Here is a 937,670-nt window from a genome sequence, read left to right on the forward strand (position 1 = left end):
CATGCATCAGACATAGCTGACCTCATCATTAGCCAGGAAATTGACATGACAATCCTCACAGAAACATGGCTATCGGAATCATCATCTCCGGTCATGGACCTACTAGTGCCCCCTCAGTACAACATTGTGAGACAGGATAGACAAAAAAAGAAAGGGGGTGGCATAGCCTGCATACACCGTTCGGATATAGAAGTAGGCCAAATACATTCAGAACCTCTCAAATTACCTTGGTCTCAATATAAGATCGGCCAACAACCAAATATGCAACCTGCATGCACTTTATCACCCACCAGGTAACAATATGCCGTTCATAGAACAACTAATGGAGATCATCACGGCAAACTATAATACCGACGCAAACAATATATTCTGAGGGTACTTTAATCAGTTTCAGTTTGAAAGCTTTATTCGATTATTCAATAAACAATCATGAAAGCACACAAATGTTAGATACAGCACCAATAAAATTATTAAAAACCATTACAGTATAATACATGGTTAAAAACACTTCAAGGTGGAGAAATACAATAGACAAGGCAGCAATTACACGAAAAACACAATTAGAATTCTAGACTTTTTCTAGTGGAAATGGATTTTAGAATGAAGGTCGCAGTATAAAAACAGACATCCGGGGCATCAAGTGCAAAGAAGAGTCTCATAGCAGTTGTAACTGTGAACACAGAGTATTTCTTAAAGAGGGGTTTGAGATAAAAGATATACGGAGATGCAAATATAGGGGGCATATTAGCATAAAGTGCAACGTGCTCTGTTTGGTGGTTCCGTCACATGGGCAGGGAGTTGACGTATGTTTTTTCATCCGGGGGAATGCCACCAGGTTATGAGCAATACCTAATCTCAACCTAGTGAGAACAAACTGGTGAGATTGCTTAGAAATTACTTTTAGGTACTTTGAAATGCCATAACCTGCCACATTGTTAGAGATATAAAATAAATGAGTGGTATAGTGGATACAAAGATTTTTGCGCAGTTTGGATTTATACCCCAAAAAAACACGTTTAACCTCCTGTTTAGATATATTGGTGGCACTTGTGGGGTCGCTCAAAACATCCAGATCAAACACTTCATTATAAGTAGTCAGAACATATTTTAACCAGGGAATCTGGCTGACTTTATCCAGGCGAAGACAGTCTTGTATTATTCGCCTGGTGAAGCCTGTTTCATCCTTAGCCCAGATTGACCTCCAGGCCATAAGGGGCCTCAATCCGGTTAAATCGGTCAGGTGATCCAGCCCCACCTCTTTATGAATCAGTTCGGTAGATACCGACGTTGGAAGACAAAGGAGCCTCTTTAAAAATGAATTTTCAGCCACTTGCAGTTCCCCTTGTTGACAGTGTCCCCATACACCCGAACCGTAAAGGGCGACTGAGGCACATCTAGGCCGGTAAACATTTAGCATATCGGGTATCCGACGACTGCCTAGTTTTGAGGCAAATCGAAAAACTCCTGAGGACCCCTTGCCCATCTTGACCTTAATGTTAAGTAACTCTGCGGCCCACGTGCCACTACTGCTAAAAGTAATTCCTAAATAGCAGAATTTGTCCACCACTTCGACTGGAACGGTTTAAGCTGTTTTACCTTTTTCCCGCAAGTCATGATAAAAGTTTTAGAATTATTAATTTTTAATTTCCTCCCCTTTATAAAATCATAAAAATGGTTCATTAATCTTTGCAGGCCAATAGGTGTTCTCGAAAGTAGGACAGTGTCATCTGCATAAAGCAGTACCGGGATGGCTTGACCCTCTACTTGGGGAGCATCCGCTTGGACCTTCTTCAGATCAGCGTCCATAGCATTAATAAAAAGGGAGAAAAGTAACGGGGCTAAAACACAACCTTGCCTAATACCGGATTTGACCTTTATCTTCTTTGTACATTCCCCCGCTTGGCCAAAACGGATCTGCGCTGACAACTTATTATATAATCTGGCCAAAAAGTAAATAATTGCAGTGGGGGCTCCCATTTCAAGTAATGTGGACCACAAAAGAGCATGATCCACCAGGTCAAAGGCACTGGAAAGATCTGCGAAGCAGAGAAATATGGAACCCTGTTTAGCTTTAGTATATTTCCCGGTGATTAAGTTTAGGTTGATACATTGCTCAATAGTGCCAAGACCCTTGCGGAAACCGAATTGCGAGTCCGCAAGGATACTATTGGCTTCAGCCCATTCCTCCAGACGTAGTTCTAGAACCCTACTCATAATTTTCAACGAAGAATCTAGAAGGGAGATAGGGCGGTAGTTCTTGGCCTCTCCTCTATCTCCCTTCTTGTAAATCAGCAAAATTATGGATTCACCCCGTGTGGAGGGTGTACATTCTATGACGGAGGCATTAAAGACCTGTGTCAGGAGGGGGCTCCATAACAACAAATCAGTTTTGTATAAGTCGACCGGAACTCCGTCCGGTCCTGGGGCCTTCCCACCCTTGCTGTTGCGAATAACGTTGTCAACTTCTACTAATGTAATCTCCAGGGGTAACTTGGGCCCAATAATATCGTCACTTAGGCTAGCATGATTCTCCCCAACCGGGTACTTTAATCTACACTGGAACGACAACAATGACAAACAAATCAACGCTTTTAAAGACTTTCTAACTGAGATTAATCTCTCTCAAGCATGCACACAGCCAACTCACTCAAAAGGAGCTACGTTGGACTGGATAATATAAAAAAAGAGAACATTTAAATTTTATCTATAGAGCCGTGCGACTGGTCAGACCACCATAACATTCATGATTCCCACATGGAAAAAGAACAAGCACACACAACCTAATATAGTTAAAAAGTGGATGCGGGACACTTAAGACTCGAACATTGAACTTTTATTAGAAAGCTGTGAGAAGGACCTATATCCACCTAAGAACTTACAGAACGTAAATGATCTAACGGACCACTACTATACATCTATAACGGATATAGTTAACTCCACAATGCCTCTAAAACAGAAAAGAGTTACAGAGAAGGTTAAAAATCCTTGGTTCAAAGGGACACTGAATGAGGAAAGACAGAAACTGAGAGTGGCGGAAAGAAAATGGAGACAACACCATTCGTCTCCCGAACTTAAATCCCTCAGAGAAACCAGGAAAGAGTACAACAAAAAGATCCGCAACGCCAAAAAGAAATTTATTGGATCAGAATTGGATTCCGCCAAAAACAGACTTCGGAAATTATTCGAAATATTAAAACAACAATCCAACAAGGCAGCCAAAACGACCCAAGAAATCACAAAAACACAACTAAATTGTGAAGTATTCTAATCCTTCTTCACAGACAAAGCCAACACGTTGGAAAGTGAGCTCAGGAGTGCAGCGGATAACCTAGAAATCCAAAAACCCACAACGAGCATTACCAACGCTATAATTAAGGAGGGTAGGGCAAAAAACAAGGCTCATTGGGATACTTTCAAGTTATTAGACCAGAATAACATTGTCAAAACGCTACTAGATATCAAACCTAATAACCACTATAATGATCCACTCCCTTCAAAATGCATGAATGAAATCAGCCAGGCCGTGATTCCCTTATGGACAAAAATTATTAACGCCTCTCTATCACAAGGGGTACTTACAGTATACCTAAAAACTGGTCAAGTAGTCCCCATTATCAAAAAACCGACGGCGGACCCGGCAGATCCAAAGAACTTTCGCCCGGTAACCAACATTCCGGTACTTGCCAAACTCATAGAGAAATGTGTGCAAAAACAACTCTTCCGACACATAGACAATTTCTCTCTATTGGATGACTGACAGTCGGGATTCAGAACAGGACACAGCACGGAAATGGCGATTCTACATATAGTCGATGATGCTTTACAGGCCCTAGACCTAAATAGAACATGTCTACTCATCCTCCCAGACCTGTCATCTGCATTCGACATGGTAAATCATGTAAAATTACTGAACAGGTTCCGGGACAGGATGGGAATATCAGGTATGGTGCTGAAATGGTTTGAATCCTTCCTACAGGATAGAACACAAAGATTCTTAGTCAATCAATCTCTTTCAACATCATGTCCTAACACAATTGGAGTTCCTAAATGATCTACACTATCTCCATCACTGTTTAACCTGTATGGCGAACCGCTTACAAAAATTCTTCGAAACTCCAAAATTTCCTTTCATATGTACGCGGACGACACGCAGATATACAGCAAGATCTCGTCTTTGGAAGACATCAGGTTAATGAATGAGGCCTTAGAAATGACATCACCATGGTTAACAATCAATCATCTAAAACTAAACGCTCAAAAAACAGAATTCCTTCTAATCTCACCTTCAAAGAACCACACAGAAGTTAAGGAATGGGCTAGAATGATCACGGCGCTTAACTGCACCCCTACCTTAGTCGACTCAGCTAAATCACTAGGAATAACACTTGACGAGAACCTTGATATGAAAGCCCACATCAAAGCTATGGCAAAAAGTGCCTGCTTTCACCTGAACTACATTAGAAAAGTGAAACCTTTCATTTCAAAGGCAGACCTCAAACTGGCAGTCCAATCTTTGGTCATCTTGAGGATTGAATATGGGTGCACTACGTTAGCAGTCCTATCACAAATCTCCAGAGCACCTCTAAAAGCATGCCTCAGCGCAGCTGCAAGAATTATCACCGGTTCGAAGAAGTTCGACCATATCTCTCCACACCTAAAAACATTAAACTGGCTACCGTACGAAGCCAGAATTCAGCTAAAAATGGCTTGTATCTCCCACAAAGCTCTTCATTACAACACTCCAAGATACCTTGCCCAGAAAATTGTTTTATCTGGAAGAAATAGACCTGCTAGGAGTGCCAAGGAGCTGGTCATGAGACTGCCAATCTTCTGGAAGAAGAGAACTTATGATAGAGCTTTCTCTGGAGCAGCCCCCAGAACCTGGAACTCTCTTCCACCAAACATTAGAAAGATAACAAACACAGCAACATTTAAGAGGGAAACAAAAATATTTCTAATGAGCAAGTTCCTCCCATAGTCTATATGGATCATCTTTAACACTGTGACAGAGTTAGGTCCAAGACATTTACTCAAAGGAAGTGAAAAGAAACACAACAGCTGAGTTGGACATACTCGAGGGAAGTACTCCAGGGTTGGAGAAGATGGAATTTACAGGATAAGTGAAATAAAAATTCTTACACTGGGATGTATCCCTTATCTACCTCATGTCACTGCTCATACTATGTTAACCCGTTTATATAGACCTACTAATATTTTGAGAGATAGCCTCAACCGGTACTGTACTAATCCTGGAACTTTAATTTGAAAAACATAGAACACATCGGAAAGGTCACCTAAAATCTTTCTGCAATCAGGAAATAGCAATATAGAGATAGTTATATCGCAAATCTAATCTCATACACTGTATATATTGTGTTTACCGTATATTTTGGTTTTCTTTATCTTTAGGGTTGCATACTTCAATTATGTCATATCACTTTGTATAGCCTTTACAAGATTTGTTTCCTATCTACCTCATGCTATGCAAAGCGCTCTGATACCCATGGGTCTTGTTCGCGCTATACAAAACTCTTTAAATAAATAAATTCAGCCTCTACAGGGAGATGTTTGGTGCATTTCTTTACAGATAACAGCATCAAGATCCACCAATATGCTGATGATACACAACTCTGCCTGAAGGTCTCTTCTGGTTCAGAAATCCAAGGCCTTAAACACAACCAGCACACCATTCAGAAGTTGATGTTCAGTGCCTACCTGAAGCTCAGTCTAACCAAAAGAGAAGTACAGTTATTTACAAAGAACAACAAACAAGACACCATACAACTATGGCTCAATGACCTGACTCTTGATGGTTTCGAACCCCAACTTTCATTGAATTTCAAGTCAATTGGACTAATACTGGACACCCAACTCACCTCCAAGGTTGACATTTCCAAATAAAAAAGAAATCCTTGTATCACCTCTCTCGTCTGAAAAAAGTGTTTCTTCCAGAAAGCGATGATAGAGCTGTTATTCAATCTCTTGTTCTCTTGCATCTGAATAGGGCTAACAACCTGTTCTATGGCCTCCTAAACTCCACACTGCCACCTCTTAGGGACATCCTAGAAGCCACTCCACTTCTCAAAAAGGGCCTGAAGTAATTTGATTTCACCAAACCCATTCTGATGGAACTCCATTAGCTCCAATTGCCGGGCAGTCCACTCTTCAAAGCCATCTGTATTATCTACTAAGTCATCATGACCAGCTCCCCACTTGCTTATTTTGCAGATAATCTCACCATCTCAGTGGATATCAGCACAGCTGCAGCCAGGACACTAGCAGACTGTAGACCAGGAGGTTTAAAAAGAAAATTTAAAAACTACAACAATTACACTAGTAAATTAACCTTCTCTCCAACTTGTCAACCGTGTGTGATAGGTGGCAAGCACATGGCACTAAGAAACTGAGTGAATCACTTGAATCAATGTATAAAAATGTATTTCTATGAACTTTTATGGTTTGTCTTTAAAAAACCGAATAAAGTTATTTTTGATTTGATTTGATTTGAGTGAATCACTCAGTTTGTGATTCCTTGAGTGTTTCAGTTAAGTTGGTTGATTGATAATTGAAAACAATTGGTAACTTTTTTATTGTATTTTGCTTCTCCAGACATCTTATTCTGATGGATACTTCTACCAACAGATTAATTTTGAATATTACCCAGGCATCAGACTGGATGTCAGAAGTGATGCACGTATTCACCTATAATCACTGCAGAAGAGCTCTGATATTCTTTTAATTATTTATGTGACACCGGACGTGGATCCTGAACTACTCCTGTCTCTTTACAAAACACATTTTTTGCCACTCAACTTTATATACCAGTGTGCAAAGGATGATTTCACCCCGTGAAAGCAAGTGGTTGAAACCTGTCAGGACTGTCACAAGAAAATGACTATGACAGATCCCCACCAGATTTTGCCTTTGGCGCTTTGGGTCGTACCAGGACTCCCAGGCCCGGTAGCAACTGTGCCTTAACAAATCCGAAGGGCAATCAGGACCATGAGGTCACCAAACACTTGAAAACTCCACACTGTCACCAATTGAAGGGACGGTCCTGTTCCTGCTTCCAAAGTCTTTGTGTAAGTCAAAAAAGAAATACACGAAGTCCTAGTGGGACTCGGCACCTTCCCACCACTCTTGAACGTTCAAGAAGGTGCTTGGGCGCAAACTGACCTATCAGTCTCCCTATTGAACTCAATCTCCTTCTGAACAGATTCTGGCTCTCCTCATGAAACAAGCCAAGTTTCCGGGCCCTCTTCACCTCCAAAGCATCTCCACAAGTTCCTTGTAGGTATGATTCATCTCTTCGACACGCTGCTGCTTCTAATGATGTGTATTGGAATCTTCCCGATTGTCATGGTAGGATTCCCACTGTACTTAAATAAGCAGCAATATTAGAAGTACATTAGAAAGCATAGAGAAAGTCAGTAAATTTGTAAACCAATCCACATCATTAAAATAGACCCAAACTGCAACCAATCAGAGACAAGCCCCAGACCACATCTCCGCAGAGCCAAGTGTGAAAAAATGAATAGTCGTATGAGGTATATTGTGGCAAGCCTAAAAGAGGGAGGTGGGCGGGACGCATGTGAATCTATGAAAGATTTCAATACTTGATAACCTATTGTGCTCTCTGACTCTGCTTCTAATTCGATAAAGACAGTGCCTTGATCTCACTAAGCTGCAGACTCTGGCACGTTGCCCTTACCTCAAGGAATGCCCCAATTCATTCTCTATCTTTTTGGCATTGACTCTGATAATGACGACTATTATAGAGATGAGTTTGCGCAACCATACACTGACGAAAACTGGTATGATGAGCTGTACGTTGCCATTGAACTGGATACTTTGTCAAACACTGGGCAAGTCTCTCCACCTGGGCCAGCTACTGAGGAAAGTGCCTCTTTTGCAGCAGTGATGCAAAGGGAGGGGAGAGGTTCTTGGACTTCAATTGCCTAGTATGGAGGCAAATACTAATGTTCTTACTGAATTCCTCCAACCCGGACAGACCGCTATTAAACCCCTATTAAACACCTATTGCCTTTTAATGATTCCCTCATGGACATCCTTCTTGGGACATGGGCAACGCCATTCTCTAGACCAATGGTAAATAGGCAGAAAGCGAGACACCATACCCTGGCGATCTGCCTTTCCCAGCGCACCACCTGACCCCTGAAAGCTTAGTGGTACAAGCATCCATGAGCAGTGTCAACCCAAAAAACCTTCACGGTCACCCCACCGGATAGTGTTAAAGTACTTCTTAACCTTTGAAAAATGCATGTTCTCCTCTTCGAGTCTGTAATTAAGGTCCACCAGTGCCTGCTGCCTATTGGGCTGATACACTCACACCCTCTGGGTCTCCATCGCTAAGTAACTCATGTTGTGCCGCAGGACTGGTGCCACACATTTACACAAGCTATTCAGGATGATCGCGCTGCGGCAAAGTTTACAATTCGCTGTGGGTTAGTTACCACTGTTTGCCTGGGTAGGGCAGTTGGCACCAGTGTGGCACTCCGGAGCCATGCCTGGATGAGAGTGACTGGTTTTTCAGGGATGTCCAAACTTCTTTATTAGACATTTCCTTGATGGCTGCTGCTGATTAGGCACAAAAGCAGATTCGGACCTCGAGTGCTTTAAAGACAGCAGGACAACAGCCGCTCCTTAGGCTTGTCTGCTGCACCGCATCAGCTCTGCCAGCAGTTCCCCCTCTCTGTCACTATGGTAGGGGCTTGCTGAAGTCATACCTGACTCATCACAGACCCTACCTTTCATCAGACCTATTCTGGACATAGTTACATTTCGTACCTTACCCCAAGAGAGGAAAATTAAGGATGTTTGCGGTATGATCCTAATGTTTTTTCCTCTGTCCTGGATCTCATTGTCGATTACTTTGAGGCTGCTGGGACTGACACCCTGTTGATCAAGCATGCCAGGTGGAATATACGGGTTCTGCAGTGGGATCTGAAGTCCCTGTAGGTACAGCATAGGAGTTATCACTTTGTCTCCGGCTGTGTCCAGATTTTGGGTGAGGCTGCATAAGAATTGCTCAACCATGATGGGGTCAGCAGCAGATCCCACTCCTTACCCCTCCCAGGGCTCAGTAGTGACAGTGGCATTGCTTTGGAATTGGGGTGGCCATCTGGGAGAGGTGGAGATCAGAGGCATTAGTTCCCTGGCGGAGGTCTGGCTCTACATCAATGACCTGAAGTTGGGGACCATTCGCTTGGCATTGAAAGCCTTTCTGGCATCCTTCAAAGGAAAAATATGCAACAATGTGATAGATGGAATGCTTGAATTAATCTCAGCCAATGGTAATTACTCAGAGCTGCACCCTAGTCTGTCATTATTTGGCACATCATGCCACCTCTGTTTGTACCCAGCTATATGCAAGTGAGTCTTGACCCTGCTCCAATTGGAAGAGTCCAGCCCGAACTTCCATGCCAGGTACTCCATGAACTGGAACACAAGTAACCCTTGACCAGTTTTGCCCTAGTTATGGACTTATCAGCCAGGTACAGCCTAATTCCAGTGAAGCAGTGTCCATGGTACCCATGTCTTGGCATACCCATCCCACCGAAGGTGACAAATTGAAACAGTCCAGACCAAGCGATTGCCACTAGTTAAGATTAATACAACCATTCCATACATCACCTTGTTGTTTTTGCATTTGCCACCCTAAATGCAACAGGTATGCCCAGAGGTGGGCTCCAGGCTCACTGTGCCACTGGAACCAAGCTATACCTGGCTGAAGAGCCCTAACTAGGGCAAAGCCAGCTCAAGGTTGCTTGTGTTTCGATTCAGGGAGGACCTGACCTGGCAGTTTGGGCTGGACTGTCCCAATGAGGAGCAGGGTCAAGACTGATTTGCAAATGGCTGGGTCCAAAACAAGGTGGCATGGTGGGAAGAAAACAATGGATTGAGATACGCCCAAGCGATATCCAATGGTTGAGATTAACTTAAGCATTTCATTTTTCCACCTTATTGTTTTGGCAATATCCATCAAATGGAGGCTGGTGTAAGTGCTTACGGACAACACTACTGCCTTGTGGTGCTGCAACAAGCAGTTTGGGGTGGGGTTGTGGCTCGTGTCAGGAGGCACCATGTCTCTATAAGTGGCTAGAACACTGAGGGATTTTTCTGGTGGCACACTACCTGGCCGGATCTGTGAATGCCAGCTACACCCAGAGGTGGTGCAAGGTTTCTTCCACAAATTCGGACCACCCTGGGTTGATCTCTTCGCCACTGCCAAGTACATGCAATATCTGCATTTTAGTGCATTGGAGTTCCCAAGGCAGCTCTCTCTCAAATACACATTCCGCCTAGGGCGGACCTCAAGGCTCTTGTACGCCTTTCCGCTGCTACTTCTGTCCAGAGTTCTGAAGAAGATCAGGAACGTCCTCGCCCCAAGTCATCCTAGTTGGACCAGATTGGTCAAGGAGAGTGTAGTACCTGGAACTTCTGGGCATGAGCATCTGTCCCACAATCAGGCTACCGTTTCAGGAGGACCTTCTGTCGCAACAGCAGGGCAGGGTACTCCATGCTTGGAGATTGGGCACCGACAGTTGAGTGCTTTTGACCTTCCTCCTAAACTTGTTGACATCAGTTTGGCAGCCACATCTGTTGACTCCTTCTGTTGGGATACGTTTGTGGCTTGATGTGCTTCTAAACGTATTGACCCACCCATTCCGTGCCAACCTGTCCGAATTTTGTTGTTTATGTTGTCTCTAGCCCAGCAAGGCCTTGCTTTGGGCACTGTTAAAAGGTATCTTTAGGGTCTTTTGACTTTTTACGGTTTCTGGATATGCCCTCATTCACCTGTTGTGATGCATTACCTTAAAGGGTTACAATATATGTTCCCCCCTTCTCCTTTTGTTATGCCTCTATGGTATCTCAATCTTGTCCCCATACTCATTTGTTCACCTTTGATCCTTTACAGAGTTGTTCTCTTTGACTGTTTACTCTCAATGCCATAATTTTGTCACCATAACCTCGGTGGGGTGAGTGACAAGAGTTACAGACTGTCATTCCTCCTTACTCTACTTTCAACCGAGATAAGCTGGTTATGCGGAATCGAGCCTCCTTCCTTTCAGAGGTTATGACTCCCTTTCATGTTGGTCAAAACATCACCCTTCAGTCATTCTTTGCTCAACCTCAGCTCTCTAAGGTGATGGAGAGACTCCAGTGGCTGGATCCGAAAAGGACTCTCAGCTTCTATCTTGAGTGCACACCGGGTGGGTGATTCACTGGAGCAAAAAAAGGTAAGGCTATGCAGAAGAGGATCATCTCTCTACACACTGGCAAAAAAACAGCCCCTGAAGGCTTGCGGGCTCTTTTTAACAGATCCATGGCTGCTGCCACTTTGTTGGCAAGCATTGTACCTGCCCTGGACATTTGCCAGGCGCCATTTCATAAGTTCATGAAGCACTATTGTCTGGACAGCCAGGATTGCCGCAGTGTGCGTTTTGCCTTTTTGGTCATGATGGAATTTTTGGTGTAATCCAGTTCACAGAGCCACCATCTTGTAAATACTGTTTTGGTATATGTTCAAAAGGGTGGTGAATCAATGATTATAAGTGTATATTAGAAGAACAAATAACTTATTTCGGAAACACTTTCTGGTAGACACTATCTAACAGCAGATTCCCTACCGATCGCCCCACCCAACCCCCGCCTCCCCCTTTTGTAAACTGGGCTCCTTCATTTCATAAGATCTCATCTTAGAGGTCTGCACATCAATCACGATTAATCTGACATTGGCTCCATGTCTGTGGACGCGGACCGGTCAGAAAGTAACTGTGGTCAGCGTGCATGGGTGGCGCCTCCTATATAGCCCCCGAGTGCGTCCTATCTGGGCGGAATGTCGATGCAGAGCACAATAGGGTACTGCTATAGATTTTCCAGATGTAGTTTGACACCTAGGGAAATATTCAAAATGTGAGTACCCTGTGGCTAGATAGTCTCTAGCAAAGGCATGCAACTTTTGGGTTAAGACTGACGTTTCACTTCAAAGGAAAAACCATATTTTAACCCTTGATGGCGGTGCACCTCTTTCACTAGTTTGAACCACGCCTGTGATAAAATGGTGTTCAGGGATCCAGCCTTTAGCTGCCGGATTTGATACAGCTTGGTCATAGAGATCAAAGGTTATTAGAGAAAGAAGTTTCTCTGAGGATAACTGCTCTGCTTAATGCAGGTTCACCAGAGTGTAATGGCTCATGTGGCCTTTGTATTATTTGCTGCCTTTTTTTGATCTGTTGAATTTTCTTCTGGATTTTTTGCAGCTATAGGCAAAAATGTAATTGGCCAGTGCGATTAAGCCAACTGTGTATCTATCCAGAAATGTTTGCAATCCCCGAAAATACATGGGTACTTGATCTCGAACAAGAGAAATGACATAATCTGGCAGTATTGTGTCCCTTTCCTTCCCAATGTTTGCGAACAGTGGGAGGAACACTAAATGAGAAAATACATTGCCGCACAGCTGAAGACGGCGATGTACGCTGCATAAATAAATACGTAGGTCACATGGTGCAGATAATAATAATATTCGGATTGTATAGCGCGGCTTAGTGTATCCAGGCGCTTTCCTTGGGCACGACGAGATTAAGTGATTTTGCCTAGAATCCCCAGCTCCGAAGTCGGCAGCTTTGGCCGTTACGCCACATATCTCTCCTGGCTTGTCATGTCGGCCGGGAGGAGATGTCGTCACTGTTAACCCTATGCACTGTGATGTCAACATTTGCACATTAACAAGCAGCACTTGTTTACTTGCACCACCCTTACATATTGAGCACCACCCTCATATTACTGGCATCACCTAAGCCTATTGAACAACACTCTTTAATATAATTCCAACAATTCCTAATGGTGTTTTTAAGGCACATGGATAGTTTCTGGCACAAGAATTCAAAAGGGATATTCAGTGGCACAGGAAAGTTCAAAAGAGATATATTTACCGGCACGTCATTTAAAGCTTAGTGGCATTCCTCCACGCAGAAAATATATGCTGGGGATCTTTTTTGCTAGGACCAAATGAATGAATGATGGTCATTTTCTCATCAATGGGACAAACCAGTTCTCCTGCGCATCGAGTACCTACAGTGTGTAGTGTACACCATTTTCAGATGGGCACCAGTAGACTTGGTGCTGCAGAGATGTACAGTACAGCAGAAGGCTTTAAAAGGTTGATAAGTATTGAATTATTTGAATCATTTGACTTGGATAGTACCAAAAGTATCAACGGTCCAGGACCTTTTTCCTCACAAGCAAAGAGGGTTTAAAAAGAAAGCATTGGAAAAGCCAACAGGTCTTGCCTATGCAAGAGCTATTGGCTTTGTCAAATGTCTTTTTGCCTTGTTGCACACTAGCATGGCTGCTGTTCGGCATGGGTAAAACTTAGTGGCATGGAGTAGAGTTGCGTAGAGGAGAGTGGAATGGAGTATCGTAGAGGAGAGTGGCGTTAGCCTAGAGTGGAATGAAGTGGCGTAGGGTAGAATGGCATAGAGTGGAGTGCCATGAAGTATAGTGGCATAGAGTGGAGTGACACAGAGTGGCGCGGAGTAGAGTGAAGTGGAATGGAGTATAGTGGAGGAAACTGGGGTGGCTAAGTTTGGATTGGCATAGAGTGGAGTGGCATAAAGTGCCATTGTATGGAGTGGTGTAGCGTAGAGTGGCATTTTGTGGAGTGACATAAAGTAGAGAGGCATAAAGCGGCATAGAGTGGGCTACAGGAGAGTGGTGTGGAGGAGCTTAGAGCAGAGAATTGTACAGTTACGGATGTAAGTAACTTAAGCAATGAACTAAACTTTAAATCAACTCTATGATATGGGGCATAAAGGGGAAAGGAAAAAGCAGCACACGATCTGTAAACAGAGGAAGTGTCCTGAAATGCATATGTGTAGGGTGAACAGCAATATCAAATTCTTTTTAAAATGTATATAAAAGTGCAGCAGTGAAATAAATAGTACCTCAATCACAATGTGACCAACGGATGGACACTAATCAAGAGGAAATAATCTGTGCTTGGTCAATGCTCCACGGAAAGGAAAAAAAGTGAAGCCCATCATATGCAGGCCAATTTGGAGGCAGCAAAGAAGATTGACAATGAAGCCGATGAGTGGTAAGCAATCGGCGGGCTCCAAGCCCTTTATTGTAAACAATTGCCCTTGCAAGTGAGAGCGCAGGAATGCGTTGTCGCACACAAGCCCTAATGAAGTAAGTCCAGTATGCATGTGAAAGAGCAATGAATATCATGTGACCACGAGTGAGCACTCTTGATGGAGCCCATTTGAGAGTACAAGAGTGAGTGCAGTAACAACTTAATGAAAATTTATAAAGGGGAAATTTGAAAATGACATTGAAGGGTTTTTACGACAATGACGGCAAATGGCCTCTGGCGGACACAAGAGATCCGACACTCGGGGGCAAAAAAACAAAAAATCTGAAGCTATGAGATAACCACATGCTCTCAGGCTACACGTACCCTAGAGTGTCTTTTGGATGGACAGATATATGACCATAATGTATATAATAAAACTGCAAACGGAGATGCGAGTGATGAAATGAATGAGGGAATGAGTGGCAGTATAGCAGTCTAATGCAGATGGGCCCTCCAAAAAAATTAAATGATAGATAAAAATAAGTATAGAAAAAGGCATTACATCCTGACGCTAAGTGAGGCTGGACATCGCTGTTATACTTAGAAACTTATTTGTCTATCAACTACTTATACATCCTATACCCTCTCTCTTCCCCTTAAGTGTGTGACTACAAGACGGCACCACCCACATGAACCGCATGACCCTTGGTATAAAAAACTAGAGGGTAAGAAAAACTTGCTGAATATCTTTTACAGACTGCATAGGTGGTCCAGTTTGAGTCTATTAACATTGCAGATCATTCAGAGAAATATGAAAATAAACCTATATAACCTGGAGCTAGAATATATATAGAAATTAAAAAGGAGGACGGCAATCACCTTAAGTAAAAAGATTAAGAACCAAACAACACCTCACGTTCACCAGGGAGCACCAAATCACCGTTTTGAAGGGATAAAATTAGTGTCAGAATAGATGTATATATATATATATATATATATAAGTGTTACTTGTCAATGAAACAGGGTCGTCCTTCATTAGATATGACTGAGACACTTGAACGGAATTCCGAATAAAACACTGAGTTGGAAGTCAAATTCAAATAAACTTTATTTGGTTTCACAAAGGAAAACCATAAAAGTTAAAACATGCAGATACATAACAACCAGGTTCATTAAAAACACAAGTTAAGAATAAAACCACTTGCACAGCCTCCCCAATTTGATCTGTAAACATAATGTGCAATCATAAAGTGCGATTGTGCCATGGAAGACATAAAACATACAAATACACACAGTTTAAATTAAAAAAAAACCATACAAATACACACAGTTTGCTAGAAAAAAACCTTGCACAGCCCCCACAGTTTGATCTGTAAACATAATATGCAATCATAAAGTGCAATGTGCCATGAAAGACAATACTCTCTTGAATATTTAACCTTGTGATGTAAACTGAGCCTTCACAACTTGTTAAGATCCCATTTATTCATATGTTAACTATGCATCCAGGCAGGCCCTGGTTGTCACAGTAGATTTTAAATATCCCACAATGAAGGGTAAACAATACTCTTTGATCAGCTGCAGATACAAAAGGGCAGGACAAGCCTGAGTAAAATGTGTCTTCTTTAATATAGGAACCAACAAGGGCTTTCGAGGGCTTTCATAGAACTTGCATATGAACATAAGATGCAGCAAATCCTGTGGAGACTGATTAACGCAGCCACAGGGTGCTAGTACTTGACCTCTACTGCAACCCTTGGGCCATGCTAGCAGGAGGTGGAAAAGGTTCATCCAAAACTTGGTTAGTAAAAACCTCTCTATCGACGTGGTTATTTTTAGCATTATAAACCTACGAACACTTGGTTTCTGCAACTCCTTTTCGTCCCTATCCAATTTCCTTAAGGTTAAAAAGGCTACTGTAATTGATTCCACATCTTTCTTGACAATGGTTTCAGGCTTAAAAAATAAATCATCTCAACCTACCCTTTCCAGACTACTTTTAATGAAATTTAGCCAGTGAATTCGGGTTACATTGTCGAGAAACATGCACTCTCTTGAAATCAAATAGTTAAGGGTTGGCTCTTCATTCAACCAACACTTCATCCAAAACACAAGAGGGCGTACAGCCACCGTGTCACTTAAAAAGGGGACCACCAACTCCTCATGGCCGCTAGGTTAGATAGACCGCGCGGGACACTCAACAAGCACTTCAAAAAGTTATTCTCGATGATCTGGAGGGGGTCCACAGCGGCATAACCCCAAATTTTGCTTCCATAAATAGCTACTGCCACGCTTTTGGCTTGATAAACTGAGCATGGATCTGATCGGTTTCCTCCCTATTTTAGAAGCAAAGTTAAAAATTGCTGCATTCACCCAGACAAGTCCCCCCTTTTCCTCAAGATAAGTGCCCCCCATTTTAACTGATCATCCATGAGAACCCCTAGATAACAAAAGACGTTTGTGCGGGGGATTTTAGCAGGGCCAACACTAAATTGAAAACTTTTTTTAGGTTGTTGCCCCACATGCATTATATAAGATGTTGCATTATTTATTGCCAAATTCCGATCTATCACGAATTTGGAATATGCATTTAATAGAGTTTGCAATCCTAGTGCCGTCCAGGATAAAAGGACGGCATCGTCAGCATAGAGTAAGACGGGAATGCCGTGCCTCCCAACATACGGATAGTCTACCCCGTGGCTCTCAATGCACAATCCAGACCATTAATATAACGCGCATTTGCAATGCAATAGGTCTCCCATTTGCGAGAGTCTAATCTATTGGCATTTTAAATAACAATACCTATTATTTATATGTTTTGAAAACCTGCAATCTGTGTGTAAACACGCAGTTTGTACTTATTGTTGTTACTTACAAGAAGCAAGGCTGGCAGTAACTGCGCCTCTTTTACTGCCAGCCTTGCTTCTCGTAAGCAAGGGCTATAAGTGCAAAGTGCATGTTTACGCACTGCTTGCAGGTTCTCAAAACACATAGAGTCAGAGTCAGAGTCAAAGTCATTTTATTCGATTATTTTAAAATCATAAAAGTATGCTATACCTATACATGATGACTTTCAATATTATAAAAATATTTTAAAAAAAGACGATTTGATAAAAACAATACAATGCATGGATATGAAAACAGCGGCCCATTCACATGGTTCTAGGAATACAATACAAATACAAAAGTATTCATTATCTAATAACAATTATATTGTGAGTTTGTAGCATTATTGATTCATTGTATACATGGTAATACATGATAGCTATGGCAATTAAACGATATTCAGTTCCAATAATGTAATATCCCGTAATCTGTTCCGTCTGGCACGGATAGATGCTATCAAAAATTTCGCAACCCAAAACATCACTACTGGGGACTCCATAAGTTGTAAATATAGCAATGCAGGTTTTAACTGTACAAACCCCCTATCCCTTAGCAATGGTACAATATACTTTTTCCGTCCTTCCACAAAAAAAGGGCAAAAAAACATAAAATGTATTAGATTTTGGTCAGAAAGCTATCGCATTTACATGGTTCATTTTCCATTGGTCTACACCACTTCACGTAATAGCCCAGCAAAAAATGTGCTTGATTGAAACTAAATTTTGTTAAAAGCCACCGATGGTAGGGTCTTGTGATAATGGTCAAATAGGGTTGTATAGACATTGTCGTAATCAGGGAATAATGTAACCTTACTGTTGGCTTAACAATTTCCCGGGCTTCACGCTCTATTTCTCTGTTAGCAACAAAGTGTTTCTTTACCCATACGATATCATCCTTGCATAGGTTTTCGGGGTTAAGATATAATTCAGGCCGACCCAGTTGTTTTGCTGTAGTTTTTACAAATGAGAGCCATTGAATATCCTTTGCTCTGTCCCGTGCCATACAATCCTTAATGCTCTTGTGGTTTATTGTAAGGTTTGGGCTCAACCATGTTTTGATCCAAAACAAGAGTGGTGCCATGTTAAGGGTATCCTCAATGTAACCCAGCCCCAATTCCATATGTACTGCAAAGGATGACGTAGAGTGGGGCAGCCCTAAGAGTGAGCGCAGGAATTTATTTTCCTCTCTCTGTATTTGGGCAGAGTCTTTATAGCCCCATATCGCTGCTCTGTACCTTGCTATGGCTATAGTTTTGGATCTATATATAGCCAGTATGGCCTCTGCTGGTTTTCCGCCCAATCTTTTTGCGAAGCCCAATATTGCGGCCGACGATCTTCTCACGGCAGCAGCTTTATTGGAAACTTGGGGTACCCAGGAGCCCATGTCATCAAACACCACTCCAAGGTAGGTGAAGACTTTAACTTTTGTTAATACAACGCCATTACAGGAGAGTGTTTTAGTATTTTTTTTCCCTTTCCCCAGGGACATAACATGGGATTTCTCCATATTAACCACAAGGTCTATTTTGTGCATAAAAGCCCCAAAAGAGTTAAGAAGATGTTGTAAGCCGATGGAGGTCCATGATATCAGGACTGTATCATCAGCATAAAGTAAAACAGGCAATGGGCCCCCCCATGTATGGGACATCAACGGTAGCTGTAGCCAAGGTATTTCCTAGTGAGTTGATATAAATAGAAAATAACATTGGAGCCAAAATGCACCCCTGGCGCACACCTCTTCCCGACTTAAATCCAGCAGTATACTTCCCCTCTTGTGTCATGCGTATTGACGCTTTTAGGTCTCTGTGGAGTTCTGCCAGGATGTTCACAAGGGCCCGATCCAGACCCAGATCCAACAGCATTGTCCACAGCTTTGACCTATTAACTAGGTCAAAATCTGTGGACAAGTCCATAAAGGCCAGGTGGATTGACCCTTTAGACGCCACTGTATATTTATTAATTATAAGCTGCAAGTTTAGACACTGATCTTCTGTGCCTCTCCCAGTTCTGAACCCATACTGCGCATTACACAAGATATCGTTGTTATTAGCCCATGTGGAGATTTTTGCCAATATAACTTTCCCTAGTATTTTAAAGGATGAATCAATTAAGGATATCGGCCTATAACACCTTGGATCCCCCCTTTGGCCCTTCTTAAAAACAGGGATTATAATAGACCGGGACCAAGATGTAGGCACACTAGTGTTATCTGTGCAGGCTGCATTAAAGACATTTGTTAGAACAAGGGACCAAATATAGGGATTAGCTTTATACATATCTGCCGGCACCCCATCTGGGCCCGGCGCCTTATGTCCTGCCGTGTCATCTATAGCTTTCTGCACTTCCTTAACTGAAAAACTCAGGGAGGGCTCTGGGTGCTCAGGTGTTTTGGGTGTATAGGGCTCTACAGCGATATTACTACCATAGATTTTCTCAAAATGGTCCAACCATTGCCGTTCCGTGATATTAAGCTCACAAATGTCATTTACTTTACCATTAAAAAGAGGCGTATTAACAATCAACCAAAATTTAGCACTATCCCTCAAGGTTGATCTTTCAAAAAGGGACTCCCATGCATTTGTCTTTATTTCTTTCTTACGGGTCTCTACCGTTGTTTTATATTTTTTCCTTAGCATAGCCACTACCTGGTTATCTCGTGGTACCCTTTTTAGTGCCTCCATTAGGTCTTTATGGGCTTTGGAACACTCCTTGTTAAACCACCCATATGCTTTTTGTGCCTTATGGTTCGACTAGATCCCGAGCCACTTGTTGCCAAATTATTTCAAAGGCAATAGTAACATTCCCTCCATACTTTAACGGGTCTCGACAGATATTTAATTCTTTACCCATTTTGTCAGAAAGTTCATCAAAAAAAGCATCTGGAATAATTTTGCTCCACTTTACCCGTCTTCCCTGGTCTTGTATCCTTACTTTTAAGGGGTAATCTCTATTACCTTCTTCATTTAATAGGATTGGGTTATTGTTGATCAATTCAATGATCACCGGGTTGTGGTCGCTGAATGTTGCATGTATAGCATTATAAAAAATAACATTACGTAACAGGCCTGGAGATACAAAAATGAAGTCTATTATAGTATTACTGCCCCTAGCACTATATGTTGCCACTCTATCATTAATGTCATTAAACTCTGGCTCAGACAAATCTATGTCTATCAGTAATTCTTCCAGGGCAACCCCTTTTGCCGAGTGTTCAAAATGAGAGTGGGGCAGATAATCCGCATCTACATAGGCTCCATATTGACAGTGCAAATTACATAAATGTGTATTAAAATCTCCAAAAAGGATAAAATTAACAAAAGTGGTTTGACCCTCTTTATAATCGATTAAAAATTTAGCAAGAGAGGGGTTGGCCTAATGGCTAAGGCGCTCGACCTCGGACCTGGGGATCTGGGTTCGAGTCTCGGTAACGACGCCAAAAACCCCCTGTGATTCTGGGCAAATCACTTAATCTCCCCGTACCTAAAATGAAAGTGTGTCCTCATGTAACGTAACTGGTGCTATGTAAAGCGCTCTGATAACTGATTCGGTTCGGTTCTAGTTCGCGCTATATAAAACTCTGCAAAAAAAAAAGTGAGTCAATATTCTCATTACCATAGGTGCTGTGTGGAGCATTATAGAAATTAACATACACAATTTTATGCTTATTAGGCATAATTACTTCCAAAGCCATGTAGTTAGGGGAGGTGGTGTTTAGTACCTTAATAACCCCCAAATGTCTAACAGAAATTAGAAACATGAGCCCTCCTCTATCTCTCCCTGCGGTTGAAGCTTGAGCTGCTAAGAAGTAAGATACATAGCCATCTATCCAGAAGTTACATTCCGTGTCCCAAGTCTCCTGCAAAGCTACAACATCACAGTCCTTGATTTTCTCAAGCCATATTCTATCTTCCCTTTTTGAGCGAAGACCAGCAATGTTCCAGCTCATAAGTTTCACAACTTTCCCTCTTACCTCTATGTTAGTAGGGTAACATTGTATCTGATTATCCAGGCTCACAGAGCAGGACAGTCAATCATTTTCATCTAACTGTGATAGGGCTGTGAATCTATTTGATAGCTCCAAGTCAGATCTACTTACTGGTGCAATGTCTTTCATGGGTTTAGGAGTAAAATCTGGTGATTGTGTTGCCCAAGATGAAAGACAAGTGTTGTGTCTGGAGGTAGTATAATGTCCATTCCCAGCATGAGGATAATTATGATGCTTGGGCCATGGGTAGAAAAAACCTAAAGGCACAGCCCGGATTTCACCTTTCTTAACCTCAGTAGCATCCCAGAATAATCGAGTGCACACATGGGGTCTGTTAAAGTTTACTATAAGACAATCCCCCGGCAAGTTTTTTTCCGTATGCCCCAAACAATTGTGAGAGTTTAATCTATTGGCATTTTAAATAACAATACCTATTATTTATATGTTTTGAAAACCTGCAATCTGTATGTAAACACGCAGTTTGTACTTATTGTTGTTACTTACAAGAAGCAAGGCTGGCAGTAACTGCGCCTCTTTTACTGCCAGCCTTGCTTCTCGTAAGCAAGGGCTATAAGTGCAAAGTGCATGTTTACGCACTGCTTGCAGGTTCTCAAAACACATAGATAAAAGGGATTGCCATTTGTAATGCCAGTAGCTCAATCTCTCGCAAATGCGAGACCTATTGCGAGACCTATTGCATAGCAAATGCTTGTTAATGTATATTAAAAGTCTGAATTGTCACACCTCCTGACAAGAACCCTGGCACTTGTATGTTTTTTGTTTTTTTTAACAAATGAAACACGGACATAATGTTATGGAGAAAAACGCATGAAGTGGTGTGCGATGGGGTGGAGCACTATATTCGGGAGCACTCCAGTGACTGAGAAGAGGATTAATAGCTGCCCAGAAAACAGAAGAATTTCAGGGGACTTGGGTGCATCAGCATGCTACAGTTTTACGATATTGTTTAAGAAGATGCTTTTCAGCTGCTAGAACATATGTTCATATTCCACTTAGGTTTTATTTTCAAAGTTGTAAAATTGACACAAATATATATATTTTTAAAATAGTAAAAAGTTATTTGGGCTAATAAGTCTTAAAGACCCTTAACTCATGACATTATCACCTCGGGTAAATCGTGCACTCTGAATTCTGAATATACTCTCCTATTGTCACTTGTCCTGTTGGGGCACAGCGCGTGCAGTTCCTGGGTGGTAGGGAGGGGGCCGTGTGAGGCAGTACTGTGCATGTACAACATCCACAGAAACACCATGTCAGAACTCAAACATCTGCCAGGGGTGACGTTATGAGAGCAGGGGGCGAGGATAGATTGCATCCCTGCAGGCTGGGCTCGGTTACCTCCCAGGGTAGTGCGCGAATCCACTCAGCCGTTCAAATGAAATACAGATCTGTTTTGTGCAGCAGACATATTAACCCTCTGCACTACTACGGCAGGTGTCTCTCTCTCTCTCTCTCTCTCTCTCTCCTCTCCTCTCCTCTCCTCTCCTCTCCTCTCCTCTCCTCTCCTCTCCTCCTCCTCTCCTCTCCTCCCCTCTCCCCTCCCCTCCTCCCCTCCCCCCTGTTGGTCATTGACCCTAACACCACACCACTGGCCTTGCCGCTCCTGCCTCTTCGGAAAAGTGACAACAAGTGCCTAGAAATCATGTCACCTGCAAGCAGAGAGGGACTTTGCCAGAATAGCGCCCTGGATGGAAAGACGTTTGGCGCCCGCTGCCGCTTGTGAATAAAATGGGGCGGAGGCGAGCCCCTTTTGTGTTCAGAAGCCAGTCCCTGGCTGATTACATAAAATTGTGACCAGCCTCCCCCGCAACACGTATTTCTGCACCCCCCCCCCCCCAACTCACCTGAATCACCCACCGATTAATTAGCTCCTCACCCTGGCGCCAAGCTGTTTGTAGGAGGCGGGTGGGGTTAATAGTGTGTAGCAGCAGGGGGAGAGAGGACAAGAAAGCAGGCTGATGGGGTGTTAAAACAAAATAAAAAAAACAGAGCCTGCAGCATGAACCCACACGCTGCTGCGTCGGCAGAAAAACACCGTATGCCGCGATCACCCTGTCCTCCCCATGTGCCTCTGCGCTCAGTGCCTGCTTCACAGCTGTGGTGAAGAATTTTCTTATATGCTTGCTAAATAAACAAGCAGAGAAGAAAAGTCTTGACGGAAGCCACGAAGCAGGCAGGCAATGGTGTCCGGAAGGGCCGTCCAAAAACGGACAGGGTGGCAACCAAAACCCCTCTTTTCCAATGGGATTAAAGCGTTTACCATTAACGCTGACGCTACCCGACGGAAAGGAGGGGCGGGCCTTAGAGCCCCTTTTAAAAATCTTATATTTACAAGATCTCTCGCAGAGGCCACGCCCATGAGACCTAAAAAATAAATAAAATGGGGCCAAGATACAGCCTTACAGTACTCCCCTCTTAATCTCCAGGTCCCTGGTAACCCTGAGATCCTTAGAGAACCTAACTTTGGCCGTGGTAGACTTGTGCAAATCCTCTAAAAAGTTAACAACACTGTTATCCACCCCCATTGCCCTTATGGACTGCCACAATTTGACCCTTTTGACACAATCAAAAGCGGTGAGCAAGTCCATGAAGGCAAGATAGACAGTACCGGGGCGGGCAACGGTGTATTTACTCTAGAAAGGTTGAGGCACTGGGCAACCGTTGATCTCCCCGGTCGGAATCCTTACTGGACATCTGACAAAATCTTATGTTCCTCTGTCCAGGTAGATAATCTCTCCAGGAGAATGTGACCTACAACCTTAACCACGGAGTCAATGAGGGAGATAGGCCTATAGCAATGAGTGCTATTCCTCTCACCTTTCTTAAAAACAGGGACTATAGTAGAAGTGGCCCAAGACTGAGGGCAACCGTTCCCTGCGACTGCATTAAACACAGCCACAAGTACCGGTGCCCAAAAAGAAGGGTCAGACTTAAACAGATCCGGGGGATTGCATCTTGGCCTGGCGCTTTGTCAGTGGATAGCCCTACGATGCTAATCTGCACCTCCCCTTGTTCGAAGATCATTACCGGGGCATTTGGATCCTGACCTTCTTGGCAACGACAAGGGAGATCCGTTGGGCTATCAAACATTGATTTAAAGTGAAGTACCCATTCCTACTCGGTGATAAGCGCATCTAGTGCCCCCCGCTTGCTGATCAAAGATAGGGCTGTTTACAATGCTCCAGAACCTGGAGCTATTCCTGAGGGTACTCCAAGCCTCCTCTTCCAAAGCACCCTTCCGTCTGGCCTGGGATAATTTATATTCTTTACGGCAAGTGCACACCAGGGTTTGATTTCTTGGTTTAACAGCCAAGGCTTCCCTCAGATTTGTCGCAGCCCGAGAACAGGACGCGCCAAACCATCTGGGGCCAGAACTAACCATTCTACCTGCTGGAATACTTAAAATTTCACCAACTTTATGGGCCATAAATTCATAGGCACCAATAACCTCGCCTGGGGAGGAACCTGCCGCTGTGCCCCGTGATAGCTCAAGAACACAAGATTCTCTTACTGCCCGGTAGAATTTATCTGGGGAAATCTGGGACCATTTCAGACGTCGATTGCCGGCCGTAGGTCTAAGTGTGCCCCTGATTGCTACATCACCAATACATATTGACAATGGACCCTCATGGAGACACAGAGGGGGTTATGATCACTATCAGCCTGATTCATCAGTCTCCCGTTTTGCGAGCCCCTAATAGCGATTCATAACGAATCGCTATTAAGGACTTGCAAAACGGGGTTCATGTAGGAATTGCTAAATAAATAGCGATTCCTACACATTCCTTATTTGCGAGTAGCAAATTGCTAATCGCAAATAAGGAATAACTCCCCATTCATTCCTATGGGCCAAAACGCCCATAGGAATGAATGGGGAGTATTCCTTATTTGCGATTAGCAATTAGCTAATCGCAAATAAGATAGCGATTTAAAGGGTGCCAGGGGTGTCCAAAGGACACCCTGTAGCACCCCTTAAATGCAAATTGAAACAGGTGTTGCGCACACACATGTCCAAAGGACATGTGTGTGTGCAACATGCAACTTAGAAAAATGCTTTTAAAAGCATTTTTCTAAGTTTTTGCTATTTACCGAGAGGTCTGACCTCTCGGTAAATAGCGGCCCAAAATTGCATTTTCGCAATTTTAAAATGCTTCATGAATTGCATTTAAGGAATCTCAAATAGAGATTCCTTAAATTCAATTCTTCGCAAATGTGCGAATTCTTAAATAGCGAATTTTGCATTTGGGATGATGAATCCCAAATGCAAAAATTGCACTCGCAAAAGGCAAGATTCTGAGAATCTTGCCCTTTGCGAGTGCAATTTAGCTTGATGAATCAGGCTGTTTGTTCACTCTCAACAATATTAAAACCACAAAATAAGGTTTGTAAAGAGGAAGGGATTATAATAAAGTCAATAAATGACCCCCTACTTCTCCCTTTAAAAGTTTGAACGGGGAATATGGGATGCGGGGCAGTTAAGGACATCATGGACATGATATCAAATTAATTTAATAAGTTATTCAACAATTCCCCCTGAGCAAGTTGTTCAAAGTGGAACCCCTTCATTCGCGGACAGCCCATTTCAGGATGACTGGGTTGCCACAAGGATGGATGTTAAAATCACTAAAAACCATACGGTTATGTAAAATGGAGTCAAAGGAGTGGCTAATAAAAGACCCCATCTAGTATCTCCCTTTTTTTACAGTAAGTGGCAGTATTACCGGGCATGGCGATGGCACAACCCGGATCTGACAATCAACAGCTAAAGAGATATAAGTAACTAAGCCACCCTTGGGTCCTCCACTTGCTGCAGGAAAAGCTGGAACAAAGAAAGCCTTATAACCCTCCAGGAATAAGTTGCAATCCACCAAACATGTTTCTTGAAGGCTGATCACCTGGCAGTGCTTCACGAATTGCAACCATAGTGGATCATGAAACTTGTTTGCCAACCCTGCCATATTCCAGGACAAAAATGTAATAGCTATTACACTTTGGCTCTCCTCAACTACATCTAATGGATACTGCTTCTGAACGTCAATCTCCTTGCAGTGAGACATAGAATTACTTAGACAATCACACTCCTCCAACCCTGTTAATGCAAAAAATCTATTGTTTAACTCCAACGAGGGGCTGACTTCGTGCGGGCCAGAGATTACAGAAGGTAAGTAGGCCGCAGGAGTGAGCTGTTGCACAGAAGGTGTTCTAGATAACCACCCTCCTCGGGGAGCTTCTCTATGGGCATTAAATAGCATTTTCTTTGGTAAATCGGGTTTATAGAAAAAGCCCAAAGGGAGTGCCCTGATGACCAATCCTAGTTTAGGGTGACAAGAATACCTGAACAATATTCTGCCCACAGTATGAGGGTTATCAAAGTTAACAATTACACAATCGCCAGTGCCTGTTTTACGCAAACTCCCAATCCAGCTAACTCTGCAGGCCAAATTGATGTTTTTAGCCACACGGGCACCCAAGACGGTGTTACATGTGAGCCAGTGAGTTATTTTATTTTTCAACTGCCCAAAATCCTCATTGGTTCTTGGGGGAGAGATGGAACACTCCCCAGAACTACTACGTAAGGAGTGGATTCAGGTGGTAGGTCTATTACTGGGAGACTCGTTAGCACCTCACTTTTCTCCAACCTCCCATCCCTAGTGCAACTGGGCCTTTATCGGGTACAAGGGTATTTCTTCTTGAACCTACTACTGGATTCCTATCCCCAGAACCCAGGTCTACAGACTGCAATGATAATGAGGTTAGAGGCTGGTCTATGGGATTCAACTGTTTGGTCTGTGACTCGGAGACCCTTGCAGACTTCTGGCCGGGGGCAGCACTAGGGACTCCTAGTAGAGGCACCACCTCCACAATGTTACGTAACGCTATACTAGCCTCAATTTTAGTCAACCTCTTAAAAATAGGGCTCAATTTAGGGTCTAACAATTTGGACATTACTGACTGAAATGCAGTTAGCGCATCAGGGAAATCCAAAGTAGGGGGTATAGGAGGGGCAACTGAGACAGATATGGGGGGTTTGGAAGCCAGATTGGGTTTCGCTTTCTTCGCTTTACCCCCAGTAGCTTGAATTTTCCTTTTGATACCAGTACCCTGCTGCAAAATCACATCCGTTACCGGAATTACCCCTACACTTAGATGAGCGGAGGGAGGTATCACCGCATTGCTAATCAGACAAGTGCCATTTCCCTGCCTCTCTATAGAATCACCACCCTCCCTATTATGTATTACAATTACAGGTGACAGTGGCATTGGCACTGGGATTCGATTAGAGTCAGCAAGTAATGTACTCGGCGGCCCCATACCGCTCTGTGAATTCAACTGTGACCCAGGGCGGCTGGCTACTCCTGCATGTTCGTTGGTACCACCCTCCTGCGGCATTAGTGACACACAAGAATCCGTGGGGTGAAGATAGGAGATACTAGGAGACCTCAGATGAGCCTATTCACCATCTCAATCTCCTTGTTCAGTGCAGATGCGGCCCTTTGTAGAAAAGAGTCCATGGTGGAGACCGATGAAGCCGATGAGACAACACCTGCCCTACCTTTCGCCAATGCAGTAGCGGAAGTGGACAATGTAACTTTGCGCCTAACCATGGCTGTGGATTCGAAAGTGGCAGAAAGAGTTTAGAAGCAGGTACCACTGGTGGGCCTGATGATCCAACATGAACCGCTCGGCTAATGAACAATAGAATACGAACATTGTCAGGGTAGATTTAACTAGCCAAGCGCCTCGGGCCACCTCGCTGTAACAGTTGATCAAGCCTTGTTAAACGAGAGTGTTGCTGTTATAAAACCCCCTCTGTAAGCAACCTCCAAACAAGGCAAACAAACTCACGCAGGTCGAATCGATGAGTGTTAAGGTTCCCAGAGGATAATGCTGCACCCACAGTCCCAGAACACAGGTCACAGAGAGGGGACCCAGCCCAGCCTCACCCAGTCACGGACTGGCACAAACGGGCCTGTCCTTGGTCTGGGCTTCGTCCGCGCACACGTCCCGCACTGTGGGAGTCGACGCAAGGATTTTTAGCGCCTCCATGCACTGTTGGATTATGTTGCGGCCGTAAGCAGAAGCAGGCCGGTTGTTGTGGTCCCCCGGCACAGCAGATCGGAGCAGAAAGCAACTCAAACCCCAATTAGACAAGTATGGGAGCACAAACTGAGTCAAAAATGAACAAACTCCCCAAACAATGAAACAAGGATTCTTTAAAGTATTTTTCCTTTTGTTTTATAGAGCCAGACTGCAGGGCAACGAAGAGTTAATGGAGCCGCAAGGGAGAGAAGCAAAGGAAACCCAGGTGTCAGTCAGCGATCAGTTGCAACAGAAACTATGTAGGCAGGTCAAGGAAGCCAAAGCAAGAGAACAAACCTTGGCTGCAAAACTAGACATGCACGAGTCATTTCAGCTCCCTGAGCCGTGTAGTAAAACCAGAAGGGCTGGCCCTGCCTCTTCCTGTCGATGACCCGGGAGCGTTCTGTGCTGTGGTGTTCGTAGGCTCTTTTCAAGCACGAAGTTCAGAGCTCCTCCATCCTGGGAGAGCAAGGGATTCTGGGGCTTGGAGTCCCCAAACTAGCAGCAGCAAACACCTTGTTGTTTATTTCTTGATTGACCTTGCTGTCTTACAGAAAATCCTCTGGAAAAAGATCAAGGCAGGTGAGAGCTTTAGGCCTCACAAGTGAGCATGGTGTGTGTGTGTGTGCACGAGAGCGAGCAGGGATACACAAAACACAGCCCCGATGAAGGCCCCAGACCTGATTGGGCTCCTGGAGTGGGCCGAAACATGTTTGCACAAAGGGTATAATTGAACAATTATATTCAATTGAACCCAAGAGATTCACGATTTTATTCATACCCCAGGTACCCTCAAAATAAAGATGAATCTTTGTGTATACTTAGAGGTATTTTTAACTAATCACTGTTCTGGATCCCTGCATGTCCAGCTTGACTTTATCTAAGAACTCCCATTCCATCTACGGTTTAGTCTGCCCTGGTGGTACCGTCTTGCCAGGGTGTTGACAAGCGATGATGAAGCATGTCACGATAAGTGAGTGAGGCATCTACTCCAATATCTTTGGATATCCTAAAATCTGTGGATACGGCAGAGGTGATAACCAACTTCCTGATATAAAGGGGATTTCTTCCCATCCCCAGGTAGAATCCTTGATTAATCAGTTGCTCGTGTGTGTGAGCCCTAATAAAACAGAGTCTTACTAAATTCTCTTGCAGGTATTTTGGCCCAAAAATAGGCACTGGGTTAGTATAACAAAGTACTGGAAGGTATATGTAGGTTGGGTGACATGTAGGTTGGGTGACATGTTGGGAGATGTTTGGATCCTTATGTAAGAAGCTAGAGCGAAAGTGGCGCGAAAACTTTTGCAACATGGTCAAAGCCTGTTATAAAAAAGAACTAAGAAAGTACCATGCTCTAATTAAGGAAACTAGGCGCAAGTTCTACACAGTAAAGATAGAAGGCGCGAGTAGCTCCTCAAAAGAAATGTTTTCCATACTAAAATCGTTAAAAATCTATGAAAACCATAAGAAGGAGGAAACACCCTCAGTGGAAAATTGCAACAAAATTGCTGAATATTGTGAAGGAAAGGTGGCTAAAATATACAGCAGTTTGCCAATAGAAGCACAACAGGGGAACAGTATAGAACCAAGAAAGGAGTTTCTACGAGAAAGACTCAATGAATTCAAAATGATAGAACTTAACAAACTTAAAATAATTGCCATAGGAATTAAATCAGGATCCCCACTTGATCCGGCTCATCCAGACAAATAATTGATGGGAGCAGATCTTATCATACCATACATCTCTGAACTAATCACCACCTCCTTTCAGAAGGGGGAAGTCCCTAACAAACGGAAACAAGCAATAGTATGTCCATTGAAAAAGAAACTATCTATAGATCTAGCGGTTCTAGAAAACCTGCGACCTATCTCACTGTTGCCGTATGTCGCAAAAATTGCGGAGAAACTAGTAAATAAACAGCTAACAGCCCATATACAGAACAATGGCCTACTACACCCATCTCAATCTGGCTTTAGAGCTGCCCACTCTACAGAATCAGCTCTGCTATTGGCCACTGACACAATGAGACAATGGGTGGACGCGGGACAGACAGCTGCAATAATCCTATTGGACTTAAGTGTGGCTTTCGATACCGTCTCACATAAGCTGCTTCTGAACAGACTAGAAGAATGCGGTGTAGAAAGCATGGCATTACAATGGCTAACATCCTTTTTATCATCACGAAGTTTCCAAGTATTGCAACAATCACAAACATCAAAAAGTGTGGCACTATCCCAGGGAGTCCCACAAGGGTCAATATTGAGCCCTACGCTCTTCAACCTATATGTGGGACCATTAGCAGAATTGGTGGAAAAACATCAGGTAAACATCGTATCATATGCTGATTGTTGGACCTGGCCCTTTTGGCAGGTTCACCCCGAGACTTTTTGCTTTTTCCTGGCCTGTTTCTGGAACCTGGGTTGGTGATTTTAGGCCTCTGCGCACTTTTTCACTGTGGTACAGTGTAAAGTGCGTGTGCTCTCTGTGTATGTGTGGTGAGTGACCTGCCCTCCCATAGGAATGAATGGGGAATATGTATGCCCATGGTAGTTCCTGATGTGTGGGGAGTGCAGGGTCGAGTTTGATATGTGCAAACTCGGGAGAATGAATGCTGCATAATGGTGTATGTGGCATGGTTGTGTCTAGTCTAGAAGTGCCACTTTTAGAAGTGGGCATATTTGTGTAGTGAGTCTGCTGGCACGTGATTGGCTGGTGAGCCTGGCCCAGAGTGCCTGGGCCTGCTTGTGGATTGACTGTCTGGTTTGAGTGTGACCGGGGCTGCAGAGCCCCAGGAAGTTGTCTGAGTCAGCCCGTGGATGAAAGGCAGCATCTGCTGCCAGGGAAGTGGGAGGGGATTAGCACCTGATAGTGAAGGGCTGTGCCTGCCTGCCACAATGCTGGCTCCACCCCCCCGCTGGGCGACTGTCACCTCTGTCCCTGATACTGAAGGGACTTCCCTCTAAACCAGTCTAGCTGGTTCTCACACTGAGACTTCAAAGACTTCAAAGACTTTTCTGTGTATAAGAAGGGGCTGTGTCCCCTTCCAAAATGTTCTTGTTTTTGGACTTGAATCTGCCAGGGGTGTGCTGCTGCTGGGTCTCAGGGGAATCCCTGAGCCCTGCCCAGCCCCTGGACACTTGATGGAGTTGCCCTGGGATCCTTTGGACCTTCTTATCCCCCCAGGACTTTGCTGCATCTCCTGACAGACTTTACTGGACTTTTTGGATGTCCTTATAGCGCTGGGGGCGCTGTAGTTTGATTCTTAGCGCTGATAGCGCTTTAATTGTACTTCTGGGCTTGAGGGCGCGTGTTCTTGCCCTTTAGCGCTGTGGAGCGCATTATCTTGCCCAAGCGCTTAGTAGCGCTTTTATTTTCATGTTTATTGGAGGCCGGTGCCCACCCGGCATTGCCCGTGTGCTCACCGCCGCGGCCCGGGGCCCTGAAAGTGACCAGGAGCCGAGGAGAGAAAAACGAAGGGGCCGGGACCTGATTGGTCCCTCGCCGACAGGAGCCGCGCTCTGATTGGCCGTTGCAGGAGGCCTGTCCCCGAGAGCCGCGCTGAGATTGGCCGCCGGCCCGCAGAGGCTCTGACGTCACTGGGGGCTCGCCGCAAGAGCCGCGATGGGATTGGCCCATCGCTCGTGACCTGCTCGAAAAATGGAGGCGAGAGAAGAGGAGGAAGCGTCGCCTGCTGCTGGGGCTCCCGTGTGCTGAGGGAGCCCCGTGGCGAGAGAGGAAGAGGGAACATGGCGGCTGGGCGGCAGGGCTCCCGTGAGCTGTGGGAGCCCTGCAGCCGGCGAAGGAGATTCCCCTCGCGTCATCCTGGGACCGCGCAGGGATTGGCCCGACCTCGAGGGCTTCCCCGCGCTCCTGTCCTGTGAGGAGGAAGACTGCAGCGCTCGCGGGGCTCCCATGAGGAGAGGAGAGCCCCGCACCGAAAGAAGGCCGGTTGCAGCAGAGATGGAGCAGCTGAGGCTCCGGAGAAGGCGGAGAGCGGAGAGGAGCCCCCACCAGTAAAGAGCAGCCGGTGAGTAGAAGCTGCTGAGGGGGGCTCCGTGTGCAAAATAGATGGCGCCTGGGCGAGGCGCCGGGTCCTGCCTGCATTCTGTGCGGCCCGTCTGGCGGCGGGCTGCCCCAAAGAGGGGTGATGTCGGTGAGGACGTCCTTAGAGCCAAGAGTGCTCCAACGGTCCCACATGTGCAGCGAGGTCCCCCGTGGGGGTCCTAAGGCCCTGGAGACCCATGCCGCCCCTGTGGGGCATTATTCTCAGCTACCCCACTCTGGCAGGGGTCAGCTGCGATTGAGAGGGCATTTGAATTTACGAGCCAGCGAGGCTCGAGGGGCCATAATTGTTTTAAGAGTCTGTGAGGCTCTTGTGTTATGCCAGAGCCTGGGTGGCTCCAACGTGTGTAGAGTGTTTCCAGAGCCTGGGTGGCTCCAGCGTGGCGCAGTTTGCGCCTAAGGGTCAGTGAGGACCCTGTCGCAGTTTGGACCCCCAGCTGCCCAGCAATTAGTGGGCAGCTGCACCGTTTAGGTTTTGGGATGTTCCCAGGTGCCCAGCAAGTAGTGGGCACCTGCTACGTTTAGGCTTGTGCTTGGACTGGCGCTGCATGGCAGCGCGCCCTGACATTGAGACTCAGGGCGTTCTAGCCCCAACAAGGTCAGTTGGCCTAGGGACTGCCACAGGTGGTGGCTTATGTAGGTTTTGCGCAATTGTATGGTTATTGCACCTCTGAATGTGATTTCTTACATCATGTGTTATTCCTGCACCTCTGTATGTTTTTAGACATCATGTGACTTTTGCGCTACTGCATTGTTCTGGTACCTCTGAATGTATTTTTATTGCATCATGTGCTTTATTCTTAACACCGCTGAATGTGTAGGTTTATGCATCATGTGTTTCCCTTTACTACTACTCTGAATGTATATTTATGCGTCACGGGTAATGTGTTCTTTCTTATACCCCTAAATGTATTTTATTTTTAGGTGGTTCTTTTTAGTACAGGTGGTCCTAGTGAGGTCCTGGTCCCCTGCGTGACATTCTCCAAACGTGTTTAGGGTTGCGTAGGTGGTACTTACCTGATCCCAGTAGTTACTGGATGTGATTTACAACTGTTATTCTTTTTGCTATACTTATTCTAAGTTCTATAAGTGCTATTTCTATATCTACAAAGTGTTGATTCTGACAGTGGCCCATGTGGCCCTGTCCTGTACATAATCCCTTTTGAATGTTGCCCGTGCCAGTTGGCACAATGTACATGTGTGATTTTTATCTGATGTGTTTTTACAATAAAAAAGTTATTTTAATATAACATTGTGTGGAGTCCCTTTTGTGGTGTGCCTAGGATGTTGTTGCTGTTGTGTGCTGGCGCAAATGCTTTACACATTGCCTCCGAGTTTAGCCTCACTGCTCGTGCCAAGCTACCAAGGGGGTGAGCAGGGGTTATCTTGGCGTGTGACTTCCTTGCCCTGACTAGAATGGTGGTTTCTGCCTGGCTTTGGCGTCAGCCTTAGCCTACCAGAAATAGCCAGTTCTAACACTGATGATACCCAGCTGATTGTAACACTTTCGGGAAACAACAAACAGAAAGCGCTCAACTTCTCGAGATGCTTGGAGGACGTGGCAAAATAGATGTCCAATCATTGCCTGAAATTGAATGGAAATAAAACAGAGGTGATGATAGTGGGTAAAATCCCAAACATATGGTCCTCTTTGTGGTGGCCAGAAATATTAGGTCCTGTACCCACAACAAAAACAGAGGCTAAAAATCTGGGAGTCTGGCTAGACACCAAACTGTCTTTCGATGCCCAGATACGGAAGGTAGTGGGGTAAATGCTTTGGCACCCTAAAAACTCTAAGGAAAATACTGGACCTACTTCCATCCAGCACTAGGAAAACCATAGTGCACGCCCTGGTAACCTCCCAATTAGATTATGGGAATGTATTATACCTGGGAGCACCAAAAAAGGGGCTAGCCAAGCTACAGTTAGTACAAAATGCAGCAGCTCGGCTGTTACTGAGTCTTCCCAAAAGAGCATCTGCAAAAAAAGCTTTGAAGGACTTACACTGGCTGCCGGTAGAAAAAAAGAGTACCATTTAAGACACTGTGTTACTGCCATAAGATTCTTGCAAAAAAAGGACCACAATACCTGTACCCTCTAATAACACACTACATCCCTGGCCGCAAACTGCGATCAGAAGGAAGGGCTCTGGTAAAAATCCCCAGACTACGGACCACTAGAATGGGGGCAAGGTCCTTCAGATACCAGATACCAAAATCATGGAACAAGCTCCCTGAAACTCTAAGAATGGAACAATGTGAAACCACATTTAGGAAAAAGCTGAAAACATTGCTCTGTTCCTCTGTACTGTTATATAAATAAGGCCAGGTCTATTACCCCCTTGTAAGCTCCAGGAGTTGCCTATACCAATCTCCTAGTAAATAGTCCCGTCTTAGCGCGGGGACACGCCGGTTGGCGTAACCAGGCACTCTAGAAATGATAAAAAATAAAAAATAGGGGGGGCGTGGCTAGCAGCTGAGGAATATGGCCGCAGCCTAGAGAGGCCCCGAGCACCTAACACCGTGCCTGATTAATCCGGTTACTCATCCGTATTCTCCTTGACCCCAAAGTTTGTGGGATCGCGGCGGAAGCTGTGCGGTACCGTCCAGTGCCGAACGCCGAGGTCTGCGACCTTGCCTGCAGCAGTGGTGGTCGTGGAAAAGGCAGGGGCCTACCTGCGTGTGAAGACCGGGACCCGCGGTGCCAGCCGTGACCGAGAGAGGAGGCCCTCGCGCCGGATCCTCTGAGGGCGGGCAGGCGGCGACTCCGGAAGCTCTGCCTCCCCCCGGTGTTCCTCGAGGGGTGGTGAGTACAGGCGGCACGGAAGGGGCTGGCGGCCCGGAGCGAGGACCGGCGTTATTTCCTGACAGATGGTCCCGTGAGATCAGGCCAAAGATCTGGGCCAGAGTAGAGGAGACCACCCTACCGCCATTACCGGTAGGAGCGTGCTAGGGGCCTCACATCCGCCACTGCAAAGGACTACATTAACCACCTTAGGTGCTGCAAGGCCCGGTTGGAGCGCTGAGACTGGGGGACCCGGCGGAACTGATCGAAGAGGGGACCCGATAGACCCCCCCGACTGCCATTTTGTGTAGCTGCTTGCCACCCTTTTGATTGTTTGGGGCGCGGGGGTGCTCAGGGACATTGACTCGGAGTTGAGCCCCCCCCCCTCTGTTAATTTGCACTGTCTGCCTTCCCCTGGCCCCCGAGTGCGGGTGTGCGCTGGGATTCCTGTGGGGGCTCCAAAGAAGAATAGCACCAGACCCAGAGGGTGTCGGGGATACCTACGGGGGCAGCTTCGGCCAGGCGAACGCCACCCGCCCTGCCACTTTTGCAGCGCACTGCAATGCTGTTCGACTGAATTGACCAGGGAACTGACGCTCTGACCCCCGGGGACATTGCTGTGCTCTGTGGGACAGATCGACATCGCCGATAGTCCTAGTTTCTCCTATCATTCAAGGTATTCTACCTTTTGGGGACCAAGCTGCTGCCTGCCCTGCGGAGAGGCCACACGTGTGTGATCCGTTTCCCTCTGTGGCTCGCTGCTACCTACCCTAAGGACACACCTCGCTGAGGTCCTGCCCAAGGAACACTTCTCCATTCTGCTACCGACATGAGTGGTAGAAATTCAAGAGGGGCCACTCAGGGGAGATTGGACAAATATGCCTTTGCCAAATTGCAGGGTGAGGCGAACGACAAGGAAGTTTCTTCGCCCGCGGGGGAGCCTGGCGGGGCTGAGCAGGACGTCACCCTGAAGGACATAATGGCGACATTAAATAAAGTGGACACCAGTATCGGAACGCTTGCAGTCGACCTGGCTCTGATTTGGGCAGATTTCAATAAACTGTCCTCCAGGATTTCAGATGTCGAGACTACTACTGATACCCTTGTTACGGACACTTCCACCCTCAAGAAGCAGGTGCACCAGTTGGAAGAGGACAATAAGTTTCTAAAGGCCCGCCTTGAGGATCAGGAAGGGTGCTGGAGGCGGAACAATATTCGCCTAGTTGGTGTGCCAGAGAAATTGGGGGAGCCGGCCCTTGATCTCTTTGTGGAGGACCTGGTAACGACTCATCTTAAGCCACGGGGGTTATCCAACTTTTTCTCCGAGGAGCGGGCTCACCGGGTCCCGGGTGGCAGACCCAAACCTGGGGCGCCCCTGCGCCCGATCCTGGCGAGAATTTTTAACTTTCGAGACCGCAATGCCATTTTTCAAGCGGCCAGAAAGGCTCCACCGATTGCCATTGAGAACGCCAACATAACAATCTTCCCGGACAATACCGCGGCAGTCACGAAACAACGCAGGGGGTTCCTTGAAGTGAAGAAGGCTCTCCGTGAGCGGGAGATAAAATACTCTATGCTATTTCCAGCCAAGTTGAGAGTGGAGGATGACTGAAAGGTGTGGTTCTTCCTCACACCTGACGAGGCCCAGGATAGGCTGGATGGTTGGCGAAAGGTGGAGAGACAAGGCCGCAACGATCACCGTGAACAACAATGCAACAAACGGCATTGCACTGTGGACCGAGCATGAATAAGAATCGCAGACTACGGACGCTTTGAGGAGGAGAGGCTAGCACACGGCTGCGAGACTGACCTGGGCTGAGACCCTGCGGAGATGCACCAGATTTGGTAACTCGGTCTGACCAGAAGTGTAAGGGGATATATTGCGTATAAGGTACACATCCTGGGTCACTGTTTGGTATGGGTGGGGGGATGGTTTTCTTTGAGGGATGGCCTGGCCTGACTGCGATTTCATGACAATTGCAGGACTACTTTGCTACAGTCTTTCATTCTCTGATGACACTCGACCGTGATGCTGGGGCATTGACATTGATGTAGTACAAGGGCTCTGTGGAGGACTGGAGCAACTTTCTCTCGCCCTCACCGTTCAGGAATGGGAATGGGTATTAAGCACTCTGATTTGTTGCGTTGGCAGGCAGTTCTAGTACCGTCAAGCAGGGAGGGGGGACGGGGGGGAAGGGGGTTCTTTGCGTAAGGTTCATGTTTTTTCAGTTCTAAATTTAGGGCAAAACCGGAAGGCTAATGTACATGATGCTGCTGTGTGGCTGCGCTGCCTTGGCACCGGTTTACATCGATGTGTTGTTTATGGCAGGGTAGACGGTGTCAGTGTCTTCCGAAATTGGTACTGATGTTCCCGCTATGGCCCCAGTGTCCCCTTTAACAATACTTACCTGGAATGTGCATGGTTTGGGAGATAAAATTAAGAGAGGCCTAGTGTTACAATATCTGAAGCGCTGTGCGCCAGCGGTGGCACTGTTACAAAAAACGCATCTGGTGGGTTCGGCATGCAAAGCTATGGACTGCTGGGGTTTCCGAATGTTGGTACACTCTGAGTTCACATCGGGCTCGAGAGGGGTGGGCATTTTGGTTCGTAAACAATTCCCGTTGATTATACATCGTACTTAGTCAGATACTCAAGGGCGGTTTGCAGCAGTCTCGTGCCAGTGGGAAGGGAAAAGATTCAATATAGTGTCAGTATATATCCCCCCCGCTCTTCATTCTGTAGGTTTTCCAGCACTTAACGCCTTCCTATTGAGCCTGCCGGAAGGAGAACTTCTTATAGGGGGCGATTTTAATGCAGTGGTTAATGGTGCCAGGGACCGCTACCCTAGTAGGCCCACGGGGGTGGGTGGTTCCCGCATGACTGGGTTTGTTGACGCCTTGGGTCTCACAGACGCCTGGAGATATAGACACCCAACAGACCTACACTACACTTATCAATCAGGGGTACATAATAGTCTCTCCCGTATTGACGACTACTTCCTTTCTGCAGAAGGCCTCCCCCTTGTAACTGACGTTGAGATATGCCTTCGTGGCATATCATGCCACTCGCCAGTACACCTGACTTATACACTACATATCAAAATGAGGAAGCGTATTTTCCCTATTGCCCCAGGTTATTTACAAGTCCCCAAGATCCGTAAAGACATAGTAAGGGCTACAAAACACTACTTCCAAGAAAATGAAAACTCTGTACAGTCCCCGGGCATTTTAAAGGAGGCGTATAAGACAGTGGTTCGAGGCCAACCTATCACATCTATAACGGGCTATAGGCGAGAGGCGAAGGGAGGGTTGGACACCCTAGAAGCGGACCTGGCAGTGCTTCAGGAACAACACAAACTGAACCCCTCTCCTGACACGGCGCAAAGCCTGCGTCTCAAACAATGTGCATTTAAAGAATACCAGAGTGAGCAGGTCAAACTGCGGCTACTAGCTACGAGACACACCATATACGAGGTTGGGGACAAGACGGGCAAGCTTTTGGCGTGGTTAGACAGGAGGGACAGGTCGCAGAGAACGATAGCTCAACTTCACACTTCGACTGGTACCATAGTCACCACCCCTGAAGACATAGTATGCACCTTGGCTGACTATTTTGAGCAGGTATATACCTCTAATTCCTATATGACAATAGAGGAAGCTCGTACGTACATAAAAGATATTCAAATGCCGACTCTTACAGAGGAAGCAGCATTGACTCTGGAGTCTGACTTCACGATTGAAGAGGTTACAACTGCCATTCATTCTCTGCAGTCCGGAAAGGCTGGAGGGCCCAATGGCATCCCCATTGAACTATACAAGGGCACGTCAGATTCAACTGCCCCATATCTCTTAACCATGTTTCTGCATAGCTTGGAGGCCGGTGCCCTGCCACGTGACCAACGACGGGCCACTATAGTTACAGTGCCTAAACCTGGTAAGCCCCCAGATGAATGCTCTTCTTACTGACCAATATCTCTGCTTAACGCTGAAGCAAAGATATTAGCTAAGATGATTGCTGCCCGACTGACCCCACACCTCGAAGCACTGATCCATCCGGATCAATCCGGGTTTATGCCCAATTGAAGTACTGCGCTTAACCTGCGGAGAGTACACGCGGCTGTGGCACGCATGCCCTGTCTCCAAGAACCAGCAGTCCTTCTTTCCTTAGATGCTCGAATGGCATTCGACATGGTGGAGTGGACTTGTTCGCAGTTCTCGAGCATCTTGGTTTTGGTCCCAAGCTCTGTGCCTGGGTGAAATTATTATACTCGCGCCCTCTGGCTCACGTAGTGGCCAATGGCCATATTTCTAGGGATTTTGCGCTTGGTCGTGGCACGCGCCAGGGATGTCCATTTTCTCCTTTGCTATTTGCTCTCGCATTGGAACCATTGGCTACCTGGATTCGATGGGACTGCAAGATTAAGGGGCTACAATATACTGCAAAGTGGGAGGACCGCATTTCCTTGTATGCGGATGATATCCTTCTATACTTAACTTCCCCTAAACGGTCTATCATGGTGCTCTTAAATATTTGTGAGATTTTTGGACGGGTGTCTGGCTATACCATTAACTGGTCTAAGTCTATCCTATTTGTCCTCAAAGGCCCACCTCCACAACTTCCGACGGAATGCCCCCTAAGGGTTACGGAGGAGTCCTTTAAATACTTGGGGGTGAGGGGCGTGGCCAAGATGGCGTCCTGACCAGACGTCGGATCGTGAGGCTTCCCGGCCCGAACCCCGATCAGCCTCTAATTACTGCTTTGCACCCCCCTCAGCATAGGCATCTTCCCTGTATCGCTGGGTGAGTCTGTGGACCCGGCACTGGCAAGCTCTGGTCACCCGCGCTGACCGGAATCACCGCCCCTCCGGAGAGCCGAGTTCTGCCCGGGGCCGCGCCGCCTGATCGCCCGAGCAGAGGAAGAGCTGGTGCCGTGGCCCGGAGGTGGGGCTCTGTGGAGGGCTCAGGACGGCAAGCGTGCTGGTGGACGGCGACGGCTGGGTGCCGACTAGCACTGAGGGCCTGAGCACCGACGGCGGCGCTCCCCGGCGATTCAGCGGAGGAGCTAGCAACCAATGCGCGGCACGCCGCAAAATCAAGGTCCCGGTCTCGGGCATAGGCGGCGCGAGACGAGAGGCCCTGCGGAGGCCTGGAGGCGGCGGTGGACCCGGTCCGGAGGCGCAGACTAAGCCGGGTGCACCAGCACTGCTCCCCGTGGTTTGCTGCCTGGAGTGGAGCGTGCAGAAAGGACTTGCGGCAGACGCGGGCCCGCCGCAAAAATCGAGGCCCAGGCTTTGAGGCCCACTGCACACAGCGACCGGCCGGAGCATTGGGGTGACGCCGACAGACCTGGGGGCTTTGAAGTGCCCTGCAACGCTCCACGTCTGGCCTGCTCCCGACTGCTGGTAAGGTGCAGAGGAGGGTAGCTGCTGAAGAGAGCACCAAGCGTGGCTACCATGCGGGAGGCCTGAGGGATTGGCATAGACACTGCTAGCTGCCTGCTACACACGCTCCCTGCCGGGGCCAAAGGGGCACTTTGCCCTTGCAGCTACTCTGCCGGGACACCCTTTCCTGGGGCTACATCCACCGCCCGCCAGCTGAAGAGACACGATAGTGGCGCAGAGGCCCGAGCCCATCAGCCCAGCACTGCCAGAGCAGCACTATCCGGAGGGAGCACACCGAGCCTGCGGGGAGTAGCGTGATTTCCAACCTTAGCCTCAGTCCCACAACGCTGCAGATAAAGACCCTCCGGGGCACCGCATCATCGGGGGGCACACTCGAGCCTCCGGCGGTGGGCCCTGCGCGGCCCGTACACAAAGCACCACCTACGTGGCAAAGCCTGGGGAGACGTGCACAGAGCCCGCAGAGAGGAGAGGGAATTGAGGCCCCGGTTTCCTGCCCGGACTTTGAGGCCCTGGCATCGGGCCCCCACAGGTGGCCCAACAGGGGCTAGGCAGCGTCCGACAGGATTGGCCAGGGGGCGAGAATAGGAGACCCCGCCTGCCCGCCTGAAACCCGGAAGAGTGCCCGGCCAACCCATCCAGCCCGACAACAACTCTTGAGCCCCCCTGTCTAACGGGGAGTGGCGGACGGGGTATGGCCAACGCGGGGCGTAGAAAGGGCCGCATCATACATGACATGTTGGCCAAGGGTACCGCAAAAGGGGAAAAGACCCAAGAGAAAGCCCAAATGCCTCCCTCACCTACAGTGCCGGCTGGCACCCCCGTGCGGGAGGATGGGGGTCCCCCATCACAAAGGCGTTCCTGGAGTCGCTCTTCAACACTTTACGCGACGACTTCATGGCCTTAAAACAAGATCTGGCTGGAGAACAACGAGAACTGCGCCGCAACGTGGACAGCTTGGGCGAAAGAGTGGCTGCCGTAGAGGAAGCGGACCAAACTCGCAGAGAGGAACTCGAACTTATGAGGCAGGAGGTAATCCAGCTTCGGGAGCAACAGGTGGACCTCCAAGCACATGCAGAGGACCTCAAAAACCACTCCCGGAGAAATAACATATGCATCCCGGGAGTTCCATTGAAAGCCGAGGGAAACAGCGTCACATGCTATCTGCAGGAACTCTTCAAGGAAATTCTCGGAGAGCCGGCTGACTTTGAGGCCCGCATTGATCGCGCACATAGAGTATGCCTGGCACGACGGGCCCCAGCCCCCCCCGCCAGACATCCTGGCCTATCTCCCTGACTTCCCCTTAAAGGAGCGGATTCTGAAGGAGGCCCGCTGGCAGCAACCTCTCCGCTTCCAGGGCCACCCGGTGGCCCTAATTCAGGACCTATCTGCCATTACTCTTCAGAAAAGGAGGGCTTTCCGAATGGTCACTACCTTTCTCTGGGATAAAGGGGTGCCATACTCCTGGGGTCATCCTTTCCGACTGATTTTTAAATGGCAAGGAACACTACACCAGATGCGCTCCCTCCGCGACACTTGCGCCCTGCTGGGCATCGACTTGCCGGAAGAGGACTTACCTGGAGAAACCTCGCCACGACGATCGCAAGAGCGGCTCTCACAACCATTGATGGAGGGATGGCAACGAGTGCGAAGACGCCGCCCAAAGCGCACCTTAAACCTGACCCGGAGACTGTGGTCCAGGAACAGGCGGCAGCTGTCCAGGAGGTGGTCAGAGACACGGCAGTTCCACATTGACACGCTGAGATTGAAGGAACAACACTCATGAAGCAAACTATCAAAGACCAAATGCTGTTGGCTGCAAAGACGGAGACGCTGGCAGCAAGTACGGAGACGACGCTTGCCTAAATCACGCCCGTGACCGGACCCAGCGACTGTCGCCATGGAACACGCAGTGGCCATCCAAGAGGTGGTCAAGGACACGGCGGCTCCATCCTCAGGCGACGCGGTTTGGGGATCTGCTTCCAGTGCCTGACATTTGAGAGGGCGGGGGGCCTCAGGGGTTGCCGCTGCCACGATTTCCTTGTTTGTGGGACTCTACGGGCCTGACTCGATCTCGGATAGGCCCGGGACTATGGTTCGTGTTTGGGACTCACAAGTTGGGGTTGGGGGGGTGAGGGTGGGTGAGTGGATGGGAGTTTTCAGGGGGGGGGTGTTGGGGTTCCGGGGAGGGGACAGGAGAGCGGTTGGGGTTGGGGAGGGGAGTTGCAGGGGTTGTGGGGTTTGGGGGGAGGGGGGGAGCGGGGGGGAGGGGATCCTCCTTGTCCACCGATTTTTGAGTTTCCTTTTGCTTCCCCACGCCTTGCGCAGAGACAAGCAGACTCTACTACTCACCTATGGCGCCTCTTAGATTGAACATACTCTCTCTTAATGTGAGGGGACTGAATAACCCCATCAAACGCCGGGTGATACTTTCCCTCTTAGAGCACTCCACAGCGGACATCTGCCTCCTACAGGAGACGCACTTGCTGCCAAAGGATCACCACCGACTTAAATCCCGGGCCTTCCCCCTGCAGTTTTTTTCGTCCGCACCTAAGAAGGTAGCAGGGGTGGCGATTCTGGTGTCCAAGTCCTTTAGGGGTCAAGTTCTGCAGAGGGAGGCAGAGATCAAGGGCAGGTTGCTGATATATCGCTTTCTGATAGCCGGGCAGACACTTTTAGTGGGCACCATTCACGCTCCTAATGAGGGTCAGGAAAAATTCCTACATACGGCCTTAGAGACAGCCACAGCAAACACTCAACCACACCTGCTTTTAGGGGGCGACCTCAATTTAGTATTCCATAACACAGCGGATCGTTCATGCCAACGCTCGGGGCAGTTGGGATCACTCTCCACAGAGGGCCACGCACATCTCTCGGACCTTGGCCTGGTCGACCTATGGAGACACTTCCACCCACACTCCACGGCATACACCTACTACTCGGCGGCCCATAAATCATATGCTAGGCTTGATTATTTCCTCTGCTCCCCACAGTTGGTGCCCCGAGTGCAAGAGGTTGATATACTCCCGACCTCCCTGTCGGACCACTTCCCGGTGATGACCACTTTCCTCCTCCCGGATGTGCCTGCCCCGCCTCGACATTGGCGCCTGCGGGATGCCTTGCTCCAAAGCTCTATAGTGGTGGAGAGGATTAAAGACGCCATCACCCGATTTTTAACTCACAATGCCAACACTGATACCACTAAGGCCACGCAATGGGCTGCGCTCAAAGCGGTATTGCTGGGAGAGTTCATCTCTATCGCCACAGCCAACAACAGGGACTGTGCCCAGAAAAGAGCCGAAATTACCCAACGGGTAGCGGAGTTGGAGCAGTTGCACCAACGAACGGGGGCAGCCCGTGCATGGCGCCAGCTTTGTACGGAGAGGAAGATGCTGGCGGCGTTAGACCAAGATGTGGCAGAATATGCAGCTCTCCGCCTCCGACATGCATACTATAGTGGGGACGACCGCTGTGGGAAGCTCTTGGCGAGCAAACAGAGAGCAACGCCAAAGGCAGGGCGTTAAAGCCATACAGATCAATCAGGGAGACCTTGCTGTCGACGGTGCTGACATAGCCGCGGCCTTTGGGGACTTTTATGAAACCCTATATGCAGCTGATTCGTTCGACCTCCAGACTGGTCGTGCATACCTGGGAGGCACAACCCTCCCGTCCTTGAACGAGGCGCAAGCGGTGTTCCTAGATCGGCCTATTGGCCTGGAGGAGGTGATTTTGGCGATATCCCGCCTCAAACTGGGGACATCACCTGGCCCAGATGGCTACTCAGCGGCCTTTTCTAAAACGTTCTGCCACCAAGTTGCCCCGCTACTGCGGGATCTCTTTAACACCTTCAGCCAACCCGGTGCCATTCCGGAGGACCTTCTGGAGGCGGCGATAACGGTTATACCCAAGCCTGGCCGTGACCCCACACGTTGTAGTTCCTATAGGCCGATATCCCTTTTAAACCTGGACCTCAAGCTCTACACGGGCATCCTCGCGAGTAGGTTGGCACCATATATGCAGCAGCTGGTGGAACCAGACCAGGCTGGTTTCATTCCCCAACGGCAGACCAGCGATAATACCAAACGAGTCCTCCTCCTCATCGAGGCGGGGTTGCGGACGAGGCCAGACTGTACGCTGCTTACCATCTATGCCAAAAAGGCCTTTGATAGGGTGCACTGGCCCTATCTGGAACTGGTGCTCCAACACTTCGGGGTGGGAGAGGCTCTCCGCAATCGCATATTGAACTGCTATCGCCGGACCAACGCTACGGTCCGTGTCAATGGACACACCTCCCCGCGTTTCCCAATCGGCAGGGGCACCAGGCAAGGGTGCCCTCTCTCCCCTATCATTTTTGCATTGTATATGGAGCCATTAGCGCAACGGGTCAGGCAACATTCCCTCATCAAAGGCATTCCCTTTGGCGGCGATGTGCATAAGATCAGCCTGTACGCGGACAATATCCTTCTTTCCCTTACAGAGCCGATGCAGTCGCTCCGAGCACTTTTTATCGAACTCCACACCTTTGCACTGGCCTCGGGGTTTAAGATCAATGTGGAGAAATCGGAAGCTCTGAATATCTCCCTGTCGCCGGAGACTCTCATCGAGGTCCAAGGCTAGTTCGATATGCAATGGTCAAAGACTACCATCCCCTATCTGGGAGTTCTACTGGCCCCAACCGTCCGGGCCACCACTGAGGCGAACTACACCAGGCTCCGTTCGCGCCTTAGCGACGAACTCCGGAGGTGGAAACGTCACTCGCTCTCCTGGCTGGGGTGCATAGCAGCCACTAAGATGACTCTGCTACCACAAATCCTTTACGTGTTCCAGACTCTCCCTCTGCGCCCCCCTGCGGGCTGGCTCCAACGGACACAGTCGGACCTGGCGCGCTTTATCTGGAACGGTCGCCGTCCACGCTTCAAGCATGCAATTGCGATTCTTACACCTGCCCACGGTGGGGTCGGTGTGCCTGACCTCTCTCTATATTATCAAGCGACACAACTCCGCAGTTTGGTGGAGTGGTTCCAGCCGGAATCGGGCAAGCATTGGCTCTTTCAAGACCAAGCTGTGGCGGGAAGGCCCCTACAGGGGGTTCCATTCCTCCCCAGATGCCACCGCCCCCCAATCTATACGCATCGCAGATTACGAGCTCTGTCCTGGATGTATGGGATCGGGTGGCGGTCCGGCACGAACTCACCTCATTTCCCTCCCCGATGACCCCGCTCTTCGATAATCCCGATTTTTCCCCGGGACTGGACCTCAGGGCATTTGTAGCCTGGAGACGTTCGCCTTGCAGAGACCTGGAACATATGTTCGACTTAAACCGTATCCTCTCCTTTCAGCGGGTGAAGGAGGACTATGGTATACCGGAGTCTGATCGCCAACCCTATCTGCAGGTCCGACATTGGGCTTTGCAGCCGCACGTCAGACCAGGCGCGCAACGTTTCCTCACCCCGTATGAAAAGTGGCTGCTTACCCGCACGTCTGATAAGAAGCTGATCTCCGACTTGTACCAGCAGCTCCTCCTCACAAACATCTACACACATAACGCAGGAAGAAACAGGTGGGAGCGGGACCTAGGGAGATCACTCACGCACAAAGAATGGGGCGGCATCTACCATAGGGCCAGACACTCGACTTACCACGCGGGCCTTACCGAAACCCTAACCAAAGTGGCCACCTATTGGTACCATACACCTGAACGCCTACATCAATGGGATCCCTGCATTAGTGACCGCTGCTGGAGGGGTTGCGGGGGGCTTGGCACCTTGGATCACTTACTTTGGAGTTGTGACCGGTTGCAACCCTACTGGAGTTTGATTTTAGATGACATAGACTCACATTTAGATACTCAGCTCCCTAGATTCCCCGCTTACATTCTGTTAGGACTCCCCAATGCTCTGATATACCCCTTGAAGTCTAGGAGGGGGAGGCTTATAGCGATCGCACTGGGGCAGCTGTGCAAAACATCCTGGCACATTGGAGGACCACACAACCCCCCCCTCCCCCCCCCCCCGCATACTGGTTGGCTACACCGGCTTTGGATGGTTTTGGGGATGGAGAAGCTGTCCTTAGCGAAGGCGGGAAGGGGAGAGGAGTTTGCGGATCTGTGGCAACCATTCCTCACTTTGCTCACGGGGGATTTTAGGGAATTTTGCTGCCCTCGCTACTTGCGATTACTGCGCCTAGCAGACACTCCGATCACGGAGCCGAAAGCCCCGATGCGCAGGCGCAAGAAGTAGGATTGCTGACCAGCTTACTGCCCTCTGATGGTGACGTGGTGATTCCCATTTTCCTTTTCTTTTGCTTTGTGGACAAGGAGGGGGGCGGGAGAGGGGGGTGGGGGGGGGGACGGACGATATTTTCCCTTTGCAGTGACCCCACATGTCTGGGGTTGCCAGTATTCTGTCTGCCGCACACCTTTGATTGGGTCATACAGGAAGAGCTCGACATTGTTCCATCTGATGGGGAAGTGTGGTCTGTATGTTTTTCCTGTTTTGAAAATCCAATAAAAGATTTAAACCATAAATACTTGGGGGTGTGGGTAAAGCCTAAGCCTAGCGTCTTTCTCCTCAAAAATCTGGAACCTCCCCTTGAGCGATTCCGGTCTGATGTAAAGCACTGGCATACCCTGCCTTTGATGCTTCCGGGTAAAGCGGCCCTTTACAAGATGATGACACTTCCACGACTGTTGTATATATTGGAAAACACCCCGTTCCCTGTTCCTGTAAAGTATTTCAAACATATAGATACCCTAGTTTCAGGTCTACTTTGGGGTAATAAGACGGCACGGATGTCACGTGGCAAGTTAATTAGGAGCTGGTATGACGGAGGCATTGCCCTCCCAGATATCCAGTTGTATAACTGGGCTGCCCATTTAAAAATAATAAATCAATGGCTGCACGCATCACAAACGGAACCGACATTCCAATCTGACAGATATGAGATTGGCGGGGCGGGAATTCTTTCTGTACTATATGACAAAAAGGGCACATTGTCCCTCCTTGGTCCAACAGCACACACAGTGGGCATATGGTATGCTGCGCAGACTCGTCTCAAGTGCAAGGACACAATTACTCAAATGACTCCACTATGGGCCACACGCAGACTGGGCAAACTACGCAATAGCAAAGGGTTTAGAGAATAGGACCTGATAAGAATCTCCACAGTATGCGACCTATGGAAGAGGGGTGCAATCATACCATTTGACCAGCTTCAAACTCAATACGACTTAGCGCCCACTGAAAGGTTTAGGTATTTGCAGGTCAGCCATGCCCTACGGTCGGTTATCCCACCAAATACTGATTTGCCTGAATAAACTCCATTGGAAGACAGGTTACTTACTGAACATATGCAAAAAAAGCAACGTATTTTACGTATCCCAAGCTAGTCAACAATTTGCCTGATCCCACCCTGAAATGAAGGCACAGTTAGTCTGGAGACTTGGGGGAATTTGATGAGGCGGACTGGCAGACAGCACTATCCTCCCCGAGAGAAGTGGCCATACCCTCTAGGCTCCGCCTGATAGGGTTAAAAATACTCCATCATGTGTACTACACTAGGACTACTCTACACACCATAGGTCGTGCCACACACCGCTTTTGTTTAAGGTGCTGCGGGGAGGAGGGAACATTCTTCCATACCATATGGCAATGCCCCTGGATCGCTGTATACTGGGCTAAGGTCATGAGGACGATGTCGCAGGTAGTGAATGCATCTGTACTACCTGAGCCACGGTGTTGTTTATTAAACATCTGGGACCCGAATGACCTTACCCACCCTGCTCAAGACTGGGTAACGTTAGGTATAATGTTTTCCAAGCGAAATATCGCCAAATACTGGGGCGCTGAGGAAGTATTCACGTTGAGAGACTGGTGCACAGATTTAGATGCGGCCCTGTTGGCAGAGAGAGTGGTATACCTGCACCGGGGTTGTCCCCGAAAATGGGATAAGATTTGGGGTGCCTGGAATGAATACAGGGGGCATCTGTGCGATCCACCGAGGCCAGATGAGGAAAGTGATTCTGAATTTTAGACGGGAAGGGGTGGGGGGCTATGGGAACGAGCCGATAGAATTGGAACAATGTTATTTGAATATTTTGCAAATTGTACTGACATTGCCTTTTACATTGCACTGCCTTTCATGCTGTATGTACCACTTGTCTATCAAAAGCCCGATTATTGTTATTATTAAAACAATTAAAAAATATATATATAAAAAATAAATAAATAAATCGGTTGAGGAAGGCAACTGGTAAGGGGAACTGGGTGAGGCCCGGAGGTTAGACACCTCACCTGACACTGGCCTGCTGTGGCAGCTGACATCCTGGATCTTAACATGCCCTCAGTGACAGTCAAAACTAATGTTTTGACAGAGTTGCTTCAGCCAGGAGTTTCCCCCACAGAACCTTTACTCACATTTAATGAAGCCCTTATGGACGTCCTGCTTGCAGCATGATCCAAGCCCATTACAGGAGCTCCTGTGAATAGGACGAATGCCCTCCACCATCGCCACACTCCTGGGGATCCCAGTTTCCATACCCAGCACCTCACCCAGGAGAGCTTATCGGTCCAAGCCTCCTCATTCCACATTCACCCTGGCGCATTCCTTACCACTTCACCAGATAGAAAATCCTAGAGGCTGGACACCTTCGGTAAGAGAATGTTTTCTTCCACCAGCCTGACACTGCGCTCAGTGAACACTGCATGCTTGATGGACTGTTATTCCCATACTCTTTGGGATTCAGTTGTGCAAGTGATGCCTATGGTCGCGAAGGAGGCCCGGCCAATACTCTTTCAGGCGGTTGTCGACGACAGAGATGCAGCAAAGTTCTCCATCAGATGTAGACTTGACATGACTGACAAGCTAGGCAGAGCAATTTCATCATCGGTGGACTTGCGGCACCAAGTCAGACTGAGAATATCTGTTTTTTCAGGGGATGGACCTGCCCTTTGATGGCTCTCGCCTATTGAAAGATAAGGTGGATTTAGCGCTTGCGCTCTTCAAGAACAGCAGAGCTATGACATGCCTCTTGGTTTTGTCTATTGCCCCTCTTGCACCTCAATCCACCTTCCATCTCTTTCATACTATGAAAGTGTTCTCCAGCCGTGCCCATACTGTACCGGCCTCCATGGCTAACAGGCTTCCCAACCTTTTTGTGGCTGAGGGCACAAGTCCCAGCGACCACGTGGGACAGGCGGCCAGCTGTCATGTCAGCCCACCCCCTGGCATTCGCTGCCTCCAAGCCCCTTTAGGGTGCCCTCAGACCATCCTGGGCACCCAGTAGGAGGTGGAATATGCCATCATCTTCCCCACTGACTGCGAGTACCATCAGACCATTGGGTACTACGGATTGTCCATCACATGACCCGTGATGCGCTTCCGGTTTTCGTTTTGAGGCCGACGACGGTTGCAGCAGTACGGGGGTTCACTTGAGGCTGACATGCTGTAAAACGCGGACATACAGTGACGCTTTGAGAATAATTATTCTGGATGGTCACCTTTCATAGTGATCAGAAGAAACTCTTGAAAATTTTGGAGCACACTATACATAGTGAACTATTGGCAACGTGTTTTCCGTGACTGTGAGTTTTCCTGCTAAGGTGGGAGAGCAATTCAAAGTGTCTTGTTTGAGGACTCCGGTACTAATTGGATTGGCGCCTTACAGAGATTTTTTAAGTATTGTGACAATATGATCCTGGGACTGTAGTAACTGATATAAAGACTCTCATGTTGCGACATTTGCTCTGAGGAAGCCCCATCTGTAGCGAAACGCGTTGGCTGTGTCATTTCATCACTATCAATGATCCAAGAAGCTATTAAAGGATCACCTTTTGAAAATCACTGAAGAGTCCAGATTGATTAATGTGCTGTGCATTTATGCTTTAAAAAAATTGATGTGTGCATTGTGTAATGTCCAGAGGGGTTACTCTCTCCCCCTTGTGACACCCCCTCCGCTCATTTCTTCCACTTATGACTGGCTAACGGAGGGCCACCTCTCTTTGTGCTCAATCAAGAATTGCAGACTCTCTTGGCCAATGGAGCCATTGAGGGTGCCGGTATCAGAAGTAGTGATTCAGAAAAGGGGGTGGTGATAAACAGAGTGCCTGAATTAAGCAGACCACTCTTACCCAGTCCAAAGATCAGGGCTTGATCCATCACCGTTTTTTAGCTCACTGCACCATCCCAGCTCAGAACTTGGCTATATGCAAATTAGTCTGTTCCTGTCCCAGTGCATGATGGGAACAGGGCAAACCAAACTACCAAGCCAATTCTTGTACTGGGAAGGAAACAAGCTTCCGGGGACCGGTTTCTGCCATTTCAGGCGTCGTCGGCCCGGCTTGCTTGAATCCTGATGGTGCAATGAGCAAGGGACTCACATCTGAGTATACCCTTCCACGCTTATGGTGGACAAAATGATTCAGAAAAGGGGGTGGTGATAAACAGAGTGCCTGAATTAAGCAGACCACTCTTACCCAGTCCAAAGATCAGGGCTTGATCCATCACCGTTTTTTAGCTCACTGCACCATCCCAGCTCAGAACTTGGCTATATGCAAATTAGTCTGTTCCTGTCCCAGTGCATGATGGGAACAGGGCAAACCAAACTACCAAGCCAATTCTTGTACTGGGAAGGAAACAAGCTTCCGGGGATGGATCAAGCCCTGATCTTTGGACTGGGTAAGAGTGGTCTGCTTAATTCAGACACTCTGTTCATCACCACCCCCTTTTCTGTATCGTTTTTGGCCACTATAGGTGTGGCAGGGTATACTCAGACATGAGTCCCTTTCTCACTGCTCCATCAGGATTCAAGCAAGCCGGGCCGAAGAGGCTGAAATGCCAGAAACCGGTCCCCGGTAGCTTGTCTCCTTTCTGGTGAAGAATTGGCTTTGTAGTTTGGTCTGCCCTGTTCCCATGATGCACTGGGCCAGGGACAGACTAATTTGCATATAGCCAGGTTCTGAGCTGGGATGGGGCAGTGAGATAAATAACGGTGATGGATCAAGCCCTGATCTTTGGACTGGGTAAGAGTGGTCTGCTTAATTCAGACACTCTGTTCATCACCACCCCCTTTTCTGTATCGTTTTTGGCCACTATAGGTGTGGCAGGGTATACTCAGACATGAGTCCCTTTCTCACTGCTCCATCAGGATTCAAGCAAGCCGGGCCGAAGAGGCTGAAATGCCAGAAACCGGTCCCCGGTAGCTTGTCTCCTTTCTGGTGAAGAATTGGCTTTGTAGTTTGGTCTGCCCTGTTCCCATGATGCACTGGGCCAGGGACAGACTAATTTGCATATAGCCAGGTTCTGAGCTGGGATGGGGCAGTGAGATAAATAACGGTGATGGATCAAGCCCTGATCTTTGGACTGGGTAAGAGTGGTCTGCTTAATTCAGACACTCTGTTCATCACCACCCCCTTTTCTGTATCGTTTTTGGCCACTATAGGTGTGGCAGGGTATACTCAGACATGAGTCCCTTTCTCACTGCTCCATCAGGATTCAAGCAAGCCGGGCCGAAGAGGCTGAAATGCCAGAAACCGGTCCCCGGTAGCTTGTCTCCTTTCTGGTGAAGAATTGGCTTTGTAGTTTGGTCTGCCCTGTTCCCATGATGCACTGGGCCAGGGACAGACTAATTTGCATATAGCCAGGTTCTGAGCTGGGATGGGGCAGTGAGATAAATAACGGTGATGGATCAAGCCCTGATCTTTGGACTGGGTAAGAGTGGTCTGCTTAATTCAGACACTCTGTTCATCACCACCCCCTTTTCTGTATCGTTTTTGGCCACTATAGGTGTGGCAGGGTATACTCAGACATGAGTCCCTTTCTCACTGCTCCATCAGGATTCAAGCAAGCCGGGCCGAAGAGGCTGAAATGCCAGAAACCGGTCCCCGGTAGCTTGTCTCCTTTCTGGTGAAGAATTGGCTTTGTAGTTTGGTCTGCCCTGTTCCCATGATGCACTGGGCCAGGGACAGACTAATTTGCATATAGCCAGGTTCTGAGCTGGGATGGGGCAGTGAGATAAATAACGGTGATGGATCAAGCCCTGATCTTTGGACTGGGTAAGAGTGGTCTGCTTAATTCAGACACTCTGTTCATCACCACCCCCTTTTCTGTATCGTTTTTGGCCACTATAGGTGTGGCAGGGTATACTCAGACATGAGTCCCTTTCTCACTGCTCCATCAGGATTCAAGCAAGCCGGGCCGAAGAGGCTGAAATGCCAGAAACCGGTCCCCGGTAGCTTGTCTCCTTTCTGGTGAAGAATTGGCTTTGTAGTTTGGTCTGCCCTGTTCCCATGATGCACTGGGCCAGGGACAGACTAATTTGCATATAGCCAGGTTCTGAGCTGGGATGGGGCAGTGAGATAAATAACGGTGATGGATCAAGCCCTGATCTTTGGACTGGGTAAGAGTGGTCTGCTTAATTCAGACACTCTGTTCATCACCACCCCCTTTTCTGTATCGTTTTTGGCCACTATAGGTGTGGCAGGGTATACTCAGACATGAGTCCCTTTCTCACTGCTCCATCAGGATTCAAGCAAGCCGGGCCGAAGAGGCTGAAATGCCAGAAACCGGTCCCCGGTAGCTTGTCTCCTTTCTGGTGAAGAATTGGCTTTGTAGTTTGGTCTGCCCTGTTCCCATGATGCACTGGGCCAGGGACAGACTAATTTGCATATAGCCAGGTTCTGAGCTGGGATGGGGCAGTGAGATAAATAACGGTGATGGATCAAGCCCTGATCTTTGGACTGGGTAAGAGTGGTCTGCTTAATTCAGACACTCTGTTCATCACCACCCCCTTTTCTGTATCGTTTTTGGCCACTATAGGTGTGGCAGGGTATACTCAGACATGAGTCCCTTTCTCACTGCTCCATCAGGATTCAAGCAAGCCGGGCCGAAGAGGCTGAAATGCCAGAAACCGGTCCCCGGTAGCTTGTCTCCTTTCTGGTGAAGAATTGGCTTTGTAGTTTGGTCTGCCCTGTTCCCATGATGCACTGGGCCAGGGACAGACTAATTTGCATATAGCCAGGTTCTGAGCTGGGATGGGGCAGTGAGATAAATAACGGTGATGGATCAAGCCCTGATCTTTGGACTGGGTAAGAGTGGTCTGCTTAATCCAGACACTCTGTTCATCACCACCCCCTTTTCTGTATCGTTTTTGGCCACTATAGGTGTGGCAGGGTATACTCAGACATGAGTCCCTTTCTCACTGCTCCATCAGGATTCAAGCAAGCCGGGCCGAAGAGGCAGAAATGCCAGAAACCGGTCCCCGGTAGCTTGTCTCCTTTCTGGTGAAGAATTGGCTTTGTAGTTTGGTCTGCCCTGTTCCCATGATGCACTGGGCCAGGGACAGACTAATTTGCATATAGCCAGGTTCTGAGCTGGGATGGGGCAGTGAGATAAATAACGGTGATGGATCAAGCCCTGATCTTTGGACTGGGTAAGAGTGGTCTGCTTAATTCAGACACTCTGTTCATCACCACCCCCTTTTCTGTATCGTTTTTGGCCACTATAGGTGTGGCAGGGTATACTCAGACATGAGTCCCTTTCTCACTGCTCCATCAGGATTCAAGCAAGCCGGGCCGAAGAGGCTGAAATGCCAGAAACCGGTCCCCGGTAGCTTGTCTCCTTTCTGGTGAAGAATTGGCTTTGTAGTTTGGTCTGCCCTGTTCCCATGATGCACTGGGCCAGGGACAGACTAATTTGCATATAGCCAGGTTCTGAGCTGGGATGGGGCAGTGAGATAAATAACGGTGATGGATCAAGCCCTGATCTTTGGACTGGGTAAGAGTGGTCTGCTTAATTCAGACACTCTGTTCATCACCACCCCCTTTTCTGTATCGTTTTTGGCCACTATAGGTGTGGCAGGGTATACTCAGACATGAGTCCCTTTCTCACTGCTCCATCAGGATTCAAGCAAGCCGGGCCGAAGAGGCTGAAATGCCAGAAACCGGTCCCCGGTAGCTTGTCTCCTTTCTGGTGAAGAATTGGCTTTGTAGTTTGGTCTGCCCTGTTCCCATGATGCACTGGGCCAGGGACAGACTAATTTGCATATAGCCAGGTTCTGAGCTGGGATGGGGCAGTGAGATAAATAACGGTGATGGATCAAGCCCTGATCTTTGGACTGGGTAAGAGTGGTCTGCTTAATTCAGACACTCTGTTCATCACCACCCCCTTTTCTGTATCGTTTTTGGCCACTATAGGTGTGGCAGGGTATACTCAGACATGAGTCCCTTTCTCACTGCTCCATCAGGATTCAAGCAAGCCGGGCCGAAGAGGCTGAAATGCCAGAAACCGGTCCCCGGTAGCTTGTCTCCTTTCTGGTGAAGAATTGGCTTTGTAGTTTGGTCTGCCCTGTTCCCATGATGCACTGGGCCAGGGACAGACTAATTTGCATATAGCCAGGTTCTGAGCTGGGATGGGGCAGTGAGATAAATAACGGTGATGGATCAAGCCCTGATCTTTGGACTGGGTAAGAGTGGTCTGCTTAATTCAGACACTCTGTTCATCACCACCCCCTTTTCTGTATCGTTTTTGGCCACTATAGGTGTGGCAGGGTATACTCAGACATGAGTCCCTTTCTCACTGCTCCATCAGGATTCAAGCAAGCCGGGCCGAAGAGGCTGAAATGCCAGAAACCGGTCCCCGGTAGCTTGTCTCCTTTCTGGTGAAGAATTGGCTTTGTAGTTTGGTCTGCCCTGTTCCCATGATGCACTGGGCCAGGGACAGACTAATTTGCATATAGCCAGGTTCTGAGCTGGGATGGGGCAGTGAGATAAATAACGGTGATGGATCAAGCCCTGATCTTTGGACTGGGTAAGAGTGGTCTGCTTAATTCAGACACTCTGTTCATCACCACCCCCTTTTCTGTATCGTTTTTGGCCACTATAGGTGTGGCAGGGTATACTCAGACATGAGTCCCTTTCTCACTGCTCCATCAGGATTCAAGCAAGCCGGGCCGAAGAGGCTGAAATGCCAGAAACCGGTCCCCGGTAGCTTGTCTCCTTTCTGGTGAAGAATTGGCTTTGTAGTTTGGTCTGCCCTGTTCCCATGATGCACTGGGCCAGGGACAGACTAATTTGCATATAGCCAGGTTCTGAGCTGGGATGGGGCAGTGAGATAAATAACGGTGATGGATCAAGCCCTGATCTTTGGACTGGGTAAGAGTGGTCTGCTTAATTCAGACACTCTGTTCATCACCACCCCCTTTTCTGTATCGTTTTTGGCCACTATAGGTGTGGCAGGGTATACTCAGACATGAGTCCCTTTCTCACTGCTCCATCAGGATTCAAGCAAGCCGGGCCGAAGAGGCTGAAATGCCAGAAACCGGTCCCCGGTAGCTTGTCTCCTTTCTGGTGAAGAATTGGCTTTGTAGTTTGGTCTGCCCTGTTCCCATGATGCACTGGGCCAGGGACAGACTAATTTGCATATAGCCAGGTTCTGAGCTGGGATGGGGCAGTGAGATAAATAACGGTGATGGATCAAGCCCTGATCTTTGGACTGGGTAAGAGTGGTCTGCTTAATTCAGACACTCTGTTCATCACCACCCCCTTTTCTGTATCGTTTTTGGCCACTATAGGTGTGGCAGGGTATACTCAGACATGAGTCCCTTTCTCACTGCTCCATCAGGATTCAAGCAAGCCGGGCCGAAGAGGCTGAAATGCCAGAAACCGGTCCCCGGTAGCTTGTCTCCTTTCTGGTGAAGAATTGGCTTTGTAGTTTGGTCTGCCCTGTTCCCATGATGCACTGGGCCAGGGACAGACTAATTTGCATATAGCCAGGTTCTGAGCTGGGATGGGGCAGTGAGATAAATAACGGTGATGGATCAAGCCCTGATCTTTGGACTGGGTAAGAGTGGTCTGCTTAATTCAGACACTCTGTTCATCACCACCCCCTTTTCTGTATCGTTTTTGGCCACTATAGGTGTGGCAGGGTATACTCAGACATGAGTCCCTTTCTCACTGCTCCATCAGGATTCAAGCAAGCCGGGCCGAAGAGGCTGAAATGCCAGAAACCGGTCCCCGGTAGCTTGTCTCCTTTCTGGTGAAGAATTGGCTTTGTAGTTTGGTCTGCCCTGTTCCCATGATGCACTGGGCCAGGGACAGACTAATTTGCATATAGCCAGGTTCTGAGCTGGGATGGGGCAGTGAGATAAATAACGGTGATGGATCAAGCCCTGATCTTTGGACTGGGTAAGAGTGGTCTGCTTAATTCAGACACTCTGTTCATCACCACCCCCTTTTCTGTATCGTTTTTGGCCACTATAGGTGTGGCAGGGTATACTCAGACATGAGTCCCTTTCTCACTGCTCCATCAGGATTCAAGCAAGCCGGGCCGAAGAGGCTGAAATGCCAGAAACCGGTCCCCGGTAGCTTGTCTCCTTTCTGGTGAAGAATTGGCTTTGTAGTTTGGTCTGCCCTGTTCCCATGATGCACTGGGCCAGGGACAGACTAATTTGCATATAGCCAGGTTCTGAGCTGGGATGGGGCAGTGAGATAAATAACGGTGATGGATCAAGCCCTGATCTTTGGACTGGGTAAGAGTGGTCTGCTTAATTCAGACACTCTGTTCATCACCACCCCCTTTTCTGTATCGTTTTTGGCCACTATAGGTGTGGCAGGGTATACTCAGACATGAGTCCCTTTCTCACTGCTCCATCAGGATTCAAGCAAGCCGGGCCGAAGAGGCTGAAATGCCAGAAACCGGTCCCCGGTAGCTTGTCTCCTTTCTGGTGAAGAATTGGCTTTGTAGTTTGGTCTGCCCTGTTCCCATGATGCACTGGGCCAGGGACAGACTAATTTGCATATAGCCAGGTTCTGAGCTGGGATGGGGCAGTGAGATAAATAACGGTGATGGATCAAGCCCTGATCTTTGGACTGGGTAAGAGTGGTCTGCTTAATTCAGACACTCTGTTCATCACCACCCCCTTTTCTGTATCGTTTTTGGCCACTATAGGTGTGGCAGGGTATACTCAGACATGAGTCCCTTTCTCACTGCTCCATCAGGATTCAAGCAAGCCGGGCCGAAGAGGCTGAAATGCCAGAAACCGGTCCCCGGTAGCTTGTCTCCTTTCTGGTGAAGAATTGGCTTTGTAGTTTGGTCTGCCCTGTTCCCATGATGCACTGGGCCAGGGACAGACTAATTTGCATATAGCCAGGTTCTGAGCTGGGATGGGGCAGTGAGATAAATAACGGTGATGGATCAAGCCCTGATCTTTGGACTGGGTAAGAGTGGTCTGCTTAATTCAGACACTCTGTTCATCACCACCCCCTTTTCTGTATCGTTTTTGGCCACTATAGGTGTGGCAGGGTATACTCAGACATGAGTCCCTTTCTCACTGCTCCATCAGGATTCAAGCAAGCCGGGCCGAAGAGGCTGAAATGCCAGAAACCGGTCCCCGGTAGCTTGTCTCCTTTCTGGTGAAGAATTGGCTTTGTAGTTTGGTCTGCCCTGTTCCCATGATGCACTGGGCCAGGGACAGACTAATTTGCATATAGCCAGGTTCTGAGCTGGGATGGGGCAGTGAGATAAATAACGGTGATGGATCAAGCCCTGATCTTTGGACTGGGTAAGAGTGGTCTGCTTAATTCAGACACTCTGTTCATCACCACCCCCTTTTCTGTATCGTTTTTGGCCACTATAGGTGTGGCAGGGTATACTCAGACATGAGTCCCTTTCTCACTGCTCCATCAGGATTCAAGCAAGCCGGGCCGAAGAGGCTGAAATGCCAGAAACCGGTCCCCGGTAGCTTGTCTCCTTTCTGGTGAAGAATTGGCTTTGTAGTTTGGTCTGCCCTGTTCTCATGATGCACTGGGCCAGGGACAGACTAATTTGCATATAGCCAGGTTCTGAGCTGGGATGGGGCAGTGAGATAAATAACGGTGATGGATCAAGCCCTGATCTTTGGACTGGGTAAGAGTGGTCTGCTTAATTCAGACACTCTGTTCATCACCACCCCCTTTTCTGTATCGTTTTTGGCCACTATAGGTGTGGCAGGGTATACTCAGACATGAGTCCCTTTCTCACTGCTCCATCAGGATTCAAGCAAGCCGGGCCGAAGAGGCTGAAATGCCAGAAACCGGTCCCCGGTAGCTTGTCTCCTTTCTGGTGAAGAATTGGCTTTGTAGTTTGGTCTGCCCTGTTCCCATGATGCACTGGGCCAGGGACAGACTAATTTGCATATAGCCAGGTTCTGAGCTGGGATGGGGCAGTGAGATAAATAACGGTGATGGATCAAGCCCTGATCTTTGGACTGGGTAAGAGTGGTCTGCTTAATTCAGACACTCTGTTCATCACCACCCCCTTTTCTGTATCGGTATCAGAAGTAGGTCATGATTGCTATTCCCGCTAATTTCTGGTGCCCAGGAAGGACAAAGGCCTGTTCTAGATCTGCTCCTTCTCAACCTCTTCTTGAAGACTGAGGAATTCTAAATGCTCACGCTTGCCCAAATGTTGTCTGCCCTGGAACTAGTAGACTGGATAGTAGCGTTGAACTTGCAGGACACATATTTTAACATCCTGATCCTACCAGCCAACAGACACTATCTGCGGTTCACGGTGGACCACGTGTACTTTCAGTTCTCTGTGCTTCCCTTCGGCCTTTGGGTGTTCACCAAGCTGATGGTGGTGGTTGCAGCTCATGTGCGAAGGTCAGGGATTTCAGTCTTCCCCCTACCTTGACAACTGGCTTTTGAAGGTGGGCTCGCCCCAGGCAGTTGTCTCCCACCTTTAGACTACGGCTAACCTCCTGTATTCGCTGAGGTTCACTATCAACATGCCAAAGTCACACCTGACTCCCTCAGAGCCACTACTTTTCATCGGAGCTGTTCTGGACATGGTGCAGTTTTGGGCCTATCCTCTCAAGTGTCGAGTCCAGGATATTCAGGGTATGATACCGATGTTTCAGCCACTTTCCTGGATTTTGGTGAGATTAATTTTGAGGCTTTCGGGGCTTATGGCATCCTGTATTGTGCTGGTGACACATGCCCTCTGGCATTTGTGGACTCTGCAGTAGGACCTGTAGGACCAGTGGGTGCAAAATCAGAGGAAGGTATCCAACATGGTCCAGATCTCGGCGGGAACTGCAAAGGATCTGCAGTGGTGGCTGACGAACCGCGATAGTGTCAGTGGCAGACCTGTCTCCCTTCCTCAACCACACTTGACTGTAGTGACAAATGCATCACTTCTGGTAAGGGGTGGCCACCTGGGAGAGGTAGAGATCAGAGGACTCTGGTCTCCGGCAGAGTCCAAGCTTCACATTAACTTGTTAGCGCTTCGGGTGATCGCATTGGCATTAAAAGCCTTTCTTCCTTCGATCAAGGGAAGGCTGGTGCAGGTGTTCACAGATGACATAATCGCCATGTGGTACTGCAGCAAACAGGGCAGGTGGGGTTGTGGACCCTGTGTCAAGAGGCCCTGTGCCTCTGGATATGGATGGAACACCAGGGCTTTTCCCTGTTGGTTCTACACCTGGCAGGCTGTTTGAACACTAGGACAGACAAATTCAGCCGAAGATGCCTAGTGGATCACAAATGGCATCTCCACCCAGAGGTAGTCCAAGGTCTCTTTCAGCAGTGGGTAGACTCTTGGTTAGATCTATTCGCCACTGCTGAGAATGTACAGTGTCAGCAGTTCTGCACATTGGAATTTCCTACGCAGCTCTCGCTATGAGACTCTTTTCGTCTTAAGTTGCACTCTGGCCTCCTGTCCACCCTTTCCGCCTATACCACTCTTGCCCAGAGTTCTCAAGAAGGTCAGGAACGACTGGGCCCAAGTCATTCTTGTGTCTCTGGATTGGGCACGAAGAGTCTGGTATCCCGAGCTGTTGAACATGGTTCTCGGTCTTCCAGTCAGGTTGCCTCTTCGGGAGGATCCCCTGTTGTGGCAACAGGGCAGGGTTTTGCACCCGAACCTGGGCATCCTCCACCTCCATGCATGGAGATTGAGTGGTGACAGTTACAGCCTTCGACCTGCCACCCAAATTCTGTGATGTTAGTCTGGCAGCCAGGCATCCCTCCACCAAGACGATACATGCCTGCTGTTTAGAAAAGTTTGTATCATAGTGTGCATTTTTATTTATTTATTTATAGAGTTTCATATAGCGCGGACTTGACCCTTGGGTATCAGAGGGCTTCACAGTTACATATGGAACATTTGAGATACAGTGCGATTGGCTATAAAAAATTCCTGTACAAGATTTTCTTATCAGTTTCAGCAAAAAACTGCAGTATTATTATATATAATATTCATGTACAAGACATTCTTATCCGTTTCAGTAAAAATAAAAGTATTTTTGTATACAAGGATCTGTAGTGCTTTCTGTGAGTCCTACCACAGGACCGGTTCCTGATGGACGTTTGGTATTAAACAGCTAAAGAGCAGTCTAGTCTTACGGAAGGAACTTGCTCTTCAGAAAGCTCTTCGCTTCCTTCTTGAATGTTGCTATGGTTGGAATTTTTCTAATGTTTGGACGGAGTGAATTCTTGATTCTGGGGGCTGCTCCGGAGAAAGCTCTGTCTTAGGTTTTCTTCTTCTGAAAGATGGGTGGTCTCATTAGCAGTTCTCTGGCACTCCTAGCTGGTCTGTTTCCCCCTGAAAGCTCTATTTTCTGAGCTAGGTACCTTGGAGTTTTGTAGTGGAGTGATTTGTGTGTAGTACATGCCAGTTTGAATTGAATTCTGGCTTCGAACGGTAGCCAGTTTAATACTTTCAGGTGAGGAGAGATATGGTCATATTTCCTGGACCCAGTAATGAGTCTTACTGCCTCATTTAGACATGCTTTTAGTGGAGCTGTGGAAATTTTTGACCGACCTACCAGAGTTGTACCTCCATATTTAATCCTTGAGATAACTAAGGACTGGACAGCTAGTTTGAGGTCCGCTGTAGTGATGAGTGTTTCACTTTCCTAATATAGTTCAGGTGAAACCGGGCACTTTTTATCATTGATTTGATGTGAGCTTTCAAGTCTAGGTTCCCAGTGATTTTACGGATTCAACTAGTGTAGGGGTGCAGTTTAGTGCTGTGATCATATTGGTCCATTCTTTCACTTCTGTGGGTTTATTCGGTGGTGATATTAATAGGAATTCTGTTTTTTGTGCGTTTAGTTTCAGATGATTACTAGTTAGCCAATGTAATGACATTTTTAAGGCCTCATTCATTTTCTTGATGTCGTCCAATGACGTTATCTTGAAGTAAATATGAGTGTCATCAGCGTACATGTGATAAGATATGCATGCGTCTGGTAGAATTTCTGTGAGGGGTTCGATTTATAGGTTGAATAGAGATGGGGATAGAGTTGAACCTTGAGGGACTCCGATTGAATTTGGGCATGATGGGGAAAGCGACTGGTTGACTAGGAATCTTTGAGTTCTGTTCTCGAGAAATGATTCAAACCATTTCAGAACAATTCCAGATAGTCCCATCCAGTCTTGAAGCCTGGCTAGCAATTTTTCATGGTTTACCGTGTCAAAGGCAGATGACAGGTCAAGAAGTACTAATAGGCATGTTTGATTATGGTATAGGGCCTGCAGCGCATCATCCACTATGTGTAGGATTGCTGATTCCGTACTGTGGCCCGGTCTGAATCCGGATTCGCAGTCGTCCAGCAGCTTGAAATTGGTGATGTGGTTGCTCAGTTGATTTTGTGCACATTTCTCGATTAGTTTGGCAAGTATTGGAATATTGGTTACTGGGCAAAAGTTTTTCGGCTCTGCCGGGTCCGCAGTAGGTTTTTTGATGATGGGGAGGACTTGACCTGTTTTTAGGCATTCTGGTAGAATCCATTGAGAAAGTGAGGCATTTAATATCTTTGTCCATACTGGGACAATGATATGATTGATTCTTTTTAAGCATTTAGATGGGAGGGGGTCATTGTAGTGGTTGTTGGGTTTGATATCCGAGAGAGTTTTGTCAATGGTATTCTGGTCATATAGCTTGAAGATTGCCCAATGTGCATTGTTTTTCAATCTATCATGACCGTTTGTTGTGGTATCATTGTTTTGAGTTGGTAGGTGTCTAGGCAGGTTGTTAGCTGCTAACCTGAGGTCTCTTTCAAGCGTGTTGGCCTTGTCAGTGAAGAATGTAGAGAATTCTTCGCAGCTCAGTTGAGTTTTAGGAGTTTCTTGTGCAGATTTGGCCAACTTATTTGATTGTTGCTTTAACATCTCGAATAATTTCTGCGGTCTGTTTTTGACGTTGTCTAGTTCCGATCTAAAGAATTCCTTCTTGGAATGGAGTACCCCTTTGGTGTACTTGTTTCTGATCTTTCTGAGTGTTTTAAGCTGGGGGGATGATGGGTGCTGTCTCCATCTTCTTTCTGCCATTCTTAATTTATGTCTATCTTCATTCAGTATCTCATTATACCATGGGTTTTTATCCTTCTCAGCTATTCTTTTTAGTTTTAGTGGCATGGTGGAGTTGACAATACTCATCATTGACTTAGTGCAGTGTTCAGTGAGATCGTTAGCGTCCAGCACGTTGTTAGGCGGATTTAGTTCCTTCTCACATCTTGCTATAAGCAGTTCCATATTAGGTCCCTTAATGTCCCGGGACCACTTTTTCAGTTTGACAGGCTGCACGGTTTTGTTCTTTATTATTGTAGGTATTAGGAATGTTATGGCGTAATGATCTGACCAATCACAAGGAGTAATTGATTGGACTGCAACATCTTTACTCCTAGCTATTGTCCAATCCAAGGTTGCTCCATGCGAGTGGGTTGGCTGAGTGCAGGCTTGAGTAAGGTTTAGATCTGTCAGAAAGTCTTTCAATGCGTTGCTCTGTTTGTCCTTCTTGTCATCCCAGTGTAAATTGAAGTCGCCGAGAAATATGTTATTAGTGTGACTGTTAGAGTTAGCCGTGATGATCTCCATTAGCTCTTCTATGAAAGTAGCATTATTGCCTGGTGGGTGGTAAAGCGCATGTAGGTTGCATCTTTGATTGCTTGCTGTTCTTACGTTGAGTCCTAGGTATTCACAAGATTCCAGAGGGTCTGATTCTATTTGGTTGATCTCCATATCCGACCGGTGTATGCATGCTATACCGCCTCCTGTCTTTTTTTGTCTGTCTAATCTTATAATGTTATAGTCAGGTGGCACCAGAAGATCCATGATCAGGGAAGATGATTCCTTAAGCCATGTTTCTGTTAGGATTGTTATGTCTATTTCCTGGTTAACGATGAGGGCAGCGAAGTCTGAGGCATGTTTTGCTGAGGTTCGACAGCGGATTAGTAGGCATAGTAGTGGTTTCCCTGCACTACGAGAGTTCATTTCTACAGTATTGGCGGTTAGTTGGACTTGTTGTAGGTTGTTGAGGTTGGGTTTCCTATTCTTAGGGCAGGATTTTCTATTGGCATCGATCTGGACTGACTTAATTTCCTCCCCTCTGCTGCTAGTTTCCGGCTCGTATGACCGTATTAGGATTAGAATTTCATCGTCTGAGAGGTATTTGAGATTTCTGTCTGGTCGGTTAAGTCTATTCGATAATGGTATGATTGTCTCTCTACCCTTTACTTGGGAGCTAAGCACAAATTTTTGGACGTCTTCGACTTTGGCGTGGGTGCTAACTGTGATTTCCATAATTTTTTCCAAAGTTTGTAATGCGTTTAAAATATCCTGTGACATATTCCCGATTTTAGTTTGAAGAGCTTCGATTTCTTTCTGAGTTTGTAGATCTATTTTGGACGTATGCGACTGCCTATTTCGAGTTTTTGCTTGTATTAGAACTTTGATTTCTTCAGTTTTCCTGTTTTTGTCACTGTTTCGGCATTTAGTGCCTCCACTGTTAGTGGAATGGGATGCGCTACCTGAGTTCTAGGTTTTACGTTCTGCGGATATGAGTGTCGTACGGACCTAGTGATGTTGTTTAGTGGTTTATCAGAGGGGTGTTAGCTTATGAATCCTTTCTTTCTGGGAGGTGGTTCGCGTTGACTGTCCTACACGTAGGAGAAGTCATATCTCGAAATATGGGTGTAGATTCTTCTCGCTGAAGTAGCATCGGGGCTGTATTCGCATAAGGTGTAGAATTTTCACTTGTCTCGGTCATCTCGCAATGTTGACCATCGGTCTGCACCTCTATCACAAGTACTGTCTTTGGCCCAGCAGGGCTCTCCTTGGGCACAGTTAAGGGCTCCCTTCCTGCCATCTCTGCGTTTTTGCAGTTGCCAGACCAACTTTCTCTCTTTAAGTCACTGGGTGTGGCTAGGTTCCATTAAGGCCTACTACATATGTTTCCACCTAATCCCTTTATTATGCATCAGTGAGACCTCAACCTGGTCCTTACCTTTCTCATGTGCGCCCCTTTGAGCGTGTACATAAATATCCCCTCAAACTGTCGACTATCAGAACGGTCTTTTTGGTGGCCATAACATCAGCCAGGAGGACAGCGAACTTCAAGCACTCTCAGCGCATGCTGCTTATACCACCTTTTACCCAGACAAGGTAGTCCTCTGGACACGTTCCTCTTCCCTGCCAAAAGTTGTCACTCCTTTCCATGAAGGCCAGAGTATCACGCTGCCTACCTTCTTTGCTCCTCCTCATCCCTCCAAAGAAGAAGAGAGACTCCACCTCCTGGACCCAAAACGAGCATTGTCATTCTACCTTCAACGCAAAAAGACTTCTGGGTGGACATCAACTCTTCGTGGGGTATGTGGGAGCAAAAAATGGGAAAACTGCGCAGAAAAGAGCCATCTCTTGATTGATTGTCCTGTGTATTAAGATCTGCTATGCATTGGGCAAGAAACAGCCCCATGAGGGCTTGCGGGCTCACTCTACCAGAGCCAAGGCTGTGACCACTGCATTAGTGCGTGTCGTTCCTCTCCTGGACATCTGTCAGCCAGTGATGTGGGCATCCCTGCACATGTTCAGAAAGCATTACTTCCTGGACAGTCAGGTCCGTCGTGGCTTCTACTTTGCCCGTTCGGTCCTGCAGGATTTTTTGGTTTGATTGGACTCACAGACCCACCTCCGGGGAGGTATTGCTTGGGTATCTATTCAAAGGTAAGGAATCTACGGCTAGAAGTCTCTATAATGAACAAGTTACTTACCTACTGTAACACCTTTTCTGGTAGAGACTTTATTTAGCCACAGAATCCTTTCCGACTCTCCCATTCTCCCCCGCTCTGCGAAGTGGTTCAAGTATGAGTAACAGTCCCTTTCAGTGCCTTAGTCTTTTCCACACCAGTGGCCAATTCTCATCTTGGCTCTGTGCTCTTGGCATGGAAAGTTGCGAACGTAAATGACGTCAGTGCATCGAGGTGTTCCTCTATAGGTACCACGCACATCACTTCTGGCACAGCTGAAGCACAACTGAACAACTCCACCTACCGGCACACAGGGGTATATTTCGAAAATCTCCCGGATCCAGTCTGGCGCAAGGGGATATTCAAAGGTAAGGAACCTACAGCTAGATAGTCTTTAGCAGATAAGGCATTACTGAAGGTAAGTAACTTGTTCTTCACAACCAAGAAGCCAACTCCTGCCGGGGTTCTCTGTGCCCAGGAGTCTGTCCACTCTTCCATCATCCCCAACAAGGCTAGGTTAGGATTCATGATTGCAGGAGGGTGCAAAATATTTGCTTAGATGCCATTGATTTCCTGCCAGAATAACGCTGAGGGGGCAAGACCAGATAACGTGAAAGAATACGTTTAAGGGCTGGTCGGTACTGTGGCAGCCACAATGCCTTCCTGTCATTCCTCATCATCCATCGCAAGCCTCGGGTACTCTTTTCAGAGGATCAAGAGCATTCAGCCAAAGGACTTGCACTAGCATACTTAAGCTGAAACCTCAAAAAGAGTGTCCTAAGAAGTGACAAGATGAAGTTTTGTAGTAAGTGGTGAATTTAAAAGTTCTAAAAAGCAAAACATTGCAACGCAGATAACTTTTGATCACATGCCAGTATTTTCCAGTTGCAGAAAGCTTATGCGCATACACCTCTTTAATTTTTGAACAAAAAGCTGTAAATCCAACAAATTTACCAACAATGGCTTTAAAAGGTTAATACGCAAAAGCCCCTTGAGCCCCCATCTTCCGCTTCCCCCACCACCAAAGTGACCTCACTGATCTCATTTGGAGCAGTAATTCTGCTTCATCGGCAGGAAGTAAGAATGTTAAATTAATATACATTTTAATCCAGGAGTAGGACTGTCAAAATGTCTATAATACATCCTTGGCACTGCAAACGTCATTTGAAACCAGGCTAATATGTTTCTAAATTTAAAACTACAAATCTTGTGTCTGAGTTTTGGGAAGTTGAGCAGACATGTATTCATTCAGGTACCAGAGACCGCAAAAAATGATGTAATGGTTGCAGAAGGTCATTTGAAAAATGGGAACCAATTCCCATTAAACACAGCTTCAAACCACCCCAAAGGATACTGGGGGCAAGGTATAGGTCACAGGGCAAAGGCTGAGGCCATTCCCTTAAATCAATGCCCACTAGACATAACTATGTTGAACAGTTACCGTAGGCATGGGTGTATGTGATGCAGGGTATGTCTGAAGGGTTTATCTTTGAAATCCGAGGTTGTGGGGTACCAAAGCTAACTATAAATGGTAAAAAGCAATGCTTTTTAAATATTTTGCCATAATTATATTATTTTAGTATTCGTTTTAAATTATTTTTTTTACATGATTCATTGTTTGCCTAGGAGTTATTCTCTATAATTCATGGAAATTAAATTATCTATCTCAATTACGGATTTCAACCAATGAAAAGGCTTGAAAGTAGTATAAAAGATGCACATCAGATAAAATGTTTTGGAGTTCGTTGATATTCACAAAGCACTATGCCTTATCGTTGATTAGCATGTCACAAAAATTCCATATTGGCATTAGAACTCGTGGTGTGCAAATTGCATACACTCATCCTATCCCCTGCACTTGGAAGACCTGCTGAATATCCTGGTGAGGAAATAGTATTCCCCGCTGAACTCTGGGCCAAATATCCTTGAGTGACGGAAGGTAAACACAATATCCACCCCTCAGCCCTGCGAAGGGGACGTACATGGCTCATTGGTATATAGGTAACATCAGGGGCGCAACTAGGTCTTAATTTCGGGGGGCTAACATGGCAAATGAAGGGGCATGGCTAATGTTAATCAATGGTGCGGAGCTAAAATGGCAGATAATCAGGATCGGTTAATGCCCCCTCACACCTTAAAACCCATACCCGCCCTGAACCCTAAAATTACCCCTGGCACCCCAAAACCCATACCCATCCTGATCCCTAAAATTATCCCCCCCTCGCACCCCAAAACCCATACTCACCCCACACCCTAAAATTCCCCCTGGCACCCCAAAACCCATTACCACCCTGAACCCTAAAATCACCCCCCTGGAGCCCCAAAACCCATACCCGCCCTGAACACTTAAATTACCCCTGGCACCCCAAAACCCATACCCACCTTAAAATTACCCCTGGCACCCCAAAACCCATACCCGCAGTGATCCCTAAAACTACACCCTTGCCCCCCAAAAGCCATACTCACCCTGAATCTTAAAATTACACCTGGCACACCAAAACACATACCCACGCTGAACCCTAAAATTAACCCCTCACACCCTAAAACCCATACCCACCCTGAACCCTAAAATTACCCCTGGCACCCCAAAACCCATACCCATCCTGATCCCTAAAATTATCCCCCCGGCACCCCAAAACCCATACCCACCCCACACCCTAAAATTACCCCCTGGCACCCCAAAACCCATTACCACCCTGAACCTTAAATTACCCCTGGCACCCCAGGAACCATACCCATGCTGAACCATAAATTCCCCCCTTGCCCCCCAAAACCCATACCCACCCTGAACCTTAAAATTACCCCAGGCACCCCAAAACCCATACCCATGCAGAACCATAAATTCCCCTGTGGCAACCCATACCCACCCTGAACCCTAAAATAGCCCCCTGACATCCCAAAACCCACACCTGCCCTAAACCCTAAAATTACCCCTGGCACTATAGAACACATACCCACGCTGAACCCTAAAATTAATCCCATGGCACCCCAAAACCCACACCCACCCTGAACCCTAAAGTATCCCCCTGGCACCCCAAAACCCATACCCACTCCACACCCTAAAATTACCCTCTGGCACCCCAAAACCCATACCCATGCTGAACCATAAATTCCCCCTGGCACCCCATAACCCATACCCACCCTGAACCCTAAAATTGCCCCCTGACACCCCAAAACCCACACCTGCCTTGAACCCTAAAATGACCCCTGGCACCCCAAAACCCATACCCACCCTAAAATTGCCCCCTGGAACCCCAAAACCCATACCCGCTCAGAACCCTAAAATTAACCCCTGGCACCCCAATTTGTAACCCACCATGAACCATAAAATTACTCACTGGCACCCTAAAACCCACACCCACCCTGAACTCTAAAGTTACCCACTAGCACCCCCCCCAAAAAAATGAACACTGCAAACTTACATTACAGTTGCATATTTGGAGGGGACTGTCCTCTTTGACGTTTCTATGCATGTAAGTCAAGAACAACATTCACAGTAACCTAGATATGCAGGCAGTAGGTAATGCTGTGCTGAAAAATGCATTAAAGTTACTGGAACTTCCATTAAAAAAACTGCTGCCTGCTCTTCTAATGCTATACTGTGGAGTCTGGCTGATCAGCAGCCCTGTGTCCTGGCACCCAGCCCCTCGAAGGTCTCAGAGTAGATAGGTCTCCTGGATTCTCCTTGCCTGGGTCTCCTCTGCTTCTTCGCTGCTGCCCTTGGATGCGAAAATAGAAAGCTCCATGGCCCTGTTCACCATTCATCTAGTGAGCAGTGCAGTGGATGTGAATTCTATCCAAGTGCACAGACAGCAGGGTGAAAGGGATGGCCAGTGCAGGTGATGCTTTTCCTTTGAAAATTAATTTCTGCTGGTGTCATAGCCCAGGGTTTGCTGTCTGTGCACTTGTATGGAATACACATCTATACAAGTGCACAGACAGCAAACCCTGGGCTATGACACCAGCAGAAATTCCCATACAAAAGAAAAGCGTCACCTGCACTTGCCATGCCTTCCCCCTGCTGTGCACATCTTCACATCCCATGCTTACAACCCATCAAGTGCTTAGGTGAAATCCCTGCCTTCAGGCAAGGATTTCACCTCAGCGGAGCCACTCTAAAGGAAATCAAGAGGTGGGGGCAGGGGGGTTCACTCGAGGAAACTGTTCAGAGGCTGGCCGTCTGGCTCGGGCTGCTGGGCCTCTCAGAAAGCATAATAAAAATCACATTCTCGGCTCCGATGCGCAGCCTTCTTGCATCATTTCAGTGCGTGTAATCTTAGCCCGGGCAGAGGAGGGGGGGGGGGGGGGGGGCTGAAGCCCAATGGGTGTTGCGCGCCTGGGTAACATGTGATGGCAAGCTGCATGCTCCCAACCGTGTGGCAGTGAAACAAACCTTCCTGGCTTCATGATGCACTGTGGAATCAATCCGCTGCCATGCGAGGCGTGTTTCTACTGCTTGGCACACTCCTGCATTGACTTGTAATACACAATTGCCCATTATCTCACTGGACAGGATCAATCTCCAGAACGAAGGGATGAATGACAGCCTCCGGGGTGGGTGCCTGAATGCGGGGTCCCGCACTCTCTGACGTCGAACATCCCCAGCGCAGTGGCGCTGGCACTTCAACTGCCCTCGTTGCGCCAGGGCCGCAGGTGTGGCCCCTGGGTCTGCATTGCCTTGTGTTTGATATTCGAACTAGTAGCAGAGGACTCCAACACCCTCCTTTCTCCTGGAAGACTTGCACGGATGACCGACGATATGGACCCCTACTACGTGATTAGTTCCTCACCGATTGGTGACTTTGTTATTCATGTTTCACTGTGTTGTTTATTTAACACATGCTCCATGCGCCATCTATATGCAACACTGTCACACCCCACCACCTTCACGGGGCAGGAGGACACCTTATGGTTCAGCTTGGACCCGATACAGCTCTCGCCGCCTATATCACTCTATGGTGAGGATAGTTAGTCTCAGTGTGAGAGGCCTCAACTTGCTAGCAGAGAAAATAGCGTTGCTGTCCCAGCTGAAGGCAGCCCGGTGCGACATAAGCCTCCTACAGGAGACTTCCCTGTTGAAAAAGGGCTGGCCCCCTATGCAGTCAAAGTGGTTTGACCGTCAGTTCTAGTCCGCTGGGCCGGGCAAGAAAGCAGGGGTAGCAATTCTGGTATCCACACACTTCCAGAGCCATGTCCTTCAAATACACTCTGAAATAGTGGGCCGCATGCTATCCATGCGGATCTCCCTTTATCAATACACTTTCACTGTTGCATGCCTTACGCGCCCAATGACCACCAACAACGCTTTATCCGCCAGGCGGTTGGGATGATTCTCACCACACCAGATATTAAGGTCTTGATGGGGGGCAGGGGGGATTTTAACCTGGTACCCGATGCCTCCCGAGATCGGACCTCTCAGAGGGCTGGCCCAACAGGAGACCTCACCCCACAGGGACTCCAGTGGCTTGCGGACGCGAGCTGGTTGATGCTAGGAGGTCACTACACCCTTCCACAAAGTCATACTCCTTTGTCTCAGCTGTGCACCAGTCATATGACAGAATCAACTATTTTCTTGTCTCTGCCTCCCTACTCCTGGCAATGACACAGGCGACATCGAGGTTGCTTCCATCTCTAACCATTCGCCTATCCAGCTTACACTACGCCTTCCCAATGCAGTCAGGATGTGGCCCCTTAATCCTAAACTGCTATCCTATAACCCCGCCATTAAAGATGTTAAGGGAGTAATCATGGACTATCTCGCAATCAACGACAAACCACATACATCAATAACAACATTCTGGGACGCCCTTAATTCAGTAGTGAGGGGTACCTACATAGCCATAGCGGCATGTGTCAACGGGCAACGCCGGGTTAAACGCGTGGAGCTAGAGGCACAAGTCAAGGACATGAAGGAGGCGCATAGACGAACAGGCTTACACAAGGCACGGCGACAACTGACTATTGCTAGAAAACAGCTCAGGGCCCTTGACATGGATGCAGCAGAACATGCCCATCTCCATATGAAGCAGAAATACAATGCCAGGGGCAACAAAGCCAGAAGGCTCCTAGCCCATAGATTACACACACAGACGCATGCACACCGCATACATGCTTTAGTAGACCAAGACCAGCATCTCTTGACACAGGATACGGAAATTGCGGCGGAATTCAGCTGGTACTACACCCAATTATACAGTGCTGAACCCCTGCTTTCCACACACTGCACCACCTATATGGAGCAGAACCCCTAACAAAACCACCGGAGCCCACAGCAGTGCCCCTGAAGGCAGACATAATCACGCAGTAGGTCCTAGAGGCAATAGGGAGGCTTAAAGTGGAAAAGGCCCCTGGACAGGATGGACTCATAGCTGCCTTTTATAAAATATTTTCAGAGCAGTTGTCCTCCGTGCTGGTTCGGCTACATAATTATATTAGTTCTTCGGGCGCCCTCACAGAGGCCATGAAGACGGCCATCACAACGGTCCTACCAAAACCAGGGAAGGATCCTAAGCAATGCGCTTCCTATCGCCCCATATCATTGCTCAATGTGGATGCAAAGATTTTTACAGGGATTCTCGCCAGCAGACTGGGATGATACATGCCCGGAATAGTAGATCCCGACCAGTCGGGCTTCATTCCTGGACACCCATGCCCGGACTTGACAAAGCGTCTATTTCACCTAACAAATAAAACTAACCGCTCACAGACACCCACACTGATCTTATCAATAGACGCCAAAAAAGCATTTGACCGGGTACACTGGCCCTTTCTGCGGAGGGTATTGGCCTGGCCCCCGCTTTCATCAATGGATCGGGGCAAGCTACACAGAACCGGTGGCACTAGTGCACTTTATTAACTCACTATTGCCCGCCTTCCCTATTTCAAGGGGTACGGGACAGGGGTGCCCCCTTTCCCCACTCCTGTTTGTTTTATATATGGGGCTTTCTCTCATTGAAGGGATTTGGATGGGTGGTCAATCCCAAAAGATCGGATTATACGGGGACGATGTGCTACTAGCTTTCTCCAAACCTCGCAAGTCGCTGACTCACCTGTTGGAGGAACTCTCATCATTCGGGGAAGCATCGGGGTTCAAAGTGAATACCACCAAATCCCAAGTCCTCAACCTCACCATTCTGCGGGACAAGCAATCACACCTAGCAAAGAAATTCCCCTTTACGTGGGCCACACAGGGGATCTCTTCTTACCTGGGCATTCAAATATTTCCTATCATTGACAAATCCTTGTCACACAAATATTACACACTGCTGGTCACCGTGCGCTCCCTTATTCAGTCCTGGGATGGGGGTCCCATCTCCTGGTCAGGATGAATAGCAGCCGTAAAAATGTCCCTCCTGCCCATGATCCTTTATCTCATGCAGGCGATGCCGCTACAACTGCCCTCTTCCATGATGAAGAAACTTTAATCTTTTTTAGAATCCTTTATCTGGGGCAGCAGGAGAGTCAGAATGGCCAGGGAGCGCATGAATCTCCCGGTGGCTAAGGGTGGCTTGGGTAAACCCCACCTAGTGCGCTATTACCAGGCTGCCCAACTGCGATTCCTAGTGGAATGGCAATATCCACTCACTGAAAAGCACTGTGTATCAGGCAGTAGCCTGAATCCATATTTGGAAGATACCATGGCTTCTGCGTAGTAGCCGCCCACCAGGAGTGTACATGTTCCCGGTGGTCAGGGCCACGGTCGGGGTCTGGTACAGACTGTGCGTTTCTAGACACCTCTCCACTCCAGTCTCCCCCACGCCCCCTTACCTCAATTATGGGAAATGCGGACTTCCCGCCAGCACTACACGGAACATACTCCTGGTGGCTGGAGGCCAATTGCAAACGCATTGGAGATCTCTTCAAAGAACAGGACCTATTAGACTTCCCAAGGGTCCAGCAGGACTTAGTGCTCCCAGACTCTGAACGTTAGCATTATATAGCAGTTCACCATTGGGTGGCCCACCCATCAATGAGACCCCACGCAAGCAGGCCACTTTCCCTGTTTGAATGCTGGCTCTTGTCAAGGCGAGATGACCGACACCACCTTTCTGAATACCTCTGCTAATCCCCTTCCTCACCATTCAGAACAAAGTGGGAGGCAGAGTGTGAACACAGATTCACAGACAAGGAATGGACGGACATCCTGCATTGGGCTCACACGTCGGCTTGCAGCGCCTCTGGGATGGAGACACTCCTTAAAATAGAACATTACTGGTACTACACACCCTCCCGTTTGGCCAGGTGGAAGAGGGGAAGCGACAATAGGTGCTAGCGTCATTCTGGTGCACTCTCCCATCTGTTGTGGCACTGCCCCAAGCTGCATCGCTACTGGTCGGAAGTACTCACAGGCGTCGACCAAATGTTCAACACCAAACTACCCTGATTCCCCAGCTATACATTATTGGGGTTGCCTAATGCTTTAACATATCCACTACGTTCCCCTAGGGGGAGGGCCATCAACCTGGCATTGTGCGCAGCGAAGCAAGTCTTTTTTATAAAGATGGGGAACAGACACCATACCCACACACATGGAATGGATACACAAACTCTGGGATTTGTTGAGTATGGAAAAAATGACGGCAGTTGTAAACCGTTCCCTACCCAAGTTCGAGAAAATTTGGGGCCTTGTTTAAAATATTTATCCAACACCTTTCGTGAACTCTCTTGTCCAATATAGTTGCGGGTCCTGTGCCTAATATCTGGCACGCAGACTGACACCTAAATTGTTGAATGGTGGGGTTTGGGACAGAAACTGACACAGCATCACTACGTACGGGCATGGCATGTTTTGTTCATTGAGTTGTTTTTTTTTGCTGTCCTTTGTTTGCAACCACACCCCTTCCCTCCCCCCCCTTGCTTCTTCCCTCCTCTCCCCCTTCTTTGCCGCCCATTGGATGTAGACAAATGATTATGTATACTTTGTAAACATTTTTTTTAATTTTAAAGCAGTCCTAAAATACTTGTTTCCCCCACTCTAAATTACCAGAATTATCCCCAGTAGCAAGCATGATTGTCACATAAGCCCTCTCACTTTAAAGTCAGAGAAAGAAAGTAAACACCAAGATCCATTGGAAGACAGTGCCTGACATTTGACCTAGGTCTTTGAATGCACAGCAAATGTGACAAGATAAGAACAAGATTTAAAGGCATGTTTATAGAAAGGGGGCTTTTGGAGGAATACAGTAAATAAAGTATGGGCTTCAGAAAGGACAAACTCAAGCTGGACAGCTTAAAACAAATAATGATACCACACAGAAAGCAAGAAAATATGAGGTACAAACCACAAAACCAAGGGTAAGCAATGGGCAGAATGCATTCCCAGGAATGCTTTCCAAATGTCTAAAAACAGGCATTTCCACTTGTGAATAACTTTGGGATGGATAGAGGTCTCATTAGCGGGTGGGGGTCTGCCCACGCCTCCAAAACCAGGCAGGCACATAAGTAGCAGAGATTAACTTTTCATAAATAGAAAAAGGTACAGTTCAGTCAGAAGCTGTGTAAGCTTCTGTCACACACAGCACAAATTGAACATCAGTACAAGCTTTCATTACTCGTAAAGCTGGCACCACACATACAGGAAGCAGATGTGCAAGCTTCACGCAAACAAGTGCAGCAAAGGAAGTAGCAGTCCATATCTTTCATCACAAACATCATTCAAGCACAATATTTAAGCAGCAGTACAAGTGCAGTCCTTACTACTTTCCAATTCTGTTCTGTTATGTGTATTTGTATAGCGCACTACCCACCTGGGAGGGTATCCTTTCTCCTGTTTATTCATGTAATCCAGCACATATAGCGTAGATGCAAATCCCAGCAGGCAGAACTAGTAGTACAGTTTGTACCAGAAAATATGAGCTGTCTCCCAAGTCCTGAGCTGTGGTTGTGGTTTATTAACATTCACCTATATCCCTTTGAGAGAAATAAGAATTCATAACATTCTGTGTCTTGGTATATTATGCCACAAAATGCAGACACTCCTATTCTTCAAGTACCATTACATTTATAGTGAGAAATATACTCTGGACATGGCTAGTTTCCCCATTATGGAAGGGCATCTATTCTAAGGGGGAGAATTGCACTTTTCTCCAGCACCACCCCACCCAAACCAGATGAACAGTTCTCCGTTTCTCGTTGTTATTTTATAAAAGATTTAAATAAATAGGCCAACAATATGGGGGAAGACCAGAGAGAGTCCAAATATTGCAGTGCAATTAGTGTGTCTCCTTCAGCTGCTCTGATTATCAGTGGCGAGCCTTCCATTAGTGCAGAGGAGCATCGCCCCGCTGCTGCAAGCGCAGCAAACGTGAAAAATAAAATGAATTTATTGCCATTTTATTTTTCACTGCTATCAACCCAAGCTGTGTTTGAAAGGCATGGCCACTGGCAGAAGGGGAGTGGTGTTCACCCCAGTTTAGAGTGCACATGTCACTTTGGCCGACTGTCTTGCGATGGCATGTCTGACATACTTTAAACCTCTCCAACCCGAGCTGTCTTGGACAGCTGGGTATAGAGCAGGTACATGCCCCCAGTGCCTGAGGGAGCGTCAAGTCAACTCACTCCAACCAATCCTGGGGCTTGTCTCATGATGTTTAACATTATCAGCAGCATGAGAGCAGCAGCTGGATTGGTGAGAGGAACTGGTTCCGACCAGTGCCGATGGACTGGAAGCACGAGGACTAGAGGAGGCGAGGCAATCATAGCAGTGGGTAAGTAAATTTTTTGTATTTATGACCCACGGATAAGCATTGTAAGAAACTTGCACTGCCTTCAGCCACAAAGTCAGAGCTCTGTCGTGGTTTGTTATAAACACAGTTTATAACGATCCATGATTGAGAGCTTTGGCGTTGACCTTAAAGGCATTGCTGGTCAGTGGGTCGAATACCTGATGTGGTTGTCCCATCAATTTTTCATGGGGCCAGCTGCCACTGTTAGTTATCCTTTGAATGTCAACAGTCAGGTGTGCCATCGAGAGCTATAGCAGCCACCAATAATCTGGTCCTGCAGTTCTAACCCTGTATTGCCTGAGAGCCCAGGACAGGGGACACCAAGAGAAACTGACCTTGTGGCCAGTTGCCGCTGTGCTTGGCTACGTGGCGGACCCCCAACCAGTGATGAGGGGTCCTACTGATAGCGGAGCAAGGAGACAGTTTCATGAGGATTATGCAGTGGCTGATGGACGCTAGAGAGCTGTGAGTGGATGGCAGCAGTTGGAAGTTGAGAAGGATTAACCCTGTTGTAAAACAGCCATACTGCTCATTCAGCGCCAACATAGTGGTGCTTATAAGGTTCTCTTGCCCCCCCCTCGGATTCTTATAGGGGCCAAATGACATTGTGCCTGCAATGCAGGAAGGACCAACGCAGTGATGAACTTAATGATGGTGAGATTGAGCTGTCTACTGTCGTCTTATTCTCCCTTCGTGTATGCCGATCTGCTAGCTGTGCTTCCTCCAAGCTAGGACCTAAGATAATAACACTGAGTTTCACCTCAAGAGATCCTTCCTGCTGCAAGCCAGGTAGGTGCAGCACTGTCAGGCCACAGTTGTTCAATTATGGGTAAATCATAGCCTAAACAAGCCAAACTCTTCTTTGAGCCTAGTTGCTCCACCTGCGCATCTGATGTGCCTTAGCAAGCAGCAGGGAGTGATGAACTGGGTGTTACTGATCACCTGCTGTAAGACTGCAACGTTAAACTCCTCATTCAAGACAGGAGGCACAGTCTCCGAATAATCAACAGAAAGAACAACACCTTATCCCGAATAGGCTGCATGTCAGAGCGCCTCGATAAACATCCAGCATTGATCTTGCAGAATGCCACACTTTAGAAATTGTCAAGTCAAGGCAAACAAAGTTTATTGTATATGATTACTTAAAATCGTTACAATTTACACTTTAAAAGAGTATTAAACGTATTCTTCCATAAAATATCATTTATCGACAATGAACTTGGCCGTATTAAAATCTTAATAACATTAATAAAGCTCTTAAAATATTGGGTAACTAGTTAAACAATCTGCGAAATTCTATACTTCATAATGTTCCCAGGCTCTTCAATAACCAAAATTATCCCAAAATAGAGTGGTTGAGGAAAAATAGCTATATAAAGTGCCAAACTTTCCGGTATCCTTTGATATGCCACCGTTTTTCTCTGTTGTTCCTATTTTCTTGTGGAATAGATCTTGTTCTATTTAGGCTGGTGAAGGGGAGTTGTGTTCGCAGTCCCTACCGCCCTTGTTCGTGCTGTATCAATTTCCTCTACATCGGCTTGCTTTAAAAGTTCTCTTACTTTTGCTAGGTATTTTAACCCTCGGCACGCCAACATTATAGAGGAGCCTTCCTACCAACATATCACAGCTTGTCTTAGAAATAGAGTATGACAATCCGTGCACAATGAGAAGTTCCTACAAATGGAGCAAGTCCTTGAAGTCATCAAGGCTTACAATGAAGAACCTCGAGCCCTCCTGGAGTCACAATACAATTCGGATACCAGGTATGGCTGGAACTACCAACATGTGAAAAAAGTGAATCCCCTGTGGAGACATTTCTCCTGACCAATTTGATAGAGACAATTTCTCACCTGACTTCATTGTAGAGTGTGTGCACAATGATTTTGTGGCCAGGTCAGTGCCGGGAACACAGTCACAACTCATAAAAGACCACCTCCTAATCTATAGTGATTAGAAGACTACCGTACGGATGACCCATGAAAGGAGCAATCTCCACTACATAGGTGCTTCTGTTTTGCTGTTTCCAGATTTTACACTCTGAAAGAAGCCATAGGACATTCAGTAGAGTGAAGAAGGAACTGCAGTACCTACATGTTCCATATTCAGTGTTATAACCAGCTCACCTCAGGTTCGCAATGGACAGCAAGAGACATATAGTTGGAGACAGACCTGCTCGCAGCTGTGTCATTCCCCCCAAAACATGGCAAAGATGAGTTATAACCACCACCATCCTTTGCGAATGAGCCGTCAGTCCTTCAAAAACATGGCAAAGAGAAGTTATCATCGCCTCCTTGCGAATGAGGGACCAGTCTCAAGAATGGACAATAATGACTGACACTATCCGAGATGAGACTACTGATTTGGTAATGGGTTCATGCTGCTTGTCACGCCAGGCACTATGGGGAGTTAAGATTTATTAAGCTATTGTACTGTTATGGTAACCTAGCTTGCTGTTGATGTATCTCCGTTCACGTCTTGTATTCAAGACACAGTCAGAATATATAATATGATGTCCTCTATCTGTATGGTGCGAAGTCGCAGACTGATTCGAGAATCCATCAATTTCTGTGTCATCCACATGCCCATCCTAGTGTACTATAGGCAATGGTTAGATTGGAACATAAATTAACTTTCTGATAGATGTGTTCATCCACATGCCCATCATGGTGTACTATAGGCTATGGTTGCATTGCAACATAATTTAACTTTCTGGTAGAAACTTCTAACAACAGATTTCTCACCTTAGAATATTCCCCAGGCTTCAGACTGGATGTGTAAATTCTTGATCATTACCACTGCACACCGGTTCGGCTTGCCGTCGTTCTCATTGGAAGTGATGTTGTGGTGCCCATATAGGCGCCTCCCCGGCACACTGACATCAGTTCCTTTCTTTGGATCTGGAGAGCTACCTCTTTTTTTTTTTTAAATAAAACTTCTTATTGACATTTTCGAGGTTTTACTGCAAGTGTGCTAGGGACATGTTCCCTATGACATCTTCAGGATGCAAGTCTTGCGGGGATTGTTACAGGCTGATGTCTGTGTGCGATCCCCATATGGTGAGAATCTGGTGCTTGGGGTCTGGACACAAACCCAGGGCCTGCGTCGGATGGAGGTCGATGGACCCAGAGGCGATTTACGCGTGGGCGATGAAGCTTCTGGTGGTGCGGCAAAAGCAGACTCCACACTATTCCATTACCGAGGATGATCTTGGGGCCGTTCCTAGAGCTGGTCCCTCAGACGATCGTCTTCTCGCTCCAAGACCACTTTGTCAAAGTCAGGGATGGCAAAGAAGCACAAATAAAGTTGGTGAAACATTCTTTGGCTTCACCCTCTCAATCTCCTGTTTCTAGCCCCTTCTCCCACACTCCAACTTCAGAGCTGGCGTCTGGGCCCGCTCCACACTACCCCAAGTTTACCACGTTGGAGCGAGGCCTGCCCAACATTAAGGAATTCTATAATGACATACATGCCACTTTTGGGCCACAGACTATCTGGTGCACCTTGGGGACCTACAGTGCAGAGATGTGCCTGTGCTTTGTTATCGTCTGTGGTTTTGCCCTCAATGTCAGCCGGGTCCTTTGGATCATCTCCAGGATCCAGACTGATGCCACCACTGATGCCTCCATCCACCACAGTGGCTTGGATAGCTCTTCAGACTATGGCATGCTTTCATCTCTGGGCCAGGCTTCGGAGGAAGGCACATCTTTTGTCACCGTGATGTGCAGGGCAGCAGAGGTCCTCGATCAACAGCTACCTGCTGTCTATGTCAAGTCCAATGTCTCGATGGAGGTACTTCAACCATGTTCCCCTTTATTGAAGCCATTACCAATGTGCGTCTGGGGGCCTCGTGAAACCCTGCACAGTGATTTCTGTGTATCAAATGATTTCCCATCAACATTGTCAATCCCAGGAGAACCAGCATCCCTCTCCTGAGATCCTAGTGGCGCTGGCCCCAACAAGGAAGGTCAACCCAAGCTTGCTCCCTACCACTCCATGATGTTGGACACTGTTCGGAAGTGCTTATTCTCTTTCAAAGCATTGCCTTGTGTTCGATGTACGCCACATGCCTTTTGAGCCAATATTCCCATGCATTGTGTGACTCTGTTGCGCAGCTGCTTCCCAAGCTGCCTGAGGAGGGCCATGCCATTCTCAACCAAGCTTTGGTGGATGGCAGGGATGTGGCAAAGTTTGCCAGCCGGTGTGAACTGGATACCACAGACTCCCTCAGGTAGGGCCCTGGCTTCTACGTTGGCGCTGCTTCGCAATGCCGGGTTAACTTCCACTGGGTTCACGGGGTATGTGAAGTCATCACTGATCAACATGCCCTTCGATGACTCCCGCATGTTTGGTGACAAGGCCGACGCAGCACAGGAGAACTTTTGCGAGAGCAGGTTCACTGTCAAATCTCTTGGGATTTCTTTATCGACCCACCGTGAACGTGGTAGGGGCTACTTTAGGCATCTGCAGTGCCAGTTGTTTCCAGTCAAGTAGCCTGCCCAGTCCTATCGGGGATGGGCTGCTGAGTCAAATATGGATGCTGGGGCCAGTCCCAGTGTGCTGCCCAGTCCCCTGACCTTCCAGCTGCCACACCCACCAAGCCCCTTTAGTGTGACCTCCATCCAGTACAGCCATCCCATTGGCATCAAAATCCGGCGCCATCTGCCCCAATGGTTGGAGATTACATCCAACAAGTGGGTGCTACCGATTGTGCAATAGGGGTTACGCTTTAGCATTTGTGGACACTTCGCAGCCTCTCCCACCACCCCAAGAACAGCTGATGGCGGACCATTTCTCCTTACTCAGGAAGTGCAGGTTCTTCTGACCAAAGGAGCCATCAAGAGGGTTCCCACATCCGAAGTAAGGTTTAATTGTTATTTTGGCTACTTTCTGGTGCCAAAAAAGGGCAGAGGTCGCCACCCTATACTAGTTCTATGCCCTCTCAACTTCTTTCTGAAGAAAGAGAAAATCATGATGCTCACGTTGGCTCAGGTTCTGTCTGCCCTGGATCCTGGATGGTAGCACCTTTCCACATTGTTATCCTCCTGGCCCACAGACTCTGCCTGCAATTCACTGTGGGCTACAAGCATTTCCGTTTTTCCTTTGCTCCCCTTTTGCCTCACCAGTGCCCTTTGGGTGCTCATGAAAACGATGTGGTGGTTGCAGCCCTTCTGTGGAGGTCAGGGGTTCCAATCTTCCCCCGACCTCAACAACTGGCTGTTGAAGACATGAGTCCCTTGCTCACTGCTCCATCAGGATTCAAGCAAGCCGGGCCAACGAGGCTGAAATGCCAGAAACCGGTCCCCGGTAGCTTGTATCCTTTCTGGTGAAGAATTGGCTTGGTAGTTTGGTCTGCCCTGTTCCCATGATGCACTGGGCCAGGGACAGACTAATTTGCATATAGCCAGGTTCTGAGCTGGTATGGGGCAGTGAGCTAAATAATGGTGATGGATCAAGCCCTGATCTTTGGACTGGGTAAGAGTGGTCTGCTTAATTCAGACACTCTGTTCATCACCACCCCCTTTTCTGAATCGTTTTTGGCCACTATAGGTGTGGCAGGGTATACTCAGACATGAGTCCCTTGCTCACTGCTCCATCAGGATTCAAGCAAGCCGGGCCGACGAGGCTGAAATGCCAGAAACCGGTCCCCGGTAGCTTGTATCCTTTCTGGTGAAGAATTGGCTTGGTAGTTTGGTCTGCCCTGTTCCCATGATGCACTGGGCCAGGGACAGACTAATTTGCATATAGCCAGGTTCTGAGCTGGGATGGGGCAGTGAGCTAAATAACGGTGATGGATCAAGCCCTGATCTTTGGACTGGGTAAGAGTGGTCTGCTTAATTCAGACACTGTTCATCACCACCCCCTTTTCTGAATCGTTTTTGGCCACTATAGGTGTGGCAGGGTATACTCAGACATGAGTCCCTTGCTCACTGCTCCATCAGGATTCAAGCAAGCCGGGCCGATGAGGCTGAAATGCCAGAAACCGGTCCCCGGTAGCTTGTATCCTTTCTGGTGAAGAATTGGCTTGGTAGTTTGGTCTGCCCTGTTCCCATGATGCACTGGGCCAGGGACAGACTAATTTGCATATAGCCAGGTTCTGAGCTGGGATGGGGCAGTGAGCTAAATAACGGTGATGGATCAAGCCCTGATCTTTGGACTGGGTAAGAGTGGTCTGCTTAATTCAGACACTCTGTTCATCACCACCCCCTTTTCTGAATCGTTTTTGGCCACTATAGGTGTGGCAGGGTATACTCAGACATGAGTCCCTTGCTCACTGCTCCATCAGGATTCAAGCAAGCCGGGCCGACGAGGCTGAAATGCCAGAAACCGGTCCCCGGTAGCTTGTATCCTTTCTGGTGAAGAATTGGCTTGGTAGTTTGGTCTGCCCTGTTCCCATGATGCACTGGGCCAGGGACAGACTAATTTGCATATAGCCAGGTTCTGAGCTGGGATGGGGCAGTGAGCTAAATAACGGTGATGGATCAAGCCCTGATCTTTGGACTGGGTAAGAGTGGTCTGCTTAATTCAGACACTCTGTTCATCACCACCCCCTTTTCTGAATCGTTTTATGCCACTATAGGTGTGGCAGGGTATACTCAGACATGAGTCCCTTGCTCACTGCTCCATCAGGATTCAAGCAAGCCGGGCCGACGAGGCTGAAATGCCAGAAACCGGTCCCCGGTAGCTTGTATCCTTTCTGGTGAAGAATTGGCTTGGTAGTTTGGTCTGCCCTGTTCCCATGAAGCACTGGGCCAGGGACAGACTAATTTGCATATAGCCAGGTTCTGAGCTGGGATGGGGCAGTGAGCTAAATAACGGTGATGGATCAAGCCCTGATCTTTGGACTGGGTAAGAGTGGTCTGCTTAATTCAGACACTCTGTTCATCACCACCCCCTTTTCTGAATCGTTTTTGGCCACTATAGGTGTGGCAGGGTATACTCAGACATGAGTCCCTTGCTCACTGCTCCATCAGGATTCAAGCAAGCCGGGCCGACGAGGCTGAAATGCCAGAAACCGGTCCCCGGTAGCTTGTATCCTTTCTGGTGAAGAATTGGCTTGGTAGTTTGGTCTGCCCTGTTCCCATGATGCACTGGGCCAGGGACAGACTAATTTGCATATAGCCAGGTTCTGAGCTGGGATGGGGCAGTGAGCTAAATAACGGTGATGGATCAAGCCCTGATCTTTGGACTGGGTAAGAGTGGTCTGCTTAATTCAGACACTCTGTTCATCACCACCCCCTTTTCTGAATCGTTTTTGGCCACTATAGGTGTGGCAGGGTATACTCAGACATGAGTCCCTTGCTCACTGCTCCATCAGGATTCAAGCAAGCCGGGCCGACGAGGCTGAAATGCCAGAAACCGGTCCCCGGTAGCTTGTATCCTTTCTGGTGAAGAATTGGCTTGGTAGTTTGGTCTGCCCTGTTCCCATGATGCACTGGGCCAGGGACAGACTAATTTGCATATAGCCAGGTTCTGAGCTGGGATGGGGCAGTGAGCTAAATAACGGTGATGGATCAAGCTCAGATCTTTGGACTGGGTAAGAGTGGTCTGCTTAATTCAGACACTCTGTTCATCACCACCCCCTTTTCTGAATCGTTTTTGGCCACTATAGGTGTGGCAGGGTATACTCAGACATGAGTCCCTTGCTCACTGCTCCATCAGGATTCAAGCAAGCCGGGCCGACGAGGCTGAAATGCCAGAAACCGGTCCCCGGTAGCTTGTATCCTTTCTGGTGAAGAATTGGCTTGGTAGTTTGGTCTGCCCTGTTCCCATGATGCACTGGGCCAGGGACAGACTAATTTGCATATAGCCAGGTTCTGAGCTGGGATGGGGCAGTGAGCTAAATAACGGTGATGGATCAAGCCCTGATCTTTGGACTGGGTAAGAGTGGTCTGCTTAATTCAGACACTCTGTTTATCACCACCCCCTTTTCTGAATGGCTGTTGAAGAGGGGCGCACCCGAGGTAGTCGTCCATCCACCTTCAGACTATGGCAAACCTTCTGCATTCTATCAACATGCCCAAGTCACACCTGACCCCTTCTCAAACATGCTCCCTTTGATCGCAAACATTCTAGACACAGTGCAATTCCACACCTATCCTCCAGAGTGGTGAGCCCAGGTTATTCAGGCTATGATTCTGATATTTTGACCTCCATACTGGATTTCTGTGAGACTGACTCTGAGGCTGATGGGTCTCATGGTCACCTGCAACCTTCTAGTAAAGCGTGACCAATGGCATATGCAGGCTATGCAGTAGGATCTGAACTCCCAGTGGGTGCAACATCAGGGAAATCTTTCCAACCGTGTCCAGATATCGGAGGGAACTGTGAAAGATCTGCTGTGGTGGCTGACAAACCGTGATTGGGTCAGCAGCAGAATGCTCTCCTTTCCCCACCAAGAGCTCACAATGCTGACAGATGCATCACTCCTGGGTTGGGGCGGCCACCAGGGAGAGGTGGAGATCAGAGGACTCTGGTCTTCAGCGGATTCTCATCTCCACATCAATTTGTTTATTCACTTAGCATTGAAAGTCTTCCTTCCATCCATCAAGAGAAGGCTGGATCAGCTGTTGACGACAACACCATTGACGCGTGGTATTGAAACAAACAGTGCAGGTGGGATTGTGGACCCTATGCCTGGTGGCTCTGCGCCTCTGGATTTGGCTGAAGCACCAGGACATTTTCCTGGCCGTGCAGCACCTGGCAGGCTCCTTTTGCGCCAGGGGCAGATGAACTTAGTCATTGATGCCTCACGGATCAGGAATGGCTTGAGTTGTTTGCAGATGCCAGAATCATACAGTGTCAGCATTTCTGCATGTGGAACATCCAAAGCGGCTTTCGCTTAGAGATGCTTTCCTCCCTGAGTGAAACTCGGGGCTCATGTACACCTTTCCTCCAATATCACTCCTGTCCAGAGTTCTCAAGAAGATCAGAATCAAACGGGCCCAAGTCATACTAGTGGCTTCGGATTGGGCACTGGGAGTATGGTATCCCAAAATCCTGACCATGAGCATAGATCTTCTGGTCAGGCTGCCCTTTTGGGAGGACCTCTTGTCACAGCAACAGGACAGGGTGCTGCACCCGAACCTGCGTACGCTCCACCTTGATGTCAGGGTTTTCAGTCTCCCTCCATAAGTTTGTGATGTCACTTTGGCAGCCAGGTGTCCATCAACTAAAACGGTCTATGACTGTCAATGGGATAGTTTTGTGGCCTGGTATTCATCATGCCATATGGACCCCCTATCTGCACCTTTGTGGGAGGTTTTGCTGTTTGTTCTATCTTTGGCCTGGCAAGGCCTTGCCCAGGACAATGTTGAGGGTTACTTGTCAGCTATTTCGACTTTTCTGTAGCTGCCAGATAAACTCTTCCTGTTTCAGTCATTGGTTGCGACTTGTTTTTTGGAAGATTTATAACATTTATTCCTGCGTACTCCCTTTGTAATGCCCTAGTGGCATCTTGATTTGGTCTTTACTTACCTCATATGTTCTCCCTTTGAGCACCTGAATAACTGTTCTTTGTAACTCTTGACCATAAAACAATGTTCATGGTGGCCATTACATCGGCCAGGAGGGTCAGGATCATCAGGCTATGTCGATTCACACTCCATAAACCAATTTCTTCCCGGACAAACTGGTCCTTCAGATGCATGCCTCTTTCCTCTCGGAGTTGCTCAACTTCTTTCAGATTGGTCAGATCATCACTTATCCTGTTTTCTACACTCTGCCTCATCCTTCAAAGGAAAGGGAGAAACTCTATTGTTTGGACCATACCGGAACTCTTTACTATATTGATCGCACCAAAGACCATCGAGTGGATGATCAACTCTTCATTGGGTTCACCAGAACAAAGAAGGGCAAGGCTGTGCAGAAACGAACCATCTCCCAATGGATAGTACTCTTCATAAAAATTTGCTACACACTGGCGAATAAGCAACACATTGAGGTCTTGCGGGCTCACTCCACCAGGGCCAAGGCCACCATTACTGTGTTAGCGTGCAGGGTACCTGTCCTGGACATCAGCCAATTGGACATCATCCACACATTCACTAAGCACTACTGCTTGGACAGTCAAGTCTGTTGTAATGGGTATTACCTCCCGTCCCTTTCTTGCCTTCCTTCTTAACCAATGAGGATCCATTGCCTCCAATAAACTGCTCCCACTTCTACATAAAAACACCCATTGTCCCCTCCTCATCCTGTTTTTTTTTGTCTCCATGTTGGCTTACCTTCCGGTGTTTTTTCCTTCATGGCGGAGCCTGGGGAGCTTCGATGGATGGTTCCCTGGCAGTTGTGGTGCTTCTGCTGGTGTTCTCCCAGCTTGATGGTGTTCTCCGGGTTTCCCTTCAGCTTGGCAGGGAAGGATCACTATTGGCGGTCTTCGGACAGAGTCCTGTGGGGCTGCGCTTTCGGGTCAACGTGTTTTTGTGCCCGTTTTTCTGTGTCCCTTTTTGGGTGTTGTTTGGGGGGGGGATTGTTTTTGTCTCTGGTCCACAAACTGCTGCCATCCCCACTCTTGTGTGCTACTGGTGCAGTGGCTCAGCATTTTCACCTCCCGCTACCACAATCTACACTGACTCTGTTTGCCATCTAGAGTGGGCCCTTTCAGCCGTTCGTCCTTTCAAGGTCGATTTGCTGATGAGACATGATCTTTACGCTGCATTGATGGCAGTACCAAAAGTCTTCGAATGCATTAATAATGATGTTGCCACACGAGCAGGTGGAGGATCATACTATATATATATATATATATATATATATACATATATATTTGTCTATCCTGCACTGGGCTACATTTGGAATGTGTCGCTGAGGCCTGGCGTTTGTGGTCTTGACTCTTGCCATTCTAGATCCTAGTTCAGTGTTTCGCTGCCTGGCGCATGCTCCTTTGTGTTGAGGGGTGTTGGCATTTTCATTGTTGCAGGTTGGGCCTCAGGACTTTCCACCCTGATTGCACCTGATCTTGTCTGATCTCTGCAATTTAGTGGAGCCTGGCCTGGTTAGTACAAGGAGACCATCTGGGTGTATCAGTTGCTTCCTGATGTTCCATACTTCATGTGCAGTTCTGCTTTATATTAGGATGTTATACAAAAAAATAAGAAAAAAAGATATAACACTTATAAGGAGTAGATGGATATGTATATGGGCATACAAGGAATTTTTGATAGTTATATGGAAAAAAATGGACTATATTTTTGGATCCTGTCAGCATCATTTATCTTGGAGTCCTGGTGCGGGGTGTTGCCCCTTTTTCTAAGATGGAATGTTGGCCTTAGTTTGAGCTGCTGCTGCATGTGGCCTTCAGACTTTGTCTTGTGGATCCTGGTATCCACGCCCTTGACTGTTTGTTGGATATGAGATCCTTCAGCATTGGTTCCAGATGGCTCCCTCATCTTCAGGGTGCGCAGAGGTGATGTGGGTTGTTTTATGCCATATGCATGTAGTCTTGGAGTGTGTATCCTCACGGGCCCCTTTAGTTTGAGTTGCCCTTGGGGGGCGTGGCTAAGCAAGCCACGATGGCGGCTGTGTCTAGCTGAGGCTCCGCGATCGGGCTAGCATCCTGCCCATTACCTGTGATCGCCGGGAGCCTCAACTTCCACGCATATCACCTGTGCTGACCTGGGGCATCCCCTAAGCGACCTACAGAAGCAGCTGACGGACGGCGCGCCCTGGAGAGTCTCCTACCGAAATCGAGCGCTGATGTGAAAATGGCGGACGCAGCCCCGTCTCCCGGACGCGGAACCCGCTAAGAGCCGACACCTTCAGCGACGGCCGCAGAAGATACTGCCAGCTGACGACAGTGGGGAATCCCGGGGAAACTGTGGGTCCGACCCTCGAGGGTCCACCTTGGACGACGCTCAGTCCCACCTCTACACCCCCGGTGCGCAAGATGGCGGCCGCCTGCACCAGGGCTCCGCAACCCCGGCGCTCCTACTGCATCGGAGGCCTGATCAGGCCGTGACACCGACCGACCCGCCACAGCGAACCACGAGGGGCCGGCGAACGTGCCGCCAGAGCGGGGCTGTGCCTCCGGGGGCCCGCAACACTCCTCGAGGGCGGTGAGTGCTACCCGCTCCTCCCCCCCCCGACACCGATACCTGGCGGGACCCCCCCCAGCCTATACGAGGCCCTGCAGGGGTGCGCAGCCCACATAGCCACCGGGCGGAGGGACCCGGAAAAGATTACGTTGGGAGCTGGGTGGAGGGCCCGAGTGCCTGACCCTAACATGGCGCCCGCGGAGGCCTAGGCGCCGGGAACGATCCGAACCTCGGCCCCCCCCTGGGACGCTACCACCTGCCCCAGCCGACCGGACACTAACTCTGCAATATACATTAGCGAGGGAGAGGGCGCTCCCACGACCTCCTGGCGCCGGGCGCTGCCGGCCCTGACGAGCCACCTCTGACACCCCGGGCCGGTGGGGAGCCCCACTTGGAGCCCGGGTGGAACTGGAGAGGCCTGCCAACATCGGGATACCACCTACCCGGACGCGCGGCGAGGTGAGGGAGCCGCCCCTGCGAGAGCTGGAACACCGAACGGGGCCCTCTTTCACCCCGGAGCCCCGGCTCCCAAACTGGCGGCCGCCACCCCGGGGCCCCGGGGCTGTGTCCCTACCGGGAGCCTGACCGGCCCTCAAACCCAGACAGCTTGCCACCGCGAACCACAGGAGGACCGTCATTCGCACGGAGCTGAGCGCTCTGGAGGCCCCGCCATTACCATCGGTGAGTGCTGTGCTGCCATTTCCCCTCCTGCTCCCTGAGGATCTCGGGTCAGCACCCCGGTGGCCCCCTCTTCACACCCACCCACGAGGACAGTCACAGAGCACGCTGTCACCCGCCCGGAGCACCCAAGACTGAGCAGGCCCAACATCAGGAACAGCCACGAGTCCCGCTCTGGGGACAAGAGCATCCCACTTGCATTGGAGACATTGTCAGCGCCTCCCCCAGCTTACGCCGCCCGACCTCGCCCTGCCGGTCGGCGTGGGCACTGGACCCCGCCCTGTGAGGTGCAGAGGCCCCCACACGATTGAATCCACCGGCCCGGTAACCGCATACCACCCTCAACGCCCTTGGTGATGGCCCCCCCAGGGTGAAACGAGCCTCGCCTTGGATCCGGAGGAACCGGAGTGGTGACCCACTCATCCACCGATACCACGTGGCGACGACCTACCACCCGCAGGACTCGAGACGCCCGAGGGGAAACCCCCCCCCCTCCTCCCCTCAGCAGCACCCATGGGGAAACCGAGGAACATCCAGGGGACGGCAGTCCCAGAAACGGCTGTCGAGAAGATGCCCCAGACGAGGGCGTGGACACAATCCAATACGTCGCAAACCGACCCTACGCTATCAACAAAGCTGGACCAGGTGCTGGCAGCAATAGAAATGTCTCGCCTATCGATGGAGGAGAGATTAGGCACCCTGGCAACAGACATTAGCCTGATCCGGGATGAACACCGTAAACTGGCGGACAGAGTGAAGGAGGGTGAGCGGATCGTGACTGAATTGCAACCAACAGTGCAATCGCAGGCAGCAGATATGCAGGAGATCCTACGCCGCGTGGCGACCCTGGAGGAACGCACAGTGGATTTGGAAGGACGCTCGAGACGCTGCAACATTCGCGTCCTGGGCCTGCCGGAAGGGATAGAAAACTCAGACCCTCTGACCTACATGGAATCCTGGACTAAATCATTCACCCCGGACTGTGACCGGTCGCCGTACTTCTCCATCGAGAGGGCACACAGGGTCCCGGCCCGGGCACCCAAACCTGGTCTTCCCCCGCGGCCTATGTTGGCCAAATTTCTGCACTTCCGGGACCGAGATGCGGTGCTTCGTGCGGCCCGGACGGCGGGCCCCCTGCAGGTGGAGGACCAACACGTTATGGTGTTCCCAGACTATGCCAGGGAGATTCAACAACGTCGATCCACGTTTCTAGAAGTCAAGAGGCGCCTCCGCGCAAACGAACTTCAATATTCCCTGCTGTTCCCTGCCCGCCTCAAGGTGATCCACAAGGGGAAAGCCCTCTTCTTCGACACGGTGGCAGACGCACAGGACTGGACCGAATTTCACTGCCCACTGCTCCCTAAGCCCGGACCCCGGAAGGCACACAATAATGACTCCAGACGGCCCAGGAGACGTGGCGCTAACCATGAGCGATCTGGCCACCCCAAGAGCCAGGCGTCCTCCCCAGCGGGCTCGCCCGATCTCACCCAAATCATGCAGGAACGACGAGACGCCCTGCGGGCGGTCACTGAACTGCATTCGTCACCCCCTGCTTCGGACTTGGAAGGTCAGCCACACCTATTCACCCCGGAGAAAGATCGAGACAGCGATGGAACCATGTCGGGATTTGGCCCGATCTCCTCCCCCCTTGCTGTGGCACGGCCTCTGGACGCTGCCCTCATCAGCCAACCTGTCACTTCCTCGTGAACAACTGAACTGACACCTGACATATCCTTTTCTTGATTGCCTGTGATGATGCGCGACGTCTAGAAGCCTAGACTGACCTACTAGATAATTGTACGCGCCAGCGAGCGATAGATATTTCTCCTACTAGAGCCCGAACCGCGCACAGGCCCAGCGAAGACACATGCTGCCACCCCCGCAAACTACTGTTGACTTTCTCCCCTAGTGGGACACTAGTTTGGATATGCCACCCCCAGTGACGTATCCTCAGTATTGGGACAGTTACCCACCCGAAGTTTTAGTTCCTGTTCACATCCCCAGTTCCCCCCCCACGTTTAAGGAAGCTTGGCGCGCAGGAGCATACACGACACACACACATAGGCGACACGCGGGAACTGTGGAGGGGCCCCTCCCCCAACCAAGTCACCCTAGCAATGGCTGTCCCCCACTCTGACATTAGTATCCTTACACTAAATGTACGGGGTCTACACACACCCAGCAAGCGCTATTCTGTATACTCCTACATACGGCGCATGTCGGCCGACATAGCGTTCTTACAAGAGACGCACATTAACGCTACTGAACTCATTCGCCTACAAGCCAAATGGCGAGGGACCATCTGCGCCACACAATATTCAGCGTTCGCACGCGGCGCGTTAATCTGGGTGAGGCCTGGTACTCCCTTCCGGGCGCTCCGACGAGTAGTAGATAGGGAGGGCAGATACGCGCTTCTGGAGGGAATTCTGGATGGGCAAGGGGTACTACTGGGCAGCATATACGCCCCTAATACAGATCAGGACCGGTTCTGGGATCACCTTACGGGCGTCCTGGCCCAGTTCACCACTATCCCGTGGATACTGGGAGGCGACTTTAACTGCACACTAGACCCCTCACTGGACCGTTCACACCCTCCCCCCACGCACTCCCCGGCCCCTCGGCAGGCGGCCCTCTTCAGGGCATGGACCACACACTGGGCGCTCACTGATGCATGGCGACACCTACACCCACTGGCTCGCATTTACTCCTTCCGCTCGATTCCACACAATCTTCGGGTCCGCCTGGACCGTTTCCTCTGCTCTGCTCCGATCCTCCCTAAGGTTACGTCTACAGATTATCTGGGACGGATCCTCTCGGATCATGATGCCCACATACTGCGGCTTACCTGGCGGCCCCCGCATCCACCGGTCCCCACCTGGCGCCTCCCCAGAGACTGCCTAACAGACCCGGTCTTCAGGGACGCGCACAAAACCAGCATAGGCGACTACTTTATGCACAACGAGAACACAGCGTCATCGGTACTAGTGGAGTGGGACGCATATAAAGTGGTAGCGAGGGGAGAATGCATCAAACAGATAGTGGGGGTCCGCCGCACCTTAGAACGGTCGCTTTTACAGACGGAACAAACTCTAGCTGCTCTCACTAAACGGCCTGATGACTCAGAGGAACACGCCGTGCTCACGGCAGAGGCCAAAACGGAATACCAAACTGCCTGCGCTGACCTCCGTAAGTATAACTTCAGGGCATACGCCTCTCGGGTGCACAAAGACAGAGACAAAACCGGGGCTCTTCTGGCCTGGATGGCGAAACAAGACACCGAAAACAAGCCGATCACGGACATTCTCAACCCGGAGGGTGTACTGGTGCAATCGCAAGCGGAGATTCTCCTAGCATTCCAAAGCCATTATGCACGAGTATACGATGCCCCGACATGCTGTACCGCGTTTACCGTAGATCAGTTTCTGGACCCCCTGACGCTGCCCACGATATCGGATTCCGACAAGCGCACACTAGATTCCAGGATAATCCCCTCGGACATAACCCAAGCGATACGCGCCATGTCCCGAAATAAAGCACCAGGATTGGACGGCTTCCCACTAGAATACTACGCAACATTCTCTTCCCTGGTGGTTCCCCGTCTATCACGGGTGTTCGGGGCGTCACTCCACTCGGGGAAACTACCCCAGTCGCTACGGGAATCCGTGATTGTCACCTTTCCTAAGCCCCACAGGGATCCACTGCACATGGGGTCATACCGACCTATCACACTCCTGTCGGCTGACTGTAAGATCCTGGGGAAGATCCTAGCTGATCGTTATGCACAGGTCATACGCCCGCTGGTCCACCCCGACCAATGCGGCTTCGTTCCCGGGAGGAATACCTCCCAGAACCTCCGCCGGGTCTTCCATATCCAAGATCAGGTACGCGACAGATTTCCCCGCGCTGCCTGCCTCATTATGGACCTAGAGAAGGCGTTTGACACCCTCACCTGGCCCTACCTATTTTCGGTCCTGCGGCGCCTTAATCTCGGCCCGACGCTCCTGGCATACACCCGCCTCCTATACACCGACCTCACTACTCGAGTTCGTATCGGGAAACGTATCTCGCCGGCGTTTGCAGTCCGACGAGGCACAAGACAAGGTTGCCCCCTATCGCCCCTCCTGTTCGCGCTAGCGGTCGAGCCGCTGGCGGTTCGACTGCGTCAAGGGGGGATGGACTGGGGAGTGCCGCTCGCAGACGGGACCCACTGTGTGTCCATGTACGCGGATGATCTCCTCATATTTGTCCGAGACATTGAAATGGACCTAACCCCCATAGGGGCCACATTGGCGGACTTTGCAACTGCCTCGGGTCTACAGGTCAACTGGGACAAGTCCACGGTTTACCCCCTACACCCGGACCTACCCCCCCCGAGACATAGACCTTGGACCGCATAGGCTTTCATGGTCCACGGAGGCTCCCCGATACCTCGGCGTCCGCTTATACCATTCTCCGGCGGACATCTTTGAGGGCAATCACCGCAAGGTGCTCGAGAATCTGCGCCCGACGATCGCCTTCTGGAATAAGTTGCCACTGGCCCCGATTGGACGGATAGCCCTTGCTAAAATGGTGATGCTCCCCCGGCTCCTCTATCAGTTCACAAACCTGCCGGTGATACCACCCAGATCCTTCTTCCGCGACGTTGATTCCCTCTTAGGAACTCTCATCTGGGGAGCAGGCCGCCACAGAGTCGCCCTGAAAACACTTCAACTCCCCACCACACAGGGGGGACTCGGAGCTCCATCCTTCGAGGCATATTTCCTCGCAGCACAGCTCCAGTGGCTGTCCTACTGGACGGCGGACCGCTACCCTCAGGAGACGGTTACCCCTACCGGTAGAATCGTGACTCCGGAACTCACCCGTCTGCTCCTCCCGGGCACCAAACCGCGGCGCACTTACCCCCTCCAGGTGACGGTAGCGCGCCGATGTATGCTACGGATTCACCGGCTGTCTCCCGCTAGACCCCCATACTCCCCGCTGCTGCCCCTGATAGGCGGCCCCAAGCAGGATTCCTACTTTGCGGCCCCACTACTCGCCGACTGGTCCCGCTGTGGCATCACAGATCTAGGATCACTCCTCGAGGAGGGTCAACTGAAACCGCTGGACCGCCTGGTCGCTGAATACGGGCTTCCCCCAGGCCAGTTCCTCAGGTATAGGCAACTGCTCGATGGATACCGACCCCATTTCAATCTCCAAAATGGCGAGCCAGACACGCATCCAGTAATACATACTATCCTACATATGGGGGTGGGTCGCCACCTGGTCACATGGCTATACAAATCCATCCGGGAACTCTCATTCACCCCCCTGACGACCCTGCGAGCCACTTGGGAGGAGGACATAGGTCGTGATCTACACGACTCGGAGTGGACTAAAGCTCTTGAGGCCCCTAAGCGTGTTTCTAGAAATGCCCGCTTTAAAAATATTCAATATTATATATTACACAGGGCATATCTCACCCCAGCGCGATTACAGAAATACTACCCCTCCACGCCATTCCTGTGCCCCAGATGCTGTTCCCCAGCTGCGAACTTCCGTCACATGTTTTGGGACTGTCCCAATCTCCAATCTTTCTGGCAGGAGGTACACAACACACTGCTGGAACTCACGGGTCTCACTACACTAGCCACCTGGGAATCCAGTGCATTAGGCATCCTCCACATCTCTAAACGTAAGCCGGTGCATAGGCGCTTCGTGTCCTTAGCGCTCCTACTAGCCAATAGATGTATAACCATGCGCTGGCGCTCCCCAGAGGGTCCCCCCATAGCACACTGGCAGGGGGCAGTTAACAAATGGGCGGCAGCGGAGGAAGACGCTTTAAGGGAAGAAGAAGCCAAAGGCGCGCGCAAGCTTCCCATCTCCATGGAATGGGCCATGCTCCTCCACAGCTTCCGCCAGTCCACGCAGGCTGGAGACCCGCCTGACCCTTCCCCTCCCCCCACCCGAGAAGACCAGTAGCCTTCACCGGAAGTGAGCCACCCCAGAATCGGACCCCAATAACCCCCTATATCCTAAGCGACCTCTCGCAGGTCCGGCCATCCATGGGTTTCTTTCCCCCCCCCCCCCCTCCCATGACACCCGCCGCCATTATCTCCCGACTCAGACCCTGCTAGCGCCTACATGCTTCCCTCCCACAGTTTCGTTACCCCCCTGGTCACTGGTAACACTGCTGTGTGCACAGTACAGATCTAGATCCGGCGCTGTAACGGCATGAAAGTACCCATCTGTTCTTATTCATCGCCCCTATGGCGATACCGTCCCGTTACCTTTCAGCCTACAGGAGCCTTTACATGATTGTAATGCACTGATTCACCGAAGTCATGTTTATGTATACCAGTTTTATATAGCAAGAAAAACGTTGCACACATAGCTGTACGTGGCTGAATGTTGAAGCCACGCCGGCGGTCTGCTTCTTCTGTACTGAAATACTTTACTGCAACAATAAAAATAAATTTAAATAAAAAAAAAAAAATAGTTTGAGTTGCCCTTTTCTTATCAGTTTTTTCTCCTAAACGGTTGGCTTTGTTGGGGTTGAGGCCTTGTTTCTCTCTCTCTGTGTGCCTGAGCTCTGTTCCGGCTCCCGATTTTTGGTGTGCCTCCCTTTGAACTGGATGTTGGCATTGGTTCCGCTAGCTGGGTCGCTTGCAGTCTTATCAGCACACTTTGTGCGCTCTTTGCCATTGGCTCATGGGGCGTAGGTTGTGGCTGTGAGTTCTGTATAGCCAGGGGTCTATCCGTTTCTGGTGCGCTTGGTTCCTTGATATGGTTTCCTTTTGGGACTCTTTTTTTAGGTGCGGTTGCCTTGTCTTTTTGAATGTTTTATTCATGACCACTTGCTTAGGCCAGTGTGGGTGGTCTTTGGCTAGGTTGGGGCGGTGGACACCCCTCATACCTTCCACCACTCATTTGGCCCTTCGCTCTGCCTTTGGTGATATTGCTTCACCATTTCATTATGTTTCAGTTGGGGGCCTCGCTGTCAGCCTTCTGTCCCTGTCTGTCATATGGGGGGGGGGGGGGGGGGGGGGGGTGCTCTGCCTCTGGGTGGCTGGTTCTGACATTTTCTTTTACTTGAGCGGATGGGCTCTGTTTGTTCTGTGGGTCCTGGTTGTTGGGGCCGCTGTCTGTGTGCTAGAATACGTGCATGTTCCACCAGCGACTGATGTTTTTCTGTTTCTGATTCTTCTCCTGGTCCGGAAGGTTTTGGCTGCTACTCTGGCCGGCACCTCTTAGTCTTGCACGGACTGTCCACTTTGGGTCTCCTGGGTGCCTTTCGGCTTGTTCTGGTCACAGGTCCCCTTGCAGCAGTCCTGCGTTTTGCAATAGGATTGTATCTTTTCTGGTTTATTGGTCTCCCCTTTGGCCTCCTGGCCCTATGGATGTTTATTCGTCACAGTGAGGGTGTTTTCGGTCCTTCTTCCTTTGGCGACCTGTTGATGCAGCCTCTTGTACTCACAGTTGGTGGATCATGGGTTGTGGGGTTGCAATTCTTGCTGGGCCGTGTGTTTTTGTCCGTTTGGGTGCAGTTTTCCTTGATGCCTTGCCTGGAATTATTGGTCATCGGTGCAAGGTTGCTGGCTCACTGGAGTTGGCTTCCTCGCTCCCGGAGGAGGTTGGTCTGCTTCTGTGTTCCGGTTCAGTCCTTGTTGGCTCTAGCAGTGCTGCTTCTGTGGTTCGGTTGTGGTCGCGGGATCAACTGGATTCAAGTGGGGTTTCTGGTTCTTGTGCCAGTGTATCCTGCTCCAGCTGGTCCTCTTGTTTCTTTCTCTCTCTCTCTTTGGTCACCGGGTGCCCTCAGACTTCTTGTCTCCCTGCGGGGGTCAGCTTCGGCCCCTTGGGTTCTGTGGTGCTGGCTGGCACTGGGTCTGCTTGTGTGATTTTCTTTCAGTCTCCTCTGGTCCCGGGGGTGGTGGCAATGGATGCATGCCTCTCCTAGTTGGGATTGGGAGGCTTGGCTGGAGTGTGGGCATGTCCTGGGGTTCTGGTCTCTTCCTGTCTCTCGGTGGTCTTCGGACTGGTGGGCGTTGTGGATGGTGGTACTGGTAATAGTGCATTTCTGGCTTTCCTGCTGGGGTGGTTGGTGCCAAGGCTGATGGCTCTGTACATTTTTTCCACTGGACTTCTTTTTCAGGGCACTGGGTTAGGTTCTTTCCCTGTGTACTTTGTGCATTTGGGGATGTCGATTGTACGGAGGGCTCGATTGAGCCGGGAGCTCCTGCCCTCCTATGTTTCTCCCTGGTCCGGTTCCTGTTCGTGGAGCTCGTCTGTGGTGGCTTCTCAGGAATCTGCCTTAGTATGGACCATTTGGTCTGCAGGACAGTGTCCTCTGTCTTGACCTGTGGTTGGTTGGGTCTTGGGCCTCTGGTTCTGGGGTTTGTCTGTTCCCCCATTGCAGCTGCTCGCTTTTCCGGTGAGGATCCCTCCCCTGGAGTGGCTGGGGCTCGGTCTGGAGTGGAATACTCCTGAGGTTCCGTCTCTGCTTTTCTTACCGGCTCTTCCTTTGGGATCTTTGGGGAAGGTGCGTTTGACAGCTTGATGGCTGCTCGGTGTGCCTTGGCTGGTTGGTCTGGGTGCTCTGGTACTGTTGGGGTTGTCTTGATGGTCATTGTGGTTCATCTGTTCTGCACTTTTGGGCCTGCCGTTTTCATCTAAGTGTGTGGCTCCCTTGGTTGTTCTTGCTGTAGCCAGTCTGTTTCTGGTTGTGCAGTGTTTGCGGAATGGTGCTTCCCTGGGTCTGTCTGTCTTTCCTTAGGCGTTCCTTGGGTGGCATTTTTGGCGTTTCATGGTTCTATGCATCTTTATAGGGGCTGGTGCCTTTTTTTTTTCTTCTGGGGCTGTTGCCCTGGTTTCCCGGAGCAGTGCATTATTACCTTGTGATTGGTCTTTCCTGTAGGAGTTGGAAGCTTTGTTTAGTCCTCCTTTTGTGCCCCTTATGTTCGCTTTGTGTGTTGCATTGGACCCCAGTGGGACGGGGTCTCTTTCTTCCACTTTTTTGTGTGGTTGGTTGGGTTCTGGGTCTTGTTGGCGATGAGGGATGGGTGTGGTTTCTCCCCTTGGTGTTCGTGGCCTTCTGAGCTCTGGTTGGGACTGCGGTGGCTGTTTTGAGTTTAGCCTGCGTCTTTGTCCTCTCCCTCGTTTGAGCATCTCTTTCGGGTTGCTGAGTTGGTTCCTCAGATTTCTGTGTTGGGACACAGGATGTTGTCCTCTCTGTGGGTGCAGAGGTTGTTCTGTGTGGGCTCTAGGCACTCTTGTTTTGTTGGGTGTTTCTGCCTCAGTTTTCCGTTTTCTATTTTGCTTGCTATGTCCTCATTGGTTAAGAAGTAAGGTAAGTGAGGGACGGGAGGTGATGCGTTCATTTCTTATCGAAAATGGCATAACTCCTATTCCCTTTGCCGTCCTTCAAGGTCCCTCCCAGGAAGGCGCAACTGAGTGTCTAGGTTGGCTTGTTTATGAGGAGGGGGTGAGGGATATTTTTATGTAGAAGTAGAAGGGGTCTATTGGAGGTAAGGGAGCCTCATTGGTTAAGAAGGAAGGCGACGGAGTAGGACTAGGTGTAATGCCATTATCGATAATAAATGGACGCATTACTTCCGTTCAGTCCCTCAGGACTTTTTGGTCTTAGTCAGTTCTCAGACCCACCTCCAGGCAGGTATTGCAGGTATTGCTTGGGTATATATCAGAAGAACTAGTTACTTACCTTTGGTAGCACTTTTTTTGATACATACTCTGTCTAAATGCTGCTTCTTCACCGACACTCCCATCCTCCACGCTCTGTGAACTGGGCCATCATCCAAGAGATCCCTTTATACACTGCACACTAGCCATAACAGAAACACGTTTTTTCATGTGGCTCTGCGGTTTTGGGGCAGAAATATCCATGAAAGAAACTAATCTCAGCACGCTGGGGTGGTGACTACACGGGCACCGTGACGAAGTGAGCCGAACGGCGCCACTGTCCGGGGCACAGAGATACTGGTCAAGATTTTCCAGATCCAGTCTGATGCCTGGCGCATATTCTAAGGTGAGGAATCTGCAATTGGATAGAGTCTCTAACAGAAAAAGCATTACCAAATTTAAGTAAATTGTTTTTTATTGACATGGAATGTACAGGAAACACCTGACCCAACATCATGAAAAAGGTAAAAAACGGGGAGACTGGGGGGCGCAGTCTATATGCCTCATATAGCATTGCATGTGAGAGTACTAGTTTGGATAAGGGCTTCCCTCTGCTGAATACGAGATGTCAGAAGACCTGGAGGGCAGCTTTTACGGAGTGTTACACCTATTATTGTTTGTGGCCCAAATTTTGACTGCCCAGAATTCTACTTCAGTTTGCAGGTGCTGTATAAATGCTTATACCCACGAACAGTGATATGAGATCCATCTATGTAGCTGGGATGGACTCGGCATGCATTCAAGCTGTCAGGAAGCAGTTTGCTGGCCCAGTAACCTGTAATCCCTTTAGTTTCAATACAGTATGCAGTGCTCCCCTCGGTGAGGTACACTACTGATTGTGGAATGGAACCTTTTGTGGCTCCCACACTACAGGGTGATGAGTAATTCTCCCAAAATTTTGCACATAAGTCGATCTTTGGAGGACGGTTTATAACTTGTGGGGCACGATCCTAGAGTTCCCTCCATCCCACAGTTGTTTCCTCACCTCTGACTCTACCTTGCAAAAAAACACTGTAGGGATTCTATATGGGTTGTTTTGAAGGACGTATAATAGATGTGGTAGCACCATCATCTTAAAGAGGGTCGCCCTTCCCATTAGTGAGAGCGGTAGGTTCTCCAATGCGTAACATCCTTCTGTAGTCTATGTAGCTGGGGGAACAGATTGTCATATAGGATTTCAGGGGCATATTATCCAGACAGGCGATAGAATTATCGCTGTTTTAGCGGCAGAAAACTGCCGCTAAAACGGCGATAATGGGCTTGATAATATGCTCTATGGTATTCCAATTGAAGCCCATGTTAAATGTGAAGGACATCTAACATGGGCTTCAATTGGAATTCCATAGAGCATATTATCAAGCCCATTATCGCCGTTTTAGCGGCAGTTCTCTGCGCTAAAACGGCCATAATTTTATCGCCTGTCTTGATAATATGCCCCAGAGTCTCAGTTCGCGATATCACAATACCCAAATATTTTAATATATCTCTAATCGATATTGCATTCCTGCTGATTGACATAGTCTGCATATCCCCATACAATATGAATGCTAGAGATTTGTCTCAGTCTATCTGCTAGCTAGAATAGCTTACGAACAGTTGGAATCTATGGAATATACAGTGAATCGTAGATCGGGGCTTTGTGGCATATAGGATTATATAATCGGCATATAGTTAGATTTTTTCCTCCTATTCACCCTCAACTGATATCCCTCTCATTAATGGATCCCTTGTGAAGCATGCCGCTAAGTACTCCAGTGCGATAGCGAAGAGCATGGGTGAGAGCGGACATCCCTGCCTCGTGCCCTTGTGTAACGTCACCTGCCTGGACATCACATTGTTTACTCTCTCTCTCTGCTGGCCAGGGGTTCCACATAGAGACACAGAGCCGGACCGCCAGGTGAGGATGAAGAGGACTGAGAGGGTTCTGTTGACCCTTTGGCAGACCTGTTGGAAAATTCGGGCTGGAGAGAGGAGTTTGGTTACGCCAGTGATGTGGATACGACCCTGGTAAGCTGTCTCCCCCTACCTTGGCCACGGAGGAAGGAGCCTCTTACGCTGTGAGTTTGTGTAGGGTGGCTGAGGCCTGGGGCCTTGAGCTTCCCACGGCGGCAGTCGAGACTAACCTCCTGACTGAGGTGCTTCAGCCTGCAGCAGCCTCTTCGGAGCCCCTGGTGCCTTTAAATGAAGCCCTCATAGACATCCTACTGGGCACTTGGTCCAAGCCCAGCAAAGGGGCTCCTTTGGACAGGATGATTGCCCGACGCCACTGCCTGACCCTGGGCGACCCACTTTTCCTCTCCCATCACCATACCCCTGAGAGCTTGGTGGTCCAAGTAACAACCTGCAAAGGCGAGTTCCCTACGGCTCCACCCGATAGGGAATCCAAGAAGCTGTACCATCTTGGGAAGAATGTTTTCTTCCGCCAGCTTAGGACTGCGGTCAGTAAACACTGCATGTCTCTTGGGCCGTTATTCTCACTCCGTGTGGGACACGGTTGCGCAACTACTGCCACAGTGCCCGGAGGAGGCCTGGATTGTACTCTCCTGTGCGCTTTCGAGAGTAGAGACATAGCAAAGTTCGCCTTCCGCTGTGAGCTGAACACTGCTGACTTGCTGGGCAGGACGATTTCCACGTCGGTAACCCTGAGACACTAGGTTTGGCTGCAGTCCACCGGCTTTCCGGGGATGTCCAATCAACACTTTTGTACATGCCTTTTGATGGCCATTGCCTGTTAGGCAATACGGCAGACAATGCACATGAGAGTTTCAAGGGCTACTGCCAGATCCTTAGGCCTCGCTACCACCTCGTGCCCTGTGCAGTCTGCCTTTTGCCCCTTTTGTAGCTATGGAAGGGGTGCCCCACCATGTTCCGCCCAGGGCCACTGGCTGGCGTAAGCTGCTCAGCCTCTGCACGGCCGGGGACGTGGGACCCAGTGTCGTGTGTCTGGGGGCCAGCGAGCGGGCCAGTCCATCAGTGCCCCCTCTGCAACAGCCTCCAAGCCTTCCTAGTCTGACCTTTCAGGGCTACCAGTTGCCAGTGGGCGGACGGATACGCCATCACGAGCCCCACTGGCGCAACATCACATCGGACAGGTGGGTTTTGCGGATAGTCTGAAGGGGCTACTCCCTCCCCTTCAAGACTACCCCTCCATCCATGCCATCAACATTCCATCGCATGTCGGAGGATCACTTGGCCCTTCTCCACCAGGAAGTTACGGCTCTCTTGGCTATCGAGTGTGTCTCTGTTCCAGAAGTAGGTCGTGGTTGCTACTCCCACTACTTTCTGGAGCCCAAGAAGGACAAAGGCCTGCGTCCTATCTTAGATCTCACGGAAGTCAACCGCTTCCTCTGGAAGGAGTAGTTCAAAATGTTGACATTGGCTCAGGTCCTGTCTGGCCTCGACCCTGGAGACTGGATGGTAGCGTTGGACTTGCAGGATGCGTATTTTCACATCTCCGTCCTGACGGCCCACTGGCGTTACCTACGGTTCATGGTAGGCCATGAGCATTTTCAGTTTACCGTGCTCCTCTTTGTCCTCACCAGCTCCCCTCAGGTGTTCTCGAAAGTGATGGCGGTGGTCGCAGCTTATCTGCGCAGATCAGGGGTTCCAGTCTTCCCCTATCTTGACGACTGGTTGTTGAAGGCGAGCTCACCCCAGGCTGTCATCGCCGACCTTCAGACTATGGAGGACCTCCCTCATTCACTAGGGTTCACAGTCAACGTGCGGAAGTTGCACCTGAACCCATCTCAGAAGCTCCTTTTCTTCTGAGCGGTTCTGGACACAGCACAGTTTTGGGACTATCCTCCGGAACAGCGAGTCCGGGATAGATGTTCCAACCTCTATCCCGGATTTCATTGCAAATGACCCTGAGGCTGCTGGGCCTCATGGCCTCCTGCTGGTGGGTCATACCAGGAGGCATATGCGGGCTATGCCGTGGGACCTGAATTTCCAGTGGTCGCAGCACCAGGGGAATCTCTATGATGTCGCCCAGATCTCGGGGGGACTGCACAGCAGTTGAAGTAGTGGCTCACGAACCAGGATTGGGTCAATGGCAGAACCCTCTCCCTTCCCCAACCAAAGCGCACAGTGGTGACAGACGTGTCACTTCTGGGATGGGGCAGACACATGGGAGAGGTGGAGATCAGAGGCCTCTGGTCTCCAGGCTCCACATCAACCTTCTGGAGCACTGGGCGATTCGTCTATCACTAAAGGCATTCATTCCATCTCTCAAAGGAAGAGTAGTTCAGGTGTTCACAGACAACATGTCTGCCGTGTGGTAATGCAACAAACAGAGTGGGGTCGTTGACTCTCTGTCAAGAGGTCCTTTGCCTATGGAAGTGGCGGAAAATCAGGGCATATCCCTGGTGGTTCAACACCTGGTGGGTTCCCTGAACGCCAGGGCGGACGAACTCAGCCGCCGGTGCTTGATGGATCACGAATGGCGTCTTCATTCAGCGGTGGTGCAAGGTCTCTTTCAGCAGTGGGGAGACCCTTGGTTAGATCTGTTTGCCACCAAAGAGAACACAAAATGTCAGCAGTTCTGAGCTTTGGAATTTCCAAGGCGGCACTCACTAGGCGACACTTTTCGTTGCAAGTGGAGTTGCAGTATTCTATACGGCTTTCTGCCTATACCACTTCTGCCCAGAGTGCTGAAGAATATCAGGGGCGACCGAGCCCAAGTCATTCTTGTGGCCCAGGACTGGGCACGGAGAGTCTGGTATCCCGAGCTCTTGAACATGGCCATCGATCCTCCAATCAGACAACCCCTTCGGGAGGATCTTCTGTCACAGCAGCAAGGGACGGTCCTCCACCTGAACCTGGCCAGCCTCCACCTCCTTACGTGGAGATTGAGCGGTGACAGCTTTTGATCTTCCTACCGAAGTCGGTAGTGTTATCTTGACAGCCAGGCGTCCCTCCACTAAACAGTATATGCCTGCAGATGGAACATATTTGTGGCATGGTGCGCAGCGAAGGCTGTGGATCCCCTTTCTTTGGCCCTGCAGAGCTCTGCTCTGGGCACACTAAAAGGCAATCTTTCGGCCTTTCTTTGCTTACCTTATCGACCTTCTCTTTTCAAGTCCCCTACTTTAAATTGTTTTCTTAAGGGCATTACTCATCTGTTTCCTCCTATTCCATTTGTAATGCCTCAGTGGGACTTGAATCTTGTTCTGACTTATCTTATGTGCGCTCCCTTTGAGCCGCTACATAATTGTCCATTAAGGCTCCTGATGCTCGAAACTGCCTTTCTGGTTGCCATCACCTCTGCTTGCAGAGTGAGTGAACTCCAGACTCTATCCTCTAAGCCTCCTTTCCTGGCTGTTCATCCAGACAAGGTTGTCCTTCGAACTCAACCTTTTTTTCTTCCCAAAGTGGTTACCTCTTTCCACATAGGACAGATCATCACTTTGCCCACCTTTTTCCCGCCCCTGCATCCTTCTAAAGAGGAGGAGAGGCTCCACCGTCTGGACCCCAAACACACGCTTTCATTTTATTTGGATCGCACCAAAAAATTCTGGGTGGATGACCAGCTCTTTGTTGGCTAGGTGGCCGCAAAGAAAGGTTGGGCCATGCAAACACGGACCATCTCTAGGTGCGCCGTTATTTGCATTAGGACTGGCTATTCTTTGGCAAAGATGAAACCTCCGGTAGGACTGCGCGCCCAGTCCTCCAGGGCGGCGGCACCCACTCCTGCTTTGGGCTGCAGTGTCCCCCTCCATGACATCTGTAAGGCAGCTACGTGGGTATCACTGCACACGTTTACTAAACATTATTGCCTGGACAGTCAGGTCCAGAGAGACAACTTCCTCGGCCGTTTGGTTATCCAGGACTTTCTGGTGTGAAAGAGTTGGTATTGCTGGGGTATCTATTCTAGGGTAAAGAATCTATAACTAATAGTCTCTTTCAGATGAACAAGTTACTTACTTTCGGTAAGGAATATGCTACTTACCAGTATGCATCTGTTCTTGGCATAGAGGGCTGCAGAGTGGTACATTTATGAATAGATCGCCATCTGGTGTTGGGCTCGGATGATTGCACTTTGTTTTTCTTCTGGAGAAGTCTTTGTCGTCATAGGTGACTCCTCCTCTCGGTGTTAGTGCGCATGGGCATCGGCTCCATCCTTAGATTGTTTTGCCATAGTAGGGTTAGATGGAGTAGTGTAGTGTAGTACATAAAGATATGCCCATGTAAATGTATCTAAATAAGATAATGTTGGGACAGACACAGGTTTCCGGGGAGGCAGGGAGGGCATGTACCACTCTGCAGCCCTCTATGCCAAGAACAGATGCATACTGGTAAGTAGCATATTCCGTTCGAGGCATATGGGCTGCAGATGGTACATTTATGAATAGATTGTACAGCAGTTACCTCCCTAGCGGTGGTCACCAGTGTCTGTCGCAACTGTCTGAAATAGAGTTTTTAATACAGCTTGGCCCACTCTGGCTTGTTGTGCAGCCTGTACATCAACACAGTAGTGCTTTGTGAATGTATGTGGTGTAGACCAAGTTGCTGCTCTACATATGTCATCTAGGGGAATGTTCCCTAAGAATGCCATAGATGCTCCTAGTTTTCTTGTGGAATGAGCTCTAGGAGGAACAGTTAATGTTCTCTTTGCTTTAATGTAACATATTTGTATACATCTTACAATCCATCTTGCGATGCCTGCTTTAGAGATAGGATTGCCCTTATGTGTTGGGGAAAATGCTACAAATAGTTGTTTAGTTTTCCTGAAGTCTTGTGTTCTTTCTATGTAGTACAAAATGGCTCTTTTAACATCTAGTGTATGTAGAGCCCTTTCTGCCACCGTCTGTGGCTTTGGAAAGAAGACTGGTAATTCCACTGGCTGATTGATGTGGAATGCTGAAATTACTTTAGGCAAGAACTTTGGGTTTGTTCTAAGAACCACTTTATTCTGGTGTATCTGTAGGAATGGTTCTTGTATTGTTAATGCCTGTAGCTCGCTTACTCTTCTGAGTGAGGTAATGGCTATAAGGAATGCCACCTTCCATGTAAGGAATTGTATTTCGCACCTATGCATAGGTTCGAAGGGTGGCCCCATTAGTCTGGTGAGTACTACGTTGAGGTTCCAGACTGGGGAAGGTGGTAATCTTGGTGGAATGACTCTTTTAAGACCTTCCATGAATGCTTTTATCGCTGGTACTCTGAACAGTGATATGCGCTGCCTGTTTTGTAGGTATGCTGCTATAGCTGCTAGATGTACTCTGATAGATGTGTACGCTAGATTACATTGCTGTAAGTGTAACAAGTAGCAAATAATCTCCCTTGTTGATACGTCTAGAGGGTTGATATTGTTATTAGTACAGTGTATAGCAAACCTCTTCCACTTAGCTGCATAGCATGCTCTGGTGGTTGGACGTCTCGCTTGTTTAATTATTTCCATGCAATTTGGGGGGAGATCTAAGTACCCAAATTCTAGGATTTCAGGAGCCAGATCGCTAAGTTCAATTGAGTTGGATCTGGGTGCATTATTTCTCCATGGTTCTGTGTAAGGTGCATGGGTAGAATTCGTAGCTTTTGATGTGGCACTTGTGAGAGTTGCAGGAGCGTGGTGAACCACGGCTGTCTTGCCCACGTGGGTGCTACTAGTATCATGGTCATTGAATGTTGTTGCAGTTTCCTGACCACTAATGGGATTAGTGGGAGAGGGGGAAAAGCGTATGCAAATTTGTTGGACCAATTTATCCATAACGCATTGCCCTGCGACAGGTGATGTGGGTACCTGGACGCGAAGCTTTGGCATTTTGCGTTCTGATGAGTGGCAAATAGGTCTATCTCTGGTTGTCCCCATCTTTGGAAGAATGGCTGCAGTATTTGTTGGTGCAGTTCCCATTCGTGTATTTGTTCCGACTGTCTGCTTAAGATGTCTGCTATCTGGTTTTGAACTCCTGGTAGGTGTTCGGCTAACAGATAGATGTTTTGAGGAATGGCCCATCTCCAAATTTCCTGTGCTAGTCTGGATAATTGTAGAGAGTGCGCCCCCCCCTGTTTTTGAATATAATACATTGCTGTCATGTTGTCTGTTCTGATCAGGACTGCTTTGTGGATAACATGTATCTGAAAGGCTTTCAATGCTAGAAATACTGCCAGTAGTTCTAGATAGTTGATGTGCAGTGTTCTTTCCTGCACATTCCACCTTCCTTGTACTGTGTATTTGTCCATATGTGCTCCCCATCCGGTGAGCGATGCGTCTGCTGTTATTGTCACCTGTGGAATTGGCTCTAGGAACGACCGCCCCTTGGTAATGTTTGTTCTGTTCCACCGCTTCAGAGAGCGGTGTGTGCGGTCGTCTACCAACACCAGATCCGTAATCTGTCCTTGAGCCTGATTCCACTGTGTCGCTAAGCATTCTTGTAGCGGACGCATTTGTAGTTTTGCATATGGTATTAGCAGTATGCAGGATGACATCATGCCTAATAGCTGCATGAACACTCTTGCTGTTAGTGAGTGTTGTGGCTGAAATCTCTGAATGATTGTAAGCATTGCTTGGACTCTGATTGGGTTGGGGTACACTTTGGCTTTTTCTGTGTCTATGGTAGCCCCCAGATATTGTTGAACTTTGTTTGGTTGTAGGTGTGACTTTGTGTAGTTCACCGTGAACCCTAGCTGGTGTAGTAGCTGAATTGTCTTTTGTGTGTGTTGCAGACACTCCTCTTGCGACCTGGCTTTTATTAGCCAGTCGTCCAAGTATGGGAAGACATGAATTTGTTGTCTTCTTAGGTGAGCTGCTACCACTGCCAGGCATTTTGTGAACACCCTTGGTGCCGTCGTGACACCAAATGGGAGGACTTTGAACTGATAATGTTGTCCTTCTACCACAAACCTGAGGTATTTCCTGTGGGCTTTGTGAATAGGGATATGAAAGTAAGCGTCTTTTAGATCCAGTGTAGAAAGAAAGTCCCCTTTCTTCAGTAAAGGAAGTACTTGTTGGAGCGTGACCATGTGGAAATGTTCCGAATTTATGTATGCGTTGAGAGGTCTTAGGTCCAGTATTGGCCTTAGAGACCCGTCCTTTTTGGGGATTAGGAAGTATAGGGAGTATACTCCTGTTCCCTGTTGGTGCTGTGGAACCTTCTCTATGGCATGCTTTTCTAGCAGTGATATTACTTCCTGTTTTAACAGTGTCAGGTGATCTTGTTTCATTGGACGCTGTTTGGGGGGGATGTTTGGTGGGGTAGCTGTGAGTTCTAGGCAATAACCATGTTGGATAATTTGTCTTACCCACTTGTCTGATGTGATGTTTTCCCAGACAGGTAGGAACTGTGATAGGCGTCCCCCTACCGGTGTTATATGGTCTGGGGGAAGCTCTATGAAGTCACTGTTTTGGGGTTGGAGAGTTGCGGTTGTTGTTGTTTCCGCGACCTCTACCCTTGTTGTTGTTACCCCTGTATCCACCTCTAGAATTACCTCTGGGTGATGTAGGTGTAAAAGAGGTTTGCTGTTGGTTTGTACCTGTACTTTTGGATCCTCCTCTATAGGTGGATCTACGAAAGGAACCTCTTTGTGTCGGCTGTTGCAATGCTCCCATTGATTTAGCCGTTTCTGTATCCTTTTTCATTTTTTCTAGGGCCTCATCTGTCCCTGTGCCAAAAAGTGTTTTCCCATCAAAAGGTTGGTTAAGTAACGAGGTTTGTACCTCTTGTTTGAATCCTGACACTCTCAGCCATGCATGTCTCCTTAACATGATGCTTGTATTTGTCGACCTTGCCGCAGTTTCTGCCGCGTCTAGGGCGCACTTTATTGAAGTGTTAGTAATTAACTTCCCTTCTTGTATAAGTTGATCAGCTCTCTTTTGATGTTCTTTAGGGAGATGTTTGATGAGTGTTTCTAACTCATCATAATGCGCTCTGTCATACCTTGCAAGTAGTGCTTGCGTATTAACTATGCGCCAACTGTTTGCCGCTTGAGATGCTACTCTCTTGCCAGAGGCATCTATTAGTTTAGACTCTTTGTCAGGAGGTGGCGCTTCTCCTGTAGATAAAGAGTTTGCTCTCTTGCGAGCGTTTGTGACCACTAGTGAGTCTAGAGGAATTTGTCCCTTAATGTATATTGGGTCTTTTGGAGCTGCCCTATATTTTTTATCAATTCTTGGGTTCAATACCCTAGCCCTCACTGGGTCTTTGAATATCTCTGATGTATGACTGAGAAGGCCCTTTAGCATTGGTAGTGTTCCTGATGTTTTTTGTGCAGTAGGTAGTGTCTCTAATAAGAAGTCCTGTACTAGAGGTTCTGTATGTAGGTCTACCTTATGAAATGTTGCTGCTCTAGTAATGAGTTGTGCAAACCCAGTATTGTCATCAGGAGGTGAAGGTTTTGAGGGATATGACTCAAGGTCGGTATCATTACCTGATCCCACATTATACTCCTCCCATGGGTTTGCCTCCTCTGGGATTGTGTCCTCATCATCCCCAGGGTGTCCCCCCTCCCCTGTGTCACTCTCTCCATCTGTTGTAGGTGTAGATGGACGTGTGGGAGGAATATCTGGCCTATTGTGAGGAAGAGGCGAAGATGGTGTGTGAGGTTTGGGAGAAGGGGGAGGAGTTGTATTCGTCCCCATTGTTCTCTTCTTTGGATGAGCCTTGTCGTCCAAATGTTCATGTTTCCTCTTTTTAGGTAGTTCTGTGACTACCTTGCCAGTCTTTGGGTCAATAAACAAAGTCTTTTGTTTAGGATCCGTTCCGTGTTCCTGTGTCGGTACCGCAGTTTTCGGTTCCGAAAGGTGTTTTTTCTTTGAAATGTCCATTTGTATTTTCGGTGCCGAAGTTTTGTTCGGATCCGACTTCTTCGGTATCGAAGATGTCCCCGGTGTCGAGGGTGTTTTCGGCGCCGAAGCGTGCTTCGGTGTCGACATGGACTGCTTCGACTTCGAGCTTTCCTTGACCTGGTGCTTCGGTGTCGATGTGGTCGGTTTATCGGAACCGGAACCACTATGATGGGGGACCGAGTGTTTCGGTTTCTGTTTCGTTGCCGGGCTCGAAGGCGGGGCGTTGGAAACTTTTTTCGGTTGTCTGACCGGGCTCGAGGGCGGGGTCGACACCGTGCGGGGTCTGTTTTTCGGTAAAGGGACGTCGTCACTCACGGTTTGTTGGACGTCGATTTCCTCGACGTCGGACTCGTCCGCTTCTGACCCCGCCTCGTCGGCCTCTTCTTCCTCCTCTTCTGGGTGCTGGTCCTCGAACAGCTCCGGGATTGCTTGTGACTGCATTCTCGATACCTCGTGTCTTCGGGCTCGACGGTTTCTAATCGTCGACTTTGACGAGAACGCTGCACAGGCCTCACAGTCCCTGGATTCGTGTTCAGGGGACAAGCAGAGGTTGCACACTTCGTGTAGGTCCTTGTGTGGGAACTTAGCACCACACGTTGGACATTTTTTGAATGGAGTCCTTTCCATGGACCCCGGGCTGGACTACGTCGAGTTTCTCGTAGTCGTCGTCCTTCGAATCGCGTCGGTATGGAGTGAAGTCGCGTTCGATAACGATACCGTCGATTTGGAAAGGAATACGCGCCGGTTATAACCTTCTTTGTTGAAGTCGGTCCGGAGCGCTTCGATCCTCATCCGAACCCGATGGCGGAAAAAAACAATCTAAGGATGGAGCCGATGCCCATGCGCACTAACACCGAGAGGAGGAGTCACCTATGACGACAAAGACTTCTCCAGAAGAAAAACAAAGTGCAATCATCCGAGCCCAACACCAGATGGCGATCTATTCATAAATGTACCATCTGCAGCCCATATGCCTCGAACCGATATATCTGTAAGAGACATATATTAGTTATATATTCCTTACTGTCACACTCATCCTCCCCGTTCTGCGAACTGACTTTTAGTGTTAGGGACTCCCTTTCGGGCCCTAGTTTTGTGCACCAGTGGTTAGTGTCTTGCAAGGCTCTGCGTTTCTGGCATGGAATGTTGTGTAGAGTAAGTAGATTTAGCAACGTCATGACAGCGACCACGGTGACGAACGCGGAGTTGGCCAACACCACCTATCGACGCGCAGGGGTTCTGCTGAAAAAACATTCTCCAGATCCAGTCTGACGCCTAGGGGTAGTTCTAAGGTAAGGAATCTATAACTAATATTTGTCTCTTACAGATATATCATTACCGAAGGTAAGTAACTTGTTCATTTCCACATTTATTTAACTTGTAGATGTACACTTATACATGGATGCCTGTTGCGTTTTAGTAAATTAAGCAGCTACATATAACAAAACACTACACTCACAGGTACATATTAGTGTTATACTACAAATATAGGTTAACATATGCCTCTATTTAAGGAAATCTAATCCTGTTTATTAACTCCCCATGCTGTCTATCTGATCAGCATTCGCCTGGAATTCATGAAAGATAACATGGAGAGTCTCTCACAAGAAGCACCATTCTCAGTACTTTTCCGCATTCAAAAATATAAACAGACAGGAAACACATTGTTTTCTGTCTGTACTGATCTGTAAAAATCTGTAAAATCAGGAAACTGGGGCACTTAAATATAATGTACATTTAGACGTGGCTCTTAAAAAATATATTTATTTTGTATTGTAAGTCATCTATTTATCCATAAATACAAAATAAAAGTCCCCAGTTTAAACAACATTCAGGCTAAGTTACACGGGGGTAGAGTAATCAAGAGCCAGTTACAAACCAAAATAAAGAGCCTTAAATTGCTGCTTGTAGGTGATAAAGAACAATATATCTGTAACAGACCTAGATTAGTTATAGATTTCTTACCTCAGAATTACCCCCAGGCATCAGACTGGATACGCATAGTTTTTCGTCAGCAGTACCCCTGCGTGTCGAAAGGTGGCGTCGCTCGGCTCCGCGATCGTCGTGGTCGCCGGTATGACGTCACTGTAGCTACTTAGATGCCGTCCTCGTGTGCAGAAGCCAGTTCTGTACACGACTTCCCACGCCAGCAGCACAGAGCCATGCAAGACACTGACTACTGGTGCACAAAACTGGGGCTCTGAAAGGAAGTCCTTAACCCTAGAAATCAGTTTGCAGAACGGGGAGGATGGGTGGGGCAGTAAGGAATCAATTGAATTACAGCTGCACATTGGAAAACCAAAATACTGGTTACATTTCTAAGAATCACAAGATACGAACAAGGTCCCCAAACAGAACCCCTTGAGGGTTGGAATTATCACCTCAACAACTGTGAGTATATCAAATGCAGATCAAACGAAAGAACTTAAACTGTAAAGACGCTTTTTATTAATTCAGGTCGGCGTCTAATTTCTTTCCACTTTCTTTTAATACAGAAACAACAATACAAAGAAGATTAGGTACCCTTAGCATCTCTTACATTACGCATGATATCACAAGTAGAGTTAAAATTTAGGAGCACTATCTTTTCGGAATTGATCATTCTGCATGCTGACAGTCGTGCTGCACGGTGACAAATAAAAACACTGGTTTCTCCATATTTTCGAAATGGGCCATAGACCTTCTGTATTCTCAGAAGAACACCGTGTAGATCACCAGTTGAACATCATTTAAATATGCATCTGTATTAATAACAGTCAATGTACCTAATATTGAAACTGCACAATTTTGAACACCACCTTATCACATCAGCAAAGTTAATACGCCAAACGTATCTAAATGTATGTTAATGTACATAATATCATATGGCTATCAGAACAAAAAGTTACAATGCTCGTTTTCTTTACCTAACAGCCTTGAGAAAGTCGTGGGTTACATTCCCCTAACGACGAAACACGTGTTGGCTGTGACGTCTCCAGAAATTAAACAACACCAAAGAATACCTTGACTAAAAAGGATTTAATAATTTAAGAATGCATTTTTGTTATATGGTGAAATACATGTATATCATTTGAATTATCAAACGTGTGCTAAGGAGTCTATAACTTTGTGTGGCCCTAGCCTAATCTAGAAGAGGGAGTGTGGTTCTCTTCTCCTTATAGCACCGTCCTAAGAAATATCCATTTAGAAAAACATAGGTGGATTTTCCTCTGTGGCCCCAGTACCTAGAACAAATACCACCAACCGCGACCGAAAAGCGTTGGTGGGCAGGCAGGACGAGGATGTGAAAATAGGCATCCTTCAAGTCCAACGCTACCAGCTAGCGTCAACATTTTGAACTTCACCTTCCGGAGGAAGCGGTTGACGTTCCTGAGATCCAAGATAAGACGCACGCCCTTGTCCTTCTTGGGTACCAGAAAATAGCGGGAGTAGCAACCACGACCTACTTCTGGGGCAGGAACTCGCTCGGTGGCTCCCTTGGCCAAAAGAGCCATAACTTCTTGTGATGATCCTCCAACATGCGATGGTACTGAGGTGGCATGGCAGGGGAGGGGGGGGGGGGAGTCTTAAAGGGGAGGGAGTAGCCCCTTCAGACTATTTGTAAAACCCACCTATCCGGTGTGATGGTGCGCCAGTGGGCGAGGTGACGGCGAATCCTGCTGCCCACTGGCGAGTGGTGGCCCTGGAAGGTCAGACTAGGAGGGTTTGGAGGCTGCTGTAGAGGGGCGGTGGTGGACTGGCTCTCGCTGGCTCCCAGACCCACGACGGTGGGTCCCACCTCCCCGGCCATGCAGGAGCTGGATAGCTTGCGCCGGCCTGTGGAACTGGGTGGAACGTGGTGGGGCACCCCTTCCATAGCCACGAAAGGGGCGAAAGGCAGACTGAACAGGGCGAGAGGTGGCAGCGAGGCCCAAGGATCTGGCCGTTGCACTAGAGTCCTTGAAGCGCTCGAGTGCATTGTCCGCCTTGTTGCCAAACAGGCAATGGCCATCAAAGGGCATGTCCAAAAGGGTTGATTGGACATCCCCGGAGACCTCAGCCAGGCGCAGCGCCTCAAGGCTATTGGCATAGAAATCTTTCTATCCAGCGAGTCAGCGTTATCCAGCCCACATCGAATGACGAACTTTGCTGCATCTCTACCATCTGCGACAGCACAGGAGAGTAGGACCCGGGCCTCCTCCGGGCACTGTGGCAGGGCGTGTGGTGGAGAGGCCTGAGGACTTGGCCATAGCCCGTGAGTCATTGAAGCGATCTAGTGTGCTGTCTGCCTTGTTGCCGAACAGGCGACTGCAGATCAAAGGGCATGTCCATAAGGGTAGCTTGAACATCCCCAGAAAACCCAGTCGATCTCAGCCAGGCGTAGCGTCGAAGGGCTACTGACAATGGAATTGTCCCACCTAGCGAGTCGACGGTGTCTAGTCCATATCGTATGATAAACTTCACTGTGTCTCTCCCCTCAGCAACATGATGCGAAAGTATAAACCCAGGCAAATTAAAAGCAAATTAGCTGGCAAGAACAAATTATAATTATAAGAGTACACAGCATAAGGAGAAAGACACTAAAACAAAGAATGATAACATGAAAAATGTAATTATACTTATAAAAATTGATATGAACATATTCAATGATACACATAATTAAAAAAGTTTTTTCTTTTTAAAAAACAATTCTTCAATTCAATTCATATACAGTAATCAGGGAAACAATAAAATATTGATGATTCCCGAAAATAATCGAAGAAGCTGATTCCTGTCAACGCGTTTCGACACATTCATTGTGTCTTCATCAGGACAATTTCAGCAAAATTCTTTTTTGGTATAATAGTGATTGCAGAGACGGTATGCTCACTATAGAAGGCAGCTACGGCAACACGTGTATTACGAAATGCATCCGCAGTTCTATTCTTTTCTTGGCACACTTTTCATAGGATGTTTTTCAAAGTATGCCGCATTTTCTAGGTGAGACTTTTAATCGAAGCTGTTAGAGATATTTATTCAACACTTTAGTGCAAGAGACAGTATTCGCCGAATCATCTATTTAAAACGGTGATCCTTACAGGTTCCTATTCTGGTTTTCTAAAAACACTTCTCATCTGCAGCTTTCTAAAAAGAAAACTTCAGTTAAAGATAACGCATTCGAAGAGGCCAGCTCCAGACGCCAAACAAAGCCGATCACGAAGAAAGGTCTCTGCTATTATTTCCCTGATAATATAAGCCGTTCAAGTATGGTTTACGACCTGGAATCTTACGGTGCTCTTTTAAAAGTTGTTACAGCAAAGTTTCACACATAAATATGTGTTTTCTTGAATCTTCTGGAAGCTGAGTGTTTGGCGATATATCTGGCGTCTGGTAGCTCGTCCGTTTCGTTTTCGCCTCAGCAACTGCACAGGAGAGTACATCCCGGCACTGGGCTGCACCTGCGCCACCGTATCCCACACAGAGTGGGTATAACGGCCCAAGAGACATGCGGTGTTCAGCGACCGCAGTCCTAAGCTGTAGGAAGAAAACATCTCCTTCCCAAGATGGTTCAGCTTTTTGGATTTCCTATCAGGTGGTGCGCTAGGGAATGTGCCTTTGGATGTGGAGGTTTGGACCACCAAGCTCTCAGGGGTGGGGTGTTGGGAGAGGAAAGTGGGGTCGCCTGAGGCCGGGCGGTGGCATCAGGCAATCATCCTATCCACAGGAGCCCCTGCATTGGGCCTGGACCAGGTGCCCAAAAGGATGTTGGGTAGGGCTTAATTGAACTGCAGCAGGGGCTCCGAAGAGCTCGCTGCTGGCTGAAGCACCTCTGTCAGGAGGTTAGTCCTGATTGCCACCGTAGGTAGCTCGAGGTTGAGAGCCTCGGTCGCCCTACGCAAAACCACTGTGTGAGAAGCTCCCTCCTCAGTAGCCAGGGTAGGAGGAGACAACATGCCAAGGTCTGGGGAAGTATCTAGACCACTGGCTTCTCCCAGTTCCTCTCTCCAGTCCAGGTCATACTCCAACTGGTCAGTTAGAGGGTCTCCAGACCCCTCCCAGTCCTCTTCACCCTCCACTGGTTGCCAATCTGGCCTGATTGGTGCACCAGGGGAGGACCTGGCTTGGCAGTTCGGGCTGGACTGTTCCCATGGGGCACAGGGTCAAGACTGATTTGCATATGGCTGGGTTCAAACTGGAATGGCATGGTGAGCAAAAAAACGATGGATTTAGGCCCAGATCTCTGTACTGGGGTGAATGTATGACACTGTTCTGCATTCTTGCCACGAACTGTTGTTTTTGCAGGGTAGAACAAGGACACAAAGGTACCCATTGGCACCGGATCCGGCGTCTGTTGATGCCGGTCTGGCTCCGTGTCCAGGTCAGGGAGGAGGCTGGGGTCGACGCTGGCTGGGTACACAACCGGCGTCAGCTGCGGACGTGGTGCTGGTGAAATTGGCACCGGGAGAGGTGTAATTAGGTCGACCGGATGCCAATCTGGAGCCAGGCATGGATCCATGGGGTCCCTGTGGTGCCGGAGCCGCCGGCGTCGAAGGACCAGGGTCCCCAGCCGAGTCCGCGGGACCTGAAGGATGGCATGCATCGCTTCGTAAAAGGTGCGAAGCTGGGCAGGGGTCACTGCGGGTCTCGGGAAAGGAGGAAAACTGAGTCAACCCTTTGGGCTCCGCACGCAGAGCCGCGAGAGTGGCACCACCCGTATCCCTTGTCGTGTCGGCCGACCGACGGGGATAAGTCGAACAGCGACTATGCTTCTTCGACTTCTTCTTGTGCTTCAACTTACCTGAGGAGTGCGAAGACTTTGAAGAAGACTGGGCTCCTTGAACGGCGCAGAGCCGAATGCCGGGCCTCCAGAAGCATTCGGGCCACTTCGGATTCATGGTCCAGCAGTCATAGCATGACTTGGGATCGTAGTCCTGCTCCAGGCAAAACAGACAGACGCGGTGCGTAACCGTCACTGACATCAGCCGGCTGCAGGGGCCGCAAGCCTTGAAACTGGGTATCGCTGACATGCACCAGGAGTCGAAGACTCAAAAACGGTGTTGACAAAAGTCATCAAAAAGTTCGTCAAAAAGTTACTGGAGGTATCACTCTCTCCGGATCTGCAATGACTGGCACGGAAAAAGAAAGAACTGACGTCAGCACGCGGGGGCGGCGTTTAAGTAGCGACCGCAACGTCATCCCAGCGACCACGACGCCAATGACGAACACTGCTGACGAAAAACTTTTCAGATCCAGTCTGATGCCTGGGGGTAATTCTAAGGTAAGGAATCTATAACTAATTGTCTCTTTCAGATATGGACATCACTTGGAGCTTGGGAGAATGAGAGTTCACTGAAAAAGTGAGAATGAGTAGTTTGCTTTCCACAGTTGGGTGTTTTGAGGTGGATGTGGTTCCTTCTACTTAGGGTGCATTCTCTTCTGAGATGGTTAATTCAGAAGTCGGATTTTTATCAGGAGTCTGTTTGATGTGCACAGAACCAGTAAGATGTGGTTCTATCGACGGAAGTTGGAAATCAGCCTTCCTGTAAGATGTACAGCAATGTCTACTGCTATTAGTCAAATTTTGGGAGATGTCAGGGAGAGGTTTCCGTAGTCATGTTCTGACAATACAGGGCTTTGAAACACTGACTTCAAATCATAAACACTGGAAACTTCTGTCTCAACTGTCACACTGTGTACATCCTTAAAGACTGATGTCAGCAGTTTGAAACTAAACCCCTTCATTCTTCTTTGTGTCGTGCCACTAATACTTTATACTTGCATGTGCAAAGCAGCCACACAGTCCAAAAGACATCCAAATAAGTACATGAGTTATATTCCTTGCTAAAATGTATCTTGGTCCAAACATTTAGGGTCCCATTACAAGTCTACCGAAGTGGTATCTCCAAGCGATGACTGCGCTCCATTGAAACCTGAGTAGCACACTGTTTACAGCACCTGGGATTAAAGGCTGCAGATTGCCATTCGGTAATACTGTAGTGTAGGGGTCACAAGTTGTGGGCAAAGGCACACACTGGCCCCAGATCGACCGCTTGCAGCATCTTTGGGGAAGCAGATAATGCTCTCCCCAGACAGACCAATGTCTGCCATGGACACCCTCAATGATTACTGCCCTTTTGCTTAACTTTACCACCTGCTTATTGTGGGTTGTAACTGTCCGCACACTAATGTCTGGAATTTGGGAAAACCTGCAGAATTTTACCTGGTATTGCAGATTGAGTCTACGAAGTTAATCCTAAATCCCCTCTCTGAGTGCTTTATCTCTCGAATGCCAATTTAGGTGCAGGGTGCCCTCCAGTATCTCTGAACGTAAATCTGGAAAACTTATCATAAATACCATTGTGGTTTCTATTTATTAAATAATTGGATAGGATATGCACCTACTCTGAATTTTCAGAGATAACTTTGGGGAAAAGATGCTCTCTATTACTTGTTGCATTCATGGCATGGCTAACATGTTTTCTTTAGGGGATAATGTTAAACATAAATGAAAATAAGAATAAAGAAACGTACACACTGTCAGTAACCGTGCCTTTAATATGCTGCAAATAGAACGTTGTAAGTACAAACTGCTAAGATATAGTTACTGATTTTTATACACATGGCATTTTTAATAATGAACTTCACTCATTAGATCCCATCCCGTTTCTAAGGTTCAAATAGTAAATCTTTAATCCATTAACTGTACAACATTTGTGTGGACATACTCTCACATTGCTTTGATTTTTGATGTTCTGTTAAGTATTTCTATGTAGCCATCGTCAAAGACTTCAAAGGTAGATTAAATAGGACCAAAAATACGGATTCAAATCGATCCGAAATAACGCAATAAAGCTAGGGCCCTTGTTAACCACCACCCATCACTTCTCCTATGAATTTAAAATGAATAACACACGTGGGATACACTGGACCCAAGATGATTTTCTCAATCATCTGAGTGAGAAGTTATCCTGAATCAACACTCTTTCAGAAAAATAAATAAATCACCCATCACACAGGAATGAATAATAATGCAAGATGAGGAGAGAAATGTTTTCCACAATTAATATACAAGTCAATAACATTAAGTGACCGTAAGGCTCATAAGAGTGGTTCTGCAATAGTTCTATTTGTATGCCTTAAGCAGAACTCAAGTGTTTGTCCTAGGGAGGAGAAAATGCTCTATGTTCGTGAAGCCACCGATAGCAACCAAGAACCCTAAATTGGCCTTTCCAGCGGTGGATGAGATTACAAAAGATTTCTTTCTTTAAATAGCTGTTACAAAGTACACACTGGAATGGACATATTCCTTGATAAACGTGTGGTAGATCGAACCAGTCAAACACAGAGTAACACCGCTGTCCCTGGGTACAGTGTATCGCATTTGAGCCCTCCACAGGGAAACACCAACAATCACTAAATTAAACCCATCTCTCCCCCAACACATTACACAAATAATAATAATAGGTTTTCGTGTAGCCTTTCTACCAGTCTTGCATTTTTGAAGTGCTCTAAATAACAGTTTTTCTATAACCCAACTTAATGCTAATTATTTTATCTGCTTTATAGGAATGAGCCAAGCTTGCAGGATTCAAAACTGTACACATACTTGTCGAGAAGGCATATGTGCCCATCAGCTATCTCATAGTGCAGGCTACTACTAAATCATACACCTTCCATTTGCTGTTGACAGGTGCACATCTAGAACATGAGTTAGAAAACGGCTATAAGCATCTGGAGCATAGGATCATATAGTGTGCATTGCAGGTCTGTGCAATTCCACCCGGGTTTAATTTATAGCGACCATATTTTCAATGTGGACTTAACAGAAAAATCAGGAAAGATTTTCTTCACACCAGTAAGATAATAAGTAATGAGAAAACGATGAGCAAAAAGCATAAGTGATTAGTAGTGAAATCTGAACCTTGCAAAATCAAACCACATGTGTTCGGTATGTACATAAATTGGCAAAAAAACTGTTGTGTAATAAGCTGAATAAATATTACTGAAAATGTTCAAGTTATGAAACACATGGTGTGAAACAATCTTGCACCAGAAATGACCAATGCCATGGGCACCTGTAATTTCGGAATGCAAAATTACCGCACTTCTATAAAGTGTCTCTTTGTCGATCGGTAATTTCCAGAGAAATAGTTGTTGCTGGGCCATATGGTGGCAGATTTGAGGTTTGACCTGGTGAATCTGTTGCCAGAAAACCCCAAGTGTGGTAGCAGTGCATTACTCAGAATGCCAGTTCGACCCGTATCTCCTTTACCAGCAGAAAGAGAATATCTCCTCAAATCGGAATCAGGGCCATACTTTTTCAATACTGTAAACCATAAATGGATAAGCCAAAGGCAGACCATGCTGGAAGTGTGAGGCAATACAGTACCAAAACTGATGAACACTCAAAGGAGATGGCTGCCTTCCAAATGTAATATTCCCAGAAGCAATTTGAAGAGCCAATCAAGTAAGATACGCCCTAGCCACTAACTACTTTTCCCCCACTTACATAAAGGCGTGGTCTAATGAAAACCGATAATCGTTCTAATATGGGGATCCTTAATGTAGTATGAGTAACTGAATAATTGGCAACTGAAGTGCAGCAGCTTCATAAACTAGTCCTTTAAGAAGGGGGAGCAACCACTGCGACCCATTGACTAAAATGGAAAGGCTGGGAGTATCAATATGGGATTTACAACATATTTGGAATGTTTAGCCAGTAAATGAGAAACATAGCCGGTATTTACTGCAGTTTGTTTCCATAAGTGAAGAAAAGGGAATCACTGCTGGGAGATATTATCCAGGAGGTCATGCAGATTAGGAAGAGATACAAAGCAAATTCGTGATTGGATTCAAGGCTGTCAGGTTTTTACCTAGACTGGCACATATCCAGAAATCTCAGCTGCAAAGTGTCTTGGAACTGCCAGAATATTTACCCTTAGAAGTCGACATCTATTAAATTTAAAGAAGTCAAAATAATTACAGCTTGTGTATAGACTAAGACATCATCTACGAATTCTATGTTCTGGGGAAACTACATATTAATTGGGTGAAAGATATCTGGAACTGGTTGAGGGGAATTGGAGAGAAGGTCTTCGACACCAGGTGAATGACTAGGGCTAGTTAAAACATGTTTTTAATTTATATTTTTTGTTTTGGAAAAAAGGTCCAGGAAATGGGGAAAAACAAGTCTTGGAAACATTTTCAGTGTGAACCAATAATACAAGAATGATGTGGAGTAGTCATGAATACTCCAGGGTGGTAATGGACAAGAAATCCAGATCTAAAATGTATTCTCTAGGGAATTTAAGGTGAGGTAAAATCAACACACTAAGGTAAGTTCTTACTGCCACTGGCTTTCCTCATTGGAGAGCGGCATAGCATCCCTGGGAGTGGGGCAAAGGATAACCTAGTCTAATTGGAAATAAAGAAGTAAAAGCTGTATGAACTTGTACATAAGAATTAATGTGGTTTACAGAAACTCACTAAGGTGTGGGGAAAATAGCAGAATCGCCTTAAAAACCTAGAAAGCCCCGAGTATACACTATCCCACATGGAGGACAGAATACCTGCCAAGTAAAAGTGTGAAACATAATTTAAAAAAAAGAAACGGCTGGTCTAAAAAAAGTTTTACACTTAGTGATATACCTGCTAAAATCTAACTGGAGTTTGTTATGCACTTGAAGAGGTACCAAACGATTCAGATATTACCTTAATCGGATGTGTACCATTACCAATGAGAAGAAACATCCACCTACCATTCTGTATGACATCATTTGTGGACTAGACAACCGATTTCACAGAATGAGTGGAAAAGAACTATCTCACTGACCAACATTTCGTGCAGAACCAAGCAAACATGTAGTTGCACGGAATGGGAGGGGCAAGGTAAAAATGCATAGTCGAACAAGCGCATACAGTCCTGATTGCCCCTTGACTGGAACAGCTGCTAAAGGACAACTTACTTGAAACAAAAAACCTGCAGAATGCAAGGCAAGAGCAAGTCTTAATTAAGGCTGGAAAAGACCACAGAAAGAAAAGGCTAATGTGAGAAACAATCACCATACTATAAAACCAGCCGTTTCTATTTAATGGCAGCTATGCCCTGCCGAAAAATAAATTATTGCAAATCACTGTACAAGCGAGGACATCGACATCTATGCTGTGCCTGCTAGAGTTAACTTTTAAATTCACATTATTCAGCACAACTTGATGAAGAAGAAAATATCAATCATGTTTTTTAGTTTTAATATAAAACCCTTCTTAGCAGCCAATTTGCTAACCTAAAACAAAGATAGGCACAGGTGATGCCTTCATTAGTTTGTTTTTAACGCCGCTTATTAAGTGAACTGAGATTATTGCTTGCACGAAGATAGGGAATTCTTATGCTGTTGGTTTTTTCAAGTCACGAATTTGTTTGATCAAATAATTTTTCTCATCAGAAAACTGCTCATCATCTGTCCTTTCTTTCTGGAAGGTGCTCAGAAAATCAATAAGCTTGGTCTGGTTCTTTAAAAGGATGTCCACGATTGGCTGGGTTTTGCTTGGATTGGCCACAAACACCTAGAAGGAAAGAAAAAATCATTTTAACAACATATTTAATGATGATATGTGATAGCTATGTCAACTAAGTTGACTACAAAACAACTTTATGATAAGCTAGTAGAGCATAGCCATTCGCCAATTACTACAGGCAGCATAGCATTCTCACTTTTAAATGCTGGCTCCTTCTCACCCTCAAACGACGGATATCCCTGTCACCTAACGATGAGAGCAGAAACGTTTTCTAAAAGTGTTAAATATAGAGCTTTGTGTGACTTTACTGTTATCACAACCGACATACACTACTGGCCTTGTCCCTGTGTATGTCTGTTCACTCACCAGTTCACTACTATCCGCTGAACAATGTGGATCAAAAACTGCTTTTCTTGGGCTGAGTAAATTAATTGCACTTGACTTAGCCTCTCCACTTTCTAGTATTTTCAAACATGTCTTTTCCCTTGCATTATTCAACGCACATCCTAATGCTACTCTGCATATCCTTTCTATCTCAGGCTGAGTCATCCAGTCCACATCTGTATTCTATATGATATTACTGGCACGAGATCCCTTCAAAGCGAAGCTACAAGATCCCTCAGAGATGTTGGATTCCATGATCAGGCAGGATTAGAACGAGGTAAGTACAGGGTCTCAGACACAAGGCAGGGTGCATGTTAATTTTCTGTTTGTGAGGTAGTGAGGCATACCCACCTTTCTAGGGACCACACATGCAAATTCACCCTCATTGGTCCAAATTTGGAGGTAAACTGAAAGTAAATGGTCGTAAAACAATTTTCTTTCTGTACCAGAAAACTCGTACTAACCAAACCTCAATGGTTACGGGAAAGGATGTGAAGCATCGATAGCTGTGGGCCCTTTGAGGACTACAACCCCCAGTACTGACCCAGGTGTCTGTGCTTGCAGGTGGTAGTTGAGAGGGAGAGCACCATCCCCTAAAGCGGTGAGCACTGGCACAAGAAGTAGTACAGAAGGAAAGCCTCCTCCAGTGTTCTGGCTCAGCACACATCCTCCTTAAAACACAAGCGGCGAAAGCTTTGAGAGGCAATGGCCCTGCAGGGCTTTCTTCTTTGGATACTCAACCACCTACTCATCATGGGAAGGTGACGGAGACTAGCTGTGCAGAGCAGCAAGTTGTTGATATCTCAGGCACATTCACTGCGGGTTCATACCTAGAGGCGCAAAAGTTGCCACAAGTATCCTTAGGTCAGCCACAATGTTGTTGGGAGCCCGCCTTGTTTCCAGCGATCTGTCTAAGGGCCTGATTTAGATTGTAGCTGAACTGGTCCCGTTGTCGCTTTTTCAGTGGTCTTCGCTCCCGCCGGCTTGGCGGTCTACCCGCTGTATTTAGACATTGGTGGGTCAGTGGAGTTTAGACTGTCGCAGTCCCGCCATCTCTGCCAGGATCTTTCTCCTTTGTTGAGGGTGTCAGGGGAAGAAGCGGCTGTCGGAGGGAGTCTCGACAAGATTGCCGCCGTCCCAATTACGATGTGCCTTTCCGTCAAGGCAACTGTAGCAGTGAAACCTCCAAGCTTGGGTTGGTGGAATTGAAGAAAAAGAGGTGAAAACTCACCTTTTTTCAGGATCCCACAACCGATTTTGAGTTGAAGGCCTTTGTCAAGGTCCTTGCTGTGCCTCCGCTACTTGACCATGACACCCAGCGACCTCGTTGTCACCGGAATCTAAGGTAGACTTTTGTGTTGGGTGTGGATGTACATTCAATAATGTGCGTATGTTGTTGGTGTACAATGCTAACTGTAAAAATATGGGCAGTGCACATTAACTATATATACATATTTAAAGATTCACAACATATATGTGTATTAAGATGATAATAACTAGTACTTACCAGGCTGTGACGATATCTGAAAGGTACGAGAGGAACGTGTATCAGTATCTTGATACTTGTCAGTTTTTTTTTCAAATTATCCCTATTCCTGAGGTTATACCTCCTTACAGAGGGCTCCTTTTGAGGAGATCTACCTCGGGATTGAGAATGTTTCTGTTTTGAATGTTGTTTGTTATTTTCCCACTACTTTTTAGAAGATGTAGGATTTTGTTTAATAGAGTCCTTATCAGGAACTCCAGACAGTTGTGGTTTAACTGTGTAATTGTATTAATTCTTGTATTTGATTAAGTAGTTCCTCATCTGACATTGATGATGAGGTGTGTAGCCGGCTAAAATCGGCCATGTTGCTCCCGGTCTACCTAGTGGACCGAGCCTGGTAATGTGATTATAATGTTTTAGGGCGCCTTTAAACCAAAGATTATGCTTCTAGTATGTGAGTGGAATTTCAATATCCTCGAAAGGAATATATTCCTCAGGGGGTTCATCTTCTTTGTAGAAGTGAAACACTTTTGTTACTGTATTTGATTCTGGGAATACTATCCATGAATAGAATACCTCTGTCTGAAAAGATTCATGTCCCTCTATCACGAAAACTGTTCTACCACCTCTTGGTGTTAGGCCCATGTTTTATAAGTTTTAGAGTGATGGCTCTCCTTAAATTTTAAGGGATGTTTATAACAACCCCATCTGTTTCATTAAAACCTGTATGATTAAAAGCTGTTGCTACTTGGTCAGCCGCAGCGTCACTGGTCACAGTATTATTATCCCCGTTAAGGGACATTGTTTTTGAAAAATGCAGAACAAGTTTCAAGGAAACAAAGATAAGGTGCACAATATTTTGGAACACTGTATCCTTAAACGTTGAACATTCCAAACAGCTAATACATAGGATTTTTGCCCTACTCAGCTATGGCGGATATTATCCCTACCCACTCCAGACGTCTTATGGAGTATTATGAGTAGGGGTCTGTGAGAAAAGCACGACTGAGTTACTCCAGTATCTAGCGTTAAATTAGTGCCTTACCAAACCGTTGGGCACCATGTAGTGTAGTTCCTATTTCCCTTATAGGCTCTGCGCATTGGAATAATATACACTATAGTTTTTGCATAGGACTGAGGTCAGTAAGCCTCTATTGAGTATATTAACCCCTTCCATGCTGATGACGGCTCCTGTCCATCATGCATCACGGTGAGCGTGTGCTGATGAAGGCTGGGGGTCGTCATGATCCCGCCCACTCTTTAAAACGGCCGCACAGCGCGAAAATTCGCAGCGCATGCAAGGGGTTAATATTAATTAATTTCTGTGCCAGCTAACTCAGAGGTCACTAGAAACTTCTAGAATAAACAAGAAGGGAGTAGTTTCTGACAACTGCATAAACATGACAAATTTCTTTCCCTTAGAATCGGAACAGTCTCAGAATCGTGGAAACAATAGATAACAGTTTCACTCAGTCAATCGTGCACGCTTAGTTTCCTCAGAGTTACACAGAAATAGATAGACAGGCGTTTCAATAAAAAGATTTATTGAACAGTCGCACAAGTTACTACTTGTGTAACGATATATCTGTAAGAGACATTAGTTAGTATTAGATTCCTTACCTTAGAATATCCCCAGGCGTCAGACTGGATCCAGAAATGTTTGCGTAGCAGTACCCTTGCGCGTCGGTAGGCGTCTGCGGCTCCGCGTCTGTCGTCGGCGCCGTGATGATGTCGTCGGAGTACTTAGACGCCGCCTCTGCGTGCTGACGTCAGTTCTTAGACACAGCTTTTACGCGCCAGAAACGCAGAGCCATGTTAAAAAACCAACACTGGTGCCATTGAAACTAGGGCCCTGAAAGGGGGTAACCTTAACCCTAGATATTGGTTCGCAGAACGGGGAGGATGGGTGGGCTGGTAAGGAATCTAATACTAACTAATGTCTCTTACAGATATATCGTTACACAAGTAGTAACTTGTGCATCTGAAAGAGACACGTTAGTATTAGATTCCTTACCTTAGAATAGATACCCCAGCAATACCAACCCCGGTGGTGGGTCTGCGAACCAATAATCACACCAGAAAGTCCTGGAGGACGGAACGGCCAAAGAAGCCATCCCTCCGGACTTGGCTGTCCAGGCAGTAGTGTCTTGCAAACGTGTGCAGCGATGCCCACGTAGCTGCCTGACAGATGTCTTGTAAGGGCACTCCCCTGCCCAAGGCAGTGGTAGTCGCCGTGGCTCGGGTGGAATGAGCCCGCAATCCAACAGGGGGCTCCTTCTTAGCCAAGGAGTAACATGCCTGGATGCACAAGATGATCCACCAGGAGATGGTCCTCTTGTGTACCGCTTTCCCCTTCTTAGCGCCCACGTAACCAACAAAGAGTTGGTCATCCACCCGGAACTGGCGTGTGCGATCCAAGTAGAATGAGAGCGCACGTTTTGAGTCCAGACGGTGGAGCCGCTCTTCCTCTTTAGAGGGATGCGGTGGCGGAAAGAAGGTTGGCAAGGTGATAGACTGCCCGATATGGAAGGCCGTGACAACCTTGGGCAGGAAAGAAGGCTTAGTACGCAACACCACTTTGTCCGGATGGACAGAAAGGAAAGGTGGAGTACAAGAAAGGGCCTGGAGCTCACTCACTCTCCGGGCAGAGGTGATGGCAACCAGGAAAGCAGTCTTCAAAGTCAGAAGGCGAAGAGGACAGTTGTGAAGTGGCTCAAAGGGAGCGCACATCAGAAACGTAAGAACCAGGTTCAAGTCCCACTGAGGCATCACAAACGGAACAGGAGGGAATGTGTGAGTGATGCCCTTTAGAAATCTATTTACAATAGGGGACTTGAACAAAGAAGGTTGATCAGGCAGCCTCAGAAAGGCTGAAAGGGCAGAAAGGTAGCCCTTGATAGTGCCCAGAGCAGAGCCCTGCTGGGCAAGAGAAAGAAGGAAGAGGAGAACCTCTGAAAGGGGGACAGAAAGTGGATCCACAGCCTTTGCTGTGCACCATGCCACAAATCTGTTCCACCTGCAGGCGTATACCGACTTTGTGGAGGGACGCCTGGCTGCCAGAATAACGTTACAGACTTCAGGAGGCAAGTCAAATGGCCTCAACTGTCGCCGCTCAATCTCCAAGCATGGAGGTGGAGACTGGACAGGTTCGGGTGGAGGACCGTTCCCTGCTGCTGCGACAGAAGGACCTCCTGAAGAGGCAGACGAACCGGGGGATCGACTGACATACTGAGTAGCTCTGGATACCAGTACCTTCGAGCCCAGTCCGGAGCCACAAGGATGACTTGGGCCCGGTCGCGCTTGATCTTCTTCAGCACTCTGGGCAGAAGTGGTATAGGCGGAAAGGCGTACAGTATACAGCAACTCCACTCGCGACGAAAAGCGTCTCCGAGCGAGTGCCGCCTTGGAAATTCCAACGCGCAGAACTGATGACATTGCGCGTTCTCTTCGGTGGCGAATAGATCTAACCAAGGCTCTCCCCATTGCTGAAAGAGGCCTTGCGCCACGTCCGAGTTCAGACGCCATTCGTGATCCATCATGCACCGACGGCTGAGCTCGTCCGCCCTGGCGTTCAGAGAACCTGCCAGGTGTTGAGCCACCAGGGTCACGCCCTGGCGTTCCAGCCATTGCCAGAGGCGCAGAGCCTCCTGGCAAAGGGTCCACGACCCCGCCCCGCCCTGTTTGTTGCAGTACCACATGGCGGTGGTGTTGTCTGTGAACACCTGACCTACACTCCCCCGGACAGAGGGGAGGAATGCTTTCAGTGCTAGACGAATCGCCCGTAACTCCAACAGGTTGATGTGGAGCCGGGCCTCCGCCGGAGGCCTCTGATCTCCGCCTCTCCCATGTGGCCTCCCCAGCCCTGGAGGGACGCATCCGTCACAACTACGTGCTCCGGTTGGGGAAGGGAGAGGGATCTGCCGCTGACCCAATCGCGGTCCGTGAGCCACCACTGCAGCTGTCTCGCAGTGCCCTCCGAGATCAGGAAGTGGTCGGATAGGTTGCGCTGATGCTGGGCCCACTGAAACTTCAGGTCCCACTGCAGAGCCCGCATCTGCCACCTGGCGTGATGCACCAGCAGGATGCAGGAGGCCATCAGCCCCAGAAGCCGCATCGTCAACCTGACCGAGACCCGGGATAACGGCTGAAAGATGGGAATCAGAGCCTGAATATCCCGGACCCGCTGTTCGGGTGGATAAACCCGAAACCGCGCCGAGTCGAGAACTGCTCCGATGAAAAGGAGCTTCTGAGAGGGGCACAGGTGTGACTTCGGCACATTGATGGAGAACCCCAGCCGGTGCAGGAGATCTGCCGTAGTCTGGAGGTGGCTGACGACTGTCTGGGGCGATCCAGGGCAGCTAGGACCTGAGCCAGTGTCAGCATCTTGAACTTCTCCTTCCGGAGGAAGCCGTTGACGTTCCTTAGGTCCAAGATAGGGCGTAGGCCCCCTTTGCCCTTCTTGGGTACCAGAAAGTAGTGGGAGTAGCAACCACACCCTACTTCTGGCCCAGGAACGCGCTCGATGACCCCCTTGGCCAAGAGGGCCGTAACTTCCTCCTGCAGAAGTCGCAAATGATCCCCCGATACACGGTGGCTCTGCGGTGGCATGGCTGGAGGATTCGCCTCGGAAGGGGAAGGGCGTAGCCCCTTCGGACGATCTGCAGCACCAACCTGTCCGAAGTGACGGTGCGCCAGTGGAGGTGGTGATGGCGAACCCTGCCCCCCACTGGCGTCACATGGGCCTGAAAGCACAGACTAGGAGGGTTTAGAGGCAGATGCTGCGGGGGAAGGTGTGGACTGACCTCGCCGTTGTCCCCGACCGCCGGGACGGCGGTTCCCACGGCCGCCACCGCGTTGGGTATTACCCTGCGGAGCGTGGCTGGCAGCACGTGTGGGTACACCCCTTCCGTGGCCACGAAAGGAATGGAAGGCAGCCGATTGCTGGCGCGGGGCCGAGAGGCCCAAGGACTTGGCCGTAGCCCTGGAGTCCTTAAAGTGCTCGAGCGCATGGTCTGGCTTGCCGCCAAAGAGGCGACGGCCATCAAACGGCATGTCCATCAAGGTGTTCTGGACATCGGCCGAAAAGTTGGCGGACCTCAACCAGGCGTGGCGTCTGACCGCCACCGTCGTTGCCATCGCTCTACCCAGTGAGTCGGTGTTATCCAGCCCACACCGTATAGAATATTTGGCTGCATCCCGGCCCTCCACAAGGGTTTGGCCGAGTTTGGCCCGTACCTCCAACGGAAACTCTGGCATCACTTCCGCGACCGTATCCCACAGAGAGTGGGTGTAACGGCCCAAGAAGCATGCGGTGTTGGAAGACCGCAGTCCCAGACTAAGGGTCGAGAAGATCTTTTTGCCGTACTGCTTGTACCTCTTGGATTCCCTGTCCGGCGGTGCAGACGGGAATGCGGTCTGGGAATTGGAGGCCTGGATGACCAGGCTCTCGGGGGTAGGGTGGGTGGACAGGAAACATGGGTCGCCCGGGGCGGGGCGGTGGCGTCTGGCCACGTTCCTATCTACGGGCGAACCCGTAGCGGGCTTGGACCAAGTGCCCAGAAGAACGTCGGTCAAGGCCTCATTAAAGGGCAGCAGAGGCTCGGCCGAGCTTGACTGCTGTTTAAGGACCTCAGTGAGGAGATTAGTCCTCACGGCCGCGACGGGGAGCTCAAGGCCCAAGGCCTTGGCAGCCCTCATCAACACCACACTGTAGGTTGCCCCCTCCTCCGAAGCCACGGTAGGAGGGGAGACAAAACCAGTGTCTGGAGAGGTGTCCAGGCCACTGGCCTCCCCAAGGTCTCCTGCCCAGTCCTCATGAGACTGACAAGGTCCTCAGACCCCTCCCAATCCCCTTCATCACCCATCTCCTGAAACTCAGGGTTCTCAACTAATGGGGCCTGCTCATAGAAGTGAAACTCCCCAAACGACGTCTGGAGCGGCCCCCATCTGGGCTGCCCTGACGTAGGAACAGGAATGAAGGGGGCATCGGGGACGGCGCCGCCCGAGGCGACACCTGATGGTCCGACGCCGGGGAGGTCGTAAGGTCCACCGGCGACGAACCAGATCCCGAAGAAGGTCGAGTGGGGTCCCGTGGCGCCGGGCCGAAGGTGCCGGCCGCGCCGGGGCCGCTGTACCCTGCGGCGCTGGGCCTGAAGGCACCGGCGGCGTCGGGATAACGGGAACCTGCGGCGCCGGGCCCGAAGGCGTTGCGGCGTTGGGCCGAAGCTCCCAACGGCGTCGGGGCCGAAGCCCCCGATCCGCTAGAGGCCCCAGACGGGTCCGCTGGGCCCGAAGGCACCGCGGAGCCCGTCGGAGGAGAGAGTTTCCTCATGGCCATGAGGAAGCGCTCGATCTCCTCCGGCGTCGCGTTGAGCCCAGGGACCGGAGGGTGTGAAGCTGGACGTGGCGCCCGCGACTCCGACGGAGCCGCGTGGGTGGTGTCACCCGAACCCTCGGCCGCATCGCGCGAGCGTCGGGGGGAGTCCGTAGAGCGATGACGCCTCTTGGACTTCTTGTGCTTCTTACCTGACGACGACTTCGACCCGGAGGAGTGCGGCCTACTCTCGGAGCTGTGGTGGCTCCGAGCACGCAACCTGTCCCTCGACCTCCCGTGGGACCGAGACCTCTCGCGGCGCGGGACCGACTGCCGGAGTTCAAGTCGCCTGCGGGACCGCTCCCGCCTGGCTTTCGAAGAGAGGGCCCGGCAGTCGGAGCAGGCCTTGTCATCGTGATCGACGCCTAGACAAGTTAAACACAGGTGGTGAGGATCCGTGACAGACATCAGGCGGTCGCAATCCTCGCAGTGCTTAAAGCCAGGCATCCCTACGGCACCAATCAGAGTCAAAAGACTTCGAGAAATGATCAAAAACGTTCAAAAAAGTTAGTAAAAAATTGACTAGGGTTACTGCTTTTTCCAGATCTGCGCTTGCTGGCGCGGAAAAAAGAAGAACTGACGTCAGCACGCGGAGGCGGTGTCTAAGTACTCCGACGACATCATCACGGCGCCCACGACGCTGACGACGGACGCGGAGCCGCAGACGACGCCTACCGACGCGCAAGGGTACTGCTACGCAAAAATTTGGGGATCCAGTCTGACGCCTGGGGATATTCTAAGGTAAGGAATCTAATACTAACGTGTCTCTTTCAGATTTATTTCTCGTGCATGAGATGGAGTAGTTTCTTACCTGTAACTCCAGTTCTGAAGTAGGGGTATCTCTGTTATAGTCATAATCTAGTGAATAGTCCCGCCCATGTGCGTGGACCCCGGATTAATCAAAAATAATCTCTTAGGCTGTCTTCTTTGCAGTCCTGCATAGAAACTTAAGATAAAATTAAGACAAATAATGCAGCCTAACATATACAAGGCTACAAAGGCCACCACTTCATCTAAACCATGAAAAGGATAGCCTACCATGTCCGGTTTTACACTATTTACCAAGTTTTCCTCACAGGGAAAACTCCCCTTCACCAAAATCCTTGAAATGATAGAGAGGAAGGGTTAGACAGACAAGCCCCCATAGGCTGCCTTTATGTGTCTTGAAAAGGGATACCGTGCCTTTAAGGAACTCTCCAGAGACCCTCGGTATCCCAGGATGCACAGCCAAAGTCCTTTTACTTTCAGTTCTTTTTTAAGGTGTATAAAGCAATTCAGAAAAGGGGGTGGTGATGAACAGAGTGCCTGAATTAAGCAGAACACTCTTACCCAGTCCAAAGATCAGGGTTTGATCCATCACCGTTATTTAGCTCACTGCCCCATCCCAGCTCAGAACCTGGCTATATGCAAATTAGTCTGTCCCTGGCCCAGTGCATCATGGGAACAGGGCAGACCAAACTACCAAGCCAATTCTTCACCAGAAAGGAGACAAGCTTCCGGGGACCGGTTTCTGGCATTTCAGCCGTCGTCGGCCCGGCTTGCTTGAATCCTGATGGAGCAGTGAGCAAGGGACTCATGTCTGAGTATACCCTGCCACACCTATAGTGGCCAAAAACGATTCAGAAAAGGGGGTGGTGATGAACAGAGTGTCTGAATTAAGCAGACCACTCTTACCCAGTCCAAAGATCAGGGCTTGATCCATCACCGTTATTTAGCTCACTGCCCCATCCCAGCTCAGAACCTGGCTATATGCAAATTAGTCTGTCCCTGGCCCAGTGCATCATGGGAACAGGGCAGACCAAACTACCAAGCCAATTCTTCACCAGAAAGGAGACAAGCTTCCGGGGACCGGTTTCTGGCATTTCAGCCGTCGTCGGCCCGGCTTGCTTGAATCCTGATGGAGCAGTGAGCAAGGGACTCATGTCATCACCACCCCCTTTTCTGAATCATTTTGTCCACCATAAGCGTGGAAGGGTATACTCAGATGTGAGTCCCTTGCTCATTGCACCATCAGGATTCAAGCAAGCCGGGCCGACGACGGCTGAAATGCCAGAAACCGGTCCCCGGAAGCTTGTTTCCTTCCCAGTATAAGAATTGGCTTGGTAGTTTGGTTTGCCCTGTTCCCATCATGCACTGGGACAGGAACAGACTAATTTGCATGTAGCCGGGTTCTGAGCTGGGATGGTGCAGTGAGCTAAAAAACGGTGATGGATCAAGCCCTGATCTTTGGACTGGGTGAGAGTGGTCTGCTTAATTCAGACACTCTGTTTATCACCACCCCCTTTTCTGAATCATTTTGTCCACCATAAGCGTGGAAGGGTATACTCAGATGTGAGTCCCTTGCTCATTGCACCATCAGGATTCAAGCAAGCCGGGCCGACGACGGCTGAAATGCCAGAAACCGGTCCCCGGAAGCTTGTTTCCTTCCCAGTATAAGAATTGGCTTGGTAGTTTGGTTTGTCCTGTTCCCATCATGCACTGGGACAGGAACAGACTAATTTGCATGTAGCCGGGTTCTGAGCTGGGATGGTGCAGTGAGCTAAAAAACGGTGATGGATCAAGCCCTGATCTTTGGACTGGGGGAGAGTGGTCTGCTTAATTCAGACACTCTGTTCATCACCACCCCCTTTTCTGAATCAGGTGTATAAAGCAAGGCCTGTATCATACATAACAGTACCATTTTCTCTACCGGGAAGGAGGATGGGCTCTTATGACTATAATAGAGATACCCCTACTACAGAACTGGAGTTACAAGTAAGAAACTACTCCTTCTGTAGTAGGGGATCTCTGTGTATAGTCATAATCTAGTGAATAGAATGGCAAGCCCATCTCAACAACCAATCTGGCGGTGAAGGAAAAAGACAACACCACTACTGTGCAAACAGATTTCTCAACGAAGCCTGCCCAACCTGAGCATCTGCTCTGGCATCAGAGTCCAGACAGTAATGCTTAGCAAAGGTATGGACCGACTTCCAAGAGGCAGCCCTGCAGATCTCTGCAATGGGAACATTACGAAGTAAAGCTGTTGTAGCTGCTTTGCCTCAGGTAGAATGAGCCTTAGGCGTACCCCCTAAGGTCGTTAGCCTTCTGATAACATAACTGGATACAGGACACAATCCACCTAGAGATGGACTGTTTTGAGGTGGCAAGACCAGTCCTGACCGACCCATAATTGACAAACAATTGGTCTGACCTACGAATGTCCTTGGTCTTATCCAAGTAGAATTTCAACACCCTTCTGACATCCAGGCAATGGAGAGACCTTTCCGCTGGAATGGAAGGATTCTGGAAAAACGTAGGTAAAGTTATGGTCTGATTGACATGGAAATCAGAAATCACCTTAGGAAGGAACTTAGGGTGAGTACGCATCACAACCTTAGCAGCATGAAATACAGTATAAGGTTCTTGGCAACACAACGCCTGAATTTCACTCATCCTGCGGGCCGATGTAAAGGCCACAAGGAAGGCCGCCTTCCATGACAAGTGCTGCAGAGAAGCCTTATGGATGGGTTCAAAAGGCTCCTTCATCAACCTGGACAGCACCACATTCAGCTCCCATGATGACGAAGGACGCCGGACAGGAGGAAACACTTTCTCCAATCCTTCCAAAAAATCTTTAATCACAGAGATCTGGAAGAAGGATGTCTGTGGAGGGCATTTCCAATACGCAGTCAATGCTGCGAGGTGAACCTTAATAGAATGAAAATTAAGGCCAGACTGAGCCAAATGCAAAAGGTATGTAAGGATGACATCTTCCTTGCAGGTTGTCGGATCATAATGCTTGGAAGTGCACCAGATGCAGAACCTCTTCCACTTGTAGGCATAGGAAGTCCTAATGGAGGATCTCTTAGCTACCTTAAGTATAGTCATGCAATCTTCAGGGAGATTCAAGTGTCCATATTGCACTATCTCAGAAGCCATGCCGCCAAACTCAACGATGAGAGGCTGGGGTGCACCATCTTCCCCCGAACTTCGTGAGAAGGTCCGGCCGACACCGCAGCCGCATGTGGGGTAGGAGAGACCGGTGAAGCAGGTCCGTGAACCACCACTATCGGGCCACTCCGGAGCAATGAGGATCATCCGTGCTGTGGATTGAGACAGCTTGATGAGCACCGCCGGAATCAGGGGAATGGTGTCAAAAGTGTACAGAAAGCTGTTCGACCAGCTGATCCATAACGCGTTCCCCAGGGTCCCCGGTTGGTAATATCTGGAGACGAAGTCTCGGCATTTTCTGTTTTCGGCGGGGGCAAACAGATCTACGTCCGGAGTGCCCCACCTGTCGAAGATGTCTCCTGGCACTTCGTCGTTTAGAACCCACTCGTGGTTTCCTGTTACCAGCCTGCTGAGTGCATCCGCCTGAGCATTCGGCACACCTGGCAGATGGGTAGCCGTTATCGTCTGTCCTCTGGCTAGTAGCCAGTGCCAGATCGCCTGCGCTTCCTGTGACAGTGTGCGCGATCTCGAGCCCCCCTGCTTGTTGAGGTAATACATAGTGGTTGTATTGTCCGTCTGCACAAGCAAGGAGTTTGTCTGGAAGGACGGATGAAAGGCCTTCAGTGCCAAGTGCACAGCTCTGAGTTCCAGGAAATTGATGTGATACATGGATTCCGCCGGGGACCACGTTCCCTGGATCTGTAGATGGTCTGAATGCGCTCCCCAGCTGTGGAGAGGAGCATCCGTGACGACAGTCTGAATGGGAATGTCCTTTTGGAATGGAACCCCCTTGAGGAGATTCTCTGCGGAGCACCACCATCTCAGGGACTGCTGAGCGTGGAGGGACAGCTTGATCCTGTCGTCCCAGCTCCCCCGCTTCTGGTCCCACTGATCCTCCAGACATTCCTGCAACAGCCTCATGTGTAGGCGTGCGTGTGGCGTGAGGAAGATGCAAGAGGCCATCGACCCCAGTAGAGAAGACACCGTCCTCACTGTTGTAGATGGAACAGCTATGAGAGCCTGAGCCTTCTGAAGGATCAATAAGCGTCTCTCCTCCGAAGGAGACACGCTTGCTGAAAGAGTATCGATGGAGGCTCCCAAGTACTGTAGGCACTAGACAGGCGTTGGAACAGACTTGGACATGTTTATGTGCAACCCCAGCTGGTTCAACAGAACGGCCGTCCTGTTGAAGTGCAGTTGCGCTTCCTGGAAGGTGGAGGCTTTGATCAACCAGTCGTCCAGGTACGGGTAGACAAACACCTTGTTCTTTCTCAAGTGCGCTGCCACCACTGCCATGCATTTTGAAAACGTCCAGGGTGCAGACTTCAGTCCAAACAGTAGTACGGTGTACTGATAGTGATTGGTGCCGACTAGAAATCGCAGGAACTTCCGGTGATTCCGTGCAATGGGCACATGGAAGTACGCATCTTGCAGATCTATTGCGCAAAGCCAGTCTCCCCTTTGCAGTTGAGGATAAATCTGGTGCAAAGACAGCATGCAAAACTTTTCCCTGCAAATCCATTTGTTTGCTTGTCGCAAATCCAGAATGGGCCTGAAGTCGTTCTTGTCCTTCTTGCGCACCAGAAAGAACCTTGAGTAAAGACCCTTTCCCCTATGAGACAGAGGGATGTCTTCTATCGCCCTTTTCCTTAACAGGGTATCGTCCTCCACCTGAAGCTTGCGCAGTTGGAACTGCGAGCAAACCGGTGGAATCGCTGGAGGCGGGCTGATGAAACGAAGACTGTATCCATTGCAAACAATATTCAGCACCCACTTGTCCTGAGTAATTTTTCTCCACTCTGCCAAGTAATGTTGTATGCTTCCCCCCACCGGAGCGGGTAACGGACGAGGAGGAAGTAACCCCTCAGGGCCTAGACCTGGCCGGGCCTTTGGGCGTCGAGGAGGACTGTTGGCCGCCTCTGCCCCTCTGGCGCTTCTGGAAAGGACGCTGCTGGTACTGCTGCTGCTGGCCAGCTTTACGACCTTGCCCTCTTCCCTGGGCACCAAAACGTCTCTGGAAGGGACGGAAGGTCTTCTTCTGCTCTTTTGGCTTCTCTAACCGGACAGCGGTCAGGGTTTCTGCCTCCGCCTTCATGCGGGCCATCTCCTCATCCGCATGTATACCAAAGAGCGTCGACCCAGAGAACGGCAAGTTGGCGACTCTCTGCTGCGCCTCTGGCTTCAGCGATGTCAGGCGCAACCAGGCATGGCGTCTCAGATTAATCCCATGGCAGTATCCATGAGCCGCCAAGAGAGAGGAATCTGCAGCCGAGCTGATTACCTGATTGGATACCATCATGCCCTCATTGATGATTTCCTGGAAGTCTTCCCTCTTGTCCCTAGGAAGGTGCTCCAGAAACTGCTGCAGGGACTCCCACAAAGACCGGTCGTACCGACCCAAGAAAGCCACGGCACTAGCGGCTTTCATGGAAGTAGCAGCCGTACCGCAGACTTTTTGTCCCGCTGAGTCCATCTGACGGCTCTCCCTATCTGGCGGCACCGTAGAAGACGGGGCAGTAGCGTGCTGCATCTTGGCCGCAGTGATGATCACCGAATCCGGCACCGGGTCTGATCGAAGGAACGCTGGATCGGAGTCAGGGGGCCTGTACTTTTTCTGCAGCCGAGATGGAGCGGATTTCTTTGACGCCGGAGTCAAGAAGAGTTCCATAGCCGGTTCCTCCAGCCCTGGCACCAAGGGCAACAAGGGTCGAGACAACTGCCGCTTGTGTAAGGTCTCGAAAATTACCAATGTAGATGGTGTGGGTACTGTTAGAGTAATCCCCAGCTTCGCTGCCCCTCTCAATAACACCTCCTGAAACGATACGATGTCATCCACCTGTGACACTCTCGTATGGGGTGATTCGGATAAGGTGGGCAAATATCCCCGGGCACTGGAAGAGTCCGTATGACGGGACCTTGACCTGTCCTTCCGGTGACGATGTCCGTACCGTGTCGTAGACCGACGGTCACTCCTTGATCGGTTCCTCCTTTTGGACCGTGACCTAGACCTCCTAGGCCTCGGGGGATCCACTGGTTGTACAGGAAGCGGAATCTGCGGAGGCAGAACCGGAATCCTAGGCTGTGGAGGCCCCATAGGCAGCGATGGAAAGCGCGGCAGAGATAGAGACTGTGGAGGAAGCCGTGGTGGAGGAGGAGGAGGAAGATGAGGCGGAGGAGTTGGAGGAGGAGTAGGAGTAGGAGTAGGATTCTCCTTAGGTAATGGAGGAGGCGTCCTGGGCCTAGAAGGCGAATAGATAGGTCTGAGAATATTCAGAGTCCGAAGACCTAACCACTCTTCTCTTTTTCTGCGCAGGCCTTGACGAGGATGTTCTCGAGGCCGTCCTCCTTTCAGACGAGCGCCAGCGCCGCCGCGACCGGGGGCTCGTGGATACCGAAGACAGGCTGACCACTGAGGCAGAGGACACAGTCCTGGCCCTTGATCGCCTCATCGACGTAGATTTCTCCTTCCTCGACGTCGACACCTTCCTCGACGTCGAACGCCTCGATGCCGATACATCCCTCGACGTCAACTTTCTTCTCCTCGACGGCGAACGTCGACCTCGACGGCGAACGGCGGTGTCGCTTCGACGGTGAACGCCGGTGCCTCCTGGACTCATCCCGAAGTCGACGGTGTCTCGACGCCGATGAAGCCCTCGACGTCGACCTCGCTCACCTGGACGTCGAACAGCGACGTCTCTTCGACTCAGAGCCCTGGGTCGACTGGGAGCAGATGGTGGTCATCCCTCTCAACGCCGACATCGAGGCTATCGACGTCGACGGAGATCTTTGCCTTTTCCTGGCCTTATATTGACTGGGGAGCCCCCCAGAGGCCGAAACACGGGCAGAGAACGTGGTTCCTCCATGCCCAGACCCACCTTGTTCCTGATGTTTCCTCTGCTCCAGTCCTTGGAGCCAAATCTTCTCCCTGTCACTCCCTGTCACACAGGGTCCTCCTGGAGAAAGATTGGCAAATCTCACAGGCTTCTGGGACATGGGAGGAAGGGAGACAGAGTATGCATACTCTGTGGGGGTCCGATTTGGCCTTCTTCCTGGCACACTCAGGGCACTTATCGAATAAAGCAGGCATATTCGACAGAAAGAGTGTGCAAAACTGCCTAAAAACCACAGCAGAAGGAAGAGGAAGACCCCAGACATTGAGTGAAACACTCTAACACTTGAAAATGAAGAAAAAACCCAAAAAGGGAGAGCTCAATGCTCCAGGGTCCTGCTAGCAGGAGCTGCAAAAAATAACTGAAGTAAAAGGACTTTGGTTGTGCATCCTGGGATACCGAGGGTCTCTGGAGAGTTCCTTAAAGGCACGGTATCCCTTTTCAAGACACATAATGGCAGCCTATGGGGGCTTGTCTGTCCAACCCTTCCTCTCTATCATCTCAAGGATTTTGGTGAAGGGGAGTTTTCCCTGTGAGGAAAACTTGGTAAATAGTGTAAAACCGGACATGGTAGGCTATCCTTTTTCATGGTTTAGATGAAGTGGTGGCCTTTGTAGCCTTGTATATGTTAGGCTGCATTATTTGTCTTAATTTTCTCTTAAGTGTCTGTGCAGGACTGCAAAGAAGACAGCTTAAGAGATTATTTTTGATTGCTCCGGGGTCCACGCACATGGGCGGGACTATTTACTAGATTATGACTATACACCATCGATCCCCTACTACAGAAATGAGCTGTCACAATCGCAAAGCAGTATGCGAAATATAATACGTACCGCGTAAGTAGTAAGAAGAAATAATACTGCAATAGCATGGTCTTTTAGCTATGACATATATTCATATATACATACATAAATATCACAGGCTAAAATATGGATACTCATCTGTTGCTTCTAAATAGTTCTACCCCAGTGTACCTAACTTAAGTGTAGTAGGAGGTAAGAAGTAGGTGCTGAATACTTAGTGTTACGTTTTGTATGCCAAGAGTCCCTTTAGGTTCTAGTCGTCTTCATACCTAAGAATGAGAGAGGTTGGAATTTCTTTCCTGGATCTCAAACTCTAACACCCCGCGAAGAGAGTCAGAGCACCGAAAGCTGGAGTCTCCGCGAACAGGAAAGACAGCGTCTGGTCAGTGTGTTAGGCTAGGATATGACTTCTCCTGGAGTTGTGGTTTCTTCCGAACTTGCTGAGGCGAGCCGTGTCTTGTAATCAAGCCGTGGCTTGCCTTGGTAAGGGAAGGTATATTTATACCTGGTAGGTGGCTAGGAATGTTAGCATTGATGTAAAGTCGGGTAGAGAAAGACGTCATGAATGAACCCCTAAGGAATAGTAGTTCATGCATAATAAATGAGTTCTTGGAGAAATCAATAATCCAATGATGATGAAAATCCCAAAGGCTTAAGGGTCTGGTTTCTAAGAACTCGTTGTGACGTGGGATGGACGGATGTAGGTGAACATGCCTGTATTTGGATAGCATGGCTGATTCCTAAAAAGGGACTGGGATTCTATGCCTAAATAAGGACAATCTGAGTTGTGCTATATAAGGACATGATTCGGGAAACCTATGTACGGGTATCTAAATCGGAACACAACAGCCTCACTCTATCAGGACTCTGCTGCCAGGAGACCACCAGCACAACGGTAATATCTAAATTGGCTTGGCGTAAATCTGCCGGCCTGACAGTGATGGAGTACTGCTAGCCAGTAGAGAAGCCTGCCACTGCGACAGGACACTGTCTATTGCTGTAAAATCTGAATTCAGCGGGTGGACCGCAGCCAGTTCGACAGAGTACTTGGAACCACCGCTGCCACGGCAAAACGACAATAATACCGCCAAGATCTAAAACAGACCCTAAGTCCCCGGCGAAATACCGCCTGGCCCTTCTCCATTCAAAGAGATTCATCTCACGCAGGGGTCTCCAACCCTTTCTGCAATAGGAGCTATTTGTGTTAAAGGAAAATCAGCCAACCTATTCCTAATATTAGTGTTTTAATAGTAACCACATCCGAAAAGATTATCTGTAGTGATCATCTTGGTGCATCTGTCAGGATTGCAAACGGTAATGTAAAAAAAGCTATATCAATTTGTAATGCCTCTACAAGGGTAGCACAGAACAGCCTTGGCTACAGTGCTTCTGGCACCAAAGTAATAGTATGAGTAATGAGCCTTCCTGACAAAGCATGGTTTATCACTCGCATATCAACTTTAGATACAATTTGGAAATTCAACCATTTTTCTTCAAATATAGCATATGAGATCTGAAAATACATATATCTTAGCTTTTAATTCAGACAGCTGAGCTACACACTGGAAACTACTTAGTGATAGCTGAAGGGCAACCAGTAGCTCACAAACTACTTGTTGGAGTTGATGGATCTAACCTCTCACAAAGATATCAGGATGGCCAAACCCCCTATACCTCCACTCTGAGTTAGCTGCCTGTTTTGCCCCATGCTGTACTTGGAACTCAGCTCATACTCGTTCCCAAAGGCTAGGGAGACCTTCATACCACCTCAGCCTCTAGCTCCAGCCTCTTCCAGTGCAGCTTCCGTGAAACCAGTCCCTCTGACAATGCTGGCTCGGACACAACTTCTGGTCCCCACCAAGGCACTAACCACTTGAGCTTTTACCTTCGGAGACAAATAGTTCTCACATGGATCCATTTAATAGGCCCCTCTTCCTTCCAAGAGGGTTTTATTTTGGGGAACTGGACACCAATATGAAGGCTGGTATTAGAAAGAGGAACTGACCCTGACCAGGTTCTGCCATGAAGTCATTTACAAGGCTTTGAAAGCACTGTCAACTGAGACCACAACAAACCACCAGAATAATAAACCTTGGTGATTGAAATTACAATATCACCAAAGCAGGCCAAGGCAACAGGGTCTCAGTTGTTTTTTAAGCAAGTTCAGGACATGTGGAGGAATATTTTCTCCAGGCTTGCGACCTTAAAGTCATTTAACATGGAGTATTGGACTCCCAAGAATAGCCAGGTCTTTGTGTCTGTGAAACCCCAACCCAGCTTGTGGTGCTGATTGCAAGATCTCCAAAGTATAAAGTTCTCATATGGACAAAGCTAGGCAGGCAAATACCATTGCTTTATGGCCAGCTATAGGCTCCATCTCTGGCACATGTTTAACCTGTACACCTTCGTCACAGACTATATTCAGGAAGATTAATGTACTTGCTTTTGGATGCCCAGTGGTACAGTTCTAGATCTGCCAAACCCGTTGCACCATAATATACCAACTGACAACATTTGCTGAATGCAACCCGCAGAAGATGTTCTGCCCATAACATGAAGTGAACTATGGAGGCCAAAGTTTTGGAACCACTGGTTCAGAATTATCTCAAAAAAATTCTACAGAAAGAATAACAAAACCATCAATTTGAACAGAGCCACTCTGCCTATTGTATGCTACAAACGTTTGGTTCACTTCTGGAGGTTGTTCTTGGCTTTCTCTATTAGAGGGGACAGATTAAGGCTCCATTTCATGCGGATCTCCATGTTAATTCTAAATTACTGGAAACTAAGGCATCTAACTGGAATGGAGAAATGCCAATTGATTATGGGATTATCACACTTAAGTGGGACCAGAAGAGATTTAGTCCATTTGACATTGAGATCCACTACTTCAAGAGCTGTCTGAGGCGAGGGCCCAACAGATGGGGAAACATTAAAAATAACAGCGCACTGCATTGGTTCTGGAACCGTTGGCAGTGTGGATTAGGGGATACCATCAGATCAGAGGTCTTCGTTGGTCAGACAATGGGAAGTCAGAATATCACCATATGCCACTGATATCCTGCCATATCTTGCCTCCCCGCGCCATTCAATAGCAAGAATTATGATAATCCTAATGAACCTGGGAGAGCAATCAGGATACTCGAATAATTGATAAAAATCCACAATTTATGTATTAAGTGGGACTCCCCTGAGCCTAACTGAAGGCTTCCAATATCTCAGAATATTTGTGACATCAGAATTTGATGGGAGAGGGAGAATACTTGAGAGCCTTATATATGAAACCGAGAGGGAAGACGTTGACTGGACCTACAGCTCACACAACCACCTTTTTGCATAAGGTGAACAAAAGGTTGGGGTGGCATGGGAAAATAACTCAAAATACACCACTCTGGGATAGAGAGAGACTAGGAGGGCTTCACACAGCAGGGATTTAATAAGTGGGACTTGATTGGTATCTCAACAGTGGGAGACCTATGGAAAAGGAGAGGGGTAGTCCCTTTTGCGGAACTCCAGACAAAGTTTGACCTGGCCCGAACAAAACTTTCAGATATCTCCAAGTGAGACATGCACTATTGGCATCTATTCCACCGGAAGTAGTCTCCCAGAAGCCTCACCTCTAGAGGACAGGCTTCTCTCAGACCTTATGGACATGAAGGCAATTTCCCTGACCTACAAAAATCTTATATATAATTCCTCTGACCCCCTAAAAAACTTAGGGACCTCTCGCACTGAGATTTGGGCGAACTGTACAGCAATGACTGGCAAGAAGCTCTTGGCTCTTCCCAGTAGGTAGCCATATCAGCTAAACTTAGACTCATTCAATTGAAAATCCTACAAAGAACATACCTACCGAGAAGAAACCAAGTTACTTACCTGTAACTTTGGTTCCCCAGTATTGGTAACTTTCATAGATTCCCATGCTTTGTATCATTCCCCGTCGTCGGAATGGGAGCCTCGGTAGTATAAAAACCATAGAAACAAAAGAGAAACCTAGGCCTAGGCCTCATCTCATTTTGTATCCTATCACCCTCTTTTTGTAAAAAGAGACCAAACTTTTGCCAGGACCAATCAGAGCAGCCTCACCCTCTAGAACCTTCCTGAGAGAGCTCAGAGCCTCAGATTTTCGTAGCCGTTGTGCAAACCGCCACTAACTCTGTAACAAGACTGAGCTTTCCCAGGGGAGGCGGGCGGGCGCATGGGAATCTATGAAAGTTACCAATACTGGGGAACCAAAGTTACAGGTAAGTAACTTGTTTTCTTGCCCCAGTATTGGAACTTTCATAGATTCCCATGCTTTGTATCAGAGTAGCTAGCAGTAAATTACCAAGAACACATTTTGTAAATACATGGCATCACATAACCATATAAGCAATACATATAGCATAGCAAAACAAACAAAATGTGCTCACCCGGATGGAGGGATCGTAGGGAAAGCTCACCTCTCAATGAAAAAGATTCCGCAGGACTGCTTGACCAACAGCCGCGTCGTCTCGTCCTGCAGACTCCAGGCAGTAGTGTTTCGTGAAGGTATGAGTACTGCTCCACGTTGCTGCCCTGCATATGTCCTTAATGGCAACTCCCGAAAAGAGAGCTACAGATGATGCCACCGACCTCGTGGAATGTGCACGGACTCTTCCGTCCAGCGGCTTGCCTGCTTCCTGATGACAGAATTGAATCACACTGGAGATCCAGCGGGAAATGCCACTCTTTGTCAAAGGCAATCCCTTTCGTGGTGCGCTGTAGGACACAAACAACTGAGTCGACTTCCGAAAGGGACGTGTGCGCTCCAAGTAAAACTTTGAGCATCGCTGAACGTCCAAAGAATGTAGTGTGCGTTTCGCAGGTGTAGAAGGGTGCGGAAAGAATGATTTCAGAATCAAGGGTTCATTCAAGTGGAACTCAGATGGCACCTTTGGCATGAATTTTGGATTTGTCCGGAGAACAAGACCTTCTCTTTTAAATTGCAGGAATGGATGCACTATGGAGAGTGCTTGAAGCTCACTCACTCGTCCTGCTGACGTTAAAGCCACAAGGAGGGCTAGTTTCCAAGATAGGAACTTTAAGTCTGCTTTGTGCACCGGCTCAAACGGAGCCTTCATGAGTTGCGCCAAGACAAGGTTGAGCTGCCACACTGGTGGAGGAGGACGGACTGGTGGATACATCCGGAATAATCCCTTCAAGAATTGCTTAACCACCCTAGAGGACCATAAGGAAGGACCTGAAGAACTGCGTCGATACCTTGATATGGCCGCCAGATGTACCTTGACCGATGAATGTGCCAAGCCCGACCTGGCCAGAGACAGTAAATATGGCAACAATTGATGAGGTTGGGAAGTGTAAGGATGGAGACCTTCCCGTTGACACCACAAGCAGAATCTCTTCCATTTCGCCATGTAAGTCTTATTGGTACTTGGTGCTCGGGCGTGAGCCAAGACCTCCCTGCATTCCTGAGATAGTGTCAGATGACTGAATTCTCTGTGTTCAGGAGCCACGCCGTCAAGTGGAGCGATCTCGGGTCCGGATGGTAAACCTGCCCCTGACTCCTGGACAAAAGGGACGGAATGGGTTTCAACTGAATTGGAGGAGCTTGGGAGAGCCTCAGAAGCTCTGTGTACCAGAATTGTCTGGGCCATGCTGGAGCAATTAGAATCATTTTGCAGGGTTCTGCCTTCATTTTCTTGAGAACTCGAGGAATGAGGGGAATTGGAGGAAAAGCGTAAAAGAATGCACTGTACCAAGCCATCAAAAGAGCGTTCCCCAGGGACCCCTGATGGTGAACTTTGCTTGCGTAGAACCGGCATTTGGCGTTCTCCGGTGAAGCAAAGAGGTCGATGGTTGTCGTCCCCCAAACCGAGAACACCTTGTCTAGAATTGATTGATTCAACTCCCACTCGTGAGTCACTTCTGTCTGTCGACTCAAGGCATCCGCCTTGACATTGAGAGTTCCCGCCAGGTGCTCGGCTCTCAGAGTGATGTTGTTTAGAATCGCAAAATCCCAAATCCGTTGAGCTTCCGTGGACAGAGTCTGTGATTTGGTACCCCCTTGTTTGTTGACATAGTGCATGGCCGTCGTATTGTCCGTCCGGACCAGCACTGAATGGTTGCGAACTCTGGGCAGAAAAGCTTGCAAGGCCAACCGAATGGACGTCAGTTCCAGGAAATTGATATGGCACTGGCGCTGTCCTGGACTCCAGTGGCCACTGACTTGAAGCTCTCGGAGAACTGCACCCCAGCCCTCCAGTGAAGCGTCCGTGGTCACTACTATGGGTGAAGGTGAACTCCTGAATGTTAGACCTTGGGCTATATTGCTCTTTAGAAGCCACCATTCGCTCGCCTTTCTCATCGCTGCCGTCACCACCACCTTGTCGTTGAATGACACTTCTGCCTGGCGCCATTGCTTGTCTAGCTCCTCCTGCAGAGGAAGCATTCGCAGCCTGCAATGTGGTACCAATGGTATGCAGGATGACATCGACCCGAGAAGGGATTTGTATTGGTGGACTGACAGGAATCGTTTGCGGCAGAGTAGTCGAGCTGAAACTATCAACTTTTGTTGTCGCTCCTCCGAGGGACGAGCAGTACATTGCGTGGTGTCCAACACGGATCCCAGGAATCTGGCCGTTCTGGAGGGCAGCAGGACTGACTTGCGGTCGTTCAACTGAAGACCCAGGCAACGGAACAAATGGATGCAAGTAGAAACTGCCTGAGAGGTTTCCTGGAAGGATGGTGCCTTGACGAGCCAGTCGTCCAAGTAAGGGAAAACCTCTAGAGATCGTCGTCGAAGAAAAGCTGCCACCGGTGCCAACACCTTGGTGAACACTCTTGGTGCCGACCGAAGGCCGAACGGAAGCACTTTGAACTGGAAATGGCTCTTTCCCACTGTAAAGCGAAGGTATTGTCTGTGAGCTGGGTGTATCGGAATATGGAAATACGCGTCTTCTAAATCCAGCGACGCCAAGTAGTCGCCCGGATTCAAGAGAGGAAGAATTTCCTGGAGAGTGACCATCCTGAACGAGAGCTTTACGAGATAGGTGTTGAGCTCCCGAAGGTCTAGAATGGGACGCCAAGTTTCTGCAGTCTTCCGCACCAGGAAGAATCTCGAATAGAATCCCCGGCCCCTCTGAGAGAGAGGAACCGGTTCTATCGCTCCTTTGAGGAACAATTGATGGGCTTCTAGACGGAGTAATCCTAGATGTCCCGTGCGGCTGGCGTCCGGAGCTCGTGTTGGAGGAAGGTTGTGGAACTCCAACGTATGGCCACTCTCTACGATCTTGAGGACCCACTGGTCCGATGTTATTGACTTCCAACTGTCCAGACAAAGGGATATCCTGCCCCCCACCGATGTGATTGGGAGGGGAGGAACAGTAGGTAGAGCCGGGAGGCCGCTATTGTCGTTTGGCGTTGTCACGACCTTGTCGATGTTGACGGCCTCGCGGAGGGTGGCGAGAGAACGACGCTGATTGCCCCTGTCGCTGATTTGAGTATTGGGGTTTATAGGACTGGGAAGACTGTGAGGAATATCTTTGCTGGTTTCCTCTGTAAGATGCAAATCCTCTACCTCGTGCGCCCCTAAAGGGGACCTTGCGATAGGTGAGAGACCCCAAGGACTTTGCCCTGTCCGTGTCTTTCTTTATATTCTGCAGGGTATCGTCCACATGTTTCCCGAACAGCATCTCCCCATCAAATGGGAGATCTAGGAGTCTGTTCTGAACCTCTTGACGAAACCAGGTGGCCTTTAACCAACCCTGGCGCCGTAGCACAGCGGAGCCTGCCAAGGCTCGAAACGCCGTGGAAGCAATGTCCATTGCACAATCAATCACTTCTGCAGAAGACTTTTCCCCTTCTGTAAGCACCTTCTTGGCTTCCTCCTTCGTGGGATCTGGCAATAGCTCCACGAAGGGTTCCATGTCGCACCACATCTGGCGGTCGTAACGGCCTAAGATGGCAAGAGCATTTGCCGCTCTAACTAGCAAGCTGGCCATGGAGGAAAACCGTTTTCCAACATTATCCAGACGTCTGCCGTCCTTGTCCGGGGGTGTGGTCAACGGTGTGGACGGATTCTTCGACTTGCTTTGGGCCGCCTGAGAGATGACTGAGTCAGGCTTCGGCTGACCAAGAAGGCAAGCTGGACTGCCATCCGGAGCCTTATATTTCTTTTCCAGCCTGGGGAGCACTGGAATCACAGTGGCTGGACTCTGCATGATCTTCATGCCCTCCTCCCATACATGCTCAATGATGGGAATAGACTTGACAGACCTCCGGTATTGTTCCTTAAAGTCATAAAGGAAACATTCCGATTCCTCTCTTGAAATAGGTAAGCCAAACCTTTTTGCTGCTCGCTCCATGAGATGGTGAAAACCCCCGATATCCTCCGGGGGGGAGACGGACGTGTCACGACCAGAGGCGTCCGGATCTTGTGGTCCACTGTCCCCCTGATCCAAGTCTGGGTCCTGTAACGGATCAACTAAAGGATCCACCTGCATCACTTCTTCATCCGAAGAAGTATCCTGATGGACTGTCTGAACTGGTAGGGGGTCTGGTGTACGGACCCGCACCAAAGGTGTCACTGGCGGTGGTGAGAAGGACACCCCATGAACAGTAATAGCCGGCTGCACTTGTGGCTGGATTTGGGGTGGAGGAAACGCAGACTGTCCAGGCATTTCCGACGGAAACCTTTGACGATAATCCTGAAGCATCATTTGCAAGTCCGAAATAAGAGAAGAGGGCATGGCCACCATGCCCTGTCCCAAGACCGGTGTGCGTCGCTGTAGGAGAGTAGGGTCTGCAATCCTATGATCACCCAGATTTTTGCTTTTTGCTGCACTGGTTTACGACTTTCCCTGGCTGTGGGCCTGCTAATCAGACCCACAGCCTAGCTGTTCTCTCTATCCAAATTGTACTCAGGTACTGAATTGGCACTGGGCCCTCTCTAAGTCCCTGTACCCAGGGCTGAGGTACCCAGAAGTCTCCCAGGGGCTGAAGCATGTATTATGCCACCCCTGGGCTGACTATCTAAACTGACACAACTGGCTGCACGACAGCTGGGGCAAGGTGGTGTACTCACCCCTTGCTTTAGGTATAGTATACCTATATCTAACCCTAAAATGGACACACAGATCTCCTATCAGTCACTCCTATGGCAGGCCTTAACAATCCTGAAGGCAGAGTGCTTGGAATCGTGTGAGATGGTGCTCTGGCATGAGCTGAGACTGTCTGCGGCTTTCGGGATCCATCCCTTAGCCGTTTCCATGATATCGCATACCATATACTCTTAAGTGCATTATAATCCTCGCGGTTATATGCCAACTCTGGTATCGCTTTATCAAAACATGTCGAGTAAGGTGTCATACGAATTGGAATACTAACCCCTCGCCAATTCTGGCGACGGGGTTAGCATTCCACCCTTCTAGAGGGACACGACATGTATGTAACCCCTAACCCCGGTTAAAATCAGACAGAGCCTTAGCATCCACAAAATGGATGCTGCCACCGAGACACAAGTCTGCCCTCCTGCTGCTGGGAGTCCTCCCAGAGCAGGAGATAAGGACAAAGGGTTTCCTGCCAGGGGCGGTGCCAGCACCGTCCCAGACAGGGTTTGTGTATTGTAGGTAGGCAGGGCTTCAGAGGAAGGTGACTGCACGTGGCACCCCGGTGCTCACTGTGCATAGGCTGGCTGGAACCAGTTCCAGGGTCACTCCAGACCCTGTGCTGGGGAAAAGCCCGCCAAGGAAGTGGGTGTAACCACCCCCCTCCTAGTCCCACCCCTAGGGCAGGACTTAGTCGCGTGCCAGCCCCTTTTTACAGGATAAAGGTAGGAACTGGCCCCCTTCCAAATCAGATCATCTTTGAATCCTGAAACTACTTTCCACGAAAGGAACTCAAGACTTCTTCCTAAGATTTCTCCCTTGTGACTAAGGAGTAGTCACCCTGCATCCGCAGGCACCATCTTAAGAACACTGCGGTCTGCTGCAAGTCTCTCCTCCGGATCAAGACTGCCCAGCTCGACGAGAACCGGCTTCCCTGGCACCTCTGACCTCTACCTACATCATCAGTCACGCTGAGATTCGTGGGTGTGACAAGACCTCGAGGGACCGGCCATCTTCAAGACTGCACGACTTCTGCACAGCAAGCCCGCCGAGTAATTTCCTGGTGAGTGCTTTGGGGTCCGAGAAGCCCCGACCCTGAGCAGCCCCAGCACCGAAGTGCAGCCTCCCAGCATCTCCACGATCTGCGTGGGGCCCTTCTGCTTTTTGCTGCTCACCGCGTTGTTTGGCTACTAGCCCGCTGGCTTGTGGCCTTCTGAACGACGCCCGACGACATCACTGCTGCTAGTCTGGTTGCTCCAGACTGGCCCTTGCTTCCCTCCATCGGAGAAGTACCCTGGACCCTCCTGGTCCGGCTAAGACGCCATTTTAGGTCCACCGCGTGGGCCTTGCATTTGCCAAGACTTGTTGCCCAATCCTGGGTCCAGCGACGTCGACAGCAAGAACCTTCGTGGGACAGCTCGCACCTCCATCCTGGTCGCCGACAACGCCTCCTGGTCCGAGAGACTGCAGAGCCCAGCTGCGCCCACTCACCTGACTGCGGTGACTTCGCCCGGTGCCATCCTCGTGCCCACTTAATCACTGGCTAGTGATTCAAGAACTTGGTCCCCTCTGCTTTCAGGTTTTCTTCTTCCTTGATCCAGGCTTGGATCCATCGAACTTTTCTTCACTGGTCGCCTGCCAGCAACTTCCTTCTTCCAGGCTCCTGGTCCGGCAACGAGATTCCCGACGTCTTTTCAGACCTATGCAGCTGCAGCCCCTGGGCTAGGTAACTTCGGCACTTCGGTGTCCCAGCATAGCCTCACTATCCTAGGGTCAGGATCCACTGTCGTTTTCTCCCTACCAGGTCGGGTTCGCCCGTGAACACTAACTTTGCCTTTACTAGCTTCCATAGACTTTGTCCCGCATCCCGCGTGAGAGTGCACACTCTGCACCCGAGTCCCCTAGGCCTCCTAGAAGTAATCTAACGATTCTATAGTCAAGTCCTAGCGATTCCAAAGCCTATTAGTACTGTACTTACCTGCTAGTAATTTCGCATTCCACTTTTAGAGTATATGGTTTTTCGTGCCCCTCGGGCATTTGTGTATAACGTGCTAACTTAAGTATTTTCGTAAGAGTTTTGTTGTGTGCATAGCACCCTGTCCTCATAAAGAGTACAGGGTTGTTGTGATTCTAATAAATACACTGTTTATTTTCATAACACTTGTGTGGTGTCCTTTCACTGGGTGTTCAAGGGGTAATGTGATGGTAAAACAGCTGGCTTAACACGCCCTCTAGAGTCTTAGCCTTAGACTGCTCGTATCCATGCTACTAGGATAGCTGGTCTATAAGGTTGACTTACAACCAATCATCAATAAGGGTTGTTTTGACTGATATATAGTGATCACTAGAATAGTGAACACTGCACATCAGGCCAACTTCTCACAGTCGCTCATCCAGGACATATGGATGTAACTGCTGGCCACCTGCCTGCTCACAATACTCTTCCGTGTCCGTCTCCTGCATCTTGACATGCAAGTCCGAAGGACTATAGGCAGGACCATAATTATCTTCATCCTCCACGTCATCCTCGTCCGATTCATCATCCAGCAGCATAGTCGGTGGATGTGAAGAAACTCGTCGCGGAGAAGTCATCTCCGGCGTAATTTTCATCTTCTGAATTGGAAAAACCAACTTTTGATCCGTCGACGGTCTCATCGACGGTGTCGTCGTCGCCAGAGCAGCCGTCGTCGACGGAGCCGTCAGCGGAATCGTCGACGGTAACATTGCCTTCGTCGACCCAATCTTCGTCGTAGACGCCATCGTCGACGGTCTCGTAGACGAACTCGTCGTCATTATCATCATCGTCGACGTTGAAGTGGTGGTCGTCGTCGACGCGGCCGTCGACAGTAGTTTGCTCGTCGTCGTCGTCGACGTGGAAGACGTCAGCGTCGACGAACTCGGGACCTTGAACGTCGACGAAGTCGTCGTCGTCGAAAAAGCTGCCGCCGACGAGCCCGTCGACGGCGGAACAGAAACAGCGGGAACTTTCACAGAAGTAACTGTCGTCGACGTACCTGGTGTTTTCGTCGTCGACGGACGCCGTTTTCTGTCCTGTCCAGATCCTGAAGTGACAGCAGAGTGTTTGTCACTGGATTTACTCTTTTTGGACGGAGGCGAAGGGAGAACACCCTCCTTTTTGTCCTTTAAGGCTGTAACACCTCCAGCAGCCTGTCCCTGCCTCTCCTTTTCACTTCCGTGAGGAGATTGAAGGGGACCAGCCTTCTCAGACCTATCAGAGATCTTGTGAGAGGCTTGAAGAGGGGGCTCAGATGTAGAAGCAGCAAGGGGAGACCTACCCCTCTTCCTTGATCTGTGAGAAGCAAAAGATGTGGAATCCTCCTCATTTGAAGAGATCACCTCCTTGCGAGTCTTCATTTTCTGCAGCCAGGTTAACAGTCGACCTTCCCTGTCACGAAGGGTCTTATTCGAGAAGGTCCTGCAGATCTTGCACTCTGTGGCCTTGTGGTCCGGATATAAGCAATAAATACAATTCTCATGCTCATCTTCCACAAACAGGCGTTTTTTCCCACAAGAGGCACAGGGCCTGAACAAGGCCTTCTTCTCCTTATCAGACATCTCGATGTTGTGAAGAAAAATTGAAGAAATAACCAGAAAGTAGTTGAAAACTGAGCAGAGCTCAGTGGAGACTCCCTAGCACAACGTGCGGTAGAAAAATCTGAGGCTCTGAGCTCTCTCAGGAAGGTTCTAGAGGGTGAGGCTGCTCTGATTGGTCCTGGCAAAAGTTTGGTCTCTTTTTACAAAAAGAGGGTGATAGGATACAAAATGAGATGAGGCCTAGGCCTAGGTTTCTCTTTTGTTTCTATGGTTTTTATACTACCGAGGCTCCCATTCCGACGACGGGGAATGATACAAAGCATGGGAATCTATGAAAGTTCCAATACTGGGGCAACTATACTGGCCAAATTGGGTAAAGGAGTTACTAAACACTGTCAGAGAGCTAGTGGACATGAAGGTACATTCTACCACCTAGTATGGGACTGCCTAGTAATTGTGGAACTATTGGAAGGAGTTGGTGAATGTAATGGCAGGAGAATAGAACTAGAGCCAAAAATATGCCTCCTAAATATCTGAGAGGGAATGGACCTAAGCTGTAAAGATCAGACATGGGCGACACTGGGAATGACAATAGCAAAACGTAACATAGCTAGATACTGGGGGCTCAAGATGCACTGCTGTCACGGGATGGGGGGAAAGACAGAGACTCATTCATGATCACAGAAAAGGTGGTATATAGCAGCAGAGGCTGCTCAAATTAGTGGGACCGGATCTGTGGGAAAATGGTACACATATAGAGGGGGAATTTGCACTAGCCCCACAGTGATGCTAAATAGTACCAAGAGACGATACAACAATCCCGGAACAGAGGTCAAGGGCGAATTGGACTCAGACAAACACGCTGAAGTAATGTCTATTGTTGTTGTGATTTGAATGTGAAATTTAAGCTGAGCAAGTCTTCCTTATTAAAAAAGATCATTAATAAAAAAGATATAAAAAAAAAATAACAGCACATTGTCTGCATATAACACAATCCCGTCTCCCGCATTACATGCCCATCGCCAGCCCCAGATTTGTGTGTCACAACTAGTTCATTGCATTAAGGGATCTATAGAATTGGAGGAATAAGAGTGGGGATAGTGGACAGCCCTGCCTGTTACCCCTACCAATCTTGAAATGGCCGAGATCAAACTGTTCACTTGCACGTGCACAGCTGGCTCTTGGTAAAGAATCTGGATGTAATTCCTAATCCCTCGGCATCGACACTCCACTCTACATCACTAATCCTAGGGGTCCACCATCAGGGAACCAAACCTGTGGAGGTGTAGGGGGGCTGTGCTGCCTCCAACTTAAAACCCGGCTGCTGACCCCAAAATCTAGTCAGAGCCTCTGGGATAACAGTGCATGGGGCTGCCTCCAAATATCCGAATCTGGGGCCGCCAAGAGGCAGGGTGCAATCAGCCTCTCTTGCAAGCAGACATGGGGTGAGAAGTGGGAGAACAGGATTAGAGGAGCCCCCTGCCAACTCGAGTGTCCCTCTTGTGTACTTTGCCCCTCCTTCTGTGCCCTCCGATCCAGATGCTCCAATTCCCAGGCCAAGGGGGAAGGGTTTACTTACCAGCACAGCACTGGCAGAGGTACAGCGCAGCCCCAGAGCCATCTGGTCTTGGCTCTGCTGCAATCTACCATCACTTCTTTAGGGCTTCTATCAGGGTGGTGGGTGTTGGGCATCACTGGGGCTGCAACACCGCATGACTTTTCTTTCAAACCAGCCCTCAGCACACAGCGGCAGCCCCAACCGCCATCTTGTCGGCTCACATGGGTCCAGTCCTCGCTCATCACACAGACAGGGGTTCCAGCTCTGTTTATGTTCCTAATGTAGTATGTCTGTTACACCTTCATGATTCTTTTTATTACGATATTCCGTTTTACTGAGATTTAAGATCAGTAATTATTAGGTTATCTGGTTTCTATTGGGTTTGGTGTTTTGAATTTTTGGGAGATAGACGGCTGGCTGTACCTAAAGATACTGCTGGTTGCTGTCTCAATATTGATCACGGGAGATCCAGTATTGTACCACAAACTCCCCCACCGACTTCAACGTACAGTGAACTACATTTTATTTCAAATCGTAACCAAGATTAATAGTGTGTTTTACAAACTGTAAAATGCACTGGCACTGAGAAGGTTTAAGTGTATGGCTTTCAAGTATTAGCTAGTGATTGAAATAGTGTTTCTTACAAGCATCAATCTTTTAAGCTGGAAGAAGGGTGCCATGTCCTGAGCAGTCTTTTGATTTCCAACCTGCAGGACAGAATTGGAAAGTGGCTGGTAAAGGCTTGTAGTCAATGAAGTCTTGGACAGCCAAAAGGTCATAAAGGGCCTGGGGTAATACTTGGCCAACATCGAGTAGCTGAATGAGCGTGGAGATGCTCATCGTCCCTCGAACACTTAAACACTTGAGATCGCTGAGGGGCACTATAAGAAACGCATTAGAAACTTAAAAGCAAATTTCTTTAGGAAACCAACTACACAAAGCCAAAAATCGCCCAAAAACTGTTTTAAATTGTCAAACTCTAAACTTATAGGCAACCCAACCTTTCCATAATTGGGTTTAATCTCCAGCCAAACTAAAAGGAATTTGCCTCCTTCTTCAAGGAAAAGACAAAAATATTCGAAATTGATCTACCAGCACCAATAGAGCACCATCCAGTCATACCTCTTAGCAGATCCCCCTCCTCTGATCTCCGTGATATCTAACGGGGCACACCCTCAAAAGCAATACCTTGTGGAACATATTCAATACCTTTGATGAAAGTGCCATTCTTAAAATTCTAACTGCAGTGAAACTGTAAAACCACTTCTAATTTCTTCTAAGTTCGGGCTGGACTGTTCCCATGAGGCACAGGGTGAGACTGATTTGCATATAGCCATGTCTGAACTGGGGTGGCAGAGTGGGCTAAAGAACGGTGATGGATTAAACCCAGATCTTTTGACTGGGTGTGAGTGTTTGATTGATTCAGATGCTCCGTCCATCACCACCTCCTTTTGTACCGCTTTTGGCCACCATAAGTGTGGCAGGGTATGCTCAGACCTGAGTCCCTTGCTCACTTTGCCACTGGATTCAAGCAAGCCGGGCTGAAGACGGCTGGAATGCCAGAAACCGGTCCTCAGAAGCTTGTTTCCGGTCCAGGGAAGACATGGCTTGGCAGTTCGGGCTGGACTGTTCCCATGAGGCACAGGGTCAGACTGATTTGCATATAGCCATGTCTGAACTGGGGTGGCAGAGTGGGCTAAAGAACGGTGATGGATTAAACCCAGATCTTTTGACTGGGTGCGAGTGTTTGATTGATTCAGATGCTCCGTCCATCACCACCCCCTTTTGTATCGCTTTTGGCCGCCATAAGTGTGGCAGGGTATGCTCAGACGTGAGTCCCTTGCTCACTTTGCCACTGGATTCAAGCAAGCCGGGCTGAAGACGGCTGGAATGCCAGAAACAGGTCCTCGGAAGCTTGTTTCCGGTCCAGGGAAGACATGGCTTGGCAGTTCGGGCTGGACTGTTCCCTTGAGGCACAGGGTCAGACTGATTTGCATATAGCCATGTCTGAACTGGGGTGGCAGAGTGGGCTAAAGAACGGTGATGGATTAAACCCAGATCTTTTGACTGGGTGTGAGTGTTTGATTGATTCAGATGCTCCGTCCATCACCACCCCCTTTTGTACCCCCATATCTAACGGGGCACACCCTCAAAAGCAATACCTTGTGGAACATATTCAATACCTTTGATGAAAGTGCCATTCTTAAAATTCTAACCGCAGTGAAACTGTAAAACTACTTCTAATTTCTTCAGTAAAATTAAAACGTCTGTACTCCCGCTTTGGACCAAGATAGTGAATGCTTCACTACTTCAAGGCACTATACCAGACTACCTAAAATCTGGGCATGTAACCATGAATCATGTGGATCCAAATAACGTCCGTCCATTCTCCACCATTCCAACTCTGGCACAGCTCCGTGAGAAATGTGTCCATGCCCAACTATGCAACCACATACATCAGCTCCAACTGATAGACCAATTTCAATCTGGCTTCTGTCAGGGTCACAGCACAGAATCAGGTCTAACACATAGTTGAGGACACGCTCAAAATGCTGGATCAGAATGAATCTTGCCTTCCAGTCCTCTCCTCGGCTTTCGATGCAGACAAACACAACGGTCTCCTGGACCTACTTGAACGCAGGATGGGTCTATCAAGGTCAGTTCTAAACTGTTTAGTCTTGTTTCTCCACAACAACACTAGTCCCTGACCATTTTCACTACATTGGGGTCCCTCAGGGTCTACGCTATCACCCACTCGCTTCAACATGTTCATGGAGCCTTTAACTGAAATTCTGAAAATATTTAACATCCAATACAGCATGTACACAGATGACGCCCAACTGTACTTGAAGACCTCTTCCCTAGAATATATCCGATCCCTCAACATAACTGCAAATACCCAAAACTGGCTGACCCGAAACCACCTCAAACTAAACGCTCTCAACCCAGAATTCCTCTTGTTTGCCCCACCCAATCACTTGAAATTGAAGAATGATGAAGCAACCAATATAGCCTTATAGCCCGCCGTATAAGGCTATACCGGCTATTAAAGGTCTACTCCAGCATTAACAAAGGAGAGGAACTTTCATAGCCGGTATAGCCCAGCTACAAAGGGCTATAAGGCTATTAGAACATTCTGCCATTAGAGGGCAGAATGTTATAACAAAAAAGAACAAACCCTTATGGGAGGTTGAAGGGATTGGAATCCCCTCAAGCTCGCTGACGCCTTTGTTCACAGCCAGAGCTGTGAACAAAGAAACATTGGAATGTTGGAGCTCCAGGCTTATACCAGCTATTATAAGCCTGGAGCACTTCATTGTTTTCAATGGGTTCCCCACATTCCAATGTTCTATTAGCTCTTAACTGCCTTCCACACATTATAGATTCCACAAGATCACTGGGAATAACCCTTGACAAGAACCTAAACCTGTAGGAACACATAAGTTCAGCCACCAAAGAAGGACATTTTCAAATGAACTTACTAAGAAAGATAAAACCCTTTCTCCCCCACGACGACTTCAAGCCAGCTGTGCAAGCTCTAGTGATATCCAAGTTGGACTATGGAAGTGCTACCCTCTGGGGCCTGCCTAGATCCAAGCTGGCTCCACTAAGAGCAGCTCTCGAATCTGCTGCAAGGCTCATCATAGTATCCAACAGTAACAACCACATCATTCCCGATCTGAAATCTCTAAATCCCATATGAGGCAAAGGCACAGCTGAAAATTGCTTGCAAGACCCGTAAAGCCCTACAGTTCAACAAACTGAAGTTCCTGGCAGAAAAACTGGAGCTGTCTGGCAGCTGCAGATGTTCTAGAAGCCCTAGCACCTTATTGCTGAAACCTCAGAAATGTCATAAAAAGAAAACCTACAACCAAGCTTTCTCAGGAATGACCCTGAAAATGTGGAACTGCCTGCCCCCTGAAATGAGAATGAACCCCCTCAATTGCATCATTTGACAAAAGATGTCAAAATGCTTCTGATGAACACATTTCTACCCTAGAACCCACTGGCTCTACTCTCAGGGCATGATAAGATGCATTGTCTACACTCATGGTTATTACTACCCTGCTATGACCTTGTTTACCTCTGTGACACTGTGTACTGTTAGCGAGTATGTCTGGTGTTAGGTTCTACCCGTTTCTTCCTGCTGGACCATTTTTAAAGCGCTCTGATACCCTAGCCTCTAGGGTCATGTTTGCGCTATATAAAACTTTATAAATAAATAGAAAGCAGGTAGGAGAGAATCATGATCTCTATGAGGGGGTTTCCTAACTACTGAAGGTTGAGGGGCTTGTTCAAGAGAATGTTTTTGAGGTCTGTTTCAACAAGGAATAGTTTTTGTCCAGTAGAGTGATGGCTTGACTGTTTGAAAATGTATTAGGAGACTTTTCTAAGAGGAAGGATGAATTAAACATAGTGAATTTGACAGAACCCATGATGTCAAAACAGACTCTGGGCCTTATTATGACTTTGGCGGTGAGAGAGCAGGCCGCCACACCAGCGCCCCACTTGTCAAAACCATAATTAAACCGCCCGCCAGATTCCTATTTAAATGCAAGTCCGGCAGTCCTGCTGCAGCTGGCCCATGGTGGTGCCAGTTTAAAGTCTTATAGGAGAGCCATACCAGGCACAGCAATGGGAATGCCATTGCATGTTCCTGCAGGGCATGGACTGTCAAATCCATGCTCTGCAGGAACTGGGGGTGCAAGCAGACAACAGGGGGCCCTGTAGGTCTCCATTTGTTTCCCCTCTCTTCATGGTGGGCTCACCACCATGAAAACTGCTGTGGCGGAGGGTAAACTCATAATATGCTTGGCAGAGCTGCAGCGGCCCGCCAACCATATTGCAGCCTGAAAACCACCACAACACAGCCCTGGCGGTTGAAGGGTGCCAATGCGGTCTGACTGCCCAAGTGGTAAGTGGGCGGTCAGACGGCCTGTGCGGGGGTGCCCTCACTGCCACCCTTGCTACGGTGGTCCAGTGGACTGCCATAGTCATAATAAGGCCCTCTGACAACAGAGAAATGGCAGCTGTCCATAGCGTTAGTTTCACACCAGCAATTACCTGTGACATTTGTGGTGTTATTTGGCAACTAATAAATACAATATTGTACAAGTTTGTAAATTGGCAACCTCATAAAGCTGTCCTAGAATTACTTCTAGAATTATGAAGTCTTGTGGTATTTAGCATATGTAGCATGTTATAGATGTTTAGCTATTAGCAATGTAAGTCTATGCATAGTGGAATGTGATGGAATGTAGAATGTATTGATGTAATGGAAGAGAATCTGTACTTCAGTTTGTGCTGATCTCCTGGGCCCTTCAGACATGTAACTTGTCTCTTCTGACGTCAATAAATAACTTTCATATGATAATCAAATCGAATGGGGAGAGGAGTTGGCCTAACGGCTAGGGCGGTCGACCTCGAATCCGGGGAACTGGGTTTGAGTCTCCCCGTGCCTAACAAAAATGAATGTGTCCTCATGTAACGCAACTAGTGCTATGTAAAGCGCTCTGATACCCGATACCTTTGGGTCTAATTCGGGCTATATAAAGCTCTGTAAAAAAAAAACAAATTTGCCGACAAGCATGGAATCCCGATGGTTTCAATTTTTTTTTCCTATGGGACTCACATTTGGAGTTGAAGACTTTCATTCATCGCTTTATTAATGTACTGTTTTCGTTTCAATACGGGGCCCAGGGATCGCTTTGGAGAAGGGACACAACTCTGCGGTGTTTAATTATCTGCCACTGGGTCTATTTGAGTGGATGGTTTTAAGTGTTTTGAGCTCAGAAGTTTACTGTGGCGGTTAAGGGGCACGTCGCTTGAAACCTTAAGCAGCATTGTTGAAACGTGAGAGAAATCGCGCAGCTCCATTCCTTACCTTTGGCACATGGGGTCATTTCAGCTGCTCGTGAGCACCTCTTTAGTTCTGTTGATGGTAATTCCATGAGTGCGCTATGCATATCTGAGAGTGTGTCTCAGTAGCACAGGTGTGCTGATGTATTTGACAGTTTTACGGGGAAACAAGGTCCATCGCCTGGAGAAATCCACATATACTATGCACGTTGGCCATTTTAATTCAGCAACGTGATCTTTGTATGTAATTTTCCGCGTGTTACATCCGTGATACGCACACGTGTCGGTGGCCATTTTAAGTTGGCAGTGTTACCTTTGAATGTAATTCAAAAGTGTGTTACATCAGTGACACTCAAACTGCAAATAAAGTCATTTGACAGGAACTGTTTGTTTAGAGGCCATACTAAGAGGGAAAAGCTTATATCAGTGATAGGCACACCATGAATTCTGTATTAATCACATTCAACAGTGTGTTATGCCAGTGATACGCACACTACACAGCATTCTTTGATTTTTTTTTATTGTTTATATGTGTGCATTATTTTAAGGTTTCTTGTTTTATGTAACACAACTATTTATGCCTACATGGGACATACTGCGGCCATCTAAAGAGTATAGAAGAAGACTTAAGACAAGGGAATTTTTCTTTTCTTATCAGCCTGCCATCTGTTAAGAGCATAGTTTAATATTCCTACAAACTTTTTTTTTTGTGGGTGTATTTGCTATTAATTTCTCTACGTTTGGCCACAATGCAAACAGTTACTCCTCCGAGTCCTTTCTTACAGGAGCCAGGTGAGCCACCTGTAAAATGGAGATTATGGTGTAGATCATTTAATGCATATTTAGGGTCCATAGATGGATTGAAATTTAAAGCTGATAGAAAATGTAGTCTTCTGTATTATTATCTGGGTGCTGAAGGTCAAAATGTCTTTGACAAGGAAAGATGAGTCTGGTAGTTCATAGACACAAATTGTTTACAATGGTGCAAGGTCCCAATGAATCAATTGACTCATATGAGACGGCTTCAAAGATGTTAGCAAGCTATTGTGAGTTTGAAAGTTTCACTTTACAGTTGATTCGTGATCAAATAGTTTGTAGGTGCTACTCGAAGAAAATACTGAAAAAATGATTATCATTCACAAAGCCATCCCTAGATGAGGCTATTAATATAGCCAAAAGCATTGAAAGTTCCCAAATGGATGCTGAACAATTAGAAACAGAAAATCCACGTTTATCAGTAGTGAATAGCAGTACCCAGAATAGGGCAGTACGTCCTGCTATCGACAGTAGAAATTCTGGGAGAGGAAGAAATGTGTTGTTCATAGTTTTAAAAAGGGTAAAAAGAATGTGAATGCGGGACGTGATCAGTTCAAATTGTTTAATTTTAGATGTGGTTCTTCTACTCATGTATCCAGTTTTAAAAATTGTTACTCGAGAACACTGGAGGTGTAAAAAATTGGGCATTTCTGAAAGGTATGCAGGGGTGGCAGGCACATTTTTGTTAATAGTGTACATGACTGTGGGGAAGGTGAGGAACCTGAAGGAGTTCAGAAAAAAATATAAGAGTTAGTACTGTCAGTAGAGTGTGTGGATATCAACAGTGTGCAGCATGAAAACAAAAATGGAGATCCTTTGGTTTCAGCAAAAATTGATAACTGTTCTGTATCTCTTCTTATTGATTCAGGTGCAGGAATAATAATTATAGAAATCAATAAGTACAAGGAATTGTGGGTGCAAAGAAATTGCTACCTCTGAATGTTATAGTAACTGCATTTGAAGGTAATAGGATAAATCTGGAGGGGTATTTATGGAGTGATATTTCATTTGAGAACAAAATCATTCGCAGTAAAATCTATGTGATACATAAAGGAATAAAGATTTTGGGATCGTGCCATGAGGTCGGAGTTTGGAATGATAATCAAACCTGGACATAAGTATACTGTATCTACTGTAAACTCTGTTTTCAGATCAAGTACGGTGGAAACACAAATTTCCTAGTATTTTTTAAAACCAGATGAGTTTTATTCAAAATTTTGTTCACGGTATTAAAGTTAAAGAGGGGACAATCCCGGTGAAGCACAAATGTTGCGATGTTCAACGTAGTATTTGGAGTGGATTGTCTCAGATGTTAAGATCTATGCAAGAGGAAGGGATAATTGAGTTGGTGCAACCCTATGGTTATCACCTATTGTTCTTGCAGAGAAGAAAACGGGAAAGATGTGCATGTATGTGGATTTAAGAACACTGAATAATGCAATAATGGTTGAGAATTACGATCTGGTTTTCAAAAGGTAATGAAGTGGATGTTGATGGATATTCCCAATGTAGTTGTTTTACAAGATGACATTCTTGTGACACAGAGGATAGACACAACGAAGTGTTGGAAAAGGTGTTGATGAAATTACAGGGAATGGAGTAAGTCAGAGAAGATAAATGCATATTTGGAGTATCTGAAAATGAGCATTTGGGACACATTCTTTCAAAAGATGGAGTGAAACCCAAACACAGTATTGTAGAAGGAATTTTAAATGCTCCTTGCCAAATAGACAAAGAACAAATGCATTCATTTATTGAGTTGTGTGAATATTACACAATATTTAGCTGAAACTCTGCAAATGTAACAATGTTTTAGGAGTCTTTTAAAAAGGGGGCAGATGTATCTGCACCTCAATATGCCAATAGAATTATCAATTGATTAAACAATGTATAGTCGCAGCTCCTGCGTTTCAACTATATGTTGAAGTTAGAGATACTTATGTTACAGTTGATGCAAGTTCATATGGAATGGGAGCAGTCTTGTCACAAATGGTGGGAGAGAAGGTAGTTACGATTGGATTTGCATCGAGAAGGATGAAGGAAGTAGAAATTAGGTATTCAGTGATAGAGAAAGAAATGTTCTCTTGTGTATGGGATGTGGATAAGTTCAGACACTATTTGTGTGGAAGGAAATCTTGGTGAGAACAGACCACAAACCTCTGGGTGAAAATATTGTCTGTAAATTAGATAAAGAAGGCTGTGGCCAGATTAGCAAGATTGTCATATTACAAGTGGACAAAATGTTAAAGCAGACTTTCTATCTAGGTTGCTTATTGAAAATAGTGAGTTAGATTCTAACTAAGAAGAAGAAATGCATTATTGCAAGTGCTGAGGATAAGGTCATTTGTTCAATCATGGAAGATTGGCATTGTGCTGTAAAAGCTGATGCAATACTTCACCTCTTCGGTACCCAGGATGGACCTAGGCCATCTGACGTCACGGTGGGCGTGTGCTAAGGGGGGCCGGGGGCTGTCCGAATCCTGCCCATTTATTAATTCTCCCGCACAGCTGGAAAATTTGCGCAGAGCCGAAGGGGTTAAGCAGGTAATGAAATTGGTGATGTCGGGCTGGCCTAAAGAGAGGTCTCTAGATGTGGAGTTGCAACCATTTTGCAAGCTGTCTAATGAGCTTTCTTTAGAAAATGCTTTATTGGTGAGGGGTGGTAAGTTGATTCCCCCAAGTGTTTGAGACAGAGAATATTGGAGACTGCCCATTCCGGTCATTTGGGTATGTCTGCTACTAAATGCAGGGTCAGAAATGGCTTTTGGTGGTCCAGTGTGGACAGAGAAGTGGAAATGTTAATAAGAGAATTCGTACAATGTTTCTACAGTGACAAACATATGACAACAGTGACACCTATTACAAAACCTGTGATAAGTCCTGAGAGGGGGTGGCAAAGACAAGCAGTGTTATTTTTAGGTCCATTCAATGTGTAGACAAATAACATGAAATATTTTGTCATGTTGAGAGAGCATCTTTCAAGGTGGATTGAAGTCAAATGTATTTCAGAACCCAACACCAAATCAGTTATTAGTCTTCTATGAGATGTGTTTTGCAGGGAAGGTGTTCCTGAAGAACTTATAACTGATAATGTGGTATCATTCACTTCACGTTAGAGTTTTTAAACAAAATGGGGTGAAGCACTTATGCACCCCAGTGTATCACCCTCAGGCCAATGGCAAAATTGAGGGGTTCAATAGAGTGCCGGTAGAATGCACAGAGAGTGCCATAAAAGCAAAGGTTGATTGTGAAAAGGCCAGTAGTAACTACTCCACATTCAGTTACTGGCAGTTAACGAGGGGCAGGAAAGTTGTTTCAACATTAAATCCATTCTGGTAATCCAGATTAATGCCATTTGACAGGTTAAACTGTGTTAGTCTGAAGGGAGGATAGTCCGGTATATCACCAACAATGGAGATCTAATGCTCATGAGAATGGATGGGGCCATATGCTGTGTGAGAAACTTGCTTCCTCATGGATAGCATTGAAGGATTACCGATATGATACGTTTGAGAGGGATCTGCCTTCCCCTGTTGTGTATTACCTTTGATTGTAAATGTTTGGCTTTTTGACTATAACCTTTGGTGGGTGGGCCACCATTGATTATTTAATTTAATAATTAATCTCTTCCGATTTGGGTTTTTGGACATTGAAAGATAGTATGTGATTAACACGGAAAAAGTATGAATATGCCCGCCACTATAGGAACACTAAAGTGCTCCTGTGGAATTGTGTTAATGTATATCTGTATCTTTTGTTTTTCATTATTAATTATGTTATATACAGTGGGATGTAATTTTTAGATTCAGTTTATTTGTAGGACAGTGGATGGATATGATCCCTCAGTGTTCCCCTCCACATGTTATGGTATGGACACCAAAGAACCAGAGCGGCTCTGTGAGGATGTACATAAAAATGTAATGTAGGAGGCTGCCTTGGGGTTTAATAAATGAAATGGAAACACAACTGGAATATTATCGGCAACAGAATGGAAGGTGGGCTCATCAGCATGTGTTTGGCAGAACTGGTTATGTTTACGGGTATGTTGCAAATACTAATTAACATGTGAAGTTGGGTGGATGTACTGATGCATAGGAGAATACTATACTACTGGTTTTATCCAAGAAAATAGAAACATCTTTTTGTTTGTATCCTCCTTTGCTCATCCCTTCTCATTCTTGATAAAATGGACACCAGTTGTGTGTGTAAGTTTATTTTGCTCTGCCGTCCCATTACATTACATGGTAATACGAAAGGAGTGCGCACAATATATGATGTATTGAAGGGGTTGTTTGGCTTCCCCCATGCTTTTGAGAAATAGGGTAATAATGCCTGCATGAAGATACTTTTTTGAGTTCCCTGCATTTAGCGAGACCCGGCGGGTAACTTAAAATTTTTACTTGCGATTGAAATATGGGTGATTCACTTTAACATGTGGTACTTCCTCGTAGGGACCATGTGACCACCCGGTAGCACATAAGTTGATAGAGGTGTGGGAGCAGGCCCCTTCATCTTGTTGCTTTCTGAAATTCAAGGCCGTATGTCACAGTAGTTGGATGTTCGAGGACACGCACTGCAGTATGAGACATAGTGGGCTTTCTGTAATATTTGTTTTGGGCTCTGGGAGACCTAGTAACTATATGCGGCACCACCGCTGGTGGGATCTTCGGGTTTTATGTGGGTGCGGGCGAACTCATGACCTGCATATTTGGTAAGCCAAACGGTGTTTGAAGCAATGTGGAATGTGCTTTAGGGAGTGGGCCCAATGGGTTAGAATGAATTCCGTCAAATGGGGACTATGTACATATATCTAGAGTGCCGTGGATCATTTAATGAGTTTAATGGGTGAATTTAATAGGCGATTCTGTTTTTTACATTAGATGGGTTTTTTAGAAGCATTTTGGCCTGTTGAACGTAAGGGTGTAGTGCTTTGCATGTTTATATTGGAATAGGATATTAAGGATTGGAGATTTCGGTCATACTGTTTTCATCCTGGATCACATTAGACTAACATGGTGGGATTTATTGAGTATGGTACATAACTTTGGGGCGACCGGGCATCTCCCTTAGGAATGTAACATTTTAACATGCTGATAGCTATTGGAGGACATCCTTGATTGATTAACGCCAGCAAACGACATATCACACAATGGGTGTGGGTTTAGGCAGTGCATTATTTTGTTTGTCTTTTCAAAAGAATATGGTACATTGAAAAGAAAGCTTCCTTTGGTATTAAAATTATAGTACAGTGATCACTCCAATTGTCCAACCACTACTACACACACAATTATACAAGGGGGAGTCTAGTTGTAAACCCAAGGCTCAAACACAAAAGGATATAACATTTCTTATTTATTTTTATATAATTAAAAACATTTCATCATAAAACATCAGTTAAAACATTATCACACAACACATGATATATACGCCGTCCTACAAGTGGCTGAGAGAGCAAGCAATATCTCTAAAAAACAGTCAATCGAATTGACATTTCATACAACTGAAAGAAACAACATAAAATATATACAACAATAACGTGGAGAGTACAGAACAAGACAGTACAATTTGTCATAAACAACACACATCCGTGTTTAAGGTATGTTGTAGCTGGAGCCCGATAGATTGTACCAAATTCTCCACCTACGATTCCGGCCACTAAACGGATTATGAAACCCGGCGTCTACGCGTTTCGATGGTCACAAGTCCAATTATACCATCTTTTTCAAGACCACAAAACAGGACCCCCACGGCACCGTGCAATGCCAATATTTGGTTGTAAACCTTTTGTATGATTTAATGCCAGGAGATAATGCCGTAAATACGTGGGTGCCTTTCCTAAATCTGAAATTTCCAGACGCTAGGGAGTCTGCCACTCTCCTAAGCTCAACACTTATGTGTGGAAACCTGCTGTCATACATCTTTCATGCTGTGGATAATTTCCACCTGACACTCATACGTTTCAGATTTTTTAAAGTTATTTTTAACTGCAATTGTTAATATGTGCCATTTTATATGTTGAGGGGTACACTTGGAATTTCTCACGATGGTTCCATCCGTCTTTGTGTGGTTATTATAGGGATTTATGGCGCATGTGAAATAGTCTTTCTGAGTTTTGTGAATTTATGTTTTTGTATGTTTTATTATGAGTACGCAGATATTTGTCATAGTATATATTATCTCTGTACAGCCCTGAGTAAGTTCACATGTGGTGAAGAAAAGGGTTGGCTGTCTCGTTTTATATCTCCAAAGAAAATGCTGATGATTTGGAAAATATTCAATTTGGAACTGGAGTTTTTGTTTGAATGGACTATAACTTATCAGTGTACTACCATCTGTGACATTTGTATATACATATATACGCAGCTTTACATTATGCAAACCCAGCTACGACGCAAAAGAGCTATCTACAATGATGGCAGGATAGAATGTATAAAGAGAGTGTTGATGGTTTAAAGCCCATGAAAAGTGTAATCAAAAGGGATGCAGACAATGTGTGTCTTCAAACCAGGAGGGGTTAGAGGGAAGTTGTCAAACCCATCCGTTCAATGGTGGGTTCACTATGCAGAGTCAATCAATCAATCAATCACTGCATTTATAGAGCACGCTACTCACCCGTGAGGGTCTCAAGGCGCTGAAGGGAGGGGGGTGCTGCTACTGCTCAAATAGCCAGGTCTTGAGGTGTTTCCTGAAGGTGAGGTGGTCCTGGGTCATTCGTAGGTGGGCGGGGAGGGAGTTCCATGTCTTGGCGGCCAGGTAGGAGAACGATCTTCCTCCGGTGGTGGTTCTGCGAATCCGTGGGATGTTGGCGAGGGCGAGGCTGGCGGGTCGGAGTGCAGAAGGTGAGGTGGTTGTTGAGGTATTCGGGCCCCATGTCGTGGAGCGCTTTGTGTGCGTGGGTGAGGAGCCTGAATGTGATCCTTATGCTGACGGGGAGCCAGTACAGGTTTCTGTGGTGGGCAGATATGTGGCTGTGGCGAGGGATGTTGAGGATGAGTCGTGCGGAGGCGTTCTCTATGCGCTGAAGTCGTTTCTAAAGTTTGGCTGTGGTTCCTGCGTATAGGGCGTTCCCGTAGTCCAGTCGGCTGGTGACGTGGGCCTGGGTGACTGTCTTTCTGGTTTCGGTGGGGATCCACTGGAAGATTTTTCTGAGCACATGGTGTTGAAGCATGAGGATGAGATGGCGTTGACTTGTTTGGTCATCGAGAGTGAGGAGTCCAGGTTGAATCCTAGGTTGTGTGCGTGGTCCGTGGGTGTCGGTGCGGTGCCCAACGCTGTGGGCCACCAGGAGTCGTCCCAGGCGGATGGGGATTGTCTGAGGATGAGAACCTCCGTCTTGTCTGAGTTCAGTTTCAGACGACTGAGCTTCATCCATTCCGCGACGTCTTTCATTCCTTCCTGGAGGTTGGTTTTGGCGTTGGCTGGGTCCTTGGTGAGGGAGAGTATCAGCTGGGTGTCGTCGGCGTAGGAGATGATGTTGAGGTTATATTTGCGTGCGATGGCGGCGAGGGGGCTCATGTAGATATTAAAGAGGGTTGGGCTGAGCGAGGATCCTTGGGGTACGCCGCAGATGATTTCGGTGGCCGCGGAGCAGAAGGGAGGGAGGCGGACTCTCTGGGTTCTTTTGGAGAGGAACGAGGTGATCCAGTCCAGGTCTTTTCCTTGGATCCCAGTGTCGTGGAGGCGGGTTATTAGGGTGCGGTGGCAGCTAAGAGGTCTAGGAGGATGAGAGCGGTTGTCTCCCCGTTGTCAAGCAGGGTCCTGATGTCGTCGGTGGCTGCGATTAGGGCAGTCTCGGTGCTGTGGTTGGCTCAAAATCCGGACTGGGATGGGTCGAGGGAGTTTTTTGCCTCGAGGAATGTAGTCAGCTGTTTATTGACGGTCTTCTCGATGACTTTTGCCAGGAAGGGAAGGAGAGAGATGGGGCGGAAGTTCTTGAGGTCTTTAGGATCCGCTGTGGGTTTCTTCAAAAGGGCGTTGATCTCTGCGTGCTTCCAGCTCTCTGGGAAGGTGGCAGACGCGAAGGAGTTGTTTATGACGTTCCGGAGGTGGGGTGCGATGATGGTGCCGGCTTTGTTGAAGATGTGGTGAGGGCATGGGTCAGAGGGAGAGCCAGAGTGGATGGTGTTCATGACGTGGTTGGTGTCTTCCGTGCTGATGAGGGGTCCAGGCGCTGAGGGTGGTGGTGGGGGGCGTTGGTTTGGTGAGTGGAGGCGGAGTCTGGGCGCCGAAGCTGTCGGGTATATCGGCCATTTTGCGGTAGAAGAACATGGCAAGGGAGTTGTAGAGGTCTTGCGAAGGTGTGATGTCATTGTTGCTGGCGCTGGGGTTGGAGAGCTCTTTTACGATGCAGAAGAGTTCCTTGCTGTTGTGTGTGTTGTTGTCCAGCCGCTCTTTGAAAGATGTCCTTTTGGTGGTGCGGATCAGCTGATGGTGTTTGCGAGTGGCGTTCTTGAGAGCTGTCATGTTTCTGTTGTTCGTTCAGTGCGCCAGGTTTTCTCGAGAGTTCAGCAGGATTTCTTTGATTCTTTGAGGGCGTCGGTGAACCATGTGGTTTTCCTGTTGACGGTCTTGCCTGGGGATTCTTCAGTGGAGCAAGGGCGTCGGCGCAGTTGGTGATCCACTGTGCGAGGTTGCGGGCTGCGTCGTTGGTGTCAGGGGTGTCGGTTGGTGGGTTCTGGCTCAGTGATGTAGTTAGCTGGTCTGTGGTGACTTTTCTCCAGCTTCTGCGGGGGATCTGTTGCGGGCGGTGGTGGGATTTAGTTTTCTTAAAGGTGAAATGGATGCAGCTGTGGTCGGTCCAGTGTAGTCTGTGGGTTCTTGAGTAGTGCGGTCTGGTCTCTTTTCTGAAGTGCAGGAGTAATGTGATATATATGTGATATAAAAATAGTCTCCAGTCAGCGAAACAACTCCCAAGAGGTTCCCGTTGCGGCAGATCACTGATCACTCAGCGGCATTGAGATACCTCTATTTCAGCATAGTTTCCACAAGTGTAGAGAGATGCAACCAAAGAGAAACCTACATGAACCTCCAAAGCAAAGCGCAAGCTATGCTACTCTCACGATGTCCAGGATACATGCTTGAATAAAGTCGTGAATCACTGCATGATCACAGGGCAATGACAATGTCTCGTCTGAAATGCTGTATCTGCTGTCCTATAAACGCTGCAGAAAACAGTTGGATGAAGCCAATGACAGCACGTACACCGGGCAATCACAAAGATGCCTCCCTCATGCTGTAATCTCTGTTCAATGAGCGCATTCCACACGCTGGACTCAAAACCAATAGTAGTGCAAGAGATGATTGTTCTAAGCGTAGTCATGGAAACGGAAACTAACCCGCAATCCCACAGGCGTTCCGCACAGTGAGGTAGGCTTGATCAAACTTTGAAAAGGCCGGGGGGGGCCTGGCCAAGATGGCGTCGGAGTAGGACGCTTTTTCCTACCTCTCCGGCGCCGATCCAGCAAAGCTGCTGATAGCGCGGCACCTGGCGTCCAGCTCGGCCTCTAATCGGTGGCGGAGGTCGCCAGGACACTGCGGAGGAGCACGGTGCCGTCGGCGAGGAGAGGGGGCACCCGGAGTGGCTGCAGGACCGGCGGAGCTCTGCGGCCTGTGGATCCCCGGTCTGAATTAGCAGAGGCCGGCCCGGCGTGTCGCGGGGCCCATCGCGACGGAGGAGACTCTTTCTGCGCCCCGCCCCGCCTGAGTCTTCTTGCGGCAGCCGCCGGGGCTGCGGGCTGTTGCCGGAGGCGGTGAGGGGCAGCCACGATCTCCGGTGAGCCCTGGGGGTACCGGCGAGTAGCGGCCCGGAAAGCGGAGGGGTCCCGGAGCCCTCGGTGAGGGGCGGCGCCACTGTGCCCAACCGGGGTTCGGAGGAGCACCTGTGGTGCGGCGAGGACCGGGCTCCGCGAGGCCCCCGGGAAGCCTAGTCCTGGTGAGTGACCCCCCGCTCTGGACAGGAGAGGTGCGGAGGGAGCCCGGCCTGTTGACGGGGCCCGACGAGAGACGTGTTGGGGGCGCTGCCGGCCCCTGTTGCAGCGGCGACCTAGCGACTGCTGCTGTGGTGGTGCATGCCCCGGGCCCCTTCTGTGGACTGGCGCGGCGCCGCTAGTGCTGTGGGGGTGTAGCCACGCGGCGGAGGGACCTGACCTGAGAGGAGTGCGGAGGCCCCGGAGCACCGACCCGGAGGGGTGGTGGAGGCCCCGGGCGCTTCCCAGAGGCCGCATTCAACCGGACAAGAGCTGTTGGACTCGGCGCGTGGAGACGAGCGCCGGCCCGGAGGGGGTGCTAGCAGTGGACCGGAGATCCAAGCAGGGCGAGGGCGATCGAGGCGGGCGCGGCCTCCTACGCTGCTGAGGGGCCCTAAAGGCTGCGTCTGGTGCCAGACTGGATGGTGTGTGGGCCGAGGGGACTGCTGCTGCCCATTGCCTGTGCCCGGATTTCCGGAGGGGCTCCGGTCCTACGCTGTGAGCTGGTGCGAACTAGAGGTGCTGTTGGGGGTGCGTGCCTGGAGGTCCGGTGGTGATCTGAATAAGGAGCGTGACGCCGCTCTTTTGCCTGGCTCGACCGACTGTTTGAGGGCGTAGCGCTCGCTCCTGGATTTCTGTTGTCTGGATTGCCTCCGCGCATCGCCTCTCCGGGGCTTGTCGTGGCTGACTGGGGGCCCCTTGCTCCCTGGGTTTTTGCGCACCCCTACCTCCTGGTGTCTGGGCGCCGGAGATTCGCTGGGAGCCTCTGGCCTGGAACGGAGTGGTGGACGCAGAGTTGGGCTGCCCGCCGGGGCCAACTACTGCGCCTGCAGGCCCGGATCCGGGCACTGCTTGGTTCTGGTGGTGACTGGTGGAACGTTCGCCCTGTTGCAGGGCGCCCGGCATTATGGCCAACCAGGCCCGCAAGGGACGCGTGGTGAAGGACGGCGCAGCTAAATCATCACAGCAGCCGGCGTCCCCCGGTGCCAGTGGGTCGCCAAGAATGTCCGATGACGAGGCCCCGGCCACTAAGGCTTTTATGACCGAACTTTTTGCTTCCATCAAGGAGGACATCTCCGAGCTGCGGGCGCAGCTGGCCTCTGACCTCCGGGACGTACGGAGAGATGTTGATGGGATTGGTGAAAGAGTGGCGACTCTTGAGGACCATGATTTGAGCACGGCCAACGATGTCCACTTACTCCAACAAGACGTCATTCGCCTCACGGAACAAAACTTGGACCTGCAGGCACACACGGAAGACCTTGAGAACCGCTCCCGGCGGAATAACATTTGCATTAAAGCGGTGCCATGGGATGGCGAGTCGGGAGACCTGCGAGGCTATGTGAAGGAATTGTTTCTGCAGATCTTGGATGAAGACGATGTGAAGGATATCCAGATGGATAGAGTCCATCGCGTTGGTTTGCCCAGGAGAGGGGGGGGGCCGCCCCCAGACATCCTTGTCTGTGTTCATGACTTTCAATTGAAGGAGCGCATCCTCCGGAAGGCTAGGGCCATAAATTCGCTGCAATTTCGGGACCATCATCCTCAGCTTTTTCAGGACCTAGCAGCATCTACACTTCAAAAAAGGAGGGATTTTCGGCCGGTGACTTCCCTTCTGCGGGAACGCAACATCGCATATTCTTGGGGGCACCCCTTCAGGATCATCTTCAGGTGGCAGAATCGACTGATGCAGATACGCTCCCTGCGGGAAGCGAAGGAGCTCTTGGGTTTGGATGAGGTTGCCCCGTCCCAGGGGTCGAATGCATCCCCATCTCGGAGGCGACGTCGGACCTCTTCATGGCATAGAGTGGGGTCCTCTCCGGCGCGGGGGCGCCCGGACCGCGATGCCAGCCAGCAGGAGAGGTGGAGTGCAGTGGCTTCAGTAGCTTCAGCGACGGTGCCGGCGTCACAGGCCAGCTCTGGAGCGGCGTGACGGTGACTTGATACTGCGGATCGGCGCTGGAGGGGGCATGGACCCCCCCGGTCTGGGTGAATGGAAGTACTTTTGGAGAAGACTCCCCAGACCGTGACCTTGGGAGGAACCGAGATGGTCTCCCTGCCCTGTCCCCGGAGTGGTCGGTGCTTCGTGAACTGTGGACCACTGGGACTGATGAGTATTTTTTTCACTGTTTCTGTTCTGTTTACACTTTCACTGTTCCCTTTTCCTTCAGGGGACAGTTGGTTTGAGAGGGGGGAGGGGGTGGGAAATGTTGGTGGCGACTGGAGTGATTCATGGCATGTACGGTGGGTCTGGAGTGGTGTGGGAGTGGCGTGTGGGGAGGGGACTATGGCGCTGGGGGATCTACGGGAGGCGGGGGGTCGGGATGGTGAGGCGCGGGAGAGATCTAGGGGTCGCATGTCACTGTTCCCCTTGAGCGGCAGATGGTTGACTGTAGGGTGGGGGGGCCCGATGCTGTTTATAGAGAGTGTTGGGTTGTGGGACCATCATGCCGATTAGTATAGGGACGTGGAATGTTAAAGGCCTGAACTCGCCGCAGAAGAGGCAGAAGGTGTGGAAGTATGTAACTGATCATCAGTTGGATGTTGTGGGGCTCCAGGAGACCCACCTGGCGCGTAAGGACGAGCTGCGCCTTCGTCATAAGGCGTTTCCCATCATTTATAGGTCTTCGGCGTCCACGAAGCATAGAGGGGTGGCTCTCCTGTTTCGTTCTACGCTGCACTTCCAGCCCCACGATGTCTGTAGTGATAAGGATGGACGCTGGCTGATGGTGAAGGGGCTTGTCCAGGGGAGGCTTTGTACGTTTGTGGTGGTGTACATCCCTAACGCTGGCCAGAATCAGTTTTTGCAGGGACTGTTGCAGCGTGTGGGGGACTTTGCGGAAGGGCACTTGTTCCTTTTAGGGGACTTTAACCTGGTATGGGATGCGAATGTGGATAGCTCTGGGACCCGTAGGGTGCATACAGGGGTGTTTTCCTCCTCCTCGCAGCAGGTGGTTGGGGATCTGGGTCTGGTCGACAGTTGGCGCTTCTTCCACCCTGCCTCCCGGGATTACACCTTTTTTTCGCATGTCCATCAATCATACTCCCGACTGGACCACATTTTTATTAGGCAGGCGCTTAGGGGGGATGTCCTTGACTCCGTCATTCTTCCACTCTCGGTATCTGACCATAGTCTCCTGGTGCTTAGCCTCCGGTGGTCCTCACCTGGTGATGGGCAAAGGAAATGGTACTTCCCGGCATCAGTAGTGCGGGACGATGTCTCTAGTAAGGCACTGCGTAAGGCCATCAAGGACTTTCTCGAGCTGAACCCAGTGTCGGACACATCGGTCTCCAACACTTGGGATGCTTTGAAGGCTTCCATCAGGGGCACTTGCTTGGGCCTCAATGCAAATCTTAATAAAGCACGGCGCAAGGATAGGGAAGCTCTGGAGGCTGAATTGGCGGTCCTTGAGCAGGCTCACAAGCTTAACCCCTCTAGAGTTACCCTCCGGCCTTTGACCGCAGTTCGTGGGAAACTGAGGGCCCACTACAATAACAGGGCCGAATTGACGCTGTTGCGGTTAGGCAGGCAGTCTTATTCTTGCGGTAACAAAGTGGCCAGACATTTGGCAAGGCAGCTGCGAGATAGGCGGGAGCGTGAGTATATCGGGGGGATTAGGGACGCTGCGGGTGAGCTGCAACACCGGGACGAGCAAAAGCCGGCCATTTTTGGCCGTTTTTATGGAGACCTTTATGCTGGAGACGAGCTGGATGCGGAGTCTCAGAAGCAGTATCTGCAGCGCTTACCCCTTCCCCAGGTGTCCAAAGAGTGGAATGAGGTCCTGGAGGCTCCAATTACCAGGGAAGAGGTACTCGGGGCTATTAAGAACCTGAAACTGCACAAGGCCCCTGGGCCGGACGGATACACTGCCGTCTTCTATAAGACGTTCGCCTCTGACCTTTGCAACTTCCTGGTGACCCTCTTTAACGACATGGCTGAGACCGGCTCTTCGAAGGGTTCCCTGGCCGAGGCGGTTATAACGGTCCTGCCGAAGCCGGGGAAGGATCCCACCCCTCGTTTCGCCCCATAGCGCTCCTTAACTTGGATGCGAAGTTATATTCGACAATCTTGGCGCGTAGAATGCAGGATCTGTTACCGGCGATCATACACCCTGACCAGTCCGGGTTTATCAAGGGGCGCCAGACTCACGACAATACCCGCAGAGTTGTGCATCTCATTGAAAAGGCGGACAGGTTTCGCATTCCGGCGGTCCTGGTGGGGTTGGATGCCGAGAAGGCATTCGACCGTGTGGACTGGCGCTTCCTGTTTCATACGATGACGGCTTTTGGCTTTTCGGAAAAGTTCATTACCATGGTGAGGGCCAATTTTTGTAGTCCTAGATCTCGGGTGGGAATCAATGGCCACTTGTCTGCATTCTTCCCGCATTCCAGAGGCACTAGGCAGGGTTGCCCCCTTTCCCCTCTCCTGTTCGCGCTGAGCATTGAGCCCCTGGCGGTGGCGGTTAGGGAACATGAGGGTATACGGGGCATTCCGTTCGCGGGAGAGCGGCACACGATCACGCTCTTCGCGGACGACGTACTTCTTTCCATTGCTGATCCTGAACGCTCGTTGCCTTGTGTTAGGGAGACCCTGCTGGAATATGAAGTGGTCGCAGGCTTCAAGGTTAATTACAGCAAGTCGCACGTCCTGAATCTCACTCTATCGCCTGCGGATGCGGAACGTTTGCGCACTTTGACGCCCTTAGCCTGGGCTACTGACTCGCTTGTCTACTTGGGGGTCCACTTGACCCCCACTGTGGGCGGGCTATTCGCGGCTAATTTCCCCTCTTTGCTGGCAAAGACTAGAGCCGATTTGGACAAATGGAAACCTAAATTTCTATCGTGGCTGGGTAGAATCCATGCTGTGAAGATGGTCCTCCTTCCCAAATATTTGTACTTATTTCAGGCCCTCCCCATCCCTCTGGACGGCGACTTTTTTCGGCGCCTTAGAACGCAGATCTTGCGATTTGTGTGGCAAGGGGGCCGAGCGCGTTTGTCCTTTGCGTTACTACGTAGGCCGAGACCCGAGGGCGGGGTGGGGCTTCCTGACCTCCAGCTTTATTACAAGGCGGCGCAACTGCGAATTTTAGTAGAATGGTCACAGCAGACGTCGGAGAAGCATTGGCTCCATATGGACCGGAGTGTGGCGGGGAGGTCGGTTTGGGACCTGGCTTGGAAGCCTAGGAGGGACCGCCCCTTAAATGCGTACATAAGTACGCCTACGGGTACTGTCCTGAAGGTGTGGGATACGCTGGTTGGGGACGACCGTTGGACTACGTTCCCCTCACCCTTCACGCCCTTGCACTTCAACCCGGCGTTTCCGCCGGCTCAGCGAGAGGGGGCCTTCGATGCGTGGAGGGAGGGGGGATGTAGGGCTTTGACTCACCTGTTCCATGGTCAGGCCCCCCTCACTTTTGCAAACTGCGTGAGGGACTATGGGGTTCCCCAGAATGACCAATACCGTCATGCGCAACTGCTCCACTGGGCCACGTCGCCGGGGGTACTGGAGGCAGCCACGCGGCCACCCTCCACTTTTGAGGCCTTCCTGCTACGGACATCGGTGATGAAGGGGGTTATCTCCTTCATATATCAGCTCTTGCTTAGGTCGGCAGTCTCGCCTATTCCTAGGTATATGGACCAGTGGGAAGAGATGCTGGGGAGGACTGTCTTGGATGCTGAGTGGACGGCGTTATGGCGGGATATCTCGAAGTTTAATCATTCGCTTCACCTCAGGGAAGCCCACCTTAAGACTCTTATGCAATGGTATTTATGTCCGACCAGGCTACATCGCTTTTATCCGGCCGCCTCCGATAAATGTTGGAGGGGTTGCGGGTTTCTGGGGGACTTTCGCCACATCTGGTGGGACTGTCCGGTGATTCGGCCATATTGGGACGAGATTCTCTCGCACATTAAGGAACTGCTGCAGTATCCCATTGAGGACTCAATGGCCTCTGTTCTCCTGGGTCTCCGAGACCCCGGCCTAGAGCACCAGACCAAAGCGGACAAGAAGATTTTGTGGCTGTGCCTGGGTGCTGCCAAGCTTACACTGGCAGCTGCCTGGAAACAGAAGGAGGCACCGGCAATCTCGCTGTGGCACGCGCGCCTGTGGAAACTTCTGAGTTTGGAAAGAATGGCGGACGTCTTCCTTGGTAATTATAAGAACTTCCAATTCCAGTGGGGTCCGTTGGTGAATTTTCTGTCCAAGGGCTTACCATCCGCGGTCTGTCCCGCGTCCCTGAGGTCACTTCATTTATTTCAGGTCTAATTTTGTTGTCTGGAGGAGGTTTGGTTTGAGTGAGTCGCCACCGTGGGGGGAGGGAGTGGGTGGGGGGGGGGGAGTTCTGTTTATTGGTATGTAGTTCACCGAGGAGCATGGCGAGGATGTCTGGCCTAGTTCTTTGGCCCTGCCGGCCTATGGACATGTTGGCTCGGCTATATGTTGCACTTGTTGAGAGACTACCGCCATGGGCACATGCCGAGCACTGACTTTGCTTCTGTTATTACGAATTTGATGCTCTGTTGCTTTTGTTTTGCTCCCGGAAGGATCTTCTCGCGAGGTACTGATTTGCTCCCTGGTGAACTCCATGTGTGTACTGTTATTTTGAAAATGAAAATAAAAATTTTACAAAAAAAAAAACAAACAAAAAAAAACTTTGAAAAGGCAGTCAATGGAAGTGAGAAGCAGCAATGCGGAGGGTTCCACTGGAAACGTGCAACTATAGGAGTGCTTAGGCCTCAGGTGAGCACAAGCGCCAGCTCGAGTGCTGGAGCAAACCTCACATGGCGTATGCACAAGAGGGAAAACATACACCCAAATTCTCTTTTGAATGGCCCTATGACCAGCAGCTTCACAGAGTAAGTACACAGCTGGCAATCCTTTAGGCACAAAGAAAAACCAAAGGTGGTGATGGACGGAGCGTTGACAATACAAACACTCACCCCCAGTCAACTGATCTGGGTTTAATCCATCACAGTTCTTTAGCTCACTCCGCCACCCCAGTTCAGACTTGGCCATATGCAAATCAGTCTGACCCTGTGCCTCATGGGAACAGTTCAGCCCGAACTGCCAAGCCATGTCTTCCCTGGACCGGAATCAAGCTTCCCAGGACCGGTTTCTGGCATTACAGCCGTCTTCAGCCCGGCTTGCTTGAATCCAGTGGCAAAGTGAGCACGGGACTCACGTCTGAGCATACCCTGCCACACTTATGGCGGCCAAAAGCGGTACAAAAGGGGGTGGTGATGGACGGAGCATCTGAATCAATCAAACACTCACACCCAGTCAAAAGATCTGGGTTTAATCCATCACCGTTCTTTAGCCCACTCTGCCACCCCAGTTCAGACATGGCTATATGCAAATCAGTCTGAACCTGTGCGTAATGGGAACAGTCCAGCCCGAACTGCCAAGCCATGTCTTCCCTGGACCGGAAACAAGCTTCCCAGGACCGGTTTCTGGCATTACAGCCGTCTTCAGCCGGGCTTGCTTGACTCCAGTGGCAAAGTGAGCAAGGGACTCACGTCTGAGCATACCCTGCCAACTTAGGGCGAACAAAGAAAAACCAAAGGTGGTGATGGACGGAGCGTTGACAATACAAACACTCACCCCCAGTCAACTGATCTGGGTTTAATCCATCACAGTTCTTTAGCTCACTCCGCCACCCCAGTTCAGACTTGGCCATATGCAAATCAGTCTGACCCTGTGCCTCATGGGAACAGTTCAGCCCGAACTGCCAAGCCATGTCTTCCCTGGACCGGAATCAAGCTTCCCAGGACCGGTTTCTGGCATTACAGCCGACTTCAGCCGGGCTTGCTTGACTCCAGTGGCAAAGTGAGCAAGGGACTCACGTCTGAGCATACCCTGCCAACTTAGGGCGAACAAAGAAAAACCAAAGGTGGTGATGGACGGAGCGTTGACAATACAAACACTCACCCCCAGTCAACTGATCTGGGTTTAATCCATCACAGTTCTTTAGCTCACTCCGCCACCCCAATTCAGACTTGGCCATATGCAAATCAGTCTGACCCTGTGCCTCATGGGAACAGTTCAGCCCGAACTGCCAAGCCATGTCTTCCCTGGACCGGAATCAAGCTTCCCAGGACCGGTTTCTGGCATTACAGCCGTCTTCAGCCGGGCTTGCTTGACTCCAGTGGCAAAGTGAGCAAGGGACTCACGTCTGAGCATACCCTGCCAACTTAAGGCGAACAAAGAAAAACCAAAGGTGGTGATGGACGGAGCGTTGACAATACAAACACTCACCCCCAGTCAACTGATCTGGGTTTAATCCATCACAGTTCTTTAGCTCACTCCGCCACCCCAGTTCAGGCACTCCTAAGGTGCAGAGAAAACGCGTTGAATAATTTAGTTTCTACAAGCAGATCTAAGATGATAAAAGCACAAAAAGTGCCTAAATTGTCCCCAGGCAATCCTCGTCACCATATGAAAGATGGTTCGATCCAAGCAAGATCAGGACCAGCATATAGTCAGTAAATCCAGTTTGTTCCAAGAGAAACAGAAACTCCCTCCACTCCTGTCTCCAGCCTGCCTACAAAGCTAGCAGTCACTTGAAAGATAACATTCTACATTCCAACAGGCAGGTGGGAGACAGAGATAGATTCTGTCAACACTAAACATATTTAATCCCTTCTATGCTTGTGACGGAACGGTTCTGTCACGAGCGCCAGTTGGGCTGTGCTTATGACGGAACCGTTCCGACACGGCCACGCCCGTTTCTTAGAACCTTCAGCACGGCGCGAAAATTCGCGCCGCGCTGAAGGTGATAATGACCCTTAAAGAATAAACATATATCACAGATGGAGTCTGAAAGAATTGAACTGAATTAGTGCCCCCCACCCCACCTTAAGAACCTAGCAGGATAATATTGTTGGCACCTGATTTTAGGAGTTGGAGAACTGAACCAAGTCGAAGAGATTCCCCTGATGCTGTGCCCACTAATACTTCATGTCCCACTCCGAGCCCGCGTATGCCAGTGGGCGTGTCACTAACAGGATCCAGGAAGCCATGAGGCCAAGCAGCCTCAGAGTCAGTCTGCCTGAAATCCAGGATAGAGGCTGAAACATCTGTATCATATCCTGAATATCCTAGACTCGCCGTTTGGTAGGATAGGCCCGGACCTGCACTGTGTCTAGAAGAGCTCAGATGAAAGGGAGCGTCTGAGAGGGAGTCATGTGCGACTCCCTCTCAGACGCACATTCATAGAGAACCTCATAGAGTGCAGGAGGTCCACCATAGTCTGCAGGTGGGAGACAACAGTCTGGGGCAAGCCTTCCTCCAACAGCCAGTCGCAGCAGTAGACAAAGACAGGCACTCCTGATCTCCGCGGAAGAGCTGCAACCACCACCATCACCTTGGTCAACATCTGAGGGGCGCTGGTAAGGCCAAAAGGGAGCACAACAAACAGAAAATGCTTGTGTTCTACAGTGAACAACAGGTAATGCCTTTGTGCAGACATAACGGGAATGTGAAAGTAAGCATCCTGTAAGTCGCATGCCACCATCCAGTCTCCTGGGTCCAGGGCAGATGGGACCCAGGAGTGAGCATTTTGAATTTCTCCTTTTTGCAAGAGGAATTTCGAGGATAGGATCCAGGATAGGATGAAGGCCTCCTTCATGTTTGGGTACCAGAAAGCAGCAGGAATAACAACCACAAACTACTGCTGGCATCGGCAGGCTCTCTATGGCTCCCTTGGCCAAGACAGCCACCACTTCCTGGCAGAGCAAGAAGAGATGGTGCCCGGTCAGCCTGTCGCAAGTGGGAGGCATGGGTAGAGGCAAAGTCAGGAAGAGGTGGGAGTAGCCCCTTCGCACAATCTGAAGAACCCAACTTCTGGTGGAGCAGGTAATGGCGTATCCTGCCTCCTACTGGCTGTCCATGATGGTAGGAGAGCAAACTAAAAGGGTTCGTAGACTGTGGCTTTCGTAAGGGGTAGGAAGGGGAACTGGACCAAGCTTGCGCACCATGGTGACTTGACAGGTAAAGACACGGCTGGAATCCCCTTCTGTGTCCATGAAAGGTGAGAAAATCGCAGTGGGTTGGCGAGAAGCCATGGAAAGGCATAAGGCCCTGGCCGTAGCTCTAGCCTTGAAGCACTCCAGTGCTGAGTTCACCTTGTCTCCAAAACAACAGGAGCCATCAAAGGACATGTCCTTCGGCAACACTTGGACTTGAGTCAGTCTTGTCCAGCCCACATCGGATTGTGAACTTTGCTGCATCTCTCCGCCTGCGGTAGTTTGGGAGAGTATGCTCCAGGACAATGGGCAGCACCGGCGCAACCTAATCTCATAGCACATGGGAGTAACGCCCAAAAGGCACGCAATGTTCACGGATTGCAGAGCCTGTCTGGTGGGAAAGAACATTTTCTTGCACAAGGTGTGAAGCCTCTTGGATTCCCTGTCTGGAGAGGTGGTAGGGAATGTGCCAGGATTTACTCGGAAAGTGGAGGCTTGGACCACCAAGCTATGGGTAGGGTGTTGCGTGAGCAAACTGTGGTCCCCTGGGACAGAAAGGGGGAGGCAGGCAATCATACTGTGCACAGGAGCTCCTGTGCAGGGTTTGGATCAGGTCCCAAGCAGGACGTCCGTAACGGCTTCATTAAATGGGAGAAGTGGTTCTGAGTAGGTCACGTTCAACTGAGGCACTTCAGTCAAGGCGAACTGTCACTGACGGTAGGCTAACTGGCGACGAACCAGTAGGGGCTCATCCGGACTCGGAGGGGTTTGAAAGCGCACCAGCAAGAATAGGCAGCTTAAATATGAGGTGCATGGCCTCACAGAACTCAAGAAGTTGGGCAGGGGTTGCTTCAGCTCCTAGACACTCAGGGGATGCGCGAAGCTATTCCAGGCGCCGGCTCTGCTCGGAGCTAGACCTTGAATGATGATGCCCCTTCGTCTCATTGGATGACTTCCACGAACAGAGTGAAGTTGAGTACCTCCTCAACTACGTGCTCTTCTTCTTCTTGTGAGGCTTACTGGAAGATGACTTCAAGTTTGACAAGGATCTAAGACTTTGCAACTCAGCCCTGGAGCTTCCTTTCGACTTGGATCAAGACCATCAGACATTGAGCAGCAAGAAGCTTGAGGGAGTGATCCCTCATGTCTTTGGGGCGCATGGAGCGGTAATCCTCACACGTCTTTGCGTCATGGTCGTGCCCGAGATACCAGAAGCAAACAAGATGCGGGTCCGTCAACGACATCTGTCAGTGAAGTTGGCCTTCCTAGCTGACATACCTGCCACATCAGGAGAAAGATTATCAAAAAAGACTTAGACAAAAGTCAGTCAAAAATGACTGGGGTAGCTCTCTCCAGATCTGTGCTGATTGGCGTGGAAAAAAAAGAACCGACGTCAGCACGTTGAGAGGGCAGAAGTATAGACACCATGTGCATCAGTTCCGGCGCAGACAATGACATGCGAAGCTCCACAACGCCACCGACCAGTGTGCATGGGTACTGCTCATGAAATGGATCCAGTTTGACACCTGGGGATAATTCTAAGGTAAAGAATCTGTGGTTAGAAGTCACTATCACATATGTGCATCACACTTCCTGTACCCCTATTGTACAGTTGGGGTTATGAACAATTTTTTATAGATGAAGTTTATTGGTTTTCTGCACAAAACATACATAAAACAATTACATAACATTTGCTATATTGACCCCGTAGAGGTGATCTGAGACCTCCCATCCGCTATTCCCTACATATTGCGTTGGTCTACCAGCTCTTTTACATTTAGTGCACCAAATAAAACACAGCCTGTTCGAAATTAGCCCCTCTACTCCCTTCTACTAGAACTTTCCCCTCTCCCTCCCTCCTCCCAAAGCCCCCATCAGCGATGCGTACAACCGTATCCCCTCTCACAGCATCATGCATTCCCAGGAGTGACTATGTATTGCCCCGTGTGATGCACCGGTCATGTTTCGGGGCCGTCCTATAATTCGTGACCCAGCCTGCTCAGTCTTCCTGCAACTCATACTCTCGTAGTGCCTGCACTAAGGTCTCCCATGCCGTCGCTGCTTCTAATGCTTTATCATCATTTCGCCTTTGCGCCAGCTGATATCGCAACGCGCTCTCACTGGCAGCCCATTTTAGAAACTCGCCTCTCCAGCGTTTACTGCTGGGACCCACTGTTGCCTTCCAATACTTCGTGATTTCATGTTTCGCCAGTATAAGCCCCATGTCCAGAAATTTGTTTGTGGTCTTATTCTTGGATGTGTGGGGGAACCAATGAAAGACGCTAACAGCCATATCAAACGTCAGTTGCCTCTCTGTGATCTCATTCAGGTTATCTCCCACCTCCTTCCAATACAGTCCCAGCGCCGGACAGGACCACAACATATGGTCCAATTCCACCCTAGCTCTCGTGCACCTGGGGCATGCTGCCTCTGCTATTTTAAAGTATTTTCGGATTTTCCCCGGTGTTAAATATGCTCTGTGGAGTATATAGAAGTGTACTAGCTGGAACCTTGCGTTCCTCGTGCTCTTCCAGGCTCTCCGCACTATCTGCGCCCATGCTGTGTCAGGGATATCCTTTCCTAGATCCGTCTCCCACTTTTCTTTCAGTGTGGTCAGGGGCTCTAAACCTTCATTGAGCATTCTGGAGTACAGACAAGTGACTGCTTTGAAAGTCCCAGCCGCTATCATGGTATACTGGCAAGCCATCGATGTCTGTGGCTCCAGAAGACCTTCTCGCCAGTGCGCCTGTATTGCTCTCGCTAATTCTGAGTGTAATAAGAAACCTCCCCTTGGGAGGTCAAACCTCTCTTGGAGCGTCTGGTAGGGAAGCATGACCCCGTCTTCGTACAGGTCCCCCAACATTTGGAGTCCCGCCTCCTCCCAAATCTGCAAAGTCGACCAGTCGCCGCCGTGCGGCAGCGCTGTTACCATTCCAAGCGGTATTTCGGGTGCATATGGGTGCAGTACTCCCGCCCTGCGCTGGGAATGGTTCCAACAAAGTCTAAGCGTGTTCTCCTCCGTTAGAAGACCCCTGAGGTCTAACTTCTGCTGCAACGCTATAAACGAGAGCACATGGCGTGGTATCCCTCTGACCCTCATATGATCCGGTCCTCTAAATTCTCTGGCTACTTCTTGTGTGAAGATCTGCAGTTGGGCTGCTAAATAGTATAACTCAAAGTCGGGGACCGCCAATCCACCCTCAGCTTTGGGCCGTATAAGCGTTGCCTGTGCAACTCTACGCCCACCTACCCCCCAGAGGAAAGACACTATTAGCGATTTCAACAATTTGAAAGTGGAACTTGGTATCCACACTGGCAACGTCCGAAAATAGTATAAGAAACGAGGGAGCACTATCATTTTTAAGAGGGCCACGCGGCCCGTCACCGACAACGGGAGAGCGGGCCAAAAGGCCATACTGCTCTTCAGCGCTCTCACGCCATGGTCTATATTCCCCCCCAGCAGGTCCGCTGCCTTGTGGTATATGTGTACTCCCAGGTACTTCAAGCAGGTGGGCTCCCATCTCACCGCTCGGGCCACGTTGGGCCGGGTCTCCCCCCGTCTCGCCCGGGAATAGACACGTCTTGGACCAGTTTACTCTGAGGCCTGAGACTTCCCCAAAGTCCAAGAGCAAGCTTTCAGTTTGCGTCATTGCCCTGTCAGCATCTTCAAGGAAGAGCAGTAAATCATCGCATATAATGATATATACTGTTGTCCGCCTCTGCTCTCCAATCCCCCCGTCCGAATCGTAATCGCGAGGGGTTCCACTGCCAAGGCAAACAATAACGGGGATAACGAGCACCCTTGTCTCGTTCCTCGTTCTACTAGGTATTGCGGTGATACCAACATGCCTACTCTCACTCTGGCCACCGCCGACGTGTACAAGACCCTCGTCCATTGCAGGTAGTCTCCCCCCAAGCCAAAGCGTCCCATCACGTTGTATAAATAGCCCCACTCTAAACTATCAAAAGCTTTCTCGATATCTATCGACAGTATCATCGGTTTAGTCGCCTCTGGGTGGTCTTCCTCCAGCAGGCGAACCAATCGTCTGATGTTCGTGGTCGTGTTCCGCGTCGGTATGAAAGCAGCTTGATCCTCGTGGACTAGCGTGGTCATATATTGAAGCAGTCAGGATGCCAGAATGCTGCTCAGTATTTTGTAGTCGGTTGTTAACATCGACAGTGGCCTATAAGAGGCCGTATCTTTACCTTACCTCCCTGGTTTTAGCAGGGGGATCACCAGCGCCTCTCGCATAGATTGGGGCAACTGACCCAACTCTTTCGCCTCCCTGTAGACTTCCTGGAGTCCCGGCGCCAATAAGTCAATATACTTCCCATAAAATTCAATGGGTAGCCCGTCTAACCCCAGGGTTTTGTTGCGGGCCATATGTTTAATGGCACTTTGAATTTTTCCCACCTCTATGTCTTTACCTAGCTCTTTCGCTTGTTCCGGATCAAGCCCTGGCAGGTGCAGGTCATCCAGGAAGGTATCGATGGCAGAGTCATCAGCCCTTAACTTACTTTTATAGAGTGCTCCATAGTAGCATGTAAAACACTGCAGAATCTCCTTTTGGGTATGAACCACCTCATCTCCCTCCGTTTCTAGGGCCAGGATGGGGGAACTTCTTTTTGCAGGCTTGGCTACCAGGCCAGCAAGGTCTCCGCTTTATCTCCCTTTGCATGGGCTCTCATCGTGTAAGCCTTATGGTCAAAACTTTTTTGAACTTTGTAAATAGCTTTATTTCGATATAATTCATATCATAAAAAGCAATACATGTACATTTAAAAACAGTGCCAGTGCATAAGTAATAACATACGATTCAAAGCACAATTTACATAAAAAGTTACATAAAAGCAATCTGAAATACATCTCAGGCAAGGTACGAAAGTCTATTAAATCTAATACGCCATGCCCAGCCTAAAAATTTAGCCAGTCCACTTGCAAACAGGGGCCGAGGGTCCGTTTTTAAAATTCTTAAGGCCTCCTTGTGGGATCTAGTCCCAAGTTCTCTACAGAGTGGCTTCAGCCATCTGCGGCGAGGGGCTGCGTAGGCCGGGCATTCGAACAATAAATGCGAAACTGACTCTAATCTGTCCAAGCAACAAGGGCAGAAAGGGGTTGTCTGCGCCGGGACCTTCCAGCTGGCAGTCAGTTTTCCCACTGGAAGTACGCCTACCCTAAATTTAAAATATAGAGCCCTGTCCCAAGTAGCTAAAATAGTATCCAGATACGGCTCGCAAAAATGCACCTCCTTAACCAAAAGAAATTCCACCGTTGACCTGCACAAATTGGCATTACTATTTCTGCCATCGATCACCCAACTCCAAAATAGCTTCTTCAGAATTGACTTGGGCGGGGCAGATCTAGTAATCCAGGCATCTTCAAGGCCCAGGTCTATAAGAAGGCGCTTGACTTCCCTTAGCCACTGGATCTTCGCCCAGCCAGGCATTAGGAGGATCTCTTTTAGACCTTCTGCATAGCTGGACATTTCAGGGACTCTCCAAACACGTGCCCACAAAAGGAGTGGGCGCAACCTCGCCTGATCACTAATGGGGCGGGTGCCCATGTCTAGAAGAAGAGGAAGAGTGGGAATGCTATGAGGGAGGCCCATTAGGTCCTTATGGAATTTACTTTCGGAGCGGGTCAACTGGTCCACGTTCTGTACACCCCATAGTTCTGCCCCATAGAGAGCTGCACTGACACCTCGTGCCCTGTAAATATCGAGAACCGGGGGAATTGGTTTGAGGGAAGAGGCACGTTGTTCCTTAAGGAGGGCCCCCACCACCCTCTTGTGGGTCAGCAGCATCTTTTGGTGGTGGGATTTCCAACTCATGGAGTCACAGAGACGGATGCCAAGGTAATCGAACTCCTTGACCCTCTCGAGTGGAACTGAATCTAGGGTAGGTGGTTTAACTGACTTCTTCGGGGGGTTTAAAACCAGGAACTTAGTCTTCCCTGTATTTATAACTAATCCCCTTGAGTCGCAGAAGGTCTTAAAGCTGCTTAGGAGACTCTGCAGACCCGCTGGTGACTTGGAGATCAGGAGGGTATCGTCTGCAAATAAGAGGGTAGGTATTCTCCTGCCAGCCAGGGATGATGCGTCTGCAGGATGTTGCAGCAGGTGCTCCACCACTCCGTTGACATACAATGAAAACAGAGTGGGGGCTAGCACACAACCCTGGCGGACACCTCTATTTACAGGTATTCGTGATGTTTTTTGTCCCTGATTACCCACCTGATCTGTGCAAAATTGTCTGCATGGAACCTTATCAGCATATCCAGTAAATATGGGGGAATACCTAACGCATCGAGTACACTCCAGAGGTGGTTACGTGGGACCAGGTCAAAGGCAGTCCTTAGATCTATAAATTCAAGGTACAAACTGCCTTTGCCCAGTACAACCACTTTCCAAAAAAGCATCATCAACCGAAATGCTTGCTCGATCGTCCCCATGCCAGTTCTAAATCCAGCCTGAAAGTCTGAAAGAATATGGTTCTCCTCGACCCACTGCAAGACCCTTCCTAGAACCACTTTGCCTGCCACCTTCTGCGTGGAATCCAGGAGGCTTATAGGGCGATAATTAGCAGGGTCATCCCGACTCCCTTTCTTAAAGATCAGGACGACCTCTGCACCCTTCCATGAGTCCGGGAGAGCCGCACCAGCCAAGCCAGCATTCAATAAGGAGGCAATAAGTCTCCCCCACTCGACTGGGTTGACGCGGAGCAAGTCTCTCGGAAGGCCGCCAGGGCCCGCTGCCTTGTTAGGGACAAGGCACTTAATCGCCCCTTCTACTTCCTTGGGTGTAAATAGGAATTCCTCACTGGGCTCTGTGCGGACCAAGGGGTACTGTTCCATCGGGGTAGCCTCGGGGCCCGCAACCATTGCATAAAGCTTGGAAAAATGATCAAACCACACTCCCTCAATTATGTTGCATGTTATAAGGGAGTCCGCGGGTTTGTCCCTAGTTCTAATTAGGTCCCAAAAACCCTTGGAGTCCTTCCTTGAGCTGGCGGCCTTCAAATCGTGCCAAAACTGATTCTCATGCTCGGCCCTTGCCTTCGATATAGTCTTTCTGTAGTTGCGCCTAGCGAAGCTAATCTGGGCCCCATCCTTTACTTTCACTGCTATAATTAGCTCCCTTTTGGCAACACAGCAGGCAGGGGAGAACCAGCCCGCATTACCCATGGGTCTACCTCTTGCATTGCCCCTTGAGCCTATAGAGTGGGCCATAAACAATTCGTCTAATGCGTTTGTTGTTTCAGCAAACAAAATTGGAACCTCAAGCATACTGGCTCTGATAAACTGATTTAGTTGCATTAGGCCTAATAGAGAGACCCAGTGAAATGCTTGCCCAAATTAGTAGGCCGCCGGAGGGGCGGCCCTTCCCTCCGGGTGATTATAACGCAGGCACAAAGTAGGTGGTGAAGCCCACCTTGTGACGTGGTTCCAAGCACCAGGTTTCCTGGAATAGGCAAATCCCGAAGGATTCAACAAATGAATTCCATTCGGGTATGTCAATATTCCGTGCAAGGCCTGCTATATTCCAACTAAGCACCTTCAGTGCTTCACCACCAGCTCCCTCCAGACCCAGCACACAATCACTCGTAAGAGGGTCAGAGACAATGCTAGGGGCCACAACCAGAGTCAAGGATAGGACTTCCCCCCCAGAGACCTCCACGGGGGATCGGGCAAGCTACCCCCCCATAGCCAACTGCAATGACGGGTTGGAACTGCTGACAGGAGATCCTTCACCTCGGGTGGCTACATCCAGTAAAGGTAACTCCGTAAAAATCAACCCATCATGGGGCAACCTACATATTTCATACGTCTCCCTTTGAGAGGAATTACCCTTCATGCCGTGTTCAACTGGGACTGCCAGGCCAATCTTATCGCTGGAGAGCTGGGAGACTGTATCAGTATCTAGATAATTGGCAGCTCTCCCCCCTGTGAACAAAACCATACTAGCCGGTAGATTACTATTTTTAGGGATGCATGGGATTGGCATGGGGTTAGGGCAGGATATAAAGAATGTGTCATCAAAACAAATTGTGCAAGCTACCCTTGGGGTGAGTCAATCTACTTCTTCAAGGCAGCCAAATCTGTTGTAGGTGGGTGCCGCATTCCACCAGCCTTGGCCGCCCTGCCAACCGTCTACAGTCCCACCTCGAGCATAGCTTCTAGCCGATGCCCAATTCCCCCCGTAGTTGGAACGTATTCGCTGGGGATAAAAGTAAGTAAGAGGTCTAACTTCAACAGGCGAATTCCCCCCATAGTTGTTCCATGAGCATATATGGTGTACTGTATTAGGGTCTTCAAATGAGACAATAATACAATCACCTGGTATAGATTTGTGTGAAGTACCTATCCATGGAACCCTTCGCACCATTAGAATTTTACTTCTCAGATGGTTGGGTAACGGCCTGTTTTCATTCAGCCAATGTATTACCTTATTTCTCAATGACCCAAAGTTTTCCTGTTGGTGATAGGCAATTTCCGGAACTCCTGTTAGCACCACTACATACGGCCTTACATCTGGGGGAAGATCTATGAAACCCCCACGCTGTTTCTCACTAGATTTTACCCCCTGTAGGTTATGTTGGTGTGTCTTAGATTCTTTAACCCTCAGGGCTGCCGTATCTTTCGGAGCTGATACAGATTGTGCAGGCAACTGTTTAGATACCTCCGTTACTGTGTTGTTAACTTTTATTTCGAGAGCCTTAGACCGGGGTTTAGGTATGGGTTTATTCACAGGTGTTGTGGGTGAGATAACAGCGGGTGCTGGTGTAATGTGATTTGCACCAGGTGTGCTGTTAGATTTATTTTCCGCTATACTAAGAGTTGCTAAAGTTAGAATACTCTTTTCTGCCTCAAGCATCTGGTTTTCTATGCGCGATAGTCTAACTTCCAGAGGGGTTAGGAGTTTTTTTAACGTTTCCCAAACAATCTTCAAAAATTCCACATCTCTTCCCTCTACCACACACAGTGGTACCCCGTCATTCTCACCTTCAATTACTAGGTATTGCTCCCCTTCTGTTGCAACCAGGCTAGATTCATCGGCATTCTGACTGTTGGTTTCAATAACTGGGGGTACATGAAAGGGTATGCCACCCCCCCTACAGTAGACTTTCCACCTATAAGGGACTGGGCCTTTGCTACTTTAGCCTTCTTTCTAGAGTAGGCAGATGTAGTGTTGCGCTTTCTTTTTTGAATAGCACCCTCTTTGATAGCAAACAAATTTTTCCCACACGCCCCCTTTCCCTTGGGAGTTATCTCTATAGGAGCCCCCCTTGCCAGATCCGCCCGACCCAGAGATGGTCAAAACAACGTAAGCGCTCTACTGCTGCTGCCACCGCTTCCCTCACTGCGCTAAGTTTTCGTGGTAGTTGGGGGTGGCCAGGCCTTGAACATTCTATCTCGCGTAGTGCACCGTCAGCTTTGTCTAGATCCCCTAAGAGTACCTTCCGCACTCCTGCATGCTTCCCTATGCAGAGCCCCCTGACAACCACCTTGAAGGCATCCCATTCTGTTGCTCTCGTTGCAGTCGTACCTGCATTTTCCACAAAATAGTGAACAATACCCTCTTCTAACGCAGCGTGGAAGAGCGGGTCATCCAACGTTTCAGGGCGTAGTCTCCAAGTGGGGACACACGAGGTCTCAGTCATCCACTGCATGGTGACCAGCAATGGGTTATGGTCAGACATCGTTCTGGTTAGATATTCAGTACGCACAATAGCAGGCATTACTGTGGGGGAGCACAGCACCACGTCCAATCTTACGTGTAATTCATGCATGCCGGAAAAGTAGGAGTAGTCTCGGTCTCCTGGGTGTTGTGCACGCCAAGCGTCCACTAACCCCCATCGCGTTTGCCAATCCAGCCTACCTTTGGTCAGGCGATGGATCGGGGAATCGGCCAAGGGGGGATGCGATGTATCCAGAAAGACATCCGTAACGGAATTGAAGTCTCCCCCATCATCAGAGGGCTCGCGAGGTATTGTGCCACAGACCCAGATATCCGCGCCAAGAAGCTCAACTGATTAACATTAGGGGCATATACACTACAGAAGGCAACGTCCCTGCCTCGCAGCTTCCCGGTGATGGCCACAAATCTGCCCTCAGGGTCTACCGTCTGCCCAGTCAGCTGGAAAGGGACCCCGCTCTGATCCAAATCAGTGCCCCCCTAGCAAACGCAGAGTATGTAGTGTTGTAAACCTGGCCCCGCCACCTACGCTGCAGTGCAATCCCTTCAGCCTTCGTTAAGTGTGTCTCCTGGAGTAGCGCAATGTGTACTCCCCTGCGAACCAGATATCCGTGAATCTTATGCCGTCTTGTCATAGTATGAATACCCCTCACATTCCAGGTTATACATCTCAAATTAGCTGCATCACCCATTCTCCCATAGTTTCCTGTGCAATCGAAATCCTACTCCTGATACTGCATTGGTGAATATGTGCCCCAAACTTCCCATTGAACATCCCAATCCCCCCACACCCCCAAGAACAGGACCTAGCAACTCCCATCTAGTTCCCATCCAAACCATGATAGCTAACAGACAACTGCTAAGCCCAGCAGCAGGCACTGCGGGCATGCCTTAAGGGCAATGAGGGGGGGGGGGGCGTAAACCAACGGGCAGCCGCCCTACTCCTCCAGATCTTGCCGTTCAACTGAGCCCTCTAAAAATAGGCCCCTCAGACATCTCCCTCCCCCCGAACAAAAAAGAGCCAAAGTACTTTCAATAATGCGCGCTGGGGAGTATGTTTTAGTTCCAAGTTCGTAAGCGGGCTACCTCCTCAGGTCTATCCGCCCGTCGATTAAACAGTCCCTTAGCGGTCTCCCCCCACCGCCCCCCACCCACCCCCACCCCAAACCTGCAGCAGCGAGTTCAGCAAATCCATGACGGCTCGCCACGATCAGCCCCATAGGTGTCTCAGCCCTTGTCCAGCATTCCGTCCGCTGTTGCCGGCGTCACCTCCGGCAGCCGTGAGCCGTCTGTCTCCGACTGTTCCGCGTCTGACTCATCTTTATCTTTGTCAGAGTCAGTTCTTTCTGGAGATCGTCGCCCCTGCGAGCTCGACAGCGCCGTCACCGCTTCCAGCGCATCCCGGCGCTCTGCCTCTGTTTCCCGCGGTAGTGGTCTCTTCAGGCTCCGCTGCCGACGTCGTGGCCTTCTAGACTTCCTTTGATGTAGGAGGTCCGTGGGAGTCCGTGCTCTCTGCTCCATGCCATCCTTCCCTGCTCGGTATAGTTCCAGCCAGGCACAGGCGTCATCCGGGGTGTCAAAAAAATTCGTTGAGCCATCCACTGTGACTCGCAGTCTGGCTGGAAATAACAACGAGTACTGGAGGCCTTCTTCCCTCAGTTCTCTCTTGACAGCCAGGAAGGAGGCCCGGCGCCGTTGAGTTTCGTAAGTGTAATCTGGGAAGAGATTTACTTTACTGTTTCCCACTTGGTAGGGACCGTCCGCTCGCGCCCTCTGTAGCAGGAAGTCTCTGTCACGGTAGTGTAGCAGCCTCGCCACCACCGGTCGGGGGGGGGACGCCCTTGCCGAGGCGGTCTGGCAGGCACTCTGTGAGCTCTTTCTAGCGTATAAAAGGACGACAGACCCTCCGGAGCCACTATCGACTTTAGCCATGTTGCCAGCTATTGAACCATATCGTTCCCCACCGTTTTCTCCGGCAAACCCACTATGCGGACGTTGTTCTGGCGATTGCGTCCTTCTGCCTCCTCCGCCCTTTTCTCTAGCGCTTCAACTCGGTCCAGCACACCTGACATAGTGGTCTTGAGGTCGTTATGCGTTGGTTCAATGGACTCTAGTGTGCCCTCTACCGCTGTAACCCTATCCACGAGTTTACCGTGGTCTCCCCGCAAGAGACCCAGGCCCGTGGCCACCTGCGCTATATCCTGCTGCAGCGCCGCCCTGGAGTCCGCTATCGCCACCAAAATATTGTCCAGTTGCAGCTGTATAGGTGGGTCGCGTGGTTGTTCCTGCTCTTCCTGCTCGCCACGTCCCGGTAGTTCAGTGTCCAACTGTTGTTGAGCCCCATCGCTCCTACCTTTAAGTTTTCCCATGGCGGGATGTCATGGGGGTAAGATCCCCCGCACGTTCGTCACAGAGATGGTCTGGGGTCTCTCGCCGGTGGGGGCGCGCCTAATCGTTCGACCATAACCTGGTCGGGTGCGAGATGCCCTCCAGTAGCCCGCAAGCAAGTCCAAAGCAAAGGGGGCAGTCCCGTGGGCCTCCGCAGGTTTCTACGACTCTCCAGGCGTCAACCCGGCCCTAGCGACAGTGCTGGCAGACTCCTCCGGTCGTCCATTGGACCCCCCTTGGGTCAGCAGTCGTGCTCAGCTATAACACCCTCTCCGCTTCCATGTTCCAGGGTGACAAAACAGTGAGGCCAAGAGCGGGGGTAGTCACAAAGTCCAGCGGGCGAATACCCAGGAGGGGACCCTCTGATTTGTCCGTGTCCTCCGACCACCCCTCTGCCAGGGGAATGAACAGTGTCCAGCAGCTAGCCCCCAGACTTTCAGGACTGACCGGGGGCCAGATTTCCTCACCATCACTTCCAGCTTGCTGCCGACCTCCGATCGTAGGCACTAGGGAGCGGTCCTCAGCCATCCAGCGCAGTTTGACCATGCAGGGTGCTGCCCTTCGGCTCCGCAATCCGCCCTCCTCCGCCGCGCGGGTGGCAATGCTCACCGGTCGCTGACTAGGCCCTCCGCTCGCCGCCGCAGCCTCCCCTCGCAATCCGCTCTCGTTTTGGGAACAGGACAACCGGCAGTCGGCACCGCGACAGCTGCCGTGCAGGGGCGCCGTCTCAGCGCTCAGTTGGTCTCCGCATCCCCTTTGTTGTTTGCTCCGGGCAGTCCCGGGGGTTTCTGCAGGCCATGAGGTGAGGGGGGGGCGCTTCTCGCTCCCCGCTTCTCGTACCCCGCTGAGCCTTCAATCCGCTGTTATCGCGGCAGCCTCTGTCTCGCAGGCCCCCGCTCACCAATCTTTCAGAGCGGGGCGCCTGTCTCTAAGCTCTCCGCGATCCTACGAGCTCTGTGCTAGTCGACAGGCCGCCATTTTGGGCCGCTCGCCTTTGTTCTCACCGACCGAGTTCTCAAGCGCCAGAACTCGGGGCGTCCGCCAGCCACACGCCCCAGCCCGGCGAGGAGTGAGCTCGATCCCTTCGTCTACCCCCTCAGTGGGTCGAGAGGTCCAGGGGTCTGTTATAGCAGGATAAATGCGGGCTCAGTTGCGGAGCTCGCAAATTATGCGGCTTTCATCCGCGGCTCCAAGCCACGCCCTCCATGAAGAATTTGTTACCTTGGTAGATCAATACCTCCTTGGCGTACACCAGGTACCATACTGTGTCCCTTTCTCTGTTATTTAACAGATTTGCAATGATCGCGCATGGAGTTGCCCCTGGAGGAGGTTTTGGGCCAAGCGATCTATGGGTGATCTCCACAATGAAAGCATTCAAAAATGTTTTCTGCCAAATAGATCTATTAGAAAAGCCTCAACAAATATTTTTACACTGCCCATTGCTATGGATTCAGGAATGCCCAGTATGCGTAGATTGTTGCACCTAGATCTCACGTCAAGATCTTCATTCTTAGCGTTGTGATCCAGGAGAGTCTTTTCTATTTTATGGACAGTGTCCTTGGATTCATTGATTCCATTTACAAGGTCTAGGAGTCTTTGTTCAATAGTGTAGAGTCTAGGGACTTGTTTGTCAATGCCTTCTTTCATGTGGTCAAGGGCATCTTGAGGATGTCAAGCTTGGTGTTTATGGCCTAAAGACTGTTGTGTATCTTCAACGGAATACTTTTTAGCTTGTCTTGGTGATTGTTTGAAAGCACATCAAGGCAGTTATCAGACTGGGCCTCTCTTGAGCTCTTACCTGGTTTAGGGTGCAATTTGTTTTCAAAAGTTAACTTAGTTTGCTTTTTGATGGATTTACCGTTGTTATGAGAGGCTGGCTGTTCACTGCAGTTGCGTGCAGGGTTAGTGCGTCAATTCCTCCTATTTATCAAAGTTGCTGTTTGTGATAGTGGCTTACACTGAACCGCAAGTCGGCTATAATGACAGAGGCTGGGTATCCAGCATGTGGGGATGTGACGTAGTATATGAATGTACCACCTCAAAAGGTCAACAAGGCCCATGAGTTGGCAGTCTTCCTTGTGCGCTGCATTACAGGACCACACAGTGAACAGGAAGGGTAGCTAGAAGATATAATTTTTGAATGATAACATATCTCGGCACATTTTGGAGGTTGTGGCATCACAATCCAGGGCGGCAGGCAAGATGGCAAGTTGCCGAACAGGCTTGGATCAAGTAGGCACCAGTACCACAGCACCCAGTTCACTGACGCTTAAGATACAATTGATTTGCAGGTTTCTTCTTAATTCACCTTTATCGGTTTTTAATTAATACAATTTGCGCTAGTGTAATGGTAATAGTATTCAATGTAGATTGCGAATATTGCAACATCCAGAAATGTTCAGGTTGACAAACACTGTATCGGCATAAAACTATAGTGCTATTGGCACCCCCCCCCCCCCAGACCACAGTCAGTAGATTAAAATCTGGAAACAGTTTGTAAATTGTGGATTTCTATCAGGACCAGACAATTATGCTGTGTCCCTCCATGGGTTGAATTCCTTTAGGTGCAGATGTGGCTCTGTGGGGCCTGCAGGGCAGTCATATCTATAAGCTTGGCATGATACAGGTTATACCAGATGGTAAACTAAATGATGCTTCCTGTTTAACATGGTACCTATGAATGTCTCAACACAAAATAAATAGGGGGGACCGGGAGCTAATTAGAAATAAGAGGTCCAGTACCGGTGCTCCCAAAGAATTATGTGGTAATCACTAGGGGGTAACTGTTCCTAACGGAAAAGGGGCAGCCTGTTCTGGTTACTGTGCTAAAATTTTTAGAGTGTAGTCTTGTTCTGAGGTTGGATATCGATGAAGGTGGGTGAAATTCTCCTTTTAAAAAAAGTGCCCTCACACACCCAAGCGGATGTCATGCTTCATCATTGGGCATTTGCTCCTCATGGGGGTGGCGCTGCTGTCCCCACGGGCCTCACGAAAGGGCTCTTTGTCAGAGATCTTTTAGAAGAAATGCCACAGTTGAGGGTCTAAAAAGTGTGTGAGTGAGTTAAAATTACCCCAGCGGCACCCAGAACAGAATTTTATTCGGGGGTCCGGGTGGCAAGATTAAAAACACAGGATTAGGAGATTTAGGTGTGGGTGCGACTGAGCGGAGCGGCGAACTTGAGTGGCAGGGCAGGTAATGGGCCGCAAATAAGGAGAAGACAAGTTAACTTCTTCACTACCGCATGGTTATGGCGAAGAAGCCAAAGCATTCAAATTGAGGGGTTGGAATCAGGAACGCCATTCGGACGTTACAATAGGCGCTCAGACGCACACACACACACCTAACTTTACGTACCATAGGAACATAGGGTGTCGTCTTCTCTAATTCCTATTTTTAATTTTCATTTTCACATTATGGTCCTAAATCAGCGCATCGGGATCCATTAGGGACCAATGCTTGGTGCGAAACATGTCGACTTGAATCTCATTTTAACTCACACTCATGGATAAGAGAGCAACAGGATAATACCCACTCCTCTACTACATTTGTTTTACAGAGGTGAGTGGGCCCTCAGAATTGTGGTGGGCACTGCTGTTTTATAGCACCCAAAACAGTTCTTTGTGTTTTAACTTTTCAGACATTAATTCACCATTAGCTGTCGGCAGAAGTTTACAATTTCGAATGTGCTTAATTGTATACACCTGACCCGTTTCTAAGCACTTCTTTGACATGTATGTTCTTCCATACAAGCAGAGGCACACCAGTGATATTTATCTCAGGGGCCCACATTTGTCCCCTTTTGAGTTTTACTGCATACAGGGGCCCATATTTGTCCTCTTTTCAGTTTTACTGCATATAACTGTGCCTGCTCAAAAAGTGGATATTCCCAGAACAGAGCAACAAGTGTGCTTCTAGGCAAGAAAGACAACAGCTGTGGAGGAGTAAACAGAGACAGCGCCACTTGAATTCCACATTATAACAAAGTCAACTACTGTCTGGCATCTCACTGAATGAAATACTAAACTCACCTGTTACAATGAACTCTATAGTGCACACTCTCGAACTCTGTAGTGCTCACTCTCCATCTCAAACCAGTCACTATATAGCAGTGCTCTCAAATCACAGCGTGAGAAGCTAGGCCCCAGGGCCTGCACAGAGTAACATCAAAACCTATGCTGGCACACTAAGCACTCTCTAAAGCTCAGCTTCTGCATGCACCCTCAAACCCCATTGTTTCACAATTACAGGACGGGGTGGGTCCAGCAAGGCATGATGACCCCTCCCCACCCTGTGATAATCTGTGAAAGGGTGGGGTAGCTGAGACTGCAGTTCTCGATTGACGTCAAGCTCTTGTGCTGCAGGGTTTCAAGCAGAAGCGCCAGGGATAAACTTCACAACTCAATTTTCAGGTGGTGGAGCTCAGCACACCAGGCAATGGCCCTGCTGGGCTGGTGACATCACAGGCTTTAAGGCTGAGTGAACGACAGTCCGGCAGATGCCTTTCCATTAACAACGGAGATTGCTGCACATGCGCATGTGCATGCACATATAACAAAGCCCAACAGTATTCGCAGGGAACACAAAGTGACTGTAATCATCAGGCAGCCATGTGTGTTTGTTGCTTTATTTGTTTTTTAATCACATTAAAAAATATATAAGAAAAGGATTTTAACTTTGTTGGAAAAAATTAAGGGGTGCGGAGCACTAACACCCATAAAAGGGAACCACTCCTGGGAGATAACCTGGCTACTCCCACATCTGGTTCTGGATAGTTCTTCCGGTCTCCTGCCAAGGGTCCAAGAAGAAGAATAGTGTCAGGTTTCTTTCTATGTGCTGGAAGCAGCCTTTTTAAAATGCAAGTTGGGCAGGGAACAGCTCCGCCCCCAGCAATCCAGGCAGTATGGTCCATCCTGCCTACATCCAGTCCCCTTTGTTTCACTGTTTGGCAGGCATACAAAAACCGCAACAGCAGAGCCATTCACAGTTCAGTGACCCCGGACACTGGAAGAGGCACAAACATGGTTAATGCAAGAAAATGGCAACTTTCTAAATGTGGCATTTTCAGAATTGTAACTTAAAATCCGACTTTACCATTAAAGGGGATTTAAAATCCCAATTCATTTGAGTTTAAACATGGGAATTCTACCTGTTCCCAGTCAAAAGTTTGCACTTACTAAATGTAATAAGGCAACCCAATGTTATCCTATGGGAGAGTCACACACCTTACAGTAGTGAAAACGACTTAAAGAGTTTTTCACTACTAGGACATGAAAAAGTCAAAAACACATGTCCTAGTTTTTCAATACAATCCACCCTGGGTGTTTTAGGGCCTACCTTAGGGATGACATGTATGCATTAAAAGGAAGGTTTAAGCCTGCCAAAATGTTTACTTTTCCAGGTTGCATTGGCAGTTTAAAACTACAGCACAGGCTGCCATGGCAGTTCTGAGATATTTTGAAGTGTTACTTAAGTGGGTGGCACAGTGCTGCCGGTTCACTAGTTGCATTTAATTTACAGGTCCTGGATACATGTAGTACCATATACTAGGGACTTATAAGTAAATTAAATATGGTAATAAGATGTAAGCCAAGTGTCCAATGTTTTGAAGAGAGAGAGAGGGAGCAAGCACGTAACACTGGTTAACAGTGGTAAAGTGCACGAAGTCCTAATGCCAACAAAAATGAATTAAAAAACAGGAGGGGTGAAGGCAAAACATATGGGGGTGACCTGGCAAAGAGGGCAAAGTGCAACACTTCTTGTTGTGCCTGTAATCCTTTCTCCTTTCCCAATAGATTGGCTGAGTCATTGGATGCACCATCATTTTTCAGATGTCTGACATTATTGCTAATATAATGCTGCTGCAAATTTCAACCATCTCTTTCAAGTAATCGGATTAGTTTTTGCATTTGTTATATGATATCTGGATTGTTGAATTAGCACACATACAGGACAAAGAAATAACTTTCAAAATTGCTAAGGGTCCAGAATCATGGTGCACATCAGCACTAACCCTTCAATGTTTCCCAATAAAAGAAAAATCACCAAATCTGTCTATTAAGTTAAACTTTACTTGGTTAATTACCTGGCTACCTTGCCAAGCTTTTACTTTCTTATCATGCACCTCGAATTCTTAGATAGCTAATCACAATATTGCCATTCTGACAATCAGATACAGGAAATTAACTTTTTAAAACCTTGCTTTTCTCAATTAGATGAAGTGCCTTAGAAAAGATACATCGGGGCACTCATACTGAAACACCTCTCACTCACTCCTTTCTATAACTAATGGTAGCTACTTCGCAAAATCTTTTTATGACTGTTGACAAAATGGTATACACAACAACACTCAACAGCCTTACCTTAAATACGTGAAATGCTTCAAACTGTATGTTAGGGCTCTTATCTCTGAGCAGATTCATCATAAGCTTCAGGTTTTCTGGTTTGCTGATGTATTTTGTCATAACAGAAAAGTTATGTCTGTCCAGAATCAACTCGCCAAGCAGCTGAGGGGCAAGATAAAAGAGGTCAAATTAGCAGATGAAGTCGCTTATTTTAAATACCATTACAGCCTCCTTTTCTCTAAGAAATAGCAACACATGGTGGAACTGAATCCATGAGCACTCAAGATTTTATGCTTACTATTCCTTATCACACTCACTTTAGTTTCTTCAGAGTGCCACTCAAAAAAACTACTTCACCGTCACTTTTCAACTGTGGAATGAGGTGCATCTAGCAATGAAGAGGCGATGGAGTCATTCGTAGATAGCACAGATCCTCTCTCAAAGCTGTGGTGTGCACTTTGTCTCTTGCTAAGCAATATAGTATCCACAAACAAATGAGGGTTGTTCAGTTACAATTTTATTTATTTTATTTTGAAGGTTTTATAGAGTGCGTACAAGATCCTTGCGGATATCAGAGCGCTTTACAATGATAAAGCGGATTATACATAATGAATAACATGACACATTATAAATGCAGTAATTTGGGGGAAAGAACAATTATGGGATAAATATAAGAATACACACGAAAAGTCGTAGAGTACCGAAGCATGGGCATGGGCTCATAGTACAAAAACACAGAAAAGTTGTCGAAGAACAAAACAGGCGCTCCTCGGTTGGAAAAGGTTCAGGGCAGGGTAGAGTGGTCAAGTAAATTTTGCCATAAGAATCGCTTTTCCTTCCTTTTTGAAAGATACGGTAGAAGAATTCAGTCTGGTTTCAGGAGGAAGAGTATTCCAAATCCTATGCGCCATCCCAGAGAAGGATCATTTATATGGGTTTTTTTTGTTTTGAATCTTTGAGGTTTCAGTAGTAGGTTATCTGCACCCCTAGAGGACCATGAGCCACCAGAGATTTTCAATTTCTGTGTGAGGTAAATGGGCGCCTTGTGGTGTAAGGCCTTATGTGTCATGCAAGCTATTTTTAGAAACAATCATTTTTATTGCGCAGCACAACAACTCAGAACACAGCTCAGCTGCCTACATCCGCTGGCCGGCAGAGCGAAGCAATAGACAGAGCGTTCGGGCCTACACCCCGGAGGGCGACCCCGCGAGGGAAGATGGTAGGGCATAATAAGCAGCCAATGCAGGTTTAAAGCTACCGCTTTTGAGTACAAAAAAAGGAACAAAGACAAAAGAAACTCCCCTTCCCCCACCCCCAAACCACCCCCCCCACCGCCCACCTCCCAATCAGTCTCTCCTTCCTCTTCATACTCTCTACTACCCCATGGCCCCTCCTTAGCGCCGCTCAAGCCACCTTAGCAGGTCCCCAAAGCCCCAGCGGAATAAGTTGAAGGATTTGTAAGTACTTTGGGCAGGTGATCTCCCTCAAGTCCCTAGATAGAAGATGCAGGAACGGGCCCCACAGTTATTCCGCTCCCTTTCCATCCATACTCAGCGATAGCCGTTCCATAGCTAAAAGATGCCACAGTCTTCGGATCCAGTCCCTCGGGTCAGGTGTGTCTGGGGAACCCCATCGTGCAAGAATGACCAGGCGCGCTGCAAGCAAGGCTAGGGCAATTTGTCTACCCCTCAGCGAGCGCAAAGGAAACAATTTGACATGTGGAAGCCCTAAAAGCGCATGCTCAGGAGCGCGAGGGAATGTGATCTGAAAAGCGTCGTCTAAATCATCGAGGATCATCTTCCAATATCGCTCTAGCTTCCGACAGTGCCACAGAAGATGCGTCAAAGTGCCAGGGGAGCCACACCCCCTCCAACAGAGGTAAGAGTTCGACCCATCCCAAGCTTTAATACGAGCTGGGGTATAATACCAATAACCAACCATCTTGTAGGCGGACTCAGTGCCTGCTACGTTGGCAGTGGTGTGGTGAGCACGATAGAAGACCTGCTCCCATTCCTTACGCGACAGCGGGCGCCCCAGCTCCGTCTCCCAGCCAACCTGCGCTTTCATACGTGGAGCTTTGGGACGTGACATAATCATTGCATACAGGTCAGATATAAGCTTGCGATTGTCCTTCTTGCAAACTATCCATTTTTCAAAAGCCGTCATAGGACGGGACATAGACGCAACGTGAGAAGGCTGAGTAACCCAATGTGCCACTTGCGAGTAAGGAAAGGCATTGGACTCCGAGAGAGAGAAGTAGTCCCTACAAAGCCGGGAGAACGGGATTAGGCCATCAAGGTCAAAGAGGGAGCCCACTCTCTTACAACCCTCTTCGCTCCAGCGCTGGAAGGTCGGGGACGCACATCCCGGGGGGAAATCTGGGTTATCCACAATGGGCGTCATAGGGGACAGGAAAGTAGTCCAACTCTTGCACCGTGCCAATTGATCCCAAGCCTTCAGTGTCGGTGACGTCACTGGGGAGGAGTAAAGACCCCAAGCCCTGTGCTTACGGGGAAGCCACAATTTGCACCAAATATTACACCCCCCTACCGTTTGCTCCATGAAATTCCAATGCTTACTGGACCAAGGTCTATTCCACTCAAGGACAAACTTCAAGCATGCCGTCTGAAAATATGCCTTCAGCAAGGGGAAACCCATCCCACCGCTGGACTTAGAAGCCGTGACGAGTGATAAGGCAAGCCGTGGCCTCTGATTTCTCCACAGAAACTTATTAATGAGCCCCTGCGGCTTCCGGAGGGCACCCGGTGGAGGGGTTATTGGGAGCATCTGAAAAAGATAAAGGATACGGGGGAGCACTGTCATTTTAATTGCCGCCAGCCTACCATACCAGGACAAACTAAGACGGGCCCAATCTGACAGTGATTTGGCTGTCTGATCTACCAGCAGCTTGTAATTAAGAGAAGCCGTTTTAGCTATAGATGGGTAAGAAGGATTCCCAGGTACATAATATCGGAATGTATCCACTGATAAGCAAAGTCCTGTTGTAGATCCTACACCTCAGCGGCAGGGACGGATACATTAAGGATCTGCGATTTGGAGAAATTAACTTTAAACCCCGCTACCTTGCCAAATTCGAGAAGCTCTGCTGACAGGTGCCCCAATGAGGAGTGGGGCTGCGTGAGCAAGAGGATCACATCATCAGCATACAAGCTAATTTTGTGCGTGTCTGCGCCAAACCGGATCCCGCAATACCCCCGTTGGACCTTACCCGCTGAGCAAAAGGCTCCATATAGAGCGCAAAAAGCAACGGGGACAAGGGGCACCCCTGCCATGTCCCTCTGGTAAAAGGGAAGAGGGCAGATCAGCACCCATTCACCCGCACCGCCGCTTTCGGAGCGGCACACAGGCAGTCGAGCCACCGCACAAAGTTATCCCGTAGACCGAACGCCTTTAATACCACAAACAGATACTTCCAGTCTACGCGGTCAAAGGCCTTCTCTGCGTCTATAGATAAGAAGAAGGCCTGTGCGCGGGAACGGTGAACCAGATCCGTGAGATGTAGGAGCCTTTTAGTGTTATACCCCCCTTGCCGCGTTGGAATAAAGCCCGCCTGGTCAGGGTCTATTACGCCGTCCATCAACAGGCTAAGTCGTGCCGCCAGGATACTGGCAAAGAGCTTAGCATCAATGTTGAGGAGCGAGATCGGACGATACGATCCACACAACATTGTTCTGCCTAGGTTTAACATATGAAAACCACTTATTGTTCTACCCAATCGCTATGCTTTGTTAGACTAAATCTGCAATCCTGACTAGTTCCATTGTATTTTCCACACAGCCTTCCTACATGTCACCATGGTGTCTGAAGTGTAGCTTGACAGTGATTTCAGTATCGCATTAGATAACCCACAATAGGGCTACACACACTTTTTGACAAAATAATTGGCTACAGACTGCCTGACTTGCAAGATTGGACACCTACTGGATTTAATGTTTCTTCCAAAATTATGGTTCAGGCGTCAGGCTGATTCCAGAAGATTTTCTCTAGTAGTATCCCTGCGCGCTGGTATGAGGCATTGGTCGACTCCATGTGACGTCGGCAGTGTTGTGACGTCCGCGTCGTCAATATTACCACCACTCCAGCACACTGAAGTCAGTACTTTTTACGACTTTCCACGCCAGAAGCACGGAGCCATAAATTGACTGACCATGGTGTGTTAAAAAGAAGCTAGGGCCCTGAAGGGGAACATCCTTGACACTTAAAAACAATTCTGCAGTATGGAGAGGATGGGTGGGTCGGTAAGGAATCTGCGGCAAGATCATGTCTCTACCAGATAAGGCATTACCGAAGGTAAGTAACTTGTCCATCTGATAGAGACATCTAGCCGCAGATTCCTTACCTTTGAACAGATACACAAGCAATACCATCCCTGGCATAGGGATAGCGGAAAGCTTTAGACCAAAACAGTCCTCCTCTGCGGACCTGGGAATCTAGGCAGTAGTGTCTGGGGAACGTGTGCAGTGATGCCCACGTGGCTGCTTGGCAGATATCAGAAACGGGAACACCACGCTGAAGAGCCGTGGTGGACGCATTTGCCCTGGTAAAATGAGCTCTAAGCTCTTCAGGGGGATTGTTCTTCTCTAAGGCGTAACAGATTTTTATACAGAGGATAACCCACGGGATATTGTCCTCTTTTGTACAGCACGCCCTTTCTTTGCACCCATGTGCAAAGAGTTGGCCATCCACCCGGAACTCTCTGGTTCGATCGAGGTAGAACTTTAACACTCTTTTTGGGTCCAGACGATGGAGACGCTCCTCTTCCTTGGAAGGGTGCGGAAGTGCAAAGAAGGTGGGTAGTGTAACCGACTGCCCCATATGGAAGGTTGTTACCACCGTAGGCAGAAAAGATGCCCATGTGCGGAGAGCCACTTTATCACTCAATCACACGAGATTCCGTAAAAAACGAAACACCTGGCTTTACTAACCTCTGCCCGTTGCCTTCTGTCAGTGGACCTGCTAGCGCTCTGAGACCTTTGGGTGATGTATGCGCTATATAAACTGCAAATTACATTTACATTACATTTATTCGGGAAAACCGCCAGGTCAAGAGGCTATGAAGACAGAGCCTGCGGTTCACATACCATCCTGGCAGAGGTTATTGCCACCTAAAGAGCTATTTGATGGTGAGCTACCGCAGTGGGTAGTTGTGCAGCGTCTCAAACAGTGCACACATCAGGTGAGAACTCAATTAAGGGCCAACTGTGGCATAATAAAAGGTGAAGGAGGAAACAAGTGGGTTAACCCCTTCAAGAATCTCTGCACCAGAGGTGATTTGAAAATAGAAGGCTGATCAGGCAGTCGAAGAAAATAGGAAAGGACCAAAAGATAGCCCTTCAATGTGCCCAGAGCAGAGCCCTGCTCGGCCAAAGAAAGTATAAACAGAAGGACTTCAAATAAAGGAGCAGATAGGGGGTCAATAGACCAGTCTGTACAATATTTTCAAAATGTGTTCCATTGGCAGGCATATACCGATTTTGTGGAGGGACACCTGGCTGCCAAAATAACCTCACAGACTTCGGGAGGGAGGTTGAAAGCTGTCAACTGTCGCCGCTCAATCTCCATGCAAGGAGAACCCTCCCCTGCTACTGCGACAGATGACAGTGTCTCCCTGCTGCCTCACGGAGTCAATGGAAAACAAACACAGTTGAAAAGAAAACAGGATACACTGAAAGGAACACAAAGTAAAATTCATTAAAATAAAAAAGCAAGACTCACCACTGCCTATAATAAATAAAAGAATTATAAAGATAAAGAACAAGAAAGAACGCCCAGGTCTCCCAAAAAAAAAAAGAAAAGAAAAATTCAAATTCAAGTAAAACGGAAGGCAGAAGAAGGACTTCAGGCAGTTGAGCTGGACAAAATAAGAGTGGTAGAGGGGTCCAGAGGCTAAAGATGGGTTAGGGGGAAAGACAAAGTGTAATGGATGTCTTTAGTGACTTTCCCCACATAGACTTCACAAAGCTAAAAGGGCCTGCACTGCCAAAGTAACGCAAGATTACAGGGTAACAAAGTTAGGGTTTGCAGTGTTGCTAGATTACTTCTCAGACCAGCAGGTTTCATGGTGGTTGTATCCTGTGTTCTGCAATGCATTCTTTTTTTTTTAAACTTTATTTTTGAAATGTACAGTTACAAACGTCATCAAAGAGTGCATTTACATGTACACATTTCTGCAATGCATTCTTCCCTAGTGTTCTGCTCCTTGCCGCGCAGCCAGTGTGTGAGGTCATTTAGAATGTTGAGTGTGTTTGAGCTTGGATGAGTGTACAGTTGGAGTGAGTGGGCTGAGCAGCAGGGATGGTGGTGCTTACTTAACAGCTTACTTACCATCTTACCAGGTACCTGGAACTGACTGTAACTGAGTCCTAATAAACCTCTTGTTATAACTTACACTACTGTCTACTGGATTACCTGTCTACAGGACTTTACTTCGTTTAGAACAATGGTGCATAGCTACTGTCTATTTCTGTGAAGGCGCTGGAAGGTTGATTCAAAAGCAACTACTTCAAAGACATGCTTTGCCTTTTTTTCCACGAGTCTGAACATAGGAATTGGGTAATGTACTTAAGCAAAGGTAAGGAACGTGCTTTCGGAAAATCACCTCATATCTGCAAATCACATTGTTTGGAAAGTCTTATGCAACTCGCCTTACCAAGCATAACGAAGATCAGATCTCTCAGGAACTTTAGAGTTCTACTAGTCCACATTTTCATAAAGGCAGAGAGTAGCCGCAAATTGCATCTGTGTTGTGGTTTCGATTGGGTGGTGTCTATGGGCCATATGTATCAAGCAAATTTGCATTCGCAAAGGCCGAAATTCGCAGAATTTCGGCCTTTGCGAATGCAAATTTGCTACATGGTATGTATTAAGCAAAAACTGGTGCAAAATAAGGAATCGCAAAATGTGCGATTCCTTATTTTGCAATTGCATTTAAGGAATCGCAAATTTTGCAATTCCTTAAATGCAATGTATGAAGCAAAAAAAATAGCAAAATGTCCTTAAGGAATCGCAAATTACCACCAACTTCTAGTTGGCGGTAAGTTGTGAATTCCTTGAAAAATGCTAATTTTTGCATTTTTCAAAGTGCCATGTGACGCACATACATGCCCTTGGGGCATGTATGTGCGCCACATGTGCACCCATGCATATTTCAGGGGTGCAACACGGTGTCCTTTGGACACCCCTGCACCCTTGAAATTATTCTCAATTTGCGATTAGCGAATTGCGAATCGCAAATTGAGAATAATTTCCCATTCATTCCTATGGGCCTCCTGGCCCATAGAAATGAATGGGAAAGTATTCCTTAATTGCGATTGCAATTTGCGAATCGCAATTAAGGAATTTTAAGAAATCGCTAAAAAAATGCAATTTTGTACATACATACCCATTTGCGATTCTCAAATAGCGATTTCTTAAAAATCGCTATTTGAGAATCGCAGATGGGTATCTTGATACATATGGCCCTAAGTGCCTTAGGTACTAGTGTGTTTGCAGTATTATGAAGATGGGTTGGAGGAAAATATGGTGCACACAATTAAACTGCCTTATCCAATTTGGCCTCTGGTATGGTTCTGTTTTGCGTGCTTATTATTTTCTAATTTTATTAGTTATGTGACATGTTATAATCTGCTGGTTTTGTCATGTCTTTACTGCTATGCGCTTAAGCAATATTGTGGTGTCACAGTGTGGCTCGGTGGTAGCTGGAAAGGTAGGGCTGAGGAGAAAGGACTTTGTTGTGCTGGGGCATTCAGTAAGTAAACTGGAAGAAACTCACGTTCTACAATAAACTTATAACCTGTTTATGTAGGAGAATTGACTAGCTGACTTCTGTTTATCAATGCTCTTGAGGGAAAGGGGACAATTCTAACAATCAGATTCATGAAGACTAGTTTCTTCAGGCACTGCTACGATTGCTAACACCTGTACAATGTCTGCCTACGTGACGACTCCTATAACATTTCACTATTTGGCAACTTCAGAGCTTTATAGTAGGATTTGGTTGCCAGAAGGGCATAACAAGGATTACTAAACTAATGTACTGAAACTGATATACAAAAGCACCATAGGTGAAAATACTTGTGATGTTGAAAAATGTCCCCAAAGTCTGGGAGTAACAACCTACTTGTGGTGGTCAAGATAATGGATCCTCTGCCATATTATCATCTTTTTAATTTGGACCCACAAAAATATTTAATGTAGAATATCAACTACCATTATATCATCAAGAGAAGTATATCTGGATAATTACAGATGTATGATTCTTAACTCCACATCTATGTAACTTTGACAATATTGAGTAAACACCATCTATATATATATAACAATACCACATATAACTTCTCATCTAACTACCTTGAGGATAAATATACATCAATATTTTTACATAGAGTCAGATAAAGCAAGTCACTACTTTTTTTTTTTTAAAACACAAGAGTTTTTCAGGTCCCTCTCATGAGAGGGGGTTCAAACATCATCGGACCGAGTTGAACATCAACACCAATGAATTTGTATAAATACCACAAATCCAGAGTCATCATAACAGTGCAACGCATAATCTATAGTTTCCAGTTTACCTTTAAAGATTGTCTCTTTGTTACATAATTTTCTGAGTGGAGCAATTTTTCATAGTCATTAAAGATCTGCAAAAAAAGATACATAAGCGTCAGCATTAATGAGACAAACTTTATATCTCAGTACACATTCTTAAAGAAATTGACTTACAAGGATGCTGGTAGCTAGCCCCACAAACAGCGTTTGCACCAATTTTCCCAAACTACGCACTCGGTGTAAAGACAAACTTGTAAACGATGTTAACACCAAGTGCAAAAGAAGAATGACTGCAATTCCCGTTCAGTGCTAAAAAACAGGCAGAAAACTCTTCGAACTTGTTTATAACACTGCTCCTACCTCTAAATGAGGCCCTTGGTGTGTTTCAAACACCCCCACTGCACGCGTTGTGCTTTTTCTTCTATTTAACAGTGGGTAATAGACAGGAACTATAATTAAATGGCATTAGATTTGCTCTTACATCATGTGCGTTTTGGCAATGGATCAGTCAACAGCAGCATCATCAGGATGCACGTTTAAAGTTGCCAACGCACAACGGGTATCCTAGAACCAACTACAGCAGATTCTGTTCTCCCTGGAACAGCAAATCTCAAACCGCAAATAGCTGACAGCATGCAGGAAAGCTAAGATGTACAGAACAAAGCAAAAGAAGCACGATTTTGAAATGGTCATGGAAAACTCAAACGAACAACTCGGTGCAAATATATTTCACCTACATGAATTGTGTGTATTTTGCGCTAAACGTTACCCTAATAAGGTGGCCATGCTATCTATGCAGACCGTGAAGCTATATTATATTAAAAAGAAACACCAAAAACCTAAAATATCTCACAAGACATTACGAATACCCTGCTCGCAGGCAGGTCGCTCCCCACGTCACCACACGGCCACCAGCTGCCTCGTACCTACTCCCTGCCGCCCGCCTGTTTTCCCCCCGTTTCCCGCTCCTTCCAGCTGCTGCGTCCCTGTGGCCCCGCTCCCTGCTCCCCATTGGCCACCCCGCTCCCGCCTCCCAGCTGCTCCTTTCTCCCTATCCCCCTCTTATGGAGGCCGCGCAGCATCCGCGCCAAAGGCAAGCCCGTCTGCGCCTGGACCGCGCCCAGCGCCAGAAGCCCTGGACCCCGTGAACGCCACAACACCAGACTCCGCTACGACGCCAGCACCCTCTACGCACTCAACGCCGGCCAAAACCACACCTGCTTCCAAGCCGCCCCGAAACTGACTCATGGACCTTTCTCCTGCCATACCTTCAGCTTCACCTGCGACAGAGCCACCAAACCTCCAAGGACTGGACCCAACCACCTCCGCTGCATACTCCTCAACAGCTGCTCCGCGCGCAAACACGCTGTCGAGCTCTGGGATCTGGTCGACACCTCCGCCCCAGACGTGGCCTTCTTGACCGAGACCTGGTGGAACAACTCCTTGGCGCCAGACATCGCCATAGCCATCCCGGACTGCTACAAGATCACCCGCAGGTATCGCGCCAACGGAATCAGAGGAGGAATAGCCATCGTCCACAAGTCCAACCTCAAGGTCGCCACCAACGCAGACGACACCCTCAACACCGCTGAACACCTGCACTTCCGGATTCACACCGACCCCAACACCACCCTCAGAGGAACACTCATCTACAGACCCCCCCGGACCCCGAGCTCAATTCAGCGACTCCATCGCCGACCTCGCCAGCACCCACGTACTCGCCTCCACGGACTACATCCTCCTCCGGGACCTGAATTTCCACCTCGAGAATAACAACAATGCCAACTCTGCCACCCTGATAGACAACCTCGCCAACCTCGGCCTCAGACAACGCGTCACCGCACCCAACCACGCCGCTGGCCACACGCTGGACCCCATCTTCTCCACAGGCAACCACGTCACCTTCGACCACACCACCGAACTCCACTGGACCGACCACCGCTGCATCCATTTCACCTTCAATAAACCAACCACGCACCACCGCACCCAACAGCTACCTCGCCGCTGCTGGAGCAGTCCCCAAAGACCAGCTGATCACCACACTCGCCCAAAACCCACCCACCAACCCAGACACAGCAGCCCGCAACCTCAGACAGTGGATCGACGACTGCGCCAACACCCTCACCGCACTCAAGAGACCCTCCAACAACCACACCAGCAAGAGAGCCACCTAGTTTACCGACGAGCTGCAGACCTCCAAATGTGCATGCCGGAAACTGGAGAAGATATGGCTCCACGAACGCACTCCGGACAACCACGCAGCCCACAAGGACGCCACCCGCAGACATCACCACCTCATCAGGGAGATCCTCCTTCAGAGACCGCCTGGATACCAACGCACACGACAACAAAGAGCTTTTCAGCATCGTAAAGGAACTCTCCAACCCCAGCGCCAACGCCAACGACATACCGCCCTCACAAGAACTGTGCAACTCACTGGCCATCTTCTTCCACCACAAGATCGGTGACATCCATGACAGCTTCAACACCATGACCACCCCGACTACGCCAGACCCCACCTCCCCTGTGAACACCACTAGCGCCAACCGCCTGATGTCCTGGTCCAACATCAACGACGACGAGACACGCATGGTCATGAACTCCATCCACTCAGGATCTCAGTCAGACCCGTGCCCACACCACGTATTCAACAAAGCAGACGCTGCCATCGCACCCCAATTACGGAAGGTCATCAATATCTCCTTCGAAACAGCAACATTCCCGGAAAGCTGGAAACACGCCACAATCAACACCCGTCTCAAGAAGCCCAAAGCCCGCCAACACGACCTCAGTATCATCTCCTACGCTGACTACACCCAGCTCATCCTTTCCCTCACCAAGGACCCGCACACCGCCAAAACCAACCTCCATGAGGGAATGAAGGTCGTCGCCGACTGGATGAGGAACAGCCGTCTGAAGCTGAACCCGGACAAGACGGAGGTGCTCATCCTCGGACTCACCCCCTCAGCCTGGGACGACTCCTGGTGGCCGACCACACTGTGAACAGGACCGACACCCACCGACCATGTACGCAACCTAGGATTCATCCTCGACTCCTCCCTCTCCATGTCTAAACAGGCCAACGCCAGCTCCTCTTCCTGCTACAACACCCTCCGCATGCCCCGCAGGATCTACAAGTGGATCCTGACCGAAACAAGAAGAACGGTGACACAGGCCCTCGTCAGCAGCAGACTGGACTACGGCAACGCACTATACGCAGGAATCCCAGCCAAACACCTACAACGACTACAACGCATCCAAAATGCCTCCGCCCGACTGATTGTCAACGTCCCCCCGCCGCAGCCACATCACCCCCCACCTGAGAGACCTACACTGGCTCCCCGTCAACAAGAGGATCACTTTCAAGCTCCTCACCCACGCACACAAAGCACTCCACAACGTCGGACCAGCCTACCTGAACAGCAGACTCAGTTCAGTTCACACCCCCATCCGCCAACCTCGCCCTCGCCGCTGTTCCCCGCATCCAACGAACAACCTCCGGCGACAGATCCTTCTCCTACCTCGCCGCCAAGACCTGGGACACCCTCCCTACCCACCTAAGGCAGTCCCACGACCTACTCGCCTTCAGAAGACTCCTCAAGACCTGGCTCTTCGAGCAGTAGCGGCACCCCCTCCCCTCAGCGCCTTGAGACCCTCACGGGTAAGTATTTACAAGTACTCTGATTGATTGATTGATTGACTGCTTAGTGACTGCTCTCCGTAAATCAGTGTGCTAAACCAAATCTAGCCTTGCACATTAACAGGCGCTGCATAGAAATAACCCTATACGTCAGAGTGCAAATAAAAAAGGCCCAACATGACCATAATTAAACTTAACAGTGCTTGTGCACTACCAGTGCATGACTGGGGCCACATCAAAGAATTATAGGCCAGATGTACGAAGCTGTTTAGCGGTCACAATCCCTTCGATTCACTAAGGGCCAGATGTATCAAACAGTTTTACCCATTCTGAGTCTATGGGAAAATGTGTTCATACATCTGGCCCTTAGACACAGACAGCTAAAATGCATTTTAGTATGTTCTAAACTCATTTGGCGATTCGGTCAGTGCTGACCAAAACGCAAAATAGATTTAAAAATGCATACCTAATCGCAATTTGGATGGAACATGTCTAGGGCGTCCCTTCCAAACTGTGATTCAGAATGCTATGTATTAATGATTTGCGTCAACAATTTTAGTTGCAAGCCAGTGATAGGTTACGAGGAGGAGGAGAAGCATGGGAAGTAAAGACTTACACCAGAGATAGAAAGGGTAACATGAAAAGGGATAGGTAATTCAATGCCTAATAATAACCTTGGGACCACCCTTTGTGAAAGTTAACCTAAGTTTTAGACAGGGCTGCACTCATTAAGCAAAAACGAGCGACAAGTGGCCCCTTTCATCACTTTTTTATTAATAATATTTTTATTTGCGGTATTGTTTTCCAATATCATTATACATATACAATTAAAAAGTAGGTCATTGATGATTAGGCAATTCATAGTACAATACATTAGTAGTTAATTGACTCTTTCCAAAATGCGAATTAAATAAATATGCCTATCCGCATACAGAATCATAAAAACACGCAATTGAAAAAAGTAATAAAAAAGAAGGAAAGATACAAAGGGTAGTCTCAGTTACTTATAGTTACACTACTATTTCCATCAGATTTGCATCAGTCTTTATTCTCATTGTAAGTGGATCCCACACTAAAAGCCCTCTTTTTTGTACTGGTAGAAGACACTTTCTAACCAGTAACTTGTTAGAAAGCAATGTAACCATTGCTGAGAGGGCAGAGGTTCAGGGCTCAGCCATTCCACAGTTAGCAATGCATATAAGGCCAATGGTGATACAATAAGTGAGGGGAGAGTTCCAAAGTTTCCATCGTGACTGAATATCATTATCTGTGGTCTCAACTTAATTTTAATCACATTCAAGGAACCCATAAATTGAAAGGTTCGTGAACAATAACACTCTAGGGCAATGCAAGATGCACATGTATGTATTCATGTAGTATGTCAGCATGAGTTTTTCTGCAGCGAGGACGTTTAGAGTTGTCCCTCCAGCTTGGCAGGAGTGCAATGCAGATTAAAGATTGTTTTTATAGTTTTGTGCTTTGAGGTTGGCAGATAGCAATAGAAAACTGCCCAAACTAATAGTCTCTTTAAAAATCTACTATCTCCGCCCTCGTATTTACTAGCCATCCCCAGTTTTGATACTGACTAGCTATATCAACCTCATCAAGTTCCATGAACTACTGGTAGTATTCTTTAATTTTGCCTTGTGTGTCTTAATGTATTATGTGAAGTAGGGCATTCTATTTCAAAGACAGATCCTCGATAGCTATATGCACAATGAAATCCCTAAGCTGCAAATACTTTGGGAAAAAAAGATTGTTTTGGCACAGTAAACACTCCCTGCAGTTGTTCAAAACAAATGAATGTCTCGTTGGAGTGTATGTCCCCTAACGTTTGTATGCCCGCAATTGTCCATAAATTACAATAATTATCCGTAAAAACGACAGGAAATAATTTGAAGTCCTTAAAGGAGTATGTATGTCTATTTTTTGTGATATCAAATATCCTCATCCAGCTTTTCCACAATCCGTTGGCCGACAGCTATACCTTAGGATATTATTCTTTTGAAATAATCATTTTCAGCTGTCTTTGAAAAGAAGCCATGTTTCCCAAACGCAACTCATAGATTAGGGGTTTGTTTGTTGGTTTAGGCTTGTACTTTTGTACCAGTATGCTCATAAGTATTAATGCTGGAGGACAGTAATCGTATTAAAGTTAAGAAACCCCCACCCTTCTTTAGCAATCACCATAAGTAAACTCAAGGCCTTCCTTGGCTGTATGTAACCCCACACAAAGCTAGTGCAGATTGAGTCTAATTTCCTGGGCCTATTAGATGGTAACTCAAGGGGAATTGCCTTCAAAAGACACAAAAGTACAAGCAACATCGCCATTTTTATAATGTTACAACAACCAACAATTGTTAGGTGTGTTTATTTAGGCGCTTAAGCTTGCTCTCTGTTTTTTTTTAAAAGGGATAACAGTGTTCTGATACTTGTCCACTTCAGAGACAACTTTAACCCCCAAGTATGTGACTTTGCTTGCTGTCTCGGAGCCTTGAACCTTGGAGAAAAAATGGGATAGTATTCGTGTTTTGCTTTTAATTAGTAGATATCCAGACACCATCCCAAATGTATGTTCCTCAGCCTCCATCTCCATTATTGCCACGTCGGGAGATGGGGGTCATAATAGAAATGTTGTCTTTGTTTGCAAACACATTTTGTTGTGTCTATTTAAAATAAATGGCTTATTATTAACGTTGCTCAATATCCTCTACAAGAATGGCTCAATATGTATTGCAAACAGGAAATAGCAACATGGGCAACCTTGTTATTTCCTCTTTTATGTTATTTTTTTCTTACTGCAGGCCCATCATTTGTGGTTTTCCTTCTGGGTTTTTATAGAGAGACTGTAGGGCCCTCATAAAGGAAGCCCAAAGTCCATGCATTTAATAGACTCCCAGTGATAATCCCAGACTGATTCCATAGACTCCCAGTGATAATCTCAGACTGATTTCATAGACTCCCAGTGATAATCCCAGACTATTTTATCAAAGGCCTTTTCTGCTTCAAGCAGTGTCATTGCCAATGGCTGCCAACCTGATACTAGATGATTGATCAAATAAAGAAATGGCGCTGTTAACGTGGTCCCTCTCTGTGTTACATTGCCATGCTGCCAAGGAGAGAGTGTCTTGACAGTGATCCTGCTTAGGCCTGTGGCCAGTATTTAACAGTAACATTTTGTATCGCTATTTATTAATGAAATTGGACTTTAAGACCCAAGATTTGTAGCCATGTTTTTTAAGAGATACTGGTATGTTAGTGGCTGTCCAGGATCTTGAACAGTCGTGGCCAGCTGGAATCAATTTAAACAGGGTAGTTAAAGCTGTCGTCAGGAGTGTGAAACATTGTTTATAAATCTGTAATGGAATTCCATCAGGGGCCACTGCGTTTTCCGGCAGGTAGTGAGTGTATGGCTGTTTTGATTTCCTCTAAACTAATTAGGTCATCTAAAGCCTCCCTGTCTTCATTCAAGTTTTTAAGCTTACAGGTTCCAAAAATACCTGAATTGCTTCAACCGAGTGTCAATCTGAAATATTTCACTGTGATTAAAGTGAATAATGTGATCAATCCCTACAATTTAGCATGTTTTTGTTTTGAATATTTGCTGCCCAGGTACTGTGGGATTATTTGGGCACACCTCTATATGTTTTGACTTGCCAAGTATATAGGTGGTTTCGGCTTTCACACCAGTCCTTTGGCGCACCTTACTCCAGCAGAGCAAGGGGAGTCACCTGTCTCCAGTATTTAGCAATGTCTCTCTTGGTAATTAAAGCTCCTATCCACAACCTAGTAGCACCCCCAAAAATGTTCCATAATACCAAGCATAGCAATCCGGTGCGACAGGTCCACCTATTTTCTATAGAGTGGTAAATACCTTTTGCAAATATATTGATATGATGGGACATTTCCACACCATGTGAAAGAAATCCCCTTCCTCTTCTGACCCTCGTAAACATATGGGACAAGGTAGCTTCCTCGCCTGCCATAGCTTGTTGGGTGTAAAATAAGTAATATGTAGGTACTTGTGTTGTATTTTCCAATAGACGAAATAAAGACAAAATAGCTAGTACTCGTGGGGCCAAACAGGTAACCCTCAAGTCTGAGTCATCTAGTGGGCCCAATCATGACTCTAATTGTACCTTTAGTTTACATAAGGTGTCAGAGGAATTAATTACAAATGACTTATAGTTCAGCGATAACCCCCTTTCCCAAGTGACCTATACATATCCTTGCTTCTAGCTGGCTGAACTTGGGAATATTAGAGAGAGAATCTTGGTGGTGTGAAAGTGCAGCATGCGCAGCTGCAAATAATGATAAAAATGGGATTTATGTGTTATTCCCCTACCCATGGTACTCACAGCAGACTGGATCGATTTTTCCGTGCCGGTGAGGGGGTCCTTAATGTTGTTAAATCGTCCTATCAGGTGCGGTTTCTCTCTGACCATGCCCCTCTAATTTTGGAATGCAGGGTGAGGGGTCGTCGACCTGGTATCTCTTTGTGGAGGTTCAGGCCTGAATCTCTAGGATACCCAGAAAACACCATTGACATGCAGGACACCCTCCAGGAGATTTTTAAGACGAACTGGCACAGGATCCCGTGGTGTAGAATGGGAGACATTGATAGCAGTAATCAGACAGTGTGTCTTGGTAAGACATACGATATTAGGAGAAAGTTGGAACGGGAACTGGGAGAAAAGGAAGCACAGCTTGCTGGACTGCAGCAACAGATTCAGGGGCGGCAACTGTCTGGTATAGACTGGACTGTCACATCAGTAAAGATTATCAGCAATATATCCTTAGAGAGGGAGATAAGTCAGGGTGAATGTTGGCTTGGTTTCTTAAAAGAGAATGTCCTCCACAAACTATTTTTGCTCCACAAGCTCCCGATGGTGCGCTGGTTATGGGTCAGATATGTATTACGCAGCTCCTATGTGATCATCTTGTTGTGATCTATACTGCCCCGACACAGGCAGAGGATCCAGGGGTGGAAGAGTTCCAGGATCAGGTGAACATGATTCCCCAGCTGTAGATAGCACAGGCGGAGGGACTCGGGGAGGCCATAACTTTGGAGGAATTGAGGGAAGCGCTTCAAGCTATGGCGAGAGGGGAAATGCCTGGGTCCTGACAGGCTTCTGGTGGAATATTATCAGGTCCACACATTTGCCTTGCTCCTGATGCTTCTGGAAACCTTCTTGAAGGCGCTTGAGCTTGGCGAACTACAACCACATATGAGAGAAGCGGTTATACTTATGCTTCCAAAGCCGGGCAAGGACACTGTGGAACAGAGTTCATACAGCCCACTCTCAATGCTAAATGTGGTAGTCAAATTGCTTGCAAAGGTTTTAGCACTTCGGTTGGGGCAGGTTATGGTAAACTTAGTCTGGGGGGGACCAGCGTGGTTTCGCACCGGGGAGGGGTTCCCATATGAACCTTTGGCGATTGTCACACGAGGCTCGGGCATCCACCTTTGGAGCGGCTTTGGTGGCATTAGACATAGATAAGGTGTTCGACACACTGTCCTGGCCGTACCTATGGGAAGTCCTACGTCGTATGGGACTGGAAACCAGTTTCCTGTCTTGGGTTCAGTTGCTTTATAGACTGCCCACTGCTTGTGTGCGGCTGGGGCGGAGGTGTCCAGGGCCTTCTATGTAAGAAGGGGAACACAACAAGGCTTTCCATTTTCGCTGCTCCTATATGTAATGGCAATGGAACCACTAGCAATACATCTTAGGGACCAACTACACGATTGGAGCATCCCAATGGAAGACAGTAATCATGTTGTGTCAATGTACACAGATAACACATTGATATATGTAAGACTTCCTGAATGCTCTATGCTCCTACTTATGCAGTGAGAGGAGCATTTTGGCGAAACATCGGGACTCCGCGTCAACCATACAAGAGGGTGCTTTATCCCCTGGCCGCTCTGGTGATAGTGACAAGGCAGTTCTCCCAGCAGTGGGAACACCATGGGAAACACGCAGCTTCAGATATTTCGGTCTGCAAGTCAAATATGACCACCATCTCCAGTATGAGCAAAATATGGGTAGGATCCTAGAAGGTCTTACAAACACTGTCCAATTTTGGACCACATTGTCCCTGTCGGTGGTGGGCAGAGTGGCTTTGAGTAAAATGGCCCTCCTACTCAGTTACCTCTACACAATGCAAAACTCATTGTGTGCCCTACCATTGGCCATGTTTCATCAGATAGATAAGGTATTAGTTGATCTGATCTTATAAGGGCGGGAAAAAGGTGCAGGGTTTGACTGGAAATACTGAAGCTGGATCTCGATGAGGGTGGGCTAGGACTCCCTGATGAACAGCTGTATTATTTAGCTGGTCTTTTGCAGTACACGGCGTTGTGGTGTAATGAAGACCCCCAACTGGGGAAACAGTTTGATGTCAGGGTCCAAAGGGGGTCCCGACTCACTCATTGCTGATGTGTGGTCAGGGACTACTGCCGGGAACTCCTTTTTGTGTTGCTCTTGTGGCACGAGCATGGGAATTGGCCGTTAGGGAAGTTATAAAGGATGCACCGTTCGCCCTGCTTCTCCTGCTTTTGTGGTTGTGCCCCTTCCTGCACACCCGTCTGTGAGTCTATAAACTTCAAGGGCTGGATAGAAGGGGGATGTCAGAAGGTGGGAGACTTGTATTTGAATGGTAACTGTAACTGTATGGTAATGGAGGAAGTGGAAATGCACTATGGAATTGATGGAAATGGAATTGCCTGTAATATGCAAGTATATCACGTACTGTCCGTAAAATATGGCCCACATTTTTCAGGAGGAACCGGGCCAATCCCAGGTTCTCCAGGTAATCTTGGGCCATGGCTCCTTTAAGGGCATTATTTCCTGACTACAAGTAACCTTGAAATCTGATAGACAGACGAACGTTGGCCTGAAGCGGGCAGCTTGGAAAAGGGAATTAGAATCGCCATTATCGGACAGCGAATGGCATAGGGTGCAAGTGTGCAAAGTGGCTAGCAATGCCCGGTTAAAGCTGGTGCACTTTTATTTTCTTCATCACACACATCAGACATCATCTCATCTGCATAGGGCTAACCCAACAAAGTCAGCGGAATGTACTAGATGCCAGATCACGCTTGCAGATTTCTGTCATATTGCATGGAATTGCATGCAACTTTCCACATACTGGAATGAAGTGCATGGGGAGTTAAATAGGGTGACAAGGGTAGCTGTGGAAAATTCACTGTTTGCTGGGATTGCTGCCCCTCCCTAAAAAGGGGAGAAAAATGCAATATAGGTTTGCCCAACTTGGCCTACTGCTGGCCTGGCACAACGCCATATAGCAATACACTGGGCCAACCCTGTGCCCCCGGCTCTCACTAAATGGAGGGCAGATCTTTTGGAGTGGGCAGTGGCAGAGGAATCCAGGCTCCGGAGGGTGCACAATGATGAGCACGTGAAAAGGGACCTTGAAATAGAAACGAGCATGTTGGACGTACTGGGGAAACGCAGTAGGGATCTGGGAGATGGAGAGGACCAGGACATGAGAGGTGGGGGGAGACATTGCTTCAGATGGGGACCATGATCTGGAGGCCACATCAGATGCGCACTAATCATTAAACAGTGACCATTCATTGGTCATGAGCAGGCCTGATGAAACAGCTGCGGAGTAGACATTATGTTGGTCCTGCGCTTGATGTTGAGAACCCACTCCGTTGGCCACACACGAGATTCCAAATGCAGGTAGCAAGTAAGATTAAAAAATCTATCCCCTACTCTTTCCATGCTGTATCTTGGAGCCATCCTGCTCTACCTTGACACTTACTGCACATTGATAAACAAGAATGTATGTTCATATTGTTATTTTTTGGTTTTTTTACAGAACACTAAATAAACACAAAAAAATGGGATTCATATAGTTAAAATTCGATCTGAAGGTCCTGGAAAGACTTCATTTATGTGCCCTGCCAGATATCCCCAAAATTCGATACACCAATGAGGTCCCATTTACCAAATCCCTCGAAATGCGAAGATTGTTGCAGCCAATGGCCCCTCCACAAGGGTGTCTCCAGCTTATTTTTTCGATTGCAGTACACCCACCGCAACTTTGATCTCAGGCACACAACACTACTGTAGTGACCTTGGGAAAATTCCAAGTTGTATCAGTGTGAGTGACACCCTGGCATTGAAAAATTGGGAAGCTCCACGCTGCTATCAGTGTGAGTGACACACTAGCATTTCAACTTTGGGAGTATCTTGTGGTTATTAGCTCTATATTTTTACTTGGAATTACAGAACTATTCAGATTCTACTGTATTTACTCTATGTAGAATATGTCACTTTGTGGGTGCTGTAAAGTTGACTTTCTATTTTTTTGTAAGAACAACATAAGAACTTAACCATACTTTGCATCTGCGAAGGTACTGTACATGTGATGGGGACTAGCTTTTGATCTTGCATGACCAGGTTGTTAACCCAAGGTCTGAAACACTATTCCCTAGTTGCAAACCATGGTGTACAAATTACACACCAAGTGGTTTGCAAAAAGGGATGCAATTTGTAATGCAACCTACATACTGATAGGTTGAATCACAAATTGCATCCCTGACCGGCTCTTACTCAGAGGGGTCACAAAACAACCTGCTAAATAATATAAATCAGGCAGATCGCTATTTGACCATGTGATTAACTGTGAATGCTGGGACATTGGAACACAAAAAAAAGATGGACACAATGCTGAACATTGTCAAACATTCACCCCCGAGCCTCACATCTGGGTTTAATCCTTCGTTAATTTGCTCGCCACACCATTCCAGTTTGAACCCAGCCATATGCAAATTAGCCTTGACCCAGCTCCCTTTGGGAACAGTCCAGCCCGAACTGCAAGGCCAGGTACCCCCTAGACCTGAAAACAAGCATCCTGGGACAGTGGGCTGTAAGGAACAGCAAGACTTAAATCCCTGCATTTGCATTTCCACAGAAAACATTTCTTAAAGCAAAAAAAATGTTTTTCAACATGATTCCCACAGGGAAAGCTGTGCCTCAGAGACGTCATCCCTTTTGCTAATTAGATACCACCCCTTTGAGATTTCGATATCTGTTCAATGATTTCACCTGCAATTGTGGTTTCAACTCACATACACATGCTACTGCAACTCGCAGTTTGGAGGGGACGTCCCTTATAAGCCCCCTCCTAATTACAATTCGTTATGACTTGCAAAATGAATTTTGCAGATTTTGCTACCACAAAACTGCTTTTTGTATCACACTACCAATTCCTTAAATACAAAATCACTTCTCAAAAGATGATCTGAGTACATTTTTAGTATATACTGTCTAGCAGGTAACCAATAAGTCTCTGAGGAATCAAGAAATTATTAAAAGTAATTTGTGACAGTTCATAATACTTCTGTAGCTCAATAATATCGACATCCAATGAAATTCGATGACAAATGCCACAAACACTAATGCAGTGCTAGAATCTCTACTGTATTTGTATTTACACTTACTACATATTACAGAGTGCAAGATGAAAGAATACTTACTGTGTCATAATTCTGGTCTAGAAATTCTGCCACCAATAGTTTGTGTCGTGTTAGCAAGTCCTAAAAGAAAAACAGTTTAACATGAAATAGTTTAAGTAAATACAGTATAATTCTAGAGTCTATGATTTTTGTGTACATACCAAATAATAATGAGTTGTTAGCCCTGTCACCACAAAGTGCAATGAATCAAGACATGTACTTAAAGATGGGTGTAACCTGCTCTGGGAAACTGAAGGGAGTGTTATGGGAAACCTGTAGAAACATTCAATCACAACGTCTGGAATCGCCCTTTGCTGGCTTTCTGCTATTTTTGTTTGTCTGCCTAGCTAAACCATTCCTTATGATGTCAAACAACACATGCATGTTAACCACTCTGTAGCAACCAATAACCTGGCTCCATACTTCATTCAGAGGGAAGATAAGGTGTTCTGTCTGCAACCAAATGTCGTCTGAGGTAGGATACTGGCTCCCATCTCTACATGAAGAACACAATGCATAATGTTGGAACATAGGCCCTTCAAACACTCTGAAAAAACATGGAACATTTCTCTACGGAAAAAGAAGGCACTGTCTTTCAGCCACTCAGAGTGGGAAGCATTTAAAGTTTCAACCAGGGGCCTGTGTATTCAAGCCACGAGAGGGGCCACCAAAACCACTGTGCACAACCTACAAAAACTGAAAAGCAACATGCTTAAACTAGAGCAGAAAGCAGTGGAACATGTAGAGCTGAAAGAATCAAAACAAGACAAAAAAACATGGAGCACTTACAGAAAAGTTAAGATTTTCGTACTGCTCATCATACCTCACAAAAACACATACGGAATGAGATGAAACTGGTCGGCTACTAGCCCAATTAATACAGTGGTGTCACAAACGTTGAGGGGCCCACTGCAGAGTCATGGAGGGGCCCCTTTCCTGACTTACACAGGAGCTCTCAGGCCAGGGTACTGTGCTGAAGGTACTCCCTGGAACTCGGGGCCCCCCCTGCACTGCGCGGTCTTTGTTACACCACTGAATTGATAAAATCCCAGCAAATCAACACCCCGCTCTTATCATTAAGAGATAGAAAAGGGGCTTTGTGGGCACCCAGGATGATATCACAGAGGCCTTTTTAGAGTTTTAAAATACACTGTACACAAAGGAAGGAGATCCTGAAAAAGAACTTATAGATGAGTGCCTAGAAAATGTGACCCTCCCCAGGTTGACCCTTAAACATTTGGAGGAGATAGAGGCAGTGGAGGCTGGCAGAGAACGGGGTGGCGAGGCGGGGAAGGTGAAAAAACAAACTACAAAAAAAGAACTTTTACCTCTTTGCCGGGCGCGTCTCTCCTTCGCTACCTGCCGACGTCCCAGAACGGAAGCAGGAAGCACACAAAGGCTCCCCTAAGCCAACCATTATGCTGCCATGCAGAGTTGTGATTAGTCTGAGCGCTGTGGTTCGGCGCTCAGAAGGGAACAGTGAGGATATGCATGTTCCCCACCAGGCTGTACATTACAACTTGGTGGGGAACATGCAAAGTAGGCATGAATGTTTGGCCGGCCCAAGACAGCCGGCCAAACAGTCATACACACTTAGAGTGTGCCCAACACTCCTCCCCCTGAGACCCCAGCCCCACCCTAACCCAGCCCCGCATCTACCAAAAATAAATGATAATAACGAAGTTATTATCATTTTAGTTTTTCACTGCTTTAAAAGCAGTGGGGTGATGCTACTCCGCCTTAGCGGAGGAGCTGCCCCTGGATAGAGGTCAACATCTCAACATCCTAAACCAAGAAATTAGAAGAGCTCTGATGGATCTAGCAACTTGTAAAATTCCATGATTAGATAGAACCCTACTTCGTATTTGCAGGCCAGTTAATTCCTAGTTTGGCTAAATTGTATGCACAGCCTTTGAGGAAATACATTTACCTTCTACTAGTAGCCAAACCATTAAAATGTCAATACCCAAACCAGAACATAACCAAATGTATATGGATTCTTACAGGCCATTATCCGTCTTGAAGGCAGATCACAAAATTCTGACAAAAATCATGTCCGGCAGAATACTCCCTGAAATACCTACGTTAATACACATAAACTAAAACAGATTTTCCCTGGCTGCAGCACATCATCAAACATTAAAAGACTATTTGAAATTCTAGAATTGGCTCCACAGGATTGGTTGCTATGAGCTTAACTTTTAATGGACCTAGAAAAGACTTTCAAAACCCTCAACTGGTGATACATGATTAAAGTCGTGGAAAGAATTAGCATCAGTAGACACAAGGAAATAGGTCAAACCGCAATGTATTAGTCCTACTGTAGGAAATGGGACCCCCGGCCGGCCAGGGCTTGCGCCACAGCCAGTCAGAGACCGCCACTCCTATATAAAGTCGACCCCTGCTCGCCCTCTAGGTAACGCGGCGCGGGCAGTCAGGCCTATCTCGGAGGACATGTGTGAAGCATTTGCGCACGCACCCACCAACAGCAACATCCCAGGCCTCCCACAAAAGGAACTCCACACGAAGTATATATGAAAATAGTCTTTGTATTAGACAGGACACATAGGAACATACACTTTACAAGGGGTTCAAGGCACGGCAGGGGTTACCAGGGAAAAGGTACAGGGCAGGGCCAAGGGACCACTGCCAGTGGTACGCATCTGATGGAACTGGCATTAGAACACATATCTCCTGGGAGCTTCTTAGACTAGCAGTAGAACTCACTCTGACCAGGGATCACATACATGTGACATCGGGTACTCAGGTGGGAAGGGACAAGGTACATAACACAACAGAGGCCCCCATCAGCAGGGCAACACATAGTAAGTCAGCAGGGCAACACATAGTAATCCTCAGCATCACATTGATATTAGTCAGTAGCACCCCCTAGGCCAGATGACCGTCCTGGGGCAGGGGCGCCTTAGAGTCTCAATGTCAGGGTAGGCTGCAGGTAGCCTACCATCAGCCTAAACGTGGCAGCTGCCCACGAAGTGCTGGGCAGCTGAAATGATGAGGGCACAGGTTGGGGCCTCGCAGGCTCGGACCACAGGGACAGGGGTGGAGCCTCGCAGGCTCAGCAGGAATGAGCGCCATGAAGGGAGCCTTTAGGGCTCAAGAACAAAGATGCGGGGCGTGAGCCTAGCAGGCTCGGCAGGGTCAGGGACCCGTGGTGGGGCCTCTCGGGGCCCAGGCAGGGTCAGGGGCACATGGTGGATCCTCCTCGGGGCTCTGGACAAGAACTGTGGGCAGGCGGGGCCCCCCCTCAGGGGACCCGGCATCACTGGTGGCCCCACGGGGCCTCTCGGGGCTCAGGGGTCAAGCTTCGGGCAAGCGGGGCCCCCCTCGGGGGACCCGGCATCACTGGGGGCCTCGGGGGCCTCTGAGCACATGTGTGCTCGCGCTGGAGGGGAGGGGCGGCCACCGGCAATGTGGCCCGATGCCCCGCCTCCCCTCCGGCCTCACTCACCGGCTAGGAGACGCGCCGGTCTCTCCTCGCTCTCCGGGGCTCCCTCTCGCTCCTGGGGGGCCCCGGGGGGGAAGCGGCCATTCCTCTGGGGGGACGCAGGGGCGCGGAGTAGGCTCCCGCCGCTCCCTGCAGGTCTCTGCTCTCTCCGTCCTTCGCTGCAGCTCCCCAGGCCGCCGGCCAATCAGAGCGCGGCCCGGGGGGACGTCATCAGCCCAGCCCGGGCCGCCAGCCACTCAGAGCGCGGCCCGGGGGCGGGCCTCACGAAGGGTCCCGGGCTGCGGCGGTGAATACAGGGTGGATTGACGAGGGCCAGGTTCCCTCGATTAGGGCAGCATTGACGGGGGCAAGCGAGGTAGACACTGGCTGGGGGCTCGGGCCCGCTCACACGAACATGCCGATGCCGGGCACCAGCTGGGAGAGTAGCGCGCTCCCCGCGCTGGGGGCAGGGGGGCAGAAAGGCAGCGCCTCAAGGCGCTAAGACCGCAGGAAAGCGCTCCCAAGCGCTACAAGCGGGAATGGAGCGCCTTGAGGCGCTAGGATAGCAGGGGAGCGCTCCCAAGCGCTAGGGCCACGGATAGCAGGGCCCCAAAGAGGTTCAGGGTCCCAGCAGATCAGGAGCAGGGCAGGGCTCAGGGAGGCAGGCCCTTCCCCTGAGCCCCCAAGCAGCAGCATGCCCCCCCTGGCAGGATGCCCGTCAGGACCAGCAGGAAGAAAAAGAGAGAGAGAAAAGGGCCCACCCTCCTTTTATACAGGAGCCCCCTTTGTCTCCAAAAGGGGCAGGCAGGGAGAGAACCAGCTGGAACTGGTTATAAGGAATTTCTTGGTGCTGGCCAGGCCAGGGACACTGGACGCACCCCCGGGGGGTGGGGCCAGCTTGGTGGGGGAAGGCCCAGCCGGCTTCAGCCAATCAGACGCCAGCACACCTACTGCACACACACACCAAGGTCTAGAAGGAGCCCTTCCCTTCTAGCCACACGCATGCTGCATACATCATCTTGTAGCATTCAACCTCACGAGCGCACACATACCAAACACGGCCCGGCACGCCCCACGCATCAGGAGCTACCAGAGCCACATACATCCCCCCATGCATTCCTATGGGAGGCAGGTCTCTCTCACCACACACACACTCAGGAGGGGAATCACCATCCCCCGGACACCTATAATAAGCACAAAACTTCAGGGGTGGACCTGCCAGACGGGCCAAGTCCAACACATGCCCCTCCCAGCCCAAGCGCAGGGCAGACCAATCACTACCGTGATGGACTTTCCTGCGGTAGGGCGATAGGAAGTGGACGCGGCCCGCACTGTCGGACCAATAGACATACCCAGTTTACATATAAAAAAAAAATGAAGACATAGGCCCAACCAGGCTACCCACCTGGTACTCCTTAGTTGTCCATGACTGGGACCAGGCCCTAAGCCATCCAGATACTACAGGTCCCTGCTAATCCGAAGTGGGGGCGGTACCCATGGCCCACAATAGCCATTCTCCACTCCCTTTCTCAGTGTAGCCACGACTACCACGGTTCCTTCCGCCTAGGGTCCGCACCCTCAGGCTTGCCAGAGGTCACGGGTACGAATGCCCCACCCTACCTCTACTTCTGAGGTTCCGCGTTCTCCCAGGAGAAACACCCTCAGAACACACCTTCCTACCAGTCTTGGAACTTCCTCCCTCCACTGGTCTTCCACCTGGGAACTAACTTCACCGGATCATCTTGAAGACAAAACCGGCCAGGACACTGGCTACAGTCGCCCCGACGTCCAGATCCGGAAACACCGACTACTGGCTCCCAAACCGCGGGCAGTACCCTACCGGCCAGATGCCTGGCGCACCAGGACTTTTTACAAGAAAAAAAAATGGAACCTAACACTTCCTCTCCTCCCTCCGCAGGCAGGAGTTCCCTCTTGTACTAGGATGAGCCGCGGCAGCGCCAGCAGGTCTCAGTGTTCAGCTCTCCCCAAGGCAAGCCGCGGCAGCGCCAGCAGGTCTTCCTCGTCCGGGATACAACTCAACATAAATTCAGCTAGGGCGACACCGGACACCCAAAACACCACAAGATGAGCCGCGGCAGCGCCAGCAGGTCTCAGTACAACGCAACATAAATTCAGCCAGGGCGACACCTGACACCTAAAATACCACAAGATGAGCCGCGGCAGCGCCAGCAGGTCTCAGTACAACGCAACATAAATTCAGCCAGGGCGACACCTAGAACACAACAAGATGAGCCGCGGCAGCGCCAGCAGGTCTCAGTACAACTCAACATAAATTCAGCCAGGGCGACACCTGACACCTAGAACACAACAAGATGAGCCGCGGCAGCGCCAGCAGGTCTCAGTACAACTCAACATAAATTCAGCCAGGGCGACACCTGACACCTAAACACCACAAGATGAGCCGTGGCAGCGCCAGCAGGTCTCAGTACAACGCAACATAAATTCAGCCAGGGCGACACCTGACACCTAGAACACAACCAGCGGGGTAAGGGAACCTGATGCATCCAACACATTCAGCGGGGTACGGAAGGACAGGATTATCGTTGATTCAGCAAGCTCCCCATCCCAGAGAACTTACACCCCATTACTCAGCACACCTCAACATTCATCCACCCATCGTCCCCTAGACTGGTAAGACAGTTTTCTACCGCCCAGATTCCTCAACCTGACCCTTGTGGCACAGGTACCATTACTCTAGGGGAGGGACAAGGACCCTACACATTTGAACACACATACGCAGACACCACTAGACCCCACCCTTCTGGTGAATCCAGAAACCCATATTGTACTAGGGAGATGATTTACCCTCCCAAGCTAGGGGCAACTAACTAACAGTGTCCACGCACACTTTTTCCACCGAACAGACATTTAAGTAACCTTTAAAACTTTCCACAGAACAGGTATTTCTATTGATCATTAAACATTTCCATAGAGCAGGCATTTTTAGCAACCTGACCTGACCCCATGCGGTGCAGGTATCATTACTTCCAGGGAAGGGACAAGGACCATACACATTGAACACAATTACGCTGCCACCACTGGATCCCACCCTTCTGGTGAATCCAGAAAACACATTGCACTAGGGGGTTGATCTACCCTCCCGGGCTAGGGTCACCTAACCAGAACACATTTTTCACAGAACGGACATTTACGTAACCTCCTAAAACCAATAATCTCCTTTCTTTGCGACCAGTTACAATACAGAGTTTTTGTAGGGAGGCCAGTTATCGTTGTGGTACTGCGCAAACACAAGTCCGGATCCCACCGCTAGCCACCAGTGTAGGAAATGGGACCCCCGGCCGGCCAGGGCTTGCGCCACAGCCAGTCAGAGACCGCCACTCCTATATAAAGTCGACCCCTGCTCGCCCTCTAGGTAACGCGGCGCGGGCAGTCAGGCCTATCTCGGAGGACATGTGTGAAGCATTTGCGCACGCACCCACCAACAGCAACATCCCAGGCCTCCCACAAAAGGAACTCCACACGAAGTATATATGAAAATAGTCTTTGTATTAGACAGGACACATAGGAACATACACTTTACAAGGGGTTCAAGGCACGGCAGGGGTTACCAGGGAAAAGGTACAGGGCAGGGCCAAGGGACCACTGCCAGTGGTACGCATCTGATGGAACTGGCATTAGAACACATATCTCCTGGGAGCTTCTTAGACTAGCAGTAGAACTCACTCTGACCAGGGATCACATACATGTGACATCGGGTACTCAGGTGGGAAGGGACAAGGTACATAACACAACAGAGGCCCCCATCAGCAGGGCAACACATAGTAAGTCAGCAGGGCAACACATAGTAATCCTCAGCATCACATTGATATTAGTCAGTAGCACCCCCTAGGCCAGATGACCGTCCTGGGGCAGGGGCGCCTTAGAGTCTCAATGTCAGGGTAGGCTGCAGGTAGCCTACCATCAGCCTAAACGTGGCAGCTGCCCACGAAGTGCTGGGCAGCTGAAATGATGAGGGCACAGGTTGGGGCCTCGCAGGCTCGGACCACAGGGACAGGGGTGGAGCCTCGCAGGCTCAGCAGGAATGAGCGCCATGAAAGGAGCCTTTAGGGCTCAAGAACAAAGATGCGGGGCGTGAGCCTAGCAGGCTCGGCAGGGTCAGGGACCCGTGGTGGGGCCTCTCGGGGCCCAGGCAGGGTCAGAGGCACGTGGTGGAGCCTCCTCGGGGCTCTGGACAAGAACTGTGGGCAGGCGGGGCCCCCCCTCAGGGGACCCGGCATCACTGGTGGCCCCACGGGGCCTCTCGGGGCTCAGGGGTCAAGCTTCGGGCAAGCGGGGCCCCCCTCGGGGGACCCGGCATCACTGGGGGCCTCGGGGGCCTCTGAGCACATGTGTGCTCGCGCTGGAGGGGAGGGGCGGCCACCGGCAATGTGGCCCGATGCCCCGCCTCCCCTCCGGCCTCACTCACCGGCTAGGAGACGCGCCGGTCTCTCCTCGCTCTCCGGGGCTCCCTCTCGCTCCTGGGGGGCCCCGGGGGGGAAGCGGCCATTCCTCTGGGGGGACGCAGGGGCGCGGAGTAGGCTCCCGCCGCTCCCTGCAGGTCTCTGCTCTCTCCGTCCTTCGCTGCAGCTCCCCGGGCCGCCGGCCAATCAGAGCGCGGCCCGGGGGGACGTCATCAGCCCAGCCCGGGCCGCCAGCCACTCAGAGCGCGGCCCGGGGGCGGGCCTCACGAAGGGTCCCGGGCTGCGGCGGTGAATACAGGGTGGATTGACGAGGGCCAGGTTCCCTCGATTAGGGCAGCATTGACGGGGGCAAGCGAGGTAGACACTGGCTGGGGGCTCGGGCCCGCTCACACGAACATGCCGATGCCGGGCACCAGCTGGGAGAGTAGCGCGCTCCCCGCGCTGGGGGCAGGGGGGCAGAAAGGCAGCGCCTCAAGGCGCTAAGACCGCAGGAAAGCGCTCCCAAGCGCTACAAGCGGGAATGGAGCGCCTTGAGGCGCTAGGATAGCAGGGGAGCGCTCCCAAGCGCTAGGGCCACGGATAGCAGGGCCCCAAAGAGGTTCAGGGTCCCAGCAGATCAGGAGCAGGGCAGGGCTCAGGGAGGCAGGCCCTTCCCCTGAGCCCCCAAGCAGCAGCATGCCCCCCCTGGCAGGATGCCCGTCAGGACCAGCAGGAAGAAAAAGAGAGAGAGAAAAGGGCCCACCCTCCTTTTATACAGGAGCCCCCTTTGTCTCCAAAAGGGGCAGGCAGGGAGAGAACCAGCTGGAACTGGTTATAAGGAATTTCTTGGTGCTGGCCAGGCCAGGGACACTGGACGCACCCCCGGGGGGTGGGGCCAGCTTGGTGGGGGAAGGCCCAGCCGGCTTCAGCCAATCAGATGCCAGCACACCTACTGCACACACACACCAAGGTCTAGAAGGAGCCCTTCCCTTCTAGCCACACGCATGCTGCATACATCATCTTGTAGCATTCAACCTCACGAGCGCACACATACCAAACACGGCCCGGCACGCCCCACGCATCAGGAGCTACCAGAGCCACATACATCCCCCCATGCATTCCTATGGGAGGCAGGTCTCTCTCACCACACACACACTCAGGAGGGGAATCACCATCCCCCGGACACCTATAATAAGCACAAAACTTCAGGGGTGGACCTGCCAGACGGGCCAAGTCCAACACCTACAGCTAGGGTCAAGACATGGAGGAATATATCATTATCATACAGCATCGGCAGAGGGGCATGATAAGCAGCCCTATGTCCCCTAGGTTATTATAGATTTTTTGTGATTCTTATTTATACCTTATGAATCTGTTCGACCATTTAAGTACAGGTCGCCTCATGTACATACATTGACAATAATGTATATCTTCATCCAGAAACTGAAACATAAAACATTTACATTTACTTAGCAGTGGGTTATTTCACCCCTTTTCTACCCATCGGTCTCACCAGAATCATCATTCGCAATAATCCGGTCTGGATCTTTGCTTCTCATAAATGATCTGAATGATTACCAGAAGTCACGTACAATATTTATACCTGCTGCTACCCTTTAAAGAGGGGGGAAACGTCTCCTCCATCCCCGCATCTGGCTCTGGAAAGTTTCCCTTTACCTTTTCTTCCTCTGCCCAGGCTCCAAGAGGTCTAGGGTGACAAAAGGTTGGTATCAAGTTCCTTTGTGAGTGTGCTTGAAATGTAAATGGGGCAGGGAACAGCTCCGCCCCATTCCCATCCTAGCAGGATGGAAATGGCCCTCTCCCAGCAGGACCAAGGTCCTACTTTTCAATGTCTGGGTCCAATACGCATTCCTGATGAGGGAGCAATTACCAGGCCGTGGCAGTTGGAAACTTCTAGATGGCCTCAAAGTATAGGGAAGGAGAATGCCAACTTTGGAAAAGTACAATAGTACACAAAAAAGTGATGGATATTTTGCTTTAATTAATCTCAGACACTGAGGCTAACTGGCCCTGGGTTGCTTGTGTTCCAGGTCAGGGAGGACCTGTCTTGACAGTTCGGGCTGGACTGTTGCAAAATAATGATGGATTGGGACGCGGCCCAAGTAATCACAAATGGCTGAGATTAATTCAAGCATTCCAGCCATCACTTTTTTGTAAACTTTCTCAAAGTGTCATTTTTAAAATATTAATCTAAAATCCGACATTACCAATACAGAGGATTTTAAATTACAAATCATTTAAGTGCCAACATGACATTTCTTCTTGCTCCCAATCAAAAGTTAGCACTTCCTATGGGAGAGGTACACCTTACAGAAGTGAAAAACAAATGTAGGAGTTTTTCACTACCAGGACATATAAAAATTAAAAACACATGTCCTACTTTTTAAATACAACTCACTCTGCCCTATGGGCTGTTTAGAGCCTTCTTTAGGGGCGGCTTATATGTATTAACAAGCATTTGCAATGCAATAGGTCTCGCATTAGGAAAGTTTGAGCTATTGGTATAGTAAATGACAAATTTTGTATTTATGTTTTGGTTTTGAAAATAGCGAAATTAATAGCTTTGTCATTTACAATGCCAATAGTTTTAACTTTTGCAAACGTGACACCTATAGCATTTGTAATGCAATATGTGTTGTATTTACGTGACTTAGATGTATTGATATTACAAATAACAATGGCTTTTATTTTTCTTAATAATTAATACTTAAATAAAAGTTATTGTTATTTATAATGGTAATAGCTTAAACTTTTGTAAATAACTTTTGTGAAGATTGTGTTCAGTGTATTTTATTGTAACGAAAATCCAAGAACAAAAGTGAAATACTAACATCTTTTTGTGACATTTGTAATAAATCGTGAAACATTGAGAGAACATATTTGAACCAGCTGTTGAATGGTTGCACAGATTGATGCTGTGGTGGCGCTGAGTGATGTTGTGGTGGCGACGAGTGATGCTGTGGCGTTCATTGATGCTGTGGTAGCGCATAGTGATGGTTGGTGCCCCTGAGTAATGCTGGGGTGGTGCTGAGTGATGCTGTGGTGATGCAATAGATAGAGTGAGGGCGATAGCTAGAGGGAGGGCGATATATAGAGGGAGGGAGGGCGATAGAGTGAGGGAGGGTGATAGATAGAGTGAGGGCTAATGAGGGCGATAGATAGAGTGAGGGCGATAGATAGAGTGAGGGCGATAGATAGATAGTGAGGGCGATAGATAGAGTGAGGGTGATAGATAGAGTGAGGGCGATAGATAGACAGATAGATAGAGTGAGGGCGATAGATAGATAGAGTGAGGGCGATAGATAGAGTGAGGGCGATAGATAGATAGAGTGAGGGCGATAGATAGTTAGAGTGAGGGCGATAGTTAGAGTGAGGGCGATAGTTAGAGTGAGGGCGATAGAGTGAGGGCGACAGATAGAGTGAGGGCGATAGATAGAGTGAGGGCGATAGATAGATAGTGAGGGCGATAGATAGATAGAGTGAGGGCGATAGATAGATAGACAGAGTGAGGGCGATAGAGTGAGGGCGATAGATAGATAGACAGAGTGAGGGCGAAAGATAGACAGACAGAGTGAGGGCGATAGAGTGAGAGCGATAGATAAATAGACAGATAGATAGAGTGAGGGCGATAGAGTGAGTGCGATAGATAGATAGACAGATAGAGTGAAGGCGATAGATAGATAGATAGATAGACAGATAGAGTCAGGGCGATAGACAGATAGATAGAGTGAGGGTGATAGATAGAGTGAGGGCGATAGATAGACAGATAGATAGAGTGAGGGCGATAGATAGATAGAGTGAGGGCGATAGATAGAGTGAGGGCGATAGATAGATAGAGTGAGGGCGATAGATAGTTAGAGTGAGGGCGATAGTTAGAGTGAGGGCGATAGATAGATAGATAGAGTGAGGGCGATAGATAGAGTGAGGGCGATAGATATATAGACAGATAGATAGAGTGAGTGCGATAGATAGACAGATAGAGTGAGGGCGATAGATAGAGTGAGGGCGATAGATAGATAGAGTGAGGGCGATAGATAGACAGATAGATAGAGTGAGGGCGATAGATAGATAGAGTGAGGGCGATAGATAGAGTGAGGGCGATAGATAGATAGAGTGAGGGCGATAGATAGTTAGAGTGAGGGCGATAGATAGTTAGAGTGAGGGCGATAGATAGATAGATAGAGTGAGGGCGATAGATAGAGTGAGGGCGATAGATATATAGACAGATAGATAGAGTGAGTGCGATAGATAGACAGATAGAGTGAGGGCGATAGGTAGATAGAGTGAGGGGGATAGATAGACAGAGTGAGGGCGATAGAAAGATAGAGTGAGGGCGATAGAGTGAAGGCGATAGATAGAGAGAGTGAGGGCGATAGATAGAGTGAGGCGATAGATGGAGTGGGGGCGATAGATGGAGTGGGGGCGATAGATGGAGTGAGGGCGATAGATGGAGTGAGGGCGATAGATGGAGTGAGGGCGATAGATAGACAGAGTGAGGGCGACAGAGTGAGGGCGATAGATAGATAGACAGAGTGAGGGCGATAGATAGACAGACAGAGTGAGGGCGATAGATGGATAGAGTGAGGGAGGGCGATAGATAGATAGAGTGAGGGCGATAGATAGAGTGAGGGTGATAGATAGATAGAGTGAGGGCGATAGATAGAGTGAGGGCGATAGATAGAGTGAGGGCGATAGATAGAGTGAGGGTGATAGATAGAGTGAGGGTAATAGATAGAGTGAGGGCGATAGATAGAGTGAGGGCGATAGATAGAGTGAGGGCGATAGATAGAGTGAGGGCGATAGATAGAGTGAGGGCGATAGATAGAGTGAGGGCGATAGATAGAGTGAGGGCGATAGATAGAGTGAGGGCGATAGATAGAGTGAGGGCGATAGAGTGAGGGCGATAGATAGAGTGAGGGCGATAGATAGAGTGAGGGCGATAGATAGAGTGAGGGCGATAGATAGATAGAGTGAGGGCGATAGATAGATAGAGTGAGGGCGATAGATAGATAGAGTGAGGGCGATAGATAGATAGTGAGGGCGATAGATAGATAGAGTGAGGGCGATAGATAGATAGGGATTGCTTTTCTGTTTGCTGCCACTGACTTTGGAACTCTGACGCTGTGGATTTTGGTCGGCGTCTCTAGCACTGTACTGCCGCTGCCTGCACCTTTAAACCGCCGCTCCTTGCCGGACCAGCTTTGCGGGTCCCGCTGCGTGGAGTAGTGCGGTTGGAGAAAAGGGTGTGCAGAATTGGGAAACAAACTTGCAGGGCACTAGAAAAACAGGGCTGCGAGCGTGCCTACAGCAGGACTCCACTTCCCAAGAGTCCCTGCTACTCACCTAACTGGAAGCACCTGGTGACGCTCTCCCTGTTGCCCACGCCCCCTATCGCCTGTTCAAAGCTGCTGGAGTGGAACTTCAGTTGGATTGCTTTTCTGTTTGCTGCCACTGACTTTGGAACTCTGACGCTGTGGATTTTGGTCGGCGTCTCTAGCACTGTACTGCCGCTGCCTGCACCTTTAAACCGCCGCTCCTTGCCGGACCCGCTTCGCGGGTCCCGCTGCGTGGAGTAGTGCGGTTGGAGAAAAGGGTGTGCCGAATTGGAAAACAAACTTGCAGGGCACTAGAAAAACAGGGCTGCGAGCGTGCCTACAGCAGGACTCCACTTCCCAAGAGTCCCTGCTACTCACCTAACTGGAAGCACCTGGTGACGCTCTCCCTGTTGCCCACGCCCCCAATCGCCTGTTCAAAGCTGCTGGAGTGGAACTTCAGTTGGATTGCTTTTCTGTTTGCTGCCACTGACTTTGGAACTCTGACGCTGTGGATTTTGGTCGGCGTCTCTAGCACTGTACTGCCGCTGCCTGCACCTTTAAACCGCCGCGTGGAGTAGTGCGGTTGGAAAAAAGGGTGTGCAGAATTGGAAAACAAACTTGCAGGGCACTAGAAAAACAGGGCTGCGAGCGTGCCTACAGCAGGACTCCACTTCCCAAGAGTCCCTGCTACTCACCTAACTGGAAGCACCTGGTGACGCTCTCCCTGTTGCCCACGCCCCCTATCGCCTGTTCAAAGCTGCTGGAGTGGAACTTCAGTTGGATTGCTTTTCTGTTTGCTGCCACTGACTTTGGAACTCTGACGCTGTGGATTTTGGTCGGCGTCTCTAGCACTGTACTGCCGCTGCCTGCACCTTTAAACCGCCGCTCCTTGCCGGACCCGCTTCGCGGGTCCCGCTGCGTGGAGTAGTGCGGTTGGAGAAAAGGGTGTGCAGAATTGGAAAACAAACTTGCAGGGCACTAGAAAAACAGGGCTGCGAGCGTGCCTACAGCAGGACTCCACTTCCCAAGAGTCCCTGCTACTCACCTAACTGGAAGCACCTGGTGACGCTCTCCCTGTTGCCCACGCCCCCAATCGCCTGTTCAAAGCTGCTGGAGTGGAACTTCAGTTGGATTGCTTTTCTGTTTGCTGCCACTGACTTTGGAACTCTGACGCTGTGGATTTTGGTCGGCGTCTCTAGCACTGTACTGCCGCTGCCTGCACCTTTAAACCGCCGCTCCTTGCCGGACCCGCTTCGCGGGTCCCGCTGCGTGGAGTAGTGCGGTTGGAGAAAAGGGTGTGCAGAATTGGAAAACAAACTTGCAGGGCACTAGAAAAACAGGGCTGCGAGCGTGCCTACAGCAGGACTCCACTTCCCAAGAGTCCCTGCTACTCACCTAACTGGAAGCACCTGGTGACGCTCTCCCTGTTGCCCACGCCCCCAATCGCCTGTTCAAAGCTGCTGGAGTGGAACTTCAGTTGGATTGCTTTTCTGTTTGCTGCCACTGACTTTGGAACTCTGACGCTGTGGATTTTGGTCGGCGTCTCTAGCACTGTACTGCCGCTGCCTGCACCTTTAAACCGCCGCTCCTTGCCGGACCCGCTTCGCGGGTCCCGCTGCGTGGAGTAGTGCGGTTGGAGAAAAGGGTGTGCAGAATTGGAAAACAAACTTGCAGGGCACTAGAAAAACAGGGCTGCAAGCGTGCCTACAGCAGGACTCCACTTCCCAAGAGTCCCTGCTACTCACCTAACTGGAAGCACCTGGTGACGCTCTCCCTGTTGCCCACGCCCCCTATCGCCTGTTCAAAGCTGCTGGAGTGGAACTTCAGTTGGATTGCTTTTCTGTTTGCTGCCACTGACTTTGGAACTCTGACGCTGTGGATTTTGGTCGGCGTCTCTAGCACTGTACTGCCGCTGCCTGCACCTTTAAACCGCCGCTCCTTGCCGGACCCGCTTCGCGGGTCCCGCTGCGTGGAGTAGTGCGGTTGGAGAAAAGGGTGTGCCGAATTGGAAAACAAACTTGCAGGGCACTAGAAAAACAGGGCTGCGAGCGTGCCTACAGCAGGACTCCACTTCCCAAGAGTCCCTGCTACTCACCTAACTGGAAGCACCTGGTGACGCTCTCCCTGTTGCCCACGCCCCCAATCGCCTGTTCAAAGCTGCTGGAGTGGAACTTCAGTTGGATTGCTTTTCTGTTTGCTGCCACTGACTTTGGAACTCTGACGCTGTGGATTTTGGTCGGCGTCTCTAGCACTGTACTGCCGCTGCCTGCACCTTTAAACCGCCGCTCCTTGCCGGACCCGCTTCGCGGGTCCCGCTGCGTGGAGTAGTGCGGTTGGAGAAAAGGGTGTGCAGAATTGGAAAACAAACTTGCAGGGCACTAGAAAAACAGGGCTGCGAGCGTGCCTCTAGCAGGACTCCACTTCCCAAGAGTCCCTGCTACTCACCTAACTGGAAGCACCTGGTGACGCTCTCCCTGTTGCCCACGCCCCCTATCGCCTGTTCAAAGCTGCTGGAGTGGAACTTCAGTTGGATTGCTTTTCTGTTTGCTGCCACTGACTTTGGAACTCTGACGCTGTGGATTTTGGTCGGCGTCTCTAGCACTGTACTGCCGCTGCCTGCACCTTTAAACCGCCGCTCCTTGCCGGACCCGCTTCGCGGGTCCCGCTGCGTGGAGTAGTGCGGTTGGAGAAAAGGGTGTGCAGAATTGGAAAACAAACTTGCAGGGCACTAGAAAAACAGGGCTGCGAGCGTGCCTACAGCAGGACTCCACTTCCCAAGAGTCCCTGCTACTCACCTAACTGGAAGCACCTGGTGACGCTCTCCCTGTTGCCCACGCCCCCTATCGCCTGTTCAAAGCTGCTAGAGTGGAACTTCAGTTGGATTGCTTTTCTGTTTGCTGCCACTGACTTTGGAACTCTGACGCTGTGGATTTTGGTCGGCGTCTCTAGCACTGTTCTGCCGCTGCCTGCACCTTTAAACCGCCGCTCCTTGCCGGACCCGCTTCGCGGGTCCCGCTGCGTGGAGTAGTGCGGTTGGAGAAAAGGGTGTGCAGAATTGGAAAACAAACTTGCAGGGCACTAGAAAAACAGGGCTGCAAGCGTGCCTACAGCAGGACTCCACTTCCCAAGAGTCCCTGCTACTCACCTAACTGGAAGCACCTGGTGACGCTCTCCCTGTTGCCCACGCCCCCTATCGCCTGTTCAAAGCTGCTGGAGTGGAACTTCAGTTGGATTGCTTTTCTGTTTGCTGCCACTGACTTTGGAACTCTGACGCTGTGGATTTTGGTCGGCGTCTCTAGCACTGTACTGCCGCTGCCTGCACCTTTAAACCGCCGCGTGGAGTAGTGCGGTTGGAGAAAAGGGTGTGCAGAATTGGAAAACAAACTTGCAGGGCACTAGAAAAACAGGGCTGCGAGCGTGCCTACAGCAGGACTACACTTCCCAAGAGTCCCTGCTACTCACCTAACTGGAAGCACCTGGTGACGCTCTCCCTGTTGCCCACGCCCCCTATCGCCTGTTCAAAGCTGCTGGAGTGGAACTTCAGTTGGATTGCTTTTCTGTTTGCTGCCACTGACTTTGGAACTCTGACGCTGTGGATTTTGGTCGGCGTCTCTAGCACTGTACTGCCGCTGCCTGCACCTTTAAACCGCCGCTCCTTGCCGGACCCGCTTCGCGGGTCCCGCTGCGTGGAGTAGTGCGGTTGGAGAAAAGGGTGTGCAGAATTGGAAAACAAACTTGCAGGGCACTAGAAAAACAGGGCTGCGAGCGTGCCTACAGCAGGACTCCACTTCCCAAGAGTCCCTGCTACTCACCTAACTGGAAGCACCTGGTGACGCTCTCCCTGTTGCCCACGCCCCCTATCGCCTGTTCAAAGCTGCTGGAGAGGAACTTCAGTTGGATTGCTTTTCTGTTTGCGGCCACTGACTTTGGAACTCTGACGCTGTGGATTTTGGTCGGCTTCTCTAGCACTGTACTGCCGCTGCCTGCACCTTTAAACCGCCGCTCCTTGCCGGACCCGCTTCGCAGGTCCCGCTGCGTGGAGTAGTGCGGTTGGAGAAAAGGGTGTGCAGAATTGGAAAACAAACTTGCAGGGCACTAGAAAAACAGGGCTGCGAGCGTGCCTACAGCAGGAATCCACTTCCCAAGAGTCCCTGCTACTCACCTAACTGGAAGCACCTGGTGACGCTCTCCCTGTTGCCCACGCCCCCTATCGCCTGTTCAAAGCTGCTGGAGTGGAACTTCATTTGGATTGCTTTTCTGTTTGCTGCCACTGACTTTGGAACTCTGACGCTGTGGATTTTGGTCGGCGTCTCTAGCACTGTACTGCCGCTGCCTGCACCTTTAAACCGCCACTCCTTGCCGGACCCGCTTTGCGGGTCCCGCTGCGTGGAGTAGTGCGGTTGGAGAAAAGGGTGTGCAGAATTGGAAAACAAACTTGCAGGGCACTAGAAAAACAGGGCTGCGAGCGTGCCTACAGCAGGACTCCACTTCCCAAGAGTCCCTGCTACTCACCTAACTGGAAGCACCTGGTGACGCTCTCCCTGTTGCCCACGCCCCCTATCGCCTGTTCAAAGCTGCTGGAGTGGAACTTCAGTTGGATTGCTTTTCTGTTTGCTGCCACTGACTTTGGAACTCTGACGCTGTGGATTTTGGTCGGCGTCTCTAGCACTGTACTGCCGCTGCCTGCACCTTTAAACCGCCGCTCCTTGCCGGACCCGCTTCGCGGGTCCCGCTGCGTGGAGTAGTGCGGTTGGAGAAAAGGGTGTGCAGAATTGGAAAACAAACTTGCAGGGCACTAGAAAAACAGGGCTGCGAGCGTGCCTACAGCAGGACTCCACTTCCCAAGAGTCCCTGCTACTCACCTAACTGGAAGCACCTGGTGACGCTCTCCCTGTTGCCCACGCCCCCTATCGCCTGTTCAAAGCTGCTGGAGTGGAACTTCAGTTGGATTGCTTTTCTGTTTGCTGCCACTGACTTTGGAACTCTGACGCTGTGGATTTTGGTCGGCGTCTCTAGCACTGTACTGCCGCTGCCTGCACCTTTAAACCGCCGCTCCTTGCCGGACCCGCTTCGCGGGTCCCGCTGCGTGGAGTAGTGCGGTTGGAGAAAAGGGTGTGCAGAATTGGAAAACAAACTTGCAGGGCACTAGAAAAACAGGGCTGCGAGCGTGCCTACAGCAGGACTCCACTTCCCAAGAGTCCCTGCTACTCACCTAACTGGAAGCACCTGGTGACGCTCTCCCTGTTGCCCACGCCCCCTATCGCCTGTTCAAAGCTGCTGGAGTGGAACTTCAGTTGGATTGCTTTTCTGTTAGCTGCCACTGACTTTGGAACTCTGACGCTGTGGATTTTGGTCGGCGTCTCTAGCACTGTACTGCCGCTGCCTGCACCTTTAAACCGCCGCTCCTTGCCGGACCCGCTTCGCGGGTCCCGCTGCGTGGAGTAGTGCGGTTGGAGAAAAGGGTGTGCAGAATTGGAAAACAAACTTGCAGGGCACTAGAAAAACAGGGCTGCGAGCGTGCCTACAGCAGGACTCCACTTCCCAAGAGTCCCTGCTACTCACCTAACTGGAAGCACCTGGTGACGCTCTCCCTGTTGCCCACGCCCCCTATCGCCTGTTCAAAGCTGCTGGAGTGGAACTTCAGTTGGATTGCTTTTCTGTTTGCTGCCACTGACTTTGGAACTCTGACGCTGTGGATTTTGGTCGGCGTCTCTAGCACTGTACTGCCGCTGCCTGCACCTTTAAACCGCCGCTCCTTGCCGGACCCGCTGCGTGGAGTAGTGCGGTTGGAGAAAAGGGTGTGCAGAATTGGAAAACAAACTTGCAGGGCACTAGAAAAACAGGGCTGCGAGCGTGCCTACAGCAGGACTCCACTTCCCAAGAGTCCCTGCTACTCACCTAACTGGAAGCACCTGGTGACGCTCTCCCTGTTGCCCACGCCCCCTATTGCCTGTTCAAAGCTGCTGGAGTGGAACTTCAGTTGGATTGCTTTTCTGTTTGCTGCCACTGACTTTGGAACTCTGACGCTGTGGATTTTGGTCGGCGTCTCTAGCACTGTACTGCCGCTGCCTGCACCTTTAAACCGCCGCTCCTTGCCGGACCCGCTTCGCGGGTCCCGCTGCGTGGAGTAGTGCGGTTGGAGAAAAGGGTGTGCAGAATTGGAAAACAAACTTGCAGGGCACTAGAAAAACAGGGCTGCGAGCGTGCCTACAGCAGGACTCCACTTCCCAAGAGTCCCTGCTACTCACCTAACTGGAAGCACCTGGTGACGCTCTCCCTGTTGCCCACGCCCCCTATCGCCTGTTCAAAGCTGCTGGAGTGGAACTTCAGTTGGATTGCTTTTCTGTTTGCTGCCACTGACTTTGGAACTCTGACGCTGTGGATTTTGGTCGGCGTCTCTAGCACTGTACTGCCGCTGCCTGCACCTTTAAACCGCCGCTCCTTGCCGGACCCGCTTCGCGGGTCCCGCTGCGTGGAGTAGTGCGGTTGGAGAAAAGGGTGTGCAGAATTGGAAAACAAACTTGCAGGGCACTAGAAAAACAGGGCTGCGAGCGTGCCTACAGCAGGACTCCACTTCCCAAGAGTCCCTGCTACTCACCTAACTGGAAGCACCTGGTGACGCTCTCCCTGTTGCCCACGCCCCCTATCGCCTGTTCAAAGCTGCTGGAGTGGAACTTCAGTTGGATTGCTTTTCTGTTTGCTGCCACTGACTTTGGAACTCTGACGCTGTGGATTTTGGTCGGCGTCTCTAGCACTGTTCTGCCGCTGCCTGCACCTTTAAACCGCTGCGTGGAGTAGTGCAGTTGGAGAAAAGGGTGTGCAGAATTGGAAAACAAACTTGCAGGGCACTAGAAAAACAGGGCTGCAAGCGTGCCTACAGCAGGACTCCACTTCCCAAGAGTCCCTGCTACTCACCTAACTGGAAGCACCTGGTGACGCTCTCCCTGTTGCCCACGCCCCCTATCGCCTGTTCAAAGCTGCTGGAGTGGAACTTCAGTTGGATTGCTTTTCTGTTTGCTGCCACTGACTTTGGAACTCTGACGCTGTGGATTTTGGTCGGCGTCTCTAGCACTGTACTGCCGCTGCCTGCACCTTTAAACCGCCACTCCTTGCCGGACCCGCTTTGCGGGTCCCGCTGCGTGGAGTAGTGCGGTTGGAGAAAAGGGTGTGCAGAATTGGAAAACAAACTTGCAGGGCACTAGAAAAAAAGGGCTGCGAGCGTGCCTACAGCAGGACTCCACTTCCCAAGAGTCCCTGCTACTCACCTAACTGGAAGCACCTGGTGACGCTCTCCCTGTTGCCCACGCCCCCTATCGCCTGTTCAAAGCTGCTGGAGTGGAACTTCAGTTGGATTGCTTTTCTGTTTGCTGCCACTGACTTTGGAACTCTGACGCTGTGGATTTTGGTCGGCGTCTCTAGCACTGTACTGCCGCTGCCTGCACCTTTAAACCGCCGCTCCTTGCCGGACCCGCTTCGCGGGTCCCGCTGTGTGGAGTAGTGCGGTTGGAGAAAAGGGTGTGCAGAATTGGAAAACAAACTTGCAGGGCACTAGAAAAAGAGGGCTGCGAGCGTGCCTCTAGCAGGACTCCACTTCCCAAGAGTCCCTGCTACTCACCTAACTGGAAGCACCTGGTGACGCTCTCCCTGTTGCCCACGCCCCCTATCGCCTGTTCAAAGCTGCTGGAGTGGAACTTCAGTTGGATTGCTTTTCTGTTTGCTGCCACTGACTTTGGAACTCTGACGCTGTGGATTTTGGTCGGCGTCTCTAGCACTGTACTGCCGCTGCCTGCACCTTTAAACCGCCGCTCCTTGCCGGACCCGCTTCGCGGGTCCCGCTGCGTGGAGTAGTGCGGTTGGAGAAAAGGGTGTGCAGAATTGGAAAACAAACTTGCAGGGCACTAGAAAAACAGGGCTGCAAGCGTGCCTACAGCAGGACTCCACTTCCCAAGAGTCCCTGCTACTCACCTAACTGGAAGCACCTGGTGACGCTCTCCCTGTTGCCCACGCCCCCTATCGCCTGTTCAAAGCTGCTGGAGTGGAACTTCAGTTGGATTGCTTTTCTGTTTGCTGCCACTGACTTTGGAACTCTGACGCTGTGGATTTTGGTCGGCGTCTCTAGCACTGTACTGCCGCTGCCTGCACCTTTAAACCGCCACTCCTTGCCGGACCCGCTTTGCGGGTCCCGCTGCGTGGAGTAGTGCGGTTGGAGAAAAGGGTGTGCAGAATTGGAAAACAAACTTGCAGGGCACTAGAAAAACAGGGCTGCGAGCGTGCCTACAGCAGGACTCCACTTCCCAAGAGTCCCTGCTACTCACCTAACTGGAAGCACCTGGTGACGCTCTCCCTGTTGCCCACGCCCCCTATCGCCTGTTCAAAGCTGCTGGAGTGGAACTTCAGTTGGATTGCTTTTCTGTTTGCTGCCACTGACTTTGGAACTCTGACGCTGTGGATTTTGGTCGGCGTCTCTAGCACTGTACTGCCGCTGCCTGCACCTTTAACCCGCTGCGTGGAGTAGTGCGGTTGGAGAAAAGGGTGTGCAGAATTGGAAAACAAACTTGCAGGGCACTAGAAAAACAGGGCTGCGAGCGTGCCTACAGCAGGACTCCACTTCCCAAGAGTCCCTGCTACTCACCTAACTGGAAGCACCTGGTGACGCTCTCCCTGTTGCCCACGCCCCCTATCGCCTGTTCAAAGCTGCTGGAGTGGAACTTCAGTTGGATTGCTTTTCTGTTTGCTGCCACTGACTTTGGAACTCTGACGCTGTGGATTTTGGTCGGCGTCTCTAGCACTGTACTGCCGCTGCCTGCACCTTTAAACCGCCGCTCCTTGCCGGACCCGCTTTGCGGGTCCCGCTGCGTGGAGTAGTGCGGTTGGAGAAAAGGGTGTGCAGAATTGGAAAACAAACTTGCAGGGCACTAGAAAAACAGGGCTGCGAGCGTGCCTACAGCAGGACTCCACTTCCCAAGAGTCCCTGCTACTCACCTAACTGGAAGCACCTGGTGACGCTCTCCCTGTTGCCCACGCCCCCTATCGCCTGTTCAAAGCTGCTGGAGTGGAACTTCAGTTGGATTGCTTTTCTGTTTGCTGCCACTGACTTTGGAACTCTGACGCTGTGGATTTTGGTCGGCGTCTCTAGCACTGTACTGCCGCTGCCTGCACCTTTAAACCGCCGCTCCTTGCCGGACCCGCTTCGCGGGTCCCGCTGCGTGGAGTAGTGTGGTTGGAGAAAAGGGTGTGCAGAATTGGAAAACAAACTTGCAGGGCACTAGAAAAACAGGGCTGCGAGCGTGCCTACAGCAGGACTCCACTTCCCAAGAGTCCCTGCTACTCACCTAACTGGAAGCACCTGGTGACGCTCTCCCTGTTGCCCACGCCCCCTATCGCCTGTTCAAAGCTGCTGGAGTGGAACTTCAGTTGGATTGCTTTTCTGTTTGCTGCCACTGACTTTGGAACTCTGACGCTGTGGATTTTGGTCGGCGTCTCTAGCACTGTACTGCCGCTGCCTGCACCTTTAAACCGCCGCTCCTTGCCGGACCCGCTTTGCGGGTCCCGCTGCGTGGAGTAGTGCGGTTGGAGAAAAGGGTGTGCAGAATTGGAAAACAAACTTGCAGGGCATTAGAAAAACAGGGCTGCGAGCGTGCCTACAGCAGGACTCCACTTCCCAAGAGTCCCTGCTACTCACCTAACTGGAAGCACCTGGTGACGCTCTCCCTGTTGCCCACGCCCCCTTGTTACCTCTCAGCTATAATCATTAAGTGGTCCTCCGCAACGCGGGAGGGCGCCGGGAGAAGCCCGGGACAAGGGCGGGACCGTCTGTGGCCATCCGGGGCCGTAAGAGGCCGGGCTGGGCCAGGTTACTGTCATTGTCATTTGTATTTGGCTTTGTTTTCTAATTATTTTTTCTCTCATTTGCTGTCCACTGTTTCGCTGTTGTCAGCAGTGTATTGAGGTACTAATATCGGGTTGGATAGCCTAACTCGCCTTTCTTGGATATGAGTCATTCAGCTCCCCCAGGTGTGGGCATCTCTGTACTTGGCCCACTCGATAAATTTTTTTTAAAAACCACCAAGGAAGCAGATATGGATCTCCTCCTTGCAGAGAGAAGGGCTGAGCGACGACGCTCAATTGAGCAACTGAAGAAAATTCCACTGCCCACCTCCTTAGACCCAACCCTCACTCAGGTTACGGATGCCCGAGGGTTGAGTTCCATTGAGGATGATGTTACAGATATTAACCAAATCCCCAGTATATTTAGGTTTCCCATTATCTCCCCGCCATGCGCTAGTGCTACCAGTGGAGGCCAGTTAGTTTGCCCTCCCATTGATCACTCTAGCTTTGTTGATACAAACATCCCCGATATCCAAATCACGGATTCTGATCCACGTCCCACGTTGCCCAACTCGTCACTGGTTTGCATTGATCCAGGCGAGAATCTACCCCCAATGAGTGTGTGTGACGCTGGTACCAAGCCTGATATGGCAAGGAGGGTTGTGCGTTCTCCGCCTAGAAAAAAAAGGAGAAAGGGTGGGGTAAAAAGGAAAGGCCAAAGCTGTCAGACACCACCACCACCTCCACTCAAAGGTATCTCTGAGCTACTGATCCCACCTAATGCAGAGTTACCGCTGCCAGAATCACAAAATATGGCTACTCCTGATTTGGCTATTGAAGGGTTTAATGAGGTGTCTTATGCCAGTATAGAGAAGCTCATTAAATCATATATGTTACCCTTGCTGGAGCGCGTTAGGATAATGGGTGACAAATTGGATCGCCTATTGGCGTCCACTGAGCTAACACAACCCTCTAGCTCAGTTAAGGGCAAGGGTACATCCACTAAATCACAAGGTACTATCCAAGCGGTTGGTAAAATAAATATTACCACCAGTCAACATCCTAATTGTACAACTAATGTAGCCACTACCTCAAACAAAGTATCGGCTTTGGCTGTTAATCCCCCCAGGCCAGCTAGCACAGCCAAAGCGAATCTCAGGGTGGTTGTTAATAAACCACCTTCAAAGGGAGCAGTGCAACAACCAAAGAAAGGGGTGGGCAAATCTGTTACTTTAATAGTAAACCTCACAAATCCATACCACGGAGGCACAATGTGGAGCTGCCACCGGATTCCATGAATTATGTTATTGTAATGACGGGTGTGCCACCAGTTTCGGAAGGGGATCGGGAAAATAATGAAAGCCTAAAAAATAAAGTCATCTTCTGGCTGAAAACAAACAGACCCCTTCCTGCACACCTTAACGGGGATATCGTTTCGGTCAGAAGATGTCAATGGGTGGGGGTTCGCCCCAAGGATATAGAGGGGGATATAGTAATTATCAACTTTAGGGACCATAGAGTAGTATCCCATATCTCAGACTGGTTTGTAGGAAGAAATGAGGGAGGGATCTCCACTAGGAACCTTAGTTATTTTTATCCAGAGACCCTGATTAATCTAACTGAACAACCCCCTGTCAAAAACACAAAAAGTCTCCTCAAATGGTCCAACTTTACATCTAGCTTCTATGGACCCCAATTTAACCCTGAGGCATGGTACCGCTCTTACACTCAATCTAGCTACAACTGTCCTCCTCAAACACCAGGTTGGGCTAAAATTAAACCCCAACCTCCTGGCCCCCCAGCCTTATTGAACTTTCCTCTTCCTAATAAGTCCCTGTATCCTTTAGTTCCTATCACCCCTGTTTTCCCACAGTTTCAACAGCCTCCAAATCCCTACCCAGCACAACATTATCCATCCAGCCTAAAGCCTAAAGAGTATTGGAGCATCCCGCTGAGAAACCTCTATGACCCCCTATCAGGGTTGTCGACAAACGATTGACCAGCTTTCTCGTCAAGGGATGATGAATCCAAATCTGATGATATGGGTGGGGGAGATGACTTGATTAACCCACCAAGCAATGCTGGAAGTTTTGATGTTCAACCTTGCAATAGTATGGAAGGGGGCATGGTTTACCCAGTGGAGATTGACATATTAGATAAAGTATCCACCTCATCGTCTACAATGGACGTCACCACAGTGGGCGTAAACCCAGAGCCAAGTCATCAGGCCGGGTCAGTGTGCTCGCCAATGGCAGGTACGATCATAGCTGCCCCTGTGCCTGAAGTACCCCCACCCCAGTCTAACGAATCCCACCCTCTTGAGATAATTAAACTGTGTGATCGAGTGTGCAAAAAAGGTACTACTATGGGATGTTGGAACATCGCAGGTATTGAATCTCGTATATGCATTCCTGACTGGGTTGAGTTCATCTGTCAAGGAGATGTTTGGTCCTTTCAGGAGACTTGGGCAACCTCACCAGTGTATCTCCAAGGTTTCTTGAATTTTAATAAACCAGCGACCAAGGGTCTAAGAGGTCGGGCTATGGGTGGCCTCACAACATGGGTTCGCCAAGCTGCAGGTGTAACTGTCAAAGAAATCTTTATTGACTGTCCTGATATATTGATAGTTAGTATTAGAACATGCAGTGGGTTGGATATACTGCTGATCAATGTATATGCTAGAGGAATCACGGGTGGCAGAGTTTCACCCACCCTTACTTGTTTGGATGATTTCTTAAGTTCTACCATAAACATTGGTCATGTGGTTGTGATGGGTGACCTTAATACCTGCTTTGAACCATTAAGTAAAGATGATGGTTTACTAACTGAAGCAGAGGATCTGACCTGGGGGATACCACAACTTGACTTATCCCCGATTAATAAATGGTCCCAAGCAGCCACATATATCAAAGGTCTCTGTCTGAACTGGGGGCTTCGTGCACTCAACGGACGTGCTAGCTCGGACAGGATGGGTAAACACACATTTTTCAATGGTAGACATAGTAGTCGCATTGACTACATTCTAGTTGATATTAAAATGTGGTCTGTGGTTTTGGATATGATTGTTAAACCACGTCAAGAAAGTGACCATGAACCCTTGTTAGCAGAACTGAAGGATTTTAGTTTTGTAGGGCCGGTTGAACGACAGCCTAATCCTGTACAGGAGGCGGTTGTACTTACAAACGACATGAGGAGGGTGCGTTGGCCAAAGGTTTCTGTAGATGTGGAAGCACGCAAAAAGATCAGAGCCCTGGTCTCAAATTCACTGGTAGAAATTGATAAGTGTGATAACCAGGAATTGCTGAATACAAATATCACAGACATTCATGCTAGCCTGTTTTTGTCCCTAAAATCACTGTTTGTTAAGTTTGTTGCCAATAAGGGGAGAGGGAAGGTCAAGAAACCAGTAAATTGGTTTAATGATGCCTGCCGAGAGACCCATACAGATCTGTTTAAAGCTTTAAAATCAAAGAATCCTGCCCTAATTAAAGCAAGTAGGAAGGCTTTTAATGAAGCCAAACGTCATGCCAAAGCTGCCTGGGATGACGAGCGCTGGACATCACTAGCCGAGGCCTGTGGCTCCAGGAACTTGCAGCAGTTCTGGCACCTTCTTAGGTGGGGTCAGTCACAGGATGATCGCCCAAGCCCCGCATCTGTTGAACCACAAAAATGGGTGTCCCACTTTGTGGAACAATTTAGATGCCGCAATACCACGCAAGTTTCTATTAGTTGGCCATTATCATATGACACACTTGTGTTCTCGGCTAATGAAGTCGAAGCAGTCCTGAAAGCCATCCCTAGGGGAAAAGCGCCTGGTCCTGACTGTATCCCAGCGGATATATTCCAACAGGACCATGACCTATGGGTACCATACATAGTGCGTTTGGTAAATGCACTGGCCACGGACACTAGGGTACCCGATTCCTGGGCTGGTGCCGAAATATTGCCTATTTTTAAGAAGGGTGATCGGTCGGTTCCATCCAACTACCGGCCGATCAGTCTAATAGACTGCGCGGTACAGAAGATCATAACCCGTCTTGTCCTTACTAGGATACAGGCATGGATAGAGGAGCATGACATCCTTACTCCTCTACAAGCCGGGTTTAGACCCCATGTGAGCACCTTGGATCAGGCATTCCGTTTCATGCTTTTGCATTGGAAGACGGTTACCCTGGGCAAAGGCAACCTATACGCGGCCTTCGTGGACCTAAGGTCAGCGTTTGACCTGGTCCCGAGGGCTGGGCTATGGAAATCCCTACTAGATATGGGTATGCCCCCCACCTTGGTACGTCTCATTGTGAACCTTCATGCACAGACTTTTGCATTTGTGCGATGGGGAAAACCGGGTGAGGTGACGGAGAACTTTCCAGTGGCTAAAGGTGTCAGGCAAGGTTGTGTTTTGGCACCCACCTTGTTTTCTCTCTATATTAATAGGGTTACCAAGTATTATGACAACTTTTCCACGGACGCCCCAAGTTTGGCTGGAGCGAAAATCCCCCTGCTCATGTTCGCTGACGATACTCTCCTGATTTCACGAACCAGGCAGGGTTTGCAGAAAGCACTGTCAAAGTTCGAGAGTTTCTGCAGCGAACATGAGCTGGAGGTGAACGTGTCCAAAACCAAATTTATGGTTTTAAGAGGGCACAAACAAATAAATGCCAGGGTCTCCATGGGGGGTATCCCCCTGGAGCAGACAAAACATTTCACATACCTGGGAGTCACCTTTAGTGAGACTATGAGTTGGACACATCAGATCGAGCTCATGACCTTGAAGCATCAGCAGTTGGGTGGGGCTTTGATTAAGGAACATAAAGGGTCATTTACAAGGCCAATGTCCCCGCTCCTTAAGATCTATGGTGGCAAGATTTTATCAGCAGTCCTATATGGAGCGGAACTGTGGGGTGGTAGCAATTTGCACCCGCTAAGACAAGCCCAAAATAAATTCTTAAGAATGGCAACGGGTCTGCCTCAGTCAACACCATTAATTCCCCTTCTTTATGACTTGGGGTGCCAACCGGTAGAGGACCTAGCAAGACTTCGCCCCTTAACATTCTGGCGTCGTCTTTGGACTACGCCGGAACTCCAACATTATGCAAAAGCTTGCTTGGAGGTAAGAAACAGCTCCGGTGCCACAAACATTGGCTGGTTCAGAGACCTTAAGGCTACCCTAATAGCTCTGGGGTATGGTGACCTGTGGCTCACACCGGAAACAGCCAAATTCCCCTCAAAAAAGGATCTTAAACATTGTTACTGGGAATGGGTGTTACACAATAGGTACTCTAAAATGAGCTCGAGTAGCCTCACAGGTCTGTTCATTGTATTTAAGGATGCGCCCAAGCTGGAAAGATATTGGGATATAATAACAAAACCCGCGGACCGCAAATTATTCTTTCAATTTAGATGCGGTTCACTTCCCCTTGGGGATTTTACTAAAAAGTGGGGTGCAGAAAGGACGGGGTTTTGTCCCAAATGTCAAGGTATTGGGGAAAATTTGAATCATTTTTTATATGTGTGTCCACTATACTCTGCCCCAAGAGCCAAATGGCTTAGGCCGGTATGCAGAAATCTAGGCACAAGATCGGCTGGGGAAGCAAGTAGAATGTTAAAGACCAATCTGGACCCTCTGATTGTCGTGGGTGTTGCTAAATTTTTGGGGTGGGCCTGGTTGCTTAGAAGTAGGCTCATTAAAAGCAATCTAACGGGGTCTTAAATGATGTGACTTTTTACATGGAGACCTGTATTCTGTTTAATTATGGTTGCATTTGTGCGTCTCTGTAAATTTTGTAAATATATGCAAGAAGCTGATTAGTTTGACAATGCTTTAATACTTGTTTTAATTGTTTTATATGTATAAATGTATTTTATGTCTTTTATGATGAACTAATCGAATAAAGACTTCTTGAACTTGAACTTGATAGATAGAGTGAGGGCGATAGATAGATAGAGTGAGGGCGATAGATAGATAGAGTGAGGGCGATAGATAGAGTGAGGGCGATAGATAGATAGATAGACAGAGTGAGGGCGATAGATAGACAGACAGAGTGAGGGCGATAGAGTGAGGGCGATAGATAGATAGAGTGAGGGCGATAGAGTGAGTGCGATAGATAGATAGACAGATAGAGTGAGGGCGATAGATAGATAGATAGACAGATAGAGTGAGGGCGATAGATAGATAGATAGAGTGAGGGTGATAGAGTGAGGGCGATAGATAGACAGATAGAGTGAGGGCGATAGATAGAGTGAGGGCGATAGATAGAGTGAGGGCGATAGATAGATAGAGTGAGGGCGATAGATAGATAGAGGTAGGGCGATAGATAGAGTGAGGGAGATAGATAGAAAGACAGATAGATAGAGTGAGGGCGATAGAGTGCGATAGATAGACAGATAGAGTGAGGGCGATAGGTAGATAGAGTGAGGGCGATAGGTAGATAGAGTGAGGGGGATAGATAGGCAGAGGGAGGGCGATAGAAAGATAGAGTGAGGGCGATAGAGTGAAGGCGATAGATAGAGTGAGGGCGATAGATAGATAGATAGAGTGGGGGCGATAGATGGAGTGAGGGCGATAGATGGAGTGAGGGCGATAGATAGATAGACAGAGTGAGGGCGATAGATAGACAGAGTGAGGGCGATAGAGTGAGGGCGATAGATAGATAGACAGAGTGAGGGCGATAGATAGATAGAGTGAGGGCGATAGATAGATAGAGTGAGGGCGATAGAGTGAGGGCGATAGATAGATAGAGTGAGGGCGATAGAGTGAGGGCGATAGATAGATAGAGTGAGGGCGATAGATAGAGTGAGGGCGATAGATAGATAGATAGATAGATAGATAGATAGATAGAGTGAGGGCGATAGATAGATAGATAGAGTGAGGGCGATACAAAGATAGAGTGAGTGCAATAGAGTGACGGCGATAGATAGAGAGAGCGAGGGCGATAGATAGATAGATAGATAGATAGATAGATAGATAGATAGATAGATAGAGTGGGGGCGATAGATAGATAGCTAGATAGAGTGAGGGCTATAGATAGATAGATAGATAGATAGATAGATAGATAGATAGATAGATAGATAGATAGATAGATAGATAGAGTGGGGGCGATAGATAGATAGATAGATAGAGTGAGGGCTATAGATAGATAGATAGATAGATCGAGTGAGGGCGATAGATAGATGGAGGTGTAGAGAGAGAGGTAGAGAGAGTGGTAGAGAGAGGGGTGTAGAGAGAGTGGGGTGTAGAGCGAGTGGGGTGTAGAGCGAGTGGGGTGTGGAGCGAGTGGGGTGTGGAGAGAGTGGGGTGTGGAGAGAGTGGGGTGTGGAGAGAGTGGGGTGTGGAGAGAGTGGGGTGTGGAGAGAGTGGGGTGTGGAGAGAGTGGGGTGTGGAGAGAGTGGAGTGTGGAGAGAGTGGGGTGTGGAGAGAGTGGGGTGTGGAGAGAGTGGGGTGTGGAGAGAGTGGGGTGTAGAGAGAGAGGGGTGTAGAGAGAGGGGTTTAGAGAGAGAGGGGTGTAGAGAGAGGGGTGTAGAGCGAGAGGGGTGTAGAACGAGAGGGTGTAGAGCTAGAGGGGTGTAGAGCTAGAGGGGTGTAGAGCGAGTGGGGTGTAGAGCGAGAGGGGTGTAGAGACAGAGAGGGGTGTAGAGAGAGAGGGGTGTAGAGAGAGAGGGGTGTAGAGAGAGAGGGGTGTAGAGAGAGAGGGGTGTAGAGAGAGAGGGGTGTAGAGAGAGAGGTGTAGAGAGAGAGGTGTAGAGAGAGGGGTGTAGAGAGAGGGGTGTAGAGAGAGGGGTGTAGAGAGAGGGGTGTAGAGAGAGGGGTGTAGAGAGAGGGGTGTGTAGAGCTAGAGGGGTGTAGAGCAAGAGGGGTGTAGAGCAAGAGGGGTGTAGAGCAAGAGGGGTGTAGAGCAAGAGGGGTGTAGAGCAAGAGGGGTGTAGAGCGAGAGGAGTGTAGAGCGAGAGGGGTGTAGAGCGAGAGGAGTGTAGAGAGGGGTGTCGAGAGAGAGGGGTAGAGAGAGAGGGGTGTAGAGAGAGGGTGTATAGAGAGAGGGGTGTAGAGAGAGAGGGGTGTAGAGAGAGAGTGGTAGAGGGCGAGAGGGGTGTAGAGAGAGAGCGGGGTGTAGAGAGAGAGCGGGGTGTAGAGAGAGAGCGGGGTGTTGAGAGAGAGCAGGGTGTAGAGAAAGAGAGGGGTGTAGAGAGAGAGAGGGGCGTAGAGAGGGAGAGGGGCGTAGAGAGGGAGAGGGGCGTAGAGAGGGAGAGGGGTGTAGAGAGAGAGAGGGGTGTAGAGAGAGAGAGAGGGGTGTAGAGACAGAGAGGGGTGTTGAGACAGAGAGGGGTGAGAGACAGAGAGGGGGTGTAGAGAGAGAGAGAGGGGTGTAGAGAGAGAGAGAGGGGTGTAGAGAGAGAGGGGTGTAGAGAGAGAGGGGTGTAGAGAGAGAGGGGTGTAGAGAGAGAGGGGTGTAGAGGGATAGGTGTGTAGAGAGGGTGTGTAGAGAGGGTGTGTAGAGAGAGGGGTGTGTAGAGAGGGGTGTAGTGAGAGGGGTGTAGAGAGAGAGGGGGTGTAGAGGGGGTGTGTAGAGAGAGGGGTTGTAGAGAGGGGTGTAGAGAGGGGGTGTAGAGAGAGGGGGTGTAGAGAGAGGGGGGTGTAGAGAGAGGGGGAAGAGAGAGGGGGGTGTAGAGAGAGGGGGTGTAGAGAGAGGGGGTGTAGAGATAGGAGGTGTAGAGAGATGGGGATATAGAGGGAGGGGGTGTAGAGAGAGGGGGTGTAGAGAGAGGGGGTATAGAGAGGGGGTGTAGAGAGAGGGGGTATAGAGAGGTGGGATAGAGAAAGGGGGGTGTAGAGAGTGGGGGTAGAGAGAGAGGGGGTGTAGAGAGAGGAGGTGTAGAGAGAGGAGGTATAGAGAGAGGGGGGTGTACAGAGAGCGGGTTGTAGAGAGAGGGGGGAGAGAGAGGGGGGTGTAGAGAGAGGGGGGTGTAGAGAGAGGGGGTGTAGAGATAGGAGGTGTAGAGAGATGGGGATATAGAGAGAGGGGGTGTAGAGAGAGGGGGTATAGAGAGGGGGGTGTAGAGAGAGGGGGTGTAGAGAGAGGGGATAGAGAAAGGGGGGTGTAGAGAGTGGGGGGTAGAGAGAGAGGGGGTGTAGAGAGAGGAGGTGTAGAGAGAGGAGGTATAGAGAGAGTGGGGTGTACAGAGAGTGGGGTGTAGAGAGAGAGGGGTGTAGAGAGAGAGGGGTGTAGGGAGAGAGGGGTCTAGAGAGAGAGGGGTCTAGAGAGAGGGGGTTCACACAATTGTAGTGCCTCTGCATTTCTGATTATACAGCGAAGATTCCCTCACTCTTTTGACCACCACCCATTCTAGCACTTTCAAATTGTGCCTCTTCGACATCATGATGCTGACACTACCCTCTGTGACCCTCTTGCAAAGTTCGCTACTGTAACATCGGACTCGCTCATGTCACTGTCGGTGCAAGCGTCGCCTCACAGTGTTGAGACTGGTGCCAGGCTGGCAGCAGCGTGCTCTGGTCAGGCTGAGTGTCAGGGGGCTGCAGTGCAGTTTTAATATTACACGCAACGGAATGAGGCGACCGCAGAAGCCTGCTGGTGACCCTCCTTCAATGACGCTGCAGCAAGCCCTCAGCCGTGCTCGGCGTGAGGCTGCTTACTTGTCTGTTAATGGCTGCTGGGCACGCGCTGGCAGGCTAGCCCGAGGTTTGAGAGAAGTCCTTGCTGAGAGGGGGGGGGGACGCTGCCCCTTCTAACAGTGCGGGTGGCATTAGCCGGACTAGTTGGGGACCCCTACTCCCGATGTACACGTATGTCAAGAGACTAGGTGAGTTCTCAATAACATGGTGACTCAATTTGAGTAAAATTCAGCAATGTTCTTGGTCGAACCTTGGTGTGGCTGGGGCTGGGAGGGCCAGAGGAGATGAACCTGATAATGTTGTTCCCCAGCGGACATTCGACTGCCACACCACGTCATTCCGGCCAGGAGGGGCACAGCAGTAGGAAAGTTATTCAGAGAGTTGTACAACTAACTGCGGGCCCGGGAAAAAATAGAAGGCCCTGGAGGCCAAGCCCGGCCTTGTTAACAGTGCGCCAAACAATGAAAATAAAAAAGCATGTAGCCCAACACTGACACCCACCGCGCATCTTCACATAACTAGTTTACAGGAAGCGTGGCTGACAAACGGTAAATGCTAAATAAGCGCTACAGCTGCATATTTATTTATTTCTTTTATTTTAGAGGTTTTCTATAGCGTTAGCCAGACCCGAGGGTATCGGAGCGCTTTACAACGTGATGTAGAGAAGACAAATGCATGATAATGGCATGGTGGAAAAATGCGGAAGTGTGGCGAAAGACAATTCAGTTCTGCTTAACATCAGAGGTGCGTCGTTGAGGTAGAGAGGACTCGGGATCCGAGGAGTAGGATTGCGGTAAATAGGTCGGGAGGTAGTCTCAAAGACTAGGGAACGCAAGTCTAGTGCTGGAGTTATTTCTTAGCGGTGCTGATCCAAGGGGTGATTGTTCGTGCGGTGTCTAAAGGTTGACCGGTGGGGGCGCGATGTCTGGTGCCTTACATATATTAATGTGCAGACGGGGCACAGAAAGGTAACAAGCTCCTGGCATTGCTGTGGGGGAGGGGGGGCGACGGAGTGGGAGCGCATTCCTTTGAAGTCTGATAAGAGGGAGCGGCAGCCTTTTAAGTCTGATGGGAGGCACAGACAAATGGTGGTTTGTGGCACGGCGCACGCGCATGAAGTGTCTGGGAGCAAATGGAAGATCTTAAAAAAATGCGTGTGGTTGTGGCAGCTGTTGACAATGCGCGTGATTGTGTCCACATGAACTGTACGTGATCCGCTGTTGGTAGAGATTTTGAACTGCCTACTATATACTCGCCTATCTATCCCTGCGGGGTATAATAGTCGAGACCTAAAAAGGAAGGTTGAGGCCTGGCAAAAGGTTTATTTTGCTAGGTTGAATTGGCAGTTTAAAACTGCACTACAGGCCACAATGCCGGGCTTGAGATACGCTTTACAAGGCTACTATAGTGTGTGGCGCAAAGAGTGCTGCTGCCCACTAGTAGCATTTAATTTACAAGCCCTTGGTACCATATACAAGGGTTTACAAGTAAATGAAATGTATCAATCAGGTGTAAGCCCATTTTATCACATTTTGGGTGGAGTGCACAAGCACTTTTCCACTGGTTAGCATTGGTAAAGTGCACAAAAACGGGTTCAGAAAACAGGAGTGTTAAAGGCAAAAAGTTTGGGGGTGACCCTGCAGAGAGGGCCAAGGCCAGCAACGAGGCTGTGGCGAAATCACTAAAACTGCCAATACAATTCTAGTCATCCTTGCCCTTATCATTAATAGGTTGTATTGTGAAGATGAAAATTGTTGTGTTGCTTTTGTTACTTTATTATTTTGTACATTTGCATCTAGAAATTTCAAGGCCACTTTTTAAAAACCTAGACCGACTTCTAGTGGACTTGGTTTGGAGTGCCAATACATGATGATTTGCCATGTTGGAAATAACATGGTCCCTGGAGTAAGGGATTATGGGGCACCAGATTTTGATTTATATTATTTAGTAAATCGGCTGCCCTGGATTGCTGGTAAGTTGAGCAGCCACTCACTTCCTCGCAGCATGACCTAACTGGATCATTGTAAAGACTCTAGCTTCCTGGACAGAAGTGGGTACTATAACACTAGATTACCTATTCCAAGACTGTTCTCTTGCCAGCTTCAATACACTTGTGAGCGAACAAGGGTTTGATTAAGGCAATTGTAGGTGAGGCAGAAGGAACCATAGATAAATGAATCAGTCCCTACAGTAAACTGATGGAAGGAAATTTGCAAGTTTGCTTTACATTGCACGCTTGAAAATCAGGATCCTCCTTGATTCCCTTAAAGATAATGGGGAGGAAGATGTAGAGTGTCCCATGATAAATAAGGGGCCAAAATAATACAGTATGCAAATAAGGTATTGTGAAATGTGAAATGTGAAATGTAAGTACACTTAATTTAGCATCCTACACAAAGTCTATTTGACTCTTCTTAAGACTAACAAGATGCACACAGGTGCCTCCTCTCAAAACCGAAGATGTCAGGAACCTCTACCTGACTTTATACATATAATGTAGAGATGGGCTTCTCTGGTGAAATACTGGACTAATTTTACTGGTTCCCTTTGCATAAGAGCAAGACAAAATATTAAACCCCGTTGGAAACTTGGTACTTCCAGGCATGGTCGCATAGAATGGTGCTTATGGTCACCACTAATTAACGGAGATATTGCAACCACAGGTTCCATACACAGGTCAATATTTGAAGTCCCTGGTAATCATCTCAGTATTTGTTCCAATCCAGGATGGCAGTGTTGGTATTATGCATGAATGTCTTCTTCGCTGACCAATATATCATTGACCTTTCAGAAAGGAACTTCCAGGTCAAGACCGGCAGCACTAGTATAAGAGACTGCAGTCCTGGACCAGGGTGCTAATGCTGAGGTTTCATCTAATTTCAGACCAGTTCTCACACAGCCTCCCATTTGTGTTGCCTTTGTTATTTTTGTCAATCCTTCTGTTACTGACCGTCCTTTAAGCTCCTGGATGCAACTTGAGTCCTACTGTCCCCAGTTTGCAGAATCCTTCTGGTCATCAATTCTTTCATTCATCTACTCATTCCATCTCATGGCTGGCCTCTATCATGGAGTTTATGTTAGACTCACCGTGTGGGTCACGCTCTCCAACTAGTCAACAGATATGAGCATATATGCACCTATTTGTTATCCTAGATATTTATAATAGCTAAAAACTTCGCAATTCATATAACTGGAAATAACTGTTGTACACCAAGATCGTGGTATTGTCGGAGCGATATTGGAGTGCCTGAAGATCTCGCATAAGAGCCAGTGTTTCTCTATTACATACCGCTTTTCCATATTTACATTGGGCAGTTACTTTGTGCTTGCCTATCATTTGAGCATCAGTCTTGGAGGCTTGGCTGCAGGGACCCACTTCTGTAATATTTATGACAGTTCCTGATATTTCTCCTGATAAATAAGACACTTGTTTTTCAAGAATCAGTAACAATATTCAGAAGTGCTCCTTCAAAACTGCATGTCATTATTTTACACTCATTTCATTGAAATCAGGGTTATAACTTTAACCATTTAGTACATTTTGTAATGTTTTAGGGAGTGCTTAGTTGATTTACTCACTATCTGCAATTCAGTAAACAGCTTTATGCCCAATCTGTTTAAAGATTCACCAGCTTCCACATCACAATTGACTCAATGTAAATAAGTGCCAAATTTATGTGAAAAAAGCAAAACAGTAGATTCTGCTTATTAATGATATTTGAAATACAGGTAAGCAGACTGCAACAAGCATTTGCAATGCAATAGGTCTTGCATTTACGTGAGTTTGAGCTATTGGCATTGAAAATGAAAATGCTTTTTATTTGTTTTGGTTTTTGAAAAATAAATAAAACCTATTGTCATTTACAATGCCAATAGCTTAAACCCGCGTAAATGCGAGACCTATTGCATTGCAAATGCTTGTTTCGTGAGTTCTATTCTTAATTAACTTAGCTGTCATATGCTTGATAAATCGCACCCTTTGCTTCCTGCTTTGCGGCCATACGCCAGCCGGGAGTCAGTATGGATGATATACCAAACTTCCCACAATAAATGAAAAATTATGGGAGTGAGCGTGTGTGTGCGGCTCTCGCCGTGGTTTGCATGGAGGTGGCTGCCGCGGGGGGGGCTATCGGGGGAGGTGTGCTGTGCTGTTTGTGTTTTACTGCGGACAATAGTCACTGTCAGGGCATTTGCCATCTAGTCTTGCAGCATGAGAAAGGGCCCGAGCCTCGCTTCACGTCATATTAGAAAGGCTATAAAAGTGGCATGAAATTCTACCCAAGGCAGGCTTTAAGCAGCAGATAATAGGTTCCGAGCGCGCTTTCCCCACGCCCGTCTCTCATTATAGCCTCACCTACTCGGCCGCGTCCCACTCCGGGCACACACATTTATTTACAGCATTTGATTATTAAAAGGACATTTGTGGACGCTGCTTCTGCGCCTCCCGAGTCAAATAAAAATGGCATGCAAGACGCTCGGTTGGCAGGGCGGACCTCCGAAGCCAGCTCCGTTCTTCACACAGCTTCTATTCCCCAATTCACTCTCTATTTGCACAAATTAATTTTTAAAATTAGTTTATTTAAATGCTGTGCTTTACTATACTGGCTTGAAGTACTTGTATTGCCACGGGTAACAAAGTAACGCGGCCGACATTACGTGAAAGTGCACAATGTCGCGCTTGTTAAAATGTTTTCTTTTTTTAAGTATTCCCTGGCTGATATCATGTGAAAGCGCACAACGGAAGATTCCTCTGCAGAGCATTGCCATTGCGCTAATAAAAGAAAAAGTGCTTAGCGGCTAATTAAAATACACTGTGTCAAGCCGCGAGTAAAAGATCCAGTCCAGGTGGGCGGGGCCAAAAGGAGACAGGGTGGTAACAAGGAGGGACTAAAAAGCCTCACGTACAATGGAAAGCCAGGGTTTAGCATTCACGATGACGCAAGCCAATGGAAACAAGAGAGGAGCCTACACTCCGCTCCTGAAATCTGCTTGAACAAGCAGCGAATGCGCTGCAACGCAGGTTTGCGAGACCTAAAAACTATGTTGCTGGGGATATGGTCCAAGCGAGCGCCACCCAAATATGTGGCATTGTTCTGATAATGGTCCACAGACATATTGCTACGATGTGGGGCAGTGTAGAAGCGCCAGAACTGGAAAAGTGGCAGTCTAATGCGGATTGGTGCAGGGCAGCAAAGAACTATGTCTGTGAAATTCCAAAACACATTGTTGCCTGGATAGTATTTTATGTTATGGGATAACAGCTGGGCAGCAACTGAAAATATTTACAGAAATGGAATTAATGTTCTCTATTATTTTTGATACCTATGATGTGATTAAGGGATGGCTAAAGTACATTACATGATAATGTGAGCATAATACAAGGGAGAGGATGGTTATGTATAATGCTCACCTAAAACTGCCGACACTTTGTGACATGAGTTTATTTATGCATAGTTTGATGTTTAACGTAGAAAATGATAAGAGCATATTTCATAAACAAAAAATAAAGCAAGAGTGATCTGAAGTTTACGTGTCTCCAAAGATGCATGCAATAGTAATATCTATACTGTATTTTCTGTTTATATGTTACTATATATTAACTACTCCTAGTATAATCAGATTACTCCCCAGAACTTAATGGCTAGAACTCCACCACAGCCCTTCCCCCTATCATTTGGCATCCACAGTGCTTAAGGAAAGTGTTTGCAGGTAGTGAGCACCAGCAGGCATTTCTAAGGAGCATGACTTTAATCCAGAGCGCAATAGTGAAAGATAGGAATGGGAGAAAGAAGGAGTAAAAGACAGGAAAATTGTGCAAACGCAGAGAAGAAAAACAAGCACCAGCAAAGCCAATAGGTTTCAACTAAGCAAAATCTATTAGCTTTGTCAATGTGTTTTTTTACATGTTGCACAGCAGCGCAAGCTGCTGAGCAACAAGTCTTAAAGTAAAAGAAAAAAGCAATTATGACATGGCCATCATTAACCACGTCATAGCTCTTTAAATTTTCTTTTTTTACTTTAAGTCTTGTTGCACAGCAGCCCGCGCTGATGTGCAACATGTAAAAAAAACTATGGGAGCGTGGCGGGATCAAGCAACATGAGGGAACAAGGTGGGAAAGACATCAGAGAGTGGAAGGAAGGCGTGGGGATTGGGTGAAATCGCGGGGAAGGTGACAAATGTAAAGAAGCATTTACAATGCAACAGTCTCGTCTTTGTTAAAGTTAGAGCTATTGGCATTGCAAATGGCATTTTCTTCATTTTTTGTTTTTTTAAACATAAATAAATGGTATTGTCATTTACAATGGCAATAGGTGAGTAGTAGAGAGTATTAGCAGACACAGAGCCCCACACACACAGAGCCCCCCCACACACACACAGAGCCCAACACACACACACACACAGAAAGCCCCCCCACACACACACAGAGCCACACACACACACACACAGAGCCCAGCACACACACACACACAGAGACACACACACACAGAGCCACACACACACACAGAGCCACACACACACACACACAGAGCCACACACACACAGAAAGCCCCCCCACACACAGAGAGATCCACACACACAGAGCCCCGCACACACACACACACAGAAAGCCACCCGCACACACACACACAGAGCCACACACACAGAAAGCCCCCCACCCACACACACACACAGAGCCACACACACACAGAGCCACACACACACAGAGCCACACACACACAGTCACAAACACACAGAGCCACACACACACACACAGAGCCACACGCACACACAGAGCCCAACACACACAAAGCCACACACACACAGAGCCACACACACACAGAGCCACACACACACAGAGACACACACACACAAAGCCACACAGAGCCACACACACACACAGAGAGCCACACACACACACACACACACAGAGCCACACACACACACACAGAGCCACACACACAGAGAGCCACACACACAGTCACACACACACACACACACACACACAGACACACACACACACATACAGACACACACACAGAGCCACACACACACAGAGAGCCACACACACACACAGAGAGCCACACACACACACAGAGCCACGCACACAGAGCCACACACACACACAGAGCCACACACACACAGAGCCACACACACATACACACAGAGCCACGCACACACACACACACAGAGCCACACATACACACACACAGAGCCACACACACACACAGCCACACATACAGAGCCACACACACAGAGAGCCACACACACACAAAGAGCCACACACACACACACACAGAGCCCAACACACACAGAGCCCAACACACACACACACACACACACACACACAGAGCCCAACACACACACACACAGAGCTCAACACACACAGAGAGCCACACACACACACAGCCACAAACACAGAGCCACACACACACACACAGAGCCACACACACACAGAGCCACACACACACACACACACACACACACACACACAGAGCCACACACAGAGCCACACACACACACACAAACACACACACACAAACACACACACACAGAGCCACACACACAAGCAGGGAACAGAGGCAAGAAAACAATCACAAGCAGGGAACAGAGGCAAGAAAATGATCACAAGCAGGGAACAGAGGCACTAAAAACGATCTCAAGCAGGGAACAAAGGCACTAAAAACGATCACAAGCAGGGAATAGAGGAAAGAAAAGGATCACAAGCAGGGAACAGAGGCACTAAAAACGATCACAAAAAGGGAACAGAGGCACTAAAAATTATCACAAACAGGGAACAGGGGCAAGAAAACGATCACAAGCAGGGAACAGAGGCACTAAAAACGATCACAAGCAGGGAACAGCGGCACTAAAAACGATCACAACTAGGACACAGAGGCACGGGAACAAAGGCACTAAAAACGATCACAAGCAGGGAATCGTTTCCTGCACAAAACAATCCTCTGATGCCTTTTCCTCTCTGTGTGCTGCACTATGCAGGACATTTAGGAAGAGAATAAAATGCAGAGAAACAGACCTCCTTGTTATGCCTCCTATAGGATAGCGTAGCATTTTGACATAGTCCCATTTTTACTAGTAGTAGTAAATCAGGAAAAGCACCAAGGGGGTGTGACTGAGCACCGATGGAGATGGGAGCCTGAACCTGAGGTCCGACCCATCCCAGCCCATCCTACCCGCTAAAGTGGGACCCTGACGGTATTAAACTCACACCCGCGCGGGTCATGAACTGGGGAACCGGACGTCAGTGGCAAATTAGGAGGAAACAGGCTTTCCCTCCTGAAAACCGACATGATTGTAGGTGACACAGGGGCAGCAAAGATGGCGCCCGCGACCTGACAATCGCAACAGTGGAGGCCATTGGAGTCTGTCCGTGGCGTCAGGAGGAGGTGAAGAACCCCAGGGCGCCGACGTGGAATACCGGAATACCGGCAGAGCCAGACCTGCGAATCAGTGGTGAGGAACTATAATCCTGGCTGTCGAGTAGGCCGGGAGGAGATGCAGGCTGAGAAAATGGCGCCTGGGCCTTGAAGGCAGGCACGGATGGGCCTACAGGTGCTGAGAGAGTCCCCGCCTGGATTTATTGCAAGAGCCCATGAGTGGCTGTAGCGGAGGCCCACTGCCCGGGGTTCATGCCTGCTGGGGCGATCGACAGCCCGGATACCGGAGGATCCGAGCAGAGGTACAGCGGATGGGGCCCTGACTCGGGCTGGGGATATCCCAAGGGGTCGCTGCACATTGGGGTGAACCTTGACCCTGATACCGGAGGAGCGGCAGCCGAGGTGCAGCGGCTGGGACGCTGAGGTGTGGCTGAGAGCGGCTGTCAGTGGTGAGCGGGGCCTCTGCGGGGCCGGAGGCGTTGGTGGGGTCTTGACACATCGGACCTCCTGGGCTGCCGAGAAGAGGAGAAGAGGTCAGCTGATGGCTGGGTGAGCGCCGCGAGGGAGAGCGGCGGTAAAGGGGCAGAGGCAAGAAAAGCGAGCACAAACAGGGAACAAGAAAAGTGAGCACAAACAGGGGGCAAGAAAAGCGAGCACTCACCGGCTGGGGCGGAGGACTCGGACGTTCTCCCTTGCTTCTCTCTGCAGAAATGACTCTTAGAAAAGCCCCGTCAATTTCAGACTGGGGGGCGTGTTTTTCTTTCTCTCCTCTTCCTATTGGCTGGAATGTAAAACTCCAGCCAATGGGAAGATGAGAGAAAGAAACTAAAAAGCACACCCCAGAATCCCCAAAAGACGGGGCTTAAATGGACAGACTCCCCTCTTCTCCAATGGCTGGCCTCCGTTTAGGAAGCCAGCCAATGGAGAAGAGGGGCGGGTTTAAGCCCCACACTAAGAAACAATAAGATCTCGCCGGTGAGACGGCGCAAGCGCAGCCTACGCAGGCCGAGACCTAAAAATAGAGGAAGGGATGGGAGGGTTAGGCGCACGAGGGAGGAGGGGTTTCTATCAAATTAATGAAGGAGTAACAATCGTTCATTTTTTTTTAAGTGCCCAATAAAATTACAGATGGGATAAGTCATTGCTTAAATCCACTTTAAATGAATATTTTTAACTTTTTCATCAAGTGTAGAGGCTAACTGCTAGACAAGCTTCTGTAAGGAGGGAATTCTGCCCTCTTGTCTCTGACCCGGAAAACACACCCAACAGATGAAGAGAGGACGTGGCGTAATGGACAGAGCTGCCGACTTTGGACTTCAGGAACATGAGAAAGTGTCAAATAAAAGGAAAGTCACAGGACTGACATGTAAACACCAGGTAGCTGATGGCTTTTGTTCAACTATCAACTCACCTAGAGGTTTAATTCATTGTGTGATGCGGTGCAAGCACCTTTAAGAAAAGCCTAAGAACTCGCTAAAATTCCCTGTTCAGATTATCAAACATCTTTGTAAAAACTAGTATTTTCAGTGTACAATGTCCGGACTGGATTGCACTAGTTTGTTATCCATGATTTACTAAAGCAGGATGCATATCAAATAATAGGATGTGGTGTAACAGCCAGGGCAGCCGAGTTTTGAGCTGGGGAACCAGAGTCGAATCTCAGCATTGGCTCAAAATCCTGTAATTCTGTGCAAATCACTTAATTTTCCTGTGCCTACAAAAATGAAGGGGACTTGGTGTAATGTAACTGGTGCCCACAAAAAGCGCTCCAATACCTTTGAGTCGAATTCACGCTATATAAAAGTGAAAAAAAGGGAAGGCGACTCTTCTGCATTGCTGCAGGAAGGGTGACACAATGGAGAGGGTGAACAAACAGCACGGGAGGGTCCATTAAACAGAAATAATGTACAGAAACAAAGCAGCTTCAAAAATATATGCAGTCACAAAAGACTTGAGTACAAAGAAAAAAGTAGCTCCAACAAAACAAAAAAAGCAGACGAAGACTTAAAAAGGAAGGAGCACTTTGTCCTAGTGTTGTACAGTGCTTGGCTTCTTTCCCTGGCCAACACTCTAGAACCTTTTATAAGTTCTGTGTTCTGGAGCGCTCCTTCGCCCTGTTGGCAGTTGGAGCTCGGGTTGGACTGGGGACTGACCTACCTACATCTGTGCTGCAATAAAGCTCAAGCTTTACTTATCTCATTGTGGAGCCCTCTTCATTTACAACACTTGGCGACTTGGACTTGTGGAGTGTCCAACCTCTTCATCTCCACGTATTGCTGCAGCTGCAAGAAACTCCTACAGAGCGGTAGACTCAGAATCCCCTCAAGAACCCCGTGTGCACAGCGAGGAACGAGGACGCAGACGACTGCTTGACAAAAAACTTGATTTATTCAGGAATCTTGCCTTCGGAGGACTTCTGGTTCACTAAGCCACGTCACCGCAACTGACTATTACCACGGTGAGTCGCTTAGCAACACGCGTCAGCAACACTACACCAAACAAGCGTCACCAGAAGACTAACACTTAGCAACGAGCGTTAGCAACACAACACGCGCCAGCAGCGGCAGCGTCATTGAAGCGCAAATCCTGACAGTGTCTGCGCAGGCTCTAACGGCATAACGCAGACAACGGAAGTTACTGCTTGACAACCGGAAGCTGCGTCATTGAAACGCAAGCCAAAGCATCACTAGAACGCATCGCTACAGCGAACCTGCGTCTTTGAAGATAGATCTCGTTCAGAAGCAAAAAAATGTTAGCGCATATACCCTCGCTATAGTAACCATTGCAAACGTCTTACACACGACGTTTTCGGCCATTTTGCCTTGATTTAGATATTTTGGTTCTCCACAGATACGCTCATGTCTGAGCGCTAAGCATCTACTTATTGCTGATATTGGCTCTTCACCCCAGTTCTCCTTCATCATAAACGTAAGCCTATACTATAATTTTTTTTTCTGGTTAAATTTGGAGTGTTTACGTGTTTACTATTTGTGTAGTCAGTGAACATGGCCCAAGCCATCAATGTCGCCCTACCTCCTCAATTCTTATCAGAGCCTGGCATACCTCAGATAGCTTGGGAAGACTGGATAGTAATGTTTTATAATTACATTGAAGCCCTAGACGGCGAAGATTATTCACCCAAACGGAAAAAAGCATTACTCATGACCACATTGGGTAAAGAAGGGCAACGTTTATTTAGGTATTTGCCTCAAGTACTACCTGTAGGGTCACAAGCTGACTTTGACGAATTTAAGGAAGCAATAGCAAGATTGGAGACCCGTTTTGGCAAGGAGGAAAACCTTATTCTCCAAAGATATAAATTTTATAAAAATAAACAATTGCCTGAGGAGAGCATTGATGAATTCGTAGCGAGATTGCGAGAGTTATCTATCAAATGTAACTTTGGCCAGATGGCTGACGAACTAATCAGAGACCAGCTAGTCGTTCAAGCCAATAATAGAAAAGTACAAGAACGTTTATGGGCGGCAAAGAATCCAAGTTTAAAAGATGCCATAGAGCTTGCTAAGATTGTAGAAGAAAGCGAAAAGTGTATGAAGGAACTGCAGAAAGGTAGTTTGGAGACCAAAGTAGCAGAAATTTCTCATAAGAGTATACATAGCGAAAATAGTGACGACGAAGCTACTGCCATCGCAATTGTTAGAAAGAAGGGTAATGTCCTTCAGAAAAAGAACACACAACAATCTTACTTTACCAAGAATAATCAAAAGATTTGTTCTAGGTGTGGTAGCTTTTCTCATCCCTCTGATGGTAAATTTTGCTTTGCAAATAACAAGGAATGTCTAAAGTGTGGTAAGACTGGACATTTCGCAAAAATGTGTAGGAACAAGAACATTTCAAGAGTTACAGTTGTGAACGAAAGTGATGAATTGAGACGTGATGTCAACAAAACCCTAGTCCTGACTGACACAGTGTGTGCGTGTGATAACCAGAGAGGTAATCCATATAAAGATGAATTTGGTATTGATGGAAAAGTGATTACACTCATGGTAGATACAGGTTCAAAATGGACTATAATTCCCAATTCCCTGATGAAAAGTGTGTGGGGCGAAAGAGTGTTGAAAAAGTGTGACATTTTCCCATCTGGATACCAGGGGGAGAAAATCGATATACTGGGTTTTTTCGAAGCTGAAATTAGTTTCAAAGGAAGATTGGCATGTGGTAAGATTTACATATCTGCTGATGGTCCGGCAATCTTAGGCCGTCACCAACAATATGATCTGCACATAGTGGTTGATCCTAGATCCGATAATCCCATCGCTATTGTTGAAACCCCATCCATAGAGGTCATTTTAACTAAATATAAAAATGTTTTTAGAGATGAGTTAGGTGAACTCATTGGGTATTCACATCGTATAGTCCTCAAGGACGGCAGCTCACCCGTACAACACAAAGTAAGGAGAGTGCCCTTTGCCCTACGAGATGAGGTCAAAGCTACTATTGAAGAGATGCTTCAAGGGGGAATCATCGAACCCGTCGAGGCGTCTCCTTGGGTTTCGCCCGTTGTGATCTCGCAGAAACCGGACAACAAGATCAGGTTCTGTGTGGATCTTCGTTCCCTTAACAAGTGTGTAGTAGCAGATGTGTTCCCCCTACCCAACATAGGAGAATTGGTATCAACTCTCAAGGGGGCAAAGTTCTTCAGTAAGTTAGACCTCAAACATGCCTATCATCAAATTTGTTTGGACGAAAGCTCCAAACATTTAACTGCGTTCATCACCAGTGAGGGCACATTTCAATTCACCAGGCTACCCTTTGGGCTAGTTTCAGCTGCTAGTGTGTTCCAGAGACTCGTTTCTGAAGTCTTCAAAGGTCTTGATAAGGTACTATATTTTCAAGACGATATCTTGATTTATGGTAATTCCCTACAAGAGCACAACAAAATTTTACAGGATGTGTTAATCAGAGTGGATGAGGCTGGTTTGACTCTAAGAAAGGAAAAATGTGCTTTTCTCTTAAGAGAAATTGAGTACCTAGGATTTTGCTTATCTGAAGAAGGTATTAAACCTAAGAAAAATTTACTAGAAGCCATTGAGTTGGCACCCTCCCCAGTTGACAAGGATCAGCTTCGCTCTTTTATGGGTTTGATCGAGTTTTACTCGAAATTCGTAAGAGACTTCTCATCCAAGACTGCTTCCCTGAGATCCTTACTCAAAAAAGGTGTAAAATTTAATTGGACTTCTGAACATGAGTCCTGTTTTAGATTCATCAAAGGAGAACTCAAATCGGCCAATGTGCTCACTCCTTTTGACACTGCTCGACCCTCCATTCTCATGGTTGATGCCAGTGCCATTGGTCTTGGTGCAGTCCTCTTACAAAGGCATGGTAGTGCTGAAAAAACCATTGCTTTCGCGTCTAGACCCCTGTCCTCCTCTGAGTCTAACTACTCGGTAATTGAGCGTGAAGCTCTTGCCGCGGTCTGGGGAACAAGCTACTTTCGAACATATCTATGGGGTTACAAGTTTGTTCTACGTACAGACCATAAGCCCTTGCTAAATGTGTTAGCTCCTGGTGGGGCTGGCAAGGGTTCCCCGAGATTGGCGAGACTGGCTTCCCGTTTGCAGGATTATCAGTGTGAGATCGAATTTGTTCATGGGTGGAGGAATGTCCAAGCAGATTGCTTGTCCAGACTTCCCATTCCTTCCACTGATTCTGACTCGGTACTCCCGTCAGATGATCTTGCGGTTGCAGTGATGGAGGATGTTTTGTCAGTGAGCGGTGGTTCATTTTCTCGTGATGAATGGTCCAAAGGCATGGCTGAGGATTTAACCTTGAAGGCTGTCATCAGGCTGATGTCCAATGGTACTAGGAGGGAAAGTACTGTTAGTCCTTCAATCAGACCCTTCCTAAAAATCTTGGATGAATTTTCTTTGGAGAGTAAAGATGTTTTGATGCGAGGTGACCGTTTTGTCCCTCCCTTTTCGCTAAGGAAAAGGATCTTAGACTTGGCTCATGAAGGGCACTTGGGTCAAAGTTTGACCCAACGCCGCGTCAAACTGAACTTTTGGTGGCCCTCTATCGACAATGATGCAGTGGATTGTGTTACAAAGTGTAGTTTCTGCAAGGAGGGGGAGAAACGCCTCAAAGTATTGGGCTCTCAGTCCTCGCAAAAAATTGCTTTTGAAAATACTCCCTGGCATAGTGTTTGCATTGATTTCATAGGACCTATGAATGAACTGCCTGTTGATTATCGTTTTGCAATTGTTTTAATTGATTGCTTCTCCAAGTGGCTGTGTGTTCAGTTCGTAAAGGAAATCACCACTGATGCCACCATTAAGTTTTTGAAAAGCACTTTTATCAATGAGGGGTACCCTTCTGTTCTCATTTCAGATAATGGGACTCAACTCACGTCTTTGAAGATGACTAACTTTGTGAATGAGTGTGGTATCAGACATCAGAAGACCAGTCTTTACAATCCACAGGGCAATGGCATATGCGAAAGGGTGAATCGCCTTGTCAAGGGTATAATTCAGATGTTTGTTGAATCTGGCTGTTTCTCTACAGAGCGTGTCCAGGAATTAGTCTGGGCTTACCGCTCCACACCCCATAAGAGTGGTGAAAAGTCTCCCTTTGAACTTATGCGTGGTCGCGCGCCCGTAGGCAAATTGACCCCTGCATGGCTAAAAAGTTCTAATGGCAATGTCCCTTTAATTCATGACAGCATTCCCTTGCCCATTTCCGTTGGTGACCTGGTTAAGGTTAAGCCAGGAAGATTTGCCAAAGGTCTCAGCAAATTTAGGGGGCCCTACAAAGTCAAGAGGGTTTTCCCTCACTTTATTGTTCTGGCTAATGGTGAAAGTTGGAATTACCGGAGGGTGGCCCTCTACCAGAAACGCCAAGACTGTTCTTCTGATGGTCTGCTCCCGGCTCATAATGATGGTTGTAATGGATACTTACTGTCGTCTGGTAACTCTACCCTGCCCATGCCGTTGCCAACTGAACGGGGGGAGGTGGGTGGTGGTGATGCTTCTACCTCTTTGTGTACTTCTGCTTCACTTGTTTCTGCTTCCGTTCCTGCTCCTTTCTCCTCTCCCTTGGCTGACGTTGGTTTAAGGAGCTCCCGATCTCGTCGCCCTCCCACATACTTGAATGACTATGTACATTAGGACGTTTTCTTTTATGTGTTTGCTTTCCTTACAACGAGGGGAGATATGTTGTACAGTGCTTGGCTTCTTTCCCTGGCCAACACTCTAGAACCTTTTATAAGTTCTGTGTTCTGGAGCGCTCCTTCGCCCTGTTGGCAGTTGGAGCTCGGGTTGGACTGGGGACTGACCTACCTACATCTGTGCTGCAATAAAGCTCAAGCTTTACTTATCTCATTGTGGAGCCCTCTTCATTTACAACACCTAGCTCCAGAGAAAAGACAAACAAGCGAGGGCAGATGAAGAGAAAGCAGAAACCTACACGAAATGACATGCAAAAACCAATTAAAAAGGAAAGAAATCATAGAAACAAGAAAGCCAACAAATGGTAAGTAATGGGCGGCTGTAAGCCTCTTTTAATATATATATATATTTTTTTGTTACAAGAGGGTTTGCAAGTACTGTGCAGGTGAAACCTATTAACCTGCAGGAGTGAAAAAAAGAGAGAGGAAGTGTTGAGTGGTGCACGATGGACTAGTGGAATCAAGATTACGGTATAGATGCATCAACAATGCCATTTGCGATTCCTTATTAGCGAAAAATAAGGATTCGCTAATAAGGAATTGCAAAAGGCTATGCATGTAGAAATCGCAAAATAAATAGCGATTTCTAAACATTTCTTAATTGCGACTCGCAAATTGCGAGTCGCAATTAAGGAATACCTCCGCATTCATTCCTTCATTCATTTATTCAATTTGAGAATCCTTAAATGCAATCGCAATTGAAGTAATCGCAATTTTGCGATTTCTTAAATTGCGATTTTTGCATTCCGTATGATGCATCCCAAATGCAAAAATACTGGTCGCAAAGGGGTAGATTCTGAAAATCTGCCCCTTTGCGACCGGTTTTTCCTATGATGCATTTATACCTAGGTCCTGTATTCAGCAACAGCGCATAACGCTCCTAAAAAAATATGTGGTCCCATGCACTCATTTCGTTCTCCAATTAAGCCCTAGAGTTTATTTGCATTTTCGTGCTACCATGCTCATCACAACTCCAAATCATCTGGTGAATCCTGATCTAGGTGTTGATTGATGCGCGATCCACGTAGTGCTATACATTACGGTGCAAATGTTTGATGTATTATATATAGCCCTAATTACTTACTAGCAAGTTCAAGGCTACAGCAACATGATGTGAAATACCATAAAAAATCCTAGCCAAAATATACTGACCACTGACACTGTACACAAACTGTTTCTACAACTCCACTGTACAGTTAAGAGCATTAATGCCTTTTAGTTCAACACTAACAATTTCGCGATGATATCGCATGGCTGAACACGGAAAACGTATGTTAAGGGAGCCTCTTGAAAGACTGCTCAGTTACACATCATTACAGGCCCATGCCACAGCTCACGGTCGCTGACGCTCTTTTTAGGTAAAGAATCGTTTCTGAGTCACGTCCAGACTAAGATGCAAAGTGTGGGTGGTGTGCGACTGGGTGCACGCCACATGGGCAGTCTGAGGATACCTAAAAGTGTGCCAAGCCTCAGTTCCGCAGTAAGGCTCGGTAAAAGGCAGCTCATTTGCACTCGAATGTTTGTCAATCTAGGTCAGGTTACTTTTATTTGGGCACAGGCGGAGCCGGTGCACTGACTGCTGCACGGTTCAGAAAAGAATATGGGCGCAGATACGAAGTTGGCACGGAGACAGTGCACTGGGCGCTTGAGACCGACCGTTCATGGCGCCCAGAAAGCATGTATTTATTTCCGAGCACTAGGCATAATCTAATGCAGGCAACAGTGCGCTGTGCCAAAGCAACCTGACCTAGACGCGCAAATATTCTAGAACAGATTCGGTATGCGTCATGGAAAAATCCTAAGAGCTTGCGGGACACCTTTACCTGGCCTTTAGCTCCAATCGTGGCCGCGCCACTGATTACATTTCTCAAAACAAAGACAACCATGTTGTTCCCGTCAGCAACTCTGCAACACAATCCCTTCAACTGGAAGAATTTAATTAAAGAGGCAACACCACAGGCTGCTCCCAAATTATATAGGTTTCCCACAACAGTCTAGTTTTAATACGAATGTAATTAACTAGAATAAATTGAACATGCGTGTAGCGTTTAAGATATGCAGGTTTCCCTGCCTGTGACATCAGGCCCGGTTCTAGCGGGTGGGCCCGGCCCACCCAAAGATGAGCCTGGCCCACCCAAACAGGAGCCTTGGCCCTCGCAGTGAGGGCTTGAAGGCAGGCGTGCATCGCACAGGTCGTGTGTGTCAGCCTGGGGAGACAGCTTCCCGGGCACACACACACACAGACAGTTTAAGATTATGGCAGCCGCACCAAAGTACTTAACATGTCTTTAAAAGACCATTAACATGTTAACTAGGCTTTGTTTACTTTTTTCACCCCTTCATCTCTGCATGGTGAAAGGGGACAAATCCTTTCATTGACAACGGTAACCTTTGGTAACCTTTGCTACTGTCCTGCTGCGTTGATATTTCTTTTTCTATGCAGCGCAGGGGAAAAGTGGTCTGTTTATTCCTAGTCACCCCCTGACCCCTGCAGCTGCTTATCACATAAGGCTGTGACACAAAGTATGACTAATGGAGTAGGTAAGAGAATGTGTTGCAAAAAAAATTCTTTTTAAAATCTGCACAGGCCCAGCAGGACACATACTTCGTATGTGCTTCATTTAAACAGTTTTTATCATTTCATCATAGCCGATGCTGGTCAACAAAAAAACAATACAAAATGGCAATGCCCAGATAAAGTTGGTGATTAATGATCCTGCTTTAGAGAAATCGTTTGTCTGTTAGTATTTTTTAAATGCAGACGCACTGTATTTTATGTGGATAGCTCAGTGGGTTACTGCCTTTGTCACAGAGATCCTTGTGTTACTTCAGAAGTTACAATCCTAACAAAAGGCAGTGAACAATGAACTGCCACCAAAGAGCTGCAAACAAACATGAATGGTATAATTAGAACTTCGCTTTTTTGGTTTTGTGATATAGTTAGAACTTCCCTACTCTTTTCATTATTCTAATGTTGCGAAAATGAGTATGTTTGGGCAGATATACATTTTTATCAGTAAAGCTGACCCCCATGGAATACTCTTTAAATCCTAAGGTTGTGTTTCCCCAGACCAAACCCTCTTAAAATATACTACCCACCAGAATGGATGACCTATGATTCCTACACCTTGTAATCCTCATTGGCTTATGTGACATTCCCTGTAGACTGATTTACATACTTGCATGATTCATTGTCTCTGTAAGTGTGTGCGTGGTGTAAAGTACTGACACACACTACATTGATATGAGCAGCATTATACAACAAATTAAATGCATATGAGAGAGGGGATACGTAAACATGAGGGGCGCTGGTGGAGGGTGCCAGTGAGGGAATCTGAGGAGGAGGTAGTGGGAGGGGCTATGGAGCGATGAGGGGCACTGTTGGAGGATGACAGTGAGGGAATCCGAGGAAGAGGTCATGGGGTGGAGGGGGAAGCTAGGGAGAGATGAGAGGCACTGGTAGAGGGTGGTAGTGAGGGAGTCTAAGGAGGAGGTCATGAGGGGGATGGGCTACAGAGAGATGAGGGGCGCTGGTGGAGGGTGGCAGTGAGGGAATCCGAAGAGGTCATGAGGTGGAGGGGGAGCTAGGGAGAGATGAGGGGCACCGGTGGATGGTGGTATTGAGGGAGTCTGATGAGGAGGTCATGAGGGGGAGGGGCTACAGAGAGACGAGGGGCACTGGGGGAGGGTGGCAGTGAGGGAATCCGAGGAAGAGGTGGGGCATGGATGGATGAGGTACACTGTTGGAAGGTGGTAGTAAAGGTATTTATGGAGAAAGAGGTTTTTGGTGCAGCGCCAAAAAAGACTTTTGCATCAGCGCTGAAGCCGGCCCTGTCATGGCCTTTCTGTTTTTGTTTATTTAAATTAGCAGTCGGGCCATAAGGGCCACTGTGGAACATACTTTAAAGTGCGTGCTAATTATATTTATTGCTCTATTCAATGTTTTAAGTATGAAGGTGATTTTACTAATGTTTTTACCGGGAGATGGTGCCTGACATGGGGCGGGGCCCAAGGTCATCTGTGAGACAGATAAGGTGCACTGGAGAGTAATAGGGGCTAATCAAGCTTGTAATGGAGTGCGTTGAAGAGTCCAGGGTCAGGTGGAGGTAGTAATGAAGAGGGATTCTCCCTGAAGGCTCGCACAGAGGGAGCCCGAGAAGTGTCACTTGCCTGATACTCCCACCTCAGAAACCTCCTCTTCCCATCAAAGGAACATTACATAGAAAAAACACTTTTTGTGAGTGATAACATTAAAAAGAGATTTGGAAAAGAGTGCGTTTTACTGGGCCTTGTAAGACTAAGAAGAGGTAAAGGAGGGCCCTGAAGCAGGCCTGCCTAGACATATATGCGCCAAATCGAGCCCGCAGTGGCCCACCCAAATGCGTCCTTGGCCCACCCAATTAAAAATTCCTGGAGCCGGGCCTGTGTGACATGCTTAACTGTGTTTGGAAAGTAAGTTTGTGGAACAAATAAGCCATTCGGTCCCCTAAGCAGCAACGCCCAGTGTACTGTCAGTTCAGAGGTATTCGTCTTGTCCCGGGTCATCTTTATGGCTTATGGAAACCGCACATCAACATTAAAGCATTTAAAGCACACTATGGGTCTAATTCACAAAGGTAACTTAAACTTTTCAGTACATTTACATTTTGGAGTAAGTTTACTACTTTTGATATTCACAAAAACAAAGTGTACTACAAAAGTGTTAGTTACATGCCTCCACCCAACGGTAATGAAACTGGCTCATTTTAGTGTGGGTGGGTGACGTGTCCCTCCGTAAACCCTATCCTGACCCTCCCCAAACCCCCCTCTCTCCTCTGTAAAGTCTGCCATTGTTCCCACCCACTCCCTCCTGTCCATGCACATTTACTACTAAAACGTATACTTAAGTGAGCGGAGATTCCGCTGTCGGGGCAGAGAACTCCACACACATAAGTGCAGGTGATAGATAATGAGGAGGCATGCAACTCTGCACGTAGTTTGTAAATAGCAATTTGTAGTACGTTTCGTAGTATTACAAAACATATTGCAAGGAGCACTTTGTGATTCAGGCCTCCAGTTTGTAACATCAGATTCTTATTTCTACTATGAAACCGCCAAGAAACAAATGCAAGATGTCTCAAAATGTGTCTTTGTCCCAGAACAGACCGTAGTCATGCACGGTCCAAAGACTGAAGTAGGACTGCTATTTCCCTTTTCTGTGGACTCTGCAAGGAGTTAACACGGACCTAGGGAAGGAATCATGCCAGCCATACACTTTTTGGATTTAAAAATAGCTTTAGTAGGTGTAGCGTTACTAATCGGCATTATATCTACTAATCTTTAATCCCCTTTGCTAGAGTTTATTTCAGAATCAGTAGATTTAAAATAAGTGTACGCCACAGAAACCCAGCAATTAAAATTCCAGCTCACAGAATTGCAGACCGTAAGCTTAAAATATGTTAGAAGGGTCATTATATACAACTGTACTGTAAGCCACCTCTTGCCACAGAAAAGTATCCTAATCACCTGACCATGTCAAAAGGCAACAGATGATTAAAGTGTAATTGATTACTATACACAACCATTGTAGAGCTCTTAGGTCACGTGAGAGGTTTTGTAATAGGATGTAAGAAATGTCTTCTACTTTGACCACGTGTAGTTTGAAGGTGAGCATTTTAGCAGTCATCGTAACTGACTATTTCAGTTAGTTTAAAAAAGGTTATCAGGGCCTGGAGTAACTCAAAATCATTAATTTCTTAAGTTCAGACCACCCTCAAAGATAAGCCCCTCTACTGGGGGGTGATTTTATTCATATTCTCAACATGGAATTAGACCAGGACCCCCGGGTGAGGGAGGGCCTCAAAGGCGGGGTCTCTTGGCCTTCATGGAGGCGATGGGGATGGGAGACATTTGGCAAATTCTCAACCCAGGAACTAAGCACTTCACATACTACTCGGGGGCACATTGCACCCCACGTGCACTGACTATTTTCTTGCCCCACATGCATCGTTAGCGCGCTTTAGCGTTGCCAGGATCATGGCAGGGGGGATCTCTGATCATGTACCTTTATGAGTCAAACTGCAGGGCTCTGGCACAGGGATAAGGCAGTGATGGAAGCTTTACACATGGGATCTTAGAAATGCGAAAATCATGTAGGACATCAGAGAGGGTACCAGCTCTACTTCCAAGAAAAGTAAGGTACAGTGGAGTCGCCAGCCACACTATGGGAGGCCTATAAGCCGGTCATCAGGGGACAAGCAATGTCGATAATAACAGGGGCGAAGCATAGGAAGCAAGAGTGGGCTGATAGGCTAGAGGAGGGATAACTGGCAATGGATATTAAGAGTGATACTACCCCCACGCCATGGCAGCGCGGCAAGCTTCAGCATAAACAGCAGGAATATAGGGACTTGGTGAAAAATAAGGAACATAGCATCGCCCTCGTTTCCCAACAGAGAGTATATGAAGTAGACCATAAAGTGGGACGCTGGAGAGGAGAGACATGATATGGAGGCGGACATTAGTGAGGAAGAGATAGGTATGGCTATTATAAACATTCAGACAGGGGAAGCGCAGGGCCTGCACAGCCTGCCACGGAATATTATATAAAGCTGGTGAACGAGCTTGCTCCACACCCATGCAACATGTTCCAGGCAGCAAAGCGCAGGGAAATTCTCCAGAGAGACCACAGACTAGCCACTATTGTGGTAATTAACAAAGAGGAGACGCCACACACAGATTGTGCCTCCTCCCGCCCAATATCGCTCCTGAACATAAAGGGGAAAGTCCTGGCAAAACTCCTGCCCACCCATCTGAAGAGAATTATTGAGAAACAAATCCATCCTCATCAGTCGGGTTTCATGCCGCATAGAGGAACGAAGCGATACCAAAGGGGATGATGGACGGAGCATTTGAACAAATCAAACACTCACCCCAGTCAACTGATCTGGGTTTAATCCATCATCATTCTTTAGCTCACTCCACCACCCCAGTTCAGACATGGCCATATGCAAATCAGTCTGACCCTGTGCCTCATGGGAACAGTCCAGCTCGAACTGCCAAGCCATGTCTTCCCTGGACCGGAAACAAGCATCCTGGGAACGGTTTCAGGTTCATAACCCTCATCAGCCAGGCTATCTTGAATCCAGTGGCAGAGTGAGCAAGGGACCCACGTCTGGGCATACCCTGCCAACTCAGGGGGAACAAAGCGATACCAAAGGAGATGATGGACGGAGCGTTTGAGCAAATCAAACACTCACCCCCAGTCAACTGATCTGGGTTTAATCCATCATCATTCTTTAGCTCACTCCACCACCCCAGTTCAGACATGGCCATATGCAAATCAGTCTGAACCTGTGCCTCATGGGAACAGTCCAGCCCGAACTGCCAAGCCATGTCTTCCCTGGACCGGAAACAAGCATCCTGGGACCAGTTTCAGGTTCATAACCCTCATCAGCCAGGCTATCTTGAATCCAGTGACAGAGTGAGCAAGGGACCCACCTCTGGGCATACCCTGCCAACTCAGGGCGGACCCGGAGCTGTTAATTGTGGATTTACTGATTTTAGGAACTCTGACAATCTATCTTTGGAGGTTAAATGAGAAAATGTTGATGGATCCACACTATCTGGATTGACAGTATTGAGCTGAACACACATTGCCTTTCTGGCATTATGTAAGTTAATGTAAAAGTAATGGGTGGTTCGGTGGATGAATAATAGTTTTTGATAATGTCTTTCTCACAGGGTGATGGTGATGGTCTTTTGAACTATGAGGTCTATTTCAGTATTATTGTTGTTGTGAATGATTGTTTTTTCTTTGCTGTAGTACAACATACAGTTGATTTGATTGTGGCACATTATATGTATACACCCTTGCCCTCTCTCTCTCTCTTTTTTTCTCGATTTTCTTTTTCACTATTATTGAGAGGTTGAGCATGATATGGTCAGGAAGAATATATGTATGTTCATGTTGGGTCCAACTATGACACCTGCCTTTGTTAAAAGTATTTTTGTTCTCAGTGCAACAGTGCTGATATTTTTATGTATTTATAGGTCCCCTGGGAATTGATTGCTCTATATCTGGAAAGGTCCTGAGAAAGGTTGGAGTGCATTTAATGTTGTGTTGTGTGTATCTACAGTTTGGTATATCTGCCTGATCTTATGGGCTCTAATATCTCCCATTAATAGCCGCCCTTCGAGTGGGTGGAATTCCAGAAGCACTGTTAATGTTGATATAGGGGGATAATATATGTCATATTTGGAGGTATTTATAAAATTAGTTACGATTGTGAGGGAATTCTTCCTGCAGTTGTTGGAAGGATTTACGGACAGCCCCCTTCCTGATGTCTCCGAGTGTAGATATACCAATGAGGTCCCATGAACTGAACCCTGCCAACGACGCCACTTGACGAAGGTGGGATCCCTGCCACAGCAGCGTTGTCTGCGTTAGCCGCCCTTCCCATCCCATCTGCCGGACCACGTGCCTCCATAACTGAATTACAACTCTAGTGGCAAGAGCCAGGTGGTTAAGTCGGCTACGTCTATACAACACGTCTAGCAGTGACTGGTCCTCTAGCATTATTCGATCAACAGTGTAGGCCGGAACTGTTTGGGGACTATACCACCATTCATGGATATTAAGGAGATGAGAGGATGCTTAGTAGGCGAATATGTCGGGTGCTGCAATCCCGCAGCAGTAGGTATATTGGGCGCATGTCCATAATGCAACGCGTATGCCCCCCCCCATCCCACGACTGAGGAATGTTGTATGGATAATTCTGAAGCCGGTACAGGATACGTGGGAGTGAGACCATCTTCAAAATCGCTGATCGGCCGTAGAGGTACAAAGGGAGAGGGGACCATGCCTGCACCTAATTTCTGACCTTAGGTATGAGGGGTTGTATGTTGTGGGCCCAAGATTTTGCAGAGTCAATGATATAAACATGCCCAGGTATGTAAAACGGTCAAGTGCATGTGTCAGTTGAGTAGCTCACTTGCCCCGCCCCCGGTCTCCACAGATCGGATAAAGAATGGATTTGGATGGGTTAGTGCGGAGACCTGAAGTTTCCCCGAACACCCTTAGGATCTGCAGTATCCGTGGGCCCATAAATCCCGGGTCGGTAAGGAAGAATAAGACATTGTATGCAAATAGAGCGATCTTATCCGATACATTTTCGGACCACCGGAATCCGCGGACCAATGGGTCTCGTCACACCCAATTCTCCAATAGCTCTATAGCAAGCGCAAACAGGAGCGGGGACAAGGGCCACCCCTGCCGTGTGCCCCTACCAATAGGGAATGGGTTCAACACAGCCCCCGCGACACGTACCGAGGCAGAGAGATCTGTATATAAGAAGCGGATGCAAGAGATGACCCGGGTGCCCAGATTCAATGGCTGTAGGAGAAGCAAAAGACACCCCTAGTCCAGCGAGTCAAAGGCTTTATCTATGCCAGCGAGGAGGACTCCTGTAGGGCATCCCAGCCTCGGTACCATGGCAAGAGAAATATACACCCGCCTGATATTATGGTACGTGGATCTATGTGGCATAAAGCCAGATTGGTTGGGATGGACTAAATCCGAAATGTGGGGTAGAAGCCGGTTGGCCAGGATCTTGCCAAGGAGATTTGCCTCCAGATTTAGTAGCGAAATGGGACGGAATGAAGCAAGGTCGTCTGTGGGGAGCCCTGGCTTGAGGAAGACCACAATCTCAGCATGTCGCCAGTCAGCTGGAAGAATCCCTAGTTTTAAGGACTCCTGTAGTGCCTCAGAAGGGGTGGGCCCGTCAGGGAGATACAGCTACTGAAGAACTCACTAGGAAATCCATTAGGTCCAGGGGCCCGGCCCAGATGGATATCACAGAGCGGCCGTGAGTTCCTCTAGGGTAATGGGAACATCCATCTGATCGCGCACCTCGTTCGTTTGGAGCTATAAGGCGCAGAAATTCGTTTATCATGTCAGAGGATGAACATGTTCTGTGCTGATAAAGGTCAGTGTAAAATGTAGCAAACGCATGAGCTACTGTATGTGGGCTTCTGCAGAGGGTGCAGTCCAAGCTCCAGAGCATTGGTATGGGAGTCGGAGCGTGGGTTACATGGCATAGCCGATGCAGGGTCTTGCTCGATTTATCCCCCACTGATATATTCGATGCTTGTGTCACCTGCCATGCTAATTGGGCTTCATTGGTGAGTAAATGGTACTGTGACAAGAGGAGCTGTCTCTGGTCTTGTACACCGCCACCCACCCGCATCTCCTCCTCGAGCGCCCATTGTCGTGTCTCTAGGTCGATGATCTGTGCCACATGCTGCCGTTTTACCCCTGTGCGGTAGCTAATGTCAATGCCCCTTAAAGTGGGCTTAAGGGCTCCCAACAGCACTAAAGCCGAGGTCATAGACCCTGTATTAGAGGAGAAGTACTCAACGACAGCCCATTGAAGGATTGACGAATATTTAGGGTCTCTCAAGTGCCATGGTGATAACAGCCAATGGGGACGGGGTTGCAGGGTCCCACGTGGAGCGTGAGGGTCACTTGTGAATGGTCAGATAGGCCAAGCGGGAGTTTAGAGGTAGCTTTGTGAACATACTGGGTGGGAAAGAAGATATAGTGTAGCCGCAAAAGGGAGCCATGTGTGGGTGAAAGGAAGGTGTATTCGGTAGCCGTTGGGTGATATGCCCTCCAGACATCAGACCACTCCAGGGAGGATGCTAAGAGACACAACTTGGATTCACATGTGGTATGGTTGCGATCACCGGGACGCCACCTATCAATTTGAAACATAGTGTTGTTCCAATCTCCCCCATTACGGACAGTCCATCCGGCAGGGTTCACCATAAGGCTATGAATTTCTCCACAAACGTATGTCCGAGGGGAGGGGTGGCATAAAAACTGCCTAAGACCAGGGACTTTCCCATATACCATGCCCACGACTACCGTGTACCTCTCATACTCGTCCAACCATGTCTGGATACATGTGAAAGGGATCCTGCGTTGGATAAGGTTGGTGGTAACCCGTGAACACTGACTAAATCCCACATGGTATACTTGATCAAAGCCATAGCACGCGAGACATGGGGCCTTATTGCCCAACATATGGGTCTCTTGCATCAGCAGGATATCAACCCCCAGTCTTTTGGCCTGCTGCTTCAATACTGAACCCTGCTTAATTCTGTCTAGCATACCACGTACATTCCAGGTCCGCACCTGAATCTTGCTGGGGAGCGCCCTCTGTGTATCAGTCATAACTGAAGCTTGGGGGATAATAGTGCCATTGAGTGTGGTACGTGAGAGTAGGGGGACACTCGCACCCATACCCAGCCGGTAACAAGTAGAACTTATGAACCAAGAACAGCCCATCCCTCGTCCCCCCACCCAGATACTTCTGGGAACTTGGACCCCAACGGGGGTGGGGGGGAGGGGAGAATGCTCAAAACCAATGGAGCCCAACAAACCACATCCCCCCAACCATTTGTCATGTAAGGTCGTATGAGGGACACATGGAGGCCTACCATGGCCTGTGTTTCCCCACACTTACCATGGTGTCAGTACAGTCACAGTGCCCTCCCACAATCTACCGCAGAGGGAGAGACCAGTATAGAGTGCAGTAGAGTGAGAGACAAAGAGATAAGGGGAAGGGAAGATACAAAGGAGATCACACAACTGGTTTATGACTCTTCCTCCTGAGTCTGGGAGCGCCAATTCGATTGTGACTCTACCTAGTACTCTGAGAAGAGTACGATTCCTGTGGGGGCGGAGAGTGTGGCTTAAGTGCGGTGGTTTCATCCATCCATTTGAAGATTTCTTCCGGGGTTTCAAAAAATAGAGTTTTTGATTTGCACACCACTCCCATCCGTGCCGGGTACAACAGCATGCATTGAATGTTGAGGTCTCTCAGTTTGCGCTTGGCAACCACAAAGGATTGCCGCTGATGTTGTACTAGGCTTGTATAGTCTTGGAATATCTCTGTCAGTCGTAGATCAACTTATCTCGATGGCCTCGGGCGAACTGCAGGTTTGAGTCCGAGTCAGAGTATTTCAGAAAGTTAGCAATGATGAGAAGGGGACGCGCACCCAGATGAGGCCGCCCCGCCAAGGCTAAGGGGCTCGCTCCACCGCAAAACAAGAAGAAAGGGATTCCTATTGGATCAACAATGTGTGATGAATTTGGTTGCCAAGGCCCCCTCGCAGTCCTCGGGGAAGCCCAAAAAGCGCAAGTTGTTGCGCCTCGCGACACCCTCAGCGTCCTCGGCTCTTGTGGAGAGTTCTTGTGTAAGAACGGTTAGGCAATTAACTTGCTTCTGTAACTGTATCCTCCACAACCGATACACGGGACTCAGTTTTGGTGATTTGGTCAACTGCCTCGCGAAGATCCTGGCGAAGGAAAGAGACCTCCGTGCCAATCTTAGCATCTACATGTCCCGGGACTGCATGATCGCTGCCAGCAGGGCTGCATTGTCTGGCACCGGGGTGGAAACCGAGCCCCCCCTTTCCCCCCTACTGTGTCAGCGGGGCGGGGTCGTGTATTGGTCCAGCGTGCTCTGCTTCGCTGTGGTCGTGGTTATCTTTAGCCATACTGGCGACAGCGGGTGGTCTCTCCAATCTGCTCATCAAGCAATGAGGCCCGACTGATAACGTTGAAATGAGGCAGGGGTAAAGGGGCACCCGAGAGTCGGCACTGATGGGATTAGTCTGACCTGAGCAGCAAGCCGCACTGGGGCTACCCCAGCTGTTTCTTTCACCCGAGGACAGACAACGGGCGGACCCTCTAGGAGGAACTCACCCGATGGACCGCCAACCCCCAGAGCCCTCCCGGCGTCAGACCAACCGCTCCAGTAAGCTGTAGGAACAGCGCCGCACCCACCGGGTCGCCCAGTGGGTTCACGGATCCCTATCCTCCTCACAGCGTCAGCAACATCCCTGCCCGTGTACTTCCAAGGGCGCCTATAGGGCCAAGACCATCGGGACAGCACAGGATCCGGAGAAGCAGGGTCGCCCCCAGGCAACGCACCCAGGGCCCCAGCAGCGCACACCACCATCTTTGGCACTCGGAGCCCCACTAGTCGCCGCACACCGCATACAAGGTCTGTTCACCGCCAGTGGGTCCAGGTTTCCCAATACGTTGTGTGTGGGCTGTCCCAGGAGCTGATCAGCGTCCCAAGGGTGTAACAGTGCAAAACGTCCCGTACACGTGTCTTTCTAGGCTTAGAGGGAAGGACCCTCCCACCCACCCTTGGGCCGAAGCAACGTCCAACTTCCCAGCCGCCCTCGAATCCCACGGGGCCTCGGGGCGAATATCAACTCACTGCCGGTGGGGCAATCTCCTCCAGCGACTGCGCCCTCATTTCAGGGCCCAACCATGTGGGATGGAATTCAGCATCACGTCTCCACCAGAGCTGCTCTGCAAGATTAGGCCGTGCCTCAATTGCAGCTCCAGGCGATCCGCTCACCTGGGGGGATGGGGCTCCCCATCACCTCCACCAGGCCCCAGGTCCGTTACTTAGTTGCGCGGGCGGCAATACACAGAGCCGCCTTGGGCCATCAGGGTAATTCGCCACAAATGGAGCAATTTCCCCAGCCCCACAGTTGTACACTCCCATCCGCTGTGAGCACTGCGGTGCGCCATGCGGCCGGACTGACCAGGGGGCTCCTTCTCTATCACCCACTAGGGTCCAGCTGCGGCCCCACACTGAGGAACGGCGCTGCCACCAAAGGCCACCTGATCGACAGCCGTAGCGTTGTGCAGCCTGCCGAGACTGGCCCCAGGAGTCTGGCAACGCCACACACCGCGCCTCCCTGCCGTCGGAACTCGTCGGCACTCCCCGGGAGAGATCCGCAGTGGTGCTCTCGCAGTCGCTTCGCTCCCAGGACTCTGGAGTCGTATACGTTAGGTCTGTACACTAGGTGTGGGGAAATATGCAGGATTATTGTGGATGAAAGATGAGGTGGGCCAGAGCTCTTCTAACAGGCGTCCGCCATGTTGGCTCGCTCGGCCACACCTTATTTACACAGGTTTGAGATCAGGCTTTAGGGCTATTGCAGTCAGGCTACACCTGGAGCCATGTTTTACAAGTCCACTTTATAGTGCCCACATCGAAATTGCCATCAAGCACACCCTTCTTGAGGCATTAGGACCCTTTCTTCTGTTAGTCAGAATGAAGCAGACAGAACGCAGAAGAAAGATGCTATGACTTTAAGTACACAAATTTTTTTAGTTGCTATTTCATGATTGTCAACTTTATTTGAATATTTTCTCCAAAACATGCATTTTATGGTCCGGAAGGCCTGGGATTCCTAGAGGACCAAAGGCAGGGCAATTTAAGGTACAGTCATCTAATGTGCCAGTAGATTTCCTGCTGATGCATCAGGAGATTCAGGGGGGCACTGAGGAAGCATTCCTCCAATAGGCATTACATAAACGAGGAGTATAAAAAGTATAGAGAGGGAAAAAATATATGAATACTCTTCTGAAAAAGAATCCTCTTTTAGGCCATGAGAAATCTACTCACCCACTCTCTATGTAGCGAGTCAGATGGTATCAGGTCAAGCTAAATTTAGGGATTAGTGTCCATCTGGCGAGAGACTCCAGCTGACATAGAACAGATGCTCTTATAACTAATAAAGTAAAACAACAATAAATATGCTTTCAGGTCTTGTTACATTTGCTGTGTGTTCAAATACATAGGTCAGATGTCAGCTTATGTGGAGATCTGTTTACAGAATCCTCCAATTTTGCAGTCAGAGAAAGAAAAGTAAAGTGAATTGCCTGACGATCATGCTGTGTGCAATGAAAGTCTATAGGATGTCAGTTTTGTTTCTAAAAAACATGTAAATACCTTGTGAATGAACTTTACAAATATTTCTAAATATATTTCAGTAGTTGGGAAAGCATTTTTTAAAATTCTTATGTGTGATGGAAAAAATATTCAAAACAAATCAAAACAGTTTACTTGCTGATGTGCAAATGATAAATATTTCCTGAACCCCAATTTCCACATTATCGTTTGTACACTATATATCATAAAAACTGCATGTCAGTGGGAAAGTCTGTGGTCATTTCAATGGAAATGTGCTGTTTGTAAATGACAGCGCACTACCACTGCAAGCTTTAGTAATATATCTATTAAAAGTGTGAGTTTTTAAACATGGACTTAAAAACAGTCCTGCCCCTGCCCTGATGACAATGCTATTGATGGAACAAGAGGCAAGTGAGGGGTCATGTGTAACTTTTATGTGGGTCAGATTTCTATTATACATGGTGCAACAGTTTAGTCTATTAAATCACAGAGTTTTCGACAGTAGACATGATGAACTCACATATTTGAGGTGCTCTCATATTGAACAATAAAGAAAAAGGCGGCTAGATAAAATAAAACATTTACCTGGGATCACACAATTTAGACCAGTTTATAAATCAAAGCGCAATACAGTGGGGTCGAGTAGTTTATGCAAATCACTAGTCCTGCAGGTCTAGTAAAAGTTGTGTGATTTTTCGAGGCCTGTCTTTTACTGATGCCCAGATACAAACCCTCGTTTGCTCACTTACAAGCTGTACCTGGCTGATGATGAGCTTGTAACTAAGGCGAAATAGGTCAAGTTGTGCTCTGGAAAACACACGGTGAAGCCTGAAATCTGCAGCCACAGACAAGGGAAAAGAGAACTGCTTCTTGTCCTGATGCTCCTCAGGGATGTGAGACCCATGCTCATCCACAGGCCAGACCCGATCAGACAATCACAGAGCATCGAAGCAGGACTTCAAACACGGAGAGACCTTAAGGAAAGTATGGGCTTACTTTTCTTCATTCCCCTGCAGCCCCGCTAGATCACTGCAAGCCAGGGAGACTTTTTCTGCAACAGAACAACCCTACTGCCTTTACGGTCTCTGCTGCCCCACGCCCGGCACCACCACTGTGCCCATCCTCTCAGGGGGATTGTGGGAGGCTGGGCTTGCGGTAGGGCAGTTCTGAGATTGCAGGAGAGCCGGCTTGAGCTGTAGTGTCACAGAGGGGACACAGCAGAAGTGAGGGGTCCGCAAGGAGACCCTGTGAAAATCACCAAAGGATGTCAAACTTGCTAATACTGCGCACTCTGCCCAAATTGGACTTCTGTGGGGTGCCCTCCAGTGCCTATGCCTTTTGGTGGTGCGACGGCAGGGATAAGAGGGAAGTGAACAAGTGAAAGTGTGGGTGCACAATTGCAGCCTTTAATGTATATGAATCCGCCATTAGCTAGATGAGTTCTGTGTGCCAAGCTTTCACAGACTCTTAAAAACATACAACTGGGCGTACCACTCACACAGTCACTTATCTTAAGAGAACCATATAGGGAAAAGGCATTAGACCCAGAGCTGAGATTCAGAAGGAACAAATAAAAAAACTAAAGGGCAAGTTGTTGCCCCATCCACGACGCCTTTGGCACCCCTGGAGCCGTAGGAGCAAGGGGGTCTCATGAACTGACTGAAAATGAGCAGGGCAGGACTGGAAAACAGACCCTAAACTTTCGAACTTAAGGCTGGAGGAAGGGGAGATTCTTGCCCGCCCCCCACAAACCTATCCTGTGCTATATGATGCAAGTGTCATCTGCGGCACTGGCCAACCACACTATGATATTACAGGAGAGTGTAACAATTTTGTAAACGCAGAAACATACAGTGATGCCCTAATGCAGGGGATCCTGTTAGAAGAGATAACGTCTAAAATACAACAACTTCTACGAATTGATGACATCATAGATCTAGTACCTTACAACTGTAAAGGAATTGCAGAAGATACAGATTTAATCCCAGAGGTAACCCCAAGTAGAGCAGATGTTAAGTTGTAAACAAACTGCCTAGACACTTATAGCAAGAAGAGAGGGACCTGCCAACTACAAGATCAGATAGCCAGGACATATGCGCCTCCTTGTCCTCAAGCTACCATTCAGACACCATTCAGACACCTACTCTCAATCTGGGGGGATAACCTGGAGATCAAGTGGATAAGGGACTGCTGAAATCCGACAATAGGCTTGTCTCTATACTAGAAACATTTCAGCGTTGTATAAGTAAACGGCGCTTTAAGAAACTTCGGAAAATAAATAAAAATCTGGCGAATCATAAAATTAGCAGGAATCGCATCAGCAAGGGGCTGAAGGTCAAATAAATTATGAGAATTTTGAGCAGCAGCTTACTAGGAATATCATTACGGCATCAGCTGTAAACAATGGTACCTCGGCAACAAAGGACAGTACTGCAAATTCTCACAGTGAAACAAATCTGGTTACTAACAACATACTTCTCCCAGCTAGTGCAAATAGATTGCCTGACATAGACAGAGGTCCTACTACTTCCTTCATTTCAAACTATCACTCTTCTAAAGTGGACCAGCAGGTAGCACCTCATAATAGGAAAGGCTGCAATAACAATGATACCAATGCTATTCATTTAGAAGGTTTCCCACTCGTACATGAGGCAATGACCAGAGATGAAACAAAATTAAAGGGTATCAAGAAATACTGAACGTCCTGCGTAAGTGGCTGGAAGTAAAATCTCCCTCAAACACCTCGACTGTCCCTATAGGCAATGAAGTCACAGAGGAGGGATTCAGATCATCAAGAACAGACCTCACTTACAGGTAGTGCATTTGGTCTAATTGAGAAAGTAGTAGTTGCACCTCCCAGTTGGGTGTTACAGAATAGCGCAATCTACAACCTGAGAAATACGTACTGAGAGGTTCAGGACACCTGGACATTTAATGACCAGGAGATAGCGAACCATATACAACTAGACTTCTGTCCTAGTTATGAATTAGAAGATCCATTTGATATTCTGAATAGGCATTACATCTTAAGGGTCTTGCATCGCTCCCCAGATCTGCAGCTTCTTAGACAAACGACCTCCTATCTATACAATTCTTGATTGACTATAAGACTCGAATAAAATGTACATGCACTACCTGGTCTAATCCGCATCATTACGCAAAGATACTTGAAAAAGCTGACATACTGGCAGACTGAGGATAAAGCTATAAACTAGGAGCCAAAAAAACTCAAATTTCTCGAAGAAAGAAGGAGATGGAGACAATTAACCTACTGCTATTACTTTGGCACGTAGGGTAGCCTACAAAGGCCCATAAAATGACATTCCAATGAAAACAAATAACCTAGCAATAATGATAGGTCCGGTTGGTAATATGAACAGACCCACACAAATTTCATCATGACTAGTTAGTAATTTATATCTGTACATTCCGCAAAGGCAAACTTCCTGATGCAGACAAAGGAGATGCAGGACAGGGTAAAAACGTGCTGCAGATTTGTTCATGGAATATTGCAGGCTGGGATGGACAAACAAATCATTATCAGAACCTATATAGATTCTCAAACTCAAATGATATCTTTGTTTACAGGAAACGTGGAAGATAACAGAGTTGACTTTTCAAAACTAGATATCCTTGGAAATACTAGCAACAAAATGCATATGGGGGAGACCTAGTTGGCAGGCTGGCAACATTTTTGAGAGGCAGCTCAAAAATATTGAATAACAGAACTTCTCATGAATCTAAAAACAAATTGGCAGTCTAGGTAAAATATGATGCAAACATTTTTAGAGAGTGAGTGCTCTAAAAATCTGGGGGACTGGAGCTTCTCACAGGAGTGTTCCAAAGGGTAATACGGTGCAACCTGAATCGCAGACAAACGCCCACTGAGAGAGAAGGTGAGCTTCCCAGGGCAGAAGGTTGGGTTGAGTGTGAATGTATGAAAGATTCAAAAGCTGGAGAACTACAGTTACAGGTAGGAAACTTATTTTTTAACTCCAGTATTGGATCTTTTATAGATTCACATGCTTGAATCAGATTAAATAGCAGTTGAATAGAACATTTTATCATAAAATCACAGAGGTATAGAAACATCTCTCTCTCTATATATATATATATATACACACATTACCTACTGACGATAGCCAGTAGGTATATATAGTTAGGATTGTTTTCCATAGGGAAATCGCAACATTCTATTGGGAATAACTTTTGCGCCGGTTGAGGAATCTTCCTGAAATTTTCCTTAACTTTGCCTCGCGGCGCTCCGGTCCTTCCCTGAAAGTTTGGGGGGGATTCGTCAAGCGGGGGCCGAGATAAAAGGGGGGTCCCAAAACGTGTTTTCCCCATGTTAATTTCCATAGGGCGGTTGGACTCACTTTTAGCCCGAACGGCTGAATGGTTTTCCACCAAACTTGGCAAAATTGTAGGGACTGGTAGCCCGATGTGCCTTTGCTATGTCTCAAGATATGTGCTCCAGTGGTTTTTACGAAAAGTAACTTTGAAAAAATATATATTGGGCTACATTGGGCTATATATATGTTAGAGCCCAAATGTAGCCCAATGTAGCCCAAAGATGGCCACCAGAGACAAAAAAAAAAATGTAGCCCAAATATCAGCCACATGTAGCCGAACTATAGCGCAATGACAGAATGTCCCAGAGTGTTCTAAAGAACAACTAGAGCGCTAACAGTCTTACTTATGACAAAAGTATGGCACACCTGAAGTCATCTTGATTGGAATAAAGTGTTAACAGTTAAAACATTTAATTTGCAAAGGAACAAAATGAGGGGGTTCATTTTGCCATAGAAATTATGATTAGTACTGAAGAAAGAAAAATTAGGGCACATTTTGAGTTACTTCTCAAATCCTCTTATATTTCATTAAAAAAATTCTGATATGCAGTCTCCCAAGATGGCCACCAGAGACAAAAGAGCCTGTGCTTAAAAACTCTGTTAGCAAAGCAGGCATTTGAGATTTAAAAAACGTTTTAATATATAAAAACGTTATCCGCTAATAGAATTAGCATTTAAAAATCCTTGCGAATTCAATGAAAAAACCATAGGTTTCAGGCCTTATATAGTTAGGAATTAGCATTTAAAAAACCTTGCGAATTCACTGAAAAAACCATAGGTTTCAGGCCTTATATAGTTAGGAATTAGCATTTAAAAAACCTTTGAAATTCACTGAAAAAACCATAGGATTCAGGCCTTATATAGTTAGGAATTAGCATTTAAAAAACCTTGCAAATTCACTGAAAAAACCATAGGTTTCAGGCCTTATATAGTTAGGAATTAGCATTTAAAAAACCTTTGAAAATTCACTGAAAAAACCATAGGTTTTAGTGGTGTTATAGTTAGCTGGACATTTTACTCATACACAACCATTGAAATTGCTCCTATATAGTTAGTTGTACTAACTATATTTCGCGCACCCGCAATCCACTGCTGATGATGTCACATATTAGATCATTCATGACATGGTCAGTGACATCACTGATGACATCTCAAATGATTTTTTTAATTGCTAATTTAAATGCTAATTCCTAACTATATAGGCCTGAAACCTATGTTTTTTTCAGTGAATATATATATACACACACACATATATATATATATATATATATATACACACACACATATATATATATTTATGCAGTGCATTCTTTGTGAATAGGAATGTGTGTATACTTTTTACCGTTCCAAGATGGCGCTTGTGCTAGCTGGGAGTGCTTTGGTCCTCTGTCGATGTCGACTGAGAGGTGTAACCTGTTCACATTGTGAAATATATAACATGTACCGGTTTTCAATGTGTAAATCACACACTGACGAAGGCTAAGAGCCGAAACGCGTCTGTGGCACGCTTGTGGTGAATAAAACTACTGTGTGAATCTGGTACCCCCCCGAGTGCTGTCTTTTCTTCCTTGGATTTGCAAGGTTGTTTGAGCGCAATATATATATATATATATATATATACGCTCCAAGTTGCCCACACAGTTTGAACAGCACGCAAACACGGTTGAAAGGTGGCAAACCTTTAATAGCAGGGTATAGGCAGGCGCTGGAGGCAGTTATAATCCTCGGTCCTCTGGGGGCCACGCTGCTTCGTATACTACGGGGCCGATATGTGGAACACAGTTGTGGGATTTAAGGCGGACACTGCTGGCGGTGGCCCATCCAGGGCTTGTGAATTTGGACAGAAATTAGTGCTACCATCCAAAGGTCAAAATACCTGGACTACATTTCCCATAGTGCTGTGCTGTCATTGTACAGGCCCATCAAGGGGCGGGAATAACAGCGCTATGAAAGAATCCAGGAGCACGCATTCACCTAGCGATTGCCTCTGAGGAAGATAATTCGAAACGCGTCAGGCTCTCGCACCAGTGACTGTTTGATTATAACTGCCTCCAGCGCCTGCCTATACCCTGCTATTAAAGGTTTGCCACCTTTCAACCGTGTTTGCGTGCTGTTCAAACTGTGTGGGCAACTTGGAGCGTATATTGAGGGCGGCTGCCCCGGCCGCCGAACTTGCACCACCCCGGTCCTCTGGGGGCCACGCTGCTTCGTATACTACGGGGCCGATATGTGGAACACAGTTGTGGGATTTAAGGCGGACACTGCTGGCGGTGGCCCATCCAGGGCTTGTGAATTTGGACAGAAATTAGTGCTACCATCCAAAGGTCAAAATACCTGGACTACATTTCCCATAGTGCTGTGCTGTCATTGTACAGGCCCATCAAGGGGCGGGAATAACAGCGCTATGAAAGAATCCAGGAGCACGCATTCACCTAGCGATTGCCTCTGAGGAAGATAATTCGAAACGCGTCAGGCTCTCGCACCAGTGACTGTTTGATTATAACTGCCTCCAGCGCCTGCCTATACCCTGCTATTAAAGGTTTGCCACCTTTCAACCATGTTTGCGTGCTGTTCAAACTGTGTGGGCAACTTGGAGCGTATATTGAGGGCGGCTGCCCCGGCCGCCGAACTTGCACCACCCCGGTCCTCTGGGGGCCACGCTGCTTCGTATACTACGGGGCCGATATGTGGAACACAGTTGTGGGATTTAAGGCGGACATTGCTGGCGGTGGCCCATCCAGGGCTTGTGAATTTGGACATAAATTAGTGCTACCATCCAAAGGTCAAAATACCTGGACTACATTTCCCATAGTGCTGTGCTGTCATTGTACAGGCCCATCAAGGGGCGGGAATAACAGCGCTATGAAAGAATCCAGGAGCACGCATTCACCTAGCGATTGCCTCTGAGGAAGATAATTCGAAACGCGTCAGGCTCTCGCACCAGTGACCGTTTGATTATAACTGCCTCCAGCGCCTGCCTATACCCTGCTATTAAAGGTTTGCCACCTTTCAACCGTGTTTGCGTGCTGTTCAAACTGTGTGGGCAACTTGGAGCGTATATTGAGGGCGGCTGCCCCGGCCGCCGAACTTGCACCACCCCGGTCCTCTGGGGGCCACGCTGCTTCGTATACTACGGGGCCGATATGTGGAACACAGTTGTGGGATTTAAGGCGGACACTGCTGGCGGTGGCCCATCCAGGGCTTGTGAATTTGGACAGAAATTAGTGCTACCATCCAAAGGTCAAAATACCTGGACTACATTTCCCATAGTGCTGTGCTGTCATTGTACAGGCCCATCAAGGGGCGGGAATAACAGCGCTATGAAAGAATCCAGGAGCACGCATTCACCTAGCGATTGCCTCTGAGGAAGATAATTCGAAACGCGTCAGGCTCTCGCACCAGTGACTGTTTGATTATAACTGCCTCCAGCGCCTGCCTATACCCTGCTATTAAAGGTTTGCCACCTTTCAACCGTGTTTGCGTGCTGTTCAAACTGTGTGGGCAACTTGGAGCGTATATATACATATATATATATATATATATATATATATATATATACATATATATATATACACATATATATATATATATATATATATATATACGTGATCTGATTTTAAACTGCCTCTGAAGAAAGAGAGAGAATGCTCAGAAACGTGTAAGGCAAATGGATATTGAAATCGGAGCTGCAACCCTGTTCCTTTGGCAATAAAAGGTTCTTGAAACTTACTGGCTGGGGGAGTGCGTCTTTTGTTGCATGGGCAATTTTGGTGAATATATATATATTTTTATTTTTTAAGGGGACATAGTTCCTGTAGAATGAGCTTGCACCGTTGTGTGCAATGGTATGCCAGCTTTCTGGTGACATAATTGAATGGCCCTGGATACCTATGTAGCTATGCTCTGCTTTAAGAGAGGATAAGCCTTTCCTTGAAGCGCTAAACACTAGAAATAGTTGGTTAGATCTGCGAAAGCTTTTTGTTTTTATCTAGGTAGAACTTTAATCACCTTTAGACATCCAAAGAGTGTAATGCCCTTTCTGCTGGAGTCTTAGGGTAGATTTGACCCTGATATTATGGTTTGGCTGCATATTTATATACATGTTTATATGCATGTGTCTCCCAAGCGTTCCACTAGCTTGTCTACCCTGGGATTGTGATATAAATCAAACTGAGAGATCTTGTTTACTTCTTGAACATCTATGTAAAATCTGATTGATCCGTCTGGCTTTGGCCCTCATACAATTTTAACCTGACCACTTTCTTTGGGGGCATGCTAATAGCATGCTCAATGGCAGTAGTCCTACTGGGGTATGCAGAAAAGACCCTGGCATGGGTCTGGAGGTGTTTCATCAATCCCCATCTCAAAGGAGTTTCAAGTTGGGATCTATGCTGTTTAGGAAATGAGGTCACTCTTCCTCTTTCAACCCTGTCAACACTGGCATTGGGCCTTCCCATTTCTTCAGGAGATTTGCATGGTAAATTAGAGAGGTTTTCCTGCAGGAATCCAGTTCAATCCGATAGTTATCTTAGCTAACACTTTGAATGGGCACTGTCATTGTCCTAGCAGTTTATGATCAGACAATGGTATCATAATCAAAACATGATCACCCACAACAAATTCCCTCTCTTTGTTTTTGTTAATGTTGTCCCTTTTGTTGGACTTGGGCTTGCGCCATGTTCTCTTTTAGGAGGCTCCGTATCTGACCCAGCTGGGTCTGGAGTCACGCGGCATACTCAGGCAAAGGTTTAGTATTGTCCCCTTCCTTTTCCCATTTCACTTTTGCCGTATCCAGCAAAGACCTTGGTTGGCACACATATAGAAGCTCAAATGGGGTGTAACCTATATTTCTTTGAACCTTGCTTCTTATGTCAAATAAGGCTAAGGGCAGCATGTCTCCCAAATGTCTCGTTTCCAGGTTCAACAGTTTTTTAAAGGTATTTTTCAAGGTGGCGTTGTATCGCTCCACCAAGCCATCAGTTTGGGGGTAATAGGCTGCAGTGCAGATATGGGTATCACCCAACAAATGACAGACTTGCCTCATCAATTTATAAACAAATAAGGTCTCTTGGTCCATCAAAATTGCTTTTAGGAAACCCACCCAGCAAAGATGTCTATAATGGCGTTAGCCACATTCATGATGTTAGGACTCGTAATGCGATTGCTTCAGGAAAGCGTGTGACGTAATCTACAAGAACGAAAACATACCAATATCATGTCTTAGAGGGCAAGAGAGGGCAAATAATGTCCATTCCTACTCTGGAAAAAGGTACTTCTATTATGGGTAAGGGTATCAAGGGCACTCTGGGTGGTTTGTATCCGTTAAACTTCTGATACATAGGGCATTCTTTGCAATATTTCTGTACCAATTGATAAACTCCTGGCCACCAGAAGTTATCCAACATCCCCTGCCACAGCCACATCACCAGCCACCTGAGAGACCACCACTGACTCCCAGTCAACAAAAGAATCACCTTCAAGCTCCTCACACACACCTTCAAAGCCCTACATGACTCAGGCCCTGCATACCTCAATCACCGCCTCTTGTTCCACGCACCCACCAGAGACCTCAGCTCCACTTAACTGGCCCTGGCCGCCATCCCACGTATCCGCAAGACCACGGGTGAGGGAAGTTCCTTCTCCTGCCTGGCAGCAATGGCCTCTCCCCCTAAGGGAATTACCACCACTGCGCCAATTCAGGAAGGACCTCAAGACTTGGCTCTTAGACTGAACCACAGTGCCTTCCAACAGATCTGCAGTCGCTATGCGCCCTCCCCCTCACTGCCCGCCCCCAGCGCCTTGAGACCATTACGGGTGAGTAGTCGCACTTTACAAGCTGATTGATTGATTGATTGATTGCATATCCCCACTGACTTTCAAGGAGTATTTAGTAACCCACCACCGGGGCAGGCAGGAAGAAGATCTAGAAAAGAAAAAAGGCAAAATAAAATATGTAGTGTATAAGGTCAATCAACTATGTTCGACTTAGGCCTCCGCATTGCTAGCCAATTGCCTACTTCCAGGTAAAATATTTCCATTTTTGTAACCGAACCTTTGGTAAATGGCATAAACCTGATTACATATGTATGTGTTTGTGTTCCAAGCTCTTTAACCCATAACGTGAAGACAAAACCTTTATATTGGACTTTTTCTCCATATATTAAAACGCTACAGTCATTAACATCTAAAAGTAATATTAGTGCCTCAGCTATTTGTCTTTGAAGTGCAGAACTGTATTTTTTCTTTAATCAGACTCATCCAAATTTGCAATCTGAAACTTCTGGGACTAACATGAACCAGTGGACTCTATCCAAAATAGGCCTTGGGGTTAGGAGTTTATAATCTTCTAATTGGATTTTAGTGAGACGGATATAATCAGCACATGATTGGCATAACAATAAAGATGCATACAGTAAAAATAATGATGTGACTACATGGCGCTTAGATTTAGAAGTGCCTTGCCGGCAGATGCAACATGTTTAAGGTACAAAGTATTGAAAGTGAAGAATGAAAGAACACAGCTCAGCCAGTGTCTTAAATGGTTTGATCACAGCCTCTCCTTCTAACCAGCAAAAAAGATGTGTAGTCTCACTCACTGTACAGTGCACATGTCAGAACAATTCAATATAAACTGAAGAGGAAAGTCCCTCATGCCCATTATTAGAACAGCTACAGGAACTGAAGGCACTTTGAGCAACGTATAGTTCATTGTTCCAAGACAAAAGGCAAGGCAAATATCTTCCTCTATACAAGATCCTAAAGGGCGAGTTTGTGAATCACCTTCATATGAGAGGAATATTTTTGTGTCCTGAAGCAGGTGGTTTTATTCTACACAATCCACCGAAACACGTCGACGGTTATAATTTGTTAAATTTGGGGAACATAGAATCACATTTTGAAAAGAACTTAGTTTCTGCAGTGTTGTTCTCATGAATTCCTACAAATTAACTTGATTTTATGACAAATGTGATTTCTTAGGAGTTAATCTCCTTTTTCATTTTTGTTATTATATTCATATGGATCTTATGTACTTGTTTTTATATTGATATGCATGCAAAATTTTAACAGATAAATTGAAAAACAAAACATTTGTATTACATTTGGAGATATAAATATTTCAATATTCTGTGGAGTTCTCAGCTCTTTCAAGACTGTGTGAATGTATGTGAGGTGATTTGATGTTTATAGGGTGGTCTAAATGACGGTGACCTCGAAAGGAACTATTTTTGACTGTTAAGTCTAGCACAGAGCCCTGTCCCTTTCACTCTCTTTGCATTTTTTGTGAATCAGCTTCAGCCCAAAAAACAGGCTTCTTAATAAAAGCCATCACACACATCGGAGAAGGCTGTAGCAAAGAAGTAACAATTTTAACGATACCCACCAAGTATTGCAGAATTTACCTTGAATGTAGCAAATGCATCTGAAGCTATGTCGAATGTTGACATCTCAACATACTTGAAGAAGTCTCTGAAATGTTCAGAGTGCAGGATGATTTTTGCAAGTGGTTCATGTCGAATGCATTCTCGCAGCATAATTCCACAGTGCGAAGCGACCGGAGGAGTTTCATAGCTACAAAGTAAAAAAAAGAACAATGAGGACATAGAAACAACTTTTGATGTCATATTTCGGGTTCTGGTTACAGGTGTTGCTGGAGTGGAAATATATTCTTATATGCTTTATTGCTTCTGTTTGAAATGAGAAAGTTACCTTTGGTAACATTATTTTTGGTGGATAGTATATCTTCCTACAGATTCCTCATCTTGTAAACATTTACTGGCACCATACCGGATCTTAAAACATATCCCTCAGCAACAGCTCTGCAGACGCTACTCCAACTGCTGCTTTGCTTATCCAGAATGTGACATTGGCCTATATATGGCGTTGCCTGGTGCACCAGCATCATTTCCAGCCTCTTCCTTGGAAGGGTGAGGTGGTGGGGATTAAAAAAGGAAGAGTGATAGAGTGAGCCCAGTGGAAGGCAGACAACTTGTGGCAGGAAGGATGGGTAAGTGCATAAAACTAGCTTGTCTACATAAAATACAGTAAATGGAGGTCCACGAGACAAGGCCTGCAACCTGCTGACCCCACGGGGTATAGTAATCAGTACAAAGAAAACAGTGTTAGGTGTCAGATGACAAATCGAGCAACTGTGCACCAGTTAAAACAGTGATGCCATGAGAAAAGTCAATACTAAGTTAAAGTCATACAGTGGAACAAAGAGCTAGGGCAGGAAGGTGTACATTAGACCTTTCTTGAGCGACAACAGTAAGAGTGGTCTGAATGAAAAAGGCTGGTCGGGAAGGCATAACTACACAGAAATGGCATCCAAATAACCTTTTACAGTTGAATCCTCCAAGCTTTGCTCTGCTGGTTAATCACAAAGAGCAAAATGTCAGAAAGGTGACTTTGGGTAATGGTTAAAACCGGTGGACCAGCACAAAGAAACAAAATTAACCCAGCAGCCTTCTTATATCTACTTGTTAGTTGCCATCTAGCCAGCTAGTCAAGATAATATCCACTACCTTGTTTGGAAGGTAGAAGATCTCTTATTGACACTGCTCGATCAGGCATGCAAACAAAGAATCTGAGGATTACGGTGGAGGACCTAATCATACTGCTACAAAAGCACATTTATTGTGTGGAAGGGGAAGAAAGAGTTGACTTCAGAGTTCCAACAGATCTGTGTATCAAATCTTCCTGAGCCAGTCCAGGGCAATCAGTTTTGCCCTGACCTTCAAAAGTAGCAAAATAGAGATTGAATAAAGCAGCTTCTGTGGCATTTGGGGCCAGAAGGCATCCCCTAGTGAAACACATGCTGGGTAGTATAGAGTGAAAAGCATTTCCTCTTTGGAGCTTTGGAAAAGAAGTCTATACATGGACATCCCAAATGGGTAGAGATCAAGTCCACCACATCGGGCTAGAGCTCCCACTCATGGTACTTAATGACAAGAGACTGGAGGCATCTATCCTCACTTTCAAATAGATCCCACTAGATGGGCTGCTACCTCTAAAATACTCCATTTGCCAGCCTACTGCCATAAACCCCCCAGCATAGGATATTATAACCTATACTGCGCTGTCAACTGAAGCAGTGGATGGTGGTACTATTTTCTGGAAGAATCTGCACTATGCACCGCAAGATGAAGTGAAAGAGCACCTTCAGAACTAGGAAAACAACCCTTAACTCTAGCATACTGATATGCAAGCGTTGTTCTGACTCAGTCCAAAGGCCTTGCACAGTCACATGAGACTGGTAGCCAATGAAGAAGTCCTCCTTAACAATGGTGGCCTGCAACGAAAGAGGACTGAAGGGACAGCCCACTGTGAGCTTGAAGGGGCACATTCACCAACTAAAGTCTGGGAGAAAAGAGTGGAAGAACGCACCTTGGTTAGACCTCATTGACTACAATACTGCCACTACACAAAACTGTTCTAAAGGATAGGGTAAACTGGCTGGCTGTCGAGCTCAATATAAAAAAAAGCCATTAGTCCCAGAGAGCAGACAATTAAAGTTGAAATGTGGGAGAAGTTAGTTGAAGCAACCACAATTAAGGATACCAGAGGTTTCTGGAAAATTATTAGTCAACCTAACGTTTCTCTAATCCTGACCGACGGACTATGGACCAAAATTAGTGTGGAGTGCTGGAAAAAGCACTTTAAATCTATTTATTTCTAGCTAGGCTCTACAGATAGGAGCTATTTAGAGCCACAAATATTTTTTCCATTGAAAATCAGATTTTATTTTTTTAACTCTTTTTATTAACATTGCTCAAAAGACCATAGTTTATATGAATCACTTGTGTTTGTACATGGTGAGGTTTGGACATTACAGCAATAATATTTACAAGAGATAAGAGACTGTAAATCATTAATGGCTCCCCGGGTATACTTTCGTAACATGACATATAACACAAAAATAAAAAATAAATTCTTAGCCCGGTTCATCCCTTGCATCCACTACTCCGCTTCGTCTCAGATGTTGCGTATCACTCTCCCACCAGTGTCGCCACCATGGTGCCTATACTTACTCCCATTTTTTAATACATCCCCTTCTCTTATACATTGTCTCTTCAGCCCGCTGGCACCAGTCAAGAGCCCGTTTCCACTCTTCAGCACCAGCACCTCCTGACGTTCGTGGTACACAATCAGGGTCACTTTCTGGTCATACCACTCATTAATCAGCTCTTGGCTTGCCTGAAGGCTGCTTTGCCTGACACATGTATTGCCTCATCCGCTTCTTGAAGTCAGTCATATTGTCTACCACATCCGTTGGAATTGACTCAGAAGTTCCTTCCCACCCTTTCACTGATCAAGATGAGTGGTCGCACACTGGGTGCCCAAACAAAAGTTCAAAGGGAATGAATTTCACTCCTTTCTGAGGAATTATTTTTTCACCTCGATAAATGAGGCGGGCTCCTTAATAGTGATAGTCATTTGACAATGAGGAAAGGTTTAGCAATTTGTTAGTGGGAACCTACAAATGACCAGCCCCAGATTTTTCGTTAACCGGGAAGGCCATCTCAACTTTTGACTGTTTCAAAAAACCGGCAACCACTACTAAGGAGCCCGCTCATATCGAGGTGAACTAAATAAGCCCCACACATGACAGGTGTCAATCGCCATTCAGCTCGGATTGAATGAGTAATGTAGTCCCCTGATGAAGACCTCATAAAAAACATTTACGCATAGTATAGAGGTCGAAAAACGTTGGCATTTACCTTGGGGAAGAAGATGGAGAACCATCTCTGCGTACAATCAATTTTATCATGTGATGATATTTGAAAAACTTTATTTAAGACCTAAACAAAAGTAATGTGTCTGGTCCGGATAGAGAAGTGATCATAGGAATGTACCTTCATCCCCATGTGAGAATAGGGGTAACACATTGAATGTAGTGAGTTAATTTTAAACTTTTGTATAACCTCACTGATATCAGGATTTCTTAAAAAACTGCTTTAATAACTATATATTTTCTTTTTCATTTATTGTTAGTACTTGTGTTGATTTTTTGGCACGTTGTATTGTTTGTTTTATATCTGTATTATTTGTACCGACGACAAAGAGATTGTCATAAAATGAAATATATCAATAAAAAATAAGCATATAAAACAAGAAACTAGATAAATACTCTAACACACTACATTCAAGTGTACACTGTGTTATTTAAATAGATGTGTATTGATAGCCACATGGGGTTTTACATAGATGTTGTATTACTGTAGTTCATATTTGTTAGCATGTTGTCCGTTCTGAATCTTTAGGGCAAAGGTTGCTCTGAATTCATCAGGCACAGCTGGCAACATCTCGCAGGACATGTCCTAATAGGCAATGTATTCAGGGACCATAGGTCCAAATTACCAGGTGAAAATAATCTTTTACAGAACAGGTCAATATGATTTGGCTATTTATCAGGCAGTGCAGAAGGGAATGTGTTCAGGTTAATATTACTTGTGGACGCTTGTATTACTAAGTTTTCCGAGGTCAGTTGCTGGGTGACCTGGGTCACCAGGGGCTGGACTATGTCATCTAGCCACTGGGTACTTGTCAATACATAATACAGAGATCTGTTAAAGGGTAGCAATATCTCCTATATGTCAGGCACAGGATGAACGATTTCCAACAACATATTACCCACTGCTTCAACTGTAAATCAAGAACTTCTGCTGCCTGGGGAATAACCACTGCGAAAGAGGCACTTTTATTATATGGGTGGACATAGAGGAGATTCTAATACTAAGATAGAATTCTAAGTCTCAAAAGAAGTCTCTAACCCACTAGTATTTAGTAGGTCCAAGTACAATCCAGCATTAGAATAGTGAGGAGGTTTCAAGTTGTCTGCCTCCTCCTCATCATGTGGTATGCACTGAAGCCTGTGAACTGCAGTTGGGAACTGCAGTTCTTCTTGTGCAGACCAAGTGTTCATTATCACTCCCCTTAAGGAAGCATAAAGGAGACCCTGGGCATCAGGAAGCGCGTGTTGTTTGGTCAGTGCATCAAACGTCAATAGACGCCCATCCTTGAAAAGATCACCGAGAGTGAAAAGGCCACACCAGCAGCTGGCCACAAAAGAGGATGTACCCCGAGTCAGGAAGCCCAGCAGTGGAACCTCTGGGGCATAGGGAGGTGTAGACTGTGTGAGTTGAAGCGCAAGCTTTAAGCAGCTGAGGGCCACCCTCAAAAGGAGGGGTAATTTCCTGGGCAGACTAAACCGAGCATGGATAACGTGGAGGAGGGAGCAGTCAGATGGGGGGGCTTAGGGTTCAAGGGATCCCATAAGCCACAATGTGGCCCATCAGCCAACAGGACAGCCACTGCAATTGGGCGGTCAGATAATAATGTTAAAAATTAGGAGCCCCTAGCTCTCCCTGCTACGCTGGGAGCCAAAGCTTGGCATGGGCTACCTGCCTACGCGAGCATGCCAGCATAAATCTCTGAAAATGAATCTCTCGAAAAAAACATCAGTGTATGGAATCGGGAGGTTAACAAAATATTGTAGAAGTCATGGGAGGATCACCATTTTAGCTATTGCCACCCTCCCCACCCCCAAAAGGGGGAGGGAGGCCCAAGACGGAATTTGGGCGGAAAGGGATACAGTTACCACCAGGAGACTCCCATTATACTGGTTCGAGGTGGTATTATAAATCTGAACCCCCAAGTAACGAAATACCATTGGTTCCTATTGAATTGGACCGCCCCCTAGGTCCACAATCATTGCTGTGCTGTTGGCACCAGGGGTAACAGGCAGGACTTATTCCAGCTGATTACCAAGCCGAACACGCGCCCTAGGTCTGTCAGGAGAGAGGCCACTGAGACGAAATCCGCTGTGGCATCCTGAAGGTAAAGCAGGACGTCGTCGGTATAAAGAGAAATCAGGGATGCCATTGGATAAAGGATTCCCAAACATACCCCCTCAATCCATACTCTAGAGAGGAGGGACTTAATTGCCTGGGCAAACAGCAGAGGGGTAAGTGGGCAGCCCTGTCGTGTGCTGTGGCTGATCGATGGGATCCAAAATGAATCCTCCAAACCGGGACCTGGATGTAGGGGAGGTGTACAATAATCGGGTCAGTTTTGTCACTTAGGGTCCAAGGCCGAACGCAGCCAGGACCTCAAAAAGGTAGTCCCAGCTGAGGGAATCAAAAGCCTTGTGGATATCTAACACCAGGGCCGTCACTGTAGGCCATTCATCCTGAATCGCTTCCATAATTAGCCCAGCACCATGTGACTCTGGACAATAGCTTGCTTAATCTTCCCGACGGCCCCCAGCGCCTAGAGACCCTAACGGGTGATTGTGCGCTTTACAAATGTGGATATTATTATAATTCGAAACAAACTACGGACACATAAGGAGGTATTCCTCCCAGGAATGAATCCATTCTGGTCTCCATGAATCAATCGAGGCAACAGTTGCTGGACTCTGCAGGTCAATACCATGCTCAGTATTTTATAAGCTATATTCATAATCGAAATGGGATCGGCTCTCGAGATCAGGGCCGGGAGCTCTGCTTTCAAGGGGCTGCCATGTTGCGCGTCATAGCCACGCCCCTTCCCAAACCACTATTGTATGGAGATTTATACAATGCTGCTTTGCCACTCTAGGTGTATGTTATTCTAACTAAAATGTCAGACTTTCCTCCAAATGAACTTGAGACAGAACATGAAAGGCAACAATGTCACGGTATATAATACTCTGTAGTAAATTCGGAGATTCCCCCACCTATATAAGTCTTTAAAAAAATTGTTTAGGAGAGGGGGAATGTTGACACTGTATGCCTGTTGCACCAAAAGTGGTAACACTATTTCCAAGTACTATATTTTCCCATTGAAGTCTATTCAAATCCCTGCCCTCTGGGTATCCGCTTACTTTCCTAATCTTGTTTACCAACACCCATGCCATAGGCTTACTATTATGGCCCATAACCCTGACACTTTTTGCCATTTTTCCAACTCCTCTAGTAGTTTGGGAAGTGAGCCTGAGGGGTTTGTCAGGAAGGGTAAGAAGTCATCAGCAAAAAGGACAACCATAATCTGTTTAAGATATACCTGCGATTTTGAGAATGGAATTAACTTTTTGGTTCAGGGGTTTAATCAATAACACAAATGTAGAATGTGACAACAGGCACCCCTGTCTTGTGACACAAGTTAAGGTAATAGGATCTGATGTTCGGAATCTTACAGATCCTTTGGTTGAACGCTTTTGGAAATTTGATAATATGAGCCTGCAATGTCAGTCCCAAACCAAATTTAGACAGGGTCTTCCAGATGAATGCCTAATCTACCCAGGCAAAAGTCCTTACTTCGTGAGGGAAGGAGTAACGATGTGTTATCCCCCAAATGCTTTATTACCAGGTTCAGGGCAAGTGGTACCTTATCTCCTGTCCAAACCCTATGAACCTTGCTTGGCAGGCGAGATTATTTGTAGCAAAATATTTATTTCTTCTAGTGGTGAGGATTCTAGTATAAATCTTAACATCACATGCAATAAGGCAATGGGCCTGTAGGATCCACAAGTGTGGTCTTTGTTAGGTAGTAAGATAAGCATTATGACTGATCATATCATTGTGGGGGTGACCATACCATTGTCTGAAAAGGTTGCAAATAGTTTAGCAAGGGGGAAGCCAAGAGTTCAACAAATTTCTTACAAAACATGTTTTACAAAGCATCTGGTCCTAGAGCTTTAGTATTTGGATGTGATTTATTAGCATACTGTATTTCCTCACAAAATGTGTTCCACCAGATCTTTCAACTTCAGTGGATGTCAGGTTAACAAATTCCCTCAAGATAATGGTCCTGAAGGAAAGGGTTCCTCCATGTAGAACTCTGTGTAGTATGTAGTAATATGTGAAGGCAAAAAGTATTTCCCCCATTTGGGGGTGCGTGGCTACGTGGTGCTGCACTATAGCCGCCTTCTAAAGGGGCTCTGCAGGCCAGGCTACAATGTCCTCAGATTGCGCCATCCACATTTGGAATCTGCAGCCGCAAAACAGTGGCATTTACTGCTAACACAAGCCGTGTCAATTGTGCAACGTTGCAGCAGAGGAGCTGGAGCCGTAATGTCGGGCCCGCCAAGCTGCGGCCTGGCTTGAGAGGAAACATGGCAGCTGCATATCCCCGAGACGGGCGAAAGGCTTTGTGTGCACCAGGGCCCCCATCCGCTTCTTATGGCGCTGAGGCGAGACGTGTGAGGTGCAGGAAGGAAGACTGCCGACGGACACGGACTATTGGACCTAGGCTTGGTCGGCCCGCTGCACACGTGGTGGTCATGATCGTGCGGCGGCCCAAGGCTGGGGCACCCCGAGGGGCTGTGGGAAGACGCCTGTGACCCAGCGAGTGAGTCCCGGACTAGCCGTTTCCTGAAGGGCTGCTGCCGGTGTACTGCAGCGGAGAAGTAAATCATCTTCGCTTGATCGGAGTCTACGGTGGTGTGGCAAGGTACGCCAGTGCAGTGAGTGTGGGCTGAGGGTCGGGGGAGTGCGCGGCCGTACGCGCTTCTGCTGACTGTGCCTGTACCCCAACTGGCACACTGTGGCCGCTGCGGCTGGGTTGGCGAGAGGTGCGTCTGGGCCTGTGCTCTGCCAGATCCCGATTGAGCTCACTCACCAGGGAGTTGCTATGCGAGGTGGTCTGCCCGGGAGAATGGTGGGACTGGGCAGACCTCCGCCCCCCCAAGCTGTGTAAGTTGGGGCGGTGGATTGGATTCGGGATGCGGGGGCTTCTTTTTCTGCACCTGCTTGGGTACCCACCTGAGGGTGCTGTTAAATACCTAGGTGTGTGGCTCAGCAGAGACTTGCACGACATATGGCGCATGAACTTTGGCAAACGGATTGGTTGGAGCGCAAATCGAAACTCTGGGCGGCTCTGCCATTGTCCTTGGCAGGTAGAATTGCCATAACAAAAATGATAGTTATCCCTAAATTTTTATACTTATTCGCCAATATACCCAAGCCTTTTTAAATCTCTTCGCTCTATCATAATTGCCCTGGTGTAGACTGGAAAACAGCTGCGTGTGAGCTGGGAACTGCTGACACGTCCACTATAAAGGGGTGGTATGGGAGCCCTCGACCTCGAACTTTATGTATTATGTGCACAAGCCCAATATCTTCAATTCTGGGTACACCCCATCCTTTTTCAGCTGTATGTGGCCATCGAAAAAGATGTGGTGGACTCCATTTCTCTGCATGCGGCTATATATAAGCCCTATTATAGAACGGCTAACGAAGTGAACACGCTCGAGACTCTGCGTTGGACTTGGGACGGTCTAAGGAAATGTGTCGGAACCCCATTGCTATACGCACCCTCCACCCCACTTGTACATCATCCAGATTTTCCCTTTCTCAATGATAAGGGCTCAATAGCACGCGCCCGCCATATGGGCATTTCCACATTAAGTGACCTGTACCCAAGGGATACATTCCTATAGCCGCCACAAAACCAAGAATGTAATTCAACACCTATCCTGCAATTCCTTCTATATTACCAACTCAGAGACGCGTGTAAAACAATGCACCACACCTTCCCAGCATCTCCCGTTACTACTTATTAATAACCCCAGCTTCTCGTAGATTGATACGTAGGGTATACAACCCAACGCAAACAAGCGCCCCATCTATCGCCCGAAGGCTCTGTCTCAGTGGAGGGATGATATGAATGAACTACCTACAGATGAACAATGGTCATTCTGTTGCTCACAGCTTAGACACTGTTAGACCTGTCAGCTCTTTGGGTGGTCCCTTCCAATTCTTATTTGTTTTGGTCCCTTTTTGCCTCCTAACTCTTTTTCGCTTTTTGTCCACTGGAATTTTTGGCGTTGTCCTAGGGGCTAGGTGCTACCTTGCCCCTCATTTTCTTTATTAGATCCTGGCTTCCCCTACAAAACGGTGAATACAGAATCACAAAATGGTGGCTTGTAACTGCCACATTTTCCCCTCAGAGACCTGTGCCATAGGATTACACTGGGAAGGTTCTAGAACCTTCTAGCTGGTTCCAGTAGCTAGGGCCAGTCTATATAAGGGTCAAAACCAGGGCGGCCATTTTAGAAGTGACTAGAGAGCTTGAGTAGAACCTGGTGAGGAGTGAAGCGGTAGAGTGGGGAGGACAGCGCACTGAGTATAGGGTTTGATCGTCCCACGGGCCGGCTATTCCACTTGGCTGACGTAGCCCCCTAACTAGTGACTGAGCCTGTCACCAATCTGGTCATCTACAGTAACCTTCAGGACCCGTTAGTGCCCCGGAGCAGGACGACCCTGAACTGACCGTGAATGATTGAGGAAATAGCCTAGGAAGAGCCACTGTCCAAGAAAGAGACTAATTACTGCCCCCCCCCCCCTTTTCCTTGTGGCCTCATCTGTACTGTCCTGTCGGGAGTGTGGGAAAGAACGTTAGTAGCATTACCGCTGCTGCCCCACGTAATCCCTGTGGTCCCGAGGTCGCGAAGAGAATCCTACCTGGTCGCGGCTACTTCCAGAGACCCATATCGCTGGAGTGTCACCGTCCGGTCACGGGCCCCCATTGAGGAGATTGTGTGGGGAGGGCCCGGTTTTCCATCGGCAGAGCAGAGGGTTGAGAGGCGGAGTCGCGGAGGACTGAGAGGGCGGAGATCGGAAGAGGCTGTGCCGCCTAGTGCCCGCCCTCGCTGACGACGGAACTGAGAGAGCTGCGGAAGACGCGGTGGAGTCTCGGCCCGGTCAGCTGTAGTGTGGCTGAAGCGCTGGGGCCGGAAACATCACGGCTTAGCTGCGGCGCGACCCGCTCAGGTCACGTGAAGGAGTGTGGGGTCTGGGATAATCTGCCAAACACCCGGTAAGGCCTGGAGTTAAGTGTGAAGCCCCAGGGGCTGAGGGGGCCTCGCACGTATCGTAAGAATTGTGGCGGGAGGGGAGAAGTGGAATTACCCGACCTGCCCGTAATGACATGGAACTTTGACAATAAACCGAGCCAGTACAGTGACACGCCAGTTGGGAACACTCTACACCTGTAATCTACGCAACGAGCCCTACTACCTCAATACAAGACTCATTGTTGTGAATTCCTGCCTTGTTATTTATGGTCGCGTGTGAGAAAGAGAAGCCCAAAGGAGGCTGTAATTATCGCTAATGAGGGCTGGGGTAGCAGGGTGGACCCGAGGTTAGAAAGGCATTGATTAAAGGGAATTGCCTTTGTGGTTTGAAAAGTTATTTGGAGCCTAAAAGTTCACGGGGACATTCTGATAGCCCCTGTGAATCCAGAACAATCCTAATGGTGGGAGGAACTGACAAAATATCTTGTCTATCTTTCTTTAGATGCCTGCTGTGAACCCAGGTAGTGGCGGGCAAATGTGAGGAATTATTGGAATACTGTAACTTACTGCCTGTAATAACGTTGAACTTCTCAGAGAAAGCGGTACAGTGGTGAGGTACAGTAGAGAAGTTGTCCAATTGTAATTTGCTTCAACTAAATCTGTGAGTTATTCAATGCATACATATAGGACCAAGAATTACTATTGAGCCCCTTTCCACTGGAGGAAGGAATGTGTCCTTGATGCCAAGTGTAATTGTGAATGTACTGATAATCTGAAGCAGAGCTAATTTATGAATGTAAACTAAACACTGCTAAGAAACCAAGAGAATTTTATAAAACAGCTCGTATTTTTCTAAATTGGTGTAGTGTCAGTTATTTTTGATGGTGCTACGCTGGGATACTGTGAGTGAGTAATGTAAGCACAACACAATTGCCTTTGGAGTTTAGCCGTTCCTGCTTTGTGCCAGGCTACCCTATGTGGACTGGTGACCCCAGGTCTAACAGACACCAATCCTCGAACTACAAGCTTAGGCTTATACATTTAAAATTCATACATAGGATGTATCACACTCCCTTGCAATTACCACAAACTAGGGCTACATCCAGATGCACGATGTACCTACATATTTGTTTGTACTATAATAATGTCTGAACAAACCTTCAATAACATTTTTTTTTTTAATTAAGTATTTCCCCCATTTGATGTTTTAAGGTCCCCCCCAAGCTGTCTTATAGCTATAATTCCTAGGCAACCTTTAGCTTATCAACTTTTTCCTCTCTTTCGTAGTACACTTGTTGGATAATTAGTAGTTTATGGGCCACTTGTCGCCAGTAACACTTCCAGTTTACCCCTTGGACATCGGAGGTTCCTATAGTTACATCTCAAACTTACTCTGTTATGTTCCAATTTTGTTCGGACTGTCTCTGTGTCACAGCTTTACCTGCTTTTCAAATCATTGGCTAAAATATGACCTCTGTTTAATTAATTCTGCAGAAGTTTATGAATATTCGATCTAAGAACTGATCCCCTAGTGCAATTTAGTTCATTCTGCAGATATGTGTGGAAGAATTAAGGTAATTTTTATTTTCATTTTCTCTCATTTAAAAGCATACAGAAACATCATTTTGTTCTGATATTTCTATATTGATTCAACAGGGACTTTTATTTGAGAGTTAAATACTTCAGTGCTTCAGTTATTCACCTGTATGACCCAGCCTGGCCCATACATCTGAGTGCAGCACTGCTCATTATCAGGCTCTGCTATTGGATGATAATAATGTCAAGAAAACAGAGCCTTCCCTTAATGTTAATAGAAAAATGTGACCCTGTGCTTATTTAAAAATGAACTCAAGACTGCAAGCTACTCTGAAGGTGTCTAGGAGCTACTGATAGCTCACGATCGAATCCTTGGAGACACCTGGAGTAGGGTCTCTAGGAGTAGCTTTCTGGGTCAAAACTACTGCAGCACAGTTAGAGAGACTCTTTCCGCCGATATATGAACCCAGGACTTAGTTCAATAGCGTAGCTCAGGAAGCAATCAATTTTCGAGTGAGTCTTAGAATGCTAGAATAACAATCATTGGTAAATACATTAGGCTTTCCCCATGTGATTCATAATAAGCAGTTTTTTGTTGTAAGTTGTAACTTGCTGAGTATTTGTACAATATAAGTTAAAGAATGTCTGTTAAAGTGTTATGACTTATTTAGGTACAACATTTAAAAAAAAAATGAAATGAAAGAAGGAAATGATACAATTAATTGATTTAATAGAAATATTATGTGTTTAGAGGAGTTCTAACAACTTTTGGGCCTGATGCCACAGCACCTGCTGCACCATTCAAATCATGACCCTAGTGCCTGCAAGATAACTGCATTTGTGACTGCCTGTTTAATAGTAAAATATTGCAATATTTGGTGTTTAAAGGAGTCATGACACATTTTGACTCTGGTGCTACTGCACCTGCCGCACCATTCAAATCATGACCTTATTGCCTGCTGCACGTGTGACTGCCTGTTTATCAGTAAAATATTGCAATATTTGGTGTTTAGAGGAGTTCGTAGAGCTGTGGGCCTCGGTGTCACTGCACCATGCTTCACCATTCAAATCAAGCTCTTTTAACTGAACGATAACTGCAATTGTGTCTGCCTGTTTAGAAGTAAAAAATAGCAATATTAAGTGTTTGGAGGAGTTATGACAACTTTTGGCCCCGGTGCCACTTCGCCTGCTGCACCATTTAAATCAAGCCCCTTTCAACTGAAAGGTATCTGCAATTGTGACTGTTCATTTAGTAATATTAGGTGTTTAGAGGAGTTCAGACAACTTTTGGGCCTGATGCCACTGCACCTGCTGCAGCATTCAAATTAAGACCCTGTTGTCTGCAAGGTAACTGCGCTTGTGACTGCCTGTTTAGCAGTAAAATATAGCATAGCTCTTATATGTGAACTTTATTTTTAATTTTATGTTTATTACAACATTTAGAATTTGATCATTATGACCAAATAGATTAAGTTGAAAAAAATCAATCTGATAATGCCTACAAAGTGCAAAGAAAGGTACCGAAAACACAAACGTTCTAAGGCTAAAGAATCTGCTTTACACAACTAAGTAATAAAAAACAAGCAATCCAGCATACTGTTAGAAGCTGTCTGCCCTTTCAATGGGAAGAGATCTTATCTTGACAGTGAATAGGGCTTAAACAGTGTGAATAGCTTTAGAAAAGTATAGTAAATGCAGCCAGGGGAAGAAAAATAAATAAAATTCCACACAAAAACGAATGAACACTGTAGTTAAAGTAATTTGAAATTAACCTTGTGTGATATTCCTTTATCTATTTGGGCAGGGATTGCTTGAGAGTAGCATTTGGGGCAGTATATGCAGTGCTTTACCCCATGTCCCCACTCTCTACCCACCCATTGTTAGTGCTTCCTTTGGGAAGTCTTGAATTTTCATTATTACTTTTTGGAGATGTTTTTAACGTATAAATGTATGGTAGGTTTTGGTTTTTATGCTCTGGTTCTGTTACATGTTTAAGTAAAATACATTTCCAAAAACAAGCAAAAGATCATACTTATCTTTACTATGAAAGAAGACGTTAAATTAACCAGACACAAAGAAGATTCCTTCTACTATGGTTGGGTAACACTAGATATTTAACAGAAACAGATCCACAGTATCGCACTCAAATCTGTATGCCATTCATCACTATAATTAGACATTTCTTGGTATTGCATTTTGTTTTGCTTGACAGCACATTTAACATGAACGGAGATGACCACTTTAGAGTCATCACATGGATTGGCTTCTCAAACATTTCTTAGCCAAATTGTTAAAGGTCTTGAATTATTCTGTCATGGTCAGAAGAATAGGGTCAGACAGTGCATAATGCGTGTCACGTTCCATGATACTACTGAGATATTATTCTACTTGTTAAGTCCACACTCAACTGAAGTTTGAGTCATGCTCGGAATATTCAACTTGACAGATCGATTCAGTGTATGAAATATTTTCTATGGTACACTCATCACTCCTAATATATCACAGAAGGAGGGATGGAGGTACACTGCTACACACCCTCCAAGAGTAAGAAGAAACAGAAAAAGAGTCATGGGGTAAAATATGTCTTGTCAGATTTGGTACTCAACAACACATACTACCAAGAGTACTCCAATGGCAACCTGAAAGAAGATTGTTTCTTGAACACAGATGGCCAGTAAGATTAAATGAGGTGGCCTAACCCACTGATTGAGGCATGCTACATCATCAGGGATCTCACCCACCCGCCCTGGTAAGATGGTACTGAAAGGGTGGACTCCACCTCATTGTGAGGAAGTTCTTTAGAAAGATCTACTGGACAGAAAGGTATTCAGAAGAGAGAGCAAAAAAATACCTCAAGATAAACCCAGGTTTATCCCTTTATTAGGGGGTACCTTGGGTACTACTAAATGCGTATACAGGCCCATTCATCTATACTCATGTCAACATGTTTCTGCCCACACTTGCGCAGATATCAATCAGGGGCATTTGTCAGGGCACATGAGATCTCTAGCTATATTCCCTACTCTAAGATAAGTCAGGGGAAAAAAACTTTGCATGTAAATATTCATCTGAGTGGCTTGTATTATGGTTCATATTGCCATTATATATTACAATGTCCTGTAAATCTCTTCTTTTAGGGACCATATTTACTTCAGTTGCTAAGGTAGGAGAACTCCTTCCTTTACAACTGTGCGACTTTTGTTCCCTGACTGAGTAGGGAATTAACCTAGGGATCTCATGTGCATTGACAAATGCCCCTCATGTACATTCAATAATATTTGTTGTTGAGTTAGCATTATATCAATATGTTTGAAGCTACTGAAACCCAATGTTATGTTATGTTATGTTAAAAACATTTATACCGCGCACGTTCACCAGACGGTTTCATGGCGCTCAGAACAATTGCGGGGAGAACAGTGATGCAGATTAACTCAGTAGGCTAGCTTGAAAAAGTGGGTCTTGAGTAATTTACGAAAGCAGTCATACCGGAGGCAAAGTCTGAGGGAAATAGGGAGAGAGTTCCACAGAGTGGGGGCCAGAAAAGAAAAACATAGACCTCCATGTTTTTTATGTTTATACCTTGGGATCGTGAGCAGGTTGTGGGAAATGGACCGGAGATCTCTAGATGGAGTATAGTGCTGAAGACTAGATGTAATAAAAGCAGGAGCTTGGCCAATGAGGGCTTTAAAAACAATACAGCCAAGTTTAAACAGACAGCGGTAGGCCACAGGGAGCCAGTGCAATATGTTCAACAGGGGTGAGACGTGTTGATGTTTAGACAAATGAAAAACCAGTCTTGCCGCCTGGTTTTGCACCAACTGCAACCGGTGGAGATGATAGGCAGGGATTCCAACATAGAGGGAGTTGGCGTAGTCAATGCGTGAAGTGACCAGAGCCATAATGACAAGAAGGAGTGCCTCGGTGGTGAGGAACCTACGAATTTTGCAAATCCTGCGCAGATGGAAGAAGCAGGATGATGTTACTGCATTAATTTGAGGTCTCATAGACAAGTCACTAGAGATGATTACACTTAGGCTCTTTACCGACTTGACAGGGCAGGGCGGGGGCCCAAGGGGGGGGGCGCAAAAGCTGGCATTCCAAGGGTTGGCTGGCCCACCCATCAACACCAACTCCGTCTTGTTCGGATTAAGCTTTAGCTGACTGTAGTGCATCCACTCCGAGATCACAAGCATGGTGGATTGAAAGTTGGTACAAGAAGAAGGGGAGGAGTCCACAGGAAAGATCAATTGAAGATCGTCCGCATAATTAAAAATAGTGACGGGGGTGTGGCAAAGGGAGGCCAAAAGGGGTTGCATATAAAGATTAAACAAAAGTGGCGACAGAGCAGAGCCCTGAGGGACTCCACAACCTAAGGGGGAATAAGAGACAGAAAAGGTAGACAGGTGGACTGCCTGGGAGCGCTGATACAGGAAGGATCTAATCCATGCGAGGGCCACACCCTGGATACCCGCATTGTTGACACGGTCGATCAAAATAGCATGATCGACCGTGTCAAAGGCGGCCGACAGGTCCAGTAAAACAAGAGCCTGGGCGATATTCTTGTCGGCGCCTTGCCTCAGTACATCCATCACGGCTACGATGACAGCTTCGGTGGAATGAGCTGGCCGAAAGCCAGCTTGCTGCGTCTCCAAGAAGGAGGAGCTCTCGGTGAATGCACTGAGGCAGCGGGTGACATGAGCCTCAAGATTTTCCCCAAATAGGGAATGTATTGCTGTAAGTGTTTTCTTTACAAACAAATCCAATAAACGCACAATTTAGTCTTCCAATTACAATCAAGAAAAGAGACCTAGCCAAAAAGAAAAAACAAGAAAACTGAAAAATAATTGTGTGGGTAAAAAATAGGACTCAATCAACTTTTATAGGATTGGCGAGTTGATAGTCCTTCAACATTATCATGATTTTGAGACCTCTGTGTGTGTGTGGTGTATTGCTTGATTGAAACCCCTGGCAACCAACATCCCTAATGCATAAGTCATTTGTCCATTACCCTAATTATAGTGGTGAGAGCCGGTAGTCACGTTTTTACTGAATAGACATGCAGGCCCTTTCGAGCTAAGTCTCCCTCCGATTGCTTTCCTTTGTGAGAGCCAGAGTTCCTATGTACACCACCCTTCCTAACTAAGTCAAGCATATGTTGAGCTGCCCTCCGCTCCTCTAGCTGACCATTTACATACGCTTTTGAAGGCTTCCAGATTTTCTCAAAAAAATGCATTTTGTCGCTCAAAAGGGTCAATATTGTTTTCATGGAATAAATATGCCATGTTTTTGATCACCACAGTCCTAGGGGTGGTGGGTCAGCGTCAACATTCCAACCAAAAGCATATGGGGTTCTAATATTCCTATGGGGTTTTGTAGTGAGTGTTTTCTGTCCCCCTCTGGGTTGCCTAAGAGTATCTCTATTGTTTCTAAATAGAGGGCTATCCCAGCTATCTCTTTTATAAGTGTTATGAAATAGGCCCAATAAGACTTCACTCTAGGAAGCGAGAACCTTGTGCATGTCATCTGCATCTGCACCAGCCTAAACACACTTTACTCCGTCCAACATGCAGACAGAGTGACATTAGGACCTGCAGGCAGGCAGTAAAGTTATGCTTCAATCCAGCTGCAACTCAGTTAAACTGCCGACTCACAAAGTTCTTTTATACAGTGGAAAAGAGACAAATTCAAGCCTCAAAGCGAACAGTGAACAGCAAAACAGCATTGATTATATTTATATGAATGCACCAGCACTTTAAATTGGCATATTCAATCTGGTCACGCCATTGGTTGGCTAGACTGCGCAGTCCATGTTTACATCCTGAAGTACGGCCACTTGATATGATTTTCGGGTCCCATCTTGATATCAGGATTGAGAACTGGGCGTGGTCCACCACTCATACTGTATTATCAACAAGCTAAATATAAAAGACTGTACATTCTGATATAATTTATAATTTGCTGCAGAAATTGAGAGAAGGTTGATTCTTGTATGCGGTTTTTAAACGTGACGGTTATGTTTTTATATTGTGAGCTTTAATTAACTGAATTTACTTTTGCACATGCACTGAGAGTGTGTGTCTGCAGTCTTGTGGTTAATTTGAAAAAAAAAATAATTAAGTGCTGGGGCTCTTGTCAGAAGGCAGCTTGAACCAGCCCATTTCTCCTGTTAGTGCGGCCTAAAACACAACCAACTACTGAGCATGAAAGTGGGGAGAGGATGTGGCATAATGGCCAAATCTGCCAACTTTGTAACTTGGGAACCAGGTTCGAGTCTCTGAGTTGACTTAACATCCTGTGATTCTAGGCAAATCACTTAATCTCCCCTTGCCTACCATAAATGAATGTGTCCATAACTGGTGCTCATGAAAAGCGCAGGTGTTGATGATTAAGTGCTGGTGCTCAGCACCTGAAATCACCAGCTCAAATTAAGCACTGCTGCAGTCCCTCCTTCAGCCCCACCCTCCCCTCGCTACTGTTGAGTTTTGCTCCACCCCGCACCCTATTCCTGCTCTCTGTTGCATTTTGAACAACCTTTACCAGTCAGAAAGGGTGTGTTTAGGGCGTCCCTTCCTAAAACCGAATCTCAGTGGTATGTAAGAATGTTTTTTGACGGGAATGGGGGTCACAAAATAACTGCAGTTACTACCAACTTCAAGTTGGTGGTAACCCATTCACAAAAGGGAGGGGCTTCCCAAGGGACCTCTTCCCCTTCGAGAAAGTGGGTGCCAACATTTGTTAAGAGCAGGCAGTGCGAAAAATCCAGGTAGCATCGGAGGTCCATGGGGAAGGATGGTTGCAGCTACATCTGTTGCAAGACGCCAGGGTAGGACCAGGAAACCAGCAACATGACGACGCTGATACGCCAGCATCCAAGAGGAGAAGGCGAGTGCCAGCCAAGCTGACAGAGGCAGCTGCAACCAAGAAAGCCCCCTAGAGAAAGAACCTGCCACCTGTAGCCAACCCAGAGGCGGCAGGACCTAGCAACGGAACCAAAGACGCAGCGACCAGTGGTGAGCATATTAGTTTGATAGTTCGATAGTAGAAGAATGTTTCAAAACAATAGCACCACTATTGCTTAGGAGTTTGGCAAGGCAGGGGGTAGGTGCGGCAGGATCCAAACAGAGGGAGAGGTTTCTGGTTTGCCATGGCATCTAAAGGACCCAGGCCAGGCACACCAGGAATGCTTGAGGGGCCGGGGCACATAGAAGGCCCGGGGTGAGATAGGGTCCCCCATAGCAGCATGGGGTGGCACGCCCACTGCTCCCCCTGCACTAGAACCTTGCGCAAGGCCCTCGCCCGGGCCGGCATCCATGACCACCAGGGTCACAGGTCTAGCATGCTTCATACTGCTAGAGTCTATTGGTATTTTTACACTGCTAGAGATACAGTTAGTCGGGTTGGATCTGACAATTTGCAATAAGAAGGATGATGACAGGAGGGAAAGGCTGAAGGATAGGTAGGAAAGACATTTTGACAATTAGCTGGATGCATTCAGAATAATGGCATGCATAATTGTAGATAAATTTCCGAGCTGCGCAGCCGACCTATGTCTCTACGAGGCCAACAAACATATTGCACATTGACAATTCCTTGGTGACGCGTGGCTGGAATACGATAAAGGTTTCTGGCTAAAAAAGCAAACACACCCAGAGAGGGAATGGAATGAGGAGGATGTATCGGGTTTCGCACACAAGATGATGGTCGTCAGGGAGGCCAATACTGGGGCAGGAAAGAGTGAGCAGCCCTTTCTGGGTTCCTTCCACAAAGGGAGGGGGGAGGACGTTCCAAAAGTCCAAGCAGTACAGCACATGGAAAACCCTGCATACTAGCAGGACACCGGCAATATGCTGGAAATACGAAGCAAATGAATGTACCTATGGGGCCTCGTGCAAATTTCAACATATTTGCTCCTACTGTGGCGCGGGACATCGGCAGCAGGGTGCAGATGCAAGAAGGAACACAAGCGGGACAAAAAAAGAGAAGAAAAATTAGTGAGGCAACCACAAAAGGTGAGGGGGGACTAGCAGGAATTCGAAGCTGCAGGTTAGCCAGATCCGCCATCAGCACTCGGCAACTGCGCAAGCTAGCAAACACATACCGCAACAGGACAGACACTGCTATACTAGTACAAGGTTTTGAAGAAGATTTTATTATCCAGTTTGCAGGCCCTGTCCCCCAGGCAGCGCGAACAATCTGAAATCAGCAATACAACACTCAGGGGTGGTCACTAAGAAATTGGAGAAAGAAAGGGACATGGGAAGAACAGACGGCCCCCTCCCTTCCCACATGAGGAAGGGGTTGGTGATCTCACCAACAGGGGTAGTGCCCAAAAAAGAACCAGGACAATATCGGCTAATTCACCATCTATCCTTTCCCGAGGGGTCAGTAAACGATGGGCTCAGTGCAGAAGCATGCTCAGTGGGTTACTCTACAGTAGATGACGGCATCAACCTAGTCAGATCAGCGGGCCGTGGGGCCATCATGGCAAAGGCGGACATTGAATCAGCCTTTCGCTTACTCCGGTCCACCCCTCGAGCTTTCACCTACTGGGGTTTCAGTGGGAAGGAGACCTATACTTCGATAAAGCCATGCCCATGGGGTGCTCGGTATCCTGCGCTTACTGTGAAATATTCAGCACCTTCCTAGAATGGGAGCTACACATCAGGCACCCACCAGGTGGGAAACTCCATTACCTCGAGGATTTCCTCTTCACAGGCCCTGCCGCATCAACCGAATGCGCCGACACCCTGGCTACTTTCACAAAATTAGCGGAGGAGCTAGGGATCCCCCTGGCAGCAGAAAAAACCGTGGGCCCAGCGACAAAAATCACATTCCTGGGGCTAGAGTTAGACTCCGTGGCAGGAACATCCAGGCTTTCTGCAGACAAAGTGAAGGATTTCAGGGAGGACATCAGGGGCCTCTGTGGGCGCGAGAAGGCAACACTTGGGGACCTCCAAAGGCTCATAGACAAACTCAATTTTGCTGCCAGGGTTATCCCAGAAGGCAGGGTGTTCGCTAGGCGTTTAACACAATTAACAATAGGACTTACCCTCAAACACTGTCACGTCAGGCTGGGGGTGGGAGTCAAGCAGGACCTGTTAATGTGGGACACATTCCTGGCAGACTTCAACGGGAGGTTGATCTGGAGGGAAGGCTGGGTCACTAGCAAACAGATAGAGCTGTTTACGGATGCGGCGGGCAGCACAGGTTTTGGGGCAATCCTGGGCAGTAAATGGTGTGCGGGCCAATGCGCCCAGCACCTGGCGCAGGCAGGGCATAACCAACAATATCACATTTCTTGAGCTGTTCCCCATCGTAGTTGCGCTAACAATTTGGTAACAGGAATTGCATAACATGAAGCTGACCCTATGGTCAGACAACAAGGGAGTAATATAAGCGTTTAATAGAGGATCAGCCAGGTGCCCAGACAGACTGCGATTATTGTGCCAACTGGTTAAATTACAGTTGGAAGGAAACATAGACCTGAGGGCACGCCATGTACCAGAGGTGGAGAACGAGGTGGCAGACGCCCTTTCAAGAGCGAGGATGGACAGATTCAAGGAACTGGCCCTCGGGGCGGCGCAGGACATGACGCCCTTCTCGGTGCAACTTTGGAGCCTGGCAGGGTAGATCTATCAGAGCTGGTCAACCAAGCCCTTGCTCTGTAGGCAGCCAGGCGATATAAAAGTATGTGGAGACGGTGATGCGGATAGGGGGTATCCAGACCCTGGAGGACGGAGGAGCCACAGGCAGGGCGGCTGAAAAGATTGTTCAGTGGGATTCAACTGCAAGAAATCCAGGTCGTGGGCACAAGCTCACCTGGCCGCTGTGGCCGATTATGCGAAACTGGAGACAGGGCAAGATCCCGGTCTTCGTATTATATCAAAGCGGCAATGAAAGGGTGGAAACGCGCAGAGGGCACAAGGAAGGACACCAGGCGCCCAATAGACTATACAAAGCTTGGCTTACTGTTGCGGACACTGGGCGATATAACAAAGGATACCTTTGAACTCCTCCTTTTTAAAGCAGCATTCTCCACCGCATTCTTCGGGGCGTTCCGCCTCAGCGAGTTAGTGGCGCCTTCAAGGACTGGGCTAGCCTGACACTGCTTACAAGAATGCAATGTGATGCCCAGAACCACTAAACTAGAGATAATACTGAGACGGTCAAAGACAGACCAGGCAGGCAAAGGAGCGGTAGTGCGGATGCAACGCATTAAGGACAAGAGCTGCTGTACGGTATGCGGCCTGCTGGCATTCATGGCAGTGCGACCAGCGGGCAAAGGGCCAATGTTTCAACACAGGGACAGCACTCAATTGAGCAAATTCCAGTTCACAGCAGTCATGCGCTTGGCCTTCAGCAAAGCGGAGCTACCACCAGCGGGTTTTGGGTCACACTCATTCAGAATTGGGGCAGCAACGACAGCGGCACAACACGGGATGACCGAGGCTGGGTTACAGGCAGTAGGCAGATGGCGGTCGCTGGCATACCGGACCTACGTGAGACCACAGTTACTGTAGAACCACCTTGACTGCCATGGGAGGGCAGGGGTACCCCTCACGCGGGCAGGCAGCAGATTGACAATTGTGATCATTGCCTCGGCAGGAAGGAGACCGCGCCTGGTGTGGGTGGTGGGCCATTCCTTCATAACCAGAATGCAGTCCTGGTGGCGGCGAGGGGGCCACAAACAGGAGAGACGACCGGTGGACACGTGCATCCGGTGGATTGGCCCACCGTGAATGAAATGGGATCAGCTGACGACGACCTTCGCACACCTGCAGGCAGACGCAGCATGGCATCCGGACATTTTGATTATACATTTGGGGGTCATGACCTGGCCAAACTGGGGAAGAAAGCACTCCTCCACAACATACAAAGAGACCTCAAAGAAGCGGCCAGGTCGTTCAGGAGTACCGCCATCATCTGGTCCAAACTGATCAGCAGAAGGGAATGGCGCAGGGCGGAATCACAGAAAGCAGTTGAGAACTCGAGGAAGAAGCAGAACCTCGCCGTGAGCAAATTCTGCAGAACCAATGGTCTGGAGAGCATCCGGCACAGGCTCGTCCACACGGGCTGCACAGAACTCTATGGGCAGGATGTTGTTCACCTGTCAAAGGAAGGCATGCAAGTATTCTGGGACAACCTGTGGGGCGTCATGGCCTCAGCAGGATGCAGATAAAAAGACAAGAGGAGCAAGGGGGAGCCGCTGAAAGATGCAAGCATCCCTGACGGCGTGGCGGAGAGCTACAGGGATAATGGTTGGTACGGAGGCACACCGAAGGGCGGTGTGCTGGAATAGGACCACTAACCTTGGGATGCATCATGGCTGGGTGAGTTGGCCTAAGGGTGATGTGTAGGACCACTCACTTTGGGATCCCTCACGGCTGGGTGAGTTGGCCTACAAAAAAGGGGTAGCAAGTGGAGACGGCTCTCATAGCCCAGCCCCCGCCGGATGGCAGGGAACAAAAGAATCCAACAAGGTAGCGAGTTGTGGCCTAACTCCTGGACAGAAGGAACCCCCACGCAAAGAGCCCAAATCCAACCGAACAAAGAGACTACCCCAGAAGGGACAAAAAACAAGACAAGCCTGCAAATGAGCTAACCAACGAACTGTCAGTCCAATTTACTAATTGGCAATGTACATTTGATTTGTGGCAGATATGATGTAGGACAGAAATGCATATGATTTATGACGCAAATATGACCAAGGCTTGCAGATAATGCCAAAGTAAATCCATGTATTCCTAATAAAACTGCAGCCAACAAACGACCACTACAAACACAAATGCATGTTGGGCTGTTCATTCTTTCATTCTAGGGAATACAGTGGGGAAATGCTGCATATACTCTGGAGTGGGCACAGTGCGGGGGTTATGGAAAAAAACGTTCTAGATCTGTGGCAGAGATCCATTCAATCATGGGCGGGAACCTCGAATGACAAACCAGAGGAAACAGTACTTGAAGAGAAGGGGGCAGCCAGGACTGGGGGCCATGAGTGTCAGTAGTCATTCAATAGTGTACTGTGGCTCTTGCAAAGTTTCAAAAACGTATTTCTTTTTTATCCAGTGCCTATAGCTCTCGTATAGCAGCTTCGGCGCAATCTGAGACATAGCATGCAAGTATATTAATGTTGTGCGGTACTTTCAGTGGCACATTTGGGGTGAAAATTGAATTTTTCTTAAAACGCCGAGTGGGTACCTTTTATTTCAAAATGGTATCAAATATACCCTTTGGACCCTCATATAGAGCAACGGAAAACATTCAAAAGTATTGTGATACAAACCTAGAGCTTTGAGGCACAGCGTCATGTACCTGTTTTTGGAGAGTAAACCTGAAGAAATTGTACGCAGCATCAACTTTCAAGAAACCTTGTGCTTGACCGAAAAGCAACTTTTTGGCTGAGTACGTTAAAGCATTCACAGTGGAAATTCGGATGTTTATTCGTTAATGTATTTGGTTTATGTAAACTGCCCACGTGCGGTCTCACTGCACCTTTGAGGCGCTGTGGAATACTACAAAAATTTAGATAACACCAGTCACTTGGTAAAGGGAGCAATATTCCATGTGAAAATGTTCACATAACCAGCAACCGACTTCTTTCACACGAACAGGAAAAATCGACTGCTTAGTCAGTTAATGAACCTGCTGGAGTGCCTACGGAGAAAGTGCATCTCAAGACCAGTCTCAGAATGCGCCCATTGGCGGTAGTAACAACTGTTCTAGCTGTTAGCACATGAAATGAAAATAATGTATACCTTTTTTATCTTTTCATGCACATAAGTCTGGTGAAAATGGAAAGGCTCAAAGACAATAACCTCCACCTGTTAAAAAACGTAAGAGTACGTGCCCACCTAATGTAAAATGGGAGAACTCCACCCACTAGCTTAGTCGGTGTGTCTTGGGCCCTAGTGCAAGGAAGGAAATTGCTGCCTCCTGGCTGCTATTCAAATGATAAAATACAACAATAGGGTTCAGTAGGCTTGCCAGGGCTCTGGGACCCAGTTCCACAGCACCTGCTGCACCAATGGAGGAGCTATGCCCCTCTTTCTCCCTCTTTTGCTCGTCTAAACACGCACAGCTTGAGCCATTTCACTTTAATACCATTTAATTTTGCAATTCGTTTTTATTTTGAGCCCTATTCTCGGCATGCTTCCACCCTCACTCCCCAGGATAGTAATATCTATCCTGCAGTGAATGTCTGTGCGGTCTCACCCAGCGGCGGCTACTTTGCTGAGGCAGAGGAGCGCCGTCCGACTGCATGTTGAGCAGTGGAAAAAGGAAAAATAAAATGATAACACTGTTATTATCATTGAATTTTTCCTTTGTCAGGCAGGTTTACGGGGCAGGGAGGGGCTTGGCTGTTGCCACAGCCAGCAGGGGAGGAGTGGTTGGGGCACTTAAGTGAGCTTGACGGTTTGGCTGACCGTCTTGGTCCGGCCAAATAGTCATGCGCACTTTGCATGTTACCCACCAGGCTGCAGTACACAGCCTGGTGATGAACATACACCGGCTCATAGTCCACGCTTGAGCGCCGAATCACAGTACTCAGACCAATCACAACGTTGCATTACAGCATTGCGATTGGCTCAGGGTGGCCTGTGTGTTCTACCTGCTTCAAGCAGGAACAGAGGAGGACGGACGCGAGGCGAGGCGGTGGTCCGGCAGCAAGCTAAGTAACGTTTTTATATTTATTTTTCTATCCCTCCTGCCCCACCAGTGCTATTCGGTGACAGCTGCCACTGGTCTCACCACTCCAAGCCCCCATCGTTCGACCTATTGGGTGTGACAGTGCATCCCATGTCCCAGAGAGAGGCAGCAAGCTTTCTAGTTCTTGGCGGTTGAAAATAGTACTTAGTGAATTAAAAAGCACTCTCTGCTCTCCTTATTACACCTAACTTTCCCTCACAGCAAGCGGTTCCTTCTTTTTGCATTTCCCATAGTTGAGCATCAAAATCAAATCCCTCACCTTCTCCTTTCTCCCCCATAGAGCCTGTGTTTCAGGTCCGGCTCCTACGCTATGGCGAAGCAGCGTTATCCCACTGCTGCTACGCAGCAGAGGCAACAATGGACAAGCATTTACAATGCAATGGTCTAGGCATCATTAAAGGTAGAGCTATTGGCATTGCTCATGACAATTCTTTTTTTTTTTTAATCATAAATAAATGGCATTGTCATTTACATTGCCAATAGTTTAATCGTTAAATAAATGGCCTTGTCATTTACAATGCCAATAGCTTAATCGCTCGCAAATGCATGACCTATTGCATTTACACCCACACAGAGGCACACACACAAAGCCACCCACACACACATACAGACCCACCCACACAGAGCCACTCACACAGTCATTCACATAGAGCCCCCTACACAGAGCCACTCTCACACAGACAGAGCCACCCACACATTGAGCCACCTACAAAAAAAGCTATCCACACAGAGCCACACACACACACACATACACACACACACACACAGAGCCCCACACACACACAGAGCCCCACACACACACAGAGCCCCCCACACACACAGAGCCCCCCACACACACAGAGCCCCCCACACACACAGAGCCCCCCACACACACAGAGCCCCACACACACCCAGAGCCCCACACACACCCAGAGCCCCACACACACCCAGAGCCCCACACACACCCAGAGCCCCACACACACCCAGAGCCCCACACACACCCAGAGCCACACACACACACACACCCAGAGCCACACACACACCCAGAGCCACATACACACCCAGAGCCACATACACACCCAGAGCCACAAACACACACAGGAGAGCAAGCACAGCGAGGGGGCAGGGAAGCAAGCACAGCCAGGGGGCAGGGGAGCAAGCACAGCCAGGGGGCAGGGAAGCAAGCACAGCGAGGGGGCAGGGAAGCAAGCACAGCGAGGGGGCAGGGAAGCAAGCACAGCGAGGGTGCAGGTAAGCAAGCACAGCGAGGGTGCAGGTAAGCAAGCACAGCGAGGGTGCAGGGAAGCAAGCACAGCGAGGGTGCAGGGAAGCAAGCACAGCGAGGGTGCAGGGAAGCAAGCACAGCGAGGGTGCAGGGAAGCAAGCACAGCGAGGGTGCAGGGAAGCAAGCAAGGCGAGGGTGCAGGGAAGCAAGCATAGCAAGGGTGCAGGGAAGCAAGCACAGCGAGGGAGCAGGGGAGCAAGCACAGCCAGGGGAGGAAGCACAGCCAGGGGGCAGGGGAGCAAGCACAGCCAGGGGGCAGGGGAGCAAGCACAGCCAGGGGGCAGGGGAGCAAGCACAGCCAGGGGGCAGGGGAGCAAGCACAGCCAGGGGGCAGGGAAGCAAGCACAGCGAGGGGGCAGGGAAGCAAGCACAGCGAGGGTGCAGGGAAGCAAGCACAGCGAGGGTGCAGGGAAGCAAGCACAGCGAGGGTGCAGGGAAGCAAGCACAGCGAGGGTGCAGGGAAGCAAGCACAGCGAGGGTGCAGGGAAGCAAGCACAGCGAGGGTGCAGGGAAGCAAGCAAGGCGAGGGTGCAGGGAAGCAAGCATAGCAAGGGTGCAGGGAAGCAAGCACAGCGAGGGAGCAAGCACAGCCAGGGGAGCAAGCACAGCCAGGGGGCAGGGGAGCAAGCACAGCCAGGGGGCAGGGGAGCAAGCACAGCCAGGGGGCAGGGGAGCAAGCAGAGCCAGGGGGCAGGGAAGCAAGCACAGCCAGGGGGCAGGGAAGCAAGCAGAGCCAGGGGGCAGGGAAGCAAGCACAGCCAGGGGTCAGGGAAGCAAGCACAGCCAGGGGGCAGGGAAGCAAACACAGCCAGGGGGCAGGGAAGCAAGCACAGCCAGGGGTCAGGGAAGCAAGCACAGCCAGGGGTCAGGGAAGCAAGCACAGCCAGGGGGCAGGGAAGCAAACACAGCCAGGGGGCAGGGAATATATGTTCTCTTTTCCTGGGATGCATAATTTTAGTTCTCATTGAGGTGCTCTTGGCACCTTGCATAAACTGAATACCTTGGACTTACACATTCGTTTTTTTTTTCACTTAAGCCCCACAAACACTTCTGACAAGCCTGGACTAAAGGCACCTTCACACATGAGGTTTTACACTTTTTCCGACCCAGGTATAATTAAAGTAGTTTTTCGCCATACAAGGACACAAGGGCAGAGACTGCTGGTAACTGTTTCAATGAGGCACAGCCTTCCGTCTCACAAGCATCATGTACATGTTTCTCTGGGAAACACCAGCTAGACTTCAGAAAGCACCCCCAGCCAGCAACCCCCAGCCTTCAGACAGCACCCCCCAGCCTCAGACATCACCTCCTAGCCCTCAGAAAGCACCACCAGCCTTCCGAAAGCACCCCACAGCCTCAGACAGCACCCCCCCAGCCTTCAGACAGAACCCCCCAGCCAGCACCTCCTAGCAAGCACCTCCCAGCCCACAACAGCCTTAAACAACCAAGTGGAGGCCGAAGGCCTCACACACAAGACTGTTGGTGCCTCGCTGAGGATGTAATGTTCAAACAGCCCTGCCCACCAAACATGCCCAACCTTACAGCTGCCCACACCGAGACAGAAGTTTCAACCCGCACCCAACACAGGGCAAATAAAGGATGCATTGAATATGAGTGCATCAAACAGAATGACAGGGCTTACTAGCCATGCCATGTGCCACGGGCTCGCGGAAGCATCCGCTGCAGCCCCTAGTCAGACCCACCGGAAGGTGCAAACTTATTACTGGCCCCTCTGACCACACTCTGCCACAAAGCCATCCCGCGCTCTGAAAGGCACACTTTGGACCACCGAAAGTTCCGCCATTCCCCCCTTCTAGGAAATATATTGTGAGCTGCGCACGGCTAATTAACAGTCCTGATAAATTCACGTATTTCCGTATAGGTGGGTGGGTGGAAGGGCTGAGTCGAGGGCAGGGTATCAGAGGGCCTTGAAGTGAGGCCTCCACTCAGCCCTCCGGCCTCGTCCGCTTCGCCCCAGCGCCAATATTTGCCTCTTCCGTTTGCTCTGGGCCCATGGAGACACAGCCGTGGACGGCGGACGCTGTGTTAGACAAGCATTGATACCTCCCGGGAGGAGTGCGCGCAGGGAAAATGAGAGAAGGGACGGAGTTACTTCAGAATTCTAGCTAAGGCTGGGAAGGAGTGCAGCCGCCACACCCAAGATAAAACCGCGGCTTTCATAGCGCTTAACAACCACTTCAGCATCCAGCCGCATGTCAAATCGAATATTGTGCAACTCAGTTAAGTTGTTTTATTAAAATCAGAAAGATGAAAGCCGAGCCGCCCCTGCCGGTGGTGAGAAGCGCACCTCTCTCCCGCACACACATAGGCCTCTTTCTCACACACGCACATCTCTTACCCAGCTCTCACACACACCTCAATCATACACACCCATACACTTCTCATACACACACCACTCTCTCGCACACACACACCCCACTCTCTCGCACACACTACAACTCTTACCACTCTCGCATACACACATACAACTCTCGCACACACGCATACACCTGTTTCTCTTTCTCTCTCCCCCTCCCCACTTATCTGAAGCGCAGTAGCTGCTAAACCCAGTAAACTATGTGTATAAGGGCGTATGATGTTTGTTGCTGTGTCAATAATAATCGCCGCCGTGAGACTGCAGTTGCATCTCTATGGAGGTGGCAATGGGGATACTCAGTTTCTGAAATCCCTTTTTCCGAGGGCTCGGCGTGTAATAATGCCTCCGTGGGAGAAGGGTCAGTGCTCCGCAGGTCACAGTGAGGCCCCGGGTTCAAATCCAACCCCCCCCCCGATTGTGATAAACAATAATGTCATTTTAAGTGTAACAAATCTTCATGTTGTGCAAATAATCCGTGCCTTAAGAACATTTCCGTGTTTAGAACATTTCCAAACTTACTGCAAGCCCCACAGTCAAAAGAAATTATCATAGTGTTACAAGAGAGCCGGCAAGGTAGCTCAGTCGGGGAGCGCCTGCTGCAGCGGTCTTTGTGTAAACTACGTGTCAACATTGTGAAGCGGGGCAGGTGTGTCCAAGCCTTCCCTCCTTCTGAGGTCAAACCAGCTCCTCGCTAAGATGGGTAATACTATATTGTGAGCTGCACACGGCTAATTAACAGTCCTGATAAATTCACGTATTTCCGTATAGGTGGGTGGGTGGAAGGGCTGAGTCGAGGGCAGGGTCTCAGAGGGCCTTGAAGTGAGGCCTCCACTCAGCCCTCCGGCCTCGTCCGCTTCGCACCAGTGCCAATATTTGCCTCTTCCGTTTGCTCTGGGCCCATGGAGACACAGCCGTGGACGGCGGACGCTGTGTTAGACAAGCATTGATACCTCCCGGGAGGAGGGCGCGCAGGGAACATGAGAGAAGGGACGGAGTTACTTCAGAATTCTAGCCATGGCCGGGAAGGAGTGCAGCCGCCACACCCAAGATAAAACCGCAGCTTTCATAGCGCTTAACAACCACTTCAGCATCCAGCCGCATGTCAAATCGAATATTGTGCAACTCAGTTAAGTTGTTTTATTAAAATCAGAAAGATGAAAGGCCGAGCCGCCCCTGCGGGTGGTGACAAGCGCACCTCTCTCCCGAACACGCATAGGCCTCTTTCTCACACATTGTTGCCTTTGCCTTACTTTGTGTTGCTTTCTTTCAAGTCTTGTCGTAGATTCTCTTGTGTTCCTGACGGAGCCGCCCCTGCCGGTGGTGACAAGCGCACCTCTCTCCCGCACACGCATAGGCCTCTTTCTCACACATTGTTGCCTTTGCCTTACTTTGCCATGTGTTGCTTTCTTTCAAGTCTTGTCGTAGGTTCTCTTGTATTCCTGACGACAACAACAAAAAAAAAAAATGGCAGCCGCAAACATCCGAAATTTTCGGATTCGGGGGCGTGTTCTTTGGTTCTTAGTGACGGATGACGTCACAGTCGAAAGGACAGCAAAAAAACGCCCCCGAATCCGAAAGAGACGGGGCTTGAACTGAGTGACGCCCCTCTCCTCCAATGGCTGGCCTCCATTTAGGAAGCCAGCCAATGGAGGAGAGAGGCGGGTTCAAGCCCCCTTACTAAATAACATAAAATCTCCTCCCGGAGATTGCGCAAGCGCAGCCTTTCGGTCCTCGACCTAAAAAGAAAAGAATTAAATAATGTGAACTTTTTTTTTTCACCACTGCCTTTGCTGGGTAGCCGAGTAGCGGGACCGCGCCATCTTCCTGAGCTTCACAAGGGGGAGTTGTGGTCACTACTAAATGCGCATGACGGTTTGGCCGGCTGTTTTAGGGCTGCCAAACCGTAATGCGCACTTAGTATTTCTCCACCCAGCTGTGTTGTACAGCCGGGTGGAGAAACGCCACAGGCTCCCAGCATCTGTCTGAGCGCTGAACTACATCACTAGGACCAATCCCAGCCGTTCTCCCATGCTGGGACTAGCATTCCCAGCATGAGAGAAGTGCTGGTATTGGCATTTGGTAACCTGTGCAGTGTCCACCAGTCTGGGGATGGGAAAAGGAGGAAGACGGAGCGGCGCAGCGTCAGATCTAAATCGTTTTTTTTATGCATATAATTTTTTATGTATTTATGTACTACCCGCCCCCATTGCCGTGTTTCCTCCTTTTCCTGCCTGCATATCTCCCCTCAGCGGGCCCTGCATACTGTTCTCATTTCCATCAGCCAAACTCTATTTGTTTCCTCATTAGTCTGTGCTCTCCTTTTTACCTATCTGACCATCTGGGCTTTTTTAGGTTTTGCACTTGCGCTGAGCTTGCAAAATCTCTTGTAAATAAAACATTGGCACACCAATAGGTTTTGACTATGCGCGATCAATTGGTTTTGTCAGTGTTTTATGTTTTTTACATGTTGACCAGCAGCAAGAACTGTTATGCAACATGGCTTAAAGACAAAAAAGCATACGCTTTTAGCGTGGCTAGCACTGCCCATGTCATAGCGTTTTTTGTTTTACTCTAAGCCCTGTTGCACAGCAGCTTGTGCTGCTGCGCAATATGTAAAAAAAGAAAAAGCATTGGTAAAGCAAATAATCCCTGCATAGACGAAGCCTATTGGCTTTGCCAATGCTTCCTCACTATTGCAATGCCTATCTCTTCCATAGGATAACCTAGTGTTACCGTATTGCACTTAATAAGTGATAACTTAAGTTATAAAAATTGCGTTTGCACTTAAACGAATTGTAATTTAAAATCCTCCTTAATGGTAAAGTCAGATTTCAAATCACAATTCTGAAAATACCACTTTTAGAAAGTTGGCATTTTCTTATCCTAACCATTTAGTGCCTGCTGCTATGGTCCAGGGGCACATTGCTGTGAACAGCTTATCTGCTGGGCTTTGTGTATTTCTCCCAGGCAGTGAGACAAAAGGGGACTAGGTGTTGTCAGGATAGTTGGGGCAGAGCTCTTCCCTGCCTCACCTACATTTCAAACGGCCGCCTCCAGCATACATACAGATACTTGACACAGTCTTTTGTAACCGCTGATTATTTGGGGCTTTTAAAAGGGGGGGCAAGAACATTCCAGAACCAGATGTGGGGGTAGTGTAGGGAGACCCCCTACTTCAAAGGTTGGCACCAGGTATAACTAGACGACTTCCTGAACCACTCATCAGATCACTTCTGGACCTAGGGAAGACTCAGAACTGCCCTGCTGCCAGTGGAAGGAAGCCTGGAACTCCTTACTAAACACAGGGCGACCAGAGTGACTGCAGGGGCTAGCTGGCTGGCCTCCCTGTGAGCTACAGAGACATAAGCTCCAGAGACCTGTTGTGCATCTGTCCAGCTGACCAGATTTGCAACTAGACCTGCCTGAGCCTCGCTGGTTTCCGGTAGTGTGAGTTCCTGATCCCCAAGAGGTGCTTCCCCAGATACTGGACCCTTGGCTGTCCTTAGAGTGCATTCCTCTGTAAAGAAAGGTGAAATACTGAAGTTTTAGGCTCTTCGTGACTGTGAACGAGCACATACGCACTGAGACTGCCACTTTCGACAATTGCTAATGAGAAGCTCTGGTGAACCAGGCTCTTCACGCTACAGCAACCACCAGTAATGACCGATACACAAGACCTGCCCTTAGCGCTACAGCAACGACAGCCCGCTGAGAATCCCACAACTCCCAATGCAAAGCTCCAGCAAGAGCTATTGATGACACCTGACCGGATATTCACGCCACAATGATGACCAACCGTGACGCCAGGCCTGATCTTCGAGCTACTGCAATGACGACCTGCGACACTCTACCTAATCCTTGCAGCCTCCCCCTCCACCGTGATCTGGACTCCTTGGACCAGACTTTGAGAAGGACCGTTTTTAGTAGGACAAACCTGGTCCATGTATATGGCACGTGCTTAGTCAGCCTGAACTTGTGACTTCCCCTGATCTAGCACAACCAAATGACCACGTGTATCACGCTGTGCTTTTAGGTGCTATTTAAAACTTTGTAATTGCATATCTCCGGTTCTTCTGATTGGATTTTTGTTCTCTTTGTGCACTGTCCTACTTCAGACCAGGGTATTCAAAAATACCTTAGCAGTTATGTATAAAAAGTTGTTGCATGGAGCAAAAGCAATATATAAATCTCAGAACTGCGAAAGACTTACCCATGTGGAGGACATTCTTGGCAAGATTAGATGTAGAGATTATGGTCTACCCCCGAGCTAATCAAGCAGCTGCAAATCCAATATATCTGGCGTTGGCCTCCAGCCTTCTGGCTATTCTTCTCTTGTAGTGTCATGGTTTTTGTAAATCTTTATTGTTCAAGAGCTGCTGAGCCCTTAACAAACTAAAAGAAAACTCTATTGGCTAAAGGCAAAAATGTTTTAAATCTAAAAAAGGCACTCCCTGGCACTGGAGGAACTACTTTGCTTATGGATGTGCTCCTTGTGACAGGGAAGCATGCCATAAGTCATAGTGAAATCAGCCAATAGGCAAAAGGGCTGACGCATTGCCCCTTAATGTAGGCTGGAGTGGGTGGAAGAAAATTGAGAATGACACAACTAATGAATCAAGTCAGGCTGAAAATCCCTATAAGTAAATATGTTATACACATCATTTTAGTAAAATCAAAAGTTCTTGGTAACGCAGACCTAAAAAACACAATTAGTCTGGCATTGGCTGTTAGCTTCTTGCCTTTGAGAACGAGTTCAAGAAAGATGCAAATCAAGTAAGAAAGGAAGAAAAAAAACAAAGAGAAATAAACAAAGAAAGATATAATGGAAGAAAGAACAGGGTTGCAAAGTTAGAGAACACAGATAACTTATATTCAGAATTCATGTGAACTGAAGGCTAGAAAGAAGGAAGGAAAAAGAAGGAAAGAAGGAAAAATGAAAGAAGGGAACAAAAAAGAAGCGAAAAAAGGAATAGAAAATGACAGAAAAAGAAGGAAAGAAGGAAAAAGCAAAAAACAACGAAGGAAAGAATAAATGGAACGGAAAAGGAGGGAAAAAGAAGGAAAGGAGGGAAAAGACGAAAAAAGGATGGGAAAGTAAAAGAAAAAGAAAGAGATGAAAGAAAGAACGAAGGAAAGAAAGAGGGAATGAAACGTAGAAGGAACAAATAAATAAAGAAGGAAAGATAGAAGGAAAATAAGAAGGAACAAAAGAAGGAAATAAAAGGAATAAGGAAAAAAGAAAAAGGAAGAAAGTAAGAAAGTAGGAAAGAAAATAGAAGGGAAGAAGGAAGGCAAGAGGAAGAAGACAAGACAGACAGAAAAATTTTGAGTATTATCCCTGGACGCCAGTAGGTTGTGCCGTTTGGCTCCTTGATGGCGGAGGTGTCCACACCAGAAGTGACGTGCGCTGTACCTATATATTTTTGCGACTTTCCATGCCAATAGTGCAGAGCCACGATGAGAAGTGTCCACTGGTGCAGAAAAAACTAAGGCCCTCTGTAGGGTGTCCCTGATACTAAAATCGGCCTGATAGAGTCTCTAACAGATAAGGTAGTACTGAAGGATAGTAACTTGTTTCTTGGACAGAGACTCATGGCTCCTTACCTTACAATAGATACACCAGAAATGCCTTTCCCGGAGGTGGATTTGCAAAGCCAATTTTTAATCCAAAAGTCCTGTAGAACCGAACAGGTGAAGTGCCCATTGCAACATACCTCATTGACCATATAGCAGTGCTTGGTAAACGTGTGCAAGGATGCCCACGTTGCTGCCTGACAGATATCCGGGACAGAAACTCTGCAGCTAAAGCAGCGGTTGCAGCATTAGCTCTGGTGGAATGAGCAAACTCCCAAGGGGTTGTTCTAGGCAACTGTGTAGCAGATCTTGATGCAGAGCACTATCCATCTAGAGCTGGTACGTTTCTGTACATTGTTCCCATTGTTAGCTCCTACGTACCCCACAAAGAGTTCATCATTCTCCCAGAAGTCTTTTGTACAGTCTCGGTAGAACGACAACACTCTTTTTGGATCCAGACAGTAGGGTCTCTCTTCTTCTTTAGAGGGATGAGGCAGAACAAAGAGAGTAGGCAGGGTGATGTTTTGGCCTACATGGAAGGGAGTCACAATCTTCGGAAAAAGGCATGTGTCCGAAGAAGCAACTTTTCTGGGTAAAAGGTAGTGTATGGAGGGTGTACCGAGAGCACCTGTAATTCGCTGACCCTCCTAGCTGATGTTATGCGTACTAAAAATACAGTTTAGATGGTCAAGGGCCTCAGAGGGCAATTGTGCAAAGGCTCAAATAGTGCACATATAAAAAATGTCAGAACCAGGTTCCGATCCCACTGGGACATACTGAATGACTTGGAGAAACATGTTGCAATCCTTTAAGAAACCTAGCCAAAACAGGGGTCTTAAACAACAAAAGTTAGTTAGGCAACTGAAAAAAGCCGAAATGGTTGAAAGATAACCTTTAATTGTGCCCAGAGCAAAGCCCAGCTGGCTAAAGAGAGAGCAAATAGAAGAACCTGGGATAAAGGTTAAGGGAGGGGGTCAATGTTGTGGGAATCGCACCTGGTCACAAACTTATCCCAGCAGCAGATGTATACCAACTAGGTGAAGAGAAACCTGGCTGCCAGAATAATGCAACAGATTTTAGAAGGAAAGTCAAAAGCTGTCAACTATTGCCTTCAATCTCCACGCATGAAGGTGAAAGGTACGCAGGTTCAGGTGCGGAACCCTCCCCTGCTACTGCGACCGTAGATCCTCTTGAAGGGGCAGCTAGCTCAGAGGACCGATTGTCAAGCTCAACATCTCGGGATACCAGACTCTCTGTGCCCAATCTGGAGCCACAAGAATAACTTTGGTCTGGTCATTCTTGATCTTATTGGTATTGGCAGACAAGTGTACAGGAGGCCAAAGCTCTACTCCAGATGAAAATCGCCTCCGAGCGAGAGTAGACATGGAAACTACAGCACACAGAACTGCTGAAATTGTGCATTCTCGGAGGTGGAGAACAGATCTAACCAAGGCTATCACAATTGCTGAAAGAGTCCTTGCACCACCTCCGATGGAGATGCCATTCGTGATCTGCTAGGGATATTCAACTGAGTTCGTCCACCCTGTCGTTCAGAGTTCACCAGGTTTTGAACCACCAGGAAAATGTCCTGGTGTTCCAGCCATGTCAAGAGACATACAGCCTCTTGAAAAGGGTCTACAAACCCACCCCATCCTCTTTGTTGCAGTACCACATTGCAGCGTTGTTATCCGTGAACACCTGTACCAGTTTTCCCTTGCTCGAAGGAAGAAAGGCTTTTAATGCCAAGCGAATCACCCGTATCTCCAAAAGACTGATGTGGAACCCAGACTCCGCCAGAGACCAGAGTCCTCTGATCTTCACCTCTCTAAGATGGCCACCCCATCCCAGAAGCTTCCTCAGACCCCTCCCATTCTTCTTCCTCTCTAGGTCTATTAATAGAAAAAGGCACTGGCTCCACTCCAAGAAGCATGGACTTGTTTGGCGTCAGAATCGACAATGCCCATCTGCATCCATGTCGGAGTAGGGAATGAGGATGGCCATGGGTGTTGGTACTGCAGCGGGTATCGAGGAAGGTCTAGGTCTTCCCGACTGCCAGCTTTATATCCAGCAAGGGATCCATGGGGCCCGACAGCCATCGAGAGCAAACCTGTTAACGGTGATCCAGTAGGGGCCCATCCTGAACCCAGGGGGACTAAAGGCCCTCCAGAGGCGCCCAAGTATGAGGTGCATGGCCTCATAAAATTCTTTGAGCTGTGCAGCGGTCGCTCTGACTCTCGGAAAGTTGAGGAAGTGCTGAGCGGACCTTGACTCAGGCTCTGCTGCTGAAAAGGGAGGTCTGGTGTGCCGACGCTCCTGTGCCTCATCAGACAACTTTGACAGGTATGGTTTAGTCGAAAACTTCTTCAACTTCTTAGATTTTTTTAATGTATTTGGGACATACCTGATAACTTGGATTGCAACATCGATCCCCGGGTGAGGCTACACGAATGATCCTGGGACCTTCTGCGCAACCAAGATCTTGAGCGTCAAGGAGTGGACAGACGCCAGGCGGGGAGGACCTTGAGGGATTGCTCATATGGCATGGCAGTCCTCACAGGTCTTTGGAGTTGTGGCCACGCTCCAAAACCACAAACCCACCTAGTGGGGGTCTGTAACAGACATCTGCCTGTGACAGGCTCCACATGGTTTGAAACCAGCCATTTTCCTGGGTGACATCCTTCACACAAGGAGAGAAAAACTCTCAAAAAGAGTTAACAAAGTCACAAAAAGCCAATAAAAAAATGACTGAGGCTAGCTCAGACCAGATGAACGCTATCTGGCACTGAAAGAAAAGAACTGACATCAGCATGCCAGGGTGGCACCCATATAACTACTGCGCACTTTACTTCTGGCACAGATGACACGACGCACAGCCAAACAACACCACATACCACCGCACAGGGTTACCGCAACTCTGGCTTCTAAATCTTTACATTTTATCTATAGGCCACTACCAAGAGGCAAGCCACAATTTTAAACTGTTTGTACCTTATCTGTATCCTATTTATTGTGAGCATATTTTGTAAGAGTTTTGTTCCATCAATAAAGGATAATATTGAGCCATATTTCCATGGGTTCGATTGGATCAGTTGTCCTCAGGAAGTTTTCATGCAGCGGCTTGGTATCGGCATACGCATTGTGCCTTTTCTTGCAAAATGCACATGACTTCATCACACTATGTCAACACTTGCTTTTTTAGGAGGTGGGGTAAGCAGCATGTAAGTCCCGGACTAGCCACAGTGCAGTGCAGAGTCCTACAAGAGCCATCAATGGGTGAGTGCTGGAGCATTCTTCACCCGGTATATAGTCAGGCACAGTAAAACGCAGATTGAGGCATACACAGTAAAGAAGCAGACACAACATCAGGGTCAGCAAGCGCATGTAGTTGGTGAGAATCAACACTGAGCAAGTTCCAGACAGGCCTGCAGCACACTCTCTCATCAGCAGTCAAAGTAAAAAAGTACTTTATTCGGTTAAAAGAAACAATAACCATAAAAGCGACAAGATAAGAATTCATTTACAGTGAATATTACAGCAAACTTCATCAGAGGCGAAGGAAGCACAATTTTTACTAAAAACATTTAAAAATCATCCAAACATATCGATTTTCGCAATTTAAAAACATGCTTAAAAAATTCTGATAATGATGCAACAATAAAAACAGTGTCCATTCTTTGTCATTCTAAAAATGCTGGGCGGCATCTATTTAAATTCATATCTTTAAGTGCAGGGCAATAAATTTTTCTACGAGGCAAAGTATAAAATTTACAAAAAAATAAAACATGGATATCCGATTCCAGAGACAGTTCATCACATGGGCACATACATAATTCATTTGACCAAGAGTTCATTTCTGGGAATGTCAGTAACCTAAAAAGTATATAAAGTCTAAAACGTGTTAAAAGGAATCTATCACGGTTCGACATGGGGAGGCTTAAGTATGGCTGTAATTTTTCTCCAGTTTAAATCAGCTGGTGTGCGCAGACCATCTTTTTCTTAATTTCATCTGACAGTCTTTTTTCCCTTAGGTATTCCATACACATTTTTTTCAATGATTTTCTCGATATGTGTACCATTGTCAGTGGGTCCTCGTAATATTGTAAACAGTCAATTTCTGTCAGGAAGGTCTTAACATAATTTAACCACTTAAAATCACTCACATGATCAAGTTTTAACACATCCTGGAGTATGGCACGGTTTACAACACACTCGTTTACAGTCCATACCCTGTGCCACAGGAGGATGGGCTGTGTTCTAATTATATCAGAGATATATGGCTGCCCCAACTCCACGTGGCAAATAGTGGTTGCAATACTTTCGGCTATGGACAAAATGTGCCGCATAAACTTGTTCTCCACTAACTGAATCGATTTTATGTTGGAATACCCCCACAATCCTGATCCATACAAAGCCACAGATAGACACGTTGCATTATAAATAGTTAAAATTTCTCTTATTGGTTTCTTTCCCAGTTTGTTTTATAAAACTCTTTAAGGCCATTATTGTCTTTGAGAACAAAAGAGTTCTCGCTTTTATTGCACTTGCCCAGGAACCACTCTCATGAACCAGGATGCCTAAATAAGGAAAAGTGGACGTATTTTCTAAGGGAGAATTATTTATAAACATCGTTTTCATTTGTTTATTTGTTCGTGGTCCACAATTCATGTAGAAAGTTTTGCTGCAGTAAATAATTAAATCCAGGCTGAGCATAAAGTTATTGAAGGAAGTTAACAGTTTTTGCAGGGCCATGGGGGTACGGGCCATTAAAACAGCATCGTCTGCATACAAGAGCGCAGGGATAGATCTTCTACCCACCATGGGCATATCCCTGCACTCTTGCAGGAGACGAGCCTCTAGACCATTTATGTAGATCAAGAATAAGAAAGGTGCCAGGACGCACCCCTGGCGTACACCACACCCTATTCCAAATGATCTACTACATTCCCCCCCTTTTCCGTAGCGAACAGTAGCCCCTGAATACAACTCCCTCAGAAACCGAATAATCGGTTCTTCCACCTCCAGCCTTTGCAGCAAATCCCATAGTTTATTGTGGGATACACAATCAAAAGCCGATGTAAGGTCGACGAACGTAAAATATAAACGCTCCCTTTTTATCGTTATGTATTTCTGCTGAACTATAAATAAATTTAAGCCCTGCTCAATGGTTCCTATACCCTTTTGGAATCCAAATTGAAGATCACTTACTACCCCGTTGTCCTCAGCCCAATATTGTAATTTTTCTAAAATAACTCTACCAAGGATCTTTATCGATGAGTCAAGTAGGGATATTGGCCTATAACATGCACAGTTTTGTCTATCTCCCTTCTTGTAGATAGGGACAATGATCAATGTATACCATGACGGACTCAGATCACTTGCTAAGGCTGCATTACAAAGCTGTACCAGAATGGGACCCCAGATGTCACTATTTGCTTTATACAGGTCCGCTGGGATCCCATCTGGACCTGCAGCCTTTCCACCCTTTGTGGCTTTTATACTCCTTAAAACTTCGGGGAGAGTTACCACCAAATTTTGTACATCATCCCCTTTCTCGTACACTCTGTTTGATTCTCTTTCGGGAGTTTCTTCTAAAGTCATATAAAGAGTAGAAAAATGTGCAACCCACTCATCTTCATTTATCGCAATTTCAATGCGAGCTTTGGTATTATCACAAAGGAGGGGGCATTTACCACCCTCCAAAAAGCAGATATATCTTTAGATTCTGAGGTTGCATATAACTCTTCCCAGACCATTTCCTTTATGGCATTCTTTCTATTGGTCAGTGCCAAGTTATAAAATTTTCTTAAATCTCTTATTAAAGAGAGATCCCGGGGCACCCGATGTATCGCATGTTTGAGCTCAGTCAGGGCCTTGGTACATTCCGTATTAAACCATCTTCTGTTATTTTTGCACCCATTCCTTAACTCCACCCTCAGATTCTCCTTAATAGTAGAAGCTATAATGTAGAAGTGTTCTATTATATGTTCACTCATGGAATCTTCATCCAGGCAAACTCTAAAGCTATCTGAGCAGGCATTCATCAACTTAGCTAAGAACTCATCCGGGACCACCTTACTCCACTTGAGTGTATACCCATTTTGCCTACCCAGCGTCACGTCCTGGGCTTCATGGGTAGGGGGCAGATCTTTTTGCCATATCACAAATGGAGTATCCATCTCAAGGATTTGTGGGAAATGATCGCTCATTGGTGAATCCAAAATCTTATATCCAATTAATTTAAGGCCATAGCTATTTGAACAGATAATAAAATCAATGGTGGTTGATGCTCCCCTGCCAATAAAGGTCGGGGCAAATGATGTTGGTTGATGGGCCACTTCATTTGCATATCCCAGATCATAATTAAATAATATCTCATTTAACAGATCCCCAAACAGAGTATGATCAAAATGTGTGAGATTAATGTCTTGCTCTAACATTAAACCACAAATGCCTTTTTTACCCTTTTTACATAGTGGACAATTAAAATACCCCCCCACCCCCAACAATATCATTACTTCCTTCCCCTTGCTATCTATTTCACACTGTAAATCATTACTTAACATTTTCAATATGTCCTGTATCGTACTACTTGGAATATTATTGTAGAAATTTATGATAAGGACACTAGCTCCCCTCCTAGTGTCAATTACCATTTTATGATAAAAATTACATTTAGAGTAAAATCGTACCCTCTCATATGACAAACGATTTGAGAGGAACGTAATTAAGCCACCCTTAGGTCTCCCATAAGCTCCCCCCACTGCGGGCGTACAATAAGTTTTATAACCGTTCATATGTATGGGATCGACGGTCCAAGTTTCCTGTAAGGCCACAACATCATGATTATCTATAACAGTTTCCCAAGAAGGATTGGTCATTTTCTGTCTTAGGCCTGCGACGTTCCAAAACATCAAGCTACAGGTTTCTTTATTCTTATTTACTACTACCAAATCAGTGACAGCGTTTCCCATTTCCTTCCCATTTTCTTCTAAATTACTTTTACCATGGGCTTTTTTAGGTACAGGGAATTGACCACCCTTACTCTTATGTCCTGCTCCATTTTTACATATATTAGTCTCCTTCTCCAGGTTTAAACTTCTTACAGTAGTATCGGACACATCCTGTCGGGAACTACTGTCGATAGAGTTTGGGGGAGTACATAAAGAAGGGATGCACTGGGGGACCATTTCACACTCTCTAAATTACTGAACCGATTGTAGCAAGGGATCAAAGGTGGAACAAATTGTGGACCCATCCATTCTGCCCTATGCTGCTGTCAAGAATGAGGGGTTCTCCCGGCCCTTCGTTGCACTAAGGTCCATCCATCGTCTCCCCCCGCTCCCCAACTATTTGGGTTGGAATTCCTATACATTTCATGCCCCCTCCCTCCCCTGGGGTAGTTTGAATCCCTAGTCCAGCTCCATCTATTGTCCGTTTGCTCTACTGAGATATAGAAATAGGACAGATGTCTGGCCACAATTGATGATTCGTAATTTCTTAGTTCCCGTGAACAAATATAATCCACCGTGTCAGGGTCTTCAAAGGTTACAACCACACAGTCCCCATGAGATCTTTTTCTATTGTGCACCACCCAGGGAACCCTCCGAACCATAAGGATGTTACTTCTTATTGCTGGTGGTAAAGGGTGGTTAGAATTTAACCAATGTGACACCTTATTTCTCAGTGCCCAGTAGGGTTCTGTGATTTGAGTAGGCCGTTCTGGAACCCCAGTCAGGACCACCACGTAGGGGCATGCTTCTGGTGGTAAATTGATGCTTCTACGTTTTTCGCCCCTGTCTGGCTGAGATTTATCGGGATTATGAATGGGTACAATAGGATCAACCGGTTTATCTGTGGTTGCTATGATTGCAGGGGTAGGTGTTGCACAAGCTATACTTGTTTCTGAAGAAATTGGTTTTAATAAGGGGGTTTTAGGTGCTGCTTTTTTCCCTCCCGCTGCACTTTTTTTTTATATTTGTGGTTTATTAGCCGGCAAAATTGCTGGTGTTACTCTTTTTGCCTGACCAATATACTGTGCTTTTATATCTTTCTGCAATTCCTTAAGTTGGGTTTCTATCCCATGGAGCCTTTCTTCTAGAGGAGTAAGGATTTAATTAGGGTCGTAAGGGTACATATTAATGGATCTTCCCTTTCTCCTGTTTTACCTAGACTATTAGATGTGGAACAATTAGAAAAGATATCAGATAGTGTATCGTCTAGGGTAGTATCCTCAAAAATAGTCATGGCCGTGGTTTTACACCCAGCCTCTTCTTTCCCAGACACCTCCCCAGTAGTTCCCATCACTTTCTCTTTACTACCGGCCTCACTAGTCCCGTCTACATTTGGTGCTTTTGCCTTCTTGGAAGGACGAATATTCTTATCAATGTGCTTATGTTTTGGGATTGCCCCCTCCCTTTTCCCTCTTATTTGAGTATTACTACTATCATCCTGGGTGTCTAATAGTGTTATGATCACAACATTCCCTGAGGGTGCCAAGGCCTGGGAGTCTTGAGAGATTAAGTCTTGGAGAGCAGGCTGAGTATAGGCAATATCATGAACCTCCACACATGTCTGGATGGCAGTAGATTTATTTGAGGTATTTTCAGGGCTTCGTGCTGAGCAATGTGACCCATAGACGACCTCTTAGCAAATGCCAGATCTTGTGATACCCTTCTCTCTCCATAAGCACAATTCCTTGATCTATCAAGGTATTTGTGCGTACGACGCCGCTTCTGGCCCCGACATAGTGAATGCTACACCACCGAATTATGTCTGTTATACCCAAAATAGAGAGAAGAAGAAAGGGGGTGGTTTAGCTATCATCTACCACTGCTCTTTCAGAGGGTCTTTTCAACAGGGGCCCACAGGTCCAGATGAGACTCTTCTTTTTAATTTTACCCTATCTGACCATCATACCCTCAGAGGCTGCCTAGTCTATAGGCCTCCTGGGACAAAAGCCCCATTCTTCGTAGCCCTGAGTAAGTTAACAGAAGCTGCGGCCTGTGCACAAGCCTTTACTTTACTAGGCGATTTCAATTTTCACCTAGAATCTGACTCGGATCCAGACACTCGCGATCTTACTAACCTATTGCAGGGGGTGGATTTGAAGCAATTGGTCTGTGGTCCAACCCACAAGGCAGGGCATACCCTGGACGGTATTTTCTCAAATCACCCGAGCCTTAATGTTTTATCTGTCCAGCCTATTCCCTGGTCAGACCACTCAGCAGTCTATTTTAATGTTACCTTAGCTCCCCCCGGAAGACCATCTAGATCCAGATCCACTCCAAGGCAGGTTAGGAAATGGAACAACATAAAACGAGAGGCGCTGGATGGTGTATTAAAGTCGTCCCTGGTGCCTCTCTCAGGAAATACGGAAGAAGCAACCTTGGCCTATACTAGTTGGCTTGAGGCAGCATGTCTACAACTGGCTCCCCCTAAAACCTCTTTTTCCACACGTTCAAACCCATCCGCCCCTTGGTTCTCCGAAGAGATTAGGGACCACAAAATTTTGTGTAAAAAAAGGGAAAGAATCCTGCGGACAACCTTTAGTGAGTCCGACAAGAAAATTCTTAACATCGAGCAAAGAGCCTACAAAGAGAGGATACAGCAGGCAAAACAAGCCTTTTTTACGAAGAAGATCAAAGAAGCCAGCAATGCCCCGAAGAAGCTCTTTCGAACGGTGTCTTCCTTGGCAGTCCCCAAGGCCATAGAGGTACCCCCCAGTCTCCTACTTTGCGAGAAGCTGGCCACATTTTTCCGTGAAAAAGTTGAAAAAATATTTTCCCCTCTAGACAGTCAAATAATAATTTCTCCGGAACCCCCTACTATCAACTCGGAGTTAGACAGCGGTCCGGAAAAACTCCTACAATTCACCCAAATCAGTGAGAAAGAGGTAGTGAGCCGACTTCAGAAGATAAAATCGGGCTCCCCTCACGATCCCTGCCCTGTTGCTATCGCTAAACTAGTCCCGGTCACTATTGCAGCCGGACTCACTTCCCTCTTTAATCTTATGCTGGACAGGGGGGAATTTCCCGCAAAATGGAAATGAGCCTCCATTCTACCCCTCCTAAAAAAAAAAAAACCTGGACATAGCCGAGTTGAACAACTACCGGCCTATTGCCAGACTGCCCCTTCCAGCTACAATTATGGAAGGCTCTCTAAACACGCAGCTAAGCGCATTCTTGAGAACAGGAGAACATCTAGACCCATGCCAACATGGTTTCCGTGCAGAACATAGCACGGAATCCGCCCTAATTAAGTCGGTGGAAGACATTAGAAGAGTGTTGGACGGAGGAGGAAGAGCCGCCCTGATCCTGTTGGATCTTTCCGCGGCCTTCGACACGGTCCATCACAAGTTGTTGGTGGACCGGTTGAGGGCCTATGGAGTTCAAGGAAAGGCTTTGAAGATCCTGCAGGCCTTCCTCTCCAACAGGACTCAGACGGTGGCACTGGGGGACTTTGAATCACGCCCTTTTATGCTTCCTTGTGGAGTGCCCCAGGGCTCCTCCTTGAGCCCGACCCTTTTTAATGTCTATGTTTCCACCCTAGCCCCGATAATTCGATCCTTTAGTTTTAACCTCACAGCTTATGCGGATGATACGCAGATAGTGGTGTCACTTCTGCCGGGTGAAATAGATAGCACTGCGGACAGGTTCAAAGGCTGCATGCGAGAAGTGGGTAATTGGATGGCACAAAACTGTCTTAAGCTCAACTCGTCAAAGACAGAAGTGCTACTCTTTGGCTCCAAAGACAACTTCTGGTCCCCGAGATGGTGGCCTGAAGAAATGGGAACTCTCCCCTCCCCAGTGACTAAGGTGAAAAATGTAGGCATCCTGGTGGATGATTCATTATCCTTCAAACCTCAGATCAACGCACTTGCCTCATCCACGTACTTTATCCTCAAAACAATTAGGAAAGTGCTGCCATTTTTGGAGGTAGAGCATAGAAAAACAGTGGTCACCGGTCTAGTCCTATCTCGGTTAGACTACTGTAACAGCCTTATGCTGAACGCCCAACAGGGCGTACTAAATAAGCTCCAGATCCTACAGAATGCAGCCACTCGCCTGATAACATACACCCCCAAGTTTGCATCGGTGGCCCAGGACCTGGTGAAACTACACTGGCGGCCAGTTCGGAAACGAATAACTTTCAAGGTACTCTGTGTAGTCTTTAAAGCATTACACGATCTCGGCCCGAGATGCATGAAGCTCCTATTCTATTGGCATGCGCCGGCTAGAACCTTAAGATCAGGGCAGCAGGTGCTGGTATCAGTCCCCAGAGTCAAGAAAGCAAGATGGGGGGGTAGGAGTTTTTCCTTAGGTGCAGCAGTAGCCTGGAATAAACTACCCCTCAACATTAGACAGTTGCCCGACCTGTTATCTTTCACAAGAGCACTGAAGACGTGGCTCTTCACCCATTAAAGCTCCTTACCCTCACACACTTGTGCAATCTTGCTAGCGCCAGGACACCTCCAGGTAACAGTGCGCTCTAGAAATGTTAGAAATAAATAAAATAAATAAATGAAGCCATCTAGTGTTCACGTCAACTTTTTTCCTCCCGCTGCAGCCTTACTTCTTGTTTCGTGTGTCATATATGAAAGCTAGGGATATCAAGGTTTACAGTGTATGACAGAGCGATTCTGTTCAATCACTATGATATGTTCCCAGTACAGTTAATGAGAAAGGATCCTCAAAACGGGCTCACAGATCAGAGGTAGCAAGTAATCACTTAATCAGTATCAATGAATCCAAATAATGGATAGACAATAATAGATAAAGCGGTAGCTTACAGTTTCGTAGTCCTCAGATATACCAACGACTAGGGTCTCTGGCCCAGCCCAGTCTCCTCAGGCCTCTGAGGGTCTCAGAGGGCCCGCCCTTTGCCCGGGCTTAGCCCGGCTGCTCCCGCGCGCGACTCGCGGGGCGAGAGGCGTTCCTCTCTTTTCAGGCGCCTCCGGGCGCAAAGGTGGCGTCAGGGACGCGACTTGGCCGCCGGGGCACCTGGGAGGTGTAGTTTCGGCCCCCCGGTGGCTGCAGGCGATGTTGCGGCGTTTAGAACACAGCCGTTCCCCTCACGGCGTCTCCCTGGAGCTGGTGGCACAAGGAACTGAAGCCGTTGCCCTCACGGCAGGGTAAGTAACAATATAAGCGTCCCAAAGAGCGCTCGGCGCTCCTCTCTTTTCAGGCGCCTCCGGGCGCAAAGGTGGCGTCAGGGACGCGACTTGGCCGCCGGGGCACCTGGGAGGTGTAGTTTCGGCCCCCCGGTGGCTGCAGGCGATGTTGCGGCGTTTAGAACACAGCCGTTCCCCTCACGGCATCTCCCTGGAGCTGGTGGCACAAGGAACTGAAGCCGTTGCCCTCACTGCAGGGTAAGTAACAATATAAGTGTCCCAAAGAGCGCTCGGCGCTCCTCTCTTTTCAGGCGCCTCCGGGCGCAAAGGTGGCGTCAGGGACGCGACTTGGCCGCCGGGCACCTGGGAGGTGTAGTTTCGGCCCCCCGGTGGCTGCAGGCGATGTTGCGGCGTTTAGAACACAGCCGTTCCCCTCACGGCGTCTCCCTGGAGCTGGTGGCACAAGGAACTGAAGCCGTTGCCCTCACGGCAGGGTAAGTAACAATATAAGCGTCATATCAGCAGTCATTATAAAAACACTGGGGGGGGCCTTCAGGTGGACTGTAAATCTACTCAGGCTACAGCACAGTATGTAGGATAATCATCTTAACAGTTGCAATTCTTCCCATCCATAATATGAGGAGCTGTAACCAATTGTTCAGATCTTTCTCCATGTTTCTAAACAATGAGATGAACAGCCCTATATAGCTTTCACGAACAACTCACAAAGACTCAGGAACTTCCTCCATGTCACCAGCTGTTCCGCGCTACCTTGGGAGCGCTACGCGTGTGGGTAGGTTGACGAGCCCTGGCTGCGCAGACTAGAGGTACTGTACCTCATTGTGCTGCCCACGGGAACAGACTGCGGGGCCCACTAGGGACACCCTTAGGGTCACCACACTACTGCAGGACCTCCTGGCCTGCCCCCTTACTGACCCAGAGAGGTTGTATCTTTTAATTTTTTGTCGCTTTTCATCACTGTGTAGTACTGAGCACCTGAGGTCCTGAAGAATTGCCATTTGGGCAAGAAACATGTCGACCTGACCAGAGGGTTCGAGGTAGTCCACTGTGCCCCTTACAGTCTCTATCTCCCCTCCCACTCTTTTAATCAAGGGAGTCAGCCACGTGAATAAAGGTCTTTGTGTACTGACCCACCTTTTTTAACCACCACCCCCTCATGACTACACCTTCACTTGACCCCTCACACGCACTCAACCATTGGCTGGAACAAAAGAACTCCAACAAAGAGCGCCTGTTAGGCGCCCGTTAGACATTGCAGCGCCAGTCTGACGAGGAGCAGTAGGCCAATGATGAAGCATGACATCTAGCTCACTGGGTGTGTGAGGCCTTCTAGTTCCGACAAGGGAACAACCTCTTCCCTGCCTATGCTCTCCTCCTTACTATACACTCACACTTACTTGTCTATCCCCCGAGGAACTTTGTACCTTTTGTTGTACTTCCTCCATGTCTGCCATGGACAGCATGATAGCCAAGATTACAGAGTTCTGCATGTGTGCTGTGAAACGTGAGATTCCAGCATAGCTTTTTAACTTCTGTATGAGTCATGCGAAAGATACCTTAGACTGTTCTATATTATATAATGCACAACAACTGTAAATAATTCAATCTTATGTTCCTATCTTTGCAAAATTAGACCCACTTAATTTGGGGGATTCCCTAATGTTTACTGTCAGCAGTTCCATAACAATTGCAACCAACAAGGGTGAGATTGGGCAGACTGTGACAAATTCTGAGTGTGTGAACTCAGAGTTCCTCTGCCAACAGCAAACTGAAACTTGCCGTCTGAGATAGAAATGTGGGGAAAACATGGAAGGGGAGAGAGTGAGAGAAAGATATACATACTCATCTGGACTTGTGCTCTGAAACCACAGCGACTCTCTCAGGGGATAGCATCTCAAAGACAGTTGTTGATGGAACATTTAAAATTGACCCAGTGGTATAACAAGAGGGAATATGTAAGTGCAAGTCTTAGATAATTGAAAATATGCAGACACACAAGCAGTAGGATTGCTGGGCTCAGCAGTGTTTTTAGCTTTGCTAAGCATATGTCAACCTAGAACCAGCTGATCACCCTAGAATGCTGCTCACAATCCCAAGATCTGAACTGTGAGGGGTAAACTTTAAAAACTAGGTACAGACAAAGACCAACAAGATGCAAGGGATTAGATTTACAGAGGGACCTGTATTAAATGAAAATAAAGGTGACAGAACAAAGTATGTGAACCAACTAGTACATAAGGGAAAAGGCCAATACAACTAGTGGCTTGTTGCCAGGCACGATGCATGGATCCCCTTAGATCTTATGTAGGACTCTACCACCAACGACCTGGCATGACCTCAACCCCGCTAGTAACTAATGGGAGGGTCTGAGGGTAATGATCTAGTGTTCCAGATATTCTGAGTTTCCAGTGATCTGCCTTCCTCTTCTGCGAGCACCCCTAACAGGTAGCGTGGTATTCCTGTCCCAAGTCTTAATCCTGATACCCTGTCTTACACCCCTCTCCAAGTAAAAGTTATCAGACAGCTGATCATTCACAAGATTCTAGCCAATTGGTAGCTAAAATTTAACAAAATCATCTTCATCCTAACTACTTCCCAGACTTATCTTCTCAAATACAATGGACAGCAATGGGAATTCAAAACAATCAAAAGCCTTTTGAGCATCGACCTATAAAGTCCTCCGGGTTGAACATGTTCTTAATCTTGTGGCTCTGTGTGATTTCAAGCATAAAGTTTCTTTTTAATGTTACATATACATTTTCCAGTGCTCCATTTCATACTACTAGACTTAGGAAGGTGAAGGAGCCAGTTGATTAGATATAAACAGTTATTACAGCATTAGTGTTGTCGCGTCTAGACTATTGCAACAGCCTGCTTTTGAATGCTCAACAGGGACTTCTTAATAAAATGCAGGAGTTGCAAAATGCGGCAGCCAGACTGCTGACGGGCTTACCAAAGTATGCCTCCATCTCCGCCGAAATTGTCAAATTACATTGGCTGCCAGTACAGAAGCGGATCTCTTTTAAAGCCTTATGTTTGGTCTTCAAGGCCTCGGGCCGGCCTGCCTGAAGCAGTACTTTCAATGGTATCTTCCTCCCAGACCCTTGAGGTCAGCTGGGCAGCGCTTGGTCAAAGTTCCTCGTATAAAGAAGGCACGGTGGGGAGGCAGGAGCTTTGTTTTGGAGGCAACAAAGGCATGGAATGCCTTGCCCTTTGCCTTGAGGAACATGACAGATCTGATGACCTTTAGGAGAGGCATTAAAACCTGGCTGTTTACACATTAACCTGATTCTGGCCTGATCCTCTAGGAGTTTTCATCTAGCGCCAGGACACCTTCGGGTAACAGCGCGCTGTATAAATGCAATAAATAAATAAATAAATATACAGCCAAAAGAGATCAAACTTAATCAAAGTCTTATATAAACCTACTGAAGTTAAGCAGGATTTACTATAAAATGTACCAACTGCGTTAGGTATGGAAAAGTGGGTGCACTTTTTATTTTATTTGCATAATGTAGATGAACACGACCATAGTGGAGTACTGTGGGGGGAGGTCCATGATAGGCTGTATCCTATAACAGAAAACATCTGACCGTTAACGTTTTAGCTGTATTTACTAGGAACAGTCAATATGCCCTATGACAGCAGAATGAGACACAAGTTTGCAGCCTAGGAAGCACTTCGGTTCAAGTGCCACATTGGTATACACTGGCTCCATCCTCAGGGCCCGAAGCGAAAAGCCTAGGAAAAAGACCTAACAGGGTGTCCATTAGCAGGGGAGGTTCATATTAGAGCCACTAGAACACATGAAAAGGTGTAGGAAGAGTTAGAATAGTAGATGTCAATGATTAGAACATAGACAGATCCCCGGGGGGACACAAAAAACCGGCACTGAAATATTGTTGTGCATATAATAGTGATACATGGGGAAACCAACCAGGGGTCTGGGTGGACAGGAATAATTGGTAGAGAGGATATGTACATGTTGGAGATGTTTAAGTATTATTAATTGTTAAGACTATTTGTGGTGAGTGACTCAGAGATCTTTTATTGTGGCGTTGATAAGATGTATTGATGTATATCTGAAAACATAGTGAAACATTAAAAACGTGGTCAAAGTCTTGAAAAGTCAATCACATGGTGGGGGTGAATTTCCAGACTTTTCAAGTGATTTAATAACTATGAAGTCTTCTGTAAAGACATTGAAAGTATTCCAATAAATTCACATTGTCAGACTGCTCACATGATAGGAGGATCTTACCCGTTTTGAAGTATAAAGAGAATATGCTGATGGCAAGTAATGTATTCTACTGTAGGATATCGAGTGCCAATTTGTCTTCTTAAGATGTTGTTAAATACCTGAGACACATCTTTCTTACCCTGTTTAACAAAAACAATTCAAATTCAGAATGAATTAAAACATTGTAACTGCATGCGAATAAACATTTTGATTAGAATAGCAATATCTCATAATTCAGATATTTATTGTGTATATTATTTAACACTACAAATTATGAGTAGAAGAGGAATTCATCTTTCTAGAGAAAAAAGGTATAGAATGTATTTCAGCTTTCCAAACTAACATTTTAATTGACATGCATCACTTTTTAACACTTTCATTCAAACCTCTATTGTTAAACCTTTAGTATCTACGAATATTATGTAAAACATTATAGTGCTGCTCAGCAAACATGGTTGTCATAGTCTACTGTTCAACCTCAATCCGTACCGTAGTCACCGCACAATCTGCAATCAGCACCACACAAATATTCGAAAAGGGGGGAGTGAGGTGCTTTCTACTGGGAAGGCCATGCCTGAAATATAAACGGATCGGTGTTTGAAATAAAACTGGGACCCCCTTATACATATGGAAAACCTACGTATAGGGAATTACACATTGACGAGAATTGTTTCATGGCATATTGGTTATGATTAATATGAATGCCCTGAACAAGTTTACAGTGGTAAATGAAACGTGTTGGTTTTTTCTTTGGTTGTAACGTTTGGATTTACAAAACCACGTGACTGTCTTGAAAATAAAGGAAAGAAGATATGGAACAGTCAATACTTTGATTGGACTTTTATACTCCTATTGTTTGTTGGTGCACAACTATATATGTTTTCTTATTTTGATTGTATCAAAATATGTTTGCTTGGCCTATTTAAACCTCTGCTCCATTCATCCCTAACCTCCAATTTAACCCCCTCATAAACACGCACAATTAGATGTGTATAACTTTAGAAAATGCTTACCCTGTTGTTCCAAAGTGATTCTGGCAATTTGCTGCCAGGAAAGAATGAACGCCTCGACTTCATCGCACTGCATTATAATGCTGGATATATCTGGTAAAGTTCGGGTGGACATTACCAGAGTCTTTGTACCATGTAACTCAAGACAGGTTGTCTAATTTATTAGTATTTGATCTTGAGCTGAAATGTCCCTATGCACAACAAATAATGCATGTAATGTCTCATAGGGCTCTCTGGCATTGGCTGGAAAGCCAGAGCAGCTTCACAGGGCTCTGTCTCGGTGCATGGAAAAGGATTCTTTATGTACCCCTTGGTATGGCGCACCTAGACCAGGTAGTGTACAGGTGCTTTACAAAGCAACTGGATTTACATTGAGATGGAGGGAAGGATTTATAATTGAGGGCAATGCAGAAATAGCAGTCCTAACAACAATGTTTAAAACTCATTGGTGTTTGACTCTCTTGTCTTTGGTGAAGTCAGGCCTCTTGCCATTTGTCTTACTCTCCAACCTTTCATAGGTACAGTCCCCCTGTGGCTGCAGCTTGTGGATCTGATGTCATTAGAAGTTTCCTCTGTGGTAGATGTCCTTTCTTGTTGTGACCGGTTTGGTGAATCAGGTCCTCATGTGTTGTGCTAGCTGCAACCTACTATAATCACTAAGGAAACTAGGTATTTATCTCCAGGAGGTGTATGTATTTCACAGAGTGCTTACAGCAGGTATCCTTGACACCAGTGCACCTAAATACATTGCTTTAGCTTTCTAGTATTCTATCTTTTTTTGGACGGCACTGCAAATATTTTGGACTACTCAAAAGTATCTGATTGACAGTGTGGTTAGTGGTGGTTCACACTAGCAGGGGCATTTGTAATTCATTCATCCAGGGTCTGTGTTGAGTAGTTTGAGGTGTATTTTGAATGTTTTTCCATTAGATTATGACCCGCTGCTACAGGTATGTTCAGGACTTGCGATTTGTTAAGGAAAGCTCATGGTGATGTTCACATTGAATTCCGAGTGCCTTTCTGGTGTGCAATATGCCACGGGCCATGACCCTCCTAGATGTGCACTCCTGTAAATGGAAGGATGGGTAGAATGCTTCAACAGTGTTGGTTTGCTGGTTGCATTAGTTTGCGTCTTTCATTTGCATTGTGTGTTCTTCACACTGATGATTGCTCAGGATATCTAGTGCTCACAATAAAAAGTAAGGCTCTTGAGTGAAATGGTTGGCAGTCCAGAGGGCAGTCTTTTGATCAGCAGGTAGTTGACCAATGGTGTTAGATTATGTTGCAGTATGATCCATATGACAGATTACATTTAGTGTTGCTATGGAGTACATCATAATATGTGGGAGGTTAAGGCAGATTTTTCCTCTATACCACTTCTTCCACAGCCTCCAACGATCAGCAATGCTATCAGAGTAAGACATTCACAAACTAAACTAGAAGAAATAATAATGAAAAAACACAACAGCAACTTTCAGAGGCAGATATTTACGCTCATATTTCTAGATACACTCTAGAGACCTGATGAGTTTGGCATGTAAGACACGTTCAAAATCTTGCAAGAAAATCAGGTGGCAAAACTAGCCAAACACAATAACGTCACTGCATGGTCACGATGTAACACTGGTTGTGGGTTATCCTCTCTGTCAAATCGTGATACCTCCTCAGGAAAAGACCACAGTAGGTTGAACTGATCAAAGGACGTTTAATCCCAACACCTCAGCCACAGCTCTGGTAGTGTTCAAGGTACTTTATATTTTTATTTATTGAAGCATTACTCACAGAGCATATAAAATAGTCATACTATATCAATGAAGAGCAACGACATCATTTCAAGTGCAAAAAACGGAACTAGCTTGTACAATATAACAAACAGTCGCCGCATAAAAAGACAGTGATTGTTTACAGCACCACACAAAGTATTCCAGGCTTCTGGGACAATGCAGACTAATCAAGTCCGAAGTTCGTGCAATGAGGTAAGGTCGACAGTACGACCGACGATCATTCCGAGGTTTGTTCCGCTTGAGACCACAGATATTCCCTTAACCCCTTCCACGCTGATGACGAGCTGGGCTCGTCATGAGGTAGCCTCCTCGCACGCTGATGACGAGCCCAGCTCGTCACGTAAAGTGCGCTTTAAAAATCTCAGCGTACGAGCGGAATTCCGCCCGCACGCATGCGGTTAAGGGAGCCCAGATGTCTTTGGGCCCGGATGACAACGGCAGTTCTTCGGAATACAATTCTAATTGTTCATGACACCGCACCTTTTGCAGCAGGCCGAATCACGCAGACCTAGCTTGTGTAGTTTTAGGGGGGAGTAATAGACCTGGTGTATGAATTTTACATGAATAATGCGAAGATTGTTATTAGATGTTAATCTGCCCGTCAACGTACATATTTGCTCCCAGATTTCTTCTGTGATTGGAGGGAGCAGTATCGAATTCCAGCGAGTCAAGCTCTTATCGGGGCCAATGGCCGTTTCTCCTTGTATCGCTTTATATAATTTAGTTATCAACTTCTTCCGGTTGGGAGTGACTATCACCATCAGTAGCGCTTGGGACACAGGAGGTTCCTCAGGGAATGTAGTGAAGTGAGCTTTCATCGCCTGGCGCAATCTAAAGCAGGTGAACTGAAAAAGTGGTGTGGGATGTTGTACATAAGCAAAGCCACGCTCCGTTATATAGTTCCCATCAATATAGAGATCCCCCACTAGTGTTACGCCCACCTCTTTCAGTATTGACATGGGGCCTTGTTCTTGCGCTACCGAGATGGCAGCGTGCCCATATAGCGGCAGATTAGGAGCATACAGCGCAAGTTTATTAGTTCTCCTCCCAATGTCCTGCCATGCCCTCACCGTGACATCAATGGTGTTGATCTCGTGTTTAGGTGTATGACGTTTAGAGTGAGTAAGAATTCCCTTTAGTGGCACTGGGTGTGCATCGCCCTCCTCTACTGCAACATGAGGCAAGAAATCGTGCGATTTAAACCAGAAGTTAGCATATTGTGCCTGACTACATAAATAATACACATAGAAATCCGGAGCTTGAAAGCCCCCCTTTTCAAAGGATTGTGTAAGAGTGTGCCAGCTTAGTCTGGGCTGTTTGTTTCCCCATACTAGTCACAGCAACTGAGACCGAAGTTGTTTGAAAAAGTGTTGTGTTAGGCGAACTGAAACATTACAGAATAAGTATAGAAACCGCTGAAGAAAAATCATCTTGACCAGGGCTATGCGATCTGACAGAGAAAAAGACATGCTCGCCCATCTATCAACCTGTTCTATAAGCGTGGTGTAGGCCCGACCATAGTTCTCTTTAATGACCACGTCTGGGTCACGATGGACCCACACTACGAGATACTTCACTGGATCAACCGAACATACGAGCGGGTATTCCAACTGTGGCGAGGTGGGGACTTGTGTCAGGGGAATAATGATGGATTTTTCCCAATTGATCTGAAGACCTGAGAAAAGGCCAAATTTTATATGCTCTCGGATCATCGGTGATAGATAGATATGGGGTTCACGAACATAAATAACCATATCATCTGCGTAAAGAGATATAATCACAGGTCGATTATGAAACGTCAAGGCAGCTGCTCTGTGTCCCTGTCTGATTCTACAAGCTAATGGTTCTAAGATGAGGGCAAAGAGGAGAGGGGACAGCCCTGGCGAGTCCCTCTCTCCACAGGAAATGGCTCTGAAGTAGTCAAACCAACTCGCACCTTAGCAGTGATGCTGTTATAAAGAACTTGTACCCATCTAATGTAAACTGGGGGGAAGCCCATATGGTGAAGCATGAAGAAGAAGCATGTCCACTCCACAGAATCGAAAGCTTTCGCCGCATATAATAACACGGCCGCTGCGGGTAGGTCAGGATTTAACACATGTAGCATAGCAAATATAGTTCGAAGATTAAGAGAAGTGGAGCGCTCAGGGATGAAACCGGATTGGTCAGGGAGTACCAAGAGGGGCATTAGAGGCTGTAATCGAGTGGCCAATACTTTCGCAAGAATTTTTGCGTCCAAATTTATTAGCGAAAGAGGGCGGTAAGAGTCGCAGCTTGTCTGGGACCTGTCTTTCTTCAGCAAAGTAATGACAAGGGCCTGCCGAAGGGAGTGGGGGGGGTGGCCGGTATCATGGGCTTCAGCGTACATTTCAAGTAAATGGGGAATAAGAAGATCCGCGTAGTGTTTATAGAATTCTGCAGTTAAGCCATCGGGCCTCGGGGCTTTATTGTTGGGTAAAGACATTATGGCCTCCCTAATATCATTATCATCTATGGGTGATCCCAAATAGTTCCTGTGACTATCTGATAGCCATAGTGTTCAAGGTAACTGTCATTTTCCTTCACAGTCTAATTACATAAGTCCATTCTAGAACCTGGGGAAGCCAGGGTTCCAAGTCTTGGCTCACTAGTCAGTGACAGCTGCCAGAGTTACCACACATCTTTCCATTTCCTAAGATGTAATAAAAAAATATATAACAGTACGTGACAATATGCAAAACATTAAGGTAAACATACATATTGCTTGAACTAGACTATTAGTTATGACAATAGAGGAAGTACAGTTTGAAGAAAAAATTACATACTTATAGAATCACTATCCATATCGACTCAAAGAACATATACTTTACATATATGCATTTTCTTTTCCATTGAACTATTAAGGATGATTTCCTAAATAAAAACATAAATGTGACAAGTACTAGGTTGAATAACACCAAAATACTGTTGCAGGTAGTTCTATAAATGTGTCACTCTCAATTGATTCCATACTCGCTTAGGACTAACTAGGAAGACAGGTTACCCTAACACTTGACCTAACACGACCTTTACCCCTGATGGTACTGAACATCTCATCATTACTGTTAGTTAGAGAATCACCTTTCTCCATGCCTGGGATAATTGCATTTCTTCCAAGCTGATCTTTACATTGTTTTGGTCATCAATATTTTACCACTCTCCCCACATTCCAAATCCTACCATCATGTGTTGCCAGCATTCTGAAACAACTTTATTATTTTCATAGGCTCAGTAAATTTGGACCATTTCTTGTTAACAATGGGAGCTTTTACTCTAACCCATTCACCCAATTTAAAGTCTGTCACCCTGGTATTACAGGTTAAATCATGTTGTTCTTTGTGGGCAGTTTGTGATTCTAATTCCTTGAGTCTCCACCTTTGATTAACATCAATTTTTACTCAACCTTTGGCCATTTCATCGCCCCGGGCCCCAATCTGGAATTTGGATTTCTGCCTCTTAGTAATTCAAATGTAATCATACTTATAGATTGAAAAGTAGTAAGGCAGTAGGTTCCTAGTCACCTCATTACCTCTTCCTTCCAGCATTAGCCATTAGTATTAGCCAGTTGAATTCCTTCCTTAAGTCTTTTATTGAATCTTTCTACCATCCCATATGTTTCTGGGTGATAAAGTGCAGAACGTTTATGAGTAATACCATTACGTTCCAGGAACTCTTATTTTCTTTGAGCAAAATTGCACCACATTGTCGGTCAACAGGGTAAAAACCTCAATCAGAAATCTAATAACCAAACTAGAGCTAATGTCTGAGACTAGTTTAATTTCTGGCCATCTTGAAAACAAGTCAACCAACACTGAAAAATATGGTGAATTTCTTTCTCCAGATAAGGGAACTATTATGTTCATAGCCACATCCATCCAAGTTCCTGTGGGCAGAGATCGACAATACATGGAAGGGGCACATTACTTCAACACCTTCTCACTGTTATAGCAGGGTACACAATCTCTAACCACCCTTTCTACCATTAAGTCCACCCCGGGCCACCAACAATCCACCCTGATCTTTAATTTTATTTTTGTAATTCGAAAGTGATCCTCATGGGCTAGGTCAATTAGTTTCCGTCAAAGTGTTTCACAAGGTATAAACCTTGTGCCCCTACACAGGCATCCAGCCACCTTTAACAATTCCTTTTTGACCATCCAATATGGTCTCAACTGTTCACAGTCCCTTTATCTACACTGCCAACTTTCTGCAAGCATTTTGTGAACCTTACTTAAAACTGGATCAGCTTTTAACTCCTGTATCCAGTCTCTTTCTTCAATATCTCCATTAGTAACTGCAAACACGCTTTCCATAGGGAAGTCAAAATCCTCTCTGATGTCTTCACTAGTTTGAGTTTACCCACCTGTGTCATCGACTAATCTTGAAAGGCAGTCAGCTGCATAATTCCTCACCCCCAGGACATACTCAAAACCAAATGGAAATTCCTGGAGATTTACAACCCATCTTCTAATCGAACTTCAGATGGCTTCTAGATCTTTCTTTGTAAACATCTCCCAGAGAGATTTGTGATCAGTTCTTTCCTTGAAAACAGTTCCCCAAATGAAACTTTTACATTTGTTAAGTGCCCAGTATACAGCCAGTGCCTCTTTCTCAATTACTGTATAGTTTATTTCTGCCTATCTCAAGGCCTTAGAGGTGAACACCATTCTAACCTCTCCTTTATCGTTCTACTTGCTTGACATCCTCTCATATATGTTCTGTTCTATGTATCCACAGTTGTCAATCACGTTTCACATACCATGTTTGAGTTTTTGTGAATTTGGAGATCGAACTTGTTGGAGGAAATCTTTTTTGCAATAACATTTTAATTACAGAACAGTAAGTGTTAAGGTGTAAGCATTGGTAGTAGACATTTTGGGGACTGAAGAAAGTAAAATCAAAAGTTTAATTTTCAAACAAGGGCAAGGGACACAAAAAAGAGCTCAGACGTAATGAATACATTAAACTCCAAACATACTCTATGAAGAACAAAATGCTTAATGATCAAGCACATTTACATTTTTTAAATGGGCCAAAAAGTGTAAAAGAAATGCAATCTACATAAAATACTCACTGCTTTTCAAAAGGAAACACATTTTGCATAATTACAGCAGCATAGTATAGCAACATTTATCTATACAATAAAAAAGCTTTTCAAGCTTTTAGTAGTAAAGATATAAATATATATTATTTTTATCCAAAAATATATATATATGCTGGATTTAGAGAATCCTATTTTATGTTTCACAATTAAAGAGGGACATTCAACTGAAGATACAACAAGAATCACAATTATTTCCTCAAAGGCGAATTCTCTTCATGTCCAGTACTGCTGATTTAAATGTGTCCTAACACTTAATGCAACTGTCAAGACATAATAATACATGTGGGCAAAGCATGTTTCACAAGATGTTTCCATGACGTGAACAGCAATATGGGCAACACGTTTTCTCTGAAGAATCTTTGCTGATGCTCAGAATATTTTAACACATAAGCCACATAACTAATATATCCAGTGAGGAAATTATTTTTGTACCAATACACTTAAAATGTGTGGGTTCAAGTTTTCCAAACCAAATGGCCAGAAATATTCTTGGGTACTATTCATGGTGGACTAGTAGTAGAGTACAGCGTTTAGAGTCTTTGAAGTAACAAGATTATTTTTTAAAATGAAGTGATGACTAATCACCGTGAAATCCAATCAGTACACCCTGAACATTTCCAAACGTGCTCTAGAGCAAATGTCTACTTGTCACCTTAAAGATCTGAATCACATTACATACTAGACGGCATCAATTGGGTGCCATAGCAAATCCTTTACATGCCATTCCAAAGCTGCTGTCCCTCTCCAAAATACACATTAAATAGGAATATACTTTGCAGCAAGATGTTGCATTTCTGAAGCTTTATATATATATATATTATATTTGAACATTTTGCACACTGAAAATAGTATCTGTATGTACGAACTCATCGATTTGCTTAATCAGACTATTTTGTCCAGGAGCCATAGTTAATTCTTGGTAATCAAGTTTTCTTACATTTAAGGCATACATCAAGGAGTTATTTGCTTCTTTACATGCAACTTGTAATTTTCTACAAGGATACCCTGTTCTCTTTTTGACACTAACATCCTGCCAAAATGTAAACTTGTCTGATTTTGTGTGTATGGTTTGGACAAATATTGGCAATAACATGCATATATTCAACAACGTAATTAACCAATATTTAGTGGTCAAATGCTTACAATGGCTATGCTCTAACCTCTACACAAAACTACACCCCTGAATCTAAAACTGATATCTAAGATGAAAGAAGGTTTGATAGTTTCTTGTTTGTCTGACAATGTACAACGCTTATGGTTTCAAGAGGACATGTCGCCAGGGCAGGTTGTTTATGGCAGTTATCTGTGCTAAGGACATTTCTAAACAAACGGTGTGACTCAAAAACAAAGATGGTATATATTGTTTAAAAACGTAGTCCGATGATGATTTTTCTACACTGGCATTACAAACCAACTAACCAGTACTCTGGCTATAAAATGTTTAGAAAGTTTGTTTCCATGACCATTTGGTCTCAGAGAGATGCACCTCATTGCTATATACATCCAAGAGTTGAAATTATACAACTGACCAGACTCGAAAAAAGTGAATTGTACTTCTGTTGTAAAAGTAAGAATGGAGGATGGGACCTTACATTTGATACAGCAAAACGCAAATCTCTTTTGAAATATGAGGTTAGGTAAATGCTGTTATTTTAGAAGGATTTCTCTTTCTTGCTGCGAGGCGAGTCTGCTCCATTGAAAGTCTCTGCTCGATTTCCTCCATTTTGTTTTTCTTTCCTAAAGGGCCTGCTTTTCCATGTGACAGGCCTCTTCTTCATATATTGTGCCTGAGGAGAAGTGTGTGCCCTCCACCGTTGCAACTAGAAATTGATGAATTTCCACATCATGAATGCTTGGGTTATTCTTATTGATGCCAATACACTGATTCTGATGGCCAACACATTGAAGTTTCCATGGCTGAGATCCACAACCTGATCAGTTGCTCTGGCAAGGCCAAAGTCCACAGTAAGAACTGAGAAAATCAAAGTAAGCAGTCGTCCCAAAACAAACAAAAAAAGAGCCCACGGAGGAGCTTCGCGCGCATCCAAAATGGCCGCGTGAGCTTGGGGCTCCCGAGACCCCCGTAGCCCCCTGATTATATCCTGTCGTTAATCCTGAATTCTGTGGAGTGATTCTTGCAGTTGAAGCAAAGACGATCTGAATGCTGCAAACCACACCCTGAAGGCGCCCCGGAAACCGGAGTTATGGACTCGGAAAGTTTACGGCCTGTCTCTCTCGGATGCCCGGAGCTTGGGTTGGCATAGTGCCGTGGCGTAGTTCAACAACAACGGCGCTGTATACCGGAAGTGGCCAGTCCGGCCCCACAGCCTCACTTGGTTTCACTTTCGATTTTGATGGGTGCACCCGCGACCCAGCTGAAGAGTGTGTCTGACTGTTGGGCACCTCAGTTGACATCGGTGAATATTGCTATTTAGACCTTTATTGGTGTGGAAGAGTGCAGACCCGACGACTGCAACTTTTGACCCTGTGCAATGTCGTGTGGCTATCGCTGTTTAATCCCGGTGTTATCTGATAGATGCCGAACCACAGATAATTGACATACTATCCTGGAGGGTCCGAAATAAGGGACTTGACGTGTTCTATGAATAACAATTGCTGAGTGCCACCTCCCTGGATCGGCCTACGTGTATAGAAGTATCACAAAATAGCGACCAAGCCGGAGGGGGACAAACAGCAGCAGAAGGCCACCAGAGGGGGACGATATACGCAGTCGAACAACATGGACCGTTACGCCTAAACTAAGGGATCGCCTAGTGGACTAGGAAAGGCGCAGGAAGGAGTAAAGGATGCCTCTGCCCTGGAAATGAAGCCCACATTGCAAGACGTAATGGCCGCCATTGATGGAATCAAATCCTCGCTTCGACAGAAGATGGAGACCCTGGCTCATAAACTGGACACAGTGTCCATCGAAGTCAACTTGATTCGGGCTGACCTCACAAAGGAAAGTGAGAAAGTGAAGTCTTTGGACATTAAAACGGCTAGTCTCACGGACGATGTCACGGAGCTACAATCCGAAGTACGGAATCTGAAAGCCTCTAATGAACGTGTTGTCTGTCGACTGGAGGATTTTGAAGGGAGAGCCCGGAGGAATAACGTTCGTATCATTGGGGTCCTGGAAAATGCGGAAGGGCAGGCAGCTGATCTCTTCGTGGAGGGTCTCATAACCAACCATCTTGGCCCCAAAGGCCTGAGCAAGTTTTTTACCGTCGAGCGGGCCCACAGAATTCCGGGAGGAAGACCGTGTGTCGGTGCCCTGCCTCGGCCCTTGATAGCCAGAATATACAATTTTAGGGACAGAGACGCTATCCTTCAGGCTTCTAGATCGGGAGGCTCCTTGAAGTATGAAAACTCGTCCATCAGTTTCTTTCCTGACTTTACACAAACAGTCCAGAAGCAAAGACTGAACTTTATGGGGGTGAAGAGACGGCTTCGAGATATGGGACTCAAATACTCTATGCTTTACCCGGCTAAACTGAGGATTGAACATGAAGATAGAACTTATTTTTTTGATGAGCCGGAGATGGCTGCAGACTGGTTGGACACTTTGAAGGCCCGGCAGGAACCCCAGAAACAGAGTGGAGGAGAAGATGGGAGTGTGCAAGAACAAGAATGATGACTGTGATTCTGGGACCCGGGGACAATGAGGGAAAGGTTTCCTTTTGTCTGTACTGTTTTGATTCACACCTAGCACGATACATTAGGGGGTTAAACGGGCTATCGGTAGGCCTCTTTCCTCCTCTGACTTACTTTTTGTAGTTTAGTCTAGATGTGGGGGCGACAGGCACACTGCGAGTTGGGGAGGCTTGAAAGTCGTAAGCAGGGGTGCAGGGTGGGGGGTAGCGTAACGGGATGTACGGGGGGAGGTGGAGGGGGACCTGTTGTTTTTTGTTGTTGTGTTTGAGTTTTCACAAGGCATAGTATTTCAAGATTATTCCTGAAAGGTGCGGGGCTCGGAGGAGAGTTGGATTTCGTTTTTGCTTCATGATGGGGGGTAAGGGGTTGAGGGTATTGAGTTGGAACATCAAAGGGTTGGGGGACAAGATCAAGCGTAGTGTGGTCATACAATTCCTTAAGAGACACTCCCCAGATGTGGTCCTCCTACAGGAAACTCACTTGGTTGGAAATGTATGTAAGGCAATGAATAGGAAGGGATATCGGCTTGTGGCGCATGCAGGCTTTACTTCTGGGTCCAGGGTTGTTGGGATCCTCCTTAGGGGTTCGCTCCCGTTTGTGCTTGACTCGGTTGTCGCGGATGAAAGGGGACGATATTCTGTGGTTTCGGTACGTTGGGAGGGGCGTACCCTCTCTTTGGTCTCGGTTTATGTTCCCCCGGGTCTGCAGAACACGACCTTTCTTGAGTTGGGTAAGGTTGTATTGGACATTCCTAGTGGATTGTTGATTTTAGGGGGAGACTTCAATGCGGTAGTTTCTGGCACCCTAGATAGATCTCCGTCACAGGATTTGAAGCGAGCCCAAAGATGGCTTCCGGACTTTGTGGAGACGCTGGGTTTGGTGGATAGTTGGAGATTATTTCATCCTACTCGACGGCAATACACTTTTCATTCTGGTGCTCATGGGAGTCTTTCTCGGATTGATTATGGTCTGGTGCCTGCGGCCCAGGCCTCATCTACTGTTGAAGTACGACATTTGGCCAGAGGTATATCTGATCATTCTCCTCTTTGGCTTAGTTTTGACTCTGCTACCGGCTCCAATGGTAGAGTGACCCCCATTAATTCCTGGTACCTGCGTGATCCCAAAATCCGGAAAGATTTGATAAAAGCGTTTGAGCATTATTTTCAGGACAATGAGGGATCGGTTTCGTTGTCGATTTCGTTGTGGGAGGCGTTTAAAACTGTAGTCAGGGGTCAGGCTTTATCCCTGATTGCGGGTGTTAAAAGGCAGAAGGAGGAGGACGTAGTGAGAATTGAGTCAGAAATTGCTAATATAGAAATGGAATTGGAGCAGGAGGTGACCCGCGCCAGACTGCATGTTTTACAACTTAAGCAGCTTGAGTATAGGACGTTGGTCACTGACAGCGCGAGGGCTCTTGGTCGTGAGCAACAGGGGCGTCTGTATGATGTAGGTGATAAGGCCGGTAAGTTGATAGCCTGGCTGGACAAGAAAGATAGAGTGGATCGGGTCGTCCCAGAGGTTGAAGCTACGGACGGGACTTGTGTGACCGACCCGCAGGAGATAGTGGACCGCTTCGCTGAATACTTCCGTAATACTTACAAGTCTGTCTCAGATAGACCGGAGGAAGATTCGTGTCTACTATTGAGGGATATTAAGCTTCCGTGTCTGTCGGTGGAGGATCGGGACTTTATGGACGGTGAACTTACCGCCGATGAGGTAGCTTTGGCAGTGCGATCCTTGAATACCGGAAAAGCGATGGGTTATGTTTTTGGAGTCCCGAGAGTGTGGGGTTCTTCCCCGGGATCAGAGACTGGCTTCGATTGTGGTGATACATAAGGAAGGGAAGCCCAGAACTAGCTGCGCTTCGTACAGGCTGATCTCATTGTTGAACGCAGAGCCTAAGATATTGGCTAAGATACTGTCTAATAGATTGATAAAAGTCATTGGTGAACTCGTCCATCCCGATCAATCGGGATATATTCCACATCGAATTACGGCCCTGAATCCGAGGCGATTGCATGGGGTTCTTGCGAGGGCCCATACCTTGCAGGAGCCTGCTATCGTGGCGTCACTTGACGCGACAATGGCTTTTGATACAGTGGAATGGCCGTATTTATGGGCTGTATTGGCTAAGTTTGGTTTTGGTCCGGAGTTCATTAGCTGGGTACGTCTATTGTATACTGAGCCACTCGCGCAGGTAGTAGTTAATGGTCGTGTCTCGGCGCCATTTTGTCTTGGGAGGGGCACTAGGCAGGGCTGCCCACTCTCCCCACTTCTGTTTTCGCTGGCTGTCCAGCCATTAGCGGCTTGGCTCCGCTGGTAGCCCTCGATCAAGGGTATTCGTTGGTCTCCACAGTTTGAGGATCGGATCTCTCTGTACGCAGACGATATCTTGCTTTATCTTTCCTCTCCGAGGAAGTCTCTAATTGTCCTCTGTGATTTGTTGGCGTCGTATGGCAGAAATTTGGGATTGATTATTAATTGGACGAAATCTTATTTGTATGTCTTACATGGTGACGCCCCGGTTTTGCCTCGGAACTGCCCCATTCAAATTGTAAAGGAAGGGTTTAAATACCTTGTTGTTTACATTTCCATGGATCCTACGATGCGGTATGAGCGAAACCTTCTTCCTCCATTGGCTCGGCTTAAAAGTGATGTGGTTGGGTGGCAGAGACTTCCACTTTCGATGTTGGGACGAGCGGCCCTTTTTAAAATGATGTCCCTGCCGCGTTTCCTTTATGCCCTCCAAAACACCTTAGATGTGGTACCTGCAAGCTATTTCCGCAAAGTGGAGGGTTTGCAAGGTAAACTACTCTGGGACGGCAGGCCACGTATAGCGTTGGCCAAACTAACGCTCCTGTGGTATGACGGAGGGATCACCCTCCCCCACATCAAAAGATATTATTGGGCGTCGCAGCTAGGAGCTATAAATCATGGTACGTATGGATCTGCGACTGATCCTGGCTATGCCATGGATAGGTGGGTGCTTCCGGGTGGCAAATATAAATGTATGAAATGTATGAAACTTATATAGCGCAGGACTTACCCTGGGGCATCTCCGCGCTTGCTTAGGGAACCCGTCCTGGTATTCCCCTGTGAGAAACCCCGGCAGGGTATCCACAAGGTGAAAGCCAGGCATCCCGCCGCGAGGGGCCGATGTGGAGATTGAGCAAGCTATTGCCCAGAGTCGCAGAGTGTGACCCCGTGAGTCGAGTAGGCACCGGAGCGAGAATTGTCGAGACCGTGGAATTTATGAGCCCGAGACCCGCCGAGGCGGGGAATCGAACCCTGGTCCACGGTCGATCTCAGATTCCGGGTCTGCCGCCTCTAACCACTGAGCACTGTACACCAAATCAGTGGAAAAAACCCTGATGGGGCCGACTAAGGTGGCGACTAAGGTGGCGGTGCGCATATGGCATGATGTTACTACTTCGCTTGGTTGGAAAGACCGCTTGACTCGAGCTGCCCCATTCTTTGGTTCGGATAGGTTTGGCAAACTATGGAACACGAAGGGTTTTGATAAATGGGAACTGATTGGAATAACCAATGTAGGTGATCTCTGGGTGAAGAGAAAGATTAAATCATTTGCTGACCTACAAAAGGAATATGAGCTGAGTGGTTTCGTTATGCGCAGGTCAGACATGCACTGCGATCGGTCTTCCCCGAAGGGTAGGAGATACCGGAGGCATCCCCCTTGGAGGACCGTATATTAGATGGACATATGCCCGATAGCACCATTTCCCTGGTGTATAAAAAACTAATTAATCACAGAGTTGATCTTTTGGTAGATCTAAGGGAGAGGTGGACCCGAGATGGCCTTGAAATTGATGATGAGGACCGGCAATCGGCGATCTCCCCTCCAAAGGAGGTCGCGATCCCAGCAAGATTGAGACTTGTCCAGCTTAAGATACTCCACAGAGTTTATGTCACGGGTCCACGTTTGATTAAAATGGGTCTAGCGGAGGAGGGTCTGTGTAAGCGGGGATGTGGCCTATTGGGGGCGTTCCTTCATATCATCTGGGAGTGTCGACATACGGTGAATTATTGGGGCTCTGTTTACAATGTTATGCATGAAGTTACAGGGGTGGCTCTCTTGCCGGAGGCTAGGAGATGCCTGCTAAATATCTGGGAGCCCAAGGATCTAAATACTGCACAGACCCAATGGGTCACGTTGGGGACCATGATCGCTAAGCCAAATGTAGCACAACTGTGGGGTTCTGATAGGCCGCCAACAATAGAGGGATGGAAAGAAAGTATGGATTTGTGTATGTTCCGTGAAAAAACTGTTTACCTGGCAAGGGGTCGTCCTCGGAAGTGGAATGATATTTGGGGCCCCTGGAATGAATGCAGAGGGAATATCTGTGTACCACCTGCAAATGTAGTCCTTGATGTTCCATCTCCCCCATGACCCAATTGAATAAGCGTTTATGATATTGATGTATAGCTCCCCTGCCCCCCCAACCAAACATTTTTGTATTGAATGTTGACGTTGATTACCCTCTTCGGTACTATGCACCAGTGTCTTTATTGATGCCTTGTTTTAATAAAAAGAAATATAAAAAAAAAAAAAAAAAGAGCCCACAAGGCCAATACTTTCTGATATTTCTCCTTGCTGAAGTAAAAGAGACTTTTGTGAAAAAGGACGTCCACAAAATAATGAAGCACCAGTTCTACAAGAACTTTAGCAGATAAGCCACTGTAATGTGAAAAAGGTAAAGGCCAATGTAGACGAGCTACGCGAAGAATATCTTCCTTCTTGTTTTTTTTAAAATAGAGTTCTGGAAAAGCATGAAACCAATATGCAAGCTGTGAAATGTAGAAAACCTTTATCTGAAAGGGATGGATATGAACATGAGAATGGTCTTTACACAAAGCAGTTAGATCTGATGCATAGTTTTCCGATACTATAATGCTGGCTCCCCAAGCACAGGAGAAAAGATAGAAGGCACTGAGTTGACCAGATTCATTGAACTTGCTGTATTTCGTTTTGGAAAAGTGCGTATGATGGTTAATTTTATCTAGCACATATGCTTGGATAATTGCATGCATGATTATAGCGACCAGCATATAGAAAACAACTGTGGCCACATCTTTGATACCATAATGATAGAGGTTAATGGATTCAGCCAACTCTGTGATAGGAATGGTAACATTGTACTGAAGAGTAACAAAAAGGACAGCTGCTTTATCTGAAATCTCGAACATGAGCCCTAGCAGAAAGACCATAGCTAGGCACGATATAATGTCTGCGTGGTTCTGTGTAACAAGCTCATGGCTGAGCACAGGTGGGTTCTTTTTTATCTTTCTTACGGCTGGCCATGATGTTGCCAATAGGGGCTTGGCAGCAGCGGCTCCTCTGCGGCTGTGTACTTCAACTCCTTTCTTTTCCCTCCTCCTCCCACCCTACTGCAGCAGCAACTAACACACGTCTGCACTAGCAGTAACGCTCTTCTAGTTCCTGCCAAGCTGTTCCTCTCCCAGCCACCACCAGGAACGGGGGGAGCCAGAGCCGCCAATCAAGCCAGCAGGGAAAAGTACAGACCACAAGAGATCATTCTCCTGTAACAGTGCAGCTTCTAACCCCTTTGAATAGATACCAGTTTCTTCAATCACTTTCTTCCTCATGGTGAACACTTTCAGTTTCAGAGCAGCAGCTAAACAATTCTTCATGTCTTCAAACTCTAAGTCACAATCCTCATTCCAGTTGAAATTCACCTTACTCTTTAGTAAACTTCTCCTATGAAATGTACGACTTGCAAAATTACTTTTGAATTTGCTGTAAAATTCAATCATTCCTAAGAACAATCACAGTTCACCCTTGCTTTTTTGGGGCTACCGTGTTCAGGATAGTGTTGATCAGCTTAGCTGTAAATTGTATCCTGTGGGAAGCAATCTTATGACCCAGATAATTTATTTCTGTAAATTTTAGCCTGTATTTTTCTTTTTTTACTGTTAGACCTTACTTTTTGAATGTATTTAATACCTGGCTCAGCCTATCATCATGTTATGCTTCCGATTCACCAAATACCAACACATTTTCTTGGTAAAAGAATACCACAGAGATACCTTTGAGAAATGAAGACATAGCTCTCTGAAACACTGATACCGCTGAAACAAGACCAAATGGCATTCGTTTAAAATTGTATAACCCCTTGGGTGTAACTAAAGCTGTCAGAATTTGTGAATCAGTGTGCAGACTCACCAATAGTTAGCTGATGTTAAGTCCAGAATGGAGAATACCTAGCTCCCACTACTGCTGTAATTATCTCTTTGTTAAGGGCTCTAATATCAATGCACTAACAAATCTTGCCATCAGACTTCTTTGCTACCACTACATGTAACAGCAATTCCACTGCCCCAACATGTGCAATGACCCCCAAATTGCACAGGTTTTCTAATTCTCCCCTCACAGCATCAAATACACTTAAAGGCAGTCTTCTTACCTTGGTTGATACTGGAATTGCCTTTTCTTTCAACTTAATTTGGTGTACATATGTTTTGAGGCAACTCATCTTGTCATTAAATACTTCAGGGAACTCTCTCTCAAAGGTGACTTTTTTTTAATCTCAGAGCTAGTGGTAGTCTATACCAAATATGTGGATTGTTGTTCGTGTTGAGATAGACACTGAAATCTTTTTGCACAGGTCACCTCAGAATGATTTCCTCTTTTATCAACCCATATATTTTGCAGACTGTATCTACTCTTGTACTCAACTTTACCCATGAAGTAACCTTTCATCTTTATTGGTTGTTCTCAGTACAATCCCAGGCATATGTCTGTTCTGTAACTTCCTTCAAAGAACAATATTTTAAATACCTCATCAGAGATAATGATTAACTTAGAACACGAATCAAACATAACTTCCACTTCTATCATCAATTTTCACCGCATCTTTAGCATTACTAAAGCCACAGTCGGACATTTGTAGAACAATCTCATCACTTACGCCTGTTACACTTCGCTTTTCTGCTTTCTTTACAGCTCTTCCACTCCTGCAACACACCATGAAGCAACCCTTTTCCCCATATTTATTGAAGACTGCTTTTGTCGCATGCCAATCTTTACTATTTGCCATGTGACCCACAAACCTAACCAGTAACAATGACCGCTGAAACTAGATTCAAATTTCTGTTTTTTCAACATTGTTTTGCTTTTCACTACTTGTACCTCAATGTTTTTTTCTTCCGCCTGCTGTATATCCTCTTTACCTTTTGTGCCCTTCTTAATTTCTTCTACACACTGCATCATATGTACAATTTGCTTTGCTAAAATGTTTAGCTCACACATTGGAGGATCATTTTTCAACCAGAGTTTCTCACACATGTTCTCAATGTTACAATTCCATACAAATTGATGCCTAATGCTTACATCATTGATTGCTCCAAACTTGTATGTGGCCCTTAACTCCCTTAACGCAGACACAAATTCTAAAGCGGTCTCCCTTCTATTTGAGAGCGTTTCCTAAAGTGATAACATTTGATTATAGTACTAATTCTAGGTAAAAAACTAGTTACTTACCTGTACACTACGGTTCTCCAGTATTACATTTCATAGATTCACATGCTTGTATCTTCCCCGTCGTCATGGTGAGAGTCTCACGGTAAAAGAATAACCATAGCAGTAAAAAAAAAAACTGCCTAGAAATCATAGAAAAGTATATCCTTGGGTAACCACTTATCCTCGTTATGTGGCCCAAACCACAGCCAATCAGCTGCCAGCCCTAAGATACACCATCCCCAGCATAGCCACCACACCGCAGATTTCCAACAGCCCAAGAGTGAGCTACAGATGAAACCAGAGATAAAGGTGGTCTATCTCAGAGGAAACGGGGAGGCGGGCGGGCCACATGTGAATCTATGAAAGATAATACTGGAGAACCATAGTGTACAGGTAAGTAACTCGTTTTTTCTCCGGTATTGAATCTTTCATAGATTTACATGCTTGTATCAGAATAGAAAGCAGTCCTTATCCCATGGAGCGTTTATAAGATAGACCCCTTTGTCTCTAGGGTTTTATCTTTTTTTTACGCTATCCTGTATATTTTGAAATTGCTGTAAAAAAACACTCATTAAGAACTATGAAAAACAGTGCTTTACAGCTAAGAAAATACATATATATTTATACATACACAATTAGATATATATCAAACCATATATTGAAAGACAAATACCTTAGTGAAACAGGTGCTGCAGGGCTGCTTGACTCACTGCTGAACCTGCTTTCCACTCCGTGTCCAGACAATAATGCCTGGTAAATGTGTGCACATTTGTCCATGTTGCTGCTCTACAAATGTCCGGGAGCGAGACCCCCGCCAGCAACGCTGTTGAAGCTGCCATCTTGCGAGTGGAATGAGCACGCACTCGCGTGCGCAAAGGTTTTCCTGCTTTTTCATGACATAAAACGATGGCAGATGCAATCCATCTAGAAATGGAAGACCTTGACAGGGCCAAACCTTTCCTGGGCCCAGCATAAGATACAAGTAGTTGGTTTGTTTTACGAAAAGATTTTGTTTTGTCAATGTAGAATTTGACACATCTGCTAATATCCAACATGTGCAGAGATTTTTCTGCTGCAGTAGATGGGTCTTTGAAATATGTGGGCAACATAATTGGTTCATTGAGATTAAAAGCCGTAGGAATTTTGGGAATAAACTTTGGGTTTGTCCAGAGAATTATTTTATCTCGTCTGAATTGTAGGAATGTTTCGGCAACCGAAAAGGCTTGGATCTCACTGACCCTCCTGGCTGAAGTTAGGGCAAGAAGTAAAGCTACTTTCCATGAGATGAGCTGCAATTCAGCTTTGTGAATCGGTTTGAATGGAGCTCTCATGAGTTGAGACAAAACTGTATTGAGCTGTCAAGGAGGCGGTGGATGTTTAACTGGTGGGTACAGTCTGAACAGACCTTTTAGGAATTCTTTAATCAGTCTTTGAGACCAAAGCGATGGACAATCCAGTGTTCTGCGCTATCTGAAGATAGCCGTCAGATGTACTTTTATTGATGCATAAGAAAGACCGGCCTTGACTACGTGTAGTAGATACGGAAGTATTTGCTCTGCTGAAGAATTAAAAGGATGTAAAGCTTGTGTTGAACACCAATTGCACAATCTCTTCCATTTTGCTGTATAGATTTTGTTAGTCAAAATTGCTCGAGAACTGGCTAGTATCTCCCGGCATTCTTGAGGAATATCGAACAATTGAAATTCATGCTCATAAGGTTCCAAGCTGACAATTTTAGAGAGGTCAATTGCGGGAGAAGAACCTGTCCTTGTCTCATGGAAATTAGATCCTGAATTACTGGAAATTGCACTCTGGGTTCCACTGACAATTGGAGAAGTTCCGTGTACCAGAACTGTCTCGGCCAAGCTAGGGCTATCAAAATTATGTAGCATGGTTCCGACCTCATTTTCCTTAGAATCTTCGGAAGTAGAGGGAATGGGGGAAACACATAAGCCGATATCCCTGTCCAGCGAAGGTGTAGAGCATTTTCCCGCGATTCTGCTTGTGGAAATCTGCTTGCGAAATATTTGCATTTTTTGTTGTGTTGATTTGCAAACAAGTCTAACTTCGGTTTGCCCCATAGACTGAATATTCATAGGAGTTGCTCGTGAATCAGTTCCCATTCGTGGCAGATCGATGGTGATCTGCTTAGGCAATCTGCCTTTGTGTTGGGAACTCCAGGAACATGTTCTACCTGCAGAGCGATGTTGTGCTGTAAGAGCCAATTCCAAATTTCCTGGGCTTGAGCTGACAGGGATTTTGACTTCGTGCCACCTTGCTTCAGAAGGTAAAACATTGTTGTCGTACTATCGGTCCTGACTAGAACCGACGAGCCGCAGATTCTGGGAAGGAAGGCTTGAAGGCCCAAGAATACTGCTTTTAATTCCAACAGATTGATTTGCAGTGCTGCCTCTTGAGTGGACCAATGGCCCTGAAACTCTAGTTCCTGCAAGTGTGCTCCCAGCCCTGTAAGGAAGCGTCTGATGTCATGACGTAACTGGGAGACTGAGGTTCGAAGAGGAGACCCTTTGTTAAGTTATCCCTGATGCCCCACCATGACTGTGCGCGCTTGATCTGGGTGTTGATATTGAGTTTGTCCTCGAATGAACCCAGAGCTTGTCTAGAGATTCTTGCAGTGGTCTCATGTGCAGACGACGGTTGGGAACTAATGGGATGCAGGATGACATAATTCCCAGCATAGATTTGAAGATCCTGATTGAAGTGGACCTTTTTGATTTTATTGTTGCTGTCTAACACAAAATCTTTTGTATGCATTCTTCCGAAGGGTATGCTTTCGCTTCCTGAGTATTTAACATTGCTCCGAGGAATTGAAGCTACTGAGCCGGGATAAGGGAAGACTTCTCCTTGTTGATCCAAAGCCCCAAATCTTGGAATAGATCCACGCAACTTACTAGGAACTGTTGTGGTTCCTGGTACGAAGCACCTTTTATCAGCCAGTCGTCCAGATATAGAAAGATCTGTAGACCTTGCTGCCTCAAGTGCGCCGTGACCGGCGCCATACACTTTGTGAAAACCCTAGGTGTAGATCTGAGGCTGAAGGGCAACACCTTGAATTGGTAGTGGCACCCCACCACCACGAATCGCAGATACGGTCTGTGCTTTCTGTGAATTGGGATATGGAAATACGCATCTAAGAGGTCTAATGAAGCCATGTAATCTCCTCTGAGTAGTAATAGGAGGATTTCCTGCAGAGACAGCATGCGGAACAAAATTTTTCTTATGTACTGACTGCTTTTTCCTTATAAGGAAAAAGTGCAAATAGAATCCTTTCCCTTGCTGTTTTGGGAAACTACTATTGCTCCTTTCACAATGAGAGCTAAGACTTCTGCCTTGAGGGCTGAGAGATGGTTTTGGTTCCTGTGAATAGGTGGTTGAGTTGGAGGTTTTTGTAAGAATTCTAGGGTGTGGCCTTGCTGTATAATGTCTAACACCCATTTGTGCCATGTATTGACTGCCAATGATTGAGATAACGAGAGAGGTAATGGACCTGCTTGAGGCGAAACGAGGCCGGTGGCGCCTGAAGAACGTCACTGTCTCCGTCCGGAGTCTCGCATCTTTCCTCTTGCAGCAGGTTTTCTCCTAGCCTGATGTTGATAGGATGTGTTAGAGGACCGATACTGCTGGTTGTTGGAGAATTGAAGGTACCCCTGCTGTTGGTAAGGTTGGTACCTGTTTGACTGAAAGGAGGATCGCTGATGGAATTGTCCTCTCGATCCTCTACCACGAAAGGATTGAAAACGGCCCGGCTGTAGGGACCCCAAAGCTCTTGCTGTGTCTGTGTCTGCCTTTATCCCTTGAAGCGCCTCGTCAATGTGCTTCCCGAAAAGGCTCTCCCCGTCAAAGGGCATGTCCATGAGCTTGGCTTGGACTTCGGGTCTGAAAGATGTGGCTTTTAGCCATCCTTGCCTGCGGAGCGCCACTGCTCCAGCCATCTGTCTGAAGCCCCTTGATACGATGTCCATCGCTATGTCAATGGACTCCGACGCTGCTCTAGCTCCGTCCTGGAGAATCGTAGACGCTTCCTCTCTCTTGTCGTCTGGAAGGTGAGACAGAATTGGGGCGATATCCGACCACATTTGTCTATTGTATCTGCTGATGAGTGCCAGTGCATTTGCTGCCCTGATGGAAGCCGCTGCCATCACTGCAAATCGCTTTCCAGCGCCATCCATCCTTTAACCCTCCTTGTCAGGGGGAGCCGAACAGGCAGAGACCGGATTCTTGGAGCATCTCTGTGCTACCTGCGCAACAACCGATAAGGGCGAGGGTGTCCTATCAGGCACGCTGGTGAAGTCTCAGGAGCACGGTATTTCTTCTCAATTTTTGGAATTGAGAATGGCACTGGGATGGGTTCTTCATCAATTTTAGTCCTTCATCCCATATATGTGGGATTACCAGGATAGTTCTTATGGATTTTCGAGATGTTTCTTTAAAATAATACGGAAAACATTCATTCTCCTTCACAGGCAATGAAAGTTCAAACCTCTTCGAGGCTTTTTCCATCAGATCATGGAAACTAGCAATGTCCTCTGGCCTGAGCTCGCCTGCAGTAGCGGCGTGGAAGGTGATGTTGGGACAATATATTGATCCCATTTGTCCCCTACGATGTCATCTTGGGGTATCTCTCCTTCCTCTGTTTGGTCTTCGGGATCACTCTCCACGAGGTCATCCCGAATAGTTATTATTTTCGGGGTGTCTACTCTTTGCACTGGAGGTGGAGATTTAACTACTGGAGCCTGAACCACTGTCTGTAGTATATTTGCTATGGTGGATGCCGGAGCATTGTCTTCTGAAAAACGACGATAATAGCTGTTTATCATGTGCCTTAAATCAGATATTAAGGATATAGGTACTGACATAGACCCCTCCTGGGCATTAGAGTTCGCTTCCTCCTCTTCGTCATAATTGTAAGCTTGATGGAAAGATTCATAGCGCTTAGAACCCTGTACCGGGCGATCTTTAAAGGAGAATTATTCCTGTACTTCCTGGAATTCTTAATCAGACTCTTGACTTTTAATGTGCAGTTGGGAGGGACTATAGGCTACTCCATACGGCCCTTCCTCCTCAGACTCCTGACAATCCAGAATAGTGGATGGAAGAAGCGGTGACATTTTTGGCGTGGAAAACTCCGCTTTCTTGTCCGTCGACGAGCCCGTCGACGGAGCAAATCGTTTAATTGAAATGAATGTGGAGGACTTCGTCGTCGGAGATCTAAAAACCGTCACCGTCGACAGCTTGCTCGTCAACGAGAGCATCGACGGGATCGTCGATGGCGACGCAGTCGTCGTCGAAATTGTTGTCGACAAGGTGATCTTCGTCGGAGTCGTCGGCGCCTTCGTCGGCGATCTGACAGGAATTTCTTTTGACTTCGACACGGAGACTTCGTCTTCGAGGTGGTTCTGTGTGGAGTATGAGGCAGAGAAGAAGAGGATGTCTCTCTTTCTTTAGATTTTCCAGATTTTTGCCTTTTTTGTTCCACTTTCTCCTCAGAGGATTCCCTCTCATGCTTTTTGGAGGAATGTCCTTTAGAATCTCCATCAGGCTCCGAGTCTGTGTTTTTCTTCTTTTGAAGCCATAACAACAGGCGTGCTTCTCTGTCCTTTAGTGTCTTTGCAGAGAAGGTGCAACAATGCTTGCACTCCTTTGGAACATGCTTGGGGTACAAACAGTACAAGCATTCCATGTGGGGATCCTCAGAAAATAATCTAGCTTTCCCACGGGATCTGCAAGATCTAAAAAGCCTCTTTTTCGAGCTTTCAGACATTTTTGAATAAAATATAGGCGAAAAAACAGTACCTCACTTCCAACTGTTGAAGGTCAAAAGTTCAGCTAAGAACAAATTGAGCTCACGATGGCGGTTGGAAATCTGAGGTATGGTGACTCCGCTGGGGATGGTGTATCTTAGGGCTGGCAGCTGATTGGCTGTTGTTTGGGCCACATAACGAGGATAAGTGGTTACGCAAGGATATACTTTTCTATGGTTTCTATGCAGTTTTTTCTTTTACTGCTATGGTTATTCTTTTACTGTGAGACTCCCACCATGAAGACGGGGAAGATACAAGCATGTGAATCTATGAAAGATTCAATACTGGAGAAGAAATGGTTATCAAGCGTCTTTGTACTATTTCCATAAGCATTTAAACCTCTCGCTTTTTCATCACTCTTCCTGCCCTGCAGCTTCTAAAGAGTGTAATACCAGAGCTACCTTCCTTCGTAGTCCCATACTTGGGACACATACCACTGAATAATTGTGGAAAACCTTCCTTTATTTGCTGGTGGCTCACCAGGGTATGCTAGAAAAAATGGTGGAGGCGTCACACTTTGCATGTCTACATTTTCTGAGTCCCGTACACGTACAAAAATGACTCTTATGAATTTCACCCCCACACTCATGCTTCAATCACCAATATCACAAGCTTCAATCAACCAATATCACAAGCTCACCAACAGTTCGCCCCACTAAATACAGAGCTTGAGCTAATCACTCCCAAACTCTACTACTGTTTTACTCAATGGCCCTTGTTATTGTGCAGAACACTGAGTGGAAATCTTCAGTAGGATTTGTTCTTTGCATCAAGGTGCCAACTTCACGCTACCTCATACTCCAAAACATTTCAGAATAGCCTTGCAACCCACAAAAGTGTGTGGATCACTGACTAGTTGGATTCTTGATTGAACACAGTGACTTGTTTCTTAAGTCTGACCTCTATATGGTGCTGTAGTAACAGATTTTGTATTGTTTGTATGCTGAGCCTAGTGGATGAGAAACTTCCTGTCGCACGGTCGAAAAACCCTCTTAAAGCGTGGATCCACCTCTCCGGCTGCCTGCCTGACGATTCAGTGAGTACACTTCTCCTCATTTTATTATTTCACGTCGCTCAGTAGTGTTAATTGCACACATTTCCTCGACTTCTCCAGCAGATGACATCTCTACGCATACTTACCACTGACTTACCACTGAGCCATAGCTCCTTGGCGAACCGTCACAGCAGCCGACAGAAAGGGTGCAACCATAATATATGACAGTCAAGGACAACCAGTCCAGAACCCAGGAGTAAGGGCAAACTACCATAAGGCGTCACCCAAAAGGAGACGTCAGATCCGAATAATGAACCAAACAAATGCAACAGTGTCAGAGACTGCAACCGCTAGAGTGCAGGGGAGGCAAGAGACCTCAAGCGGTTGAAGACGATAGAAGGGAAGGAAGGGGGGGATTTAGACCCACATCGGGCAACCCAGGTAATGGTTGTAAAGGACACATGGCATACGGGCCTACCGTCCAATCACAAGGATGGGTAGAGCGAAACAGAATGTAGCCTCGTGAGTCGGAGTGAAGAGACGGGGAGGATGGGCGGGTGTTAAGGAATTTGCTGCTAGACTATGTCTCTACCAGATACATCGTAACCGAAGGCAAGTAACTTGTTCATCTGCTAGAGACGTCTAGCCACAGATTCCTTAACTTAGAATAGATACCACAGCCATACCCCTAGAGGAGGCGGGACTGCAATTGAACCCCACTAAGGTACAGAGAGAACCTAGCCGTCATTAAGATGACCAAAAGACTGTCGCCAACCAAAGGGCGAAACACAGTGGGGACAAAAATGACAGCGTAGCCAACCACCAGACCCCTAGGGCACCACAGCCCATCCCGATAAACACGAAAACACCTTTATGTAGAGGGAATGAGAGAAGGAAAACACCAAGCCAGAACACTGGTGCCGGAGCGAAAAAATGACGAACTTCGAAAGAAGACGAGCAAAAGGGGCATGAAGGATCCGCAGGATCTAAGGTGTCGACAAGAAGTCAGAGCTAGCCCCAGCTAAACAGCCCAAACAGCGTAAAACACTGTTGAACCTGCTCCTGTAAGATACGAAGGCAGCAGGGGCTGATATGGAACAAAAACACACCCAGTAAAGAGACTGGCGTAAAAAGGGAGTTCAGCACCTCACAAGAAGTAGAACTGAACCTATGGGGCCAAAAGACTGGTAAATGGTAGAGTGGAGAGAACGTATACCACCCCTGCATGTACCACTGAGGAAGAGTACTGCTGAGACCCTCGCCGGCCAGACATGAGTGAGAGCATTGAAAGGATGCCCAAACACAACCATCAGGACGCTCATACACGGCCAGAGGGTGCCTGAGTACCATAACAGAAAAGCACCAGAAAGCAAGACAGCAGTAACAACTGAGATGTGCAGAATAGCAAGATGGCAACTGGCCACAATGCCAGAGAAGAGCTGGTGATGTAAAAGGACAGGGCCAAGACCAAAGCAGGAAAGCCCGCACAAGCCATAAGGAAGATCATGGCGCAGAAACGGTCCCGAGAGGATGCCGAAAACCGGCTAAACCCAGGGACTAGGGTACGCTCAAATATACCCACATTTATACAGAAAGTGGAACTAGTCCAGGTTATAAGTAGCGTCTGCCTCCGGTCCGGAAGAGAGGACCAACTCACGGGTCCTAGACGCCAGGAAGAGCGGCGGTAAAGGAGAACCGTCTCCACGAGTCCGCCACATTAAGAATGCCAGCTGAACGTAGTAATCTCTGCGTGGATGCAGCTGGGTTGAGGAGAAAACATCTGGTGAATAAGCCAAAAGGCCGTAACAATTGTATAACAAAGAGGCCCACGGCAACTCCTTACCGGCAAGAACAACCCAGAAGGGGCCGGTGTCAAAGAACGGACCATGTGACAAAAGCATGATGCCTGGCCATGCGAGGTAGATACTACATAGCATAGACTGAGACCAGGAGTGGAAGCACCAGAGACAACAGAGCGATGCGACCCTGTGGGACGCAGTAAATGGGTATATGAATCCAAGAGGGATACCAACAATGAAAACTCCACAGGAGCGAACAACGGCAGATGCAGACACCTGCCACCAGCTAATACCCCACATAGGGCAAGGGTCAACCCCTGGAAAGAAGGGAGGGTCCTCTTAGCAAAACAGACAGTCAGAGGACTGAAAACAAAAACAATTAGCCATACGGCTATGCAGACCATTCAGAGACACCAACCTGTCTCTGATAAACAGGGGCTGTAAGAAAGACCCACAACCAAGAAAAAAAGTCAGTCAGTGACACAGCAGAATTACGGTAGCCCTTACAGAAGCCTGGAAATCGCTGAGTCCGCATGGGACCCAAAAAGATCTATTCCGTTAAACGGCATGTCTTGGAGGCTCTCCCGAATATTATCGGGGAATCGGCTGTCACGCATCCAGGCATGGCGGCGCAAAGCCACCGACCGTGCGAGAGCACGGCCCACAGAGTCTGTGGTATCCAGGGAGGAGCGGATTGAAAACTGTGCCATCTCTTTGCCGTGAAGGACAAGACGGAGAAGCTCTTAGCGCAATTCCTCCAGAAAAGAAGGAAGAAGGTTAGCCACAGAGTCCCAGAGTGTGGAGGACGCACGTGCAAACCCGCATGTAGTGTTTAAAGCGTGGATGGCCTCGCTAGAAGAAGCAAAAAGCTGTCTTCCACATGCATCAGGCCACCTGGACTCCCGGGTGGGAAGAAACAGGGGCAAATGGGAGGAGTCCTGTAACCCAAAAACCACCTGAATTACCAGGCCCTGAGCAGGAGGGACAGGCAAAGTGGATCCCCCAAGGCAGGACAGTGCCTACCAGCAATGCCCGATCAACCGGGGCTCCGGAAGAGGGCCATGCTCATACGGCACGCAGGGCTTCTAATAAAGCACCCCCAAGGGGTAGCAAGGGCTCCACGGTAATGGGCTCGAGATGAAGCAGATCCATTATGGAATCGGGAAGGAGGGGTACCACAGGAGGCTGAAAGCCCAGGATAGCAGCTGCCCGGTTGATAGTCCACGCATAGGCGGCCCCCAGCTCAGTAGTCACCCTAGGAGTGGACAAGAGGCCGTCTGTAGGAAACGGTTGGAGACTAATTTCCCCAGTTGCCATAAAGAGCGGGGCTGGGGAACGAAGGCCATGCCACACTAGGGACCTGCACCAGTGGCTCCCGACCAGGGGAAGCAGCAGCCTCCGAAAAAGCTGTAGCGGATAACGGAGTCGCCCGACCCCGCTGAGGAGACAGAAACGAGGAATCCGGAGGGAGTCAACGCCAGGCATGGACACCAGTGTCGATGAACAGATGGACAGCGGTGGCGATGGATGCCTCGACAGCGGCGTCGGTGGGCGCCGTGCCGGAGTCGACTGGACGTAGACAGCCTCCACGAGGGATGCTACCTCGACGTCGACCGGTGTCGGATGATGCATTGCCCCAGATGTAGGCTGGGTGTGAAGCCCGGCTTTGGGTCTGACGTGGAGCCCAGCTCTGAGCTCGGTGTCGCCGATGTCGCATCTGCCGTCCGCGCAGGAGGCCGCACAGGGCTATGCATTGACTGGTGATGAGAGCCTGGCGTCGACCTCGGCGTCGCTCGCGTCGCTTCCGCCATCCGCGCAGGAAGCCGCACAGGGCTATGCGTTAACTGGTGGAGTGTGCTAGAGCGACCAGGACGGTTTGGGCCACGGCCCAACGTCGTCGCCTCGGCTCCGGAGCAGGAGCACACAACCCTGGTCGGGGAAGGATCCACCGTCGAGGTCCCGGCCTGAGTACCCTCCGCCTCTGTGGGGCCCGAAGGACTCAAATTGTATGCATTTCACTTGGGGAAATTAAACTGATGATAAAGCCACCATCCAGCACAGGTTCACAAAAACATCAGTAGTTATATACGCATTCCAGACAACAGTGAGACATGGCTATCTCTAATCAATTATTCTGATCACCAGGAGAAAATCAAATGTCACCTCACCGCCGGCCAGTTGACTGTCTCCAACATCCTTCCTGGAACAAATTACTTTATATATACCTTCCAACTGTCATTGGAAGTCAGGCATCCCATCCCCGTAGCCAGTATCAAATTGTAATACCTCCTCAGGAAAAGACAAAGGTAGGTTGAATAAATCAAAGGAAGTTTTAGCCTAACATCTCAGCAACAGCTCTGGTAACTGTCCCTGGTAACTGTCAAGTTCCTTCACAGTCTGATTACATGAGTCCACTCTAAAACCTGGGAAAGCTAGGGTTCTAAGGCTTGACTCACTAGCCAGTGACAGCTGCCAGAGTTATCACACTCCAGATTCAGAGTTTCTTAGGTTAAATATGTATTTATTAGGGATTGTGGTTTTATATAATGCTAGAATTTGGAGAAATGTGCACAGGGAAACAAAACACTCACATGCTTTACTAGTTTCAGCTGTCTAGAGTGCTGAAGCTTATATCTCAACGGACTCTGAGAAAGCATTTGATCACCACTGCCTTGCTCACTGTAATTTTAGTTCTATCTGAATGGTTGCCATTGTGTTGATGGAAAACTGTACCATTTCTCATAAGGATGGTATGGCATGTCTTCCTGAAGAGGAAGGATCTTTATCCTACTCAAGTTGCACACCCATTCAAGATTGGAATATGTGCTGTTTCCCTTCCTATTGGCAGAGTCGTTTAAAGGAATGGGAGACCCAACAATATTTAAGACCTTTAGATTTCAGGAAGTCAGTGAGGTGTTTAAAGTCTTTGCGATTTATGAAGGTTTTTGGAGATAAGTTTTAGCCAAGCTGTAGCTCTGCGCCATTATAAGAGATGGGCCCCTTTGCTGTGCTTTGGACGTTATGGCCTTCTAGTGCGGAATGAAGTGCACCCTCAATAGTACGTATGTGGAGAGGAGGACATTCTATTTGACACCTGTAGAGCTGCTCCGTGAGCTCAGTCCAGCCTGACTGATTCATTATCCAATTGTGTTAGGATTGTGTCATACATGTCTGAAACATATTGGCTTCGATTGTTTCGACTGATGTCACTCACACATGCAATATTATTCTTCCTGTAGTGGTTTTCTAGGTCCTCACCGAGAATGATACGCGGCTACCTGCAGCAGCAGCATGCATTCATTAGGGCGCTTGCAGTCAATCTACCTGTTATTCTAGGTTTACTTTCGGGGTGCTTTTTCGATTCACCAGTACGTTAACATCCTTTCAGATTTCTTTCAGGCCCTGTTGCAACTCTTTAGTGATTGTTTTGATTTTGCTCTTAACATTTTGAAACACTTGCAACAAGAAGTCTTTAGTGATGGCCTGAGCCCTCTATCCTCTGCATTTTCTCTGGTGCCTAGATTGCTCCATCCTATCTAGCTTCCATCCTTGCAGGTTGCACACTGCTAAAGCATACCCTTAATGCCGGTTTCTGTTTTATTCCATCCTTCCATCATGGTCCATGCAAGCTGGCAGGGCAACAAGCGATGGGTCAGGTGAGCTATTAGTCTTTGAGGGACCATTACTCTACATGTGTGAGGCCACACCCTATGGGCCCGATTCACAAAGGCAATCTGAGACAAAAGTCTAACTTTAAGACTTTTGGTATTCACAGAGGCCATTTATGAGTAGTATCTTTACGTCCGCAGTCGGACCGGAATCTCCAGCTTGGGCTGTACTCTCCACTCTAGGGCTATACTCTCAGGCATGGGCCGCATGAAGTGTAATTAATGGGCCGGAATGGAATTTTTACAAAAGGAACATTAGGAACGTGTGATAAATGGTAGAGGAGGTCATGAAAATCAATTTGGGCAGGGAAAAGGGTGTGGCCAGACACTGCATCACATCCCAGTTTTTAAATTTGTATCCCGGGCCATTCATTGAGTACACTTCATCTGGCCCGAGCCTGAGAGTACAGCCCGGGTGCAGAGCGTACAGCCTGGGTGCGGAGAGTACAGCCCAGGTGCCAAGAGTACAGTCCAAGCCAGAGATTCCAGCCTGACTGTGGACGTAAAGATACAATTCATAAATTACCTCTGTGAATACCAAAAGTCATTTAGACTTTTGTCTCCGATTGCCTTTGTGAATCGGACCCAATGTGTCCAGAGAACGCCCAAGTCTCCTGTTGTTAATGCTTGAGGTGTGCATAGAGGGCCAACTTCCACCTTTCAGTGCACAGTTCTAGGTAGGGGATGCATCTTCAGTTTGGCACCCTCATTCACACAGGCCTCCAGCACCCTCCACTGCGGTAGACAGAGTCCACAACCAAAGAGACAGCAGCAGCTCAGTTTTCAGGTCTTCATGGATGAACCGCTCTAGGAAGTCATGTACGGCCTGCCTTTGTGCACCTCGTCCCCAGCCCCAGTGTGCAGGATGTTTGTCTGCAAACATGCTGCAGTGAGAATGTCCCATGGTACGGCAACCATCAGTTAAAGACTGTCCAGCTGCCCAAGACCCTCAAAAAAGTCAGTGCAGCAGATGAGACATCCTGCATCGTTACCAAGGCTTTATCTGTTTGAAGCGGGAAGGAACACTAACTGGATACCACTCCCCCACCCATTGCTATCACCTCCGGTGTGGATGAGGCAAGACTTCAGGACCCATTTCAAGCAGAGCAAGGAGAAGCACAGGGTCTCATCCACCTGCTATTTACTGAGGGCTACTCTATCCATTTGGATGGCCAACTCACCAATACTGTCTCCCACAAACTTTGCCTGAGCCAGAAACTGTCTCGAAGTAGCCAACTCACTCCCCATCAGGGAGTTTATCTTCCAGTGGCCAACATGTTGCGGAAGGCCAAGAAGCCCAGCCCGAGCCAAGAATCTCTTCATGGACCGTGTATGACATTCCAGAGGTAGCATAATTGACATCACACAGCCGTTAACCTTAATGACAACACATCAAGTGACAGTATATGACCGTTGGCCCTTTTTCCTCCCAGAAAGTCATGTAGCATGACATTAACCCTGAGGACATCAAAATATTTAACATCTTTGAAATTTCATAACATGATGTTATGTTAATCATGCACAGCGTGCATGATTAACATAACAACATAACATAACAAAGACAAATATTTATTTTAGATACCACTTTTATATTAGGGATCTTTGAAAATGCTGTCGCATGAAATACTGCTAGCTAGGGAGCAAAGTGAGTGAGCCAGACCCCTTTTTGAGGAGCTTGGGGGAAGTTCTCTCTCTGAGATTTCTTTTTATAAATGGGATAAAATAGTGCAATTAAAGCACAATTTCCACATACTTTTCTACAACGCTATAGCCTCTGAAAAGACATTCATTAAATATAACAAGCCAATGAATCCTGAACATACCCAGAAGTTGACCCCTTTTTTCCATAACTTTACTACGGGTGCAACCATAACTTAAAAATACATCCAATATGCCTGTGTGAGAATTTGGCTATTAATGTTGTCCATATGCCATAGGCGATCCTCATGTCAAACATTACCTCAGAATTTTAAGGTCAGCATTTTGTCATTGCTGCCCACCTCCCATACATCACGGTTGTCTTCTTCTGAGCCAGGAATTTCCTCCAATGTGCTAGTACCAGCAATTTACTGTGGGTGCCCCCTATGCCAAGAATTACCTCTAGCATGCCAGTATCAGTACTTTTCCATGGGTGACCATTATGCTAATAATTAGCCCTAGTATACTAGTGCCAGTATTGTACAGTGCTGCCTCTACAAGACAGAAATTACCCTCTGTATACCAGGGGAAAAAGCAGACCTGCAAACATAACACATTCTTACGTATGATCATTTACATTCACTCATACTCATTCTCACTCACATACACTTTCACACATTCATTTTCACTCACTCTCTTGCACTCATCCTTACTCATTCTCCCTCATTCACACGCACTCCCAATCATTCTTACTGACTCACTCATACTTTCATTCACTTGCACTCATTCTAACACTCCCTCCCTCTCACTTATTCTCACTCACTGACTCACTCATTCACTCTTACTTTCCTTCATGTGTATGTACACTCATTCCCACTCACACTCACTCACAATCATTCATACTCATTCATTCTCTCACTTGCGGTCAGTCTTTCCCTAACTGACTGACTCACACAACCTGTCTTACTCATACTCACTCACTGGCATGCATCCTCACTTACCACCTGTCACTGACTCTCGCTCACTTTTATTCACATACACAAATGCTTACATATGTAAGCAGACATGCACGATCACAAAAACACATGCTTTCTCTAACAAACATACTCTCACCCACAAGCAAGCACGCAACATACATTTAAAATGTAATTACCTTAGCTGCCAGTTAGGGTCCCATTTCAGCTCCCATTATGCTCTATTTCTTACTACACTGAATACCAGAATGTCATTAACAATTAGTATAATTAACAAGCATTTACAATGCAATAGGTCTCGCATTATTAAAGTTTGAGCTATCGGCATTGTAAATGACAATGTCTTTTATTCATTTTTTTTAAAACCTGCAATCGGTACACGTACAGTCCGTGCTTACGATGAGCAAGGCTGGCAGTAAAAGAGACTGCCAGCCTTGCTTCTCATAAGCATGGACTATAAGTACAAAGTGCTTGTTTACGCACCGAGTAAACTGGGTGGCATTGCTGTGTCACAGGAGTAAACAGGCTGGTGTTGGTACAGGAGTAAACGGGCTGGGATTGCTGGGGCACAGAAGTAAACCGGGTAGTATTTCCGTGGTACAGGAGTAAACGTGCTGGTGTTGCTGAGGCACAGGAGTAAATGGGCTGGTGTTGCTGGGGCACAGGAGTAAACGGGATGGTGTTGCTACAGGAGTAAACGGGCTGGTGTTGCTACACGAGTAAACGGGCTGGTGTTGCTACAAGTATAAAAGAGCTGGTATTGCTGGGACACAGGACTAAACTGGGTGGTATTGCTGTGGCCAGGAGTAAACGGGTGGTATTGCTGTGGCAGAGGAGTAAACAGGTGGTATTGCTGGGGCACAGAAGTAAACTGGGTGGCATTGCTGTGTCACAGGAGTAAACGGGCTGGTGTTGCTGGGGCACAGGAGTAAACGGGGTGGTATTTCTGAAGTGAAAAATTAAAGTGTGGTGCTGAGAAAAAACCACACAGGGGTATTTCAAAGGAACAGTTACATTGAGTTTGCAGGACGGAGTTTGGGGGTCGGTGGGGGTGTCGTCCAGTAGTGAAGAAGTTGAGTGACTCAGGGCGGTGGTACTGGGTGCAATAGAGCCAGGGCTGGTGATCAGCATGACAGTTGCAGGGAGGCTGCTTAGGGAAAGGCCCGAGAGCGGGGATACCCTGGGAGCTGGGGTAAGATTGGCACACTGGTGTTTGAGACTGCCAGTGCCGAGGAGAAGTGAGTGAGGGTGCACAACTGGCACAGCTGGGAAGGACACCTGTTGGTGAAAGCGGCACAGCTTGGGGTTAGGACACATTGGCTCTCTGGGAATCGAACTCCTGGGCGAGGAGTCCCCAAGACTCTGCAGATTCCACACATATTTCTCTCTCTACTTGAGTTAATAGCCAGACAACGTTTAGAAGACCACAAAGGAAAAACAAGGCCCTGGGAGAGCTGTACGTGTACACTTCGGGCAGTGCACACCTTGCTACACACATTGTCCCACTCACGCACACACACTCTCTCTCTCTCTCTGTATGGCATGGGATATGCGGAGTATGACGCCATCGGATTGCTGTAGGCGCACACACACACACACACACACATCTGCACAGACTCGCACGCGGCGGTTAAGGGGTGTAAATACATGCACACTGGAAGTCATGACATAAACTAACGGGCCAGGGGGATCTGAACACGTGCACATAAGCACATGCACACACAAACATACACAAACAGACGCACATACTGCTAGGCGTGACAGCAACACTGCAAGATATGGGGATCAGTGCAAGGACGCACACTGGAAGGTATGATACGCACATACATGTTCAGGGGTGGATGTAAACACGCGCACAGACACAAACAAGACAGCCCTAAATAAACACACACCTCGGCGTGAGTGGCACACCAGGGTCCAAAGACACACAGACTCACAGCTGAACACGGCGGCGTACTTCCACGGAACCCGAAGGCGGACAGATTGTGCCCCGGACACGAATCAAACAAGCACTGGTGGTGAACATGCCTGTTCCGAGACAGGCTTATAGCAGAGAGCCTCACAGACAGACACAAGCGGATACAAACAGTGCGTAGACGCACACACAAACAGACAGAGGCGGACTCACGGCGAAACACTGAGGCAGTCAGGCACACTCACTGCAAGCACCCATACACATTTACGGCGTCTTAGAGAGGCAGGTCGGGTCACAAGCACCTTTACAGGCAGACAGACTTGTTGCCAAGCAAGCAGTCACAGTGACAGGTCCACAGGCCCACACTAGGAAACACTCGCAGACAGACACACAGACTGGCAGTGGAAGGGTCACAGAGTTACAGACAGGGTCACATACAATCTGTTTCCCAGAAAGACGGGGTGACAGAAAAGCAGTCAGGCAGAGACTCTAGATGCAGAGCACCCAGACAGGGTGGCAGCAGACAGGCAGACAGAAGCAGGCAGGCCAGACAAATAGACAACCCCTACACAGAACGACATCCGGCAAACATACCCGAATGCGCAGAAAATAACGCGACACAGACCGCATGCGCCTGCCCTCACCCCGGAAGCAGAGCCATTCAGGGTAAATTTGGGGAGTCGCGAAAGTTTGGAGACAGCCAGAATCCTGGTACATCAAAGGCTTTTTGGGGCGCACAAAACTAATTCTACCTTCAGATGTGCGGCAGGCCTGCTTCATAACGACAGTAAACCAGCGTGAGGAGAGACTCCCGCAAAGTGAAGTCTGTGACCCGCATGATCAGTTGTTGGTTAATGTTAAATAAAATGTTCTTTTTTTATTTCTGCACTCAAAATAAGGGGTTTGGGATATTGTTAGGTTAAGCTAAGTTCGTAGATTTATATAGGGAAGCTTATCCAGGAATCTGTCCATAGGCACGGAGGAAGAGTGCTGCCGAGGCTCGAACCCAGATCCCCAGCTCCCGAGTTGACAGTTCTGACCACTGTGCCAAATCCTATCGTCTGTTGACGGTACAACCTTTATTTAGTAATGATCGCTTCGTCTGTGTCGCACAGAAAGGACACATCATTTTACATGACTAAACGGGAGAAGGCAAACTAAAAACAAGGTGGAGAATACTAAAATGACAAGCCTGAGGGTGGGGATGTGACATAAACACAGCAAGTTGCAGAGATAAGAAAAAAAGGAACCGCCGGAATGCCTAGTGCGCAGGGAACCGTAGAGCGCGTCTCACCGTTGGGTCTCATGTTGCAGCACAGGGCGGCCACCAGCATCAGCCTGGTCTCCATCTCGCCTCCTTGTGTTCTCCCAACACCAGTCTGCGCCTCTTGTTCCTGACAGCCTCGTAAGTACGTCTTACACGGAGAACCGCCGCAGGCACGGGGGCCGCAGAAGGCTCCCGCCTTCAACCTCGAGCGCATTGGGATGATGCCGGCAGGGACAGCGCAAGTGGAGTCCCTCCTGAATGACAAACAGCGCTTCTCCTCAGCCTTGCACAAAGCGCCGACCCGCTGACAACTCAGGCTGATGGGGCTGTCCAGGCGAGCGCGTGGTGGGTGGGAGCGCTTGAAAGTTAAGAGGCCCCTGCGCGTGCTCATCTGCTGTCCGAGGGCAAGATCCAGGCGCGAGCTGAAAGACAAGCCGTGCGCATGCACATGTGCTGTCGTGAACCAAGCTGATAGACACGCCGTGAAAAGCAGGCGCTGCCCGGGTGAGGAGCGAAGAAGCCCCTCCCGCCTGGCGTCGACGAGTCTTCCGTTTCAAGGCTTCTTGGTTGGTTGGCTATCAGTCAGAAACCAATCAGAAACCTATCAGAAACCAACCAATCAGAAACCTTGACTTCCACCGGCACCAATCCCAGCGTGGCTCCTCGTCTGACGTCAGAGGAGCTGCGCTCGGGGATTTCTGAGGCTCCCGACCTTCCCGGGCTGCGGCGGTGTTTACGCTGAGGCAACTTACTTAGAATTTCCCTACAATGCCGCTGTGGGAGGCGGCGGTGATTTTAAACAGCGCTCCTTCTTGCACAGAGCTCCACAGTGCCTTCCCATGCGTAAGGGGAGAGGAGCCCGGTGAGTGGGGTTGAGGGTGGGGGTGTACGCGCGTGTGTCTGAGTGTGTATGTGCGTGCGTGTGTCTGCTTAAGGGGGGGGTGGGTGTGTATGCAGCGTGTGTCTGTTTAAGGGGGGGTGCGTGTGTGTGTGTATGCAGTGTGTCTATGTGCGCATGCGTGAGTGTGGCTTGGTTTCAGAATGGGAAAATGAGGCACGGCGACGTGCGCGCTCACGAGGTAGAATCTCCGGCAGGAGACGCTCGTGACAGTCTGCTGTCTACATTCCCCTGAAAGTGATGACATTAGTTGTCTCGCTAGACGCAAAAGCTTTGCTTTTGCGTACATCTAGCGAGACCTAAAAAAGGAATTAAAAAAGGAAGAAAACAAGAAAGGGGAGAGGCGACCCCTAAATGGTATTCATGCATCACAGTTTGTCACAAGCACGGAGTCTCAGCCTCTCTCCACACCACAAATGACATTCATATACGTCACTCCCTCATTTTGGCATGCGTGCATTGTTTGGAGGTGCTGATGCAACTCCTCACCTGGCCCACTTCTCCTACCATCGCAGGGCCAGGGGGTTGCTTACACTATCACTATTACAGCCCCATGGCGAACCATTGATGGATTCAATATCCAGCGACCCAGACATGGCCGGGCTGGAGCCACAGCCCTGTGCCTTTGCATTTTAAAAGCATCCAATATTGCCAAAGTTAACAGTGGCGGCAAATGATGAGCACGAGAAGGGCAGCTGAAGAGAGGAAGAAGGATGGCAGGAGAGGGGTGGGAGAGGCAGAGAAAATCCGCAGAATGGAAAAGAGGGGTGTTGGTGGAAAGGAAGAGCATGACACCGCTGTTTGGTGCCTAGATAGATTATGAAAGAACCAGCCATATTGCTGGCATTGGATGCAGAGAAGGCATTCAATTCACTTGAGTGGCCCTAGTTGATGGCAATCCTTGGAAAGATGGGGCTTGGTTCCTCCATTTTAGCATGGGTCAAGCTTTTACACAACAATCCGATGGCCAGAGTCAAGGATAATGTCAGTGGAATTTAGGCTAAGCAAGGGGACAAGAGGGGTTGCCCTCTGTTCTTCGCATTGACCCTGGAGCCGCTGACAAATTGGATAAGAGGGAATGCCCTGATTTGTGGTCTAAGGTGGGACCCAGACTGGTAAGATGTAATTTCTCTCTATGCAGACGATCTAATGGTGCATCTAGCAGACATGGATCTTAGAAATCCCGTACTTAACTCACATATTGGAGTCCATATAAATGGCGTAAGTCAGTGGCGTTCCCGTTGACAGAATGACGACCAGTTACCAGGTGTGTTTGCCCCCCACGATTGGAGGAGGGGGGTTTTAACTACTTGAAAATTACCTTTAATCAAGTGCTATTTCAAAGTAACAACCGGGGCAGAAGACTATAAGAGGGGTGTGGGTACTCCCATTGTTAGGTAGAGCTCTATAAAATGCTCTTTCTGCCAATATTTTTTTATGTGTTACAGAATACAACATTTGAGGTCCCTGAACGCTTTTTCCAGTTGCTATATGACAGGACCCGCTTGTTGTTGTGGGTCTGGACGGCTCGGAGGACAGCCCTATCCAAAAGAAAATCTTATAATGGGGCACTCCACCACCAAATCTACAACTATATCATTGGATAACCCAGCTACTGTTGATTAATAAATGGGTATTTGCCTCACAGTAGGAGAGCCTCACTTTCAGCAGTTAGAAGAGCAACGAACTGAAGAGATCCGTCAGCCAGTTATATGGTGAGAGTCAGCTTGCTAAGTTCCCCACAGTGAGTACTAAGGTAATTTAGACAAGGAGAAAGGCGACACAAAAATTGGGGTGAAAGGGGAAACATACACTGGACCAATGGAAGTGTGATCCCATGGGTATATCTAGGGTTGGGGACGTATGGAATGAGTACGGGATGGTATCATTCACTGTGTTACGAGAACAATTTGAGCTGGCGGAGAACCAAGACTTGCACCATCAACAGGTGAACCATATTCTTCACCACAAAGAGCTGCTACACGATTTGGCAGAAGAAACACCACTAGAATATAGAATTCTGGGAGCACCCTTCAACAAATATGCAGTTCTGAAGATCTATACTACCCTACTTAATGATAGTCAAAACCTAACGCCTAAAGTCTAACGGCTAGGGCGCTCGACCTCGGGAACTGGGTTTGAGTCTTGGTAATGACGCTAAAACATCCTGTGATTCTGGGCAAATCACTTCATCTCCCCTTGCCTAACAAAAATGAATGTGTGTCCTCATGTAATGTAACTGGTGCTATGTAAAGCGCTCTGGTACCCGATTCGGATTAAGTTTGCGCTACATAAAACTCTACAAAAAAAAAGTTGAGAGAGAAAAGGAAACAAGATCTGGGGAGGTTAGAGGATGCAGACTGGGGAGAAGCTTGTAAATATCTATGAGAGGTGGCCATAAGGGCCAGATTTTGCTTGGTCCAACTATAAATATTACATAGGGCCTGGGGTCGTCCATGGGGACAGGGATATTGAATGGGAGCGAGGAGAAGAACAGTTATGACTATTGAGAGAATCCACAGAATGTACCCTTCAACTAGTAGCTCTGGTTATCGAGGGAGGGAGGCGTTCAGACGTTGGAGTTATGGTGGGAGTCCAATATGGACTGGTGCATGCAGGCAGGGCAACTGGTATAAAAAGAGCGAGGATGCCCCCAAAAATGTAATGGAATATGGGATCCATGGAGGGACGTAAGGGGGACCTTGAATGACGTTTGGGGTAGTGTTAAAGTGAGGGATGGTTGCAATACGTTTCTGGAAGGAAGTATCTGCTCGGCTCGGTCTGGGTTATAGTTCGTAAGTCAAGCGGAGGCAGCAAATAGCCGAGTTAAGATACATATGCACCTGCTAGGCACTGCAATTCTGGATACGGAGTTTGACCTGATCTGTCAGCCGTGAAGTTACATATATAATGGTGTTGTGTTCATGCTATAATGAAAAAAATACTTTAATCATTTTTTTTTAAAAGGGAGCTCGACACCGAGCTGCAGCAGAGCTGATTATCGAACATTCTGAAGTAGGGCTGAGAAGAGAGCTGGGGTGGCGGAGGTTGTGAGAGCAAGGGAATAAGCATGACTGTGCTGTAAGGTTTAAGAAAGAAGCAAAACATGCATGCACCCTGATGGAGCGAGATAGAAAACAAAATTTTGTTTAATCTCGTGAAGTCACATTTCCATAACATGAATAATAATATTAATGATTTGTGATATGTCGTGCTAATACAACTTAGATTAAACTTTACACATGGGGGGACTAACATGTATGCTCATAAACGTGCATAATTGTTGCATCTTTTTGTTCGTGCAAAATAATAAAATAATTTATTGTTTTCGTTTTTGTCATTACTAACTGCTGCAAACTTAAGAGAAGCATGTGCTTGTTTTGCTTTTCCTTGTCTGTGTGATGTCATTTCTACTATTCTAGGTGCATATGAGTCTCATGGAATAACGGAGATTGGTAGATATAAACGCTGCTTTATTTGTTTGCTTTGGCTAGGTAACATTTTGATTAATCGGGTGGGTTAATTAATTAGTAAATCTTGGGGTGGATACAGAATCTACATTATTTCTTACATTAATACTTTTCTTGTGTTTGTTTTATATTAGAAATCATAAGTTGTCTGCTTTTGGGCCTTGTCTGCCCGAACTACAATATGCTGAATTTTACTTCTGCAAAAGTGCTGAGACGCCCATTCTGAAATAAATTATTCGTCAAAAGCTGCGTTCACAAAGCAAAAACTAACGTGCTATCGTCATTCTGTCGGACATGGCCAAGGTCGAAAAAGAACATTTTGTCAGTCCTTAACTTGGCATCCGCGGAAGTCAATTGAAAGTCAATGGACGCTGCGAGAATGACTTTATACAATTGTTGCAATACAAGGAAGCTCCTGGTTGCACTCGGAAGGGACAATGGTCTCTAAGAAATATGATTTAATGGAAGTTTTGAAAAGTGGGTGACATGTCACTTGTCACTCTCAGCCAATGGGACGTCGAAGATTTCTGAAAACTTTCCTTTGCGTAGTTTAGTTAGCGTAGAAAGGTATAAAAAGTCATGCCCCTAGGGATGGGCTGGCTGCTGCTTTCTGACTTTCCGATGAGGGTGATGTGCTGACGGACTTTGCGTGGAGCACGTAAGAATCCTCAAAGAACTTTTCTTTAATTTCTATCTATTTAGCTCAGTTAGGGAATTAGGTTTTAGAAATGCTAAACTTTAAATATTCACTTTGATTTTGATTCACTTGCTTAAATTGTATTTTTCTCATATTTCTTTACAATCATGCTTGCTTTATTGCAAATAAAATTCATTTATAAAACTATCAACTTATATACCATAATTTAGTAAATAAAATCTTACTTTTGACAAACAAGCTGGTCTTGGTTATTCAGGAGTGTAGGTTACTATTAGCTAGATCACGTCGCCAATGGTGGTCATCTAAATGGTTAAGTTTTATTCTAATGACAATATTCCTTTCGCAGATGTATGAAATGTATATAGTTTGTAGATAATATGTATATAGATTTAATCTGACCACCTGATTCAGTAGGCCCAAAATATGTCAGGTTTATAAATGGGTCCATATTTAGTATAAAAATTTGTTTATAGGTTATGAAGTTGGGTAGCGTTGTTTATGATATATTTTCTATAGGCCGCTGGATCAATTCTCTGGTAGCAGAAATTGATGGTTGCTAAGAGTAACCAAGGTAATATGGTGGTTGCTAAGGGTTACTAAAACGTTATGGTATAGAAATAGGATCGATGTTTTAACACATGTTGAGTTCGTTTTTCGTGCTATCTGTAAGCTATACCGGTATAGATTGTGTGGCGAGAAATTAGTCACGCAAGCCATCTGTTCTGTTTGTAGTGATATCGCCGAGTATCACAAGAGGTATCGCCGTGTACCATAGTGTTGTCGCCGAGCAGCACAGTTTTAGGGCTAGGTGTGAATCTTGTATAGTGAGGGTTTTCTAAGAAATTAGAGCAGCATGAGAATAGGGACAAAGCGCCTTCCATAAAACTCACTGTAATGAGAGTATTAGTTATATCAGAGCTTGAGTGAAGGGTAAATTAGCGTCGGTGCATGATTATCTATAAACAGGTTAGAGTCCTGTACGGGTACATGTTTCATATCTATAAACAGGTGAGAGTCCTGTACGGATTTCATGTGTGTCTGAAGTTAGGGAAATTTCAGTGTGAAAGTGCGAGTTTGAATTGTATTTTATGTTCAAGTGGAACTCTTAGAACTTTCACTTCGCGGTGGGTTCAGAGCTAAGCGAGTTCATAATTATACGTGTTAGAAGGGTGGGGTAAGGGTTACTCTACTGACAATTGAATATTATCCTTAGTGTGAATAGCGCCGTCTATTCCGAAGTGTGGATACTTGAATGTATGTAAACTATCCTAAATAGTGAAACGAACAGATGTTGTCTTTATAGTCATTGTTAAGAATTAATTTACACTGAAAAGTGTTCTTAAAATGGCGTTGTGAAAAGATTTTGTGAAGGAGGGGTAAGCACCAGGAGTGAGAAACGAGAAACCGCAGCTGCTGTGTACGTCACAGAGCCGCGCTAGGATTGGGCGACCTACGTCACAAGCTATATTCTGATTGGCTCTTGAGTCTCTGACGACTTGTGAGCTGATTGGTCTTTCGGAAAAACTCCAAATTTATTGGTTGAGCAGAAAAGTGACGTAGCTCAACTGTCATTGGCTTGTTGGTGTATTTCGCGCACGGATTGGTTGTTTTTCGGAACATCCCGGAAATATTTTACGAACGATTTTGTGAATTAGTTTTAACTCTTAAAAATGAGTTATCATTTTAAACATGTTGAGAAAAAGCCAACATTACTTCAGAAGTTTAAGAATTTATTTTCACCTGACAAGAAAATCGAAACGCGAGGTGGTAAACTACTTCATAAGTATAAAACACCTGCAGCGTATATGGAAGGTGAATATGGATATCATACTGTCTTATGGTTCGATAGTTGGAAACGATATACTAAGAACGACGGTGTTTTAACTTGGCCTGATGATGGTTCATTTAATGTAAAAGTTTTAAGAAATTTACGAGAGAAAATGAATGCTCTTGTTCCGAAACCGAGACCAACTCAATTTGAAGCTTTAGTTGAGTGGGAAGACGAGATGTATCAATTACAAAGAGAAGCTAGTGGAATTAAAAGACCTTCTAAAAATCCACCTTGGAGAAGAGAAACTCATGAAGATAGATTGCGAATGTGGAGACAGGGAAACATGAGTGAAGGATTGTATTTAATTCATGAAATGGTAATGGGTACTCCTACAGGGAAATCTATGGAAAGTGAATCTGAGGATGCAGTAATGGAAGAAATATATACAACTGCTAGAAAGAATCAGCCTTTGAGACCTCCTAGATCATGGTCTACTCCGGTGGTTTCTACTGAATCTTCACCGAGTGCACCTCCAATTAATGAAGCTCCTAAACTTTATCCTAATAATTGTGAAATCATTGAAACTCCTAGAAGACCAGAATTCGAGAATGCTCGAAATGAAGGTAGACATTTTACAATGGCTCCAAGAGCAAGAGAACCTCCAAAAGATTATACAAGAGAGGCAAGAAATGTTGAAGATGTTGATTATAATGAATATATAAGATCAAAAGAAGAATTAATAAAAAGAATGACAAAAGGCATGGAAGCTGTGACAGTTCCAGTAACAATTGGTCCTGTTCAACCCGTATTTGACCAAAAGGAAACAAACAAAACTGGATTAACTATTCCTTTAAATACAGAAATTCAAAAGGCTGCTGAAAAATTTTATTCAGATTTATCTGAAATAAACACTTCTAAATCGAGAATGCCTGATTTAACCTTTAATGAGGATTTATCTCCAAAAACACCAATGGGTGCTATATCAGATATAGGGAGTCCTGAAGTCAGGGTAACCACACCAAAACTTGATGTGGCCAAATTAAAAGCGAATATCGAAGAATTAATAATTGGAACAATTGGTCCAGATAGTTTAAATTACTATCGAGATGATGAACTACTGTTCATTTGTAAAAGCATACAGTGGAAAACAAAAAACAAATATGATCAACTAGAGGATCTAGCAGCAGAACTTGAAATTGATGTGAGCAAACAAAAGAATTTTGCAAAACATTACAGATTAGACTTTTCAGAAAGTGACATTGAGAGTTTGAACTCAATGGGAAGAATAGTTCATATTAAAGATTTGATTGTCTATATCAAAAAGCTAGGAGAACTGAATAAATGGAGAGTAAAATGGACGAAAAAGAAGGAAGATGAAAGATTGGAAAAATTGTCAAAACAATTTCCAATGAGAGAAATTGCAGGTGGAGGATATGTTCATGTCCCTTGGTCGAGACAGGACATTCTGTTATTTACAAATGACTTTCCAAAATTGAGGGAAAAACCAGTTGAGTGGTACAGGCAAGTCGATAGATTTATTAAAGTGTCAAAAGTTCTGTGGATTGATTTAGATGGATTTTTTGATATTGTCGTTCCATCTGATCTTTGGACAGAATGCAAAATATCGATTAGTTGGCCAAAAACAGAACCTGAGCGAATTAAAGAAACAGGTGCTCCAAATCCACTTGTAATGGATTTCTATGAGAAAGTAATTGTTTGGATGAAAAACAAAATTCCACCCAAAGAAGTCGATTGGGTTAAAATAGAAAGAACAGAACAGGAAACAAAAGAATCAGTTCATTCTTTTTATGAAAGACTACTGTTAATTTTTAAACAATACAGTGGTTATGAAAAATTAGATGAAAAAGACATGAGCCATTTTGTCTATAGATTTGTTTATGGATTAAAACCTGAAATTGGAGAAATGATCAGAAATAGTATTGTCGGATGGCAATCACTATCTGTAGATGATATTCTAAGAAAGGCAAAGTATTGTAGCGATGAAATAGAAGTAAAACAGAAGAAGCTGAAGGAGAAAGCCATGTGGGCTCAGGTAAAGGTGGCTGAGCAACAGATTGCCAGCATGGGAAATAAGAACACTAATTTTGTTCAAACTGGAAATACAAACCAGATACAAGGAAAGTTTAAAAGTAATAATTTCCCAAAGAAATTTAGCCCAAAGATTGAGGAGTTGAAACAAAGATTACCTTGTTTTAATTGTGGCGAAATTGGACATTGGAGAGACGAGTGTCCTCATCCTCCTAAAAACTTAAAGAATCCCTTATTGAATCCACAGATGCAGAATGGTGTTGACCTGCAGCGACAGCTACAGATGCAACAGGGGTTAAACGAATTTAATATTCAGCGACAGTTACAGCAACAGCAACAACAACAGGTGAATAATCGTCAAGACCAATTGCCACAACCACCTTTTCCGAATTGTGGGGGAGTTCAAAAATATAATCCAAACGTGGGATTTCAGGGAAGTGAACAGGTAATAAAACCACAAAAACAGCAAAAGCAGCAAAGGGTTCAAATGCAAAATGCTTCACAACAATTTTTATTAGCAGAAAGTCAAGACAGCGATTTTGATGATTATTGTTGACGGTGCCCGAGAGAGGAGGAAGAGTGTGTTGTTGGAGCCACTCTTGAGGTTGACCAGTCTGGTCCTTTTGTAAACGGGAAAGTTAATGATGTAGACATCACTTTTCTAGTGGACACTGGTGCTACCCGTTCTACTGTTAGATCAGTGGAAATTGAAAACCTACCTCTCTCTGGGGATACCATCCAAGTTGTCGGAGTAAGTAATCAGCAAATTAAAACTGACTTAACTGATCCAGTACCAGTTGAAATTGGAAATTACAGAGACAAACACAGATTTGTGGTTTGTAATAGTAGTCCAGTAAATCTATTGGGCAGAGACATCCTATGTAAAATGAATTGTAGAATATATTGTTCTCCTGATGGAGTTGAGTTACAAACAATGGAGGAAGATGGTTTATACAGAATGACAATGATGATGATGGAAGCAGAAGAAACAAAATTGTTTCCTGCATTTGAAGAAAAAGATTTACCTGAAGAACTCAAAGAAACAGTGAAATCTGAAATATGGGATTTTACTGGAAATGAGATGGGTCTAATGAAAAACGTAGATCCAGTAAAAATTACATTGAAACAGGGAATAGAATTTCCAAACACTCCACAATATAAAATGAAAACAGAAACAATTGAAGGTATTACACCTATAATTGAAAAATTAATCAAGCAAGGTGTATTAAAGGAAATGGAGAGTAGCTCTTGTAATTCACCAATTATGGGAGTTAAAAAGTCTAACGGAACATTTAGAATCGTACAAGATTTGAGAAAAGTTAATCAAATTGTCGTTCCATGTTGTCCTGTGGTTCCAAATCCAGCAGTAATTCTATTTCAGATTCCACATGATGCTGAGTGGTATACAGTCATTGACCTTTGTAATGCATTCTTTACTGTTCCCTTACATCCAGACAGTTATGAAATATTTGCTTTCAGATTCCAAGGTAAGACCCTCGGATGGTCAAGAATCCCTCAGGGCTATACAGAAAGTCCTTCAATTTTTAACGAACTGTTAAAAAGATCATTAGAAGACCTAGACTTACCTGGTAGGTCTACGCTAGTGCAGTATATTGATGATTTGTTAATAGCTGCAAAGACAAGAGAAAATTGTGTAACAGACACCATAATTCTGTTAAATCGCCTTGCAGAAGAAGGACATAAAGTGTCCCCAGCAAAACTACAGTTTTGCAAACAAGAAGTAAAATATCTTGGTCACAGAATTGCAAAGGGAAAAAGACAAGTAACAATAGAAAGAATAAAAATGATTCAAGCAATGTTACCACCAAGAACACAAAGACAGGTCAGAATGTTCTTGGGAATGGTTGGTTACTGTCGACAATGGATAAGTGGATTTTCAGTAATTGCAAAACCACTACAAAGACTGACAAAGTCAGATGTAAAAGATCCAATTATTCTCAATGATGCTGAGATGGATTCTTTTGAGAACCTGAAAAAGAGCTTATGCCAAGCTCCTGCTTTAGGTATGCCAAATTATGAGAAAGATTTTGAACTGTATTGCAGTGAGAGAGAAGGATGTGCATTATCTGTGTTAATTCAGAGACATGGAAATTTAAAGAAACCTATTGCATACTTTTCTGCAGTTCTTGATCCAATTGCAAAAGCATTACCAGGTTGTTTGAAAGCAGTTGCAGCTACAAGTATCAGCCTCGAACAAAGTGAGGGGATCATAATGGGATTTCCAGTGAAAGTTTTTGTGCCTCATTCAGTTGAAATATTACTGACAAGAGGTAAAACTCAACATTTAACAAGTAGCAGATTGACAAAGTATGAGAAAATCATACTGGGAGCAGATAATGTTTCGATTTCAAGATGTTTAAATCTGAATCCTTCTACATTATTGCCTGATTCTGAAATTGTTGATGACATTGAAACAGAACATGAATGTTTAGATGTCATGGAATTCTGCACTAAACCAAGAAAAGACATCAAAGACAGACCTTTGTCTGAATCGGATTTTGTCTACTTTGTAGATGGCTCATGCTTAAGATCCGAAGGAGGTGTCTTGAAAGCTTCATATTCAGTTTGTACAGTCGTAGATGTTGAAGAAGCATCATGTCTTGAAGGAGTTCGTTCAGCACAAGTGGCTGAATTGATTGCTTTAATTCGTGCATGTGAAATATCAAAGGATATAAGAGTTACCATCATTACTGATAGTCAATATGGATACGGAGTTGTGCATGATTATGGACAACTCTGGTCACAGAGAGGATACATGACATCAACAGGATCACCAATTAAAAATGCAGTTTTCATTAGGAGATTAATCGAAGCAATACAATTGCCAAAAGAAATCGCCATTGTTAAGTGTGCAGCGCACACTAGAGGAACTGATTATATTTCCAAGGGAAATGCCTTCGCAGATGAAACAGCTAAATACTGCGCAAGAAAAAATTATTCATACAATCGGGAGAGAAGTAAAGAAACTGATTCAAATTCATTAATGCTAACAACTGTTGTAGAAACATGGCATGAGATTAGAGATTTACAAAATGAAGCAGAAGATGAAGAAAAAGACTTGTGGTTAAGATCAGATTGTAGACCACGTGAAGAAGATGGAGTGTGGGTTTACAAAGATGGCAGAGTAGTCTTACCAAATTGTTTGATTGCTGATATGGCCAGATTATATCATGGTCCAGCACATCTCGGAAGAGATTCTATGGTTAGACTTTTCAGAGAAACATGGTTCAATACCAAGTTTAGAACTATTGCTGAATCTTTTTGTCAAAGGTGTTTGTCATGCCAACAAATGAATCCAAACAGAAAATCAGTGGTGGGGACAGGAATAATTGGTCGAGAAGGTGGTCCCTTTACCAGGTTACAAATGGATTTCATCGAAATGCCATTACACAATTGTTTGAAATATGTGCTTGTAATTGTGTGCTTATTTTCAAGATGGGTAGAGGCTTTCCCTACACGACATTGTGATTCAATTACAGTGGCAAAACTAATGCTCAGAGAAATCATCCCAAGGTACGGTTTTCCAGTCACTATTGAGAGTGATGGAGGAAGCCATTTTGATAACAAACTGATGAAGTTAATTTGCGAAGCTTTGAGTATTGAGCAGAAAATACACTGTGCATACAGACCAGAGGCATCAGGAGTAGTTGAACAAATAAATGGAACAATTAAAAACAGAATTGGAAAAATGTGTCTTGAAACAGGTATAAAATGGACTGATGCTCTTCCACTTGTTTTAATGTCATTAAGAAGTACACCAGATAAAAAGACAGGTTTGAGTCCTCATGAAATTTTAATGGGAAGAGTTATGAGGCAAGCTTTTGTACCTGTAGGTAAACTGTTGAGCATAAATGACAGTGCAATTTTGGATTACTGTAAAAGGTTATCTGATATGGTAACTTCTGTGTCTAATCAGGTGGGAACTGAAGCTCAGTCAGATGAAAAAGTTTTGACACATGATCTGAGACCTGGCGATTGGGTCAGAACGAAAGTACATCGGAGAAGGAATTGTCTAGCTCCTAGATGGCAGAAACCTAGGCAGATAATTTTGATCACTACTAATGCTGTAAAGTGCAGAGGATTGAAACGTTGGATTCATCCTAGTCATACTATTCCAGTACCAACTCCTGAGAGTTCTGACGTTGAAAGTGATACCACAGATGATTCTGATTCTGAAGCAGAAGGCGAAACAGAAGGTGAAATAATTCCAGATTCTGAAGATCGACAAGAAAGTCGACATCTGGAAACTGTGCCAGTGAATGGAAATTTGACAAGAAAAGACTTGGAAATAATTGAAATAGATTCTGAAGGTGAAGAGAATCTGTTAAAAGGAAAGATAACTGAAGATTCGGTTGTCTCCATTGAAGAAAAGGAAGCTGAACAAAAAGAAGTTTCAGACCAGGAGAGTATCGAAAGGCAGAGAACAAACTCTGAAATAAGGAACAAAAATCCGAAATCTGGGAAGTTGGGGGTAATTGAGGAAGAGGAGGAGAACGAATTACCAAGTACCAGTGATGGAAGACAAAGTGAAGTTCCTGAAGGAGTGAAATTGCCGAATAGAGAAGTTCCTGAGTCAATTGAAATTTCAGACTACGAAACGGAAGAAAGTGACGTGGAAGGTGAAAGTGAAAACAGAAAGAAAAGGACTTGGAAGTCAGAATCAAATAATTCTGAACCAAAGAAGAAGTACGTGAGAAAAGCAGACTACTGGCCAGGTGGAAGATTGAGAGTCAGATTGATCAAAAAGCCAAAAGAACAAGTTGAAGAAATCAGTAGTCAAAAGAGTCCTGGAAAAGAAGTTGGAGTTGGAAGAAAAATTGAAGTGATATCGAGAAAAGGGAAGAGAATAATAAGACCAAACCAAAAATACAAGTCTCCTGAGTGGACTTACTTAGTAATTCCACCTGTTATTGACATATATGATAGTAGTGAAGAAGAAAACGAAATCCAAGAAATTAGTGACAATGATTGAGGTACAAAAATATTAAATTGGCAAAAGGCTGAAGAAAATTTGTTAGTTGACACAAGGTCGAAGAAAAACTGTTTAGTTGAAGAAAACTTATGTATGACATAAGGTCGAAGAAATCTTGTTTAGGGTTTTAAAAAAAAAAAAAAAAAATTATTTTAAAAGGGGGGTGTAAATATAAATTTAGAATTTTAAAATTTATTTTTATTTTATTTTTAAGCTAAAATTAACCAAGAATGCCTTATGTTAAGGAGAGCACTTCAAAGTGTTCTGTTTTTAAAAGATGCTGTAAGATGACTCTGGTGTGTCTGCTCATTTTAGTTCTGCTCTGGTTGGTTCTAGCTGTAATTATCCCTTTGGAGATGAATAGAGAATTACACAAAGTTAACTTAACAAGCAAAGCTCTGGTTAGCCAAACTAAACATAGTGCGTCTGCAAAAGTTATTGATCATCAGCCTAACATTCATCAAGATAAATCAATTGGTGATTTTTCAAGTAATACATTCACAAAGCTATTGAGTGAATATGTTAAGGTAATGGATGCAAAAGACTGCTACGTCTGCGTTAAGTTACCTGCTTCTGTTTCTGAGGGAGTAACATATAATATGCTTCCTCTCACTTATGCTGTAACATGTAGTGTATTAACTAGTTTATTTTATCAAACTGGACGTTTAGAATATTACTATTCAAATTATGATGAAATTTTTGCAAATATTAAGATTGATAATACTTTAAATAAGCATAAGAAAGCAAAACAAATGAGAGAATTTTTCCTTGTTACTAATGAACTCACTTATGAGTATGCTTACAAGAATAATCTAACATGTAAATTAAGTGCTGAAGGAAAGAAATTTTTGAACATGGTTGAGGAGAGAAGAGCAATTTATAAGAGGAATGAATTAGTCAAGCAGACTAAGTCGGGTTTCTGGCAGAAAGAGGATGAGAAATTAAATGGCAAAATGCTTGAAAATATTGCAATTCACATAGACAAACCAGTTAGTGGAAAACTTTGCATTAGAAGAGATAATACACTTTTTGATAATTATTTTGTAGGTGCAAGTAACTGTGAAGATACTTATCAGATTTTGGGAGGTTGGGGATTTAAAGGTGGAAAAGATCCTATCTTTCCTGGGATTTATTTTGTTTGTGGTGACAAAGCCTACTACAACCTTCCAGACCACTGGTATGGAACTTGTTATGTGGGAATTGTTTTTCCTAAAGTGTTTCATGTTGACAGAGATTCAGAAGGATTGTTTAAAATTCATAATTATGTAAATAGAGTTAAAAGAGAAACTTTTACTGAAGTTCTGGGAGATATTTTTCAAGCTGTAATACCTTTTGTTGGTATAACCCTAAATGCAGGGAGAATCAGAAAATTGTCCACTATAGTTGATAGATTATCGACTGACACAGCTGATGGGTTTCAATTAGTGAATGTTGAAGTTATTGCAATTAGATCTATGGTAATTCAAGACCGCCTTGCTTTAGACATACTCCTAGCAAAAGAGGGAGGAGTCTGTGGCATTTTACATGTACAACATTGTTGTACATATATACCTGATGAAAGTAAGAATATTGAAATGTATATTAAGAATATTACACAAATGCATTCAGAGATAATTCCTTTAGAAGAAGATGATTTTACAGGGAAACTTTCAAAAAGGTTTCAAGCAATTAAAAACTGGTTTCATAATATCGGAAGTTCAATTCTTGGCAAGATTCTGGCACCTTTGATTATAATAGTATTCATTTTTATTTTGACCAAAATAGGTTGTTTGTTACATAAAAGAAAGAAACAGTTGAAAGAAAAGAAAAGAATCTATAAACTCAGAAAAGAAGAAGAAAGGGAGATCGAATTACAGGAGTTACATAGAGAGCGTTATGCTAATTCCAAAGATTATGCAGAAACAGACTTTTAGATTTACTGATACAAATGAATTTGAATCGATTTCTTAAAATTTTAAATTATCAAAATTTTGAGTGCTGGTGTGGTGATTTGTTAATCACCAGATGAGGGAGTTGATGGAGCGAGATAGAAAACAAAATTTTGTTTAATCTCGTGAAGTCACATTTCCATAACATGAATAATAATATTAATGATTTGTGATATGTCGTGCTAATACAACTTAGATTAAACTTTACACATGGGGGGACTAACATGTATGCTCATAAACGTGCATAATTGTTGCATCTTTTTGTTCGTGCAAAATAATAAAATAATTTATTGTTTTCGTTTTTGTCATTACTAACTGCTGCAAACTTAAGAGAAGCATGTGCTTGTTTTGCTTTTCCTTGTCTGTGTGATGTCATTTCTACTATTCTAGGTGCATATGAGTCTCATGGAATAACGGAGATTGGTAGATATAAACGCTGCTTTATTTGTTTGCTTTGGCTAGGTAACATTTTGATTAATCGGGTGGGTTAATTAATTAGTAAATCTTGGGGTGGATACAGAATCTACATTATTTCTTACATTAATACTTTTCTTGTGTTTGTTTTATATTAGAAATCATAAGTTGTCTGCTTTTGGGCCTTGTCTGCCCGAACTACAATATGCTGAATTTTACTTCTGCAAAAGTGCTGAGACGCCCATTCTGAAATAAATTATTCGTCAAAAGCTGCGTTCACAAAGCAAAAACTAACGTGCTATCGTCATTCTGTCGGACATGGCCAAGGTCGAAAAAGAACATTTTGTCAGTCCTTAACTTGGCATCCGCGGAAGTCAATTGAAAGTCAATGGACGCTGCGAGAATGACTTTATACAATTGTTGCAATACAAGGAAGCTCCTGGTTGCACTCGGAAGGGACAATGGTCTCTAAGAAATATGATTTAATGGAAGTTTTGAAAAGTGGGTGACATGTCACTTGTCACTCTCAGCCAATGGGACGTCGAAGATTTCTGAAAACTTTCCTTTGCGTAGTTTAGTTAGCGTAGAAAGGTATAAAAAGTCATGCCCCTAGGGATGGGCTGGCTGCTGCTTTCTGACTTTCCGATGAGGGTGATGTGCTGACGGACTTTGCGTGGAGCACGTAAGAATCCTCAAAGAACTTTTCTTTAATTTCTATCTATTTAGCTCAGTTAGGGAATTAGGTTTTAGAAATGCTAAACTTTAAATATTCACTTTGATTTTGATTCACTTGCTTAAATTGTATTTTTCTCATATTTCTTTACAATCATGCTTGCTTTATTGCAAATAAAATTCATTTATAAAACTATCAACTTATATACCATAATTTAGTAAATAAAATCTTACTTTTGACAAACAAGCTGGTCTTGGTTATTCAGGAGTGTAGGTTACTATTAGCTAGATCACGTCGCCAATGGTGGTCATCTAAATGGTTAAGTTTTATTCTAATGACAATATTCCTTTCGCAGATGTATGAAATGTATATAGTTTGTAGATAATATGTATATAGATTTAATCTGACCACCTGATTCAGTAGGCCCAAAATATGTCAGGTTTATAAATGGGTCCATATTTAGTATAAAAATTTGTTTATAGGTTATGAAGTTGGGTAGCGTTGTTTATGATATATTTTCTATAGGCCGCTGGATCAACCCCTGGAGTACTAAGTGAACAACGAAAGTAAGGAAAAAAGAAAAATAATAAGATGTCAGCAGTGGAAGGATAACACTCTGTCAATCAAAAGGGAGGGCAAAGAAGAAATGCTTCAGAGGTGGGACGAACAAAAGAACAGGAAGGAAAGTCGTAAAATATAGAGCAAAGGAAAGAGATAGACATGAAAGCCACACAATTATAAGCAAGGGGCTGACCGAAGGTAACATCCGTGCAGTGCTCTCTGCAAAAGGCAGGTGAAGCTGTCTGTAGCGATAAAACAAACAGTCAAAAAGTATATCATGTTACTTCTTTTACCTCGTACATGTTTCATGTGTCAATTCCTTTCTTACTGCAACTCGCACTACCAACCAACCAACCCTTGCCACTTATTCACGATAAAATAAGCAGACCATAGAATTGGGCTAGAGATGGTATACATATACTCTGCAGGATGTTTTGCTTCCGCTTTCTATACCCCGCGGACCCTACAGATCAAGCCTTTATAATGAGCCTTGTAAGGACTCTTGCAAACAACAAGTGCTTCCATAGCAAAAATGTTAAAAAGTGATAACTGCAAGATAACTCAAACCCGTCATTGTTTTGTGTTACGAGAAAAAAAGTACACAAATGTGCGATGTACCCAGATCGTGATAACTCGAGGATTAAACACTTTTAAAATGGTGACCGTAAACTCGCATGGCAATCATCTGCCTGGTTTAAGTAATGTTAGCTCCTTAACTGTCCTCTGTTTTCAACAACTGCTTATGCAGGAGTCCAGACAGGTCACTACCGGCAACTTCGCTTACTTCACACTTAAATACAACTTCTCCCCGACAAGATGACTCAGCAAGTTGAGCCTTTAATTGCATCGGACATCTGGTACGATCTGCAGATCGCGAGTTCAGAACCTGACCAAGTCAACTTCTCCTTTTTTCTCCTTTGGCATTTAAAACATTTTATATCATAATAATGCCTGCTGGTAATACCACTTACAACGTGTCCCGGGTAGCGGTATAAAATAACATCCTTGCTGAAAACTCCAGCAAAGGTAATAAAAGTTGCAGCTTTAATGGGTCACAAGTCGGTAATCATTCCTTGCGAAATGATTAAGGACGATGCAATCGTGCAAATTTACATTTAGACGCTATGCGATGCAAAGGTGTAATACAATTTGGGATTACACGTTGATACTTTATTAGAGGCGGTTATTGTATTTGCATTGTTTGTTGGCTTCCAAATATTCATCAGAAATCTAAACGAATACCTGAAAACGCACATGTGCGGATTTGCGCTGTATTAAAATACGCAAAACTGTGTGCGGGCGGAGTTTTAGATTAATGTGTACTTAAAACATTGGCCAATAAGAATCAGTATTTCTAAACTGTAAACAAGCTGAAACGCACGTGGGTTTGTCTTTATCAACCTCTCACAATATTGTATAAAGTGTTAGGCCAAATTACAATCTTCTACCTGAACAAATTATGCCTACAACGAAAATAAGGCTGTTCAAATTAATATATTTTCCAAGATTTACTAGTTACACGAAAAATACAATGCTTACATTTTCCAGAACACACAAAAGACATTATTAAACGTTTCAATGCGATTTGTGTCCGTTTCTATAAAATTATCCAGAAACATCCTTCATGAAAGGGGGTAGAAGCTAGATATGGAAAGCAAAGAAGCCGAAACAGTTTATAGAGCTTGGTCTCAATGTTATGAACACAGGTACCAAATTAGTAGTCCTCCGGTTCGGTCAAAGGCCAGATTTAGTCAATTTCTTCTGGGGGGAGAGTCTGGGAATCATGTGGTCTTTTATTTTTCCGTAGAGTATTTCCCGTGTTCACGAATGCCGTTGTGGGGTCCTGTCTCTCAGAAGCTCAGTCACCCTAGGAGAGCTTGTACCTAGAGAATCATTCTTCCTTCATTCTTTATGCAACGAAAACAAAGGAAGAATTTATATTGGTAGTGGGGCCTGGGCTGCAAAAAGAAGAGGCGATTCCTCTGTCCCTGACACTTCTTTTAAGGTTCTGCCATTTTAACCACCTCGAACCTGGTCCAAATAAGAAGCATAGTCATAGTTATGGTCACAATTATCCAGAACTGCAACTTAACTTGACAGATGGCAGGACACAGATAACAAGATGGGGGCGGCCAACCGTCAACCCGTGATTGTTTTAGCTGACCAGCCTGAATAATAAGCTTTATCTGATAGTAGCTGCAGGCCCATCAGACTTGCTCTGCGAAGGTGCTCTGCCAGCTGAACTGTCTCTACAGCAATTACATTGTCCATCCTCTCAGATCCATGATCCTTAATATATAGATTATCACCTTGGACTGGTTTTAAACCTACACACCACTCAAATGTGGCACCCTCTTAGAATGGTGTTAATATCCAAATATCCCAATACTTTGGAAAAATGTAGCATAAAGAGCAGATGCTACAGGAAATATCAGATAGAGTTTAAATTAGGCCTAGGAGAATTTTAAATTACATCAACGTAATTCTTATAATTTTGGGAATTTCGCATTATACTTGTTATTTGAGATTCTTCAAATTGTACCACTTTGGATGATTAAGTGCCACTGCAGTAAAATTTGACATTGAACCCATGGAAACAACAGAAAGGGAGTGGCAGTTGGAACGTAATTTTTTTGTACCTTTTTTATGCGAAATGTGCCCATATGTAAAATATTTACACTAGGACATATTTCCAGCTTACTTTTTTTTTTTTGTAAAAACAATTTTTATTGGTAGTCAAGTTCGAAATTAGTACAGTACAAAGGAGAAAACAATATGGTATTAGCCGATAGGTCAGGATAAAACTACAGTTCCGACAAGACACCTTTTATATAGAACATTCCCCCAAACCGATCCCTCCCTGTGTCCCACCCCCCTAGTCAGTGTGCCGTAGTCTTCTCTCTCAATCATCCAAGTGCTAACATAGTCATTTCCTCAGTAGGAACCGTAGTAAAAGGTAAGTAGCGCATATCAATGGGGAATCGGACCTCTCAGAACCTCTATCGTTACTTGTAAGTAGTGTGTGCCTCGCTGGAAGTGAGGTGCTCCTCAAAACAGTGCCCCTACCGTGTCGTCGTCCCCTCGTCCTCGCTCAGTTCGCTCTCAGGCTGCTGGAGCGCAACAACCAGGGCCTCCCACGCTCTAGCCACCTCCAATGCCTTGTCATTATCTAGGCTCCTGGCCTGTCGCAGCCGCAAAGCACTCTCCGGTTTCGCCCACCGCTCCAAAGTGGTCTTCCAACGCAAGTAGCTGGGTCCCTGGCTAGATTTCCAGTGCATGGTGATCTCTCGTTTGGCTAGTATCAAGCCCAAATCGTAAAATTTACTGGTAACGCGAGTACGGGGGGTGTGAGGGAACCATAATAATAGGCAGGTGCCCATTTCGGCATCGATCTGCCGGTCCGTGACAGCATTCAGGCAGATCATCACCGCCTCCCAGTAACCAGCCAACGTACTGCAGGTCCAAAACATGTGCGCGAAGTCCGCTTCCGTTGCCCTACATCTAGGACAGAGCGATGATGCACCTTCGAAATATTGCGAAATCTTAACTGGTGGTAGGTATGCTCGGTGTAGGGTGAAAAACTGGATCAACTGGAACCTGGCGTTCCTAGTGCCCTTCCATGCCCGCCGCAATAGCTGCGGCCATGTCGACTCAGGGATTGGTCGCCCGATATCCCCTTCCCACTTGGCTCTCAGTCCATCCAGGGGCCGCAGGGTGGCAGTCGACAACCTCCGGTAAAGGCAGGTGACGGCCTTGTAAGTGCCAGCAGCCATGACCACATATTGACAGCACTCCGAGGTCGGCGGTTCGGCGAGCCCGCTCTTCCAGTGTCGGCGAATACCGGCCACTAACGAGGCGTGTAGCAGATAGTCACCTCTCGGGAGATCGTAAGTGTCCCGCAACTCTTGAAACGTGAGCAGTGACCCATCCTTGTAAAGATCGCCGATCATCTGCAAGCCAAGCTCCTCCCATGTCGCCAGTGCCGACCAGTCGCCGCCGTGTGGAAAGCCGTGCTCATCCCTAGCGGGATCTCAGGGGCATAAGGGCGAGTGGGGCACCGGAGCGCCTGTGGCAACGAAGCCAGCAGCTACGAATCGTACGTTCCTCCATTGTGAGCTGGGCGAGGTCCAGTTTCTGGCCCAGGACTATAAAGGAGATGACGTGTCTCGGGAATAGTCTGCCTGCTACTCCCTCTGGACCTCGGAATTCCAAGGCCACTGCCTGGGTGAGCCACTGCAGTTGCGCCGCCAGGCAGTACCATTCGTAGTCCGGGGCCGCAAGTCCCCCGTCTGCCCTGGGGCGCATCAACGTGGCCAGTGCAACTCGCCGTCTGCCCGACCCCCATATGAACCCAGAAGTTAGGGAGCGGAGTCTGTTAAAAACCGACGCAGGGATCCAGATCGGCAGAGTGCGAAACAGATATAGCAATCGGGGAAGTGCTACCATCTTCAGTAACGCCACTCGTCCCGCGACCGAAAGCGGTAGCGTCCGCCAGAATCCCATGCAGCCCTGCAAGCTCCGAATTGCCCGGTTGATGTTACCCTCTAGGAAGGCCAACGGCGAATGATAGATGTGCGTACCCAGATAAGGGAGGCAATGGTATTCCCATCGTAATTCGCCCTCCGGTTGGGAGTCATCCGCCCCCGGTGCCAGCGGGAAGAGGCAAGACTTCCCCCAGTTGACTCTCAGTCCCGAGAGGTGGCCAAAATCCGACGGCAATCGCTCGGCCCCACGCAGGGAACCGCCTGTGTCCGCCAAAAACAGCAAACAGTCGTCCGCATAGAGAGAGATGTAGTGGGTGTCGGCTCTTAGAGGAAGGCCTGCATACGCTCGACCTATACGGGCGTGAGCTGCCAGTGGTTCAATAGCGAGCGCAAATAACAGGGGGGACAGGGAGCATCCCTGTCGGGTCCCCCGACCTACCGCGTAAGGGGCAGAGATGGTGGCCCCCGTCTTAACTCGGGCAGTGGCCGCGGCATAGAGCAAGGCGGTCCACTTTACAAAGCGCTCGCCCAATCCAAAGGCTTCCAGCACTCGGAGCAGGTATGACCACTCAACACTGTCAAATGCTTTCTCGATGTCAATCGAGAGAACAGCGGCACCCGGGTGAGCAGCGGCATCGCCCCCCATGATCCGAAGCAGCCGGCGCACACAGGTGGCGGTGGTGCGCTGGGGAATAAAGCCCGCCTGGTCGCAGTGTACCAAGGTGCGCATGTGGGCCAGAAGCCGCGTCGCAAGGATCTTGCTCAGGATCTTATAGTCCGTTGTGAGCATGGAGAGTGGGCGGTAGGCCGAACGGCAGCTCGCATCGCCGTCCCGCTTCAGTAAGGGTATCACCAAAGCCTCGCGAGTAGACGCTGGTAAGATCCCGGTGTCCCAGGCCTCCCGATAAACCGCCTGCAATCGCGGAATCAGTACATCCGCGTAGGCTGCATAAAATTCAATCGGCAGCCCATCTGTGCCAGGGGTCTTGCGGCGGGCCATGTGTCTGATGGCCACTCTGATCTCTCCTTCAGAGATAACCCCGCCCAGGTGGGTCGCGTGTTCCGGGTCGAGCCGGGGCAGCTGCGCTGCCAAAAGGAACTCCTCCAGCTCCACCGGGGCACCCGGCATCCTGCTCCTATAAAGGTGCGCATAATACGTGAGGAATTGATCGTTGATCTCCGACTGCGTATAAACCATGTGTCCCTCCGGGGCGGCCAGCGCCACAATCGGAGTGCCACGGGTCCCAGGGCTGGCCAACCACGCCAGCAGTGAGCCCACCTTGTCACGCTCCGCATGAGCTCGAACAAGAAACTCCTTATAGTCAAAGCAGCGCAGCTTTTCCATTGCTGACGCCACTTCCTCCCGTGCGGCCGAAACCGCTCCGTGAGCCTCAGGAGTCACGTGGCTGCGCCGTTCCTCTTCGCGCAAGTGGCCCTCGCTTCGCGCAACCTCCTGCAGGAGGGTCTTACGGATTCCCGTGGTAGCCGAAATACAGACGCCCCGAATTACCGCCTTAAAGGCGTCCCACTCCAGCGCCCTACTGGAAGCCGTGTCCACATTAGCATCGAAATAGCCTTCCCACCCCAATGCGTACATCGGCCTTAAATGCCGGGTCCTCCAATGCCAATGGGTTTAACCGCCATGTCGGGATAGCTTGACGTCGCCTCATCCATTGGACCATTACTAGGCAAGGATTATGGTCGGATATCGTCCTGGCCAAGTATTCGCTGTGGCGGACCAGGCTTTGGGCGTCCGGCGAGCAGAGAATGCTGTCAAGGCGAACATGCAGACCGTGTGGGGGGGAGTAAAAGGAGAAATCCCTCTCTGTGGGGTGTTGGGTCCGCCATGCATCGACCAGGCCCCAGCTACTTTGCCACTCTCTCCTACTCTTCGCTAGTCTGTGAGCTGCCGCCTGCGCCAGTGGTGGGTGAGATCTATCTAATTCCACGTCCAGTACAGAGTTAAAATCCCCCCCAAGCAGGACCGTGCCGGCCAGGACAGTTGCCAGTTTCCCAGACAATCGCGCAAAGAAGGCAGGTTGTTCCACATTCGGGGCGTAGACGCTGTAAAGCGTCACGTCCCTCCCATCTAGGCGGCCCTGTACAGCCACAAACCTCCCCTCAGGGTCGACCACTGTTACCAAAGGTTGGAAGGGAACCCCTGCCCGCACCCAAATCAAAACCCCCCTTGCGAAGGCCGAGAATATTGTGTAAAACAGTTGTCCCCGCCATCTGCGCTGTAGAGACCGCCCCTCAGTTTGGTCAATGTGGGTTTCCTGCAAGAAGGCAACCTGAACCCCCCCTGCGAACAAGATAGGCATGTACTTTATGACGTTTCAGCATGGAATTCAGTCCCCTCACATTCCAGGTCACACACTTCAGCTCAGGTAAGGTCCCCATTCACAGTAACAAGTACAGTTCTGAATAAAGAAAAAATCATATGCACACTGACAACACCCCAGAACCAGAACCCTGATACCACCCAACAGTCCCGCATCCCACCCATCCCCAGAATAGGTCCCAAACAGTAGAAACCCATCCAAATACCTAAATCCCAAAAGGAACAGTCCCTGGTAACTACCAGAGTCCCACAATAGGTGTGAGATAGGGGGGGGTGGCCTGTCGCTATTTCCAACGGACCGCAAGCAACACATACCTCCTGATCAGCTCTCCCCATCGCGCCCTAGGCGCTCCGCATCCCCTCCCTATTTATGGCAGGAGCCACTGCATAAGGTAGCCGCCCAACACCAGCTCCTCGCCCACCCGGGTGACATGTCTCCACCCCAAACCCAGATCAGGAGCACAGTAGCTTATACAATACCACTTCGGGGGGGCATTAGGATCATTCGTCCAGCAAGTCATCAGCAGTTCCAGGAGTGACATGGGGCGGCTCGGGGCCCCCAGCCCCCGACTCCTCCGACGCCGCCTCGTCGGTGCCCCCTCGGGAGCCCGACTCCACTGCAGGCGTCGATCCCACTGTCTTGGAAATGGCAGAGACCGCCCGGAGGGCATCCCTGCGTTCCAGCTCAGTCTGTGAGACAGAGGGTGTCCGAGCGTTCGGCGGTCGTCTCTTGGGCCTCCTGTTCCGCCTAGGTCTCGGTGTCACCCTCCGCCGTTCCCCAGACATTCGATGTGCATCCGCGCCGGTCCTGTACAACTCCGGCCAGTCCCATACTTCGTCGGGAGAATCGTAGAAGGAAGTTTGACCATCCATCATGATCCGCATGCGGGCTGGGAACAAGAGAGAGTAGCGGATACCTTCCTCCCGAAGAGCCTTCTTGACCGCCAGGAAGGTTGATCGCTGCCTCTGAACCTCCAAGGAATAGTCCGGATATATGGAAACCTGGGCGTTGTCCACCTTATAGGGCCCCAGTGCTCGCGCCTTTTGCAGGATGAGATCACGATCCCTGTAGTGCAGCAAGCGTGCCACCACCGGTCGAGGGGGCCGACCCTCGGCCGAGCCGGCACCCGGTGAGCACGTTCCAGAGTGTAGAACGGCGACAAACCCTCCGGTACCACCACGTCGCGCAGCCAGGACTCCAGATAGCCCAGCATGTCTGTCCCTTCAATCTTTTCAGGCAGGCCCACCACGCGTATGTTATTGCGGCGGTTGCGTCCTTCGGCATCCTCCGCCCTCTGCTCCAGCAGTTGCACCCTTTGCTGCAGTTCCCCCAGCAAGGCCTCCGTCGCCTTAGCCGTGGGTTCCAGGGCGTCCAACCGGATCTCGGTCTGCTTGACCCGGTCTGCCAATTTGCCGTGGTCCGCACGTAGAAGGCCCAGATTCGTGGATACCTGTCCGATGTCATGGTGCAAGGCCTCCCTGGTGTCAGCGATGGCCTTCAAGATCTGCTCCAGTTGGCCCTGCGGTAGGCCCGTCGCCGATCCAGTGTCCGGAGTGGAGTCCTGGCTGTCCGCCGCTCCCCCAGCAGCGCCCGGGGGAGGTTTTGGGCGCTTCCCCATGGAGGCAACCGGCTTCGACTCTCCTCGATATCAGGAGTGGTGTTTTCCCCCAGGTAGATCTGTCGAGGGTGCACGCTGCGCCAGTTGTCCAGCACACAAGGCCGCAAGTCCAGGGGACACTCGTCGTGTCACACACGTGCCGGCTCCGTGGGCCCCCAAGGCCAGCAGCCCCCCGCCTGCGCTAGGCCAACACACTCCTCAGCCCAGGATACCAGCCGCAAGGGGCCCTCTCGGGCGAGCCGCCCCCCCCCCCGAGTCCAGGAGCGATGCGCCCGGCAGGCGGCAGTCAATGTGGCCACTACAGTACGGCGTCAGTGGCAGATAGCCAAGGTCCCAGCCACGAGGGGGCCAGGAAGAAGCACACTCAGCGGGAGTTGTTCCCGGGATGCGGGCCCCGCCACGTCCAGAGGCTCCTAGATCGGGCCCCAGCTCCCAACGTCAGCAGCAGTCAGCAGGGCCCCAAGAGATCGGGCTGCCTCGGGGGTCCACAGCGCCGGCCCGCCAAGCCTCCCGGCGCCAGCAGGGCACTCCGGCGGCAAGCGGCAAACGTTCAGTGCCGGTCGAACACTCCCTGGGAAGGCAGTGCAGGATCGGGCCCTCCCCGATCCCGCGTCCCGCGTCTGGTGCTCGGCAGGCCCTCGGGCCGTAGGATGTGCCCAGCCTCCTCACCTTCGAGCTTCACCGGTTCGGCCCCTCCGGGACACCGCTGCAAGGCAGCCCAGGTTCCGCTGCCGCAGAAAGCCCGCAATTCCAGGGCTCCGAACTTCCTGATGGCCGGCGGCCGGCCGGCCCCCACCGTAGGCCGGCCTCTTGTATAATCGCGGCCGGGGATGCGGCCGATCACCTAGGCCGCTGAAAATGGCCGGCGCCGCCCGCGAGATCCCCGGCGCGGCCCCACACAGCCGCAGGGCCGACCCCTCCGCCACCGATCAGGCCACACCATCTGCGGGAGGAGATGCGGGCGATCCCAGGGCCCCAGGGTCGTCAGGATAAGCTCCAACAGGATGATTAGGGGAGGCCGCCTCGGAGCTCAGCGCTCACCCGTCCATTTTCATCGGCAGCCAAGCCACGCCCCCTATTTCCAGCTTACTTATAGCTCGAAATGACCGATTTGCATTTAGTGTAATCTTGTCAACATTCTGCATAATTATTGTCAGTTTGTGTCACGGATGCTAAAAAAGGGAGTAATTCTGGAGAGAGCCGTTGAAGAAGCCATGGCTCCAGTGGAGTAGATCCATAAGCCCTCCATAGGATTATTCTTGGCCAAGGCATAGCAGATCTTGATAGAGATGGTGACATAGTGTAAAAATGTTGTCATTGTTTTGCTCTTCTTAGCTTCAGCAAAGCCACAAAGAACTGATCATCCATTCTTTCATGACAAGTGCAGTCTACGAAGTAAGACACTGCATGCCTGGGGTCGGGTCAAGGATCAAGAAGTTGCTCCTCCTTGGTTGGATGTGGAGGTGGGAGGAAAGAAGGAAGAGTAACAGACTGAGTCATATGAAATGTATAAACTAACTTGTGTAAGAAGGGTGGGTGGGTGCACAGAACCAACATTTCTGGGTAGAAAACTGTAAAGGATGAACAAAGTGAATGAGCCTGAAGGTCTCCGACCTTAAATGCAATAATTATTGCGACCAACAACTGTCTTCAAAGTAAGAAATCAAACCAGGGAAATATTCATCAGCTCAAACAAAAGAAGTTAAAAAGAGGTTCAAATGAGTAACAATAAATGCAGTTGTAGGAAACAACTAGAGCCAATATTTCAGAAAACACACTACTGATGGCAATCTAACCTGGGAAGCTTTCTCACGTAAACACGTGAAAGCAGAAAGAGCCACCACAGAGCCCTTAACAGTAGCCACACAATGACCCTGTTGTGCAAGGGATAAGACAATCCATAAGATCTCAGAAAGCAATACTTAAAGGGATTAATGAGGGATCAAGGCCAGGCAAGCTGAGATTGCGATGGCATCCTAGTTGAGTTTTTCTGAAGTCACAGGGAGCTGAAACATCCCCCCCTTTTGACACATTAGCCTTGGGAGTCAGACTGCAGGGACCACACTAGCAATACTGTTGATAAACTTGAAAATGGGTTTGAATTCTCACTCGCATGGGGTTTGGCAATTTTCCTCCTTTGTCTGCCTGCTTCATAGTGGAAACATCCCCCCTTTTTGACACATTAGCCTTGGGAGTTAGACTGCAGGGACCACACTAGCAATATTGTTGATAAACTATGAAAATGGGTTTGAATTCTCACTCGCATGGGGTTTGGCAATTTTCCTCCTTTGTCTGCCTGCTTCATAGTGGATCAACGGCATGAGTGAACGTAGGGGAGGTACTACTGGATCACTTTTCCATCAGGTGGGCAGGCCCTAGGGTTGTCCGCTCTAGCTGCTGCAATTTTTTATGGCAACCGAGTTTTAGCTAAAATGCTCAGAGAAGTGAATAGCTAATCTCTTCCGCTGGTCACCAAACATGGAATTCAAAGACTACTTAGAAGCCAATAACCTCTTGATCTACCTGAGTTACCACTCCTTGTGCTGGCACCAAGGGCTTAACAAACCCTGGATGATTTTGGTACCCACTCTGGTCTAAGATCCAATTGGACCAAATCCAGGATATCTCCTCTCAACGTCACAACGGATGTTACTGCCTGGAATGATCAGGCAAGAATCCAAGTAAGCACACATTGTTTTAAAAATTGGGCTTTCCAGATAGCTGGCAAGGAATCAGTGGTCAGGTCGGATAACTATTCTGTCTATGCTAGATCATCTTTGAAGGGACATCCTTCACTGGTCAACTCTTCCGTTAGCGATGGTGAGAAGAGTTGCAATAAGCAAAATAATGGCCCTACCCAAAAGTGCAATACATTCTACAGAACTATCCTTTCTGGCTTCTCTCCTCCTCCTTTTCAAAGAGAATTACTTCTTTGACAAGATCCTTCCTCTAGAATGGAACCCCAAATGTGGCAATGGAAAATGCTATTAATCCACCTTTGATGAAGATTTGGTCAAGGTGGCCTTCACTTCATCTTATTGCGCCACCCGTCTAGTTGTGATTAACAAATTGCTAAATACACTGCTCCTCAGGGTTTCTGAAAGAGGGAATATGCACATTAGGGGTTGTAAGATCCTCTAATCAGGTGAGTTTATTTCTGGAAATTCGGGATGAATTTGTATTAGCACACTCACAATTTTACCTTTATCTACAACTTAGAAATGCCACTGCTCCTTATCTGGCCACCACAGCGAGGGTACCTGCCTTGAGCCCTTAGGAAGCCAAACATGCTAAGTCACAAGTGTCAAAAAGGATATAGAACTTTAGGCTCTTTAAAACTCTTGTCATAAGCATCACATATACTTTTAGTAATTTGAGACACTATATGGGAGGTGGATTCATGCCCTTTAGAGGATGACTAATGAACATTAGTGCTCATTGCACGGAGATAGGCAGTGATCTCCACTAGCTATCTCCTGGTGCAATTACACAGGGTCTGCTTCATCCCTCAATATATTTGGCATTTGACAGGGGATCCGCCCCAGCTTGCTTCAAGTGCCTGATTGAAGAATGTCATTTCCTCAACACGATTTGGTCCTGTAAAATTATTTGCCCCATTTTGGAAGGCATCAGGGAAACTTTCCAGATGATTTTGGGTCGCCCACTTGACTGTATCCAAAACTGACATTACTACACATCATATAGGATAAAGGCTACAGACAGGCAGAGAAAGCCTTGCTAGGTCTTAGGCTTGGGCTAGCCAACGGGAGATACACAACATTGGAGGGAAACAACTGTTACCAGTAATACTAAATGGAAAGCAGGGCTCTACACTCAGAATATTCTTGAACTTCCAATTTATGAAGCCTGAGGATGCACACAAAATCATCGGGGACGTAAGGAAGACGATGCAAAATGAACCTAGAAAAGTAAAAATGTAGGGTGCAATGTATTGAAAGCACTTACTTTGTGTTGAATACTACAGTGTCACAACTTGTTGTTCTTATGAATTATACTGATTAATGATTATATTTCTCTAGATGCCAATAAAGAGAGTTATGAAGAGAAAAAGGGGTTGATGCTTTCTAACTTGCAATATGGAACAAACGTAGACTAGCGACCTTTGAAAATGAATTTGGTGGCAAGCTTCATGGCTGCCACAACGGTTACAGTGACTTCATCAGAAAAGCAAAAGGATGCTAACTGGTCACAGCACCTGACCACTGTGCTCCAAGGGCAGATCCACTCTGCACAGGAGAAGAAGGAGCAATCATGTTCTGAGTGCATATAGATAAGCATACTAGAATCTCTGAGCACAGCCTAGGCTGATCAGAATCAACAGTGTGTGATCTTCCTGCACTTTTTGACATACTTTTGCTATCAGCAGAAATGCATACAGCAAACACTGAAACTAGCTGAATCTGAAGGCATCCACAAATACCATTTAGAGGGAAGTATATGGCCCAAAACTAAGAACATTTTCTGCCCGGAATTATGGTTACGAGAACCACTAACGGGAACCCTAATCTGGAGAATCATCATCTTCATAATTGCTAGATGAAGCTTCCACTCATGGCCTTCCAGTCAGAGGATCCTGAAAGAGCCTACCCTCACAACAAAGTAGCCTGCTAGGCAGAGGCGGCTCCTCCACTAAGGCGGAGGAGAATCGCCCTATTGCTCTTTGAGCAATAGAATGAAATTAAAATAGTTATTATCATTTTATATCTCAAAGGTTCAGGGATTGTTTAGGGCGCAGCGAGGCTGGAGGCACAAGGGGAGGATTGGTTTGTACACTCCAAGTGTGCATGACTGCTTGGCTGGTGGCCGTCTCACGCCGGCCAAACAGTCATGCTCATTTTGCATGTTCCCCACCAGGCAGCATTACACAGCCTGGTAGGGAACATACCCAGGCCCCCAGTCCCCATCTAAGCACCAATCCACGGCACTGAGACCAATTACAACGCTTCCTGGCAGCGTTGTGATTGGTTATGGGGAGCCTGGGTGCTTCCTTGTTCCGGACTCGCCGGAGAAGCGGAGGAGAAACACGGCCGGCGAAGAGGTAAGCAGTATTGTTTTTATATTGTCCCACCCTCATTTCCTACCAGCCACTACTGCTGCTAGGTAAGCCATTACCAGGAGAATCCCCCATAGCTGAGCCACCTTTCACAGGTGAATCAGCTCCCAACATAAGGTCCATATCCTCACTCCACTTTGTTGGTTGATATAATGAAGGTTGGTGACATTATTCAGTAAAATCTGAATGGTGTTCCCTTGACAAAATGGACTTCTTCACAGGTCAAGCATTTCCATGTGTAGTGGCTGCTCCAAATAAGACCAACGGTTCTGCACCGTCATAGCACCCAGATGGTCAGCCCAACGCAACAAGGACGCGTCCATGACCACAATAGCCTGATCCTGCAGAGGGCTGAATGGAACAAGTCAACTAAAAGTTGAAAGGGGTACACCCATCAGTGCAGATGAACTGGAGCTGTGAGACCCTCCTGATGCAGGAGCCACTGAGAACTGACACACCAGCGAAGAGCCCTAATCTGCTTTCTGTTTGGGGCACCTTTAGAATACACAAGGCCAAGCAAAAGCAAGACCTGCAAAACCAGGTAAAACCCAGTTTCAGAAAACTAAGAATCATCTTCCATATATTCATAATCACCTGAGGAGGGGAAAAAGAACTTAATGTGAATCATGTGCAGTACCAGCTCTAAAACGGTTATCCTCTGCTTGAGACAGACTTTGGACTTCTGAGGTAAAGCCCAAGTCACGAAAGACAGTACTAAAGGCTATCCCTGACCAGCACCAGGAACTCAGCCTGTCACCCAAGTACAGAAATACATGGACTCGTGACAGTCGTAATGAAATCAACACCAGCACTTTTGTAAAGGTGCAAGGAGTTGCCAGTCCAAAAGGTAGAACTGTGACCTGATAAAACTGTAATCCCACCATCCACCCCAGGAAATGTCTGTGGGCACGAGGAATCAGAATATGTAATCAGTCAATTGCATTCAGGGTTCAGGGAAAGCAGCTTGAAATTGTCTTGTTGAATACAGAATTCCAGAAAACAAAGATTCCAGATGGATTTAAGACCTCCATTCTCAGCGACCAGGAAATAGAAGGAAGAGAATCTTGTGCCTGTTTCTTCCATAAGTCCAGCATCTATGGCATCCTTGATCAACATGACAAGGACTTCTGCCTCTAAAATGTGTCAGAGAGCACGTGCATGTGGAAAGAGTGTGTCCAAAGGAAAAGATATTAAAAGGTAGAACATAACCCTTGCTGATAGGCCAGATGACCCAGTAATCTGGTGTTATCAGCTAAAAACTGATGAAAAAATTGGAGATCCCTGCACAGGAAAGAAATGGAAGGAATATGTACAGGGAATATGCACATTAGGAGATGTAACATCCTTGGGAGAAAGGCAGAGTGAAAGCCAGAGCTTAGGGGAGAAATCCAGACCGGGTTTAATGCAACTGAACTGGAGAGGATGGTGGAGACTAAATCAGCTGTTGCTCCAGTGGGGCTAGCAGCGCGCAGGGCTAGCAGCACGCAAAGCGTTTTATAGAAAACAGAGGAGAAGCCGTACGAGCACGGTGACTTATGAAGTTTCAAACGAGAGATGGCAGAAATGACTTCCTCAAAGCCGATAGGAGCTGCGAGCTCCTCTGCCTGGCTTGGTAAAAGTTTAGATGTGGCGACCTCCTGTAGGTAGCGGGTCGGCTCCTCACCAGGCAGAGTCTGGGCCATAGGGTCTCATAAAAGTGCCGAAACGCATCCACAATCTCATGATCGGTATCATACTCCCTCCCCTGCTGGTCCTGGATCATAGTAACACGGGACACCTGTCGCTGCGCATGCAACTTATTGGCAAGAAGTCTCCCACACCTATCCACCCCCCACATAGAATGCATGTTTCAGGCAAAGGGCTGCGTATTCGGCCCGATCAACACCAAGCCCCGCAACTGCACCCTACCCAACTTAAGCTGTTTCCAGACTCTATGCGCCCCGTCCGTTGGTGGATGCGTTCTAGTTAGGCTACTTCCCTGGGTAAGCGCTCCCGTTTCAATCTCCTGTCTTTATCGTCTGCTGCTGCTATAACCAGGAATTTTCCTCTAACCACCGCCTCCAGTGCTTCCCAGAGGGTCGTTGTAGAGATGGAAGAGGAGTCATTGAGGTCTAGGTAGTTAGTTGTGCACTGTTGGATTTGCTGTACAGCTGAGGGGCGCTGCAGCATGGTCTCACGCAAGTGCCAGAACCTCCGTGAGGGCCGGTGTTGATGCAAGGATAGAGAAATCCGCACCGCTGAGTGGTCCGATAAGGTACCTCGCGCCTGTACGACTTCATAGAGGTAACCCCTCACGGATCCCGCACTGTTGGCGAGCCTGTGGCCAGTTGGGTACCCTAACTCATTTACTGTGTGACTTTCCTTCCTTGGGGACATATTGGCAGCAGATAATTGACGGCGTGGATTCCCACTTCGACAGGCAGATCCCTTGATTACCAGTGTATGTTCTTCTGGGCCTTCCTAATGCTATTACCTTTCCCCTTAAATCTCGGAGGGGTAAACAGATGGCACTTGCACTGGGGACCGCGGTCCAGAACATCCTTGCTCATTGGAGTACTAAGACAGTTTCAACCCGCCTGGGATGGCTTCATAGAATGTGGAAAAAACAACCACAAATGCCAATACTTATAATCAACTTCTGAACACTTGAACAGGCGCACAAGCTACAAGTCGATATGCACTGTTACTATTCAATAGTGTTTATTATTAGAACCATATTTTAGTTCACTTTTTTCTTTTATACAATACAAATCTTTATATACAAAAACACCACAACAAATACTTCAGAAGAGAAGCGAAGCGATTTAAAGAAGAATTTCACCAGATCACACAATGACCAACCCACACTTTGACTTGTCACACCATTTGCATTCATACTTGGTCAATCATACCACATTCCTCATTCAGCAACACCTTTCATCACACATACACGCTTCTTCCACCTCCTTGGTAATTCATACACCAAGGATCAATCACCAAACAAGGGAATGTTTTTAATCTAACTTAGTTGTGCATCACACAAAATCACAATATAGTTGTTTAATTCAGAAACTGTTTAGGAATGTACAACTAGACTAGCATATTTGGAAAATACAATTGTTTGGTATACAACAAACAGGTCTACGCGGTTCGATTTTGAACCAAATCACCAAATGATGATCGATTTCACATTGGAACGAAGGATAACATTGAATTTGTCAAGTATCCGTTTCCGAATGTGTCCACTCGGTGTTTATTCCGTTTTAGGCTGAACTCTGTTTCTGCTCGGATTTCACCATTTCTTCGTCGTCAGTCGTGCTCTCCTGCAACAATCTCGAATGCCGACTGCAGAGTTCAGCCTAAAACGGAATACACGCCGAGTGGGCATTCCCGGAAACGCGTCTTTGCAACATTGTATTTCAAAGAAACAGAGTGCAGCCTAAAACAGAATACATGCAGAGCGGACACTCTCGGAAACGCGTCTTTGCAACATTGTTACTCAAAGGCGCGGGCTTCCAGAAACTTGAGCTTGAAGCAATTTGAACGCTCCATTGAACATAACACCACGATACTTGACAAATTCAATGTTATCATTCTTTCCAATTTGATTTCTAGAGACTATCTTGGGCTACGATCCATTGAACCTCCGAATCTTCTTTGCCTAGATTGTGTTCCTATTGCTATCTGTGGATAGGTCAGGATAGAATGCAGGTGCCAATGTTGATTTTAGGATAGGAACAACATGTCTACAGTAGCTCAAGGTGAGGAGATTTATAAGGACCTTGGAGATCTTAGGTTCAACATTCTCTGTTCCCCAATGTGAATGTTGCAGTCTTTGTCAAGGCACATGTGCCATAAAGTGGTCGTCCACCAGGCTCATCTCCTCCTGTAACGTCTGTAATCCCATCAGGGTGCTCCCTGTCCCATGCAGGTTTCCCACTGCTGAGAGCTCAGCCTCCTTCCAAGGTTTAATATAAAATGTGTGTATACTGCACTATGAAATTTCTAAAGGCACCACAGAGGTACATCTTGTGCATACAAGGTTTCACTTTCTTTTTAGCTGAATACGTCTGCAAGTACCACTGAGCTACAAGAGCAGGATGGGTATGCCCTTTCACATCCAAATAGTTCTCCATCAACAGTCCCATTACCCTCCTTCAAACGGGTGTCTGCTAATATCTAAACCTTCAAGGGATGCAAATGCCTCACAACCATCTCATCAACCATAGCAATTGTGCAGTATGATAATGGACTTCAAAATTGGGTACCCCATACCTCCGGCCCTCAATGGCTGTGCCAACGTGGCCATCGCCAGTCGTTCCAGTTAACTTCCAGATTAAGTGTGCAAGTAAGCCATTCAGTTCCTTAAAGAATTGTTTCTTCAGTATCATTGGAAGTGCAGTATATTCTAGCTTGTTCAATTTGTGCCCAAGGAAAATCAGTTTATTACAAACTGTTTGGTTATCTACAGCCTAATCCATTCCTCTTGAACCATGGCATACGATATCAACTACCTTCTGAAGAACATCCAGACACAATGGTGACATATGATTTATTCTCCAAGATGGCTCAATTGTTCTCATTTTTTCTGCTCCCACCATGCCTAAACAATTGAGCACAGACATCTTTTGATTACATGAACTTTCTCATAACAACATTTCCAATTGAGACTCTCAATATATTTCCAGTTTCTAAAAAGAATTATGTAAGATGTTACATATCAATGTGACTCATTCTTGCTTTCATCCTCAGACGAAGGGTAAGATCTAGCAATCTAATCAGAGTCTAGAACAGTTCCTACATTGTTTCTGTAATGCAACCCAAATCAATTGGATTGCCTTTCTTCCATTTGCAGAAGTCTCCTGTAACGATTCTATTCACAGTGCTACCAAGGTTTCTTCATTCTTCTGTATGCATGGACTTTATCCCTGGGTATTTCTATCCACTCCTCGTGTATCTTCATTGGCTCCAGTTACAGTTGATGTTATCACTCATCGCTGGAACCAAAGACTCACAATCAGGGAAAGTTTACTTGAAACTAGGGATACATTTAAGAATAGCCGGAAATTCAGAGACTTTTGCAGTACCCTAATCTGTTGGAGATAAACTCTGGTTGTAGTCACAACTTTGAACCATCTCTGTCCTAATCTAGTAAGCTAAACCCTAATTTTTATAGTCCATTCTGTACTACTCAATGCCTCAATCCTGTATCTTTCAAGCTTCTATGCCTTTAAATTGGAAGATTCACACTGTCTTCCATGCACCTCAGTTGAAACCCTTCAAGATTGGTCTATTTCATTGCTCCTTCCTACATCAGTCCAACATCAACTGGAATATGAAGTTAATGAGATTTTTAATTTACAGATCTGCAGTGCAAGACTTCAGTTTCATGTTGATTAGAAAGGTTATCCTCCCAGTGAGCACTCTTGGGAAGATGTCTCTTCTTTACATCATCAGAAGGCTGTGGCGTTGAGCTCCAATCCAAGATGTTACATGCAGTTGTCATGTGGCTCCAAAAGGGATATCTTCTTGCATCATCTTTAACAAGGCCTGAAAGCATAAACGTTTGTAGAAGACACCTGACCCAGTCAATGTCTAGTGCTGAGGAATTTCCTTAGTGAAACTGAGATCTCGGAAACCAAATTAATGAGGCTTGAAAAAACTGAAAATGCTGCCAGTTTACCAGCTGGCCCTGATATAATATGCTGTTGTAATGTCCAGAGGAGGAGTTGCAGCTGCATGACACGACTAGAGTCACTGGAGACCCACAGCTGGTGAAAAGGTTTTTGGATCTATCTGAAACTTTGAAGGACAATTCATAATTCTCAAAATCACTGATCACTGCCACCAAATCGAAGAATGACGCTAAACACACAAAAACGCTGACACTGCATCAATACTCGCATCAATACTCTAGAACTATTATGTCTGATTATATTTGCCAAAAACAAACAAAATAGCATTTTCCGAGCAATTTGTCTGGTCACCTTAGCTACTTACACTACTGGCACAACTAGACAAAGAATCTACTGAAATGGAGAGCAAAGGCTACACTTCTAGATCTCTTAATAGACCACATCCTGGGCAAGGCAATTTCAACTATATACCGGAAATGACTGAACAACTCTTCTGGTCCATTAGTGGCATTGCGGGTGGTCAGGGGGGAAATCTCTGTGATTAAGATGACGAGGACTGGGAGGAAGCGATCCAGAGCCCACGCAAAATTGCAATAGTTGTGAGATTCCAACTAGTTCAGCTTTAAATTCTGCATCAATCCTACTATTCTAGGACCGGACTTGCTAGGATTGGGAGGTCAACATCTACAGGGTGTCTTCGGAGGTTTGGTCAGAAGGCACCTTCTACCATGTCTTGTGGGAATGCCCTAGATTTCCAGAATTCTGGAAAGACATTGTGGGTGTGATGTTCCAAGTGACAGCAAATGAGATCTCTTTGGATGCAAAATGGCTTTTATTAATGATATCGTGGGAGGAAGGCTGGACGAAATACCAAAATATCTGACTCAATCTGGCTGCAGAGGTGGTGAAGAGGAATATAGCACGAGCATGGGGCAGTCCCAACTCACCTAAAATCGCAGACTGGAAGGCCGATCTTGATTGGTGTCAAAAGGCGGAAAAGGTGGTGTATCATACCGGGGATGTCCCAACAAGTGGGAGAAAATCTGGGGCCCCTGGCAGGGTTATAGCGGGTATTAGCAAGGTGGGTGGGACCACTGTGCGATTGATGCCTTTGCAGGTGGTGGGGGGAGCGGGAGAGAGAAGGGTTGCTAAGTTCCTGAAAGAATGGGCCGTACAAGCTTCCCCTATATACAGGATTACTGTTTTGTGATTATTGTCCACTTTTACATGTTGTTTGTGTATTAAGCTATTCCTGTTGTCCTGTGGTAAACTCCTAGTGATGAGCATGCTTTAATAAAAAAAATTTTTTTAAAAAAAGAATCTACTGAAATTCTATTAAAAAATTATGTTTGACAATAAGGAGAGGTGTTTTATGAAATGGATTGATGACTGATGTTTGACGACTAAATGTGTTTGTTGTATTATTTTATTTTTTTACTGAAAATAAAAGCTGGTATGTGCTGGTCAATAAATATAGCTTCTGAAAATGAAACGCTTATATTTTGTGACAAGAATAATGCACATCTACACTACATTTCAAGCTGATATTTGAGCGGTAATCTATACTGATTTGGAACATGTATTGTTCATGAAGTGGCATCGTTTCGTTTGTGGCAGACGTCACTTTTTGATGCTATGATGGTTACTTCATTATCTGGACTAATAGACTTTATGGTCTAATTATCTCTATAAATACTTTCTCTATGGGGGTCTGAGTCTGTGAGATCAATATAACTCAGCAATGCTGTTTCATCTTTTAACTTCTATCCAATGAGATTAATAGTTCTAGTTTCTAGGACTGGCGATTGTAAGATAACATTTTTCATGTTGTCATTCTTCCCCTTCCAATTCGATTATCAATTTTAATATATGATCTACTTAGAAGTGACCGTCGTCAAAATGAAGGGATGAAACTAGCCAACGTGAAAGGGAATGCTTCTTACTTTAGTTAAATAATAGGAAACTGTTAAATTGTATAGACGGATAATTCTGACAACTATGTTGAAGTGCCCTATTTCTTTCAAGTTTTCCGGGGGTACGCAAAGCAAAAAGCAACTGTGAGGATCAGAACCAACCCGTAGACTATGCGCTCTTAAAATTTCATGAATAGAATATAATAGTCTGTAAAACTTCTTCTTACGACAATCACTTAAGAAAGATTTGTGAAGGTTGAGTTCGACAACGGTGGTATTTATGCCCACCTGTTTATTAAAGTTTACCTTCCACCACTGCAATTCCCAACACGTACTTGCAAACCCTCCCGATATCATGTGCTTCATAATATTTTTTGGAAAATAAATTAATGGTTTTCATCCACGCTACTCCGCTTGTGTGCACAAAACAGACATTATCAGACCTACCTCAAAGTCTATAAGATGGAGGTTGGTTAGCAGCGTGACCAACAGACCGCTGTTGTACAATTCCTGTGCCAGCTGAGCTACTGTTTCTGTCTGAGGTTCCTTTTCGCCGGTACCACACAGTATTTCCTTTGTAGCTTGCAAGCATTTCGATACTTCTTCAGAGGCCTAGGTAAAAGACAACATTATTTGTCAGACAAAAAAAGCACTTGGCGCAAAAGCACTACACACAAATCTTGTATTGATTTAACATATGTGCAAGCGGAAAATTGACAATTTTCTATCTCTCATCAGGGCTAAAGAAATATTACAGTAATTGTTTGAAATATTTTATAAACACACTCAACAACCTCACAACACCGTACAAACTCTACCAAACCAAAGAGATGATCGGATATCTGAGTAAACCCAGCTGACCGGAGCTGTATTTCATTCCCTAAAAACAGGGGGCATGGCTGTCATTAATTAGTGCAGCAGGTGAAAAGGCACAGAGGCTAAGGAGTGAGGTAGGCCCACTGCAACCCAACTAAGACAGCCTTTTACTTCTAAATCAAAGTTCAGGGGGCATCTTTCTTACTCATGGAACCATGGCTGCGCCACTGTCTTAAAACAATTAAGGGCCTTATAAAGAATTCTTTTCAATCCCGTTTCAGGTACCTAAGGCAGTTTGCACTCAAACCGAGATTACAAGTAGTGCTCATTTCCTCAACTCATGAGTTGTTTCCCCTGCATGAATTTCAAAAGGAAAATACTGGGAAAACTTAATGGAGGAGGAAAAAAGTGTTGCAATTAGGGGCAGTATTATACTTAGGATGCACTGTCCCTGTTTGCACCAAGGTACACATTTAACGAGGTACGTCAGGCGCAAACTGCAACAGTGCACGCTTTTACAAATAATGTGCTGTCCTGAAGGCAGCGCATTTGTGAAAGGTGGAGCGGCTATTTGAAGCAGCCACTCCATCTTTCTTAGTGCTGGGGGTAGGTCTTTAAATGAGCGCCCCTTGCAGGCGGAGAAAACACTGTCCGGGAGGTCCATGGGACTGTGCATCATTCCTTTGAGGCACGTCGTCAGTACACTGGCCTCTTTGCCTCTGCACTCATATTCATCAGATCTTTCAGATACAGATCCTTCAGATACAGAAACTGGTACATATGCCTGTTGAGCACCAGAGGCTGTATTACGCAATGTGGCCAAGGGTCACCAAGGGTGTATGCAATGGCTGTTTTTAGGTCTCGCCTGAACCAGCGCAAGCGCTGCTCTGGCGAGATATTTAGTAAGCGGCTTTCAAAGTGCTACCCATGATAGGCTTTTGCAGGCCACCAAGAGCGTGCAACGTGCATAGATAGCATCTGGCTTTCTTGCGTGAATCCCCTCCCCTAGCCCCTCCCTTCTCCCACTTCCTCGTCAGTTTCATGCCTCTCTATACTGTAGCAGGCAGCGCTATGTCTTTAATCAAAGAGTGGGTGCCACAATTATAGCAAAAGTAAAGAAATAGATGTTTTTTTCTATTTCTTTACTTCTGCTATAATCGCAGCACCCACGCTTTACTTTTAACATTAAAAGCGCGGGTGCTACGATTATAGCAAAAGTAAAGAAATAGATGTTTTTTCTATTTCTTTACTTTTGCTATAATCGCGGCACCTGCGCCTTACTTTTAACATTAAAAGTAAAGCGCGAATGCTGCGATTATAGCAAAAGTAAAGAAATTGATTTTTTTTCTATTTCTTTACTTGTGCTATAATCGCGGCACCCGCGCTTTACTTTTAACATTAAAAGTAAAGCGTGGGTGCCGCGATTATAGCAAAAGTAATGAAATAGAAAAAATATCTATTTCTTTACTTTTGCTATAATCGCGGCACCAGCGCTTTACTTTTAATGTTAAAAGTAAAGCGCGGGTGCCGCGATTATAGCAAAAGTAAAGAAATAGATGTTTTTTCTATTTGCCCTTAAGGCATGTCCGCAGTGCCTGCTGCTGGGCTTAGCAGTTGTTTGTTAGCTATCATGGTTTGGATGGGAACTAGATGGGAGTTGCTAGGTCCTGTTCTTGGGGGGCGGTGGGGGTTGGGATGTTCAAAGGGGAGTTTGGGGTACATATTCACCGATGCAGTGTCAGGAGTAGGATGTCGATTGCACAGGAAACTATGGGAGAATGGGTGATACAGCTAATTTGAGATGCATAACCTGGAATGTGAGGGGCCTCCATACCATAGCAAGACGGCACAAGATATACGCATATCTGGTTCGCAGGGGAGTACACATTGCGCTACTACAGGCGACACACTTAACGAAGGCTGAGGGGATTGCACTGCAGCGTGGATGGCGGGGCCAGGTTTACAACACCACATACTCCGCATATGCTAGGGGGGCACTGATTTGGATTAGAGCGGGGGTCCCTTTCCAGCTGACTGGGCAGACGGTAGATCCTGAAGGCAGATTTGTGACCATCACCGGGAAGTTGAGAGGCAGGAACGTTGCCATCTGCAGTGTATATGCTCCTAACGTTGATCAGCTGAGCTTCCTGGCACGATTGTCTGGATCTCTGGCACAATACCTAGCGAGCCATTTGTTGATGGGGGGAGACTTCAATTCCGTTACGGATGTTTTTTTGGATGGATCGCATTTCGCCTTGGCCGATTCCCCGATCCATCGCCTGACTAAAGGTAGGCTGGATTGGCAAATGAGATGGGGGTTAGTGGACGCCTGGCGGGCGCAGCACCCAGGTGACCGAGACTACTCCTACTTCTCCAGAATGCATGAACTTCATGTCAGACTGGACGCGGTGTTGTGCGCCCCCACGGTAATGCCTGCTATTGTGCGTACTGAATATCTAACTAGAACGTTATCTGACCACAACCCATTGCTGGTCACCGCGCAGTGGATGACCGAGACCTCGTGTGTCCCCACTTGGAGACTATGCCCTGAAACGTTGGATGACCCGCTCTTCCACGCTGCATTGGAGGAGGGTATCGTTCACTATTTTGCGGAAAATGCAGGTACGACTGCAACGAGAGCAACGGAATGGGATACCTTCAAGGTGGTGGTCTGTGGGTTCTGTATAGGGAAGCATGTGGGAGTGCGGAAGGTGCTCATAGGAGACCTAGACAAAGCTGACAATGCACTACGCGAGATAGAATGCTCAAGACCTGGCCACCCCGAGTTACAGGAAAAACTTAGCGCAGCGAGGGAGGCGGTGGCAGTGGCGGTGGCAGTAGCGGTGGAGCGTTTACCTTGTTTTGACTATAAGGCCTACGCGGTGAGAACCCAAGCAGAAGGAAATAAAGCGGGGACCTTGCTGGCGTGGCTGGCCAACCCTGCCAAAAGAAGCTCCCCCATCCTGGCCCTGGAAACGGAGGGAGATGAGGTGGTTCACACCCAACAGGAGATTCTGCATTGTTTTACGCGCTACTATGACGCACTCTATAAAAGTAAGGTACGGGCTAATGACCCGACCATAGATACCTTCCTGGACGATCTGCGCCTGCCAGGGCTAGATACGGACCAATCGAAAGAACTAGGTAAAGACATAGAGGTGAGTGAAATTCGAAGAGCCGTCAAACATATGGCCCGCAACAAAACCCCGGGGCTAGACGGGCTACCCATTGAATTTTATGGGAAGTATGATGACTTGTTGGCGCCGAGACTCCAGGAAGTCTATAGGGAAGTGAAGGAGTTGGGTCAGTTACCCCAATCGATGCGAGAGGCGCTGGTGATCCCACTGCTAAAACCAGGGAGAGAAGGTAAAGACACGGTCTCCTATAGACCACTGTCAATGTTAACAACTGATTACAAAATACTAAGCAGCATATTGGCGTCCCGGTTGCTACAATATATGACTACGCTAGTCCACGAAGATCAAGCCGGTTTCATACCGACGCGGAACACGACCTCGAACATCAGGCGACTGGTTTGTCTGTTGGGAGAAGATCACCCAGAGGCGACTAAACCGATGATACTGTCGATAGATATTGAGAAAGCCTTTGATAGTCTAGAGTGGGGATATTTATACAACATGATGGGACGCTTTGGCTTGGGGGGAGACTACCTGCAATGGACGAGGGTCTTGTACACGTCGGCGGTGGCCAGAGTGAGAGTGGGCACGTTGGTATCACTGCAATATCTAGTAGAGCGAGGAACGAGACAAGGGTGTTCATTGTCCCCGCTATTGTTTGCTCTGGCGGTGGAACCCCTCGCGATTACGATTAGGACGGGACGCCACTATGGGGGATTGAAGAGCAGGGGGAGACAACAGTATATCTCGCTATATGCGGATGATTTGTTGATCTTCCTTGGAGATGCTGACAGGGCACTGTCGCAGGCTGAGAGCTTGCTCTCGGAATTTGGGGAGGTTTCAGGCCTGAGAGTGAACTGGTCCAAAACGTGTCTATCCCGGCGAGACAGGGAGAGTCCCGGCCTGACGTGGCCCGAGTGGTGAGATGGGAGCCCACCTGCCTGAAGTACCTGGGAGTACACATATACCACAAGGCAGCGGACCTGCTGGGGGGGAATATAGACCGTGGCGTGACAGCGCTGAAGAGCAGTATGGCCTTTTGGGCGGCTCTTCCGCTGTCGGTGTGGCCCTCCTAAAAATGGTAGCGCTCCCTCGTTTCCTGTATTACTTCCAGACGCTGCCAGTGTGGATACCGAGCTCCACTTTCAAACTGTTGAAATCACTAATAGTGTCTTTTCTCTGGGGGGTGGGTAGACGTAGGGTTGCACAGGCAACGCTTATACGGCCCAAAGCTGAGGGTGGATTGGCGGTCCCGGACTTTGAGTTATACTACCTAGCAGCCCAGATACAGATCTTCACACAAGAAGTAGCCAGAGAATTCAGAGGTCCGGTCCATCTGAGGGGCAGAGGGATACCACGCCATGTCCTATCGTTTATAGCGCTGCAGCAGAAGTTAGACCTCAGGGGTCTTCTAATGGAGGAGAACACGCTTAGGCTCTGTTGGAACCGCTACCAGAGCAGGGTGGGAGTACTGCACCCATATGCACCCGAAATACCGCTTGGGATGGTAACAGCGCTGCCGCATGGCGGCGACTGGTCGCCTTTGCAGTTTTGGGAGGAGGCGGGACTCCAAGTGTTGGGGGACCTGTACGAAGACGGGGTCATGCTTCCCTACCAGACGATCCAAGAGAGGTTCGACCTCCCAAGAGGAGGTTTCATATTACACGCAGCGTTGGCGAGAGCAATACAGGCGCACTGGAAGGCAGGTCTCCTGGAGCCACAGACATCAATGGCTTGCCAGTATACCATGATGGCCGCTGGGACTTTCAAAGCAGTTACTTGTCTGTACTCCAGAATGCTCAATGAAGGCTTGGAACCCTTGACCATGTTGAAAGGAAAGTGGGAGTCGGACCTAGGTAAGGACATCCCTGACACAGCATGGGCGCAGATAGTGGAGAGAGCCTGGAAGAGCACGAGGAACGCCAGGTTCCAAATAGTAAACTTCTATATACCTCATAGACTATATTTAACACCGTGGAAAATCAGGAAATACTTTAAAGTAGCGGAGGCAGCGTGCCCCAGGTGCACGAGAGCTGGGGTGGAACTGGACCACATGTTGTGGTCCTGTCCGGCGCTGGGACTGTATTGGAAGGAGGTGGGAGATACCCTGAACGAGATCACAGAGAGGCAACTGGCGTTTGATATGGCTGTTAGCATCTTGCATTGGTTCCCCCACACATCCAAGAACAAAACCACAAGCAAATTTCTGGACATGGGGCTCATACTGGCGAAACGTGAAATTATGAAACATTGGAAGGCTACGGTGGGTCCCAGCAATAGCCGCTGGAGAGGCGAGTTTCTAAAATGGGCTGCCAGTGAGAGCGCGCCGCGATATCAGTTGGTGCATAGGCGAAACGATGATGAAGCGCTGGAAGCGGCAACTGCATGGGAGACCTTGGTGCAGGCGTTGCGAGAGTGTGAGCTGCGGGAAAACTAAGTGGGTTGGGTTCTGCTTGTAGGATGGCCCCGAAACATTAAAGGGGCATCATACGGGGCGATACTTAGGCACTCCTGGGCATGCATAATGGTGAGAGACGAGACACGGTTGTATGCATCGGTGATGGGGTTCTGGGAGGAGGGAGGGTGAGGGGAAAGTTTCAGTAGCAGGGAATAGAGGAGCCGTTTTGGAAAGGCTGTGTTTTGTTGGATGCACCACAGGTATCAGAGCTGATGGACCAACGTAACATGTAGGGGATAGCGGATGGGAGGTCTTCGATCACTGACTACGGGGTCACTAGAGCACCTGGTGTGTAACTGTTTTATGTATGATTTGTGCAGAAAACCAATAAACTACGTTTAAAAAAAAAATAGATGTTTTTTCTATTTCTTTACTTTTGCTATAATCGCGGCACCCGCGCTTTACTTTAAACATTACAAGTAAAGCGCGGGTGCCGCGATTATAGCAAAAGTAAAGAAATAGATGTGTTTTTCTATTTCTTTACTTTTGCTATAATCGCGACACCTGCGCTTTACTTTTAACATTACAAGTTGTTCTGTCTGTTTTCATCTCGCCTTCGCTCCTGTTCTTGCAGTGAGACCAAGGCTTTGCTGGGACATACCCTTTTTTTGGATTTCCGCTCTATTAAATTTCCTGTTTTAAGTCTCGCCTAGGCAGCGCGCATGCGCTGCTCTAGGAGGCCATTTTTAGCCATCGGTCTTCACTTTTCAAGCACTGCACTCATGGCAGCATCCACTTTGCGGGAGCGAGCAGCGGTGCGCCATAAGCACAAGTGCAGTGCTTGAAAAGTGAAGACTGCTCTCGCTTTCACTTTTGCTTTTTTTCCCTTATATCGTGCGCATGCGTGCACACCACTCGCAGGCTAGCAGATGACCATGCAGACTTTTACTTGTTAATAGAGGGATCGCTTTCCAATAACGTTTTTTTTCTTTCCAATAAAACAATAACACAGGCTGCCCACATGGAGAAGGGAACAATTAATTCTTGCTGAATGGGTCTATTAAAATCCCCTTCATCAGTACAACGGCCAGAGCTCCGTGTGATGTCACACGCACAGAGGGCGCCGAACAGCTAAATAAATACTGCCCATTGCACGCTTTCAGGACTCCCCTGTAAATGCCCTCTGCTCTTTTTTATTCTACCCAGGCGCAGCTGCCAGTCATGGGCGCCACACTAATATTAAAATAATATTTGTAACCACTAGACACCTGGAAGGATCCTCTTGGGGAAGATTTATTTGAATAATAATAAAATCCGGTCTTTAAGAAAACCCAAACCATTTACGTGGTCACCTCCCCAGTAGGCAGCAGTGTTCAGAGCCCGACCTGAGGCCCTCTCTACCTCATCGGCCACAACACTGCGGGGTCACAGTGCCGCCCCCACCCACACCTCTTTTCACAAACACACACAGGCAGAAGAACGTTCTCTCCACATCACTAAAGTTCCGCAGTGGCACGCCTGGGTAGGTAATGGACCCCTGTGCATTTTTTGTTGTTGCATTTCGGGACTTGTAGTCCTGGTTTGGTGATGGAATAGGTGAAACGGAGCACCTCCGGGTACGACAGTGACTACAACAGACGTGACGTAACAAGCAGCCCGTTCGTTTAGAGACCGCCCAGTGACGTAATGCAAATGATGCTCCTCTCCACCTCCTGACGAATGTGGTAAGGGGCCCCAAATCTCGCAGATCTAGTTGGGCGTGCTGGATTTAAAACCTGTGACCCCCAGTTTATACACAGACCTCTGCAGCAAGAGTTCTTCTCTCTGTCTGTCTCAGCAGAGTGCAATCCATCTGAACCCAGAGGAGCAAGAGGCCTGGCCTCCTATTTCTGTTATGTCTAAAGCACTATAAACATAACAGAAAGATTGGGTTCTGCAATACAAAATATAGTCTTTCTTTTATGTCTGCTGGCCCGCAAATACACAGTATGACCATATTTTTCAATTATACATTATTTTCAGTGAAGACGAGGTGGGCAGCGGCAATTGAGGGGCACTCCAGCTAAGAGTAGGGAAGCTTATGCATGTTGCTCCAGGAGTCTGTCCTCTCTCCATAGGGCAAGCGTTATTTAATAAACGGATTATGCGGTGTGGGGTTCCTAAATATATAAAAGGCAAACTGACACATCAATGTGAGTGGGTCGTCATGATAGTGAAGTGGTAACCCACAAATATGGCAAGTTTATTTTAAAAAGTTTGCTTGAGATGACGACTTAGCTCATACAACTGCCCTAAAAACATAGCTCACATATGCTGTGGTTGATGCTGACCCTTCTGAAACAAGCATTGGCATAGTCAATAGGTCTCGCCTTTGGGACCTTATACATATTTAATTATGTAGCACAATATCCTTGGTGCAACATCAACTGCTGCATAGCTAAACACTTATAAGGGCCCAAAGGCGAGACCTATTGGCTATGCCAATGCTTGTTTTGTGTTGTAATTCTTTATTAATGTTTCCGAGGGTAAACACGTTGGAGGTGGATACATGTTAATAAGTATCATCTGTCATCAACATAACACATCTAGTACACATCAGTGAAGAGGGGCCATAGATGGCTGGTAGTTGAATTGTATTAGCAGGAAACAATACTTGCCAAGTAAGGGGGGGGGGGCAGAGGGAGTGAGCCCAGTCTGTGGGTTGGGGACGGGCGCCAATATGCAAGGGGCAAGTGTGTAGAGTGTCTTTGGACGCTTTGCGCCTAGCAGTATAGCTCCTATGTCTGTGGGGTTGGCCTCTGTAAACAGAGGAGTACTTATCGTGAGCAGTGTGGTGCCCTAGAGGCCGAGGTGTCCCACCGGGTGCAGTAATCGCGAGGACGTCCCCAAAACAGCTGGTCACTCTGCGGGATCTAGGGAGAAATTGGGGAGTGTTGCATGATGAGTGAATATGTTAATGGGTGGGCATGGATGTGGTACCGTGTGTGTGGTGACAGTGCTGATGCAATGGCTTTTTATGTCTCCAAGGCACTTACAGAAGGAGCAAAAGAGGCTTGCACAGCTCTTTCTGAATTACATATTGCGCTTTGTAATACATATGGCTAGGGCTTTAAGTGGGCTGGGTCTCACCGGTGCTGAGCCCCGGCAGTTTTTTAAAGGGTGCCCTCTCTGGCTCTGTTTTGTGCCCTGGCAAAGATGGTCAGTTTTTTTCCGGACTGCAGTGACAGCAGGCACATTGATGTGCGCGTGCTCGCACTGCTCACTTCTCACTAGTGGAGAAGGTACGGCATGACGTCATACCAGGTGAACGTTGTAGGAGAAGGGAAATCCTTTAAAGAGAGTCATTTTCTCTCTGGATTTCCATTCTCTTTTTGAAACTAAGGATCAGCAACATTGTCCTGGTGTCACCAGGGCTTTAAGTGGAAGCTTTTTCAAATGCCATAGTTGCTGCTTATTTATCTTATGCAACTAACAATAAATGACAAAGCCAATAGTCCTGACTTGTTGTAGGTATGATGTTACTTGTTGTATCATATATCTGGATGCAATCACAGAAACAGCAAAATACAAGTCGGCCGGCACACTATGCTAGGCACATAGTGTCGGTCGCTCCACCCGCCGCGTGGCCCATCCTTAGTGTGCCCGGTCTCCGTTTGCTGCCACCGCTGCCCATTCGTATCTGCCTCACTGTTGTGCCCCTGATCTCGTTGCGCCAGTAATTGTATTTTTCCAGTAATTGTATTGTGCCAGTAATTATACTTTTCCAGTAATTGTATTGTGCCAGTAATTGTATTTCTCTCGTCCTCTGTTGTGCCCCTGATTGCTTTTGTGTGCCTCCACCGCCGTTTGTCTCCCGCTGCTCTCCCCCGCGGCCCCACCCCCGTTCCCTCCAGCATCACCGCACCGCTCCCCTCCCCACTCGCCACCCCGCTCCCGCCTCCTAGCTGCTCCTCCCTCGCTCCGCCCCCCCACTCTCCATTTATGGCAGAGTCCGCGCATACGCGCAGCGTTCACGCGCAGCGGGTGCGCAGATTGTGCGCCGAAGGCGCGCCAAAGGCAAGCCCGTCTGCGCCCGTCCGCGCCTGGACCGCGCCCAGTGCCAGACCCCCTGGCCCCCGTAGATGCCATCCTACCCGCCGGACGTACGACGCCGCCACCCTCAACGCACTCAACACCGGCCGGATCCCCGGCTGCCACCGAGCCACCCCAGGACGCACCCAAGGACCTTTCACCTGCCAATCCTGCAAGTTCTCCTGCATCCGGACCTGCACTGCACCCGCCAAGCCGAGCACCAGCAGCAACCACCTGAAGTGCATCCTGCTCCACACCCGCTCCGTCCACAGACACGCTGTGGAACTATGGAACCTACTCGACACCACATCTCCAGACGTCGCCTTCCTCACGGAAACTTGGATGAACGCCTCCTCAGCGCCCGACATCGCCATCGCCATCCCGGACGGATACAAGATCACCCGGAGGGACCGTGTCAACCAGACAGGAGGAGGCATCGCCATCGTCCACAAGAACACCATCCGCATCACGACCAACTCCGACGACACCCTCACAGCCGCCGAACATCTTCACTTCCAGATACACACCGACCCCAAGACCACACTCAGAGGCACCCTCATCTACAGACCCCCAGGACCCCGCACACAATTCAGCGAAGACATCGCAGACTTCATCAGCCCACACGCCCTCCCCTCCGCTGACTACATCCTCCTAGGGGACCTCAACTTCCACCTGGAGAACAACAACGATAACAACACCACCGCCCTGCTAGACAACCTCGGACTCAAGCAACTGGTGAACACCCCCACCCACTACGCCGGACACACACTTGACCCAGTCTTCTCCTCCAGCAAGTACATCTCCTTCAGCCACTCCACCGGACTCCACTGGACAGACCACAGCTGCGTCCACTTCAGCTTCAGAAGGACCACGACTCACCACCACCCGCAACAGGTTCCCCGCAGGAGCTGGAACAAGATCACCACCGACCAGATCACCACATCACTGAACCAGAACCCTCCCGCCAGATAAACGGACCCCAACCAAGCAGCCAACAACCTCACACAGTGGATCACCAACTGCGCTGAGGACCTCGCACCCCTGAAAAACCACCCCAGCAGGCCCGGCAGCAAGAAAACCTCCTGGTTCAACGACGACCTCAAGAACTCCAAGAAGAACTGCCGTACCCTCGAGAAAGCCTGGCGAAAAAACACGACTACAAGCACGCCACCCGCAAACACCACCAGCTGATCCACACCACCAAGAAGACAGCATTCAAGGATCGACTAGACAACAACGCACACAACAGCAAGGAACTCTTCAGCATCGTCAAAGAGCTCTCCAACCCCAGCGCAGGAAACAACGACATCACTCCCTCACAAGACCTCTGCGACTCACTCGCCTCGTTCTTCCACAGCAAGATCGCAGACATACACAACAGCTTCGGCGCACAGACCACGCTCCCAACCACAGAACCAACGCCCCCCACCACCACCCTCCGCGCCTGGACGCCGGTCAGCACCGAAGACACCATCCACACGATGAACACCATCCACTCCGGATCGCCAACCGAACCATGCCCCCACCACGTCTTCAACAAGGCCGACTCCGTCATCGCACCCCAATTCCGGGACATCATCAACTGCTCCTTCAACACCGCCACCTTCCCGGAGAGCTGGAAGCATGCCGAACTCAGCGCCCTCCTGAAGAAACCATCAGCAGACCCCACCGACCTCAAGAACTACCGCCCCATCTCGCTCCTCCCGTTTCCTGCCAAAGTCATCGAGAAGACCGTCAACAGACAGCTTGCCGCCTTCCTCGAGACGAACGGATCCCTCGACCACTCGCAGTCCGGCTCCTGAGCCAACCATAGCACCGAGACCGCCCTCATCGCAGCCACTGACGACATCCGAGCCCTGCTCGACAACGGGGAAACAGCGCCCCTCATCCTCCTAGACCTCTCCGCAGCGTTCGATACTGTCTGCCACCGCACCCTAGTACAACGCCTCAACAACATTGGAATCCAAGAGAAGGCACTGGAGTGGATCATCTCCTTCCTCGCCGGAAGAACCCAGAGAGTCCGCCTCCCCCGTTCAGATCCGAGGCCACCGAAGTCATCTGTGGCGTACCACAAGGATCATCACTCAGCCCCACCCTCTTCAACATCTACATGAGCCCCCTCGCAGCCATCGCACGCCAACACAACCTAAACATCATCTCCTACGCCGACGACACCCAGCTGATCCTCTCCCTCACCAACGACCCAGCCACCGCCAGAACCAACCTACACGAAGGGATGAAAGACGTAGCCGAGTGAATAATGAACAGCCGCCTGAAACTGAACTCAGACAAGACGGAAGTCCTCATCCTTGGATCATCACCCTCTGCCTGGGACGACTCCTGGTGGCCCCCTGCCCTGGGCAGCGCACCCAAACCAACGGACCACGCACGCAACCTGGGCTTCATTCTGGACTCCTCCCTCTCGATGACCAGACAAGTCAACGCCGTCTCATCGTCGTGTTTCAACATCTTACGCATGCTCCGAAAGATCTTCCGATGGATCCCCACCGAAACCAGGAAGACGGTCACCCAGGCACTCGTCACCAGCCGACTGGACTACGGAAACACCCTCTACACCGGAACCACAGCCAAACTGCAGAAAAGACTCCAACGCATCCAGAACGCCGCCGCACGACTCATCCTGTACATCCCCCGACACAACCACATCTCCGGACACCTGAGAGACCTGCACTGGCTCCCCGTCAGCAAGAGAATCACGTTCCGACTCCTCACCCACGCACACAAGGCCCTCCATGACCTGGGCCCCAGGTACCTCAACAACCGCCTGACCTTCTACACTCCCACCCGCCAGCTACGATCGACCAGCCACGCCCTCGCCGCCGTTCCACGCATTCGAAGAGCCACCATGGGATGAAGATCCTTCTCCTACCTGGCAGCCAAGACTTGAAACTCCCTCCCCATCCACCTCCGTCTTACCCAAGACCACCTCTCCTTCAGGAAGCAACTCAAGACCTGGCTGTTCGAGCAGTGGCGGACCCCTCTCCCCCAAGCGTCTTGAGACCCTCCGGGTGAGTAGCGCGCTATACAAATTTCTTAATTGATTGATTGATTAGCTGACGTGTTTTAAGCCATGCCATTAATTACATTGGCCTCGCCCCTTAGAGAGACCCCCCCAGTTTTTTCATCCCACTTAAAGCCCTGCATATCGCTATTCTAAAGGGGCACTGCCCATGCTAACGAGGGAAACACTTTGCCTCTATGCCCACACTGTATTATGTAGGACGATGCAGGGACAAAGAAATAATCAAGAAGCAAACTGAGTGTGCGCCACAAAGAGGTGACGCACGCAGAGTCAGTTCGCCTTCCGAGGGTGACCTCTAAATGAGAGGAAACTGGGTCCCAAAGACCCCCAAACACCCACCTGCAGGCTGCAGGGAGGTGCTGTAAATCACTGTCCCTACCTGCAGGGGGAGATTTCTGGGAGGGGTAATTTTTTCCAAACAGGCCCAATGTTGCCCGCACTGTGAAAAAACAAAAAACGGATTGGCTGCTTCAAAATAAGTGGTGCGCCTTTCACTAGCGCCCTCCCAGGGCAGGCACAGGTTTCTGACAGCCCCGGATGCCGTGCGTCATCTGCAATAGGGCGCCCTGTGCCTGTGTTTGCCCAGGACACCTAGTTAAAAGGTGCGCCGCAGCACAAACAGGGTCAGCGCGCCCTATGAACATACACCAAGTTTCGACATCACAACCTGTAAAGCCTGATTCAGACTTCTCCAACCCGGAACCAGCTGGTGATGAAGACACAGAGAAATATGGTATCGGTATTTCTGAGCTAAAACATCTGGACACGTGAAATTATGAATATTTTCCAGCTGAATGGGCTTTCTTACTCGGTGAAGGAGACTCTTTCATGGTGCAAAAGAAGTTGTGCAAGTGCACCACGTGAGTTGAGTCATGAAACGCGATTATTGTTTCCCTTATAACCACGCACGACTTGTGTGAGAACAGACCTTGCCACATGATTATTTTGTGCAGTACAGACAGACAATGGAACAAAAAAACAAAAAAAAATGAGCTCATCGCGCCTACTCCTTGAAACACCCGGAACTGTGCCACGAGACTTGACACTTAGCCCAGGCCCGGCCTACTGCACAGTTTATGAAAGTGAAGATACAAATAATCGGTGGGCAAATGACCAAAAAGAAATGCTCTCAGATCGCTTTCTCCTTTGAGACCAATCTTATCATTTATTGTGCGTTTGCTACACAGAGGAAGTGCTCACCCAAAAAACGTGGCGAGTGAAGAAAGCAAAAACGGACTCAAAGTGGTGTAATGTTTCCGGCAATCTCCGCTCGTCCACGTGCCCGCACTAGACGCATTCAAATATACAAGTCGTTGAAAAAGTTACATATTAAATAAGCCTAACCTCTTTCAGGTAATTCGAACAAGAGTTCTTACAGTTTATAATTACCCCCTGGTCATAATTTATGGATAGAAGAGGGTGGCAACTGGGAAAGAGACAGGAGGCTGGAATTACTTTAATTGAGCTGCTCATGAAAGGAACAGCCACTCCATCCCAATCTGCCCACATTGTACAACAGGTTGGAACAGTGGTGGCAGGCTTGACTTGCAGGCTGTGGGGCGGACGCGGGGAAGAGGGTGCATGGGGGGGGGTAATGAAAGAAAAGAAAAACACTTACCTTGCCTCTGGGTTATGCGTCTCTGCTCCTGCTCTCCTCATCTTGACTGGAGGAACAAGAAGCACAGTCAGGCTCCCTTGACCAATCACAACGCTGATTGGTTTGGAGCATCCTGGTTTGATGCTCAATCAGGGAATGGGGGCCTGGGCATGTTCTCCACGCAGGCTGTAATGCAGCCAGCATGTAGAACGGGGAAAGTGCGCATGACTGGTTTGGGCGGCCTGACCAAACAGTCATTGCACACTCAGGAGTGGGCATACCACTGCTCCCCTGCCCTGCTCCGAGAGCAGAACAGCCCCGCCCACCAACTAAGCAGGGCAGAAACATAAAAAGATAATAACTTAAACTTATTATCACTTTATGTTTAGTAAACTTATTATAACTTTATGTTTAGATTACGTTAACGTTTATGTTACACTGCTTAAAAGCAGTGGAGCGACGCTCCTCCGCCATAACAGAGGAGCCGCCACTGGACAAAGCATTATCTTCAGCTAATAAGTGTCATTAATACAACATATCTAGAGAATATGGTGATTAATTCCATTATCCTCATCTTTACTCGCTTACCTATTTGGCAGGAGCAAATATGTTGTATTAATGACACTTATTAGCTGAACATAATGCTTTATGACTAAATTGCTAACTTCTTTGTGGTTCTCTGTGTTTCCTGCTTGTGCGCATTTCCTTTCTAGTACGCAGGAGGAGATTGAGCAAAAACCTGAAACTACACAGGTGATATTTTCCAATTTTTTGCAGTAGCTGTTAAAAACTAGGTCCTGATGAAAGCAGTGGCGTATCCATAGCCACAAATGCTGAAACATGTTGACCCTACTAGCCTGCAGATATTCTGTTAAATCTGCTAGTTTATTATTTTGTTGTTAATGTTGGGAGAGTTGAGAAAAATCATTAAAATTGTCAATCTCTACCCAACTTTACTCACTTAATTTTCACTACACATTTATGCACTGCAATTCAGTTACCCTGATGTATCTAACATTTCCGGTTCCACCCTCCACATAACTTCTTACCCATCTTGGGTTGACTGTCTGTCACAATAACAACTAGTGACAGACTACACTTCCTCCTGGGTTAAGGAGAGCCCAGATGATGAACAGGGCAGTACCGTGTGGGAACTGATGGGCACTTTTTCCAAATTCAGGAATAGTGTGATGTTGGTTGCACATTTTGCACTATTTGCTCATTTATTCTGCCTTGATTGCGTTACACCTTAGTAAACACAGTTGAATCCCCTTCTGACCGACTGACACTTATGTTGTTTTTATTATAACGTAGTATTTGGGCACGTGTCTGTATGGGTCGTTAATCCTGCCCTTGGACCCTCCCTCCAACGTCTGTTTATTGGGATGCATCCGTCACCCCTATGTGCTCCGGTTGGGGTAGGGAGAGAGATCTGCCGCTGACCCAAACGCGGTCCGTGAGCCACCACTGCAACTGTCTTGCAGTGCCCTTCGAGATCCGGACGTGGTCGGACAGGTTGCCCTGATGCTGTGCCCACTGAAACTTCAGGTCCCACTGCAGAGTCCGCATCCGCCACCGGGCGTGATGCACCAGGAGGATGCAGGAGGCCATCAGCCCTAGAAGCCGCAGAGTCAACATCACCGAGGCCCTGGATAAAGGCTGAAAGATCGGAATTGGAGCCTGAATATCCCGAACCCGCTGCTCGGGAGGATAAACTCGAAACTGCGCAGAATCCAGAACTGCTCCGATGAAAAGGAGCTTCTGAGAGGGGCACAGGTGTGACTTCGGCACGTTGATGGAGAACCCCAGCGAGTGCAGGAGGTCGACCGTAGTCTGGAGGTGGGGGACGACTGTCTGGGGCGAGCCCGCCTTCAACAACCAATCGTCGAGATAGGGGAAGACTGAAACCCCTCATCTGCGCAGATGAGCTGCGACCACCGCCATCACTTTTGTGAACACCCGAGGGGCGCTGGTAAGGCCGAAGGAGAGCACAGTAAACTGAAAGTGCTCGTGGCCTACCATGAACTGCCCTAGAGCGGAATCTACCTTGTACCCAAAACAGGGCAGTCTCATCAAAGGACATGTCCAAGAGGGATGACTGATCATCGCCTGAAAGCCCAGTTACCCGCAGTCAAGCATGGCGGCAAATGGCGACACAATTGCCAACGGCCTGCCTACCGTCATCAGTGGTCTCCAAGCCACAAAGAATTGTGATATTGGCATTATCACAACCTTCCTCTATGACCTGGATGAAGACAGGTTGGAGATCTTCAGAAAAATCTTGTGGTATATAAATAAATAATACCGGATCTAGGTTTGACTGGACATAGCAATAACAGATAGCTCAATAAATAAGAGTCAAGATTCGAGGTAGTAGGAGTTTGCAGGTTTAATACAGCATAAAGGACAGGAACAGGACAACCTGCACAGGAATGGGATGGCAGCTGCCTGGGGGCAGGATCTGGAATGAGCGCGCTAACATTAATAACAATACACAAGCATATATACTAAAACAGTTGCAATTGCAATACATACAATAGGCGGAGCAGTGGGTGTGGTCAATAGCAGTCGCGAAAGATAAGGGTGAAAGTGGGTGTAACAAGAGGCGTATACATAGACATGTGATGTAAACGTAACAGAATATGTCATAAATGGGGCGGAAACATGGAGGGGGCTACCTAAGGAGCCGGGACCTCTAACCTAATGGTCCGCGCAGACTGACAATGACGTGTTACTAGGAGAAGCTGGGGGCTATGACTTCTGCACTAGGAGCAGAGACTGAAGTCTGGAGAGTCAGGGCGACATGTGCCTGAACACTATCTAGTATCTGATGTTTAGAGAACATGTTGATATAAACTAAAAGGTATCGGGGTAAAGGCTAACAGACTCTAGGACTGGTGCATGCATTATTCTACATGTAGTGCGTGATGAAGAATATTAAATGACCATAAATGCAGTATTTCTCTTACATGGAGACGTAAAAGCTAGACTGTGACGGAAACTATTGATGCGATTCAGTAGCTTAGGAATGCAGAGAAGGAGGGCTGGACTGATAACTAGGATCATACCATATTCTTGGCAGACTCGTAGGCAGAGCCAGGCCGAGCCGGGCACTGTGAGGCAGGAAGTAAGTGAAGGGTCAGGAACACAGGTGGGGGCTGTATCGCTCCTCAGCGAGGGTTCAGGAGACAGGAGCTGAATCTGGTGTCCGGGCCCTTTTGAGGCCTAGAAACGGGGACTTTACAATGAAATAACGTGCACACTGGGAAACGTGGCAACGTAGCTTTACATAGGCCTAATATTCGTAGTATTCACGAGAACTGGAAACTGGCATACTAGGGATGGACACAACTATAATTGCGTCTTTAATCGAACATGGGGAATACATATGCATATTAATCATGCACACATAACATAAGATGGGGGACACGTAGGGACACAGAACATGGCAAAATTTACTTTTCCACATTCCCTCCTTGTCACTACGTTTCCATCAGGAAACATAAATATTCATGATACCATCTATCATTTCATACAGTATCATTTGCTCGTCTCGAATTTTCTTGGAACGGGATTTAGAACGGGATTTGGGACTAGGAATACAAGAGGTAGCACAAATGCCACAAATCGCAGGGCCACATTGTATACATAGGCAGCAACTGAATATGATCGCTACTGCAATACCTAGAAAGGACAATACTTTCCATCCCCAGGCGGAAATTATATTCCAGAACCAACCGGACCATGTCCAGGTGCCTGGATCTTGGTGTAACATATGGGCAATTTTATGGAGTCTGGTTATAGCTGAATAAACAGACGGCGCGTTATTTGGAATGAAAATGCAGCAACTAGATCCGATGACTCTACAAGCCACGCCCCTATCGGCCAGTATGACGTCAAGGACGAGACGATTCTGGAGCACGACAATTCTCATAAAGGATTGCTCTTCGGTTAAGTTACTTAGAGCAGAAGTAGTCTCAATCACTACTGCTTCAAGAGTTCTGGTTAATCTACGTATCAGTTTACTATTCACGACAGTACCTAAATAAGGAAAGACACCTTTATTGATATCTATGTATTGTTCTAGAGCAGTTTCAGTATAATCGACAATCGGGAGGTCTCTCTTGTGTCTAGTATGTACTAGGTGGGAATTCCTATGATAGTCAGGTGGGGCTAGAAAAACTGGTGGCAGTAGGAAGGCAATGTAACAGGTTCCCTCCCAATCGAGGGGCAGACGAACATATGCGGTCTGACCACAAACAAAATAAGAATGACGTGAAGCTTTAAAAATAGATTTCCTACTGTCACTATACTTGACAATAGTAGTACAATCACTATGTCCTATATGTACGGAACCATTCTTTCGGACACATAATTCGCCTTTAACTGGTAGTACTGACATAGCAGGTAAGTCTGGAGTAGTATCAGACTGAACATTCAGGACCATGAAATTCGAAGAATAATTACCTAAATTATAAACTTCATTTTCTAGATCTAACCCTGTTCTGTGGGGAAGACCTTGCTTGTCTGGAAAACATGTACTGTTAAGAAAAGACATATCTGTTGAGGATGACGTTAACGTGGACCATGCTCCACATGAACCATTATGGGAAAATGGATAAGGAAAGAGTGGCAGAACTCCCTTCGGTGTCTGGAAAGGGGGGAGTCGACCACACACCCAACAATTAGTGGCATTGCTGGTCTGGTGTGAATAATGTAACATGCGGATAAAGGAATTATTACGCATAGCAAGACGATAAGATAGTTCATGAGGAGGTAGATCACTAAACGTGTGCTCTACTGTAGTATTAGAAAACTTATTCACATGAGAAATAGGAAAATACAAATAAAATGCATAACTTGTGCAGGTAAACATAAGACTGAAAAACAATATGAAACTTAGAAAAACGATACATCGGATTGAGTTTTGACTAACTCTCTCACTATGGGGGTCTATTTTATACATGTCAGAAACCGGTCTAACCGTTTCACCTAGGGGAGGACTTAGACAATCAAACTGGCTGACTTATTTTACTAGACCTTAATTTCTTCTTATACTCCTGTTGCGGAGTTTTCTCTAACAGGGAGGGTTTAGTATCATTGTCTTTTGCGGGACAGTCCTTAAGAACAGTACTTTGGCAGTCTTTCAAATCCTGGGGAATGTTCTTAGAAACAGTCTTTAGTCCGTAAAACTTTTTCACGTGTGACAGGTGGACCCAGCCCTTCCTGCCTTCCAGCTTGACGGCAGTACGGGTGGCCAGGAGGACCTGTTTTGGCTCCTTCCAGCGAGGCTCCAGCGGACTTGAACGATCAAAGTTCCTCACAAGAACCAGATTTCCGGGAACGATCTCATGCGGTGCCACCTCGGTATTGTCTGGAAATGCGGCGGCAACCTGTGAACGACAAGAGTGTAGGGCAGACATCAAGGAAGCTAGGTAATCTGTCAGCATATTACTTGAAACATCGGTAATACTTCGGGGTCTAGGTGTACCCCACATGTTAGGGGGGCGGCCGAATACGACCTCATACGGGGACAGACCTGATCTGGAATGTGCGACCATGCGCATGTAAAACAAAGCGACTGGCAAAGCTACTAGCCAGTCCACACCTTTCTCTTTACATATTTTGGCGATGCGGATTTTCAGGGTCTGATTATGTCTCTCTACGAGACCGGCTGCTTCTGGATGGCGTACACAATGGAACTTCCACTGGTACCCTAACAACAGGGAAATGTGTTTCATGAGCTCAGATGAGAATGGCTGGCCGTTATCAGAATATACGACTCTAGGGAGTCCATAACGGGGGAAGAACTCACGAACCAACTGCTTGGCAGTGGTCGCGGCTGTGTAATCTGGGACTGGATATGCCTCTGTCCATCTGGACAAAGCGCATACAACTACAAGGACATACTTGAAACCTCGACATCGCTCCATCTGAATATAATCCATCTGGAGGACTTCAAAAGGGTGGTCAGGGGGCTGGAATCCACCTTGTTCCACCGGGACACTTTTACCTGGATTAAACTGGCAACATATCATACAGGTACGGACTTTCTGCTTGGCTGCAGCTCGTAAATGCTTGTTGAACCAAATGTTCTGGATACTGTCTAACATAGCTTTTTCTCCTAAATGTGCTGGACTATGTGCGGTATTGATAATGACTTGAACCATTGAGTCGGGGAGAAACCATGTGGCTCTACCCTTCGTTACCCATCCCTGATCTGTCTGGACCCCTCCTTGTTCGGACCATTTCTTGATTTCATCGGGAGTAGCATGTAACTGGATATCTATGACATCTTGAGTAGGGTCCTTAACTGTCATACAGGTAGTCGGATCTGGAGTATGTGTCTGTGTCGGATTAACAGGAATGTCTGGAGTCTGTGCTGTAAGCTTGGCTGTGCGATCTGCTAAATCATTACCTTGGGAAATAATGTCAGTAACTTTCGTATGTGCTTTGCACTTCATGATAGCAATAGATGCCGGTAAATGTATGGCATCTAACAGAGCTTGAATAAGGAGACCATGCTGAATCTTGGTTCCATGAGAAGTCATGAAACCTCTCTCCTGCCAGAGCACTCCGAAGTCGTGTACAACTCCAAATGCGTAGCGTGAATCTGTGTAAACATTAACTTTCAGGTTCTTAGCGTGTATGCAGGCTTGTGTCAGAGCAACTAGCTCTGCTGCTTGAGCAGACAGGGTGTCAATACGGTGTGTATCTATAACTTCAGTGTCAGTAGTCACTGCATACGCGGCTACTAGTTCTCCTGTACTTGTTCTCATACATGAACCATCCACATAAAGTGTCAGGTCGGGATCTGGTAATGGAATATCTGTCAGATCTTGTCTTGGCTTAGTCATAGTATTAACTACTTCCACACAGTCGTGTGTGGCAGGATTCGAATTAACTGATGGTAACAGTGTAGCAGGATTTAGAACGTTGCAGCGTCTGATTTCTATGTGTGGCTGGAACAATGTCAATTCATAACCTGTTAAACGTGCAATTGTCAAGTGCTGAGTTTGTGTTCGGTTTAAAAGAACTTCCACGGAGTGTGGAACTTGTACTGTCAAGGAATGTCCTAATACTATGGAATCACTTTGTCTGATAGCTAGTGCTGTGGCTGCAACTGACTTAAGGCACGCAGGCAGAGCCTGGGCTACAGGATCTAATGTGCTCGAAAAATAAGCACAGGGCTTGTATTGTCCTGCTTGATCTTGTGTGAGAACAGATAATGCTGTACCATCGCGTTCTGTGACAAAAAGTGTAAAAGGCTTACTGTAGTTCGGTGTAGCTAGAACTGGAGCTTGGCATAAAGCTTTCTTTAGCTCATTGAAACTAAGTGTATGTTCAGATGTCCAAGGGAGGACAGTCGATACGGCTGCCTCCTGTGTCGTTAACTGTATCAGTGGTTTAGCTAGAAATGCATACTGAGGAATCCATTGTCTACAATAAGAAGTAAGGCCGATAAAAGCACGTACCTCCTTCTGTGTCTTGGGCTGAGGAAGACTCGCTACTAACTGGATACGGTCTGGTGTCAACTGCCTACCCCACTTGGACAGTAAGTGGCCTAAGTAGATCACTTGCTGTACACAGAGTTGAAGCTTTGAAGGGGACACCTTGTGCCCCATCTCGGCAAGGAAATACAAGACTGTAAGTGATGCTCGCTCGCAAGCACGTTCAGAACGGGCTGTGATCAGTAGATCATCGACATACTGGAGCAGGGCAGTGTCAGTTGGCATGTGAATGTTGTCTAGTTGTCTCTTAAGTGCTTGACTGTAAATACTAGGACTTTCTGTGAAACCTTGAGGAGCTCGTGTGAATTTATAGCTCCTTCCATTTAAACAAAATCCGAAAAGAAACTGGCTGTCTGGATGAATGGGGACACTGAAAACGCGTTCTTGAGGTCTATGACTGAAAAATGAGGCTTCGGAATCAATGGCTGTCAATAGGGAAGAAATATCTGGAACAACTGGATACTGGGGAATAATACATTTATTGAGTTCTCGAAGGTCAATCACTAATCGATATACTGGGGGAGCATTTGGATCAGTACGTTTCATGACGGGAATGATCGGAGAATTACATACATTGGAGTCAGTTTCTACAACTACGCCTTGAGCCATGAGCTCGTCAATAATTTTGGATAAGGCTGCTACAGCCTCAGGTGGTAATCTGTACTGTCTGATTCGTGGTAGGACTACACCTGGTTTGAGAGTCACACGATGGGGTGTGATTTGCATAAAACCAACATCAGTTGGACCTTGCGCCCATAGATGCTGCGGGACATTAGACAATCTCGGATCAAAATCTCGTAATACATAGTGACCCTTGAAGTCACGTAAAAACAATCGTATTCCCTCTGGGGAGCAGCAAATAACTGCACCTAATTCTTTCAGTGTCTTAATACCTAACAAATTTTCTGGACATGACTTTGTAAGTAACAGATCAGTAGTGCGGGACAATGGACCTACTTCTAGAGTAACTGGCTTTGAAATCTCATTTACAATAGGCTTTCCTGAAAATCCAAGGGAAACATTTCTAGAGCCTGAGAGCGGAGCCCCTGGAACTTCGGCGTGACTGATGGTCGTCCTACTTGCCCCTGTATCAATCAGAAACTTTCTGTCTTTCCCTAGTACTTGACTATGAACATAGGGACCTTCTTGATCTACAGGAATCTCGATGAGAGGCAAGCCTACCTCCCTCTCTAGGCTGTTTCATGAATATGGCTGATACTCTGGATACTCGGACTGTGCATACTGGTACATCTGCTGTGTAACATGCTGTGTTGCAGCGATAGGCTGCGCTGCTGGAACTGTCTGTTGTGCATTCTGTGGCTGAGAAGTCTGTGAAACTTGTTCTTGTCTAGGCGGACGTGGTCTTTCTTTAGTCTTACCGGTAGCTATATTGTGTTTCAGAACTGCACACTCGTTTATGAAATGACCTGGCTGTTTACAATAATTACATGTCCCTTTAACGGGAGCTGCAGGATGACTGGCCTGATTCGGACCCCTCTTCTGACTGTCTTGTGGAACAGATTGTGCAACTAGTACTTTCATTTTCGTGTCTTTCATACGTTTCCTCTCATGTTCTTGCTCTTCTCTGATTCTATTCTGGTGGTACTGGAGCATCTGTAACATCTGGGACGGGGTACTAGCTTGCCATGTACTTTCGACTTTCAAAACTCGATTCTTAACTTGTGGACTTGAATTCTCGACTAATTTAGTAACAAAAAGATGAGGGTATGACTCGCTACTCGTCTTCAAGCCACTGTTTATAATAAAGCATTTCTCAAATCTAGAATAAAAATCACTAGTGTCTTCGTCTTGTTTCTGTTTACAGGCTGAGATTGCATCCCAGTCTTCCTTTTTAGTGGTTAATAATCTGGGCAAAACTTGTATTAACAGTTCTGGTAATTCTTTACATTTCTCTCCAAGACCGGTACCTGGTACTCGTATCTTATCTTCAGCTTCTAGAACTGCCCAATCGATCTTTTTCTCTCCCACCTCCCAATCTTTTTCCTTGAGTTTCTCGTATACCCCTGCGGGCAACAGGACCTTTAGCATTTTAATAATATCTGGATAAGTGTATTCTCCCATACGGAGCATGTCTTTTAATTCTCGGTGGAACCCTGCTGGATCTTTGTCGTGACAGGGAATTAATTTCTTCATCTCTAAGAGTTCCATCTTTGTAATCGGGGTGTAAACAAACACTCGTTGCATTTCACCATCCGCTGTCCTGACTGGGTGTACTTCTCGTAACGGATTCTGTCTGTCTATGTAAAAGGGTTTACTTTCTGGAGGTGAGACATGAACAAAATGCGGGTTCAAAAACATGCTATATTTATGACGCTGTTCTAGAATGACACTAACTAAATCGGTACCTAAACCTTTCCATCTGTACTGGAGTAACTCGTTCAGGACATCATGTAACGGACCTGGATCAGAATGTTGACCCTCATACAATGTAATGAGGTGCTGGATCATATACATACCCACCAGTCGTTGCTCGGCTGGGGGCAATTTCAGAAACATTTGTGCCACTATTTCATCTGGAAAAGTGGTAGAATCAGTAATCCATCGGACTGCTGATCGGGCTTGTTCTTGTTCATGCATGGTATTTAACTCACTATAACCGATTCGTGATTTCAGAATGTGATCGGTAGCTTGAAATACTTGTTCTAGAGAACCTTGTTCTGGTGCTGGATGATGAAAAACTGACTTGTGTTCTAGGCGTAAATGGCGATCTGGAAATCTAGATTTTCCTACATACGCTATTCTGGCGGGATTCTCGTCCTCTACCTCTTCAGTAGAAGAGTCATTCTCTTTCTCGCTTACTTGTGCTGCTTTACGTTGTTCGTGTAACTTTATTATTTCCTTACGAATTCTCTTGTACATACTCTCTATACTACTGATAGTTCTGTGTTTACCCTCGGCTATATTATCACTCCACCTTGTCAGGATTCTCATTTCGCTCGGATCTTTGGACGGATAATCTTGTTCCCTTATTAAACAATTAATCAGAAACTTTAATATCATGAGCTGGATTTCAGCTTTCCTTTGAGACATGGATTCGCCAATACTTTCTGGATCATCCCCTGTACGGATGAAACGATATATTCTGTCTAGATCTTCTTTCATATCTGGTAGGGTGTCCAAATACCCGGTCACCCGTCTTACACGGATGGAATATATAACTGTACTATCATCACCTGCGACTGGATCATAGCGGCATTCAGTAAGAGCTCGTCGGATATCTGCAACGGACTTATATTTGGGCGTACGTTGTAACGCACATTCATGTAACTCGACTAACGTTAAACGTTGGTGTGGTGGCGGGGTACCAGGAGGACCTCCTCCTGCGGCCCCTAAACTGGAATCATCGACTGATACTCTTCGTGCTGGCAGAGTGGCGGGAAGTTGTAATGTAGGCTGGACCGGGGGTACCGTAGCAGGTACTCCGGTGTCTGGAGGAGCAGGAATTACATGATTTACAGGGACTGGCGGAACAGGATTTGCATATTCTGGGACTGTGTCGTCCAAGTAGGACGAAATGAAAATATCAGCTGCGGTCGGTTTGTGACGTAGCTTGGTCGGAACTAATGGTGGCGGAAAATTACTGGATGTCTCCGGGGTCGCTTTTGGCAAGCCCTCGGCAAGAAGAGGATACATACCCTTAATGAGGGCATTCCTCTGTCTGTCTGACTGTTCGGTTTTAACTCGTTCACCTATCTCGATTAATTCCCTTTCGTGGGCTCGTTCTAAGGATTCTCTACTTAATTCTGACTTTCTGATTTCTTTTTCGGTTCTTTTATGAGATTCTTTGCGCCATAACTCGATGGCATCTTTCTGTGACTGTCTGGCTTTCTTTTTCCATAATGCTTCTTCTACTCGCATGATGCACTCGGCATCCCATGTACCCGATACGGGCCATCTATACTTGTCTTCTAACTGTTTGGTGTACTCCACCCATAAATCTAGATATAATATGGCACTTATGCCATGCTTCTGATACATAAAATGACCTGGACTGTCCCTAGGCGGGACAGGAACTGCTTCTTCTAACAGACCTTTTCTAGTTCTCAACTGACGTAGTCTGGAAAATAACGGCATGACTGAACTGTAATCTGGACACAATACAATACACAATGAACACGATAATTACACCACTTTCATACCACGACATTAAAATACATGAAGAACATTTAAAATAACAGTTCGGACAGAATACTACCTGGAATACGGAAAACAGAATACATGAATCTTCTCGAGAACAGAACTGACTAGAACAGAAACTAGATGCACTGCTGAAACAGTACGAAACTTACCGGTCTCATAAAGAGACACGTCAGGACCCGCATCCACCGGAGTGGACACTTCGTTTTGGGATCTGTGTACCACCAAACCCCACGGACCAGAGACAATTAGATTGACCCTGTCTAGATACTACCCTAGCAACGGTACTCACCGGGCAGCAAGAACGGAAAGCCTCGGACTGGACTGGACTGCTTCGACGCCGGACGGACGAACTTCGGACTTCTGTTACGGGTGGGCCTCCGGATACCTCGGACCTTGGACTCTCGGCTTGGGCTCTGGTCGGGACTCGCCGCGTTCCTCCACCGCCTCGTCTGGATGCTGGACCGCAACCTCCGTCTCCTCCGTGGGCCTGAGGGATACTTGAAGCAGAAATATCTGCACGTGGCCGGTATGGTTCCGTCACGGCTGCAGAGGGTCAGGGGGCATACGTGGCTTCACCGGCGCGTGGGGAAAGGGCAAGTCCCTATTCGGGCGCCATTATGTGGTATATAAATAAATAATACCGGATCTAGGTTTGACTGGACATAGCAATAACAGATAGCTCAATAAATAAGAGTCAAGATTCGAGGTAGTAGGAGTTTGCAGGTTTAATACAGCATAAAGGACAGGAACAGGACAACCTGCACAGGAATGGGATGGCAGCTGCCTGGGGGCAGGATCTGGAATGAGCGCGCTAACATTAATAACAATACACAAGCATATATACTAAAACAGTTGCAATTGCAATACATACAATAGGCGGAGCAGTGGGTGTGGTCAATAGCAGTCGCGAAAGATAAGGGTGAAAGTGGGTGTAACAAGAGGCGTATACATAGACATGTGATGTAAACGTAACAGAATATGTCATAAATGGGGCGGAAACATGGAGGGGGCTACCTAAGGAGCCGGGACCTCTAACCTAATGGTCCGCGCAAACTGACAATGACGTGTTACTAGGAGAAGCTGGGGGCTATGACTTCTGCACTAGGAGCAGAGACTGAAGTCTGGAGAGTCAGGGCGACATGTGCCTGAACACACTCTAGTATCTGATGTTTAGAGAACATGTTGATATAAACTAAAAGGTATCGGGGTAAAGGCTAACAGACTCTAGGACTGGTGCATGCATTATTCTACATGTAGTGCGTGATGAAGAATATTAAATGACCATAAATGCAGTATTTCTCTTACATGGAGACGTAAAAGCTAGACTGTGACGGAAACTATTGATGCGATTCAGTAGCTTAGGAATGCAGAGAAGGAGGACTGGATTGATAACTAGGATCATAACATATTCTTGGCAGACTCGTAGGCAGAGCCAGGCCGAGCCGGGCACTGTGAGGCAGGAAGTAAGTGAAGGGTCAGGAACACAGGTGGGGGCTGTATCGCTCCTCAGCGAGGGTTCAGGAGACAGGAGCTGAATCTGGTGTCCGGGCCCTTTTGAGGCCTAGAAACGGGGACTTTACAATGAAATAACGTGCACACTGGGAAACGTGGCAACGTAGCTTTACATAGGCCTAATATTCGTAGTATTCACGAGAACTGGAAACTGGCATACTAGGGATGGACACAACTATAATTGCGTCTTTAATCGAACATGGGGAATACATATGCATATTAATCATGCACACATAACATAAGATGGGGGACACGTAGGGACACAGAACATGGCAAAATTTACTTTTCCACAGAGGGCTTGAGTCACTGAGTCCCAAAGAGAATGGGAATAGGGCCCCAGGAGGCAGCTGGAATTCACTGATCTGAGAGCTAAGCTGGTGGATAAGACTCTCCTACCAAACGTCTTCACCCGTTTTGATTCCCTATATGAGGGAGAAGTTGGAAATGTGTTTGGGTTTGTGCTGCTTGTAGATGCCTGCACAACCAAGCTTTCAAGGGAGTGATTCTGACATTTAAAAAAACTGAGTTGCATGGGGCATTGAGGTGGTGTCTTGGGATCTGGGGGTTAAGTGGAGGGGTGGCAGAGCACGGTTTGGGCTATGCACCCAACAAGCTATCCTTAAGTGCCTCATCAAAAGGCAAGAGGGGCTCAGTGCATGAATATTGGTCTAGTACTCCAAGGTAGGGGGCTGGAGGTCACAGACTGTGGCTGCCCTAACCACCACCATGGCATAAGAAGTGCTCTTTTCAGTGCCAGGACCAGAGATGAGAGAAGCCCCGACTCAGGGAAAGTATCAAGGCCACTAGCATCTTGTAGGTCATCATAACAATTCTCTTTGTGGTATGGCTGGCCGATCTCAACACCCAAGTCGAAATCATTATCTCAATACATGCCAAATAGGGAATACGGAGTATGTTTACTCTCGTGAAGGTGAAAGGTGGGGTGGAGGAAGTGGCAACCTAGCTCAATGTCAAACCGGTGTAGTCTCAAAGTCAGATAGTTCAATAGGAATCTCATCTTCAGGCATTGATGGAGTCTGCATTGGTGTTGAAGTTACAGGAACCAGTGTGGACCATGGCTCCAGAGATGGAGTTAGAACTAGAGCCTAAGGCAACCCTGTGATTGCCGAGGGCGAACTTGCCAGCAGTATTCCAGATGGAGCCTCTATGCTCGGTGGGGCCCAAAGGTGAACCAGTCGGAACTGGCAAGGATCTGAAGAGTCGGAGCGAGGCCTCACGGAACTCTTTGTTCTGTTTCAGAGTGGAAAACAATCCTGGAAATTCATGTTTTACCGGAACAAGTTGCAGAATAGGTGTCGATGTCGATTGACTTCAGGAGCAAGATCGAGATATATGGTGCAGCCCCAAGTCTTCACAGGAGAATGTGAGGTGATGGAAGGGGCTTTGTCCCACTTAGATTTCTTGTGCCTTTCCTTAGTCTTACCCAACAATTTTGATCAAAATGAAGACCAACCTCTGGGACGAATCCTGCGACTTCTGGAACAGGACCGAATGTTCTACTTGGACCAGAGTCTTTTGGTGCTTGGCAATGCAGAGCTTTGCCTTGCAGTCTCGTAGGGTCTTTGGGTTGATCAAAGTGCAATTACTGCAGCCTGATTGAGAGTTGTGATTCGACCTCAGGCAAATCTGATGAGGACCTGTCAGACATTTGTTTATGACAGCCCTTACAGGGTTTAAAACCTGTAGTTTGGGGAGGTGACATTTTCCTTGCACACTGAAAATTGGATGTCATTGTAAAGTCCATCAACTGCATAGTAGGCAGTTTGTTAGCCCCTTCTTATCATCTCCATGAACTTTGTAAAGTTCCTGTACATCTGAATCGTAGCTGAATAAGGCCTTTAGGTGCTCTAGAAACCAGTGCAGAGGCAAAGGCAGCGCCAGAGGATCCTCAAGCCCCACTCGCTGAGCCTTGATAATCTTATAGCAAAACACTGGCAGGAATCTAGCCTTTGTGTCCGAAGTGGCCTTCTTCAAGAGCATGGACGAATGGTCTGTTAACAGGCTGATTGGAGCTGGAGAAGTACCCTCTGGGGATAGAATGATTGTTGGCCCTGGCCGATCTATGGGGCCGAAAGCAGGGGCGGCTCCTCCGTAATGGCGGAAGAACGTCGCCCCACTGCTCAGAGTCAGTCAGCGAAAAATAAAATGATAATAAAGAAAACAAGTTACTTACCTGTAACTACGGTTATCTAGTATTGGTATCTTTCATTGATTCACATGCCTGAATCATTCCCCGTCGCCGAGGCGGGAGTCCCACGGTAATAATATATACAAAAGCAGTGCCTTAGAAGAAAATTGTAGTAGGCTGACAAGACTATAGGCCCCAAAAGGCCCAACACTTAGCAGCCTATCTACCTCATTATATGAAAAGAACTGAAAGTAGTTCCAACCAATCAGCTGTTAGCACCCTCTAGAACCTTCCCAGCAGAGGTAGTTCTCCTCAGATTTTCCCAGCACAAGTGAGAAGTAAGTATGCCTAATAGAGAACTGTTCTGCCGGGGAGGAGTGTGGGTGCATGTGAATCTATGAAAGATACCAATACTGGATAAATGTAGTTACAGGTAAGTAACTTGTTTTCTTATCCAGTATTGGGGTATCTTTCATAGATTCACATGCCTGAATCAGAATAGCAAGCAGTAAACCTATACATGTCGTTTGCGGAAGGTGGGAGACAAAGCGTGACTCTACATATCCCCCACTCATCCGGAAGGTTATTGAGCACTAGAGATGTAAATATACATAAATGCAGAAACCTTCTGAAATGAAATAATTATATTCAGAGAAAATACTTCATATGACAAACAGCATTTGACAAGCAAAACATTATAGTGGATATGCTATATTCTTATGTCATATATGTAATATAAGAGACATTTAAAAGTCTAACCTTAATGAAGAAGATGCTTCAGTACAGCTTGTCCCACTGCTGTATCATCCTGTGATGCCTATTGCAAGCAGTAATGCTCTGTAAATGTATGGACACTTTTCCATATAGCAGCTCGGCAAATGTCCTCCAGCGTGACCCCAGCAAATAAGGCTGTCGATGCCGACATCATTCTGATGGAATGTGCTTCAACCTTTCTGAGTAAAGGCTTGTTAGCTTTTTCGTGACAGAATTGTATTACCGAAGATAACCACCTGGCTATCGTTGCTTTTGTCACAGCTTGCCCCAATGTGGCTTGACCATAAGCAATAAATGGTTGATTAGACTTTCTTATCTCTTTAGTTTTCTGAAGATAGAACTTTAGACAACGTTTAACCTCAAGAGAGTGTAGGGCCTTCTCTGCCGGTGTGACTGGATCCGGGAAAAAAGTCTTGAACTTTACCGGCTGGTTTAAATGAAATTGAGACGGCACTTTAGGAATGAATTTTGGATTTGTTCTTAAGGTGACGTAGTCCTTAGAGAAATGAAGGAGAGGTTCTGAAATCGTGAAAGCCTTAATTTCACTAACTCTCCGGGCTGAAGTGAGAGCTAGTAAAATAGCCACTTTCCAGGTTAAAAACTTTAGTTCAGTCCAGTGAATTGGTTCAAAAGGTCTGCTCATTAATTGAGATAAAACGACTTTGAGATCCCATTCAGGAGGTGGAGGTCGAATTGGAGGAAAGGCTCGAAACAATGAATGAATGAATTTGTACTTGTAAAGCGCACTGCTGCCCCAGCAACGGGGCGTCCTGGCGCTGTACTCATACCGCTGAGGAACCCTTCCTGGCTTTTCCCTGTGAAATGTCCACTCCTGGGCACCCCACGGTGAAGCCAGGCATCCTAGCACTCTTGGGGCCGGTGTGGAGATTAAGCAAGCTATTGCCCAGAGTTGCAGAGTGGGACCCATGATTAGACTAGGCACCAAGCCGAGAATTATCAGGTCCGGGGAAATTGAGCCCAAGACCCGCCGAGGCAGGAATTGAACCATGGTCCCGGGCCAGACCTCTGTATCAGGGTCTGCCGCTCTAACCATTGAGCCACACTTCTCCACAATCCTTTCAGAAATCGTTTTATCAGTAAGGAAGAACATAGTGGTGGCTTGTTCAAACTTTTTCTGAAACTGGATCTAGCAGCAAGATGAACTTTGACAGATGAGAATACTAGATCTGCTTTAGCTAGTGATAGCAAGTAAGGAAGGATATCCTCAGGTGGAGCCTGGAGCGGATGAATATTATTTGCTTCACACCAACAACAGAAGCGTCTCCATTTAAAACGGTATGTTCTGATAGTACTCTGAGCACGGGCTTGAGACAGAATATCTCTACAGTTTTGAGAAATCTTGAGATCCCTAAACTCTAAGAAGTCAGGAGCCAGGCGTGCAAGTGAAGCGATTGTGGATCCGGGTGTAGAATCTTTCTCTTGTCAACATTGAGAGTGTTGGTTTGAGACGAATTGGAGGCTGTTGAGACAGCAGGAGCAGTTCTTGGAACCAGTACTGCCCCGGCCAGCGAGGAGCAATGAGGAGAAGAATGCAATGTTCCCTCTTCATCTTTTGCAGAATCCTCGGTATTAACGGTATGGGGGAAAAGCGTATGCATAGATTCCTGACCATCGCATGGACAGGGCATTCCCTCTTGATCCCCGTTGATGAAATCTGCAGGCGTAATAGAGGCATTTGCTGTTCTGTTGCGTCGCAAACAGATCTAGAGTTGGCGTGCCCCATCTTCGAAAGATTCTGTTCACCTGTTCTTGTTCCAGCTCCCATTCGTGGCAACCTGCAAAAGATCTGCTGAGATTGTCGGCTAGAGAGTTTTGAACCCCCTTGACATGCTCCGCTCTGAGGGTTATGCCATGTTGTATAACCCACTCCCACATCTCTGGAGCTTCCTGCGATAGGGAGAGAGATCTCGTCCCCCCTTGCTTGTTGATGTAAAACATGCTGGTGGTATTGACCGTACGCAACAGCACTGAGGAATTTGCAATTCTCGGAAGGAATGCTTGCAGAGAAAGGAAAATGGCTCTTAATTCGAGACTGTTGATGTGTTTTTGTCGATATTGGTGAGACTAACGGCCTTGAATTTGAAGGTCCTGGAGATGACCTCCCCATCCTTCCATAGACGCGTCCGTGGTCAGGATAAACTCTGGAAGGGTTGGAAGGAACGTGAGACCTGGTGACAGGTTGCTTCCTTTTGACCACCATTGGAGAGCATGCCTCATTCTGGATGTCACTTTTATGAGATCGTCGAAAGACCCTCCAATTTGTTGCCATTGTCGGTGCAACTCTTCTTGCAGCGGCTTCATCCTGAGTCTTGCAAATGGGACTAAACTGATCGCTGAAGAGCACATCCCCAGAAGAGACGCAAATGTTCGGACAGAAAGTGACTTTTTTGTTGAGATTAGTCTTGCCAGTCTTTGAAGTCTGTCCTGCCGTTCCTGAGACAAGAACGCCTTGCACTGTTGGGTGTCCAGTAAAGCTCCCAGAAAGGTTAACACTTGGAGGGGTTGTAACTGTGACTTCTTTGCATTGAGAATGAGCCCTAGATTTGAGAATAGACGAAGGCAACTTTTGACCGCTTGTCTTGTAGCCGGTTTTGATTGTCCTTTGAGCAGCCAGTCACCGAGGTATGGGAAGACTTGTATTCCCTGAGACCTCAGTGCTGCAGAGACTGGGGCTAGACATTTTGTGAATATTCTTGGTGCCGATTTCAGTCAGAACGGGAGCACCTTGAATAGAAAGTGGACGCCAGCCACCGTGAATCAAAGGTATTTGCAATGTTTGGGGTGTATAGGGATATGGAAGTAAGCGTCTTCCAGGTCCAGAGAAGCCATAAAGTCCCCTTCGTTGAGGCAATTGAGCACATCTGCCAACGTCACCATGCGAAAACTCTGCTTCTTCAAGAATTTGTTGAGTCTGCGCAAATCCAGAATCGGGCGCCAATCTCCCGACTTTTTCTTTATGAGGAAGAAGCGAGAGTAGAATCTTATTCCTTTTTGTGAGATTGGAACCTTCTCTATCGCATTCTTGGGAAACATGTTTAAGGCTTCTTTGAACAGTAAGTGAAGACGAGGGGGAGGAGGGCCCTTGGGCGGGGTCGTAGGTGGTTTCTTTAAGAACTCCAGAGTGTGTCCTTTTTCCACCAGGTCGAGGACCCACTGATCCGATGTGATGTTCCGCCATTGTTGGGAAAAGGCGGAGATTTTCGCGCCCACAGGGAGGGGAGAATGTTGGACTGGCGTCCGGCAGAGCTCATTGACGTTTGTTGGAATCTCGGCCTTGATTATTCGATCTTCGTCTTCCGCCCTGACGAGAGAAATTGTTGGAAGTAGATTGCCTGTATGAAGATTGGTAATACGGCTGTTTATACTGAGAATGGTATTGCCTATTTTGCTGATTGTGGTAATTTCCCCTAGAAGAAAAACCATGACCCCGTGCTTCTCTGAAAGAGCCTCTCTTATATTGCAGGGTACCAAGTGATTTCGCGGTGTCAGTATCCGTCTTAATGGTAAGTAGGGTGTCATCTATGTGCTTACCGAAGAGCGAGTCCCCATCGTAAGCCATATCAAGGATCTTTGTTTGCACTTCCGGTCTGAAGGAGGTTGCTCTGAGCCAACCCTAGCGTCTGAGAACCGCAGCACCCGCTAACTGTCGAAAGTTAGTATTTAATACTAACTCGAACAGGGGTCTGAGGGAATATTTAACGACCACAGTACTACAACCCTATTTACACTTGAAAACCAACACAAAGGTAGCACTTGGTCAAAAACCTCCGGAGAGGACTGCGTGGGTGTGTGTGAACAGATTGCAAAATCGTTCATTGGGCACCTTCAGAATGTTATTAGTGTCCCCATCAGAAAACCAACCTGTACCGCCCTACATCATTTGGGAAAGCGTCAGACAGCACACTGGAAGTGGCCCAATGTGCGATAAGGCACAATAGTACCCTAGTAGTTCACCTTTTCCCAATGTGTCTGGTCATTGAGTTGGTATCAGGAGGTTTCTAATAAGCAGTGCTAAATAGTGAGATAAGTAAATTATATCAAAATGTGGTGGTGTAGATAAAATAGGGTAAAGGAAGGAAAGAAATTTTAATGAAGACCTTCCTTTCCCAATATTAAAAACAGTGAAAAAAGGTAGTGCTAACAAATAACTACCCTGACAGTTGTCATGGTCATGGTCGACATGTTTCTGCAGTTTTACCTTGGGCCCAGAGGTCACCTACTGCTTCATCAGGACCTTCTTTTACTACTGCTTACTTAGAGTGAACAAACAAAAAGGGGAAAGTGTAAAAAATATCACCTTAATTTCTCCAGTATTATGGAGAATATCGCCCCACCTCACCCGGCATTAGCGCAGGTATGACGGAGCCCCGCTCTGCCCGTCGGTACTCCAGACGTCCTTCCCACAGACAGCCAAGAAGGACGTCTGGAGTACCGACGGGCAGAGCGGGGCTCCGTCATACCTGCGCTAATGCCGGTGAGGTGGGGCGATATTCTCCATAATACTGGAGAAATGAAGGTGATATTTTTTACACTTTCCCCTTTTTGTTTGTTCACTCTAAGTAAGCAGTAGTAAAAGAAGGTCCTGATGAAGCAGTAGGTGACCTCTGGGCCCAAGGTAAAACTGCAGAAACATGTCGACCATGACCATGACAACTGTCAGGGTAGTTATTTGTTAGCACTACCTTTTTTCACTGTTTTTAATATTGGGAAAGGAAGGTCTTCATTAAAATTTCTTTCCTTCCTTTACCCTATTTTATCTACACCACCACATTTTGATATAATTTACTTATCTCACTATTTAGCACTGCTTATTAGAAACCTCCTGATACCAACTCAATGACCAGACACATTGGGAAAAGGTGAACTACTAGGGTACTATTGTGCCTTATCGCACATTGGGCCACTTCCAGTGTGCTGTCTGACGCTTTCCCAAATGATGTAGGGCGGTACAGGTTGGTTTTCTGATGGGGACACCAATAACATTCTGAAGGTGCCCAATGAACGATTTTGCAATCTGTTCACACACACCCACGCAGTCCTCTCCGGAGGTTTTTGACCAAGTGCTACCTTTGTGTTGAAAGTTAGTATTTGCAATGTCCAGGGCGCAGTCTATTATCTCTGATGCCGCCCTCTGTCCTTCAAGCACTATCTTACGTGCTTCCTGCTGATGATCTTCTGGAATCAAATCTATAAACTCCGACAAATACGACCACATCTGTCGGTCATAGCGGGCAAGAATTGCAAGAGAATTCGCTGCCTTGATGGATGATGCAGCATTGGTGGAGAACTTTCTTCCTATTAAATCCAATCTTCTGCCCTCTTTATCTGGTGGCGTGGAGATTGGAGTGGACGGGTTCTTGGACCTCTGTTGAGCAGCTTGAGAGATTACAGATTCTGGGCGTGGGTGGCCCACCAAACAAGATGGAGTTTCTGGCGGTGCTCTATACTTCTTTTCAATACGAGGAAGGACTGCAGGAATAGAAGCCGGCGTCTTGATAATCTTAAGACCTTCCTTCCAAATGAAATCTATGATAGGTATAGCCCTGGTGATTTTCCTATACCCCTCTTTAAAGTCGTGCAAAAAACAGTCCGCCTGCTCAATAGTAACTGGTAGTTCAAATCTTGTCGCAGCTCTTTGCATGATATTATGAAAGCCGCCAATGTCCTCAGGTGGAGAATCAGAGGGTTGCGGCAATTGAGGCGAAGTCATGGGGATTATGTATTCATTCCACGGATCTCCAGTTGCGTTGTCATTAGGCAGCTCGCCTTCCTCTCTTCCATCTTCATCCGAAGAGGAAGTATCCTGGTCCCCTTGTGGTATGGGGTCTACAGTGTGCCTTGGCGACACTGGAACCTGCAGTGGTGGAGGCATGGGTACATCCGCCGGTACAGAAGGTACGGTTGGAGTGGACGGTGTAGGCGGGAACCTCTGGCGATAGTCTGCCAACGTGGCCTGTAAGTCCTGAATCAAAGAAGGAGGGAGATGACTTGTCTCCTCCGAACGTGGGGCCCTATATGGTTGTCTATAGAAAGGTGTAGACAAATCCTCTTGATAGAAATGCTCCTGAATATCCTCTTCTTCATCCTCTTCCTGACATTTTATTTGTAATTCTGATGGATGGCGTGCAATCCCAAAGGGACCTTCTTCGTCTCCATCATCCTCATCAGATTCCTCCTCTTCTACATATGTTTCCAAAATATGCGATGGCAGCAGCGGAGAAATATTAGTGTAGTCCTGGCTATGATATGTTTTCAACTGAAAATGATTGTATGTCACAGGTGACGCATGAGACACTTGAGGTAAAATAGGCCAGACTCTTGCAGGTGGAGTTTTGGAGATGATAGAACTCTTTGTTGACTTAGGTGTCAATCAACTGAGCTGAAGGCGGCTGGATCATTGATGGAATTGCCGTCGACGGGCTCGTCGTCGATGGACTTGTCGTCGACGGTATCGCCGTCGACAGTGTTACTATTAATGGACTTCTCGTCGACGGGACCGCCGTCGACGGAGCTGTCGTCGATGGGGCTGCCGTCGACGAGGCCGTCGTCGACGAGGCTGTCGTCAACGGGACAGTCGTCGACGGGACAGTCGTCGACGGGACAGTCGTCGACGGGACAGTCGTCGACGGGCTCTTCTTTGACAATCCAGTCGTCGACGGACTCTTCGTCGACGACGGGCTCTTCATCGACGATGACTTCGACATCGACGGTGCTTTTTTTTTGTTTTTTTTTTTGGTTGAAAATCTTTATTGACATGCAGGCAAATTAAGCAGTTGTCGTGTTACATTCCAACATAATTTTCCTTTTGACATGTTAACAGTCGTGCATCAAGTATCATGTAACATAAAATTTCAAACAATAATATTAGTCATCCCTCCTGCGATGAGTGCGACCATTCGTGTATGTTTAAATCAATGCTTCTGAATGTCTTCAACCATTGTCTTGGTTGCATCGCCTAATATGCCCCCTTATCCCCAAGAACCTTCTGAAACAACACCCCCCCCTCCCAACTTAGGCCATCATAGCTCTTACGTTACTATCTCCCATTGTTCACAAGCAAGTCTGCATCCTCTCTCGGCACCACTTAGTCTTCATATACTAGGCCATCATTGCATTCGGCCCTCTACTATGATCATCTCTGAGCCTTTTCCCTCACTCATCTTCCCCTTCGGAGTCTAGATCATCTCCCTCCAGCAGAGGATCGCATATCTCCCCTCGATAGACATTCCATGCTGCCCACACCTTGTTCCACTTCCGGGGGGAAGCTCTGATGACATAAACCGCCCTCTCCGTTACCATTAGCTCGTCCATATTTTTAGCCCATCTGCTCGCCGTGGGTAGTTCCGGAGCCCCCCACTTCTGCGCGATGTCTCGCTTGGCCACTGTCATGGCCAGTGTAGCCCACAGTATCCCATACCTGTCCAAGTCGTTGGGCTCCCAGACATTTAGGAGGCATCTGCGCGGTTCAGGCAAAACAGTGATTTTAAGTGCTTGAGAGACAGTACGCAGCACTCTTTTTCAGAACTCTTGTATACGTGTGCAATCCCATAGTGTATGGAACAGTGTTCCTTCCTCCCCGCATCCCCGCAGGCAAAAGGGGTGTGGCGCTCTATGTATTTTATGAAGCAATGTTCTGGTATAATAAATGCGGTGTAGGATCTTTAGCTGCACTAGTCTGAACTTTGTCGAAATTCCCACCTCTCTTGGGGAGGCCAATGCCTCGTTCCATTCTGATTCATCCATCTCCCCTACTTCCCTTTCCCATTTCTCTTTCAGTTTTTGTGTGGGGTTAGCTAGGTTGTTAGTTAGCTTTTTATAGGTAAGAGAGGTCGCTTTGTGTTGCATGAAATCAGTTAGAAGTCTATCTTCTAGGGGCGAGGATTCCGGTAAGTCCGTGCCCGCCGGAATCGCCCGTAGCAGTGCATACCTGATTTGGACATATCTATACGTCTCCGTAGGTCTAAGGCCGTATAGATGTTGTAGTTGTGGAAACGTTATTACTGTGTCTTTGTCCCACATGTCCCCTACTGTGGAAATGCCTATAAGATCCCATTGTGTAAATCCCTTGCATATTCTCAGGGACCCCAGTGCCTTTGTGTTCCACAATGGTGTCATTTTAGTTATTTTTCCTTTCCAGCCCATCCGCGCCTGCGCTATGTGCCACAGTGTCGCTGTGTGCCGCGTTGGGCCAGTCAGGTGACCAAGCTGCGGTTTATTATAGAGTACCGAGAGCATACAATCCGTCCCCAGTTGAGACCAGTCTGCTTGATAAGCTGGGTCGTTCTTCGGGGCGTGGAGCCATTGGTTGATTATTTTAAGTTGAGCTGCCCAGTAATATAGCTGTACGTTGGGCAATGCAATTCCCCCTTCATACCAACTTTTTACCAGTTTGTCGTAGGCTATACGTGCCGGGCCAGCGTTCCAGAGCAGGTTGGAGACTAACTCCGCAATTTGCTTAAAATATCGCGGTGGGACAAGGTATGGGGTGTTTTCTAATACATATAGAAACCTGGGCAATGCCATCATTTTATATAAGGCTGCTCTCCCTAGGAGGGTCAGGGGCAGTGTGGCCCAGTGTTTAACGTCTGCACGTAGGCGTTCCATAGGCGGTTTCAAGTTGTTGATAAAGAAGGCTGGTGCATCCTGTGTGACAACAATGCCCAGGTATTTAAAGGAGGACAACGATGTCGTCAATGGGCAGTCTATCTGTAGGTTTGGCGCCGGACCCTTCAGTGGGTATATCACTGATTTTGACCAGTTTAAGGTATAGCCCGAGGACTTCCCGTGGGTGTAGCAAAGATCTAGTAGGGCCGGGATCCCGACATCAGGGTCGACCATATAGACGAGCATGTCGTCTGCATATAGTGATATTTTGTCTTCCCATCCTTCCTCCCATTTAATGCCCCGGAACAGGGGCGTCGTCCGAAGCAGTATAGCCAAGGGTTCGAGCACCAATGCAAACAGCAAGGGTGATAAGGGGCATCCCTGTCTGGTCCCTCTGCCCAATGGGAATGCTAGCGAGATGTGGCCATTTGCTATCACCTGTGCCACCGGTCGTGTGTATAGGAGTCGTATCCAGGCTATGTAATTCGGCCCAAAGCCCATACGTGCGAGAACCTCAAAGAGATATTCCCACTCCACTAGGTCAAAGGCCATTTTGGCGTCGAGCGAGATAATTACAGCCCTCTCAGTGAGGAGGTGCGTACGGGCCAGCACTCCATGGACCCTCCTGAGGTTCAACGCTGTACTCCTATTAGGCATAAAGCCTGATTGGTCAGGGTGGATCAGGGCTTGTAGGTGTGGCATCAAACGGTTAGCCAGAAGCTTGGCCAGGACCTTGGCCTCCACATTAAGCAGTGAGATTGGGCGATAAGAGGCACAATCAGTCGGCGGTTTTCCGGGTTTTGGTATGGCTATGATCGTAGCCGTACGCTGATCAAGTGGTAGTTCCGCCCTGTCTCTGCTCTCTTTATACATTGCCAACAGGGGTCTGCTAAGCTCCGAGGCCATGGCTTTGTACCACTCAACGGGTATTCCATTAGGGCCCAGTGCCTTGCCTGATTGCAATGCCTGGATTGACAATTGTATTTCCTCCTCTGTCGGGTCTTTCTCTAGGTCTTGCCGAACCTCATGTGATATACTGGGGATGTCAATTGCATTTAGCGATTCCGACGCCATTGGAGCGGTGATGGTACGCTCCGGGGTGTATATTTCTTGAAAGTGAGTCGCTAAAGTGTGTACAATTTCTTCCGGGTGCGTCAATACTTGGCCGTCCGGAGCGTGAAGCTTTAGGATACCCCTTGCTCCTCCCTTTCTCTTATCTAACCACGCCAGCATTCTTCCTGCTTTGTCTCCCACATCGTAAATTCTGTGTGTAGTGTTGGTGATGTGTCCCTGAACTGTCGTTTTAAGGTGAGTCTGGTATTGCTGCTGTCTTAGTTGCAATGTGTGCGCTGTGGCAGGGGTGGTGTTCGCCATATGGGCGGTGTTAGCGTCGTTTAGCAGCAGTTCCTTCTCCGTGAGTTCCCGCCGGGAATCTCGTTTGTGTCCTGTTATTGATGCTATCGCTGCGCCCCTAAGGACCGCTTTATATGCTTCCCATAAGACTGACGGGGAAGTCACCGTGCCTGTGTTTTCTGCGAAGAAGTGTGTTGTCGCCAATTTTAGTTGTTTCCGGACCTTAGGGATTTTTAAGTAATTCGGATAGAACGGGTAGATTCTAGCGCACGTCTTTTCCCCGGTGGTGAGAGACAAAATGAGTGGCGAGTGGTCAGATATACCTCTGGGCAGGATATCTAGGTTGTCCACGGCCCCCAGCCCCAACCCTAGGAACAAGAAGTAGTCTATTCTAGATAGGCTATTGTGTACCGCTGAGTAATAAGTGTATTGTGTCGCCGTGGGGTGCAGATGCCGCCATTCATCCGTGATGCCAAAGGCGTCTAGAAAGTCAGGTAATGCTGTGTTCCGTCTTGGATTGTCTCTAGTGGGTAAGGTGTCTACCTCCGGGTCCACTATGGCATTCAGGTCCCCCCCTATAATCGTGTCTCCTTCAGGTAGGTCCAGGAGGAATTTACCTAGGACAGGCAGAGTTATGGAGTGGAGTGCCGGGGGTATATAGACAGAGACTACATTCAGCGGTCTTCCCTCCCATTGGCCATGTAAAGCGGCGAAACGACCCTGGTCGTCTGTCACACGGTGAGTGATGATAAAGGGCGACTTCTTTTTTATTAGGATTCCTGTCCCCCTGGAACCGGTGGTAAATTCTGCATGTGTTGCCATCTCATAGCCGCGCCTATCAAGCGCTTTACATGTTGTCCCTGCCAGATGTGTTTCTTGGAGTAGGACTAAATCTGGGCTCTGTCGCTTAATGGCTTGTAACACTAACCCCCTCTTTATTTTATCCCCTAGGCCTCTGACGTTCCAAGTTAAGAGGCGCAGAGGGGGCACAGTTATCTTTCTGGAGTCAGTCGTTGTGGGCGCTACATGCAGTGGTTGGGTCATTGAGCCGGTGTGTTAATGTATTGCGCACTGTGGCGCTCGGGTTAATGCCGACTTGATGCTTTACGACGGTATGCAGGCGTGTGTCTCCACATCGGGAGATAGTGTATTGCGTGGTGTGAGTGATGGCTAAAAACAGAAACAAGAACAACATAACTGTAACTCCTTCCCCCCTCCCTGCTCTAGTCCTTCCCCAACTATCTTACTTGCTCGTGGGGTTGGTGAGTTCCTTACAGGCACTAACTGTGCCCACCTTACTCAGCTGCATCGGGACCCAGGTCCTTCTTGTCTCATCTTGTCCCGCTCTGTTATAGGTAGACATCAGACCGGGGCTGGTTGTCCCGAATCGAAGAGATCTTGTGTCGCGTTAAGTTCAGTTCCTTCCGGGCCGTCCTGATGCGTCGGGTGGTCGACCTGTCTGTTCAGTTGTTTGCCGTTACGTTGATCGGGTCGATCTCTCTGTGCACGATGTTGTTGCCCTCTCTGGCGCCATCCATCGAGCCAGTCTCGGGCCACTTCCGGATTATCGAAAAACCAAGTCTTTCCGTCGGCGACCACCCTTAGTTTGGCAGGAAATAACATGGAGTACGGGAGTTCCCTGTCTCGCAGTGCTTTTTTAACCTCTGTGAACGATTTGCGGCGTCTGGCTACTTCCGCCGTGTAGTCTGTTAAAAAGGCCAGAGTTGCGTTTTGAATCTTGACGGGGGGGGGGGGGGAGACTCTCGCCGCCTGCAGGATGGCGTCCCTGTCTCTGAAATTAAAAAGCCTAGCCAGCACAGGCCGCGGAGCAGCACCTGATTTGGGTAGTCCGCCTGGAACTCTGTGTGCTCTTTCCACGGAGGAGAAGTGTGACAGCCCTTTTGGTTGCAATTTGGTTTTTATGAGATCTTCAATGTAAAGGTCCATGGCTCCCTTACCCTCCGTCTCGGGCAGGCCGAGGATGCGTACATTATTTCTTCGTGAGCGTCCCTCTTGGTCGTCCAGCTTGTCTTGCAAAAGCTTGGTGAACTTTTCCATCCGCACCATGGCCGTTTGTAGCTCCGACGTGTCCTCCACCAGAGACTTCGTCACCACTTCTACCTGGGATACTCTTTCTGTCATCTTTTGAAAGTCCGCTCGCAGTAGTGTGACTTCAGAGGAGATGGACCCAACTGTGGTTTTGACATCCGACAGTGTTCTCATGATGTCTTCCAACGTTACCTTCTTGGTCCCTTCCGTTTCTTGGGAAGTCCCGGTGGAGTTTCGCCCATTGGGCTGAGATTGTGCATGCTGGCTGTAAGCGAACTTGTCTAGCTTGGCCTGCGTGGAGCCACTCCTATTCGTCTTGCCCGTCATGTCTTGAGGCCTGCAGGAAGCGGCTTCGTCTCTCCCTGTGTCTCGGTGAAATGCTGTAGGAAACCGCGTCTGGGGCAGGGCTCCGCGGGTCAAAGTCTAGCCGTGCACCTAGGTGCCGTGGGGACCCCTCCTCTCCGCCACTCTCCGCCTTGTAGTTTGTCTTTTTGCCGCCTCACTACTTACTGGTGATACAGTATCCTCAGTGGTAGCTGGTATTCCGTCCTCGTTCATGCAATGTGACCGCCCCACTTCTACATCACGCAATGTCCAGGCTGATTGATAGCGCCTCAAGTAGGAAACGCCCCACGCGCCCCACACGCTCCACACTGGGCCACTGGATCTACACAGGGTGGAAGGTGTATTCGTTAGCGGGACCTCCTGTTGTGGGCTTGCCGTAGTGCCGGAGGGCCACGCTTTGGACGCGCGCTACCAGATCATCCAGGGCCTCAGTGGGGTGCTCGCTTCACCAAGTCTTAATCTCAGGCTCCTCACTAATACAGTACTTGCGTTATTAATATCGCAGGATGGGCGCCGTTCTTCCCGTTGAGTAATGCTATAGATCGGTGGTGCTCCCTCCTGCACCCCGTCTTTACCGTCACCGGCCAGACTCCGTTGCACGGCTCAGTGCTGTTCCTCCCTCCGATATTGCCTGCCGCCTGACTGTGCGCTTGTTAGTCCCCCGGGGGTACTCGCCTTCACCGCCTCCGCCGGACCTCGTTATGCGGAACCCGGCCGTTCCAGGGGGCCGTTGGTGTCCTCACAGGTCGCTGCAGCCGTCTATCGCCTTCCGCCACTGTTTCAGGCCGTCCAGCGTCTCTCCGTGGCTCTCCGCTGTGTCTCCTGCGGCGCCGCCTCCCGCCGGCCTCCGAGGGGTCCTTCTCCTTCCGGCTATATGGGGCAGACGCCGACAGACGCAATTGGCTGCCGCACCCCCGGGCCGTGCCGAAGGGGGCCCGTCCGTCTGTCCGGCCTCTTCTGGGGGTGGGTTGCAGGTGTTGGTCGGGCACCGGGAGCCGCTCCCACCAGTACGCCGGCCCGGACCCACTTCCGCCGGGGCCGGAGGTTCACGCTAGTCCGGTGCTTCACTCGCAGGTGCAGGCCCAACCGCGTCAGATGGTGTCGGAGCGGTTTGCAGAGTCCGCTGATCTTCAAAAGCGGATCGGGTGGTATCGCTTCGGACCCAGTCCCAGCCGCCGCCGCTTCAGGTGGGTTATGTGCCGGATTATTGTGTCGGATCGATGTTAGGCCACAGTGCCTTCAGGAGCTCTTACGCTATGCTGCCGCCATGCTTGGCTGCTAGCCACGCCCCCATCGACGGTGCTTTTGTCGACGATGACTTCGTCGACGATGGAACTGTCGTCGATGGTATGGTCGTCAACGATGATTTGGAATTAACTGAAGAAATGTCCTTAGCCCCAGAAGATTTCTTTGAAGAAATCTTGGCTGATACAATAGGTGAAGTTATAGCAGCTGTAGACACCGTAGCAGAAGAGCTTGAGGTGGTAGAAGTCACAGAGACTGTGTGAGAAGACACCAGTGAAACAGTTTTTGCCTGGGCTTTACTCACTGTTTTAGACACTGAAGATCCTGAAGGCGGAGAAGATGGAGATTCAAGAGGAGGAGAAGATGACCTCCTTGTGGGTTCTGAAGCTCTATGAGAGGATTTGTGATGTTTTTTCCTCTCAGGAGAAGAGCTGTCCCTGGATCTGGCTCTTTTGCTTGAAGTAGAAGCTCTGTCCTCATCATCTGAAGAAGATGATTTGAGCCATAGAAGAACCCTCGCTTCCCTGTCCCTGATGGTTTTGGCAGGGAAGGTGCGACAAATCCTACAATCCTTCACAAAGCGATTGGGATGCAGGCAGTAGATGCAGTCTTTATGCTGGTCATCTACATGGACCCTCTTTTTATCACCGGCCCTGCAGGCCTTGAAAAGGGCTTTCTTTTCAGACATCCTGAAGAGAAAAGTAGAAAAGCTGAGTAGGCACTCGGGGAGACTCCCTTCCACACGACGTGCGGTGAAAATCTGAGGAGAACTGCCTCTGCTGTGAAGGTTCTAGAGGGTGCTAACAGCTGATTGGTTGGAACTACTTTCAGTTCTTTTCATATAATGAGGTAGATAGGCTGCTAAGTTTTGGGCCTTTTGGGGCCTATAGTCTTGTCAGCCTACTACAAATTTCTTCTAAGGCACTGCTTTTGTATATATTATTACCGTGGGACTCCCGCCTCAGCGACAGGGAATGATTCAGGCATGTGAATCTATGAAAGATACCCCAATATTGGATAAACATTATTATCATTTTATTTTCCACTGACAGTGTGCCATGAAATCTAGGCCTGATCCAGGCCATGGCAGGGAGAAGGAGTGATGGGCACTATAAGTGTGCATGCTGGTTTGGCCGGCCATCTTAGAACAGTCAAGCTGACATGGGCACTTACATTTCTCCAACCCAGCTGTGTGGCACAGACGGGTGGAGAAACGGCACAGGCTCCCTGGGCGTAAGAGAGCGTTAGACCAGCCCGCTCAGGCCAATCCTGGCACTTCTCTCATGCTTGGTATGACATTAGAGTAGTGTCTGGACTGGGTGGGGAGCCTGTGCTTTGTGCCCCAGTGACTGTCTGGAGGAGAGGTGCACCAAGGGTGCCGGAAGAGTCATCGCTAGTGAAAGCTAAGTTTTTTTGCTTAAAAAAAAAATATTATTTCCCTAACATCCTCCCCTCAGCCCACACTTTAGATTTGCTACAGTTGCCACTGGCCCAAAGGCTCTCCAGAGGGACTCAGAATCATCCACAAGATTTGAAGCATAGCCTACGTGAAGGTCTCTACCTGCTGCAGAGTCGCAGATGGCTTGCAAAACTCATGGTGCATTGGCTCCAACAGTGAAATGGGGTTGGAATTGGATGATCTGAGTAGGGTCAGGACCTCAGAGTGTTGACTGTGTGACCCCTCCCTGGAGTTTGAGTGACAGTGGGAGGCCTCTTGTCAGAACTTCTTGTGCCTTTGTTGGGGCTTGTCTTTAGACATCACTTTTGACTTATCAGAGGACGGAGACCGGGATCAATCTAAGGACTTTGCCTGGATCTTGGAACGGGAACAGGCCCACAACCTCAAACAGAAATGGGCCCACAACCTGGAGCGTGACCGGCCTAGCTTCTTAAGTTCAATGACATACAGCTTTGCCACCGAATCCCCAATGGCCTTCAAGTGAATCAGAGTGCTTCCGAAGCATGACTTAGAATCATTGTTGGATCCAAGATCCCCAAAACAGATGATATGGGGGTCCCTGACTGAAATCTGCATCTTGCAGCTGTTGCATGGTTAGAAGCCAGTGGTCCTTAGGGGACAACCCCAGCATACTATCATTAAAAACTGTTTAAGCAGTAGGTGAAGAACTGATAAAGCTCACTAGCTGTGCTTCAGTTCAGCAGAAGAAAAGAGAGGATGTAGGCACCTAAGGGTGGAACATCAAGATGTCTCAGTGCCATCACTTCTGGAGGCAGTGGGAAGGTTTAGCAGAGTCCGATTGTGCTACCTGTTGGTGCATGGGAGCAATTACCGGAAAAGCTTACAGATTCAGTCTGGCACCTAGAAAAACTGTAAAGGTGGGGAATCTGCAATTAGGAGTGTTCATCAGAAATAATTTTTTCTTTTAGTTACCAAACTAAACGTCTTCCTTGCAACCATTGGTTTTCTTCTATACAAGCCACACTATTCTAACTTTTTTTAGTTATCAAAATTTCAGAGAAGGGTCGTCCAGCATCCATAATTCCTCCCTCAATTTCTCATTGCTACAACCTAACATAAATTGGTACTTTATTATTTCTTGTGGCCCCCCAAAAACATATAAGTAGTTGCTAACTTTCTCAGTTCTTTTATGTACCAATTCTATTCCTCTACTGAATCATAATTTTCACAATATCTTTGTATCTTTTTACCAAAATGAAATGTTTCAAATACTGTCTTTATCATTGCTAAGTAGTGCAAATCTAACTTTTTAATACATATTTCTTAGTCAATTAATCTAGCTGCTTCGTTTGATAAATCTAGAAGATAACTAAATACTTCGTGAACCCTTACCAATAGCCAATATACCAACAAAGACACCTTTCTATCTTATTATGATTTTAATATTCACTTATGTAACTTTAATTGTCGAATTGATGAATTCCATGGCCCGCCTCATTCTGACCTACCTCTTTTTGAACATACCTTAAGAGGGGAGGCCCTAGAAGAACTCCTGTTACACGCAGACCTTTATGAGCCAGGTTTCTTCGATAAGAGTGAGAGGGTTGCAACATTTGAAGCGAGGGATAGTGAAACAATTATTGATTATATATTCATATCCCCCGCACTTCTAGGGAGCGTACTTAAGTATAATGCATTACGTTCCCCTTTTTTAGTGACCACAACCCAGTGATTTAAGAGTTAGATAAGGGTCCTTGTCCCGAAGTTAATAAACCAACTCTGAAGGCCTCTATCTCTGTGGTCCCTAAAGACCAAGGGAGGAAATTAAAATGGGCGAATGTAGTCCCTGATGATTTCCTGGATAGTTTAAGGACGAAAGCCAGTGAAGACTTTAGGAAATGTACAGATCATCTTACTCCGGGTGGGGAAACCATCTTGGCTTTTGAAGTAATCTGTAGACAGGTCGCTACTGACCTAACTACTACTCCTAGGCCTAAAGTAACGCAGGCTAAAAGATGGTTTGATTCTAAATGCTCTAGGGCCCACCAAAATTTGATAAAATCACTGAAAATTGTCCCACGGGATAAGGCCCTTACAGCTAGTCTTAGAAAAGAATACAAATTGACTTTACAGAGGCGTAAAAATGAAATTAAAACGGAAGCATGGGATGCTTTAATGACTGTCGAGGTCCACAAAGACAGTTCAAAGTTCTGGGCCATTGTAAATAACCCACTCTTTACGGGGGAGGAAAATGGTCTACTTGACATTAATATCCCTGAAGATGAGTGGTTGACTCACTTCGAGGGTATTTATGCAAGTAACGTGATGTTTGAACCCTTTAAGCCCGTTAGTAATTTTCCTTTACCTGCCTTAGTTTTTAAAGAAAAGGATGTGTTGCATTTTATATTCTTACTATCTCTTGTATTTCCCTTTTAAGTTACTTTATGATGTTTCCCCTTTAAACCACTATCTCTTAGTTCTGTGCACATGCACCTGTCTGTAGATTCTTTTAGAATTGTTTATGTATGAATGTATTGTACTGGCAGATACCTGCTGGGAACTGATGAAGAGAGTACTGTGCTGTCCTATTAAACCAGTACCAACTCTACTTGGATTTATCTGGATTATTTAACCTTTAAAACATTACAAATTTGGCGACGAGGGTAACCTGTACCTTTCTACTCTACAACATACAGCACAGGAGTGGTACATTGGAACATTTTCTACAATTTTTGTCTTTGGACTTCTTTATTCAATGTTAAAATTTTCAACCATCTTTATTCATTTTACTTCTTTGGATACTTCTGCCTGAATACGTGATTTTAAACCTTTGTGGATATATTCTGCTGAAATTTTCATTGTTTTGAGACTCATGCTTCCTTGCCTGCTTAGTTCTCTGTAACTGTTTGGATTGGTTACTCTACATCGATTTAACACTATTGAAAGACCTTCTGTGGCGAAGATCGAACTTTTTATGTCATCCGGAGCAACTTTTAAGAAGTTAACGAGGTTTGACCAACCTGTCGAAAAAGAAATAGAAATCGGCATTTTTCAAATTGTCCTCACGCATCTGCACCGCTGTTTACTCACGCGCATTCCATCTCCTGACGTCTTCGACTTCCATCTTTGGCCTTAAACACTCTACGCAAAGCCATTAGAGGAAAAGACATCAGGAAGCGTGACGGACACACACAAACGTCAGCACGCGACATGTGACGCCATCTTATGTTACCATAACGACACAAGAAACTCTTCACGAACAGCGTTTGAGATTGCTTCACATAAGAATTGAAGTTATTTGATATTAAACAGCCTATTTTGAAAGCGGTTTTTGCTAGAGGTGGCATGAGGGTGATTTCCAGTCTACTGAAGTCGGCAAGCAACACTTTCATGATTTCAAGATAACATTTCTAAATCTTCAATTTTAAAACAGTTTTCACAAGTTTTATTTTTTAGAAAAGGAGGAGTTCTCAGTGAATTATTTTTACATAATATTACATATGCTTTTATTTCACATTATGTAAATTACTTATACATTATATGACGAATACTTTTGTTTCAGGTTGCATGTAATTTTGTTTTACTAATTTGAGTGTGTATGTATACCCTTTTAATTACATATTTTACTGTTTATATATAATTACAACTATGCAATTCGATCCACCTACTAAATTTCTTCAAAGTAAAGGGGATCCTCCCATACCTTGGAATAGATGGAAGGAAGAATTCTTAACTAATTTGAAGGCCATAGATGGAGAAAGGATGGGGAATGAAAGGAAGAAAAATATTTTTCTTCATTGTCTCGGATCTGAAGGGCAAGCTATTTTTAGAACTTTACCCCCTGTTCCTGGTGATTTGGGAAATTTTGATGAGGCCATGTTACGAGTTGAGACAAGATTTAAACCCACAACCAGTATTGCTCTTAATCGTTATAAATTCTATAAAAGGATTCTGAAAGTTTTGATGATTTCTTAACTGCCTTGAGGTCTTTAGTTGTTTCTTGTAATTTTGGGGAAATCACAGACGAGATGATAAGAGACCAGATTATAGTGAATGTGAAGTGTAAGAAAACACAAGAGCAATTATGGATTTTGGGAAATCCAACATTAAAAGAAAGCATTTCCACAGCTAAAGCATTTGAGCAATCCAATAAATGGATGAAAACCATTGAGGAAAATTCTAAGGGTTTGAAGAATGACAAAACGGGAGATGAAGTTGGTGCCATTAGCAATGCTAAAAACAATTTTCAATCCAATAGGAATGTTGGGAGAAATCAAATTATTTGTTACAGGTATGGTAGCAATAGCCATGTCGCATCTTTCAAATTCTGTCCTGCTATTGGTAAGGAATGTAGCAAATGCGGTAGAATTGGACATTTCTCTAAAGCATGTAGGGATTTGAAAAAAGGGAGTGGTGATCCAATTGTCAATCACTTCAAGAAGAATGAAGTTTCATGTGTGAGATCTCATCCTTCTTCTGAAATTGCTAATGTTCAATGTGTACATTCTAAGAATGGAGAAATGATGAGTGATTGTGGGATGGTAGTTTCATTGATGAACATCGGAGTTGTTGATGGGGAAGTACTCAATTCACCTAAATGTTTTGTGAGTTTTATGGGTGTAAATCTTGAATTAATGGCAGATTCTGGTTCTCCTTGGACTATCATCACAAGAAATTATTTTTCTGAAAAGTATGGTTCAAGGATATCAGAAAAAGAACTATCTTCCCCAGATATCAATGCTCTGTGCTTCAATGGATCTAACATTGATTTTATTGGTTATCTACAATCTACAATTTGTTTTAAAGGGAGATCTGCAGTTATCAAATTGTATGTTGCCAAAAAAGGTATTGATGTACTTGGATGGAGAGATCAATGGAAGTTGGGAATAATGTTAAATCCACGATGTAAAGATCCAGTCACATTATGCAATGATATGCTTTCAGAAACTGGTTCCATAGTTACAGTAGAGGGTGAATACAGATGGGAGGAATTGGCTAAAGAGTTCCCTATGTTTTTTTTCAGAAAACGTAGGCAAATTGAAGGGTTTTACTCATGGGATCAAGCTCAAACAAGGAGCCATACCCCTGGTACAAAAACTTAGAAATGTACCACTTAATGTCAGAGAGGAATTGAATAGTGCCCTTAAAGAAATGTTGGACAGTGGAGTAATAGAAGAAATTGAATCATCTGAGTGGGTTTCTCCAGTGGTTCTTGCTCGCAAGCCTGATAAAAGTTTAAGGCTTTGCATTGATTTGAGAGCATTGAATGCTAATATTGTAGTTGATTGCCATCCCTTACCCAATATTAATGAGGTAATAAGCATGCTAGAGGGCGCAACAGTTTTCTCAACTCTCGATCTTAGATCGGCATATCATCAGATTGAATTAACGAAAGAGTCCAGACACTTAACAGCTTTTATTACTCCTCAAGGATTGTACCAATTTAAACGCATGCCATTTGGGTTAGCCTCTGCGGCTTCCGTTTTCCAAAGGTCCATGTTTCACCTATTCAGGGAAATGGGAAGTTACGTTAAATGCTTCCAAGATGATATTCTCATTTTCTCGAAGAACAATGAAGTTCATTGTGAACATTTAAGAAATGTATGTAAAGTTTTAAGTGATTCAGGTTTGACAATCAAGAGTAAAAAATGTAAATTGTTTCAAGAAACAATAGAATACCTAGGACACACGATCTCTAAGGATGGCGTATCTCCTAAAAAGTCATGAGTTGATGCTATTTTAAAAGCACCTGCACCGGACTGTAAAGATAAATTACTATCATTCTCAGGTCTTTGTGAGTACTACAGCAAGTTTATCAAGGACTTTGCTTCTAAGATGGAACCTATTAGAGAACTTGCTAGAAAGAACGTGGAATTTATATGGGGCACTAGACAACAGATTGCCTTTGATTCTATAAAAGCTGACATGGTGGCTGCTCCTACTCTCAGACCTTTTTGCTTGAATAAATTGTGTTTATTGACAGTTGATGCAAGTCTTTATGGTTTGGGTTGTGTTTTGTCACAGCGATCAGGAAAGGAGGAGTGGAATGTGGCATTTGCGTCTCGTACACTCACCGCCACAGAGAGAGGTTATGCTGATATTGAGAAGGAACTTTTGGGTTGTGTTTGGGCTGTAGAACACTTTCGCAATTACATTTGGGGTGCTAGGTTCATGTTAAGAACAGACCATAAACCTTTGGTGAATATTTTTATCTCCTGGTGGAGGGTTTAAAGCTACTGCTCGCATAGCCAGACTCATGTCACGTCTCCAAGAATATAACTTTGAAATTGAGTATGTTCCAGGCAAATTAAATGTCACTGCAGACTGTTTGTCCAGACTGCCATGTGACAGTGTTGATGAACCCAGTGAGGAAGAAGTTGTAGTTAGCATTACTGAATCTGTGTCTGATGAATTTAAATTAATTTCCGAAGAGATGTGGAAAAGTAGTATGGATGAGGATGTTTTACTTTGTCAAGTGAGAGACTTTATCAACAAGGGTTGGCCTGCTAAATGAGAGGTGTTTGGAGATCTCATACCTTTCCTAAATATTAAAGATGAATTAGTTACTGAAGGAGATTTGATATTTAGAGCTGGCAAGTGTATTCCTCCCTTTGGGATCCGAGAATTCATTTTGAAACTTAGTCATGAATGTCACATGGGCATGTCATCCATGAAGAGACTGATTAGATTCAATTTTTGGTGGCCTGGTGTAGATAGTTTTGTTGACAAGTTTGTAAGAGAATGCCCAGAATGCATAGAAAGTGACAAGACTTGCAAATGTAGTCCAGCTCCTTTCATTCCAGTTAAATGGCCTGAGTATCCATGGCAAAAGTTGGGTATTGACATTTCTGGTCCGTTCAATTTTTTACCCACCGAATGCAGGTTTGCTATTGTTGTTGTTGACTATCATTCCAAGTGGCCTGAGGTCAAACTTACTTCTCATCCTAATTCTGGAAATGTGATTTTATTTTTAAAAGAATTGTTTGCTCGAGAAGGGTTTCCTGAAATAGTGATCTCTGATAACGGAGTACAATTTAAATCTTCTGAAATTCAAGAATTCTTTAAAGATTGTGGTATCAAACATATCACAACTGCTTTGTATGAACCACAAGGGAATGGAGAAGTTGAGAGGTACAACAGGGTTCTCAAACAAGATATTCTTTGGGCCCGGACTTTTGGCAATTTGTGGAGAGAGAGGTTGAGGGAGAGACTTTGGTTATATCGGATCACACCTCATACTACTACTGAAATTTCACCTTTCCGATTATTGAGGGGTAGAGATCCCATTTCCAAATTGTGTCCTTGGTGGTTCAAAAAGGGTACTGTCTCTCATAATACCGTGCCTGATATTTCTGATGTGGGTCATAAAGTTGGAATTAAGCAAGACAAAATCAAATATGATTATGATGTGCGAATGAAAGTAAAGACACCTGAGTTTAAATGTGGCGAATGGGTAAGAATTCGCAAACCTGGTTTTATTTCTAAAGGTGATGTAAAATTTGGTAAGCCTATCAAAATTGTGAAAGTAAATCGTAACAGTGTTGTCACACAAGATGGAAAAGTTTGGAATGTCCGACGTGTATCTAAATGTAATTCTATAAGCCATTGATTTTCTTAAGGAGGGAAATGTGTTGCATTTTATATTCTTACTATCTCTTGTATTTCCCTTTTAAGTTACTTTATGATGTTTCCCCTTTAAACCACTATCTCTTAGTTCTGTGCACATGCACCAGTCTGTAGATTCTTTTAGAATTGTTTATGTATGAATGTATTGTACTGGCAGATACCTGCTGGGAACTGATGAAAAGAGTACTGTGCTGTCCTATTAAACCAGTACCAACTCTACTTGGATTTATCTGGATTATTTAACCTTCAAAACATTACAGGATGTCAAGAGGGCAATAAAAGAATCAGCTAGTAATAAGGCTCCTGGACCAGATGGTGTCCCTGCTGATCTTTATAAAAGTAATGTTGAATTATGGACCAACATTTTAACTAATGCTTTTAACGCTACTGCTGTTCAGGGGTTCCCGCGGTCATGGTCCCAATCGATTATTATTCCTGTTTTTAAAAAAGGGCAAAGAGGTGACCCGAGGTGTTACAGACCCATTTCTTTAATAGATTCCGCTGTCAAAAGTTTAGGTAAAGTAATCCTGAATCAAGTCTCAGACTGGGTAACAGAAAAAGGGATCCTTTCGGATCTTCAATACGGTTTTCGATCTGGAAGAAGCACAATGGATCAGTGTTTAAATCTGTATTTTTTAATAAATAAGTTTACCATAGCTACTAAAGGATCCATGTATCTGGGCTTTATGGATTTATCAACGGCTTTCGGTCTGGTGAATAGATCGAGGCTGTGGACCATTTTGCTAGATCTGGGGATAGACCCCTGCTTGGGGTACTTTTTAGCAGACCTACATCAGGATTTGTTCGCGGACGTTAGGGTGTCCCACGAGGGTAAATGTACCCGACAGTTCAAATCGGACAGAGGGGTTCGACAGGGGTGTATCCTGGCCCCTTTACTTTTTACTCTCTATATCAACAGTATAGACAAAACCCTAGGCAACGCCAGTCTGGACGTTCTGCGTGTAGGAAACAGTTCCATCCCGGTTCTCCTATACACGGACGATGCCGTACTTTTAGCCAGTACTCCACTAGGTCTCCAGAGACTTTTGAAGTCCTTTGGGGAGTTTATGAACTCTCTGGACCTGGTGGTTAACATCGCTAAATCACGACTATGGGACCACGTAAAAATAAGGTTAGAACCTTTTATTGCCTTGGGGCGGAGGTTACAAGAGGCAAGGTCTTTACCTACCTAGGTATCCTGTTTGATGATAGAGGCTCGTGGGTCCCCCAGTTTATGGCCAAAAGAAATAGTGTTGCCAGGTCCTCTTCTGCCATTTTAAGTTTTGCTCGTCGATTGGGTGGTAAGCCATGTGAGGCAGTACTTGCAATCTATAAGGCAAAATGCCTATCAATAGCAACGTATGGTGCAGCAATATGGGGGTATAAGCAACCAGAAGGGGTGCAGAAGGTTGAAAATAAATTTTTCCGAACACTCCTCTCTATCCCCCAATCATCCCCAACCTTTGCTGTACATCAGGAGCTGGGGATGGGATACGTCTCTGATTTGATTAGTATGGCCACACTGATTTGCTGGATTAAAACGTGGTTGAACCCCGATCTTACTTGACAGATTTTAAAAGACTGTGTCCTTTTAGATAGGGCAAATGATATACCTTGGCTCCCTTATATAAAGGCCATGTTTTTTAAACTAGGGCGCCCCGAAATTTTTGTTAAACCGGAAGAAATAACCAAAGGTGATATTAGCTGGGTGAAAGTACACTATCTAAGTTTGAGGGCACAGGAACGTGAGAGCGAGGAACTAAAAAAATCCTTGGTAAGGGCTCATTATTTATTAATCACCTCCCCATCTATTGAGCCTTACCTAAAGCTAGTAAATAAGCCGTTCCATCGCTGGTTATTGACAAGATTCCGTTTTAATCTGATTCATTTTATATTGGGGAATTTTCAGGGCTGGAACAAACGAGAGGACGCAGCACTTTGTGAGTGCGATCACAGTTCTCTTCAAGATACGGTTCATTTTACATTATTCTGTGATCTGTACTTTGATATTAGAAAGAAGTTTATTTTCCCACTTCTACGGGGAAAGGGGTTTCTACAGGTCAAACCTGCCTTAATGTACCTGCAGTTACTAGATAACACATGGAATATTTTCAATGTTGCAAACTTTTTTGTAGCTGCTGCAAGGAGGAGAAAAATAAGATATCCTGTAATGATGGTAACATGAATTTTTCTAGCTTAACATGAGCGTGTTTTAAATATTGTCGTGTCACCCAATTGTATTGTATTTTAATGTTTTGTGTATTTTGTGATGTACTTTTATGATTTTAAACTAATCGAATAAAGTGGTTTGACTGACTGACACCTTCCTATCTGGACTTAAATTGCAGGCACACAACCATGCATAGTGTGTAAATGCCGTCTTCCATTTTCCTATTTCAAAACCGGCTCACTAGACTGTAACATTTGTATGATGCTCTATTATTTTATCTAGAACACACAATGCCAATAATGGGTTTTAACACACTGTATGACAGAAACAAGAAAGAACACCATCGACATCTGATAAGATACACAAGTTCTTTATCCTACTGTCCAATGTTTAGCTCGATCTACTGAGATTAATATCCACCACACTAGTAGTTTTCACAGAATATCTCCCTTAAGTAATATTATTAGCTGAACTGTTGACAATGCAATAATTAAAATGTTCCCTCTTCTTTTTATTTTATTTTGTCTTGTAAGTGTATGATACATTTGATACATTTAAGGCTCATCAGTTTGCTTTAACACATGCGATTCGCTGTGTAATATGCTGCAGAGATAGACCTCGATCTCTTTGCTGTTTTGAAGAAAAGGGTTATCCAGTATGGCCCACGTTGAGGCAGGGGCAAAGGTTAGTCTGAGTGATTCGAGGGCCGGGGTTTATTGGGGAATGGGATGAATGTCAAAAACATTTGCTATTGAAAAAAGCAGTGGGCCGCATGCTGAATATGTGAAGAGGCCAAGGTTCAGGATGAACTGTTCCCATGAGTGAGGATCAGAGTCTGTAATGATTTGCATTAGGTGGGCCTCTGTGGCTGATTTAGAGTTTGGTGGACAGATACTGTGTTGCAACCGTGACAGAGTACCCTGCCCGCCAAACTCAAAGTCTGCATGCTCGTTTATGAGTCAGGCAGACCACAAGTTTTATTACAACAGTGTAAAATTTCATTTGACGAGCTGATAATCGAAATTAAGCCATCTGACTGTCTGCCCAATTTAAAGTGGATGGTCAGATTGCTTTTGTCCCCCAACTAATCGTTACCGCCAGGTATATCATGATGGTGAGGTATAATAAAAAATAAAAATAAAAATTACCTTCACACCATTGGAGAAAACCGATAGGGGGGGTCATTAGTTTCGTTTATTTAAAAAAAAAACTCCTGCTTTGGGAATTTGTTTTTAAAAAACTTTGGAAAAGTTTGCTGCCCAGCCGTCATGTTTGACAGAGTCGTCGATATAACTGTTCCTACATTGATAGGAGCTGCAATGACAGTGGGTCCTGTCAATCTACATAATATCTGCTGGGCTGGAAGACATCTCTACATTTGGTGGGCAGAGTAAAAACAGTAAAGTCCTCCACCACCCTGTCTGCCTTTCCACTGTCTGCTAAATTCTAAATCAGGCCCTCCGTCTAGAGTGGCACAGTGGGCGAAAAATAATGGTTTGAAATGCTACCCCAAGGGATTGCCATTGGTTAGACTATTTGCAACCATTCGTCCCATCACTTTTTGGGTGTTGATTGCCTGTAGAATGCCTGGAAACCTGAGACTAGTGCACCTTTCAAAGCATACCACTGCCAATGCTTATGAATTCTAGAAAGTAGTAAATTTGCATCCATTCAAGAAGTACAACTATGGGTGCGGATTTGCTTCTTTTTTGGTAAAGTGATCCCTAAGGGTCATATTTACAAACAAGCATTGGAAATGCAATAGGTCTCGCATTAGAAAAGTTGGAGCTATTGGTCTTGTAAATGACAACTATTTTATATATTTGTTGGTTTTTAAAATAGCTAAATTGATAGCTTTGTCATTTACAATGCCAATAGTTATAACTTTCGCGAACGTGACACCTATAGCATTTGGAATGCAACATGTTTTTTATTTACGTGACTTAGATGGCAGCTCTGGTCGTTAGGCCACATCTCTAGAGAGCAGGAGAGTGCAGAAGGGGAGAGAAGCACAGCAATGCAATAGGTCTCGCATTAGGAAAGTTTGAGCTATTGGTATTGTAAAGGACACATTTTTTATTTATGTGCTTGTTTTGAAAATAGCGAAATTAATAGCTTTGTTATTTACAATGCCAATAGTTTTATCTTTCGCAAATGTGACACCTATTGTAACACAATATGTGTTGTAGCACTGAGTGGTGTGAGGGTGAGGGGTGTGAGGGTGAGGGGTGTGAGGGTGAGGGGTGTGAGGGTGAGGGGGTGTGAGGGTGAGGGGGTGTGAGGGTGAGTGGGTGTGTGAGTGGGTGTGTGAGTGGGTGAGGGTGAGGGTGTGAGGCTGAGTGAGGGTGAGACCTCAGCAGCATGAAATGCCAGCAGTGCACATGTTTTGTATTTGATCTTGATTGTAAAAAAGAAAGTATCATCCACTACAGGACGTATTAATTAACTCGGAGGAAGGTCGCAAAAGTAGCTCTTGGAATAGTGTGACTTTTTTCAAATAATTTTAGGAAATGGCTGCTAGGAATGGTCTGACAAATGTGCGTTCGTTTTAAAGGACTTAGTGCTGGTTATTCAAATAGATAGTGAGGAGAGGGGAGAGTGAGGACAGGGGAGAGGGTAGAGGGAGAGGAGATAGGGGGAGAGTGAGGAGAGAGAGGGGAGAGTGATGAGAGAGGGGGAGAGGGGGAGAGGATACAGAGAGGAGAGTAGAGAGAGGAGAGTGGAGAAAGGGGAGAGAGTGAGTATAGAGAGGAGAGAGTGAGTATAGAGAGGTGAGAGTGAGAGAGTGAGGGGAGAGGGAGTGAGGATAGAGGGTAGAGGTGAGGAATGAGGGAAGAGTGTGAGGGTGTAGAGGGAGGGGAGAGGGAGAGGGGATAAAGGGGAGAGAGTGAGGGGAGAGTGAGAAGAGAGGGAGGAGGGGATGTTGAGGAGAGAGGGAAGATGGGAGGGGGGAAGAGTTATTTTCCACTTTTCAAAAAGCCTTTAAAAAATAGTTTACAGGAATCTACAAAGATATGCGTGTCAGTGAAATAATTTAATAAAATACACTGTGAGATTATTTTAAAATTCAGGTCATATATGTATAAACAGCCACGTATCTGCAGTGTACAAAAAGTAATAAAACAAACGTTGCAAAAAAACGTAAAAAAGCAATTATAGCGCAAGCTCAAAGAAGACAATTGTCCGATGCATGGAGGAGACTAAAATCTGTTTGGAAATGCCTAAGAATATATACTGTTTGACGAGTGGATCCGTAGAGAATCAAAGAAGGAAGAGAAGGACTATAGATTTCATATTCTTATAAATAAGACCCAAGTATTTACATTGGGAATGGGAATTAAATGATAGAAGTATCAACTGCCAAATACCTGAACCTAACTCCCTCGCTCTCATACTGGTTTTTCTGGATTTTGGAAATGCAACAATTAACCTGCTGACAAAATAAAAGGTAAATGTGCTGATTTAAGTAATGCTGCATGAATGCTAGTGAGTGGGAAAGCTGCTTAAAGAGTTTAGAAGGGGGAGGAATGTTCCCAGTGCCTTGTTCTTATAGTTTAAACAGCTGCTGGGAGAGGAATTGGGGATGCACAGGCACGGCTTGTGGTTTCACGGCGTCTGTCGTGGGCTCTGTATGGGGTGGATCGACAAATTATTTAAAACTGTGGTGCACTTTAGCACAACGAAAAAATGGGTGGGCGGGGGTGTTGTCGATTATAGCATTTGCTATTATTCACTTATTGTCCCATGTGCTTTTCCTTAACTATACCATGTTGTACTTTCCAAATGGTATTACGATGTTATGTTAAAATGTGGACATTATAAGTGTGGACGGCACTGGAGAGAGTTACTTATGTGCTGCTCTCAGTGTTCAGCTGGGGCATTACATGCAATACAAAGCTTAACTTAGACTAGCGTGTGAGCGGAAATTATTACAATTAATGGCGATGAGCTGCTCAAGGCCTCAGCAATGGAACCCATGGTGTTGGATGAAAGGGTAAGGCACAGTGCAATTTTGAAGTACATACTTTTGTGAAGAATACAGAAGAAAATGAGATCCGTCCGAAACAGAAAATTTAAACAAGTGTTCGGTTGAAAACGAGGAACGTCCAAAACAGAAAATCGGTCAGAAAATTATAGTGCATGTTCGGATGCAGGCTTCTACTAAATAAACAATATTGGATGAACGTACATTGAATGGCAGTTAAATCCATGTGGCAGTTGATTCCATTCAGGAGAGAAGAACCCCGGGCACAGAGTGAGTGAAAGAGGAAACCCTGTGACGTAGTTACTACGAGGCAAGTAACTGGAGGTGTATCACGAATTGTTAAACAACGTGGAGGCCAGTTTGGAAGGAAAACAAGTTAAATAAGGAGACAGGCCGTGAAACTGAAAGCACGGCCGGCCGGCCGGCCGTGAAAGCCTTTGATCCGGCATGAAACTGAAAGCACGGCTGGCCGGCAGTGAAAGCCTTTGATCCGGCAGGGGGTGGAGCGGCACCAAGCTGGGCGACAGATGGCTGGCGATTTGATGCTGTGCACGCGCATTTTAGGTCAATGCGCTTGCGCATTGACCTAAAAGCGCACGGGCACAGCATCAAATCGCCAGTCTAGGTAAGGTTTGTTTAAGCCCCTATAGTCTCGCTCCGCTCAATGCGCATGCACATTGAGAGGCAAGACCTAAAAAGTGGCTAAATCCACTGCAGCAAGCAAGGTTGCTGCACTGCATTGCATAACACGAAGAGAGCAAAACTGTACCATCTCTTCAAAGAAATGGAGCCTGTTACCCATGCATGCACCCTTGCACCATAGTGCCAGGGTGTCTGCGTTATGGGCAGGCTAGTTTTTATGCTCGAAGAAATACCTTCCTGCACAAAAATTATTCTTGGAGGCTTTTTCCTCTTTGAATGTGTGCTGCAGAACGCAGCACATATGCAAAGAGGAAATAAACAAGGAGAACTAAAGATATTTCTGCTTGCTATGCCAACCTCAGTCAGGTGCACCATTTTAATGCAAACTCATGTCTAAACTCTTTGCAAGTATGGGTCTGCGTCACAATTCAAGGGTGGATGAATGGGAGAACCCATGTGCCACCCATGGAAAGCCTACCTGATGCAAAGTAACGCAAGGAAGCACAATACACTGCTTTGTAATATGTTTTTTTAAAAAGCCACGTAAATTGACATTTGGGTGGCTTTGTAAATACCAAATGACGCAACCCAGATGCAAAATCTTTGCAAATCTGGGCCTAAATATATTTAAGTTCCTGATTCTAAAAATGAACAAGTTAAAACCTCTTAGTGAAATCAGGATGACAATAAAAAACGACACAAGCATAGTAGACCAAACTCAGGGACCCCAGACCTAATTACCAAGCAAAGAATGTATTTATTAGGGGGGTGTCACACCTCAAACATCCTCCATGAAGCTACACCCCTAGTTTGATGTAACACAACATTGCTCCCTCTCACCAAGGCAATGCACTTAGCTGTTGCATGGCAATGTACGGTGAAACACATTGCGCTTGGAGATTTACATCAGTATATGTGGTGGTCACAGGGCGTGACTATGCAGTTGTTTCGCTACATTTGTTTGAATGATTTTTTTAGGAATAGCTTTAATGCACCTTGCAATTCACCACGTTGTGCAATAATCCTCCTTGCCTTAGATAAGTGCCCTGCCCTCCAATTTTTCTGAAGTGCATGCCTCATCAAAATCTTTACGGATTGGTTTTACCATTTAATAATAATAATAATAAAGAGCTTATAGAGCGCTCAGTAACGCCATCACGGCGTGTCCCCGCGCTAAGCTACCAGTGAAACCAGCATAGAAAACCCAGACTCTATGCCGTATATAGGTGTGTTTTGAGCAGAGCCCTGAACCGCAGTTCATTACCCTCCAGTCGCAACACAGGAGGTAGTTTGTTCCAATTTTGAGCTGCTAGTAGCGCAATTATTGGAAGCACAAATTGCTTGAGCCCACTGAAACAGAGTAAAAGGAATTCATGTGGCTCACCCTGTCTCTCAGTTTGCATCATAAAAGTATTCTCTTCGTCCTTTAAACCCATGCATTATTTCTCTTCTGTGTCAGGTCACACCAGCTTGCCAGTGTTGATGCGCTGTGACTGTAATCCAGCAACCAGTTGTCCTGTAGTCTAACTGTTCTTGTCACAGATGTGAAATAGTGACTCACAAGACTTACTGTATGGATACATCTTGCTTTAACTTTGTCACAAGATGCTCCATCCACCAGCATATCTCTTCTGCGGGCTGCATTCTTTTCCTCCCTCACAACATTCTTGATTTTTTTTCAAACTTATGTTTTATTGGTAGATTAGGTTTACAGTCTAGGCAAAATATACATTCAATAGGGCATGAGTTACGTATACCTTGATGCCACAACATTGTCAAGACTGTTTATCATTCACATGTATCTGGGTTTCAGCCAATGCTCTATGTATTCATCTCAGGCATTAGTGTTGACTGTGCCTCAGGTCTGTGTCTGGGTCACCCCAGATCTTGGGTACTCCCAGATGGAGGTGTGAACGGTCAATAATTTCTGTAGACTGTAGAGTGGTGTCGGAATATAGGGACTGTTCAAATTAGCTAAGGTCTAGGTTTGTGTGTCCTTCCATGTGGGTGTTGTCTTCCATCATGACCTTCAATTTGGCCAGGAAGATGAGAGGGTAGCGGACCCCTTCCTCACGGAGCGCCCTCTTCACCTCCAGAAAGGAAGCGCATTTGGCTTGGACAGCAACAGTGAAGACCGTGAACATGGACACCAGGCTATTCCCCATTCTAAATGGGTTCACGTCTCTCACACGTTGCTGTGGGGAGTCCCTGTCTTTGCAGTTCAAGAGTTTGGCACGGGCCTTCAGTTGAGCAGGGACCCTATGCGCTCTTTCAAGGGCAAAGAATGGTGTAAGTATAAACTGTGTTGTGGCCACCTCTGTGCACGTCCAGGATTTCAGGAAAGCCACCATGTTCAACCCTTCCGCGCTCTCAGGTAGGCCCACAATAAGCACATTGTTGCATCTATTGCATCATTTTGTATCTTCAACACGGTATTCTAGCCTGAAGACCCGGTCCGTCAGCAGTGCCATCTGCATTTTCATTTCATTGCTTGATGTGATGGTAGCAGGTCTGTTAAGGCGGTTTCAGTGACTTTGATGCCATCAGCCTGCTTATTGCTGTCGGCTCAGAGCAGTCCAAGTTCCACTGAGACAGTACCAATCTCTCTCTGGAGGGTGGTCTGTGTGTCCGCTATGGCCTCCAGTATTTTGGATCACGGGACAACTCCGCTTAGGGCAGCTCTGACTGCGTGGTCTGCGACCCTTGCTGCGCTTTTGTGTTTGATTTTCCCATTGCTGTCTAAAGCGCAGATCCCAGCAGGTGGCAGTCTCCCTTCACTTCAAGCTGAGCCCCACTCTGTGTGTCCCAGCCCTCCAGGCCGACGAGCGTGAGCGCCCCCTCAGGGCCCCCTTTGCTGTTGGTGTTGGTTCCAGGCGCACATCACAGCATCAGCCATCACTATTCGAGGCGCCACAGTGCTCTCCCAGCCACCTTGCAGCACTGAAGACTCTCAGGAATGGCCCCAAGTGCATGCAGAGGTGTCTGTGGGGCCCAAGCAAGCACAGGAATCAACAGAAAGGGGGTGAGGGGGAAGAGAGAGGACCGCCACGGTTTTAACTAGTATACAGGAGCCTGCCAGAGCTTCCATTGGGCAGTCATTGGATTCTTTCTGCATTACCCCACATCCCGCATCAATGACAATAGTGCACCACAGTTTAGACAGTGGCACCCTCAGGTAGGTCCTGGCTCCATCAGTACCGCTGCTCCTTTTGTTTCCGCCAAAAGGTGAGTCCCAGCACTAACAAGTATGGAGGAGCGCATAATATTACCTCCTGCACAGGGGGCAGCTCTCCTGTGACACCAGTGCAGGCAGAAGGGGGAGGACGTGGCCTCTTCGCAGGCCCGAGAACTTGTTGTACGCCAAGCTGATCCAAAATGCAAATTGGGCAGCGGAGGGAGAAAGGAGAAAGCCCCCAGGTCAAATGCAGGCACAGAAGGCCAAACACAGCGCCGGGAGAGTACAGGGCAGAATCGCTCCATACCAGCCCTTCAATTGCTCAGCACCAGTATAAGAATGCCACACTACACCTAGTCACCGCCATGCCAGCCACAGCCGGACAGCTCCCCCAGTACCGCACTGGTCTCCAGGTCCTGAGAGAGCCATCAAGTAAAATCAATGGTGCAGGCAGGGACCCCCAAATGTAAAGTCCCTGTGGTAAAGGGGGTACGTCACCTGAACAGATGAGGCATCAGGAAGACTCTCAGGAAGAATCACAATGATGCAGCAGCCCCCCTCTGCCAGGAGCTCCCACTGAAGAGGGCAGGTCATAGCAATCGGCTCTTGTCATGTGCCTCGGGCCGACCGAGCCGCTGTGATCTCTCGTGCCCAGCCGGCGCATGTGCTGCAATCGAGGGTGCCACAGCCAAGCTATCTTCGGTTCATAGGTAACAGGCACTTTGCTCAGCGCCAGGGCTCAGAGGTCCCCAGCTCTCCCGGCAGTTTCTCTGCAAGCCCAGTCATGGCCCAGTTCCACCGGCTTTCCTGGCATGCAGGCCCCAGTCAACTGCCCACCAGCAGCCGCCAGGCCGAGTGAAGGGAGGCTATTCAGGGGGACCCCCAGGGGGTGGATCCTTCAATCTGCCGACAACACAGCTATCGGCGCTGCCAGAAGTCAGACTGCAATCCAGGGGGACGCTGTCCCGCATTCCTGGTAGGAATGAGCCACCTTGACCCCTTGTTGAGCGCTGGGGTGCCACACACCAGAGGACCGTCACTCGCTGGGACTTTCTCAGGCTGACTTCCCAGTCCCACTGATGTGTTCACCTGGTCTTGGCAGAAGAAGGCTGGTTGTAGGGTGGATGAGGCCTGGGCTCCCACCTGTCCCTAAGGGGACCACACTGAACAGGGCTCCAGCTGCCATGACGGGGTCAGAAGCCCCAATGCGCCAGTTGCAGCCCTCCTCCTACGTTGTGGGTTTGTAGGAGGTGAGAGACCCCCCGACACAGGGCAGATGTCTTCAGGATAGTTTAGGACAGAGCCATGCTCACGCAACCACGAAGTCAGCAATCTTGGCCACGCCCCCCTCACAATATTCTTGATGATGTATTACTTTCCATTTACCAAGCTTATGGATACAATTGGGTCCTCATAATCTAGGCTGTTGTTGTGAACCAAGACTGAGTTGAGAGTACAATGGATTATTTCCCCTTGCTCATGACAAATCCTAACTATTACAGAAACCAGAGTGTGATCTGTAGCCTACTTATCCTCCTCTCTAAACAATTTTGTCAGCCAGTTCGACAGGGACAAACAGAAATTCTTCCTTTTCTCACTTGGATTACACAGAATGTATGGCACTTGGCAAATACATGAGGAGCAAAAATTATATTAAAAAAGCGCATACCTAAATGGTAGTTCTTATCTCTCACCAAGCATCAGAAGAACATAGTGTGCTTATCTCTTGCAGATGTATGGTACGCAAGCAGCCACTTTATTCCAGAGTCAACTCCATGCCTTGCAAGACTGGCATCCAAAACATCTCTCGTCTTAAGAATTAATTGAGCCAATGCAAATCTAGGACTTGGACACTATAACTTGCCCTTTTATGGAGCTAAAATATAATAAGAGCATACCAACTGTAAGTAGGAGACAGATGTTCCTGATTTTGGAAACAACTTAAATATGAGGGCCTCTACTTGATGTATCTTGTTTTGCAGGTATGTCCACTGACTGAAATACATGTAGAATTTTACTGAATTGTAGCTGTAAACCTGTTTCGTGTTTACAGTGCACAGTGGTCACTGGCGATTCTCTCCTAATCCATCAGAAAATCAGACGCTGGTTTACTGGGATACTGTGATCAGAGAGAGGGGAGAAAGGATCAATTTGATTTCAGCGACTGATGGACTTAAGATACCCACCCTTTAATAATCAATCAAAAGGCATAATAAGTACTGAAGCCAGGAGCTAAACCGCAAAATACAGAACCAAGAACGTATGGTAGTGTTTATAGTATGACAGGCTACACCTACAGCTGTTCTGATAGAGAGACCGATAGAACTTTGCTCTTCACTGAAATGTGCAAATGCAAAATTCCCTGGAATGTCTTCTATCCATTTTCAACTCGTTAACTTCCTTTGGCAACTATGGTTGTATAACTGACAAAAACCTTTTCATTAGCCAGCCTACATCTGGGCCCAAACCTGGCTGGACGGCACAAGAGAAGCAGAAAAACAAGCGGCCTGAAGAAGCTAGCTGCATGTGGTGCAGTGGGTGCCTCACCTTTTAAGCCTGTGCATTATGAGGGTACTTTGTTTATTCCAATCCTATCCCTGATCCATGAGAAACAAGTATTCTGGGACAGGTGGCGCTGGGCTGTGATTGCACCGACCCAGCAGTGGCTCTACATAGACAGTGCAATCTTAGAGAATCGATTAATGCCACTCTGTCCCGCACACTGATACATGGCCTACTATTGGGCGTGTGCGTGCGTGTGTGTTTGTTTTAATATATATATATATGACTTGAAAAAGGCTAACGCCGAAACGTGTCGTCCTTGTTCCACGAGTGCACAATAAAGAGTTTGTGCAAAGTTCTCTTGGTGTGTCGTCTCTGTGTCCTTTTAATCAACGGGACTTGGAAGCTGTGGATATATATATATATATATATATATATATATATATATATATATATATATATATATATATATATATATATATATATATATATATATATATATATATATACACATATATATATATAAGGGTTTGGGGTGCGTAGTGGTATAGGGTGGTAAGGGTATTGTTTGAGTTTAGACGTGGGTAATGGTATAGGATGGTATGGGTAATTTTAGGGATTTGGGTTTAGGGTGGTAAGGGTATTTTTGGGATCATGTGGTCAGTAGGGGTATTGGGTGGTAAGGGGATTTTTAGGGTTTAGAGGTGGGTAAGGGTATTGAGTGGTAAGGGTATTTTGGGGATTTAGTAGTGGGTAAGAGTATAGGGTGGTAAGGGTATTTTTAGGGTTTTGGGGTCGGTAGGGGTATGGGAAAGTAAAAGTTATTTTAAATAAGAGGGTGTGGTGGTTCACCCAATAAACAAAACAAAAATACATGAACATTGTATTTTAAAGTGGTGAGTTTGGGGGTCTCCCCACATCCAATGAGGCATGGATTGCTTGCTATTCATAGATTTTGCAGTAATGTTTACGAGGCCCCATAATTTCAAAAGATTTTGCTCTGCCGTTTTGTTTATAAGGTTGGGTATTCCAATTATACTCCTAAACGTATCTGTTGAGCAGGGAGGCATACCTGTCAGACTTGTCCCAGTGACACAAACTGTAGCTTGCCAAGATCACATAAATGAGAGGCCATCAGAAAGGTAGATTTTCATTCCTTAGTTCTGAAGATCCATTAGCCTCTTTGCCATTGTCGATGCATCACCCCCACATACTAAGCTGAGTGTTCTGAGTGAGATTGGCAGGAGTGAACGTAATTCCCAGAGAGTTGTAAATTTACACTGTTGGCAATGCGAATCCTACAGACTGCATGCATGGGTCCGCTTGAGAGCATGGAGCTCCTAAGGCAATAATGTTTTGCAAGGAATACCAAGGTGCCACCTGACGCTGAATGGCACCCAATGCTGGTGGAGAAGATGTGTCTCATTGAATTGTTTTGAGAGGACTGAAAATGAAAGCTCTGGCTCATCAGTAACAAAATAATTGTCTTCAGGTTCTGGATTTCTGTTTAGCTCCAACATCCCCAGCCTCTTGCGCTACGGTGGATTATGAGTAAGGCTCCCGGTTTTATGGTATTTATTTTTTTGCCATTTCCGTCTGTATTTATCCATTTTTATTTTTGGGGCATTTTTTCTGTATTTATCCACATTTATTTTTGCCACAAGCAAAAGACGACGCTACAGCTAGTATTTTTCCACATTCATTTAAATTGACAATGCACACATGCGCTCGTTTTTTTATTGGTCAACACTATACATTCATCTGAAAACTTTGCCATTTGCAGAATGTCCCAAATATGCTTAAAAGTGCTATCACAAGCCATTTGGCTCAGAGCCTTGCAGTTTCTGTCATAGGCAGAGTGCCACATCCGCTCCCTCACTGAACACCATACTGGACTACTCCACTTGAAGTGTTTAGGAACATATTTCTAGGAGGAACGGGGGTGCAGGACATCATTAAATATAACTCTTCGTCCCTCTTTTGATTATACACTTAGCATGATCTCTGCCCGGCTGTATTGCACAACCTGGATGGAAAACATGCACAGGCTCCCAGTCCCTGCCTGAGAGCTGAACCACGGCGCTCAAACCAATCACAACGCTGCTCTCATGCTAGTGACAGCAGAGTCGTGATTGGCTAGGGGAGTCTGTGATCCTGTGTGCTTCCTGCTTCCCTGCGTTGTCGACAGAAGGATGGAGGATAGGAGGCAGCCGGCCTTCAGGTAAGAGACTTTTTTCCTTTTAACCCTCCCCGCCGCCCCATCAAGAAGCAATCGCCACCGAAAACATTCAAATGAAATTCTTTTTATGAGAGAATAAAGCAAAGGCAGACTAACGTTACTGATGGACTGTGCAGGAACTAGGTATTCCATTTTCATACATCCCCCAATGTCAGGGGTAAACACTCTTGATATTCCTAAAGAGAGGCACGAAGTTAGCCAGACACTCCTTACATTCTGCGGTTGAGACTTAATCAATCAATCAGAGTACTTGTAAAGCGCGTTACTTACCCGTGAGGGTCCCAAGGTCTTGAGGAGTTTTCTGAAGGCGAGTAGGTCTTGGGTCTGCCGTATGTGGGTAGGGAGGGTGTTCCAGGTCTAGGCGGCGAGGTAGGAGAAGGATCTGCCGCCGGAGGTCGTTTGTTGGATGCGGGGGACTGCAGCGAGGCTGGCGGAGCTGAGCTGGCGGGTGGGGGTGTGGAAGCTGAGTCTGTTGTTCAGGTAGGCTAGTCCGGCATTGTGGAGTGCTTTGTGTGCGTGAGTGAGGAGCTTGAAGGTGATCCTCTTGTCAACGGGGAGCCAGTGTAGGTCTCTCAGGTGGGGGGTGATGTGGCTGCGGCGGGGGACGTGTGTGCAGCACAATGCTGTACACAGTAGCTGATGCAGCGTTATGAAGTATCGATCTGATTTTACCACAGATTTTAAAGTTAGCCCAAAAAAATGATGTCATTCTCCTTTAATAAGTACATAGAGCAATTATCATAATGCTGCACGTGTTAGGCTAGATTATTTGAATAGCAACAACTAACAACGTTCTCCACCTAGAGAATATATTAAATCAATCTTCAATTAAAAATAGTGGATTTGAAAAGAAATGTCTCCTTCTGGACACAGAAATGACATTATCCAATCTGCTGCGTAACACCAGGAACAGCAGACCAGTGGAAGACAGTGCGAGTGGATGGACCAATAATAATTAGGAAGTGTTCCCACTGAAAGATGGCTGCACTGAAAATCAGCATCAATTGAGTTTTGCCAAGGATGGAGACTGGGAGAGAGGGTCCCTGTGGAGTTCAGATATGCAGATTCTCCCCCTGAGCTTCCACACTATACCCTATCACAGAGTATCATCTGATTAGAAATGAGATGCTTGGGACAATGCAGCATACCTGGAGGGGTCAGGCGATTGAGATTGGGTGGTGCCGTTGTTAGGTATATGGGCAGGAAGAAGCTTCACAGAAATACCAAAAATTGTTCTGGTATCCTGGCCTAATGATGGCTACAAGAAACAGTGTGCGGTTCTGAAGTACTTTACTTTGTCTAACTGAGAATATGTAGATCTCATGCATGCATGCCAAACAAAAAAGTTTTCAGAAGGTATGGGGCAATATAATATGTATTATGGTACAGAAAGTCTGTGATGCAGACTTATATTTGCACCTTGCTCTAAACGATTACTCAGATGACTGTTTTCAATGGGTATAAGAGTTAGATGCGGGGTAAGTAGTGGCATTGAAAAGTTCAGTGAAACTGTACTTGCCCCTCAAACCACTGATACAGTCTCCGTAGAAAAAGGGCGGGTCCACTTAGTATCCTAATTTTGGGACTTATACATGAAGGTTAGAGTTTTGAAGTGATGAAACACAGAGGAAAAATACATTTTAATGAAGGCCCAGTCATTTTTCCCCGGACTCATCCCCGAATACCTAGAGGAACTTGTGTCGCCCAGAAGAGAATTTAAGACCAACGGTGTGCAAACAAAGACTGACACCTGGCAAAACTTTACCTAATGAGGGGTGGTAACAATCATCTCTTCTGGAATTAAATAGATGCGTGTTGATTACTAGACAAAACTGCAGGAGGACAATGCCTCCCTTTCATAGACTGATGGAATACGACAAGCAGTCTGAAAATTTAGCTTGTGCACCATCTTCTATTAAAAAGAAAAGGTCAGTCCTAGGTGGTCATTATGAACAAGGACTCAGTATTTTCTTGCACAACCTTCATTGGCCTTGATTTTGATAGATATTTTCAAAGTTATTAAGAAGTGGAACTGTAGCTGAAGTTGAACCTGCTGGAGGGCTATACAAATAATATTTCATATTATGCAGTTCTCAGCTATTATCTTCTTCAGCTTACTTGCTTTCCTTCTCCTTATGAAATACAATAACATGCATGCTAAAATAGAAAACCTACATGTACAGAAGCCTTTCAGTTAAACCTTCTTTATCGATCAAGTAATGTAATGTAATGGGTTCTTTTATAGCGCAGCTTTCACTCCATGGAGCATCTTGGCGCTTTGATAAGACATAGGCAGTGCGGGCTGATCGCTCTGAAACAGCTAGAGGTATGGCCAAGAAATTTAATCATATCAGACTTTTGCATAGGGTGTCGGATTGGCTATATATCCATGTTTTGAGGTTTTTCCTGAAGACTGATTCCATCGAGATTTGGCGTAGATGCAGGGGTAATTTATTCCATGCCTTTGAGCCCAGGACCGCCAGTGCCTTCCCTCCTCTGGTTTTAAGTCTGAATCTAGGGATGGTGAGGAGGTTCGCTTTGGCAGATCTTTTTTTTTTTTATTAAATTTTTTTTATTGTTGCATTAAACACATCATCTGAGAAAATATAAGGTCACGGGCTGGCTTCAACATTCAGCCAGTATCCGTCCGTATCGCAACTTTTTCATTTGCCCAGAAGGAAGCACCCCTCCCTCTACTGCAACTATGCAGTTCAAACCAAAGCATGTCACAACTGAAGCTAACAACAAGAAAAAAAAAACAAAAAAACAAACCCACGAAACAGCTCCTGCATGCCCGCCCCCCACCCCCACCCCATATTTCTACCATCCTTCCCTATGCAATCAACCCCCTCGATTCAACACAGGGTATAGTTCAAACCTGCCCCGTCTTTTCCCCCCCTCTTTGTGTACGCCTCAATCGTCAGGTGTAGCAGTGCTCTCCTTTAGAACTCCTGTGAGTTCATTCTAGTCCGTGGTATTGCCTCCATTTTGACCATATTCTCCTGAACTTCTTTGGGCAGCCTCTGGCTTTGTATGTCACTCTTTCCGCCGCCATGTAGAGGTCGAGTCCCCTCCTCCACTCCTCTAAGTCTGGTGGCTCGGCCGCACCCCATCGCCTAGCGATGTCCCTCTTGGCCACCACTAGGGCTAGCACCAAAAATATGGTCAGAGGGCGGGCCAAGTCGACTTCGATCGTCAATCCCAGCAGTGCTAGCTTGGGGTCACGTGGCAAAGTAGTCTCCAGTATCTCCTCTAATTCCCCAAATATGCCCTCCCAATATGTCTGTATTATTGCACAGCCCCAAAGTGTGTGATAGAAAGTCCCCTCCGGCCGGTGGCACCTCAAGCATTTCGTATCAGTGACCTTCCCCATTTTGAACAGTCTCACCCTGTCGTAGTATACTCTATGTAGCACTTTCAGCTGGATGAGACGGAGTCTGGACTTAATCGCCACTTCACGAGGATGCATGAGAACCAGCTCCCAGTCCAGGTCCTCCAATTCCCCTACGTCTGCCTCCCATCTATCAAGCAAGTCCTGTAGTGTCCCTAGTGTATTATTGGTCAGTGTTCTGTATGTTAGGGACACCGCCCCTCTTCCAATTCGTTCCTGCAGCAACCTACCCTCTAACGGGGCGTATTCTGGGACGTCCATCAGATCTATGTTCTGCGCCCTCCATGCGTGTCTGAGCTGGGAGTATCTGTAGTACTAAGTGTCATGCAGATCAAAGTCCACCTGTAGAGCCCGGAACGTTTTCAGTACGCCCCCGGCAATCACATCCCCTATGGTCGAGATGCCGATGTTGTCCCACTGTCGAAAGCCTGTCAGTTTGTGTAACTCACCCAGCCACCTACAGTGCCATAGCGGGGTCTGCCGGGTGGGCCGTTTGTCCCATCCCATGCGTTTGGTTGCCCTGTTCCACGCCGCCAGCGTGATCTTGGTAGGCGGTAGGAAGTGTCTCCCCGCTGAACCACCATATAGGTAGTACAGAACGTTAGTATGAGACCATTTTGATCGTTCTAGAGCATACGTGGGGTGGTCTATTGCTGCGTGCAGCCTTTCATTTATCGGAGCGAGGTGTTCTGCCCAATGGTATGCCTCGAGGTTGGGAAGAGATATCCCACCGCCGTACTGGTGACGTTGCAGTGTAGCTAAGGCCACTCTTGGGTGTTTCCACAACCATAGAAACGTTCGTAGATCACCGTGTATATTAGACAAGGTTGCGGGAGGGAGCGGGTAATATTCATTCTGCAGGGCATAGAGGAACTTTGGCAGCAGAACCATCTTATACAGTGCTGCACGTCCCAAGAGGGTGAGCGGAAGCTGCCTCCACCGGTCCATGTCTAACTTTATATTTGCCACGATGCGTGTCACGTTGTTGTGGAAGGAGAGTGTTTCGTCTAGTGTTATGAATATCCCTAGATACTGGAATCCCTCAGTGGTGTGAATGAGGAGTTCTGGCAGACATGCCCTTCGCTCTCGGCCGTGTGGGTCGTAAAGAATCGATTTATGCCAGTTAATAGTATGACCAGCTCGCGCCCCGAAATCATCCAACTCTTTGAACAGGACCGGAATTGTGGCATCCGGGTCAGTCACAAACAGCAGGACGTCGTCCGCATACATTGAGATTTTTTCCTGGGTAGACTCCGGGTTTCCCCAGGTAAACCCCCTGATCCCTTGATTCTGGCGGATCCGGATCGCTAGTATTTCTATCGTCAAAGTGAACAGCAAGGGGGACAGAGGGCATCCCTGACGTGTTCCCCTGTTAATGCGGAATTCGCGCGAAAGTCGTCCATTGATTCGCACTCGTGCCCTGGGGCCCGAGTACAGGAGCCGAAGCCACTGTAAAAACTTAGGTCCAAAGCCGAACCTCCGCAGCGTCTCAAACATGAAGGGCCAGTGGACCGCATCGAAGGCCTTCTCGGCGTCCAACGAGAGGAACCAGTGGGGCTCGCTCCTCTCTCGGACCTCCTGCAGCCAGTTATGTGTGCGGCGTAGGTTTAATTTGGTCGCCCTGTCTGGAAGGAACCCGGACTGATCTGCATGTACTAAATCAGTGATAACCCCCCGTAGGCGCCTAGCCAGTATCGTCGCAAGAATCTTCGTCTCCATATTAAGGAGAGAGATCGGGCGATAGGAGGCACACCTGTCTCTAGGCTTACCCTCCTTATGGATAGGGACAATTGTGGCCGTAGCTAGATCGGGGGGCAGGCTCGCCGTTTGGCGTGCCTCGGTAAATAGCTGTCTAATATGGCGTTGCAGCAGGTCCGCTGTACGTTTGAAAAATTCCGCCGGGAAGCCGTTGGGTCCCGGCGTCTTCCCCGGCTTCAGGGACGTTATTGCATCTCCTATTTCTTCGAGTGTGATCTCTGCTTCCAGTTCCGTAGCGTCTTCCTGGGACAGTTGCGGAACCTCCATGTCACACAGATAGTGGTTAGCGTCCGTCTCGTCCCCCAGTCCCTAGCCCTATAAAAGTCCTCGTAGTACGATGCAAAGGCCTCCGCTATAGCTTCGTCGGTACAGGCTATACTGTTCCCTGTCACTTCAATCCTGTCAACCCATCGTGCCGCCCTTTCTCTCTTGCTCAGCCACGCTAGGAGTTTTCCCGATTTGTCACCTACGTCATAGAGGCGGTGGATTGTCGCCAGTGCTTGTGTGCGTGCCTCCCCCGTGACAAGTTCTCTATAGTGTCTTTGTGTGTCCAGCAGTTTCCTAAGTATCTTTTCTTCCTTTCCCCGGTGGTATTCTGTTTCGAGGGCTAAGATCATGGCCTCCTTGGTCGTAACCGCATGCTGTAAGTCCCTTCTGGCTGTTCCCAATCTGTTATTTACACGATCCCTAAGGACTGTCTTCAATGCTTCCCAGAGCGTGATCCCTGATTCTACTGAGCCCTCATTCTCAGCCATATAGACCTTTATGTCCGCCCTGATTCCCTTCAGTATGTCTGGTGTTTGCAGGTCCCATGCTGCGAGGCGCCATTCCCTAGTCTTTTCCCTTCTCCCTCGTCCCAAATGTACATACAGGGGGGAGTGGTCCGAGATTCCCCGTGCTTTATAGTCCGCTAAGTCGTTGACCGTGATTTCTTGCCTAGAGGTAAATAGATAATCTAGCCTGGAAAAGACCTTGTGGGCCCCGGAATAAAAGGAGTATGCCTCCTGTGTCGGGTGGAGCCATCTCCACACATCAGTGAGGCCCAAAGTGTGTATCTGTCTAGCCAGTGCCGTTCCCTGTCCTGCCGCACGTGGGGATCCCGATCTATCTCTAGTGGTACACATTACATCGTTAAAATCCCCCCCCACTATCTGAATTGTATCTGCCGTATCCAGAAGGATAGCAGTGACTGCAGTGAGGGTGCGTGCCTGTAATTTTGGTGGGGCATAAACTGAGGTAATTGTGTATCTGCGCCTCCGCCATGTTCCCTGTACTCCTGCATATGTCCCCTGAGGGTCCAACCATGTGCGGGTGATGGCAAACGGTGTGGATTTTTTTACTAGGACTGCCGCCCCCCTGGAGTCTGCCGTGTAGCCTGCGTGCGCCAGCACCACGTGCCTACCCCGTGCTATAAAAGCGCACTGAGTGCCTCTGAGATGTGTCTCCTGAAGTAATATTATGTCAGGTGCTAGCCTCCTAAGATATGCATTCACTAGACCCCTTTTAATCTTTGATCCAAGACCATTCACATTCCAAGAGAGTATCGTGACGCCAGAGTCACCCGTGTGATTGTGATCTAGTGGGTCCACAGTGGGAACTCTTCGGAGCCCGCGTTTCGTCAACTTTTTACAGTGATCCCCTGAAGAAGGGCAGAGCCCGAAATGCATCGGGAATGGGAATCAATACAGCTGTGTATTTTACTCTGCACCTAAGCATGATACTTATGAATAACGCAATTTGAGATTATGGACACGTTTAATTAAAACATGAAACCTCGAATCTCACCATTTGGAGTACATTTGTCTATGGAATAAGACCCGTGTGTCTTTCTACGTAGTGCTTTGAGTCGCTTCTCCCTAGCCAGGGGGAGGCATTGCATTAGTTCTCATTGAATTGTCACTGTCAGGCCAGGCGGTGACTCACCCAGAGCACACTACAGATCATCACCAGTACGCCCCAGCCAGATTTATCCTACAGCTGTGCGAGTTCCACAAATCCATTAGATCTAGTGGGTCCGCCATTGTGTGTTTCTTCCGTATTTCCCCGAATGGCACTCGCCGTGGTGTGGTGTAAGGTGCGTATTGGCATGCAGTCGCTGCTTCTCAACATCCCCCCTCCCCCAACTCAAGAGAACTCCGGACCCCCATAGACCCTCCCCCACCGACCCTCCCCTCCCAGACTCATCCCCATATAGGACCGAGCTTTCAGCGGGAGACAGGTCTGTCGCCCACCCCCTCCACCCCTTAACTCAACTAAAACCTTACCTTTCCCCCCAACTCGAAAGGCAGTGAGAGCACCCGGTCCAGTGTTTTTCTAGCCCAATGCCTCAACCAATTCAAGGAAAGAAAACATATATACTGAACAGGGGAATGACAACAAACACAAGGGAGGACTGGGAACTTGCGTCTCCTCGTGCCTCCCGGCCGTCTTCTTCAGTAAGCCACTCTGCAGTGTTCAGGAGTGTGAGTCTTGCGTGGCGGTGTCGGTCCCGCTCTGTTTGCCGGATGAGTCTAGTTCCAGATGGTGGATCTCCTTTTCCAACGGGTGCATTGAGCCTCCCTCCTCACCGGGGTCTACTTCCCTGTGATCCGAATCCTCATTGTCCGCTCGATCTTCATCGTCTCCTTCCGAGAGAGCCGACTGGCGTGGGATTTGTCGTCTTGCGCCTGCCGTGGAGGACCCTCCCGATGATTCCGATCGGCCTCTCCTGGCCCCGGCGGGCACGCGTGCCTGATATGGTGTCCCAGTAGCGCGGGAGTGGAGTCTTCTCGATATCCTCCGTTGTGGCTTCGGGAGCCCCCAGCTGACTCTCTCTCTCAATGACCTGTCCAGTTCCTCGCGTCCCGCCGCCACTCTGCTGTTGAGGACAGGCCTCTCCTCTAGCCACTGCCAAGCGTCGTCCGGATGTGTAAAGAAGATTGATTTGTCCTTGTATAGAACCTTAAGTTTCGCTGGGAACAGCAGCATGTAGGTGATCTTCAGTGTTCTCAGTTTTGCTTTCACCTGGTCAAAGGAGCGTCGCTGTTTCTGGACTTCCTGGCTATAGTCCGGGAAGATCATGACGTTGGTGTTCTCCATCCTAATCTCCCCCATTTTTCTGGCCTCCCGGAGAATTAGATCACGATCGGCAAAGTTCAGGAAACGTGCTATTACTGGTCTAGGTCGTGCACCTTCCAGGGGCTTCACTAGCAGCGCCCTATGGGCTCTTTCGATTATGAAGCACGCCGAGAAGCGTGCCGTAGGGAAGGTCGAGGTCAGCCACGTGTGGAGGAAGGCCGCCATATCGTTCCCCTCGATTCCCTCCCTAAAGCCCACAAAGCGGAGGTTATTGCGGCGTGCCCTATTTTCCGCATCATCCACCTTCCAGAGGAGTTGTCTGTGGGATGCTTGGAGTTCCATCATTTCTTTGCGGAGCGTGGTAATGGAGCCCTCCGCTTCTCCAAGTCGTGTTTCAGTTTCCGTGACCCGCGCCGAAAGGTTTCTGAAGTCCTGCCGGAGGAGGGTGACCTCCGACCCCACCTCGCCTATTTTAACTTCCAACGCCGCTCTCGACTCCTGGATGTCGGATCTTGAGGCTTGAATGGCTGCTAGAAGCCTATCAGTGTCCGGCGAGCCCTCTTGAGGTGCGCTGGGGTGTTCCCTCCCTGGGCGGGAGGTTGCGAAATTATCCATTGGGCCGTGCTTCAGGGATTTAGGGGCCGGATTGTTTTTCCCCATAGTCACCTACCGACAGGGCGTACACCACCGGGGTCAGCGAAGTCTACTCCCCCTCCTTGCACCGACGGATGTGTTCCGTGTGGATCTAGAAATTGCGGGTCTCAGTCGCCAAATCCCACTCCGCAGCCCGGGAAAGCGCCATGCGTGTCCGCTCCCCGTCCGGGAGGCCCCCCCCACTCCGTGGGTTGACGGATAATCGCCACTGCTGTGACACTGAGTGGAGTGAGGCCCTACCTTTAAATGATGAGGCAAGATGAGGTAGGCTTAGAGTAGGACTCCCCACAGACAGAATCCGTAGAGTCACTCAAGACACACGTGTTGGCTGGGTATCCCACTACAGGGTCTCACACGGCCTCCAAGCACCCGTGGACTGCAGTGGGTGGGCAGATGGTCAAGAGGGAGGAAGCCCACGTGGACGGGAGGAGAGACAATACTTCAGGCCAGCAATCTGGTACCACCCGGGCCAGGTGGCGTCTCCGTTGTCCTCAGGGCCTGTCACCCCAACAGCCCAGGGTCGGCACTCCGGTGATCGCCGGTGTATGCTTGTCCGCCTCTCTTTGACCGGCGCCGATTAACTCCAGACTCCGCCCGCACCTCAATCTGCTGCTGTCCGCCCTCCCTCCGTGCTCGCACCAATGCAGTCTTCACAGGCTCTCCGTGGGCCGGTACGGGGCCACCTCACTTGGGCGCCATGTTGGTAAAGGGCGGCCCCGTGTGATCAGGGTTGTGCGAGGCCGCTCCCCGCGGTGCCAGGCCTTCCGTGGGTGATTGGGACGCTTCCCCCGGTCTTGCACTCTAGTTCCAGGCAGGGCGCGCCGTCCCCAGGCAATCCCGGACCCCCAATCGCCAGTCAGGCCGCCATGTTGGTAAAGGCGGCCGCTGTCGAGGTGCGGTACGTGGGGGGGGGGGGGGACGACCCTCTCCTCCTACCTGGGGCAGGCCGCGGGTCGCCGTCGCGGGGGTCCCAGGCTCCGGCCGGCGTCAGCTATGCTGTGTGGTGGAGACCCCCGGTGTAGCCTGCTGGATTCCTTGTCGTCCGCACCCCCTCGGACCGTCGCGGCTTCAGCCTCTCTCTGATCGGTCCGCGTGGGTAATCAGGCCGCAGCACACTCCTCTCCGGTCCCGCGCCCTGCAGCGCCAGCGCGATCACCTCCCGGCAGCCGCGTACTTCTCCCGGTGTCCGACCAGAGCTAGCGCCGAGCCCGGGGCGCCATCTTGGATTTGCCGCCTCCCCGTCTCCGCTCAGGGAATTCACAAAATACAGGCTCCCTGTCCGTCCGCGGGCTCGCGCAGCAGTGTCGAGGCTTCAGTGTCTCTTCCGGCGCTCAAAACCGTGATTTTAGCGTTTGTGGCATAAGATTGAAGGCGGATTTGGTAGTAGACGGCCGGGAGCTCCCGAGCCCTGCGTCTAGCTCGGCATGTTGCTAAGCCACGCCCCCTCGCTTTGGCAGATCTGAGATTTCGTGAGGGGGTATAGAGTTTAAACATATTATGAATATAGCTAGGTCCTCTTCCATGGAAGGCCCTAAAGGTGATTAAGAGTATTTTAAAGAGAACTCTTTTATGTATTGGTAGCCAGTGTAGAACGTCCATTGCTGCTGTGGCGGATGACTTCCTGTTCCATCCCAACACCAGTCTAGCCGCTACGTGTTGTGCTATTTGCAGTTTATGGCAGACCGTCCAATTTGTCCCTGCATAGAGACTGTTGCAGTAGTCTAAACGTGATGTAATAAGTGCTACTGCAACCATTTTCTGTGCTGGGAAAAGTATTAGGTCAAAGAATTTTCTTAACCCCTTTATAATGCCGAAGCAAGTTCCATCCACAGCTACTGCTTGTTGTTTAAACACTAGGGCTGAATCAAATCTGATCCCTAGGTTTCTGACTGATGTAACGGTGCTAGGGGGGGGAGTGGCGTCCTGCGGCCACCATAGGGTGGGACTGAACAAATTGTCTTTCCCATATGCCATATGAAGTTCCTTCTTCCTGCTTTGCCATGCCTCAGTTTATCCCACCAGTGCCGGCCGATACAAACCTGTCCAACTTCTCGTATCCCTTGTTCCCCATTACTGTGTTGGTCCTGTTCCTCTGTACCTATCTGTCTCTTTGGCAGTCGCCCTGCAAACGCTTCCCTACCATTCAACACATTGCCCATAAATCTATGCTCCAGGGTCAGTGTCTCGTTCAGAGGCAGAAAGTTGACGAAACCACGAAGAACCATATTTCCGGAGTTGACTTTAGAAAAATCTTAGGGAATATGCCAGCTACTGTTTGCAAAGATCATAGAGGGTTATCAATGATCTCACACTTGAAATCACCAGTAACATTACTAAATACATCACTGAAGGCAGCGGCATCAGCAATGATGGTAAACCAGTCTGGGAATGGGGACTTTTCACAGTTGCACCAGAAGTGCTTTCTGCCTCTTGTGCTCACCATAGAGAGGAATAATAGATCATTTATTTTATAGTTATGAAAACTCAAATGAAATTTTTCAGTGCCACCCCTGATTTTCGCCATCTCTGCATGCATACACTCACTTATTACACTACATCCATAAGGTGGATGTCATGTGGTGTTCATGGTCATTCCATGCCAATTAAAGCATCTGATTAAATTAATCCTCTGTAAAATGGCCAAGCTGCTCGTCGGTAAAACAGTGAAAAAGAGTTCTGAAAGTCCTCCAATGTATAGATGATATGCTTCACCAATATCCGCCAGCGAAATGTCCATCTGTCAACAGTTAATACATTTGTAGGTATCTTAGACTTACTATTAAGACGTTTCTTGAAACTGGCAAATTAAAATGCAATTTTACATCTCTCGAAAGTGCATGCTATACAGTTATAAACTGACAAGCATGCCTTGCTGCCCATAAAACCCACATCATAACTGATAAACAGCTGAAATGCATTTTGGACAGCTATCATGCTACTACAAAGCATGCCAAACTGTCGTAAAAGAGGCAGACGCCACATGACATATGCCCTGGGGCAAAAACTGAAAGTTGACAGGCAGGTTTGAGGGGTGTGACTACAGAAAAACACCTCTTTAAGCTAGCTTACTGCCAATATGTACATCTCACAGAAGCAAATGTACTAACAAGGTTATCAAGCCAATGAAAGGAACAGCTGACAAACTAAAGGAAACACGTGTGGCGTATTACTGGTCAAGCAAGATCTATTGCCTTTGTCAAAGTTTGTTCTCCTTGCTCCACGGCATGCTTAAATAGCAATGTGTGCATACTTATTGGCCCCGCAGAACCCGTTTATGTACAGCAGATGTACATTCGGATTTGAATTAGATTCCAACCGAAAGGACAGGGCCATCGTCACGTGATTTCACCTCTATCAACTGAAACGACCCCCAGCTTGCAGTTGACACTGTTCAGTGATGGAGAGTTTGAAACCTGCTGTTCACTAAATGAAGCCAGGGAGCATTCAAAGTATGCTTTGTCCTCGACCACATGTACTTTTACTGTGCATTTCATTAAGTTTGCTTATTCAGTCTTCTCCTGTCGTACTTGTTGTAATGCTTAATTGATATTTGCAAAGTGCACACCTTCCACTGGAATGTGGCCTATGGTAAAGGAAGGTGACCACATACAACGATTTGAAATGAGCAAACCATTTTCTCAAGACAGCCCTGGGAAAGTTTGGAGAAGTCACCAACACACGCACTATGCACCAGTGCCGGAGATCTCCAAAACCATGAAGAGGCTATTGCACGCTCCAGAACAGACCAAACACACTCGAGAGGGGTACTGGCACACAGGACTGGGTAGCGAGAGAGACAAGAGACAAGTGGTATTGGTTTTGTGGTGAGTAGTCTCTCGGATTTTTTCAGCCCTCGAATATTTATAAAATATACAATATGATGATATGGACAGGTGCATGCAGGCCGAAAGGGTGGTATATGAGAGCAGGGGATGCCCAGGTAAATGGACTCAAATATGGGTCCCCTGGAACGAAAGCAGAGGTTTTTTTATGCCCCCCCCTTTGATGATGATTCCCCGTTTAATGTTGACAACGAGACACTTTAAGGTTTAACGCCTGTATGTGACCGAAATATTATCAGTGACGTTTATTTTTATTCAATTGATTATATGTCTTTGGTGTTTATTTTACGTGATTTGATCATCTTGAAAACTACTATTTTCTGCGTTTGTGTTTCTTTTTTGTATTGTTTTTTCAATAAAATAGATGTATAAATATATATATATATATATATATGAAAGCTCGCGTGTCCAAGAACACAAGCCAAACTCGCGGGGCTACTTTGACAAGGCTTTATTCCAACCACAAAGAAGCTTGAATAGCTTGACAAACAGGGAGACTTCGATTCAGTTCTGTCTCGCCCAAATACCCTGACGCGTTTCGAAGGCGTCTGCCTTCTTCCTCAGAGGGTGACGATATGATTAACAGGTGAGCAGCAGGACGGGCCTTAATGAATGATGATGGCACGCCCCTGGATGGGTTGTGCTAATGCAGCAGTGCCTCATGGTCCTTGTAGTCCTGCTGATGATTTTTTGCCGCATATTGCGTCACTCTCCCACTTTGTCAACTGTGGAGGCAAAGTCTCGCTTAGAAGCCCCTCGCCAGCCAGGCAGCGTGTCGGTCGATGAGCAGGAAAACGGTAAATACCGTGAAACCAACGAGCTGTATGCTCGTCCTATCTGGACTCCTCCCTCGACGATGTCTGGCGGTGCTAGGCGCAATGCAGTTGCCCTGCGACGCTCCGTTTCCCCATCAAGGCGCTGGCACTCTTGCTGTGGCCCTTTTCTTTTCGTTGGAGGAGAATCTTGAACATATATATATATACACAATATAGCCCTCGTACTGAAAAGCTTGGAGACTCGTGATATAGGACCATTGCTACATTTTACAATTATGACCTGTTAACACACAAATTGACACATGGTACATTTGCAGGTTTAGTTGCTTGCTGTGGTATTTCTTTAGGGTAAGTGATTTCCATTTTGGTTAATCTACAAGGCCCTTAAGGGAGGGGTTATGATTGTAATTCCCCATGAAAACTTAATTTTGTTTATAGTATTTAGTACATTTTGTGCACATTTAAATACTTTTCCTTTTTAAAGAAAAATAACTATCTGAATTTCGTGTTTCTAAAAAGACTCATTTTGTAGCCTGCATCAACTTTCCGAGTCAGCCTTGGGCTGCTCCGATTCATTACCCTGAGATTCAATTGCTAAGAGATGTAACTGGTCGTAAGACTGAATTATCAAGATAATGGGGTCCAAGGAGACCAACGGTGAAACGTCCTTTACACAATTGTGCCTAGTAAGGTCAGACTGATCTGGAACCTCCTGAACCATTCTTTTTTGACAAATACAATAGGAACAAATTTGACATTGTGAACTTTGTCAAACATCATAGCAAGGCGTGTTACATTGTGAACCCCCTGACAAATGCAATAGGAAGAGGTTGCTCATTTTGAACCTTTTGTTAAATACAAAAGACAGGGATTTTGCATTGTGAATGCCATGACAAACATCATACCTAGTGGTTTTACCTTTTGAACTAGACAAACACAATAGTAAGGGTTTTTGCATTGTGGCTGCTCTAATAAATGCAACAAGAACAGGTTTAGTAAACAGGTCCCTTTTTAGGTATGACCACAGTAACTAGTCACTCTTTGTAATATAACTTATTGTTCATATTTATATATACTTTGGGTTCGCCTAAAATGTTTTGATGGGTCTCTCTAGACAAAGACCACAGCATAACGTTAATATTTATGTTAAAGTCAATGAGCATACTGTATTTATTTTAAATGCAGTGGAAATGAAAGTAGGTCTCATTTTTCACAGTGAATGACTTTATAAAGCCTGTCTGCCTATTCATGCTTATCATGGAAACCTTTATATATTGCAATAGTCCCATGTAGGGAGCACTGCTTTTTTGTATGGTTAGAGGCTGTTGGTGTGCCAGTTTTCCCATGACACCTTACAGATAATGGAGTAGGCTACATATACAGGGTTAGTGGCCCACTGTGATATTTGTTTAGAGTATATTTTTTGCACTCTGGTTAATCTGTAAGGCTGATTTACCAGGGGTTCCAAAGTGTAATTCCACCTGAAGTCTTGTACATACAGTTGGCATTTTGACTATAGTCTTTAGTTGTGGGTTCATGCAGGTGCTTTTCTTTTTTAAAGAAAAAGCACTAGCTGGACATGGATTTATTGAGTGTTAATGTGGTGTGTTGCAGTGTTCTGATTTTCTAGTCCACAATATCTTCCTGGAATTGCTCTGCCAAGTTACCCTTGATGTCAAATGTTAAAAGTGACACTTGCTCACCCGCACGAAGATCTAAGATTCAGGGAACCCCGGTTACTAGAGCTTACACCCCTCCCACCTTAGTAACAGAATTGGAACTAGTAATTTCAGACTGCACTGAGACCGCCTAAACCAGATTTCTCAAATAAAACAAGAAGGGTTTTTACACGAGGCAGTAGCAAGAGCAACTACTCATCCCTATTTCAGGGTCCAGAACCTCTTGGTGGCTCCTTTGGAGAGTAACGCTTGTATCTCATGCATGAGTATTGGGCAGGTGCTCCTCCGAGAGCTGGTCTGGTCTGGGAGAGAGATGTGGTGGGGCAGAAAGAACCGGTTGGTTATAACCATGCTGAACAATCTGGATGACCCATTTTTTTTAATGTGACGATCACCACCATGGGAGAAAGTACTGGATTCTGCCTCCCACTGGGTTGTATTGGTCTGCTAAATACAATCTAAAGCAGCTTAGAGGAGGGGGATTGAGAGCATTGATGACCTGCACGCTGCCTGCCAGATTCACACCCTCAGCCATGAACGGACTGCAGTGACTGCAGAGTGGGCTAGGGAAACTGGCATTGCCTGAATGCAACCCTCTGAAGTAGCCTTGGAATTTCCTGAAGTTATGAGGAAACTGCCTGGCAGGGGTTTAAAGGCCCGGGGAGTGTATCGTGGCCATACTGTCCTTAAATTACTGTAGGCCGACCCAGCTGGGTTGATGAATAGATGTGAGACATGGAAAGGCATACGGAAAGGCATATTGATAATTGAGCACCGTAGTCTTCTGAGAAACTTGTGGATTGCATACACACATAGTGAACGAGCACCGCTCTGGTGTCAGCCTCCCACTCCAGACAATCAGTAGTATCAAGGTCAGCACAAATCACTTATTTTGCCACATCCTTACAATCTTTAAAGGTGTGAGCCAAAGAGGCCCAAACATCTTCAGGAAGGACATACATACATCAGCCCAATCCTAGGCGAACAGAGGAGAACATTTGTTTCCCAAACGCCTTAATCATGTTATTCTCCCTGTTCGTGGGGTTCGTAAAGAATGAATTGGAGTTCATCTTGTTGGTGGAAGCCTGGAGCACCAACCTCTCTAGAGTAGGATGCTGCATAAGCAAATCTGGATCGCCAGCAGTGGGCCTAAGGCATTTGGCCACCTGCCATCTTACTGGCAAGCACAAACAGGGGTTGTATCCAGTGACATTAAGGTATCAGTAATGGCTTCATTGAATGGAAGGAAAGGCTCAGATGAGACTGACCCAGGTTATAAAACCCCCATAAGAACATTTGTTTGGACTTCAAATGAAGGCAGTTGTTAAGTCCAGGACCTTAGGTGCTTGTCTGATTACCACAGCAAAGGAAGCACTCTCTTCCATTAGAGGCCCAAAAGACAAATTCATCCTTATATCAGGAGAAGTATCAAGCCCACTGGCCACATCATCACCAAGGGGTTTGGGAGGGGTAAGTCATCCCCAATCCACCAGCATCATCATCTCTGAGTTAAGGCAAGCACTGCCCAGAATCAGACACAAAAAGAAAGTGCGAGGGTGTTTAGTGGTGGTGGTAGCATAGGGTCATATTCCAGCTGTTTGGGGACCATGGGTGCTGTAGCGGATTCAGAGCATGACCTCGGTTGAGATGATGCAGGCTCGGGTCAGACACCAGAGTCTGTTTCGGATTTCATTACAAGAACAGAGGCTACATTATGCATATCTTTTAAACAGTGGCGGTTTTACCGTTTGGGCGGTGGGGCGTTGCCCCACTAATGATTTTTGGGCAATTTACAACGATCACACGCACTTTCAACTTCAATCAATTATATTATAAAGCACTCCGTCGCCCTGCAGCGTCACGTGATCATAACATCACGTGACCAGCCAGGCCTGCACTCACTGTCTGACTATGTTACTGTACTACGGCTGGGCCTGGCCTGGCACAGTGCGCACTGCGCATGTGGGGTTTGTCTGGCTGCCCTTTCTGCAACTAGCAACCCTATGTGATTGTAAAAGCAAGCATGGGCTTTTTGGAATTCCCTCCCCCCCACCATCAGATCCATTCCGCTCTATTCTGATTTCCGTAAGGCACTTAAAACGTACCTATTCCTGCAAGCCTTCTCAGCTTAGTTCTCCCGTAGTCTCCACTCAGGTTCAAAATGTCCTTTAGCGCCAAGAAACCGCCAGGTATATGAGCGCTTTACAAATGTTTTTAAATTCAAATTCAAATTCATGGGCGAGTACGGGATTTGCGCACCTCCACGGACCCCAATGGTTCTGAAATGAGCGCCGTTTCTTTCGTGCTCAATCCAATCCTGACGCTGCTCTCATCAGAGAGCAGTTCTCCTCTGAAGAGAGCAGCGTCATGATTGGCTCTGCAGCATGTAGTGCGGTTGGCAGTCTAGTTTGTCTTGACTTGCACCGCGGGGGTGGGAGCATCCAACGTGGGGAAATGGCGAATCACTGTAATGGCTTAGTGTTAAGCCATTACATGATTGGACATTGCTGCCTGCTGGGCAAATCGGGCCGGCCAGTCACCTCCTCTCCGCACGAGGCGAGAGCACGTGCAGACAGTTGACTAGCGTGAGTGACAGAGATTGTTCGAGAAGACTGTGTATGTGTACTTGTCTACTACTACTTTCACTCTGTCGACCACACACGTAACGACAACGACTAACGATGCGTAGAAGAGTGACTGTTAGCACAACAAGGTGTGTAAACTTGTATTGTTCAATCCACCATTGTGTTTTGTGCACTGACTAGCCTAGGGGCGGGCAGTATAACAGGTTTTACTATCTCCCCCCTCTGATTGCTGTGCTCCAGCGTTTTAGCACATTTCCTCTCTCTGGTATTTCCTTTCAAGGAGCTTCGCCTTTTGATATAGTTTCATTTTATTTCTGTAACCTCCCCACCCGTCCTACAAGCTCATAATATAGAGGGCAAACCGATGCAAAAAATGCTACTCTCTGAACATCTATTCTTGTGCCTGTGAGATGATTGCCAGCGTTGAGCAGGGCCAGAGCGACATGCTATTAAAAAGAAAGGGGAAAAGCTGTAGAAAGGAGGCAGGCTGCAAAGAAGGATGACTGTGACGTGACAGTAGTGAAAGCCGCACTGAAGCCAGGCCTTCTCCGTTCACTGTGAAGACAGAACCAGTATATAACGTGTGCTCAGGTTATGTGATCAGATCCCAGGTCACTAATCGCGAGGACGCCTCCTTGGCAGTTATCGTCGAGTGGACTTGGCTGTGAAATACACATTGCATGCAATATTTTACTTGCCACACTTTGAATGCTGCACGATGAGCTTTTTTTAATGTTTTGTACTGAGTGAAAGCTCTTGTCTGCGCCTACTGTGCAGCTTACATGGTCACTTAATTATGGCCTTCGTGTGCATTTTAGCGATTGAGAAAATAAGTATTTTAAATAATTCACACTTTCTGTTTATTTACACTCCGTCCAGTAAATAACTGGGTTCCGCTGTGAAACAGAGTACTCCTGTGAAGCCGACCCCTATGCCCCTGTGAAGGCCCAAAAGTGACCCACGCTGGCAATGAAGTAATGAATAAAATGTATTTTTAAAGCGGGATTTCTGGGTCTGCTTTTCGATTTTTGGCTCCAGAACTCTGCTGGGCCTCGGGATTTTCAAATCAAGCACAGGATTTACAAATCTTGTTTAAAAACATAAATAAGTAAGGCTGGGGGTTCAGTGCTTTACTTCTGCACTTCATGACGAAGTAAGAGGCTCATAGAATCATTGGAACCTAGTTAGGCCAAGATCTTATGATCCGGTTTAAAAACACTCCAGGGAAATGATATCTACAAGGAGAGCTCACAGCGTTTTTCTGCCAATATCATACATCAAGCATATACTGGGAAATAATGTAAGCCAGCAAGCAGTATTTGTGCATGTTTTGTGTAAAGAATTAGCCTATTTTCAATTTTGGAGGGGCAGCAACATTGTCGTGGTGTCACCAGGGCTTTATGTGGAAGCTTTTTCAATGTTATATACAAGCCAGAGTTGCTGCTTATTTATCTTTTGCAACTAACAACCATCGACAAAGCCAGTAGTCCTGACTTCTTGTAAGTACGATGTTACTTGTATCATATATCTGGATGCAATGACAAAAACAACAAAATACCACTTTTCAGTCTACCTTTGAATTTGTATTTGTTGCATATTTTCCATAGTGCATGTATTGTTTCAAAGGAAGATTAATTTTCACTGAAGAAGATTTTACCTCTATAATTTATACATCAACTACTAACTAAGTGCTACAGCTGTTGTGTGTTAGTTAGGCAGTACTCCAAAGCTGTCCTCCTGGTTCCAGTGTCCGTTTTCCTAATGGCATGTCTATGACTGTGACATGTTCATCTCCAGACTACAGAGCTTATGCCAGCTTGCCCACGTCAACCTTCTAGAAGTCCACATGGCCTACAAAAGCAATGCTAAGGCAGGCTTAACCACTTTCCAGGAGTGTGATCTGAGTCCCTTAATAATTCAGACGATCGTCGTCTGCATGTAGACTACACATAGGAACCAAAAGTGTGCCCCTATACTGTACTGGTCAATGCAAGGAATTCCATTAGCCCACTTAGTAAAAATCATGTGTATTGTTATAAGAAGGTGAAACCTGATGTATAACCCAAATGTAATGTGCAGTGTACAGGGTCAAGTCTTTGTGGATCACTTAAGCTAAGGGTCTCCAACTTTTTCTGTAATAAGAGCCACTTATGATCAAAGAAATGCATCGTGATGTGATCACTAAGGGGTGCCTCAGCACATTCTGCAAGGGGGGCTCATTTTGCGTTACACCACTGTACATGCCTGCCCATATTTTACAGTTTGAATGCTTTTGTTAAAAGTCTGTGTGTTTGGTTGACACAACTACATTTTGTTGTATTTGCTTTTCAGCATTTGGTAAAGCCTCAGGCTGCCGAACTAATTTTTGGGCAAATCAAGCAAAGAAGAAGAGGCGCCAGCCTCCTTTTCTGCTACAACACAGCCAACAACCCCAGTGTTTAAGGTAAGGAAACTGCTGCTATATTTTACATTCTAGTAGTCAAGGGCTATGTAAATTGTGTACATGGTGGGTGGCGTCTAAATACATGCACCAAACCTCATACGTTGTATTTTGATTATTGACAGGTAACACTAACATTGGTAACACCATGAATACAGTAGAGCAACTACTTGCAAAGCCGTTCCTTGGACTGAAACGTGAAGAGGAACTAATTGTAAAACAATTAGGACCTCACCGGCCAGACCTAAACCTACAACAAAGTTCCCTAGACAGAGGGAAGCTTTACACACGTTCTTTCACAAACACCTGGTACACAAAAGTTGATTGGCTTACAGGATGTCCTTCAACAAATACTCTGTTCTGCTTCCCCTGCCTGCTGTTTGGTGGTGAAACTCCTTGGACCAAAAAAGGAGTAAAAGACTTGAAGCATTTGTCAGATAAAGTAAAGAAGCATGCACACACGAAAATACATATGGAAAACCTGACAAGACTGGGAATGTTGGGAGATACACCGATTGAAGCCCACATAAGCGAGGCCTACCGAAAAACAATACGGAAGTACAATGAAGCAGTTGATAGGAATAGACACATGCTATCAAAAATCATTGACTGCATTTGTTTCTGTGGTGATTTTGAACTGGCTTTACGAGGGCATGATGAATCGGAAGGTTCTGCAAATCCTGAGATATTCAAAGGGCTTGTGGACTTAATAGCAAGCATAGACCAAGTAATGGAAGCACATCTATCAAGTGCTACAGTCTTCAAGGGCACCTCTAAAATCATACAAAATGAACTGCTTGAGTGCATGCTAGAGATTGTAAAAAGCACTATCGTACAAGAGCTGAAAAAAACAGACTTTGTGGCTATTCAGGCTGATGACACCACTGATGTGGCCACGAAAACACAGTCAGTATTGGTCTTTCGGTACCTTGACAGTGACAACAAAGTTGTGGAAAGGTTCTATGGTTTCACCCATTTAAGAAACTCTTGTGCAGAAAGCATTTCTTCAGTTATTCTACAGGAACTAAACTTGATTTTTCCAGAGCAGCCTCAAAAACAAAAACTGATTACACAAAGCTACGATGGTGCTGCAGTAATGAGTGGAACCTCCAGTGGAGTACAAAAAAAATTAAAGATGTGTACCCTAATGCCCATTACGTGCACTGTTATGCCCACCAACTAAATCTGATTATGCAACAATCAGTAGGAAAGATCTCTGAGGCAAAGATATTCTTCTTGGATGTAGGAGGAATGGCAGCATTCTTCTCACGCTCCCCCAAAAGAACGGAGGTACTTCATACCATTGTTAACAGAAGGATTCCAAAGGGAGGCCCAACTCGTTGGAATTTTCACATCCGTACAATCTGCCTAATATACCAATATAGGGTTGATCTTGAGAAATGTTTCGACACCATAGAAGCCAATCTAGAATTTGACTACAAAAGCCGGAATGAGGCCCGTGGCTTTGCTAGAACACTGCAAGACAGGGAGTTTCTGTTTTTGCTGTTTTTGTTTTTTTAAATAATGCCTCAAGTTGACACACTGTATGAAACGTTACAAATACGTGACATAGATACTATCCATGTGGAAACAGCTATCAACTACTTTGTCACAAGCATAACGAAAGTCAGAGAAGGGGTTGACAATTTAGACAGCACACTGCCAAATGATTCTACTTTCTCTAACCGCAGAAAAGACATCAGCAGTCTAGTCCGAATTTCCAACGAGATATGTGACACTATAATTATGCAGGCAAAGGAACGCTTTTCTTTTACAAAGCATTTGGTGAGTGCCACATTACTATGAAGTGATCTGTTTGCTAAATATGATATTTCCTTCCCTGAGCAAGCACTGAATACCGCTGTGGATGCTTACCCTATGCTCAACAAAGAGGATCTGAGAACAGAATTAACTGTACTGTATGGAATGCTTGTATACCGGCAGGCCACTACGGCAATTTCTTTGCTTGCTTTAATTCTGAACCTTAACATGGAAAAGACACTAACAGAAACAGTGACTTTACTAAAAATACTCATCACCACACCGATGACAACAGCAGAGGCAGAACATTGCTTTTCCGCTTTGAATAGAATTAAAACATTCCTGAGAAATACCATGATTGAGGAAAGGCTGAATGCCTTAGCGATGCTTTCTATATAGAGTGAGTTAGTTAAAAGAATACCAGACTTCAATGTTCAAGTCATTGAGAAGTTTGCTTCCATGAAAAACAGACGCGCTGATTTTAATTACAAAAAGTGAACACCCTATTTAAATGCTGCTAGTTTGTTATTGAAATATATCTGTGAGGTACTCAGCGATGCATTGTGTTTCAAGTCTGTTATGAAGCTCTGTGGTTATGATGAAGATTAATAAGCAGCTACCTATGTTATATGACACCACTTTATTAATGTAATAACTGCACTTTCACAATTGCTTTATTAACCCTCCTGCTTTCACACATTTGCTTGAAAATGCACCATTTGTCCACTCTTTTTTCAAAATTTTCTCGGGGAGAAATCCCCCCGAACCCTCCTTAGGGGGTTCGGGCTCGCATGCTACGCTCGCTCGCTACGGTGCAGTGTGATTATCTTTTTACGCCGCACCACTTTCAAATGTCACCAGCCGCCACTGCTTTTGAATGCGTCTCCAAGCAGCCGCATACTTCACAATACCAAAGGTTCCAGAATAGAACATAAACAATACATAAAAGGCATGAGCTGACAGTAATCGGCCTATTTTAAATGCGGCTCCGAGCAGATCAGTAACTCTTTGCTCACCAATATTTGGATTTGATATGCTTACTGGCTTTTTCCCTAGCGTGGGCTAACCCCCCCCCCCCTCCCTAACTCACTTCCTTACCTATCTCCAATAAATGGAGATCTCCTTTTCTCTTATAAAAATGTGCTTGACTTGATGTCCTGCTTGATTAATTTGCTTCATTTTCAGGATTCAACCTTTTCTTCACCTTTAGCTCATTCGCTCGTAAGTATGTCATAGATATTAATATATATTCTGAACCCCACCCAACCATCCCTTAACCCCTTCCACGCTCATGACGAGCTGGGCTCGTCATGAAGTAGCCTCCTCGCACGCTCATGACGAGCCCAGCTCGTCATCTTGTGTGGGATTTCCGATTTCTCAGCACAGCAGGGGAATATGCTGAGCATCCATGGGGTTAATATCCCTACCTTTCGGCACCTCCCACACTCCAAATGCGGCCATTCTCATTCCGGGGCTTGAGCCTGCATGGCTCAAGAGCCTGCACGCCTCCTCTATTTTGCCGCTTTCCCCTTCCGATTTACCAGTTTCCAGTGTGCTCGCATCCGAGCGGCACCTCCGTCTTTCCAAAATTAAAGGAAAGTACCTTGGCAACCGGGTAGTGGCGTCCTCCGGGTGCCTAGGGTATTTCATCAATGGTAACACGGAACTCTAAACTCGAGTGGCAACAACTGATCACAATCGCTCGCGAGCATCAGTTGCTCGTTTATTCAATAGCGTTCTGTTATTAGCCTCATTTTTACCCGTTAATCCTTATACCATTGCTAGATGGGTTAAAATTGTCAGGAATTTCGCAGGTATAAATTTAAAAAAGTTTCAGGCTCACTCTCTCAGAGGTGCTATGGCCAGTAGGTCTCTTTGGTCTGGAGGTAAGTTGGATGACATCCTTAAAGCGGAAGATTGGTCAAATGCTAGCACCTTTGCTCGCCACTATTGCAAACCTATCGAACATATGTCCAATGTAGTCATACAAAGCTACCAACATGCATAATGCAGTCTCCGTTCTTGTAATGAAATTGCGATTCTCCTCTTTTCATGACTAGAGAATTTGGATTTCATTAAAGACACGGAGGCTGACATTATACCACCCTTGGGTGAATTCATTGACAAATGTTTTCTAAACCTTAATGTCTTGTATTTGACTTGTATTCCGTAATAATGTATTCATTGACAATGTTTACTACACTTTAATATCTTGTTTTTGACTTGTATTTCGAAATAATTTCTTTGTCTTTGCTTTTTTTGAAGTATTTTGTCTTGTACTTCTTCTGATAACATTTACCTTTCCTTTTTTCAGGTAATCCTTCATCTTAACTTGGTTTTTATCTAGTCTGACCTCTTCTTTCAGACCTTCCTGAGGACACATTGGAATTTGGAAATATTAAAGTTCATTATATTTCATGGACTTTATTATTCTCATCTCTTCATTTAAAAGAGGCAGATTACTGTCAGCTCATGCCTTTTATGTATTGTTTATGTTCTATTCTGGAACCTTTGGTACTGTGAAGTATGCGGCTGCTTGGAAACGCATAAAAAAGATATGCATAATGTCAGCCTCCGTGTCTTTAATGAAATCCAGATTTTCTAGTCATGAAAATAGGAGAATCGCAATTCTCTTCTGAGTGTAAGCACTGGCGTCAATGGAGGGACTGCAACGGATCTTGAAGCTGGGGTGGAACTCTACACCGGAGTCGTACAGGACCTGTGAAAAGTCCAAACGGGTTCAGATGGCACTAAGGACAGATCTGCCAGTGGTAATTGAACTGGAAGCCCTTGAGGATCATTGTGGCACAAAGATGCACCAGAGGGAGTCAGACAAGGAAGAAAAATAGGCAGCATGGCCTCCTTAATGGCCTCGATCTGCTGCAACTTGGGGGCACATTGGAATCAACTATGGAATTATCTCCCCAAATGGAGATTAGGAGCTGGACCAACAGGCACCTTTATGCCCTAGCTGATCCAGCACACAAAACAAATATTATAGAGAAAACAATGATATACAAATTTCAGTTTTGACACAATGATTATTCAGTAGCAGAGTCGTTGGATGTATTTTTTGATGTTCAATCTTTATTGAATTCTTCGAAACATGTAGCCAACGCGTTTCGTCCTCCACGGACTTCTTCAGGGCAAATAATCATGAGCTTCTCATCAATGTGTTGATAATCCTTATTTTCAATTGGGTAGTAGTTTAAGATAGCAGTTCTTTTCCTAGTAAGCTCTCGAGACACCTCGAACGAAGGAGCCACGCGATGGAGCCGGCTTTAGTGATAATTGAAATTATTTTCTTGTTGGCAAATTTACCTTAAATAACTAGAATCTACAAAGAACTGTGACTTACTAGGAAAAGAACTGCTATCTTAAACTACTACCCAATTGAAAATAAGGATTATCAACACATTGATGAGAAGCTCATGATTATTTGCCCTGAAGAAGTCCGTGGAGGACGAAACGCGTTGGCTACATGTTTCGAAGAATTCAATAAAGATTGAACATCAAAAAATACATCCAACGACTCTGCTACTGAATAATCATTGTGTCAAAACTGAAATTTGTATATCATTGTTTTCTCTATAATATTTGTTTTGTGTGCTGGGTCAGCTTTGTTGAAATTACAAATTAGAGCATAAAAGTTTTCTTTTCTGTTCATGGAGATTGAGGGGTAAAAGAATCTCCGATCCGTGTCACCAAAAAATTGATAAGGCGAGACAAACGATAGGTGCAGTCGTGCATATAACCCCTTTCCCCGTTCTATTGAAAAAACCTTTATGCCCTAGTATCTTCTCTTCTGATAGATAGTGGTAGATTGGGATTGAGCCCTACTTCGCTTTCTTCCGCTTGGACTTCGACTTACTGGAGGACTTTGACCGCAAATAAGGCTTCTTGTGGGTGCGGATTTGCGCCCTAGACTTTGTGCAAGAGTGGGATTTGTGTGAGGCCAGTGCCGTCTCATATGTTAAGCAATGTACAGCTTCACAGTCCTGGTTTGCCTTTGGGCGCATGAGGACACACTCAATGAACGACTTAGGATGTGTGCCCAAACCCAAGCACCAAAGCCACATCTCCTGTGGGTCAGTGACCAACATGTGTTTTCTGCAGTCACAGCCTGGTTTGAAGCCTGCTTATATATGGCTCCCCTCCGTCACTTGTAGGGTGCAACAGACACTATGCAGAGCCATACAGAGCCACCTTGCAGCACAAAGGAGAGCTACTATGAAAAGTTTCCCATATCCAGTCTGGCGTCTGGGGAATATTCTAAAGATTAGGAATCTGCAGTTAGAATTATGCATCAGAAAAATAAATAGAGCACTGAACAGTGGCACTTTTTCCTCTAGTTAGTTCCCTGACTAACGTGAATGCTTGCATCATATGACCATCTCCATTTTTTCTCTAGTCTATGCATTTAGGTGTTTGGTATCGAGAAGCAAAGGTTTAGCTACTGTATGGAGGTATTTTTTTCCTACAACGTGTGTGGAAATTCAATGGTCAGAATATGTTGTAGTCTGGAGAGGGAGTACTGATATTTCCTTTTAATAACTGATAGTGTTATGTGTCTGGCCTATTCACAATGGTTTATTGTGTTTTTTGCTTTGTTGACATGGCATGTAAGAGAGTTTGTTGTATAGGGTGCTTTGATTTTCTTTTTCAGGTTTTACTTTCGGGCCAGCTGTGTTGGCACACTGGATTGTGAATCCGCTAATCTCAGAATTGCATTTGAGCAAAATTTTGGTGTGCACGGGTAAAAATCCCAAGATTGCAAATGTGTAGACATTGAGGCCTGTGTGTGCATAGTCTCTTGGGATATGCATGCACAGAATTAGGCACTTGTGATTTACTTGGTTCTGTATGTATACAAACCTGTTGATAGTCGCTAAAATTCATAAAGTCGCTTGTGTGAAGATCTTGTTTTACAATAGGAAAAATAGCAACACTTCACGAAGTGTTACCCACAGTGCAGACTGGTCATGATGTGCTATTTATGGGAATTGGAATGGACATGATGTGCTAACTGAGCAAAAAGTACATTTCACACAATTTGCAGAAATTGCATGATGTAAACTGTGAATAATGTGTTAAGTAGGCGTATTGGAAGTTAAACATGGTGTGCTACTTCCGCATTCCTACCCTGCTCTCTGGGCGTAGCAGTGGTCATGAAGTGCAAACTGGATTTAAAAGTGTGTGTAGACAGCTGGTGCGCATATTTGCAACTGACTGTGTATCAAAGGAACTTCAGAACTGGATGTGCAAGGACGTCAGGGTTAGGTACATACAGATGTCCAGCACATGAGCAAACCCCCCCCCCCCCGGATAACCACTGCTCAGATCTTGGGACGGGTAGTGTTCAGGCCCTCATTTGTAACAGCAAACATGTTAACTTGTTTGATAGTGTATGATGGGAGCTATAATGTGCACACTAGGATAAAGGAAACATGTTATAATACGCTAAATGAAGATAATAGTAGCTGGCCATAAAGGGAAAAGATAGACAGCCTCATTGATAGGAAAAAAATGATAGACATATTTGCAGAATGGTAACGAGACATACTCAATGAAATGATGAAAACGGACTCGAATTTGATAACAGGGCATCCTGGAAACCGGCCATTATGTGCTAAATGGGAATAATGGTAAGTGGACACAATGTGCTGAATGTGTACAATGGATATTGTTTGAGTTTATTCGTATAAGGGAAAATTGCTTTCATCTGCAAACTATGCACAGGGACAAACAGCAGTTACGTGTTAATTGGGTATAAGGGAAACTGTTTTGCTAGTTAGACATAATTGAAACTGGTCATTATGTGCAAAACAGGCATGATGAAAAATAGGCAGGGATGTGTTTAGAGGATAAAGGATATTCCCTTACTGACTAAATGTACACAGTCTAGTCCTACGACTATGAATGTTCAAAAAGTAAAACCCGTCCAGTAGACAGTTATTAATGCATATTTAAGATTTCCTGTTTGGAGAACCATCTTCTTGTACCCCACTGTCTACATTAACTTTGTCACTCATCGATGTTTTTTTATCTGACTAGCATTTAGCAATGCTGATGATACTTACTGACCTCTGGACCACAAGCCGCTGTTTCATCGCGAGCCAATTTTTTAATGCTTTGCTTTGAATTATTTAACAAAACAAACCCTAAAATATGCTCGCAGTGTAAATACTGCTTGTGGTCCAGGGAGAATCTATTTCTCAATGCTGTATAAAAATCAGAAAAGCTTCCAGGGGTATATCGAAATGGGGTGATCATTACAAACTAATCTGAATGTCAAACTTCTTGTGGGAAAATCAGTTAAGATGTGAAACAGAAGGGGGTTTGTATAAGTTATTGTTAGTTGAATGTAAATCTACACAACCTTGTAGTGGCACTAAGGGTGTAATGTGTCCATTGTTCGATTGGTCGCGTTGTTATTAAATAGGGTGATCCTGACTGTCCTTTGATAACACACACAATGCAGAGAACAGACTTGTTTTTTTTTTTGTCAAATCTGTTTATTGGCATTTATATATTTCAATATTACGTTGGGTACATCATTGTAAAAAAGACAGACAGCCCATCAACCGTGCTTGGTTAATAGCGCACTGGCAACGCGGTATAGCAATGAGGCGCTACAATAGATACACAGAATAGCATGCAAGCGGATCTTGGGCGCCCAGGCATGCCCGCATTATAAAAGAGTAAATGTGTCCCTTTTCTGCGTGAAAAGACAGATCTTACGTGCACAGTCCAACTGCAAAGAAAATATTTGCGATACACATAAACATCAAACTGCGACACTGTCGCCAGGATATAGCACAATTCGTCCCCGTTTCCATCTCTTAGGCCCGCCCCTCCCCGACTACTATCCCCCCGCCCCCAAAGCCTACATGTTACCATTTCTGTTGCTTCCTCGCCTCAATTGCATGTTGTGCACCCGTCGGTGTGTCAGACGCGCTACCTGCTGCGCACCTCCCTCTTCCACCCACTGTACCTGCTTAGTCCCCCGCCACCCCCTCGCCCGAGGTGTTCTCTGCCGCCTGCAAAGCGTTAAGCATGCGCTCCCAGTGTTCCGCCATGGGTTCCTTGCGGAGCCCCACTGTTTCCTCCCTCCGGATGGCAGTCCATTCTGCTCGGGCCCACGATAGGAGGGACAAAGTCCATGCCCGCACATTAGGCGACAGAGAACAGACTTGTTATGTGATTTGTCTAAGGGGATTGTTGTATTTGAAAAAGACTGTACCTAACGAATCACTTTGCTACTACACATGTCATACTGCGGTCACTAATAAAGTGTGTTAAAAAAAAAAGATGTTAAACAGTTATTTGGACTAGATATCCCTTTATGTAGATTATTCAGTCATAACTATAAATAGGTAGCGAGGGGGTGGTTGTGAAATGCTAGCGGCTCTTTACCTAAATGAGAAATTCTGACCATCAAGGAAGTCAGTGAACCCTGTGGAACTGTGGTTGGATAATTCTATGTTAGGACCGGAGGCGAGGATTATGCTCTCTTTCTTTGCTTTATTTTTCAAAGCAGCCATTTCAACATCACCATAAAAACTATCTTTCCCATGAAACCTAGGGAAAGAAACAACAGAACGTTATTGAATCAGCATATGGTAAGTCCCATATAGTCATTAGTTTATGTTTATGCTCCCGCTTTCTTTGCTGCTCCGCAGCCTGAGATAAGTGTCTCCTCACTTTGTGTATGTTATGTAAAATGTCATCGTGTTTTGTACGTTATGAGTTATTTGCCGTAACTTATCCCTCCCTCCCTTAAAAGAGGGTGCAGCAGGAGCACATATCGGCATTACTTGCGGCAACGGATTGGTAATTATAATGCAGGCGTATATGTGTGTGAGAGCGACCTCCACACACTTAAGTGCGATTTTGGCTGCATTGGACCCTAGAGTCCCATCTAAGCACCGCATTGACAATGTGACTCCATTTGAATTGGAGTTTTCTGCTGCCTCATGAGCCTTGTCCGCAGCGCCTGGAGTAGACAGCACTTAGGACGGGTCTGTAACACTGGTAATTCCAGCAATTTTGACTGTATTAATTATAGGGCTCTCAAGCCCTGTTGATGTATACTGTGATGCCCTAAGTGGTCTGCAGTAAGTTTGCAAGTCCAGAACCTGCCTACACACCGCAGAGACACCCCAGGTGCTCTGCCCACATAAATCAAGGGTGTGTGTGTCCCAGAGCTTAACACTTACAGAGCCTTGAAGTTCTTATAGCTATTTACAGTGCTAAAAAACTCACAGCCTCCGGCTGCCTAAAATTATATTGCGCGTCTCTGGCCATCAAAATGCATCAATCTGGGGCAGAATATGGGGGTGAAGAGGGAAAACCTCCCTATTTCTGCTTTGATGATGACTTTTGCAATGCGGTAGACATGTCTATACATCAGGCAGTTGCCTCAGCCATAGCGCCTCTAGAATGCAAACGTCTGATGATGGCGTTCCACCAGTCTGCCTCTACTAAACTGATGTACTCCCTATCCCTCACACAAAACTCCCTGCGGCAGACGTCCATGCTTGTTAAAACCCCCAAAAGGTAGGGGCGAAAAGCAAACATGTCCAGGGTGTGGGCATGGATGCATTTGGCTGCCTCAAAAGGGTGTTTCTGTCCCTACCCTTGCTCTCGGACCTCCCATAGATTCACTCCATGACCCTTCCTGGGGTTTCTCCAGGGCTAAGACACCCCAGTCTTTGAAGGCATTCTCACCTCCCCTTGAAGGGGATGATTTCTGAGAAGAGGATTCTCACAGTAATTCAGATGGGGCCCCAGGCCTTTCCCGGTCATGGAGTCCGTCCCCAGACCCAGATGCGTCTATCCCAAAATCGCAGTGCGCTCCACCTCCGACAAGCTGGAACCGGAAGAGTTGGTGCATCCTTGCTTTTCTGAATGGGCTCCAGGAGCCAAGGTAGAAACTTCCGTTGCAGGTCAAGAGAGAAAGCCGCTGGAAAAAGAAACCCGGACTCACCTACAGGAGGAATGCCCCCGCCCTTCTCTGAAGTGCAGGGTAACCTGAACTCCTGAAATAGATGGCAGGATGGCTACCTTCTTGGAGAAATATATTAGAAATCCTGAGAAAGATATAGACCCCTCTCTGCGATCCTGTCAGGAGAAGTTGCTGGACGCAGTAGGAACCATTACAAAAACCCTTGACAAGGCTGAGGAAGCAAAACAATCAGGTTCACTCATATTCCCCGTCACTCTCTCTGGCTGGGCACAACGTGTGATCATTTCCATGGGCAATGCCAACTATGCTCTGTCCACGAAGCGCAGGAGATCACTACTGATAAAAGTGCATCCCAAACTGGGCAATCTCGCCTCATTAGAAGTGAGCCCTGTTACCCAGGGGAGGGGGGACTCTGGAGATGTTATGTTATGTTATTTTATTTTGTATAGCGCGCAGATGCCGCAGCCAAGTGGCGTCCCGGCGCTTTAGGAGATGGTAAAACACAACACAGCAGGAATGACCAGGTAGAAATGGGACTAAACTGTGGAAAATAGGAAGGTTTTTAATGCCTTCCTAAAAGGGAGCAGATCAGGGATGGAACGGAGAGGAGCAGGTAAAGAGTTCCAGAGAGCTGCCGCCAACACTGAAAAAGAACGACCACCCAATCTAGCTCTTTTAAAGCGTGGCACGATGGCAAGATTTAACCCTGAGGAACGGAGGGCTCTGGAAGGGACATAGTGAAGGATTGTCTGCGAAAGGATAGGGGGGGAGGCTGACTTAAGGATTTTAAAAGTTAAGCAAAGAGCTTTGAATTTAATTCTTTGCCCGACAGGCAACCAATGCAGATCTTGAATAGTTCGACGGGCAGAGACAGACTTCGGAAGGCCGACCAGCATCCTGGCCGCAGCATTTTGCACCCTCTGAAGGCGAGCTAGTTCTGCCTGATTCACACCCAGAAGCAGAGAGCTGGCATAGTCCAATCTGGTAAGAACCAGAGCTTGGACAATGATCTGTCTGGTGTCCGCATCAAAAAACTTGAAGATAGGTCGAAGGCACTGAAGGGCACCAAAACAAGTACCAGCTACACGTTTAGTGTGGAAGGTGAAAGAGAGTTTGTCATCAAGCCAAACCCCAAGGTTTCTAACTTCGGCCACCGGGGTGGGAACAGGGCCCAGTTCAGATGGCCACCATTGATCTCCCCAGAGCCCACTTTCCCTACCAAAAATAATGACCTCGGTCTTAGAGGCATTAAGTTGGAGTCGATTATTCGCCATCCAACCTGCCACAACTTTAAGGGCGGACTGAAAAGTAGGAGCATCCATGTTGGAGTCACCATTGAGCGCCAGCGCCAGCTGTGTGTCATCGGCGTATGACACCATGGTGAGACCAAATCTATGGGCTACCTCCGCCAGCGGCTGAACATACAAATTAAATAAGGTAGGGCTCAGGGCCGATCCCTGCGGGACACCCTGAAAAATGGGGCGAGGAGCAGAGACAAAGGGTGGTGTGGATACTTTGAAGGATCGATCTGTGAGAAAAGATCGGAACCACTCAAGAGCTATCTCTCCAACACCAACCTCCTCAAGACGGTGCAGAAGGATCTGGTGGGAAACCGTATCAAAGGCGGCACTGAGATCCAATAGGATCAGTGCCGCCGTCTGACCCTGATCCAGCATCTTCCTGATGTGCTCCACCACAGCCAAGAGAGCAGTCTCGGTACTGTGGCCCGCACGGAACCCATTCTGAGAATTGTCCAGTATATTAACTTCCTGCAGATGAGATGATAAAATGTGATTAGCATGTGATTCTGCTAATTTAGCTAGCCAGGGGAGAAGGGAGATAGGCCGATAGTGTTCTGATTTGGTAGGGTCAAGGGCAGGCTTTTTAAGGATCGGAATGATGGTAGCCTGCTTCCATGCTCTGGGAACACTGCCAGTGTTAAAGGACAGATCAATAAGACTGTGCATAGCAGGGTAGCAGCACTCGGCGAGTTCCCGGAATTGAATGGGTCTCATAGGGTCATCCGGTGAGCCAGATTTGACTTTAGTCGTCAAGGCTCTGAACTCCTCCAGAGTAGGACTGGGGAAAATTAACAGTGGTGTAGAGACCGTTGGTGCAGCAATATTCTCCCTGATGGGGGACTGAGAGAATGACCTATAGATGGCCTCCACCTTTTCAACGAAAAAACGAGGCCAGATCCTCACAGTGAGCCAAAGAGGCTTCACTAGTAGTAATATTGGTCTTTTTACTTGTGAGTTCCTTGCATACCCTGAAGATCACCTTGGTAGGATTCGTACTGTTCTTTATCTCCTGAGAGTAGAAGGCAGCCCTAGCTGAACATATGGCCCGATGGTACACTCTAGTGCAGGCCCTATAGGCCGACTTGAGGTCAGCATCATAAGTTTTGCGCCATGCACGTTCCGCTTTTTTGCAGGAAGATTTGAGCGTTTTAAGGGAATCGTCATACCAAGGACTAGAGGGACTTGATTTGGTCTTACTCCACCTGGCCGGTATAAGAGTATCTAATGAGTGATTTAGCCATTCACAAAAGCTATCATAGCCAAGAGAGACTTCAATAGGGGGTTGAGGACGGTGTTTCATCAAAAGCTGATGAAAATATTCAAGATTCAAGTTTCTCCAGGGGCGTTTGAGAATGTCAGAAGTATTGTTTCTAGGGGAAGGAATAGAAGTAATGATATGAGTTTCGATCAAATGGTGATCGGTCCAGGCCATAGGTCTAGGTTGGAGCACTGAAATATTAGTGGCGAGATTCGTCAAGAAGGGGTCTAACAGGAGTCGGTAGTTGTACCAGTTGGCTTAATTGAAATGCTTTGAGATCCGTTAACAAGCTATAGACCGAATTGGTGAGTGGAGCATCCATATGCAGGTTGAGGTCGCCAATAATCGTGAAATTAACAGTTTTCAAGACTAAAGAGGAGACCACCTCCAGGAGGCTATGACGGAAGGCGCCGTCGGGACCGGGAGGCCTATAAATTAGTAGTCCCGAAAAGGTAAAATGGGGATTCACTGTGATGTTAAAATGCGCGCTCTCACATCCTGCTATGATGATGGGTTTCCAGGCGCAGGGATAGCAAGTTTTTACCGCCACTGCGATGCCTCCGCCTCTAGTATTACGGTCCCTTCATGAAAGAATTGGGTATGTTTGTGGTGTCTTTTATGTCACTGAAGAAATCCCAGGTGTCAATGAAGTTCATTTTCCCCTCCATGAGTTTTCTCAGGGGCCAGTCGAAGTAAAGGGTGCTCATCGGACGTACCACTTCAACCCACCCCTCCAGTGAACTAGGCTCTCGATGTGGACAATGGCAAGACCAATCCAAATATTGTAAATTCTACCCTTCCAGAGGACAGCGTCACAGAGGCGGTAGAGGAGGACCCCGTGGGAACTTCCACAACAATGGCTCCGGGCAGTGTTCTCCTTTCTTCCTAACTAAGAGTGGGGGGCACTTGGTTCAATTTGCAGGAAATTGGGGACGTCTCACATCGGATGCATGAATCCTACAAGCCATTATAGATTTCCATATCGAATTCTAGGACACTCCTGTACAAAGGCAACTCCCTCGGCCTCTCAAATTATCAGGACAAGACTCTCTTCTGATATCTCAGGAGATGTATGAACTGCCATCCAAAGGGACTTACACCCATGCTTCTCCCCATACATAAGGATCTGTAAAACACCTCTTCCTAGTGGGCATCTGATCATCAATCTACAGTAGTTCAACAAGTGGCTGGTCTATAGCCACTTCAAAATGGAGGGACTACATCTTCTGCAAGTTATTCTCCGCCCCTCGGACTGGATGGGCCGGCTGGACCTGGAGGATGCATATCTCACGATCCTGATCTTTTCACCACACAGGCGGTTTCTCAAATTCATATGGGCGGGTAAAACATGTGAGTATGCATCCCTGCCTTTCGGTCTTTCATCCACGCCTTGGTGCTTCACCAAGGTTTGAAGCCAGCCATGGAGTGTTTGCAATCGCAAGGAATACGCCTGATAGCCTACTTTGAAGATATCCTCATTATAGATCAATGCCAGAGAAATCTTCGGGCACATCTTCAAACCACGGTGCAGCTGTTGGAAAGTCTGAGCTTTGTCATCAATGTGAAGAAGTTGTTTTTGATGCCATAACAAAGGATGACTTTTCTAGGGGGTTTGTCATAGATTCCCGCCAGGCTACCTTGAGCCTTCCAACAAAGGTGGTGAAAGAACAGACCTCTTTGAAGCAAGTAGCACATCTGGTCGTCTGACTTTCCTCGTCGAATCAACCATCTTTCTAGGCCCTCTCCAATACCGGGCATTTCTACACATGAAGGATCACCATTTATGCAGGGGAAGCCAGAGGAAGCCAAAGAAGAGATGAAATGGTGGCTAACACACATGGAGGTGTTGAATGAAAGACCAATCTTTGGTTTGTGTACAGATATTATTATCAAGTCAGACGCCAGAAAAGAAGGTTGGGGAGCTTGCTGCGGCGAATTGTCCACAGGAGGAAAGTGGTCCTCTCAAAAACAACAGTTACACATCAACTGTGTCAAACTCCTAGTGGGTTCCTTAACATATGGTGTTGGACCAAAAAGAAAAGCCAATGCTGCGTGTTACTGAAGATGAACAATGTGTTTGCAGTCTGGTATATCAACCACTTAGGCAAGATTCTTTCGAAGGCACTGGTGCAGTTGGCCAATAGTTTGTGCCATTTTTGCCTAGAGCACAATATCTCATTTGTTGCTGAATATCTCCCCAGCAAGTCCAACCAAGTGGCGGACTAGAATTCCTGATACCTCCAAGACTCGAGCCTCTGGAAACTACATCTCTCGATTTTCAAAGCCATCAACAAGAGATGGGGTCCCTTTTTGGTGGATGTGTTTTCCTCATGGCTGGATAACCACCTGGAGACATTCTTCAGCTGGAGACTGGATCTGCTAGCGGGGGCAATGGACACTTTTCTCCAAGATTGGAGCCAGGAGAGGGGTTATACATTTCCACTGTTCTCGATGATCACACGATTGTCGGCTAAGATGAGGCGACAGATAGCGGACCTTGTGGTGATGACTCCAATCAACCACATAGGCAGGGTGCGTTCGAAGGCACTGGCTGAGTTAGCCAAGAGTTCATGGCATTTTTGCCTAGACCACAACATCTTATTAGTTGCAGAATATCTCCCGGGCACTGGCAACGAAGTGGTGGACTGGAATCCCAGATACCTCCAAAACTCGAGCCTCTGGAAAATGCATCCCTTAATTTTGGAAGCCATCAACAAGTGGTCCCTTTTGGTGGATCTATTTGCCTCACAGCTGAATCATCATCTGGAAAGATTCTTCAGCTGGAAACTGGATCCCCTAGTGGGGGCAACTGACACTTTTCTCCCAAATTGGAGCCAGGAGAGGGGTTACACGTTTCCACCATTCTTGATGATAACACAATAGTTGGCCCAGTTGAGGTGACAGGTAGCGGACCATGTGGTGATGACCTGGATTTGGAGGTTGCAAGTCTGGTACCCAGTTATTCTGGAACTTTCTTGGGATTCTCCAATCCTTTTCCCTAGTCCCAGATCTTCTCCTGGAGCCCCAGGAAATACACACCCTCTGGTATCTGTCATCTGTCTCTTATGGCCTCAAGGATTACAGGGACAGATGTAAGGTCCCAGGGCTTTTGAAAGAGGCTCAATGCCTCTTATCAAAGGCATGGGCAGAAAGCACCACCAAGGGATATCACTTAGTATGGTCGAAATGGCTGGGTTGTCCTTTTTAAAGGGACTTGTACCTCATGGGATCTGGAGTCGTTTTACTTTTAACCTTCCTGTCATCTCTTGTTTCCTAGGGTATGGATGTGGGCCCTTGTTGTCAATAAGCTGTGAACAAGCATAATCCTCATCTCGTAATGGAAAGTTTCAATTCTACTAAGGACTCTGAGGCGAGGATTATCCCACCCAGTAAGTGGGACAAATAACTTTTTTCATTGTACAACTTATGGTAGTAAGTGCAGTTCTTTTTGGACATTTGTGAACTATGGTTTGTATATTGTATTCTGAACAATATTGATGTTAAGGATATGTTTTGGTCAACCCTATTGGATCTACAAATTGCAAGAACTCTTAAGAGTAAGATTAATTTCTGGATATTTAGTTTTTTCTTCGGGGACTGAATCGAACAAGCAGGAATAACTTCAGAGGAGGACCGGACCTTGGTCACGCGAAGAAAGAGGGGGAATGAAGATAAAGGAAGAACTTTTATGGGATTTACCTTATGCTGATTTGATAATGTCCTGTGTTCTCTTTCCCTAGGTTTCATGGGAAAGATAATTTTTATGGTGATGCTAAAATGGCTGCTGTGAAAAATAAAGTGAACAAAGAAAGCATAATCCTTGCCTCAGAGTCCTTCATAGAATTGAAACTTTCCGTTACGGTAGCTAGGTTATTTTGCATTCTTGCAATTTGCCAGGATTTCGGTTATAGCCAGAGAAATATGGCTCACCTTTCCAAAAGTGCCTTCTCCCAAGCTGACAATAGTGGCATTATGGGCCTTTTCTGGTTGTAGGAAACTGATAACATTAAATAGTGCACTATGCACAGACATACCCATGGCGCAGTTAAAAGTATTGGAGAGATGGCAGTAAGTGCTGGACGAACCAACTACGGACAATGACTGGAATAAAATGTTATCTGGGAGAAAACAGTGTTGACGTGTTTGCTTTAAACTCGTACATTAATACTATGTCCACATGAAGTATCTGACCCCAATAAGACTAAATAAAACTTACCCCATCACTCTTCTAGATGTCCTAGATGTCTTGGAGAGGAGACACATTTCTCCCACATGACATGGAGTTACCCAGGGATACAGGGATTTTGGTTGCAAGTGGTGGGTAAATTAAGTGTGCCTATGGGTTGGAATGTACCACTAAAAAGAAGCAATGTTTGTTGGGCCTAATTCCCAAAAAGAAAAAAAACAACTTAGCAGGAAATATATATTACGGGGCTTCGTCCTTACTAAGAGAAGGACAGCAGTTAAATGGATGAGTAGTAGTCTGTCATCTATTGGAGGATGGCTTAAGGATATGGTGGAGTCAACACTGTAGAGGAAATCTATATGAAAAGGGTATGACAAGATGAGCAATTAGTCGTGGATCTAATAATTTGGGCAACTATGGTCCATGTGTGGACTAATCCACCAGACATCAGGCCCCCATGAGCTTGAGGAATAGGGTACTGCCCATCTTTAAGTGCAAACAAAACTACTTGTGAAACAGCTTTTCTCTGTGCCGGAGAGTCTCCAAGAAAATACGGCAACGGACGAGAGGGCTTCACCTGGTCTAGCCTACAAGAAATATTTGAAATGTGTATTGAATGGGAGCCACTATCTCAGAACTCACAGAACGAGTGGAAGACTCGAACATATCAAAAGAGGGACAAGTGCAGAAATGTTAGTTGAACAAGTTATAAATGTTAGGTTGATTATCGGTTATAATGCCTGAAGCGAAAAGTTTTAGACCTGTTGACTATGAAATGTAATAGTGAATGTGATCACTTTATACAATAAATGACAACTGTATTACATTTGTATTAAAATGCGATAAAAAAAAATCTGAAACTGTTTCCACACAAAGAAGCCCGAAGTCAGAGGTGATGGAAATACAGGTAGGTACTCGTAAAATTAAGGAACATTCCTAGAGACTGTAGCAGGCAAGAAAGTTAACTTTAACCTGCCGAGGGTTAAACGTGTGACGTACAGTTTGCCCCAGACTTCAGCTGACAAAGATTAATTTGTTAATGAAACACCTGTTGCGATATAGGGGGCAACCATAGGTAACATCAAACATCCAAAAATCAAAGGTTGAGCATTTTTTAGTTCATTGGACCCTTAGATAGTCACCATCCTTGCTGTCTGATGTTGCAATCTAAATCAATATACAATACTACATATGTAATGAGCGGGAATACTATCCTACTCCTGTGATATCTAGCACCGGGAAGGGGGAAGGTAAGAACTTTATGTTGGGGTTTTGTTGCGCGGGTTACAAAAAAGTACATTAAAAGCATTTGACCTCATAGATTATGGGCAGGGTGAAAGGTCTTTGTCTTTAGAACATTACCAACTATGATATGCATTGCTGTTATGTACTCATATGCATTTACAATAAAACAAATTGTAATATATATATATATATATATATATATATATACACACATACATACACATACACAATACATTACAAACAACAAAAACCTTTCTCAGCATTCCCGATTATAAAGGAGTGTTTTAGAGGTACAATTAACTAATTGTGATTTCCACCTACAAATGTTAATAATACAAGGACTGGGCAGTAAATTTCGTTCCGCTTTCGAAATTTGCGAAATTTGAGTAATTTTGCATTCTGCGGAGAATGCGGAATTGCCAAAAATTCTGTGATCTGCGTCTTCGCAGAATTTTTTGCATGTTTGCGTTATCAAAATGCGTGTTTGCAAGATATTTCCCCCCGAGCACTCAAACAGCTCTCGCGAACAGGAAAAAAGCATCACGAATGGGCGAAACAAGCAATTCCGCGTGTTTACCGAACATTTTGCATGTTAACAGAGATTTTTTACCGTTTTGCGGAGCTTTGCGTAGCGCGACTACGCAAATTCCGCCTGCCCCTAAATAATACCAACAAAAATTATTATTTTAAAATGAGCATTCGACGTCTCTCACCTAAATAAAGAAAACACACTTTGTATGAACTACAACTGTAAAGTGTCACATTCATTTAAAAGGGAAGCTCACTCCAGCTTCATCCTACCAAGTATATTAATAATTTACAGAAAATGCTGGCCACTGTGATACAGATTCTAATGCACAGCATATATTTAATTTCGTATTTTTACCACCTGATTATAATTTATTATAACCTGTAAAGATAATGCCTCATACCTTTTCAGTCTTTTTGTCGTTCTTTTCCAGTATTGCCATGTTCTCTTTTAGGTTTTTCACAATTTCCACTGGATTTTTGTGCGATTTACTAAACAACGGCATTTTTTTCATTCTGTCTGGTGCCTCTTCTTATTTGTCTGGAATATTAAAAAAGAAGGTCAATTACAGTTGCTATACCTTTTTTTAACAATAATGTTCAAGGCAGCTAAAGCAACGTGTTCTTCAAATGCACAAAGGTGAATGAAAAATTACTTAACAGAAATTCTAGAACATGAACGCTGACAAAAGTATCCCATTCACATTATCAACGAACAAGAGGATAAGCATTTTTACCCATGGATCTGTAATTGAGCATGTTTCCTGTATAATTTAATGATTTTGTTCACTCTTTCCTTCACATTAATCGTCACTTATTTGCATAATGAATGAATACAGATGCTTTCGAAAGTGTTAGTAGTAAATACATCTAGAACTTACCCGACGCATCTACAAACACAATGATTTACACTACCTCTGTGTCATTGAACCTTGATTTCCACACCTCGATTATATAATCGTTTTTCCTGAACATTTGACTTCACAGTCAGAGATGTATTTAATAGAACAATAAAGGTTGCATTACTGTTTTAAACCTAAGTGTTCTGAGATGCCAAAATTTCCAACATCAGTTGGCGACTCATAACTGTGCTGGTTCAGCTTGGATTGGTACAAACTCTAACATGACAGTCAAACTCTCAAATAAAGGGAAAGTCATGTTCCTAGTCGGCACACGCAGAGCTCTTCTGCCTTAAACACCCTATGTTCCTACACGGACAAAGACCCCAATGGTAACTCGTATCTGGTAGATTAAACGATTTTAGCCAACAAGAGACAATATTTCCAATGCAGGCAATACAACTCCGGGCAAAGAGAGTGGCTACTGCAAACAGGTTAAGGAAGTTCAGGAAGCAGAAGCAGAAATGCTGAATCTACAAAGAAGTGAACATAATGATAAAGAGGTCATGACTAGGTGCTACACTGAATGCGTCTAAGGATCAGGATGGATGATGAAAAGGCACAGGCATCTTCCTTTCCTAGGCCAGAAAAGCAGCATCCCTTTGCAAGCATCTTTTTTAAAAAAAATTTTTTATAACAAATGTTATTAATTTTCCGTTCTATACAGTTGCTGTTATACAGGTATATATACATACAGGTCCAAGTTCGACTATTTAACATTAGCTATTGGTTGTCAGTACCTATTACAATCATTTTAATATAATAGTGCAGGTTTATACCTTTCCACATTACATTTGTGACCTGTTCGCTGATGTCCATGTTCATTTCTGGAATACAGCTATCTTGGTGCAACTTCACTATATGGTACATTAATCCAGTCTGTTTTATGCAAGCATCTTTCTTTGCTTTACTATGAGCCATGCCAAAAGAAATTTGTATTTAACTTTGAGTGTGTTGGAGCAGATGTGTAGAAATGATGTGTGGGTTGTGAAGAAGTCTCACGAGCAGGTCTGCCTCCAAATGTATTTCTTTCAACACAGGTAACTTTAACTTTGCCATGATTCAGTTTGCAGAACTGCACAATACAAGAATATTTGTTAATTTATTCATTCATTTTGTTAATGTATTAGTTTATTTTGAATTCAGGGTGATGATCAGTGAGCTGTAGCTACTGTGTCACACAGAAAGCAACATTGACAAACTCATTATGTATTTCCTCTGAATTCTTGGTCAATCTAATCCTAGTGATTTGGGTGAAGGGATGTACACAAGGGTTCTAGGACACTAATATGAGACCACAGCCATCAGTCTTACAGTCTCCCTAACTGTTCTATGATGAGAATAAACTGTAACTTGTGTAGATTCATATAAAAAGTGAGCTACCGTGTGAATATTCAATTTAATTTTCATAATGCAGAACTGTGCTTGTAAAAGTGGATATAAGGAATGTTAAGATGATGAAAACCCCGCTCTGAAACCACAAGGCAGATATTCAAAACATTACTGTGAACCAGCAGTTCACTTCCTTGAGTACAGCCATCCTTTGGAGTGGGTGTGAAGTTTCACTTGGAGACTAAAGTGCTCAGTTTAGAATATTTTTGGCATAGTGGTGTCTTCTAAGTCACACTGACTCCTCTTATTTTTGCAGACATAAAATGAGAGGTAAGTGATTATTTTCTAAACATCCGAAATGAAGGAAAAGGAATAGTCACTACTCCATCTTCATGGTAATGGCTTATCACTGACCATATTATCCAGTGTATTACATCACTGCTGCAGCTCCTGGCCATGTGACCATGTACAGGCAAGAGCTGTACTTTCTCCTTGAGTTTTTTTGTCAAGGAGTACACAAATATTGACTTCAACAGATGCAGGAATCACAAAGACATTTATGATTATGTGAAGTAACTTTCCGTACTAGCAAACGTCTTAGTGAATTGGCCCCGTAGTTTATAATATAGAGGAGTAGGAAAATGGTTTTCATACATGTCAAAAGAATAATTATGAATAAAGGTAGCCATCTGTTAGGTTGCTATGTATTAGGTTGCTATGTATTAGTATGTATTAATTATTGTATGTGTATTTCTTTAAGTAGCTCGTGGTGCCAGTGTGGTGGAATGACTAGTTATGCTGGATTCTGGTTCTATGGGCAGTTACTGTGGAGCCGGACTTCAGCAAGCTGTTTCCCTGGCCCTCACCTGTTGTGTACCTTTTCCTTTGGATTAAATAAAATAAAGGACTACTTCTTCTACCACAAAGTACTGGATATTATTCTACAATTGGCGACGAGGGAAACTTAAGGATTACAAGCGGATTTATGAGGAGTTTTCGAACATTGATCAGTTGGTCATGCATAATAACAATTAGACTTTACAGGACCGGCTATGGGTTAATGGGGATGCGCCATTGGATGATGTGATTGCAATAATGAGGAAATCAGAAATGTCCGGCAGGTGTGCGACGATTGTTAAAGAGACTGATAAAGATCTAACCAAGACATCAGGGACGATTTGTAAAATTCAAGCGCCATCTAAAGGTTTTCATCAGCAGTGGCAGAACAAAGGAACAGGGCAGCCTCCAAAGTTCCAAAATAAAGATAGAAGAATTGATGAAAGGAGATGCTATCGTTGTGACAGTAAAGAGCATTTAGCGTTTAGTAGATATTGCCCCGCGTTAAAGAAGAAATGTGGGATTTGAGGTTTATTGGGACATTTTAGTAAAATGTGTAAGAGGCGTACCAATGTAAAATGTATTTGGGATGCTGATGGTGGTGAATTAGAAGAGGATGCTGACTATGATGAATATATTAAGAATGTGAGAGGGAACTATGTCATTAACATCACGGAAAGTTCCATAGAGGGTAAACCTGTGTGTGAGATTTCCTTGGGAGTTGTGAAGATCAATGTGTACGCAGACTCGGGCTCTCCCTACACTATTGTGAATGAGGACGTTTGGAAGGAGAAGTTTGTTAGGAGAATTGGGGACCAACTGTGTGTATCAGATATTTCTCCAGTTAGTTATACTGGCCAAAGTATTGTGATGCTTGGGTTTAGATGGCTCGTCTTTTTATTCAAGGGTAGATCTACTAGAGGTAAATTGTATGTGTCAAAAGTGGGACCATCTGTGCTTGGGTGATTTGATCAAAAGAACCTGAATATAATATTGGACCCTAATAGCGTTGAAAAGGTGTTGATTTTGGATGAATGCAGCAAGCTTAGCGATGCAATGTGTGAAAGATTTCCTAAAGTGTTTGGAGGGGAACTTGGTGCATTGAAAGGTTTCGAACACAGGATTGTATTGAAAGCGAATGCGGAACCTAAGGTTCACAAAGCCAGACCTATTCCTATGTTGATCAGGGATGAGGTCAAAAAAGAGTTACAGGGCTTATTGGCTAAAGGAGTAATTGAGGAGGTGGAAACATCCGAATGGATTTCTCCCATTGTGTTTGCTCGGAAACCCAATGGGAAAATTCGTTTATGCATTGATTTGAGGCACCTGAACAATAATATCGTAATTGAGAGATTTCCCCTCCCTAAGATCAACGAGATGGTATCTTCATTGTGGGGTGCCACATGGTTTTCAACTATTGATCTCTCGGCTGCATACCAACAGGTGGAGCTAGAATTGGAATCAAGGAAACTGACGGCGTTTATTACGCCGTTTGGTTGTTATCAATTTAGCCGCATGCCGTTTGGATTGGCGTCAGCTGCGGCTGTATTCCAACGTCTCATGCATAGGTTATTCGGAGATATGGAGATGGTATCATTTTTTCAGGACGACATCTTAGTGGCTGCAGCGAATAAGAATGAACATGATTTGAGATTAGGTCGGGTTTTGGACACATTACAGTCAGCTGGATTAACGGTAGAGTTGTCCAAGTGTAAGTTTGGTCAGAGGAGTGTGTCTTATTTAGGCAATATTATTAGTGAAGAGGGAGTTCGTCCTAAACCGTCACTAGTTGAAAACATTGTACAATCTTCTACGCCTACGAACACAGAAGAAGTAAGAGCGTTTTAGGAATGGCAGAGTACTGCGCTAAGTTTATCAAGAACTTTTCATCTAAGGTGTACAATATCCGTGGTCTACTCAGGAAAAATGCTAAATTTGAGTGGACTAAAGCGTGTGAGGAGGAGTTTGCAATGGTCAACATGGATCTACAGAAAGTAAATGCGTTGGCTAGTTTTGATCCAAATAGGGATTGGTTGTTGACTACAGATGCTAGCGATAAAGGGTTGGGGGCGGTGTTATCCCAGAAAGATGTAGAAGGGAAAGAAAGGATAATCTTGTTTGCATCGAGAGCACTTTCTCCTGCGGAAGGAAGATATCCGATTATAGAGAGAGAGGCTTGAGCGTGTGTATGGGCTCTGGAATATTTTCGGGCTTTTGTGTGGGGCAAACCGGTCACTGTTCTCACTGATCATCGGCCTTTAGTTCGCATTTTGTCTTGTGAGGGTATTTCTGGAGCTTCGGCTAGACTGGCTTTGGTTTTTTTTGTATTTTTTTTTTTTAATTTAAGGGGGGAGGATGTGTTAGGTTGCTATGTATTAGGTTGCTATGTATTAGTATGTATTAATTATTGTATGTGTATTTCTTTAAGTAGCTCGTGGTGCCAGTGTGTTGGAATGACTAGTTATGCTGGATTCTGGTTCTATGGGCAGTTACTGTGGAGCCGGACTTCAGCAAGCTGTTTCCCTGGCACTCACCTGTTGTGTACCTTTTCCTTTGGATTAAATAAAATAAAGGACTACTTCTTCTACCACAAAGTATTGTATATTATTCTACACCATCATTAATTTTATGGTTAGTCTAAAGATTATGTGGCCGATTCACAATGTAAAGTATATGAAGTAGTATTATAGGTCTCACAAATACCGTTGCCAGCTGGGACAGTGAGCTTAAATACAATAGGAAGCCATCAACTCAAGAGTTAGGTCTAGTTCTTTTAGAGTTAAGTATACTCTATTAGTATGTAGGTTCTCCTCTTCAGATGGATCACATTTCTCATCTACAGATCAGAAATTTGGGTGGAAATTAAAAAGGGACAACCAAGAACACTGTCTGGAGTACCCACCTGTGGGCCTGGAAGTAGTGCACTTAAAAGCTGACCACTAGTGTACTGTCATGATTTGATGTACCAGATGATCCATCAAGGGGCTAGCAAGTATGGCAAGATGAACTGCATGTCCAGTTATACTAACCTACCCACAAAGCATGGGGCCCACTAGGTCTTAGATTTATGAGGAAAGCAGAAAGAGCAGAGGTAAAAAAAGCAGAAGGAATGTTACTAGATCTGTAGGGAGTGTGGAATCAGAGCTACTGATGAGGGCCTGAAAGTGCTGAAGTGCTAATGAGCGATGCACAAAAAGAAACAAATTCAGGGACACTTGGGACTCGAGTTTTAGGTCTAAGAATACCAAATAAGAATGTGTTTTATCTTTGAGGTTAAGATCATGGTTGTAACATTAGAAGGTTGAGTTAAGGATGGCTGGGCCACAGTGACAATAATGCTTTTTGATGTTTCTCCAGGCAGTTGTTCTAATTTGAGTGGTTTTAGAAGACTCTGTGGTAGTGGGCTGTCTGCTACCAACATGCAAGAAACAGTAACATCCAATGATGTTATCCTGGCCCCAGAATGTTCTGGCATCAATTTATAGCAGGGGGCCATGTTTAGGATCATGTGTTTTGTTGTGTAAACTTTAGGAACTCCCGGTTCAGCGATACTGAGACCATGGTGAAGTGAATTGAATTAAGGCCTACTAATGTTTAAAGTTTTTTTTGTGACAGACTAGCAGGACACGAATTAAGTAAATGAGATGGAGTTATGTCTGTTTCACTTGAAGAATGAAACCTGGAACCAGTTTAACCTTCAGGAACAGTGAAACGAGAGTATTTAGAAACATTTCTTGTAATAGCAGAAAATAATAATGAATAAAAAGCATGGTGTCCTAGGTTTTTATGGCATTTCTGATAACTAAAGATACAGTAGGAAGCTTGCTCTCCAAATGACATGCAGAGGCTAATTTAAGCTTTTACTACTATAAAAGCATTTTCAAGGTTTTCACTTGATATCGGTTAATAATGCAGCCTAGCAAGTGAGTTTACCCATCTTCTTTACTTTGGAAGAATGATAAGTATCTCAAGTAGCTAATTACAAACTGAAATTCTGGCCTGGCACCCCCATCAATACAAAGACAGCCTCCTTTCTCTATGAAAGCAGAATAATCTGCTATGAGCCAGACACGCAAGTGCATTTTTCAGGCAGGCAGTAACTAAAAGACAAAACGGTCAGACAAAAGACACAGTAATTAAGCAGATCACTAACAGTTCAGTGCAGAAAAATGCCCCTTTAAAGTAAATTTCTCCAAGACAGAAATACAAGTTGTCACTCAAAAGCTTTCTTATTGGACAGAAACAACGTTTTAGAAAATAAGAGAAACAAAATTAAAGTGAATTAAGCCTAGAATATTTCAATGATTGGTGACCGAAAAACGAAACTACGTAAACGTACTAATAGGGGAGTAGTGATAAACAAATTATATATATTAAGATGTCAGGGGATGCCCACAGGATAGTTAGGTACTGAGCATCAAACATAGAACCATTTAAATTGTAAACATGGTAAGAGGTAATAAGCATCATGAAGAGGCCACATAAAAAACATAGCAACTTACAGGGTCCAATAAGGCTTACGCAAAATTAATTAAATGATGCGTTTACTTCAAAAAGATGTGTGATCTTACGTTTCCCATGTAACTACATTTGGGTCCAAGAGATTTGAAACAGCTATAGTGCTTAAAGAAGAAGGAACGCCTTCCCGCAGTGCTTTAGCAATCACTGACGTCAATACAACCTCCTACTGGAGTTACCTTTCAGACACTACAGAATTTTCATAATTAATGAAATAAAATATATTGCAGTTATATATATATATATATATATATATATATATATATATATATATATATATATATATATATATATATATATATATATATATATACACACATACAAAATTCTCGCCGCATATACCTCCGCGGTACGAGAAACGAGTGCAGACCACAATTGAGCGCATACGTTTTTTTCTTCATCCGCCATAACGCGTTTCGGCCGTTACCAGCCTTGATCACATGACAGCGCTGTGATTGATGATCGGCTCTTTTAAAGTGACAAGTGCTCAACATGTGATTAGTGGGTACGGATAACAGACTTTCGGAGTGTACAAGTTGATTATTGTATTTGTATGAATACTTATTTAACATTTAGGCAGTATAAATTTGCTGATTAATCATTAAAATTGCTGCATATCACAATTCAATTCCCTTACTCTCAATCTTGATCACATTCCACTAACATTATGTGCAAATTTACTAAGTGAATACATTTCCTGCATTTCTGCAAACCCTTCCCAGCCAGGATTTGTTCTCTAATCAGCTCTTTTAAAGTGACAAGTGCTTAATATCTAATGGATATGAGCAACATAATTAGAATGTTGTTGACAAGTCATTATGCTTGTATAAATACTATTTTTCTGCATGTGGCTTGTAACCCAAACGACTTATCCAATATATATATATATATATATATATATATATATATATATATATATATATATATATATATATATATGCCACGGGTTGCTCTATGGGTTGCTGGAGGCCCCTCGGGAGGTGGCGTGTACTCCGGTCGAGCACGCCGGAAATCGAATGCAGGTCAGTGTTACACGTAACACACGCTCTCAGTGGCAGCCAAAAATACGCTAAACAGAATCGGTCCAAGGGTGTTTAATCATCTGATGATTAAACACCCTTGGACCGATTCTGACCATATATATATATATATATATATATATACACATATATATATATATATATATATATATTCTCTCTCTCTCTCTCTCTCTCTCTCTCTCTCTCTCTCTCTTCTCCCCCCCCCCCCCCAACCACTTCCGACTCTTCAAACTTGACACAGGACATGGGGGAAATTTTGGTACATTTTTTATTTTTTTCCATTATCTCGGTGCGACACGTTTCGGCAAAAACTGCCTTGATCCCACATATTTATTTATGTATGCCCCCCCCCCCCCCAAAATCTGGCACCTCAGCACCGGATAAAAGGGAACACACTCCCGGTCAAGTTTTTAACTTCTTTTATTTGCTGTTATGAGTACAACCACCCAACGCATTTGATAACACGTGCTCAAGAGGCAGACTTCCGCCAAGCAAGGAAGTATGCAAGCTAGTGTCTTGTTAACATGATCCAAGACTGCCCTCCAGAACCCCCCTAGGCGTTCAAACTCTCCCGTCATGTGACCAAACCTTGCATCTCGTACTTCACATCTAGGTCAGCCACAAACCTCTCAGCCGTACATAATATTCAGTCTGTGACGTGTCAAGTAACCCACATGGATATAATTAAATTGAATAAGCGGGTGCCAAAAGACTTCGTCAGGGCAATCTTACTATATTTTAGATTGTATATTCTAATAGATAAGATTCTCAATAGCGAATTCCTATTATTCTTGTTCTATATTTTTCACGCTCCTGACCAGCATTCAGCGGCTGATTCCCAATTAAAATTGGTAAAGACCTCGACTCAAAGTGAATCCTCCTCTAGGTCTCTCGTTACGAAATTCAGAGTATATATAGTTCCCAAGTATTAAACCCGCTCAAATATAACGTGTGTTATTACTGCTCTCATCAGATCTCGGCGTCTCTTTTAGAATATCCAATCTAAAATATAGTAAGATTGCCCTGACAAAGTCTTTTGGCTGTAAAGCCAGACAAAACACGTGTTGGCAAGATCAGATGGCTACTTGTATATGAAGAAAAACTTGATCATTTGTAACCAGTGACTGGATCTATTTTGGATGAAATAAAGAAGATACAGAAAACTGCACCATTTTGGAAAGCCATTATTGATTGGACATTTATATTCTCTAGAGTTGCTCAGGTTGAGAGTTGTTGCACAAACAAACAGAATGCTACCGAGCATGGTTTGCGCATTGTACACGTACGGATGCGTAGCGAGTACGACATCCAAACACCAAGCTATACTCATTTCACTCCATCCTTCACAACTTGCGGGTAAGACTAGATGGATTCCTCTGCACCGCAACAATAGTCCCCAAAATTCAACACTCATACTACCTAGGAAGGGTCCTCTTGGACCACGATGCACACATCTTAACACTTAGATGGAGGCCCCTCATCCTCTGTTCCCTAAGTGTAAACTACCACACGAATGCCTAACTGATCAAGTGTTTCGACACTAGTAAGGGAATAGTATCCGGAAATATTTCACAACAAATGCGGGTACTACGGCGTCCAGATTGCTGGAATAGCACGCATTTAAGGTGGTAGCCAGTGGAGAGTGCATACAGCAAATAGTGGTAGTCAGGAAAACACTAGAACAGGCAATAAGGGCAGAAACCACATTGGCGACCACAACCAAAGAGGTGGACGCCAACAGGGTAACCCCGACCCAGGTGGGAGCAGCAAAAACGGTATACGTGGCGACATTATTGGATTTACGTAGATATCATTTTAAGGCGTATGCAACAAGGGCACACGGGGAGGGCGACAGAGCCGGGACCCTTCTAGCCTGGTTGGCCTGGCAAGACACAGAAATAAAGCCCATCACAGAAATAATAGGTCCAACCAGGAACCTAGTCTTTTCACAGGCAGAAATACTAGAACTGTTTCACAGCTACTACTCAAGGGGTATATAAAAACCTGACACAGAGCAGCCAGAGGACAATAGAAAAGTAAACTGGGTCAAATCCACTATTTACCCATTGAGCCCGGGCTTCGCCCCCCCCAGACCATTAAAATAGGCGACCTGGAGCAAGAATGGCCCTCAATATTTGGGAATCCGACTAGATCACTCCCCTAACTAAATATATGAGGGAAACCACCGTAAGGTGCTGGCAGAAATAAGGGCGGCGGTGGGCTTTTGGAAAACACTCCCTTTGGCCCCAATTGGACGAGTGGCCCTGGCTAAAATGATTATAGTACCCAGATTATTATATCACTTTGTTAACCTCCCAGTCATCCCTCCTCGGTCCTTCTTTTGAGAGTTAGACTCATTACTTATCTCTCTAATTTGGGGCATGGGCCGTCATAGGGTGGTGTTGTCCAAATTACAATTACCCTCCTATCGCGAGGGATTGGGGGCCTCTTCCTTCGAGGCATACTTTTTAGCTGCATAGTTGCAGTGACTCTCACACTGGATGGCAGAGCGTTAGCTAGGATAACCCACTACTGCAACAGGGCAAATACCTTTGCCAGCAATCCGTCGCCTATTACTACCCGGCACTAAACCCACACAAACATACCCACTTCAGGTAATGATAGCCCGCACATGAATGCAGAGGATACATCGCATGTCTGCAGGGAAGCCCCTCTACTCTTCACTGCTCCCACTGATAGGACTGCCTAGGAGCGAGAAATATTATACAGCCCGGACCCTACAGGTGTGGACAGCTCACTCGATGACCGAGATGGAATCCTTCTCCAGGATGAACAATTACATCCATACAACCAATTAATGGAGGACTATGACCTTCCCACAGGGCAATTCCTACTACATAGACAAATTATTGCCAGCTACTGCCCTCTTTGGAATTTAACCGAAGGGGACCCGCAACACATCCAGTAATACCCACAATCCTGCACATGGGGGCGGGCAGACACTTAGTCACTTGGCTCTACAAAGCAGTCTGTGAACTTACAGTCAAATCACTGGACCCACTGCAACATACATGGGAAGAGGATATAGGGCGGCCATTACATGACAAAAAGTAGGAACAAGCAATAGAATACCCAAAAAGGTATCCAGAAATGCTCGCTTTAAAAACATAATGTTTTCCATGAGCACCAAATCACATTATACAAGGTCAAATTCATTTTCTTTATGTTTTACATCCTTCATAAGGCACATTTAATGCCAGAACGTCTCCAACGATATTACGCAGACACACAGTTCCTGTGCCCCCGCTGCTGAGCCCATGAGGTGAATTTAACACATGCTTTGGAGCTGCCCCACATTGCAATCATTCTGGAGCTTTGTACACAAGGCATTGCGGGAAACCACTGGCCTACCAGGCATGAGCGCATGGGAGGCTTGCACATTGGGAGTTTTCCGGCGGGGGAAGACACAGAAGGTACAGACACGCTTCATGTACTTGTCAATACTGATGGCCAAAAGAGGAATAGCCATGTACTGGAGAGCCCTGGTGGAACCCCCTGTGGGGTGCAGCAAAGGAGGAAGCGATAAGAAGTGAAGAAGTTAGAGGGACACGTAAACATCATATATCCATGGAATGGGCTCTATTCCTACACCAATTCAAACAACAGACAACACGCTACGGACCTCCCAAGGCATCCCAGTCCCAGATATCCCAAGCGACTCAGAATACATCTGAAGAAACACACAGAGAGACCAGTCAGCCCCATATCCGGAACACTGCATTGTAGCCCATACAGACACCAAATATACAGGAAAAACCAGTAGAAGCTGCTACAACCTCCCCCAGACCTAGACACATATAGCTAATGTCATAATAATCCGTAAGTCGAATACTCCAGCCTGAACACAACCCATAACACCCTACAGTAAACCCAAGTTAGACACAAAAGTTAACAGTTATGAAAGCATACCGGTGGTTCTCAGACCGGAGCATAGAGGAAGGACGTGCATCGCAAGTCACAAAAACATGAACAGTAGCACACGCAGACACAATCACCACATTAGACACAAGTTGACCTAACTGTATTACTGCACACATAAATAGCTGACGTAGAAACGTATAATATATATGCAACAAACGTGATGCAAAAATTATAAGCGTATATTGGGTATGAAAAAAGAGAAAATGTCAATAAAACGTTAAAAAAAAGGGAAATGACATGGTCTCTCCATTCAACTCACAAACCACGGTGGCGTCCCCACTGTCTAAAGAGTTCTGCTAGTGGCCAAATGGCCAGAGCAGGCATCCCTGTTTAGTACCCCTATGAATGTCAAATGATTGTGCTATCACCCCACCCGTTCTGACTTGAGCAGTTGGATATGAAAATAACAACTACACCCACCTAATCCATCCACCTCCCAACCCCATTTGTTCCATTGTGGCATATAAGAAGTCCCACCTCACCGAATCGAATGCTTGTTCTAGGTCGACCGACATTATACTGGCCTCCAGGTAGAGGCCCCGTTCAGAAAGATGCATGACGTGAGAGCCTACAAATGTTGCCAGAGGTGGAACTGGTTGGTATGAAACCATTTTGGTCCCCGTGTATAAGACGTGACATATGAGGTAAAAGCTGCATAGCTAAGACTTTGCTTAGAACTTTGAAATCTACGTACAACATGGATAGGGGCTGAAACTCCCATGTGCGTGCCTCTAGAGAATTTGTCTTCGGAGGGGGACAACCAGTGTGTCCCTTGTGGAAGTCAGCAGCACAGCCTGGCTAACGCCTCCGCATAACATTTATTTTATGTTAGCGACTATCAATTACTGAAGAGCTGAATTTCTAATCAAAAATGAATACAGAAATAAGTGCAAAGGCTAAAACAGATAGCCTTACATCGTTACGAGGGTAACCTATTGCTGGCGTTATTCCTAGCAAGTGCTTGTGCAATCTCTAATTGCGGCCCTTTCTCTTGACAGGCCTACTGCTATCGACAGACCTTCATGCACTGGAATTGAGAAGCACTACAGAAATACCAATACATATATTGCATTTCACCATTTTTTAGGTTTCGCCCTGGCCGTAGCAACTGCGTAGCAGTTGCTCCGCCCAGGGCGAAATCTTATGATCCTACAGTGTGGGGCTTTGCCCCGCCTTCTCTTCCATTGGCTATCTCCATAAATGAAGGCTAGCCATTGGAAGAGATTGGCTGTCAATCACGCTTTCCCCGTAAAAACGCGATTCGGGGGCTTTTCCGTGTGGTTTTTTAAGTCCCGCCCTCTCCTCTTCCCATTGGCTGGAATTGTACCTTCCAGCCAATGGGAAGGGGAGAGCCCCCGAATCTGCCGGCCGGGACACCCCCGTGATGTCATTCCCCGGGCCGCGCTGTGATTGGCTGCCGGCCCGGGACCTGACTTTTTTTTTTTTTTACAGCTTTGTTTTCCACCATTTCCACCACCATTCCATTTCCCGCTGTCCGTTCCGCCCCCCCTCCCGCTGTCCGTGTGCCCGTAGGTGCTTGTTATGCTGCTCGGACAGATAAGCTCACTTCACCGGGCGAGGTGCGCGCTGCTCCGGGAAGAAGTGCAGGCCCCCCCTCCCAGGAAACCCGCCAGCGCACCAGCAACCATCCGGAGCCAGGTGAGTCCCCCTCCATGGCGGGCGAAAACTCGCACCAAACACCCCCCCTCCTCAACACAACACCCGACCCCAAGGAAACGCACCCCTGATCACGGGACCGAAGCTCCGCTGTTCGTGTTCCCGCCCCCCCTCCCGCTGTCCGTTCCCGCCCCCCTCCCGCTGTTCGTGTGCCCGTAGGTGCTTGTTTTAAATTCAGTTCGATCTAGAAACTTTGTTTTTTTACATCTGCAAATGACGTAATAGCAGATTATTTCTTGTATCCGTAAGTATGCTGAAAACACTGCGATTTAAGACTTGCATAGTCCAGTGACCCTGGTACAGATAAACCAAAGCGTGACTAGTAGCAAGTACACCCACCCCGCGGCCAGAGGTGTCCCGCTGCATGAAGCACACACACCACCCCGCGCCCAGAGGTGTCCCGCTGTCTCACACACTATGTAGGAACTATTTCTAACGTGTTTTTGTTATTTTTCCACCTGTACTTTCGACTACTTACAATCGCAGACGTTTAATAGAGTATTGTCTGATCATGCCGTCTGTCCTCCTTCTCTTTTTTTTTTTTTTTAATATAAATCATGGTTATTTGGCTATCGGATGTGTTGGTGGCATTTGAATGTACCTTGACAGAGCTCCCAGCATGCACAGGTTTGTTAAATGAACGCCCGGGGCTGGAAACACGGTGGAGGGTGGAGGGAGGTTGGGAGGGGGGTTTAGAGAGTTCAGTTTGGAAAGGAGAACACAGTCTTCTAATGCATGACTTGCTCTGGACACCGGAGACCTTCGGGTCTATGTACATGCATTTTATTTCTCTCTCTTCCTCTGTCTGACATTCCGGGTCACCTCACCTCAGCTGTGATTGGTTAACTTAGACTAAATGTATTACCTGTAGATTCGAGGTGTTTCCGTCTTGTATTTCCACATTATAAACGAAAGATTGCAAATCCCAGACTGTAAAGACAATAGAAGCACCTCACGCCTGCCACGAAACTAACTCGTGCTTTGTGTATCGTGGGAGGTATTTATTTATGTATTTTTTTCACAAAAGGAAGTTTTGCAACCCGGAGATTGCAGGGCCGGACTGGGGAACCGAAGCAGCCCTGGGGGGAAATGCTAAAACCAGCCCGGCTCACGTAGTCTCCTTGCTCAGTCTCTTTCCATCCATTCTTTTCCTCTCCATCCCTCTGTAGTCGGGTTCTCTCTCCCCCTCTCTGGAGCTTCCACGGTCTCCAGCCCGATAGGGAAGTGCCCGTGGATGAAAGGCCCGCCCGGTCCTGGCTGATTGCTTCACTGCACCACGTGCTGTGAGGACTTCCATCCTCCAAAGGTTCTGCAGCGCTCGCGGGTTGTTGCTTGTCGTGGAGTGTGGTTTGCACGTTTTCCTTTGCATTGTGGTACTTGCAGTGTTCTGTTTTTACATTGATGAAAAGTAATGACCGTGTCATAAAATGGAGTAATACAACAGGATAGTGTGGGCTGCTAGTGCCTGGCACGGGATGAACTCGAAGTGTGTATGTGATGGGGTGCACCCAGGCGCGCAACACCCATTGGACTCACCGGGCTTCAGCCCCCCCCCTCCCGTCGTGTGTGGCAGCCCGGGATGAGACAGATCCCGGGCACACACAGAGCCGCACCCGAACGTTTTACAGGTCTTTAAAAGACCATTTGAATGTTAATTAGGCCTTGCAGTTGTTTCACCCCCTCCTAAGAGCCCCTGCAGCTCCACTCTGTCTACTGATTAAAGGTTCAGCCCCCCCCCCCGAAATTTGGCTCTAGTTGCACCTCTGGGTGCACCCTCATACATATTAATGGACAGTGGCCCGTCTAGTATCTGCACCTGTTGAATTGTACTGGTACAGACCACTCCAAGTATCAAAGGCCTCGTGAGAAGCCCGGGTTGTAGGGTGGGAGGCCCGCATAGGGGCACCTTGCCACGGTACACTTCAGACAGTCATGACCCTTTCGTTAACAGCTTGTTGCATGCCTGTCACTCCTCGGGACCCCCCTAACCTTCCCCCCCTCTGAAAATAAGTTACCTTTTGAAAAGTGATTGGCTCCCCGATTTCCTGCTTGCAGCATATAATGCATCAAGGGTAGTAGTAACTGAAGGTTAATTCCATTGTGACTACATCACCCCGAGTAAGGCACATCATTTATAATGTGGTGCAGGTATTTGCACATCCGGTCTTGAGGTCCATCAGTTTTGCCATCAAAAGTCCTGTTTCACTATATTTTAAATAATTCTTGCTTAACTGCTCTGAACATAGTTTTTTAAAATATTGCAGACTCCAGGCAGTCCCCTCTCCTCGGTATGTGTACTCCTTCCGTATTGCCCAATCCGTCCTCTGTCAGCTCCCTGCATGCCTGGACTCGCCCACTGAACTTCCTGCAGCCTCTCCCTCATTACCCCCCCCCCCCCCCGAAGGCTTCCTCGTACTCTAGGGAGCCACCCTTGTTCCACTACAGCCTTGAATGTTATGTAATGTAACTGGTCCTTTTATAAAGCTCTCTTACTCCTTCGGGAACAGAAGTTCGCGCTATATAAAAGCGAATTAAATAAATAAATGTCACTTGTTAAGGGGCCCGGGGGAGGAGAAGCGAGCAGATGCACCATCCAATCACGGTGGGCCGTGGCTTTGCCTTTTGTGTCTCCCCTGGGTCTGTGGAGACCTGATTAGGGTGGGGGGAGGGGGACTTGTTACTCTGACAAAGGTGCTGAAGGCTGGGGGGTCACAATAGATTCATCACATTGCACCCAGTGAAGAGGTATGGAGAGGGTCCAGTGTGACCATCAAAAAGATTGAGTTCAAATATAATAGTAGGTCATGGGGAGGGCCACTGGAATTATGCGATGCTGTGTTTGCTGCTTCTGCTTTATTTTGCATAATTATCCCTCATCTGGCGCATAATCTGTAGATAAATTGTTTCTAACTCAAAAGGATCAAAGCTTACTGAAAACTGTGGCTGTGTGTGTGTGGCTCTGTGTGTGTGTGTGTGTGTGTGTGTGTGGCTGTGTGTGTGTGTGTCTGGGTGGGTGTGTGTGGCTCTGTGTGCGTGTGTGTGGCTCTCTGTATGTGTGTGTGTGTGTGTGTGGCTCTCTGTATGTGTGTGTGTGTGTGTGTGGCTCTCTGTATGTATGTTTGTGGCTGTGTGTGTGGCTCTCTGTATGTGGCTGTGTGTGTGTGGCTCTCAGTATGTGTGTGGCTGTGTGTGTGGCTCTCTGTATGTGTGTGTGGCGCTCTCTGCGTGTGTGTGTGTGTGGGAGAGACAGCAGTGTGAGAGACGGCAGTGTGAGTGTTCTAGGGAGAGCATGGTGTGTGGGAGAGCATGGTGTGTGAGAGGCAGCGGTGTGTGAGAGACAGCAGTGTGAGAGACCTTTTATTTATGTTTTGGTTTTTGAAACATAAATACAACGCAATGTTATCTGCAATATCATTAGCTCAAACTCACGTAAATACACGACCTATTGCATTGCAAATGCTATAGGTCTTGCATTTGCGAGAGATTAAGCTATTGGCATTGTAAATGACAATGCCATTTATTTATTTATTTTCAAAACCAACACATAAATAAAAATGTTGTTATTTACAATGCCAATAGCTCAAACTTTTCAAAAGGCGAAACCATTGCATTGTAAATGCTTGTTTAATGTAGAGTTTCACATCAGGTGTGAGTAGCTAGTCCAATTCTGTTTTACCTTTGCATTCATTTTATTTTAGTCCAGCGTTTTTAATAGACTACAAACTACTACAAGTACCCAAATGCAATGGAATAAAACATGTCTGGATGTAATACTTGCCTGACAGCTGTCAATGTGAGAGCTCTTATGTGTATAGCTAGGGTTCAATATCTAATTTATTTATTTACAATTCTATATAGTGCAGCATAACCAAGACCCTGGCGGGATAGGGTTGATCACTGTAAACAATACAAAACATTTCTCCCATTGTTACTTGTTTATTTGCATAAAAAGATGTGTATAATTTTTTTTTATTATAGGGGGCACCAGAGAGCCAGCACGCAAGATGGTAGCACTCTTGAGAGGCTCCAGCGGTCAGAAGCTGAAATCCGACATGATCTTTTGCTTCTGGGCAGCAGAGGAGCCACTGTTGCCGGGGGAGGGAGGGAGGGAGAGACCGTTTGCACTAAGACTGCTTATGATACAGAATGGGACTTGTGCTGGCTGCCCTGGTTCTGGATCCAAGTTGCCAACATGGCCTGGGCACCCATAATAATGGCCCAGTGGGGCTGACGACTGGTCCGTGCAATCCAAACTCTGATCGGCGTGCAGGGGAGCGTAATCCCACACTCCCCACCTGAAGTCAATGCCACTCACTCTGGCAAAGTAGTGGAGACTGCTGTGGCGTCTGGCCAACAGCTGCAACCTCTGAACCTGCAGGTAAAGATGCCTTGCAGGAGGGAGCGAAGGGAGACCTGGATATGCGCACCATACTTCATGGAGATGAAAATGGATACACTAGGTGGAATTATGGATAGGATTTCGCGGAATCTGGAAAAACACGACAACCGGCTCCCAGAGGTTGAACAACTAATTTCCAATGTGGAAGGTGAGCTACCATCCAAAGGAGAACTATTGCCCCAGTATTGAAAACAAGTTAAATGTCTTTACTGCGAATAATAAAGATTTAGAGGCGCGCTCCCGCTGCAACAATAGCCGAATAGTGGATTTACCTGAATCAGCAGACGCAAGCAGGATGGAAGAATACGTGGAATTCCTACTGTTGACTCTCTTTGGGGCAGACACTTTCTCACAAATGCCCATTGTGGAGAGCGCGCACAGGTCTCTTGCTAATAGACCCAAACCGGGGAGCACCTGTCAGGCCTATATTTACCCGCCTCTTAAACTGTAGAGATCGTAACATGGCTATTCGCTGAGCCTGAAAGAGGACCCCCCTCTCTTTTGAGGGGATCTTTCTCTCTATAATTTCCAGACTTTACCATCACAGTGAAGGAGGTGTGACGCAATTTCCTACCTGTAAAGCAAAAGTTACAGCATGAGAATATTTCGTACGCCATGTTATACCTAGCCTGGCTGCTGATCTACATCCAGGGGAAACAGCGCATCTTCGAAACACCGCAACAGGCCACCGAGTCCTAAGGAAACTTCCTAGTGGAAACTTAGAAAGAAAGAGACCATCAGAGGCTTCAGGCTACGCCCCCCTTGACGGATCTCTGTTAGGGTACGAGGGGTGGCGCGACCTCCACATGTTGCCAGAGGCAAATGGCTAGTTTACAGCTGAACTGTGCAGGAAGTTAACCACTCATAGTCTCTGGCTTAGGCGTCATCAGCCTTCTTTTTAAGCAGATGCATACATGTCGCTGAACTTTGATCGGATACCTTTAAACAGACTTGCTGAGATGAGACTGCACTGCAGAATCCCCAGGTGACTCCACTGTGCAGTTTCTGGTCTCCTTAATTGGGCTATGGCACCCTGTGCTCTATTAGCTGTAATCCTGATCCCTCCAACAGCCCTGGCAGTATGCAAGGGGCTTGTCCGGTGTATCCCTAACAAGTTAACCTTTCACCAAGCTATTACACAAGCACTCACACATTGTTGGACTGTATGGTCAATAGTGAATGTAAGAGCATTATGAAGCTGACTCTTAATTTTCTGATACTGCTTTTATCGCAATGCCATTTCTTTGATTTGGCTGGAATGATCTTTGTTCTGCACACTGTTCTGTAATTTTTAGCGTAAATACAGCAAACAAAGTTTAAAAAAAGTAAAACATACAATTTCTTTACTCTATCTTGAGATCTACTATTTAGCTGGTCTAGATGTTGTGATGGCTGCCAATAAAGATGGATCTCAAGAGACTGGATATGATGAATCTCATTGCGAGATGTATAGCAGGACAAAATCAGGAGTCTCATAACTAAGATTGCTACAAGTGATTAAAACCTTCTGGGTTAAATACACAAAAAGTTTGGAACTGGCTCTGCCTTACTCCCACGCTACGCCGAGACTGGCGACTGTGGCAGAATGTCATGCCACTAAACCCTGGACAAGGGCTGGGATTACCAGTCTGGGTGATCTCTACAATGCTGAAGCGTATTATTACATTTGAGGACCTTATAGAAAACTGTGGTTTGCATACTGGTCAATTTCTGATATACAAAGCCTTGACAAAGGTAATAAAAGAGACATGGAGAGATGGTGCGACTGAGCCTCCTAGATCAGAGGTGCTGTCTACTCTTTTGCCTCATGAGGTACAGCGCAAGGCTGTTACACTTTGCTCAGACCACTAGTTCCCACATTTTACATACACCCATGGAAGGGCCGGACTGGGAACCAAAACAAAGCGATACCAAAGGGGATGATGGACGGAGCGTTTGAGCAAATCAAACACTCACCCCCAGTCAACTGATCTGGGTTTAATCCATCATCATACTTTAGCTCACTCCGCCACCCCAGTTCAGACATGGCAATATGCAAATCAGTCTGAGCCTGTGCCTCATGGGACCCTGTGCCTCATGCGGCTGGCCCCCCTGGTAGTGGCCAAGCTGTTTGCCAGGGCCGGTTTCGGCCGATTATGTTACAGGGGCCGATTTTGCAGCTATTGCTGCAAAAACGGCCCTGTAACAAAAACAGTCCCCACCCTAGCAGCCCACCGGGTAAACGCCTGGTGCCCGCTACAGCCAGTCCGGCCCTGACCCACGGCCACATTCAAAACAATATGGTAACAGACGTTGGGGAGGATATTTCTGATAATGAATCGACATGGATTTTGCAATATCCAAGTGGCGAACAGTCACCAATGTACAGAGCTAAACTTCTTGCATTTTACATTTCTCTCTCCAGCAGCACAACTATCAGAAACGTTCAGGGGAATGGTGACATGCAGCAGATGTCTTTCATTTTTTTTTTGTCAACTCTTTTTTATTGGCATTTTTATCATCATTTTCAACAACTCACCTTACACATCTTGTACAGCAATTGCAGTTACCCCAGTGCTCTGGTATCAGTACACTGACAACACCATCCGCTACTAAGACGCTAACATATTATGACATATACGTCAGGCAACTGAGTTCCGGGCCTTCGTGCATGGCCATAGTTCGTGCAGATCTTTGCGTCTCCTCTCCACCTGGAGTGCCAGTTCATGTAAACATAACTCAGTTGCAACCACAACATGTGCAAGAAACAGTAATAACAAGATGCAGCTGTATCACCTGTGTACAATACAAATTGGTCCCCCATTGCCCTTCCTGAGGTCCCCCTCCCTCTTCCTTCAGTCAGTAAATGCGTATTTATTGTCTCGCCTAGTGTAACCGGCCCCCACGCCCCCACTCCTCTGCCCTCCGTTTCTGGCGCCTACATGTTCCCCCCGTCTACTACACCCTCACATCATTCCGCTATGAGTTCCCGTCTGCGTGTTGGTGTCAGCACTGCTGCTGCCATTGCTGCTGTTATTGGTAGCCGCTGTGCGCCCCTCTCCATGGTTATCCATTCCGCCCTCTATGCCCTCAGCTCCTTCCACAGCAGTGTCAGTCCCTACTACCTGTAGTGCGTTGAGCATACCCTCCCAACGTTCCGCCATGGGCTCTTTGCGTAATCCCACCGTTTCCCCTCTCCTGATGGCAGTCCACTCCGCACGGCCCCACGAGAGGAGAGACAGGGTCCACGCCTGCACACTGGGTGGTTCCCTCGCTTTCCATCACTTTGTCAGAAGTCTCACCGCCGTAATCATTCCCAGGTCCAGGAATCGGGACAGCGCTTTGGTAGCAGGGGACCGTTTAAAATGGTGTAAGAGAAATTCTGGCCAGTCATAAGGGATTTCTCGGCCAGTGCATTGCACGAGCCGGGCATGTATCTCCCTCCAATAATCGCTAAGCCTTGGACAGCGCCACAAAAGGTGAAGGAGGTCCGCAGCAAGCTCGCCGCATCGGGGGCAAGATGCGTCCGCCCTATGAAAATATTTATTGATTAAAGCTGGGGTGAGGTAGGCCCTGTGGTCTATATATACCTGGATCTGGTGAAAGCGCATGATTCTGGGTATGCGCACCGGACTTTTGAGTATCCATTCCCATTCTTTGTCCGCCAGCGGCTTCCCCATATCTCGCTCCCACTTCCCGCGAAGGGAGGCCAGGTCCAGCTCCGTGTGCAAACGTAGGGACGCGGCAAACCATTTAATGAGGTGCCTGCCCCTGCCCATGACGTGAAGGTACTGGATCACCAGATGCTGCACCGGCTCCTCCGCCATGTCACCCCACCCCATCGCCATCCGGGCTGTGAGCGATCTATGCATTAGGAATCCCCCAGGGGGGAGCCCAGCCTCTGCAACCAGCGACTCGAAGGGATCAGGACTCCATCTTGGTATAGGTCGCCTAGCGTCTGTAACTCCGCCTCCTGCCATTGCTCGAGCATGCGGCGTGTGAGGACGCCTTCGCCTCCCGGAGAGCCCTCCAGCGGCACCGCGGGCGCGTACAGGAGCACTTTCCTCGTGAGGTATAGTGCCCTACGGAAGCATCTAGCAGGAGCGGGGCAGGCTTGGCCCTGTCCACCAGCGGATGAAACAGCGCAGTGATCCTTTCCAAGGTGTAAGGCGGCTCACTTGTGGCAGTTTCCTCTCTCCCCCTGTCCGCCAGCCAGCGTGCAATCCTCTGGAGCTGCGATGCCAGATAGTAGTGCTCAAAGCAAGGGGCAGCCAGGCCACTCTTGTCTGTGGGGAGAAATAGCTTCCCCAGGGCCAGCCGGTGTCGGGCCGCGCCCCACACGAAATCGCGCAGGATCCCATTGAGCCTGGGGAAGAAAGCCGCGGGCATGAACAGCGGCAGATTCGTGAAATAGTATAGAAGGCGAGGGAGCATCACCATCTTGGTCAAAGCGACCCTGCCCGTGGTCGTCAGGGGAAGCGTGGACCAAAAGCCTATCTGCGCCTTGAGCGCTGTAACCGCTCTGCCTAGGTTCCCGTCCATCAGGTCCGCTGGCTGCCAGTATATCTGGATCCCCAGGTATTTGAACGTATCCGCGCGCCACTGCACTCTCATACCTTGAAGGCAGTACTCCGGATCTTGCGCCTCACTATTGAAGGCGTAGAGGAAGGACTTACCCGCGTTAACTCGGAGCCCCGAGAGGTCGGCAAATTGACTTAGCAGTGGGGCAAGCTGTTCCGGCATACTATTCACGTCCTTGACTAAGACCAATAGGTCGTCTGCATACAGGGACACCTGATGCATACCATCTCCTAGCGGAATCCCATCAGCCAGCAATTGACTCATGGCTGCCGCCAGAGGTTCAATGGCCAGCGCAAAGAGCAGCAGCGACAGGGGGCATTCCTGCTGGGTGCCTCTGCCTACCGCCACCTCCTCCGAGACGTAGGGCCCCAGGCGAACGCGGACCACGGGGTTCCTATACAGAAGCCCCACCATCTCCAGGAATTCCCTGTCCAGGTCAAACGCCTCCAACACCGCCCGGAGATATCCCCACTCGAGGCTATCAAAGGCCCTTTCCAGGTCCAGTATCAGGCACCCTGCTCTAGGCCACGCCGTGGCCGCCTCCACTCGAAAATACCTCCTACGGTTCAGGGATGTTGACCGTGCCAGCACAAAACCATTACCATTTTGGTCCGGGTGGACCAGATGGGGGACTAATGGCGCCAGGCGCTCGGCGAGCATCTTGGCTAATATTTTATAGTCCGTATTGAGCATCGCCAGTGGGCGATATGAGCCCAGGGACAATGGATCCCTATCAGGCTTGGGCAGGGACACCAAAAACGCTTCTCTCAGCGAGGACGGAAGTCGGCCCTCAGCTATCGACTCCCGGTACATCTGGAGCAGCCATGGCGACAGGATGTCTCTGTTCGCTCTGTAGTATTCAGTCGGCAGGCCGTCTGGCCCTGGCGTTTTCCCGGTCGCCAATGCTTGGATCGCGTCACCCACCTCCTCCAGCGTAAGCGGGGCACCTAGCTCCTCCCGCTGTGCATCAGTGACTGTGGGCAATGCAACCAGCCCTAGGAAGGCAGCCACCGCATTTTCCCGGCCGGTGCCTCGGGCTTTGTAAAGGTCTCGGTAGTGCTCGGTGAACGCCTGGTGTATTTCGCGCTGTGTATATACCACATTACCGTCATCCAAGCGAATGGCGCCAATCGGCGCCTTGCGCTCCCGTGGCCTGTATCAGCCAGGCTAGCAAGCGACCTGCTCTGTCTGCTTTCGCATGTGTCCGGGCCGTGTGCGCTGCATAATTGTGACACCTTAGTCGTTCAATGAGGACCGCATGCTCGCCTCGCAATTCCTCCAGTTTAAGCGCATGCCTACCCGCTCCCTCCCCGTCCCCCTCCCGTTCATACTGCTGCAGTTCAGATTCTATGCGGGTCAGGGACGCAGATACCTGCGCTTGGATGTTCCACGTGGTCCCTATGCAGTGCCCCGTATAGTTGCCTTATGGGCATCCCACTCCACCGTAGGGTCGCTCGCTGTGCCCCCGTTTTCCTCAAAGTAGGAGAGAATGGCGTTACCCAGGGATGATCTCAAACTCCGCATCCTCCAGTGCAGCCACCTGCAGTCGCCATGTGGGCACCGGAGATCTATCAGCCACCCAGCTAATTTGGAACAACAAGGGGTTATGGTCCGAGTGTGTCCTGCCTATATATTCCGACTTGGTTATGAGCGGGAGCAGGGACTGGGAGCCCACTATCCTGTCTAGTCTGACATGCAGGCCATGCACCGGCGAGTAGTAGGAGTATAGCTTGTCTGTGGGGTGCTGTGTATGCCAAAGGTCCTGGATGCCCCAGTGTGTTAGCCAATCTCTAAGCGCCTGTGCCGATGAGGTCGCTGCCGCTGCGCGCAGGGGCGGGTATGATCGGTCTAACTGCGTGTCCAGTACCATGTTGTAGTCGCCTTCTATTAACCATGGCAGGCCAGCATGCTGCTGAAGGACGTGATTTAAAGACGCCAGGAAGGCAGGCTGCTCCGTATTAGGGGCGTAAATAGAGCCCAGCAGTATTTCTTGCCCGTTAAGCCTCCCCCTCACGAATGTGTATCGCCCTTCCGTGTCTACCTGCGTGTCTGTGTGTGCGAAGGGGACACCTGCCTTCACCCAGATCAGAGTGCCTCGCGCGTGCGCCGAGTAGGTCGTGCCATAGATTTGTCCCCTCCATCGCCTGTGGAGCCTCTCTAGCTCCACTCTGGACATGTGTGTTTCTTGGAGTAGTGCAATCCCCGTGTGGTGGCGCTGCATATACGCGAAAACAGAGTACCGGCGTGACGGGGTGTGCATGCCTCGGATATTCCAAGTCATGATGTTAGTGCATGCCATGAGCGGTGTTGTGTCGTGCTCGCCCGGGGGGGCAGGGGGCATATCTTGGAAGTCTGGGGGTGGGCCCTTGGTCAGGAGGCACTAATGGCCGCATCTGAAACATGTGAACTGAGACTAACTTCATAACCTTATGGGCGTACCCCCAACCGGGAATGCGTCCAGACTAATCAACCAAACTATTGCTTAGCGTATTGCGAACGCAATGTGTAGCTTCAGCCTAGTGTATTATGAACGCAATGTGTGTGCGTTTGGGGAACGCGCAGTCAGTGGTGTTGTCGAGGAACTCCCTCGACAAGGCCCCATCTCTATTGGGGTGTGGTTGGGTTGCCACCAACGGTAGAGCGTGCTGGCCGGTGCAAGCCGCCCAAAAGCGCCACCCCATGCAGCAGCACATAAACTTGTGCCTCGGGTGAAAAGTGTGCCTGCGCATCTACAACACTTTAACATATCCTATTACTATGTCTGCGCACATATGGGTCTCTAGGCCAGCAATGTTACCAACACGTATGGTACAGCAGTCATTCAAAGGATACAGCGGGCCTGTGCTCAAAGACACCAGCCATGCAGTAGTCTATCATGATTTCGCCACATGTCACACTATGTAGTCCGCTGTCTGGGGTGTCACTTCTGGCGGTAGAGTGTCATCCGACATTGCAGTGGACGGCGAAGAAGACCCGCTGGCCCCGCCTCCGCTTTGCTGGCCATGGTCCGGCCTTCCATGGCCTGTCCCCGCACCCAGCGTTGCCACCGCCTCCAGTGCCTCCTGTCGCTCCTGCCGTATCTTCTCCTGGCTGGGCGCCGCCTGCCCCAGGCCCGTCCCCCATTTGGCCCCTCTCCTTCTCCTCCTCCTCCTGGAGCGTTGTTCCTGCCATCCGCCGCCCTCCGGGGCCTTCGGTCGCGTCCCCGACCATTGCCCGGTCTCCTCCAGCCAGTCCCAGACTTCCGTTGGGGTGTCAAAGAAACGTGTGCCCTCTTTTGCTACTACGCGCAGCCGCGAGGGGAAGAGTAGGGTAGGTCCAAGTCCCTAAGCTGTTTCTTCACTGCCAAGTATGAGTCCCGCCTCTTTTGTGTCGCCGCTGTGTAGTCTGGAAAAAGCATTACTCGACTGTTGCCCACCTGCAGGTCGCTCATCTTCCGGGTTTCCCGGAGCACCGTGTCCCGATCTCTATAGTTGAGGAGCTTGAAGAGGAACGGACGGGGTCCGTCACCCGCACTCCGGGCCTGTGCAGGCACCCTGTGTGCCCGTTCCACCACGAACTGTGAGGAAAGCACTCCGGGCGGCAGGATCGCTCTCAGCCATGCCTCAGTGTACCGTTCAGGCGTCTTCCCTTCTCCTTCCGGCAGGCCGACTACCCGGATGTTATTGCGCCGAGAGCACCCTTCCGCGTCCTCGGCACGATCTTCTAGCTCGTGGACTCTGTCAATCGGGTCCTGCAGGGCCGCGGCATGGCTGCGCACCACAGGTTGGATTTCCTGAACCATTTGGCGCTGTTCTGTGATGGTCTCCGCCAATTTGCGGTGGTCGGCGTGCAGCAGTGTGAAATCAGACGTCACTTTGTCAATCCGTCCCTCTAGCGACGCCTTGGTTTGCTCTAGAGTCGACCCAATACGTTCCACTGCCGCCAGAACCGTGTCCATTTTGGCTGCTAATGCAGCTGCGGGGTCCATGGCCCCCCGCCTCTGGTCCTGTGTCACGTCTTGTCCTGTTGCCGCAGCAGCGCTTTGTCCTTGAGTCTGCCCACAGCAATTTGCTGCGCTGTTTGCATCTACACTGCCGGCTACACGCCGGTCGCCGCCAGAGGGGTTATGATCCCTGAAGAGCGGAGTCCTCGCTGCTGCCAGCCAATTTCCACCTGGGCGTCCAATGGCGGTCCACCCTCCAGTCCTGCCCCAGATTCCCGTGTGTGCGTCCTCTCACTCGCGTCAGTGGGCACTGGCAGCCAACCGTCCCCTAGTCATTTCCCAAAGGGTCTCTGGCTGCGGCTGCAGGTATGGTTTTCAGGCTCTCTCAATGGGGCAGGGCAAGCAGGTGGTGCCAGTGATCTACTTTGAGGTATGCCCCAACTTGAATAGTGACAGGTGTACGGACCACTTACCAGGTGGCAGGTCCATGCGCTGACAACTGTGCACTAGGCGCTAAGTGTCTCCGCGCACAGGCAGTTGCGGTGCGACAGTCAGGGGCTATGCACAGGCCTGCTCTCAGTTCTTGCCTCGTGTCTGTGTATCACTGGATAGACCCCGAGTCAGCCAGGCTCCTCTGCTGTTGCAGTCCGCCCCCAGTATCGCTTGCAGTCCGAGGGTCGACCACTGCGCTGTGGGGGGGGGGGCCTCCGGGGCCGCTCGCACGAACACTCAAGATGGCGCCTGAACAAAGACGGCGCCTCAGTTACACAGTCTGGTGCCAGCCGCCCCCCGTGCCACCTGCCTCAGACGTCCTGCACTCTGCCGTGCCGCACTGGCAGTCCCTCAGCTTTAGGCGCCTCGCCGGTACTCCCACCAGGGCTTGGGTTGTCCCGCAGTGTCTCACCTCGGGAGCTCTGCAGTTCTCCCCAAGGGCTATGAGGACCCCCTCCGCCGGTCTCAACGTTAGTCGCCTCACCAATCCTCACACCAGGTCTGGGCATCGCCTCTATGTCCCGGCCTCCGGGGCTCCGTAGCCCACCTCAGGGGCCCCGGCGATCTCTCGCTGTCAGTCCCGTAGCTCTAGGCGCCTCGCGGCAGGGCTGGGTGTCTCCGCGTCTTCCCGCCCCCGGTTCTCCGTAGCTCACCTCAGGGGCTTCTGTGTCCTCCGGCTGCCTTCCGCTGCAGGGTGTCTCCGCTCCTCACAAGCAGCAGAGGAGCGGGTTCCTGTCTTCCCGGCAGCTGCCTCCGGGGCCCACCAGTGATCAAGGGCGCATTCTCTCTCCGCAGTGTAGGTGGCCGCGAGCAGTCACGAAATGGAGGCTCACCGTCCGGCCCCTCGCTCAGGCACCGTGGGGCTCTTTCCTCGAACCGGCTGACAGCCTTGCGGGTTATCTGGCCTGGCCGCACATTCCGGAGCTTCCGTAGCACCCCCCAGACGCCGTCCTCAGCCCGCAGCCATGAGCAGGTTTCTACCGCGCCGGCAGTGCAGGCCCCCTCCTCTCCGGGACTCAGCCGGGCTTCGCGCCTTCTCAGCGTCTGCTAGGAGCTCCCTCGCGGCAGCGGATTCTCGGCTCCCCGGCCCCTCCGCCCGTCGTTGGTGATACCGGCGAGGTCTCCAGGCGATCCCACAACCTCTCCGCTCTATGTTGGTGAGCGTCCTCCACACTATCCGGGGAAATGCAGGATAAGTTAGGGCCCCGCTAGCAAGTTGCGCCCGCCATGTTGCCTGGCTGGCCAGCAGATGTCTTTCATATAGTGTGGTAATGGCTCATCATCCAACCATACTGCTCTTAACTTTTAACTGTGATGGTCGCCAATATCTCGCCATTGCATTGCTGCTAGCTAAGCGGAGAGTGGCTTGCAGGTGGGGTAGGGGACAGGCGCCAAAGTTCAAGGAATGGCTTAATGATTTAATATATTTCCAAGAACAATTGACTCTATATGCCGAAACGCTGCCCCGTGCCTCGAGGCCAAGAGATATATGGAGTCCTCTGCAAGGCTACCTTCTCGCACACTCAACAGGATCCCACTCTGAAATGCCTGAGGCAATCACGCAATGAAGGTCCTCACATTTCAGAGAAGTGTAATATGCTGGACATTCATGCCGCATTTACCACTTCACACTTGCTTTATTGTTATTGGGCCAGGATTATAAACACCTCTCTGCTTCAAGGGGCCATCCCGGATATCCTCAAAGCTGGTCAGGTCTCCCCCATTTTAAAGAAACCATCAGATGACCTAAATATCTATTGCCCCATATCCAACATCCCTATCCTGGCCAAACTATTTGAAACATTTGTTCACCAGCAACTTACCCATCACATTGATCACTTCAATCTGCGTAACAAATTGCAATTGGGCTTTCGATCAGGGCACAGGACCGAATCCGCCATGACTCACATAATAGATGAGGCCTTAAAAATACAGGACCAAAACAAAGCTTGTCTACTAATCCTACTGGACCTATCCTCTGCCTTCGACACCGTCAAACATGACAGTCTTTTAGATCTCCTGAAACATAGAAAGGGGCTATCGGTAAAGGTTCTCAACTGGTTCACTTCCTTCCTTCAAAACAGAACACAAAGTTTCAAGACCAATCAATCTTTATCCAAACCTACGCCTGTCACTTCAGGAGTACCCCAAGCTTCCTCCCTCTCCCCGACAATCTTCAACTTGTTCATGGAACCACTCACCGAGCTTCTCAACTCTGCAAAGGTTCAATATCACATGTATGCAGACGACACACAACTCTACGTTAATGTACACTCACTAGAGGACATCAAACCCCTCAACTCTACGCTCCAAAAAATGCAGACTTGGCTGGCAAATAAACGTTTAAAATTAAACACCCTAAAAACAGAATTCCTCTTAATAGCGCCACCCAATCAAACAACCACCATCATGGAAAGGATGAAGCACCTAACAGCACTAGACGGCCAACCGCTCATGATCGATTCGGCCAAATTGCTAGGTATAACTCTGGACAATAAGCTAAATATGCAGAAACACATCTGTGCAGCAACAAAAGGAGCAACTTTCCAAATGAACACCCCAAGAAGACTGAAACCCTTCATACCCGCAAATGACTTTAAACAGGCAGTCCAAACTCTAGTAATCTCCAGAGTGGAATATGGGAGTGTCGGTCTCAGCGGCCTTCCCCAAACAACGACAGCCCCACTAAGAGCTTCAATCAATGCAGCCACCAGACTAATCACAGGTTCCAGAAGAAACGGTCACATCTCCCCGGACTTGCGTGCCATTAACTGGCTACCCTTTGAGGCCAGATTCCATTTCAAAATCGCCTGTATGACACTTAAGGCATTGCATCACAAAACACTACAATACCTTGCAGAAAAACTAGTACTATTGGGCGGCGACAGAACTAACAGAAGCTCATATAACCTTTTTTTGAAACCACAACGATTTAAAGAAAAGAAAACTTATAATCCCTCCTTCTCAGGAATGGCCCCTAGGATTTGGAATACCTTACCCCCAAGACAGAACCCTCACGCGGCATCCTTTAAAAATGAAGTTAAATCGATTCTCCTCACAAAATTCACTTGATCTATTTGATGCAGGATGGTAGCTATGTTGGAACAGTTACCGTTTGCTTGACTTATAAGCAACATTATTTTTGTTTGTAAATGCCTGTCTCCTCTGTCCGTTTCCCCCTTTTCTGGTATTATGTTGTAAAGCGCTCTGATACCCGCAAAGGTCTGGTCCGCGCTATATAAAACCTTCAAAATAAATAAAAATAATGAGCCTAACGTGGTGTGCGTTATGTCCTACATTCCTTTTGTCACGATGTTAACAGACTCTGGTGTGATATCGAAGTTCCTTGTACGTTTCTGTAACCTGCCTAGTGCATTGTGTTTTCTCTACCTAGCAACTGCCTTAACTAGATATGTGAAGAGCAGTAAGTACACCTGCACGATGTACCGAATCTACATTCCATCTAACCATATTGCATATTGTGTATTTACCAGTGTGAAGTTGACGCTGCTTCTATGCAATCCACCATGTCTGATGAATTCTGCTAAGAATTGTTTTGTAAACTTTTAATGTCTTAAAATAATTTTAAAAAAAAGAAAAAAAAAAGAAAAGAATAGGAAAAAAACAACTTTTAACTGTGATGACCGACTGGCAAGCATCTATAAGCCTCGATTGCAATCTGCCTGCTAGGTAGGTTTAGCAGTCTCCAGCAAAGACCTAAATGTATATGCTTAGCATTACTTATTGATAAATGGAGCATATCACTGCAGTAGACCGCGCCAGTGGCTCCTCTTGTCTCAATATGGCTACAGGCAGGAATAAAATGGCCCAATATGGAGATAAATGTCCTGACACACATACAAAAACGTGGAAGAACTGGAATATCCACACCAGGCTGGGACGCTATCCTATTGGCCAACAAGATGCTACTCTGAAGGGGACAAGTGATATATGTTTCGTGACTGTATATCGAGGTGGTGGCAAGTTGTGATATGGTCAATGAAGGGAGGTTGGAGAGTATCCCATTACATTGCTGGTGGTAAATGATTATCAGTGCATAAGCCGGAATGAGCTGGGATGCGAGATGTAAGGTTCAGGCAATTTTGCAGGTGAGGGTACCAGGTGATCTTACCACAAGCACAGTGAGTTGCATTAATATACCTTATGAATATTATTATAAATATAATATAATCAAGTTATGGTTGACTGTTAACTAAAAGTTAAAACGGCTCATTTTACTGAATATTTGTAGAACATGCAGACACACTTCCATGCAGTGAATATCAAACTTCTGTAATGTGATTAAATGTAATGTATGCACTGAATTAAAAATCTAATAAGGGGCTATGTAAAAAACATAAAAAAAAAAAAATTTTAAATTGGTTCTGTGAGGTACCTTCCAGTACATTGCAACATTTGTAGGGGACGTCCCTGAAATATTAAAGGGACATGTCTCTTTTTCTCATATTTCAACGTAGGCCTATCAGACTGCAGTTTTCCATCTTATTATACACTTTAATTTTTTTTGCACCTCAGATGCTGCAATGCAGGTATGATATGGGCTGTTTGGAATGCAACACACTTTATTCGGGACAAAAAATTGCCTCTGATAGGATCTTAGGGGTTCTGCTCATTACATGGACAATGGCACCCAGTGTTTATATTTCAATGTACAATGCATCTATGAAAAATGTTACGGGGTCCATGTATGCAGCGGGGAATTATTCTAGCTTTTGTGACTCTCATTGAAGATCCTTTCATGCAAAATGTATTGTTTGGTATAGCTTTGATTGATCCCTAAGCGAGGAGGACAGACAGCAGTACAGTATGAAGCCAAAAAGGCATTACTTGCATACATTACTCGGTACGTTTTCTTTGTTCGGCCACAGATATAGATAGGTAAAAGCATTTAACAACCGAAGGGCACATTCCATGATCATGTAAGGTAAGCACTGGGCTAGTGCCACAAGGTGGAAGAAGCAGTGCGAGTCTGTATATGGAAATGTTAAGCAAACTCTTTTTTTAATTCATTTTTTTTTGCCAGAGCAGTCTTTCGCATAAATGTCTTGAGGGCGCAGAAACGAGTTCCTCATGCTTCTGCGAACAGACGGGAAGAGGAATAATTAATCAAACTGAAGTCCTCTCATAAAGGAAGATGCTAAATAACTTTGCACACCAACATACTATGTTTGGATCCTCTCAAAATATCCCTTGGTATCTGTGCCAAAATCTCACAGGTCTGTGCGCCTGGGGCCAGCATGGATTACTGTTCTGAGCGCAGCAGAGGTACATAGTGCCAATCTATGCCTACTCACTGCAGTTTCTCTACTTTTGTATCAGCGCCCGGCTCCTGAACAAGGAATAATTACAAACAACCCATTAAAAGGAACTAAATAATCGACATTACAAATACTCGCGTGACTGTCAAAATATTTCTCAAGGCTTAACATCATTAGGCGTCATATGCTGGTGATTATTTCTCGGGGTGTATTTCCATAGGATGGTTTTGTATCAGCGGAATTTCTTTACTACATGTGACATATGCAATCCTGCCCCGTGCTGTTAAAACACGTTGCTTTCAACATACATTTGACTGCCATAGAAGGAATGCCACCATCCCAAGATTTTTAAAACCGTGCTAGCTAGCCCTGAATGTATTTACACTTTTTCCACACTGGTATAATTAACAATAATGATGAATGAAAAACACCGCATAAACTGAAGATGTTCTGTAATTAGTGTGGCCACTACCAAAGTAACATAATATGGATGATCCAAATCGTATTTGATGGATATGACACCTCAGTGAAAAATATGCATCTTTGAAACACAGATGCTGGTGGGAAATGGCAGATTTCCAACACAGGTGAATACTTGGTGTAAAATGTCCATGACAAGAACAATCCACTTATACCGCCCTAGATAAGGGTTGGAACGGCATAGCTCTAAGCCAAATGGAGAGAAAAGATCTCAGTAGACTCAGTTCACGCTTCGAGGGTAAGGGCCAGGGAAATTGCCACGGGTCCAAAGGAGGACAGAGGAAGAAAATTAATTGGGTTCCTAGTCAGCTACAAAAGGATAAAATAGATCAGGGAGGTTCCTCCAAGTCCAAAGGGATTACTTGTCAGAGGAATAACAAGGATTGCCACTACAAAAAGAACTATCAGTTACAAGTACCTGTATCTGTACCTGCAACATCCATTATAGTGAGAGTGTTCACTAACCGGGCTCAGTGGCATTCAACCTAATAACAATGGACATCTGAGAAATGAATATAGGTGCTCTAAAGCACATACATCCAAATACCATGGGATCTGTATTAGAAGCGGGTGTCAGTGGGAGGAAACCTACTGCCCTTAGGGATACAAATGCTTACAGGGCTGTTGTTAAGTAGAAGAATCTCAAACCCGGGGAGGTTCTACATGGTACCCATGTACAGGCTTGGTAGTCAGTGGGGATGACATGGAGTACCCGACTGCCAAAGTTGAAGTTTAAATCGATTACAATGTGGTTGTGGTCGATGCAGCGATGTGAGAGGAAGAAGGCGCAGGATGTGTCTTAGGCAACGATTTGGTCATCCCTGGTTTAGTAACAGAACCTTACATGGCTTGCACCATGTTAGCTGTTTCGACCCAGAGTATAGGCTGCATACCAGCCTTAGAAAGAGAACGGGACAATCCCGGAATTGCAAGAACCAGAGAAGATTAGGGTAGACTCTGAGAAGGCACAGGCTGTCGCGCCATCACCTCTGCTACACAGAAAAAGGAATAAGCGTTGCATTAGACTAGATGTTGGGGGACTTCAACAGCTGCAGGAGGACCTACCTGGGAGGAGTTTTACCGGGCACGATTTGAGTGCCCTATACTTGTAGGACTGTGGAAGGAAACCCAGGAACAGGTCAACAAGTATCTGGTTATAAGGTATTATGTTAGCTAGGAGGGCAGAGTGCTGTGGTATGAACCAGTGAATACAGAGCCAGATGTTAGCTGGAGGCTAGCAGTTCCCCTGGTGGAAAGGACGTTTCTATTGTCACTGCCACACTAAATATATTTAGCAGGTCACTTTGGCATTAAAAGACCAAGTACAAGTTGGATTCATTGTTCCATTGGCCAGGTTTGTGCCTAGACAAAGGGAGGTTCGGTAGAACCTGTCCCATTTGCAACCATTTGTTAAGACAGGAAGTAAGGTAGGGTGCCCTTGCCAACAGTAGGTATCCCATTAGAGTAGGTAGGCAATTACATTGTCAGTCCATTTGACGCCCCTCAGCATCAAGCAAAAAGTCCATCTTGGTTGTGGTGGGTCACACCAGCAGGTGTCCAGAGGTGGTGTCTCTGAGAAGCACGACTGCTAAAGTAGCAGCCAGGGTACTGATGGGAACCTTTTCAAAGGATGGATTTTCAAAGACTGTGATTTCCGACTTGGGATCAAACTTTGTTCTTTTATGTACAACAGATGTGGGAGCAAGCTGGTGTGACCTACCACTTCTCCACAGCACCCCAACTGCAGACCAATAGGTTGGTGAAAAGGTTTCATAATTCCCTTAAAAGCATGATGGGAACTCTGCCAGAAAACTTTATGTGAAAGGGGGGTCTTGCATGGTGAACAGGCAGGTATCCATGCCCTGGGTACCCAAGTGCATGTGATTTTTCATTTGGCCTAATCTAGCATGTGCGCAGAAAACTATTTCTGGCCCTGGTAATGCGAGGTCCAGAACCTGTACTGTGATCTGGAGGGGTGTACCAAGCATGCCCTGATTGTTGGTACTGGACTACTGTTCATACCCCGAAGGCAAAATTTAAAGCGGGGGTGGCAGCATACCATATTTTGTAAATCAGTAGGATGACCATACGTTTTACTATGTGTCAAGAAGAAGCAAGCCCACTGGCTCCTGTCAAGTAAAGTTCCGTTGTTATGTGAAACCCAGAACCTTGCACTGTAATTCCATAGTATGTGCAGTAAATGTATAGCATATGCACAGTAGTAAAACTCAATTCATTTTGGTTACCTATGGTTCAGCACAGCAGAAGATTGATAATGTGTATAGTTTCCACAAGACAGCACAAGTGTATTGCATGCATTATTTTGTCTGGAGGGTGGAGATCCAGAAACGTAAGTGAGGAGTCTTGAGACATGGCTATCATTAGAAACTCAATGATGACTGGGTTGGAAAAAGGTTGCCATCTGTTATTGATAGAGGTGAGTGGTAGAATTGCAGGAAGTTTCTAGGAAGGGTCTGCCCTTTTTAGGGCTCGGACTCCTCCCCTGGGAGGAGTTTCGAGAACTAATGTTAAAGGAGAAAAAAAAGAAGAAGTATCTCCTAGGGCCTTGGTGAGAGGAATTCCACACATTCCTTAGCGTTTTCTGGCATCTGGTCAGTGATTCGTCTTCCCTGTGCTGTGTATGTAGTAGCCTTGAAGTGATAGGCTGTAAGTAATGTACGCGTGCCCGATGTGGCATTTTGTGTGCGAGAACGAGCATGGCAGAGTGATTAATCTTAATTACGAGCTGTCAGAGTGCCCGTGTAATGCAAGCCAGATGATGCGAACGCGTTCACAGCGGTGAGCGCGTTCAATGTTAAATGACGAGAGGCAGCAGGCGAGGCTCACAGAAGATGACTCATACATGCTCGTCCACACTGTAGTTCTTGTTTATTTCGTAGTCGTTTATGTTCTGCCTTAATGCATTGCCATTTAGACCGGCTTTAAAATTATATGAAAGGCCCTCCTCTCCGCCAGTAACAGCTTCCTGTTGTGTTCTCCCTAGTTTTCCGGTACGTTTGTGCTGATTTTATTTTAAAATACCTTTACATTTGTACTTTTGCCACTCACTTCTGTAACTTTGTTTGAAAAGTAAAGCGCTCTTAATAAAGGCCGTGTTCGCAACTCATAAATCACAACGAAAAGTTAAATAAAATACAGATAATGAAGTGCTTCGAAGCCTACCAGGCGAGCCGTGCTAGCGCTGCCGGTTCTTGTCCGGGCCGGGCGCTGGGACGAGCCTGACAGCTGCCCGTTATTGCAACATGCCTGCAGTTGGCCACCTCAAGGCGCTGTCTGTCCGTCCTCGGCAGGCCATGCCTGCAAGGACGTGCCTTCGAGGCCTGAGGCCGCCCAGTGGCCCGTTTCCTGCAGCACTGCAATGCTAAAGTTGGAATGCGATTTACAATTCTTTATTCATTTATTTATTTATTTATATATTTAATGCGATTTTCTATAGCGCGAATATTACCCGAAGGTGTCAGAGCGCTTTACAAAAGAACCAGTTGCGCTACATAAGGATTTAGGATTCCATGAGTTACATCAAAGATACAAACAGGAAAAAAAATTGCAATTGTACAAGTTGTAAAGTCAAACAGGGAAGAGATACAAATATAAAAAAATGCAAATGTACAAGTTGTAAAGTCACTCTATGTATCTCTATATACATATTGTTAAAGTCTCTTATGTAAATAAAGCGGTTTTCAGTCTCCTTGGCGAGAGTGCTCCAGAGCAACCGGTTCCGGACAGGGGTGAGGCAAGCTCCAGGGGGTGAGCCGCTGAGTGAGGCTGTGCCGGTGTGTTCAACAAAGAATGAGGGTGTGCACAGGATCAAACTGTTTATTCAAGAGAGCAGCCAGGATCGGAAGGGAGGTTTCCTGGCCACATACGGCCCGGTGATTCCCCAGCGACTGCTTTGAATTTTTGATTCTTGATGATTCAACACCTCAGCAGCCTGTGCATTCACCAGCAACAGGCCCCTCCAGGATTACAAACCTGCAGTTGGGACTGCCGCCTCCATTGTAGACAGGCAAAAACGCATAAAACACTGCTGTTGAGTGCTGAGTGCTGTGTGCGGTGTGCTGGTGAGTGCTGTGTGCTGGTGAGTGCTGTGTGCTGGTGAGTGCTGGTGAGTGTGGTGTGCTGGTGAGTGCCGTGTGCTGGTGAGTGCCGTGTGCTGTTGGGGGCAGAGTGCTGTTGGGGGCAGAGTGCTGTTGGGGGCAGAGTGCTGTGTGCTGTTGAGTGCAGAGTGCAGAATGCTGTTGAGCGCAGAATGCTGTTGAGCGCAGAATGCTGTTGAGCGCAGAATGCTGTTGAGCGCAGAATGCTGTTGAGCGCAGAATGCTGTTGAGCGCAGAATGCTGTTGAGCGCAGAATGCTGTCGAGCGCAGAATGCTGTCGAGTGCAGAGTGCTGTTGAGTGCAGAGTGCTGTTGAGTGCAGAGTGCTGTTGAGTGCAGAGTGCTGTTGAGTGCAGAGTGCAGAATGCTGTTGTGTGCAGAGTGCAGAATGCTGTTGAGTGCAGAATGCTGTTGAGGGCAGAGTGCTGTTGAGGGCAGAGTGCTGTTGAGGGCAGAGTGCTGTTGAGTGCAGAATGCTGTTGAGGGCAGAGTGCTGTTGAGTGCAGAGTGCAGAATGCTGTTGAGGGCAGAGTGCTGTTGAGTGCAGAGTGCTGTTGAGGGCAGAGTGCTGTTGAGTGCAGAGTGCAGAATGCTGTTGAGGGCAGAGTGCTGTTGAGTGCAGAGTGCTGTTGAGTGCAGAGTGCTGTTGAGTGCAGAGTGCAGAATGCTGTTGAGTGCAGAATGCTGTTGAGTGCAGAGTGCTGTTGAGTGCAGAGTGCTGTTGAGTGCAGAGTGTAGAATGCTGTTGTGTGCAGAGTGCAGAATGCTGTTGTGTGCAGAGTGCAGAATGCTGTTGAGTGCAGAATGCTGTTGAGTGCAGAATGCTGTTGAGTGCAGAATGCTGTTGAGTGCAGAATGCTGTTGAGTGCAGAGTGCTGTTGAGTGCAGAGTGCTGTTGAGTGCAGAGTGCAGAATGCTGTTGAGGGCAGAGTGCTGTTGAGTGCAGAGTGCAGAATGCTGTTGAGGGCAGAGTGCTGTTGAGGGCAGAGTGCAAAATACTGTTGAGTGCAGAATGCTGTTGAGTGCAGAGTGCTGTTGAGTGCAGAGTGCTGTTGAGGGCAGAGTGCTGTTGAGGGCAGAGTGCTGTTGAGGGCAGAGTGCTGTTGAGGGCAGAGTGCTGTTGAGGGCAGAGTGCTGTTGAGGGCAGAGTGCTGTTGAGGGCAGAGTGCTGTGTGCTGTTGAGGGCAGATTGCTGTTGAGGGCAGAGTGCTGTTGAGTGCTGTGTGCTGTTGAGTGCTGTGTGCTGTGTGCTGTTGAGTGCTGTGTGCTGTTGAGGACAGAGTGCTGTTGAGGGCAGAGTGCTGTTGAGGGCAGAGTGCTGTTGAGGGCAGAGTGCTGTGTGCTGTCTCCACTACCACTCTCCACTCTCCACTAACACTCTCCACTAACACTCTCCACTAACACTCTCCACTACCACTCTCCACTCTCCACTAACACTCTCCACTAGCACTCTCCACTAACACTCTCCACTAACACTCTCCACTAACACTCTCCACTAACACTCTCCACTAACACTCTCCACTAACACTCTCCACTAACACTCTCCACTAACACTCTCCACTAACACTCTCCACTAACACTCTCCATTACCACTCTCCATTACCACTCTCCATTACCACTCTCCATTACCACTCTCCACTCTCCACTACCACTCTCCACTAACACTCTCCACTAACACTCTCCACTAACACTCTCCACTAACACTCTCCACTAACACTCTCCACTAACACTCTCCACTAACACTCTCCACTCTCCACTACCACTCTCCACTACCACTCTCCACTACCACTCTCCACTACCACTCACTACTACCACTCTCCACTACCACTCTCCACTACCACTCTCCACTACCACTTAACACTCTCCACTACCACTCTCCACTACCACTTACCACTCTCCACTACCACTCTCCACTACCACTCTCCACTACCACTCTCCACTACCACTCTCCACTACCACTCTCCACTCTGCACTAACACTCTCCACTACCACTCACTACTACCACTCTCCACTACCACTTACCACTCTCCACTACCACTTTACATGAGGTGCTTCCTAAGGGTGGAACTACTGCATTGATTTAACAAGCGCTGCTTCTCAGCGCAGCACTAAGAGAGTGACCCACAATGAGTTGCACTACAGTGGCTGTAATGCAGTGAATTCTAGAGGTGATGCCCTAGAGTGGCTGAAATAATGACAGCGATGACAGTGCATATCTACAGGCTAGTGAAGCCAATGCATATCTACAGGCTAGCAATGACTGCATATCTACAGGCTAGCGATAACAGGCATATCTACAGGCTAGCGATGACAGTGCATATCTACAGGCTAGCAATGACAGTGCATATCTACAGACCAGCAATGACAATGCATATCTACAGGCTACCGATGCCAGAGCATATCTACAGGCTAGCGATGACAGTGCATATCTACAGGCTTTTGAAGCCAATGCATATCTACAGGCTAGCGATGACAGTGCATATCTACAAGCTACCGATGACAGAGGATATCTACAGGCTAGCGATGACAGTGCATAACTACAGGCTACTGAAGCCAATGCATATCTACAGGCTAGCGATGACAGTGCATATTTACAGGCTAGCATTGACAGAGCATATCTACAGGTTAGCGATGACAGTGCATTTCTACATGCTACCGATGACAGTGCACACTTACACGAAGGACATCACAGGCAGCAGCTGTGCAAGCTTGTTACACTCACAAGGATACCACATGCAGCTGAGGTGCAAGCTTCTCACACTCACAAGAAGGACATCACAAGCAGCAGCGGTGCAAGATTCCCTCACACACTCACAGCAGGTACTGTGCCAAAGCAGCAGCAGCAACAGAGCAAGAGTCCCTTATAAAGAACAGGCACAGCACAGAGATGCACAATGCAATCTTCTCATACTCACAGGCAGCAGCTGTGCAAGCTTCTCACACTCAAAAGAACGACATCACAGGCAGCAGCAGTTCAAGCTTCTTACACTCACAAGGAGACCACAGGCAGCAGAGGTGCAAGCTTCTCACACTCACAAGAAGGACAACACAGGCAGTAACGGTGCAATATTCTCACACTCACAATGAAATCACTGGCAGTACACACCACATGAACACACTCCATAACACATAGCAACAATACATTGGCATTTACAATGCCATTAGCTCAAACTCAAATAAATCCGAGCCCGATTGCATTTCTAATGCTTGTTTCAGTCTGTTATTACTGTTTCAAGAAGGCAGATGCAGAGATCCCGAACTTCCATATACCCTTGTTTTGGATACTCCTGCTTGAAGCCAGCATCATGTCTATATGCTGTAAGAACCATCACCTTGCTCAAAGACATTGGTGGTCTGGCAGAAAATTACATTTGAAAGAGAATCTGCTCAAACTTGCTCTGAAACTAGTTCTTTTAGTGGACCCACGCCCCAGCTGGAAAATGAGTATAAAAGAAGGACCTAAACCACCACACTTTATTTTACTCCAGGTCCAAGTTCTTCTTGGCCAAGGAAGGGAATGTCCTGTAGAGTACTTGTAGGACTGCTTCGTGACCAGGGCTTGAGTTTGCAGGACAGCCATCGAGGGGACATCACCGGAAGTCTGAACTTTTTGCAGGAGGAGTTGTGGGTCTGACTAGCACCTTGAATCCTGCCTGTCCGCCCAGAGATGGAAGTTACCTACATCTGTAGAAGGTAACATAGCCCAGGAGGAGAAGCTCACATGTTCCAGGACTGAGAAATATCCAGAGGAAGAAGTCTACCTATGGAACAGCAGCCAGAAGTTGTTGCTTGAAAGACTGATGCTGACACTATCTGATGTGGGAACTGCCCAAGAAGACACCCCCGTCATCACCAATGCAGAATGCCTTTTGGGCATGAGAGGCTACAACTGCCAAGATGATCACCTGATGAAGTCCCGGCCCAGAGGCTGCAACTTCAGTGATCAAATGACCATTTGCAAGTGCCTGAAAGACCGAAGAAGAGCACTTCTGTGTAGGTCTGCCAGTGGTTTGTGGCCAAAGCGAGGCTACCACTGAAGCACCGCAAATGGTGCAACAGGAACAGGTGCATTGAGCATGCCTGCCAAGACAACTAGAGCCACAGCTCCATTGAGAAAGTAAAGCGTGGCTTAAGCGGTAATAGAATGAAAGTTTGCCAAGAAGTCTGCCATGTAAGCAAAACAAATACTTTGTCTGTTTGAACTCTTTGTGGAGAAAGAATTAGCCAATGGGGTAATCCAGAGCAAACCGCTCTTATGCTTGATTAATGCTATGCCCATATGACATAATGGGGACTGTAAACATTCAAACTTCTAGAGGAAGCAAGGGGATCAGAGGTGGGTGCTGTGAAGGGTAGGTCTTCTTGACGTTGGTCGTAGTGTCCTGATGGTGGATAGGAACGGTCTCCTATCACTGAAAACAAAGCCGGACAGCTAGAGAAGCTCCAGAAAATAATATCCAGTAGGTAGGGGGAAAATTGGAGATCAGAAACAGATTTCAACTGTCCAAGTCAAACAATAGGGCAAGGAGCAAAGAAAAACAAGCAGCAACTGGAGACACAGAGAATCCATGAATCCAGAGAGAGCAATTAGGAAGCAGCTGACGTCTGATCACAACAAAGGTATGGGAGGAAGAACTTATCATTGTAAATGTTTATTGGTTATATATGCTCGGTTGTCTGTTGGTATGTATATGATCTTTCATATGCTGCTTATGGTTTACAAAACAACGAAAATTAAGTTGTTTTACTTAAATAGAAAAAGTCAATCCTCTGCCATTTTCACTCCTGATTCTGATACAATCACACGGCCCACTGTGCTTGGCTCCGCCTCATCTACTGAGATTATACTTAAAGCAATCCAGACGTTCCACACTGCTCTTGAAGACAAGAGAGGTGGCCGAGCCTTCTTTTTTAGGAAATTGGATTATTATTTGGGGTGGGTGCTTGCTCACCTCAAGGAATAATCACAGTTCTTGTCAGGGAGAACCTTTAAAGACTCTAAATGAACCAAGCCTATCCCCTTGGTAGCTTTGAAACAGAGCAGACAGGCTTAACTTAAGGCAATGTGTAAAGCATTTATGCAGTACCAAAACAGTAATGTCAAAATACCAAACAATAAAAATCCCAAACCGAATTGGAAAAATTGAGTAAAATGTAATTAAAAGAATGACACCCAAATGACAAAAATCAAATAAGGGGAACCTGAGAGATATATTGTTAAGGTTTTAGATAGAAATAGCGCCAAGAAGAAGGAAAGCACCAATGACTGTCAATGATCATGGTAGACTAGGATCTTAGATCGAGTTCTGTCTCGCCACACCGGTGCACAGGTTAGATACACCAACCAGGTTTGTCCCGGTCAAAACGTTTACCCTCTCACTTACAGCCAGATTCGTGAAGCCAAATTGCGCTCGCAATTGCTGCGAATTCGCATTTGCGAGCGCAATATGAAGAAAAGGAATTCTTGATAGTGAATTGAATTGAAAATTCCATTTATATAGCGCATAACCACCCGAAGGCCTCGCAGCGCTGGCCTTCGGGTGAAAACTCTATAATTGCGAATTTGCTAAAGTAAAAATGCGAGTTCGCAAATTAGCGAATCGGAAATTGCGAGATACCATGGATTCTGCGAATCAATTTGCGAAATCGCAAAATAATCGCAATCGCTATTCAAGAAAAATCGCAAAATGCAAAAAACCCGAAAATCGCTATTTGCGAGGCGCAATATAAGGAGAACCCAAACCAGGTGGTAACCAGTAAGGAAAAAAAAAATTGCAAACAACTTTAACAAACTACCAACAGGTGCAGCTCTGACCAAACACACTTAAGGAGACGCAGCTGGAGCATGAGGACTCTCACAATGCCAGGACTCTACATGGTGGTCAGGCGGCGAAGGCTACAGCGAGCAGCACAGAACAGACGTAGGATCCAGGAGCGAATATTCCGCCAGCGGATCACCCTTCTGGGCCAAACTGATGAGCAAATTTACTTAAGTACCGCCTGAATGGGGCAATGATCATCAAGCTGATCCGGGACCTAGACCCCCTGATGCAGTACTCAATAAGGAGGACCAATGCCGTGCCCACCCATGTCCAGGTATTGTGCAGCCTGCACCTACTGGCCTCCGGAAGCTTCCAGGGGATAGTCGCTGTTGCAGGGGGGATATCCCAGCCCACCATGTCCCGCTGCCTAAGGAGTTTCCTGGATGCAATGCTGACCCGGCTACACCACTACATCTTATTCCCCACCACCCAACAGGACTTGAATGACACCAAGCTTCATTTCTACAACATTGCACAATTCCCACATGTAATTGGATGCATTGACTGTACCCACATCCACATCTGCCCACCAGCACAAACAGAATACATGTACCGCAACCGCAAGTCCTACCACTCCCTCAATATCCAGATGGTGTGCAACGCCAAGACTTTCATCACGGACATAGTGGCACAATATCCGGGGAGCACACATGACTCCTTCATCTTCCGGCACAGCGGCATGCACACACGACTGGCCAGGGGAGACTTTGGCGAAGGACACCTACTAGGTAAGTACACATGCCCCCAAATAGTACACTGTGATCATGTATCTGCGCAGAACAGGCACTCACCCTGTGCTTCTTACCTTCAGGTGACAGCGCCTACGGTCTACGTGAGTACCTCCTCACCCCATACCTCAACCCTGCCACACCACAGCAACGGCGTTACAATGCTGCACACATACGCACAAGAAATTGCATAGAGAGGACATTTGGCCTATTGAAGAGCCGTTTCCGCATACTTCACAAGACGGGTGGGGCCATCAAATACACACCTGAGGTCTGCTGCCGCATTGTGGCCGTGTGTGCAATACTCCACAACATTGCTACCAAGCGCAGGATACCAGTTGAGATATCTGGCAGTGAGTCGGAAGGGGACAACCGCCCACCTCCACATGTGCGTCATGCACGCGGGGAAAATCCTGCTGAAGGACACAGGCGCCGCAACCACATCACTATTAACTGTTTCTAGTGCACCCATACCCCTCACACAACACTGCACTCATGCATGACAAATGTAATAATGACATGAGTTGGATTAAAGTCAGACCATAAATCTTTATTGTTAATGCACAATAAAGTCGCCTTTTGTTTCTTTGGTGTCACATGAGGACAGTATTTCTTCCTACCTCCCCATGCAGGAGTAGAGGGCTTGCAGAGGTGTCCCGCATGACCCTACCAACAGTGTCCAAGTTTTCACTGGCGGCTGCGACGAGACGCACCAAGTCGTCTCTCTGGGTCCTGAGGGACGGTGTTGGCCCGAGATGATGCTGTGGGCCTGCTGCTGCGGCGACGTACAGGCACAGGCGGCAAGGATATGCTGCCGTTTGTCGACGCAACCTCGCTCACATCGTCAGGCCCCCTTGGTTCTCCATGGGCAGTGGGCTGACTGCCGAGCACTGCTGCTGTTAGCAGATCAAGTGACCTGGCCACATCCTGGCAACACTGTACCATCTGGCCCTGCATGGCAAGTGACCTGCGTGACAGCTGTAACGTCGCATTACCTACAATGTGGTTCGACCTGGTGTAGGCCGACAGGCGGGCCAGTAGTTGGTGGTGGCGGCGGCGGGTCATGTCCTGCTGGGCTACCAGCAGCTGGCTGTTCTCCCTGACAGCAGGGGTCATCTGGGCCACATTTTGGCCAGTCGCCTGCAGCTGTGTATGGATTGCTGCCAGGTGACGCGCCTGGGTACCGTGCACCGCCAGCATGCGGCGTTCAATGGCCAGGCCAGGATCAGGAAGATGGAGTGCCCTGCCCGTGCCTGTTGAGGCCTGACGCTGCTGGCGCCACATGTGCGCTGGAGTGTGTTCTTGCTCCAGCTGTGCGCCTCGTCTGCCTCCTAGGCGCTGGTGGTGTGGCCTGTACCACTGCTGTGGGTGTCTGTTGGGGTGTTGGCTGGACCCCTGTGGCTGCAGGGGTGGCCCTGTCCACACGGGGTGGTGGTGGTGGAAGCACTGCAGGTGGCTGTGATGGACCGGGTTGTTGGTTGGACTGGCCCTCACCCTCAGTGTCCTCCTGGATCTCCGCGATGTGCAGGGCCTCGCTATCAGTGCTGGGTTGGTCGACAGCACCTGTGATGTAAAAGGGTGCATGATTAATGTTATGTCTCTTGCACATGAGATGTTGATACATGCACGCAGACTTGCTTTCCCTGACTGGCTTTTGGAATTACTTTGATTTGAAAGGTCTGGCTGTGTTGAGCTATCTGGGGAATTATGATTTCACTACAACTACCACAATGCAATGGGGCTTTTCAGGTGTGCATGGGCTGCATTACCGGGGATGTCATATTGCTAGCTCAGGAGTCATGGGCATTGTTAGGGGGACAGGGTCGCAGTCGCATGGCACTTACCTTCTGATTGTTGGCTGGGTCGGGACGAGTCCAGGTGGATTACCCCCACGCAGGCTTCTGGTGCGAGGGTGTCCTCTATGAGGTCCTCCAATGGAGTGTTTGATGTGGCAATAGGATCCCCTCCACCGGTGGCCAGTCGCTCCCCAAGCCTCTCGGCAATGCGCTCCTTTGCACGACCTCTCAGGTCGTACCAGCGCTTCTTGAGGTCATCAATTGACCGCTGGGTCACCCCGACCGAATTTACTTTCGCGCGGATGCGCAGCCAGATCCGGCGCTTGTCTGCCTCTGGCACCCTCCGGGAGTCTTTGCCGAAGAGGCGTACATGGGTCCTTGCTGACCCCCTCAATCAAGAACTCTAGTTCCTATTCAGAGAACTTGATTGTTCTCTTCCTCCCTTGCCCACTGCTCCCTGCTGCTTCCTGGGACATGTTGAGGATTTGTGTCCTGCTGGGGTGCTGCACAATCAGAGGTTTGGAGCTCTTCAGAATGCTGCTTCCACTGTCTGGCTCAGTGTTCTGTTTGTGGGTGGGAAAAGCCTACTTCCTGGTTGTGATGTCATCAATGGGCTCGAAATGCGACTTCCCGTTTTTGCGATCTCGCAGTTAGCAAGATCGCAAAATGCGATTTCGCTAATTGCGAGATCGCAATTTCTACATGGTAAAATACAGATTCTGAGAAATTTAAGCGATTGTGGCAAAATCGCAATCGGCAATTGCGGCCGATTGCGATTCGCTTTTTTCTATCGCATTTCTACATGAATGCCATTCTGCGAATTTCAAATTGCGAATCGCTATTTCTCGCAAATTGCTATTCGCAGAATGGCACTTTCATGAATCTGGGTGTTGGTCTTTTAAGTCTCAACATTTCAGAGTTTCTGGAGCAACTCCTCCGAGTCACTACCAAGGATCCTAGACCCCAGAGGCAGTACTAGAGGGGCCAGGAACCAATTCAGCAGAAGCCAACAGCAAGGTCCAGTTCAAGGCCAGTTGCTACTGGTCAGTTGGACACCCCCATGAGAAAGGCCTCTTGCAGCTTGTTGTGTCCATGTGGCCACAAGGGTAGTCAGCCAACTGACCTTTGGAATCAACTTCTTTGCCCTGGGTCCTTCAGGACCTCTCAGGTAACAATCAGTAGGTCTAGTCCTCTTTTGTTCTTCTGGTGGTCCAGAAAACGTTCTGCCAAAGTGCCTTCCTTGGGGGCACCAGCCAGGCATAAATGAGTGATTCCTGGGCATTCCCTAACCAATAGGGAAAAAGTTCCTAGAGGCAACCCTACCCACTTTTTGAGTAGTTCCTGTTTGTCAAGGCCTAAATGCCATGTGCAGGGCATTTCGAAGATGGCAAAAGTTTTCGGCCACACTAAACTTGGGTTGTGGGTCTGTATGGGAGTGCTATATGTTAATAAGTTGCATCCTCCCGTGTCCAGCACTAAAATCCATGTTGATGTAGCACTGTACCCATACAAACCCAAAGACAAAAGATTGGTAGGATAAAGGCAGGGTCCTATAGCATTCCAGAGACGGGATACACAAGAATTGTCCTGGCATCCTGTTTTCTTCCTTTAAAATCCACTAATGTATTACACGTGCCTCAAACAGGCCTGTCAGGCAGGATTTGACACAGTGTTGTCAAAATGGATGTCCACAGTCCCCACTCTGAAGATTCTGCAGAGATCACCCCAGTATATAGCTCCGGTGAAGAGTTTCACACCTTGTTCTCACCTCATTCAAGGATGAGCACAGGTTGAGAGTTAGCAGATGCCAATTCCAATTAGTCTTCTAAAAGCATAGGGAAGTAAAGATTAATTTTCAAAAAGTTATTTTCCTTAAATAACAGTTCACCATTTAATTGGATTTTAAATAAATCTAAAAACCTGATCAACTGTGCTGGTTCTGGCTCTAAATCCAGCCTAATATTTTGAAAGAATTCAGTTTGCCTCAATAAAGTCGTTTACTTTAGTTAAAATTTGTCTAGCATACATTTTTTGTAAAATATCTATTAAACTAATAGGACGGTAATTTGCAGGGTCTTGGCGGTTACCTTTTTTGAAAATAGTAGTAATTTCCGCCCCTTTCCAAGATTCCAGAATTGGTGCACCCGCAGCGACTGAGGGCCATATGTATCAAGGCGAATTGCGATTGCAAACGCTGAAATTCGCAGAATTTCAGCGTTTGCAATCGCAATTTGGCCTAGTGCTCTGTATGAAAGTACAACTGTCACGCAAATTAAGGAATCGCAAAATTTGCAATTCCTTATTTTGCAACTGCATTTAAGGAATCATAAATTGCGATTCCTTAAATGGAATGTATGAAGCACCCAAGTTGTGTGAATATGGCATAAGGAATCGCAAATTACCACCAACTACAGGTTGGTGGTAATTTGCGATTTCTTTCAAAAATGCACATTTTTCAAAGTGCATGTGGCGCACACATATGCCCTTAGGGCATGTATGTGCGCCACATGTGCACCCATGCTAATTTCAGGGGTGCAACAGGGTGTCCTTTTGACATCCTGGCACACTTGAAATAGCATTTTTAATTTGCAATTCTCTAATTGGGAATCGCAAATTGAGAATGTCTTCCCATTCATTCCTATGGGCCACTAGGCCCATAGGAATGAATGGGGAGGTATTCCTTAATTGCGAATCGCAATTAAGGAATATGTAGGATTCGCAAAATGTATTGCAAATCCTACATACATAGCGCTTTGCGATTCTCAAATAGCGATTCTCAAAAATTCGCTATTTGAGAATCACAAAACCTAACACTGATACATATGGCCTTGAATTACAAAGAAAGTTAATGTATGGGCCCCAAACAGTTTTATCGTTCCTCAATAAGTCTCCTGGTATACTACCTGGGCCTGGTGCTGTCCCCGGTTTCACTGCTTCAATTGCTGCCAGGGTATCATCCAAACTAAAGTGCAGGGGGGCTATGCTAGGGATGATGACATGGTCTTGCAGATTATGTGTTATATCATTTGTAAATATTGAATAGAGGCGGAAAAATGATTGACCCAGGTATTGGCATCTAAAAAGAGGTCCTTACTACATCTTCCCGCTTTGTTGCCTTTAGCTATCAATTGCCAAAAACCGGCGTGATCTTTAGTTTTAGCTGCACTAATCAATTCTATCCAGATATCATCCCAGTTTTTTAGGGCTCGCCCCTCGCAATGCAGTGTGCAGCACTGCTCGCGCAGGCGAACCCTTTTGTAGGGGGTTCAGAAACAGACCCTGGAATCGCACACGCTCGTGCGTATGCTTTTCCTTTTGGGTTCCGCTATTGGGCTTTGCGTGCATGTTTTTTTTTTTTAACAGAGTACGTAATAGGCCAAAGGCGGGCGCATTGCTCCGCCCATGGCCTATTGGGGCCTGTTACACGCACCAAAGCCCATATGTTTTTAATTATTGTGCCTAGACACGGACGCTATAATTGAAAACATATGGCTTACAGTGGTGCACGCGTGCACACCACTCGCGGGCGTGATTTGCTAATAAGGGACACTTTTAACTTCTTTCATAATTTTTTCTTCTCTGTAGCGAGCTGGAGGGTAGGTTTCTTTCCCCTTCTTGAATGGGCATTTTCCTGCTAACGTTAATGTTCTTTTGTAAAGTGGTGCATGGAAATCTGCGATGTTCTGCTGCTTTTTCAAAGCACGAGCTGCTTCTCATAAATGAATAAAGTTAAATAGTTTGTAAATATATGAAACAAATGAAAAGGCTGAACAAGTACAACTTTCTTGGATGGGTGGCCGGAAGAAAACCACTTCTCCACAAAAAGAAAACTGCTGCATGGCTTATGTTTGCAAAGCAAAACCGGACTTCTAACTACTAGACTTCTACGACACTCTCCTCTGGACAGATGAGACTAAAGTGAATTGGTTTTGCCATAATGCAGAACAACACATTATATTTGGCAGAAAACGAACTCTGGAAATCATTACAGAAACCTCATATAAACTGGCAATCATGGAAGTGATATGGGCCTGCTTTGCAGGCACAGGTGCTGGGCACCTCATAATCACAGAGTCCGCTATTCATTTCTCTCTGTGCCTGCATATTCTATAGGAAAACATGAGACTCTGTCCGTAAAATAAAGCTTCAACGAAAATTAAGCACGCAACAGAACAATTATCGAAAACAAAACAGTAAATCTACAAATGAATAGCTGAATAAGAAAGTCAGGATTTTGGAACGGCTACATTAGAGTCCCACTGCCGTGTTGTAGCAGAACGTAAAGAAAGAGGTGTGTGTAAACCAATGCCCTCAAACATCACTGAACTAACAAGACATTGCACAAATGTGTCGATCTACAGAGGAACATAGTCTTGTCTTAGTTTGTACTAGTAGTCTTTTGTACTTGATATATTTACCAGCGGTCAGTTTAGAGCTTAAAACAGTCCAGTACCAGACGTCACTATTTAGTAGGCATATTAAACTAGCGCTAAACCACGGTGCAGCAGGTCTAGGATGTGAGCCACATACATCCAACGTTGGTGGTTAAAAACCACCGTAATCCAAAGCAACAAATTAACCCTGCACCCGAGAAATGTGTATTCTATTTATATATATACACCATAGTACAACTTATTCAAATCAATGAAAAAATGTATCGCAAACAAGAATACCTTCCCAGGAGGAAATATCAAACAGTCATACGTCTTGATTGTAGTTAGAGTAAATCTTTTATTATGAATCACTTGTTCTTTTTAAAATCACCACACAATTGCTTTGCCAACGCGTTTCATCCCTCTTGGGACTTCTTCAGGGCTTATTCAAGTGCTGTTTCTTACGTTGATGATAAGTATGGCTCCAAGCCAACCTTAACAGCAATGTTGGTAACACTGTGTATCTGTATCTTTGGAGGCTTCCAAATAGGTTTCAATGCATCTACCAATGTTTGATGTATGGTCAGTATTGGAAATTCTACAGCAGGCAGATCAGTGTCCTCCACACGAGCGCCTCACCAGGCGGCTCACCAACGGAGGGCAAAAACAAGGTAGCGGTCGGAAATGCCGCTTGTAATCACACCAGGAAACAACTACCAACGCTGCGAAGAACCAGGACGTGGTTGAGAATATCCGACAGTGTTCCCTGTTGGTAGACGTGATTTATGGGCCGTCCTTGCTACGTAATGACGTGCAAGGCCTCATGGGAACTGTAGTTTTGTTCATGGAAGATGCCTAACGCTTCCTGTTTGACGGCCATTGCGGTAACTTGTTGCGCTCGCTCCAGGCATTATAACAGTTTTAGAGCTTCTAGTTGTATTGGGATATCTCTGCAGTAAAGCTGTGGTGGGGCGCCATCAGAAACTGTACCGAATGAGCTAGGGCACCAGCAAACTTGGTTTGTGAATTTCTTCGCTTGATTATTATGTGTTTTTAAACTCCTCCTTGTTTTGGAGCCTAACTGCCGATATATAGGGATTCAGCATGGAAGGTTGCAGCTCAGCGATTGTTTATGGCAACAACAGTTGATTTTGATATACTTCTCGCGTCTAAAAATGAACCGAAGAATGAGGCAACATTGTATCACTCGCGTATTAGTATGCTTCTTTTCTCTCTCTCTTCGGTCGCCTACCTGTTCGGAAAACGTGATCTGCACTTTCAGATCTGCGGCATTGTGCACTTTCAAAGTGCACAATGCAGCGGATCTGAAAGCGCAGATCACGCTGCAACTTTCCGTGCTGAATCCCTACATATCGGCAGTTAGGCTCCAAACCAAGACGGAGTTTAGAAACGAATAATAATCGCACAAAGAAATTCACAAACCAATCTTGCTGGTGCCCTAGCTCATTCGGAACAGTTTCTGATAGTGCCTCGCCACAGCTTTACTACAGAGATATCCCAATACAACTAGAAGCTCTAAAACAAATTCAAATACCAATTTGTTAACTTTGCAGATGAAATGGAAGCCTCCAAAGATACAGATACACAGTGTTACCAACATTGCTGTTAAGGTTGGCTTGGAGCCATACTTATCATCAACGTAAGAAACAGCACTTGAATAAGCCCTGAAGAAGTCCCAAGAGGGATGAAACGCGTTGGCAAAGCAATTGTGTGGTGATTTTAAAAAGAACAAGTGATTCATAATAAAAGATTTACTCTAACTACAATCAAGACATATGACTGTTTGATATTTCCGTCTGGGAAGTTATTCTTGTTTGCGATACATTTTTTCATTGATTTGAATAAGTTGTGCTATGGTATATATATATATATATATAAATAGAATACACGTTTATCGGGTGCAGGGTTAATTTGTTGCTTTCTCTTTTGTACTTGATCCTTTTTTCCCTTAGGGTCACAACATTATTAATTTATGTCGCCAATATAAGTTCTTTTTTGGCATCGCAGCACTCCTTGTTGTACCAGAGATTAGCTAGATTACTGGTGTCAATGTTCCCCCTTTGCATTCTTTAGGGATCCTACTCAAAATAGGTTTCAATGCATCTACCAATGTTTGATGTATGGTCAGTATTGGAAATTCTACAGCAGGCAGATCAGTGTACGGAGAAATGACGTCTGCAAAGGTGTCATACATCTGCATCATAACCTCCTTGTTTCCCACTGTGGACGGCCATTTTAAGGCTCTACGGTTATTGCTTACTACGGGTTGGATGGAGATACAATTAGTGTTTCCATCGCTCCAAATAGTCGATTGAAAGAGGTGGGCTGCTGATGTCAAACATAAAGGGTAATGGTCACTATCAGTTCTGGCATCAACTACCAAGTCATGTACATTTGGCCAAAAGCCATTGGATGTCAATATGTAGCCAATGCTACTCTTACAGTTACCCCAGTTAAATGTAGCAGTATTCGGACTATCAGAAGGTAATCGACCATTGCAAGCTCTACGTCCATGCCCTGACACCAGTCGAGTAAGTTGCGCAACTGAGCAGGGTACTGCCGGACTACTTTCCAAAGGGGGAATATTATTTGCCATACCCTCCTCTTCCAAAATGTTTTCTAGTCCCACAACTGGTTCAAATTTGCAAACAAAATCACCCCCCACGATTACCAGTGCCCTCGGATCAATTTAACTTAAGAACTGATCAAGCTGGTCTATCACCAAAGATTCCTTGCTGGATGGGCTAGGTCTACTATAGATATTTATTAAGTATATTTCAGTTTTGTCACGTGAACAACTCTTCACCCCAACTAGGTCTAGTGATAGGAAATCCAACTGAGTTATGTCAATACATAGGGTTATTTTTACCCATATAACAAGGCCACCCGAGGGCCTACCTCTAACCAAGGGGGTAGCAATAACACTATATGTTTTGAACCCGACCTTGTGGGGAGTTTCTAAAGCCCAAGTTTCTTGTAACAGGCATATTTCGCTTTGTTCAATGTAGTCCTGCCATTCTGCATCCCTTAGATTTCTTTTCAGCCCTGCTATCTCCCATGATATTGTATTTCTGATTGCCGTGTTTCCCTAGTTCCCTGATTAGTTACAATTTACCTCTCATACAATGGCAGATATAACTCAATTGCGACCACATGGTCACGGGGCAAGGGTACAAGTGGGGCAACTAAGGTCTCTTGAAGCATGACTATGTCCTGTTCATTTATTAAACGTAGCCAATCAGGGTCACCAAGCCTTGACTTGAGACCTTCTATATTCCAGCTCGAAATACTCTAATCTGTATCGGTCTTGGTCTTGATTATGTCTATCTGATAGTCTAGCATATCAATCGGAGGGGGGAGGATACAGAAGCCTGAAAATTATCAAAAGATTGTAATTCATGTTTCAATAAAGATAATTGTCAGTCCTGGCCGTCTAAGTATGATAAGGCCTAAAACCTATTAGATAGAGGGGTAGGGGCCGGATTATTTACAATAAGCCTAGGTGGTGGTTTATAGATGTAACCCAGGGGGGAGAGCACAGATACTGGCGCTTTGGGTAAGTGTTTGCTCACAGAATCTTAATAGGCCACAAACCATGTGGGGCCTACGAAAATTAATGGTCTTGGGGGATTGACCCCCCCCCCCCCTAACTCCATGGTCCATAAGGATCTCTTTTATATCAGATGGGTGAAATCTTTTGTGTTTTATTAACCAATCCGCAGTCCTGTTACGTAGGTCAACCCAGGACTCCCTCTGATCCCCTTTAAGGGTAGGGACAGCAGCCAAAACAAAATACGTAGGGACAAGTGGCTGGAGGTAGGCTCAAAATGTCAGTATTGGGTCTCTGGCAATTGCTCCTTGAGCAGTCTATAGTGCTCTTGTTTGGGTTACTTGATGTAGAGCCCGAAAATGAGCATTCAGGGTAAATACTATGTGAACCCAAGCGCTTTATATTAAGATCTCGGGATAAATCCTGTGTATTCCCCTCTCAGGGGCTAGGTTTCAGGATAGGGGGTTCTTTTGCTTTATGGCTTTTACTGCAAAAATTAACAATTAGTTAGCATCTACTGACGTTGACAGACCCTCTCCCTCAATGACATCAGAATGTGAAATTACATTACTGCCACTTGGATAGTCCGTAACAATGTCCACACGTTCTAACTTTTCCCAAAGCAGAGTGAAATTCTTATTGATTAATTATTTGATATGGGCTAGTGCAGTTCCCAAAGCAGTCTCCACAGCATTGGCAAGAGCAGTGTCCCCAATAATATCGTGTCTTAGTGAAGAAGAAGGAAAAACGGTGTCAGTCTGTGTGCTAACGGAGTTGGTCGATGGTACTACGTGATCAGTTACATGATCGAGGGATTGGGATCCCTTTATGCTCCATTTTTTTTTGAGTGCCAACACCCCGCTTTCATTTTACTGGTGGCTCTCTCACCTTGATCTCATCTGGTGGTTTGGAGACCCGTGTTCTAGTAACTATACTTGACCCATTGGGGACAACTATAGGAGGTATATCCAAAGTTGACAAGGGGGAGGCCGGGGCACATTTTGGGGCGTGGTGGACGGGCACGTTTGTGGGAAGTCCCCCGAATTGGAGATACCTAATGACGAGCGTCTCTGTAGTGTTGAGGAATCTAAAGAAAGCCGCCCTCTGTCAGAATCTTCACAACATGGTCGACAGAGTCACTGAAGCTGAAACTTGAACCTCTGACCTAGAAGAGGCTGTCCAACATGTACAAACAACTGAAGCTCAGCTCATTATAATGTCAAAAGCTATGGAAGACAAGGCAAAGCAACCTGCACTACATGGACTTTCCAGCTTTCCAGAAAGAAGGGTGTGAGATACATCAAAAAATTCCTAAAGAGCTGGCTGAAATCCATCCATACTTGAATGGAATCTTCCTATTTGTTGATGTGCAGATGGTATATCCTGCACGCACCACGAATGGGTACTAGGCGAATAGTTGCAAAAGACAGGACGTAATACCAAGGGGTTCGTTTTGAAGCTCTTCGCTTCCGAGAAACTTTACGCCATGTATCAGAACAAGGTGGCGGATATTTCTTGCTGGAAGTGAAGGGCCTTCCATACTTCATTTGAGTGAGTTCTGTGCTGTAAAGTTCATAGCCTGAATGATAAGCTCAAAAGAGGAGCAATGCTAAAAGACAGCGAAACAGCATACACAAGATATTTTCCTCCTGCAAGAGACCCATTTGGTAGGATCAATCTGTCCTTTTCTGTGCTAATATGGTTTACTAATATACTGCCTAAACGCTTAGGAGCAGGGGTGGAACTCCTGAACCCGGGAGGGTAGAGAGGTACTTTTATATATGAAAGGTAAGGGGATACGTGCTTCCTACTAAACATACAGTAACCTCTGTAGTATCCTCCTCTTAGGGGTGGCAGTATGGTAAGGATGGAAAATATGCTACAACTTCACTCCACCACACACCGTGGCGGGAAAAGGTACACCTTTTTTATACAACCGTCGCTCACTCTAGTAGTGGCATCATAAAGGTCAGGGTGGGCTTGACCGTATTCCAGGAAGCCCTTTGAAAAAACAATTTGGGGGGGTCATATACTGTTAGATAAAATTCCGCATCCACCCCAAGGTATCCTTTTTTTTTTTGATAATCAATTTTATTGGATTTTCAACAACACGGAAATTCATTGGCAGCAGATCATTAATCACTGAGATAGACATGACAATGTACACAGTTGACAAGAGAAGGGCGTCCCATCAGGGTTGGGCATGGCAGTCCAGATATAAAATACAAATGTTAATAAAATAAAATGAAGGCAGATCATCATAGTGGTAGCATATTAAACGATTTATCCCACACTTTACTAAATAAGTCAGGGCATTCTCCGGCTTCGAATAGGGATTCCTCCTGCATCCCACACCAGTCCACTCCCCTCCTCCATTTCTGTACAGTTGGTGCCTTAGCCTGGGACCAGTACGCAGCTATGTGGGTGGGGATGGGAAGGCTAAAACTATAATTATACGGGGCAAACAGGATGTTGCGGTCCTATGACCCTAATTTTAAAAAGCGGACATGCTTCTGCCATATTCAACTGGCCTGACATTGGTCCTGGGCATTCCTCAGGGTAAAAGAAAAGTAATGGTTCCCCCAGTGGCACACTCCTGGCAGAACCACCACACTGTAGTTTCTCATTGAGGAGGTCCCTCTGCAAATGCGGAGGCCCTTTGCAAATCTGGCCATAAGTGTACCCATTGAGAATCATTTGTTATTAATTTTTTTCACTGCTTTCAAGTGATTGTACTTTTTTATTTTAAACATATTTTATTTGTCAAATTGCGCATACATTGCAGAGCTCTGCACCCCAGAGACAACTGCAGAATCAAGCCATACATTACCACGGGAGCAATCGACTTTTGTAAGTGACATGAAAATGCATGACGTAATCATACAAAGTAATACAAACCCCCCTCCCAACTCCCCCCTCCCTCGCCCTTCCCCCTGAAGTCGCACAGAGTCCGTATAGTCCTGTCCACAGCCTTTATACAGAACAGAAAAGTCCTAGCATGATAACACCCCCCCACCACCCTGAACCTCCACAGACCCACATGCACCAGAAATTACCCCCAATGAATGAGCTTCTACTACAGCTAGTGGCTCCAGCCACAGACCCAGGTAATCCGCTCATCTTTTCCATATTTTGTAATGCTTGCGTGGGCATCCCCTAGCAACAAAAATGGGCTGTTCTAGCCACATACAAAAGTCCAAACCATTCTTCCATGCGGTCACCGAGGGGGCCTGCGGCGCCTTCCACGCCTTAGCGATATCTTGTTTCGCCAATGTGAGGTCTAGGTGCATGAGATGTCGTTTGTAAACATTACCCCCAATTCCCTCCATAACGTGAAGCAGGGCCAGCCGCGGTGTACGCGGGAGCTCCCATCCCAAGACCTCCGAGAGGTAGGAAAACACCCCTCTCCAAAAACGATCCAGGGAAAGACACTGCCAGATAGTATGTATAAACATGCCCTCCTCTCTACCACATCGAAGACACTCCGGGGAGGCAATCAAACCCGCCGGCCACAAACGAGCCTGGGTAAAACAGACCCTGTGCAGGTATTTAAACTGGATGAGGAGAAGGCGCCTCGCTATGGGCGCTCCCCATGGGGCCGCCAAGGCCTCCCTCCAATCCTCCTCCTCCAGCTTGCCCACATCCTCCTCCCAGTTCCCCCGAAGCCTCTGAAGTGTGGGGGAGCAATGAGTAACTAGGGATTGGTAGATCCAGGACCTCTTCTTTGTCTCCAGATCCCTCATGAAGACTTTCGCCTCCAATGGGCTGAATTCAGGGAGAGATTCCAGGCCTTCCAGACTAGAGGACAGAGCATGGCAAAATTGGAGGTACCGATAGAATTGTGACTGAGGCATAAGGAATTCCATCTGTAGATCCTGGAAAGACTTGTGTGTCATGCCCCTCATAACATCCCCCAAGGTTGAAATACCTATATCATCCCATCCACAGAAGCCCTGCAGGGCCGCTAAATCGGGCAGGCGCCCGTTATTCCAAAGGGGGGTCTCACAAGTTAGAGTATTCCACTAACCCGTGCATCGCAACGCCTGCCTCCACAACTGTAGTATCACCCACGTGGCCAACAGCATCGCGCCCGCAACGGCGCCGAGTAGAGAATTGTACGTAGCGTGTGGGGCCCCATTAGTCATCGTTCCAGCGCATATGCCGGGTCTCCCCTGTCGTGGTACCACCCCTTGTTAAGGACCAGTAGATGCGAGGCCTGGTAATATGAGAGAATGTCCGAGGACGCGAGTCCTCCACAATAGGTGGATAGAAAGCATGTTCGCAGAGCCACACACACTTTTCCTCCCTCCCACAGGAACAGCCCAAGTGCAGAATTCACCAGCCGCAACCAACTGGGTGGGATCGGGTACGGGTGATTCTGCAACTGGTAGAGCAGCCGAGGAAGCCCCACCATCTTGAATATTGCTGATGTGCCATACAATGTCAAAGGCATGCATGCCCAGGACTTAAGATCTGCACCGACTCGCTCCCATACCGGAGCCAGGTTCCGCTCCCAGGAGATGGCCGGCGCGTCCAAAAGGAACACCCCTAAGTATTTCAGACCCCCACTGCCACCTGGAGCGTGGATGCCCATGTGCCCACTCTTATCCGGTCCCCCAGAGCCCACAGTGTAGATTGTCAGGGGTACATATATAATCCCGACGTTTCCCCAAAGATCTGCATGATCCGCAGGAGTCGTGGCCTCGTCCTGTCCAAAGGCTGTGAGGAAGAAGAGGACATCGTCCGCGTACAGTGCGATCCTGTCCGACAGGCCCGGAGCCCACTCGAAACCCTGGATCTGCGCATCAATGCGCACCCACGCCGCCAACAGCTCCATGGCCAGGGCGAATAAATACGGAGACAGGGAGCATCCCTGCCCTGTGCCCCGACTAATAGAAAAGGTGGAAGAGACCGCACCCGCCACCCGCACCGACGCCGTCAGATCGATGTATAGAAGCATTAGATAAGAAAGGAAACGTGGGCCAAGATTAAATCTGCGCAGTAATGCAAATAGATACGCCCAACTCAGGGAATCGAACGCCCTGCCCATATCAGCCAGGAGAAGTGCTGCTGGTTCCCCCGTCTGTCGAATAGCCGCCACCCCCACATGTGCCTGCCTCATGTTATCCCTGGTCGCCCTCTGTGGCATGAACCCAGCCTGATCAGGGTGTATAAGTGCCGAGATGTGAGGCAAGAGGCGGTTGGCCAATGCTTTGGCCAAGATTTTGGCCTCCACGTTTAAGAGAGAAATGGGCAGATTTGAGGCATGTTGTTCCGGGGGCCGGCCGGGCTTATGGAACACCACCACCTCTGCATGCCTCCAATCTGGGGTAGCTGGCCCATTTCCCGGGCCTCCTCCATCACTGTCCTATAATGTTTGTACATTTTTTCATTGCTCATAAAATAAAAACATTTTAAACAGAAAAAGAATCCGTTTAGAACACAACACTATCATTTCAGAGCATGCAGCACAAAGAGGCTACCATTGCTCTTTTTGCTTCTTAAATAAGCAGAGTGGCCAATTCCTCTAATTCACACTGCTATGGCTAGAAAAAAGGTACATAGAGCAAAGGAACGCCTGGCCGGATGTATGATTTAACAGGACCGCCTCTCCCAAGAGCTGAGCTGCTTAATAGGTAGTAAGCAGAGGAGGAATTGTTACAGCACGTTCCTCTTAAGATGAACATGCACTGGCAACAGCAACAGCTTTGGCTTTTGTGTATTGAAAAGATGTTAGCGAGAATGAGTAATACCCAAAAGAGGTAGCAATAACCTGTTTATTTCTCATGTATATTTAGGTTGCATTGCTGCTAACTTTTGTTAATAGTGTTGTTTGTTCCTCAGGCTTGATGAATGCCTTACTCCCCTACTGATAACATTCATCGGGGATGGGGAAACACAGCAGCACAAGGTCCACCTGGAGGAATTGAAGGATACTGTGGAGACATTACAGGATCCATTTAGAAAGTCTGCATCATCAGCAGGGTCATGGTGCGAGTAGCAGCACAGGATCTGGGTGAGTAGACTGAGGGTCAGCATAGTAGCCCAGGGCTCAATGGTTTAGAGAGAAGCACAGGGTGAAGGAGCAAGAACCAGCTTAGTGTCCAAAGGAGAGTAGCAGAGAGAGGTGAGGAGCACAGAAGGGTACAGACAAGCCAAAAACAGGTGGGGGAAGCAGCTGGGGTTCCCATCTGGAAGTGGGGTGGAAATCAGAGCTTGGTTCACATAGGGCAGTTCAGTGCAGTCTTCACTGGCAGTGTGAAGCACCACAGGTTTCAAAGAAGGAGTGGAGACCAGCGCTGGCTTCACATGGTTTTCCAACCCAGTATCAACACATATGTTGAGCACTGTAGCCTGATGTAGGCACTCTCAGAAATAAAATGTGTTAAGCACCCCCACTGATAAGTCTCTATCCCATTGAGAAGCTCACCAACTCAAAGATATGACCCTATAAAAGGAGTGGAACCCACCACCACGTCATTGGACTGAGTTTTTCCTTTAGACCAACCTTCCCTTCCCCTAGTGACCCTTAACCATACACAGGGCCTTTAATGTCCCTACCACATCGGACCACAAAACTCTGAATGTTGGATACAGAAAGGGCAAACTGATTTTTCAAAAGTGAAATTACAGACAAAGCATTCTTAGGAGTGCAGTCAGAATGTGCCAAACAAATGTGGACCATCCTCCAACGTCAGGCTCATTCAAATGTATATTTGTCTTATGATGAGCAACACACACCATACGACACGCTGAACAAGCCCCAATGCACCATTCTGATCCAACCTCTGCACAACTCAGGTGGCTCTGGACATACCACACACATTTCGAGATGCCCAGCAGGTCCCACTTTCTATGGTCCTCCACAAGCTTCAGTTGGGCCAGCAGCACAAACTCCTAGAGTGGGGTCTTAAGCATCACTCGCCCATCCAGCTCAGTGCTTCCGTCACTTTCTGCCATGTCCTCACCACCAGAGCGGTTGGGCCTGGCAGTTGATCGCCCTTATTCGGCCGTACACCCAAAGAGATATACCTCGGGGTGCATTGCTCTTCTGTCCACATACATCGATGGTTCCTCATGTGTTGTAAATGCCCATTCGTTAATTACCTACAGCTAAGTCACTGTAGCTAGCTAAACCACCAAGTAACACAATTTCAGATTTGGGAGTCCCACCCCTCCCCCAAATACCAGCGTCCATGTCAAGGAGAGGAGGGCAATGCTCGGTGGGCCCCAGTCCCATTTTGGTAATCTGGTCACTCCAGCTATGTCCATAAAGAACTTTTACGGGACTGTGTACGGGGTGTTCTACAGTATACATATTGAAATTAGGGAGATAAATAATTTTGTAGAGGGCTGTGAGGTCTAGTTGAGAGACTGGAAGTTTCCTCCAGTGGGACATTGCCGCCTTGTACTTTTCTAGGATACGCTCCATATTTTCCGGAAAAAACGTTTCCAGTCACATGGTGACGTAAATGCCAATGTTCCCATCTTAGGAGGTTCCCCACTCCACTGGGCGGGGTCCATACCATCAGGGAGAACAGAATAGATTTATTCTAATTGATCTAGAACCCGGCATACGCACCAAACACCTCAAGGATGTACAGATGACATGGGATCGAACCCTGCTGGTCGGCCAAATACAGACAGCAGAACATTGTATGCAGAGAGTGAGAATACATCCTCCCTGTCTGGGTCCCATTTCAAGCCCCTAAGCAAGGCATTCCCACGAATCCAAGTCGGCAAGGGATCTACTGCTATTGCGAACAGAGCGGTGATAATGGGCATCCCAGTCTGGCGCCTTTAACAAGTCTTAATTGCCTTGATCGCAACCTGCTGACTCGTTCATAGACTAGAGGCTCTTGCTACAGCAGCAACCCTACCTATTTCAGAAACAACGATCCTCCCACAGGACTGCCATACAGCCACTCCACCTAGTTAAATGCCTTTTCGGCATACAGCCATAGCAGAGTTGCTGGTTCCCAATCCCGTCTCTGCCGGCCACACATCTAAACAGGCATCGCATGTTATGTCTGGTCGCTCTGCATGGCATGAAGCCCAACTGATTGGGGCTACTACAGTGTCTATCACTCTTATGAATCTGGTCGCCAATACTTTGGCTAGAATTTTGGTTAGTATATTTAATAGGGAGATCAGCCTATGTGAAGTGCAGTCTTCCCTCGGTTCCACTTCCTTATTGATGATGACTATGTCTACCTACCTGAGGTCGCTGGACAAAATCCCTTCCTTCATTTCCTCCCTAAACATTGCTTTCGGGAGCCACTATTTTGGAATTCATTCCATTGAAAAACTCTGGCGAGTACCTGTTTGGGCCCAGGGCTTACGGCCCTTGAGTTGAGTGATCCCTTCATAAGTAATTTCCGGCTTGAAGCTCTGCTTGCCTCCACCCCCAGTTGGGGAACAGGAAGATCCCTCCTAAAACTCATCTTGCCTGTCAGGTTGTCCCCCAGTTTCAAGCTATTTACTTTGTTCAGGTAGTCTGCAAAGGCCTGGGCAATAGCTCACAGGGTCTCAGCCACTGACTCCCCCCTTTCTGTATATCCACCTCTGACCCTCCTCCTTTCTGGCCAGCAGGACCGGCAGTGTTACAGTTTATACATACTGCCCTGTTTGTTTCTACAAAGCAACCTCACCTCCTGGTAAGCCAAGCTCTTGTACTCTTCCCTTAATGCTTCCAGTCGCTGCATCCGCTCCCTAGAAGGGAGTAGCATGTAAGCCTCCGCGCCCCGTTCCAACTTGTCTTCCAATTCCCTTTATGCTTTCGCTCTTTCCTGCTTTTCCAAGAACGAAATCCCCTCTCAGAAGGTCCCCTCCCAGATAGTCAAGCTGGAGCTAACCTTTCTAGCATTTTCCTCAAAATAGTGTTCTGTGGCTTGCACTATTATGCCCCGCATAATCCTGTCTGTTCACTAACAGGGTTAAATCAAAATTAGTATTAGGGCAATTTAAGAAGAAAAGTTACACCTTACAGCCAGAGGTGATCATCTAATTGGAACTGAAGACATTCCGCTATTTAAAAGTCCAAGTTGTCGACAGTGAGTTAGCACAATACAAAAGCAACAGAACGCCAGAAGGCCTAAAACATACAGCTGAATTTATTTAACACACTATACTCATTATATGTTTTTTATAGAGAGTACATATGTGTCTTTTATGAATTATTGTTTTTTTATGTATTTTACTTTATAAAGTAATTTGTTCCATATTTATCTAACGACCACCAATTGGTTTATTTTTGTATCTGACTTGTATGATTACATGTTTTTTAACTTCATATTTGTAATTATGTTTTGTTGATTTATGTTTAATAAAAAGTGCCTTTAGTTGGAAGTGGTTTGTCCCTGTCCTACCACTATTACGTGGGCAAGTTTCCTTCTACTGCCTAGGTTGATACCTTCACTTTATTTAACACACTGCCAGTTGTCGGAAGAGCTTGCTTTCCAAGGAGGTTTCCCTGCCACGCTCTTTCTACGTACTGCAAACCACCATATGTACTATGCCATAAAAATGATTTAAGGAATTGGTTACATTTTTAAGCTCATTGTTCTGAGCTGGTAAACACAGCAGATTGAAACTAGCCACATTAAACAATACCCTGGAATCATGGGGGACTGGGGCTTCTAGATATTGCACTGCAATGTATAGCATCTCAATTGTCGCAGGCAGTTAGTTGGTTGGACAAAGGGCTCAACTGGGAGAAAACAACTATTACAGGGAACATACTTACAAGACACCCTACAAGATGCTCTGCTGATGGGAAGCAACATTCTGAAGGTATACTCATACATTTTAAGAGAAGTGGGGCAAATCTGGTAGTATTGGGAAGACCGCGCTAACAGTCCCTGTTCAGAACAAGTATGCTATTATGGTGCACCAGACCATTTAAAAATATAACAGGCAATGACGGGTCTAGATATAAAGAGGGTAGCTGTAGGACAGGGGGAGACCAATATTCAACTAATAGATTCCTTACCTTTGAAAAAGCACAACAGCTTTATTGGTGGGACTTAGACAGTTCCTCCACCATGCATGAATGGGCAGCTTAGCGAGGAGATTTGGAATTTATTTCCGGGTTGATGCGGGCACAAAGGGAAAGGCTAGTAGTAAAGATCCATCCAGCACCGCAGAAGGATAAGGAGGGGAGGGTACTTTTTCTATGGAGAGATGCACACTGGAATGTCCAGACCCACTGACAGATGGGGAATGGTGTAAAGTTCAGCAGATATTGATTAAAGCTAGGTTCAAATTGAAACGGTTCCACTATCTTCATAGAACACAGTTGACTACACAAAGGAGGGGAATTCCCCATCTTACATTAGATAAGCTTCTCCCCGTGCTAATTTCATTCATGCAACAATGGAATTCACTAAATACAGGAATTCTGATCTGATAGAACAGGTAACTGTTCGAGAATACACGTAACAATGCCTACAGCAGATATTTTCTCGAAAAAAATAATGACAAACAAAACGAAACGCAGGTGTGCAGTTTTCGGAAAAATGTTTGCTAAAATACTAATTGCAATTTACTGAGGTAGAACAAGAATCCCAAAACTGGCAATTGGCTAAGAGATATAGTATGTCATAAATAATGCCTAAGGAAAACTGTTCACAGAGTTATGAAAGGCTAAAAGAAGATCTCAGCGGAAAAGTCTGAAATGCTAAAATAAGCCCCCACCCCCTGACACTAGACCATCATGAATTAACCTGTACTCACCCCCTTGGTAGCTTGGCACAGAGCAGTCAGGCATAACTCAGAGGCAATGCATTAAGTATTTGTGCAACATTTCAAACAGTAACACAGTGAAAACACACCACAAAACAAGCCCACAACAGATTTTAAAACATAGAGTATTTTCAATAAATAAAATAAAACAAAACAACAAAAATCCAATCAGTAGAACCGGAGTTATTGAATTTTTAGGTTTTTGGAGAAAATAGCTCCATAAAGCACAAAGCACCACTGTGGACATCTGGGTGTGCCAGACCGGGACAAAGTCACAATTTCAGGCCGACTGCAAAAACACACGGGCCAGCTCCAGGGACCCAGTTAGGCCAGTTGAAAAAAGTACCTTAAATCCTGGTTGTGTAGCGTTGCAAGGATTCACGGTGAAGATGTGCCATACAGCAGAAGCGATGTGTCAGAATCTGAGATGCAACAAGGCTGCAGTGCGAGGTCCTGTTGTGTCGTCATCAAGGATCTCGTTGATGGACCTTGCAATGCTAAGTCCAGCTTTGGGGACGTGGCCCACAGTTGGGCGATGCATCGGCTGTGATGTGGAGTCTGGCGTCCTCCTCGAGGCTGCTGTCGATGATATATGCGAGGGACTGTGCCATGGATGTGTCACGCCGCTGGGGCAATGCGTTGGTTCTGGATACTGCACAGGCGATGCAGGTCTTTGCAACGGGTCCAATCCATGCAGCAGCGGTGATGCGTCGGTTCTGGGTGGGGATGCGCCGCTCAGCAGAGAAGATGCATCAGTTCTGCTAGATCCACAGGGGCTAGCAAACACCTTAGGCCCACTTCCAAGGGTCCAGGACTGGGTAGACTCAGAGATGACAGCGTCCAAGTGAAAGGTTGTTGGAAGTCTGTTAAGTCCCTAAGGCTTCCGATCAGAAGGCCAGCCAACTAGCACTTGGAGTCACTCTGGGTTGAAGAGATACAGGTCCAGTCCTTTCTCACCCAGGCAAGACGACAGCAGGCAGTAGATCAGCAATGCAGGTGTTCAGCATAGTGCAGCCCAGCAGACTGACAGTCTATCAGCAGCACAGCAGTCCTTCTTTCTGGCACAGTATCCACAGGTTCAGAAATGTATTGAAGAGTTGGTGTCTGTGGTCCCCTTTTTATACCCTGCTGCCCCGTTTCTGGAAGGTGGAAGAAGCTTCTAGACAGTGTCTTTGAAGTGCATTGGATTCCCTACCTCCCCTGCCCTGGCTCCAGGCTGGCTGAAGTGGCAGTACAGGGTTGTTAGGCCTTTGTGTGAATATAAGACATAGCCTATTCTGGTGTAAGTGAAGCTGAGCCAAGCTTCTCCCTCTCATCCGGCCAGTGATGGCCCACCCAGTCACACCTAAGCTCCCAATCTGTGTGTCTGCCTAGGCCAACTACACCCAGAGGCAGGTTGTAGACACCAAATGGCTAAGGCAAGAAAAGGCCAACTTTCTAAAAATTGCATTTTCAGAATTGTTACTTAAAATACAAATTAATCATAAGTTAGGTTTTAAGTTAGAATTTTAGAAACACCAAAAATGAACCCGTTATCACTTCCCATTTGGAAATGAAAGTTCTAAATGTAATAAGGCAATTCTAATGTTATCCTAAGGGAAAGATACGCCTTCTAGTAGTGAAAATGGATTTGGGAGTTTTTCATTACCAGGACATGTAAAACTTAAAAGTACATGTCCTACATTTTTAATACATTGCACCCTGCCCTCTGGGCTGTCTAGGGCCTACCCTATGGGTGACTTACATGTAGTAAAAATTAAGTTTTGAGCCTAGCAAAAGATGTATTTTATAAACAATGAGTATGCAGTTCCTATGGTATTACAAAAAGGGGATACCACCATAATAAACATTTATTAGGTAACTCTTACACTTTCACCAGTCTATACACCTAGCACTCTCACACAACTCATCACGGCTGATAACAAATTAAAAAGATTTCCAGCTTAGAGCCCCCAGAAGGGGATTGCAGCACCGGCCCAATGATGAGCTGTCCGATGATAAAGAATGCCACCCAAATAAGTGAGTGAGGGCTCTTCCTTCGGATTTATCAAACTCCTCAAACATGTCTTTACAATAGGGTTCCTCCTTTTTGTAATACCATAGGAAATGCATACTCATTGTTTATAGATTTATTTCAGGGGCATGTATGTTGGCCCTTCGTTGCACTCCTACCCTTGTTTCTTGATATTGGTTTAAAATATATATTTTTAGCCAGGTCGAATTGGCAGTTTAAACTGCCTACAAAGGCTCTGCATTGGCAGGCATTATACATGTTTAAAGGGCTACTTAAATGGGTGGCACAATCCGTGCTCCAGGCCTAGTAGTAGCATTTAATTTACAGACCCCTAGTACATATAGGACTTTACTAGGGACTTATAAGTAAATTAAATATGACTAGTTGGTATAAGCCAATAATACCATAATTAGAAGAGAGAGCACATGCACTTTAGCACTGGTAAAGTGCTCAGAATCCTAAGGCCAGCACAAAAGAGGTCATAAAAAAGGAGGAGGAAAGCAAAACTCAGTGTGGGGGGTGGGTCTAACTATGGTGTTTAAGGAAGGCTTCGTAGAACAGGATAGAGTAGTCTACTTTACAAAAACAAGATAGGTATGGAACAAAGTAGAGGAGTAGACTGGCTGCATGACAGGCATTGCATTTAAGAGGATGCACAGGCTGGGTGAAGAAGAGGAGTCTTCAGAAGCATTCCAGATTCAGGTAATCTGACCTACAGTGTTGTTAACTGTATTTATTTTGTGATTGCTGCAGATGTTCATTTTAAGAAAAATAATTATAATGATATGATTTGTTTTGTTCGTCTTTTCAAGCCTTTGATTGTCCGAATGGCCTTCCTCCGAATACATGTTGAAAATTAAGAATTTAGATTATTAAATATGGGAGCATTAAGAAAACATTTAACACAAGTCTGCCCTTCTTTTGCTATTCTAAGCTAATGACAACAAGAGGCAATTCAACCTGCCATGTGCTCTGATCAGGATCGATGTACACAATTATTGATCACTAGTTTTGAATGGTTAACCTAGAAAGCTGCCAGAAATCGAGTGCATTTAGATTAAGCTATACATTTTGTTGTAGGATTATAAGACTTTATGTGGTTCTTTTCGACAACATGTACAGTGCACGTGGACACTATGAAATGTATTCCAAATAATAGTTGCTGAACACAAATGATTTTTAAATAGTTTTTGCAGCACACATGCAAAACAAAAGTGTGACACTGAACAGCCACATTTTTTAAATTACATTTATTTACAATTTAGTTTGTTCCGCTTTTCAAAAGCTTCCTCGAGTACAAAAATGTGATTATTTATTTGATTCATATTTGACACCGTTATATGAAACAATCAGACAATAAAAACGAGAAACGCTTCTCCTGGTGGTTAGTGTCATTGACAGATATGATTTTTAGGGGGGGACAGACAAGGACAACTTGGTGGCGCCACATACAAAGGGCGATCAGGAAGATTGCGCTCATGTCTGTTTTTATTTATATTTCTATACATCCACGGAATTTTTTTTTACCAAAGTTAAGTCAGGCAACAATGTGAGTGATAAAAAACATTTTAAATCTGAAAAAAACAAAGACATTTGTAAAGTTATAGTTCAGCAAGCTAACTATAACTTGCGCTCCTGCCATGAACTGCTTCTGACCTCACATATTGCATCACTCACAGCATTTTCAATCACATCATTGATTACATCGCTGATGACAACTCAAATTACATCAATGATAACATCTCTGATGAGATCATCTAATGAATGTGACAGTTTGATGCACGCTCATCATAGTAGAAGGTATTCAGCAAGGAACATTTAGATCTAATTTTCTACAGCCTCTTTACCGCAAATGAGCGTACGGTTTTTCAATATACTTGGCTTCCTAATAGGTCTTGGCTGAGTGAAGGGAATGAGCTCTCCATGAATACTTGTGCAGAGGACAAACAATGTGGACAGCAGAGACTTGCCGGCTTGTAGCTCAGATTGCCCACAATAGGGAGGATGTCTGTAAAAAACTTTGGTACAAGGCAAAGGTTGAACATAGCCAGTGATTACTGTCCTACGGGGCTTTGAATGTCTGGAGGGAGTGGGCTCAGGCATGACAAGTGGTGCTTAGGTGAGAAGATTGTATGCGCCCCCACCAATGAGTACCTGACTGATAACAAGAGGTCGACTATGTGCAAAGTATTTGGTAAAGATTGAAGGCTGTGCACTGTAGGTGCTTCACTAACGAAGGAGCTTTAGGTGTCTAAAGGGAGTGGGCTCTCTGTGGAAGGTTTGTGCAAAAGGCAAAGACTGTTTGCAGTAGGTACTTACTCACCAATGCCTGGGTCATTAACCATGAGAGGTCGACTATCTGGGAAGTGTTTGGTACAGGACAAAGGCTTGATTAGTAGGGGCTTGGCCAGCTAATGGGGCTTTGATGTCTGCAGGGAGTAGGTCCCATAAAGAGTTGTTCGCAAGGTGAAGACACTATCCAGGATGGGCTTGCCCAACCATGGTTGTTTGATTGCCCACATGAAATTGTGTATTTACAAAGTGTTCGGTAGGATGGCAAAGGCTTTGCGTAGGAGGGGCATGGCTCCCCTAAGGGGTGCGTATGTCTGAAGGATAATTTATACTTTATGTGATTCTGCACCATACATATTTGAAATGCCGAACTGTGTATAGATTAATTTGAACAGCAGTAGGTTAAACAATGTCATAAGTAATGTCATCAATTTCATTTGAGATATCACCAGTGATGACATCAAAGATGTACTTGAACATGTTATTAGTGCTGTAATACGTGAGGTCATAAGCAATGCATGGCGAAGGAGCATGTTAAAGTTAGCTCGCTGAAATATAACTGGCAAATTCCATTCGTTTTTTGGGTTTAAAAAGAAAGTCTAATGTTATTTGGAAATAGTAAGCTCTAGTATTGTGGCGTTAGCTACTTGATTAACATTATAAGGAATTGTCCTTGCCAGTGTCTCTATTCTACTTGAATTGATCCTTTTCCAGCTGAACATTTGCCCCATTCAAAGGTGAACATCACGTTTTTGTGGTCATCTCATAACTGGGCTAACATAGACAATTCCCAATGGGACTCCCTTTCCCTCGGTCCCAATCATCTATCATCTCCACCTATGCTCCGTCCACTAACACTCACACATTAGGGGCAACTACATTGTCGGTATGTTGGCATCTACATTGGATGACGTTGCATCATTAGGGATATTCCAGACTCTCTCTGCTTGCCACAGATCACTGCCACCGTCACACCTCTGTCCTGTGTTTCTCTCTCTTGTTCCAGAGGAAGGGACTGTGTTGTCAGATCAATATACTAGATGCTACTGATTTGAGGTTGGAGGTGTAAAGGAAAACCTTCATTGTCTACCTCTACACGCTTTCTATATGGCATTATCTGGGGTGTTCTGGTGCTTAAATGCTTTCTATTCACGTATTTGGGGTTTCAATTCTTCTTAAGGTCATAGGTTAGTCCCAAAAAAGGACTAATGCACAGGATTCATTGGAGACAACTCTGCATCATGACATGGCCAGCTAAGCCTTCCGGAAAACTCGGTTTAAACCATGCACTATTACATAGCCTATCAGCTGACTTTTCTAATATTACAAAAGTGCAAACATCTGTGGGCGAAAAGGAGATTATGAATAAAGTACTGAAAGTCAGCATGGATGGATTATTTGTTAAATAAAAATCGAGGCAACAACAGACTCAGCAAGCAGAGACAAAACATGAATGGAGAGAACAATGGTGAAGTGCTCAAAGAATTTACTGAAGGAAGAACTGTCCCTTCAGGAGGTTGCCCCTCTCCACTAGAATGGTATCAGGAATATTGGAAGGAGCAGTGTCTCTTCGCAGAAGGCAAATCACTCTTAGTGCTTAAAACGGCGGGAACTGGTGCAAGAGAGGAGTAATGTGCGATGTATAATATGGCTCTCTTTCTGGCTCTTTCAAGAGAAAGGATCGTGCATCACACAAAAGCAGGAGCAGGGCACAAGTCGGGAGTACACGCAGGTACACAGCGCCCACCCACTCTTTTCACAGGGTGGACACCGTCCCCCCCTGCCAAGAAGTTGGACACCACAGAAATATGCTGATCGTGTCCTGGTGTAATTTTCAGATACCGGGATAAGTTCAGCAGCATCTGTAGTTGTCTGCTTTAGATTCCCAGCAGCAACGTGAAGGAGCCTTTTTTTCCACCCCTAGCAAGGCCGAAGTTAAGGGGCCATTAGGCCTCCTTTTGTTTCAATATCCCGACTGGGAGCGGCCTGGAACCTCACACTTAAATGTAAATACCACGCAGGGGAAACAAAGGGACACAGCTTGTTATTTCTTCACAGGTACTTTAGAGAGGCATACTTTTAGGCAGTCCTTGTATATAAGAGATGCATGCGCTGCAAGAATGTGAGGTATGTTGGTCTGTCCCAGTATTTACACAAACAATTTCAATAGCACTATTTTATTTCTTTTATGGCGCTATGCAACCTGATGCAGGGTTTCAAAGCTCTTTACGTAACCTACACATTATACATTCACAATAAATCATGTATATGAGTAAATCAATGTACAAGATTAGTTACAGGAGACAGTGAGGGTTACAAGGTGTAGGAGCCACATGTCCTTCATACCTCACTGTGGACTTTTACAAGGATTACAATTTATGAACTGCAGGTAACAAAAGGATCTCTGTGTTAAAATTAGTAACCCATTTTACTATCTACATAAAATAAAAATCTGTCATCTGAGTGTTAGATGATATGCTTTTCAGGAGACACATTTACCTTCTCTACTACTTTGATTCAAATCTGGGACTTTACAAAACACAGATCTCTCCAGCAAGTGCATTACCCACCAGAGTTATCTCACCATTATTACTATTCCCTGAGATTTACTGGGCACCTTCACAGTAGATGCCTTAACCCAATCAAATATTTTAAAATGCAGACTTTGAAACCAATTAAGCATAACAGAAATTTGCTGCCATGCTTCTCCTTGTTGCCAATTTCTTTGTGGCAGGGTGTAAAAAAATTAATGTATTAGTTGAAGCCCCGATTCTGCGTTGGGATTGCGCCGCTTTTTTGGCACAACACAAACGCCAAATCTCATCTGTTAAATATCATAATGTGCTTATATGTCCTCATGATATACCTGATAAACATATGTGTGAGGTCTTAATATCTGATGTCACTTCTTGTGATGTCACTTATAGTGAGGCCACTTCCTGTGATGTCACGTGCAATGCCACGCGTCGGGACATCATGCGCTGTGATGGCGTGCGTGATGATTTCACTTGCATACTGCCTAACCTGGTTAGTCCCCCCCACCCCCACTTCTGTTTTTAGGACTGGTGCCCTGAGCAGGAGACATGTCCAATACAAAGTGAAGTGGCCATGCGCGGCCAGAGAAGTGGAGATCTCAAGAACCTCGCAATGCCACAGCTCTGCTGGGAGGAAGATGGAGAAGAGGGAGCGGCCAAACATGGCACAGAGATGGCGCAAACTTTGGTATTATATTGCTGCGCAATGCCAGAAGCACCCGTGCCTGGCTCTCTAGGTGCACAAATGTGCGAGTGCGCAAGAGCTGTAGCAAAGATGCACAGCCTACCACGACATAATAAACTCGATCTTAACTACACATGTGCCATCCCCTTCTGAAAATGTACGAGCACAAAATTCAATTTACAATATGTATCTATCTTGTTTGGTTAAACACACAGAAAACTAATCTTTTAGATCTGCGTAATCCGACGACTCAAAAGAGAGCTGAATGTAAAATAACACGTTTAACGTGTTGTACCTCAAAGAAACTAATTGCTTGCTTGACACACAGGTGTTGTGAATCGGTAGGACTGCGCGCACTGATTTATGTATTTCAAGTCATTAACTGGGATCAGTATGTGAACACACCCTCCTAATAAAACGGACAAACTACTGCATGCAGAAGAAATAACCCTCGAAGAGCTTCCAGCTTTTCGTGTGGTGTTCTCAAACATGCAAGAGTAGCCGTGCCGCGTGCCCCCTGCCTCGCTTCGACTGTGCGCGCGCGAAGTAAACGCCTAAACCAACAGAATGAAAGCAACTCCTTGGCCAGGAATGCAACGTCGCGGGCCCACACAAATATTAGTATCCCTGTTTTCGTCCCTTACCAGTTGACACGGTCCGTGTATGTTTATTTTAGAACAGTTCAATATGGCACAAATCATTTGCACCGCGGTGCAGGAATGCTCCGAGGCAGCACAACAAACAGCACGACGCCGAACATGGGAAACACTTTCTCTTTCCGACTTTTTTCTTTTATTAAAACGTTCTATTTTAGTACAGACTTACTAGGTAAACACACATTCAATAAAACGGTCACGTGGATAAAACACACCAAGCCTAAACATGTAGGGTTTCAAAATACACAATTAATGAACCACAACAGTCTGTAACGCCCTGAAAGGAAGAGGAAGAGCGGGAAGAGGGAGTGGCTGGGGTGCCCAGGGAAAATACATTCCTGAAATTCGTATTTGCAAAATCATCTCAAACACGAGCAGATGGTGTGATGGCTAAAACAACGCATAATATTTTCCTCTCATTCATCTAGAAAAAAAAAATTGAAAAATCCATGTTTATTGAAAGGATCTGTTTACACCACGGGTACTCGCAAACATTTGCCAAGGGGCCACAAAGTATGGTCTGAGGTTTGACAGAGGGTCCACTGATGCCAGCAGGGTGGTGGTAGGATTTCTGGGTGGATCAAGGATAGTGTAAGGAGGTCGAAAAATGTATAAAATAAACAGTCAAGCATTTATTTGGAGGTCAACTAAAGTTAAGTGGTGCAGGACACCACTATAGTTACTTCATAACTTCATTTAACCTGCAAAGAAAGGCCTGCCTGTTTATTTTTTTTAAATAATTAAAAACTCAATATTAGTGCTCCGCATGTAAAAAGCAGCTTGTACTGCTGTTCACCAGTGGGGCAGCATGTAACGGTCTTGAGGGCTACAGTCAGCCACTGGGCCATACTTTAAGTATCACTGGTTTACCCCAAACCTCAGTTTTACTTAAGTTATGCATTTACCTTCATTTGCCTCTCCTCCATTTAACATGTGCTTTACTGTTTCTATTTGGTTATACAATTGAGTCCCTCAGGAGGAGATTTGGTCTGGTCTAAGGCAACCGCAACCCGCGCAGGTAAGAGCAGTGAGGCAGTGGGGTCAGCGGTTGGGGGTGTTCAACTGCTGATGAGGGGAAATGAAATTATTAATTTTCCCTCGTCTGTCGAAATTCCCCTCCCCAACCACTCCTACATGCACAGGCTGTGGCTAGTCTAGGGGCACTGGCAGACAGAGAGTCGCTGAATCTGAAGAAAGAAGTCCAAAAGGTACTATCGTAGGCTCATGACTACTTTCACAATCAATCTCAAACTTTAATGGAATTCTGAAAGTATTTAAGGAGGTCTAGAGAGAATCTTCTATGGTTGTAAATTGTTGATGGAATACCATTTCCTTGAGCAATCCTCCACATTTTATCAGATTCCAAGGAAAGTCGGGAATCTAAGCATATCTTTGATGCAAACCTATGTTGCAAGTCAGACTTATCACTTAACTATTAGCTAATCAGGGTCTGTTCAACTGCGGGAGAGAGCTTACTTACTTGGATATTGTTGTTAGATGTATTCATAAGTAAACACATCCTTCCTATTCTGAGTGTAATTAAAATCCACAAAGCAACAAGTTATTTCAATACCGCGGACTCTGATCTTTTAGCCATGGCCATTATCAGGAACAAAATTAGCAAGGTAATCGCAAAATGATATTTTTTTTTCCCTTTTACAAGTAAACCTGAATCAGTAAACAAGATTATCTCTATCTCCACCAAAGAAATACATCGCCTCCACCCTGACTTCATAAGGACGCCACCAGAAGGAACTATTGATTTTTAAAGTGGCCATGTGACAATTCTTTTATTCACATCTAAAAAAATTAACATTTTCCTAGTGTGACTCCACCAGGTAAACATATCACCACCACCCTATCATCATCATTTGGAGGGTCCCACTGGTACCATTCATTTTTAAAGTGGCCATGTGACCATTTTGTTCATTCACATCTAAAAAACAACATTTTCCTAGTGTGACCCTTCAAGTATTCATGCAGCCCAAGCAAAATCTGAATGAGCTTTATATGTTGGTCAAGCAGTCCAACTGATGGTCACTTTAAAAGTCTAAATTGCTAATAAGACCCATCAAATGAGGTATGAGAGTATTTTTAAATTATTTGTCAACAGTGGCAGCTCCTCTACTAAGACAGAGGAGTGTCGACTTACTGGCCCAAAAAAATAAATAAAATAATAACGTATAGTTATTATAATTTTATTTTTCCTATTGTAGTCAGTGGCGGGCTGGCCAGAGCAAGAGGAGGAATAGTTTGCATTCCCTAAGTGCACATGACTTTTTGGGCCAGCCAGTCATGCGCACTTTGCATTTTCCCCACCAGGCTGCATTACCCAGCTTGGTGAGGAACATGCAGAGGCTCCCTGTCACTGTCTGAGCGCCGAACTATGGCGCTCAGACCAATCACAATGCAGCATTGCAGCGGTGTGATTGGCTCAGGGGAGCCAGTGTGTCCGGGTGCTTCCTGTTGCCAGCCGAGACAGGAAGAAGGAAGATGGAAGAGGACTGAGGAGAGGCGGCGGCGGTGACCGGCCGTTCCAAGTAAGTGCTTTTTTTTCTTGCTTTTTCATCAACCCCTCACCTGCCTCACCACCCCGGTCCATAGTGTTTGTTAACCAGTATGGGCTGAGTGTTAATTCATCACCCAACAAGCTAGGATTCAGAGGCAAAAAGAGGATCAGGAGGTCGGGGGCACTCCTCAAAGCACCACCCACTCCATCATTACCTTGCCTGGGCAAAACTAAGCACCAGTCGAGGAAAGGAATGGGGCCTGTCTGAAGAGGAAGGGAACGCTGCTAATGTTTGGACCAATAGACCCCCTCTCCAGAGCCTGTCCCCAGAATGCACTGGCCCCCTTAAAGCCCAATTTGTTTTAAAAGTTATACCGAGGTCTCCCGGTTGTATGGTATTTATTTTTTTACATTTCTGTCTGTATTCATCCATATTTATTGTGTGCTCAGAATAAAATCTGAAATTACAATAGATAAATTTTCACATTTATTTTACTGACACATGTTTACTAATTTTTGAATGTCTAATTAATTTAGCCATTTACAACACAATACTGTCATTTGAAACAATTTGCATTGTAGAGCAACTTACACAGCTGTACTGTTGCAAGTATTTAAGCTTCAAATAAGCTTTATATACCCCAACAAATATTGGGGTATATAACAATATTGTCACTGAGCTTGTCCACTCTTCTCTCCTCTCTTATCCCCCCTTCCATTCTGAATGCAACTTTTTATCACTTTTTGCTGTTTTCGTCCTTTATTTAGTTTACCTTCCTTTTTCTCCCCCCTTTTAAATGACGTATTGCAATACTGTATCACGTTGCTAATTTTGCACCTATTGTTATACTATATTTTGTTGTTCTACCTTGTTGTAAAGCGCTCTGATACTCCAGGGTCCAGCAGCGCTATATAAAACCCTCGAAATAAATAAAATAAATAAATAAATTCATTAGGAAATCTTTTTCATTTCTTTTAATTTTTATTATTATTTATTATTATTATTATTATTATAAGGTTTATAAAGCGCTCACATCACACTGGGGCATCACGGCGCTATCCAGACAGACATACACCCTGAGGGAAGGCATAGAGTGTAAACTAGCCAGGTTACTAAAACAGATATGCTTTCAGCTGTTTCCTGAAAATTATGTAACTTGTAATTTTCCATAATTCTAGTGGGAGTTGGTTCCAGTAATTCGGCGCCAGGAACGAGAAAGCTCTGCCTCCCGTCCAAACCAGTCGGATACGAGAAATCTGTAGAAGGTCATGAGCCCTAGATCTAAGATTCCTACTTGGAATGTATTTCCGTAATTTTTTCCGTAAGTATTTCATTAACCGCCTTATGTGTTAGGCAGCAAATCTTAAAAAAGGATCCTTTCTTTACTGCCAACCAATGCAACTCCTTCAAAAGTGGAGCTGAAGATGAACCTACCGGTTGGTTCAGGATCATTCTGGCTGCAGTATTCTGCACTACCTGAAGTTTGGCCAGTAGTGTCTCTCCGACTTCCGCTAATAAAGCGTTCCCGTAATCCAATCAACTAGTAACCATTGCTTGTGCTAATGTTCTCCGGTGTGGGACGGGAATGTAAGGTAAGATTTTCCTCATGAGTCGGAGGGCATAGTAGCATGAACTTGTGTGGTAGAGACATGATCTTTCATGTTCAGGGCTCAATCAAGCTTTAACCCCAGATTCTTTACTGACCCTTTAGGCGATGGAGCGGTCCCAGCTCAGCCGGCCACCAATCTCCTGACCAGACATCTCTTGCTTTTCCCAACAGCATCAACTCAGTTTGTTGTGGTTGTGGTTCAACTGGAGACAGTTCGCTGTCATCCAGTCCGAGATGGCTAGCATACCTGCGGCGAAACGAGCTTTATCAAGTGTGGGGTTCGGTCCGATGGTAAAGACAGGCTGCTTGTTGTCTCCGTAAGAGACGATCTCAAAGCCCAATTGCTCAGCAATCCTTGCCAATGGGGCCATATACATGTTAAAAAGGGTAGGGCTCAAACAAGAGCTTTTTTTTGGAGGTATAAAGTCCCAACATCACCGTTTGGGATCTCCCAGACAGGAAGTCGTTTAGCCACTTGAGTACCAACCCCTTGATACCTGAGGCAACGAATCTCTCCGCCAGCCTCGAGTGCGAGATGGTATCAAAGGCCGCGGAGAGATCGAGGAGGATCAGGATTGCTGAGCCCCCCGCGTCGACAGTTAGTCTAAGCGAGTCTGACACTGCCAGGATAGAAGTCTCAGTACTAAACCCTGGCCTGAACCCCGATTGTGACGGATCCAGGAGATGATTGTCTTCCAGGTAAGTACTAAGTTGTCGGTTAATGATACATTCCAGAATTTTGCTCAACAGTGGTAGCAGGGAAACAGGCCGGTAATTATCGAGAGTAGAGGGGTCCGCCGTAGGCTTTTTCAAAATAGGGCGCACAAATGCCTCCTTCCATATCGCTGGAATGATACCAGTGTGTATTGAGTGATTAAAGAGATATCTAATCGTTTGGGCTCAACTGGTTGCAAGGAGTGTCATTATCTTTGGTGGGCAGAGATCTAAGGGTGACCCGGATTTGGACTTCAAGATCGTCTCTTACGCAGACAGAAGCCCGCCTTGTCATGCCACTCTGTTTCTGTGTTGGAATAATGACATCCAATGCTGTTTTTAGGGTGGAATTAAAAGCCTCCAACTTAGCACCCACCTCTTCAATATTAGTGACTGCGCCCGGAGAGAAAACCTCCTTAAAGGATTCTGCTGTGAGCTTATACCATTTCCTACCCTGTTTAGGGGTTGGTAAAACAGGGTGGTTAGACAATTTTTGGTCTAATTGCTGCACATTAATCTCAATCAAAAAATGATCCGTCCAAGGAAGGGGGTCCGGCACATTACATCTGAGCCGGTCTATATTAGAGAAGACCAGATCCAATTGGTGGCCAGCTATGTGTGTAGCGCCTTCTACCCTTTGAGCTAATCCCATCAATTCCAAGGAGGAGAAAAGTGTATTCACCTCTGGGTCTGTCTAATTTTCCTCAAGAAAATTAAAATCTCCAAGCAAAATGAATGTATTTGTCGCCAGCACTTCTGGGGCCAGATGTTCCATCAAGAGGTCAGTGAACTTAACTTAACTTTGGGGCCTGGGGGCCCAAAGATTAGAGCACCGTACCAGCTGTCTGATGCAGAAGCGGTGACGTTAAAAGTCCCTAGTTCCAGACAGTCATTACTGACTGTCGAGGTCCAGTTCTCCACCAAATGATTTTCAAAGGCAATAGCAAATCCCTCCTCCCATTTTTATCTCTCTATCCAAATGTATAAACTTGTAATTCTCAGGAATAGCCAGTGTAATTGCAGGTTGATTAACCGTGTCTCCGTAAAGAAGCACATGTCTGGGTCATATGTGTCTATCATATCCCATATTTCGTAGGGGTGTTTAGCGAGGGATCTGACATTACACATCAGAAAATTCTGTTTCTTAGTGGGTAGTTCTGGTGTTTCCTCCCATCGTATAGAACCCCCTATTGGAGCTGCCACTTGAAATTGACATGCCCTACAAGACATAAAAACCGTTCAGCACATTATTGTCATGTGTCACACTTTTTGCACACCTTCAGCACATACATTCCCATAGCTCTCTTAGTTACGGAAAATTCCCATGAGTCTCCTAATTACACAGCTTTTGGGCCAACAACCCAGCATGGGCAGGCAGTGACTTCCACAAGTCTCAGTACCATCCGATCCAGGTGACCTTTATTACACAATACCATGACACACTCTTCCCTGGGCTGGTGTCCCCATGCTCTATTGTGAAATGTCGTAGCTCAGCGACTGTCGTCTCGACCCGTTGCCATCTCCTCATCACTCAGATTGGCCTTCCCTGTGTGTGTGTCTGTGACCACTCCCTTCTCCCCAGTCTCCCCTTGTTCATACGTACTATATAATCCCCAAAAATTCTTATGTCTACTACGTGGTGGGAGCAGTTCACTATAAGTGTCTGTCTGGGTGCAGCAGTATAGCATGTCATGCGACCATCTCGTCACTGTTGGTACCGGGCCCCTCATCCAACGTAGTGCCACTACCCTTTTTGATATTAAACGTCCCATGTCTACAAGTTTGCGTCCGGCCTTGGGCAGTGGTTTGGAGTATCCCAACAAGGTCAGGGCTGGGTCTGGGGCAAGCTCCATCTCCACTATCCTCCCGGAAAACCTCTTCCCAGTATGATAGTATACCAGGGCAGTTCCAAGCGAGGTGCATGAAATCCGCTCTCTGTGCTCTACACCGCTCACACTTCGCCTCTTCTCTGAGTCCATATCTACATAGCCGTTCTGGAGTGTAGTATACTCTGTTAAGAAATTTAAAATGAATTAGCCTGTGCTTTCCGTGAAGTGAAACCCGTCGCTTGTTCATGCAGCAGTATTGCCACATCTTGTCATCTATTGCTGTTTGCAAGTCCCTCTGCCATGCCAACCTAGCTGTCATGTAATCGTGTTCTCTATGCGTCATCGCAATTCTGTAGATATTGGTCACTATCTTGCGAGGGGAGCTGGATTTGATGACGTACGTTAGTTCAGGGATTGCCGGAGGTTCCTGCATATCCTCTCCGAACTGTTCTAGCATGGCCCGCCTCACCCTGTGAAACTGGAAGCGCTGCAATTGTGTAGCCGCTTCCACCCCCTCCACTACATGTTCCCAGGTTTTTGCTGTCCCTTCGTGAAAAAGATCACCCACAACCCTTATATTCAGCTCTCGCAGTGCCCGATTAACTCCTCTGTCCCTGCATGGGGTCAGCCAGCGAGCCTACTCTATGGGCATGGACAGTGTGTACAGTAATGCTCCCGCCTGTTGTTGTAACAGGCAGTGCCATGCGTGCCTGGTAGCATTCATCGAATCAAGCAAGCCGGTTCTATGATCAGGGTCTTCAAATATAGTCGCCGGTGGCGAGTGTGGGGCGGCGAACAACTTTTCCATACCCAGGAATGGTGTACCTGCCTCGCCGTGGATCCAAGCATGTAGATGCGAGCACTGTGCCACCCTATAGGAAAGCCCAAAATACAGTGCTCCTAGACCCCCCATACTGTAAGGTAGTATAAGAACCCAACATTTAACCCTCGCCTGCTTGCCCGCCCACGCCAGCTTCAGCATCAACTGTGTAAGTCTTTGGAAAAAGGCACGTGATAGTACTATTGGTATATTAGTGAAGAGAAACAGCATCCTAGGCAGCACCACGATCTTCATAATTGAAATCCTTCCCATCAAGGACAGAGGAAGTCTGCACCAAGCTTTCACATCGTCCTCTAGTTTATCTATTGCTTTGCCATAGTTCTCTCGCAATACCGTCTCAGAGTCTGTATGTAGTTGAATCCCTAGAAATAAGACAGAGTCTGTGGTCCATTGCAGAGGATATTCCATCTCGAATTCCTCTGTGACAGGTGTTAGCGGAAAAACTATGGACTTGGCCCGGCACTAATACATATGTATGTGACTGACATATAGGGTGCTGAGCAGGCCTATAGTCTACTCATTTGCACGTAGGTTTCCTCATGCTCATTGAGCTCATGGGTCACAGACTCAAGGGTGTGGATCCACTGGCATTCCTTGTAATTAAGTGAGTTTGCGATGTTACCCCCTCTAGGGTGGGGGACTACTTGTTCAAGTACCCACCACTCCAGATGTTCGTGGGTGTGGCCGGCAGTACTGTAGTGTTCTACAAGAGGGGCCCCTTGAACCTTGCATTTTAATCTACTCTGATGTTGGAATATTCTATTCTTAACCCTCTGCGTAGTCTGTCCTACGTAAATCAATGGCAGGCAACTGGGGATAACGACCGAGATGGAACCAAGGGAGAAGCAAACAACGAGCCAGCACCAGGGTTCGTTCACAACCACAACAGAACCATGGCGAGATCCATACCAGACGCCAGACCTACCGATGGTAGCCTCCACACAAGTCACAAACCTGATGTAAATGGTTCAACTTGCTAATGAAAAAACCAACGAAGAAACAGCGGTCAATATGAAGGACCCCATTTTGAACATCTCGAACTACACATTGAGTGCAGCTGAACATGATATCCTAGCAAAGGGTTTATCATTTATTCCTACATCTCCCCCCAACTCCTTCAATATCAAATTGGAATTACAGCAGTTTTTTAGAAAAATTCGCCTGAAACACTTCTTCGTGAAAAGGGATGAGTACAACAGAAAACGGGCGGCCACAGAATTCCGTCCATCATCTACCTTTACCCCAGCGGCTCACTTCATGAATGAAAAGATCCTAGCATACAAAAAATAGTGATGACAGAGGTGATGAACCTACTAGGTAATACGAAATACATCAAACAATATATCAAAAGATGAGACATTAGCCCTACAATCTCTAAAAGAAAACAGGTCTATCGTGATAAAGACGGCAGACAAGGGTGGAGCAGTTGTAGTCCAGAACAAGGAAGACTACATAGCGGAGATCAACCAACAACTTAACTGCGAAAGCAGTTACACCCGCATACCAGGAGACCCTACCAATGAAATAGCCAAACTAATAAAAGGTCTTACAGAACAAGGACTAGAGAAAGGATTCCTTTGAGAATGGCCATTTATAACCATATGCCATCAAACTGTGAATAACATACTAATAGGGTCATGTAGACTCTAAATAAATCACTGATGTTCCATACTTCTAATGCGGGCTGTGTTATAGACCGTCTCTCATGCTAGAGTAATATTCAGGAAAAACGTCAGAGATAACAGTATAATGGGGGATGATCATGGTAATATTATATGTCACTGCTGCGGCGGGTTACAATCCACAGAATTACAAGTGTCACTAATATGTCGATTTTATTACATAAGTTGATCAAGACATGCCTGAAAGCATTGCAGAATGTTTCCCACTTATTCCGCATTTCATTACCTCTAACAACAGTGCCATGACGTAAAATGTATTGTAACAACTTTTAATTGTTTATTGTTCATAACAAACACTGAATGATCTGCTTGTAAACTATGATGCATTTATGTATACACAACCCCTCCCACTCTCCAATGCATTGATACACTTTCATCACAATGAGTTAAACATGGCAGACATTGAGAGCCTCCGTCATGAGTTAATCGGCACTCTTGGCATGCAGAATAGCATAGATCCAGAGCCACAGCCATCACGTAATCTGCACTCAAGTCGGCTTCTTACTCTAGGACACACTAAGAGGCACGTACTCATCCCGGCCGCGCAGTTCAAATAGAGACCACACGCAAGCCTCCTGTGCCATTTACTGCCACGCAGAGACCGAGGCGGACGTCTCCCTTTCTCGCTAAGCTACTTGAAGTAAGTCCCCGTACACGGGCTGTCTCCACCCCGTGGCGCCGTGGAGGCCTTTACTACTAGCCTAGCATGTAGGGGTTTACTACGAGTCACGTATAACCTGGCTTTTATACGTTTTTAATCTCACTCACCCCGGCAGTGTTGGATTGCAGCCCCGCACGATTGAGTGTACAATCTGCAAATAATCCGTTTATGCTTTTAATCGCACTGTGTCACATTAGATCGCCTGTAACAATTAAGTCCTCATATACTGGGCACCACCGTAGACACTTCTCAAGCTCGCCGTGTTTAAGCTCCCAGGCACAGCGAGTATGTTGTTAGAGTTACATGTCAACACGGGTCCGCCTCCCTTGACTCCCCACGGCACCACAGCACAATTTAAAGGCTTTTCACTGCCGTGCCCGTCACGATTTGCCACATTAGCTGCTAATTCACAGCGCTATTATACAGGATGACTCACCGGCAACGTTAAAAGCTAAATCAATCAGCTGTCACCAGGCTGGGTCGGCACATTCACCAGCCACTTATTGGCCTTTAACGGTAAATGGGCCACCCGTATACCCTCTTATCGCATCTGCTGGTAGGAGTACAGGCACGAGACCCCCCCCACTTAACAATCAGGGGCCACTTGCAAGACCAAAAGCATGCTTTATACACTGGTAGCAGCACTGTTTGTTATCGGTTCCACTGCATGGCCACACAGCAATTTATTAGTTCTGAGATTGTTTCCAACTGACTGGAGATACCCCTTCTCTCGTTTCAGGGGATCGCTTCGGCGGCACCCATACAGATTCTTCCACCGGCAGGTGTAGAAGACCTCTAAACAAACACATTAGGTATGAGCCTCCTCCTTTGCGTACACATTTGGAAACCCAATCCATTGATCCTCGGAAGAGGCTTGACCAATGCCTTTACTTACTTCCTAGATTTTACCTCTCCATGAATAGTCTCGGAGTCTGTTGGCTGACATTCTCCCACCAATAAGGACCCATCGAAGGAAGTAAATACCCTTTGTTTGTGAATTCAGGTGAGCCGCGTCGGGTCCTGATCATTACTAAGCCTAATCCATGTCACACACTCAGTTCTGAAACCTCCCCTCCTGTTTTACATTCACAGGCTGTCCTACCCCCTCCTTGTGTCCTGATGAAGACCTGGCATAGATGCATATGAATCTGCACGAAGATATAGGGTCGAAACGTCGATGTTCTTTATGTAGATCCGTCAACACGAAGTTGCAACAAAAACAAGAAAATATCAATTTGCGACTATTGTATTCTAAAGTGGACATTTTTTGGCCTATTGTTTTGTTTATGTTTATGAATACATGTTTATTGTTTTACCTTTGCACAGCACTTTGTCACCAGTCACGGCCAATCACTAAATGTTCATACAGTTTATATGTTCCCTTGCTTTGGACAGCAAAGTATAATTTGTTGATCGACTCTTTACAAGGTTTCTACTAAAGATTGACCTTCAGAATTATATACAGTAGTGTGTGTCTTCTTATATTCTCCCAAGGAAGACATCTAGTAATAAGTATTAAGTACAGTGTTTTCAAATCGATTGTGTTCCCATACAGAACCACTAATATTGTTTAGTGAAAGTAAATGCAGGCAAGACCAAAGGCCTCATCTTGGAAGGCAGCCTTCAATTTGGTGTACTGATTGGTGGCCTGTGTCAATTGGTTTTTTCCCTTTGCCAAAGCCTCAAGTTGAAAATGTAGACATTTGGTTTGACGAACGTCTCAACTTTGATAGCCAAATTACGGCTTTAGCAGGTAAATGTTTTAGCATCCTGAAGTCTCTTAAGGACATCATCAGTCTGCTCCCTGTATCTGCCCAGAAGACAGTGATTCAAACAGCAGGGATTTCACTGCTGGATTACTGCAACATTCTTTATCTTGGGGTCTCTCAGTTTAGGCTTAGGAGGATTCAAAGGGCCCAGAATTCTGCAGCCCGGCTCTTGTTAAATCTAGATGGGCGTCAATGGGCTCCGTACTTTCTAAACTTCATTGGCTTCCGGTGAGGAAACAGCTTGTTTTTTAAGCCCTGATTTTTTGTTACAGGATTTTTAGGAAGACAGACACAGCTTACTTGCATTCTCCTATTGCTCCCTAGACTACTTCTAGATGTCTTAGTTCTTCAGATGCTTTATTAGTGCAGGTTCCCAGAGTGAAAAGAGTTTGTATCAGGGAGGCGCTTTTGTTTTCCTCACACTTTAGTTGTGGAACTCGCTCCTGCGTCAGTTGAAACTAGCTGATTCAGAACTTTTGTTCTGGAAGAGCCTTGGCTTTTTAGATAGGTTGGCCTTGGTTCTGAGCTGCTGCGATTTTTTGTACGTTTTTAATGAACTGATTAGCGCTTGGACACTGCTGTTGGAGTAGCCATAATGTCTTTTATTCATATATTCACAGCTTTTGACCTAGCACTTCTGATTGACAGTAGTGAGTATTGTCCAGACGAAAATCTATTTCGCGCATTTATACATATTTAAAAATAAATATAGACAGGAAACTTGATGGATTTCGGTCTGTATTTATCTGTATATAACCATAAAAAAGGAAAACTGAGAGGCTTAATTATAATATTGTACAACCCTTTCTGAGTTCTTTGTGGTATTTGATGTCAGCAAAAAAGCAAATTAAATATTGGCAAAGGCCAGCGGTGTTGCTATAATATGCTAACAAATACAAACAGCATGCTAAGCACTGGCAGCTCACGAGGGACAACGCCTACAGCACATTCTGTACCTGTTGAAGATAGGATTTTATCACAGTGGTGTTGCAGTTGCTTCAACTAAATTACACCAACCTGTATGCGTAGGATGGGCTTTGGAAGTTGGGCATCAGCATATTGTTTTTCCTTTCTTAGTGTCTCTTTAGACTGATGAGCTACTGCTGCTGGTATTGTTCTGTTAAATATGAGAGAGAGAGAGAGAGAGAGAGAGAGAGAGAGAGAGAGAGAGAGAGAGAGAGAGAGAGAGAGAGAGAGAGAGAGAGAGAGAGAGAGAGAGAGAGAGAGAGAGAGAGAGAGAGAGAGAGAGAGAATAGAACATTTTCCAAAGCCCTCCTTCTCTTTATATCTCCTCAATCAGTCTTTTTGTCTTCTTGCATTCTCTTCTTGGTCGCTGTTCTCCGATGTCAGCTTGTACTTCTTCCCTTTTCGTATCTTCCTTCGGCCCTTGCTTTGGCGATTCCTCATCTTTAGTTTTCAATTCTCTGAAATGCGAGCTATTTGGAGTGATGTGATATTGACCTGCTGACGCCGTTATCATTGGTCCCTTTACCTCTGTCCCCGTCAATGGGTCTCTTGAAAATGCACAGTCAGATTTCCTCACTTGTCTTTGTTTTACTACCACGGTGTCTCCTTCTTTTATTTTTGCGTTTGTCGCGTGTCTTCTCTGGTCAGCATAAACCTTCATTTTTGCTTTTGCTGTTTGGTTTCTTGGAGCAATGTCCTTTTGCTCCACTCTTTCCATCTCTTTCATTTGTGGCAACCTTGTTCTGCTTGAGCGCCCCAACACCAGTTCAGCAGGACATCTGCCTGTGGAGCTGTGAGGGGTGTTCCGATAATCCCTCAGCACCTGACAGAGTGTTGTCTAGTCCCGGAAACCACACATTTTCTCGTAGTATTTTTTTGGTTGCTACAATCCCTCGATGTGTCTCATGTGCTAGTTCTACTGTCCTTCTTCTTAGTGTCCGCGGAATTACTATTCGAGTGCCTCTCATCACTATTCCGGTTTCACTTTTGGAGAAATCTTCACTTATCTTTTTGAACGCCAGCAATTCTTCTCTTTCTACCCCTTGTTCCCAATTGCTGTTGCTGTTCACGTGTCTCCACCTTTGCTGTTTTGTTATTATCATTGTTGCTTGCATGGTGGGGTCTTGCTTTGTTTCTTGTTCTAGCTCTTCCATTGTTATAGTTGCCGGTGTGCTGTGTTTCCGTGCGAAGTTCAGGTATTCCTCTGCCATCGTTGTTGCTTGTGATGCTTGTGGCAGGGGGTGCCTTGATACGTAGTCAGCTGGATTGTGTTCCTTCCCTGGCTTGTGGATTATCTTGAAGTTGTAATCCATGAGCCTTATCCCCCACCTCTCTATCCTAGGTGGTATCTTTGCATTTGGATTTCCGTATATTGTTATCAGTGCTTGGTGATCTGTTATGATTGTAAATGGTTTTCTGTAGATGAACATGTGACAGTGTTCACACTACCGCCAAGCTCTCTTTTTCCGACTGGGAGTATCCTTTTTCCACATCGGACAGGCTTTTGCTTCCATATGCCACTACGTGTCTTGGGGAGTCTTTTCCTGGTTGGTGTTGCGCCAGTATTGCCTCTAGTCCCACTGGACTCGCATCCACAGTTAGTTCGGTGCACAGTCTCGGATCAAAGTATGCTAGGTGATCCACTGCTGTCACAGCATGTCTTATTTCTTCGAACGCTTTGCTGCATTTGTCAGTCCACGTGAAACTTTGTCCCTGTTTTGTAAGTTCTCTTAGGGGTGCGCTTACAGTGGCAACGTCTTGAATATATCTTGCACAGTAGCTAGCAAGACCAAGGAATGACCTCACTTCTGCTACGTCACTTGGTTGCTTCGCTCTTTCCAGTGCTTTTACTTTGCTACGATCTGGTCTCATTCCTTTCTTGGAGATAATGTGGCCAAAGAATACTAGTTTGTCACGCTCTAGCTCACATTTGTCTTCATTCAGTGTCAGACCTGCTTGCTCCAGGTGAGAGCATACTTCTCTCAGAGCTTTGTCGTGCTCCTCGTCTGACTTTCCAAACACCAGAATGTCATCGCTGTAATTTATGCTGTTTTACTGGCCTTATTACTTGGCGTATTGTCTCTTGAAATATTTCCGCGGCAGATGAGATCCCAAAGCTCAGACGTTTGTATCTAAAGAGACCTAAGTGGGTGGAGAACGTCGTGATATATCGAGACTGAGGACCTAGTTCTAGTTGATGATATCCCTTACACAGATCTAATTTGGAGAAATGTCTTGTGCCTGTGAGGCAGCTGATCATATCATCGAGATGTGGTCCGGGATGCCTCTCACGTTCAATTGCTTTGTTCGGTATCCTCATGTCGACACAAATTCTTATTTTTGACATGTCCTTCTTTGGGACGGCCACGATTGGTGACACCCATGGCGTTGGTCCTTCTGCTGGCTCTATTATGTCCTGCTTAAGGAGTGCTTCGAGCTCCTCTTCTACCTGTGGCTGCAGGTGTATTGGTACTCTTCTATGATGTTGCGTTACTGGCCTTACTGTTTCATCAATATGTAGCGTTATTTGCCTCCCTTTCAGTTTTCCTAGTCCTTGCAGTAGCTTGGGGTACTCTTTCATGCTTCTCTTCTCTGACATATTGTAGGTCATTGCTAGGAGACCCATTATCTGAGCCGTGATGTTGCTCAGTAGACATGGTGCTGGGATGTCGCCTTTCAACACATATATTTCTTCTTTTATCTTTTGGTCCCTGTATGTCAGTTCTTCCATGAATTTCCCCATGTTCGTTACTGGTTTCCTGGATCCCCAGGTGAATACTTCAACTCGAGATGGCCTCAGTGCTGGTTTGATTTGAATTTTTTCGTATTCAGAGACACACATGATGTTGCATGTTGCGCCACTGTCCAGGACAAACTTTGTTTTGTGTGGCCCCACACTGATGGTCACAGATTCTGTCTTCTTTATCTTGCTTTTGTCCACATGCATATTCTTTCTCCGTCTTCCTCTTCATCCCCGGACTCAGTAGCGACATCCGACATGAGATAGAGTCGTTACGTCTTTTCTTCTTCCTCTTCTTCACCTGACTCTACTGAGGAACTCCTTGTTCCTGTCTCAATATGCCTGACATGTCTGCTTGTTGACATTCGTGGTCTTCCTGTTCTTCCTCGGTCATTCCTGAAATGCATTCCTTGGCACACACTGGCATAGTGATTTCTCCCATTGCACTTCCTGCATGTCTGGCCAAATGCCGGGCATGGGCCTCTATGCGGAAATTCAAGCCCGCACCTGTAACACGTTACCTCCGGTTGCTTCTTCCCCGTTTGGTAATTTCTGTCCTTTTTCCAGCCACCCGAGCGGTTGTTATTTGTTATGCCGTGCGCTTGCTCCACTCGTCGTTCCTTTCCTCGCTCCAATTCCTTTGCGTGTGCTGTCACTCTCGCCTCTGCTCTTGCCAACGACAGGATGTTTTCTAGTGATGTTGGCTTATTTAGGATCCTTGTGCGGAACTCAGTGTCACGGCAAACCTCAATGATACGCAGCCTGATTGCTTGTTCATTATCGAACTTGTGAAACTCACAGTGTGTTACAAGCTTTCGCAGTCTTGTTGCGAAGTCATCTAGTGTTTCATCCAGTTGTTGAAATGCAATCATGAAGGTGTATCGTTCAAAATCCACATTCCTTTGAGGATCAAATTTGTTTGTTAGGCATTTTATTAGTTGGTCATAGTTGGTGGTCTCTTCTTTTGGCAGTGTCACTAATAGGTCTTCAACTTCATCACCTACTAAGTTCAGGAATAGACCTAACCATTTGGCATCTGTCACATCTGTGGCCTCCACGTATCTCTCGAAGCGTCTGATCCATTTTTCCCATCTAATTCCTGTTTGTGGCTCAGATAGGTTAAATGGTAGCGGACTTCTATATTGTGCACTTGGTTTTGTGTCTGGCATTCTTCTTTGTTCTCTTTCTTGCCTTGTCCTTGCTTCTTTTCTTTATTTATCCTTGTTAAAATTTTGCTTTTCCTTGAAAACCCTTTGTTTTCTTCTGTTATCTTCTGTCTCTTTTCTTTGTTTTATTACTCTATTTCCTCTTTATTTGTTCTTTATGTCCTTTTTCCTTTTAATTTGCACTTTACTTCCTTTAATATCACTTTCTTGTTCTTTTATTGCCTTTATTTCTGCTTATTTGATCCTTTTTCCTCTTTAATCCTATCTTTTTCGTCTTATTTCGACTTCGCCTGACCTCAAAATGGCCGCCACGCTGTTCTCCGCTCCTATTGTTTAATTTCACTAACCTCAAAATGCCCGCCGTTGATCTCGCGAGACTTCTTATCCAATCGGGGCGCTGCCTGACTTGAAAATGGCCTTCTCAGCTATTGATTCTCGCGCCTGACTTTAAAATGGCCGCCGAGACTCTCGCGAGAGCTCGCGCCAATTTCTTTTCAAATCGCGCTCTGTACACGGCGCTTACCGGAGTTCGCAGTCTTCTTTCCGCAGCGGTCGGGGTGGGCTCCCGCGTCGTTCCGCTTCTCCTGGGGCAATTTCTTTTCTGCACGACGCGATCCAGGGTGGGCTCCTGGTTTAAAATCGCGATGACGTTCCGATGAGCACAGCGTCGAGATCGTCAAACCTTCGTCGCCAGATGTCGTGTTCCACGTCCCCAAACAGACACAGGAAACGATGGGGGCTTTTCAGGTACACGTTTATTTACCATTCTACAGCAAGCATATACTGTGACCTCTTGCCTCAAAGTCCTGCCCAGGAATGCCCTGTCCCCTCCCTTGACCGGAACTGGTGTCCGGTGTCCCTTGGCCTCTGCCCTGTGCCACAGGGTCCTAGTACCCTTGTCCAGGGCACGACAGGCACTATTACGTTTTTAACATTAGCCTTTCACGGTATTGCTGCGAAACAGCATGTTGCACTAAAGGGCTTGTAGTTCTCCTTTGTTGTGTAGACCATTAAAAAAACTGCATGCTTCACAAGTAAAACAAAATTAAACTCTGTTGAAATATTTTGCGATGTTTCACTTTTATTTATGTAATGTGTTAAAACGAGTATTGGTAATGCAAATCGTTTTGTCTTTTGTATAGTGGAAAGGTTTATACCAAGCTTCACACCTAAGGTACAACACAGAAAGTAGAGATGGGCAAGCCAATAAATGAACAGAAAGAGTCAATGCAAGGGTCTAGCTTGGCTCGAAGAGTCTGTGCACGAGGTGAGCCATGACAACATTTTTTAAAATGTAAATTGTGCAACATGTTACGAAAAAAGCATTTGCAACCTTTTATCTATGTATTGATTTTAAATACAGATAAATAAAAGGCATTGTTACATACAATGACAATAGCTTAAAATGTTGCAAATGCGAGACCTATTGCATTGCAAATGCTTGCTTGTAAGGTAAAGAGCACTGAAGGGTTGGAAGACTAACAACTGTCATTTACAACGCCTAGAAACCACACCGTGTCGCATGACGTGCTGTATACAAAGCTATTGCTGTGGTGTGACCCTGCGCAAGTCGAGTCTCGGGAACCAATATTGTGTGCGATAGTGCACCCCAGAGCTGAAAGACACCCCTCCCCCTCTCTGTCACCCAGCCCGCCGTGTTTCCTTTCGCATGGGGCGGGAGCATACAGTATATAATCTCTACATCTATTCTTTACATGAAAACACTTCAGTTCACTTTAGAAACATGTAGCTCTGACTTTAAAATAAGCACCAGGCACTAGATCGGCTAAGGCGCTCGCATTAACATAGCTGTATAACGCTGCCCTGAAAAGGTGCAGCTTTTACTAAACCACAGTCCGAGTTGGTGCAGAAAAAGTAACAGCCTGAAAGAGTTAATCTTCCTGCACAGCTTGAGTTTGAGCCTGGAAGGACGCAGCTGAACCTTAGGAGTGGGGGAGGAGGAGGAGGAAGAGCCTGGGAGGGCTGGGGTAAAAAAAAAAAACCAAAAAAACTCACAGACCCCCGGGGTGTGAGAAATGTTACGGAAGTTGGCTGTTGCTGGTTTAGGGACTGGTAGGTGGAGGAATGTATTGTGCTAGGTGGAGGGTGGGGATTTTGCTAATTGTTTGTTTGTGAGAGTTGTCTGCGAGGCGTGGTATAATGAAGTGCAAACGCTGTTCCTTAAGAGGCCGTGGTTCTCCCTGACCCTCAGATTTGCTGACTGATACATTTTACAAATTAGCTTCTTAATCCACGGGGCAGGAAGACATTCATTAGAGACAGGCGCACATGTTGGCGGCACCCGCGCTTTAACATGATTAAAGGTAAAGCGCGGGTGCCGCGATTGCTGCAAGTAAAGCAATTGTTGCAGAAGTAAAGAAATTGAAAAAAAATCTACTTTTTACTTTTTCAATAATCGCGGCACCCACGCTTTACCTTTAACCATGTTAAAGTAAAACGCAGGTGCCGCGATTGCTGCAAAAGTAACGCAATTGCTGCAAAAGTAAAGAAATTGAAAAAAAAACTATTTCTTTACTGTTTCAACAATCGAGGCACACGCGCTTTACCTTTAACCATGTTGAAGTAAAGCGTGGGTGCCGCGATTGCTGCAGAAGTAAAGAAAACAAGCATTTACAATGCAATAGGTCTCGCAGCATTAAAGTTTGAGCTATTGCCATTGTATATTACAATGTGTTGGGGGCAAAGTAAACAACTGGTGTTACTATTATCCAGCTCATCTGGACTCATGTCATTAACTTTATTAGCATAAAAACCTGGCCAGTTACATTTTGCCCACAAATTTCCACAGTAAGAACATGACCATAATGTGCATGTTTAATGCATTTTGTCAGCGCAGCAGTTTAAACTGTGTTCTGCATGTATGTATCCTGCGAGTCTGACCTTGCAACGCTGATACACTAGCAGTTTGTTCGTGTGTCTGCTGAGGAGCAGCGGGTCTAAGCTGCAGGTCAGAAGCTTCAATCGTAGTAAGATCTTACTGGGTGATCATTTATATTCAATGCTACAAGACAACTCATTAGGTAATGCATTTGCGAAAAAGACATACCTATAACGCAGATGGCACAAATGAACATAAGTTACTTACCTGTAAACTGTGGTTCTCCAGTATTGGTGTCTTTCATAGATTCACATGCTTGAATATTCCCCGTCGTCGAAGTGGGAGTCCCACGGTACATAAATAGCAGTAATATATGCATGTATACATGAGAAATACAATAAATAAAATATACATACATATAATGCAATGGAAAAGTAAACTTGAAAAAAGTACCATAGAACAGAATAGGCCCATTGAAAAGCCCAAGGGAGAAGTCACTTTAGTAACATATTAGAGTCATTATGTGTTGGTCCACATTCCAGCCAATCAGGCTGTAGCCTCCTCTAGAACCTTCTCCTCAGAAGCCCAAGTCCTCAGATTTTCGTAGCACAAGTAAGTATAAATGCTTGAGGAGAAGAGAGCCTCTGAGGGGAGGACGGGAGGGTCGCATGTGAATCTATGAAAGACACCAATACTGGAGAACCACAGTTTACAGGTAAGTAACTTATGTTCTTCTCCAGTATTAGGGGTGTCTTTCATAGATTCACATGCTTGAATAAGAGTAGAAAGCAGTAAACCATACATTAGTCATAAAGGCAATATACGATTAAAATCATGGCAAAACATATCACTTAATAAGCCATAAATAACAAAACATGAAAAAACCTTTATGACTGGAGGCGGGAAGCAACAGAGGCTCACCTTTATCGGAAAAGATTCTGCAGCACCGCTTGACCTACTGCCGCATCCGCGGCATCTGTTGATTGCAGGCAGTAGTGCTTCGTAAAAGTATGGCTGCTCGACCAAGTAGCAGCTCTGCAGATGTGTCTCAGAGGTACCCCCGCAAAGAGGGCAGCAGAAGTCGAGACAGCTCTCGTGGAATGAGCTCGAGCTGGAGCAGGAAGGGGCTTGCCGGCCCGTTGATGACAGTAGGATATGGCAGACGAGATCCATCTGGTGATAGTCTGTTTGGTCACAGATTGACCTTTGCACACTGGGCTATATGCTACAAATAGTTGATTTGTCTTTCGAAATGCTGCTGTGCGTTGAATGTAAAACTTGAGGCAACGTTTCACATCCAGAGTGTGCAAAGAGCGTTCCGCTGCAGATTGTGGTGCAGGAAAGAAAGTCTTAAGAATAATTGGTTCATTGAGGTGGAAGTCACTGGGAACCTTTGGAATAAAACTGGGATTTGTTCTCAAAGTAACAGCCTCGTTGGAGAACTGTAAAAACGGTGGTTGTATAGTGAAAGCCTGGATGTCGCTGACGCGTCTGGATGAAGTCAGAGCCAGCAAAAGAGCCACTTTCCAGGTGAGGAATTTGAGACTGGAAGAATGGATGGGCTCGAAAGGAGGCAAAAGTAGTTGAGACAAAACCAGATTCAGACGCCAAGAAGGTGGAGGCCGACGGATTGGTGGGAACATCCGAAAGAGGCCCTTGAAGAATTGTCTAATTATTCTGGAGGAGTACAAAGATGTTACGCCATCATGGCGAAAGCGAGAAATTGCAGCCAGAAACACCTTCAGAGTGGAGTGTGATAGTCCTGATCTTGCTAAAGACAGGAAGAAAGGCAAGATCTGTGCAGGCTGAGCACACATGGATCCAGATTTTTAGTGGAACACCAAGTACAGAATCGCCTCCACTTTAGCTGATAAGTTTTGATGGTAGACGGAGCGCGAGCACTAGCTAGCACCGTCCTACAATCCTTGTCGATATTCATGTGTGCAAATTCATTGTACTCAGGTTCCAAACATGAAGTTGGAGGTATGCTGGATCCGGATGGCATATCTGACCTTGCTGCATCGTGAGAAGATGTGGCAGAGGGTGCAATTGTATCGGATTTGTCAGAGAGAACAGAAGAAGATCCGAAAACCAAGGACGTCTCGGCCATTTGGGTGCGATCAGGATCATTCGACACTGTTGGATCCTCATCCTGTGCAACAGGCGAGGGATGAGCGGAAGTGGAGGAAATGCATAGATGAAGTCGTTCGACCAGTCTATTGAAAAGGCATTCCCGCTCGACTCCTTGTGTGGATGCCGGCTCGCAAAACGTGGACACTTCCGGTTGAGAGCAGTTGCAAAGAGATCCAACTGTGGTCGGCCCCACTGACGGAAGATGAAATCCAACGTTGGTCGATTGATTTCCCATTCGTGGTTGTCCGACAAGGCTCTGCTGAGCGAGTCCGCCAGAACATTGGCCACACCTGGTACATGGACAGCTGTGAGATGTATTTGTCGCTGGATAGCCCAATCCCATATTTCCTGTGCCAGTTGAGACAGCACGAGGGACCTTGTGCCGCCCTGTTTGTTGATGTAGTGCATGCTGGTGGTGTTGTCCGTTCTCACCAGCAATGTTTGTCCCTGCACTAATCTCTGAAAGGACTTCAGGGCCAAGAAAATCGCCAGTAGTTCCAAGCGATTTATGTGCCAAGTGCGCTGGGACGCCGTCCATTTCCCCTTCACGGACATCCCGTCGAGATGCGCCCCCCAACCTTCTAGGGAAGCGTCTGTCGTCAGCGTAAGTGTTGGTGGTTCGTCTCTGAATGAACGACCTGTCGCTATGTTCGGAGGATGAGCCCACCACTCCAAAGCGTGTTGAATGCGGGGCGTTAGGTGGATCTTGTCTTCGAACGAACCCGATATCTGCTTCCACTGCCTGTCCAGTTCCTCCTGTAGAGCCCTCATGTGCAGTCTGCAGTTGGGAATTAACTGAATGCACGAAGAGGCCATGCCGAGGAATGATTTGTACATCCGGACAGAAACGTACTGTCTTGACTGTAGGAACTGTACTTTCTTTAGCATTCGAACTTGTCTCTCTTGAGAAACGAAGACCTGCCCCAGCCGAGAATCGAGCGAGGCTCCTAGAAAGTCTCGCTGTTGAGATGGTTGAAAATGGGACTTTTGGTAATTGATGGACAATCCCAATGTTTCGAATAGGGAAATGCATACTTGTGTGTGCTGTTCCGTTAACTGAAAAGTCTTGGCCTTTATCAGGCAGTCGTCCAGATACGGATAGAACTGGATGCCCTGTTTGTAGACGCAGATAGGCAGCGACCGGGGCAAGAAATTTGGTAAAAACCCTCGGTGCTGATCGAAGGCCGAATGGTAGGACCTTGAATTGATAATGAAATTGGCCGACTGTAAAACGGAGATATTTCCTGTGACTGGGGTGAATAGGCACATGGAAATATGCATCTTGAAGGTCTATTGTTGAAAAGAACTCTCCTGGGATGAGGAAATTCAAGATTTGAAGCAGGGTTAGCATCTGAAAAGTCTTTGAGGCGATGAACTTGTTCAGAGCCCTCAAGTCTAAGATGGGACGCCACTCTCCTGATTTTTTCTTTACGAGAAAAAAGCGGGAATAAAATCCCCTGCCGTGTTGACCTTGCGGTACCACTTCTATGGCTCCTTTCTGGATCAATAGCTTCACCTGAGCCATCAGTTCTTTGAAATGGGGAGAAGGTGGACCCGAAGGTGGACGAGTGGGGGGGAATTTCGTGAATTCCAGAGTATGTCCTTTTGAAACAATGTCCAAGATCCATCGGTCGGTGAAGATGTACAATCGGATAAGGGTAAAATTTTGGATTGTCACTGTTTTTTGTTGGTGTTTGCACCACCTCTGTAATTGGACTTACGCTGGTATGGTCTGGAGTTGGATGAACGACCCTGGGACTGATAGGAGCCCCTCTGTCTGTTATCATTGTAGTGGTATGATCGATATTGACCCGTTCCACGAAAAGTAGAGGTTCCTCCTCCTCTACCGCGTGCCCCACGAAAAGGCTTTTTCCGATATTGTAAAGTTGTTAAGGACTTTGCTGTGTCCGTGTCCTTCTTTATCAATTCCAAAGCATCATCAACGTGTTTTCCGAATAAAGATTCGCCGTCGTAGGGTAAATCCAAAACCCTGGATTGAACCTCTGGACGGAAGGTGGTTGATTTTAGCCAGCCTTGACGGCGCAAGACTGCTGCACCCGCTAGTTGGCAGAAACCAGTGGAGGATATATCGACGGCACAGTCGATTATTTCTGCCGAAATTTTTTCTCCTTCGAGAATGATGGCCTGCGCTTCATCCCGGATGGAATCGGGCATCTGAGGGATCAGACCAGCAATCTCAGACCACATTTGTCGGTCGTAGCGACCTAGAATAGCCAAGGCGTTGGATGCTCTCACGGTTGTCGCTGCCATAGTGGTAAATTTTTTACCAATTAAGCCTAATTTTCGGCCATCCTGATCAGGCAGAGATGTCAGAGGTATGGCCGGATTTCAAGACCTCTTTTGTGCAGCCTGAGTGATCACTGAATCCGCTTTAGGTTGGGAAACTAAACAGGCAGGAGAAGAAGGAGGCGCTTTATATTTTTTGTCCAATCTGGGCAGAACAGCTGGTATTGAGTTTGGACGTTCCATTAACTTTAGACCTTCTTCCCATATGTGGTCTATGATAGGAATGGTATGGGTTTGTTTCTGAGGTAAGTCCTTAAAATCGTAAAGAAAACAATCGGTTTGTTGTGCCTCGATTGTTAAATGGAACCTTTTTGCAGCACGAACCATAAGGTTATGAAAACTTGCGATATCTACTGGGGGAGAAGCTCTTGGCGATGCCGGTGGAGTAGAAGGCGTCTGTGCCCTATAATTGTCCCAATCTTGCATGTCATCATCTGTGTCATTATCCCCAGTGTCATGAGGAGTCTGGTTCCCATGATCCGAACCAACAAATGGAGACGTAGCTGCAACCGGCGCCGGAGCTTGAGGTCGAGGTGCTGGAGACGAAGGTCGGGGTGCTGGAGACTGAGGTCGAGGTGTCGGAGACTTTGGCCGAGGCGTCGGAGACTGCCGGGGCGCTTGTGGTGCTGGAGAAGTAGGTAATGATGGTGGAAACCTACGATTGTAGTCGTCCAGCATATGTTGCAGGTTTTGTACCAAAGACAAAGGAATTTGTGTAACCTGTTCGTAAGTAGTTGGTTCTGCCACATCAAGTGGAAAAAGTTCATTCCCATCTTCGACGTTAGTATGTTCATCCTCATCCTCGTCAGTGTATTCCTGACATTTAATGTTTAATTCAGAAGGACTGGATGCAGGTTCATAAATTTGATCTATTTCAGAGTCATTTCCTGATTCCTCTTCTCCAGACTGGAGTAATTTGTCCAGAGGCTGAGATCCACTCCTTATCGGACTTAACTGAATGAGTGGAACAGACTTGAGAGACGAGGCCGTAACTACTCTAAAAGTGGTAGTAGTCTGTAAAGGTTGGTGCGACGTCAACGAGCCCGTCGACGAGATCTCCATAGTCTTAGCACCACTCTGACGATCATGTGCCGTTGCCGCAGAAACAGGCGTATGAATTGGCAGGGATTTCTTGGTCGACGTTGATTTTTTGGTCGTCGACGTCGTCGTCGACGAAGTTGCAGTTTTCGCCGTCGACGAAGATGCTTTCGTTGACGATAAAGTTGCCGTCGACGGACCAGCCGTCGACGGAGTGGTCACCGTCGACGATGTTGTTGCCGTCGACGAGGCAGGCGTCGACGAGGCAGGCGTCGACGAAGCACTCGTCGACGAGTAAGATCCCGTCGTCGGAGTTGTCGTCGACGACGATGGCTTATTCTTCGTCGACGGAGGACCCATCGACGGAAGGCGCGTCGACGAGGACTTCTTCGTCGACGGTTTGATCGTCGACGAGATCTTTATAATCGAAGAGATGGGCCTCACCTCGTGGCTGCTCGTCGACGAGATGGTCGTCGACGTCACGGAGCTGGTTGACAGAGAACAAGTGGTCGTCGACGTAGAAACAACCGTGACTGATTTAGTAGTTGCTGAGGACGTCGACGGACGCGTCGACGAGCCCGTCGACGAGCCGGTGCCCGTTTTTGAAGAGGAGGGCATAATTTTGGGTTTCGCCAGAGAGCCAGGTCCCGTAGGCGCGCCCTGAAGCAAATCCTGTGGGGAGACATCCTTAAAAGACCCCAACATTTTACTTTTCTTTAGAAAAGGAGAGGGTACTTCGGTCTCAGACCCACGCTTCTGTGAGGATTTTGAAAATCCAGATGACATACTCTCAGCATCAGAAACCACATTTTCTGAAGTTTTCAACCTCTGCAACCATAGAAGGAGACGGGCCTCTCTATCCCTCAAAGTCTTAGGGGGAAAAGTGCGACAGAACTTGCAGGTAGAGGCATTATGATCCGGGTAAAGGCAGTAAATGCACTTACTGTGTGGGTCCTCATGAAAAAGACGCAATTTACCACAGGATGGACAGGCCTTGAACAAGGTTTTCTTTGTAGATGACATTTTTGAAGAGAAAAAACAGCTAGAACTGGTGAAAACTGAGCAGAGCTCAGGGAGACTCCCTTCACACGACGTGCGGTAGAAAATCTGAGGACTTGGGCTTCTGAGGAGAAGGTTCTAGAGGAGGCTACAGCCTGATTGGCTGGAATGTGGACCAACACATAATGACTCTAATATGTTACTAAAGTGACTTCTCCCTTGGGCTTTTCAATGGGCCTATTCTGTTCTATGGTACTTTTTTCAAGTTTACTTTTCTATTGCATTATATGTATGTATATTTTATTTATTGTATTTCTCATGTATACATGCATATATTACTGCTATTTATGTACCGTGGGACTCCCACTTCGACGACGGGGAATATTCAAGCATGTGAATCTATGAAAGACACCCCTAATACTGGAGAAATACACTGCTCCGAGGTTAGAGGATACTGAATGGGATAAGTTCAGTTAACATACCTGCCAACTCACACGGTGCCACGATTTCCACCCCCTTCACTCATTCCACCCGGTGAAGAGACGTAATCACACGGTGGCATGGAAAACAAACTGAAAACCACTGTAAACAGGAGGTTTCAGCTCATTTTCGGAGGCTTTGAAGTGCAGACATCCATTAGGAGGTGTGAAAACACCAAAGGACATCAGCACCAGCCTCAATGACCCTTTATTACTGTTTGATAGGCGCGGGAGGGGGGGGCTTGGTGTGAAGCTCTCAGCACTTAGCCCTGACCCCGCCTCACACTGTGGTATCAACGTGTAAATTGGCAGGTATAGAGTAAGCAAATCATAATATCAAGTGCTAATAAACGAATCACTATGCTTTCTGCAATTATTAATTTAGACCCATAATACATTGCATAAATAGTACATTCTCAAGTGCTACTAATCTTGCCTGCCCTCACCACAGGATGCGCCACATCTTCCAACAATTCCTGCAGACTCCTGATGTTGCTCTATGCGCATTTTTGGCAACTACCGTAGAAAATAGCACTGATAGAAAAGAGGTTTTCATTCACGGTGGGTAAATATCCTCCAGACAGGAAGCGCTTGCGTTGAATGAATAACGAGAATCCGTTTCCAAGCCGTCTAGAGCCACCACCTTTGGGCAGAGATACGTTATCGACAGAGCTGGTATTTTTGAGTTAAGGACCCACAAACCACAAAAACAAAGAGAGCCACTATTGCTCGCTTATACTACATGCCCCCCAAAAAAATCAAACAGAACGGAAAAATCACTTTAAGGGCGATTCGAATAATCTAACGTACTGCTGTATTTTTATTGGCAGAAGCAGAACTGCTAAGTTTAAAAAAATATACACGGGACATGTTTCTAAGTCACATTTACTTAGCACCGGCCCTATGCGCTCTCAGATTCTACACGGCATGTCTCTCTGAGGAAGGCGGCAGCGGCTGTTGAAGGACAGGGACACACTTCCACCTAAAGCCATGTCCGCGGCTCGGGGCCCCCCACCAGCCCGCTGAAAGCCCCACATACTTGCGGGCTGGCACTGCTCGACGAGGGGGCGTATTTTGGGCTATCGGCGCGGCGGTTAGCTCCAGCGTTTGAACGGCCAGCAGCGCTCGTGAAAGGGGCCGGTGCAAGTTTACTACTTCTACGCGACTGGCAGAGGTGGCTCATTATCATAAAAGGGGTCGGGCCTGGCGGGCGGGGGCCGCTTCTTCCTCCTTCCCCAGTCCAGGCGCAGCAGCGGAGTCTGTCATAGCCGAGCCCCCGCCTTCCTCCGGTCCGACCGTGGGTCTTTGCTATCCGGGCCCTGCCTGCGACACCCGAGGTGAGGTGGGAGCACCGACCACGCGCGTGAGGTGACTGAGGAGCATTGCCACTTGCGGGCTGGCACAGCTCGACGAGGAGGCGTATTTTGGGCTATCGGCGCGGCGGAGGTTAGCTCCAGCGTTTGAACGGCCAGCAGCGCTCGTGAAAGGGGCCGGTGCAAGTTTACTACTTCTACGCGACTGGCAGAGGCGACTCATTATCATAAAAGGGGTCGGGCCTGGCAGGCGGGGGCCGCTTCTTCCTCCTTCCCCAGTCCAGGCGCAGCAGCGGAGTCTGTCATAGCCGAGCCCCCGCCTTCCTCCGGTCCGACCGCGGGTCTTTGCCATCCGGGCCCTGCCTGCGACACCCGAGGTGAGGTGGGAGCACCGACCACGCGCGTGAGGTGACTGAGGAGCATTGCCACTTGCGGGCTGGCACAGCTCGACGAGGAGGCGTATTTTGGGCTATCGGCGCGGCGGAGGTTAGCTCCAGCGTTTGAACGGCCAGCAGCGCTCGTGAAAGGGGCCGGTGCAAGTTTACTACTTCTACGCGACTGGCAGAGGCGACTCATTATCATAAAAGGGGTCGGGCCTGGCGGGCGGGGGCCGCTTCTTCCTCCTTCCCCAGTCCAGGCGCAGCAGCGGAGTCTGTCATAGCCGAGCCCCCGCCTTCCTCCGGTCCGACCGCGGGTCTTTGCCATCCGGGCCCTGCCTGCGACACCCGAGGTGAGGTGGGAGCACCGACCACGCGCGTGAGGTGACTGAGGAGCATTGCCGCCGCGCGTGTGGTGACGGGGCGCTTTATGGGAGAATTCCCACACTTGATGTGTGTATGCGCATGCGTGTCGGCATGTGTGCTTCACAGGAGACAGCGCCTGGCCACAGCGCTCGTTCGCGTGCGCGTGTCACTTTCAAATCGCCTCCAAGACGATGCGCGCGGCCAGGACTGTCTCCTGGGAAGCACACATGCCGACAAAAGGGGCTCGGCGGAGACGCGCTTCGCGCGGCTAGCCGAGACCTAAAAAGAGTTTGCAATGCGGCTGGCTGCCCGGTGTGCGGCGACACTGCGGCAACGGTATCACTCGGCAGCTCCTGGGGTGTGACGTTGCTGCTCCAAACGTAGCAACCTGTCAACGCTGGTGTCCGTGCACAAGACAAACAATAATTAATTTTCCAAGCCTGCACAGTGTCCTTATTTCTGCTCGGGTAACCTTGACGTCACGAGAGTTGCGACTTAAATAGGGGGACTGGCATCGCGAGCCCCTCGGCTGGTGGCAAAGTTGCAAGTCTGCGCGAATGCAAAAAAAAAGTGCTTCTGAGACAGTATAACACCGACAGTATAACGCTGCATGTAAAAGATCCAGTCCGGGTGGGCGGGCGGGGCCAAAAGGAGACAAAAGGCGGTAACAAGGAGGGACTAAAAAGCCTCACTTACAATGGAAAGCCAGCGTTTAGCATCAACGATGATGCAAGCCAATGGAAAGAAGGAGCGGTACCTACACTAAACTTCTGAAATCTGCTAGATTACAAGAAGCCTCGCAGAGCGAGCAGGGCATACATGCTGCAACGCAGGTCTGCGAGACCTAAAAAGGAGACCAGGCAAAATAAAATATTTGCCTAGGATAACACACTTTAGGCACGCTGGGTTGATAACAAGTTGTCGGACTTCAAACTATGCAATTCAGCTACTCGATGGGTATTATTTTTTGTTTCCTTTCACATCAAAGGTTAATTCTTTGTTTTTAATTGTCGGCGCCTGAGGTTAGATCGTGGGTGTCAGGCACAAGACACATGAAAGGTTGACTCGTTTTGGACTCGAGGAACTAAAAGGACCTTAAGCTGAACCAGATGCAGGCATTTACCGCAAGCTTTCAGTGGCTCGCCTACCCCAAATGGAAAGCATGAACGCAACCTTTTGTAACTGCTGATGAAGACTGAAGAGAAAATTCTAAGCAGGGCTGTAGACTTAAATCCACGAAGAAGCCCTGAATCACTTGGAATTAGCTAGGTCTTTTCTACCAAAATTAGGTACACCACACATCCAAAATATTTTTTATGCACCCAATACCATTCTTTTACACGTAACCCTAATAGGGCTTCAAAGATCATTGGATGCCTTTGCAAAGTATTGTAATGATAGTGCCTGGCACTGAAGGGAACCATTTTATGTGGATGTGCTCCTTCCTAAAGGTCATAATGTGTCACTTACAATGAAGTTAGCCAATGGCTGAAGCGCACTGATCCATTTGCCCATCTTGTGTGCTGTACTGGAAGAAAGAAAAATGTGAATGACACAAAAATAGGTTAACCGCATGCGCGCTAGCGGGTTTTCCCGCTGCGCGATGAGATTTTGAAAATCGCGCGTTACGTGACAAAGTCAGCTCGTCATGCGCCGTAGTGCAGGTAACGCCCATGATGAGCTGGCTTTGTCATGCGCGTCGAAGGGGTTAATGGATAAAGTAAATATATCCTCTATATCATTTTAGTTAAATCAAAAGGAAATGCTGTTGCAAGTCTCACACGTATAAGGTTATTAATGGAGTACACCAGTTTGCTACTCATGGCTGAAATAGGTTTTGTGGCTAATGAGAGTGAGTGGAGGTATCATTATACTTTTTCACTCTTGAAGTTTAGGTAACCTTCCATCTATCTGCGAGAAGATACACCTTGTATAAAGTTCAACACAGCAGAACTTCAGAAAGTGCTTTGTTTTTTATCACTAATTCTATTCCGCAACCCTCCAATACATATAGTTTGTTATATGTTGAGACCAGCATACAGGCTCCATGCAGCAGTCCCCATACCAGAATGATGGGTGCTAATAAAACAAAAATGTCCTAAGTTTGTACCAAATGGTATAAAGACTGCAATATAGATAATAATAACACAATGATACAATTCAAGCGTTTACAATAAATTACCTTTGAGGCTCACAGAAAAATAATGCTACTGAAGCTTCCCTGATAGAGGCTTATAGCTAAAATATAGTTAACTGGTCAGGAGTATCAGCGATGCTTTTGTAAAAAGCTTTTATTCGACACTTTGTCATAAAGCCAACACACACATATAATATATACAACTTAATCATCTTTAAAAAAAATTTGGTTAAAATTAGTAATACATTAACAACCATACTAATGTGCAAATGCAATAGGTACAAGTATACATAAGGTGCAGGTCCCGTGCCATTATTTACAAAAAAAAATTGTAAGGTGATTCCGTACATTTGTAAACAATCTATAATCCGGCTATCTTACAAGACCAAGATTTAAGAACAATTAAAACAGTTATAAATAATTAAAAATGCCAGATAAAAACAATCTTATAATAACATTCCAAGTTTCTTTCTAGTTATGCAAACACCATGGAGATACCTACTTAGACCAAATATTAATAGTTTAGTAGTTGAAGATCTAAGTATACGCTCTGCCTCTTTGAATGATCTTGTGCCCATATCTTTACAAAGGGGTATAATCCATTTCTTGCGTAGTGATACATATAACGGGCAGAAAAAAAGAATATGAGCCTCGTCTTCTTTACATTTTAGATCACACAATTTGCAATTTCGGTCTTTATTTGCCCCACCCCACCGATAAGTATTAGCAGTAATTTAGCCAAGGGCGGCTCAATTTCGTCCATAAAATATTCAAACGAGGGATGGTCCTTAAATTGCAAAAATTTGTGCGTTAAAATACCAGTAGCACATCCGTATGCATTAGTATTCACATAATACCAATAAGCAGATTTTACTTGTTCCTTGCAAATATTTGACGAGGTGATTGACAATGCTGGTGTTTCCCAGAAGTGTGATAGGCCTATTTTTATCAGCCAATAGGAAACATGTCTCAACCACTTAATTGAGTTAAAAGAGTCCAGCTCCCTTACTTCCACTAAACCTGCTCTGTAATCAGCAAGTTCCGGGGTAGACCATAATCTCACCCAATAAAGCAATGGCCTTAGCCAGCACAGATAACCTGTGCGTTTTAGATTAATGTCTAAATAGACTGGCACTAGTGGTGTTCTTACTGGGAGTCTTAATAGACGTCTAAAGAATGTATTTTCCTCTATGTCAAATGATTTTTTTGTGTAAGGCCCCCAAATCTCGGCACCATATAGGGTGGCGGATTGTGCTTTGGCTTTAAACACTTCAATCGCTGGGGTTATAGCTTTTGAAGTGCTCCCACCATGTATTTTTCAAATAGGGAGAGAGTTCTGCTTGCTTTGCTTGCGATGCTTTTACCTTCCTTTTCAGAGGTCAATATCTAAATAACCTGCAGCAAGGACTGGTGTCACAGGGTTTGCGTCCCTTACAGAGAGCAGAGTGGAGCTGGCCTTTGCTCAGAGAGCGCCCTGGGCGGAACCAAATTTGGTGCCCCTTCCACTCTCCATCTTTGACTATGTCTTTAAAATTTGGGAGGAGCAGGAGGAGAGTGAGCGGGCAAGATTAAGAAGAGCCATGTCAATAAAAACCAAACTAAAAACAGACAAGGGTGTCAGCAGTCTTCAAAAAACCAGTTTAACTTCACTTTTCTTTGGACTTAAGTTGTATGGAGACCACTGCACAAAGCTCTAGTGCACCTTTGGCGGTCGGCGGCATGAGCCCAGTCCACGGCACATATTAGTGGTATCTTAAGGTATGCCATCAGTTCTCACGTAGGGGGGAAGGGTCTACCACAGTTAAAATGGAACCGTTTCCTAAAATTGCCTTCTCGTTATACCACCTTAATCCGATGATTTGCTAGCATTGTAGTGTGGCTCATAAGTCATGTTCAAGCCAAAGTCAAATTAAACAAAAACATGTTGACACAGTGTAATGGCGTGGGTCCGCCGTATACTCCTGTTCACGACCCAGAGACAGTTCATCAGCTCTCACCTACCTCATCGCCTTCTTTCTGCTCCCTACAGAACGTCAATGTTGAGTTCCAAGATCAAGAGAACGATACGGTAAACTGGCCCTTTAACTTTGAGTCGGCTGAAGAGTGGGCGGGCCTACACCAAGACGGGGAGACGTCTTATACGAGCAACCGCCAATCTGTAGTGTGCTTGTTCACCCGGAGGGAGAGAGTTGACGAGTGGAGCGGTGAGGAGAGGAAGAGCGTTACGGAGGAGGAGATCTTCGGAAACCACGAGGAAGCTGAGACCGGAGAAAGAACAGCGTGTACCTCGGAGGAGAAGCCAGGAGGCCAACGACTTCACGAGTCGCCCAGCCATACACCCAGGGGAGGTGTGTGGCTCACCCAGGTACGGAACAAAATCAGGGGTTGGGCCGGACGTAAGGGTGGTCCCAGTGTATGATCTTGGTATCCCCCTGTCCCGGTGTTCCCCTACCCTGATCCCTATCCATCACTTGGTCACTGTACATAAGCAAGTGCACGGGTTGCGTTTTTCCTCACTCCTTTTCCCTGATATCGGTACAACTCACAGAATAGTTCACTCACAAAGTGCTGTCTTGTCTTGTTTATTTCGAGAGTCAACACGGAGCCGAACGAAGTACTTCCTCGACGGACCCGAGAAAGAACTCTTCGAGCTGAGCCTACGAAGCCCTGCCCTCGTAGGTCCGATAGGAGCCGTTCCCAGGGTCGGACTTTGCCCAGGAGAAAAACGTGTACTGACTTTCTGTATAAATCAATAAACCCTACGTTAACAAAGACCCGCTGGTTGCCCATTCCTCCTGCGCCCGTCACACACAGTTTCTTACTGACCATGAGCACTCTCGATTCTTCTTTGACAGAATAACAATACTTGCGCTTACTCTGAGTAATGTAAAGCTCTCTGAGACTTAAGTGTTTAGAGGGCCAGCCCTAAATTGGATTCACTGAGACAGTGCCCTGGGCGGAAAGAAAATGTTATGTTTGTTGTGGGGGAAGGGGCCGCTGTGGTGCGACGGCAGGAGATATGTGGAAGATAGGAGAAGGACAGAGGGCTGATGGAGTACTAACAATTACAATTAAGGGCTGGTTACAAAGTCTTTAACGGTACCCAATTAAGACCAAGTGGGATAGACTAGCTGCTGTTTGCATTACAATAAGTGCACTCCTTGGGATATTGGTGCCCCAGGCCCAGCTCGCCTATCCCCAAGGCCGGCCCTGGAGCAGATCATCAACAATCAACTCATGACACACCTGGAGCAGTAGCAGCTACTCAACACCTTTAATCAAGTTTCTGCAGCAATCACGCACCAAAACCTCCCTTATCTTTGCCACTGACATCTGAACCCTCCTTGACCCAGGAGAAACAGCAGCTTGCTCCTCCTCGACCTCTTGGCAGCCTTTAAAACCATATCCCAAGAGTGTGCTCTATACATTTTCATTCTTTTACGGTGTTATTGTTCTCAGGTGTAATATGCATCCTTGGCACATTGTGATAAGTGCTAGAAATCATACACATGCAACAAACGCTATTTATGTTATTTTCTGTATTGCTTTCTTGTTTTAGAAAATGCTAATAAAAACATTTAAACATAAAACCATATCCCACCACACACTGATCAAAAGACTCAACCACATCGGTATCCAAGGGGACGTGCTCAGATGGAACACCTTCTTCCTCACCAGAAGAACCCAGAGGATCCACCTCCAAACTTTCACCTCTGAACCTCAGGGGATCACCTGCGGTGTCCCCCAGGGTTTATCCCTCAGCCCCACGCCTTTTGATGCATATATGACCCCCCCTGACCAACATCGTCAGATCACAGGGTCTCAACATGATTTCCTACGCAGATGGCACCCGACTCATCCTCTCACTCACCGACGACCCCACCACCATCAGAACCAACTTTCACAGATGCATGACAAACTACGCCATCTGGATGAAGAACAACTGCCTGCAGTTGAACACAGACAAGATAGAAGTACTGATCTTTGGGAACAGCAGCAACACATGGAATGATTACTGGTGGCCATCAGACCTATGACCTCCAACCACGGCAGAAACCTCGGAATCATCATTGACAAGCTCACCATAAAATCACAGATCAACACCGTCTTCTTCACCTGCTTCCTCACTCTGCGCATGCTATGTAAGACCTTCAAGTGCTTACCCTTACACACAAGATGCACCCTCATCACCAGCCGACTGGACTATCACAATGACGTCTACGTAGGAATCGCTGCACATCTTCTACAAAGACTTCAGACCATACAAAACGCTGAAGACAGGCTCATCCTCGGCCTTCCCCAATGAACTCACATCACACCCCACCTCAAGGAACTCCACTGGCTCCCCGTATAAAAGAGGTGCCAATTCAAGCTTCTGACCCAAGCACACAAGGCTCTACACAACCAAGGACCCCCCTACATTAACCACCACCTGAAATTCCACCAACCATCAAGAAGACTACGCTATGCCCCCTTTCAGTTACCCATACTCCCCACATCTACTGATGCAGAAGTGGAGGATACTGCTTCTTCCGCATCACAGCAAAGACCTGGAACAGCTTTCCCACGCACCTCCAGACCATCAGCTCACTCCTGGAATTCCGAAGAGCCCTTAGGACCAGGCTGTTCAAATAAGCCTCCGGGGCCTGCAAGCGCCTGGATTCCTTAGTGGGTGATTAGTGTGCTTTATTATTCCTGATTGATTGATTATTGATCAGGTGGAGGTAAAGTGCTGGGGGTGGATTTGTTTATGAGGTCAGAAGGTTCTTAACTCTGCTGTCTATAGTGTCGAAGACCAGCTGTTGAGAGAGGAAGGTTCTTTTTTTTCTTTTTCAATAGTCGTTGCATTTTAACTTGCATAATTACATGTTTTAAAGTAGCACTTCTGCTATGAATTACCAAATCTAAATACCTGCCACTCTATCTGAGAGTTTAGATGTTTTGAGGATTGTGGCTAATGGGGGGCTGCCTTCACACTAACTACATGATGTTAAATAGGACACAGTGCAATTAAACAAAAGCACTGCTGAAGTGGGAACAAAAGCTCTATGACGCCGCCAGCACAAGCTGCATCACAGCATTTTTGTTTTTGTATTTTGTTGTCGCTGGGGTGGTGGGAGAGATGACAGGAGAGGCAACAAGGAAGGAGGGAAGGCGTGTGGGAGGACACAGGACAACAGAGGGGTGGGAGAAAAGCCCTATGACATGGCCAGCGCTGGGCACATCATACAGCTTTTCTGGCTTGTTACTGAGGGACAGCAGATTTATAGGCAACACAGAGGGTGGATGAGGGGGGGCAACAGAGGGTGGGAAGGGGGCAACAGAGGGTGGGAGGGAGGGCCTCAGGTCAACACAGGCAACAAAGGTTGGGACTGAAGAGGAGGGAGCAAACACAAGAACAAGCGGAGAGTAGGAGGGAGGGCCTGGGGCAGCAGCAACACAGACAACAGTGAAGGGAAGGGGGGGTCAAGCAGCACATTTTGTATAGCATGGCTGATCACCCCAGGGGGTATTCAGGCACTGTGCTGTAGGTATATGTCGAAGAGCCAGGTCTTGAGTCCCTTCCTGAAGCGAGCCAGCGAGGTTACAGTGCAGAGGTGGAGGGTGTTCCAGGCTTTGGTTAATAGGTGGGAGAAGGAGCGTCCTACAGAGCAGCGGAGGCGGATACGTGGTGTCTGAGCGAGGGTGAGGTGTGTGGCGCTGAGGTTTTTGTAGGTTGGTGGAAGATCAGGCTTCTGGTAGGTTGGTGGGAGATCATGCGGTGGTTCATGTAGGCTAGTCCTTGGTTGTGGAGGCCTTTGTAGGTGTGGGTCAGGAGCTTGAACACACAGAGAGGAAGGGAGCCTACGTCAGCTGTCCTTAAGAAGCAAGCCTACTGAGAGAAAACACACATTTTCAAAGAGACAGCGAATATGCTATCTATGCGAGACCTAAAAAAAAATGGTATCTGGAAAAGGAAACTAAAAATAAATATTTGGAAAAAAAATCAGGAAATCTGGATACCTATGTGTAATTGGTGGTTACCTGCTCTTGGATTTTTAATTTTAAGACCCATGTGGAAGATGCGGTTCATTGAGCCCTTACTATGGCATATCTTAAGGGGAAATCAGGTGTCAAAATAGACCATTAACCCGTTCGCTGCGCGCGTCGGCCATCGGGAGCACTACCTCCGTAGTGCTGCGCACGTCCAATGGCCGATGCGGCCCAGTCCGCGCAATTTAACGCCCACACCACGGCGTATTTTGCGCCATGGTTAACGGGCTAATCGATGGATGTATTAAGAGAATCATCTCCCAACCCATCGAAATCAACTGCAGAGTCCAACAGGGATCATCACTCAGCCCTACTTTCTTCAACGTCTACATTGCCCCCCCTCGCCGCCATCGTCCGACGGCACGGCCGCAGCACCTTCTGCTGCGCCGACGACATCCAACTCTTCCTCTCCCTCACCAAAGATCCCACCACCACCAGACCCAACACCCATAAAGGAATGCAAGACGTCGTGGCCTGGACGAACAACAGCTGCTTAAAACTCAACTCAGAGAAGACAGAAGTCCTCGTCCTCTTAACAAACCCCTCGGCGTGGAACAACACCTGGTGGCCCACCGCCCTTAGCAGCCCCCTGACCCCCACAGACCATGCCAAGAACCTCGGCATCTTACTCGACTCCTCCCTCTTCATGAACCGTCAGGTCAGTGCCGTCACCTCCAGCGGCTTCAACACCCTCCGCATCATCCGTAAGACCTTCAAATGGATCCACCCGAGGCAAAGGAGACCGCCACCCAAGCACTCATCACCAGCAGGCTGGACTACCGAAACACCCTCTACGCCGGCATCAACAAGTCCCCACTCCGCATGCTCCAGACAGTACAGAACACCGCTGCCAGACTCTTCCTCGGGGTCCCTCGACACGAAAACATCAGCCAACACCTAGAATCACCCTCTATGTGCCCAAATGCAACCTCCACTCCATCAACCTCCTCCTCCTCGCCGAGACCCTGCGCATCCGTAGAGCCAGGGCAGGGGGAAGATCCTTCTCCTACATCACGGCCCAGACCTGGAATGAGCTCCCCATCGACATCAAATGCGACCCCTCCCTGAAGACCTTCAGAAAGGCACTGAAGACCTGGCTCTTCGACTGATATGGAACTACTGACCCCCCGACCCCCCGACCCCCTCAGAGCCTTGAGACCCTCACGGGTGAGTAGTGCGCTGACAATTCCCTGATTGATTGATTGATACAAGATGAAAATTGTTAGTATTTTACTATAGGGATATGAAATTCTGATGGAAAAAAGCATTAGGAATATTGAGTGTATTGAAGGAAAAATTTGTATTGGGGTACAGAATCTTCCCCAGGTTACGTTCTAAGATTGGAATTCAGCTTACATTTCCAGGATGAGAAGATAGAAGATATCAAGTCTAGAAGTTCACGAAAACAAATCATAAAGTCTGCAAGTAACCTTTATTTAACATCATGTAGGAAGGACATTAGATATAATCATATTAACTACAATGAGGGAAATGGTTTGTTTTGAAGCTCTCTACCAAAAATTGCTTAAAAAGAAAAAAAAGATGGATGTTGAAACTAAGAGTGGGTCGAATAACAAATTCAGTAAAATTGAGTTCACAAGATAAAGAAAGTAGGAAGTTTGACTAGTGTGTATTCTGAGAAAGGAACTATTAACCATACAGCACTTTGGGGGCGGAGTTTGCCTGGTTTCAAGATGGCCGCAGCCTGAGTAAGCTCCCGAGACTGATAAATTAATATGGCAGGAATTTGTGGCATCCAGTGCTAAATAAGGGGCAACAGTCGGAGAAACAGACGGTGCAGACGGTCTGTCATCGCACCCTGCCTTCGCTGCGATTGCCGAACCATCCTGAGCTGATCTACGGTGGAGTGCGCTGCTGGTGAAGGCACGGCCTACCTCGCTGTGTGAGGAACGGGCCTCGAGTGTCATGACCACCGGACTCGGCCCTAGTGTGTACGCCAGGTACCCTCTGCTGCCACCGCTGGCCACCGCGGGCGGCCGCACCTGGAGAAGTGCGCCCTGGTCGCCTACGGTGCAGGCTAGTTTGGTCCGTTGGATGCACTGTCTGCCTTGTTGGGCCCGGCACGAGTCCAAGGCACGGGGACTGCCAGATTCTACCCGCAGAACCCACCACTAATCTGCTTCAACCCGCTGCAGCTGGAGGATTCATTCCAGAAGGTGTGTGCCTGCAGATCAGGGAGTCTGCTGCCCCCCCCCCCCCCCACGGTGACTGTTCGCGTGGCAGAGAGTCCGACGTTGCAGCTGCGCTCAGATGCCCCGCTAGACTGGAGATCGTAGAGAAGGCCGGCCCAGGGGAAGAAGTTGCAGGGCTGTAGTGATTGGTGGCGCCCTTGCGGGGGTCTGTCAGTGCCCGATAAAGATAAGCTGCGAACGCATTGGGTGGAGGTGCATGTGGAGCCTGTTGCAATTCCACAGCTCGCTCGGCTGCATTAAATTCAAAGCTACATAATCAGTAACACAGCAGCGAGTGCAGGATGCGCTAGAGACACAGCATAAGCGCTCTAAAAACGCACTGTCAGAACCCCGTGGAACCTTGACGGTTTACAGTGTGCGCAACCAGCAACAAGATGGGGAAACCTGAGAAACTCCCACCTAACCTGGAATTCGAATAATGTAAATCCACTAGGACCAGAGAGGAAGATGTAGAGGCACTGTCGGTGGAGCAGGAAGCCCAGAGCATCGATTTAGGAGGCAGATTTACGAGCAATAATCACCGCCATGTGGCAAAGCCTCACTACTATAGATAGCAAAATTGACTGCCTCACGTATCGTATGGACTGTATGTCAGAGTTAATGGACAAGCAAGCAGAAAGAATGGACATGGCTGAAAGAAGAATATCAGAGGCTGAATATTTGCAAGTGGAGACTACAGAGGCACAGAAGCAGGTGGAGGCCCTGATGGCGACCCTGCAGAACAAGGCAGAGGACCTAGCGGCGCGGTCAAGACGTAATAATTTGAGCATAGTAGGGCTTCCTGAATCCACAGCTGGCAACATGGAGCACTTTGTGGAACAGCTTCTCATAACCTTGCTGGCCCGTGACACCTTCTCGCCATTGTTTATAGTTGAGCAAGCACACCATTCCTTAGCTCCCCGGCCGGCTCCCGGTGTCCCCCTCGTCCAATAATAGCCCAACTCTTGAACTATAGACACAGAGATGCAACATTATGATGGGTTAGGAAGCTCAAACACTCCATTATGTGGGCTCCAAACTATCCATCTATCCAAATTTTTATTTACAAGTACAGGAGGCACGGAAACAATATGCACCATTGAAGCGGAAACTGAGGGAGCTCAACATAGAATATGTCATGCTCTATCCCGCACGACAGAGTGACAACAGAGGGCAAAACCAAAATTTACACAGACCCGAACAGTCTTCACCAGATGCTTAAGAAACATCCTAATGCTAAATCCAAGAAATCTGTGCAAGGTCTAAACTCGGAGGACAACGATCCCCGTAGTGATTTGGATCAGCAGGATTAAAGCCCTAATAAGTGCACAGAACTTCACACCATGACTGTGTATCAAAATGGAGATATTGCTACTAATATTTGGGAGCTTAAAGATATGACAAAACTTGCCTGATAAACGCGCCCGTTGGGTAGTTAAGAACTATGCATAACTATTGATTCTATTGTAAAGCAGGTCTAGCACCTACAATTTATCATGTTTAATCTTTGTTAACTAAGTTGGATGCACTATATATGGTAATAATTGGTCACAAGAACACAAGAGGTGGTGCACAGCTCAGGGGTACTCACCGCCCAGCGTGTATTACACACAGTTCCAGGCTTACAAGAGGGTGGTACAGTGAGTGGGGTCAAGAAGCCAAGCAGCGAATTGGGGTACATGGCCTGGGATATGTGAATGTATTTGTTTTAAGTAGCCTAATGAAGATAACTGAGTCAGAATCATATTTTATGTTTGAGGTTATGACTCAGGAGAAGCACAATGAGTACACTTAGAGTTCGTATGGCCTCATCAAGCTGGAGTGGAGCCACAATAAGTTTTCTGAAATGGAATGTCAGGCGGTTGAACAATAAGCACAAAATCCGTAAAATTGTTCTCTATACAGACACAATATTGATGTTGCTATATCGCAGGAGATGCGCCGGACACCTAACACGAGTCTGCTTACACAGAGCTAAATGAAGGGCACATATGCTGCGGCTGGTTTCACTTTGCATGCACAGGGGGGTCTTGGTATGGACACGCGTGGTACTGGTATACAAAATTCACAAGATAGGTGTGGATCCTGGGGAAAGATATGCTGTAGCGCCCTGTCTTAGAGAACCTTGATGTGCTTTTAGTGGGTATTTATGGCCCAAACTATGACGATCACCAATTCTACTGTTCTCTAAGCAGTAAGCTTGCTGCGTATGAGAATATCCCACAGCTTTGGGGGGAAGGGGGCTTTTTTAATTCCACCCAATCACTCGACCTAGATAGATCTTGGGGTCCCCCAAAAAGGCCTTCAGCAGCAGCGAAAGTCTTTTCTGCACTTGCAGAGTCAGGTGGGTTGATAGATGACTGGCTCCACCAGTCACCGTAAGGTAGGGAATACACCCACTATTCCTCGATGCATGATACACACACTCGTACAGATTACTGGCTTGTCTTGAGTAGTCTTCTACCCTTCATAGGCGACTGCACTAATCTGCCACCCACATTTTCAGACCATTCTCTTGTTAAGCTAAATTTGGCCCCGAGGACATGTAACTAAGGTTCCTCGCCTGGCAATTTCCCCAATACTCACTTTTGGACTCAGCGTTTCGTGAGGAACTAGCGCAAGCAATAGATGAATATTTCCAAAACAACATTGAGAGTGTAGAGCGTATGGCTACCATCTTGAAGGCTTTCAAGGTTTATATCCCCGGACAACCCGCAGATTGGTTGCGCTTGACATACTGCTCACGGAAAGAAGAGTGTGCATGCTGGATGAAGGGGCTTTTACCTATATATTAGCAGAGTTACTGACCTGAAATACTGAAATACTGCAATACGCAATCCGAGAACTAAAATGCACTCAGGCCACCAACCTGCAGACCTTGTGACATCTGGGAACCATATCAGGCATACCTCAGGCGCAAGGCTACAGAGGGAACAGAGAGGGAAGAAAGCAAAGACAAAGGGGAGGGCTGAACCCATAATGTGTTATTTCTCACACTTTTTCTCTAGCTTTGAAAAGGTAACAAAGAGTACTCGGATATACAATATAAGTGTGAAATGTGTTAATGTCAGATGATTACTGCTAAACTGGTCTTATTCAAAGTGAACAATTTAAGTTACGTGTATGTGTACCCCACTGTCATGTTTCTTTAACATCTTGCTCAATGGCTCTGGAAATGTATTTCGACTTGTTATATTCTAGATATTCTTCTCAGACAATATGCATCATGTTACTACAAAGTGGCTACTGTAATGAATAAATATACAAAAATTTAAAATAAAGTTTAAAAAACAAAAATACAGCACTTTATCTTTTTCTGCACAGCTTTGCAATCTCAATTATTACCAGTTACGAGAAAATGGAATATCCATCAAGTATCAGTTGTGTTAGAGTATATATTATGAAATGTGAAAATATATTAGAAGCTTACTTTGTAATAGTACTACAAAAGCTGATCACTAATAGTATAATACCAATCCGAGGATTTAAACATGACAAACATTTGGCAGTTCCTAACTTTGGACTTAAGTAAATTTGTATCCTCTATATTTTACAATAATTAGAAAACTATTATATTTGATATGAATTTTAAAGGAGCTTTACTAATAACAAATGCATGTATTTTATTAACTTGCAGTCCCTATACTTATTTGCCAATAATGGCATCGATCAAACATTAAAGACACTTAAAACTTAATTGCAATTAATATAATAATAATTTCAAGATGAAACATGGATAATGAGTTGGGGAAAGGAGCAAAATAAACGTTTAGGGCCATTTATAAACTGTTGGACTTGGCATTCTTTGATTTTCCATGTTTCGAGAAGTAACCTTAACCTAGTGAATCATAGTTATTTGGACCAGCCACTGCCTAAGTAACAATGCTCTAGACTAGCACACACGTGCCACCTGGCTTAGAATGTGCAAAGGGCATTGTGCAATCCCTGCTTCATTTGCACCTCTTTCAAATGTTGAGTGCCACCAATGGAGGTAGGAAAGGCATGCAGAAATAGTTTGCAAGCATTAGCTCATTAAACTAGACAAATGAGCTTGGTATTTCTTGGAGAAGTCTCCTCCAGCCAGTTGTGTGCCTATTGCAGAAGTTTAAGATGTAATACACATCAGGGAAAAGTTTGTCATTTTTAGTGTGCTCCAGGATTACATCAATTATAGACTTTAGATAATCGCATTACATTAAACTCAAAAGACAAATAATTGCACATTTGTATAACGCAACAATGATGTTAATTAAGTAAGATGTAACCTATTATAATCTAGAACCTTTTCTTGATTCCTAATGTCTATAATTAACAATGTACAATAGTACATGTGCTTTGGAAAATGATTCATCTGACATGCTTTTTTCTATTTACCTCGACCCTCTGGCAGCAAACAAGCAAACCCGTAGAATTAAGGCATAATAAAGGGCCAAATAATTAAAGTTTGGAGTGATACTGATTACACAGTCATGATTCAGGATTTATTTCATAATTCACTTTATGCTCTTTCGTCCTGCTTCAAGTGGTGATGAAGACCTTGCTCAGAGCATGGCTGTGAATTCTAGTCAGGATTCGATTGCCTAGACACTATCAGCAACTGGATGAGCTTGAACTTCAAGTCATGTAGACAAGTGGTTCTTAACATTTGACTTCTGTGGAGCCGCACTTCTTCATTACTGGAGTCTGGGGACCCCCATTGAATCATTACTGGAATCCGGTGACCCACCGATGAGTCATTATTGGAATCTAAGGATTCCATTCTAAGCATCTTTGACGATTTGAATCGCAAAACAATACACTAAAAAAAAATTGCATTTCTCAAACAATTATACAAATTACGAAATATTCACAAACAAAAAAATAAAACAATTGGTAGGAAGGGAGGAGCTTTTATAAATCAATTGAGGCACTCATTGTCCATACTAGATTCTGTTTGATGCACTTGGCCTGCTCCCACATGTCAATATGACAATACTAACACAGCAGATTATCATGGATTGTTTACATTGTGACAAAGGTTTAGAAATCCCATGGCTAAGAGGCGTGCTTCAAAGTCTGCGCAGTGTTAAAAGAGAAAATCTTTTCCTGGATCCCATATTAGCAGAATCGGCTCCAAAGAAGGAACTGCGGAATGCTTTATATTCCCTTTATAACAACGAGCGTGATGCTGTGGAATCTAGGAAAATATTTGTGCGCAACTATATGGTCATAGAACAGCACTGTTATCCGCTTCATATGTATCTGACCTTAGCCATGAGTCGCTGGGAACGGAGCCTTTTGTTCAGAATAAGAGCTGGCACAATTCGATTTGCACTTTGTTTTCCACTGGGCCATAGCCCAAATTTTAACCAAAATTTGTGCCCTTGTGATGGGAGGAGTAAGCAATCTATTATGCACTTTATACTCTTTTGTAAATATTATTTTAAATACTCTAAGCAGATATGTTATCCCTATTTTAAAAAGAGAAGACCAATTAGCCTGGATGAAGCGTATCGGTGCATATTAAATTTAGATGATGTTAAATTGATTTTCCGCACTGGCACTTTTCTTAAGACTGCGATCAGGGCACGTAGGTCAATGATGGACCCCTGATTATATGTGATATAACTTGAGTATTATTTTAACAATTGTTTGTTAAAATGATGGCTTGTTTCTGCACTAGGCACTTTGGACATATGAATATGATTTTTAATCTTTGTATTAACTGTTGTGAAGTATTTATGTTTTTGTGCTTTTATGGGTACTATTGTATCCGAATAAAGTTGAACTGAACTGAACTGACAATACTAACTTAATTTTTAGCCTCCAATTTCAAATTCCTTCACATTTACAGAATGTTTTAAACTTTTTATTTTTACATATTGCTTTTTCATTTATATACACTTAATTAATGTTTAATGGTATTTCCCTTTCTGAACAGCTGGTTACCCTCAGAATAGGCTTTGCGTACCACCAGGGGTCCCCAGACCACAGGTTAAGAACCATTGATGTAGATAATGTGGAAAAAAACATGTAGGAATTAAGGATCTAAACCTACACCCTGGGATGTGATGGGAAAACCACTAAACCTCTACATCAGCTGTATGTTAAATACAAGGCAGATTTAAATAATTGATTGCCACTTTAGGGAGGAGTGAAGGGATCCGGTAAAATGTATAGATGGGACCCAAAGTACCTACATGATGACCGAGGTCTAACTGGAAACTTTTTGGAATGGATGCTGCCATAGAACAGTAAAGCACATGGGTGCTTTTTCCCCTTGCACCTCAGGATGGCCTGACAGCAAGATGGCGGCTCAAAGTTTTGCAAAATTGAGGCTCCTGATATTGCTCTTGCAAGAATTTGTGGCAGACTTCTCATGCTCACACAGTCCAATCGATAAAAAATAAAAGCCAAAAGGCAAGTTATAGTTGGGTCTGGCTCGCACATGAGTCCTAAGAAAATCATTAAAAAAAGCCTACTACTGTAGGGAAAAAGAAATCTGTGCTTTCGCTACACAATGCAGGTATGAGAGAAAGAAATGAGTGAAACAGAAGGTGTGACGATTGAATGTACTCACCAGATGTAAAATAATCTCTCTTGTATTGCAATGGAACTACTTTATAGAAGATATACCAACAAACAAAACAACCACTCACATTAGTGTGAGACCAAAATGCCTCAATGGGTTTATCAAAGATGTGACTTAAGCGGTTTTGAAGAAATGGCAAAATGTTCACGTCAACAGAGTAAAAATATCTTTCAAAGTAAAATGATAGTATGTATAGCCATTAAAAGCATGGAAACAATAAAGCAATACAAATAAGGTTACGTGCACGGATTGATGAACTGAAATACTTAGCTGAATGTTGGCTAGTAGGACATAAAATGCCACTCAAACAAATATCTCGTGCTACATCATCAAAGTTGTAATATTTTGCATAAGTATAGAGCGCTGTTGAAACAGTAAATTCCTTCAAAGGGTTTAAAATGGATTAGCTTCTACAACAAAATATTCCTCATACCAGTGAACTGCACACAGTTCATATGATACACTGACTTTGAAATGTAATCCCTCTTGAGCAACTCAAAGAACGTTGCTATCGATAGACAACATCAACATGAGCTGTGCACAGCATGTACAGTGCATATTGCACCACAAGGGTGCCTCGCTTTTAGGCGTATTTTGAAAATATTTAGAAAACTGGAATGTTGGGAGCTCCATTAAAGACAACATAAGTGGCTCAGGGCCAGTAAAGGCTGGAATAAGCTTTCTGCTCCAACATTCCAATGTTTGTCTTTCTGTTTCTACCTTTTTAATTCAGAACATTCTACCCTCAGTGGGTGGAGTGTTCGAATAGCCTTATAATCCTTCTGCCTTGAGCTATACCAGTTGTAAAGGCCCTTTCTTTTGTTACAGGCTATCGCTTTCAGCTCTTAGTTATAATTAGGCTTCACTGCTTTTAACAACAAGTTCAGCCCTTGTAGGGGTCTATAAGGCACTAATACAAAACATGAGAATATAAAAATATCAGCCATAAGGCGTGCAGACGTGTATTTATTTATGTCAAGTTTTATAGGGCACAAAAATACTCTAAACAAAAGTTCAGAAAGGTTTAGTTAGATCTCAATACAATGCTGTTACATCGATTAGAGTGAGTGAGCAATTAAATAATTACATATATCACAATCAGGCATGCTCGCTGTCAGCTACCCTAGTCTAGCTCTAGATGCTGATATAGTTTTTAAAAAATGTTGTTGTCACAATTCTGATTGCCATGTTAAGTAAGTAGTCCCTGCAGCATCCCTAAAGGCACTACTGGAAAGGCCAATGTAGATTGTATTACAACAGTTAACGAGGAAAGGAAATATGCCGCAACTATTTGGGCAAACTTCTCTTCATGGACCAAAGGGCATATTTTAAAACATTTTCGTTTTTTTATTGGGTTTTTAAAGTTTAGAAAAATAAACATTAAAGAAAATTGCACAATGTGTACACATAGAATAGAAACACAGCAGCATCCATTGCAAGGAATGACATATCAGCATCATAATGCGTATGATAGTGTACAGGTGGCAGCAATACCATAGTGCAACCTGGATCTGAAAGCATAGACATTAGGTTTAGCAATCAGGACTGCTCTTGTGATCTAAGAAAAGGTTATACAATAGTTTATAACTTCAATGTAACAACGAGAAACGTGACAAATATCTACAGTTGGGTTCCACAAGTGGGGAGTACCGAGATGGAGCATAGGGGGTAATGCCTGGGAGGATAATTTATTATAAAGTTTGTAGGCATTTGGGGGCAAGAGGGGAGTGATAAGGACGGACCAGAGAACCATTCTTCATGTGCACCAAAAACACTATCAAGATGGGGAAATCCTTACCTGTCGGGGGGAAGAAACTCCCTTAGTATACATCACCTTTTGTGATGTCAAGTAGGTTGATCAGCGAGGGGCAGTTCAGTAGAGGTTGTTACGTACCTTCCAATACTATATTGTAGCATACTATGCAAGGATATATTAAGGAGCTTAGAGACAAAGGGGATTTACACCATCTTAAGGGGGTAAGGTATCGTCAGTGGGGTCAGCACCCTACTAAGCCCAAATCTCATTCTAGGCATCTGCTATTGGGTATTTACATAATCCTCTACTCTCGTCTCTATGAAGGACCTTACTTTTAGCTTCGGCCCAACGCAGGTTCATTTCTTGTCATGTTTCTACTGAGGAGGCCGTTGAAGCCTTCCACCTACTCATGACAGCTTTCTTGACCAGAAGAAGGCCCAAATCCAGGAACTGGGACTTGCCTTACGTTTCTAGGGGCGTCAGAAGATCCCCATGCACAAAGGTCCCAAGTGGGCTGGGGGGTGCATCAGCACAAGTGGCCAAAACACGAAAGATGTGGCTCCAGTAGACAACAGACGTGCGATCTCACATCATGTGCAAAAAATCGACCAGTGTCAATTTAAAAAGGGATTGTCTAAGAGATTTAATGATACCAACACACACATTCCATACCCTTTATATTTGTGTAAGAAAGTTAAAATAGTGATCAAAGGTCGCCATGGCCATCCCGGCCATACACATGGCGAGGGGGGGAAGACCTCACCTGCTCCCAGGTTTATAGTGAACGAATTCACTGCATACTATGAGTCACTCTATAGCCCAGGACCACCAGCCTGCACAGAACGACTGAAAGCGTTCCTCACCAAGGTTGACCTTTCCCGTCTTTCAGACAAGGGCAATGAGCTGCTAGAGGGGGAAATTAGTACAGAGGAAGTGCCACTCACGGGTTCCAAATTACCTTACCATAAGGCGCCGGGAGACAAAGGATTCCAGGGGGAATTCCATAAATGGTCTAGGGAACAAGCGATTAACACCTTACCGGCCGCGCTCCAAGAGGCCGATAGAGAATCCTCCCTAGGACCCCTGTCGAACAAAGCAGCAATTGCTGTCCTCCCCAAACAAGGAAGGGATCGGTTATTGTGTGGCAGCTACAGACCTATCTCCCTGCTCAAATGCGACAAAGATCCTGTTCAGCATATTGGCGGCCCAGTTGGGTAAGGTCCTCTCCTCCTTGATAGACTATACACAAGTGAGTCTCGTCCCAGGCCACTCTTCCAGGAACCATCTATGTACCCTGGCGCACACCCTATGGACAGCTAGGAACGATGGACGTAATGGCCCTCTCCCTGGATGCCAAGAAGACCTTCGATGGCATTGAATTGGACTACCTATTTGCAGCCACAGCAAAATTTGGTATAGGAGAACAATTAATTGCCAAAGTCCGGTTTCTTTATGACAGCCCCATGGCCCAGGTTAACTGTGGAGGATTCCTATTGGATCCATTCCAGATTCGGAGGGGCACTCGCCAGGGATGCTCCTTTTCATCTTAGCTATAGAACTTCTAGCTGCGGCAATCTGCCAGTCTGTGGACATAGTGGGAATTGCATTACAGACTGGCTGCTCCTAGGTCTTTCTGTTCACCAACGACGTTCTGCTCACCCTGAATGATCTCCAATGATCACTGACGGCCCTGATGGGTATTTTTGATGACTTCTCCACTCTCCCCGGTTACAGAATTAATTGGGATGAGAGTGAAGCCTTGGCAATCTCGATCAGCACCACCAAGGCAGCAATTAACAGCTACCTCTTTCGGTGGCAATCCTCCCGCCTCAAATACCTGGGAATTGTTGTGAACCGGGGCATGGAAAGCATGGTCCACGACTACATAGACCTGCTGATTGCCCAGATGACCTGGGACTTCAAAAAATGGTCCAAACTGGGGCTCTCCACGTGGGGTTATGGATGGTGACGCTACCATGCTCTACATATGTACTGGGAATGCTCCCCATTTCGGTCCCTCTAACCACACTCCGTCTCATCGGCACTCATATCGGTCTTTCATTTGGGGGTCCTCTAAGCCCTGAGTAGCTGCAGCTACACTTATGGCGCGCCGCTCCAGCAGCAGCTTAGGCCTCCCACTGTTAGAACGCTACTCATTAGCCCTTCAACTCTCCCAGATGGCATATATGCTAACAGGGGTTGCAGACCCACCCCAGTGGGTTCAGCTCTAGCAAGACCTACTTTCTGCGCAGGGAGGACTGGTGGCCCTCTACGGAACCTGTACCGCCAAACCCAAACCCCCACAAACAGTTCTGCGCGCTATGCGACTGGCCTGGCACCGAGCATGCAGCATACTTGGCATACACCTGGGACTGCATGAGAAAGCCCCTTCATGGGACAAAAATTACATCCTAATTGATGGGCAGACCGTGTCATGGACCCAGTGGAGGGATGCGGGAATGCACACCCTTGACCACTTAATACATTACGGCTATGTCAAACCATTTAACCGGCTCAGGGAGGAGCATGGCGTGCCTCTGAGTCAACTGAGCTGCTACATCCAAATGCACCACTGCCTATGGCGCACACTAGGCCCCCAGCCTTGGTCTCTGGAGCCTTAACCTGTGGTGAACTACCTACACATATGGGGCTGACAGAAAGGGGTAATGTCCGGACTGTACAGCACACTCTCCTCCCACCTCTTCTCTGCACCACTATCGAGAACCCTCCGGGCCAAATGCCATGCCCGCATACAGGCAACGTATGAAGACGAGGAATGGGAGGACCTACTATAAGCCTTGGACTAGGGAACGAGTGAGGCTCGTCTCAAATTCTGCCTTTTAAAAAAACTACAAGAATGGTACTGGACACCATTGAAACTCAACAAGGAAGGTCTTCTCCCCCATGTGAATTGCTGGAAGTGTGCAAACGCATGTTGCAACATAAAACACATCCTTTGTGAGTGCCCCTCAATCCAATCTTTTCGGACCTATGTCGGATTGACCCTGCATGCCTCCATGCCTCTGCACCTTCCTCTTACCCCCGACCCTTCTTCTCCACGATGTATGCACTTCCCCCAGAACTCACCAGACCACAAAGCCTCCTTTTCCACAGGGCAATGGCCAAGATGCATCCTTCGGCAGTGGCGATCCCCGGGGTCCCTTTCGCAGGAGTCCTGGCTTGTGGCCATGCTGCAAACGGATTCTCTCGAACGCTTTATCTATAACCTACAAGATCAGGCCAAAATCTTCGGACAGACATGGGCGCCCTTTCTATCTGATGGACCCAATAGCGACTGAAACAATTCAGAACCTCCCCCCACCCCGACCAGGAATAAGCAGGAATGTATACCCTCTCCCCACACTCACTCCCCTCTCTCTCTGCCTTGCCAGCTGTCATTGTTCCCTCTCCATCACCCCCTCCTTCCCTTCCCCTCTTCTCCCTTTCAAGATGCCTTCTACTATCTTTATGTTGTACTCCCCTTTCCCCACCCCAAACTCGTACAGGCCCACACACACCAGGAACCGTTCCCCGCTCATTAGCACCGTACCAGCCAGTACACCCCGCCCCCCCCGCAGTCTGCTAAGGTCACAGGGCCACATATGGTGCTATATAGTATAGATGACCCCCCTCCTCCCCTACCTTCCCGAGTACCTCAGGGACACGGCGCTAGCTCCCCCCACCGCATGGCGCTCGACCCCTGGGTCGTGACTACCAGCTGACCACCCAGAGGCCTTCCTCCTCAGGGGCGGATGCCCCAACTCTTCCTCCCCTGCATCGCATCTCCTCCTCCGACCCGTGGCTCCCTCAGGGCCACACCTAGCAGTCAAGTGGTACATCATTGACAATGCATGGGTCAACACACTCGAGGTTCACCCCCTCCCCCCACCATCCTGGCCACTCCCCATGAGAACAGGACAATGATTTGCACCTCCCCAATCTCCCGACCAACACCGCATATGGTTGTTCCCCTTTAATTAATGACTGTTGCTTGCAATGAATACTGTTGTATCGAATTTCTACGTTTTACGTTAAATAATAACAACAACAAAAAAACATTGTGATCAAAAATCACCCCAGGTTCTTTAGCTTAATAAGTTGGGAAATGCCTTGTTGTGCTTGCCAGATGTCAGGGTTCCACTGGTTATCATCTCCAACTACAATCAACACCTCTGTCTTAATTGCATTTAGCTTCAAGAAGTTCCCAGTCATCCAATGCTGAATTTCCAGAAGACATTATTTACACCTATCAACAGAATTTGTCAACCCCTGATTACAACTTAATAGAATGTGAGTGCCATCGACATATGAATAACACTCAAAGCCATAAGATCTTATGAGGTTACAGAGGGTTTGAACATATACACTGAAAAAATATGAGACATGGATGAACCCTGGTGAACCCCACAAGAGAACATGATTTTATGCGAGCTGAATGTGGGCAAGACCACTGACTACAATATGTTTGTCAAAAACGAAGAGAACTGTGACAGATCCTACCTTCTATATCCAATGAAGTATAATCTGATTGCTTAACAGATAATGGTTAACGGTATCCAAGGCAGAAGAGAGATCTAATAACAGAATCCTTTTGCAAATACTTTTCGTCTTGCCAGGATCTTAAATGATCCAGTTCTAACAATAACAGAACGTTGGTCCTTTTTTGGACCTAACGCCTCCTTGATAGTTGTTCACAATAGATTTTTACTCAAGCAAATTACTGAGCCAAGTTGCAAGGAACTTCTCAACTACCTTAGACATTATTGAGAGTAGCGTAATGGGCCTAACATTTTTTAATTCATTAATGTTAAGACCTTGTTTCTTTATGAGGGGCTTCACCACCCGATGTTTAAAATGTTCTGGTACCATTCTAGACCTTAATGAGCTTTTAATCACCTCAAGAAGAGGATCTTGCATTACAGAGTGTAACTATTTAAACATTCTAGTAGGAAATAGGTAATCCAGAAATCCAGTTTAAGAAACATCAATATATCTTGCAGAAAGGCTAAGCCCAATGTTGAAAGCAGATGAATAGTAGCCTCTTCAGAAGACACATGTTGCGTCATCACTGGATTGTGACTGTTTTTTGTGAAACTAGTCAACGTGCAGGAAAGCCATTAAGGAGAGTGAATACAATATGACTACCTTTCACATTTGCTTTAAGCCGGCAACTGGCGGACAATATGCTTGCCTCCACACTAGTGGTACTGGCTGTATGGAAAGAGGCCACGAGGGCTGTGGGATGGGATGACGCTGGAGACTCCGTTGTGGAAAGGGACCAGACTTCCCTAGTGTTCAGCGCTCTGCAGATCCACTAAGTGGGCTGTTGTTGGCATCACAACACTGGACATGAACGGATCCCTCAAGGTCTTTTCAGAGCTGCAAACAGAATATCAACTGCACCACTCCCAGTTCTTTTGTTATCTCCAGCTCCGAGACGCAGTTGCCCCTACCTGCCCACGGACTCCTAGATCCCAACCTAGTCCCCCTGGAGGCAAATCTCTTGCTGACTAACTTTAAAGTGCACAAGCTCTCGGTTCCCTATCAGACACTATTACACCAACAATCAGACCCAATGGAGACTGTGAGAGTCATGGTCCCGAGATCTGGCCAGCTTGAAGACGAGGACTGGAGGGAGGCAGTGGCAGGCCCTAAAGAGACCGTGCATGATTGCTGTTCACTTCCACATCATTCAACTCAAAATACCCCCCCACACATATCTTACCCAGAAACATCTATCGCGGATGGGACTAATAAGCTCAGGGAACTGCTTATGTTAATGCTAATGGAGATTTAGTAAACACATTTTGGGGCTATCCTGCCCTATCACAATTTTGGGAGGGGGTGCTTCAAACCCTTGGGACTGTGTTGGGCTGGAGGCCGCCAAGGAGCTGAAGCTGATCCTGCTACACATCGGGGAAGACGTAGAGGGTGACAGATGTCAAAGGGCGATGCTCTGGTTGTGACTGCTTGTGGCAAAAAGAGGCATAGCAAGGCCCTGAAAGAAAGTGGAGGCACCATTCTGGGGGAATGGGCAAGGGGCATGGATTTCTGCATGGGCTTGGAACATCCGATATACCGGGCTAGAGGATGCCTCCATAAACCTGTCAATATATGGAAAGACTGGGTAGAATTTTGGGGATCCTCATAGAACCTTACCTATCTAGACCCTGGTTTATAGACAAAAAATTACGCCACTTCGAACACACATCAGGGTGAGACCTAGGAAGGGGGTGTATCAGACCCTTTGTCTACGGCGGTTCTTACATCTGCCATGGTCATTGCGACCTCAGCTCTTTGGCTTCTGGGACATGGGTATACTGCTCCAAATGGGTTTGTGGTATGGTGATACTGATATGATAACATCATTTGTAAGCATTATGCCAGACTTGGCTGTTGTTTTGTTCTGTTGAATACAAAAACTAATTGAAAATGTTCTTACAAAAAGGAGAGTGATTACACATACCAGTCTGAATAGGACCACAGCTTGAACTGCTGTAAATCATCTTTGGATAGGAAGGGTTTGATTTAAATTGGCTCAACTGAGAATGTGTAATATTTGCCATTGCTTTAATTTGTATATTCAGGAGTAGTGTGCTATCCAGAGTGAGGCCTAATAATTGTATGCTATGGTTGATCTCTGGGGAGAAAGTTTCTTATGAAATTGCAGTAAATGTAAACTTTGCTGGTATACATTTACATCATATTAACATCTGGTTGCACATGTTCCATGCTAGAATCTAAACAAGTGGTTAGATTGACAAGAAATGTAAATGCACAGTCAACTAACTTGGAAATCCATAATCTATTTAAATTTGAAGGCCAAATGAGTATCATTATAAGGTAAAAGGCAAAGGTATTCATGAAACGGTGCAAGACAGCTGAATACAACTTTGTACGGAACAGGGCTGCCAAAGTGAACAACATACATAAGACAAACAGATGCTACCCATAAATCTGAGAAGCACGGTGTAAATATAACAAGTGAACATGGCAGATTGCGCCAGAAGGCCCTTGGAAAAAAACTGACATAGTAAGACTGATACAGAAACTAAAACATCATGAATGTTAAAGGGGGAGGGGGCAGGTTGATTGTAAGCTTCATGCAACTCCTGGGGAGAAGGAGAGAATGTGGATTCAACTGAAATGTTCTCAAAGCAATTAACACCATGCGCGCTGCGGGTTTTCCCGCTGTGCGCTGACTTTTTAAAAAAACCCGCGGTTCATGACGAGCTCAGCTCGTCATGAGCGTACGAGAGGCGTACCTCATGACGAGCTGAGCTCGTCATGAGCGTCGAAGGGGTTAATGAGGCTCACACAGCAATTGAACAGATGACTGACAAAGTGGGAGTTGATGTGGCAATGGTGAAATAGGACCGCCAACATTCAGTGGGCAGAGTTTTATATGTGGACGGGAGAACTTCAGAACTGGAGAAAGTTGTTCAGGTATAAAACAAGTTGACTGAGGTAAGAGGAACATCAAGGTGCCTGGGAACAGAAGATGCTAAGGGCATACCAAAACATGCAACCTAAGAGTGGTGGGGATTCCAGAAGGAGCAGAAGGCATGAATACATGCCAACTGAGTTCTCGCTGGTGACACTACCAAGAATGTGTTTACTGCCAAAATTCTACAGCAGAAGGGAAGGGATGTCAGGCTGAGGTTGTGAACAGTAGGGGCAAACTCACTGCGAGTCAGCATTGGTGTTCATCTTCCTCAACCATACCAGACTAGTGCGGAAACAACACATGAAGGAGTGCTATTTAGGATACGTGATGGACTGCAATACAACACAAACGTCTATCAGTGTCTGAGACTTTTCAATTCATTCCAGTGTGTAGTCATAAGTGTGACATCTGTCCCGATGGGACTAATTCGCTCAGGGAACTGCTTACGGCTTAGGCGATGCTTCTGTACCAGCTGCACTTCATTGATGAGGCCCAACAAGGCTAAAATATGGGTGTGGTTGCTTCTTTTCTTTTTCCAGGGGATTTGGCATTTTGTATCCCCCCCCACCTTGTGTTTAATTATAATATGAAGAAAATTCCCAGTGCAAACTGAGGACATATGGTGAGAGCTGACGGACAGGGCAAGTATGTGATATGAGCCTGAAGACTACACACATTTTGACCTGTATTTAATTCCTATATTCGTCCAAATTCACTATTCACATATTTTAGGACTGAGTTAATTTACTATTCTACCTCCAATTCAGGGCTATTATCAGGCAATTGCTTGGCAGCACAATTAAGCATAGGGCAAACTATAAGTAGGGAGATATTTATATAAAAGAGAGACTTTGGTAGTCTATGTGTGAAGTCTATGTTTTTTCAATAGAATAGATGTTTTCACACAATACCCACGATACCAAACAAGCACTTCCGTGGATACTGCAGGACACAGGGATACTGTGTGTATTTTCTAATAGTAAATCGTTTTTATTGTCACTCCGTAATAAGAACAAAAGTAGAAACCAAAACAATCAGATCAGGTTGCATTTCAAGAATCATCATTTAACTTCTTCGGAGCCCTGCGGGAGGTATGGTCGCGAATTATAGGCCCCATGTAGGATGAGGAGTGGGGCGAGGAGCTGGCCTCGCTAAGGGAGACGGCCAATGCGTCCCAGTATTGGCTAATTCCACTTCAATATCTATATAGAGTATATTTTACTAGGGGGCGTTTGTGAAAGAGAGGACCGATTGTGTCTGCACATTGCCTGCGCTGCCTGACAGGACTTTATAGATACGGTTTAGGGATGTGGAGTGTTGACTCTCTTTTGGGAGGGAGTGTTTTATTGCCTAGAGGGGGTCCTGGCGTTGGCCCTACCGTGGACTCAACAGTGTACCTGTATCATAGATGATATTGATGGTAACAGATATACGCAGGCCCTGCTTTGGTTACGTTCAAAAGGGACATAGCGATCCCAAAGCACCTTCCCTGGAGGTCTGATCAGAGGGGCTAGATCACTATATTCGGCTGGTGCACCCGATTTTTATAGCCATAGGGTGCCCAAAGAAGTATTGTATTTGGTAGATTTAGGCTGCATATCAAGAGATACACTAAGAACCATGTCCCATACCACTGTGGTCACTGGAGGCTGAAATTCGCACGTTTGGTACATGACCTGGGAATGAGGCAGAGAGAAGAAGGGGGAGGGGCACCATGCAGGTGGTGCTGTCAGTGTCATCAATTGGTCCTGGAAGATAGCTGGCCTATGGATGGCTATGGTGTGATGTCTTTTTTTGTGTTATGTTACTTTATGTACTGTGAGACATTATTGGGGTGCTGCAATATTGTTTGAGGGCCCGTCTATCCGAATGTATACTGGCCCGTGTCTGTACGGAACCTGTTTTTTGCCACTGATTCATTTGTTATTCAAAGAAAATTCAATCAAAAGTTTTGACAACAAAAAAAAAATCCAGCATTTAAGCAGGAAACATCAACTTATCAAATATGACTTAACATGACATCTTTGATATATGTTCATTGACCTGTGATATTGTTTTTACTTGATGCTTTGAATCTATCCACCCTCTTCCCCAATGTTCATTTATGCTTCTTGGGGTATCCCCTCAGTTCGTAAATCTGTTGTACCAGGATTCTACAGCACTTCAGCCTTATGACATCTACTAATTTCAATCAATCTCATCTAGAATATTTGACAAATCTATTTTCAGAATAAATGTGATAGTATATTGCACAACTTCGGGAAGGTTTCCTTCACCTCTATATACTATATTTGCAGTACACAACATTTCCAATTTGACTGCAGGATACCACTTATGTATTCTTGACCATGGGGGGGGGGGTTGCCTTGCCTAATTTTCACAATTTCAATCTGGTATAATAAATCCTGTGTAGATACTTTAACTGTATTAACCTTAACATGCCAATATTGCTATCTCTCTAGGTGCCATCAAGGCCATTTGTCATTCCACATGATCCATTTGTCCCACATTCACCTTCCACTCTCTTATGAGTTCTGTATATGTATACAGCGAGTTCTGTAAATATATGTGGCGTGTGAATTCCCTGTGTATTCTGACAATCGGCTTGTCACACAGAGGTGCTGTTGTGACTTCTGACTCAAGAGGGCTAAAGTGTCCTCAATACCCATCAGACATGGGACCAGGGCATGTCTAAGCTGTAAACAGCAACAGAACAGAGTTCATAATAATCCAAACTCCTCTTGTTTAAATTTCCATTTTAGTGGCTACATTTCCTAATGACATAATTCCCAGCGTGTCATCCCCACCCACAAGCAGTGTCCCAGCCAGTAAATTTCTCAAAGTCTACCACCCCCAGTAACGTCATCTACACCAACAAGGGGATTTGTTGTATGAACCTTTTGTCCCACACCATAAATCATGAATCGTCTCTCCAAATGTTAATTACAGTCCTAGGAGCAGGAAGCCCAACATTTGGCAGCTTTTCCAAGTACGAAAGATGTAGGACATTACCCTGGCCCAAGGGCCATTTCTCACTATCATAGGCTGCGTCAGACCGGGTTTCAATTATCCATTCCTTACCAACTACCAGATGCAAAGCATGGAAATATGCTAGCAGATCTGACATCCTTGTCCGTGACCGAATGGAGATTGGCCTTGCTGATCTTTGAGATACAACTTCACCACAGAAAGGATCTGGCCACAGAGACAAGGTTTTTAAGAAATCTAGTAGGAACTTTATGTGGGATGTTTTGAAGTGTGTAGAACATTTTCAGAAGGGAGTCTATTTTGAACAATGCAGCTCTACCTATGAGACATGTGGGTAGAGTATTCAAGGAGAAAATATCTTTCGTAAGCTTTCTGCATAACAGTCCAAGATTTGTCCTCCCATATTTAATTTTGATCTTCAGAAATAAACAGGTCTAGGTATTTGATTATGTATATTGTTATGGGAATAAACACTTAAGCTGCCCACTCTACCACCTCCCTTGTCCCTGCCACGAAGCAAATACAGGATTCGTCCCATTTAACGTATGAGTTACTTACCTTTGGTAATGATGTATCTGGTAGAGATGATTCTAGCCGCAGATTCCTTAACGTAGAATTATCCCCAGGCATGAGACTGGATCCGGAAACTTTTTTGCCCAGCATCCCTACGCGCCGTGAGGACGGCATCACGTGGCTCCGACCAGGCATCGCCCGCGTACGTGATGTCAGCGAGGTCACATAAGTCCTGCTCCGGCCCGCATACGTCAGTTTTCTTCGGAGAACTTTTCCGCGCCACAACGCGGAACCAACAGACAAAACCGTGGGAGTATGGGAACAGTGTGCGAAGGAGCAGACAAAATAGAAAAGGAGATGGTGACAAACAACACCACAAAGAGCAGTGTCAACACTGCAGCACCCAAAGGCAGGAAGGGAAGAAAGAGCAGAGGACAGCCCTGAACAGCCACACTGTCAGCATGTAGACAGCACTCCCCACAGAGAGAAGGAACATAAGCAAAATGTCACACAATATGTAACAGGGCCACGACCCCAACCAAGAATACCGATGGGGCCCCAGTTCCAAGACAAACAGGGAACGATAACCTCCAAGACAACCCCGGCACAGAGTACAACAACCCCCCAAAGGCTCACAGGTCAGCAGAAGACCCAGGACCCTCAGCAACAAAGAGGGAGTAAGGGAGGGAAGAAAGGCGAGCCTCAATCTTGAACAACCAGAACAGAGGAGCACAGGAGCACCCCAGGATCCATCGTCCAAGGCGCCAACACAGGAGAAAGGGACAAGGACAAGACAAAACAGCCTATCAAAGAAACAAGGAATGCAAGAAATAGCCCCCCCCCCCCAGAAGCGAGTGCAGAAGGGATGTACGACGGTACAACGCGTGGTATTATCACGCGTACCGTTACAACGCGTTTTTTTACAACGCAAGTCGTTACCACGACTTGCGCTGTAGGGGTGCTGGACTTAGAATAGTTTAATTTACTATTCCAACACCAGCCTACGTACAGTAGGGAAGGTGTTGGAGTAGTAAATCTACTATTCCTTGTCCTTGAGCGCCCTCCAGCGCAAGTCGTGGTTACGACTTGCGTTGTAAAAGACGCGTCGTAACTGTAGTGAGGGGTAACATCCGCGTTGTAAAGGATGTTCCCCGTGCAGAAGACCAAACAAAAGGTCCTCGCAGGAATCATGTGTGTACTATACGATAAAAGTAGATTATCCTCCCTCATTGGACCGACGGCACACACAGTCCACATATGGTATGCAGCGCAGGTAAGACTGAAATGCAAGGGTGTTATCACCCAGATGACACCGCTCTGGTCCGCACGGCAGCTTGGACGGCTTAAAAATAGTAAGGGATTCCAGGCTTGGGACCTGAAAGGTATTTCCACGGTGGGGATCTATGGAGGAAGGGTGAAATGGTTCCGTTCGAACAGCTTAGGATCCAATATGAGCTAGCAACCACTGACCAGTTTCGATACATGCAAATTAGGCACGCATTACACTCAGTTCTTACGCCTGGTACCGACATCCCAGAGGCCACTCACCTTAGATGACAGGCTGCTGACTGAACACATGCCCAAAAAGGCTTCCTCCTTCACCTACCGCAAGCTAATCAACAAAATGCCTGACCCGATGCTGACACTCAGACACAAATGGTCCACTGACTTGGGAGATATCGACGATGCAGATTGGCAAACAGCACTGTCGTCCCCACGGGAAGTCGCCATACCATCACGACTTTGTTTAGTGCAGCTAATGATACTTCACCGTACATACTACACCAGAGTGACCCTCTACACAATAGGGAGGGCCACACATCAATTTTGCTTACAAAAATGCGGGGAGGAGGGGACCTTTTATCACACCATAAGGCAGTGCCTCCAAATTGCAGCTTACTGGGTCCAACTGATGCGAACAATGTCGGAGGTTACGGAGGTGTCACTTATACCGGAACCGAGGCGTTGTCTCCTAAATCTGTGGGAACCAAATGATCTTTCCCACCCAGCTCAAGATTGGATAACGTTGGGGGTGATGTTTGCCAAACGTAATGCTGCCTGGATATAGGGGTCCGAGGAGTTGCCGACGCTCAGAGACTGGTGCAAAGATATGGACGAGGCTATGATGGAGGAAAGAGTGGTATACACTCACCGAAGATGCCCTCTGAAATAGGCGAAGGTATGGGGAGAATGGAGCAAATTCAGGGGCTCCATCTGTGACCCGCCCATGCAGGAAATGGAAGACATATCCGAGTTGGGGGGGGGGTTAAGCACTATGCCAACAGTAACAACTAAAATGCAATATGTATTAGAAATGTGTGTAGTGTTGCCGACATTTGTTTCGATAAGCAGTGATCAGTGTAGACGCCATGTGATTTTAAAATGCCCCGATTTTCTCTCAATAAAAAGTTTAAAAAATAAAAATTAGGGGAGGAGCCTAGCTCGCGAGCGTAATGGCCGCCTTTTAGCTCGGCTCCGTCGGCCCTCCGGCTAACCTCGAATATCCTGCAATATATCCTGTACTGCGACGATACTTCACTACAGATTTTGGATTTTAGCGACCCACTCTTATTCACCGTCTGGTCCGGAGGCTCCTGCATGCTGTGGGTCCGCAGCTGTGCCCTCGGTGGGATTGGGGCCCCGGGCGCTCGAGACCGGGACCTCGCCTGTGGGACCCGACCGGCGGTGCTGAGATTGCCGGCCCCGGCCGCGAGAGTGAGCCACTGGTGGGAGCTGTTGTGTGTATGCCCCGGCGATCCTGAACCGGCCCCGATTTGTGGTCCGTGCGGCTGGAGGGGGACGAGATGTGTCGGGGGCTGACTGTGTGAAGGGGTCCCTTCGCCTTTGTTCTGTCCTGCAGCCCTGGACCCCGCGCCTGGCTCTCGCTTGTGGGCCCGCCACTGTTCGGAGGGGGCCCCCCCCCCATTGAGCGCCGGCCCGTTCTGTGCCGGTGGGGCCGTGGTTGGGAGCCTCCGGAGGTCTGTAAAGTCCTACATTTGGGAACTGTTTGGCGGCCCGCGGTGGAGTGCGGGGCGGCGAAACTCACAAAATGGCTACCAACAACGTGGGGAGTGATCCGCTCTGCACCGACGAACCTTGCTGGCCGGATTGCGCGGAGGCCTGGGCGTGTGCTCGTGCTCCCACGCTCGGAGATGTCCTGGACGCCTTGATGTCCTTGTACGCTGTCTTGGCCCCCGGTGCTTCTACCGACCCCATGCGGCCCGCCGCCATTTTGGGTCGTCGCTCTTTCTTTCACCCCTATTGTCCTGATGCCTCCATTGCTTTGCCCCCTTCGGCTGCGCCAGGAGTTGCTGTCGCTGTTCTTCGGCCGCTTGATGGGCCGGTGGCTTTTGAACCTCCGCTTTCTCACCGCCCGGACTTCGAGGACTTGCACACGACGCCGAGATCTGCTCCTTCCCGGACAATTGGGAACTATGGTGGACCGCTGTTTGCTCCCGCTTCGATGGATTCGAGCTTTTGTCCTGGTGGGGTACCTTTGCATTGTCGAACTGCAAAACTGGACTCCGGCTTGCTTTTGCTTGCCCTGTCGTTGCTACTACAATTGACTTGCTTCTTTGACTTTTTGTATTCCATTGGTGTGGTGGCTCTCCCTACTCTACATCATTGCCGTAACCCTGGTCAACATTACGATTATTCTGTGCTGGGGGGTCCGCTCCTTGTTATCCTTTATTGGGTTGGTTTCGTGATTAGGAAGGGCTGGGGGTGAGTTGCAAGACACTGATGGACTGCTGGTTTACCTGTTCGTTGCACTGATGCTTGTACTCTCGACATTGTGAAACGTTAAAATTTCCCCCCCTCCCCCCCCCCCCCTGCGGGTTTTTGCTGTATGTGAATGGTGTAGCATTGCTTTGATAATTAGTCATTTGCTGGTCGGGGGAGGATCGTAGCCGAGTGTGTTTGTTCATATCCTCTGGCTCCTCCCTCACATCTTATTTTTGTTTTATATTCTCTTTCCTACTTTCTTTCTTTACTATATTTCGGGTTTCGGATTAGGGCGACAGGCACGCTGTTGGGAGGGTAGGCCGTAGCCTTCTGCAGGGGTGCGGGGTGGGACGGGTGGGCGGGGTCTTTCAGATGTTTTTTTTTTTTTTTGGTTCTATGGCCCTTTTCTATCCCTTTATAGCGGTGCCGCTTCTGTCCTCGCTTCTCTGGCATGAGTGGGTTGGGGTCTGTCGCTATGCCACTTTTATCTGTTTCGATGCTCCGTCGCGACTGCCATACCCTTCTTCTCGCCAGCTCTCTACTTTCTTCTGTATTATTAGCTGCGGGATGCCTGGCCCGGGGTGGCGCCCATCTTGCACGATTGTGTTTCTCCTTTTCTATTTCTTTTATTTCTTTTTCCTTTTTCAATTTTTCATTTTTTCGTATATTTTAGATCAGACGGGGGGTCGGGTGGTGTTCCTTTTGGGTAGGATTTAGCACTCTGTGATTATGTTGTTAGCACTGTTTATTGGATTTGTGTGTACGGCGTTGATATTAGTACACAGCCATTGAATGCTCGCATATTCTGTTTTCACTTCCCGATTATATTTCTTAGAGGGCCTGTATCCTCCTACATGGCTTGTTCCACGTAAAACTCGCTTTATTGTATGACACTGGATCCTTTCTTCCTGCTGTAAGAATGTGCCCTCTCACGTCCTGCTATATAGTGGTTAAGTTCGCAAATAAATCCTGCAGTGATATATTGACTGGGTGGGCACTGACTGGCGCGGAATGAAGTGTAGTGTTTATGTATCCTGCCTGCAATGTTCAACGCACAAATCCTAACTATTGCTGCTCCTTTAGTTGATATTATGTCGTATGGCTCGCCCTTTCGGTTGTCTGGTCTGAATGTATGACACCTCTTTAAATTTATAAAATGAAACCTACGTTATTCTTCTTATGTCTGCTGCTAATACACCGTGGCGCTCTTATTCTTAGCTTTTCCGACTAGTAAGATGACCTGGAATGTTGTTGATTGTCATAGCGGCCGGCCCGTAGTGGTTGTAGGCAGACGCTGTGTACTATGTATAAGATAAATAAAGGTTTTAAAAAAAAAAGGTCCTCACAGAACAGGCAGGAAGGGCGGGCCGTGACGGAATCTGCGGCTAGAATCGTCTCTAACTGATACATCATCACCGAAGGTAATTAACTCGTACATCTGATAGAGACTACTAGCTGCAGATTCCTTCACGTAGAATAGATACCCTAGCCATAACCCCGGGGAAGGAGGGTCAGCGAATGGACCTCACCAGCCTGAACATAACAGAGGGTCCCACAGGGGACTAGTCCAACAGACCGGCGAAGAGCCTCGTCCCCCCAGGCAAGAGGGAACCCCCACAAGCAGAACACCACCAACCCCAAGAGGGGGACGCGGGAAGAAGAGGAAAGAGGAACCAAGGGCAAAGTCCTTGGAGGCCGAAGCACCCCACACTCTAACAAGGCAACAAAGCCTCCAACCAATGCCAGGGCAAGGAAGAGGAAAGAACAACCTAGAGGGCCCAAGGAAACGAGGGAAAAGAAGGCGAGCCCGCCACAGTCAGAAGGCAACAGACCAGACAGAGCGGCGCCGACAGCAAGAAAGCAGTCGGAAGCAGGAAGAACAGCCCAGGCCCCGACCCCCCCCCACCCGGAAGACCGGCCCAGCTACACCAGAAGAAGGAGGGATGCAAAGCATCTCAGTCTCCAAGATAGAGAACATGAAAGTGGAGAAGAGTGCGGACACACCTCAGCGACGGGTCCGAGCAGACAGCGCACATGCACCTGCAACTTACATGAACGCCAAGAAGAGCAGTAGCCCGAAGGCGACCGCAACCTCCCGTAGCAAAAGTTATATAACAGCTACCACTACCCCACATAGGGTAAGTTAAGTCCCATGACATGGAAACCCTCTTTGGAAGAACTTCCGCAGCAGATGACATCAGAAAAAGTCGCAGGGAGAAACCCCCGCAGAGGGCTTATCAATCAGCCCAAGAAAAACCACAGGAGACCTTACCTCAGGCCAACCTGGAGCAGGTAAACCAGCAAAAACACACAGCAAAGAAGGGCCGTCCAGCAGCCAACAAGACCACAGCTTCCACAAGGAGAACTCGAGTGGCCATAAAACACACAGAACTAGAACCACAAGGGCGACTCGCCCCAAAGGGAAAAAGATCACCAAAAGCTAGCCAAACTCACCAGTCACTGAGGGGGAGAAGAAGGAGGAGGAGGGGGAGGAGGCCAAAGCCCCTCCAAAAACCTCCGGATGGCCGATTACGCCGGGGCGTAGAACAAAAGGAAACCATCAAAAGCAAGATCCACCAGCGATTCCCGCACATTTTCTGGGAACACACTGTCTCTAAGCCAAGCATTGCGGCGAAGGGCCACCGACGAAGCCATGGCACGACCCAACACCTCCGAGATGTCCAGAGCGGAGCGAAGAATAAATGCCACCAGCTTCCGGCCATACAACGCATGGTGCCGCAAGTCAATGCCAGCACACTCCTGAAAAGTTGTGGAACCAAGGCACTCCGCTGAGTCCCACAAACAAGAGGTGGCCCTAGCCAACACGCATAAGGTGTTAAGAGCCCGCAGAGCCACACTGGTTGAAGCAAACATATTGCGGCCCCAAGAGTCCAGCCAACGGGCCTCCCGGGAAGGTGGAGCCAACAGCGACGGCAGGGAAGGAAAGGTGGTCCACAACAAGGGCACAACGGGTCACACGGCGCCAGAAGGTGTCGATAAAGAAGGTGTTGTGGCACCGCATCCCCCGTGGCGTCCTCTTCAGAAAGGAAGGGAGCGAACCTTCAAAGGGAAGCAGAAGCTCCTGTCCACCAGAGCCCTGGTGAAGAACCTCCAAGAGGTGATCAGCGGGGAAATGGGCAGCCGGATCTCCCATGCTCAGAATACCCACAGCCGGGGAAACAGCAAGAACAAAGGCTGCACCCGCCTCCGTAGGGCCCCGTGGAGGAGAAAGCAGCTCCTCCGTGGGTGGCGGCTGTAGGCTAAGGCGTCCGTCCTCGAAGCCAACCGGAGTGGGCAAGGGCCAAGCCCGAAAGGGAGAAAGAGGAGCCGAAGAGTGGAGGACCTGTGGTTCCTCTGGCTAAAGCTGCAAACGCAGCAATGGCAAGTAGCCGCCTTTTGAAGACACCGGGGAGAACGCCACAACGCGGTGGCCCGTCTCCAGTGAGGACACCAGCAGGCGCACAGCCTCTGGAGAAGAGGGAACATCCGAGGACGAATCCACGATCTGACACCTGTCCGGTGCTGTAGAATCCACAACCTGGAGCAAGGTGTCGTCGTCGTCATCCAACACCACAGGAGACGCAGGTCGGGTCACCACCTCTCCAACCGGCACCGGGGACAAGGGCTGAGAAGGAGCCGAGGCGGTCAAAGGGTGGCGCCGGAACGGCGCCAACTCGACCTCAAATAAGGCAGCTGCCTGTGTGGAGGAACGAGAAGCCACGGGAGAGCGACAGGGAGTCTGCCAGCCTCGGCCCATGGGGGGACGAGAGAGGATCACCGACCCCCACGGCGGTGCCAGGTCCGACTCGACCTCCAGCGAGACATCCGCCTGCACGGAGGGACGAGAGGGACCAGGGGAACCACAAAGAGTCCCCCGCCAGCCCAGACCCACGAGGGGGCGAGAGGGGTCCACCGACCTCTGTAGCGCCACCGGCCCCGACTTGACTTCGGACGAGGCAGCCGCCTGCGTGCAGGAACGAGAAGGCACCGGAGAGGAGCAAGGGGTCCCCTTCCAGCCCGACCCAAAACGGGTCGAGAGTGGTCTGCCGACCCCTGTGGCGCCGCCAGGGTCAGCAGCTGCCGGCGCATTAGCGGCTTCACCTCGGCCTTAGACAGGACCACCTTGTCAAAGGGCCGAGAGGGGCTCGGGGATGCGACCCGAGCCCCAGTGACCTCCCGCGACACCACAGGGACTCCCGCAGGAGTTTGAGGTGAAGCAGAGGCGCCGTGGTCTGAAGGAGGGAACCCTGAAGGGCGGCACCCCAACGGCAGCACATCCTCCGAGCCGGTATCTGGACTAGCCGGCGCTGAAGCCATCGTCGATGCCGCGGAGGGCCCCGCACGGCGCGAGGGATCCGCCGACGTCCCAGGAGGTGAAGGAGGAGAAGCCAGCGAGGCCTGCAAAGCCGCCACAGATGTCTCCATTTGGGCTCTCGACGCCCCCTCACCGGGGAACGGTGGATGGGGGATGACACACGGGGCCGGATCACCCGCGGAGGGCCCATGCCCCCAACATGTCAGAAAACAGCCCTTGGGGACAAGCTACGACACTTACCCACAGGTGAGCGACGCTCTTGTGGCACTGGAGAGGGATAAGGACGACGACGATGCCGGCCCCTCCGAGAACTGTCCACAGTGGCTGAGCGAGCAGATAGAAGTTTCATCCGGTGTTCCCGCCGCGACTTCAGCTTCAACCGCTGGCACGCCTCGCAATCAGTGGAGCCGTGGTCCTCCTCCAAGCAACACATGCAAATGAGGTGAGGGTCCATCGCCGACATCAAGCGCCCACAAGACCTACAAGATTTGAAGCTCGAAAGCATTCGCACACTGTTCCCACAACACACGAGGGAAAGAAGGGAATGGCCCCAACAGGCCCGAGCATGAACTGGATCCGCGTTGGGATGCTGGGCAAAAAGGTTTCCGGATCCTTTCTCACGCCTGGGGATAATTCTACGTTAAGGAATCTGCGGCTAGTAGTATCTATCAGATTTGCAGCACAGTAACATTCCCAAATTTATTTAGAATTTGTATTATTTGTGGCACCGAGGTTTTTGGTTTACTCATGTATATGAGCAAATCATCTGGATATCTACCACTTCAGTTGTTTATGTGAAGCCTGTCACTCTAGGATTTTGTCTACTGCTAAGGTGCAGGGAAGGGGAGAAAGAGGGCAGCCCCATCTCGTACCACGTTGAATTGGAATGGGCAGACATGCTATTGTTTATCGTATCATAGGCACAGGTGCTGTGATTAGTAGCTTAGTGTAGGCCATGAAGGTAGTCCCAATTGCTGTCACTCAAGTAAGGCAAATAGTCCCAACTTAAGCTTTTTCAAAGTCAATTTTGAATACTGCTGTAGGAGAGTGAAAGTATTTAGCTAGGGACAGGGCTGTGTTGTGCTAAGCGGGGTGAAAGCAACTTTGGGCTCTATTATATTAATGTATCAAGTGTAGCCATCAGTACATTTGGAAGGATTTTGACAAGCATTTTATCTCTATATTTAGAAGCTGAATTGGCCTATAAGATTTATCAATCTGCTTTTCAACCAGATTTAGGTATTACAACAGCCTATCTTTTTTATTTGGTGTGAAGCAAGCAAGGATGAGTTGGCCTTATGGAATTCAAATGGAAGGTCACCTAACTGTTGGTGAGGAATATGTAAAGCTTCCTCCCTCATGGTGGCGAAAACACCAGACATCGCTTACACCACATGCCTCCAGAAACAACATGAGATAAGTCTGCCCATTATATCTGCGTATGACTGTATGAATCTGCCCATCGTGTATGCGTATGACTGTACCATGTCTACCTAATTTCCCAACTGTGACTCCATCAAAATTTGCTTCTGTAGGTGTCAGCCCCATAGAGGCTTCCATCTACAAAGACCACAATTACATAGGGTGATGTTAAGAAATAAATTGCCTTGTGGCTTACAATAGAAAAGCTGAACATTGCACACCGTTGCAAGGCTCTGGGAAAGGAAGAATGGGAATTGTTAGGTGTACGAAGATGACTGAGAAACAACAAATACAAAAAAAGGGTGTGGCTTCAAAAAAATCTAAAGATATGAGGCTTGTGGCAAAAACATTTGTAGAATCACTGAACAAAGAATTAAGCTTCTAGGAGGTGGACATGAGTGAGGTGTCTGAGGGCCAACGTGGTGCAGACAGCGCAAGAGAGAGTGAATAAGTTAACAAATTATTACTCATGATACGGAAGATGTAATAAACATTATGTTGTTTCCCTTCAGGAAGGATGTTGTCATATGCTTTAGATTTGATTGTTACTTATTATAGCCGACAACAATTGCCGCTATAAAATTGGATTCTACCACCAACACACAATTCCCGTATCTTAACAAGTAATAAGGATTCAGATTACCATTGCAGCTGTTGGTTCCAGATTGAACTCAGCAAGCAGAACGTACCAGGCTTACCTGACTGATACAGGTCTCTAGAACACTGTAGCCAGAGTAGTTACAGACATCACACAATAAGCCCATATCATCCCTGTGTTCTAGTACCTGCATTGGCTGCACGCAGATAAGTGCATCAAGTTCCAAATTCTTTGTTCTGTCCACCAAGCCCTTTGAAGTCAGGACCCATTTATGTATGATAAATACATATATGCCTCTGCACCCAGTAGACTAACTGGGCCATTTCTCGAGAGAAACTCTATGTAAAGTTAGAAAGAGTATGGTCTTGTGAAGTGTGCCAATTAAATAGCATATATAATATGTAGAATTGACTCTAATACTGCTTTACACCAAAACAGAATCAAAAGAGGCATAGTACTGTGTACCTTTGAATCAATTCTAACTTACAAGTCAACTTCCTCTCCACAGCAGTCACCCAGTAATATAAAGACATTTTCTAGCCAAAACAAATATTTCAAGTTTAGAATCAGGAATTAATTGAATTTGGGACTACAATATCACCAGAGTGAAACAGAAAAAAAGTCAGAATAGTTATTTCCCCTTAAATCGAAAACCACACAGATTGACAAAGGTAAGCGTCCAATTAATTAGCACAGTTTCATTGTTGGAAAGTAGTAACACGTGCTACTAGTTGACAGTCATTAGCACAAATAAAAGGTGGAAGCAAACGGTAGGCTTTGGTGCATAGCTCTAGTATCAGGGAAGGCCACAGGAAACTATGTTTAGAAACAAGGGTCTGCAAAGCTAATAGGTCTCGTCTGGCAAACTGACTTTTAATAGTTTTTAGTGTTTTATTTTATTTTTGCCAGTTGCTTCAAACAAGTATTTCTTTTGGCAGTGCTTGTCTAATCGCAGTGCAACCACTAGCAAAAGTAAGGGTGAAGCGGACAGGCATTTTGGAATAATACTTTTCCCATTCCAAGATGGCTTTCCAGTTGTGCATACAAATCCTATTTATGGTTCAAATCTCTTTATTAACTTTGAATGTAAACAAACAGAAACTCTCACCTACATCCAACAGCCTGTGAGGTAGGAAATAGGGGCAGTGGGAGGGACGCAGGAATGAGGAGCAACAAGGAACAACACCTCTAGGCGTACAGGAGGAGCTATCGGTTGTGAGGATAGGTAGGGTTCAGGGTAGGGGAAGAGTCCATTACCAAGGTGCTTCTTGCCATAAACAGTTCTGTGGATCCATCTGCAGGTATAACAAATATCCAGCCAAAAAGTCAGCGAGCTGTGTTGTGGCCCAAGTAGTCGTTGACTATAAGTAACCAGATCACACGCAGATACATCAGACAGGTGAGTTCACATAACTCCTGTGCCAGGAACTGGATACATGAGCCCTACGATTTATCGAAACGTAGGAGGTTGTCTTAAATGACGGCAGTCGATTTCTCCATGTCCAGTATGTCCTACAGCTTATGCAGCCAGTTTGTGTGGGTGGGAGTGGTGTCTATGCCCCATCTGGCGAGGATGACTTGTTTGGCTGCACAACGTGCCATGGTAATGCCCTGGCATTTGTTGGAGGGCAGTGGGTAGGTCAGGGCATTAGGCAGTCCCAGTAAGACGAAGCTTTTTGCTTCTTGCCATGGGAGAAACTCATTGGCTTGCACAGCAGCAGGGATGGCAGGGCTGCCTATGATGGGTGTGTATGGGGAGATGTGAGGGACAACTTCCAGGGGAGTTTGACCCTATCCCACAAGCCTAAAGTGGCTTGGTGATGTGGGATATGTCGACCCCTGGAGGGCGGTGTTTCTTTAGTAACCAGGGGATCTTCCAAATGAGGATCCCCACTATTGTTTGATCAATAAAGCACCAATGGTTTTCAGGAAGGGGTTTATTCCATTCCACCATTTAACAGAGTTAGGCTGCCTGGTAGATTTGTTGTAAGTGTGGAATCCCCAGCCCACCATCCGCTAATGACAGATAGGCTCTCTTCCTGGCCTTTTGCAATTTCTTGCTTTCCTATATGTATGTTTCTAGCAGAGTCTGTAGTTTTCTCAGGACCCAAGGGGCACGGTTGAAGAGGAATGGTCTGCAAGAGCCTCTCTGGGGGAGGAGGGTCATTTTAATAGCAGCTATCCTACCCAGCCATGAAATAGTTCCCCCTTTCCATGCCTGCAAGTCTGTACAGCCAGTCCTCAGTAAATTATTGTAGTTGTGGTCTAGTTTTACCTGTGGTGAGGCATATTTTCAACCCGAGGTATACCTATTAAGTCACCCAGAGAAGGGGAATAAGGCATTCCAGACGGAGTTTGTCACTTTGGGGGACCATGAGGTTCAGGATTTGTGACTACTTTTGTAGGTTGACTTTAAAGCCAGATACTCTGCCAAAGACATCTAGTTCTTGTATAGGCGCGAGGAGGGAGGTGTATGGTTGGGTTGAGACTACCATAACGTAATCTGCTTAGAGCGATATTTTTTGCTCTTGGCAGCCACGGAGTATGCCAGCGACTCGCGCAATCGTGAAGACAGGAAGCATTCGAGTAGGAGATGGGCGAATGAGATGTGCAAATGGGCCTGTAGCGAAGGACTATTAGACGTAGGCAGGCAACCCGCACGGCTAATGAAGAGAGTCTAGAAATGGCGAGGGCGTGGGAAGACCTAACGCAGACGTTCAAAAACAGCTTAGAGACTGAAGAGGACTAAACACGAAGGGTTGTGAAAGGGAGTTCCTTGGGATACATAGAGTGTTACATAAGGTCACGATGGTCTCTTCCTTTTGCTAGGTGTTATGTATGTGCTAGGCCCACACCAGTTGAGGTTTGATAGGGGGGTGGGATGGGAGGGGGGTGAATCCCATGTTGTTGTAGAGGGATTCTATCATAAGAGGATGGCAGGAGTTGATGTTTTGAGTAGTGTGCCTGATATTTTCAAGACGGGATGAACGTACGTGGGGTGTGTCCCCAAGGGTGTTTGTTGCAAGGGATAGGATGGTTAATGAGGGCAACTCAGGACAATAATAGTGGCACACATTGGGATCTCCTGTTTGAGCTTAGGGATGGACTGTCTGATAATTGGGGAATGGGGTGATAGAGTTAAAAAGCAGTTACTAGATCTTCTAACCGAGTGAAGGTCGTGACTCCCTTATGCTATTACCAGGTTTAAGTACTATCTAAATGACGCCGCCCGGCCTCCGGGATGTGAGCATACTGGCTGTGTAGAGGGCTGCTTGACGATTTGTGCATGGCGTTTGGGAGTTGCGGGCACGACGGTGGTGTATACAACTGTATGTTTTCTAAACCTGCAATAAAAGAATTTTTTTTTTTAAATCGTGAAGACAGGAAGCATCCCTGTTGGGTACCGCACTGCGGGAGGTCAGTCGGTTAGTCTGGATGCAGGTTGTGGGGCCCGCATAGTTTCACCAGACGCACCTCTGGAATGGGTGTTCAATCAAGCCCCCACCAGCAGCAGGCAGAGAAAAAGCCAGTGCACCGGTCAAAGGCCTTTTCAGCATTGATCGATATGAAGCTGGTTTCCAGAACTACTCTGTTTTATTGATAAGGTGCAAAAGAAATTTTGTGTTATCACTGCAGACCCTCTCCGGAATAAACCAGGCTTGGTCAGGGTCTATCGGGCCTGGCATATAAGGATTGAAGAGAGTGGACAATATGCCAGTAAGGATTTTGAAGTCAACATTTAGTAAGGATACAGGGTGACAAGATGTGCAATTGGTGGGGTCCTGTCCTAGCTTGGGGATCACCAAGATAACAGTAATTTTCATAGTGTCGGTAAGTGCGCCTGTGTCCCTAAATGAATTATAGAGGAGGGTAAGGATGAGGGGCCAGTTCGGTAGTGAATAGCTTATAAAAAGAAGACGTGAAGCCATCTTACCCCGGGGCTTTGCCTGGCTGAAGTTTAGCAATAGCTGCTTGAACCTCGTATTCTCGAACGTCTTCCTCCAAGAGGAGGGCATCTCACACTGGCAGGGGCATAGTGAGTGCTTGAAAGAGATAGGCCGCAGCTTCCCCTACATTTATTGTGTATACAAATGTTTTTGCAATACTGGTGAAGGGCTGGGACAGCAGAAAAATGCCTAAGCCAAAGAGAGGGTATAAAAGGAGAGGCTGCACAGCGATAACTGGCACAGACTCGGGGGCATCAGAGTGATGGTCTAGAAGGGGAGACGGTAGGGAGCACTCACATAAAGTGAGCAGTAAGTGCAGGGAATGGAACGAGGAAACATGACAGAGCACGAGAAAGCAAGGGAAGCGGCAGGAGGGCATCACTAAGACATCAACTGATGGTCAGGGAGTGAAAATAGACCCTCGTGAAGTGTAAAGCAACCACTGGATAGGATGCAGAAGAACACAGAAAACATCAGCAGAGAAAGTGACTGACAATATCTGAAGCCAATGTACGAAACAGGAAGTACAAAATAAGCAAATGGCTGGAGTGGGCTGACCCAAAGCCCACTCTAAGTATAGTTAAAGATTATTGAATAAACTAGCAGACCATAGGAGAGAAAAGAGCGGCATAACAAGGGGCGTGGTCCGCCCCGGCCGCCACGAGCTGCTCTTACCTGCGGCCACCGCATGCGGCAAACACAGGATCACCAGCGACACACGAAGGGGCCACCAAGGGCGGCCGAAGGTCTAGCTATGCCACTGAGAGAAAAAGGGATTTTACATCACAATCGAGGGCTTGCTCCAGTCTTAAGAGTTATTCTAAATGTAAGAGAATCATGCCCGCACATTAAATGTGAAATGGTCAATAATTTTCATACAATGCAGCGCAAAAGAAGATAGCAAAAAAAACAAAAACAGTAAAAACGTTACTTTATATTAAGACAAAACAGTACCCAAATTAATAATAACTCCATATATTTTCAGCCAGAAAAACACCACAATGCAGCTTTTTAAAATATAATAGTGGCTGTAATTATGAGAAAATAAATTATCAGAACTTCCATTTAGCTCAAAATTGAAAATGCTTTTTAATTCTACACCTCAAAGGACAATTTCTAATTTTGTGACAGTATTGCTGTAGTAGGACCAAAACTAGAAAATAATTCCCAAGCTCATGATTGTTGTACCAGCATTAATGCTCGCAATTTGTATTTTTTGTGGACCTTTGTGTTGATGTGTGAAGCAATAAGGTTCGCAAATCAGTTGTTAACTGATTTGCAACTGCAAAAAATGAAACAACAATGTATTAAACACAGAAAAATATAAAATTACTCTCTTTTCAAGATCATCATTGAATAACATTGAGCGCCCGACGGCACAAAAGCACCCTGCACCCAGCCACCCGAGTGCCCCTGGCAGTGCAACCTGTACCCTATCCTACTTCCCCATTTGCCCTGAGCAAGTGACCAGGAGCCCAGCTCCCACAGCCGCGTGGCCTGCTAGCCAGCAGCCACCAACCGAAGGCCCCCTGCCTCTCATTGGATAACATTGGGCCTAACTACCTCTGCACCCGGCCGCCCCTGTGCCGCTGCGGGTGTACCAACTGTTCCTACCTGACCCTGGGGGACCCCCGAGTCTATGCCCAGAACCTTATTTTCACCAATCGAGTACTCACCTGAAAACCGATGACCCACTTTCCTGTCATAGGATAACATTGACTGGTTTGACTCGAAAAATCTTCTAAGTGTGAAGTTTTGAAACTTTAAAATATACATCTAAAATCAGCCGTATAACGAATACCGAAGTACTTACCTGTGATCAGGAGAGAAGCCAGTACTGCACCTTTTAGCCAAGTACTGAACCGCAAAAGTAATCATAACCGTGTTTACTAGTAACCTGAATTTTCTCCATAGGAATCCATTGTCTGCTTTTCAATGAAACTTCTTCTGTCTACTTTCGAATACTTGAAAGGTTCCTTAAAAATCGTACCTACTACTGAAACGTAATTACTTACCTTGTCTTAAGTAGAGACCCCAGTGCTGGACCTAGGAGCCCAGTACTGGATTACAAAAGTAACGAGAACGTACGTTACCTGTAACATGAATTTTTTCCCATTGGATAACATTGCTAGATTTTCACTGAAAAGTTTCTGTGAACTTTTAAAATACCTTTTTATTCTTTAAAAATCATTGCAAAAACTAAAACGTTTTTACTCAACTGTTTTCAGCTTAGACCCCAGGCCTGAATCTAGGATACAGTCCTGGACTTACAAAAGTAATCGATAAAGTAATCAGCTGCATTTATGTAGAAAAACCCGTTCAGCTCAATGTTAAATTGTGTTTAGAATTGTGTTGCCTACTGCAATCATTGTACCTATTGTGTTTACAAAGTTTATTGCCTCTTTGCAAAGTAATTACATGAGAGTACTCATATCGAGAAAAGTGTATTTTGATACCTGTTGGTTCTAAAAATAAAACAAACTATATCTTTGTATATAAAAACAATTGGCCTAGAGTTCTGTTCTTGAGTGTGTGAAACCTTTTGCTGACTGAGTGTGTACAACAAATGCTTAACACTGTCCTCTGGTACTGCCTTACTGCTCGACCAAGCTACCACTTTAGAGAGTAAGTTCAGACCTGACTTTAACCTCGGTTATACCTCTGGGGATTGTGGACTCTATACACACGGTACCTTACTTTGGACTAGTACATATAGAGCCACTTTCTCACATTAACCATTCTTACCGTTAAATTAGGTCTTTCAACAGAGGGTCACGTTCGTGCTGACAACGTGAGGCATATTGGGGGTGTAAGCATGCACACGTAAAATGGGCTCATGTTTGTAGAGAAGCTAGATTTACCGTGTGCGAGTGTGTAGTGCTCAGGAATAAAATGAAACTGTCCAGGCAAATGACATGTAGGTGCTTGCTGCCAAGCATCTGTGCAAGTCATACCACAAGGTAAGTTTTTACTTTTAGGCATGCACAAATAACTGTTGCAAATGGAATTAGCGCACAGGGAAACCTGGTTTGGAAGTCTGGGTACGAATATGAAGAGATGCAAGGTGGTGTGCCCTTCGCCAAGAGTGCAATAGCATTTTGTGAAGTTTTCTCTATATGGGAAAGGCTGCTTCACGGCGGTGTCTGCACATACTTGGAATGGAAACCTTTTAGCGGTATCTCCAGTAATAATGGGGGAGTTATCATTCAAGAGAATGAAGGAGTGTTTCCAAGATAAATGTATTACTTGTAGAAAATACCCTGCATATAAACGAGTAGTCAGGGGCCTGGGTGCACACAAATAATCAGCAGATACCGAGCTGCAACAAGGCGGTAACGAAGATGTGAATGATCATACAAGAGGCGATCAACTCGCTGGAATCCCAATGACAGCTTACTTGTTATGCACATACGTTGACAAACAACGTTGTTACAAATGGATAATTGACTTAGCATCTCTTGTCGCTTTGGTACAATCACAGCTGTATTAATAAAAGACCACATCATTATGTATACAAACAAAGGAGTAAAGTTTGGCATTGCTTTGTTTTCTAAGTATGTGTATTAAGGCAAGTAAAGAGAAGGGTAAAAATAAGATGTATAAAATATCACACAAAGGCAGGGTTTAAGATAGTAAAAGATGAAGCAAGGACGTTTGCCTTGTTACCACATATTCACAAAAGAAGGAGTGTCAGAACAACTTTGTAAAATATTATAACTCTGGCAGACCAGCTAATTTGCGAACCTCTTAAGAAATGTCTGACTTCGTGGCAAATAAACAAGTATGAGGGTAAAGAAAACATTAGTACTGCATTTAAAAGAGAAAAACTATAAAATGTGGGAAGTTTGGATAATAGGGTCATAGGAAGGGGCAACAATTTACTGCATGTTAGAGGCAAAGGTATGCTGCTCAAAAGTACCAGTTAACGTGTAGTACGTAAAATGGTTACAGAGTTAGGGTCTCCAGCTACCAGTAAGTAGCTTGCCTGTGTGCACCCCAGTCTACTAAAGCAGATGGTTGGCTTGTTCGAATTAATGTATGTTTCCCAAAACTGTAAAGCATGTATTTGAGATGGGAATGTGTGTATTTCAGGAGCTCATAAGCCTAGCTGACGTTTTTAGACAAATGGCTGAATTTAAAAAATAAATGTAAAGCTGATATTTGTGGGATAAATCATTAAGCGTTGGGGAGACTTATTACTAAAATGTTGGCCAAAGTGCCAGGGGCATTGGAGCTATAGCTGTTATGCATTAACGATGTTGAGGGATTCCAAATTGATGGAGCCATTTTCACATTACTGCTGGAACTTTGCCTGATGCACTGAGGTATTCACTTTGTGTGTTGAAAATTTATTCACAAATACATAAGGTCGTGTTTAAGAGGTAAGGAAGTGGGGGAGGAGCCAAGCCGGCGTCCACGATGGCCGCCCAGTCTCTCGGCTCCGAGTACCATCTCCTCCCGTGGGTACCTTCTGCTTCATATCCTGTTCCGTAATGGTGCACACGGGTACATGAACAGTCCCGGTGCATGCTGTCGCAATCCCGAGGTTCGTCCCTGCTTCCCGCGGTGAGAAACAGCCAACGGCGTTTGCGGCCCGCTGCAGCCTAAAGACCGGGGACTCGACTGGATTGAAGGGCCGGTCACCGAGCGAACAACAGCGGCCACCAGTGGCAGGGTGGTGCCGGTCGGCTCCGGGTCGAAAAGAAACGGCCGATTCTTGCACAACTCACTCGGGTCGATTGGGGGCACGAGTCGGGGACAAGCCTGTCGTTGTGCCCCTGAGTGGGTTGTCTACTTGCTGGAACTTTGCTCGCTTACCGCCGGGGAGTGTTCCGAGACCCGTCCCGCTACCGGCGGGAGAATCCCGAATTTGTGCCGAGCCGTGACCCAACAGTGCTGACTCTATCGGTGGCTGCAATTTGGCTGCACTTTAACTGTTTCAGTGGCCCTGATGTTGATACCATGACGCCTGATGCCCCACAAAGTGTGCCCCGGCCCCGATCCAGGATGGTGCTTCCCCGGAACATAGCGAGGGGAGCGGAGTGCAGCTTCTGGGAGACCGAGTCCCGACCTAATGTATATCATACGGATAAAGGGAGCATGACAAAAGGGGGTTACGGAGCAGAATTACACCTTGGCGATCTTCTGGCTGCCTTAGCTGACCTTCGCGATACCCTGGAGCAGGATGCCCGATCACTGGGGGGTAAACTGGATGATGTGGTTTTTGTGGCGGAGCGAATGAGACCGGGTGGTCCGTTGACGCACAGCGAGACGCCTTATTTTCTACCCGTATGCAACAATATGGCGTCGGTCACTGATACCGAAGAGTCCGGGACACGAACTCTCGAACCATCTCTAGTTAGTGACACCGGTGACCTTGGACTATCTGTGGGCCTTAGCCTGGTACCGAGCGATGGAATTCCTCTCCACGCCGTGCTGTTCGTATCTCTGGTTCTGCTCCAGCCGTGCTTGGACATTGGGACAATCTTCCCCTGCTCTGTTTTGCCGATCGAAGTGTGGCAGTCATGTTCTTGTGCCAGGTTGGGTCCATCGTACTGGCGGGAAACGGGCTTGGCTGAGGTCCGGTCGCATCGAAACACTGCAGACTTGCTGTTGTTTGGGTTTGCTTTGATATTCCGATTCCCTATGACTATGGACTTGGAGTGCGATAGTTTGGTGCACCATCGCGGTATGAGCAGGTCTGGGCAAGGATGAATGCTGTTTCCCCCGTGTTGATGTTTTCTGGTTACGGGTTCATGCGGGATGCGCGATGTATTGTTTTACTTATTGATATATTGGGCTGATTCTGTGCCTAGTGAATTGTTATACTGTGCTGACTTTAGCAGATGTGTTTTACAGCCTGTGCAAACAAAATACTTGTATGAGGGAGAGGCCGGGGGACTGTTAGGGGGCTCCTCTCCGTTTCTCACTTCTTTCTTCGTAGTTGTAGATTTGAACCCCCCGTTCTTCCGTTTCTCTTCTTCTCTTCTTCATAGACTTCGGGGTTCATCCTTTCTTCCTTCCCTTTCTTGGGTTCTTCTTTAGTATAGGTGGGTGGTAGTTCTCTTTCTCTCTCTTCTAAATTTCGGGTTCCGTACAATGGGCGACAGGCACGCTGCTGAGGGGGAGGCCGTAGCCGGAGGCAGGGGTGCAGGGTGGGGGGATTAGGGGGCGGGTACTTTCTGTCTTCTTTCTCCTTTCTCCATTTCTAGGGCCCCTTTCTCTTTCGTATTCTATTTGGCTTTCTCTTTTTCCTCTCTCTTTCTCTTATCTTCGGGATTCCGAGTGGTGGGTGGCTTGTTGTACGTTCTTATGTTTCAAACTTCAAGGGTGGATGTTAGAATACAGTTCTCAGTTATAGCGGGCGTGTGCCGCCTCGGGGGCGTAATGTGCTAATTATTGTCTATCCTGTTTAATGTATCTCATTGCCAACGCCCTGCCTGCAGTGGTCCCGACTGTGAATATCCTGTTTAAAGATGTCCCCTTGTTTTGGTATTACTGGATTGTGCGACATCGGATCCTGTTCTTCCTTAAAAACTCTTAAAAGAAACCTCTCTTATCCTGGTACCGTTATGGTGCTGACAGTATCCTGGACTTTGATAGGGCATTGAAGAGGCGGAATGTTGCATATGTTTGGCTTTATCGATTCGCATTGACCGTCCCTGTAATAATGGCTGGCTGTGTTTATTCTTGACCTGATGCTGTAATTGCCTTATGTGACAATAAAGGTTTACCAAAAATAAAAATTAAAAATAAAAAAAAAAGAGGTAAGGAAGTGGAGTTACAGCATTATATCCTGTTATTTATTTTGGTTTTAACACACAAAGAAGATTTCAGGAAAGATCTTGAAAATCAACAGTAGAACGCTGTACGCAAAATGAAAGCAGAAACGAATCTGGCAATTTTACGCTGATCAAGCAAGGAAGCACAGGTTTTGGTGCCAAAGGAAAAAAAGGATCACCTTTGGGGCCATTTGCCACATCTTCATGAATCTTTCCAAAACTAAAAAAGTCTCATCTAGCTCAGCTCCTTCATGGAAAGTTTTAGAGTTATCCATCAATCAGGGGCTAGAAAAAAGGGAGGAGGGGGGTGTCAAAAACACATTATCCCTATTACTTTTTCCATAGGAAATCTAGACACAGCTACAGCCCACATGGTGGATCGAATTTAAGCCAAATTCAGCTGAAAGCTAGATCTTGGTCCAGAAAGCATGCGTTTTGTGATTTGGTGTAAATCCATCCAGTAGTTTTTGAGATATTAGGACACGAAAACTTTGGATATTACATGCCACAGACCAGACAGATCCCAAGGTGAGATCTGATTGGGGCAGGGTAGAGATACCGTGCCTCCCTAAGACTGTTGCGGGGGGGAGTTCACCTTGGGGGCAAAAACACATATTGTTTAAATTTTGCTACAAATTTGCAATTGATCGGCAAATCCACTGCAAAAAACACAAACATTAAAAAAAAGTGCAGTATCCCCACTTAAAATATAAACTCCCCAGGGAGGATCAGGGCAGTAGCACAAACAACTTAATAGAGGAGGGGGCATGCAGCCCCCCCTCTCTGAGCCTCTTCAGTTCCCAAGCCTCTGGAACCCCATCCTGCAGGGATGATTTTCAGATATAGTGGAGGGGGGTGCATGGCCCCCATGCCCATGTTCAAATCAGCCTACGAGACCCCATCCCCCAGGGTCCTATAATCTGCAGTGTCCTAGGGAGTCCACCCTCGAGACACTGTGGTTCCCTGCCAGAGAGAGTGCAAGCATATCCTGCCCGAACCTTCCTGGAATGGGACAGATGATTGCTCCCGCCCGGCGAGGGCAGTGAAAAATGTTGCTCCCACACAGGCGGGAGCAAAGGAAAGGTGCCGGCTCCAGCCAGCAAGAAGTATGGTGCTGGTTGAAAATCCAGTTGGGGTCGCGGGTGCCTTGCAGCTTCCCCACTGCCCCCACTAAGGCCTATATTGTTGGTGCCCCAATGATCACCGGTGCACCCACCTAAAAAATGTTTTAAATGGCCAGCTCCTGCCAGGGTAGATACTGGGACCGTTGGAGCCCTGGGGCTCCCTCCACAGCACCCAACTAATAACTGAGTTGTGGGTGCCACGGGTAGGCACCGGGCACCCACTTAATGAAATAAAAATGCTGGTTGGGGAGCCGGCTGGGTCTGCAAGAGCCCCGGGTCTCCTCCCCAATGGCACTGGGACACACACAAAAGTTTTAAAAATTGCCCCAAGGTAACTATAACTCCTTCCCTCACCATGCACTGCTAATGACAACACATATTACATTACTGATGACATCATCTTTGACATCACTGATAATATAATTGCAACATTTGCAATGAAATTATTGATACGAAAGCTAGCATGGTAGGGGCGCGAGTGATAGCCACCTTTGTGAGCAAGTTATAGTTTCTTAAGATAAATATAACTGATGAATTTCTGTAGTTATTAGAGTTTAAAACGTTAAGTTGTTTCTGGACATTTCACCAAGCTATAACTCTATGGGAATGTTACAGAGTTGTGAGAGTGACAGACGTATGGGTGTTGTAGGGTTTGGGATGGTCACAGGAATTGGTAAAGAGACACTGTAGGACATTTGCCCTTTCTGCAGGGTCCCCCCACAGTTTGCTGCCTGTAGACCTCTGTGCACTTTCCCCCTTCTAACCAAAGATGAAGTGTCTGTACTTCCTTTTCAACATAGTGAAATTGACAGACACCCAGATGGGCATATTTAACTTACCTTTAAGTCCCTAGTATATGGTACAAAGGCTATCCAGGGTCTATGAGTTAAATATTATTAGAGGACAGCAACACCCACTGTACCATCCACTACAGTCACAGTGCAAACATGACTGCAGGCATATCATTTGAAGTGACATGTCAAAATAACCCATTTTGAAAGGTCAAAACCTGCCTTTTAAAAATGTATATGCCCCCCCTCCGCCCTCCCATGTAGGCCTTAATGCCCATAAGGCGATTGCCTGAAACTGGATTTTAATGCTAGGTGTAGGAGAACACTATGATCACCATAGTACACCACCCCCCCCCCCCAAACCCTCAGAGCCTATGTTTAGTGTGGCTGAAGATTTCCGCCATCTTGGAAAAGCCATAAGTAGGTAGGGTTAGCCCTGGGAACTTCCACCCCATTGGTTAGGGTATGCCCATGAGTCATTCCCACCCACTAGCTTGTGCCAGGCATAAATGTGGATTTTCCAGGCACTCACTTCAGAACACTCCTGGACATGAGGACTAAATCTGCTGTCTGTGACCTGACTGAACAGAGCTCTAAAGGTCTGGACCTTGTCTCTTTTGTGACCAGGACAAAGAAGTAGACTCCAAGGGTCATAAGGCTAACCACATGTTAAAGCAACAAAGACACAACAAGCCACAAGAGGCCTTTTCATACAACTAACACACAAAAGTTGATATGCAAATTTGTCTTGTCCCTGATCAAAAAGGAACAGTTCAGCCCGAACTGTCAGGTCAAATCTTCTCTGAACCAGAAAACAGGCAATCAAAGACTGGTTTCGCTTGATTGGAGATCTTAAGTCCAGTGTAGCATGGTTCTACTGGCAGTGAGCACAAGACCCTCACTTGGGAATACCCAGGCCATTTAGGGCGGTACAACAAACACACAAAAGGTGATGACAGGAATGCTTACAATTTGTCTACCCACTAGCAATCGCTCAGGTAGCATTCCAATTCCAACCCACTGTTCTTTGGAACATATATATTTGATCCCATTCATCTCCCATTAGCCTCTCCTTTCATCCACCATCTTTCTCTAGCCTCATCACCATTTTCATTCTGTTCTCCACTACCAGCACTGTTCAGTTTTCTCCTGATTAGACTTGCCTTTTTCTACACCTTCCTCCTCTTCTTCCAAGTTCTCCATCTCCTTTCATCCGTGTACAGGTCCTCTTGAAGATCACCTTATCTTGCTCTTCTTATCTCCTTTTTCTCTCTGTATGTGAAAACTTTCTTCACTCTTTATAATGTGTTTTTCTATTTAGTGCTTAATATCACAAATGTGTTGCTTCATGTCATCGTAAGCAGCAGATTTTATTACACACATTTCAATTATAACAAAGTTCTATTAAGGGGGAATAAAGTGACATTTGTGGCACTACAGACAACTTTCAACAAGACTCTATTACTTACTAGCAGTTACTATAAATAAGGCTTCTCAGTATTTTGATCCCAGAAGAGTTAGAGGTTAAGGTAGCCCTATTAGTTTTTAGGGTGATATGTATCAAGCTATTTTGCGTTCGCAAACGCTGCGAATTACAAAAATAGTGCTTTGTGAACGCAAACTAGCATGTCCCAATGTATGACAGTGTTCTGTATCGCAAAATGATAATCTCAAAAATTGCGATTTCCAAATTTGCGAGGCAACAAATCTGCGAAAAACCATTAGCGAATTCACAATTTGAGAGTCCCAAATTGCGAATTTGCAAAAATGTATGTCGCAGATTGCGAATTTGCAATAGAACGTATGGAAAATGTGCAAATTACAAGTAAGCAAAAATCGCAATTTTGCACCTTCAAATTACCAACAACTCAGGGCAGTTGGAAACCAGGTGCAACTTATTTAAAGAGGCCCAGAATGCCTCTGTGTCTTTAACAATGGCAGCGCTGTATGTCATAGCGAGGAGGATGTGGATTCAAGCTGAAGCACAGAGAAGGAGGAGGAGATAGGAACACGTTTACAGAGTGCGCATAACCCTGTTTCAGCAAACAGAGGAAGAAATACATGAGAAGTACAGACTAGACTCAGCAACTATACTAGACCTGATAGCTGACCTACAACCTATACTTGAGCATCCAACCCGCAGGACCCAAGCAATTTCAACACATGTGCAGGTCCTCTGTTTACTGCACCTACTAGCATAGGGGGGCATAGCAACAGCAGGAGGGGTGTCCTAAAGTTTACTGTTGTGCTTCTTTCAAGCATTCTTGGATGCAATGGTACAGAGGACACACCATTACTTCAGATTCCCCACCACACAACAGGCAGTACAGCATTCCAAATTGCATTTCTACCAGATAGCACTGATGGGACACATGTAGCCCTCTGTCCCCCCTCAGATAATGAGTACATATTCAGGAAAAGGAAATCATTCCATTCACTCAACATACAGGTCATATGTAACGCAAAACACATAACTGATATAGTGGCCAAATATCTGGCAGTACACACGATTCCTTCATATTTAGACACAGTGGATTATACACATGTCTCACTGGGGGTGAATTTGGCGAAGGATACCTGCTAGGTAAATGCAACTTTGCACACGCTGATGGACTCATTACTTCTGCATGAATAGGACAGTGATTAACCATATGCTTTTCATCCTGTAGGTGACAGTGCATATGCTGTGCGCTCATTCATCTCCACACCATACCTCAATCCGGCTAATCAGAGTGAGAGAAAATACAATGGCGCAATGTCATCGAGCAGACATTTGGAATACTGAAGAGCAGGTTCCGCTGTCTGCACAAAAGTGGAGGAGCCCTGCAGTATAGGCCAGAGACCTGTTGCAAGATCGAGACTATTTGTGCCATGCTGCACAAAGTCGCAACAACAAAAGGCATACCAATGGAACTCACAGATTCCGAATCAGATGAAGTTGAGGAACCAGGTCCACGTCTCAGACCAGCAGGTGGTGTAGGTGCAGCAGATGGTAGACAGAGACGTAATGAAATAACCCGCAACTAGTGATGATGACACAAAGCAACTCGTGACTGTTGAATAACTGTGTTTTAATATACCTTAACATCAGGTAAAAGGTATTCACACAGCCTACAAATCACAAGTATTGTGTGGCTTTTGTTGTTTAACATGTCATGTACACAGGACATAAAATACTGAATGACATTTGTACGTATGTGTGACGGGGCGGGACGCTCCTGTGAGGAACATGATAAATCCCAAGACTGGTGGTCAGCTGTTCCCTTGTCGCCCCTTTCTGTTCCCATTCAACAGCCTACCTCCCCTTACCCAGAGGAGTGACCACTTACAGACACTGAACACCGTTGGGGTTAAGAGGACGACAAAGAACAAGGCGCCTTTAATTTCGCCTTTCAGGAAGACGTGACTCCGCCCATCTGGAGCGTCACGGAACCAAAAGGAGGAGGAACCCGAAAGACAAAGGACGGCGTTTCCCAGGAGGAAGAAGGCGTTACGGAGTGGAGAGCGAGAGCGGAATCGAAGAGTTGCGGAGAAGAAGAAGCCCCGACGAGCCCAGCTGCGGACATCAAGCCAGGAGGCCAATGTCTCGGCGAATCGCCCCGCCACGCTCCCGCGGGAGGAGCGTGGCTAACAAAGGAACGGGGCAGAGTTGCGGGTTGGGTGAGTCGGAGTGGCCAGCCTACCGACTGACAGCCAGTGTAAATACGTGTACAGTCTCCTTGTACCTTTTCCCTCCCGAGCACTAAAAAGGCACTGTACCAGCTGTTGTAAATACACTGTGCACTTTGGTTTCCCTCACTCCCGGCCCCAAAATTCCTGCTCTGGACGTCCCAGTGATTGCTTTTCCTTTTCCTTTCTTTACGGTCCCGGCGTATACGGAGGGCACCGCCTGTGAAGGATTGTGCCGAAACCACCGGTCTGGCTGAAACACCTCCCCTGCGTGGCCGAACCACCCTGGAACTTCCAGCTTTCCCCAAGGGCGTAAGAACGGAGCCGGACGAGTTTGCCCGCATAAGACTCTCTAGTAGGAGAAGAAAAGCTTATACGAAAATAAAACCCTCCTTAAAATCGTTACTCCAGGTTTCAGACTCAGTTCCTTCCCCGCCTTCTGCTCCCGCCCCTGTACAGTATGCCATGGGTTTCATCACCCATTAGCATTAATCTGTGGCAATACTGTCTATTTCTTCCGTTCACGGACAGCAATTGCAAGCTCAATGTTCAGACTACCCTCCCTTGATGAGGCATCTGATGCTGTTCCCTGCCTCACATTACACTGTCTGGGTTCAGTCATGGGTGGGGTAATGCTGCTGCGGCTGGAGACCTCCTCACTGTCCCCTGCCCCCAGAATACCTGTGCCAGATATGTTTGCTGTCTGTAGCTGATCAACTGCATTGGTGACCTGCACCAAACCCTTGGCAATATCCTTGCTGCAGTGTGCCATTTCAATCTGCATCGATACAGTGCATCTTGATAGTACAGATGTGCCATTGCACAAACGGTTGACTGCCTTACTGTAATGATCCCGACGGATGAATAGATGTTGCTTTTCCCTGCGTTTGGATGCATGGTCCCTCTGCATTGTGGCACAGAGCTCTTTGATGGCTACGGTTATTTCCTTAATGCTGTCTGCACATGCCTTATTGCCCTCTTCAACAGTGTGGTTTAGCTCTTTGATGCCTTTCTTTATGTCTGTCAGATTCAGATTGACAGACACCAGCTGCCTGTTAATTGACCGCATGCTTTTTGCTTGCAGATGCTGAACCTTGACCATTGTTTCCTCCAGCCCAGAACAGACAGAAGATTCATCTCCTACATCTGCAGTGTTTCGTGCCCTTGGCCTGCGTCTCATACGACTGCTGTTGCTACGGTCCATAGGAGACTGGTCATGTTGCTGCCGTGCCTGCTCTTCTTGGCATGGATGTGGCTCATCCTGTATGCCTTCTAGTTCTCCCTCCATCTCCTGGAGTGGAGGCACAGTGTAACGGCGTTGTCTCTGCACAGGTGTTGGCTGTGTTGTGTGCTCTGTCACCTCTCCCCCTACCTGTTCCTGTAGCTGTGGTGCTCATCAAGTTCTGTGTCATCACCCTGTGTCACAGGTTCACCTGTGAATACAAGAGAACTACTTATTGTCTGTCCTGCTTTCTGTTATTTACAAAATTAAATTCAATACAGTTGGTATACCTAACTGCTGTAATTCATTTTGTTTTTTACTGTTGCGTCTCAACTGCTGATATATTGCTGTGTGTCAATGCTTAACTGTGTTATGTGTGTGACTACATCTCCCACGATGCATTGCAAAATTGTGGAATGGAGTAGCAATGATACTTAGATATTGAGGCATTCCTGAGTGCGGTGTTTAGTGGGTAATAGGTCAGGGCTGATTTAGCATGCTTCCTACCTTGTCTGATGTTGGGCGTGGCTGAGCTGTCAATATCTGCAACCCAGCTGATGCTTTCTGACTGTAGCGTGGACTCCACCAAATCACCAAGGGGACGTGGATGCATGCTCAGTAGATGGACCTCCACCAGTTTTCTTTGCCTCCGCAAGCCTGTTGGCAACCTTATCTTTTGCCCTTGAGCGCGAGTCGCACCAACGCTTGCATAGGTCCTCGATGGAGCGCTGTATGACACCAATGGCATTTATCTTAGCCTGTATGTTCAGCTAGATTTTTCGCTTCTCTGACTCTGGGATGTGCAGAGATTTCTTGCCAAGCAGCTGTTCATGGCTCCTCACCATCTCCTCAATGAGGACCTCAAGTTCTTTTTCACTGAATGTTTGTGCCTTTTCCTTACAGCAGCCTCCTTTGCCTTCTCCTATGTATCCATAGTGGTTTTGATCCACCCCTACTCCCTGCCCCTGTTGGTTTCTCCCATCCTGAAGTTCCCCGTGGAATGTCGGGGTGTTCTCCAGTGAGGAGAGTGGATGGTCAATTAAAACAAGCATCTACCTGATTTCCGGGTCCTGTCATTCTTTTGGAATTCCAACACTGGCGACGGAACTGAGCAGGGGGCAGTAGCGACCATTTCCCCTTTGTGTGCTCTCTCCACACGCGAGGAAGGACCTTTCTAAAAGAAGTATTGCACCGCTATCGGACACCCATCTGCCTTGTCAGGAAAATAGGTGAAAAGGAGTCTATGTCGTGTAAACCGCGGAGCTGGGCTACAGGGCCGGGTAAGGCTTAGAGTGTGAGCCGAAAAATAAAAGGACTGACTCAAGAAAAAAGAGGTATATGCTACACTGCCGCGTGTCTGCAGGAGGAAGATTGCGCATGTAGCGGAGGAAGCTTGACTTCCTTGGTGTATGCTGAGGTGATTTCTCAGGAGAAGACGTAATATTGACCGGATGACCGCTAATTAATCGTACCTGTAGTGTGTCCTGTAGTTTCTGGGTGTATATTATCGGAAGGAGTGCAGCGTCGTTGCGTATTTGGGATCTGCAGCAGGGTTGTCAGCGGGCGATTCTCCTGCGCTGTGTCAAGATTCCTGTCAGATTCCATGGACTAGCGTCTCTGTTTGGCGCCTGCGCTTCGATCCCTTAGTCAGCTGGTCGGAAACTGACTGCCTTCGTGACTAGTGTTCCGGAGCCGGCGCATTCTGTCAGCGCATCAGGAAAAGGGCCGCCCTCACACGCCTCCAGAATGTCAGCTGTATCCGGCGTCATGCGATCTGGCCGGCGCACCAGGAGCTAAGGAGCGGAATTTTCTGTCAGTTTCAGTGTTCCGGTTGTGAAGAGTTTCCAAGGAACATTTAAGGTGTAGTTCGTGGTGAAGAAGTACAAGTAAGAAACCTTGGAACAGTATCCCACAAGACATTTAGTGGCCCACGCCCCGTGGGTTATAGTGAAGGTTCTCTTACATCCATTTTTACTCTGACTTTGACTTTGCAGCGTTGCCTACTGTTCGCATCCGATTGTTGAGTTGGGGGTACTGCTGCAAAATGTGCCTGTACCTAATAGAGATAGTACCAAAATTGTGTAGCATTGTGTCCCTTTAGTAAATTCCAAACCCTCCCTGTTTATTTAGTCTCTGGTTCATCCCCTTATAATTCCAAATGGCAGCAGCAAGCATGAACCAACCCCCGCCCTTCCTGAATGACATAGGAGAACCCGAGATTAGCTGGAAGGAATGGGTGAAACTTTTTGAGTCGTATCTCATAGCCATAGGGGGGCAAAGGTTTGACTCAATAAGAAAACAACATATTTTACTCCATAATCTGGGTGTACAAGGGCGTAAAGTATATGAATCACTACCTGTGCCAGAGCAGGAAGGAAATGATGTTGGGGAAGTTGATGTGTTTGTGCAGACCATGACAAAATTAGAAAAACATTTTGGGGATAGAATCAATGTGGTTCTAGAGAGGCACACATTTTTTAAAAGGTGTCAAGGCAAACAGGAATCTGTCCAGAATTATATCGCAGTTTTGTGGGGACTTACACAGTTATGTGAATTTGGGGATCTCACAGACTCTTTAATAAGAGACCAACTTGTGAGGTGCACAAATAATCCACGCATCCAGGAGAAATTATTGGCAAAGAACCCTGGGCTTAGAGAAGCTATTGAATTAGCTAATTCAGTGGAACACACAGCAAGGTGTGTAAAAGAAATGAAACCGGATGGGGAGGTGGTGGCAACTATTAATGATGAAGAAGACAGGAATGATGTGTATAAGATGGGGTTCAAAGAGAATGCCAACACCAGGACAGATTACAGAGAGAAGGGTCCAAAGTGTTACCGGTGTGGCAGCAACAACCATTTTGCCACTTATTTTCAATGCCCAGCCAGGTATGTCACCTGTAAGAAATGCAATAGGAGGGGGCATTTTGCCAGGGTGTGTCGAGATGGTGAATTACACACAAGAGATCAGGATAGAAATACAGAAAGGGTGGGAAGTAAAGAAGTCAAATGTATTGAACAAAAAATGGAAAAGTTTATTTTACAAGTAAAAGATGTCAGCGACACAGTGAATTCTATCTATCCAAAATGTGATGTATTAATTGATGATGAACGTGTTGAAATGTTTGCTGATTCTTGTTCTCCGTTCACTTTACTCAATAAGGATGATTATGTCTCCATGGGAAAAAATAAGATTAGTGAGTTAAAAAACCCAGATATTTCTCCCACAGGATACAATAAAGGAAACATTCCCCTTTTGGGCATGATGGATGTGCAGCTACAATTCAAGGATAGGAAAACCTATGGGACAGTATATGTTGTAAAGTCGGGATCTAATCTTTTAGGATGGGTACATCAAAAGGAGTTGGGAATCATACTAGACCCTAATAGTGCTGAACAAGTTCTGCTCACAGAGAAGTTTCCGGGGGGTGAAAAATTTTGTGAAGAATTCAAACAGCTTTTCAAAGAGGAACTTGGATGTTTGCACGATTTTCAACACAGGATCAAATTAAAGCAAAATGTTAAACCTGTGGTCTATAAAAAAATCTGTTTAAAAAAAAAAATGTTAAACCTGTGGTGGACAGTCTGCGCACAGTGCCTTTTAAACTGAAAGAGCTTCTGGAAAATGAGCTGCGCAGGTTATGTGACCTGGATATAATCCAACCTATAGACTGTTCAGAGTGGTTGGCTCCGATAGTTATCGCGCCCAAATCCAATGGTGAAGGGATTCGCCTCTGTGTGGACTTGCACAATTTAAATGACTGCATCTGGGTAGAAAGACATCCTTTGCCGGTAATCAATGAAATGCTAAGCACCATGGGCCCCGCAAGGTATTTCAGTGTGATAGATCTATCCATGGCGTATCACCAGCTCGAACTACATCCGGAATTAAGGCCACTCACGGGGTTCATTACACCTTTCGGAGCATTCATGTTCAAAAGCATGCCTTTTGGCCTTGCGTCAGCGGCAGCTATTTTCCAAAGAGCAATGCAGAAGATCCTGGAGGGTGTGGAAAGCACAATGTGCTTCCAAGATGATATTCTGGTCTATGGAAAGAATTCTGAAGAACACGATGGGGTATTGAGGCAAGTTTTTAAAAGACTCATGGATGCTGGCCTAACAGTGAAGAAAGAAAAGTGCAAAATAAAAGTACAACAAGTTGAATACCTGGGCCATTCGATTTCGAAAGAAGGATTTAGACCAAAGAGTAGTTTGATCCGAGCAGTAAAGGAAGCCCCCAATCCAAGAAACAAAGAAGAGCTCAAGTCCTTTTTGGGGCTAATGGAATATATGTCAAAATATGTGGAAAATGTTGCTGCGAAGTGCAAACCCATGAGAGAGATGTTGAAGAAAAACAGGGAGTTTGTGTTGAATAAGGAGCAGGAGGCCGTTGCGAATGCCTTAAAAGAGGACTTAATCAGCTCCCCAGCCCATGGAACTTTTGACCCGACTAAGAAGACTATCCTGGCAACTGATGCCTCAAATTATGGATTGGGTGCCACCTTAGTCCAGAAAAATAGAAATGAGAAGAAGATTATTGCCTATGCGTCCAGGAGTCTCTCTCCACCATAAAAAAACTATTCGGTAATCGAACGTGAGGTCTTGGCTTGTTTTTGGACAGTCAGGCATTTTAAGTTTTTTCTATGGGGTTTGAGATTCACTATATGGACGGATCACAAGCCACTCACGTTTATATTCTCTGTGAAAGGCCTGGAGAATTGCACCCCGCGCATCAGCAGATGGATCCTAGGACTGGAACATTACAATTTCAAGATTGAACATGTACCGGGAAAAGAAAATACCTTTGCAGATTTCCTCTCAAGATCACCATTACCAGAGGTAGGAGTACCTGAGGAAGCTCTGGACAGTCCCATAATGATGATGGATTTTCCTGCCATCACGGAAAAAGAGTGGGAGGATGGTATGAAGGAGGACAAAGAGTTTAGTGTCTTAAAAGAGTATGTCAAGAAGGGATGGCCAAACAAGAAGAAAGAAGTTGAAGCGGAAGTGGAGGAATTTTGGGAGATAAGAAATGAATTAAGTGTCATCGGAGAAAACATTTATCGCAACAATAGAGTGATACCTCCCAGGGAACTATGGAAGAGAGTCATTGATTTGGCGCATGAAGGCCACCTTGGGCGCAGTACCACCAAGGCAAGAGTAAGAACAAATTTCTGGTTCCCAAAAATGGATGCCATGACTGAAGAAGTGGTAAAGGAGTGTGGAGCCTGTGCAAAAAGCGATAAGTCTAAAGTGATACACAAGTCTCCGTTGTCTCCAGTAAGTGTTCCGAACAAACCATGGAACAAATTGGCAATGGACATTATCGGACCCATGCAGAATCTGGGTGTGCAGAAAAGATTCATGTTGGTCCTGATCGATTATACTTCACACTGGATCAAGCAAAAGTTTGAGCACAACATCACTACCAAAGAGGTGATTCAATTTCTGAAAGAGGTGTTCTATGAGGAAGGTATACCTTCCACATTAATTACTGACAATGGGGTACAATTCACCTCTGAAGAAATGCAGGAGTTTCTGAAAATTTCAGGCATAAGGCATGAAACCACAGCCCTCTATTGTCCGAAAGCTAATGGCCTGGTGGAGAGGGCGAACAGGGTCATTAAAGAAAATATCCAGCTGGCTACCATCAATGGACATGACGTAGAAAACTCTTTGAGGCAATGTCTGTGGGCTTATCACACATCACCCAATAGAGTAACTGGGGTCTCTCCTTTTGTGTCCTTACGTGGAAGGGAGCCATGTACCAAGTTAAATCCTAGTTGGTTAAAGGGTGGTGATGTCAAGGAAGTAGATTGGGAGGAGGCAGGAGAGAAGGTCAGACAACATCAGACCAAGTACAAACAGTGGTATGATCAAAAACATGGAGTGAAGGTCCAAAGGTGGGAGGTGGGAGACCTGGCACAAGCCAAAAGGAACACCAAGTCGGGAACCACTCTCAGCAAGTTCCACTCTCCTAGTAAGATTGTTAAAGTATTGAAAAATGTGGTACAGTTTGAAAATGGTCAATGGTGGAGTTTTGACAACATTGTAAGTGTGAAACCATAACCTGTTTGCTAGGTGCTCTTGCTGTTCCCCCGCTGGCGCTGTCCAGCCTATCGTTTGCTACCCTGCTTCCTGCTTTTAACAGTTGTTGTTGTCTTGGGCTCATATTTACCCTCGCTTTTAACTTGTTGCCTCTTGCCTACATTCCGCTCCCCTTACTGCACGTAAAAAGGGCACCTTTGTGCCTCCTAAACACCACTACTTTGTGGGTCCTGGTCCTGGGTCTTCATTTCGGGCGCCATCTTTGTTTGGGGCTAGGTATTCGGCGGCGGCCGCCATCTTTGAGCGGACTCGCGCGCCAAGGGCTCATTGGAGAGCCTATTTAAAGTCGCTCCCTTACGCGCAGCGGTACGCGCGGGTGGACGCCTTCTCTGTGCCTGAGTCGTGCCGGAGTCCTGCCCGTCTGCGCCCGTCAGCGTCCCGGAGGCGGCGGGGCGGCGGAGGACTTTGGTCAGGTGAGGGTAAGGATGATCCACTATTCCTCGGCGACTCTTCACGCTATGCGCACTTCATCTAGCTTGTGTCGCTCTGTATTCCCTGGTCGTCACAGGGGGAAACGTTTCTGCCCGGCTTGTGGCTGGTCGCCCACGGGGGCACAGTGTAGTGTCCTTAGGACACCCGAGGCTCATGCGAAACATCGCTGTTTGCTGCTTAACACTAGATCGGTAGCAAGGCATGCCCTGCACATTCACGATCTTCTTGTCAGGGAGAATCCGTTATGCCTGCTCCTGACCGAAACCTGGTTGGGAGAGGCGTCGAACCCAGATATTTTTACTGCGATCCCTTCAACCTATAATATTTTCCGCCAAGACAGAGCTACGGGTAGGGGGGGAGGAGTCGCTGTGGTGGTGAGGAAAAACATTTCCTGCTCAGTTCTTCCTGTGAACTCCATCGAGGGCTCTGAATCCCTGAGCTTCATGCTTAGACTGTCTCCTGGTCAAGCGCTTAAGGGATTGCTGGTTTATAGGCCTCCCGGCCCGGTGGGCTCTTTTTGGGATGACCTACAGACAGCCATCTCGGAGCTGGCTCTCTCTGCGCAGCATTGTCTGCTTGCAGGCGATTTTAACTTTCATCTTGATGTGTTGGAGGATCCGGATGGGATTAAACTCCTAGATATTACATCTACGCTTGGCCTAGCACCATTTGTGCTAGGGCCTACTCACGAGAAAGGGCATACCCTCGACCAGGTGTTCTCCTCTGTTCCTATTGTTGACATCGCTGCACGGCCGGTGCTCTGGTCGGATCATTGGCTGATTGAGTTTTCCGTGTTGGAGAACGGGCGATCTGGTATCTGCGCCCCCGCGGTGCACAGAGCTGCCTCGAGAGCGTTACACAGAGTGACGCCTGCTGTGTTGGAGCAGGCGCTCACGGAACATCCGTGCTCTCTCTCGGGCGACCCGGAAAGAGACACCGAGGCCCTGCAGCGATGGTTGACTGAGAGGTTAGATACTCTCGCCCCAAAGGTAACCCCCAGGTCCACCGCGATACGACAATCTGCGCCATGGTTCACCGAGGCGCTGCGCGTGGCTCGCAGCCAGTGTAAGGTTGCTGAGCGGGCCTGGCGCCTTCAATATAATGGGGAGGCCAAACTCGCCTACAGGTCTGTGGTGAAGGACTATCACCGGGCTATTTTTGGCGCCAAGCGGGATTACCTTGCTAGGAGGATTGAGGCGTCGGTGAACTCCTGCAAGGAGATCTTCACGATAGTGAAGGAGTTCACGTCCCCGACCTCTTACTCACCCCCGCCTGTGTCACCTGAGGCGTGGGCGTGTGATCTGGCCACTTTCTTCACCAACAAGATTAAGGCAATTCAGGCCTCCTTCTCGGAGAGCTCAATGGAGGATGGCTGCGGCCATGGGGCAGGACCCGGAACATCGCCCATGTCCACGGCAGTACTGGCTGACTTTCCACCTGTCTCCAGTGACATGTCTCGGGCGCTGCTGGCCAGCCTTAAATCTGGCTCACCACTGGACCCCTGCCCCGCCAAGTTCTTGGCGGGGATGGCGGCAGTGGTGGATCCTTTGGTCAACCCGATCCTCAATGCCTCCTTGCGGGAGGGGATTGTTCCAAGCTCCTGGAAAAGGGCGATGGTGATCCCCCTCCTGAAAAAGCCTGGTCTTGATGCCGAGGTGTTGGCCAATTACAGGCCAATTTCACTTCTCCCGGCTCTGGCTAAGATCACGGAGAAACATGTCCATGGCGTCTTGTCGAGCTTTCTTGAATCCAACAATTTGCTCCATCCATCCCAATCCGGTTTCCGTCCGAATTTCAGTACGGAAACAGCGTTGGTGGAGGTCTCGGAGATCATCAGGGAGACCTTGGATGTGGGTGGCAAGGCCATGTTAGTCATGTTGGACCTGTCGGCGGCCTTCGACACCGTCCCCCATGAGGCGCTTCTCGCCAGGCTTTATGACATCGGCCTAAGGGGGACGGTGCTCAGATGGTTTACATCTTTTCTGGAAGGCCGCCGCCAGACGGTCTGGGTGTCCCAGAGCTCCGCCGAGATGCCGCCTTTGGGAGTCGGGGTTCCACAGGGATCTGTGTTGAGCCCGACATTATTCAACATCTTTATGTCCCCCCTGGCGGCTGCGGTGGAGGCTTACGGAGCCCAGATCGTGTCCTACGCCGACGACACGCAACTCCTCTTCACATGTGGCAAAGATCAGCCATTTGAGGGGGAGAGAATTCGGGACTGTCTGGATATGGTCTTCGGCTGGTTCCAGCGTAATAGCCTGAAGGCCAACTCCAGCAAGTCGGAGGTTTTATTCTTCGGCTGTGCCATCGATCCCGAATGGCGGCAGTGGTGGCCGGCCGCTATGTGCCCTCCGGTGCAGTCCTCCCAGGTTGCCAAGAACCTCGGTGTTAGGCTTGACAACAAGCTCTCTTTAAGAGCGCATGTTCTCGGCCTGGCCGGCACCTGTTTCGGTATTCTGAAAATGCTCCGCAAGTTTCTCCCTTTACTATCTGCGGAGCACAGACGGATTACAGTGCAGGCGCTAATCGGGTCGAGGCTCGATTATGCCAATGCTCTCTTTCTAGGTTTACCGGACTATCTGGTCCAGCGCCTGCAGGTGGCACAGAACTCTGCAGCCCGTGCGATCTTTGGTTTGCATAGACGAACACGGGCTTCTGGGCTGCTGCAGACGTTGCATTGGCTGCCGATCCGTAAACGGATTATGTTTAAAGCCCTGACGCTGGTGCACAAAGCTCTGTTTGGCTCAGGTGCGGGATATCTACAGAAGAGATTGGTGTTTTATCGTCCCGCCCGCTCTCTTCGCTCTGAATCCCTCTTTACTGTTGTGGTCCCACGGGTGAGGAAGGCTCGTACGGGGGGGCGTTCTTTTAGCCTCAAGGCCTCCCAGTTGTGGAACTCGCTCCCACTGGTACTTCGCAGCACTCCCAATTTGCTTCAATTTAGAAGGAACCTGAAAACTTGGCTTTTTAATCTTTCTGTTTAGGTGGATTTTCTTTTTCCTGCTTTTGGGATCTGTTCTCTGTGTTATGTTTTACACTGTAGCTGTTGTGGAAAGCGCCGGGACACTCTTTTAGAGTAGCCGTGCGCTATATAAACGCATTTTAACATAACATAACATAACATAACATTATAAGGAAGGGAGATGTGTTAGAATCAGCCTGTTGGTACAATCTGTCCACCCCTACTCCCTGCCCCTGTTGGTTTCTCCCATCCTGAAGTTCCCCGTGGAATGTTGGGGTGTTCTCCAGAGAGGAGAGTGGATGGTCGATTAAAACAAGCATCTACCTGATTTCCGGGTCCTGTCATTCTTTTGGAATTCCAACAGTCTTTACACTACAGATGGACTTCTGAGTGGCGTGCTCCTGCTCCCAGCCTCTAATACAGCCGCAGGAAATCAGAAACAGCATGGGCAGTCACACTTTCTGGTTGTGATGTCATCATGCTGCATCTGAATAGCAGATTCGCAAAATTGCGATTTCTTAATTGCGATTTCACAATTAAGGAATCGCAATTTAAGAAATTGGTAATTGCGATGTTTACCGAATCGCTTTTTTGGGGGGAATTTTTACATACATAATGTTTTGCAATTCTCAAATAGCGAATCGGTAAAAATCGTTATTTGAGAATCACAATTCCCTTTTTTGATATATATGGCCCTTAGTTTTTGACATGCTTCTTTCACACATACCTTAGCTCACATATTTCAGAAGCCAGCGTTTCTCTCAATGAGCTGGCCTCCTTCTTGCATCTTCCTATTTTTCTTTTGCCACTGATTCAGAGTCTTATTCTCAGGTAAGACATTCGCAGATCTAGTAGTTTAAATACCTACCTGAAGCAGCAGGCCCCACAGCAATTCCACCCCTACAGGAACATTAATAGGATTGGCTGGACTATGGAGGTAATAATCTGCACTTGGTGCCCCGCACCCTAACATTTCTCTGTTCCATTCCATTGCATCGCTCCCTTAAATAATGAGCCACCAAATAAACTTCCTAATTTAAATTAGGGACTAAGAACTTATGAATTTTTATGATAAGATAGTAGAATCAGATGGGCATCGAGCAAGAATTCTTAAAAATACTATATTCGAGTATACGCCATTCGCCCTTTCATTATGATTGGCAGTCCCCCTTAACGCAAGAGGATGCTCGCCTGTTTGGTCAGGAGATCGTCAGCCAGGTAATGCATCTAATGTTTAAAGGAATAGCTGAATTCTGTTTTCTGTGTGATATGTTGGTACATAGAATGTGTGGGAAGGTGAATGATTGCAAGTTCTGCATATTGTTGAACAAACTGCATATAACGACAATCGTATATTCACGGTTCAAGCAACCAAAATATTTTAGAAATCAGATAAGTGGGGAAGGTGTTTAACCCAATGAATAGATAATGAGTACCAAAACAGATGCACCAACTCATCGTGGTAAACTAATGTAATTTCTGTGGTTAGCAGAACTTTAATCCAAAAGTGTGCCCAACTATGCAAAAGAATCCTTACTGCATGACAGGGTTAGTCAATATGAAGGTTCTGTTTGTCTGTGAGAAAAGCGTGAAAATGTATTTAGAATAATCATGATTAATACAAGAAAAGCATGACCATTAAAAGTATTTGATTTGCAATGGAGCAACCTTGTAATAATGGATGCAAGTACCAAAACGTTAGGAGTCGGGCTCTGCCATAAGGCAGGAAGTATAAAAAATGACAACATTGCCATTCAAGGTAAGCACGAGGGGTGGGTGAAACCAATAAAACAATGTTTGAGGGAGATTCTTGCTTCTGTATGGGGACAAGCAGGCTGAAAGCACCCCTAATATAAATCTGGATATGTAAGGAATATTCAGGACGTCAGCGATAACTGACAAATTATATAACGGCAGCAGTATGTGAAATGGCCATAATAAATCAGATGCTCCAGTCAGTTTGAGATTCAGGGAAGAGCAAATAATTAGCGAAATTGATTATGTCATGGCTAAACATGGAATCTTGACACATAGTCCACAACATGGCTGTGATCCAGAGCGTGGAATGTGATCATGACCCCCTCATAACTACCCTGAAATGCCAACTGCATGGAGAGGATGGTGGCCCTTGACACAGCTACTATCGATATCTAAAGGGAAATCCATGAGATGGAGACCAGGAAATTATGCCATCAAGGCGCCATGTACTGCAAACATTGTAGCAGCTCTCGTGAAGACCTTAAGATCTGGAATTCAAACAAATAGCAGGCCATCGCCAAGGACTTTGAAAATCTACTCAGGATGGTCACCCCTGGTTTGCCATCAAGGCACCATTGTATTGCAAACATTGTAGCGGCTCTCTTGAAGACCTTAAGACCTGGAATTCAAACAAATAGCAGGCCATCGCCAAGGACTTTGAAAATCTACTCAGGATGGTCACCCCTAGTTTGCCATCAAGGCACCATGTATTGCAAACATTGTAGAGGCTCTAGTGAAGACCTTAAGACCTGGAATTCAAACAAATAGCAAGCCATAGTCAAGGACTTTGAAAACCTACTCAGGATGGTCACCCCTAGTTTTGTAATCACTAGGCAGATACATAATGGCAACCAGAATAAAAATCATTTAAACTAGTACGGAGAATGCTACCTAAAAAGTACAAGTTAAATACTCTATTAAGGTGCCAACCCAAAAGCAAAGCCCAGAAGATAAACTAAAAATAAAAGCATGCAGGAAATATTATAATAACTTCATGTTACCTAAAAAGAAGCAGGTACCTAATAGAGTCATAGAAATACTAAAAACAGCCCTACAGCCTTATTTGAAAAAGATAGTATAGTAGAAGGTTCTGGGAACTGATTAAATGGGCTTTAAGGGGAACTCCAGCACTAAGCACCAGGAAGTGGGGCCAAACAAATAGCTGAAATACTACACAGTATACAAAGGTGAAACTAACTTGCTCAGACCAACATCCCTAACACCCTTACTGGCAAATGAGGAGAGGACGACCACATCTAAAACCCCTATAGCCCACACCAAAGAATACCCTGGTGACCCTTGACCTGCTCGCAGATCAGGTCGCTCCGCACGCCGCACGGCTCCTCCTGTGCGCGCGTGTCTCTGGTCTCCCTGCCGCCGCGAGTTCGCCACCGGTGTGCTCCCCTGTGCTGCCTGCCTGCACTGTGGTTTGACTGCTCGGGTTCGTTATTAATTCTGCTTAGGTACAGGTTACTCTTAGCGCTTCTGCTTGTTGTTGTTTTGCTTGCCCTTATCGCTCCTTGCCTCCCCCCCCACTCCCCGCTTCTCGCCGCTGCCCCCTGTGGCCCCGCCCCCTTTTGCCTTTTGTGACCCGCCCATTGGTCGCTCCGCTCCCGCCTCCCAGCTGCTCCTCCCTCCCACTTCGCCCAGCGCCAGAACCCTTTACGACGCCAGCACCCTCCTAGCTCTCAACACCGGCGGGGACCTCCGCTGCTTCCAGGCTGCCCCGAAACGCACCCACGGACCCTTCTCCTGCCACACCTGCAACTTCTCCTGCGACAGAACCACCAAACCTCCAAGGACCGGACCCAACCACCTCCGCTGCATACTCCTCAACACCCGCTCTGCACGCAAACACGCCATTGAGCTGTGGGACCTTCTCGACACAACGGAACCAGACGTAGCATTCCTGACCGAGATCTGGTGGAACAACTCCTCGGCACCAGAAATCGCCATAGCCATCCCAGACGGATACAAGATATCCCGCAGAGACCGCACCCACAGAATCGGAGGAGGAATAGCCATCGTCCACAAATCCACACTCAAGATCCACACCCTCGCAGACGACTCTCTCAACTCCGCCGAACACCTCCACTTCCGGATCCACACCGACCCCAACACCACTCTCAGAGGAACACTCGTCTACAGACCCCCCGGACCCTGGGCCCTGTTCAGCGACTCCATCGCCGACCTCGCCAGCACCCAGGCACTCTCCTCCACAGACTACATCCTCCTCGGGGACCTGAACTACCACCTCGAGAACAACAACAACACCAACTTCGCCACCCTGGTCGACAACCTCGCCAACCTTGGATTCCGGCAACTCGTCACCGATCGCACCCACGCAGCCGGCCACACGCTCGACACCATCTTCTCCACAAGCACCCACGTCACCTTCAACTACACCACCGAACTCCACTGGACCGACCACCGATGCATCCACCTCACATTCAAGAAGGCAACCACGCACCACCGCACCCAACAGCTGCCTCGTCGCTGCTGGGGCAGAATCACCGAGGACCAGCTGACCTCCGCCCTCGCCCTGAACCCACCAGCAACCCCACCGGCCAAGACACCGCCACCCGGTACCTCAGACAGTGGATCAAAGACTGCGCCAACACTCTCGCCCCGCTAAAGAAACCCTCCATCACCCACCACAGCAAGAAGGCTGCCTGGTTCACCGAAGAACTCCAGACCTCCAAGCACACATGTCGGAAGCTAAAGAAGAAATGGCTCCAAGACCGCACGTCAGAAAACCACGCTGCCCTCAAGGACGCCACCCGCAGACATCACCAACTCATCAGAACGACCAAGAGAGCCTCATTCAAAACCCGCCTTGACAACAATGCACACGATTGCAAAGAACTCTTCAGCATCGTGAAGGAACTCTTCAACCAACAGCGCCAACACCAACGACATCCCACCCTCGCAAGAACTGTGCGACTCACTTTGCCAACTTACCCCACCGCAACATCACTGACATCCATGACAGCTTCAACGTCCCGCCCGCCCCGACCACGACACACCCCACCCCGAACGACACCAACCTACTGACCTCGTGGGCCCACGTCAACGACGACGAAACATGCAAGATCATGAACTCATCCACTCAGGATCGCCAGCAGACCCCTGCCCTCACCACATGTTCAACAAAGCAGACGCTACCATCGCACCCCAACTGCGAAAGGTCATCAACATCTCCTTCGACTCCGTGACGTTCCCGGAAAGCTCGAAGCACACCGAAATCAACGCCCTCCTCAAAAAGCCCAAGGCAGACCCCAAGGACCTCAAGAACTTCCGGCCCATCTCCCTGCTCCCTTTCCCGGCAAAGGTCATTGAGAAGATCGCCAACATACAGCTGACCTGCCACCTCGAAGACAACAACATCCTAGACCCGTCGCAATCCGGATTCAGACGGAACCACAGCACCGAGACAGCCCTCATCGCCGCCACAGACGACATCCGACGCCAACTTGACAATGGCGAAACCTCTGCCCTCATCCTCCTGGACCTGTCGGCCGCCTTCGACACGGTCTGCCACCGCACACTAAGAACGCGCCTCCAAGAAGCCGGAATTCGGGACAAAGCCCTGGACTGGACCACTTCCTTCCTGTCTGGCAGAACCCAGAGAGTCTGCCTCCCACCCTACCAAGCCAAAGCAACCAACCTCATCTGCGGCGTACCCCAGGGCTCATCCCTCAGCCCGACGCTATTCAACATCTACATGGCCCCTCTCGCACAAGTGGCCCGCCAACACGACCTAAACATCATCTCCTACGCCGACGACACCCAGCTCATCCTCTCACTCACCAAAGACCCGCACACCGCCAAAACCAACCTCCGCGAGGGCATGAAGGCGGTCATCGAGTGGATGAGGAACAGACGCCTGAAGCTGAATTCTGACAAGACGGAAGTCCTCATCCTTGGCCCTACCCCGTCGGCCTGGGACGACTCCTGGTGGCCGACAACACTAGGAACAGCACCGACACCCACAGACCACGCACGCAACTTGGGATTCATCCTCGACTCCTCCCTCTCCATGTCCAAGCAGGTCAACGCCGTCTCCTCCTCCTGCTTCAACACCCTCCGCATGCTTTGCAGGATCTACAAGTGGATCCCGATCGAAACCAGGAGAACAGTGACCCAAGCCCTCGTCAGCAGCCGGCTGGACTACGGCAACGCACTCTACGCTGGAATTCCAACCAAACACCTACAGCGACTACAACGCATCCAGAACGCCTCGGCCCGACTGATCCTCAACCTCTCATGTCGCAGCCACATCACCCCCCCACCTAAGAGACCTGCACTGGCTCCCCGTCAACAAGAGGATCACCTTCAAGCTCCTCACCCACGCACACAAAGCACTCCACAAATCCGGTCCAGCCTACCGGAACAGCCTACCTTCCACGCGGCCAAGACCTGGAACATCCTCCCAACCCAACTACGGCAGACCCAGGACCTGCTCAACTTCAGGAGGCTCCTCAAGACCTGGCTCTTCGAGCAGTAGCAGCAGCACCCCCCCCCCCACTCACCCCCCCCCCCTCAGCGCCTTGAGACCCTCACGGGTGTGTAGTGCGCTCTATTAAATACTGTGATGGATTGATTGACTGAAAGAATATAGCCTGAGGGCTCCGATGCCCAAGCATTGACTGTCTAGAACTAAATTACTGTTAAAATAAGAACTGTGGCTTTTAGCCATTCTAAGGTTGATAGGCTGCATTAGTTTATCATGTGTCCCTTCTCATAAAAATGTTTCTCAATCTTATTCAGTTGCAAGCTAAAAGCAGCATAGTACACTACAATAAAAAGAGGGTATTCTAAGCGTTGTCCTTTACGACTTTTCATCATTTGATATAAATTGTGTGTTCCAATCATATAAGTTGTCCACTAGCGATCTATGCAGACGGTAAAAATGTTAGTTACAGAGGCAAATACCCCACCTGTGAACGCTCACTACACTTACAACAATCATCCTGCTTCTTAAACATCTACATCTAATCTTAAAGTTTTTTAGTTTATGTAATTATTTTGAGATTTCAGCTCATGAGGAAATATTCAAATGCATCTTTCCTTCATCGTATCCCTTTAGAGCGGAATAAGGGTCTTAGAACTTCACTCACAGCAACATAAAGGTGGACAGAAACAAAGTGTACACAGAAAGTCTTCTTCCTCTCACCATATAATCTACATATCCAATAGGCAATTTTACACGCATTTCAACCAGATCGAAATTCCTTAATTAGGAATTTCATAAATTTAAGTTTATTGTGGGCTTTCACTGTATTTTTGGGGATAGTGTAGTCGATATTAAATCGGGGCCCATATGACATGTACAAAGGCATGTACAAAGGCATCATGTACTTGGCAACTCTGCTCCTCCTTGTCCCAACAAAGTTGGTATGTCCTGTTAAAATGAGGACAGCTTCATTTATCTTTAATTAGTTTTAAATGCCATTATTTGAAAGCTATCCCATTTCTCATACTTTAACCATCCCTAAAGGAGAATAAGCAAAAAATCTGAAATGTCGCCCACAAGCATAAACAATCTAAAGTGTGTAATACCAGAACTGTTGTCTGCTTCAATCAATGAAAAGGCAAGCAGTTTGACCAGAATGGAATAAAGAGACTCAAATACTTCCAATTTCCTCCAACAATCCAAAAATAAATAAGGTGTTTTCCTCCCAACTACATTAGCATTTCATTAAAATGTAGCAAATAAGATATTTTGTGGGTATATTGTTATACAGTGAACACCTTGGGTTAACTCCTTCTACCATCATTAGTGCAGGTATGAAGGTCATGAGAATTTGGCAGAAACCCCAAACTGCTGGGGCAGTAAAACTCACTAGAGATAATTAGACAATTATAGGAATCAGGTTGCACTCCTTTCTCCCTCTTGAATGTATGAGAAGACCAAGTTTTAATATAATACCTAATCAGGGCCGGACTGGCCGTAGCGGGCATCAGGCCTTTTCCCCGAGAGGCTGGAAGGATGGGGCCGATTTTGCAGTGGTTGGGGCTGTTTCTGTTATTGGAGACCAGTTTTGCAACAGTGCTGCTGGCTCCTCCCCAGTAATATTAATAATATTTACTCAGCAGTAATCACAGCCATAAAAGATACAAAGATAAAAATGCAATAACCTAGCCATTAAAACAATATATCATCACTGTGCAAGATCGCAGAGATACCTGTATATATATCAATCATGTCTCTAATTTCCTGATCTTAATACTGCTCTCAAAAAGTTTGTGATAACAAAAAGCGAGTGAACATTAGGCAAATGTTGCAAATGCAAAACGGCTATACACACATGCCAGAAACCCAATCCTTTTAAATAAGGTTTAAGATACAATCGCCTAGAATAGGTAAAATATTTACTGCTGTGGAGACCTGTTGTCGCAGCCACAGGGGCCTCTATCTTCTACACATAAAAAAAACTTGATGGGGTCGCCACTGAGTAAACCTATTATTTGCCATTGAATTTATGTCACAAATTGATTTGATGCACTGCTTATTTTAAAATTGAAATCACAGCGCCAAACACCGCCGTCACAACAGCCCGACACTTCCTGGTATTATCGCCACCCGAGCACCAATCACAGAAGGGGGCGGGAGGGGCTAAGGCTGACAAGTGCTACAAAAGCTGGTAGCAACACGGGAGCGATCACACTGACGGTGCCGCTGCTTGCGATAACCTGTGCTGCCGCTCTGTTCTTAAAACTATTATTTGCCATTGAATTTATGTCACAAATTGATTTGATGCACTGCTTATTTTAAAATTGAACTCACCGCGCCACAAACCGCTGTCACACATGCCCGTCTCACTTCCTAGCATAATCGCCACCTGAGCGCCAATCAGAGAAGTGGGGGAGGGGCTAAGGCTGACAAGGGCTACAAATGCTGGTAGCAACGCAGGAGCACAGTGGACGTCCGCAGAGGCAAGCCCGTCCGGGGCAAGAGGCAAGCTACTATGCTCAAATTACTTCCTACTTCACGTCCAAACTCAAATCTTTCCACTCAGACGAACTCGCTGCCGACTGGCGCGTTCTTGCTAATATTGCCAAGAACGGATAAAGGTAAAAAGATCCTCCTTCCCCGAAATCTACCATTGTACACACTCGAGTAAATGTACTAACCTCCAGGCTATCAACAAGATAAAGCCCCTAACAGTTATTTATCTAAACACCTGCTCCATGGTCAAACACCAACTAGATATACACAACTTGTTGGTGACCGAAAAACCAGATATCCTACTGCTCATAGAAACCTGGCTAACACAGGACTCCTCCCCGGACATCCTAGCAGCATTACCCAGCGACTTCTACATCCTCCAAGCCAACCGCCCTCAGGGCAAAACAGGGGAGGGGTTGGCAGCGATAGTCTACCAAGACTTGAAATTCTTAGCACTTACACCCCTCGACTTATCACAAGTAGACAACCTAGTAATTAAACTAGAATCCGACTCTGCCCCTCTAGTCTGTGTTCTACTCTACAGACCACCAAAAGAGTATGACGCAGTTCTCGCAGTCTCTGAGTGAACAGATGACACATTTCACAACAAACCACGCGGAAATATAACTGATTGGTGATTTCAACTACGGGTGTCAAACAAGAAGTCCCCTTTGGGCAAAATTACACAGCAGGCATACTTGCATAGACAGCACTAGATTCACAACGGAAAGATGAACAAAGAGGAAATGTAAAAATAAATTCTTTAAAAAGTATACAATTTATTCAGACAATTGTTAAATACATGATCCCACCCTATCATCAATACAATACTTATCAATAAGGAGATATAGATACATTTAGACAAACACAATAAAAACACAGAAATGGGAAACACAATAAGGAAAAATAATTCCTATTAGGACGAGGGAAAATGACCCAGGAGGTGGACCTCACTCAGCAGAACTAATAGACTTACTAAAGGGGCTTAAATTCAGTCAGCACATCACCACTGCTAATCACATCAAAGGGCATACATTAGACCAGGTCTGGTCTACCAACCTGACTATGACAAATCCAGATGTGATTACCTGTATCTGGTCCGACCACCATCTCATGAAATTTTCCATAAACAATCTTACCAAACCTAAAATTTCTCTACCTGACCCTGGGTCTTTTAGGAGCTGGAACACCATTGACAAATGTCAATTCCTAGAAACATTGACCAACTCAATCCCCATTAGCCAATCCTCTATGGATCAGAATGAGAAAACCCTGTCAGACTGGCTTCTGACAGCCAGCAATAAACATGCCCCTCTATGGAAAATACATCGAGCACGTCGCCACGAAGCCCAGAAATGGTTTTCCTCTAACTTAAAGGAATTAAAACTTGCTCTGCGTCAAGCGGAAAGGAAGTGGAGAAGCAAATACTCACCTGAGGACAAAAACACCTATCTAGCAGCCCTCAGAACTTACAAAACAAGCATTGGAAATGCAATAGGTCTCGGATTTATTTGAGTTAGAGCTAATGGCATTGTAAATGGCAATGTCTTTTAGCCATGTGTTATGGAGTGTATGCATGTGGTGTGTAGTGGAATTATGTGGGTTGGATTGGAATTGTTAGTTGTGGAATTGTGTGGCGTGAAATTGTGGGGTGTGGAGTGTATTTGTGTAGTGAAATGATGTGGCATGGTAGAATGTTGTGAGAAGTAATTATATGGTATTGAGTTTACTGGAATTGTGTGGAGTGGGATTGTGTGTTATTGAGTGTAATTATGTATAATGGTATTTTGTGTTGTGGAATGGTATGTGGGAGTTTAATTATGTGGTGTGCTGTAGAATTTTGTGGCATGATGTGGAATTCTGTAGTGTGGATTAGATGTATGTGGTGTGTTGTGTTATTGTGTTGTTGAGTTGAATTATGTGGATTGATGTCAAATTATATTGATTGGATTTGAAACAAGCACTGTGGTGGTGCCTTAATCTGCTCTTCTTAAAGTGGATTCATTAATGAACTGCAGTGGAGTGTCTCCGTCATCAAAGATTATACGTGGCTCTTTGAAGATTCAGTGAGGCTGAACATAACCTGCAAATGAATGACCAATCATCACCACGGTGGTGGTATGTAGAGGCTCACACAGTGTGGGCATTGGGGAAGGCTACTGTAGGCATTGGTATCTGGCCACGAGGATCTCTTTACACTGTTCTACCTTCAAAGTGAACACTGCTCGGAGCCTCAATCTGCTAGGATTTCACACCGGTCACCCATGTTAGACTTCAGAGCCGCGCCGTCAAACCATGAGTAGATGATTGTGTACAAAGGGCATTTCTACTCTTATAAAAATTATCTCTTCCTTTAATTTCAAGCTGAAACTTTCATCTTTTCAGAAGAACAGCCTCTGATCACACTCCACCTTTCCAAGTAGCCCCCACAACAACGTTCATAACGTGCTCGTAAACACTACAGAGACAGAGGCGTGTTTAACATTCCAACACCAGATGTTTGTAAAACATAAACCCTTAATCGCAAATTGGAAATCATATTTGCAAAATGCTTGAAATTAGGAATGATAATATATGCATGGAGAAAGAAAACACCAGATTGCTCTCAACAGCACAATTCACATTAATGGTAAAATGTGATACATCAGTCGGCAGCGTTTGTTACACATGTACCAAGTCCAAGCGGAAACCCGCGAGTCTCCTCTTCTCACAGAGGGCTCTGCAGCACAGTCCGTAACGGCTTCTTTGAAATGTGGCACTGAAAGCGATCGCTATAGAAAAACAATGCAACGGTCTCGCCTTTGCAAAAGTTAGAGCTATTGGCATTATAAAGGACAACATTTGTATGTATGTGTTGGTTTTGAAAGCAGATAAATAAATGGCATTGTCATTTACAATGCCAATAGCTTAATCTCTCGCAAATGCGAGACCTATTACATTTGCGCACACACACACACACAGAGCCCCACACACAGCCACACACACACAGAGCCAGACACACACACACAGCCACACACACAAAGCCAGACACACACAGACCCACACACACAGAGCCAGGCACACACACAGCCACACACACACACAGGGCCACACACACAGAGACACAGACACACACACACAGAGCCACAAACACACACAGAGCCACACACACACAGAGCCACACACACGCACAGAGCCAGACACGCACACAGAGGCAGACACACACACAGACACACACACAGACACACACACAGAGCCACACACACACACACACACACAGCCACACACTGAGCCACACACAGAGCCACACACACACAGAGCCCCACACAGAGCCACACACACAGAGAGCCACACACACAGAGAGCCACACACACACAGAGCCACACACACACACAGAGCCACACACACACACACACACACACAGAGCCACACACACACACAGAGCCACACACACACAGAGCCACACACACACAGCCATGTTCCTGCGATGGGCTACACGTGTGAGCTGCCTGACGGGTATAAATGAGCAAGGCTATTTGTGAAGGCGCCCCCATCCCTAACAACTGCAATCAGTCTCACAACAGTTCCCTTGGAAAAAATACATTTCATCGGCAAAATACATTTCAATGACTCCCTTCATTGCAATCTTTGAATATTTATCGGAGTAAACCGCTGTTCAGCAACTAGACGGCACCTTCTATTTATCCATTGGCTATGTTGGAGAAAGTCGCTTTCTGCATTCCTGACCAGGAAAAACATTGAAATATGACAGGAAGTCCGTTTTTATATATGTAAAACTGAGGAAAGACATAGCTATAATTCACGCTGGCATAATTGTATGGTAATCCTGGTTGCCAGCAATGTTAAATAGCAATATTTGCATGCATTTTTTTCTTTTCTTTTCTAAGAGTGCCTATTTCGGTGACATCCAGGTTCGGAAATTCATCGGGGAAACCCTTCCCACTCTAGGTCAAGTAGTGGAAGATTCACACGCTGTCAAAATTCTTTACGATTTTGAAATAATTCTGTGCAACGAAAATACAAAATCTACCGTACACGAGTCTTTTATAAAAAAAAACTCTCTACCGATTCCAATAAACAAATTGGTCCTAACAGTGAACCAAGCAACGCGCCTAGTGCTTCACAGGGGGCTATTTCACAATCACGTTCAAGCTTTAGGACAGAGACAGCAGAAGCATAATAGAACATTTCTTTTAAGCACAGTCACAACCTATCTGCCTGACAGTTATTTTCACGATCGCACTTCAAGATTCTTTCTTTAGAAAAGACGATTTAAAAAAAAATAACAACAGAGAACAAACATATTTTGCTTTTACGCTACACATAAACTTGGCTTTGCCCAGCCCCCAACCCATACCTTACTAGGGAAGTGACTTCAGATCCTTTGACATCAAGCACAGCTCCAAGACGGGGGGAGGGGACAGGAAAACAGAAATCGACAGAACCTGCTTCAAATCTGAGCTATTCTCTAGATCTGCTAAATGCCAAAGAAAATCACAAAGGTGCAAGACATTCCTAGCGGACAAAAACAGCGTAAGGCTGACTCTGTCATATAGACTTTCTGCATGTTATGTACAGCTCTCACAATGGCCATGTAGTCACCACACAGTCCCTGAACACTGCCTCGCGCAGCAGCTCGCCTCTGATGTGTGACAGGGCCACGGGCTGGAAGGGCCCATTGGACCTGGCGGCTTCGACCACCATTCTACTGCCGCCTTGTTACATGTCAACATTGAGAACCCAGCGGGAGCAGCGATGCGATAATCATCAGGGCGAGGAACCGGCCTCCATTTTAGTTTTTTTTAAAAGGACTGAAACCGAAGCTCTCCGCAGCTGGAGGGAACTGACTAGTTAGTGATGTCAGCAAGCAACGGAAAGCGGGATTGGCTGACGGCAGCGACTCAAAATGACACTAAAAACTGCAAATAGAAAAATATTCCTGATTGGCTGGGTAGGGCGCCCGTGTATGTGGGTTGCAAAGGGGCTATGTTTCAATCACCATTCACTTTAACGTTTAATCCGAGGCTTTTACGCTTTTCAGGTAGTGGGGCGTTAATTTTAAAACGGCCGTGCAAACAAGGAATACCTTGGCATATTGTCTTGGACAGTCTTTAATGTTCGTATATCCAGTGACAACTGGAAAGTCGTTTTTCGGTTTTGATAAAATAGTGTACACACATGCCCGTTCTTTAAACGGGTGGTACGCTGCTCATCCGTTTCGTGTGGCTCTCGGAGGCAGAAAAGGAAGGGGCCGCCGCCTGGGCTCTGGGCTGGAGCGCCGGAGTGCCCTGTCTGTTGTTTTGCCCGTGGACTGAAGAATAGGACGGGGGAGGGCGGGCGCTGGGGAAAGGTCCTGTAAAGAAAAAATGGCGGCGAGTGGTGGGCGCGCGCGCCACTGCCAGCATATGTCTTTAATTATTGAAGACATATGGGCTTTGGTGCGCGTAACAGACACCAATAGGCCATAGGCGGAGCTATGCGCCCACCTATGGCCTATTGCGTGTTCTGTTAAAAAACAGCACGCACCCAAATCCCAATGAAAATGGACCTAGGAAATAACACGCACAAGCTGTGTGGAATTTCCAGGTCCATTTTCAAAACCCTGAGAAAAGGACTTTGGCTGCGCGAACACTTCTGCGCAGTGTAAGCTAGGCTGAGACCTAAAAACTCTACTGACCACAAAGGCCGACTATTTTTCGTCTAAAATCATCACCTCCACAAACCGATCTAAGGATATCTTCTCAATAATCAATGAATTATCAAACCCTGATAGAGTGACTTTAAAAACTACACCTTTGCAACTCCTGTGCGACTCCCTGAACAACTTTTTCATTGACAAAATGAAAACCATTAAAGCAAGCATCCCCATATGCCCAAGGCCTACATGCTCAATTAAACCAAAAACCCACACAGGATAGAACAGATCCCTGCGATAAGTCAAGACGTTTTCACAGTCCTTTTGACCAAAGTCACATCCGGCTCTCCCAGGGACTGCGGTCCCCCGTGGATCTTAAGAGAAGCTTTTACTGCCTTCCCGGACCCAGCTATGGCCCTTTAAAACAAGTCGCTATCCCAGGGTTACGTACTTGACGCCTTAGAGGCGTTGGTTATTCCCCTCCTGAAAAAGCCAGGCGCTGATTCCGGATCTCTAGCCAATTACCGACCAATCTCACTGCTTCCTTACCTGGCTAAACTACTCGAAGCCCACATAGCCAAAAGCCTTTCTGCCTTTTTGGAAAAGTCTGATTATCTGGACTCACATCAAGCAGGGTTCCACCCAGCCCACTCCACAGAATCGGTGATACTGTCAGTTCTGGATATCCTGCAAGAGAAGGCAGACGGAGGATCCCCTCAAGCCCTGGTGCTGTAGGATCTCTCCGCTGCCTTCGACACGGTTGACCACAACATCTTGGTCGACCGCATCAAGAATGCAGGAATCCAAGCCTCAGCCCTTGAATGGATTAGCCCCCTTCTAACAAACCGATATCAGGCGGTTCGCCTAGGAAACTTCACAACCCCCAAAATTAAAAACACATGCGGTGTTCACCAGGGCTCCTCACTCTCTCTTCACTTGTTCAATTTATACCTCCTCCCTCTGATCCATGCCCTGAAAGAAAGAAAAGTCCAAACCAACTAAGCAGATGACTTCCAACTAGTATTCCCTATTAATAACTCCCATACCACTGTCCACGAATTCAAGATGACAATGCTGTTCATCCGCGACTGGATGTACAGCAACCACCTAAAGATAAATCCGGACAAAACGGAAGTGATCCTTACGGGAGGCTCACTGAACCCCTGGAGCTCCCACTTCTGGCCTAAAGATCTAGGACAGCCCCCCATAGGCATTCCGGCCTATCTCACTCACCGCCTCCAAATGGTTCAAAACCAGGCAGCCAGACTGATTTTTCAAGAAAACAGGCGCCAACATATTACCCCTTTTTTTAAGAAGTTACACTGGCTTCCAAAACCCAGAGATGCGCCTTCAAGGTGGGATGTATTATCTTTAAATCCCTGAATAGCAAAACCCCAAAACTCAACAGCAGCCTGATCGACAGGTACAATCCGACCCGCACTCTACGAACTGCTTATATGCATCTCCTGACCATACCTCCCTTTAGACTAAAACGCGTTGGTGGGACAAGGTTCGCCACTCTAGGCCCCAAATACTGGAACTCTCTACCCCTTGAGATCAGATCTTGCCTCTTGACCTTTCGCAAACTCCTAAAAACATGGTTATTTAGACAGGCATACTAGCAACGTCACAATCCAACACCATCAGAGCAGCGCCAACAAACCAACCTGGTTTACAAGCGCTCTGCAAATAAAGTTTAACATAACATAACATGGAACATATTTAATCTAAAACGAGTGATTAAAAATCTATCATGGGTGCTGGTTAAAATGGAGAGACAAGTCTCCAGGCCCTCTACTGATTTAACTATACCAAGTCCTCTTACCGTGGGTTTACTAAGCTCCAGGCCCTCACGGTCTGAAATGGCTTTTTTTTAAAACAAGTCTTTGATCAATGTTTTGTCCTGTTGCTTCATTGTGTAGTGTTTCATAAAAATGTCTGCTCTTCCCAGGGCCGAAAAAGTTTCTTTAACATACCTTAACCATGGGATTTTAAAAGCTTGGTCAAGTGAGAGGCAATCCAAAATTACTGCTCAATTAAAAGACGGCTCCTCATTGGACCAGACATTCACCCAACAACACAAGGGCTTAACCTTAACTAGGTCAGTTATATACTTGGTCCCTAGTTCCTCATAAACAAAGTAAGCGGGAGTTCCCTGAGGGACATTCAAAATCCGTCTTAAAAATAAATTTTGTGCTGTCTGTAATTTATCGACCATTGTGTACCCTAAACCTCACTGCAAACACAAGGAGATGATGGACGGAGCACTGAAACTTTTCAGACATTCACCCCCAGTCACAGATTAGGGTTGAATCCATCGTCGTTCTTTAGCTCACTTCACCACCTCAGTTCAGACCCAGATATATGCAAATCAGTCTTGACCTTGTGCCTCATGAGAATAGTCCATCCCAAAATGCAAAGCCAGGTTTTCCCTGAACCAGAAACAAGCATCCTGTACTGGGGTGAATGTATGACATTGTTCTGCATTCTGTCCATCAATTGTTCTTTTGGCATTTGTCACTCCGAGTGGGACGGGTGTGCCCAGACGTGCGCCCCGTGCTCTCCATGCCACTGGAGTCAAGTTATCCTGGCTGATGAGGGGTGAAACCCCAAAACCAGTCCTAGGTTGCTTGTTTTCAGTCCAGGGAGGACCTGGCCTGGCAGTTTGGGCTGGAAATGATTTGCATATGGCTGGGTCCAAACTGGAATGGCATGGTGAACAAAAAAACGATGGATTTAGGCCCAGATCTCTGTACTGGGGTGAATGTATGACATTGTACTGCATTCTGTCCATCAATTGTTCTTTTGCATTTGTCACCCTGAGTGGGAAGGGTATGCCCAGACGTGGGTCCCGTGCTCTCCATGCCACTGGAGTCAAGCTATCCTGGCTGATAAGGACTGAAACCCCGAAACCGGTCCTAGGATGCTTGTTTCCAGTCCAGGGAGGACCTGGCCTGGCAATTCGGGCTGGACTGTTCCCATTGGGCACAGAGTCAAGACTGATTTGCCTATGGCTGGGTCCAAACTGGAATGGCATGATAAGCAAATAAACGGTGGATTTAGGCCCAGATCTCTGTACTGGGGTGAATGTATGACATTGTTCTGCATTCTGTCCATCAAGTGTTCTTTATGCATTTGTCCCCCGAAACCATACAGCCATACAGGATCTTGGAGATACAGAAAGCCTGATATAATTTTAAAATCACCCCAGGAGACCATGTGCCTATTCGTTGTGCCTCCCCCAGTAACAAAAGCAGCTGGGAGGCTGGTTTGTCAAAATTGCCAGGACTGTTTTGGGTTCCCAGTCCGGACCTGTGCCTAAAGCTGGCTGATGAGCAAGCCTCTAAGCACTACTAGACGACTCTGTATTTATATGGGACTATTGACACAGATTTTGCCCTCTAGCTGAATGCGCTAGGACCAGCCATCCTCCCCCTATCTGTTGAGGGACTGGTTTGCATTGGCTGGAGAATATTCACACACTTGATCGGAAACATACCTGTTCATTTTCCATTCAGGCAGCTAGTTCTCTGGGGTGGCAGCAAGGCAACCTAGGTGCACTCCATAAACTGATTTAAATAAATTGGGAACTACAGTGAAATAAATAAATGACTAACTGAAAAACAAGTTCTGCCTGACTTCCCCCCTCATGGAGTGTGCTGTACTAATAAGTTAATAAATAAAATTAAAAAACCAGGAAAGGGTTCTAAAGGGTAGAGGAAATAAAACCAGTTGGACTGAAAATTGTGGGCTGGAAAAATGCAGGTTGAAAAGGACTAGCTTATTTACTCATCACTGACCAAAAAACGGTGGCTGGCAGAATGTTTTTTCCATTGTATGTATGCAAAATATACACCCAGCCAGGAATCACTAACCCTGAGAGAAACATGCAAATTTAAACAAATGAAAAAAGTTTAACAAGAAGGTAAAAACAATAAACATTCAAAAATACCCAAAAGAGAACTGAACGTAAAACATTTTGCTGTCAAAATCGTAATTCATAGAGCCTTGTTTGGAGGTATGGGAATTTAAGTAGCATGCTACAAGTGAACATGTTTCTAGGCACTGGGAACAGGGACACGCAACAAAGTTAACTTGTAAATGTAAATAAAGAGAACAATTAGTTACATAAAGAGCACGTGTTACCCACCAAAGGCGAATGAAATGTGCTTTTAAGTTTATTTTGCGCTTTGTGACACTCTCTCATCTGTCAAGTCAATCGAGATTAGCTTGTTAAAGAATTCAATGAATATCGGAAGCTAAATCTTATTGAAAATATGTTCAAACTTCAATTGTAAAATACATCATAATGCTTACATCAAAAAATCGAAGCTGGTAATTAATAAAGAAAAAAGTCTGTCTCAAGACTCTAAGATTAAATAAATAGTGAAGAAAATAGAACGTTTACTAAAAGAAACAGTATCACGAAACGCCTTCTGATGACAATCTAGAAGAGGTAAAACCACGCACTTCAACTCACTAAAGTCACTTAACATTATTAGATGGAAAGGTATAGCAGATACACTCTAACACTCACCCTCTGTGGAGAAACACCTGGGGTTGGGTCCTAAAGTGGCGGACGGTGCTGGGAACAGTTTTTACAACAGCAGCAGGCACTAGCTTCAACCTATGTCCCAATTGTGTAGAGCATTCCTCGTTGTTAATATGCAGCAAAAGCACCTTTCCCCAGTCACTTTATGATGAACTCATTGCTACTGACTGAGATTTGGAGTATTCGACAAGGAAAACCAAAGCGCCGGCCTGAACTAGGGTATGCACCTGCGGCGGCTGCAGTACATTTCCACTGATAATACTTAGCCTGGATTCTAGTTTGTTTCTTTTACTCTGCCAGAGGCAACTCTGTTTCTGGACAAACCAGCTCGCGCTCTCCTCCCCCGCCGTTCCCCTCCCCTCCTCTCTCTCTCGCGCCTGTAAAACGAGCTCCACGTCACAGGAATGTGCGGAAGAAAGCGAGGAAAAAAACACCCCAGAAAGCTACCAGCAGAACCCTCAGGGGCTAGAGTGTCAGGGATGCAGCTAATGACAATATCGAACATTAGGTGAATGGAGTGCTGCCACGCCTCGCAGTTTCCCCCCAAAAAGTTACTATTGCTCGGAGTCGGGTCATGGAAAGCACGCGAAGCCTGGTGAGAAGGATCCGGTGTAAACACGTATCATGCCGAGAGACGAACGGGTTTATTTATCCTGAACGAAAGCGGCTGCTGTTAAATGTTACTTTAGCTTACTTTGCAAGCATTGGTAAGGGCAATATCTGAGCGGGCAAATTCATGTTTTCAATCTCCCCCCAAAAACAGCGATGGTATTTCCTTCCCCTCGCCATTGAACCCATCACGGAAGGACTGCACTCTGCGCCCTGACAGGCATGTCGATACTATGGATTCTGTCTGCCTGGCGTGCGTGAGTCAGAGCGGCCTGTGGTTTTGAGAGCCGTCCCTCAGAAGAGAGGCGAGAACGCGCTCAGCCGCGGATTCAGGTATACCGGCGGCAGCAACAGTTGTGCGGGTAGGAAGGGGCTCGCCCTCCTTTCAAGAATGCCACCATAGTCACCAAAGAATACGCAGGCTGAGGTGCACCACCCATGGCAGAAGGTGTGGCAAGTGCTGGTGTAAATGGATATCTGCATGAAGAACCGTGCTGCGAACTGATTGCTGAACTTCAAAGACATTTAGACTTAGAAAGGAAAGATATGTTGAACACCCATTCTATGGCAGGACGGAGGCTCCGATTATGCTTTCTCAATTTCTTTACTGATATACAGCGAGGTGTGGCGCCACAGCCAGGGCGACTGACGCTGGAATCTGGGGATCAGGGTTCGATCCCCGGCTCCGGCGGCAGGTTAGCCCAGCACCATGCGACTCTGGGCAATAGCTTGCTTAATCTTCCCGACGGCCCCCCAGCGTCTAGAGACCCTAACGGGTGATTGTGCGCTATACAAATGTGGATAATTATTATTATTATTATTAATCAAAACGCAGTAAAGAAAACAACTACATTACCCAGAACCACAGGGTAACCATAGAGTATGAGAATATATAAATAGGGTCATAGAGGTGAACACTTCCTCTTTCTTTGCTGCTTCGCAGCCAGTTAAGTGCTTTTCCATTACTCCTTTCATTGTTATTACGTTTGGCTTACCGCTTTAATTGTTTGAATACTTGCCTCTTGCTGGTATTATTGCTGCGCTGTGTGCGTCTTTTCACGCTTAGTTGCCGCTTTGTTCTGCGTGCATTTTCAGCCTGTTTACGCGCTGTGCGGCGCGTCTTCATTACTGAACCGGCTCCTGTGCCGGTGCTTTGGGAGCGTGTGCGGCACCTCCCGACAGGGTTATTTCCTTAACCCGGTCTTCTTGTGGAGCGGGAGCGGAGCTGGAAGGATGCGCGTGTCTCGCGCATCCTCCCTAGGCGGCAGCGGTTGTTCGCGCATGCGCGACGGTTTGTTTACACGTCTCTTCGAGCGTGTTCTTCTCAGACGCCGCCTGTGCCTCAGCCTGACTAACAGTGACTGCTATTGTTTAGCGCGCCCTACCTGCTGCCGTTTGAGCTCCCTGACACCCTCGGAGTGTTAAGAGTTTGAGGGTTGTATAATCTTGAATAGGCTTTGCCTAGAGTGGGGAAAATAATTATTTTTTCTTCTATGGTTAGTGCAAGTCTGCTCCCTCCACATTCGATTAAATTATTATTATTTTTTTCACAGGGTCTCCCTGAATTCATCAGACTTGCGCTAGGGGTACCACTCCCCCAATTATTTGGCTTTGCCTCTTTAATTGTTAACCTTCACTGGGCATTTCTTGGTTGACATTGTCGCCATGGCAGATTACTGTGACGACGAAGGTTATGATTATTATGAGGAGGAGGAATCCTCAACTTCCTTTGATGACTTTATGGGCCAAGCGCTTTGTCAGGCACTTAAGCCTCTGAAGAAACATCTGGCAGATTATGCTGCGCAGCACGGCTGGGTGCCTCCTGCCTCTGGGCGTTCCAAAAAGTCGCCAAAAAACCACATTCCTGCCATTTTGCGAAACTTGCTAAAACCCTTTCTGCTCCCTCTGCAAAGAAGCGCAAGGTGTCCTCTCGTTCAGATCCTCCTTCTGATACGGATGACGGAACGTCCTCGTCTTCTTCCTCCGAGCCTTCTAAGCCTCCTCCCTCCAAAAAACAGCGGAAAGAACATTATGTTGATGCTCCTACTTCACCACAATTGTTGACTTTCAATCCCTCTGACATTATCCACCGTCATTCTTCTTCTTGGTTGCCTTCCCCCGAGGTTGCTCAATACATTCAGTCCCACATCCGTCATCCCTTTGATAAGGATGTGAGAGCGCATTTGCGCTCCGAGTGCCCACGTCCTGACTTGCCAGACAAGTTAGAATCAACTCCTGATGTTGATCCTACAATGATCACTTACATGAGGAAATATTCAAAAGACCCTACCAAAGGTTTGGATAGATCGTGGCGTTTGTGCCAGGATAAGCTTTTAGATCTCTTGGGCCCCCTTACAAAAATTCTGGACTTGGGTTACCAAGCCAAGGAATCTGGTTCCCTAATTGACCCCGATGAGCTGGTCGGCTAGTCTCAACGGGCTGTCTGTATGCTTGGCAACGCCAACTGTGCCTTGTCCACTGAGCGCCCGCGCTCCATCCTAATGAAACTGGATCCAAGACTTACGGATTTGGCCTCCTCGGAGTCGGGCCCTCTGGCCCAAGGTTTACTTTTCGGGGCACCTTTTCTGAAGGAACTGACCAACTTTGTTTCCACCTTTAGCGGCCTTGACAAGGCCCAGTGTAATTTGAAACGGGCATTCCGTCCGGTTTTTGGCAGGGCCGGACGAAGGGGGCGTTCGTCCGGCCGTGGTTCCGACAATGCTTCCCAGCGGGGGAACAAGTCCCAACGAGGTGGTCAACAGCAATACTCCTCAAACAAGTCTTCTTTCTACCCCTCTAAGAGAAATAGAGGGCAACCTGGCAAAGGTGGATACTCCGGAGGTCATGGTGGACGTCAAGACTCTTCCCCATCAGGTGAGCTTGATTTCAGCTTCAACAGTAATTTTGGGGGGCAGAATTAAATTTTTTCAAGACAATTGGCGTTTGATCTCAAACGATGCCTGGATACTGGAGACGGTGCAAGGGTACAAAATAGAATTTTACTCTCACCCTCACCAAGATCTTCGGCCTCGCCCCCTTGTTTTTTCCCGACAAGATCAGGAGTTCATCTCCGCGGAAGTCTCCTCTCTTTTGACAAAGGGAGCCATTGTTCGCACTTCTCCTCATCCCCAGGGTTTCGTCAGCAATGTTTTTCTCGTGGAGAAAAAGGGGGAGGATCTCGTTTAGTCCTCAATTTGAAGGACTTCAACGGCGGAGTAGTTTATCGCCACTTCAAGATGGAGGGCATTCATCTTCTGCGAGACCTTCTTCAAGAAGGAGATTGGATGGTTCGTCTAGACCTAAAAGATGCTTATCTGTCGATCCCGATTTACGCTCCTCATCGCAGATACCTTCAGTTTCAATGGTTAGGCAGGTGGTACGAGTACAAGGTTCTTCCTTTCGGCCTGTCTTCCGCTCCGTGGTGCTTCACGAAACTCCTTCGTCCAGTGATGGAGTCTTTGAGGTCACGCGGAGTGCGTCTTATAGTCTATCTAGACGACATTCTCCTTTTGGCTCAATGCCCTGTTCTTCTGCAATCTCACTTGCACTGGTCCATAGACCTTTTGCAATCCTTGGGGTTTCTTATCAATCCCCTGAAGTCCGACTTTTCTCCATCCCGGTCGATGTCTTTCCTGGGTTTTCAAATAGACTCTGTTTCTTGTCAACTCCTTCTTCCAGGTCAGAAGATAAGGTCCATCAAGAGGGACTTGAGATCGTTTCTTGCTCAACAGACTGTCTCGCTGAGGTCAGTAGCCAGGATTGTAGGTCTCTTATCGTCTTTCATCCAAGCGATCTTTCCGGGTCCTCTGCACTATCGGGCTCTTCAGCGCCTCAAAATACGTCATTTGCAGAAGTGTCTTCGGTATTCCGATCACATCCTCCTCTCGGAGGATGCCAGGACGGAAATGATGTGGTGGTTGGACCACATGGAATCCTGGAACGGCCGGGCTCTGTTTGGGAGGACTCCCGATGTTGTGATAGAGTCCGATGCCAGCCTTTGAGGCTGGGGAGCCCGTTGCGGCTCAGTATCGACTGGGGGTCGTTGGTCCCCAGAAGAATTGAACCTGCACATCAATTCCCTGGAGCTGCTGGCGGGCTCTTTCGCGATTCGGTGTCTCACCCCTCAGAAAACGAATTGTTGCATTCTTCTCCGAATGGACAATGTTTCGGCGGTTCGTTATGTGAACAAACTGGGGGGTACCAGATCCAAGCTTCTCTCGGAGATTGCAAAGGACTTTTGGCACCTTTGTCTGGAGCGCAAGATCACGATTATTGCGGAATACCTGCCGGGTTCTCGCAATCTGATCGCGGATTGGAACTCTCGTCACCTGAGAGACTTCAGCGATTGGAGGCTCCATCCTCGTGTGTTCCGCAAGCTGTCCGGCTTTTGGGGGACTTGTCATCTGGATCTCTTTGCCTCCCGGCTCAATACCCAGCTTCCCCGATTCTACAGCTGGCGTCCGGATCCGGAGGCTCTGGCCACGGACGCATTTCTCCAAACCTGGCCTCGCCATCTGTGCTATGCATTCCAGCCGTTCATCATGATTCCCCGGGTTCTGGCCCGAGCACGTCTGTTCTTGTTGGAACTGGTTCTAATCTCCCCTCTTTGGAGGGCTCAAGCGTGGTTTCCAGTTCTTCTGGAGATGAGCTGCTCGACGCCGCTTCTACTTCCTCACATGTGGAACCTGCTGTTGGATCCGCTTTGCGAGCCTCACCCACTGGTGCTGTCCGGTCAACTCCTTCTGGTAGCATGGAGAATTTTGGGGGACGCTGGCAGATCCAGGGCTTATCGGGAGACGCTACCAGATATATCAATGAGGCTTGGGCACCCAACACACACAAGCGTTATGCATCAAGTTGGAAGCGCTGGTGTGATTGGTGCTCACAGCGGTCGGTGGATCCCGTTTCAGCGGATCTTTCTTTAATCCTTAATTTTCTGGCGTCCCTGGCATTCTCTGGGCTAGCTTACAGAACAGTTAATAACTTTCGTTCTGCAATTTCTGCAGGCCATGTGCCCCTTGATGGTAAACCAGCGGGAGAACATCCCTTGATCTCTAAATTGTTGAGGAGCATCCGGATGGTAAAACCTCCTTGTCCCAAATATGTAGCCCTTTGGGATGTCTCAGTTGTTTTGCGTTTTCTGTCAGCCTGGCCTTCTAACTCTCTTTTGACACGCAAACAACTTTCAGCCAAGCTCACTATGCTTTTGTGCTTGGTCTCTTGCAAAAGGGTTTCTGATGTGCGGGCCTTGGATCTCGCTGGTCGATCTTTCTCTCCTGAAGGTGTTACCTTTATTATCTCAAGGAGGACTAAGTGTAATACGCCCTCAGTCTCTTACCCTTCTTTTCCCCACAATCCTCAATTGTGTGTAGTTCAATGTATTAAAGATTATGAGGTAAGCACTGCACCTTTTCGGCATGATTTACAGGGATAATTACTTATTGCATTGCAGAAACCTTTCAAGCCGGTGACCCCGGCCACTTTGGCACGTTGGTTACGTTGGCTCATGCATGAAGCGGGCATTGACACTTCTCTGTTTGGTGCTCATTCTGCTAGAGGAGCCATGGCTTCTAAAGCTTTTTCCATGGGTGCCAGCCTTCAGGACATCATGAAGGATGCGGATTGGTCATCTGAAACTGTGTTTAAGACTTTTTACTTTAAGCCTATTATTGATGTTGCATCTGTTGTGGTGGCGAAGCCTTAAACAAGCATAATCGGAGCCTCCGTCCTGCCATAGAATGGAACATTTGCTAACATTCGTGCCAAGAATTTTCAATTCTATTAAGGACAGGAGGCGAGGATTATCCCACCCTTATTTCATGATTGTCTTTATATGATGCATATTAATTTTATACTGTACAACTCTGGTTCTTCTTTATGAAATGTTTCCCTCCCTGTACTGATTACTGTGTTCAACTTTTGGGGAACAGTTTTTACGGCCTCTATCTCTTTTCCTCAGGCTCCGACCTTAAATGAGGTGTGCCGGGATTTTCTTCTCCTGATTGGTCTCTTGCTGTTCCTGTGGTTCTTTGAAGTTCCTTCTCCACGTCAGCCGGATGAGGACCTCTCCGGGGGACTCCTTTGATGGATTGTTTACATTTATGTTGGATTCGTTATTTATGGACTATGGACAAAGAAAGAGGAAGTGTTCACCTCTATGACCCTATTTATATATTCTCATACTCTATGGTTACCCTGTGGTTCTGGGTAATGTAGTTGTTTTCTTTACTGCGTTTTGATTGGCTGCTGTATATCAGTAAAGAAATTGAGAAAGCATAATCCTCGCCTCCTGTCCTTAATAGAATTGAAAATTCTTGGCACGAATGTTAGCAAATTTTCCATTCTCAATGACCCTGGACCCAAATTGGAGAGACCAACACATTGGGTTAGAGTCAGCAATCTGCCACGTTTTTTCCAACAACTGAAAAAATAATGGTTTTACAGTGCCCATAGGGACTAGCCCCAGTAATGTTCTAGTGTCCTGCTTACTGGTCCACCAGGGCCCCGGAGTGGTGAGCGTATACTGAACACTGTTCATCAGGAGATCAGTTACTGCTCCGACATATCGCCAAAATCACAGGTCAAACAAGGGAATTACTGGTTTTGGAAATGGTCTAGCATCCACAGTTAGTCCCCTTGGGGTACCAGACTTTAGATACCCGAATGTAGAGATCTGCCCATAAGAGTAAAAATGTTCAGGTAATGGAAATATAAACAGGGGAGGGACACCCACTGATCCAACTAGTTCCCATTTGCAGCAGTGGAACTGGCAGTTAAGGTAGGGTTCAGTCACAGCTCTAAAACACAAAACCTCTGGAAAAATGAGAGCTAGAGAGATGGTGCAAAAAGTTCCAAAATTAGGGGACCACTAGCCTAAGACTGAGAGGGTGAAAAGCACAAATGCTCCATTCCCTATTGGTCTAGAAGAGGACTGAAACAGGCTTTCACAAAGCGAAGTCTTAGATGATACTGCTTGGGTCAGGACAGTGTAGGATGGAGGTCAAAGCTTGGTGGCAGTCTGAAATGGCTGCACTTTGTGGGAGCTTCAAGACACACAATCCTACATTACCTAATTTTTCTGGCAAACACGTGGCCAACCACATGGAGACACAGAAGCGCATATGATCTGTGCTTCTGGGAACCTGGAATGGTGAGATACCACAACAGGAAAAACTGGGAGACAACTGACACAAGAAATCACCCCTCCTACCTGCAGGAGAAGTGCATCAGTTCCTGGCACAGAAGAGCTTCTGTGTAGCGAGGAGCTGCCATTTTTGGGTCCATCGATTGGACTGATTTGGCCTGAGGCCTGTAGCAATAAGAGAATGACTGTGACAAGATTTACTAAGGTGCAGTACACTACGCTCACTGAGATGAACAAGGTGATAGAGTGTGGGGAGTTGGGGGCGGGTGAGGATACTGTGAGAAGTGAAAGACAATAGGCAACTGTGAATCATTGCTATAGCTTTGTGTTTTTGGTATAGTATCCAATCAATAAAAGCAATATGTCCTGCCCTGAACAACAACAAATGGGAACAGGAAAAAAAATGACACCCACAAAAGGAATGCAAAATGAGGAAGCCAGTAACTGATGCTCTCCTCGGCCAGTCTCCGCTTCTAAAAAAAAAAACTGTTGGGGAGATGATCCAAAAAAACTTGGAAAACAACATCAAAGTCAAATGTCAAACAGGAGAAGCTGACAGTCTGTACATACAGTACAAGAAATAGTGGTCACAGTGGAAAATGATTAAGTACAAAAATTAAAGCATCACCATTATAAATCAATTAATACAATTTATTTTTGTGAGGCATTAGATATATATGGCCAGGTAAGCGGCAGCACAATGCTAGCCTGCAATTGATCTTGACTAAGTTCGATATATAATATAGATTCAATATGGATCTAATGTGACTTGCCCTCCTTTCCTTATAGCAATAATTCACTCAGCCATTCCGACAATTTATTAAGGTATGTTGCAATCTCTTTTCACCTGACGTGACCACGAGCCCTCACAAGTCTCTCCGGTTGTTTTTCATTTTAGACTACCACACGGTATCTGATCATGGTGGACCTGGAAGTTTTCATGCCCGCACTAGTGGTTTTATGGATAGGGCGCAACACCACATTAGTTGTTTTTATCATCATAGCCTGCAACGTTCCTTTTTATTTAATTAATCACTTAGATAGAGGCCCCATGATGACACGCATTTCTCAATGCTGGGCCATGGGCTGCAGGGTTTAGCTATCCAATTCACGGCTATAGCCTAGCTTCCCTGGTGGCATGTGTTACGGTGACCAGTAATCCAATTCACAGCTATATATCTTAGCCTCCCCGGTGCCATATTAACAAACCACTTAGCAAGTGGGTCTGGCATATTTCCTTTGTAAGTTGTGTTCTCTACATACCCGTATTGGTGCTTACACATGGTTCCTCATTTTCTAATTTTCAGTTCATTATGCGTCCTCTCCGCTCGCCTCCATGACGCTGGAGCCTATGGACCCTCTCCTTTTGAAATCGACCGCCTGATTGGTCTAGCCGGTCATGAATGGTAACATTTATTGCCTTTCTTATTAATTATTATCAATCTCATATTTCCCATCACCAGATTGATACAATCGCATTAATTAATCCTAAGTGTCTCCGTTCTATCCTGATGAAGACCCCATTTTAAGGACTAACCAACCTACACACGACAAGGGGGTCAAAACGTCAACGGTCTCTTTACAGACAACAGAAATTAAATGTTTGTGTCACGAGGATACTATGTTCATGTGTAATGTTCGCCATTATGCGGCTGGATAGGTTTCTATTAGTCCTTTCATGTATTTATTGCACATTGCCTTTCCTTTTTCCCACAACCCTCACAAGTGTAGACCTTGTCCAGAGCACTGTCTCCTCCCTTCCTTCTGGAGCACCTTGTTTAGAAATGTATAGACAATCAATGTTGTTCGCTAAATATACCAGCATACTTTGAACGTGAATAAACTGTATTAATTGATTTATTATGGTGATGCTTTAATTTTTGTACTAAATCATTTTCCACTGTAACCACTATTTCTTGTACTGCATTTTACCTGGGTCCAGTGGTCTTTCGGGTTACCCCATTGTTATTTAAGAGTCAGTACATAAGGAGAAAGATATTGATGAAACAGAAGAATAACGCAGGTTCACTGCAGATGCAGTCCACGAATATCCCCAGCAGGTTTTTGACCTCTTACAAAGCAGTTAGGATCTTAGCTTAACAGCAAGGTCCTCGTGGTTCCCTAGCAGCTCACCTTCTTGAGATTGCCACCACGAAGGCTCAGTCAGCGCAGCCTTATTATGTGTTTTTCAGGCAATAGAGCGTCTTTTCAGCCAGGCCAGTTTGCAGCAACATGATTTTCCCTACAACCCTTGGCTTGTTCTCTGTCCTGGAGAAAACAGACATTTCTAGAGCTTTCTTCTGTTCTTGGTCAAATACCCTGTCAGCTGATGCAGCAGAGCTTTACTTGGAGTCCAGATGACTACAAACCTAACAGTTGAAGGTAGTCTGAAGCTAGGTGGACTGTGCGAAGGCAGGCCAATCTTTTTGAGGCGTACAGTTAAAAAATCATAACTAAAGTTATTTTCAAAAACTTCCACAAATCATGGTAAGGAAAGGGAGCAACTAGTCATGAAAATGTGGTTTTCCAATGAAGCAAGGTAGACCCCTTAAGTAAGGTCTCTGTGATTTCCAGGCAGTACTTCACAGTGCAAAAATGGGTAAGTTCATGGCCTGCACTCCTTAGAGTCAAAGAGCAAAAATCAGACCATTGCTTCAGGTCAATCCTCTGTCCTCAAGAAAGACAACTTGCTAAACAAATATTGCAGCCAGAAACCAGACAAACGGCTCTAAAAAAGGGAAGTCAGATAGCCATTCCCTGTGGAAGGGAACCATCATTTTGGGCTGAGTATGCCCTTGAAGAGGACACCAGCCATACTGCATCCAGCCTCCATGAACACCATGTGTGAGCCAAAGCATACAACACACAAGCATTTTACATGACAAAAATCCAACTTCGTATACATATGGTGAAATGAGGACCCTGGGTATAAGGGACTGAGCAGATTCTATTCAGCGTACAATTAAGTACAAATTATACCAAAAAATAAAACGTCCTATGCCCTGGTTCAAGGGGGCTGGAAGTCAGCCTTCTCTATACTGCAAACTGGGTGCTTCTACAGACAAGAGGGTCTTGTGCTCTCCTTGGAAATGTCAAAAAAAACATGGAGCACCCTTAATGAATTTACATATTGATGGTTCTCTGAGGAAAAAACTCAGGTTAGTCCAAAAGAACAAGTTACTTCCCATTTGTAATGCCTTATTTGGTAGAGAATCTATATAGCTGCAGATTCCTTACTTTAGAATCATCCCCAGGTGTCAGACTGGATCCAGAAACTCTTGAGCAGTACCCCTGTGCGCCAGTAGGTGGCGCTGCTCTGCTCAGCATTAACATTGTCCTTGCCAGAAGTAACATGCACAGGACCTATATAGCACCACCCCAATGCGCTGACATCAGTTTCTTTTTGTGACTTTCCATACCAAAAGCGTGGAGCCACAAACAATGCTGATGAACTGGTGTCCAGTGCAGAGTGCCTCAGAAGGGTAAACCTATGCAGAAATCAGTTTGCAAAGCAGGGAGAATGGGAGGGTCGGTAGGGAGTCTGAGGCTAGATAGAGTCTCTACCAGATAAGGCATAAGCGAAAGGAAGTAGCTTGTTCATCTGATAGAGATTTTTAGCCACAGATTCCTTACCTTAGACTAAATACCCAAGCAATACCTCTCCACAGGTGGGACTGCAAGCAGATTAGGCCAAAAAGTCCTGCAGCACCGAACAAGCAAAATTCCCATCACGCGGGCCTGACTGTCCACACAGTAATGTTTGATGAACGTGAGCAGTGACACTGACGTTGCTGACTGACAAATATCCAGGACAGGGAGTACGTGAGCCAACGTAGTGGTGATAGCCTTGGCTCTGGTGCAATAAATGTACAAGTCCTCAGGGGGTTGCTTTTTGGCCAGTGCTCAGCAGATCACTATCCATCAAGAGATGGTTCCTTACTGCACAGCCTTTCCCTCCTTCACCAAAACATCCCCAGTGAAAAGTTGATAGTTCAGCCGGAAGTCTTTCGTATGATCAAGGTAGAATGACAATGCTCTTTTTGGTCCAGGTTCTTTAGAAGGGTGAGGAGCACCAAAAAAGATAGGCTAAGTGATATTTTGTAATCCGTGAAAAGGTGTCAAAACCTTCATAAGGAAGGAGGCATGAGTCCTAAGAACCCGTTTGTCTGGATAGAAAGTTTGTCCGGGCCGATGTTACTGCCACAAGAAAAGCCGTTTTTATGGTGAAAAGGCAAATTTGGCAGTTGTGCAGGGTCTTGAACAGCACGCTCTAGAGAAATTATAGGACTAGATTGATATTCCATTGGGGCATGATGAATGGTCTTGAGGGATAAATTGTTGAAGTCCCTTAAGAAACCGAGACTCAACAGGTGACTTTAACAAAGAAGGTTGGAACGGCAACCACAAGAAAGCTGAGAAGACGATAAATAACCTTTAATAGTGCCCAGAGCAGAGCCCTGCTGGGCCAGACAAAGAACAAACAATATAACTTAGGAGAGGGCTTCAGAAAGAGGGTCAATGTTCTTGAATGCACACCATGTCACAGATTTGTCCCAACTCCAGGGATATACTGTCTTGGTGGGGAGACGCCTGGTTGTCAGAATGTGGGAGGGATGGACGGAATCAGAAATGAGGAGGCCATATGGTGTAATACTGGGGCAGTTTAATATTCCAGATAACAACTTAACGTACAATAGTAGTTGTTCTTTTTCAATAAAGGCTTAACTAAATAGTAGTTCTTTCGGTTAATTTTCTTTTCTTTGGTTCCTTCTAGGTGCTCCGGTATTCTGGTGGGGGATCCAGGGAGGCTTGCAAGGGAAGCAGAACAACAACAAAAAACTGTAAGTATCGCCGTGGTGGTTGGGCGTATTAACCTTTCACCACACCTAAGTGGAGGAATTTGTGAAGAGAAAAAAAACATATTTATAAGGAGTCTGGCCTTGTGTTCCCCGTTTTCAGACTCTTTTCATGTCTTTGAGTAGTCCCTTTAGATCTACACCTGTGTGCTTTAAAGAAAAGGGGTGAGGGGTAAAAAGTGAATGGAAGTAAAGGAAAGAAGTGGATCATAAAAGAAAACAAAGCACCTAAAAGTCAATGGAGACGCTACAACTTTCCGACCTTCCCGCCTTTACCCCCCTCTGTGTCACGTACCGCCTCTTGCCACAACTCTCCAGAGTTGCAGCTGCTCCTGCGCATCCTCCAGGGACCACCACTCCTCACTTCACACTTTCAGAGTTCCCTCGGCATTGGCGTCTTCTGCGGTGGTGTCCTCCCCACTGGCGTCTTTCTCGACCGGGTCTTCCCCGGTGGTCTCCGCAGTGACTGCCTTCTCAATGGCCTCTCTTTCGGAGGCGCTTTTCCTGATGACTTCACTCCAGTCGGTGACTTCCCTGAAGGCGTCTTCCGTCTATTTCCTCCTCTCCTTTTCTCCTCCTACTGTGTTTGCTGATTGGGCCTTCTGCTGCACCCCCCCCGCTGTTTGATTAGTTTGTCTGTTGTCTTGAGTTGTTTCCGCCCTGTGGAAAAGAAGAATAGTCCTTTCTTATTGTTTGGTCTTTTCTTTTCCAGACCTCGTTGTCGTCATCAGGACCCGGGAGAAATGGAGACCATGGCGGCGAGTCGTGAGGTAAGTTGTGGGTTGGTGTGGAGGCTTGGGGCGCTTTCTCACACAGAATAACATGACAAGCTTCGGGAGAAAGGTCAAAAGCTGTCAACTGTCGCGTACAATCTCCACCCATGAAGGCAAAGGCTACGCAGGTTCATGTGCAAGACTCTGCCCTGTTGCTGCGACAGAAGATCTTCCAGAAGGGCAGCCTGATCGGATGACCTATGCTGATGCTCAGGAGTTTGGGATACCAGACTCTCCGTGCCCAATCCTTAGCAAAAAAGATTCCACAAGAATGACTTGGACCCAGTCGTTTCTGATCTTCTTGAGAACTCTGGGCAGTAGTGGTATTGGCAGAAAAGCATACAGGAGGCTGGAGCCCCACTCAAGCCAAAAAGCATCTCCAAGCAAGAGCCACCTTGGAAACTCCACTGCGCGGAACTGATGACTATGTATGTTGTCGGCAGTGGCAAATAGATCTAACCAAGGCTTTCTCCAGTCTTGAAAGAGACCTTGCACCACCTGTGGATGGAGGCGCCATTTGTGATCCGCTAGGCATTGATGGCTTAGTTAGTCCACTCTGGCTTTCAGAGAGCCCATCCCATCAGGTTTTGAATCTCCAGGGAAATGGCCTGAAATGCTAGCCATTTCCAGAGACAAAAGGCCTCTTGACAAAGGTTCCATGACTCCATGCCGCCCTGTATGTTGCAGTACCACATGGCAGTGGTGTTGTCCATGAATACCTGTACTAGCCTTTTCTTGATCGAAAAAGAAAGGCTTTCAAAGCTAACTGGATCACCCGAAGCTCCAACCTAATGTGAGGTCCGGACCCAGCCAGAGACCAGAGTCCTCTAATCTGTGCCTCTCCCAGGTGGCTGCCCCTGCCCAGGATTGACGCATCTAGCACTACAGTCAGCTTTGGTTGGGGAAGGGAGAGGGGTCTGCTGCAGAATCAATCGTGGTTCAGCTGCAACATCTGCAGATCTTTTGCAGTTCCCTCCGAGATCTGGACAGATTGTATAGAGTCCCCTGAAGATGCGCCCACTGGAGCTTCAGGTCTCACTGCAGTGCCCGCATTTGCCAATGGGCATGTGTCGCTAGCAGGATGCAGGAGGCCATGAGGCCTAACACCCTCAGACTCAGTCTCATCAAGATCCAGGAAAGAGGCTGAACCATCGGAATCATTATCCAAATATCCTGGACTCACCGTTCGGGAAGACAAGCTTCAAACTGCACTGTGTCTAGAACAGCACCGATGAAAGGTAGTATCTGAGAGTCAGGTATGAGTTTAACACATTTACATTGAACCCCAGCGAATGCAGGAGGTCCGTCGTAGTCTGGAGGTGGCAGACGACTGCCTTGGGCAAGCCCGTCTTCAACACCTATCGCCGTGGTAGGAAAAGACTGGAACCCTGACTTCTGTAGATGCAATAACCACTTTCACCTTGGTGAACATCTGAGGAGCACCGGTAAGGCCAAAGGGTAGAACAGCAAACTGGAAGTGCTCTTAGCACAGGGTGAACTGCGGGTAACGTCTGTGGGCAGGCAGGATGGGGATGTGGAAATATGCGTCCTGCAAGTCCAACGCTACCATACAGGGTCTATGGCAGAAAGGACCTGAGCTAAGGTGAGCATCCTGAACTATTTCTTCAGGAAGAAGTTGAGAAGATGGAAGTCTGGAATAGGATGGAGGCCTCTGTCCATTTTGGGAACCAGAAAGTAGCAGGAATAACAACTAAACACTTCCCGACAGAGCATAGGGAGATGGTCTGCCATCGGCCTGTTGTAAGTGGGTGGCATAGGTGGGATGTGGGGTTCCAGAAAGGGGATGAAAGTGCCCCTCTGGACAATTTGTAAAACCCACTTGGGTGATATTATGGACTGCCAGCGGGGCAGGTGATAGCGGATCCTGCCCCAGTCTGGGTGCCTGTTTTGGTAGAAGGGCATATTAAAGGGGTTTTGAGGTTGAGGCTGCTGGGGGGGGGGGAGAGGGGTGGACTGGCCTAACCTCTGGCTGGTGTTCCTGTGTGCTTTGTGGGTACCACTCCACAGCCACAAAAAGGCTGGAAAGCCTGCTGGCCTTGTTGGTTAGGCAGGAAAGGATGCAGTTGGTTGCCCCTCCTGTAGCCACGGAAGGGGCAAAAGGCAGACTGGGATTGGCCTGGGGTCATGTAGAGGCACAAAGACATGGCTGTAGGTCTGCTGTCTTTAAAGTGCTCCAGCGCAGAGTCTGCTTTTTCGCCAAAAAGGTAAGAGCCATCAAAAGGCATGTCCATGAGGGAAATGTGGACATCCCCTGAAAAGCCAGTGGTTCTCAACCAGGCTTGGCATCTAAGTGCCACTGACAACTCAATTGGTCTGCCTAGCAAGTTGATTGTGTCCAGCTCACATCTGATGAACTTTGCTGCATCTCACCCGTCAGCAATTGAGTGAGTAACTATGGCTCAGTCCTTATCTGAGACCAGGGGCAGCACTTGCACAACCATGTCCCACACAGTATGGGTGTATTGGCCCAAAAAGCACACAGCGTTCAATGACCGTAGTGCTAAGCTGGTGGAAGAGAACATCCTTTTGCCATAGGTATCCAGCTTTTTGGATTCCCTGTACGGTGGAGTGGTAGGGAATGCGCCGGGACTGATCTTGGAGGTGTAGGTTTGGATCACCAAGCTCTCTGGGATGGGGTGCTGGGTGAGGAAACTGTAGTCCCCAGGAGTAGGGCGTTGGCAGCGGGCAATCGTCTTATGCAAAGGCAGCCCGGTGGAGGGCTTGGACCAGCCTCCAAGTAGGACAACAGTGAGGGCTCTGTTGAATGGGAGAAGAGGTATGTAAGGGGTAACTCCTGACTGAAGCACCTCTGTCAAGAGGTTTGTCTTGACAGCCACCGCCGGCAAATGAAGGTCCAGTACCTCAGCCACCCTCTGCACCACCATTGCAAAGGAGGCTCCCTCCTCCTTAGCCACTGTAGGAGGAGAGACCAAGCCAGTATACGTTGAGGTGTCTAACCCACTGGCATTGCCAGTTCCTCATACCAGTTGTCCTCTGATGAATCTAGGGGGTGATGGAAGGAATAAGGGTCCACCAACACCTCCAAATTCTCTCCAGACTCGGAGAGAATGTTACTGGCTGGCGCCAGAGTCAACGCTGGGCGACGCCAATCTGACTCTGTATCGGAGTCTGGAATGACGATGAGGTCGGTGCCACAGCAGGACTGCAGCAGCGTTGGTAGCGATAGCACAGGAGCGGGATCCGTGGAACATCGCGGTCTTGCGGGTGGAGTTGCTGCAGATCCAACAACAGGTCCATGGGACCAACTGACAGCTAGGGGGCGAACCAGCTGGCGGGAAGCCATTAGGCCCCTCCAAACCCATAGGGGCAAAAGGCACTCCAGAGGGGTCGGGCATCCCAAATATGAGGTGTATGGCCTCACAGAATTCCCTGTGTTGGGCAGTGGTTGCTCTGGCTCAGGGAAACTCTAGGAGGCACAGAGCAGACCCAGGCAGCCGCTCCGCATAGAAGCGGGGCCTTGAGCGGTGTCATCGTTCCCGCTCCTCATTGGATTACGTAACCAGCGCAGAGAAGGCAAAGAACACTTCACCTTCTTTGACTTTTTGTTCTTGGGGGACTTACCCGTTGATTTGGACTGTGACGATGATCGTCGGGAGTGGGTCCTGGGACCTTCTGCGCGACCTGGATTGAGAGCATCACCAGGTCACCCATCGGGCGGCGAGGAGCTTAGCGCCTGCCGAAAAAAGCTCAGTCAAAAAACTGCCGAGGGTAGTTCTTCCAGATCTGTGCTGACTGGCATGAAAAGAAAAGAACTGATGTCAGCACTCTGGGGAGGCGTCTATATATAGACACCATGCATGTCACTTGCGGTGCAGACGCCGTCGACAAAGCCGATGCGGAGGTAAGCGACACCACCTACCGGCACACAGAGGAACTACCCAAGAATTTCATGATCCAGTCCAATTCCTCAGGATAATTCTAAGGTAAGGAATCTGCTGCTACAAGTCTCTAATCATATACAGTATAACCGGAGCAAAATGACACAGCTCTCCTTACATATAAGTGCTTTGGTCCGTACATTTTTACTTCTGCCATTTTAAGTATGGATCTACAATACCCATTGTGCACCGGATTTTGGCAAAAAGAGTCACAACACAACTTGGAGTGGCTGCCACGCTTTTTACCCAATTCAACGGTGCTCCTTTAGACTTCGGTAAAATCTAAATCAGAATTAAGCTGCTAGATTTTGAACCTTTGACAGGCTAAACACACATTTCTACAGAACTTTAGCACGGTCATAACTAGTGAATGGTCTCGTAAAGAGCGTGGCATTCTGCCCTACCCAGTTACCAGCGAACACTATTCATGCTGGGATTTTAGGCTCACACTTACAATGATAAAAAGTGAAATGAGCATCCAATCCCAGCAAGCGAAGTACTGCTAGCTTCAAACCCAGGACTATCTGGAAATCACCCTCGTGACATTGAACCAGGTCATAGCTAAGGTCCTGGCAAGCTCTCGGAGCTCTATAAAATAATGAATATCTGCATTATTTGCAATAACCCTCAGCACTGTTTGACCCGCTGGCACATTGCCCAGCTCTGGAAAGTGGAAGGACTGCTTAAGAACAGCGATTACCTCAGTGTTCTCTGCTATTTTGGAAGGATACCAAACCGTAAGAAAGCCTAAAGGCAAACATAAATTGGTTTTAATAAGTAACAGATATCTACAGCCAAAAAGTACTTTGAATGGGTGGAAATAAAGGATTTTGCTGCACTTCCCAGGTAACTTGATGGCAATGGGCCAGCGGCCTTGAAGCTCACAAAGTATCTGAATGAAAGCAAAATGCTCCCGGGACTGCCCTGTCTAGCACAACTATTTGTGATATTCGTTGCCATACTCTAAAAAAAACATTTGCCGTAGGGCATCCATGGCTTTTTGAAATTACAAAGAAGATCTGGGGCATGGATACACACTGTGAAGTAGGAGCCAATACCTATTGTATATTGCTTCTTTAGTAAGCATTGGTCCTCAACAGGCAGGTGAAATACTTACTGGTGGCATTACACTGGACAATCAAAAGCAGACGATTCCAGCGAAAGTTTTAGAAAAAGACGAAATGGATTACTAAAGAAATGTGTAAAAAAGACATTTAAACTCCTTGACAGTCAAGATGCTCCTCTCCCCGGGGTGAAGATAATGCTTACTGTAATGATAGATTATCAATGTCACTGGAAAAATCTTAGAACATTTTCCAGCAGAGATTAAGACGTTTTCAGGCAAATCCCAAATCCGGCCTGACACTGTAAAAGCATTTGTTTTGGTTATAAATGTTATTCCACTAAATCCCTTGATGCACAATGCTGTGGGATGTTACATTTAGTGGTGGCAGCGGTTCTAGCAAGCAGAACCCCCTACTCCCCACATAAAGGAGAAAAGAGGCACCTGAGACAAAAAAAAAAAGAAAGGTCTGAAGATGGGATAGAAAGAAAGAGAGATGTTTCATAGAGCGCAAAGTACCCAAGTATCTCTAAACATAGCCAACGCGATTGATGGTCCTTCATCAAGCAAACTGCACAACTCATGAAACATGTGGGGCAGGGATTGCCTGGAATGAGGCAAGATGCAGCCAGCATGGGTACATGGGGGATCCAGATAGCACCTGAAAGTCCAGGGGCGGCTCCTCCATTTGACCGGAGGAGCGGCACCCCACTAAGAAAGCCCCAGGCCAGAACTGAAAAATAAAACTGCAATAACGTTTATTTTTTACTGCGGGCCAGTGCTGCCGAGCCAAGTGGCAGCAGCAGGGAGCTGTGCGCTTTAAAATGTGCATGTCTGTTTGACTGGCCGTATTGTGATGGCCAGCCAGACATGAACATTTTAAACTTCTCTAACCCAGCTGTCTTAGACAGTTGTGTTAGAGAAAGTGCATGCCTCCAGTGCTTTTCAGTGCGCTGAGTGAGGCCTCTCCCTCCAGTCCTGGCACTTCTCTAATGCTGATGACCGAAGGAGGACATCGCGTCGCGTCTAAGGTAAGTATGTATTATTTTTTATTTTTTTTTTAACCTTTATTGTTTCAGCATAGAAAGACAACCATGGGCCTACAACCAATCCGGCCGGCCGTTACGCAAATCAGGATAAGGAAGCAAAATAACATACAAGGTACAGCGGTCCGGGGGTCGAAGGCAGAGGAACAACCAGGATATGTCATACATTCAAAGTACCACGCAATAATAAGGATCAGAGACGGTTCATTTTGCAATAACAAAAAATAAAATGATATCAATGTCGCACAGTCGTACACACTCCCAGTACAGCTAATGAAAAGCAAGAAATTACGCCAGCGATATACATAAATTGAGAATGACGGGGAAGGGGCATCAGGGAAGGAGAAACACGACAACCACCAAGCAATCATGGCGAACTAGTCCCACCCCTCAAGGCAAAGCACACTAAGGGAGACATGAAGGCGACGACATCGAAATAGAAAAGGGCACAGGGCCATAGAGACAAAAGAAGAACAAAACAACACACCCATCCCCCAACCCCCAACCCTGCACCCCTGCAGAAGGCTATGGCCTACCCCCCCCAGCAGCGTGCCTGTCGCCCTAAATAAGAGACCCGAAATACAGAAAAGAAAAAGAGAAAAATCTCGCCAATGATGCACGGCGGGAGACGGACCGCCACAATATCAACAGCGCCAACAGTCTCAAGGCAGAATACAGTCCCGCCATCCTTAAAAAGGGGGTCACAAGAAGCCGAAAGCGCCGAAACCACGCCGAGGCCGCCCAATCCATGGAGCGATACTGTTCCACCACTCGCAGTTTAGAGATAGGCCCCAAGGAGACAATCACAGACGTAACCGGTGTATCCACAGCCAGCTCATGAACCAAAGCCATCCTCTTCTCCACAGGTGCAGATTCATCCGGGGAACACGGCAATGTATCAAAGGCGGACACAGCGGCGCCTCCATGAGAGCGCTCCGCGTCAACACAAAATGGCGGAACAACAATGGCGGCCACCTTTTTCCCCCAAGTCTCGAGCCTCCCGGATCAGGGTAGCCTGCAGAGTTGTTAATGCAGCCAGGACATCTCTGGGAGCGGGTGGTTTCTCACGGTGCCAAATCCCAGGATTCTCACATGCACTGGCTTCCCTGTCCAGGTGAGGGGCACGCAGGAGGGCATCATCCGCCATCTCAGCCATTCTGGTTTCTCGTCCCTCCACCTCACCGCGGTGACGGGCCCAGCACCCGGCCACTTCAGGACTCACAGCGGGATCTCCATAATCGGGGCAGGAAACAGAAAGGAGGGGCACCAAAAGGCTAAACCAGCCCCGTAGCTCCTCGGGAGCCACCCACAGGCTCCCGGTGCGGGCCACGAACATTACCGGGGATCTCACCAAAGGGGAGCTGGGCATCACGAATTTCTCTCCGGCCCAGCTATATCACACCTTCCGCCGGGCAACCCACTACGAGGAGTGGGTGGATCTCATCTCTTTCGGCTCGCGGATCTCAGGATCTCTCCGACTGGCGTCCCAACGTAACCAGAGGCCGTGGGCAATTCACTTCCGGCCAGACGCTCTCCTCACTCGAGATCCCGGTTCCAACACCTCGAGGGCCGCCAAACGATCTGGGACATTTCTTCGGGTCTACTGCACGAAGGGGCCGCAGAAGCAGACGGTAAGTGAATGCTTCCCTTCACCTACTCAAATTTGCAGACGCGGCTCAGGATAAGCAACAGGATATATGTGCAGGGTGGGAGGGTGAACGGAGCCTAGCGTTTATGCAACCATCCCGATCGCCATCTTGGCTCCTCCCTTATTTGATTTTTTTTGTCACATGCCCCCCTTACACCACCCTGGAAACATCTGCTGTGGTCTCGCTGGTCTTCTGTCTACAATCAGGAAACAAATAAGACAGCCTGCCTTGTTCTGCATTTTGCATTTGCGCTTGGCAGTGCCATTCCAGCACTTCTACTGGTCTCACTATCAGTTATTTAGCCTCCATTGGACAATTGGCCCATGTTTACTAATACTTAAAAAAAAAAAACGAAGCAATAATAATTGCAAATAATTGCCTTTTACTGCACCAGTGCCCATTGCAACACTCACTTTCGAGCTTTCCCTAGGCGCCCTGGGGAAAAGAAAAGTTGAAGTGAGGGAGTCGACTCTACAATTTGCACTGAGGTCCAGGTTGGTCATTAAATTAGAAACACACTCAAAGTGTGCTTTTTGTGGTTTGGAGTAAATCCGATTTTTGGATTTTGAGCTATTTGTATTTGAGTTAAAAAGGTGTCAGTGGGATTGGAAGCATGGTTGTCAAGTATCACGCATGGGGGGTGACACTAACCCATTTCAGTGTGCTGATCCGCATCACCGCACTGAAATGCATTGTCACGCATTTTTAATCATGCCAGTCTGAAACTGGCTACACAGCGGCAGTGTCAGCGCGCGCCGCCGGCGCTTGTAGCATATTCTGTGCCCCAGCTCTGCTGCTTCCCAGAGACCTGCGTTGCCAGCAGTGCACTGGTGCAGTAAGTAACTGCTCAGCTCTGGAGTCAGAGTGCTACAATGTTACAATCTGCCTGCCCTGCTGCCTGGCTCCATTTAATTTACTGCCGTGACGCGGCTTTCAGACGCCACTGATTCACACTCTCATCAGACCCAGCAGTACAGTACTCGAAACCACGTGGCACATTTCATACAATGACTGACGTCAGGAGTCAGTGGAGACAGTGCCCGGCTGCCCAATGGCTACTTCCGTTTCCAGCCGCCCACCTTGTTCATGAGAACAAACTGCCTGCGGCACGAACAGGTGACATGTTTGGAGTTTGCACTAGCGGGCAAACATGGCACTGCCGCGGTTATGATCCCGGGAGCGGACCCTATCTCATTATTACGGGCAGTCTGGTGAAAGTGCCTTCTTCTGGCGAAATGGAAGAGGCCCTCACATTAATTAAATCAATCCAGGCACCACGACCGGATAAACCTGACTCTACACCTGCGGCCAGAACCACGAAACGCGGCGGCTGCAGGAGTGGTTGTCCTTAGCCCACCACTGTCACCAGTCCACTACAGTGTACAGTACCGCCAGAATCATGCGGCCTGTCGTTGATTGCCGCAGGAGTAAGCATGACTGATGGCGAAGCATCGGCTCGTCTTGCAAACAAGTAAGGTACTGTGACTTTTTCTTCTTGTACTTAACTTTATGCCTTTAACAATGCGCAGCGGTCATCCGGATCTGCCCGCAGCCGGGTAACCGAGAACTGTGTAGGTTTTTGCGACAGCGTGCAAACTTGTTTTGGGCCGGGGCGACTTAGCTCCACTGATTGTGGTGTCACTGAACTTGCAAGTAGCGGGCAGCGTGGCCGACCTATTTGATGCTGGCGGCCGGTCACCAGGCACAGAGAGAGGAGAGCCAGGCCACGTCCATGTATGGCCGCCGGCTGTATCGCTGCAAAAAAGTGTGCCTAGCCCTACATTAAGAACATCAAATCATTTAGCTGCCGGCGGGGTAATGCAAGTAAAGTTCAAAATGTGCTTGCTTTTTTCAAACACGCTGACACACCTGCCATTCGCAGCCACAAACTTGCACTTAGCCAGTGACACAAGAAAGGCACGCAGACACCTATCTCAGGCTGTTAGAATGATCACGTCACATTTCTGTGCCGGCCTAAAAACGCACACTGACACTTCTACCAATGCCACCACACTGATGAACTTTACATTTAAAATGCCCACGTCATGGACATAATTGTGCACTCAATTCAAGGACAGCCGCGTGCACTGGCCATGTACAGCCATTCAATACCTTTCGGCTGAGCTGGCGCTACATAAAACTGCAAAAAGGAAAACAATTAATTTGGAGAAGCCAGGGTCTTGAACAGGCCAGTGACATTTTTGGGCCTGTTAAATCTTTTGTGCAGACTTTTACTGTTGATATCCTGAGTTTGTAAAACAAAAACTGGCTTGCAGCAAGCTTAAATACACGCACTCTCTCATCCATACCTTGCAGAGACATTTAGGCGGTAGCTTTCTTTTTATGCCCGCCTCTAATGCAACCCCTGAAGTGACAGTTTTGGGCTGATTGTTCTGGGTTGTTTGTGGGTGCGTTGGGTTTGCTGCTCTGGGTTTTATTCTTGATTTTTCTGATATTATTACCACAAACCTATCCTGCAGTGAAGTCCCATATGCTCGCTGTCTCCCAGTACAGACCCTGAAGTGTAGGTGTGACAGGTTTACTGTATGGGCTGAATTTTAGGGCAGAAAATTCTGGTGCTGTGCAACAGTTTTAAGATCTCAGAGTTCCTAGTTGCTCAAATGGGTGTAATATCTGATATGTATATGTTTCTCTCGTCTTTATTGCTTGATTTTTGGCTCACGAGAAAGTGTCACTCATTAGTCATTGAATGTCACTCATAATTACACTGAAATTATTAGCATGTCACACATAAGCAATCTGAAACCTTGGCAGCTATGTGGAAGGGTTAATTCTTTTAAGTAACTTGCGGGTTGACTTAACAAGCATGAAACATATTCTGTCAATCATATTTGATTTTTCTTGAGATTTGATTGGCTGATGAAGAGCCCTCATTTTTCCCCCACTATCTTGAAATTAGTGAATTTAACCAAACTAAAGAGTTCCTTGCAATGGAAATAAATACCGAGAAGTGATGGCCAGTTATATGCAGCAAATAGGGTGATTATGAACATAAGAGGTATATAGAATTTAACAAAAAATAGCAAATATGTATTTAGCCCATGGTACACTTACAAATTAAAAAAAATGGGGGCAGGAAGATGCCATTTTGTATTTGGAAAACTAGTGTACTTTTGCTGAGCTTACAAGTTTTAGAACAATTGCGAATTTCACGAGAATGAACGAAAATGTGAATACACACGGTACCAATGAAAGCCAGTTTAAAAGATGGATTGAGTGTGCATGAAGAAAGGCATGGAACACAATTTGTTTACATACAAAAACCGGTTATGGAGATAGCGAGCTCACCAATGATAGAAATTACTAAAGCTTAAAATCAAGCGCTTGAGGGAATACATAATTTGTTTTTAAAATTAATAAACATGGGTGTGATCGGGTTTAAGGCAGGATAGGATGCAAGGGCATGTGGCTGTAGGACCTCCACACAGGCCAGCCCTGGGACCAAGTCTTCCTGCATAAGGCAGCATGGATGCATAGCAAAGAAAGTCATTACTTTGAAGAAAATAAAAACCCTAAAACTCATTTGATAGGATTGCTTATAAAATTCATAACTTGTGGCAAAACCATGAAAAACAAAACTCACTCCCAAAATAGATTACTGATGACCTCACAATATTTATACCACTAAATACAGGTCTTACCAACCACACAGCCAAAGAGATGATACAGTATCTACTATGATGTCATCAATATTATCAACTGTAAAGTTATACATCATACCAGGCAGTGTTGTCATCGATGTCATTTGTGAAGGTATCGGTCATATAGTTTAAACTATAACAATTATCAGGATGAAACAGGTGACAAATAGATCATATGTGGCGACATTTATGCAAAAGAGGAGCAATGAGAGACTAAGAGAAATGTCAATTTGTATTGAAAAAGTAACATATATAGGGGAGTTAGTTACATTTTTTAAGATTTATGTAATCAAGGTCATCTGCCTCCTCCTCCTCCTGCAGATCAGGTAGATGTTCATATACCTCCTGACCTTCTTAGCCAAGACAACGCAGAAATAGAGAGGTATCTCTTTCCGCACTTAATGAGATTCCACAAACCCTTGCAGTGTGAAAAAACCTTCTTCCACTTTGACCATGTTAAAACTGGTCCCCCTGGTAACATTTTAAAAAATGGCGGAGGAGATATGTTCTGCATTGCACTCTACTACTATCACCCCACCCGCTTGGAATAAAGGTAGAAAACACTCCACAGTACCTGGAACCTCTACAAAATGCGTGTCACCTGATGACAAGCTAGTCGGCCAGAACGTTCTAGACCAGGTGCGTGTCTCACCGCAGCCACTCCTAAACTCAAAAACAACAAATGATGGACAGAATCCAGAATAATGTCATACATTCACCCCAATACAGAGATCTGGGCGTAAATCCATTGTTTTTTGCTCACCATGCCATTCCAGTTTGGACCCAGCCATATGCAAATCAGTCTTGACCCTGCGCCCAATGGGAACAGTCCAGCCCAAACTGCCACGCCAGGTCCTCCCTGGACTGGAAACAAGAAACCTAGGACCAGTTTCGGGCTTTCAGCCCTCATCAGCCCGGATAGCTTGACTCCAGTGGCATGGAGAGCACTAAACAGGCGAATGATTTGATTACACACCTGTACAATTAACTATCCTCCGACATCAAGCTTAAACTTTCCAGGTGTTTGTATCACCGCTGGTACGCTAGATCTACTCCAGCTTGATCACGCTCCAAAATGAAAACCCATTAATTTACATATTCTAGTGAAGTAGAAGAGCAACACAGCTGTGACTGACCATGATTTGCCAGAAAACACAGGAGGAGAGTGGTAAAACAGACAAAAGAATTACAGAAGACACTGTAACCTGGGGACTTGCACCAGAAATTAAGCTCTTCATAGATCGGGTAACATCTACCACTGCGAACAGCCTAATAATGGAAGAGTACTAGAAATACTACAAGCTCTGGGACCAGAGGTCATGTAGTATCGAGCTCCATCTTTTGACGTTTCCTCAGGTAACAAATAATTCTTTAACCACTTGTGCCTTATCCCGAACCATGTATGCAATGCAGTTCCTAACATGCTGGTCAAACCCTGTCCATCCCAAGTCACTATTTACCACATTGCAATAATTAGCAATTACTCCCAGTTATGTTCTTGCCTTCTAAGGAATTTGGCGCCATATGTAGAAAAGCATTTTTGCGGTTGGTAACTGCCCAATTTGCAGAATCGGGCCGTTTCCAACCGCAAAAATGCTTGTTACGTGTTACAAAATCACAATTTGTGATTAGCAATTTGGTATTTTCAAAGGGGCGTTTATAGGGTATTCCCATGACAAGTAGGGATACAGCGCAGACCCATCCGGGGAACATGCGATAATTACCTTGAACTTGAATCAGCTTAATGATAAGATCAAGCAGGGAGCGGTCTTGACATATGCCAAGAGGCATCGCCTGGCGGCACTCCTGCTCCAGCAGTCTCATCTACTGGGCAACAATTGTTCCCTTCTGGAGGGACATATCTATGCTAGAGTTTATCATGCACGTTACACAAGAGGCTCTAGGGGGGTAGAGATCCTGCTAAAGAAGACGAATCCCCTGGTTGTACATGAGGTTCAGACAAACCCCCGTGGGAGATTTATGATAATCAGTGGGACACTTGAGGGACAGTCCTGGATGCTAGGAAGTATTTATTTACCCCCCTAAACTACTGGGCGAGATGCTGGAGGTGGTCGTGCCTCAATTAACAGGGGCTGTGCCCGGTTTCATGCTGCTCTGCAGCAACTTTAATATTGTGATGGACCCGGGTGGGATACAACGTACGGCCTGGGGGTGGTTTACAGCATGTGCTGGCAGCACTGAATGACTCTATACAGTCTACTCATCCCCGCACAACACCTCCTCAGCCTGAGACATTTCCTGCTCCCCTCCTTAGAGGTGAGCTGGGTCACATGGACTCACGTGCTTCCCATGGATCTTTCAGACCATTCCCTGGTACTTTTGATGGTCGGGGGAGGGGGAATGAAGGGGCAAGCAAGGGATGGGGAAAGTGAATGTCTTGTGGTTCTTGGATGGTGACTTCACGGAACACATTCGGGAAACGATTAAGGAATACTTTGAGGTCAACAAGGGCACCAACTCCTCTCCTACTACACTCTTGAAGGCCTTTAAAACAGTTTTAGAAGGCACTGACTTTGCACACATCAGCAGTAGTAACAGACGTACGGAGGAGGAGGTGTTAGGGCTTGAGGGCGATATCGCTGGAGTTGAGCAAGTGGCTACAGCAGCCCCCTCTTCCGCAGTGCAGCAATATCTAGCACAGGCCCACATGACCCAGAGGAAAAAGCTTTTAGACTCAGCCAAACTGTGCTGGCACCACTCACAGGGGCGGGTGTACGAAATGGGAGACAAAGCGGGCAAATTGCTGTAATGTCAGACAGCAGCCTCGCAACTATATCTTTTAGTGACGGAGTTACAGTCCACAGAGGGCGACAAACTGAAAGAGGTGGATCTCCTAGTGATAGAATTTGAGTTTATTTTCGCACCCTCAATTCCAGTTGGGTGCTTCGTGGCCTGGAGTGGGAAGTCCCATTATACATGACCTGCTTATCCGTAGACTTAGCGCAGAGGATAGTGCCAACCTGGATCAGCCACTAGAACTGCACAAACGATACACCTCCTTGTTGATCCCTCCTCTGGATGATGAGTGGAAGGGGTCAAAGATGGCAGCCCATGAACTATCTATCTCCATCTGTTTGTGCTTGATTCAATTCATTTTTATAGGATCTACTTCCCCCCGGAGAGACTCTGGCGCATGGGTCGTGCTCCGGGACTAGAGTGCATCCGCTGACATTGCTCCCCAAACTCTCTCTACCATATCATATGGGAATGTCCAGTGTTGCAAGACTACGGGCGAGAAGGCAACAGCAGGATTGGGCGGGCGGTCTGCCGTAGTCTAGCGCTAGACGCCAAAATCATGTTGCTGGGGATTATAGATACGCTTGGGGAGACTTGCGATCCGTCATTGCCACAGCCTATTTGGTAGCCAAGAGAGACCTGGGTAAGCACGGGAGGGATTAACAGGATACCCCCCACATGAATGGATGAGGGGTATGGACTATTATGCTGCAATAGAAAAACTGGCATACGAGGCCAGGGGGGGTCCCTCAAAAATACAAACACGTATGGACTTACTGGAAACACAGAGCTGGGCTCCCATGTGGAACTTTATTGCAGAGAGGTGGAACGTTTTCCCTTGGGCGTCTCTGCCAGTGAAAATCACTCTTTGCTTTGCTTTGTTTGTGTTTTTGCTGCTTGCGATTGCAGTGTGCACTGCTACATTACCAACCACTTTGAGAATAAACCCTGTGTGCTGGTAGAGGGCTCTTGGGGCAGCACACATGTATGCGTAGCTGTCTAAATCATCATGTTGTGTGTCTTTTCTTAGGTATAAAACAATAAAACGTGTAATTACAAAAAATCAACAACAACAAAAATCACTGAATTCAGTTTTACCAGCACAGATAACACAGTGCCAAACCTATTCTCAGGTAATTAAATGCCCACGTGTCATTTAAAGCTATCACTTTATATACTACATACTTCTACATATTACATATTTCATACTTTGGAGGTTTCCTTCTTGAATTTACACAATTCATCTACTGTGATTAATTTGTTTGAACAAACTCATCAAATCGATTATTGGAATCATGTCCTTACTTTCAAAACAGAAGCTATAGCAAGCATTTCCACAGTTGCCTTTTGCACTACAAAACAGAAATTTAGTGGAAGTTGTTAGGACGTGCCTAAATAGGGTTGCTATAGGTAGCAGTAAATGCTGGAATTTCCCTTATCCATTTCTCCATACAAATATTGATTACAACTTCTTAATCAAACCCAACAGGTATCTATTTATAGGAAGCCAATACCTTTGTCAGTGGGATTTCTTCTTCTGTTTTTTCTGTGCCCCAAAAAGACAAAAAAGAGACAGTAAGTTGTTGTTGCTACAGCTAACAGCCATATACATTTTGCAAACATCACGTTTCAACTTTCATTGAAAAGAAGACGCAATATCCTACATTGTTCTACTGCCACCAGCCAATTCTAATGCTCTGTCTAGTCGGTAAGGCTACTTACCTTAGTGGCCCCGATTATTTGGTGGAGAAGTTCCAAAAATATATTCTGGCTCGCAATTGACGATAATTTGCTAGTGGATCCTCACTGCAAACGTATTTGCGTAGGTGGCAAATCCTTGGCACTGACTGCACTGAAGCTTTGGATAAAGCTTTCAGTGGCTTTACCACTCGCACACAGCCTCCTTCTATTAAAAAAGGCATTAAAAACCCGGATTTTCAAAAATGAATTGGTTGTATAATATGGTTTAGTACTCCTCAATATTATCCCACGTAGTCTAGATCTACCAGTTTCCTCCCTCTCAGGTACTCTATCTGCTAGCTTCTCAGCGCCAGGATACCCTATAAGGTAGCAGTTGCACTTTATAAAATTGTTAACATACATAACAGGAAGAGTGTGCTTGGCAATAATGATACCATCTGCTCGCCCCTTGGTACATACAGGTGTCAGCTTTTTCGATATAATAATTTGACAAAACAAATGAATTAATTTAATGTGCCTCTGCATTAAACCCTAGAATAATCAGGCTTCCTAGTACACAGAGATCAAGCTACCCTGGTTGAAAATCCAGTTGACCAACTGCAAATGCATTCAACTTGATCCAGGTTTGGTGTATCATGTTTTTTCAAAAGTTGGACTGCATGTGTGCAGAGAAAAAAAAGAAAATCTAACAGTTAAGTAAAAATATCAATTTACACCACTAATCCCTAGTAGCCAGTTCTAAGATGAAACTGGCATAAAATAGAGATTGTGTCCATAGTAAATGAGTAAACCTCCCAATAAGCATATGCCAGCAAGTGGATCTGGCAGGAATCATTTCTGACCAGTCAACTAGAATTTCCTCTAGGACACAAAGATGATCAACCAACAAACCAGTGCAGTCTCTAAAAAAAGTAAAATGTTCAAACAAACAGATACCTCTTTTGCAAGGATGTGGCAGAGACCAAGAAATAGCCTGCTGCATAGCGTGTTTTGAAAACAGATTAGAACAAGATTTTGGGCCACATCTATGGTCAAAAGCACACAAAAATTGTTTTTCCTAAAGTGCCAATATTTATAAGTATTTTGTTTATTCATTTCCAAGACAATGCCTCATAGAAATACACATACATAATGTACCAATCCCATTTTAGAATTTGATACCTTTTTACAGACTCCTAGATGGGGTTGGGACCCCATACTGGTTCGTTATTTGGAAAGATTGTGTGTGGGTGTCCCTTCTAAATATGATATATCAATATTTTGCAAATGTAATCTGGTAGCAAAACATTAAAAAGGGACCACTGCCTATTCTCAAACAAAAGTTTTTTTTTTAAAGTACATATATCTTTTTTAAAATGCTGCACCATTTTGTTTAAGACAAATGGACTTCATTTAATATAAGTATACCTATTTTTTTAAAGAGGATCACAGACATGGTGGTCTGCTGTACATAGTACGCCACTATCTCTGTGATTGCCACCAATCAAAGTTGCAACCTACCTCATTAATATTTCATGAGCTAGGTCAGATTAGTACCCACTCTGAAGCGGAATTTTACACGCCTTCCTATTAGTATGTAGACTGGTTCGTAAAATTCTATATTGGTCACATAAATAGTGGCTGCAAACTAAGACCAGTTTTTTGCAACCACTATTTAGTACATTTAGCCTGTAGCACCTAAAAATGTGTTGCTTCCATATAGTGGGTTGAGGCAAATTGCATCCTCTACTACAACAAAATAGTCTAACTGTTGTTTAAAGGTTTCTAATGGTTTACTTTAATTTTCTGACTTTTTTCTGCATCGAAGACATTTTATGCAGTAGTACTGAGCTTTCCACCAATACAAACATAGGGGAATTAGTCAGGAGATGCAACATGGTATATAGAGAGATGCTGTAAGATATACCTTAAAATCGCCAGGGATGCAAAACTACAGAAACACCCCATGGGAAAAGATCTCAGAGCTTGCCCTATAACTCTATATGTGCACTACAGAGAGGGAATGCCAAACGACTCCACACAGAAGGTGGCCAGGAAAAATAACCAGAGACTCAGGGAGAAGAGAACCTGCCACCCTGTGCACATATGCAGATGGGCAAGGTACATTGTGCCCCCATTTAGCTAGGGATACTCCTGAAAGAATTACTTAACTATAAGAGGGATATGAATGACTTCTGCTGGTTCCCATGATCCATCACAAGGATGATAACCCTTCCAATCAAGAAGAAACTGCTGTTTTCCTCTAAAATAACGCGAATCTCAAATTTCATGGTTCTCACATAAGACTAACTAGTGATTAGAAGGCCTTGCCAAGGAACATAAGGTTCGAGATGAGACCCATGAAAAGAAAAATGAATTAAGACAGAAGTTTGAGTATAACAGTGATGGTGAATAAACTTAGAATTTAATTAAAAGGACCTTACAATGTGTATATAACCTTAGATTTGTAAAATGAATGAGGAAGATTAGAAGTAGATAACCAAACTTTATCTCCTGTCCTACAGAATGAAGATGATCTTCTGCGTCAATTGGCCTTTTAACTCTATCTTATGTTTGATGATTTTTAATTGTTTAAATAAAGTATACTTAGCTTGATTGATTCTCTTTAGTGTCTCTTTAATGGAACTTGGAATCATCTACTCAAGAACAGCCTTTACTTTCCAAGAATGCTTGACAATTACTTTAGCAGAAACATAATAGCCCAGGTAATTTACAAATTTGCTTTCAAATAGACATTTATCATGTTACGCTAATAGTTTATGTTGCCTAGAATGAAACAATACGTAATTTACATGATCTACATGGTCTTTAAAATATATTATGAGAACACTAGAAAATCATTTAGGTAAATTATCATCATGTGAAGAAGATTGTCAGTGAATATGACATTCATGAACATTTGAAAAACCGCCGGGATATAACATAGTCCAAAAGGCATTAGTCTATATTTGTAATGCCCAAAACAACTTCTAAATGTATTCAATTTAAGCAAAGGTTTTCAAACTGTGGTGTCCGTACCCCTGGGTGTATTGCCAGGGGCACAAATGCCTCTTCAAGTACTGAATGAAGATGGCCTAGAAGCACAAGCGTGTTTATTTGACATATTTCCAGGCTGTCTTCTTTTACAGCAGTTAGGGTACGTAAACAAGCATGGAAACTGTGATCCTGGTTGATGTGGTGGCTGGGTCAATGAGTGTAGTGGCAGGGTCAAAGACAGAACTTTAAGTACAAAAAAAAGTTATGTAACTATTTGTTGTTCTTTCACTTACAAGTAACTTCTTATAAAATAAAGCACATACCGTGAATGAAAAATAAATAAAGTTAAACTAATTGGTGGGAAATCCACTTTTTACATAATGAAACCTTAATTGGGTAATGCATCACTGCAGATGCCTGTGTGTGACCAGAGAGTGACAGATTGAAACCTGGTTGGGGCAATGAGCAATGAAAGCCAGAAAGCACTGTAAATAAGTAACTCATTATTTTGAAATTATTTTATACACAATATAAGACAGGTTGTTGCAAAATTATTTAAATCCCATTTAAATGTTGGCAGTTAGGGACCTCCATGACAATTGCAATAGAGTTCCCTCCTCGCCAAGGTTATGGTCGGTCGCCTGCCCGATTTAGATTCGAGCAGTCCATAAGTTTGACAATGGCAGAGATTACTTCGTCTCCCCCATAATCAAAAACCTTCAATGGGCCAACGGAGTAAGGGCCTTCAGAGGTCTGGATTTATGTCTGCCCAACTAATTTAGATGGGCGGGCACAGCCGATTTCCCGGGAAAAAGAGGTAGTATGTGACATTGAAAAGGGCTCAATGACCCTTCTCCATGGGAGCAAACCTGGAGACAGGGGCATTGTTTTTATATTTTAGGAAAGGAAATCCCACTTTTGGTTTTTCTTTTTGGAAATAAAAAAAACTGTACATTGCCGTACGGCTCCGTCATGTTGTCAGAGCAGTTCATCAAACTTACAATGCATTGGCAGAAACTGTCATGACTGTGGTTCCGGTCAATACTAGAAATGTCCACCTGGCTAGCGGATATTTTTTAATTTTGCGGTGGCCAGCAGATATTTTTTAATTTTGTGGGTGGCACCTCCGTCAGGGCGACGGAGTAATTTACTCCATCGCTGTGGCAAAGAAACAGGCTGCCTGCCAATATATAAACTGGGCCCTTTGTTTTTAAGATAAAAAAATCCTTTCAAAGTATATATTTTAGCAGTAAGGAATCACACTGTAAATAGTGCAAATAAGTGTATAATAATTTAAACGATGCATTGAATTAGCTCAGTTGATAGGCCCATTACATGACCTCCAAAAAGAATATATATTTGTCACTATGAAGCTTCAACTGACTCCATCAATTAAGTGCATACAGGCTCCCAACCAGCCTTTGTATTTGGTGATTAACAAATTGCACACATATACATGTCTTTCAGGTCTTGGGAGGAGATTACAATTGTGTACTAGACCTACACCTAGTCAGATCACACCCTCCCCCGCCACACTCCCCGGCACACACCCTCCCCCACCACACTCCCCGGCACACAAACAAACAGAACATTTCCGCAAATGGGTGGACCACTGGGCGCTAGCGGATGCTTGGAGAGCACAGAACCCAACGGCCAGGTTATATTCCTTTCATTCCATCCCACACGACCTTAGGGTGCGACTCAACAGATTTCTGAGTTCCGCAGCCGTCCTACCTAAAATACAACACACTGACTACCTGCGACGCATAGTATCGGATCATGATGCACACACAGTGACCCTTCGTTGGAGACCAGCCCACCCCCCGATCCTGACATGGAAGCTCCCTCAGGAATGCCTCACTGATCAGGCCTTTCGCCAAACGCACGGGTACTTCATTCAGGAACACTTTCAGCGTAATGCGGGCTCTGCCTCCTCCAGGGCTATAGAATGGGATGCATACAAGGTTACCGCACGGGGACATTGTATTCAGCAGGCGGTGGGGATGCGGCGAACACTAGAACAAGCATTACATGCGTCGGAGATAGCGCTGGCAGGACTGTCCTGAGATTCGGACTAGGGAAGGGCCACCTTAGAACAGATTGGGGCCGCAAAGCTCACACACGCGGAAACACTACGAGATCTGCGGAAATATAACTTCTGCATGTATGCCACACGGGCACACAAGGAGGGCAACAGAGCAGGAGCACTCCTAGAATGGATGGCCAAACAGGACACAACCTCACAGCCCATCACAGAACTGGTGGACGAAACTGGACGACTCCACACTTCACAATCCGACATCCTGAACATATTTCGCACCCATTACACGAACGTGTACCGTAACCCAGCGCCGGTGCCACCATGCACACTGCAACACTTCATGGGTATACACAGGCTGCCCACCATATCCGCAGAGGAGAAGAAAGATTTAGATAGCAAAATTATATCCTCGGATATTAAACGAGCTATCGGGTCCCTTGCACGGAAAAAAACACCGGGGATGGATGGGCTCCCATTGTAATACTATAGCACATTCGCAGCCCAGATAGTGCCCCATCTAACGATCACATACGAAGAGGCCCTGTCCAAGGGGATTCTACCCGCATCATGACCTTCCTAAAGCCCCACAGAGACCCCAACACCCGTCCTCATATAGACCCATCACACTCCTAAACACGGATTGTAAAATCCTAGGGAAAATACTAGCCGACCGTTATAGTCAAACTTTACCAGCCCTAATTCATCCTGATCAATGCGCATTTGTGCCCGGGCGTAACACGTCACATAACTTAAGACGACTTTTCCATGTCCAGGACAGTGTGCAGGACAGATTCCCTCACACGGCGTGCCTGATCTTCGACCTAGAGAAGGCGTTTGACACATTGCTATGGCCACACCTATTCGCGGTCCTTCGGACGCTGAACTTCGGCCGGGTTTTGTTGGCGTACATGCGACCCTTATATAAGGGACTCACTTCTAGAGTAAGAATGGGCAAGCTTATCTCTACTCCCTTCCCGATTGAGAGGGGTACCAGGCAGGGGTGCCCTCTCTCCCCCCTCCTATTCGCACTAGCCATCGAACCTTTGGCTGCGCGGCTGAGACGGGAGGGAGAGTCCTGGGGGATTCCGATCGCGGGGACAACACAGTGCGTATCATTATACGCAGACGATCTGATGATATACGTCCGCAACGTGACGAGAGATCTTACCTCAATATGGGATACCCTATAGACCTTCGGAGCCATTTCAGGTCTCAAGGTCAATTGGGAGAAATCGACCATCTACCCCCTCGGCCCCCACCTGGCGCCGCACGATGTGACACTAGGCATTCAGACCTTGCACTGGAATGGGTCTGCCCCTAGATACTTAGGAGTCCGACTTTACCAATCCCCGACTGACTTACACGAGGGCAATCATCGCAAGGTGCTGGTGGGCCTGCGATCGGCGGTGAGCTTCTGGAAGCCTCTGCCCCTGGCACCCATTGGCCGGGTGGCCATAGCGAAAATGATAATGGTATCCAGGCTACTCTATCACTTTGTCAATCTCCCGGTAATCCCGCCCCGGTCATTCTTCCGGGAACTAGATACCCTGCTCACAACGCTAATTTGGGGTGCTGGCCGACATAGGGTGGCACTCCGTACGCTGTATTTGCCCACCACAGAGGGAGGCCTAGGAGCCCAATCCTTTGAATCATATTTCCTGGCTGCCCAACTCCAGTGGCTATCCTACTGGACAGCGGAAAGGTATGTCAGGGAAACGACAACAGAGACCGGCAGGATACCTCTGCCGGTCATCAGGAGGATGCTCCTACCCGGAACCAAACCGTCTCGCACCCACCGATTCAAGTTTCCATCGCGCGCAGATGTATGATGCGTATTCATCGAATCTCCAAAGACCGGCCACTCTATTCCCCACTGTTACCCTTGGTAGGTCTCCCTCACGGAGAAAAACATTACACTACCAGAACCCTACAAATCTGGACCGACCACGACGTGACGGAGGTGGGAGCGTTGTTCCACGAGGGTCAATTGCGCACCTACGAACAGTTGGCTGAGTGGTATGACCTCCCGCGAGGACAATTCCTCACGCATAGGCAACTCCTGGATAGCACACGACCGAAATGGAACCTGCGAGACGGAGAGCCACCCACACACCCGGTACTCCATACGATACTCCGAATGGGAGCTGGCAGACACCTAGTTACATGGCATTATAAAGCCATCCGAGAATTGACAAATGCCTCCCTGGATACTTTACGCCAGTCCTGGGAAGACGACGTTGGCAAGGTGTTCCATGACACAGAATGGAAGCGCGCTCTGGAATACACAAAGAAAGTGTCCAGAAACGCGTGATTCAAGAACATACAGTTCAATATACTCCACCGAGCCTACCTCACGCCGGACAAACTACACTAGTATTACCCGGATACACAATTCAATTGCCCGCGCTGCAACCTATCGGAAGCAAACTTTAAGCACATGTTTTGGGACTGCACCTCCCTACTCCGCTACTGGAGCAAGATACACAACACACTCACTGCGTTGGTCAATATGCCGCACGTAGATTCCTGGGAAGTCTGTGCACTAAAGACATACAAAAGGAAGAAATCAGAGAAATTGCACTGGCGGATCGTATCCCTCGCTCTGCTATTGACGAAGCGGCTATTGCCATGCACTGGAGGGCCCCCTCTGGCCCCCCGGAAGCGGCCTGGATAGGAGCGGTGAATAAGTGGGGGGCGGCGGAGGAGGCTATCCTACGGGAGGAGGAAGTAAAGGGAACACGCAAGCACCCCATCTCCCTGGAATAGGCACAGCTGCTCATACAATTTAAACAAGAGACGACCCGGGACGACACCCCGGGACCATCCCCGCCTCACAGCCAGGCTTCCCCTCGGCACTCCAACCCCCCCAGTCAAATGCCTGAAGCTTGATTCCCCTGCAAACGAGATAGGTCGGACCGAAGGCCGGTCCCTCGTGAGGATGCGGCTCACCACCTCCGACAAAATACTCCCCTCTCCCCCGGGGGCCCCTCTCTCCCCCCCCCCTGACCTACGGTCCCCGACACACTCTACTCACCATGACCATTGGCCCCAGCGAGCCCGCCTCACGAACATCCACTGCACATGGATCTAGGAAATGTTTTCCCCGCAGTTTCACGTTTAGTTCTGGTCGGTAGTTTGGACACCGACACACATTTTCCTGGTTTGCAACTGCCGTTCAGATAAAGGTTCATATAGACATACACAGGGGCGACATTCACACCTACCCCCCGCCAGCACGCAACTCCCAGGACGAGATGTAAAAGGTTCCTACCATGTTACATTCAGATTCCGAACTCACAAGCCTGAGGACATCTGGGTACAAATATGATAGACGGGGGGACACCTACACACTGCAAATGTCTTTTAATTGTGAATTTTGTGTAACTCTTTCATGTGTGACATAATTGGTGAATATTTGATGCATCACCCCCCTCGGGGGCTTTGAAACGTAAAAACCTTAATACAAAGATTTAAACAAAAAAATACATGTCTTTCAGGTAGCAGGCACTCTGGTGAGAAGGTATCTTTCTTTAGAACTCTGTCGCTCTCATAGCTGCACAGCACAGGAGACACAACGCCCTCTTTATTTTCAACCTGAGGCACTGCAAGGCCTACACTAACCGTCCAGGCACCATGGTTGCTTTAAAATAAAAAGTATGAGAAATGTGTTTGTAAAATTAAAAAAGCATGGGCACGTCAGCCCCCCCCTCCCTTATACCCCACCCACTTGGACCTCTGTTTACAAGCAGATATCCTTTCAAGTGAGCGTACGGGAAGCAGGGAGAAGGCCAGAGGGTAGCATTCAGATGCAAGGCCCTGATAGTCCAAACACCTGGAACATCAAACCTATGACCCAGGAGAAAGAGTAATGGAGTGAAATCCATGGACACAGTTGATACGGGTCAAAAAGTTAGCCGAGAGGATGGAGGATGAGGCACTAAGTGAGAGGTACTTTTTCAATCTACAAATTGACGGAGACAGCTCCATCAGACAGATGACATAAAAAAAGAGGATGGGATTTAGGGGCTTGCTTTTTTTACAGGTCCATCATTACCATTAGTTCAGCAGGTGCAGTGGCACTGAGACCAGAAGTGTGAATAGCCACATCACCCCATTTATTTTAGTTTTATTACCAAAGAGGGAAATGGAGACATTTTCTGTGCTAACATTACTTCCCAAGTAACCCTTGCTGTACAGGGTACAGGGCTCACACAAAAGGATCCAGATGAGGGTCTATTATCCCCTTTTTTACACAAAGGGGTAGACAGCCTGCTGTGGGCCTCAGGTCTAGGAGTCACGGCCCAGTTGAGTGGACAGAAGAGACAGGCCTGTAGCTATCATCAATGCTGAAGGTGCAGTGGCACAAGGGCCCAGTGGTGTGAGGAGCAAATTAAACCCCATTTATGGCTGTTACTATTCTTTCATCATGTGGTTTCAATCCATGGGAGTGCCTCTAGCACTACAGAGAAAACTGTACCACCCGGGACTATACTAAGCCCTTCTACGGGCTGCACATAGGGGAAGCAACAGTGACGGCACCAGGGCCAGCTCATTGGAATACCTAGAAAGGGAAAACAAACTGCAAGACAGCCAGGCACACCCCTGGGCGCATTGAGGGGCACAGGACAGTACACAGGAGATAGCTGGGACGCACAGAAACTGAAAGCCTGGGACTATACACGCAGTAGAGGACTCTACAGGATAGACGCCTTAGAGCAATGCCGGAACTGGTAACACAAGAGGAAGAAAGCTGAACCTAGACCAAGACCTTAGGACTGAGAAAATACAGGCGGTATGCCATGGGACATCGGGGAGAGGGGGCCCAAGCACCAAAGGTCGGGGTAGAGGAACATTGGTGAATTATGGGACAATAGATGGTGGCCATACATGCTGAAGGTAATCAAAGAGATACATACTATCGAGAAAATGTTTGGGATACGGGTAGGGCAGCTGAGGTAAGACCCAGTGAGGTCTCCGTCCCCCCTCTTGAGGGAGGAGGAGCCAGCTGGACAACTTACCTCTGCACGAAGAAGGAGAACCTAGGAGGCAGTTGTTGTAGTGTGGAAAAGTAAATTTTGCCATGTTCTGTGTCCCTACGTGTCCTCCATCTTATGTTATGTGTGCATGATTAATATGCATATGTATTCCCCATGTTCGATTAAAGACGCAATTACAGTTGTGTCCATCTCTAGTATGCCAGTTTCCAGTTCTCGTGAAAGCTACGAATATCAGGCCTATGTAAAGTTACGTTGCCACGTTTCTCAGTGTGCACGTTATTTCATTGTAAAGTCCCCGTTTCTAGGCCTCAAATGGGCCCGGACACCAGATTCAGCTCCTGTCTCCTGAACCCTCGCTGAGGAGCGATACAGCCCCCACCTGTATCCTCGACCCTTCACTTACTTCCTGCCTCACAGTGCCCGGCTCGGCCTGGCTCTGCCTACGAGTCTGCCAAGAGTATGTTATGATTCTAGTTATCAGTCCAGCCCTCCTTCTCTGCATTCCTAAGCTACTGAATCGCATCAATAGTTTCCGTCATTGTCTAGCCTTTACGTCTCCATGTAAGAGAAATACTGTATTAATGGTCATTTAATATTCTTCATCACGCACTACATGTAGAATAATGCATGCTCCAGTCTTAGAGTCTGTTAGCCTCTCCCCTCCTGACTCTTAGTTTATATCAACATGTCCTCTAAACATTAGATACTAGATAGGGTTTAGGTACATGTCGCCCTGACTCTCCAGACTTCAGTCTCTACTCCTAGCGCAGAGTTCATAGCCCCCAGCTTCTCCTAGTAACACGTCATTGTCAGTTTGCGCGCACCATTAGGTTAGAGGTCCCGGCTCCTCAGGTAGCCCCCTCCATGTTTCCGCCCCATTTATGACATATTCTGTTACGTTTACATCACATGTCTATGTATACGCCTCCTGTTACACCTACTTTCACCCTTATCTTTCGCGACTGCTATTGACCACACCCACTGCTCCGCCTATCATATGTATTGCAATGCAACTGTTTTAGTATATATGCTTGTGTATTGTTATTAAAGTCAGCGCGCTCATTCCCTGTCCCCCCTGCAGGGCCCTGTCATCCTATTCCTGTGCAGGTTGTCCTGTTCCTGTCCTTTATGCTGTATTAAACCTGCAAACTCCTACTACCTCGAATCTTGACTCTTATTTATTGAGCTATCTGTTATTACTATGTCCAGTAAAACCTAGATCCGGTATTATTTATTTATATACCACAGTAGGGGGATTTTAAAGAAAGATACATGCAAAGTAATGGGTACTTGATGCCCAAAGGGGTGGGCGATCATCAAAGTTCTAGTTATCGTTTTCATATAATTGTCCGGGGAAGGAAGGGGTGGGAGATATATCGGTTAGTAAAGATTATATGTTATACAGTGCGGTGCTGTGAAAACCCCAAGGGGCTGAGAGAGGAGGGAGCAATGGAAGACTTATGGGAGACAAATTTAACACATAGGGAGGACCCTCACACAGACGGGGGAGAACTGCGCTGCTATGACACAAGATATAAGATAATTTCTTGGAATGTCAGAGGCTTGTGCACTTATGTGAAGAGGTATCGAATATACTTCTACCTGAAACGCATGGGGGTAAGCATAGCATGTATTCAGGAAATCCAGAAGTTAAAGAAAAAATGGAGAGGACAGCTATACTCGTATAAACATTTTCCTCCTATGCACAGGGGGTGGCAATATGGGTGGCCCCTGGGACCCCGTTTCGCCTGGTCTACACGGAGCCAGATCCGCAGGGCAGATATATATTAGTGCAAGGGGTATTAGATGGCACAGACATGACTATACTTAACATATACCCACCTAATGTAGATGACAGGGAGTTCTTCCCCCGACTGCAAAACATGATCAGGGAAAACATGATAGAAAGACTGCTTTGGGTAGGCGACTAATTGTGTACTGGATGCCAGCATGGATAGATCACCCCCCGCGTGCTATGACCAAACCAGGCATGGTAGGCACACTCAAGGACGTAATGCAAAACTTAGAGTGTAAGGACATATGGAGGGAACGATACCAGACAACAGAAATATTCATGTTATTCAACAACCCACAACACATATAGTAGGCAGGACAGAGCACCTGACACTGAACACATACAGGCAGAGACGCATAAAGTAGGATACTTGGGTAGGTATTTATCAAATCACTCTCCGTTGCTGCTGAACTGAGGCAGAATGGTAGCGGAACAGAGGACTAGATATTGGAAATTGCAACCAGATATGTTGACGGATACCCCCTTTCGGCAAGAATTAGCTAATAACATCACTGAATAAATGGAAGGGAACTAGGGCACTGCTACGAGTCAGGCATGGAATAGGAGGCACTAAAAGCGGTCGTCAAGGTGGAATATATGTGCAAGACTTGTGGTGTACAACAACAGCTAAAAGCTGAACTGAAGGAATTGGAATTAGAGCTGACGGAGGTACAGACAAGGAGGTCTCGAGGACAGGAAAGAGGCTAATCAGCTAAGGGTGCAGAGACACCTCGACCATACATGGGATAGAATGGATACATTTCCACACAGGGAATACAGACAATGCATGCATGGTGAGGGACACAAGCCCAGCAGAATGCTTGCATGGCTGCTGAAACGAGAGACGGACAGAGACCCCATAGTACTGCTACAGAGGCAGGATGGAACAATAGCCATTACACAGAGACTGATTAATGATACGCTTAGAGATCACCTCTAAATGGTATACATGGGGGGCACAGAGCCAACAGGGCGGAAATTACAGAATTCTTGGAGGAGGCGGGACTTCCCCGAATGGACCTGCAGGTCAGGGAAGAAATTGAAGCTGGCTTTACCTTAGAGGAAGTTAAATAAGCGATCAAAGGACTTAACAGGGGTAAGAGACCGGGAATCGACAAAGTCTCCGTAGAGTTCTCTCAGTCATATATGGAGCAACTGGCAGGACTGCTCGGCAGAAAGGGATAATGCCTCAGACATTCAGGGATGGAGAGATTTGCTTGGTGCCCAAACCTGGGGGCAATGCGACAGACCCGGCAGTGTATCGGCCAATCACCATGCTAAACGTATACATAAAGATATTATGCAAGATACTGGCAGGGAGATTGACTGAAGTAGTGAGGGCACTAATACACGAAGATCAGTGTGGATTTATTCCAGACCGGAGTACAGCCCTTAACCTGCGCAGGCTGGCACACATTATGTGTGCAGTGAAGGACAGTCAAGATGAATTGGCTCGCCTGTCTGTGGATATTATAAGATCCTTTGACACAGTCGAATGGACCTATTTACAGCAGGTTCTACAGCATATGGGCTTCAGCCCCAAAGATTGTCATTGGGTCAGGGTATTATACACATCCTCTGGAGTACCGGTGGTATCTTGTGAGAGGACTGGGAGGTGAGGAAGGGCACGAGGCAGGGATGCCCACTCTTGCCATTGTTAATGCATTAGCAATGGAAACCCTGGGGGCTTTGCTTCAGAAGGAGGCCGAGATGATGGGAGTGAGGGTGTGTGAGGTGATACACCTGATTTCCCTATACACAGATGACGTTATGTTCTACCTAAGGAGACCAGCGGAAACAATCCCACAGATCCTGCAACATCTGGAGCGGATCAGTAGAATTAATGGACTACTCGTAAATAAACAGAAAATGCTGCTGTTCTCCCTGGGAGGTATGGAAGGGAAAGTGGTAACACAGCTGCTGCAGGTGGGCCTGCGCTGGGAGGTGTCGTCCTTCAGATACCTGGGAATTATAGTAGGCCAAAGCTTTGAGGATCAGGAGCGCATCGCAGTGAGTCAATGATATTGAGCCTGACTCAGTCAATCCAGTTCTGGAACACACTGCCGCTCTCCACTATGGGCAGTGTGGAGGTAGCCAAGATGGTGTTCTTCCCGAGGTGTCTGTATATTGTCCAGAATGTATTGTACACTCTCCCCTGTAGCTCACTTTGAACACTGGATAGCCTCTTGACACTACTGGAGTGTTCGGGAAAGAGGAGCAGGGTTGCATTGTTACAGCTTAAACGTGAAACACGAGGGGGGTCTCCTGGACATAGAACTCTATTATTATGCCCCCAAACTGTAATATGTGACACAATGGGCGACAGAAGAGGACAATGGTGAAAAAAGAATGCTGAGGGGAACACATGGAATGCTCTCCCTGGTGGTATTACTCATGCTGGGAAATAAGGTCCCTGAGAGAACCCCATACCTCATATGTCAAATGGCAGAGATATGGGAACGAGTAATTAAGAGGGTGTTTAAGACACCACCCTTTGCCAGAGATCTATATATTTGGACGCTACTACCATTTTGTCGTATAGACCAAGACATGACGATGGCTCCAGGGAGGGAGGGTGGCTGCACCACTCTAGGAGACTTATACGTGGGAGAGAAATATCTGACATTTGAAGAGGCACAGGAGACATTCGGGGCCAGTTCCTTCAATATGGTAAAATAACACATACAGTGAGAGAAATATGGACGCATTAAACTTAACATGGACACAGGTTCCTTGGTGCTAGTTCTCATTTATCGACCCCCCCAGGCAGTGCCTACTTTCCCTACTTCTCTAAGTGAACAAATGGCCACCCTAGTGATAAACCATGCTAACGTGTTCCTTATCGGGGACCTGAACTATTGGTTTGATGATCGTCTCAGGTGGACCTCATGCAGCCGAATGATCCGAACTTCTATCCAACTTGAACCTAGTTCAGCATCTACTTAGTCCTACTCACGAAAAGGGACATATTTTGGATCATATCTGGTCCCACAACATCTCACTTTCCACACCCCTAATCTCCCCATGCATCTGGTCAGACCATCACCTGGTACAATTTACAATTACCTCCAGTGGCTATAAAAAGCCCACCTCTTCGCCGGGTGGTGTAACCAGGAAGTGGAAATCCTTAAACAAACCGGAGTTCGTTAATACTTTGGAGAACTCTGTACCCACTTTCTGCCGCTACGTCAAGTCCATGGAGGCAAAAGTCACTGAGTGGCTATTATCGGCAAGCAACACTCATGCCCCAATCGTTAAATTCCCCCGCGCCCGCCACTCAGATGCCCATAAATGGTTTACCGACGACCTAAAAAAACAAAAACGTGAGCTGCGTCAAACAGCGAGAAAATGGAGATCAAGATATTCCACCGAAGACAGGGAGCAATTCTCCAACGCCCGCAGAGAGTAATAAAAAAGCCATTTTGACTACTAAAGCGGCTTACTTCTCTACAAAATTACTTAATACCCACAACAAATCCAAAGAAATTTTTAAAATAGTGAATGACTTATGTAATGATGCAAGAACTTCGCCTATTCAGACTCCCACTCAAGACCTTTGTAACTCTCTGAATAATTTTTTTCTGGACAAAGTCTCCTCCATCAAAGCTAGCCTCCCTAACACCATCAGCTGGAAACCACTGGATGACATATCTAGTTACCAATTTATACTAGACACCCTTCAACCCATCTGTCCCAAAACACTATCAGAACTAATGACCCGTGTTAAATCTGGGTCACCCAACGATTGCTGTCCACCTCACGTCTTAAAAGATATCTTTACTGTTCTGCCTCAGAGCGTGCTCCCTTTTCTCAATGAGTCACTCGCCCAAGGCAAGGTTCCTAAAGCATTCAAGCATGCGACGGTAGTTCCCCTTATTAAAAAAACCAGGGGCCGACACCTTAAACCCCGTTAACTATCGCCCTATCGCTCTTCTCCCTTTCCTGGCAAAAACACTAGAGGCCCATGTGGCCAGGTGTGTGTCAAGCTTCATTGAACGCTCGGACTATCTAGAGCCAAATCAAGCTGGCTTCCGTCCGGCGCACTCAACAGAGGCCGTGATCCTCGCAGTCCTGGACACTCTCAGAGCAAATGCAGATAGGGGTGACCACCAAGCTCTGGTGCTCCTGGACTTGTCGGCCGAATTCAACCATAACATCTTGCTGAACCGTGTCAAGCAGGCTGGCCTACGAGGACCCGCACTTGGTTGGATCGAATCCTTTCTTGCTGACCGCACTCAAGCAGTAAGGCTTGGAAACCTCACTGCCCACAAGCTCAATTCTACTTGTGGGGTTCCACAGGGTTCCTCTCTGTCCCTGCTGCTTTTTAATCTATACCTAAGGCCTCTGATCTACTCATTAAAAAAACAGAAACCTCACCTCTTTAACGATGCTGATGATCTTCAGATCATATTCCCACTTGGCTCCCCGGACGCCGCAGCTGAGTTTCAGGCAAATATGCTTCACATCCAGCGCTGGATGAACGTGAACCACCTGAAACTCAACCCAGGCAAGACGGAGTTGGTATTGCCTGGGAAGAGAGAGGATAGCTAGGTCTCGCACTTCTGGCAGGTGGAACTAGCTCCCCCCCACTCCCTACTCTTCGGTGAAAAGCCTGGGAGTTATTGTTAATGCATTACATTCTTAATCTTTATTCGGTAAAAAAAAATGTCACCATAAAAGAGTACATTTTACACAGTAAAACATTAATAAAAAAACTATCAACAATAAAATCCCTAATTAAAAGGTTCAAGCCTACACATTATACAGTACAGTGGATGATTATTATGGATCCCAGTCAAACATCCTCGTCAGTACATTATTACATAATGGTTAAAATACCTTCAATTCCATCATCATAGCAACCTGCCCTAAGGCCTGCTAACAAGTTAGTGAGGTGGAATATAACTTCAATCTCCTGGTGCGAGTCAACCATGCACTGCTCAGATATTTAGCCACCCCGCATACCATGGCAGAGGATGTAGGGTCAGTAGTGAGTACTCGTAAGGCCATACTATGGCACCTCAAACCCAACCCCATACATACTGGTTTCAACCAGACCTTCCTGGCAACTTTATAAGCGGGACAGGCAAAAAGTAAATGCGCCACAGACTCCTTAGGAGCCGCGCACCCAGGGCAGGGGCGCGAAGGACCACCAGCGTTAGACCACCCCGCGGTGAACTCATGCACCGGAAGGGTCCCGTACCTGAGTTTTAAATAAAGGGCTCTGTCCAGAGGCTTGGCTATGAGGTCGAGGAAGGGTTCCAACTTTCTAGCCCATTTAAACTCTAGAAACCGTTCAGTGAGTAAACCCCCAGCCCCGCTGCGTGTTGCCTCAGCCTGAACCCAGTCCCAGTATAACTTCTTGATCACTGGTTTGGGGGGTGGCATTTGACTCTCCCACACATCACTCAGGCCCACTTGCACCGCCAGCTGCCTCACGTTGCTCAACCACCCAATCTTATTACCGGTATCGAGCAGTATTAGTTCATCGAGCCCAGCAGCATATTTGGCAAGCTCCTTGGTCCTTCGCAGCCGAGCCCAGAACAGTAGTGGGCGCAGCCGCACTAAATCTTTGAAGGATCGCCTGCCCAAATCTAGCCGCAGTGGAATTAGCGGGGTAGAAACGGGGAGAGCCACCACGTCCCTCAAAAACTTGTTTTCCGCTACAACTAGCTCAGAAACATTTTCAAACCCCCATAGCTCGGAGCCATATAATGCAGCCAGGAGTATCTGGCCCTCATAGATTGCCATAACCGGTGCCACAGGTTTACTCGTTGACTCCCGATGCTCTCTCAGGGTCACCCCTGATACTCTTTTGTGGCCAAGTAACATTTTGGCCAAGTGGTCCTTCCAGTTCATCCGACTATTTATCCGCACCCCCAAATAGTCGAATGAATCAACCAACTCCAAGGGTGCCCCGTTGAGCGTAAAATTATTTCTAAATCTTTTGGAGGGTGAAAGAGCCATGAGCTTAGTTTTCGAGGTGTTAATAGTAAGTCCTCTGTCTGTACAAAAGGTACTAAATCGGTGCAGAAGCTTTTGAAGTCCCACCGGGGATTTAGAGATCAGTATGGTATCATCCGCGAAGAGTAGAGTGGGGATTCTTTCCCCCGCCAGGGATGGTGCATCCGCCTCTTCCTCTCTCAGATGATCCACCACTCCATTCACAAACAGGGAGAAGAGGGTCGGGGCCATAACGCATCCCTGGCGTACTCCCCTCCTCACGGGCACCCTATCTGTCAGCTGGCCCTGGGTGCCCCATCTGATCCTCGCATAATTCCCCTCATGGAGCCTTACAATAAAACTCAGAAGTGAACCGGGGAAGCCCATCCTCTCTAGTATCTCCCACAGCTTTACTCGAGGGACCAGGTCAAAAGCCGTCTTGAGATCTATGAAAGCCATGTAAAGGCTACCCTTTTTGATGGTAACTGACTTCCAATGGATGACAAAAAGGCGAAAGTCCTGGTCCATCGTACCCACCTTCCGGCGAAATCCTGCTTGGAGGTGGGAGAGGATGTGTTCCTCTTCCATCCATTCTCCAACCCTTGAGATAATGACCCTGCCAACCACTTTCTGGATTACATCTATCAGACTGATAGGTCTGTAATTGGCAGGGTCCTCTCTAGCCCCCTTCTTGAACACAGTGACCACCTCTGCCCCCTTCCAAGAGTCTGGCACGGGGTGCCCCCTGGCAATCAAATTCATTATAATGGCAATTAGATTAGCCCAAGCCTTAGGTTCCTCGATCAGAAGGTCCCCTGGGATCCCATCCGGGCCAGTCGCCTTCTTCGGGGTCAGATGCCTGATGGCCACTACTACTTCCGAGGGCGAGAATGGGTCCTCAAGCTCCCCTATAGGTTCCCCACCCCCACCCCTAATTACCGTTGGACAGGAGGCGACTTCAGTTCCACCATATAGCGCCGAAAAGTGGTCAAACCATTGCTGGCTTGTTATGTGGGTGGCTAAAGGCTGAGCGCTCCGCTGCCTAGCTTTATTAATAAGGTCCCAGAATAACATCGAATTCCTCATGCTCACTGCACATGTTAAGTCCTGCCAATGCTGTTCCTCCCACTCTCGTTTGGCCAGTGCCAATACTCTTGAGTACTCCTTCCTAGCCGCTCTAACTAGTGATGGATCTTTTTTAAGTAGGGCAACTGTTAGCTCTTTCATTTTCCCCTTGCACTGGGCCGAGTACCAAGGGTTACTAGAGATGGGAGGTGTGTTGTTAACTCTATGGCTTTTCCCTTTAGAAAAAAAGTGTTGGCTCACTTGCTCTATTGTGGTTTTGTAGGCTGTATCAAGGGCAATGGGCGGCTCCGGGGCACTTCCCATTCCCTGTTCCCATGCCTCCAAATCCAAGTACAGATCTACCACAAGAGATTTTATGCTCCCAAGTTGATCTTCCTGCAATTGGGCCCTGTCCCATTTCAGCCTACGATTACTATTATAAGGGACAATCTCTTTGGTTAACCTCAGGGGGGCACTCATCCCCCTACCCTTGGGGTTACCCCACCTAAACTTACTGCACAGGGGGTTATGGTCACTATCCTGTGTAGCCACCACCTCCATATCTATTAGGTCTTTCCACAATCTAGCATCCAGTAAGATGTAATCGATTCTGGACGGACCGCTGAGCCTGTTAAAGGTCATTGCACCAACACTGTCAGACAAGGTCCTACCGTTGAGTGCTCTTAGTTTGTGTTCCCTAGTAAGGGCATTAATTTGTATTGCCCTTGCTGACCATTTTCGGATAGGGGGTAGTGACAAAGCTGGGATGGACCATTTAGAATCTTCCTCCTCGGTGCCTAAGGGATCGTCCCCAGAAAGGGGTTCATACGTACAGTTAAAATCCCCGCCCACTATAATTTTGGCAGATGGGGGGCACTTGGCTAATGCTAAATCTAAGCTCATTAAAATTACTGAAGAAGTATCCCCCGGTGCCCCTCTAGCATAAACATTGAATAATTCGAGCCTGTTCCCCTCAATATATCCCCTAGAAGAGAGATGTAGTATATCACTACACTCTGAATCATGAATGAAAACATCCCAATCCAGGTCAATTTTAATCCAAACCATTAGTCCTCCCGCTGGTCTACCCTTCCCTCTGCTTACTGCTGGAGAAAAATATGTAGTGTAGCCTGATTTGTATAGTGGGAGCAGACTCCAGGTTTCCTGAAACAGGCATACATCAAACTTCTCAATGAATATGTGCCATTCTGGTAGAGCCATCTTCCTTTTTAACCCTGCCACGTTCCAAGATAACAGGTGTATTACCCTGTGACCCATAGGAACTATAGGAGGGTCCCCCTTCGTCCCACTCCCTCCACCCTCCTTGGGTGTGGGAATGGCATCCACACAGATAAATGACTTGGGGAATGCAATGCTACCAACTATAGTGTCTGCACACAGTACATCCATATTTTGGGCTACTAGGGGGCCATCCTGTCTAATGTCTTTACATCTTGCCACCCTTAGTGCCTCCAAATCTGTGCCCCTTTGATTTGCCGCACTTAGTTGGCCACCCCTCTCCCCCTTAGACTGTAGACATCAGTCACAGTCTTCCATACCGGATAGCAACGAAAACCTATTGCTAGTCTCCAGAGGGGTAAAGGGTCTCAAGTGCTCCATTCTGCTATTACTATTTCTATTGTGTCTCTGGGGTGCCGTAATCCAGCCAAAAGGGTCAGCCGCCTGGGCGGGGTACTGGCCGTAAGGAACATAGATATTACTATATAGTGGCGGAGGGTTGGGTCTGGGGGGGTAGAGCCCACTTACATGATTTAGGGGGAACACAACTGATCTAGGGTAGAAATATGTAAGAGCCCGAGGGGTAATGCAATTGTCACCACTTCCAGTGGGCCAATTTAATATGTAATCCACTGCCCGTGGGTCTCTAAAATTAACCACCACCAGGTCCCCCTCAATATCTTTACATCTGCTACCCAACCAATTAAGCCGCCTGACATGCACTATGTCCCCATCAATATTATGTGTAATAGGCCTATAAGTACTCAGCCAATGTATTATTTTATTTTTCAGTTAAGCATAGCCCTCCCTCTTGTTGTCTGCTAGCGGCGGAACCCCTGACAAGACGACCACAAAGGGCACTGCTTGTGGGGGTATCTCCACTTGAGGCCCCTTAGTCCCTGGACCTCTAGTGTATCTGCCATTTCCCTTTTCCTCCCGTTTATTTCCTGAGGGGGCCAATGTCAGTACCCTTTGGGAATCACCCACAGGCCCTACTACTGGGATGTTTGTATGCTTTGGGGGGTGCAGTTTTTGACAAACGGGCTCAGCCCTACCATGGGACTTTGGCTTCAATTTAGGGGGCTGAGATGAAGCAATAGGAACATTAGTAGCGGGCAGCCTGGCCGAGGATGTGGATGGCACAATCCCACTCCCCTGGGCTTTGGCTAAAGTAACCATACTACTTATGGCAGTCTCCAAGATGGTCAGTCTAATTTCAACTTTCTTTATACTCTCACTAATGGGCAGGAGCAGAGACCTGAGTAAGAATTCCAGATTTCCCAATGATGTAGCGGGAAGTAATGCGTTTGGTGGTAAATCCCCAGAATTAATGTCATGGTCTACGGTGTTAGTGCCCCTGACAGGTGAGACTGCCACTAGCGATAGTGTCCGAGTTGAAGGAGATTCTGGCACCTCCACTATTGCACTATCATGAACAATGGCTGGCTTTAACACTTTACCGAAGTCAGAATGGGGAGTTTTGGCATTACCCTGCCCTACCCTCATTTTCCTCCTTCGCTTACTAGGTGGAGGGCCATGCATCTGAACCACAACTAGTTGTTTCGGCTTCGTCTTCCTAGGCTTTGCTACAATAGGGGTCTTGGAAAATCGATCAGCAGCCGTACAACAAAGACTGGGGGGGGGGGGGGGGGGGGGAGACACTTGCGATCTGATCTAGGGGCAAACAAGGGGTGGGAGTACAATCTCGCAACAAAAGAGGGACGCCATCCTGGCTTGCTACTTCCTCACTCATCTCAAGGGAACCTCCCTCCTGAGCAATAGTATAATGAGCAGTATCGGTAAGGGTCCTATTTTTTAAACTTTCAACTGAGCGTCGACGCTCAGCCCTACGCTCAGCCATAGAGGATTCCCTATCGCCATCACTCAGGACCCTAGAAAAATATTTGTCCAATGACCCATTTCTTAATCTACCCGCCTTCCCAGTTATTCCCTCCTCAGGCGGCATTGCCATGTCCGTCGCCTATATCAAGGTCCACGGGTCTAAGGCAATGCAGGCGTTAGAGGGCAGGCCCAGCCCAGCCTACAATGGCCTCAGAGGGCCCGCCCTTTGCCCGGGCTTAGCCCCGCGCTTCGTCCCGCGCGCGTCCCGCAGCGCGGAAAAAGGAATCTGATTTTATTCCTCCCAGGCGGGTGGGCGTAGCCGCTGCGGGAAGAGGCTGCAGGTGTGGTGAAACTGCCTCGCAGTCCCGCAGCGGTGTGGGCGGTGTGGGCGGTTCCAGCGGCGCTACCGTGAAGCGGGAGCCGCGACCAGGGGCCAACAGTTCAGATCCAATGCACGAAGTCCAAGGAGCCCAGTCCTCTTCCCCGCAAAACAAACAGTGAGTAACACCCGCAAAGCGGGTGTTGCGAAAGTTATGCTGGAGCCAGGCGGGGGGGCGTAGCCGCTGCGGGAAGAGGCTGCAGGTGTGGTGAAACTGCCTCGCAGTCCCGCAGCGGTGTGGGGGCGGGTCCAGCGGCGCTACCGTGAAGCGGGAGCCGCGACCGGGAGCCAACAGTTCAGATCTAATGCACGAAGTCCAAGGAGCCCAGTCTTCTTCCCCGCAAAACAAACAGTGAGTAACACCCGCTTCGCGAAAGTTATGCTGGAGCCAGGCGGGGGGGCGTAGCCGCTGCGGGAAGAGGCTGCAGGTGTGGTGAAACTGCCTCGCAGTCCCGCAGCGGTGTGGGCGGTGTGGGCGGGTCCAGCGGCGCTACCGTGAAGCGGGAGCCGCGACCAGGGGCCAACAGTTCAGATCCAATGCACGAAGTCCAAGGAGCCCAGTCCTCTTCCCCGCAAAACAAACAGTGAGTAACATCCGCGAAGCGGGTGTTGCGAAAGTTATGATGGAGCCAGGCTGGGGGGCGTAGCCGCTGCGGGAAGAGGCTGTAGGTGTGGTGAAACTGCCTCGCAGTCCCGCAGCGGTGTGGGCGGGTCCAGCGGCGCTACCGTGAAGCGGGAGCCGCGACCGGGGGCCAACAGTTCAGATCCAATGCACGAAGTCCAAGGAGCCCAGTCCTCTTCCCCGCAAAACAAACAGTGAGATTGTTAATGCTGATCTCTCGCTCCAGGGACAGGTGGGAGCAGTGATCTCCTCCAGTTTCCACCAACTACGGACAATCAAGAAAATTGCACACTTGCTGACTCACTCAGCTTTAATACAGGTGGTGATAGCCCTGGTTCTTTCACAGCTCGAATTTTCGAACTCAATCTTGGTCTGCCTGCTGGTCTACAAAAAAAGACTTCAAATGGTCTAGAATCAGGCAGCAAGACTGATTCATAAACAGCCTAAATGGCTACAAATGGTCCAGAATCAGGCAGCAAGACTGATTCATAAACAGCCTAAATGGCTATCAGCCAGACCCGGTCTAGTTAAACTCCACTGGCTCCCGATAGCCCAATGAGTAGCCTTCAAGACTGGATGCTTAGCTTTCATGGCTCTGCATGGTAACAGCCCCAGATTCATCAGTGGTATGATCACAAAGTACACACCTTTGCTTAATCTCCGTTCAGCCCACCTCTTCCTGTTACCCACTTCGTCTTTTAGACGGAAACGGTTAGGAGGATGTAGCTTTTCCCACCTAGCCCCTAGATTCTGGAATTCTCTCCCCCTGGCACTCAAAAGTTGTGACAACCTTCTGGGTTTATTTATTTATATGACTTATAAAGCGCCTGAATCACCCCAAATGGGGTATCTCCGCGCTGAGAACTAGAGAGAAATGAGACCATAGTATTTAGAACAGGAATGTCTTCAGATTCTTTCTAAAGCTGAGGTAGTTGTGCGTGAGGCGGAGTGCCGCAGGTAGCTGATTCCACATTTTGGGCGGCAGGTGAGAAAAAGCTTTTCCTCCCCACATGGTTTTCCTAAAGCGAGGAAAGACCAGAAGGCCTTAGCCTTCTGAACGGAGCCTGCGCAAGGGAGTATATGTGATCAATTTGTTAGCCAAATATGTTGGGCCAAGTTGATGTAGGCCCTTAAAGACTATACAGCAGATTTTGAAAGGAATTATTTTACGGATGGGGAGCCAGTGAAGTTTGTGCAGGAAAGGAAGGGACGGGGTACGATAGGGGGCGTTAGTGACCAGGCGGGCTGCTGTATTCTGTACCACTTGTAGGGTCTGCAGGGCAGATTCTTTAGCGGAAATGAGGAGAGTATTACTAAAGTCCAGGCGACTAAGTACCAGAGCATGAATGAGAGTCTTGCGGGTAGAGGGGGGGGGAGAAAATGAAAAACTTTCCGCAGAAGACTGAGGGCATGGAAGCAAGAGCGTTTGGTGGATGCTATGTGCTCGTCCATGTTTAGCTTATTGTCCACCAGTATCCCCAAGTTCTTTACCACTAGTTTGGGAGAGGGTGCCGTACCTAGTTTTTCCGGCCACCAACTCGGGGACCAGCTGGTGACTGCCTCCGTGAATAGCATAATTTCCGTTTTACTAGTGTTGAGCTGAAGGAAATTCTGACTCATCCACGCAGTAATCTTAAACATACCTTCAGAGAAGATTTCTTGGATATTGGGCGAATCAATGTCGTAGGCCAAGAGCAGTTGTGTGTCGTCTGCGTAGGAAATCGGGGTAAACCCGATCTTCCTAAGCAGAGCGGCCAAGGGAGGGATGTAAATATTGAAAAGGGTAGGGCTAAGACATGAGCCCTGTGGGACTCCTTTGATGACAGAAGTAGTTTTGGCTTTAAAGGGGCCCAGATTAACAGTTTGGGTTCTGTCCTTGAGGAAGTCTGTCAGCCATTCCATGGCCGTATCCTGTATACCTATGGTGTTTAATCTGTCTAGGAGGATATGGTGTGAGATGGTATCAAAGGCGGGGGATAGGTCGAGCAGTATGAGGATTACTGCCTGACCCGCATCCGCCTGCATTCTAATATCATCTAGGACATTAACCAAAGCAGATTCCGTGCTGTGACGAGGGCGAAAGCCCGACTGGGAATGATCCAAACAGTTGGAAGTCTCAACAAAAGTTGAGAGATGTTTATTAATATGATTTTCCAGCAGTTTGCTGTATAAAGGAAGCAAAGAGATGGGCCGGTAGTTTGTGATTACTTCAGGTGGTTTCAGGAAGGCGTTGAAAACATGGCTGTTCGAGCAAGCATATGTTTAGTTATCCGGCCGCAACAATCTTTATTTCCAGCGCCATGAAACCTTCGGGTGTCCGTGCGCTTTATAAGTGGTTACTAACATAACTTCCCGATTGCCCCGAGGGAGACTGCCACCTTACAGCTCAGGTTAATGGCGGGGGTTGCAAGATACATGATCACCTTTCAATATAGAGCGCTGTGAGAGGATAGAGGAGTGAGGGAAATACCTGCCAGAAGGGCATGGGAGGAAGACTTAGGAGCCCCCTTAGAGGACACCAACTGGAGTGCAGCATGTGAATTAGTGCGAAAGGTGTCCGGCAATGCACACTTTAGATTGACGCACTTTAACGACTTGCATCAAACGTACCTAACACCGATCAAACTTAGCAGAATATACGTGGGGAGCAGAGCAACCTGTCCCAGGTGCGAGGTGGATAGGGCCTCGTTTTTCCATATGGCAAGGAAATGCCGGACAATCTTATAGTACTGGCAGGAAGTAGCAGAACGAATGAGTGGGGTGACTGGGTTGATTAAGGCGGCTATTGTGAGGGTCTGCCTATTGGGTATAGTTAGGTATAGTTAAGAAACCCAGAGAGGGCAGGATAGGTTGGAAATTCCTGCAGTTGGCGTTCCATGGAACTGTAGCTCAAGAACATGACAGAATGGGCATGGGCAGAAGAAATGTATATGAAAAAGACCCGCAGAGATGATAAGATGGAGGAAGACTTACTAGAGTGGGCAGCCCTTATGGGCAGTATGTCCCGGGATAGGGAGATAGTGACACAGAAACGGAGGGGGAGGATGCCTCACGGGGAGGGGACACCCAAGAGACACAGTTAAGTTAGAGCTAACAAGGGTAAGTTATGGCAGATGCATTATCTATAAGCCAGACACGGAACCAAAGTAGGGTGGGACTTACAGACAACGGACCAGATGAGGGGTTTATTTTAAAGAATGTACAGCTCCAGAGGGAACCGGAGGAAAGCCAGTGGGAGTGGTGTGACTGCACTGTACACAAGGGGGGGGATGAAGTTAGAGTTGTGCTTTTGGTTTGTTTTTTCTTGGTTTTATTGTGTATATGCTTATATAGTGCAAATGGTGAACAATAGAAATGTGATGCGCAGATGGACACATATTTGACCATTGTAACTCAAATAGCACGACAAATCTGTGTGAAATAAAGCTCAATAAAAAGATTGAGAAAAAAAAATATTTGGTAACTTCCGAAAGTTAACTAGCAGAGAACATTTACGTTTTTGTGCAATAGGAAACCTATGCCACACAGCCTCCTGCTTTCGCCAACCCCCTTAAGTGTGTCCCATATATCACGTTAGAAAGGTATGGGAGCCTGTAAGAGACAGATGAAGCGACAGGAAGTGTTGAATGGTGGAACAAAAAAGCATGTGGTAAAATCAAGATGGGCAGCTTCAGTATTCAGCAACCCTACCTGGCCTTGGTGGCGCCAGCCACAGGGTACTAAGAAAACTTTGGGCCCCACATTAATTTTTTCACAAATTAAGACCAGCTCCCAGCACTGCTGGGTCACTCACCTCGCTCTCCACCCTTTCCATCATACTAGCACCGACTCTCTGTTCCTTGCTGCCGCCTTTTTTTTTTTTTAGTGACGTGGCACTTTCATTTCTGTAGCATTCCATACAAACACACCAGCATAATTGGCACACAGTCGACAAATCTGGTCACAGTCTCAGCAGAGAGGTCAAGGAATGGATGTGCAAAGTGTAAAACGTTAAGTCTTATTCCCTCCGTTGTGTGGTGTGAGAACTCGCTCTTGTGTGTAGTGCAGGAAGATGTTACCGGCGTGCACTGTGAAAAGCTGACACTTGTTAGTTGTGCAAGATGCTCACAGTTCTGTGGAAGATTTGGGACCCTAAAACTTTCCTTATGACTTCTTTCAGCAGTACCACATAGTGTACAAATCCTAAACCCCAAACTGGCGGTAATTCACAAAGGGGTTGAATAATGCTGATAGAGATTACAGAAAGTGCAGCTCCTTATTTGTTTGCTGTTATAGCGCGAGTTAGAAACAGGGCATTGGAATGTTTTCCATAAGCACCAAATCACCTTATACAAGGTCAAATTCATTTTCTTTATGTTTTACGGCACAAGAGATTGTGATCTACCAAGAATGACAGGATGTTGAGCCTGACACCCGGAAGAATCTGTTGCTCCAGAGCCAAAGTCGGCAGCTCTGCCCGCCAAGTTATCTCCTGCTTGTAAGGAAAATACCTGTTTCAGATTAGAAGTCAATTAGACTCAAAAAGTTTGTGAAATCAGGCGCAGAGGGTCACACAGGTCAATGTAGGTATATTCTTCATGCCGGCAAAATTCACTGCTCGCTTTCTAGGCTTTTTCCTCAGGGAACCACAAACTCTGAGGAATCTACCATTTGTAATACTTTTTTTTGTTGTAAATCTTTTTATTGATTTTAAAAGGTAATAACAATGAAAACGTTTCAGGTGCAATGCGATTACATACATACAAATATCGAGTCATAGAAAAGACAGGATAGTAGCGGCATAAGACACAGGATACCGGGACTCAACACTCCTAATCAATCAGGATTAAGAAATTAACAGGGTTCGCTCTATCGTAGGGTGCTGGCACTCGGTCCCACCGATCACAAAATCAATGTATACTTAGATCAGGAACAGGATACATTGCAGCCCTTGTACGCCGAAGATACACCAGATCAAACAGTAATGCTCGCATTAGCACCATAATACTGAAAAAGGGGGAATCAGGATAATTAAAAATATAGGAAAAGGAGAATAGAATAAACCAAAAGGAAAACGCGAAGCGCTTGAACATCCCACCCCCCACATGCACCCCTGCATGCAGCTTCCGCCAAACCCCAACTAGCAGTGTGCCTGTCGCCCCATCTAAACTAAAACCCATTGAAAGGACTGGAGGAGGGCCTTCGTACAGGCTCCCGGCCTCTCCCCTCCCACCAACTCTAAGCCTCCCCCTAAGTAAGGATATTCAACAGTTACACAATCGAGCTAAGATCGGGGGATTCATTACTCGCCTACATCGCCTCCCAGTATCAACATTATGAAGTGAGTCTCACATAGCCACAACTCGTACAAAAGTCCCGAAGAATAAGCCGGTCCCAGCCCTGGCCAGTTCGATCAGGTGCACGAGTGTACTTCACCCAAACAGTCGCCATTATGGAAGAGTGCTGAACACAGGAGCGAGCCGGAAACATAGCGGAACAGTGAATCACATTATTATTGGGTCCCATCCGCTCCGTCAGAAAGTCCAGACATTGTTGCCAGTCACATTTAACTGAGTTCGAATAGAGCAAGAGGGGTACCATGTCAAGCCAGTCCTGAGTCATTGTATAAGCCCTCAGATGTGTTTTACGGCGCGATTTTCTCTTCATCAATTGCAATACTGAACATGCCAGCACAACAGGGACATCCGACAAATCGCCGTTAGCTGATTTGCGGATCAGAGTCTCAGTCCCCTCTCGCTGCACAGGGTTGTTGGCGTCGAGTAAACCAGTTGCCTGGGACGCTGGAACTTTCACACTGTCACGAAAGTGAACACAGGTCTCTTTCACACGCCCCATCTCAAAAATAACGGCATCCAATTTAAGTTCCAGTGCTTGGACTCTTCGGTTCAGGGAAAGGTGAAGACCACCAACAGCCGCCATTAGAGTTGCGAGCGTGGGTTCACTCCTGGCCGATACTGATTGTTCCCCTTCGTTGGTGACGGACTGGTCCGATGTCGAAAACCCCTTAGTTAGGATATGTCGTTTCAAAATATCCGTACGACGTTCCATGGACCCCTTAGAGGGTTGGGTTCGAATCTTACGCTGGTCGATATTGGGCGTCATGTCATACATTTCCAACTTGGTCAGTCCCTCGGGCCCATAGGGACCGACCAACTAGAGTCAAAGATGGGGACACCCGCTCCGATCGCGTACAGGATAAGTCGGGGTCGTTTTCAGGATGTGTCCGCAGCCGCCAGGTCGCCTTTCCGACTATTTCAAAGCCATTCACGGCACTGGCTCCGTTATTAATACCCAACTTGCGTCCACTGTAACTGTGGGGCGTTCCTGCACAGCACCAATCTGTTCGAGTATTCAATGTGAAGATCGGCTAAAAAACTTCACTTCCATTCCGGTGGACCGGCCCCAACAAAACTCCTGTGTCCGATGTTGTTCAATTAGGTGCGGGCTAGATTTCCACTCGAGGTCCCGGCATCAGGGCCGATGTAGGCCGCAAACTTCAGGACGACGTTTCTCCGTTCTCGATGGTGATAGAACTTTCGGGATCTCACGGTGCGGTGTAGTTTTGATTCGTCTATACGGGAGCATTGCATAGGCACAGGATATCTAGCAGGATCTTGTAGCAGGATGAGGAGGTCTACGGAGCCGGGAGCCTAAGCGGCCATCTTGGTGGCCAGCTTGGCTCCTCCTTCAATACTTTTTAATGTTTTTATTTTAATTACGCCACGTGTCAGCAGCACCAGGCTTTATATTCTGTTGCGCTTTAAAAAGAAGTGTTGTAATACGTTTTAACACACTTGCCTGGCATAAAAGAATCAATAGTACATACGAAAGAGTGACCTCAGTAAGACATAACTTTGGCTCCCCACAACAGAGATACTAATGACCACTCACCGGGAGTGCAAGCGGTCGTCAAAATTATGCCGCAGGGCAACGGCTCCGAGTCCTAATTATAGGCCTGGGCCAGACTCTACCACAAGGCCTGTAAGCACGTACTCCGAGTAGGGCCGGGGCCTGCAGGATGCGTAACAAGGTGACTGCTGTTCTTCTTTCCACTCAGTGCAATGCCGTCACTGGAAAAGTGAGATGAGGGTGAAAAGCTAAGAGCATTGCCATGGCTGGCGTGACGTCACCGTTAAAGGAACATGATCAATCACCGTCCGTGTGGATTTAAAATAAAAGCACTAAGTGATTGGTCATGCTCTTTATCAACCCGCACCAGCGCAGGTTGGGGCCGCTGGAAGAGGCCAGCCTGCCCTGCCCCGATCCAAGCTTTGCTCTCATGCATTTTGAGCAAAGCAGGGATTAGTTTGAGCAGGTGAACCCAGCGCTCTAAAGGACACCAGAGGGGCCGAGTTGTGATCCTCCTTACTCCGTAGCACAGCCTGGGTTTGAGGCTTGAAGGGTGCATGTCTGGATGGCCATAGTTTGAGGCCTGTCCAAACAGACAGGTGCACTGGACTTCAGAAAATGCTGGCATTCTTAATCAGTAGGATTGGCTACGGTCTGCTTGAACACTGATGCTGAAGCCTGCATTCAGTGGTCGAAGTGGGGGGAAAAAAGTAGGGGAACTGTGGGTGGAGAATCAGGGGGCGGGAATAACCGAAGATTGGATCAGTGGGACAGTCAGGGGTGTGGGTAAAAATAGGAAAACATACCAATTTTTAGTACGTTTAGCATTTCACTGACCAGTTACAGCTTATAACGTTATTTAATTCAAACAATGGATTAACATGTTTATTTGAGGTTTAATTCAGGAAAAAGCAAACACTCATAGGGAATACAGGTTTATGTAAAGCGTGCGAAATATAAACAGGAACAACATGGTACCTTAATGCTTTTACTCTCATTGTTCAGAAATCCATGAGTATTTTTTGTCTCAAACATTGAGGACATGAATACAGGGCTCCTCCTGTTCACATGTGTTAAGCAGGGCTCAGAATAGAAAGGGACTCTTCAGGAGAATCTAGACTCACGGAAACCCACAAAGGCTCCTTCATATTCATGTCAGCCAGCTAGCTGCTCAATCATAATATAGCAAAAAGAACAATTGGTGGACAGAATGCAAAACAATGTCATACATTCACCCCAGTACTGAGATCTGGGCCTAAATCCATTGTTTTTTTGCTCACCATGCCATTCCAGTTTCACCCAGCCATACGCAAATCAGTCTTGATCCTGCGCCCAATGTTAATGTTAATGTTAGGCTAAACTTATAAAGCGCACTGACACCATAAGTTTCCTGGTGCTGAAATAATGATTGTGAGGTGGTGACAGAAAGACTAGTTGGAATTGGAGAAGAGCTAGGTTTTTAGACTCTTCCTGAAGCTCAGCAGGGTGTCAGAGGTCTTGATTACCAGGGGGAGTGAGTTCCACAACTGGCGTGCCAGATAACTGAATCTGCGGCCACCCAGCTTTTTAAGTTTAATCACCGGAGTGACCAGAAGGTGAAGATGGACTGAGCGAAGATTGCGGGCCGGGCAGTACGTGGCGATGAGTGACTTCAAAAAAGCAGGACACTTGCACTGACGGGCCTTGTAAATTAGGCAGCCAATCTTGAAGGCGGCCCTCTGTTCAATTGGCAGCCAGTACAGTTTGGACAATAGGGGTCTTGCTGACTGCCATTTTGGGACTTTATAAATGAGCCTTGCTGCCTGGTTCTGCACAATCTGAAGACGATGAAGTAGAAACTTGGGAAGACCCCAGTAAAGAGAATTAGAAAAGTCAAGACGGGAGAAAACAAGAGAGATGACAACTTGCACCAATGCATCATGCGAGAGTAGATAAGAGATTTTACGAATTTTTCGTAACTGGAACATACTGGCCGAAATAATAGCTCCGACATGGGTTTTAAGAGAAAGGTCGGTATCAATGGTAACGCCCAAGCTCTTAACCGAGCCCGAAGGGCTTAGAGGCGTACCTAGCTCTATTGGCCAGAACTGTGGGCCCCAGTGAGCCGCGCTGTTGCCAGGATGAGTTCCGTTTTCTCCGGATTTAATTTAATCTGGTTATGGATCATCCATTGCTGAATGTGAAGCATCACTGCCTGAAAATCAGATACGGCATCAGGGGAGTCCAAGGGGAAGATGGTCTGCATGTCATCAGCATAGTTGAGGACAGTGCATTTCCAGTTTCTCAATGAATGGATTAACGGCCGAAGGTACAAATTAAACAATAATGGTGAGAGGGAAGATCCCTGCGGTACTCCACAGGTGGTGGACACCTGGGTTGCTGTGAAAGGGCCTAGGTGAACCGTTTGTCCTCTGCCAGAGAGGAAAGACTTAATCCACTCCCGGGCAGAGCCCTGGGTGTCTGCCTGTCCGACACGGTGGAGAAGAATGTCATGATCCACCGTGTCGAACGCGGCTGACAAGTCCAGGAGTACTAGTGCCTGTGGGGACCCCCTGTCTGCATTCCCCCGAAGAGCATTCAAGACCTTCAGGATGACCGCTTCAGTGGAATGCACTGGCCTAGAGCCAGCTTGGTTGGGTTCCAGAAAGCCGGAGCTCTCTATGAATGCCGACAGGCAAGTGGTCACATGAGCCTCCAGAAGTTTAGACATGTAGGGCAGAAGGAATATAGGCCGATAGTTGGCAGGATTAGCGGGGGCGGCTCCCGGTTTTTTCAAGAGGGGAACCAATATGGCCTCCTTGAACGCAATGGGAACCATACCAGTACTCAGAGAGGCATTCAGAAGGGGAAGAATACCATCAGGTAAGGGTGAAAAAACCGCTCTAAGAACTGAAGGGGGACAGCAGTCCTTGGGAGATCCCGATTTAATCCTAGTAGTGAGCTCTAAAAGAATGCTGGGAGTTATAACTGAGAACTGGGTGAGGGAGCAGGGATTAAGAGAAAGAGAATCTAACAGACTGGCAGGGATGGGAGAAGAAATGGTGTTCTTAATATCCGCAATTTTCTGGATGAAAAAGGTATTAGGCGCATTACAGGTTTCTTGGGTCGGGGCCTGGGTAGGGAGAACTCTGTGGTCTGATGAGAAGTCATTCATGATTTTGAAGACTTCTTTCGATTTATTGCGGGCTGAGGAAATTCTTTCAGAGATATGTGAGGCCTTTGCTTTAACAATTGCATTTTTGTATTCTTTGCGGGCCCTCACGAACAATGATCGGTCCGCATTAGAGTAGCCACGCCTCCAATTACGTTCTAATTGGCGTAGCTTCAATTTTAATGCTTTAAGTTCCTCAGAGAACCATCAATGGGAATTGCCATGTCTGGTATGTGCAAATTTAGTGAAAGGGGCAAACCTGTCACTAGCTGTTTGCAGCCAGCTAGCTATCCCACCTTCCATAGAGTCAATGCCTGATTCAAGGTCGATAGTGGGGCAAGTGTTGGCCACAAAATCAAGGAACGCCTGGGAGTCACAGGAATTCCATTTGCGGGACAACCCACCAGCTAAAATAGGGGTCTTAATCCTCCCTTCAATTGTGATAGGGACCTTTATCAAGTGGTGGTCCGACCAGAGGCAAGGAGAAATGATCGGAGAGGATAAGACTAGATTATGGGTCCAAATATGGTCGAGACTAGACACTTGGTGTGGGTGGGTACAGTAATGTGGTGTGTCAGATTAAGACTAGTCAAGATTTCAAATAGTTCCATAGCATGTGGTCCGGCTTGGTCGTTGTCGAACCAGTAGTTAAAATCACCAAATACAGCGATTCTAGTGTGATGAGTGAGTAGGTCAGCTACCTGTTCACTCAAAGAGATGGGGAACAAAGGCATCGACTGGGGAGGGCGATAAAGTAATACAAGAGCGAGGACACCACCATCTGTTTCCAAACCGATGACTATATTATCTACCCCAGACAATGTTAACGACGCAGTGGTAAGAAATTAAATTTTTTTGTGTATAATGGCCGCTACCCCTCCTCCGGGACGACTCGATGGTCGATTCACATTAAGGATATAATAATCCGGAGGGAGGGCCGCCAAGACATCCGGATGGGAGTCAGGGGTAAGCCATGTCTCAGTTAGTAGCAAGACATCTGGTTTATCCGTAGTAAGCAGGATAAATAAATCTAACTGGTGTTTCACCATAGAGCGAGTGTTAAGATAAAGCACCCGAAGCTGTGTGTCGTTGCTTACTACCTGTAAAGAAGTTTTCGGGGGAGAACGGGTAGCTCCATAATCACTCCTGACACGTGGGCTCAGCGCATTCCGAGAAATAGCCAGATGTGCGATATGCTCATGCGTGCCTGGAGATAACGGGATATCCGATGACTGCAACTCTCTGAGCACCTTCGCTGGGTAGGTGATGAATTGACCAGAGTTACTGGCCCCTAGGCCCGGACTGGCGCAGACGGGCGCAGACGTGCTTGCCTTTGGCGCGCCCGCTGCGCCCTTCCGCTGCCCCTCCGGGATAAGGGTTCCATTTTATAGTGAACGAGGGCGGGAGGGCGGGAGGGTCCTAGCACTAGACTGCTATCCCTGCTCCTGCTCCTCACCTAAGATGGCGGCCCCCCAGGCAGCGTCTAATCTGCTGCAGTGGGGATGATCCGGGGCAGGTTTAACGGCCAAATGAGCCCGATAATTTGCAGCACCAGCCCGTTGGTAGAGGAGGACAAACCGCTAAGGTCCAGCGGTATTTAGGCGGGTGAGTAACAAATGTTAAAAAATATTTACAAACTATGGAACAATGGGAACAGTCCAGCCCGAACTGCCAGGCCAGGTCCTCCCTGGACTGGAAACAAGCATCCTAGGAGCGGTTTCGGGCTTTCAGCCCACATCAGCCAGGATAGCTTGATTCCAGTGGCATGGAGAGCACGGGACTCACGTCTGGGCATACCCGTTCCCACTCGGGGTGACAAATGCAAAAAGAACAACTGATGGACAGATTGCAGAACAATGTCATACATTCACCCCAGTACAGAGATCTGGGCCTAAATCCATTGTTTTTGCTCACCATGCCATTCCAGTTTGGACCCAGTCATAGGCAAATCAGTCTTGATCCTGCGCCCAATGGGAACAGTCCAGCCCGTACTGCCAGGCCATATGTATTCAAGTGTCCTTTCATTCGGGAAGTGAACACAAAGCAGTACCCACTGAACTATGCACATAAAATATATCTCTTTGATATGCATGGTACACATTCTTTGCAGCAGGCATATTACCCCTCTGCGGTACCTTAGATGAGTAAAACAGCCACTAGACAAAACATGCTCCAATCTCTCTCCAGCAGGTACATTGATCACCAAAGTTATCTTGGCAAGCCATGAATCCCTTTTCTTCCTTTCCAAGTGGCATCTGTTAGTCTGCTTGAGTCCGAAGATGAAGGGCAGAGGAGGTCAAGGGCGGGGCCACCAAAGCATTCTGATGTGACCAATGAAATGGTCATAGTGGGGGCAGGCAGGCAGCGTTCTCACTAAATGAAGTGTCAATCACGGTAGCAGCAGGGCCATCAGGAGTAGCAGTTTTCGCGCTAGCCTAAGACTGATGGCCCTTTCAGTGTTGATTTGCAGGCACCTAGATAGAAGGGAAGGGGGAGGAGGTCGTGGCACTGCAGAGTAAGGTGGGCAACTGGAATGGGCGCAAATTCAGGATGGTGAGTATAAACATTCAGGACAAGGGGTCAAAATTCAGGACAAAAATTCAGGACAGGAGGTCAAAATTCAGGAAAAAAAATTGGGGCAACAGGTATGCTTTGCAGATACATCAGTGGATGTCATGCAATAGTAAATAAATAAATAGGCAAGGAACATAAGTACAAGTCACTTCTCCTGCCCTGTCACTTTCTCCTGCCCGGTCACTTCTCCTACCCCGTCACAGCTCATTCCCAGTCATTTCCCCTGCCCCGTCACTGCTTCTGCCCGTTCACTACTCCTGCCCCATCACTGCTCCTGCCTGTTCACTACTCCTGCCCGATCACTGCTCCTGCCCATTATCTGCTCCTGCCTGTTCACTGCTCCTACCCATTCACCACTCCTGCTCATGCCTAATCACTTCTCCTGCCCAGTCACTTCTCCTTCCCCGTCACTTCTCCTGCCCGTCACTTCTCCTTCCCCGTCACTTCTCCTGCCCGTCACTTCTCCTTCCCCGTCACTTCTCCTGCCCCGTCACTTCTCCTGCCCCGTCACTTCTCCTGCCCCGTCACTTCTCCTGCCCCGTCACTTCTCCTGCCCCGTCACTTCTCCTGCCCCGTCACTTCTCCTGCCCCGTCACTTCTCCTGCCCCGTCACTTCTCCTGCCCCGTCACTGCTCCTGCCCCGTCACTGCTCCTGCCCCGTCACTGCTCCTGCCCCGTCACTGCTCCTGCCCCGTCACTGCTCCTGCCCGTTCACTGCTCCTGCCCGTTCACTGCTCCTGCCCGTTCACTGCTCCTGCCCGTTCAATGCTCCTGTCCAGTCAGTACTCCTGCTCGATCAACGCTCCGTCTCATCAATTCCCCTGCCCCCTCCCTTCACCTGCCCCGTCACTTCTCCGGTCACATCACTTCTGTCCCGTCACTGCTCCTGCCCCGTTCACTGCTCCTGCCCCATTCACCGCTCCTGCCCCATTCACCGCTCCTGCCCCATTCACCGCTCCGGCCCAGTTACTGCTTATGCCTAATCACCACTCCTGCCCCGTCACTTCTCCTGCCCCGTCACCTCTCCTGCCCCGTCACCTCTCCTGCCCCGTCACCTCTCCTGCCCCGTCACCTCTCCTGCCGCGTCACCTCTCCTGCCCCGTCACTTCTCCTGCCCCGTCACTTCTCCTGCCCCGTCACTTCTCCCGCCCAGTCACTTCTCCCGCCCAGTCACTTCTCCCGCCCAGTCACTACTCCCGCCCAGGCATCTCTCCCGCCCAGTCACCTCTCCCGCCCAGTCACCTCTCCCGCCCAGTCACCTCACCTGCCCAGTCACCTCTCCTGCCCAGTCACCTCTCATTTCCTGCCCCATCACTGCTCCTGCCCCATCACTTTTCCTGCCCCATCACTTTTCCTGCCCCATCACTTTTCCTGCCCATTTACTGCTCCTGCCCGTTCACTGCTCCTGTCCGGTCAGCACTCCTGCCTGATCACCGCTCCTGCCCCATCCCTTCTCCTGTCCCATCACTTCTCCTGCCCCGTTCACTGCTCCTATTCGTTCACTGCCCCTGCCCGTTCACTGCTCCTGTCCGGTCAGCACTCCTGCCCGATCACCGCTCCTGCCCGATCCCTTCTCCTGTTCCATCACTTCTCGTGCCCCGTTCACTGATCCTATCCGTTCACTGCCCCTGCCTGTTAACTGCTCCTGTCCGGTCAGCACTCCTGCCCGATCACCGCTCCGGCCACATCCCTTCTCCTGTCCAATCACCTCTCCTGCCCCGTTCACTGCTCCTATCCGTTTACTGCTCCTATCCGTTCACTGCCCTTATCCGTTCACTGCTCCTGCCCGGTTACCGTCCTGCTCATGCCTAATCACCGCCCCTGACCCGTCACTTCTCCTGCCCCTCACCTCTCCTCCCCCGTCACTGCTCCTGCCCCGTCACTTCTCCTGCCCCGTCACTTCTCCTGCCCTATCACTTAGCTCCTGCCATTTACCTGTCCTGCCCGGTCACCTCTCCTTTCCTGTCACCTCTTCTGTCCCGTCACTGCTCCTGCCCAGTTCACTCTGTGTACCACATTGACAAATTTCACAAGGTGGCAAGTTCCCCACAGTACTCTGTTTGGGGAAAGCTCCTCTGTAATCACTAACTCTGATCTCACTGGCACATGATATGCTAAAATCAGGCCTGGGGGCGCATTGTCATTCGAAAGGGGATAATCAGCCTCAATCGGAATGACAATGGGCCTGCCCAGAGTGTGTGGGAGCTCAGGAAGGGGCTGCTGCAGCCTCTGGAGTTCAACAGAGAAGTGCAAGCCACCCCTGGAAGCTAAATGAAAAAGTTATCGTTTTTAAGTAGGACTATTGTTGCCGTTTCAGCATGCTTTTTTGAAAGAAAGAAGTAGGGGAACAGACTGAAATAATTTTTTAAAGTAGGGGCACGCCGAGCCCTTCCGATCCCGCCCACTTCTACCACTGCCTGCATTAATTAAGAAAGCGAGCTTCCACTGACAGGCCCAGTCCTCAAACACTGGCAGGGCAGGTGCTTTCAGTTAAGCACTGGCTCCTGGAGGAGGGCAACGCCCCGCGCCTTAGAGGGGAGACCGTCCCTGCACCCATTCATTCTGCCTCAGCTCCTCCGGCCAGCAGCACTACGAATCCACATGCAATCCAAATAAATAGCCAAGTCACTGGTGTAACAAAACTTGAGAGGGGCCACCCCTGCAAGGGACGTGGAGGGCACCCCACCGGACTAAATCGGGAGCTCTCTGACCAGAGTACTGTGCTAAGGGGCCCCCCGCACTGCCGGGGCTCAATCGGGTATATATTGCTTTTATTTCACACAATCGGAAGCAACAGGACATGGCCAACACGTGTCGGCATCTACCTTCCAAAACAAAAACAGCTGCAGTTACCACTGTGTAGTTATAGCAGAGGTCTTCAAACGTTTTTGCTCTGAGCCCCCTTAGGCAAAATGTTTTAAAGTGAGGCCCCACCTCCAAAACTTTACGGTAAGGATTGGGTGAGCAGGGGGATAAGGCTGAAGGCAGGGCCATGGCTTATGAGATAATTTCAGGAGTACTTTTACTATTGCTCATAAACCACACTAAGGGCCTGATTACGACTTTGGTGCTGCAGTGCTGGGTCCGTCCCGTAACGGCACCACCAAAGCCGTGGTCGGGCTACCGGCCAGATTACAAGTGTAACTCGTGTCTGGTGGGCTTTTATTTTGATGTTCCCTCGGTGTTGCCTGATAATGGGCAACGCAATAGGAAAGCCAAAAACAGTTCCCGTACGGCATGGACTGAAAAGTTCATGCTGTGCAGGAACCAGGGTGCATGCACACAGGGGACACATGTTGTGACCCCCTGCATGCATCCCTGGGTTACAGAAGCACAAGGGCGGTCCTGTAGAACCCCTTATGTTTCCTCTCCACCAAGGTTTTCATGGAGGAGGAACCGCCATATAAATCATGGCAGAGAGGAGACTCCTAATATGTTTGGCAGGACTGTGGCGGTGCCACTAATTATATTGATACCTCCTAACTGCTGCACCACTGCCAGGGAACAGTGGTACCCTGGTGGCTGTAACCAGGGCACTAATGCTAACAAGGAAAACCCACTCCACGGTAAGACAGCTATCACTGAGCAGCAGTGGCGCCACTTACACTGCGGACAGCATTACCTGCTGCACTAGTGTATGGATATAGAGCTGGCAACGCTTCGGCAATTTCTCTCCGTCACGGTAGTGACACAGTCAGACCCGCCACAGAATCCGGGTGGAAGAGACACGGTGACGAGGATATTATGCCTCGCATTGGGTTAAGTTGCATTGCGGCAAACCCCCGTGAATACTACACTTGGTAATGTGGCGGATGCGGTGGGAACGGAAGGAGGCTTTGACACGCAACTAATTAAGGGCACACGGAACTTTTACTGCACACTGTGCTGAATACGGCAACTTTCCTTTGGTCATCACCGCCTTGGGACCCGGATTCGGACTGCTGCATTCTGGGCCCCGTAGTTAGAGTACCTACAGTACTAACTACACCAGGCGGAGCCCCATATGGGGGAGGAACAGCCGCTACCAATCCCTAGAGCGGCAAGACATTTTGAGTGTGGACTGCTTCCTGGCTCATCATTACTCCATGGCGCTGACGAAGGCTCAAAACGCCGAAATGCATTCGCCTTGATGGAATTGTTGTAATAAAGGCTTCCATATCCGTTACCGTGCAGGCCTCCGCCTTTTACTTTTGGGGAAGGATTTCGTTTGCATTTCTACACACGTTTGCCAGTAACGTTAAGGAGGTCCCCGCATCACAAGAGGCCTGATCTGCAGCTGGCAACGCTTCGGCAATTTCTCTCCGTCACGGTAGTGACACAGTCAGACCCGCCACAGAATCCGGGTGGAAGAGACACGGTGACGAGGATATTATGCCTCGCATTGGGTTAAGTTGCATTGCGGCAAACCCCCGTGAATACTACACTTGGTAATGTGGCTGATGCGGTGGGAACGGAAGGAGGCTTTGACACGCAACGAATTAAGGGCACACAGAACTTTTACTGCACACTGTGCTGAATACGGCAACTTTCCTTTGGTCATCACCGCCTTGGGACCCGGATTCGGACTGCTGCATTCAGGGCCCCGTAGTTAGAGTACCTACAGTACTAACTACACCAGGCGGAGCCCCATATGGGGGAGGAACAGCCGCTACCAATCCCTAGAGCGCAAGACATTTTGAGTGTGGACTGCTTCCTGGCTCATCATTACTCCATGGCGCTGACGAAGGCTCAAAACGCCGAAATGCATTCGCCTTGATGGAATTGTTGTAATAAAGGCTTCCATATCCGTTCCCGTGCAGGCCTCTGCCTTTTTCTTTTGGGGAAGGATTTCGTTTGCATTTCTACACACGTTTGCCAGTAACGTGTAAGGAGGTCCCCGCATCACAAGAGGCCTGATCTGCAGCTGGCAACGCTTCGGCAATTTCTCTCCGTCACGGTAGTGACACAGTCAGACCCGCCACAGAATCCGGGTGGAAGAGACACGGTGACGAGGATATTATGCCTCGCATTGGGTTAAGTTGCATTGCGGCAAACCCCTGTGAATACTACACTTGGTAATGTGGCTGATGCGGTGGGAACGGAAGGAGGCTTTGACACGCAACTAATTAAGGGCACACGGAACTTTTACTGCACACTGTGCTGAATACGGCAACTTTCCTTTGGTCATCACCGCCTTGGGACCCGGATTCGGACTGCTGCATTCTGGGCCCTGTAGTTAGAGTACCTACAGTACTAACTACACCAGGCGGAGCCCCATATGGGGGAGGAACAGCCGCTACCAATCCCTAGAGCGGCAAGACATTTTGAGTGTGGACTGCTTCCTGGCTCATCATTACTCCATGGCGCTGACGAAGGCTCAAAACGCCGAAATGCATTCGCCTTGATGGAATTGTTGTAATAAAGGCTTCCATATCCGTTCCCGTGCAGGCCTCTGCCTTTTTCTTTTGGGGAAGGATTTCGTTTGCATTTCTACACACGTTTGCCAGTAACGTGTAAGGAGGTCCCCGCATCACAAGAGGCCTGATCTGCAGCTGGCAACGCTTCGGCAATTTCTCTCCGTCACGGTAGTGACACAGTCAGACCCGCCACAAAATCCGGGTGGAAGAGACACGGTGACGAGGATATTATGCCTCGCATTGGGTTAAGTTGCATTGCGGCAAACCCCCGTGAATACTACACTTGGTAATGTGGCTGATGCGGTGGGAACGGAAGGAGGCTTTGACACGCAACTAATTAAGGGCACACGGAACTTTTACTGCACACTGTGCTGAATACGGCAACTTTCCTTTGGTCATCACCGCCTTGGGACCCGGATTCGGACTGCTGCATTCTGGGCCCTGTAGTTAGAGTACCTACAGTACTAACTACACCAGGCGGAGCCCCATATGGGGGAGGAACAGCCGCTACCAATCCCTAGAGCGGCAAGACATTTTGAGTGTGGACTGCTTCCTGGCTCATCATTACTCCATGGCGCTGACGAAGGCTCAAAACGCCGAAATGCATTCGCCTTGATGGAATTGTTGTAATAAAGGCTTCCATATCCGTTCCCGTGCAGGCCTGCGCCTTTTTCTTTTGGGGAAGGATTTTGTTTGGATATATATATGGATATATATATATATATATATATATATATATATATATATAGCACTACAACAGGTGAGCGATCACATGGCAGGGGAGGTGCTTTGTCTCACCAATAGCAGACTTGCAGGTGGATCTTAAGTGGAAGCGCTGGACTGTTTTTGTTAATGCAGCAGGGGCGTCTGAGGAAGACTTTTTGTCGAAATGCATTATGCCTTACCTGCGTGTCCAATTAAAGGCTTTTCCTGAACTCCCCGCGTGTGCCTCTTCCTACAGTTCTGCTGGAGGGTGTCTGGATAATTACAGCGTCAGCCAGAGACGCTTCAAGAGGCCACATCTGACAAGTTGACTGCTGTATCACTGGCTTCTGCGTGAGCAGTTTTCCTTTTGCAACCGAGGTATCGGACGGCAGCAGCACACCTCTACAAGCGCCAGTCAGGCAGAGTTCACTCACAGTAGTTTCGTGACTTCACGGATAGGTTTGGACATATATCCAGCCTAGGACTCAGCGGACTTGTGCAGTGGGGGTACAGATGAATGCGGGGACACAGGGAAGCCCGAGGACTTTTATGTGCATCATCAACAGTGCGCTCCACTCTGCAGTGCACCACAGCCACATGGACGTTATTTCTATTTCCCCGCGCAGCACCAACCCAGGGATGTTGCATTCTGGGTGCTGAAGTGCAAACAGCACTACAACAGGTGAGCGATCACATGGCAGGGGAGGTGCTTTGTCTCACCAATAGCAGACTTGCAGGTGGATCTTAAGTGGAAGCGCTGGACTGTTTTTGTTAATGCAGCAGGGGCGTCTGAGGAAGACTTTTTGTCTAAATGCATTATGCCTTACCTGCGTGTCCAATTAAAGGCTTTTCCTGAACTCCCCGCGTGTGCCTCTTCCTACAGTTCTGCTGGAGGGTGTCTGGATATATATAAATATATATATATATATATATATATATATATATATATATATATATATTATATATATATATATATATATATATATATATATTTTCCAAAAGCAAAAAGAATCACGCGGCACACTTCTTGGCAGATAATTCACGATTTATTTTTACAGGTCTCTTGCAAAACTCCTACGCGTTTCGAACAAACGTTCTTGGTCACGGCAGTGTTCTACAATTGGTCCTTTCTCCATTTTATACTCTCACCCTTTCCTTTCAGCGGTGATGCATTATGGGCCTTATAGTTTCTTTGTGAATTAGTACATTTTTACTTTTTGTAAATCGTTCTGAATTGGACATTAATGTGGGGAGATTTCTAAAAACAGACACTCAAACAATACGTTTTATCCTTGAGTAGGATATATATTACGTATTTTCAAATACATCGATTGCGCTATAGTTTAAGCGCTACGATTTTGTGGGTGTCTTATTAATAGATACGGTCATTACTACGACCACGGATGATTGCAACGTACAATAAGGAGAGTTACAAGATTCAGAAAATCCTCTCGAAGTATTGGCACATTCTTATGAAAGATCCGGACATAGGTAAAGACATTGGAACCGGTCCGTTAATCTCATATCGGAGAGCGCCAAACCTCTCGGACCATTTGGTGCGAAGTCATTTCTCATTAAATAAACCAGCAGATTGGCTCCAAAAGAGAAGCAATGGATTTACAAAATGCATGACCTGCAAGGCTTGTAAAATAGGACAAAATACAACTACCCTGAAAGATAGTTCAGGAAAGGACTTCACAATCAAAACCAAAATAACTTGTGAATCATCATTTGTAGTATATATGCTGAGATGTCACTGCGGAAAAGAATATATAGGCAGCACAAAATGCCCTTTAAAGAAAAGGATATTGGAACACATCCGGGCAATACAAAATGATGACAGTACTTACGCCATGGCAAAACACATCAAACAACATGAAGGAAAAACATGGCAGGATATGAAATACTTGGGATTGGCGACAATTCCCAAACAAGAATGCGGGGGTGACAGACTACTAAAGTTGAGGAGACTGGAGTCCAAACTCATAATTAAATTTAAAACAAAACACCCAAAAGGCCTGAATGCAGATGAAGAAATGCATGTTCATTTGTAAATTAAGTGTAAAATGCAATAACAAGAATTGATATCATGTTTGGCATGTTTTGATCGCAGTATGAGCCACTAATGTTGGCAAATGTACCTAGATAACAACAATGAGGGCTTGTGATAGTGATATAATTCAATTGAATAGGACCTAATGTGGGGCAAACGGGAACTCAGCCCTAGTAATGACCGTATCTATTAATAAGACACCCACAAAATCGTAGCGCTTAAACTATAGCGCAATCGATATATTTGAAAATACGTAATATATATATCCTACTCAAGGATAAAACGTATTGTTTGAGTGTCTGTTTTTAGAAATCTCCCCACATTAATGTCCAATTCAGAACGATTTACAAAAAGTAAAAATGTACTAATTCACAAAGAAACTATAAGGCCCATAATGCATCACCGCTGAAAGGAAAGGGTGAGAGTATAAAATGTGGAAATGGAGAAAGGACCAATTGTAGAACACTGCCGTGACCAAGAACGTTTGTTCGAAACGCGTAGGAGTTTTGCAAGAGACCTGTAAAAATAAATCGTGAATTATCTGCCAAGAAGTGTGCCGCGTGATTCTTTTTGCTTTTGGAATTAAATAAAGACACGCTCCCGGTCTTGGACGCGGGCACCAACAAATGTGTTCCCTCTGCGACGGGGACAATTGAGAGGAATATATATATATATATATATATAAAAGTTTCTTTTTTTTTTAGATAGTAACACAGGGGAGAAACACAAGGTGTACACTATTGATTAAGAATGTATTGGAATTTACCAAAATCAATTGGTCCAATAGCATTCATGCAATATTTATGGAAGTATTAGTGTGATTACAATAGCAAGCCTTGTTTAACACCTTAGCCGCGGCCGTTATTTCGCAGCAGTGCGGCGGTTCCGCGAAGTGGGCGGGGCCATGTCGGCCGTTGGACGTTCGCAGCAACAGCGAGGTAGTGCTCGCGACGGCCAACGGCCGACGGCAGCAGGGAAGGGGTTAATGAATTTTATGCCATTCATGCCTTTTCACCCCTATTTGCAGTTTATTTTAATCGCACACAGCACTTTATCAACCTCATTTTTAATGAAGTTTGTATTCTACAAAACATGTTCTAAGATGGCCGCGATACTTCCCAATGGTATTGAAGTCCGTCTTCATTGTTAATGTAGTTCTCATGGGGCTCCACGAGTTGAAATGGCCGTTTGTTTTGCACAGTAAACCGACACTGACGAAGCCGTGAGGCGAAACGAGTCTGTCGGGAGGTTGAGGGGTCTGCAATAAAGCACTTTTGCGAGAATACCAGTGTGCTCTCCTTTTTCAGCACTGGAAGAATGCTGAAAGTGTTTAAATTATATATCAGCTCAGTGGGGAGGGTCCAACAGGTAAACTGCACTCACACAACAAACAGCTTCCCCAAGCAGCTTTATTTCATGGTACAAGCAGTCACGTGTCCCAGAAATATGAGCATTTGACTCCAGACCTGACGCGTTTCGAATATCCTCATTATTAAAGGGTAATGCAGTCAACAAGCGCTTTGGGCGTCTTCTCCTTCCTATTAAAGCGATATCGCTTGCCAAAATTGGTCAACTCTGCATGAGAGAGGCGTTGCCTTATGGGAGTTGAAGTCCGCATTTCTGTCCTCAGATGGAAGCGCTCTTATACTTTATCCAAATTAGAAGGCTCCGCATGAGCCCCGGGAACTGTGGCTGCTATTAATCCAGTTTGTTGTTCCACACGTGGAGCTCTTGATTCCACAAGCTCCGTGGCCCCATCAATCTTGGGTGGTGCAGTTCAGCGGCAGGACGGCCGCTACTACATCAGCTCAGTGGGGAGGGTCCAACAGGTAAACTGCACTCACACAACGAACAGCTTCCCCAAGCAGCTTTATTTCACGGTACAGGCAGTCACGTGTTCCAGAAATATGAGCATTTGACTCCAGCCCTGACACGTTTCGAATATCCTCTTTATCAAAGGGTAATGCAGTCAACAAGCGCTTTGGGCTTTGAAGTCCGCATTTCTGTCCTCAGATGGAAGCGCTCTTATAATTCATACAAATTAGAGGGCTCCGCATGAGCCCCGGGAACTGTGGCTGCTATTAATCCAGTTCGTTGTTCCACATGTGGAGCTCTTGATTCCACAAACTGCATAAATTATAAGAGCACTTCCATCTGAGGACAGAAATGCGGACTTCAACATCCAGAAGGCAACGCCTTTCTCATTCAGAGTTGACCAATTTTGGCAGGCGATATCGCTTTAATAGGAAGGAGAAGACGCCCAAAGCGCTTGTTGACTGCATTACCCTTTGATAAAGAGGATATTCGAAACGCGTCAGGGCTGGGGTCAAATGCTCATATTTCTGGGACACCCGACTGCTTGTACCGTGAAATAAAGCTGCTTGGGGAAGCTGTTCGTTGTGTGAGTGTGTTATACTCCGGGCAACTGTTTTTCCCTTCACCGTGAGGTCGCGGGCAGCCATTAGCGGGTTGCCACGCGCTCCCTACGGTTAGCGCACTAGTTTATGCACGCCACCCTCCCATTACCTCATATAATGGGAAGGGATTGGACGCGCAGCAGACGTGCATGGCGGGCGCGCCTAAGGAAAGCCTATCTTAGGCCAGGATCCCTGCTCCGATTGGGAACTCTGCCATAAGTTATTCAAACGAGCAGTTGCTGAGACTTAGAAGTCCTATACTCCTGCGGTGTGAGCCTTTATATCCTGAATCTTTGCCTTCTACCTGCCATTGTTGCAGTGCTGCAATTAACATTGACCATTACAAAGGGTATAGGTCGCCTGCCGCCCCTATAGGTTCTCATAAGGCCCAGGCTAAGATGTTTACCAATCCGCACAAAAATTACGTAAATGATTATGTATTTTGCAACATAAACCGTCAATTACTTCCCAAACACAAGTTTGATATTTTTGATCTTTTGGTCAATGAGCACCCTGACGCCATTTTCTTCACGGAAACTTGGTTACAGAAGTGTTCAGGACCGGACATTGCGTTTGCTTTACCTCCCAATTACTTAATAGTTAGGAGAGATAGGATTCTAAGAGTGGGAGGTGGTATTGCAATTATTTATAAAGATTGCTATACTTGTAAATTTGAAGACCTTCACTTTAGTGGCTGCGAATCTACACTATTTAAACTCACTATTAGTCCTCAGGTTACCTTTTCTGGCATTTTGCTATATCGCCCCCGGGATCGGTTGGGGCATGGGCGGACTCCTTTCCTGACCTAGTTGCCTCGTATCTTTTGAATACTGCCACTTTTACAATTTTGGGGTATTTAAACATGCTTTTCAATGACCCAGCATGCTCCAAAAGCTCAATACTCATTTCAGATCTAGCAGCTATGAATATTTTGTTATGTAATTCGGGTCCTACTAATGTAGCAGGCCACTTACTTGACCCCATTTTCTCTCACGTGCCTAATATTAACTGTTCTCCTGATCTTCTTGTCCACAGGTCAGATCATTTTTTGCTATGTTTTCATGCTAGCAAAGCTTCTCTAAGCTCGGCTCCCATTACACCTAGTAATAAGGGAAACTTTAGAAACTGGGCCAAACTAAACATGGATACTTTTAATAAGATCTTAACCGAGAATGCCCCTATTGCTAGCCCAATTTCAGTAGCCAATGTGAATGAAATACATAATTGGCTACTCAACTCGGTTGACATTTGCCTACCTTTTTCAGATAAAAAAATGAAGAACCACCGGCCTCCGGCCCCCTGGTCCTCTGAGAGTTTAAAAGACGAAAAAAGTCAATGTAAAGCCTCTGAGAGACACTGGAGAAAGAACTATGCCCCTGAGACTAAATTAGCCTATAAATTGGCAAAAAGAAACTATCATGCACTTTGCAAAGCTGCGTGAGCTGAGTTTGTGACATCCACCATTACTAAAGCTCAAAATAACGCCAAAGCATTATTCAAACTTGTAAAAGAATTATCGGGCGCAAAGTGTCTGCCTAAATCTCCCGATCTCACTGTATTACAATGTGATGCGCTCCCCGAGTCCTTTCTTAATAAAGTAGAAAATATCTACGCTACACTGAAGCAAGTCCTGCCAGTGGATAGCCAACAGTATACAACGAATCCCGATCAGCCTATTATAAGTATTATCTCCCAGGCCACAATGCCCTTGATAGCCATTAACAATCTAATCATTTGGGCACCCCTTGACATGAACGCCTTTAGGCTAATTTTGAATAGCTTGAAGTCTGGCTCCCGTAAGGACCCTGTCCCTCTTTCCGTGCTCTAGAAACTCGAAACGTCATCTTTGACGCTAATTATAGAGCTGCTTAATGCCTCCTTAATGGAAGCCAAGGTATCATCTATGTGGAAACATGCTATGGTTCTCCCACGTTTAAAAAAAAGTTAATGCCAATCCAACGCAATTATCTAATTTCCTGCCTCTCTCTCTGCTCCCGGCCTTTTAGAAAATATTGGAAAAACATGTCAATACTCAACGGTCAGGTTTTGTTGAATCACATAATTTCCTACATAGTTCTCAGGCGGGCTTTCGATCAGGTTTCTCTACGGAGACTACTGTGACGGGGAGGCGGGTCCTGTGGACGTGGATGCTGATGTTGCCTTGGACTGGTGGTCCGCTGTGCCGCTGACCCCCCTTTCTGTCCTCCCTGCACAGACTGATGAGACTGACCAAGGGGACTGGTTCACGAAGGAGGTCGGCAGTGTTTGGAACTTCCCGGCGGAAAACGAGGAGGGTCCCTTAAAACCCGGACTGCAGTACGACGAGGCCCCGCCCCCTGAGAGCGAGGCCGAGCCAAAAGCCGGAAGAACGAGCAAGAAGGCGGACGGCGTTTTCCCGGAGGCGGAAGGTGTTTTGGAGTGGAGACGGAGAGCGGAGCAGTCGAGTGTCGAAGAAGGAGAAGGATACGAGCAGAGCCCAGCTGAGATCTTCAAGCCAGGAGGCCACCGGTTCGGCGCTTCGCCCTGCCACGTTCCCACGGGAGGAGCGTGGCTGGACAAGGTAAGGGGCAAAGTAGCGGGCTGGGTGGGTCGGAGCGGCCAGTCGAACACCCGAGACTCAGTGTAAATATTGTATAGCCTCTGTACCCTACCCCACACGAGCACTACGGACGTGTATATAATCGAGCACTTGGTTTCCCTCACTCCCCGGGCCCCTATTGTTCTATCACGGACACCCCAGTGACTTCTCCTTTTCTTTCCTTTGCGGTACCCTCCTGACGGAGACCAGAGCCTGAACACCGGCGATCCACAAGTCCCCCTAAAGACCTGACAACGCGGATCAGCTGCACTCCGCCACGGCTTCACTCTGGATACCTCGGGGTTCCCAAGAAGAGTCAGAACGGAGCCCTCCGAATTCGCAAGACTTAGAGTGTCTACCAAAAGAAGGAAAGCATATCTTAAAATAAAACCTTCTTTGAGAGCGCTATTTCCTGCCTCTGTCTCCCTTGATATTGAGCCCCCTGACTCTGATTCTATATTCACTGTACCCCCTGACCCTGCCCCACCACAACTACCTTATTAGGTGTCACGGAAATGATACGAAACCGTGTGGACAATGGTGATACGGTGGCACTCATACTCATCGATCTAAGTGCCGCGTTAGACACAGTCTCTCATGCACTGCTTCTGCAAGCGTTGCAATCTCTAGGAGTTTCCGGTGTAGCACTCAACTGGCTAAAAGACTTTTTGGTGGATCGTACTTTCCAAGTTTTTTCTCCCACATCCAGCTCAAAAACGTACTCTTCACCTTATGGTGTTCCCCAAGGCTCTATTTTGAGCCTGTTGCTATTTAATATCTACGTTAGGCATCTACCACTTATTGCGGAAGATTCAAGGCTTTCCCTGTTCTTCTACGCCAATGACACCCAGATTGTCTTCTCTCTGTCAGCTGACAGAACATCTAATCCATCCTCTATCCAAGTGGGGTTGAGAAACATCGCAGGATGGATGCAAGCCAACCTACTTAAACTTAATGGAGAGAAGACTGAGGTGCTGCTCCTGAGCAGGGAAAATAACTGATGGAGCTCCCTACATGGCCAGCAGAGATGGGTGCTCTACCTCTGCCTAGTCGGCAGGTTCGGAATCTGGGGGTCATAATTGATGAACAACTTTCAATGAGGCAGCAAGCAGTGAAAGTGTCATCCACTTGCTTTACCATCCTCAAATGGCTTAGGAAAATCCTTTGGATGATGCCATTAACTACACAACGTTCTGTGGTCCATGCTCTTATTACATCTCGGCTGGATTATGGCAACATTCTTTATCTTGAAGCCAATAAGGATGCAGTGTGTAAGCTGTAACTGGCAACACAAGGAGGGAGGTACCCTTGGGACCGTTTAAGGGACCGGGTAGAAAGTGTACAGAAACAAGCAAAAGTCCCTACTTGGTGGGGATATACCCTGGGGCGTAGAATAACGATGTAATGATTACAGTCTTTTAACTGTTGTGTGTCTATATAGATAGGGTCCCTACACTGACTATTGGCCGCTATTAGTATGATAAAATGATGTTATGTTGAGACATTTCTAGTTGTGTGAGCATAGATAACCCCTAAAGCCTTTTGGCTAGGTTATTCTACGCCCCAGGGTATATCCCCACCAAGTAGGGACTTTTGCTTGTTTCTGTAAGCTGTAACTGGTCCACAATGTGGCAGCCAGGCAGCTTTGCAAAATCCTCAAAAGTGCTTCCGTCTAAGGCGCTCTTCGTGAGCTGCATTGGCTCAGGGTTGAGAACCGTTTAAAGTTCAAAGCCTTGAGCTATATGTTCAGAATCAACTGTGGCAAAGCACCACAATATCTGAAAGCTTTAGTTCAGCGCTATCTTCCCTCACGTACATTACGTTCAGCCTCACAGGCTAATTTTATTGTGCCAAGAATCAGACTGTCCCGGATGGGTGGCCGGTCAATTTCTTATCTTGGCCCACGGTTGTGGAACTCCCTTCCGAGGGCACTTCGGACTGAAATCAGTTACGTGAACTATCGCAAGGGCCTAACAACCTGGCTGTTTAACTTCTAGAGCTTTTTCTTGTCTTTCTTTAAATTTTCAGGCAGCTCCAGGAAACCCTTGGGTAGCTGTGCGCCTAATAAGAATAAATTATCAATAACAATAACAGGTCTATGTCATGACGCGCACACAAGATCCATATTTACCTGGGACAAAAAAGTCAGCATTAGGGATCTAGACAACAGATCAGTTGGGCACTCAGGGCAGGTATGCATGTCTCTTACCATGCAGAGGTCTTTTCTGGCCCATCATCCTTCTAGTAGGGGCCAAGAAAAAGGGAGGTTCTCAAAACCTTGCTTTTCTATTTTAAATCCCATAGGAAAATTTACTCTCCGATACAAACAATAACGGTTGAACAGAACTACACCAACTTTGGCAGACAATTAGAACTTGACTCAGAAAGCTTGCTTTTCGTATTCGGTGTAAATCCATTCAGCCATATTCAATACATTTGTGTTTAAAGAGGTGCATTGTGTGGTCATGACGAGGGTAAAAAGTTAGTTATAGCTGCGCAGTTGGTCCTGAGGGAGTCCCCACTACCATAAATTTAAACAATAGGGCACTCTGGTTGACCAAGGGAGCTTGTTCTCTTGTCTGCCATTCTGGTTCCAGTCCTGTGATACCAAGAGAGCTAATTGGCTGTCCACGACCCAAAGAAAAATGTTGTATTCGCCTGTAAACGACCTGGGGACTTAGTCCTTGTGACCTAAAGTTGCTTTAAAAACTTGTATAAGAGTGCAAGGTAGGGACTCCCTGGATCTTATGAGGTGGACATTGAGGGGCACCACACGGGCCGAAAACAATGTTTTCTTTTCATGCCGCCGCTACCAAGGTGCTGCACCTAATGCGCCCCTCCTGTAAGATACTGCAGTACTCCTGCACAAGCAGCCACTCAAGCTTCATTCCCACAGTATCACAGCGGTACAATGCAAGTTTATCCCAGGGGAGCTTGAAAATACTTGTTAGAAATGGGATTTCTGGCTAGCTGAGACTTGTGCCAAAGAGAGGCAGAAACCACCACTCTAGTCAGGATAAGGGAGTTACACTTTTAAAATAAACCCTGCTCACCCCCTTGGTAGCCTGGCACGAGTAGTATATATACATAACCAGCAGTATTACAGTGTACGCACTACAAAAGGACACCACACCAGTTTAGAAAAATATCCAATTTTTATATACTTAAGACAAGACCAAATACAATAGAAATCCACAATACTATACTTCAAAAGCGTCACTTATCAAAATATGCTTTTTAAAATAGTTCCTTAATGTCGATAGCTCCGTTCGGGGCTATCGCAGCGTGGTGAACCACAAATCTAAAAACAGTTCTGGCTGGCCGCGGGATTGCAGGCCAACTACGGTGTCGGGAAGACCCGCAAACAGTACCTTTCAGAGATGCAGGGCTATGGGGCCCTTGAAGTCACTTGCGTTGCAGGTCGAGCTCCTTTCTGCTGGGATCCGGAGCGCTGGCACCAACAGGCATCGGATGCTGCGGTGTGAAGCGCAGCGGTGCAGCGTGTGGTGCCCCAAGGTCGCGGTGCGAGCAGCGGCTCGGTGGCGGCATCAGATGGCGGCGTCGGTGAGACCAGGGTCGCGGGGCGAGATCGAGGCGTGCTCGTCACGGTGCTAGCAGGTCATGGTGTAAGAAGCAGCGTTGTCATCGGCTGACAAACTGGAGTTGATGGCGCCGGCGCTGGTAGGCCATGGCTGCGGGGAGGGATGAGGGCGGTGCGTCGTGTAACTTACGAGCGGTGCCCCCGAACCACGGTGCAGGCAGTGGTGTCGATTTCGGCTGGAAGTGGCGGCGTCAGGAAGACCACGGCGTCGTCGTGTAGCGAGGCGGTGCAGTGTGTGGTGCCCACAGGCAGCGGCTCGGTGATGGCGTCAGCAGGCACCGTCGGTGAGACCAGGGTCGCAGTGTGCTGTTGAGGCGGTGCCTTCTGTGGTGCCTTCAGGACACAGGTTCGGCAGGGTCGTCGTAGACGTCGTCGGGTGGCGTTCTTCGGGTTGCAGCACAAACACACAGTCCCCAGTGCTGCCGGTCGAATAACCTGAAGTCTTTGCTGTTCCTGAGACTTCGTTAACAGGGGGGCAAACTCTATCTCAAGCCCTTAGAGAGTCTCACCAATTCGGTTGCAGAAAGTTCAGTCCAGGCCTTTCACTGCCCAAGACAGAAGCAGCAACTGCAGGTCAGCCCAGCAAAGCACGCAGCAAAGTGGTCCTTCCTTCCAGCAGTTTCTCTGGCACTTCTTCTGTGCAGTCTTCTTGATCCAGATGAGTTCTAAAGTTCAGGGGTCAGGGACGCAGCATTTGTATCTAAAAATCCTTTGATCTTTCAGGTAGAGGGGTCTGTGTCCGGCCAGAACCAGTTGGAACGTCTCTGGCGTGAATTCTTGGCAGGAGGTGGAAACAGCTTTGTCAGAGGCAGACCAGGCCCTTTGAGGTGCAAGGAGATTCCCTCCCTCTTCCCCCATCGTAACCCAGGTCTATTTAGCCCTTTCCTGACCTACCTAGACTATCGGGAGCCACCCTGCTCCCCCAGCCATCTATTGTCCCAAAACCCAGACAGGCAATCAAAATAATACCCACTTTCTAAAAGTGGCCTTTATGAACTCAGAATGAAAAGGGCACCCTTGCTAAAGGCTGCGTCTTTAGATGCTGAGTTCAGGCATACCATTCACTTATACCTTTTTAGGTCTACGTACGTGGGAGTCACAATCCGTGCTGCAGGCCCCCGAGCAGTGGTGAACTCACAAGCCCCGGCACCCACAGTGCCCATTACTGGGGGTTGACAAGTAAGTCGCACATCAATCATAACACAATTTACCACAGGAGCACCAGCGCTTTACCACTGATCAGCAGTGCGAAAAGCGCGCAGAAACGTTATACCAGCAAAAACAGAGTCAAAACACAGAGGGCAGAAAGCAAAAACTCGGAGGAAACACGCCAAAAGATGCCAAGTCTAACATACGTCCCCTCCAGCTGAAAGTAGGAGGAACTACCCACACTCCTGGGAGCTTTACTCACTAAGGCGGAAGAACTGGGACAGGCCTTCTGCGTTGGCGTGTTCTGTCCCAGGACGGTGTTCCACCGTGAAGTCCATTCCCTGTAGGGAGATGGACCACCACAGCAGTTTTGGGTTCTCCCCTCTCATCTGCATTAACCACGTGAGGTGCCTGTGGTTGGTTTCACCCGGAAGTGAGTCCCAAACAGGTAGGGCCTCAACTTCTTCAGTGCCCAGACAAGCTTCCCTTTCTATGGCATTCCACCTTTGCTCCCTGGGGAGTACTCTCCTGCCAAGGAAGACTACCGGCTGGTCTAGGCCCTCTTCATTCAGTTGTGAGAGCACCGCTCCCACCCCATGCTCTGACGCGTTGGTCTGTACGACAAATTCTTTGGAGAAGTCGGGGGCCTTGAGCACGGGGGCCGTGCACATGGTGGCCTTCAGGGTATCAAACGCCCTCTGGCAGGATTCAGTCCAGATCACCTTTTTCAGCTGCTTCTTGGAAGTCAGCTCAGTTAAGAAGGCCACGATGGTGCCATATCCCTTAACAAACCTCTGGTAGTATCCGGTGAGTCCGAAGAAGGCCCTCACCTTGGTCTGGATCTTGGGGGGCTCCCAAGCCAGAATAGTGTCTATCTTGGTCTGTAGGGGTGCCACCTGGCCGCTCCCTACCTGATGTCCCAAGTACACCACTGACCCCTGCCCGATTTGGCACTTACTGGCCTTAATCGTGAGGCCTGCCGTCTGCAGCGCACTCAACACTTCTGAGGTGTTGCAGGTGTTCGTCCCAGCTGGAACTGAACACCGCAATGTCATCCATGAATTCCTCCAGCCCGGCCAACACCTGGTTGACCAACCTCTGAAACGTGGCAGGGGCATTCTTCAAGCCGAAGGGCATCACAAGGAACTGGTAATTCCCATCCGGGGTCGAGAATGCGGATCTTTCTTTGGCCCCCTCGGTTAGTGCAACCTGCCAGTACCCTGACGTTAAATCAAACGTACTCAGGAATCTGGCCGCTCCCAACAGGTTGATGAGCTCATCGGCTCGGGGGATGGGGTGTGCGTCAGTCCGCGTGATGGCATTGTGCCCCCGATAGTCCACGCAGAACCGCAGATCCGGTGCTGCACCGGCCGCCATTACCTTCGGGACCAAGACCACATGGCTGGCCCAGGGGCTGCTGGACGGCTCAACCAACGCCAACATCTTCGAGACCTCTTCCTTGATGCTGGCCTTGACCCGGTCAGCCAACCGCTAAATCTTATGTTTCACCGGGGGGCTGTCACCGGTATCCACGTCATGGGTACACCAGTCAGTAACACTGGGGATCAAGGAGAACAGGGGGGAAAACTGCTCCAACAACTAGAGACACTCGCTCTGTTGTTCCACGGTCAGGGTCGGGGAGAGGGTCACACCGTCCACCGTTCCATCCCCCTCTTGGGCGGACAGGAGGTCCATGAGAGGCTCACTCTCCGCTTCCTCCCCGTCGGCTGTCGCCAAGAGCATGTTCACTTCGGACCTCTCGAAGTGGGGTTTGAGGCGGTTCAATGGAGGACCCGCAACAGGTTCTGAGGAGCTGCAAATCCACCAAGTAGGTGACCTCACTTTTGCGCTCCACCACCTCGAAGGCCCTCGTCCACTTGTCTTGCAAGGCACAAGGTTCCACAGGGGCCATAACCCACACTTTCTGTCCAGGTTGAAACTCTACCAGAGTGGCATTCTGGTCATGCCACTTCCTCATTTCTTCCTGGCTAGCCTCGAGGTTCGCCTGAGCGAGTTTCCTGAAGTGGGCTGTTTGGTTGCGGACGGCCAGCACGTAGCTGAACACATCCTGGGTGTCTTCTTGGGAGCGCCCTCCTTCACCAAGCTGAGCGGTTCTCGCACGGGGTGACAGTACAAAAGCTCGAAGGGGTTGAACCCGAGAGACTTCTGGAGTACCTCCCTGTACGCAAAGAGCTGGCATGGTAAGAGGACGTCCCACTTATGCCTCATGGGTTCAGTGAGACCCTTTATCATGCCCTTTAAGGTCCGGTTGAACCTTTCCACCAGACCGTTACCTTGGGGGTGGTAAGGAGTAGTGAACTTGTACGTAACACCACACTCCTGCCACAGGGATGTCTTATACTTTAATATGAAGTTGGTCCCTCTGTCGGAAACCACCTCTCTAGGGAACCCCATGCGGTAAAAGATCCCCATTAACGCCCGGCCCACCACTGGTGCCGCCGTTGTCCTGAGAGAGATTGCCTCCGGGTACCGGGTGGCATGGTCCACCAAGACCAGGATGTACCCGTTGCCCATGGCTGTCTTGGGATACAGTGGCCCCACGATGTCCATCCCTACCCTTTCAAAGGGTGTCCCCACCACGGAACGGTTGGAGAGGCGCTTTGACCTTCCTCCCACTCTTGCCACTCACCTGGCAAGGTTGGCAAGACCGACAATGCACATCCAACTGCCTACGCATTTGAGGCCAGAAAAAGTGGGTGACAAGCCGGTCAAAGGTCTTGCCTTGCCCCAAATGTCCTGCCAAAGGCACGTTGTGAGCCTAATCAAGTAGGAAGGTCCAGAAGCGCTGGGGTACCACCAGCACACGGGCTGATCCAGGTTCTGCGACCTCAGGCTCGCTGTACAGGAGATCATTATCCCAATAGATCCAATGTGATCTGCACTGATCACCAGTCTCCTGGGCTGCGGCCTGCTGCGCAGACCCTCCAGAGAAGGGCACTCGTCCCTGGTGGGACCCACTTCTTGCTGCCAATGGGTTAGCTCGGAGATGTCCCCCAGTTCGGCTACCTGCTCCACCTCGAGGTCCACCTCCTCCCGGGCCGTGGGAGTCTCAGGGGCCGGTTTCCCGCTGCCCTTGCCCTTTCTCTTGGCAGGGACCTGGGCCACTGTTTCAGGCTCCGGGTCCCTCTGATCACCCTCTCGGTCCACCATCGACCGAGTGGACACGCATGCCCACTCTGGCAACCCAACATCTCCAAGTGGGACCTGAGCTCAACATCCTTCCATAAGGATTGCTCCAGGTGGTTACCGAGCAGACAATCGACAGGCATGGAAGGGCTCACAACCACCCTCAAGGGACCCAAGACCCTCCCCCCACTCGAAGGGCACCTGCGCCACCAGACACTGGCGCTCTAAATTGTCGACTGCGATAACCTGGTGGAATGCCCCAGGGACTACCTGCGTCTCAGGGACCAACCAACACCGAACTGAGGTCACACTGGCTCCAGTATCCCTGAGGGCTTCTACCCTTTTCCCGTTGCTGCTCACCCAGGCGCTGTATTTCTTTGTGTTAGGGGCACCTGGGCTTCTAGGACCATCTCACTGTCCCCTAGTGAGACGAGGGTCATTTCTGCGGGGTCTCCACCTTCCTGTGGGTACTCATCCTCCTCCCCAAGTGCTACGCTAGCCATCACTTTGGACTGCCCACCGGTGGGCGGCTGCGCCCCCTTTGAGCACCTGGGGCCCCCCTTCATGTGCCCTACCTAGTCACATGCGAAACATCTGCGGGGGCCGGTCTCAGCCGGCTTTCCCGTTGAGACCACTTGCTTCTTATCTCCCGGGGATGGGAACCTTTACCCTAGGTGTTATTTTGGGGCCATTTTGAGAACTCCTGTGTTTTACCCTTGTCCCCCCCACCTTTCTGCTGGGGACTCTGCCCACCTTTGGCTGAGTCTCCCCCAAGCGCTTTCATGTGGACCCTGGTACTCACCCAGCGGTCCGCCTCCATAGCAAGCATCCTGGGGTCAGTCAGCTTACTATCAACTAGGTACTGGCTCAGATATGCAAGACATAGACTTGACAGATGCTCCCATGCAATCAAATTGTAGAGCCCCTGATAATCTGTCTCATTACCACCTTTTACCCAGCCATCCAACGATCGGCAAAACACATCCACACACTCCAACCATATTTTAGCATCAAACTTCTTACTGGACCTAAACAGGTCCTTGTACTTCTCAGAGGTAAGACCATACTTAGTGAGGAGGGTGTCCTTCATGTCTGGATAGGTGAGATGATACCCCTTACCCAAAGCTATTAAAGTGTTCCTCGCTTCTTCAGGGAAGAGAGGCCACAATCCTGCTCCCCAATTCTCCTCAGGGACCCCCTTCATGTGGATTGATGCCTCGTACCCCTGAAACCACCTTTGTAGGTCATCCCCCTTCTTGAATTCCTTGCCCACATTCTTAGGGATGTGCACAATCCTGTCTGCCTGTCTTGACAAGTTGCTGCCACCATCTGAGCCAGGCCTACTCCTTAGCTCCAGCTCCTTAAGACCTCGCTTGAGGTCTGACATTATTTTCTTTTCTTCGATGGCCATTCTTTTGTTTTCCCTCTCACTTTCTATCCTGAGTTTTTCCAACTCGAACTTCCTTGCCTCCCGCCTGTCCTCCAGCTCCTCTGAGGACAGGCCACTGGTGCCTGGCCGGAAGGGTTCCTCTCCTCCCAAAAGCACATCCCTTCTAGGACTAGACTCCCCCACCTCTCCACTAAGGTCACCAGGCCCACGGCGCCTTTTGTAGCTTACCTTCCTAGTGAGGCCTCTGACTTGGCCTTTGAGGTTTTTGTACACAGACTTCAATTCTCCCACCGTGTAGAACTCCAACCTATCCTCCTCAAAGGCAATGTTCATGGATGCAACGGATGATGCTACTGATTCCGGCATGATGAAGCAGAAAGTTCACCTGGCAAGATCACAAAAATCGGCCAAAAAGAACACAGGTTAGTATGTGGCATGTAATGGTCTGTGATATGGCAGTAGTGCACACCAATCACTGTAAGTCAAGTGCAAACGCAAGTCCGATCCTCACTGCTGACAACCAATGTTAGAAATGGGATTTCTGGCTAGCTGAGACTTGCGCCAAAGCGAGGCAGAAACCACCACTCTAGTCAGGATAAGGGAGTTACACTTCTAAAATAACCCCTGCTCACCCCTTTGGTAGCCTGGCACGAGCAGTTAGGCTTATCTTAGAGGCAGTGTGCACATATCCAGCAGTAATACAGTGTACGTACTACAAAAGGACACCACACCAGTTTAGAAAAATATCCAATTTTTATATACTTAAGACAAGACCAAATACGATAAAAATCCACAATACTATACTTCAAAATCTTCACTTATCAAAATATGCTTTTAAAAATAGTTCCTTAATGTCGATAGCTCCGTCCAGAGCGATCACAGCGTCGTGAACAACAAATCCAAAAACAGTTCTGGCTGACCGCGGGGTTGCAGGCCAACTACGGTGTCGGGAAGACCCGCAAACAGTACCTTTCAGAGATGCAGGGCAATGGGACCCTTGAAGTCAGTCGCGTTTCAGGTCCAGCTTCTTTCTGCTGGGATCCGGAGCGCTGGCGTCAACAGGCGTCGGATGCTGCGGTGTGAAGCACAGCGGAGCGGCGTGTGGTACCCCCAGGTGATGGTGCGAGCAGCGGCTCGGTGGCAGCGTCAGATGGCGTCGTCGGTGAGACCAGGGTCGCGGTGCGAGATGGAGGCGGTGCTCATCAAGGTGCTAGCACGTCACAGTGCAAGCAGCAGCGTTGTTGCTGAAGCGCTGTCGTCGGCTGATGAACTGGAGTCGATGGTGCCGGCGTCGGTAGGCCGAGGCTGCGAGGTGGGATGAGGACGGTGCGTCATGTAACTTACGAGCGGTACCTCCGAACCACGGTGTCGGCAGCGACATCGATTTCGGTGGGAAGTGGCGGCATCAGGAAGGCCACAGCATCATGGTGTAGCGAGGCGGTGCAGAGTGTGGTGCCCAGAGGTCGCGGTGCGAGCAGCGGCTCAGTGATGGCGTCAGCAGGCGCCATTGGTGAGACCAGGGTCGCGGTGCGGACTGTTGGCGGCGCCCTCTGCGGTGCCAAAGCTTCGGCATGAAGCAAAGCGGGGTTGAATGGGGTGCCCACAGGTTGCGGTGCGAGCCGAGGCTCGGTGATAGCGTCAGCAGGCGTCGTCGGTGAGACCAGGGTCGCGGTGGGGCGGTGCCCTCTGCGGTGCCTTCAAGACACGGGTTCGGCAGGGTCGTCGTAGACATCTTCGGGTGGTGTTCTTCGGGTTGCAGCACAAAACACACAGTCCCCAGTGCTGCGGGTCGAAAAATCTGAAGTCTTTGCTGTTACTGAGACTTTGTGAACAAGGGGCACGCTCTACCTCAAGCCCTCGGAGAGGCTCACCAATTCGGTTGCAGAAAGTCCAGTCCAGGCCTTTCACTGCCCAAGACAGAAGCAGCCACTGCAGGTCAGCCCAGCAAAGTACGCAGCAAAGTGGTCCCTCCTTCCAGCAGTTTCTCCGGCTCTTCTTCTGTGCAGTCTTCTTGATCCAGATGAGTTCTAAAGTTCAGGTGTCTGGGCCTCAGCATTGGTATATAAAAATCCTTTGATCTTTCAGGCAGAGGGTGTCTGTGTCCGGCCAGAACCAGTTGGACCATCTCTGGCGTGAATTCCTGGCAGGAGGTGGAGACAGCTTTTTCAGAGGCAGACCAGGCCCTTTGAGGTGCAAGGAGATGCCCACCCTCTTCCCCCATCGTAACCCAGGTCTATTTAACCCTTTCATGACCTACCTAGACTATCAAGACTCACCCTGCTCCCCCAGCCATCTGTCGTCCCAAAACCCAGACAGGCAATCCACATTTCAGCAGAGGCATTCGGTTGCAGAAAGTCCAGTCCAGGCCTTTCACTGCCCAAGACAGAAGCAGCCACTGCAGGTCAGCCCAGCAAAGTACGCAGCAAAGTGGTCCCTCCTTCCAGCAGTTTCTCCGGCTCTTCTTCTGTGCAGTCTTCTTGATCCAGATGAGTTCTAAAGTTCAGGTGTCTGGGCCTCAGCATTTGTATATAAAAATCCTTTGATCTTTCAGGCAGAGGTTGTCTGTGTCCGGCCAGAACCAGTTGGACCATCTCTGGCGTGAATTCCTGGCAGGAGGTGGAGACGGCTTTTTCAGAGGCAGACCAGGCCCTTTGAGGTGCAAGGAGAAGCCCACCCTCTTCCCCCATCGTAACCCAGGTCTATTTAACCCTCTCATGACCTACCTAGACTATCAAGACTCACCCTGCTCCCCCAGCCATCTGTCGTCCCAAAACCCAGACAGGCAATCCACATTTCAGCAGAGGCACACGGGATGACCGAACAAAATAATATCCACTTTCTAAGACAAGTAAGTCGCACATCCAAACATAACACAATTTACCACAGGAGCACCAGCAATTTACAACAGATCAGCAGTGCGAAAAGCGCGCAGAAACATTATACCAGCAAAAACAGAGTCAAAACCAGGAGGGCAGAAAGCAAAAACTCGGGGGAAACACGCCAAAAGATGCCAAGTCTAACAATACTGCATGAGTGAAGCTTGAGCACCTGTACTGCAGGAGTAACACTGTACCCACGAAAAAGTTTTAAAATAATAAATGAAATGTGGTTTGGTGGTCCACTAGTGGAACAGTGCCTGCGGAGGTCTGGGCAGAGGGCCTGGCCAGGGGCAAGACACTGCGACCAACATACTCATAGAGCACGGTCAAAGACTGCACTCGAGGCTGGGTGGCCACTTATAGGGGGCTGAGTGCAAGGCACCACGAAGTTGGACGCAGGCCCTGGGTGGAGGCCAGGCCCTGCAGCTAACACCCTGCTACACACAATGTAAGGCTGTGTATAGCAGGTGGGGACATTGCCTGCAAGTAGCGTGTTGGGTGCAGGGTCAGGCCCTGTAGCAAACTTCCCCGCTATGCAAGGCCAAAGGCCCTGCACAACAAGGAGTTTGCCACTCATGGCTAAGTTGGGCGCAGGGCTTGACCAGAGGATGTTACCTTACATTTAAAAAACCTCAGAAGTTCACTGAATAAGAAAAAGGTTCAAATGCCGTTATAATTAGCTATGGCAATAACATCTAGCTTACATTAAGAAAAACATATAAATTCATTTAAAAAAAGGTGAAAGTGATGTTATACTTAGGTGTTCAAATAACACACAAACTAACATTTAGAAAAAAACTGAAATTCACCAGTTATAGTTTACTGAACTAGCCTTAACCTACACCCCACCGTTCCCTTCTAATAACCTCACATATTACATCACTCATGATATCTCAAATTACACCACTGATAACATCACTGATGACATCATCAGGCCAGTGTTACAATGTCCTATAGGGTTTGTGGACTTGTAGTAATACAACATGCTACACCTGTGACCAATTTTCTATGCACCTTAATGAGATTGCCCTTTTACAAATGTCCATAATCCTCAATTTTAAGTCATGTGGTTGATAGGTATGCATTTGACACTGAAAAGACACCTTTTGACAGGCCCTATGGACAACACTCCATAGTTTGGTACAAGACACTACCTATATTATTGAGATGGGAACACTGGCATACAACCATACTAACACCGCCACCTCTAAGTGGGACACCACTATATTCTACATTCTTCAGCAATGCCACAAAATATTCAACGAAATTCTGGAAATAAACATCCACGCCTCATAAATGGTCTCACTACATAGAATTTGTCTACAGCACTATATTACAACTATTTAAAAGGGGCACATGCCCTTATATCCACTGGTGGATAACCTATTGTCAACAGAAACTTTGGCCTTTCTCACACATTTTTGGAACAGGTTTTGGCTTTATGTCCCAACCTACCTTATAGCATACCTCTCCAATCTACATCAGATGTGCACAGCCTTTACCTGTTTGGTATGGAGTAATACTTCTACCCCAAACTTTAGTGATATGTAATGTTTGCACCACATAACTTGCACCACGTAACTTTCACAATGCAGAACCACACTTGCCTCCCAGGACATTAGCTATTTCCATACTATGCGCCGACAAATGCACAGTAGCTCTATGCCGTATATGACTATTGAAAAACCATAGGGGATGATGGACGGAGTGTTGAACAATGCAAGCACTCACCCCCAGTCAACTGATCTGGGTTTAATCCATCATCATCTTTAGCTCACTCCACCACCCCACTTCAGACATGGCCATATGCAAATCAGTCTGACCCTGTGCCTCATGGGAAGAGTCCAGCCCGAACTGATAAGCCATGTCTTCCCTGGACCGGAAACAAGCATCCTGGGACCGGTTTCTGGCTAATCAGCCGTCATCCGCCAGGTTAGCTTGAATCCACTGGCAAAGTGAGCAAGGGACCCACGTCTGGGCATACCCTGCCACACTTAGGGCGAACAAAGCAAAACCAAAGGGGATGATGGACAGAGTGTTGAACAATGCAAGCACTTACCCCCAGTCAAATGATCTGGGTTTAATCCATCATCATTCTTTAGCTCACTCCGCCACCCCAGGTCAGACATGGCCATATGCAAATCAGTCTCACCCTGTGCCTCATGGGAACAGTCCAGCCCGAACTGCCAAGCCATGTCTTCCCTGGACCAGAAACAAGCATCCTGGAACTGGTTTCTGGCTAATCAGCCGTCATCCACAAGGCTAGCTTGAATCCAGTGGCAAAGTGAGCAAGGGACCCATGTCTGGTCATGCCCTGCCAACTTAGGGCGAACAAAGCAAAACCAAAGGGAATGATGGACGGAGTGTTGAACAATGCAAGCACTCACACCCAGTATATGACTATTGCGTCATCAGTGATGTAATTTTAACTGTCATCAGTGATGTCACTTAACATATCATATGTCATAACTGATGTAATAATTGAGGTGATTAGCGGTGCATGACCGGGGCACAAGTTTTTTTTTATTTTTATTTATTTTCCCAATAAAGCAATCAAATGACATTACAATACACCCCCCCACATCACTGAACACAAAAAGCATATGACAATTCTGTAAATAGAAAGAAATAAAACTCGGATACAGCAATGTCCCTGTGTATCCTACAAACAGACATATGATACCTAACTGAAATTTAACACAATAAAAAAGAAAAATACATCCTCACATACATTCTAATCAGAAACCACCCAGTCGAGTTGGAAGAATGCAGCATTAACTAATCATCGTGTTGTCCTCCACCCCCGTCCTCCAGTCCCATCCTCTCATTCTCAAAGTTCTAAATGTGCATCCCCCTACTCAGCGTCAGCCACTCTATTCAAGAGAAACAGACGTAATGGTTCCCAAATGTCTCTTGGTCGCAAGCTCGTTGGCAATTCCTCCACATACGTTTCTACATTTTCTTTACAATACGCCAGGTCCTACAACCAATGTTCTGCTTTCGGCCTAGGCCCCATACCTTCCCCCCCATGTTACCGCCACTCTCCGCGCAGCCATCAACAACGCCAGCCTTACAAATTTCCCATTCACTCCCTTTACGATAGCAAAGCAGGAAAACCAGCGGAGTGCACTGGAGCTACATAGCCACCATAGTCTTTAAATTACTCACCACCACTTCCCAAAACTCATACACCTTTCTGCATCCCCACGCTAAATGCAAAAAATCTGCATTCCCCTGCCCGCACCGCACACAGGAGTTAGAGTCACGCAGGCCTAAGTTATGCAACCGAGCTGGGGTGTAATACATTTGGTGTATATATTTAAAGTGCATGATGCGTAAATTCGACGGGGGGACAAGTTATAGTTAGCTCAGTAAACTGTAGCTGATGACTTTCATTGTTTTTTAAACGTTAGTGTTATTTCAACAGCCATCTATAATGTCATTTTAACATGTACGTTTTTTTTCAGTGAACTTCTAGTTTTTGTTCTAACAAAACTAAGGTCTTATTACCATGCCAAACGATAACGTCATATACATATGCACCATGGCAGTAAAAAAGTAAATATGGGCCAATAACTTGTGCTATTTAGAGTAACTGTACTAATAAACACACATTCACAAGTTTATTACTACAGTGCAATGGTCAAATTCCAGTTTATTACCACAATAACATGAAAGTGACACAAGAAAATCTACTCGCAGAATACATGCTATAATTATTTTACACTTGGAACAACTTTGCTTACAGTCACAACGCCTCTTCGTTGCAATTTTCACTCACTGCAAATACTTAACCCTAGGTATCCATGTTTTGTTTAAATACCTTTTGTTAAAGCAAATGCTGTGCAGAGTATAAGCTATTTATTACCACTGCGTATGGAAGTAAAGTGTATCATTACCCACTCAATGCTTTGCCTCTCGTGAGCCACAGCCCTCTTCCTCACACTCACTTATGATATTAAATAGAATATTACACTCTTTACATGGGGGGTGGCGGTCCCCAGGGCCACGACAAGGCTCCAGGAGGGGGGGAAGAGCGGCCCCCCTCCCATCTTTTTCAAAGCCCCGGGGGTTGGTGGTCCCCGGGGCTGGGGGTCCGTCACGGACCCCCTAATTTACATATTTGAAGCCCTGGGGAGGTGGCGGTCCCCGGGGCGTGTGGAAGGGCTTGAGCCCCCCCCCCCCCACTCAGGGTATTTTATTTTTTTAAAAGCCCGGTCCCTGACGCTGCGGGGGGCCATGAGCCCCCGCCATTCTTCTCTAAAAGCCCCAGGGGCTGGCGGTCCCAGGGGCTGGGGGGGGCCTGAGAGCCCCCGCAACACTTTTCAAGAAGCCCCGGGGGTGGCGGTCCCGGGACTGGGGGACTTGAGAGCCCCCCACCTAATTTCAATAAGCCCAGGGGGTGGCGGTCCCCGGGGCTGGGGGGGGCCTGAGAGCCCCCCGCACATAATTAAAAAAAGCTCCGGGGTGGTGACCCCGGGGCACCTCTGGGCCCCCCTTTACATAAGTATTGCCCTCGGGATTTGGCCCCCCGCACTTCGTTTTTTTTTGTGTTTGTTTTTTTAATCGGCAGGTTCCGCGCATTTATGTACTTTTAATTGTGATTTTCTCAGGAACTACTGAACGGATTTACACCATTTAAGGAAAAGGCACGACACGAGTCTGAACCAAGGACTACCTCTTTACCAAATTTGGTGTAATTCCGTTCAGCAGTTCGGGCTGTAGCTGCGAAGAACGGTTCCTATGGAAAATTGCATGGGGAAAACACGTTTTGGGACCCCCTTTTTTCTCGGCCCCCGCTTCACGAATCACCCCTAGACTTTCAGGATAGGAGCGGATCGGAGCGCCGCACTAGTTTTGAAAATTTCGCGAAGATTCGTCAACCGGCGCCAAAGGTATTCCAAATAGAATGTTGAGGACTTCCTATGAAAAATAGGTCCTAACTATAACTACCTACTGGTGACCGCCAGTAGGTAATATTAATATTAATATATATCAATGCCAGCAAGGAGAGTGTCTGCTCCCTTAGGGTGCGGGGGGACGAGGCAGGCATACCTAATCAATGTATCCTGACTGTGGGCTTTCAGCTACTCATGCTGAATTGTACAGTACTGATGTTTATACTGAACAAATCTCAATCAAGAAATTTACAAACTAAAATGCATATATTACAATATTGTCATCAAAGGATTCTGGAGACATAATACAAGAGGCTGAGTGGTGTCTGAACGTCACACAAACCCAGAGATTGCAATATAGGACCATGCATAAAAGTTACCCATTAACTATTTTTATACTACATGTTGAATTGAGGTAGCCAGCTTAAAAAATGCAGACAACCTTGACACATGATTGAGAAACCCTTGCTGCATAACCCAAGAAGCCTCGATAATGGTACAAGTTCTGTAGAGCGGTTTGGGGCCTGGTGTTATGAAATTTAAACCCGTGTTTCACAGGACATAAACTATTTCCCTATTTTACATACACCTGTGAAATATCGGTCTTTAAGCCTCTGCTTTCTGTGCACTAAAACACCCGAACATACTATATCTATCTATCTATCTGTCTGTCTGTCCATCTGTTGACTAAAGCTTTTTAGATAATTCACCTTTGGACTGCAGTGATATATATGTGTTTCGACCCTTTGAGGCCATGTCCTTAATCTTGTCATGGCACTTTGTATCAAGAGGTGGTAAATCACTAAAGGTTTGTCCGATCATTGTCCCACATTATAAGGCTGCTTGAAATAAATAAGTGTGCATTCACTTGCTTCAACAGTCTGTCTGCAAGTTACCTAGATCTGGAGATGAACCACTGTCCCCTTGGATTAAAATAACGTAAATGAGCAACAAATATCCTTTGTGATTCACCCAGGCCTGTTACATCAACTACTGGAGTTTACCTCAGGTGGCAAGCATTCAGAACAAGATTGTGCATTTACCACGCGGTCAGGCAGCCGTCTTTGGACTACGTCCTCGGAACATGGCTTGACATCCTTGCGACCTGTACCACACTGCTGTTTCGGTGGTGTGATCACCCGAAGGGGTGCTCTGCCACTCACTTGGAGCATCGACAGGGAAGTGCAGCGAACGGAGCACAATGGCTTGCAACAGAGGAGAGATGTCAAACTAGGGGCGCTTCTTCTTGTGTCTAGTAAATAACACGAGTAGTAAGAAAGTGGTGTGGGGCCTTTAGGATCATGTTTTAAGTTTGTTTTTTGAGCACCCATATGCAAAAGCATCTCCATAAATTAGGCTTAAGCAGACTAAAAAACAAGGGGAATCTACTTGAACAATTAGTTTTAAAAAGCTATATTTTGAAAAGTTTCCTAAAAATGCTCAAAGTAAGATTCAGGGTGTAAGCCCAGGGGCATAAAATTCAAAATTTCAGACACAGTGATAGAAAAGGCTTTACCAAACATAGATGGCAGGTCCTGGTACATAATGAATGCAGGTAGAAAGAGAAAGGCTAAGTGGAAAAAGAAGGAGGCCCATGACCAAGATTGCTGAGCACTTCCAAGCAGTTCTTCCCAGAAGTACTCCTTCAACATCACCCTCTTCATCAAGACTTTAATTTTTGGGGAGAAGACCACTCACAGACATGTCATTTGACGCTTCTGTGGCCATGTGATTACAATTGTTACAGATGACCTTGCTGATCATCCATGTTGTAATAGGTTGCAGTTGTTTCACGACACACACCAAAGTCCATAATGAGTTTGGGAGGGGGAGAGAGAGAGGGTGTATATGTGTATATATGTATATAAATATATATAGATATATATATATTTGTTGTTAGTTCCCATTGTTATTCTTTTTTTTAATTTTCTTAGAACTTTGGTGCTGTTTGACAAATGCGCACAATATCTTCCAAAAAGAAAATATGTCTACTTTGGCGTAGAATAGTTTGTGCAGCTCCATCAAGGTGAACCAACTAAAGGGTTGATGTGGCCAAAAAAGTGATTTTTTCATATTTACGTCCTGTAGGATGTTTTGCTCTCAGATACAGAAAAAAGCTATTCAGAATTGCACAAAACTTGCCATTGAGAAATTAGCATTTAAATAAATGTTTTTGGGTGACAACGTAAGAATTAAATTATAGAGATGTCTAGATCATTTATTTCTGGAGTTCTGCAAACCCGGTTTCATCGACCGCCATGGATCCAAAATTTGAAAAATATTCAAATCTGATTGGATGAGGTAGCTTTATCTCTTGTTGTCCTTTTTGGTTCCTTCAACCCACAACTAGGTCCACTAACCTAGATAAATCAAATTGACAGGTCGCAAATTGGAAAAAAGTGTTTCAACCGCCATTACAGGATACAGGGACAAATTATATGTTGAAAACACCAACCATTATGAATCTATAAAACCCATATCACAAACACCAAAACCTCATGAAATTCCATAAAAAAATAAGTTGAAAAGCATTTAATAATAAGTTACAATGGCTTTTCCATAAAAAATAATGTCATGAAATGCATGAGGTAAGATACTACCTTCACCACTCTAGGTTAACCTTAACCTCAAGCACCAGTATACAGCCTTCACGATGTGTGCACATTTTTCACACAAAATTAACATAGTACACATTATAAACAATCAGTAGCCACATCGTAAAGCCAACACAACCACCATTATACATACCATACATCAGCAAACGCATCATAATGTGCCATCACACCACTGACATACGTGTCAACACACCATCATATAATAACAGCCCAACAATAAGCAGTCATCCATCTAACATTGATATAAACCCGTAAACTCACCTACCCTCATCAGAACACAGCAACGTTAATAAGACCCCACCCAACAATATCCTACGACACACCGATCATATGTCCACCCAGCCACCAGCATACCAACCTTCGCACCACAAAGGCACCTTTATACACAAATATACCAGGCCACTAATATCCAACTGACTGGCATTATATTGACAAAAAAGATTGCTGTGCTTACACAAGCAAACAATACATCTGTAGTAACATATTAAATGTGTTAAAAATGCTGCAGTGCGCTACTTGCATGCAGAAGTTTCCACTGAGATTACAGATAGGAAAAAGTCCTTATGTGTTGTCAGTAAACACAGCTGAGAGAATGCAATTGCTTGCATCTTCGGTTAAGCAGATGTCAAAAGGTCACGGATTTGAAGTTATGTGTTGATCCCACCAGTGATGTAATGTGTGATGTTATCTGTGTTAAGCTCAGGAACAGTCAATTGGAGGGCCTTATTGTTGCAAAGGTAACGGTAACTGCGGACTTCAGTGGTTTTAAAGTTACATTTTTTAGGCTGGGCACAGCCTGGGACAATATACATTTGGCACTGTACAGAGAATGTTTACTTCCCGTGCCCAGTATCCCAGTTCCACTAGTCACGGAGTATTGCCTCTGCCTAGCAAATACTGGGTTCAGGGCATGCCTTTAGGCCACCTCCTTGCCCTCTACAACGGTCCCAAATACCAGATGGGCATGGTCTGAAACCACTTCCACCACTGTGAGCCAAACGGGCATTGCCTTTAGCACTGGCAATCAGACACCTGGTGCCAGGCTTTATCTTCAGTCAAGACCTGTGGCTTTTCTCCCTGCCTGAAACCCTTAAAAAGCACAGCCTACCCCTACTACCCTTTCAGCATAGTCAAGTGGCCCTGGTTCTCAACTATATCTTGCACCCAATCCGTACTGTACGAGCTCAGCAGACATTGTTTAACAAACTCAGGGTAGGCGTTGTGATATTCGGAAATCCTCTGTACGGATTCCCCTTGCCCTTCGAGACAACTGGACATAAACATGCACAAACTTCAACTGTGTCCAGTGGGCTCTGGGAGCCGGGCATAGACGTTTGTTTTGCACCTATCCCGGTGTCCTATTTTTTGTTTCACTTTCGTTACACTTTTTTAACATCGCCCTCAATATTATTACTTAAAGTGTAAAATATAAATTTAAAAAGCGTATATCAATTTGTAAACTATTTAAGAACCGTAAAGAGGTGTTTCAACTAACAGATTTTAGGGGGTAATTTAACTTTCCCGTCCTTTTCGGATTTACATTGTTCTTTCCAGCCCAAAGGTTTTCAATTAGTTAACCTTGCTGCCAAAAGACCCCCAACATTTTTAAGAACGTTTTACACGAAAATTCTGTTTAAGGCGTATGTCTTATTTGTTATCCGATAGTGTAAAATATGCATAAAAGCACAACCGAGATACTGTGCAAAATAATAATCGGCTCTGAGATGCTTTTTGTACTCATTCTTAACTTACGCCGGGCTCTATACTGGGTATTTTGTCGGCAAATGTCAAAAATACTATTTTATATAAAGTACTAAGACACGCCTTTTAAATGAACATTGCATCATGATATAGTAACAGTCCACTGTCGCTCCTAGAAACTAGATACCCATCCAACCACACAGTGACTGCTTCTTGTCTTGCAACTTGTATAGCGTTCTTATTCGTGTGGCTAGAGTCGCACTATACACTACATACATATACTATTTTATTAACAAACAAGAGGAAAACAAGTGAAATGTTGCATTTAGGTGGACTAGTTCCTTAAAAGCAGGATGGAGTAATTAGAAGAGTTGGTGAATGTCAAACAGTTAAGGGCACTTGAGGGAATACAAAAAAGTATTGGGGCGATTAAACAGTGACAATAAAAGGATAGCATTGACTTTGGGGCAGGCAGCGGCAGTGATAGGATGAGCTGCGGGCTGCGGCCGCCAGGGGCGCTCTTCCCCTCCCAGTTACTGACAGCTGATCACTACCGCCATCACCTTGCCTCAGTACCAAGGCGGTTCCTGTCTTTTTAGCCTGAATACAATCACGTCCTCCTACCCTGGTTGTGTCTTTCCGAAGACCTGGAGGAGGAAGACCCGCGTTGTCGCTTTTCCAGTGCTGCCTTTTTAGGTCTGCTCTCTCCGGCCACTTCTTGGTCATTGACAGCAAAGAAGGACAAGATCTGACAGTTCCTACCCGAGCTCACCGCCACCAGCCCTGCGCGATATATACATCCATCTTGAAACAATAGCATTCACGGTACTCCTCAGAGACATATGCTTTTGTTAAAATATAAGCCCGATATTTCTGCGGATTCTTTTATTTGTAACAACGATTTACGCATAATAACGTATTGTGTACATATAAACAACTATGTTTTTAAACGAACATTCTTAACTTTAACATTGTTAACATTAATGGAATCGCATCTTAACTTCCATAACAAATGACTTGCCTTTCAAATGCTTGAGAAATGTCCTCCTCCGGTAATACGAATTCACTTGATCATTCCCCGTGTACCTCATATGTTCACGCATAAATCAAGCCGTCCTTTGTAGTCTATCTTTTGTGTCTGTGAGAGCTCTTATATCAGTGCTTCCGTATCAACCTTGGGACGAGCTTGTGACAGGCAAAGCGTTGCTCTGGATACCGATGTGAGTGACAGGAAACAGGGCGTGCTTCCTGGCTTTTTTTATGGGCGCAACGAAGAGTTCCTACCTGGAGTGCTAACAAGCTAAAGAACATGTCAACTGTGGGCGCCATTGTGTAGCAGTGATTAGCGTGGACATTCGTCAATTGTATTTCCAGCCCTCGGAAATGTCAGATTCTCTTAGCCAGTTCATAGCTGCCAAGTACCTCGGGGCCGTGTGATGTGTTGCTCCAGTCCATGTTTTTTTTTTTAATTCTGGGACTTGTAGTCCTGTAGTATGCTAGTTAAACAAAGCTACTAGCTTCAGAATCACAAATTTGCTAGCATTCGCGACAAGAATTTGCAATTCTATTAAGGACACGGAGGCGAGGATTATGCTTCTCCATCTTTATTGAAGCTCACAGCAGCCAATGAAAATGCTTGCTTTTCATAGTAAACACGTTAAACAACTACACATCCCATCATGACTAGCCCAAAGGCACGCCCCCTCAGTCCATAAGAGGCCTCTGCCTGCCGCCATCTTCCTCTTTCTTTAAGGCGAACAGCTCCAACAACACTTGGATAACTTGGTAACTCCTCCAACGTGGAAGAAAACAACTTTTCCGGGCGTATTATCCTTGCAGTCGTCGACTTTCAGTCACTCTTCTTATCTGACCCTGCAATAAAGGATATGAGACCGTAACCACCATAACCATCGGGTGGGCAAGCATTTATACATAACATGCCGGGTGGGATAATCCTCGCCTCCGTGTCCTTAATAGAATTGCAAATTCTTGTCGCGAATGCTAGCAAATTTGTGATTCTATTTCAGGACCGGAGGCTTCAGATTATGCTTGTTTAACGCTTACTAAAAACAACAGAGGTAATATCCCCCACCGGCTTATAATAGTACGTCTTGAAGGTCGATTCTGAAGACCAATCTGCACTATGCATAATATCTTGTATGCTGGACCCCAACATAAATGACTTAGATGCCATGGCTCCTCTGACTGAATGTGCACCAAAAATGGTGATATCCACACCGGCTTCCTTCATAACATAACGAAGCCATCTGGCAATGGTAGCAGCCGCCACCGCTTTAAAAGGCTTTTGTATGGCAATCAATAACTGAGAACAGCCCTGCGGTCTATTAGCCGCTGTACATTCCTCATAGGTTTTCAAACATTTTACAACACATAATTTATCGTTCTCCTGAAAAGCATTATAAGAAATATGACGAGATAATGTCTTTGTGCGTCCTGAAATGGAAAAAGAAACTCCTTCTGGAGTAAATACTCTACCTGTAAGCTCCAGCGCTCGCACGTCCGATGACCTCCTGCACGCTGATAAGCAGAGTAACATGGCCAACTTAGCTGACAACTGCTTTCTGGATAAAAGTGAGTTAATCGGCCATTTGTTAAAAAGTTCTAAAACCAAAGACACGTCCCACAACCCCGTGTATTTGGGTTTCGGTGGGTTAGCCACCCTTATTCCTTTAAGCAATTTGCACACCACTGGATGCATACCTACTGGTTTTCCATCCAGCTGAGCATGGCCTGCTGAGATGGCTGACCTAAAATTATTGACCGACCTGTAGGCCAAACCCTCGGAAGCCTTATCCGTTAAGAAATTCAGCACGTGGGATAAGTCTGCCCCCACGGGATCCAGGTGTCGTTCCATGCACCAATCCATCCAGTTCTTCCAGGCCGAGGAGTATCGCTTCCGCGTGGATGGTGCCCAGGCCTGCTTGATGAAATCACAAGCCCTGCTCGAAACGCCTGGCAGCTGCCACTGTTCCCTGAAAGCCTCCAAGCCATCAGCCGGAGCCTGCCTTCCATTATCAAGGGATGCTGTTCCTGATGAGGGCCCAGCAATAGCGTCTCCGATTCCGGGAGGAGTCTGGGGCGGTCGCAACTCCACTGCATCAGTTTGGGGAACCATGATTGTGACGTCCACCAAGGGGTCACCATGACTACTTCCGCTTGTTGCTTGATCACCTGAGACATTGCCCTCGGGATCAGCAGGAAGGGTGGGAAAGCATACTGCGTCCCCTCCGACCAGTTCTGGAGAAATGCATCCGTTGCCAGCGCCACAGGATCCGGTCTCCAGCTGAAGAATCTGGGTACCTGATACGTTAGTCTGGATGCAAACAAGTCCGTGCTGAACGGACCCCAAATGTTCTGCAGCCATCGGAACACCTTCGGAAGCAACTTCCAGTCGCTGTAGTCCCTGAGGTATCTCGAGTTCCAGTCCGCCACCTGATTGGACTGACCCGGTAGATATTCTGCTATTATCGATATCTGATTCCTTAGGCAGTAGTGCCAAAATCCTTGGCTATTTGTACAAGCATGGACGACCTCGTGCCGCCCAACTTGTTGATGTATCTCACCGCTGACACATTGTCCAAACGCAGGAGGATACAACAAGACGTCCGCTTCGGGGACAACGTCCGCACCGCGAACGATCCCGCGAGCAGTTCGAGACAATTTATGTGAAGCGAAAGCTCTTCCGGAGACCACCTGCCACCTGTAGAGATGTCTCCGCAACGAGCTCCCCAGCCCCAACGGCTGGCGTCCGACTCTATTGTTATTTCTGGAAGAGAGCCGAAGATCGCTCGACCGTTCCAAGCGTCGACATGACCTAACCACCATTGCATTTCGGTTCTCACCTCTTCTGTGAGAGGAATGCTGTCCGAATACGACAGACCCTTCCGCAGATGTCTGATCTTTAACTGTTGCAGAGCCCTGTAATGCAGAGGGCCCGGGAATATCGCTTGCACCGATGATGCCAAAACTCCTACCACTCTCGCAATTGCTCTGAGTGACACCATGTGACTGTTCAGCAGTCTCCTGATCTCTTTCTTCAGGTCCTTCAGCTTGTCCTTCGGGAGGCTTAGCTGCGCTATCATAGAATTGATCGTGAAACCCAGAAAGTCGATCACCTGAGTGGGTACCATTACTGATTTCTTGGAGTTGACTACAAAGCCCAAGTTTTGAAGCAACGTTGTCGCAAGAGTGAGGTGTCGCAGGAGAGTCTGCCGACATTGATCTACTATCAGGATGTCGTCCAGGTAGATTATGAGGCGAATACCACGTTCTCTGAGGTATGCCACCACAGGTTTCATCACCTTGGTGAAGCACCAAGGTGCCGAGGAGAGCCCGAAAGGCAGAACCAAATATTCGTACCACCGGCCTTTCCACCGAAATTGGAGATATCTGCGATGCGGGGGAAATACCGGCACAGACAGATAAGCGTCTTTCAAGTCCAGCCGGACCATCCAGTCTCCCACTTGTAGTAGATCTGTCAAAAGATGGATGCCCTCCATCTTGAAATGATTGTACGTTATAAACTGGTTGAAATCCCTGAGGTTCAAGACCAATCTGTTTCCGCCTCCCTTCTTTTGTATAACAAAGATATTGCTGCAGAAACCGCGAGGACCTTGACAGACCGGTGCTATCGCGTGTTTCTGCAGCAATTCGGAGATCTCTTCGTCTATAAAACTGAGATCTTGTTGGGAAAAATGGAGATCTGCCGGGAGCCCCGACTGAACGGGACGAGAGTAGAACTCCAAGCGGAAACCTTGCACAGTCTGTAGCACCCATGCGTCCTGTGTAAGCTCCCGCCACTGCGCTAGGCAGTGTCGTGTCCTTCCCCCCAAAGGAAGAAGAGAAACCTCTGAGACTCTCACCTGAGTTCTGCTGGTGCTTGAAGGTCCCCCTGTTGGTATTCGTCTGATAACGGCTCTTGTCGAACCTCCTGCGGGAGGGGTAGAAGGTTCCACCACGGGTGGAGTCATACTCATTTCTGCCCCTTCCGAAGTCGCCTCTTTGGGAACCTTGTTGACCTCCACGGCCCGACGAGCGGCCCCCGCCTCGTCCGGCCCTGTTAAAAACTCTCTGGCTGAGAGCTCTTTTGATGCCTGACTGCGCCTTGTCCAGCGCCGTAAAGGTCCCCACATATTTGGAAACATCCTTGACAAATTTGTCTCCAAATAATTGACCCGCTGCTAGGGGTCCCGGCTCAGCGTCGGCTAGCTCGGTCAAGTTAGTGTCCATCTTCATGAGCAGCGATTTCCTTCTTTCTGACGAAATGGCACAATTCGCGTTGCCCAGCAAGCAGATGGCTCGCTGGGTCCAACCAGCCAGTACGTCCGGGTCCACAGGAGTGGAACTCTCCTTGGCCGCTAGAGCCATCTCTAAAATCTTCGCCAATGGACCGATTGCGTCCAACATCTTGTCCTGGCATCCTGACCAGGCCCTGTCCAAACCTCGTTTGGGGTCTTTTGAGAACTTCCGAAGGAAGGTCAAGAGGCTCGCGTCGATCTCAGGAGTCTCCGCAACTTTGTCTGGGATGTCCGGACGAGGGCATTCCGATTTAAGACGGTTCCTGACTTCCCTGGGGAAGCTCTTGCGTAGATTGTCGTGAATGTAAGCCGTCACCGCCTGAGGCGGCACCCAGTCCTGGGATCTGGGGTGCATTATTTCCGAAGGATCGAAGGTGAAAGGCGTATTCACCTGAGCAGTGGCTACCTGCGCTTTCTTCGGAGGAGGCTGCTCCTCCGAGGTATCCGTATCTGTACCTGAAGTAGTGTCCGTGTCAGTGTCAGTATCTGCATGGACCCTGCGCTTGGATGTGGCCTTAGCGCCAGAATAGGAATGATCCGCCGAATCAGGTAGGGTAGCAAGGGCCTGTGCATGAGGCCATGTGGCAGTGTCAACAGCAGGTTGACTGGAAGTGGATGCTTCCGCCTTCTTCTTTTGCGGTTTGTTAAAGCCATGCCTCTTGGCAAAGCCCTCCAATTGCTTCCTTATTGGGCGAAGGGCTGTGGCTAGGGCTTGCTGCACTGTTTGTGGGACCGTAGTCTCCATAGCCCTGTTGACGGACGACTGCACAGACGCGTCCAATGCAATGACTATATTGTCTTCAAGGACAGCCTCTTGCTGTCCATCATACACCTCCTCCTCCGCATACTCTTCATTGTACTGACCCCAGTTCGACATTTCCAGATTGGTTGGTCTGCACGTCAATGAAGAATTGCCAAAACACTGATCAGCCACTGGGAGGGTCAAGGGGGGGGTTAGCCCTGCAAGCACACTGAATGTCACCAGTTCAGAACCCCCTCAGCAAAGCTGTAGTCACAGGGGCCAAAGACCCAGGCCAAAACACTGTCCACTGAGCGTGTGCACACTCAAATCACTGGCCTTAATATTGTACAGCCTTCACAGGCGTTTTGATAGAGCAGAGGGGCCACCGTTAACTCGCCGTGCAGAAAAACGCTAAGACTGTCAGTTTGGGGTTCGCGCCGCGACATGCAGCCCAAACGCGACTGAAATCCTACTAAAAAGGAGCCCAAATTCAGCGCGTTTGGAAGCACGTCGCGGCCGAGAGCCACCCGGACCCTACTCGCGTCAGTGGCCTATGAGGGACGCCAATGCGCATGCGCGAGACGCGCCTACGGGGAAATCAGCCGGGAGAAGGCTCAACGTGTATATTTCGGTGCCCGTCTGCCCCCGGTCAACGACCGTCGCTACCGCACGCCACTAGGCGATATTGACGCCACTGAGGAATGATTCTAGAGTCGCTAGGCGCCGCGACGCTAGCGAAACAGCACAACACACTCCCTGAAGTCCCAGTCACCCCACAATCAGGTAAACTCGATATACCAACATACACATTAACAATTGTATGTTATAGCGGGCAATTATAACCACTCGTTCATTACTGTACCATATCTTAGCCTACATAAACATGACAAAATATGCCAACAGCAGAGGGAGGTAACAAAGTGCACTTAGCTCTTGCTGTGAGCAGCAAAGAAAGAGGAAGATGGCGGCAGGCAGAGGCCTCTTATGGACTGAGGGGGCGTGCCTTTGGGCTAGTCATGATGGGATGTGTAGTTGTTTAACGTGTTTACTATGAAAAGCAAGCATTTTCATTGGCTGCTGTGAGCTTCAATAAAGATGGAGAAGCATAATCTGAAGCCTCCGGTCCTGAAATAGAATTCAAAGAAAAACCCTGGACCTGAACAGCACATTAGGCACGGATCTGGGAAACGTGTCAGGATTGCCACTTGTGATGGGGGGGGGGTCCTGATTTTTTTAAAGACTACGGAGGGGAGTATTATGCAGTCTCTTTTCTTACTGTTTTATTATTCACAGCACTTGAACACACTAGCAGCACAGCAGGATTGACAAAACAACCAATTAGAGTCACAGTATAACTAGCATCAGGCCCAACGAGTTACTCTTTTGAGGATGGAACTATAAAAATGTTTTACATCCCATGCTTATAATGGAAAAAACAGAAATAATAATTAAAAATTTGCTAACTTTCATGCCAAGAATTTTCAATTCTATTAAGGGCAGGAGGCGAAGATTATGCTTTCTCATTTCTTTACTGAGAAAAATACAGCAGCCAATCAGAACACAGTAAAGAAAATAAAGACTACATTACCCATGAATACCCTGGGCAACCATAGAGGATACATGCTATAAAAGGTACCATAGAGGACAACACTTCCTCTTTCTTTGTCCATAAACATTTCAACAATAAAAGATCAAAGTCCCAAAGAAACCAAAGGATCCATGAAGAACATCACGAGGAACAGGCCGCCGGAAGGCAGGACGAAGAAGCAGAATCTGAAGGTCCTCCGGGCGAACCACAGTCCTCAGGTAACGGAGAACACGAAGCCAGAAAAATCTCATTTATGGTCTGAACCTGAAAAGCAAAGCAGAGTCGTAATACACCACACTCACAATGGATTAAGAGCATATAAAACCAAAGATAGGGAGGGAAAGAAACACTGCATAGAGCATCATGAAACATAGCATATAACAATTGCATACAAAGCAAAGATGCAATCAACAGTAGATATGCAGGCATAAAAACAAGGGTGGGATAATTTTCTCCTCCTGTTCTTAATAGAATTGAAAATTCTTGGCACGAAAGTTAGCACATTTTTAATTCTATGGCAGGACGGAGGCTCCGATTATGCTTGTTCAAAGCTTAGCCACCACAACTGAAGCAACATTCACAATAGGTTTGAAATAGAAGGTTTTAAACACTGACTTAGAGGACCAATCAGCAGCCTTCATGATATCATGGAGACTGACACCCATAGAAAAAGCTTTAGAAGCCATAGCTCCCCATGCAGAATGGGCACCAAAGAGGGAAACGTCAATGCCAGCTTCCAGCATTAGCCAACGCACCCATCTCGCTAACGTAGCAGGAGTCACAGGTTTGAAAGGTTTTTGCAAAGCAATCAACAATTGGCCATGTAAGTCGTGTCTAAAAGGTGCAGTACTTACCTTATAGTCTTTAATGCACTGAACCACACAAAGTTGTGGATTATGTGGAAAAGAAGGATAAGTCACGGTAGACGTATTACATTTAGTGCGCCTGGAGATAACAAAAGTAACACCCTCAGGCGAGAACGTACGACCAGCAAGGTCCAAAGCCCGAACATCTGAAACCCGTTTGCAGGAAATCAAACACAGTAACATTGTAAGTTTAGCTGAAAGTTGTTTGCGGGACAATAAAGAATTGGAAGGCCAGGATTCCAAGAAACGCAAAACAACAGACACATCCCATAAAGCCACATATTTAGGACAAGGAGGTTTTACCATCCGAATGCCTCTGAGCAATTTTGAAATCAAAGGATGCTCCCCAGCAGGTTTACCATCGATAGAAACATGTCCAGCTGAAATTGCAGAACGAAAGTTATTAACATTTCGATAAGCCAAACCAGACGAAGCAATGGACGCTAGAAAATTGAGAATCAAAGCGACATCCGCTGAAGCGGGATCCACTTGCCGTTGTGAACACCAATCACACCATCGTTTCCAAGCTGATGCATAACGTTTAAGTGTGTTGGGGGCCCAAGCCTCACCGATAAATCTGTCAGCGTCGCTAGATAGGCCTGGGATTTGCCAGCGACCCCCGAAATCCTCCACGACACCAGACGGAGATGACCCGACAGAATGAGGGGGTGAGGTTCTAGAAGAGGGTCCAGCAACAGGTTCCACCTGTGGGGAAGAAGGAGCGGCGTCGAGCAACTCATCTCCAGAAGAACTGGAAACCAAGCCTGAGCTCTCCACAGAGGAGTGATTAGAATGAGCTCCGATAGAAAGTGCTTCGTGCGGGCCAGGACCCTGGGGATCATCACAAAAGGAGAAAAAGCATAACACAGGAGAGGAGGCCAAGACTGGAGAAAGGCATCCGTGGCCTGGGCCTCCGGATCCGGTCGCCAACTGTAAAACCGGGGAAGCTGTTTGTTGAGGCGAGATGCAAACAGATCGATGTGACAACGTCCCCAAATCCGGGACAGCGTCCGAAAAACCCGAGGATGAAGCCTCCAATCGCTGTAATCCCTCAGATGGCGAGAGTTCCAATCGGCTATCCGATTGTCGCAACCCGGAAGGTACTTTGCAATAACAGTGATCTGCCGTTGCAGACAAAGATGCCAAAAGTCTTTTGCAATCCCCGCCAGAAGTTTGGATCTGGTCACCCCCAACTTGTTGACATACCGCACGCTGAGACGTTGTCCATGCGGAGGAGTATGCAACAATTTTTTGCATACGAATCGCAAAGGAGCCTGCTAGAAGCTCCAAGCAATTGATGTGAAGAGACAATTCCTCCTGGGACCAACAGCCCCCGTCGCAACTGGGCCGCACCGGGCTCCCCAACCCCATAGACTGGCATCCTATTCTATCACCACATCTGGGGTATTTCCGAACAGCGCACAGCCGTTCCAGGAGTCCATGTGCTCCAGCCACCATAACATCTCCAAACGTGCATCCTCCGTCAAAGGAATGTGGTCTGAATAACGAAGACCCTTCTGGAGATGCCTGACCTTGAGACGCTGAAGAGCACGATAATGCAACAGACCTGGGAAGATCGCTTGGATCGAAGAGGACAGCAGACCTACAATTCGAGCCACCGATCTCAAGGAAACAATCTGTTTGGACAGGACCAACCTGAGTTCCATCTTGATGACGCTGATTTTCTGACCGGGCAAGAGGAGTTGACAAGAGACGGAGTCGATCCGAAAACCGAGGAAGTCCATCGACTGAGAGGGAATGAAGGCGGACTTCTGAGGATTCACAAGAAAACCTAGTGATTGTAACACATCTATTGACCAATGCAAATGAGTCTGTATAAGAAGAGGGCATTGCGCTATGATGAGAATATCGTCGAGATATATTATCATACGAACTCCGCGGGCTCGCAAGGACTCCATCACCAGGCGCAGAAGCTTCGTGAAGCACCACGGAGATGACGAGAGGCCAAATGGGAGTACAGTGTACTAGAACCAAGTCCCGAGCCACTGGAATTGAAGGAAGCGCCGATGAGGGCCGTGAATCGGAACCGACAGATAGGCATCCTTCAGGTCGAGACGGACCATCCAAAAAGGTCTCTCAGAAGATGGATGCCCTCCATCTTGAAATGACGGTACACTACTCCGCCGTTGAAATCTTTTAGATTTAGGACCAAACGTGCACCGCCTCCCTTTTTCTCCACCAGAAAAACTTTGCTGTCGAAACCCTGTGGATGAAGGGATGTAGGAACGATGGCCCCTTTTTTCATAAGAGACTCGATTTCCGCGGAAATGAACTCGTTGGGAAAAAACAAGGGGCAGATGCAGGTGGTGTTGGTGAGGGTGACTGTAAAATTCACTTCTGTAACCCTGCACGTCTCCAACACCCAGGCATTGTTGGAGATCAACTGCCAATTGGGGAGAAAAAAACGTAACCTGGCTCCCAAAACCACCTCCGAGGCCAGAATCAAGCTCACCTGAGTTAGAGGAGTCATGACGCCCTCCTTGGTTTCCGCCGTAACCGCCTTTCTTGAATTGCCCTCTCCCTTTGCGGGAGGGATAGAAGGAGGACTTGTTGGCGTTGTAATCTTGTCCACCACCCTTTTGGGACTGGAAACCACGTTGATTCTGTGGGTTGGAACCTCGGCCGAACGAGCGTCCCTGTTGTCCAGCCCTACCAAAAACTGGGCGAAAAGCCCGTCGCAGGTTAGACTGGGCTTTATCCAGCCCACTGAACGTGGCCACAAATTTGGTGAGTTCCTTCAAGAAAGGATGTCCAAACAATAAACCCTGGGCTAGGGTACCATACTCAGAAGGGGCAAAATCTGTGAGCTTTGGGTCCAGTTTGAGAAGGATTGAGCGGCGACGCTCACAAGAAATAGCGCAATTTGCGTTCCCTAAAATACAGATGGCTCTCTGCGACCAACCTACCAACTCATCAGGGTCAATGAGTGCACCGGATTCTTTGGCTCGAAAGCCCAAGTCCTGGATCTTTGTCAGGGGACCCAGAAGGTCCAACATTTTGTCCTGACAAGAACGCCAGGCTCTGTCCAAACCCTTCTTGGGATCCTTAGAGTATTTCTTCATGTAGGTCACCATGGTGGGATCTACCACTGGTGTATCTGCCAATTTGTCAGAGAGTTCCGGACGCAGGCACTCCGATCGCAATCGGGCCCGCACATCTTTTTCAAAGGGCTGGCGAATATGAGTTTGGATATACTCTGCCACCTCAGGAGAGGGCAGCCAAGAAGATGAATTGGGATGGATAATGTCGGATGTGTCAGGATCTGAAACCCGGACCATGGCGCCTGCCTAGTGTTGAGGAACTACATGTCCCAGGAGTCCCGGCGACATGGAGGCGGGAGCTACATAATCGGACTGAACCCGGAAGTCGGGTTGTATCGGATTCTGTTCGTGGAGTTGAGCTAACGGTGCCGCTGCCCATTAGTCACTTGCTTTCCGTGGTGCTTCGCTGGTCCAGTCGCGAAGACACGGACTTCTGTTAGTTTGACCCGGCTGGGTCGGAATCTTTACCAATTCTGCGGAGGAGTGAGGGGGCGGTCTCCCTACTGGAGTGATGTGGTGTGGTGCTTCGCAGAGACTGTTCTGCGTGAAGACACAACCACCATTGGATTTGTGTTTCCTGGACGGAGGAGGTGTGTCGGCTGACACGCTCTGCGGCGCTGTGGTGCTTCGCTGTCTAGAGCGCGAAGACACAGACGCTGGACATTGTTTTCTTTTTCCAGACTTGGGGAGGTAAGGCTGAGGGAAGCCTCTTGCGAGCAACGCTTCGAGGGAAAGAAGAGGAGCCGGTTTGCTGCCAACAGGGGAGCCCAGTGACACTGTAGACTCCATTGGTGATTGGCGGTAGGCTTCGAGGCTACAATACCTTTTGAGCCTCCTTGTTATTTATTTTCTTCTTTCTTTGTTTTCTCGTTTGTTTCGGGCTCTGGTGCTATAACTTTGTTTCTGTGACGGAACAGAAGGAGGGGGTTGGTGAACCTTTGATGATCTTGCTGTTAGAACCGGTGAAGGGCGAAGCCTGACATGCTTATTAGTGTCTTCAGGGGATGAGGCTCTGGTACCTCTCAGGGGCTTCACGCACGAGAAGAGCGTCAGGTGACCGCGTTGGTTGTTCCGCACCGGTTCTCCTAGCAAGGTACGATTATTGCCTCATAGAGAATTCTATACAGAGAGGTGTCCTAGAGTGGTTGTAACGGGTTCTTCCTTTGTCTTTCAGGTTGATACCGTTCAGGCCGCACCATCCCGGCCTTATACATTTACCCTCGCCAGACCACCTCTAAGCTCTGGGTACGAGTTTGAACCGAGCTTGGGGAGGTCTGGAGGTGGACCCTTTTGAGCATCACCCGGATCCCGAAGAGCTGGGCGATACCTGACAGGATGGATCAAAAGTCAGCAACTGGGGATTGGAAGGTGCGTCTACAAAATGTTCCTTACATGCCTTCTTTGAAGGTGGGGGAAGCGCAGGGCCAGAGGAAGACGAATCAGAAGAGGAAGAGCCATCATCAGAAGGAGAGATAGGGGACGTGCGTCCAGACTTTGAAGATGATTTGGATGGCTGCACTGAAGACAGGGACTTTGCCAACTTCGCAAAATCCGAATGGTGCGGATTTTTGGGAGATTTTTTAACACGCCCTGAAGACTGAGGTAACCAGCCCTGCTGCGTGGCATATTCAGACAGATGGCGCTTCAAGGGGGCAATGGCCTGAAACAAAGCCTGGCCCATCAAATCGTCCACAGAGCCAGAGGGCTCCTCTTCATCATAATAATATCCTTCCTCGTCATAATAATCTCCCATGACGACAACAGCAAGTTGTAAATATGCCCACTGGAGGAGGAATGCAATATAAGTAGCCAAAGGCCAATTTAGGGGGAGTGGAACCCCAAAGCAAGCCAACAAAAAATGCAGGACAAACCTGACTGACAAGGCACAAATTAAGAGTGGAGGGAGGGCTTGCCTTAACAAAAGTCACTCTAGGCAAAGCCTATGCGTTATTTTACAACCCCACTATTATACTATAGAAGGGCGTAGGAGGAGGCTAATGCGATGACAGGCTGTGGGCAGAGGCTGAGGAGAACACAGCAATTCCAAGAATGCTTTGTGACGAATACGGAGCCAAACGTAAACAAAGGCTGTCGTGCATGCGCGCTGACAGCTGCCTGCCTTGCTAGAGGGACGCGCGAGCTTCACGTGCAGTCCCCTCGCTCCAGAACTCCCGCTCCACAAAATGATACAGGCGCTGACACCGCGCGCCTGACAACCGGGGAGGTGACTCACGCTCCCTGCACCGAATGACAATACCAAAACCGCGTAACCACAAAACCGGCAACACGCGACGGGCCGAAGCCCGAACAAAGAGCAAGCACACAAAGCAGGTGAGCCGATAACGCGTCACAAAGCAGGCGCAAGCGTACAAAGGCAATAATGCATAAATACACAATGCAATACGTAATAAAGTAATAATGTGAACTTAACTGGCTGCGAAGCAGCAAAGAAAGAGGAAGTGTTGTCCTCTATGGTACCTTGTATAGCATGTATCCTCTATGGTTGCCCAGGGTATTCATGGGTAATGTAGTCTTTATTTTCTTTACTGTGTTCTGATTGGCTGCTGTATTTTTCTCAGTAAAGAAATGAGAAAGCATAATCAGAGCCTCCGTCCTGCCATAGAATAGAAATTCCAATGGCAGACACATTAATTCCAATTGGTCCTTGTAGATTCCTTCTCACCTCATGAACTCAAGAGTCCAGCTGGTCCGCTCCTTCCCAGTCGTCAGACTGCGGCCTGATGAGCAGCTCCATCTGTTCAAATAATCTGAAAAACACATCTATTATCAACCGTTCGGAGGGTGAAACATAGTGGCGGGATAATACTTGCCTCTGTTTTCTTTAATAAAAACAGGACTCTCCTTTACAACTGGCTAGGAGAAATTGTAATTTTATGAAATGACAGCAGGCTCATATTATGCATGCTTAAAGCAGTTTAACTGTCAATGCTGCGTGATCAACCGGAATATAGTAAAATATTTTAAATGTTGACACCCTGGACCAGCCTGCAGCTTTTTATTATGTCCTCTAGCCATGCGTCATCCCGGAATGTCCTGAATGCACAGCGTCTGTGTGCGCCTCAAACTGCCCTGTGTCCAAACCTGTCATGGACATTACTTCTTTTACAGTAGCGGTTGCTGTGCGGGAGGAGTGGCGGATGGGGGGTGGACGGGACAACGGACAATAAATAGACAAAGTAAAAAAAAGTACCTGAAGCAGGCCCGCCACTCTTCTGCTCAGAGTCCGACTCCTCGCTGCAGCACAGGCTCCCTTGCGGCCAATCCTGACGCGGCTCTCATGTTTGAAAGCAGCATCTGGATTAGCCTTAGCGGCGTGAATTTGCGCTCTCAGGAAGACTGGGAGCCTGTGCTTTGCTATCTCCAACCCAGCAACAAGCCTGGGGGGTTGGAGACAGCTCAGTGCGCATGTTGTTTTGGCTGGCCAAACTGACATGCGCACTGATAGCAGTGCCCACCACTCCCCTCTATGACTCCCCCCACGATGGCCCGCTCCCAAGATTATAACTTGAAAAATACAACAATATTAAATTAGTTTTATTATCATTTTTTCAAGTTTTGAGTCTTGGGGAGGGGCACACTCCTCCATCATAGCTGAGGAGCTGCCACTATTCTTTTAGCCACTGTGGGAGCTGAACCCCAATAATTACCTGATCCCCAATATTTGGGGGAAAAAAAACAATTTGCACCTAATTAATTCAGCTCCAGTATCTACACTTCTCTAGAGACTACACTTCTCATAACAAATATACATTTAAATGAGGAAGCATTATTAAGTGATCAAATATTAGGCAAAAATAGATTGTAAAATAGATTACACAATTATTAATTAATGCATCACAGAAAAAAATGCATGAATTGCAATGACGGTCCAAATACAGTAATACAGAGTCATAAAGCTTAGGTAGACAAGTCAAGGTAAAATTCGAAGTCAAACTCATAAAGAGTACTGACAGCATCCACATAAGAAAAATCTAAGTCAAATGGACATCAAAATGAAAAATCTACCCAGCAGCAGTATCCCTAGAGACAACTGTGAAAATGACCCCACAATTCTAAAGTCCAAGAGTTTTTAGGTTTCGTAACCTGGCGAGGGGCGAAGCCACTCCCAGATCGAAATCTGTTGTTTCTAATAGTGAGGTTAGGACAGCCTCTGTTTCCAATTGGCTAGCTCCATAAATGGAGGCTAGCCATTGGGAGGCAGAGGCTGTCAATCGCGCTTTCTCACGAAAACGCGATTCGGGGGCGTTTCTGGTGCTTTTTTTAAGCCCCGCCCCTTTGTCCCGGGCCGCGCTGCGATTGGCTGCCGGCCCGGGACACCCCCGTGACGTCATTCCCGGGCCGCGCTGTGATTGGCTGGCCGGCCCGGGACCTGACTTGTTTTTGTTAGTGACGGGTTTTAGGGTCATCCTTTGTATTTTTGTTTTTGCTTTGTTTGTGTCTGCCCCCCTACATTGTGGTGTCGGAATTTCAGAGCTAGTGTTATACCTGTATTTTCCCTTGCGTTTTGTGCTATTCATACTTGTTTTTCTGTTATATTTCAGTATGCCTCTTGGTAATGTAGTGGGGTCCGTACTGTTAGCATTATATTTTGTGCAGCGTATACTTTCTCTGCTAATCTTAAAAGTGTTTGTCCTCACAGAGATGGCTGCATGTCCACCACTGTCCGCTGAAATCTCACTTCCTGTGCGCTTCCAGTCTGCTGCCCGCCCAAATGCGCGTCACTTCCGCTCTGCCATCTTGTCCCTGTTGCAGTAGGGATTGCTGGAAAAGTTTGTGCTATGGGAGGTAGCGGGAAGCAAAGCGGGCTTGAGAGGCGCCAGCTGAGGAGGCACAGAGGGGAGCGACACCGTAGTAGGTGGCGTCCCGGTTGGCAAGGGGCGGAGATAAGAGAGGGGAGGGTTTTGAAGCACTGTCGGGATAAGGGGAGCCCCCCCCCCCAGGAAGAGGGGGGGCAACCACAACGGTGTTGAAAGAGGAGCCATAGGGGAAAAGAGCCCCAAGGGCTCAGAGGCTGTCAAGGTACGGAAAGTGGAGCTGCACGGACACCGTAGGGGTGAAAGGAAGGACCTCTAGAGACAGGGAGGAGCCACAGCAGAAATCAGTGCTCCTGTGAATAATTTTAGGGGAGCGCCGATGACGGGAGGGTAGGAAGAGGGAGGCGCCGCAGCTAACTCAGATAGACGGGGCACCTGAATGGTGTTTGTGTGTCAGAGTCAGCCAAGAGCGCTGCAGAGGCACCCCCAGTGCGTTGGTAGTAGAGCACAGGGTTCCTCGCCGATTAGGATAAGGGAATCATCCCTACCGAGGGAGATAACTGCGGACACGCCCAATCGAATTAGATGCCCCACAGTGATGAGGAACCATTCATTCATGCATTCATTAAATAGTTAATGTCCTGTTAAAGATCATCTGCTACCGAAGTGTGGTCACTTAGTTGGAAGATCTTCTATAGGTGCGACAGGCACCTCAAGGCAGAAAACGGTACTTAACTGTACACTAAACACTGCTGAGGGTTTTTTGCTGAAACAAGCCGACACGAGCCCGTTGTGCAGTTTGTGAAGCAAGTTATACTCAGCCGTGTAAAGTTAAGGATCCAGTCGTGTAGAAGATTTCCCCAATGGTACCAAAAAATCCCAGGCGACACCCGAGGGTGCTGTCAGTATTGGAAGACGCTTACAGTGGCCTATGGGCAGCATTAGATCACCGAAGGCACTCTGTCATTCCATTATGTCTTTTATATTTAAAGTACAATTAAATACTTGCTCGGTATAAAGAGTGCCACTCGGGTGTAAACAGAACTCCGTGGCGCTACCTCAAGGGTTAGTAGGCTGAGGTAGTAGTTAAAAGCCTGATCTTCGTAAGCCATTCCGAGCGTGAGTTGACAGTGCTGCATTTCTGCAGCTACTGTTTGTTATCGAAGATCGTTCGTCTCTCGCTTACAGGAGAGCTGGAGGAAGGAGACACAAAGGATTATAAGTAGCCCGCAGTTGTGCACATTAAGGAAAAGCAAAGGCTTAAACACGACGTGTGATTTAGCGCACGCTGTGTTCCTTTTCTTACAGTGCACAGCTGCGGGGCTGATTGGGGTCCATTGAAATAGTATTCGTGTTAATTGCAACGCGAATACTAATTCAAAGGACCACAATCAGCCCGCAGCTGTGCACTGTAAGAATCTCGCGCTGCTCGCATTTTAAAAGCGGCGGCGCGAACGGTATCACGGGAGTGCGCGCTAATTACAGCACACTGCGTGCTTAAGGTGACCTCTGTGCTCGCGTGCGCAGCTTCTTGGGAACAGTGGCGGTAACTATTTTTGAGTTTTCGCCTTCTCTCTCCTCGTGTGTAGAAGATGCACTGAGGATGATGGATTGCTTGACTGAGTTGTATTTTTGATTTCCGTTGTGTTGCTGGCGGGGTCAGGAGCTGCCCGCTGATGGTGTGGGGATGGCCGAGAAAGCGACTACTTTATCCCATCACTCTCAGCGGTTTGCTCTTCCTGTCCCTTGCCCCTGAGTGCTCGTGGTGGTGTTGTTTCGAATCTGGGGAGTCATGATGCAGAATGAACCGACAGCAGGTCTGTGATGTGTGTTTGGCACACTGGAGAGTAAACCCAAGTTTATTAGTTGTTTTATGCCATTTTCCATCACCACGCCACCCACCATGCTGTGCCATGCTTCAGTTTCTAATGTATCGGGGATTTCCACGGAGACCGGAGCTGGTGCAGAACCCAGGTTGGCATGTCCAGCGGGGCTGCACATACCAACCGATCGTATGTTTCTCATGACCAGTACGAGACTGCTTGTGTTTTTGGAGGTGAGGGTGGGGCCTTCATTCTGCTAGGTGGTATGTACTGTTGGGGCAGTGCGCCTTGTTTCAAGCACAAACACCGCAGCAGTGTACACACTGTGCATGGAGTATGTACAACATTGAATGTGTTTTCATGCAGACTGTGGCTCTGGTCTCCATACAACGTAAATGGTGCTATTCTGTGCCTGCTATATGTTACAGGGTGCTACCACCCAAAGCAAAAGACATCCAGAAGAGCGGCGCAATTCCGATGTGACCAGGGCTTAATTTGTGCCGGTGCTAAGCACCGGCACTTATTAATCAGGGCCGGGTCTACCCTGCCACGGGCAACTCCTCAAATCAATGACTCGCTGCACGTGCAGTCAAAATTCTAAGTAAATATAATTGACTGTCTTACTGCTGTGTTTTTCAAACACTTACAGTCTCCCGAGAATGTTGCTGTGCTAAGAGTGTGAATAATACATCCTCCTTATCTATGCAAATTTGCGTTCGGTTCAGTGCTACGGGTGGCGGGCCACTGATTGGGCAGTATTTGATTCCGTGGGGGTAGGGGCTGCGGCGGCTGGCTGCGTAACTTTTTTTCTCCAATTGAATTCCAAGCCCCGGCACATGCGCACCGCCACCGCATGAGTAACCAGTTGAGCGCGACTTCGAGGCGGGCACTGTTATTTTGAAGCAGCAGCAGATCTCTTATATAGGCATTGCCACCAGTAAAGTAAAACAGTCAGTAAAAAATTAAATGAACTCTGCTTTTCCTTGAGCGCGGTGACGTTTTAAAAACAGACTTGGTATACAGCGATACCCGAGCAATCATTCCAATGGCGTCGGTTGGGGCATCGTGTGGAGGAACAGTCAGGTCAGGAGGCTGGAAGGGCAGGGCCTTGCCCTTAACCCCTTCCTGTCTAATAATGTTAGACTTGCTTGGCTTAAATGAAATGAATTGCTGTTTGGAAATGAAATGCTTTTTTCCGTGCATTTAATCTCTTCCCGAATCTGGATATTTCTGATCTACAGCATCAAGCCTCGTGGCTCAGGTTGTTTGTGCACGTAGTGGTGATTCCTGCTGGGTGAACTTGTGCCAGAAGTTGGGGCAGGCTTATACCTTGCTCACTAATCATATTTCCTGCCGCCTGTCAGGTTCCAGACGACCCAGGCCCTGGGTGCGCTGGCAGTGCTCTGCCTGTGCAGATTATTACAGTGCAGCCGCACTTTGGCTTCTCGTCGCCAGAGCCTCATCAAGCTGTGTGCTACAATTAAAGTCAGATGGTGCCCAGGTTGAGCGGGCTCTAGTCCTGCAGCTGTCTGTCTGTCTGTATGAAGCGGACCAGCGGCGGGAACAGATGATGTATATGGCAGGCCCGCGCCACAGATTGTACAGCGGGGGCTCCAACGTATTAATGAACTGACATGCTCATTTTACACTGATGCCCTGCCTACTTTATTTCCCTTTTCTACACCATGTAGGGTGCATTTTAATGAAAGGCAAATGCCTAATTGGGAGGCTTTCTTTGCTGGAAGTCTTGAAGATTGCTGGCCGATAATGCTACTGCGTGATGAATGCTGTGTCACACATGCTCCTAAGCAGTATTTATAATGTAGTATCATTCTGAGCAGATTTAGCTAAGCTTTGAATATGTAAATATATTTTTACATATAAATGAGTTGACTTTTCTGCAGCCTTCCACGATAGATCATGTCTTCAGCGCAGCATAAATCACCATGTTTAGTACAATGACGTTTATTTGCCCAGAACAGTATGTTTAGGAGCAATAAGCTAGAGAATCGGGCACACCCGATGCCCATAAATTTGTCAAACACTTTACAAAAAGGCATAGTTAAACTTGCATACATTGAAGTTCGGTTTATTTGTGGTCAGGCAAAATACCAGCAATAATCCATTTGAGCCACAACATTGTCGTGTTTCTTCCCTCTCCCTCGCCCCCACAAAACCTTTTTACTTGAAAGTTGCAAGAAGCTTTTAGTTTACCCTATCCGTCCAACTATTGCTGAACAGTTTTCACCGAGAAGGATTTACAATGCCAATAGCTCTAACTTTTGCAAAGGCGAAACCGTTGCATTGTAAATGCTTGTTATACACAGAACTCAGAATTCAACATGGTATGATCATGTTTAGGGTCACACTGGCAAACCAGAAACAGCAATGTAATAATTTAAATATTTAGTGCTAACCCTTTTCTTAAGATAAGAGAAATCTTCCACCTAATCTCTCTGCAACTGCACTCCGGAGATGATCAGCACAAAATGAAACATATCTGAAACAGTGGCTCATAGAATTAGCACATCCGTAGGAGGACTCCCCTTGGGAAGATTATCTCAAATAACAAGTTGTCAATCACTCATCACATTCAACTAAGCCAGTACAGCATCCGTTTTAAACCCTTTTCACCTACACAAGTACCACCAGGATTTAGACAATTATGATGTATATTAATATTATGTATATATAAAATCACAATACCCACATGAAACATACAAATGACATATCATCATCCAGTTAAAACCATTAGTATATCACATAAGTCTAAAATGCTAATTATTCCTGCGACCCTCCCACAATATGGCACAACATGGCCCCACAATTAAAAAAACAATTTAAGGAAATCTTTTCACCACTAATGGGAGCACCCTACAAAACAGTACTAATGTATCTGTTCTCTAGGCTGAGCCTCGATCTAGGCAAGCAGTGGATGGTGGGTCTATCACATCGTTTGCTTCAGAATCACTTAGCAGCTGTGCGCCAACCTTTGTTTTGACCTATGTGGCATTTCATGCTGCTGTCCTGGAAAACCTGACAACAACTAACATTGTTTACGGGAGGTGGGCCGATGCAGGAGAGTACAGAAGAGTAGACCGTGAATCCTGCCTCAGCACTTCTCATCACTTCTTGGGTGTCGGCTGTGCCGCCCACTCAAGACCAAGACACACAGCTGAAACCATGATAATAATGTAGATTTTCCTAGTAATTTATGAAGGAAAGTCTTAATTTTATTAAAGACACAGAGGCGAGTATTATGCTTTCGAACCTCACATTTAATTGTATAGAAGTTGCCAACAAGTACTGTGAAACAACTAATCCCAAAGAGGCTTACAGACAACTAGCCAATGGGATACACAATGTAATCCATAGTAGCAACCAATAGGAATACAGCATAACCTATAATACCTATGTTGACTTCAAGGACGGGTCTCAGGCAGCAGGGTAGTCCTCTGGCAGCAGGGCAGTCCTTTTTCTGTAGTATTCACTGGTCCAGGAGTGTACTGAAGTGTGAGTTTGTGCGTCCTTTATTTATACTCTGTGCCAGTTTTCAAGTGGGAGAAACGTATAGAATTACTCTCACATTTAGTTCTGAAATTTAGTTCCACCCTGTTTTGGTCCCAAAAGGCTACTGTGAATTTCTTTGTGCGTGTGCTAAGGCAGCTACTTGAAGGGCAAATGTGGTAGGTGACTTCAAATTTGACTTGACTATTAAAAGGGATTTTAAATCAGAATTTTCTTGAGACCAAACATTACATTTTTACATGTTCCTAGGCAAAAGTTATCACTTATTAAATGTAATAAGGTAACCCAATGTTATTCCATGGGAGAGGTAGGCCTTGTGCATTGTTGAAAAGAATGTACGTTTTTTTCACTCTCAGGACATGTAAAACTTAAAAGTACATGTCCAACTTTTTAAGTACAATGCACCCTGCCAAATGAGCTGTTTAGGGACCACCCTCGGTGTGACTTATATGTATTAAAAAGGAAGGATTAGGCCTGGCAAACAACATTTTTATTTTGCCAGGTCAAAATGGCACTTTAAAACTGCACACAGGCTGCAATGGCAGACCTGAGGCACGTTTAAAAAGGGAACTTAAGTGGGTGGCACAGAAAGTGCTGCACACCCACTAGTATTTTGTAATGTACCAGCCCTGGGTACCTGTAGCACCACTTTACTAGAGACTTGTGCCTATTGGGTGTAAGCCAATTTTACCAGGTTTAGAGGAAAAAGCACAGGCACTAACACACTAATTGGCAGCGATAAAGTGCACATAGTCCTAAGAGCCAACAAAAATGGGTTCAGAAAAAGAGCAGGGGCAAAGGCAAAAAGTTTGGAGTCTCATACAAAGTATTTCTCTCTCTTGACCATCATCACCACCAGATGCCTCCTTTTTAGGTTTCACCTCACCGAAAGCTGCGCAGCAGACTTTCGCGCAAGCGAAAAACTTTTGTTTACATGTATGGGGCTTCGTCCCGCCTCTCTGTCCCATTGGCTAGCTCCATAAATGGAGGCTAGCCATTGGAACAGAGATGCGTCACTCATTCCCCGAGCAGATTCGTGGGCGTTCCCACGGTTTTTACTCATCCCGCCCCCTTGCTATCGTCATTGAGGCGGTGGGCGGTGTTTTTTTTTTTTTTTAGAGGTTTGTTTTGGCCATTTTGTTGAAGATGGCGCCCGGTGGATAGTGATTTCAGCCCCTGCTTTGTATCCAGGCCTCCTTCAACCCCTTCATACACGCGGGACCGGGGACAAAGGTGCATAGGGGATTGGAGCGGAGACCGCTACTGTCAGCGGTGGATGCGGGCAGAGAGGTTATTTGCGGGATCTGGCGGCTTTCGGATCGGGCTTACACAATCAGTCGCAGAGCATACACCGACCCACCCACAGATTGTGAAGTCCTGAAAGAGGAAATCTGCATCAATAACCTACTTCCTATTTTCTTTTTTTCTGCCATATGCCTCCCCTCCCGCTGTCCGTGTGCCCGTTCCCGCCCCCCTCCCGCTGTCCGTGTGCCCGTGCCCGTTCCCGTTCCCGCCCCCTTCCCGCTGTCCGTATGCCCGTTTCCGCACCCCCCCTCCCGCTGTCCGTGCTTAATGCTTGTTGTCATTAGTTGCAACTGCTGGTGTTTCGTTCCTGGCCTCCCTCTCCGGGGAGGCCGCAGCTGATCCCCATGCAGTCGAAGTTAAACAAGGACATGTTACGAAATGGCCGCATACATCGGGGGTGCTGGGAATCGCCTCATGCTTCACAACTCCCACATCTTTATGGGAGTCTGTGTGGCCAGAACGTGCCATGCAGCGCGAATTGGCCAAGCTTCCTCAAACATGCACTACCACAAAAAAATGCTTCACACTGTATCTGCCCAGCAGGTTTTACGAATCCAGCCGCCAGAAGACCCGTAGTTAAAATCTGAGTAAACAGGGGTTGTTGTTTTTTTTTTTTTTTTTGTAAACCTTTATTGGTATAGACAGGATATACAAATCTGGGCCTACAACCAAACTGGCCGGCCATAATACGTGAAAGCAGTCAAGAAGTCCAGAATGGAGTTACAGAATCAATCATAGAGAAACGTAAGCAATACAATCTTAAAAAGGGGGGGGAGGAGAGAGGATCCAAACGGCCAGCAAACAGGAGCAAAGAAGGTTATTTTTTATAATAGGGCGATAAGGAGTATGACAGGCTCGGCGATAATATAGAAGAATCCGGATTCCCAAATCAAACCATCGGTAACAGAACGGCTAAAGGGCAGCCATGCAGGAATGTCAGCACTGTATATATCAGTATAAAAACAGGGCCGTGAACACAAGTCAGTATATAATTAAGAACATCTTTGCATCCCCACCACCCAGTAGCACATCGGAAACAGAACAAAGGGGCCGGAATAGCGACAACACCAAGACTAACCCGTCATACTAACCTTGGGAAAGAAGGAAAAAGGGAGGGAGGGGGGGGGGGGAAAGAGGAAAGAAGAGAGGGAAAGGAAAACACAAACTGAAAGAGAAGACTGCCGCGCCTAAACAAGCGCCTCGTAGCAAGGAACACATAAAAGAGCAACAATATCAACAACGAGAAGGGCATGGGAGTCTCAATGGAAAGCAGCAAAAATACAAAAAGAAGAACAGCGACATTACAGACCCCACCCCAATCATACCACGGAAGGCAAGGACAGACGCGGCACTCCAATAAAGAGATACAAAAGGGCCATAGAACTGAGGAAAATAAAACATCAAATAAGACCCAACCCACCCATCCCACCCAGCACCCCTGCAGAAGGCTACGGCCTACCCTCCAAACAGCGCGCCTGTCGCCCTAAACCAGAACCCGAAATGTAGTAGAGACAAGAGAAAGGAAGAATATAGAGACAAAAAAGGACATCAAAACAAAGGAAATAAATGGGAGGGAGGAGCAAAAGGGCAGAAACAAATACGGTCGGCTACAGCCCTCCACCCAACCATACGATCATATTACATGTGAACCAGAACGACACAATCTCGAGCGCCAAAAAAACTTACGGGGGGGGTCTCCCACAGCACAATAATTATGAGCAACGTCGCCACAGATCCGTACATCAATAAACCACCGGGAGCCGTGCATCTCACCCCAGTCCCTTCCTAACCACAGTTACCACCCACCACAGGACAGTGTGAGGTAAACAACACGATGCGAGGCAAGCACACAATTGAAAGAGAGTACGAGCAAAACGTAGGCCAGGGAGGGCAATCAATAAGCAAGCGGGCAAAAGTTCAAATAGGCAGTTCAAATGTCTCAGCAATAGCAACAAGGGCAATAATAGACAGGAGTTCAGTCTCGCCGTTAGGAAAAGCGTGGATTTCCCTGCAAAATAGAAACACGACCTCATCAAGGCAACAACAGGCAGCGGTCCACCATTGGTCTCAGGCACCCGGGGAGGATCGGATCCCCGCACGACATCCAAGTCCCCAAACTCCAAACATCGAAGAGCAGGAGGTTCCAAATCCACCGGCCAGCAGACCCGTCGATGGATAGCGACAGTATCCCTCGTAGCAACCCGGGGAGGCGAGGCGGTGGCATCACTGAGGCAAGAGGGGACCATGAAGGAGCGTTCACCCAAGATGGCGGTGGAACGAATCGAGTCTTCCGGAGCACCGGGGGCCAGGGCCGCGCGTAAGGATCGTAAGGCAACAAGAACGTCTCCAATCGTAGGCTCACGCACACACGTCCAGGCCCCCGTGCAGTCCAGCAACCCAAGGCCGTCATCACGAGGAGACCCACAGCACAGGTCGTCGGTAGCCATTTTGTGAATTCAGCCTCCTCACCATCCTCCGCGATTCTCGGAACAGTTCACAAATGCGGGCCTTTACAGATTTCCGGGGGGACCCAGCAATGGCAGCCTCGGTGAAAAAAGGAGATTCGCCCAAGGCGGGGGGCCGTCTGCAATATCGCTGGCGCTCCTCTCGAACAGAGTCCGAAGACGAGGGTCCAGGGTCGATGGACGGAGCAGCGGCGGGGGGACCCCTTCCCACGATCAGTCCACGGAGCACCGCGCCGCGCACCAGCCTCACGGCCGTCAAGGCGGGCCCGGATCAGGGTCACCGGGATATTCTCACAACGGCTCTCACCAGTGGCGCAGTCTCTCGGCCGGGGCCGACGGTCACCACAACGCCAGGCCGGATCCGATAGGTGAGGCCCCGGTCTCAACACCACGAGGGCCCAGGTCCCTTCGGGGGGCACAACTTCGGAACCGCAGCACGCCGGAGTCTCCAGGCCAAACGGTGAGTAAGAGAGAAACGTTGCGTTGCTATTTCTTCGGAATTGTGTCGTCTCTGGGCAGGATATACAACAGGATAGGCGAGTCAGGCCAGAGGGCTGACGGAGCCGAGCTACAAGGCGACCATTACGCTCGCGAGCTTGGCTCCTCCCGACTAAACAGGGGTTGTTGTTGTTTAATTGGCTAGCACGCTGCCCCCCCCCCCTGCAAGTGTGGGAATCATTGCATGTTTATGACTTTATTATGACGGTGGCTTGCAGACTATATTAACAGCAGGGTAGTAATGAGCAGCAGTAAGAACTCCACGAACATCTTCCAGCGTTTTATTAGCATTTGTGGTTTTCAAAGTCCTGAAAGAGGAAATCTGCATCAATAACCTACTTCCTATTTTCTTTTTTTCTGCCATATGCCTCCCCTCCCGCTGTCCTTGTGCCCGTTCCCGTTCCCGCCCCCCCTCCCGCTGTCCGTGTGCCCGTTCTTGTTCCCGCCCCCCTCCCGCTGTCCGTATGCCCGTTTCCGCACCCCCCCTCCCGCTGTCCGTGCTTAATGCTTGTTGTCATTAGTTGCAACTGCTGGTGTTTCGTTCCTGGCCTCCCTCTCCGGGGAAGCCGCAGCTGATCCCCATACAGTCGAAGTTAAACGAGGACATGTTACGAAATGGCCGCATACATCGGGGGCGCTGGGAATCGCCTCATGCTTCACAACTCCCACATCTTTATGGGAGTCTGTGTGGCCAGAACGTGCCATGCAGCGCGAATTGGCCAAGCTTCCTCAAACATGCACTACCACAAAAAAATGCTTCACACTGTCTCTGCCCAGCAGGTTTTACGAATCCAGCCGCCAGAAGACCCGTAGTTAAAATCTGAGTAAACAGGGGTTGTTGTTTAATTGGCTAGCACGCTGCCCCCCCCTGCAAGTGTGGGAATCATTGCATGTTTATGACTTTAGTATGACGGTGGCTTGCAGACTATATTAACAGCAGGGTAGTAATGAGCAGCAGTAAGAACTCCACGAACATCTTCCAGCGTTTTATTAGCATTTGTGGTTTTCGAAGTCCTGAAAGAGGAAATCTGCATCAATAACCTACTTCCTATTTTCTTTTTTTCTGCCATATGCAAGTACTTAGATTAGAGAATGCCTGTGGACCGAGGGGGGGGGGGGGCACATGTTTAAAGCACACGTGTCCAGCAGAGGTTCATGCGGGCCTGGCCCGTGCCCTAGAAGCAAGGTCTCCAGGTGAGATACTTTAAAATGAAGGTAAATAGGGGTAAATTATAGAGGCAGTGCCACCCTGACACTGTCACAGCGTTGGCCCTGGTGGACTGTGGCTGGACACCACTGGTTTAGAGAGGTATTCCTAGTGCAAAAATAATGGAGCTGTCATTTGAGGACCATCCTCTTTACAAAAAAACATGTTTACAATTTATAAGGGACACGTTGTGTCGTAAAAGTAGAGCTGTTGCATTTTTTAAAATGTTTTAGTTTTTGACTGTCAAGGTACCTAACTCACCTTTCTGGTGGCATATTCGGACCTGGCCTATAAATCCTTTTGCACTGGGCCGTTTCATTGCCCGCCCAGGTAACCTACAGAGACAATATTTGGGCCTACTGGTTTGTCTGATCGCTGCCCTTCTCCGGTAGCTTTAAGGCTCTTGTTGCCAAATGGCGGCTTCTAAATCCGAGAAGGTGAAAATGGCTGATCGCGATGACATGTTGGAGCAGTGGTCCACCCAAGAGGCCAGAATGAGGGATAATGATTTAAGTTCTTTAGCTCGTAGGTTTCAACAGGAGTGGACATCCTTGGTGTCCATAGTTTAGGTCTCTTGCTCTTTATCTCAAATGTGTGCCTCGCCAACCTAATGCCTTCTATCAATAGCTTTGCTCAATCCCCGTTACTCTATTGTGTAACTATCAGCTGACCGTTCAGTGTTGCACAGGACAGGACACGATGCTTGGCAGTCAGGTTAATTTTGTTGTGGAAATTCAGTCAACAGGTGACTTGTGCAAGACAACAGACAAATTTAGGGCACAGTTTTTCTAAAAGTTTTGGAAAATGGCATAGTACCCAGTGTGTCGTGGGCCCTAGTGCAAGGAAGGAATGGACCCTGCTGGCAGCAGTTTCAACGGTGAAAGATAGGGTTAATCAGGGTTTAATGCACCCTCTCCCCCCACCCACCCCCCAGTCCAGGTGTCACTGCACCTGGTACACAATTGGAAGCTATATCCTTGGCTTTGGATAAAAGCCACCTTTTTCCCACCGTGTCTGGAGACAAACTTTCCGTGGCCGCAGGATCTGGCACCGTCCAATGCTTCTCAAAATATTTGCACTTATAAGAACATTGGGTGCTGCTCGCTGTCAGCTGGAGAGACACACAAACAAGACCCCAGGGGTTCATATTTTATTTCCCTGCACACTAAACTCACTAAGGAGCTGTGCTTGCTTCCCTGCCCCCTGGCTGTGCTTCCTTCCCTGCCCCCTCGCTGTGCTTGCTTCCCTGCCCCCTCGCTGTGCTTGCTCTCCTGAGTGTGTGTGTGGCTCTGGGTGGGTGTGTGTGGCTCTGGGTGGGTGGGTGTGGCTCTGGGTGTGTGTGTGTGTGGCTCTGGGTGTGTGTGTGTGGCTCTGGGTGTGGCTCTGTGTGTGGCTCTCTCTGTGTGTGCGGGTCTGTGTCTGTGTGTGTGTGGGTCTGTGTGTGTGTGGGTCTGTGTGTGTGTGGGTCTGTGTGTGTGTGTGGGTCTGTGTGTGTGTGTGGGTCTGTGTGTGTGGGTCTGTGTGTGGCTGTGTGTGTGGGGGGGGATCTGTGTGTGTGTCGGGGTCTGTGTGTTTTTGTGTGACATTTGCCAGAGATTAAACTATTGGCATTGTAAATGACAATGCCATTTATTTATCTGTTTTCAAAACCAACACATAAATACAAATTCTGTCATTTACAATGCCAATAGCTCAAACTTTTCAAAAGGCGAAACCATTGCATTGTAAATGCTTGTTTACATCTTTTGCCTCACATGGGCATAGAGCAAGAATTATTGATTGCAGTTGCCACTGAATTGCCTATATCAGTGGCAACATTTTTGAAAGAGGACATTGCTTTTATTAAAGAGCTAGAGACAGACTTATCCAAGAATTCACATGCATCTTTTATAAATATTTCCTTCTCCATCACTCCTGCATTACTTTAACGGTCTTTGCTGCCATTATTTTCCATGGTGACCTGCAGGACAGTAATCCTCGGGAAACTGAACCCCCACCAAATATTTTTAATATCAACATTAACTCCAAACTGAATGAGCCATGCTACAACACTAATGGGAGGAGAACACAACTTCATCCAAAAGGAGAATTCTTTCAAATTGTTTGCATATTAAATTACTGCACTTGGAAACATAAAAAAAATACAAATATATTCTATGAAATAGAAAAAAATCACCCATGTATTCAAAAACCCTTTTAAACATTGATTACAAAGTTCAACACAAAGTCAAGGGCGCACACTAACCAACAGAACAGCCTTGAGCATTCACTGTCTCGCCTGCCGCGCATCTGCACTTTAATTGCTTTACACATAGTAAACAGAATCAACACTTTATATCAGCTTATGGCCGAAGTCTGCGGGACCTCTGTATGAGCAGCACGGAAACAACAGTAGAACCGGCCAGAAAACTACACGCTCTGCTGCTCTTACTAACTAAGCGTTTACAACAATCTGTGTCCCATGAGAACGAGCTCTCCCTCCACTGCACACTACACAACAAACAGCCAGTATTTAACGGCAACCCAACTCCTTTCTATAATAAGCGCCAAACCAAAACTATCTTAGCATCAAGAAAAGAGGATGTAATGAACGGATTAGTGTAATTTATCATCATTATATTTGGTTATGCTTTGTCACTTCCTGCTGGGTCTGCAGAATTGTTGTTATGTGTGTTTAAGTGTTGTGAATAATGAATAGTAAGAAAAGAGACTGCATAGTATGAGCATCTGGTCTTGTACTAAAGTGCCAAGTACTTTACAAGAAACACATGCATTAATTTTAAATTTTGAAGAAATGCACATTTCAAGTCACCCCTCACAATACAGAATATTTGCCATTCTTCTGTGGAGTGTGTTATAGTTTCAGAGGAAATATCTGTTATATGTTATATATCATATACAGTACCTGTTATGTGCTGAAGTGCATACATGGAAAGATTTGGGAATACCTAATAAGTAGAAGGAGGTTCATATTGGACCATTTACTTGCATTGTAGAGTGGTGGTGAGCGAGACTGCAAATTTCCCAGTCATCTTGGTCCGTCATAGAAATTCTTCTTTTATTCATAAGTTTATTTCAGAGCACGTTCCACACACCAGAAAAGTAATTCTTTCAGAATACAAATAGAGGAATATCTGACCTTAAATCATATATTCACATACAGCACTAGTATCAGTAATCAAGAATAGTACATCAGTAATACTATCATGCTGTTGAAATGTGTATCGCTATTCGTTATATGTCTTCCATAATTCTGTTGTGGACATTTAGATATTTTGTATACAATTGTGATGTCAGGAATGATAAAATCAGAAAATGCCAATAAAGATATTTAAACAAACAAAAAAAATAGAGGAATATCTTTCTCCTGAAAGTAATAAAAATTACCAGAACGGGATTGTGATGTGTTTCCTATATGGCCCATTGGCGTTTTCCTTATGTTAGCCTAATCAGGCATGTTGTAGGTTTGGTTTTGCATGTTACTAAATATCACACTTACCTTTGTGCCGCATTATATTTCACACGTTTTATATTTTCTTTTTTTCTGGGTTTAGTCTGAACAGCTTAGGCAAGGTCAAACAACATTGCCCCTTGGTATTCACTCTGGTCAGACACTAGCACTTACACATAAAAAAGGATTGCAGCTGCTGTTTTTGAATACACACCTCTTGTCATATAACTAAGGAAGGGCTTCTGGAAATACTCAAACAGAGCGAAAGTCCTGAGGCAAGAGTGTAGCATCAGCTAGGATGTAGAAAACCCACCTATGTATGCGAAGGTACAGGGTCCGCCACTAAACCCAGAGATATATACTATATAACCAATTTGCTTTAGTAGTATGGGAGGGGTTAGGCAGATCTGTCAGATAACATGACATGGCTTTTCATGGTATACGGTTTATTAACCATGTTGATGACATTTTTGACATGTATTTGTTTTCTAATTGTGGCGCAATTATTGTATTTTAGCGCACAATAGTTTAAATAAACATTGTAAACTTCTTTCATGTCTCTTTCTTATCATATTGTAGACAAGTACAAGTGAAAGGGTGTGTCCTGTTACCTCGATCCCTGAGAGGGTCGAGATTGTTGTATTCTGGGGTGCCAAATCCCGTGTCTCTCTGAAAAGGTTAGGAGGGCAAGTGAGGCACTGTAGCTAGTCAACATGCGCTCATAGATACTGATGTGGTATGATGACTCAGTCCCCTACATACTGATGTTCTATGGTCTCAAGCATAGTTCTGATCCTGAGCAGAATCCCTGCAAAATGATTAGCCATTACACATAATGCAGTTATTCCAGTTAAAACACTCAGTGGCTCTGGTTATGCAGAAATGGCACAGTACTTGCTAACTTCCGCTATAACACAGCATCTTACTTCAATTGTTTTTCTCAAGGATGTGATGCCCATATACACTGACTATACCAAACAGTGATTCAAATTGGATTAACGAACCTCAGAGGTTATAATGAATGTAAGTGTTTGATTAAGACATGTGTTTGAGCTGTATTTTAAATGTATATTTAGTCATTATCACTTATAAGAAATGTGGTAGTAGAGATTAAACTATGGGAATTGTGCTGGAAAATAACATGTTTTATTGTATGCCCAAATAATCCATAAAATTGGTTGTTTCTGAAAAGTCCAGAGCACCTACAAAGAAGATTTTGAGTTAATTTAAAACATTTAAGGAGACTATGTTATAGATTGTTATTGCCTAAGGTTCATCGGGGTCTTCCAGTAACAACATAACTGAATTGCTGCCTACATAAATAATTTTGTATCCCTAAAGTTGCAAGAAAAATAGATTCTGTCTAGTCACAGACAACCTCCAGAGGCCATATAGAGCTGCTAAAAATATTGTGTGTTACCACCTTGGGTCTGTACATTTTGTTCACTGAAAAATGTGAGTGTTACATCCTCACACCCTATATAATGCTAGTAACATAAATCATTAAAGGATGTGCGAATGCATGTGAGAAGCAGATATTCAGAAGAACTTTGAGCAACTGTTCAGTGGCATGAGCAAAATAGGCAATAAATATGTGCACCAACATATTGATATAACAGTACTGTGGCACTGATCTCGAAAAATCAAATTCCACCTATTCAGCAGGGTAGAAAGAAATCCAGGTAAGGCATATCACCAAGAAAGGCAAGGGCGTAAACATGTGGTTTTTATCAATTTTTTACCCATTGTCAAGTAGTCAAAACAACTGGGACAGTGAGAATTTGTGTGGATATCTGACTCCCCAATAATTAGCATTTGTATTTATAAACAAGGGATTTTCCGCTAGAAATGCTGTGTATAGAAACTAAATGAAGGTAAAAATAGAAATATCAAATAGGATGAATACATCTATAAAGAAGGTAGCTATTTTGGTACAAGACAGTGACAACTGCATCCATATAAAATCAAGCACATATTTATATTAATTTATAGTACTCAGTTTTGCTTGAGGTGAGGTTGCATTGTATTCAAAGGAGGTTGGTAACTGTTATGGTGGTCTAGTACAACGGAGTGAGCTTTGAGTGCACTCTTGAAGTCAAGGAGTGAAGAGATTGCACATAGTATAGCAGGAAATTAGTTCCAGTGGACTATCCCTATAAGAAGAATCAATGCCATATTTTTAAAATGTTTTTATTGTTTTATATTGTAACCTTGGAACAATTAAATAACAATTTTACAGGAATCTCACAGTGGGAAATTCAGCACCTTACAGTTCCCACAACTGAGACAGCGAAATGTACCGGAGAAGTTGGTGACTTTAAATGAAAGAACTTGTGTGAGAAAAAGAAAAGACAAGGAACCAAAAGGAAAGCAACAAAAGACGCTGTGAACTGCTGTGGGGATAGCCTCTACTGCCCAGAACTTTTTGTGGAGCCTGCTGCTTGATCTCACCTGAGGACCCGTGGGCGTTGTTGTACGGGACGGGCAGCTAGCTGGTCTGTATATAGACATTTAAGGTGTAACCTACTTCGAACGTGTAACTATAATTCTATCTGTGTCCGTAATCACTATCATGTCACCTAGAGGTAGTCGTAGTAAAACAAAGCAACGTATGGCAGAGTGTACAGGCCCTATTGACCAGTTTATTATTAAAGCTAACGAAGCCATAGATCATGGGATAATACTGCTGGACAGAAGAGTCTCACAGGACTTAGCAAAGGCAAGACGATCTTCACTTGGCCCTCTGGCATTGGCTCAGACTCCTGCCAACCAACGAGAGAAGGCTGTTATGTCGGAGGTACACGCCGATGTCCATGGTATCTCCAGTTTAGTTGATCTCTCTGCTACATTGTCAATGTCGGACTCACAAACCGCTGAGGCCCTTGAAAAAAACCCTGACATTTTTGCGACACCAGTGCAAACTGACCAGGTTCAAGTTGTACAAAGGGGAATTAAAGAGGGCGCCATCCCAAAGCAGAATAAGCCATCCAATAAGAGAAAGAAAACAACAGACTTAAACCCAAGAAATACCCGACATGAACCGCAACCCAACATCCAGGGGAAGGGCAATCTTACATCAGGATCAACGATGCACAATCTTAACCCGCCTAATTCAGGCAGCGACAGTATAAATCTCCATCCCGTGGCTGTGGATCTTAGCATAATAGATAGCACTATAGATGATCATGTTAACACCGACATATCGGGTAATCAAACGGGGGGTGGCAATCATACACGTGGTGCTGATCAACTTTTGCTACCCCAAATTAGAGAACTAATAAAAACGCAATTACAGCCGTTCCAAGTGAGTCTAGCAATTATTGAGAAACAGCTAGCAGTCTTAGCGTTAACTCTGAAGACATCTACCCATCAGAAGAACTTGGGGGTGACTAATGTAGGAGGACTGAAAATCAAGGACACCAATCTTAAACAACCGGAAGGCACAAAGAAAATTGCCTCAGGACCTGCTATCCCAAAAACAAACGCCCGAAAAGAAACCACTAAAAAGGTGCCTTTACCACAGAAAAAGATACCCCCTGTAACTGCCACCCCTGTAATTGTAATTCCAACTCCTGCTCCTATTCTCTCTAAACCAGCTCAGATAAATACTGTTCAATGTGACCTTCCACCAAGACATAATCACCCGGGAGAAAGGTCAAAGGGAGGGGGGTGCCAATCAGCAAATCTCCCCCCTGAAGCAAGTCCCTACGTAGTCGTTATGACAGGGGTCCCTGAATTGACTCATAATATTGAGGAACCAAACTGGTCCCTAAAAAATAAGGTCCAGCATTGGTTAAACAATAACAGACCACTCCTGCAAAATTGCGTCAGTAGGATTATTGCAGTACGTAGAGTCCCCTGGATAGGCCATCAAATAAAAAAAATTCCAGGTGACTGCATTATAGTCAACTTCGATGACCCTCATACAGCGGATCGCATCTGCTCATGGGGCTCGACAAGTAAACCTGATGGGATATCAACTAAACGACTGTCCTATTTTTACCCACCAGTACCCCGCTATAGCGAAGGGCCATATTGGCCCTGGCATGAACCAGTAAATCGCCAATGGGGATGGGGCCCAGATCACACTAGGCAGGGGAGGAACGATTGGGCAGTATGGACAGGTAGGGACAGGAGAAATCCACCATATAGGGATACCTGGGGAGGTATACCAACATTTAATAGATACAGCGGCCTGGAGATGGTCGATTGACCATTATTAGATAATAAATATGGTAGCACAGGCCCTATGCACTTAATCAAGTTAACAGCACATACAGCGGAGGTAACCACAGGCCTTATTGAAAATTAATATACCACAGATGCCCCAGAGAACTGCTCTACTAATGTTGTAACTTCAAAAGATAGTCCTACTATCATAGACTGCACCCTGAAATTAACTAATGAGACACGGAAGGTAAACTCTCCTATGACACTGACTAGCGAGGTGCTGCAGACGCAACCTAGAGTACCTACATCGGTAACTTCTATTAAACAAGTCACCTTTCTCTTCTGGAACATAGCAGGTTTAGCTTCTAAGCACACGGAAACCAGCTACCTGCAGATTGCCAACTCAAATAATATCATCTGCCTACAAGAAACGTGGCTTAATGAACCGATACATCTTCTAGGTTACAAGACCTATTTCTCTCCAGCTAAAAGGTCCACTGCTGGCAGGAGTAAGGGGGGGCTAACTACTTACGTCTCAAACCTTTCGCCCTGCTACAATATCATCCCTGTGAAATTAGAGCTTAACTACCAACTACTCATCCTCCAAAGATCTACCCAGGAAGTGTATTTCTTAATTAACTTTTATAATAATCTGAACTCACCAGACCTCATACTACTGGTAGCCGAGATCTCTGATCTGCTCCAGGCCCTGCGTTCAAAATACGCAAGTAAGACATACACTTTAGTCTGGGGAGGGGATTTCAATTTGCACTTGTGCACAAAAAGTAATACCCCTAACTGTGGGATCATTGACGAACAAGAGAATGGGCTTACACATTTCACACAGACGCCCGAGGGAACAAAAATGTACGAGACAATGGTGGAACTAGAGATGGGTTTTGCTAACGAATTAAAAACTCCAGCAGTCGCATTCGCCCCAACATTCAATGGAAGAGGTGCACAAACCCTGATCGATTACATCCTAGTTTCCAGCAACAAAGCCCCTCACATTAAGACCTTCCAAACTATTAACAATGCACTTAGCGATCACCTTCCTTTAAACGTGACTCTCCAGATTGGTAATAGTCAAACCAATGAAGGCTCACTCCAGTTAAATCTGCTGGATCAGCAAGAATTGGTTTTGGACCGCTTGAACGGTTACACTTTAAAATGGGGCAAACTAGATCAGATGGCCGTAGTGGCAAAAATAGTTGCTGCAAGTAATTCCCATATAATGAAGTGTCTTGACCCTTTGGCTACCCCGGTCCAAATTTTGGCTAGTTATGCCGCGATTGTTGAAGCTACAAGGAAAGAAGTAACCAAAGTCTGTAAACATAAGAAGAAGGCTAGAAAGGGCTGGTTCAGTCCCGCATGCACCAAAGCATATACATTACTAAGAAAGGCTTTAGCCAAGCAAACGAGAGATAGAGATGAGATTATTAGATTAAGGAAGGCTTACTCTCTAGTTATAAAAAATAGAAAAAAGGAGATTAAAGCTGAACTGTGGGACCAACTACAGAAAAGCAGCACTCTAAAGGATGGTTCAGCCTTTTGGCAAGTAGTTAGGTCTCCTTTTCTACTTGCCCAGGCAGACGTGCCAACTTTGGACGTTGAAAGCAACTGGGGGTTGGGCCCACTGGGAAAGAGGGTAGGTTGGGCCACTATGAAATACAACAATATAGGGGGTTTTTACCTATGCCTCTGTTACGAATGTCACAACAAATGTTGAATTTGGGTAAACCAAAATTTATTAGTTTATCCAGACAATTTTGTCTATTAAGTTCATTCCACTTGAGTTTTTTCGCTATTTTAGTGAAGGCAGAAAAAAGAACATCATCAACTTCAGGTGCTACAAAACTTTGGACGTTGCCATCGATGCTAGAGAATGGGTTGAGTATTTCTCGGAGGTTTTCCGCAGGGAGAATCCCCATGAGATGGCCCCAGTTGAACCTCTCCCCCATGTCAAATATCCATTAACTCTCTGTTTTAATCACAAAGAGGTATTAAACGCAATAAAATCATCTAAAGGGGGGAAGGCACCAGGCCCAGACGCGGTCCCAGCAGATCTGTTCAAACAAAACCCAGACCTGTGGACCCCGATCCTCACAAATGTACTAAACGCTGCCAAGGAGGTTGGCCTGGTAAAATCTTGGTCAACCTCGATACTGGTCCCTATTTACAACAAGCATTGGAAATGCAATAGGTCTCGCACCATTAGAGTTAGTGCTTTTAGAATTGTTTATGGGTTTTTTTTGTAAATGTTTAGCATTTTTGTTTCCTGTAGCCAATGCTAAAGTATTACAAATAAAAAAAGCCATAAACATTTCTAAAAGCTCTAACTGAAATGGTCTGAGAACTATTGCACTGTGTCTGTGTAAGGGTGAGGGTGAGTGAGGGTGAGGGTGAGTGAGGGTGAGTGAGGGAGTGAGGGTGAGTGAGGGTGAGTGAGGGTGAGTGAGGGGTTGAGGGTTCATAGTCCTGGGAGGAGAATCACATTAAAGCAATTGTAAAAATTTATTTGGTCCTGACAATCTGTATTGGCGACTTTACACGTCATAACGTGATTTGAGGATGCATTTATCTTGTATTGCCATACGCATTTTCTGTGATAATGCACTGAGATTAAAAAAGTATAAAACCTAGGCGGCTACCTCCATGTGACCTCTACCAAGGTCACAAGGACGTCATCCGTTCTCCAGCACAGGGCCGCGCTTTGAAGCATTAGGGAAAGTGACCGCGAAAGGCAGCCAACTTCCAGCCACGTGAACGTCCCAAAAAAAAGACCGCAGAAATGAATTGCAGACTGTAGGTGTTCTGTAATTGGCAGGCACTGCTGCAGTTTATCAGCCGATACCGGATTCAAAGTAACTTAATAGCAAGTGTGTATCAAGTCATTCAATAAAGGCATAAATGTGTGTCATCGGGGCCACTCTGCTTTATGAAAAAGCATATTTATTGTGTTCTGAATTCTAGGCGAATTTGTAAGAATGGGGAGCCTGGTGGCAGGCTGTCACAGAATACCTCTTTGCAATGATTTCTCCGCTCGGCTCCTGCCTTGCACTTGTTGGGACAGCGTGATTGACGGGTCTAAATCGTCTCGCCTCCTGTGGCTTTACTAAAGAGTGGAAAGTTGAACACTTCTTACCTAGTAGGTTTTTGTCCAATTTAAACAGATTATTGTGCGGGAGATTGCGCTGGCAGGAGGCTGTGATTTGAGTGGGGCCTTTAGTGTATTTGTCACATCTAATGTCCTTATGAGATGCAGGCGGCGCGGTTTCCGATGATGGATCGTGCGGCTGCATTTGGGAATGACGGCCACATTTGCTGATTAGTGGATTGATTTTTCTAAAAGCCAGGTATTGTTACTTCACCTCTTCTATTGGGTTTGAGTCACGCAGGCAGACTTTGTGAGATTTACTCCTATGAATTTAGCAGTGCCGCCCAGACTTTGCTTCAAACACGTAAAAAATGGTGAAACGCAAGTACTTTGAAGTGTTATGTTCAAACTAGGGCGCTCCTTCAATTTCAGCAAAGGAACCATGCTCACTAGACAAACAAGCTCAGGTAGCACTCACACATGAGGGAGATCGTCAATGGAGAGGAAAGGGGGAAGCGAGAGGGTGAAAGATGGGACGACAGGTTTAGAGGCAGCAACTACAGCCCAGACTTTGTGAGATTTACTCCTATGAATTTAGCAGTGCCGCCCAGACTTTGCTTCAAACACGTAAAAAATGGTGAAACGCAAGTACTTTGAAGTGTTATGTTCAAACTAGGGCGCTCCTTCAATTTCAGCAAAGGAACCATGCTCACTAGACAAACAAGCTCAGGTAGCACTCACACATGAGGGAGATCGTCAATGGAGAGGAAAGGGGGAAGCGAGAGGGTGAAAGATGGGACGACAGGTTTAGAGGCAGCAACTACAGCAGAGCATCAAAGGGCTGGGCGAGAAGGGAGGGGGGAATGAGCAGGGGGCGGAGCAGGGAGAGCGGGCTTTGTAATGTAATTGACACGGCCGGCCGGTCGTGAAACTGAAAGCATGGCCGGCCGGCCGTGAAAGCCTTTGATGCGGCAGGGGAAATGCGAGACGGCGGGGAGGGGGCGGAGCGGGTAAACAAAGACGGACGTGCACGCGCTTTTAAGCTCAATGCGCATGCGCATTGAGCTTAAAAGTCACGGGCACTGCAAGGAATCGCCACGATTCCTTGCAGTGTGGATAAAGAGTGGATAAGTCCCAATACTCTCGCTTGCTCGATGCGCATGCGCATCGACAGGCGAGACCTAAAAAGGGCGATAGGAACAGTCCATCCTGTTACAGACCCATTTCACTCCTGGACTCGCTCGGGAAGATGGCTGGACGCATTCTTCTCGAGCGACTCCAGGAGTGGACAAACCAACAAAATGTGATCTCGGACCTGCAATATGGGTTCAGGGAGGGACTGGGTACGGTGGACCAGGCACTGAATTTGACGCTCCTGGCTGAGAAATATGTTCACGCTAAGGGTGCCTCTCTCCATATGGTGTATGTTGACTTGTCCGCAGCCTTTGACTGTGTTGTGCACTCAAGGCTGTGGACAATCATACTTCAGATGGGCATTGATCCACCGATTGTTGACTTCCTGCGAGAGCTGTATACGGGGGCCACAGGGAGAGTAAGATACGGAACCAATGGCCAGTTAACGGATAGCTTTCGGGTAGAGTAGGGGGTCAGACAAGGGTGTGTTCTGGCCCCCTTCCTTTTCACCCTGTACACTAATGGGCTAGAGGCTGCTCTACTCGAGGGCACGGATGACCTTCCAGCTATTGGTCGTCGGCAGATTCCAGCTTTATTATACGCCGACGACACGGTTCTTCTTGCCCGAACCCCAGTGCAGCTTCAACGGGTTCTGGACAAGTACTGTTCATTCATGGCTAACTTGAACCTAAAAATAAATATAAAAAAAACTTATGTGATGCATGTTGGCCCAAAATACAGAAACCCGAAGACAATCTGGGTCAACAAAGCGCCCCTTGATCAAACACTAACATATCCTTACCTAGGAATTTTAATTGATAATAAGTTCAAATGGAGGGAAGCCATTAAATCTCGTAAGTTAGTGTTCCTTAGAGCTGTCACAGCGCTGAAATCCTTTGCGCAAAAGCTAGGGAAAAGACCTCCGGCAGAAATGATCAAAATATATAAGGCAAAGTGTCTCAGCGCAGCAACCTATGGGGCAGGGGTCTGGGGAGGAGTTAACACAGACCAGCTCCAATCAATTGAGAACTCCTTTCTAAAATACTTGCTGTCGATGCCGAAAAGCACGACTACATACGGTTGCCATAACGAACTGGGATTGGACTACCTTTCGGATATAATAAAAATTCAACCAGTCATGTTGTGGCGGCGAATTTGGGTTACGGAGCAGTGCCACTTGACAAGGGCAATTGTGCAGGATTGCCTGAAGCTTGATAATATGAGGAGGATCAAATGGTTGGCTTATGTTAAGACATTCCTTACGGACCTAGGCCTTGAGAAATACTTTGACGATCCCCCCGCAATAGTGGACATATCAAAAACTGAATTAAGAAAAGCTTGCCTGTCGCATTTGAGCGAACTGCGCTTATCGAACAAGGCTGGGAAAACATCAGTCCAACACTATTTGTTAATTCAAACTGTACCTACAATCCAGCCGTACCTAAACTACAGTATAAATCAATACGGGAAATTTTTGTTGACCCGCTTTAGATTTAATTTGCTTCATCGTTTGCTCTCCTTCCCTCTTCAAAATGATTGGTCCCCAAACCTATGCCCTTGTCCTTGTGATACCACCTCCCCAAAATCTACCATCCACGTGGCCTTTTTTTGTAAGTTCTATATGGCTCCGCGTAGGAGGTGGGTTGTCCCTATTCTGAGGGTAATGGGGCTGCGGCAGTGCTGCCCAGCATTTCTGGCTCTCCAGCATTTGGAAAATGAATTGATGGCTAAATCGCTAGTTTACTTTCTTAAATTCTGTGTTAGACATCGCCGTAACCTATGATGCTTGTTTGCCCATAGTGCTTTGAGATGACACTAGTATGTGCTGACCGCTTTGCGATAATTTTTAGTGTAGGATGATGAAGTTTTTATATAATGCATAACATCTTAAATTTTCATTTGCATATCTGTGTATATCTAGTTTTTAAAAGCCGGGTAAAATTCAAATTGCCTTTTATCATTTTAATTATTTATGCAAACGTTGCAATGTATTTTATGTACTTTTATGGAATTTCAATAACTACGGAAATCCGAATAAAGACAATTTGATTTGATTTGACTCTGGGCCTACTATTCTCTCTCAAAGGGATTCGATGACATTACATCTGGAAAACTAGTTCATGCAAAGCATATGCAATTCAGAATACTCAAACACATTGTGGGTCTGATTTACTTTCTTTAACAGATTACCTAGGACATCCACAATGCCTTCTAGAGTAGCCGGGTTGGTGGGGGGAGGGGAGGATAAAAAAAAGCAAAAATACAAAGGGAGAGCAAGCAAGAGAAGGGAGACTGTGTGTGGCTGTTAGACCTGACATAATTGGCGCGAGTCTCCCTTCCATTTTTGACGTATTGCCTCCTCTTTTTGATATTTTTTTGCTGGTTATATGCTTTGGGAACTGTGCCACTGCTAATCAGTGCCACAGTGCAAGTGCTCCCTATGTTAAATTGATCTGCTAATTGGATTCCATGATTGGGTTATTTGATTTATCTGTCATCCACTAGTACAGTGCACCATGTGTGCCCAGGGCTTGTAAATCAAATGCTGCTGGTGGGCTTGGCAGCACTAGTTGTGCCACCCACAGGAGCAGCTTGTAAAGTGTGTCTCAGGCCTGCCATTGCAAGGCCTATGTGAAGTCTAGCACTGCCATGTCGACTTGGCCAAGTGCACCCACTTGCCCATCCCTAATCCTTCCTTTGCTTCATATTAGACACCCCTATGGTAGGCCCAAGGGCAGGGTGCATTGTAAGTATAAGGCAGGACATGCTCTGATGTGTGTAGCATGTTCTAATAGTGAATTACAGCCGTTTTCGTTTTTCATTATTGAATGCTACCTGTTCTCCATAGGCCAGAATGGGCAGTTAGATTATTACATTCTTATAATCCTAACTGACTCAGGGAACATGGTAGAAATTCGAATTTAGGTATGCCTGAACTCAGAATAATAAAATACATCTTTTAGTAAAGTTGGTTTTAATATTCTGTTTGAAAATACCACTTTTAGAAAGTAGGTATTTTCTTGCCTAACTGTCCAGGCCTGCCTCTGCTGGGTTGTGTTTTCCTTGTCTGGGTTTGTGAGTGACAGGGCTGGGGGATTCCAGGAGACAGGCTGGGGCAGCCCGGTGGTGAATAGAGAGATATGCATCTAGATGGGAGGGAGGAGTTGCACCTTGGACTTGAATAGAGCTGGGCCTTCCTTCTACAATGCTGGCTCCACCCCCTGTGGCTTGTCTGATGTCTCTGCCCTGCACTGTAAAAGGAGAGAAGGAATCATGTCAACAGAGTGATCCAGAGCTGTATCTTCCCTCCACTGTGCTGGCTTCGGCTCCTGTGGGACGGCTAATGTCTCTGCCCTGCACAGTGAAAGAAAAAAGAGAGTCATGTAAACAAAGTGGTCAGGGACTGGTTTGGACTAGGCAGAGGCCTCTCTGCCTTCAGAGAACAAATGATTTTGAGGTATAAATATTGGGACCCTGATCCCAAGAAATTAGATCACTTCTGGAACAAGAAACCTTTCAGCCAAGGAGAAGAACCAAGGAAGCTGCAGGAGTTTAGGCTGCCCCTCTGCCAGTGTGCTGTTTGCTGGGTTGGCCTGCAGTGGTTGCTTCATTGCCAAGGGAAAGGAGAAGGAACTTTGTAAGGACTTTCATCTACAGAATAATCTCCAAGGGTTTGAACTGTGCTTGCCTCCTGCTGAAGTTTCAGGGACAAAAGACTTCACCTCCAGTTCCCCCTGAATTTCCATGGTGGGAATTCTGACTTCAGACACTTGCGTGCCGCTGGGAGCGCGACGAATCGAGAAGAAGCGTGTCGCCACCGCAGCTGAAATCGTCGCATCGCCGGAGAAGCGAGCCTTCGCCACATCTCCCTGGAAGCATGTGTTCATCGAAGCTGCCTGCTGTCGCATCACCGGAGAAGAGTGACGCCATTGATAGAGTTGCCATCGCATCACTGGAGAAGCATGTCGCAGGGCCTGCCGTGGCTCCAAAGTACAGAGTCGTCGCAAGGCTGCCAGGGCGTCATCGCATCGCTGCATCAAGGGCACCATCTTCTCGCTTCGCAACTGGATCATCTCATCGCATCAAGGCGCAATCTTGCGCACCGCAACGGGCCCGCCGGCCGAGAATCTACGCATCACCTCCACCGGTAAGGCTCACGACGAGTCCCCTACTCTGCGCAAGCTTTGAGACAGGACGCAACCATTCCCCCGGATCACGGAACCGACGCATCTCCCCTTTTGCGAGCCTTTTGTTTACTGTGCATTACGCAACCGGGTACTTTGTTGAGAACTTTGTCGCATTTACCATCAACTTGAACTAAGCAACTTTAATCATCTTTTAAGTAATCTTTTAGTATAGTATTGTGGATTTTTTTTTTTTTTTGTTCAAAAACCTTTATTTGAGCAAGCATAGAAAAATACAAGAATGGGCCTACAACCTCACGGGCTGGCCGCTAATAATAAGGCACAAGGAATAAATTAGAAATGTACTCCCGTGGTCAGGCACAAATCAAGTACCAAGCATTACTCCCAACATATCACAGAGCATATTGAATTTTGTTTTATACAAAAAGAAAAACAAACACTAAAAAGGCGAATGCACAGTAATCAAGGTCAGCCCAAAGAACGGAGGGGATGGTCAACACTCAGGAGAACATACCAAGAGCCCTGAGGCTCTAACAAGGTCGGGGGGGGGGGAGCAGCGGGGAGAATCGGAAATTCACAAAACAGTATGAAAAGGTTCCGGGAACGCTCGCCTAGGGAGATAGGACAACATCAGTAGTGCCTACAAGGGGAGGGGTACAGATATCCCCACGATATTCATTCCACTGGCCCCAAATCTTCGTCCACGCCCTGGGTCTGCCCCTGGCCACATATACAGTCTTCTCACGAAACATGGACCAGTCCATGTTGTCCTCCCATTTCGAGACCTCAGGGGGCCTGGATGCGCCCCAGAGTTGCGCAATATCCCGTTTCGCAATCATGTAACCCAAGGTAGCCCATCTGGTCTGGGCTACAGAGTAGTCAGTGGGCTCCCACACATTCAACAGACACCGTCGTGGCTCCGGCCGCAGGGCAACACCAGTCACAGCAGTCATCACCTCAAGCACAGCAGTCCAGTAGGCCGCCACAACTGGGCATTCCCAAAGAATGTGTAAAAAAGTAGCACTCAACCCACAACCACGCCTACATAACCCATCCAGGGAAAAGCCCATTGTCACCAGACGCGGACCAGTAACATACACTCGATGAAGGATTTTAAGTTGAACCAAACGGAGACGGGCAGGAATGGCTACCTCCTTGGGAGAAGAGAGTGCCGATTGCCAATCCTCGTCGTCCAGTTCCAACCCATCGCCGACCCAAACCTCCCGAAGTCGGACCAATAAGTCCGCCCGATTATTGATCAGCTTCTTATAGATCAGGGAAATAGTGCTATCAGGCAGGTGCCCATCAAGGACACGATCTTCGAGGGGGGAAGACTCGGGCAGGGCCTCATCAGGAGTCAAGACTGAGGCGAGGGCGTGTCGGACCTGCAGATAACGAAAAAATTCCCTACCATTCAAACCGTATTCCGCCTGGAGGGCCTGGAACGACTTCACACTACCTTTCGAACAGACATCACCCACCTTACATATCCCAATCATATCCCAGCGGTCGAAGCCCTTAGTAGACCAGAGACACCCCAAACGTTCCGAGGCATAAAGCGGCGTCGCCAGTGTCATTCGATCCTCCCATCCCAAACTCACATTCGCGGCTCGCCACACAGTTACTGCAATCCTAGACGGGCCCACAAGATGGCGCCCGGCTGATCGAGAATAAAGCGCTCTATTAAAGTCCCCACCCGGCAGCTGGAGTCTATCCATCTCGAATGCAGGATTTCGACCCGGTGAAAACATCGCGTGATTAATAGCAGACAACTGGGAAGCCCAATAATATCGCTTGATATCGGGGAGCGCCATGCCCCCGTCGTACCAAGGGATGGTGAGTTTCGCGAGGGCAATACGTGGACGCCCGTCCCAAATCAATTGCCTTTGAAGACTCTCGATCTCTCGGAAATAGGTCTTGGGGATGTCGTCATAGGAATTCTGGAGCGCATAGAGGAACCGCGGCAAGGACATCATTTTAAACAGAGCCGCCCTGCCCAGAGGAGACAAAGGAAGCTTACGCCAACGGGCCACGTCCAGTCGCAATCTAAGCAACGGGGGGAGGAGATTACGCTCAAATCGGAGCGAGGGGTCCAGCGTAATGAAAATCCCTAAATATTTGAAGCCAGACTGGACCACCTGGATAGGAAGTCTGCTCGGCAATGGGGGTAAAACACCCGAAAGAACATACACGCAGGACTTGGCCCAGTTAATAACGAGGCCTGAGTTGGCACCAAATGAAGTGAGAACATCAAATAAAACAGTCAGAGATTTACGCGGGGAGGTGAGATATAAAAGAATGTCGTCCGCGTAAAGCGAGACGCGGTCCTCAAAGTCCGGTGACCAGCGAATCCCCTTGAGCGAAGGCTCCCACCGAAGCCATGCAGCTAATGGTTCCAAGGCAAGTGCAAAAAGCAACGGAGACAAGGGGCAGCCCTGACGGGTACCCCTGCCAAGGGTGAAAGGGGTCGAAACTCTACCGTTTACCACTACTTGCGCCAAAGGTTCAGCATATAATAACTTAATCCAACCAATAAACTCAGGCCCGAAACCAAATTTCTCAAGAGCAGCCCAAAGATAAGGCCATTCCACGGTGTCAAAAGCCATTGAGGCATCCAACGATGCCAAAATGGCCGGCTCCGTCAGAAGCCCCGCCCTCGCAATCGCACCGTGGAGACGACGTAGGTTAAGAGCCGTGTTGCGATGCGGGATAAATCCGGATTGATCTGGATGGACCAAGCCACCAATGACCGTTAGGAGGCGGGACGCCAGGAGTTTCGCCAATACCTTGGGCTCAACATTCAGCAGGGATATGGGCCTATAGGATGAACAAAGGTCCCGCGGTTTACCATCCTTGGGGATGACAACTATCGTGGCCAGTCGCTGATCATATGGGAGAATACCCCGTTCCCGGGACTCCAGAAACATGGCGCGAAGATACGGCGCCACTCTGTCGGGACGCAACTTGTACAGTTCAATTGGCAACCCGTTCGGGCCCAATGCTTTGCCCGAACGGAGTGAACGGATGGCAGTAGCTATCTCATCAACAGTAAAGGAGGAATCCAACGCCACACGATCCAAATCGGAGACACTGGGCAGAGCTATATCACGCAATAGAAGGCGAGAGTCAGCCACATCTCTCACAGACACAGGGGTATATACCACACGGAAATACTCAGCAAAACAATCAACTATGCCAATCGGGTCCGTCACACTCTCACCACTCGAAGACTGAATCACGGGCACCACACGATTAGCTCTCTCCTTCTTATCCAGCCATGCCAGCAATTTACCCGCTTTGTCCCCCACATCATACAAACGACCCTGTTGCTCCCGAAACATCACTTTAGCAGCATCCGTGACCATAGATTTATAGGCAAATTGTTTCAGACCCAGGGCGTGGAGTTTCGCAGACGTGACACCCGATTCCAAAGCATCCTCCAATGCAGAAATCTCTCCCTCAAGGTCCACCACCTCCCTATTCCTCGCCCTCTTAGCTTCAACAATAAGGGAGAGGGCCTGCCCACGAATCACCGTCTTAAAGGCCTCCCACAGGGACACCGCTGAGGAAACCGACCCCTCGTTATCCAGAAAATATGCGTCCAAAGACTGAAGCAAAAGGCTGCGGGTCTCGGGGGAGGTAAGGTACCACGGATTGATGGGCGCCACCCGGCCCACTGCCTCCACTCCAACCTCAAAACGGAGCCAGAGCGGAGAGTGGTCAGAAATACCCCTGGGTAGGTGTACAATCTCACGCACCGCTGGCGACTGAGCCGCAGGCATCAGGAAATAATCCAGTCTAGACAGACTCCCATGGGCCCCAGAGTGAAAGGTGTATTGAAGCTGAGTAGGATGCAAAAGCCTCCAGCAATCCACCAAGCCAAAGGTATCCAAAAACCCACCCAACCACTGTTGGGCCGCAGGAGTATCTCTAGGGGGTGGCGATCGTGGGGACCGGAGAACACCGAATTAAAATCACCAGCCAGAAAGAGAGTACTATCAGGGAGGTCCAACAACACACGGCCCAAATCGGAAAAGGTAGAGGTCTGCAAGCCGGGGGGCACGTAAACAGTAAATAGGGAGAGGGCACGACCCTCATAGCGACCCACAAGGACAGCATATCGCCCCGATCATCCTGAATCACATCATCAATAGCTAGGGGGAGGGAAGCCCGAACAAGGATACCCACACCCCTAGAACCCGAGGTAAACCCCGAATGTGCTACGAGGCGATAGCCCCACCTATTCATCGCATGACAAACATTGCCTACCAAATGAGTCTCCTGCAGGAAAACAATATCAGGAGATAAACGTCGTATACATTTCAACACCACACTCCGTTTGATGCGATCCCCCAGACCGTTAACGTTCCACGAAACAAATCTCAACCCGCTACCTCCCATCCCACCCAGCAAAGCCAAAACCCCCCACCAATGCGCATGACACAAGAAACATCTTCAAATACAGGAGAAAGTCGCCTTGAGAACAGAACACACAAACAACGAACTTCCCAACCACCCACCCCCCAAATAACAAGAAAACACCCCCCACCCTGCACCCCTGCAAAAAGCTAAAAAGCCACCCCAACCTGCAGTGTGCCTGTCGCCCAAGAACCCCTATTCTACACAAAGACCCCGGAGGAGGAAAGGCTCCGTCCCACCCGCCACCCCGATCAAGACCAATAACGAGAAAAGAACATACATCAAATCACATAAGCAGTAGAGGAACGTAGGCATACACTCCTGGAAAGAGTTATTCAAAACAAGGCACCAGGCAAAGACGAAATGTTCAGCTCTCTACACCACCTTCAGCACCGCCCGGGTGGACATCGGACTCAGTCTCAGGAGGTCGGCCAGGCAAGGAGTCCAGCCAGTCATTCACAGCATCCGGCCGATCAAAGAAGAAAGTTCGGTCATTATACTCAACCCGCAGCCTGGTTGGAAAAAGCATAGCGTAGCGCATCCCCATGTCCCTAAGACGCTTCTTGGCACCACGAAATCCCATCCGCTGCTTCTGGACCTGTTGGGAAAAGTCCGGATAAAAGTTCACCGTGGCATTCTCAAAGGCCACCGGGCCCTTCACCCGTGATGCCTGCAGGATAGCGTCCCGATCCCTATAGTGGAAAAGTTTTGCAACAATAGGTCTCGGCGGGGCACCTGGCTTACCCTGGCCCCCCGGAACACGATGTGCACGCTCCACTGTAAAGAATTTACTAAGGCCAGATGGAGAAAGGTGGTTTTGGATCAGGTCTTCAACCAGGAGATCAACCGAGTGGGATTCTGGATTCTCCGGAACACCAACCACGCGAACATTACAGCGACGTGCCCTGTTCTCAAAATCTTCCAAGCGCCGGGTCATGAAATCGTTCACCCTACGGAGATTGCCAATCTCCGTCTGTATCTCAGAGACGTCCGCCGTGAGGCTGGATGATTTGATGTCTAATGACTTCACCTTTTCGTTCGTTTTCGAGAGATCGGCTCGAATTAAGTTCACATCGATGGCCACGGTGTCAATTTTGTGGGCCAAGGTTTCATATTGTTGGCCTATCGACTCCCTCATGCCAGAAATGGCGCCCATGATGTCCTGCAAGGAAGGCTCCGTCGATGCATCCACGACGTGGTCAGACGCACTGGGACCGGGCAGGGCAGCTCCGGGGGACCCCTTAGAGTGGGTATAACGGTCCATGACGTTAGATTGGACCGGACCCCCGCGCAGAGGTGCCTTCGTCTTCCGCGTCTCCCGGTCCCCTCTGCCCGCCATTTTGGAGATGCGTCACAAGGAGATTCACCAGGGTCAACGGACCGGGCACAGTATTGTGGATTTTTGTTGTTTGTGGTCTTGTGTTTAAGTCTATATAAAGAATACTTATTTTTATAAAATCTGCGTTGTGTCCATCTGTAGTGTTATCACTGTATTACTGTGTATATTCACAAATGCTTAACACACTGCCTCTGAGATAAGCCTGTCTGCTTGTGCCAAGCTACCAAGGGGGTGAGCAGGGGTTATTAAGGAGTGTAATCCCCTTTTCCTGACTTAGAAGTAAGGGTCCCTATTTGGACAAAGGTGAATACCATTGCCAACTAGAGACCCCCAGATCTAACAGAGGCCATGAAGAGGACATTGACCAGGTACAATGAGGAACCAAAATGTACAAGGGCCCCATTGATACAATTGGCTCTTGTTACTATCCTTTCTAAATGGTTGCTTTTGATTCATGAATAGGCTTGGTAGTCCCTCCTTAGTACCGCCTTTTCTTCTTTTGGAACCTCCCATGAGGACTGGCTCTCTTACCTGTGTTGTTACTCTGTATGTTTTCTTCACAGTCAGTGAGCACTATTTTCTTAAATGATTTTCTCCTATTGCACACACAACAAGCTTTCCTGCATTGGCGCCCGCTTTTTCACTTTCTGCTGACTGTCTGCTCCTCATCGCTATCCCGCCCCTGGGTGCTACGCTATAGGTTTCGATACCAAAGGGGATGATGGACGGAGCGTTTGAGCAAATCAAACACTCACCCCCAGTCAACTGATCTGGCTTTAATCCATCACCATTCTTTAGATCACTCCACCACCCCAGTTCAGATATGGCCATATGCAAATCAGTCTGACCCTGTGCCTCATGGGAACAGTCCAACCCGAACTGCCAAGCCATGTCTTCCCTGGACCGGAAACAAGCATCCTGGGACTGGTTTCGGGTTCATAACCCTCATCAGCCAGGCTATCTTGAATCCAGTGGCAGAGTGGCAAGGGACCCACGTCTGGGCATACCCTGCCAACTTAAGGTGAATAAAGCGATACCAAAGGGATGATGGACGGAGTGTTTGAACAAATCAAACACTCACCCCCAGTCTACTGATCTGGGTTTAATCCATCCCCATTCTTTAGCTCACTCCACCACCCCAGTTCAGACATGGCCATATGCAAATCAGTCTGACCCGGTGCCTCATGGGAACAGTCCAGCCCGAACTACCAAGCCATGTCTTTCCTGGACCAGAAACAAGCATCCTGGGACCGGCTTTGGGTTCATAACCCTCATCAGCCAGGCTATCTTGAATCCAGTGGCAGAGTGAGCAACGGACCCACGTCTGGGCATACCCTGCCAACTTAGGGTGAATAAAGCGATACCAAAGGGGATGATGGGCGGAGTGTTTGAGCAAATCAAACACTCATCCCCAGTCAACTGATCTGGGTTTAATCCATCACCATTCTTTAGCTCACTCCACCACCCCAGTTCAGACATGGCCATATGCAAATCAGTCTGACCCTGTGCCTCATGGGAACAGTCCAGCCCGAACTGCCAAGCCATGTCTTTCCTGGACCGGAAACAAGCAGGTTTCAGCATGGCACCCGCTTTTATATTAACAACACAAGCGCCGATCTTTATGTTGCGGTACAAAAGGGGGTGGTGATGGACAGAGCATCTGCACCAATCAAACACTCACACCCAGTCAAAAGATCTGGGTTTAATCCATCACTGTTCTTTAGCCCACTCTGCCACCCCAATTCAGACATGGCCATATGCAAATCAGTCTGACCCTGTGCCTCTTGGGAACAGTCCAGCCCAAACTGACAAGCCATGCCTTCCCTGGACCGGAAACAAGCTACCGAGGACCGGTTTCTGGCATTACAGCCGTCTTCAGCCCGGCTTGCTTGAATCCAGTGGCAAAGTGAGCCAGGGACTCACGTCTGAGCATACCCTACCACACTTATGGCGAACAAAGCGGTACAAAAGGGGGTGGTGATGGACGGAGCATCTGCACCAATCAAACACTCACACCCAGTCAAAAGATCTGGGTTTAATCCATCACCGTTCTTTAGCCCACTCTGCCACCCCAATTCAGACCTGGCCATATGCAAATCAGTCTGACCCTGTGCCTCATGGGAAGAGTTCAGCCCAAACTGCCAAGCCATGCCTTCCCTGGACCGGAAACAAGCTACTGAGGACCGGTTTCTGGCATTACAGCCGTCTTCAGCCCGGCTTGCTTGAATCCAGTGGCAAAGTGAGCCAGGGACTCACGTCTGAGCATACCCTGCCACACTTATGGCGAGCAAAGCGGTACAAAAGGGGGTGGTGATGGACGGAGCATCTGCACCAATCAAACACTCACACCCAGTCAAAAGATCTGGGTTTAATCCATCACCGTTCTTTAGCCCACTCTGCCACCCCAATTCAGACAGGGCCATATGCAAATCAGTCTGACCCTGTGCCTCATGGGAACAGTCCAGCCCAAACTGCCAAGCCATGCCTTCCCTGGACCGGAAACAAGCTACCGAGGACCGGTTTCTGGCATTACAGCCGTCTTCAGCCCGGCTTGCTTGAATCCAGTGGCAAAGTGAGCCAGGGACTCACGTCTGAGCATACCCTGCCACACTTATGGCGAACAAAGCGGTACAAAAGGGGGTGGTGATGGACGGAGCATCTGCACCAATCAAACACTCACACCCAGTTAAAAGATCTGGGATTAATCCATCACCGATCTTTAGCCCACTCTGCCACCCCAATTCGGACATGGCAATATGCAAATCAGTCTGACCCTGTGCCTCATGGGAACAGTCCAGCCCAAACTGCCAAGCCATGCCTTCCCTGGACCGGAAACAAGCTACCGAGGACCGGTTTTTGGCATTACAGCCGTCCTCAGCCCGGCTTGCTTGAATCCAGTGGCAAAGTGAGCCAGGGACTCACATCTGACCATACCCTGCCACACTTATGGCGAACAAAGTGGTACAAAAGGGGGTGGTGATGGACGGAGCATCTGCACCAATCAAACACTCACACCCAGTCAAAAGATCTGGGTTTAATCCATCACCGTTCTTTAGCCCACTCTGCCACCCCAATTCAGACATGGCCATATGCAAATCAGTCTGACCCTGTGCCTCATGGGAACAGTCCAGCCCAAACTGCCAAGCCATGCCTTCCCTGGACCGGAAACAAGCTACCGAGGACCGGTTTCTGGCATTACAGCCGTCTTCAGCCCGGCTTGCTTGAATCCGGTGGCAAAGGGAGCCAGGGACTCACGTCTGAGCATACCCTGCCACACTTATGGCGAACAAAGCGGTACAAAAGGGGGTGGTGATGGACGGAGCATCTGCACCAATCAAACACTCACACCCAGTCAAAAGATCTGGGTTTAATCCATCACCGTTCTTTAGCCCACTCTGCCACCCCAATTCAGACATGGCCATATGCAAATCAGTCTGACCCTGTGCCTCATGGGAACAGTTCAGCCCAAACTGCCAAGCCATGCCTTCCCTGGACCGGAAACAAGCTACTGAGGACCGGTTTCTGGCATTACAGCCATCTTCAGCCCGGCTTGCTTGAATCCAGTGGCAAAGTGAGCCAGGGACTCACGTCTGAGCATACCCTGCGACACTTATGGCGAACAAAGCGGTACAAAAGGGGGTGTTGATGGACGGAGCATCTGCACCAATCAAACACTCACACCCAGTCAAAAGATCTGGGTTTAATCCATCACCGTTCTTTAGCCCACTCTGCCACCCCAATTCAGACATGGCCATATGCAAATCAGTCTGACCCTGTGCCTCATGGGAACAGTCCAGCCCAAACTGCCAAGCCATGCCTTCCCTGGACCGGAAACAAGCTACCGAGGGCCGGTTTCTGACATTACAGCCGTCTTCAGCCCGGCTTGCTTGAATCCAGTGGCAAAGTGAGCCAGGGACTCACGTCTCAGCATACCCTGCCACACTTATGGCGAACAAAGCGGTACAAAAGGGGGTGGTGATGGAAGGAGCATCTGCACCAATCAAACACTCACACCCAGTCAAAAGATCTGGTTTAATCTATCACCGTTCTTTAGCCCACTCTGCCACCCCAATTCAGACATGGCCATATGCAAATCAGTCTGACCCTGTGCCTCATGGAAACAGTCCAGCCCAAACTGCCAAGCCATGCCTTCCCTGGACCGGAAACAAGCTACTGAGGACCGGTTTCTGGCATTACAGCCATCTTCAGCCCGGCTTGCTTGAATCCAGTGGCAAAGTGAGCCAGGGACTCACGTCTGAGCATACCCTGCGACACTTATGGCGAACAAAGCGGTACAAAAGGGGGTGTTGATGGACGGAGCATCTGCACCAATCAAACACTCACACCCAGTCAAAAGATCTGGGTTTAATCCATCACCGTTCTTTAGCCCACTCTGCCACCCCAATTCAGACATGGCCATATGCAAATCAGTCTGACCCTGTGCCTCATGGGAACAGTCCAGCCCAAACTGCCAAGCCATGCCTTCCCTGGACCGGAAACAAGCTACCGAGGGCCGGTTTCTGACATTACAGCCGTCTTCAGCCCGGCTTGCTTGAATCCAGTGGCAAAGTGAGCCAGGGACTCACGTCTCAGCATACCCTGCCACACTTATGGCGAACAAAGCGGTACAAAAGGGGGTGGTGATGGAAGGAGCATCTGCACCAATCAAACACTCACACCCAGTCAAAAGATCTGGTTTAATCTATCACCGTTCTTTAGCCCACTCTGCCACCCCAATTCAGACATGGCCATATGCAAATCAGTCTGACCCTGTGCCTCATGGAAACAGTCCAGCCCAAACTTCCAAGCCATGCCTTCCCTGGACCGGAAACAAGCTACCGAGGACCGGTTTCTGGCATTACAGCCGTCTTCAGCCCGGCTTGCTTGAATCCAGTGGCAAAGTGAGCCAGGGACTCACGTCTGAGCATACCCTGCCACACTTATGGCGAACAAAGCGGTACAAAAGGGGGTGGTGATGAACGGAGCATCTGCACAAATCAAACACTCACACCCAGTCAAAAGATCTGGATTTAATCCATCACCGTTCTTTAGCCCACTCTGCCACCCCAATTCAGACATGGCCATATGCAAATCGGTCTGACCCTGGCCTCATGGGAACAGTTCAGCCCAAACTGCCAAGCCATGCCTTCCCTGGACCGGAAACAAGCTACCGAGGACCGGTGTCTGGCATTACAGCCGTCTTCAGCCCGGCTTGCTTGAATCCAGTGGCAAAGTGAGCCAGGGACTCACGTCTGAGCATACCCTGCCACACTTATGGCGAACAAAGCGGTACAAAAGGGGGTGGTGATGGATGGAGCATCTGCACCAATCAAACACTCACACCCAGTTAAAAGATCTGGGTTTAATCCATCACCGTTCTTTAGCCCACTCTGCCACCCCAATTCAGACATGGCCATATGCAAATCAGTCTGACCCTGTGCCTCATGGGAACAGTCCAGCCCAAACTGCCAAGCCATGCCTTCCCTGGACCGGAAACAAGCTACCGAGGGCTGGTTTCTGACATTACAGCCGTCTTCAGCCCGGCTTGCTTGAATCCAGTGGCAAAGTGAGCCAGGGACTCACGTCTGAGCATACCCTGCCACACTTATGGCGAACAAAGCGGTACAAAAGGGGGTGGTGATGGACGGAGCATCTGCACCAATCAAACACTCACACCCAGTTAAAAGATCTGGGTTTAATCCATCACCGTTCTTTAGCCCACTCTGCCACCCCAATTCAGACATGGCCATATGCAAATCAGTCTGACCCTGTGCCTCTTGGGAACAGTCCAGCCAAAACTGCCAAGCCATGCCTTCCCTGGACCGGAAACAAGCTACCGAGGATCGGTTTTTGGCATTACAGCCGTCCTCAGCCCGGCTTGCTTGAATCCAGTGGCGAAGTGAGCCAGGGACTCACGTCTGAGCATACCCTGCCACACTTATGGCAAACAAAGCGGTACAAAAGGGGGTGGTGATGAACGGAGCATCTGCACAAATCAAACACTCACACCCAGTCAAAAGATCTGGATTTAATCCATCACCGTTCTTTAGCCCACTCTGCCACCCCAATTCAGACATGGCCATATGCAAATCAGTCTGACCCTGGCCTCATGGGAACAGTTCAGCCCAAACTGCCAAGCCATGCCTTCCCTGGACCGGAAACAAGCTACCGAGGACCGGTGTCTGGCATTACAGCCGTCTTCAGCCCGGCTTGCTTGAATCCAGTGGCAAAGTGAGCCAGGGACTCACGTCTGAGCATACCCTGCCACACTTATGGCGAACAAAGCGGTACAAAAGGGGGTGGTGATGGACGGAGCATCTGCACCAATCAAACACTCACACCCAGTTAAAAGATCTGGGTTTAATCCATCACCGTTCTTTAGCCCACTCTGCCACCCCAATTCAGACATGGCCATATGCAAATCAGTCTGACCCTGTGCCTCATGGGAACAGTCCAGCCCAAACTGCCAAGCCATGCCTTCCCTGGACCGGAAACAAGCTACCGAGGGCCGGTTTCTGACATTACAGCCGTCTTCAGCCCGGCTTGCTTGAATCAAGTGGCAAAGTGAGCCAGGGACTCACGTCTGAGCATACCCTGCCACACTTATGGCGAACAAAGCGGTACAAAAGGGGGTGGTGATGGACGGAGCATCTGCACCAATCAAACACTCACACCCAGTTAAAAGATCTGGGTTTAATCCATCACCGTTCTTTAGCCCACTCTGCCACCCCAATTCAGACATGGCCATATGCAAATCAGTCTGACCCTGTGCCTCATGGGAACAGTCCAGCCCAAACTGCCAAGCCATGCCTTCCCTGGATCGGAAACAAGCTACCGAGGATCGGTTTTTGGCATTACAGCCGTCCTCAGCCCGGCTTGCTTGAATCCAGTGGCAAAGTGAGCCAGGGACTCACGTCTGAGCATACCCTGCCACACTTATGGCGAACAAAGCGGTACAAAAGGGGGTGGTGATGGACCGAGCATCTGCACCAATCAAACACTCACACCCAGTCAAAAGATCTGGGTTTAATCCATCACCGTTCTTTAGCCCACTCTGCCACCCCAATTCAGACATGGCCATATGCAAATCAGTCTGACCCTGTGCCTCATGGGAACAGTTCAGCCCAAACTGCCAAGCCATGCCTTCCCTGGACCGGAAACAAACTACCGAGGACCGGTTTCTGGCATTACAGCCGTCTTCAGCCCGGCTTGCTTGAATCCAGTGGCAAAGTGAGCCAGGGACTCACGTCTGAGCATACCCTGCCACACTTATGGTGAACAAAGCGGTACAAAAGGGGGTGGTGATGGACGGAGCATCTGCACCAATCAAACACTCACACCCAGTCAAAAGATCTGGGTTTAATCCATCACCGTTCTTTAGCCCACTCTGCCACCCCAATTCAGACATGGCCATATGCAAATCAGTCTGACCCTGTGCCTCATGGGAACAGTCCAGCCCAAACTGTCAAGCCATGCCTTCCCTGGACCGGAAACAAGCTACCGAGGGCCGGTTTCTGACATTACAGCCGTCTTCAGCCCGGCTTGCTTGAATACAGTGGCAAAGTGAGCCAGGGACTCACGTCTGAGCATACCCTGCCACACTTATGGCGAACAAAGCGGTACAAAAGGGGGTGGTGATGGAAGGAGCATCTGCACAAATCAAACACTCACACCCAGTCAAAAGATCTGGTTTAATCTATCACCGTTCTTTAGCCTACTCTGCCACCCCAATTCAGACATGGCCTTATGCAAATCAGTCTGACCATGTGCCTCATGGAAACAGTCCAGCCCAAACTTCCAAGCCATGCCTTCCCTGGACCGGAAACAAGCTACCGAGGACCGGTTTCTGGCATTACAGCCGTCTTCAGCCCGGCTTGCTTGAATCCAGTGGCAAAGTGAGCCAGGGACTCACGTCTGAGCATACCCTGCCACACTTATGGCGAACAAAGTGGTACAAAAGGGGGTGGTGATGAACGGAGCATCTGCACAAATCAAACACTCACACCCAGTCAAAAGATCTGGATTTAATCCATCATCGTTCTTTAGCCCACTCTGCCACCCCAATTCAGACATGGCCATATGCAAATCAGTCTGACCCTGGCCTCATGGGAACAGTTCAGCCCAAACTGCCAAGCCATGCCTTCCCTGAACCGGAAACAAGCTACCGAGGACCGGTGTCTGGCATTACAGCCGTCTTCAGCCCGGCTTGCTTGAATCCAGTGGCAAAGTGAGCCAGGGACTCACGTCTGAGCATACCCTGCCACACTTATGGCGAACAAAGCGGTACAAAAGGGGGTGGTGATGGACGGAGCATCTGCACCAATCAAACACTCACACCCAGTTAAAAGATCTGGGTTTAATCCATCACCGTTCTTTAGCCCACTCTGCCACCCCAATTCAGACATGGCCATATGCAAATCAGTCTGACCCTGTGCCTCATGGGAACAGTCCAGCCCAAACTGCCATGCCATGCCTTCCCTGGAGCGGAAACAAACTACCGAGGACCGGTTTCTGGCATTACAGCCGTCTTCAGCCCGGCTTGCTTGAATCCAGTGGCAAAGTGAGCCAGGGACTCACGTCTGAGCATACCCTGCCACACTTATGGCGAACAAAGCGGTACAAAAGGGGGTGGTGATGGACGGAGCATCTGCACCAATCAAACACTCACACCCAGTCAAAAGATCTGGGTTTAATCCATCACCGTTCTTTAGCCCACTCTGCCACCCCAATTCAGACATGGCCATATGCAAATCAGTCTGACCCTGTGCCTCATGGGAACAGTCCAGCCCAAACTGCCAAGCCATGCCTTCCCTGGACCGGAAACAAGCTACCGAGGGCCGGTTTCTGACATTACAGCCATCTTCAGCCCAGCTTGCTTGAATACAGTGGCAAAGTGAGCCAGGGACTCACGTCTGAGCATACCCTGCCACACTTATGGCGAACAAAGCGGTACAAAAGGGGGTGGTGATGGAAGGAGCATCTGCACCAATCAAACACTCACACCCAGTCAAAAGATCTGGTTTAATCTATCACCGTTCTTTAGCCCACTCTGCCACCCCAATTCAGACATGGCCATATGCAAATCAGTCTGACCCTGTGCCTCATGGAAACAGTCCAGCCCAAACTTCCAAGCCATGCCTTCCCTGGACCGGAAACAAGCTACCGAGGACCGGTTTCTGGCATTACAGCCGTCTTCAGCCCGGCTTGCTTGAATCCAGTGGCAAAGTGAGCCAGGGACTCACGTCTGAGCATACCCTGCCACACTTATGACGAACAAAGCGGTACAAAAGGGGGTGGTGATGAACGGAGCATCTGCACAAATCAAACACTCACACCCAGTCAAAAGATCTGGATTTAATCCATCACCGTTCTTAACCCACTCTGCCACCCCAATTCAGACATGGCCATATGCAAATCAGTCTGACCCTGGCCTCATGGGAACAGTTCAGCCCAAACTGCCAAGCCATGCCTTCCCTGAACCGGAAACAAGCTACCGAGGACCGGTGTCTGGCATTACAGCCGTCTTCAGCCCGGCTTGCTTGAATCCAGTGGCAAAGTGAGCCAGGGACTCACGTCTGAGCATACCCTGCCACACTTATGGCGAACAAAGCGGTACAAAAGGGGGTGGTGATGGACGGAGCATCTGCACAAATCAAACACTCACACCCAGTTAAAAGATCTGGGTTTAATCCATCACCGTTCTTTAGCCCACTCTGCCACCCCAATTCAGACATGGCCATATGCAAATCAGTCTGACCCTGTGCCTCATGGGAACAGTCCAGCCCAAACTGCCAAGCCATGCCTTCCCTGGACCGGAAACAAGCTACCGAGGGCCGGTTTCTGACATTACAGCCGTCTTCAGCCCGGCTTGCTTGAATCCAGTGGCAAAGTGAGCCAGGGACTCACGTCTGAGCATACCCTGCCACACTTATGGCGAACAAAGCGGTACAAAAGGGGGTGGTGATGGGCGGAGCATCTGCACCAATCAAACACTCACACCCAGTTAAAAGATCTGGGTTTAATCCATGACCGTTCTTTAGCCCACACTGCCACCCCAATTCAGACATGGCCATATGCAAATCAGTCTGACCCTGTGCCTCATGGGAACAGTCCAGCCCAAACTGCCAAGCCATGCCTTCCCTGGACCGGAAACAAGCTACTGAGGATCGGTTTTTGGCATTACAGCCGTCCTCAGCCCGGCTTGCTTGAATCCAGTGGCAAAGTGAGCCAGGGACTCACGTCTGAGCATACCCTGCCACACTTATGGCGAACAAAGCGGTACAAAAGGGGGTGGTGATGGACGGAGCATCTGCACCAATCAAACACTCACACCCAGTCAAAAGATCTGGGTTTAATCCATCACCGTTCTTTAGCCCACTCTGCCACCCCAATTCAGACATGGCCATATGCAAATCGGTCTGACCCTGTGCCTCATGGGAACAGTTCAGCCCAAACTGCCAAGCCATGCCTTCCCTGGACCGGAAACAAACTACCGAGGACCGGTTTCTGGCATTACAGCCGTCTTCAGCCCGGCTTGCTTGAATCCGGTGGCAAAGTGAGCCAGGGACTCACGTCTGAGCATACCCTGCCACACTTATGGCAAACAAAGCGGTATAAAAGGGGGTGGTGATGGACGGAGCATCTGCACCAATCAAACACTCACACCCAGTCAAAAGATCTGGGTTTAATCCATCACCGTTCTTTAGCCCACTCTGCCACCCCAATTCAGACATGGCCATATGCAAATCAGTCTGACCCTGTGCCTCATGGGAACAGTCCAGCCCAAACTGCCAAGCCATGCCTTCCCTGGACCGGAAACAAGCTACTGAGGATCGGTTTTTGGCATTACAGCCGTCCTCAGCCCGGCTTGCTTGAATCCAGTGGCAAAGTGAGCCAGGGACTCACGTCTGAGCATACCCTGCCACACTTATGGCGAACAAAGCGGTACAAAAGGGGGTGGTGATGGACGGAGCATCTGCACCAATCAAACACTCACACCCAGTCAAAAGATCTGGGTTTAATCCATCACCGTTCTTTAGCCCACTCTGCCACCCCAATTCAGACATGGCCATATGCAAATCAGTCTGACCCTGTGCCTCATGGGAACAGTTCAGCCCAAACTGCCAAGCCATGCCTTCCCTGGACCGGAAACAAACTACCGAGGACCGGTTTCTGGCATTACAGCCGTCTTCAGCCCGGCTTGCTTGAATCCAGTGGCAAAGTGAGCCAGGGACTCACGTCTGAGCATACCCTGCCACACTTATGGCGAACAAAGCGGTACAAAAGGGGGTGGTGATGGACGGAGCATCTGCACCAATCAAACACTCACACCCAGTCAAAAGATCTGGGTTTAATCCATCACCGTTCTTTAGCCCACTCTGCCACCCCAATTCAGACATGGCCATATGCAAATCAGTCTGACCCTGTGCCTCATGGGAACAGTCCAGCCCAAACTGCCAAGCCATGCCTTCCCTGGACCGGAAACAAGCTACCGTGGGCCGGTTTCTGACATTACAGCCGTCTTCAGCCCGGCTTGCTTGAATCCAGTGGCAAAGTGAGCCAGGGACTCACGTCTGAGCATACCCTGCCACACTTATGGCGAACAAAGCGGTACAAAAGGGGGTGGTGATGGACGGAGCATCTGCACCAATCAAACACTCACACCCAGTCAAAAGATCTGGGTTTAATCTATCACCGTTCTTTAGCCCACTCTGCCACCCCAATTCAGACATTGCCATATGCAAATCAGTCTGACCCTGTGCCTCATGGGAACAGTCCAGCCCAAACTGCCAAGCCATGCCTTCCCTGGACCGGAAACAAGCTACCATGGGCCGGTTTCTGACATTACAGCCGTCTTCAGCCCGGCTTGCTTGAATCCAGTGGCAAAGTGAGCCAGGGACTCACGTCTGAGCATACCCTGCCACACTTATGGCGAACAAAGCGGTACAAAAGGGGGTGGTGATGGACGGAGCATCTGCACCAATCAAACACTCACACCCAGTCAAAAGATCTGGGTTTAATCCATCACCGTTCTTTAGCCCACTCTGCCACCCCAATTCAGACATGGCCATATGCAAATCAGTCTGACCCTGTGCCTCATGGGAACAGTCCAGCCCAAACTGCCAAGCCATGCCTTCCCTGGACCGGAAACAAGCTACCGTGGGCCGGTTTCTGACATTACAGCCGTCTTCAGCCCGGCTTGCTTGAATCCAGTGGCAAAGTGAGCCAGGGACTCACGTCTGAGCATACCCTGCCACACTTATGGCGAACAAAGCGGTACAAAACGGGGTGGTGATGGACGGAGCATCTGCACCAATCAAACACTCACACCCAGTCAAAAGATCTGGGTTTAATCCATCACCGTTCTTTAGCCCACTCTGCCACCCCAATTCAGACATGGCCATATGCAAATCAGTCTGACCCTGTGCCTCATGGGAACAGTCCAGCCCAAACTGCCAAGCCATGCCTTCCCTGGACCGGAAACAAGCTACCATGGGCCGGTTTCTGACATTACAGCCGTCTTCAGCCCGGCTTGCTTGAATCCAGTGGCAAAGTGAGCCAGGGACTCACGTCTGAGCATACCCTGCCACACTTATGGCGAACAAAGCGGTACAAAAGGGGGTGGTGATGGACGGAGCATCTGCACCAATCAAACACTCAAACCCAGTCAAAAGATCTGGGTTTAATCTATCACCGTTCTTTAGCCCACTCTGCCCCCCCAATTCAGACATGGCCATATGCAAATCAGTCTGACCCTGTGCCTCATGGAAACAGTCCAGCCCAAACTGCCAAGCCATGCCTTCCCTGGACCGGAAACAAGCTACCGAGGACCAGTTTCTGGCATTACAGCCGTCTTCAGCCCAGATTGCTTGAATCCAGTGGCAAAGTGAGCCAGGGACTCACGTCTGAGCATACCTTGCCACACTTATGGCGAACAAAGCGGTACAAAAGGGGGTGGTGATGAACGGAGCATCTGCACCAATCAAACACTCACACCCAGTCAAAAGATCTGGATTTAATCCATCACCGTTCTTTAGCCCACTCTGCCACCCCAATTCAGACATGGCCATAAGCAAATCAGTCTGACCCTGGCCTCATGGGAACAGTTCAGCCCAAACTGCCAAGCCATGCCTTCCCTGGACCGGAAACAAGCTACCGAGGACCGGTTTCTGGCATTGCAGCCTTCTTCAGCCCGGCTTGCTTGAATCCAGTGGCAAAGTGAGCCAGGGACTCACGTCTGAGCATACCCTGCCACACTTATGGCGAACAAAGCGGTACAAAAGGGGGTGGTGATGGACTGAGCATCTGCACCAATCAAACACTCACACCCAGTCAAAAGATCTGGGTTTAATCCATCACCGTTCTTTAGCCCACTCTGCCACCCCAATTCAGACCTGGCCATGTGCAAATCAGTCTGACCCTGTGCCTCATGGGAACAGTCCAGCCCAAACTGCCAAGCCATGCCTTCCCTGGACCGGAAACAAGCTACCGAGGACCGGTTTCTGGCATTACAGCCGTCTTCAGCCCGGCTTGCTTGAATCCAGTGGCAAAGTGAGCCAGGGACTCACGTCTGGGCATACCCTGCCACACTTATGGCGAGCAAAGCGGTACAAAAGGGGGTGGTGATGGACGGAGCATCTGCACCAATCAAACACTCACACCCAGTCAAAAGATCTGGGTTTAATCCATCACCGTTCTTTAGCCCACTCTGCCACCCCAATTCAGACATGGCCATATGCAAATCAGTCGGACCCTGTGCCTCATGGGAACAGTCCAGCCCAAACTGCCAAGCCATGCCTTCCCTGGACCGGAAACAAGCTACCGAGGGCCGGTTTCTGACATTACAGCCGTCTTCAGCCCGGCTTGCTTGAATCCAGTGACAAAGTGAGCCAGGGACTCACGTCTGAGCATACCCTGCCACACTTATGGCGAACAAAGCGGTACGAAAGGGGGTGGTGATGAACGGAGCATCTGCACCAATCAAACACTCACACCCAGTCAAAAGATCTGGATTTAATCCATCACCGTTCTTTAGCCCACTCTGCCACCCCAATTCAGACATGGCCATATGCAAATCAGTCTGACCCTGGCCTCATGGGAACAGTTCAGCCCAAACTGCCAAGCCATGCCTTCCCTGGACCGGAAACAAGCTACCGAGGACCGGTTTCTGGCATTACAGCCTTCTTCAGCCCGGCTTGCTTGAATCCAGTGGCAAAGTGAGCCAGGGACTCACGTCTGAGCATACCCTGCCACACTTATGGCGAACAAAGCGGTACAAAAGGGGGTGGTGATGGACGGAGCATCTGCACCAATCAAACACTCACACCCAGTCAAAAGATCTGGGTTTAATCCATCACCGTTCTTTAGCCCACTCTGCCACCCCAATTCAGACATGGCCATATGCAAATCAGTCTGACCCTGTGCCTCATGGGAACAGTCCAGCCCAAACTGCCAATCCATGCCTTCCCTGGACCGGAAGCAAGCTACCGAGGACCGGTTTCTGACATTACAGCCGTCTTCAGCCCGGCTTGTTTGAATCCAGTGGCAAAGTGAGCCAGGGACTCACGTCTGAGTATACCCTGCCACACTTATGGCGAACAAAGCGGTACAAAAGGGGGTGGTGATGGACGGAGCATCTGCACCAATCAAACACTCACACCCAGTCAAAAGATCTGGGTTTAATCCATCACCGTTCTTTAGCCCACTCTGCCACCCCAATTCAGACATGGCCATATGCAAATTAGTCTGACCCTGTGCCTCATGGGAACAGTCCAGCCCAAACTGCCAAGCCATGCCTTCCCTGGACCGGAAACAAGCTACCGAGGACCGGTTTCTGGCATTACAGCCGTCTTCAGCCCGGCTTGCTTGAATCCAGTGGCAAAGTGAGCCAGGGACTCACGTCTGAGCATACCCTGCCACACGTATGGCGAACAAAGCAGTACAAAAGGGAGTGGTGATGGACGGAGCCACTGGATTCAAGATAGCCTGGCTGATGAGGGTTATGAACCCGAAACCGGTCCCAGGATGCTTGTTTCCGGTCCATGGAAGACATGGCTTGGCAGTTCGGGCTGGACTGTTCCCATGAGGCACAGGGTCAGACTGATCTGCATATGGCCATGTCTGAAATGGTGTGGCAGAGTGAGCTAAAGAATGGTGATGGATTAAACCCAGATCAGTTGACTGGGGTGAGTGTTTGATTTGCTCAAACGCTCCGTCCATCATCCCCATTTGTATCGCTTTGTTCGCCCTAAGTGTGGCAGGATATGCTCAGATGTGAGTCCCTTGCTCACTTTGCCACTGGATTCAAGATAGCCTGGCTGATGAGGGTTATGAACCCGAAACCGGTCCCAGGATGCTTGTTTCCGGTCCATGGAAGACATGGCTTGGCAGTTCGGGCTGGACTGTTCCCATGAGGCACAGGGTCAGACTGATTTGCATATGGCCATGTCTGAAATGGAGTGGCAGAGTGAGCTAAAGAATGGTGATGGATTAAACCCAGATCAATTGACTGGGGGTGAGTGTTTGATTTGCTCAAACGCTCCATCCATCATCCCCATTTGTATCGCTTTGTTCGCCCTAAGTGTGGCAGGGTATGCTCAGACGTGAGTCCCTTGCTCACTTTGCCACTGGATTCAAGATAGCCTGGCTGATGAGGGTTATGAACCCGAAACCGGTCCCAGGATGCTTGTTTCCGGTCCATGGAAGACATGGCTTGGCAGTTCGGGCTGGACTGTTCCCATGAGGCACAGGGTCAGACTGATTTGCATATGGCCATGTTTGAAATGGGGTGGCAGAGTGAGCTTAAGAATGGTGATGGATTAAACCCAGATCAGTTGACTGGGGGTGAGTGTTTGATTTGCTCAAACGCTCCGTCCATCATCCCCATTTGTATCGCTTTGTTCGCCCTAAGTGTGGCAGGGTATGCTCAGACGTGAGTCCCTTGCTCACTTTGCCACTGGATTAAAGATAGCCTGGCTGATGAGGGTTATGAACCCGAAACCGGTCCCAGGATGCTTGTTTCCGGTCCATGGAAGACATGGCTTGGCAGTTCGGGCTGGACTGTTCCCATGAGGCACAGGGTCACACTGATTTGCATATGGCCATGTCTGAAATGGGGTGGCAGAGTGAGCTTAAGAATGGTGATGGATTAAACCCAGATCAGTTGACTGGGGGTGAGTGTTTGATTTGCTCAAACGCTCCGTCCATCATCCCCATTTGTATCGCTTTGTTCGCCCTAAGTGTGGCAGGGTATGCTCAGACGTGAGTCCCTTGCTCACTTTGCCACTGGATTCAAGATAGCCTGGCTGATGAGGGTTATGAACCCGAAACCGGTCCCAGGATGCTTGTTTCCGGTCCATGGAAGACATGGCTTGGCAGTTCGGGCTGGACTGTTCCCATGAGGCACAGGGTCAGACTGATTTGCATATGGCCATGTCTGAAATGGAGTGGCAGAGTGAGCTAAAGAATGGTGATGGATTAAACCCAGATCAGTTGACTGGGGGTGAGTGTTTGATTTACTCAAACGCTCCGTCCATCATCCCCATTTGTATCGCTTTGTTCGCCCTAAGTGTGGCAGGGTATGCTCAGACGTGAGTCCCTTGCTCACTTTGTCACTGGATTCAAGATAGCCTGGCAGATGAGGGTTATGAACCCGAAACCGGTCCCAGGATGCTTGTTTCCGGTCCATGGAAGACATGGCTTGGCAGTTCGGGCTGGACTGTTCCCATGAGGCACAGACCCAGACTGATTTGCATATGGCCATGTCTGAAATGGGGTGCAGAGTGAGCTAAAGAATGGTGATGGATTAAACCCAGATCAGTTGACTGGGGGTGAGTGTTTGATTTGCTCAAACGCTCCGTCCATCATCCCCATTTGTATCGCTTTGTTCGTCCTAAGTGTGGCAGGGTATGCTCAGACGTGAGTCCCTTGCTCACTTTGCCACTGGATTCAAGATAGCCTGGCTGATGAGGGTTATGAACTCGAAACCGGTCCCAGGATGCTTGTTTCCGGTCCATGGAAGACATGGCTTGGCAGTTCGGGCTGGACTGTTCCCATGAGGCACAGGGTCAGACTGATTTGCATATGGCCATGTCTGAAATGGGGTGGCAGAGTGAGCTAAAGAATGGTGATGGATTAAACCCAGATCAGTTGACTGGGGGTGAGTGTTTGATTTGCTCAAACGCTCCGTCCATCATCCCCATTTGTATCGCTTTGTTCGCCCTAAGTGTGGCAGGGTATGCTCAGACGTGAGTCCCTTGCTCACTTTGCCACTGGATTCAAGACAGCCTGGCTGATGAGGGTTATGAACCCAAAACCGGTCCCAGGATGCTTGTTTCCGGTCCATGGAAAACATGGCTTGGCAGTTCGGGCTGGACTGTTCCCATGAGGCACAGGGTCAGACTGATTTGCATATGGCCATGTCTGAAATGGGGTGGCAGAGTGAGCTAAATAATGGTGATGGATTAAACCCAGATCAGTTGACTGGGGGTGAGTGTTTGATTTGCTCAAACGCTCCGTCCATCATCCCCATTTCTATCGCTTTGTTCGCCCTAAGTGTGGCAGGGTATGCTCATGTGGTTCTGAAAATCTGGATTCATATAATAGTTCGGGACTCGAGAAATAAAACTTCGTCGAAACATGACGAATTTGGTATCAAAAGACCGAGAATGATGAGTACATCATGTACATGTATTTTCGGCGTGTTCGAGTGACGATTTCACCTCGAAATCGTCACTTACATTCTGAACCCTTGGCTCCCATTTATATGTTGCCCTTTACATAGGCCTTAATCCAGTTGAATTTGATTCCACAAGGACACATACTCCTTGGAAGACATGGCTTGGCAGTTCGGGCTGGACTGTTCCCATGAGGCACAGGGTCAGACTGATTTGCATATGGCCATGTCTGAAATGGGGTGGCAGAGTGAGCTAAATAATGGTGATGGATTAAACCCAGATCAGTTGACTGGGGGTGAGTGTTTGATTTGCTCAAACGCTCCGTCCATCATCCCCATTTCTATCGCTTTGTTCGCCCTAAGTGTGGCAGGGTATGCTCATGTGGTTCTGAAAATCTGGATTCATATAATAGTTCGGGACTCGAGAAATAAAACTTCGTCGAAACATGACGAATTTGGTATCAAAAGACCGAGAATGAAGAGTACATCATGTACATGTATTTTCGGGTGTTCGAGTGACGATTTCACCTCGAAATCGTCACTTACATTCTGAACCCTTGGCTCCCATTTATATGTTGCCCTTTACTTAGGCCTTAATCCAGTTGAATTTGATTCCACAAGGACACATACTCCTTAATCGACTTTCCCCTGACCTCAGTACAAGTTAGAACCATTGCCCCAGGCCGAACTCGTTAGGTCAGTTCCCTCCCAGTGGCCGAGCAAGATAGCATCTAGGCTCAACCAGCCATAAAACCATTTCAGCGCGCACACCTGCCATATCTCGCTCACATCTTTCTCCACTCCTTTGCTTCACTTACTTTATGGTGGGGAGGTGCCCGTTTTTATTAGGGGTCCAGTGATATCTGATGAAATGTTGGGCCTTGCCAAATGATTTGTTGTCGGCAGCACGAAGTGAAATATGGACATGTCATCATGACTCTGCTTTTTCTTTGAACCAGAATATGTTAACTATTTACTTTACAACCAAGAATGTTTTGCCTAGGGCCTAAAACTGTGTATAAGAAGAGAAGCCTGACTTCACGAAAGTGTGCAGTCTCCTGAGAACATACCCGTATTGTACTTCTAGGACACCTGTTACCTTGGTTGCAGCCAATAAACTAATCTTTGACTTCATCTAGAAGACTCCGAGTTTCTGTAGGTCTGGATCAGGAGAACCCGAGGTCTCTGGGTGTTGATTCCCTGGCACCGCTGGGTTACCGGTTCTGTGCCGGTTCTTAAAAACCCAGTACCTCAGTTGGCGCCCAATGTTTGGGGCGATTCCAGTGGTACCAGTCAGCCAGAAGATCGTGAGGAGCTTCGTGTGGAAATTCCGGAGGACGGCCAACCACCTCATCGACCTCTGCATGTCGACGTGGTCCGAAGGTCTTTGCCGCGAGGTTCCCCGCTTCCCGACGGCTACAAGGACTGCTGCCCTGGCTATCGCCCTGATTTGGACCCTTGAAGTTTTTGGTAGAGCGAAACACTGAGACGAGTCTTCTGGTGACGTCATCGAGATATTTCAGTTAAGTATAAGTGGAGCGACTCCCAGTCCTTAGTTGGACTTACTTTGTGGTATCTTTGGGATACAAAAGGTTTTGTATTGGTACTTGCAAGCACCATAACCGAAGGACTCGTGTATTCACGAGAAATATCGTAATCGATAATCCTTTGAAGTTTGGAACTAGACTAGAGAGCGAGGATGCCTAGTCTTAGACTTGGGAATTTATTTTGTCTTGGTAATATTAGGGACTCCCGATTGGAGGACTCATGTCCGGTTCCTCCAGTTGGAACTCCGACTTACGAACTGTATGTAAAACATTGGGTAGGCCCCATCACCTACAACGAAGTATGGATTAAATACACCAGGAAAGATGGTGTTCTGAAATGGCCCCAATATGGTAGTTTTGATTCTGAAATCTTAGACAACCTTGAAGTTAAACTCTTTAAAAAGAAAGCCCGGCCGGCGATGTTTGACTCTTTCCGCTTATGGCTTAAAGAAGCCAAACAAAAAGAAATTAAATTAGCTAAGAAAAATAAGAGAGAAGGGGGACTTTCAGTAATGCAAGCTGCTGTGCAGTTTAAAGATAATGAGGAAGAGCAGATGAATGAGCAGTTGCACAGGCAACGTAAAATGGCAATAGATAAGTGTTATCCAGTTTTGCCGTCTCTTGAGCAAGAGGCAGCAAAAGAGCGTGAAAAAGACCCATTAATGTCACATTTGCTAAATTCACCCCCCCCTATGCGCAGAATGCCACAGCACCTCCGCAACCTTTAGTTGCACAAGCTGCGCCTCCTGCTCCTCAACAGCACCCACCAGCTGTTCTTCAGCTGGCTCCTACTTCTTCGGTGCAGCCTCCTCCAGGCCCACCGACCACTTCTGTTTCACCTGTGTTTTCTACGATTTTGCCTACTGTACTTTTTACATCTCCTAATGCTCCCTCTACGATTCTGCCTAGTACCCCCTCTATTTTCCCTGATACCTCTTCTGCTATCTCTACCCCCGCCTTATCTCACCCTGTTTTTCCATCTGTTTGTCCTTCAGTTTCACCTTCCATTCGGCAGAAAATGGCCAGCACTGTTACTAATCTTCTTTTACCTCTTTTCGGGTCGCCTGCTACGACCCCTAACATAGGAAGAAGACAGTTGCGAAGTCAACTGCCTGATTATCAAGAGAGAGATTCCTTGAATAGTTTAGCTCGGAAATGGGTCATGGACACTGCAAAATATGATGTACAGTCAGTCATGGAAGTCTTCCATCAATGGGAAGCAGCGACACAGAGATATGTTTTCGAACAAATGTGTGTCTTTCTTGGCGAGGATTTAGAAGACAATGATCAAGAATGCATCCCGCAAGAAATGTGTCGTGTACGGTTTAGGTTTGGAGAGGGTATGATTGTAGGTCCAGATGTGGAAAAAGCAGTGGAAATGTTGTTATCATATCGGAGTAAGGGAGGCAGTTCAGGGTCACCATCTGAATGTAATACATCCAGTAGGAAAAAGGCGCGACAATACCCTATGAGAGAAGTTCCCCCACAGTGGAGAGAGGGTGACACGACTGCTGTCCCACCTGTTTTGCCACACTTCCAACGTGTATGGGTACATGTCCCATGGAAGCGAGCTGAAGTTTTAGCACTCAAACAAACATTACCAGATCCACGTAAAAATCCTGCAGGGTACTATAAAGAATTGTCACAAACTGCTGGGTCATGTATAATGAATTTAGCCGATATCGATATGCTATTTGGGAATGTCGTTCCACAGCCTTTATGGGGTAAAATTCGTCATGTAGATCATGACCAGGATTTAGGTGATACGTGGGCTAATATTACTGCTGCAGATGCCCGCCAAGTTGGTGGTGCCAAGCCTGAGCCTTTGATAGCAGAACTCCCTGGTAGAATAGTAGATTACATGAAAACGATAATGCCTGCAATACGCGTAAATTGGGATAAGTTGTCTGCATGCAAGCAAAAGAAAGAAGAAACCGTTTCAGATTTCTTCACCAGATTTGAAGAAACATTCATTGACCACAGCGGTCAAGATATGACCACAGAAGGTGGTCAGAGATTGTTTGTCGATAAATTCGTGCACAATCTGCATTCCAGAATTGTGTAGAAAACTAAAAGATTCAGAAAGTTCTTGGGCAGTCTCATCTTCAGCGCAGATATTAGCTACTGCACAATACTACGAGAATAGAGACAAAGATGAGAAAGATAAAGTAGAAAAGAAAACTAGAGAACTCAAAACGAAGGTTTTGCTACAGCAAGCCTATCCGCCACGTGGTGGTGGTAATCAACATAATAATGGCCAGAATCACTACCAGAATACTTTTCAGCAGCCTCAACAGTATCAGAGAAACTCGCAAAGATTCGATTACACTCAACCCCGTGTAGGTCCCAACCAGTGTTTATATTGCAAACAAGAGGGTCATTACAAGTATAATTGTCCTGCCCTGTCACAACGTGCAAATGGTGTTTCTGGTGTTAGAGGTCGTGGCAGTCAGCAAGCGCCTAGAGGTAGAGGGCGTGGAAACGCCACTCAGGACACACGTCCCCTTCCACCACAAAACTCTATGAACAGGTTTGATCAGCAAAATAACGTATCTGACAGGACAGCTCAATACCATGTTGAAGATTATTACACAGAAAATGAGCAGTGGGAGAATGATGACTGCTAGGACAGCCATAGACAAAGAGAGGGAGTTGTTTCAGTTCCAGTAGATCAGAGTGGACCTTACGTTGAGGTGATTACATCAGGTGTGTCAGAACCTTTTCTGTTGGATACTGTGTAGTGTAGCTCCTATTTTCCCAATAGGCTCTGCGCATTGGAATAGTACCTACAGCAGTAAAGGCCTAGGCCAGACGTTAACTAGGTCTACTACTGTCGATGCTAGACTTAATTTTTGGGTTTGCCAGCTAAGCTCAGAGTTCGCTAGAAACTTTCTCGAATGTTCAAGGAAGGATTAACTTCCCTGATTAGACAAGAAGGGATTTAGTTTCTGACAACCATAGAACATGACAACTTTGCTCTCCCCTAATCAAGAGTCAATCTCGAGAGTCGTGTGAGCACAAGGCAATTATTTTACTCAGTCAGTACGTGCATTCTTAGTCTCATCAGAATGTAGAGAAAAGGAAGAGACGGGCGTGTTCAATAAAAGATGTTATTTATTGATCAGTCTCTTTTCTCGTACAAGAGAAATGGATCGATATTATTGCAATACTTATAGTTAAGTAAAGTGCATACATTAGAAGCAATAGTATAAAATAATACTGTAAAAACATTGATATGGTTTCTGAGCCATATGATGTTTAAAATGATTAAAATATATTTACATACACATATACATTTGACTAAACGTACTCAACTGGTGTTTCTAAATACGCCTACCCCGTGTACCTGACCTAAGTCTAATGCGTGGGCGGGAATAGAAAGTTACAGTTTAAGTTAAGTTTGTTTTTGCCAAGTGAATAACTAAAGAATTCTCTGTGAGGGGTTATTCAGTTCTGTACCTGGAATTTAGGATGAATGAGGAATGGTATCTCTTTCTCTGCTCTCGATATTCCAGGCTGCCTGCGAGGGCTACCCGGAAGCGCCGGTGCTGGGTCTCTCGGCTTGAGATAGCAGCGCGTCTCTCAGCGCGTCAGGAAGGCGGGGCTGCTGCCAGCGGGGTCTGCTTCTGCTCTCGGCTTCGGCAAGTATGGCTGCTCCGTCTTGTCACCACGCGTGTGTTTGCATAGGGCAAGGTCGGCAATATTTATACCTTAAAGGTGCCGGGATTGACGTAAGGATGGACATAGGTACGTCAATAAAGATGTCATACGACTTGCTCGTTAGCACATTCTTTACTAAAGTTCTCTGTGAAATCAAAACAATGGCCGCACGGATTATCCAGGTTGTCATAGGTTTGATTTGTTATGAGAACGTCGTATGCCTTATCAGGGGCTGGAGGAATGTCGCTTGTCTAATTAGATCTCAAGCGTTATGACCTAATCAGATAACACGTTCCTGTGCCGTAGTGTGACTGCGTCAGATAACGGTATCTGCATCATGGGGGCTTTTCTTGCCTCATGGGCTGACTGTTAGTTAACTAGCTAGGTAGTTTAACCCGATTAGGGTCAGGAATAGGGGGATCGATTCAGAACCTATAGAAATACACGACACCCACTCCACGCTAACTATGGTCATATCTACTAATCTATGCATAGTATAACATAGTACAACATACTATAGAGTATAGTGTATACCTTACCACCCCAAAATACATAAATGCATTTTGAAATTTTCAAATATACTGAAAAATTGCAGTCATATATATTGTATGCACTTAAGCTATGAATTAAATGCAAAATTAAACACGCATTGTTATGCATTATTGCTTTTTGGTATATGAGAAATACACATGAAATGGCTCTTAATATAGCTATACAGAAAGGAAGGTCGAGACCATTTCATCACATAATAAAATATTTGTGAACATACCAGCGGGCAGCTAAAGTCTATATAAAGTATCTAAAATAGAAATCTTAGTTCTCTAGGAATAGTTTCTTACTTTAAGCAGAAGATCAGTGTCCCGGGGAAAAAATATATAGAAAAATATTTTAAGGGTTTGCTGAAAAAAGTTGCTGTCCGTGAACTGGATTGTAATTGTTCATGTGACTTTATTTTTTAAGTTGAAGGCCGAATTCAGGGAACGCCGTGTGCGAGTTTACTCAAAAGTCTCTATTTCTGTTCCGGAGAGAACATCATATCATTCAGGCTTTCGAAAAAACTGTCAACAGCTTCATGGGAAAGTTCCACTAAGTCGGAAATAGGGGTAACCATGCATTCGTGTGCATGATTGTCTCCATTGACATTCTGATTTGCATTGCTGACAGAAGGTCGTACCTGTTCGATGCTGCTTTCATCTCGAACTTCACTACTCTTCAATCGTAGTGGTGAAGATTCCAGGAATGCCGTCATCAGAATTGGCAGCCTTTGAGGGCAGCACAAAGCGTGAACCTTGGTAGGAACCAACAGTGTATCTGCATCCACCGGCGCATCCGATTGTAGCGTCAGACAGGTGTCTAACACGCATTCTTCTCCGCATAGCAGACACCTTAGTACAGGTAAAACACACCTTTGCCACATTGGTCGAAATGATAGAAACCAAGTCATGTTCAGGTCTCTAAGCCGGGAGAGTCCCAGGATTTTTGATATCCGGTCCCGGTATCCAATGGCTAGGATCGTATGTTCCATTGTCGCGAGAGTTTGATCTGTGACATGGGTTGCCATAACGAAAAATAAGGACTAGGAATAGGATTCCTGCAATTAGTCCCAGGATCAGGGGAAGTCCGCCAAAAATCGAATGGACGAAATCTGGAAAAATACCCAGTATGGCTTTGAATGGTGTTAATGCCATCGAAAATACTGTCTTAAATACCTTTGAGACCCCAGTGGTATCAGAAATATTTAAGATTTCGCTTAGGATTTCCGCGAAATGTACGGGGGAATTAGTCGATAATAATGTATGTATCTCTGCAGTCGTCCTTGCGACTTGTAGATCATATGTTTCTTTTGATGACGTGAGCCTTGTAGGCGTCTGTAGAAGCACTGTTTTCATTCTGCTTAAAGTATCTATTCGAATAGAAGTAATTTTCAAACCGGGCCATGCCCTTGCCTCCCTGTCTGGTAAGGAGCTGGGGAACAAAGAACGTCCACAGCACTTGACCTTCGCCGTCGTGGTGACGAGATAAGGAGTCCCGGGCATAAGACTACAACATCTGCGGTCTACAATAAGAATGTAACTCCCATTATAGAGTCTTTGAAAGAATGGTTCTATTTCAGTTGCAGGTGCGCCTTGCTGGTGACATGAAAGGTTGTATGAATTCCCTTCACAGGCTCCGTGCAAACTAATACCGTTACACAGAAGTGTGCCGCTTAGTGACATAGCACAATTGTTGCCACTAAGAAACACTTTCTGTCCTTTATTACTGACACATGCATGTGAATAGGGCAGGTTCCAAGTTGTTTTAAGGTACCCCTTTCCCAATTTCTCGTACATGCCAGCCTGTATATATTTTTGGCAGTATTGAAACCTGAAGGTTGAGATTGGAATATTTATGATTCCGTGGATTATCCATTCACTGACAGGTCGTTCTGACATTGTCATTGGTAATCTTTCTAGTTTTTCAATGCTCAAGATTGTATAATCAGCACCCTTCTGCGCCATACCGATTTGTCTATCAGTAAGGTTAAAGATTTGGAATAGTGACGTTGTGTTGATTAAACGCCAAGGCACATAGCCTGAACGAAGATTTTGTAACGTCCAGCCAAGCTGTACAATGGAACGCAATTGTGACTGTCCATGTTGTAATAACAGTAAGTCTTGCGATAATATATCGATTGCTGAAGACACAATGCTGTCCAATGAAAAAATTCTGGAGGACAGAGTCATTAACCCATTGTCCACTACAGAAAGTGATTTTTCCAAATTAATACGGTCAATTTCCCGTATTCTTTCTGCTGTTTCAATTTGAGTAACCTTCCAGGCCTCATTGTATGCTGCATATACAGAGGCTGCTATGAAACGCTTTTGACGCTGTTTGCGTGGTCCCAGTATGAAATCACGCAAGTCAGCACCATCAGTAAGTAAAGTTAGGTGTTGCTTAATTTCAGGCAGTGTGGAAGTTTGTAGCCATTGAAGGCATAATTTGCCCACACTGTAGGTTGTTATTATCCCTGGGTGATGTCTTTGGGGATATCTAGGGTCTGGCCTGGTCATTTTGAAACCCTGTGTTTTATTCAGGAATCTATCTTGACAGTTATTTGTATCTGTGGGCCAGATCAACCATTGTTTCCAATCAGGATGTGTTCTGTTTTGGTTTAGTATATGGTTTATGTCTATTCCTTCATCTGTATCAGAGTTATTGCTAAACATTGTTGGCTTTGGAATAGACAGGTTATTTAATTCTTTGATTTTGGCTAAGCCAAGACAGGTGGTTTGTTGAACAGTGTCATTTAAAAATATCATTTGTTCTGGGATCATGCAGGCTCTAAACAAAGCTTCTAAACCCTGTACTTGCCATTCTTTTGTACCCCAAACACTTTTCAAATCAACATTTTTGTCCCAATAATCAAATCCGAAAGTATTCATTTTTTCAAAGAACGAATCAGAATAAATCAATTTTGTGTTGGTTATCATGGTTTTCATCCCTGTCTTGTTTGACAATTTGTAATAAAATGTTTCAGCATTAGTTATGTTAAAACCTGAAAAATATGAATATTTGTCATAAACGGTTCTAGAGCTCCCTTTTGGAGGTGTAGCACAATGTTCCCATTGATTATAATTTAAAACATTTCTAGGTTGTGCAGATTTATGCAAGAAATGGTTACCATAATGGTTATAGCAATACATACTATCATAATTTGTAGAACCTTGCAAATAATCATGTTTTGTAAATTTAGCACTAGTTTAAGTGAGAAAGACTCTCAGCTAGTTGCGCACTGTTCACTATGTGTTATCCAACACTCATCCATGTAAACACAAAACCATACTGAAACTTCAGTTATTTTAATTCATAACTTATTGCTTTTAAAAGCTTCTAAACGTTTTTACGGAATACAAATAATGATTCACTTCAACATATCATTTTCTGATTATCAATTCAAATCGTGAAACTTATTTTGTTTACAAATCATCACAACGCAAAAATCATGTAATACAAAGTTTACACATTTTCATCTCATGCCCAATGCATTTCGGCACTACGGGTGTGCCTTCATCAGGGGCTGATCTGTAATAAAAGGTAGAAACAATGACACAGGTGAGTGTGTTATGTGTGATGAATTCCATGGGGGTGTGTATATACAAATGAAATGTTGTCATACCTCTGGTGAACATAAGTTCCTTAGATCACGCTGTAAAGGCAACAAAACCACAAAAACCAATATTAAAACTGCCTAAACCAGATAAATGATTATGACGCCCATCATACAACAATGCTGATACCGGTCCAACAAACAAAAAATCCGCTTACCTAGATAAAACTGCAGAATGGTACCCTGTAAATACAACCACAACCTTTATGCCTGTCTATTCACATACTATTTACAGCTTTCAAACTCAGTAATGAAAAAAGACTCGAATCCTACCTGATCTGCGTTGAGTATGCCAATCTAGAAAATATAATAAAGTATGTCTGATCAAAATCCAAAACGGACTCCCAGTGTCCATGAACACCGTTAAATACCAAATCACCTACCTCCTGCGTGCTGTTCTAACCTAAAACACAAAAACGAGTAATTTTTAGCTCCACAATTACTAGCTGCAACCGTTCCAAAACAATGTAACCCTCATAACCCTAATCTGTATCTGGATGCCCATTTACCTTCTAGTAGCGTCGCCACTGTGTTAAACAGTAGTGCTCAGGCTCGTATCCCAGTGAACTCCAAGCTGCCTTCAAACAGGACGTCTCGCGCCATTGCTTGCACCAACCCCGTTTGTAATGTGTAAAAATCACCAACACTGAAAACGGACTTTACCAACTAATGTGTCAATGCTCCAAGTAACCACTGTCGCCATTTTCAAACGGAGTCAAACATGAATATCCAAACGCTATCTCACATAAAAAAAGTAACGTGCACTATATGCTGTGGTGATATGATGTTTAAAAGCTGCACTTTAGTAACGCTAAATCTCACTACGTTACTGAACTGACCCTGATAATTCCACATCAACATTGAAAACGGACTGACACCTCCGTAATCAGTCGTCTTTAACCTCTTCCCAACCTAAATAACGCTGATGACAAAATACCTGCTTAGCATCTATTTCTTGTACAGAATCTCAATTTAATCCCAAATGAAAAGGCACAATGATAAAAAAAGGTGACAAATATAATGAAACTTAAAACTGCAGTGAGCATTCTAAAACGCTGTTCCAAAGTGTGGTGTTAAATGATAGGTTCAAAGATCTTACTGGTACAATACATGTTACGACATCTTATCAATAATAAAGGTAATGAGAAATGGGGGTTCAATAATGATACAGTGCAATTTGAATGTCTTTTCACGTAATCGATGCTTGTGAGAAATCAACTTACATGCTCACTTTATCGTCTTTACCAACATTCAACTGTAGTGTTATTTGCAACATGTATTGATCTTGTCACAGGACAATACTTTCAATGAAGCTTTACAGATTCAATGGTCACCATTGTGTAGACATTCATCTAGATATGCAGTTATTGTATAAATGTAAACCTTATGATCAATCACTCATCAATAATGATTATTATGGATGTATACATTAAATAAACAGAATTCACTTCATGATATAAAGAAAACTTATGACAGTTTCAATGTTCTTACTATATTACAGGGGTAAGTCGTTTGACATTGTACGAAGGAGACCTCAGCATAACTTAAAGCATAGAGTGATGAGATGTAATAGACTAGAGTGAAACAGATATATTTGAATGTTCAATGTCTAGAGCCCTATAGATGACATGAAAGGTCATATCTATCATTTAGTCCCTTCGGCTGCATTGTCTGTAGAAATTTAATCCAGTACAACTCACGTTGCAAAAGGCGGAGTCTGTTGTCAATACCTGATTTAATCTCTACCTTCTCTATGATAAAGCATCGTAGTTGAGAAATTGTGTGGCTACTCTCTTTCCAATGGGTGGCTAATGGAGATGACAAATTCTGATTCCGTATCCGGCTCTTGTGCTCATTTAATCGTGTTTTGAGCTTGCGCTCTGTCTTCCCTACATACAACTTGCCACATGGGCACTTAATGCCATAGACTACATTCAAGGTGTTGCAATCACTACTATGTCTGAGTTTAATTGCCTGGCCAGATGTCGGGTGCGAAAAAGTATTACCAATGATTATGTTATTACAGTTCACACAGTTCAAACACCTAGTTGTTCCTTTATAATCTCCATGCTGCTGGTCTTCTCTCCCTTTCAGGATTTGTCGTATGTTGGGTCCTCTTTTGTATGCATGCATAGGTGGTTGGGCAAATATCCCATTAAACTCTGTCTCTGTGGAGAGTAACTCCCAACGTTGGTTGACAATACGTTTGATCTTAGTTGAGACTGTGGTGAACTTAGACACAAATACCACTCTATCCTGGTTTGTTCTAGGTTTTGGATGTAACAGTGTGTGTCTATTCATTTCTGCCACTCGCTCTCTGCTCCGTTGTATGATGATATCAGGATATCCACGACTTTGATATCTTTGTGCAAACTTCTCAATATTAGTTTCACTTGTAGTAGTCAGTGAGCAGATCCTTTTAATGCGAATAAACTGAGATAGGGGTAAATTCTCAATCAATCTTCGTGGATGGAAACTAGCGTAATGTAATGCGCTATTTCGGTCGGTATCCTTGATGAATAATTCTGTCTCAAATCCAGAAGGTTGTTTTTGAATCCTCACATCAAGAAAATCCATTGTATTATGGTCGATTTTGTAGGTGAATTGAATCCTGGGGTTAACGGAATTCAAGTACTGTATTGTATCAAGTAACTCTGTCTCAGTGCCTCGCCAAATTAAAAAGATGTCGTCTATGAAACGACAATACATCTTAATTTGTGTCCACGCAGCTGTATCGAACACATGTTCAGCCTCAAATTGCGCCATAAAAATATTCGCATACGCAGGAGCCCCTGCAAAGCCCATAGATGTTCCAGTCATTTGAGCATAAAACCTCTTGTCCCATTCAAAATAGCTGTTGTTCAAGCAAAACTTCAATAACTGCAAGAGGAACACTTTGTCCGTAGGTAGATCCTCCATTTGTAGAAGAGCCCACTCAACTGAGTCTAATCCATCTGAGTGTGGAATCGAAGTGTAGAGAGAGACTACATCTATTGTGCATAGAATCCATTTCTCATCTGCTTCACCTCCAATTTCTGAAATCTTTGATAAGAAATCACTCGTATCACGAATGTAGGATCTCCATTTTTGTACAAATTGCTGCAAAAAGAAATCCAAGAATTTTCCAAGGGGGTCAAAAAGAGACCCACATCCCGAGACTATAGGTCTACAGGGCGGGTTCGTCAGGTGTTTATGCACCTTGGGGAGCATGTACAACTTTGGGCAGCGTGGATTAGTCGTCGTCAAAAACCTTAGAATCTTCTCATCTATCCATTCCTGTTCATGTGCTTCGGATAAAAGAGTTCTAAGCATTGCTTGTAATGTCATCGTGGGATCTCTATCCAGAATCTGGTAGGTGTTCGTGTCTGAAACATGCTCCTCAACTTTGGCCATGTAGAAATGCTTATCCATCACCACCATTGCTCCTCCTTTATCTGCCGGTTGTATTTGGATGTTACTGTTCTTTGCTAGATTTTGCAGGGTCCGTTCTTCTGATTTTGTAAGATTGCCACGTGTACGTGACTTGTAATCCAGACCTTGTATATCCTTTTTCACCATTGTCTCGAAAGTGTCAAGCATTTTATGTGAGATGGGTGGTTGGAAAGTACTTTTAGGTTTGAACCGTAGGTTGTATTCAAAAAAAGTACTTTCCAACCACCCATCTCACATAAAATGCTTGACACTTTCAGAAGAACGGACCCTGCAAAATCTAGCAAAGAACAGTAACATCCAAATACAACCGGCAGATAAAGGAGGAGCAATGGTGGTGAGGATAAGCATTTCTACATGGCCAAAGTTGAGGAGCATGTTTCAGACACGAACACCTACCAGATTCTGGATAGAGATCCCACGATGACATTACAAGCAATGCTTAGAACTCTTTTATCCGAAGCACATGAACAGGAATGGATAGATGAGAAGATTCTAAGGTTTTTGACGACGACTAATCCACGCTGCCCAAAGTTGTACATGCTCCCCAAGGTGCATAAACACCTGACGAACCCGCCCTGTAGACCTATAGTCTCGGGATGTGGGTCTCTTTTTGACCCCCTTGGAAAATTCTTGGATTTCTTTTTGCAGCAATTTGTACAAAAATGGAGATCCTACATTCGTGATACGAGTGATTTCTTATCAAAGATTTCAGAAATTGGAGGTGAAGCAGATGAGAAATGGATTCTATGCACAATAGATGTAGTCTCTCTCTACACTTCGATTCCACACTCAGATGGATTAGACTCAGTTGAGTGGGCTCTTCTACAAATGGAGGATCTACCTACGGACAAAGTGTTCCTCTTGCAGTTATTGAAGTTTTGCTTGAACAACAGCTATTTTGAATGGGACAAGAGGTTTTATGCTCAAATGACTGGAACATCTATGGGCTTTGCAGGGGCTCCTGCGTATGCGAATATTTTTATGGCGCAATTTGAGGCTGAACATGTGTTCGATACAGCTGCGTGGACACAAATTAAGATGTATTGTCGTTTCATAGACGACATCTTTTTAATTTGGCGAGGCACTGAGACAGAGTTACTTGATACAATACAGTACTTGAATTCCGTTAACCCCAGGATTCAATTCACCTACAAAATCGACCATAATACAATGGATTTTCTTGATGTGAGGATTCAAAAACAACCTTCTGGATTTGAGACAGAATTATTCATCAAGGATACCGACCGAAATAGCGCATTACATTACGCTAGTTTCCATCCACGAAGATTGATTGAGAATTTACCCCTATCTCAGTTTATTCGCATTAAAAGGATCTGCTCACTGACTACTACAAGTGAAACTAATATTGAGAAGTTTGCACAAAGATATCAAAGTCGTGGATATCCTGATATCATCATACAACGGAGCAGAGAGCGAGTGGCAGAAATGAATAGACACACACTGTTACATCCAAAACCTAGAACAAACCAGGATAGAGTGGTATTTGTGTCTAAGTTCACCACAGTCTCAACTAAGATCAAACGTATTGTCAACCAACGTTGGGAGTTACTCTCCACAGAGACAGAGTTTAATGGGATATTTGCCCAACCACCTATGCATGCATACAAAAGAGGACCCAACATACGACAAATCCTGAAAGGGAGAGAAGACCAGCAGCATGGAGATTATAAAGGAACAACTAGGTGTTTGAACTGTGTGAACTGTAATAACATAATCATTGGTAATACTTTTTCGCACCCGACATCTGGCCAGGCAATTAAACTCAGACATAGTAGTGATTGCAACACCTTGAATGTAGTCTATGGCATTAAGTGCCCATGTGGCAAGTTGTATGTAGGGAAGACAGAGCGCAAGCTCAAAACACGATTAAATGAGCACAAGAGCCGGATACGGAATCAGAATTTGTCATCTCCATTAGCCACCCATTGGAAAGAGAGTAGCCACACAATTTCTCAACTACGATGCTTTATCATAGAGAAGGTAGAGATTAAATCAGGTATTGACAACAGACTCCGCCTTTTGCAACGTGAGTTGTACTGGATTAAATTTCTACAGACAATGCAGCCGAAGGGACTAAATGATAGATATGACCTTTCATGTCATCTATAGGGCTCTAGACATTGAACATTCAAATATATCTGTTTCACTCTAGTCTATTACATCTCATCACTCTATGCTTTAAGTTATGCTGAGGTCTCCTTCGTACAATGTCAAACGACTTACCCCTGTAATATAGTAAGAACATTGAAACTGTCATAAGTTTTCTTTATATCATGAAGTGAATTCTGTTTATTTAATGTATACATCCATAATAATCATTATTGATGAGTGATTGATCATAAGGTTTACATTTATACAATAACTGCATATCTAGATGAATGTCTACACAATGGTGACCATTGAATCTGTAAAGCTTCATTGAAAGTATTGTCCTGTGACAAGATCAATACATGTTGCAAATAACACTACAGTTGAATGTTGGTAAAGACGATAAAGTGAGCATGTAAGTTGATTTCTCACAAGCATCGATTACGTGAAAAGACATTCAAATTGCACTGTATCATTATTGAACCCCCATTTCTCATTACCTTTATTATTGATAAGATGTCGTAACATGTATTGTACCAGTAAGATCTTTGAACCTATCATTTAACACCACACTTTGGAACAGCGTTTTAGAATGCTCACTGCAGTTTTAAGTTTCATTATATTTGTCACCTTTTTTTATCATTGTGCCTTTTCATTTGGGATTAAATTGAGATTCTGTACAAGAAATAGATGCTAAGCAGGTATTTTGTCATCAGCGTTATTTAGGTTGGGAAGAGGTTAAAGACGACTGATTACGGAGGTGTCAGTCCGTTTTCAATGTTGATGTGGAATTATCAGGGTCAGTTCAGTAACGTAGTGAGATTTAGCGTTACTAAAGTGCAGCTTTTAAACATCATATCACCACAGCATATAGTGCACGTTACTTTTTTTATGTGAGATAGCGTTTGGATATTCATGTTTGACTCCGTTTGAAAATGGCGACAGTGGTTACTTGGAGCATTGACACATTAGTTGGTAAAGTCCGTTTTCAGTGTTGGTGATTTTTACACATTACAAACGGGGTTGGTGCAAGCAATGGCGCGAGACGTCCTGTTTGAAGGCAGCTTGGAGTTCACTGGGATACGAGCCTGAGCACTACTGTTTAACACAGTGGCGACGCTACTAGAAGGTAAATGGGCATCCAGATACAGATTAGGGTTATGAGGGTTACATTGTTTTGGAACGGTTGCAGCTAGTAATTGTGGAGCTAAAAATTACTCGTTTTTGTGTTTTAGGTTAGAACAGCACGCAGGAGGTAGGTGATTTGGTATTTAACGGTGTTCATGGACACTGGGAGTCCGTTTTGGATTTTGATCAGACATACTTTATTATATTTTCTAGATTGGCATACTCAACGCAGATCAGGTAGGATTCGAGTCTTTTTTCATTACTGAGTTTGAAAGCTGTAAATAGTATGTGAATAGACAGGCATAAAGGTTGTGGTTGTATTTACAGGGTACCATTCTGCAGTTTTATCTAGGTAAGCGGATTTTTTGTTTGTTGGACCGGTATCAGCATTGTTGTATGATGGGCGTCATAATCATTTATCTGGTTTAGGCAGTTTTAATATTGGTTTTTGTGGTTTTGTTGCCTTTACAGCGTGATCTAAGGAACTTATGTTCACCAGAGGTATGACAACATTTCATTTGTATATACACACCCCCATGGAATTCATCACACATAACACACTCACCTGTGTCATTGTTTCTACCTTTTATTACAGATCAGCCCCTGATGAAGGCACACCCGTAGTGCCGAAATGCATTGGGCATGAGATGAAAATGTGTAAACTTTGTATTACATGATTTTTGCGTTGTGATGATTTGTAAACAAAATAAGTTTCACGATTTGAATTGATAATCAGAAAATGATATGTTGAAGTGAATCATTATTTGTATTCCGTAAAAACGTTTAGAAGCTTTTAAAAGCAATAAGTTATGAATTAAAATAACTGAAGTTTCAGTATGGTTTTGTGTTTACATGGATGAGTGTTGGATAACACATAGTGAACAGTGCGCAACTAGCTGAGAGTCTTTCTCACTTAAACTAGTATCCAGTCCCAGGCGTGACACACCTGATTAGTTGCAGCACCGATTTTATAGGTTGAATATATTGTTTATTACGGAGTGCTCCTCACAAACCCATTAAACTTTAATTTGTAAATTTAGCAGACATTACTAAGTCAGACATCATATTGTTTATACTTTCAAAGTCCCAATCATCAGCAAATGAGTTTGGTTTTGCAAAATCACTCAAGGAGATCTTGATTTGGTGTGGATATTTCAGGATCTCGACCGGACCATAAATTTCATAGTCAGTGTTGTCCCAGGCTACCCCACCAGGTATTGGAATTGCTGTGAAGTTGGCTGAAGAAAGTTCTGAAGAAAGTTCTCGTTTCTCGACGTGTGAAGATGTGTGTGGTTTGAGGACCAAGTTGATGTTCTGACTTGCTGTGTCCATTTTAGCATATTTTCCCTCAATGAAGCGTCCCAAGGTAAATACCATGATGAGCCAAAGTATGAGGATAAATGCACCAAAACCCACCCAAAATTCAATCCATGGAGTAACCAGATATGTTTCTTTCAGTTGTTTCAAAAGTTCCTTAGCTTTGTCTTTAAAGGATTTTGATGATGGCTGTGTCTTTTGTTCGCTGAAACCTTCAGAGGAATCATCGAAGTTGATGAAGTAACCAGATGCAGTTCTGTCAATTGTTCCAATTGTTTCAGGATTTTTGTTTCTTGCATTTTCACTTGGAACTTCATTGTAGATTGGTGTGTCTCTGCTAAATGTCTTTATTTGGGTTTTCAGAGGTCTGAGTTCTATTGCATTGTTGCATAGTCCTTGTTGTTCTTCTTTAGGCGTTTCGAATGTGATGAGCCTCTTTGTTAGGACCTCTGTACTGGTAGCAAACCTTGGTGTTCTGCTACTTATTGGGAGTCCACTTGGCCTACTGTTTGTTATCGGCCACATGTTGTGGTTTTACCAGGTCGATGGATACAACTCGGTTCTCCTTTTTTCCAGCAAGTGGCGGTAGTACAACTGATCTTGTCCCGTTGACAGACAAGACAGGAACTGCTTTTCTGTAAGAAGGCCCAAATTCCTTCTTTACCGCGATCTTCTCCCTGACTAGATCCCCGACTTTTGGAATCCAGACAGGTCTTGCTGGGACAGGTGGTGAATCTTCAGTGGTAGTTGGCTGTTGTTTCAACTGTATGTTGCTCAGGTCTTTTCTTGTTTTGATAAAGTCCTGCAAAATAGCCAAACGGTCTTTGACATCAAAGGTTTTTTCTATTACCACTGAAGTCTGACTATCAAGGTCAGAGATCAACATCCTAGTTCCGAATAATAATTCGTACGGACTGAATCCCTTCAGAGAATTTCTTGGCAAGTTATTTAGACTACGTTGGACACTTATTAGATGTTTGACCCACCCAGCTCCCGAACCTAATATCCTTTCTATTATAGATTGCTTTCTGCCTTGGTTTTTTCTTTACACCGTCCCATACCCTCAGGAAGGAAGTGAGAAGATTCCCGCTGGGCTGTGCTCATTTGGCCATGTTTCCCCCCCAGGCTGGTTTGCCTGAGTGAAAGAAATGGTCGAACGTAGCATGCTCTTAGCGTATATGCCATTTAGACTCGCAAATCTTGTATAATAGTCCGGACGTCAGCCGAGTGCTGGTGATCTACATTATAAGTGGAAACTAGCCTGTATATGTTAATCGCAAGCCATTCTTTTTGCTGGTAATATTATCTGCCTTGATACGACGAGGTATTAAACTGCTTCTCTCCCCACTGCGATCTCTGTTGCAGTTTGGGCAGTTTTTTACAAACATGGTGTAGTGCAGGCTCATGCCTGGCCACCAGTACCGTGATTGTAATTCTTCCAGAGAATCTTTTAATTTAAGGTGTCTGTGACCCTCGCCCATGTGTGCGTCTGCGATTAACAAGTTTCTCCTGTCCATGTTTGGAATCACTCTATCCCCCACTCCAGGGATTCGAGCAAAAGGGACGGAGTTTGCATCGATTATGTATGTATAATTGAGTGGATAGTTGATCGGTAACGCTGAGCAGTCGCCTTTTGATGACGTTTTCACCGCCAGCAATGTTTCACCGTCAATGTATTTTAATGTACGCTTTTTTCGATCTACGGGAGCCGGTTTAGTGGCTGCCGCTGCGGCTGCTTCAGCCAATGAATTCCCTACAACGTGAACGCCATCACGTTGATGACTCAGTGAGTGAGTCACGTGAGTCTTTGGTAGTTCTTTTTTCAAAAGAGCTACTTGTTCCCAGAGTAGTCTCTGCTTTATTGGTGCATCTGTGTCATCTTTGTAACCGTTCTGAATCCATGTCTGCAAATCGCTGTTATATGATTTGACGCAGTAATATGAATCTGACACTATAAGTGTCGGGAATTCGCGATCCGTATTATCTAGCGCCATTTTCAAAGCTAATATTTCAGTTTGTTGTTCTGAATTGGTTTCTACTGAGTGTGTCTTTGTTAATAGAGGTCTTAGTTTACCTCCGCGCCACACTTCTTTTGTAATCTCACATGTGGGGTTGTATGCTTGTTCTCCCCAAACGGATGGTTGAGCATGTCCGTCTGTATAGATTACACAGGCGTAATGTCGTAGAGGCAGAATGTCGATTGGCAGAGGATACGTCTTTTCATATTTTAGATTTTTTAATTCTTCTAGTTCTGGATCAAAGTAGTAGTATACTTTGTCCGTTGTGATTGAATTCACCCATTGTATCCATTCCGGATTCAATGTTGTTGTTGGTAAATTACACGGTGTTGTTAGTGCCTCGAAGGCTGATTCAGCTGTTCTGACTGTGATATGTCTACCATCAGCTATGTCTTTTTCTCTAGCTATTGCGGTTTGAACTGCTTGAACCATTTTTCCTTTGTTGCTGAATCTCTGTTCAGCTTTTGTGTACAAATGTGATTTGAATGCAATTGGTACCTTTTCTCCCTCATTAGAGGTCAGGTATGTGAATCCGCATTTCCCTGGGATGACTCGGATCACAAGGTTGCGTGTATTATCACGGGTTTCTAATTTTGTTTTAATTAGCATGTCTGTTTGTAAGGATCTCAAAATTTCTGTGTGTGCTTGAGTCCAACTGGATCTTTTAAAGTCTGGTTTAATTAGATCATAAAGGGGTTTGACCCTTTCTGCGTAATTTGCAATATATGTTCTTCCGAAATTTAGGAAGCCTAGAATTGACTGTAGGTTTTTTAGTGTTTTAGGAGCTTGGATTACGGCACATTTCTCTAGGAAATTGTCTGCCAGGCTTTTACCTTCACTTGATAACTCATATCCTAAGAATAGGACCGTCAGATGGGCAATTCTGGACTTTTTGAAGTTGAATTTGTAACCCTCTGCAGCGAAACCAAGTATTATGGTGTTCACTCTTTTCAAGTGAGTCTCCAAGTCATCATCTGTTAAGTAAATGTCATCGACATAAGATAATGCTTCATCATCATATAGTTGTAGTAATTCTGTTACTCTCGCTGAGAATACCCCCGGGCTGTTCTTGTACCCCTGGGCTAACCGACAGAATTGTTTTTGAGTGCCATTTACTGAGAAAGCTGTTAAATATCTGCTCTCTGGTGCTATGTTTTGACAAAAGAATCCATTGGAGATGTCCAAGGTTGTTTTGTATTTTTTGCGCACTATGTTATTCATTAGTGCAGCACTGTGTGAGTTTTGCACTGCAAAAGTTTTGCAACATGTGTTAAGGTGTCGGTAATCCAAAACTAGACGATATGAGTTGTCTGGTTTGGCGACCGGAAACAAAGGATTGTTCATTTGTGAGGTGCAAGTTTCAATCACCCCCTGGTATTCTAGCTGATCTAGTATTTCATTTACTTGTTTTTTAGCTTCTTGCTTAATTGGGTACTGCCTTTGTGCAGTTGGTTGTGATTTTAACTGGACTTTGTGAGGAGGAGAATCCTCATCCCATCCTACATGATTTTTATATAAAGCAGGTGCTAAGGCCACTGCCCACTTTCTAGCAAGTGTATATTTTTTATGAATCGGTATTTGATTCGAGAAGGCAGGCATAATTACTTCTTCGCCATGAGGGCACTCCCTGACAAACTCTGGTGGCCAGTCTTTTTCAGCTAGAAGGATGTCATAGCCTTTGGAGAGGTTATCCCAAAATAGTCCCCTAATTTTCCTAGTCTTATCTCCCTCTATACGTAATGTTATCTCGTATATTTTGTGGGGCTTGCTAACTCTGGTATCTGCAGTTTCCACTTGAAGGTATTCATTCGTGTCCACTGTCTCCAGATGATTCATAAGGACTTTGCGAGCTATGCTCACCTCTGCTGCGCTGTCTAGCATTGTCTGAGCCCACTCTCCGTTTTTCAGTTGTGTCCTCAGTATTCTCGGCATTGTTAACTACCTTGATACTGGCTACCTTCTTTTTTGGAAATTGTGATTTCTTTTTTAGTTGAGCAGGTTCCTTGTCTTTGGACTTGGCGTGCTCTTCTGATCGTCCTCTTCTTTCCGATTTCTGCGAGGAATTCTGAAAAGATTGAGAGGGACGTGTATCAATGTCTTGATATCTATCAGGTTTTTTAATATTATCCCTATTTCTAAGGTTATATCTATTCCCAGAGGGGTCACTCTGTGGTGACCTTTGTCTCGGGTTTGGAGATTTCTCTCTTCGCCTAGGAGACCTTCCTCTGGACTGGAATTTCTTTTCTTTAGGATTGGATTGTTTATTTCCATCCCAGTTCTTTTTTGGTGAATTATTATTATTATTAAAAAACATTTTTTCTGGACTTGTAGTCAGTTGCGGTTTTACTGGTATTCCACCTAGACTATCTCTGCCTAGTTCTTCATAGGATTTTTCTATGATTCTGGCAATTTCAGCTGGTTGGTCTGCTATATCTGTCTCTTTTAACCTCTGGCGGATCGCCACGTTTGCTGCTTCACCCTTTATGTTGGCTAATAATATAGCCGAGACCTGCTTGAAGTCTTTCAGTAATTTCATACCAAGAGTTAAAGCAGGTTCTGGACCGTATTCATCTTGAATTTGTTTTAGCACATCTGGTATTACCGAAATGGATGGAACACCGTGCGTTTTTGTGTAGATGGAAGCAAAGACTGTACCCCAAGTGTCACAGTCCTCAATGTGTGGTGCGATTCCCATTGGGAGACATATAGTCAGAATCCTGTGTTTTTCCAGCGGGGTGGTGTCAGGAAACACCGCCTCTATTTGGGTAATTTTCTGTGCCAACCAGAATGGTATTTGTTCCCGTTTAGCTGGAACTTTACCTAGGCAGGATTGGATGTTCTGTGGTGTAATTTTATTTGTGTTCCCCTGGTGAGGGGTCAGCTGTGGAAGTTTAATCGCTGGCTGAATTGTTGAAGTCCGCATTACATACTGAACTAATTGTCTATGAATTTTTAGTAGTTGTTTTAGCTGTATTAATAGCTCTGCTGCAGGCATTCTTTCGATGTCTGGATGTGGTGTGTATCCGGCTAAGACCGGCCACGTTGCTCCTGGTCTTCCTAAAGGACCGAGCCTTGTAATGTGATTGTTATGTATTAGGGCGCCATCAAATAAGAGCAAATGCTCTTGGAATTTGAGTGGTACTTCCACCTCCTCGAAAGGAGTATAAATGTCGGGTGGAACCTCTATTTTGTAATAGTGGAAGTACTTTGTTACAGCATTTGCTGCTGGAAAATGTATCCATGTATAGTATACCTCTGTCTGCCGATATTCGTGTGCCTCAATTACGAATATGACTGTGCCACCTCTAGGTGTCAGTCCATTTTCTATAAGTTTTAAGGTTATAGATCTCCTTTTGGCGACCTGGATGAGTATTATATCCGGGTCTGCTGTTTGCATGGTAGCATCAGCATCTGCTATTTCAGTTGCTAATCTAATTGCCTCTCTTTCATCATCACTCTCTGCCATTTTACAGACAGGATGGTATTATTTTTATTTGCAGATCAGGTTTCTTTATGGAAACAGAGATTAGATGCACAATATTCTGGAACTGTTTTATCCTTCAACGTTGACTAGACCAAGAACCATACATAGGAGTTCCCTCCTGCGAGGTTTTGGAGGATATAATAACCTTTCACCCACTCCAGACGTCTTTGGAGTATTTGGGAAAAGGGGTCTGAGTGAGAAAGCACGACTGAGTTACTCTAAATGTCTTACGTTAGTTTTATTGCCCTTTCCAAACACGTTGGGCGCCATGTAGTGTAGCTCCTATTTTCCCAATAGGCTCTGCGCATTGGAATAGTACCTACAGCAGTAAAGGCCTAGGCCAGACGTTAACTAGGTCTACTACTGTCGATGCTAGACTTAATTTTTGGGTTTGCCAGCTAAGCTCAGAGTTCGCTAGAAACTTTCTCGAATGTTCAAGGAAGGATTAACTTCCCTGATTAGACAAGAAGGGATTTAGTTTCTGACAACCATAGAACATGACAACTTTGCTCTCCCCTAATCAAGAGTCAATCTCGAGAGTCGTGTGAGCACAAGGCAATTATTTTACTCAGTCAGTACGTGCATTCTTAGTCTCATCAGAATGTAGAGAAAAGGAAGAGACGGGCGTGTTCAATAAAAGATGTTATTTATTGATCAGTCTCTTTTCTCGTACAAGAGAAATGGATCGATATTATTGCAATACTTATAGTTAAGTAAAGTGCATACATTAGAAGCAATAGTATAAAATAATACTGTAAAAACATTGATATGGTTTCTGAGCCATATGATGTTTAAAATGATTAAAATATATTTACATACACATATACATTTGACTAAACGTACTCAACTGGTGTTTCTAAATACGCCTACCCCGTGTACCTGACCTAAGTCTAATGCGTGGGCGGGAATAGAAAGTTACAGTTTAAGTTAAGTTTGTTTTTGCCAAGTGAATAACTAAAGAATTCTCTGTGAGGGGTTATTCAGTTCTGTACCTGGAATTTAGGATGAATGAGGAATGGTATCTCTTTCTCTGCTCTCGATATTCCAGGCTGCCTGCGAGGGCTACCCGGAAGCGCCGGTGCTGGGTCTCTCGGCTTGAGATAGCAGCGCGTCTCTCAGCGCGTCAGGAAGGCGGGGCTGCTGCCAGCGGGGTCTGCTTCTGCTCTCGGCTTCGGCAAGTATGGCTGCTCCGTCTTGTCACCACGCGTGTGTTTGCATAGGGCAAGGTCGGCAATATTTATACCTTAAAGGTGCCGGGATTGACGTAAGGATGGACATAGGTACGTCAATAAAGATGTCATACGACTTGCTCGTTAGCACATTCTTTACTAAAGTTCTCTGTGAAATCAAAACAATGGCCGCACGGATTATCCAGGTTGTCATAGGTTTGATTTGTTATGAGAACGTCGTATGCCTTATCAGGGGCTGGAGGAATGTCGCTTGTCTAATTAGATCTCAAGCGTTATGACCTAATCAGATAACACGTTCCTGTGCCGTAGTGTGACTGCGTCAGATAACGGTATCTGCATCATGGGGGCTTTTCTTGCCTCATGGGCTGACTGTTAGTTAACTAGCTAGGTAGTTTAACCAGATTAGGGTCAGGAATAGGGGGATCGATTCAGAACCTATAGAAATACACGACAACTGGTGCTACAAAGAGTTCTATTATGCACTCCAAACTCCCTGGCGCACCTTTGTCTGGCGAAATGAACGTTTCTGTAGGTTTTTCTGGCGCCTCGGTTAGAAATCCGATTTCTGACCCTTTATCTCTTTCTGTTGGTCCTTGTGAATTCGAAGCACCCCTTATTCTGACAACAGGTTGTGGTGAAAATTTGCTAGGATTAGATTTGCTAAAAAGATTGTATGCGACTTTGTATTGTTCTCCTTCAGGAGTACAACTCACTTTAGGTAAGAAAGTGGTTTCTCCCATGTATTTGTCGAGAGATGCACTTCCAGCAGAATTAGCACTTCTCCCAGATATTCTTTGGGCTACTGGTCCTAATGATGTAGGTCTTTTAGAAATTCCACCATATGTTGTAACATTGAAGTCGAATGTTAAAATGCCACGAATTCCACAATACAGAATATCTAATGAGGGTGAAAAAGCTTTGCTAGCGATTGTTTACGAATTGATTGAAAAGGATGTGATTGAGGAAACACGAGGCAATGTTTGCAATAGTCCTGTTCTGCCTGTTTTAAAACGAACTGACCCTTCTCAGCCACCTGTGTACAGATTCGTGATTGATCTTCGAGAAGTAAATAAGATAGTCGTGCCACAATTCCCAGTTGTGCCCGACATTACCACATTATTGACTATATTTCCAGCTTCTGCTTCATGGTTTTCAGTGATTGACCTGAAGAATGCTTTCTTCAGCATCCCAATTGCTGAGGAGAGCAGGGATATTTTTTCCTTTAGTTTAGGAGGTCGAAGCTTCCGCTTTAAACGCGCTCCTCAAGGCTACTGTGAAAGCCCCTCAATATACAGTCAGGCTCTGAAAAATCAGCTTGACACGATTGTTTTGCCAAAAGGTGCCACTCTTGTACAGTATGTGGACGATTTGCTGATTGCTGCAGATAATGAGAAAATTTGTAAACAGGCCACATTGACATTATTGCGTCATCTGTGTGATCTGCATCACAAGGTGTCACTTTCCAAGCTTCAATATTGCCGACAAGAAGTGACCTACTTAGGTCACCTCTTATCGAAGGAGGGAAGGAAACTGACCCCAGAAAGAATTCAGGCAATAGCGAAATTGAGTGTGCCAAGAACACAGAGAGAAGTACGTGCTTTCTTGGGCATTACATCGTACTGTAGACAGTGGATTCCAAATTTTTCGTTATTGGCCAAACCCTTGGTGGCATTAACGTGTAAAAGTACACCCAATCCCATTCCTTGGTCTGAAGAGTGTCAGAAAAGTTTTCTCGAATTACGCACAGCATTATGTTCGGCTCCTGTGTTAGGTACCCCCAACTACAGTAAGCCTTTCACATTGTATGTCCACGAGAAACAGGGCTGTGCATTGTCTGTGCTGACTCAGTTATTCGGAGATAGACAGCGGCCATGCGCCTATTTTTCGGCCACTTTGGATCCGGTAGCACGAGCATTGCCGAGTTGTTTAAGGGCCACAGCAGCAGCAGCTGTTTCTATTCGACAGTCTGCTGGTCTAGTAATGAATATTACACTAATCGTGATGGTCCCGCATGCAGTAGACACATTGTTAAATAGGACCAAGACACAGCACTTAACTAGTGCTCGACTGTCCAGTTACGAATTGACGCTGCTAGCGAGCCATGTGCACATAAAAAGGTGCAGTACCCTGAATCTAGCCACGTTGTTACCAATTGCAGAAGAATCAGATGCTTTAGAACAGCACGATTGTTTCCTCACAACGGAGGAAGAGACAAAAGGGAGAGTGGATTTATTTGACACTCCTCTTGCTGAATGTGATGGTACATTATGGGTAGATGGTTCATGCTTTAAGCTCCCAAATGGGAATGTGACTGCAGCATATGCTGTCACAACTTTGCACACAGTCGTTGAAACTGCACGAATACCACATGGTTCAGCTCAAGCCGCAGAACTAGTAGCACTTACGAGAGCATGTGTGTTGTCTAAAGGAATGAGAGTGACTGTCTACACTGACAGTCAGTATGCATTTGGAGTGGCTCACAGTTTTGGACGATTGTGGAGAGAACGTGGATTCCTGACTTCGCATGGAGCTAAGATTCAGCATGGTCAGTTGGTGAATGAGCTTCTTGAATCACTGACCTTCCCCCTGCAAATGGCGATTGTGAAATGTAGTGCTCACAAGAAGGTGACTGATGATGTTGGTCGTGGAAATGCATTTGCTGATGAGACCGCTAAGGAAACGGCAAAGAATGTGATGAGCCGAATGTATGTTGCAGGCCCTGAAAGATGGACTGGTGAGGTTGGAATATGTGAGGACACGATAGAGAGTGTGAAGTCCATCCAAGCTGAGGCTACAGAGAAAGAGTTAAGCACGTGGAGAGAAAGTACAGGAAGAATGGATGCAAATGGTTGTTGGGTTGAATTGACAGAGCATCAGAGATGGTTGTTACCCGATGCATATGTACTTGCAGTAGTTACAATAGCTCATGGAATGGCTCATATCAGCGCAAAAGGGATGTGCGAGTTGGCCCCAGTGTGGAAGAATTCAGGGATTCCCAAGTGTGCAGAGAATGTCGTCAAGAATTGCATGGTATGTCTGAAGCACAATCCTGGTAGGGGAACCCCAACTCCAGCTGGTCATTTTGCACCTCCTACGTATCCGTTCGAGGTTTTGCAGCTAGATTTTATACACATGGAGAGGTGCAACAACTTAAAATACGTGCTCGTTGTTGTTTGTGCCTTCTCAAGATGGGTAGAAGCCTATCCCCTAAAAGACAATACTGCCTTGTCCACAGCAAAAGCCCTTGTAAAGGAGTACTTCCCCAGGTTCGGAATGCCTAGAATGGTCTGGTCTGACAACGGAAGTGAATTTGTGGGTCGTGTGATGAAAAGAGTGTGTGAAGGGCTAGGCATTAGGCAGAAGTTCCATGCTGCAAATCACCCCCAATCAGCTGGATTAGTGGAATGTTACAATGGCACGTTAAAACTTAAATTGGCCAAAATCCAAGCGAGTACAGGTCTTAAATGGCCTGACGCTCTACCCTTAGCACTCCTATCCACCAGAATGACTGCGCATTTGCGAGTGAAACTCAGCCCCTACGAAAAAGTCTTTGGCCGGCCAGCCAACATATGGGGAGTGCCTAGGCCCACGAAGTTCAGCGAGCTGCAACACCCTATTTTGCTTGATTACTTGTATGAATTGACGGCTAAATTGCGTGTTTTACATCAACAGGTCCACAACACCTTGCCTCCGGTCTCTGAGACTCCGGGTCACTCCATTGACCCCGGCTCCTGGGTTCTCGTCCGCAACTTTCAAAGAACAAGAAACGACCAGCCCAGGTGGACCGGGCCTCACCTCGTCCTTCTGTCCACGAGGTCAGCCGTCCGGGTGGAGGGGAAGGCCAACTGGGTCCACGGGATCCATTGTAAAAAAGTACCCTTCCCTCTGCCCTATGACCAATGGATCCAGAAGGGTGTCACTGACTCAGAGCTCACAACTGATGACCGTGTAAAAGAAACTAACCCTGATTGTGAAAGCGAGAACATTTCTCAAGGAACTGTGCCACCACCAGAACAATCGAACTTTTTGGAACCTGAACTGCTGTTTCAGGACCAGACAGTACCAGGAAAAAGACGCTACAATCTAAGACCGAGAAAAACAGACTAATAAAGTGATTCCTTTTTATGATTTTGAGACCAAGACCTATGGACTAATAAATTCCTTTTTTCTCCCAAATACTTTTGTGCAGCTCTCCCATTTAGGAAACTTGCTTATTTTTGTTTTTCGAACCGCCATCCGGGTTCTGCTGCTAGGGCCGCGATTGGTTAAAGTCTTCGGAAGTGCAGCCAACGACGTTAGGTCGGTGGTTCTGGTCGGTCCAAGGGAGTTGCCCTAGACTGACAGAAGCACTCCTTAGCAGAAACAACCTCCTCGTCGCGGGCAGCACCTTAGAGAGGATGGAGTTTCCTGATGTGGAGAGACCTGCCAAACAAATGAACTTTAAGCAGAGACTATGTAACACGATGACAAAGAAAAGTTTTATCATATTGTGTATTTTTATGCTATCAAGCGTAATGATCTTTTTGATAAGTTATGTTTTATTCTCTTTCCATGTAACATTTGCGCCTACTACATCACCCATACCTCCTCCTACTATTTCCTCTCATTCTTCCCACCCTCTGCCTGACCACGAATCAAATAGGAGATTAGAGTTCATTAATAACTCCTTCGTTCAGTTATTACACCAACACCAACTTGTAATGAACACAACTAACTGTTGGGTGTGTGGTCTCATGCCTCACACAACGGATAAAGGTATCCCCTATTTGGTCCTGCCATTTAGTCACAATGGTTCAGTATGGGCATATAGGACAATGTTCATATATGCACGAGAAATCCAACCCCTACGTTCTGTAAAAGACAACCTCAAGACTAGCGCCCTAGTCAAAGGTATAGTTGACATGATCAAGGAAGTAACTTCTTATGAAGATACCCCGGATGATGAGATACTTGCAAATGTAGGTTGGAACGTGACCGGATATGGCACTACGTTAAGTGAGAAACAGCAAGCCAAAAGATCGTCCCCTATCTGGATCGTACCCCATCAAGGTCACCTGTGTCTGCAAGGTATTGGCAAGAATCCCAGAGCTCAGCTAGGGAAGAGTGTCTGTACAGAAACGTATGTGTTTGGATCTCAGACTTCCCCTGCGTTTTTAGCCGCTAAGGGTACTTATTTCATCTGCCATGATAGAGCCTATACATGGTTGCCCCCTGACTTCTCGGGCTCATGTTTTGTTTCATTCCTGTTACCTCCCACCTACACAGCAGCGGCGGATTACCATCGGACAAGGGTAGTTAGAGGTGTTTTGAGTAAAGAAGACACTGCAGGTCAAGAATTTGGGGACTTTGCAAAGGGTTTTCTGCCGTTCTGGGGATCCATGGCTAACAGCAGAAACATAAGGAAATTAACAAGGGTAGTTGAATCCACCGTGATTGAAACTGCTGGTGCCCTTAGTAACCTGACTGCTGAGCTCCAGTCGGATCGACTTATGACCCTTCAGAACCGGGTCGCTTTGGATGTAAAACTTGCGGACCGAGGTGGAGTATGCAAATTGATCCAGTCTAGTTGTTGCATTTTCATCCCAAATAATGCTCCAACAGTATACAGGGCCATCTCCAAACTGCATAAGATTTCCGAATCTATTCATGTGGATAAAGGAGATTGGTCATTAATGGGATGGTTCTGGGAACTGATATCTGCCTGGGGATGGAAAATTCTGATGGTCATTGGGATGGTCTTAGCCATTCTTTTCCTGTTCTGTCTGTGCATACAGTGTGCTCCTGCAATATGTGGCCTCTGTGTTACATCATGTGTAAGGAAGCCTGTGTCAAGAGATGAACTAAGTACTAGAATGATGTTACAGCAACATCTCAATGACTTTAGGAATATAGATCTGGACTCAGACTAACATGAGGATAGATTAATTGCCTATGTAAGGGCAAAAGGAGGGTTTGTAGTTCTGAAAATCTGGATTCATATAATAGTTCGGGACTCGAGAAATAAAACTTCGTCGAAACATGACGAATTTGGTATCAAAAGACCGAGAATGACGAGTACATCATGTACATGTATTTTCGGCGTGTTCGAGTGACGATTTCACCTCGAAATCGTCACCTACATTCTGAACCCTTGGCTCCCATTTATATGTTGCCCTTTACATAGGCCTTAATCCAGTTGAATTTGATTCCACAAGGACACATACTCCTTAATCGACTTTTCCGTGACCTCAGTACAAGTTAGAACCATTGCCCCAGGCCGAACTCGTTAGGTCAGTTCCCTCCCAGTGGCCGAGCAAGATAGCATCTAGGCTCAACCAGCCATAAAACCATTTCAGCGCGCACACCTGCCATATCTCGCTCACATCTTTCTCCACTCCTTTGCTTCACTTACTTTATGGTGGGGAGGTGCCCGTTTTTATTAGGGGTCCAGTGATATCTGATGAAATGTTGGGCCTTGCCAAATGATTTGTTGTCGGCAGCACGAAGTGAAATATGGACATGTCATCATGACTCTGCTTTTTCTTTGAACCAGAATATGTTAACTATTTACTTTACAACCAAGAATGTTTTGCCTAGGGCCTAAAACTGTTTATAAGAAGAGAAGCCTGACTTCACGAAAGTGTGCAGTCTCCTGAGAACATACCCGTATTGTACTTCTAGGACACCTGTTACCTTGGTTGCAGCCAATAAACTAATCTTTGACTTCACCTAGAAGACTCCGAGTTTCTGTAGGTCTGGATCAGGAGAACCCGAGGTCTCTGGGTGTTGATTCCCTGGCACTGCTGGGTTACCGATTCTGTGCCGGTTCTTAAAAACCCAGTACCTCACTCAGACGTGAGTCCCTTGCTCACTTTGCCACTGGATTCAAGATAGCCTGGCTGATGAGGGTTATGAACCCGAAACCGGTCCCAGGATGCTTGTTTCCGGTCCATGGAAGACATGGCTTGGCAGTTCGGGCTGGACTGTTCCCATGAGGCACAGACCCAGACTGATTTGCATATGGCCATGTCTGAAATGGGGTGGCAGAGTGAGCTAAAGAATGGTGATGGATTAAACCCAGATCAGTTGACTGGGGGTGAGTGTTTGATTTGCTCAAACGCTCCGTCCATCATCCCCATTTGTATCGCTTTGTTCGTCCTAAGTGTGGCAGGGTATGCTCAGACGTGAGTCCCTTGCTCACTTTGCCACTGGATTCAAGATAGCCTGGCTGATGAGGGTTATGAACCCGAAACCGGTCCCAGGATGCTTGTTTCCGGTCCATGGAAGACATGGCTTGGCAGTTCGGGCTGGACTGTTCCCATGAGGCACAGGGTCAGACTGATTTGCATATGGCCATGTCTGAAATGGGGTGGCAGAGTGAGCTAAAGAATGGTGATGGATTAAACCCAGATCAGTTGACTGGGTGTGAGTGTTTGATTTGCTCAAACGCTCCGTCCATCATCCCCATTTGTATCGCTTTGTTCGCCCTAAGTGTGGCAGGGTATGCTCAGACGTGAGTCCCTTGCTCACTTTGCCACTGGATTCAAGACAGCCTGGCTGATGAGGGTTACGAACCCGAAACCGGTCCCAGGATGCTTGTTTCCGGTCCATGGAAGACATGGTTTGGCAGTTCGGGCTGGACTGTTCCCATGAGGCACAGGGTCAGACTGATTTGCATATGGCCATGTCTGAAATGGGGTGGCAGAGTGAGCTAAAGAATGGTGATGGATTAAACCCAGATCAGTTGACTGGGGGTGAGTGTTTGATTTGCTCAAACGCTCCGTCCATCATCCCCATTTGTATCGCTTTGTTCGCCCTAAGTGTGGCAGGGTATGCTCAGGCGTGAGTCCCTTGCTCACTTTGCCACTGGATTCAAGACAGCCTGGCTGATGAGGGTTATGAACCCGAAACCGGTCCCAGGATGCTTGTTTCCGGTCCATGGAAGACATGGCTTGGCAGTTCGGGCTGGACTGTTCCCATGAGGCACAGGGTCAGACTGATTTGCATATGGCCATGTCTGAAATGGGGTGGCTGAGTGAGCTAAAGAATGGTGATGGATTAAACCCAGATCAGTTGACTGGGGGTGAGTGTTTGATTTGCTCAAACGCTCCGTCCATCATCCCCATTTGTATCGCTTTGTTCGCCCTAAGTGTGGCAGGGTATGCTCAGACGTGAGTCCCTTGCTCACTTTGCCACTGGATTCAAGATAGCCTGGCTGATGAGGGTTACGAACCCGAAACCGGTCCCAGGATGCTTGTTTCCGGTCCATGGAAGACATGGCTTGGCAGTTCGGCTGGACTGTTCCCATGAGGCACAGGGTCAGACTGATTTGCATATGGCCATGTCTGAAATGGGGTGGCAGAGTGAGCTAAAGAATGGTGATGGATTAAACCCTGATCAGTTGACTGGGGGTGAGTGTTTGATTTTCTCAAACGCTCCGTCCATCATCCCAATTTGGATCTTTATGTTGCAGCACGGCACCTGCTTTTCCATTCTCTACTGACTGTGTGCTCCTCCTTACCATCACGCCTCCAGACGCTCACTTTTATATATATATTTTTTTGTAAATGAGTATTTATTTACAATACCATGCAACAGCGCACGTAATCTTCACTAATGGTGGCTGCACGGCTTGCCCAACTATATTTCAGCATCTTTATACGTTTTTTCGAAGCCCCTTGGCAAGCCAATCCTAATCAGCAAAAATGTTGGCTGTGCCTTTCTATTGCACAACTTCCTTTGTTCACTCCATCCCTGCAAACAAAAAAAAAGCAAAATAAAATAGCATTTACAACGCCAGTAGGTCTAGCTTTCAGAAATGCAAGACCTATTGCATTGCAATGCTTGTTTTTCTTTTTCAATCATGATGCAGGGTAACTTTTGCCACTCTGAAGCCACGGACAAATAGCAAGACTATATAACTGGTGGTTTAATTGTTGATTTTGGGGGTGGGGGAGGGGTGAGTTATCTTTTTGGGTCTTTGACAAGAGAAATCACAAAATGTGATGCTGAACACTTTACCCCCTCTTTGCGTCGTGTATTAGTTCGTAGGCTTCCAAGCCAGTCCATGTCACCACTTGTTTCCTCCACCCACTTAATGCTGATGCATCCCTGCTCTTCCATTGGCATTGCAATGCAACCTGGTCCACAAACCTAATTTCTTCTCTGGGTTTCTTAGGGTGCACCAGTATACCGAGTAGGCAGGTCTGAAAGGTATTCTGGGTACCCAGCTCAGCAATGTGACCAGTTTTTGCTGCAGAACGCTGGACCAGTGAGGAAATAAAGTCGGACATGTCCAAAACTTATGCTTAAGGTCAGTGTTTATGGCATTTCATCTAAGCCAGTTATCTGAAGCGGTATGGAGTATTCCTTGGATCCTTCTTGATGTTAAATAGGAACAGTGTAGTATATGGTATTTAATGAACTGAAATGGGAGTTTCTAGAGATTGCCTTGGGGTAGCCAAACATCTACATCCATTCACTATCAACATTTCACCCCCCCAAACATCTGTCTTCCAACCAGCGTTGAGCACAGTTAAAGGCGAGTTCGTTCGAGCTATTAGATGATTATATAAATGGGCCACCAAACGAGTGTAAACTTCAATGGTTAGGTCATCTTGAACTACAGAATATGTATGTAGGATAGTCCACCTTTTCAAGGTAAAACCTTACTCTGCAACTATGTTGAAGCAACAATTCAATAACTGCTTGATATTAATGATTGAAACATTCTCCAATTGTTTAGAACCATCCTATCACCCAAAGGAATGCGCCACCACCTGGTGTGACGTTACGATAGTAACGTAGAATCAAATAGAGAGGATCTATACTTCTCCGTTTTAAGGTATTTGTTGAAATCCGCCAATTGGTCTTTGGCCCCATTTTTTGCATGGGATTATGAACCCCCACAAGAACCAGTACTAAAAAGACTGGTCGACATGGCACAGTATAGATATATCATGTACTGAGAACTACCGCCAAGTACCTACCCAAGTTCTTTTTTTGCTATCGCCCATATGTAAAAGATAGACAAGTCCTAGCCAACCTGCCCCCATTTTTCAAGTCCATACCACATGCTTAATAAAAGAGGTGAAAACTGTGCCCGTCTTTGTAAATTAGTATGATGAAACAGTAGCTGCTAGTTAAATGTGCTGGAAAATGTGGATTTTTTAATTCTGTGAACTTTTGGATAAAATGTTTTTATAAAAAAAGAAATATAGCCATGTTTAATAGAATGTTTCTTCTTCTAGAACCCTGTCCTGATGAAGGTTACATCTTAGATACCGAAACGCTGCGTTGACAACTTGTGTTCATGTTTTTTAATACACTTCTTTGTACCCATGTACATTTCAAAGTACATTTTTAAATTGTATTTAACCGGCACTATATATGAATTTTTGTATTCTGTGAATTAAAAATTGTACAATTTTCTAAATCTTGTGTTATGAATTGTTTTATGTACTTTTCCCTCAAATATTGTGAATTATTTTTCATGTGGTTATGGCACCTATAGGCTAATCGCCTGTCCACCCCCCTCTGCCCCCCCTCCCTTTCTCTCCCCCCCTTTTTTATCCTTTTAAAAGGAAAACACTCCTTTTTCTGCCAAAACTCTAGGCCAGCTAGGGACCACTCCTTTGTTTTTTACTGTAGGATAGTCTGACCATCCACCTTTGTCTCCCTAAGGCCATTGAGGAGTGCGTTGTGTGCCAGAAATTAGCAAGGAGGCATAGGACACTTTTGTATCAGCTCGTGGAAGGAGATAGCATGGAGCATGGCCAATATCTATTAAGTCACCTATACATTTCACCCCTGCTTGGGTCCATACTGTTTCCTTTCTGCCAGTGTATTGAGTCTCAGCATTGACCACAGCTGTGTCTGGGGTACTTTAGGGATCTTCCAGAAAGTGTGTTTACAACAGTATTTAGCTACAGTGACCAAGCTTGGCAAAGCATCGGTCCTAATCAATGACATCTTGATTTAGTGCAGGCGGATTTGAGACCCAGTACGAGGTTTTAACTGGCTTAGGGTAGAATATGAGTGTAACATAGAGGAGGAGGGTTTGAGTCAGTAACTAGGGGAAGCACCAGTAATATAATTGCATACTAGGATAAATAATTTGTACAGAACTCTGTTTTTAGGTGATAACCACCAACCCTGCTGGTGAAAAGGCAAGATAGGGTGAACCTCTTCTGAGGAATGTCCTCCACCATATGAGCGGAAAGCGTTGGAAGCTAGGAGTAAGGAACCCACCAATTGGCCCCCCTGCCACCTTTCTCCATTTGATGATTAGTGAAATGCATGGGTTCTTACACAGCCGGGCACTGGTAAGCATGGGGTCCTCGTTGCCAAAAATGAGTGCTGTACTCCAAAGAAGATGCATAGTCGTGGAAATAATTGTCACTGTTTATTAAGTTCGTCCCTGCAAACCACCTTCACTGCCAGCCTTGGCTCCAACCGACAAACCCGTTGAAAACGCAACACACCTAGATTCTGTATTCTAAGATAAACGCAGCTAAGGAACCAACAGAAAAGCATATGATGCCACAAAAATGCTCAGCACATAACAGAAAGTTCACAGTCTAAGGCCTGAATCACAACGGCTGCAGGGAAACAGCACCAGCAATCATATATACCCAGAATTACCGATACTGCAGATTAAACGAATTACGGGGTACGGTACTACCACACTTTTACCAGATTTACTATATGGAATAGGAAATAATGACATTAGTAGGTGTTTTCGCACCGATTCCCACGTTTTTCAATCACTCCTTCGCTTTTTCACACATATGAGTCGTATGGAAAGCTAGGGAAGGGATCCTTCTCATAAATCTAATTTGCTGGTAACTCCTGCTACCAGCCAAATCAGGGACTTATGAGGCAGTTGTAATGGGGACCTAGTGTTGATTTAAACAATAAAATCAATTGTTATTGTAAATAGTGAGCACAGAGCTCATTAAGTAAGCACTTTCTGTCTCCCCATTCACAACCCGGAAATTCTCTGAAAGCAGCTCCACCCCATCCCACCCGCCATGCCCATTGTGGTGAACTGGTTAAGGCAAATCGGAGGGCATTTTATGGTGAGCAGACATCTAGAGGGCACTTTATTGTTATTTAGATTATTTTAACCATTCTCCCATTGAACGAGCAGCTGTCTAAACTATCACACCAAAGCTCTTTAAATCATTCGTTCCCACTACCTCACCAGCCTGGGTGATAACCCACACCCCATTACCACACCCTGGTTTTTTTGGAACTGCGCTTCACTTATTGTTTGGTTTGAAAGATATATTATCTCCTCTTAACTTCTGTTCCCGGACTGTGAGACTGTTTTTTTTTTTAGCTTTACTGGCTTAACTAATGCTGTGTTCAGATCCTTGACCCATCCTTGCATGATGATCGAAGGTTATTAACCCACCTAGGCTCTGGATCATCGCTTCTTTGACATAGTGAGGCTTGCTAGGAGAGAGACAACATTTGGCTTCAGAATGAGACATCTGCACTGCCCAGCTGAGGGATACCAAATGCCCAGCCTCAGCGTTGAGGACTGATTTTCCTATGACCAGGATACTAAACTGTTCTGGGTCAGGCGTTTGCCTTTAGACGTAAAGCTGGTCACCGAATCACGTGTGATGAATCATGAATGGAGCAAGATGACAGGAGCAAATCAGGCAAACTCTGGATAGGTATTAAAATACGCGAGTGCATGCAATAATGTAGCACTGAATCACACACATGTTGAACCACCCTGTGTTTGTGTGGAAACATTAATTACGTACTCATCATTTCCTAGTCCTAATACTTACATCATGAAATGTCCACACCCTTGAGGCAGGCACCCCACAGCATACCTATAAGAAATAAGCATTGGCAAAGCCAGTACATCCGACTTATTGGCTTTGTTTATGTTTTTAGCCATATTGTACAACAGCGTGATAGTGCTTTTATTTGTTTATTACGGGATGGGAGACGGCAGGCAACACAGAAGGTGAGGGGGCAGGAGGAAACAAGATGGGAGGAAGGGGTGGTAGGTGACATGGAGGGAGGGAGGCAGAAGTCGACAGAGGGATAGGGAGTGAGATGGGGGCAACATGGACAATGGTGCAAGATGGCATGGAGGGCTTATGAGAGAAAGCACACGGACAATGGAAGGCGTGGGTAGCATACATTCCAACATTTCAAAACTGGAACGAGCGAGATTTTAAAAAAATTGGGAGAATGTATTGTCCCCATTGACTTATATAAAAGCAGAAGCAATTTAATTTCAGATAAAAAAGAAGCCATTTTTGTCTTCATAAATCAAGTCTGCAGACTGATTCGGGTTTGTTGGCATGTATGGGGTAGGTTAGGGCAAGCTGATGACAATGGTGGCGGTGGGGCTGGGGACAAGCAGATAGACAGGGGTGGGTTGGAAGGTGAAAGTAACAAGGAGGATAGCAAGTTCACCAGATAGCTCAAAAGACGTACACTTGTATAGTGCCTAAAGATAAAGACAAAAGTAGCGGCTAAAAACATGAGCAGTGGAAGCGCACAAGTAATGCATCCTACAGCAGCTGACCACCAACAATAAGGAAATGAGCATGACAATGAAGCCAATCAATTGTTTGCAATTGCATTCAACAAGAGCAGTATTGGCTCTACCCGTCTGCAAAGGCATTATTTCAGTAGTATAAATACAAATGTAATCAGAATTCTAATGGTTCTACTGCTCATAAACCATAAATTGAAATGAACAAATATACGTAAAAAGGGTGTGCTTAGAAAGTCCAAAAACCTATTGTAATCTAAATTTAAATTAACTCAATACAATGTCAGTCCAAATTCTTATTCTAATCGTGCAATTTCTTGTTTCAGGTCCAGCCAATGCACGAAAATTGCTTGGGAAGCCAAGTTAGTATCATTCCAAAACTTGATGTTTGGCTTTAAGGATTCATGTAGATGGAATTTGGAGCCATTTTGCATCATGTAGCAGGTCCCACTAGGGATACATTCACTCTACGCCTGCATTTTTATGGGATATCTCTATGCAGAAAAGTTTCACTAAAAGAGGGAAGAACAATAATTTTTCTAATCCCTGATGAAGTCCCTCTTAGGGACGAAATACGTTGGCTGGTCTGCTGTTGGATTTTGTAAAGAATAAAGAATGAGCTTGCTTTGAAATGTCATGCGTCAGTTCCTGCATTATATTGAAATCTATGAGAAGAATCTTGGTGTTTGAACGATCACTACATCAAGCCAAATTTGGAATGATACTTGGCTTCCCAAGCAATGTTTGTGAATTGGCTGGACCTGAAAGAAGAAGTTGCATGATTAGAATACGAATTTGGACAGACATTGTATTGAGTTAATTTAAATTTTGATTAAAATGTTCTTGTGGACTTCTTAAGTACTCCCTTTTTGGGTCTCGCTGGCAATGCATCCTGCAAGGATGCATGTGTCCAGCTGGAGACGTATAGCGATCAGTCTGGGGGGAAGGAGGACAAGAGGGTGTACGAGCTTTTTCTCCTGGATTCGTGTGCGCGAACGCGCACATCGCGTCCCGCGCCGTACACATGCGCGCGCAGACAGACACTCGCTCACACACACACACCCTCCCCCACAGTCACACACATGCACTCCAAGACACATACACACACACACACACACAAGCACACACACATACACAGCCCGCCCCCCCCGCGCGCGCGCACACACATGCTCCCCCCGCAGCTCAGCAACCCACTCACCGGCTTCCTTCGTGCGGCGGCTCTCCTCAGCTGCAGGGCCCGGCAGCAGGACTCTTCTTCCCTCCTTCGGCACCGGGGCGCAGGGTAGGCTCCTGCCTGCTCCGGTGCTCCAAACAATCGCGGCTCTTCCGTGGGAGGCGGGGTAGGCTCCCGCCCTCCTACTTCCTGTTTCCGGTTGTCGCGCCGGCCTGCCTGACTTCCTGGTCGCAGGCCGGCAGAGTGACGAGGATGTTTGATTTGCGGTATTTATTTATTTATGCATTTTTATATAGCGCGGACTTTACCCGAAGGCGGTATTTATTTATTTATGTATTTATGCATTTTTATATAGCGCGGACTTTACCCGAAGGCGTCAGAGCGCTTCACATTAGGAACAGAAATGAAACATAATGAGAAACATTACAAAAGAACAGGTTGCAAAAACATACGTTACTTACATAAGGTAATAGTGACAATTGTGAGCAAACAAAATACATGAGGTAGTAAAAACTATGAGCAACCAAAAATACATGAGGTAGTAAAGGTAATAGTGACAATCGTGAGCAAACAAAATACTTGAGTAAAAATTGTGAGCAACCAGAATACATGGGTAGTAAAGGTAATAGTGACAATCGTGAGCAAACAAAATAATTGAGTAAAAATTGTGAGCAACCAAAATACATGAGGTAGTCAAAAGTGCACAAGAGGAAATGAAAGTGACAAGTGTGCAGTTATAAGAGAAAACAGAGTATAATTAGAGGTATAGTCCTGCAATAAGTGCTAGACACTCAGGCTCAGGAACAAGCGTTACATGGGCAAGGTGGCACTTGTGCAAGTATCAAAGGCAAAGACATGTGAGAGGTAGCAGCCGTGTGTTGCAAGGGCAGAGTGGTGTGTGCATGTTACAAAAGGGCACCGAACACCAGTACATGGAAAATACTGCAAAAAGGCAGACCCTCCAATCACAGGCATACACTGGGAAGGCACTTCCATGGTCATGGAAAGTAGAAATTATCAGTAGTGGGAAGTCTTCCTCACAAATAGCAAGAGGACGTGAATTACTTTTGGAGGTGTCTCTGGAGGAGGAGAACTTTGAGGTCCCTTTTGAAGGCCTGGGAGGAGGCGGTGGTCCGGAGCTTTTTTTTGTCCTCTCGCGGTTTGTAAATACAAAACATATTGCATTACAAATGCTATAGGTATCACATTTGCGAAAGTTATAACTATTGGCATTGTAAATGATGAAGCTATTAATTTAGCTATTTAAAAAAAAAGAAACATAAATAAAAACTTTGCCATTTACAATACCAATAGCTCAAACTTTCCTAATGCGAGACCTATTGCATTGCAAATGCTTGTTATGTATATTTGTATAAAATGGTACGCAATGTACGGCCTCTGAGTCCAATGTTCAAAAACAAAAGTTCTTGAAACAACAGCAAATTAGCTGTCTAGGCATGACCTAAAATAAGAAACATTCCCCCTCCAGTTATGACTATGAAATGCTTTTGTCTTCGGTTAGGAAATCACATGTGCTTTCTGTTTCTGGATTAGAGCGCCTGCTTATGGTTGAGGCCATGTACGGTCTGTTTATTCTTGCTGATAGCCATTTGCTTCTGCTGTTGATTTAATTAGAATTTACTGACTTCGTGAGCCCCTGCCCATCTTGTAGGCTTGGTTTTGCTGGCAATAAGTGCACCCGTGTCTTGGCTTGATTGGGGCTGTGTGATACTGGTTCACCTATTTGGCTCTGCCTTTCTATTGAAGACCATTTTGTGGACCACGTGTGAATGCCTCCCTCTTTTCTTCCTTTAAACATGGGATTTCCATAATGCCCCCGGCTGGGCTTAGTACTTGAGAGATTTTGTTATTTCCTTGCTTTGTTGCATTTGTTAGGTTAGTATGACCCCCCCCCCCAAGCCAGCATCGTCAGAAACCACAGACTAAACAACATGTCCTTCTGAGACGACACTAAGCTCATCCTCTTTCTCTCTCAGAAAACCCGTTCACCACCATTATCAACTCCCGCAGGTGCATGATAGGCGCGCCAACGGGATGAGGGACAACTACTTTAAGCTTAAATAGACAAGACAGAAGTTCTAATCTTCGGGAACAACACTTCCACATGGAGCGACTCTTGCTCGCCTTCAAAACTGGGACCCTCGCCAAAAGACCACGCCCGCAATCTTGGAATCATTCGCAACAGCAAATTCACCATGAGATCCCAGATGAACGCAGTCATCTTTGCTTACTTTTTCACTCTCCGCATGCTCCGTAAGGTCTTCAAATGCCTCCCTGTTGAAACCAGACAAACTGTCACTCAAGGCCTCATCATTAGCCGGCTGGACTACGGTAATGCTCTCCAAGTAGGAATCACCTCTCACCTCCTGAAAAGACTACAGACCATACAGAATGCAGCTGCCAGACTCATCTTCGTCCTCCCCAAGCGGACCCACATCACACCTCACCTCAATAAGCTCCACTGGCTCCTCATCCAGAAGAGATGTCAATTCAAGATGTTGACCCACACATAGAAGGCCCTTCACAACTAGGGACCAGCTTACACCAACCATCGCCTGAACTTCCACCAACCCTCCAAATACCTGCACTCTGCCTTCTCTCCCTCGCTCACACATCCCTGTATCCGCTGTAGCAACTGTGGAGGATGCTCCTTCTCCTACCTTGCTACAAAATCCTGGAACAAACTACCCCCTCACCTATGGAAAGCATCCTCGCTGCTTAAATTCAGGAAGGGTCTCAAGACCTGGCTGTTCAACTCATACTCCTTGCAGCAGGTTCCTCAGCGCCAGGATACCCTCACGGGAAACAAGTCATGTTCTATACATACTGTTTGATTGATTTATGTCACACAATGCTCTCTGCTGGACTTGGGGCTACTCTTGATTTTGCTTTTGACAATGCTGAGGATCTCTTTTGATGGATGTGGACGCCCTCTGGGGCATCCACATCCATCAAAAGAGGTCCTCAGCATTCTATATAGGCCTTGAGTTTAGGGTGTGCACATTCTCTGTGTGGAGCCCTTTGGCCTCTTTTTGTTGCTGGGATTGGGGCTTTTGTGATGTTTGCTTGGGCTCCCAGTCTCATGGCTTCTTGTTTAGACTGTGTGTGTTCATGTACCCCTGTTGGGGTTGCTCAAGACTGTGTCGTACTGGTTGCAAAGTCTGCTTTGTCCTTCCCTTCCACCCAGCTGACCTTAGGGCTAGAGCATCACTGCTCCATGAGTTCTACTGGGAACCCCTCTGCTAGAGGACAGGTGAGTACTCCTTTTTTCCTGGGGCACAGTCTGGTCATTGATTTCCTCCTGTGCTCCCTGCTGGGCTTGGCGCTCCTGAACATATGTCTCATGTTCTCTTCTATACCCCATATTCCTTGCCAGGCTTCCTGTGGGGGTTGCATGACACTGATTCCTATTTTTGGCCTGTTTTTCTCTTGCTTTGGACTTCCCCAGTGCTCCCTGATGGGCTGGGGCTTGTCGGATATGTTGCCTAACTTTGTTTCATTCTGACGAGGGAGACCAGGTTGTCCAGGTTTCCCCTTGCCTCATTTTCTCATGGGGTTTGGAGCTTGGTATGGGATGGGGCTGACCCGTGAGCCCTGCCAGACTTCGCCTTGCATACATTGTTGTGTTCATTGCTGTGAGACTTAAAACTTATGAAATTGTTTTTTTAGGCCACTTTGTTAGGTCTGGTGGTTTATGGGAGGAAGCTGTTCCTTGTACGCTTGGGACTGTTTGGCTGCTGTGTTGGAAAGTTTGGGCTTGCCCTGCCCCTCTTTTGATTTTTACTTGTTCAGTATTGAGCTTCAGTTCTTCTCTTAGGGACGTGTTTGGAGTTGAGCTGCAACCTGTGCTTTCGGCTGTAGCTTGATTGTCCAGGAGTTGAGTGTTTGTGTTCTAGTGTAGACTAGTGTGGAAATAGTCTTCAGTTGTGTCCACTAGCTTGCAGTGGTGCTCATGGGTTGCTTACATTATTTTCCACTTGTTATTTCCACCCGGTGCTTGCTTCACCCATTTCGTGGCTATGTGGAATGGTTCTGCATACTTGTTTGTGATTCTGGCCCCCACCTTTTTCTTTGGCGTAGTCTTTTGTTTGGGGTAGGGTAGGAGGGATTCTACCATTATTCTATGCTCCCCTTATTTTGAAGCTTCTGGGGCAGGGTTGTGCAATTGTTCTGGGCCATCACCTCTCTCCTCTTTTGTTTGGGTTTCCTTGACCTTGTTAATCTACTTTTGGTCCAGCTGGATGTAAGGTTTGTGGCTATCAACCATTGGAAATTTGATGCCGCTTGATGCTCTTACACCCTGGGTTTCTGTTGATTTTGGGGCTCTGTGACTTCCTGGGTTTGTCATTTGACTCTTCTGGTGGGTCATAGCATTTCGGTAATAGAATTTGCCACCTTATTCCATATGCTTGGCATGCAGGCTCATGGTAGGCTATCCCAATAGTTGCCTGCAGTGATTCTTTTGTCCTGTCGGGAGTGCTCTCCTGTGCTCCTTGGTGGTCTGGCTTGCCTTTTTTGCCTCTGGCATGTTTTGCTTTTGGGTGTACCCCATCATCTGAACATGCAATTGGGTCTTTGTGGGACCTTTCTGCTGTTTTGACCACTGACATGTTTTCTGGGCCCTCCTCTCTGGGCCACATCAGTAATATTTCTAATCCCTTCGTATAAGGACTCAGTTAATACACCAAAATCAATTTGAAATCCAATTGGACTGCAACCCATACACAACACGCTGAGCAATATTGAACAGGAAGTGTTTCTGGTTACAATCGGTCCCACAAAATTAGTTTAGGAGCACAATGGAACAACAACTAAGTTAGAGAAATTGTGGCACTTGAAGTGACATACAAATGGTCAAGGCGACGACTCTTTGTTCGTGGCTTGGTGCTGAAGATGGGAAGATGCACTGGAACAGGTCATTCAGGACCAAGGAGTCAGAGGACAGTGACATTCCTTTAGATTGATTCCTGCTGGAACAGATTACCCATCGTACTAGGCATACTTGATTATCAGCAGCTGCGCTAATTTGCAATAAGCTTGGTGCAAATGTAGTGGTCAAATTAGTTGCTTCATGTTGATGAATCCCATTGGGGGAACTTCTAGTGAACCTTTCAGAATGGTTTATTGTAGGCAATTCAGGCACCATAAAACTAGTGTCACTTGTGAAGCAGCTAATTTACGAAATGACAGAGGACATTTCTCACTCAGGCAGTCTGCAATGCATTTCTGAAGTAGAATGTCATGTTTTCATTGCACTGCTTTTTAGCTGATTAATCGAAATTCATGTTGTTGGTTGAATTTGGCTTTTCTTTCTTTAATGGAAGAAAGATGACAATGCCATAACCAATGAATAGAAGAATTACTGGATAGCCACTAACCAAATTTGAGCACCGTGAGTGGAAGAACGAAGGAATAAGTCCAAAAACAATCTTAAAGCCAGTTACTATTCCACATCCAATACTTTTGCAGAGGTGCATAATGCCAGTTGTGTTTGATCAATGGAAGATGGTTTGCACAAAATCTGCAAAATAAGTGGGATATTGGGTCTATAGTAGTTTTTGAATTTCCGATGCAGAGCGGGCTGTTTGAAAGTCAAAGGTTTCTGCGGCTGTGGTTAAAAGGACCTCTTTCTGCGTTATTATCGCAACAAGTTTGTTTAACCTTTCATATCTACTTTGGCCCAAAGAACATTTTCAAGAACTCTTTCAAAAGGTGCATACATGGTTATGCATACATTTTAGGATTTCTAATATAGTTAACAAATATGATTGGCCACTGCCCATTCCACAGCCATTTTTCATTAGTAGTTCTTTATTCAGAAGTGTGTGGTATGTTGGAATGAATGAGACAGGTTCATCAAATCACCTACAGCCTACACCTAGCTTCAAGGGGATACAGGCTACACGCAGAGGAGTTTGTAACCTAGATGTTTCTGTACTTATGAATGGGGGATTGTCTTGGGTGTAGCAATAAAATTCAAACAGTAACTCCCATACACGATGGAGGAAAGTTTTGTGCAATTTATTTTATACAAACCTAACTACGTAGACTTCTGACGCTCGAGAAAGTAGAAGTTAGTGATAGGTAGGGCAATTACTTAGTGTAGGAGCCACATGATATGTGAGTCTTCTGCTTTGGAAAACAGAGCATTTTCTAATACTTTTATACTTTTGTATGGAAGACAAAGTGTAAAGTTTGAAAATGGCACTCTCATTTATGAGTTGCCAAGGTACTTTGTTAGATTTAAGTGGCTGTAGTGGCCAATTTGGCTGTGCAATAGCTTGCAACTGAGCCTGGTCAAGGTGTAAAAGTCTTAAGTCAGCTTTTAGAATGTACAAGGCTGATAAAATCATAGTGCTTACAGGGCATAATCGTTTTGGAGAGTGTTTGCATGCCACTGTCAATAACTTTAAATGTTGCTTGCATTATTTCTCTGTCAAAATCTCAATTTTTTCAGCAGCTTCTTTTTTATTAATAATTCAGTATTTCATTGTAAATAACCCTTCTGCAAATATGAAACATTTAACTTTGGCCAAGTGAGGACCCAGGAGGAAATCATTAAAATATATATTTTCAATAATTTTGGTCAAGTTCTCTTTCACAGCCACAAGGCTGGAATGTGCTGAGCAATGCTGGTGTATATTTATTATACCTGGGACCAGGTGGGCTAACATTAGGAATAGCGATTTACTAATTGCGATTTTCTACAAATCACAATTAGGAAACTGCAATTCCTAATGTATGAAACCTTTTTTTCAAAATAGTGATTCCTAGTGGGTTGAATATTAATGAGGTAGGTTGCAATTTGCGACTCACTAGGAATCGCAGCCTTCACAGGCATGGTAACCTGCAAGGGCCAGCAGACCACCATGTCTGTGATTGCTTTTTAATAAAGCAATAAAAAAAATATGCAGCACGTTTTTTTCTTGAAGGAAAACGAGATGCATTTCAAAAAGGAAAATTTAATATTTAAGTTTCATTTTTTAGGAGAAGGCAGTGGTCCATTGGACCACTGCCTGCTCTTACAAAATATTTTGTTTAACATTCTCAAAGGGGATGGGGTCCAATTGGGACCCCTTCCGCTATGCAAATGTGTTATCACCAATTTTGTATTGGTGGTAAAGTATTACTGTTTTGCAACCGGAATTCGGTTGCAAAACAATAATACATGCCACTGCAATTCGGTAAATGAAAGGGAAGCTCTAAACACACCTCTTCCAAATACCAAATCAGATTTGGGTTGCAAATGCAAATTGCGTTTCAGTAACAAGTTACTTAATCACAATTTGCCTTTTGTATATTGAAAACAGCTTTTATTGCTGCCGCAAAAAGTTCGACTCTGTGAATTGGGCAGTTTGCAACCTCAGAAAATCTTTGTACAAATGGTCCTTGGAGTCTTGGAAATAAATCTGAGCATACATACATCAGTATCAATTGTCCATAAGACTATCGCTTCATGGTTTAACATGGTAAAATTATAAATACCATTCTTGATCATATCATATAATTTGGATTCAGTAATATTTTCCTTCTTTCGAAAGTTTGGAAAAAGGGTTTAACTGACTTTTGGAATTGAGGGTTTTTTAAATCTTTAGTGGTTCCAAATCAAAGACAAGCTGTCTGCTAAATGATTTTGTTCAGAAAAATAATTTCTTTGGGAATTATGCATGCTCAGTCTAAATAAGGCTTCTTTACCTTTAATTTGCAAAACTTTTGTTCCCGAAATACTTTTTCTCATCATTATTTTCTTTCCTATACTAATAGCCTTGTACAACAAGATTTTCAACAAATTCATGAGAATACATCCACTTGTGGTTAGTAATCAGATTCGTATGAGGATCTGAGGACTTTCCACCTTTTGTGTGTTATAGATGACTGATGAGTCTGATCTGTCAGCACTTTTGAAATAAAGATATTTCTTTTGAACATTTGGATCTCTATTTGTGGGTGGAACCCCCTCAATGCCTCTAAAGTGTATAATTATGTATTTCTTTGAGATGTGATAGGACATCTTTTCCAAAACCACAGTACAGGATATGCAGTGATGTTCACAGCACGATAATCCTGGCGTGCTCTATAAGAAGAATGTGGTTGCAATTTCTGAATGAGTAGGGTGGCATCAATGAAAGTGTGATAATATCACAGATCTCTCTAACTAGTTGCCTAGCCGTTGTAGGAATCAGAATGGAAACCAAAATACCTTATTTTCTTTTTCTTGGGCTGTATTTGGCAAAAAAAGGCATCCTTCATGGAAGAGGAAACCTCAAACACATAATAGTGTCATGCTTCATCTTCGGTATCCTCTCCCCACCCTGGTATGTGAATACTACCAAGGTGGACAACCTCTTCAAAGACTTTTAATTTATTTATTGAGATTTTTTGGGTACAAACAACGGAAAGAAATATGCATCCACATCATTCAGAAAAGAGAAAGACCTACATGACATTTTCAAAAGGTAACGTGGGTTGAGATAGGGAACGGGCCTCTCAATAGTCAATTCATGTCCAGCGTGACCTCTCGTCCTCTCCCTCCCTCCACACTATCTTGTCCCCCAGTGGCTCCGCCCATTGTCCCCACTCTCTATGGTGGATGAGTTAGCACATATATTCACAGAGGCTCCCATAAGTCCCTTGGTCTAGAGGTGGGTGGAAGAAGTTCGGCATATGTCAGAAAATTGTTCTTGCCATAGTATAACGTCTTGGACCTAGTCCTTGAATTTAGGTGCTCTGCCCCGTCCCCACCTACAGGCAACGCTTCTCTTAGCCAATAATAGCCCCAGTGCAGTGAAAATCCTATGGGCAGCATCAATGTCTTCATTATATACCAGCAGGGGCATAATTGGGGAGACGGGCAGCGCTATCTCGATCATCTCTGCAAGTGCCTCCAGAACATGTCGCCAGTATGTCTTGATTGGTTCACACTCCCACGCTAAGTGCAGGAAATCTGCATTCTCATGTCCACACCTGTCCCATCTATCAACTACCCAAATCTGAAACCTGTGCATCTTAGCCAGAGTGTAGTACAAGCGATGGAGAAACTTATAGTCTATTATCCGCAAGCGGCTATTAGCAGAAAGGTTTCCAGTATGGGCATGGCTATATCTCACTGCTTGTCCGACAGGGTGTGCCCAAATCAGCTTCCCTTCGAGCTCTGGAGGCTCTGGGGGCATGCATCAGGGATGCTTGCATATGATGATATAGAAAGGAGACTACATGTGACGGGGAGGTGCATTGTAAAATTGTGTGTAGTGGACCAAGTGTTAGTGGCTATCGAGGAAAGTCGGGTGTAATTACTTTAAAACTCTGACGGAGTCTTAAGTATAAAAACAGCTCCATTGACGGAGGTTCACTGTGGTGAAAGAACTATTCCTTATTTTTAAAAATCCCATTGTCGTATAGTTTCCCCACGTGTTTATTTTGAATTTTTGTAGCATTGGTCGGTAACCCACTTCTTGCGTCACCCCAAGAGCCGGATAATGTGAAAGTTGTAATCGTGTATCTCTAGTCTATTAGTGATACCACTCCATGCTGCATTAGTACAGTCGACTGTGGTGGGAGTCTATGCACTTGCATTTATACACAATAAAGCCTGCTAGTGGGGTACATACCCATGCTCAATGGCTTAGAATGGCATATATGGGGGGAGGATGAAACCAATATGGGCAAAGTGTGTCTGCGCGCTTCGATAATATAATTTCATGTCAGGGTCCTCAAAGCCACCCTGTGCTAAGGGACACGTTTCTGTGTCCCATTGGAGTCTGGGTTGTCTCCCTCCGCACGACAGCCTGATCCGTTGTGATTGAAGGGTTTTAAAAACATTCAGACCCGGATTCTATGGTATGTTTAGAAAAAGGTGCAATAGTTTGGGCAGTAGTATCAGTTTGATCAGTGATATGCGCCCTGCCATGGAGAGGGGCAAGGAGATCTAGCATGGTATCATGTCCATCAGGGATGTCAGGGCCAGTTCATAATTAGCCCACATAAGATCCATCCTAGTGATTGTTATCCCTAAATACTTCACCTCTGCCTGGCACCATACTAAAGGGTAATCCAGAGGCTGCTGGTGAGTGGCTTTCGTTAGTGGAAAGATCTGCGTCTTTTCCCAATTAACTTTAATTCCTAAATTCCCTCCGAAACCAGTAAATTTGCATAATATGGGGTTAAGAATAATTTGTGGATTATTGACATATGGCGTGATATCATCCGCCTATAAGGATACCAGGATTTGCCTGGTGGGGTATCGAATCGCATGTTCCCGATATTGTTGACGCTTGGCTGCAAGTGGTTCTACGGCCAACGCAAATAGTAAGAGTGATAGCGGGCATCACTGTCCCGTTCCCTATGAAACTGGAAAGGGGCACAACTTACGTCACTCACCAACGCTCTGCCCTGTGGCTGTTGGTACAGAAGCTTTATCCAGGAAAGGAAACCAGAAGGTATCCTCATATGTCCTAGCACCACCCAGTAGATACCCCCACTCCACCGAATCAAACGTGTTGGTAGCGTGAGTACTCGTGAGGAGACTCCGCCTGTTCACGAGCACCTTGGCCAAGATTTTAACATAACAATTTATGAGGGATAATGGTCTGTATGATTCACACTTATCCTGGTTTTAACAGTGAGACAATTGTCCCTGCTATAATGGACTTAAGAAGAATTCCTTCCTCCCTAGCCTCATGATATACCTGCTTGAGAATAGGGGTTAAATAGTCCACATATGCCCTATAAAAGTGGGCCGGTAGGCCATCCGAACCAGGAGCCTTACCACAGCGTAGCTGCATCACCGCCCATTTAATTTTATCCTCCTCGTACCCTGCCGCCAGAAACTCCCTTTGTGCCTTTCCGATCCACCCTAATGCCACGTCTTCCAAATATGTTGCTAAAGAAATAGCCTGCTTCCCTCTGGATGAGTAGAATGTAGTGAAGGTCTGTAAGATATTGGTTGTGTCCTCATGTAGGTTGTCATTCGTGTCTCGTATTTCAAGCATGTGATTAGCGAATCTAGGGCGGCAGATTTGGTCAGCTAATGCTTTCCCTGGTCTATCTCCTTCTCCATATCTGTAAGTGCTGAAGTACCGGCCCTGAAACAGGCATTCCCTTGTACTCCGTCACCTTATCCCTGAAGGCTATTTGTGTAGCTCCTGCGAAGAATCTGATAGATCTCTTTCCAAAATTTAAGGTACGTCTCTAGACGGGTGAGGGTATTGCATATGTTTCGTAGCACTCTTCCCCCTTTTGTGATACATATGCCCTGGATAGTAACCTTGAACGCCTCCCACACCGTGGTTAGGCAGGGGACCGATCCAACATTTCCTATAAAAAAAAGGCTGTATCTCTTGCCCCACTTCTGTCCTAAAAGAGAAGTCCAGTAAGGTTGTTGGATTTATTCTCTAGGAGGCGTGCGGAATGTAGTCCACGGTGGGGACAAGAGCGATCCGGACCAAGGAGTGGTCTGACAGGGTATGAGCCAAGTGCTGAGCTTGTGTGTTACCCAGTTTTCCACCCCTCTAGATATAATCCAGTATTCAAGTCTGGACCTGGTAGAGTGAAGTGCGGAGTAATGGGTGCCTTCCTCCAGCTGGGGGTGTAAGTGGCTTCATGCATCTATGAGATAATGACTTCAATTAACTGTTGTTCCTGCCTCTCTGTGGCTGTGTAATAATGTGGTTGGGATTTTGATCTGTCCTTGTGAGGTTCCAAAGTCGTATTTGGGTCTCCCCACATAACACATATGTGGATCCTAAATCTAACACCTTCCCCCAGAGGACATTGTAAAATGAAGGGTTGTCTACATTTGGACCATAGCAGCATACCAGTGTGATAGAGTATGTCGCCAACCTTCCCCACATAATGATGTAGCGTCCCTGTGCATCCTGCATCAACCCCATTGCTACATATGGTATGCTCTTCTTTATCAGTATCACTGTGCCTCTACTGTACATAGAAAAACATATATCTGCAGGCTCTGTACAGGGCGGATGTGCGTTTCCTGCAACATGGCTATGTGACTATTGTGCCTATCCAAGTAGGCCGGGACTTGCCTACGTTTAAGCGAGTTTCCCAAACCTCAGATATTCCAGGTTAGGAGGTTTAATCCTGTATTACCCTGCTGTCGCATCATTCAAAAGGGAGAGAATATATTGTATCATTTAGCGAAAGACTACTATCCCCTGAGGCGTTGACGCGCCTGACAGCTAAGAGCTTCCGTTTGAGGTCATGTACCATACTATTGAGAAGATACATTTCCTCTCCCTCCCCTTCCCACAGTGACAACCCAAAATTGTCGAGGACATAGAAACCCCCTCCCCAGAAACTAGTGCCTTTAATGAACGTGTAGTAGTCAGCTGCTGGAGCCCTTTACATCTCATTCCCTCTGGGTCTGAGACATCGGGTAGATGCCGTAAGGTCATTCCAATCCTGTATTCAACATGTGCATGTGTCTGAAAAAGGCTCCCCATGTCCCGCAATGCGAGGTTAGTATAAAAGCAAAAACCTTTTTTTTGGGAAACTAAAACTAATATAACAGTAGTGAGCTACCACTTAAGAAGAGGAAGGAAAAAGAGAATAAAGAGAAGTAGAAACAGCAAAGTATTAAGGGTTTCTCACCAAAGTCCAGTAGGGATCTCCTTCTGGGGTTGTTATTCCTAGGGGGGCACAGGCGCCAACCCCCTACTGCTCTATGGATGGGGGGTGCATGGGTATAATGTCATTGGTATCCCATTGCCACCTACTAATCTAGCACTTGGTCCTTTAGTGAAGTCTGGCGCCTTGCAGCCTATTACCAGCAAATGCCCTGTTTTCCGCTGCGGTTGTGGGATCCTCACTCCAGGTGCACTCTAATCGTTCCACCGGGGTTCGGGGTACTGCCCAGTCCTTCCCCACTGTGAACATTTTATCTTTGCTCCGGCAGGGGAGATGGCGTATGCCTCTGTGATTTCTCAGTGTCTCAGCCATTCGAGGCTCTGTCAGCACGTTTCAGGTAGTCTTCCACTTGCTGTTGGTTGGTGTAGAAGAATTGCTTTCCTTGGTGGGTGATCCGAAGGTGTGCCGGATACAGCATTGCGTGATCTATTTGGGCCAGCCACAATTGCTTTTTAACTGGTCAGAACTTCTTCCTGGCCTCCTGCACCGCCATTGTGAAATCCGGGTAGAATGCTACGCTAATCCCCTCAAATTCAAGTTGCTTCTTCTCTCTGGATAGTCGGAGGACCACATCTCGGGCCTGTTAGTGTAGGATGAGAGTGATTATTGGCCACAGGGGTGCTCTTGGAGTTGTCGGGGACCCAAAGAGTGATGTGCTCTCTCAATCGATAGCTGTGCAGAAAGGGCATCCACTCCAAACATGGTTTTCAGCCTCCGTTTCACATAGTCCTCCATTCGCCCCGAGTTGGTGCTTTTCGGTACCCCCATAATGTACACATTGCTGCGCGGCAAGTGCGCTTTTAAGTCTTAATTTTTGGTGGCGATAACTTTTAAGAGGCACTCCATTTGCAATCGTTGTACCTTTCTTCCATACGACGTGTCCTCTAGGTCATAGATTCTATGCTCTGCTTCTTGCAGCCTGCCATCATGCTTTTCCAGTTTTCGAGCTGAAAGAAATCGACCCGAGTGCATATCGAGTCCATCTTGGTTTCTATAGACCTGAGGCTCTACTTCATGGTCCGCAAAAGGGACTTCACGGCCTCATCCTCGGGGTCTTGAGTAACTGGGGGCCCCTCTGCCATTTCCCTTTCTGTATCCCTGGATTGAGACCTAGCCACACCTCAGGGCTCAAAGGACAACCTGGACTGTTCGCCCTCTGTTCTGCCCATAATGATTCCCTACCTCTCCGTTTCGCCTCCCGCTCTGTGCCGTATCAGTCGGTCCTCTTTCACACCAGGGTCGGTAAGCTTGTGGGTGTGGTCCTCACAAGGAGTGGGAGTCCCGAGCGGGGCAGTCCTTCTTAGAAACGTCAAGGAACCGTCGGCTCTGCAGTCGCTGTGTGCCTCGCCCCAGCAGGATTTCTCTTTCAAGCGGCTCTAAGTTAAAGGTCTGTGACTCTGTATAACTCTGGGTCTATTGGGGTTATCTTCCCCAAGGTTAATTAGGTCGGGCTCCCTCCGTACCCCCTGAGAAGCAGCTACCAGTGCGAGGCCTTGTTATCCTACCTCGATCTGCTGTAGGCGTCTGTGTGCAGTTAGTACTGTTCTGCCAGCTTTCCTTCTCTCGTTTTGCTTCCTTTCAATTTCTGTTTTTTCAAAAGAAAGACCCGGTCACTGTTTTTGTTCTGCAACTTTATTTTTTAGAGCAGAATTTCAATTTCTGACATTTTGCCACCTTGCAGAGCAGGCCCAGTTCTAGAGGGTGGGCCGGGTGGGCCCGGCCCACCCAAAGATGAGCCTGGCCCACCCAAACAGGAGCCTTGGCCCTCGCAGTGAGGGATTGAAGGCAGGCGTGCAACGCACAGGTCGTGTGTGTCAGCCCGGGGAGACAGCTTCCCGGGCGCGCACACACAGACAGACAGTTTAAGATTATCGCAGCCGCACCAAAGTACTTAACAGGTCTTTAAAAGACCATTAGCATGTTAACTAGGCTTTGTTTACTTTTTTCACCCCTTCATCTCTGCATGGTGAAAGGGGACAAATCCTTTCTTTGACAACGGCAACCTTTGGTAACCTTTGCCTACTGTCCTGCTGCGTTGATATTTCTTTTTCTATGCAGCGCAGGGGAAAAGTGGTCTGTTTATTCCTAGTCACCCCCTGACCCCTGCAGCTGCTTATCACATAAGGCTGTGACACAAAGTATGACTAATGGAGTAGGTAAGAGAATGTGTTACAAAAAAAATTATTTTTAAAATCTGCACAGGCCCAGCAGGACACATACTTCGTATGTGCTTCATTTAAACAGTTTTTATCATTTCATCATAGCTGATGCTGGTCAACAATAAAACAATACAAAATGGCAATGCCCAGATAAAGTTGGTGATTAATGATCTTGCTTTAGAGCAATCGTTTGTCTGTTAGTATTTTTTAAATGCAGACGCACTGTATTTTAAGTGGATAGCTCAGTGGGTTACTGCCTTTGTCACAGAGATCCTTGTGTTACTTCAGAAGTTACAATCCTAACAAAAGGCAGTGAACAATGAACTGCCACCAAAGAGCTGCAAACAAACATGAATGGTATAATTAGAACTTCGCTTTTTTGTTTTGTGATATTTGTGATATAGGTAGAGCTTCCCTAGTCTTTTCATTATTCTAATGTTGCTAAAAGGAGTATGTTTGGGCAGATATACATTTTTATCAGTAAAGCTGACCCCCATGGAATACTCTTTAAATCCTAAGGTTGTGTTTCCCCAGACCAAACCCTCTTAAAATATACTACCCACCAGAATGGATGACCTATGATTCCTACACCTTGTAATCCTCATTGGCTTATATGACATTCCCTGTAGACTGATTTACATACTTGCATGATTTATTGTCTCTGTAAGTGTGTGCGTGGTGTAAAGTACTGACACACACTACATTGATATGAGCAGCGTTATACAACAAATTAAATGCATATGAGAGAGGGGATACGTAAACATGAGGGGCGCTGGTGGAAGGTGCCAGTGAGGGAATCCGAGGAGGAGGTAGTGGGAGGGGCTATGGAGCGATGAGGGGCACTGTTGGAGGATGACAGTGAGGGAATCCGAGGAAGAGGTCATGGGGTGGAGGGGGAAGCTAGGGAGAGATGAGGGCACTGGTAGAGGGTGGTAGTGAGGGAGTCTAAGGAAAAGGTCATGAGGGGGATGGGCTACAGAGAGATGAGGGGCGCTGGTGGAGGGTGGCAGTGAGGGAATCCGAAGAGGAGGTCATGGGGTGGAGGGGGAGCTAGGGAGAGATGAGGGGCACCGGTGGATGGTGGTATTGAGGGAGTCTGATGAGGAGGTCATGAGGGGGAGGGGCTACAGAGAGACGAGGGGCACGGGGGGAGGGTGGCAGTGAGGGAATCCGAGGAGGAGGTCATAAAGGGGAGGGGCTATGGGGAGATGAGGGGCACTTGTGGCGTGTGGCAGTGAGGGAATCCGAGGAAGAGGTCAATAGGGGGGCATGGATGGATGAGGTACACTGTTGGAAGGTGGTAGTAAAGGTATTTATGGAGAAAGAGGTTTTTGGTGCAGCGCCAAAAAAGACTTTTGCATCAGCGCTGAAGCCGGCCCTGTCATGGCCTTTCTGTTTTTGTTTATTTAATTAGCAGTCGGGCCATAAGGGCCACTGTGGAACATACTTTAAAGTGCGTGCTAATTATATTTATTGCTCTATTCAATGTTTTAAGTATGAAGGTGATTTTACTAATGTTTTTACCGGGAGATGGTGGCTGGTATGGGGCTGGGGCCCACGGTCATCTGTGAGATAAGGTGCACTGGAGAGGAATAGTGGCTAATCAAGCTTGTAAAGGAGTGCGTTGAAGAGTCCGTGGTCAGGTGGCGGTAGTAATGAAGAGGGATTCTCACTGAAGTCTTGCACAGAGGGAGCCCGAGAAGTGTCACTTGCCTGATACTCCCACCTCAGAAACCTCCTCTTCCCATCAAAGGAACATTACATAGAAAAAACACTTTTTGTGAGTGATAACATTAAAAAGAGATTTGGAAAAGAGTGAGTTTTACTGGGCCTTGTAAAGAAGAGGTAAAGGAGGGCCCTGAAGCAGGCCTGCCTAGACATATATGCGACAAATCGAGCCCGCAGTGGCCCACCCAAATGCGCCCTTGGCCCACCCAATTAAAAATTCCTGGAGCCGGGCCTGTTGCAGAGTACTTCGTGACTCCCATATGGGACTCTGGCACCTCTACCCTTCCTGTGACTAGAGACGGTGTGTTGCGCAGTGGGAGAGTGGGCATCCCGCCTTCGGATCCTCAACCTATTACTGTGGCGGGTGTCCTACGGCGTTCTCGCTCCTAACTGCAACTCTTTTTGGTGGGCTGCCGAATGCATGCTTCGCCTCGCGCTCGCAACTTCTCACCTGTGCAGGGCAGCCACAGCAGTCCGCCATCTGCGCCTCTCTCGACCCTCGTCACCTCAACCTTCCTGCGGACACCACAGGTACTTTTTCACTGAGTCTCGGTGCGCCTCCGCACCAGCGGACGTGAACTCCTGCAGCGGCTGGCTCGTGCTCCGCTTTACTCACTCTTCGCCGGGGTCCCTGGGTATGTCCGCTAATGGACCATCTTCGCCCTCCACATTTCATGGTCCGCCGCAGTCCCTCCTGCCTGTCAGCCCCGGAGCAAAGCATTTCTTCCAGGGCTCAATTGTGCCTGATTAGGCTGTGATGATTCCACCAGGCCTCCGATATGGCTCTTAGTGTTCTCTGCTTTCGGAGGGGATTTTGGCTTTGCAGCAACCGCTACATGCCGAGCCTCAGCTTATTCGGGCATTTCAATATATTGCCAGCCTCTGAACAAGGGTGTACAGGCAGGATATTGGCAGATTGGAAGCCCGGGACACAGGAGCTTCACAGACGTGAGCCCATCT

General features: G+C 47.0%; 1 protein-coding gene and 2 pseudogenes across 5 annotated transcripts; 1 reads left to right on the forward strand and 2 right to left on the reverse strand.

Annotated features, from left to right (window-relative positions):
* Positions 1-117,695: 117,695 nt before the first annotated feature.
* CAB39L (calcium binding protein 39 like) lies at positions 117,696-815,952 on the reverse strand. 5 transcript variants are annotated; one of them, XM_078657347.1, is made up of 11 exons: positions 815,466-815,578; positions 744,653-744,684; positions 674,348-674,432; positions 529,389-529,525; positions 421,458-421,622; positions 345,426-345,544; positions 294,201-294,369; positions 219,491-219,550; positions 206,366-206,431; positions 197,793-197,936; positions 117,696-121,726 (listed from the first exon to the last, which is right to left on the reverse strand). In XM_078657347.1, exons 4-11 carry the CDS (start codon positions 529,497-529,499, stop codon positions 121,547-121,549), a joined length of 1,014 nt encoding a protein of 337 aa, XP_078513473.1. In that variant the 5' UTR covers positions 529,500-529,525; positions 674,348-674,432; positions 744,653-744,684; positions 815,466-815,578; the 3' UTR covers positions 117,696-121,546. The 5 variants fall into 5 exon arrangements, with proteins under 5 accessions (XP_078513473.1, XP_078513471.1, XP_078513472.1 ...); XM_078657345.1 differs by lacking the exons at positions 674,348-674,432; positions 815,466-815,578 and adding an exon at positions 815,863-815,952; XM_078657346.1 differs by lacking the exon at positions 674,348-674,432 and having other exon boundaries at positions 815,466-815,624.
* On the reverse strand, positions 354,973-370,713 carry LOC144773133 (translocating chain-associated membrane protein 1-like 1 pseudogene; annotated as a pseudogene).
* A 16,351-nt stretch (positions 815,953-832,303) lies between the features above and the next one.
* Positions 832,304-832,394, forward strand: LOC144774599 (small nucleolar RNA U3; annotated as a pseudogene).
* Positions 832,395-937,670: the final 105,276 nt, after the last annotated feature.

Source organism: Lissotriton helveticus, chromosome 8 (assembly GCF_964261635.1).
Source record: "Lissotriton helveticus chromosome 8, aLisHel1.1, whole genome shotgun sequence".
Taxonomy (NCBI): domain Eukaryota; kingdom Metazoa; phylum Chordata; class Amphibia; order Caudata; family Salamandridae; genus Lissotriton; species Lissotriton helveticus.

Bases quoted from the DNA above. Each gene is read 5' to 3' on its own strand.
- CAB39L (XM_078657345.1), bottom strand. From the start codon at position 529,499: ATGAAAAAAATGCCGTTGTTTAGTAAATCGCACAAAAATCCAGTGGAA. The intron at 421,623-529,388 runs GTATGAGGCATT...TCTTTTACCTAG, and splicing joins ACGACAAAAAGACTGAAAAG to GCCTCTGAAGAAGTATCGAA. The intron at 197,937-206,365 runs GTAAACTGGAAA...CTTGCCCCTCAG, and splicing joins CAAAGAGACAATCTTTAAAG to CTGCTTGGCGAGTTGATTCT.